This window comes from Phacochoerus africanus, chromosome 7 (assembly GCF_016906955.1).
Source record: "Phacochoerus africanus isolate WHEZ1 chromosome 7, ROS_Pafr_v1, whole genome shotgun sequence".
NCBI lineage: Eukaryota > Metazoa > Chordata > Mammalia > Artiodactyla > Suidae > Phacochoerus > Phacochoerus africanus.
Genome location: NC_062550.1, coordinates 88,119,479 through 89,272,911, shown reverse-complemented (window position 1 = coordinate 89,272,911; position 1,153,433 = coordinate 88,119,479). Strand labels below are relative to the sequence as shown.

The 1,153,433-nt window shown below is 39.9% G+C and overlaps 8 protein-coding genes, 3 non-coding genes and 1 pseudogene across 24 annotated transcripts; 9 read left to right on the top strand and 3 right to left on the bottom strand.

Moving 5' to 3' along the window:
* Positions 1-78,155: 78,155 nt before the first annotated feature.
* Positions 78,156-78,795, top strand: LOC125130462 (60S ribosomal protein L10a-like; annotated as a pseudogene).
* Positions 78,796-157,164: 78,369 nt separating this feature from the next.
* Positions 157,165-157,236, top strand: TRNAD-GUC (transfer RNA aspartic acid (anticodon GUC)). Its single transcript has one exon. It is a non-coding gene; the product is annotated as a tRNA-Asp (tRNA).
* A 637-nt stretch (positions 157,237-157,873) lies between these two features.
* TRNAW-CCA (transfer RNA tryptophan (anticodon CCA)) lies at positions 157,874-157,945 on the top strand. Its single transcript has one exon. It is a non-coding gene; the product is annotated as a tRNA-Trp (tRNA).
* A 10,033-nt stretch (positions 157,946-167,978) lies between these two features.
* Positions 167,979-197,099, top strand: TMPO (thymopoietin). Of its 5 annotated transcripts, XM_047788226.1 has the most exons (9): positions 168,040-168,563; positions 173,825-173,951; positions 177,711-177,869; positions 183,125-183,222; positions 192,305-192,424; positions 192,524-192,619; positions 193,022-193,132; positions 194,057-194,145; positions 194,864-197,099. In XM_047788226.1, the coding sequence occupies exons 1-9, from the start codon at positions 168,285-168,287 to the stop codon at positions 195,147-195,149; spliced, it is 1,365 nt and encodes a 454-aa protein (XP_047644182.1). In that variant the 5' UTR covers positions 168,040-168,284; the 3' UTR covers positions 195,150-197,099. The 5 variants fall into 5 exon arrangements, with proteins under 5 accessions (XP_047644185.1, XP_047644182.1, XP_047644181.1 ...); XM_047788227.1 differs by lacking the exon at positions 192,305-192,424 and having other exon boundaries at positions 168,138-168,563; XM_047788228.1 differs by lacking the exons at positions 192,305-192,424; positions 192,524-192,619 and having other exon boundaries at positions 168,138-168,563.
* Positions 197,100-222,206: 25,107 nt separating this feature from the next.
* On the top strand, positions 222,207-229,479 carry SLC25A3 (solute carrier family 25 member 3). 2 transcript variants are annotated; one of them, XM_047788224.1, is made up of 7 exons: positions 222,207-222,363; positions 223,915-224,036; positions 226,208-226,387; positions 227,405-227,586; positions 228,078-228,250; positions 228,945-229,055; positions 229,142-229,479. In XM_047788224.1, the coding sequence occupies exons 1-7, from the start codon at positions 222,207-222,209 to the stop codon at positions 229,300-229,302; spliced, it is 1,086 nt and encodes a 361-aa protein (XP_047644180.1). In that variant the 3' UTR covers positions 229,303-229,479. The 2 variants fall into 2 exon arrangements, with proteins under 2 accessions (XP_047644180.1, XP_047644179.1); XM_047788223.1 differs by lacking the exon at positions 223,915-224,036 and adding an exon at positions 223,628-223,752.
* Positions 227,759-228,006, top strand: LOC125131879 (small nucleolar RNA SNORA53). The gene has a single exon (XR_007136058.1). It is a non-coding gene; the product is annotated as a small nucleolar RNA SNORA53 (small nucleolar RNA).
* A 6,430-nt stretch (positions 229,480-235,909) lies between the features above and the next one.
* On the bottom strand, positions 235,910-255,478 carry IKBIP (IKBKB interacting protein). 2 transcript variants are annotated; one of them, XM_047788222.1, is made up of 3 exons: positions 254,904-255,473; positions 246,918-247,035; positions 235,910-236,862 (listed from the first exon to the last, which is right to left on the bottom strand). In XM_047788222.1, the coding sequence occupies exons 1-3, from the start codon at positions 255,077-255,079 to the stop codon at positions 236,107-236,109; spliced, it is 1,050 nt and encodes a 349-aa protein (XP_047644178.1). In that variant the 5' UTR covers positions 255,080-255,473; the 3' UTR covers positions 235,910-236,106. The 2 variants fall into 2 exon arrangements, with proteins under 2 accessions (XP_047644178.1, XP_047644176.1); XM_047788220.1 differs by lacking the exon at positions 235,910-236,862 and adding an exon at positions 244,252-245,286 and having other exon boundaries at positions 254,904-255,478.
* Positions 255,479-255,582: 104 nt separating this feature from the next.
* APAF1 (apoptotic peptidase activating factor 1) lies at positions 255,583-347,237 on the top strand. 4 transcript variants are annotated; one of them, XM_047788217.1, is made up of 27 exons: positions 255,584-256,001; positions 259,506-259,684; positions 259,806-259,995; positions 260,651-260,848; positions 270,807-270,990; positions 274,931-275,043; positions 275,148-275,279; positions 277,558-277,796; positions 278,468-278,635; positions 279,587-279,718; positions 283,536-283,649; positions 284,372-284,556; positions 290,070-290,196; positions 292,302-292,427; positions 294,733-294,864; positions 301,001-301,126; positions 310,440-310,601; positions 314,874-315,002; positions 319,021-319,146; positions 320,704-320,823; positions 323,553-323,669; positions 326,373-326,498; positions 334,209-334,328; positions 334,639-334,764; positions 336,434-336,559; positions 339,777-339,923; positions 345,030-347,237. In XM_047788217.1, exons 2-27 carry the CDS (start codon positions 259,547-259,549, stop codon positions 345,174-345,176), a joined length of 3,750 nt encoding a protein of 1,249 aa, XP_047644173.1. In that variant the 5' UTR covers positions 255,584-256,001; positions 259,506-259,546; the 3' UTR covers positions 345,177-347,237. The 4 variants fall into 4 exon arrangements, with proteins under 4 accessions (XP_047644174.1, XP_047644173.1, XP_047644172.1 ...); XM_047788216.1 differs by having other exon boundaries at positions 255,584-256,159; XM_047788218.1 differs by lacking the exon at positions 314,874-315,002 and having other exon boundaries at positions 255,583-256,159.
* Positions 347,238-366,107: 18,870 nt separating this feature from the next.
* Positions 366,108-773,197, bottom strand: ANKS1B (ankyrin repeat and sterile alpha motif domain containing 1B). 5 transcript variants are annotated; one of them, XM_047788214.1, is made up of 13 exons: positions 773,064-773,170; positions 772,720-772,826; positions 703,585-703,683; positions 665,890-666,042; positions 447,807-447,914; positions 445,325-445,504; positions 423,725-423,853; positions 421,177-421,248; positions 399,140-399,151; positions 398,153-398,239; positions 389,021-389,158; positions 370,666-370,833; positions 366,108-367,094 (listed from the first exon to the last, which is right to left on the bottom strand). In XM_047788214.1, the coding sequence occupies exons 2-13, from the start codon at positions 772,750-772,752 to the stop codon at positions 366,984-366,986; spliced, it is 1,290 nt and encodes a 429-aa protein (XP_047644170.1). In that variant the 5' UTR covers positions 772,753-772,826; positions 773,064-773,170; the 3' UTR covers positions 366,108-366,983. The 5 variants fall into 5 exon arrangements, with proteins under 5 accessions (XP_047644170.1, XP_047644169.1, XP_047644166.1 ...); XM_047788213.1 differs by having other exon boundaries at positions 366,108-367,110; positions 772,720-773,197; XM_047788210.1 differs by having other exon boundaries at positions 772,720-773,197.
* LOC125131498 (uncharacterized) lies at positions 369,641-374,051 on the top strand. Its single transcript, XM_047788215.1, has 2 exons — positions 369,641-371,662; positions 371,849-374,051. The coding sequence occupies exons 1-2, from the start codon at positions 370,896-370,898 to the stop codon at positions 372,147-372,149; spliced, it is 1,068 nt and encodes a 355-aa protein (XP_047644171.1). The 5' UTR covers positions 369,641-370,895; the 3' UTR covers positions 372,150-374,051.
* A 20,886-nt stretch (positions 773,198-794,083) lies between the features above and the next one.
* On the bottom strand, positions 794,084-795,542 carry LOC125130461 (eukaryotic translation initiation factor 2 subunit 3, X-linked-like). The gene is given in 2 exon segments (XM_047785798.1): positions 794,084-794,486; positions 794,489-795,542. Coding segments are annotated over 2 exon segments (1,416 nt in total). The 3' UTR covers positions 794,084-794,124.
* Positions 795,543-1,106,785: 311,243 nt separating this feature from the next.
* Positions 1,106,786-1,139,638, top strand: GARIN6 (golgi associated RAB2 interactor family member 6). The gene is given in 4 exon segments (XM_053743512.1): positions 1,106,786-1,106,986; positions 1,138,992-1,139,345; positions 1,139,347-1,139,496; positions 1,139,498-1,139,638. Coding segments are annotated over 4 exon segments (846 nt in total).
* Positions 1,139,639-1,153,433: the final 13,795 nt, after the last annotated feature.

Genomic DNA, 1,153,433 nt, shown 5'->3' with positions numbered 1-1,153,433 from the left:
AGAAGAATCTGTAATTTCAAAATAATCAAGTCAAAACCTAAGAGGATATATTATGAAAACTGATGAGCTAATTTTAAAGTTCATCTGGAAGAGAAAACAGCAATGGGCATATATTTCTTGAAAAAGAGGCAAGGGAAATGGCCCTTTAGTTTTATATCTGTTTTTTTCTTTCACTTTGTGTGTTATGTATAGGAGAAGGATCAGCTGGGTGCTTCTAGGAAAGAGGAGGTGATTCTTCTTTCACAGGAGGTTGTTTTCTCTAGAAGGGATGCGGAAAGGGCACAGCCATCTAGATACCAGCCTGGGAGGAAAGCCAATATAGCAAGGTCTAAGAAGAGGAATCAAGAGCAACTAAACAAGACCCTGAAATACCTCAGTTGGGACCAGACCTACCTCTGCACTTGTTATTTAGATAATAAATGTATTCAGTTGTAGACCCTAATACAGAGGCGCAGGGGAGAGGGGGAGGATTACTGTATTTGTAACTGAAGGCTTCGTAACTGATACATCTTAACACAGTATCTGATTTAGCCAATCCTGGACTGTCGGATTTTTTTCAAGTGATTTTCAATTTTTAGCCACCCCTGCCAAACAAAACACTACAAGAAATATCCCTGTTTCTAAATCCCTATGCAAATCTATGATAATTTTCATAGGATAGATTTCTAAAAATTCCTACTCATGGAATTAGTCCACCCAGAATGTAGAAAAAATAAGTGTGCTTGATAGAAAACTGTAACAAATTCTAACTCAGTAGAGAAAAAATATGGGAATTCCGAATAATCATGGGAGTTCCCAGTGGGTTAAGAACCCAACATAGAGTCCATGAGGATGAGGGTTCAATCCCTGGCCTCACTCAGTGGGTTAAGGATCTGGCGTTGCTATGAGCTGGGTGTAAGTCGCAGACTCACCTTAGATCCCATGTTGCTGTGGCTGTGGTGTGGGCTGGTAGCTGCAGCTCCAGTTCAACCCTTAGCCTGGAAACTTCCATATGCCACAGGTGCAGCCATTTAAAAAAAAAAAAAAAAAAAAGAATAATTTCTGAGTAGGAAGCCTGAACTCAATGTCTCCTGCTTCACTTACTATCTCCCTGCCTTGAACTCCAAGGCCTCTACTGCATTTGCTGCCAGTAATAATAACAACAACAGTAATGATAATAACCAACATTAATTAGCATTTATTCTGTGCAACAAGGTATTCATATATTACCCCATTTAATCTTCGGAACAATCCTATCGATAATATGCTGTTATTATTCCCATTGTATAAGTAAGAGGACAAGGCTTAGGGAGAGTTAGTGACTTGTCCCAAGTCACACTGCTACATGAAGGAGCCAGGATTCCAACTTGGGTCTTACTGCTTATACTTCTGTTCCTCTGACCTCTCCCAGAGTCTTCACTGAGAGCTTTAACTTCCGGATCTTCCCACCAGAGTTTTCTAGCTTTGTCATGTGTCCTTTTAGTTAGCATTAAATATAAACATATTTATATAACATTAAATATAAATATATTTTTATATATATAAAGGATATTCGAAATAATAAATGCCAGGGTTTTTAGGAGTGAGGCAAGTAAACAGACATGTTCCCAGCAGCCCTACCTGTCCCCTCAGTTACTCCAGAGGTAGGGACTAACCTAGAAGGATGCCTTGGTGTTGGCAGAGCTGAGCAAGGGAAAACATCTTCTAATCATGTTCCTGTCTCATCACCATCATGATCCTTCCTTCTCTTTCAGAACTAAGTCATGAGGTCCCATTGTGGCTCAGCAGTAATGAACCTGACTAGTAATCCATGAGGATGTGGGTTCCATCCCCAGCCTCGCTCGGCAGGTCAGGGATCCAGTGTTGCTGTGAGCTCTGGTGTAGGTCGCAGACACAGCGCAGATCCCATGTTGCTATGGCTGTGGCCTAGGCCAGCAGCTGTAGCTCCAATTCAATCCCTAGCCTGGGAACTTCCATATGCCATGGGTGGGGCCCTAAAAAAAACAAAAACAAAACACAAAAAAGAACTAACGAAAACCTCAGCAAGTGCTACCAAAGGCCATGCACAAAGATCTCCAATTACAGACACTGGTATTGGTTCCCCCTACATCCATTTCTCCTTTCCTTCTTCCTCAAAGCTCCTTTACACTGGAAATTCATGTGCTTCCAGGGAATGTGATTTCACCCCCAGCTTGAGGGAGACGGCCGTGACTAAAGCTAAGGCCTATATGAAGTGAATGATTCAGAGATGAGCTGTGATCTAAACTGTCCAATCAGACTCATTCTTGAGCAAAAAGCCTTAATATTCCTCTCAGCTTGACTCACCTTTAGACAGGCTTCCTGACCAGGCCCCTGACCTCTCTTTTCTTAGAACATGTACTTTAGAAGATTTGCCATTTTCAGAAGATGTAATTCTTCCACAACCCAGGGATGTCTTTCTGATGGGCCTAGGAGCTATCCCTTTAAAAAGTCACCATCAAGGATAGAGCCCCTATCTCCCAGTCTCTGTGGGAAGGGAAGAGTCTAAAGGACAGAGGCCAATTTAGCAAACAGATGGCCTAATCACATTGACCAACCTCCCTACAAAGGTCCTCCACTATTTTCCACTAGTTCACCCCAGCACTTACAAATTCCTGTCTTGGAGTTCCCTGGTGGCACAGTGAGTTAAGGACCCAGCATTGCCACTGCTGTGGCTCAGGACGCAGCTGTGGTGCAGGTTTGATCTTTGGCCTGGGAAATTCCATTTGCCACGTATGGGAAAATATATATATATATATTCCCCTATCTTTTGTTTCAGAAGAATTGAGTTCTAGCTCTCCCCCTATGGCACTTTCTCTTGGATACTCTCAGCACTCCTCTTGGGACTGCTAAAATGAAGACAACCTCCCACTAAACAGAAATGAGTATCTTGGGATCTAGAGGCAGTCCAGCCTTGGGATGAAGCTGACATCATCGTGGCAGGAGGACAGAGCAAAGACATGGGGGGAGGGGGGAAGGTGTCTAAGGCCTCAAGGACACACAGGTACACTGGATCAAGTCTTATCCCAAACCTGCTCTCCCTCTCAGGTTTTTAAATATATGAGTTAATAACTTCTCTGTATTGTTTAGGCCAACTTGGGTTAGGGATTTTTGTTCACTGTAGCCAAAAGTGTTCTGATAGCTTTCTTACCTCAAGCTTCACAGCACAAAATTTTTTTATCACAGTCTCCCAATAACAGAAATGCTAGCATTCACATAGTACTTACAATATATCAGGCACTGTCCTATGCATTTTTTCTTTAACCCTCACAACAGCCCTATGAGGTGGCTGGGATTTTTAAAAAAACTTTTTTTTTTTTTTTGGTCTTTTTAAGGCCACTTCCATGGCATATAGAGGTTCTCAGGCTAGGGGCCGAGTCTGAGCTGTAGCAACTGGCCTACACCACATCCTCAGCAACGCCAGATCTGAGAAACATCTGTGACCTGCATATACCACTGGATCTTTAACCCACTGAGTGGAACCAGGGATTGAACCTGTGTCCTCATGGTTATTAGTAAGCTTCATTTCTGCTGGGCCACAAGAGGAACTCCTTAAGCCCATTTTAGAATTGAGGAAAGTGAGGCACAAAAACATATTAAATAACTTTGCCAGAGTTAGCAGGTGGCAAAGCCAAGATTCAAGCCCATACAGATCCTCTGGCTCTAAAATTCTTGGTCTTAACTGGGTGCCAGCAGCTCAGCCACTGCTGTCCTGGGTTCCCTGGGGAAGTTGGGAGTGGGGTGTGGGTGAGAAATATACAGATGTTCATTTCTGCTTTTTTTGGGGGGGGGGGACCTGAAGGTGCACGTGTCAGTTTTCATTATCCCCAAATGCAACTGAGAATTCGACTTTGTTCACCCAAGTCACTAATGAAACTGCTTCTGCCAGGTTATTTCTCAGCCGCTGACTGTGCTTGTCTATGGTTGGGTCGATATTTTCATGTCTACTCATAATACTGTGTGTCAGGATCACTGAAAAATAAATGCCAGTGTTTTTTCTTGGTGTTCCAGCTGCTGCTTTGATTTTAGACACAAAGTCTAAAGTCTATCTCTCAGGTATTATGGGTGCAGAATTTAAGAGGTGTAAATTTATGCAGAATTTATTCACATAAACATGGAAGTATTCTCAACTATTGTGCTTTTTGAAGTAAAGCAGCCCATGCATCTTCTTCATTTTGCTGAGGTAGCTGTGGAAGCTTAAACCAATGACACTTGAGTTTCCAACTATGCCTTTATCTCCAAGTCAAATACTCTTAAATTTTGTGTTAAAAAAGAAAAACCAGAGTGTTGCAAAAATTCTTTTTGCTATCAGGAGCTTGTGAAGTTTTAGATTAATAATAATATTTAATGTAACTGAATGGACACTATTTATTACTTTACCTCTTCCTCTCTTTGGAATATTTTTGTTTTTGTTGGTTTTCTCTTTATTAATTCAACCATGAAAGGGGCTCAAGAAGGAAAAGAAAAAAGAAGAAAAATGAGGGCAGTACCTGCAAGTTCAAAGACCAGCTGTTGAAAAATCATAGTTCATAATAACTAAAAGTCTGAGATGTGATATTTGGAGAGGTACATTTCAAAGTGAACCAGAAATCTTTCCTTGGGAGCTAGTAGGGGAAAAAGAGGCTTCCAATATTCTTGTCCTGTGCAAATGATTCCCAGAATGGTCTGTGGAACGAGTGAGACCACTACAAAAACACACAATCTAGCCACAAGTACATACTGCAATCTTACTTTTTAGTGATATATGCTTCCTTTTTTTTTCACATTTGTAATTATTTCTTTTTCTCCCCAGTTTTATTGAGATACAATTGACATACAACATAATTATTTCTTTATCATTTTATCTCAAGCTATACACCTCCATTTTTTTTCTGTTTTTACCGCCACCCCTGTGGCATAAGGAAGTTCCCAAGCTTTGGGTCAAATCAGAGCTGCAGCTACAGGCTTATGCCACAGCTACAGCAATGAAGGATCCAGCAGCATTTGCAACCTATGCTGCAGCTTGCGACAGTATCAGATCCTTAACCCACTGAGTGAGGCCAGGGATCAAACCTGCATCCTCAAGGACACCATGTCAAGTTCTTAACCCACTGAGCCACGATGGGAACTCCATTTTAAAAGAAGCTGGAATCTATCTCACAAATATGGATTTATTTTGCACCTTGGGGGAAAAAACCCAAAGATCACTTCTCAGAATCTTCCTTTACTTTTCAGTGTCTATATGCTGGCCAAACATAAATGGACAATTGAGACCAATTGTTAAATTTCTACTAAACTCTAAGTTCTAAAGAAGATACTTTACATTTGTTGCTTAAACCTACAAAAGTTCATGACATGTTCACCATCACACTTTAAAGAGGAGGGAACTAGAGAAGCTTAAGTTCTACTGCAGTAAATAATAGACAATTGATGCAATTTCTGCTACCATGCTTTTTTTCTGGAACAACTAAAAAGCAAATATGCTTAAGGCCAATGATTGCAGCACAATGGACAAGCCAGTATGAGATAATTCCTAGTGTGAAGACTTCTACCTCATCCTTGATTCTTAGTGTAAAGACTTCTACCTTATCCTCAGACAAACACAGAAGGCAGGCATATTTGCTAAACTTCCAATATCACATATGTTATTAATACAGTAGCTAATATGAATAGGAATGTGACCAGTGTTGGAGAGAAAGGCAGCTGATAAAGGCCTCATGCTTTACATCTAGTTATTAAAAATGTACAGACTGAAAGGCTGGCAAGAAGCTTCATATCACATCACCAACCAGAGCAGGGCACCCAAACTGATGTCAGTACCCAGACCCGAAATGCCAACAAAGGAAAATATCCAAACAGGACTAGGACACTTCCCTTAGGTATTTTATTAATACCTTTGTGTAGCGGAATTAGTAAGAAGTACCATAGACTATGGTGCTATGTTTATCAGTGTAATTTATTTGCAGCTTACTGTTCTGTGGACTATATCATTCTTCCCTTAGTGTAGATTCAGCCATTCTCAAATAATCACTGGTAAGCATTTAGAGTCCCCTGTGAAAAGAATCACCCTGAATAAGATAAGAGGACCAGAAATCAGGAATACTGCTTTCCCCACTGTTGCTAATGGTGCTCAAACCCAATTGGCAATTGCTCTGAAAATTCTGATGCCTGAAAGAGGGACAGCGTACACAGCATGAACTCTTCCTGAGCAGTTTTATTTCTGTTTGATTTCCTGAATGAGTTTCATTATGTATTAAATAAGTAATAGGCTGTAAGCATACAGTGCTGAATATAATAAGATTTACAGCAAATCCTTCACTAACTTACTAAGAAATATGCTTGAAAGTCTAATTCTTCCATAGACAAATCAGAGTAAAATGCATCTTTCCATTTATCCTCCAAAGCTCTGTAAGCTGCTGAAAGGAATTGTGCAGGAATGTATGCATGTCAGAGACTGTTTCACATCATATATGATTGGTGGCCAAAGCAGATTCCAGACTTTTCTACAATTTACTTTACCTTAAGAGATGCTTCAATAGTTCATAGATACACATTCCTTATTACCCTTTATGGGATATGCCTCCTTTTCAAGGCCAACTCCAAATAAATTATCCCTTTGCCTCTCATAGGTTTTTGACACATTCTCTTGAGTCACTTGCACACTTTCAGAGTGTAAGCCTTGGAGAAAGAGGCTTTGTTTTGTTTTATGCAAAACCTTTGACTCCTATAATGTGCAGTTCACACCTTCAGTGTCAGATAAATGACAAATAATCATTGTTAGAAGCAATAACACATTCGGATGTGATGTTTTACAACAATCCCTGTTTTCCTTGAGCTGCTAAAATCATTAAATTTAGGACATTGGTGGATTAGTGGAACTGTATGCCTCTGCTCTATTTACTTAATTTTTGAATTGACTGGAACGTGCTTTTAATGTGGAAATTGTATTATGGTGTTCAAATATCTTGTGCTCTGAACAAGATTATTAGCTGTAGAAACCAAATGGGATTTTAGCCCTTGTCATCGTCCTCTATTTTTCTTGACATGTTCATCCCACCTATTGGCAAACCAAATTTGATGTCAGAATTTGCTCCAAAATACCAACAACACGTTTTGTAATTGCAAAGCTAACACCAATGAATAATAAAATTGCAAACAAGCAGAGAAACCATCAAAAATTCAAGATGATTATTTTTTAATGATTATATTACTCCCTGTATGTGATTTTATACAAAGCATAGGGCACTGTCTTTCTCAAGATTGAATTCCAGGGAATTGCTGAGCCTGAGGACCCATGAGGGCAGAGGCAATATTTTTTCCATCAATCTAATAGTAATGCATGTCTTGGAAAGCAGCAAGTTAGGTAAAAGAAGAGGATTCCTAGCTCATTCCTCATCTTCTCTCAAATACTTTTAGGCTAATTACATCAACACTGCATGAGAAATAAAATATCCTTTGCCTCCAGTGCTAAGGGGTGGGAAGACAGAATGTCAATACAAGTCCTGTCATTGATCTTCTGGACTTATTAACATACCCTCTAAAATCTACCCCACTTTAATTTTATCCTAGAACCAGTAGATGACAGACTAACTCCCTCACTTTTAGGTGAAGAAACCACGGCTCAGTGAGCTTCAGGGACTAGTCCAGAGCCTTTCTCCTTTATTCTATGGCTTGTTTAAGTGCATACCTATCCCACTGCTTCACCTTAGGGTTCAATTCCTTGGTCCCAAACTACCTGCTCAGACCCAATTCAAGATCCACATCCATCCCTCTTTCAACTCACAACCCTTTCCTCTTATCTCATTTCCTTCAAATGCAACAATAGGAGTGTCTCCCTTTAAAGTGTTCTGTTCAACTGCAAACACCCTGGGAGGTGTGATGCTTTACAATCTATGTCTACCATTTATTGAATGCCTTTTATGCCCCAAACACCAAATGGGCATTTAATCTTCACAACACTATAACATTGGTACCATTATAAAGGTGGGAATACTGAAGGTCAGAACATAATTAACTTGCTAAGGTCAGTCAGCTGCTAACCAGAATTTGTACCTGCCTCTATCTGGTGCTGACTGCCTGTCATTTCCTCCTAAAGCATTTGGTCATTCACCCAACATACATTTTCCAACATCAAACATATGCTGGGCACAGTGCTAGAAGAACAGGGAATGCAGGAATGAAAGAACAACCTGGGGTATTGGGGGAAGCTGTGACACTTGAGATCTTGAACTATTTGTCCCCACAGTGCCTGAGCCTAGTCACATCCCAAGGCTTCCAAAGAGGCAGATCTCAGGGCTATTCCCAGCAATAATAAATTAGATGTAGTCTGAAGAGGGCATGCATCCAAGCCTCCATATACTCAGGTGACTCTACAATTCCAAATATCTCTTTCTGAATTTCTTCCCAGCCGTGGTTGCCATTTCCCCACAGCTCTTCAATTTGCAGAAATTTCAGACTCTCCTCGCCTGGGTTTATAAGGCTAAGGAAAGTGTGGTTCCTGCCCCCTTCCGCCACCCACATACCGGGACAGGATGTTCAGCAATTCGCTCATCTGTTTTTATTTGTTATGCAGTCACACTCTGTGGGTATTTCATAAATCGCTAGTGTTTGCAGAATTTGGTTCTCTGGCTGCTTCCCCGACTCTTCCCTCATTCCCCGACTGCCAATGTAGCGGCTGTTCTTCCCCTCATATTTGAACACTGGCTCAAGCTTCCTCTTTTAAATTACTTCTGCTGTCAGCTCATGTAGCGGCATCACTCAGCCACAGGTTGGCGGGTTGCTTTAAGTTTCTTTCTTCAACAAAGCTTTGAAGATAGGGTCCCAGACTGATCACGCTGTGTTCTGGTCATTTGCTATTTGCATCTTGAATGTATTTCATCAGCAATATGCTTTTTCTACTGCCTCTTTATCTCTGCAGATTTGTGAAGTGTTCTTTATTGGGTTATGGGATATGGGGGAGGCGGGAGGTTGGGGGGACCCTGCCTTCGGTTCTGCTATCTCATTTGAGTTTACGCATTTGTCTTAAGCAGGTTCGTTGAGCTTGGGAAAAACAGCAATCAAAGCAACTAAGTATCCATGAGATATAAGCAAAGCAAAACAGTTAAACCTACGAAGATGAATTGTGTTAAAAAAAAAAAAAGATGATTTACTCATAGCAAGAAATTAAAAAGTTGAATAGAAAAGGAACAGTGAAGTGTGAGAGGAAATACTGACAGCTAAATTACCCATCAAGAAAAGAGAGATAATCCTCCTGCCAGGCCTAGAAAAGGGGCATTCATGCCAGAGCTCAAATTTAAATTCCAACAGCCCTATATGAGCCTTCGGTCCATTATTCTCTTTCCTGTATTTAGTTATCAGTTCTTTCTTTATTGCACTAAATGTTTGGATACATTCAGCCAGAGGCTTTTTAGATGATGAACACATTTCTATAAAGTGGAAAAAAATAAACATGATATGGTTGCTGCCTATTTCCAGAACCCCATATGGCTTTCAGAGGGAGCCGTCCACCTCTGGAGGCCCGCTTCCATTTAAAAAGAAGTATAGTTCATCCTGAGACCAGCTTTCTAAATCACTTACAAAATTCCAATCTCATTCTGTTACTCACTTCAGCTTTGTAAGAAGAAAAAGGGGGAAATTTTTTATCACTCTGGAAACTTCTATATGCACAAAAACTATAATCAGCAAATATTCAATTTCTTCTATGGCAGATGACTCTGGTAATTAAGGTAAACCACTAACAACCCTTTTCAGAGTGCTGGGTAGATCATTCCAAAACATATTGAGAGGAATCATATTGAGCAGCTTGAAGTCCAGACAGATCCTTAGAGACAGCCCTGCCAAGAACAAAAACAAAACAAAACAACAACGTGCCCACAAGGAAAAAATAAACCTGGAGGAGTCAAAACTCAAGACTGCACCAAAGTTTTAATCCATCTGATATGTTCTTTGCTATACCTTTTTACGAAAATTCACCTGTCTTCCAATTCTTCTCAAAAGGTGATATAAAATTGACCAATCCTCTTTTAAAGCAGGTATTTTAATGACTGCCTTTGCCAAAAAGTCTTTGAGTGTGGTTGGCAATTTTTTGCTATAAAAGGCCAGATAATTAATATTCTCAGCTTTATTGGCTATACTGTCTCTCTGGCAACTATCAACTCTGCCATTGTAATAAGGAAGTAGCCATAGACAACAGTAAACACAACTGGTCTCTGTGCCAATAAAACTTTATTTATAAAAAGAGTGGGCCATATGTAGCGTAGAGGCTATAGTTTCCCAACCCTTTCTCTTGGGAATAAGGAGTAGGGTATGACCCAGAGCAAGCCAGCCATTCCTTTTCCCAGGGAATGGACTTCCCAGTTCCAGGCATAAGCAGTAAGTAACGCCTGCGAAAGATCAGCTCAGTCTATGGGGAAAACAACCCATTTTGGAAGTCTAGACTTCTTAAGCCCTCTGACAACTATGACACATCACAGCATTATTTTGTCTCTGGCTCATTTACAATGAGTCACCGCTTGATTTGCAAGATGCCCTACTTTAATGATAATATTGAAAGACCACTAATATCAGTCACAGCAAGAAGCTGCCCCTAAAACTAGGAGAGGAAATTACTTTACAATTTTAATTTCAGACAGTAAACTAGAATGACTATACATCAGATAGCTTTTAATGCTGCCTTCTGTACTAACACAAATAAGAAGATCACTCTCAAATTATTTTGTTCTCCATAGCAGAACACTGTCTGGAATCTTGAATCAAGAGACAAACATATATGCCCTACAATACAGAGAAAAGGACATTGGCTTTGGCCTCAGAAAGACCTAGGTTCTAACCTCTGTTCTGCCATTTACTACCCACGGAATCTTGCAAATTGTTCAACCTCTCTGACTTCATTTCCCTGATTACAGAATCAGGCAGTAAACCCTGCCCTGACTCTCTCTACCTCAAAGGATTATTGGCCAAGAATTAGGGTATTGGAACAGAGGGCTGCAAAATGAGATATTGGCTAAGGAATAGCCCTGTCCATTGTACAGGGCTCCTCACACAGGAAGAGTTAAAATTTTTGAGATGGGAATCAGCCACTAGAAATAAGAATCCCTCCACTTGCACTGCACCAATTTGTGCCTCTCAGAGTAGATTTACCCACTGAAAAACTATCTGGTCTCATGCATTGTATCCACTGAGAAGCATCCTAATGACCAGGCATTGATACTGAGACATATTGGAACTCAGTTCACACACACCATTTCCCATTTTCAGCTCTTAGGGCAAGAATCACTAAATAACTCTAGAGGTAGCAAAAACAATTAGGCAGATGACGCAGGCTAAATGAAGGGGTCACCTCTTTTCCTATCCTGAACTCTCCCATCTCTCTTTTACATTAACCCTGGAAATCGACAGAAGGATGGTGCACTCCACCATTCTCTTGGTGATAGATTTATTCTTCTCACAAGATTTTTCTCCTCAACACAAGACGTACCCCATCTTGATATTTCCATCTCTCCTGGTTATAAAAAATATATATATCATGTATTTTTTGCCATGATATTGTGCCTTTGCAGTGGTCAGAGGCAATTGGTCAGTATGAGATAGGCCCAGGAGGATGAAGTAGCATTTATCAAAAACATCCTGTAGAAAAGAAAATGTAATTTAAATGGGGTGAGCAGTGGGGATGCCAACCCCACTCCTGGATGATAAAACTATTGTCAAGGTATCTCTTACCTAACTAATATCATTTCTATGATTTATATATTTCCCAAGAAAAATTCCAATGCAGGGGAAGTATTTTGTCTTATATACCTTGACAAGATTATTCTAAGTTCATGCAAATGAATAAACAGATGAAACCAGCTGAGGAAAGATTTAAAATGAAGAGTGATGAATAGATGTTTGACCTAACATTTCTAATTTTAAAACTATGATACTCACATAAGAAATTTAAAAATGAAAGCCAGATCAGTGGAGACCGTTTCACACTGAAACAGATTCCAAAGTATTTATGGGAAAATATCAAAGATATATGGCAAAGGTACACCTTAAATTTATACAGTGCTGAATGTCAATTATATCTCAATAAAACTAGAAGAATATATACATACCTACATACCCCAAAAAAGATATACGGCAAAGGTAAGGATAAAGACTGAGAACTACCTCTTACAGGAAGCTTTCCTTGGTTATCTTAGTTCTGGTTTAAATGTCCATCTTCAGTAATCACATAGCATATATATATAAAGAATGTTCATATATACACATATATATATATGGTGAAGTATGCCATACAGTTGAGTGCAAAGCATATGGGTCCGCCTCAATGAATTTTCACAAAGTGAACACACGTAAGTCACCACCACTCAGACCAAGAAATGAAACCCTATCAGAATATCAAAGCCCCCTCATTCCCCTTCCAGGGACCATCCCCCACCTCTAGCACCAAGGTCTCTGTCACTATTATTCTGACTTCTTCTTCTTCTCCTTCTCCTGTTTTGTTTTTTTTTTTTTCCTTTTTAGGGCCACACCTACAGCATATGGAAGTTCCTGGACTAGTGGTCAAATCAGAGCTGCTACTGGAGCCTATGCCACCACCATGATGACGCCAGACCTGATCTGCACCCACAACCTATGCTACAGCTTGCAACAATGCCCGATCCTTAACCTACTGAGTGAGGCCAGGGATAAAACCCACATCCTCAGGGATACTATGTTGGGTTCTTAACCCACTGAGCCACAACAGGGACTCCTATTCTGACTTCTAATACAGAGATTCGCTTTGCCTATTTTGGAACTTTCCGTAAATGGATTCATATAGCACATACTCTTTTGTGCCTGGCTTCTTTGGTTCAATATTATTTTTCTAAGATTTATCGATGTTGCTGGAGTTCATGTTTTCACATTGCTATACAGTATTCCAATAACTGAATATATGGTAATATATTTTTCCAATTTACCATAGATGATATTTGTCTTGTTTCCATGTGGGGGCTATGTGCTACTATGAACATTCTTGTGCAAGTCTTTTGGTTGAACATACGTGCACATTCCTGTTGGTATATGCCTGGTGATGGAGGTACTGGGGCATTAAGTATGCATACTTTTATCTTTAGTAGACAATGCTAAGCAGCTTTCCATAGTGACTGTACCAATTTGCATGCCCCCCAGCAGTGTATGAGTTTTCTTTGCTCCATATCCTCACCAACTCTTGGTATTGTCTGTTTCATTTTAGCCATTCTAGTGGGGTTCCAGGCATATATCTAAAAGTACCCTGTCATGCTTTATCTGACTACTTGTCTCTCTCCCTCACAAGTCTGCAGGAAGTCATTCTAAAAAGTCAAGAAACCAAAGCCCAGAGAGGTTGAGAGATATGCCCAAGCTCATAACTTTTAATTATTTTTTACAGCACATAAGTCCCTAATGGGCAATGTTTATAGGATCAGGGAAGACAAACTGCCTTCTATAAAAGAATTTTAAAAACTATTTCCAGTCCAATGCAGAACTGCTGTATAGCACAGGGAACTCTACCCAATATTCTGTGATAATCTATATGGGGAAAGAATCTGAAAAAGAATGAATGTGTATATATGTGCAACTGAATCACATCGTGGTGCAATAGAAATTATCACAACATAGTAAATCACTGTAACTACAATTTAATAAAACTTTAAAAGAAACTGCTTCCAGATAATTAATACAACTTGCTCATATAACTAGAAAGTCACTTAGATACATATGTGGAAGCATGCACATGCACACATACATTCAGCATTTCTAAATGGAAGGTTTAATTTGGAAGCATACTGCTGTTAGTTAAATGATCCTGCAACCAACAGCCACACATCTCTCCCTTATCTCCCTTTGGTTAAATGTTTTGAAATGAGTTTCAAATGGGGTTGGCTCAAATGACAGCTCTTCATTTCACCTTGTTTCTGCAGATGCCATTTATGGGAATGTTTTATGGTTCCATTAATTACCCACGTCAAGAGGTTATTTTATTGTTTCCAGAGAAGTAGAGTTATAAATGTAAATATTCTGAGGTAGCAAATTGCCTCTGCAAACTAAAATTAGGAGTTCTTACTATATGAATCAATGCATATATTTAAAATTTGCATTATTTCAACTATTGCTAATACCCTAAAATATTTTTCAGACACAGATCAATTTGTGGAAGAGCTGAGGCAGATGATATGCTTTAAAAGCAGACTGGAAGTCCAAAAGATGTGGATTTGCATCCTGGCTGCAACATTCAAACTATACTCTTAACTTCTCTGGGCCTCAGTTTCCTCATCTCTAAAATGGGAGATTATAATACTAGCTATCTGCTAGTATCATCAGAAAGCCCATTATCAATTCCCAGGAAATAAAACTATAATCTGGGTAATAAAGACTAACCCTTTTATTTTTCCCTTTGTGCTCAGTTTCATTTCACTTGCTCACAAGGTGCCACGTGCAGAGGCCTTCCACCCAGCACTTCAGACCAGAGTCCCCATTGTGAAACGGCAGTGCTCAACATCTCTGCTTGGTATGTAGAGGCGCTGGGTGGACACAGAGATCTGGAGCTGTGAGCAAGGCAGCTGCGCCCCCTCTCCACTATAAGGCAGACCCCACCTACAGCCTACCAGAGAATGTGTGCTCTAGAGCACAAACTTGCACTTCTCCGTTCCTTGATCAAAGTTCTCCTTTGCTTCTGAACCGAACTCGGTCTCATTCTCTGGGCTTGAATGACATCAAGAGGGGGACACTTGGGGACAGACTCTGGAGAGTAGGAAACACTAGTGTTATTGAGGGGTTAAGTCGACTATTACATAAAAAGATTTGACAATCATCAATGCACAATTATTGCCTGCTGATGACTGAGGGCTGAGGGATTCTTTCTCAGACAAATGGTGTAAAAAGCTTACAGCATAATGGCTGAGAGTTGAAGTCATGGAGCCGTACTGTCTGAATCTATATTCTGACTTTGCCAGTTACTAGCTGTGCTTCAGCTTCTGCATCTAAAAAATGGGCAGCAATAGTACCAGTTTCACAGTGTTGTGAAAACCAAATGAGATAATCTTTGAAACCTGCTTCAAACAGAATTTGACACGTAGTTGAGTGAATAGTAAACACTGGCTACAAACAGGTGTGGGTTTGTCCTGTGGATGATCAAGTACTTGTGCTTTGATGATGAGATAGTGTGGCGATAAGGAGGATTTCCGTTGTTGCATTTCACTTGCTCCAACCCACTGGCACCCCTCCAAGTCTAACATTTCTCCTGCTATGTGCCTTGAAATGGAAAATAAATGCCTTAATTATGAATAAAAATGGAATGCTTCTCTCCTAGGTGTCAATAAAAATGATTCTTTTTCCTGAGGAAGAAAGTACTCTTTAGCCCTCCTGGCAAGTCCTGGCATCAGAGCCTTGCTGTGCTCAGCGTGAGGGGCTTGGTGCCTGCTTGGAGCCACGATGTGTACGCGCCTCAGCAGCTCTGAGCACAGTGAGGGGCCTCAGCACCTTGGGCAGCAGCTGTAGGAGCAGTTCAGCATCCTGACAGATCAGTGCCCACCACAGAGCCCTTACAGAAAAGGTGCCAGAGAGGACAGCCTCTAAGGCCATGGCCACCAAGACAAGGCGTCCTACAGGAACACAGCCCCAGCACATCACAGCCTTGCTCCAGGAGGGACACCTCAACTCCAGCTTTAGGAGAAAAGCCTAGAACCCTTGACCTGGATTCAAATCCCAGGTCCGCCATTTAAAATATCATGATCTGGAGCAGGTTATTTACCCTGAGCATCAGTCTCACCTATAAAGTAGGGATAAAATACTTACCTTGGATGTGATCATGAAGAATGAGATAAAGTAGGTTCGTAAAGTTAGGTCTGACAAACCTCAGATGGAGAATTTAATTTAAAGTAATTAGGATTGACAGTGCCTCGGGCAATTGGCAGCAATAATGAAAACACTATTTCAGGCAAACACAGGATTACACCTCAATGATTTCATAAATCAGCATGGAATTTTACACAGAGTGATGCTGTAGGGTTAAAACCCAGACCCATGGACAGGCCGAAGAGCCCCTTTCCTGTTTCCCCCCTTTCGAACCCAGATGTCTTGGCCAAATTATCGGTAGTCTCAGGTTCTACATGTGCAAAACAGCATCATAATAGCACTAATTTTAAAGGGTCATTGTGAGAATTAAATGAGATAATCCACAGTAATATGCTGACTACCATATCTTGTACATAATAAATACCAAATAAATGTTGGTTAAATTTTTTAAGTAGGTTTGTAAAGTGCTTCTGCCAGGAGCTGGCAAGTAGCAGCTATGATTATAATTTTCCAAACCTCAGCACTCATGTATCTGGACTTTTCCACATATGAGCTCTACAAAAGCCATGAAAGAAATAGGAGGTTCCTGCAAAAAGCCTGGACTACATCTTCTGCGTTTTGGAGAGAAGCAATTGGCTATTTTGTCCTGAAGGGTGTCACGTGATCAGAACCTCAGTCAACCTTTAGGCTGCAGACCACAGACAGAGAAGGCAGGGCCTCCCCTTGCACAGCTTAATTACCTTTCATCTTTGCTTACAAACTGGCCAGATTTCTCTCTCACAGAAGTTTGCTAAAAATGTCAAGAAGAAGCCAACACAAATTGATATTCTGAACTTTTTCAACTACTTCTCCTAGAGAAACAAGCTTGAGAGATATCTGGTCTCACACCAAGGTTGTCGCAGGCAATAGTTGGCTAAATGTTTCACCGTATACATCATAAGAAGGATCACCAACTTCCCAGACTGCAGTCTCTTCATTCCTGCTGCCCAATTCTCAACACCTGCCCAGCAAGCCAAGATCGCTTTTTTTTTTTTTTCCGTCTTTTCTAGGGCTGCAACCGCAGCATATGGAGGTTCCCAGGCTAGGGGTCTAATCAGAGCTGTAGCCACTGGCCTAGAGCCACAGCAACTCGGGATCTGAGCCGCATCTGCGACCTACACCACAGCTCGTGGCAACACCCTAACCCACTGAGCGAGGCCAGGGATCGAACCCGCAACCTCATGGTTCCTAGTCAGATTTGTTAACCACTGAGCCACGAAGGGAACTCCCCAAGATCGAATATTGTTAGGGGTTTTACAGCAGTTTTATTACCAGTTCCAATTTCATATTTCAAAAGGATTCAGATCTCAGCTACTCTAATATATCAGGAACTGAAATAGGGTACAGGCTCTGAAGTCAGACAGCCTGGTTGCAATCCTGACTCTATAATTTACTACTGCATGCCCTTGGACATGTAACTTAAATGCTCTTAGCCTCAGTTTCTTCATCTGCGAAACAGAGGTGGTAATCAGATTACCCTCCTCATGGGGTTATTGTGAGCATTAAATGAGTTGATATTATGTAAAGCTGTCTATGCCAGGCATGTGATAAGCTCTCAATAAATGTTTCTCATTATTATTAAACCCCTTGTTGTTCTGAGCATTGTGCTAGTTATTGGAAAGGTCATGGGTAACAGGCAATACACATTGTCCCAGTCTCATGAGGTTTACAGTATAGAAGCAAACCTACCAAACATACAATTACACAGATAATCATTTGTATTGCAAGAACAATAAATGCTACAAAGACGTTCCACTTTGTTTCCATCCTTGGCACACTGTTTGAAAGATTTGCTGAGGGGAACTAATAAACGCAGAAACAGCATTTGTAACATCCAGCATGGAAAGAAAACCTAAAAAAAGTCAACTCTGCTCACTCGTTCCACCTTATATTGCTTTAAAGTAGCTGGCATTGCATTATAACATCTGTAGAGAGGCAAGATATTACCGTAATTAAGAATAGCCTCAGCTGGAGTTCCCATGGTGGCTCAGCAGAAACAAAGCTGGCCGGCATCCATGACGATGCAGGTTTGATCCCTGGCCTCGCTCAGTGGGTTAAGGATCCGGCATGAGCTGTGGTGTAGGTTGCAGATGTGGCTCGGATCCGGGGCTACTGTGGCTGTGGCACAGACCAGCAGCTACAGCTCTGATTTGACCCCTAGCCTGGGAACCTCCATATGGCACAGGTGCAGCCCTAAAAGAACCAAAAAAAGAAAAAAGAAAAAAAAAAGAAAGAAAGAAACAGCCTCAGCAATCAGACTGCCTGAGTTAAAACTCTAGTTCTACCACGGGCCAGCTTTGTAACCTTGGCTACTTTCCATATCTCTCTGTGCTTTGGCTCCTCATCTGTAAAATGTGGTAACAGTTCCACCATGTTATTGGGAGGGTTAACTAATTTAGTTGCTATCTATAAATTAATTAAAACAGTGCTTAACATATAGTAGTCACTCAATAAATAGCAGCTCTTATTATTATGTCATTTGAACTTCTCAACAGCCCTATAGGTAGGGTAGTTATTGCAAACTTTTTACAGATAAGGAAAGAGAATCAAGAAATAAGCCAATAATTCACAAAACTGGAATGTGAAACCAGATCTCCTGGCTCCGTATCAGTGGTGAAGGGGTGATTTCCCCTACTGAAAAGGGTCTCAATCGGTTAAAAAAAAAAAAAAAAAAAAAAGCTTGTCTCTGAAAACTCAATACATAAAATGTGTAAGTTAAAGTCTTTTGCGAAGAGGGGCAGTATTGTGACATACAACTGAGTAACAGAGTAAAATAAAACTTTTGAAAAACCAAAGGTTTTATTTTAAAAGACAAATGAGTAGCAAATCAGCTGACAAAATAAGAGGGGTTAAGAATATTTCTCTGCATGATTAAATCTCAAAAGGTTTGGTTAGAGTAACATAGTTTGCATCGGGTTAAAGCAAAAGATCACATTAGCAATTGCACAAGCTTATATTCAGTACTTTACCCACAGAGCAACATTAGTAAGTCAATTTTAGAGTCTGATCAAACTGTTACTGTAAGATAAAAGAAGCAGGACATTTAGGGGTCAAGATTTTCCATGCAATACACACAAAACTCCTATATTTATTCTATCACCAGCACTTACCTAGAATTTTTTTTAAACTGGGGTGAAATATACATAACATTAAATTTAGCATCATAAGGAGTTCCTCTGTGGCTCAGCAGGTTAAGTATCCAGCATTGTCACTGCAGTGGCTCCAGTCACTGCTGTGCCTTAGGTTCGATCCCTGGCCTGGGAACTTACACATGCTGTGAATGCAGCTAAAAAAAAAAAAAAAAAAAAATAGCGTCTTAATCATCTTAAGTGTTTTGTTTTAATTCCTTTTTTGTCTTTTTAGGGCCACACCTGAGCCATATGGAGGATCCCGGGCTAGGTAGGGGTCAAATCAGAGCTGTAGCTGCTGGCCTACACCACAACCACAGCAACACGGGATCCAAGCCGAGTCTGCCACCAATGCCACAGCTCACAGCAACATCAGATCCATAACCCACTGCGCAAGGCCAAGGATCAAACCTGTGTCCTCACGGATGCTAGTCAGATTCGAGTCTGCTGAGTCACAACAGGAACTCCTTAATCATCTTAAGTGTTTAGTTCAGTGGCATTGAGTGCATTCGTATTGCTGCACAACCATCACCATCATTCACTTCCAGAACTCTTTCATCTTGTAAAACTGAAATTGTGTACCCATTAAACAGTAGCACCCCATTCCTCCCTCAAAATTACAACTTTTAAATCAATAAATTTCCTATTCAGGATCACTTTTCTTTCGACTATTTTTTTATGCTTTTTTTTTTTTTTTTGTCCTTCTTTTCTAGGGCAGCACCCGCAGCATGTGGAGGTTCCCAGCCTAGGGGTCTAATCGGAGCCGAAGCCACCAGCTATAGCCACAGCCATAGCAGTGCCAGATCCAAGCCACATCTGCGACCTACACCACAGCTCATGGCAACACCAGATCCTCCACCCACTGAGCAAGGCTAGGGATCAAACCTGCAACCTCATGGTTCCTAGTTCGATTCGTTAACCACTGAGCCATGATGGGAACTACTATTTTGTTTTTGTAAACAAACTTTATTACAACTTAAAGGCTTTTCAAGAATTCAAATATGATACAGCTTATTCTAATCAGAAAGTCATATTTAGTCACTTCAAATGTTTGGCGACTACCCTCCATCTAATGCTATGCTGTTGTTTTTATGGCCCCACGATAATCCTGATTTTAGAAAGTCAAACAACAGAAGACAGCTATTTGTAAATCTAGCCCAGATGACAAGGGCAGAGTTTCTAGAACTCATTCTGGTAACAGTTTGCCCCTTGCTATCAGCCTCATTTCCATTGAAACAGGATAAAAGAGGGGAAACTTCCTACATACACAAAACCCAGCGACTATCTGGTCAGTCTGGGAGAACGTGCTGGTCACCCCAGCCTATATTCCATAATTATGCCTTCAAACATGTTTGCCACAAGAAGCAGAGTACTCTAGCTGCTATCAGAGCCCTCAAAGAGACTTCATCACATCCAGTTCAACAGATAACAAGTCACAAAGAGACACCATTCTTTGCAAATGACAATAAATTTTTCATCTCAGGCTTTTGATGTGAAAGGACATATATTTAGAAGGAAAAGCTTTTATTACAGCTAATCACAAAAAAGGGGGCTTTTTTAAAAGGAAAAATTTATCAGGAGTTTCTTCAGTCAAACGGTGTGATCTGGGGCTTTATTTCTGGAGATGGTGTGTCTCTGAGGACAATGGAAACTGCTGCAACATCATCCGATTGCTCCCTCCCGGTCGACACAAGCAGCCCCTTACAAATGGGCTCCAGCCGGCCATGAAGGTGGGGATGAAAATTGTCAATCGCCTCACATTTATTTGACCTCATATGGTCCTCATGGGTTTCATTTCTTCAGTATGAGCTTTGTAGATTCTGCTGTTCTGCTTGCTAATGACATTAAGGAGTGTCCTGTCTCATCTATGAGCAGTTGCCATTTTTAACAAAAGCTAAAAAAAAAATTGGAAGCTCCAAATTCACTAAATATACAGATGCAAAGGATTCCTGCAGAACAAACTATTTGTACTAAATCTGATTTTTAAAAGAACTGATGGAGAAATATCCGTGTGTGTGTGCATGCACACGCACACACATACACATATGAGTGAGGGGAATATCATGCAAACCCATCATGATAAAAAGCAGATATATATTATGAAGGGAAAAAATTTAGCTGTGTTCTGCACTTTAGAAAATCAACTTTCTCCCTGTAACTATATTAATATTCTGTCAAGGGTGGTGTCTATATAGTTCAGCCCTATTTATTGATTACACACCCAGCACTTCAACTCTGGTACCCTTCTTAAGGAGACTGGGTCAGGATCAGGGTAGCCTGACCAGCTTGCCTCTCAGGTGAAGCTGGCCTCCTCAAGTCCTGGCCACAGTTATTTTTTCCTGCCTGCTGGCTTCAAAGACTCAGTGAAAATAAAAACATCAAAAGCATCTCAGTTTGGGCAACACTCCTCGTGAAAATGTTCACTTTAATGACACTGTAATGTCGAGCCCCTCGGTGTGCCATTTTATTGTGAGACTTAATCAAAAGCAAAAAAGAAATAAAGATGTCTGGCTTGGGTGCAGGTGCTTCTTTGCTGGAGTGCTGTCCTGGGAAAGGGAGAGTGGTCCACAGTAGAGGCTTATGCACAAAAGCTGAGCTGCCCAGGGTCTGCACATGTGTTTTTGTGTGAGTCCAGAGGTCTGCATGTGTGCTTTGTATAGACCCATATATATGGACCCCTGGATTAAAACAAACAAAAATACACACACACACACACACACACACACACACACATACATACAGAGGGAGAGAATGAATGTGTCAGGGAGCCCTGGAGTTACATGCATGCAGTAGTATGTATGTATGTCCATGCATGTATGGAGGAGTGGGGAGTGTTTGTATGAGTGATTGGTCTGTATGGATGTGGTATACATGTGTGGTGTGTGTGTACTTTGTCGAGGTATGTGCATGTGGTATGTGTGTATGTTCATGGGGAGTATTCATGCACTGTGTGTGTGCATTTGGAGGGTATGATGTGCAACTGCATATATGTGTTTGTGTGCACTGTGTGGTATGTGTGTGTGTGGTGTATGTCCATTCACCTGATGTGGATGTATTTGCATGTGGTATATGTGCAGGCCTATGGTAGTGTGTGTGCATGTTGTGGGTGTGTAAACACATCAATGTATACTCACATGTACATGCATATGTACATATGATCAGCAGAGTCCTCTATAGACCCTGGGAATCATGTGCTCTTTCTATAGAAATGTCTTCTATTTGTGGGCACATTTGGCCAATTGGGCTGCCCGTGGCCCTATATATCGTTAGGGACCAACCACTGTTATTCAAAGAAAAGACAAAACATTTAACCTAGTGCCAAGCTCACAGTGGTCACTCAGTTTGGTAAATGTTTTTGAAGAAGGGGGAGAAGAGGGGGAAAAAAAAATCTCGAAATTAGGATTTTTTTTACCTTGGCATTGATATTAGGATTTAAGGGATGATACTAAGAAATCATACCTCTTCCTTGATGGGTTCTGAACCCATTGAGGATATAGACCTAAATCAGCAGACCTGAAATGATCAGCTTTATTTCCAAAAAGGCTGCCCTGGAGAACTTGCTTTGACCTCTGACAGAACTGACTTGACAGCAAGAACCCTGATTTCCCTCCAAAGGGTTGAGCCTCTCTGCTGAGTTTATGGTGCAGAGGGGCTGGACTTTCACACATCATGACCCTCTTCCCAGGCAGGGAAGGGGATGGAAAAAAGGACAGAGGCTTTCTCCCCAAGTCTTCCCTTCTTCCACAAGGCAGAAGTTCCTACTTTACCCAAGATATAAAATAAAAAAAAATAGGTGAAAGAAAATGATTTCCTTATGATCCAAAGATTTTTCTCTCTTAACCACCAGCCTTCAGCATCCAGGTCCAAGGAGTATGAGGAGAGTGCAGAGCCCCCATGGGGGCGGAGATCAGTGGTTAACCAGGACACCCTCATGTATCCCATACATCATAGTCCTCCACCATCTGGTCCTTTTCCATGTTTATCTCTGTTTTTCTCCAAATCCTTTTCTTCCAGCAAACCCAGACCTACATACCCATAGGAATTCCCATCTTTCTACTCTTACACTAATGTCACATTTAGGTAAGTTAACCTTATGAGAATTCAGCCTTATGCAATCTTCCCACCACCCCAGTCATTCTTCCACTCCATAAGTGGCACATGAGATATACATAGATTGTGTCTCCTTTTGAGCAAGGTTCATGCCACTGCTGACTATTCCCCCTTCTCAAACTGAACACCAGTACCTCAACTTTGCTCCCCAATATTTAACATGCTTTCATATCAGCTTAGCTTGGGCATCAAAAATGTAGATGCATTCATTTCTCCATCCTTGAGCTCACTTAGGCTTGTTCTCAGGAAACTGAGATACAGCTTAGAGACAGCAGAGAGCCAACCACAGAGGCAAAGGACCACTCCTTGTCCCATACCAACCTTCAGTTGTCACACATCCCCAAGTGTTTTGACTCTAGTCCTTAAAGTAATGTTATTTTTTGTTCAACACCATCCCAAACACAAGCCAACTATAGAAATTTGAGAGGTGGCAGAGGCTCTGTAGACCAAAGAAGTGGGAATCTGTGCTAACTGCCGGGAAAAGTGACTGGGCTGAGCTAGAAGACAGAAGGTGCACGCACACCACAGAATCAAGACAAGAACCTACACTCTGGTATATTTAAGGGAGTTTTAAGAGTACGATCTAACTTTCCATGAATTTATGTTCATATACCCCTCTATTAAGTGCAATTCCTGCATAAAACATGACACTGCTGTGCCTAATCCAAGTGCCCAACCCAATACCCTCTTTGTTTCAATGCACAGTTGCAGTCCCTCCTACTCCTTACTGCGGCTTCTGACCACTGAGCCCTCAGTGATGGCTCCCTTCTCTGGACTCACTGGATACCTGTATCATTCTCCCGGAACAAACTTGTATCATTACCCATCAGGTTATGGGTGATGTGTATATACACAGCCAATCTGTCTGATGGGTTTATAACCCCTGGAAGACAGAGATCTTAGCTCTTAGTCTTTGCATTTCTAGCATCCAGCCAGCTTAAACTCTGGGTAAACATGTAAGATGGCAATGAATGAATTAAAAATATGGTTCTTTGGAAGGATCCCAAAGTCAAGGTGCCAAGAAAAATGTTTGCACATTCTGTCCACCTAGAAATGCCTGTTCATCCTTAATGATCCAAATCAAATGCCAGCTCCTCTTCACTGTAGATGAGACAGAGACAAACACAGGATTTGCAGTCAGCCAGAGAGGGATTCAAATATTTTCTGCACCACAACTGGGCTGAGTGATTTTGAGTAACAAGTGTTCTGGTGCCTTGATTTCTACTTCTGTTAAAAGGAAACAGTGATATCTACTTTAGAAGGCCCAAATAAAACTGTATAACATATGCAAAGTGTTTAGAACAAGGCATACATGGAATAAATGGTAATTATTAATATTCTCCCCAATGTTCTCCCCTCTGTGCTCCCATCCCACTTTGTACATGTTGCTGTCACAGCCCTTTTACACTACATTGTGAATATTTGCGTCCAACATCTGTCTCCCCCACTAACAGGCTGGGAGCTCTTTGAGGACAGGGATTATTCCACTTTTGTTGTTGTTGTTGTTGTTGTTGTTGTTGTTGTTGTTGTTGTTGCTATTTCTTGGGCCGCTCCCGCAGCATATGGAGGTTCCTAGGCTAGGGATTGAATCGGAGCTGTAGCCACCGGCCTACGCCAGAGCCACAGCAACGCAGGATCTGAGCCATGTCTGCAACCTACATCACAGCTCAGGGCAACGCCGGATCGTTAACCCACTGAGCAAGGGCAGGGACCGAACCCGCAACCTCATGGTTCCTAGTCGGATTCGTTAACCACTGTGCCACGACGGGAACTCCTATTCCACTTTTATGAACACTTATTTATGGCCAGGCTCTGTGCTAGGCCCTGTATGTATACTATCTCATTTAAACCTCACAACAAACAAGAAGAGCCCCATCTTCATCTTTAAAGATGAAGAATTTAATCCCCACTACAACTGACTATTGTCCCCATTTTAAACATGAGAAAATTGGCCTTTAGAAGGTTTTTAAAAACTTGCACACAAGTTCACATGGGTACAAGTAATGCAGGTGGCCTCTGCACCCATGTCACTCCAACTCCAGGTCCATATCCTTAATCACTTCACTATGTTGGAACCAAGAATATCTTAGCCATCCTTGCATCAAACCTCTAAAACTTAGTAGCATGTAAGTGGAATAAACATTTACAAAGTAATTATTTAGTAAATAAAGGGATTCCGAGTTTACATAAAAGAATAACTATGTTCGAACTTGAGGTGATCCTATATCTAGAACATTGCCTGAGAAGTGAAAGCAATGGCCTAAGTAACTTTCAGAAAAAATGCCTCTAAATTTACTGGCTCCTGTTTCATTGGAGGTATACATTTAGTATATAATGGAAAATCATTGTTTATATCCCAAAGAGATTCTCCCATAGGTCCTGAGGGAGGATGCTCATTGCAACACTATATGTAGAAGGAGGAAACTGGAGTATCATCACTGGGAGAGTAGAAAGGCAGCATGTGATAGAAGTTCACCCTGAGGTACAGCCACCATAAGAATGCATCATAAATGGACAAGCAACATGGATTCTTCTTAAAGGCAAAGTGTTGAGTGAAAGAAGACACAAATTGAGATTCATAGCTGTGCTTACACAATATCATTTATGTAATTAAAAACTGCATATACACATAGCCTAGCACTCATTCTGGTGGTGTAGCTGGTAATTAAGAGCATAATTTAAGACCTCAACTGCCTAGGCTCAAATTCAAAACTTTTGCTTAGTAGCTGAGTGATCTTAGGCAAGTTACTTATCCTCTCTGTGCCTCACTTCTTTCTTCTACTAAATGGGGATAATAAGGTTCTTAACTCATACAGTGTTATGAAAATTAAATAATAACATGTAAAGGGCTTAGAGTAGAACCTGGAACATAGTACTTCTATATAAGTATTATTTATTATTATTTTTTAACACATGCAAACAAGAAGTACACATGAAACACATCAGAATTACTGTCTATAGGGGATGAAATGAGGATGGGATAAAAAGGAATAAATTCAAACAAAAGGAGCTTTTTGGGGAGAGAGGGGCCACATCCAGAGCATGTGGAAGTTTCCCAGCCACCCATATAGTGACTCAAAATTCTTAACTGCTAAGTCACCAGAGAACTCCCAAGAGGAGCCTTGTATGAAACAGTGATGCTAATTTACCTTGTATTCAGAAGTATGATTAATTTAATCCTCTTCAATTTACATTAAAAAAAAATACAAGAATTTACTAACCAAGCCATTACTAACCATTTGCCCTATTGAGTTGGTAAGTGATTAACGCAGGTCACATTTGTGGTAAGTCAACTGTTCAAAGTTCAAAACACTCTGAAATTAAGATCAACATACACTTAAGATATGACTACAGGGAGTTCCCATCATGGCTCAGTGGTTAACAAACCCAACTAGCATCCATGAGGATGCAGGTTCAATCCCTGACCTTGCTCAGTGGGTTAAGGATCCTGCAGTGCTGTGGCTGTGGTATAGGGTTGCAGCTACAGCTCCAATTTGACCCTTAGCCTGGGAACCTCTATATGCCAAGGATGTGGCCCTAAAAAGGCAAAAGAAAAAAACAAACAAACAAAAAAGATATGACTACAGCTAAGCCCAGTCCATCCCAATACCCATTCTGAGCCAACAAAACCACTGGGTAATAAATAAATGAGCATTTGTTAAGTGCCTACTATGTGAAGGACACAAAACTGGCTATAAAGAAGCAAAAGAAAGTCATTAATGTAAACTTTTAAAATATAAAATATTGTTTAAGGACAAGTTGAGCAGTACCAACTATAGCTGTTGAAAGCACTTTTAAACTACTAGCAGCTAAGTACTAGGAAAAGAAAATCCTCACAGGAAAGTTGGAAAACAGAGTTAACCCCATCAGCAGCTTGAATAACTTCTAATGGATCTTCTTATTAAGAAAGGCTTCAGGAGTTCCCGTCGTGGCACAGTGGTTAACGAATCCGACTAGGAACCATGAGGTTGCGGGTTCGGTCCCTGCCCTTGCTCAGTGGGTTAACGATCCGGCGTTGCCGTGAGCTGTGGTGTAGGTTGCAGATGCGGCTCGGATCCCGCGTTGCTGTGGCTCTGGCGTAGGCTGGTGGCTACAGCTCCGATTCGACCCCTAGCCTGGGAACCTCCATATGCTGCGGGAGCGGCCCAAGAAATAGCAACAACAACAACAACAAATAAATAAAAAAGAAAGGCTTCAGAAATGTCAGTGTCCAATGAACGGAAAGGATAAAGAAAATGTGGGATATACATAACAATGGAATATCATTCAGCCATAAAAGAGACTCTAGGGAGTTCCCACTGTGGCACAGTGGGTTTAAGGATCCAGCATTGCCACGGCTGCTGTAGGTCGCAGCTGATGCTTGGCTTCAATCCCTGACCAGGGAACTTCCATATGCCGTGGATGGATGTGGCCTGAAAAAGAAGAGACTCTTGTTATTTGCAACAACATGGATAGAGGGCATTACGCTAAGTGAAGTAAGTCAGCCAAAGAAAAACAAATACCGTGTGATCTCATATGTGGAGTCCTTAAAAAAAAAAAAAAAAAACTGAGCTCATAGAGTCAGAGAACAGATTGATAGTTCCCAGAGGCAGGAACTGGGGCAGCGGCAGCAGGGGAGGGGTAGGTGAAATAGGTGAAGAAAGTCAAAAGTTACAGACCTCCAGCTACAAAATAAATAAGTCATGGGGATATAACATACAGCATAGTGACTATAGTTAATAATGCTGGATTGTATATATGAAAGCTGCTAAAAAGGCAGATCTTAAAAATTCTCACCACAAGAAAAAAATTATAGCTATCTATGGTGATGAATGTTAACTAGACTTATTGTAGCAATCATTTCACAATATATGCAAATATCAAATCATGTTGTATACCTAAAACTAATATGTCAATTACACCTCAATTTAAAATTTTAAGAAAATAATTTTTAAAGAGATTTTTAAGACACAAATTAGCCAAGAACTACACAGAAAGGAAAGACTCATGTAACAAAATAATTTCAACTGACCTTAGTCTCCAGATTAACTAACATCTCCTGATATCTGGTATGACAGTTAAGATGGGTTCATTCCTTAAGACATGAGCCAGCAAGGCACTATGGACAGCAGATCAACAGGAGGCAATTATTATTCCAGAGACTGAGGAGAGAGGGAGTTTTTTACACCAATTTCTTTTGAATCTTATCAAGTCATTAATAATTACTAAACTATCAGTAATAAGATGCAAATGCAAAGTGATAGGATTATGCTGTGGGTAGAGTTCTAATTTTTTAAATGCATGTTTTAGTACAAACATCAAATATACATATGTGTGATTCCTACACTACCACAGATGATCCAAAAATCTAGTACAAAGAGAAGTCTAATTAGTATATCATTACTCTCAACATGATTCTTAGTAATTCTAGCCTGCCATGGTCCAAAATGATGCAGAAGTTTAGAAATGAGTAACCTGTGCACACTGACACTATCTACGTCTCCTTTAATGATGAAAATGTGAAATCAAAGCTTTGACTTGGAAACCAACAGACTTGGTTGTTTTTCCTTCCTTATTTTGATAGGATAGCTTTTTTTTTTTTAGGGCCACACCTGCGGCATACGGAAGTTCCCAGGCTAGGGGTCGAATTGAAGTTACAGCTTCAGGCCTACAGCCACAGCAATGCAGGATCTGAGCCGCATCTACAACCTATACCACAGATCACAGCAATGCCAAATCCCTGACCCACTGAGCGAGGCCCGGGACTGAACCCACATCCTCATGAATACTAGTTGGCTTCATTACCGCTGCACCACAACGGGAACTTCAGTATATTTTAAAATAAGTTCTTGTGAGGAATTCATATTCCTTTTGGTCCTTGACTTTGTCTCCTAAAATGTTCAGATCCCATTAAAACCATGTCTTTCAATCACTGTATCAATGATGAAATAATTATTAGGATTAGATTTTGCTTCAAGTGACCAAGAGCTCACAAAACAGTGGCTTTGAAAAAAATAGAGTGTATTCTCTCTCCAATAAGCATCAGAAGTCCAGTGCTGAGCTGGTAGCTTTATAGTCATAAAGGACCTAAACTTCTCCATCCTTTAACAAAGCCCACACTTTGGAACCCAGATGACTATTCCTCACAGTTCCAGCCATCACATCATATTATAAGCAACAGAGAAGGCCGGGGGCGGGGGGGAGCACATATCTCTTTCTAAGAAAACACATTGGGAGAAGGGAAGAATTGGGAGGGTGGGAATAACATACACACACTACTGTATAAAACAAATGATTAACAAGAACCTACTGTATAGCACAAGAAAATCTACTCGATAGTTACAAATAACCTACATGGGAAAAAAAATACATATTTATAGATATAACTGAACCACTTTGCTGTATACCTGAAACTAATACATTTTAAATCAACTATACTCCAATAAAATGAAATTTTAAAAAAATTTAAAAACACATATATGTACATAAACACATACATATATGTTAATGTAGGTGTGCACATGTCATTTTTTAAAAATTATGTCTACTGCTTGGCATTTCAGTTCCTTAATTTCATAGTGTTCCAGTCATCCATCTCCTTTGCAAGAGTGAACTGGTTTCTTAATATCCTTCTATGAGTTTATTGCATTTTATTTGCTGCTATTGAAACCCTGACTCATTCTCTCTTGGGCTGGGTTGGAATATAAATGAAAAATATTAAATATCAACAGGAAAAATGAAGGGGAAAAAAAAGAAAACACGGTAGATAGCACATCCCACTTCCCTCATGGCTCACTGTCCATGGCCACAACTCCTGCAAAAGAGGCTGGAAAATGAAGTCATTATTCCAAGGAGCCATGGGCCATCTAACAATGAGGGATTCTTTACAACAGGAGAAAAGAAGAATGGATTTTGGAGGATAATCAGCAAACAGCCACACAATTCCCAAGTAAAACAATAATTTTTATGTCTGTGTTCATCTGCCAACTTGGGGAACCATTTTGGTATATCATACATTTTTTCCAAATGTTACTTTTTCTATTGTTAGGAGAATAAAAAAGGTAAATAATATTGGATATTTCTTGTATTCAAGAGTTATCGGGCATTGTATTGGTAATTTCACATTTGTTATCTCATTCAATGCTCACAATAAGGCATTATTCTGATTTGCCGAAATTAAGATTCACAGCATTGATATGTGAAATGCGAGCATGTAAGCTGACAGCCCCTCCTAGTTTTCTCCCCTATGAAATGTATTTAACTAAATTCTTTTTCTCCTTAGAATCTATAAACAACCCCTACACAACTCTCCACATGGCCAAGACCTTTTTTCTGAAGCACTATTAAATAAATCAGGATTCTGCTGTTCATCTATGGAAAGGTTACCAACATTTGCAATGTAGAACATAAGTTCTTAAATGTTTCAATCTTTGTTTTAAGTCACAAATTCAAATTCTTCATACCCCCCACTATTAACCAGTGTTTTATTTTAGCACACACTACTCAGAAGTACCACGTAATTTTATCACTGGCTCCAGTACCACAGAACATTGGAAGGGATTTGCTCGGCTTCCATCCCAGAAAAATGCCCAACTTCCAGGACATGCATCAGCAATCCTTCCTTCCTCTCCACTCGAGTATTTAACATCTATAACACTGGAAATTTCAAGGCAATTGAAATTCATAATTTTAACAGAAGATATTTATTGCGTGTTTCACATGTGCCAATGATGAGGCAATGATCTATGAGATACAGTGGATTGCTGTAATTATTCTTATCCCCATTTTATGGATGAAAACACAGGACCTTAGAAAGGCTAGTAACATGCCCCAGTTCTCATAATTAATATGCAGAAGAGCTGGGACTTGAACTTGCTTCTCTTTGACCAATACCTCATATTCTAAACCTGCCTACAAGGAACCAGGTACCAGCTGAGGTGTGGACATAACAGCAGGTGTGCCAGCATCAGGTCTGTCCTCAAGGAATTACAGTCCAGTGGGGTAAATGTCACCATGCCTTCAACTGCACTGCATTGTGACAAGTTCTAGGACTGCCTGAGACCCAGTGTTATTGGTGCCAACCCAGAGGAGTAGCTAATCCCAGATTCAGAATGTAAGACCTTGCACTGTCTCCTTCCTTTTATGTGTTCAGCATCTCTCTACCTGGGGACTAGAGTCTTATACATCTTTGTTTCCTTAGTCCCTAACACAATTCCTGACACATAATAAGTGCTCATGAAGTGGCCCACACTATAGAACCAGCTCTGTACAACCCAGAGTGAAGAGTGGGTACCCTGACAAATAAGACAATTCAGGACTAAATCCACACTTTGAAGCTGAGATTGTCTAGCCCAGATTTACACCAATTTCGTTTTTCACCTAGTGGTATTAGAAGACACGTAAACTAGTTGGACAGGAAAATCCCAGAGTGAGCAGCAGCTGGACTATTTCCAATCCCTGGGGAAGCTTCTGGCAAAGTGAGAAGGTCATGTGACTGAGGAAGCAGCCACAAGGCAGAAGGTTTCTGACAACTACAGAGACTTGGAGTGCTCAGGACTAAAGTTGTTTTCTTTCCCCAAAACGCCTATCAACTGCCTAAAAATCCTCCCTCCAGTAACAAAGATGAGGATATTATGTAATGACCCAAGTGAACATTTGAGAGAACTGGAGGACAGGTCACTTCAGTAGCAAACTGGAACAGAAATAGCTAAAGCAAAAGAAATACAATTGACCAATTGATGAAGTCACAGCACTTTAAGACTGCACAATGAGCAATTTCAGACAGAGAAACTGAGAATTCTCTGCAGCTGCAATGTCAACTCAAATACAAAGGGAAAAAAAAGACCAAACATGAGCCTGTTTAAATCAGCATGGAAAGCAGGTGTGGAACATGAAAGAAAATTAGCATAGCCCAGAGAAAATACATGGTGACCAGTGTGGAAATAAGACCAATCAAATGAGAACAACCAAATCCTGTTTATTCAGAGCTTGCTAAATAAAGCAAGGTAGTCAGCTACTATCACTTACATTCGGCAGACCCAAAGGCAGACAAAAGAGTGGGAAAGCTTCACAGTGGAAAAAAGAAGGCGGCTTCAGGGATGCCCTAATTGGTGACTGGCCTGGGGAAGCTATAAGCAGGCTGGCCAAAAAGAAACCTCCTGTGTGGCTGATGATGGGTATGCATTTGGCTTTCTCTAGTTGGTCCTAAGTTGGAAGTATGGACAAAAACTAGGAAAGCAGCCAGTGATTAAGCTTGGTCATTTGAGGCTAATTGTTGCAGAGGTTATTCTTTGGCTTTCTGGACTACTTGCTAGAGATAGTGCTCTGACTTCCTGCAAGTCTGACCTAAAGCTAGCAGGCTGGTTTCCTGGGCTGGTTATTGTTGACAATGGGTTGGTTTCCTGGGCTGATTGCTGCAGACTGTGGATCAGCGTTCTATTTTTATATATGGTCTGGCCTTTGTCTGTTTGTATATTCCATCTCTCACTGAGGAAACACAATTTAGAAAAATCCAGTGCAATTCTGATGTCAATGTACTGTGAGCAGGCGCAGGTCCACCTGCCACTTTCTGGCTGTGGGATTTGCATCAAGTTGCTTGACTTTCTTCACCCTCAGTTTCCTCATCTGCAAAATGGAAAAGTTGCTTAAATGTCTGATGAGGATTAAATGAAACAGGGCACATAAAGTGCTTAGCACAGTGCCTGGAACATGGAGACCAGCCAAATGAGGTTAGCTGCCACTAATATTATGAATAGTGTTATTGTCTTTTTTTACCTAACCTAATCCAGGAATTTAGTCAGATAAAGGGGATAAAATTCCAAAGGACATCATTCTAGGAAAACCCTATGGAAAAGTTTAATAGGATGTAAATAACATATATATTGTGTGCTCTATATGATAATAAAAAAGATTAACTGGGAAAAGGATATGAATCCCCTCACCCTCAGAGAAAAACACCACCAGAGAGTTGCCTTTAATAGCTTATGTCTGCTATCTTATGATTGGTTCTAATCTGCCTGAGAGTAAATTTACTCCAGAAAGAGTCACATGGCAACAATATGAAAAAAAAAAAAAAAAAAGTACAGGGGAGGTTAAAACAGTCTGCAAACTTGCAGAGAAGAAAACAAAAGAACCCAAGATACTAAGAATCTCATGACATCTCCTACTTTACAGAGAAGAAGACTTAGGCAGAAAGAGTTTAGTAACATGATGGTCATAATCAGAACCAAGAGGACGCTTAGCAGCTAAGTGGAAATTTACAGAAAAGAAAAAGAAAAAAGAAAGAAAGGCCTGGATAGTTCTATTAAGAACACGCCACAAAAAAAAAAAAAAAAAAAAAAAAAAGGAGTTCCTGTTGTGGCGCAGCAGAAATGAATCCAACTAGGAACCGTGAGGTTGCGGGTTCAATCCCCGGCCTCGCTCAGCAGGTTAAAGATCCTGTGTTGCTGTGGCTCTGGTGTAAGCCAATGGCTACAGCTCCAATTAGACCCCTAGTCTGGGAACCTCCATATGCCCCAGGTGTGCCCCTAAAAAGACACCAAAAAAACCACACACCACAGGAGCCTTCATGGCTCAGTGGTTAACGAACCCAACTAGGAACCATGAGGATGTGGGTTCGATCCCTGGCCTCACTCAGTGGGTTAAGGGTCCAGCGTTGCCATGAGCTGTGGTGTAGGTCACAGATGCGGCTCAAATCCAGCATTGCTGTGGCTCTGGCATAGGCCGGCAGCTGTAGCTCCAATTCGACCCCTAGCCTGGGAACTTCCACATGCCATGAGTGCAATCCTTAAAAAAAAGAACACACCAAGGAACAGAGGTTTAATTAGGTACACATGAACTGAGAATGTGGAGCAAAAAAGCTTATCACCACCAAGTTGTCTTTTCAAAATTTTCCCATATTATGAAATGCCAGCATCTTCCATTTTTCTACTTAAGGAATCATTGTTTTTAGTTATATTTGCTTCCCACATTTTGAATTAAGTTTCTCTGAAGTGTTACTTTCTTATGGGGAGAAAATGCCTGAAAGAAACAAATTAATCTTTTTTTCACCTGAAGCTAAACTTCCCCTCTCTCTCAGCCTTGGCCTCCAAGATCCCAATGACTTCCTCTAAGCAGCCAACACCAGAGCCAAACACCAGAGCAGGCTTTGGTTCAAAGAGCCTGAGTTTATATTGTAGGAAAAGAAGAGGAGAAGCCACTAAAAATATTTGGTTGATTTAACGAGGCAGTTTGTACCTTCTGGAATGTACAAGTTGTTAATAAATTGCATTTCTTCCCTTTTTATAGAGTACATTCCTAGTGTGGTGTTTTGGTTTATGTTTTATGATAGGTGCTATAGTTTCAGTGTTTGAATACGGGTTTCATTAATCCTTAATTTGTGCCTCCACCAGAAGGGACTGAGTCTTCTAGACTTTGTGCACAGTGCCCTCTCCTGGATGAAGTGACATCTCCTCTCCTTATTTGCAAAGCTGATAAAGGAAATGGATGTTTAAAGACAAGGGAGACCCTGCATAGTGGAGATTGCTGCTGTCTCCTGGGGACGCGAAGAAAGGGGCTCAAGGTGGTCAGCAAGGCCCAGGCCAGTCCTGACCAGTGAAAGATGAGAGCCCCAGACTTCTATGGCTATAATGAAAAAAAGAAAAGAGATGCCAAGGAGAGGATATGATCGCTGTCTGGATCCAGAAGTCTAAACATCTGACAATGAGTTGGATGGATGAATTTAATCTCACTTCAGACTAGTGCAGGGACTCAGAACCTTGATGGGCTTAAAGAAAAAAATGTCACATACTTAGTGCTTAGAATGACTCCTGGAAATTAGACCTTGTTCATCTACTAAATTGGTTTAGTTTCATCAAAGTAACTGAGTTAGATTGCATTTAAGGGATGCTTTTTGAAGTGTTAGTCTAGAACTTGAGGAACTATTGGCTTCTCTAAATATATATATATAGAAGGGATGTGGGATCATTGGTGCTGTTCACCGATATTTCTGGTTCTCTTTCTGGGCTAGGATGAGGACTATACTTTTTATACCTCCATGAAGTTAGATGTGACCATGTGGCTTGCTATGATAAATCAAGTGTGAGTGAAACCTAAGCCTCAAAGAATTGGTATAAGGAGTTCCCATCATAGCTTGGCAGAAACGAATCTGACTAGCATCCATGAGGATGCAGGTTCCATCCCTGGCCTTGCTCAGTGGGTTAAGGAGTTGGTGTTGCCACGAGCTGTGGTGTAGCTCGTAGATGTAGCTCGGATCCTGCGTTGCTGTGGCTGTGGTATAGGCCAGAGGCTACAGCTCTGATTTGACCTGTAGCCTGGGACCCTCTATAGGCCTCGAGTGAGGCCCTTAAAAAAAAAAAAAAAAAAGAATTGTTATAAGGTTCGCCACTTTTCCTTCTCCTTTCCACCATAGGGTAGGCAAACTACAGCCTATGGACCAAATCTAGCCCACTGTCAATTTTTATAAGTTTTCCCAGAAGACAGTCGTGCCCATCCATTTACATAGAGTCAATGGTTGTTTGCATGCTACAACAGCAGAGTTGAATGGCTGCAGGAGAGACCACATGGCCCACAAAACCAATATAGTTACCACCCAGCCCTTAACAGAATAAGTTTCCAAACCCATGCTATCAATGGTGGGGGGTCCCTGAAAGAAAACATCGTAGAGCACAGCTCATGCTGGACAAGATGGACATGTAGTATGAGATGAAATACACCCTCACTGTTTTAAACCACTGAGATTTTGAAGTGGTTTTGCCATCCCAGCATGACCAACCTCATCTTGACTGATACACAGGATTAAAAAAAAAAAAAAGAAAAAAAAGGAGTTCCCGTCGTGGAGCAGCGGAAACAAATCCGACTAGGAACCATGAGGTTGCGGGTTCGATCCCTGGCCTTGCTCAGTGGGTTAAGGATCCGGTGTTGCTGGGAGCTGTGGTGTAGGTCGCAGACGCGGCTGGGATCCCAAGTTGCTGTGGCTCTGGCGTAGGCCGGCGGCTACAGCTCCGATTCAACCCCTAGCCTGGGAACCTCCATATGCTGCGAGAGCAGCCCCAGAAATGCCAAAAAGACAAAAAAAAAAGATCACTAACAAAAATAGAAAAGGAGAATGTACACCCAGAATCTAAAACACCTTGAAAGAAGCTCTCCAAATATTAATGACAGAAAATATGCAAATTCAATGTCATTGACATTATTCTTTTAACCAGGTGGGGAATAAGCATGATCCCCACATGCAAATGAGGCTGTTATCAGGTAAGCCAGACAAGTGTGATATTTTCCCCCTAAAATCAAAATGAATTAATTTCTGTATCTAAGGAGGGCCAGCCAGCTCTAATCAGACACTGGTTTATTTTATGAGAGGAGTGAAGAGGCTCATTACAGCAAATTCCAGGCATGTTGATAAATTCCCAAACTTGGACTCATAAAACCCACGAACACACTTCCCATTGCCTTCCACGCTTCTGAATCATTGAGCCAGAGGCAGCCGCCTGATTTGCGACCTTCAGCCGACCGCCATCCCTCATAGATCATTTCTGCCTAATAGAGCCTTAAAATTGTCATCATTTTCTTTACTTCAACATTTGAAAGAAATATTAAAGATTGATCCGATCCACCACTGGGTTGGCTATTTTGCAACTTCTCCCAGCTGGTTAAGAAGGAAGTCATTGTAAATAAATGCAGCTTTCCTGGATGTTTTAAATGGTAGCAATCACAACAAATTTCGGTAACACAGAGAAGGAGGGGAAGGAAAGAGACAATGGGGGGGAAAAAATGGTCCACAGGCAATGCATATAACCCCTAGGGAACCAGAGGAGAGCTCTTCGCTGTTCCCTCTGATTGAAAGTTGTAGCCACTTAGCAGTCAGGAGCTTGGAGGAAAAAAAAAGCTCCTTCCTGTTCCCTGCCCATGTTCTTCATAAACCCTGAGGTCACATCTGGCTAAATCTAATAGTCCCTCTCTACCCCTAGGCAGGATCCTAAGCACTAAAAAGGCACGGATCCTTGTTGATCTTTGTTGACCAACTAGCAATTTAGAAGTTGTTCCACTGGACCCTGGTCCCACTGGTGGTTAAAAGAGATAGCAGGTCCCCCATAAGGTCACTGCAGATAAATATGGAGATTCCATCAGAAAGGCAACAAATGAAGCAAGTCTGAAAGAGAAAGACAAATACCATATGACATCACTTACATCTAGAATCTAATATATGGCACAAATAAACCTTTCCACAGAAAAGAAACTCATGGACTTGGAGAACAGACTTGTGGTTGCCAAGGGGGAGGAGGAGGGAGTGGGATGGACTGGGAATCTGGGGTTAATAGATGCAAACTATTGCCTTTGGAATGGATAAGCAATGAGATCCTGCTATATACCACTGGGAACTATATCTAGTCACTTATGATGGAGCATGATGGAAGAAAATGTGAGAAAAAGAATGTATATATGTATGTGTGACTGGGTCACTTTGCTACATATATACAGTAGAAAAGTGACAGAACACTGTAAAGCATAATGGGAAAATAAAAACCATTTTAAAAAAGAGAAAGGAAGAAAGGCATCTGTGGACCTAGGAATCAATTCATCTGAAACTAGGAGTGGAACAGAGGGGCGTGGGGCAGGAGTGATGTAGAGTCTCAGAGAGCAGCCTCTGTGCATTCTTTAAAGCAGATCCATACCCCTGATTCTATGGATTTGTGCTGCTCACCACTGCTTCATCCAAATTTGGCTCAGAACAGAAATTCTTCTAACTAATCCAGAACTCCACACTCCCTCAGGCTGTGACAAGTGTTCTCTACAGGCCCAAAAAGTAAGCAGAAAGAAAGGAAGAGTTTTGTTTTTTTTTTTTTTTTGCCTTTTGCCTTTAGTGCCAGCCTTCTCTGTGAACCTGATCCTTCCAATCTATTCCAGGACAATATCTAGAAATGAGCTTCCCAACACCTGGAGAGCAGGTAGGAGCCACAGAAGGGACATAGAGCTGGGGGCCTCAGTTGGGGGTGGTTGAACTGAGTCTGGCATTTGAGTTTTGTCAGTTGCCTATGGTTGCTTTGTTACATTTACAGATAACTTTAACTAGGGCAGATGCTGAACACACTGGAAAAACAAAAGTTCAAAATGCCCTCACTAAATTAAAGGTGAGACCTAAAGCCACCAGCAAATGAAGGTCAATAGAGGGCCCCTACTGCATCTTAGACTAAGGGAAAAATAATAAAACTACCCAATACAAACAGTATTTGAAAGTGCTGGCCATGAGTGCATATGGCGGAAGAAGATCCAAAGGTCTTAGTGGACAAGCTCACTGGGCCAGCAATATAATAGAAATGTTAAACCAGTATATAACAGAAATAATCTTCATAGAGTCATACATTCTTTTACTCAACAAACGTTACTGAATGCCTACTATGTGCCATGCATTTGTGCCAGGATCTAGAGCAAGAATCAGCAAACTTGAGTCCACAGCCAGATCTGGCCTACCACCTGTTTTTGCATGGCCCTTGAGCTGAGAATTATTTTCACATTTCTATAATGTAAAACATAAAAAAGAATACTAGCCTTTCAGAGACGAGAGCTGTTCAAAGAATAGGGGACATTGTCTCTTGGCCTACAATGCCTAAAATATTTGCTATCTGGCTCTTTTCAGAATAAAGAAAAAAAAAAAAAAAGGTTTGCTGATCCTAATCTAGGGGTACAAAGTTGAAAAAGAAATAACCCCTGCCCTCAAAGAACTCCCAGTTTGGCATGAATTCAATAATCAATATCATAGCACTTTGTCCTTTCCTGGCTTCATAACTTAGAAACAAGATAGAAAATTTGAAGAAAGCTCATGGAAAGTTATAAAGATTAATAAAAGAATGGGAAGAAGAATTTATGAGAAAAGTTTAAAGGAACTTGGATTATTTATTCTCAAGGAAAGGAGACTATGGGGAGACTTAAGAATAGTCTTCAAATATTTGAGGGGATATTATCAAGCAAAAGGCTTTTCTATTGTGGACATAAAGATTAATAGAATGTAGGCTAAAAATTTTTATTATAGAGATGGAAGGATTTCCTGGAAAGCTTTTAAACTTCTACAATGAATTGAGAAATCCATTTTCTTTAATCCTCTAAAACTAGTGTCTTTTCTCATCTGTCTCGGAGCTGTTAAGTGTTGTTTGAGTGTTGTCTGAGCTAAAGGTAGAGGTGGACTAAATGCCCTGTGTCCAAACCAGCTCTCTGATTCTTCCATTCAGAAGTTGGGGCTTTTCAGAAGAAGAAAGTCTTTTTCCCCCTTCTGGATCTCAATTTCCCTCTCTTATAAAATGAGTGCCCGACATGCTCTGATTTCCTAGGCCAAAACTTTGAAATGGTTCAGCAGCCAGGGAAAGCTAAGAGCTGCACCAATTTCATCTCCTGAGAAAGGAGGCAATAAATGCTGTTTCATTCTTGATGTGAATAGAGAAATTTAAACTCAATATCCATTTTCATTCAAAGATAACTACTAGTTAGAAAAAAAGTAGACTATACTTACTAGAGGGGAGAGAAAAACAAAGAAAACTTGAAAAAATGACCAAAGATGGTAAAAGCATAAAAGAGGAAACGTCAAGGAGACATACACAAAGAAAGACATAAAATAAGAAGACAGTGGTAAGAACTGACATTCCACAGTCACAGGCCATGTGATGGGGTGATAGGCTCCTCTTTAGAAGAGATACTCTTAGATTAGATCCAAATTCAAAACTCTACTCCATACTGTTTACCAGAGAGCTACTGAAAACCAAATGGCCCAATACCATAAAAACATAAAGGGTTTAACTATGGAATTTGGCTCATGACATGAATGCTGACATCTTTAGGGATGAAATGTACTGATGACTGCAACTGACCAGGGAATTCATCAAAAAAAAATAAGACAGACTGATGCTTAGATAGAGGGATGGATGGACAGATAGGTAAAAAAGCAAATATAGGAAAACATTAAATGTAGAAGCTAGCAGGTAGACATAGGGATGCTTTACTCAACAATTCTGTATATTTGAATTATTTAAATAACAATTTGGGGAAAACATAAACAATTAGCCAAAAATAAACCAAACAAATACAAAGAGTAAGATTCCATTTCTTTTATGAACTCCATCAATGCATAAAGAAAAAGAAAGCTTTAAAAAATGATATTTGAAGTAGGCAGAATCTGAGTTATTTGTCTTTCTTTTTATGATTTTGATAATAATTCCCAAGGCCCACAACCTAAGGTCAACTTCTTTTACTGTGCTCTGTGCCTCTGTCCAAATGTGACCATCCCTCGCTTTTTAGGGGAGATCATAAAGAAGCACAGTTTAAAGACAGTTTTTAGGAACTGGTGATATTAGAGGCTTCTTTGTTTATGCTGATTTATGTCTAGAACTCTCCATCAGGAGAAGGACATTGGTCTTAGAATCAGATAGAGTGATTTCATCCCAGTTTCATCACATTGTAGCCATGGTCATGTGAATTAAACACTGGCCTTTGGTCAAAGAGAAATGTAACACTGGATATGTTACACGCTGCTCAATATGACATAACTACATCTCCACTCAGATCTCTAATAAGCATATTAACATGTTAAAACCAGCACTCCTGATTCTTCAACTCAAATCTATTTCTTATAGTTTCCCCCATCACAAATGGGGAAGTTTCTCAGACCAAGATCTTCGGAGCCATCTCTTTCCCCTCTCTTTCTCTCGTCCTGCATACATGATGCAAATCCTATTGGCTCAATCCTCAAAAGATACCCAGAATCAGATGGATCTGACCACCTCTAATGCAACCTCTCTAATGCCAACCACTATTGTTTCTTTGCTGGATTATTGCAACAGCCTTTGAATCAGTTTCCTAGTTAAACCTCAGGCCCTGTGGTTTAGCCTCAACACAGGGCCTAACCGATCTCTTAATATTATGTCTAATCATGTCATTTCTCTGCTCAAAACTCTTCAGTGGCTCCCCACCGCAATCAGAGTAAAACCCAAAGTCCTTCAGTGGCTTACCGGGTCTCTGACCACTATCTCTGAAACCCCACCTTTCCCCTTTCCCTGCTGCTCCCTCAGGTGCAGCCACACTGGCTTTCTTGCCATTCCCTGAACTTGTCAAGCACACACCAATCAACCGATCCCAGAGCATTTGCTGTTCTCTCTGCCTGGAACTCTCCCTGGTATCCACATGATTCACCCTCTTCCATCCTTCATGGCTGTGCAAAAATACCCACCTTACTCACTGACCATCCCTGCCCGGCAGTGTGACATGGCAACACCCCCGCCCTCCCTATTACGCTTATTCTGCTTTATCCTTTTCCACAGCACTTGTCTTTCTCCAGCATATTACATATCTACTTGTTTCCTGTGGTCTGTAGTTCCTGCCCTTCGTACATAAGCTCCAAGAGGCCAAGAGACTGTTTCAATCATTTCTGTATGCTCAGAACTACAACAGATCATGGCACTTATTTTCTCCTCAATAAATACTTGTCGAAGGAATATAAACGTACTTTGAAAATTATAAAGCCCTAAATACATGTGGTGGGGCATTACTACTATTTACATGGAGAGGCCAAAGAAGAGCCTTCTTTTAAAAATCCCCAGTTCAGAGTTCCCGTTGTGGCTCAGTGGAAACCAATCTGACGAGTACCCACGAGGACGCAGGTTCAATCCCTGGCCTCGGGGGAGCTGTGGTGTAGGTCGCAGACGCGGCTTGGATCCCGCATTGCTGTGGCTGTGGCATAGGCCGGAGGCTACAGCTCTGATCGGACACCACAGCTCCGATCGGATACCTCTAGCCTGGGAACCTCCATATGCTGCGGGTGCGGCCCACAAAAAATAAAAATAAAAATAAAGAAAGAAAATCAATAAAAATCCCCAGTTCATTTTTCTCCTCAACGTACGCTCTTGGCTGCCAATAGGGAGAGTCTTCCTGTCACTTAGAGAATACACACTGCCAAACTTGATCTTGGGACACCCAGGGGTGTGACTCAAAACAGTTACCAACCTGCTCCACAGAAACCCATCAGAATGGACACAATGAACAATGTCACCAGCAAAGCTCCTTAACAATTCCAGGGAGATAAAAAAGGAATGCGGGTACAAAGTCTAACCTTTTTTTCCGTTGTGCTCAGTCTGGTTTCACTTGCTCACAGCAGGCCACATGCAGAGGACATGCTCCTGGCGCTTCGGGCCAGAGTTCCCCCCGTGAAAGGGCCAAGCCAACGCCTCAGCTCAGGGGCTCCCTCCCTGCGCAGAAGCGCTGCCCCCCCACACACTCAATCCAAGATGGCTGCCGCGGCCCGTGAGCAAAGGCGCCTGTACGGAGATCTGGAGCCGGAGAAGCACTCCGCCCCGCCCCCAGAGACTCCGCCCCGCCACAGAGACTCCGCCCCGCCTCAGAGACTCCGCCCCCTTCCCCACAGCCTGCCCAGGACTCTGCCGGGCAGCCTGCCTGGCCTCAGTCTTTAGGGAGAGACCCGTGCTGGACATCGTGAGCTCCTGCATCTCCATTCCTAGATCAAAGAATACAGCTCTCCTTTGCTTCTGAACCAAACTCATTTTCATCCTACAGGCTCGAGTGACTTTGAGGAGGAGGGCCCTTCTTGGGGACTGACTCAGAAGGGTTGGAAACACTAGTGTTGCCAGGTTAAGTAGACTCTTACATGAAATCAAACAACGCAAGTAATACCAGCTGAAACTAACATGGACCAGAGGAATATCGGCCTGGAGAAACTTAAATCAATGACAGTTCCATTACACTGTTATCTTTAAAAACGTGTAGAGCAATAAGCATTGAACTAGGAATCCAAAAAAACCTGGATTCACTGCCACTCCCTCCAATTCAGGGTTTCTCAGCCTCAGCGCTAGTGGTATTCTGTGCCATCTAATACTTCGATGGGGCTGGGGGGGGGCGGGGATGTCCTGTGCATTGCAGGGTCCGTAGCAGCATCTCTGGCCTCTACATATTAGTAGTTTTCCTCTCAGTTGTGACTGTGAAAAATGTCTGCAGACATTGCTGAATATCTCCTGGGGGTTCCAAACCTGGCCATGGAAACAAAGAAATGAGCAAGCCCCTTTGGAGGTTAATTCCCTTACTTATAAAAGAGGACCAGTAATACCACTCACATAGGATGGCTTTAAGGACTCAAAGAAATAATGCATACAAGAAGTACTTGGCGAATTTTACTGTATTATCATTTTTGTACCTATTCATTTGTACTCCTGATAAATAATAAGTTATTTATTTTGCTCTAATGAATGACTTTGCTTATGTAGGTTATACTGATGGGCATCCTGCATTTCTATAATTATAAAGTGGAGCTTTTTAGTGCCTTATCAGGCCACACCTGCAACACACGAATTATCTCCAAATCCATTCCCTGGTTGGTTTCTCCCCTTAAAGAGCATGCCCTTTAAAGAGTGCATTTAGAGACAGTCTGCTCACCCATGGTTAATTTTATGGGCTGTTTATCTACAGTAGGATTTACTTGAGTCTATCTTGGTAAATGTAATGAAGCCTGGGTGTGCTTTCATGGGGATGTGAGATGAGGCTAGTGAGAGCACAGAAAAGTCTTAAGCTAGTTTTAGAAATGTCATTTCAGAATCACTTAAATTGGAAAAGTTCTAGACAGTTCTAAAAGAAGAGCTCCAGTAAACAAACCCATCACAACAAATAAGACAGAAAACCCACATCTGCTCTTTCGAGCCAGAGAATTGTGCAGCATTTGGTGTGGATTCTATCTTGAAAACTATTAATAACCTGGTCTGCCAATTTTTCAATCCCCTCAAGGACTAGACGACTACACTGTGCAGTAGACTATATCCATCGTGATATTAATTTATGTCTTTCTCTGGTGAAAAGATTTAAATGGATGGAAGGACTCTCAGAGGGATGGATAGAATTGCCATCATTTTACAAATAAAGAGACGCAAAGAGCTTTGGTAGCCTATGCAAGGTCACACAGATAATAACTGATGGAGTCAAGATTTGAACTCAAGTCAGCTACATTTGGACCCCAGCTCCTTTCATTAAACTGCAATGAAATAACTCAACATTCTGGGAGTTCACTACCCCCTGCCCCACGGAGAGCAGTGGCAGAAAATATAAGTAGCTTTTAACAGGATCAGCACTTTTACCAAAGGAAAAGCAAAAACATAAACAAATAAGAAAAGAAGTTGGGTTAATGACAGGAAATGCTATCAGCCCCTCCCTGGAGCAACTGTTGGTGAAGGTACATAGGCAAGGGCTTACACATCTGAAGCCTCAGGGAGATTCATACATTCTCTCAGAGAATTATTAAGCTACTGAACCCTAGCCTGCCAGGTGGAATGTGTGCCATGAAAATTACCTCCACCAAGGACGATATTCAATAGACGTACATCTAGTGCAGCAGAGGGACCATCCAGTGAGAGCAGATGCTGACCGCAAAAACCCCCTACTGTGCAAACCCTCTTTAGTTGGCTGATCATGGAGCAGTCTAGGGGTGTCCAACACTCAGAGGGGCTTGTAATGACTACTTACCACTAGAATAGGCAATTTTTCAGCATTTTAATGACTTGCTCAGCCATTCAGCCCTGCTCCACCCTTCCTAGATATGTGACCTTACATAAACTACTTAACCCTTCCAAGCCTTCATTTCATTGTTTGTAAAATGAAGATGATGATAACATCATCATTCATTATTAACAAAGGAGAAAGCTTGAAATATATAACATATATTATTAACATTCATTATTAACAAAGGAGAAAGCTTGAAATATATAACATATCAATTAATTTTGGTGACAATGAACCTGAGTTTCATCTATGAGATGTAACTATATCCTAAGGTCAGGCAAACATAGGACCATCTGCCCACGCACTGAATCACACTGCCTAACCCTGGCAACTCAGTCAACTTGATTCCCTTTGGTTCCTTTTTCAGGTACTGATACTAATTTTGTCTCCAAATAAGACAAATAGGATGACCTGTCAACAGGGTGGCTTATAGAGTCAATCATGATAATTTCTGTTTCTACCAGCAGCTGAGTCCCCCATCTTGCATCTCAAGTTTTCAAAAGCAAAGCCCCAACCTTCCCAGACGTTACGTAGAAATTTATGCACAGACCTCCATGGCTAGGTTTCCTGTTCCTTAATGCCCGTCACCAGCTCCCCCAACCACCAGTCCCTGGCTTTCCCAATGATTCTTGCCAACTTGATCAGAACTCACCTTCTTCAAAGCTGTGTGAGTCTTAGGCAAACACATTTTTAGATCTTGGATCCTCGGTAGACCCTAGATGAAGAGGTTCAGTAACCCCACATGATCATCCCCTGGACTCAGCTCCCCATGGTGGATCTTCTAAACATCCCTATGAGCCAACCTTGCACATGCTCCTAGACATGGTCCCTGTCTTTGGCCGACTGAGATGCCACGCAGTAAAGCACGGTGGTTATGAACGCGGTGCTGGAGTTGTACAAAGGAGAGTGTGAATTCCAGATTTTGAGCAATTACTGACACTTTCTGAACCAAACTATAAAATGGAGAATCAAATGCCTACTTCTCAGAGTTGCCGTAAGGTGGAAAGAGGTAGGTTAAACGTAGTTCCATAGGTGGCACAGAGAAGCATTCTACAAGCAATCCTATGTTGGATGGAAAGTAGCACTCCTCTTCTCCACCGCAACTTGATGTCTGGCCATTTTCTACCTATTTAAACTAAATCCTCAACAAAACTACTTGGAAAAAAGCCTAGATAGCTGCTCACACCAATACTGTTAGATTTCTCAATCGAAATTATCCACAATCAAATTTGGTCATGCACTTTTTACTATTTGTTTACAACTTCATTCCTTTAACAAATACACAGTGAGCATCTAATGTGCTAAGGACTGGGCCATGTGAACAAAACAGAGTTGACACTTGCCCTCATGAAGGTTACAACCTTGTGTTCCACAACCAGAATCAAGGAAATTCTTTCTTTCGTGGAAACACCCTTACTAATCCAGAAAGAGATCTAGCACGGTGCTTGATAAATAATTATCTTGATAATACTTGCCTACATTTTCCAATTTTTTTTTTGGTCTTTTTATAGCCACACTTGTGAAAAATGGAGGTTCCCAGGCTAGGAGTCAAATTGGAGCTGAAGCTACAGGTCTATGCCACAGCCACAGCAACGCAGAATCTGAGCCACATCTGCAACCTACACCAGAGCTCACAGCAATGCCAGATTCTTTAACCCACTGAGCAAGGCCAGGGACTGAACCTGCATTCCTCATGGATACCAGCCAGGTTTGTTACCGCTGAATCACAGCTGGTACTCCCCACTTTCTAATATTTTCAGTGGGAATATATTATGCTTATAATTTAAAAATTCAATAAATTTTAAAAATACTGGCTACCTCTCTGAGAAGAGCATGAAAGTAATCTGTCAGACCATTTAATGCAGCAGGGAAGTGCTGTCCGTCCCAGTGCACTTCTCCCAGGTAAACTCCTGAGCAAAAAGGCACTGCTGGCTCTTCATCTGCTGCCCAAGATCTATTCTCTTCTCTCCAAGTACATTGCCATTTTTCTAGGCCTGAACCACCCAGTATTCCAAAATCAATACTGTGTTTAAAATTCAACCAATTTTGGGAGTTCTCGTCATGGCGCAGGGGAAATGAACCCGACGAGTATCCATGAGAATTTGGGTTCCATCCCTGGCCTTGCTCAGTAGATTAAGGATCCGGCATTGCCATGAGCTGTGGTGTAGGTCGCAGACACAGCTCGGATCCTGAGTTGCTGTAGCTGGGAGCTGTCTCGTAGGCTAGTGGCTGTAGCTTCGATTCAACCACCAGCCTAGGAACTTTCATATGCCTCGGGTGTGGCTCTAAAAAGCAAAAAAAAAAAAAAAAAATCCAACCGATTTCTTCTGGAAATTTATTTATTTATTTTTTTCCATGTACTCTTAAAAGTTCTTTTTTTTTTTTTTATTTTCCCACTGTACAGCAAGGGGATCAAGTTATCCTTACATGTATACATTACAATTACATTTTTCCCCCAGCCTTTCTTCTGTTGCAACATGAGTAGACAAAGTTCTCAATGCTACTCAGCAGGATCTCCTTGTAAATCTATTCTAAGTTGTGTCTGATAAGCCCAAGCTCCCGATCCTTCCCACTCCCTCCCCCTCCCATCAGGCAGCCACAAGTCTCTTCTCCAAGTCCATGATTTTCTTTTCTGAGGAGATGTTCGTTTGTGCTGGATATTAGATTCCAGCTATAAGTGATATCATATGGTATTTGTCTTTGTCTTTCTGGCTCATTTCACTCAGTATGAGATTCTCTAGTTCCATCAATGTCGCTGCAAATGGCATTATGTCATTCTTTTTTATGGCTGAGTAGTATTCCATTGTGTATATATACCACATCTTCCAAATCCAATCCTCTGTCGATGGACATTTGGGTTGTTTCCATGTCCTGGCTATTGTGAATAGTGCTGCAGTGAACATGCAGGTGCACGTGTCTCTTTTAAGTAGAGTTTTGTCCGGATAGATGCCCAAGAGTGGGATTGCGGGGTCATATGGAAGTTCTATGTATAGATTTCTAAGGTATCTCCAAACTGTTCTCCATAGTGGCTGTACCAGTTTACATTCCCACCAACAGTGCAGGAGGGTTCCCTTTTTTCCACAGCCCCTCCAGCACTTGTTATTTGTGGATTTATTAATGATGGCCATTCTGCCTGGTGTGAGGTGGTATCTCATGGTAGTTTTGATTTGCATTTCTCTTATAATCAGCGATGTTGAGCATTTTTTCATGTGTTTGCTGGCCATCTGTATATCTTCCTTGGAGAAATGTCTATTCAGGTCTTTTGCCCATTTTTCCATTGCATTGTTGGCTTTTTTGCTGTTGGGTTGTATAAGTTGTTTGTATATTCTAGAGATTAAGCCCTTGTCAGTTGCATCATTTGAAACTATTTTCTCCCATTCTGAAAGTTGTCTTTTTGTTTTCTGTTTGGTTTCTTCTGGAAATTTAGACCAGACACCAGTTACTTTATCTGAATTATTTAAGTAAGGGGGAAAAAAACCTCCAATTGCCACGGTTAGTCTTTTAGAAAAGCAAATATACTTCTCTTTGGGAGTTGCCATGTATGACGCCACTCTGTTCTAAAGGGTCTTAGATAAGTCTTCAATTTGGGGAAGTTTAGAGATTAATAATACCTTTGAGGAAAAAAATGCTGAAAGGTAGGCAGGTCTTGTCACAGGAAAAGAAAAGGATCTTCCCTGCTTTGCTGTGATTAGCTGCATAAATTGCAGTACAAGTTCCAGAGCTAAATGAATTAGTATGCATCCCACCCAGAGTTCTTTATTTGTTGAAGTAAAATGCTTACAATCTTTGCTTGGGGGAGAAAAAAGAGGGTATGTCATTGAATGAATATGAATTAATCAGTACTTTATGGACAGAACCCATAATTTTAAAGCAGCGAAAAAAGGCGAGGCATTTATCAGGGTTCCACTCAGCAATCTCCCTCTGTCATTGCTAATAAATCTTTTATGAAATGGAGTTTTGCAATCTTTGCAGGAACATCCCCCCCCACCTTTCCTTGGAAGAAAAAAAATAATAAGTTGGCATTCATCTCTAATATTTTCTCCTCCCTTCCCTATTTGAATTTCCTGTGCTCAGAAAGTCTCTGAAACTCTTTATTTTTTAAAGCTTTTCCCCAAATTTATAAGTTCAAGACCTCTTTCATCAGAAGAAATAATTTGTATGAAACTTCTCCCAAGAGAATGGAGGCAAGCAGCTGAGTTTCAGGTGAGAAACAATATTTTAGTATGTATAATACCCTGGGCCTGCTAAACAATCAATATTTATAGATGGAGTGACACAGTCTGTAGACTAAAGGAGTTTCGAGACAGATAAGAGGATAATTAAAAGATTCAGCATTCCAGTTTTAAGGCTTTATAATTTTCCTATAACTACTCATAGAAACAAGATTCTGCCGAATTATAAACAGCCTGCCAATAACCTCAGGATGCCCTGATTTAATTAGGATTGTATGCTCCTACTTGAAGGTTAGGTTCATTAACTGTGAAATACACCACCGGATGTCTGGATTAAGATTTTAAGAGAACCCTAAATATGGCCTGGCACGTCGCCAGTTTCTAGCCGCTTAAACTGTGCAAAGGGACGTGTGATCATTCTCCCTGAGGTTGGTAACTTTTTATTTTTAGCCACAAATCCACAGGCCCTCTCTCTTGGTTAGGGATGGGGCCTGATGGCCGGTCGAAAGCTTAAAAAGGTACATGACTGAGAAACAAGTTGTTAAGAGGCTGTAATGAAGGGTTGGCAGGAGGGGGGTAGGATGCCAGTAATGATTTTGCCATTAAGAGTGCGTTCCATTTTACAGCTTGGATTTATTTATAACAACAGGTGGTGGTATTTGTGGGGAATTGCTTGTTTTTTCATTTGAGAAGGGCAGCTCCATACATCTGCTAGAAGGCGAAACAAAACCTTTTCCAAACACCGTTTTCCTTGCTTTCTGCATCACCATTAGGAAGCAAGAATTTGTAGCAAAAGGCCACCCTGCCATTATTTCTTCCTGATGACACTCATTTAGCAGCCATTAAAATGCAAATAGAACTATGATTTTTAGATCACAAAATTAACATTAACGGTTGGATGATTGATTAAAGGTCATGGCAACGGTATAACTTAATTTCTTAGATAATTGTGTTCGGTTTTCTGCAGACTGTTTGGGTTTCTGAATTAATTTGATCTGTTGTTGAACACTGACAGGTGCAGTAATTGGCAGCGTCTCCTTGGGGCTCATTTCTTCCCTTGAACCAAGCCCTCTTGTCTTCCTCGAAGCCATCGTCTAAAGCACAGAAGAGAAGGCCAAACCAGCCAGTGTGCAACTAGCAGACTTGTGAGTCTGGGTGAGGTCACTGGAGGGGTTATTACAGACCTGGAAAGCTCCAAATAAAATTCCATCCATGGCTAACGAGTTTTCCCTCTAAGAACTTATGGCATTGGGCTCACAAGGGTGTAAAATGACCCCTGGCCCTCCCCTGGGGCCCAGGGTAGCCTCTTCAGAGTCCAGGTTGAAGAATCCCATCTCTGACCCATTTTTCTTTAGTCGAGGCAATAAGAAAGGTAATAATAAACCACCAGCTTTTCATGTCACCTCTGTATGTGAGAGTTCAGGCAGTGACCCTGTAAGCTGAGATGGGAAGCGGCCAGATATTTGGGCTATCTGCTCTGCTTCTCGAATGTCAAAAAATCAAATACATACATACATACATACATACATATATATATATATAGTGCTTACCCAGTAGGCTAAATGCCTTCTTTAATCCCAATCATTGTAAAGTCAGGAATTCACAAGAAAAGCACATAGCATTGAGAGAATTGAGTTAAACTTTATTATTATTATTATACACTACTACTGCTGCTACTATTATCTCTTAGGCAGTTTGTCCTGGAAATTTCAGAGGACTTTGTTTCATCAGGATGGATTCTATTTTGTAAACCTCTGTCCATAAGCTGCTGGATTCTGGCCCCAGTCAAGTGTCTCTCGATAGCTGAGCTACTGAGTACTTATCGATAACAGCTGGTGTTGATGATGCCATCCTGGCACAGCCTCCTCAAAGTCAACAAATTCACCCTAGTGGAAGGGGAAAAGGTGATTTATGAGGGGAAAAGAGGTAGTGTAAAGCAGCAGTTAGACCTTTGGTCTCTAGAACAAAGGTTAGCAAACTACAGTCCATGGATTAGCTGCCTGTTTTTATAAATAAAGTTTTATTGGAACATGCCAAAAAAAAACACTGGATTTGAAATTATAGCAAACTAATACCAATACCCAACAAGGTCACAACCACGTCTCCTCAGGATTTAATTCAACACAAGTATTGATTCAACAAATACATACTGAGCACCTACTGTATGCTGGGCTCTGTTCCAGGACCTGGGGATACTCTAATAAAAGGACATGATCTCTTCAGAATGTAACTTATGGCCTCTGATGAGATACAAAGGAAAGGAGAGCAATGAACCATCCTTAAGGGTGGGCTGAGTGCTACAAAAGAAAAAGAAAAAAGAGAAAGGAAAAACCAGCCTTTGTATTCCCAATGCCTTTCATAGTGCCTACTAGGTGCTAAATTATGTTTATGGAAACCATCAATCTCTTTATTAATGAATCAGCAAGAGGATATAAGGATATAATTCTGGGAAGTCCTAGAAAAGTCCATGGAAAAAATGGGACTTGCAGGCTTCCAGACTGTCTATTGTCTGTTCCTCAAACACACCATGATTTCCCTGCCCCAGGGCCTTTGCATATGCCACTTTTACTGTGAGACTCTCCCTCCCTCCTATATGCCTAATTAATGACCATTCATCCCTCAGACCTCAGCCCAAAGGCCAGGACCTCAGTGAAGACCCCCTGACTGCCTCTCTCCTTCCCCAACCCAGAGCAGGTCCAGAGCCTGAGTATAGAGCCCTGGTCAGATATCCAAGTGAAGTTTCCCACCGACTCCATGGCTCCAAGCCCCTATCCCACACCTCCTGCGTGGCCCACATCCCGCAATTTACGCTGATCTGGATGATTATTGGATGAATGTCTCTCTCCCCACTCTGGACTCTAAGCTCCATGAGGGCCTAACAATGTCTGTCTTGCATTGCTATGTCCATTGCAAGCCCTCAATAAATAGTTGTTAAAGGCACAGATGGAGTTTGCTGTGTTGGGTCTTTAAAAATGGCAAGAATCTGGAAAAGAAGAGCAAACACCCTGGCTGGAAAATATGCAGAGTGCGTCCCATGGGGCTGTGCAGAGTGGATACAAAACATTTCACCAGCTGTCAACTGGGCTCAGAACACACAGACTAGAAAGTCCGAGGCTGGCACTCCTGTCTGCATTAACGCTTTTGCTCCTGGCTTATGGGGTGCAGGCAAAGGTGAACCTAGGGCTGGGGATGGGTAGGGATGCTCCTCAAGGAAGCAACTATCTAACATTTTAACAAGTTGAGGATTCTATCAGAGTACCAGCTGTCTGAGAGCAATCTCAGAGGTGAAGAGGGCCCCCGGGGGGCTAGCCTCATGGAATATATATTTAGAAGATACACTCAATTATGAGAAGCCTTACAACTTGGGCATAGGCTTTTGATCTTAAGTTCAGCAAGCAACATAGGAAGTCACTGTAGATCTCTAAGAAAGGGAAAAACAATGAAAGGCATATTTTAGGAGAACTGGTACAAAGTTCAGGCCAGATGCTGTGTTAGATGCCAAAGAACTAAAGATGATACATAGACATTAGGCTTTGCCAAAACAAAGTTTCCCTTTTTATGTATGTATGTATTTTTTTCTGCTGTACAGCGTGGGGACCAAGTTACACATACATGTATACATACTTTTTCCCCCCACTGTTGTGTCGCGATGTAAGTATCTAGACAGTTCTCAATGCTACACAGCAGGATCTCATTGTAAATCCATGCCAAGAGCAATAGTTTGCATCTGTTTTGGGGGGTTTTTTTTGGTTTTGTTTTTGTTTTTTGTCTTTTTTATTTTTAGGCCACCTCCACGGCATATGGAGGTTCCCAGGCTAGGAGTAGAATTGGAGATGCAGCTGCCGGCCTATGCCACAGCCACAGCAACGCAGGATCTGAGACATGTCTGCAACCTACACCACAGCAGACGTCAATGCCAATTCCCTAACCCACTGAGCGAAGCCAGGGATTGAACTTTCGTTGAGTTTGTTAACCATTGAGCCATGACAAGAACTCCAAAAGTTTCCCATTTTATAATGCTCAGGGGAAATTCTGAATTTTCCCCAGAGTTAAAATCTCCATTTTTTTTTTGCTTTTTTTTTTCTTTTTTACAGTTTTAGGGAAGTATAGTGATTTACAATGTGGTGACAACTGCTGCTGTACAACACAGTGATTCAGTTATACATGTACACACATCCATTCTCTTTCAGATTCTTTTCCCACATCGATTATACAGAATATTGGGTAGAATTCTCTGTGCTATGCAGCAGGGCACCACTGACCAATAATTCCATATACCTCAGTGTGCATGTGCCAATTCCAAACCCCCAGTCTATCTCTCCCGCAATCCCAAACCTGTCCCCTTTGGTAACCATAAGTTTCTGTTTCTGTTCTACAAATAAGTTCATTTGTATCCTTTTTTCAGATTCCACATATAAGTGATATCATATAATGTTTGTCTTTCACTGTCCAACTTCACTTGGTATGATAATTTCTAGGTCCATATATGTTGCTGCAAAAGATATTATTTCATTCTTTTTTACAGCTGGGTAACATTCCATTGTTTATATGTGGTTTTTAGGGGGGGTGGGGGGCACACCTGTGGCATGTGGAAGTTCCCAGGCCAGGGATCAAACCCACACCACAGCCGTGACCAGAGCCACTTCAGTGACAACACAGAACACTTAACCCACTGTGCCACAAGGGAACTCCCCAACTCCCCAGCATTTTCAACTGCTATGAGGCTGGTCTGGACGGTTTTCTCTTCTGACCTCTGAGCTCCCTAAAAGCAATTTCTCACATCCTTAGTAACAAGGACATTGTCTATTCCTTAGTAATTGTCAAATAAATAAATGAATGAAGGGCTTTATTTTACAATATACCTATAAAAAGTAGCCCCCAAGTCTGTGCTATTGTGGAAATCCTCTCTTCCCTCCAACTCTTTCTTAAACAAGGCTCCCCAGCTAAAGCTTGTCTTTCATCAGCTTTGCCAAAACCAAAGACAGCCTAAGTCTTCTTCTTCATCTGCAATCTGATAGAGCCCCATCTCTGGGTCAGATTGCCTGCTCCCCTCTGAATCCAGCGCAGTCCCCCTTCTTGGCAAACACTAACTGGGTAAGCTGTATTTCATGAAGTTAACCAGGCTCATTGCAGGGAACATATTTCTAGGAGAAAGGATGTTAATTTCTTCCTCATACAAAGACCAAAAATCAATATCGTAAATCCAGGAAATCTCCCCTAAATGTCTCCCCCCGTCATCACTCTCCCCTGCGCTCCAGGTAAATACCATTATGACAGGTTAGCTATATTTCTCCTCGGCAATATGATATTGAGGCGACTGCAGGACAAGCCACGCTGCTGAGACATTATTCCTCAAGGTATTTTGTGTCATTGGAATTCCATCACATCGAGCTGAATGTACCTTTAACTTTTAAACAAGCCCCAGTTCCATGCCTTGGCCTGCTTAGAATATGCTGAACTTGGAGGGTGACCTATCGATTTTTAGCCTGAGTTAGAGGTAGATGAAAAGGAAGCAGTTTTCTAGGGCATAGTTTTCATCTCCATATATTCATTTACTCAAACTGTATATTCATCTATACCAGCTGCATGCATTGTATAAGAGATACATAAAAACATGGGGACAACGGCACCGATGTTGCAGGAATTGACAAAAGTAAGCAAATAGAGTTTAAACTAAGACTTAGTTTTCATTTTAATGCACACATATATCGGATCCTGGTAAACTCCTGAGCAGAAATGAGAAATCTCCAGGTGATGTTTTCCCTGCCACCTTTTGAGAGTCCCTTAATCGCATGCAGCACCAGGAGGGGCGGTGGGACACAGCTTCATTTTAGGAGTAAACAAGAATCTAATTTTAGACATCCTCCAAGATGCTGACCTTTGTGTCGGGATCTGTCAGCCCGAGACCCAGGGTCTTGGATGGGTTATTATAAATTAAAATCTAATACCCCTTCCTTCTCTCTGGATCTATAACACCCTATTCAATCAGCAACGTCCAGCTTATGTGTGCAATTCAGCTCCAAGAGGTAGACTGCAAAACCTACTGAATTCAACATCCCAAGGGCATAGGCAAAATTAATTAAGGCATTGCCACTAAATATTAGCCCTTCTTGAGTCCTCCCTCCCAAGTTTATTTCTAATTATCTCCCATTGAGTCATGTCTCCAATGAGTCAAAAATTTTATTAGATTCTTAGCAGCCTATCTCCTGACAGCTTCAAAGGATTTTTATATTTTAAGCATAGTTGATTCCTTCTAATATGCTTCCATCTCTTAACTAATCTCTATCCTGAATTGTATTATAAAACTATAGAATGGAAAGAGTCTTTTGAGGTCACCTAGCCCAGCTCCATCTGATTACAGACAAGGAAGCTGAGGCCTAAGGAAGTTTGGTATCTTGAAAAATAAGAATAAGTTAATGTTGCAGAAACCTGATATAACAGAAACCTACTGTTAGATCCTATCAAGACCAGATGGAAATGGTCCTAGAATAAAGGTTTACACACTTTGATTTTGAAGATACCCCATCAAAAGGTTATCCTATGCTCCAATCATCCTATATCAACAAGTCCAACCCATGCCTTCAGAGCTCCCAGCTGACCTTTTTGGCTCCTACTTCTTTAATGTGGACAGATGGGCAAGGAATCCTCAAACACAGGAGCAAAGATTCCACCATGAGAGACACTAAAGCGAACTAAAAGCAAAACAGAAGAAAATGAAACCAGAGAAAACAGAAAATCCAGGAAACAGAGGGAAATCTCAAAAAAGTATATTCTCAGAGTGATATCTTATACATAAAACATGATGCTATGAAAGGGAATTTATTAAAGAACAAGAAAGAGTTCCTAGATATTAAAAATATGAAAGCAGGATTCCCACTGTGGCTCATTGGAAAAGAACCCAACTAGTATCCATGAGGACTCGAGTTCAATCCCTGGCCTCCCTCAGTGGGTTAAGGACCTGGTGTTGCCGTGAGCTGTGGGTTAAGGATCTGCTGTTGCTGTGGCTGTGGTGTAGGCCAGCAGCTATAGCTCCAATTCAACCTCTAGCCTGAGAACTTAAATATGCCATGGGTAGGGCCCTAAAATGACAAAGACAGAAAATAAAAATATGAAAGCAAATAAAAAACTTCATAAGGAGTTTGGACAATCAAATGCAAAAACCTCACATCAAGGAAAACAAAAAGATAAAGAGAGGAAAACTAAGCCCCCAAAATGATAAGAATGCTAGAGGGGTTAATTCAGAAAGTCTGCCATGCAACCAACAGGAGTTCCAGGTATTCGGCCCAGAGAGAACTGAGGGAAGGGAACTCTCAGAGGCATAAAACAAGAACATTTCTCAGAATTGCAGGATGGACTTCTGCTTTAGGGAGATTTCTGGGTGCCCGATGTCAGGGTACAGCTGTGTGGAATTTCCAAGGCCAGGGATAAAGAAGGAGATCTGAAGAGCCTTGAAGAAGAGGAGGGTTTTCATCGAAGGACCAGTAATCAGGATGGCTCTGCACTTCTCTTTTTTTTTTTTTTCACTGCACCCACAGCATGCAGAATTTCCCAGGCCAAGGATCAAATCCGACTCAAAACAGTGATAATGCCAAATCCTTAATCACTAGGCCACCAGGGAACTCCCTACACTTTTATTCACTAGGGATAAAAAAATAATGGAGCAAGACCTCCAAAATTCTGAGTAGAAATGATTTGAAGGCTAGCATTCTATACCAACCCAATGATGAATCAAATGTGAGGATGGAATATTGACAATTTCACACCAACAAGGTTCAGAGTATGTCTCCTATGCATTCTTTCTTAGGAAGTTGCTGAAGGGCTGGGCTTCTGCAAAAAGAGAAAAAAAATGAAAGAAAAACATGGTATTCAGGAAACAGACCCAACAGAGAAGAACAGTAAAGGGGAGTTTAAAGGGGAAAGCTGTGAAGCATGCCATGAAAGGAACCATCTGGACAGAGGACTAAAGAAGGAGGTGTCCAGGAAAAAAAAAATAGGAACTATAGATTATCTGTTGATTTGGGGGGAGGGAGCATTTTGTCTGCCTGCACAACAGCCATTTCCCATTTATATATACCACTGGATTTTGTTTGAGCTGCAATCTCCCCAGCTCCCAGGATGAATTGGAATTGGCCTAAACCAATCATGGAGACCCATTCCCAAATGCCAATAATTCATCAAATACAGACATGTGACCGGTTCTGGCCAATGAGATATAAGCGTAAGACTTCATGGGGATACAAAGAATTTGTTCCCTGGGAAAAGCAAGGAATCAAAGGCAAAGCCCCAGGTTTGACTCCTGTCATCTTCCTTCCTGTTCCTGCCTACATGGTATAAGGATACGCCACTTGGAGCTGCAGCAGTGGTCCTGGGACCACCCAAGAGATAAGGCCAACGTGCTGAGGATGGCAGAAGAAAAAGACAGGGAGGGGCAGGTCTAAACTCAACCTGGAACCACCTATCGCCGTGATTATTCTTATGTGAGATAATTACGTCTTTGGTATTTATGCTACTATTTGTTGGGTTCTCTGTTACTTGAGGCCAGAAGCATCTTGCATGGTATGGAAAATACCATGGATAGACTTTGACAGATATGTCAGAACATCTTTTTTTAAAAAAAAAAAACTAACCATATGTATATTGAAATCTGAGCACATGAAAATGAGACAATCATTTACTCCACAAAGAATGGCCAATAAACTTAGGAAAAGACTTCAGCCTCACAGGTGAAAGGGAAATGCAAATCGAAATCACATTTAGATGCCATTTTATATCCGTGATCTTGGAAAAAAATAAAAGTCTGACCATTCAGGAAAACCCTCATACAGTGCTAGTGGGCATTTAATTATCTCAATCGTTTTGAAGAACAATTTTGACAATACCTGGCAAAACTGAAAATGCTTATATACCAAAATTCAGCATATTTAGAGAAACTCTTCCTAATGGCCCAGGAAGGCATTATGAGACCATTCTTTGCAGCATTGTTTATAATGGCAAAAAAAACTGGATAAAAATGCAATTTTGTTTATCACTAGGAAAATAGATTAATGCGGTGCATTATAATCATGCAGTGAAATACCATACATTAGTTTTAAAAGCCAGAGCTACCTGGATAAATCTCAAAAGCAAATATTGAAGAGAAAAGTAGGTTCAGATTCTTTTGTTTTTGTTTTGTTTTTGTTTCTGTTTTTGGTCTTTTTGCCATTTCTTTGGCCGCTCCTGCGGCATATGGAGGTTCCCAGGCTGGGGTCCAATCGGAGCTGTAGCCACCAGCCTATGCCAGAGCCACAGCAACGAGGGATCCGAGCCATGTCTGTGACCTACACCACAGCTCACTGCAGTGCCGAATCCTTAACCCACTGAACAGGGCCAAGGATTGAACCTGCAACCTCATGGTTCCTAGTTGGATTCGTTAACCACTGAGCCACAACGGGAAGTCCAGAAAAGTAGGTTCAAAATGTTAAAGTATTATGCCATTCACATAGAATTTAACAACATACCAATACTACATGTCATTTAGCAATCATGTGTATGTAATATAAGTAAAAAAAATAATTCACAGAATGACAAACAGAAACTTCAGGATCATGGTTATTCTAGGGAAATAAAGAAAGAGAAAAGAACCAGAACGAGATTAGGAAGGGAAGACCAAAGGGTTTTCAACTGTATCTGTCATGCTTTGTTTCATGCCTGAAACAAATGTGGCAAAATGTTAGGTTATGAATAAATGAGATAATAAGATCTGGCTGCTCATGGTATTTTTTTCTATAACCGTTTGCTTGAAATTTTCATAATGTAATCATAGTACTCTAATTGGCTCAGTACTCTGTTCAAAGCAGGAGTAATGTTAAAATTGGTTATTGAATGAACAAAAAAAGTCATAAAAAATACTAATAGAAGAGCAAATAAGAGGCTTAAGAATTCTAACAGAAAATAAATCTAAAACATTCACAATTTCTAAATTGAAACAAAAAGACACTTTATTATTTAGCAATGAACGCAGTGACTACCAAAAGAAGCTTTCAAAGTTGAAGCAGTCAGCTCCGGCAAGGAGATGGAGAGTGGATGGAGAGGGGACATTCTTACCGCTACTGAGGACTGAAGCCACGTATGTGTTATTCTGGTTCTTTAAAAGAAAGCAGATTTAGTGATTTTTGCCATCAATTTTGGTCAAAATTATCTAATATGGCTAAGACGAGTTTAGTCTGTTTTGCCCTAGAAAGAGAGACTAGTGGGGCTGAAGCCCAGGGTCGCTTGGGATCATCGGGAGCAGCAGTCCATCACTGAGCAGCTGCATGGCAGCCGTCAGCAACCAAATGGGCTGGGGACCCAATACGGACAGTCCGCGGACAAAAGGCAGGCGTGGTGTTGAGCCCCGGCACAGAGGAGGTCCTGATGGGGAGACAAAGGGGAAGAGAAGATCTGATGGAGGAGGAACATTAGAAACACACACCTCAAAGGGAGCCAAGATGGACTTGGTGAATGTGTGCTGGTGTTCAACTGGGCAGAAGAGTCAGGAGTGAGTGAGAAGAGTATTTCTGGAAGTGGTACTGAGCTACCTCAGGAAGGGACACATTTCAGGAGCCAGAGAATTCCATGATATCTCAAAATACGGGGACTTGGGGACCTAGTAAATCTTCCAGATGGCTTCCTCTACTACTAGCATGGTTTTTGCTGAGCTGTTCATATACGAATCATGTCTCTTCCCCTAATCTCTCGGAATCTCAAAAGCTCTCCCTGGCCCATGTTCCTACTGCAATAGTCCTAACACAACAAGCATATTGTGTTCCATTAGGAAGAACAGCTAGACTAGATGATTTGACTTTTACTGCTTACTAACTCTGTGACTGTGACTGTGGGAAGTATGTATCCTCTCTGTGCCTCAGTTTCCTTTTTTTTTTTTTTTTTTTGTCTTTTTAGGGCCACACCTGCAGCATGTAGAGGTTCCCAGGCTAGGGGTCGAATCGGAGCTTTTGCTGCCAGCCTACACCACAGCCACAGCAATGCAGGATCCGAGCCACGTCTGTGACCTACACCACAGCTCATGGCAATGCCAGATCCTTAACCCACTGAGCAAGGCCAGGGACTGAACCCACAACCTCATGGTTCCTAGTCAGATTCATTTCCACTGCGCCACAATGGGAACTCCTCAGTTTCTTTTAAAATGGGTATGCGTACCTACCTCATAAGGTAATGTGCTTACCAAATACCTTGGCCCATAGCAATCATGCAATAAATCTCAACAGTTGTTTTGGAAGCCAGACCTCAAAAAGGCATCATCAGAGACATGCTTGGAAGAAAGCAAGCAGGCTGGTGAAGAAAAATGAAATCAACTCAAGTGAAGAACATTGGGAAAAAATCCTTATCGCAGCTGGCGTTGAATTCTTGGTGTCAAAGAAGCAAATAGTTTGGAAGAGAATAGAGAGAGGTTCTAATACGTAGCACAGTTTGAGCAGCTATCCTCTGCTGGGCCCAGTGGGAAGCACTCTGGCAAATTCAATGAATTTCTCTCCAGTACTGCTACTAAGCAAAAAGTTATCTCCAAAATTTAGTCTTTTAAAACAATAATCACTGAATTATGCTCACAGAATCTATGGGTCAGGAATTCAGACAGGCTTGTCTTTACTATGTGATGCTAGAGCTTCAGGTGGGCAAAACCAACAGAGAGGGGGTGGGATCATCCGAAACCGCATTCACTCACATAGTTTAAGCCAGTATTACGTTTCCTTTACTTACAATTGAAAGGATTCCCAACCAATACAAACTCATGATTTCATTTAAGTCTCATTATAAATGAATTAGGTAGTATTCATTTAGGCTTTATTACCCCCATTTTACAGGCTGGAACTTGAGTAAATTTTCTAAGGTCTCAGAGCTAGAGAGTGAAGCCAGATTTTGAACCCAGGGATAATTTCAAAGCCCAAGGTTTTCTCTCTACCCCTTGCTATTTGCAGTATGTCTCTTGAACCAGTAGTGGTGGCATCACTTGGGAGCTTGTTAGAGATCCAGAATCTCTGGCCCTGTCTCATAGCTACCAAATCAAAATATTTAATTTAACAAGATCCACAAGTCTTGCCTAGATATTCCCAGGGGTTGAAAATGTAGTCCCCTGGCTGAAACCTACAGGAGGCCAGATTTCAGATCAAAGAAAATGAGAAAAATTTAACAATTAAAACTATCAGGAAGGAAAAGACCTGCTTGGGAAGCAATGAATTCCTCATCACTGGATGTATTCGACATGAATCAAACACCATATTGCCAAGGGTGCTATGGAGAGAAACTTGAGGACCTTCCATTCTAGGAAGCATTCCCACTGACCTTTCTAGTGCCTAAAATTGCACCATAATAGACATCCTGGGATGTTCAAGTCCTGTCTAAAAAAAATCATGTAGGAAGTTCCCATTGTGGCTCAGCAGCAGTGAACCCAATTAGTATCCATGAGGATGAGGGTTCGATCCCTGGCCTTACTCAGTGGGTTAAGGATCTGACATTGCCGTGAGCTGTGGTGTAGGTTGCAGGCACCACTTAGATTCCGCATTGCTCTGGCTGTGGGTAGGCCAGCAGCTGTAGCTCCAATTTGACCCCTAGCCAGGGAACTTCCATATGCTGCAGGTGCAGCCCTAAAAAGAAAAAAAAAAAGTCACTGATATTCCACATAGTAAAAAAAGTTTGCAGTGCGCTCTGTGTGGGGATAGGAGTAAGTAGATAACGTTGGGAGATGGAGAGAAGGTCTGGGGCAGGGTGCTGGTCCCCTGAAGGCCAGCTCTCACGAGGCAACCCAGCTGGGAGCAGAGGAAGAGCACAGAGACTGAGCATCTGAACCTGGGGCAGCAGGTGCATAGGGGATGGGACCTCAGGGCTATGGCTATCAGTGGCCCGGGATGCAAAATTTGCAGTTGCTTTTGCGCCAAGAAAATGCCACCTGCTATTGAGTTTGAGGCTTCCCTCAGCTTCCCTTGCAATTGCATCATCCTTGCCTGAGCCCCAGGCAAAAGCTGCAAACTGGAACGGCTTTGGAAATGCACACATGTAACCACATTCTCACCCTTTTGAATTTAATTCCACATTATAATTAAGCACATATACTGCACACACAGTTATAATATGAGCTGTCGGTTCAATCTGGAAGTGTGCATTAAACAAATCCAAGTGAGGAACAACAATCTGAGTCTTAGGCCTGTGAAGGAGCCATGCGCCAGGCCCACAGAAATGCGCATTTCATGGGACACACTGCCACCCAGTGGCCACAAAGGAAATTGTCAACACTTGGAAGCACAAAGTAAACCCTGCCTTGGAGTCAGTCCTTGGACCTCACTCCACCCTCCACACCCCCCAGTGCCTGGCAAATTCTCATAAATGTCTCAGGCCATATTACCCCTAGGGCTCAAAAGCTCAGAATGATGGTAGACGTTCTGTTCAGGGGGCAATAGGCCTGTGTCAAAACAGACAGAAAAAAATGGTTTTGTTGGAATTTGCTTCATTGCAACAGTAAGAATGACTTCCTTCCTCCCTTCCTTCTTCTTCCCTCCCCTCGGTCCCTGTCTCCCTCCATCCCTAATCTGCTATGTGATGGGTATGGTGCTAGGCACAGAGGATCAAAAGATACCTCTGGAAGTTCACATCCCAAAGGGGACAGACTCCAAACCCACCTTTAACACGCAAGGTCGAAATAGCTGGAATGGGAGTCGAATGTTCAAAGTGCAGTTAGACATCAAGGAAGGGGCTCCTGAGACTGATGGTGGCAGTTACGAAACTATCACTGCCATGCTGGTCTGTTTGTTAAGGGTTTGAGTTCATGTTTTGTTTACATATGGATATTTCTTTTATTTTATTGAAGTATGGTTGATTTACAATGTTGTGTTATCTCAGGTGTACAGCAAAGTGACTCAGTTGTACATATCCATATATCCATTCTTTCTCAGATTCTTTTCCCATATAGATTAATTTAATAAAGAATATTGATTAGATTTCCCTGTACTATACAATAGTTATCTATTTTATATGCAGTGATGTATATATGTTAATCTCAAACTTATAATTTATCCCTCCCTCCGTGTCTCCTCTTTGATAACCATAAATTTCATTTCAAAATCTGAGTCTGATGAGTTCCTGCCATAGCACAGTGGAAACAAATCCGACTAGGAAACATGAGGTTGTGGGTTCGATCCCTGGCATTGCTCAGTGGGTTAAGGATCCGGCATTGCCATGAGCTGTGGTGTAGGTCACAGATGCGGCTCGGATCTGGCATTACTGTGGCTGTGGTGTCGGCCAGCAGCTACAGCTCCAATTTGACCCCTGGCCTGGGAAACTCCATATGCCATGGGTGTGGCCCTAAAAAAAAAAATCTGTGAGTCTGTTTCCATTTTGTAAATAAGTTCTTTTGTGTCGTTTTTATTAGATTCCACATACAAGTGATCTGATACTTGTCTTTCTCTGTCTGACTTGCTTTATTTAGTATGATAATCTCTGTGTCCATCTATGTTGCTGAAAATGCCATTATTTCGTTCTTTCATGGCTAATATTCCATAGTATATATATGTCACATCTTCTTTATCCATTCCTCTACCAGCAGACATTTAGGTTGCTTTGTATATGGATATTGCCATGCTTATTTATTGAATATTTATTTGTAAAGTATCAGAAACAGGATTTATGCTGTAGTCCTGGTAAACCACATCTGATCACCACTTGAGCCCAGATACAGATTAAAGCCTAACTTTTTTGAGATCTTTTCTGATAACAACTCTTCTTCTTTTTTTTTTTTTGTCTTTTTGCCATTTCTCCGGCCACTTCCGCGGCACATGGAGGTTCCCAGGCCAGGGGTCCAACCGGAGCTGTAGCCGCCAGCCTACGCCAGAGCCACAGCAACACAGGACTTGAGCCGAGTCTGCAACCCACACCACAGCTCACGGCAACGCCGGATCCCCAACCCACTGAGCAAGGGCAGGGATCGAACCCGCAACCCCATGGCTCCTAGTCGGATCCGCCAACCACTGCGCCACGTCGGAACTCCCACAACTCTTCTTTTTCTTGATGCCAGTTGCAAGGAGAATGGCTCCCTCTGGTCTAAGGTATACTGTGTTTTCTGATGTTTAGGAGTAGGTCAACAAACCCTGGCCATTGTTCCAGTACAACCCTTCCTTCTCACTTCTTTCCACGGCATCTTCACTCAGAAAGGGACCTTCAAAAGTTATTGGGGAGTTCCTGACGTGGCTCAGTGGTTAATGAATCCGACTAGGAACCATGAGGTTGTGGGTTCGATCCCTGGCCTTGCTCAGTGAGTTAAGGTTCCGGCATTGCCATGAGCTGTGGTGTAGGTCGCAGATGCGGCTCAGATCTGGTGTTGCTGTGGCTGTGGCGCAGGCCAGCAGCAACTGCTCCGATTCGACCCCTAGCCTGGGAACCCCCATATGCCACGAGTGCAGCCCTAAAAGGATAAAAGACAAAAAAAAAAAAAGTTATTTGGGAGTTTCCGTTGTGGCTTGGTGGTAACAAACCCAACTAGTATCCATGAGGATGTGGGTTTGATCCCTGGCCTCACTCAGTGGGTTAAAGATCCAGCGTTACTGTGAGCTGTGGTGTAGGTGGCAGATGTGCCTCAGATCCAGTGCTACTGTGGCTGTGGCCTAGGCCAGCAGCTGCAGCTCCAATTCAACCCCTAGCCTGGGACCCTCCATATGCCAAAGGTATGGCTCTAAAAGGACCAAAAAAAAAAAATGATTATTGAAGTTTTTCAAAACCGTATCCCATCATGATCATCTAGGTAACTATTTCCCAAAGATAAACTCCTGGGGAGAAATTTTGTTAAACCAGGTGTGAATCAAAAATGAGGATGACACACAGGCATTCTGGAGAGAAAAGTGCAGCAGGGGCGTCTTCACTGGGAAGAATATTTAAACTGAGATTTTCATTTACAGCACCAATGAGTCCAAAACTGAAGCTATCACCACCATCAGAGCAGACCATATTTGCACATTAATATTTTTCCATTCATCTTTATTTCCTTAAAAGATTCCTCTCACATGCACGCGTGCACGCGTGCACACACACACAGTCACACAGACACACACCCACACACCCCTCTGTCTACTGAAAGCTATACTCTTACTCCGAGAATTCACAGCTAACCCTCTCTGGGAAGCTCTTCCAGCTGTCCCCTTAGACAGGCCAAGGACAACCCCCACCTCTGCCCTCCTGCAATGGACTGAAGGTGTGTGTTCCTCCAAACCCAGATCCTAACCTGACGGTGTAGGGAGGGGGGTGGCCTTCAGGAGGTGATTAGATCATGAGGCTGAAGACTTCGTGAATGAGATTTAGTGCCCTCAGAGACCAGAGGGCTCACCGGCAAACAGCAAGCTGCAGGGACATAGCAAGTAGATGGCAATCTTAAACCAAGTAGATGGCACTCTTAAACCAAGTAGATGGCACTCTTAAACCCAGAAGAGGGTCCCCCCCAAACCTGACCGTGCTGGCACCCTGATCTTGAACTTCCAGCCTCTAGAACTGTGGAAAACAAATTGTTATTTAAACCACTCAGTCTGAAAAAATTTCCTGCAGCTGCCCACACTGAATAAGCTGCTCCCTCCACTCCATGGCTCACCCTGCACAATCACGGGACCATACACATTTTGGTTGCTTCACTAGCCTGTAAGCTTCTTGAGGTCAGGAATGGTGTGAAAGAGAAAATAATCATTCCCACTTTGGAGTTCAAAGAGCAACCAAGATGATTCCAGAGAATTATCAACCCAGTCACAGGCCCACAGCTTTAGCCAAATATTGCACTGGACCTGATTTATTGAGTTGAAAAACAAATTTTTTATAAATACATCATTGTTCCAGTTACATGCTTGTGGCTATTGTCAAGGAAAGGAAAAAAATACCCATCCGTGGTGCCCTTGCAAATGTCACAAAGATAAAAGAGCCCTCTTTTTAAAATGAGAGAGGTTCATCTTTCACCAGCTGATCCTAGAGGATTCAGTTTTCAACCTTTATAAAGCTTTTATCCCAAATAACCTTATGGTGTCAGCTTTCAGGCTATAAACTTACAAGCTCCTTGAGGGCAGGAACCAACCCTCCTAAAATATATCAGTGGTTTTTAACCTTTTTTTGAGATAGGAGTTTCAGGGAATCCAATAAATAATTCCTTGTCTTCCCTTTCTGAGTTCCAGATCAAGTGAGAAATAAGGTACCAGCATCATGGAGATCAACATATCATAGTCATTATCAGTAACACCTAATTGTGTCCTAGGACCATAAGTACTAGACATGGTAAGTCATTTGATAGTCGTACAGGATAGGATGCTGAGAGACATGAGGCTGACCCATTTGCCCATGGCCAAGTCACTAGTAAATGGCAGAACCAGGATGGGTACCTGGCAGTGGTGCCAGGGCCCAACTCACAACCACCACACTGTGCCGCCCCTGAAAAGATTAGCATACCCATGAATCTGGCTGGAGAATGTGCCTTAGTTTTATGGCCAAATGGACTTCCTCATCCTAAAACTTGCCTGCTACATTGAAATCTACCCTCTACAACTGCAGGCCTCCTCTTGCAAGGGCAAAGCCTTCCCCTTAACGGAGAAGCAACGAGAATGCACCTTCTCTCCAGGACCAGCTACAAAATTTGCAAGGACCGGTGTGAAAAAAAAAAATGCAAGGCTCCTTGTTTGAAAGTTGTTGGACTTCCCTCCATGGCACAGTAGGTTAAGAATCTGACTGCAGCAGCTCAGGTCACTGGAGAAAAGTGGGTTAAGGGATCCAGCATCGCTACCACTGTAGCTCAAATGCAGTTCCTGGCCTGGGAACTTCCATATGTCACAGGTGCAGCCATAAAAAGAAAAAATAATCATTAATAGTTTCATTGGCAACAGCAGGACATTAACCCAAACCCAGGGCCCTTCTGCACACACAGAGGCCTGCGCAACTGCATACGTTACACACCTCTGAAGCTGGCCCTGCCTCTGCAGCAGGCAGAGTCCAATGAGAGAGAGGCCAGAGCGGCATTCTCAGACCCTCCCGCCAGAGAAGTTGCTGGAGGGGAGGAGTGAGCCAGACGGCTGCAAACACGAAGGTGGGACGGGTCTTCCCATCCTCGATCCTGCTGGGGAGAGAATGAAAATTCCTCCTTCTCCTCAACAGAAAAGGAGGAGTGGGGAAGAAACAAGCCACCATGGAGGGACCTTTTTTGAGAAGATGCACACACTTCCATGGGCTTCACAAATGCCCTTGAGTCGTGTGTCTGCTCAGGCTACTATAGCAAAATACCATAGACGGGGTGGCTTAAGCCGTACTTATTTCTCACAGTTTTGGAGGCTGGGAAGTCCAAGATCAACGTGCCCTTCAACTCAGTGTCTGGTGAGAGGTTGCTTCCTGGTTTGCAGGTGGCCGCCTCCCCATCGTGCCTTCTCAAGGCTACGAGAGAGGGAAGGAGCAAGCTCTCCTGCGCCTTTTCTTATACGGGCACCTATTCCTTCATGGGGGTCTCGCTGTCATGACCCCATCTAAGCCGAATCCCCTGCCAAAGGCCCCACCTCCAAATACCAACACAGTGGACGGGGTGAGCACTTCACCATATGAACTTCGGGGGGAAGACAAACATTCAGCTCTTTGCAGGTGTCATCGCTTTAAATCCACTGCCTTAGCCCTGAAGGGGATGCACAGGGGTACACACACATACATGTGCACACGCAGAGATGTACACAAACATGCACATACATAGGTGTATATACTGTATACATATACACCCATATATACACCAACATATACACATATGTATATGCACGTACATATATGAGAGACCCCCTCAAGGTCCACTTCCAGTTCTCAAACGGATCTTCCTGAAACGTGCATCCCGGCAGAGCTCCCCGTGGCTGAGAATGAGTCAGCTCATCCTCTTCCCCAGGTAAAGGTCAGACCGCATCTACCGTGCACAGGAATCTTCAGTCTCTGTCACCCCTGGCTGTCCATCCAAAGGGCCAGACGTACACTCAGTGTGGTCTGGGCTCTCATTAACCTCGAATCACCTCCTCCCACACAGAGCCATGACATTTAAAATCCTATCAAAGTCGCCTAAAACGACCATCGGATTGAGCCTTTGGGGGATAAAATAAATGACCCATGAGCCCAGGATGAGAAAGAAAGAAAAACAGCCCTAAAGAAGGACGATCTCGAGCAAAAACATCACTCACATCCCTTCGTGCTGGTCTTTGGTGGCAGAATACCTGGAACTGAATGATGTTTATCAAATTGAGCCCTTTAAAATTACGTCTGATTCTGAGTTCCACTTTGAAAATGCCGACCAATCAAAATTTCTGGGAAGCTATATGGTACTTTTTAGTGGGTTTCCATAAATGTTACACAAATTCCAAAGACAGTCTTATTTTTTTTAATCAAATGATGGTTCCCATACGCTATTGTAAAACTGATTCTCCAGTATCTTTATACTGCATCAAATACGTCTCTCACCCCAGCCAGGCTGGTGGGAATCGCTTTTATTTATTCATTGGTTGAAGATGTATTGAGAACCTACTATGCGCCAGATGATGCAAGAGGATTTAGGAATACAAAGACAATGAAAACCAGCTTCTGTCTTGAACGGTTTCCCAGTGCAGGCAGGAGAGAGTCACATGAGAATAAATGCTGTGAAAGCAGCCTGTTCACGATACAGGCTGTAGAAAGACCAACAAAAGGGCCTGACAACATCGAGGAGACCTTTTGATGGGGACGACATTCTGGGCAGAGGAAAGTACGTGACCCAAGACAGCGTGGTACAATTGTGAACGCAGCTTAGGGCCCCTAAATACAGCGAGCATACTGTTGTGTTGGAAAGATGAGTCTCGATTCTGTCATTTGCGGACCTCATGACCTTGAATAGATCACCTGACTTTTTGAACCTGAGTTTGCTTATCTGTAAATTGAGATGGTTACCCCATGCACGGAATTGCTAAGAGGTTCTGATGAAAATTTTTATAAAAATGAGTTGCAAATTTGATGAGCTCTACCAATGTCAGTTGTGCTTGTCTTTTACTTTAAGCCTATTATTTCTCTGTTCTCGTAATCATGAAAACATACTCTCAGAAGAAATGTCATAGGCCACTGCAGTCACTCAGATAACAAAGCTGAAGCCCAGAGGGATGGTGGGCGGCATCAACATCAGCAAGAGCCAGAGCTTCGGCATGGCACCGTGGTCGACACCGTCACCATTTCCCAGGACTCGCCACATCCCGGGTTCTTCCCCAAAGATTTTATGAGTCTCACCTCATTTTCAACAGTCCCACGTGATCAGTGTGATAATCACCTTCACCTGACAGAGGAAGACACGGAGGCTTGTCTAGCGACCCGCAGATTAAAATGGCAAAGTCAGGAGCTCCCGTCGTGGTGCAGTGGAAACGAATCTGACTAGGAGCCATGAGGTTGCGGGTTCGATCCCTGGCCTCGCTCAGTGGGTTAAGGATCTGGCGTTGCCGTGAGCTGTGGTGTAGGTCACTGACCCGGCTTGGATCTGGTATTACTGTGGCTGTGGTATAGGCCGGCAGCTGCAGCTCCAATTCAACCCCTAGCCTGGAACCTCCGTATGCTGTAGGTGTGGCCCTAAAAAGAAAAAGTAAATAAAAATAAAATAAAATGGCAAATTCAGAATCCGAATCCAGGTCTGGCCCGTGACCCAACCCTTCATGTGAAGCTGTAATGCCTCCCGTGCGGTCCTTTTCCTCCTTTCTCCTCTCTTTTACTTCCTTCCTTTTCCTTAAGGTGGACCACTTGTAAACACTCATCCTTTTCAAGGAGATATATTTTTAGAAGGATAGTGAGGAAAAGGAAACAGACAGTCTGGTCCCCAGGGACAAGTGTCTGAGCCCCGTGTCACTGTTCGCCCCTGTGACGCCGGGAGAGCACCACGGGACACTGAAGAAGCCTCTCCCCAGATGTGGAGCTCTTGCTAGAAGCAGGAGCTGTGCAGAGGAAACTCTGGGCAAATCTCAGGAGAAGCTGTCTGTTCAGGAACCTTCCAGACCCATGAGCAGGAACAGCGCAGAGCCCCTGCAGAGGGGGGAGGTGAAGAGAGGGGTTCATAGCACTGGATCCCTCCACTTTTTTTTTTAAGATTTTTACTTTTTCTATTATAGTTGATTTGCAATGTTGTCATTGGCAGAGTGACCCAGTCATACATATATATACACATTCTTTTTCTCACATTCTCCTCCATCAGGTTCCATCATGAGCGACTAGATATAGTTTCCAGTGCTATACAGCAGGATCTCATTGCTCATCCACTCCAAATACAAGAGTTTGCATCTACGAACCCCAAGCTCCCACTCCATCCTCGTCCTGCTTCTCTCAATCCAGTCAGAGGTCCCTCCCTTCCTCCTCCGAGGTTCTGTCCTCTCTCCTCACGCACTGGTTTTTGTTTGTTCCACCATATTTTTTTTTGTCTTTTTTGTTGTTGTTGTTGTTGTTGCTATTTCTTGGGCCGCTCCCAAGGCATATGGAGGTTCCCAGGCTAGGGGTTGAATCGGAGCTGTAGCCACCGGCCTACGCCAGAGCCACAGCAACGCGGGATCCTAGCCGCGTCTGCAACCCACACCACAGCTCACGGCAACGCCGGATCGTTAACCCACTGAGCAAGGGCAGGGACCGAACCCGCAACCTCATGGTTCCTAGTCAGATTCGTTAACCACTGCGCCACGACGGGAACTCCTGTTCCACCATATTTTTACTTCCAGAGTGGAATCATTGCCTCCCTTTCTGATTACAGCAAAACGGACATTTCTTGGGGTGTTGGGGAATGTTTAAACACCTTTGCTGCCCCAGTCACCGTTGGAAGACAAGGGGACACATGATTGTCCCTTGTACTCCAGAAGCCAAGGTCAGGCACCTGTTGCATGAATTTGTAAATAAGATGGACCCACAGGGACACAAATCCAAGGAGAAAATAAAATCTATAATCTCAAAGGAATGGGGGAGTTCCCTTGTGGCTCAGTGAGTTCAGGATCTGGCGTTGTCATGGCAGCAGCTCCGGCGGCTGCTATCGCAGGGTTCCATCCCTTGCCCAGGAATTTCCACGTGCCGTGGGTATGTCCAAAAAAGGAAAAAAAATTTTTTTAAATAAAAATAAATAAAAGGAATCACGCTGCCATTGTTTGGTTTGGGCATACCCGGTAGGGCCGCAGGTGTACCCCCCCCAACCCAGGGTGGAATCCAGCACTAACTCTGCTGTGGATCTACTTCACGTTCCTCTCTTCAGAACCATTCGCAGGTTTTTTGGGTTTTGCGGGACTTTTTTTTTTTTTTTGCTTTTTAGGGTCACACGGTACATAGAAGTTCCCAAGTTAAGGGTCAAATCAGAGCTACAGCTGCCGGTCTACACCACAGACACAGCAACACGGGATCCGAGCCACATCTGAGACCTATACCACAGCTCATGACAATGCAGATCCTTAACCCACTGAGCAAGGCCAGGGAGAGAAACCCACAATCTCAAGGTTCCTATGAGGTTCCAGCTGTGCCACAATGGGAACTCCCATTCCCAGGCTTAATCCACTCAGCTCTAAATCTCACAAGAGTTGTGTTCATGGAGAGACCCAGAACCTGGCACCAAGTAATTGCAACAGATACTCATGGAAAAAAGGAGTGACTGAATGAAGGCATTGAAGGCTCTGGGGAAATGGAAGTATGTCCTGAAAGTGGTGGGGAAAGGCAGTCATGAAGCCACGCTCCCCACCAGAAATGTGGAATTGCCCTCTGGGAATGACATATGCAAGGAAGAGTGAGGAAAGGTAGACTCTAACCAGCCTTGATTTATGACCCAGCGAGAGACATCATTTGTATCCTACATGCCAATTCCAGTCAATGGACTGCGGGCCTTGGAGTGCTGTATAGAGAAGGATTATTGAGGCTTCATCTGAGCCCAGTGGGAAAGAGCGCCACGATCAATTAGTAGTGTCTGCTATGCACACAGGAAGGGGGGTTAATGGCAAGATAGCATGTACTTGCCATCCCTTTATTGACGCATCCAAAAACACTGTTAATCAGAAATGGGATTGATCAGCCACAGAAGAATGGGAGATGGGAGCCACTGAGGCAGATGTAGACACTGCCCAGAGGAGCCAGAAAGCAAGCATTTCTCCTGCGTGGATGGGCACAGAGCTGCTGCATGTCATGAAGTATTCACCACCCTAACAATTCCACGATTACCAAGCAAACTCTTACTTGCCTTCCAAGTACCACGCCTTCGGGGAAAAAATATTCTGGGTCAGAACATATTTAGAGTCAAGTGGCCTGTTCCCTTGACATTTATCGTTCTTGGTGGGGATTTAAAAGATGCCTTTCTGGAAGTTCCCGTCATGGCTCAGGGGTTAACACACCCAACTAGCATCCATGAGGATGGGGGTTCGATCCCTGGCCTCACACAGTGGGTTTAGGATCCAGCGTTGCCGTGAGCTGTGGAGAGGCCACAGACTGGCTCGGATCCTGTGTTGCTATGGCTGTGGTGTAGGCCGGCAGCTACAGTTCTGATTTGACTCCTAGCCTGGGAACCTCCATACGCCACAGGTGTGGCCCTAAAAAGACAAAAGACCAAAAAAAAAAAAAAAGCCTTTCTGGTTTCATTGATTACTCAGTGCAGACCATGTTCATGTGTGCCCGTCCCAGAAAGATGAATCTGCACTCAGGGTAAATTAAATCTTTGGCCACTGTTGATAAATACAACCTCCAGCTTGGCTCTCCTCTGAGGAGGTCAGAAGGTAGAGCTGAAAGTTCCAACCCTCTAATCACAAGCTTGGTCCTTCTAGCAACCAGCCTCCCCACCTCCTCCAAGAGCCACCTTACTAGCATAAACTCAGGTATAGTGAAAAGGTTTACTATAGGAGTACCCACTGTGGCTCAGTGGGTTAAGGACCTGGAGTTGTCTCCAGGAGAATGCGGGTTCCATCCCTGGCCTCACTGAGTGGGTTAAGGATCCAGAGTTGCCACAAGCTGCAGGGTAGCTTGCAGATACAGCTTAGATCCGGCATTGCTGTGGCTATGGCGTAGGCTCAGCTGCAGCTCCAAGGGGACCCCCATCCCGGGAACTTCCATGGGCCCTGAGTGCAGCCATAAAAAGAAAAAAGGTTTGGGATACTATGGATAACAAAAAATGCCCACCTTTGGGAGTTCCCTTGTAGCCTGGTGGTTGAGGACTCAGAATTGTCACTGCTGTGGCCCGGGTCCAATCCCTGGCCCACGAGCTTCCGTCTGTCATGGGCATAGACAAAAAAAAATTCTTTAATAAAACTAAAAACAAAAAAACCCCATCCAATCTGCTGCATAATAGAGGGGAATCTACTTAATATTCTGTGATAACCTATATGCGTATATGTATAGCTGAATTACTTTGCTATACAGCAGAAATTAAAACAACAATGTAAATCAACTATACGTCAATAAAATTTTAATAAATGAAAAAAACCCACCCATCTTAGCTCTACCCCACAGAAATTCCAAGGCATTTAAGAATAGGGGCTGTGTGCCAGGACCTGGGGACAAAGACCAAATCTGTATTTCTTTTCTTTTCTTTTTTTTTTTTTTGTCTTTTTGCCATTTCTTGGGCCGCTCCCGCGGCATATGGAGGTTCCCAGGCTAGGGGTCGAATCGGAGCTGTAGCCACTGGCCTTCGCCAGAGCCACAGCAACGCGGGATCCGAGCCGCGCCTGCAACCTACACCACAGCTCACGGCAACGCCAGATCCTCAACCCACTGAGCAAGGCCAGGGATCAAACCCGCAACCTCATGGTTCCTAGTCGGATTCGTTAACCACTGCACCATGACGGGAACTCCAAATCTGTATTTCTTATTCTATCATAACAGAAGAGGTGCAAAGTGCTATGGGAGCATGCCACAGGCCTGAGCTACACAAAGACGTCAGAGAAGGTTTGCCTAAAGCAGGGACCTAAACAGTCGTAGGAGTTGTCTGATGCAAAGTCTGTAAGAAACTGCTTCCATGAGGAAGGGAACAGCTGGGCAAAGGCATTGTCGTAGAGGCAGCTGAAGGAACTCAAGGAGAAAGATGGTACCAGATGGGGCTGGAAAGGGAGGAAGATGGTACCTGTGGGACTTAAAGGGCAAATGAAGGATGTTTTTCTTTATCTACTTGGGAGAGAGGGAGTACATGCTTATACGTGTGCTGCAGAAAACCTTAGGGTGAAGAATAAATTATCACATCACATTCATGCATTCGGCACCCCCAAGCCCTGCCCTAGGCCAACCTCAGGGAAGGCGAACAGAGTTGCCTTCAACAGCAGCCCCCACCCCCGTGGTCCATCTTTCCAAGATTGGTTCAGATTTGATATATCACATATGTATATGCCATGCCCAAGAAAAACACTTATTTCCAAAGAATGCTTTGGAGAGAAACAACTTGGCTCTACCCCTCACATACAGAGGCACAGAGAGATTTCTACTGGCTTTTTTGCATTTAATTTATTTTGCAGAAAGAAATTTAAAAGTCTTCAGGATTGGAGGTTTCCTTTGAACTAACATCAAACCACCAGACCTGCTAAGGAAGGTTCAGCCAAGCTTTGATATGCCTTAGCACACACATAGCATTGCCTCTGCTTTGGACATGCAAGGGGAAGAAAAAAAATAGCACTCTGCATCGTGAATCACTCCTTATTAAAAATAATTAGTGGAGACAGTGCATAAGTCACTTTTAAACTCGGCCTTTTCTCTAATTATCCTCTTATATACGCACCAAGACCAATTCACTAAACACTGCTTTGGACATTTTAGAAAAATATCTTTTGATTCTATCCAACAAGAGCTTAAGCAAGAAATTGTCTGTACTCAGGCCAAACAAAATATTAATTAAACTGACTTTTTTCCCTTGTTTTTAAATCTCACTCTTTTTCATGCTTAAATTTTTTCTGTCATGTTTGTTGAGAATTGAATGAATTTGCTTCCCCAACATCACCACCCAAATTATAATTTCATTAGAAGCTATGGGTAGATCCACAACCACCATTAAATTCTTTTTTTTTTTTTTCATCTTTTTAAGCCCACACCCACAGCATATGGAAGTTGCCAGGCTAGGGGTCGAATCAGAGCTGTAGCCGCCAGCCTACACCACAGCCACAGCAACATGGGATCGGAGCCACATCTGCAACTTACACCACAGCTCACAGCAACACCAGATCCTTAACCCACTGAGCCAGGGATCGAACCCCAACCCTCATGGATTCTGGTCGGGTTTGTTGCCACTGAGTCACAATGGGAACTCCCACCATTAAATTCTTATGGGATGGAAGTTCCCACTGTGGCTCAGCAGAAACGAATCTGACTAGAATCCATGAGGACGGAGGTTCGATTCCTGGCCTTGCTCAGTGGGTTAAGGATCTGGCATTTCTGTGAGCTGTGGTATTGGTCACCGATGCAGCTTGGATCTGGTGTTGCTCTGGCTGTGGCGTAGGCCAGTGGCTACAGCTCCAATTCCACCCCTAGCCTGGGAACCTTGATGTGCCATGGGTGTGACTCTTAAAAAAAAAAAAAAAAAAAAGATCAAAAAATAAATAAATAAAACAAAAATAAAATACATACTTTGAAAAAAAATTCTTATGGGATTTTATATACTTTTCTGGGGATTAAGCAGAAATTTTGCACAAAACAAGAAAATGTACTTTGTGCAATAGGGTTTTTGTTTTTTTTAATTAACAATCTAAACTATCTTTCCATAAATTCTAACATCAGTACCAATAAAATCCATTTTATGTTCATGGTCATTCTAATCTGACTCTGTTCCTTCCTAAGCTTAGCTAGCCCTTGACATGTCTGAGGTTTGGTTTGCTTACCTTTAAAATGGGAATAATAATTAAGCTAAGGTTAAGGACAGTTTCAAAGCAAAAGGGGAAGCTATCGGGCCTGTGTTTCCGAGGAATGCTGGAAATGCTCTGGCTTTTTCAGAACCTCAGTGCATTAACCACACTCTCTCTTTAGCATGCCTCACTCCTGCTGCCCTGAAAGCACAAGCCGTGCTTTTCATTGCTTGGGGCCTTGCAGACTCTCATACCCGCTCTGTCTGAAATTTCCCAACTTCCATATCTTGAGGTGATCACCCCTTCCTCTGTGTTTTCCTGAACTCCCCCCAGCTTATCACATTATAACTACTTATTTATGTCACTGGCTCTCTCACGGGGACAGGTTGCTCCTTGGGGCAGCAAGGATGGCTTATTCATCCTGTATCCTTATCCTCCTTCAGACTTCCTGCCCTTAGAAATGCACTGGCAGGCCGGCAGCTAAGCTCCGATTCGATCCCTAGCCTGGGAACCTCCATTTGCCGTGAGTGTGGCCTTAAAAAAACAAAAAAAAAAGAAAAGAAAGAAAGAAGGAAATGCACGGCTGAACAAATGAATGCACAATGGTACACAATAAATCTAATAAAAATATAAGTTACAGGGAGACCAAAAATTACCATACCATATGTCAAGTTTACTAAATGCTGGTTTTGTCTCCATTCAAATATCATGAGCAATCTTAGTTAATGATAAAACACTGAAAGGTGAGATCTACCTTTAAGCAAATCCGCTCTATCAAAAGCCACACTCCGCCTTTCTTATCTCTTACCCTTTCTTTCCATCCTAGAATAACTGCAATTCGTAACAATTTCTTCTTGCTGTTATTTTTTCACCACTGGAAGTTCTCAAAGGCAGGGATTTGTCTGTCTTGCTCATTCTTGAGACACAGCTCCTGAAATACAGTAGATTAAAAAGAAAAATTGTTCAGGAAATGAGTGAACCAGAAAGTATGGAACAAACTATCATATAGAATCTCTGCATTCTGTCAACAAGCTGTTAAATTTTCAAGATGATTAAAAAGGGTCATAATTACAGCCTCATTGGGACCTAAAGATAAATAGCACTCTTTTCCCCTTTCTGGGCCAGTTGACAATTAAAACAAGGGAGCTGACAGAGGATCAAATTTTACGTTTGTTGGAGTTGCCATCATCATGGTGCAGCTGTTAATTAATCTGACTAGGAGCCATAAGGTTGCGGGTTCGATCCCTGGCCTCGCTCAGTAGGTTGAGGATCCAGCATTGCTGTGAGCTGTGGCGTAGGTTGCAGACGAGGCTCGGATCTGGCACTGCTGTGGCTGTGGTGTAGGCTGGCAGCTGTAGCTCCAATTGGACCCCTAGCCTGGGAACCTCCGTATGCCAAAGGTGCAGCCCTAAAAAGACAAAAGACACCAAAAAAAAAATTATGTTTGTCAACAATCAAGCTAAAATTTAAATATTTGGCAAGTGACCCCACTGTACCAACCCCCAATCTCTGGGCAGTCTCTGCTTGGGAATAGGGGCGCTTCCCTTAAAAAAATTATGTCATAGGCCACAGCGCAGATGAATCTTGAGGACATTATGCTCAGGGAAATAAGCCAGTCACAAAAAGGCAAATATTATTATATACAATGGAATATTAGTCAGCCATAAAAAACAAGGACATCCTACCATTTGCAACAGCATAAATGGAACTTGAGGGCATTGTGCTAAGTAAAATAAGTCAGGCAGAGAAAGAAAAATACTGTATGTTCTCACTTATATGTAGAATTGAAAACAAAACACACAAAAAAAGCAAACTCATAGACAAAGAAGGTGGACTGGTGGATACCAGAGATGGAGGGATGCAAGAGAGAGAATTGGAAGAAGGTGGTCAAAAGGTACAAACTTTTTGTTATAAGAGAAATAAGTACGAGAGATGTAATGCACAACATGAAGACTCAACCTAACACCGCTGTATGACATGTAGGGAAGTTGTTAAGAGAGTAAACCCAATGAATTCTCATCACAAGGATAAAATTCATTTTGTTTTTTTTTCTTTCTTTCCTCTTTATTGTATGTATATGAGAAGACGGATGTTAGCTGAAGCTATTTTGGTAATTATTTCATCATATCTGTAAATCAAACCATCATACTGAATGCCTTAAACATACAGTGACGCGTGTCAATTATTTTTCAATAAAAATGCGGAAAGAAGAATTTTTTTTAAAATGACAAAAACTGGAGTTCCCTGGTGGCTCAGCAGGTTAAGGATCCAGCATGGCCACTGCTGTGACTCAGGTCACTGCTGTGGTGCAGGTTCAATCCCTGGCCCAGGAGTTTCTGCATGCCATGGGCACAACAAAAAAAGAAAAGACAAATGCTGTGTGATTCCATTTGTATGAGGTACCTCCAATAGTCAAAACTGTAGAGACAGAAAATAAAATGTGGTTGCCAGAAGCTAGGGATAAGGGGGAGGGAGGGATTATTGTTTCATAGGTGTGAAGTTTCAGGTCTATAAACCAAAGAGCTCTGGAGATGGACTGGTGCTGATGGCTGGGCATGAATGTATTTAAGCTCATTGAACTGTTCACCTAAGAAATGGTTACAATGAGCTCTTCTCTGGCTATTGCTGCTCCAAGCACCATGAGCAGCAAAGTCTCCCTTGACACCCTCTACCAGGCCGTGTGGGAGGTCCTACCTGAGAACCAGTGCAAGTGGTGGAACTTTTTGGAGACAGTGGAGCTTCAGATCAGCCTGAAGAATTGTGACCCTCAGAAGGATAAACACTTCCTGGGAACCATCAGGCTTAAGTCTGCTCCCTGCCAAAAGTTCTGTGTGTGTGTTCTGGGAGACCCACAGCCTTGTGATGAGGCCAAGGCTAAGGACATCCTGAACATGGATATTAAGGCACTAAAGAAACCAACAAGAATCAGAAACTGGGCAAGAAGGATGATGCATTTTTGGCCTCAGAGTCTCTAATCCAGCAGATCCCACGAATCCTGGGACCAGGCCTGAGTAAGGCTGGACGTTCCCTTCCTTGCTGACCCACAATGAGAACATGGTGGCCAAGGCTGAGAAAACAAAGTCCACCATCAAATTGCAGAGGAAGAAAGTCCTGTGTCTGGCAGTGGCTATTGGCCGCATGAAGACGACAGGTGATGAGTCTGTGTACAACACCCACTTGGCTGCCAACTTCCTGGTGTCATAGCTCAAGAAAAACTGGCAGAACATCCGGGCTTTGTACATTAAGAGCACCATGGGCAGGTCCCTACTCCCGTACTAAGGCACGGCTTAAAAAACCATAGTGTTATCATTTAAAAAAACACATGGTTAAATTTTGTTTAACCAAATTTTATGTTATGTGCATTTTTCCACAATTTTTTTTTTTTTGTCTTTTTAGGGCCACACCCTCAGCATATGGAAGCTCCCAGGCTAAGGGTTGAATCAGAGCCATAGCCCCGGCCTATGCCACAGCCAAAGCAACGCCAGATCTGAGCCAGGTCCAGGACCTACATCACAGCTTATGGCAACACCACATCCTTAACCCACTGAGCAAGGCCAGGGATCGAACCCACATCTTCATGGATACTAGTCGTGTCATTAACCCACTGAGCCACAACAGGAACTTCATTTTTTTAAACCACAATTCTTGAAATGGGGACAATTATGGTAGAGAATTGCAGGAGGGAGCATAGGCTCCTGTGGACAACTCATTCCAAGAGCAAGGGTGCAAGGGTTTGGGCCCCAAATGTCAGCTTCTTCATCCACTCACAGCTCAGAGCCAACTCTCGACACCCGCCCCCTCCTCCCAGGCAGAGGGAGACAGGAAACCGGGAGGCTGGTGAAAGAATGAGGCTCCAGGTGCCTCCCACGGAGAAGACACCAGAAATGGAGAGGTCCCCCCTTCCCACCCCCAACTAGCCCTGGCTCCAAATACACCTGTGTTCAGATGCTCTCTGCTAAGATTCTGAATTAGACACGTGAGTTAAGTCCGCCAGGTCAAAGTTAATGGTCAGAAAGGCAGCAGACGGCATCAGTCTCAAGTCAACAAAATCACCAGACCCAGGCAGTCTGGTTAATTCAGTCATTTTGCATCAGGTTTGGGACCCACAATATCACCAGGCAGTAATATAACTAAGAGGAAAAAATAAACTTTAAAAATAACACTTTCTATCACCTTTTGTCCATCCAGCTTTGGTCTCATGGCTTGTTCTAAGCCTCCCAGCCAGTTTGTTCCCTGATTTGGCCCCACATACTTTCAGCCCCTGAGCTATCAATTAGGATAAAAACCTTGTTTTGCTTTTTAGGGCCATACCTGCAGCATATGGAAGTTCCCAGGCTAGGGGTCAAATCGGAACTGCAGCTGCCGGCCTACACCACAGCCACAGCCATGCCAGATCCAAGCCTCGTCTGCGACCTACACCACAGCTCATGGCAACGCCAGATCCTTAACCCACTGAGCAAGACCAGGGACTGAACCCATATCCTCATGGATAATAGTTGGGTTTGTAACCTGCAGAGCCACAACGGCAACTCCAGGATGGCCCTTTCTTAAATACTTGAGATGCCCTGTATTGAAATCATTCCTTTCCTGGATGGCTAAAGGGCCTAAGGAATTCTCCAGAAGCAGTGCTCTCCGGGTGACAAAGCCAGATAGAGGGAGGCAAGTGGAGAGGGAAGAAGAGACCCTTAACACTCTTTGAGAACACTTCTGCAAGATGCCAAAAAGGAGAAACTCAACGGCATTTCCCCCAGACCTCTCAGGCTACTGGAAGCAGGGCTTGTGTGGAGGGGTTAGAGGGAATTTATCACAAAACAGAGAGACAGCCCCAAATGTAAATGTTTGAAGATTTGGTTTGGTGTCTGCCTTTTGAGCTCAAAGAGGGAAAAGTACATGGAGAAAAAGGCCCTTAAAACTACTAAGTAATTTTTTTTTTCTGCTTTGCTTTTCCCTTGTGCAGAGCAAACTCTTGTGTTACATCCCAGCCTGGAATAAATCTTCTGGGCTGAATGATAAATCAGGGATTGTAATGGAAATCACTATTGACCTTTAAAAGGGCACTGTCTTTATATTTTCACACTGTGCTGTTTGAAATGTCGACTCAGAATCAGGAAAATAATATGCCATCGATTTCTCTCCATCCCTCTTATAACAGAGCCTGAAATTGACCCGGGAAGCATGGGTATGGGTTTTCTCATTACGGTTTCAGCATCATCGGAAATGATGATTAATGATTCGGTCTTGGGAACGGCAATGTCAGACCTCGTAATTACTTTGTGACTCGTGTCCAAACAGCAACTAGCCTACCTTGCGCATACCACCCCTCCAGAAATGGATTATTTCCACCCTCATGTGGTAAAACGTTGTGGTTCTTCATTAAAAGCCTATATAAGATGGGAATGTTATTTTTTAGTATTGGTGTTTATCTTGTTTACTGTCTTCTTGTCCAGTTATTCCTTTTTCATTTCTCCTCCCATTTATTAAGGTACCAGAGCTCTCTGGCAATTTGTTAGTTTTAGGTTTTCATTCTTCCTTTTTTTTTTTTTTTTCGTCTTTTGTCTTTTTAGGGCCCCACCTGCGGCATCTGGAGGTTCCCAGGCTAGGGGTCAAATCAGAGCTACAGCTGCCAGGCTATGCCTCAACAACTCGGGATCCTACAACACAGCTCACGGCAACGCCAGATCCTTAACCCACTGATCGAGGCCAGGGATCAAACCCGTGTCTTCATGGGTTCTAGTCGGATTCATTAACCACTGGGCCACGACAGGAACTCCTCATTCTTCATTCTTTCTAATTTCCCTTCTTATTTTTCCTCCAATTTCATAACACCTACCTCTCCCTCTCCCTCTCATTCACTGGTCTTTTTCACACCTTTTCCATCTTGCCTGTGATTTATCCATCTCTCATTGGCACAGGAGGAGACCCTCCGAGACCCTCGGCCTCTCCTGTTCAGGCTGACAGCTTGGAATGTCTTCTCTCACTTGCCTTAATCTTCGCAAGATCTGGCCCATGGAGGACGGTAGCTGAACTGCACACGGGCAGCCCTTACTGCCAGCTCTCCTAGCAACCTGCTTCTGTGGAGAAGCGTCTGCAGACGTCCAGCCAAACATAGAAGCCGGTGAAGGAGTCCACTTTTCATTTTAAAAGCAGCTAGATAGAAACCGTTGATATCTTTCTCTGTTAAAATTTAAATAGCTTTTAGATGACGTGACTCAGCTGAGTTGTTCTGTGGGCTCCGTTGGAGCCTCTCTATAGAAGCAGGAGGGACCTCCACTCAGTTTGGTTTGGATGTCAAGACGGAGGCTGTTACACATATACCAAAAGGCTATGAAAAGCCTTGTTGTGTGCATAATTGAGGCTCTTCTGAGGAGATCAGGGCAGGCCTCCCAGTCAAGTCCAAAATGGCTAGAGACACAAGAAAAGGAAGCACGGCTGGGTTATAAGGTGTAGGCAGGGGGTGGGGCCAGGGGGAGGGTACCCACATGCTGGCAGGCGCTAGGGTCCTTTAAATCTCCCACCAGCACCAAAGGAGAGAGCACCCTGGCTTTTTCATCAGCTTGCCCAGATGTGGGGCAGAGAAGGAGAGGAAGAGGTGAGGCTTACAGCCTGTCAACAGTGGAATATCGAATAGAGTCCCACTCCTTGGAGAGCTCTGACCCAGGATAACGTAAAGCAAACTGACAATCCCAGACCTAAACACAACTGCAGACGCCCAGGGAGAGAGGGAGAGGAGGCTTGGACAGAGACTCTCTGGGGCCTGGAAAAGAGAAGCATCTCCCAGGTATGGTGAGCTCATTCATGCACCTCTCTGGCCAAAGGCCCCACAGGAACCTGAAGTTTCAGCCAAGTTCAAAAACAAAGAAGAAAGGTTCACCCAGCACTTAAAAGGCAGTCCATAGCCAGCCACAAAAGGTGATAGGAACGTCACAAAAAAGTCTTCTGCCCTAGAGTCAGACACACTCCATCAGCCCTCCTTTAAACTCAAAGACTCTATAACGTGCAGAGCAGCGCTGAAGAAAGAGCATGTTTTGTGGACCCAGATTCCAATCTCTCTTTTGCCACTTTTATAACCTTGAGAAATATACTCCTTTCTGAGCCCCTCATCTAGACAATGAGGATAAATGATATGTACTCCATTTCATCAATTCTAAAATGCCTTTTTCCTTGCATTTCAGCTTTTCCAAAATCTGGATAGATTTGGGGGCTTCTGACAAATTGTGTAACTGGCGGCTTTTTCTCTCAGGGGCACCTAAAACAATGGTGCATCTTATGATCAACGGCACCTTATATTAGTGGAATACAGTACTTCACAGGGCTTAGAATGCAAATATGAAAAGGTTTTATTCATTATAAACTGCATATAAATGTTTTGTATACCTCTGGGGGTCTTAGTTTCCTTATCTGTAAAATGGACGTAATAAGAGTATCAACTTCGAGGAGCCGTTGTTAAGGGTCAGTTAACACAGAGTGTTCAAAACAGTGTATGGCTCGGGCCAGAGACCTTAGTATTCCTGTCATTCCGAGACTCCTGACACATCTGAAGACAAGTTGGTTATTGATCTATTCACCCAACATTGAATTTCTATGGGTGCCAGCAGGGCTCCAGGGTCAAAATGAATGGTTTCGACTCCTGGCTCTGCCGCTTACTAACTCCTGGGCAATGTCTGTAATTTCATTCGGCCTCCTCTCTGGCATCTGTGACATGAGAATGACAGCACCTGCCTCAAAAGTGCGAGGGAGCCTTCAATGGTTCAGTCCTCGGAGAGAGGCCAGCATGGTGCCTGGCAAGAGGAAGTCCTCAATAAGTGTTCGTCACCATCTTTTTCTTCTTCTTCGTTTTACGGCCGCACCCAGGGCCTGTGGAGGTTCCCAGGCTAGGGGTCTAATCGGAGCTGCAGCTGCCAGCCTACACCACAGCCACAGCAACCCGAGCCCTGTCTGAGACCTGCACCACAACTCACAGCAACACTGGACCCACTGAGCCACAGTGGGAACTCACTAGTTAACATCTTTGGTAAGCAACTCGGCTTTGAAAAACATCTGGTCTAGCTGTAGAGATGCCCAGAGAGAGAATTACAATACCACAAGGGAAGGGTGGCCTTCTTAACACATGGCCCTTGTATAAACCCTGTCAGTGCCCCCTTGTCAAAAACCATCCAGGAACACACCTGAGATCAAACAGAGCTGGTGTGGCTCCCTGCTAGGGGGACACCTGACACCATGAAGACACACGAAGTGTCTCAGAAAGAGGGTATCAGAAAGGGCTTGTTCTCGGATTGGACCCCTAGCCTGGGAACTTCCCATATGCTGCAGGTGCAGCCCTGAAAAGCAAAAAATAAAAAATACTAAATTTTTTTTTAAATAAAATAAAATGAGGTTGGTAGGAAAGCTTATTGAGATAATGGCATCTTCAAAAATGCCTTTACACGTCACAGGCACTGCGCTGGCGTTACTCCTCATTCCTCCCCTAACTCGCACCCCTACCCCAGTTCCGTATCGGCCCTGCACCGTTTCATGCAGAGGCCTTGAATGCCAATTATATCTCAGGAAACCTATTTTTATAGCTCGTAGTATGGGTCCAGATGCCTGTAAACACTTAAACATTGATTTTAGTTATTACAGTTCCTTTTTCTTCTCTTTGATACTCCACTTATTTCTTAGGCTTCTCTATTCCCTTTTCCTGCAGGAAACTTAGACCTGTAAGTAATGACGATAATAATAATAACAAGCCCTCCACTTATGGAAAACTTTACATTTTATAAAATGCTTTTCGGAGTTCCCATCGTGGCTCAGTGGTTAATGAATCTAACTAGGAACCATGAGGTTTCCGGTTCAATTCCTGACCTTGCTCAGTAGGTTAAGGATCCGGCATTGCCGTGAGCTGTGGTGTAGATCGCAGATGTGGCTTGGATCCTGCGTTGCTGTGGCTGTGGCGTAGGCCGGCGGCTACAGCCCTGATTAGACCCCTAGCCTGGGAACCTCCATATGCTGCGGGTACGGCCCTAAAAAGACAAAAGACAAAAAAATAAAAATAAAATAAAATAAAATGCTTTTAACCAGAAGACAAAAACAAAAACAAAAAATCTGATTGGCAAGTATTATTACTCTCCTGTTTACAAATTAACGAACCAAAGCTGAGAGAGGCTGTGCCTGATTCAGGGTCACATGCCTAGGGGTTCCCGTGGTGGTGCAGGAGAAATGAATCTGACTAGTATCCATGAGAACTCAGGTTTGATCCCTTGCCTCGCTCAATGGGTTAAGGATCCAGCATTGCCGTGAGCTGTGGTGTGGATCACAGACACGGCTCGGATCTGGCATTGCTGTGTCTGTAGCATAGGCTGGCAGCTGTAGTTCTGATTAGACCCCTAGCCTGGGAACCTCCATATGCCACAGGTGTGGCCCTAAAAAGCAAAAAAAAAAAAAAAAAAAAAAAAAATCACAGGCCTAGTAAAGAAAAAGGACCAGGAATTCTCTTATGGCACAGCAGGTTAAGGATCCGGCGTTGTCACTGCTATGGCCCAGGTTCGATCCCTGGCCCAGGAACTTCCACATGCCACAGGCATGGAAAACAAAAGAAATAGAACCAACTTTCTGAATCTCCACTCTGCTCTAAAACAACTTCCCCTGGGGACTCAAAACTGGATGCCAGCGAGTCCCCATTCCTCAAATAACAGGGACCCTGGATGGGGCCTCTTGACCAGATGTGCTCTTGAGACAAGCAGCTGTCGTTTGTAATTTCCTGTGTTATCCCCCAGAGTCCACAGCTTAATTTCACTCTAAATCCAGCATGCCTCTTGCCAGATCCATGAGAAAATCCTATTTGAGACCGCATCACTGAAATCTGATTCAGAACTCTCTGCTGGATCTTCTTCTGACTGTCAATTCAGCTGAGGCCCTAGCAGCAGCGCTGGGCTGTGACTGGCATTCTAACTTCCTGTGACTTGCCATCCCTTTCCTACTGGCCCAAGAAAGGCTACCAAATAGACTCACAACTGTTGCCCTTGGGAATCCTTTCAGTGTCCGGGCCTCAGCAGAAATTACAAATAGGGTTTGGTATTTAACTCAGACGGATTCCAAAATATTTCCCTGTCCGGAGCTCTTCCATGGAAAAAGTATTTGCAGTATGCAGATGCAGGGTGTGGGGCTGGAGGAGAGCCAGGAACACACGATCTGCCGCCTTGAGTCCTACTAGCAGAAGGTGTGTGAACACAGGTTACCTTTCCAGGTAACAAAAGCCAGTGGAATTTATGATGAGGCAGAAAGAGGCTAAGTTTGGGGTCAGCAGATGCAGGTTCAAATACCAGCTCCCAAGGTGAGTGGCTACATGCTATGTATGTATTCAGTCTCTTAAGTGTGTGTTCTCCTTTGAAACAAGAAAACAGTAATGCCTGCCCTGCCCTTCTCTTTAGGGTAGTCCTCAGCTAACAGACATAAAAGCGCTTTGGAAACTGGAAATCACTGGACAAGCATAGGCTGCTAATATCAGGGTGCAGCTTTCTAAAGTTGGCAATATATTTTTCAGACAGAGATCCACTGAGCATTCCAATTCTCTTTGGTCTTTGTTTTTACTTCTGGTTCCTTTGATCTCCCTGCACAAGCTCAAAGTAGCCAAAGAACAGGTCTGCATTTGTTTTGTAATTCACACAGTTATTCAAGGCAGCATCTGGTACTCCAACCCACAAAGATAGCCCAAGAAAATTTAAATGACTGGAAGGAGAGAAAAAAACTTTTCCTTCAAAATTTGCTTGGTGTTTTCTGGTCCCCTAATCTATAAGGAAATTTCACATTTTGTTTCGGAAGCAAAAAAAGAAACAGGAAAACAAGAGAACTTGAGACCTGGGAAAAACATTGCAACTCTCACATTTATGGATGATTGAAAAGAGATTATAAATAAGGCAGTTAGTTACCAAAGTAAGAGTTGTGAATTCACAACACAGAGAGATAAAACTGTCAAAGGGATCTTCCAAGTATTTGAAAAGCTATGCTAAGCAAAGATGAATTTGTTTATCATAACCCATGTCATAATTCTGGTAGATTCTCCTCTTTGTCTAGGGCTTTGTCCAGGAAAAGAGATTTTTAGACAATATGACCCAACTGTTCTCAACCTCTTAATAATATTTCTCTTTCACCCACACAGCAGTTAATATGTTCTCTGGGAACTGGTTATATTGTTTATAAGCAATAAACAAAGGACTGAGACTAGGAAAGTCCGGAAATGTGGTTCTCTCTACATATGTTGTCCTTCCAATTTGGCCCTGCTTCTGTTCAGATACCCCCTTATTACATGTTTCCAGCAGAACTTTTTGTTTTAACAACTTTCAACAGGATGATTGACAGATAAGACCAGCTGTGAACAGGTGACAGTCAGGGCATGTGCATATATCTTAACCACATGAAATCCTTCTACAGCACTCACAGCTCACGAACAATGGAATTTAAATTTGGCAGTTGAATTGTGGACTCATTCCAGAAGATTTAGGTCAGGAAATACCAAAAGGCCTCACCACTGTGCAGCAGCCTCACTTTCAAGGTCACGCCTCCCCATGTAGGGGTGCTGTGTGGGAATGCAGAAAGCATCAGGTGTCAGAAATCAGAAACTTTTCCAAGTGGCCACAAGAGGGCCTCACCGTTCAGACCAATGTTACCCGTTCAGACTGCAGTTTTAATCCTCCAAGCAGGGTGGTGGGCACAGAGTGTATTTTAAAGATCACCATTGAAACCACCATCAGGAAGTGGCTGCCTTCCTGCTGTTCTCTGGAAATTTATCAACTTATCTGGGAACTTATCAACAACATAGATATAGTGTCTCTAGCAGAAGAAAACAGAATTTTATGCATGTTTCACTCTAATGTTATAGCTAAAATATTTTCTGTTCAACACTATATATACACTTTTGTTAAATCCCCCAAAGGGAATCTCTATATTCAGTCACTTGTGATAGAACATGATAGAAGATAATATGAGAAAAAAGAATGTACATATATGTATAACTGGGTCACTTTGTTATACAGCAGAAATTGACAGAACATTGTAAATCAACTATAATTTTTAAAAATTTTTAATAAATAAATAAATTTCACTGGTATCTTTTTTTTTTCTTTTTATAGCTACACTAAAGCGCATGGAAATTCCTGAACTAGGGGTCGAATCAGAGCTGCAGCTGCCAACCTAGGCCACAGTCATAGCAACACCAGCTTGCAGCAAGGCCAGATCCTTAACCCACTGAGAGAGGCCGGGGATCGAGCCCACAACCTCATGGAGACTACTTTGGGTTCTTAACCCACTAAGCCGCAGTGTGAACTCCAAATTTCCTGGTATCTTGATACACAGCAACAAATCCACTAATTAATAAGTGTATTCCCATAATTTTTAAAAATTGATATACTAAGGACTCTTTGAACACATAAATTGGTTCTACAAAAGTTAATAACTAGTTTTAGGCTAACAGACAAGATGATGATACCCATTACCTGTATCCCATCCCCAGCGAGATACCCTTTTTTTTTTTTTTTTTTGCTTCTTAGGGCCACAGCCGCAGCATATGGAGGTTCCCAGGCTAGGAGTCCAATTGGAGCTACAGCTGCGGCCTACACCACAGCTACAGCAATGCCAGATCCTAGTCGCATCTGCAGCCCATACCACAGCTCACAGCAACGCCGGATCCTTAACCCACTGAGCAAGGCCATGGATCAAACCCACGACCTCATGGTTCCTAGTCAGATTCGTTTCCGCTGTGCCACGACAGGAACTTTAAGGTACCATTTTTAATCTCTCTTTTGTGTTAAGATGTTCTCTTCTGGATCTTTCCATGTAATGCACTAGAGTTTGGGTGAAATTTCACAACATGACATGACATGGGCTAAGGAATAAGCTGACCTGGATAAAGAAGAAGCTTTTGGAGTTCCCATAGTGGCTCAGCAGTTAATGAACCCGACTAGCATCCATGAAGATGCGGGTTCGATCCCTGGCCTCGTTCAGTGGGTTAAGCATCCCGCATTGCCGTGAGCTGTGGTGTGGGTTGCAGAAGCTGCTCGGATCCCCTGTTGCTATGGCTGTGGTGTAGGCTGGTGGCTACAGCTCTGATTCAACTCCTAGCCTGTGAACCTCCATATGCCGTGGATGTGGCCCTAAAAAGACAAAAAAAAAAGGACAAGAAGAAGAAGCTTTCGAGTTTAAGTCAGCATGACAAGGACCCATAGTCATTCCATCGGCCCATGAAGAGGCATGTCAGGGTCTACTGGACCCGCGCTCTACTCCATCTTCTAGGACAAGCAGGAGAAGCTATTCATGGGAATTGTCTTTTATCGCCAGCTGCCCAGCTCCTGCAGACTCTGGAGCCCCAAGGATGTTTTAGCTCAGTCCCTCCATGGGCAAGGGGAGGAAGTCCAAGTTCCAGGAGAAAGTGCCTTTCCCACCTGTCCAACTGGGGGAAAGGCAAGGCCCAGAGCCCTGACCCAGGCAATTTAAGTGTCTGCTAGGGCTGCCACAGTCTGAAGTGGCTTCAACAGCGGAAATGTATTTCTCATAATTCTGCAGACTGGAAATCCATAATCAGGATGTTGACAGACTTTGGCTCTCCTGGAAACTCTTGCCTTGGCCTCGTCACTGTGTCCTCATGTGGCCCCCGCCCCGTGCATGTGCTCCTGGTATCCATTTCTCTGCCTATAAGGACCAGTCCTATTGTTAGGGCCCCTCCCTTATGATTTAATTTAACCTCAATTATCCCTTTAAAGGCTTTATCTCCAAACACAGTAATTGTGGGGTTTAGGGCACCAACCTGTGAACCTTGGCAGAGGATGCAATTCTGTCTGCATCACCAGATAAGCACACAGGGTTATTTGGGACAATTCTGCTCCTCGAATAATTCTTAATCCACTAATTAAGCAAAAATGGTATGACATAATAGCTTTCCCTTTCATTTGTTTGATTACGAATGAAATTATATACCTTCCACATACTCAATGGCCAGTTCTACTTATGCACTTCCCCATTTTTCTTTGGGAGTATTAGTAGTTTACTCTTGAATTGTCAATTTTTTTTTCTTTTTTTAGAGCCACACCCATGGTATATGGAAGTTATAAGGGGTCCAATCAGAGCTGCAGCTGCTGGCCTACGCCACAGCCACAGCAAGGCCAGATCCTTAACCCACTGAGTGAGGCCAGGGATCAATCCTGCATCCTCACGGATACTAGTTGGGTTCTTAACCCACTGAGCTGCAACGAGAACTCTGAATGTGTCAAATATTTTTATAAAGAATGTCTTTTATTCCATTATAATTACCATGTGTTTGTTTAATTGGACATGTTGATGACATAATTTGCATTAACATAGAAGATTTTTTTTTTTTTTAGAAGATGTTTGTTGATTATCCCCCCTGAATCCACATTCACCCCTTCCCTGTGGCCTCCCAATGCTTGCCAGGGGATGCAAGTAGTTCCAGAAAAGCTGACTCCACCCCAGCTGGGCTACAGACTTCGATCAAGCCAATCAGCACAGCTGTGCCCTATGAATGGTACAGGGTGGGCATGTGACACACGTTGGCCTAATTAAGGTGCTTTGAATAAGGACACAAAGACACCCTTATTTCTTCCTAAATCAGAAAAGTGAAGCACATGAGCTTAAGAGCTACTGTCAACTACCTTGAGGAATCTGTTTAGGATAAGCATACAGCAAAGAAAGCAGAGCAGAGAGAATAGCAGCTGAATATATTTGGAATATTGTTGAGCCACCAGATCAAGCCTCACCTGAAGGAAGCCTGCTCCAGAATTTTTCAATTACATAAGCCCAGGTATATTACTCATTTGTACAAACTGGAATAGCCATCCTGGTTGTACATCCATTCTTATTATTCAGGTGTCCACTCTAATTGGTCAATACCCATGTGGCACTGGTTTTAAGAATTTTTAACATTATCCTCATATATCCAATAATTGTCTTTATCACTAAACTGATTTCAGTAAATTTGATTTTTGTTTAGTGTTTAGATTTGGAGGTTTCTCTAGTATAGCCATTAGTGTTGCCTTCACTAAAACACAGAAAAAGGCCTTTTCTTTGAGTATCAGTTGGCTAAGTAGAAATCTGCACCATCTTTTTTTTTTTTTGGTCTTTTTTTTTTTTTTTTTTTTTTTTTTTTTGCTATTTCTTTGGGCCGCTTCTGCGGCATATGGAGGTTCCCAGGCTAGGGGTCCAATCGGAACTGTAGCTGCCAGCCTACGCCAGAGCCACAGCAACGCGCGATCCGAGCCACGTCTGCAACCTACACCACAGCTCACGGCAACGCCTACACCACAGCTCACGGCAACGCCGGATCGTTAACCCACTGAGCAAGGGCAGGGACCGAACCCGCAACCTCATGGTTCCTAGTCAAATTCATTAACCACTGCGCCACGACGGGAACTCCTATCTGTACCATCTTTTTCACCTAAGTCAAATCTCTACTGAAGTGCTAGTCCCTATTTGGTTCTTTAAAGAAGAGAACTGTAGTTGTTCATAAAGCAATATGCATGCAGAATTCTTCTAGATTTGGTGAATTTTCCCCAAATATTATAGTTGCCTTATCCTCTTTTTTCAGGGACTCACTTGCATTTTATCCCCGGGCTCCAGGTCAATAAGCAATCTGAGGTGCCCCAAAGTTCAGCTTACTGGTTGGTAACAGGCACCAACCAGAGTGGATGCAGCAACCACTAGAACAAACTCTCGTTGCAGCTGTTTTTAGTTTCCTTTCTTGAGCTGGGGAGCCTCACTCCAGGCATCCAATGGGGGTATTCCCATTCCTGTTGCCAGGGGTAACAGTCAGCTGGAGTGCTCTGGGCTGGCTCGAGTGTCTGTCTATGGACTCAGTGATGGTATCTCCAACATCATCATGGGGCAGGAGCACCTAAGACCTGGGGACCCCATGGACTGGGTGGAGATAAACCTCAAAAGCACAAGAATTGGGTGGAGAGGATCAGAGAGAGAAAACAGATGGGATAGTAAAGATAAAATCTTCCATTGAAGAAGGGCCTTGTGAACCAAATCCCCAGAATACAAGAAGAAAAGTAGTATAAAGAAAGATAACCAACTCTATTACTATGGATTGATAAAATCACTACTAAAAGAAAATTAAAATGACACACTTTACCTACTCTAAAAAAGGAATGTGTTTTAGTATCCTCAAAAAGGTTTTTAAAAAGTTTAAGTAGCCCAGGAAAAAAACAAGAAACTATAAAGCAAAAAGAGGCAGAAGCAAAAGAGGAAAAGGGTGATATGAAAAAGAAAATATAAGCAAATTACTTCTTTGGGAGAGCTCCATTCATGGTATATTTCGTGAGCCCTTATGCGTCTAAAGTCATTCTGATGTATTTTTTACACCTGAAAAACAACTTGATGGAGTATAAAATTCTCCAAGTGTGCAGTCATCATCATTCTATTTCCTTCGACCATTTACTTTCACAGGAAAGAAGGCTAAAGCCAATCTGTATATTATTCTTGAATAGATTTGCAAAGGGGGCAAGGACAGTTGTCTGGATGCATCTGAGGCTCTTTATCTTCGCAATACGAGAAATTTGCCCCAGTGTGTCTAGGTATGATTTTCTTTTCATCAGTTTTGCTGGTATACTTTGAGTCCTTTTCATGTTTATTTATCTGGTCATTGCTTCTCTATCAGCCAGTGTTCAATTGCAGAAAACACAACCCAAAAGTTTAAGCAAAGAGAGATTTATTACAGCACATTAAATTATGTACTATATTGCCGGGAAACCAAAAAAATTAAAAAACAGACCTATACTGTCCAATAAAGAACCACATATGGGGCACTGAGTACTAGAATTATGGCTAGTCTCAAATGAGATATGCATTACTACAAAAAATGCAATATATTGACTAGATGTGGAAATACTATTTTTGGATCTGCTGGGTTAAATAAAAAATATCATTAAAATTAATGTCACCTATTTCTTTGTACTTCTTTAACTGCAGCTAGTAGAAGTTTAAATTGCATATGTATGTTCTTACATTTCTATAGGATAGTGCTGCTTTAGGCTGACCTTCCATGAGTGACTCCCAGAGACACATCTGAGAAGTGGGCTGCCAATAGAGCCACCGCTCCAGCCCCAGTCAGGGAGTATAGAATCAGGATGTTGTCTGCCAAGACAAGAGCCATTGCCACACCTGCTGGCTCCACCCCCACCCCCTCCCCCACCAGGAAGGTGACTGCCGAATTGGAAAGCTGCCTCTGCCATAATCAGCACCAGCAAACAGGATGCCCCACGATGTCCCCCCTTCCCTCTCTTTCAGGTGATTCACTTAAGTAAATCCAGTCTCACTGGAGAGCATCATCTTGGCAGAACCTAAACCACATTCAAAGCTGCAGGCAATTCTAGGAAGAGCGGGACTTGACTTTCTAGCCTCTGCACACTACTAGAGGGCTGGAACGCTCTTTGAGCAAGCCAATCTGCAGTAACCAGCACTGCTTCCATTAAAATCACTTTTATTTCTTCATTATGAACACAAATACCTCTTGGATTGAATCACTTTATGTCTACGATGTGCTTTCCATTTATCCCTCCGCAGTCTAGGAAAACCTCACCAACTTCCTTTCAATGTTACCACTTCCATTTCCTACAGTGTTAGTTTGCCTCAATACTTCTAATTCAGATCTTAATTTTCCTATTAAATATTAGTTTCCTTGGAATTCTATGATGAATGGTACAAAGTCATGGAACTGTAGAGCTAGGGGCCGCAACCAGTCTAGGGATGGCGTGCTTTTTTCTTTAGTCAGCAGTAATTTTCCCCTAGACCTCGTGTTTGGCTTCATTTTACTGTTTGCTCATCTTTGAAAGAGAGACTAACCCCTAAACGGTGTTTTCCAAGTATATATTATCTCATGCTCTGCCCATCAATGCCCTCAAGTAAAAGGCCAACCAGTATCACACTGAACGCATTGAACTGATTACCAGTTGTGGTAAGAGAATTATGCCATGAGGAACCATGGGGCATTTCAGTATGAGGATGCTACAAAGAATTCATTAGAGGATTTGGATTTTGATTGAGTGAGTTGGCAGATTAGGCACTATCAGAAAGCAGGGACAATTTTATAATTGGGTATCTAGGTAAGTCTTTATTCATAAGGAGGGCAGAGTGGAGCAAAGTGGAAGGGGTAATTGGCAAGGAAGAGCCATCACTCATTTTAGCTGGCAGAAGCTGCTTGGTACTTTTTGGCTTGGACAGTGTGCATGGTCGTCTGTGTTCAAACATGTTACCGAGTAATCTTGTTTTGGCGCTTGAAACATCCTGGTCATGGAGAGACCTTGTCTGATGTTGACATCCTGTGAAATTTATGTCCAAGCGGAGCACATCAAGACTGAACTGTGAGTGCAGGCCAGCTTACACACCAAGGACTAGTTCCTAAAGATCAAGGACTGCTTTTCTCTCGTTCGCATCACTCAGATGCTAGTATAATTCCACTCTGAAATCCGCTGCTGGAGGGAAAGCTGTTGATGGTTCCTTGGCCCAGTTCCCAGGATCAAGCAGACATCCATCCAGTGTCACTGTATCTTCTTTGTTGGTTCTCTCATCTCTGAACAAAAGCAAAGTGTTCTAGCTTGAACTTGTACTAGGGCTCACTTCCAAGATCCCTCTGTGCCAACTCCAATCCCTTCGTGCTTCTTGCCATTCATCTCTGGAAACTGCAGACTCTGAGAGTATGAGGAAAGACAGCTGCCTATGGGAACAGTGGGGAAAGGAGTACTCCAGGCCTCTCCTCCAGCAAAACCCTCTCTGTACAGGCAGGGTCATAGCATATCCTGTGATTTGAACCAGGATACCAGTTGTGGTAAGAGAATTGGATTTTGGATTTTGATTGGGTGAGTTGGCAGATTAGACACTATTAGAAAGCAGTAGAAGAATGATAAAAAGTGTCTTAAGGAGTTTCCATTGTGGCTCAGAGGGTTAAGAGCCCAGCCAGTATCCACTAGGGTGCAGGTTCAATTCCTGGCCTCGCTCAGTGGGTTAAGTTTCTGGGATTGCCACAAACTGCAGTGTAGGTTGCAGATGCGGCTCAGATCTGGCGTTGCTGTGACTGTGGCAGAGGCCAGCAGCTGCAGCTCAGATCCGACCTCTAGCCTGGGAACTTCCATATGCCTCAGGGGCAGCCCTAAAAAGAAAAAAAAAAAGTGTTTTGAGAATCTTAATTTTTTTATTAAAGTATAGTTGGTATACAATATTGTATAAGTTATAGGTGTATGGTAGAATGATTCACAGTTTTAAAGGTTATATTCCACTTATAGTTATTTTAAAATATTGGCTATATTCCCCGTGTTGTACAATATATACTTGTAGCTGACTTCATACAAAATAGTTTGTACCTCTTGTTATTTTTAAACAAAAATAACTTCCTCTATTTCAGCCACATTATGTTTCTCAATCCATTTCTACTGGCTGTTCAGAAACTGAAAGTTCTCCCAGATTCTGCCAATATATCAAGCATCTGTTCTAGTTTTTGAAAATGTATTTATTGCCTTTTCGTTTTTTGGAGAACATACACCAGGAACTTCTAGCCAGGTAGCATGATCTTCAATTTTGCTAAATTTATACTGCAAACATACTTACTCTGTCCAGCTTTCCACTCCCCAAGATATCTCTGAGAAAGATGCCAACCTTGTCCTAGCCACTCACACAGGAGCCTGGATGACGCGCTGAAGTTCACTGAAAATGGCTCTTTAATTAGCATGGCTGCCTACAGCCTGCCTCTCTCCCTAGAAATGAAGCAAAGGCTAGTGCAGTCTTGGCCTGCAGAGACACAGAACGTGGAGAACGACACCTGTGATCTTTCTCTGTTCAGGCACCACATGGACAAATACCGAGACCCACATCTACATCTGTATACACAACAGGAACTTGTCTGGGGTGCCGTGACCCATGCGTGAGATGACTTAAAAACATGTCACGTGCGTAAGTTAACAGAACTGAAGGTGGCCATCCTAAAGAAGAAAGGGTTTGGTAGCAGGAATTGGGGATGGGGCTTCAGGGGAAGTAGCAATATCCCGGCCCTCAAATATTTGAAGGCTGTCATGTAGAAGGATTATTCTAAAAGGCAAGGGAAAGGTAAGAACCAGAATCAACAGGTGGAAGCTTTAAGAAAGCAAATCAAGACTACAGACTTCCTTATAGAGCTGGGCCCCATTAGAACAGACTGTCACTGGAGGTGTCTTCTTGCAAAAAAAAAAAAAAAAATTGATTAACCGGGATAATTATAGAGGGGATTCGAGAATCCACAGGGTAATTCATCTAAAAAAAAAAACCTTTAGGAGTTCCTATTGTGACTCAGTGGGTTAAGAGCCCAACTAGTATCCACAAAGATGAGGGTTCAATCCCTGGCTCACTCAGTGGGTTAAGGATCTGGCATTGACGGGAGCTATAGTGCAGATCATAGATGTGGCTTGGATCCAGCATTGCTGTGGCTGTGGTGTAGGTCAGCAGCTGAAGATCCAATTCGACCCCTAGCCTGGGAACTTCTATATGCTGCAGGTGCAGCCCTAAAAATAAAAATAAAATAAACTTTAATGTCTTTTCCAATCTTAAAAGTTAATGATACAAAGAAACACTGAGGAGGTGACTCTGGATGCCAAATGTAAGGTGGGATCCCAAACTAGATTCTGGCCAGAAAAAGAATGTTGATGGGAAAGCTGGAGAAAATCAGATAAGGTGTATAGATTAGTTAGCAGGATTGCATCAATGTTAGTTTCTTAGTTTCAATCATCATACTATGTTTATATAAGATGTTAACATTAGTGGAAGTTGAGGAAAGAGTATGTGAGAACTCTGTACTAATTTTGAAACTTTCTGTAGTTAAAACATCATTTCAACATAAAAACTTTCAAAAAATTAAACAGAACTATCAAAAACTTCAGAAAGACAAAGAGTCCATAATACCAAAATTCCAAATAGTCTATTACCTACCTATCCCTTGAGCCTGGCCCTCCTGAAATTTTCCTAAAATTATTGTTTGTTTGGTTTATTTATTTATTTATTTGTGTTTTTCCAGGGCTGCACCTGCGGCATATGGAGGTTCCCAGGCTAGGGGTCTAATCGGAGCTGTAGCCCCGGGCCTACGCCAGAGCCACAGCAATGCAGATCTGAGCCACGTCTGCGACCTGCACCACAGCTCACGGCAACGCCGGATTCTTAACCCCCTGAGTGAGGCCAGGGATTGAACCCACAACCTCATGGTTCCTAGTCGGATTCGTTAACCACTAAGCCATGATGGGAACTCCAAATTATTGTTTTTTTAATCCATCTATCGAGGAAATTAAACTCAGTGGTGAACATCAGATAATTTTATTTTTCCCTAATCACTCCCTCCCAACATGCTCTGTCAAATCACCCTTCCCCACTTCCAGGCAATATCTCAGGCTATCCCACAGATTTTTAAAGTTACTTTCAAGAACTAAAACCCTTAGAGTTCCACTGTGGCTCCGTGGGTTAAGAACCCAGCATAGTATCTGTGAGGATTCGTGTTCTATCTCTGGCCTCGTTCAGTGGGCTAAGGATCTAGTGTTACCACAAGCTGTGGCATAGGCTGCAGATGTGGATCAGATCCAGTGCTGCTGTGGCTGAGGCACAGGCCGGCAGATGCAGCTCTGATTTGACCCCTGGCCTGGGAACTTCCTATGCTGAAGGTGCAGACCTAAAAAGGAAAAAAAAAAAAAAAAGAATTAAAACTCTTTTAAAAGTCCTATCTAAGGAGTGCCCATTACGGCGCAGTGACTGGTAACCGTGAGGTTTTGGGTTTGATCCCCGGCCTCACTCAGTGGGTCAGGGATCCGGCATTGCCATGAGCTGTGGTGTAGGTCACAGAGGCAGCTCGGATCCCCAGTTGATGGGGCTTTGGCATAGGCTGGCAGCTGTAGCTCTGATTTGATCCCTAGCCTGAGAACCTCTGTATGCTCATGGTGCAGCCCTAAAAAGAGAAAAAAAGAAAAGTCCTATTTAAAACTTGAATCACACCGTCAAGCCAAAGTCCCCCATCATCCCAACCTGTTGCCTAGTGAATACAGCCCTCCAGGGCAGAAAGGAAGCACCATCTGTCCCACCCCCTTCTCCTTCATGCTCCATGGGGTGGGGTGTTAAGAGAAGAAGTAGCACATGTTTCTTTCATGGTTGGTACCATTACAACACAATAGACCACGGTCTTGAGGTAAGAGCCCATTTGCTGGCTTTCCCCACTGGGATGCGTTTGGGGAGCTTTCAAAGGCTCGCTGTGGTGACCACCTGGCTGAAAAGCCCCCTTCAATGCCAGTGCACTCTCCCACTTCTCCCAGAAGTCTCTTGTAAACTGCTCAGCTCCTGCTCAGAATGTACCAAGAGCGGCTTATCGCTGGGGTCTCCTCACCCCATTGGCAGCCCTCCTGGCTCAAGGCCAGCTACTTCCCTTTGGAACTCCTGGAAGATGCTTATCCTCGCCATTAGACATTCTGATGGTGCAGACACCGCTCACTGCCTCCTTCCTCACTCATTTAGGGTTCACTGGTTGTTCTGACCTGCCTCCCACATTCCAGATTCACCAGGCAGGAAGCAAGCACCAGGTCCCATTCATCCATATCCCTAAATTCCAGAAGATACATATCCATTTCTCCAGGAACTCTCTCACCAGCTCTATTCCAAGCCCAGGGCACCACTGGAGCCCTCCATGCTCTTAAGGGTCCCCTCATGAGAAGAGAAAGGGAAATGCCACAATACCACCCCACAGAGTCTTTCTGATGAGCTTCTGCATCCGCTGCATTAGTGCGTGATGGAAGGTTGATACCAGTTTTGCTGTCTTTTTGTAAGTTCTGCATGGATATGTCTGCTGCTAGTACCCCATTCAGAAATCTAGGATATTATCACTTTTTGTTCTCAGCTTTGGGGCTTCTATTAAGATACCATGAAAATTGCCATTTGCTATACTCAAAACACACTGTGATGCCGTCCATACAAACTCATCAGGACTATCTGCAGACTACACAATGGGAAACAGAGAATCTGTGACTATTGGCACAGCCCTGTGTCTGGGCCACTGTGATAAGACTTTGGGAAAGATCCAAACCACAGTCTTTGGTAATATTTATGCAATCACTTCCGGCCCACCCTCATGCTGAATTCACTCCAGCAAACTGACCATTCCTTACGAGGCCATCATATAACTAAAGTGGAAAGGTTTGTAATTGAGGTGTAGAAATATCCTTTAAGGGACTGAAAATATACCACATGAGAAGAAAAGACTTAATTAGGATAGGCCATTCTGCAGAGAAGGAATTTAAATCATTCTGAGTTGAACCAAGGGAGACACTATGGGAGCCACAGAGCAGCCAGTTTGGGGCCCAATCATGTTCATTCATTCACTCGTTCATTCACTCATTCATTCACTGAGTTCCTGCTTTGGGTGAGGCTCTGAGTTGGGGCTAATTGCTGCCATGACAATAAGATTTGGTCCTTGCCCTAAAGGAACTCAAAGAAAATCTCCGTAATGGAATAAACTGCCACGGGAAGTACGAAGATCCCCCCAAATCCCTTCAACTCATCCAAACCTGAAGTTCCATGTATGCTCTGGGAGGCAAAAACTTCAGGCGGGATGTCCTGCTGGCAATTTGCATAAAACAGAATGAGAGACTGAAGGAACTGACTCGGTTGCAGGAATTAATTTCTACCAGAAATAGGATAAAAAAATTACAGAGCCCAAGATGAGGGGTGTCTTCCTCAAAATGCAGAGGACACCCAATAACAGGATTTCCATCAAAGAGACCTAGTTCAGCAGGGGAATTCAGGTAGCTAGTGAATAATGGAAATGCTTCGACATGGTCTATATGCACTTGCTCTGAAACACAGAACAAGGGACAAATATTTAAAACTTGTTCAACAATGTTAAATGGGAATTTTTCTGCCTTTACATTGTGACTGAGGGAATCAGAGCATTTAAATAATGTGCTTGATGGAGTTCCCATCGTGGCTCAGCAGAAACGAATCTGACTAGCATCCATGAGGACACAGGTTCAACCCCTGGCCTTGCTCAGTGGGTTAAGGATCCGGTGTTGCTGGGAGCTGTGGTGTAGCCCAGCAGCTACAGTTACGATTCAGTCCCTAGCCTGGGAACTTCCATATGCTGTGAGTATGGCCATAAAAAGATAATAAATAAGTAAGAAAATAAATAAATAAACAATGTGCTTGATACTCCAAGACATCGCCTATACACAATTCGCAGCGCCAGGGAAGTTGTCAGTCTCATAATACAGAAAGTACACCGCTGCCCTCCCAAACCACGAGAGAGGAGCTTCCAGAAGAGCAACAGTAGAGAATGGAGGTAGGGATTCACCCCCAAAGGAAGGACACATTCTCGCCTCTTTCTCATCCCATGAGGGTTAAGAAAGGTAGAAACTGGTAGAGAGAAAGTCTGGGGGAGAGAATGTTAGTTTCTATTGCTGCCATAACAAATTACCCCAAACTGATTGCCTTAAGACAACGTAAATTTACTGCCTCACAGTCTGTACAGCAGGAGACCAGTAAGTGTCTCACCCAGCTAAAATCAAGGTGCTAGCAAGCTGAGTTCATTTTTCAGAGGCTCTGGGAGATAATTCATTTCCCGCTCACTTAGGCTGCTTGCACAATTCAGCTCCTTGTAGCTGTAGTTCGGTTCCCATCCTCTTGTGAGGGCCATTCCCAGCTTCTAGAGGTCCCTGCATTCCTTGGCTTGTGGCCCTCTTCCTCCATCTTCAAGCCAGCAATGGTGAGCAGCGTCCTCATGTCACCTGTCTCTGACCCTTCCTCTGTAGTCACCTCTCTCTCTTGACTCCACCTGGCATAGGTTTTCCACTTTGAAGGACTCATCTGGTTAGAGGATCAGAGCCAACCCCCCAGGCAATCCAGGATAATCGCTCCATCTTAAGGTCCATAACCTCAGTCACATTTTCAAAGTCCTCTTTGCCACGTGAGGTAACTTACTCACAGGTTCCAGAGAATAAGGTGTGCACATCAGCAGGGGCATTATTGCGCCTCCCACAGGTGATCTGATCTCTGTTCTCTGGAGTCTGGGGAACACAGAGATGGAGTCTCACCTAGAAAAGTCCAAAGGGGAGAGGCTGGCTGGAGCTATCTATGATGGACAGCAAAGCAGGACACTGCACGTCCAGAATTCAGAGAGGCGACACTCCAGGTAACCTGTGGGCTAAATGGATGCTGCAGAAGATAGTCAGCCTAGAGCCTCCTTGAGAGGAGCCCATTTAAGAACACTGCCCACCAGGGTCCAGGCTGCCTCCGCAGGAAGAGGCTACACAGTACCAACAGCTAGAGTAGGGTGGAGGGCACGTCAAAAGGTGGCACCAAGAAAGTGCCTCTCTCATGCCAGGAAAGGCTGCCATCAGAGGTCTCCAACACAGCACCCCCAAAGAACCAACAAACACACCCTCTTTGATAAATGGTCAGTTTAAAAAAATGTCCCTCAACTTCTAGCCCCTCCTTGCGACCTAACCCCTGAGCACACAGCAAGTAGGTACAGGAGCTGGAGAGAAGAAGGAGGAAAAGGCAGACCTTGCCCCCGCCCCCGCTTCAGGTCTCTGGGAGCTCCTGGAAGGGGGGGAGTCTCTCAATTAGACAGGTGATTAGAGTCATGATTTAGACGGGGCTGGAGAGTTTATCAACCCACACTGCTCTCACCTTCCATGTCCAGAAATACGAAAGCCTGAGATACCACCCAGGAGCTTGGAATGGAGTTTATTTGAAGGTTTTATTTGATGACAGTGGTGAAAGAAAACAACAAATTGGATTCCTCCCAGCATAGCCCCCAAAGCCAGTACTTTCAATGTGCTGAACACATTTTGCCAGGGGTGGAGGTGGGGGGTGCGATTTAGGATTCTTTAAGAACCTGAATACTACTCAATAGATGTGCGCTTGCCCAACAAAAACTGACACATAAAGAGAACCACCAATCCGTCTCTGAGAGGCTAAAGCAGCTTTTGAGGTACGAGATTCTGCTCAAAGACTTACCTTTGCAAAGGCACCTCAATGTCCCTGAGTGAGCTCTATACTATGCTTTGTTTTGTTGAATGTCAGACTTGAGCTAGGGTTGGACAAGTGAGTCTGGTTTTAAGTGAGGAAAGGAGGGAAAGCATTCCAGGAAGAAAGTATTAGGCATAGAAAGTTCTACAGACTAGATGTTTATGTCCCCCTAAAAATTCATATGTTGAAACCTAATCCCCAATGTGATGGTATCTGCAGGTGGGGCCTTAGGGAGGTGATTAGGCTGTAAGGGTGGCGCCCTCAAGAACGAGACTAGTGCTGTTATAAAGAGACCCCAGAGCCCCCTTGCCCCTCCACCATGTAAGGATATGTCTATGAATCAGGATGTCGGCTCTCCCCAGACACCAAAGCTGTGGGATGCCTTGATCCTGGGCTTCCCAGCCTCCAGAAGTGTGAGAAATAAATTTTTGTTGTTGATAAGCCACCCAGTCTGTCGTATTCTGTTTTAACAGCCAGAACAGGCTGCCAGAAGGAAAGCCACAGCATAACAGGTGGGAATGAATAGAGAAATTGCAAGGAAAAAAGACCAAAGGTCCTTGACTAGAGAAAAAGGGACGTGTATCCAGGAAATAGGAATAGCAAAGTTACCTGAGTAGGGAGAGAAAAAGAAGTCTGGGCTTGTTGCAATGTATAATGGAAAAACTATTCGAGTTTCTGAGACTTAAGGATGGGCACATAAGAGTGTTTTGTTTTGTTAATGAAAATAAGGGAAATGGATTAGAAGCTAGGAATAGGGGTGAGAACAGCTGGGCGTCTGTTGCTGAATTCCTATGACGACTCTGCTTTTTGAACATAAGTTGGGAACCAAAGGATGCAACGTCGTCAACAAAACAGAGTATCTAAGTTGAGGATGTCCCAGGAAGTTTTTGGTTATGGTAAGAAGAGGTGTGTGGCAATGAGGAGGTATGATTTCTTAACCTCTCCCTCTTTGTTACAGCATGTTGTAAGATGAGATCTCTCCAACCTTCTGAAAATGGTCAGTTTGGGGACAAGCAGGAAATTATTAAGCAACAGTTGCACCACTGTCAGGTTTCATTCTTTCCCAAAGTTACGTGTGAGACTTACTTGTACAAGTAATTCATCTCATGCAACCAAAACGAAATTATTTTTAATATGAATAAACTAGTTGGCTGCCTCCCTAAAGCTAAATTTCTCAGAAACTGCTACTCTCCCTACCTCATTCTTACTGCACAGTTGGGTCTCACAGGTACCAGCCATGCTGACAATATTAATATTTCTCAGGAAGGACAGTGTAATTTCTCTGAGGGAAAATGATCCTCCCCCCCCCCCAACATACACACACTCTGTTTAACCATACAGCTATTGTATAACCTTAGCTCTATCTGTCCTGATTTCCTTACTCAATTCCAACTACCATTAAGTTCCCCCCACCCCTGTGCCCTGGCACTAGGGCCTCATGAGGTTTAACAATGAATTTGATATAATTTTCTAAGTTTTGAAGCAATAGAAGAAACTAAAACTGATAGGACTGGTCATTTTATCATTAAAAATTCAAAACCTGGAGTTCTCTGTCGGCTCTGTGGGTTAAGGATCCAGCATTATCAGTGCTGTAGCTCTGGTTACTGCTATGGTCCATGTTCGATCCCTGGCTCAGGAACTTCCACGTGCTAAGGCATGGCCAAAAAAAAAAAAAAAATTAAGAATTTGTACTAAACAAACAAACAAACAAAAAATGAGAAACAAATACAAGGGACAAAATAATATTTACAGTAATTAAACAAGCAAAGGATTAGTACCTAAATTTGGTAAGAATACTATTGAGGCTCCCTGGACACAAATGAATATATGACATAATCAAAGAGTTTGCACTCAAAAATAGAAATTATAAATAATAGACACAAATGTGGGAAAATGTTCAATCTCTCTAATAATCAAAAAAAAATAATCACTAAAATAACAACAAGGCACCACTTTTTTGGCCTTGGCCATGCCCATGGCATGTTGAAGTTCCCGGGCCAGGAATCAAACCTCAGCCAAAGCAGTGACCGTGCCAAGTCCTTAACCACTAGGCCACCAGGGACCTCCTGATTTCAGATCAGATTACTCAGATGAGGTTGTGCACTGTAACTGCACAGAATAAAAGGGTATGATAACTGGACAAAACTTTCATTCAAAAAGATACACGCATCCCTATGTTCACCACAGCACTACTCACAATAGCCAAGACATGAAAACAACCTAAATGTCCGTCGACAGATGAATAGATTAAGATGTGATACATATACGCAATGGAATACTACTCAGCCATAAAAAAGAACAAAAGAATGCCATTTGCAGCGACATGGATGGAACTAGAGATTCTCATACTAAGTGAAGTAAGTCAGAAAGAGAAAGACAAATAACATATGATGTCACTTTTATCTGGAATCTAATATATAGCACAAATGAACCTATCTACAGAAAAGAAACAAACTCATGGACATGGAGAACAGACTTGTGGTTGCCAAGTGGGAGGGGAATAGAGTGGGATGGACTGGGAGTTTGGGGTTAGTAGATGCAAACTATTGCATTCAGAGTGGATAAGCTATGAGATCCTGGTGTATAGCACAGGGCACTATATCCAATCATTTCTGATGGAACATGACGGAGGATAAAGAATGTGAGAAAAAGATTGTATATACATGTGTAACTGGGTCACTTTGCTGTACAGCAGAAATTGACAGAATATTGTAAATCAACTATAATAAAAGGTATGATGACAATTTTTTAAAGAGGAGTTAACACAGTAAAGAATTATTAAAATATTAATGTCCTTTGATTCAGAAATCTTATTTCAATGGATTTATTCTAAGAAAATAATGCAAAAGTTTTTCTTAAACTTGCAAAAGACTGGCAATACTATAATATTAAACAAAACAAAAGAAACCTGGGCTGTCCGCCTTATAGTTTGCAAGTGGTGACTAAACAATGTTCCACCTAATTGATAGCATAAAAGAATCCTACAAAAAAAAAAAAGGAAGTAGAAAAACAGATTGACTGCTGGATAGCAGGAATGTGAGTGCATTTTTTTTCTTTTATGTACATTTCCACTGATGTTGCTGTAATAATGTTTCTATAGGTAATTTCTTTCTTAATCAATAAGTTATTATGGTATCTACAATAAAGAACCTTCCCTTCTTCTTTCCTCTCGTTTTGCCCTTTTCTGTAGCATTGGCAACCAAACATATCATTGGCATTAAAGATAGTCACTAAGTAATCCTCAGGTTACATTATAAATGCTTCCTTTCAAAACATGCTAACTGTTAGTTTGGCTTTGAATTTCAGCTTTCCAGACCAGCCAATTCCAAGCTTCCTACACACAAGGGAGATCTTCATGACTTTATTATCTGACAATGTATTTCATTTTGCTTCAGGAACTTATCCCCCTGAAGTAGCCTGTCCCTATTTGACTTCTAAGTACAAGAGAGCCATCTGTAAAAAGTAAGGAGAGGTATTTTTCTTGAATCATTAACACTTTACTTTGACAATTAATAATCACTTTTTAGAGTGAAACTGACATTCTGAACTAAGAACTAGGCCCAAAGAACAGCATACAGAGTAAGTTTTTCAGATAGGTCCAGCAATATATAGAGCAGCTTTTAAAAGGCATTGTTTCAAATCAAATCAGATCAAAAGTACTAAAGAATAGTTTGTTTTGTAAATCATGATCTAAAATTAGCTTAGAATTGGCTGGGGGTTTGGGATGGAAATGCTATAAAACTGGGTTGTGATGATCATTGTACAACTGTAAATGTAATAAAATTCATTGAGTAATTTAAAATAAAATGTAATAAAACAAAATAAAATAAAATTAGCTTAGAATTTCTCCAGGAAATGATGCCATTAACCATTGATGAACCATCTCTGGGAGTTCCCGTCCTGGCTCAGAGGTGAACAAATCTGACTAGCATCCATGAGGACGAAGGTTCGATCCATGACCTTGCTCAGTGGGTTAAGGATCTGGTGTTGCTGTGAGCTGTGGTGTAGGTCGCAGATGAGACTTGGACCCTGCATTGCTGTGTCTGTGGCACAGGCCAGCAGCTACAGCTCCAATTTGACCCCTATCCTGGGAAACTCCATATACCATGGGTATGGCCCTAAAAAGACAAAATAAGATAAAATAAAATAAACTGAACTGTCTTTATCCTAGCGGAATATATTCAACCAATCAGAAGAGGTAACATCCTTGGGGGACTCAGCAGAGTTAAAAATATCACTTCAAGTTTCCTTATATATTTAAAATTGAAAAGAAGTAGTAGAGCTGAGGCTATTATATGAGAACACAAAACATTTTGAATTAGATTTTAAATGGTCTAAATAACTTAAAATTACTGTTCTCTTACTTGAATACATTTTTTAAAATTCATGCAAGATGTTACAATTTTAAGATCTATTTAAAGTCCAAAGTGTTATAGTTTCATGTTATTTCACATAACACATGAAAGTTACCACTAATTTTATCACAGTACTGATATTTTTTCATCAAGGAAATAGTCTCTTGGTTATTAAGAAGCCACATCTGGGAGTTCTCATCATGGTTGAGTGGAAACGAACCTGACTGGCAACCATGAGGACGCGGCTCCGATCCCTGGCCTTGCTCAGCAGGTTAAGGATCTGGCGTTGCTGTGAGCTGTGGTGTAGGTTGAAGATGGGGCTCAGATCTGGCGTTGCTGTGGCTGTGATGTAAGCGAGCAGCTACAGCTCTGATTCAGCCCCCAGCTTGGGAACCTCCATATGCTGCTGGTGTGGCCCTAAAATGACAAAAAAAAAAAAAAAAAAAAAAAAAGAAGAAGAAGAAGAAGAAGAAGAAGAAGAAGAAGCCACATCCATTTCATGGGTATCATGTTTCCATGAGGGAAGTTCCACTTTAGCAATGGTTCACAATCCTTGCTATGTATTAGAATTATCTGGGGCTCTTTTAAAAATATAAGATTTCGCCAAAAATCTACTAATTCAGAAGGAGTGGAGTGGAGAACTTGCGTCAGATTTTATAAAAGCTTCCTAAGAGATTCTTAATGCTTATCCATGGTTATGAATCACCACCATAAACTCTTATTTCTATTCTCTCTCCCTACCCCTCACTGTCTCATCCCCCAGTGAGAAATTTATATGGCTTGTTGAGTGTTTAGAGTAGAGCATACATTGATTCATGTTCCTCCACTGAGTGAATTAATGCTTTCAAAAGCAGTGTGCCATTTCCTACACAATTAAACATATACTTACCTTACGATCCAACAATCACACTCTTGGGAATTTACTCAAGGGAAATAAAAACCTAAGTCCACACCAACACCTGCAGACAAATGTTTACAGCAGCTCCACTGGTAATAGCCCAAACCTGGAAACCCAAATGTCCAGCAACTGGCGAACAGATAAACTGTGACACATCCATGCAATGAAATTCAACTCAGTGATACCGACAGAGGCAACAATATGGATGCTACGTGCTACACAAGTCCATTTATACAACATTCTAGAAGCAAAACTATCAGGGCAGAAATCTGCTCAGGATTGCCAAGGTCTGGAGGTAAGTTTAGAAAGAAGAGGAGACTGACTGCAAAGACATAGGAGGAAACCTCCTGGGGTGATGAAACGTTCTATATCTTTTTTTTTTTTTTTTTTTTTTTAAGGCATATGGAGGATCCCAGGCCAGGGGTCGAATCGGAGCTGTAGCTGCCCGCCTACACCACAGCTGCAGCAAGGTCAGATCCAAGCCGCGTCTGCATCCTACAGCTCAGCTCATGGCAACACTGGATCCTTAACGCAAGGAGTGAGACCAGGGATCAAACTGGCATCCTCATAGATGCTAAGCAGGTTCATTTCCGCTGAGCCACGACAGGAACTCCAAAAAAGTTCTATATCTTGATTGTGATGGTCATTATATGATTTTATATATTCATCAAGACTCACCCAACTATACATTGAAAGTGGCCAATTTTACTGTATTTAAATTGTATTTCAATTTTTTAGCTTTTCAATTGAAGTATAGTTAATTTACAGTGTGTTAGTTTCAAGTGTACAGCAAAGTGATTCAGTTTTATATGTAGATAAATATATTTTTTTCAGATTCTTTTCCATTACAGGGTTATTACAAGATATTGAATATAGTTCTATGCTATACAGTAGGTCCTTGCTGTTCTCCCCGCCTTTTTTTTGCCACACCCATGGCATATGGAAGCTCCCAGGGATCAAATCTGCAACCCGTGCCACAGCAGCTAACTGAGCCACTGCAGTGACACCACCAGATATTGAACCTACTGTGCACAAGAGAACTTCTGTTTACCTATTTTGCACATAGCAGTATGTATCTGTTAATCCCAACTCCTAATTTATCTCCCCCCACTACCCACCCCATCCCCTTTGGTAGCCAGAGCTGTTCTTCATAGTGGCTGCACCAGTTTACATTCCTACCAACACTGTAGGAGGGTTCCTTTTTCTCCACATCCTCTCCAGCATTTATTCTTTGCAGACTTTCTGATGATGGCCATTCTGACTGGTGTGAGGTGACACCATTGTAGTTTTGATTTGTATTTCTCTAATAATTAGCAATATTGAGCATCCTTTTATGTGCCTGTTGACCATCTCTATATTTTCTTTGGAACCATTTAGGTCTTTTGTGTATTTCAATTTTTTCTTAAGTTCAATTCCCAGTTATGAATTTCTTCTCTGTCTGCTCTCATACTTGGGATCGCAGAGTATAAGGCAGCAATTCTGCATACACAAGTCACTCTTAACCCTCAAGCTTTGGAGTTCCAGCCTCTTGGGATCAGTAGGACTCAGGTTTGATCCCCAGCCTGGCACAGTGGGTTAAGGATCCTTCGTTGCTGCAGCTGCAGCTTAGGTAGCAACTGTGGCTCAGACCTGATCCCTGGCCCAGGAACTCCATATGCCATGGGACAGCCAAAAATGAAAAAAGCACTCAAGCTCTCCCTCAGGCAGGTTAACCCAAGGTCTAGAACTTGAGCCCAAGAGGAGATCTAACCACATTTTCAAATCCACTTTACAACAAGGCCTATGTCCGTCACCTGAATGTCCACTGAATCTACTTCTCAAAATAATTCTAAATTCAGAGGGTAAGAGAAGGTGAAAATAATCATCACTCCAGCTCCCTTCTCCCCAGTATATGGCCATAATGATCACAAAATCTTGTGAGATCAGTACTGTGCTAAATTAGGGCAATCAAAATCAAAATAAGGGTGAAGATGAAGGTAGACAGAAGACCTTAACTTCAGTACTTTTATGAGTCTTGGCCCTTGTAGGCTGCAACACATTACGCCTTGGCTGACATTTACAGACACAAAGCCAGTTTCTCCTGGCATTAATAAGGAGATTTTTCTGGAGTTCCCATTGTAGCACAGCAGAAACGAAGCTGACTAGGAACCATGAGCTTGCAGGTCCGATCCCTGGCCTGGCTTGGTAGGTTAAGGATCTGGCATTGCCCGTGAGCTGTGGTGTAGGTCACAGACGCAGATCCTGCGTTGTTGTGGCTGTGGCCGTGGCATAGGCCGGCAGCTGTAGTTCCGATTTGACCCCTACCCTGAGAACCTCCATATGCCATGGGTGCGGGCCCAAAGAGGAAAAAAAAAAGAAAAAAAGATTTTTCTGACAGACTTAGATCTAAGCACATTAAGGACTGAATCAAACATTAATTTTCTGGGGGAAAAAAAGGTATTTTCATACCATATAAGACATACAAAACTTCATTATACAGGATTATTAGGCTTTGGTTGGTGGAATAATTTTTACTCCTTATAAGATATTTATTAGAAAGGACAGTAGACCAGGAGTTGAAATTACAAAGGACAGGTAAGTACACATAGGCCATGGAGAACTGGCCTTTTAATTAAGGCATCTGAAGTTCCCGTCGTGGCACAGTAGAAACAAATCCAACTAGGAACCATGAGGTTGTGGGTTCAATCCCTGGCCCCGCTCAGCGGGTTAAGAATCCAGCATTGCCATGAGCTGTGATATAGGTTGCAGACTCGGCTCGGATCTGGTGTTGCTGTGGCTGTGGTGTAGGCCAGCAGCTACAGCTCTGATTAGACCCCTCGCCTGGGAACCTCCATATGCCATAGGTATGGCCCCAAAAAGACAAAAAGACCAAAAAATAATAATAATAATAAGGCATCTGGTATTAAACAGGCAGCAATAATTCAGCAGACCCAGGTTCTATTCCTCTCCATCTTGTTTTGATTTTCAGCAGTTTCTAGAGTCAAGGAAACAAAAGAGAACAAATCTCTTGAAATCTGGCTTTGCCACCATAATTTGTCAATTACATGAGTCCACCATGGCTTTCTTTTTTTATTTTAGAGACTCAAATTTTGGCTTCAAAGTCACGAAAGAGTGAAAAGTGTTTCAAGGGATAAACAAAAAGAATTGGAATACAATGCATGCACCTTGATGGTTCTCAAAAAAGCCACCAAAAAAAAAAAAAGAAAATATATTTGGAGAAGATGAGGGATACTTGAATATGAACTAAATATCAGAAGATGTTAAATTTGTTCCATTTTTTTGGTGTGATAATGATATTGTGGGCATGTAGGAGACTATTTCAATTTTTATGGGATATTTGCTAAAATATTAGGGGCAAAGTTTCCTGGTTTCCATAATTTGCTTTCAAGTGGTACATAAAGTTACATACCATATATTTTTTCATACACATATATGCATTCACAAACACAAAAATATTTAAATATATGTATACTTAGATGTATAAATTTCATATACATATGGACAGACAAAGCAAATACAGTTAAATAGTATTGTTGAATGGGTGTATATGAGAATGTATTGTACTTGGGGTTTTTTTTGGGGGGTGGGCTTTTTTTTTTTTTTTTTTGCTTTTTAGGGCCATACCTGTGGCATGTGGAGGTTCCCAGGTTAGGGGTCGAATCGGAGCTGCAGCTGCCGCTGGCCTACACCGCAGACACAGCCAGCATGGGATCTGAGCCTCGTCTGCAACCTACACCACAGATCACGGCAATGCCAGGTCCTTAACCCATTGAGCGAGGCCAGGGATGGAACCTGCATCCTGGATGCTAGTCAGATTCATTTCCGCTGAGCCATGACGGGAACTCCTGTACCTGTCTTTCAACTTTTCTTTATAGCTAAAAACTTTCATAATAAAAATTTAGAGAAGAAGTATTCATTCTATAGAGGCCATGTCATCTGCTTGGCTTTAGGAAGAAAACTCAATTAAATTGTAAATCAAAGGTTAAAAATACTTTAAACACATCAATATTAATGTACTTAATACTAGTTATCTATACATTTAATGGTTAAGATAGTAAACCTTCTGTGTATTTTACTGCAATTTTTTTCATTTTAAATTAAATTTTTAAGGCCTCTACCTGGCACTGTCTCTGGGAATCAGTTTTGTTCAGGAAATAGGAGACAAAAGCACAGATTTTAAAAACATGCTTCAGTTTTACCAGTGCAGTGAGAACAGAGGAGAAAAAGCAAAAAATGAGAAACTAAAAGAACGCTAGCTGATCAGGTTAGACTCTAGAAGAAAAGAGAGAATTTCTTGGGAGAAAGAAGAAGGCCCTAGAGAAAAAGCCAAATCAATATAAAAGGAAAATAAGAAATCTTCAAAGCTAGGTTAGAACACTAAAAAGAAAGGACATATGCTATAAAATGAAAAGATGAGTTGATACTAAGAGAGAGAGGATACCTGAGGTGCAAAGAAACCTTATAGAGGAGGTGCCGAGGTTTGAGAGAGAAGCTTGGAATGAATTGTATCCCCCCCAAAGTCATATGTTAGAGTCCTTCTCACAGCCCTCAGAAGGAACCAGCCCTGCTGACAGCTCGATCTGAGACTTCTGGCCTCCAGAACTGAGACAATACATTTCTGTTGTTTTAGGTCATACAGTTTGTAGCAGGTACTTTGTTAGAGCAGCTGTAACACGTTAATTCACCCCACAAAGGAAGCCCAGGTCAGAACACTTCTCAGAAGCACCCCCATTAAGTCTGTTAAAAGTCCACCAGGAACTGGAGAAACATCCTGAAAACTAGGGGTGCTACATGAGGTCATCACAGAATATGTGGACCAACTGGCGAGGGAAGACAGGCTGCCAGGGCCGAAATACCAACACTGTATTAAGTTTGACAAGACAACACAGCTATTTCAAGAAGAGACATAGGTATTGCTTATGCCCTAAGGAATCAAGCCTGGGAAGTTTCTAAGTGAGGAGTTTACGATGAAAGAGAAAGGGGGGAGAGACATTCTAAGGGGGAGGCAGGCAGGACAATAATACGTTGAGCCCAGGCCTAAGCAGGTGCTAGTCTGATGGGAGAATATCTCTTGGCTGGAATTACACATTTTAAGAAGCTGAAGGCAGACAAGATGCATGTCAACAATGAATGCTCTAGACAGAGGCAGAACTCCTTGATTCTCCCTCTTGCGTTATGAGGAAAAGCCACAGTATGAAAATCTAATAGAATAGGTTAGCAAAAGAGATGTCTTGGTGCAGGAGGGGGAGGTAAAGAAGAAAAAGTAGGCGTTCCCATCGTGGTGCAGCGGAAGAGCCTCCGACGAGGAGGAACTGTGAGGTGCAGGTCCAATCCCTGGCCTCCATCAGTGGGTTAAAGATCTGGCACTGTTAAGGATCTGGCACTGCTGTGGGCTGTGGTATGGGTCACAGGTGCGGCTCGGATCCTGCGTTGCTGTGCCTGTGGTGTAGGCCAGCAGCTACAGCTCCATTTTGACCCTCAGCCCAGGAACCACCATATGCTGCAGGTGTGGCCCTAAAAAGCAAAATAAATAAAAAAAAATATTTTAAAAAATTAAAAAAGAAAGAGTAAAAAGACACTAGGATCGTTCAGGATTAGCCCTGTTTACGAAGAGAAGGAACGGGAACAACTAAGAAGTTAGGTCTTTATTTTGTTTTGTTTTGTAAACTCAGCTGAGACGTCCCAGGAAGATTAGGGGAACCATGGAGGAAAATGGACCAGTAGGTCACATCCTATCATTTCAGGCACAGGTGTAGTAAAGGAAATGGTTTTGTTCTTCTGAAGTATCAGAAGTCAAGCCCAGAAGAAAAAGGAAAAAAAGAAAAAAAAAAAAGCAGGAAAGGCAAGGTCCAAGATAGAACCCACTGTAAAAAAGTGTTTATTTTCACCCGGGCCCTAGGAACACTTGAGAAACAGTAACAACAGTTGTAAGCCAGGGATCGGCTGAAGGAGGCAAAACTCATGTGCCTGGGTGAGAAAGTCCGCAAACTTTCCTGTAAAGGGCCAGCTTTAATAAGCATTTTTGTCTTTGTAGGCCACACAGTCTCAAGCGCTACTCTTCAACTGGGCCTTGGGGTATGAATGAAGCCACATGCCGTGTAGAAACGAAGGGGCATGGCTGTGGTGCAATAAAACTTGATATATGGACATCAAGATTGGTTTTCATGTAAACTGCGTGTCATGCCATATATTTCTTTTGATTTTTTTCAGCCATTTAAAATGTAAAAACCATTACATTTATCGGTAAATGTCATAAATGAATGTTTCATATAAATGTAAATATAAACTGATAGTTTACCAATTTTTTAAAAAGGCAATGGAGTGGATTCTGCCCACAGGCTACAGTTTGCAAACACCTAGTCTAGGCAATTCCAAAACAAGAGCCCATGGTAACAGACACTGTAGCAAAGGCCTACAAATGCCTCTCCCTGGAAAAAGCAGAGGCAACGCCCCACAGGGCTCACACTCAGTTCTCCCCTGGGGTGGCAAAGCTGTAGCCCTCAAAAGGCAGATGGGAGTAAGGAGGTTTTGCATAAGCTAAAGGGAAGAGAAGGGCATCACAAATAAATAATCATCTAGGCATGTCACTTGGGTAAATTTCTAAATTTCACAAAAGCTAGTCTCTGAGACAGGAAGTATTATGTATAGAGGAATTTTCCCCAAGATACAGTAAACACAGGGTCTGGTGCCATAGTTAATCCATAATTAATCTCTTGAGGAAGGTTCTCCTGAGTTTCTATTTGTTCATCACGGTCTCCAAACAACTGGCACAGACTGATATCCTAGTGAGGCTGAGACTCAGCTGACTTTCTCTTTGCACGTGTGTGTTTCCACTGTCTCTCTCCTTCTTTCAGATACCCCTGAATGTCTGGTCAAGAACACACCAAGTTCAGGGTTCCAGGAAGATCATCTTGCTTATAATAACTACTCAAAAGGCAAAGGATGTGACTATGTTTTAAATTTTCTGCTTGATAGCTGTATTTATATGTGACCTATTCAGATTTTAGACTCCTTAAAAGTGGGGCTTTTGAAAGACTGTAGTTTGAGCAATTTCAGTATTCCTGAGAAGGTGTATCAGTCAGCATAAACTAGGTTATTATGTAGTAACAAACAATTCCAAAACATAATCTTGCCACCAACAGTTTGTTTTTCCATCCGTACCTGTCTATTACAAGTCAACAAGGGGATTCTGCTTATCACAGTAAATCAAGGACCCCGTCCATTGGATATTCCACTTCAAGCTGATATTTCCACAACTGCCAGGGCAGAAGGACTAAGCAGAGTTCGCACAGACTCTTAAAGGTTCCACCAGGAGGTAAAACATTCCATTGGTCAATGTGAGTCATATATTAGGTATAACTTCAAAGCCAGTAGCAATGTGAATCCTATCATGTGCCATGAAAGAACAAAGCAGAAAATATTTAATTCATAGTACTGAAAATTCTCACAGAAAACAACATCCATTCCAAGAGTTCTGCTCTTGGAATGGGATCAGCAGCGACTCTGGAGCCCCAGGATGCAGGTTTGATCCCCAGCCCAGAACAATGGGTTCAGGATCCAGTGTTGCCACAGCTGCGATGTAGGTCACAACTGCAGCTCAGATCTGATCCCTGGCCTAGGAACTCCATATGCCGAGCGAAGGCCCAAAAATAAAACAAAACGAAAAACAATATCCATTCTAACAGAAGAAAACCAGAGCTGCCAATGGTAAGGAACTCGATTCTATCCGGGGTCTGAGGAAGACCCCTCTGAGATTTAGCAGAATGGCAAGTTAGTAAGAGCTCTAATTGCTTTGCACTTAAATTTATATAAAGGAAAAGAAAATTTCGTTCTTAGACTTTCAATTGGGGGGATGTTTTTAAATTGCTGGTATGATATTCTTTGAAGAATTTTAGTTGTCATCTGGGCTCACCACCTCATTTCTGATATACCATATTAGCTAACATAGCTGAGCACAAACTGAAATGAGAAATAGAATGGGGACTTACTTTCAGCCAAGAATGCAGACCAATCTTGCTTATGATTCAATGCGTGCTCCTCTTCTGTCCCATTTCAGAGCCTTCTGGTAACAGAAGACACACCTCCTACTTTGAGTCACAGGCGGACACACAGAGGAGCTGTGGTTGGTGTTAGGAGTGTGGTTTTGAGAAATAAGGAAGAGGGAAATCACCACACCGCACGTGGAAATTCCTAAGAATTAATACAAGAGCGAAAAGCTGGGGACTCTCAGGGAAGTACATTAGTCCCTTGGATGAGTGGTCCTGAAGTCAAGGTTTAGAGAAACAACATCGGGAACCTAGTTGTTGCCACAATCAGGATGCAATCCCCACCTGAGCTTTACCCACAATAAAGCTGATTTTTTTAAAATCTCCATCTGACTACTACATCTACTTCTCAAATGGTTTAAAATCTGGAACAGGAAAAGGTGTGATTAAAACCAGAACAGAGGAGCTCCCGTCGTGGTGCAGTGGAAACAATCCAACTAGGAATCATGAGGTTGTGGGTTCGATTCCTGGCCTCACTCAGTGGGTTAAGGATCCGGCATTGACGTGAGCTGTGGTGTAGGTCACAGACACGGCTCAGATCTGGCGTTGCTGTGGCTGCAGTGAAGGCCAGAGGCTACAGCTCCAATTCAACCCCTAGCCTGGGAACCTTCATATGTCTCGGGTGCAGCCCTAAAAAGACAAAAGACTAAAATAAAATAAAATAAAATAAAATAAAACAGAAAACCTTCAAGCAGAACACTTCTTTCAAATATAATCTTAGAACCTGAAAATACAAACAGAGTAAAATTGGAATAATTTTAGTGAAAGGGGAGAAAAGAGAGTTAGCATGCTCCTCATCCCCTATGGAGCCTATGGGTGCTCCTTAGAGCACAGCTTGAAAATCACTGCCTTAAAAGAATTAGAAATGCCAGTGGGCCATTTAATGCATATGGTAAACTGGCCACTTTTAAGGCTGTGAGGCCACCGCAAGAGCCTAATCCCGACATTATCCCATACAAAACATTCCTGTGCATCTACAAGCATCTGTGAGGAGTCTTTTCCTCATTGATTATACTGGGTACTCTTTTTTTGTTTGTTTGTAAGATTTTTTATTTATTCAATTATACTTGATTTATAGTTGATTGCCCAGTTGTCCAGTCGATTTCTGCTATACAGCAAAGTAACCCAGTCATTCATCTGTATATGTACTAGGTACTCTTGAAGTTTAACATATGTAAGAATCACCTGGGATTCCTATTTGCAATACAGATTCCTGGGCTCCACTCACAAAGATAACATTCACTGATTCTGGGGAGGATCTTAAGAAACAGGTTAAACCTGGGTCAGGTGTCCTGAAGACTACACTTTCAGACACACTAGACTCAAGTGCAGAGAATGTGAAAAGAAAAACTAATGAATATATTTAAAACATCCACTGGGCCTAGATCACAAAAAGTGCCTTGAATGCCAAGTGAAGACATTTGGACCACAGGGAGCCATTTAAGCTATTTGAACAGCAGAGGGACATGATTAGAGGTGAGTTTTTAGAGAGAGAATCTGAAAGCCGGATGTGAAATAAGCAAAATAAGGGAAAATAACTTAAGAGGTTATTACAAGAGTCTAAGAAAGTGATCTGGAGTTTTTGGATTTGAACGGTGACATTGAGAATGGAGAAAATGATACAGGTAACAGCTTATGTTACGGACTGAAAGTTTGTGTCCCCTGCAAAATTCACATACTGAAGCCCTAACCTGCATTGTGATGGTATTTAGAGATAGGACTTCTGCAAGATAAGTAGGGTTAAATCAGGTCACCAGAGTGGGACACTCATGATGGGATTAGTGTCATTATAAGAAGTGACACCAGAGAGCTTTCGTGCTCTCTCTATACCATGTAAGGACACAGCAAGAAGACGGCCATCTGCCAGCCAGGAAGAGAGCTGTCGTCAGGACCTGATGATGATAGCACCTTGATCTTGGATTTCCTGGCCTCCACGTTTCTGTTATTTAAGCAATCCAGTCTATGGTATTTTGTTTTGGAAACCTGTGATGACTGACAGTCTGCAAAGACAGAATCAATACAGTTTGGCAGGTAGGAACTGAAAAACAAAAGGAAAATAGGTTCCTCTATGAGATCAGGGTTTCCCATCTAACTAAAAGGCAAGACGGTTGTTCCTGTAACAAAAGGGAAGAGAATGGACTGGCCATGCCACAGGCCCTGCCGAAGTGGTAACGGGTCAGTCCTCAGGGACCACAAAATCCCTCCAACCATAATCAGATGGTGTGGTGTCAACATCCAACAACAAGGCAGCCAATCTGCAGGTTGACCAAGGATGTATGAGCTGCCCTGGCTCAAGGCCCTGAGCACAGCTGGTCAGGTTATTTGTCTCAGGAATATGGGGAGAACACAGCACACACACAGGCACAAGGAAATAAGACTATTAAATGCAGGTGACCCTGAAAGGGTGCTAAGGAGAGTCATGAACTTGAAAAGAACCATAAAGCATTAGTAAAATAAAGAAGCAAAAACAGTAAGAGGGAAAAACCTAATCCAGCAGTTAGGTCAGAAGGAAGCAAGACATGCAGAAAGTGAGTCCCATTAGGGAGTTCCCGTCGTGGCAAGTGGTTAACAAATCCGACTAGGAACCATGAGGTTACGGGTTCAGTCCCTGCCCTTGCTCAGTGGGTTAACCATCCGGCGTTGCCGTGAGCTGTGGTGTAGGTTGCAGACGCGGCTCGGGTCCCGAGTTGCTGTGGCTCTGGCGTAGGCCAGTGGCTACAGCTCCGATTGGACCCCTAGCCTGGGAACCTCCATATGCCGCGGGAACGGCCCAAGAAATAGCAAAAAGACAAAAAAAAAAAAAAAGACATGCAGAAAGTGAGTCCCATTAATGGTGAAGCACTCAAGTAGAAAACTACTAACAGCTGTAGCTGAGGTCCCTTCACTGGGCATTTGGGGATCCCGTGGTCACCTGAAACACAGTAAGCGCTCAAGAAACTTTGAGAGTTGAAAACAACAGTCATTCGAGTCTTGTCCCATCTTCCAGTCCCTGCTCTTCTTGAAGCTGTGATGTTTCTTTTCTCCAGGTTTCTACATGCCTTCTTTTCAGAACCTGCTCCTCATCGTTTGGCGACCTGAATGAGAACTTGCTCACACTGAAGCAAGAGTGTGGCTGAGGCAAGGACATACCGCATCCAGGGTCCTTCCAGGAAATCAACGCATAGAGGAACAAAGTGCTGAGAATCTAGAACTGGAGCTTGGGAGAGAGGTCAAGGCCCGTGTGGATTTGAAGGTCATGCCCATAAAAGCAATACATTAAGACTAACTCAAAGCAGATCACACAGGTGGAGAAAAGAGACCAGCGTAAGCCCTGAGGAAATCCTTCTAAAGGGGAGAAGAGACAGGGGAGACAGAAGCCATACTTTTGGAAGGTCCTAGCCTATTTTGCACCAAGATCATATATGATCCTTTGCACTGACCATTCAAACAGGGCTGCTTTTATCTTAAACAAAGCACCGTTTAGTAGGAGACCTCCTTCCCTGGCTTCATATTTTCATGTAGGGGGGCCATCGCAAGAGTAACTGTCCTGGCTTCTTGCCCGCCCCCCTACTCACTCCTCCCCAGGAGAAGAGGAATGACTTACCTAGTTGAGGCAAAGGGAATAGGAACAGCTATAAAGCAGGCTTAAGTGGGATGGACTCTGAGTAAAAGCAATTGGGAATGACATATGAGTGAACCTGTTAGATTCTCAGACTTAAGCCGTGTTCTCTCGTCTCTGCTCTGCAATAATCAACCTAAGGAGATCTCTTGGATCCAGGTGCGCGTCTCTCAACTGGTCCTAAAATTTGGGCAGGGCAAAGAAAGGCATTTTGTTTTAAATTTCACTCTGTTGCAAACTCATTACTCAGAGAGCAGATGCCGAGACAGAGGTCAGAATGTGGGAAGTTGGTTGGGGAATCAGCATCAGGATCAACACCTGCGGAGTAAGGGAAAGAAGCAGGACTGCAGGAGAAGAGCATAGGCTGTGATGCCTCATGGGGCTGCCAGATTTAGCAAACTAAACATGCTGGGTGCCCAGTTAAATGTGAATTTCAGAGAATCAGCAAAAAGAATTTTAGCAGCAATATGTTCCATGCAATATTTGGGACATGCTGATTCTAAAAAATTATTTGTTGCTTATCTAAAATTCAAATTTACTCAGACATCCTGTATTTATTTTATCTGGCAACCCTAAATCCTCAGCCACCCGGCAGGGAGCTCTGGAGCTGGGAGAGGCCTTTCAACCTGTCCTGATTTGGGCAAGGGTGCTGGATATTACAGGCTAGTCACTGGATGCAGCTGCTCCAGGGAAAAGCCTACAAGCTTGAGCAAAGTGGTTCTCTTCAGCCACGGGCAATTCCTGGAAAGGACTGGCAGCTGGAGAGCATCAGCCAATGATAAACAGCCAAGAGGCTAAGTCCTTCAGGACTGGAGGCAGGTAGCGGGGAAACTGTCTTGCATCTCTCTCCCCTAAAAACCCTCTAACAATGATTCATTGTTTATTTAGCCCCGTCTGTGTTTTCAGCAATATGCTAGGTCCTAGAGGCACTTCTGCTCTTGTTGAAAACTATCCGTTGAATGAAAGAGAGAAGCCAATCTAAATATTTGAAAACCAGGCAAATCCAGGCAAATCTGACCCTGAAAGTGGCCCTAAAGTAAATTCCTTGAAGAAATCCGATCCCAAAGATTCTAGGTGGGGAAAGGCTTGATGTTATCAGTGTGTCCATATTCAATCAGAAATAAAAGAAGTCCAACTAAAAGAATCATGGTCTTACTGATAGGACAACGGTGGATTAAGCATAGGTTCTTTCTTGAAGATAAACCCAGACGCAAGCTTTGGAGTAACTCAGGTGATGGCCAGTGGAAGCAATCACATGTAAAATCCCTTAAAGAAAAGGTTATTGACTTTAAATAAGTTTGTCTGTTACACATAATTGTTTAAAACAATTTACACTGTTAAAAAAAAAATCAGCCATCTAATTAAAAGTAATCCAGTTGAAAAACAGGTAAAGATGTAAGCATATAACTTACAGATGGCAAGAATCAAATGTTCCAAACCACATATGAAATATCGCTCATATGAATAAATTCAGTTAGTAAAATGATATATAAATAAAGTTAATGAAATTAAGTTAATAGATCAAGCTATTAAACTCATGACGTATCAATTTTTGACCATTACTCTGTCAAAAACTGTAAAGAGCCCGTGATTTTACCCTACTTTCAAGCTAACAAGTTAGCTTATGACAGCATTATATACACTCTGACAAAAGAATACAAGCTCCCTACCCCCCCCAAAAAAAATAGATGTTCTGACCAGCAAATACATGAATAAAATCTGTTTGGTGCTTATGTTCCTAATTTTAAGCAACCGGCATTCTGGTATATGCATCAGTCTCTTAGAAGTTTGGTTAGTGTGAGTCAATTACCACATGTATGATAAGCTGTGGAAGTTGATTAAATGATACAGCAATATCCTCAGACATGCAAACCTGGAAACAGAGTCAGGACTCGGCATGATTATACAAAGCTACTGTCAACCTGCTGCACGGTCTTTCTCAAAGACATCTATCTCTCTGACCTTTTGCGGGCCCTCATCAAACAAAAACATTTTCAGCTATTCCTCTTTTGAGAATACCTCCTACCCATCTTATTATCATAGTTATTTCCAGTTTATTCGTACCTGTTAAAAAATAGTATCCAAACTTGAACATACTACTTCAGAGGCACTCTGAACAGCACAGACTATATCATCTTCGCTGGACCTATTTTTGTCTGAATATGCCCTAAGTATGAACCGGCTTTTCCCCAGCTACTATGCTTGCAGAGTCTCCTCAAGCTTGTATTTCACCCTCACTCCCAAGTTTTCACCTGGGAAAGGAAGCGAGTAAAAGCAGATGAGAGCTTTGTGCTGTGGAATCAGACTTCCTAAGTTTGAGTTCTTGCTCTGCCGTGTGCTGACTAGGTTATGTTGGGAAAGTTACTTCATGTGTTTAAATCTTAATTTTCTCACCTGTAAAGAATGAGTGATGACAAAAACATCCACTTCAAAGGGTTGTTGTAAGGAGTAAGTAAGTTACTGCAGAAGAAATGCTGGTACAATGCAGGCTATTTCCCATGCACTGCATTCATTCCACGTTGCACTGAATAGATCTTATTTAATCCTTACAAGAATGCTGTGATGTATGTATTATTGCATCCATTTTACAGATGGGAAATCTGAGGTGCATAGAGTTTAAGTAACTTGCCTGAGGTGAAATATTTGCAGGGTTGCAATGAGATTTTCCTGACCTCAAAGACCATGTTCTTTCTCTTGCACCCTTTAAAGGCATCCTTCCCCTTCCTGTATTTCCACATTTTTTCAAGTCTTTACACAGTATAATAAAGAGGTTATTAAGAGGGCAAGCTCTCCGGGCAGACCGTCTTGTTTGATGAACTGGAGAAAGTTACTTAATCTCTTAATGATCTGTGCCAAGTTACTCAACGTCGCCATGCCTCAGTCTCCCCATCTCTAAAATTAGAATTTTAATAGCAATGCCCACCTCAGAGATTTCAGGGCTGATTAAATGAGATAGCATTTAACAGGGTGCCTATCCATTGGCTAGGACACAATAGAGGTTAGTGTTGCTATTCCCACTCCAGGTCAACTTGCTGATCCTAAGTCTGCTTAGGAAATAATTCTAGAGTATTTCCAGGCATCCACATCAAATTCACAAAACTTCTCTAAGCTTTCTCAAATACATGTTCCTACGTCCAAGATAAGTCAGACTATGTCTAGATTCTTTTCCTCACCTGTATGAACTCCAAGATGATAGGACTGAAAAGAGGGAGACAGAGGCCCTCACAACTCATAAAATGCATTGGAAGGCCCAGAAATAATAGAAGGCTGTCTTCAGCTATGACTCATCAAGGGCTATTTGCATAAGTTCCTACTGCTTTACCATAGCTCCCTCTAAATTTATCCCCACAACTCACATGTGGGGGGCACTGATTAGAAAAAGTTATTTTGTCCATCCACCCAGCCGCCAGGAGACCCTCACCCCCACACTCAGCAAAACGGGTTCAGATAACGAAGCTTCTGGCATTTCAAGGCAAAGACAAGGACCCCACAATCCCCAGAGAAGGTCTGCGGAATATTGATCACTGTCCCCATTTTACTGCCGAGGAAGATGGGGCTTGTCCGGGCCATTATCTGTATTTTACCCAAGCCACAGAGTTGACTAGGGGTGGAGATGAGAGTTCACTCAGGGTCACTCCAGGTGGAAGGAGCCTGTGGGTTGCAAAGAGCAACACCTCCCACACAGGCCCCCCCTCCACATGGCACCCACATGAGTTTTACCGTATCTTCCTACCTCCCACAGGATTGTTAACGTAAGGTTTTTTTCGTCAATGCACTTTTTCGCTACCTAAATTGATGAGGGAATACCAGTCTAAATAGTAAAGCTGTGAAATAACAGGTTTCACACACCATGTATATTTTATTTAAGACATTTTTAAGTGTATTCATTTCCTAGGGCTGCCATAACAAAATACTACAGATGGGGTTAAAACAACAGAAATTTATTCTCTCACTGTGCAGGAGGCCAGGACTTCAAAATAAAGGTGTCAGTAGGGTCGGTTCCTCCTGGAGAAGAAACTATTCCATAGCCCCCTCCTAGTTTCTTGATGTTCCTTGGCTTGTCCATACACTGTTCCAACTTCTGCCTTCATAGTCATGTGACTTTTTTCTCTCTGTACAAGTCTGTCTAATCTCTCTCTCCTTTCTCTTATAAAGGCACTAGTCATGGATTCAGGGCCAACCCTAAGTCTAAGATTATTTCATCTTTGGAGTTCCTGTCGTGTGTGAATCCAGTGAGGAACCATGAGGTTGCGTGTTCAATCCCTGGCCCTGCTCAGTGCCGTGAGCTGTGGTGTAGGCCGGCAGCAACAGCTCTGATTAGCCTGGGAACCTCCATATGCCTCGGGTGCAGCCCTAAAAAGACAAAAGACAAAAAAAAAAAAAAAGATTATTTCATCTTTGATCCTTAACTAATTACATCTGCAAAGACTCTACTTCCAAATAAGATCACATTCTGAGGTTCTGTACGAGCTTCCGGAATTTTTAGGAGGACACAGTTCAACCCACTACCAGTGAATAATGACTAAAATGGTTTTGAAAGCTCAGCCATGCATCACCTAAAATCATCTTGCATCCTGCTAGCGGTTTGCAAACCACACTAGGGAGACCTTGGTGTTCAAACATTTAGAGGTCCTTGGGCTGCTCCTCTAGTTTTAAAAGCAGCATATTAAGGAGTTCCTGTTGTGACACAGCGGAAACGACTCCGACTAGTATCCATGAGGATGCGGTTCCATCCCTGGCCTTGCTCAGTGGATTAAGGATCCAGCGCTGCCTCGAGCTGTAGTGTAGGCTGCAGACACAGCTCGTATCCCGTCGCTGTAGCTGTGGTGTAGGCTGGCAGCTGTAGCTCCTATTTGACCTCTAGCCTGGAAACCTCCACATGCCACAGGTGCAGCCCTAAAAAGAGCAAAAATAAATAAATAAAATAAAATAAAAGCAGCAGACTAAGGAGGCTACGCTTCCTTCACTACATTTGAACCAATGAATGTTTTGGTAAATTAAGAAGTTGGTCCCCTAGGTAGAACTGGTTCTCTGGTTTTGAGAACTCAGGAAATATTATTAATAATAGATTTTTTCAAGTGCTCTCTCAATAAGGTAGGTGAACACTAGCTTATGGCATGGTTCATTATTTTCTGAAATCTGCAGTTGTGCATGTACAGCTCTCTCTGTGGGTTGTATTTGGGGGTTTATTAAGTCTTCTCTCCATAGAGACAACCAAAGGATCTTCAGATAAATTTGCAATTTAAAAGAAGCTATTAGGCAATGGTGGACATCCTGAAATTCCATTTTGAGCATAAAGGTAGGATGCCTGAGAGCACTAAATAGGAACCCAGAGGAAGCCCAAACATTCAGTCTACAAGAGAAGGATGGAAAGGGAAATTCTATTCTCAGCAGTCTTTATGTGACTCACAGGTTAAATAATATTCAGAAGACCTTACTCTTTTAAATGCAAGACTTCAGCTCTCTCTAAAAAAGTATGTATTGGATAGGAGTTCTGGTTGTGGCACCGTGGAAACGAATCTGACTAGTATCCGTGAGGACGCAGTTCAATCCCTGGCCTCCCTCAGTGGGGCCGGGATCCAGCGTTGCCGTGAGCTGTGATGTAGGCTGACAGCTGTAGCTCCAATTCCAGCCCCTAGCCTGAGAACATCCACACCACAGTGCAGATCTAAAAAGCAAAAATAATCAATCAATTTTTAAAAATTAAAGTATGTACTGTATAAAAGAAATTAAAAGATCTCAGGGAAGGAGTTCCCATTGTGGCTCAGCGGAAAGGAACCTGACTAGTAAGGATACTATGGTTTGATCCCTGGCCCTGCTCAGTAAGTTAAAGATCTAGTGCTGCCACAACTGCGGCTTAGGTCACAAGTGCGGCTTAGATCCGATCCCTGGCCTGGGAGCTCCATGTGCCACTGGGTGCCCAAAAATGAAAAAAAAGCAAAACAAAACAAGAGAAGAGGGAGCTCCCTTCTGACACAGCAGGTTAAGGAGCCAGCATTGGTTCAGGTCACTGCTGTAGCTCGAGGTCGATCTCTGGCCCAGGAACTTCCACATGCCCACAGGCATGACCGAAAAAAACATGAGAAGAAACTGTCTTAAATAAAAAATTATCAGATGGTGGAGATCAATTACTGTATGGGCTTGATGCAAAATATTATAAAAGATGCATAAGAGCAGATGCTGTACTTGGAAACATCTCAATAAGCCTATTTCCATAAACACATATGGTGTAGGCACTTTCACATCCATACTACCTTAGTGTTTATACTGAGTTAAATAATTCAAGATGGTGTAACCAGCTTACAGAAATGTGATAAAGCACTTTAAATAAACTGAGTTGTTGCCATGACGAATAACCTGAACAAAAGAAACAACCACCACCAAAAAACAAGAGAAGGGGAAGGCCCCCAAATTGAAAGTTTCAGTATTTTTTTTCTTTGGCAAAAACTCAAAGTACAAGATCTGACTAACCCTACCTTGTGTTTCCACCAACGGCCTGTCTTAAAGAAACCACCCACTTTCATGTATGAATGTCTGCTGGCCTTCAAACAGTCTTTGTCACTATCTGACTCAACAGCACTCAACATCATCACCAACAGAGAGAGCTTCGTAGAACATCCCTGCAGAATTTGCTCAGAGACTGTCCACTCATCTCACAAGAAATGCATTGCCCAAATGAATAAGAAGGCTTTGGAGGGCCAAAGAAAAGCAACTCCAAATGAAACTGTGTTGCTTTGCCAGAAACACTTTTTTTTTTTTGTCTTTTTGTCTTTCTGGGGCCACACCCGCAGCATATGGAGGTTCCCAGGCTAGGGGTCTAATCGGGGCTGTGGCCACTGGCCTCCACCACAGCCACAGCAACACCAGATCCGAGCCGTGTCTGCAACCTACACCACAGCTCCATGGCAACGCCAGATCCTTAACCCACTGAGCAAGGCCAGGGATTGAACCCACAGCCTCATGATTCCTAGTCGGATTCGTTAACCACTGAGCCACGACAGGAACTCCAGAGAAACATACATTTTTAACAGGAGACAGGTAGCATTCTGATACGATTTTAGAGGGAAAGAAATGGGCGTGGGGTAGGGCAGAAGGGCCCACTGGAAGAAAATGTGGAGAATGAGAAAGAAATTGTGGTTTACTCTACCCCTCTTTCAGGAATTCAAAGCAGGTATCAATGTACTAAAAAAAGTATGGAAAGCAGCAGGAAAGAAAACTGTTTAATATATCCTTTCTCAAACACTGACTTAACTACAAATCCCTATTTATTTATTTTTTTTTTTGCCATGCCCATGGCATGTGGAAGTTCCCAGGCTAGAGATCAACCTTGAACCACAGCTGTGACCCAAGCCACAGCAGTAACAATGTCAGATCCTTAACCCACCGAGCCACCAGGGAACTCCTGCAAATCCTTTTCTTCATGTTACAACTTTTAATATCCCAAGTCTTCAGGATGTGTTTTGAGGACCATGGTAGCCTAAGACAGCTCCAAGATGGCCCGCTGATTCTTAGCTCTTAGGAATCCCACCTTTGTCTAGTCCCTTCCCACATTCAATAGAGCTGAGCAATATGTGGAAAATGGTAGAGTGTGACTTTGGGGCTAGCCCATTAGATATGGATTTCACCTTGTCCTCTCCTGATTGCTCACCATGGGAAAAGCCAACCACCATGTCATGAGGACGCTCAAGCTGCCTGTGGACAAGCCCATGAGGAAAGGAACTGAGCACATGTGAGTGAACTGTCTTGGAAGTGAATCTTCAAGGAAAGCCTTCAGATGAATTCAGCCCCAGTTGAAATCTTTTTTTTTTTCTCTCCTTTTAGGGACACACCTGCAGCATATGGAAGTTTCCTGACTCGAGTCAAATTAGAGCTGCAGCTGCTGGCCTACACCACAGCAACACAGGATCTGAGCCATATCTACAACCTACACCATAGCTTGCAGCAATGCTGGATCCTTAACCCATTGGGTGAGGCCAGGGATCGAACCCACATCCTCATGGATACTATGTTGGGTTCTTAACGCACTGAGCCACAATGGGAACTCCTCCAGCAGACATCCTGACTGATCCTCAGAAGGAACCCTGAGCCAGAACTACCCAGCTAAGCCAGCACTGAATTTCAAACCACCAGAGACTATGTGAGATCATAAATATTCATTGTCATTTTAAGTCACTAATTTTGAAGGTAACCAGTTACGCAGGGATAGATAACTATATTAACCTAAAGCATTTGGTATTAATCATTTTAGTTTGTCATTTAACCAGATATGAAACTCTAATGTGAAATATGTTTTTACACCTTTCTGTCTCTCTAGACACAGTTAAAGGGATGGACTCATACAAGTGAATCAAGTTCATTCCTTAGGATTATTGTAACTAAAGCTGAACAAAAAGATTTATTCCAGTTCCCATCGTGGCGCAGTGGTTAACGAATCCGACTAGGAACCATGAGGTTGTGGGTTCAATCCCTGCCCTTGCTCAGTGGGTTAAGGATCTGGTGTTGCCGTGAGCTGTGGTGTAGGTCGCAGATGCGGCTCGGATCCCGCGTTGCTGTGGCTCTGGCGTAGGCCAGTGGCTACAGCTCCAATTGGACCCCTAGCCTGGGAACCTCCATATGCCGCGGGAGCGGCCCAAGAAATGGCAAAAAGACAAAAAAAAAAAAAAAAGATTTATTCCCTGGTGGTGAGGCCAAGAGATACGGGACTCAGGAGCTGCCAGTGGCCATATTTCATGCTGTGTAAAGAAAACTTTCCCAAGAGGAAGAAGTTGACAACACAGAGAGAAGTAAGGTTGAGAGACTAAGAAAAAAATATCTGGTAGGAATCTAAACCCTAGTTCCAGTGGCCCCTGATACCACACCTGCCACTCAGGCTTCTCAATGTGAAACTTCCAACAAGTTCCCCTTTTTGTATAAGTTCGTTTTAAGTTGGGTTTCAAACCCTTGCCTCCAAAAGAATCTTGATTGACACCCCCCACACACATCAGTTCATGCTTCCCCTAGCACAGCACTGGCCACGCTGGGCTGTAACTGCCATTGCTTATCTACCTCCCCGCCCACAGAGTGGCCTTTGGGTTCACAGCATTCGGCCCTTCTCTGGAAACTGCACTCAGCAGACAGGGCAGGACTCCAACAACCATGTCTATACTTCATCACCTTGGGCCCTGAACCATAGCTGATTCACCTGAGGTGGACTAATCAGATTCTCCCTCTAGGAATGTGAAACTGACGCACACAGAGACTGGACACAGAAACCCCTTGGCACTAACAATAGCAGTCCCAGAGAAGATTGGTAACCTCTAGCTAGTAAGGTGCCCCAAGCTGCCTTAATCTCAGCTCCTTCTGTGAATTCTCTAAGAACCTGCAAGATTCTTCGAGCAAGCTTCCAGTGTCACTTCTGCTCCTTAAAACCAAAAGAAACTTGACCAATGCATGCTCCCACCATTGTACTCTCCATGAAAGCAGAAAAGCTCACAAGGTCATCATGTGTCTCAAGGGCCAGCACAGTCCCTAGCATGGAGTCAGACTCACTAAAGAGTTCACGAATGACTGAAGTTCACTGCACTCAGTTGGAGATACTCTTCTCAGCTAGATGGGAAATCTCGATTCTCTTACTCCCTTGCCTTCAAGGTCTTGAATTCCTCTGTCCTGACCTTGGTTCCCCCTGTGCTCTCAGCTATAGGACCAGTGAGTCCTTTGTAGGCAGCACATCGCATCCCTGATCAAGGATACACATGAGAACTAGAAGTCCAAGAAACTGTACCTTTGACTGAACGCCCAGGGTCACGAGTCCTACCATCCTGCTTTCACTGTGTGCCTTGTTGTTGCTGAGCTAGAGCCATGCCGACCGGATGACTTCCTCGGCCAGAGTTGGCTTTCTCCTGACAATGCCATGTTTCCAGGAGGCTCTGACCTTCAAATGTTATTGCTCCTCTGGTCCTTGTTCCCAGCACTGTAGAAGGGGCTTTTTACCATGACCTTATTGCTTAGGGTGAGGAATAATGAGTTCCAGGATCCACCTTTCCATAAAACCATCCTTCTAAGAACAGACTTTGTGTAGGAACAGAATGAAAAGAACTGGTAGGGAATGGGACAGAGCATGGGGTTATAAATCAAGTTCAAGAATTTCCAGTTGCAGGGAGTTTCTGTTGTGGCTCAATGGTTAATGAACCCAACTAGCATCCATGAGGATAGGGGTTCAATCTCTGGCCTCGTTCAGTGGGTTAAGGATCTGGCGTTGCCATGAGCTGTGGTGTAGGTCGCAGACAGGGCTCGGATCCCGAGTTGCTGTGGCTGTGGTGTAGGCCAGCAGCTACAGTTCCAATTCGACCCCTAGCCTGGGAACCTCCATATGCCACAGGTGCGGCCCTAAAAAGAAAAAATAATAATAATAATGATTATAATAATTTCCAGTTGCAAGAAGAGGAGCTAGGAAATCGTGGCTAGCAGAGAATAAAGGACCAAAGTATATTGGGCAATGGCTGAGTTGATTACCTAAAATTCCCCCATTTTCTTCCTGTTCTAAGAGTCAGAGTCTGCTTTGGGGAATTGCCCTCCTCTTTGCTTCATCATACGTGGAATTGATACACTTTCTCTCCAAACCTAAACAGCCTGAGCCAATCACCTTTCACCTCAGTGATCTATCATCATGTGGTATTTATCTGGTCATAGCAACTGCTAAGCACATGACCTAAACTGGATTAATCAGAGTAAAGCCCCGCATCTTTTTTTTTTTTCTTTTTGGAGAAGACAGTTTGTCGTTCTCTGACATAGAAGAAGTATTCTGACCCAGGAGCTATTGACAGCTGTCTTGCACCCATGAGGGCAGGAAGACTTTGGATAAAGTTGGCACTTTGAAAGGTGAACTTGAAAAATGAACTAAGTCCTGGATGACATCATTGAGCTCCTAAAGCAAACTAACCCTGAAAGCCATTCCACCACTCAACTTTGCAGTGATATAAGCCAATAAACTCATACACAGGTAAGTTTGAGTTCTGCTTTCTAGTACTTAACACCTAAAAGGTATGAACCAATGCACAAGGGCTAACTAGCAGGCACCACACACTAGAACATGCACAGAACCAGAAAGATGATTTCCTATAGTCTCTCATCCCTGCCCCACAGTGGTTATAAACCTACTGGTTTTAAAAGGGTGGATGTAGAGCTACTCTCTTAGAGTCATGTTTTGTACAGCCTCTCTTAGAAAAGCTAAAACATGATTCACTCCACTGAATCAACTATACTTCTTTTTTTTTTGGCTGCACCGGTGACATACAGAAATTCCCAGGCCAGGGATCAAACCCACACCACAGCTGCAACCCAAGCCATGGCAGTGACAACACCAGATCCTTAACCTGCTAAGCCACCAAGGAATTCCTATACTTCAATTTTTAAAAAAGATATGGTGTGTATATATGTACAATGAAATATCATTCAGCCATAAAAAAGAAGGAACGGAGTTCCCGTCGTGGCTCAGTGGTTAATGAACACGATTAGTATCCATAAGGATGCAGTTTCAACCCCTGGCCTCGCTCAGTGGGTTAAGGATCCGGCATTGCCGTGAGCTGTGGTGAAGGTCTCAGATGCGGTTAGTATCTGGTATTGCTGTGGCCATGGAGTAGGCCGGCACCTGCAGCTTCGATTCAGTTCCTAGCCTAGGAACCTCCATATGCCACAGGTGCAGCCCTAAAAAGACAAAAAAAGGAAGAAGAAGAAGAAGAAGCAATTCCTGCCATTTACAATAACAGAGACGGTCCTCGAGGGCATTGTGCTAAGTGAAATAAGTCAGACAGAGAAAGACAAATACTGTATGATCTCTCATGCAGGTGGAATCTAAAAAACAATAGCGAGAAATAAGCAAGCTGGTAGATACAGAAAACAGATCGGTGGTTGCCAGAATCAGGTGGGTGGAGGGTGGAAGAACTGGGTGGAAGGGGTCAGAAGCGACATACTCCCAGTTATGAGAGGATGAAGTCTTGGGGATGTGATGCACAGCCTGGGGACTGTGGCTAACAAAACTGTACCGCATATTTGAAAGCTGTTAAAGAGAGGAGATCCTAAAAGAGTCATCACAAGAAAAAACAATTTTTTAAACTACATATGGTAACAGATGTTAACCAGATTTATTGTGGTGATTCTTTCACAATATATACAAATATCAAATCACAATGCTGTATAGCTGAAAATAATATAATGTCAATATACATTAACTACACCTCAATGAAAAAAAATTTTTTTTTGTCCTTTTAGGGCTGCACCAGCAGCATACAGAGGTTCCCAGGCTAGAGGTCAAATCGGAGCTACAGCTGCTGGCCTATGCCACGGCCACAGCAACGAAGGATCTGCGTCCCATCTGCCACCTACACCACAGCTCAAGGCAGCACCAGATCCTTAACCCAGTGAGCGAAGCCAGGGATCCAACCCAAGTCCTTGTGGATACTAGTGCAAAAATATTTTTATTGAGGAGTTCAAGTCATGGCTCAGTGGAAATGAACCTGTACCCATGAGGATGCAGGGTCAATCCCTAGCCTCCCTCAATGGGTCAGGGATCTGGTGTTGCCGTGAGCTGCGGTGTAGGTCCCAGACGAAGCTCGGATCCTGTGGTGCTATGGCTGTGGTGTAGACCACAGCTGCAGCTCCAATTTGATCCCTAGCCTGGGAACTTCCCTATGCTTTGGGTGAGGCCCTAAAAAGAAAAAAGAAAAAAATTTTAATTAAAAAATGTTTTAATTTTTCGAAAAAAGCTACCCCAGGAAGTTCCTTGATGGTCTAGTGATTAAGGATTCAGCATTGTCACTACGATAGCTTGGATTCTATCTCCGGCCCAGGAACTTCCACAGCAGCACCCCCCAAAATATGTGATCCCACTGCCACAACACAATGGAAAAAGACAGTATGTTTTGCAGTTAACAGTACATGGAACCTCAATGAAATTTTCCTTTTAAGGACCTACACTGTAAACAATGGAACTAGGCAGTTGTCTCACTAATCTCTGTTTCCATAATGCCACACACTTCAGTGCATGAGTGTGAAGATGACTGAATTATTTTACTCTTAGATCATTTTATATTATACTATCAAAACTTGAGAGCTCTATACATTCAGCAGATTTATTCAGAACACTTTTTTTATTGAGAAAATAAAAATTGGATTGTGGAGTTCCCCTGGTGGCTCAGCAGAAATGAACCTGACTGGTAGCCTTGAGGACACAGGTTCAATCTCTGGCCTTGCTCAGTGGGTTAAGGATCCAGCATTGCCATGAGCTGTGGTGTAGGTCGCAGATGTGACTCCATCCTGCATCGAGGTGGCTGTGGTGTAGGCCAGAGACTGCAGCTCCAATTCAACCCCTAGCCTGGGAATCTCTATATGCCTTGGGTATGCCCCCCGCCAAAAAAAAAGACAAAAAAAAATGGATTGTTTTCACATTTTCAAGAATTTGAGGTGGGAAAAATATTAGCAAATTGCAAGGAAATAACTGTAATGTAATTTCTTGCAACTGATTTTTATGATAATGAAAATGTTTCCATCCTGCTCATTATTGAAACTTAAAAAACAATCCATGGAAGTATAGCACAGGGAACTCTATCTAGTCACTTGTGATGGAACATGACGGAGGATAATGTGAGAAAAAGAATGTGTGTGTGTGTGTGTGAGACTGGGTTACTTTGCTGTATAGTAGAAAATCGACAGAACACTGTAAACCAACTATAATGGAAAAAATAAAAATTTTTAAAAAAAATTCATGGAAGTTCTCATTGTGGCACAGGAGGAAAGAATCCGATTAGCATCCATGAGGATGCAGATCTGATCCCTGGCCTGGCTCAGTGGGTTAAGGATCCAGCGTTGCTATGAACTATAGTGTGGAAAATGGAGCTCAGATCCCGCGTTGCTGTAGCTGTGGTGTTAGGTGGGCAGTAGGCCAGCAGCCACAGCTTTGATTCAGTCCCTAGACTGGGAACTTCCATATGCCCTGGGTGCAGCCCTAAAAAGCAAAAAAAAAAAAAAAAAATTCTATGAACATAAACCTTTGGAAATAAAAATGCTTATTTAAGTTTTGTTTTGATACACAGTTCCTAAGATCTTAGAAAAAATATATATGTATATTGAATCAACAGGTTACATAAGAAAAACACATCATCTGTTTTTCCTCTCTAAAAGGGTCACTCCTAGATGACTTCCATGCCTTAAATCCTGGTACTGTACTGATTTCAACAATCTAGCAGCCTCCTCTGACTCTCCCTTTGTTTAGGCTTTCCAAGTTTTACAACTTGGTTTAAAACACCAAATCAAAAGCACACACTCTCCTTTCCCAGACCTCTCCTAATAATCTCATTTCTCTCCAAGGAGACTGGCACTTCCAAGGGAATCTTCATTTTCCTCTATGCTCAGTCGTCCAGGAATGCAAGCCCTCTGTTACACTTGCTGCTGGACAGGCACGTCGGCCTGGCAGCAAGAACACGCCCTGGGCTGAAGCAACTACCATGGGGCTGCCAAGAAAAACAGCACCCCCATCTCCCTTCCCTCAGGGACTACGTGTGCCTGAAACAGACTTGTAATCTGCAGTAGGATCTAAACTCTAGCCTAGGCACTCCAGGCCAGGCACCTAGGATTCTTCCGACTGAGGAGTGACTCAGGAGTTAAAATCCACCAACCTAACCTAACCTAAAACAGGAGCTGCCTCTGAACCATTCCAGGATTTACTCTTCCTCCAGCGACCTCATTAGCCTCTGACAAAAGTTATCAAAGTTCAAATGGGTTATATAACTCTACGCTTTTAAATATACTCCCTAAATAGCCCATTGGCAATGTAAACTAATACTTTACTAGGTGCTATTGCGTTACACTAACTGAAGTTATACCCTGGGATGATTTGATATTTTAAAAACCTCGATTTGCTGGAATATATGGATCAAAAAATTTTAATCCTGTAAGTAAACTACAGTGCTTTATAGTATGGAGCTTAGAAATAGAAACAAAAAGAAATGAAAAAAAATTCCCAGGATTTTCTCATCATCCAGATGTACATCATTCTTTTTCCTATGCATATGGAGCAGGATGATACATAAAATATTAATTGCTTTGCTTTCTAAGATCCTGTGTTTGTTGCTCCCTGCCCCCAGCTAGATAGATGGGGACCCATTACTTTAGAGATTTTTAGCAGAAGTACTAAAGAGAACACACCACATTTTTTTTTAAGACCACAAGCTGCACTGCAGTGTAAAACAGAAAGGATTGGAAAGGATGTGCAAATAGCTGAAAACAGTTTTTCCTGGACCCTTCCCCACTCTACCTCCCACTTCCTGACTGGGGAAGAACCTCCGAGTTGGGAAATGTGAGGAGAGTCTAGAGGGTCAAGTGCAGGGCAGGGGCTGGGGGGGCACAGGGCCCTGCAACAGACACTGCTGACTGGGCGCTGGTATCTACCCTCCCCTCTCTTCCTTACCCACAGAACCCAGTTGTGCTTGGGTGCCCTTTTCCTGGCCTTCTTTGCAGCAAAACACAGCCGTGTGACACAATACTAGGCAATCAGATGTGAGCAAAAGTCTGCTAGAGATTTCTAGAAGACACTTCCTTTCCTTGATATAGATGTCATCTTTTCCTTCTTTCTTCCTTGAATGCCTAACTGATACCTAGTGTGCAACAGCCAGTTTGTAACCATGAGGCAACAAGCTGACAGCCAAGTTAGGTTAGCAAACAAAAAGATAAAAGCCCTAGACGTACACTGTCCAAGTGACCACTCATTACATGAGGCTACTGAGCAGTTGAAATGCTGCCAGTTCAGTTGTGGCACAATGGAAACGAATCCAACTAGGAACCAGGAGGTTTCAGGTTCAATTCCTGGCCTCGCTCAGTGGGTTAAGGATCCAGGGTTGCCGTGAGCTGTGGTCTAGATCGCAGACGCAGCTTGGATCTGGCGTTGCTGTGGTGGTGGTATGGGCCAGCAGCAACAGCTCCGATTGGACTCCCAGCCTGGGAACCTCCATATGCCGCAGGTGTGGCCTTAAAAAGACAAAAAAAAAAAAAAAGAAAGAAAGAAATGCTGCCAGTTCAAATGGAGAGGTACCGTAAGTGTAAAACACACAGCGAATTTAAAGAATTAATACTCGCCAAATGAAAAATACCTCCTTAGTCATTTTTATACTGATTGCACATTGAAATGAAAGTTTGGGGATATATTGGGTTAAATAATATATATTATTTAAATTCAATTTCATCTGCTGTTTCCGCTTTTTTTTAATGTTGCTACTAGAAACTTTTACATTACATACGCAGCTCCCATTATATTTCTGTTGGACAGCGCTGCCCTGGAACATGAAGGAAATCATGGAGTCATTGCTTGTGAGAAAAATGAAGCCTTACTGATTAAGCTGCCTTTAGTCCAGTTCTCTGTTTTCTTGAAACCATAGCATTTCTGGCAGATATTCCTTAAGGTGGAAATTTTAAAAATCCTTTAAAATTTGGGGAACCAGGAGTAGAGATCAGTAAGTTGAGTGCAAGCTGGTGAGTACAGAGACGAAGCAGAGAGAAGGGCAGAGGGTCATTCCACATATTAAAAGAGCCTAGTCAGCTCGCTGGATCTCCGTGGCTCCCAGGTTGTCATGTAACAGCACCCAAAATCTCCCCAGGGCCCAAATGATGCTCGGAAAGAAGCTGAGAGAAGAAGAGAACAGCCCAGAAGGAAAGATCACCCTTCCGCCCAGACGAGAAACTACTCCAGTGGAAGGATGTGACGTAGGTTGACTGCACTGGGGGAGAGCTGAGGATGAGGCCCCCTCTCCAGAGAGACCCAGCATCAGGAAACCAGGTGGAGCCAGGCCAGGGCCTCCGGACTGACGGATGGGCAGAGAGACATCCAATGCAGGATGTCATGGGCAAGATGAAAAAGCAGGCACCTCCTTCCTGCTAATGCTAAAGTGGCATTTACACAAGCCCCCGGTAAATCAATTAAAGGAGAAAGCCATGGCACTGATGCGCCTCTAAAGTCATGGCAACCGCTGCAAGCAAACCAAAACCTGAGCCTGGAAAGGCCTCAAGGGTGACAAAATCAAAACGCCGAGGACAGGCAATCACACGCAGCCATCCAGGCCTCAAGCTGTAGCCACACGATTTCCTCTCTTTGCTTCCACGCCGTCTCTGTAGGTCTTTCCCCCTTGCCCCTGTCTGCCGGGTGCTCCCAACCACTTCCTGTGTGGCACCGCCTCGTTCAAATCAAGGTTTGCTCAAATAAACTCTGAAACTCTTTCACATGCCTCAGTTTTTCTTTTACCATTCCCCAGGGCTTAGCGTCAACTCCATGAGGGCAAGAGGAAATAATTCTGAACCTGTCAGAACTGTCCAGGTTGACATGACTGAGAAACTAGTGACATCCACTGGGTTCGACTGGAAGCACCGAAGCACCATTTTCTGTATCAGGAAGAACGGGCAGGGAAGGACGCTAGCGGTGGGAAGCTGGGGCCAGTAGTCCAAAATCGAGTTTTAGAAAACAATTAAGTCATTTCTGGCACACCCGATTTCTGTGACCTCGATGTATCACACCCATACATGCATGCAGTCACACACACATGCACAGACACAGAGAGTTTTGCATCTTTTTAAACAAAAATGGAACTGTAAGGTACATGCTATTCTGTAATCTGCTTTTCTTGCTTAATAATCTATCTGAAACATTTTTACAAGGACCAAACTTTCATGGCAGGCTGAAATGTGCTGAATCTCTGGGAGACTGCATTTTCCAAAGAGGCCTCGATAACAACTCCTCTGCCTCACACTCCCCTGAATTGTGACCTGGCCACTCCAGCATCAGGAAGTGGAGCCTAATTCCCCTCCCCTTAAATCCAGGCTGGCTGGTCTTGGTGACTCACTCATACCAAAAGAAGATTGCAAAAGTGATGGTTTTGTGACTTCTGGGACCAGATCAGAAAGGCCATGCAACTTCCTCCTGCTACACTTGGACTGTCTGCAGTTTGGATGCTCTGTCTTAGAACCCACTTGCCATGTTTAACAAGCCAAACCCCCCTGGGGAAGCCTAATGCCAGTGCTCCAGGTGACAATCCCGGGTAGGCTCAGCCTTCATATCATCCCAGCCCAGACACCAGTCATGTAAGTAAAACGTCTCCTTAGTTATTCAAATCTTCCCACCTGAAGTCCAAGACTGTGGATCAGGGGAAAGCTGTCTCCACAGTCCCTTGCTGGATCTTGGCCCACAGAATCTGGGAGCATAGCAAAATTATTATTTTACACCAGCTAGTTTTGTTTTTTGTGTTTGTTTTTTTGCTTTTTAGGGCCGTACCCGTGGCATATGGTAGTTCCCAGGCTAGGGGTCAAATCAGAGATGCAGCTGCCGGTCTACACCACAGTCATGGCAATGTGGGATCCTCAACCCACTGAGCCAGGCCAGGGATCGAACCCTGATCCTCATAGATACTGGTCAGATTCATTTCCACTGAGCCACAACAGGAACTCCCAACACCACCTAGCTTGACAAGGGTTTGTTCTGCAGCCATTGAAAACCAGGCCAGAGGTCCAACAGTATGCAGGAGGCTATAGACAGAATGTTTGTTCCCCTCAAAATTCATATGTTAAATCCTAATCTCCAAAGCACTTGTATTAGGAGGTGGGAGGTGATTAGGTCATGAGGGTGGTGCTTTTATAAAAAAAAAAAAACAACCCAGACAGCACACTCATCCCCTCCACCACGTGAAGACACAGGGAGAAGACAGCCATCTATGAACCAGAAAGAGAGGCCCCTCCAAATACCAAATCTGCCACAATCTTGATCTTAGACTTCTCCAGAACGCTAAGAAATAAATTTCTGTTGCTTCTAAGCCACCCAGTTTATGGTATTCTGTTACAGCACCCCAAAGTAATTCACAGGAAAAACATAAAATGTCGCCAGCCTAAATCTAATTATCAAAGCAAATTCTTTATAAACAGTTAATGAGGCACGTTAAAAGTCAAGCCCCAATTGAATTTTTTAAAAATATTTTGTCACTTTTTCCCATTTTCAATGTATAGCCTCATCATGTAAGGGGTTTTTTGTTTTTCGGTTTTGTTTTTTTTTTTTTTTTCATTTTTTAGAGCTGCACCTACAGCCTATGGAGGTTCCCGGGCTAGGGGTTGAATCGGAACTGCAGCCACTGGCCTACACCAGGGACACAGCAACACCAGAACTGAGCCACTTCTGTGATCTACACCACAGCTCACAGCAACGCCAGATCCCTAACCCACTGAGTGAGACCAGGGATTAAACCTGTGTCCTCATGGATACTTGTCAGATTCGTTCCTGCTCAGCCACGACAGGAACTCCCATGTGAGCTTATTATGTGTATTATGTGTCATTTTACTAAGCACCAAAAATACTAAATCCTTCATTTAATTCATAAGAACCCTGCAAAAAGAGTATTTTATTTCCATTTACAGATGACAAGTCTGAAGCTCTAAACAGTTACTCGGGTAATAAATGGCAGAGCAAAGATTTGCATGGCAATGCTCTGACCCCAAAACAATGCACTCTGCCCACTACACCATAAGAGAATTAGCTGTGTAGCACATGCAAAGCTTATGAAGCATAATAAAACTATATTTTTACCTTTCAGCTAAAGATAGACAGGGGATTTCAGTGATATCTGGTCATGGAAAGAATTCCACTGTCTCATTCCTAGTTCTTTTTTGTGATGGTATACTCTGGCAATGCATCCACTAAACCTTTATTTCACAGGGATATTTATATAAGTTAATATCCTTTGCTCAGCCAAAAATGTTACCAAGTCTGTTTATTTGTCAGTGTATTCATATATGAAAGATCTCTTCCACTGAGAAACCCAAATATAATATCATCAATACCAACATGCAATGAGCTGTTCTTTTTCTATTTTGATTTTTAAGAGGGTATATTTTGACTTATAACTGGAATTCTGTGATTATAACAAATAATAGACAAATAAGGGGTGGGGAGGGGGGGAGATACAAGAAAATTGGGAGAATAACAGCCCTATTTATAGCTTATGATCCTGCAATCCCACTCCTGGGCATAGATCCAGAGAAAACCTAATTTGAAAATATGCATGCACCCCAATGTTCATAACAGCACTATTCACAATAGCAAAGACATAGAAGCAACCTGAATATCCATCAACAGATGAATAAAGAAAATGTAACATACACACCTATAATGGAATATTATTCAGTCATAAAAAAGAATAAAATAATGGCATTTGCAGCTACATGGATGGACCTGGAGATTATCATACTAAGTGAAGTTAAGCCAGAGAAAGACAAATGTCACCTGTTATCACTTATATGTGGCATCTGAAAAATATACATAAATAAGTTTATACACAAAATAGAAAAAAAACCACAGACATAAAAAAACAAACTTACTCTTACCAAAGGGGAAAGAAAAAAAATAGGAGTTTGGGATTAACATACATATACTACTACATAGAAAATAGATAATTAACAAGGATCTACTGCACAGAGAACTGTACTCGATATTCTGTAATAACCTAAATGAGAAAAAATTTGAAAAAGGATAGATAGATAGATAGATAGATAGATAGATAGATAGATAGGTAGATAATAACTTAATCACTTTGTGGCTCACTTGAAACTAACACATTGTAAATCAACTATACTTCAATTTTTTTTAAAATTTCTTAAAATAATTACAAAAGAAAGAAAATGGCAAGAATGATAGAGACATTTGTAAACTACCAGGACATTGGTATTAACCCCTCTTAGGTTATCTGCATTTTACATATGAGGAAACAGGAGTGGGTAGCTGACCCAGAGTGAACTTAGGGGAAACTGTAGCTCTATTTGAACTAAGGTCCATCTGACTCCAAAGCCCATGCTCTTAGCCCTGTCTGTCCTCTTTCCATTAGGTATGTGCCCTCTTCATGGAGTCCTGGCAACCACTGTGCCTTCTTCTCACGTTTGACGAATTTATGAGTCTCACTCTCAAAGGTAGAAATCAGAAACTTGCTTTCTCAGCATCTCTTGCAGCTATACTCTCACTGACATGTGACACAGGCTCTACCAACCAGACACACCCATGTGCAATTCAATTCGCCTCACAACTGGAGGAAATAGGCAGTGGTAGTAGAGCTATTCTTCTGGGAAGAGTGGAAGGGAAGAGCCCAACTTGGGAGGCAGCAGCTGCAGACAATCCAGTGGGCGTGGGACTGTCTTCACCGCAGAGACCAGAAGAGGGCGCTCTAAGAGGGTCTTCCCTAGTTGACGCTGTAAAAGTTCTTAGTGTAGCCATCTTGACTTCTGCTTCTGGTTGCCAGGCCATAAAGCCTGACTCTGACCCTCCCAGGGGGTCACTCTCAGTTAGAGCTTAACAAATTACGTTTCTGCTGAAAGTAGCTAGAGTAAGTTCTGCTACATGGGTCTAAAAACCCAAATCGCACAATCCCTTCAGAACTCTGGAACAAGTATTTTGAAAGGAAATACACATACCTGTTCGTTTGGTTTTTCTCAAACTACAATTTTATTATTAATGATTTATTTTTATTTATTTATTTATTTATTTACTTATTTATTGCTATTTCTTTGGGCCGCTCCCACGGCATATGGAGGTTCCCAGGCGAGGGGTCAAATCCGAGCTGTAGCCACCGGCCTACGCCAGAGCCACAACAACGCAGGATCCGAGCCGCGTCTGCAACCTACACCACAGCTCACGGCAACGCCGGATCGTTAACCCACTGAGCAAGGGCAGGGACCGAACCCGCAACCTCATGGTTCCTAGTCGGATTCGTTAACCACACTGCGCCACGACGGGAACTCCAATGATTTATTTTAAATGCACTCAGTTTTTTCTAAGTGGGTGAGTTTTCTAATAATTCATCAAAGGCAGCAGGACTAGCTAAAGTCATCAGCTATGTACAAAAGTCTACCGACCTTTTCACAAACTGAGAACCATTTCTTTCAAAGATAGAAACTGAAAAAAATCTTCAAATGTACTATTTTCCCCTTTGGAAGTATTTTCTTTTTTGGATTTTTTGCTATTAATATTAACATTATATATCTCATTCTAGCTGTGAATTTAATCCAATACATATTCCATTGTCTTAACTTTATTACTAAAGCCAAACTGAAACTTTTGTTAATTCTGGTCAGATATTTCTTTTTTTTTTTTTTTTTTTTGCTTTTTAGGGCCATACCCACGACATATGGAGGTTCCCAGGCTAGGGGTCTAATCGGAGCTGTAGCCACCAGCCTACACCACAGCCACAGCAATGCAGGATCCGAGCTGCATCTGCGACTTTACCACAGCTCACAGCAACGCCGGATCCTTAAGCCACTGAGAGAGGCCAGGGATCAAACCTGCAACCTCATGGTTCCTAGTCGGATTGGTTTCCGCTGTGCCACAATGGGAACTCCAGATATTTCATTCCTATAAAATATATTCCTTATCCTCTACCTCTGTTCTACTAATAGACTGATCATTGTATCTTAATGCTGTTACACAGTTGTGAGACATTCAAAACACTTTCAATGGTTTTGCCTGATTGTCAACTAATCCAGTCTTCAATGTTACATGTGATGTGCTTACATCAGAAACATGGCAAACAATGTTGATTGCCTACCTGACAGCCCTTTTTCCTTATTACTTGCCCACAGAGGCCCCAGTTTATGCAGGCATGTGGCAGAGATATGCTCTGAGATGGTGGCCTCTCTTCCCAGCCCAAACAATTGAAAGCTGATGGTTTCCATTCCTTTTTGATGTGAATGATTTAGGGGTGGGCATGTGGTGAGCAGACAAATCTAATCAATTTGATTGATGGGGACAACTTGGTGAGCAGACAAATCTAATCACTTTCAACTTATCTCCCGATAAAAACTTTCTTCCTATTTCAGATGCTTTAATGTATGCATGTGATGTCAGGAGTTGCAGCAGCCATTTTGTGACTGTGAAGGACTTTTTTCCCTCCCCTCCCTGTGTACCTGCCCATGGCAAGCAGAAGTTCCCAGGCTAGGGATCAAACCCAAGCTACAGCACTGACAAAGCTGGATCCTTAACTGCTAGGCCACCAAGGAACTCCAGGACTTAAAAACAAAAACAAAAACACACACACATAAATCCACAAGGTCTGGAGGAACAAAAGAGGATGCAATAACAAGAAATACTGGAAACCAGAAAACAGATGAATGAGGGGTAATCAGTGGCAGACCCAAGAGGGTTGAATTCTAAGCTGGTAACGACAAAAGCTGAGAAATAACTTAAGACATCAGAATCTTCAAAGGTCTCAGGAACTGGTAGTACCAAGGACCTCTAGAGCTGGGGATGGAAGAAGATGATAAAATATGGAGAGAGCAGTTTATCCCCTGGAACAGTTTTTTCATCCTATGTGGCTAGACCGATGCCCATTTCCAACACCAGCAAAATACTGATGCTTTATTCACTAGAGAAGGTAAAATAGTGTTCTCTGGACTTGAGGACTGTTTAAACTATGGATACTGTCCTGAAATCTGGTATATGAAGTATGTTCACTTTAGTGAATGATGAGACCTTCAGCTCTCTTTCCTTTTTTGGCTCCCAAAACATTGGCAACGAGACTTTAATCCTCCAGATAGATCACTGAATTACTCTGCAAGTAATCTAAGTAGTTCAAGAGGCAAAAACTAAAGCTACAGCCAAGGGGAGGGAGGTTAGTCACTCAGGACACCTACAGTGAGGCTCCTAAAGTGAACAAGTTTGCCCACTCTCTCGAAACTGCAAACTGCCTTTTCTCACTCTTATCAGGAGCAGACGACCCAGGATTTCCAATCATTGGAGAAAAGCCCCTAAGCATAGACACTGCGAACCAAACAAACAGGAGAAACAACTCGAAGGAAACAGAAGGGAGAGGAAAACTTCAAAGGGACTCTCTAATTTTCTCACAGAAAAAAAGAAAATATTTTGTTTTCATAAAACAGGAGCTAAATGCTACTTTAAAAGTATAATCTAAGTAGAAGAATGAGCACTTGAAAGTTTTAAAATATGCTAACAAGACAAAGCAGTGGGAAAATATTTAAGTGAGAGAACTAGCCCAAGAAGTCCAACATCCGGATAACAGAAGTTCCAGAAAAATAAAACAGAGAAAATAATCAATTCAGAAAGATGTCCTAGAACCACAGAGCATGAATCACCAGATTGATAGGATTTTCTGGAAGCCATACACCAGGGACAAAAACAGAACCATTCATGACACATCATTATGATTTTTTTTTTTTTTTTGGCTGCACCAGAGGCATACAAAAAAGATCCTGGCCCAGAGACAGAATCCACACCACAGCAGTGACAACACCAAATTCTCAACTGCTAGGCCATCAGGAACTCCGAATCATTGCAGAATTTTAAAATTCCGAGGATCGGGAGTTCCTGTTGTGGCTCAGTGAAAACAAATCTGACTAGTAACCATGAGGATGCAGGTTTGATCCCTGGCCTCACTCAGTGGGTTGAGGATCTGGCATTGCCGTGAGCTGTGGTGTAGGCCCCAAACGTGGCTTAGATCCTGAGTTGCTATGGCTGTGGCACAGGCCAACGGCTATAGCTCCAATTCAACCCCTAGCCTGGGAGCTTCTATATGAAGCAGGTACAGCCCTAAAAACAAAAAAGACAAAAAAATTTAAAAAATAAAACAAAAAATAAAATGCTGAGGATCAAACAGATGACTCTACCACCCCCCAGAGAAGAAAAGGGGGTCACATATAAAATATCGGACTCCAAACAAACAAACAAACAAAAAAATGTATTTCCCGTCATGGCACAGCTGAAACAAATCCTACTAGGAACCATAAGGTTCTGGGTTTGATTCCCTGGCCTTGTTCAGTGGGCTAAGGATCCAGCATTGCCATGAGCTGTAGTGTAGGTCATAGATGCGGCTCAGATCCTGCATTGCTGTGGCTGTGGTGTAGGCCAAGAGCTGTAGCTCCAATTAGACCCCTAGCCTGGGAACCTCCATATGCCACAGGTGCAGCCCTAAAAAGACAAAAAAGACACACAAAAAAAAGAAAAAGAAATGCAAAAAAAAAAAAAAGGAGTTCCCGTTGTGGCACAGTAGTTAACGAATCCGACTAAGAACCATGAGGTTGCGGGTTCGGTCCCTGCCCTTGCTCAGTGGGTTAAGGATCCGGTGTTGCCGTGAGCTGTGGTGTAGGTTGCAGACGCGGCTCGGATCCCGCGTTGCTGTGGCTCTGGCGTAGGCCGGTGGCTACAGCTCGGATTCGACCCCTAGCCTGGGAACCTTCATATGCCATGGGAGCGGCCCAAGAAATAGCAAAAAGACAAAAAAAAAAAAGAAATGCTGAAGCCAATTTGACTCAGGGAATCTGTCCAGCTTATCGCCTAAGAACCTGTCACAAGGGTTGTGCTTGCCACTCAGCTGCCAAAAATATAAATAATGTATTATCTAAAGATATTTTAGATATATGGTTACCTCTAGAGGAGGATGGAGCATAGGATTAAAGAAAAGCACACAGCGACTTTCAAATTACAGCAAAGTTTCACTTGTTAACCTAGGTAAAAAGGACACAAATATCATTTTACCATTTTCTTTTTTTGGCCATGCCCACAGGATGCAGAAGTTCCCAGGCTAGGAATCAAACCTACACCACAGTAGTATCCAGAGCCACAGCAGTGACACCAGATCCTTAACCAGCTGAGCCACCAGGGAACCCCTATTTTACCATTATTCTTAAACTCTACATATACGTTTTATATAAACCTCTGTGAATATTATATTTGACACATGAGTGCCTAGCAAAAGGTACTGTTATTATAACATGAACAGGTGTATGGAATTCCCAACTAGTATCCATGAGGATGCAGATTCAATCCCAGGCCTTGCTCAGTGGGTTAAGGAGCCAGCATTGCTGCAAGCTATGGTGTAGGTTGCAGCCACATTATTGCTGTGGCTGTGGCATAGGCCAGCAGCTGCAGCTCTGCTTTGACCCTTAGCCTGGGAACTTCCAAATGCTTCAGGTGCAGCTGTAAAAAAAAAAAAAAAAAAAAAGAACAGGTGCAAATACATGACAGATTAAATGTTCATCCTGACTACTTTGCCCTTGAATTCCTTTCCCTAGACCTTACTAGAATGTTAAAAGCACTGGTCATGGGAAATGGAGCCCCTGAAAATCAGGACTCCTTAGAGTTTCCATCACAAGAAAAAAGTGGAATATTTGATAAACAATATTAAACTGGATTCATACCTGTGATATTATGATTTATATACTTCTCATATATATTTGATCTTCATCCACAGTTCCTGGATCACAATTCCCAGCTCACAGTTCCCAAAACCTTCAGAATTTCCTGAGCAATAGGAGCAATGAAATATTTTCTCTCTTGTCTTCAGTTCCTAAAAAGCCTTCAGGGAAGGTAACTTCCGGATTCCACCCAAGGGTAGGGGCTAGTTGTCAGGAGAACCAACCATGTGATTAGACTTTCAGTCGCATCCCCTGACCTCCAGGGAGGAGATAGAGGCTGGGGGTTAAAACAAGTTGCCAGTGGCCAATGATTTAATCAAGCTGTGCCTGTCTAATGAAGCCTCCACAAAAACTCAAAAAGACAGGGTTAAAAGAGCTTCAGGATTGACGCATAAAGAGGGCATAGAAGTTACACACCCTTTCCCCATACCTCAACCTTTGTATCTCTTTATCTGGCTGTTGATTTGTATTCTCTTTTTTTTTTTTTCTTTTTTGGCTGAACTGCAGCAAATGGAGTTCCCAGGCCAAGGATCAGATCCAAGCCACAGCTATGACCTAAGCTACAGCTGTGGCAACACCAGACCCCTGACCCGCTGTGCGGGACCAGGAATCGAACCTGCATCCCAGTGCCCCCAAGACACTGCTGATCCCATTGTGCCACAGCAGGAACTCCAATTTGTATTCTTTAATATCCTTTTATGAAATATTGGTAATTTACTAAGTAAACAGGTTCTCCTGAGTTTTGTAAGCCATTCTAGCAAATTAATTGAGCCCAACGAGGGGGACATAGGAACCTCGGATTTATACCAGGGTGGTCAGAAGCACAGGTAACAACCTGCGCTTGTGTCTCATGGGACTGAGTGCTTTACCTGTGGAATGTGCTTCTATCTCCAGGTAGATAGTGTGAGAGTTGAGCTGAGTTCTCAGAATTGTGCTGGCATCCAGAATTTCTTGGTGATGTGGGCAAGCATCCACACACACACTGGAATTGGGTCGGGCAACATTTCTGGAATATCTCAAACCATACACCAAAATAAACTCCAAGTGGCTCAAGATTTACATGTAAAAAAATGAAAACCTAAGAGTATGAGAAGAAAATACAAGAGGATTAATTTATAATCTGGGGAAAAGCCTTTGTGAGCATGACATAAAACACAGAAGCTACAAAAGGCAAGCTAAGTATGAACGGTATGAATACATTTTTAAAATTCTGCTCAGAAAAAAAAAATCGCCAAAAACAAACTCAAAAGTCATGAAAAACAGGGAACAACTATTTGCATTCCAACAAATAGATAAGAAAGAGACCAATAAATCAGTTGAAAATGGGCAAAGGATATGAACAGACAGTTCCCAGGAAAGGAATTCCAAATCGCTTTTAAATATATGAAAATATGCTCAACCTTCTCCGTAATAAGGGAAATGCAAATTACAACTACCAGATTGGCAGACATAAATTTTGCTAACACCATGTGGCTAAAGGTTAGAGAAACAGATGCTCTCACATATTGCTGGTAAGAGTACAAACCGGCTCAATCCCTGGAGAGAACAATTTGACAATATTTATCAAAATGCATGTTTTGGCAGGCACCATTAGTTTATACCCCAAAATCATTCCTCCATATTCCTTGCTAACAGAGTCCAGGTGCTCAGGTGGCAGTGTGCCAAGCTCCAAGCAATAAGTTTATTTATTAATTCATTCATATTTATTAAGCTCTTGCTATGTACGAGGCACTTGCTGTGTACTGGGCTCTGCGGATACAATACTGAATGAAGCGGACCACACTCCAGGCTTCATGATAATCCTGAACCTGATTGAAATTCCAGAGCAAAATGGCAACTGCGGCATTTTGATGTACATTTGAAATAATAGATGACCATAAGATTTTTCATTCAAACTAGGACTTGGGAGTGAAGGGTGGCAAGCACACCCACGGCATGTGGAAGTTCCTGGGGCGGGGATAAAATTTAACAGCTGCAGCAATGCCAGATCCTTAACCCACTGTGCCAGTTGGGGAAATTTTTCCATACCTCTGCAGCAACCCAGGCCAATGCAGTTGGATCCTTAACCCACTATGCCACAGTGGGAACTCCCAAATTGAGAAACTTTTGAGAGTGAATAAAGTGCTATTAATAAAATACACTGGGGAGTTCCCGTCGTGGCGCAGTGGTTAACGAATCCGACTAGGAACCATGAGGTTGCGGGTTCGGTCCCTGCCCTTGCTCAGTGGGTTAACGATCCGGTGTTGCCGTGAGCTGTGGTGTAGGTCGCAGACGTGGCTCGGATCCCGCGTTGCTGTGGCTCTGGTGTAGGCCGGTGGCTACAGCTCCGATTCAACCCCTGGCCTGGGAACCTCCATATGCCTCGGGAGCGGCCCAAGAAATAGCAGCAGCAACAACAACAACAAAAAAGACAAAACACACACACACAAAAAAACCACTGGGGGAGTTCCCATCGTGGTTCAGTAGAAACAAATCTGACTAGTATCCATGAGGACACAGATTCAATCCCTGGCCTCACTGAGTGGGTTAAGGATCTGGCATTACTGTGAGCTGTGGTGCAGGCCAGTGGCTACGGCTCAGATCTGACCCCTAGCCTAGGAACCTCCCTCCATAGGCTGTGGACACAGCCATAAAAAGCAAAAATAAAGTAAAATATACTGGAACAAAGAGGCACAAACTAGGATTGTCACAAGCAAACTAGGAAATACGGTCGCTGCTGATAATCCTGAGCTAAGGACAATGTCGCCACCATCTCAGTTTCTGTTCTAAAATGACTCCACTAGGGAGTCATGGAAAAAAGTGAGACCCAAATGAGCTCTGGAGAAGTACGAATGACAAATACATATGAAAAGACACTCAACCTCTTTAATTAGGAGGAAAAGCTGGAATTAAGTCAGCAGTAGGACGCTTTGAAAGAACTTGAAATAGAGGAAGGGTGTAGTCAGAATGCTTTCCAAACATGCACCTTTGATTTGCAACTTTAATGCAGTATATAATTTTCTAAGCATATCTCCAGACATAAAACTGATTAAAACTTATTGTTAAAATAAGGAAAAACAGTATTATACTAACATATTTATGTTCTTAAAAACAGCACAGAACACTAGAATGCTAAAAACCAATACTCATTTTTGCCAGATAGTCACTTTCCCAGATGGCTTATGACTCAATAGGGATGAGAGCAACAGAGGGAAACAACAGCCAGAATACTTCTGGAGAGAATTTCTTCCTATTCAAAGGGACAAATTCAAAACGAGACTTTCCTGGAGCTGCCTCTCCTCAAGCTCCAACCTTGAACATGGCCATAAAGCCCAGAGCTGCAGCAGCTATCTTGTAAACATGAGGTGACAATCACAAACAGAAAAAAATCAATTTGCTAAAGGTTGCAGAGGAGAAGACCCAGAGGAAAGAGAAGAAACTCAGAGTTCTTGGTGACCTTGTCAAGCTGCCAGACATCACTTGAGAACTGTAGCTGTGGGTCAAAGACGGGAGAGAGACTTTCCCCTTCATACCCTTCGGTACTTTTTGAATTTCATACTGTGTGTATGAATCACCTCCGCATTGCCTACACAATGTGCCACCCCAAAATATGCCACTTTGGCATAAGTATTATTTTGACATACTTTTTACTTGAAAAATAGCAGATATAAGAAAGAAGATCTGATTCCCCCTCTCTTTTTTTTTTTCTTCTTGAAAGCAAGAGATAAAAACTCCATGTGAAACATGTCCTCCCTGTACCAGGAGGAAAGAAACATTCCTATTATCAAGAGGAGGGATCAAGGCCAAGCGAATTTTGTAAAACAGACCTTGTTAAAGTAACTCTCTTCCTTCTTTCGCCGCTCCATATATTTTGGTTCCTTGTCCACAACTGCCCCTCTTGTTCAATCTGGTATTAAAATATTAAGGTTTTACCAATTCTCTCTTCATTTTCCTATAGGGACTTCCAGGTTCATATAAAATCTATATGCTTTTCTCCTCTTAATATTTCTTATGTCGATTTGGAGTTCCCGTCATGGCTCAGTGGTTGACAAATCCAACTAGGAACCATGGGGTTTCGGGTTTGATCCTTGGCCTCGCTGAGTGGGTTAAGGATCCAGCATTGCCATGAACTGTGGTGTAGCTCGCAGACGCAGCTCGGATCACGTGTTGCTGTGGCTCTGGCATAGGCCGGCAGCTGTGGCTCCGATTGGACCCCTAGCCTGGGAACCTCCATATGCCTCAGGTGCAGCCCTAGAAAAGACAAAAAAAACATGTATATATATTTCTTATGTAGATTTAATCCCCAGGCCCAACAGAGACTCTAAGAGGGTAGAAATAAAGCTTTGTTTTCCCAACATCTATTCAAGTAAAACTATAAAGCCTGAGACCCCATCAATCCTTAAACAATCCAAAAATATTCTTTGTCTACACTGGTTAGTAGGTTGGTTTTTCAGTGGGAAATGTAATTTTTAAAGACACATAATTTGGGAGTTCCTGCCGTGGCGCCATGGGTTAAGAACCCACAATGGCTGGGGTAGCTGTGGAGGTGTCCAACCCGCAGCCCCTGGTACAGTGGGTTGAAGGAGCTGGCATTGCCTTATAGGCCACAGCTGGGACTCAGATTCAGTCCCTGGCCCAGGAACTTCCATACTGCTGCAGGTGTGGCCATTAAAAAAAAAAAGTAGCTTGACGAAAATACCATATGAAGAAATAAAAACAAAAAGGACTTTCAGTAACAGCTCACATTATACTGATAAAGCTCAAAGTGGCAGAAATCATTATCACAGCCAAGCTAAAGCCTAGGTACCCAGACCACTTTCATCTAATTTATTTGAAATTAATCCAAAATATTGACTTATGTCTTAATTTAGAACAAAATTTGACTTCCTTTGTTTCAGAACCCAGAAACCGGTGCCAAATGCTTTCAAAATTGACTTTATTATTGGCTTCAAAAAAATATTCAGATGCTGACTTTGTTTTTTTAAAAATAAGTTTCCAGACCTATGATTTCAAAGACTAAACCTGCCAAACTTGTTGGCGTGAGATTCCTTCCTCTAAGATTCCAGACATTCTCTTGGCAGCATCACCATGTGGGAAAAGCACGGTGTAAAAATGGCTGTTGTCTCTGTGGGTTACTGTCTGGCTATACCTCACTCGGACACCAGAGGGCGCGCAAAGGAACAGCGCTTGTTTTTCTTTCAATCCTGCATCAAAGTCCGTGCACAAAATAACAAAAGACTGGGAACACAAGAGCCGGGAGACAAAGGGACAAGGGAAAAAGGCTGCACGCCCTGTTTTACGGCCGGCGAAGTTTGTTTCCTCATCCACCCACCTCCCCGCCTCAAGGAACTAGATGTAAACAACTTAAGCTGCAAAATAATGAAATCTTGAACTAACAGAAAATCAAAGAATAGTCACCCTAGTCCTAGGAAAGACTATCACAGGTGTGCATTTGACCTATCTGCTTTGCTTGATATTAGCAACTTTTCCCAAAAAGTATTCGTTTTTCTGAGTTCATGAATAATACATGCAGAGTAGAAAATATAGAAAAGCAAAAGATCATCAAATACTCTAACCCAGAGATAATTACTATTAATATTTTCGCATATTTCTTTCCAGCCTTTTTTCAATATCTAGAAATGCATAGAAAAACAGTACTCTATTATTTTGTGCTGGCTCTTCGCATTTACTATATCACTCTATTATTTTGTGCTGGCTCTCTTCGCATCAACTCCATCTTTGCCAATAAATTCCAGTAACATAACTTTGCTAATCACATGAGTGAATCAGAGGAGAAAAAGAAATTTCAAAAGTGCTACAGATAGCTTTTTCCCCAAGATAAGAACTCGAAGGCCAAATTCCGAGTCGCACCATTTGGATGGAGGAGGAATTTTTCTTTAGTGTTTAGAAAAGGAAGCAGGTAAAGAGCAAAGAAAGGAGAAACTATTTCATTCACACCCCAAATAAGGCGCATGAACCTGTCCTTCTTGGCTGCCTGACGATTACTCCAAGAGGCCAGGAGGGAGAGTAAATCACTAAGACCGCTGGGTCCTGCCAGTGCGGCCAGCTCATGCCTTAAGGTCAAAGAGATCAATCCGCACAGCTACCGATGCTGGCGAGTCTGCAGGTGGCCAGCAAAACCAAGAAAAAGTCAGGAACAGCAAGGTCAGTGACCTTGAGGCTTGGGGCTGGCACCAGCAGGTGGTTTCCTCAGAAAGCGGAAAGGAAGCTGAGACCTGCCCCCTGGCAGACAGCCACAGGGAAGGTGAGGCCACGACCTGAGGCCCTGGAACACGGCCCCTCGCCCAGCCCAACAGGTAATCGCTCTGTCCGCAGAGTTCTTTGTTTCAGTCGAGCAAAAAAGGGAAGCCTGGCGTTCTCTCTCAGCCCTGGGAATTTAGGAAAGTCACTGAGCTCCCCAAGCCTCAGTCTCATCTGTATAAATGAAAAGGTGGAAGAGAGCTAAGGTTCCTGCTAGCTCTCAAAGCCCGTGAGTTTTCACTGGACCCAACTGTGCACAGCAATGAAAAGTAAAGACATGCCCTGCCCACCGCAACCCACGAGCAGCAGCCCCTCTGCTTGCTTTTCCCATATCCCCACATACTCCTTCCCAAGCTCTGTGCCTTGGTGCTGCCCCCTTGCAGAAGTGCTGGAAAGCCTTGCCCCTCCTCTTTCCAAGTCCATCACCCTTTCAAGGCCCAGCTGGGCTTTCTTCAAGCACTTCAGGCCGAGAAAGTTCTTCCTTCTCTGAATTCCACAGGATTTTGTGCATACTTTCATTGCTTTCTACCTGTGTGACCTTAGCCTGCCTGTGCCCCAGTTTCCTCATCTGTAAAAGGGGGAGCATTATTCTATCAAGTTCAAAGGATTGTGATGGGATTAATGGTTAACACATGTAAACCACTTAAAGCAGAGCCTACACTTAGTAGGTTCTCCATAAGCCTGGACTATGCCTCCATCATGACACTTAATAACATTTAATCAGTTGTATTATAACTATCAGATAAAGGATCCATCTACCCCATGATCTCAAGAGGGGAAGTGAGGAGTTCCGGTTGTGGCTCAGCAGGTTAAGAACCGGACAGGGTTCATGAGAGTGTGGGTTTGATCCCTGGCCTTCCTCAGCGGGTTAAGGATCTTGCCTTGCTGAAAGCTGCAGTGTGTGGGTCACAGATGTGGCTAGGATCCCATGTGGCTGTGGCGTAGGCCAGCAGCTGCAGCTCCAATTCAACCCCTGGCCCAGGAACTTGCACAGGTGCAGCCCTAAGAAGAAAAAAAGGAGGGGAAGTGAGTCTTACCCATGTTTTTCTCTCTAATGCTTAGCTTCAGGCCTGGCACAAAGAATAAATCAATAAAGGTTTTTTGTTTGTTTGTTTGTGTTTTAATGAGAAGGAAAAGAAGACTGGAAAAGAAGCCTGGAAGCTTTTATTTGTTTGTTTCCCTTTTTGCCACACACGCAGTATGTGGGAATTCCTGGGCCAGGGGTTGAACCTATGCCGCACAGCAGCAACCAGAACCACAGCGGTGAGAACACAGAAACTTTAAATCGCTAGGCTATCAGAGAACTCTCAATGAAAGGTTGATTGAACTAGAGGACACACTTTTGCCTCTTGGTTTTCACTTTGGATTATTGTTTAAATAAATTAGGCTAAGAAATGGTGAAGTATGGTTTTTTCCCCTTAATAATCTAAACATATATACATCCAGGTCTATCTTCCAGGCCCAAATCATAAATACTCATTGTGATATTTATGGAGGATTAATTCCCATATTTGCATGGGAAATTTTGTTTAGTTTTAATAGTTATAAATACTGTTTCTGTGAGTGAATGATAATAGAATCCAAAAACTACAATTTAGGCTCTACTTTAATTATGGGGAGGAAGGAAAGGAAGAAGCAAAGTTGGGTAACAAGCGAGCTCAAGTTTTTGTTCAAAGGTTGGATTGAGGAAGTGAGCATAATGGAGAAAAAGGAGAAGATACACAAGAAACCAGGTCATGCACGCGCTAATAAAAACAAAATTTACTTCAGAGAATGAAAAGACAAGACACAGCCTGGAAGAACATACATCTCCCAAGATATATATGTGTTGAGATATATATATATATATATATATATATATATATATATATATATTACATATGTGTTGATATATCTACCCCAAAATATATCTAATTAAAAGACTATAATCAGAATGTATAAAGAACTCTCTAGCCAAGTCATGGAAGCAACCTAAATGTCCATTGACAGAGGAGTGAATAAAGAAGATGTGATACATATACATAATGGAATATTACTCAGCCATAAAAAGGAATGAAATAATGGTATCAGCAGCAACATGGATGGACCTAAAAATTATCACGCTTAGTGAAGACGTCAAGGTCATATGCTATCGCTTATATGTGAAATCTTTAAAAAGAATACAATGAACTTCTTTGCAGGACAGATACTGACTCATGGATTTTGAAAAACATGGTTTTCAAAGGAGACAGGATGGGGGTTGGGCTGGATGGTCTGGGGGTTTGGGATGGAAATGCTATAAAACTGGCTTGTGATGATTGTTGTACAACTGTAAATGTAATAAAATTCATTGAGTTAAAAAAAAAAGAACTCTCAAACTCAATAATAAGAAAACAACACAATATTTAAATGGGCAAAAGATTTTGATATTAAATAAATCCATGAATATGCTCAATACCATTAATCATTAGGGAAAGGCATATTAAAACTACAGTGAGGGAGTTCCCACTGCGGCACAGTGCGTTAAGAATCCGACCACAGCACCTCCAGCTCCTGTTGCTGCAGAGGGATCCCCAGCTCAACACAGTAGGTTTGCCTTACAGGATTTGGCCTTGCCTTAAAGGATTCAGCCTCACATAGGTCACAGCTGCAGCGTGGATTCAGTCCCTGGCCTGGGAACTTCTATGTGCCATGAATTCCGCCATTAAAAAAAAAAAACCCTACAGTGAGATCCCACTACACACGTACTAGAAAGGCTCAAATAAAAAATACTTACAATACCAAGTGCTAGCAAAGATATGGAACAAGAACTCTCATATCTTGTTAGGAGGAATGCAAAATGTTACAGCCCACTTAGGAAAACAATTTGGCAATTTCTTATGAAGGTAAACTTATCCTAAGATTCAGCAAACCCGCTCTTAGGTATGAACCCAAGAGAAATGAAGATATATGTCGACACAAAAACCTATACACTAGTGTTTGGAATAGCTATTTTTATGATACTCAAAAACTAGAAAAAATACAAATGTCCATTTACTAGTGAGTAGATAAACAAATATCCATACAACACTAATCAGCAATTAAGAAAAACTACTGATAGAACAATGGGGATGACTCAAGAACATCACGCCAAGTGAAAGAATCCGTATTCAAAAAGCTACACATTATACACAATTCCACGAATAAAACATTCTGGAAACGGAAATCTGAAGAGTGGTGCCTGGGGCTGGAGGCAGAGGATCAACTGCAAAAGGGCATTAGGGGACGTTATGATAGAAGCGACGGAAATAGTCCAGAGCTTGATTGTGGTTAAAATTCACAGAATGGTATGCTTAAAAAAAGAGTGGATTTTACTGTTTCCAAATTAATTATACCTCAATAAACCTTGAAATAAATAAACAGTAATGAATGAGAGGCCAAAGTTCTTAACAGAGCCTGAAAAGCCCTGCGTTGTCCTATTTCTTCGGCCTTTCAGCCTCATTCCTTCTAGGACGCTCCTCATTGTCCTTAGCTATATTTATAGTGTGTGTGTGTGTGTGTGTGTGTGTATCTCGCCTCCTCTCACATTCCCAACCACTCCTACTCTAGCCTTGAACCACCATCATCTCCCACATGGATTACTGCAATAGACCTCTTTGCTCTCCCTCCTGCTGCCCTCACCCACTAGAATCTACTCTCAACCTAGAAACCAAAAGCCTTTTAAAACATAAACCAGACCATGCCAGCTCCTTGTTCAAAACCCTAAAGCAGGAGTTCCTGCTATGGCACAAGGGGATCAGGGGTGTCTCTGCAGCACCAGAACACAGGTTCAATCCTCAGCCAGGCTCAGTGGCTTAAAGGATCCAGCATTGCCAAAGCTGCAGCTGGAACTCTCTATGTCACAGGGCAGCCAAAAACAAACAAAAAAATCCTATAGCAGCTCCCCATTTCTCTTCAGAATAAAAGTCAAAGTCTGCAATGACCTCTAAGGCCCCACAAGCCTCCCAGACAGTTACATGTCTACATCTCTTACTTCCCTCAAGTCTATTCGAAAGTCACCTTCTTAAAATGAGGCCAACTTTGACCATTCGATTTAACCTGCCATTCTCAAAACCCATTTACCACAGTATTTTTTTTCCAATTTCCACTCTTGTCATCATCTAACATATTTATTTATGATATCCATTGTTTATGGTCTATCCTTTTTCTGTAAGGATAGATATAAGCTCCACAGAAACAAGATTTACTAATTGAGGAGTTCCGCTGTGAGCCAGCAGTAACGAACCTGACTAGTATCCATGGGGATGCCAGTTCGATCCCTAGCCTCTCTCCAGGGGTTAAGGATCTGGCCTTGCCGGGAGCTGTGGTGTAGGTCGAAGACCCAGCAGGGATCTGGCATAGCTGTGACTGTGGCATAGGCCGCCAGCTGCAGCTCTGATTCGACCCTGGCCTGGAACTTCCATATGCCACAAATGTGGCCCTAAAAAGCCAAAAAAAAAAAAAATTACTAATTGAAACTTCCTCCTACATCTAAAGCAATGCCTGGCATACTGTGGGCTCAACAGTGAATTAATACCTGCAGTGCCTGAAAAGTAATTATAGGTTAGTAAATATTACTACTGGAACAAGTGTGACACATAAAGCGATAAAACTTTTTCTCTCCATAACTCATATTTATTGTTTAATATACACATATGTGGAACTGTGCAGCAGGGTGAAAACTGCACAAGGTTTGCTATCAGGTCTTAGGGATTCTTGGCCTCTCACTACTTCCAACCTGTATGACTACAGAAGATTCTCTTTTAGGGATAAAATACTTGCCCTATTGACCCCACAGGGCTCTTGGGAAGATGAATGTGAATGGTTTGCAAGTTGTGATAAGCTCGACAGTTACTTAGGTAGAGCAAGATTTGAAACTTTGAATAATATCCATCTCCATCATGCTGTTTACCTCCAAAGAAAGTTCTGTGCCCTCTGTACTGCCCATCTCCCAGTGCTGACAGTGAGGAATCTCTGAGCTCCCTTACCCTGTTCAGGTTAATTACTCTCTCTTTTCCTTTCCATTTTAGGAAGATGGACAGCAGGTGTTGAGTTCCCTGTTCCATGATCTGTGCTGACTCAGGCGGCTTCTTCCTGTCCCTGGGGAGGATGAAAGAGCAGTAAGAACACACGTAAGGCCACTGACACAGCTTTCCTAGGACTTAGGTGGAGAGGATGGTTTCTCTTCTGAAGGGACAGAGATTAAACCTCTTTCCCCACAATATGGAACCCTGTGCAACAGCTCAGGAGAGCTGCTTTCCCACTACTCTGCAGCCTTTCCAGCTGAGAGTCCCTCCAATCTTACCCGAAACTTGGACTTGGCAAGTTATTAGAGGGTCAGAAGTAGAAGGAGGTTTTGCATGTATTTAAGAGTGAAGGGGGACAAGTGCCAAAACGGGCTTCAGAAATTACCTTTTTTTTTTTTTAAATGTCTGCATTTAGACACAAAACCCCTTCACCAGATGGAAAATACCTTGTAACCTATGATCTATAAAAAATACATTAATCCATAGTGTGCTGTAAGGAATGGATTTCTTAAGGCACATACGTTTAAGTGCCATAATTAAAACGTTTAATTGTGTCAGTTTGCGACTTTACAAATTCACTCATTTAGAGATTAATGTCAGAAGTTTGTATGTGAGGCCCTTCTGGGAACAGGCTTGATTCTGTTTATGAAAAGGCTCAGGATAATACAAATTATTATATTAGAGTACTTTCCTAACCATGTTTAATCAAGGGCACATCCTAGTTTTGAATTATTTAAATGTATTACTATTTAACCATTTAAGTGTTTGTCAATTCCGAGTAAATGGAGATGCCTCAGGAAAAGGACCGAAATACAGGGGGAATTAGCTAATACAATTTCATTTGTCCTGCATGAGCCCTTTTGTGTCTCAAAAGTTTACAAATGGTTTGAATAGGCACTGGGCTGTGGGACACTCATACTGGCCGGGACATCTGGCCACCAGATGACTAAGAAAAGAAAATATAAATTTGTGAAGGTAAAACACTTCTTCAACTCACATACTCTTGGTCATTATTAAAACAAAAATCTCCCGCCAGAAACCTAAATCATCTGGAGAGCATAAAAGTCCCGGCACACCATGTTCAACAGCTATCACTAAAACTGGAAGGGCATTTTGTTTAATTTATTCTAAACCATTTCTTCCTTTCATTGACGAAAAGAGTCCAAGGTGCCCAGAATGGATAACATGAATAGGGACAGGACAAGCGTCACGGTTTTCACACTTGCTGATGGCAGGCAAAAGGTAAGGGACCATTCCTTACCTTGAAGTAATATTTGAGCAAAACCAAAACAACAGCTCCTCGTTAGTATAGTGGTTAGTATCCCCGCCTGTCACGCGGGAGACCGGGGTTCAATTCCCCGACGGGGAGATGTCAACATATTTTACTAACCACTACTTATTCCACCTAATTCAATGGCCCTACATTGTTGACAAATACAACATGCTGATATATTTTGTAGGTGCCTCTTTTCAAAATAGTAAATCTTAAGCTCACCGTGAAATAAAAGCCAATCCTGACTGTAAACGCTTCATACTGTTGACAGAAGAGTTTGGGAGGAAGCAAACGATCGGAGAGCCCAGGACTAGCTTCCAGCCGCCGGCTGCCAATGGCTGGCAAACGCCTGCGCGTGCGCAGTAGCTCCCCGCCAAATTCCAACTGGGGGTCACGAACTCCGCGCAAGGAGTCCGTGGGGGGAGGTGCGAGAGGGGGCGGGATCTCCGCCCCTGAATGGGCGGGTAAGAACGGAAATAGCTGGCTGAAGAAGAGACCGATTTCCTCCGACCCTCGAGACTCGGCTAAACCGGGAAGCTCCATTCTCCTTCCTCTGCTAGTCCCGTCCCAGCCTAGATAGAGGGCTAGCCATCTGACAAATAAAGGAATCAGTCTCCAGCCTAGGCCCACCCTGAGTGGAGGGACAAGAAGCAAACGGGAGAAAAGCGAAGCGCGCCATGAGGACGCCATGTTGTCGGAGTCCTAAGAAACTGCGCGGAACCCAGCCCAGCAGGACCTCGTGGCGCAACGGTAGCGCGTCTGACTCCAGATCAGAAGGCTGCGTGTTCGAATCACGTCGGGGTCATGGGTTTTTGTGTTTAGGCTTCACTACCTTTTAAAGCCTAGGTGTTTCCCGCCATTTTTTTAAAAAGGCCTTTGATTTTAGAATTAAGTCTTCTTTATTTGTTATTCCAGTTATCGATAGTCTTCAAAAACACAGGGATTACTATATAAAGCAGAGCCTTAAGGCTGGTGTGTTTTTTTTTTCACTGTCTGGGCCTAGTAAGTGAGTTCCCTGTCATTTAAGGTGCATAATGCATAAAGATGTGGGCTATTACTGTTGTGCATTAGTGGGCACGTCAGCCATGGTAGTCCTTAACAAGAAAAGTACAAATATACACCGTACAAGCTGTTTTTACAAAAACAGTTTGAGACCCATTTGCCTTTTGAAAGTAAGTACAACAGAGTATAATTTCTAACTTTGAATAATATTTTACATGTTTTCCCCCATGTGCCAGGCACTGCGAACCCCTACAACATGCGATTAATATCCCATTCTTACAGATGATACCGTGACACACAGAAAAGTAGTGACTCGTACCCAGGATTCCAAATCAGATGACTTGACTCCAGATCCCACTCTTTACTAAATATTTTACAACTGAGGTGGAAGCAAATTGTTGAAAGAACTTGCTAGAAGCCATTGAAACTAATTGATACACCAGCGTATATTTTCATCAGTTCATGCCAGTAGTAGCAAATCAGGTACCCCTTTCAATTATTAATCTCTCATTGCAGGGCGCAGAGCTTACTCATACATCTTTGTAAGCTCCAGGACTCTTAGTACTTAATAGTGCCTTACAGGCATGTGTCAAATATTTGTTGTACAAAAAATGAATGGCAAGACTATAAAAAATTAATAATTTTTGATTTTTTACTGGGTATGTTCTATGGATGTTCCTAAGTTTTTCTGTTCAGTGTTTTGCAAATATCAAATATTAATGTCTTATAATTCAACCTAATGTTGCAATATAGCTGATCATTTTGTTTCCATTTTGTGTAGTTGCTCTTCCCTTTCCTTTTTGGTTGGATTGGGATTAGATAATTTATTTCAACAGATATTTATGTACCACTGACTATGATGAGCCTGATAGTGTGCTTAAACACTGAGGAAAAGGATACACTGAATAATATGGGGGTTTTTTGAGCAGCAAGAAACAAATATGTTAAGTAAACAAATGCCATAATATGTTGGGATGAGTGCCATTAAGTAGCATGAATAAAGTGTGAGGCTGCTAAAATTGGGACATTAACTCTGCCATGGGTAGTTCCAAAAGGGCTCATAAAGGAAGATATTGAAAAATAATGAAAGTTTCTGTGTGCATGAAGGCATTTATTTATTCATCCAGTGGACATATCTGAATGCCTTCTCCGAATCAAGAACTGTCACTTAATATCCCTGGGACTTAACTTCTTCAACTATAAAAGTAAAGTTATATATATATAAGCTTGCTAGGGCTACCATAGCAAAATACCACAGACCAGGCAGCTTAAACAACAGAGGTTTATTTTCTCACAGTTGTGAAGGCTAGGTATCAAGACCAAGGTGACAGCATGCTTGGCTTCTTCTGAGGCCTGCACTTGGCTCATAAATGGCCACCTTCTTGCTGTGTCCTCACATGGTCTTTCCTCTATATGTGCACATCCCTACTGTCTGTGTGTCCAAGTCTCCTCTTACAAGGACACCTGACAGATTGGATTAGGACTCCATCTAATAGCCTCATTTTAACTTAATCACCTCTTAAAAGGCCTCATCTCTAAATACAGCCACATTTTGAGGTACTTCAATGTATGTCCTTTTTGAGGGGTGGGGGGGTGTCACACCCAAAGCACATGGAGGTTCCCAGGACAGGGGTCCAATCGGAGCTGTAGCCGAGAGCCTACGCCACAGCCACAGCAATGTGGGATCCAAGCTGTGCCTGCGACCTACACCACAGTTCACGGCAACGCTGAATCCTTAACCCCCCGAGCAAGGCCAGGAATCAAACCCAAGTCCTCATGGATATTTGTCAGGTGAGGCACAACAGGAACTCCAGGGCTTCCAATACATGATTGTCAGGTGGAGGCGCACAATTCAGCCTGTAACAGAAGTTATATTCTTTTTCCTGAAAACTTTGCATATATAGCATGTATCTATAACAACACTTCTTGATCTTAGCTTGGACCAAGTGTGTTAATCTCATTTTTACAAAATCATACACTTGTGAGGTAGACAGAGCAGTTTGTATTACCTCATTAATCACTTTATTTTGGCAGCCCTGGCAAACTCATACAACATCTTTGGAGAACTACTAGTTCTCCAGTATGGCTGGAGAGGAGGAGGTAAAGCTATAGACATAACAGGAGTCAGATCACTTAGGACCTTGTGTGCCATTCTAACTAGTTTAGATTTCATTCTGAGGGCAATGTGGAGCTTTTATTCAAAAATGTGACAAGGTCAGGTCTGGCTTTATAAAGAATGTGAAAAATGGCCTGGAACTGTTGTTGCTGGACCAGCAGCCGGGGAACAAGTTAGAAATGCAACATTTCAGGCTCCACCCCAGACTCAGAAAACTGCAGATTAAGCCAGGCCTTCCAGGTGATTCTGATACAAGCTAAAATTTGAAGACCATTGGCCTACAGAACAAGGCTGGACCGGAGGTCCCACTTCCTCACAGGGTTTGTTTTATTTTTTGTTTTTTTTAGGGCCACACCTGCAGCACACTGAGGTTCCCAGGCTAGGGGTTGAATAAGAGCTGTAGCCCCTGGCCTACACCACAGCCACAGCAACGCCAGATCCAAGCCACGTCTGCAACCTACACCACAGCTCACAGCAATGCCAGATCCTTAACCCACTGATGGAGTCCAGGGATCAAACCTGTGTCCTCATGGATACTAGTCAAATTCGTTTCCGCTGAGCAACGATGGGAACTCCCTTGACAAGGTTTTAAGAGACTCAAGATAAAATACATACAAGTCTTCAGTATTGTAGACTATAGCTCTATCACTTCACAGGTTCCAGCTTCTTTCCCAAGCCTGGACATTTATAGTTTTGCAGAATGGCCCGCTTGCTGACTTACTATAACTTTGGAATTTTTTTTGGTTTCTTTGGCTGCATTCCGAATATGAAGTTCCCAGGCCAGGGATCAAACCCAGGCTATGGCAGTGACCCAAGCTGCCAAATCCTTGACACACTGCGCCACAAGAGAACTCCATGTAACTTTGAAATGACCCAAAATCCAACACTTCATTTTAACTTTAACTTCTACAGTCATTATGTAGAAATGATATAAGAAAAGAGGCTCTGGAGTAGAGAGATTCACATTTGAATTTCCAAATCCTGACACTTAATAGCTCTATGATTTTCTTCTATTTCACTAAAAATCTTCCAGTCTGTCGTTCTTATAAGTGGATTTATCCATTTGTACAGAATGCTCTGAGCATTTATATCACCAGTTTTAATAAGCTAGCTTTCTCTTTTGAATTATCTTCAAGTAGTTACCTAAGACTTATGTACTGTGGATGAACTGAGTCCCAACCACGAGACCAACAGGGAACTCCTTTCCCCCCCTAATTATTCTGCAGTAGATGAGCTGACAAAGCAGCCTTTGGAAATGAAAACTGAAAGACAGATTCTGAATTCTGACAAGTGATTCCCCAATTTCTCACACTAATTCAAAAAGAAAAGTAGTTATGATTATAAAATCTTATGTGTTGAAATCTGGGGAATATTGTAGAAATCTTGGAAATTATAGAATAACATTAAAAAATTTAAAAAAAAACCTATCCCTACCACCTAGAGGAAGCTACTACAGACATTTTGTTCTGTATCCATTTAGTCCACTGAAATACACACATATCCGTACATGTATGTTTTTATAGAACTGAGCTCTTACTCTTACATGTTCTCTTTTTCTGTTTGTATTTTACTTAATCCTGTGTTGTAAATATTCTCAAGTAAATGTCAAGAACATGATTTTTATGACCATGTAGTAGTTATCATCTGCTCTGAGGTGACATCCTTAAATTCACAACCTAGTCCTATGCAAAACAGAAATAATGAAAAACCAAAAATTCAGCTATACATTAATAACAATAAGAATTCCCAAAAGGGGGAGTTCCCATCGTGGCGCAGTGGTTAACGAATCCGACTAGGAACCATGAGGTTGCGGGTTCGGTCCCTGCCCTTGCTCAGTGGGTTAACGATCCGGCGTTGCCGTGAGCTGTGGTGCAGGTTGCAGACGCGGCTCGGATCCCGCGTTGCTGTGGCTCTGGTGTAGGCCGGTGGCTACAGCTCTGATTCGACCCCTAGCCTGGGAACCTCCATATGCCGCGGGTGCGGCCCAAGAAGAAGCAAGCAAAAAGACAAAAAAAAAAAAGAATTCCCAAAAGGTAAATAAAGCCAGCTAACCAAATGTTTTGGAAGAGTTTTCTGACAAAGTAATTGCATCCTTTTTTTTTTTTTTAATCTGTAGCTTCACATAGAAATATCTTTCCACTATTTCCCAAAATTTTAGGTATCAGGACCACAACTTTCTTTTTTTGGCTGCTTTGCAGCATATAGAGTTATTGAGCCAAGGATCAGATCTGACCCACAGTTGCCACCTAAGCCACAGCTGAAACACCAGATCCTTTAACATACCAGGCCTGCCTGGGGATCAAACCTACGTCCTGGAGCTGTAGGGACACCAGTAATCCCATTGTGCCACAGCAGGAACTCCAGAACTGTAACACTTTAAAGATTTTTTGAAGCCTAATACTTGTTTCAACATAAAATATCATTTAAAAAAAATTTTTTTTTTAGCTTTTTTAGGGCCACACCCTCAGCATAACGAAATTCCCAGGCTAGGGGTTGAACTGGAGCTGCAGCTGTTGGCCTGTACCACAGTCACAGCAATGCTAAATCTGAGCCACGTCTGCAACCTACACCACAGCACACAGCAATGCAGGATCCTTACTCCCCTGAGCAGGGCCAGGGATCAAACTTGCATCAAGGACACTAGTCGGATTTGTTACTGCTGAGCCACAACAGGAACTCCTAAAATTTTTTATATTAGATAAATGTAACATAAGTATTAAGTCTTTTAATTGAGAAATTTCACAGGAGATGACTACAAGAAGCAAGTCCTTGAGGAGAGAGGGCTGAGATTCTGAGTACAACTGGTGGAATTCACTCTGATAGTACACCTCTGCAACTTAAGAAAGATGCAAGAAAAAATGAGTGCAGATTTGACCATCTGAATTTGAGCATTCCCCTCAGATGGTTTCTATTTTGTCAAGTTTGAGGCAAGGCCACTAGCTGAAAATGAGGGATTTGAGGAGATACATGAAGGTATGATGGTTAATCCAGAGAATGAAAGAAGAGCTTTGTCAGCCAGTGTTGAGTGCTCCTGTGAGGTCTGAGGTCATGAATTAAAAACAGGTGTTGTATGATTTTTTCACTAGCAATCTTAGTTAACTGGGTACAAGCAATGAGAAAGCTTGTTCCAGCAAGGGTCAGTTCAGTCAAGATTAAGGTACTTCCTAGCAAGAAGGATAGTTATTGGGGTAAAAGATTTAAAAATGTTTGCAAAAGAGTGATTACAAAGATTGATTGGGGAATCTAAGTTAAGTGAGTTGGAATGAGTATGACAGTGGAAGCAGGATAATGATTTTTTCTTGATTGTTGGAGGTTAATGGATCGGAGGTCAATGAGAATATGATAAATGAGCTGAGGGGTAGAGGCTAGTGATTGACATTTGGGATGCTTGGAGTGAGAGAAGGTAAAAGTTATTGTTGACAAGGTTCAGAGTCTTACCACTGGAGGAGATGAATGAAATGGAATAGAGGAACAAGCTGTTGGAGATGAAGAGGTCAAGACCTAAGAGGTCCAGTGTTGGTGTTACATGGGTCACCTAGGAGAGTGCTGAACTCCCACAGAATATAAACAACCTAGTGTGGGGAACAATGGTCTACTTTCTGAGGAAGAGTGGTCAGGGGGTTGATAAATTATAGCAATAAAGATAATAAAGGGTGATTTAGAGTTCCCATTGTGGCTCAGTGGTTAATGAACTCAACTCATATCCATGAGGACTTGGGTTCCATCCCTGGCCTCGCTCAGTGGGTTAAGGATCCATCGTTACTGTGAGCTGTGGTGTAGGTCATAGCCTCGGCTTGGATCCTGCGTTGCTGTGGCTGTGGCGCAGGCCAGCAGCTACAGCTCTGATTTGATCCCTAGCTTAGGAACTTCCATATGCTGCAAGCGTGGCCCTAAAAGAAGACAAAAATAAAGGGTGATTTAGCCAGATGATATGAACTTCAAATATTTTTGAAGAAGAAGAGGAGAAATAGCTTGAAAAAAAAAAAATGGAGTTCCCGTCATGGTGCAGTGGTTAACGAATCCAACTAGGAACCATGAGGTTGTGGGTTCGGTCCCTGCCCTTGCTCAGTGGGTTAACAATCCGGTGTTGCTGTGAGCTGTGGTGTAGGTTGCAGATGCAGCTCGGATCCTGCGTTGCTGTGGCTAGGTTGTAGGCTGGTGGCTACAGCTCCGATTGGACCCCTAGCCTGGGAACCTCCATATGCCGCAGGTGCGGCCCAAGAAATAGCAAAAAAGACAAAAAAAAAAAAAAAGAAATAGCTTGGAAGCAGTAATCAGGAACAAAGAGGCCACACAAACTCTGCAGCCCAACTTCTTGGGCCTTACGGTACATAGAGTATGAGAAAAAAAGTAACTTCTACTTTGGAGCTCTACAGCAGTTAAAAGCATAATTATCCTCATTATTAAAAATAGTGGTGCTGAGGTGTATCTGGAAGGATCTAGGATGATCCCCAGTCTGAATTTGATAACTCAGGATTTTGTGGATGATGTAGAAAGGCAGTCTCACTGTTCGATAGCTTATGACCCTATCAACCCTGTCTCCTGAGAAATGCAGACTCTGCAGGTAACCTACTATTGATAGTGTCCAGGGGTAAGAAAAGGAGAATGAATGAAAGGATATGCGAAAGATATTTCTGCTCAAGGAACATAAATTTCAGGCATCTAGAATGCAGTTTTTTGTGAATTATATTATTTAACAGTATCTATTTAACTTTCAGAGGATATACAGATGGCCAACACACACATGAAAAGGTGCTCAACTTTACTATTCATCAGGGAAATGCAAATCAAAACTGCAATGAGATACCACCTCATGATCAAAATGGCTGTTATCAAAGACAAGTATTGGTGAGCATGTGGAGAAAAGGGAAGGAGTCTTATGCACTATTTGTAAGAATGTAAACTCATGCAGCCACTATGGAAAATAGTATGGAGGTTCCTCAAACAATTAAAAGTAGAACTACCATATGATCTATCAGTTCCACTTCTAGATATTTATCTCAAGAAAACAAAAACACTAATTTGAGAAGATATGTATATACCACTATGTTTATTGCAGCATTATTTACAAAATCCAAGATATGGAAGCAAACTAAGTATCCACCCATAGATGAATAAAGAAAAAGTGATACAGACAGATGCGCGCGCGCGCACACACACGAATATTACTCAGCCATTAAAATAGAATGCAATCTTGCCATTTGCAGCAATGTGAATGGACCTGGGGGCTATTATGCTAAGTGAAAAAAGACAGAAAAAACAAATACTGTATGATTTCACCTACATATGGAATCTAAAAAACAAAACAAATGAATACACAAAAGAGAAACTGACTCTCATATAGAGGACTGGCGGTTGCCAGAGGGGAAGTGGATTAAGGGGTACAAATTTACAGCTATAAGATAAATAAGTCATAGGGATGTAACGTACACATAAGGGAATAATCAAAAATATATCAACAACTTTGGAGATCACTTCATAATACATAAAAATAAGGAATCGCTATGTTGTACACTTGAAGCTAACATTGTGTGTTAATTATAACCCAATTTAAAAAATAAGAAAATATATAAAAATATAACAACTTTAAGACTCAACAGGTGATTTTTTTTTTTTTTTTTTGCTTGTGGTAAAAAGTAGGATGAACTGCCTGGAAAGTTTCTGGTACAAAGGCCCTATGAAAAAAGCCAGAGTTCCAATTCCAGTGCAGCATCCTCAGATGGCTCTCTCAGGTTGGCTCTGTGACTATAGCACTGTACTCTATTCGCATCAAATTTAAGTAGAAGATTATTTTCAAGTGTCAATAGATTCATCCTCTGAGGATCCACTTCAGGAACCTAGCTGCCCACGTATCCTCAGATCGCAGGGCAGCTGTTAGAGCCCGGAGACCCTTCTGTGTCCTTCACCCTCTTCAGATCAAATCTAGGCCTGGTAACTCTGACCCTTTTCAGATACTTTTTAAGAGGTAGGTTTTGCTGCTCTATCAGTACAGTCAGGCCAGAGCCAGACTCAGCAAGGTAAAGATTTAACAAGATAACTTGCTAACTCAAATAGGGTAGAATAAACCTATTAACTGTGGCCCTGCAGAGATTATGCTCAGGATTTTGCTGCTCTACGCATTATAATTTGAGACTCTGTCCTAGAGGAGATAACTGAAGTGTGGTAGGCACACTGCAGATTGGGACTATCAGACACTGACTACATTGGTGTGGTTACCAGTCTCACTGCAAAATCACGGTCCTTTGCCTATCAGCTTCCTTCACTTTCTGAAGATAAAACACTTGCTTCTGTACCCAGTAAAGCTGAGGACAGGGGTTAGGGGTTGAGGTAACTTTTACAGGGCATCCTAAGTAGCTACAAAATAACTTGCTAAAATACAATTTTTAATTTGCATTTCTGAGCTTAATACCATTGCTTAACTATATGCAAATACTGAGGCTTCTGGAAAAGAATTAGTAAAATTGCCTCTACGAAAATAAACTACTGTTAAAAGAAAGGTCTCTTCAATTTCAACAAAATAAAATGGCTTAATTCATAGCAAACATTTTTAGTGAAGGCTCTTTAAGTTTACTTGAACTTAACCCTGCAGAAATCAGATTTTTTAATTTTTTTTTTAATTTTAAGCAGGTTGCAAAGAACGATTTGGCGGTCAGAATCTGAGAAATGATTAAGACACTCCAAATCCAGGTCAGCATCTTTCCCTTCTTGGAAGAACGCATCTTGAAATACACATAAATTCGTAAGATACACAATTATTTGTCACTAACGGTGTTTGTTTTCAGGAAGACTTTTTTTTTTTTTTTTTTTTTGGTAACACATTTCTGAGACCCCCACCAGGTTTTAGCTTGGATCAGTAATATGGGTTTGACTAGAGTTTCCGGCTTCCCCTAAGATTAAAAGCTAAAGTGCACCTATCTCAGTTATCCTATGTTGCCCATTAAGGCATTCCTAAATCATTTCGTTTTATGGTTCAGCATTTGGTTTAAGTCAAGGTAAGATACTTACGGGTGGAGGGAGCCAACCGAGAGACGGCTCTCAACAGAAATGCACTTGAGCCCCCGAAAAACTAACTAAATGAAATAATGTTAAAATGCTCCGACATTCCTTAGGGTAAGAAGCAAGTGCAGTATTTGGCAATACAATTTCGTCACAGATTCAAGGGCGGTTTATAGTGCCCAGTAGTCGAGGTCTGGCTTTTCTCGAGTTTCGGGAACAAAAGAAGCGTTCGCCAAGCAGAGCCGGGCATCTAACTGACCGCTCTCCCCTTTCCCCAAGTAAATCAAATCGAGTAAGGTTAAGTGTCTGCAAGCACGCCTCGCTTCTTTTCTTTCGCTGCAGGGCTTGCGTTTGGGGGAGGAAAGGCTGCGGCTCTTCTTCGGTGAATCTGTGTCCCGGGATGGAGAAAGGCCCAGCCCGGGGTCCTCGCAGCTGCTGTGAAATTCGGCCCGTGCGCGGGCCACCGACCCCGGCGAGAAAAGCTGCTTCTCCAGCAGGGGGAGGGAGAGGAAACGGCGCACGAAAAGCAGTACGACCTGACCCTTATCGCCATCCTAAGGGGAAGGGTGGAGAAAGGGAAACAAACGGGCCAGACGCCGGGGCTCCCGCCCGAGCGGCTTTTAAACTGCGTTTCTACCACCTCTCTCAGGGCGCCGCGGCTAATGGAACCCGCGCGAGGCGTCGCGCCAATCACCGCCCCGCTTCCTCCGGCCGCGGGCCAATGGCGGCGCGCGTTCTTGGGGCGTGGGCGAAGAGGCTGCTCTCCCCTGGCCGCCGTGTGTGGGCTGGGGTTGGTGCGGGCTCCTGGCTTGGCCGCACTTGGCCGCACTAGTGTTGCAGCGGTTTTTGTGTCCGGCTTGGGATTTGCTTTGTGTGTGCGACTTTCCGCTGTGCTGCGCAGCGCAAGTCTCGGCCGGGAGCCGTGAGATAGGAGGCGGCAGCTCGACCCCCCCCACCCCCGGGGCAAAGAGCGAGCGCGCCGGCGTGAGCGGCGGGTGTGAGGGCTACGGGAAGGGGATTCGCCGCCGAGATGCCGGAGTTCCTGGAAGACCCCTCGGTCCTGACCAAAGAGAAGTTGAAGAGTGAGCTGGTCGCCAACAATGTGACGCTCCCGGCCGGGGAGCAGCGCAAAGACGTGTACGTGCAGCTCTACCTGCAGCACCTTACGGCGCGCAACCGGCCGACGCTCGCCGCGGGTGCCAACAGCAAGGGGCCCCCGGACTTCTCCAGCGACGAGGAGCGCGAGCCTACCCCGGTCCTCGGCTCCGGGGCCGCCGCCGCGGGCCGCAGCCGCGCCGCCGTCGGCAGGGTAAGGACGCCCAGCAGGGGCCACAAAGGCAGGCGTTGAGCGGCGGGCGCCTCCCCCTCGCCCCGCGCGCTGGCAGCCCTCTTCCTCGACGCCCTCTCGGGCCTTGTCGGCATCGGGGCGGTCCACGCGCGCGACCAGAGGCTGGCCTGTAGGTCTGCGGACGCTGCCCTCGGCCCCTTCGTCGCGGGCTCGCGGGTTCTGATCGGGAAGGGCGCCGGAGAGAGGAGTCCCGAAGTTGGGGCCGGGAGGCTTCGGGAGGTATTGAACTCGGCGTTTGCTCTCGGGTTGGTGCGGGCGATGGGCGCGCGCGGACAGCTCAGTGCTGCTGGACCCCAGGCCCCCGGGAGTGGGTAGTTCGGCGAGGCCTTCTGCGCCCCTTTCGAAAGCCCTAAGAAGGGTGAGCTCGAAACGGCTGTTAGGTTACGTTCGAGCGTTTTCCCGCTTTATTAACCGAAAAGACTAGCAACCGAGTCTCAGAGCGCTCCCTGGAGGGCAATTTGTAGCATACTAATATCTAACCAAATTTTGAAATAAAGACATTCCCGCCCTTTTATGTTTTTGCATATGGAGGGCTTTTTGAACGGTGTATGTTTTTCCTTGGTTGTGTTGCTCTTTTCCAGCAGCAGGCCGTCTTTTGGCGGGGCAGCGTTATTCTAAATCGAATGAGCATTTAAAAATACATCTTTGAGCGGTTATCACAGATGCTCAAATATTTGAAAATTCTGGTTCCTAAGAGCTCGGGGGTTGGGTTTTGTTTTGTTTTTTCCTTTTGGTAAACTTGCATGAAGAAAGGAGAGACTTTGGAATCAGGAAAGATGTTTATTTCGTGACATTCTGCTCTGTCAGTGTTGCAATTTGGAATCCCTAGTCCCGGGTAAATCTCAGATTGGCTCCGGCAAATGCAGATTTTGTTTGAGAATAGTTTGGGTTTTTTGTTCTATGGGGTTTTATGTGCTGTTTTTGCTAGTATGCATCTGCCTAGTTATCAGGCCTCAAATCATGATAGAATGTAGTTAAAACTAGTGATGGGTGTGACGTACAGTGCTTTCTAAAACATTGAAAGTGGAGCGTGGAGTTGGTGGTACTGATTATACCAGTATAACTCAGAAGCACTGTTTCTTTCAAATTTAGGTTACTTTTAATTTTAAAAAACGTATCCGATGTGTTTCTTCTATTACCCAGCTGTGAATGAAAAATATAGTAAACGTATGTAGATTTAATTAAAATTGAAAGCCTTATGTCTTAAATCAGTGCCTGGCACATAGTAGTGCCAAATAAATATTTGATAAGTAAAAGATCAGTCGCACCTTATTGTTTCCAGTGTCTTGTTTTTGTGGATTTAAAGAAAGTCACTGTACTCCATGATAAATGGAAATTTACTTTTGAAATAAAGCATATCACGTATCTGTTTTTCCCTAACTCCTCAGAAAAAGAAAGTAATATTTAAACTATTAGTAAAAATCTGGTTGAAAATGAAGTATTTTCCATTTAAATCATCACACTTTGAAAAAAATAACATGTCCTTTATAGAACCCTGTATTGGTTTTCTGTGGCCATATAAGCGTACATCTTTTATTTAAGCATAGGTTTATGAGATGTTTTGTTGTTGGTTTCTTTTTGGCCATGCCCCCATCATGCGGAAGTTCCCTGGCCAGAGATCCAACCTGTGCCTCCGCAGCAACTATGCCCAATCCTTAATCTGCTGAGCCACCAGGAAACTCCCATGGAATATTTTTTCATTGAAGAAGAAATTGTTTCATTTCAGTCATTGCCATGGTCAGATTCACATGGTGTAGTAGGACAAGAGTATTTGCATGTTCAAATTTTGGTTTTGGTTTTTAGTTTTCTTATTTTTCAGCTTATTTTATGCATCTTGATGATGACCAGTATTTTACAGTGTTGAAATCGAGATTGTCAACACAAAAATAAACATTTACAGTGTTGATGATCTGCCTTTTAGTTCCAAGGTACAAAGCAAGGTGGCTCTTTGAAATCCTGTGGAGCGTAGCATTCTTGAACCATCTGATCTGGTGAATTAATGGATTCTTAACAAGAAATATTTAATGAAATGGAAGAGTAGAGTAAAGAGTGTGTTAGGTGGTCAATGTTAAATCATGAACAGACCACCTTACTTTACAGGAAGGTGTTGAGTGTATAGACTTCTGAATCATTATTTATAGATTTAAATTCCAGGTCTATCCTTTTGACCTTGAACAGTGAACATTGCCTATCAGATGCTCAATTATCTGAAATATGAATAATAAGTACTTAGAGTGAGTTGTGAAGATGTCTAGTGCTCAGCAATTGCAGCTCTTACCTGTTAAAACAGGGGATATCTGAACTTTGTTGTCTTTGTTTAATGCCAAAGCAGTACAGTGTTACCTAATGTATTCAGAAATGGATAAGTTTGTGAAAGTGATGTATATCTAAAGTCTGCTTAAATGTTACCGTGTAATTTGATATGCAGACTACCTGAATTAGCTGAACAACTTTGCACTTCAAATTCCTCTTTTATAAAATGGGGATATTAGTATCTATCTTAAAAGATTTTTAGGAGTCAATAATTAGTATGTATAGGTATTAATATGTACCTGGAATATAACTGGTACAGAAATGGTCAATAGTCACCCTGCTGTACAGTAGAAAATTGACAGAACACTGTAAAGCAGCTGTAATGGAAAAAAATTAAATCGTATATAAAAAAATAAAAATGTTTTAAAAAAGAGATGCTCAATAGAATTTGGTGGGCTTGTTTATGTTTTTAAAGTGTAGTTGATTTACAGTGTGTTAGTTACAGGTATACAGCAGGTATACATATGTGTGTGTGTATTCTTTTTCAGATTCTTTTCCCTGTTACAAAATACTGAGTATAATTTTGTTATACTGTTTGTTGTTTATTTTATATGTAGTAGTGTGTGTGTGTTAATCCCATCCTCTTAATTTATCCCTTCCGCCAGAATCTGTTTTATAGTAATAATTATTGTTATACTTCAGCAGCTTTGCTAATGGTAGAGATTTAAATAAGAGGGGCTCATGAGTGATGTCATAGAACTTTTGGATTTTTAGGTTGAAAAAGACATAAGAGATCATCTGTTAGTTGGAAAGAAACTGGAGAACAGTGCCTCGCATGTAGTTGGTACTCAGTATTTTTTGACTAAATGAAACTAAGATATTACATGATTTACTTAAAGGAACAGAGCTTCCTGGAGGCAGAAATCGGTACAACTAATGGTTCCTCCTTGCTGGTTGAAACTGCTGGTTTGATAATTATGTATACCACACAAGTTGGGTTCTAATCCTTATTCTTATTAAATGTAATATTTTATAGAATGGCATTACTTTTGGAGTTCTCTTGTGGTGCAGTGGCCTGAGGACCCGGGCTTGTCACTGCAGCAGTTTGTGTTACTTCTGTGGCACGAGGGTTCAATCCCTGACCTGAGAACTTCCATGTGTGTGACCACGGCAAAAAAAACCAAAAAACAAAAGGCATTACTTTTCAGGAACTTTTCTCCATAAAAATAAAATTCAGATAGCCTATATGAACCCTTGCTCTTTTTGACTTACCTTATGCCAATTTGTTGGCCTCTTAAGATTTCTTTGTTACAGTATAGTTTTTCATTGTTTTAAGAAAATATGAGAAATTTTCCCCTCACCAGATTGTGCTTTGATTCATTCATTCAGCAAAACATTTAATAGGTGCCTATTCTGTGTCAGGCACTCTTTTTTAGTTTTAGATGCCTGGGATACAATAGGACAGTGCTCCTGCTCTCTGTTACTACCCTTAAATACTATATCCCAAATGACCTAGTTTAATCACATTAAAGATTCTCAGGTCCAAGATTGAGACTCAGAATGGACTGCTTTTCCAAAAGTTCTGAGGTTTTGATAACAAACTAGACTTAAGGACTGTTGCTCAAGAAGTTTACCATCTGGAGAAGGTAAAACATATATACAAATATCTAATAAAAAGTAAATAGTTGGAGTTCTCACCATGGCACAGAGGGTTAAGGATCTGGCCTTGCTGCGGCTCGGATTCGATCCCAGGCGTCAGAACTTCATATGACACAGGTGCAGCAAAAAAAAAAGAAGAAGAAGAAGAAGTAGGGAAGTAGAACGTGGTGAGTGCCAAAGACAGATTTCTTGAAAACCTCAGGCTGTTTCAAGAAATTGAACTTCCTGAATGGTTTAGTAGAATTCTCGTGGTGAGAAAAATTTATTTGTTAAATTAATCTGTACCTGATTGGTTTTCATTTATTTAAAATATGTTATATAATGGAGGTTTTTCTTTCCAGCCTGTCCTTTTTTTGGGGGGGGGGGGAATTCAAGTAGGTCAGAGGATCAGGTCTGTTTGATTTTATTAATAGTCTTTAAGACTTCAAGGATTTGGCATATAAAACTCTTAGACCCTAGGCAGCTATTTTGACATCAAGGTGTGGGTTAAGATTTGAGCCTAATGATCCTAGATTAGTACATTAGAGCCTCTGAAAGTACCCTTAGTAACTTTTCACAGACAGTTTTAAAATTAAATATTTCTTTTGAATTGACATCACTGTTCTTATTATGTTCTTTATTTGAGGCATCTATTTCACATTTTTATTTGGTTGAAAAACAAATTCTAATACACGACCAAAGAATGCTTGATTTTTCTTTCCCCCTCAGCATCACTGGAAAGTAAGCAGCCCATATGACTTTATGATTTTCATGGTTTTGCATAAAATATTTCTAGGATGAAAAAAATTTAAAAAAATTTAAAAATCTATATTTCCAGGATGCAGTATTGACTCTTCTGCCTTAAGTTGTAATTTGGGCCCACGTTAACTTTGATATTTGTGGCTTTTGGGCTGGGGGCTTTTTAGGGCCACACCTGCGACATATGGAAGTTCCCAGACCAGCGTTCCAATTGGAACTGCAGCTTCCTGCCTACATCACAGCCAAAGCAATTCAGGATCCAAGCCACGTCTTCGAGCTATACCACAGGTCACGACAATGCCGGCTCCTTAACCCACCCAGGTCAGGGATCGAACCTGTGTTCACTCAAATGCTAGTCACATTCATTTCCAGTGAGCCACAATGGGAACGCTGTTTCTTTTTCTTTTTCTTTTTTTTTTTTGATGAGTTGGCTTTTAATGTAACCAAACGGCTAAGCCCTAATATAACTAACTATAAGTCAACTTGAGGGTACTTTGCATATACATACAGTGTTATTTTTATGGTAAATGAACATTTTTAATTCATGTGGAAAAACTTGATTTTACTTACAGAAAGCCACAAAGAAAACGGATAAACCCAGACTAGAAGATAAAGATGATCTAGATGTAACAGAGCTCACTAATGAAGATCTTCTCGATCAGCTTGTGAAGTATGGAGTAAACCCTGGTCCGATCGTGGGTAAGTTGATAAAACATCGACTATCTTTTGATGAAGCAGTACCCCAGATTGTTATCCCCTCTAGTCACGAAGGTAGAGTTGGGGTTCTAAGGGCCACCCGTCTGTCCTTCATCATTTCTATGACTAAGATCTTACTTTCCCTCCAAGAAATAAAGTGAGAGAATGGAACTCGATAATCTCCAAGACTACCTCTGCTGAGATTGCTTCCTATTGTGCCCATATCACAGTACCTGGTGAGACATACTTGTCTTATATGGCAGTTGAGGAAAATCTGAGGTAGCATAGCTGGCCAAAGTAATCTACATCATTAAGTTAATGACAGATGTTAATGTAACTCAAGTCATTCAATTCCCAGCACAGTACCCACTTTTAGTTGTAAAAAGTACCTTTTCAAAAGTCTGGTCTTCGACTTCCCTAGTGACCTAGCAGTTAAGGATCCCGCACTTTCATGGCTGTGGTGCAGGTATGATCTCTGGCCCAGGAACTTCCACATGCCATGGGCACGCCCAAGTAAATAAATAAAATAAATAAAAATAAAAAGCCTTGTCTTAATTGGGATTCAAGACTGATATCCTACAGAACAAACAAAAGAGAAAACTTGGAACTAAATACCCTGGATTCCCAGGAGTTCCTATTGTGGCTCAGTGGTAACGAACCCGACTAGTATCCATGACGATGCAGGTTCAATCCCTGGCCTCGCTCAGTGGGTTAAGGATCCTGCATTGCTGTGAGCTGTGGTGGAGGTTGCAGGCGCAGCTTGGATCTGGCATTGCTGTGGCTGTGGCAAAGACCACCAGCTCCGATTGGACCCTTACAAACTTCTGCATGCCAAGGGTGTGGCCCTAAGAAGACATAAATAAATACCCTGGATTTCCATTATTTGATTACTATTAGTTGGTGAATTTGCAAAGCTCATTGTGCCATACCTTTGGAGAGTCTGGGCAGTAATCTCAACATGAGAAAGTTCTCTTTGATTGTCTAAATCATGTAAAATTTTGAATACTAGAAATGGGAATTGTTTTACCTGTAGGTATAGTTGCAAATAAGGATGTAGAATTTTGTCTTTGTTTTATTTAATGTGCTGCTTCCAAATAGATGATAATAAACCTGTTAATATAATTACCAGCAGATATTTAATACTTTTTCTACCTTTTTCATTTAAAATTACAAAAGAGAGGAGTTCCCATTGTGGTGCAGTGGAAATGGATCAGACTAGGAACTATGAGGTTCTGGGTTCGATCCCTGGCCTCGCTCAGTGGGTTAAGGATCCTGCGTTGCTGTGGGCTGTGGTGTAGGTCTCAGATGAGGATCAGATGTGGCGTTGCTGTGGCTCTGGCGTGGGCTGACAATTATAGCTCCAATTGGATCCCTAGCCTGGGAACCTCCATGTACAGCCCTAAAAAGCAAAAAAAAAAAGGGGGGGGGGGAGAAAGAGAGATGCTGAAAACTGTGTATGTTGTATCAACACACATCATTAAATTACGTGTTAGTATACCAGTTGCTCATTTCTTCCCCAGCTTTTTTTGTTTTGTTTTGTTTTGTTTTTGAGAGCTGCACCCACAGCATATGGAGGTTCCCAGGCTAGGGGTTGAATCAGAGGTGCAGCTGCTGACCTAGGACATAGTCACGGCAACGCTGGATCCTTCACCCACTGAGCTAGGTCAGGGATCGAACCTGCATCCTCATGGATACTAGTCCGATTTGTTTCCTCTGAGCCCAGCTTTATTGAGCTATAATTGACAAACAAAAGTTGTACATTTAATGTGTATAGCTTGCTTTAATATGCATATGTATTGTGATTGCCATAATCAAACTATTCAACATATCCATCACTTCACAGTTTTCTTTTATGTATGTATGTGTGGTGAGAACACTTAAGATCTAACTTCTTAGCTGGGAGTTTTGGCTGTGGTGCAGTGGGTTAATGATCCACCTTGTCTCTGTGGAAGCGTGAGTTGCATCCCTGGTATAGTGGGTTAAGGATCTGGCATTGCTACAGCTATGGCACAGGTTGAAGCTGCAGCTCAGATTTGATCCCTGGCCCAAGGAACTTCCATATGCAGTGGGTGTGGCCAAAAAAGTTGTACCTTCTTGGCAGATTTCAAGCATATAATAAAATGTTAACTATCGCCCAGGCTATATATTATATTTCTAGAACTTAATTGCCTTGTATAACTAAAATTTTGTACCCTTTGACCAGGGTCTCCTTATTTCTCCCTCCCCAGCTATTCATCTTAAGACTGCTTATATATAACATTCCAAGATACGTGTTGTTTGTAAAAAATGTTTATCATTTTACTCATAGAAATCAGGGAAAGATATACAGCTAGCATAAAACAAAGTAAAAGCATTTTTGGTTTTATTTTTTTATTTTATTTTTTTATCTATTTATTTATTTATTTATTTATTTAGGTCTTTTTTGCCATTACTTGGGCCGCTCTCGCGGCATATGGAGGTTCCCAGGCTAGGGGTCGAATCGGAGCTGTAGCCGCCGGCCTACACCAGAGCCACAGCAACGCAGGATCCGAGCCACGTCTGCAACCTACACCACAGCTCACGGCAACGCCGGATCATTAACCCACTGAGCAAGGGCAGGGATTGAACACGCAACCTCATGGTTCCTAGTCGGATTCGTTAACCACTGCACCACGACAGGAACTCCCGCATTTTTGGTTTTAAATTGTCATTGATGTTGAACTGTGTTACTAAATTGTAATTGGTATATAATTTCTATTTGTAACATACATTTTCCACAAAAGGTCAGTTTTACTTTAGCAGTTATACTTAAATATGTTTTAACATCTTAAATTTACGCAAAATTGTCACTGCAGCAGCTCTGGTCACTGCTGTGGCATGGATTCCATCCTTGGCCTGAGAATTTTCATGTGCTGTGGGTGTGGCCAAAAAAAAAATCCCACAACTCTAAGAGATTAATATGCCTATAAATGGCATTCAGTTATGGGGAAAGTCCTATAAATCATGTTTTTAAAAATCAAATGTATTTGATATAAAACAAGAACTTCTAGAGTTATGGGATTTTAATCATAGTAATTCAGAGGAGTACAATCTCTTTGTAAAAAATAATAATTTCCCAGGCTCTTGGGAGCTCTGGGACACAGGTTCAGTCCCCAGCCTGGCACCGTGGGTTAAAGATCTGGCATTGCTGCAACTGTGGCGTAGGTCCCAACTGCAGCTCGAATTTGATCCCTGGCTCAGGAGCTACATATGCCTCGGGGCAGCCAAAATGAAAATAGTAATAATAGCTTTTCTACAAAGGCAAGTACTATGACATAGTACTAGTACAAAGTTCAAGACTTTTCAGTCAGAAATACTCTATAGTAATGGCTCTTCAGTAGGTAATCTATAATAAGACCTAAATCAAGGAGTTCTCTTGTGGTGCAGCAGGTTAAGGATCTGGCATTGTCACTGCAGCACCTCTGGTCACTGCTGTGATGTGGGTTCCATCCCGGACCTGGTAATTTCCACATGCCACGGGCACAGCCCCTCCACCCCCAATAAAAGACTTAAGTCAATCTATTGTATATTCCATGCTACTATTAAAAAACATTGTCTTAATCATGTATTAAAATCCCAGAAAAACACCTGTTTCAGGAAAGAATCCATTTATAATATTTTTAAGCACTAATATTTAGAAAAGGAAATAGTGAAAAAATAAATTTTAATGTTTCTAAAGATAAAATCTGAGCTGGATCTTAAATAAGAAAATACAAGTACTAAAGCAATTCTTCCTTAATACAGGAACAACCAGGAAACTATATGAGAAAAAGCTATTGAAACTGAGGGAACAAGGAACAGAATCTAGATCTTCTACTCCTCTGCCAACAATTTCTTCTTCAGTGGAAAATACAAGACAGAATGGAAGTAATGACTCTGACAGATACAGTGACAATGAAGAAGGTAAACTTTTATATGATGTTAAAATATGTAATAAAAAAAATCAATTTTTTCAGACTCTTAAGATACAGTAACCATGAGGAAAATAAAGTTTTAAATAATATTACCAAGATACATGTAAATTTTGTTCACATCATTAAAATAGACCTCCAAATAATTTGATTTAAATACTTTTTGTTGATAATTCTAAGAAACAGAAGAGTAAAAATGTCTAATTCTTTCTTAGAGAATATAGTATTACAAGTAAAGACAGTTTCCCCACTAATCACTTTGCAAGTATCATCTCCACAGAAGCAACCACTGTCATCAATATTGATGCTTATCTTTTCAGTCTGTTTTTAAATACTTTTTCATATGTATCTGCCTGATACATGGTATTATTTTGTACTTTAAAAAAATCTGTAATATCATGTGAAATCTTATCACTTGCTTTTCTTTACTCTGTTATATTGAGATCTCTTACTGATATATTACATATACTTAATTTCAAGTAATTAATAGGTAGCAATAGTATTTACATATGGTATCTTTTCTCTGTTCTCTATTGATAAGGATTTAAATTTATAGTTTTTGTTAGAAAATCTGATTTCATGATAGCTTTATAGCAAATATTTTGACATACATTTAGTGGACTATTTTAAGAAAATTTGGCCATGGTATGTAAATATTTTTTGAGAGTAGTACATGAAGTATACGACCTTTTAAATTTTATTTTAAGAACAGCTTGATACTTCTGAACTTTTAATTCATATGCCTTGCTTGTTAATTTCATGACTGTCTAATGAGTCAGATTGCGTATATCTCTGTAAGCATTGCCTGCCAGGGCACAGTGTGTCAAATTGGTTGTTCAGAGTATGAAATATAGAGTCTTTTTCTTCAACAGCACTATGTTAGCAAAGAGGCAAAGAATAGAGTTAGCTTAAACACAAGTAATGCTTAAACTTCCTGCCTCTTTTGCCTCTACAGGAAAGAAGAAAGAACACAAGAAAGTGAAGTCCACTAGGGATTGTGTTCCTTTTTCTGAACTTCCAACTACTCCCTCTGGTGGATTTTTTCAGGGTATTTCTTTTCCTGAAACCTCCACCCGTCCTCCTTTGGGCAGGACTGAGCGACAGGCAGCTAAGAAAGTACATACTTCTAAGGGAGACCCACCTAGGGAACCTCTTATTGCCGCAACCTTGCCTGGCAGGGAACAGTTGCAAAAGTTAGCCTCTGGAGAGAGTTTGCTTATTTCCTCCAAGTCTAGCCATGGTAGATGTTTAGAGAAAAGTTCTTCAACATCATCTCAGCATGAACTCGCTGCCTTGTTGGTCTCTGCTGCAGCTTCTCCTTCACTGATTAAAGAAACCACCAGTACTTGCTATAAAGATATAGTAGAAAATATTTACTGTGGTGAGAAAAGTGGAATTCAACCATTATGTACCAAGAGGTCCCATGTTTCAGATCAGTCAACTCTCTCCAGTGAAAGGAAGGCACTAGAAGAGTCTGAGAGATCACAAGTTATTTCTCCACCACTTGCTCAGGCAATCAGAGATTATGTCAATTCTTTGTTGGTCCAGGGTGGAATAGGTAGTTTGCCTGGAACTTCTAACTCTACACCCCCACTGGATGTAGAAAATACATGGAAGAGAATTGATCAGTCTAATTCTCAAGAGACTGAATCCCTCTCTCCTCCACGAAAATTACCTAGGCTCAGTGAAAAGTCAGTAGAGGGAAAGGATTCAGGTTCTTCTGTGGCATTTCAAAATATACCTGAATCTGAACTGATGTCGTCTTCTGCAAAAACTGTTGTCTCTCACTCGCTTACTACCTTAGGCATTGATATGTCTAAGCAATCACAGCGTGATAAAATAGATGCCCCTGAACTATCTTTTCCCTTCCATGAATCTATTTTAAAAGTAATTGAAGAGGAGTGGCAGCAAATTGACAGGCAACTGCCTTCATTGGCATGCAAGTATCCAGTTTCTTCCGGAGAGGCAGCGCGCATATTATCGGTTCCAAAAGTAGATGATGAAATCCTGGGGTTTATTTCTGAAGCCACTCCACCAGCAGATATTCAGGCAGCTTCCACTGAGTCCTGTGAGAAACAGTTGGACTTAGCACTTTGTAGAACATATGAAGCTGCAGCATCAGCATTGCAGATTGCAACCCACACTGCCTTTGTAGTTCAGGCTATGCAGGCAGACATTAGTAAGGCTGCACAAATTCTTAGCACAGATCCTAGTCGCATGCACCAGGCACTTGGGACGCTAAGCAAAACGTACGATGCAGCCTCATTTCTTTGTGAAGCTGCCTTTGATGGAGTAAAGATGGCTGCCCATACCATGGGATCTTCCACTTTAGGTCGCCGATATCTCTGGCTAAGGGATTGTAAAATTAATCCAGCTTCTAAGAATAAGCTGGCTGTTACTCCCTTTAAAGGTGGAACATTATTTGGAAGAGAAGCATTAAAAGTAATTAAAAAGCGTGGAAGCAAACACTAATAAAAAAAAATAAAGACATCCGTCTTACCTTTGATATGGGGAACTTGGCAGCTTTTCTAGGAATTTGAAGCACTTTTATACCAGAATTTTCTTTTAAGGTCTTTTACTTTCTAGAATAGGCTAATTTCAAAATTTCAAACGTCTGCCTGTTAAATTGCAGTATAAAAGTAATTGCCTGTATATAGCTGCCCTTTTTTTTCAAGTTGCACAGATAGAAAGCCTGATACTAACAATTTAAAACTTTTCTAGATTACACTTTTGTCTCAGATAGTTCAGTCTTTCCTATTTTAAGACTTATTAATCTTCAAAACTAAGAAAATTTCATTAACTAGATTATAAGTTGAGTCCTCACGGTTTTAAAAATTACTAAATATCTTTTTACTTTCCAGAACCTGTCTGCATATTTTTTATTTTCTCACTTGTGTTGTTTTTTTACTTATGTCTACAGTATCGTTTGTAGTATTCCAAATCAGTGCAATTCAAAAGTGCCAGGTTACAAACTATTACTGATCCACAGACATAAGCATTCATCAAAATTTGAATCTAGATCAATGTCAGAGTTTATTTTTGTGGTAAAATTTTATTGATAGAGGAAAACAGTGTGCTGATTTACATTCTGGTGCAAATGCTTGTTTTTTTCATGGACTGATAGCAAACAGTTCATGGACCACATTTGGAGAAGTACGACTCTAGACTGTAGTATTCTGGGATAATGCATTCTCACCATCACTGTAAAACTAGTCAGATGAACTAAGAAAAATGAGGCTTTTTTTTTTTTTTTTTTTTTTAAGTAACACTTGTAAAGTATGTTGTAATTCATGGATGATTAGGCTTAATCTAAGCTAAATCCTAAAGTCATTAAGAAATACTATATCACAGTTTCTCTGTGTTTATGTAAGGCAGTATATTCTGTTTTCATTTCTATGATTGTAAGATGAGAGTCTTAACTGTAGAGGCACTTGATAATTGAATTGCTTTGTATTTTTATGGAAATAAGTAGTATTAAATATAAGCAAAATATAGTCCCTTGGGTACTTCTAAACATTTTTATATTCTTAGACTATCCATGTCCATCTTTGCAGCTTTCTAGGAGTAATTTTGTTATTTGTCTGCTGAAATGTACATGTATACATGTACCTACTAAGTGCTGTGTGATTTTTTTTAATGTATTACTGTAGAATGCTTTTGCAAATTCAATAAAGTTGCTAAATTTAAAAAGTTTTGTGTGGTCTCCACAAACATTTTGTATGTGTGTTTTATTCTTGGACTTGTAACAAGTTAGATATTTGTAGGTGAATATCCCTTTTCCATTTCATCGTTGAAACTCACTTGACATTCCAATGATACAGGTGAAAATACTCAAATTATTATATAGGGTTTTTTTCTATTTGAGGACCATGTTTTTATTAGCTATTGGAATTTAAGTTTATAAGAGGAATTACTCTATTAATAAGTCAAACAGATATTTGTTTAATCAGCTCAACTATTATTAAATTCTTTACTTTGTGCTTTCTTATCCTTAGGTTTTGAATTAACAAACATAAGACTTTATAATGCTAAGTATTGTTCCAAAGATAACAGATCTATTAATAGAATTATTGGGAAGTGGAGTTGATACATTAATCCTAAATAAAGATTGAACTATTTGAACTAACGTAAAAATAACTTCATTTTTGAGAAATTTTCTGGTAGATTTGACTAGTACTAGACCAGATAGTTAGCAAAACACATTACTGTCTTGACTACTTTTTGGCATAACTGCATTGAATGCATGCAAAATTAAGCTTTTGTTTAAGAATTGACTCCATTTCTGTGTGTGGTAAGAAAGTAACTTTTTGGTAATGGATGTTTTAGAAATGACAACTGACAATTTTCCTATACTGTGGTAAATGGCCACAAAAATGTGGAAGCTAACTAAAACCTTTATGAGTCTCTTGAAAAATCTAGCCCTTCAAATGGTGATAAAATCAAGACTAGGAAAGTGGGATATTGAAGCCTATGAAAAGATACATGTATCTGAGTTTTTATGATAATCTTCATGGTGACATGCAAAGTAATACATAATGCATTAGCTTCTCTTGAAAGAAGTGCTACTTTATCATGGGGAGGAGGAGGAGACGTGACATATGATCAGTTGTATTTTTTATGTGAACAAGATTTCTCCTTAGCTCTTCAGCTGTATGCAAGGTTTTTATAATCACATTAGAAAAGGAGGAGAGACTTAAACTGCACTTACATTAATGTCATCGTATTTCCTGTTACTAGTCTTGATGCTATACAGTACAGGTGGTTCTTTTTTCCTCCTGAAAATTCCCTATAGCCTTTTACCTTCCGTATTCTAAATTTTAGTTTAATAACTAACCTTTGTTTATGTAGTAATATTGCACTGTATGGACAAAAGAATGGTAACAGTTATGTATTTTAATGTCCTTTTCTCACATCTAAATTGTTTTTAGTAAAAAGTGGCCATGATAGCACTTTGAATTCGCTTTATATTTCAGGCTATTAGTCCCAGAAAAAAGAAAGAATAAATAGAAAAAGTGATCATACTCAGGAGTTGGGGAGATAAACAAAAATGGGATAAACTAAGAAAGGAAAAGGAAAGTTTTTAAAGGCAGAAATTGCAGTTAACCAGTTTGGGTCTCTTGAGGTAATACCAATAAACTTATTTTACATACTAGTATGCCTAAAAACCAGAGTTCTAAAGTAATGTTAGGATGATGTTGTAATTTATTGTGTTTCAAAGAGTAATGATTTTTCCAATGTTATTTCCAGACTCTAAAATAGAGCTCAAGCTTGAGAAGAGAGAACCACTAAAGGGCAGAGCAAAGACTCCAGTAACACTCAAGCAAAGAAGAGTTGAGCACAATCAGGTATCTTTAGCTTTATGGTCGCTGTATTCAGGTATAAGTAATCTCCTGACAAGAGAAATTTGCCTGTGTCCTTGCCTTTGGTTAATAGGCGACAGCCAAGATCCAGCATATTCGATGAAGTGTTCATTAAGTGGCACCAGAAGTCTAAACATTGTGTGTTTTGTCAGTAGTGTAGCCTGTGCTTACTGCAAAAGTCTGTTAAGTAAATGTCTCACTTGTGCTTGATTCTGTGCTAAGCATGGTTCCAAGCCAGTCATGCTGCTTTTTAAGAAAAATATTTTAAAAGGTGGAAATACCTAAGCAAGTCTGATATAATAAAAGATAGGGGGAGTGTTTTGTATTTGCGTCTTTGTCTCTAGATTTTTGACTTGACTTTGCTTTTACTTTGTTTGGCCTGTGTTATGTTCTGTGGCTTTTCCCTCATCTCTGAAGCTGGTCTGATCCTAAGACCACACTGATCACTTTCCTTACCCTAAGTAGAAATTTACCTTTTTTATTGTGGGTGAGGCAAGATGCAGTTTTCCAAAGGAAAATGTATGAAACTAAGGGAAAAATAAGCACAGGAATAAATGAACTTAGTTTCAAGAAAACCAATTATTGCCTAATCTAACATTGATTTCGGCTGACAGTTTACAAGTCAGCCATCTCTGGAGTCATTTTCCCTACCCTTTTTCTGTCTCATTGCAAGATTTGTCTGGCTGACTATCTTTTCCATTTTCTTCTTGTCATTTTATTTTATTTTATTTTTTTGTCTTTCAGGGCCGCAGCTACGGCATATGGAGGTTCCCAGGCTAGGGGTCGAATCAGAGCCATAGCCTCTGGCCTATGCCACAGCCACAGCGACGAAGGATCCGAGAGGATCCAAGCCTCGTCTGCAACCTATACCACAGCTCCTTAACCCACTGAGCGAGGTCAGGGATCGAACCCGCAACCTTATGGTTCCTAGTCGGATTCATTTCCGCTGCACCATGACAGGAACTCCCTTTTTGTCATTTTAAAGCCATACATCCTCAGTGGAAATGTTCTTGATTTCTTAATCTGTGTCTCTCTCTTGGTTTGATGTAGTTAAAGTTGAATTTCAGAACTTTTTGTTAGAAATGAACTTGGTGACTGTGTGAAGAATGTGTAGAGCTTTGAATAAAAGAAGATTTTGTTTAATATTGAACCAAAGACTGGAGTAGATATTTTGTTGTCCTTTTATCTGCTATTGCTCGGGAAGAACTACAAGGGCCTGCTGAAGAATAAGGAAATAACAGAGCAAGAGAAACTAGGAAAATCGGGTGAAGGACACTGAAATAGACATGGAGAATTTCAGTCCAATTTATGAAGGCAAGATGGCGTCACGCCAGCAAGAATGCGTTGACTTTGAAGTAACAGGTTAAAGAGAGGGAGGATGGTATTAAATATGGTTTAAGGGGTGATTGTTTGACTTGGGGAATCTTAACTGAGGGACAAAATAATCAAAAGAGAATAGATTTAGGAGATACAGGCAGGATTAGACAGGGGCCTTATACAAAATTTAAATCATATAGAAAACTAGAGGCAAGAGTTTAATGACCCTTCAGTTACAGAACAGTTGTCAACATTTTACTAGTTTTTTCATCTTCACCCTTACCCTTTAGCATTTTTAATTCCTTTGGTTTTGTAATTTGTTGCTTAAATATTAAAACAAATCTCTGACATCCTCTCATTTCTACATTAAGATATCAGTATTTCAGTATATATCTCTGAAGGATATAAGCTGCTTTTTGTTTATGTATATTAGTGAAAGAACTATTTTATTTGGAGTGTTGTGGCATTGTGTGTATGTGTAAAATAAGGTTTTCCTCCTGTGTTCAAAGCTCTGTACATCCTATATACAGTCACCTGCAGTCTCAGAGATGTCTCTTTTATGATTGAAGTATTCAAATTGGGTTTCAAACAAGGTCCACAAATCATTTAGTGTTTTTTGGATTTGTTTTGTCTTTTAAATCTGTAGTTATTGCCACTATAACTTTCCCCTCCCTCTGTTAATTTGGTGAAGAAACTAGGTTAGTTCTCTACAGAATTTCTCACATTGTGGATTTGGCTGATTGCTTCTTCAAGGGTCATTTCATTTGCTTTTCTGTCCCCTGTACTTCCTGTAGAATAGGAAGTTAGACCTCTTTGGTGGGGGATAGACCTTTCTGTGATGATGGAAATGTTTTATATCTGCTATTCATTCGGTAGCCACTAGCCACAATACTTGGAGTGTGACTTTTGTGGCTGAGAAACTAAAATTTTGAGTTTATCTAATTTAAATAGCCATGTATGGCTAATAGTTACCATTTTGCACAGTACAGATCTAGAGGCTTAGTGAAATTTGAGTTCAGTTACTTTGACAAGAATACTTCATAAAGAGTTTCCATTGTGGATCAGTGGTAAGGAACTAATATCCATGAGGATGTGGGTTCAATCCCTGGTCTTACTCAGTGGGTTGAGGATCTGATGTGGCTGTGGCTGTGGTGTAGGCTGGCAGCTACAGCTCTGATTTGACCCCTAGCCTGAGACCCTCCATATGCTGCGGTGCAGCCCTAAAAAGACCAAAAAAAAAAAAAAAGACTACTTCATAAATAGTGTTGTGGCCATCATGTTGCATCATATCAGAGGTACATCATCCTAAAATTAATTGCTAATGGGTTCAGATGTTGAAACCCTAGTTCATCTATTGTAAGTTCCACATTGTCTTTTCATTTAGTGGTTATGACAGCCATTTATGATTATTGCCTAGATCCATTATTTCAAGTCATTAAGGTGGTTTTTCTCTTTCTCTCATTCCTTTACATCTATAACTGGAATTCCCCTTTTCTTTGGCCATGCTTTGTGACATGAGGAAGTTCCTGGGCCAGAGATCGAACGCATGCCACAGTAGCAACCCAGGCTTCTCCAGTGACAACACTAGATCCTTAACCCCCTGTGGCACAGGGGAACTCCCTATAACTGGATTTTTTTTTTTCTTTTTCTTTTTGCTATTTCTTTGGGCCACTCCCACGGCATATGGGAGGTTCCCAGGCTAGGGGTCGAATTAGAGCTGTAGCCCCCGGCCTATGCCAGAGCCACAGCAACGCAGGATCCAAGCCGCGTCTGCAACCTACACCACAGCTCACGGCAACGCCGGATCGTTAACCCACTGAGCAAGGGCAGAGACCGAACCCGCAACCTCATGGTTCCTAGTCGGATTCATTAACCACTGCGCCACGACGGGAACTCCTGGAATTTTTTTATAAAGAACTTTTTGTCATGAATTGTCTGGTTGCCTTGAAATAAAATTCATACAGGAAGGCCAGGATAAATGCTTACTTGGCTTTTATTTGCCATTTTCCAAGTTAAAGCACCATAGTCTTTTTTTTAGGGTCACACCCACGGCATATGAAGGTTTCCAGGCTCGGGGTCCAATTGGAGCTATAGCTGCCAGCCTATGCCAGAGCCACAGCAATGCCAGATCCAAGCCGTGTCTGCGACTCACACCACAGCTCACGGCAACACCAGATCCTTAACCCACTGAGCGAGGCCGGGGGTCGAACCCGCAACCTCATGGTTCCTAGTTGGATTCGTTTCTGCTGCACCACGACAGGAACTCCAAAGTGCCATAGTCATTTTGAAAGGTGATCAATAAAAGTCTTTTTACTAGTAAGGTTTTTAATGTATTTGATTCTTGATCACTTGATCACTGTTTTTTCACATTCAAATTGTACCATCATTAGCTGTTGGGAATTACTGAGTTGGTTCCTCTATCCTTTTATTGACCCCCACGTGTCTTTTCTTTCTTTTTTTTCTGTGTTTTTTTTTTTTTGGTTGTTGTGGTTTTTTTTGTTTTTTTTTTTTTTTGTTTTTTTTTTTTGCTTTTTAGGACCGCACTTGCAGCATATGGAAGTTCCCAGGCTGGTGTCAAATCAGAGCTGCAGCTGCCAGCCTGCACCACAGATTGAGCCACATCTACCACCTATGCCATAGCTCACAGCAGCACCAGATCTTTAACCCACTGAGTGAGGCCAGGGATTGAACCCACACCCTTATGGATACTAGTTGGCTTCCTAACGTGCTGAGCCACAAAGGAAACTCCTGTCCCCATGTGTCTTGGATACTTTCTTGTTTTCTGGCATAATAATATACCCTGGGCTCATGTGTATTTCTTGCCTCCTGTCAAGTCAGTCATTTTTCCAAACAACTTTAATCCTTTTAATGGAAAGTATTATTTGGAGTCTACCCACAGTCTAGATACAAAGGGTATTCATTCCTACCTGGTTGTCACTCTTTTGGGCCTTTTCAATAGGTAGACCTAGGAGCACTTAAATTTTTTTTTTTTTTCCCTTTTTTGTCCACACCTGTGACATGTGGAAATTCCTGGGCCAGGGATCAAATCCAGGCTGCAGCTGCAACCTACACTACAGCTGCAGCAGTGCCAGATCCTTAGCCACTGCACTGGACTAGAGATCAAACCCGGGCCACTGCAGAGACAATACCGGATCCTTAACTTGTTGTGCTTCAGTAGGAACTCCTAGGAATATCTATTTTTTTAGAAAGACTATAGGTCATGAATTCCTCAAATTTATGAATATAAGCTAACTTATAGGTGTTAAACTTGTATCTTCTTTCTCTTATGCTGAATATCTTGGTTCTTAATATTGTTTCTCAAGTTTTTTTTTGTTTCTTGTTTTTTTTTTATTTAGGGCTGTGCCCGTGGCATATGGAGGTTCCCAGGCTAGGGGTCGAATTGGAACTGTAGCTGCTGACCTACACCACAGCCAGAGCAACGCTGGATCCGAGCCATGTCTGCAACCTACACCACAGACCACAGCTCACAGCAATGTCGGCTTAACCCACTGAGCAAGGCCAGGGATCAAACCTGTGCCCTCATGGATACTAGTCAGATTCGTTACCCCTGAGCCACTTCAGGAACTCCTCAAGAATGTTTTTAAATAACAGTATTACTACTAAAAGTAAGCTGACAATTGCAATTTCAGATTTTGGGGGGAGGTTTTTCTAATCTGTAGAATATAAAATACTATGCTTAAAATCACTTGAAAGAATTTTTTTTTCATTCGTATTTTTTAATTATTGAGACTATATATGTGGGTTTTTTAAGTTTTGGTTTATACTTTGTTTCTTTTTGAAAATATAATACATAGATTTATGAATTTATTTATGCTCCCATTCTTATATAAAAGGCAGCCTACATTGCACATTTCTGTTTCTGTTTTTAATCTAAACACATATCCTGATGATCACTCCATAGGACAGTGTAGTGTAATCATCTTCATTGCTTGTAACACTGTGTGGTATTGCATTTTATGGATTTACTGTAATCTGTTCAGCCGCTTTGCTTTTGGTGGATATTTAGATTGTTTTCAGTTATGTGCCATTCCAAATAAAGCAAAGGTAAACCAACAGAGCCTTTTTACATGTCATTTCATGTTTTAGCCAATTTATCTTTCTTTTTTTTTAGGAAGCCTGTAAGTGAAATTGCTGGGTATTAGTGCTATATGTTAGCAAGTTCCCCTGCATAAGAGTTGAACCATTTTGCATTTCCCCAAATAATGTGTGAGAATACTTCTCTAATGAAAGAAATATGATGCTGTTTAAAAACCAAAAAAAAAAAACAAGTAAATATGAGAAACCATATTGATTACTAAATTGTTAGTTCTTCAGAGCAAGGTTATAAATTTTTTATTTAGAGCTTGTATTTTACTGACTGGGATTTACAGCCTCCTTTAATAACCCAGCTCCTGCATTCTCCATGTGCCTCAACTGCCTGATGTCTTCTGAATAACTTTTTAACTGATAGGGTTTTTTGTTTCTTCCTCCTGTTGTCTCTGTGATAAATTGAGGACTTTGTATAGACCATCTTGCTGAAAATGGATGATGCTGCAGTTCTTATGTTGGCCACAGAGCATATAGTAGTCACTGTACTAATTTTACATAACAATGAGTTTCTTCCTTTTCAATCAATAATTGTTTGGTCCATCTTCCTTACTAAGTAGTTATAACACTGAATTCTAATTTTGTTATTTTTTATTTATATTTTCTTCTCAAAGTCATTTGTTTTATAGTAGATTCTGGTAGAAAAATTTTTTTAGTCTTCAGGATTAGTTGCGTGAAAGACAGTTTTCTGTAACAATGATTAATTCTAAATTAGATAATGATATTAAGAACTGATAAAATTGGGAATTCCCGCTGTGGCACAGTGGGTTAAAAATCTGACTGCAATAGCTCAGGTTGCTGGGGTTGTGCAGGTTCGATCCCCAGCCCAGTGCAGTGGGTTAGAGGATCCAGCATTGCTGCAGTTGCAGTGTAAGTCACAGCTGTGGCTTGGTTCATTCCCTGGTGCGGCAACTCCCACATGCTAAGGCCGCAGCCATTAAAAAAAGAACTAATGGAGTTCCCGTCGTGGCACAGTGGTTAATGAATCCGACTAGGAACCATGAGGTTTCGGGTTCGATCCCTGGCCTTGCTCAATGGGTTGAGGATCCAGTATTGCTGTGAGCTGTGGTGTAGGTTGCAGATGCGGCTCGGATCCCGCACTGCTGTGGCTGTAGTGTAGGCCGGTGGCTATGGCTCCAATTAGACACCTAGCCTGGGAATCTCCATATGCTGCGGGAGCCGCCCTAGAAAAGGCAAAAAAGACCTAAATAAATAAATAAATAAATACTTGGCTTTGGAGCTCCCATCGTGGCTCGATGGTTAACAGATCCGACTAGGAACGATGAGGTTGCAGGTTCGATCCCTGACCTCGCTCAGTGGGTTAAGGATGTGGTATTGAGATGAGCTGTGGTGTAGGTCGCAGACGTGGCTCTGATCTGATGTTGCTCTGGCTGTGGCGTAGGCCAGCAGCTGTAGCTTTGACTGGCCCCCTAGCCTGGGAATCTCCATATGCTGCGGGTACAGCCCTAAAAAAAAAATAAAATAAAATAAAATAAATTGGCTTTGAGATGCATCATAAGTCAGTGACATTGTCTTAAACCATTTGTAACCCCAGCTGCACATTAGAATCCCCTCAGGAGCTACAAAATTTAATATTGCTCAGGTTGTTCTAGAAGGGATTCTAACTTAATTGGTCCAAAGCAGGGTTGGGAGCATTCGGTATTTTTAAAAAGCTTCCCAGATGATACTGTGCCGCCAGGATTGAGAATCTGTGATTAAAACTAGTGATCCCTTTGAGTTCCCGTTGTGGCGCAGTGGTTAACGAATCCGACTAGGAACGATGAGGTTGCGGGTTCAATCCCTGGCCTCGCTCAGTGGGTTAAACGATCTGGCGTTGCCGTGAGCTATGGTGTAGGTTGCAGATGTGGCTCGGATCCCGCATTGCTGTGGCTCTGGCGTAGGCTGGTGGCTACAGCTCCGATTAGACCCCTAGCCTGGGAACCTCCATATGCCACAGGAGCGGCCCTAGAAAAGGCAGAAAGACAAAAAAAAAAAAGAAAAGAAAAAATAAATAAAACTAGTGGTCCCTTCTAGTCACATCATCAGGAATTTAACTATTAATAAGCATCTGTTATGTAATACATGTAATTTGTTTATAGATTTGTCTTTTGACTAACATTAAGTTTACCTTCAGCAGATTTTTCCTCATTGATAGCAGGAAAATCAACCCTGAGTTTCAGATTGTGAGTCAAAGGGGAAACTCTTAGAAGGTCAATCCCAAATATAGATAAATACAAAATAAGATGTATGAGACTGTCTGTACCTTGTGGGGTTTTGATAGTAATTCTTCCAGCCAACTAAGCATACTTACTGGATGACTGCTCTTGTCCTGAGATGAGAGTAAAATACACCTGTCTGTAAAATTGATACTAACTTTATATAAAAACATCAGTTATTTAGATAAAAGATTAGCTTGAAAGCAAAAGTGACAATATAAGCATACTCTAGTGTAGTTAATCATTGATGGATGTCCTTAATTAAAAGAATCTTCTGGTAATAGTGGTTTCAAAGTTGAATAACTTGTTACTTGGAATGTAGAATCTCAGGCCTCACCTTAGAGCTACTGAATTAGAATCTGCATTTTAACAAAAGCTTCTGGTAATTGATATGTATTTTATAGTTTGAGAAGCACTGATCTAGTGGTTTTTAAACTATGTGAGTACTCTTTTTTTTTAATGCCTCATATGCGGCACATGGAAGTTCTGGGCCCAGGGGTCAAATCGGAGCTGCAGCTACAGGCATACACCACAGCCACAGCAGTGTGGGATCCAAGTCACATCTGTGACCTATGCTGCAGATTGCAGCAACACTGGATCCTTAACCCACAAGGAACTGAACCCACATCCTCACAACACTATGTTGGGTTCTTGACCCACTGAGCCATAACGGGAACTCCTGAATTATTTTTTTAAAAAGGAAAATCAGTCCCCTTTTCAGGGAGAAATAAATCTGGGACTCGAAGGGAACAATGGTCTGTCTATTCCTATTACCATTTTCTTTTAGTAGTGAGGATTGAGTAGCACTGAGGCTTGGCAATGATATTTTAGGCTTGCCTGTTCATGAAGGAGGTGACTGTTGGGTTTTTGTTGCTACTCAGTTTTATCATCTGTTTGTAAGATGAGTTTGAGACCTGGGAATTTTTAAATTCAGATAGCTGTGCATGGATTATAATTGCAACTGATTCTATTTGAATAATCCTAATCCTAACAATAATGTTTAATCTATGATAACGATTATAAAATTTGTGTGTTTTTTTTAACTGACTTGTTATATGTAACAAATGACTTTCTTACAAGTCATGCCTGCTTTTTTGTGTAGACAGCCAAGGATGCAGCTATAATACTAGAGCTAGATAGCAAACAGCAAGTCACAAGAGGAGCCAGTGATAAATTGACATACTTTCCCCACACACGCTTTTATTATAGTATGCGAGCTCCTCTAGTTGGATTCTACTGTATTTACCATACTTTTAAGTGTTCTCTGATGCCTACATATCTGTTCAATCAGTACATTTTGAGGGTGTAGCCTTATTTGCACATACCAGCATTTGGAAACTTTTCATGGCTTCTCAGTGTGCTAATGTGGCCATTATTAAGGTATTTGCTGTTAGAATATAACTTTTAATATGTCGATGCTTGAATAGAGCTATTCTCAAGCTGGAATAACTGAGACTGAATGGACAAGTGGATCTTCAAAAGGCGGACCTCTGCAGGCATTAACTAGGGAGTCTACAAGAGGGTCGAGACGCACTCCGAGGAAAAGGGTGATGCAAGGCTTATTGCTTAGAATTGGGTTTTCAGATTGGTAGGGTTTTAGTGGTTATTTTATATTTATTGTTTTTGTTTTGTTTTCAAACTAACAGGTGGAAACTTCAGAACATTTTCGTATAGATGGTGCAGTAATTTCAGAGAGTACTCCCATAGCTGAAACTATAATGGCTTCAAGCAACGAAACCTTAGTAAATATGTTTCATAAACTATACAAGTGGTATTCTTTGTAAATTAGCCTTTAATTAAAATCGGGGAGGTGGTGAATTTTGGCAGACCTCAAACTTACATGTTTTTAAACATTTTAAACTCATTTTCCCCATGTAACTCTGAATTCTAGAATTTTTCAATATAGTTATTTTTAATATATATATAATTCATTGTGTAAGAATCCTTAGTGCTTTAAGGATTAAAAGCAAATGATAAGGCTTCTCCACCACATGTAAACCACTGAATATATTTATTTCTAGGTTCTTATGCCTAAATTAAGAGAAAGTTTCACATATTACAGAAGTCAGCTATCTTTTTTTTCTTTTAACGTGTCTTTGTTATGTTTGGATAATTCTGAGTCTGAATAATTTGAATCTTGGCAGGTTGTCAATAGGGTGACTGGAAATTTCAAGCATGCAGCTCCTATTCTGCCAATCACTGAATTCTCAGACATACCCAGAAGAACACCAAAGAAACCATTGACAAGAGCTGAAGTAAATGAATAAAATTTAGATCGATGCTATCATTGATCTTTTAATGAGGAAATATTTTTATTTGTTGTTCAGAGTGGGAGGGAGCAGAGCTTTCTTTATTGGGTGGGGTTGTCTGTATATGACAAACTAATGCTATCCTCTTGCTGCTATGTGCCTCTTTAAGTTCCACTTTTCAAGGGAGTGGTCATTTTTGTGCTGCTTGTAATATGTTCTCTTTGTTATGGATGTGGGTTCAAATTGTTAACTGGGCTGTGGGGGAAGCTATACTATCTTTCATTGAAAGGTCAGATGAGATTTTGAAGTTACTTTGTATTATACTTGAATTACTTCTGTAAAATTAAGCTTTAAACTACTAACTGCATGATACATTATAATTTACTGATTCTTTACCAAAGATTATTTTTATCTAGGCATAAAGGTAATATTCCATCAGAACAATCAGATTGTTAAAAATTTGTTTTTTAAGTTAGGAAGATTGGATTGATCTATAGTTAATTAAAAACATACACTAAAATTTGTTAAAAGAACCATTTTAATGTGATATCTTTTATACTTAATCATTTGTTTTATTACAAAATTAACAGGAAGAAACAATGTACCCTTAATGAAAAGTATTGGAGGGAACTTAACTTGCACTGCCATATTAGCTGTACTAAATTTATTTTTTAACTTATTTGAATGTGTGATGATTCCCATTCCCCTGCCTCCATTACAGCTTTAACATATCTTCATATTGAGGAAATTTGAAGAGAGCCTTGGACATGTATGGATAATTAAGCAAGAATGAATTTAGAAATGGCAGTTGTAAAAGTTGGATAGATTTAAGTGCATTCTGTTTCCAAAACTTCTGTCTAAAACTGTGTTCTAATTATTGCACATTTACACTAAGTTTTAACTTGCGTTTGTTTCTTTGTTTCTTATTAGGTGGGAGAAAAAACAGAGGAAAGAAGAGTAGAAAGGGATATTCTTAAGGAAATGTTTCCCTTCGAAGCATCTACACCAACGGGAATTAGGTATTCAGATACATTGAAACAAGTATTAGTGTATTTTATTAGGGCATATTGATTTATTTGTTTCCACCTTTATTGAGATATGCTTGACATATTAAAAATTGTATATATTTAGAATGTACAACATAATTGTTTATATATACACACACACACATAAACAGGAATTTTAGCTTTTGATTCTTCAGAAAATTACTATACCTCTGTTGTCAGAATTAAACTGTTCTTTTGGGGAGTGCTTTAATTCTTCTAAGTGCTAACTAGTTCATATTCTTGAAAATTGGGTTAGTTTCAAAATCTAAACTGAAACCTAGTAAGAAGGAAAACATTTTTTATTCCTGGGTTTCTCTTTTCTAATTGAAAAAACTGCTTTTAGATAGCTGTTGAATTGTTTCCTGACTGGAAGGAATCACAACCAAACTACCTTTCTTCCTTTCTTATCTCCTAAATATATTTGCTCTGAAAAGCCTTTAAGAAGGCAAATTTAGTGAATATCTATCAGTACTCTGAATATTGTTTTCTAATAAGATACACATCTAACTCTTCAAATGAAAAATGTATAGGAGTTTTACTTTTTAAATACATTGGCTGACCTCACTATTAATAATACATGACAATTTTCTATTGTTATCTCAAGGAATGTGTTTGGATTTAGGAGTGGTAATAACATTTTCTATTATTTATCTAATACTTATTTTTCTCTTCCTCCTTTCCTTCCCAACAGTGCTAGTTGCCGCAGACCAATCAAAGGAGCGGCAGGCCGACCATTAGAACTCAGTGATTTCAGGATGGAAGAATCTTTTTCATCTAAATATATTCCTAAGTATGTTCCTTTGGCAGATGTCAAGTCAGAAAAGACAAAAAAGGGACGCTCCATTCCCATGTGGATAAAAATTTTGCTTTTTGTTGTTGTGGCCATTTTTTTGTTTTTGGTCTACCAAGCTATGGAAACCAACCAAGGAAATCCATTCTATCAGTTTATTTCTAATAACTCTAAAAATGCCAACTGAACAATATCTCTTTGGCACATTCAACTTGGTCTCCTATTTTTAATAACTGTATAAAAAAAACATTTGCGTACATTTCTTGACTCAAGAACAAAAAAAATGTGATTTCACCTCAATAAATGTAATATTCCATTGAAAAGCAAACAAGATATATATAAATGGACTTCATTTAATGTTTTGGACTTTGGACTAGGAGATCACTTCGTGCCATATGAATAATCTTTTTTAGCTCTGGAACTTTTTTGTAGGCTTTATTTTTTTAACGTGGACATCTTATTTCTTTTTTGAGAAAAATTATATTGTTTTTGTGTATTTGGGAAACAAGAAGGGCAAAACATGGTGGTATAATGTGAAGCTATACATTTAAATACTTTGAATTCTTACAGAAAAGATTTTAAGAATTCTCTGCTGAATAAAAACTAGAGATGTGAAACATGAAATTCGGTAAGAGAAAAAGTAATTTGGGATTGTTCTTTTTGTAACTGCAACGAAGTTTGATGGTGTTTATGGGGGAAAGTATAGCGATAATCTCCTGTAATTTTATCAATAGTAATGTTATTGTAGCCCTATTGTACTCACTTTTTAAAATATTTCTAGTATCATGAATGTCCAACCCATTTAGATGCAGTTGATTTTTAGCAGGGATCTATCAGTGTAACATGTCCGTGCTTTGGAGAACTGTTACAGCTGTCCATGTTTTTAAAAAACAGCCATACATGTTTTTAAAACCTGTCTAGCTGGCTATAAGGCTAAAATTGGAAGCTCGTAACTTTTTATTTACAACAGAACATTTATTCTGTCAATCCAATTTGTTACCAAAATATTTTTTAGATAAATAAGTGTGTGTGTATTTAGAAGTTAGAAATTTTAAACACCCATCTTAGGTTCCATTTGGATTCCTTAGTGAATTATCTTCTGTTACCAAAAACAAATTTTGCCAAGTTTTTGTTTTTTTGCACCAAATTTCCCAACATAATTTGATTTGAAAGTGTAAAAACCATCTGCTTTTCATTTTAAATCACATAGTGAACTTTTCTTGGATACACAGGATTTATAAACTCTGAAATTGAGGTGGGCATTATGATTTTTGTTTACTCTTGAAATGGTTAACTTTATCTTTGTGATTAATTTTTTTAGCTAAAACTTACCTCATGTATAACTTGGTTTGGTAAAGTAGGTAGGTATTTGAAATTTCCATAGAATCAAGTAAAACAAAAATTTTGAACTTAATCATTGAGTTTCGACTTTACAGTCATTGACCATAAAGCACATTAAAAATGTAAGTTGTTTTTAAATATCATCTGAAATAAAAAGATCCTTTTTAAAAAGGAAAAGCTAAAGATGTATATTGAGACCAACACACCATTTTAATTTGGATCAGCCCTCATCTGATAATTAGCTTGTAGATATTTTGTAGATATTTTTCGCTTACTTGGCCATTGACTAGAAACATTTATAGTTCTGTTCCTGCAAAGGCAATGGGAAACTTACTCCTACATCAGAAATGCTTGCCTCTCTGAGTAAAAGTGTATCTTTGAAATGAGCCCCAGAGGGAGCACTTTTACTCAGCCTTGCCTTTCTACAGCGATAACAGTCTACTTGTACTTTCTTTGTTTCCCATATTGTTTTCAATCTTTTGTTTATAATTAGAAGTTGTAAGAAGCTGCATTTAATGTTCAGAAATATGGGAAGAGAAAGCAGACTTAATATGTATGTAAGATCAATTTTCTAATAGGAAAGATATGTTCCAAAATAGCTAAGTAGGTCAAGATAAAAACATGTAGTCTTTTTTTTTTTTTTCGTTTAATGTGTACTTAGTCTTTTGTCTGTGTCTGTTTTATTCCACTAGAATAAATGTGTCCTTGATGTAAATGCAAAGCATTTCTTCCTGATTAAAATTGTAGATGTAGACTTTACAATATAATTCAGTAATAAAAATGTAATTAACCTCTAGTTTTGTCATTGCAATAAATACTTTCCAAATAGGACAAACTATAAGATTTCCTGATAACATTTTTTTTTTCTTTTTTTGCTTTTTAGGGCCACATCTGCAGCATATGGAGGTTCCCACGCTAGAATCGGAGCTACAGCTGCCAGCCTATGCCAGAGCCACAGCAATGCCAGATCCGAGCCACATCCGGATCCTTAACCCACTGAGTGAGGCCAGGGATGGAACCCACAACCTCATGGTTCCTAGCTGGATTTGTTTCCACTGAGCCATGGTGGGAACTCCCTGATAACATTTTATATGTGAGATTTATGGATTATTGAGTTTTAATTCTCATTTCAGTCTACTTTGTATTTTGCTTCTAATCATGATAGTAGTCTGGTCCTCTTTTGTTCCTAGGTAAGCAATCTCTAGCCATTAGACTCTCAGAATGATGTAGGGAAGCTCTTGGAGGCGCTTATCTGTGGTGCTCATGATTGTTACTCTTGCTTTCTTTTTTTCTTCCCCCTCTTTCTTTTTCAGCTGCATCCACAGCATATGAAAGTTCTCGGGCCAGGGATTGAATCTGAGCCACAGCTATGGCAAAGCTGGATCTTTAACCCACTGTACCACAGCAGGAACTCCTTTCAGTCTTGTTTTGAGACAAAGCAGAGATGTTGCTGCAGTATATTCATCATGGAGCTGTATTCACAAGATGAAAATGCCTCTCTCTCTCTGCGATTCTTATGTCCCCCCAAAGGTGATTTTATTTACATTAGTAATTCTCAAAGTAATATATACACTGTACTTAATTAGAAAGCAGATAGCATCAAAGACTTAACAGAGTGTGCTTTACTGCGTGCTTATAGTATGTGCTACAGTGTGCTGTTCTATACACATGCTATGTATTGACTCATGATATGTATTGATCCTCATGATAATCCTGTGAAGTAGATATTTTCTGCCCCACAACCCATAGCATGCAGAAGTTCTGCAGGCCAGGGACCGAACCCATGCCACTGCCAGAGTGGCAGAACCAGAGCTACTGCATTGGGCCAACACTGGATGTTTAGGAGTTCCCATCATGGCTCAGTGGTTAACGAATCCAACTGGGAACCATGAGGTTGTGGGTTTGATCCCTGGCCTTGCTCAGCAGGTTAGGGATCCCGTGTTGCTGTGGCTCTAGCATAGGCCGGCAGCTATAGCTCCAATTAGACCCCTAGCCTGGGAACTTCGATATGCTGCAAATGCAGCCCTAAAAAGACAAAAGACAAAAAAAAGCTGGGTGTTTAAAAGTGCTGAGCCACAAGAGAATTCCAGAAGTGGGTATTTTCTTATTCTGTCGTTACAAATTAGGAAATTGACACTGGGACAGGTTAAGAAACTTGCCTGAAATGAAGAGTCTGGCTGCACATGGTAATGGCAAAGGAGACCTGAAGACCCACGCTCTGAATACTGGTGGAACCAGTTCTGTTCATCCATGCTCCTTCCACAAATCCAGTGGCGCCTGTACGTTTCAGGCTTTTTAGGCTCACTTCTAGTTTTAATCTTTGTCTGTAGCCATTTAACTTTGAACCCTCTTGACTTTAATTCATTTTCTGTTTCTTAATCTCTTTACCATCTTCACACAGTTTTTTTTGCAATGTATTTTTTTTTTATGTCTTCAATTCATGTGATCAGTCTGTCACTTTGAATTAGCAGTCACAGTTCACACAGCATCTTCCCACCAAAGATTTAGGAAGAAAACAGGGAAGGAGACATGGAATTTTTAGTGCAGGGAGACCTAAAACAGATCAATTTTGTTATGTTCTGGTATGGACTCATTAGTTGAACTGACACTTGATAACATTTATGCTGTCTGTGTTCACAGTGCTTTGAAATTGATTGCTTGTAAAATTTTACTGCCCATTTCAACAAATATTTATTTAATGCCTCCATTGTGCCAGGTATAATGTTTGGCAGTGCATGGATGCAGTTTTAGAAATATCTTGAACTTGTCTTGGGCATTCTTTAGGGGAAGTAGTTTTATTTTTTATTTTATTTTGGGGGGGGCGGGGAGTAGTTTTTAAAAAACATTTGATCCTCATTAATCACAATATAGGTTTATTAGCTGTTAAAATGTTGTTTGTTCTTTAATTAATGAAAAGGAATTAGTAATGTTTAACTCATGTAAGTCAAAGAACCAAAAATTTGTCAGCCTTTTTGGAATAAATCAAAGCTATCAAAATACAATCCTAATCAAATGTGTTTATGCTAAATTACTACTGTCTTTGTTGTCCAGAATTTAACATAGTGATCTTGTGATCATGAATAATTTGAAATTGTGAAGCAGTGTAAAATGTACCTGTTTTATTCTAGTAACAAATTAATATTAAGTTTATGGTTTGATTGGGAGAATTAAATTATCTATTGCTATGGAATCACAAAACTTAGCTTAAAACAATTATTGCCATTTCTATGGGGTTGGAAGTCAGGGAGTAGAGTTCCTGTTGTGGTGCAACGGAAACGAATCGGACTAAACCGTGAGGTTTCGGGTTTGATCCCTGGCCTCACTCAGTGGGTTAAGGATCCAGCATTGCAGTAAGCTGTGGTGTAGGTCGAAGACTCAGCTTCTATCCTGTGTTACAGTGTCATAGGCTGGCAGCTGTAGCTCCAATTAGACCCCTAGCCTGGGACCCTCCATATGCCTCGGGTGCAGCCCTAAAAAGCAAAAAAAAAAAAAAAAAGTCAGGGAGTGACTTCGCCATATGCTTCTGGCTCATATAACTTTGTAGTTAACAGTCAGCCAGAGCCACAGTGCCATCTGAAGTTTCAACAGGGGCAGGACGTGCTACACTCAGGGTAATTGGCAGTCCTCAGTTCATTACAGGCTATTGGGCTGGGGACGTCATAGGTTACCCTAGTGCCCTCAGGGAGAAGCAGCTGGCTTTTCCCTGAATAATCCAAGAATATGCACCCACAGCTGGAGCCACAGCACTTATGTAACCTAATCTCGGAAGTCATATATCATCACTTCTGCCGTGTACTATTGGTTTTACAGGTCAGATAGCAAAGGGACTACACAAGGGTGAATACCCAGGAGGCAGGGTAATCAGAGCTTATCTTGGAGTTTGGCTACCACAACTATCTTAATGGGAAGGGTTATGTAGATAAGTTAGTTTAGCCATGCTACAGCATTTGAAAACAATGTTAAGTATTGCTTTGGAATTCACAGGGACATTTCTTTGGAGTGTTCGCTTTGATCTGTTCATCATTCCAAAAGATATATCAAAGCATATGGATGAAGAGCCATGAGACTGGAGAAAGATAGATTTGAGTTCTCTTGCAGAGGTAAACTTAACAGACTCAATAAAACATGATGAGACATAGATAAGTAAAAAATTTCCTGGAGATTTTTTTTACTTGGCTAGCCTAGTGGAAGATGGTTCCAGTCCCTGAAAGAATTCTAAAGAAAGACTAAATATGGGGGGACGAAGATGGACATTGGATTTGAATACATTGTATTTCTGTGAGATATTCTAGCAACCTAACACAACATTTGGGCCATAGTAAGTACGCAGATGCTGTATTGAATAAATCCAAATGGAGATCATCTGTTGGCAATTAGCTAACTATCTGAAGGTTAGAAGAAAACAGAGTTCCCATCACGGCTCAGTGGAAACCAATCTGACTAGCATCCATGAGGACGCAGGTTCAAGCCCTGGCCTTTCTCAGTAGGTTAAGGATCTGGCATTGCTGTGAGCTCTGGTGTAGGTCGAAGACACAGCCTGGATCCAGCGTTGCTGTGGCTGTGGTGTAGGCCTGCAGCTACAGCTCTGATTAGACCCCTAGCCTGCGAACTTCCATATGCTGCTGGTGCGGCCCTAAAAGCAAAAAAGACGGAAAAAAATGAACCAAAAAAAGAGTAGAAATTGTACGTTTCCATTGTAGCTCCAGTGGTGGGGGTGGGGGGTGCAGAAAGAAAGAACAAGAGGTGAGGAGAGCCCCACATGCTTCAGAATTGGTTTAAATCACTTGAATGGTGGGGGTGGGGGTCCTTCCAGGCTTCCTCTGGCCAATCACCTTGCTTCATCTGGCTTTGAGCTCACATTTGGCCTGACTCAGCCCTCCCCTGTGTGTGCGAGCATCTTTTAGCCAGGATGGATTCTAGCACAAGGGTTTGTGGTCTGGTGCCCTCCTTTCCCTGACCCTCAAGGAAACTTTTTGTGAATTTGTGGTTGTGTTGCAGAGGTCTCCTTGACCTCAAGAATGAGAAATAGATGGTCCCTATCTTTTATCCAAGCAGGACACAGCTCCTTCTTGCTCCTAACTGTGATCTTTATCTTTTTTTAATTTTTAAATGATTTATATTTTTTCCATTATAGTTGGTTTACAGTGTTCTGTCAATTTCTACTGTACAGCATGGTGACCCAGTCACACATATATATACATTCTTTTTCTCACATTATCCTCCATCGTGTTCCATCATAAGTGTCTAGATACAGTTCCCTGTGCTATACTATAATCTTTATCTTCACAGGAAACAGATTACATTTGCTCAGTCTGGGACCCATCTGTCTCCTGCTTCAATTCTACTCAGGTTTTTACCCAACCTGAGTTGGACATGGAAACATACCCACAAAAAAATTTAGTTAAATGCTGATAATAAGGTGTTTTTTTTTTTCATAATATCTCCCAACTGGAAATAGTTCATACATTCATCAACAGACTAGAGAATAGAATATTCTGATTTGTAGAATGGAAATAATAATGGAATACTATGTCGAAATAAGCAAACTACAGCTACATATAACAACACGGAGGAGTTGCACAGACATAATATTGAATGAAACAAGCCTGGGACAAAAGCATTTAGTGTATGACTCTATTCAGATTTCTTTGAAGTTCCCTCATGGTGCAGTGTGCTAAGGATCCAGTGTTGGGGTCGCTGTGACCCAGGCTGCAATTCAGCACTATTTCTATCCCTGGCCCAGGGACGTCATCGTGCTGCAGGTGCTGCCAAAACAAACAAAAATTCCTATAGTAGGAAAAGAGGCAAGGATATTCTCCAGTGGTAGAAGTCAGGATAGTGCCTGCTTTGGGGGAAAGGTGGATATTGGCTGACATGAGGAATACTTTCAGGATGGTAGAATGCTCTATATCTTATCCACGTTGTGGTTAACATGGTATGTACATACATAAACATCGATTTCATCAATCTGTATACTTAAGATTTTGTGCAATATACTGTGTTTTAAATCTCAGTAAGTAAAAAAATATCAAGAAGATTGAGAAGCTTAATTTAACACTAACGCAGCTTTCATCTATTTATCAATCATTTAATCTCATTTTTGTTCATTGCCCATTTGTATTTTTGGTAATTGGGAAGCTTGGTTCTTATTGACAGATGGGGTCTTTTTTTAATATTCCATGATTACGTTTAAGTTTTCCCTAGCCTCTTTTTTTTCTTGTTTTTTGGCCGCTTCAAGGCGTATGAAGTTCCCAGGACAGGGTCAAATCCTAGCCACGCTTGTGACCTATGCCGCAGCTGAGGCAATGCCGGATCCTTAACCCACTGTGCCGAGCTGGGAATCAAAACTACATGCCAGTGCTCCAGAAACTGCTGTTCCCATTGCACCAAAGCAAGAACTTGTTTACTAGCCTCTTTCAAATGGTTTACAGTATTTTTGCCTGTTATTAGATAGTAAAAGAAACAACATTGCTTTTCACATCTGTCTCTGGACATGACCGAAAAACCAGTAATAGATTTGTCTTCCCATTGTAAAAAGCTAAAAAAGTAGGCAAAGTACATGAAACAACTCTGGCATTGGATAACGTATATGACTGGTCCCTGAAAGAAGAGAAAAGTGAGCTATAAAATTGCACTTTTTTCCTCTAGCACTTTATGACTGTTGATAAAAGTAAGGTCCCAAAGCAGAGTGCAGGGTCTTTGGTTCATTGAGGAGGTAGAGATCAAAGTTCAAGGAGGGTGAGGCAGTTAGAATGTGTGGGAAAGAGTAACAGGAAAGGGAATGGGAGGAAAAGAGCTGCAGAAATTTGCATAGGAGCCCCTTGAGCCTGGCTAAATATCAAACTATGTATGCATGTAGAGTAAACAAGACCTACCGGAGGCTGCGAGCTGAACACTTGCAGAACTCACAAAGGGCTGAGAGATTCACATTACAAAAACCAGAGGGGAGAGACCTTGTAAAATACCCAGGATGTTTAGTATACATCCTTGAAAGGCCACAGAATAGTACTTAACGAGTGCTAGAATAAAAGCTGCTCTATATACATCCTAGTAGAACTTAAAAAAATAAGCTTTGAAGGGATCAAACTGACCTAGTAAGTCTTCTGGAACAAAACTGACCACTCTAAAGGAAGACAATAAAATGCAGACCCTCAATAATAGTCACAGCATTGAGCATCCAATAAAATAACTAGATGCAAAGGAGTAGGAAAACGTGAGCCATTAGCAGAAGAAAATAGAAGCACCAAGAAATGATTTATTATTAAATATACTGAAAAAGTTAACAACATGAACAGAAAGAAACCAAATGGAACTTGTGGAGATGAAAATTTGCAATATCGAAACAATTTTACTAGGTAGATTTAGCTGATTAGACAGTGCAAATGAATGAACAAAGCAATACAATTGTCCAAACTGAAGCATGAGAAGGAAATGTCTCAGTGCTTTGCCTGCTTTGGATGATACCAAGCAGTCTTCCATACATGTAACTGGAATACCAACCAGGAGAAGAGGGAAGCAAACAAAACATTTGAAGAAACAATGGTTAAAATCTTACTAAATTTCACAAAACCTGTAAATCTAGTCATGTAAGTAACAATAGAATCAACATACAAAATATTTCTATTACCCCAGAAAGTTCCTTCATTGACCCTTCTTAATCACTCTACAATATCTGGAGGTGTTTAGCTGTTACAACTTGATGCAAGTGGGATTGAGGAGGCAGCTACTTATGGGTAGAGGCCAGGGATGCTGCTAAACATCCTACAATACACAGGACAGCCCCGTAAGAAAGAATTACCAGACTCAAAATGTCAATAGTGCTGAGGTTGAGAAACTTGACTTAGATTAAAACTTCTGATAATTGTCACATTTAATTTGTTCTTTTTATTTTTAATAGGATTTTTTTTTTTTTCGTCTTTTTGCCTTTTCTAGGGCCACTTCCCACGGCATATGGAGGTTCCCAGGCTAGGGGTCCAATCGGAGCTGTAGCCACCAGCCTATGCCAGAGCCACAGCAACACAGGATCCGAGCCTCGTCTGCAACTTACACCACAGCTCATGGCAACGCTAGATCATTAACCCACTGAGCAAGGCCAGGAATTGAACCTGCAACCTCATGGTTCCTAGTAGGATTCGTTAACCATTGCACCACGACGGGAACTCCTAATGGGATTTTTATGTGCTCATTTTCAAATTGTACATCTCATTTGCTCAAGCGGCTGTTCAAATCTTTTGACCATTTTCGAAAGTAGTTGACTGCAGGAGTTCCCTGGTAGCTCAACAGGTCAAGGATCCAGCATTGTCACTGCTGTGGTTCAGGTTGCTGCTGTGGGGCAAGTTTGACCCCTGGCCCAGGAAATTTCACATGCCTCAGGCACAGCCAAAAAAAAAAAAAAAAAAAGTAGTTGACTCCAACTGTCAAAATTTAAAGAGCTTGAGGGTTCCTTGGTAGCCTAGTGGTTAGGGAACGCCAAGAGTGAATTCTTTTAAGTGAAGTTAAATGTGGCGCTGATTTCGAAGAGACAGGTCTGGCTTAAGAATTGAACCTGGGCAGCCTGGATGAAAAACCAGAAATCGTAGCCACTAGACCAGCTAGAGGCTAAAAGCAGAATCGCCCTGGTTCTTGCCCCTTGTTGAAAGCAAGAATGTTTCAAGGAGGCAAAGACTGTAAAAACAGGTACAAAGTTTATTGTTAGAAACACAGTACAACATGTGGGAGAGCATACAGTGTCTATTTATCTAAAGCAGAAGCAAAGCAGTAATATCCCCCCAAAAGAGGAGCTGCGGGGGTGTTCCCATGAATGAGGAGCTCACCAGAGAGGTGGTATCAATCACTTGTATAGGAGAGTTCCTCTGGGTCTTTGGGGAGTTGTTTTTTTTTTTTTGCCAATTATCTTGTTTTATTTCTCACACCTACCTGACCCAGGCCCCTCCCTAGTATGTGTGTGCCTCTTTTGGCCAAGAGGGATTTCAAAGTGAGGCCTCGTGGGAAGATTAGCTTGACATGTTATGGCTTGGCATCCCCTCCTTTTGGACCCAGAGGGGTCTTTCTGTGCATGTGGAGTTGGGGTCTCTTGATCTTTTGCCCAAGCAGGGCTTAGCCCCTCTCTGCCCTGCCATTACCGTTGTCAAGGGGTCTGCAGAAGACAAATGCCAGTTATTTACCTTGTGCTTGTTATTTCTAGCCTGAAGTAAAAACAGGTGGCTGGTTGTAAGTGTCTATCCCAGAGCCCACCTATCTCCTGCCTCAGGGCTAGTTTTCTGGGTTGAGGAGAAGCAGAAGCAGAATATACAGGGAAGTTGGATCTGAGAACAGAAGAGACCAAGGGGTATAATTTCTTGGGATTTAGCAGAGATTCCCAGGAGAACTTCAGACTGTGGAATTAGTGGGGTCTAAGCTTAGATTCGCAAGGGGTAAGTAATCCAACAAATGTCTGACTTATTGCTGGAAATTCAGCAAATAGCTGACTTCTTATACCTGGGAGAAATATATATATATATATGTATATAAGCAAGTATATATATTTGTTTGTTTTAAATGAATGGGTAGAATTAGAAATCAGGAAGTTCCAGAAAGGGTAGAGAGATCTGCTCGGCTGGATGGTGGCCAGGGGCCCTAGGTTCATCTTCCTCTCTCTCCCCGTCTCCTCTCCCACCCTGAGGACGCCTTACTGACTATTTCACAGCTCTGTGTAATGGGCCTGGAACCCTCTTGTAGAGCATGTGTTTGCCGTGCCCAGTTGTCTGAGGCAGAGTACACTTCAGATCATGAAGAACAACCTTTTTTCTGAAAGGCTTTACCACTGTGTGGCTGACCTTGGGCTGGATATACCAACTTTCTTTTGCTCTGAAAGATGGGGCAACATTTTTGGGGCAGGACAGGAGTTGCAGTGATAATTAGGGTCTGAAGCATAGAACATCTCCGTAGGTATGGCAGATGGCTCCAGTTTAAACTCTCAAACACAGCGATTCATGGCCAGGGATTGGAATTTTGAGCCCGTTTGGGCTTCCTGTGGAACAGAGCCCTCGTGCACATTTATCAGCTACCTCCCCTCATGCATCTCTGGACAAAGCCTTCCCTGTGTGTTAAGGTTGGTCTCCAGAGCAGGGTAGAACATCTGAAAGTCTGTGTCAAGAAACATCCTGGACCTGTAGGTCCGAGAGTCTGGGCTGCTCCTAAGCAAAGGAACACCCAATTGACAACCCCATACAGAAGACCTTTGCTGAGGTTTTCAAAGAAGAAAAATAGAAAATGTTTTAATGCACTTTAAAAATGTATAAGGAGTTCCAGTGTGGATCAGTGGTAATGAACCCGACTAGTATTCATGAGGATGAGGGTTCAATCCCTGGCCCTACTCAGTGGGTTAAGGATCTGGCGTTGCTCTGAGCTGCGGTGTAGGTTGCAGGTACGGCTTGGATCTGGTGTTGCTGTGGCTGTGGCATAGGCTGGCAACTGCAGCTCTGATTCAACCCCCTAGCCTGGGAACTTCCACATGCCACATATGCAGCCCTAAAAACCAAAAATAAATAAATAAAAATGAAAATGAATAAAAGGGGAGGAACACAGACCTCCATTAATTCACTTGACAGTGATGCTTCCCCATGCTGATTTTTTAAAAAATATCTTTAATATCCGCCTCCATCCATGTACTATCTACTCTAGTCTGTTTTTCTAATCTGTTTTTCATCATCTACTATGTTTTTCATTCTTCTTTACGAATCAGGCAATTATGGCTCCGAATATCCCACAAATAATTGCTTTTGCTGCACAGATTGTAACAGGTAGGTTATAAGCATTTGCCTACAAGTTTTTGAGTGGACACACGTTTTCATTTTTCTTGGATACTGAAAAATGCAATGGCTGAGGAGTTCCCGTCATGGTGCTGCGGAGACGAATCCTAGGAACCATGAGGTTTCGGGTTCGATCCCTGGCCTTGCTCAGTGGGTTAAGGACCTGTTGTTGCCTCGAGCTGTGGTGTAGATCACAGACGCAGCTTGGATCTGGCATTGCTGTGCCTGTGGCGTAGGCCAGCAGCCGTAGCTCTGATTTGACCCCTAGCCTGGGAACCTCCAGATGCCACCCATGTGGCCCTAAAAGCAAAACACAAACAAACAAAAAACAAACCAAAAAAAAAAAAAAGCCATGGCTGAGTCTTACAGTAAGTGCATGTTTAACTTCATAAAACATTGCCCTTTTCAAAATGGCTTTAACATTTTGCAATCCTATCAGAAATTCCTGCCATTAGTATTTTCAGTCTATTTGATCTTGGTTTGTTGACTTAAAAAAATTTTTTAATTTAAAAAGCACAACTTAAAGTTGAGAACGATGCTTTATTTGGCAGACTTTCTGCGAACTTAAGCCCAGAAGACAGCCTCTCAGATAAACTCTGAAAGACTGCTCCAAAAAGGTAAGGGAGGAGCCAAGATATGCAGGAGTTTTTGCAACAAAAACCAGGTAGCCATAGCATCAAAGGATTACTGTTAATTAAAGAAAACCAGACATCTCAGTTTAATGAATTTAGTGCTTTTCTACATGGGGGAAGATGCAAGAGAAATGCAAGAGCCTGGGCTCGTTGAAATCATTCTTTTGTAGGCACTTTAACTATCTTGGGCCAGTATTCTGTTCTTTCCCATCCTGAATCCCCTCAGGGTGCACTGTTAGGGGCATTCTCTTTGTCTCCATCCTCAATTCCCTCAGGGCTCACCATCCATGCTGATAGCTTGATGGCTCCAACAACCTTTGCTTGCTGACAAGTCAGGTGGCATTCTTTGTCCACAGATAAAGTAGGTATGTAGCAATATCTCATTGTGGGTTTCATCTGTATTCCCTTGGTGACTAAGGATGATGAACATTTCATATTCTGATATTCTGATTGGACATGTGCATATTTTCTTTTATGAACTGTTTGTTTAAATCTTTTGCCAATTTGGAGGTTGTCTTCTCATTGTGTTGTAGGAATTCTTTATGTGTTCTGAATACAACACTTTGTTGTCTTACCTTTTTTTTTTTTTTTTGTCTTTTTGCTATTTCTTGGGCCGCTCCCGCGGCATATGGAGGTTCCCAGGCTAGGGGTCCAATCGGAGCTGTAGCCACCGGCCTACGCCAGAGCCACAGCAACGAGGGATCCGAGCTGCGTCTGCGACCTACACCACAGCTCACGGCAACGCCAGACCCTTAACCCACTGAGCAAGGGCAGGGACCGAACCCGCAACCTCATGGTTTTTAGTCGGATTCGTTAACCACTGCGCCACGACGGGAACTCCTGTCTTACCTTTTTTTTTTTTTGGCCTTTTTAGGGCCATACCCACAAAGTATGGAGGTTCCCAGGCTAGGGGTCAAATCGAAGCTGTAAACTCAGGCCACAGCCAGAGTAGAGCCGCGTCCGCGACCTAAACCACAGCTCACGGCAACACCAGATCCTTAACCTGCTGAGCAAGGCCAGGGATCAAAACTGTGTCCTCATGGATACTAGTCAGATTTGTTACGACGGGAACTCCAACCCTCTGTTTTTTTAAGCAACGAAGTTTTGTCGGTTTTTTGTTATTATTGTATAACAATTGTTAACTGACATAACATATGTAGAACACCTCTTACAACAAAGACAGAATGCATGTTCTTTTAATTTTCTATTGCTACCATAACAAATTACCACAAATTCAGCAACTTAAAGCAATACCCATTTATTCTCTCACAGTTTCGATGAGTCAGAAGGCTGGGCACACTGTGGCCTAGCTGAGTTCTCTGCTTTTGGCCTCACAGCACCAAAATCAAGGATTCAGCAGAGTTGTATTCTTTACTGGAGCCTCTTGGCAAGAATCCACATCCAAACTCATTAAGGAATGTGGGTGAATTCAATACCTTTTCATGCTTTACGTCTGGTCCTCTCCAACTTCAAGCCAGCAAACGCAGCCGAGTCCTTCTCGTGTTTTAAATCTCTGCCTTCCTGTTATACTTTTAAGGGCTCATGTGATTGTAGTTGACCCATCTGGATAACTCAAGATAATCCTCCTATTCTAATAATCACATCCGCAAAGTTCTTATGTGGTTTAACGTAACATAGCCACAGATTATTACCAAGAGGTAAAGGTCATGACAGTCATAACTCTGTCAACCACACATGTTCTTTTCAACTGGAAGTGGAACGTTAACTAAAATTGACTACCTGTGGAGTTTCCGTCGCGGTGAAGTGGAAATAAATCCGACTAGGAACCATGAGATTTCGGGATCAATCCCTGGCCGTGCACAGTGGGTTGAGGATCCGGCATTGCCACGAGCTATGGTGCAGATCGCAGGCGCAGCTCGGATCTGGCATTGCTGTGGCTGTGGCGTAGCCCGGCAGCTGTAGCTCCGATTAGACCCCTAGCCTGGGATATGCCGCGAGTGCAGCCCTAAAAAGACCAAAAAAAAAAAAAAAAAGTATTTTTCAGACTTCAATGTCAACTGTAGTAAATTCTAATCCAGCTAAAACGTATATAGTGAGAACCCCAAACAATACCATATTTCACAATATAATCTAAAAAAGTCATAATAAGGACTAATAAGTAGACTTTGGTTAAGCTGTTTACTTCAGGACTTTAAAAATAGTGCCTGGTCATATGGCCACAAGCTACCTCAGAAACAATATCCCAGAATCTAAAGTTTTACAAAAAGTGGACACTAGGTGTCGCTATGGAACTCACTGTAATTTGTAGTATTTCCTACTATGAGAGTTTTGCCAAGCAGTCCTGCACTGGAAAGTAACAATTGAAATGTTGAGTTGCTGTTTTGGATGCTGGATGGAAAAAATGCCATTAAACTTTAATCTTTATGCTCATATCATTACACTGGAATGAGCACACAGGTGGAGTAATAGAAAATCAGTAAGTAGGATATAAATGGCCTTAATTTTGGCTTATTATTTTCAGCATAATATAGCTTGATTATCAAGATTTTTAAATCAGTCTAGGGTAATTTACTTTTTTTTTTTTTGGCCGCACCCACAGCATATGGATGTTCCCATACTAGAGCCACTGCAGTGACAGCACCAGATCCTTAACTATGGAACACTTTCTTATGCATCTCGGGCACCCTAGGTGCTGAGAATCCACAGATAAACCAAACAAACTCTTGTAGAACTTACAATCTTATACAAATGTAAAGAAAGTAAATGTGTTCTCAGCTTGAGCAAATAGAACCTAATTCAATTCTGCAGTTAAGAATGCCCAAAATAGGAGTTTCTGGCGTAGCTCAGTGGGTTAAGGACCTGACATAGTGCCCCTGAGGATTAGCGTCCGATCTTTGGTCTCATTCAGTGGATTAAAAATCCAGCCAAGCTACGGCATAGTTCTCAGATCTGACTGGGATCTGGCATGACTGTGGCTGTGGCCTAGGCTAGCAGCTGTGACTGCAATTGGACCCCTAGCCTGGCAACTTCCATACATCACAGGCATAGTTGTAAAAAAGAAAAAAGAAAAAAAAAGTAATGTATTATAACCCAGAATACAAAAGTTCATAATGGTAGCAAGTAAATGAGAAAGGAAAGCTCATTTTTAGAGTAGAATGTTCAATTAAAAAATGTAGAGGGAACAAGTATTCAGAAAATTACCATTTTCAACCATCATTGAATCAGGCAAGAATCATCAATGGATGTTAAAATGAGAGGGTGTGAGATTTTTCAGAAACAGGATATTGACATAGTTTCAAAATTATCTCCCCACACTACCATATGACCCAGCAATCCCACTCTTGGGCATATATCTGGGCAAAACTTTCCTTGAAAAGGACGCATGCACCCACATGTTCATTGCAGCACTATTCACAATAGCCAAGACATGGAAACAACCCAAATGTCCATCGACAGAAGAATGGATTAAGAAGATGTGGTGTATATGTACACAATGGAATACTACTCAGCCATAAAAAAGAACAAAATAATGCCATTTGCAGCAACGTGGATGGAACTAGAGACGTTCATACTAAGTGAAGTAAGTCAAAGAAAAGACAAATACCACATGATATCACTTATATCTGGAATCTAATATATGGCACAAATGAACCTTTCCACAGCAAAGAAACTCATGGACTTGGAGAACAGACTTGTGGTGTCCAAGGGGGAAGGGGAGGGAGTGGGATGGACTGGGAGTCTGGGGTTAACAGATGCAAATTATTGCCTTTGGAATGGATTAGCAATGAGATCCTGCTGGGTAGCACTGGGAACTTGTGATGGAGCATGATGGCAGATAATGTGAGAAAAACAATGCATATATGTATGTGTGACCGGCCACTTTGCTGTACAGTAGAAAACTGACAGAACACTGTAAACCAACTATAATGGAAAAAATAAAAATCACTTTAAAGAAAGTATCTCCCCACAAATTACTTATTAATTACAAAAGGAAAAATAATAACTTTAGGGTGAAAAAGCTTAATAGACACTACCTTAGACCAAATGATAAAAGATAACCTCACCAGAAATGGTATAAATCAACAGCAAATGCCTCCCAAGGCAGGCACTGAGAAGAATTCATCGCTTACACAGACTTCTTTCCCTAAACATACAACTGGAATCTAATCATTATGAGACATCGGAGAGTGACATTTTACAAAACAGATGGCAAGTGTTCCAGAGTAGTCCATGAAATGAAAGATAAAGACTGAGAGACTTAGAGAACAAAGGTAACTAAAGAAACATGACCCCAATGCAACATATCTTCTGAATTGGGTATGAAGCAGAAAAAGGCATTACTGTAAAGGGCACTACTGGGATAAGTGGCAGATTTCATATGTGCTGTAGATTACATTGTCAGTTAAATTTCCTGTTTTTTATTATAATTTTACCTTACATATGTAAGAAAATAATGCTTCTTAAGAAATTCTCTCTGAGAGTTCCTGCTGTCGTGCAATGGGTTAATGATCTGGAGTTGTCTCTGTGGCAGCACAGGTTCAATCCCTGGCCTGGCACAGTGGGTTCACAATCCTGCATTGCTGCAGCTGTGGTATAGGCCACAGTTGTGGCTTGGATTTGATCCCTGACCTGGGAACTTCCATATGCCAAGAAAGAAAGGAAAAAGAAAAAGAAAGAAAGAAAGGGAAAGAAAGAAAGGAAATGCACTCTGAAGAATTTAGGGTTAAGACAGTGTAAGTCTGCAACTCATTCTCAAATGGTTCAAATTATAAAGATGGGTAGATGGATGGATGGACAAAAAGGAATCTATTAAAGCAGTTGTGGCAAAATATTAAAAACTGGTGAGTCTGGATGAAGTATACCTATGTACTATTCTTCCATCTGTGATATCTGTAAATTTGAAATGATCTCAAAATTTAAAAAATAATTGTAATTAGGAGTTCCCATCATGGCTCAGTGGTTAACGAATCTGATTAGGAACCATGAGGTTGAGGGTTCAATCCCTGGCCTCGCTCAGTGGGTTAAGGATCCGGAGGGAGTTGCTGTGAGTGGTGGTGTGGGTTGAAGACACGGCTTGGATCCTGAGTTGCTGTGGCTCTGGCGTAGGCCAGCAGCTGTAGCTCTGATTCGACCCCGAGCCTGGGAACCTCCACATGCCTGCCGCAGGAGCGGCCCAAGAAATGGCAAAAAGACCAAAAAAAAAAAAAATTGTAATTAAAGAAGGAAGCACAGGGCTGTACCTTGTACTGAAGGGTTTTTTGTTTGTTGGTTTGGGGGTTTTTTGCCACACGTGCAGCATGCAAAAGTTCCCAAACCAGGGATCAAACTCCATGCCACTGCAATAACCAGAGCCACAGTAGTGACAATGCTGGATCCTTAGCCCACTGAGCCACAAGGGAACTCCTATAGTGAAGTTCTCTTTTTTTTTCATTTTTCTTTTTTAGATTTTTTATTTAAAAAATTTTTAATTAAGGTATAGTTGATTTATAATGTTTGTTCAATTTCTGCTGTACAGCAAAGTAACCAAATCACACACAGTTCCCTGTGCTGTACAGTCGGACCCCATTGCCCATCCATCCCAAATGGATGGATCCACCAACCCCAAACTCCCCATCCATCCCACTCCTTCCCCCGGGCAACCACAGTCTGCTCTCCATGTCTGTGATCTGTTTCTGTTTTGTAGATAGGATCATCTGTGCAATATTTTATTTTATTTTATTTTATTTATTTTATTAATTTATTTATTTTTGTCTTTTTGCCATTTCTTGGGCCGCTCCCGTGGCATATGGGAGGTTCCCAGGCTAGGGGTCTAATTGGAGCTGTAGCTGCCAGCCTATGCCAGAGCCACAGCAACACGGGATCCAAGCTGCGTCTGTGACCTACACCTCTGTGCCATATTTTAGATTCCACATATAGGTGATACTATATGGTACTTATCTTTCTCTTTCTGACTTTTTCCATTTTCAGCAACTAGAGGTTTTCTTTTTTTTTTTTTTTTTTGCTTTTTAGGGCTGCACTAGTTAATTCTTGATGAAGGAACAGCAGCAGGAGCAACACTTTACTTTCACTCTGGGGCAGTTGAGAGAGGGTGTGCCTTTTCCTTATTGCATTACTTCTCCTTTGGCCAAACTTGCAGCAGTTCTGTGTTGAGATAGCCGCGTCATAAGATAAAAAGCACCTTTGATTCCTGAGTAACCACCTGCAGGAGAGCTCCCTAGAGAAACACTCATCCATCATTAAACTTAATAGAAGCATGAAATAAACTTTTATTGAGTTACACTGTTAAGATTTGGAGTTAATTTGTTAGTAAATAGTCATAGATGCTTTCCATTCCTGCTCTTCTTCCTCCATTACTTTTTTTTTTTTAACGACAGTTGTGACATTTTTATTTCAGTTTCTCTCTTGTGTGTGTTTTTTTGTTTTTCTTTTTCTTTTTTGCCACACAGGCAGCATGTGGAAGTTCCTGGGCCAGGGCTTGAACCTGCACCACAGAGGTAAGAATGCAGGAAAACGAGGCCATCACAGAACTCCCACTTTTTCTTTTCTTTTAAAAAAAATTGTTTTCTTTTCTTTAACTTATTGGTTTCTTTTCTTCACTCAGGCAACCAGAGCCAGTGGGCTCCGTAAGTTTGATGCCAGGGAGACAGCTAGCAGGATTGGGAGTTGGTTACACATGGGGGAATGAACACATATGAGATAATATCTCGAAGGTACTGAAAACCAGTTTTATCTCTGTCAGAGAAGGGAGTTACAAATGTGGGAAGAGAAAGAAAAGCTAGAATGAATTCCGACAAATTCTGATTTGGAACCCAAGCTATTAGTGTGAGCTCACGGTTTTTCAAAGAAGATGTAATCAGTGATGGATAGATAGAAAGGTGTATATATGTGTGTATGTATATGTACTGAGAAAATCTAGGAATACTAACAACCCAGAGCGTTAAGCATGTTTTGTCCCCAGATCTTAGTTTCTAAATACTATTCTCTAAAGAAAACAAAAGCTCCGGAGAAACGGCTGATTCCAGTGCTCAAAAAATGATGGGCACTTGTAGAAAAAAATATGAGGCCAGCTTGGAGTTCCTGCTGTGGCAAAATGGGTTAAGAATTTGACCCCAGAGGCCCGGGTTGCTGTGGAGGGAGGTGTGGTTCCATCCCTGGCCCGGCTCAGTGGGTTAAAGGAGCCAGCATTGTTGGCAGCTGTGGTGTAGGTCACAGACACAGCTCGGATCCTGTGTTGCTGTGGCTGCAGCTCTGATTTGATTCCTAGCCTGGGAGCTTCCATATGCCATGGGTGTGGCCCTAAAAAGACAAAAACAAAACAAAACAAAACAAAGGTTGTTGAAGAACAAAATAGTTATATAGTGTCTAAGTATCTCCCACCAAATTACTCATTAATTACAGATGAAAAATAGTAACTTTACAATGAAGAAACTGGGCCAAAACTGCCTCAATCAAGCAATCAAATTTCCCATCAGTAAAATATCAACATCATGTGTCTTCTGATATGATACTCTTGAAAAAAACAAGGAATGATTCATATGAAATTGCTGCCCTAAACACTAAACACATACTCTGTATCTAATCATGAGAAAACATCAGAGATATGCAATATGAGTAACATTCTCTAAAATAATTGTCGTGTACTCTTCAAAAAGGCCAAGGGCATGAATCGCAAAGAAAGATAGAAGTGTTCCAGACTGAAGAAACCTAAGGAGTCACAAACATTACCTGCAGTTTGGAGTTGCTGCTGCGGCTCAGCAGTAACAAATCCAACTAGTATCCATGACAATGAGGGTTTGATCCCTGGCAATGCTCAGTGGGTAAGGATCTGGTGACGCCAGTGAGCTGTGGTGTAAGTCACAGACACGGCTCTGATCCCATGTTACTCTGGCTGTGGTGTAGGCCAGCACCTGCAGTTCCAATTCGACCTCTAGCCTGGGAACGTCCATAACCGCAGGTGTGGCCCTAAAAAGAAAAAAAAAATTGTTAATTCAATTCAGACATCTTAATCTGATCATTCAAATACCCAAGAATAAGTTATTCTGACCTATAAACTGCCCCGGGTGAATAAATTGGCTGACAAACTCTACTTTGATATTTATTTTCTCCTACTTTGTAATTTAAATGATGGATGACTTAAATATTTCTCAAAGTTGAAATTCTTGCAATCAAAAGAGGAAAAATACTTTTTTTCCCCACAAGATTTCAAAGCAGCACAAATTATAGAAAATTTAAGTAATTGCTAGTGTTATGTAGGTTAATTGCAATTGTATAATAGCAATATTCAGCTTCTCGGAAAGAATAAAATCAGTCAGTTAATTCGACTAACATATGAGGCTACTGCTCTCTAAACATATTTTTGATTCCCTAAAGCAATTCCTTCCCAGTTGACTATCTTCCAAGTTTAGAGATATAACGGCAGAATTCAAGAATTTTTCCTAAAGTTTTATTATGTTTGCAAATGTAATTTCATTTAGAGCTGACTGTAATTATATTGCACTTATTTGTAAGCCCCTTAGTAGCTACAGCAAAAATACTGTAGGTGGCATGAGGTTTGAAATGTGATAAAACGATAACACATTTCAGTTTATAGTAACCCAGGATATAAACGGAAATTTAGATGTTCCATATATTCTATTCCATGTAAGGACAGAACAAAACTATGTCTACTCCTTTTAGGAAGTCTTAATCCCTTCATTTTATACTCATTATTTTTCATATTTGCTTTTCTTCAGGCATATATATTTCTCCCTAAAATTTCCTGTATGTTACCAAGTGTGTGGCTGTGTCCATCTTTAAGCAGCTGATATACTATTCCCTTTTACACCTCTCTTACTTAAGAATTTGCCCCATTTTGCATGGGGTTACTGATGGTGTGCACTGCAGCTTGCACACAGAAGAACAAGGTGAACCGTCAGTTTGAAGCAAACCAGAAGAGCAGGGATTCCTTTCTGTGCACTTTATATTCATGGCAAACCATGTAATTCAAGATGCTGTCAGTGCTGGGTCAGTCTTGTTCCACAGGAATTACGCCTATCTTTGAATTCCTTAGATCATCAGTCCCTTAACCTGGCTATTTATAAGAGTCACCTGGGGAATCTTTTAAAAAAAAATGGCAGGCGTTCTGTCCTGGCTCTGTAGGGGAAAGGAAACGATGAAATTAGAGTTTTTTGTTTGTTTTTTTCTTTTTACAGCTGGACCCATGGCTAGGGTTCAAACCAGAGCTGCAGCTGAGGCCTATGCTACAGCCACAGCCACACCAGATCCAAGCCATAGCTGCAATCCATGCTGCAACTTGTGAGAACACTGGATCCTTAAGCTAGGGAGCGAGGCCAGGGATCATATCCTCACTGAGACTACATTGGATTCTTAACCCACTGAGCCACATCAGGGGTTTATTTATTTATTTACTTATTTATGTATTGTGTGTCTTTTTTTGCCATTTCTTGGGCCGCTCCTGCGGCATATGGAGGTTCCCCGGGCTAGGGGTCGAATCGGAGCTACAGCTGCCTGCCTACACCACAGCCACAGCAATGCCAGATCCTTACCCCACTGAGCAAGGCCAGGGATTAAACCTGCAACCTCGTGGTTTCTAGTCGGATTTGTTAACCACTGAGCCACGAAGGGAACTCCGGGAACTCCCTATTTACTGTCTTTTTAGGGCTGCACTTTCAGCATGTGGAAGTTCCCAGGCTAGGGGTTGAATTGGAGCTGTAGCTGCCAGCCTACACCACAGCCACAGCAACTCAGGATCCCAGCCACATCTGCAACCTACACCACAGCTCATGGCAATGCCAGATCCTTAACCTATTGTGTGGGGCCAGGGATCGAACCCGTGTCCTTATGGATACGGGTCGGGTTTGTGACCACTGAGCCACAACAGGAACTCTGGGTTTTAAACTCTCAGTTCAAAATGAGATAAAGGACCAGAATATGTGTATAACTGCCTTCCTATATGTAAAAGGCTGTAATTTCTAAAAATCAAACCCAAAATCTAATCCTGAATTATGATACAATTGAATTCCCAATCTTGCAGGCTTCATGTAAGGGCATTTTTTTTTGAGCAGTGTGAATGGAAACACATGGGATAATTCAGATGACACAGGGCTCATGAACCCCTAAACTCTGCTGAGCCGCCTTTGCTAGTAGACAGAGGCCTTCCTCCTATGTCTGTGGAGCCTACTCTCTCCTTACCTATAAAAACCTCTAACGGCCTTCCCTGAGGTAGTTGCCTTGTAGGCTGTGCTGGTCCTTCTCTATACCAGCTGTCAATACCTCCCATTGCTACTAGACTCCACTGCAAGGAGGTCTAGTAAGGAGGTAAGATAGAAAGTGTGTGAGATTTATACTGACAGACACCTGGGCAACAAGCCTGGAGTGGAGGCTAAGAAGGTCTGGTTGTTGGATGTGTCGTAGTCCCTCTCTGGGACGACCCCAATGATCCCCACCTCCCTTCCCACATTGTATCAGTGTTGGCGTGAGCAATAAAAAGCAGAAGTGATGGTATGTCACTTCTGAGACCAGGTTGTAAAGGACACTGCAGCTTCTGTCTTGGTTGCTCTTTCTTTCTTGAATCACCCACTCTGGAGAAGCCATGTCATGGGCAGCCCCACAGAGAGGACCACATGACAAGGAACTGAGGTTTGGGACCTTGGAAGCAGATCTTCCAGCCCAGGTCAAATCTTTAGAGACCATAGCCCCAGCCAAGGGCTTGACTCCAACCTCATGATAGTCTCTGGGACAGGCCATGATGTTGAGCCATGACCAGATTCTGGATCTCAGAAAATATGAGATAATGGTGTTTGTTGTTTTATGTTCTTAAGTTACTTTTGCTTTTTAGGGCCACACCCACAGCATATGTAAGTTCCCAGGCTAGGGGTCGAATCAGAGCTGCAGCTGCTGGCCTACAGCACAGCCACAGCAACACGGGATCCAAGCCACGTCTGTGACCTGTACCACAGCTCAATGTTGGATCCCTGACTCACCGAGCACGACAAGGGATCGAACCCACATCCTCACGGATAATAGTTGGATTTGTTTCCACCATGCCATGACAGGAACTCTGGTAGTTTATACAGCAGTCCAAGCTAAGACACCAGGGTATGGGAAATATTCTGAATCTCAATATAGGTGCTGGTCACATGAGCGAATAAAAATGTAAAATTTGCTAAGCTATACCCTTGATACATATTAAGTGTATATATTAATATTAATATATATTATACATATATTAAGGTTCATCACAGCATTTAGAAATAATAGCAAGAAACATAACATAGCATAGCAAGAAACATAGCCTTACCTTCAGAGAGAGAGCAAAGCTAAGAGTTGGGAGATTTCTACTTTACATTTCAACATTCTGTCAACCTGAATTCTTTTCCATAAGTATATGTGACCTTTTCTTATTTTTAATAACTTGTTCATTTCAAAACTGCTCTAAACTCGCTGCTTCAGAGTGTTTGTTTAACTACTACCCCTGGATCCTAGATGGAAATGAATGTCGAATTCACAACCCCATCCTGCTTGCACTCACACCCCAAGCCAGGAGCACTGCCTGTGCGTTTCCAATCAAACCCATAATTTCCACATCCAGCATGGAAGTTTCACTCCTTGAGCAAACTTTACCTAGGCTATTCTGAGCTGTTTTCCCACTGAGCCCAACCTTAGGCATGATCGTAAAGAGCCAAGTGTAGCAAGAATTCTGTCAAGTCAGTGTAGCCAGAATCTCCCAACCTTGATATCTGATCACCCTCAATATCTGATCAAATTCCTCTTCTCCCATGTGGTGTCTGATAATCTCGGCCTGCCTTCTGCAAGAATCCTCTTAGGTCAATTTAGCAATAATTATCCTAACCTCTTACTAACCTCACATCCACTGAACCTCCTCTCCAACTCTGCTTCATGGCTAAAAACCCTCACTTTTTTTTTTTGTCTTTTTGCTATTTCTTGGGCCGCTCCTGCGGCATATGGAGGTTCCCAGGCTAGGGGTCCAATCGGAGCTGTAGCCACCGGCCTACGCCAGAGCCACAGCAACGCGGGATCTGAGCCGCGTCTGCGACCTACATCACAGCTCACGGCAACACCGGATCGTTAACCCACTGAGCAAGGGCAGGGACCGAACCTGCAACCTCATGGTTCCTAGTCGGATTCATTAACCGCTGAGCCACCACGGGAACTCCAAAAACCCTCACTTTTAAAAATTTTTTGTATTTTCTATTATCCCACTGAGAACTAGGAGAATCAAATTTCTGTTGCTTTAAGCAACTTGGTCTGAGGTGCTTTGTTAGCACAGCCACTAGCAAACTGATACAGCAGATTTTGAATTAGTGCTGAGTGATTAGAAAACTAAACAGATGCCAAAAGCGACAATTATTATCCCTAGAGGAGAACAGATTTTCAAGGTTGGATATATAATTATAACATTCACTATATAGTGAATAGTCACTATTATATGACTACATATAATAGTCATAATAATGTAAACACTAAATACTAATCTCACCAAAATTATCATCGAATGAACTCTATTCCAAGGATGGGAAATTGAAAAAAATGAAGCCCATGGCGCCGTCTTTTTAAAGAAAATGTCCGTTTTTTTCCTTAAGAGGATAACATTAAAAAAATTCTAGGAGTTCTCGTCGTGGCTCAGCGGAAACAAATCCAACTAGGACCCATGAAGTTGTGGGTTCCATCCCTGGCTTTGCCCAGTGGGTTAAGGATCCAGCGTTGTCATGAGCTGTGGCACAGATGAAGGGCTCAGGTCTGGTGTTGCTGTGCCTGTGCTGTAGGCCGGCAGCCCTAGCTCCGATTGGACCCCTAGCCTGGGAACCTCCATATGCACTAAAAAGCGGCACTAAAAAGCAAAAGAAAAAAAAATTATACTATTGGAGTTCTTGCTGTGGTGCTGTGGGTTAAGAGTCTGACCTACATCAAAGCTGCAGCTCGAATTCAATCCCTGTCCCAGGGAGTTCCTGTCATGGCTCTGTGGTAATGACACAGATGTGGCTGGGATCCTGAGTTGCTGTGGCTGTGACTGTGGCTGGGAGCTGCAGCTCCAATTGGACCCCTAGCCTAGGAACTTCCTTATACTGCAGGTACAATGGAAAAAAGAATTTCAAAACAGTGACAACCAAACATTAAACCAAGCACAAGTCCAGTATCATTGCACAGGTAGCAAGTCCATGCCTTGCTTCCAGCATTTAAGAAACAGGTGCACAGAGATCAAGTTAAGTTTTCAAGTTTACTTTGTCAATAGCTGGAAAAATGTCAGAGCCAGAATTCCAAGAGGCTAGACCCCTACGACACTCCTTCCAACTAAATAAGACCTTTCTCTGTTTAAGTGAATCTTTTTTTTTCTTATTATCTGATTTTTAAATTAGTCTCATTCAAATTGCATGCTAAATTTGAAAATTAACACTGAAACACAATAGTATCAGGATGAATTCAACCACCCAGTCATTCTGCTACTTTTGGTGAGTTGATAGTCTGTGCCAGTCATTGTGAAAAAGTCTTTTTATTGTTTAAGTCAATCTTATGAAGATTTTCTAAATGTATTAAATACACGAAATCTGCTGCCAGTCACTAGTTCATCCCTCTACCCCCAGGGGTTAAAAATAATTTATTGAATGCTTTAATATGTTATACAAACTATTGTGATGAAGCAGCAAGCTATCTTAGGAGTTCTTGCTAAACATTTCCTTTTAAAATACTCTTCTAAAGTCTGATGGAAAATGCAGACATTTCTACTGTAACGCAATGTATGGAACTTAAAAAAAAAAAAAAAGTACTGTAATGGCATCAGCCATGATACAAAGTACTGCAAGGACATTCTAACCTCAACACCGAAATAAGATACTATCACGGATTCTTTTTTTTTTTTAAGTGAATACTATAGAGTAGCTTCTTTAAAATAACTGAAGCCCCACACTAAGGGAAAGACGTTTGAAGGTGAAAGGACAAAAAGAGGAGGTCACGAACACAAGCCCACAATACCCTAAAACCCGGCAAGGCCCGCGCGCCTGCGCAGAAAGAATCCTGCTGCGCAGAAGTCGGCCGGAAGGGCTGGGGCGAAAGGGGCGGAGATAGGGTTGCTAGGAGATCTTGATGACGTTCAGGTCTCGGCGCTCTTCTCCGCCAATGGGTGCCGCCTGCTTGTAATGACGCGTTGTGTGCGTCGCGCTGACGCCGCGCGAAGGGCACAGAACTAAAGGCCGGGAGGACGTTCGGTCTCTGTGAGCCGCAGCCTTTCCCAGGGAGCGGTTGTGTGTTCGCCATCTTAGGGAGTGAGTGTGGCTCGGCCTTCCTCGCAGTGGGTGCGGGGAGCGGAGCGCCTGTGGGGCGCTGCTTTGGCTGTAGGCCCGGTCGGCCTCCTCTTTTGGGGAAGCAGCCATGACCTCCTCAAGGGCGCGGAGGCGGGAAGAGGCAAGGCCCAGGTGGAGGGTCCCCAGCGTGCAGGTGACTTTGACCCGCCTAACGGCCCCTTTTGCTTGTCCTCTGACCGCCGCTTCCTCTCCCCCTAGGAAGATGTTCTCGTCCGTGGCGCACCTGGCGCGGGCGAACCCCTTCAACGCACCGCACCTGCAGCTGGTGCAGGATGGCCTCGCCGGCCCCCGCAGCAGCCCCGACGGGCCCCCGGGCCCACCTCGCCGCACCCGCAACCTGGCAGCCGCCGCTGTGGAAGGTGAGGTCAGACCCTGCCCCTATAAGGTCTTTGGGTCATCTCTTGGGCCGCTCGGCCTTGGTGCCCTTGCCTGGCCTGGAGGACAGGGAAGGACGCACCCAGCCCGCAGGACAGCGCCCAGTTGCTTTTCCGAGGATGTCAGCCTGTTTTGCCCGAAGCCGGTTTTCGGATCTTAGGCCCTCCCTCAAGGGCGTGGGAGGGCCTATAAGTACTGCTCTCTCGGTGACCTCCACGTCCTCGAGCGAGTAGAGGCAAAGAGGCCATGCCTAGCTCCTTATCTTCTCCGCGGTGAGCCAGCTTGGTCAGCAGACTAAATATTGGATGAAGTCTCCTTCCTAACCACTGGCCACCGGAGTTTTAACTGTATTATGTGTTTGAGTTTCCTTTAATTTTCTTTTAAAAAATACTCTTTCCTCTCAAGCATTTCGAAGTCTAATATTACTTGACACAACGAATGTGAGATAGCTAGGTATCTTGGTTTAATGTGGTTGATTGACTTGCAGCCCCGGAAGGGGTATAGAAAGGATATCGTGATTGATAGTGATCCCTTTGGTCGTATCTCGGGATTCTTGATGCTTAGACGCAACTTTATCTTAATTGTGAGTATTTTAAATCCCAGTGGAGTATATTTACAAAAGAAATCTGAAAACCGAATTGTAAAGAGTATTGAAAATGTTATCTACCTTGTACCTGTAAAATGTGAAGTTTACTATGTCTTTAGTATGGGTAAAAAACCTTTACATCATCGTTCTGGTCTTCGATTTTGTAAAGTTAAATATATGGTTGTGTAGAAAATGGATATGACTTCACGAATTTATATCTAGTTCTACGCTGTAGGGATTCGTTAGTGGGGGATAGTATTCGGTCGATGGGGTAACCTTAAAGGTTTGGAAACTTTTACATGTGAGTGCCCTTTCTGAGTTTGATTTGTATTCAGAAGTGTGTTCTTATGAGCCCTTAACAAGTAGAAGTTTGACTTTAATTAGAGGAGCTGTTAATGGTGTAGAAAACTTTTTAATTCATATGGCAAAACGAGATATCTCACAGACATAGCCTTCATAATCTTTAAATGATTGTTTTGATTTTGGCAGTGAACTTCTTCACAGTAGGTGGAAAACTGTTTTTCAGCTTACTTGTAAATGGTGGCCAGAACGCTTCATTTGTGTTAGTACTATTTCACAGGGAAATATAGTTCTCTTTCATTCCCGTGGCCTTAGTTACCTCTGAAGAAATACTTATTTGATTTTTTTTTTCAATCAAACAGAGCAGTATAGCTGTGACTATGGATCTGGCAGATTCTTTATCCTTTGTGGACTTGGAGGAATTATTAGCTGTGGCACAACACATACAGCATTGGTTCCTCTAGATCTGGTTAAATGCAGAATGCAGGTTTGTTTTTGCATGTTGGACTAAATAAAGCATATTGTTGAAGCATGGCTGTTATCTACTAACAAGCTGTGTGGAAGCCTAACTGTGCAGAGCAGAGGTAAGTTGATAACCAGTAACATGAGCATTATATTAAAATGCATGGTGTGTCTTGTCTTATTACAGAGTACAGTTGTGAATATGGCTCCATGAAGTTTTATGCACTGTGTGGCTTTGGTGGGGTCTTAAGTTGTGGTCTGACACACACTGCTGTTGTTCCTCTGGATTTAGTGAAATGCCGTATGCAGGTTTGTATTGAGATGACAACACTGAACATCTCTTTCGTGTGTGACTTAATTCCAAATAATGTTAAAGGGCTCCACAAATGGGAAGAATTCGAAGACATCACAGCTGCTAGAAATTTTAGTAGATTTCTTTAACTCATGATCTTTTTTTTCTTTTTTTTGGTGGGGGGGGCCCGCACCCACAGCATATGGAAGTTCCCAGGCTAGGGGTCCAGTCGGAGCTGCTGCAGCCATCTCTACACTACAGCCACAGAAACGCGGGATCCGAGCCTCGAATGTGACCTACACCAAGCTCATGGCAACACCAGATCCTTAACCCACTGAGCGAGGCCAGGAATCGAACCCACAACCTCATGTTCATAGTTGGGTTCATTGACTGCTGAGCCATGAAGGAACTCCTAACTCATGATCTTTAATTAGTGTTTAAATAGGTGAAATATCTCTTAAGACAAGAGTGTGGGTAGATTGTTGATTTCAGGCTCTGGCTATAAATGGATTTTTGCTGCTGGGCTCAATTTAATCTAGAGTTCAAGGCCTACTGATTTGTTGTGCTCCAAATAGTCATTTTACCAGCAGTCAAATGTCATAGGTGGTGATTCTTTGTGTATTATATCAAGTGACTTATCTCTTAATTTGTTGATACTATCAAGGCAGAGAAGATTGTAGATTAAAAAACCTCAGTATTTTAGTATTAAAAACTTGTGGGCATAGCTTCTTGGTACTAGTTTTTACAATTAAAATATCGTAATTAGGATTATTAAAACACAAATAAACATCAAACATTTATTTGTCCCAAACAGGATTAGAAGTCTACTTACCTAAAAGAGAAAGGAAGGTGAAATAATTAGCGGGGAGAGGAAGGTGCTGTATGCCAGCCTTTCTACTACTGAGAGAAAAAGATATTTACCCCTATTATTTAATAGAATGAGTGTTAAATATTTTTCCTAAAACTTCCTATGCATGTCTTTTAAGGTGCATTGAATTTCTTTTTATTTTTAATTTAAATTTTTTTTTTTGTCTTTTTGCCTTTTCTAGGGCCGCTTCCACAGCATATGGAGGCTCCCAGGCTAGGGATCGAATCGGAGCTGTAGCCGCTGGCCAACACCACAGTCACAGCAACGCAAAATCCGAGCCGCGTCTGCAAACTAGACCACAGCTCAGGGCAACGCCGGATCCTTAACCCACTGAGCAAGGCCAGGGATTGAACCCGCAACCTCATGGTTCCTAGTTGGATTTGTTAACTACTGCGCCACCAAGGGAACTCCTAATTTTTAAAAATTTTTAATGATTTTTATTTTTTCCATTCTAGCTGGTTTACAGTGTTCTATTTTCTATTGTACAGCAGCGTGACCCAGTCACACATACATATATATATTCTTTTTTCTCACATTATCATGCTCCATCATAAGTGACTAGATATAGTTCCCAGTGCTATATACAGCAGGATCTCATTGCTAATCCATTCCAAAGGCAATAGGAATTTCTTTTTTTTTTTGTCTTTTTGTCTTTTGTTGTTGTTGTTGTTGTTGTTGCTATTTCTTGGGCCGCTCCCGCGGCATATGGAGGTTCCCAGGCTAGGGGTTGAATCGGAGCTGTAGCCACCGGCCTACGCCAGAGCCACAGCAACGCTGGATCCAAGCCGTGTCTGCAACCTACACCACAGCTCACGGCAACGCTGGATCGTTAACCCACTGAGCAAGGGCAGGGACCGAACCTACAACCTTATGGTTCCTAGTCGGATTTATTAACCACTGCGCCACAACGGAAACTCCTTAACTTGTATTTAATTCAAGTATTTAATTGTACTTGATGAGCGAGCATATGTCAGGGTTATAGACTTTGTTTATGAAGTAGCTTTAAGACTTTTAAGTGTTAAAAAATCTCATCAAGGGTTAGTTTTATTGTGTATTTTTGTAGGAATTTTATCCTTTTAACTAACCCTCCAGTCTGAATGAAAGAAAGCTAGACATTACAAAAAGTTATATTTACAAAGAGAAATATAGACATTAAGCTGATGACATGCAGGGAACTTGTATTTATCTACCTCTTGTGTAGTTACTAAAGCTTATTTTAGGACCAAAAGGAAAAACTTAATAATAACAAAATTAAATATTTATGAGAAGTGTTATTAGCTCTTTAGTACATTTAATTTTTTCTTTCTTGTTTTCAATAAGGTGGACCCGAACAAGTACAAGGGCATATTTAATGGATTCTCAATTACACTTAAAGAGGATGGTGTTCGCGGCTTGGCCAAAGGATGGGCTCCGACTTTCATTGGCTACTCCTTGCAGGGACTCTGCAAGTTTGGCTTTTATGAAGTCTTCAAAGTTTTGTATAGCAATATGCTTGGAGAGGTATGTAATTTATTTTGGAATGGAAAGTCCTAAGCTTTTATTTATATGTTTGTTTATTTATTTGGCCATGCCAGGGGCAAGTGATTTAACCTGTATCACAGCAGTGACAGTGCTGGATCCTTAACCTGCTCTACCACCAGGGAACTCTTGAAAGTTCTAAGCTTTTAACTTAAGTGTGAGACCAGAAAGGATCTTAGATTTGTGTTTGACAAATCTTTGGAACTGAAGAACTCTCAGAAGGGGTGAAAAACGTTTCAAATCATAAGGCTGTTTTAACAGAGAGAGGATGAGGAGAAGAAATGATATTTCATTAGGTTTCAGTACTCTTTTTATTTTATTTTATTTTTTTAATTAAAAATTTTTTTAGGGACACGTGTGGCATATGGAGGCTCCCTAGCCAGGGGTCAAATCAGAGCTTCAGCTGTTGGCCTCCGCCATAACGCACAGCAACGCTGGATCCTTAACCCACTGAGCAAGGCCAGGAATCGAACCCTGCTACTCATGAGTACTAGTTGGGTTCGCCAACCACTGAGCCATGGTGGAAAAACCAGTACTCTTTTATGCTATGCTGCTTTCCAAGTGAGTTGGACTTTGGGGCATTTGGGGGTTTAGGTTTTTTTGGCTGTTTTGCAGCATGTGGAGTTCCTGGGCCAGGGATCAGATCCAAGCCATAGATTTGACCTACACTGCAGCTGTAGCAGCAACACCAGATCCTTATCCCCCAGTGCCAGGCTGGGGATAAAACCTGTGTCCCAGCTAGCTATCGTTGGCAACTAGTAGATTAAGAAATAGTCACAGTGTAAAAAAAGAAAAGAAATGAAATAGTCACAGTGTACTGAGATTGATGAGGTTGTGAGAGATAACATATTCAGTCTCGTTATGTGTTACTTGCAGACTGTGTGATAAAGAAACACTTGAGATATCTGAAATTCAACTGCTTCCTAGAATTTTTCCGTTAAGGTAAATTTAGAACAAATACAACAGCAATTCGTGTTCCTCCTTATGTTTTTCAATTAGGAGAATGCCTATCTCTGGCGCACATCACTGTATTTGGCTGCCTCTGCCAGTGCTGAATTCTTTGCTGACATTGCTCTGGCTCCTATGGAAGCTGCTAAGGTCCGAATTCAAACTCAGCCAGGTTATGCCAACACTTTGAGGGATGCAGCTCCCAAAATGTATCAGGAAGAAGGCTTAAAGGCGTAAGTAAACATTTCTCTAAATATGTAGTATAAAAACACTCATTTGAGAAAACTGCATTTGTTTGCATTAAGCCTGCTGGGCTTTTTTTTTTTTTTTTTTTTTTGTCAGTCTACAGATGACTTGATATTTGACCTAAACACTAACTTTTTTTTTTGCATATAGTCAGGCTGCCACATGCTTCCTTAGATCCACCTTTGTGGATGCCAATCTTGGACTGAGTTCTACTTGTAAACTTTTGATTTCTTGTAGTTCCAGTCAAAGAAGCATCCAGCAACTTTTTTGGTTGTATAGTCAAAGGTGCTTGAGTCATTGGCATGTGAGATAAATATACCTGCATGTTAGTCTTTGGTTCTGATAGAAATGACATGCAATTGTGCTGCCATATTTTACTATCAGGACTCGACTGGTGTGCGGACACTTTGGTTAGTAATGCACAGCTCTGCTGAATGAATGTATGCAACTGAGTAAAATAAGCCTTCTGATTTCCTAGATTCTACAAGGGGGTTGCTCCTCTCTGGATGAGACAGATACCGTATACCATGATGAAGTTTGCTTGCTTTGAACGTACCGTTGAAGCATTGTACAAGTTTGTGGTTCCCAAGCCCCGAAGTGAATGTTCAAAGCCAGAGCAGCTGGTTGTCACATTTGTGGCAGGTTACATAGGTATGAAATATTTAGAACATGCTTTATCTCCCCACTACATTTTATATGCTTTTCAGGATTCATAAATATGTACTCATTAGTTCTTACTGTAATTTTCTCATTGTTTGCATGTCCTAATTAACTTAGGAATGTATTGACTTCATTGCTGCAGCATTTATTTTTTGTTTCGTTTTTCCAAGAACAAATCTTTCAAACAAGAAAAAGTGTTGGATACAATATGAATATATAAATAAAATTTTAGGAGTTCCCATTGTGGCTCATTGGAAACGAATCTGGTATCCATGAGGGACTCAGGTTCCATCCCTGGCCTCGGTCAGTGGATTCAGGATCTGGTGTTACCATGAGCTGTGGTGTACATCGCAGATGCGGCTGGGATCTGGCGTGGCTGTGGCTGTGGCGTAGGCCGGCAGCTACAGGTCCAACTTGACCCCTAGCCTGGGAACCTCCATGTGCCGCTGGTGTGGGCCTAGAAAGAAAAAAAAAAATTAAATCTTGAATATAAAAATTTGAAAAAAAAATTGTTCTGCTTTACATAGGGTAGAATGCTTTATGACCTTTCTTATCTCACTTTAAAATATGATTTTTTTTAGAACTAAAAGAATTTATTAGTCATGAAAAGGTTGGCTGTGATGTGAAAAGAAACAGTATTTTAAAACTGACTCCATATTGAATTATTAGTCTTGATTTTTTTCAGCTGGCGTCTTCTGTGCCATTGTTTCTCACCCTGCTGATTCTGTGGTATCTGTGTTGAATAAAGAGAAGGGTAGCAGTGCTTCTCAGGTCCTCCGGAGACTTGGATTTAGAGGTAGGCTTTTTTTTTCCCCTCTAGAGGAAGGATAGCACTTTGTGGAGTGTACTGTATTTTTCACTCATGGTTCATATTTCATCCAGGTGTATGGAAGGGACTCTTTGCCCGTATCATCATGATTGGCACTCTGACTGCGCTACAGTGGTTCATCTATGACTCTGTGAAGGTCTACTTCAGGCTCCCTCGCCCTCCTCCACCTGAGATGCCAGAGTCTTTGAAGAAGAAGCTTGGGTACACTCAGTAGATAGATGAAAGCAAATGTGGACTGAATCTGCTTGTTGATCAGTGTTGAGGAAGATGCAAAAGAAACTTTTATATATTTGACAATGTAGGAAATTGTCTATTCCTGATATAATTACTGTAGTACTCTTGCCAAAGGCAAGAGTTTCAAACTTGTTGAAATAAACCCAAATGTTAATGATTTGTCTGTGACTTGACAATTTTTTTAAAAAGTAGCTTTTTTAAAGAACGCTAAAATGGAAAGAATTAAGCATACATTAAAACCTCAAAGAGAATTTTTTTTTTCTTTGTTCCTTTTCTTGAGCCGCTCCCATGGCACATGGAGGTTCTCAGGCTAGGGGTCGAATTAGAGCTGTAGCCACTGGCCTACGCCACAGCAACACAGGATCCGAGCCACGTCTGCAATCTATACCACCGATCACAGCAACGTCTGATCCTTAACCCACTGAGCAAGGCCAGGGATTGAACCTGCAACCTCATGGTTCCTAGTTGGATTCGGTAACCACTGAGCCACGACAGGAACTCCCTCAAAGAGAGTTTTCTTGGTGGCACAGTGGGTTAGGGGTTTGGTGGTGTTAATACTGGGCACGGATTCAGTCGCCTGGCCCTGGGACTTGAGTGTGCTAGGGGTGTGGCAAAAAAGAAACCTCAAGGAAAAAATTCACTGTTGGTTGAATACTTTGATCCCTAGTCATAAATTGTCATATGTCTGAAGTTTTGTCACTCAAGATAGTTCTTAGATTTTTAGGAATCATAGCCTAAATTTTTAAAAACTTCATTTGTTAAATTTGAATATGGATAAGTATTCGCTTGTGCTTGTATTTTGACAAGTACATTTCAGCATATAATCAAATTTTTGTAGCATGTACTGTATTTTAAAAATCCTAGGAGTTCCCACCTTGGCCCAGCTGAAAACAAATCTGACTAGCATCCATGAGGACGTAGGTTTGATCCCTGGCCTCTCTCAGTGGGTGAGGGGTCTGGCGTTGCCATGAGCTGTGGTGTAGGTCACAGACACTGCTTGGATCTGGTGTTGCTGTGGCTGTGGTTGGTATAGGCCAGAGGATGCAGCTCCAATTTGACCCTAGCCTGGGAACTAACATGCCATAGGTGCAGCCCTAAAATGACCAAAAACAAAAAACAAAAAAAACCTAATTAGGGAGCTCCTGTGGTGCAGTGGGATTGGCCGGCATCTTGGGAGCGTTGGGATGCAGGTTCAATCCCTGGCTGGGCCCAATGGGTTAAGTATCCGGCATTGCCATGGCTATGGCTTGAGTCAAACTGCAGCTGATCCTGGCTCAGAAGCGCCAGGGGTTTAAAAAAAAAAAAAAAAAATCCTAATTGGTTTGTTAATCCTTATCTAAAAAAAAGATAGACTAAATTTAGGGTAGTTAAAAGAATGATGGTTTATTTGTTTTTTGTTTTGTTTTGCTGTTTAGGGCTGCACCTGTGGCATAGGGAAGTTCCCAGGCGAGGGGTTGATTTGGAGCTGCAGCCGCTGGCCTGTGCCACAGCCACAGCAGATCCAAACCACAGCTCATGGCAGTGCTGTATCCTTAACCCCCTGAACAGGGCCAGGGATTGAACCTTCATCCTCATGGGTACTAGTTGGGTTCTCAACCCACTGAGCCACAATGGGGTTTTGCCTTTTAAGAAAAGTACCTGCTTGACACTGGAGTAGTTGAATGCCCTGGGAAAGCATCACTCTAGCATGTTCAAGTTTCTGAAATTTGGTTTAAACCAAAACAGTTTTTAAAAATTGGAAAGTAAGGAGTTCCTGTCGTGGCTCAGTGGTCACCGAATCCGACTAGGAACCATGAGGTTGCAGGTTCGATCTCTAGCCTTGCTCAGTGGGTTAAGGATCTGGCATTGCCATGAGCTGTGGTGTGGGTTGTAGGCGCGGCTCGGATCCTGTGTGGCTGTGGCGTAGGCCGGTGGCTACAGCTCCAATTAGACCCCTAGCCTGAGAACCTCTATGTGCCATGGGAGTGGCTCAAGAAAAGGCAAAAAGACAAAAAATGAATAAAATTGGAAAGTAAGCCCCTCTTTAGTTTTCCTTTGTATAAAAGGCCAAACTATAATAATACTTTGTTTTTTAAGTATGATTACATTTTACCCTGAGGCCTCTGGATATAATAATCTGGGTTGAGTTGACAGTCCCTGTGTGAAGAATGTGGATTGGGCCTCAGGAAACTTTAAAAGAGCCTAAAGGGAGAGAAGTGTTTTCATACAAAGCCATGTGTGGTTAGCGAACTAAACTTAGAACCCAGGTGTGTCTAGTTGCATGTTGTTGTTTAGGGTTCCAATCTTTACTTGAAAGGCAGCCATGCTCACTGCTAATCCCACCAAAACTTACTTTACTTATGTGGTAGAGAAAAAGGAAGGATGATGGGTGTAAATTTGGACCAAACTCTGAAAAGGTAGAGCTTCAATATGAGGCCAAGTAAATGATGGCTGTGGCAGTTGGTGTCACCAGTGTGCATTAGTTACTGCTAAGTAACAAATCTGAAATGTAATGGCATGAGAATATAATCTCGAGCTTTCTGGGTTATGAATTTGGGAGCCTCTGCTGGACTCTTCTGGTTCTGGGCCTCTCAGTCACAGTTAGATGGTAGCTCTGTTAGATGAAGTCACAGTCAGTTGGTAGCTCTGGGCTAATCTCCAAAGTTTTTTTCATATCCATGCTAGAGATTCATCCACCCTCGGCATATGGAAGTTCCCAGGCTAGGAAACATCTCTCATAGTGGTTTGGTCTCTTCCTCAAAATCCACAGTGTGGTGGCCTTAGGGCAGTTGGGCTTATTTCAGGATTCTGAAATGGAGCCAGGTAGAAGCTGGACCTTTTTTTAGGACTTAGCCTTGCAAGTCTTAGCATCACTTCCACTGTATTCTTGATCACCAGAAGTCCAGGAAGACCAAATCCCAGCTTCAAGGAAAAGGAATGTAGACTCCACCTCTTTCTGGGAGGAGTGTCGGCCACATTGTAAGCCTCTATGAGGTTGGGTATATATGTATATTGGGCCCACCCAAAGGTGGACTGGGGATTTGAAAACTTGAGGGAATGCAGTTAAGTCAGCCTTATATAAAATTCAAGTAAGAAAGGCTAGATTTTATTTGTGGGTATTGATATAAAGTATGCTGTATTCAAGCTATCAAGAATTGCTTGCTGTTTGTAGTTAGAGATATTTCTATTTCTGAGGGAAAATCATTTCATCCTCAAAATTCAATTAAAATGCCCACTTAAAATGTGAATTCCCATTTCATATCTTAAAGTTTACTCATACTGGAAGTGATTCTAATGAGGAAATTTTAGTAACATTGTTTTTTCACATTTGGCTTAATAAAATGTCAATTCCACAAAGAACCCAGTGAAATGAGTATATGTGATTAGTAGTTTAATCGAATTATGTCATAATACTAGGACATGATTAGTAGTTTCCAGAGTGGTCAAATATAATTCAACTTTCAGAGCAATTAAAACTCGCAGAAACCCTGATTTTTGCTGATTTATACATACCTAGTGACAAATGACAAAATTGAAAAAACTACAGCTTAACCAAATCTCCATTGTGTGAAAACTTCATGAAATGTTTTGATAACCATTTTTGGGAAAGTGTCCACAGTGCTCATCAAGTTTGGTGAATGCTTGCTGCTAAATTAAGAGTTATGTACTATTTCTTTAACGTAAATTATATAATCATGTTTATACAATTTTTATCATAAGTCAAAATGTTTAAAATCCCAGAGAGCAACAATGTGGATAAGAACCAAACTGATTTCGAACTTTGAGGAATCTTGTTCACAGTTGAGGCTGTGAACAAGAATGATGTACCTTCATAAGCTAGCTACTGATATGTCAAAGAATGATGTACCTTCATAAGCTAGCTACTCCTATCGAATCATTTTCTCTTTTGCAAGTTGGCCCTGACATTCTGAGAAGTAGTCATAGGAGGTGCGTGAGATGTTAGCCTCACCATTGATGTGGGTTATGAATTTTTGGTGAGTCACCAAAGCAAGTATTCCAAGGTTTTCATGTTTGGTTTTATATTCTAAAATTCCATGCATACAACAGTCACTTAATAAAGGTTTGCTATATTGAACGAAAGTCAGGGGGATGTGTCTCCTACATAAGATTACAATAGCTACCTAATGCTGTGATTTGATGTACAAGTCAGTAGCTTTCATTGTGAAATACAGTGTATGCAAGATTTGAAGATAGAGGATAATTCATGTGAGGAACCTATGGTCTCAACACCAGGGGGCTGTATCAACCAAGTTTAAAACTAATTTTTTGGTTTTTTTTTTTTTGTCTTTTTCAGGCCACTCAATCCTCAGCATATAGAAGTTCCCAGGCTAGGGGTTGAATTGGAGCTACAGCTGCTGGCCTACACCACGGACACAGCAAAACCAGATCCTTAACCCACTGAGCGAGACGAGGATCAAACCCACCTCCTCAAGGATACTAGTCAGGTAGGTTCGTTACCACTAAGCCACAATGGGAACGCCTAAAACTACCTTTTAGACATCATTTGTATCTGAAAATACTATTTAGCCATCTTTTGCTCATAGATAAATAATTCTTTTTTTTTTTGTCTTTTTGTTGTTGTTATTGTTGTTGCTATTTCTTGGGCCGCTCCCGCTGCATATGGAGGTTCCCAGGCTAGGGGTCCAATTGGAGCTGTTGCCACTGGCCTACGCCAGAGCCACAGCAACGCGGGATCCGAGCCGCGTCTGCAACCTACACCACAGCTCACGGCAACGCCGGATCGTTAACCCACTGAGCAAGGGCAGGGACCGAACCAACAACCTCATGGTTCCTAGTCGGATTTGTTAACCACTGCGCCACGACGGGAACTCCAGATAAATAATTCTTTACTGATTTTATTGACTGCACAACTGGTTAGGCTTTTTTTTTTTTTTTTTTTGGCCACTCTTGAAGCATGTAAGTTCCCAGGCCAGGGGCAAACCTGAGCTGCAGCAGCAACCCAAGCTGCTGCAGTAACAATGTGGATCCTTAACCTGCTAAGCCACAAGGAACTCCAAACATATCTATTATTGAAATGATTAATTTTACATTTTCTACTATTGGGAAACATCCAAAGTTTTCCATTTTCCTGTATTTGCTGGAAAAGCTATCTGATTTGAAGACAAAATCATGACAATGAGCCTAGTGACATTTCAGATTCAAGGGTTCCTTCAAGAAATTCCTACTCAGCATGGCCAACAAATGACTGATATATTTGTGAATCATTATTACAATAATGAGTAGAACTGGCGCCAAATAAGATGAGTGAGTGCCTGAGTTCCCACTGTGGTGCGGTGGGTTAAGAATCTGATTGCAGCCCCTTGGGTCCCTGCGAAGATCAGCCTGGCCAGCGTAGTGATTTATGGGATCCAGCATTGCCACAGCTGTGGCATAGTTCACAGCTGTGGTTCAAATTCACTCCCTGGCCCAGGAACTTCCATATGCTGCAGGTGCAGCCATTATTAAAAAAAAAAAAAAATTCTTTTTTTTTTGGTCTTTTTGCTATTTCTTGGGGCACTCCCGTGGCATATAGAGGTTCCCAGGCTAGGGGTCTAATCAGAGCTGTAGCCACCGGCCTATGCCACAGCCACAGCCACAGCAACGCAGGATCCGAGCCACGTTTGCAACCTACACCACAGCTCACAGCAACGCCGGATCCTTAACCCACTGAGCAAGACCAGGGATTGAACCCGCAACCTCATTGTTTCTAGTTGGATTTGTTAACCACTGCGCCACGATGGGAACTCCAAAAAAACCCCAAAAAACAAACAAACAAAAAAATTCTTTGTGCTTCTTTGTATTTTTTGGTCACACTTCAGGCATGTGGAAGTTCCTGGGTCAGGGATAGAACCCACGCCATAGCAGTGACCCAAGCCGCTATAATGATGTGTGATCCTTAACCCACTGAGCCAGAAGGGAACCCCTCCTTGTGCTTCTTTATAAGCTATACTTCCCTCATCTCTGTCTCCTGGCAATCATTGATTTATTTTTTGCCCCTATAGATGAGATTACATTTTCCAGAATTTTATGTAAGTGGAACTGCTAATGTATTGCTGGTTAAAATGTTAGAATTTTCTTCTTTGCTTTGGCTGCTTCTGGTCAAATCATCCCCATACATGAGTTGTGCTGTGTTGAGGCAAGCCTCCATCTGAGGCCTGGCAGGCCCCCTGCAATCTGTGCTGCCCCTCACCCCCCAAAACCTTCTCTATATGCCACTTCCCTACCCCATTTTAGGTGACCTTTTCCTGTTTCTGAAAACCATGAAGGACCCAGGAGGGTTTATGTGATTCTTTTCCTGCAGCTCCCTGGTTGTGACCTTTAGTTTCTCTTCCTCTGAATGGATAACGAATGTCACAGGCCTGATCCTGATGGGCAGTTCTCCAGTTAGGATCCAACTATACATCCTATGCTCCTTGGCAGTCAGTGAGGGCAAGTGGAGATTCAGATCCTGCCCCATCTAAACTTCCCAGTTCCAGGCTGGCAGATCCTGTGTGTGTATGTGCACGTATAAGAGTATGTATGTGAGGGGGATGCATAAGGTTCTTGCTATGTAAAGTTGCAGACATATTTTCTATAAAGTTATAAATATGTTTTAGCATACCTATTTTTGAAAATCAAGCGCTCAGTTCTTCAAAAGTTTTTATTTTTACTGTGCAAAATAGAATCAATACAAAATAGTACTTACTCCAAAATTTCATCATTTCTGACTTCTCAGTCTTTATATAACATGACCAGAGGTCCATTTAAAAAAAAGCCACGTTCCTCTGATCTAAATAATTTCAAACTAATCCATATCTGAAATGTGTTTTATTTCATCTTTTATATCCTTAATCTCAGCTCGGACTGTTGTTAAGTTGGATATTTTCTCATTTAGGAAAGCAATTTCTTTCTCCCTTTGTAATAAGTCAGTAACCAATCTCCCAATGCGAAGTGTTAAGTCATTTACCAGTGGTTCTAATCGGGAAAAGTCCTTCTTTAGATTATGCACCTTTGGTTTTAGATCATTTGCAAAAGTCACTGTCTTTAGAACCTTAGCTCTGTCACTTTCTAAACTTAAAAACCTATCTGTGTGCTTGTTGAAATCACTCTGTAGCTCAGAAAGTATTCTCTTGACAGAGTTAATTCTTTGCGAATTTTCAGATGCTGTCTTTCGGAGCATTGCTGTTCGATCAATGCTACTTGAAAGAAGATCACCTATGTTTTTTACTGTATTTTTTTCTACTTTTTCTATTTTATTTTCTAGTTCTTGCACAGAATCTTTCAATGATGTTACATCAGTTACTAAACCTGAAATACGTCGTATATCTGTTTTTACAGTTGTAATCTTGAGGCCAACATCTTTTGCCATGGAAGTTGTACTTTGGTCTATTTTTGTAACATCTTGAGAAAGAGTTGTCAAATTGCTGTTCAATATATTCTGTTTTTCAGTGATCCTGTTGGACCAAGTTTTCACTTCATAAATTTCTTCCTGTAGACGCTTTAGATGAGTAAGTATTTGAAAAGACTTCAATTGTTCTATGATAGCTTCAGACTTCTGACACTGTAAGGAAATATAGTACCGGAATAATTAAATTGATTAAAAGCTTAAGATTTAAAATTCAACTTAAATTTTAGGTGTTATTTTTAACTATAATGCTAATTACAGCTCTACTTGAAAGCATCTGGTAAAAGATGTATTAATTGTATTGCTAATAAACAAGAAGGAAAACATTAAAGGAATTTTGTAAGATATTATTGGAAATGGCATTTTCCAGTGGTCTCATCAGTCCACTGTATTGTGATGAAATGAGCTACATGAGAGGCAGTGGTTTTTTTTTTTTTTTTTTTTTAGTTGCTGGAGAAGGGAAGAAGCCTCCTCTAGATGAGTTTTGGTAAATTTGGTGGGTCAGACAAAACAACATGATTTCTGAAACAGAAGTTTGTTTGTAGGTATAACAAGTGCTAGAATGAAGGGACTCTGTGTATATGCTTTATTGTCCTATTACTTTTATGAATAATTTTCTGGGGTATTGAACTAGTTCAACGAGTAATTCTGAAGTTCCTATATGTTGCCAGACATGTGAAGTGTGAGCAACATAAAGATGAGTACAGCTTGGTTCGCGGCTTCAACTCAGCTCAGTAGTTTATTAGAGACCATAGACATGGTAAAACAAAGCAACAAGCAGACCAATAAAAAACTCTAGGAATAAAAATCTCTAGGAAGTCCCTTGTGGCACAACAGGATCAGCGGCCTCTTGGGACCGCCGGGATCAACTGCTTCGATCCCCAGCCCAGCACAGAGGGTTAATGGTCTGTCAGGGCAGCCGAAAAAACAAAACAAAATGAAAACCCTCCAAGGTTCTAAAATTCCATGATTCCAAATACATTCCATCATTGTCAACTTTTGGATATTTTGATAGCATCTTCCTTCTCCATCATCCATTCATTGTATGCTGATGTCTCTAAATGGTTGTTTTGGTTTAACTTGGACAGATTAGCTGATGAACATTTTGAGACACAAGTGCCTGGCAACAGTTCAAATTGTTATTTTGTTATTGTTGGTATGTATATTTTTTTAGCTTTTTAGGGCTGCCCCCGAGGCATATGGAGGTTCCCAGGCTAGGGGGCCAATCGGAGCTGCCGGTGCTGGCCTACACCACAGCCACAGCAATGCCAGATCTGTGCTGCGTCTGCGACCTACACCACAGCTCATGGCAGCGCTGGATCCTTAACCCACTGAGCGAGGCCAGGGATTGAACACCCATTCTCATGGATACTAGTCAGGTTTGTTACTGCTGAGCCATGACGGGAACTCCTGTGTATGTGTTATATGTTTATATAGCGGTTTGGGGAAAGTTCAGTTACTCTGTTCTGAATATTTGAAATCTTATTGCATTGTGCCATCGATTGATAAAATTAAGAAGGAAAGGGGAAAATTAAGGTGCTGATTATAGTGATAAGATGGATAAGTCTCGTAAACAATACAAAATTGAAAATTAAACATATTCAAGGTCCATCCATGTTGTCACAAATAGCAGGATATCCTCCCTTCTCATGACTGAATAGAGCTCTAAACGTCAAAGTATCACGTTGTACATCTTAAATTTGAACATGTGAACATGTTATATGTCAAGATTATTTAATTAAAAAAAAAACAGGAATTGTCAGTTTTGACTATTAAGATTTAGAAGATTAAGCCTGTGGACTGTGTGCTAAACTATGAAGAAAAAAAAGTTAAAGAATAACTGTAGGAATTGCTGTTGTGGCTAGGAAGGTAATGGCCCTGTCTAATATCCATAAGGATGCTGGTTTGATCCCTGGCCTCACTCAGTGGGTTAAGGATCTTGTGTTGCTATGTAGGCTGGTAAACGCAGCTCTGATTCAACCCCTGGCCTGGAAATTTCCATATGTTGCAGGCGTGGCCCTAAAAATAAGTAAATAAAATACTAATAAATGCAAAATACATTGCCAAAGCCTGTGTCTAAACACAGAGATATATTGTGATTACATTGAAAAAAGAAATCCCATTTATAATGTGTAAGTCCATTGTTTGACTTTTGTGTATTTAACTTTCAGTTTGTTTTCTAGGAAAACACTGTTTTTCTTTTTAGGGCCACACCTGTGGCATATGGAAGTTCCCAGGCTAGGGACTGAATCAGAGTTGTGGCTGCCAGCCTAACCACAGCCACACTGGATCCTTAACACACTGAGTGGGGCCAGGGATCAAACTCACATCCTCATGGATACTAGTGAGGTTCTTAACCCACTGAGCCCCAATGAGAACTCCAGCACTGTTTTTAAAGTGGATATTGTCTATAGCTTTCTACTAATAATCAAAACCAGTTTGATTCAGCATTTACTGTGTTGGAGTTCCCATTGTGGCTTAGTGGGAATGAATTCGACTAGTATCTATGAGGCCGAGATTTTGATCCCTGGCCTTGCTCAGTGGGTCAAGAATCTGGTGTTGATATGGCTGTGGTTGCAGACCCTGCTTGGATCCTGAGTTGCTGTGGTGTAGGCTGGCAGCTGCAGCTCTGATTTGATCCCTGGCCTGGGAACTTCCATGTGCTTTGGATGTGGCCCTAAAAAGCAAAAAAAAAAAAAAAAAATTTTACTGTGTTGATATGTACTAATGTGATTAAGAACAGTCTGCTTTCACGGAGTGTGTAGCTTAGATTGGGAAGGAAAATGTCAAGAAACTGGTTACTTAAAATTCAGAAACAATAACGAATAAAAGGCAAATATGTAAGCTGAAAAACATTTTTTTGGGCTGCACCAGTCGCATATGGAAGTTCCTGGGCCATCGACCAAACTCACCCCTCTGCAGCAACCCAAGCTGCTGCAGTTGGATTCTTAATCCACTGCACCACAGGGGGAACACCTGTAAAACATTTTTACAAAATAAAATATGTGGAGTTCCCGTTGTGGCGCAGCGGAAATGAATCCGACTAGGAACCATGAGGTTGCAGATACGATCCCTGGCCTAGCTCAGTGGGTTAAGGATCTGACGTTGTTATGAGCTGTGGTGTAGGTTGAAAATGCGGCTTGGATTTGGTGTTGCTGTGGCTGTGGTATAGGCCGGCAGTTGTAGCTCCAATTGGACCTCTAGCCTGGGAAACTCCATATGCCACAGATGTGGCCCTAAAAAGCAAAAAACAAACAAACAAACAAAATATGCAGTTGAAAGACATCACGTTTTTTCTAAAATAATTTTTTCAATTGTATGCTTTTTATGAATCTTTCCTAAATTGCATTTGTCTCAGGTAAACTATCGTGATTATTTTGATAACGTTAACCTAGTTTTATTTAATGCCAATAAATATTTAATATGCTTGGAGTATTATTTTTACAGGAGCTTAAGAACAGTTACATAGCTTTAAAGAAATGACAAGATGAGATGAGGCAGTAAAACCGTTAATTCAAAGCAGCAATACACCCCTCTTGCTCCATTATGTATATTTAGTTCCAAATTACATTTTACGATTTTTATTTTATTTTTTACTTTTTAGGGCCGCACCCACGGCGTGTGGAAGTTCCCAGGTTAGGGGTCAAATCGGAGCTAGAGCTGCCTGCTGATGCCACAGCAACAGCAACACCAGCTCCAAGCCTCATATGTGACCTACACAACGCCAGAGCCTTAATCCACTGAGCGAAGCCAGGGATCGAATCCTCAACCTCATGGATAGTAGATGGATGCCCTTCTGCTGCGCCATAATGGGAACTCCCAGCATTTTGATTTGTATTAAATTAATAGTTCATAACTGAACTAAAACAGATGCTGGGTGAATCTACAGAGCTTTTGCCAACTTTGTAAGTATGAGGTAAGTCTACAGAGAAATTTTTTTTTTTAAATGTTTGGTGAATTCACATTGTTTTATAATATGTCATTTTATAATGGCATCTTAATCTTTGATCAATATCATACAAAGATCTACAATTAGATTGAAATTAATGCCATTAACTTTATATCTTACAAGTTTAGTTTTTAAAAATATTTTTTATTAAAGTATAGCTGATGGAGTTCCCGTCGTGGCTCAGTGGTTACCGAATCGACTAGGAACCATGAGGTTTCGGGTTCAATCTCTGGCCTTGCTCAGTGGGTTAAGGATCCGGTGTTGCCGTGAGCTGTGGTGTGTAGGTCGCAGACACGGTTCGGATCCCGCGTTGCTGCGGCTCTGGCGTAGGCTGGCGGCTACAGCTCCAATTCGACCCCTAGCCTGGGAACCTCCATATGCCGCAGGAGCGGCCCAAGAAATGGCAAAAAGACAAAAAAAAAAAAGTGTAGTTAATTTACAATGCTGTGGCAATTTCTTCTGTACAGCAAAGTGACCCAGTCATATATGTATACAAATTTTTTCTTATATTATCTTCTATCGTGGTCTATCCTGAGAAAGTGGATATAGTTCCTTGTGCTATACAGTAGGACCTCATTGCTTATCCATTTTAAATGTAACAAATTTATTTTTCTATCAAGCTAGACAGGCTAAGACAGCAACATTTTTCATTATAAAATATAAAAATACACTTAGTCAATAGTTTCTAATCATTAGGCAAAAAAATTTTTTCTTTTTAGGGCTGCGCCTGCAGCATTTGAAAGTTCCAGGGCTAGGGGTCAAGTTGGAGCTACGCTCCCAGCCTACACCACAGCCACAGCAACACCAGATCCAAGCTGCATCTGTAGCCTATGCTGCAGCTTGCAGCAGCACTGGATCCTTAACCCACTGAGCGAGGCCAGGGATTGAAACTGCATCCTCATGGACACTGTGTCAGATTCTTAATCCACTGAGCTGTAATGGGAACCCCACCATTAGGCAAAATTTAAGGAAATATTACTACAAATATACTTTAAAATTTTACATTGAAAAGTTAAAACATTTAAATGTCTGCTTTGTAAAAGTGACTTACATGTGCTAATTAAAAAAGGACACGGTACTCTATCAGAAATTGATGTACAATTTATTATTGATCACAAAGATACAAAAATATGTTTTAGAATATGGTAATCTTCCTTAAAGGAAAGACTAACAATGCAATTTAATATTTGATAACATGGGTGTTTTTGAAATTTCAAGTATCTGTGTTAGATGAATTTAAGAAACAGAGGAAGACAATCAGGTACATCTAAATCTAATATCACTTTTTTATAGGAAAACCCCTGAATAAAAGAATATATACATGTGTACATATACACAACATTTTCTCATGAATACTCATGGAAGGGCAGTTTTTGTTTCTCTTGTAACTGTCACTATGAGAGCACAAGGGCCACTTTTTTTCTATTTAGTTTCTGTAACCATTACTGTGGTATATACCGTAGTTAATAATGTATCAAATCTGGTGATAGGCCAAAAAAAAAAGTGAAGAGTACAAGAGATCACCTCTGCCCTGGCAGGAAGGAGGCTGAAATAAAGTTCCAGCTAACTTAATAATCTATTAGCATGAAAATAAAAGCAAAGAAATATGTTTGTCAGTGCACACAGACAAGAACTTAGACATTCAGAAGGATTTAATGTTAAGATTTCAGAAATTAATGATATGCCCCTTAATAATAGCACTCTTTCAGTCTCACCTTTATGACCCAGGGCTGTCTACCATAGGCCTGCCTAATTCCCAAAATGTACACATTTACATAATAAAACCACCTGATCACAACTATCTTTTGTAACTGACTGCTTTCAAGTTCTCTGTTTTTAATTTCACTGAAACTGCATTATGTAACTGGGACTATAGTTGGTTACAGCAAGAAAAACAAATAAGAACAGTACTTCCATATGCAGTTAAGTCAGTTTTCAAATATCAACCTTGGACCCTCTTGATGTATCAGCTTACCAATAAAAGTCTTTTTTTTTTTGCCTTTTAGGGCTGCACTCGAGACATATGGAAGTTCCCAGGCTAGGGGTGGAAACCGAGATGTAACCACTGGTCTACACTGCAGCCATAGCAACGCCAGACCCAAGCCGCAACTGTGTCTTACACTATAGCTCATGGCAACACTGGATCCTTAACCCACTGAGCGAGGCCAGGGATCAAACCCGCATCCTCATGGATACTAGTCAGGTTTGTTTCTGCTGCACCACAACAGGAACTCCAACCAGTAAGTCTTATGTTCTCCCCCAAACCTGCATGTTTCTGATTATCATTTTTGCAAAAATCTGGCTAGACTTCCCCTTAATCTCCTCTTGATATGTCTATGTCTTAATCCTTGTGACTCTATTATACAATTTTTGTAAAATAAAATAACTGGGTAAAACAAATTTGGTTGGGTAATTAGTTTGGGGGCTCCTTAAAATAATGACATACTGTTAATGACCATGATTACCACATCATTTCTCATTATGCTTCTTTCTCCTCTTTAAAATAGGCCACATTATTGGTGTACTTTTAAGTAGAATAATGTATCTAGAGATCATGTACATAGCAAACTCGAGTCTGTAACACAGTTAGAACCAAAAAATAAAAAAAAAATCCTAGGTATGCAAAGATATTCCCAAAGTCCATACTTAAAGGATACACACATAATTCACAGGGAAAAGCTTCCAAAAGAATGTGTTTACTTATGATGGAGCCTGATAATGTGAGAAAAAGGAAGGTATATGTGTGACAGGGTTACTTGCTGTACAGTAGAAAATTGACAGAACACGGTAAACCAGATTAAAAAAAAAAGACTGTTTACTCTTCTAAAAAATTTCTTTCTTTATTTTTTTTTTGTCTTTTTTTTGCTATTTCTTGGGCCGCTCCCGTGGCATATGGAGGTTTCCAGGCTAGGGGTTGAATCGGAGCTGTAGCCATCGGCCTACACCAGAGCCACAGCAACGCGGGATCCGAGCCGTGTCTGCAAGCTACACCACAGCTCACGGCAACGCCGGATCGTTAACCCACTGAGCAAGGGCAGGGACCGAACCCTCAACCTCATGGTTCCTAGTCGATTCGTTAACCACTGCGCCACGACGGGAACTCCCCTAAAAAATTTCTTACAAGCATCGATAATAGTTTAGAATCCTAACAAAAAGTAAAAAGTTTCCCAGCCTCCATGGTTTTCAAAAAGTGCATGTTACTTCATAGCAAAGCGCCCCAGGCTCTCCTTCATGTAAGTTATCTTTTATTTTAGGTGAAATTTCTGTGAACTTGGATTCTTAGCCTGCAGTAAATTGCAAAGGAGATGAAGAACACGCTGAGGCAAACACAACACTGGTCAGCCTGACATTAAGATCAGGTCAGTGAGTCACTTTTTCAGGTGGCAGAAGAGGTATAAGAAATAGACATAGATTTGAAAAATAGCAACTGGTGTCATTTAGTGAGGAGGTAAACACCCCTCAATAACCCCTAGAGATACTCATATCTTTCAGTTCAATGTAATAGGTGAAATTCATGACATCTATTATATATTAGAAAACATGAAAAATACTAAGTTACTGCCTTAAAAGGTAAAGAAATATATCTTTTACAAATATTTCTATTTAAAATGGTTAAGATGAAAAGTTTTATTGCTTAAAAACAACTTCTACTCTCTGGATAATCCTTTTGAGTGGACATCTCACTTATTTTCCAATAATGTAGGATAAAGTGAGGCATATCACAATAGCACAAAAACAGGGAACTAATCAGTCCCTGTATAATAATGTGGTTCATCAGAATAAATGTAGTGCATTTAAAAATCACTATCCATTCCTTTATTTTCTAGATTATACTCTGCTGGAGTTCCCTTTTCTCTTGTACTTGAATATACTATAAAATCATGAACTTTTTCTTTTAGAACATCCAGTTCATTCTGCATCTTTAATATGCTATTATCATACTGAATTCCTTCAAGGATTTTCTGCATCTCCATTATTTCAGACACTGCTTTCAGCATATCATCTTCCATATTAAACATCTGAAGGGTCAAATCTTCCATTTTCTTTTCTGTCCCTATCAGATCCTGAGAGACCCTGAGAACAGAGCGAATAGCACTTTCAATTGTGGGCAAATGCGTCTTGCATTCTTCGACTTTGGGTGCGTAACTGGAAAGTTTATTGGTCAGGTCTTCATCTCTGGCAAAGAGAGCATGCTGTTCCTCTTCTAACTTTTCAACTGCCTTTGTGTCGGAGCCAAGCTGCTCCTCTACTCGCAGAAGATCCTCTTCTTCTTGTCTTTTTACTGTTCTGATATTTCTTAGCGTGCTGTCCTCCAAATCTTTTAGCCTTTCAGTGAGCAATTTTATTTCTTGTTCAGCTGAGTTTATTTGGACAGTGACTTGAGAGTGTATATGTTTTGATTCTGATTTGAAAATATCTGTATTAACATTCATTTCTTCTAGGCTTTTCTTCCAGAAGTCTGTAACATTCTGGAATTTCTCACTAAGGCTTTGCATCTTTTGAGCAAGCATCTCTTCGCTATTTTGAATGTCATGAATGATACTTTGGAGGCTGGATACTTCCTGCTCAAACTGGGTCACCAAAGACATAGATGATGTAGCTTCCTGCAGGATACTTTCAGTAGACTCAAGCTGCATTTATAACACAAAACAATTCCCAAGGCTACTTAATAACTTTTATATTAGGGAAACACGCTTTAATACTTACTTGCCAAGTTCACATTCTGAAGATGTCTAAAATATCCAAATAAGATCCATATTGACAAAAACAATTATTATTTATTTAATAAATTTTAGAACCATATTTTATTTTATTTTTTTTTAGGGCCACACCCACAGCATATGGAGATGCCCAGGCTAGGGGTCTAATAGGAGCTGCAGTTGCCGGCCTATGCCACAGCCACAGTAACACCAGATCAGAGCTGCATCTGTGACCTACACCACAGCCCATGGCAACGCTGGATCCTTAATCCTCTGAGCGAGGCCAGGATGGTTACTAGTTGGGTTCAATACTGCTGAGCCACGACTGGAACTTCTCCTGGAATTTTTTCTATCATTATGTTTCCTCTGATTAGAGGGCCCCTGATAATACAACTGGACTCCCAACTTGAGCCCTAGGTCAAAATACCAACTCTTGCAGTGCCTTCCAGAGGCCCCTGAGCTCACCCTCCATGGAATCCATTGGCAAGCGTGAGGGATGCATCATTTTCATCCATTGTTTTTGTCTTCTGGGCGGTTATATGTTCATCAGGAACTCTGACCCTTTATTTCATTTCTATTTTTGTAACATCCTTACTCACCCTGGTGCCAAGCACAAGTCCTTGTCTACCTTATGACATAAAGGCTTAGTGGATGAATAAATGAACAAACCATGTTTCCCAATGGTAGTTCTGTCTCTGGTAGCCAGTCAAGGCCCACATGATGCTTTATTGTTTGCAGCTGACCTTCTACTAAGCCCTGTGGTAGTTAAAACTTTTTTGTCTGTCACATATCTAAGAATCATAGTAATGATGCATTTGCATTTGCAGCTTGAAGAAACACAACATAGACATGGATTTTAATTTTTATTTGGCTACCAAAACCAATATTTATTTTAGGTTAGTCATTCTTTTTTTTTTTTAGGGTTGCACTCCCAGCATATGGAGGTTCCCAGGCTAGGGGTCCAATCAGAGCTGTAGCTGCTGGCCTACACCACAGCCACCATAATGCTGGATCCGATCCACGTATGCAAACTACACCACAGCTCAAGGCAACGCTGGATCCTTAACCCATTGAGGGAGGCCAGGGATCAAACCCACAACCTCATGGTTCCTAGTTGGATTCATTTTCACTGTGCCACAACAGGAACTCCCAGGCTAGTCATATATATATATATATTTTTTTATTATATATATATTTACTAAGTGCAAAGTAAAGGAAAAAAAACTGATGAATCTTTGCCTGAGTACTAATTGTATACTTAAAAATCAGCCACATTTTCAGTGCTCTAGACACTTGATATTTAAATAGAAAATTGAGGTCACATCAATATGATCATATTAGTCTTTTTAAACAATAACATGTTATATATTAAAACAAATTCTTGTCCTTTTAAAATGTAATCTAAGAGTAAATTGGACTGAAGAGAGAATGTGAAGACCAGCCAGAGTTAAAGTAGTAATGGCCTAAAAGGCAGGAAAAAAGAATATGTAAACTGGGATTGAAGGATGGTGGTGGGAAAGAAAAATGGCAAAATATACCCAAATAAGCCAATTAATAATTACCTTTTCTGAAATTAAACTGATTCTACTTTGAAGCCCTCGGAATTCATTGGTTTCCATTTTCAGTAACTGGTATTGGTTTTCCACCTCTGCAAACTTTTCTGACTGCCGAAATACAAACCTAGAAAAGGGAAAACAAAAATCACTACTTTCTAACTCATATCCATTTTACTATGAATTTTAAAGCAGTATTTTAAGCCCACTTCTGGTAAGGACAACAAAATTCTGGTATAGGTATTGGCAGCTTTTATTAGTTTATTTCAACAAACTTTGAGAGAGCTCACTATGGAGTCAGGTACTGGTTTAACACTATTAGTCATGCAAAGAAGACTGAAACTTGCCCCTGCTGAAGTTCATAGCTCAGTGGGTCAGATGAGGTACAATAGAAGCATGCACAAAAAACACTTTGAAGAAAGAAATAATGAATTATTTGGAACAAGATGGGATTTCTACTATTTTTTTTTCAAGGCCATATCTAGAAAACAAGTTTTTACACTGAGATGTAGTAGAAGCAAGAGTTATTTATATTTTAAAAATCATTTTTAAATTAAAATGTAGAAGTGAAAAAAGCAGTGGAGTAGAAGGAAAAGAGGTTGGATGATTAGAAGTTGCAAAATAATTGAAGAGTTAAAACTGAAAACAATCGTTTGTTCAAGTGACAGTAGAACACATATTCACAGTTCAAGGGGTATGACATGTATGATTTATTATACTCAAAAACACGAGCCATGTAGGTGTACCTTACATGCCATTCTAAAATTGGGTTGTATTCTTCTGGTAAATAGTAAAAGGTAGAAGCATAAAAATTATCCCAATCTTTTTTCTTTTTTTTTTGTCTTTTTTTTGTTGTTGTTGCTATTTCTTGGGCCGCTCCTGCGGCACATGGAGGTTCCCAGGCTAGGGGTTGAATCGGAGCTGTAGCCACTGGCCTACGCCAGAGCCACAGCAACGCGGGATGCGAGCCGTGTCTGCAACCTACACCACAGCTCACGGCAATGCCGGATCGTTAACCCACTGAGCAAGGGCAGGGACCGAACCCGCAACCTCATGGTTCCTAGTCGGATTCGTTAACCACTGCGCCACGACGGGAACTCCTTTTTTCTTTTTGTTGTTGTTGTTGTTCTTTTTTTTCTTTTTAGGGCCGTATCTGCAGCATATGGAGGTTCCCAGGCTCGGGGTCCAGTCGAAACCATAGCTGCTGGCCTATGCCACAGTCACAGCAATGCCAGATCCGAGCTGCTCTGTGACCTACACCACAGCTCATGACAACACCAGATCCTTAACCCACTGAGCAAGGCCAGGGATGGAACCGCAACCTCATGGATGCTAGTCAGATTCGTTACCCACTGAGCCATGATGGGAAATCCAAGTTATCCCAGTCTTAAAAACGATAAATGGACTTTTGTCTATGTAGGACTTAAATGAGCAAACACAGAAAAAAATGCTTTGGATCTAGTACCATTTTGATTAATCTATTTTGACTCAATTCTTTGGGTTCAGAAAAAGCAGCAGCTGAAATTCTTTGTGAGTCATCACAAAGAATTATTGAGTCATCAAAAAGCAGTGGAGCAAAAACCATGTGAAGCAAGTGCCTAGATCAGAGCACACAGAGCAGTGGTTCAAAAACTTCACTGCATATTGAAATCACCTGACAGCTTTACAACAGCGTGACACCTGGGTCTCACCACAGACATTCTGATTTAATTGGTTTGAGATGTGATTTAGATGTTGTAAATTAAAAAAATCTCCCAGCCAACCTGAGAACCACGAGTTAAACTGACACTGTTTTCTAAAAATAACTTCTAGTTGTTCTCCCGTGGCTCAGCGGGCTGAAGATCTGGCATTGTCATTGCAGCAGTTCTAGTTGCTGCTGTGGCCGGAGTTTGATCCCTGGCTGGGGAACTTCCTCATGTGGTGGGTGTGGCCAAAAAAGAAAAAAAGAAAAAATAGACTTTCATTGAAAGACAAACATTTAAAGATCCTAAAACTCAATGGAGAGGTGAAAGGCTCCTGACTTCTGTGAATTTTGGGAAAGGTAGTGATGTTTAAAACATAAATATCATCATTAACTTCTTATAAAACTTCAAAAATATGGATTTTTTTGTGCATTTTAAACAAATGTTTACAGTGCTGGATGAAATAAATTTCTTTCGATGATAGCTAATATTTATCCTATAAGAGAACAGTGAATTAGGTAAACCCCAGTTACATAATTAGTACACATTGACTTCTCCTGTGGGTTAATACGAACTTGTAAACAACTTCTGGTTATTAGAAAACATTACTATTCCAATTTCATAGAAGGATGTGTAGATTTAATTTTTTTATATATATAGAAAGAGAGGTTTAAGACATTGAATCATGCTATGAAGGCTGGCAAACCCGAAATTTTCAGGGTGGACAGGCAGGCTGGACACCAGGATAGAGCCAATGCTATAGTGAAAATCAACAGGCAATCAAGCTAAAGACATAGGGAAGAACCAGTGCTGCAGTTCAAGTCCAAAGGCCAACTGCTGGCAGAATTCCATCTTGCTTGGGAGAGGTCGTCTTTATGATAATGGTTTTCTAGCATAACCATTATCTGTCCTGGGACCTTCAGCTGATTGCATGAGACCTGATGTCTGGACTTACTGAGGTTCAGGCTCTTCATGCCTCCACGCAGAAGGAATTCAGCAAGAGACAAACTGATAAGCAAGAAATAGATTTAATAAGATAGGATGCTTGTGAGAGATGCAACTGGGCAGGCACAGAGGCTCTGCCAATTTTTTTTTTTTTTTTGAGAATTATATTTTATTTGGGGCATTATTGAGACCTTAAGCCCGGGAGATAGCTCCGAGGGACTGTCTGAAGAGGTAAGGGAGGAGCCAGGATATACAAGGGTTTTGGTAAATAAAAAGGTAGTTGAACATCAAAATATTCCTGCTAATTAGAGAAGAATCAGACATCTCAGGTTAATAGATTTAGTGCATTTCTATGCATGGGAAGACACAAGAGTCTCAGGCTTAATGAAATTATTCCTTTGATATGTGCCTTAATTACCCAGCGCCAGTATCCTGTTGTTCTCCATCCTAAATCCCCTGACGGTACATCATTGTGGGCAGACTTAATTTTTTTTTGATTGGCTCTTTCATTCTCGGCTTTTAAGAGACTAGCAGAAAGAAATGAAGGAGAGAGATTACTCTAAAGAAGTAAGTCTAATTTCAGGAACCAGTTTGATCATCCATCACTCCAAAGTTTTCTCATGGATTTATTCTATAGATCAGTGTGTTCATTTATAATAAACTTGTGATTATAAAGAGGCTTTTTGTGAAGGTTGAGCCACTAAAATTCACTATAGGACTTTACTAAATATTTTTAATTGTGTTTATCTCTGCACTTCTCTTCAAAATCCAAATAGGAAAAGCTTGAAGAAAACTGTATCATGTTAGTGGAAATATCATTGCTAATGATAATCTGTAGGTTTTGTTCATGGTTAGCTTTTCACCAAAATAAAAAGATTCACCATTCCTACACATGAATAGTGCATATAAGAGAAAATAAGTATAAATTTAGTGCTGGTAATGAAAATAATAAACAGTGGTATGTATGGTGCTGAGTTAAAATGCATTTGCTTTATTTTCACTTAGACACACCAGACACAATTCTAAGAGCTTTATTAACTCATTTAAAATTAAGGAAGAGAATGATTTTCTTTTTTTCTGTCTTTTTAGGGCTGCACCTATGGCATATGGAAGTTTCCAGGCTAGGGCTTGAATCGGATCTGCAGATGCCAGCCTACACTACAGACACAGCCACACCAGATCAGAGCTGCACAACCTGCGGCAACACTGGATTCTTAACCCACTGAGCAAGGCCAGGGATTGAACCCGCATTCTCATGGATAATGGTCAGGTCCTTAACCCACAGAGCCACAACAGGAACTCCAAGGATAATTTTCTAGAAGCTAAAAATGAGAAGCTTGTTTCAATTCTGAAACACTTTTTTTTTTTTTTCTTGGCCATGCTGAAAGCATGCAGAAGGTCCCAAGCCAGGGACTGAACCTGAGCCACAGCAGTGACAGTGTGGATCCTTAACCATTCGGCCACCAGGGAACTCCCAGAAAACACTAATTTTTGAAACTGGGATCCAGATTAGTGCCCGAGCTGCTTTGCTTCCTTTTTATGAGCCAATAGCATTTTCTAACAGCAGTTCAAGGCCTCCTTACTCCCCACCTTCCCTCGTTTAGATGAGACAACAATCAGGGCTATAGATTCTAGAAGAAGAAAAGGATTATAAGCAATTCCGGATTAGAGATTTCTACTTCTAGGGTCTTGGCCTCTTTTTGGATTAATATCAAAGGCAGGTAGCATATCACACTGGTTGAGCAGATGGGCAACTTTGGCTCTAACATTTACCAGCTGTACAATCACCTTTGGCAAGTTATCTTTTTGGTAGTTTCCTCTTCTGCAAAGTTGGGATACTACTACTGAGTCCATAATGTGTTTTAGATTAAATAGGTTCATATTTATAAAGCTCTTACAGTGCCTAGAACGTAAAACATCAACTATTCTCTTAAGTACTTTGCACTTTTTCTTTTTTTTCTCTGTCTCTTTAGAGACGCACCTGCACCATATGGACCCCAGGCTAGGGGTCTAATTGGAGCTGCAGCTGCCAGCCTATGCCACAGCCACAGCAGCGCCAGATCCAAGCTGTGTCTGCAACCTACATCACAGCTCACGGCAATGTTGGATCTTTAATGCACTGGGTAGGGCCAGGGATCGAATGTGCATCTTCATGGACTCTAGTCAGGTTTGTAAGCCGCTGAGCCACAGTGGGAACTCCTGCACTCTTGTAAACTGCTTTCTGCAGTTGATTTTCCCATCCCTCTGACAAACCTAGACTTGTGGATCAGGACTCCATTCTACTTGCACTTGCTAGAAGCCCCAGGCCTGTCCCACTTTGAATCAGTGTTGGGTTTATGGCAAAGGATAGAAGGAATGGACGAGACCCACAAACAGGAAGAGAAGCACTCTCTCAACCTGTTCTGGGCCTCTTTCCACTACCAGAGGTAAAGATCTTGAAGGTATGGAGGTAGAAGAAAGGAACCAACCCAGATTAATTTGACTACCTTAATGCAGGCCTTACAAACTGACTGTTAATAATCCATTGCAATTTACAGAGACCTCATACAGATTCAGGGCCCTGTAGCAATAAATTGTGTACTTCCTTGGAGTATTGCCTCTGCATAGGTCCTCTAGGAATCTTCCACGGCAGAAAACTGATTGAGAACTTATATATATATATATATATATATATAGGCTCTGTTTCAACTTCACAATGAGAAAGAGGCAAACCAAAGGAAGCTATTATTATGAACTTTCTGCAAGAAAGGGAGCTCCAGGGCCACTGCTAGGGTCAGAGCACATTTAGCCATATTTCTCATACTGCAACTTCATTTTCAGCATACTACTGAAAGTTCAGTAATCTACTGATCATATTCCATTTTGCATTTTAAAGGATAACTCTTAGATAACTCCACTAACAACAAAAAATGTTGAAAAAATGGGCTTAGCTAAGATTTTGCTGGATAAATGACTCATAGAAAGCTGTGTTAGACGATAGAGGGGGAAAAAAAAAACCTGAGGCGTTCCTGCTGTGGTGCAGTGGCTCAGGTCACTGTGGAGGCTCGGGTTTGATACCTGGCCCAGCAGTGGGTTAAAGGCTGCAGCTGTGGCTCAGATTCAATCCTTTGCCCTGGGAACTTTCATATGCTGTGGGTGTGGCCATAAAAAACCACAACACTCACCTCCAACTCCCCACCCCCTGCCAAACCCTGAATTACCTGATGGTTAAAGAGTTTTGACTTCTGATACATAATTATCTCATATGAATATGCATCTTTGGGTAATTAGTAAGAATTAACACATTCAGTAACTAAAACCAGTTTTATTAGGTTCCAGAAAGAAGCAACATACATATTTTAGCTTACTGAGTTCTAGTACTGAATAGCTTTCCCAGCACAAAAAGGGTTCTTGATTTTTTATGCATTTTAAGACATAAAAGCAGTTTATTTAAAACAGTACATTTTGTACATTTATTCTTTTAAGATCAAAATATTCCATAAACAAAATGCTATATTAGTAAAATAACAATTTATCTTTTTTTGAAGAGAACATTTAATAATCATCATTTCACTTATTTTGTCTTTTTAGGGCCAAACCCGTGGCATATAGAATTCCCAGGTTAGGGGTTGAATCCCAGCTGTACCTGCTGGTCTACACCACAGCCACAGCAATGTGCCATCCGAGTCACATCTGCAGCCTACACCACAGCTCACAGCAATGAAGGATCCTTAACCCACTGAGCAAGGCCAGTGATGGAACCCTCATGGATACTAGTTGGGTTTGTTACTGCTGAGCAGACCAGGACTCCTAACATTTCACTTTATTGTAACAAATCTTTATTGACTTTTACTCAGGATGAATCATCAGTAAAGTATACGTCAAAATTTACTAGCATCAAAACTGTTCTAGATGAGGAGTTCCCATTGTGGTGCATTGGAAATCAATCCGACTGGGAACTATGAGATTGTGGGTTCGATCCCTGGTCTCTCTCAGTGGGTTAAGGATCCGGTGTTGCTGTGAGCTGTGGTGTAGTTTGCAGATGTGGCTCAGATCCAGTGTTGCTGTGGCTGTGGTATAAGCCGGCAGCTGCAGCTCCAATATAACCCCTAGCCTGGGAACCTCCATATGCCACGGGTGCAGCCCTAAAAAGCAAAAAAAAGTTCTGGATGAGAGAACATCTGGGGTCTTTTCTAGAATCCAATTACTCTTGAAGATGAATATCTTCTAAATACTTCAAGAATTGGTGAAAAATGGAGGGAAACCCTTTTCTTGTTATTAAAATGAAATAGGTTGGAGTTCCCGTCATGGCTCAGTGGTTAACGAATCTGACTAGGAACCATGAGGTTTCGGGTTCGATCCCTGGCCTCACTCAGTGGGTTAAGGATCCGGCGTTGCCGTGAGCTGTGGTGTAGGTTACAGACTCGGCTTGGATCCCGCGTTGCTGTGGTTCTGGTGTAGGCCGGCGGCTACAGCTCTGATTAGACCCCTAGCCTGGGAACCTCCATATGCCGCGGGGAGCGGCCCAAGAAATGGCAAAAACAAAACAAAACAAAAAAATAGTTTAGTCAATGAATGTCATTAAGGAAAATAAAATTAATAAGTTAGCCTTAAGGTTATTTTTTTTCTTTTCTTCTTCTTCTTTTTTTTTTTTTTTTGGCAGAGCCGGTGGGCATGCAGAAATTCCCAGGCCAGGGATGGAACACACTACAGCAGTGAGAATGCTGGATCCTTAACCCGCTGTGGCACGAGGGGAACTCCTAGGGTTATTTCTTAATAGTCATTTTTCCTATGACATCAATATATCGCTATTTGCTTGTTTTAAAAACTATAAATATTTAGTTTTAGGTAAACACAAGTGATATACTTTTTGTAGCTTTCCAATACTTAAAATTCAATCTGTAATTTAGGAATAGACTTTGAATGCATGCACATTGATCAAATATGAGCAATTCTCCAAATTTTGATATTATCATGAACATTTGTTGCTTTAAGATCATAATGAAGTTTTTTAAGGTTGCAAAAGTTGCCGTTAGGGATTTATGGAATGGGGCAAATTTGCCCCAAAGAAGCTTCCGTCCAATAGCAGACGCTTAAAGTTTGGCAGAATCTTCCTTTCTTAATGGTTGATTCGTTCCCAAATCTTAGCCTCCAGTTGGGCAATCGGGGGACACGCAAGTGATAAAAAGGAAAAACGAGTTACAAGAAACAAGCGAAAGGTAGAATAAATTTGAGCCACCCTTTCCTGGGATGAGAAATAGAAGCGGAAAGTCAGGGGGTTAGAGCTTAGTGGGATGCAGCCGGGTGGGACCGGGGCAGAGGCGAGACCCGGAGAAGACAGGGCGACGAAGGGAGGCCGGACACGGCTGGGCGGCCTCGGCCCACTTACCAGGCCAGGCCCAGGCACGTCCCCAGCGACAGCAAGCTAACGCCGGTCCGGGGGTCCGCCCAGCCCCCGCCTCCACTGCCCCGAGCATCGGGGCTCTTCCCGGCCTCGCTCCTCTTCCCAGGCTCCGCGGGGGCTCCCCTGGGCCCCGACTTCTTCCGGCTCTTCACCTCGGACATGTCTGGAGGTCTTGAGGACAGCAGACCCGGGGCTGCCTCTTACGCCTGGGGTAGCGGGACGTGGCGGCCTCAGCCTCGGTTGGAAGGCTCTGCAGTGACCGCGCCCCCTTTCAGACTTGGCACCGCCCAGAAGCCAGCCCCCTCCCTCTCCCGGTCATCCCCGCGGTTCCACTGCGACTCCTATCCACCTGCCTTTCTAGTTCCTCCAGGTGAGGCAGGCGGCGACCCTACTCCCCCAGTTCTTCTGCCTTAGGGCTGCAACCCCTGCGGACACCTTAGCTCCTGGGTGCGTGCGGGCCTCCGGGACGCGAGGTGGGGTGGTGGGCAGCGCGCGCCACGTTGAGCGCGCCGCCTCGGGCCTCCCTTTTTTGGAGCGCGGCGCGCCCCTGTGGCGGAGCCCCGCCCCCGCTGTGGGGTGGGGCGGAGGTGCTTTCTTGTGCGCGCGCGGGCACTAGGCGGAGCCGGAGCGCGCGGCGGCGGCGGCGGCTGCTGCCTGGAGAGGTTCTGGGCGTGTCTATTTGCATTCGCGGGCGGTCCTGTCCCAGCTGGGCTGGCCGGCGGGTTGTGACTGCTCAGCGGTCCGGACGCGGAGGGGAGGAAGTGTCTAATGGACGAGGTTGCTTTATTTCTGGGCAGAAGGGGTGAGGGCGCCGGAGGTGAGGATTCTGGGCCGTCCGCGACCCGCGAGGACTTGAAGTAGCCGCGGCGGCGTCCGGAGCGGCACCGCGCTCCCGCCGGGCGAGCAGCTGCCGCGGGAGGAAAGGAGCGGCAGCCTGCGTGGCCCTCCTTCCTTTGTGTCTGGGTTGAAACCTTCCCCTCTGCGCCCCGGGACTGCGTGGGCTGTTTGCTGGGGTGACGCCTCCGGCTCCGCCAGTCGGAGGTCCCCGGGGGTCTTCAGGTGCCCCCGGCTGCGGAGGCCCAGGTGAGGCCCCCGTGAGGCCAGAGCTGCCCCAGGGCTGTGCCCCGAGCCCTTAATTGCCTTTCGGAAGCGCAGTTGCCTCTCCTCACCCCCAGCTTGATTTCCCAGCCTATCCCTGCAGGGCTGCTTTGCCCGGTGAAGACCCTGTTACGAAGGTTTGGGTAAGTTTGCGCCTCGCTTTTCTCCCCAGCCCCGGTTCTTTGGAGGTTCGAAGTTAATTTTAGGGACTCAGAATTCTGGGTCAAGGAATAATTATTAATCATTCTGATATTGTACCAGGAAGAGAAATTATCTAAAGAGGAAGTGGTGAGCGTTTACGGTTTTCCTGGATGATGCTGTCCTTTATATTTACTAACTATAGAATCCTAACTTTACATGTTGATATGGTTGCAAAAGATGGGACACTGAGAATTTGTTCAGAATACTTCAGTGTGTGCAGAGTTGAAAAAAAAGTACACAACTTAACGTCTTTAGTTTTAATAGGGCGAGGTAAAGATGGAAATTAGTTACAGATGGTCAGAGAGTGCTCTTGGGTTAGCTATTGGACCTAAGCTAAAACGTTCATTTTTGCTTTGTAACGCGAGTTTTATTACTGAAAAATTAAGGGACGTTTTATGTTTGAGATCATGAAAACATTAACATTTGAAAGTTACCTAGCCTTGATTCTAACTGTAACTTTTTCTTTTATCAGTTTCATGCCAGTACTGAGCGTTTTGTGAAACTTGACAAGCATGGGCAAATGCTTTACTACCCTATGTTTGCAAGTGACACATTTGATGCCACTTTTTGTAGTCATTATTGCAGCTTAATGATAATTGCTGCTCTTCTGTGTGCTCAAAATTACTTGTGCATATCTCTTTGTGCATTATCTCTTTGCACATTCTAGTTATCTCTTTTTCTCTCCTACCAGGCTGAATTCCTTCAGGAGTGTGATTGAATCTTTGTAGACTCAGGGCCTGACACATAAGAGGGGTTCAAATGTTTATTGAATGAATACATTAATAAGCACATTTAGATGCTCGCTGTAATACAATGGATAGATTCTGTTAAGGTTTTAAAAACTTGTAAATATTCTGATGGGTTTTATACCCATCAAAAAATTTGCATCTTTTTTTTTTTTTTGGTCTTTTCTAGGGCTACACCCGTGGCATATGGAGGTTTGCAAACTAGGAGTCTAATCAGAGCTGTTGCTGTCGGCCTATGCCGTAGCCACAGCAATTTGGGGTCTGAGCTGCGTCTGTGACCTACACCACAGCTCACGGCAATGCCGGATCCTTAACCCACTGAGCAAGGCCAGGAATCAAACCCGCAACCTCATGGTTCTTGGTGGGATTTGTTTCCGCTGCGCCATGACGGGAACTCCACCTGCATCATATCTGAAATAAAGTTGGTAGGAACTTATACTGTGAAGAATATTGTTCGTGTCTTCCTAACCTAAAAAATGACATCAGAGGGTATTTTCTGTTGCTTTGTCATATTTAGCAGCTCAGCCGAAACAGTGGAGTGAGCACTTGAAAAATGTGTTTACCAGTGAAGACCTAGAGCTGACACCGGTCTTGAGCGTGAACTTATACTCAGTATTAAGAAGGCTCTAGTTTCATGATAGGAAAAGAAATTGAGAAGTTTATAAGTATCATGACTTAAGTATGAACATTGTTTATAAAATCTTTGTTTATAAAATTTTAAAGGAATTTTTAAAATTGTACAAATGATAATGTGTGTTGAAAACCATTAAGAGAGTATAGAAAAGAACACAAAAGAAAGGAGGGTAATCCCCCTAAATCTTGTTACTTGGAAGTAACCCAAACATTTGGTTGAGTAAACTTCTAAATACCTCCCTATGCATTTATATGAGACCAACACATTTTTTTTGTGCTATATTTGGGATCATATATCAAAATTTTTCAATCAGGTATGTGTCATGATCATCTTTCCATGACAGTACATGGAGATGAGTCTTATTTTATTTTATTTTATTGGTCTTTTTAGGGCTACACCCTGAGTATATGGAGGTTCCCAGGCTAGGGGTTGAATTGCAGCTGCAGCTGCCGGCCTATGCCACAGCTGCAGCCACGCCAGATCCGAGCTTCATCTGTGACCTGCAAACACAGCTCATAGCAATGCCGGATCCTTAACCCACTGAGCGAGGCCAGAGATAGAATCTGCTTCCTCACGGATAGTAGTCAGATTCGTTTCTGCTGAGCCATGTCGGAAACTCCAAGTCTTATCATTTTATTTATTTTTGTTGTTGTTTGTTGTTGTTATTGTTGTTATTGTTGCTGTTGCTATTTCCTGGGCCGCTCCCGCGGCACATGGAGGTTCCCAGGCTAGGGGTTGAATCGGAGCTGTAGCCACCAGCCTACGCCAGAGCCACAGCAACGCGGGATCCGAGCCGCGTCTGCAACCTACATTACAGCTCACGGCAACGCCGGATCGTTAACCCACTGAGCAAGGGCAGGGACCGAACCCGAAACCTCATGGTTCCTAGTCGGATTCGTTAACCACTGCGCCACGACGGGAACTCCCAAGTCTTATCATTTTAAATGGCAGTGTAATAGTCCATCTTATACACCTACTCTGATTTTTTAAATCCATGCTCAGAATGATGGGAAATTTTTTTTTGTGCATTTTTAGAGCCACACCTGCAGCATATGGACGTTCCTGGGCTAGGGGTTGAATCGGAGCTGCAGCTGTCAGCCGCAGCCACGCCAGATCCGAGCAGTATCTGCGCCCTGTGCTGCAGCTTGTGGCAGCATCTGATCCTTAACCCACTGAGTGAGGCCAGGGATTGAACCCACATCCTCATTGGATACTGGTCAGGTTCTTAACCCACTGAACCACAGTGGGAACTCGTTGTAATCTTTTTATCTTACCTAAACACACGCTGCTAATTTTTTATGTGGGTATTTTTGTGTGTAGATAAATATGACATATATATATATATATGAATATCTCTTGGAGGTAAATTCCTGAAAGTGGAATTTCTGGGTTAAAGGGGAAAGCTTACTTTAAACACTTCTATAGCTTATATTGTCTTCCAGAAAAACTGCAACTACTTTTCTACCCTCCTCAAGTAGTTTATAAGAATACCCCTCACCCCACACCTTTGAAGATATTGGTTTTTGTTTATTTTAAAAAATCTTTGCAAAAAACCTTTTATTTTCTTTACATTTTTCATTACCAAGGAGATTATACATCTTTTCTTTCTTTCTCTTTTTTTTTTCCTTTTTGCCTTTTCTAGGGCCACTCCCGCTGCATATGGAGGTTCCCAGGCTAGGGGTCGGATCGGAGCTATAGCCGCCGGCCTATGCCAGAGCCACGTCTGCAACCCACACCACAGCTCACAGCAACGCCGGATCCTTAACCCACTGAGCAAGGCCGGGGATCTAACCCGCAACCTCATGGTTCCTATTCGGATTCGTTAACCACTGAGCCACGATGGGAACTCCATATACATCTTTTCATACCTTTATTGGCCTGACACATATTTTGATGTTTTGCCTGTAGCTCATGGTTGACAGCTCAGAGAAAGAAAAATTTGAGGAAGGATGGATGCAAAAGCTCGAAATTGTTTGCTTCAACATAGAGAAGCCCTGGAAAGGGACATCAAAACATCCTACATCATGGATCACATGATTAGTAATGGCGTTTTAACACTTTCAGAGGAGGAAAAAGTGAAAAATGAGGTAAAGCTTCTGAGGCAGCCTGTACCTGGTTAAACATTTTTAGTATTTATTCCAGAATTTGTATGGGTCTCCACTAATTGACGTTGTGGTATACTGAATTCCTTTTTGTTTGTTTGTTTAGCCTACTCAATGCCAACGAGCAGCTCTACTAATTAAAATGATACTTAAAAAAGATAATTATGCCTACATATCATTCTACAATGCTCTGCTACATGAAGGGTATAAAGATCTTGCTGCCCTTCTCCACGGTGGCCTTCCTGTCGTCTCTTCTTCCAACAGCAAAGATTCAGTTGCTGGAATAACTTCCTATGGTTTGTATCCACGATACCTTCTTTCACGCTTGATCCTGCAGTTCTGTGCTGTTGTAGGTGGATCTGATCGGTTCACTGAAAAAAAATGCATGGGAAACAAATGACAGTTATGTTTTCCAATTTAAATATTATTATTAGCATCTATGTTACCTCTCACATTTTCTTGCCCCAGGAAACTATCTGCTGCTGAGGTAATAATATACATACCCTAATTTTTAGAGATAATAGGACAGTTCATAAGCCTTTAAAGTTCTTCTCCAGTTCTGTGTTCATTGGGTTCAACCATAGGAAAGAGTAAGACTCTTGAGAAATCTATGTCCTTGAATACAATTCCACGGGGTTCCCTTTACACTCTCCTTCGCAGTTTTCAACATGAAAAGACATGAGAGAGTCAGGGAGGAATAGGGCGAGGAAGGGCAGGTGTAGTTGGGGATTTCCTTTGTCTGTCGTCATCTTGAAAGGGACATGTTTGCCCTTGTTCCACGTGTTCTGGGAAATCAGACAGTTGAAATTAATATGCTGGCCGCATTTTCTTTATTCTCTTGGAAATGCTGAGGCTAAGACTTGAGCCTTTCTCCCTTGGATTTTTATGGTGTTCCTTGAGTAACCATTTCAGAGTTCTCGTCATTCATGCCTGTCTTGTTTTGGATTTCAGTAAGGACAGTCCTGTGTGAAGGGGGAGTGCCACAGAGGCCCGTCGTCTTTGTTACGAGGAAGAAGCTCGTGAATGCAGTTCAGCAGAAGCTCTTCAAACTGAATGGTGAACCGGGATGGGTCGCCATATATGGAATGGCGGGTTGTGGGAAGTCTGTATTAGCTGCAGAGGCTGTTCGAGATCATTCTCTCTTAGAAGGTAAGTTTTGATGACCACTGCTGGCTCTTAGAAGATGTTCTTTAGGTATTGCATTAGTTTCCTGTTGCTGCTGTAACAAAGTACTGAACATTTGGTGGCTGAAAACAACACAAATTATTGTCTTGTAGTCCAGGAAGACCAAAATAGCTCCTACCGGGTTAAAATCAAATTGTCATTGGTGCTGAGCTCCTTTTGGAGGCTCTGGGGAGAATCCTTTCCTTGCGTTTCCCATCTTTTAGCCTGCATTGCTCGATTATGGTTCCTTTCCGCATTTTCAAATCTGGCGGGGCATAGCGCTTCAGGGCTTACTCTCTTCTCCAATCTTTGCTTCTTTCGTCTCTTCTCTGCCTCTGACCTTCTTGCCTCCCTCCCGTGAGGGCCCTTGTGAGTATATCGGGCCTATCAGGTAATCTAGGATAACTTCATCTCAAAATCCTTAGTTTTTATTCTTTCTTTCAAAATCGTAAGTTTAATCGTATCTACAAAGTTCCTTTTGTTGTGTAAGGGGACATATTCCGTGGAATAGGATGTGGACATCATTGGGGGACCATTTTCTGCCTACCCCAGGTGATATCATTTAGATTTTATTTGCTACCTCACCTGTTTCAATGAGCCTTGATACCGCCCCCCCACCAATAAATTCACGTGTTATCAGATGGCACTAATTATCGCTAGAATGAAGCTTGTTCCCTTCCATCTTAATAACTGAGGAACTTGTAGGATTGCAAAAGTATCTTGAAAGGTTGTCCAGCTGAGAGCACTGTCGGGAAGGAGATTGTTGGAAACTCAGTTCCGTTAATGACTCTTTGAGCGGATGATTGCCACTTCTGTTTGGCATCCTGTGTTAAACTATTACATTTCTGTAGTTCTGTCAGTTATTTATCTTTAAAAATAAAAATCTTTAGTAACTTGTCTCTCTAATGCGTCATCCTAAGAAAAAGAAAAATTAGGAGTTGACGGTAGCAGTCAATGGATTTTTGCGTGTAGACTTTGTAGACTCATTGGGTATCTGGTAACTGATTTTCCCTTGTTTCAGATAGTCATATATTGAGTAAATGTTTGACAGCCTATTATGGATCTTGGCACTGGGGAAAGGGCTGCAAAAAGAAGGCATGCCTGTTTCCCAAGGAATTTACTTAGGAAGGTAGGGGAGGCAGACATATGAACAAATCATATTATATGTGATAAACTGAACAGTAAAAACAAGCATTAAGGTACGGAGTTAGATCAGAGGAAGGAAGTTTTATGTCTCTGGGGGAAGAGAATGGACAGGACAGGCTTCCTGAATGAGATGACATTTTAGCTGGAAGTTTGAAGGAAGAATAGAAGTTTGCCAGGCGGACTAAGCAAGAGAGGGTAGAGTAGGGAAGGTGGGAGGGGTATTGGGTAGTTACTGGAGTGGGGAAGGTCATGCTGTGCATGCAGAAGAAGGTTTAGGACATTGGTCAAGTGTACTGCTGACCTTAAGGAGTCTGGTGGGTTCTCAAGAAGGTATTTCCTATCCGGAATATGATACTGTATCTTCAGTCTTTGGTTGCCTCCATCCATTAGTGAGTTCTGGGGAATTTTAAAAGATAGTTCCTGAGTTCTAGTTGTTAATAATCTTTTTTGTTTACAATAGATAATCACCAGTTAAAGCAGTTTATGACGAGATGACAAAATGAATAAATAGTAAGCATCTGAGAGAATTAGGAAGATGGAGACTAGGGCACACCTGTTGTACACACCTGGCTTTAGTTTATACTTCACAGTCTTTGTTGGCAGTATTGATCATAATTGTCAGCAGCATGCTCAATTGGTGAAACGTGGTTTTTCTCCTTTGTCATTATAGAGAAGTTTTATGGGACTCAGATCCAGGCAAATCTCAGGGCCAGGGATTTGTTTTTATTTAGTCACTTCTTTTTTATCTCTACTGCAAAGTTGATCACCAGGGATATTTCAGAATACAATTGATTTAAGTTCCTTTAGTTTGAAGAAATGGTTTTCCTTTTAGTATAATGATGGATTTCCTTTAAAACATATATTTATAATATACCAGTTTATAGGGTTAAAAGTGTGCTCTTTAACTCAATTTAAATCACTTTATATCATTGTGGGTGAATTTTTGATTTAAGGGGTTAAAATTGACCAACACCTTACAGAATTAACTACACAGGAATCATATAAATCGTGGTCTTGGGGATAGATTTGAACCACTTTATTTTGAGAAAATGTCAAATACTTGCAGGTGTCAAGTACATAATGAGGTACATAATGAGTACTTAACGCTTTTGTGAGAGCTCAAGTACTCAGGATTGGGTTAACAATATTCTTTAGTCCACAGCCCATTATCAGGTTGCATGTATCTAAGACTAAGTTTTTTTTTGGGGGGGAGGGGGCGGTGAGTTCCCAGGCCAGGGATTAAACCTGGGTCACAGTAGTGACAATGCTGAATCCTTAACTGCTAGGCCACTAGTCAACTCCTAGTTCTGATTCTTATTTCTCTTGATACTATTAAGATTTATCCAGGGAGTTCCCGTCGTGGCGCAGTGGTTAACGAATCCGACTAGGAACCATGAGGTTGCGGGTTCGGTCCCTGCCCTTGCTCAGTGGGTTAAGGATCCGGCATTGCCGTGAGCTGTGGTGTAGGTTGCAGACGCGGCTCGGATCCCGAGTTGCTGTGGCTCTGGCGTAGGCCGGTGGCTACAGCTCCGATTGGACCCCTAGCCTGGGAACCTCCATATGCCGCGGGAGCGGCCCAAGAAATAGCAACAATAACAACAAAAAAAAAGACAAAAAAAAAGATTTATCCTTGTTGCCATAAATGCATATTATTTCTTATGCCTGATTGCAACCCTCCACAGGTTGCATCCAATACATTTTATTGTTCATTCTCTAGTAAATGGATAAGGTAGATTGTCTCCAACTCTTTGCTGCCCTAGCAAAACTGGGTAGCACTTTTACAGAAATTAGAATTTCTTGAGTATATATAGCCAGGAGCAGAATCACCAAGTTATATGATATATAAATATCAAGTGTGCCCTCCAGTCTGTGCATTCCCATCAATAGGGTGGGAGGAAGCATATCCTCACTTCGTTAGAGCACTAAGTATCATCCAGCTTTGTAATTTTTGCCAGGCCAGTAGGTATAAAGTGATATTTTTTAATTTGCATTTCGTTGATAACTTGAGTTTGATCATTTCTTTTTTTGTCTTTTTGTTTTTAGGGCTGCACCCACAGCATATGGAGGATCCCAGGCCAAGGGTCAAATCGGAGCTATAGCCACCAGCCTACACCACAGCCACAGCAACGCAGGATCCGAGCCGCATCTGTGACCTACACCACAGCTCAGGGCAGCGCCGGATCCCCAACCTACTGGGTGAGGCCAGGGATCGAACCTTCAGCCCTGTGGTTCCCAGTCGGATTCATTTCCACTGCGTCATGACGGGAACTCTGGGTTTGATCATTTCTTCAAAAGCTTTTTAGCTTTTTGGGTTTCCCTGTTGATAAATTTTGTTGATATCTTTTGTGATTTTTTCCATTGGGATTTCTGTGCTTTTTGGAAGTTTTCTTGTATATTCTGGATAATAGATTTTGCTGGTTTTAAACTCTAAATACTTTCTCCTTATTTATCATCTGTATTAACTTTGTCCTGAATTTCCTTGATAGGAATCTTCTAATTCTGATGTAATTAAGTCAGTTGTTTTTTTGCCTTCTAATTTGTGCTTCATGAATTCTCTTAAGTAGTCCTGTTAGTCTTCCCATTCATATTTAACATTGTAATCTATTTGGAGCCTGCTTTTGAATATCCACTGGTTCAAGAGTAGATAGTTTCCTAAAGATAAATTTTATTCTTTAGAGTTCACTTACACTCTAAAATACAGGAATATTAGATTTTCACCATTTAATTGTAGTATGAAACCTTCTTTTCCTTTTGAGAGTAGATAATGGTAAGGGTTACAGACTTCATTAAAACTGTGGTTCCTGTAGAAATTTTGTTATCTTAATTTGGTGGTATTTGGTGTAAATTAAAGAATAAATTCTGGAGTTCCTGTGTGGTTCAGCGGTAATGAACCCGATTAGTATCCATGAGGATGTGAGTTCAATCCCTGGCCCTGCTCAGTAGGTTAAGGATCCAGCATTGCCACAAGCTGTGGTGTAGGTTGCAGGTGTGGCTCAGATCCCACATTGCTGTGGCGTAGGCCAGCAGCTACACCTCTGGTTTGACCCATAGCCTGGGAACTTCCATATGCTACACGTAGGGCCCTAAAAAGGCAAAAGACAAAAAAAAAGGAATAAATTCTTAACTGCTTATGCCTATATATTTTTTTGATAGGCAAGAAATAGATTTATTAAGATAGGACGCTTGTGAGAGGTGCAAGCCGGCGGGCAAGAAGGCTCTGCCCTGAGCATTAGGTGGACTACAGTTTTATCGTCCAAGGGGAGTCTGTGCCTGCACATTTTTAAGAAACCTAGTTTCCTTTTGAAAGGTCAACCCTTTGTTTATGCATTTATTTATTTTGTAGGGAAATTATAAAGCGTTGATGTATTTTTATTTTTTTATTTTTTTGTCTTTTTAGGGCCACACCCACGGCATATGGAGGTTCCCAGGCTTGGGGTCCAATTGGAGCTATAGCTGCTGGCCTACGCCACAGCAACACGGGATCCGAACCGCATCTGTGACCTACACCCCAGGTCATGGCAACGCTGGATCCTTAACCCACTGAGAGAGGCCAGGGATTGAGCCCTGTCCGCATGGATACTAGTCTGCTTCGTTACTGCTGACCCACGATGGGAACTCCGTGCGTTGATGTATTTTTAAATTATTCACACAGTTGTATTTAAGTGCTGAGCTTTTAAAACATGGAAGTTTTCTCCAGAGGCTGTCTACCTGTTTGTTTACTTACTTCCCAAGATTTCCCTGATGCTATTAAATGATTATTAATTGCTCCCTGGATAAACCTTATGTGGAAATAGGATGGGTTAATTTTCTTGGAATAGAGGCTGCTTTTCTCTAATTAAGTTTCTCTGAATAAATCATAGGCAAAAGCCTCATTCAAGGTTAAATTGCTCCCTCTTGTGCCCATAGTCAAGATGTTTAGATTCCTTCTGAAATGTAGAATTAATGCTTCTGTATTTTATTACCTGTCATATTGTGATGGGAGGAGATTTGCAGATCAGTTGGTCTTATGATCTGTTTATTTTTAAATTAATTTTTTTTTTGGCGGCACCCACAGCATGTGGAAATGCCCTGGGCCAGGGATAGTATCTGAGCTGCAGCTGTGATCCATGCCACAGCTGTGGCAACGCTGGATCCGTAACTCTCTGTGCTGGGCCAGGGATTGAACCTACTTGCGCCTCTGCAGCAACCCCAGCTGCTGCAGTTGGATCCTTAACCCACTGTGCCACAGTGAGAACTCCTGTCTTTCTTTTTAAAGCTAATAGTGTTTTATTTTTCCTGCATATGTTAATAATGTCCTAATTTAGTTTTAAGTTGAGAGAAAGACCTTTACTGTAGATAATAGATACTTAAACCTGAAGAGTTCACTAGTTAGTTGTAACAGGATACTTTTCTTTGCCTTGTCTTTGATCCTGGGATGATTTTTAAAAAATCTATAATAGAAAACACAAATTAAAAAGAAAAAAACAACTTCGGAGAAACAAGTAATTTAAAACTCAGTTTTTTTGTTTGTTTTTTGCTTTTTAGGGCCATACCCTCGGCATACAGAAGTTCCCAGGCTAGGGGTTGAATTGGAGCTGCGTCCACAGCCACAGCAATGCAGGATCCGAGGCTGTGAACTACACTGCAGCTCAGGGCAACACTGGATCCCCAACCCACTGAGCGAGGCCAGGGATCAAACCAGCATCTTCAAGGAGTCTGCTCGGATTGTTTCTGCTACACCATAACGGGAACTCCTAAAACTTAGTTTTAAATATTATAGTGGTAGTGTTTTTATTTAAAAAGAAGTAAAGATTCTTTTCACTTACCCTTCTCTTTCTCCTCAGTTTTTCCCCAGAGGTAATTATGGTTAACAGTGTAGAGTTTTTCCCGTGCGTTTACGACAACATGTGCAGAGAACACAGCTTAGAGCAAACACACTAAGCGAAGCCTCCAGGATTTAGTGTTTCATAACTCCTGACTAGGGAACTTGGGGAAGCTTTCAGGAGGAAAGTGTAGGACTTTGTTTACCTTCTTTTAAGACACCGGCACCGGTAATCAAACCATGTTTCACAGCCCTGCCTTTACCTCAGTTTTTGCAGAGTTCTTTTTCTCCTGGTCATTTGTTATCTTTTAGATTATCGTGTGCTTCGTACTCAGTTTGTTGCCAAATTCTGCTCTGGGTCCCCTCCCCTCATCCCCAAGGCTTTGCCAGATCTTCTAGGCTTTCTCCTCTGTGAGCAGGAAACTCCTTTGTAGCATCAGCCCTTCTTAGAATGTTTACCTCCTGGCCTGGTGTGAAACTGGGCAGTTTTCTGAGGAGACCACCTTCCATAGAGCCTTCTTCAGTGGTGAGGCCCCCTTTTCCCTTTTATATTTCCGCACACTCGAGCACCAGGAAATGGGTGGATGCTGTCCTGGCTTTCTGTTGCTCATTCAGGCCATTAATTCTTCCCAGAATTAATGTTGGGAGTTAAATTCTTTGTCCTTTGAGGTTTTTTTCCCTGAATCTTTCCCAGTTATGTCATTGCCCTCTCATTCATTGATGATTGGCGCTTTTAGTCATAAATACAAGCCCTTCTCCTGTTGGCACTCTTAGTGGTTTGGGGTCTGTGTAGATGGGTCATCTGAAACCTTGGCCTCTCAGTTCCTTGACCTTTATCTGCAGTGACAGTTTTCCTCACTCCTCTTCCACCACACACTTCCCTGATCACAGGCTAGTGATCCTTGGCATTACCAGAAACCACTTTTCAAATCTTGATGTTAAACCTTTTTTTTTCTTTTTTTCTTTTTTAGGACCACATGCTTGGCATTTGGAAGTTCCTAGGCTAGGGGTCAAATTGGAGCTGCAGTGCTGGCCTACACCACAGCCACGTGGGATCTGAGCCACGCCTGCCACCTACGCCACAGCTCACGGCAACCCACTGAGCAAGGCCAGGAATTGAACCTGCATCCTCATGGATACTAGTCGGATTCTTAAACTGCTGAGCTGCAGAGGGAACTCCCATGATTAAACATTCTATTCCATTCTTTGCCTACCAACATCTATTCTGTTCTTCAAGTTCACCACAGTTTCTTGATCTGCAAGGCTTACCCATTAATTCTGTAATATCCTCACCATTTATTCCATCAGCCCCTCTTAGGCCTAAGCATATACTTTTTTTTTTTTTTTAGGCTACACTTGTGGCATGTGGGAGTTCCTGGGCCAGGGATTGAACCTGTGCCACGGCAGCGACAACACCAGATCCTAAACTTGCTGAGCTACCTAGGAACTCCGTGGGCCTAGATTTTTGTTGCCCATCACCCATTGCCCCTTAGCACATACTCTTGGCTTATTAGTTCTCCCCTGATCATGAGTGAAAGCCGGTACCTTCTCTATGCTGGGAGATAGAGTAGGTATTCCTCTTGTTTCCCATGGCTTCATCCAGACATTACTTCCTTCTTTGCTGAAGAAAGTCACCTGTCCGAGTTCCAGTTTAAATGCACAGTCATCTACCTGGCCTTTTTATTCAGTGGACGTGTAACCGTTGTACTGGGGTTTGTAGGGTGTAATCAAAAAACAATTGTACTCTTTTTCCTTCGTCACCTGTTCAGAACTCTTCTCTGGAATGAATTCTTTCCCTGGCCTTGTACAGGTTCAGAGTGTCTAGGTCACTTCAGGTTTTTAAAACAGTCTCATTTCAGTAATAAAATGTCGATTCCTATTTAATACTTTGAGCTTCATTTATTATAATGTTCTCCTCTTCCTCATTTGGAGCTGCCTCAGGCTTTGGAAGCCATCAGTGACGGAGGAGATTAAGATGAACATTGCCGCTTGTTTGCAGTTTTTCCTGTTGGAAACAATGCTGCAGTGAATATCCTTGTGGAGGCAGAATAGTTTAGAAGTGGAGCATTGACACTGGAGGTTTTAATCCCATCTCTTCTTTATTAGCTGTGTAATCTTGGACAAATTACTCAGCCTTTCTGTGTCTCAGTTTCCTTATCTGTACAATGGGGATAAGAATGGTGTCTGCCTGATGGTCTACTTTGAGGATTAAATGTGGATTAATACATAGAACATTTAGGAAAGTGTTTAATAAATACCTTTGTAAATAGATCTTTGTGCATATATACAGATACTTCTTTTAAATGATTAGAAAAATTTTTTTCTTTTTATGGCTGCACTTTCGGAAGTTCCAAGGCTAGGGTTTGAATCAGAGCTGCAGCTGCTGGCCTGTGCCACAGCCACGCTGGATCTGAGCTGTGTCTTGTGACCTGCACTGCAGCTTGTGGCAATGGCAGATCCTTAACCCACTGAGCAAGGCCAGGAATTAAGACTATTAAGACTATGTCGGGTTCTTAACCTGCTGAACCATGATGGAAACGCCTAGATGATTGAATTTTTTTTTTTTTGCCTTTTTGTCTTTTCTAGGGCCGCACCTGCGGCATATGGAGATTCCCAGGCTAGGGGTTAAATCAGAGCTGTAGCCACTGGCCTACGCCAGAGCCACAGCAACACCAGATCTGAGCCACGTCTGCGGCCTACAACACAGCTCAAGGCAACACCAAATCCTTAACCCACTGAGCGAGGCCAGGGATTGAACCTGCAACCTCATGGTTCCTAGTTGGATTCGTTAACCACTGTGCTGCCACGGGAACTCCTGATATAAATTTTTGAAGTTGTGATTTCTTTTTATACTTAATTATTTGTGAGTGCCAGTAAGTAAATTGCCCTTTAGTGTAATATAACTCACATCTTTATATCTATTTTTTTCTCTTATACTTTTATGGTCACATAATGTAAATCTTTATGATTAATAACCACTAGTCTGATCTGATGCTACCTTCCCCATATTTTACTCATAGGGGCCCTTCTTGCATTTTTTTTGTATCTTTATAGAGCTAAGTGTTGTCTATAAAGGCTTACAATTTTTGGTTCCTGATAATAATGAAGGTAAAAATATGTATTTTAAGATATGCCGTGGCTTGATTAGCAAAAATGGCGATGACAAGAGTTTACACAACAGTAATAATAATGTCTATTCTTGTGCGATGCTGACTAGATCAAAGTTTAATATTTGTAAGTTGCCCTCAGATCCATATCACTAATAATCCTGTTTGTTATAACCCTTTACATTTAGCACACCAAAAATCACACATTTTGCATCATTAATGTATCATAGTAACTCTGAAGTAGTTGGAGGTAAACAGTCTTATTCTAGGTGAAATGATTCGCTAAAGATTACATAAGCAGTAAGCAGCAGAGCCAGACCTGAACCTAACGTCTTATGTTAAGCCTCTGTATGAGAACCATGATGAGTGACTGACATTTTCCTGGATGTCGGTGGTTCTCAGTCCGAGGTGATTTTGTCCCCCCAGGGGACATTTGACAAAGTTTGGAGTCATTTGCTTATCAGGCCTGGGGAGGGGGACTGTCACGAGCATCTAGTGGATCGAGACCAGGGAGGCTGTTAAACATCCTACCGTGCTCGGAACAGTCCTCACCACAGAGAAATCTGGCCGCAAATGTCCAGAGTGTGTTGTTGGCGAAACCGTCCTGTCCAGTGATCCTTGATGACATAGGACAAAAATTGTGACATTTTGTTTGGTGAGATTTACTGATGAGCAGCAGGTGACCTCACATCAGTAAGCTTCAGCTTCACATCCACTTTTCTTAGGTTCAGGCTGTAAAACTCAATACTACCCTACAAACAAGATAGAAGAGAAGTTTGAAGATGTGATGAGATTGAAGAGAGAAACAAATTAGCTGCTTATCAGTAAGATCTTTAAAAGGAGGACTCCTGTTCAAAGGCCTTAAATTTATTATTCTTTTCCTCACCAGTTTGTTTCCCAGGGGGTGTGCATTGGGTTTCAATAGGGAAACAAGACAAATCTGGGCTTCTGATGAAACTGCAGAATCTTTGTGCACGGTTGGATCAGGATGAGAGTTTCTCCCAGAGGCTTCCACTTAATATTGAAGAGGCTAAAGACCGTCTCCGAATTCTGATGCTGCGCAAACACCCAAGGTACAGATGGTCATGCTTATTTGGTGTATGAAGTTCCAGTGAAACTCAACTACCAACATCTTGAGCACATCGTGGCCTTTTTTTTTGCTGTTGGGTAGAGGGTCTAAGAAAGAACCTTTTTTTTTTTTTTGTCTTTTTGCCATTTCTTGGGCCATTCCCGCAACATATGGAGGTTCCCAGGCTAGGGGTCGAATCAGAGCTACAGCTGCCGGCCTATGCAAGAGCCACAGCAACGTGGGATCTGAGCCGCGTCTGCGGCCCACACCCCAGCTCACAGTAACACCGGATCCTTAACCCACTGAGCAAGGCCAGGGATCGAACCCGCAACCTCATGGTTCCTAGTCAGCTTCATTAACCACTGCACCATGACCGGAACTCCTGAAAGAACCATTGTTATCCTGCTCTTCTGTTTCTTGTATTAAAAAGTGTCTGCCACTGGTCTTTTCTGCAGCCTACCTACCATGTTGTCTCTTATGTACCATTGTAGGCGCTCAGGAAATACTGGAGTTGGTGAGTGGTCTTTGTTAGAAAATGCAAACTTCTTACCTTAAATCCACTACTTCTAGTGGATTAACATAGACCAAGAGACAGAATAACTGTAGGCGACTGATAAAAGACTGAGTCAGGAAGGAGTATTTATTTAATGGGACCCTTCTATTGTGTCATTTTAGTTTCTGGGTATATGTGTAACTCCTCTACTTGCATATACTTAAAGAGTTTGTTTTGTTTATTATAATTAGTTAATTTAGTCAATAAATACTGTTAGAATTATGTGCCGGGCACTGTTATCTATCACCTGTTTCACAATTTTTATCTGCCAGAAGGGAGAGAGCAGCTTAGTTGCTGCATGTGTTAAGAGTTAAGGGATGTACAGTTGTCCTGTGGCACAGTGGGCGAAGGATCCGGCATTGTCACTGCAGTGGCTTGGGTTGCTGCTGTGGCTTCAGTTTGGTCCCTGGCCCGGAACGTCCACATGCTGCAGGCGTGCCCCCCGCCCCAAACAAAGAAGAGGTAAAGGATTTAGTCAACAGTTTGATTTTTTTTGATCTAGCGGCCATTCTTTCATTTGATCATTTAACCAACACGGAGTGTTGTGCCAGGTTCTGGGTCAGGCGCTGTAAGTACAAAGATGAATAAAGTCTTCTTTGGGGAGTGTAACAGTAAGTTGGGTGAGAATTAGCTCATGGCTCTGAATTTTTTTGGGGGGAGTGTAACAGTAAGTTGGGTGAGAATTAGCTCATGGTCTGAATTTTTTTTTTAATGCCCTGATGTACCTGATGAGGCAGTATATTTTCACATGTAACAGTGGCTGACTGTGGCAGTGATTCTCTGTCTCTCTTATTTATTTATTTTTTTTTTTAAAGGGTTGCATCTGTGGAATATGGAAGTTCCCAGGCTAGGGGTCAAATTGGAGCTGTAACTGCCAGCCTGCACCATAGCCACAGCAATGCAGGATCTGAACTGTGTCTGCAACCTACACCACAGCTCTTTGCAATGCTGGATCCTTAACCCTCTGAGCGAGGCTGGGGATTGAGCCCGTGTCCTCATGGATATTAGATTTGTTACTGCTGAGCCACAGAGGGAACTCCCAACAGTGATTCTCAAAGTGGTAAGAGGATTAATGTCAGAATATAGGGTGAGAGGAATAGTTTTTGGTGATTTGGAATAGTGATTATGATGGATATGCACGACAGAGGGCAAGCTCCCTGCTCTCTGGCTTCTTTCTTTTTCACATTTCCTCTGTTTCTCCTTCCCATTGACAGTTACTAGTACCCATTTTCCTGGAGAAATAGGATTGACACCACTAGCCATTTTCTCTTTTCTCGCTCAGTAACTTCTCCCTAGTCCTGCTTTTTTCCTTTGCAAAAATAAAAATGATTTCTGTTTAGGAAGATGGTGTAGCCACTCTCAGATGTACCGGACCAAAACCTGTAAAGCAGTCATTTTGTCTCTGTCATCACCATTTTGGTTTACGCTTTTCTTAATTTTCCTAGGGTCTTCTTTTTTTTTTTTTGGTAGTATACAAAAGTAGTGTGCCATTCAGATAAAAATGCTAATGTAGGGGTTCCCGTCATGGCACAGCGGAGACGAGTCCTAGGAGGAACCATGAGGTCGAGGGTTCAATCCCTGGCCTCGCTCTGTGGGTTGAGGATCCGGCGTTGCCATGAGCTGTGGTGTAGGTCGCAGACATGGCTTGGATCTGACCAGGGATCAAACCCTGTGGCCTAGGCCAGTGGCTACAGTTCTGATTGGACCCCTAGCCTGGGAACCTCCATATGCTGCGGCTTCGGCCCTAAAAACACAAAAGGCCAAAACAAAACAAAAAAAATGCTAGTATAGATGTTCCTGTTGTGGCTCAGCAGGTTAAGAACCCAACATAGTATCCATGAGGATGTGGGCTTGATCCCTGGTCTCGCTCAGTGAATTAAGGATCTGGTGTTGTCGAAAGCTGTGGCATAGGTCAAAGATGCAGCTTAGATCTGGTGTTGCTGTGGCTGTGGTGTACGCCTGCAGCTGCAGCTCCAATTTGACTCCTAGGCCGGCAATTTCCATATGCTACAGGTGAGGCTGCAAACAAGGAAAAAAAGCCGGTATATATTTATGCTATCAGTTTTGGGTTTTTTTTTATTTTTTTATTTTTTTTTTATTTTTAGGGCTGCACCTGAGTCATATGGATTTTCTCAGACCAGGGGTCGAATTGGAGCTGCAGCTGCCAGCCTATGGCACAGCCACAGCAACGCTGGATTCAAGCTGCGTCTGCGACCTAAACCACAGCTTATGGCAACACTGGATCCTTAACCCACTGAGCAAGGCCAGGGATTGAACCTGCGTCCTCATGGATGCTAGTCAGATTTGTGTCCCCTGAGCCATGACAGGAACTCCTGGGTTGTATTTTTTTCTCCATTTCTTCTGTGGTGTTTAAAAAAGTTTTTGGAGGAGTTCCTGTCATGGCGCAGTGGTTAACGAATCCGACTGGGAACCATGAGGTTTCGGGTTCGGTCCCTGCCCTTGCTCAGTGGGTTAACATCCGGCGTTGCTGTGAGCTGTGGTGTAGGTTGCCGACGTGGCTCGGATCCTGCGTTGCCGTGGCTCTGGCATAGGCCGGCGGCTACAGCTCCGATTTGACCCCTAGCCTGGGAACCTCCATGTGCCATGGGATTGGCCCAAGAAAATGGCAAAAAGACAAAAAAAAAAAAAGTCCATTAGTGTACCAAATGAAAAGTAATATTCTTGCTGGTGCATTCTGTTGGGTTGGAACATATCGAATTGCTGGTTTTGTAAGTAAAATATAGTCAGATGTGCTCATAGTTTTGGGATTCTTTGTTATGCTTACCTGAGCTCAGTTCTTACTTGGTTTGGGTGCTTAAAAGACTGACTTGGAAGAATCTCATTACCTGGATAGTTCTTTTTAGGCATTAGGAGGCTTCTTTCTTTTAAAAAAAATTTCCATGAGGTTTTTTTTTTTTTTTTTTTTTTTTAACTGCATCTAGAAGCAGTGACCCAGGCTGCTTCAGTGACAATGCTGGATCCTTAACCCACTGCACCACAAGGGACTCCTATTCTTTCTTTTTTAAATTTTGTAGATCAAAAAGGAAAAACACTTGTGGCATTCTTTTTTTTTTTTTTGTCTTTTTGTCTTTTTGCTATTTCTTTGGGCCGCTCCCTCGGCATATGGAGGTTCCCAGGCTAGGGGTCTAATTGGAGCTGTAGCCACCAGCCTACGCCAGAGCCACAGCAACGTGGGATCCGAGCCTTGTCTGCAACCTACACCACAGCTCAAGGCAACGCCGGATCGTTAACCCACTGAGCAAGGGCAACCTCATGGTTCCTAGTCGGATTCGTTAACCACTGTGCCACGACGGGAACTCCACATTCGTTTTTTTTAAAGGAAGTTTAAAATCAATGTCATTAGTGACTCAGTACTGTCTTTTCTTATTAGGTCTCTGTTGATCTTGGATGATGTTTGGGATCCTTGGGTATTAAAAGCTTTTGACAATCAGTGTCAGATTCTTCTTACAACTAGAGACAAGAGTGTTACAGATTCAGTAATGGGTAAGGATTATTAATTTGCTTTTTATGGTACCTTTATGTTTTAATTGCATTACATTTAAATATGTGGAATAGCAGATTGGTTACTCTATCTTATGATTTTGCAGGTCCTAAATATGTAATACCTGTGGAGAGTGGCTTAGGAAAAGAAAAAGGACTTGAAATTTTATCCCTTTTTGTTAATATGAAGAAAGCAGATTTGCCAGAACAAGCTCACAGTATTATAAAAGAATGTAAAGGTATAGTTATTTAATTTGTATATGAGGGGGTTATAGAGATATTAATTTACCCTTTTGTAAGTTAAGCTAATGAATATGACATTTTAACACATGAATATCCAAAAATTTTATTAGAATATTTAGTATTTTAGTTTTTGCTGATATCATAAATGGATAGTGATATTTTGGTATCTGTTCGTTAGTTAAAATAATATTTAACAAACATGTATAATATGTTATGCATGGAATAAAATGAAGATATGACCTCTGCTGTCAAAGGATAAAAAATATAATGAGAGTCAGAGTTTTAATTTTTTTTTTGGTTGAGGTTTTATAGGAATAATGTTTGAATTTGATAATTAAAACATGGTGCTGTCTTCTTCTTTTTCTTCTCTTCTTTTAGGCTGTCCCATCGCATATGGAGTTCCCAGGCCAGGGATCAGATCTGAGCCACAGTTGCCACCTAGGCTGCAGCTGGTGCACCAATGCCAGATCCTTAACCCACTGTGCCAGGCTGGGGCTTGAACTTGTGTCTCAGGGCTCCTAAGATGCCGCCGCCGCCGGTCCTGTTGAGCCACAGCAGGAGCTCCAGTGTCATCTTCTTAATTTGCATTTTTTATTAGTGAAGTTATTCAACTTTTTACTTGTTATTGAATATTTGCATTTTAAGGAACCTTTGAATCTTTTTCTTTTGATTTTTTAGACACTCTGTGGAAGTGATTAGCCCTTTGTCATAGTTTTCCAAATATTCTCCCATTTTTGTCTGCCTTTAAATTTCATTTGTAGGTTTTTTTAAATTTTTTTTAAAATTTAAAAAAATTTTTATGGTTGCACCTGTGGCATAAAGAAGTTCCAGGACCAGGGACTGAATTTGAGGCACAGCTGTGACCTGCACCACAGCTACAGCAATGCTGGATCCTTAACCCAGTGCACTGGGCCAGGGGTCGAACCTGTGCCTCCACAGTGACCTGAGCTGCTGCAGTTGAATTCTTAACCTCTTTTCCACAGCTGGAACTTCTATAGTATTTTTTTGACACACAGAAATTTAGAATATTGTATAGTCAATCTATTAGCTCTTAAGATTATTTTTTCCATCTTTTTTTTTTTGTCTTTTTAGGGCTGTACCTGTGGTATACGTAGGTTCCTAGGATAGGGGTTGAATTGGAGCTGTAGCCCCTGGCCTACACCACAGCCACAGCAACGCCAGACCCGAGCCATGTCTGCGACCTACACCATAGTTCACGGCAATGTCGGATCCTTAACCCACTGAGCGAGGCCAGGGATCTAACCTTTGTCCTCATGGATGCTAGTCAGATTTGTTTCCACTGAGCCATCATGGGAGCTCCATCCATCATTGTTAATGCTTAGAGATAATTTATTATTATTTTTTTTTAGGGAGACAAAGTGTTTATTACAGAAGATACATGCGGAGAGAGCATGGGCAGGCTCAGAGAGAGTTGCATGCTTTTGGGGGTAGTTTAAATCATTTATAGGGGGGTGAGTTGATTGACTTTTAAAAATATCTTAAACTTAGAAAACAAAATGCATGATTCATATTCCTTATAGAAGTGATACATGTACATTTTGAAACATTTTAAAAGAAAAAATAGATATTATCCATAATCTGATAACTGTTAGCATCATGAGGATATTTCTCCCAGTCTTTTAGGACATATAAAACCTTGAAGAAATATTGATATGCACACCGTTGTCTATGGAATGCATGGTCAATGGTGACCTACTGTGTAGCACAGAGAACTCTACCTAATATTCTGTGATATCCTATATGGGAAAAGAATCTGAGAAAGAATGTGATATGTAACTGAATCACTTCGTAGTTCAGCAGAAACTATCACAATGTTATGAATCAGCTATGAATGCTATTTTAGGATTCAGTAAAACTAAAAAATGATAAAAAGTATTGAGATTATAATGGACATGTAATTTTGACTCTTGTCCTTTGTATATAGCAAATCTTGAGCATTCTCCCGTGTCATTAAATATCTTTTGAAAGAAAATTTATCAGTAGCATAATATTGTGGTATACTTTATTCAGTCATTTGCCTGTTATTGTTTAAGAATGTTCATGGTTTTAAATAATGCTGTAATGAATTATCCTTATTGAAATAGTCATTATTTTTAATGACTTCCTTGGAATAAATACCTGACGTGAATCCAAGAGTTATAAATATTTTAAGGCTTTGGATAGAAATTGTTTCCTAAGGACAAATTGATTTTTTACTTAGTGGTAATTTGGAAACGAATCAGTATTAACACAATGACTTTTTGTATTTTTTAGGTTCTCCTCTTGTCGTGTCTTTAATTGGTGCACTTTTACGTGATTTTCCCAACCGCTGGGATTACTACCTCAGGCAACTTCAGAATAAGCAATTTAAGAGGATAAGGAAATCTTCATCTTATGATTATGAAGCTCTGGATGAAGCCATGTCGATAAGTGTTGAAATGCTCCGAGAAGACATCAAAGATTATTACACAGATCTTTCCATCCTTCAGAAAGATGTTAAGGTGCCTACAAAGGTAATAGAAGGACCAGCAGTCCTTGTCCTTGGGTATTTATGGCATATACCTTTGGTTTAGTGCTGAGGATGTTACTACAGAGGATATTGGAAGGAAACGCAGTGACCAAGCTGGTGGTTTGGAGGGTGTAGAAATCCCACTGCTCTTAGAAAGTGCCCCCCCGCCTTGCTTTTTAGGGCCACGCTCTCGGCATATGGAGGTTCCCAGGCTAGGGGTCGAATCGGAGCTATAGCTGTTGGCCTACACCACAGCCACAGCAACGCCAGATCTGAGCCATGTCTTCGACCTACACCATAGCTCACAGCAACTCGGGATGCTTAACCTACTGAGTGAGGCCAGGGATCAAACCCAAACCCTTGGGTTCCTAGTTGGATTTGTTTCTGCTGCGCCACGACGGCAACTCCTAGCCCTTTATATTCATCAAGGGCTTGGTGTTGAACTCAGGTGAGTTGCCAGAGTTACCTGTCTTTCAGTGGTTGTAGTGAGGCTGGGGAAGTGTCTGACTTTCTTAGAGTCTTTCCTTTTTTCTGTTTTGATAAATATTTGAGGTTCTTACGAAATGGAGATATTTCTCAGGGCTTTAAGAAATGATTTTTTTGTGTGTTAGCATCTTGTCTGCAATCCTGGTCATTGTACACTGTGGCACATGAAATGCTTAAATTGATTCCTAGGTGTTATGTATTCTCTGGGACATGGAAACCGAAGAAGTCGAAGACATACTGCAGGAGTTTGTTAATAAGTCTCTCTTATTCTGTGATCGGAATGGAAAGTCATTTCTTTATTATTTACATGACCTTCAAGTAGATTTCCTTACAGAGAAGAATCGCAGCCAGCTTCAGGTACTTGCACCTCTGTACATTTTTTTTAAAACTTTAAATTTTGAAATGATTTTAGACGTAATAGAAAAGTTTCAGAATAGTGCAGTTTCTACGCAAATACTCTTCAGTTTCCCCACTAAGATCTTATATAACTATAATACCATTCTTAACGCCAAAAAATTAACATTGATACAGTACTGTTAAGTGGTCCACAGACTTTTTGAATTTTACCAGCTTTCCCACTAATGTTCTTTTTTTAGTTGGGTTCTGATTTTGAATTCTGTAGTGAACAATATTGTCATGTTTCCTTCGTTTCCTCAAATCGATGAAAATTTCCCAGCTTTCTTTTTTTCACCGTCACTTTTGAAAAGTACTAGCCATTTATTTTGTGCAATGTCCCTCAGTTGGGTTTGTCGTATGTTTTCTCCTGGCTAGATCGAGGTTAAATATTTTTTGCAGTAACATTACAAAAGCGTACCACATCAGGGTGTTGATTTGTCTTATTATTAGTGATGTTACCAGTGATCGCTTGGTTAAAGTTTCTCACTGTAGAGGTACTTCTTTTTCTTTTTTTCTTGTGTAATTAATAAGTATCTTTTGGAGAGAGTCTCTATGTTCTTTTTTTTTTTTTTTTGGTCTTTTTAGGCTGCACCCACTGCACATGGAGGTTCCTAGGCTAGGGGTCCAATCAGAGCTATGGCTGCTGGCCTACTCCACAGCCATAGTAACGCCAGATCCGAGCTCTGTCTGTGACCTACACCAAAGCTCATGGCAACGATGGATCCTTAACCCACTGAACAAGGCCAGGGATCAAACCCGCATCCTCATGGATACCTGTCGGGTTCATTACTGCTGAAGCACAATGGGAGCTCCTCTCTGTACATTCTTAAATAGCTTTGGAATCTAGAGTTTGTGTGATGCTTAGGTTATGAAATTGTTTCTGTCCTCTGAAATGTTTCATTTGGGTTTCAGGATCTACACAAGAAGATGATCACTCAGTTCCAGAGACATCACCGGCGACACACTCTTTCACCAGATCAGGAGGACTGCATGTATTGGTACAATTTTCTGGCTTATCACATGGCCAATGCTAATATGCACAAAGTAAGATGACTCATTTAAAAATTATTTTATCTTTTATTTTGTCCTATGTTTAGAATTTTGTTTTATTAGTAAAAATAGGATTACAGCCTATATAATTTTTTTTTTTTTTTTTTGCTTTTTAGAGCCGCAGTCATGGCACATGGAAATTCCCAGGCTAGGGGCTGAATCAGAGCTACAGCTACCAGCCTACACCACAGCCACAGCAACGCAGGATCCTAAACCCACTGAGCAAGGCCAGGGATCAAACCCTCATCCTCACAGAGCTTAGTGGTGTTCGTAAGCCACTGAGCCACAAAGGGAACTCCAGTAATTTTGCTTTTGTTATTGTTTTTACCTGCAGGTGGCTTAGTAACTGCAGTAAACGAACCACCTAAAAATTCACTCTTTTTATACCAGCAGTTATCCTTTGTGGGCAGTATGGGTTTGTTCTTAAGTTTTGAGAGGAAGTGGAATGTGGGAAAGTATGTTTATTCATTGAATGAATGCTCGAATGCTTATGGAGTGCCTCTTGTATACGGGTGCTATTCTTCATTGTCAAGGATAGACTGTAGGCAAAGTCCCTGCTGTCACTGACTCACATTCTCAGGGGGAGACTGACACGGACAAATAAATTTACACTGTGTCAGGGAGTAGTAAGTGCTTAAAACAAGGAAAAAGCATGCAAGGAGAAAGGAAGTGATGATTTGGCATAGAATCATCATGATTCGCTCATGGATTTGATGTGCTTTGTAAGAGAAAGAGAAGAATCAGAGATGAGTCACTGTTGTGTCTCAGTGGAAACAAACCCGAATGATATCCATGAGGGTGTGGGTTTGATCTCTGGCCTCGCTCAGTGGGTTAAGGATACGGTGTTGCCGTGAGCTGTGGTATAGCTCTCAGATGTGGCTTGGATCCCTCATTGGTATGGCTGTGGTGTAGTCTGGCAGCTACAGTTCTGATTAGACCTTTAGCCTGGGAACTTCCATGTGCCACAGGTATGGCCCTAAAAAGAAAAAAAAAAAAAAAGAATCAGCGATGACTCCAGGCTTGTGCAATGGAAAGATTAGAGTTGCCATGAACTGAGATGAGGATAGCTGTGGGTCAAACAAATGTTTTTGCAGGGGTGAAGGGAGGAGCTCATTTGGAATATATTAAATGGTGTACATATGAAGACCTCTGAATGGACCTCTCAAATATGTAGTTGGATATATGAATCTGGATTTCTGGGGAAATTTTTTTATTTTTTATTTGCTTTTTAGGGCTGCATTCGCGACATAGGGAAGTTCCCAGGCTAGGGGTCGAATCAGCTACAGCTGCTGGCTTACGCCACAGCCATAGCGATGTGGGATCTGGGCCAAGGTTGTGACCTACACCGCAGCTCAGCACAACGCTGGATCCCCGACCCACTGAGTAAGGCCAGGGATCGAACCTGCATCCTCATGGACACTAGTTGGATTTGTTCCTGCTGTGCCACAACTTCGGGAAAATTATGGACTAAAGATAAAATTTGGAAGTCATCAGCACATAGATGATATTTGAAGTCATGATTATCTACTCAAAATGTTAAAATTTTGGGAAACTACTTTGAATAGTTTTTCTGTGCTTGGGTACATTATTTCTTGGTTGCAAACATGATGTATTGTTAGAGCCTGTTTTTTTGGGAACCTATCAAATGTAGTCTAATAAACTACATTGGAATGATGTTATTCCAGTACATATCTGTACCCTCTTTTACTTAACCACACAGTTACTGTTGAACATGTAGGTTGTTTTCAGGTGTTTTTTGACCTTGTGATATTGTAATGAAATTCTGGGCTAGTTGGTTAAGGGATGGTTAGATTGCTTAAGCACACTCATATAACATTTTTTTAGGACATACTTATAAGTGTCATTCTGGGTCAATGATGTGTAGAGTTTGAGTTTTAATATGGATTATCTGTCTCCTCTAGAAGGGTGCTCTGATTTACATCACTGCCAGCGGCGTGTGGCAGTGTTCATTTTCTCTGATTCTAGCTTTTTTATATATGTGTGTGTATATAATTTTTTTTTTTTTTGCTGCATGTGTGTCATGTGGAAGTTCCCAGGCCAGGGATTGAACCATGCCACAGCATCTCTCTGAGTTGGACAGTGAAAGTGTTGGATCTTTAATTCACTGCCCCACAAGGGAACTCCTCTAGCTAATATTCTTATTTCTTTTAGTCTTTAAAAATCTAACATTAAAAAATAGTAAATATTTGTTTTTTCTCTTTGAGTACTGGTGAGATTTTGGGCCATTTGTACTTTTTATTTTGTGAATTGGCTCTCTCTCTCTTTTTTTTTGTTTTTTTTTTTTTTGCTTTTTAGGGCCAAACCTGTGGCATATGTTAAGATATGGAAGTTCCCAGGCTAGGGGAACTATAGCCGCCAGCCTATACACAGCCACAGACAGCCACTCAGGATCCGAGCTGCATCTTCGACGTACACCACAGCTCACAGCAGTACCAGATCCTTAACCCACTGAGCAAGGCCGTGTATTGAATCTGTGTCCTCATGGATACTCATCAGTTTGGGTTCCTTACCTCTGAGCCACAACGGGAACTCCTGTGAATTGGCTCTTATCCATTGCCTTTAGCTATTTTTTATTGGAGTGTTTATCTTTTTTTTTGTCTTTTTTTTTTTGCCATTTCTTGGGCCGCTCCTGCGGCATATGGAGGTTCCCAGGCTAGGGGTCGAATCAGAGCTGTAGCTGCTGGCCTATGCCAGAGCCACAGCAATGCGGGATCCTAGCCACGTCTGCAACCTACACCACAGCTCACAGCAACGCCGGATCGTTAACCCACGGAGCAAAGGCAGGGATTGAACCCGCAACCTCATGGTTCCTAGTCGGATTCGTTAACCACTGCGCCACGACGGGAACTCCTATCTTTTTTTTTTTTTTTTTTTTTGGCTGCACTGTGATTGATCCTGGGCCTGGGGATCGATCAGATCCGGGCTGCAGTTGTGACCTCTGATGCAGCCGTGGCGACGCCAGATCCTTGAACCCATTGCACCAGGCTTGGGATTGAACCTGCCTCCTGGTGCTGTGGAGATGCCGCTCATCCCATTGTGCCACAGTGGGAACTCTTGTTTAACCTTTTCTTATGATTTTTAAAAATATTTTATAAAAAGAATATCAAGCCCTCATCTCTTGTACATGTTGTAAATAAAATTTTTCTTGGTTTATTTTTGTCTTAAATTTTATTTGTATTTTCTGCTGTATTGAATATTGGAGGTTTTTTTTTGCGGGGAAGCTACACCTGCAGCATATGGAAGTTCCCAGACTAGGGGTCGAATTGGAACTGCAACTGCTGGCCTTGCCACAGCCACAGCCACGCCAGATCTGAGCCAAGTCTTCGACCTATACCACAGCTCACAGCACTGGATCTTTAACTCACTGGATCTTTAACTCAGTGAGGCTGTGTCCTCATGGATGCTAGTCAGATTCATTTCCGTTGAGCCATGAGGCAACTCCCAAGATTGGAGTTTTTATATAGTTAAATGTAGCACTATTTTTCTTTTTGGTGTCATGTTTCTAAAATTTTTCTTTGCCCCAGGGTTACAAAAATAGTAAATATTTATATTTTCTAGTATTTTTTTGAAGTTTCTATTTTATATTTATGTCTTTAACTGAAATTTATTTTGAGTTAAGGTGTGAGGTCCATTTTATGTTTCTTTGGAACTGTTAATGATGTGTTCCTTTTCATCCTTAAATTCTAGATATCTGTGAAGTTTCTCTTCGTAGTATTAATAAATGATGGTAGACTTAAAATTCTTTGATCTCTTTAATGATGCCCTGATCTTAACTTTTTCTTTCTTTAAGGAACTGTGTGCTTTAATGTTCTCCCTGGATTGGATTAAAGCAAAAACGGAACTTGTAGGCCCTGCTCATCTGATTCATGAGTTTGTGGAATATAGGCATATTTTGGATGAAAAGGTATATATTAATATGAAAAAAATAAGTTCTTATAGGACATCTCGTTTTGACGTTTAATTCTAGTTTTAAAATTGGAGATGAGAAAAATTGAGACAAGAGCATTCATTTTCTTAGTTTAATCTTTGATTATTCTGATTATTTTGCGTCCACTTCTGGGAATGTGGGTAGGACTGAGGATTTTTGTTGTCATTGTTTTCTAGGACTACACCCTGTGGCATGTGGAAGTTCCCAGTCTAGGGGTCAAATTGAAGCAACAACTGCTGCCCTACACCATAGCCACAACCACAGCAACGCCAGATCCAAGCCGTATCTGTGACCACACAGCTCACAGCAACACTGGATCCTTAACCCACTGAGTGAGGCCAGGAGTCAAACCTGGATCCTCATGGATATTAGCTGGGTTTGTTACTGCTAATCCACAATGAGAACGCCAGGACCTTGGTTTAAAAGTGGAGAAAAGTTCAGTGGTTTTTTTTTTTTTTTTTAGAAAAGAGAATGTGTTAAGAAAGTAGTACTTTGATAATGAGATTTTTTTTTTTTACCCTATGTTTAAAAAGCTGAAGAGGATCACTGTATATTTGTTACCTAATGGTTGGCTATTTAATTTTAGCTCATGGAGAGGATATCTCATTTAAGCCTTTAAAGTGACAAGATCACAGAAACAGAAAAATGTCAGCTCTTGGCTCTGGTTATGTTTCTAAGAAATTTCATTTTGTTCATAGGATGGCACAGTCTGTGAGAATTTCCAGGAGTTTTTATCTTTAAATGGACATCTTCTTGGACGACAGCCGTTTCCTAATATTGTGCAACTGGGCCTCTGTGAACTGGAAACTTCAGAAGTGTATCGGCAAGCTAAGCTGCAGGCCAAGCAGGAGGTCGATAACGGAATGCTCTACCTGGAGTGGATGTAAGTAGGTTAGGAGAGAAACCAAAGGGAGCAGAGCACGAACTATGTCATTATTTTTTGGCTAGTGAATAAGTTCACTCCAGGAAGATTTAACTACTTTGGAAAGGGCTCAGACTTTTGATAAGCATTCTTACTTAATGGAAAAGTTCGAGAGAAGTAACATAGGAGAAATAAGTCTTTTCAAAGAGTCTATAGAAATAGATGCTTGCTTATAAGAAGACTTTTAATAAGTTGTCCTAAATATTAATATAAATGCTTTATTTATTGTAATATAGTGTAATAGCAAAGAGTATTGTTTTTGAAGCTGCTGACCTAGGTTTGAGACTCAGTTCTAAAACCTGAGAGTTTTCTGATTTTGAACAAATTGCATGTTACTCCCCTTTCTCATACGTAAACTAGAGATAACAATCCTTTGAGGTAGGTACTATTTTTGTGAAGATTTAAATGAGGTATTGGATATAAAGATATAAAGTGATGAGTACATTGCCTTGCATAGAACTTTTTTTTTTTTTTTTTTTTAGGGCTGCACCCATGGCATATGAAAGTTTCTAGGCTAGGGGTCGAATTGGAGTTACAGCTGCCGCCCCATGCAACAGCCACAGCAATGTGGGATCTAAGCTGCATCTGCGATTTACACCACAGCTCTCGGCAGTGCTGGATCCCCAACTTACTGAGCAAGGCAGGGATTGAACCTGCATCCTCATGGATACTAGTTGGATTCCTGCAGTATCCATGAGGGTGGGGGTTTGATCCTTGGCCTTGCTCAGTGGGTTAAGGATCTGGCATTGCTGTGAGCTGTCATATAGGTCACAGATGCAGCTCAATTCCTGAGTTGCTGTGGCGTTGGCTAGCAGCTGCAGCTCCGATTCAACCCCTATCCTGGGGACTTCCATGTGCCCAGTGTGTGGCCCCAAGAAGCAAAAAACCCCAAACAAACAAAAAGAAAACAAAAGAACTTCCACTGAATTCTGATTCTTTTAGCTCCTAAAAGAGGCCATCCTGTTGTGTTCTTTATTTTTTGCTTTTTAGGGCCGTACCCGAGGCATGTGGAAGTTCCCAGGTAGGGGTCGAATCGGAGCTGTGGCCAGCCTGTGCCACAGCTGCAGCAACGCAGAATCCTAGCTGTGTCTGCAACCTACACCACAGCTCACGGCAACACCAGATCCTTAACCCACTGAGCAAGGCCAGGGATTGAACCTGTGTCCTGATGGATGCCAGCCAGATTCGTCTCCACTGAGCCATGATGGGAACTGTGTGTTCTTATCTTAAACTTCTCAATTAGTAAAAGGAAAGGGCAGGCTTTTTATGTTACTGTATGCTCACACGTTACTCATTTTATCTCCAGAACAATGTTGTAAGGTAAATATAATTTGCCCTATTTTACAAATGGGGAGATTGAGGCACAGAGAATTGAGACTTGACTAAGCTCACGTGGCTTGCTGAATGGATTTAAACTGTGCATCTAGCTTTATTTTTCATGCTCCTTGTAAATGAGCTTCTCCTATAGCTAGAAATAATAAGAATGAATGTTCATCTTTTCACATGTATAATTTAAGTTGACTCTTGGTTGATGTCTGTGATCTATATAGCACTGGACCCTCTTTCTTTTCTTTTTTTTTTTTTTTGTCTTTTTGCCTTTTCTAGGGCCACTTCCGCGGCATATGGAGGTTCCCAGGCTAGGGGTCGAATCAGAGCTGTAGCCACCGGCCTACACCAGAGCCACAGCAACACGGGATCCGAGCCGCATCTGCAAACTAGACCACAGCTCAGGGAAATGCTGGATCCTTAACCCACTGAGCAAGGGCAGGGACCGAACCCGCAACCTCATGGTTCCTAGTCGGATTCATTAACCACTGCGCCACAACGGGAATTCCTGGACCCTCTTTCTAAATAATTCAGGTTACTGTAGGTGGTTCCCCTATTTCAGTTTAGTTCAGCAAACATTTGAGTTTCTCTAATGTGCCAAGCACTGTTACTGCGTCTTAAGGCTCTGCTCAAAGAACTCACAATTTAGTAGTGAAGGAAGAAGTTTAAGCAGATAATTATAATGTGATGAATGCAACAGAAGTATCTACAAAATAGAGGTAAAACTGAAGTGGGTAATTAACTTGGATGGGTGAGGAATTCTGGGAAGATTCCCTAAAGGAGAGTGAAAAAAAAAAATATATATATATCTATATTTTTGGCCACGCTGTGGAAGTTCCCAGGCTAGGGATTGAACCCGTGCCATGACAGCAACCCAAGCCACAGCAGTGACAATGTCGGATTTTTTTTTTTTTTTTTGGCCACACCCATGGCGTGTGGAAGTTCTGGGCCAGGGATCAAACCCTTGCCACAGTTGTAGCCTGTGCCATAGCTGCTGCAGCACCAGATCCTTCACTCACTGTGCCATAAGGGAACTCCTAAATTTTTTTTAATTTTAAAATTAAATTTTAATTTTTCGTTGATATTATTTTTACTTTATTTTTTAATTTTTTGTCTTTTTAGGCTGCAACTGTGGCATATGGAGATTCCCAGGCTAGGGGTTGAACTTGAGCTGTAGCTGCTGGCCTACGCCACAGCCACAGCAACTCGGGATCCAAGCCATGTCTGTGTCCCACACCACAGTTTGTGGCAACACCGGATCCTTAACCCACTGATTGAGGCCAGGGATCGAACCCATGTCCTCATGGATACTAGTGGAGTTCATTACCCACTGAGCCACAATGGGAACACCTTTATTTTTATTTTAAAGCAATCTGTACTCCTAATTAAAAAAAAAAAAGCACACCGCATGATGTTAGAGGGATGTAAGATGAAAAGGCAGAGACTCCTCATGTTCCCCTACCTTTTCACTTCCCAGAATTTAACCATTTTTTACCAGTTTTGGGAAGAGGTTTCACTCTTCCTGGAAGCAGCCACCTGATTCATTGAGATCTGTCTGTATTCTAGCATACGTGTTTATTCAGTATCTTTGTCTCATTTTATGGTGAGTGTTTACTTGTTTTTCTCCCGTAATTGTCTATCCATTCTGTAGTGTAGAATGTTTGGAGGTTAAAATTGCAAAGTTTGGCTTTGAACTGCCTGAGCTTGAATCTCAGCTCTACTAGTTTTTGGTTCGTATCATTAGGAGAAAATTTTTCAGCATCTTTTGCCTACTATTTCATAGTACTATTTCATAGAATCGTTGTGAGGATTAAATGAGTGTGTGTATACAAACATACACGGTTGCTTAGAATAGTACCTAGATCATAGAAAGTGCTCAGTAAGTGTAGTTGTTGTTGAGAATAGCTTTTATTTGGCTTCCTGCTGTGGTACAGTGGGTTAAGAATCCGACTGCAGTGGCACAGGTTGCTGTGGAGGTCTTGGTTCGATCCTGGTCCCATGTACTGGGTTAAAGGATCTCGCCTTGCTGCAGCTTTGGCATAGGTTGCAGCTGCTGCTTGGATTCAATCCCTGGCCTTGGAGCTTCCATATGCTGTGAGTGTGGCCATTAAAAAAAAAAAAATAACATTGAGCATTTGCCTGGTCCCTATAGTTGGTATTCAGTAGAAATTTTTGGAAGATTGATTGAATTCATTTTTTAGGTAGTGACTAAAATAAAATTTTAATAGTTGGTCTGATCAAATAGGCATAGGTTTAGTTTCTGTTCTTTTTTGAATTGTTGAGTTTGTTGTTTTTGCTTTTTCTTGTTGTTTTTTCCATTTCATCAGCTGCATTTCGTCTGTGATGTTCTCTTATAGGATGATTTGTCATTCATAGCTGTATGTTTTTAACTGGGTTTGACCAGGTCATATTCAGAGAATGCTCTATTTTCAGTACTAGAAAGCTCCCCCCGCCCCCTGTAGAAAGTTTAGTTTGGTATAAGCTTAATTTAACTGAGTTTCAGCTCTCAAAGAAATCATGTATTCATTTTTTACTTACCTAATATTTTTTGGCCATATGCCCATCATTGTGACAGGTTACTTTCTGAGCTTTGAGAAAGTACTAGATCTGGGAAAGTATTTTCTTTCTTTCTTTCTTTGGCTACATCCAAAGCATATGGGAGTTCCTGGGCTGGGGTCAAATCCAAGCTGCAGCTGTGACTTACGCCGCAGCCAAGGCAATGCTGAATCCTTAACCCATTGTGCTAGGCTGGGCATCAAATCAGTGCCCCAGCAGTGACCAGAGCTGCTGCAGAGATAGTGCTGGATGCTTAACCTGCTGTGCCACAGCAGGAACTCTAGAGGGAAGTATTTTCTTAATCTGATCCTCTAAACTTTACTAGTAACTTAAATGTTTTCCTTATCACTCTTGTTCTTAGAGTTTTTGTTTTATCACTTCTAGTAAAGTTTAATACTTCCGAGGCAAGGCTTAGGTCTGATTTATCTTTGTGTTCCCTTTCTTTCATTTGGTCTGTTTTGTGTGTGGTCGGTTTTCGTTTTAAAGAATAACAACAGTGAAGTCTTTGTATGCCAGGCTCTGTTTGGAGCAGGTATCATTACCTACCTTTTACATATGAGGAAATTGTTAGGTTAAGTAATTTGCCTAAATTTACATACCTAATAAAGAGTAGAGGCAGGGTTGCCCTTTAGGTTTATCTGACTGCCAACCTTTGACTCTTAAAATAAGCATCACACTATTTAACGTATTTACTCGTAGTGACTGGGGTATATGTATATGGAAGTCTGACATTGTTCTAATACTTTCCTGGTTTGAGTATACATTACATTCCTTTAGCTCATATGAAATAATACATAGCTAGACTAATGGAATCGTTAGTATTTAGTAGATTAAGATACAAAGAAAATGATATTTTATCTCTTTATTACTCTATCTGAATAATTATATTTAGAGAAGAGTAGTTTTAAAGTACATCATCATATGAGTTCCTATCTTGGCTTGGAGGTAAGAAACCTGACTCGTATCCATGAGGACACAGGTTCAATCCCTGGCCTCACTCAGTGGGTTAAGGATACCGTGTTGCCATGAGCTGTGATGTAGGTCGCAGACGCCGCTTGAATCCCATGTTGCTGTGGCTGTGGTGTAGCCTGGCAGCTGCAGCTCCATTTCGACCCCTAACCTGGGAACCTCCATATGCCACAGGTGCAGCCCTAAAAAGAAAAAAAAAAGTGCATCATCATAATGGTGGGTGTCGTGTCATACATTAGTTAAGAAATGAGCTTCATTTTGTTTTAGCTCTTTTGATAAAGGTGGAGATTTTTTTTGAGGGTGTCCTCATATAAATGTTTTCTCTGCACATGTGTTCATATATCAGGGGAAAATAAAAAGTGACATGTGTTTGATTTCTTCCAACTCAGTGATATTTGTAACACATGACAGATTCCTTCATAGAGGGTAGTGTTTATCTTAAAATGATGCTTTTGTTATGCTTTTTTTCTTCAGGTGATCTGTGCTGTTACTTACATGTTGGTAATTTAAGAGTTTTGTATTTTTTTGGAAAGTAACTGTTAAAAGACAGTTTATTACTGAAAGAAAATCATTACTTTTACTCTTATTTACTGGGTTTCTGTTCATTTTTTCCTTATATTTAGAAACAAAAAAAACATCAAGAACCTCTCCCGCTTAGTTGTCCGCCCCCATACAGATGCTGTTTACCATGCTTGCTTTTCTGAGGATGGTCAAAGAATAGCTTCTTGTGGAGCTGATAAAACCTTACAGGTAAAACCTATCTCTTGAGAAAAATTGGTCACATACCTAATACTGTGCATATTAGAATATGATTTAAGTCCTAAAATTCAAGAAAATTGCATATTAGGGATAGAGAGATGTTCAGGTCTCTTGAACATTTTATGAAAGCTTTCTCTATAGATTTAAAAGATATGGTGGTGTGTTTTCATAATTCTTTTTTTTTTTGTCTTTTTGCAATTTTTTCGGCTGCTCCCACGGCATATGGAGGTTCCCAGGCTAGGGGTCAAATTGCAGCTGTAGCTGCCAGCCTACACCACAGCCACAGCAATGTGGGATCTGAGCCGAATCTGCAACCTACACCACAGCTCAAGGCAATGCCGTATCCTTAACCCACTGAGCAGGGCCAGGGCCCGAACCCGCAACCTTGTGGTTCCTAGTCGGATTCGTTAACCACTGAGCCACGAGGGGAACTCCTGTTTTCATAATTCTAAGTGACATGGAAGTGCCTTTCCCCTAGCAGTCAGTTATGTCATCCATTGCCAGCTAAGGGTAACGAGGAAATGTAACTGTGAAAAAACATAAGGGGGGAGTTCCCTTTGTGGCTCAGTGGGTGAAGAAGCTGACATAGTGTCTGTGAGGATACAGGTTCAATCTCTGGCCTCCTTCATTGGGTTAAGGATCTGATGTTGCTGCAGGCTGTGGTGTAGGCCTGCAGCTGCAGCTCTTTTTTTTTTTTTTTGTCTTTTTGCTATTTCTTTGGGCGGCATATGGAGGTTCCCCGGCTAGGGGTCTAATCAGAGCTGTAGCCACCAGCCTACACCAGAGCCGCAGCAACGCGGGATCCGAGCCGTATCTGCAACCTACGCCACAGCTCACGGCAACGCCGGATCGTTAACCCACTGAGCAAGGGCAGGGATCGAACTTGGAATGTCATGGTTCCTAGTCGGATTCGTTAACCACTGCGCCACGACAGGAACTCCAGCAGCTCATTTTGACCTGTAGCCTGGGAACTTCCATATGTCACAGGAAGTTCCATAAAAAGAAAAAAAAAAGGGGGGGGCATAAGGACTGCATACTGTGAACAGGCTCTGATTAAAAAACAGTGAGTAAGGAGTTCCCATCGTGGCTCAGTGGTTAACGAAACTGACTGGGAACCATGAGGTTGCGGGTTCAATCTCTGGCCTTGCTCAGTGGGTTAAGGATCTGGTGTTGCCGTGAGCTGTGGCGTAGGTCACAGACGTGGCTCGGATCCTATGTTGCTGTGGCTGTGCGGCCCCAGAAAAGGCAAAAAGACAAACAAAAAAAACAGTGATTAAGTAAAATATCTGTTTTATCACAGACTCAGGTATTTCTGACTGTAAGTAGGAATTGGACTAAATTATTTCCTAAGGTACTTGAAGAAATTTTCTTTTAATTTTTCATTTTCAGAAAACATGAATGAGTGCTTTTCTTTAAATTGTTTTTTATCTTTTGATTTTGAGGGAAACAAAAAAATAATTAGTTAAAACATTTACATTCAATGGAGTTCCCGTCGTGGCGCAGTGGTTAACGAATCCGACTAGAAACCATGAGGTTGCGGGTTTGGTCCCTGCCTTTGCTCAGTGGGTTAACGATCCGGCGTTGCCGTGAGCTGTGGTGTAGGTTGCAGACGCGGCTCGGATCCTGCGTTGCTGTGGCTCTGGCATAGGCCGGTGGCTACAGCTCCGATTCGACCCCTAGCCTGGGAACCTCCATATGCCGCGGGAGCGGCCCAAAGAAATAGCAAAAAGACAAAAAAAAAAAAAAAGAATTGAAGCTAGTGGTGTAGGTCACAGCTGTGGCTCGGATTCGATACCTGGCCTGGGAACTTCTATATGCTATGGGTGGGGCCGTGAAAAAACAAAACAAAACAGGAAAACCCCAGTGGCTACACTGTCAGTTTTCTTTATCGATATTACAGGCAGTTAACAATGGTTGCTTGCCTGTGTTAAGGCGTACAGATTCTGACAGAAATTCTGATTTTTGCAGTGGTATTGCCAAGGTTCATTTCTATTGCAAAATAGCAGTGATTAAGATCTTTTAAAGAAATATTTTTATTGACTGATAATTCATGGTTAAGCAGTTATAGTAAAAAGATTTTACTGTTGCTTGTGCAGGTGTTCAAAGCTGAAACAGGAGAAAAACTTCTAGAAATCAAGGCTCACGAGGATGAAGTGCTTTGCTGTGCATTCTCTGCAGATGACAGATTTATAGCAACCTGCTCAGTGGACAAAAAAGTGAAGGTAGGGGACTATTTTTCTCTTGAGTTGTGACCACCACAAAATTTTCTTTTTCTGTAATAGAGGTACTAGGGAAGGAAAGGGTTAAAGGACTCTTGTCTGTTGATTGATTAACTTGAGGCAATCCAGTTTTTATCCATTATAAATTAATGGTATCTAAAATTTTAAATTTTTATTTATTTATTTGGTCTTTTTGGGGCCACACCTGCAGCATATGGAGGTTCCCAGGCTAGGGGTAGAATCGGAGCTGTAGCTGCTGGCCTACACCATAGCCATAGCAACTCGGGATCTGAGACGTGTCTGCGACCTACACCACAGCTCATGGCAATGCCGGATCCTTAACCCACTGAGCAAGGCCAGGGATTGAACCTGTGTCCTTATGGATACTAGTCAGATTTGTTTCTGCTGAGCCATGACAGGAACTCCTAAAATTTTTAATTTTTAAGCACCAACGAAAATACCTAGGTCGATTAGCCTATGATATTTACAAGGCAGATTCGAATAAAAATTTGCTTTTCATTTATTGAGAGGTCTTTGAGCGCCTGTGGTTAGAATTGTCGCTGCACACAACTATCATCTGAGATCAGTTTCTGTTGTAAAAGATATCATTTGTGGAATGCAACCTAGATGTTATGAACTGGCTTAAACCAGATGGATAAATATACTAACAATCAGGTTACTAGTCTAAAAAGTAGATAGAGGAAAAAAAAAACCCACAGGGTAATTTTTATCTTTGTTAATTAATCTTTTTTGTTCTTGTCCCTAAATTTGGCTGTTAGCCAGAGCACTTGATGGAATTTAAGAGAAACTGAAGTCTAGGGGGATGTTTTCTTTGTTGAGTGGAGGGGAAACCTCATTTTAGGCTTTTTTCAAAAGAGATTGTGGGAGTTCCCATCGTGGCTCAGTGGTAACAAACCCGACTAGTATCCATGAGGATGCGGTTCTCTCCCTGGCTTTACTCAGTGGATTAAGGATCCGACATTGCTATGAGCTGTTGTGTAGGCTGGCAGCTACAGCTCCAATTTAACCCCTAGCCTGGGAACTTCCATATGCCATGGGTGCGGCTCTAAAAAAAGAAAAAAAGAGATTTGGAATCTGGCTAGGTGGGGTGGGTCTTAGTGGACCTGGAAGCAAGAAAGTTGGCTTGGGAGTGTTCCTAGAGTTTGCACCTACTTTCAGGAGGGCATTGAAGTGTCCAGACTAGATTGAGACCTTGGAAAAATCTACTTCTTGATAATTTGAATTCTCTATGTGCCTTTACAACCAACTACTTGCTTGACTTTGTAGCCTCCACCTGGGTCAGAGTGGGAGTTGGCCACTCTGTGCTGTTCCAGAGTCAGACCTATGTGGCTTAAGTTTGCTTGTAAGAACTCAAAATTTAAAGCAAGAGGCAGAAATAATTATTAAAGCAGTTTAAAATAAAGTCTTTGCACCTCTGGGGAGTGCTTTGATAAGATAAAAAGAAAATGCTGTGGGAGGGACATTAATACCTCTAAAGTCCAAAGACCAGTGAAGATTCATCAGGGAATTTATTTCTTTTGTCTGTTTGATAAAGCAGACTACTTAGTTGTCTTCCGTAGTAACTAGGGAGATGATTCCTTTTTGTTGAGAACATAACACTGCATGAGGCTTGATACTACACACTTTCTTAAATTACATTATGAGTTTTGCACTACAGATTGCGAGATAATTATTGATCCCTTCTTACAGATGAGGAAGCAGGTTCAGAGATGAAGTCATTTGTCATTAGTTAATAACTAATGGAGCCAGGGTTGAAAGCTCGGTTTCCCTCAGGATCTAAAGCGTTTCCCCCCCCCCCCCACTGAACTGCCTGCCTTTACTTATTTATTAGTGCTTTGATGTCAGTAGGACGCTTATCAAGTTACATTTATCAAGTTCTTTATGTCATTTGACACTATACGTTGTGTAGGACAGGTGCAGGTATCACCCTTTCACAGAGGGGACTGAGATGCAGGAAAATTAAGGACCTGACTAAGAACCTCTCTACTGCTGTCATTCATGTGAACATGGGCAATCCTGTCCTTGAAAAATGGAATGTTTTCGTGAGATTCTAATTATGCCAGAAAAAGACACATGTATAGCTTTGCAGGTAATTGAAAAAAAGATCCTGGCAAAATGCTGACATATTTTAGGGAAAGGGGAGGTATTCATTAGCATGATGTCTGCCTGGGGGAAACTGGCAGCCAGGATGGGTCACATCTGCAGAAGAGCTCACATTTACTTGGCCTCCTTGTTTTCCCTTTGAGAAAAGGAGTAATGTATGTTTTATTTCCTCTGTTCTCTTTAGATTTGGAATTCTGTGACCGGGGAACTGGTACAAAGCTATGATGAGCACTCAGAGCAAGTCAACTGCTGCCACTTCACCAACAACAGTAATCACCTTCTCTTAGCCACTGGCTCAAGTGACTACTTCCTCAAAGTAAGTATGGACAATGAGAATTATGTAGATAAATTTGACACATCAAAACATCTCCTTAGATTTTTTTCATGTAGTGTGTTAACCAGGGATCTTTTGGTTCCAGGGATAGCCATTTTCATCTTAGCTTAAGCAACAACAACAACCACAAAAAATATATTGGCTCTTATAATTGAAAACTCTAGGAGGAGCGTGGGTTCAGGCATAGCTGATTACAGGTGCCTAAACTACGTTCTTGAGCTCTGACTCCCTCTCCATCTCTAGACTGTTTCCCTTTTTGTTGGTTCAAGCATAGTCTCTCTGTGTGGCAGGAAATACGACTATCCTTAGCTCTGGGCTTACATGGATATTACAACTCATAATCACAGAAGAAGGGAAACTTGCTTTTTCTCAGATCTTTAATTTTCCTGTAGAGAAAACCCTGGTTTGGGTTCCATGTGCTTTGCTGAATATCCCTAGAGATCAGTAGGATGGAACCCTCTGATTGACCAAGAGTCTCAAGTTTAGCCATGTAGAAATGGGACAGATGGACGAGGTCAGCTCCACTTGAATTATAAGTGGGGCTTGATTCAGAAGAGAAGGTCTGGCGTTCCCGTTGTGGCGCAGGGGAAATGAACCTGACAAGTATCCAGAAGATCGAGGCTTTGATCATCCCTGGCCTTGCTCAGTGGGTCAAGGATCCACTGTTGCTGTGGCTGTGATGTAGGCCGGCAGCTGCAGCTGCAATTCGACCCTTAGTCTGGGAACCTCCATATGCCACAAGTGTGGCCCTAAAAGGCAGAAACACCCCCTCCCCCCCAAAAAAGAGAAATTTTGTTATTAGAAAGAGCAGGGGGAAAAAGGTACTGATAAGAACACAATTTTTTTAAACCAAACTAAAACCAAAAATAGATATCTGTCCCATATATGTTTGATGTTTTATAATTAAACCTATAAAAGATTGGAGTTCCTCTTATGGCTTAGTGGGTTAGACTAGTATCCATGGGGATGCAGATTAGATCCCTGGCCTTGATCATTGGGTTAAGGAGCTGACATGGCCATGAGCTGCGGATAAGAAAATGTATGCAGAAGCTCAGTGTGTAAACAGATGAAGCCCCTTGCTCTGGTCGACGTGTGGGTATGGGCCTGCGTTTCTCCTCTCTCTTGTTCCCTCTCTTACTCCTCCCAACCTCACTAGTGCCTTTCAAGCATGCTTATGGAATCTCTAATAGGGCATTAGGGATCACGATTTGAAAATTTGAAAAACACCAGATTGGATCAAAATAAGAGTAATGTAGTAACAAAATTGTCTCGGAGGTCCGGTCGTGGCTTCGTGGAAAGGAATCTGACTAGTATCCATGGGGATGCAGGTTTGATCCTGACCTTGCTCAGTAGGTTAAGGACCTGGCATTGCCGTGAGCTGTGGTGTAGGTCACAGACTTGGCTCAGATCCTGCATTGTTGTGGCTGTGGTGTAGGCCAGTAGCTACAGCTCTGATTTTGCCTCTGTCCTGGGATCCTGGGAACTTCCATATGCTGTGGGTTGAGCCCTAAAAAGACCAAAAAAAAAAAAAAAAGAAAGAAAAAGTTTATTAAAAATTATCTCACAATTTTTTTTGTTTTTAAGAAATTTTGCATTATTGTATTTTTTTTAAATTTAAAACAATTTTAGTGATTTTAATTTTTTCCATTATAGTTGGTTTCCAGTATTCTGTCAATTTTCTTTTTCTACTGTACAGCAAAGTGGCCCAGTCACACACACATGTATACACTGTTTTTCTCACATTATCCTCCATCATGCTCCATCACAGTGACTAGATACAGTTCCCAGTGCTCTACAGTAGGATCTCACTGCTTATCCACTCCAAGTGCATTAGTTTGCATCTATTTTATCTCACAATTATAGCTCCCTTTTACTCAGAAAAACTTTACCCTGTTGAATAAACCTACCTGAAAAAATTAGACTTTATATTATTTATAAATAATTTTAAAAATTGAGGTATAGTTGTACAGTGTTAAGTTACAGGTGTAAGATATAGTGATGCACAACTTTTTAAAATGATTAATCCTTTGGCTCATGAAAGATCCTGGGCCAGGGATTGAACCTGTGCCACAGCAGCAGCCTGGGCCGCTGCATTGACAACACCTGCTCCACCACAAGAGAACTCCACTTGTAGCTTTTTTTCTATGTAATAAACGTGTACCTCTTAATCACCTACCTGTATACTGCCCCTCCTCTCCCCCTCTCCCCACTATTAACCACTAGTCTGTTCCCTGTATCTGGGAGTCTGCTGCTTTTTTCTTACGTGGACTAGTTTGTTGTATTTTTTAGATTCCACATGTAAGTGATGTCATACAGTATTTCTCTTTTTGTTATGACCACACCTGCGGCATGACATACTTTATTTTTTATTTTTCAATTTCCTTTTTAAGGAGGAAAAAACAGCTTTTATTGCTTTGCCTGGCAAAGGAGGCCACAGCAGGCTAATGCCTTAAAAACTATGTCCTCCATTGGGGAAGAATTGTGAGGTGTTTTAGAGTAACAAGGAGAAAAACAGGGTTCTGGACAAGAATAGGGGTGGACAAGGAGGCTTCTATGCGTTCTTTCTCTGGGGGAGGGGGACCTTTAGGCATTGAGGTTGGTGTCATGAAACCTCAGCGTGACCCTGGTGATTTTCTGGGTTATCGTAGCTCGATCTTTCTGAAGTTTAGGTTCTTTATGTCTCAGCGCAGAAGAAATTTAGTGAAAGGCAAAGCGATAGGTAAGAAGTAGACAAAGTGTGGGCTGTCTCAAAAGGAAACAGGTGAGAGGCCTGGCATAACTTACTTTAAAATGAACTTTATCAGTCAGTGCTTCTCAAGACGGAAAGCTAATTTTTTGATATAGCTATACAATAAATATTTAGGAATTTTTTTTTTTCTTTTTATGGCCACACCTGAGGCACATGGAAGTTCCCTGGGCCGGGGTTGAGTCAGAGCTTCAGTTGAGGACTGTGCCACAGCCACAGCAACCCCAGATCTGAGCCATGTCTGCGACCTATGCCAAAGCTTGTGGCAATGCTAGATCCTTAACTTACTGAGCAAGGCCAGGGATTGAACCTGCATTCTCACAGAGACAGCATCAGGTCCTTAACCTGCTGAGCCACAGCAGGAACTCCTTATGAGTAACTTTTTTTTTTTTTTTTTGTCTTTTTGTTGTTGTTGTTGCTATTTCTTGGGCCGCTCCCGGGGCATATGGAGGTTCCCAGGCTAGGGGTCGAATTAGAGCTGTAGCCCCCAGCCTACGCCAGAGCCACAGCAACTCGGGATCCGAGCCGCGTCTGCAACCTACACCACAGCTCATGGCAACACCGGATCGTCAATCCACTGAGCAAGGGCAGGGACCGAACCCGCAACCTCATGGTTCCTAGTCGGATTCGTTAACCACTGCGCCACGACGGGAACTCCATGAGTAACTTTTGATGTTAGTTTTTAACATTTTGTGGGATAAGGAAGTTTATATTTCCTCCTTTTAGATAAAGACAGAATTCTCTAAGACGTGGCAAGGGGTTTTTGGTTGGTCAGCAGTTTAAATTAAGGACCAGTTTTCCTTTAAGACCTGTTGTTCCGCATCTGTGTTTCTATCAGAGCTCTTAGAACTTACTGCTTGTGCGTTTTGAACCGAGAGAAGCCAATGAAAAGATGTAAACCTGAAGCTGCCCTTGTGTAACGTGCCCTCTCTGCAGAACTGCATTAATCTAAGACTGGGATAAAGGAGCCGAGGATGGGGATGGGCCTGAAGAACAGGACCTGTGTCACTTACTGATCATTTCCAAAGGATTTTTACCAAGATTAATATTGGGAGAGAATGATTTCTTCTTCAGTGTTTAATCTAGTTAGCGTGCATCACCAGAGATGCTTATAGACCCTTTGCACAATTTTTTTTCTTATTTTGTGGCCACACCCGAGGCTCATGGAAATTCCCAGACGAGAGATTGAAACCGAGTCGCAGCTGCGAGCTATGCTGCAGCTGTGGCAAAGCCAGATCCTTTAACCCACCATGCCAGGCTGGGAATCAAACCTCCATCTCTGCAGCGACCTGAGCCTCTGCAGTCGGGTTCTTAACCCACTGTGCCATGGTGGGAACGCCCCTTTTTATATTTTTTATACTTTTCAAACATATCCCAAAGGATAGAGAATAATAATGAACCCCTGTTGTGTCCATTGTCTAGCTTCAGCAATTATCAACATTTTACTAATCTTTTTTCTGACACCACCTCCCACTTTTTGGGACTAGAACATTTTATAGCAAATCCCAGATACCATGTGCTTTCACCTAGAATACTCCAGCATGCATCCCGAGGTCTAAAACATAAATACCATTCCATTTATCATACCTTACATAATAAACAATAATTTGATAATATACCTTGTTCATGTTTATTTTTCCTTATTAGTTATAAAACATATATATATATATTTTTTCTTTTTAAATTTTAATGGCCTCACCCTTGGATTGAATCTGAGTAGTAGCTGCAACCTATTGCTTGGCAATGCTGGATCTTTTAACCTACTGCACTAGGCCAGGGAACCTGCACTTTCCCACTGAGCCGCTGTAGTTAGATTCTTTTTTTTTTCCCCTTTTTAGGGCCAAACCTGCATACGGAATTTCCGAGGCTAGGGGTCAAATTGGAGCTGCAGTTCCCGGCCATAGCCACAGCAATGCCAGATCCAAGCCACATCTGCGACCTACACCACAGCTCATGGCCGATGCCAGATCTTTAACCCACTGAGTGAGACCAGGGATCAAATCCACATCCTCATGGATACCAGTTGGGTTCTTAACCCATTGAGCCACAACGGGAACTCTTGTAGTAGGATTCTTAACCACTGCAAAGAGTGGGAACTCCTCAAAAACATATCTTTCTACCATAGATTTATTGGAGTCAGAATTCCAAATTTCAAATGGCATGTGGTTGATATGTCTCTTAAATCTCTCTCTCTCTTTTTTTTTTTTTGCTTTTTAGGGCTGTACCTGCAGCATATGGAAGTTCCCAGGCTAGGGGTCAAACCAGAGCTACAGCTGCTGGCCTACACCACAGCCATAGCAAGAACAGCATGTCTGAGTACCACACCTCAGTTCACAGCAATGCTGGATCCTCAACCCACTGAGCAGGGCCAGGGATTGAACCCACATCCTCACGAATTCTAGTCAGATTCGTTACCACTGAGCCACAATGGGAACTTCTCTTAAATTTCTTTTATTCTATAAAAGTTGCCCTCCCGTCTGCCTCTTATTTTATGCCATTGGTATTTTAGAGGAAGTGAGTCATATATTCTGTCCCACATTCTGGATTTGGGTTATTGCTTCTGGAAGGGTAGTTTTACTTGCTCTTCTAATCCCTTATATTTACTGTCAAATGTGTTTATCTTTTTTTTTTTTTTTTGGCATTTCTTGGGCCGCTCCCGTGGCATATGGAGGTTCCCAGGCTAGGGGTCTAATCGGAGCTGTAGCCACCAGCCTATGCCAGAGGCACAGCAACGCAGGATCCGAGCTGCGTCTGCAACCTACATCATAGCTCACAGCAACGCCGGATCTTTCGTTAACCCACTGAGCAAGGGCAGGGACCGAACCCGCAACCTCATGGTTCCTAGTCGGATTCGTTAACCACTGCGCCACGACGGGAACTCCAAATGTGTTTATCTTTGATATAAATATCAAAGATTTTTTTTGAATCATTTTTTAGAGTGTTAATAGATTTTAGCCTAGGTTTGCATAGAGAAATCTTAGAAATGGTCAATTTTTAAAATTGGATAACCTAGCATCTAAAAAAATTGGGGGCAGTTTATTTTACCTGTTATTTCTTACAGAGCTGAGTGAAATGATTTCAGACTACTTTGTTAAAATGAATGGTAATTGTTAGCTCTTTATTTAGTGCTCAGACTGGAGCCTAGGTAAGCCTTCAAGTTCCTTAGTAGATTTAGGTGCTGATCTAAGCGCCCCATTACTTGTTAATCCCAGTTTCACCCTTGTGTTCGAGAGCTCTGTCAAACTGTGAATTCAGCGTCTTCCTATAACTGAAGAAGACTTAATTGGGAGGGAAGGAAAAACTTTACCTGATTTCTAACTTTTATCCAGTCAGTGCTAGTTTTTCAGTTACCTTTTTATCTTTCTCAAATAGCTCTGGGATCTGAATCAAAAAGAATGTCGAAATACCATGTTTGGTCATACAAATTCAGTCAGTCACTGCCGATTTTCACCAGATGATAAGCTTTTGGCTAGTTGTTCAGCTGATGGAACATTAAAGGTATGCTATTTTTCATTGTTAAAATGGGTTGTATATAATTAGATTTTCGTATGATTGGGTTATGGAAATAGGTTTTTGTTCTTCACGTACCTGCAGGAAGATTATCTTCCTTCAGTTTCCAGGAGCATATGTCCTATAACTGTAATTGCTTGTCATCACGATTATTTGTTAATGGTTACTGTCTTATACTTTAAAGTTCATATAATTTGAATTCTTAAATTTTTTTTTTGTCTCTTTTATGGCTGTACCCATGGCATGTGGAGGTTCCCAGGCTAGGGGTCCATTTGGAACTGTAGCCACTACCTACACCACAGCCACAGCACTGTGGGATCCGAGCTGCTTCTGCAACCTACACCACAGCTCATGGCAATGCTGGATCCTTAACCCCCTGAGTGAGACCAGGGATTGAACCCGAAACCTCATGGTTCCTGGTCGGGTTCGTTAACCACTGAGCCACAACGGGAACTCTGAATTCTTAATTTTTAAGCATATATTTCATCTATAGTTTCATAAACTTTTTTGAGATCTATGGGATCAAATTTGTAAAGGGCCTGATTTTATTTATCATTCATTTATCCTGTTTTTATGTTATTTTATGCCTGTTTTTGAGAATCATATGGGTGAAAGCTCAGCTATGGAAAAAAGCTTATTTAGCCTCCTAAAATTACAGCCTTTAAAAAAATTAAATTCTTCCTTAAATCTCCACCATATTTCTCAATAAGATCCTAATGCCGGTTTCTTTTTCTTTTTTTTTTAAAGCTTTTTATTAACTTATTTTTTTCCCCTCTGTACAGCAAGGGGATCAAGTTATCCTTACATGTATACATTTTTTTTCCCCCACCCTTTGTTCTGTTGCAATATGAGTATCTAGACATAGTTCTCAATGCTACTCAGTAAAATCGATGATAATGCTGGTTTCTTGTTCTGGTCTCCTGTTTACTGAGTCTCCTTTTTTCCTTTGGTGTTAAGTCCAGTCCATCTTTGGAGTTCCATGGTGGCTCAGCAGGTTAAGGATCTGGTGTTGTCGCTGCTGTGGCTGGGGTTGCTGCCTCGGCCTGAGTTTGATCTCTGGCTCCGGAAGTTTTGCATGCCAAAGTGTGGCCAGAAAAAAAAAGTCCAGTCCATCTTTGACTTCTTCATCTCTTGGTCTATCTTTTCTCCTCCCATCCTGTGGTGTTTGCTGTGGTTCATGTCGTCATCCCCTCATGTGTGGCGGCAGCCTTCTAAGATAAACTTTTGGAGTTCCTGTTGTGGCGCAGCAGAAACGAATCCAACTAGTATCCATGAGGATATGGGTTCGATCCCTGGCCTCGCTTAGTGGGTCAGGGATATGGCATTGCTGTGAGCTCTGGTGTAGGTCAAAGATGAGGCTTGGATCCTGCATTATTGTAGCTGTGATATAAGCAGGCAGCTGTAGCTCCAGTTCAACCCCTAGCTTGAGAACTTGGGTATGCCGCAGGTGGGGCCCTAAAAAGCAAAAACAAAAACAACCCCCCCCCCAAAAAAAAAACCCTTTTTATCCCTCTTTCTTCTAATACATAGCTGTTGGAGTAGCTCTCTACCTGTTTTCACCTTGCCATTTTTTAGCTGGAACGTAAAAGTACCATGTTCTAAATTGTGGTAGACCCAGGCTCATCAGGCACACCTCTAAGACTCTTCACATTCCATCATTCTGCTATGCCTCTCTTTCTCTCCAATACATTGATTGTCACATCTGGGCAGGGTAATTTTGGGGGCTTATTTCAGCTACTGTCCCCTTTTCATTAGTCTGTCTTGGATTTTTTTTTTTTTTGCCTCCAATTCACTTCATTATGGTTTTTATTATTATCTTTTTTTTTTTTTTTTTTAACTTTTTAACCACTGCACCCTCAGCATGTGGAGGTTCCCAGGCTAGGGGTCCAATCAGAACTACAGCTGCTGGCCTGTGCCACAGCCACACCAGATCTGAGCCCTGTCTCGTGGCAATGCCAGATCCTTAACCCACTGAACTAGGCCAGGGATTGAACCCGCAACCTCATGGTTCCTAGTCGGATTCATTTTCTCTGTGCCACTATGGGAATTCCTTCTTCTTTATAGTTTTTAAAGACCCTCAAAACTTTATAAATTTAGAAAGTAAATTTAAAGCCTTCTTCAGAAAGTGTTTTCTTATCCATCCATCTTGTTCTAAGAATGGATATGCATATCTACCTATATTCCTGCGTCTCTCTCTATAGATAGATATATCTTGGTCTTCTGATTTCCACTTCTAAATGTGTTGTACTGTTCACTTCAGTCATTTTCACGTGTCTTCTGTTTCTTTGATAAGGTCGAATATAGGTTTATGATCCGTAGAGACCTTGTCATCTTCTTGTCGTATCTCTCTGAAGTTCATTGTGTGCATTTGTGCTCACAACATGTGCTTAGTAAATTTTCTTGGCATGTACCTCTTCCAGGGAAGTACTTCAACACTTTGGGCTCTGTTTTGTTCATTAGAATCTGAAGAGAAGGGAGTTCCCATTGTGGCTGAGCAGTAACAAACCCGACTAGTGTCCATGAGGACGTGGGTTCTATCCCTGGCCTTGCTTAGTGGGTTAAAGATCCAGCATTGCTGTGAGCTGTGGTGTAGGTCACCGACGGGGCTCCGATCCAGCGTTCCTGTGGCTGTGGCATAGGCTGGCAGCTACAGCTCTGGTTTGACCCCTCACCTGGGAACTTCCATATGCCGCAGGTGTGGCCCTAAAAAAAAAAGGCAAAAAAAAAAAAGCTTCAGGGAAGTAGGTTTGTTAATGCTACTAGGTGACTCCTAAGTTACAGCAGGGTAGACTCTTGTGAGGCTGATCCTCTGATCGAATCCTTGATCTCTCTCTCTGCTGACTGAGGAGAACTCATTTTTGTAAAAGTTACTTCAGGGAGTCTTGGAATTCTTGAAAGAATTCTACTTTATTGAATTGCCTATCATTTGGTAGATAGGGGGAGCGTTCTTTGAATATTCAGGTCAACAGATTTGGCCTCTGTGGTAGGTTCTCTCCAAATACCAAGTATCTGTCTCTTCTCTGAGGTGCTCCAAATCGGAGGAGATTCTGCAGGGGCGAGGTGAAGACAACTCTTTTCTTTTGGGTTGTTTCCCACATTCCACAGATGTTCTTGGGCCTTTATAAAACCAAAAGTGAAGCATGATAAAACCGAAAAGTGAAGAACCTGTGATTTTTCCTTGGTGGTGTTTTCCTGTGAAATAGTCATTCTGTTTTTCTTTTTGACTAGACCTTTGTGACTAGACTCCTGAAGTTACCTGTACTTGTTGTCTCCACGTCCTGACTAACCCGTTCACTACTTACTCCTTTTTTTTAGTCTGGGCCTGTCTTTCCTGCATTACCTTGAGGAGAAAAATCCAGTTGTATTTCGTTTTCCTTCTTTTTCTTGTAAAATCCAATGCTCTTTGGATGGGTGTGAAATCCGGTATTTTTCTTTATCTAATCCTTATTTTTTTGCTGCATCGCATCCCCTGTGGACCACCCACGTTTCCTTTATGAAACTCTCCACATTCGACATCAGTGTTTTCTTCTTTCTTCTTCTGTCCCTTGAAAGCTTTCTTTTTCCTGCCCACTAAAATATGGCTATTCCTCAAGCATGTAATCTTTCTTTTTTTTGTCTTTTTAGGGCCGCACTCACGGCATACGGAGGTGCCCAGGCTAGGGGTCGAATTGGAGCTGTAGCCACCGGCCTACGCCAGAGCCACAGCAACGCCGGATCCAAGCCCTGGCTGTGACCTACACCACAGCTCACAGCAATGCTGGATCCTGAACCCACTGAGCGAGGGCAGGGATTGAACCCGTGTCCTCATGGATGCTAGTCGGGTTTGTTAACCGTTGAGCCATGACGGGAACTCCCTGAAGCATGTCATCTTGACTGCCACCTCCATGACCTCCTTCCATCCCGGTTCAGCTGGTTTCATGGCTTCAGCTCTCCTCCCTTCTGTAGGTGACTTTCAGATGTGCTCTCTCCAGTCCTCATTTCTCTGGTGTGCTTGTGCATCCTTAACTGCCTTCTCATCGTTGTCACTTAGGTAATACACTGCATCTCAGACTCTGTGCTGCACCCTGAACTCCTCCTTGTTTTCTTCTCCAAACTGCCCTACTGTTTGTGGTTCCTGTATGTTTCATGATTTTAATTAGGTCATTATTCTGGATTTACGTCTTCGTGACTGACCACAGTGGAGCCATGTAGTGTGTGATGATTTTTTTTACTCTTTCTCATACAACTTTTTGTTTGCTTTGGGATTAAATGTGTTGTACATTTAACATTGTAGTTTTGTTTTTTCATTTGCTTGTTCTTTAAATGCACCTATCACTAGTTCATCTTCAAACTATCTCTTGTTTAAGTTGTTTCTTAAAGAATTTAAACTTATCAGGTATTTGATACCTTCTATTTTCTTAGAAATAACTTTCTCGGAGGGTTCTGTCTTGCATCATTATGATTGGAGATACTATTCCTAGTGTTCAGCTGCCTTTACTATCTTCCTGGGAATTCCCTTTGCTTTTCTCTCGAGTTGAAACCCTTGTTTCCTGGATTTCTTGGCTTACTCTCTCAGCTTAGAGGAAAATCCCTAGCTTTCTAAGAAAGAATCCTTGGGAGGTAAATTTTGGTGATCTTCTCTGTCTATAAGTGTCTTATTCTAGCTTCATACTTAATTGATACAGAAGGAAATGATTCTTCTTTAGAATTTTGGAGACATTGCTCCCTTGTCGTCTAGCTTCCAAAGTTTTTCTTGAGATTTTGAAGCCATTCTGATTCATATGTAATCTGTTTTCCTGTCTTGACACTTAAGAATGTTTTAAAATTTTGCATGATAACATGCCTTGGTGTGGGTTTGTCTTCATTTATTGTGCTTGGCACTTGGTAACTCTTTCAGTTTGGAAATTCATATCCTTTAATTACTTGATTTATTAATTACTTGATTTATTCTCCTCTAGCTTCTTTTAATTATTTGATTTATTCTCCTTTAGCTTCCCTTCCTGAAATGTCTGTCTGCTTTGGATATTTCTTACTTTTCTCTCTTTTCTTCATCCTTTTGTCTTATTTTTGGAAGATTTATTTAGGTTAATTTTCCATTCCTTCTATTGTGTTTTTAATTTCTGCTGTCATTTTTAAGTACCCATTCTTATGATCATTTTCCTTTTTGATGTTACTCTATTCCTGTTTTGTGGATGCAGTATCTTTTTTTGGTGGGTATTATTAATTTTTTTTTGAGTTTTTAATATCCTTTTATAGCTGCTATATTTTATGTTTGTTGGGTTTGGTTTCTGTCTGCATTTTATAGCTAAATCTTAGTAGCCTTGGATAATTTGCTCATGCTTAGGAATGCAGCACCAAAAAACTGTTGGAAATTGTGAACTTATTTACCGAGAGTTTCCCTGTAGGGTTATCTGGCTGTCATTTTTTCATGATGAACTTCTGATGTCAGACTCTAGATCTTTTGTCTTGATCTGGTAGGGCATTCAGAGAAAAATCTTCAGCCTCCTTCCTGTAAGGTATAAGTCTGGTAGGCAGGTTTTGCGAAGATGTCTAGGCAGAGATCTTAACACTTGGAACATAGACTTTCTCTTAAAGTCCCTATTTTCAGAATGGCAACCCTGCTTTCAACTGCACTGGGTGTAGATTAACCCTGTTTTCCTCAGCCAGAGTGGGGCACAGCAGCCTGGATGGCAGAGTAGGGGCGGGGATTTCGAGGGACTTTGAGTGATTACTCCTTAGTTAGCTCAGTCTAAGGTACCAGACACAGCACTTCCTGAGCCTTTCAGGACTTCTGTGGTGTGAACTGGGCTACTTCTTGGCTTTTCCCACTATCGGATCAGGATTCAGTTTTTAGGGGTCTCCTTATGACTTGTTTCTCTTCTTTCTAGCCTTTCCAGTTTTGTTACTGTTAAATTTCTTCCCTTCTCCTTCACCTTGTGAATTATGCCTAGGGAGAAAAATTCTCTTTATTATTGTTTTACCTGGGTTTTGAGAGGGTGTGGAGATAAATATATATGTTCTCTCTGCAGAGCCCTAGGTCTTTGAGTAATGCTGTTGTCTCTGCTCCCCTGAAACATGGGAATAATCTGTCTTTTCACTTAAAATGTATTTATTGATCATTTATCGAGTACTTACCATGTGCCAGATTCTGTACTGGTCATTTGGTTTTTAGACACTAAAAAAAAAGTAATTCCTGGCCTGGAGTGGTTGAGGATCTAGCTGGGAAGGAAGATAAGTGCACAGACAAAGAGGCAAATGACACAAGTGTGTGGAAGGGACTCAGAGCAGGCGAGGCTCCCTGGGGAAGCGTGCAGGCCCTGCCGCTGCACCCTCACTGCTCTTGTTCTCCCTTTGCATCGTCCATGCTTCCCCATTTTGCACTGTAGCTTCTGCTGACCCCTCAGCCTAGACTCAAGGCCCTCGAGTGTTTCTCTTGTCTTTTTGGTAGTGAAATTGTGTCCGTCTAAAGTTGTATCTCAAGTCCTCTATCTTCAGAGAGGAGAGTGAGGTGGTCCTTTCTGCAAAAAGTGTTCCCTCAAGCCCACAGCCTTCCCGCTGTGCTTTATCTTTTCTTCTCATATGACACGTCTGACTTCGCCCGTGTAAGTCACTTACGTGCTTGCCTCACCTCCTTTTCTGGCCTATAAACTCCGAGAGTAGTGTCTTTATCGGATTCATTTATATCATCTCAAAGGGACTGGCATAGTGGTGCATAAATGTGTTCAAGGTGATAGGCCTTTGCTGTGTCCCTTCAAATTGAAGTAAGATTTCTCCAAACTCAAAAGAAAAAAAATTTTTAACAGTCTTCAGGGACAGCATTTGATTTCATGCGTGAGTATCAAAATGTGATTGTAGAGCACAGCACACTAGCAGCAGGGGACAGACTTTATTGCACTCTTGGTGAGAACTGCCGTGTTTGTGGCAGCTTTCCCACGGTGCTATTAAGCCAATAATGTTGGCTGGTTCGCACTGATACAGTGACAGGTAGTAAGCAGAGGTCCTGCAAAATGATGCCGGATAACAGCATTTCAAGGTCAAAGTCTTCGAAAGATTTTATCTTCCGAGAGGATGAAGAACAGTAAAATTATTCCTGCTCCAAATGGCTCTGTAAATTTAAGCGTTTTGTAGCATATCCTGTGGATAAGCACATGGTTTTCAGGCCCTGATGATAAACTGCTTCAAAATGCAAGTTTTATTTAAAAATTGCCATTTAAACCACACAAGGGCCAGGATGCAAAGGAACCCTGGGTATAGTGCAGTGACTTGCTCACAATGAAATGCTGGTATTTATTGGTCCCTTGATAGGTGGTAGGAGATAAAATCATTTGGTCTACGTGCAGAAGATGTGGTTTAGGCAGATGTAGGGAAATTGGGTTGTGGTTTAGTTTTATTTTTCTTTCTTTCTTTTTTTAATACAATGACTTTTATTTGTTTGTTTATTTTTTCCATTATAACTGGTTTACAGTATTTTTCTTTCTTGAATCCAGGCAATGGTTGCTTTCTTTTTCGTATTAAGAAGGAAGCCGAGTGTGATTTCTCATATAACCTGGCTGATGGCACTGAAGCTTCTGGCACTGATGTTCAGATTTTTTCTTTTTTCTTTCTTTTTTTTAGGGTCGCACCCGTGGCATATGGAGGTACCTAGGCTGGGGGTGGAATTGGAGCTGTAGCTTCTGGCCTACGCCATAGCCACAGCCACAGCAACTGGACCCAAGCTATGTCTGCGACCTACATCACACCTCATGGCAATGCCAGATCCTTAACCCACTGAGCAAGGCCAGAGGTTGAACCTGAATCCTCATGGATACTAGTCGAGTTTGTTATTGCTGAGGCACGACGGGAACTCCTTTTTTTCTCTTTAGTGTCAAGGAGGGCCAGCTGTTTTAGATGTCTCTTTTGCTTCATCCAAGTTATCCATAGATGTTGCAAGGAGAAAGGTTTTGGTTTTGGCTGTATTTCTAGTGTTTAATGCTTCCTCAAACTCGAGAGAGATTTAAATGTGTGCCTGGCCAGTCAAATTGGGTTTTGACCTTGGAGCTATGCTTTGGAAACTTGAGTTAAAGCCCAAGAAGCAGCTTTTTTTTAAAAAAAAAAAAAACTTTGTCCTTGGCCGACCCTTGGTCTGTGCATGGCAGTCATTATCATTCTGTGAAGCTGGGATACTGCTCAAGGCCCAGGGTGGTGGTGAGGATGGATCTTTTTTTTGGTCTTTTTAGGGCTGCACCTGTGGCATATGGAGGTTCCCAGGCTAGGGGTTGAATCAGAGCTGTAGCTTCCAGCCTTCACCACAGCCACAGCCACAGCAATGCCAGATCTGAGCTGCGTCTGTGACCTGCACTACAGCTTAAGGCAATGCTGGATCCTTGACCCACTGAACGAGGCCAGGGATCAAACCCGTGTCCTCATGGATACTAGTTGGTTTCAGTTCCCACCACGGGAACTCCCAAGATGGATCTTCTTGAAGGCCTTTGTCTTTGGGGTTGCTCAGGTGGCTCTCCTAGTGAGGAAGGTTTAGTCTTTAGGCATCCCATTCCTAGGATCCAGTTGTTTGAGGGCCCTCTCTGGCCCCACCAAGCGTACAAGGTGTCATGCTTCCATTCAGCATATTCTTTATTTTCTGTTTTCAGGGACTTCCTGTGTCTCTGGATGCTCTGCTAGGTTATAACCCGGCTTGGACTGGGTCCTGTGTAGTGTCTGTGCTGTGCATACAGTAGATGTGAAGCAAACTTCACGCCTGGCACAGCAGAGGGCAGCAGTGGCAAGTTGTGGGTCTCTTCGTCACATCTTCTTTCTCGATTCCATGCTCATCCTTGCTGTCAACACCTCATCTTTAGCTTCCTCCACAGCACGCAGGGCTCTTTTAACATTTTATATAGCTTTACATTCTGCATTTTTGGCAGTGCTTTTAGCTTTTTTTCTTTTTAGGAAGGTGCTGAATGAAACCGGAGTATTTGATTTAAAAGCCTTATGTGCACACTGAGATATATGGAATGATTGGCCAATGGGCACCTGCTCTATGGCAGAGGGAACTCTACCCAGTATTTCTTGATGATCTATGTGGGAAAAGAATCTGAAAGAGAATGGATGTGTGTGCATGTATAACTTGATCTCATTGTGGTACAGCAGAGAAGATCACAGCATTGTAAATCAGCTATACTTCAATAAAACTTTGAAAAATGAAAGAAGACATTAGGCATAATTAAACATAATTCCTTAGATGAAGTGAGTAATATGTGTGGTGTTTAATCAGGGTAGATTTCTAGAGATGTGAGTTGATATTAAAACAAACTTCAGATTTTTTTGTTTGTTTTGTAATTTGAAGCTTTGGGATGTGAAGTCAGCAAATGAGAGGAAAAGCATTAATGTGAAGCAGTTCTTCCTAAATTCAGAGGAGTCTCAAGAGGATATGGAAGTGATGGTGAAATGCTGTTCGTGGTCAGCTGACGGTGCCAGCCTAGTGGTGGCAGCAAAAAATAAAGTCCTGGTAAGTACCAGTGCTTTAGAAAGCCAAGTTAAGTCTGTTCTAAAGACAGTGGAAACAGCTGTTGATTTTTGCATTTTATTGGTATAACGTATAGCTGAATGGTTTTGAGCAGACACCCTGACTCCTCATCGTTCTCAGAACTGTGCTTCAGGGGGTGTCCTTAGGCCTTGTGAGAAAAGGTCTCCCTGGTCACGCAGGTTTGGGAAATGCTGTGTGTTACTTTCCCTGTTAAAGGTACTGCAGTGTGTGCCAACCTGTTTAAGCCTCCGGAAGTCCCGAGATAAAGAAAACAACTGGTATTTCTCAGACTTACCTAAAACATGATGGAATGTTGTCTGCATCACTGTTCCCCCCCCCCCGCAATTTGGGATACATTGGTTTAGGTGATTTTCAAAGTCCTTTCTTACCCCTAAAATGTTATGATACGGTGACTGGTAGAAATGCTTATCAGTAACTGAAGTAGACTGTGAAATTTCTGTGAAATAAATAAGATACACAAAAGAAGGTAAATGACAAGGAAATGCCTTCCTCTTTTTTTCAATTCTAATAATAGTTGACATTCGTGGTGGTCACACATGCAATTTCAACACTGAACAGTTTCAGTGTTCTCACATGTAATTTCTTTTGATGTAAATATCCAAGGGACGCAGCAGATTGCGGTAGCCTGGGATCATAATGAGGCAGCTGAGGTTCAAAGCAGCCAAACAATGTGTCCAAAGCCACACAGTGATTCAGAGAACCATGTTTTCTGATTTATGACCCGGTGCCAGTCCATTCTAATGGTGATTTGAAAGACTTGAATAAGAGATGTTACAGGTTTATTTTCAGCTTTACTGAGGTATAATTGACAACATTGTAAAATACGTAGAGTGTATGATGTGATTTCATACACACATATATTGGGAATGGATTCCTCCCATTGAGCTAATTAACGTGTATCAGCTCACATATCTGCCTTTTTTTTCTTTTCCTTTGTTCTTTTATCTGGGGTGTATGTGAAAATGTTAAGTTCTGTCTCAGCAATTTCAATTACACAATGTAGTGTTTTCTTTCTTTGTTTTTTTTTTTTGTCTTTTTGCCATTTTCTTGGGCTGATCCCACAGCATATGGAGGTTCCTAGGCTAGGGGTCGAATCGGAGCTGTAGCCACCAGCCTACACCACAGCCACAGCAATGCAGGACCCGAGCTGCGTCTGCGACCTACACCACAGCTCATGGCAACGCCGGATCTTTAACCCACTGAGTAAGGCCAGGGATCGAACCCGCAACCTCATGGTTCCTAGTCGGATTCGTTAACCACTGTGCCACGACGGGAACTCCCACAATGTAGTGTTTTCAACTATAGCCACCATGTTATATATTAGATCCTCAGACCTTGTTTATCTTACAACTAAGTTTGTATCCTCTTACCAATCTCTCCCTGTTTCCCCCACCTAAGATATTACAGCTTTAAAAACAGTTGAAATATACATATAGTTGTATAAAAACTGAGGCCATTTATATTATTATTGGATCTTGGTTGCTTATAAGTTTTTAATCCCTTTAGCAGGATACTAAAGAAAAATAAGCGTCCAAGACTTTGGGGTTCTGTTGTGGCTCAGAGATAACGAACCCGACTAATATCCATGCGATCCGTGGGTTGGATCCCTGGCCTCACTCAGTGGGTTAAGGATCCAGTGTTGCCGCGAGCTGTGGTGTAGGTCGCAGATGTAACTTGGATCTGGTGTTGCTGTGGCTGTGGTGTAGGCTGGCATCTGCAGCTCTGATTCGATTTCTTGCCTGAGAATTTCCACATGTCGTGGGTGCAGGCCTAACACACAAAAAAAAAACAAAAGAAAAATATCTCCTTTTATCTTAAGTTTGTTAAAGTGTGTAAAAATAGAAAGCAACCACTGGAGTTCCCTAGTCACCTAGCAGTTAAGGATCTGGTGTTGTCACTGTTATGGCTCACGTCACTACTGTGGCTTGGGTTGGATCCCTGGCCTGGGAACTTTCACGTGCTGAGGGTGAGCTCCCCCGCCCCCCCCCCCAAGGAAAGCAACCACTGCATTTACAAGATTTGAAGATTTGTAAAATCTGCCATTTTAACCATTTTGAAATATGCAATTCAGTGGCCTTAATTACATTCACAATGTTGTGCAACTATCGCCAGTTTTCCAAAACTTTTTCATCATCCCAAATAGGAACACTGTAACCGGTAATTAGTAGTAAGTCCCTATTCCCCTCTGTCCTCAGTCCCTGGTAACCTCTAACCTAAACTATGAATTTGCCTTTTCTAGATATTTCATGGAAGTGGAATCATACAATATTGATCCTTCTGTGTCTGGCTCATTTCATATAGCATAATATTTTCAAGTTTCATCCTTGTCGTAGCATGTACCAGAACTTCATTTCTTTTTATGGCTGAATAATAATCTTACAGCCCATCTAGATTAATGGTATAGTAATACGATTAATAAAATCTGATGTATACCATATTTTGTTTATCCATTTATCTGTCGTTGGGTTTTCACCTTTTGGCAATTGTAAATAATGCCAAAGATCACTGGGGTACAAGTATCTGAGCCCCTGCTTTCACTTCTTTTGTGTATATACCTAGGAGTGGAATTTCTGAGTCATGTGGAAATTTTATATTGGACTTTTTGAGAAAGAACCACACTTTTCCATAGTGGCTGTAACATTTTCTATACCCGCTAACAGCTATACAAGGATTCCAATTTCTTTACATCCTTGCCAACACTTTTTTCCGTTTTAAAAAATTATAACTGTTGTATTAGGTGTGAAGTCACATCTCGTTGTGGTTTGGTTTGTATTCCTCTATTGACTAATGGTGTTAAGCAAGATTTGAACATTTAAAAATATCTGTTCTAGTGAGAGAGGAAAATGATTTAATATTGTGTGAAGTGCTTTCTGTTCAAAAAATCTGTAGGCCGGCTCTTTATGTTAGCATGCTAAAATAAAGCTCCCCTAAGAGCATCCTTAACCACTGCAGATTCCAGTTTCTTAACTCTTCGGTCTCTCTATTCTTTTCCTCCATTTCTCTCCAATTCTTGTGTGTTAGCCGCCCACTCGTGTTGTTAGGTCTTCTTTTGCTACCCAATAATTGGGACAGCTGCCTGTTCCATACTTGCCAAGTTTCCTACCATTCTCAGCTCTAATTTTTAAGAACGACTTGTCCTGGGAAGCATTTTAAGTATGATTTGCTGTCCTTTATTGTTGGCCCCTGATGCAGTGCTGCTTACCATCTGTGTGTGCTCTCAGGGCTCTGCATTTCCAAAACATTTTCTCGGTTCTCACTGGAAGCTCTTTTTTTTTTTTTTTTTTTTCCTTCCTGAACACTGTGCCTTAGTCTTAAATCTCTCTCCTGTATATTGATATGAACCTTTTTATCATTTGGCAAAAACTGTGGAGGAGTATGTTCAGTATTTAAAAATCTTTCAAAATGAAATGAAGTTTGAATTACTCAAAAATGGCTTTTTTTGGTTCAAAAAGGGGGAAATGGTTGATGATAATGAAGTAATTTGGTAGCTCTGAAGAAGAATAGAAGTGATTGAACTAATTTCATTTTAACAAGCCTCTGCTATATATTATTTTGATCATCTTTGCTTATGAGTATGCATTTTCTCTTTTGACTAAACAAGCATTAGGGAGAACTGTTCTGAATATAAATTTTTTTCATTTTTTCCATTATAGTTGGTTTATAGTGTTCTGTCAATTTTCTACTGTACAGCAAAGTGACCCAGTCACATGTATACACACACATTCTTTTTCTCACATTATCCTCCGTCATGTTCTGTCACAAGTGTGACTAGATATGGTTCCCTGTGCTATACAGCAGGATCTCATTGCTTATCCAATTCAGATGCAATAGTTTGTATCTATTAACCCCAAGCTCCCAGTCCATCCCACTCCCTCCCACTCGCCCTTGGCAACCACAAGTCTGTTCTCCAAGTCCATGATTGTATATAAATTTGTATGCACAAAGGTTTTTATTTCTCTCTAGGCCAGCTTGAGAGATCATCTGTGATAAGTTTTCCTTTATAGAAAACATGTTTCAAGATGAGCAGTGTTTAAAAAGTATATTAATTTATATCTTTTTGTAATTTTAATAATTATGCCAGTTATCAGTAATGGTAGTTTTTTTTTTCTTAAGACATACTTTATGTTTGAAATGGGAAGGTGTTCTTTTAGAAATCAATTTAGATTCGTTTGGATAGAGCTTATCTTTTAAAATATTGTACTTTTATAGCTATCTCTCTGTTTTATGTTTCAGCTTTTTAACATTCATACAGGTGGCCTGTTGGCAGAAATCCACACAGGCCATCACAGCACCATCCAGTACTGTGACTTCTCCCCCAGTAACCATTTGGCAGTGGTGGCTTTGTCCCAGTACTGTGTGGAGGTGAGTAGTTGAATTTGCTCTGTGAACTCTGGGTCTCCAGAGGGACAAAGATGACCAAGAATGGGTTGCTTAGACCACTGATTGCTGAAGCTGTTTGCATGAGAAATGATAGTGTTTTTTTCATAGCACAGTGACCTGTAGCTTTAAGACATTGAGCCACATTGACAGCTTTTTTGTTTGTTTGTTTGTTTGTTTGGCTGTGCCCATTTCACGTAGAAGTTCCCGGGCCAGGGATCGAACTGGCACTGCAGTTGCAACCTGCTCCATAGCTGGAGTTATGCTGGATTCTTAAACTGCTGTGCCGCAAAGGAACATCCAAAGCTGTTTTTTCGTTTTGACAGCTTTAATACTTTAGCAGTGATTGAAAACTTGGTTGGATGGTATGACAGAGAATGACAGTATCCTTCCCCAAGCATTTATTGAATAGTCATTATGTGCCAGGGTCTGGGGAAACAATAGAATGACTACTGGTTTCCTAGGCAGAAACATGGCATCTTTTAAATATTAGGCACAGACTCTTCTGTAAAAGAAATGATGAGAAATGAGTCCAGTACAGATTTCTTAGATCCCTGAGAAGAGTAAGTTGAATTTAGAATTGGTTAACCTAGGATTTTCATTGCTAAGCACTAACAAAGTGATTTCTTGTTTTTAATTCTGCCCTTAACCGGATAGATTTTATATTGTGTCTGTACCTAGAATTCTACCCAGTGAATTGCTGTGTTAATTTTTCCAAAGGCAGTGAATTCCCTGATATGTTCCCCAGAGGTGGATTAGTGTTTCCAGGCTTTGTTACTACTCACTCCTGAGTAGGGAGTCTTCCCACCAAGTAACTGAAGCCCCTTGTGATCACAGTCCAAGGAGATGGGGACGGGCCTTTATTTGGAAAAGAGGGAAATTATTTGGCTCCCAGGCTCCCTTGAAAGGAAGCTTGACTACAGCAAGCACTTCTTCAGTGTTCTGTGCTGCGTCTTCCATTTCCAGCCAGTTTGCCAACCTTGCCCTATGCGTGAAGGTGTGGTTGGAGGGTGGCTGAGCTGTAGCCCTTCAGTGTGGAGGTGCAGGTAAGACCAGGGTGAGTGGATGAGCTCTGTAAGCTCCTCCTAAATCTGAGTACAGAGGTGCGGCCAACACCGAAGAACTTCCCTGCTGAGAATATTCCCACTGGGACCAGGGGCAGTGGGTGTGAGCAAGCTCCAGTCCTGTTTGCAACCAGGGGAGGGAGTCTGTGCTCCGGGCAGTGTTCTCTTCAGCAGAGGCCTTGAATGGAAAGATTCAGAGCTACTAGGAGATCTTGCACTTTACCCATAGGTGGGGTTGGAAATTTCCCCTTCTTGGATCGTGCCTGGATTTTAGGAGAAGAGAAGGAGCAGTCCTTCTTTCGGCCTTTCCTGTCACTTCTAAAATCCTTGTCCTCTGCTATTCTTAAAAATATACTGGGAGTTCCCATTGTGGCTCGGTAGAAACGAATCCAACCAGTATCCATGAGGATGTGAGTTCGATCCCTGGCCATGCTCAGTGGGTCAGGGGTCCAGTGTTGCTGTGAGCTGCAGTGTAGATTGCAGATGCAGCTTGGATCCCACCTTGCTGTGGCTGTGGTGTAGGCTGGCAGCTGTAGCTCTGATTTGACCCCTAGCCTAGGAACTTCCATAGGCCTTAGGTGTGGCCCTAAAAAGCAAAAAAAAAAGTAAAGAAAAAAATATGGCAAACGTTGTCTCTCTTCTTGATATGTAGGGACTTGGTTTTGGAGATTCTGAGTGACAAGGAAATGATGGGAGAGAGCAAGGAGGGGAGGGAAGGAAGGACTTTCAAGGGAGATTTTTCACTTGTGGAACCACTTTCATTTCTGGCCTTAGCTCTGTATGTCCCAGCTTGGACTCTAGAGATAATGCAGAGAAAATTTTGCGTAGCTCATTTGTAACCATAGAACTCGCTGATTGAACCACTGGGCATGTGATGAAGTACTTGTTTTGTCCATGTTAGTTCTGAAATCATAAAGTAGGTCTGTAATTTAGAGTGTAATGAGAGGAACTCAGGCACATATGGTACTTCATTAGTCTGGAATATATTTGAGTGATTTGCAGCAGAGCTCAGGACAAAATACAGCCGGGCTGGTGACAGACATTGACACTTTGTAATAAGCATGAATAACAGGAGAAGCGTAGACATGTACAGTTAGCATATTCATTTATTTTGAAGTTTTATAATAATTTGAAATAAGGATTAGGTGACTGGAAAATAGTTGGAATATGAAAGCTACTTATGTTCATCTTTTTATTTTTTATATTTTTAAAAACAAGCATAAACAACGATGAAAAACTGACTTAGAAGGACACGAAAGCACAGAAGTGACTGCTTTTGACAGGAATCACTTCTCTAAAGTACATTATTCTCAATCCTTGCATGCTTTCTTAAGATGAAGGCCCCACAAATTCATTCCAGGGTCCCTGCCCCAGGGGTTGCATAGCTGCCTCAGCATGAAGGGGTACTGTGAAGGCTATGGAGCCTGGAAAGATTGTGGCTGCTACCAAAGGATTGCCCTGTAGGGAGCTGAAGGTAGCTACAGGAGAGGAGTTCTGCCTGCAAATAAATCGAGCTGCTTCCCCTCAAAAAAGAAAAAAAAAAAAACAACAAAAAAAAACAAGAACCCCCCCCCCCCCACCACACCTCATTAGATAGATAGGCATTCCTGCTGTGGTGCAGTAGGTTAATGACCTGGCTTGTCTCTGTGGAGGTGCTTGTTGATCCCCAGCTCGCACAGTGGGTAGGGATCGGCGTTGTTGGAGCTGTGGTGTAGGTTGCAGCTCTGGCTCAGATTTGCTTCCTGGCCTGGAAACTTCCATATGCTGAGGGGAGCAGCCAGAGAAACAAAAACAAAACATTTATATGATTCCAGATCAGAGCTTTATGGTAAGTTGTATTCAACGAAGTCTGACTTTTATCCTTATTCCTTTCCTTCCACTCTCCCTCCTCCCATCTCCTTTTAGGGCCATGCCTGTGACCTGGATGTTCCCAGGCTAGGTGTCAAGTCAGAGCTGCAACAACACTGGATCAGAGCCTGGTCTGTGACCTGACAGTTCACGTCAACACCGGATCCTTAACCCACTGAGCAAGGCCAGGAATTGAATCCACATCCTCATGGATACTAGTTGTGATTGTTACTGCTGAGCCATGACGGGAACTCCCCCCCCCTTCTGTTTTAACGCTCTGTCTCTTTTTGCATATATGAGCAGATGTCTACTCATGTAATATATATCCATACATATCCACCTATATATATCACATCTGTATCCATCTCTGTATTCACGTTTATTTTTCATCTCATTTAGTATAGTTTGCATATAATATATGTATATATTCTGCAGAAATGTATATACTCTTCTTTGCATTTTTGTGTACATACAACATATCCCAGAGACTTGTCATGATCAGGGTGTGTGTGGTGTGTTTTTCATTACTTTTTTTTTGGTCTTTTTTTGTTGTTGTTGCTATTTCTTGGGCCGCTCCCGCGGCATATGGAGGTTCCCAGGCTAGGGGTCAAATCGGAGCCGTAGCCACTGGCCTATGTATGCCAGAGCCACAGCAACGCGGGATCCGAGCCGCGTCTGCAACCTACACCACAGCTCACGGCAACGCCGGATCGTTAACCCACTGAGCAAGGGCAGGGACCGAACCTGCAACCTCACGGTTCCTAGTCGGATTCGTTAACCACTGCGCCACGACGGGAACTCCTTCATTACTTTTGATAGCTATATGTTATCCCATTCTGTGATGAATGCAGTTTTATTTGGTCAGTTCCCTATTGATGGTCTTTTGGGTTGTTTCTAGTTTTTAGGTGTTAAAAATAACGATGCAGTTAATGATCCACAGAAGTTATTTTGTGTTTTTGGTAGTGTTTTGTTTTGTTTTTTGGCTATACTCATAGAAGTGGAATTACTGTGTTATTTTGCTTTTTTGCTACTCTTGATGTATTCAAAATGCTTATGAATGTGACTTCCTCCTTGCTGTGTTTATTCTGTAGTTGTGGAATATGGATTCATGTTTAAAAGTAGCTGATTGCAGAGGACATTTAAGTTGGGTTCATTGTGCAATGTTTTCTCCTGATGGATCATCGTTTTTGACATCTTCTGATGACGAGACAATCAGGGTGAGAAATACTGAGATTTTCGTTTTACTGGTTAATGATAGTAATCTAAATCCCCTACAAATGAAGAAATTGATGGGCAGCACTGGGGGAAGTAAATCAGGAAACTGTTGGATTCACATTCGTCCTTGAAAAGTGCCGGTATGTGGACTGTAGAGATCTCATTCATTCAGTACCTGTTCAGTGAGTGTTACTGTGGGGGACGTGCTGGAGAAATCCAATGATCAGTGTCTTTTGGTTAATTTAAATAGATTGCGTTTGATTCCTCAGAGTAACTTCTGACTCTTTCCTTTACCTTGAATTCTCACACCCAATTACTTGCCAGCTCTAATGGATTCTTCCTTTCCATTCTCTATCATTTATTTCTACTTTTCCATTTCAAGTTGAGGTGCTCATTACCTGTTGCCCTTCTTGTATTAGTCTCTGCTGCAAGTCTTTTCTTTCTCGATTTTCTGCCTGCTGCTTCCAAGATACTTTCCTCATGTCCAATACAGTCCTGTCATTTTTGTTCGAAAACAAATAGTGGCTTCCTTATCTACCGAAGTAAATGAGTACTGCACAGTCTACCATTGAACTTCTCCACGGTGTGGCCTGTTTCCTTCCAGTCTTTCTTGTGTGTGATGTGTACAGATAAGCTGCACTGGACGGCTCACATTTCCCCAAACACGCTATAGTTCCCTGCTCCTGTAATTTTGCTTGTGGGTTATGTTTGGAATACCCTGCCTCTCGGTAGCTCTCCTTGTTGAGATCCTAAGGATCCTACAGGTCCCCCTCAAGCTTTGGGAGAAGCCTTTCCTAGTGTCCCACTTGGGGAAACGTCTGTCTCCTTTAGTGCGTATATCCCCGTGTCGTTTTCTCACGGTACTTGTCATGTTTTCACTCCTCGCCTCTAATGCTTTATGGCCCCTCCTACTTGTTCAGACATCTTAAATTATAAGCTCTTTGAGGCTGGAGACCCTGGTTTGTCCCTGTAGCATCTAATACAGTGTTTTGTACGAATTAAAGCTAAAATTCGTTCAGTATTTACTGTATGCCAGACCTTGGACAAAGTACTGTATTTGTGTTAATTTGCTAATTCTCACAACAGTTCCTTTTGCAGCTGAGGAAACAGGCACAGAAAGGGTGAGTCAGTGCTATTTAAAGTGCCAGTCTCCATAGGCCAGAATAAACCAGTGCACTGCGTCCTTCATCAAGAAAGTCTTGTTTAAAAAAAATCAGCTGTATCATAAGCAATCTGTTAATAGTGTGTTTAGTGAGTTTAGTGATACAGTTGAGTAGCACTGGGTTAAGTAACCTGCCCAAAGTCACAACTTTCAGTAGAGCTAGAATTCATACTAAGGCATTTTGGTTTTAGCAGTCAGTCATTACTCTTAATAAGTATTCTTCTTACTATATGGCATGTAATATATATTTATTGCTGGATTATCTAATTGAAATTTTCTAGCAGTATAGGCATTGGCGTGTAAAGAATGGCTGTGTCTTGTTCTAAGACTAAGACATGTCTGCATTATTTTAGATGATACAGTTATCTTACTTTAGTTTTTGTATTCTCTTAATCAGCTCTGGGAGACAAAGAAAGTATGTAAGAACTCTGCCATAGTGTTAAAACAAGAAATAGATGTTGTGTTTCAAGAGAATGAAGTGATGGTTCTTGCAGTTGACAACATAAGACGTCTGCAAGTGAGTATTCTTTCTTTCTTTCTTTCTTTAGGGCCGCACCCGTGGCATATGGAGGTTCCCAGGCTAGGGGTTGAATTGGAGCTGTAGCTGCTGGTCTACACCACAGCTCATGGCAATGCTGGATCCTTAATCTGCTGAGCAGGGCCAAGGATCAAACCTGCATCCTCATGGATGTTAGATTTGTTTCCACTGAGCCACGATGGAAACTCCAAGTATTTTTTTAGAAAACAGTTGGAAAAATTGTTTTGATCTCTCAATTCGCAATTTTTCTTGTTTGTTTTTGGACTTGATCAGGCATAATTGTCTAATATCTAGCAGATGCCCAGTGGGTATCAGTTGAATAAATACGTGGGTCTTACGCTGAGGCTCAGATATGCTCAGTATTTGGAATTCAGTAAGTTGATGCCTTGCTTCACCTCCTTCCTTTCCTGTTGATAATTGAAAGACAGGGAGCGAGAATGTGTGAGAGAATGAGATGAGATAGTGAAGTGCAGCTGGAGTGGAGAGAGAAACAGAAAAGAGAGGAGGAGAAATAGAGGACGCATGCAGGTGGAAGGTATGAGGGGTAGCAAGAGCTTGAGACGGACTGACAAGGAAGGACAGCTTAACAAGTTCTAAGGCTGCAGAGCTCAGCTTGATGTCTTAGAGGAAACAGTGACTGTTCACTCAGGAGACCCAGGTACAAGTTCATGCTTTATCGTAGCTCGTTCTGTGATGTTGAGTAAATGGCATCACATCTCTGAGCCTCACTTTCTTCACCTTTAAGGTCCTTTTCATCTTCAAAAATCTCTAAGCTGGTTTATAAGGTCAAAGTGGAGTCCAGGTTCAGGAGAGAGAGAGCTGAGAGTAAACTGTCTCTGGTGTGTGGTAATTTCTCCTTTGCTGTAGGGGTCAGAGTCAAGGTGTGAGACACCTCTAAATATGGCTTGGTCTGTATTTTGCAAGTTTTACTATTGTCCTTAATGTGTTGATAAGGAGCTTCTAAAGCCCTGTAGTTCTGGGACAAATGAGGATGTGGAATGAAATGTGGTTTTTCTCGTTATTGATCTTCAGGAGACTGAGTCTTTCACTTAGGATATTTTCTTTCTTTCTTTTTTTTTTTTTTCCTTCAGTCTTTTTGCCTTTTCTAGGGCCGCACCCATGGCATATGGAGGTTCTCAGGCTAGGGGTCGAATTGGAGCTGTAGCCGCCAGCTTATGCCAGAGCCACAGCAATGCGGGATCTGAGCCTCGTCTGCAACCTACACCACAGCTCACGGCAATGCAGGATCCTTAACCCTCTGACCACGGCCAGGGATCGAACCCGCAACTTCATGGTTCCTAATCAGATTCGTTAACCACTGAGCCACTACGGGAACTCCCCACTTAGGATATTTTCCACTGTGGTTTTCTTATATTACTTTTATTAAATTTGTGTAGTCTTTCTTTAACAATTGTCATAGCTCTGAGACTTAAAGTAGTCTGACTATAAAAGTATCATTTTATTCTTTGTCATTGATTGTGGGAGAGTTTAGACTTTTAGTCACTATAAAGATTTAAAAATAGAGTTTTGAGAGAAAGAAGATATTTTACCTTTTAGTAGTTCAGTCTTCATTTTGAATGTCTAAAAGATCAGAAAATGCTGGGTAAAATATTGTAAATAAAAAGCCACCTTGATTGTTTGACCCTGTAATCTTTGTACTTGAAGTGAAGATGACTGCTTATTTCATAATGAAAAATAATTCAGGGCTTTTAGGTGGTGAGGCTTAGAGTTATCTGATAGTTGATTTAAGTTTGAGAAATATGTCACATGTTTTAGTTGAGTGATCAGGCTTTTTTTTTTTTTTTTGGTCTTTTTAGGGCCAAACCCGTGGCACATGAAAGTTCCCAGGTTAGGGGGGTTGAATCGGAGTTGTAGCTGCCAGCCTACACCACAGCCACAGCCACACAGGATCCGAGCTGCATCTGCAACCTGCACCACAGCTTGTGGCAACGCTGTATCCTTAATCCACCGAGCGAGGCCAGGGATCGAACCTGAGTCCTCATGGATACTAGTTGGGCTTGTTAAGCACTGAGCCTCGATGGGAACTCCCTCAGGCATTTTTATTAGTGGGATTTTGAAAAAAAAAAAATCATTAGCTTCGGTAAAGATGATGAAACTCGGTACTCTTAGATTACATGTCACAAGGCCAGCCACCCAAATTGAGCTAATGAGTTCTTCTCTAGTGCCGCCTTTCCCAAAAGAAAAAGAGGGGGAAAAAAATCTTAACTTACACTGTTTTGTGAGTGATTTGGAGGATGTAGAACCTGTTTTAATTTGAATTTGTCTTTTTATGTAATGTCTGTCTGGGTCCTGTTTCACCAACCCCTTGACAACTATCAGAGAAGTGTATTTTAACAAACGATAGATCTGCTAAAAAGAGCTTTGTGAAGAAATAGGAAGCAGGGTGTGGAACTGGCTGTGGGATTACAAATCAGACAGATGTGTCTCAGGCGGTAGGCACAGCAGCTGCTTTTTAAACCTTTTAAAGCTCATTTTATTTTACGAAAATGTGTACGAACCACAAAAGTGAAAGGAAATAAAAGTATGATTTGCTAAATGCAGCTGCTGAGGACAGAATAGGGCTTTTTTGTTCCCCTGGGAGCTCTTGTTGGTTATTTTCTGTTTTAGTTTTTAGTCAAAGTCTCTGTTCTACAGAGGAAAAACTGCTCTTACAGTCAAATACCTGATTGTGCCTTATTTTTCATTAGGTCATTAATGGAAAAACAGGTCAGATTGATTATCTGACGGAAGCCCAAGTGAGTTGCTGTTGCTTAAGTCCACATCTTCAGTACCTTGCGTTTGGAAGCGATGATGGAGCCATTCAGGTATTCACGTCTCATCTGCAGTGGCCTTCTGTGCAGTTTAGTTTTTTTTTTTTTGTCTTTTTGCCATTTCTTGGGCCGCTCCTGCGGCAGGCATATGGAGGTTCCCAGGCTAGGGGTCGAATCGGAGCTGTAGCCACCGGCCTATGCCAGAGCCACAGCAACGCGGGATCCGAGCCGCGTCTGCAACCTACACCACAGCTCACAGCAACGCCGGATCGTTAACCCACTGAGCAAGGGCAGGGACCGAACCCGCAACCTCATGGTTCCTAGTCGCATTCGTTAACCACTGCGCCACGACGGGAACTCTTGCAGTTTAGTTTTTATTTAAAATGAATTATAGGAGCTCCTGTTGTGGCTCAGCAGGTTAAGGACTTGACTAGTATCCATGAGGATGTGCGTTCGATCTTTGGCCTTGCTTAGTGGGTTAAGGATCCAGCATTGGCACAAGGTCGCAGATGTGGCTTGAATCTGGTGTTGCTATGGCTGTGGTGTAGACCAGCGGCTGCAGCTCTGATTTGACCTCTAGCCTGGGAACTTGCATATGCCACAGGTGCGGCTGTAAAAAAAAAAAAAAAAAAAAAAGGAATTATACACCTGGTGTTGTAGACTTATGTACTAAATAAGGCTTTCTAGGATATACTAGTCATTCCTCTGTTAGATTAAAAATAATCTCACAGTTCTGTTGGTTGTATATTTCTCAGATTGCCTTTATTACTCTTAAACTTATTCTCTTCCCATTTGTCTTGCTGTTCTCTGAGTATATCAAACAGTCTCAGATACTTAGCTACCTATGCAAAGAGCATTTTTTTCCTATTAGAAAGTCAGCTGTTGAGGGGTCTAAGTTGCTTCCCTGTTGGTTCTGGCCAGTTTGATCAGTAATGTCAGTGTGGGTACCCTCTGTTCACCTTTTTCACCGGTCTTTGATGTCCGACTCCCGGTATGGAGAACAGACTTGTTGCCAAGTGGGAAGGGGAGGGGTTTGGGGTTAGCAGATGCAAACTATAGCATTTGGAGTGGATAAGCAATGAGATTGTGCTATATAGCACAGAGAATGATATCTAGTCACTTGTGATGGAATAATGTGAAAAAAAGAATGTATATAAATGCATAACTGGGTCACTTTGCTGTACAGCAGAAGTTGATAGGCCATTGTAAATCAACTATAATGAAGAAAAAATGAACTGATGAAAAAACTCCCCAAAACACCTGTTTACCATCTGAAAATCTTAATTTACCAAACAAGACCAAATAAAATAAAATCAGGTTGTAAGGAGAAAAAGTATAATAAGAATCATTTTGTAAAAAAATGATTTCATCACAAGTGAAATTCATCATAAACGCACATTTTCTACAGCTACATAGTACTTTTTCAAAGGACATTGGCTCCTTTTTTCACTTTTTATCACCTGGGCTTTTTGGAATTACTTCTTAAAATTTGTTAGTTATGGCACCAGCCACATTTATTTTACTTTGGATTCATTGTCATAAGGAGTTCCACAAATATTCTCTAGCCCATGTTGCCCCGTAGAGAGGAGGCTCTCTTTTTCTCTCTATATATATATTTGGAGTTTTTATTTCTTCCAGTTTTATTGAGATGTAATTGACACACAGCACTGTGTAAGGTCAAGGTGTACAGCCTAATTTTTGACTTAAATCATGAAATGGTTATCACAAGTTTAGTGAACATCCTTCATCTCATATAGCTAAAGAATCAAAGAGTAAAATAATGTTTTTCCTTTTGATGAGAACTCTTCTGATTTACCCTCTTAACAACTTTCTTGTATAACCTAAGCACTCTTAATTATATTTATTGTGTTGTATATTACATCCCTAGCATTTATTTAGTACACATTTACTATTTTGGTGTGACTTTTTGACGTAGTCATTGAGTTCTGTTCTACTTTCTCCGTCTCTGAATTTGGCATATTAATCTTTAGCCCTTTAAGTCTCCTCAGTGCACTGCCTCCCGGCTGCTCCTATCTCCTTTTCCTTCACCTGTCTCCCTCCACATCCTTTATCTTTCCTTGTCTCTGTGGTGTTTTATAAAAAGCTTGACTTCTCTCTTATCCAGAATTTTTTTCTTTCTTCCTTCTCATCCGTCTTAAATGTCATTTTTTTTGAGGCTGAACTCACATTGACACTTGCTTGATGAATGCTGTAGTGTTTTTTTGTTTGTTTATTTTTGGCTTTCTAGGACTGCACCTGAGGCACATGGAGGTTCCCAGGCTAGGGGTCGAATTGGAGCTGTAGCCGCTGGCCTACACTACAGCCCCAGAAATGCCAGAACCAAGCTGCACCTGCCACTTACACCACAGCTCATGGCAATGCCGGATTCTTCACCCACTGAGCGAGGCCAGGGATTGAACCTACGTCCTCATGGATGCTAATCAGATTGGTTTCTGCTGAGCCACGACGGGAACCCCTGAATTCTGTAGTAGAGAGAGTATTCAGAGGGATCACTGGTTGCTACTGCCATCTGGTCATTCCAGTGAGTGTTTTGTTTTAGGGGGTGTATATGGGCACAGATGTGCATGTCTGTTTTTGTACCATTTATTTGTGTGTCTTTAGTTAAACCGAAAGCACTAAGAGATATAAATTCTGTACCCTTCTGTGGTCTAGTTTTGATTTAATATTTTTGGAGTGTGATGCCTGGATGTTGCTGAATTTCTTTTCATTAATTTTCTGTGGTTTTCTACTTTGAAGGTTTTAGAACTCCTAAACAACAGACTCTTCCAGTCCGGGACTAGGCACAAGAACACTGTACGGCATATCCAGTTCACTACTGATGGAAAGAATGTTATCTCAAGCTCTGATGATTCTGCAATTCAGGTGAGAGGGAGGTTAGTCTCTTAGCAAGTGGAATGCTGACTCTAGTGAAGGAACACTTTGGTAAGTACTGAGACCTTTCTTTAAGATCACATTACTCTGGACTTCTGTATATATTATGTACATGGGCTTAAATGAAACCCATTCGTGTTTCATAGTTTTTTTTGAGGGCAAGGTCAGCAATTTGACTTAGACCCCTCTACTGGGAGGTTGTTTATTTGGATCAAGATTTCATTTGGATTCTCCCACCTGAATTGAAATACAATTCATTTAAATTTGTATCAATAAATATACTTTTTGCCATATTTATGTAATTTTATTTTCCTTTACAGTAGTAAAATCTGATTGAAATAATTTTATTCTTTCCTTTAAGAATAAGATGTTGATTATAAAATCTTGTGAAAAAAGAATAGTTTACTCTAATGAAGGGTTGTGGATATAGAGGCCTTAAAGCCTACTATGCTCATTGGAAAGAACTTAAAGTACTTTATTTATTTATTTACATTTATTTTTATCAAAGTTCTAGGGCACTTTTTTTTTTTCCCCTTTTCAATTTTGGCTGCCCCTTGGCATATGGAATTCCTGGGTCAGGGATCAGATCTGAGCCTCAGTCCTAACCTAAGCTGCAGCTGTGGCAGTGCTGGATCCTTAACCCACTGTGCCAGGCTGGGGATTGAACCTGCAACCCAGTGCTTCGTAGACTCTGCTGATCCTGCTGTGCCACAGTGGGAACTCCACTTTTCTTTCTTTCTTTCTTTCTTTTTTTTTTTTAATGGCTGCACCCTCAGCATATGGAAGTTCCCAGGCTAGGGGTCGAATTAGAGCTGAAGCTACAGGCCTGTGCCACAGCCACAGCTGCACTGAATCTGAGCTGCATCTGTGACCTACCTCCCAGCTTGTGGCAATGTCTGATCCTTAACCCACTGAGTGAGACCATAGATCAAACCTGCATCCTCATGGCGATATTGGGTCCTTAACCTGCTGAGCCACAATGGGAACTCCTAGTGCACATACTTTTAAAACTCAAATAGTATTGCAAGGCTCATTATAAAAAATAGACTTCCTCATTTCTCTTTCTGCTAAAGCACCACTTTATTTAATTTGATTTAATTAATTTTATTTATTTATTTTAATAAACCCAATTAGTGCTAGCAAATGACTTTAAACAATATGGTTAATCATATATTAATAAACTTTCTAGGATTTCTTTTTTTTTTTTTGTCTTTTGTCGTTTTTGTTGTTGCTCTTTCTTGGGCATATGGAGGTTCCCAGGCTAGGGGTTGAATCGGAGCTGTAGCCACCGGCCTACGCCAGAGCCACAGCAACGCGGGATCTGAGCCGCGGCCTACACCACAGCTCACGGCAACGCTGGATCGTTAACCCACTGAGCAAGGGCAGGGACCGAACCCGCAACCTCATGGTTCCTAGTCGGATTCATTAACCACTGCGCCACGACGGGAACTCCTAATTTAATTTTATTTTATTTTATGGCTACACCTGTGGCATAGGAAAGTTTCCTGGGCCAGGAATTGAATATAAGCCACAGCTGCAGCAATGCCAGATCCTTTAACTGACTGCATTGGGCTGGAGTCAGATTCTTAACCTGCTATACCATGGCAGGACCTCCTAAAGCATTACTTTTAGCTTTTAGATATTTCTTTTGATATTTACCTTCATGCTTCCTTATTGCACCCTTGTTATGCTAATTCCTGAGTTTTAGGTTTGAGGATTTATCTACTGACTTCTTGCATTAAGATGAAAATTTAGCCCCCCGCCCCCGCCCTGCCCCGTCCTACAGGCACACACACCCTTTTGTTAATCCCCATCACCCCAACACAGTCACAACAAAATTGTGTTTAGGTCATTAATGCCAGCGTTGGGACCAAATAGACTAAGTGTACTATGCATGCCTTTTCTCTTTAGTGCAGTTGAGGAAAATCCAGCCTCTGACTGGATATAGTTGGAAATTATTTTACCCTAAAACCTTGAGGACGTTCTATTTTTTCCAAGTTTCAAAGCTCATGTTGAGGAGTCTGAAGCCATTCTGATTCCTAATCTTCCTCTCTAGAAGCTTCTGGGATCTTCTCAGTGTCCCCAGAATTTTGACATTTTATGATGATGCGCCTTGGTGTGTTTGTTTTGTGCATTGTTTTGGACTTTCACTATCCCTTCTCAGTTTGGAAACTTAGTGTTTTTCAGTTTATAGAAGTTTTCTTGAATTATTTCTTTGATTTCCCCTCCCTCCCACATATGCTTCCTTTTTCTAACATCCGTTGTTCAGATAGATATTGGATTTCCTAGACTGATCATCTAGTTTTCTTTTTCCACATTTCATCTTTTTTTTTTTTTTTTTTTGGCTACACCTGTGACATGTGGAAGTTTCCAGTCCAGGAAACAAGCTCGAGCCACAGCAGTGACCTGAGCGCCAGCATGACAGCGCTGGATCCTTAACCTGCAAGGCTACCAGGGAACTCCCGCATTTTCTGGGAATTTTCCTCAGCTTTATCTTCCAACCCTTTCAATGAGTTTTTCAATTTACCATTTTATTTTTAATGCTGGAGAGTCCTTTCTATTTATTTATTTATTTATTTATTTATTTATTTATTTTGAGAGTGTGTGTTCTTGTTTTATAGATGAAATACCTTCTTTTACGTCTCTGAGGATGGGTGGATATATAAATGTATAAATTATACATATAAAATATGCATTATACATACTTTTTCCCTCAAAATTTAATTTCCCTGCATTGTGCTATTCCCTCCAAGTTTTCTGTTTGTTTTTGTTTTGGCTTCTCATTTTAAAGACCTTCCTCCGTGCTATGGTGACCATTCACTACCCAGAGAGGGACACCAGCAGGCTGATGGGGAGCTCTGTGTGTTGACCGAGACCTTCCCTGAAAGGGGATCAGGACGGGGAAACTTGGTTGTTAGTGTATTTAGGTCTTTTGCTTGGTCTTGTCAGACTCCTAGGTCTTCTGCCTGGAAGTTATAAACCTGGCAGGTAGGTTATTAGAGCTAAGCGGGGGGAAGAGAATGGGGGTGGGGGTGGGTATGGTAGGGTCTCAGTGTTTAGTATGGAAACCTTCACTGACCCCCTCTTCTCAAATTTGCACTATTACCCTCAGTTGTGCTGGTGCCCTTTAATCCAGAGATTCCTCTTTCTGGTGTGTTTTAGGAGCATTATTCTGCACTTTATTTTCTTTTTTCTCATAATAACTTTGGGATTTGGTAGGCTTCTTTTCTTTTTACACAAAGTTAGTTTTCCTGAACTCTTTTTTTTTTAAATTAATTAATTAATTTAATTTTTTTTTAGTCTTTTTGCCATTTCTTGGGCTGCTCCTGTGGCACATGGAGGTTCCCAGGCTAGGGGTCGAATTGGAGCTGTAGCTGCCGGCCTACACCAGAGCCACAGCAACTCAGGATCCGAGCTGGGTCTGCAACCTACACCACAGCTCATGGCAACGCTGGATCCTTAACCCACTGAGCCAGGCCAGGGACCGAACCCGCAACCTCATGGTTCCTAGTCAGATTCATTAACCACTGAGCCACAACGGGAACTCCTAGTTTTCCTGAACTCTTTAGAGGGGTAGGGAAGGACAGCATTTCTAGCTTCATAGTCCTGCAGTTCTTCCTTCTGTTGTTTTCATGAAGCGTTAAAAATCCGGCATTGTTCTGATGAGATGCCTGTGTTCTCTCCCCTTCCCTCATTTTTGTTTAGATCTGCCCTTCCCTTCCCTTCGCTGCCATCATCCTTGTTCTGCTCACTGTGGATTCTGTTCTGCTTAGTTTCTGCTCCTTATAGGATTGTCCAGGGTATTTTTGAGTGTTCATAGGGCACAGATGGCTTTAGTCCATCCAGGCTGTACCACAGTCATCTTGCACTCAGTTTCTTCTGCTATTCCCCGTTGGTCCCCTGCACTTCTCAGTGAATGTCACTTGACTTTTGTGTGATTCTCTTGTTTTTAGGTTGGTCAGACCCCTCATTCTTCCTTCTGCTCTTTCCCATAAGATGCTATTAGCATGCAGGACTTGAAGCTCTCAGTTTGTCCCCACTTACTTGTATCTTGTGGTTTGTGGGGATGCTTTGTCACTTTACATGATCTGGTCCGTGCACTTTTGGATTTGCTATTTTAGTTGCTTTGTCTGTGCTTAGTAGAGGCTTCAGGAAGATGCCACAGCACTGCCATCTTCCCAGAACTCCTAACACTTCTCTCTTTAGCCCCACCCTTATTGCCACTTCTGGATGTACTTAGTGACCTCAACTTCTGAGCATTTTGGGAGTTCTGTAGTGTCTAATGCTTTTAAGGTTTTCTTGGTTCTGTAAAGTCCGTCACCATTCTCCAGCTTTATAGCTTCCAGTGTTCTGTGGACTACTTCTTTCCCATTCTCTTGACTAGTGAAGGAAGAGGCGATAAATGCATATGTTCAACAGAAATTAGTATGTATTCTTTTATTTTATACGTGTGTGTATATACATATATTTTTTTTTCTTACAGTGGCCATATTTAACTACACTATTAAAAACTGTTTTGGAAAAATATGTTTTTGTGAGTCCCATATGATTGGAATGAAATTTGGCTTCAGTGCAGAAACTTATTTATTACAGACTCCCATGATACTGATGTGTTAGCTATGAAACTCAGTGTAATAGTCATCTTTCTTCTCCAGATGGCTTTGAAATGGATAGAAATAAGCTACGTCTGACGAAATTCTGCTGAGACATTGTATATTGTATAGCCTTTTCTATCAAAAGCTAAATTCATAGGTTTTATGACCTGCTTGAAGATCAGCTATTCTCAGCCAGGGGGAGAAATAATTTCCAGGAATATTTTTAGAATCTGAGTTAGATTATTTTTAGAAATGTTTCCTCTGCTTTTTCTGCTTTGCTCAGAATACTTTATACATTTAAAATGTTTTAATGAGTATACATTTGCATAAAAAAAGAATTCTTGGTAGGTGTTTCCAAGAATCGACTGGTTGGGTTTTTGTTTTAGTTTTTTAATGTTTTAGTTAATAAATAATTGGAGATTTGGTCTTCTCCCCCCAGCTTTATTGAAGTAAAATTGAGAAAATTGTATTATGTTTAAGGTGTATAATAATGATTGGGTATATGTACACTTTGTGAACTAATCACCACAATCAAGTTAATTAACAAGTCTGCGCATGTTGGGCAATTATTTTAATCATCTTTGTATCCCCATACCTAAAATGTAGTAGGGGTTCAGTAAATCGTTATCAGGTTGAACTAAAACTATTTCCAAAATTTGAAAAATCAGCTCTCTTGATTATAGCACCTAGAGTTGTGAAAATTGAGATCTGTTTTGGTAGTTTTTGATCTTTTACCTTGATATAAATAAAGCCCAAGGTTCCCGTCGTGGCGCAGTGGTTAACGAATCCGACTCGGAACTATGAGGTTTCGGGTTCAATCCCTGGCCTCGCTCAGTGGGTTAAGGACCTGGCATTGCTGTGAGCTGTGGTGTAGGCTGCAGACGTGGCTCAGATCCCTCATTGCTGTGGCTCTGTCGTAGGCCGGTGGCTACCGCTCCGATTAGACCCCTAGCCTGGGAACCTCCATATGCCGCAGGAGTAGCCCTAGAAAAGGCAAAAAAAAAAAAAGATGAAAATAAATAAATAAAGCCCAAGTAGTAGTAGCTGTGTTCACCTGAGCCAGGGTATGAGAAATATATTGATTCTTATGGGCATAAGAAGATTCTTCAGCATTTAAAAGATTTAAATTTACATGGCTGAAAAGAATCTAGTGCGTATGTATACATTGCAAAATTATAGCTCATGGTGGAGACATATCTAAACTCAGTCTTTATGCATTTGACTAATGCTGGTGGAAGTGTAGCTGTTATATAAGGAGATTCAATTAGCACAGTACCTTTAAGTCCAACAAAAAGTATCCTTGTCATATCTCCTTATCAGAAAGCATCTGCAACACAACTGCTAAGGCTAGTTTTCATTTCCCCTCAGTGATCGTCAAATTCTTTGTAATAATCTGCTCAGGAAGGCTCTCTGACTTCTTGATGTAGGGGCAGCATGAAGAACCTCAGGAATGAACGTTCAGTCAGACTCCGCTGGGAATGGCAGTGCCAGTCAACCAGGAAGAGCTGTTAATAGTAGCCACTGATCCTCTAGTCCAGCAAAGTCCAGAAAGTAGGAAGGAGCTAGAAAACTCCTAGTGGTAATGGTCCAGAGTGTTTAATGTTTAGTCACACTGCATGCCTTTTTTTCTGAGATGATTTGGGGAGCCAGTAAGTTTGTTTCTTTACCCTACCTCAGCATTTCTTATTTGGCTCTTAAAATACTGACATTCCTAACTCATTCTCTTTAGAATTACTCTCAAGTCTTTTTTTCTTTTTTTTGGCCGTGCCCACAGCATGTGGACGTTCTGGGGCTAGGAATTGAACCCGGACCATAGCAGCGACCTGAGCCACATCAATGACAATGCCAGATCCTTAACTCACTATGCCACCGGGGAACGCCTTAGAATTACTCTCACTTCCAGTTCCTCTTCCGAGGTCCCTTGCTCTGATACACATTGTTTTTGTGTACGAGCACTCAGAGCCAGAAAAGCTGGAGATTTCCCAACCCTCAGTGGGAGGGCGAATGCTAGATGTGGAGGATAGAGGGGTAAAGAAAGGGGTGAGAGAGAGATGCAATTTCTTTTATGCTTTTGTCTAAGCCCAATAGGAAAAGCTTTGAAAACATTTCTGCTGTTTAACCTTCACTAGTCAAAAACTAGACCCAGGGTATTACTCACGTGCATACCCGAGATGGTGGTTGCTCTTCCTTTACTTTTTGGTTCCTAATGTTAAGAAATAGAACATTTTGTGGAAGACTGCCTCCGAAGTGTAGCTTCAGGCCCTCTGGGCTGTTTCTTCGAATGTCTTCCCAACCTCTTCCCTGTTACTGTTCCTTCTGCATATCCTATCTCCAGCCAGGTCAAACTAGGAACAGGTCCCTATTATTTTTCTGTTTTCCTGCTCCTCTGCTTTAACTCAAGCATTGATTCCTTTTGTTTGAAATGCCCTTCTAGTTTGTGAATCATAGTTCCAGCTCATTTCTCAAGCCTACTTTGAATACACAGTCTCCAAAAACTGCATTTTCTTCTCTTTTCTCTTGTATCTGAGGAGTTCTTCCTGCAGCTCCATGTGAAAAATGATATACTCTATCACTTTTGTCATTTTGAGGATTGCATTATGGGTTAGGTAAGATCTCTGTAGTTCTGAAACTCCATGACCTGGTTTGAAGCTGCCCTGGCCAGCTGACCTTGCCAGGCAATAAGGCCAGTAGGATTCAGTAGCTTCAGTGGAGCTAGAATCTGCACACTTGGCCTAGCTTGTTAGGTTTAGAAATCAGTGGATATGGAATTGGGATGATTTTCTTTGAAAAATTTAATCAGATGATGATCTCACTAGCATACTGTGGCTTTTTTCTATCTTCTGGTGTAATTATCTTCCAAGCAACTGAAGAAAGCAGATTTTATTTAGGAGGAAAAATATTTTGCCCCTAGTTAATTAACCCCAGCTTTTCTCTTCTCTGTCTGTAAAATGGGGTACCGTATTCTAATTTGGTTCTCTTCTTTGTTTTACTGAAATGCCATGAGGTTAAAAGTCTTTAAACAAGTGAGTGATACTCCCTCACCCCTCTAATGGGATATTATAATAAGGGGAAAGGGTTATAACAGACTTATTTCTTTGATATTCAGGTGTGGAATTGGCAGTCAGAGGAGACTGTCTCTCTGCAAGCCCATCGGGAAACAGTGAAAGACTTTAGACTCTTGAAAAATTCGAGACTGCTTTCCTGGTCATTTGATGGAACAGTAAAGGTAACTCGAAGCCTAAGTTTGTTTTTTACAAGTATTCTAATATTGCATTGATTGTATTGTGACAGCCGAAAGCAGATGGCTGACTAGTAACTACGTACATTTTAAAATTTCTATTTTCCCTGCCTGTTTTCTGTTTATTGCCGTCACCTACATCTGCTGTGTGTTTATGAACATTTGCGCTAAAAGGCACTTAAAGAGGTCAGAACAACCAGTGTGCTAAAGTTTTTGTTTTAGAGATGTCTTCTAGCTGATGATGCTCAGCAATAAAAATTGTTCTTAACAGTGTCAACTTCTGAGTTTTTCTTTGAAGGTATGGAATATTATAACTGGAAGAATAGAAAAGGACTTTGTCTGTCACCAGGATACAGTACTTTCTTGTGCTATTTCTCCTGACGCTACCAAATTTTCTTCTACCTCTGCTGACAAAACTGCAAAGGTGGGTCAGTGGACCGAAAAGTGCATGCATAAAACTTTGGTATTTGTTGTGTACTGTGTGTCCAAATAATGTGTAAAACCGAGTAAGTTTCTGTCCACATGTCTGTCTTATATCTTGTGTGTTTTTGAAGGATGCCCATTGGCATTTAGTTTGTGTCAAGTAGATTAAGTGAATGACATTGAGGATTTTTGATTTTCTCCCTTACTGATGACTTTTTGTCTGTTAGTAATCAGAGGCAGTCTCTACTGCATATTACAGGCAATAAAAAGCATTGAAAGAGATTTGCATTTAATTGTACACCCGTAACACATTTTTATGTAGTTGATGTAAATTGATGCTTCTGAAAATCGCATTCCAGAGAAATGATGCTGCCTAGCTGGGGACACTGCATACTCTCTCCATCTTCGTTAATGGCATCATTATCTACCCATCTTTCCAAACCATAAACCTTGGAATTGCCTGGGACTCTGTCCTGTCTTTCGTGCTCCATTGATTAATCTTCAGTGTCCCTTGGATCCTTGTTCTCCTCCTTGTCCCACCCTTAAGACCAGGCTCTCTTCCTTCATTGATGCACCGGCCGCTGGTCTGTTTCTCCTCCAGTTCATCTTCCCTACCGCTGCCTGAGTCGTCTGTCAAAACTCCTCTGTGACCCGACGGTTTATAAGTCCAACCCCCTGGCCCATCACCATCTCTTTCTGCTACCTGGTGCCCTCTGTGCCCCAGTACTTCTGCTTCCGTCTTTTTGTGCATACTGTTAACTTGGACTTGGCACAGCCTTCTATCCTTTTTTTCACCTCGAAGCATTATGACTCATTCTTCTAGACATAGATTTGAGGTCAGACCTTCAGGGAACCCTTTCCTGGTCCGTAGGCAGGATTAGCTGCTCTGCCGTCAGCGTTCCTGTTACATATCACTCAGGTTTATCAGAGCATTTACTTCAGGCCACTATTCACTTAGCCATTCACGAGCCCTGTATTCCTGGTTAAACTAGAAACTTTTCAAGGGCAAGGACTGTATCCAGTTCTCTTTGTACTTACTACCAGTTTTTTTTTCATGGTGCCTGGAACACCATATATGCTTGTTTTCCATATATGCTTGTTCATGGTGATGACAGGACTACAAAGGAGAAGAAAGGAAGGAAAAGAAGAGCCTTTGGCTGTGAGGATAGGAGGATGGCTTCGCGATTAACCGTTGAAGAACTCTTACCCTGTGCAAGGCCCGGTACTAGGGATTTCGCTCTCTGTTGTCTCATTTAATTTTCCCACAGCAGGTGCTATTGTCCCCATCATAGAGATGCAGAAACTGAAGCCAGAGAAGTTTATGTGGGTTGTCCTAAGCAACAAGGAACTAGAAAATAGTGGAGCCAGGACTCACACGCAAGTCTGCTTCACTCCACAGACGGCTTTGTTGTTCTTCCTTCTGATTCTAAAGTTAAGGAAGCTGTGACATTGATCCTTGAACTGAGGTGAACTTGAGTAATTAAAGGGAAACTCAGAAAAAGGAACCAGGTTGCTAGTTGGAATTTGGGCCTCTCATGAAAATTTATGAACTGTTGAATGTTAGAACTTCATGTGATTAAATTTGTGGCTAACTAGCACTTGAGGCAGGGTTTGTCGATGCTTATTTTGAGTTTATTTACTTCCCCTAAACAATCTGAATTGCCTTCCAGGTTTGGAGTTTTGACCTCCTTTCCCCTCTTCATGAATTGAGAGGCCACAAAGGCTGTGTGCGCTGCTCTGCCTTCTCCGTGGACAGTACCCTGTTGGCGACTGGAGATGACAACGGAGAAATCAGGGTAGGGTGTTTGTGACACGAAAGCCCTGGTTTGCTCTTAGCCTTGGCTAGCCCTCTGCACCGCACTGGGGGCCTTTGTGGATGCGACAGGGAAGCATAGGCCCTGGTGTTCTTGTGGGACGAAGCATTCTTTGTTCTGTTTCTTGTGCACGTTGTGTTCACAGCTGCATTCCACTGCAGAGGAGAATTCATTGTAGAGTTAGAGTGAAGCATTTCCTGTGTATGAGCGGAGGCAGATGCCCTAGTTATTTGCAGTTGGTTCTCTGCTGTTAGCTTGAGGGGGATTCATCTTGATTCTCAGACCTGAACCAAAGATTGTTTTTAGTGGCAGAATCTGAGGAAAATAATTTTTGTAAATTGTTATCTCGATTGTAAATGAATTGCACATTCTCCTATTGTCTTTTTTTCTTTTTTTTTTTTTTCCTTTCGGGGCTGTACCCGCAGCATATGGAGGTTCCCAGGCTAGGGGTCTAATTGGAGCTGTTGCTGCTGTTCTGCACCACAGCCACAGCAACACCAGATCCGAGCCGTGTCTGCGACCTACACCACAGTTCACGGCAACACTGGATCCTTAACCCACTGAGCCGGGACCAGGGATCAAACCCACATCCTCATGAATACTAGTTGGGTTCGTTACTGCTGAGTCACAATGGGAACTCCAGATTCTCCTGTTTTTTTTTTGCACGGAAAGAAAAGGTCTCTTTAGCAGTATATCCACTACATAGTCAGCATTTACAGTGTGGCCTGTCGTAGTCCTCATGGGACTGCCTTCCTCTGGCTGCGTTAGAAGAATCGGGCAGTTGATGGAAATGGTTTGGGCACTGAGGGTGACTGCTTTGGTAATAAGTGTAGTTGAGGCGAGTCTTGTTTTTTGTTTGCTTTTTACAAAGGAAATTAAAATTAGGAATAGGTATACAGTGCAGAAGAATGAGGGAGTATGATGTTTGGAGGAATCCAGCCATCATCAGGTAGGCTTTCTAGGAAAATTAAGATCCCCTTGCTTGAGGCCTAAGTGATCAGCCTTCTCTATACCATTCTCATAAATACCATGCCAGCTGAAGGGGCGGGGCTGCTTTGGGAATATTTGTTTTGTTCCGAGTTTTCATCTCTGGATGAAAGGGTCCATTTACCGGTTGTGAAGCAGTGTATCATTTTCCAGAAATGCCAAAAAGAAAAAATTGTCTCTTTGTAAATGAATGTTGCTTTAAAAATTTTCTCTAGTGCATTGAAAAAATTTTGTTTTTCTACCTGATTTTTGAAAATGTAGGAAAGATGTTAATTTTTAAATATATATATGTATTATATATCTAGCTGTCTTTCTGAATTCTTTCTAATCAGTTTTTCCATTTGATTTTCTTGGATTTCCTGGGGAGACATTTACAAATGATAATTTTGATTATTTTGCTCTTTATGCCTGTTTTTCTTATTTTGGTGTAAATTTCTTGGAAAAATTAGAGTACTGCTTAGATATTAAGTATCACTGGAAATAAATGTAATACTATAGTATCTGTAAGTAATTGGTTGGTTTTTTTTTTGTTTTTTTGGTCTTTTAGAGCCGTACCCACGGCATATGGAGGTTCCCAGGTTAGGGGTTGAATCAGGACTGTAGCCGCTGGCCTGTGCCATAGCCACAGCACTGTCAGATCTGAGCCATGTATGCAATCTACACTACAGCTCATGGCAACGCTGGATCCTTAACCCACTGAGCGAGCCCAGGGATTGAACCTTCATCCTCATGGATGCTAGTCAGATTTGTTTCTGCTGAGCCATGACAGGAACTCCAGTAATTGGGTTTTTTATGAGTCTAGTAAAATAATTTTAGTGTATGTAGGTGTGCTTGTTTATTTTACACATACATACATAAACCATATGCATTATATATCTATCTATTTGTAAAACTTTACAGGGGTTCCCTGGTGGCCTATCAGGTTAAGGATCCAGTGTTGTTACTGCTGTGGCACGGGTTTGATCTCTGGCCCTGGAATTTCCACATGCTGTGGGTGTAACCAAAAAAACCAAAAAACCAAAACAAACTTTACAGGGACTTGTTTAAAATATGTGAAATACATATACTTGGGAGTTGCTGTTGTGGCTCAGTAAGTTAAGAACCATGGCGTTGTCTCTGAGGATGCGGATTCGATCCCTAGCTTCACTCAGTGGGTTGAGGATCCAGCATTGCCATAGCTGTGGTGTAGACCTCATCTGCAGCTCCGATTTGACCCCTAAACTGGGAACTTCCATATGCTCCAGGTGTGAAGAAAAAATTAAAATACGTATGCTTTAGGTGTCTGAATAGCATCTGTCAGTATTCTTAGTGGTAGATCCTAAACTAGAATTTTTTGGGTTTTTTGATGTAGTTTATTTGTTAGGCTTCTTTTTTTTTTTTTTTCTTTCTGCTATTTCTTGGGCTGCTCCTGCGGCATATGGAGGTTCCCAGGCTAGGGGTCCATTCGGAGCTGTAGCCACCGGCTTACGCCAGAGCCACAGCAACTCGGGATCCGAGCCTCGTCTGCAACCTACACCACAGCTCACAGCAACGCCGGATCGTTAACTCACTGAGCAAGGGCAGGGACCGAACCTGCGACCTCATGGTTCCTAGTCGGATTCGTTAACCACTGCGCCACGACGGGAACTCCGGCTTCTTCTTCTTTTTTTTTTTTTTAATTTATTCCTTGCTTCTCTCAACATTCTCCTTTTATTAAATGAAAGAATCACAGCATTCTAATCAATCACTCTAAGTGGAGTATAGTTAATGATAAATACCGTAATGCATTTTAATTAATATTATAAAAATTAGACGGGAGAGAATGTAATCTAAAAAAAAATTCTTAAGGTATAACTCAATTTTAATTAGATTTTTATTTATTTATTTATTTATGGCTTTTTGCCTTTTTCTGGGGCTGCTCCAGCGGCATATGGAGGTTCCCAGGCCCGGGGTCGAATTGGAGCTACAGCACAGCCACAGCAACTCAGGATCTGAGCCGCGTCTGCAACCTACACCACAGCTCACGGCAACGCCGGATCTTTAACCCACTGAGCAAGGCCAGGGATGGAACCCTAAACCTCATGGTTCCTAGTCGGATTCGTTAACCACTGAGCCACGATGGGAACTCCTAATTAGATTTTTCAAGAAATATTTCCAAATCTGTTGTAGCTGAGATCGATATAGAAGACTTCTGAGGAACCCTGTTAATGAACTGTGTGTCCTGTTTGTGCAGATATGGAATGTCTCAAACGGTGAGCTTCTTCATTCGTGTGCTCCAGTCTCAGTAGAAGGAGGAGCTGCTACCCACGGAGGCTGGGTGACCGACCTTCGCTTTTCTCCAGATGGCAAAATGCTTGTTTCTGCTGGAGGATATCTTAAGGTAAGGGTTTCTCCGAGACTGAAAGAAAAGACCAGCCTGCATCCTGCTTTCCAAGCTGTTTTCACTTCTTGTTTTTCAGTTAGGCCTCATAAGCCCCATCAGAGAGGAAAGGCAGTCACTGCTGCCCCGTATCGAGTGATGAGTCTGAAATCTGCAAGCCCGCTTTCCCCAGAGTTCTCGGAAGTTTTGTTGACAGTGTTAGGGACGTTCTCTGTCATGCTGCCTCATACAGACTCTTAGGTGATCAGACTGACTAGAAAATGAGGTGTTACAGAGTTCCCATTGTGGCTCGGTGGAAATGAATCTGACTGGTAACCATGGGGATGCAGGTTCGAGCCCTGGCCTCGCTCACTGGGTTAAAGACCCAGTGGTGCTGTGAGCAGACATGGCTCAGATCTAGTGTTGCTGTGACTGTGGCATAGGCCAGTGGCTATGGCTCTGATTTGACCCGTAGCCTGGGAACCTCAATATGCAGCCAGTATGGCCCTAAAAAGACACACATAAAAATGAGGCATTTAATTTGATTTCCTACTTCATTAATTGTTAATGGTGTTGGTTGAAAGTCTTTAAAAAATTTTTTGTGAAATTTCCTTTCTTAAGCAGTAGTGGCCATAGTAGCAGTAGTGGTGGCAGTGGTGGCCATAGCAATAATGATGAAACAGCAGCAGCAGCCTCTTGCAAAATGGGTTTACAAAATGCTGTACTTACATCATCTTATTAGCCAGCTTTGCGAAGCGTGAATTTTATCATCCTTGGCTTGTGGATGAGGAAACTGATGTTCACAGAGGTTGCGAATTTCCTAAAATTACTTCGTAAGTTGCCTCATACAAACTTAAGGTTGAATAGTGAGGCCAGGCTTGAGTGTGTCGTCGTGCCTCAGTGTTGTTTTTTGGTGCTTGCATCTTTTTATCTGTCCATTCCCTCAGTATATATTAAGTGCCTACTGTATGCTGGGACTGCCCTGTGGCACAGTGTTTAAAGCTTGGTTCTTGCCCAGGTGGTTGGTTGACAGTCTTTGGGGGAAGCAGTAAATAACAAAAGTCTCTAAGTCTAGGAGGGGTTCTGGGACGCTTTTGCCTAAGGATCGTGGAGACGCAAAGGGGAGGAGTGGGCAGCTCTACCTTTGGGAGCTTGCAGAGGCTTCCTGTGGAGGGGATGCTTGAGTGGAGTCTTTTGAATAGTGGTTTACTTGTAAGAGGGGTCAAGGATGATACTGTGTATTATACTGGCCACTTAGAATAGATCCCTAATGAACTAGATCTTACAAGACCATTTTTTTTCTGATTGAATACTTTTCATGTGTAGGAGGTGATTCTGATTAGTCGTCTAACACAATATAGATGTTCAGAAATATTTGAGTGAGGTTTTGTTTATATGGGACCCTCATAAAATGCAGTTTCACTTAATGTAAAAATCTAGCCTTGGAGTTGCTGTTGTGGAGCAGCAGAAATGAATCCACCTAGGAACCATGAGGTTGCGGGTTCGATCCCTGGCCTCGCTCAGTGGGCTGAGGATCTGGTGTTACTATGAGCCGTGGTGTAGGTTGCACATGCAACTCGGATCTGGCATTGCTGTGGCTGTGGTGTAGGCCAGCAGCTGTAGCTCCAGTTAGACCCCTAGCCTGGGAACCTCTGTATGCTACGAGTGTGGCCCTGCAAAGAAAAATAAATAAATAAATAAATACATATCTAGCTTATAAAAAAGGATAAATCAGAGGACAATTTTTAACTCTACGAGAGGATGTATGTTATGATCCCTTTACAAGTTTGCATTGAAAATACAGTGCTATTTGCAAGATGTTGCATTAGCCTGTACCTTTTAGGGCACACCTTTATTTAGATATTAGGGGATTGTGAGACTTTCCCCACTTGTCCTCCTTCAGTGGAGAGACAAACTGCACTCTGCTTGCTCTGAGGATGATGCTTAGAGGAGCAGCATTGCTGTCTCTGTGTTGGAAGCTGGGAGTCTTCAGCCATATTAATTTCTGGAGAACTTAATCGCTCAGCTTTGACACCGAGCTGCTCACGACCATGTCTTTTGACGCTCTGGGCCCCATGGAAAGCTGTCACATAATCATGAGTCTGGCTTATAAGAGATGATAGAGATCAGTGACCAGAGTTCCTGGAGAACCTTGAAATAAACAGCAGAATCAATGCCTGTGCTGGAGAGGTTATGTCTTCACGGCGAAAGAACCTGTGGCCTAAATATTCTGTATATTTAAGTGACAATCAGGCTGTTCTTTCTGGTTGACTTGCCAGCATGGTTAAACTGATGATGATATAGCCCAGCTTGCATCGACCCAGCATGTTAATGAGACTCTCCAAAAGCACAGAGCAAATTAAAAGTAAAAAGGAACAGCTGCTGTAGTGTCCAAGAAAACAGGCCTTTTGAGTCTGTTCACTTCATAATCCAAGCTGTATAAATTGAATGTCAGTAAAGTAGGTATACAGTAGCTAAAAAGCGCTTAACTTTTAAAATTATCCCACCTTACAAGTTAAAAATACTGTAATTTATTTGTGTTACGGCACAGAGTACATACTGTTAGAGTGACAAGAAATCCATACTAATTCATGCTCATGATGAGAAAGGCTGATTTGAAATGTGGAATACCTGTGATAAATGCAGGCTTGCCGTTTTGTAGAGGTGAGTGTAAAGGTCGGGAGAGCGAGCCTTGGGGCAGACTCCCTGCCTCTGCCGCTCATAGGGTTGGGAGGGTTAAAGGAGTTAATGCATGTAAAATACTTACACATAGTGGCTCATAGTGTATCCTGAGTAAATGTTAGCTATTTCTTCCCATTGAAAAAAATGAATTATAGTTGATTTACAACGTTTTAATTGTACAGCAATGCTTCAGTTACATATATGCGTATATATACACACGTATATGTATATACTTTCAGATTCTTTTCCATTATAGGTTATTACAAGATATTGAGTATAGTTCCCTGTGCTATACAGTAGGCCCTTGTGGTTCGTCTATTTTTTTTTTTTTTTTTGGCCACACCTGTGGCATGTGGAAGTTCCTGGGTTAGGGATCGAACCTGCGCCGCAGTTGTGACTTGTGCCACAGCTGTGGCAATGCCAGATCCTTAATCTGTTGCCCCACAAGGGAACTTCCTATTTTATATATGGTAGTTTGTTAATCCCAAATTTCCAATTTATCTCTCCTTCCAGCTGCTATTTTTTTAAAAAAAATATTTCTTAGGGCAGATTTAGTTTCAAAGCAAAATTGAGCAGAAAGTGTAGAGTTCCCTTAACCCCCTGCTGCCCCTCCCCACAAGCCTCCCCTACTATCAGTCGCCCACCAAAGGGTACATTTGTTACAGCTGATGAATGTTCACTGACACATCATTATCACTCAAAGTCCAGTTCACATTAGGGTTCATTTTTAGTGTTGCTCATTCTGTGAATTTTTGACGATTGTGTAACTACACGTATCTACCATGGTAGTATCAAACAATAGTTTCACTTTCCTAAAAGTCCCCTAAGTAAGTCCTATTTTAGCATCGTTGTCTTTAGTCCATACTGAGATTAGTGGCTGGGATAGTGTTTCCAGGTAGAGGGTCTGTCCTAATGGAGGGAAGGTAGTGGGTGCACTAGGTTGGGAAGCCAGGTAACTGTTCACCTGTGCCGCCCGCTAGCAGTGGCCTCTACAGTGACAAGGCCTTGCTGCTTTCTCAACCCTGACTTCCTTCTTTCTTTCTTTTTTTAAAAAAATTTTTAATTAATTAATTAATTTATTTTTGTCTTTTTGCCATTTTCTTGGGCTGCTCTCGCGGCATATGGAGGTTCCCAGGCTAGGGGTCTAATCGGAGCTGTAGCCACCAGCCTTCGCCAGAGCCACAGCAACGCCAGATCCGAGCTGTGTCTGTGACCTACACCACAGCTCATGGCAACGCCGGGTCCTTAACCCACTGAGTGAGGCCAGGGATCGAAACCGCAACCTCATGGTTCCTAGTCGGATTCGTTAACCACTGCGCCCTGACGGAAACTCCATGTCTTTTTTTTTTTTTTTTTTAATTTTTTCATTGACTTCCTTATTTCTAAAGTGAGGCATTGGACTAGGTGATGTCTAAAGGCCTTGTTACTACCTCTTCGACTTGGTTCTAGTGACTGAAAACTAATGAGTCTTCTCTCAAGTAGGTTGAGTGTATCTTCTGTAGTTTTGATGACTCTACTGTTTTAGCAAGCAAAATTGTCAGTTCTGGGAAATAGCGTGTTAGTATATGCTGCCGCATTGAGGTTTGCTTAAGTCCACAAGACATACTTTTACCAGGTACTGTTACTGATGGTGAACAGGAAGGGTTGATCCAGTCACAGGTGCAAGGCAGGATGCTAGGCATTGCCATGGTTACAGACGTGATCACTGATGGCATTCGTAATAATCAGAATCTTGGTGTACCTGAGGCCTTCTCAAAAGCTGTTTGTGTACGTTGTCTCTTTTGCCCTCATCTTAGCTGTAAGATGTATGATCTCCATTTGGTAAAAGAATGTAAATATTGTTATAATCTTAGTAAATTCCACAACTGGGAGGAAAAAGGAAGGACTTGGCCAGACAACACTTTTGAGGTGTTCAGTATTCATTTAGCAAATGAATGTATGGACTTGTAAATAAACTTGTGGGCTCTTGACTCACTCCTGATGAAAGAGAAGGGTCCATAGAGAGAACATTCTGTCCTGCAGCCTACACTATGAGTAGCATTGGTGTCTGCCAGGATTCCTGCCCATGTCTGCAAAGAGGCATTTCTAGAGAAGAGGGGGTCATTCTCCCCATTCTACTGAGAAGGACGTGCAGATGGGAGAGTTCAGTCCAGCCATCACCATAATGTGCTTTGTGTAGTCTTGTGTCTGCAGCTCTGAGTAGGCTGCATGTTTCTCCAGCACACCTTAGTGGGGTTAGGTGTGGGGTAGCTGGAAGGCCGTCACCAGGGTTAGTCAGGATAAGGCCGACCAGGTTGGTAATACCATATTTAGCATTTATGGTAATGCGAAAGTTTGCTTAAGTTTGGGGGTGGGGAGGTGATGGGTGAAGGATCCGGGTGGCACTGTAGATTGTCTTACAGTGTAATTACCAACCTAATGAGAATTTTATGTTTTTCTGAACAGTGGTGGAATGTTGACTCTGGGAAATCCATACAGACGTTCTACACAAATGGAACCAATCTTAAGAAAATACATGTGTCCCCTGACTTCAAAACATATGTGACTGTGGATAATCTTGGTATTCTGTATGTTTTAAAGATTTTAGAGTAAAATAGTTGAGCAGTGATGCAAGTTGAACTCTTAATTTTGAATTGGAAAAAAAAATCGTAATGAAACTCTGTATTTCAACTTTTTTTTTTATAAAGCTGTGAATTGTTTTGCAGTATTGCATTCATTACAAAAGTATTTGTGGTTGGATGAATAATATTAATGTAGCTTTTCCCAAATGAACACACTTTTAATCTTGTTTTTCATAATCATCATCATTATTTTTAACAGTTTGTCCTGAAGATGCAAATGGAAATGTAAATATGTACCTCATTATACTGTTGGTAAAATTCTCCCTTGATGCACTCAAATTGGTTGACATAATTAATAAGAATAATTTGAAGGAAATGTGTATTTTAATATTATCATTATGCAGGCTGTGCTGTAGGGTAGTGGCTTGGCTTTATGAACCACACTTATCCCAAGAGGGTATAGTTCCCCCAAATATCATCTCAGACCTTATTTGTACCCCTGTAATTTGCTTGGAAAATATTGTGTCTGTGTGCACAATTTAAAAAATGTCCTTTAATGTACTTGATAAGTGAGTCTTAGATTCCAAAAGATCTTTCTGTGAGTCAAAATTTATGCACGTTGGAGAGAGTAGATTTTGTTGGTCTACCCTTTCTCATCCCCTGATGGCAGCCCGGGCTGGACCTGGACTCGAGCTGTCAGTCTTTAAGTTGGTCCCTGTCCTGCTCTCTGCTTTTTTATATACCAGACTTGGTATACTTGACTGACCTTGACCTTTCTTAGTCCTCACTTTAGTACTTGCTCCACAGCTAACTGTTAGTAAATCAGAGTAATCAGGGAAGAGCCAATTTTAATCATAAGTTGAAACAACAGAATTTTTCTAAGATAGGAAAATAGTAAAAAATAATTTTTGTCTAATTCCATTTACTTGTAGATGAATAGCATTGCTAATGCTGTTAGTGAATTTCAAGAGAATTCTCTTTGGTTTTCTGAGCAATGCTGGAAGAGTCATGTGACTCTGGAAGATGTCACCTTTAACCTTCCAGCCTGTCACTTTCTATCCCCTTCTCTCCCTCTGCATTTCCTTCCTTTCCCTCCCTCCTTCATTCTAAGCTTCATCAGGAAAAATAATTTTTGATAAGGAAGAGGCGTATCAATATCAGTAACTAGCTTTTTTTACCTCCTGGTTAGGTACTTACATTGCAGCTTAACTCTAAACATTTCCCCTGAAGTATACTGTTAAGGGAAATGTGATAAATATAAAATTAATAAAATTATTTATATAAGAGACAACCAAAATTCAGAAGTTTTTGCTGCTGCAAGAGCGAAGTCAGATTAGTGTTACTAGTAGGTGAGCATTGAGCTAGTTTCTGTTGTTGATACATGTGAGTAGATGTGAGGTGGGTACGGGGATAGACCACTCCAGATGTGCTTTCAGATGTTCCTCTTTAGTATCTGAGGGAACCTTAAGAGTGAATAAAGTCTTTCACGTTGTTAAGGAGGCTTGTTTTTTGTTTTGTCGCATAGTGGGTTGAGGAGCTCATTTATAGGTTCACTGTGACTTAAGCAAATGTGATGTAAAAAATCTTACTTTTATAAAAGAATTTCTATAAATAGTATGTTCTACTTAGAGTACTCAAATCATAATTTGATTTGTTTACAATGTTTAGGAACTCATAGCTCAGAGTATAAAGTATTAACTTTTAGAATTAAAAGTCACTTGACTGTAAAAGTATGACAACAAACATCAGCTTTTAAAAAGCCTTGATTGGCCCTTTTATCTTACCAATAAATTAAAAAGAAAAAATGAGAAGAGAGACTGGGTAACATGAGGAAAGAAGAGAAGCCTTTCATGGCAGTGTAAGTGGCCAGTCAAGGGGGACGGTTTTGTTTTGTTCTTTGGGGTGAGTGTTTTTCAAGGCTTTCCCCCTGCTTTATATTTTAATTTTTTTTTTGTATTGAACATACACTGCATTTTGTGTGTATAAAGGTTTTTTTGTTTTTTGTATTGGATATGTGTTATGATGTTTTGGAAACAGTTTTGTATTTATGATACAACTTACATTTTTTTTTTTGCCTTGGTATACACTTAAATACATGAATTAAAAAATTTTATAAAAATAAAATTCCTAAAATATTTTTGAAAATCGTTTTCAGATTATTTCAGACTCGTTGCTTGTCCTTTGTTGATCAGGAAACAAATGTGAAGGATTCTTCAAATTAAGCCATCAACTCTGTGTCCATGCTTTTATCAGCTATGTGTAATTCAGTTCTATCAAAATTTTCTCTTTCTTCAGTTTGCTGCCTGGTGTGGCTGGCATGGAGAAGATCCTGTAAAGAAGAGAATTTATTAATTCTTGCATTTGGTGCATGTCTTTTGGGATCTACCCTGTGCCTGGCATTTTTGTAGGTATGGGGGATTTAGCAGTGAGCAAAACAAAGTCCTTGCCCCTCCTGTGGTTGGGGGCCAGGGTGAGGCAGACGGGTCAGTCATGTCTACAGTGATTTGTTGGTGTATAAGTGGGGAGGAGCTGGGTTGCAGTTCTGCAGGGAGTTGCTCATCCAGAAGATGACACTTGAGTTCAGACCTGAAAGGTGAGGTCTCCCAGGCCAGTGCAAGGACACCCACCCTGAGATGAGATGTGGTGCCAGTCTGTGAGCAGTGGAGATGGGACGTAAACTTTAACTTGATCACTTTGGCAGTGGGAACAAATTGAGAATCAGCTGAAAGGAGGACGAGCAAGGAGGGAAATGGGGAGACCACTGAGAAGTTTTTACATTAGTCTGAGCAAAATGAGGGCGGCCAGACTGGGGTAGCAACAGAAGAAATTGTGACAAGCCGGATTCTCCATCTGCTGTAAAGGTAAGAGTTAATAGGAGTTGCTAATGGGTTGGATGAAAGTTATGGGAGGGACAAGAACGATATAAAGATTTTGGCCCCTGGCTTGAGCAGCTGGAAGAGTAGAGCTGTTAAGACGAGAAGACTGAAAGGAGCAGGCCTTCAGACCCGGTAAGTTTGAGGTGAGTGTTAGGCAGCCAAGTGGGGGTGATGGGTAAAAGGGTCTGGAATTCATGGGCGAGATGTGTGATGGAGATGAAAATATGAGCGTCATCCGTGAACCAATAGTATTGATCGATTGCTTTTTAGGGCCGCACGTGCGGCCAGGCTAGGGGCTTGAATCGGAGGTACAGCTGCTGGCCTACACCACAGCCACAGCGACACGGGATCCAAGCTGCATCTGCGACCTACACCACAGCTCATGACGACACTGGATCCCCGACCCACTGAGTGAGGCCAGGGATCGCACCCATATCCTCATGGGTACTAGTCAGATTCGTTTCTGCTGAGCTATGACGGGAACTCTGAATAGATAGTATTTAAAGCCACAGCTCCAGATGAGATCAGCAACAAAATGGTTGTAGATAGACAGGACAGGAGGCCACAGACGGAGTCAAGGGCAGTCTGGAGGTTGGTGAGCTGAAGGACCAGCAGACTAACAGTTGCAACTTGGTGTGGTAAGTGCAGTGGGCGTGGGGTCCTAAATGCAGTATGTTCTTGGGCAAAACTCCTTTGTTGGTTTGTTCCTTTTGCTGTCTGTCTGTCCTCTACTGTGTGCCTCACACTGTTTTAAGCAGTAGCCACGGCAGTAAATAAACACCATTTTAGTTGCTGGGGGAAACTGGGGACAACAGATAATAAGAAAACAAGAAAATATCAGCAGTGGTCTTTTTTTTTTTTTTTTTTTTTCTGTGCCTGAGACACGTGAAAGTTCCCAGGCCAAGGACTGAACTGGAGCCGTGGCAGTAAGCAGAGCCACATCAGTGACTGTGCCAGATCCTGAATCCACTGTGCCACCACCAGAGAACTCCAGCAGTTGTCTATCTGTTCCTCCTCCTCAAGTTTGTTGTAAGGATTTAATAAGATAATGCTCATGAAGTACTTACTTATCTCAGTGCTTGGACCAAGAAAATGCTCACTTGCATATTCCTTGGTGTGATTTGGGTCCTGTCATCATTTGCCTGGCAACAGACAGTTAGTTCCCTCTTTCTCCTAGCAGTCGTGCTTCTGCATGGTCTTTCCAAAATGTTCATCTTACTGTGTCACGTCTCTTAAAAACCCTGGACCTGCCGGTGCTCTCTGGCTTCTGTGGCTTTGTGTAGGCTCTCTGTCTTCTCTATTGTCCCTCCCGCCCTGGTTTTTTACTCTTATTCCTTCTTATCTTTTTCTTGGAGATGACCTTTCTGATGAAGGCTGCCCTGCCCTCTCTCTGCCCCCTCTTTTCTCTCGTGGGTTTTATTGCCTGTGTTGTTTACTCAATGGCACCCCCATTAGACTGTAAGCTCCATGAAAGCCAGGTCTGTTAGGTGTTGTATACCAGAGCCTGGCTCCAGTTGGAGCCTCAGTAAATGTTTGTTGAATGAGTTGGACGCCCACCTGCTCATAGTGCATGCTCTGTTCTCCCGCTGCGCTAGGATATCACGAGGCTGTCAAATTAAGATGTAGCACGTCACCAGCGTTTTCTTTATCTTCCCATTTTAGTTTGACATTTTATTGTGAAGCGTCGTTAGGGGAAAGTAAAACTTTACTTGGATAAAGATTTGCTTCCAAATTATATGAAATGAATAAACATATCCCTGGAGTGTTTTAAGTTGGCAAGTATGGTGATCTAGTATTCAACATACGCTTTGTGTTATTATTACAATTTACTTACTGACCTTAAAAGGAGAAAATGATTTTCTAATAACAGTCTCTGAAGATTGTCATTTGAGTGGATTTCCTTGCTCATAACCCCTATCTTTAAGACTATGGATTTATGATGCAGTTATTAACATGCCTAAATTAGAAGATCAGCTGCTGTGGGGCTACGAGTTTAGCCGTAGAAAAATTGTTGTGTAACTGTGTATATTCACATGGAAAGGGCTGAAGAATTTCCATGAGTGTGGAACTCATCAGAGACCAGGCCTTTGGCATCAACAGCAACTTACTGCTGAGTCAGATGGCATTCTGAGCAGACCAAAACGTGGGAATTTTCATTTCAGTTATGATTCAGGAAAATGAGTCGCTGGTGTTCACTGTAAGTTCATTTATGAGGTCAGGCCCTCAGAACTGGGAATACTGCTAATCACATGGAAGTGAAAGAAGAATCTAATTTCTCATTCAGGGGCCAGCATAAGTATCTAGAGAGAGCATTCTGGGCCTGAGCTGAGTTTGGTGGTTCTGGGCAGCTGATCAACCGGGAAGCACCTAGCAGGTGCGTAAAGGCTCTGCTTAGTACCAAGGTGGCCTTTTTGAGCAGTCGGGGCAGACTTTCATATTCATCCAGTCAAATCTCCCCTCCCCAGCCCTTATTTTATCTTCACAGAAGTTGAGAGGGTTTGCAGACTATGCAGTCCTAGTTTACAGAGAAAGAACGACATCCCAAGCAGTTAATCGGATAAAGCCAGGGCCAGAATCCAAATCTGATTTTGTTTTCTTTATGGAGACGCCGGGGCTCACTGGGCTCCACGATGAGTGTTTCAGTTAGAAGTGGGATCCTCCTGGATTCATGGCAGATGAACACCAGGCTAGGGGCCAAGGCTTGGGTTTCAGCAGCTGGGGAAGTTTTTAGAGATCCGTGTTTCTTATTTCTGATTGATTTGCTGCCCTCTGACAAATAACTTTCTGAGACAACAAATCCTTTTTAGGAGGAAGGAAGAGGGAGCTACTATTTCTTAGGGTCTTTTGTGTGTCAGGCCCAGTGCTGGGCACTTTCTACACATTATTTAGTCAAATCCTAATGACAAGGCTGCAAAGTGTTATCTCTGTTTTCTAGATGTGGAAACAGATGCAGAGGTTAAGTCATCAGGGCCCCACAGCCAAGGGGTGGAGCTGCGGATTTGGTCCATGGCTCTCAGCCTCCGATGTGGCCCTTGGGGAGCCAGGAGTATGATTCCAGTTCTGCACTTAATCCATTGTTCATTTTGCTCGTGCACGTCCCGGGTCGTGCATGACTGATCCTGGGTCCTGAGTTCTCAGAGGTCATGTCTGAGGTGGTCCCTGCTCCTGGAGAGCTTCTACTCCTGGTATCCTGGTTAACCCATCTCTGTGCCTATAGGGATTGCTCTTGGAATAAAGAAGCAGAGGCCATTCTGATGGGAGCCAAGCAGACAGCAGAGGCTGGGGGATGCTTTGACTTTGCCAGCACTTGGCCACAGTCCAACCTAGTCTCAATTCACAGATGATTCAAGCACTGAGGAAGGAAGGTAAGCGGCAGCCCTACTGCAGCTCGCTCCCTGGAGAAAAGCCTGTTTCTGCTTTGGAAACTTTAGGGGTTCATTTAAATTTGCCACAGCCCTGGGGTTAGTGGATCCATATGCTTTTTCCTGCCATTTTCATTTCATTTCCTTTTCTCCTTTTCATTTGAAATGGTGCCAACTCTCAGAGCCTCAGTTTCCTCCTTTGTCAAATAGGGATCACACCTTCTAACTGCAGGTTTTTGTGAGGCTGGAAAAATAGCAAACCACTGACACAGGTCTCCATAGTGTTAATTATCTTTCGTCCTACTTACAAACTCCCATTCTTTTGCTGCCCATGTTTCCATGGTTTATAAATAGGGATGGTGAGGCTTTTGCTCCATAGAACACACCTCTCTCCAGGTGGCCTTCTCAGCCTCATGGTAGGTCTCTCCTCCTGGCTGTTAGCTCCCAGGAGACAGACATTTCTCAGCAGAAAAGCTGTCCCAAACATCATTCTCTTTGGGTTATGCATGTACCCATTGAGTGGTGGAGGATTGGGAGCGAGATAAAAGACCCTGGGCCAGCAGCTTGGCTTTGGCTGTCAAGTAGATCCAACTTCAGGTCCTGGCTGCACCAACATCCCAGCTGTGGGGCCATTGGCAAAATGGTTTAATCTTCTCAAGGAGCTACTTCCAAGGAAGTCTTGGTTGTGGGGATTCATATGGGCTGCCCAGCTTCTCAGGGGATCTGGAGGGCCTAGTCAATCCAGAGCGAAACATCTCCCACTTTGCTTTGTAAAACCTCCCTCAAACCCAGGTTTCACCTCAGACCAATAACTCAGATTCACCAGAGATAGGCCCCAGGAATCCATAATTTTGAAAGTTCCCTAGGTGATTGCAGAGTGTGGCAGAGGTTGAGAACCGGTGCCCTCCGCCCTCCCTCTGGATGGCCATCGAAGCCATTTCCGGTCCCACTCCTGCGCCACAGCCAGCTGTGCCTGTGATGTCTGCTTACGCAGTGTGCTCTGGCCACCTGCTCTGTTGTGACCCTCTCAGGAGTGTCTGGGCAGCACAGATGTCTGTGTGCATATTAACATAGCTGGGGGGGGGGGGAGGTGTTTCTTGCTTGGATTCGATAGCTAGCTTATAGAGCAGGTCTGCCAGGGTAGGATTATTATAAATTCCTCTTCCAGTCACTGCTTTCTCTGTCCAGGTGTCTCACACCTTTTATCTAGCGCTGTGACATTCCCATCGTGGCAGACACTGTTGGTGGTTATCCTAATATCCAGTCTCTTCCTTGGCCTCACTAACATCTCCTGTATTGTTGGGAGCTGCAGTGCGCTCAGCTAAAATCAACACCAGCTACATTGTCCAACTACTTATCTAGGAGTGGCAGATGTAAAGAGAGATGTAAGCAGAACTCGTAGGGTGAAGCTTCTAGGAAGGTTCTCTTCAGTTGGGAGGCAGGAGTCCTTGGGTCCTTAACCATCTTTTTTGCTGCCCTGAATATGGATGTATTGACTGCTGCTCCAGCAGCCATTATGTGCTCATGAGGTGACCTTGCAGACGATGCCATATGCTAAAGATGGCAGACCAGAATATAGAGGGAGTTTGGATTTTGATGAGAGGTGAGGAGCCTTGTACTATCTATTATCTCTGGAGTTCATGTTACATGAGAAAAAAATTCAGCCCCTTGCTTAAGAGACTCTTATTTCTGGTCTTTGCTACTAGCCCCTGAATTCAGTTCCTGATATCCCCGTGAGTAAGCCAAGTGTATGAGAGCAGTTCAGTGCATGTCAGTGTCCGTTACATCGCTGCCTCCTCCATCCCCTCATCCCAGCCCTACACTGCTCTCCTCTGATAAATAACTGGAAATCAAGCCATGAGGTTGTTGAAGTTTGGTGGGATCTCAAAGTCACAAGCAAGTGAGGCATGGACCATGCCCAGCCCACAGAGGAGTTTTGTTTGGCTCACACTTATTTTTTTAAAAACACTCTGAACTTGTTGCCAGCATTTGAAAATCTGGTGATTTCACACAATCCTGATTTCTTAGAAAATCTCGAGCCAGAGTTGTCTTTCCTTTGTGGCAACAATCAGCTGCCGCTGAGTATCAGCTGCCCCCTGCGATGACGACCCTGGATCATCACAGCTCCCCTTCCCTCATGTCACCTGTGCGGCCCTGAGGGCACCTGAGTGTGCAGTCTCCCCTCTCCCTGCCAAGCTCACACCCCAGAAATGGCCTCCTACAACGGAATTCCTGCATTTCCTGCCCCTTTGCTCTTTTCCAGTCTCCCCTGACTCAGCACATAGCACATGGGGGTTTTTTGGTTTTGTTTTCTTCTCTCAGAAAACTGAGCATATATTTTTGAGAAGCGGCGAGAAATCAGTCTCCCAAAGGTCAGAAAACAGCTGATGTTGCTTGACTTCCCTGTTCGTGTGTCTTACTGACAACAAGAGGGAGAACCGCAGGCTCCCTGGGGAGCAGCTGTTGGGCGGCACCGAGGCATCCAGAGGACCATTAAATTGAGTATGAGTATGGATAGCTTGGGACGGCTTTTATTTATTACTGTGTTGTGAACTGACCTGGGTTTTGAGAGCGGCTTCACCTCAGCTTGCTGCTGCTGAGACGACCCTCGAGGTTTCTTAAATGGCAGGACTGGCAAGATGCACGTTAGCGTCTCTGGGCTCATGAAGTAACCTGTGTGCTTCTCTGAAAACCTTAGTGGCTGTGCTGCCACCTTCAGCTGCGGTGACCCTGCTGGAGCCATTAAGCGGGGAGTCTCTACTGCTGTCTGGTATGTGAGTCTTCGTATTGCTAGTCGTTAACTATGCTTAGTGAAATGCCCATCCAGCTTTTACAGACAGAGGTCTCTGGGGTTTTGGAGAGAAAAAAAACTATTTTGATGATGATTTGTAGCTATAATTATTTATGAGCAACACACAGAGTTCAGTAGGTTGGGAATGGTCATCCTTTCATTAGCAACTCTAAGTAGAATGGAGCCACGGTGGGCACAGAGCAAGTTCTTGGTGAGTAGATTGGCTTGAGATGAAGACAGGCGCCAGTGGACCTGGCATTTTCCAGGTTGGTACCGAAGTCTTAGGGTTAATTCCACTGCAAAAATAAGTTCTGCTTCTTGGGTACTGATGGAATCTCACAGTACACGGGTTGGTGATTGGGCAACAGTCCTAATGACGGTCCCAGTCTGCTTTGGAGCTGGTTGCTGCGGGAAGCAGGATCCTGTTGCTGGGGTAGGCTGGGCATGGGGTTGGCTGGAATGGAGTTTGGGGGAGGCCGATAGAACCTTCATGCAGGTAGACTGCTGGGCTGTGTTGGCTGCTGACCAAATTTTCTGTTAAGAAAATGTGTTTATAACTGTCAGATTGCTTCATTTTCATAGGAAACATACTTGGTGAATAGCCATATAGAAAGAGAACTGAAAAACTTAATGCCTTAAAAAAAGGCTTCATTCGGTACAAACTTCTGAACATGGTCGTTACATTCCAACGCTGGCGAACTCTGGAGGCTAGCCCACTTACCAGATTTTCATTTCTTTTCAGAAATAGCTTAGGAGCAGTGCTACTTGGGGTCCAAGTGGGAATTCTCACTGATTTTTGAGAATTTGGCCATGTGTTCTTTACCTCAGCCTGTCTTTTACTCTGTCATATCCAAACATTGTACGCACCAGCAAAGTGCCCAAGTATTCCAGCAGAAAATCTGCTATGTCTTGAGAAAAATCACTTCCATGACTTATTAATGAACTAACTAGGCATAATTTTCATGGGGTTCATTTACGCAAATTTATCATAGAATATCATTTAAGAAGAAAAAATGTAACGATTGAATTGAAGTCCTTTTTGAAATAATATTAACATTCAAGGATCTCTACCCCCATGGATATTTCAGTTGCCAATGTGTCAGGTTTGTCCAAGAAAATTAGGTGAAAATCCCTTATTACATGGGCTGGCTCTTTTCTGTTTGCCCCTCAGACTCACTCTTCCCTCTTCCCTGCCCTGCTGGGGTGACTGGAGGTGACTTGTGTAGACCAAATTAATGGGCTCCTTGCCATGTTTCCAGTGTGTTCGGGTAATGCAGGGTGGAAGGTGGAGAGTGAGATTAGAGTGTATTTTTATTTATTTATTTATTTAATTGTATTTTTAAATGATTTTTATTTTTTCCATTATAGCTGGTTTCCAGTGTTCTGTCAATTTTCTACTGTATAGCAAAGTGGCCCAGTCACACATATATGTATACATTGTTTTTCTCACATTATCCTCCATCATGCTCCATCACAAGTGACTAGATATAGTTCCCAGTGCTATCCATTGCAAAGACAATAGTTTGCATCTATTAACCCCAGATTCCCAGTCCATCCTACTCCCTCCCCCTCCTCCTTGGCAACCACAAGTCTGCTTTCCAAGTCCATGAGTTTCTTTTCTGTGGAAAGGTTCATTTGTGCCATGTATTAGATTCCGGATATAAGTGATATCCTATGGTATTTGTCTTTCTCTTTCTGACTTATTTCACTCAGTATGAGTCCCTAGTTCCATCCATGTTGCTGCAAATGGCATTATTTTGTTCTTTTTTATGGCTGAATAGTATCCCATTGTGTATGTATACCACATCTTCTTAATCCATTCTTCTGTCGATTATTTTTTTAAATTGAAATTTTATGTACGATATTGTATTAGTTGCAGGTGTACAGCAAATATATACATATATACGGTTAAATATATACAAATATATATACTTTTTCATATTCTTTTCTTTCTTTTTTGCTTTTTCTTTTTCTCTCTCTTTCCTTTCCTTTTCTTTTTTCTTTTCTTTTCTTGACCACACCTGCAGCATATGGAAGTTCTCAAGCTGGGGGTTGAATCAGAGCTATAGCTGCCGTCCTATGCCACAGCAACAGCAGCATGGGATCTGAGCTGCAACTGAAGCCCACACCACAGCTCTTGGCAATGCCTGATCCTTAACCTATTGAGTGGGGCCAGGGATTGAACCTGTGTCCTCATGGATACTAGTTGGATGCGTTACCACTGACCCACAGCAACTCCCCATATTCTTTTCCATTGTAGGTTATTACAAGACACTGAATATACGTCCCTGTTCTATACAGTAGGTACTTGTTTATCTGTTTTATGTATAGTAATGCTATCAGTTAATCCTGAACTCCAAATTTATCCCTTTCCCCTTTGGTAACTCTTAAGTTTGTTTTTAGTGTATATGCATCTATTTCTGTTTTGTAAATAAATTCTTTTGTATCATTTTTTTAGACTCCATATATAAGTGGTATTATGTTACTTGTTTTTGTATGACATTTCACTTATTATGATAATCTCTGTGTCCATCTATATTGGTGCAAATCCCATTATTTTATTCTTTTTAATGGCTGAGTAATATTCCATTGTATATGCATACACCACATAGTCTTTATTGATTTATCTGTTGATGGACATTTAGGTTTCTTCCATGTCTTGGCTATTGTAAATAGTGCTGCTGTAAACATTGGGGTGCATTTTGGAGTTTTCATCTTTTTAAAGAACTTCCCTACTGTTTTCCATAATGACTACACCAATGTATAGTCCTACAAACAGTGTAGGAGGGTTCCCTTTTTTCCACACCCTCTCCAGCATTTATTATATATAGTCTTTTTAATGGTGGCCATTCTGACTACTGTGAGGTAATACCACATTGTAGTTTTGATTTATGTTTTCCTAATAATTAGCCATGTTGAACATCTTTCCATGTGCCTGTTGGCCATCAGTGTGTCCTTCTGGAAAAATGTCTTTTAGGTCTTCTGCCCATTTTTTGATTTTTTTTTTAATTTGATTATAGTTGATTTACAATGTTCTGTCAGTTGCTGCACGGTGTCTTTGTTTTTTTTTTTTTTTGGTTATTAAGCTGTATGAGCTATTTTTATGTTTTGGGAAATAACCCCTTGTCAGTCACCTCATTTAAAAATATTTTCTAACATTTCATAGGTTGTCTTTTAGTTTTGTTTATGGTTTCCTTTGCTGTGCAAAAGCTTTTAAGCTTAATTAGGTCCCATTTGTTTATTTTTGTTTTTGTTTCCATTACTCTAGAAAAATGGATGCAAAAAATATTGCTGTGATTTTTGTCAGAGTGTTCTGTGTTTTCCTCTAGGAGTTTTGTAGTACCTGGTCTTACATTTAGGTCTTTAATCCATTTTGAGTTTATTTTTGCATATGGTGTTAAAGAGTGTTCTAATTTAATTCTCTTATGTGTAGCTATCCAGTTTTCCCAGGACTACTTATTGATGAAAATGTCCTTTCTTCATTTTATATTGTTGCCTCCTTTATCATAGATTAATTGACCATAAGTGCTGGATTTATTTTGTGGCTTTCTACCCTGTTCCATTGATCTATGTGTCTGTTCTGGAGCCAGTACCATACCATATTGCTTTTTTTTTTTTTTTTTGTCCACGCCCATGTGTGGAAGTTCCTGGGCCAGGGATTGAACCTCTGCCACAGCAATGACCCAAAACCACTGCAGTGACAACACCTTAAACTGCTGTGCCACAAGAACTCCAGTACCATACTCTTTTGATGACTATAGTTTTGTAGTATAGTCTGAAGCCAGGGAATGTGATTTCTTCAGCCATGTTCTTTCTCAAGATTATTTTGGCTATTGGAGGCCTTTTGTTTTTCTCTTACAAATTTTCAAATTATTTGTTCTAGTTCTGTGAAAAATGTCATTGGTTATTTGATAGGGAATGCACTGGATCTGTAGATCACCTTGGATAATGATTCTTCTAATCTAAAAACATGGCATTAGAGTTTGGAAGTGTTCCTTCCTCTATAATTTTTTGAAATAATTTCAGAAGGTAGACATTGACTTTCTATAAATATTTGGTAGATATAAATATTAACCTGTGAAGCCACCAGGCCCTGAACTTTTGTTTGTTGGGAGTTTTTAAGTTACTGACTCAGTTCCAGGACTGTTCCTATTTCTGTTTCTTCCTGATTCAGTCTTGGAAGATCGTACCTTTCTAAAAATTTATTCATTTCTTCTAGGTTGTGCATTTTATTGGCATGTAGATGCTTGGAATAGACTTTTATGGTCCTTTGTATGTCTGTGGTATTGGTTGTGACTTCTTTTTCATTTTTGATTTTATTGATCTGGGCTCTCTCTTGAACTGGCTAAACCTTTATCAATTTTGCTTATCTTTTCAAAGAACCAACTTTTAGTTTCATTGATCTTTTGTGGTTTTTTGTTTGTTTGTTTGTTTTTGTCTCTATTTCTTTTCTTTTCTTTTTTGTCTTTTTAGGGCTGCACCTGCGGCATATGGAGGTTCCCAGGCTAGGGGTCTAATCGGAGCTGTAGCTGCTGGCCTATGCCACAGCAATAGATAGCAATGCCAGATCCAAGCCATGTCTGCAACCTACACCACAGCTCATGGCAACACTGGATCCATAACCCACTGAGTTAGGCCAGGGATTGAACCTGCATCCTCATGGATACTAGTCAGCCACAACAGAAACTCCTAGTCTCTATTTCATTTATTTCTGCTCTGATCTTTATGATTTTTTTCCTTCTACTAACTTTGGGTTTTGTTTGTTCTTCTTTCACTAGTTGCTTTAGGTGTAAGGTTAGATTGTTTATTTGAGATTTTTCTTGGGAGTTCCTGTTGTGGCACAGTGGAAACAAATCTGACTAGTATCCATGAGGATGCAGCTTCATCCCTGGCCTCACTCAGTGGGTTGGGATCTGGTGTTGCTGTGAGCTGTGGTGTAGGTCGCAGATGTGGCTCACATCCCATGTTGCTGTGGCTGTGGCATAGGCTGGCAGCTGTAGCTCTGATTTGACCCCTAGCCTGGGAACTTCCATATGCCACAAGTGCAGCCCTATAAAAAGATGATTTTTCTTGTTTCCTGAAGTAAGCTCAAATTGCTATAAATTTCCTTAGAACTGCTTTTGTTGTGTCCCATAGGGGTTGAATCATTGGGTTTCATGTTCATTTTTCTCTAGGTACTTTTGGTTTCCTCTTAGATTTCTTCAGTGATCCATTGGTTGTTTAGTAGCATATTGTTTAGCCTCCATGTGTTTGAGGTTTTTGCAGCTTTTTTCTTGTGGTTGATTTTTATTTTAAGATCTATTTTGTCTGATAAGAGTATTGCTACTCCAGCTTTCTTTTTTTTTGTCTTTGTTGTTGTTGTTGTTGTTGTTGTTGTTGTTGTTGTTGTTGCTATTTCTTGGGCCGCTCCCGCGGCATATGGAGGTTCCCAGGCTAGGGGTTGAATCGGAGCTGTAGCCACCGGCCTACACCAGAGCCACAGCAACGTGGGATCTGAGCCGCGTCTGCAACCTACACCACAGCTCACGGCAACGCCGGATCGTTAACCCACTGAGCAAGGGCAGGGACCGAACCCGCAACCTCATGGTTCCTAGTCGGATTCGTTAACCACTGCCCCACGACGGGAACTCCCCCAGCTTTCTTTTGATCCCTGTTTGAATGGGATATTTTCTTCCATCCTCTTTCAATTTGTATGTGTCCCTAGAAATGAAGTGGGTCCCTTGAAGACAGCATATATATACATGGATCTTGTTTTTGTATCCATTCAGCCAGTCTATATCTTGGTTGGGGCATTTAATCCATTTATATTTAAGGTAGTTATTGATATGTATGTTCTTATTGCCATTTTATTAATTGTTTTGGATTTGTTTTTGTTGCTCTTTTTTCTTCCCTTCTTCTCTCCTCTGTGGTTTGATGACAATTGTAATTTGAGTTGATTTTTCTTATTTGCATGTGTACCAATCATACATTTTTGGTTTGCAGTTGCCCTGAAGTTTCAATATAGGAGTCTATGTATATATATACACGAGATTGTTTTAAGTTGTTGGTCTCTTAATTGCAAGTGCATCTCCAGTGTCCTGCATTTGTACCCTCCTCTTCTCATGATTTCTGATTTTGGTAGCATAATTGTGCCTGGATGATTTAATATCTTTACTGTATATGTGCCTTTACTGGTGAGCCTTGTCATTTGTGGTATTTTTGTTTCTGGTTGCAGCCTTTTCTTTTCTGCCTAGAGAAGTTCCTTTAGTATTTGTTGTAAAGCTGGTTTTGTGTTGCTGAATTCTCTTAGCAAAAGTTTTCGGCTATTATCCCTTGGTTATTATGGAGTATCCTTCTTTGTCTCTTGTAACAGTATTTTAAAATCTGTTTTGCCTGATATAAGAATTGCTACTCTGGCTTTCTTTTGATTTCCATTTGTGTGGAATACCCTTTTCCCATCTCCTCACTTTCAGATCTGAAGTGACTCTTTTATAAACAGTGTATTTAGATCTGTTTTTTTTCTTTTTATGGCCACACCTGTGGTGTGTGGAAATTCCTGGGCTAGGGTTTGAATTGGAGCTGCAGCTGCAGGTCTATGCTCCAGCCATAGCAACACAAGAGCTGAACTACATCTGCGACCTTTGCCACAGCTTATGACAATGTCGGATCCTTAACCCATGGAGCAAGGCCAGGGATCAAACCTGCGCCCTCAGGGACACTATGTTGGGTCCTTATCCTGCTGAGCCATAACAGAAACTCCAACCTTCTAACTTCTTGCTCTGTGTATCCATTCTCCCGAGTTCTGTGATCATCTTTATGATCTTTACTGGGAACTCTTTCTGAGGTAGATTGGCTATCTCCACTTCATTCAGTTCTTCTGGGGTCTTATTTTTTTCCTTCACCTGGAACATGTTCCTCTGCTGCTTCATTTTGTCTAAGCTACAATTTTTTTTTTCTTTTTTAGGGCTGCACCTGTGGCATATGGCAGTTTCTAGGCTAGGGGTCGAATTGGAGCTGTAACCGCCGGCCTACACCACAACCACAGCCACAGCCACATGGGATCTGAGCTGCATCTGCGACCTACACCATAGCTTGTGGCAATGCCGGATCCTTAACCCACTGAGCAAGGCTGGGGATCAAACCTGCGTCCTCATGGGTGCTAGTCAGTTTGGTTAACTGCTGAGCCACAACAGGAACTCCACTGTTTGTATTTTTATGTATGTGGTAGGTTAGTTATATTTCTCCACCTTGGAGAAGTGACCTCCTACAGGAGATGTCCTGTGCATGCCAGCAGTGCACTCCCCTCTCAGCACCCAAGCTGTATGTTCTAAGGGTTCCCCCTAAGAGGGCTTCATGGATCCTTCTTTTGTGGTGGGCTATGTGGGTGGTCTTGTAGGCTTGCTTGGCTCCTGGGCTGCTTGGTGGCCAGGCCTTGCCCTGTGTGGATGGTGCTGGCTGTTGTCTAGAAGGGCCTATTGCTGAGGGGGAGGGGGAGGGGGAGGGAATGGGATGGACTGGGAGTTTGGGGTTAGTAGATGCAAGTTATTGCATTTGGAGTGGATAGACAATGAGATTCTGCTGTATCACATAGGGTTTGATATCTAGTCGCTTGTGATGGAACATGATGGAGGATAATGTGAGAAAAAGAATGTATGTATATATGTATGACTGGGTCACTTTGCTGTACAGCAGAAATTGACAGAAAAATATAAATCAACTATAATAGAAAAAAACCTAAAAAAAAAAAAACCAAAAAACCCAGTAGAAGGGCCCAGTTATAAGGTGGCTGGTTGTGGAAGCCTAAGAGTCCCTGAGGCTAGTGCTGGCCTACTGGTGGGAAGACACAGGGTCCTGACGACTCTGGAGCTATTGTCCACCACTGGCAGGTGAAGCCAGGTCCTGGGGTTAGCGTCAGACTATTGGCAGGCAGAGCTGGTTTCCGGAGTCTGGCTTCAGGGCCCAGGGATCCCAGAGCTCATTTCCGATCATTGGGTGGAGGGGAGGGGGGCAGTTCTTGACACAGGTATAAAGTCCAGGGTGTGCTGAAGTTGTGTTGGCCTGCTGGTGAGCAGGGCCAGGCCCAGGTGCTCCCAGGGTAGGTTCTGGACGACATTGGTGGACTCCTTCTGCAGGCTGTTGGGATCAGAGTTTTCTTGCTTCTTATGTCTGCCCCCTGATGTCTTAGCTTTCTTGTGCGTGGCAGGGGTATGTCTAGAGGTGGCTGTGGCTCAGGAAGTCTTTAGGCGGTTTGTCTGCTGACACATGGGGCTATGGCCCAGTCCAGTTAGCTGTTTGGCCTGAGGCGTCCCAGCACTGGCCCCTACAAACTGTTGGGTAGGGTCAGGTTTTGGTGCTAACGAGTCAAGATATCAGCTGCCAGCATAGTGTTCATGTGTTACAATGTTCCCCAGTATGTCTGACACCAGTGTCTGTGTCTCCAGGGAAAGCTGCAGCTGCATGCCAGCCCCAACCCCTGGGAAGACGCTCCAAGACCAGCACTTAGGTGTGACCCAAGCTCCTATCAGATTACTCCTTTTGCCCTGGGTATTGGTACACGTGAGATTTTGTATGTGGCCTTTAAGAGTGAAGTCTCTGTTTCCCCCAGTCATGTGGGTCTCCTGCAATTAAGCCCTACTGGTCTTCAAAGCCAAAAGCCCTGGGGGCTCATCTTCCCAGTGCCAGACCCCTGGGCTGGAAGCCTGATGTGAGGCTCAGAACTCTTACTCCTGGGGAGAACCTCTGCAGTATAATTATTCTGCAGTTTGTGGGTTGCCTACACAGGGTATGTGGGATTTGATTATATTGCAGATCTGCTCCTTCTGCCCATCTCATGGTGGTTCCTTCTTTATGCCTTTAGTTGTGGATCTTTTCTGGTAGGTTCCAGTCTTTTTCATCAATGGTTGCTCTGCAGGTAGCTGTGATTTTGATGTGCTCATGAGAGGAGGTGAGCTTAGGGTTTTTCTAATCTTCAGTCTTGGCTGCTGTCCCTGAGGTCAGGGTGTTTTAATCCCTGGCTCCCTTTCTTCTTCTTTTCTTTTTGCTTTTTAGGGCCACACTGTGGCATATGGAAGTTCCCAGGCTAGGGGTCGAATTGGAGCTACAGCTGCTGGCCTATACCACAGCCACAGCAACAAGGGATCCGAGCCGGATCTGTGACTTACACCACAGCTCATGGCAACGCTGGATCCCCGACCCGCTGAGCAAGGTCAGGGATCAAACCTGTGACCTAATGGATACTAGTCGGGTTTGTTACTAGTCAGGAACTCCCCTGGCTCCTTTTCTGGGGCCCACAGCACCTGTCTGGCAGCCCCCTCCACAAGCCTCCTTTCCTGCTCCCTCCCCATTCCAGCCCAGGATGCCGCTGCACTCCTGTTTCCCTATATGCTGCCAACACCTTTGTAAGTGTTCTGTTTATTAAACTCTTAAGTTATCCCAATTGGAGTGTGCCATCTGCTTCATGAGGGAACAATACTGATGCAAATAAGGATTTGAGCCGCAGAGATAATAAATAAGAGGATTGCTGACCTCTTCGTGGTTAGCAAAGACGAAAAGTGGCCAGATCCGTGCAGGTGAAGCATTGCTGTCTAAAATCCCAGCCCAAACCTGCCTTCAGGAAAGCTGCCCTTCTGCCTCTGTGAATGTTGCCCCATCTCAGGATGGTTTTGTTGCTTTGGGGTTCAAAGCTGTAGTCTTCGGCTTGTGAGGCTGGGAGCATGCGGAGACTGATTTGGCATGCAGAGTAACGCACTTGGATCTGGCGGTGGGGAGATCTTCTCAAAGTCTCAGGCTATGGAATGGGAATCATTGATTTTTCCATTGTCTCTCTCTCTTTTTTTTAGTCTTTTTAAGGCCACACCCACAGAATATGGAGGTTCCCAGGCTAGGGGTGGAATCGGAGCTGTAGCTGTTGGCCTACTCCACAGCCACAGCAACACTGGATCCTTAATCCACTGAGCAAGGCCAGGAATCAAACCCAAAACCTCATCGTTCCTAGTCGGATTCGCTTCCGCTGCGCCACGACAGGAACTCCTCCATTGTCTTTCTAACAGGGCAAGTTGCCCTGTTACCACTTGCTCACAGGTGGCCCATGTTTTAGGAAAAACAAAAGGATTAATGGAGGGTTGTTATGGAAAGTTTGTGTCCCTATAAAATCCATATGTTGATGTCCACAGTGATGGTATTTGGAGATGGGCTTTGGGGAGGTAATTAGGGTCAGATGGCTTGTGGGGGTGGGGCCCTCGTAATGGGATTAGCGCCTTATGAGAAAAGACACCAGAGAGCTTGACACCCCCTTCCCTCTGCAGGCACACAAAGGAGGAGTCATGTGAGCACCCAGTGAGACAGCATCTACCTACAACCCAAGCCAAGACACAAAGGCCTTAGACTGGAACCCGCCACTCTGGCACCTTGGACTTCCCGGACCTCCAGAACTGTGAGAAATAAACTTGTTTCATCCAACCAGTGTTGTATTATGGTAGCCTGAGACCGACATATAGATGCTGTTCTATAAAAGTAACCCAGTTTTGTGGTGTTTGCTCTTTTAAAAATTTTCATTTTGGCAATTCTTGCTTACAGTGTCTCCTCTTTTTTTTTTTTTTTGTCTTTTTAGGGCTGCACCTGCAGCATATGGAAGTTCCCAGGCTAGGGGTCTAATTAGAACTGCAGCTGCCAGTCAATGCCTCAGCCATAGCAATGCAGGATCTGAGCCACATCTGTGATCTACGCCACAGCTCACGTCAATGCTGGATCCTTAACCCACTGAGGGAGGCCAGGGATCAAACCCATGTTCTCATGGATACTAGTCAGGTTCATTACCACTGAGCCACAATGGGAACTCCACAGCCCACTTTAATATTTAAAAGACAACGGGGGGCTTGATGGCTGAAATTCAAGCTTTAACGTTTCGTGTATCTTTTTCAGACTGGTTGAACTTGGAAAAGACCAAGTTTTCTCAACAATTTTGCCAAATAAAATCTCTCTTTAGCTGTGGATGCTGAGAAGGCTAGGCCCTTGGTTCTGATCCTAAATAGAAGTGAGAAGGTGCTCACAGAATGATGCCAAGCACCAGTGGCTGTACAGTTTCCATTTTATTTTGTGTGCTTTTTTTAATAGGATATAAATAATGACAAAAATTACAAAATTTATAACTGGAAGCCCAAGCATATTTACACATAGGTTTCTATTTCAGCAAAGCTACTATTTACTTTGCTCCTATACAGTTTCCTTTTGGTACCATATTTTAGTGTTATTTTACTCTCAGTTTACTACATACATATCAACAGTGAATAGGCAAAATATATACAAGGAACTGTTCAGTTCAAGTAATTTAATATTGTATTAAAATTCTTCAACACTGAACTTAAACCATATACTTCTGTCAGTTTGAAATAAAATTTAGTTGTCTTCAGAACTCACCAACTGATGAATGTAACTGAGAATATCAGGTTTAAAATAATATTGGTTAATTAAAAAAAAACATTAAGACAATCCCACTATTTATCAGTATCGCTATAATGAACTTCAAAATGATTCACAATATGATTGGTTAGAACAATATACATTAAAATGTTATTTTTTTCTATAGTGATATTGGTACTGTTATATAATTTGATTCTACATAAATATACATCATGGTATCATACAAATACTCCACAGAGACATTAAAAAAATTAAAATACCTTAAAGAAACGTAAGTAAATTTTATTTAATCAAAGAGTAAGCAAACATTTATTTATTTATTTGATTCAAGAAAAGAGTTATTACTTTGGAATCTCTCTCTTTTTTTTTTGTATTTATTTTTTTCTAGAAAAAACAATTTTTTTTGCAATAGAATTTTATTAACACCTTTCTCAAACGAGGTTTCCATGACAGAAATCTTGACAGCAGGAGCCCTAGATTTTTTTTTTTTTAAACATGTTCTCTAAAACCATGAAGATTTAAAAAAAAATCTTTGCAGGCTTATGGCTGCGTCAGCACTTTGGGTAAGACGCCAGTTTGCTTGCCTGAATCTCCTGCTGTGGCGAGAGTCGCTGGTACTCTGCCACGCCCGAGCCAGTCCTCTTGGTAGTAGCAGTATAAGTTTAGTTATGTGATGTGAAACCAGAAACATCCCTCACAGCTAACCTAGTTTTCTTATCAATGCATTAGTGAAACATTCTTTTAATAAAAATATTTAATACAAGACACATTTTTCTGTGCATAATAAATTCCTCTGTTTTAAATCATTATGTTTTTGAATCAATCCATAGATGTAAAGGTTCTCTTTATCTGACATAGTTGATTACATATAAAATTCACAAATATAGAAATTGGGAAACAGGATTTCCTGGCAATCAGGGGGGTGGGTAGTTTTTGTCCTTTTGCATGAAACAATACTCAGTGAGATAATGACTTTACAGATGCTTTTTGGGGGTAGTTCAGTTTCTCCTACCTTGAAAACTGCTGACAGTGAAAAATAAACCCAAGATGTGTATACTTTTAGGCAGTATTAGAGATCCCCTGTATTTATTTTTTTTTAAGGTATTATCCCCAAATACAGCAAAGCAAGTGTTGGGGCAGAGTCATCAGAAATACCTCGGGTGGCAGCAGGGAAGGGAGTCAGGACAGTCAGCCGAAAATCTCAACTCGTGCCTTTCAGGGGTTACGGCTGGAAAGTCTTGGTTGCACTTTCTGTAACTGTGCAGAAAGAACGTCCCCAGGAACGGCCAGCGGCCTCTCGCCCGTGACAAGGCCACACAAACAGAGCAGTTCTTCCTCCTGGGCCGGGTGGAAAGCCTGCTCCGGGACTGCTCGGCGTGCAAGGCACCGCGAGGACGGGAGGACGGTGAGTATCAGAAAATCGTGGTCTCATACTTGGTATTTATCCCCCGCTTGGCCTCCTGTCCTGGCTCCACAATCCACGGCAGATTGGCCAGAGTCTTTTGCTCAGATGGGTCGATCTGCTTTAAAACAGAAAGGCTGATGCCTGTTATACGGTACCTGCACGGGGTACCCACGCGCATCCTGACGCTGCCTGGAAGCCAGTGCTGCACCCTGGCAGGACTTCGGGATGTTGGTGCGTGAGAATCGTTTGTTCACTCTTGATACACTGACTGCATATGGACCGTGTGCGAGGTACCGAGTTGGGGGAAGGGTGAGAGACACACCTCTTGTTCCGGAAGGCACCCAGGTTGGGAGGAACACACCAGTACTGATCAGTGTGGTTTGAGGGGGAAGAGGGCATGCTGGGCACCCAGGAAGGCCACTGACTCCACAGTGGGAGTCAGGGGGGCTTCCTGGAGGAGGCAAACTGGCTATGTACTGCCTACCTCTCAAGCCTCCATTGGTTTCCATCATGGTCAGAATAAACCCGGAGTCCTCGAGGACTGCCCACCTGCTGCTTCCTGCGTGCCAGGCCCATGGCCAGGGCCTCTGCAAGCGTCACGGCTCGACCCAGGGCTCCTCTCAGACGCCCTCCTGCTTCACACTCTGACGTCAATCAGATTGCAGATCAGATATCACCTCCTCGCTAGTTTATCCTGTACAGCACAGCACCTCACCTTTCCTGCTCTCTTCTTCTGTTCTGCTCTTCACAGTCCTCATGCCACAGACCTCAGCCTTGTTTATCCTCTACTACCGTGTATGCCCATGGGGGTGGGGATTGTGTCTATTCTGTTCACTATTGTTTTCCTCAAACAGCTCCTGGCAACCCGGTAAACAGCGGGCACCCAGTAAGTACCTGTTGACTAGACGGTATTTAAAAATGGAGGTCATGTCGGAGTTCCCGTCGTGGCTCAGTAGTTAACGAATCGGACTAGGACCCGTGAGGTTGTGGGTTTGATCCCTGGCCACGCTCAGTGGGTTATGGATCTGTTGTTGCTGTGGCTGTGGTGTAGGCTGGCAGTAACAGCTCCAGTTAGACCCCTAGCCTGGGAACCTCCATATGCTGCAGGTGCGGCCCTAGAAAAGGCAAAAAATACAAGTAAAATAAAAATTGAGGTCCTGTCGAAATGGAGAGCAGGAGGACAAGCGAGAGTTTCCTGGCGAAAGCAGGGGGTGGGAACAGCATGTGCAAAGTCCCCAGCATAAGGGAACGAGGCCGTTGGAGGCCTGCAGTCCCTGTGCAGAGAGGGAACCAGGAGAGGAGACCACCGAGGGTGAGGAGGAGAGCAGGGCCAGGTCAGGCTGCGCCTCGACCTAAAACCGGCTGAGCGAAAACAGGTCAGTATGTTCCAGGCCCCGGGGCGTGTGAGGCCCAACGGGGTGAGGGGGAGGCAGGGGCAGTTCTTCACCAAATTGCCGCCCCTTCCTTTGGTGGGGCCCACGCCCCTGGGCTGCCCGGGGGGCTGCCCGTGGTTTGATTTTATCTGCACAAGTCCTCCTGCAGTGCGGGGGAGGACTTCCCATATTTTCAGGAATCAGGGGATAGTTCTCAACAATAAACTGGGATTAGGGGAAATGGAACACAGACAGGCACTGATGGGGGTGCGATCCTGGGGCAGTTAAAGAACGGCAGTATTATTCCCTGTGTGTTTTGTACTTTTCAAGGAAGGCTTCTAGGTGAACATTCTATGAGCCCTGTGGCACCCAAACCCTTTGTGCTTGTCTGGAAAAAGTCATTGGGACCAGAGAAAAGTTGGATGGGGCACCTGCTGTGAACAGAGTTAGCTAGCCCACACAGGACTGAATACAACAGTCTAAGCTAATCCCATAAATACTCTGAAAATTCCTGGACATTTAACCTACTTTTTTTTTTTTTTTTAATAGAGGAAGATAGATAACGAACAGATCTCCGTCAATAAACGCTACACAGAATTAAAAGCAGGTGGACAGCATGAGCCTGACAAGGCGTCTACCTCCCATCAGTGGTCCAGGAGAAGCCTCTTTGTGTAGCTGAGGCCTGGATGACGAGCCGGAGGGAGCTGTGACGGAAGCGGGGGAAACAAAGCAGGTGGAGGGACCAGGCACGGAGGCCGCAGGAAGAGCAAGGCGTCAGAGAGGAGTGCGGTGGGAAACTGGGGCAGCGGTGCCACGGCCTGATCTCTGTTTTAAGACGGTCACCCTGGTTGCCATGTGGGGACGCGGAGCTGGTTAGGAGGTGCGGTGTGTGGTTTTGGAAATCAGTGGGGGGGCCGGCTGGGATGAACAGCGTGACGGAGGAAATGGAGAAGAACAGCTGGATCGGGGAGATGTTTTGGGAGCTGAGGGGACGGCATCTGCTTGTGAGCTGGACACGGGCTTGGGGGGCCGGGGGAGGCAGGAATCAAGAATGCGTCTAGATCTCTGGCTTGAGCCACATGGCGAATGGTTATGTCACTTACTGCGCTGGGAGAGATGGAGAGAGACACAGCTTTGGAGGGGGAGCAAGACCCCTGTTTGGGCCCGCCTAAGTTCCAGATGTCTGCTAGACATCCCAGGAGAAATGGAACCTGTAAGGCTGGAGTTCTGGGAGTGCATCAGGGTTGGGAGCCGGGGGGCTGGGAGGTGCTGAGGCGGGGGGACCCGAGGGCCGAAGGAAGGTCTTTCAGGGATGTGCCGTTCCTGGGGGGGGAATCAGTGATGAGAGGTGAGCACAGGAGTGAACCATGAAGTGGAAGCAAAGGTTCAGGAGGTGAGCTGTCGTGGAGCAGGGGGACCAGATGCTGGGAGGGGTCATGCCCGTGGAGGCGAAGGTTGCCCATGATGGTGACAGGAGCCGAAGCCAGAAAAGATTGTGAGCGAGCCCCATGGTCACAGAGGGCAGTGTGCCTCTGTGACTCTACACGGCCCCCTGTCCCTGGGGACAGGGGTCCGTGGGGAGGAGGAGAGAGTCACGGATGGAAGGATATGCGGGTGTGGGAGCCATGCCTCTGGGGGCGCCAGAGTTTCTAGGCTGCCCAACAGCAGCAGAAGCCAGATGGGAGGCTGGTTGGGAACCTTCCAGCCTCTGGGTATCGCTACTACAAGAGGAGGCCGCTTTGAAGTCATGAAAGTCTGTTAGGACAGGATGTGTGCCGAGCCTGTGGGAGGGAAGGGGAGGAAATTCCTGGAAGAAGGCAGATGCCAAGGAGGAGAGGCGGTGCCTTCTGAACAGTCCCTGCTCTGAAGGAAGCCTCAGCTTCGGGAGAACATGCGGGGCCTGGCGCCCAGGCCCCCCCCCCTCGGATCTCGCACAGCCTGTGCCTCCAGCTTCCTCCATCTGGGTGCCAGGGATGCCCTGTGAGCCTCTGCCACCCTCTCCACCAGCTGCTGGCTTGAGAGGGGCTTGCCCCCTGGAGGGACTGTCCTTCCCAAGCTTGCCTGGACCTTCAGGAACGATTCACCCAGGACAGCAGAGTGCCCAGTGCCCTCCCAGGCTGCTGAGTGGGGCAGAGGAAGTGGGGGCCTCCTGGTCAGGCAGATGGCCCCCAAGACTTTGCAGGAACTGGGCTGAGAGGATGACAGACCCATGCCAGGATGAGGCTGAGAGAAAGACAAGAAGGGCAGGTCCTGGATTCCCATAGTTCCCACACGACCAAGGGCGCCTTCCTTTCAGAACACCTGTCTCCTACTTACCACGGACTTGCGGATGCTGACGCGGGGCTTGGGGATGGGCTTGGAGGGCTTGTTTTCAAAGCTTTCTGGAAGCGTGGAGGAATGCCCCCCTTTCCTGGCTTGCAGAGCGAGCTGGTAGGCGACCTCGAATGCCTGTCCCAGCGTCAGGATGATCTCGTAGGCTAAATTCTGCAAGAGAGATGAGAACATGTTTATGAAGGCATCCTGCAGCATAGAACGAGGTGCGAGAAATGCCGTGGGGGCTGAACGGTGAGGACCCTGAACTGCTCCATTTGATGTGGCAGCGAGTCAGGGAAATCTCACCACCAGGACACACAAGGTCCGATCTGGGGTCTCTGCAGAGCATGTCACTGGAGCGACACACTGCCGACAGCTACACTCAGGACCCACCCGCGGACCCAGAGCCTCCTCCATCCCGGGTGGCTGCTTTGCTCCCAGGCTCTGGGAGGGAAGGGATTATTCTGGCCCCACAGCCGAGGTCTGGGAGCCCGCAGCCTGAGAGGATGATGCCACACACTCCGCAGGAGGTGTTCCTGAGAAGTCTGGGTCTTTTTACCTCTAACATCTGTGATTCAGTGAACATCTCTGAAACACAATCAGAATCTAATTTAGGCAGAGGGGATGAGTCATGCTGGCGTGGCGTCTCACAGTCACAGCAGCGAGCATGCAAACAGAGCCAATTATCCATCTATTTCTTGAGGCGTTTGCTCTCCCTGTGGCTCCACTCCATATTTTATCATCAAATCAGCGAGAGACAGGAGATTGTCAGGCCCGAATGCCATGCCAAGCAGCGCCTGGGAGAAAGGCTCTTTTCCTCGGACCTTCCCTGGCTCCCCTTGATGATGTCTAGCTTCCTTTTCTCTTTTCCAGATTCGTACTTCATTTCTGCCGTCTCTTCAGAGCATAGCGCTACCCTGTCTTCATTCACTGAGAAGACAGACATGGACCCCAAGGAAGCAAGATCTCAACCTGACCCCCTCCGCCCAGGGTCAAAGAGGTATCTGCCTATGGGTCAAACTTTCTTAAATCTACAGCACAAGCTGCAAGCTGGCATGGTCTGTCCCAAGTTTCTATTCTGATGAACATCCCTAGAATATCTGTGCGTGCTTTTTCAAAGCTACAGAAATAGCTTGCGCTGGTTTTGCATCTATGCCCTTCTCCCTCCCTGTCTCCTCCTCCCCAGTGGAGCAAATGGAGTGGCTTGGTTTCCACAATTATGTGAGATCTGCTGGAGACTGTTCCTACTTGACCAAGACGAGGGAGATGCAGGATGGTCAGCAGAGGCCAGGTGGAAGAGGCTCATGGGTTGCTGGACTGACGTGGTCTTAGATCCACGGGCGGGGCGGGGTGGGGGATGCCTCAGAGTGAGAACTGGTCCGACAGAGGATGTGTCTTTTCCTTTGAGCTACTTGCTGAGAGGTGATGGTCTCCCCCAAGACAGCTGTGTACTTTTTGGAGACACCGAACCTTGCATGGGCAGCTGAGTCCCTCCTGCAGTGAACGTGGGGCCTGTGCTTGCCTCCAAGGATGAGTCAGACAAGGAAATCAGTAAGGCCCCGACAAATGACAGTGGAGGAGGGCTGGCAGCTAGCTCCGGCCGTCGCAGCACCAAGAGGGCTGAGCCCGCACTGCCTGCACTCAGCACTCACGTCTCCAGCAGTGTGGCCCTCTAGTGTGCGAGGGGTCCTCTGGAAAGGCCGCCTGGGGCTTTGGGCTTCGGCTGTCCCCATGAAGTCTGGGCTTGTGGCTGTCCATCCATCAGAGGCATGAAGCAGATATTTGTGCTCTGCGTGGGCAACTGGACTAAGGGAAAGATGGCAGACACAGTGATTCTGTAACATGCAGCTTTTTGCTGCTGGCACAGAGGTGCTTAATGAGTGTGAATTCCTTCATAGTTAACCTAAAAACCAGTTCCTGAGAGAGAGATTTACTTAAAGCTCCAGTGTCTTCAAATGAAAGCCAAAGATGCTCATTTGAGCAGGTGAGATTTTTCACAAGACTATTACGGGAAGCCTAAAGGTTTCTGAAAGGTTCTGGGTTGAAGCTCTGCCCTTTCATTTTTAAGAAGTTCCTGGTGTTAGGCAACTGCTGAGATAAGACAGAGACCAGACCAGACTGTGCGGTTCCCTGCCAAGCAGCCTCTCCTGGTTTGGCTTGCATTCTCCATGACGTCTTGCTTTTCATTTTATTTAGAATGCTGCATTTTTCAGAGTTCTTTTAGGATCTGTAACGAGTTGGACATTGTTACCTTTCCTACTTTCTCTTACTTCAGTGTTTGAGGTTTTGATTCTGGATGCCAGCAAGGGGCCCGCAAGGAGCGGCTGGTTGTGGATGGGGCTCTGCATGCAGAGTCCTGTGTTACCCAAGTACTGGGGCCCTTGACGGGATCAGATGCTCATCAGCTAGGACCTGAGGACACACGTTTGAAGGAGACGAAGGTTCTCTTCTCCTGCCTCTCCTTAGTAATATCTCTACTTAAAGTGGGAGGAGAGTTATTCTGAGAATAGGAGACTCTATAGGACAGGGCCAAAGATGATACTGCAATCTGATCAGAGAGGCTTAGGTGACAAGCCCTCGCTTCCTCCTTTGAGCCAGTCTTGCTGAGCCCAGCAATGCTTCTTCCCAGCACTGAAGGCCCAGGGATGCTGCTTCAAAAGCCTGAAAGCCCAGTTAGACTCTGCTCACAACTGTGGGGAGGCCAGGGCCAGAGACTATACCTAGCACTGAGTAAGATGCTTGTTTGCTGAATGAACGAATGAGTATCTAAAGGGCAAGCTGGAGTAATAACACTATTAGTTATTACTATAGGTAGTATGGCTGCCATTAAGTGAGGACTTTTAGGCTAGTTGTACCAAGTTGTACCAAGCACTAGATTTATCTTATTTAAATCTTACCACAAGCATCCGTAGTAAAATAGCATTATCTCCATTTTATAGATGAGGAAATTGAGGCTCAGAGAGTTTAAGGACCCTGTCTGACATTGCAGAGCTATTAAGTTACAGAGCACCGATATGAACCAATATGTGTAACTCAAAAGTCTATGTTCTTAAAAACTCTAATCTGAAAAGATACATGCACCTCAGTGTCCACAAAAGTACTACTTACAATAGCTAAGACATGGAAGCAACCTAAATGTCCACTGACAGAGGATAAAGGAGTTGTATATAAGTGTGTCTACACCCCCCAATGGAATAGTACTCAGCCATAAAAAGGAATGAAATGATGCCATTTGCAGCAACATGGCTGGACCTAGAGATTATCATGCTAAGTGAAGTAAGTCAGAGGAAGACAAATTCCAGAGGAAGATTTACATGATAACAATCTAAAAAAATGATACAAAAGACTTACTTACAAAACGGAAATAGACTCAGAGACATAGAAAACAAACTTATGGTTACCTATAATGGAAAAGAATTTGAAAAAGAATGTATATAACTGAATCACTTTGCTGTACACCTGAAACAAATAAACTATACCTCAATAAAAAAAGGAGCCTGTGTTCTTACCCTCTAGTGTGTGGTACCTTGTCTCCGAGATGGCAGCCCTTACGCTTCCCCTCCCTCACGCCGTGACGTTCCCCTGTCCCCCACCTCCTTGAATCTGGACTGGATACACTGACGTCCCCAACTACAGAATGTGCACAAGAGCATGCTGGGACTTTTGAGATTTAGATTGCGAGGGGTCTGGCAGCTTCCATCTGGGCCTCATGAAACACTCACTCTGAGGGAAACCAGCCGTATGTAAAATGTCTGCCCTACCCGAGATCACCAAGCTGTGAGGATGTCCAAGCTGGCCAAGGGCAGAGGCTGCCTAGAGAGAAACAGCAGCTGTAGCCATCCCAGCCCAGGCTCCAGGTACGGAGCAAAGGACTGATACTGGATATTCAAGCTCCAGGAGATGCCGCACTGAGGACCCCAGCCAAGCCATCCCAGCATCTGCAGTCATCTGAGCTGTCCGGTGGAAGCCCCAGATACTGTGGAGCAGGAGAGCAGAACTGCTGTGCTATGACCAAATTCCTGATCCTCAGAATCGTAAACCTGATAAAATGGATGTTATTTTATGCCACTAGGTTTTGGGATGGTTTGCTAAGTAAGCAGCAATAGATAACTAGAAGACCATGAGATGCCAAGAAAGGCTGGCTGGACCCTCATTCAGGCGGCGGGAAGAGGAACCATCAGCCTGCGAGCTGGGGTGACGTCCTGGATAGTCAGGGGAGGTCCATCCCTGGAGCCACCACCCCCAGCCCGGCCATGGGGTGATGGTCATGGCTGATGCCTCTGACCTATCCTGGTCACAAGAGCAAAGTAAACACTACGGGGTCCCTTCACATGCTTGCCCCTTTCAAGTTGGCACCACCACACTCCTATTATCTGGTTGCTACCTCCCTTGGGCATAAATCCAAACTTATTTAGTTTTATATTCACTACTTCCCATCCCCTCAAAATGCTGTAATTCAGCCTCTCCGACCTTGGCTCCTTCTGCCCTTCCTGGCTTACTGGAAAACTACTAGCCTTGGCTTTTCCAGCATAAATCTCTTTTAGGATCACACTTATTACAGCAGTTGGCCTAGAGTATTTCCCACCTTACACAGACCACAAGTTAAAGAAGGATGTTTAGGCAAGTGTGGTGGGTGTGAGGGGTGACTGCCAGGAAGAATATACTCTGAGCCTCAGTCTTCTTATTGTGAAGTGGGGATAATAATTGCTGGATTATTTTGAGAATCACTCATAATAACATGTAGTCTAAATTACAATACCAGCCAACATTTATTATTTACTGTGTGCCATGCTGCGCACAGACTATCTCATTTAACCCTAACATCAACCCTGTGGGGGTCACCGTATAAACCACCACGGGGCCATTATCATCCCTGTTTTGCATATGAGCGAATTAGGCTCAGGAAGGTGAAGTATTTTGTTCATGAAGCCGGCACCTGACTAAGCTGGCATCTGAATCTAGGTTTCTGAGAGGCTGTGCTCTTGACCACTGCACCTTAAGATAAAAGAGAAGAAATCTGCAGATCTAAAAAGACCTTTCTCCAAAGAAGACAGACATACAACCAAGAGGCAACAGGGAAAGGTACCCAACATCACTAATTACTAGAGAAATGAAAAAAACTACAACTGAGGTACCACCTCACACCAGTCAGAATGGCCATCATTAGTAATTCTATCAACAACAAATGCTGGCGAGGGTATGGAGAAAAGGGAACCCTCCTTACATGGTTGGTGGGAATGTGAACTACCACCATGGGTTGTTCCATAGTGGTACAACCACTATGGAAAACAGTTTGAGGGTTCTTTAAAACACTAAATATAAAACTACTGTATGATCCAGCAATTCCACTCCTAGGCTAGGCATATATATCCAGAGAAAAACCATAATTTGAAGAGATACATGCACATCAATGTTCACAGCAGCATTATTTACATTAGCCAAGACATGGAAGGAACCTAATATCCACTGACAGATGAATAGGTAAGAAGATGTGGTACATATATAATGGACTATCATTCAGCCATAAAAAGCATGAAATAATGCCATTTGGAGCAACATGGACAGACTTAGAGATGATCATACTAATGAAATCAAAGACAAATATATGATATCACTAATATGTGGAATCTAAACAAATGACACAAATGAACTATTTATAAAACAGAGAGAGAAACTTACGGTTATAAAAGGGGAAGGAGGGGGGAAGGGATAAATGAAGTTTGGTATTAACAAACACACTATATAGAAAAGAGGTAACCAACATGGCCCTACTGTGTAGCACAGGGAACTGTATTCAACATCTTGTAATAAACTATAATGGAAAAAGAAAAAGTACACACACACACACACACACACACACACACAGACAAGCCCCAAGCAGAGGATTTTCTTTATGATCTGATGTGAACAATTCACACAGGGATTCTCAGCCTGTGGCCCTGCCTCCTCCATGGTGAGGGGTGGTAAGAGGGGTGACGTGAGGGGTGAGAGCCAATGCTCGCTCTCCAAAGCAGGCTCTTTGGGGTAGAGGCAGAGAATCCCAACTCAACGGGGACATCTGCCTTGGGGCACATTATAATCTCCAAAGCCCTCTTCCCCCAGGGGTTTTGATCTGTGGATTACGAAGTGCTACAGTAGAGGAATTTGCAGGGTTATTATATTTTAAGGATAGATCCTAAATGTAATCCAGAGATGCAAACTTGTTTTTCTTATGCAACCTGGAGAGACTGGTAGGCAAGCCTGTATTTACCGTGAGCTCCGCTGTGGTGGCACAACCACATGACGTTGCTTACTGCATCCCAGGGGCCACCTAAATGTCTGATGTGGATTATCTAACCCTCACAACCACCTTGTGGAGGAGGAATTATCCTGATTTTATATTTGAGAAACTCAGGATTAGTGGGATTAACTTGGCTAAATTCACACAGCCAGTAAGGGGCAGAGCTAGGATTCAAACCCAGATATGACTTTAGATTAGACAGTGTTTTGTGCCACTGGGCTTCCCTGCCTTACTGCTTTCAGCAGTCTGCTGGTGTTCTCCCCTACTTCCATTGAAGGACCCTCTTGAGGAACCATGTTATGGTTTGGAGATTCAGCATATGAATGCTGGTAAAGATACTATGACACAATATACCCTCTTGGAGACTGAGGGCAAAAAATTCTTTCATTGCATCCAAAAGAATAAAATACCTAGGAATAAGCCTACATGAGGAGGCAAAAGACTTGTACTCCAAAAAACTGTAAGACATTGATGAAAGAAATTGAAGACAGTATAAACCACTGGAAAGACATACCATGTTCTTGGATTGGAAGAAGCAATATTTTAAAATGACCCTAATACCCAAGGCAATCTACAGATTCAGTGCAATCCCTATCAAATTACCAATGGTGTTTTTCATAGAACTGGAATGAAAAATTTTTAAATTTGTATGGAGACACAAAAGGCTCTGAATAACCAAAACAATCTTGAGAAAGAAGGATGGACCTGGAAGAATCACATTCCCTGACTTCAGACTATACTACAAAGCTATAGTCATCAAAACAGTGTGGTACTGGCACAAGAACAAACACATAAATCAATGGAACAGGATAGAAAGCCCAGAAATAAACCCATGAACTTACGGTTAATTAATCTACAACAGGAGGCAAGAATATACAATGGAGAAAAGACAGTCTCTTTAATAAGTGATGGTAAAACTGGGGAGCTATGTGTAAAAGAAGGAAATTAGAACACTCTCTAACACCATATACAAAAATAAACTCAAAATGGATTAAAGACCTAAATGTAAGACCAGATACTATGAAACTCTTCGGGGAAAACATAGGCAGAACACTCTGACATAAACTGCAGTAGTATTTTTTTTTTTGTCTTTTTGTTGTTGTTGTTGTTGCTATTTCTTGGGCCGCTCCCGCGGCATATGGAGGTTCCCAGGCTAGGGGTCCAATCGGAGCTGTAGCCCCTGGCCTATGCCAGAGCCACAGCAACGCGGGATCCGAGCCGCGTCTGCAACCTACACCACAGCTCATGGCAACGCCGGATCGTTAACCCACTGAGCAAGGGCAGGGACCGAACCCGCAACCTCATGGTTCCTAGTCGGATTCGTTAACCACTGCGCCACAACGGGAACTCCTGAAGTAGTTTTTTTTTTGGATTCATTTCCTACAGTAATAAAATTAAAAGCAAAAATAAACAAATGGGACCTAATTAGACTTAGAAGCTTCTGCACAGCGAAGGAAACCATGAACAAAATGAAAAGATAACCTATTGAATGGAAGAACAATTTGCAAACGATGCAACTGACAAGGGATTAATTTCCAAAATATACAAACGGCTCATACAGTTCACTCTAAAAAAAACAAACTCAAAAAATGTGTAGAAGACCTCAATAGACATTTCTCCAAAGAAGACATAGAGCTGACCAGCAGGCGTGTGAAAGATGTTCAACATGGCTAATTATTAGAGAAATGCAAATCAAAACTACAAGATATCACCTCATACAAGTAAGAATGGCTATCATTAAAAAGCCCACAAAAAATAAATGCTGGAGAGGGTGTAGAGGAAAGGGAACCCTTCTACACTGTTGGTAGCAATGTAAATTGGCACAACCACTATGGAGAACAATATGGAGGTTCCTTAAAAAACTAAAAATAGAGTTGCCATATGATCCAAAAATTTCACTGCTGTGTATATATTCAGGGAATACTATTAATTTAAAAAGATATACATACCCCAGTGTTCACTGCAGCACTATTTACAATAGCCAAGATAGGGAAGCACTCTAAATACCCAGTGACAGATGAATAGAAAAAGAAGATGTAGTACATATATATATACAATGGAATATTACTCAGCCATAAAAAAGAATAAAATAATGCCATTTGCAGCAACATGGGTGGACCTAGAGAGGATCACACTGAGTGAAGTAAGTCAGACAAAGACAAATATGAGCTCACCTGTCATCTAAAAGATGACACAAATGAGCTTATTTACAAAAGAGAAATAGATTCACAGACATAGAAAACAAATTTATGGTTACCAAAGGGGAAAGTGAGCGGGAGGGATAAATTAGGAGTCTGAGATTAACATATACACACTACTACATATAAAACAGATAACCAACAAGGTCCTACTGTATAGCACAGAAACTATATTCAGTATTTTATAATGAACTATAATGGAAATGACTCTGAAAAAGAATATATATGTGTATATATATGTATATATCACTGAATCACTTTGCTGTACACATAAAACATTATATATCAAATGTACTTAAAAAAATTCAGACATCAGTCTCACTGAAGTTTTGTCTTCTGAGAGGATAGCGTATATTCAACAAAGAAAAATTAAGCATGTAATGGCTGTCTTTCCCTATTTGCCTTGACCTCCAGGAAGCTCAGAGCCAGATTTGTGGCTCAGTTCTCGTAACTTTGTAGAATTCTGCAGTCCGCATATTGATGTTAAAATTTTCCCCTGGGTCCAGACTTCCTTATAAGCATGTATTTTCCCTAATTCGGATCTGTGTGTACCTGTATTTTCAGATTGATCATACATATTCATGTAGACTGCCTTAAATCCTTTATGGAAGGAGGCATGGTATAAATGGTGTGTTTACCCAGTTTACTTAAACATTTATTCAAGAACTTGGTTTGTTCAACCTGTTACCAAAAAAAAAAAAAAAAAAAGGCAGACAAGGTACATCAGACATGAAGCCTCCACATCATCTGGTGAAAGCGACAAAAAAGGAAGTGAGCTGATGGGAGAGGGGACACCACAGGGAGAGAGGGCTGGGGGTAGGGGCTGGTCTTTACCTGTGGCCCATTCTGTCTACTGACACTTTCCATCAGAATTAAAAAAATAACCACTGCATTTTTAGTGACTCAAATTGATGGAACAAATAATTGCATTAGTTCCGTAGCCTTGGAAAGCTACAGGACCTGGCTACTCTTTGGCTTCCAGGGGCCAGCAGAGCAATTCCTGAGGTCAGCAGAGGCTATCCCCACCTAAAGAGGGTGCAAAGAGACAGTCAAGGAAAGGACTCTGTGCAAGGAAGCCAGGGAGTCGGGGAGAAGCCAGGGCCTTAAAAGGAGTCTCAGAGGTTTGCTATGCCAGCGGTGGTAAGGACTCTGCCTGGATCATCTGCATGGGCGAAGTCTGGCCGGGGCTGCCTGCCTCTGTACCCATCACTGCTGCTGAGGAGGTGGCACTATGAAGGGGGTCTGGGCCAGGTGACCCTGAGGTCTCTTTCTACCCGGGAGCTTCAGGATTCTCAGATTAGAAGCTGCTGTGGGTCTCTGACCCAGCCCACGACAGATTCAGTGTAGAGACAGACATCTGTATGGTTGATGCCATATTAAATCCTAGCACGGGGTTACTCAAAGGCTGGTCTGTGGCTCCTGACAATCTACCAGCCATTGCTCAGAGGGGCAGTGACCAAGGGGCTGTCGTTCATCATAGAGGATGTCCTCATGGCCACAATCACCCCAAAACTATTCTACATGGCCAAGTACTTTGTCCACTATAAAATGGCTTTTGTTTTTGGAGATCTGTCCTTTCCCTGTCTCTTGACCGTTGCCGGTGAGTTACTGCTCATCCTGGAAGATTCATGGGGCCATCATATCTTCCAGGGGTCTGCCCTTCCTCAGCCCCTCGGGCTGAGCAGGTCCCCCTCCTCGGGGGGCTCCACAGTGCCTCCGGCACAGCTCCATTGACCAGCCAGCATTTAGGAGGATTTTCTCCTTTCAGGTCCAATTTCCTCAGCTGGCTGAGCTCCTTGGGGGCTCTTATCTCATTTGACTGCATCTCTGGGGCTTAGGACAATCAGGTGCTCAACAGTGTTTGTTAGAGGAATTGGAAAAAGGAAGCTGCCTGATGGATCCCTAAGGTAAGAGGACTTGGCCCTCAAGGGTAAGGGTGCCTGGGGATGGCCAGAGCCAGGACTTTTCTTTCTCTTCTCTTCCACAGGCACACCTGGGTGAACAAGTGCTGAGCAGGTGATGTCGTCTGGGCCTGAAGACAAGGGAAGGTCTTTTTCAGTATGCGTCTATGGTGGTATCTCCAGAGAGAAGCCACCTTTCTCTTTCAGCTGTATTCTGCTTGTACTTCTTGTTTTTTTTTTGTTTTTTTAAAAAGCCAGGGTAAGCTTTGTCTACAACTTGCTTCACCCACGTCTTGAGGCAAAAATAACTGAGAGTATTCTGGGCACAGTCACAGAATTCATTGACATCTCCTTATCTCTGCCCACAGTTAGTTCTCTCAAGTACAAGTCAGAGATTGCATCTTGAAAGTTTATTTTTATGAAATACACAGTGCCCAATCACAGGTTTTCAGCATTTAGAAATAAATATTAGGCATTCTGCTGAGAAGTCAATCTAGTCCAGGGCTGACATAGCAACCAGACAAAATACAGATAGCTTCTTTAAGGGCTAATTTCAGCTAACTAAAATAATCATGAAGTGAATATTTCTCCCTAATTATAACGGGTACATGTAGAAATTTCTGAAAACACATAAAGAAGAAAAACAAAAATCACCTATAAAATTCTACTGCTGGGATATAGCCACTGCTCTGTTTTGGTTTATTTTCTTTTTACATTTGTTATACACACAAATATTTTTCTAAGCTATATGAATATTTATGTATGTGGATTTAAAAACAAAATTAGAATCGTACTTTATGTGCAGCTTAATGAGTTGCTTTTTCGTGCAACATTAAATCATGAATGGTTTATGCGTGCCATTAAATGGTTTTCAAAAATCAGATTTTTAAAGGTGGCCAAGCATGCGACTGCATCTGCAAAGGTTTGACCTCATGCCTCGCCCTGAGTACAGGAGTGTCAACAGCTCAGGGAAAGACAAAGACAAAGAAGAGAGGTTGAGTCCTGCTTTTTTGCTTTTTTTAGGGCCGCATCCATGGCATATGGAAGTTCCCAGGCTAGGGGTCCAATCGAAGCTGCAGTTGCCGGCCTACACCACAGCCACAGCAACGCAGGATCTGAGCTGCGTCTGTGACCTACATCCCAGCTCCCAGCAATGCCAGATCCCTGACCCACTAAGCAAGTCCAGGGATCGAACCCTTGTCCTCATGGATCCCAGTCAGGTTTGTTACTGCTGAGCCACGATGGGAACTCCTGTGATCTGCTTTCCTCCAAAGCTCCAGAGTCTCCATAGAGATCACCAACTTGTGATGCCAAGAAGGGGTGCCCATCAAATTCAAAACTGCTTTTACTCATTACATTTTCAGCGAGGGTTAAAATGTTTCTCGCATGGACTAGTCACGTGATAAAATGCCCTTTTCTTTGCTTATTGCAGATGCCCAGTGTCTGACCTCATCTTCCCAAAGCGCATGAATGAACCACTGTGCTTCTAAGATTACACATAGTCCTCCAAACTACATTCAGCTTCCAGCCCCAGCGCCCCTCCTCAGGGAGCCCCCACCCTGCTGGGGCCCCCGCACAACTGCAGAACAGTGCGGACTGGATTTTTCTGCAATTATTGCTTACGTCCCTACTTCTTCTGAACTGTGAGATCCTGGAGAGCAGGGCTGTGTGCCTGGGTCATGGCAGGCACGCAATAAAGAGAGAGATGTATTTTATACAGATTTGGACTTTTTTCGTTAGGTGTGGGATACTGCTGCAGCCAGCATATGTTGTAAACCCAAAACTGGGACATAACTTCTCACACAGGGTCTCACAAGAAAGAGCACAACTACCACCATAACTGCTGCCACCACTCTCCCGTACCCTGCAGCTAAGATTAACTGAGCTCTGTGTCCTGGACACAGACATGGGTTATCTCAGTTAATCCTTACGATAACCCTAGGAGGTGGGTGGGTATGCTGTTCTCTCTGTTTTGCAGATGAGGAAACTGAGGATTAGAGGCATTCTAGCCCAAACTATGAATGAACTAAGAAGTGCTGACCTGAGATTCAAAACCAGACCGAGTCTATAGGCCTCATCCCTAGCAGTGACATCTGAGGTTAAGATATTTGGGAGGGGGCTGTAACAAATACATAAATCATTGCTGCAAAACAATCTGTGAAAAAAAATCACAATGCCTATTTTCTTACAAAAATGGGATTGATTTAAGGCTCTGATACCATCCGTCCTCCCCACCCCTCAAAAAAAGAAAAAAGAGTGACTACTATTCTCTGAATATCTTTGGCCTTATGCCTTGGTTATTTCTCAATGATAGATGCCAATAGAGAGGAGGTATGGATAAAGGCAACCCAGCAAAGTGACTCTGTCTTTGTGGGCGGGGGTTGGGGGGGGAATACAAGGCCATAGCGCCAGTGACGCTGCCTTTTTATTCGATCACTGGTCTCGGGACAGGATTCCCCTCCTGCCATGGACTTGATCGTGACGTTCAGGGGCTGCACGGGGCCAGGGAATGGCTTCTACTGAAGTGTGCGTGTTACTTTCTAAGTGGGAGACTAGCCAGGGAAAGCGTCGCAGTCCCATTCTAAGGACTCTCCACGCTTTACTGTTTTTCTTACATTGCCATTTATCTTCACGGTACCGGAGTCAAATCGGCTGAGAGCCGTTTTCAGGTAGAGAAGAGGAGAGAAAGAATGAAAGAGACCACGTCACCCCATACACAGCATTCATTTCATCATCAGAGGTCAATGGATGTCAATGAGAACACACGTTCTTTTGCACCTGTAAGTTCCCACTTTGTGGGACCATCTCTGCAATATAAGCTCTGAGTACTTTTCATGAGGAACCTCACGGTACTCCACGAAACCACCTCAGGGTTTAAGAGAGGGAGAACTGGGTGAGAGTGGTCAGAAGACGCCAACTTGCAGTTTTAAGATAACTAAGTCCCGAGGATGCAATATACAGCATGGCGACTATGGTTAACTGTGCCACATAGGTGTACCTCCTCCTTTTCCTGTGCTGCAAAATTATTATTATTTTTACAAATTCACAGTTTGTGGCAACCCTGCATTGAGCAAGTCTATTGGTGCCATTTTCTCAATAGCATTTGCTCACTTGTGCCTCTGTGTCATATTTTGATAATTCTTACAATATTGCCAACTTTTCTTTATTCTATTTGTTATGGTAAACTGTGATCAGATCTTTGCTGTTACTATTGCAAAAACAATCACAACTCACTGAAGGCTCAGATGATGGTTAGCATTTTTTAGCAATGAAGATTTTTTTCTTTTTAGGGCCACACCCTTGGCATATGGAGGGTCCCAGGCCAGGGGTCGAATCAGAGCTACAGCTGCCGGCCTACACCACAGCAACACAGGATCCAAGCTACATCTGCGACCTACACCACAGCTCATGGCAATGCCGGATCCTTAACCCACTGAGTGAGGCCAGGGATTGAACCCACCTCCTCATAGATCCTAGTCAGGTTTGTTAACTTCTGAGCCATGAAGGGAACTCCAAGTTTTTTTTAAATTAAGGCATGTATACTTTTTTTTTTTAAAGACATACTGGTATTGTACACTTAGGATATAGTATAGTATACAAGTAATTTTACATGCACTGTGAAACCAAAAAGTTCACAATTTTTGGAAACCCCAAAATGACTGTGATATTAAATTTATGGTGGTGCTCTGGAACCAAACCTGTGATATCTCTGAGGTAGGCCTGTATTGTGCATTTGGAAGGTGCTAAGACAGTAGCTCTTAAAGTTCTTATCACAAGGAAAAAAAATGCATAACTGGGAGGTGACGGATGGTAACTAAGCTTACTGTGCTGATCGTTTCTAAATATGCACGTGTATCAAATCCTTGTACACCGAAAAGGAACACAGTGTTCCAAGCTAACTGTGTCTCAATAAAACGGGAGATAAAGAAAGGGCTTAGGAATTTCACCCTCCTTAAACTGCTGAGGGCAGTGAGGCTGACTGTGTGTGTGTCCCCGAGGCTTAGGCTTGTGCTGGCACATGTTGATGGAAGAGCACTGTAAAATGCCATCCCCTCATCTGCTGACCACAGTTGTCGGCACAGTGTCGTTTCTCTTTCTCCAGCTAAGATCCTTCCACGGCGCACATTCAGCTGAGACAGCACATGAAAGGGGGAGCCTCGTCGCCCCCCACACCACCCAGCAGCCAGCATCAGGACTGACAGCCCCTACACACTTCCAAGCCAGGCTAAGCCGCACACACACAGAAGGTCACAGAACTTGGGAGGTGCAAGGAAGAGAAAAAGGAGCCTGGTTAAAAATACCAAAGACTGCACACACGTTCTTTATAGAGAAGTGGGAATTAGCCAGGGTCTAGCAGCAGTCATGGCATTTACTGCTCTGTAAACAAAATAAACCTTTCATATTTTAAAACTATTGAAGGAGGGCCCTTCCAGATTTTTAAAAATGAACGTGAGAGTCCCACAGACAATGCATCAAAAGCTTTCTGATGTACCTATCTCCATTTTACGACCTAGAACCCTAGACTGAGTGAATAACATATAGCACACGACAGTTTCCAAATTAGCTTGGTGATATCTATCTCTGTCCTATGGTGGCCTTTTAAGGACAATCACTGCAGCCTTGGGATCTGGTGACCACTGAAACACCCACTATCCCCAGCAGCACGGAATCCCCTTCCCTCATTCGACACAAGCTTGGAGGAGAGAAAAGTTGATCCCGTTGGTTTAAGCCTTATGACTCCTGGTGTCATCATATGTTCTTTTTTCCACCAGTCTCTTTCCCCAAGTTTTCACTGCCTAGAAGGTGGAGTTTGGACAGTCTCTTGTCCTGCAGTGGATGAGATGTGTCCCACTAGAGAGGTGACTAGAAATCGGCTGCCTTGATGGTGAGTTGAGAATGCAGAGCAGGTCTCAGGCTGGCCAGTAGGTACCGACTGGCTTTTTCTTGGAAACCCTCACTCCATGTTTGCCCTGGTCTTTAAACATTTCATTTACCTGTCCTTTAGAACGGAAAACATCACAAGCCGGACTTAGCATAGATTCTAAATAATGGAAACAAGCTTAGCGAACATCAAGTGCAACATTTCCTCAAGTGTGCTCGGCAGAACGCCACCCCTCTGCGGAGCTGGCCCTGCAAGAGTCTACCTTGGCCAAATGAACTTGGGAAACGTGGCACATGCCACGCCTCCCTGCTGTCAGAGCCTCCTGAAAGCTCTGCCATGTCCCAGAGTAAAGGAACTATGTTAAATTCGCATGCTTGCTTTTGTAGCGGGGGGACTTAAGCCTCCCTTCCAAGACCACAGGACGTCTTTGGGAAAGTGCTCTGAATTTCAAATCCAACTCTCCGTAAACTGGAAGCCTCTTAGACATCGCTGAATTTTCTGGAGATACTCATAAAAACTTCTTGTGACCCCTAACAGATCTACAAGGTCAAAGCAGCAGTAACTACAATTAAAAATGTATATGTATGCATACACATCAGTTGAAAAATTTAAAATGTAAACCTAAGGTATTCCATTCTTTTCTTTTGCCATTGGAGAAGCCTGAGGAACCTGTTCATATCAAAAATATTTTAAGCCTTCAAGACTGGACTGAATATTGAAGTACCCTACAAAAAGATACAACATCCGTGCTCAAAGAGGCTTTTTTTTTTCTTTTTTTTTTTTAAGTGCATCTCAAAACTGCTCAAACACCGAGGTCAAGGCTGGTGGCCTTTGTTACTATTTTTGAAGTTAGACAAACTGTTCACCTGGAGAGGATTAAAATGGTGGACTTGTGGTGTCAGATGAACAACCTTTGGAGCTGATAACAGACTCCTAAGCTAGTGAATGTCTACATGAAATCAAACATGAAAAGATAAAAGATGAAGCACCTTCCACACGTGTTCCAAATGCATCAGCGATATCGTGCTGTTAACAGTGGACTAGTCCCTGCCCGCCTCATGCATGTTTCACCTCGGCAGTCTGGCATTACATACACATAAGCTAAACAACTCAAGGGGCCAGATTGCCCATGGGAATCATTTTCAGTTGGAATAGAGAACGACATTTTGGATACTCTTATGAAGGCAAATTATATTTCACTCTAAAACCAATTTAGAAAGAAATGTTGCAATACCCAAGGCAAGGCTGGAATTCATCCGGACAATATTGGAATATTAATGTTGACATTCAATGAAAACACTGATTAGAAGCATCCTACCAACAGAAGGCTTGCGAAGTCTCTGCTTTCTTTTTATTGTTTCTATTTTCTTTCTTGCTTCCATTTTTTTTTTCCCAGTTCTTTTACAAGGACAGTGGGAAAACTTCAGACCATAAAGACACTTCTGGCACGTCTACATTGTGTCTTTTAGCAGACAAAGGCCAGCCTGTGACCCAGGAGGTCAGTGGGCAAGGACGGAGAAGGGGTGCCAGGGAACTAACATGGAACATGCATTGTTTCTGAGCGTCCTACACAGGTCCCTTCATTTCAGTCCCAAGGAAAACCTGGGCGGTGCAAATCCCTGCGCCTGTTTTATAGACAAAGGAGATCAGGACTCCGAAAAGTCCTGCAACTTGTCTGAACTCAGGGAGCAGGCAGTGAGTTGGGAGGTGAACTCCTTCTCTGACACCAAGGCAACTCCCACAGAAAAAGGTGTTTCATGCAAACCAAAATATATGTGGATAAAATAGAGTTTTTCTGTTTAAAAACAAATAGCTGCATTTCCCAAGAATGGCAAGTTATGTCGAAGGCGCCAGAAACCTAATGCTGAAATGGCTTTGACCAACACCGCTGATCCCATGCAAACACACACATCCAGAAATACTTAGAGTAGCCTTTGAGGGCTTTGCTTTGCCATCCTTACTTTTAACACATACCATCTGTCTATTATTCTGCTCATGCCTCCCGAACTGGAAAAACATTTTTTTTAAAGGCACATGGGCATTCTTTCCTACTTTCAATCTTCAAAAATTGAAAACGATGGGCCACCTGCAGCATGACACAAAGCTCTGGCCACGAGCCTAACACACCTTAGAACGGGGTAAGTTCTGGGTTATGGTGGTCCCTGGCCATGGGAGTTTGTCAGACGTGCAACAGATGGCTTCAAGCAGTCTTACCCATGACATTGAACTGTGGGCTGGCCTCTCAAGAATACATTACACTGCAATAGCTGTGTAATTCTTTCAACATGTATATTTCAAAACTTGAGCAGAGCCAGACTGCCAAAGTGACATTTTTACAAATTTTACAAATTATTTCATGGTTGTTGCTGTCTCTGTTCTGTCTGCTTCAGATGTAGCATGGCCAGGGTACTATGGTGGAGTCTTCCTCAAGGAGTTTGTACCATCTCAAAGGCAGATATATCTTAGAGGAATACTTATTATTTTCTAGAACTGCTTGCATTCTCCACGTTTGTAATATATGGGCTACTTTTAGACATAATGACAAACTGTACCATAAGTGGTGTAACACTCTCAGGATGTCATTACAAGACTAACTCCAAATATGGGCTGTATTCAAACAGACCAAGGCTTTGTTGTTCCCGATTATTATTTATAGATGTCTGATTTAACTCTAATTCCACATAGAAAACCCACAAATATTGTATGAGGCCCTGAGACTTGTTTTTCTTCCAAACAAACCTAGACTATTACATCCTACCTCTTAGAGGTGGCCACCAAAGAAACCAACAGACATAGTAAAGGAACAAAAAGGCTGGAACACATATACTATCTTTTGGGACCAGAGAAAGTCAGGACTCATCAGCTTTGAAAAGTGAAGTTAGTTGAGCAATGACAGTTCAGACACTAGATAGAAGTGGAGGTCTTCATTTAGTGGATGAATGAAAATACAGGAAAAGCCTAGAAAGGCTGAGCCTGCAAAAATACCTTAACATCAGGCCTTCCTTAAACAAGCCTCGAAATTGCAAGCTAGACTTTTGGTAAAATCCAGGTACATTCAGGGAACTATTTAGTCTGTCCAAGGAGGGTAGTTACTCACCACATCAAAGGCGGTAAACACGTGACAGTAGTGGTGATTGGACTTCAAATCTTTTGTGATGTAAGCGAATGTTGAGAGGTCCTCTGGGTCCTGGGCTGCACAGGAGATATTACGAATTTCATGCTCGGCAATTATGTTCTGGAAGAAATGCCATAAGTGACCATTGTTTTCCTCTGCAAACCAGCATATTTCAGAACCAAGACAAATGATCTGGGAAGCAGTTGCTTTCCGTCTTCCAGAATGTTCTAGACCAGCAACACTCAAAATGACCCAACGCACTATCCGTGGGCAAAGGAATACCAGGTCTGGAAGGAATATCTTGGTTTAATTAAAAACAACCTAAAACAGTCCTGCCTTGGAGCAGTGGTTCTCCCCTGGTGCTGCGAGCAGAAGCAGTCTGGGAGGCAGACACTTTTTTTTTTTTTTTTTAAATAGTAATTACGAAGGATTTTACTGCTGCCATTCCCCACGTACACCTGTAGATAGTCAGCGCTGCCACCTGCTAACTCTGCCTGGAAAGGATCATCTGGAATATTCTGCCTGCTGGGAGGCTGATCCCTCACCACCTTCTGTCTGCTGCCTTGTGCTCTGCCCCTCATTCCCCAGAGCCAAGGCAGGAAGAGGATGGTGCATCAGGGAGCTCTCTCAAGAAGAGACTCTGTGGGAGTTCCCATCATGGCTCAGCAGAAGCAAATCTGACTAGCATCCATGAAGATGTAGGTTTGATCCCTGGCCTCGCTTAGCGGGTTAAGGATCTGGCATTGCCGTGAGCTATGGTGTAGGTTGCAGATGCAGCTCGGATCCAGTGTTGCTGTGGCTGTGGCTGTGGTGTAGGCTGGTGGCTACAGCTCCAATTAGACCCCTAGCCTGGGAACTTCCATAGCCATGGGTGCAGACCTCAAAAGCAAGAAAAAAGACTCTGTGGAGACAAGGGGTAGGGGTGGGATGCAGGAAACACCATGCTGAATGCTTGATGCTCTCTCACTGGTTCAACAGTTCATTTCTTTTCTCGCTAGCATTTTTTCATACCATCTCCCTGCCAGCCCCCGCATCCCAACCTGCCTCTAGGAATAACCAGTGGGAGGTTACGCAGGAAAGGTTTAAGTACCATTATCTTGAAGCCCAGAATAACCAAGCAGCATCATCTGGGCTGCAAACCCTGCTAGAAACTTCTTTTTGATACATCAATGTATTTAAGAAGCAAAAGATTTCACATAATCGTGCAATCATTTTTTAATCTCATAATATCCCATTTATGATTTTTGCAATTGTCATAGATCTAAACCCCTCAATGCTTTAGTAGCCCTAACTATGTTTTAATGGCACAGTCTTAAATAACAGAGCAAACATAATGCTCTGTATATACCCATCAGTGCCTCAAAACGCTGACAGAAGGTCCTGCTCTGTCACCACCCCTAGCAAGTATGTCATGCCCCTCCCTCCACTAAGCGGTGTGGCTGGGAAGCAATCATAGAATTAACACAGACAAGAAAATTAAGACATTCTTCACAATGACCCTGTATGTTGACACTACATGCAGTGCTGCCAAAAAGAACTCAAATGAAAATCAGAATCCCATAAACAAGTAACCTCCTATTGCAAGACAGCGCTTTAAAACAGAAGGTCGTGACCCTCTTCTGGCATCCATATAGCATTTCCTCAAGTAGAAAACTCCATTAAGAAATTGTGAGTCTTAAAATACATTTAAAATCAGGAAGATCTATGTGGTCTCTACAGGTATGATGTTAGCAGGTGCTGAGAGCTGCCACCATGATTTTAATTGGGAGCTCTTATTACTTCTTCGGGAAGGCTGTGCGGTTTCAGTCTCACCTGCCCAGGATCCACTATTATTGGAAATAGAGCACAGGCTCTAACTTTTAACTAAATTAGCATTTTGTATTCGTGAGATTTTTAAAAACAGCATAAGGTAGATTGACTTCTTGGGAAAATGTTACAGTGAAAAGTTCCCTGTGATTTTTATTGCACTGGATTCCCTGAATCCTGCCAGTTCCCAATATGGAATCTGGACAATGTTCAGCGGTGCGTGACAGCACTGCGGCCGAGGGAAAGGTTGCAAAGTGTCTCTTTGGAGATCTCTCTTCATTACGAACTGTGCCCTTCCCAAGTACCCTGAAGTCCTAACCCCCAATGTGATGATGTCTGGAGGGAGGGGGCCTTTGGGGTGTCATTAGGTCATGAGGGTGGAGCTCTCACGAAAGGGATTAGTGCCTTTACAAGAAGAGGTGAGAGAGCTGGCTGGCGCTCTCTGCCCTGGGAGGTCACAGCCGGAAGAAGGTCATTTATCAAGCAGGAGATGGGCTCTCATCAGATACTGACTCTGCTCTTGACTTAATCTTGGACTTTCCAGCCTCCAGAACTGTGAGAAATAGATGTTCGTGGTTTAAGCCACCCAGTCTATGGTTAAAGTTTTGGCAGCCCAAATGCACTAAGACACTTTTCCTGTCTATCTTGACTCCCTGCCAATTTTCTGGCACCCCTACTTCCCTCAGGCCCAGGAGCCCGGGGCTGTCTTTCCACTCTGAGGCCTGAACTCGTCTGCATCGCTCCATGTCCCAAAGTCAGCCTCCTCTCCCACTGTGGAAACATCTCTTCCTCTATTCCCATGGTCTAAACTAGAGGAAAGACGGGCTAATAAAACCATTCTGTAATCAGTTAAGAATACCTCATGTTACTGGCACTTAATCGTCCTAATTGGCACTTAAAAATATGCTTTTAAATAAATTCATATTGATGGTCTGTGTAGGGAGTTTTTTAAAAAAAATTGTTTACTTTTAAAAGTGTTATTAAAGTCTGATTGATTTACAAGGTTGTGATAATTTCCACTGTACAATAAAGTGATTCAGTCATACACATGCAGACACATCCATTCTCTTTCAGATTCTTTTCCCACATAGACTGGCACAGAATGTTGGGTGGAATTCTCTGTGCTATACAGCAGGCCCCTGTTGGCCAGTCATTCCATATACCTTAACATGCATGTGCCAATCCCAGAAACCCAGTCCATCCCTTCTCTACCCCCACCTGTCCCCTTTGGTAATCTTAAGTTTTTCCAAGTCTGTGAGCCTGTTTCTGTTCTGCAAATAAGTTCATTTGTATCATTCCCCCCCCCTTTTTTTTTAAGATTCCACATGCAAGTGGTATCATAGGATGTTTGTATTTCACTGGCTAATTTTACTTAGTATAATGATAGCTTCTAGGTCCATCCATGTTGATGCACACGGCATTATTTCATTCTTTTTTATGACTGAGTAATATTCCATTGTATATATGCACTGCATCTTCTTTATTTATTCCTCTATTGATGGACATTTAGGTGGTTTCCATGTCTTGGCTAACAGCGTAAGACGGTTCGGGAGGTATTTTGAACAGAACTTTCTGACATGTCGGTGGTGCTAGAACATGGGACCTGAGACCTCCCTACGGGTGTACCTGAGCAGGCCCCTCCGGGGGGCCTTCCTGGGACAGACCCCTCCCCCATGTCCTCTGCTGCGGCTCCTCTCTGAAGGGCCCAGATAACAGTATCTCATTCACTTTTCCCGAGTCCTTCGGATGCTAAAAACCACCACCAGGCCGAAGACGTTAACTGCTTGATGCTCACGAGCGCGCAGCCCCCCAGACCTGCTGGCACCTAAAGATCCATAATGTCAACCGTTACCCCTTCTACCTCGCCATCCACCAACCAGAACTGCGCAGGAGCTGATCACAGACCCAGGGACACCCCTCCCTCAGTTGGCCTTTAAAAATGCTTTGCGGAAGCCCTTCCGGGAGTCTGTGGTTTTCTGGGCACGAACCACTCCTTTTCCTTGCTCAACCCTGCAATAAGCCTTTCTCTGCTCCAAACGCTGACATTTTGATTGGTTTGGCCCCCCCTATGGGTCGAGCACACACTGGGTGACACTGAGACACTGCCGTCACTCTGCCTCACCCTCCTCGGCAGAACCTCGAGGCCAGTTCTCCATGCAATGATTCCAAGACCAAGGACACTACAGCTGAAGATGGAACGGGGGAATGTGGATGCTTCTTCCTTGCGGGTCAAGGAGGGATACATTCTTTCTACCCCCGTCATACATCAATTAGTGGCTCCTCCATGACCTCACCATGGGGCACATTATTTAAAGTGGACTCGATGGAGTTCCCGTCGTGGCGCAGTGGTTAACGAATCCGACTAGGAACCATGAGGTTGCAGGTTCGGTCCCTGCCCTTGCTCAGTGGATTAACGATCTGGCATTGCCATGAGCTGTGGTGTAGGTTGCAGATGTGGCTCAGATCCTGCGTTGCTGTGGCTCTGGCGTTGGCTGGTGGCTACGGCTCCGATTTGACCCCTAGCCTGGGAACCTCCATGTGCCGAGGGAGCGGCCCAAGAAATAGCAAAAAAAAAAAAAAAAAAAAAGTGGACTCGTTTATGCAGCTGAGCCTCCAAAGCTAAGCCTGTTCCAAGGAGCCTAGGGCTTTTCAAAGGCTTAGGAGAGGGGCTCACCCTGCCCCTTCTATGGGGTAGAAAATTTGGCAGCTCAGTATCCCCCCACAGGGAGAGACTGGTTTTCCTCTCTGTTGCCTTTCACATGCAGAGAAACAGCTAAAGGTTGGTGGTGTCTGGGTGGTGGGTGTAAAAGAGACTTGTTTGGTTCAGCCACTTAAGAGAGGGTCTCAGAAGGGTGGGTGATAATGAATTGATGGAGCCTAGCACGGGCCCCTCTGCTTCCCTTACTTGCGACTCTGAGTTTCTCTGAGTCTCCTCCTTAGACTGGGCCTTTTCTGAGTGGGACAACGCAGCGCCCCTCCAGAGAGCGTCCCCGTACAGAGGCAGCGGTCCTGGCCGAGGGCTACATGGAAGCGACCTGCAGAGCCTGTAGATAAGAACTGGGCACGGTCCTGATGGGGTCCGAATTTGAATCCAAGCTTCTTAGAAGGGGAAGTATGCGCTATGAAAAACAACTATGACTTGTTTATTAAGTAAATGTTCCCAGTTAATCTGTGCCTTAAAAAAATTAGCATAAGCCCTATTTAAAGTTGGCAATCAAAACAAACAGGAATTCTGTCCTGGCACAGTGGGTTAAGGATCTGGCGTTGTCACTGCAGCAGCTCGGGTCATGTGTTTGATCCCTGGCCTGGGAACTTCTGTATGCCGTGGGTGCGGCCAAAAAACCAAAACCAGGCTGACAAACTCAGGCACTGCATCGTTCCTGATTTACCTGGGAAGATTGAGGAGGGAGTCAGGGCAAGAAGCACAAAGGAGCCCAGCCTCAGCCAAGCGCTGGATGTGGGGGCTGTGTCTCCTCTTGGAAGATCCTGCTGCCACGAAGACTAACAGCTGCAGTTCTCTGGGCTACCTCTGGGCTGTCGATCTGCAGAAAGCTGGTGGGATTACCTACATCATTTTCGTCCTAGGTCGACTACTAAAGTTCCAAGTTCCATTTTTTAATTTAAGGTCATTTTCTGCTTCTTCCTTCTTTTATCCGGTTTAGTGAGTCGATTTGTTTCTCAAGTTGCTAGGTAATAAATTCATGCGTTTATAACTAGGCACCTAACCCTTCCCCACGAACTCAGCCAAAGCCACTTCTTTATTAGCATAAAAGGAAGAAAATGCTTGGCTGGAGGGGTCCTCTTTCACACAGAGTAATGGGGGCTACCAGGAAGGGAAGAGTCATTAACACATGACGAATTGAATGTCCACTGCACTTCACACCAATTGGTGGAAGGGAGCTGTGGAGTAACAGAAAAAGCACGGGGTTAGGGGGTGGCCAAGTCAAGGGTTAGTCCTCACGACCAGCCGGCTGTGTGCCTGCAGGGCAGGCACCGAGTGAAGGGCCTGAGGCCTCGGTCACTCTCCCCACCAGTGCAGGCTGAACATCCTCTATCTCACCAGGGCAGGGTTTAGGAGATGCGGTGGTTGGGAGAGCACTGTTTAAGATAATGGCATGAAAACATCAAACGTGAACATGGAGCTGGGACTTCTGGTTGCGTCTTAATACACGCTTAGTGCCACAAGCATCTCAAATTGCGAGGTCTTCAAAGACAAAGTCTACACCCCACGAGTCCTCCACTACGAATCCAAGTGGCTTCCTAAACAACACTTCTCAGCAAACCTAAAGCAGGACCTGGAGTTTATCCGTCCCCTCCTTTCCTGCTGTGGGCATTGATCAGAGGCTGGGCTTTGCACAGGACAAAGTGGCACACGCGTGCTACTGCCGCCACTGCTAAAATCCACGAGCACGGTTCCTTTCACACCACAACCGAAGGACGATCCTTCAGCACGTCCTCTGCTACGTCCCCTGAAACCAGGCCTTCAGCCCTGGCTGGTGGTGTTTCTTAGCTTTCCTCAGTCAAACTCCACCGACAGAGCTTACACGGCGTCTCTCTTCCTTCTCTGCACACGAGCTCTCTGCTCCGGCTTCTCACATACCAACGACTAGACTCCAGCCCCAGTCCCGGCTGTCTCCCCACACACTGTTGGACTGGGGGGGATCACTGCATCACAGGACACTGGGATGGGGACCCTGCACAGCCACCAGTGTTGAGGTCAATGTCCCCAACTTCCTGAAAAAGCCAGGCACACACTCTCGTACAGTCACAGAGGGGTTGGCTCCACCTGCCACCAACATGTGTACTTTGCCTTTGCTCTAGATTTTGAAAGTAGGCAGAGGCTGCACAGCAAGGACTTGAAAGACACGCGGGCCTTCTTTACCTGCGTCTGGTGTCTTTATGCCCATAACTATCTTTTGCATATCTTTCAGGGCTTGTATTTCCAAAGAGTAGTCCTTTGTGAGCAGAGATCCATGGGTAACTCATCTAAGAACTGGCGACTGAAGCAGAAGTATCTCCTCAAAGCCTAGGAGATCATGATTGACGGCCCTCGATGCGTCCATAAGCAAAATGCCAGAGTCGACAGAGCGCTCTCCTTCCTCTGATCACGGCAAGTGGGAGAGGTGGCTATTAACACAGACGCACCCCGTCAGACCCCCAGCTTCATGGGATGACAGCCTTGAGACTCTGCGAACTTCTCAGGGCAAATACCACTTGTTTAGAAACTGTCAGAATCCAAATCTGCTAATAAGGTCGTTCATCTCCGAGAGTGTCAGGCTCATACGCTGAAAATACACTGCCATTCATGGATTTCAAGTGCATACAGGGGAGAGATAGTTGCTCTAGGTTGGGACAAAAGATCCAAACGCCAAAGCCTTTCCTGAAATTTAGATATAATGACAGCAATGGTGCCTTCAGTGAGCGTTCCACAATGTTTTGAAACTTTTAAACCTCACCGATGATAATCTAAGGATAAAGGAGGTTTGTGCACCAGCAACTGAAGTGGCTTCCAAGAAATAAAAAGAAAACCGATCGGGGTTTTCCTTATTAGCGCCTGCACACAATGGTCTCTGTCAAAGACACCGGGTTGAAGCCATCCTTCCTCGTAAGGTGGCTGACGCAGAGTATGCTTTGGCCAAGATCAGCTAGCACGATCGGGCTGGGTTACCGGCTCTCTGCTTGGGTTGCAGAATGGCTTCTAAAAATGGGAGGTTGTTTCCCTAAGTAGACTTGGGGAGCCTGGGCTTATCTGACTGCTGACGAAGCCGTCTTCATTACAGAAAACAGATCGGGAAAATTCTCAACTGGTGCGTTCAGACACTCAGGTTTCTTATAGACAGACAAGAGGCACTGCGTGTGGGGTGCATGGGACTTTGCCCTGCATCTAGATCCCGCTGCCCTGGTCCTAAATGACCATGGTTTAAGGTCACCTGTTCCGTGACTTCTGTTTCCTTTCTCCAGAATGGAGTGGGTCTAGCTGGGAGGCAGTCCAGAAAACGAATGGTGTTTACCAGTGGGGATCCCCTCCCCTCCCCCTTTTCTACACCTTAGCGGTTGGAAGGATAAAGAATAAAACAGGGGCATTTGGGGTTTGTGAGGAGGAGCCCGTCAGGTTTGAGTTTATGAAGGTGAGAGTGGTCACAACCAAGCCTTCCACTCAAGCACCAGAACCCTGCCTTCCTCACCAAGAAAGGACACTGGGCACATGGAAGTTCCTGGGCCAGGGATCGAATCTGAGGAGCCCTCCATAGCGACAAGTGGAATCATTCACCCACTGCCCCACCGCGGGAACTCCAAGAAAGAACACGTTCTAAGGAAAATCTAACCCAGTGTCTACACCTGACCTTAGAGCCCATGAACCGTTCCCACTGTGACCTACAGTCACACACAGTACACAGTCAGACACAGAAAAGCAACTTACGGTACCAAATGGGAAAAGAGGGGAGGGGTAAATTAGGAGTTTGGGATTAATAGATGCACACTGTTATATATAAAATAGATAACCCACAAGGACCTACTGTGTAGCACAGGGAACTATACTCAACATTTTGTCATAACCTATAAGGAAAAGAATCTGAAAAAGAATGTATAAATACACACACACACACACACTCACAAGCGTACACACATACATGTATACATAACTGAATCGCTTTGCTGAACACTTTAAAGTAAAACCACATTGTAAATCAACTATACTTCTTGAAAAAACAAAACAAAACAGTGAAGTCATAGCAGAGTCACACACAGCACAGCCTGAGTTGCTTTTACGGTTGTGTCTCTTAAGAAAACAATACAGTCAAACCCCTCTCTTCCATCTCAAGAGCTGAGAATGAAACGCAACTATAGGATGTAAGAGCCAGCAACGTGTTTCTCGTGTCAGGTACTCATTACACACACCAAAAGCGAGGCCACGTCGATCTCTAGAGAAATGGAAAGACAAACGCTCTAGGCCTCCACCTGCCAACACCTTCTCTGATGGAGGAATGATTACATTGGTGCGTTTTCACTCGAGACACGATTTTTTTTTTTTTTTCTGTTTTAATGTTCTCCGGATCTAAAGGGACATGCCAGATAATGAGTGGCCATAGTCTATTAGGGAAGGCACCCCGGAGAAGTGAAAGCGAAATGTGTGTTGCAATCTTAGATCAAGTCCCCCAAAGGCGATGTGCCCTTGTGTGGGTGTGGGTGTGGGTGTGGGTTTAGGGAACAGGAAGGTAAGGGGTGGGGAGTGATTAAGACGGGGGATGCTGGGTATGATGGGAAGCAGAGGATTTGAGATCATGTACTCAGGGGTGCGGTACCCACCTTATTTGTTGCGTCAATAAATTTGACTCCTTTATAAGAGACTGAAAGAATAATTGTAGGGACCTTCTTCATTTGCTCCGTAGACTTCTGAAATTCAAATTAGAAAGCTGTTAGAGCAGTTTGTGTCGCATGGCAACTGTAGCACATAATTCTTCCCCTTGAAAGATAAAAATGAGCTCAAGTTAAAAACAACACACACACACATCAAACACACACCAAACAAACTCTGATTTAAATGTACGTATCTCTTCTCCTGGGCTTACCTATGGTTAGGGTTTATAAAGTATCTGTCTTGCACTTGAGGATCTAAAAAGAGCTTGTTGCTCTGCTTCCTGTGAATGAAGGAATACTCCTTGCCCCGATACCAAAGGAAGAAACGAACAGCTCTGCCTCTTCCTGCAATTTCAAGTGACTATTCTCTGGGCTAGAGTTAAGCCATGTCAGGCTAAACTCCAAGGATGAGTTTAGTGTTAACAAAATACATGCCACCACTCCCTCTTTTTTTCCTAGTCTCTTTCTTCAAGGCACATGGTCTGTCTGAATATGTGCTTCAAACAGGGATTTAAAGGACATCATTGTGGTTTTCTTGAAGCTGGCCAAATCTGCAAAAGCTGATAGTATAGGTACAGCAGAAGTGCTCGTGGCCACGTAGCGTAAAATACTACACTATGACAATCAAGCCCTCCAGGGGGCAGGCTGTACGTTGAGCCAGCGCAAAACCAGACAGTCCAGGTAACCTACTTTATTATTTCGAGCTGCTGTAATCCCTTAGGCCAAGTTCTTATGACAGATGCTCACGCTGGCTGAATGTTCTTAGAGCTTGCAGCTTCTACAGTTTGTACGAATTTGCAAAAAGTTTCTCAGTAATTTAGCATTTGCCTTTTCTGTTTCGTTTTCTCATTCATCACAGGTCACCCACAGTCTGTTTACTTCGTTTCCTGCTGCGGATGCGCCTCATGATCACATTAAATATCAAGAAGAACCTACCTGACAGTTAGCCTGATGCATTTTCCAGACAAGACAGGTGAGAACATAATAGGAGAGAAATACATGAAAAGGTGAGAAGAAACCACTGCAGTAATCCACCCACCGCATGACGCATTAAAACGTTAAAGAGAATCGGCTCTACAGATACATGTGGATGCAGGCAAACTGTTACTTTACAGATGGCCGCAGCCTTTTGCAGACCCCATCTTTCCTTTTTTCTGTTTTCTCATCATTTTGTTGAGTGCACTGCATGGTCTTACGATGAGTGATACGCAAGAGCCTCCTGCTTTGAGCGTGCCACAGCCAGCTGTCTTATGTATAGTACGGCAATCGAGAGAAAACATAAACTTTCTTGATTTCTTCATTTATAGTACCCACATTCCATTTTTAAATTCTGCAGTGTGACCAGAGTGAGAGAAGGCTGGCTAGTGTGAAGGAAGCTCATTAAACTTGATAATGATAATGATTTTTCATCTTTCACTAGAGCCATGGAAAAGGTAGTGCACATTTGCCTGGTTGTTTTGACACTTATTTTTTTTTTTTTTCTTGGCTGCGCCTTTGGCATATGGAAGTTCCCGGGCCAGGGACTGAACCCAAGCCACAGCAGTGACAACATTGGATCCTTTAATGGCTGGGCCACCAGAGAATCCCTGATACACTTTTTTGATAGTTATTACACCTGTGTCAAAGATAAAGAAAATGGATTATTAAGAGGGTTACTAATTAATATGAAGTGTTTCATACAGCATAGAAAAAAAGCAGCTCCCTTAAAGTGCTTTTTAACTAGTTTTAGAATTACCCAGACTTACCAGCTTTCTTTTGCAACTACCAAAAAGATATTTTGAAATTGGAATATAAGATTCAATACTTTTATCTTTTTAAATGCTTTATGCAACCAACTCTTAAAGATGTGCCAGATAAATGGAACGCAAGGCTCGAAGAAATAGCAGGCAGTGTGCTGACTGTAAAGCAAGGCAGTGGGCTGGACTTTCAAAGGAGAGGGCTGTGGCAGGAACAGGCAGGAGTGTGACAGGCCACGTGTGCCTGTGTGCATGAAGAATTCTTTGCAAGGAGTGACAAAGGATTTTAACAAATCACCTCACTCATCTCCTCCTGTGAATACATTCTTGCAGCTAGATCTATGTGTAGCATGAAATGATATACACCTAACATAGGGTTAAGATACCACTATTTTACTTAGTATTGAGAAAAACCCATCCAAGAGAAAAGAAAAACTCATTTGTCATTCCTTCTGCCACTGAATGGTTTTCTCAGGTGGCCCATGTGCTGGGGAAATGCAGAGTGCACTTCAGGAAAGGTCACCCGGACCTCGAATTGTGTGCAGATCCCCGTCTGCAGAACGTGGCTGATGGAGGGCAGGGCTGAGAGGGATTCTGAGCCTGGGTCTGGGCTCCTCGGGAAAGGGGGTGGGAAGGGCATCCGCCTCGCAGCCCGGGGCGTGTCCGACACCATTCCTGGCTTGGTCTGATATACAGAGCAGCTGCAACACAAACGCTGACACACGTGACAAAGATATGAAGCGACTGGCTCCAGAGAGTTCGGCAGCAAGATCCTCGCTCCGCACGAGGGGCTGGGCAAGCCGTCTCCATTCACTCGACCGACACCGGGGGCCTGCTCGGGACGACTGATGTGGCTTCTCAAAGGATGGACAGGAAATTTGCCAGGTGGCAGAAGAGGACAAAAGAGGCCATGTTAGCAGCAGAAGCAACACACACATACACGTGCCCGGAAATGAGGGCGAATACGGTGGGTTTGGTAACTGGTGGGAGGGGAGGCTGGTACCGAAGGTTTGGAAGACTGGGACTTAGCCTGTCAACTAGAATCCATGGGAAGCTTTTCCGTAGGGAGGGACACGAGCAATCCGTGTTGCTGAGAGAGTTCTGGGGTCGGATGGACGGGAACAGCTAGTGGCGGAATGCTGGGAGGCAGGAAGCTGTGGCATAAGTTCAGATGAGAGACCCTAGACACCCGAGATGAAGTCGATGCTCTGGAGGGTGGAAGGGGAGCCCCAATCCTGATGAGGAAGCATCCAGAGGATGCGCTAACTGATGCGCATGGAAGATGCGTGCGTGGGAGAGGCCACAGAGGAGGAGGCCACCAGCCGAGCTCAGGGATGCGAGAGGGGAACGTGCTTTTGCGTGACGCCCCTTGAGTGTGATTATCGGTTTGATAATCAGGTGGAGATGTCCAGTCGGAAACTAGAAATAAGAGTCAGATCTGGAAATCCGACCACACAGAGGGGGTGGCTGAGATGGGAGCAGATGAAGTGGCTCAAAACCACCCCTCAGGACACGGATGACACATAAGAAAGAAGAGTCGCTGAAGGAACCTCCAACAGAGCTGGAAGAAGCCTGATGGCAGCATCTCCAAGTCAAGGAGGAGATTTCTTAGAAGGCTGGAGCAGTGCCCGATGCCATGAGGATGAAAAAGGCATAAGAACTGGTGCCCGGCACAGCAGCTGGCACCCATAGGAGCTACTACTTTTAGTGGGTTTCCTGGATGAAACCCCTGGCTTGGGTAACTAGAAAAATTGGAGCAGCTTCAGGAGAATGCTGGCCACAGACACAGCAGAGGATACTGGGAGCTGTGCAGTGGACGCCAGTGAGGGGGACAGACGCCAGTGACCTGGAAAGACAGGCAGGTCAGGACTAGGTTGGAATGAGGGCATCAGTGGCGATTTACATCCAGATAGGAAGATTTCACATCGGAGGTTCAGCCAGGAAGAACAAAGAAGAAAAGCGGAAGGATGGTCATTTCTCTCTCTTTCCTAGGTGCCAAGAATCCTCACTTTGCTAACTGGAGGCAGCGCTGGGGCACCAAGGACGCAGGCCTCTAGGAATGTAGTGATGGCGGGGGCCACTCTTCCAACCTGGAGCCCAAGCTCTACTTCTCTTTCTGCTGAGTTCAAACAAGACGATGGTGGACCTGGCCAGCCACAGAGGTCAAAGTGGTTGTGGGAGGTCTCTGACGTAATGCACCTCCTTGAAGGCATTCAAAATTTTCTGCAAGAGATACAGATCCAACCCGCTTTCAGGCAATTTTCTGATGGTGTACTTGACAGGGTTTTTTTCCAAAGAAGTCTATTCACACATAATTTTAATGAGAGATGAAAACGCACAGAAAGAAGGTAAATATACTGAGTCTTCACTGACTCCTCAGGGAGGCTAGAAATCCAGGAAGCACCTACTGCATTTTATGGAGGCTTTGCAGCTATCAAAATGTGAGCGCAGAGCTTCAGCCCCACCCCAAAGCACCACCCTGCTCATCTTCTCTTCGTGTTATAAGCACCTGCTCTTCCTGCCCAGTCTGGACATGACTGCTCAGTGACCAAGCACCAGCTCTCTCCAGGCAGCTTGTTTCCTACGACCTGTCTGCAGGCTTTGTGGGTTTCCAGATGGTGACTGCTCCCATCTGCCTACGTTAAAAAGTGAAGCCTTATTTATTTGTACAAACAGAATTCTCTTCCTCAGGCCCATTTCCTGGCAAAATGCTCAGGACAAACGGGATCTTGTGGTTCACTTTTGTTTCTCGCTGCTTTTTACTCCACCACCCTCTTTGTGGAATTTCTGAGGTTTCCCAGAGTCCTTCAATCCCCTGGCTTCAGTGCCAGCTGAACAGGAGAGACTGATTTGTAACAAAGACCTCCGCACACCCAGGCAGCTGCAGACGCAGGGGTAACGCCTCAAATTAACTTAACCTTCGCAGCATCTTGCTCTCCTGCTGAAAGTGGAAAGGGTATAGGGATATTCCATTGTATTTTGCTCATGATTTCCCAAGTAAGATTCTCATCCTTTCTTTATTACACGAGAAGCCATATTTAGTTATACAGAGAAGTTAGCATTCTGAAACCTAAATAAAACGCAACTTTGGCATCGTCAAAGCCACTCCTGTCACCAGCACTTGGCTTTATAGCGTTTTTAAGGATCATACAGAATAGGGATCATGACTTCTTCCCCGGAGGTGGGCACCTGAACTTTGCCTCTTAATAGGAAGAGTAAACATTTTTAGAGCATTTTTTACAAAGAGGGTTTTTTTTTTTTTTTGATTCACCAGGGAAAGGAGTAACTTTTTTTTGCTTTTCCTTTTAAATGACAAGTTATGAACAGCTTGGAATATCTGTATCACGCCAGGAATTGCCATTGAGCTTTCAGCCCTACAACACACCCTGAAAGTCATTTCTCATTTTCTAATGCAGAATCAACAGGATGAGCACACCCTTTTGAGAGTGCAAGGACCCTCTCATCTCAGAACAGAACGTGCCCAAGTGTGAATGAGAGCCAAGAGGTTCGCGACGGGGGGCGGGGGGCATGTCCGCCGTGAGCTGTCATGTTGCATTTGAGTCCAGAGTGATGTTTATGCGCCTAATAGGGAATCAATGGTGCCGCAGAACCAGCACAGAGAGGGAAAGAGCGAGCCAGTTGTATGGGGAGGCTGTCGCTGACTCTCCATTCTTACCACACTCTGATCACTGCCAGGGTATTTTAAGCAGAGACCAGCACAGCCTTCCTGATGGTCGACTACCAACCAACGTACAGCATATTTTAACCCACACCCGGCTACCCCGAGGAACGCTTTCTAGTTAGATATCAGTGCTGAGTCATAACTAGTCATTTTGCCATAGAATATTTTCCTTAGTTTCAACACTTAATTATTATATTCAGCTTCAGCAAGTTAATTAAAATAGGATCAAACACCCATGTTTGGTAGCCCTAAGTGACTTTCAGATGATTAAAAAAATACACCAAACAAGCATCATTGTGGTGATATTGTATGCAGCGGAACCAGCCACGTTGCGGGGATGGTAAGAGAGAAGAAGCAGACCGCCAATTAGCCATTTGAAAGGTACTCTTACCCTCTGGAGCTCAGTTTTGAGGTCACTTGCTGGGGAAAGCTCGGTTTCAGGTCACTTGCTGGCCTTCCAGCTCTCGGGGCAGCTTCCCTCTTATGCCTCCCGCCGGCTCTGGGAGCCTCTGCTGATCTTCCGCCTCCACCTCCACCTCCACCTCTGCTGCCCTGGGGCTGCGCTGCTTCCCTCACTCCACCTGAGGCTGGCCCTCGCTTTTCTAGATGTTCCTTCCCCCTAATAACCAGCACGTGGCCTCAGGTGGAGCCCTAGAAGGTGCCATTTTTAAGGGTCAAAACTGGCTCAATATCAGCAATTTCACAGGGGTCGCTCTCAAAGCTGCTGAAAACCATGACTGTGAAATGAATGAGCAAATGCATCAGTGTACAGGAACGAGCAGGAAGCCAGCATTACAAAGAATCACAGGCCCAGCTTCTGGACACACGCAGAGCTCAGGAGACTTGGAGGAGAACCACGGCTGTGATTCGAGAGGCACCAAGAGATTCCTATGGGGTGGCAACATTTTCACTGAGAGACGTGGTGATATTTCAGCCTCGAGGAGGGAAGGGTTAGGTCTCTATTTCTGCAACAGGAAACTGGCTCAGATTACAAGCACTGAGAGGAGGAGAGGTTTTCTTGAGAGGGCAGAAGGATTATTAGGGGCAGCTGTGGCGTGTCTCCTTCTGGAAGTCTTTCATAGTAGTTAGGATTCTCACCTGTCCCCGATGACTTAGGCCTAAGTCTCATTTGGCCAGAAGATGCGGGGAAGTGTCCTTTGCAGGGCTTTTCTGACCACAAGGACTCTGACCCAAAGGCCGAGTGAACACAGAGCCTAAGGAAGACCACGTGACAAGGACAGACCAGCGCCATTCAAACCACTCCTCCGGCATGAGACCCAGCAATTGTTCTGCCAGAGTAATTCACCCAGCACAGAGCCGTGCCCTCTCTCTCTAGTTCCCTGGCCCTTGCTGGTTTCCGGGCACTGTGGCAGAATGTTTCACCAGCACAGCTTAGCTACACAGCAGCCTTACTGGAATGCCCAGTGGACCAAGGCAGTGGTTGCCAAACTTTCGAGTGCATTTGAATCACATGGAGCGCTTGGTAGAGAAACCACCCCAGAAGTTTCTGATTCAGTAAGGGTTATGGACTGATTGCCTGCCTCCCTCCAAAATTCATGTATTGAATCCTAACACCTGATGTGATGGTCTTAGGAGGTGGGGCCTTTGTGAGGAGCTTAGATCATGAGGGCGGAATGAATGGGATTAGTGGGCTTGTAAAAGAGGCCTGAGAGCACACCCTTGCCCCTTCTGCCAGGAGAGGGCCCAGAGAAAAGACGGCCATCTAGGAACCAGAAGTGCCCTCGCTAGACACCAAATCTGCCAGGGCCTTGATGCTGGATTTTCTAGCCTCCGGAACTGTGAGAAATAAATTTCACCCAATTTATGGTATTTTTGTGACCGCCTCCTAATCAGACTGAGACAGTAAGTCTGCGGTAAGGTCTAAGATTTTACATTAAAAAAAATTTTTTTTTTCTTTTTCTCTTTTCAGGGCTGCACCTGTGGCACATGGAGGTTCCCAGGCTAGGGGTCCAATTGGAGCTGCAGCTGCCGGCCTACACCACAGCCACGCCAGATCTGAGCCACTTCTGCGAACTACGACACAGCTCACGGCAACACTGTATCCTTAACCCACTGAGTGAGGCCAAGAATCGAACCCGGGTCCTCATGGATACTAGTCGGGTTCATAACTCACCTAGCCACAATGGGAACACCCAGATTTTGCATTGATAACAAATTTCCAGATGCTGCTGATGCTGCCAATCTGGGGATCACACTTTGAGAACTTAGCTCTAAAGCTGCAGATGATCAGTTTGATCGAAAGTCACTGTCAGAACTGGTCTCTGCTGCTGCGCATATACACTGAATTGTACTGCATCTTACATTAACTCAGAGAGACTTTATCAAGACACACAATTCTCCACTTGACAAGTGATTTTCCCAAATCCTTAGTTAGGACTTAGCTGCAGCTCTTGGTCTTCAGAGTAATTAACAAGTATTATTTAACTCATTCGTGGTTCCTCAGGGGGGCTATGAAATTAGACAACATTCTGCACATAAAATAAAGAGGCCAGGTCCTAGAGACAGATTCTAAAGTTACATCCAGATTAGATGTTGACCGAAACAAACTGATAAGCCCAGGAGTCATGCTGAACATGTACCTTTTCTTATAAAGCTCCCTAGTTCCCCCTCAACCAGGAATACATCCAAGATATTAAGTAATGCCACTGAGAGATGTGACAAGAAAACATCAACACATTTTTGTGTACTGCTTCTGGGAGTGTAAATTGGAACACTTTTTTTTGTAAGGCAGTTTGGCAATCCTGACCCAGAGTTTCAAGATGTGTAGACTCTTTGATCCAGTTATTCTACACTTAGTGGCTTATTCTAAAGAAACAGCCAAGCAGCGGGAAAAGACTTAGGGGTAGGGAGGTTATCGGTAGTATTGGTTATATTTTGAAAAAACTGGAAATGAACTAATGACTGACAAGGGGAACTAGTTAAACAAGTTTGGTTTGGATATGACTTGGAATACTGGCCAACCACCACAAATTACATTGGAGATGAATATTTATCGGAATAAAACTGTTTCAAGATAGACTGTTGTATTTTAAAATAGATTATAAAACAGTAGGCTCAGAATAGTCCCGGTATTTTTTGGTAGAAAAGTGATGCTTATGAATGCATAAATAATCAGTCTGGAGGATTACATACAAACAAGATGTCAACAGAGGGGTGTTTCCCACTTCTGGGTGGTAAAACTCTAGTTGTTTTTATTTCTCTTTTCTGTATCTCTATTTTAAAGGTGAATAATGATGAACCTGTACTGCTTTTGTAAGAAGCAAATGTAAAGTTTTAAAAACTTAAGTTTTTGTAAGTTAAAAAAACCAATTGTAAATAGTGCAAAAACACATGGACTCTTCCAATCTATTGTTTGTAAGTACAGCTTCAGGGTGTGTGGTTGTCTTGAATTTATAAATGGGCCCAATGATAAGGTCCTTCTTCCAGTGCCTCCACTACTGCTACAGTGAGTAAGAGCACAGGACGATATGTCTGGATTCCTGTCTTAGCTCCAAACTATGTGGCCATGTCTTTTAACCTCTCTCTGTCTTAGTCACCTCGTCTGTAAAATGGGTATGTTAATATAGCCTCTACTTTGTGAAGCTGTTGTGAGATTCAGTTCCCAGCATGTAGTGAACATCAATAGACTTGGGCTATTATTCAGAGGATTAATGCTTTCACTGAGCTGTCCAAAGCACAGCATCCCACTGGCAAAGGAGGCCAAAAATAAAATCAAAACCTGTGAGCATATCTGTACAATCTCTGGGCTACATGCTAGGATGGTAGGGAAACGGTGGCTGCAATGGTTGCAACAGTGAACTTTAGCAGAGCAATATAAAGACAACAAGTAGAAATTAAAGGCAGAAGAGGGGAGTTCCCGTGATGGTGTAGTGGTTAACGAATCCAACTAGGAACCATGAGGTTTAGGGTTCGATCCCTGGCCTTGCTCAGTGGGTTAAGGATCTGGCGTTGCCGTGAGCTGTGGTATAGGTTGCAGACGAGGCTTGGATCCTGTGTTGCTGTGGCTGTGGTGTAGGCTGGCGGCTACAGCTCCGATTAGACCCTTAGCCTGGGAACCTCCATGTGCCGCAGGAGCAGCCCTAGAACAGGCAAAAAAAGACCAAAAAAAAAAAAAGACAGAAGAGGTACGTGAAATCTTTCAGTGACGTAGAGCAGTGAAGGTGTTACATGGGAGAAAAGCCAGTAACAGGAACAAAAAACCCAAAAAAAAAAAAAAAGCTGAGGTATGAGGATGACATGAGATAAGGTGGTTGGGATGGTTTAGTCTTCCAGTGGGTAGACCTCTAGGAAAATACTCATGTAACAAAAAGTACACATGAGCAAAGCTCAGTGATAGGGATTAGAACTGCGGCAGTTTCTTTATGTGCACTGATATTTTAATACACACACATTCAAGGGCTTAGACCTGTAATTACCTGCCTTGTGCAGTACTTTTGAGACAGTGAAAGATAAAATTTGATTCTGTCCTCAAACTTGGGCAACAGGAACTTTTAAAACACAGTTGTTAGTAAGTTGTTTTCCAGCCTGGTTCCTAAGAAGCAGTCCCTGAAATTATTTCCCACACAAGGGATTTGTATAAGCACAGAAGGACTAAACAGGACTTCAATCTGAGTTTCTCCAAGGAAAGAGGTCTCCTAATCCAACATTTCCATCTGATTCTAAAATCTAACATTTTTCCAGCTTTCTACTCCACTCTCCACTATTAATTTCTTAGTGAAAATTAGTGTAGAAAAAAGATGACCTTGACATTTCAAGGAAGGCCCAGACAATTATTTGGAAATCTATATATGTGAAAATTCAATTTTAGAATTGCTTCCAGGTTAAAAGTCTAAAAATCATTTATGTTAAAAGGAACACCCTCAACAAGAAGTCTGAGCTATGGTGAAACTATGGTCTAAGCCTTTTGGGAAACAGAGCTTCCAAAACCTAAATACATTGGAAAATTTGCTTATTCTTTTCTCCTTTTTTTTGTTTTCTTTTTAAGGCCACACCCATGGCATATGAAAGTTCCCAGGCCAGGGGTGGACTCGGAGCTGCAGCTGCTTGCCTACGCCACAGCCACACTAGTTCCGCACACCACTTTTGCAGCCTATGCCAAAGCTTGCGGCAACGCCGGATCCTTAACCCACTAAGTGAGGCCAGGGATTGAACTTGCATCCTCATGGGCACTATGTCGAGTTCTTAACCTGCTGAGCTACAACGGGAACTCCAAGACTTGCTTATTCTTGAGTTAAAAGTAATTTTAAAATATTTCCTTTCTTACATCAAGAAGGCCAATTTCTACCCTGTTGTAGAAAACATATTTCTACATATATCTGAAAACAGATATTTCTTTTCTCTTTTTTTTTTTCAAGGAAATTTCCCTGAACACAAACACCTGTGAACAATTCTAACCGTCAACTATGGGATTAGAGAAAGTCAGATTTCAGAGTATTAAATTGAACATGATGGCCTACGGCTTACAGTAGTAGATGATCCCTAATGGTAGATTCAATTCGGGAGGTGATGGAGTGCTGTGTATTAGTGATAAATATACCCTGGGGCAACATTCAGGGCCGGGGGTGGGGTATGTATAAGTCTAGGGAGGCAAAATGGAATAATAGGAACTTCTCTGGCCACAGCAAACCCCTCACTCTAAGACACCAAACATTGTAGGTCTTAGAATCTTTGAAGTGGGAGCCCCTCATACCAAAGAGAACCGAAAGGCCAAAGCAATCTATTTATTGCTCTGTAAAGTTCAGCTCTGTGGACACATTATTTAAAAGAGGCAACTCCCAATTGATTTAGGAACAAATTACTTCCCTCCAATATAAAATCCCAAATTACATGTAATATCTACAATGCTCCATTTTTTCTCCTCTTTGGAAATGGCCTTCAAAAACTGGAAAGCAGGAGGTCCCATTGTGGCTCAGCAGAAACGAATCTGACTAGTATCCATGAGGACGGAGGTTTGATCCCCAGCCTTGCTCAGTGGGTTAAAGATCTGGGTGTTGCCATGAGCTGTGGTGTAGGTCGCAGATGTGGGTTGGATCTGGCGTGGCTGCGACTGTGGTGTAGGCCAGCAGCTACAGCTCCGATTCAACCCCTAGCCTGGGAACCTCCACATGCCATGGGAACGGCCCTAAAAACACAAACAAACAAACAACAAAAACCCCCCCAAAACCCAAAAAACTGTAAAACAGACTGCAGCGTTCCTAAGTTTTTGAACACTCTCTTATATACTGTGTATACAGAAAACCAGGGTAAGGCCGGGGCCTCTGGCATTAGAGGTGGGGAAAAACAAATGAAATGATCCAAAGCAAATCTATCCATCAATTCACTTGTGTTTCAGACATTTGGAGGAAGAGGTCAATGCGTGTTAAGACTTTGGGGAACTGGACCCTTCACAGTCTAGGAAGCATCACAACCGCCTCCTAAGGGGCTTGGGGCAGGAGGAATCAGACATCCCCCGGTGCCATGTGAGGTGCGACAGAGGGAAGGCTCCGAGCTCTGTGGGGAACACGCCGGGGGAGCATCACATGCAGGATCCCAAAGCTAGTGCTTCCCCTCAGGAATCCTTTCAGAAAGGAAGACGGCCTCTGAGCACAAACTAAGCTGGAAAACCCAACCAGGGACAGAAAGGCAGCACGAAATGAATGTGTTCAGATCAAATAGATATCTTTTACAACCCCTTAGGTATTCCTAATATGTATTTTAAAATTTTAATTTAATTTTATTTATTTATTTTTTTTGCTATTTCTTGGGCCGCTCCCGCGGCATATGGAGGTTCCCAGGCTAGGGGTCTAATTGGAGCTGTGGCCGCCAGCCTATGCCAGAGCCACAGCAACGCAGGATCCGAGCCGTGTCTGCGACCTACACCACAGCTCACGGCAACGCCGGATTGTTAACCCACTGAGCAAGGGCAGGGACCGAACCCGCAACCTCATGGTTCCTAGTCGGATTCGTTAACCACTGCGCCACGACGGGAACTCCTAAAATTTTAATTTTAAATAGGTGTGCCTGTGAAGTGGTCATAGGCAGGAAGGAAGCAGCCAAGTTGTGTCACTACGGTGCAGAATAAGTCACAGAAATCATTCTTCCTAAAAGTGTGCCTCATCATCAAGGCATAGATAATCTCATTTACTGTTATTTTAAAAAAAACCTCAAAGATAAGACAAAAATTATGACTTTATTTTAAAAAAGGGTCAAGGTTTCTTGCAGGTTTCTATTGATTCTTTGCACTAAACACAATTCAGAAGATCATTTTAAGAGGTAATGCCATTTGCAACAACATCATGGAACTAGGGACTCTCCTACTAAATGAAGTACGTCAGAAAGAGAAAGACAAATACCATAGGATATCACTTACACTTGGAATCTAATACACGGCACAAATGAATCTTTCCACAGAAAAGAAAATCATGGACTTGGAGAATAGACTTGTGGTTGCCAAGGGGGAGGGAGAGGGAGTGGGATGGACTGGGAGTCTGGGGTTAATAGATTGCATTTGGAGTGGATAAGCAATGAGATCCTGCTGTATAGCACAGGGAACTATATCCAGTCACTGCGATGGAACGTGATGGAGGATAATGTGAGAAAAAAAATGTATATATATGAATGACTGGGTCACTTTGCTATACAGTAGAAATTGACAGAATACTGTGAGTCAACTATAACACAAAAACTAAAAATCATAAAATAAAAAAATTAAAAAAAAGATAATTTTAAGAGGGGCATTACTGGAGTTCCTGTTGTGGCTCAGTAGTTAACGAATCCAACTAGGAACCATGAGGTTGCGGGTTCAATCCCTGGCCTTGCTCAGTAGGTTAAGGATCCGGTGTTGCTGTGAGCTGCGGTGTAGTTTGCAAACACGGCTCGGATCCCACGTTGCTGTGGCTCTGGCGTAGGCCAGCGGCTACGGCTCCTATTTGACCCCTAGCCTGGGAACCTCCATATGCCGCGGGAGCGGCCCAAGAAATGGCAAAAGAAAAAAAAAAAAAAAGAGGGGCACTATTTAGAATTTAGATATATGGAGGGGGGGAATCTCACCATGAAAAACCTGCATATAAATTTTTATAGAAGCTCCATTCATAACTGCCAAAACTGGAAGCAACCAGGATGGCTTTCAATAGGTTAATAGATAAACAGACTATAGTGCATCCATACAAAGAATATTACTCAGTGATAAAAAGAAAAGAGCTTTCAAGCCACAAAAGGTGTGGAGGAACCTTAAATGCCTTCGCTAAGTGAAGAAGCCAGTGTGAAAAGCCTATATACTGTATGAGTCCAAGAGTATCACATTCTGGGAAAGACAAAACTACGGAGACATTGAAAAGGTCAGGGTGGCAGGGGAGAGAAGAGATGAGCAGGTGGAGCAGCGGGGATTTTTAGGGGGGAATGCTATGCTGTAGGGTACGCTAAAGGGGTGGAGGTACAGGACATGATACGCTTGTCAAAAACCAAAACATCGAATAACACAAACCATGAGCTCTAATGTCAGTTGTGGACTTTAGCTAATCATATATCAACATCGATTCATAATAGTGACCAATGAACCACACTAATGCAAGATGTTGGTAATAGGGGAGACTGGGAGGGTGGTGGTGATGCAGGGTCCTCTCTGTGCTTTATGCTCCATTTCCCTGTGAACCTAAAACCTCTCTAAAAACAAAGTCTATTAATTAAAAAAATCCAAAGATCTTAAGACAGTTTGAAGAGGAAAGAGAGTGGTTAACCTGAACAAAGAGAGAAGTGACTCCATATTGTGGAATGATATGCATTACTATCATCTCACTCATGGTAGTTTATCACGGTACGTTTTTTGTCTTTCTTTTTTGGCCGCCCCGAGGCACAAGGAATTCCCAGGCCAGCAATCAGAATGGAGCCGCCGTCGCAGCAGCTGCAGCATCACCGGATCCTGAACCCGCTATGCCAGGCTGGGGATCTAACCTGAGTCCTGGTCCTCCAGAGATGCCACCAATCCCGTTGTGCCAAAGTGGGAACTCCTATCATGGTGTACTTTTCATTGAAATAATTAGGTGTATAATAAAACGTCGGGAGATTAGTGTGGAATTACCTTTATTTCAGAACTGAACTGGATCTTAGAGATGAATAAACAGTTTGAGTTAAACTTAGAAATTAGCTAATGGGAGTTCCCGTCATGGCGCAGTGGTTAACGAATCTGACTAGGAACCATGAGGTTGTGGGTTCGGTCCCTGCCCTTGCTCAGTGGGTTAACGATCCGGCGTTGCCGTGAGCTGTGGTGTAGGTTGCAGATGCGGCTCGGATCCCGCGTTGCTGTGGCTCTGGCGTAGGCCGGTGGCTACAGCTCCGATTCAACCCCTGGCCTGGGAACCTCCATATGCCTGCCGCAGGAGCGGCCCAAGAAATAGCAAAAAAAGACAAAAAAAAAAAGAAATTAACTAATGATGACTATCGAACACCCTAAATGAATCTGAGAAGGGGAAATTGTGTTTGGTTTCTGCTGGGGCAAAGTGAAGGTGTTAAAGTAAGTGTTATGGGAAAAAAAACCATTTAGAGTTGCTAAGGAAAAAATTCTCCCAAAGTTTTAATTTGTTAATATATTGGAATATACCCCAAATTATTACATATGTGTGTACCTAAATGGTTTAATTTAGCTGGTACTAATCTTATAGACTATGAGAGGGTTCCCAAAACTATTTATTTAACATAAATGATCCACTTTTTCAATTATTCAAAAACTTGGGACAATCAGTATTCCACTTGCACACTGAGAGGCAGTACAGCCTGAGGATTTGCGGGTGGTGGCATTAGACTGACTGGGTTCAAATCCCAGTTTTACCACTGGCTGAATGACCTTGGGCAAGTGACACAGCCTTTCTTTCTTTTCTTTCCTTCCTTCCTTTCTTCCTTCCTTCTTTCCTCCTTTCCTTCCTTCCTTCTTTCCCTCTTTCTTCCTTCCTTCCCTCTTTCTTCCTTCCTTCCTTCCTTCCTTCCTTCCTTCCTTCCTTCCTTCCTTCTTTCTTTCTTTCTTTCTTTCTTTCTCTCTTTCTCTCTTTCTCTCTTTCTCTCTTTCTTCCGCTTTTTAGGGCTGACCCACAGCATATGGAGGTTCCCAGGGTAGGAGTCTAATGGGAACTACAGCTGCTGGCCTACATCACAGCCACAGCAACGCCAGACCTGAGCCGCATCTGCGACCTACACCACAGCTCACGGCAACCTGGTATCCTTAACCCACTGAGCGAGGCCAGGGATCGAACCCACATCTTCATGGATCCTAGTGGGGTTTGTTAACCGCTGAGCCGTGAAGGGAACTCCAACTTAGCTTTCTTTGGCCTTTGTTTCCCCACATGGAAAGTGGGGACAAGGGCAACACCTGTCTCCTGATTCATGAATTAATGCACATATCATTCGCGCAGGGCATAGCATACAGCTCTCAAGTATCAACTGTTATTAGTTCTAATAAACTGATTTTAGGAGACCAGGCCTGATGGCAATGTGAAGACACTTCTATGGTGATACTTCTCCAAATCTGGGGTTACTAAATGTTAACATGTTGGTTTTTCCCACTGGATTGTGCTCAGTGAGAGCAGGAGCCAGATCAGGAGTCATCTTTGTTAGCAAAATACATTTAAGGAAACATTTCTCAAAATAGGGAACCACACTGATTTAATTCTTATTAGGAAATAAATTTTAATTTCAGCTAAAATTCATACTGTTGAATTGAAAACTTTTTTTTTTTTCCAATTGAAGGAGTAAACCAGATAAAGTTTTAATCTACTATCCTTTGGCCTAAATGACATGACTGCATATCAATTTTAAGATTATCTATGTCCTAAAGTATTTTCCCCGGGGAAACTTGATTATACTGAATTTTTGGCTGAAATGCCACCATGTTGAAAACAGCAACTTGAGGTTCAAACTGAACATTAACTGCAAGTTGAGATCACACCATTTTTAGTTAGTGAGACTTCTAATTCACAACTCAATTGTCCCAGATAACAGATCAAATCTGCGCTTCTGGTTTTGAAAGGCTCTGGTGAACCCAGGGAGTGCAACTTTATAGCTACTGTATCAAAGACTAATACTTCTTTCTTTTTTTTTTGTCTTTTTTTGTTGTTGTTGTTGTTGTTGTTGCTATTTCTTGGGCCGCTCCCGCGGCATATGGAGGTTCCCAGGCTAGGGGTTGAATCCGAACTGCAGCCACCGGCCTACGCCAGAGCCACAGCAACTCCGGATCCGAGCCGCGTCTGCAACCTACACCACAGCTCACGGCAACGCCGGATCGTTAACCCACTGAGCAAGGGCAGGGACCGAACCCGCAACCTCATGGTTCCTAGTCAGATTCGTTAACCACTGCGCCACGACGGGAACTCCTAGTACTTATTTCTTAAGATGGCAGAAGAGAAGGACTGGAGCTCAACTCCTCTCATAAAAACAACAAAATTGCACCCAAATGCTGAGCAACCTTCAACCAATTGGACTGGAAACTTTCAAAAAGATATCCCTACTCCAGGAGACAAAGAGGAGGCCACATCAAGAGGTAGAAGGAGCAATTACGAGATATAAGCAACCCCCTACCTCCCAGATGGGAAGGCCACAGACTGGAAAGTAACTGTATCACAGAGATACCTAGAGGAGTGACCAACTCAAATCCCCAAGCCTGGGGATCTGACAGTGGGAGAAAGAGCCCCCGGAGCATCTGGCATTGAAGACCAGTGGGACTTGTGCGCAGGAGCTCCATGGGACTGGGGAAATGGAGACTCCGTTCTTGAAAGGCGCACACAGACTTTCACATGCACTGGGTCCCAGGGCAAAGCAAAGTCTCCATAGGAATCTGGGTTGGACCTGACTGCAGTTCTTGGAGGATCTCCTGGGAAAACGGGGTGATTGTGGCTTGTTGTGGGGGAAGAGCATTGGAAGCAAAGCTCTCAGGAACATTCATCAGTGTGCGTTTCTCTGGAGGGGGCCATTTTGGGAAAATCCGCCCACATCTATCAGCACTGAGAAGCCCCAGCCCAAACAACAATGTAGGTGGGATCCCAGCCCAGCCCATCAGTAAACAGGCTGCCTAACACTCCCCCCCCCCCCCCCCCCCCGCCCCCGTCTGATTGTCGTGGCTAGGAATTCCAGTACTATGTTGAATAACAGTGGTGAGAGTGGGCAACCTTGTCTTGTTCCAGATTTTAGTGGGAAGGCTTTCTGCTTTTCTCCATTGAGTATTATATTTGTTGTGGGTTTGTCATAAATGGCTTTCATTATGTTAAGGTATGTTCCCTCTAAACCCACTTTGGTAAGAGTTTTGATCAAGAATGGATGTACTTTGTCAAATGCTTTCTCTGCATCTATTGAGATGATCATGTGGTTTTTGACTTTTCTTTTGTTAATGTGGTGTATGACATTGATTGATTTGCATATATTGAACCATCCTTGTGCACCTGGGATGAACCATCCTTGTGCACCTGGCCATGGTATATGATCTTTTTTATATGTTGTTGGATTTGGTTGGCTAAAATTTTGTTGAGAGTTTTTGCGTCCATATTCATCAAAGATATTGGCTGATAGTTTTCTTTTTTGGTGGTATCTTTGTCTGGTTTTGGAATTAGGGTGATGGTGGTGTCATAGAATGTCTTTGGGAGTGTTCCTTCTTCGACCTTTTGAAAAAGTTTAAGGAGCATGGGTATAAGTTCCTCTTTGTATGTTTGTATGTTTGGTAGAATTCTCCTGTGAAGCCATCTGGTACTGGACTTTTATTTGTAGGGAGTATTTTTCCAAAGCAACAGAAATAAAAGCAAAAATAAACCAATGGGACCTAATCAAACTGACAAGCTTTGCGCAGCAAAGGAAACCAAAAAGAAAACAAAAAGATAACTTACAGAATGGGAAAAAATAATTTCAAATGGTGAAACTGACAAGGGCCTAATCTCTAGAATATACAAGCAACTTATACAACTCAACAGCAAAAAACCCAACAACCCAATTGAAAAATGGGCAAAAGACCTGAACAGCCATTTTTCCAAGGAAGATGTACAGATGGCCAACGAGCTCATGAAAAAATGCTCAACATCACTGATATTAGAGAAATGCAAATCAAAACTACCACGAGATACCACCTCACACCGGTCAGAATGGTCATCATTAGTAAGTCCACAATAACAAATGCTGGAGGGGGGTGTAGAGAAAAGGGAACCTCCTGCACTGTTGGTGGGAATGTAAGCTGGTACAACCACTTGGAGAACAGTATGGAGGTATCTCAAAAAACTATACATAGAACTACCATATGACCCAGTAATCCCACTCTTGGGCATATATCCAGACAAAACTTTCCTTAAAAAAGACACATGCACCCATATGTTCATTGCAGCTCTATTCACAATAGCCAAGACATGGAAACAACCCAAATGTCCATTGACGGATGATTGGATTAGGAAGATGTGGTACATATACACAGTAGAATACTACTCAGCCATAAAAAAGGACAAAAGAATGCCATTTGCAGCAACATGGATGGAACTAGAGACTCTCCTACTGAGTGAAGTAAGTCAGAAAGAGAAAGACAAATACCATATGATATCACTTATATCTGGAATCTAATATACGGCACAAATGAACCTTTCCACAGAAAAGAAAATTGTGGACTTGGAGAACAGACTTGTGTTTGCCAAGGGGGAGGGGGAAGGAGTGGGGTGGATAGGGAGCTTGGGGTTAATATGCAAACTATTGCCTTTGGAATGGATTAACAATGAGATTCTGCTGGGTAGCATTGGGAACTATGTCTAGCCACTTATGATGGAGCATGATAATGTGTGAAAATAGAATGTGTACATGTATGTGTAATTGGGTCACCATGCTGTACATAGAAAAAAAAATTGTATTGGGGAAATAAAAATTTAAAAAAAGATTAAAAAAATTGAAAAAAAGGAAGTAAGAGAGACTACAACTCTATTGTCTGCAAAAAGGTCACCACACCAAAAACCTATAAAAATGAAAAGTCAGAGAACTATAACTCAGATGAGGGAGAAAGAAAAAACCGCATAAAATCAGCTAAGTGATCTGGAGAAATTATCAACCTCTAGGAGAAAGACTTTAGACTGTTGATGCTAAAGATGATGTAAGACATTGGAAATAAACTGGAGGCAAAGACTGATAATTTATAGGAAACACTGTGCAAAGAAATACAAGATTTAAAACTTAGGCAAGCAGAGATGCAAAATACAATAACTGAAATAAAAAATTCATTAGAAGCAGCCAACAGCAGAATACAGGAGGCAGAAGAATGAATAAGCGAGGTGGAGGACAGATTAGTGGAAATCCCTGATGTGGAACAGAAAAGAGAAAAAAGATTGAAAAGAAATGAAGAGAGTCTCAGAGAACTCTGGGACAATATTAAATGCACCAACATCCATATTATAGGGGTGCCAGAAGGAGAAGAGAGAGAAAGGGACAGAAAAAATATTTGAAGAGATAATAGCCAAAAACTTCCCCAACATGGTAAAGGAACCACTCACTCAAATCCAGGAAGTGCAATGAGTACCATACAACATAAACCCAAGGAGAAACACCCCGAGACGCATATTAACCAAGGTGACCAAAATTAAAGACAAGGAGAAAATACTGAAAGCAGCTAAGGAAAAGAACCAAATAACATACAAGAGAACCCCGATAAAGTTACTGGCAGATTTTTCAGCAGAAACTCTGCAGGCCAGAAGGGAGTGGCATGATATACTTAATGTGATGAAAGGAAAAAACCTCCAACCAAGATTACTCTACCCAGCAAAGCTCTCATTCAGATTTGAAAGAGAAATCAAAAGCTTTGCAGATAAGCAAAAACTACATGAATTCAGCAACACTAAACCAGCTTTACAACAAATACTAAAGGAAATTCTCTAGGCAGAAAAGAAAAGGCCGCAACCAGAAATAAAAATACCACAAATGACAAGACTTACCAGTAAAGGCACATATACAGTAAGGATATGAAATCATCCAGGCACAATTATGCTACCAAAGTCAGAACTTGTGAGAAGAGGAGGGTACAAATGCAGGACACTGGAGATGCACTTGCAATTAAGAGACCAACAACTTAATCTCATATATATATATATATATATAGACTCCTATATCAAAACTTCAGGGCAACTGCAAACCAAAAATGTATGATTGATACATACACAAGTAAGAAAAATCAACTCAAATACAATACTAAAGATAGTCATCAAACCAGAAGAGGAGAGAACAAGAGAAGAAGGGAAGAAAAAAGAGTAATAAGAAGAAATCCAAAACAGTTAATAAAATGGCAATAATTACTTTACTTTAAATGCCCCAAACAAAAGACACAGACTGGCTGAATGGATACAAAAACAAGACCTATATATATGCTGTCTTCAAGAAACCCACTTCACTTCTAGGGATACATACAAATTGAAAGTGAGAGGATGGAAGAAAATATTCCATGCAAACAGGAATCAAAAGACTAATACTTATTTAACCAAGATGGGAAATAAGGGTTTGTAATACCCTGAGAAGCAATAAAATTCTTATTTTCATGTAAACTACTCAAAATAAACACCAAGGGCAACAAACCAGAAAAATGCCCCAAATAACAGAAGAATGGCTTCTAAATAAACGGTCTTTTCCTTTTAAGAAAGAGACAGGTATTTAACTAAATTATTCTCCTCTGAGATTATTAAAATGGTTTTGCTATTGCTATCCAAATGGAATTTCAGGTCCATTTAATTTCAAGAAATTGACTGAAATTCAAATCACAGATCTGGTATATTTTAAATGGTGCTATGTGCTCTATGCACAATTTATGCTCATTATCACATTGAAGTAGCTGGACTCAGATAATTGAGTTAATAGTATTAAGTCAGAGATGCCAAATTAATTTCCTAGACATGTTCATGAATAGCTCTAAAATTAAATACAAGGCCCTGGTGATGGAAAGCCTTTCCCAATTTCTTATTGTTCATTGGTGACATAATATAGATCAGAGAGATGTTTAGAATACAAGATTCCCCAAATTACAAAACCAGGAAGAAGCCTCATGGGCCTCTAGTCCAATGTTTTTTATTTTCTAAGAAAACATGGCCCAGAAGAAGCAGGTGGATGTAATAGTTAAAAGCTTGGACTCTAGGGTCAGACAGACCCAGTCCCAGGCTGGCAAGTTATTGCCTGATCTTGAGAAAGTTATTTCACCTCTCTAAGCCTCAGTTTCCTCATCTGCAAAATGGGAATAACAATTGTCCTAATCTCATAGCTTTGTGCAAAGATTAGATGAACTGAACACTCAAAGTGTTCAGCAAGAAGACTGGCACGCTGTAACTACTCAGTAAAGGTGAGCAGTTACTATTGTGACTAAAAAGTGACCTCTAAGGCAAATAAGCAGCAACAGAACTAGAACTCAGAGTTCTTGTACAAATCAGAGCTTTCATCATCTAAACACAGTACCTGGGATAAAGATTCACTGGTACTGACAAACTACATCAAATAGAAGAATAACTGTTTCTGTCTTTCTGCTGCTGAATTGATCAGAAGATTAAGTTGGTGATCACATATTGAGGTCTCAGTTTCATGAAGATTCACACATATTTAGCTTTCCAGAAGCATCGGACACCACACCTGTACTTCCATAACTGTTCAATTATACGCGTTTGAGCATTTCCCACCAAAAGCTGCTCATATAAAATAAATGACAAAAGTTAGAATTCATTTGCTAATGATCTTAAATTTGACTCTGCTTAGTTGCCATGCGGATTAAGTCTGAAATAGTCTTAGTTTGTATCATCAGTCAGATATCGCCCCATCCTCTACACATCTGCTATGAAGAGACAAGAATAAGAAACACATGAAAGAAAAAGCTCATGTGCATTGGTAAGTCTGAGTGAGATTCAGTTCGGCTAAGACAGACTCCTTGGAATCCAGCAGCCACCAACCACAGACATTTGGGATTGCCATTTCTGTCAACATTGTGTCCTTATGTGATTCAACTCAGAGTTGAATGCTTTTCTTATATATAAAAAGATGAACAATGAAGAAGCCTCAGAACGAATATTAGTTTTGTATAATATGCTCGCAACACTTCTACATTTCTTAATTTTTGGTTAACTGGAGGTCTTTTGTTTTGGCCACACCCATGCCATGTGGAAGTTCCCAGGCCAGGGATTGAGCCCAAGCCACAGCAGTGACAACACTGAGTCCTTAACTTCCAGGCTGCCAAGGAACTCCATGGCAATCCTTTCAAGAAGTATTTTCAGACTGTCCAGTGGGGGTTTAACACATTTTCTTGTAGAAAAGTTAAGACCATGTTTCTCCTGGAGATCGATCAATGCATAGAAAATTATTTTAAATCTTTAAAAATAAGAGTAAATGTATCAAATGGACATCAGCTCCAACTACAGGGACATAAGCTCAGCTATAAACAGGAACAAAACCCAAACACCTTTTTATATAACACCAATGTGATTCAGCAGACCAACAGATGAAGAAAATAGTAATTTGAGAAAAGCAGCAATTTGTATCCATACCCAGTATTTAGCATTTCAGTAACTAGAAATAAAATCGTTTGGCAAACTTACCCGCATTTTTGCACAAGCATCTTGGGTTGATTCTGTCCCCCTGAGCTCTTTTATCAGCATAGAACCTAAATACTGAAACACAAAAATTCAATAATTTATGACAAACAGAATATAAATATGAGTGGCAATTTAAAAAGCACATTGTAGAAGTACTACTGGCCAGGTTTCCTGGCTGTAGGTTGCTGCATAACTTTAAAAAACTAACAGTAACGAATCCTAACAAATAAATGCATGTGTAGAGAGAATGCAACAGAATTATCCACAGTTCTGAAAGCTGTAAATTGCTCTTTATAATAAAACTTCAGCGGTTTCTAAAGATGCCATCTTTCAAATCATATTTAACTGCAAAATGCGGGCATCTAAAAACGTCACCCCCCCCTCCCCTTTTTGAGGCAGCAATGTCTGCAAAAATAAGTCACACCACTATCTATGTAATTACAGGGTTGTATGAGACAGCTGAGAAGCTGAGCAACATGCACCCCATTTGGACTTCGGCGGCTGCATAGGTAATTAATGTTAGGCTGTTCTTAGGCGGAGACGCAGGTCTGGACCGTTTTCATTCACAGCTGCGTGCCCTGTGGTTGATCCACCTGAGAACAGTCTGGGAGCCCACGGGGAGGGGGAATGCCATTCGCCGTTGTGCAGAGTCCTTGGTGCAACTGACACTGGAGGGGGTGAGGGGGGGTAGGAGAAGGAGGAGAACATTTCCTCCCAGGAATTACCAACGACTTTGCTGTTAGGTGATCGGCTCTAATACTGCCTTGGTACAGACCGTCATGCACCCTCCAAGTTCTGGCTGAGGGCTAATAGTTTTTAGCAAAATGTCTATTTTTGCCTTTCTATCAATTGATTCCCCTTCAATCTTTTGAAGCTTCATAGGGCTCTTTCCGTTTGTCATCTTTTCGCCAATTTCCTTCAAAAATAAAGAGTTCCATGTGTCTTTTTTAAAGAGTGCATTTTACTTTTACTTTTATTTTTGCTTTTTAGGGCTGCATATGGAAATTCCCAGGTTAGGGGTTGAATCGGAGCTGCAGCTGCCGACATACACCACAACCGCAGCAACATGGGATCCGAGCGGCACATATGACCTACACCACAGCTCACTGTAAGGCCGGATTCTTAACCCACTGAGCAAGGCCAGGGATTGAACCCGCATCCTCATGGATACTGGTTTGGTTCGTTGCTGCTGAGCCATGAAGGGAACTCTGCATTTAAAAATTTTTAATTAATAATTTATAATTATTTTCCTGACTTGACTGAGGAGAACCTGGGTCTCCAAAAACCAGGTTGAGGAGCTTCCTGTGGTGGCACAGTGGAAACAAATCCAACTAGGAACCATGAGGTTGGGGTTTGATCCCTGGCCTTGCTCAGTGGGTTGAGGATCCAGTGTTGCCGTGAACTGTGGTGTAGGTCTCAGATGTGGCTCGGATCCTGTGTTGCTGTGGCTGTGGCTGTGGCCAGCAGAGGTAGCTCCAACTGGACCCCAGCCTGGGAACCTCCATAAGCCACGGGTGCGGCCCTAGAAAGCAAAAAAATAAAATAAAATAAATCAAAAACCAGGTTGAGTATCAGTCCTTTGACCTGGGGAGTTCCCCAGGATGGCAAGAGGCTGTGCAAGGACACAGTATTGGAGGGCTTAGTCAAAGGCATGCTCAGAAAGGCTGAAGGATTTGGCATTTGAAAGAAGAAAATGGAAGAAAAAGTTCTTGGAAGAAAAAGGAGTCATTTCAATCCTACAGTCTTGGGGAGATTAATATTGAAATCAATGCAATACTTCGAGATGTAAGCAATGAAGGAGGTGCTAATAGCACAAAAGTCTAAATTGCTGCGAGATAACCAGAGCATCCACATCTTCATCAAATTAAGGAAAACGATCATGGTGAAATCCTTATCATTTAAGGTTCCAGAAAACTTTGTCCTAATTGAAACATTTATTTTTAAGAGAGACAGTTTCAAGGCTCTGCTGAGGGTTCAGGCAGTTTTCTTGCTGTAGTCATGACAACCAACTGCCCCCAAATCAGTGGCATCTTTTGAACATTTCCCTGTTCATTGTACTCACAATTCTCAGCTAAGCCTGATTCCCTCTCTTACTAAAAAAAAAGAAACAAACAAACAAACAAAAAAAACCCAGCAATATAATCTAAACGATAACAATGAAAAGAATCTGGTATTTATATAAAACAGTAGATCCAGTGTTTTGAGATCATTGGTGAGTGAGTGGAAATGTCTATATAGGCTGTATTTATACTCAGTTCCGTTTTAAGACAGTAGTTTATCACTTTTCATTAAAATATACAACTACATATGAAGGCAAAGCAGACCTTAAACTTACAAGATTAAAAGCGTAATAAAGCTCTGTTTATTTGGACTTCTTGGAGAGAAGCCTACTTTACGAAAAAGAGTTGGGGGGGGGAAAGAAAAAGAGTCGGGGAGAACATTTTAGGAATTTCGGTAACATTTTGGGATACTTTCAATATAAAAGAAAACAAGCTAGAAATGTGCCCTCTGTTCCCACTGGAACCCAAGTACTGACTTGAGGGTAACTTACAAAAGCTTTGTAATCACATGACTGGAAGATGAGCTTTTCCGGGTGGTGTTGCCAGTACTGCACTGGAGTCGAGGCTGTAGCTTCATTCGGAGGTCGCAGAGTAATGGAAGGTTCTCCCCAGTCTCCTGTCTGAAAATCACATTTATTCTAGAGGTAACATGAGCAGTAGGCCAAGTTCCTCCCTATCGCTGGCCTGAGTTCCTCTTATACCCATGTGCTATAGACATGCAAATGTATTCAGGTGTGTTATATGTTTATTATGGTTTTAGAAATCTTAGCACCATATTTCCCAAAGCTGAGTTAATTTTTGAGATATGAAAGAAGTTGAATCATTCCACTTTTAGAATGACACCCTAAGCCAAGGTAACTTAAAAATAAAACACGAAGATATTCATAAATGATTTACCAAGTCATAATTTTCTGTTCCAAAATAAAAGAACATACAATCTTTGAAAGACTTTGCTGTTTTTAAATTTGACGCTTTGAAATTTTTAGTTTGAATTGCTTTTGCATTCAGAATATATAGTTCCATATATTTCAGTTCCCAGTTGGGATATGTACCATGTACTTTGAATAATTTTATATTTCAGGAGAAAAGATACTGGTAGGTGTGATACTCAACAAAATTTTAGAAGAGAAAAATCTATTAATGGATGATAATTAGTTTCCCTCATCTGAACACATGTGTATCAATAACTGTCATTGTGATTTTGTTGGAAATATTCAGCCACCTTCCTCAGAAAACCTAAAGCATGAAGACCGAATATTTAAATACCGAGTTTGGTCATATGTGGTGCATGTGCATGTACTTGAGGATCTTGATCACAAATACAAGCATATTCCTGTATGATGGTGTATCATATAAAACATATGCCCACTAAGACAGGCCTCAGAAGAAGGTCATCTCAGCATTTTACTTATCGTTTTCCAAGGGGTTAACCCTGACATGTTTTATTACGGTGATGGTTTAGTATGAGCATATATAAAGTCAAAGGCCCATGTTTAGAGATTTCGCACTCTTTTCCCTTGTAAAGATTCTGATTTTCAAAATTCGGTTCTTTGGTGGACATGACTAGACAATAAGCAGATTCCGAAAGCCACTTTCTTCTAACCTGGGTTTGGTTGGTCCTACAGAATTACGAGAAATTACCTTTCTCAGGATCTGGAAGAGTATAAAGATGTTTTGTGAGGAGTTCCTGTTGTGGCTCAGTGGAAATGAATTGGATTAGTGTCCATGAGGACGCAGGTTCAATCCTTGGCCTTGCTCAGTGGGTTAGGGATCTGGTGTTGCCGTGAGCTGTGGTGTAGGTTGCAGACGTGGCTCAGATCTAGCGTTGCTATGGTTGTGGTGTAGGCTGCAGCTGCAGCTCTGACTGGACCCCTAGCCTGGGAACCTTCATATGCTGGAGGTGTGGCCCCGAAAAAAAAAAAAAAAAAAAGGTCTCATGAGCTCCAAAACCAAATAAAACCCTGGCTAGAGACCAAGTTCCACCGACGTACTGGCATGCGGGCTGACACTGTAGGGTTTCTTAAGGAGGATTTTCAAGAAGTCTGGGATAAGAATGCAAACCTTTGGATATAGGAGTATGGTTTTGGGGAAAAAAGAAGTCTATAGTTTTCACTAAATTCTTTGAAAGGCTTTAGAAACCTCAAAAGGTAAAGAACCACAAGGCTCTAGGAATAGCTTAAAAAGGATGTGTGTTTTGGGGAAGGGCACTATCCATTTTCTCCCCCCGGTGCAGTTTGGACTTTTATGAGGAGGAATATGAGGTGGCCATCAATATTGGAAAGAGTTAGGCATAGGTTTTGCCTTCTGGACATTTCTAACTGGCTTTCAAAAACAAACATAATTCTTGAGCCCCTCAAGAATGCACAGGCCTTTTCACAGAGGCAGAGAGCCTGCGGCTTTTCTGCTTGAGATGGGTCACTCCCAACCACAGGAAGAACAATTTAGCATCATGAGAATCCTTGGCTTCTCACTGGTGTGTGTGATCAGAGTCAGAACCCCACTAGCTCCTCTCTCACGCTTTATCCTGAGCTACTCTGCCTGCTGGTTTTGTTCTCGTTGCTGATTGACTTGCACAGGGCTCCGTTCTCCCATCTCCTGACTGTGGATATTGTTAAAACTTTATCTGGACTATTTAGTTTAGTATTTTTAGACCAAAATATCCTATGTTTTATGATCCATCCCTGACCATTCTTGAGGTTTTTATTTATAAGAATTTTTATTTTGTAAAAGCAATAACTGATGGCAATTAATTCATTAGGATTAAGTTTTCCTTTGATTTCCTATTTTGATCTTTTCCTTCTCTCTCAAATGTCTGAATCATTACCTCTCCAATCTTTGTTTCAGCTGGCTGTGATCTGCTCTTAAAAAAAAACTAGTATAAAGTTAAAAATGCAAAATACGTGCATTTCAATAACGTTTGGAAGCTGAGTGTAATAATCTTTCAATTATAACAGTTAAAACTCTGGAAACATGAGCCGTGAACTCTTAATCAAAAGTGCCCCCCACATTCAGCAAATCATCCTTTAGCCTCCCCCATTAACTTTCTCCCGTTCTCCCACATCTCTTGATAAAGCAACAACGACATAGCAAACAGGTGTCGTACACTGAAGTCACAGGTAACACTGTTCACAGAACAACAGAAGTTTGCACGCAACTTCGTGGAATGATACAAAAGGAGCTGGTTGACTTTGAAAGATCCTTCGATCCCGTGTCTGCTGATGTGACAACTCAAACCAAGCATCCAGTCTTCATGGCAGCCCGGTCATCGTTTAGCTGAGGTTCACCTTGGCCAGGCTCAACAGGCAGTTTTCAAAAAGCCTGAACAGACATGGCAGGAGGTGGGGTACCATGGGTTGCAGGGCAAGGCTTGGCGGGAGGTGGGGGTGGAGGGTGAAGCTGGGGTTATGGGGACATTTCAGGTGTTCGTACATTAAGCATGCAAATCGTATGCAAATTCATTCTCAAACTGCTGAATTCGCTCAGGCACTTTTATAATTAAATTTCAATGTGAGTTCCACATACACTTAAAGCAGAATGCTGATCCAAATATTTACATCATCCACAGAAGTCGTAGCAGCCATTTTGGGAATAACAAGGCCCAGCACATACCACCTCAGTCTGGAAATCGTCCCAATCCCTCACTTGATAACCACTTGAAGAAATCAGGGGTGCATCCACTTAATCTGTTTAGACAGTGCCATCATCTGCTCTCCTGACTCCACTTTGTCCAGAAATCACAAACCACCTGCTTTGAACCCAGAGTGATCTGACAGGCTTTCCCTGCGTGGGATGGGGTAAGATAATTACAGGGAAGAGAAGCAGAATCCTTACTTTATTTTCTTTGTGGCCCTAAAACATTGCTCCAGTCTAAATATTTGAAAGAGTCCCTACAAGGCCTGAATCTATCTTTCTGGAAATGGAAACTGAATTTTGTCATACTTAATGCTCTTTCCAGAAATTCGTTTTAAAACAGAGGGAAAACTGTTCTTGAAATCAAATTTATAAGAAAATAATTTTCTTCCTGGAAAAGGATCAACTTCTTTTCTTTTGTTTTAGACCTTAGCTCTAAGAGTATTGACAAGGTGCAGGTGCTGAGTTTTCTCTCTAAAATTAGTCTGGTGGGGACGGATGCACCTGGCATTACACACCTGTAAGGGGCAGATGTGGCCTTGGTCCTTGGGTGGGATTCAGCTTCACCTGGTTGACTGACAGTGAAAACAAAACAGCTCAGAGGACAAAGGTGCCTTAGGTCTTAGTCCTTTTGGAGGCTGAATTACAGCAGGAATGAGCTATGGAGGAAAGAGTAGAGTGGGGAATTCTATGGAGGAAGAGCAGCAGAGACCAAAAAGCAAATAAGGCGTTTTGCCTCACATACAACATAATTCCAAACTGTGAAGCCCAGTATTAGGTCTTGTTAATTGGTACATTCCTATCTAGATAATATCTGTATCTCTTGAGGTAGATTTAGAAAATCAATAAATTCCTAGTTAAAAATGCATATTAAATAGTAAATAAAAATCAAATAGACTTAAAAAGTGTTTTGCCTGAAATAATGGTCTATTTTTCAATTTTTATTTTATTTTATATTTTTTTTTGCTTTTTAGGACTGCACTTGCAGCATATGGAGGTTCCCAGGCTAGGGGTCAGATTGGAGCCTCCGCCAGAGCAACTTGGGATCCGAGCCGCATCTGTGACCTACACCACAGCTCATGGCAATGCTGGATCATTACTCCACTGAGAGAGGCCTGGGTTGGAACCTGCATCCTTATAGATACTAGTCAGGTTCGTAACCCGCTGAGCCACAATGGGAACTACTGAAATAATGGTTTATAATTAAATCTCATCTTTACTGAAAAGTAGATCTAAACATGAGTAATGATGAGGCAATAATATTTAATTAGAATAACAAAAATAAAATTGAAAATGTCCAGGGTAAAATTCTACCATACTGTAAACTATTAGGGACTAGCAGTCCTCTTTAAAAGCCTTAAGTAATTGCAAAAGAGAAATTAAAACGGTCCAAGGCACTGTCACTAAATATCTTCAGGCTATTTCTTTAAGGCTTAAAATCCTTAGAGAAAAAATCTTTCCTTTAGGTTCATGTGTGGAATGATTTTAATAGTCCAAGAATTTGGTCATGCCTTAAAACCTTGTTTACTTGGCATTATGTATGAATTTATTTCCTTTAGGATATATCAATTAAACAGAGGAAAATGTACATTACTAACTCTCCCTTCAAACTCAAAGTTGACCTTCTAATATAAAGGAAAAACATAACTCAAGATTAGAGTTTTAAACAGCAAATTGATTCTGCTTCACAGGTATTTACCAGCTGCCAACTAGAAACGCAGAGCCTGCTGAGTGTGAAGCATTATAACACGGCCATACCAAATATAATGCAATTAAATTAAACGTCTCATACCACCAGCTAAAAAGTATAAAACTGCTAAGTGAATGTGGTTATGACACAGAACAAAATTGCTCAAGTCCAATCAGGTTTTATTGAATGACAGGTTTCCAAAATGCAGCTTTTAATCTTTTTATGGTCTCAAAGGGTGGTCAAACGGCATGGTTTTAGTTTATGTACACCAGCTATGTGATTCTAAAACATCATATCAAATCAGGAAGCTGAAGATATCCCATATTCAACAGGCTCTGAGAATACAAAGGGGGAAACATAGTCTATATTCGTATTTTCTTCTTGAGAAAAAAGGCTTGTAAGGATGTCAGGAAATAATTAGAAGCCATGATGATGACTTTGCTTTCTAACATGAACAGGAAGGTATGGAATTTTCTAAGCCTAATATTACGCTTTAAGACTTTTTTAAAAATTAGGATTTAATTGATTTTTTTTTTTTTAAATAGAAGCTTTTACATCTTTTCTCCTAGGCACTGCTCCCACCTACCTGCTTATAAATTTAGATCTGAATATTAACAAACATTAGTCTCTATTTCTTCAGAACACGAATGAAAACCTAACATGATTTGAAATGACAACTGTTGTTCTAGGGTTTCACTTTCCATAATTCTGACAAATATCAGAGCTGGGCTCTCCAAATACGCATAAGGTGTATGCGATTCCATGTGCTCTCTATTATCTCTAAGGCCTTGAAGAGGGCTACATCCAGCTCTATACTTGCACATACATACACATATATTTACATGTGAAGGTACAGAAAGGTGTCCTGCAAAGCAGGAGGCCCCTGCAGTTCTTTTAGAAAACGTTTAAGAACAAGGAAAGCTGGTTTGGTCCATTTATCCTGAATTTGTTCTTTTTGATGACGAAGAGCAGAGATGGCCACCTCTGAACACGAAAAAGCACAGATAAGCATTTACATGTTCAGAAGGAACTGCTGGGTCACTGGAGCCCCAGTACCAGGCAATGTGTAGATGCTGTGGTCCCCAAGAGCCAGAGGTCCCATGCACAGGAGGAGGGTGTGCCCGATGCAGCACCCCGAGAGAGGCCGTTCGCATGCCACCCCGCGAGCTCTGCTGAGTGCTTCTCAACCTGCTGTCTCAGCCTCTCAGACAGCAGCCGATCCAATGGGAAAAAAAACTGAACAGAATGTGAAAACAGGATTGTATTTGAAAACACAAAATGGGGAAAAAGAAAACCGCCCTCACACATGAAAATGTTTACTTTCCAAACAAAAATGAATTTTAAAAAAGTCAGGTAAAGGTGAAATGGGAATATTTGAATATTAAGCAGCTCAGGGTGAAATAGGTCATGATTTCACACACATTCCAGAGGTCAATTTAGCACTGTCCAATGGAAAAAAAAAAAAAAAAAGGCTGAGAACCACTTGGTAGCTGTAATGGTGCCTCTCCTGGCTCTCCTCCTCCCACGGTTGCATAAAACTTATACAGAAGATCATGCAAATCAAATATTTCTCACAAGTGAAGAGCATGAACCTTTGAGAATTGTTAGACACGAAGGACCGACTAGCCCATGGGTGTGGGGACTACAAAACGGGGAAGAACGACACTGATATATACATAGGTGTATATATATCAATTTACCCTTTTCCTTTTTCCTGTGAAAGTAAGTTAACGCAGACACTTGGGATGAAAGCCAAACTCACGTGGGACAGGTTTTAACTGTACACTTCAAAACCAAGTATGCTTCTCATTTGGGGACAATGTGTGCACATTAACTAGTCACAAGGCACAGTGAATGAAGGAGTAGACAAAAAAAAAAAAAATCTCAGGAGTTGTTAGACGTCACAAATTTTCTGCATCGCCAGAACACAATCGGTATAGCTATTGACAACATTTTGCAACACACGACATAGCGCAAGTTCAGGAAGAGAAAATAACCACGTGTAATCTTACATTATGAACCTGATGGATGGCTGAGAAAGGAAATCCAGCGTTCTGATTCGTCCATATCTCACAGACAGACGACTGCTGATATAAACAGAAAACTATCTCATCTTGTCAATATTTAAAACACATCGGCTACCAAGGTAGCATCAGGGACGGAAGGAGGAAAACAATAAAAAGCAAAGCATCACATTTCTTTAAAAACTACTCAAAAACCCAAAGAATGTTTTAGGGTGCTCGAGGTGTAATCATTGACTTCCGTGTCATTCTTTTGTTTAAAAACATTTTGGGTTGGCTGGAAAAAGGAGAGACCGTTTATGCATTCGTTTGATGTCAAGGGAATTACCAATCCATTCACATCTTGGAAAAAGCAAACTGTGCTTTACATTTGCCCGAGAGAATGGAAATGCCTTTCCTCTTCACAGTATCATTTCAGAGGATAAATATCTTCATGAAGTTCAAGAAAGATGCAAAAAAATCTTTAACATAGGTCAAACACTTTAATTTTCTTATCATCAAATGACCAAGAGCCAACATGTAATAACACGACTTCCCTAATTTAGCCACTGCTCCATTTGATAAACCCAGAAGATATTCCCCCCCACTCCCCCGAGCTTTCCAGGGCTGCCCAGCAGTGGGAGTCTGTGGGGGTGGGAGGGGCGTGAAGGAGGCCAAGGAGGGAGGGGTTGGGGTCTGGAAGCTCAGTTCTGTCACTCAAGCAGGAACTCTGGGTACCAGCATCAGTGAGCCTAGGGACTCAGCTCCGTGATGCAGACTCCCTGCCACACCATTAGCAAATAACCAACAGTTGTTAAAAGGCAGTAACGTCTGCGTAGAACCAAAAGCCGAATGCACCCACGCCCTCCCGGAAATTATAGGCGAAACCACCAAGTAAACTGATGAGGCTCCTGGCTTGACTTTTACGGAGTTCGTTCTCCTGAATTCCATCATCTAAAAGACACCGTGAAATCGAATCACGGAAAATGGCAGAATGCCTCAACTTACTCAGCCAAGCACTGTGAACACCCCCAGGATTCACAAGCAGAGTGGACGAAGATCAGTTCAGGAAGGAGAGAAGAACATAACCACAAAACGGTTTAGAAACCCAGCAAAGAACACTATCATCTGCAAACGAATTGTGGAAAAGAAAGCTTATCCCTGGCTAAGTGTCTCCCCCACCGCCACCCCCACCCTCCCAGAAACGCTCACCAGAAATGTAACCTCTCTCTCTCCACATCCAAAGGCAGCTCCACACACGCGCCTACATTTTTGTTTTCCAACCCTTCTGTCATCTGCATGGCTTGCTGGGGACAGACTGTCAGGTCATTGACATTCTGTTACGCAACTAAGATACCTGGAGTCTTCCCAAAGGGCACCTCCAACCCCCCCCCCCCCACTTAAACCAGTTCTGCTCCGTTTCTGCTCTAAACTTCATGCTGTTTTCTCCACAGGGGCATCCTCCCCTTCCTGCTTTCCAAAAATTACATCTCTAGCAAGTTAAGTCTCGGGGCCATTAAACCCCCAGCCTCGTCTCCAATGGCTGTCATCCGATTTAAATATATTAACCCCATGCTTTAGCTGGATTACCATCCTAAGTGGCAGAGACTGTACTTCCAGGACACCCTGAAAGCACTGTCACCCACAGTTCTGAGCTAATTCTTGTACATAAATTACATCTTCCGCAACTTTCACAGATTTTCAGTGCTTAGAAGTAACCCAGGGGCCACCTGTCATCTGACAGGTGAAGACAATGACAATCCGAGAGGTTAAGTGGCTTGCTCCGGTCACACAGGGAAGCGTTAGAAGATGAGAGCCTGCCGGCTTGGCCAGGAAGGAGTGCCAGCCCAGCACTGACTTCACCACAAGGCGGGGGGAATATTCAGTTGTATGGAGCTGCTTACTATTCCTGAAACAAACATATATAAATGGAGCCAGTTCATGGGACAGTCTCAACTCCGCAGGGGTTCGAAAACTCTACCTTAAAGTTTCGTTTTCCAATCATGACTCCCAAATGGGGCCATGCCCCATCTCTCCTCCCTGATGGGTGACAGGCCACCTGACACTGTGGGCAGCCTGCTTGACCTCCTGGACACCCTGATTCATGATGAATTCATTTTAAAAATAAAACTCCAGTATCATATATGATTCCAACTTTGCTCACATCAGAATCGGGGCTTAAAAAACCCCGACGTGGGGTGGCATGGTCCACCTTGCATGCCCCTCACCCCAAGCTCTACCTCGTTCATGCACTTCGTTGGGAAGGAGGATACAGGAGAAGGACAGGGGCCTTGCTCTTATGTGGCAGTGCCTGAATTCTCTCTGCTGGTTGTCACTGCGTCTCAGGGTAACACTAACTTGGTCTCGGGTCTCTCTCGTAGGTGCTGCCCCAGGCTGGGTCCTACTGCATCCGTGTAGGTTCTCTGGAGAGCTCTGCTGGGCTGGGGACCCTCCCGTGCAGTTCCTCATGTGAGAAGGTTGCTTCGGCCTGGCTTAGCCCTCCTAGGACACATGCACGTCCCTTGGGCGGGACGCAGGGGAGAGGGCACAAGCCCAGCCTCCTTCTGAATGCCTGCCTGCATCATTCCATCTACATCCTTGCCACACAGCGCAGAGTGCTCTGTGACCAGTCCCCTCTCTGCCAGGACACCTCCCTCCAGTTCTTCCTTCTTCAGCCCAGGCTGGTTTACAGGCAGCTGCTCCCAGATGTCTAACTGGGAAGAGATGCCAGTTTCTGGCAGATTCCCCCACTCTGGGTGAGTATTCCTCTGGGAGCCCTTCTCCCTAGGCTTGGGTTGCACAGGGATGTGCTCTCTCCTCTCCCATGGGAGGGAGGGAAAGCCTCAGCTCCTTCCACAGTGGCTCAGACAGTTCTCTGCACCCTGCCCCCCACTGCCCCCCACCAGCCCAGCACCCGTCTGCTGCCTCTATGGACAGGCAGCTGACTGTGCAGGGCAGGATTCAGCACCTGTTGGTAAACCCCGACCAGGGTGTCTGGCTCCATTATCAGCAGCGTTTTCTTTAGACTGTGCAACACTTAGTTTCTACAGGAAAATTCCCCCTTAGCTCTCTGTTCCAAGAATCTATCTTCCAACAGACACAGAAGTTACCAGAGTTAAGGAAGGGAGGGTCTCGTGCCGTAACTATTTCGTTAAAAAATTAGAGATTTTCTCAGTGAAGCAATAAAACACATTTCTAGTCATAGACACTGAAGAGAGTGCCTATGGGGCTTATATAGCTTTTAAAGATGATACAGTAAGTTTTTCATTATAAGCTATGTTCAAACAGTGGAAAAAGTAAAACCTCTTCTCATTTCCAATAACTGTGTGTTTCAGTGCAAACTGTAAAAACTCAGATTTAAAAAATAAGCTTATTATTTATTTATTTATTTTTTGGTCTTTTTTGTCTTTTTAGGGCTGCACTGGTGGCATATGGAGGTTCCCAGGCTAGGGGTCCAATTGGAGTTGTAGCTGCTGGCCTACACCACAGCCACAGCAATGTGGGACCCAAGCTGCATCTGCAGTCTATACTACAGCTCATGGCAACACCAGATTCTTAACCCACTGAGCAAGGCCAGGGATCGAACCCGAGTCCTCATGGATGTTAGTTGTGTTCGTTAACCACTGAGCCACGATGGGAACTCCTAAAATAAGTTTAAAATAAAGGCAGTTATCTGTATTTTGGTTATGAAGCTTGTTTTTTAAAAAAGCTGACACACGTCAAATATCACAGTAATTCTGTTGGCAGTAAAGACGTTATCAGCTCATAGAGCAGTAACTTAAGGTGGACCAGCTGGATCTGGTGTCTTCATGATATAAAACAGCTCGTTTTCAAGACCCAGGGTTACTAGGCTCAGTGCTAGAATGAAATTTTCAAATGCAAACAAGTTTCCACTGCAGAATTTCATTATATTTATGAAGACAATATTTCATAGTATAACCTGCACTGAAGCACGGAGTGTTCAAGAGCTTAGGGAAAGAAAACACCCGTGATAAAATTTCATCTGGGGCCCCAATTCCTAGAACAGAAGTGATTAACATATAAGTTTTAATTAAACTTCAGAATGTCTTCATCTGTAAAGAGCAATAATAGCACTTGGCCTACTTATTTCACCAGGTTGTTTGTAGCTCATGCTAAGCTTCACGTGAGAGGGAACTGTTTCACAGCTACATTTCCCACCTGAAATACAGAAGGCCGTTACACGCATCGCCTGAGTGAACGGAATCACAGAATGTGTTCAACCTTCTTGGCAAATGGAAAACACTACAGGAACATCAATTTCTGCTTTTCATTATCTTTTTTTTTTTTTTTTTGCTTTTTAGGGCTGCACCCATGGCACATGGAGGGTCCCAGGCTAGGGGTCTAATTGGAGCTGCAATTGCTGGCTTACACCCCAGCCACGGCAATGCAGGATCCGAGCCGCATCTTCGACCTACACCACAGCTCACGGCACCGCCAGATCCTTAACCCACTGATGGAGGCAGGGATCGAACCTGCAACCTCATGGTTCCTAGTTGGATTTGCTTCCACTGAGCCACGACGGAAATTCCTCTTCATTATCATTTGTAGTTGGTCCACTTTGTTGTGCTACTTGTGCCTTCAATAAACTACATCACTGCCAACACACTTCTGCTAAGATGTACCAGAGACGAACCGTGCAGGATTCTTGTTAGAGAAGGTCTCATTTTTCCTATTCAAAGCTGAAAAGGGGCTGTTGACTTTGTTGAAGAGACAGGAACATCTGTGATACGCTAAAGGGCTGCTTGAACGGAGCCCAGAAACAATTCTGTAGAAGGATGGTAAACATCCTTTGCAATTTCATTTGCGTATTAATTTTATCTCAGTCCCTTTTCCACAGGCATTGTGAAGGCTAAATTAGTTAATCTGAACTTGAATTAGCATGAAATCCAAATGAATGGGGGGTTAAGCAAAGGTATAGCAGTCTTTGAACTGAGATACAATCAATATAGTTTAATATTTACTTCTTCGATGAAGTCAGCACATTTTTGGAGGTGCATAATTTTATCTTGAGTTCAGACCTCTCTCCTGATGCTGGAAATGTTTTCTTAAAGTACAACACACTTGCTCCTGTTACCATCACGTATCTCAGGTTACCACAAATACAGTTCAGAAAATATGATGCATTTGCATTCAAATCTAATAACAAACTAAAAAGAATATTACCTGTCTCTCAAGTCGTCCTCCTAAAGGCACACTGCTTTTTTGTTCAATTGGCAGCAACTCCGTAATTTACAATAAAGTCTCTGTCCTTCCTCTCTTTCCCCTTCTTACTGGAGCGTTCCCAAAAAGTGCTGAAATGTCTTCCACTAAAAGCAAACAAACCCCTTCCCTTGACCCAAGTCTCTCCGGGCTCCTGCTTAACTGCTGTTAAGAAGCAAAACTCCCCAAGAGGTACCTATGCCGTCTCTGTTTTCCCTTTTCCTATCTTCACCTGAGCCTGCTCTACTCAAACTGCTTTTTTCATTTTGTCAAATCCAGCCGTTCATTTTTCTTGACCATCTGACTCTCGATTGCTCCTTCCATCTCTTAGCCTCCTTTGCAGGTTCCTATGATCTGATCATCCCTTGATCCCTGGAACGTTGCTCCTCAACCTCTTTCCCTCCTCTGGCCAGGAGGCCATCCAGTCCCGACTCCCAAATTTATGTCTCCAGCTCAGACCTTTCCTCTGAACTCCAGACTCAGATATCCAGCTGCCTTCTTAACACCTCTACTTTGATGATTAATGGGCCTCTTAACCTTAAGTTAAATGCCCCAAACCAAGCTCTGATCATCTACCTTCGCTATAGTTTTCCTATTTCGCCAGATGGCAGTCCTCTTCTTCCAGCTGGAGATGTCCTCTTACTCACATTTCACCTTCAATCCAGCAGCAAATCCTACTGATTCGACTTCTAATCTCACCCTCCTATTACTACCTGGTCAACGTCACAAACTTTTCTCACTTGGATTCTTCTGTTAGCTTCCAAACTGGTCGCATTGCTCTCATCCTTGCCCCCTTAGTGCTTATTCTCAATACAACAGCCCAAATGATCTGTGTGAAATGAAAGCCAGATCGTGCCACTCTGCTCCATTTACGTCAGGAGAAAATTCAGAGTGCCAATAATGGACTGCAAGGATCTCCATCCTCTGGCACCTGCCCCCGCCGTACCTCTCTGCCCTCTTGCTCTCTTGGTCCTGGATGGCAAAACACACTCTTGCCTCAAAGCCTCTGCATTTGATTCCCCTTCTCCAGGTGCTGGAGGACCAGCTCCCTCACTTCCTTCATGTTCTACCCCAGTGGCACCTTCTCAGGGAAACCTTCTCCCAGCACCCAGCATATCATAACCAAATTACATCTCTGCTTTCCGCACTGCAAAGGGATTATTCTTTCAAGCACAAACTGAAAATGGGAAAAAAGTTTAGAGCATAAGAGCCTGTCTTCCTGGCGCCCAGATATTCACACAGAGATAATCTACTGGGAACAAGACACGGGTCACAAAGTGACCGCAGGCAGGGGTCCGCTCTGCTGGTTGTTCATGTTTATGGCATAGGGATTGCTATGAATGTGATCTCTTTTCCTTTGTCAGGACCAGCAGTAAACTGGGATTGGGAGGCTGATGGTGGCTCTTGGAAAGGAGCAAGCGGACGACAGCGCCACCCACTCAGTAACACCAATTAGCCTCTGAAAACCTTCCCAGAGTCCGCTGGTGTTGCGTAGAGAGTTTAATAAAGAAACTTGTATGAATGGAGCCCTCTGGTCAGATTCTATCAGAGATGAGATTTTCTGCCTTATTCTAGCCCTGAAAAAAAAAACACAAACAGCTTTTCCTCTGTTTCTCCCTTATGTTTGTCATAATTCTTTCACACTTTGGGGGGTTTAGAAATTGACCAGAGAGACTCCAACAAGAAATAGGAAGGGTTCAGAGTGAAAGTTAAAAGACTAATGAAGTCCATTTCTTCTCTTGGATGACAGCGCTTCTAAAGTAAAACAAAAACAAACTCGAAGAGAGAACAAAACAGCTTCAAAGGCAAAAGAAAAAAGGGCACTCTACCAAAGGAAGCCGCGGTCAGCAGCCAGCAAGCTCAGCAGCTCCTTGAGAGAGCAGAGACTAAAATGAGATCTGTCAAAGGATGATGGAGTCAGACAAACTCAGTTTGGTCAGGGAACAATGCACCAAACACCTGCATCTGCATCTTGCCTTCTGCAGTGACAGGCCCATGGCCTCTTCTTCCACGGGCACTAACTGAACTGTGCCTGCAAATCAGAAAATCAGAACCTTTTGTCTGTCCTGAGTTACCCAGAGGCCATGGGCTGGCATCTTGTTTCTTCTGTCCTGCCACTGCGGATGGACTGCCTCCTCCTCTCCTCTCAGGTGAGTTTTGCAGCGTGACAACTATACCTGATTCTCCTCGTCAACTACATACACTGTGCGCTGTGGACGTTTCAAGTTCAGGCTTTCTTCCCACGGATGTTTTTTTTGTAAAAGGTTTCAGAGCAACTACATTATTGGTAGGGAATACATGACTACAAAAAGCCACTCCCCGTTATTTCTCCACTTTTTTGAAGAGCAATCTTCTCAAATCTTCATGACCGTGACCTTGCCCCTGTCTCAGGGAAATTCTTGGACAGATCGGTAATCACCTGCTGGAAGTGAAAAGCCAGGCCGACAGTTGTGTTTCCATATGTGACCCATTATTGCTGGCATCAGAATGAGTCAGTTTTGTGAAAGGGGGAGGAAGTAAATACCACATTTGACCTCTCATCACGGACATGACACAAATTCGGATACTACTTGCTGCCTGCCTCAAGTTAGCTTTCCTCTCTCATCTCCTCTCCCCTCCCTGCTTCCTCTCTCCCCCTCCTTTCCTTCCTTCTATTCCTCCCTCCCTGCCTTTCTTGGCTCCTTCTTGACAGCACATAAAGTAAGCCCTCAGCTGCCAAAATAGGAGAGAACTCTAGCTAGGTGACCTGTTGTTCATTTGCAGAGATAATACATAATGCGCATTTCCTAACATGACAGTTGTAGCCCTAAATGACATTACACAATTATTTATGAGATCTCGTCACAGGGAAAAAAGAAGAGCAGAGGAGAAAATGGAACACTGTCTGCACAATGCAAATCTCATCGCACAGCTCCGCGGGTCCGTGGATGTTGATGGGAATGTAAGTCAATTGGGATCATGCTGTTTCTTGCGATACGGGCTAGTTTAAGGTGCCGCCTCAAAGCTGGGATGCTCCCATTTCTGACACAAACATTTTTCAGGGCCATTAGCAGAAATATTAATCACTCATTGAGAAAAGCCACAATCAGCTTTTCATCATGACGTGCACGGCTGCAAAGAAATTTGATAATGGTTCTTTGGCTGTAAACATCCCTTTAAAATATAAATTATATAGGTTTCCTATAAATCAAGGATATCATTTTAAACTTTAAACCCATTTTTTAACTATATGCGCAACCCTGCTTCCTGCCTCTGGTAAAAAAGAGGTATTGGACAACAAGGCCATTCACTCAAGAACTGGACTAAAGCTAATGAGAAACATTCCAACATCTAACAAGTGGGAAAATATAAAAAGCCTGGTGTGCCTCTTTGTGAACATACTGCTCACTGTCAGGCAGCCTAAGGCACCACGAAATATCACAAAGTCAATTCCACTGAAATAGGGTTTTTATATATTGTCAGATTTTTTTAATTTATTCAGTTAAAAATAGGATCCTTTCTATTCACTTAAAAAAAAAAATCTGTGGTCTGCTTTTAATTGGAAATGTCACCTTGGTTAAGTCCCAGCACATGGAGGGGAGGTGGAAACATCACAGCTTCTCCAGCAAAGTGGAAGTGTTTAGGTCTGATGGTATCTGTCAGAACAAACTCCTGGTGATCTAATTTGCCTCACTGATGGACTTGACAGAGAATGAAAGAATTGAGATCTGTAAGATGGGTATCAAAACCTAAAAACGAATCCATCTGAGTGATTCTTCCACTTCTTCCCACTATTTTTTGGACGGTAGTACAGGATAGACGGGAACGCTTCAACGTTGCCCATAAGACATGAATTGTGTCGGAATTCCCAACCCCAAAGTTATCAAGGGGAGAGCAGCATATATTTTGAGAAGAGGCAATTAACTATCCACATGACTAAAATAAGTGTACAACATATTAGGTTTAAATTCCAAGTACAAAAGCACTCTTTTCCCATTTCTGCTTGGCATGATGCCTTTGGGAATAGATGGCTGACAGTCCAGGGTTCCTGGCTTGAAAACAGGGCACAGATAGCGTCCACGTCCCAAGTTATCTCTGAAGCTGCTGTGTTAGCTTGTCAACTCGACAAGCTGTCGTATCGGGAGAGCCTGATGGAAGAGCTTACTGAGTTTATTCTTAACCTTCTTTTTTAGTTTATATGTTATCTGCCTGTGCTTAAGTATTAGGAGCTGCTCTTTAGACGTCTGTGGAAAAACTGCCCAAGTCCTAGACATACTGAGCTTTTTGGAGCAGTGGCGAGGTGATGAAAATCTAAATTAAAAACCAGCCACTAAATTACGGGCATCTGAAAAACAATCTAATGTAATTCAGTAGTAAAACTTGGTTAGTAGGGGGGAAAATCTCTTTGTAAAATGCTGCTCTTTTCAACACAGTTGTGCCATTTTCTGAAAGCTGATTCTGTAAGTTCCATAGCATGGGAGTGGTGGGTAGAATTTCGAGGAACACCAGGCTTTCTCTCCCAGGGAAAGCACAAAAGAATAAATTACTATTATCTTTCTTCTTTCCCAAAGGTTGGCTGAGGGTTTGCCTCATGGCTTTTGGGAATATCCATGCTTCTCTAGTTAACAATTTTGTGTGCTTCGTATTTCAAATAAGCTTTAAACTTCATTTAAGGAAAAAGCCCTTTCCTTCTCATTTAATGTTTTATCTTACCATGTTCCAATAATAACATGTTATTACTGTACCATATTTTTGCTACATACTTCTGTACCCTGCATTGGCAGAGAACTCTTCCACCTCCCCTCTGCTTTTTCTGGCTTTGGGATCATCACACAGTCCCTTCTTCATGAAAGGTGCTCCTTGGCAGCCTTGATATTTATACAGTTAAAATAATGAGGAAAATTCCAATTCTATTCTCGATGTACATTCAAAGTATGGATACTACTGGAACAAAAGGATGGTGTTTATAGAATGCTGCAACCACCTGAGCACTTACCCTTTCTAATGTCTTTGGCATTAAGTGGCCTTACGATGAATCAGGGACTTTGAATTAGGGACTGTTAGAGGATATATCCGAATTCATAGTCAATCATCTCTCTCTCTCTCTACACACCCACCCACACCCACACACCCACACACACAGTGATTTACAGTTTCGAATATACTTTCACATAAATTATCTGATATGCACAAACCCAAGAGGCAGGCTTTATCCACCACAGAAACCGAAGTTCAGAGAAACTGCATGACTTGGTACAGGTCATGCAACCAGAAAGAAACCAAATCAAAACTCCAACTGAGGAAGCCGCTAAGGAAACAGCACCTACTATTTAGAGAGACCCCTGCAGACAACAACCTCTCTGCATATGCAGTGAACCAACCACTTATATGCAAAGCTCTTCCCACACACAGGAGGAGGGCAGAGGTTGTATCAAGACGTGCAGGGAGGGGCTCCAGGTGATTCAGTAATTTCCCACAAAACTACGAGCGATTTTATCCTCGTTCTGCTCACGGTGCCTGTGTATGTGTAACCTGTGACGAGCATATGGGAAATTAGTATTTGTTGAACTGTTATTAAGATAGTTACATCATTTTGAAATAGAAGCAGGCCACAGGGCATCAGGGGCCAAAGAAGAGCCAAAACACGGTCAGGCAGACAGCCTGATGTTGTTTCTGCCACATACTAGCTGCGAGGTGAAGCACTCACCCACCTGGCCTCCTTGAGAGCAGAAGGGGCTATTGTGAGGTTTAAATAAGACACCGCACGTGGCATCACAGGCATGGACTTCTGGGTGGCCCAGTTTCCATTTCTCTTCTTTAACAATAGCAAAAGAATGAACGTTTACTGAGCTAATACAATGGGTAAAGTGCATTCAAATAAAGAAGTAATTCATCCAGGCATACTAACGGTATAATACGGTTTGGATCAAATAATACTGTTTGAATCAACTTGCTAGTGATTTAGAAGCAATTTAGACAAAGCCTTTCTAGCGCCTAACGTATCGCCCCTGGCAAAGTCTGATTTGGTTTCTTTCTGGCTGTGCTACCGCAAGTCACATAATTTCTCAGTTTCCCTGTCTTTGAAATGTGGGTAATGTCTGCGTCTAAGGTTTGTGCATCAGGTAAATGCCCCAGGCACTACTGATGTTTTTATTTGGATGAGAGCATTCAAAACACAAAATTCCACATTCTGGATTTTTCTCATTAATATTAAGCTAAAGTTTATGCATAGATACGTATTCCTCTTACTGTTTAGGAGGTTTCTTTATTTTGTGAAAATAAAAGTATTATTTCATTTTTCCATAAGTATTTGGTTATGGTTATAAGTTTTACACTGGAAACCCCTTTTCCTCTTTTCATACCTTTGGAGAATCTAGTCCCTAAACTTTATTAAACACTACTCTCCTTTATTATTCATTTTTAAAACAGTTTGATGTCTCCTAAATCCCAAGAAAAATCTCTAAATATTGCGATTAGGCCCCACATTCTGGAAAAATATTTTTCCTTCTTCTGTTATTATTTTTCATATTTTCACTTACTACCTCATCTCCATAGAACTGGGACTTAAAAGCTGATCTGCCATGTGCTACACACACATAAATAGTCGTGTAGGACTCCTCGTTTGTGCTAACATGAGATAACAGATGTGAAAGTACTTTGAAAATTTAAAAGCAAGTGCTCTCTCCATTGAGGTTTTATTATACAAATGTGAATCCAACATTTTCTAGTGTTACCTTTAAAAAAAAAAATCCGCTAACAAACAAATTTACTAGGTGGAATGGACATTATATTTATCTCAATTTAACTCTAAGCATTGGTTTCCCAGGTTAAAGCACTTCCGCACATCTGCTGGGCAAAACTTAAGAAAGCTTCGCTCCTATGAGTTATTGCAGCCTGAAGGTTCCTGGCCTATGGCTGGAATTCCAAATCGCTCTGCTGGGGGCTCAGCTAAACTTGAAGCAGTAGAGGGGTTTCTGAGAACAAGGATTTGTTCTGGTGATTTTCTCATAACTGCATTTTCCTTTCCTGAGGAAGTCAGAAAGCCTGAAGGTGGACTTCTGCCTTTTAGGGGGAAACAGACTGGTTAGGCATGCATCAGCCGACCTCTGGTAAGCCCCTCAGGAGAAACCCCTTGGTAAAGAACCTCAGGGGCCGAGTTCCTGGTTGCAAGGAGGTATAATCAGCTGGTTGCTTACAGGCATTTTAATTGCCAATTCAAGTCTTTAGGAAGAGGACTGCAATTCAGCTTTCCTGGCTAAGGGCATAACTTTGGGGAAGATGTGGTTTAGAGAAAATATGACAGGTTGTAAAGAAAAAAAAAAAAAGTGAATGGATTTCAAAAATTATTACAGCCGACAATCCAAACCAGAAGAATAAGAAAAAAACACATCAATTTGAGTGGCTGAGTGGTGGAGAAGTCACATAAATAAAACTGTTCAACAACAAAATTACTGAGTATTTCATATTTTGACAGGTTGAAGCTTTGAAATGGCGCCTTTTTTTAAAAAGGTGCCCATTCATTTCTCCATGATTGTTGGCATTCCTAGACCGGGGAAACAGTCTCAAGACAAATAAAAAACTGCAATTAACACAACGGAAAGAGCTGAGATCCCAGAATCCCTTCTCCTTATTGATTGGATTCCTGTAGTGCCATCTCCTATTTACTCTGCGGCAGAAAGTGCTGTATTGAACAGAGGGATTTTAGAAAGCTGCAAATAAGCTCCTGGTTGCCGAGGGAAGCCTGGGTCTACACCAGTCATTGGATCGTTGGGAGCAGCAGAGCCTCCACAGCCCACGTTGCATCCGCTGCTTACCTCACTCCTCCTTCTGCCTTGGGGTCTTTCTCACTCGGCCAGATAAAAGTTCATTCAATTTTTCTCAAGGGCAAGACAATTTCTGAACGGGCTGCATTCTGATTGGAGTGACAAGAAAATGATCTCTAGGCTCTTCAAAAGGTAATACTGTCCCTGGCTTGTGAATCTCACAAAGATCGGAAGGCAACAACTTGCTAGATTACCTCGGAGTGTCCATATGCAGGCGGGAGAGTAATTAATTTCCTCTTTGAAAGAAACTGCACCATGTGGGGAAATTTCATAAACTACACAAGCATCTCAGATAGGTGACTGTGTTCCTGAAGACGGCACAGTCGATCGTAGCTGATGCACATTAATGAATAACTCTCCCTTCTCAGGGAGGAAAAAGGTTCAGGACAGACCCAGGTTGTATTAATACACAAAGTCTACATGGTTCAAGGTTAAAAAAAACCCGTGTCTCTGAAATGCGTCATTGGAGAAATTTAACCACATATGTGACCCATAAATACTAACAAATAAAAGGAAATATACACATGTCTGGGGAGGGGGGAGCCTTTAGATTCTTTATTTAAAAGAACATCAGTGAAAAAAGTAATAAGGATTCAAAGACAATATCTAACAAGAGAAGGAGGGAAAATTTTTCTTGTCTCTCCTACATTTTCCATCTCCCTTCAATAAAAGGTTCTCCGTAGTCCCAACATTGCTATTCTCTGCACAAAGGACCCTGAGAACAATTCACCATTGAGTGAGCTGAAAAAAGGAGACGCAATATCTCAGACCATCTCTCTCCAGGGCATTTGCAGGCAGAAAAGCCATGGCTTCCAGAACATTCTCTTCACATTTTCCTTTTGTGAGCAGCAGCATAGAATGTTTACCAAAGGCTTTTAAAAACAGAATCTCACCAAACAGTTGAGAAAAATACTTAACAACCAAGGCAAAGCCATTACAGTCAAATTTTCACCTCAAGATTCTCATCTTAGGTGTGGGAGGCAGATCTTAACGCATCAGTCTGAGCCTAGGATGAGGATGGAGAGAGTTGATTCTGCCAATAGTTGCCAGCGAATCCATATCTTTCAATCTCGGGCGACACTGCAGAGCTCACTGCCCATTGGAATGTACTTTAGAACAGAACCGCTATTTGGTTATGGCTGACTTGAGTTTCTGAGCAGCGATCTGGGGACAGGTGAGACAGGGACATCCAAGCCCAAACATGGAAAGGTCTGACCACGACAGTTCAGTTCCTTGGGCCAGGCAGCAGTATCATTTTCAACTATTCCAGGTGACAATTTGAGATGGGTGCCACTGGTCCCCACTGCATGATTCTATACAAATGCATAAACTTGGGAGGAAATTAACAACATTACTCGGAGGTAATACTCTCCTCTGACTTCTGCCCTCTCATCCAACCAATGTACATTCTATGATCTCGATTTTTAGGATTTATTTTTCATTATGGTTTGATTCTTACACGGTATTATTCCTTTTAGGGCAAAACCTTTCTGGGTGCAGTGAGATCAGACATAACTTCTTCAGTAACGAAACGCATAGATAGCAAGGATCGGTGGACCCATTCCATTCCCAGAAAGCTCTGTTTCGGTCTAGTCCAACGGAGCAGGGAATGCGAGCCACGGCATAACACGGTCACATTTCAGTTCGGTTGTGCACCACAGACACCCACCATAAGTAGCTTCAAAATTGGAACGCGTTACTTGATACGGGTGAAAGACAGAAACATCACAGAGGCTTCGAACACCTTACCTGGGCCATCTGCCTCTCCAGTTTGGATCGGGGAATATCGTCGAAGTAGTTTTCATTTCTTCTCCTCCTTGCATCGCCCTGCATGATAATGTGAGGAACGTCTAGGGAGCCACCAGTGGTGTAAGTGCTTTGGCTAAGTGATGGAGACAACTGAGGAGGACTGTGATTACCACTGGGTTCCTGAATGGAAATACATCACGAAATAAATACCATGTTCTCGTGGCCGACCTTTGGTTTCAAAATCGTGAACTACCGACAAGACACACTGTGGGGGGCGGGGAATCTTTTCTGAATCATATGCCCAGGAATCCATGGCGTTCCACCGTTTCATTAATGGCTCGATCTCGTCCGTACTCCCCCCCCCCCCCCCGCCCCCGCAAGCACGTTAGGTGGAAGGTTTACAGAGTAAAGAATCAGGCTCTGTTTTCTCAAGCCAGCACCATGGATGATCTCCGGAAGAGAGGCAGACCTGTGTCGGGCACCCCTGACACTACCACATATGTTCACGCGGGAAGGAGCCGTGTCTTCATGTGGATTGAGTGGCCTCACCACGGCAGATACTACGAGGAGAAAGCTAAAATGGGACCCCTCGGGCCTTGATCCTCCAGCGAAGAGCGGCCTGGCCGTCGGGCCGGGGAGAAGACAGCATGGAAGGCATGTCACAGGCACGGACTGCAGAGCCATGCGTGTAACGACAGGGGAGGGACGTCAAGGGCAAAGACGACCCGGGGAAACTGGTCGAGCAGTGAGATATAAAGGGCTGCAGACAGTTGGGCTCTAGGGTTTGCAAGTAAGAGGAGGGCGGGATCGTGCTGATTCACCAGGCGACTCTCCACCATGTCTGGGACCTCCTCCCATGGATTAAGGTCCTGCCCTTTTACCCTGGGAAACTCCGTATTTGATCTGTTTGTTGTTTCCCTAAGGCTCTTCCAGGGAGCCAGAAGAACAGGCTCAGAAGAGGAAGGAAGGTGAGTCAGGTAAGAAGCAGAGAATGACTCTTCTAAGGGGTCATTCGGAATGGTTACATTGATGGGGCCTCTACCCTTCTCCTTGCGGTGCAATAAAATGAAGGCATTTCCAGCCTCATTTCCCCCAACTTATTTGGGGCTCCTCCTACTGAGGGAGAAAAATAGGTCCCGTTCCATGTTCACTACTCCCAGAGCCCTCACTAGCCTCCAAATATCCCAGTGCATCCCAACTCCCCAGCCGTCAGTTTTCCTCATGGCTCCCTGCTCGAGCCTATTCTCTTGCATTTCCTGAGATCTTTTCTTCTCCTTTAAATCTCAACTGGCTTCAAAAATCTTAACAGCTCCTCTCCTGCCTGATCTTCCTCTATACTGTCCGTAGCTATGCTGTTGGCTGAAGCTCACTGATAAGAGGCATTCATTCGACTGCGTTTCATCGCATGAACCCTTTTGTGTTCATTTATTATCACTACTCCTTCTGACACTTGCAGAAAGGGAGTCAGAGGCAAGCAGGTGCCAGACGAACTAAAGAGAACAGAGTTGGAACGCTTCAAATGGTCATGCAGATGCTAGTGAATTTTTGAAAAGTTCCTGCAGGCCTCATGAACACCAGGGACAGTTGGCTACATCCTCCTGCTGCTGTTTTGCCTGGCAATCTTCTGTCTCTTTCTCTCTCTTCTTTATTTTTTATGTATTATTATTTTTTTTATGCTTTTTAGGTCCACACCCCTGGCATATGGAGGTTCCCAGGCTAGGAGTCTGATCGAAGCTACAGCTGCCAGCCTACGCCACAGCAACCCCAGATCCGCGCTGCGTCTGTGACCTACACCACAGCTCACAGCAACGCCAGATCTTTAACCCACTGAGCGAGGCCAGGGATCGAATCCGCACCCTCAGGGTTCCTAGTCGGATTCGTTTTCTCTGCGCCACGATGGGAACACCCCCTTCTCTTCTTTCTTACCTTCCGTCCACTTCCACTTTCTTTCTCTTCCTTCTGCAGTTTCTCTCTAATTTTTCTACCCCATAATTCTAACGTACAGCTGACATAGTGTCTTAAATAAAGTTCCAGATTCTCTGTTCTTAATTTTTGAAGTGGGTAAAACTGGGCAATTTTCACTTAAAAAACAGAAGACCCTAAGGTTAATTTTAAATCGATCTTTTACTTAACTGTGGTCCTTGATCGATTTTCTTTCTGTGGGTTTGAGGAGTTGAACAGAAAACTTATTTCCTCTCTCTTGGTGTAGCGGGGAGTGCGGGATGGGAGTGTGGCAGAGCGGTTCTCTAAAGGCGATGGTTTTTCAGATGTAAATCTAAATCTCAAAAATAAATATTTACCCAATAAATCTTGTCTTAGAAAACACTATTGAATAGAGGGTTTTTTTTTTTTATACTGATAAGGTGAGCTGCCCGGAAAGCAGCCTATGCTTCCCCATCGGTGCCAGTCACTTTTACTCCACTGCACAAGATAATTTCTGAGGGTAAGAGCGGAGGACAAACCGAGCAGGCTGGGCACTTACCCTGAGGGTGATGGACCGAGGGGGCTTCTGTGGTGGATCGTCGTGCAGCCTGTCCCCCAGAGACGCCAAAATCCGTTTCCTGTGGCCAATCAAATTGATTTTTAAAACCTGAAACGACATAAATTTGGGTTAAAGATTTCATTTGAGAAAAATAATTTTGATCTGTCCTACAAGACCCAGGAGTGGAAAGAATTTGGGCAGTGTGACCTCTGCACTGGGAGAGATGCAGGGTGAACTCAGTGTGTGTGTGCCCTGCGAGCAGAGAGAGAGGATCAGAGCAGGAGGGGGCAGCAGGAGCAAGAGAAAGCAGGGCGGCGCTGGCCCTAGGGTCCAGCTCCCCAGCACACAGCCACAGGGCCTTTCCAAAGCCTAAGCCAAGCCTCAGCCTCAGCAGCCCCTAGTGCCCTCAGAATAAAATCCTGGTCCTGACCCGGCCCCAGGGCCCTACAGGGCTGGCTGCCCTCTGTCCTTCTCCGTGTGCCTGCCTCTCTCCTCTCCCGCCCTCTCTGTTCCTTGAACATTCCGTATTCTTTCCGGCCTGGGGGCCTCCGCCTCTGGCTGTCCGCCTGCCTGGATTGCTCACCCCAAGATCTTCTCATTCCCCTGGACGTTGCTTAAGTGTCGTCTCCTCGTCTCCTCGCAAAGGCCCTTTCCACTTCCTCTCTAAGAGAACCGAGTCCTCGGCTCACTCCACCCTGTGATCTTCTTTGTATCATTCTCTGAAATCACTTTATTTGTTTGTGTAGCCCTCTCTTATCAGCTTCCGGAGAGCAGGTCCCGAGATATTTTTATCATTATTATTTCCCAAACACCCAAAGCAATGTTTGAAATAACAGGCGCTCAATGAATAGGAAAGAATGAATGTTAATATAGAGCAAAGTAGCAAAGTAGGACTAGAATCAACACAGCCTGGAGTTCCTGGTGTGGCTCTGCTGCTCTGACTCGACCACCTAGCCCAGGAAATTCCATATGGTATAGGTGTGGCTGTAAACAAAAAGGAAGGAAGGAAGGAAGGAAAGAACGAAAGAGAGAAAGAAAAAGAGAAAGAAAGAAAGAAAGAAAGAAAGAAAGAAAGAAAGAAAGAAAGAAAGAAAGAAAGAAAGAAAGAAAGAAAGAAAGAGAATCAACACTGCCTGATCAGAGTGTCCACAAGATGGGCTTTTTTTTTTTTTTTAATTGTTTTGTTGTTATTTCCCCAATACAATTTTTTTCCTACTGTACAGCATGGTGACCCAGTTACACATACACGTATACATTCCCTTTTCTCCCCTTATCACGCGCCATCATAAGTGACTTGACATAGGTCTCAGTGCTACACAGCAGGCACGGGCTTTTCGAGTCTGACAGTGCTGCAAACCTGCACAATGTAGAAGAGATGACAAAGGAAACCAAGCCTTGCAGAGAGGCCCTGTCCCCAGCCCTCCCCAGAGCTTTATGCTTCTCTCTTTCATTCATCCCACCGTTCCCAACCAGACAGAAGTTCAGAGTGGTTAAGCAGCCTACCTAAGAGCCTGCATGTGGTGGCTCTGGGATTTGAATACGGTTTGCCTGATTCCAAAATTTGTTTTCTTCCAAGCACACAGCAAGTTTAGGCATATTTCCAAATATTACTGACTTTTTAAAACAAATTATAAACGCACTCATAAGAAATATGCTTACCTCTTTCTTGTACACATGTAGTGCCAGGATGGAACAGCTCTTGTTGGGTAACTAGTTCCCAAAGTATATGACCCATCATGAAAATGATTTTTAAAAAATTTCCCTCTTTTCAAGTTTTAGGGGGTTGAGGTGGGCATTTCTTTGGCACTTATTCTGTGCCACCTTTAAGTTTATTTGTCTATTTGTCAGTTAGCCTATTGGCCTTTCTGCCTAGACTGATTTCAATTTTACATTTTTAATTAAAAAAGATTTTTTAAATTTTGTAAACTTTCTTTTTGGCGACTTAAAATATTTTTAAAAAAATGTATTTATTGTTGGCCGCCTCTGATGCATGTGGAAGTTCCCAGGCCAGGGATTGAACCTGAGCCACAGCAGTAACCTGAGCCACAGCTGTGACAATGCTGAGTCCTTAACTGCTAGGCCACCAGAGAACTCCTGATTTTGATTTTAAAGTAGCATGATGCTCTATTCCTTTTATTCTCTCTCTGACCCACGTCTGCTAAGTACGAGACAGTAAATGTTAACCTAGGTGTGCCTCCATGCACCACAGTCCCTCTGATTTTATGAACCTTCCCCTTGCCAAGCTGACGAATCCTCATCTTTGCAGGCTGTTTTTCTTTTTTCTTTTTAGAGCTGCACCTGTGGCATATGGAAGTTCCCAGGCTAGGGGTTGAATCAGAGCTGCAGGTGCTAGCCTACACCACAGCCACAGCAACACTGGATCCGAGCAGCATCTTCAAACTGTGCTGCAGCCTGTGGCAACGCCGGATCCTTAATCCACTGAGTGAGGCCAGGGATCGAACCTACATCCTCATGGATACTAGTCAGATTCTTAACCTGCTGAGCCACAACGCATACCCTGTGGGCTGTTTTCATAAAGCAGCTCCTCTTTCCCACTGGTCATTTTAGTCCACTCCCTCTGTCACTTCTCTTCCCCTGCTTCAGGTCTGCTGAACAAATTACTTACAATATTCCAGGTATAAGTGAACCATAGCCTTATATTTTAGTTGGATATTATTTCCTGCTTTAAATGTCCCCTTTAAAAACTCTTGATTTCTGGCTGGCCTTTTAGCTGCAGTAGGAACAAGTAGGCAAAAAATATACACTGACTGTAAAACCTCTTAATTTTGTGATAGCTGATAGTTCAAAGCCCTTTAATCTTGGAAGGATAGTTTGAATGATTTTTCCCTACATTTCTTATCTTGCAGTTTTCCATGCTGAAGCCCATCTGCTCTCCTCTGCCCACTCCTGTAACCCTGTGTTATCTTTCTGCATTCCTATTAGCCAGCTTGGCATTTCATTACCTGGAAGAGCTTAGCAGTTTTTGCAAATCTGGAATTTCACCATATACTCCTTCTTTCAGATGATTTATAAATATGCTAAGTAAGTGTGGCGCCAGGGCTGATTATTTGCAGGCAACATTGTCCATATGATCCAGAGAAATGCCCTTATATTCTTGCATTGTTTTTTTTTTAAACATCAAGATAAAAAAATCCATTTCAGAAAAATACAACATTAACCTTTCAAGTGTATTTGCAAGTCTAAAAAACCACCACATTTTCCTATTCTCTTTTATTCTTATTCTCAATTACTTTGCCACAGTTTCCACTAGGTACGAATTCCTCTCATAAAATCCCCACTGCCTTCCTCGCAGTAGTAATTGGACTCGATGGTTATTCAGTACCTGTGGCCCCTGCATCTGCTAAGAAATGTTTTTATAGCAATAATGACATTCAAAATTATTTTGACAAATAACTGATAACAACTAGCAAATAACTGTGATAAAATTGAGTTGGGGTTTGCTACTTTTGGTTTACTCTCTACAACTCAAATTCAGGGCAAGTGACCTGACTCCTCTGATCCCAGTTTTTTCACCTATAAAGTGAGGAAGTTAATGCCAATCTCCAATGTTGTTGGGAAGATGAAGCGTGAAGCTGTGAGAATTAGCAGCACAGTGTCAGGCACCAGAAGATGTGACCTTCACGATGGGCTTGTTTCAGTTTATGGTCGCTCAGGATGCATGAAAATCTGACTCCGGAAAACAGAGACTTGGTCATTAGCATAAAGTTAATCAGGTCCAACAAATATGCTGGTGCCTTGCATGAAGAGAGGTGGTTGGCCTTGGAAAAGCCATCACTGAAGTGACATGTAGGAAGGAGTCTGGTTCCTAGCTGCTAGTTTAACGCCAGACTTAGTCTAAAAGAACGTATCCTCTTTTTTCATCCCACCATTAAATCTCCAAGTAGGAGGTAAGCTGAGGCAGCTCTCCACACTGGAACCATTGCTTCTCCTCCACAGAAGTACCCAAAAGAGGGAGACAGGGAGACAGATGGATAGAATGAACAAGTTAACACAGGGTGACGAGTCACATCAAGAATACCTGGGTCACTCTCCTTTGTTATAAATGATCCCATGTCACAGAAGATACCGATGGTTACATTTATTGACCACTTGCCTGGTTCTAGTCATGTCAGACACTGTGCCAAGTGCCTTATTCACGTGTAAAATGCAAATCCTGAGCCTTGGAGATACTGAGTCGTGTGTTGAAGGTCTCACTGCTGATAGCTGTCATGGCTGGGGTCTGCACCTGATTCCTGACCTGCTCTCTACACCCACCACGCCCTTCCTTCCTGCTGTCAACCTCTGCATCATCTGGCCTTAGCTACAAGCTCAGTCACACATGATGATGCTTCTGAAGATGCTGCTTTTTATTTCCAGTTATCATGTTCCAAACATTTATATTGGCCCACGATCAGTCTGAAAACATTACAATAACACAGCTTCAGTTTTGGACAAGGTCCATGGCAGGGTTTAAGCTTCAGGTTAAAAGAGCTCTGGTGGGTACCTTGCAGAATTCTTTGTAAAATGCATTTATACACAAAAGAAGTCTTCATCAACCTAAGAGTCAATCCAAGTTGGCTAATATTAGAGTGTAGGGAGGGTGACATTTGCCTTCAAAACTCTGAAGCTGACAGTAAGAAATCTAATTGATAAGACAATAAGAGACAGAATAGTCCAAAGACAGACAGAATTATGGAAAAGTTAAGTCCAAAGGCAGTTGAGTGGGCTTGAATGAGAACAGGTTAACATCTGACCATTGTTGTAAGCAGATAGGAAAGCAGTGAAATCCTACCGCCCCAGTCACCGTAACTCATGACCAGTCAGCAATAAACCTTCCGTTTTCAAAGAGCCAGAGCAATAGGTTACAGTGGTGGAAAAGAATTCTGTATGGTTTTCATCACTGCTTGGGTGAAAAGTTAACTGCATATAAAAGGAAGGAACTGGAGTTCCCGTCGTGGCGCAGTGGTTAACGAATCTGACTAGGAACCATGAGGTTGCGGGTTCGATCCCTCGCCTTGCTCAGTGGGTTAACGATCCGGCGTTGCCGTGAGCTGTGGTGTAGGTTGCAGACGCGGCTCGGATCCCTGCGTTGCTGTGGCTCTGGCGTAGGCCGGTGGCTACAGCTCCGATTCGACCCCTAGCCTGGGAACCTCCATGTGCTGCGGGAGCGGCCCAAGAAATAGCAAAAAGACAAAAAAAAAAAAAAAAAAAAAAGGAAGGAACTTACCGGAGTAAAAGATAAAGGACTGGTAACATACTGGGTATTTAGTTATTCTAAGACATTGAGCCATTTCTGCTCAACTCAAAAAACAAAATGGCATTTCTGCCAAAATTATTTGGTGGATTTAAAGCAGAAGCCCAGAAAAAGTGGGCACAAATAACTACACAGCCAAAGCATTAACTAAGAAAACACTATTATACACATAAGGACAAGAATGTGGTTCCAACTGCTGAGTTCCAAGAGGTAAAAAATTAAAGTTACTACATGTGTTTTTAATGGCTTTTATTACAACCATCATGAGAAACATGGGTCAAAGGGAAAGGATGTTGAAACAACAGAGCCTGCTACATATTGGTATCCATTCATCAGAGTAGTAGCTGCTTCTAGGAATCGTCTCCAGTATAAACTAAAGAGGACAACCTCAGAAACCCCTTCACATACCCTGGCAATAGGAGAATAACTGTGCTGAGTGACAACACTATAATATTATGTTTCTGCCTTTCTCTCTGGGAACTCTGCTAGACAATATCATGACATTATCCTCACGCTGAATAGCTCACATCAGAATATATGTCATAGCAAACTGGAAGTCAGGGACTCAGACTGCTTTTTTCTTCTTTTTAAATGTAATGTGATATAAATTAAATATGTTAAGTTTAACGTGATATTTAAACATGCTTTGTCTCTTTTTCTGCTTTTTAAAAACTAAACAATGTTTTGATTATAACAACAATACTGTTTTCCCAGTACAGAGACCGGAAGTACAGGAAGTACAAATAAGAGAACAAGTTCTCCTTGGCTATTGGCATGTAGGTATATTTCCGTTCATTTTGTACCCATGATTATGTTTTGGGGTGGCTATTATGTAAGCACGATTTTCACCTTAATTTTTTTCACTCAGTATTAAACTGTAAGAACTTTCCTACATATTCAGCTCTCAGCAGACTTTCAAAGTAACTCCATATTACCATAGTATTGCCTTTGAGAAGTATGTCATAATTCATTAAGCGTCCTCCTTACCACTGGAAATTTAGTTTGTGCTCCTTTTCTGGCTAGCAAACATTTCACGTGCTTTTAAAAGATGCTATCATCCTACAACGTCCATATTCATCGCCATGTTTGTTTGTGTAGACACAATATGAAAAACACCCAAGAAAGCAGCAGGAATGCACGTGAGTCATGAAGAAGAATCACATAGCAACAGTCTGTCTCCGTGTTCCGCATGAAATCTTAATCCATTTACTGCCGGCTGGACCAAGCCCTCCAGGGAAAATCCCAAACCCACATAATGTTCCTCAGTGTCACCTTCTGCATTTGTTATATTTTGGAGTTTAGATTTAGCTGACAGACGTGAAATAACACATGTAGCTGGAATCCTCCAGAGATGACACATGCAGGTGAGCTGAGCACACGGGGGACTCTGGTAATCTCCATGGCACTGCATCCTTTGTATTTCTGGGTTTTTTTCTAGGGAGGGATTTTTATTTTACTTTTACTTCAATGGCATTTTGGACGAAACAGCTCCATCCTGCATGTAGAATCCCCCTTCCTTTTGAAAGGGTAGATTATTTCCTCTTTTCTTTTTCTAGATATTTGCCAAACTAAGGACAGCAGCTCCCATGCAAGTCTAGAGAGCTCATCTGGCTTCAGAGTGGCCTCTTCTAACAAAACTGTAAGTGTTCTGAATGCCCAGAATGGAAGCTGAGATGAAAGTTTATCAGCTCTGTTCTCCTTTTCAGAACTAAAATTGCAAATTAAATGCAAAAGATTTCCCCATTCCCTGGTAATAATTTCTAAACACTTTCCGCTTGAGAGCATCAAGGCAAAAGTGCCTGTGTGTCATTTAATTTCAACTCCCACAATTCCAGAAATCCTCGGGTGAACTTGCATTTGATTTTTGACTCTGACATTTTCTCTCTCACTCCTTGGGCTGTAATAATCCACGTCTGGAATGCCATGGTGGCTAGAAGGACCTCTGGAACAGATAGTCATGACACTTTGTTCTTGCTCTGACTCTTCTAGCTAAGTGATCTTCACCATCTTTGAGTTGTGATTTAAGGGCCAATGATAATCTTATTCAACAAACATTTATTGGATGTCTTTCACATATAATCACCATGTTACACAATTTATGAGCAATAAAGAAGAAAAAATATTCAGTCCTTTAAGACTCTCCATCCAGTAGGTGGGAAAATATTGTTTAAAATGTGGGTATGTATATATTCCTGCAAATGATGTATGTATCCATCCATTCATCCATCCATCCATCCATCCATCTATCTAAATATATATGTCTACACAGCCTTTCAAGACTTAAAGGGATTTCTATGGACTGAATGAGAATGGTTAGGAAACTGTTCTGGCAATTATAAAGTACTGAATTAGGGCATTATTTCACTTTTAAATATAACAGAAACTTAAAACTTTCTTACCTTATTCTTGAATAACCCTATCAGTAACATTTTGAATATGATTTTTGTTACTTAAATGTGCTATTATGGATATCTCTGGGTAGATTTTAGATGAAGAACCACGCTTTTCACCTCTCCAGCCCTCTCTCCTATTACTCTAAAATGTCTTTAACTTCAGCTGGACAAATATCTTCCATGTCTCCAAGTCTCCATGCCTCTTTGGCCCAAATATATAAACCTCTGCATTCTCTAGAATGTCCTTGTCCTCCTAATCATTAGAATAGTGCAATGATGAAATTAAGATCCACCTAAAGCCTTCCTTGCTCACTTCTCTTGTTGAACTTCTCTAGTATTTATGGGCTGCCCTGTGCTACTGACACTTAATACACAGGGGTGTGTATTGCTAGCTCTTTTGTTATGTGTATGTGTCTCACTTGTTCAACTAGACTGTAAACTCTGGGAGGTCACATACAGTGTCATGCATTCTAGGGTCCCTCATGGCATCTAGCACACAAGTACACCTTAATGGGGTATCCCCCAAATCTCAAATCAGATCCCTTTTGCAATGGACAACAGATGAAGTAGAGGAGATATCTCTTAAAGTCAAAGAGGAGAAGAAAGGACAGCTATATCCTATTTCTTTCCCTTTGTACTCTCAATAGTTTCCCATTCGTTCTGAGTTTTAGCACCTAATTCCTTTACACAGTTTTGCCAAGGATGATGCAAAACTCCCTTAGAGCCCACCATCTATAACTTCTTTCCTATACCTTTAACACTTCATCTAAAAAAACCAAAAACCTATGACTAGATTTTCCAAATTTTCTTTTCCTTCTGCTATTACTTTTCAGAGCAACTGTTGCTGAACAATCAGCAAATAACAGCTTGTATGACAGATGCCATCAAAATACAATGGTGTTCGAAACTGAAGAGGATACAAATAAATGGAAAGACATCCTATGTTCATGGATCAGAAGAATTAATATTGTTAAAATGTCCATGCTACCCAAAGCCATCTACATATTTAATGTAATCCCTATAAAAATACCCATGACATTTTTCACAGAACTATAAAAAATAATCCTAAAATTTGTCCATAGAGAAGACCCAGAATTGCCAATGAGATCCTGAGAAAAAAGAACAAATCTGAAAGTATCACACTCCCTGACTTGATACTATACCACAAAGCTATAGTAATCAAAAGAGTAAGGTACTGGCACAAAAAAAGACTCAGATCAATGGAACAGAACAGAGAGCCTAGAAATAAACCCATGAACATATGGTCAATTAATCTACTACATAGGAGTCACGAATATACAATAAGGAAAAGACAGTCTCTTTAATAAGTGGTGTCAGAAAAACTACAGGTAAAAGAATGAAATTAGAACATTTTACACTATATACAGAAATAAACTCAAATGGATTTATTTTATAAAAAGATCTAAGTATAAGATCTGATACCATAAGACACCTAGAAGAAAACAGGCTGTATATTTTCTGACATAGATGTTAATATTTTTTGGATCTGTCATCTTAGGAAAGGCAAGTAAAAACAAAATAAAAAAATGAGACCTAATCAAACTTAAAAGCTTTCATGCAGAGAAGAAAACCATCAACAAAACAAAAAGACAACCTACTGAATGGGAGAAAATATTTGCAAATTATATTTGTGATAAGGGGTTAATATTCAAAATATACAAAGAACTCATACAACTCAATACATTAAAAAAAAACCAACCCTGATTTTAAAAATAGGCAAGGGACCTGAATAGGCATTTCCAAAAAGAAGACATGCAGCTGGCCTACAGGCAATGAAAAAATGCTCAACGTCATTAATTACTGAGGAAATGCCAATCAAAATCATAATGTGTTAAAATGGTGTTAGTAAAAAAGACAAGAAATAACAAATGTTGGTGAGAATGTGAAGAGAAGGCAACCCTAGAATACTATTGGTGGGAATGTAAATTGATACAGCCATTATGGAAAACAGTATCTAGGTTCCTCAAAAAATTAAAAATAGAACTACCACATTATCTAGCAATTCCACTCCTGGGTATATAGCTGAAGAAAATGAAAACACTAATTCAGAAAGATATATGCACTCCAGTGTTTGTAGCAGCATTATTTACAATAGTCAAGATATAGAAGCAACTTAAATGTCCATCAACAGATAAATGGATAAAGAAGGTAAGATGTGCTACAAATATATAGAACAGAATATTAGTCATAAAAAGAATACAGTTTTGCCATTTTCAACAATATGAATGAACCTGGAGGGTATTATGCTTCGTGAAATAAGCTACACAGAGAAAGACAAGTACTATACATTTTCGCTTTTACAAGGAATCCAAAAAATAAAACACTGAATATAACAAAATAGAAACAGACTCAGAGATGCAGAGAACAAACTAGCGTCTACCAAAATGGAGAAGGTGGGGGGCGGGGAGGCAAGACAGGTGAAGGGGAATAAGAGGGACTAACTACAAGCTATAAAATCAGGAAGTTACAGGGATGTAATGTACAGCCCAGGGAATACAGCCAATAGTTTATAATGACTTTATGTGGAGTATAATCCACAATATCTAATTGCTATGTTGTACACCTGAAACGAATGTAATATTGGAAGTCAGCTACACTTTAGTGTAAAAAGCAAAAACAAAACCACAACTGTGTTAACCCATGGCAAGGAAGAGAGGTTCCAAGTTATCTTGCTCCAGAGAGAGCAAGGGACAGTGGAGAGTGTGAGAGGCAGATGGGGTGGGGTGGGGGGGGATAAGGTATGTGTGTTGTCTGAATACAGTCTGTCTTAATATACAGGAACTACTAATTATGAGGCAATGAGATAACCTTTGCATAGAAAGAGAGGCCTTAATGGTATAATTACCTCTGAGCATTTTAAGCGTTCTGGAGGTAGCAAGCCTTCTTTTGTAATCAATGAGAATCTTAGGTTTATTTGTAAAGCTCTCTGAATTACCTCTTGATGAAAGTACGAATTTTCTGATTAAATTTTCACATAAACATTGCTCTGGAAGATTTAAAAAAAAAATACAAACCCACCAACCAATCCATTCCTACCTAATTTCCCTGTAAGTTACGCGTAAGTACAGCTTGCTGCAAATTGGGTTTTCGCTGGAGAAATTTGGTTTGCATTGCTCAATAACCCAATTGTTGGAATTACTGAAGGAAAAATTTGTTATAAAAGCAAATGGGAACTACGTGCTATACCCCACGTCTCAAGTTATTCTTGAGACGTGATGAAGGGCTAATAGGATTTGAAAACTGCAAATCTCTTTGCAGAATTATTAACACATAAAAATGCTCTGCATCTTAAGAAGCAGAGAGACCGCAATTTTGCTTATATTTTGCTAACCATGCAGGATATTTATGGCTACTGAGGGGATTTTTCAACTTATTTTCTTTTAGTTTCAGAGATCATAGAACTTATGGTCTATTATACTGTATGCCCAATGGGCTTGTTATTGTAAATGAAATTATGTTTAACAAAATTCATTATTAACACACAACCATATATTATAAATTAAACTGAAATATGAAAATACATGAACATACACATATTTGTAGAGGAGCTTTAAGGCAAACTGAATATCAAGAGACAATCTTAGGTATGTGAGGTCCTGGTTACTCAATTTTTGGATTATAAATGGTCTCCTTTTCTGTTCCTTTTCTGCCTCCTTCTAGCTGTTTAGCTACTTTAATGGCACATGACACCCTCCATCAGAGGGCAGAATAGTGGAAGGGGTGATGAATTCAAACCAGTCAATTCTTTTTCTTGTCAGCAGCTCTGATAAAAGAATTTGGTGTGGGAGGAGGCAAAAATCTAAAACTAGCTAAAATTAAGGTTTAAAAAGTGCTTGCATGGATTTCACTTAGCCTAGTTAGCTACTACTGCACTTTAGAAATGGGTGTTCACTGTATTTCAGCACCTGTATGAAGGGAAAGAGGATGTTAGGGGTTAAAAAAAAGTATTTCTGGAGCTCCTGTGGTGGCTCAAGAGAAATGAACCGGGCCAGTATCCGTGAGGATGTGGGTTCGATCTCTGGCCTTGCTCAGTGGGTTAAGGATCTGGCATTGCCATGAGCTGTGGTGTAGGTTGCCGATACAGCTCAGATCCCACCTTGCTGTGGCTGTGGTGTAGGCCAGCCACTGCAGCTCCAATGTGACCCCTAACCAGGAACTTCCGTATGTAGCAGGTGAGGCCCTAAAAAGAAAAAAAAAAAAAAAAAGAAAGGAAAAAAAAAGGTACTTCTAGGGAAAGCAGATGTCATTGTTAGTCTCAAGGTCAGGCTCAAGATGAGAAAGCAGGATGGTAGTGAGGGAGTTTTTTTTTTTTTTTTTTTTGCTTTTTAGGGCTGCACCCGCGGCATATGGAAGTTCCCAGGCTAGAGGTCGAACTGGAGCTCCAGCTGCTGCCCTACACCACAGCCACAGCAAGGCAGGATCTGAGCTGTGTCTGCAACCTACACCACAGCTTACAGCAATGCCAGATCCTTAACCCACTGAGCGAGGCCAGGGGTCGAACCTGCATCCTCATGGATACTGATCAGGTTCATGACTGCTGAGCCACAATGGGAACACTGAGAGATTTTTTAAATAATCTTTTCCTTCCATTGTTTCCCCCCACCCCCATTGGCTATCTCCTTATCACCTTCATCTCCTGAAGAATCACACAACAGAATAAAACTGGAGTCACTGTATACTCAGCAGAATGGCTAACATACGAAAGACTGGCAACACCAAGTGGTGGCGAGGATGCAGAGAAACCGGACCCTTCATATTGCCAGTGGGAATGCAAAATGGTACCTCTGTGTTTTGGAGAACTACCAATTATCTCACACGATGACTCAGTTTCTTCCCACACAATGCATCGAGTCCACTCCTAGGAAGCAACCCAGGAGATGGAAACATATATCCATACAAAGATTTGTAAGTGAATGTTTAGACAACATTATTCATAGCAGCTGAAAACCAGAAGCAATCCAGATGCTCCATCAACTGGCAAATGGTCATGTAAAAGCTAGTGTATTCATGCAATGGAATAAACAATAAAAAGAAATAAAAGAGAACAGTATATAGGTAGATGCTATAGCACTGATGAATGTCAAAAATATTAAGCCAAGTGAGAAAAGCCAGACACACATGCTTACATGTTGTATGATTCACCACCTTTTTAAATTTTTTGGTCTTTTGTCTTTTTAGGGCTGCACTGGTGGCATATGGAGGTTCCCAGGCTGGGGGTCTAATCGGAGCTACCGCTGCCAGCCTACACCACAGCTCATGGCAACGCTGGATCCTTAACCCACTGAGGGAGGCCAGGGATCGAACCTGAAGCCTCATGCATGCTAGTCATGTTCGTTAATCACTGAGCCATGACAGGCACTTCTGATTCACTGTTTTTGATGTTTCTGGAAAATACAGAACTACATTTAGAGAAAGCAGATCAGTGATGAACCGCAATGGCCACGAGGGAGTTTGTCCTAAACCCGAATTGCACCAATGGGTGAACAACTGTGTACATTTACTAAAACTCACTGAACTGTATTACTGTATTACTGGGTAATTTTTATGATTCATAATTATATTGCAATAAAACTGTTTAAAAAATGAATGATGCCTGGAGAAAGCCTTAAGTGTCCGGTATTCAGCAAGCATAGCATAAACAGGCCATTACTGAAGGGTCTAATTCAGGATGCTCCAGAGGGAAGCCACTGCCCTCCAGGAATGTACCATTCTGCACTTGGACGAAAGGATATGCAACATGGGACCTGCAGGGTGCCCAGGATATTTCAAGGGAAACGTGATCTAGAGGGCAGCTTTGCCCTAGGTACCGAGGACTGTTTAGCTATAGGGCAGTGGGTGAGTAGGATGTTTTCTGTTGCTTGTGGACAGGAAATTAGGACCTATGACTTCCAATATGTATATTTCAAGAGCCTGAATTCTCCCAGCCATAACGCTTTGGTAAAAATGTTTATGCTTTTTAAACGCTTGCGGCAAATGGTTTGTGAATGTTTGGAGAGAGTGCAGCGCTTGTGAGGAGCCAACATGGGTTTTGAAGGGGAAGCAGGTGGTGGTAATGAGATTCCCTCGCGCACTAGGAAATAAGGCTGCATTCTCAGTACCAAATTAATCACACCATCAGAATGAATGGAGACAGAATGACTTTCTGGCTCAGAAAGTGCCAATGGAATAGACAAGCAATTTGGCTATTTTGTTTAATTAGAGATACTGAAATCCGGCCGAACAAAGAAGGTATGTGTCAGGGCACAGAAGCAAGGGTAGAGGGCAGATTCAAGCAGCAAAACAGTGGATAAAACACAATTAGGAAGCCGCGCCTTGGCAGTGCTGGCAGAGCTCGAATCTGGAGGAAGGAAGCCCCTGGATCACTTAGTATTCGCTGCCACTGGGCAGAGGCTATTTTGTTAGGTGTTGTATTCATCCATACGAGAGATCCCTCAAAATTCCCTTTCCTCCAATACGGCATGCACCGGGAAGCAATCACAGAATCAGTTTTCTCAGTCCCCAAGATATCAGGAAGGGACATGTGGAAGATGAGGGGTGGGAAGCCTTTGATCAGTGAGGGGAGCCTTCCCACCACACACTCACAGGCTGCAAATCTTGTTGATATGCTGCTCTCTCAGGTTAATTAAATCCACACCACCAAGATTCTATCAGAACCTAGTGACTGAGAGCCAGGGCTCGGTGTTAGGGTGACCTGGCTGTAAGCCTTGATTCTAGCATTTACTACATACGGCTTTGGGTCAATTATTTAGCATCGCTTAGCTTCACTTAACTCATCCAAAATAATGGGGTTAAAAAATACTACTTACCTCTCAGTGTCAGCATTAAATGAGATGTGAAAAGCCTCTAGCCCGGTGCCTGGCACAGAATGAATCTCAATAAATGGTAACTTTATTCAGTGTGTGATTTAACCCAGTTTCTGAACCAGAAGGGCTGAGCCCAGCCCTGGAACTTGGGCAGCTCATCAATGTCATGTCACAACTGGAAGCACGCAGCAACTGGCCAGGCGCCTTTTCTCTGGTAACAACCTTGTGCCATCTGCCTCTCTTCCAACTTCATGGGTCTCATTAAAAATAAGTTCTTGCTGCACTATATTCATTTCCCTTTTTTGACAAGGTTATTAGTATGAGGTTGACAGACCAGGAGAATGCCATAGATATAGTGTCTTTGATTTCAATAAAGCGCTTGATGAAGTCTTTCATTATCTATAAGATGGTGGGCTCTATGAGAGAGAAATTAAGTGGATTCACAGCTGGTTGTACATCTATACCCAAGAGGCTTGACGAATGACTCTGTCACAGCCTGGAGGGGGACCACTGATTGAATGCCATAAGCCCCTGCCCCTTGGATGCTGCTCTATTCAGTATTTTTATTAATGGTATTAAAGCAGACCTAAGAGGAACATTTATCAGATTGTTCAATGACATAAAGCTGTGAAGGATATTTAATACGGTAATAGGCCAATGCAAAATTCAAAATTCCCTCAACAGGCTGACAGGACACACTGACACCAAAAAGATTCAATTTAACATGAACGAATGTAATGTCCTACATTAAGGTGCCAGAAGAAATCCATTGTGCAAGTTCAAGATGGGGAAGACACGGCTTTGCCATAGCTCAGAGAAATACCTGAGTTTTTAGCTGAACACAAAAAGAGGATTCAGTAGAAAGGACACAAGATAAAGAGTCAGAAGGGGACGGGAATCCACATATAATAAAGATCAGCTCATTGACCCTACTATTTCAGTCTTACAAGTTTGGTGATTATCTCCATTTTAGAAATGAATAGACGAAGGCTCAGGGATTTTAGGAACCTGCCAAAGTAGGTGACAAAGCCAGGATCTGACTTCCAAAATTCATGTTCTTTGGATTCATTATACCCTGCTGCCATTTCTCGCTCAGGGTTGCTGTGAGGCCCAAGTGAGACAATTTTAATAGGAGTGCCTAGCATAGCGGCTGTCCCTCCTCTGCTCAAAAGTTGTTCATCTTTTCGGAGAGACTCATTTAGCTGTAAGGCTCTGTGCTTATTTGAAAGACTGGTACTTTATTATGATATGGGCCCTGCAGTATAGTCTAAGTATTTTCAGGTTTATCCATTAATATATCTATCACAGATGGGAATGTAAGTTGGTGCAACCACTATGGAAGACAGTACGGAGGTTCCTTAGAAAACTAAAATTAGAGTTGCCGTATGATCCAGCAATCCCACTCCTGGGAATATATCTGGAGAAAACTTTCATTCAAAAAGATACATGCTGTATACACCCCTATGTTCACAGCAACACTCTTCACAATAGCCAAGACATGGAAACAACCTAAATGTCCATCAACAGATGAATGGATATAGAAGATGTGGTACATATATACAAGGGGATACTGCTCAGCCATAAAACGAATGAAATAAGGCCATTCGCAGCAATGTGGATGCAACTAGAGATTCTCATACTAAGTGAAGTAAATCAGTAAGAGAAAGACAAACACCACATGCTATCACTTATATGTTGGATATAAAATAGAGCACAAATGAACCTATCTACAGAACAGAAAGAGACTCACGGACATGGAGCACAGACTTGTGGTTGCCAAGGGAGAGGGGTAGATTGGATGTTTGGGGTTAGTAGATGCAAACTATTACAGTTAGAATGGATAAGCAATGAGGTCCTACTGTACAGCACATAGAAATATGTTCAGTATCTTGCGACTGATCATGATAAAAAGAATATTAAAAATGAATGTATATAGATGTATAACTGAGTCATTTTGCTGTACAGCAGAAAATGGCACAACACTGTAAATCAATTATGCTTTAGTTAAAAAAATAAAAAAAGACATAACTACCACAGAAATGATTCTATTAATTTTTCTTCTATTCCTTTCACCCTCTCACCATTATTCCAAAACCTTTCAAGCCAGAAGGGGACGCCCTGGCCACAAAAAGGTAATGGGAAATTTGAGGGCAATCTGAAATCTCTGTCAGTTAGTAATGATTCCTAGATAATGAAAACTACTTTTTTTTAAATTAAGGTAATTTTCAAAGGCTGCATTAGGGGTTCAATGATGCATATTTACATGATAATACCTCAATTAACATTAGATAATGAGACAGTGGGGTTAAGTAACCTTAGTATAATGATATGCATATAGAATGTACAAGATTTTCACTTAATTCAATTACTTAATTAGTGTATCTTGCGGTTAAACACTTTTCCTGTTGTTGATGTCTTTTATTGAAAAATTTTCCTAAATATATATCTTACATAGTAAACATAATATGTTATATATGTTATAAATATTTGGGATTCTTCCTAAATGTATACATATTTAGTAATACAATATACATATAAATTTAATATAGAAAATACATGCAAATATATAAATATATAATATATAGTCTTCCTAAATATAGGATATATATAGCCTATATATATAATATATGGAAATATTTAGGAAGAAGTATAAATATATACATGCATATATATTATACATGATACATAAAACTCTATAAATTTGATATATATAAACAAATTTTGTTCTTCCTCCGCCTAAGTGCAGCTAATTGACAGCACACTGCATGGCATCTGATCATGCTGGGTGAAGACCACTTGTCACTGCTGCAGCAGACAGTGCCTGATGAATGCACATTAGCCCCAGCAGCATCCCAGGCTTTGCTGTTTTTAATAAATACTTAGGAGCAGTTGTTTGTTATTGTCTCCTGAACTGAAAGCAAGGGCTGATAAGAGGATCTAAAAGTTCCCGTTAATGGAGGTTTACTGCAAAAAAAATCATCCTTTGGCGCGGGGGGGAGGCGAGCTCCTTTTCACGTTCTCCCCTTCCTCCTCTTGGCCTAGACCATGGTTCACAAAGCTGGGGAGGGATGGCCCTCGTGGGTGACGGGGACGTCTGTGAGGCGGATGAGATGAGAGCCTCTGCTGTAAACTCTCTCAGAAAGGTATGCAAAGAAGTCATGCTTCTGGAGTTGGAGGATTCTTTGGGGGCCGGAGCCCTTCATCTGTGATAAAACAGGGCGCATCTTTCAGGTTTTTGTTTTGTTTTGTTTTTTGGGTGGCACGTGCGGCATATGGAGGTTCCCAGGCTGGGGGTTGAATCAGAGCTGCAGCTGCCGGCCTACACCACAGCCACAGCAATGCCAGAGCCAAGCCACGTCTGTAACCTACACCACAGCTCACAGCAACACTGGATCCTTAACCCACCAAGCGGGGCCAGGGATCAAACCCATGTCCTCATGGATACTAGTCCGGTTCTTAACCTGCTGAGTCACAATGGGAACTCCCTCTTCAGGTTTTTAAGGCTTATAAGCTGTGTGCCTTCTTTTTGGAATGTCCATCACCTCTTCTCTAGCTAGTGAACCCCTTCTTATCTTTCCACATGTGAAGACCAAGTTCAAATGTTACTTTGTAAAAGATGAAACTTCCACCAAACCCTTGTCACCCATTCCCTGCCACCTGTCATATGGTGCTACAGTGAGGTGTTTGCATGTTTCCTTCTGTAGACCAAAATCTTGAAGGTGGAAAGAAGTCTTATTCTCTTTGTATTCCTCACATGTAGCTATTAGAAAGTGGCTCAAAACTAAATCAAACTAGATCAAAACAAAGCAAACTCAAAGCAAATAACAGCAATAGTCTTCTGAATGACAGTATCAAATTAGTCATGCGCCAAGGAAAAAATACTGACTTAGCACACTGTATGAAGAAATGAACTATATTTATTTTACATCAGGTTTGTAAACTTGTTGATCAAACTTATGAGCTCGAGACAAAAAACGAAAAGAAGAGCAATGCTTTCTAATAAGTAGATGCTTACCTATCAAATGGAAATGTAATATCCCTACTTGCCAATATAATTCATTATAATTTACAAGTCTCCAATGAAAAGCAAGCAATAAACAATGATTTAGTATGTGGTGGAAAACAGGGTTTCATATGCAACTGTCACTGAACTCATTGCCATCATATAGTGTCATTTGCACAGGGAGAGATTATTCATTTTTACTTCAGGGTAATTCTAACATTAAGCTGGACAGAAAACAACATATGATGAAAAATTGGTAATTGATTCTTATGTTGCCCTAGAATGATGACAGTACAAGACATGTCAATAATTAATTAACATGGTGTTATTCACATGGCGGGCACCTGATAGCCATCAAGTGCATAACTAATGATGAAAATGCCACAGTGTTAATATCAAACCTACTGATTACATCAACATCTTCCCACCCATGCTTAAATGAGCTCTTCTTGGTTCATTCTCTATGGGATTCAAGTAAATTGTGATTTCTGATGAGGAATTTAAATGCCAAGGTTTATTTCCAATCTATGGAAAATGACTGTTTGCCATAGAAGTATTCCAACCTCAATTTAAAAAAAGAACTTCCGGCCAAATGCCTCCGTTGTTGAAATTTCATATGTTAATTCCTTGAGATGAAAGTGGCTTCCTTACCCCAGCACTTCTTGTTTTTATTTAGGTTTAATCTCTTCTCTCATCAACGTTCATAAGAAATGATATTTATATCTCTTGAACACGGACAGAATGTGTTGAAGCCTCCCTGCGGGAAAACCATGAGTAGAGGTAAAAATCATTGCAGGGTCCTTAGCTCTTTAACTGCAGTGTCTCTTAGAGAAATGTCACTTATGCCAAATGCTAGTTAAGGAGGCTGGAAGGAAAGAGGTGCTACCTTTCCAAACACAACATTTAAAAACCAAGTATTAGTAATATAGTGGTTTTTATGAAGCACTTGAATCTTACATAAGTATGGCTTAGTTTTTGTTTCCTAAAAAAAGACTGCATTTGGGCAAACCAAAAGCTGAATAATTTACATCGTGAATTTGAGAAAGAAAAATTTGCATTTAGCTAGGAATTTAATAAAATGTGACTCTTCAAACACTCTTCCCCCCCCATTTTATAATCATTTACATGGCTATTTGCAAAATCTCTAGTCACGCAGAAGCTGAAAAAGACTGTTTTAATTTTAAAATAGTAACACTGCACTCATCTATGAGGATTTTTGCAGGGAGGAAAGGTTTTATAAACTATTTGTCTCAATATAAAAGGGCTGAAATTCAAGAGTGTTTAAACTTAGAATTTGGAGGTATTCCTTGGAATGGCCTCACAGCTTATATCTTGTCTATACACAAGGTCAGACAGATGTATGTCTCTGGTTAATTTGGACTGAATGCCAAGCAATTTATTAGGAAGCTGGAGAATCTGAATTGATCATTAAGACAACAGAACAAATGGGCTTTGTTGGATTAGTTCAGTTTACTTGATGATTAAATCACTGTCTGTAGAAAATTTACTTGACTTTCAAATGAGAGACAGTCACCCCCACGACATACTTACTATTTAAAACCCTATCTTACATAAAAAAAAAATCAATTTCAGAAGCTCAGCATTAAGCATCTTTTGTTGCTTATGCCTTGTTGAACTACCTGAGTGGAAGAGCGTCATTTGCCATCCTTTCTGACCTACTGTCATGGTTTCAACTGGAGACTTTTGGAAAGATGGATAATTAGGTATTAAATATCAGAAATTAGAAGTGGCTGGTCTTCCTTTAGCAAGTACTCCATTTCAAAATGTTCAGTTTGATTTTTGATTAAAATTTAAGCAGAAGGCTTCCTTTGGAGGCTTGTAAGTTATTTCCCACATAATAGATGTGATGGAGCTGACAGAGGCAACATTTAAGGGGGAAGAAGATTCTCTCCAATTCTCTCTGCCCAGCTTCCAATATTGCCATATTCACAGCCCCCCAGGCCGGCCAAGACCTAACCTGACACTGAACAAGGGAACAACATTTTCATTAAGTGTGGAGTTCTATTATTTTTGCTACTTCAAGTGCAGAACACTAAAGCAAGAGAGCTTATTAAGGAACCGCAGCATGTGGTACAGACGTTGGTCACTGTGCCCTTGACCGAACCGTTACAATCCCATAGTTCCAGGTCTCTACGGGCAGCCTGTGTTCTGAGAGTCTCACCCTGGGGACCCCAACAGTGCAGCCTGTAGTGTGCAGTTATTCATCAGCAAATACGCACCCAGGATTGATGGTGTTGCACAGCTAGGTTGCTTAGGTCATACAGAAATGAATGGGAGGTAACCATCACCTCAAGATGCTCCCGGTCCAGTGGGGAAGATGAGGTGACAGATGCTCCACGTGAGTACCTTCAGTTTATGAAAGTGTGGAGTAGAGAGTGACGACCCCTGCCTGTGGGACATCGCCATGGCACAGGAGACCAGCTTTCAGGGATGAGTAGGAGTTTTCCAGGTAGAGAAGTAAGGGAAGGCAATTCAAAAGCAATAGCACGTGCAGAGATATGCAAGGGCAGAAGATCATGACATGTCTTGTCTATGGTTTTCCACTTTTCTTTATGTACCTGTTCATTTTTGGCAAGGGAGAACTGTATATGTGAGTGGTAGTATAGGAGGCCCGAAGGCCTGGGTTGCGGCCAAATTTAAGGGCATTCTGAAGGAATCTGGTCCTCCAACTTAATTATATTTGACAGTGTGTATAGAGTGCCTAGAAGAAGGCCTGGCATGGGGTGTAGGCTGAGTAAACATGGCCTGTTTTATTATGTTGATATCTTTGGAAAGTCAACCAAAGTTTTAAAGAAGGGAAAGGATGAGGCAGTGACATGGCTGCCTAATGTAGTCATTGAATGAATAAATGAATGGCAATGAGAAGAGAGAGCAGATCTGAGAAACATCTGGCAGCAGAAAGGGGGGGTGGCGATGGTGAGTGTTGGCTGTTGATGGTAAAGGAGAAGAAAGTTTTTAAAGGATGACTCCAGAAAACTGGGCTTGGGTCAATACAGTTGCAGAAAGGAGAAGGAACAGGGTGGGTGGGGAGGAGAAGGCTCTTGTGAGGGAGGATTACTTTCCACACAGCTGCTGAGTCCCATCTCTCCTGAATGTTGAGAAAAAATGAACAAGGGAGCCAATGGTCAACGAGCCTCAAACAGGCACTGAGTTGGTGCTTTTCATGTTACCTTGTTTAATCTCCACAAACTCTCTCCTTGTTACTCCTGTTTCAAGGGGGAAAACTGAGGCTTAAGATGACCTATCAACTAGGTGGCAGGGTCTAGATTAAAAACACACACACCTTTCTGCGGCAAAGCCTGTGCTTCTAGCACTCCGCCATGTTGCCTCCCTTTTAAAACGAACCTTTGGAATAAGGTATATTCCATATTTAGAAAGCTTGTGGCTGAGAGGAGAGGTGCTCTGAAAAGACACCAAAGCGCAGCTTGTGTTAACTTTTGCTTCATTAATACTCCAAACCTGTCTTCCTCATTCACAGAGTCATTATGAGGAATCAAAAAAGATTTGAACATCTTTTGAAAAATATAAAGCATTCTACAAAAATAAGGCGAAAAAAAGAAGAAAATGTGTTCAGATTCCTGTTAAGGAATTCTAGAAAAGTGCAAAAGGTGCTAAGAGCTGGATGTTGTATTAGGACCATTTGGCTGGCAAAGGCATCTCTTTCATGATGGTTCCGAGAACTTCATCGGGTTGTTTTTCCATCTTCCCTGTCAGTTTTCCTAAAACATGAAAATCTGGATTTGAGGTATGGGAAAAGAATGAATTTTGCCTTTCAAAGTTGGAGAGTTTACAATTCTTTTGCTTCAGTCCTTTCTTAAAGAGTCTTGGTTCTGAGTAAACCTATAGTCACGTCACTCGTGTCTGCAACATCCTCTTGGGGACTGAGTGGAGGGGTGACTGGGTGGGGACAAGCGGTCACTGGATGGGATGTGCTTTCTACTCATGCCAGGCAAAGTCTTTGAACCCCATCAAGGGCTCATGGGTAAAGGTGATGCATCTCTACTTGGTTCAGCTCGGCACCTGACATGGGCCTGGCACACTGTGAGCTGTCAGGTCCTATTTGTTGTTCTAATGAATAAAGGACACTCAGCTTGAGATGGCGGAACAAGTGACAGGAAAATAGAGGGCCACTCGGGCCCTGCAGGATCTTGTTTCATAGTTAGGTTTCATTATGATCTGGGCAAGAATGGAGCAGTGGATCGGTTCACATGTGGACTGAGGCTACCTCTCTGGTCTCATCAGCAAGACACGCCAATCAAATGAACTGAGTGGTCCACACACAAGCCCCAAAGGAGGAGCACATAAACATCACTATTCCTCAACCTTGGAGTAGTTTCCTTGCTCCCCTAGTTAAATATGCATGACATATAAAAATAATTGTGCAGACAGAAGGACTCACAGTTGCTCAAAGTAGACCAGGAAGGTGTTTGAACCATTCAGTGGGTGGTGCGACTGCTAGGAGAATCAGGAATGTGCCAGGGGTGGGAATAGAAACTACTCCAGGAAATGGTACTGTAGGAAACAATTCACATATTCCAAGACATGGGAGGTTCTGGAACTGCATTTGTTCCCCTGCATTTCCACCAGGGAAACAAATTGTTCAGAGTTGAAAGGAGTCGATGATACATACTGATATGGTTGGAATGCCACGTAAGACTAGTTTACAGCCAGGCTCTCTGCATAAGTTATCACATCAGAGCCTTACAACCTCTATGGAAAGTAATATTATACCCTATTTTACAAATGAGGAAACAGGTTCAGGGAGCTTATGCAAGCAACGGAATCTGTTACATTTCAACACTTGTACTTTCTTTACCATGGAGCCAAAGCCAGATAACTGTTCAGAATAGAATTTTAAGTTCCTCATTGCAATGTCATTTCTTACATATTTCTTATACACATTTCAGATACCAAGAATATAGCTCTGAGGGCATTGCAAAAATGGTGGCTTCTAAGATATGGGGTGCATTTTCCATTTGGAAACACATAACAGGAGAAATGGTTTTACTTCCTCAGTGTTAACCACAATGACAATCATTAAGAATTTCACCCATTTCCCACTGAATGACTTTAATCCTACTAAGCAGTTCTTATCTTTTTTAGAAGCTACCTCCTTACACACACTCTCCTTGCAAAAGACTTGTTTTTCAGTAAATATCTTCTCTGACAATTCTAATGAAAGGAACATGAATTCTGCATACTAGCTGTAGCTGTCAAGAGTTGAAATATGCAGTAGCCATATTTATAGCACCAAAACCTGTTCTTCTGGTGCTGTATTTTGCTAATCTGCTCATCCCGAAGGGCTTCAGTGCCTTAAATATCCCTATACGTCATTCATCCCTGCTTAATGTGCTTATTCATCAACTTTGGAAAACAGAAGCATATTCTGCAACATATTTAATTTTCTGATGTTGAAAAGGATCCCTTCTGGCTCTTCATTCAATCTATATGGACTATCTGGCATATAGCAGGTACTCAGTAAGAACAGTACTACTAGATGAAGAAAACAAATAGAAGCTAAAATATTTTTTTCATAATTCTACCCACATATAATATCTAGAATTGCACTGGCTTCAAAGCTGGGCCTGCTTATATAAATATATAACCAGTGCGAAAAATTTGGGAAAGGGAGATGCAGAATTCAAAACCGGATCTTGGCCAGTGATTTTTTTTTTTTTTTAAAACAAGGTCTTCAAATATTTTTGAACTGCAAAATGCCTTTGCCGTCCCACCTGCTCTTTGCAACCGGCATTGTCATATGAACTGGTGTCCCTTTCAAATTGGTCTCTTACTTGGAATCCTTAATTATGGGGAGCATCAACTTCGCTCCCTCAAGACAAACAGGTGGAGGTACTGGGTTTCTCAAAAAGCACAGTTAGTCATATCTATACACTCCAGTCCAGGAGGGGGTTATGCTCTGGGACCCTCTTGTTCTGCCTTTTGGGAAGCACCTGCTCTTCCTGGGCCTTGACTTTCTCATCTGAATCACTGTGTGTCCTTGCCTCAGATGAAGGTTGCAAACATCGATTACATAATTCCTCAGTGAACGATGTTCTGCGAGGTGCTTATATCAGCTGTTGGGAACATATGTGAGCCCTGATACATCATGGTTTAGTGACTAATTTATATTTTTATGATGCATAGCCAGTGTAGCTATGAATAATCTACCATAGTCGTACATACGAGCCATACACTCATTAACATTAATCACTTCTCCCTATTTTTGACGCAGTAAGAGGAATAGAAACCACACTGGCTGTGTTGTGAGGCTGACTCAAGCTTGATTCCTAGCTCTAGTATATAAGGCTGAGTCTCAGGGAATACAGTCCCCTTTCCCAGCTTCAGCTTCTGAATCTGTGCAATGAAGATGACAGTTATACCTCCTTCAAAGATCTAGTGTGTGTGTGTGTGTGTGTGTGTGTGTGTGTGTGTGTGTGTGTGTGTCTGGTGCAGGAGTAATAAACACTGCCCTTCCCTATGCTTTATGGTTTAATGTGACTGTGAGGGTGCTATTATTTGCCTTTTCCTTCTAGAGGTTAGATGGGCTGTTTAAGATGAGGGTAAGGGGGAGGGGCAGATCCCGAATAACCTCTCTGAATGTAGGAAGACTGATGACTGCAACCAGCTAGGAACAAAAGAAAAATAAAATAAAACAGTTCTTAAAGCATATCTTCTCCTATGTTTAGAAGAATCTTTAGGAAGGCACAATATCCAAAGAAAGTTTCTATTTGTGAACACAAATGCCATGATATGACCTGAGTGTTTACTTTTATTAAGTCCTATCTGGTGAGAGAAAAGAAAGCAAAATTATGCCACAAGCATTTGTTAAAATATCAACTATATGAGAAAGCCACACAATGGGAGAGATAATGATTCATAAGATATAAGAGGTATAGTCTAATGGGGCAGCATGTATGTACATAAGAAAGTACCTGCCAGGCTGTGATTAGTCCTATATAAAAAGAAAAATGTAAGACCAGATACTATAAAACTCTTAGAGGAAAATATAGGCAGAACACTCTTTGATTTAAGTCACAGCAATATCTTTTTGGATCCACCTTCCGGAGTAATGAAAATTAAAACAAAAATAATGAGACCTAATTAAACTTAAAAGCCTTTGCACAGCAAAGGAAACCATAAACAAAACAAAAAGACAATCCACAGAATGGGAGAAAATATTTGCAAATGCAGTGAATGACAAAGGATTAATCTCCAAAATATGCAAACATCACATACAGCTCTATGTCAAAAAAACAAACAAGCAAAAAACCCAATCAAAAAAGGAGAAGAAAATCTAAGTAGACATTTTCCCAAAGACATTCAGATTGCCAAAAAACACATGAAAAGATGCTCAATATCACTAATTATTTGAGAAACATAAGTCAAAACTATAATGAGATATCACCTCACACAGTCAGAACAGCCATCATCAAAAAGTCTACAAACAGTGAATGTTGGAGAAGGTGTAGAGAAAAGGGAACCCTCCTACACTGTTGGTAAGAATGTAGGTTGGTGCAACTACTATGGAGAGCAGTGTGGAGGTTCTTTAAAAAACTAAATATAGAACAAACATATGATCCAGCAGTCCCACTCTTGGGCATATATGTGGAGAAAAGATAATTCAAAAAGATAATGCACACCTATGTTCATTTTAGCACTATTTACAACAGCAAAGACACAGAAGCAACCTAAATGTCCATCAAAAGAGGATTGGGCAAAGAAGGTGTGGTATATATATATACAATGTAATGTTACTCGACCATAAAAAAGAATGAAATAATGCCATTTGCAGCAACATGGATGGACATAGAAATTATCATACAAGGTGAAGTTCAGACAAAGACAATATCATAGAGATCCCTAATATGTGGAATCTAATAAAAAATGATACAAAAGAACTTATTCTCAAAACACAGACACTCAAAGATTTAGAAAACAAACTTATGGTTACCAAAGGAAAAACACTGGGGGTAAGGATGGATTGGGAGGTTGGGATTGGCATATACACACTACTATATACAAAATTGACTGGTAGCAAGGACCTACTACATAGCTTGGGAAAATCTATTCAATACTCTGTGATAGCCTATATGGGAAAAGAATCTGGAAAAGAATGGATATATATGTATATGCACGGTTGATTTACTTTACTGTACACCTGAAATTAACACATTGTAAGTCACCTTTACTTCAATAAAATTTATAAAGCAAGCAAGCAAACAAAACACTTTTCTATAGTTAAAAGTAATACTGTTTTTGGAAAACCGGTAATTCCCATGCATAGCTGTTACTTTGGAATTCACAGCTTTTCAATTTTGCCTAAAATTGATAAATTTTTATCCCCAAAATGATGAAGCATAAAACAAAATTGGTACAAAAATGTAAAAAAAAGACATTTCAAAAGAGATTTTCAAGATGCTGAGGATGTTTTAAACTGGATCTTGGAAGAGTTATAAGATGTGCACAGAGAAGGAGTTACAAATGGGATACAGCGTGAGGAATGCTCTGAGAATTGCAGATATTCTTAAGTACAGAGACATAGGTCATCTCAGCAGAGGGGATCTAGGTGGACATTGCAGGGAGCCTTGAGATGAAAAGGGGAGAAGAAGGGAGAATGGAGAAGAACCCAGAGCCCAGAAAGAATGGTTAGCTTTGGAGAGGAGAAGGGACACTTGTTTCTGTGAGCAGGTGAGTCTGGGTGTTATTTGGGTAAGTCTAGAGATGGAGAAGTGGTAAGCTCTTTTTAAAAAATATTTACCTATTTTCTGTTTTAAAAAAAGCCCATTTTGGTCAGAAAAGACATGTATCATTATGGTATTACTTATATGTGGAATCTAAAAAATGATACAAATGAACTTACAAAACAGAAACAGACTCACAGACACAGAAAACAAACTTATGGTTATCAAAGGGGAAAGGCGGTAGGAGGGATAAATTAGGAATTTGGGATTAGCAAATACATAGTACTATATATAAAACAGATAAACAACAAGGTCATACCATATAGCACAGGGAACTATGTTTCATATCTTGTAATAACCTATAATGGAAAAGAATCTGAAAAAATATGCATATATATATCTGAATCACTTTGCTGTATACCTGAAACATTGTAAGTTATCTACACTTCAAGAAAAACCACTTGACATATGACTGACACACAAACCATCTTACATATTTAATGGATGCAACAACATGATGAATTTGGAGATAAGTATATGACTGTGAAACTGTCATCACTACCTATGGCCATAAACATATCCCCCACCTCCAAAAGTTTCCTTCTGGTATCTGGCAGTAAGTTCTAAGAGAACATGACTAGTTATCTTCAAGCTGTTGGTGTGGTGAGAACTAATGTTGTTGAATGAATGGATGAAGGTGGCTGGGGCAGAGGATTAAGAAGCATAAATTAAGATTTGAAGAGCTATTTATGGGGATCAGTAAACATGAAATGAATGAAGGCATGGTTTCCGATCTCAAGGTTTTGCAAGTAAGCTGAAGAAACATATGTAAGGACATCATACATATTTTCAAAGCAAAGAAGTATGATTGAATGGTTCATAAAATAAGAGTCAAAGGGAAAAGTATGTAGAGAAGTTTGTAGCTACATTTTGTATAATACACTATGATGTACCTTGATTTTTCTGTTCTTTTTAGGGCTGCACCTGCAGCATATGGAGGCAATGCCAGATCTTTAATCCACTGAGTGAGGCCAGGGATTGAACCTGCAACCTCATGATTCCTAGTCGGATTCATTTCTGCTGCACCACGACAGGAACTCCTCTGTATGTTTTTACCTCCATAATGTTAAAAAAACAGTCAAGAAAATCTAGGGTGGGATCAAGATGGCAGAGGAGAAAGACGTGGTACTCACCTTCTCCCAAAAACACATTGAAAAAAGCCCCCCAGCTACATGTAGACCGATTTGCATAGAACATCTATTGAATGCTGGCAGAAGATACATACATATATATATATATTTTTTAATTGTAATCAATTGTTATTTCCCCAATATGGCAGAAGATCTTAAACCTCCAAAAAGGGCAAAAAACCCTTCACATAACTGGGTAGAACAAAAGGAAAAACAAAAAGAGAGAGAGAGAGAGGAATCAGGATGGGACTAGGACTCCTGAGAGGGAGCTGTGAAAGAGGAAAGGAACCCATACCCTGGGAAGCCACCTAACTGATGAGGAGATCAGCTGAGAGGAGGGACCTCAAGGTCTCAGAGAAAAGCACAGCAGCTGGACTGAGGAAGGTGAAGCAGAGAGAGAGCTGCACAGACCATCAGTACTGCCTCCCAGGACACCATAGCCTGAGATGCTTGGAAGGGGTCTGGGCACTGAGACTCAAGCTCCAGAGGTCAGTTCCAGGGAGAGAATTAGGGTTGGCTGTGTGGATACAGTTTGAGGGGCTAGGGGGTGGTGTGCCAAGGGCTGAGGAGCAGAGTGCCATAGCTGTGGGAACTTGGGAGGAGGTCTGGGCCAGCAGGAGAAGCAAGCTGCCATTGTTGGGGAGGGCAAGAAAAGGAGGCAGATCGCCATAGGAATATCTTTCTCTGCACACATGTGGACTCTCAGAGGGCAGGGCTATGGGTGGTGAGGCATCTCTTGTGTGGGCTCAGGGTGGCGGCACCTCCTGCATGGGCTAAGTGTGATGAGACACCTCTTTTGTGGTCTACAGTTGGTGGTGGCAAACCATAACAGTCATCTCAGATGTCAGAGGTGGGCATGGCCTGCCATCACTAGGGGTCTTTGAAAGGTACCACCTGCAGCCCTGGTCACCTCAGAGGTTGGCACAGAGGAGGGCACTGCATATGAGCACCCTCTGCTGTTGCTCTCACTCCCCTAGGGATGCAAACAGAATGCCACTACCAAATGCTCTAGGCACTGCCTATACCAAATGCTCTAGGCACTGCCTATACCTGCCTGAGGGTCACTGCTACTGCCCAGGGCCCTGCAACTAGGAGCAGCCTGTGCAACTTTCCCACAGGTCCTTGCCACTGTCAAGGGCCCAGCAACCAGGCACTGGCTACTAGCCCTGTCCATTGCCTCCATCTCCCTGGAAGCACATGCAGCACCCTATCAAGGGGATAACAGCCTGCACACACTGAGAAAAAAGAAAGCAAGCATCCAAACCAAAAGCAGCCCTCATGCCAAAAATAAACAGTAAGACCTCACAAAATACACAGGGGCACTCTTACATATAAACAGCCCTCCAAGACTACAGTAGTTGTTTTCCCTGAACTCACAGAATAAGTAAATATGAGCAAAATGAAGAAGCTTAGGAACCATTCCCAGTTAAAAGAACAGGAGAATTCCCCTGAAGGAGCAAACAACAAAACAGACTTCTACAGTTTAACAGACACTGTGTTCAAAAAGGACATAGTGAAAATACTGAAGGAATTATGAGCAAATATGAAGGAATTAAGAGTGGATACGAATAGTAATGCAGATTACTTTAGAAAGGAACTAGAAAATACAAGGAGGAGCCAAGAAAAATTAGAAAATTCGTTTGCAGAGAGGCAAGCTGAGTTAAAGGCACCGAAGAGGACAGATAGTGCAGGGAATTAATTAGTGACTTGGAAGTTACAATACTGGAAATCATCCAATCAGGACAGCAGACAGAAAACCAAATGAAAAAACATGAAAGCAATACAAGAGATCTATGGGGTAATATAAAACAGGTCAATCTACACATAATAGGGATTCCAGAAGGAGAAGAAAAAGAAAAGGGGATTGAAAATATATTTGAAGAATTGTATCTGGAAACTTTCCAAACGTAAAGGAAACAGATATTGAACTACAGGAATAACAGAGGGCCTCAAACAAGTTGAACCCAAACAAGCTGACACCAAGACATATTATAATAAAAATGGCAAAAGTGAAAGATAAAGAGAGGATCTAAAAGGCAGCAAAAGAAAAACAATGAGTTAATTATAAGGGAACCCCTATAAGGCTATAAGCTGATTTCTCTACAGAAACATTACAGGCCTGAAGAGAGTGTCAAGATATGTTCTAAGTTCTAAAAGGGAAAAAATTTGCAGCCTAGAATATTCTTCCCAGTAAGAATATCATTTAAAATAGGAGAAATAAAGAATTTCTCTAACAGACAAAAACTAAACAAATACAGCAGTACTAACCCCATTCTAAAAGAAATAATGGAAGGGTTCCTCTAAATAAAAAAGAAGTAAGAAGAAATAGGATGGAGGAAATCACAGTTGAAAAAAAATCACTTAAATAAGCCAGTACATAAATCTAAAAGGAAAAAAAAAACCTATTATAAACATGATGATAAACATAAGGAATAGTAAGAGGATAAACATGAAGATGTTAAAAAAGGACATCAAAATCATAAAATGTGGGGAAGGAAAGTAGGAAAATCTAGACTCTTTATTTATTTATTTTGTCTTTTTGCCACTTCTTGGGCTGCTCCTGTGGCATATGGAGGTTCCCAGGCCAGGGGTCCAATTGGAGCTGTAACCGCCAGCCTACGCCAGAGCCACTGCAATGCAGGATCTGAGCCACGTCTGCAACCTTCACTACAGCTCACGGCAACGCTGGATCCCTAACCCACTGAGCAAGGCCAGGGATCGAACCCGTAACCTTATGGTTCCTCCTCGGATTCGTTAACCACTGAGCCATGACAGGAATTCCTAGACTCTCTCTCTCTCTTTTTTTTTTTTTTTTTAAAGACTGTTTTTGAGCCTATATGACCATCAGGCTAAAGCAAGCAGATACAGGAAGGGATTGACAAACTTGAAACACAGGGCAACCACAATTCAAAACCAAATAATATATTCACAAAAACTAAAAAGAAGAGGACATAAGCATAAAATAAAAAGAAAATCATCCAACCAGGAAAAAAAAAAAAAGGAACAAAGGAGAAACATAGACTCAACTGGAAAAGAAGGTTGAAAATGGCAATAAATATGTATTTATCAATAATTACCTTAAATGTCAATGGACCCAATGCACCAATCAAAAGACAGAGAGTGGCAGACTGGATAAAAAAATTAGAGCCTACAATATGCTGCCTACAAGAGACCCACCTTAGGGTAAAGGACACATATAAATCGAAAGTGAGGGGATGGAAAAAGATATTTCATGTTAATGGAAAAGACAGGAAAGCAGGAGTTGCAATACTCATATCAGACAAAGTAGATTTTATAATAAAGGACAAAGAAAGACACTATTTAATGATGAAAAAATCCATTCAAGAAGAGGATATTACACGTGCCCCTAATATAGTAGCACCCAAATATATACAACAAATATTAACAGACATAAAAGGAGAAATTAATAGGAAAACAATAATAGTAGGAGACTTTAACACCCTACTTACATCAATGGACAGACTCTCTAGACAGAAAATCAATAAAGCAACAGAGATCCTAAATGACACAACAGAAAATTTAGACTTAATTGATATTTTTAGTACCTTACATCCCCCCAAATCAGAATATACGTTCTTTTCAAGTGCACATGGAACATTCTCAAGGATTGACCACATACTCGGGCATAAATCTAACCTCAAAAAATTTAGGAGTAAAGAAATTATTTCAAATATCTTCTCTGACCATAATGGGATGAAGCTAGAAATCAGTCACAGGAAAAGAAATCAGAAAAAACTGACTACGTGGAGACTTAACAACATGCTACTAAAAAAACCAATGGGTCAACGAGGAAATCAAAAGGGAAATTAAAAAATACCTCGAGACAAATGATAATGAAAACACAATCATTCAAAAATCTATGAGATATTGCAAAAGCAGTTCTTAAAGGGAAGGTAAAAGCAATACAGGCCTTTCGCAAAAAAGAAGAAAAATCTCAAATCAACAAGTTAACCTACCACCTAAAAGAATTAGAAGAAGAAAAACAAACAAAAACTAAGATCAGCACAGAAGGAAGGAAATCATAAGGATCAGAGAGGAAATTAATAAAGCAGCGATTCAAAAACAATAGAAAAAAATCCATAAAACCAAGAGCTGGTTCTTTGAAAGGGTAAACAAAATTGACACACCTCTGGCCAGACTCAACAAGAAGAGGGAAGAAAGAACTCAAGTAAACAAATAAGAAATGAAAAAGGAAAAATCTCAACAGATATTGCAGAAATACAAAAAACCATAAGAGAATACAATCAACAATTATATGCCAACAAATTTGATAACCTAGAAGAAATGGATAACTTTCTAGAGACATACAGCCTGCCAAAACTGGGTCAAAGAAGAAATAGATCAACTGAACAGACTGATCACTAGAAATTAAATTGAATATGTAATAAAAACACTCCCTACAAACAAAAGTCCAAGACCAGACGGCTTCACAGGCGAATTCTACCAAACATGCAAAGAACTTATACCCATTCTTTGTAAACTTTTCCAAAAGGTTGAAGAAAGGAACACTCTCAAAGGCATTCTATGAAGCACTGTCACCCTAATACCAAAACCAGACAAAGATACTACCAAAAAAACTATAGACCAATATTTTTGATGAATATAGATACAAAAATTCTCAACAAATTTTTAACCAACCAAATCCAACAACACCTTAAAAAGACATACACCATGACCAAGTGGGATTTATTCCAAGTTTACAAGGATGGCTGAACATACACAAATCAATCAACATCATACACCACATTAACAAAAAAAAAGTCAAAAACCACATGACCACCTCAATAGGTTCCGAAAAATCATGTTACAGAATCCAACATCTATTCATGATAAAAACTCTTACCAAAGTAGGTATAGAGGGAACATAGCTTAACATAGTAAAAGTCATTTATGACAAACCCACAGCCAAGATAATACTCAATGGAGAAAAGCAGAAAGCCTTCCCACTATAATCTGGAACAAGATAAGGATACCCACCCTCACCACCTTGTTTCAACATAGTATTGGAAGTCCTAGCCACAGCAATCCGACAAACTAAGAAAATAAAAGATATCTAAATTGGAAGAGAACAGGTAAAACTGTCACTCTATGCAGACGACATGAATATTATATATGGAAAACTTTATGGACTCCACACAAAAACTACTCAAACTGATCAACAAATTCAGCAAAATAGCAGGATACAAGATTAACATACAGAAATCAGTTGCATTTCTCTATACCAATAAGGAAATATTAGAAAAGGAATACAAAAATACAATATCTTTTAAAACTGCATCCCGAAAATTAAATACCTTGGAATAAACCTGGCCAAGAAGGCGAAAAACTGAGAACTATAAAACATCAACCAAGGAAATTAAAGAGGATTCGATGAAATGGAAAGATATTACATGCTCCTGAATTGGAAGACTTAATATCATTAAAATGGCCATACTACCCGAAGCCATCTACCGAATCAATGCAACTCCTATCAAATTACCCATGACATTTTTCATAGAACTAGAACAAACAATACAAAAATTTACATGGGACCATAAAATACCCGGAATTGCAAAAGCCATCCTGAGGGAAAAAAAACAATCTGGGAGGCATAACTCTCCCAGACTTCAGACAATAGTACAAAGCTACAGTAATCAAGACAGTGTGATGCCAGTACCAAAACACACATATAGACCAATGGAACAGAACAGAGAACCCAGAAATAAACCCAGACACCTATTGTCAATTAATCTTTGACAAAAGAGGCACAGATATAAAATAGGAAAAAGTCTCTTTAGCAAGTGGTACTGGGAAAACTGGGCAGGTGCACGTAAGTCAAAGACACCAGAACACACCCTCACACCATGCACAAAAATAAACTCAAAATGGTTTAAAGAGTTAAACATTAATAAAAACACCATAAAACTTGAAGAGAACATAGGCAAAACATTTGCTGACATCAACTGTACAAATGTTTTCTTAGGTCAGTCTCCCAAAGCAATAGAAATAAAAGCAAAAATAAACCAATGGGACCTAATCAAACTTACAAGCTTTTGCACAGCAAAGGAAACCATAAAAAAAAAAAAAAGACAACCTACAGAATGGGAGAAAATAATTTCAAACAATGCAACCAACAAGGGCTTATCTCCAATTATGTAAACAACTCATACAACTCAACAGCAAAAACAAACAGCCCAATTGAAAAACGGGCAGAAGACCTGAACAAACTTTTTCTTCCAAAGAAAACATACAGATGGCCAACACGCACATGAAAAAATACTCAACATCACTAATTATCAGAGAAATGCAAATTGAAACTACACTGGTCAGAATGGCCCTCATGAATAAGTCTAAAATACCAAATGCTGGAGAGGGTATAGAGAAAAGGGAACCCTCCTACACTGTTGGTGGGAATGTAAATTGGTACAACCACTATGGAAAACAGTACGGGGGAACCTCAGAAAACTAAATATAGAACTACCATGTGACCCAGCAATGCCACTCCTAGGCATATATCCAGACAAAACTTTTCATTGAAAAAGATACACGCACCCCTATGTTCACTGCAGCACTGTTCACAATAGCCAAGCCATGGAAACAACCTAAATGTCCACTGAAAAATGAATGGATTAAGCAGATGTGGTATACATACACAAGGGAATACTACTCAGCCATAAAAGAACAAAATAATACCATTTGAAGCCACAAGGAAAAGAACAAAATAATACCGTTTGAAGCCCCATGGATGGAACTAGAAACTCTCCTACTAAGTGAAGTAAGTCAGAAAGAGAACAAATACCATATGATATTACTTACATCTGGAATCTAATATATGGCAAAATGAACCTATCTACAGAAAAGAAACTCATGGACATGGAGAACAGATCTGTGCTTGCCAAGGTGGAAGGGGAGGGAGTGGGATGGATTGACAGTTTGGGGTTAGTAGATACAAACTATTGCATTTGGAGTGGATAAGCAATTATCACAGGGAACTATATCTAGTCACTTGTGATGGAACATGATGGAGGATAATGTGAGAAAAAGAATGTATATATTTGTTTAACTGGGTCACTTTGCCATACAGAAGAAATGGACAGAATATTGTAAATCGACCATAATAAAAAAATTAAAAAAAGAAACTCTAAAAAGAACACAGTCTCCTTATGTGATAGGGCTCTACTTTGAGTTGTATTCATGTTCCTACCAATGTTTGGTGGTCAGACAGATTCAGGCAGTTTTAGTAGTTCAGTGTATCCTCTACCTTCCCCTCGCACCCCCCTCTCCCAGGGTCTTCAGGTCACAGTTTGGGACCTACTGCACTACAGGGCTCCCCATAAACAAATGTGGGTATTGAGAGAGGACTGCACTGAGAAGACAGCACCAGGTGGTAGCGCTGGAAAAGAAAGCTCCTTGAATCAATGAAAAGGAATAGCTCAGCAGAGAAGCGAGAGGCGGGGATGTGCAGAGCACACACAGAGGAAAAGCTGGCCAGCTGAATGGAAGAGAGGGTACCTTCAGCCACGCTTGGAGAGGCAAGGCTGGAAGACAGGGTGGGGTTAGACTCAGTGTCCTACCGCTTTGCTAGTGACTCTGACCCTCACTCCAGGGGCGATAAGGAGCCATGGAACAGGGATGCATAGGACATTGCTGGAAGCTGATGTCCCAACCTAGGCTCTCTGGCAGATCTAACTTAACACAGCCTTTGCTTCTCCCAGTTTTCCTTGAGGAAGCACGTCTTGGGAGCCATCTGTTTCCCATGGGATGAGAGAGGAGCATATATTATTGAACTATATTAAAAAGACTTCCTGTTTCTCTTTGGGTTATTGTCTCTTTCTGGGATTTCAGGCAAGTGGGTAAATTTCAGGCTTATGGTCATGGATTTTCTATTTGCTAAAGAATGTTGTGTCTACCTTGTCGTGATACATTTTGCCAAAGCCATGTTCATCCCTCTGAACTCATTTGGTTCTTAAGGAAAATAAGGGCTGAATTCTAGAAGAGCTTTGGGGTCTAATCTGACCTGACAAGTAAGAAGAGACAGAGGAACTCAAGCTACCAAAAACGACATCACTAGAACATTCACATATGTGACAGCAGCAGAGCCCAAGTCTTCAAAGAGAAACATTTTGAAAATTCTCACTGGTTTCTGGCAAGAGCAGAAAATCCTGATTTTTCAGCTCTTTATATAAAAAAGAAAAGACTAACAATTCAAAACCTGGGCATTAATCAACTATTTAATAATGCCAGCAAATGAATTGAGTTCTACTGTAATTCACTGTGGGGCGATTAAAGGAAACCTATGAGCTGCAAATAAGCCATTATGAACTGTTTATAGCAATTGAACACATGAGCTGTGATTAATAATGAATCAGAGGTAAAGCTATGAATGACAACAAACAGAAAGGACTCATCAGAGTAAGAATTTCATCACAAAAGTATAATTCGGATGTTGGTTCAATGTTTGGTAACAACAGGGAAAACAAAGGATCTTTTAAGCAATGCATTCTAGCTGGATCTAACTAAAACTGACAATGTATGAGACAACATTTAGATCCCTTCAGCCCAGGAGATGTAAAAGTATAGGCTTGTGTGGTCTTCTAAGCAACTGACACTTATATATTCTATTTTTCTTAAAATCAGCATAAGCAAAATGGAAAATGCCCCCTAGTCCTTTGGCTTTTCAGGAGAAAGACTTTTCAGTCTTGCTTCTCCTGGGGTCAGATGCTGACGTCTTTACTTGTGACAAACACATTTTCACATCCATATTTTGGCCTTGTGTTTTCTTTATTACACAGGAGATAATTTATTGTACAGAGAGACAGACATCAAACTGAATTGATTTTAGAAGCTGCAATAAGTACAGCTCTCAGAAACAAATGCAAATGGAATGAACAGTTTTTACCATATGTCTCACGAGGCTACTCACGTTTCCCCTCATTGCAAGATGATTTTCAAAACCTGTTCTGCTAATGTACGTATGCCATTTCGGCAGTCTTAAAGATTTAAAAACCTACGAGTTTTCACAGTCCTGAATATCCCAATATACACAGTTTTCACACCTGGATGCTGAACATAGACCCTGAAATGTATTCTACAAACAAAGGAATTTGAAAGGGACCACAAATTTCTCATCTTGTGCTGATGCTGTCCTCTTTCAGCTTTTCACCCAAATGTCAAACTCAGGGCCTCTTGATTTCAAGAAAAGATGCCACACTTTTATTATTTTTTAAATTAATTAATTAATTTATTTTTGTGTGGGTTTTTTTTTTTTTGGCTTTTCTAGGACTGCTCCTGCGGCACATGGAGGTTCTCAGGCTAGGGGTCTAATCGGAGCTACAACCGCCGGCCTACACCAGAGCCACAGCAACTCAGAATCCGAGCTGTGTCTGTAACCTACACCGCAGCTCACGGCAACGCCGGATGCCCAACCCACTGAGCAAGGCCGGGGATCGAACCCTCAACGTCCTGGTTCCTAGTCGGATTTGTCAACCACTGAGCCACGATGGGAACTCCAGATGCCACACTTTTATTTCAGTTAGTTTGACCCTCTGTTGTCTATCTCTGCTCCTTGAAGACACAAGCACGCCTAGTGCTTTCTGAATGAATACTAATGTCTTAATTAAACCCTAATAGAGAAGCATGCTACAGTCCCCACTTAAAATTCACAGAAAATGAGAAGGGGGACAACAGGCAGGGCATTGCAGGCCTGTCAAAGGAAGGAGAGAGCCGCCCATCAATGGGGTGTTGCAGAAACGTCCTCAGACTGCTTTTCTGCTAAAATTCCTAAAAATGAAAAGTGCTCTCATTTCCCCTTCATTGACATGAGGTGTTGTTGCTGTTTTCTGAGAGGCAAAGGGGCAACAGGAACACAGTGTTTTTAAGTCCATAAAAGGATTACTGACAGAGCTGTGGCGATCTGAAAGACTTCACAGTTCAACTATCTCCAAACCCCCCTCTCTCCTCTCTGGGTTAGTTTAGGTGAGAAGGACCCGGAATTTTCACACTAGGTTATCTTGTGGTAAAATCACGACAGCGTCTCCTTCAGAGGTCACGCTCCTATGCCCTAATTTCCAGCTCTAAGTGGAGGTTTTGTTAATACAGACAGATCGGCCTCCAAATCTTGATTTTAGTGCTTCTCTTGGGAAGATTGATTTCCTGGGAAGAACATCTCAGAGCCTAATTTCTGATATAAAGAGAACACTGACTTAGCATCCTTGGAAAAGAAAAAAAGAAGGAAGGAAGAGAGGGCATTGCTTATTTACTAGGTCATCCTTGTTGCTTGCTGTTCTAATGGGTCCATATGGCTTGGTACTGGGTTGGTAAGACTTTACAATGCCTTCCTTTCTTCCTGAGGAGAAACAGAAGGCTTCATCAGCCGGTGAAGGACCGAAGAGCCACTGATGCTGGAGTTCATGCGATCAATTAATAATGCTTGGAACAAAAGTCTGCCCAGATGTTGATCTCATCAGCACAACAGCAACAGAATATTCATCTTAGAAAAGAGGTTAATTTGTTTTGATGCTAATACAGCACGTTCAATGTTCTACACTAATTTCTAGTTTGAAGATATTCATAAAATCTTAACAGCCGGCACAAACTCCGGTGAATGCAAGAAGACAAAGATTTTAAGGTTGCAGAAACTGAAACCCAGCGGGTGACATGTTCAAGGTCACCCAGAGTTAACAGAGAAGCCAGGAGTGAATCTTGGGGCTTCTGAGTTCCGATCCGCTGCTTTTCTACGGCAAATCAGTTTCTGAGATTCACACTTTGAAAAAGGATGACATAAAGTAACACTGTCTTTTTGGGGTTCGTTTTCTCTTGTGACAGATGATTTAAAAAACTGTCTTGACCTTCCTGTTTCCCCATGTTTAAAATGCTATTAATATTTTAAATCTCATTTTCTTTCTTTGTAAAATGCAGTAATGATTTTTGAGAGACAAATTTGTGGCATCAACTTCTAGAGGTTAAGAGTTTGTGTCAGTTCTCTTTTATTCTATATTGTTTTAGTTACTCCTCAGTGTAATAAAAGTTTGGTGCGCTTATGCTGACACTGGAGTTTCCTTTTCTCAGAGAAAACTAATGGTCTGACCTTGGTCTGCTGTAAGAGCACAGGCTGGGGTCAGTCAGGCTGGCATCACACCCTATCCCACAGCTTCCCAGCAGTGTACCCATGGGAGAGCCACTTAACCTTCTCTGCATTTCAGTTTTCCCATCTGTAAAATGGTAATAATAAGGTTGTCGGGGTGAGAATCAAATGTGCTTATCTATGCAGAGCATGAAAACAGTGACGGAGCACATAGTAGGCACTCAACAAATTATTGTTATTATTGTTGCTTTTTAGGGCCGCCCCTGTGGCATATGGAAGTTCCCGGGCTAGGGATCTAATCGGAGCTGTTGCTGCCGGCCTACACCACAGCCACAGCAACACAGGATCTGAGATGTGTCTGTAACCCACACCACAGCTCAGGGCAATGCCGGATCCCCAACCCACTGAGCAAGGCCAGGGATCGAACCCGCAACCTCATGGTTCCTAGTTGGATTTGTTTCTGCTGAGCCACGACGGGAACTCCCTCCACAAATTATTATAATTATTAGAAAAGAAAAATTGAAAAATAATTGTATATAATTCTTATTTATAGGACTAGTGGGAACTCCACAATACACTATTTCATCATTAAATATAAAGACTTTTTTCATACTTTTTGCAAACTCCTTTGTTCAGGGGAACTCCTGGTGGCCTAGTAGTTAGGACTCAGTGCTTATACTGCTGCAGCCTGGGTTCAATCCTTGGTCTGGGAACTGAGATCTCCCATGGAGCTGCAGCCACTCTCCCCCAAGAAAAGTCCTTTGTTCAAATAATGTAACTTAGTGATAACTGACTTCAGATACTGGGGAAAGGTATTAACGTGACCAAGTTCTGCAGTCTGAAAATCTCTTTACTGGAAAGAAAAGGCTCGAACTCTCAAGCATGAATCAGTGATGCCCATCTCCCCTCCCCCTGAAAAAACCCAGTTCAGAACAACCTTGCTTTACATACTGCACATATTAGTACACATTCAAGACTTAGAGTTCTGAAATGTGATGCTGCAAAGTGAACATTTTGATAGAAATATGTCCCCAGAGAATTTTTTTTTGGCTCCAGTACAAAATCATAGATCTCTCCGGCAGAATTTTGCAATTTAATGGTCCAATATAGTCCCTATGTGAAAACATTCAACCTGACCTCCGATACGTTTGCAGTGTGCTGTGCAGTCTAAAGCCCATGCATCTCCCTGAAGGTTTTCACCACCTCTCAGGTCCTTGACTTGTCTGTAACCAAGAGCCTCATCCCAAAGAAATGACGAATGGCTTTCCCAGCTCCTTTGAGGGATACAGGCAATTCTGGTCTTGCCCTGCATAATAAGGGTTTTAGGTTCAGGAAGTGGTGCCCACCCCCCCTCAATGGATGAGTAAATGTTTATTAACCGTATGACAACTATTAAAGAGGTCCTGCCCTTTCTCACCTGAGAAGAACAAAACAGCAGGGTTTTCCTGCAGCTCTGCGGGACCCCAGCCTCCCTGACCTCTGCTGCTAATAGGCTCTCCACAGGCAACAGACAGGAGACACCGGCTTTGCAAATTAGAGCACTGATGTTCATTATCAGCTGCAAACCCCAAATGGCCGTGAAGAGGAGCCAAGCAAGGCATTTCTATGTCCCATGCCTGATTAGGTGGGGACCCTGATGAGTCAGATTATGGCAACAGACTTTTAATTCCCTTATGGGGTGTGTGAAAATTATTTGTGGATCTCCTTTTTCTAAAGGAGGGATTGACTAATGCCTGTTGTGTGGGTTCAACATTAGGTGAAGGAGAGGAAGAGGGCATTCTTAGCTATAAATAAAATATGTTTCTCTTCATGACCACTCGTTTGACAGATTAAAAAAATAGGCTGTTTTCGCATGTCAGCCATGAACCACTAAGAACTAACCAGAATGGAAAGAAACTGGACATGAGCTATGGAGGACCAAAATGCTAAAGATGTGGCTGGAGGAATTTCGGGGGTAGGGAAAGAGTCTTACAAATATGACACGTTCTTTTGCCGTGGTCATCTCAATAGAACGTTAACTGCAATGTGGATGATATAAAAGGGTCGGGTAAATATGGTTTAATATTTTGCATTACACATGCATGTGCTGCGCCAGATTGATCTTAAACATACAAATGCGTTCATGTACTTGGAGGTGGCCTGAGCATCACGCCATCAGCGTTACTTAGTAGCGCTAAGCGCCCGTATCTTCCCCCAGGCTCTATGCTGCTTGAAGGGAGGAACTATCTTGCCCCATTTCCCCAAGACCTGGCCTGTGGCAGGTGCCTGCTTAATTTTAAGGGTCAACTCAGCTAGAGTTCTTCTCTCCCTTCCCAAAGATAACCAGCACATTCAGGAACGACTGTTTTTCATGTATACGCTGTTTTTTTCAGGCACGCCATCAATACTTGAGATATTTTGGAAAATACCTTGTCCACACAGCCAAAGACTCATAGTCGAAGGCTCCATGCTCCTTTAAAGCCACTAGAGGTTTTTGGGTTGTTTCTTTTTGTTGCTGTTGTTTTGTTTTTGAGGACTTTTTTCCTGACGTGTGCATCCTGCAAAAGATTCTGAAACTGGGTCTCTGCCACATGCACCATGCATGGATCCCTCCACCTCCAGACAGCTGGATTCCTAGTCAGGGCCCAGATAAGTGGTCAAACACAACTCAGGATGTCTCGGTGCGGGTGTTTTTGGATGAGATCCACATCAGCGGACTTTGAGTAAAGCAGATGACCCTCCACAATGCAGGTGGCCACAGCTGATCAACTGAAGGCCTCAAGAGAAGAAAACCCTGACCTCCTCTGAGGAAGAGGGAATCCAGCCAGCAGACAGCCTGCGAGACGGGACTGCGGAATTGGGGTGTTTTCTGGATCGCCCGCCTGAAGGCATTCGCGCTTCAACTGTAGATTTTTGGCCTTGTCAGCTTCCATAGTCATGTGAGCCAATTCCTTAAGATAAATCTCCCAGTATGTACATTCTGCTGGTTTAGTTTCTCCGGAGAACCCTAACTAATACGGTGCCTGATAAAATCTCTTGACTGATGACTGAAAAATGATTGGCTGCTTCCTTCCATCCTCCCAACCATCCCCCCTACTCTCAGTACACCTGCTGTTAGACCTCATCCAGACGTCCATCCCTCCGCATCCTCCTTGATTCCCCTGCCATTTATCCCTTTTATGATTCCTCTTCCCTCCTTATCCAGGAGAAACTCCAGGACGCTGCTTATACCTTCAACTTACTTCCCGTCTTTTCTCTGCTCAGGCCTTCTAAGTCCTCATCCTCTAATCAAGTCAAGCGTCTCTTCCGTTCCCACCATGCTGCCTCCTGCTGGAGAAAAGTCCCACCGCCAGCCACTATACATGCACACTGGCTAACTGTGGCTCGGCCCTCTGACCACTCACAACACTTTTCAGGGGTCTTAGTCAGCCCCTAGTCCTTACCCCAAACCTTCTGGGCTCTTCCTCAGGTCCTCCTCCATTTCTAACTGAGGATGCTTGATCTACCACTTGGCAGATGTTGCAAGTGGAACTCATGGTTGTCCCAATTTCCTGTTCCTTTTCTCTCTCCCCCATTTTTTTAATTCAATGAATTTTATTATATCTATAGTTGTACAACCATCATCACAACCTAATTTGGGGACAGTTTCATCCTAGACCCCCAGTCCATCCCTCCCTTCCCCAACCCTGTCCCCTTTGATCACCAAAAGTTTTTTAAAGTCTGTGATTCTGTTTCTGTTCTGCAAATAGTTCATTTGTATCCTTTTTTTTTTAAGATTCCACATATAAGTGATAGTATATGATGTTTGCCTCTCATCTCTTCCCCATTTTTTTTTTTTTTGTATTTTTAGGGCCACACCTGTGGCCTATGAAGTTTCCCAGATAAGGGATCAAATTGGAGCTGGCTACACCACAGCCACAGCAATGCAGCATCCGAGCCGTATCTGTGACCTACACCACAGCTCATGGCAACACCAGATCCTTAACCCCCTGAGCAAGGCCAGGGATCAAACCTGTGTCCTCATGGATACTCGTCAGGTTCATTTCCACTGAACCACGACAGGAACTCCTCTCTTTCTCTTTTTGAGGCAGCTCTACCTACTCTCCTCATTCATCTGCTCAAGCCAGAAGAGAACTGGACATCAGCCGTACCTCTTCGTTCATCTTCAAGCCCGCTCACTTACACATTCAATAAACGTGACGTAGTTGAATGGCTATTATGCACCTGGCATTGTTCCAGAACTTGGGATATGAGTGAACAAACAAAATGAAACAAAGCCATTCTTGCCCTCATGGAGTTTATATTCTAGCAGGGGAGAAAGGTCGTAAAACAATGAACATAAAAGAATTCAATTTACAGAGCATGTTAGGAGGTGAACCAATGACACAGGAAAAGACATAGGAATTCAGGTATGTAGGGGGCAGTGGGGTGCAGTTTTAAGGAGTGTGATCACAGTAGGCTTTGAAGAGAGGGTGGCACTGGAGCCAAGATTTGAGGAGATTAAGAGAGAACCACACAGATATCTGGGTGCAAATCACTTCCGGCTGAGATACCAGTTAGTGTGAAGCTCTGAGGCAGAAATGTCCCTGGCATGTTCAAGGAGCAGCAAAGAGGCTGGTGCAGGCTACGCAGAGTCACCGTGGTCCTTCCTTTGTAGCGCTGGAATGAACCCCAGTCTGTCCATCTCACTGCCACCTCAATCCTGCCTCTAGTCGTTTCCCACCTCCGTTAATATGCTGATTTCTCAGGTGATTGTTTAATGTCCAGTCTTGTCCTATCTCCATCTACCTCCTACACTGAAGCTAGAATGAGCTTTTTAAAAAGGCAGATGTCACCTGCTCAGAATTACCTATGAGCGGATGGGTACAGTCCCCAAGTGGGGCTTAGGGACCCTCCCCGACCTGGCTGCAGCCCCGCCCTCCAGGTCACCTCTTGCTGGGTCTCACCCATCCTCGCCGCTCAGCCCCCTGGTCCTGCATGAGATTCTCTGAACACAGAGCATTCTCTCTGGCGCCTGTGCCTCTGCCAACACTGCTCCCTCTGCCTGAAACGTCCCCCGCCCTCCTTCATCACTTCTTGAACCTTCCTCATGCTCGGAAGCCATGGCCTGTCAGCTCAGCATCACCTCCCCTTCTGCTACAACACTGCTTTCTGTAGAAGGATTCTCCCGACCTTCCCCTCTCTGGTTTGGGTGCCCTCCAAGCTGCTTCCACAAGCTCTGTGGGGTGTCTACTGCGCCAACATCACACTGTATTTCCACCGTCTCTATTTCTTGGTCTCCATGCTAGGTTGTAAGTGTGTGGGAGAGAATCATGAATTTTTAAAATATATATCCCAGCACCCAGCACCTTGCTTGACACACAGGAGGTGCTACATCAATGTTTGCTGAATGAATGAATAAATATGAATAATCCCCTTGGAGAGAGTTGAGGATTATACAGGTGGATAAGATAGGGAAAGGATGTAGAAACTACATATACCCACCTCTAAAAAGAACTTTTTTTTTTTTGGTCTTTTTGTCTTTTTTTTTTAGGGCTGCACCCCACGGCACATGGAGGCTCCCAGGCTAGGGGGTCCAATCGGAGCTGTAGCCGCAGGCCTACACCACAGCAACGTGGGATCTGAGCTATGTCTGTGACCTACACCACAGCTCACGGCAATGCCGGATCCTTAACCCACTGAGCCAGACCAGGGATTGAACCCGCATCACTCATGGATGCTAGTCGGGTTCGCTAACTGCTGAGCCATGACGGGAATTCCCCTAAAAAGGAACTTCTTACAGAAGCAGAATCTGTAACGATGGGCAGCCATCTAGAGGAGCAGAGGAATACTGTGTGTTGCTTCTGTCACTATGGGTGAGGATGAGTTTTCAGGTCAACTGGATTACCCTGATCCCTCTTTAGACCCATTACAATAAGCCTCATCTTGAGCGTAGATGATTCCAGCACCTGATCTCCTTTGTATTCTTTAGTCCACAAAGGCGAGGCCATCCCCAAACAAAACAGTCTCTCTGGGTTCACAGGAAAGAAGAATGTAATCCATTTCATACACGTGACAACAAAAGAAAACCTAAAATGGCATAAGAATGTAATGGTAATATCATCCAGACAGGAAAGAGCTGAATCAAAAAGTGCAATATGACCAAATGCAATCAGCAACTAACAGTAGGAAAAAAGGCAGCTGTCATCCTCATTCCTTTCATAAACTTAAAGCAAATTACATCTTTGGGAATGTCAGTCAGTTTCCTTTCTGGATATGGCTTCTGAATGCTTCTGCCATTTACGGAAGGTGACGCGTACTCTGCATCCTCCTAGTTAGAAGCTGCCTCTGAATCCCACCAAGGCGTTTTAGTCAGTGGAGCCCACTTTCTTTTATTTTTAATTTTTAATGTTTTTCTCTTTTTAGGGTTGCACCTGTGGCATAGAGAAATTCCCAGGCTAGGGGTCGAATTGGAGCTGCAGCAGCCAGCCTACGCCACAGCGGCGGCCACACCAAATCCGAGCTGCCGCTGTGACCTGCACCACAGCTTTCGGCAATGCCAGATCCTTAACCCACTGAGCCAGGCCAGAGATCAAACCCGCATCTTCATGGATACTAGTCGGGTTCTCAACCTGCTGAGCCCCAGCAGGAGCTCCAAGCCCACCTTCTTTTAGCAGAGCATCTCTCCCAAACCCTCAGGCTGACTGTCTTCTCCTTTCATCTCCTATCGAATGGCTGATTAAAAGCCACTCTGGGAGTTCCCATCGTGGTGCAGTGGAAATGAATCCGACTGGGAACCATGAGGTTGCAGGTTCGATCCCTGGCCTCACTCAGTGGGGTTAAGGACTTAGCGTTGCTGTGAACTGTGGTGTAGGTCGAAGACGCGGCCCGGATCCCACGTTGCTGTGGTTCTGGCGTAGGCCGGCAGCTGAAGCTCTGATTCGACCTCTAGCCTGGGAACCTCCATATGCTGCAGGTGCAGCCCTAAAAAAAAAAAAAAAGGCACTTTGCATTGATTGATTAATAAACATGTTTTAGTGGCTCTGGTTGCTCCGAGTGTCGAGGGAAAAAGGTCTAGACTCAGAGAAATAAAACAATAACTCCTGGCATAGCACACCCTGGGCCTGAGGAGGCTGGAGGAGAGGTGCCAAGTGTGGGCTGCACACAGAACGGGAGCACGGGTGTTAGGTGTGGGCTGCCTGGAACGTCCCAGGAGCGGCTTGCCTCATGGTACAGACGAGGAATCCAGCTGTCTGGAGGTGGAAGGATTCAGGGATGGTGCACATTGCAGAGGCACGGTTTCAAAATCTTTTGCAGGATGCACATGTGAAAAAAGAAGTCCTCACAAACTACCACCACCACCCTCTAATGGCTTTAAATGAGTACAGAGCTTTCAGGCATTCATCTTTGGCGGTGTAGACAAGGAGTTTCCCAAATTATCTCAAATACTGACGGCATGACTGATTGACCCTTGGAAAAGCAACACAGCAAATACAAGAAACACAGACCTCCCTGAATGTGCTGGTTATTGCCAGGCAGGATGAGAAGCCCCCAAGCAGACATGAAATCACCAAAAGCAGAGCTACAAAATGAGGTGATATAGCTCATGAGACTTGACCCTGGATGAAAACTGCTCCACAAATAAGGGCGTTTATTACTGCTAGGATTAATTACGAGTTGTGCAATGGCCTACCAGCTGAGCACTGGAATGGGAAGCCTCTGTGCCCGAACAGGGATGGGGGCTGTGAGCCAGAGAACCAACCTCTACTCGGCACCTTGTCTCTTTCAGGCACCATGCCAGCTCCTTCAAGGGCTGGTCTTATTTTATCTCCTAAACTGTCCTTTCAGAGACAAGTTGTACACTTTTCAGAGACAAGTTTTGTGTGTGTGTGTGTGTTTAGGGCCGGACCCACGACATAACGGAAGTTCCCAGGCTAGGGGTCCAATTGGAGCTGCATCTGTGAGCTACACCACAGCTCATGGCAACGCCAGATCCTCAACCCACTGAGTGAGGCCAGAGATCGAACCCATATCTTCATGGATAATAGTTGGGTTCATTACCACTGAGCCACAATGGGAACTCCCACCCATTTTTGTAGAAGAAAAACACAAAGGCTCTAGAGACGTTAAGCGCATCTAAGAGCACAGAGAGGACGGGAGGGGAGTAAAGATATGGATGCAGGTGTCTGCTTCCAGATTCCATCGGGAGCTCCATCCTGTGTCCCAGAGCGGCTTGTTTTCTCATAGAGCAAAGCTTGCACCTGCTTCCTCAGTCACGGATGTCCCCAGACACTGAGACTGTAGGCTCCATGAGGACAGGAATCTTTATGTTTGTCTTCATCATGAATTATCTCCCCAGGGCCATCCACAGTGAGTCCATGCTTGGTGCTCGATGAATACGTACTGAGAAATGAACAGACTCGGGGTCTGGGGAGGAGTTTTGTGCCTCCAGCTCTACTTTCCATCCACATGAAAGTGAGCTTTTCCCTTAGGAGGGCTGGGCCTGAGCCCAAATGTTCCTGGGGAGAAGAAAGTTTTTGACTGGAGAAGCCTCTGGAGTCAGGATGAGACTTGTGTCAACCAGATGACAAAGGAACTGGGAGACCTGGGATGGGGTTACATCCAGGAGATATGTCTGGGGGCCTGGCTTTTAGTATTTAATTCCCAGGCCTGCTGAAAATTAAAATAACTAAAGACTTGGAGGTCTAGAGGTTCCCAGAATTGGGACAACCATCTTTAATTGGTTTAACAACCAACAATTTAATTAAAGTTGTGCCATATTCTGATTCTGAGCTACACACAGCACAAAACAGTGCACGTGTGTATGTACACACACACGTGTGTATATATACTGCATGTGTGTGTGTATACACAAACACATATATGTGTATATATTGGCCAACCCCTGTCTACTGTGGGAAATGGAGTTTTTAAACAATAGACACCATGTCCATTCCTACTTTTCTAGTAGTGAACATGGATATTCAACCACTGGTCATTTAACTCCTTGGAGCCTCAGCTCTTTCTGTACAATGGGGATAATAAAACCTGCTTCATATGAAGGCACATGCTGGAATAGGCTGTAATATCCCCCAAACCAGAAAGTAGTCTTGTCAACGACAGGGCCTTTTCATCTTTTTCATTTTGACTGAGGAAACGAAGGGCGAGGCCCTGGATCCCTGCCCTGGCTTGGCCACCTGCCAGCTGCCTTCTCAAGGGAGTTTAGAAGCGAAGGTGCCATGTTTCCATATCTGTAACAGGAGGGCAAAAATGTATCCGGCTCCTAGAACTGTTAGCGAGGTTCAGCATAATGAATCTAAAGCACTTAGAAGAGGCCCAACACATAAGAAATGCTAAAAAAAAAAAAAAAGTTAGCTGTGCTTCCTACTTTGCTTTTAGGATCCGCTTACAAGTGTTGATTCTGGCCCATGACATACTTCTTGAACCCTGGGAGGGACTGTTGTGCCCCAGGAATGGGCTGCGGTGAGGGGTGAGGGGTGGGTAGACCCAAAGCCCACCCACAATCCAATAAAGGTGGTCCTTTTGCCAGTCAGAGAGGAGCCAAGCCGAAGAGCTTTTGGGGGTGTGGGCTCTTTATTTCCTTTTCCTCCGTCCCTTCTGTCCTTCCTTCTATTTTTCCTTCTCTATTGAAACGAGCCCCGGAGTTTGGGGCTGCCTAGGAGGAGATGCTAGGGCCGCTGGGAGTCCAGCTGGGAGAGGACGAGGAAACAGGCTAACCCCCTGCTATCCCACCATCCGCCAAATCTTCCCCAATTCACTGCGAGTGAGGTGGTGCTCTCTTCACCACGTTCCACTTCCTGCTCCTAACCAAGCTTGTCCCACAAAAGCAAACACCTGGCTGTCAGCATCCAACAGCCTGGATAACCATCCCACCCTTCTGCATCCGTGTCAGCACCAGGAGGAAGGACCAGGACCACAGCCTCCTGTGAGCTGCTGGCTCCGGTGGTGCTTGCCAAATACTTTTGCATGACAGTAACAAGATCGGTCCCTTATAGGGGGTTTTATAAGAGGAGACTTACTCTGCGCCGCCCCTGTTATTCCTTTGATTATTCAGACCTGGGATAGGGGCAGGGAAGGTGTCACCATTTCAGTTCTTCCTTTCTCAATGAATGAAAATTTCCTCCCACCTCTTTGAGCCAGGCCCCAGTCTTTTTCCTTTTAAAAATATGCCTCAGAGACATCTTTTTCATTTCACCTGAAGAATGACTTTAATGATCTAATTTTTAACTGCTTCCTCTTGAAATATAAGTGACCTGCGCGGTTTCTTCCACTTTTTGAATTTCCAATTTTTAAAAAAATCAATTCCTTCTTGGCAAGGCATTATTACTTTGTGCCTATTATAAATACTATCACCCACAATTTTCTCTGTTCCATCATAAAGCATGAGTTATAGTCATATTTAAAAATAAGTCCTGGTATTTAAAAATCGAAGTACTATCTTGCATATTAACTCAATAACAATTCCTATACTGGGAAAATGCAAAAGAATATAAAATAGGAAATAAATTTGATGGATATAGATATAATCATCTGCATTTGCCCAAGAAAGAAACAAAAGCTCAGGAAAATTGAATGTCTTGCACAAATCAGGCACTGAGTGGCCCAGCTGAAATTAGAATTGACATCATCTGATCATTACACAACTTCTCCTGTCAGACCACCAAAGGCAAAACTAGAAAAATTATGAATGTCTAATCATGCAAAGATCTTTCAAACATTTTCATAGTTAACAAAAATTAGATCGTTTTTCCATAAAGGAGATCTAAGAAGCAGTTACATTCTTTTGAAAACTATACTCTTCTCTACATTGAGATTCCATACAATGATCCATCTAAATCAAGATAAATGAATGCGTCTGTGCAGTGGGAACAAATTACCAGAAATTAAGCAATTTGAAGTCGAATCATTTTATCAGCGCTAATGAAAGAGACGGGGCTTCTACAGCAGTACCAAAAGGGTTCACACGTGGTCACATGTCCTGGGCCTACAGGGACAAAGTTGAGGATTTAATGAGGTATGACTTCTGTAATGTTTTAACTCTAAACAGGGCTACGAGGCAAACCTAGGATATTTATAGTAACAGCTAATACACCTTTAAAACATTTTAAATAGTTTTTCTCAGCAGATAACAGCTCATCCTACATCCTTTTAGTTAAGTCAAGTGACTCGGAAGTCTGTTACGCCATTAGTTCAAACGTTACCAAAGACTAAATACAAACTATTACGGTCTGAAACCAGTCCCTGCCCCCCATCCTGAAAATCCCTATGTTGAAGCCCTAACCCCCAGCCCCCCAGTACCTCCGACTATGACTGTATTTGGAGATGGGGCCTTTAAAGAAGTAACTGGGTTAAAATGAGTTTGCTAATCCAATACGGCTGATGTCCTTCTGAGAAGAGAAGAGGAAGACACAGATGTCATGGAGAGATGACCAGGTAAGGACACAGGGGGATGGCAGCTATCTGCAAGCCAGGGGAGAGCCCTTACAAGAAACCAAACTGGCTGACACCTTGATTTTGATCCTGATCTCGAGCCTCCAGAACTGTGAGACAACAAATTTGTTGTTTAAGCCACCCAGTCTGCAGGGTTTTGTCATGACAATTTAGCAAACGAATACATAAATCTAATGCTTATTTTCTCCCTCCAGCCTCTGTGCATGTGCTTCAGACTTTTAGTTTCTCCTTGATTTGCCAATAATAGAAAGACGGGCAGATCTGGGAAAAGGAATCAGGATAAGTTGAGAGTACCATCTTGTGAGATTATAGCTTCCCATGAAATGCCATTTCCCCCGCATCTGCCTGGAAAACTCATCCCGGTTCCTCTAGATCTACATGTCGATTCCTTTTTTTTTTTTTTTTTAATGATTTTTATTTTTTCCATCACAGGTGGTTTACAGTGTTCTGTCAATTTTCTACCGCACAGCAAGATGACCCAGTCGCACATACATATATACATTCTTTTTCTCACATTATCATGCTCCATCATAAGTGATTAGATATAGTTCCCAGTGCTATACAGCAGGATCTCAGTGTTTACCCATTCCGAAGGCAAGAGTTTGCATTTATTAATACAGGTAGATTCTTCTTCTTCAGAGCTTTCATCTCCTCAGGGGGATGCCCCTGCTACACCTGTAAATCCACCTGTCAGGGCACACATCACACTATGCTACAATCACTTCCACTGCTGCCTCCTTTGTGATCCTATGAGCGCTTTCAAAGAAGGGACTCATCTTTGTAGCCCAGTATTTGACACCCATAAAGTACTCATTAACTGCTGGTTGAATGAATGAACAAATGGATGAATACATGAAATAAGAAGGTCTCTACTCCTCCTGGAATAAGCCTGGAATAATTAAATCCCCAATATGGTTTGAAGAACAGTTGCGTGTGTCTGTCAAGGGAAGAAAAGTATTAAGAGATACAAAGCTAATGAGATCCTGCTGTGTAGCCCTGAGAACTATGTCCAGTCACCTATGATGGAGCATGATAATGGGAGAAAAAAGAATGGACACATGTATGGGTAACCATGCTGTATAGTAGAAAAAAAAACCACATTGGGGAAATAACAATACAAAAATTTAAAAAAAGAGATACAAAGCTAGAAAAATATAGTAACCTCTACAGACAGAAAGTGCCTGTTGATGAATGTATGAATAGTGAAGAAAGGAATTGAGGATGAGAAACTAGAAAAGGTGAAAGCAGAGATCTTGGGACAAAACAACACAACCCAGAAGGGCGGCACCCGGGTATAGACTTGTTCAGACAGATGCTCACTTGAGAAGAGGCATCACAGGGCCAGTTGTTCTGAACTAAGCCCTCGAGCAACCGGCCTAAAAACAATGCCCTCATTACCACGTTCAAGGAGCACAGATTCAATAATACTCCATGTGCAGCTGCAAAAAGACAGTCACCGTCCCGGAGGTCACAGTCACTTTACCCACGAACAGAACTATGAGAGAATGAGGAACAAGGAGATAAAAATGCACCGTGTGTGAGCTCTCTCCTAAAGGGCAGCAGAAGCAGATGAGCGCTTGTTGATGGATCATGGAAGGGGGAGGAAAGAAGGAGGTTATAAATCACAGACCAGGAAAGGGGCAGGGACCGCTGGCAAGGAAGGAGACATGCCATCCGTCAGGATGACTTGGGAGTGGCATGAGAAGGTGGCTTTGGATAACAAGCAGCAGGGACCTCAGCTTCCGCCCGCCTCTCCTCACTTTTGCCACCCTTCCCTATGAATCTGGTTCATCTAAGATACATAAAATCGACAGGAATGCACATATTCAGGCACCACAAAGTGAAGCAAGAGGAAAAGAGAGCCTGGTTTTCAAACGATGAAAGTGACCCTGGAAATCGTAATTTGGCAAGTTTGCAATATTGTGAGTGTAATAAAAAATCTGTTAACATCTAGAGGGAATAAACCCCAAAGTAATAAGCAGCTGAGCTTTATGAAGGAAAAAAGAAAAAGGCACGCCAAATTTGATTGCTTTTCTGATGGAATGACAAGATTACTAGTTTAGGGGAATGGAGCAGATGTGATATATTTGAATTTTATTAGAGCATGTGGAAGAATGTCTCCTGCAACTTCCTTCATAAAACGGCGTGATTCTGGCTTGAAACGTGGACTGGGAAGCTAATACATGAGGAGAAACAACAATACCAGGCAATCAATCTCGTTGGGAGGAAGGTGTTTAAGAGGTGGCACAAGGGTCCCTGCTGTTTCAGGTGGATAGAATATTCTTTTTAATGATCTGTGAAAAGCTAAGAATGAGAGTGGCAGACAGGAACCACGGGGCTTTAATGGACAAAGGGAGGAGAAACTCAGTTAAAATGACCTCAGCACAGAGGAAAAGGAGTGCCAACAAATATATTTGGAAAAGTAAATATAGTTGGAACCTTATTTGCAAATGTGCACACATGAGAGGAAAAAGAAGCCGGAAATTAATAACCCTGAAAATTACCTAGAAGCTCTTTGCTGTGAAGGTGGACTGTGAGACAGAAACCAGATTTTAATAGCTTATACCATGTCATCATGAAAGATATATTATGTACAGGCCCCCCAGTAATTTTTTAGGTGCTTTTTACTCCTCTCTGGATTTTGCCATTATGAATTTGAACCCTCAAGTTTAGCAATAAAACTACCAAACCAGCAGAAGTGAACTCTTCTGGGGCAGAGACGACTCATCCAGCCTCTGCCTGGGATGCTCTCTTGCTTTTATCTGCTCCTCCGTGGGGCCCAGCTCGCCGGCAACTATTTCTGGATAAATGCACCTTCTCCAGTGCGGTCGTGACCGATTCGAAAAGGATCCAGAGCACCCCTGTGAAGGTTTGCTGCTGCTGCTTTCAGAAATCTCTTTTCGAAGTTAAAAAAAAAATCCCTTCAACAAACAGAGCAGGTTCTGAAAAATAATGATTGTGTCCTGGATTCCTCCACTCTTAAGTTCACATACTCATCGGATGCCAAGAGAGAGGCTCAGAAGCCACCATGCCTGGGTACAAACCTTGGCTCAGCTGCTGCTGCCCAGACACCTTGGGCAGGTTGCTTCACATTTCAGCGCCTCAGCTTCCTCATGGAACAAAGGGCTAACACTCGTACCCAGCACACTGGATTAAATGATTACATGAACGGATGCCGTCTAATGCACACAGTGAGCTCCTTAGCAATGTGAGCCATTCCAAACTCGACTTGCTGTGTGCAGATAACACATTTAAAAGACATGAAGTTCAGAGAAAAAACATGGTATTTGGCTCTAGATGCTCCTCGAGGACTATTCGCTGAAAAGCGAGAAACGAATGCCATTTGGTCAGGGTTGCGTAAAATCCAATGACATCTCTTCAGAGCAGAGAGGGCTATTGAGAAGCAGGAAACAATATGAGGATTCTAGGCCTGCGCTGCCACGCTGTGTGCTTTTGGGCGCATTGGATGTGTATTTACAAAAACAGGGAAAATGACACTTGTCTAACCTTCCTCACATGTTTGGAAGGAAACATGATAGAAAAAGAGGTGGAACAACTTGCAGGGCTTATAAAAGGAGAGAGGGGTGTGTGTGTGTGTGTGTGTGTGTGTGTGTGTGTGCGTGTGCGCGCGCGTGAGTGACAATATAAAGATGAATCAAGGAAGAGGAGGCATATTAAGGGTAACAGGACTCCAGCGTGGCATTCAAATCCAGCCAGAAGTATAACTGTCACAACAGCGGCATCCACTGAGAAGCTGTACCACCTGCAGACTATGGTCCATCTTTCTGTATCTTCACCGTGGCCCCCTGATTCCTCTCCGCATCCACCGAATCTCCAACCTCTGGCAATCTTGCCTTCCTGCCTCTCTTTTGGACCCATCCGTATCTCCGAGTTCGGCAGACGCTAACCTGCTTCCGGTTCTCATACTTAGCAGCATCCCCCTCAGAGCTCAGTGACAGAGGGACACAGAGGCAGCCTCCCTGTCTCCGTCTTGTCCCTCTCCAATCCATTCTCTCTGCTCTCAGAACTGTCTTTCTGCAAAGCTGAACATGCTAATTCTCCTGTTTAACACCCCCTGGTGGCATTGCCTACAGCCCTGGAGACGCTGGAGACGCTGGTCCCCTCCAACTTCTTTTTTAATTTGTAGACTTTTTTTCTTCTTCTTTCATTTTAATGAATTTTTTCCCCATTATAGCTGGTTTACAGTGTCCTGTCAGTTTTCTACCGTACAGCAGGGTGACCCGGTCACACATACATATGTACAGTCTTTTTTCTCACATTTTCCCTCCAAGTTCTTTAGCGCTTTCTCTTATCAACTCCCTCCTCCTTCTCCACACTCTGGCCTGACACACTTCGGTTCTCACCAGCTCCTCTGTTCTCCTGGCACCTGGACATCCCTGTCCACCCTTCTTTGCCTCCTCCTTTGGGAGATGCGCATGTCCTCTCCTGCAGGAAGCCTTCCCGGTCTTTCCCCCCTCCTTCTGTTCCTTTAGTTTCTCTCCTGTGGCACGCATTGTACTCTCCTAGGATTGTTCATGTGTCTGCAAATAAACAGTGAGAGACAGCACACAGTAGGTCTGCCGGTAGAGGCTGAACGAGTGGACCCAGACTATCAACCTACCCAGAGGAGGCTGCACCCAATGACAAGGGGATTCTGGGCTTAGGATCAAAAGCTCACTGGTTTCCTGAGCAGCATACAGGAGGGAGGAATGGCCCACCAAAGAACCACAGGGATGACACAACCTAAATGTCCCTGTAACAAGCCAGGGGATAACTACTGTATGCAACTTGTGGGCCTGTGACCCTTTAATTCTGCCTTCCTCAGCTCACCTGGCCTAGAAAATGCTACAGTTTAGATCGAGTCTTGCAGAAACTACAATAAAACTGAAGGAGGGGCTGTTTTTTAAATACAAAACAACAGAGGATGAGGGATGTAGATTGTACCCAAGTGGCTCTTCCCAGCTACAAATATCATCACACCACTCCCCTGCTTAAGCTCCCTTCCACGGCTTCCCATCCCAGGAGGGCTGAGGTCTAACCTCCTCCTCTCTCTCCTCTTCCTCATATGCATCCATACCACACTGTTAGTGGTTCCCAGCAGGCGCCGCACGGTGTATTCCTCTGTGCATTTGCACATGCTGTTTTCTCTCCCTAAAGTGCCTTTCGCCCTCACCCTCTTCTCAGGTTTTCCTGGTAAAATCCTGATCATCTTGAAAGCCTCATCTCAACTGTCACTGCCTCTGAGAAGTCTTCCATGAACTCTCCAGGCGGAGCTGAACACGCCTCCAAAGCACCTTGTAATCCACCTTGTAATTGAACAGACTGTTTATATGCTCTTCCTTCACCACATGGAGGTCTTAAATTGCTTTGTATTGTGGGATTCGAGCAAAATGCTCAGCCCAGATTAAGACCTCAGTAAACTGTCTGATAAATGGAATCTTCCCAATTCACATGGAAGACAACACTTATCCAAAGCCCCAAAAGCCAAAGTGCTTATACGTCTGTGTTTAATTTGACAACAGGGAACATTATTAGAATGAACTAAAGTGATCAAGCATGTGCAGAAAGACCTTCACAATCAGAAACTATTAGGATACCAAACTTTTTTGTTAAATAAACCGAACACAAGAGCAATCACAGAAAATAATATTTAATGGCTTTAGGGTACAGGTAGAAATCATAGGATGTTTTTAGGTTGCTTTCTTTAAAAATGCATCAAAGCACTGTCAAAAGTTAAAAACAGCCTTTTAGAGGTGGTATTTTACAACAGGTATTTAAATTCTACTTTCACTGTGAGTTTTATGCTGAGTAATTGTACAATAAAGAAAAGCAGTTGGCCTTCAGGTCATTATGCATATATAGCTAAGTTATGCAATTAGATGACATGTAATTAACCAGAATAGCATGGAGCCAATCTAATGGGGCCAGGTTGGGTCTGAGTGGCTCATAAAAAACATGTAGTTAAGCAATCGGCACCTACGAGGACACTGAGTTGCAGTCTATCTACAGCCTAATGAATCTCTCCTGAGACAAAAGAGATATGGAAAGAGAGTATCATTGACAACTCTGCCAGGAAGGAGCTGAGGTGCCATCTTGACTCTTATCTAAAATTTCTAATGAGACAGGAAATCTCTGCAACATCTGCTACCAACATTATCAGGCTGACCCTTCCATGACTAGAAATAATAGGAAAATAACATCAATCACAGCTAATTTTTAATCAGCTTGAAGAAATACTTCCTGACCCATCACTGGGGTAGTAACAACGGGCTGGACATTCACTAAGTGGAAACTAGTAGCCAAGAAAGTCCAAATTAGCTTTCCCCCTTCTTCTTTGATTATTCACACAGGGCAAGCCTGAAGGATTAATAGTCACTAGTCAGAAATGTGACTTCTGTTTTAATAATCAGGATTTTTGTTGTTGTTCTTGTGTTTTGGGGGGTTGGTGCTTTTTTTTTTTTTTTTGGTGGCATATGGAAATTCCCAGGCTAAGGGTCCAATCAGAGCTGTAGCTGCTGGCCTACACCACAGCCACAGCAACATGGGATCTGAGCTGCATCTGAGACCTACACTGCAGCTCAGGGCAAAGCCGGATCCTTAAACCAGTGAGTGAGTCCAAGGATCGAACCTGTGTCCTCAAGGATACTAGTTGTTATCGTTGAGCCACAACAGGAATTCCTGGTCTTATTTTTGTTTGCTTGTTTAGTATACAATGGTATTCCAGTTTTGATGGGATTCAAGCTAGGAATGTCTGAAGGCGTCCTTTAAGAATTGCCCAGTTACCTTTATCTTCATCAGGAAGCATCTAGGCAACGTCATACTGGCTAATGCGGCAACAAATGTTTTTATCTTAGTTTTTTTGTCCTTTTTTTTAGGGCCGCACTCATGGTATATGGAGGTTCCTAGACTAGGGGTTGAATTGGAGCTACAGCTGCCTGCCTAAGCCAGAGCCACAGCAATGCCAGATTTGAGCTGTCTGTGACCTACACCACAGCTCACGGCAACACCAGATCCTTAACCGACTGAGTGAGGCCAGGGATTGAACCCACAACGTCATGGTTCCTAGTCAGATTCGTTTCTGCTGCGTCATGACGGAAACTCCTATCTTAGATTTTTAAGTGAGAAATATGCACAAGCCTGTCCCTCAATTCCCAATATGATTTATTCTACACATATTCACTGAACATAAATCTACTAGGCCTTGGTGTGTGTGGGAAGGGTGTGGAGATTCAGAACCTGCCTTGAAACAGCCTACAGTCTATGAGAGGAAGCACATCTGGCACTCAGCCTTTATTTTCTACTTCAAAATGGCTTAAGTGAGGTTCTCTTATGGACAGTGGGTTAAGGATCTGGCATTGCCACTGCAGTGGCTTGGGCTGCTGCTGTGGCGTGGGTTCGATCCCCGGCCTGGGAACTTCCACATTCTGTGGGCACGGCCAAAACAAATGGCTTAAGTATATTCAATACACTACAAAGTTTTAATTAAAATTGTATATATAAAAATCTGGAAGGATACAAACTAAAAGTTCATCTGATGGCAAATTATTTTACTTTATTCCTCTTGCTTTTCTAATTTTTTTCTATAATGAGGATGTGTTACTTGCATAAAAATGAGAAAAAGGTTTTTTTTTTTAATATGTGAGGGACAATTCTAATCTAGGTAGCTCCCATATCTCATCCCACTTTTGAACACTTACAAAAGCCCTGCTACCTACACTCTGGAAAAGTCAACGAGGGCTTTATTGATGACAAAGTCTCCTGTCTCTTTGTCTGCTTCTCCCCCAGTCATGAGGAAGCTCCTTGAGGGCAGGGAGTATGCCTTGAGTTAATGCCTAAGATGGATTGAGAATACATCATTATTGACACATGGTAAATATATGAGGAAGAAGCTGTGATGAGAGGGCAGGAGGAAGAGGGGAAAAAAGCTAAGGCTTTTATTAAAACAAGTAGTTAATGCTATCATTTTGGTGAACCAAAATCAATTAAATACATTGGAAGCATGAAGATGTCATAACTGAGATGATGACCAACTTTTTTTTTTTTACTGAGATATAGTTGATTTACAACATTATATTACTTTCAGGTATACAATATAGTGATTCAAAATTTAAAGTGATCATAAAATATTGGCTATACTGACTCTGCTAAAACAGCATATCCTTGTAGCTTATTTATATTATACGTACTAGTTTGTACCTCTTAATACCCTATCCCATCTTGTCCCTCCTCCCATCTTTGCCCCCACTGGTAACCACTGTAAGTCTGGTTTATTCTCTGTAAGTCTGGTTCTGTTTTGTTATATTCATTTATTTTTTTAGGTTCCGCATATAAATAATAATATACAGTATTTCTCTTTCTCCGTATGCCTAATTTATCCATTTATGATGTTGCAAATGGGAAAATTTCATTCTTTTTTATGGCTCAGTAATACTCCATCGTATATATGTACCACTCATCTTTAATCCACTCATCTGTTAATGGACACAGGTTGGCTTCATATTTTGGCTACTGTAAATAATATGGCTATGAATATTGGGGTGCATGTATCTTTTCGAATTAGTGTTTTTGTTTTCTCTAGGTATATACTCAGGAGTAGGACTGCTGGATTTTCTGGTAGCTTTATTTTCAGTTTTTTGAGGAACCGCCATACTGTACCAATTTATATTTCCACCAACAGTGTTCCCTTTTCTCCACGTCTTCACCAACATTTGTTATTTGTGGTCTTTTTGACTTACAGACATTCCGATAATAGGTGATATTGCTATTTTGATTTGCATTTCCCTGATGATTGGCAATGTTGAAGATCTTTTCCTGTGCCTGTTGGCAATATGTATGTCTTCTTTTGAAAAATGTCTATTCAAGTTTTCTGCCCATTTTAAAACTGGGTTGTTTATTATTATCATTTTTTTGATATTGAGTTGTATGAGCCATTTATATATTTTGGATATTAACCCCTTATCAGTCATATCATTTGCAAATAGTTTCTCCCATTCAGTAAGACATCTTTTTCTTTTATTGGTGGTTTCCTTTGCTGTGTAGAAGCTTTTAAGTTTAATTAGGTCCCACTACTTTTGTTTCCTTCGCCTTAGGAGACAGATCTAAAAAGATATTGACATGACTTCTGTTGAAAGACTGTCCTGCCTATGTTTTCTTCTAGGAGTTTTATGGTTTCTGGTCTTATGTTTAGGGCTTTAATCCATTTTGGATATGGTGTGAGAAAATGTTTTAATTTCATTCTTTTATATGTAGCCTTACGGTTTTCCTAGCACCGCTTCATTGAAGAGACTGTCTTTTCCCCATTGTATATGCTTGCCTTCTTCGTTGTAGTTTAATTGACCCTAAGTGTGTTGGTTTATTTCTGAGCTTTCTATTCTGGACCACTGACCCATGTGTCTGTCTTGTGCCAATACCACACAGTTTTGATGACTGTAGCTGTGCAGTATAGTCTGATCAAAGGGAGGGTGATACCTGTAGTCTGCTCTTCTTTCATAAGACTGCTTTGGCCCAAAATACATATATACATTTGTTCAATCCCTGTTGGCCAGAGTGCCCTTGAGAGACGATGGTTCATATGAGGATGCTTGAGCCAACAAAACTGGGAGCAAGTTGTTTCTCATCTTTCATAAAGGAGGGCTTTCAACATCTAAGTAGTTTTGGGGAAAAAAAGTCTTTCATGCCTTAATTTTTATGCTTCTTTAAAAGCAGAGATGAACAACAGAGCTACTGAATTGGCATCACGTTGCACAGACTGTCTGTGGGAGGGGCACACTGGTGCCATGCAGAGGACAACTGGAGCCACTCTAGGTTTGCTTCGGGCTTTAAGTTCTTGTCCTGGCTATAATTTCTCAGATCTCTTGGTTTGAAAGCATCATTCATGGTCCTAACTTGGGGGCTTTATTGACATTTGGGGTCTACGGATGGAAAAAAATAATCTGTAACGAATATAGGAACTATCACAAGTAGCAGCTAGTGGTTTATATGCCGTATCTACTGTGCATCACAGGGCTCTCCATCCACCCGTCTGTCTAATCGCTTAGTCCTCAGGATAATTGTGCAATGTAGACATCATCACCGTTTTACAGATGAGAAAAATTAGGCTCAGAAGGTTCAGTTTAGTAATTTCCCTAAAGTGTACACAGCCAATTAGTGGTGCAGGTAAGATGCAATTTGAGGAATGATGAGCCATCCCAAGCCAGTCCTTCCTCGCCACTCTTCTCAAGAAATAAAGCAAACTGTACCAGGTATTCTGTTGATGTATTATAAAAATCCAACCTTTCTGCTCTTCATTTTACTTTATATATTTCCCCTGCTTTTTGTTTCGTCCCCTCCCCACTATTTTCAATTCCTATCATTCCTTTGCGGCATTTGATAAACCTTACTTGAAAATTCTTTAAACAGTGTCTGAGGGTCTTCTGAGAAAGAGAGTCATAAAATAACCTTTAAATCCTTAAAAATAATCATTAATTCACATAGTATGGATAAATATATTTAGGCTTTCAGACACCTTGAATACTGCTCAAATAAATTATCTTGGAATTTTCATATTCACACACGCAATTAGAATCTTTTGTGAAAATCAGAAATGACATTTGCTTTTGAATAATTATTCAATATCATTCTCACCCTCAGCCAAAATTTCCATAATGCCTGGATAAACAAAATGGAAGTCGAACTTTGGATTATTCAGCCTTTTTCTTTTTTGGCATAAATAAGGATAAAGTATAAAATTTACGTTAATCCAAAACAGAACCATCGCCAACGCATTGCAGAATGTAGTCTTCTTATCCTAGGATACTGACTTTCTGACAAATCTGTATGTTTTGTTTTCTATGGCCATGGAACACTTTTTTTTGGGGGGGGGGGCTGCACCCATGGCATGTTGAAGTTCTCAGGCCAGGGACTGAACCCACTCCACAGCAGTGACAATGCCAGATCCTTAATTGCTAGGCCATCAGGGAACTCCAGAAACCTTTTTAAAAGTGGAGCCTAGGGAGTTCCCATCATGGCACAGCGGAAACGAATCCGACTAGGAACCATTGGTTGCGGGTTTGATCCCTGGCCTCGCTCAGGGGGTTAAGGATCCAGTGTTGCCATGAGCTGTGGTGTCGATCACAGATGCGGCTTGGATCTGATGTTGCTGTGGCTGTGGTGTAGGCCAGCAGCTGTAGCTCTGGTTGGACCCCTAGCCTGGGAGCCTCCATATGCCATGGGTGTGGCCTAAAAAGAAAAAAAAGGAGAGCCTAAAAGTGAGACAATAACAGCTTATATTTGGGATTACCTAGTTTCTCTACAGGAGATAGGCTCAGGTATTGAGAGGGAGAGAGAGAGGGAGGAAGGGAGGGAATGGGGGAGGGAGGAAAGGAAGGAATCAGGGAAGAGAGAGAGAGAGAGGGAGGGAGAGAGGAGATTTCCATTAAAATGATTTAGCAACAATAACCACAAAAGACACATATGATGATGAAGAAAGTCCATTTAAATAACGTGTCTAAAATACGACACAAAGGAAGGCAGCAGTCACATGGAGCTGGATTTTGGTAACAACACACCAATCAAAAATAGGAATATGAAATAAATCAACCTTAACTGGAATTTACAAGTTTACCTAGCTTAACAAGATGGAAAAGTTCCTAAAAGTTCTGGATAAACACAGCTGTTTCTTTCTTGTTTTTCCCAAAATTACAAAGAGAAAGATAAAAAACCCTAATGAAATCTTGCAGTAAATTCCCTTATAAGGAGAGAAGTACTGTTACATGGCAAACAGACATCTGCTTTGACTTCCTGCCTGAAATGATTTTTAAAATTTTGTATAATAAATGATGGCTTGCATAACAGTATGTTTTCTAAAAATGAGGCAAACCTGTATGTCACTGCGAATATGGAAGTGGAGAAAAAAACCAGAGGGCTGATTTCCACTTCACTTTTGGTATTTAAATGCCACAAGTGATAACTGAACACTGTAAGAAGTCAAATAAATTATTGTTAAATTGTCTTATAAATTGCTCAGGCCTTCAGTCCACAGTCAATAAAATATATGCCTTGCCTGAGGTTTACTTAAGACTACAGAAATTCACAGTAATAAACCATTCCAGGTGGCTTTTATAGCTTCCAGGCAGCAAGAACTGTGTTTTACTGAAGGCAGGCATTTAATTAGTAGGTATTATTATAGTGCAATTTTCCATAATAAACTAGTTTCAATATAAACTAGTTTCCTGGTGTACTGACTTATAAAGACAGGGTTACCGTGAATAAACTAAATCTTTTAAGACTAACCTGAACCCTAACATTACCTGTTGTGATATTTCTTATGCTGTAAAGGAAACTATCATAATTTCTAGTCATCCTATAGTTTAGAGGTTAATTACAGCCATTCTATCACAAAAGCGCAATGTTCAACAGATTCATTTTCTCCGTTATGGTCAAAAAATCACCTTTCAACTTATAGTTTAGAAAGACTGTGACACAGGGAACTCCGCCCAACATTCTGCGATCATCTCTACGGGAAAAGAATCCGAGAAAGAATGGATGTGTGTACATGTATAACTAAATCACTTTGTTGTACAGCAAAATTATCACAACATAAATCCACCATACTTTAATAAAACTGTAAAAAAAAGAAACAAATAAATAAAACAAAACAAAAACAAAACAAAAAAAAGGATGGGAGGCTAGGGTGAATTTAATTGATTAGCTATAAAAAAGACTGACAAATGACTATGAATTCAATGCATAAATACTATCTAATAATGATCTATATTTAACAATATAAGTGATGGGCGGGAAATGAATTTGGAACAAGCATATACCCCACATGGTTCCTGGCATATATGAAGAAGCAGTCATGCAAATAAATCTGTCTGATTAAAGGCAAATATTAGGAAGAAAATGCACAAAGAGTGGAAAGAGATTATTTTTTTCCTTCCTTACCCCGGAAATTTACTGGTCATAACACTTAAACTGCAGATCTCTTCTTTAATGGCAACTTTTGTTAAAAGATCTCTAACAAGACACCATTGCTGATTATATAACATTGGTGACAGGTGGCTGTGATTTCTCTGCTCTGTACCAAAAGACAAAAAATGAATAAATTTGGTTCATATTTTAAATAAGAATTCTTCTACATACTTCTAGATCAACTGCTACTTCTCCGTGTAGAGCTGGATCTCCTGAATGACTACAGTACAAGGATCCTTGACAAGTGATATCATCATATCAACTTTCACAAAATTCAAACTTTAAAACACATGAATGGATGCCATAGAAGAAGAAAAACATCCCTTCTCAGATGACATGCAGTATAATTAATTAGAAAGGTGTGGCAGGGCTTTTTGATTGTGATCAGCCAGCTGGAAGGATTTTCAAATAAACAATCTAGCTACTGCTGCTTTGCTAGAAAACTGTCCATTCTTAGTGGCGAATATTAATAATTGCTTTTGAAAAAGATTAGAACAAAACAACTTGGTGAATTACTGCACACTTTTTTACAAATGCACCGTGGGTACATCAACAGTTTAATCATTATCAATACAGCATACTTTAATATACTGGATATAAATAATTGTCACTAAAAATCATCTGCTGTGTGTTCAGATAAAGCTACAGAGATCTGCTTTGTTACCTAGCAACTGGGCAAGTAACCGCCATACTGCAAAACAAAACAAAACCAAACCAAAACCACCTTATTTTTTAGGTAAAGAGAATGTTCATAAGATGCCATATTAAGATGTTAATAAAGCAAAGTAACATATTAAGGTGCAATTCTGAACTATTTTAGATGCATGCACGGCCTACATTTTGAAATACCATGCAGTAATGAAAACTACCTAGATTTATGATTTGAGGTAGTCAAGAGCAAAAATGCTCTGTACAGGTTTTTTTTTTTTAAAGAATCACTATACATTACTCATTTTTTATTTAAATTATTTCACAGGTAAAGAAATTCAAACAAGATCTGTACTGACTTTCGTTTATTGAAAGGGCGATGCTTGTTTGTCTAAAATACAATTACACTGTTCTGAGTAATTAGCTCATTGTCGGAGATCCCAATTAATTCTTATATTTCATATAAAAAGCTTGATGCATTGCATTTCTATCATGTGGGGAGTCTGGCTTGCTGTCTAATCCAAACTGTGTTTCAATTTTGCTAAAGATCTGGATTCAGAGCTCTCTGTGCAAAACTCTCTCTTTGAGAGAAACAGGCGATTAGACAAATCATTTGACTTCTTAGGTTTACAAAACTCAGCACGCGGCCACTCTTCAGATCCCAGGGTGCAAGCAGTTCCACAGACAGACTGGTCACAGCCTGACGACCACGGCTGTGTGGGAAAGGAAACCACGTGCCCCTCGGAAATAAGCAGAGATTGTTCTATGGGCAGAGACAGCTGGTACTGCCAAGGACTTCACGGTACCCTGAGCCCACTGCTTACAGGGCACTCCTGTGCTGATATAACATGATGCTTTGAATTCTATTTGTGCAGACAGAGACACAACTCAAAAAAAGCTCTTTGAATTATTACAAGGAATTAATATAAAGAAGCATCATTAAGACAGAATGAAGCTATACACGAAGTACTTGGAGGTAGAATCCACTATTGTTTTCATTGGTGTTTGACTCATTCTCACATTACTACCAAGCCCGTCTTTGATTTAAGATGCAGTCTGCCTTAAGTGTGCTAAATAAATCACAGTCACTCAAAATCAATGAGGACAGAACTGAGTTTGGGGTGTGGGTTTTAGGACAGGGCAGTGGATCACAAACCCAAGTGTTTCTGAGAATTGAAGATACCTGGCCACGCACTTCTCAGGTTGCTTGAGAAGAATGGAAATGTTTTATACGTTTGCAGTGTTTTTCCTTTAAACATATACTGCGCAGGCATTGTCTCATCCAACGTGCACGGCTCTGTAACCCAGGGAATACACACGCTGACATCCCCAAGTAAGAGGGGGCCGAGCTGAGAGAGTGGCCCGCTGAAGGTCACACAGGGTGTGAGCGACACGGCTGGGACTCAGGTCTTCAGGCCCAGGTCCATGTCTCTTATTAAACATCACACTTTTAGTCTGAGTAAAATTATTTCACTTGGCAGAGAAAAGCCTGGATTTTATTTTCTCTAGGTACTCTCCCCGCATACATAAGAAGCAAATTTAAAAAGTAATGAACAATGTCCTAAGGTCACTGTCCCTGTCTGCAGAGAGCTTAGCGTCTCACAGAGAAGACACCCCATGTACGCCAGCCCCTATACCCAAGGCACAAACAACTGGGAGTTCAGAGAAAGGCTGGATTATTTCTAACGGAAGGGCTGCAAGGACAAAGGGACAGATGTGACCTAGGGGAGAGGATGACATTTGAAAGAGCGTGATCAAAAGCATGAGGGGAGGTATGTTTGAGATGCCCTCCTAGTCGACCAAAATCTCCATAGTTTATTCCTCACGCTGGTTAACCTTTTGTTCCAGAATGGTTCATCCTCCCCAGCCGAGAAAAGAGTCTAGTTCCATTTGTTCCATTTAAGAAGATCATTAAGACATTTTTATGCTTCTTGATAAAATCGTATAATTTACGATAAATCATCCTGAATTTCAGAGCCAGAGGGAAGACGGGCTTTCAAATGAGGAGCCTAAAGTCCTGGGAGATGAAGTAGCTGAAAGCTGTGTGACTACACAATGTCTTAAAAAAGCAAATATACATCAAGTGCTTAGAACAGGGCCTGTCACACGGAAAGGATTACATGTGTTCGATCCTGTTATTTGTTTTAATTGTTGTCATTATGACTGGCGGAACTGGATCTAGAATCTGTTCTTTTCATTAAGTATATTGCCTCAAAATACAGCAGTGCTTTAAAATGTACACTGTAATCTTCTATGAGCAAAAGCTATATTTTAATTGTAAAGCTATGTATTAAATAAAAATGTATATACAGATTCACGTTGAAAACAGAAAAAAAATGGAGTCTTCATAAATCACATGAATTTACAGCTTCGTTTAAAATCAAATCTTTATCATCTTCAAATATATACAATGGATGTGCTAAGAGCTAAAAGGTAAGTTTAAACAATCTTTGAAAGGCCACGCTTAACTGGCTTACTGCGAAGATAGATCTAGAAGTATAAAATTTCCCACCTTTCAGAATGTTCCTTGGAGTTCCCATCGTGGTTCAGTGGTTAATGAGTCAGACTAGAATCCATGAGGATGCAGGTTTGATCCCTACCCTTGCTCAGTAGGTTAAGGATCTGGCATTGTGGTGAGCTGCGGTATAGGTCGGCAGCTACAGCTCTGATTTGACCCCTAGCCTGGGACTCTCCATATGCCTCGAGTACGGCTCTAAAAAAGCAAAAAAAAAAAAAAAGTTCCTTGATCCACATGTCTCACTAATTCATACCAGACCTTAACCTGATACATTTCTACTTTAAGATTTCAGACATTTGTTCGATTAAGAAGCGTTTACACTGAGCCTAAAGAGTCCGTGCATGGACACATCTTGATTAGTGCATATTCGAGACAACGCTTCCCAATATTGACATTCTCTCTCCCTAGGTGCACATGCTTTTAGGTACCACTCATATGCTGAGCATCTTTCGTCTGAGTTTCAGACTAGAAGACCCAACCACCTGCCTGACATTTCCACATGGATATCAAGTTTCTTAGATTTAAAATGCTTAAAACAGGACTATTGATTTCTTCTCCCACCACCAGCCCAATCTGCTCATCACCCGCCCAGGTGCTAAGGCCAAGTGTTGAGGCATCATCCATAATTCTTTCCTTCCCTTCATCCTTCAAACTAATTCGTCGGTAAGACATCTACGTTCTCTCTCCAGAATGCATCCCCGAGTCTGATTTAAAATGGCAAATTTAAACTGTCTTACAGAACTTCCCTTCCTAGTTACCTCACAACAAGTGAAAAAAATAGTAAGCAGTAAGAAAAAAATACCAACAGTAACCATTCAAAGAAAGGAACAGAAACAAATATAAATACACTTCAGCACGGACAGCCAAGGAAAGAAACCGAAGATTCTGGGGCAGGATAAAGAGGCTCAGTTTTGCCTGCTTCCCAACCCCGTTCTCACTCCCCAGAGAGGTGAGTCCACAAAATTCTGAGAATTCTCACTAGTAACCCTAAATTTACAGAAAGCACACACTCGGTGAGTATCCTTATCTGTTCCTGCTCCCTACTAAGGAGTGACGGCAACATGCAAAATGACAGAAAGGGAGCAAAGGGTTGACTCCACGGAACCGAGACTCCAGGGCTGCCCACCGTGAGGAGGAAAGCACAGGAGCCCCAGGTCACGTGAAACCTTTTATCTTTGTTTTTTTGGCTGTGTCCGGGGCATGTGGAAGTTCCTGGGCCAGAGATGGAACCCATGCCACAGCATCCCGGGAAACCTTTTAAAAAGTCTGTCTTTGGTCTCTCCAACCCATCCCCTCCCAGTTTGGTGAAAGGAAGCAGATAATACAGACATTCAGCAAAACCTGAGAAGGCACAGGCCTGGAGATCGAATCAAGGTTGCAGATGGCATGAGCTACCTCTCTCTCCGGTTTCCACTTCTCTTTGCAATTTCCTCACACTTCAGAAAAGTGGACAGATCTAGGCAGTAAAACACAGTTCCAAGAAAAAAAAAAATCAAACTGGTCCCCCCCAAAAGGCGGGAAGTGATTTAAGCAGTTTTTTACACCATGTCTGGGCAAAGCTCCCCAAGCACCAGCAAGATGAAAAAAAAAATAGCATGGCAGATACGCAAGGAAGGGAGGAAGGAGAGAAAAAGAGGATGAAAGGAAGGAGGGAGAGAAGAGGAAGGGAGAGAAGGAGGGGAGAATATTAAACATGAAGGTCACAGCAAAGGGAACTAAATCTAGAAGAAATTTATTCAAATAAAAAGGGAATCCTCACACAAACTTTCCACCATAGAAGAATAATTTCAGTAAAACTGAAGCAAAAGACAGAATAATGAAACGATTTGGATCAGATGAAAAGAGAGATTGTGGACCTAATGAAACTATTTAAGGACTGAAGAGCATCATTTTAGAATCAATCAATAGATGAGAAACATCGAGAAACAGAGTACTTCTGAAAACTGAATTACTAACACAGAGGAAAGGATTGACATACTGTGAATGCAGATGAAAATGACAAAAGATTACATTATAAAGAAATGAGAGATACGGAAGAGAGACAATGATGCTCCAAAAAGGATAACTGGAGTGGGTTAAGGATCTGGCATTGCCACTGCAGCTATGGTGCAGGCTCCATCCTGGACCAGGGAACTTCCATATGCTTACGGGTGTGGCCCAAAACAAAAACACACAAAAACAAAATAAGGATAATTGATGGCCCGGAAGTAGGTAACAATACAAACGGAATAAAAGGTATAATAAAAGATATGCTACAATATCAGCAGATTTAAAGAGCACATTGTATTGCAGAAAATTCCTACTCAGAACATTTAACAAGACATATTCCAGCTAGGCTACTAAGCTATGAGGATAAAGAAAGAATTCTTTGGGATTCAGCAAGAAAAGCAAATTACCTACAAAGGGTGGCTTCAGACTGCACAGTAATGTGAAAGCTATTTAACAGTAGAGTAATGGCAGCAAAACTGTAAGGGAGAGAGAGTTTAACACAAGAATATGGAGTTCCCGTCGTGGCACAGCGGAAATGAATCCAACTAGGAACCCTGAGGTTGCGGGTTCGATCCCTGGCCTCGCTCAGTGGGTTAAGGATCCGGCGTTGCCATGAGCTGTGGTGCAGGTCGCAGACGCAGCTTGGATCTGGTCTTTGCTGTGGCTGTGGTGTAGGCCAGCAGCTACAGCTCCCATTAGACCCCTAGCCTGGGAACCTCCATATATCGTGGGTGTGGCCCTAGAAAAGACACAAAAAGACAAAAAAAAAACCCCAAACAAAAACTATCAAAGACCTAAATGTAAAAGCTAATAACAAAACAATACAAAACAAACAAAAAAGCACAAGAATATTACACTCAGCCTTGATGTTGTTCAATTATAAAAGTCACAGAAAGACACCCTCAAACATTAAAAAAAGCCCCCCAAACAAAACTTCAGTAGCTACAAGCCTTTCTTGAAATAACAACCAAAAATAATTGACAATGACATCCAGGCAACTAAGAGCTGAATCAAAGAACTCATTTAGACACAGGGAAGCTATATTAAAGGACTGGGAAACACTGGGTCTATTTTAATAGAAAAAATTATATTAAATAAGCTTAGCAAGTATGATTTGATGATTACAGAACAGAAAGTCTTATAACATGATCAATATAAATTAATTAACATTATTAGCTGAGGAGAAGAAGGAGGCTATAATGCATTTAAAATTGGAACATGTAGTTTAAAAAGCATAACGATTCCAACCCTGAGGTGGATTTACTATAAAGCTACTTAAGTTTCAAGGCCCTTCACCTAACATGGGTGATGTGCTTTTTCCCAGGTTCTGGGAGGGGTCACAGCATATGATCCTGTTTTTATAAAATAAACTCTGCTTTTTTTTTTTTTTGTCTTTTGTCCTTTTAGGGCTGCACCACGGCATATGGAGATTCCCAGGCTAGGGGTCGAATCAGAGCTGTTGCCTGCTGGCCTACACCAGAGCCACAGCAACTCAGGATCCAAGCCACGTCTGCAAACTACACCACAGCTCACGGCAACGCCAGATCCTTAACCCACTGAGCGAGGCCAGGGTTTGAACTTGCAACCTCATGGTTCCTAGTTGGATTCGTTTCCACTGTGCCACAATGGGAACTCCAACTCTGCTTTCTTGAAGAGTCCAAACTTGTATAACCGTCCTATAAAATCTTAATCTACTTCTGCTCCAACTGCGTAACACATTCATTTCTCTTAAACATAACCATTAAATAACCATTAATCATAACCATTTCTCTTAGCCATAAGAGAACATCTTTTACAAAATAACTTGTAGTAAGGAGACTTTTGTTTGAAGTTCAACAATTTAGCTTTATAACTTCCATTTTTATGCTGTGAAATGTAATAAAACACGTTTCAGTATTTTTTTATTTAAAAATAGCATCTCCAGGGAGTTTCTACTGCGACACCGTAGGTTAAGGATCTGGTGTTGTCTCTGCCATGGCTTGGGCTGTTGCTGAGGCATAGGTTCAACCCTTGGCCTGGTGAAGTGGGTTAAGGATCCGGTGTTGCTGCAGCTACAGCACAGGCTGTGGCTGTGGTTTGGATTTGATCTCTGGCCCAGGAACTTCCATATGTCGTGGTATGGCCAAAAAAACACATCTCCAGTCTGATTCCATTGTTATAAAAGTAGTTCTTTCTCTTTCCACATCCATTTATCAATCCTTCTGTATACATGCATAGAAAGATGCTTTAAATGATATTAGCCTAATATTAACAATGGTCACTTCCGGATGGTGGGATTTAGAGTAATTTAGACATTTTAATATTTTTATTACGTGCATCACCTGAAGTGTGTATTAGGATCACATATTCGATATTAAAATATCAAAAATAATACAGGGATTGTTTTTCCTTCAAAAATGCCAAGATATTACTTTGGATGTTGAAAACTATGGAGAGTTGCAATTTTTCTCTCTGTTTTTCTTATATTTGTAGAACTTCAAAAAAGCTTCCCAGAATTGGATATTCTGAATCTTTCCACAGCTCTTTGTTTACTGTCACAATCACTGTCTCCTCTTACCTGGACTACCATACGAATTTTCCATGCGGTCCTTCGGTGTCCATTCTGGCCCTAGATTTGCCCAGTCTTCACACAGCACCCAGTGTGTTCTTTTCAAAGGTAAAGCTGTCACACCGCTGCTTTAAATTCCCCATTTGCTTCATGTTGTTTTTAGAATAAAACCGGAACCCTTGGCCATGACTAGCCAGGCTGGCCTGAGTTGGCCAGGACCCAGGCACACTGGACTGCTCTCTGTCACCCAAACACACTGAGCTTGTCCCCAGAGGGTTTAGGTGTATGGGTCCCTTTGCCTGAAGGCTCCTTTCCAGGCTTTCCCTGCCCGGCTGGTTCCTGGTCACCATTCTCTGTTTGAAGGACACCTTCTTAGGGAAACCTCTGAACAACTTTTTTTTTTTTTTTTTCCGTGTTTCTAGGGTTGCACCCATGGCACATGGAGGTTCCCAGGCTAGGGGTCCAATCAGAGCTACAGCTGCTGGCCTACACCACAGCCACAGCCACAGCAACATGGGATCGGAGCGGCGTCTGTGACCTATATCATAGCTCACGGCAACACTGGATCCTTAATCCACTGCACAAGGTCAGGGATCGAACCCGCATCCTCAGGGATACTAGTCGGGTTTGTTAACCACTGAGCCACAACGGGAACTCCTGAACAACTTTTTAAAAGTAGCATCCCTCCCCTCCAGAACACTCTCAGGCTATGTGCCCTTTACAGCCCTCAAGCACCGCCTGAGATTATCTCCTCCATTTATTTATTTACTTGTTTCGTATCAACCCTCCCCCACTAAATATCTGCTCTGCCAAACAGAGCCCTTGACTCTTCTGGTCATCATTATATTTCCTGCCCTAAGAACAGTGCCTAGAAGACAGCAGACAGTGCATAAACATTTCTCAAGTGAATGGATGCACACAAATAGGTTTCTCGGCTTAAAAAGGAGGGTTGTGTTTGCAAATGTCTTTTGAGCCAGTTGTTTAGAATTCAGACTGCAAGTTCCTTCACCTAAGCCACAGTATGAACAATAATTAAATACCAAGGTTAGCCCACAAATGTCTGCTGGAGCCATATGGGCTAAAACTTTGTAGAGCTACAACAAAAATACTAGAATAACAACACGATAAATTAAGGAAATATCATGGGCATACACTTCAAAAGAAATATTTTATTTAAATCTAAACAAATTACCATTATTATTTATCTTTCACTTCGGTGGAGACATTTATGGATGTTCTGCCGGGGGCTTCAGATCATTTTCAAGGCTGTAGAGCTTTTTGGTCCTGGTTTTTCATTCCTATAATTCACTTTGAAATGTATAGTTTTCAGCTCCTTTGATAACGGACATATCACTATTCCACCCGTGAATACTTAGCAGCCCCGATGTGAGTCACTGCTTGTATCAAGAATGTAAAAGAGGGAATACCAGAGAGATTTCTGGAGGTATTAGGAGAGAGAAAACTAAGGAAAGGGATTAGAGAGGCTGTGTGATTTGAAAGATACCTGAGCCAAGAGCAGTGAAAGAGAGGAGACAAAAAGTCCGTCGTGATGGGTGGTTGGGAGAAGATGGGAAGAAAAAGAGTTTCTCCTGTTAGCTCCTGGGCACTTTCATCTTCCGAGACGGCTTGGAATAGTTCTGGGTGGGTAAAAGGAGGGAGAGCCAGTGTGTAAATAATGTGGAAACTTGGGAGGGACTATTTACTTCTCATTTGAAGCACTGTCCCAAATTTGGTTTGGCATGAATTTGTATGACTAATCTGCCAGTAGGGTGAAATAAATAGCATCGTGCATATCAGGAGTACCCACCAACCCTTGGGAGCTATTTAGGAGGTAATGCCACACCTTCCACTCCGGAGGGAGAGCTACGCTACTAGAAAACAATTTGAACCAATTGTTTTTACGCTAAATTGACAGTTAAGACAGAAAAAAAATGTATTAAGAGCCAAGAGATGCTGCGTATGGTCTGCAAGTCTTTTCTGAAGAAATGAATCATAAAGATAAAGAGAAGCAGCTTATTTTTAGCGTTACACTTTATACTTCCAGAAAAATTACTACAAAATGGCCATGATGTCTAAATCGCAGGAAACCAGACTTATAGGAATATCACACAACACAAAACATACCACCTGTTGCGATTACAACTATGTGCAAGTCCCTCTCAAGCCTTAATGGAAACCAAAGCCAGACCATTAAAACTTATGGTTACCTAAACCGTTCTAACCAAAATGTGTGAAAATGACACGACGCTCAGTCTTCAAATACAGTTTTCTTTTGCCAAGTGCGTTAGTTGTAACATGGTCACAAAACCTAGCCCCGATCAATGCTATGAGAGCTACAGAACTGAGTACCACCTAAAACATGGCCAAGCAGGGCTGAGACGGTGCTGGGGTCACCCACGATTGCCATGTGCTTCAGAGGAGGCTGTCTACACCTACAGACGTGCTGGAGAGTGGTAAAAATGGGTATTAAGGACCCTCTCAGTGTAACCACTGGTTTTCCAGATCATGTTCCTGCAGTGAGTCCTGTGAAGTTAGTAATTTCAGTTTAGTTACATTAACTCCAACCCCAACGAGATGTATGCATAAAAGCTATTTACAGAATAACGCTGTTTTGAGATTTACCTAAAAACACACTACAAAGCATTTAGTAACAGAGAGGATCACACCATGCATTTTTGCTTCTTCCAGTTCAAACCCTGCATTGATTTTCTCTGCATTTCTTCCTACTTCCACATGAGAAAACTCCCAGTAAGTCTTTGCTCTGTAAATATGAGACTTGAGAGATACTGGCTAAACATAAACATTTTTACAAGGGAATTAACTTTGGATTTTCATCTAAACAAGCTATTCACACAATTTTTAAAGGAAAAAAAATGACTCAGCTTAATCATATTTTGACTTCTAAAAAAAAAACCACCTCATGATTTCGTGAACAGAAAGGAAAAATCAGATGAACAAGAATGGTTTTCACCTCACATCAGAATTACAAGAAAGGTTAATTTTTACATGAAAATTCCATCTACTTAAAAAGAGATTTCTGGAACAATGCATTATTGACAGATACGTGGGAAGATAAATGCACTCATGTAAATGTTCTTCCTCCAGCAAATTATTAAATATATTGACAGCGCTGCACTTTGAAAACAGTCATTTTAAAGAAATCAAATATTAATACAAGAGTAAAGACATCACGGCTAATGTAATTTTTTACTCAAAGAAATATGCATGCCACATTTTTCCCAAGGCTTATTCATATACACTGCTATTAAACTTCATGGCAAACATTCGTGCTTTGTTACTGGCTACTGTCCATGAAAGAAAAACAAACAAACAAAAACCTAACAGGTAACCAATTAATAAATCTGGATTCTGTTCACACTTGTGCTAATTACTGGTGGCCCGTGGAAGACCTTGTACTATGATTACCGGAAGCGGCACTTGTAAATGCTAGATCTGAGTTACTGCTATAAATCCAAAATGTGTACAAATCAAACATACCTACGGTAATACAAATAGTTTACTCATGACCATTAATGAGTTTAATCAAGCAGAGCTCCTCATTAATTGTGCTAACTGTTCATTCCTCCTGGGACATTAACTGGCTTGATGGATATTAATGTGACATATGTTGACATCAGCATCTGGTCAGAAATAGGGACATTGGTAAACCCTACCTGGTGTTTCTACAGACGGCCAATGCTATACACTGACAATGCCAAAAAGATTTATTTCAATATAATATTTAGAGAACACATCTGCCTTCCATTTAGAGAAAAGACAAACCTCCTAGAAAATGCTTGGTGCTCAAAAATGCTTATTCGACGAATGATGCAATGAGAATGATTTAATAATATACTGGAAAATATATTATCCTTTAAAAGAGGACAATAACAAATGACTTGCAGGAATGCCTTTCCTATACAAAGTCTGCTAATTTTTACCCTATTTAGAATACATATACTAACTAAAGAAATATTACTATGTTAAGGAAAGCCATTTCCTAACATTTCAGACCAACTATACCAGATGGGATAAATTAATAGACAAAAATGTATGAGAATTCAGTACATGTATACAAATTTAAACTTGCAAACTTTTATTGTACAATTGTCTAGTGAATATAATTTTAAATTGTTGACATATAAATGCACTTACAAAGTTTTCTTAAAAACCAGTTACGCACAAATATCTTATTAAATATTGTACCATGCTCTGTATTTCAAAATTATTTTAATGGAGATTTAACTCTAAGTAGAGGCAAGATACAACTGTAGCAATATAGGGTCTCTCCTTCCTAATACACAGCTATACTATCACTCTCCTGTCACTGATTAAGGAAAAAATATTTCTTCTACGAGAAGTGCCAGAGAGCATCAAGCAAAGCAACTCCAATGCAGTAAAATTAAGTTTTGGCAATCAGCAACTACAGGAGAAAGTTCCTCTCCTTGAACAAGGAGCACTGGCTCTTCACTGCTTTTTCCAACATCATAATTTCCCCCTGCATTCTGAAGTTTAAAAAAAAGTCTTTGTAACATTTTTTTTTTAATGACACGTCACTAAGTCTCTCAGGTAGCATGCATCTGTTTTCATTGCATTTGTACCAGTTACTCCTTTCTCTGAGTCCAGGAGGATTACTGCCATCTCACCAAGCACTATTCTGTGACAGGATGGAATGACAATGGAAGCCTTTACAGTGGAATAATGCCAGCACCAGTCATTAGAGCCTATTTTGTCACAGAGCCATCAACACCATAGACTCAAATAACCCAGACACCACTGGCATCTTTGTCCAAGCTCATCTGCTGAGTACAAAAAACACAGTTTGGAAGGAATCTTTGGGAGGTTTTCTATTCTCCTTTCCTCTCTTCCTTCCAGCTCCAGAGCAGCTCCGAACTGGCTCCAAACTTCAACGTGAATCTACTCCATTGTAAAGACTCCCAGAGAGAATGAAAGACTCCCTTGGTAACTTGTGTCAACAATGAGAAAAGTCTTTAAGTTGTACTTAAACTCCTCATGGTGCCCTTCCAACACTGCCTTAATACTGTTTTCCTAGATACAAGAGTCTACATAGCAAGTATCCTATTCTAGTGAGTGCTTAAGAATCATTAAGGACACCAAAGTTCACATGCCTTCCATCTACTGATACAACGTGTTGGGTGCATATCTGCAGCACTGGCACTGAATTTCCAGCCTCCTAAAACTAACATCTCAGTCGTTCAGAGAAGAGAAATGATAACTGCAGCCAGGACTAGCTTGCCTAACCAATCACTGAAAATGCAAAGCCTTCCTGAGCTGACCATTTGTTTTCAGGGCTCATGTTTGTAGACCGCTGGTTTTCCTGGAGGAGGAAAAAAACAAAAAAACAAAAAACCCGCTGTGTTGGCAGCATCCCTATAAAAATAACACCTTGTTTTGCCTTTGGCAAGTTTTAGCCTGGAGTAAAATTACATCCAAGTTACAACCACGGAAATTCGGATTTCTATGGAAATGTTGATCCGACCTTCACGAAAACAGCAAATTGCAGTCTCTGCTGCTCTAATACAGCTCTCCAAGGCGTAGGTAGCATTGAAAAGTCCAAACCCACTTTCCCCCTCGATTAATCAATGTATAAAAAATACGCGGAGAGACGGTACGCTCAACACCAACCCTTCCAGCGTCTATTTTTTCCTGCTACTCCTGAAAGGTGACTCAAAGCGCACCTGGAAATTACATGGGTTGGCGTGGCTTTTTAATATTGAAGACAAATGACCTTTGGAAAATATCGACTCGTGAAAGTCAAACCATTTGGAAAGACATCCGGCAATTTATCGCTTCAAACTCCTCGCAACCCTGAAGAGGAAGAAAAGAAAGGGAAAATGCGCCCAACCCGAGGGGGAAAACCCCACACCACATCATGTTTAAAAAAAAAAAAAAAAAAAATCCCACACAGTGGAGACCGCCAGCCTGGCTGCAACAAATGCCCCGGCAAACCCTTCCCGCAGTCTTTCCGGATTTTCCGACCCGGCTTCCTTTTTTTCCTCCTGCCCCAGCCGCAGCACTACTTCTCGCAACCGCATCTTGGCGAGCCGGGGCCGTGGACCGCGGGGGAGCCGTGCCCCGCGCCGCCCGCAGACACGCCGCTACTCACCCGAGCCGCTCGGCGCTAGCGACGGCAGCGGCCGCGGGCTGGCTGCGAGCCGGGATCCGCGAGGGCTGGCGGGCTCCGGCCCCCGAGGACTCAAACATGTGGCTGGAACCTCGCTCCCCTAGCCGTTGCCGGTGAGCATCTTTCTGGGAGCCCCCAGCGAACGCGAGCGGCGAGCCGAGGCGAGGGCGAGCGCGCCGAGGAGGGGCGGGAGCGGAGCCGAAGCCAGCCGCGCCGCGCAGAGAGCCGGGCTCTCCCCGCGAGCTCCCCGGGCCCGCGCGCGCGCCCCCCGCCGCGCCCCCTACCCCGCCGCGCACCCTCGCCCGCGCCTGGCCCCAGCGGCGCGCGCCACCCCGGGAGGCGGCGGCGGCGGCGGCGGCATCCGCGGCGGCGGCGGGTCCTCCCCCGAGCGCGGTCTCCAGGGCGCCTGGCTGCGCTCTCTATTGTTCTACGGTTGCTTCCCGAGGGTGGGTGGCCGGGGCGGGTGGGAGGTGTCGGTTTCGTTCCCGGAGGGCTTACCACTCAATCGGACCCTAAGTGCGAGAGCGAAGCGGGCTCGGGCACGGCGCGCGGGGGCTGCAGGGTGCCTAGCACCGCGGGCTGCTGTCGCGCGGGGGCTTCCTCCTCCCGCACTCGTTCCCGCTCGGCGCCGGGCGCATCCTGTGTTACTATGGATATCTCGCTCTTCGCCGCCCCCTCCTCGCACCGCGAGAGGCGGCCGCAGAGGCAGCAGGCAAGCAGCTCCGCAGGCACCCAGGTGACCAGCTCGGCAGCGGCAGCAGCGGTGGCAGCAGCCGCCACTGCCGCGGTTACCGCCGCGGGGAAGAGGAGGAGGAGGAGGAAGGGGGGGAGAAGTCAGATCCTGCTCTGTCCCCGAGGCCGCGTTGAGTTTCCTCCCACTAACCAAGCTGCTTGAGTTCACCACGCAGGAGAAGCCAGAGCAATCCTCAACTTGTGTGACTGATGGTGGCACCACCCTAAGCGACTAGCGTTCCAGCGGTTCTCAGAGGGCAGTGATCAGCCCCAGTTGACCTGGGGGCTCAAGGTTAAGACATGGGGTAAGATTTTGATAAGGATTCACACAGCACGCCCGCCCCCATTTCCCACAAAAGTTACTGTTGTACTGCTACCAAGAGTTGTCGAAATTGACTTTGGCAATGGTTTCTCTTCAAAATTATACCAACTAAATGAAGTACATCTGGCCTTAAAAGAGAAGGCTTGTCATATATATATATATATGTATATAATTTAACCTCATTGGTGTGCTCTTGCCATAAATAAATAAAAATAGTATGTGGCATACAGACTGCTTAATACCATAACATTTGAATGAACATATCTGGCAGCCCACGCACTTCAGTTCCTTGGTGTTTCAACTTTCCATCCAAACGCCTGAGTTGCCCACTTAGTCTGGGATACAAACCACAGATTCCCACAGAGGATAACCAACAGCTGAACACAAGGTAACAGTCTGTGAAAAATAGATGGGAATGAAGGTACTTTAAAAAGTACTAAGGAAACGGATAACACAGTGATAAAACTCCAAATCGTTCTCATTCAGGACACGTTCACTTGCTAGAGTTCAAATAAGAGTATGAATTTATGGCTTTAAAACCAAAGAACACTGATTTTGATTAACGGCAAAATATCAGCCACTGAAATATAAAATAACAGGTAACGTTTGCCGAGCACTTATTTGCCAAGCATCTGCGAACTATCTCATTTAATTCTCACAACTCTATGATGTAGGTTTTGTTGTTATTCTTGCTTTACAGATTAAAAAAAAAAAAAGACTTAGATCTGCAACTAGTAGTTAAGGGACAATATTTACTTTCTTAAACAAGAAATATTAAACATCCACTGTTTTGTCTACTGTCATGTCCTTGTCTGCTTTGGTGAAGTTCAGTGTATTCTGAAGCCATCCTACTGGCAAAGGACCAAGCTAAAATATAAACTCACGCCTGTCAGTTTCCAGAGTGAGCCCTTAGCCACAATTTCTCACTTACATAAGGGCTTCATGAAGCTTTTTGATGTTACATCTTATACCTCTAGAAAGCCGAACAGGTTGGACATGAGCTGGTGTACTTTTTACTGAATGTGACTTGCCTTCTTGCCTGTGGCATGTTTGGATGTCTGATTTTTGAGATTAGCAAATTTTGATGAGTTCGGCCATTTAGTTCTATTTCTTACTTTACAATGGAAACACATGTGACTTGAGGTGGTTTCTTGGTTTCCCAATCTTGCAAATAACCAAAGAATGACATTTCCCGGGGCATCATTCTCTTCTCAGTATTGTTCTCCAGCAACAATATTGGGCTACCTCAGAGATGTCATTTGTTAGCAATGAACTGCAGGCGCTTTAGAAAGCAGTTACGTTATCAGTTTTGTGCTGTGTTGCATCCTCTGCAGTCTAGAATCATTTGGGGCTACAGGCCATTTTGTGTCTGCAGGACCTCTAGAGAATGACAGAAATCGAATTCTCTGCCAGCACTTGGGTTTGACTGATGAAAACTCTTCTTGGAGGACCTGGGAGGGAAAGTTGCTGTCCAGGGTGGCTGATGCTCCATTCAGCATAATCAGTTCACATATTAAATACTATAGTCCTGGAAATTAACTTCAGCATGGTAGTAATGAAATTTGGCGATGACCTCCAGGTATGCATATTAAAAATAAAGGTCTTATCAGTATACTCTCCAACTGGTTAGGGTAAAAACATTAAATAATTCACAGAAGAATGACTTTTTTACCCTTTGGCACTATTTAGCCCTACTTATAGTTGAAAATTTTAGACATTTTTATGTTTTAGAATAGTATAAAGGGGATGAGATCACCTTTTGAAACCCTCTCCTATTGGAGAAAAGGAAATTGATACCTAGAATGGTTAATGCACTTGCCCAAGGACCTAGCCTAATTAGAAGCAGAACAAAACCATGAATTCTTGCCATTTATTCAGATACTTATCATGATACTATGATGCCCCAGGATATTCAATGTCAGGATTATTTTTTCCTTCAGTTATTTTATTTTTTGCTAAAAGTAGTCAAATTCCAATTTATGTTATTTAAGATCTGAACCATATGTAATCTCATGTTCTTTTATTTGGAGGGTGTCTACATCTTATTTTTAATACTCATGTTAAGTAACATGCTTTTTCTTGAAAAATGAGGTAATTTAGAAAAATTACCTTATAGTACCAATTATACCTAGAATACCTTATAGTACCGCCTTGTAATGACTCGTGTAGTACCAAGTTCCAAACTCCCTGTATCCTCAATGAAATGTAAAACATTCATTCCATTACAGGCCACCGGGAATGCAACCCTTCTGAACCCGCTTATTTAAGAACAGCAATTTTCCGTCAGAAAGGACTTACACTGGGGATTCTCCAATTTGCATTCGAAAATTATTCTCAAGACCATGTTGAATACTCTAGTCTCAGAAAGTCTTCAGATGGTTGTAAGGTTCAAATAGATATAGAAGACATTGAAATGAGTCCTTTGAATGGATTTAGAGGGATAGAATTACAATACTTTATTCACCGGTTTGGAGGTAGTACTATGCAAAGTTCCTAACTTTGGAAACAGGTCTGTGGGTTCAAGTAGTGGCTACTCCACCTAGTGGTTTTGTGATGCTGAGTAAGTTTCTTAACTTTTTCCAGCTTTCCTTTTCCACTTTGTAAAATGAATATGATAAAGGAAACCACTTCACAGAGCTGTGGTTAGGAGAAAAGGAGGCTACCCACGTGTGTGTGTGTGTGTGTGTGTGTGTGTGTGTGTGTGTGTGTGTGTGTGGTGGTCTTTTTGATGTGCCGATTTGACTAGGTTATAGTCCCCGGTTACTTAATCAAACACTAATCTCAGCGGGGGGGGGGGGGGCAGGGGGGGTTGCTGTGATGATATTTGTAGATGTGAGGAAAGTCCATCATCAACTGACTTTATCTAAGGGAGATTATCCCAGATAATCTGGTTCAATCAGTTGAAAGACCTGAAGAGCCGAACTGAAGTTTCCCCAAAGGAAAGGAAGTTCCATCTGCGAATGGCTGTTTCAGTCCCTGCCAAAGAGTTTAAACCTGCTCCTCCCGACAGCCTGCCCTACGAATTTCAGCCTTGCCCAGACAGTCCTCACAATGATAGGGGGTCAGGGCCCTGCAATATATCTCGTGGTGTATACCTCCTACTAGTTCTGCTTCTCTGATTGAATCCTTGTTGAATAACTTATACATGTTGTAAAGAATTAACTGTAGTATCTGGTGCATAAAAAGCACTCCAAAAATGTTAGCTAAAATGGTTTTTAAAAGACCTTTATTCAACACCTCACACATTCACAGAATGGAGGTATGCACTCCGATGGAAATGTCTCAGAGGTCTGAGGCGGAATAGGAATAGAAACCTATTACCTTCAGTGCTAACCCCAACGAGGGAAAGATTTTATGTTTGAGTAAAATTTTCAGGGAAACAAGGGAAAAGTGCCAAAAGGGTTGACTATTCCATCTGGAGCTATGGAGGGGTATCATGCAAGTCTAGAAGGAGGATGGCTTCCTGGGTTAGGAAGACAATGAACAAAAAGGCAGGCACTTCTTTTTTGATAGACTGATATAGATTTATCCCCTGAAACAAGGAAGATTGATTTTCATAGATCAACCATGGAATTCCATGATATAACATAGATTCATCTCTGGCTGTTGGTCTTAAGCCAACTAGAATTATGTACTTAAGAAAACTGCTTTGAGACTCCTGGAGGAAGAAATTACTCTTATATTTAAGAGTATTAAAGTAAAAAATCTTTCTTGTCTCAATGCTAGCTTATCTTAGTATTGCATGGTGTTATACTGTACAGATTTTAGTTTGTTTTGGGCATTTTTATTTTTTATTGAAGTATAAGTGGATATACAGTATTCCATAGGAATATAATATGTGATTCACAATTTTTAAGGGTTATACTCCATTTATAGTTATTATACAATATTGGCTATATTCCTCATGTTGTACAGCATATCCTTGAAGCTTTTATACCTACTAGTTTGCACCATTTAACCCCCTACCCCTATATTGCTTTGAGCATTTTTAAGCAAAGGAAAAAATACTTTAAAATACCATTAAAACGCAGGCGTGGCACAAACCTACTTAAATAGAAGCTGCCACTATCCTTCAGAATTATAATGCCAAACGTACAAAACTTAAAGCTGGAAGTATCTCAGATCAGTAAACAAAGCCCAGAGAGGCAGCCTCAGATGTAAATAGGATTAGAAGGTGATGTGAAAGTGAGAGAGACTGAGAACTTTTGACTTTATATGAAAGCTCTGATAACTTAGCATCAGTCTTACCGATAACCATGTTTTAAATTTTTCATTCGTGGGTGTATTTGCTAGAGAGAGCTGTCCCATGATCCTTTATACCATATTAGTGATTTATTAAAATGGTAGTATATAAAAATACTTCTACTCACTATGCCATGATTTATCGAATGCCTGTGATCTCCAACATTGAGCTGGGTGCTTAGGGATAGGAAGGTAGAATAGAGATGGGTTCTAACTTTATGGAACTCTTTCTCTGGGTAACTCCCTATGGAAAATCTCAGTGATTTCAACTAATAGGTAACATATTCCAGGAAAATCTGAATATATGCCTTGTTCTGCACTGGCCGAGACAAAATGCTTTTGCTCTCACAGTAACTTCGCTTCATCTAATATAGATTTATCATTTTTTTGGTAATTGCTTGTTAAGTTATGGATCTCCTCCTAAGGCTGCATGCAGTCAAGGACCTTGTCTATGTGATTATTTATGTTCCACTCTTGACCCAGCTAGGCATTAGGTGAATATTTATTGAACACTTGAAAGGAAGCTTGAGACACATTGAATTTTAGTAGCTCTCCAAATAGACACATGCGGAAAGAAGACAGAATATAAATCTGGAGCTGAAGGCAAGAAATATGATTTGCTAGCAGCTGATTACTGGCGGTTGGAGGGCCTGGGAGTGGAACTGTCTCAGTGAGTACCACACGTAGAATTATGAAAGAGAAGGTTTGAGGTCAGAACTCTGGACAGCGCCCACATTTTCCATTTTCCACTGGGGGATGATACAGAGCCCACAGGCCAGGATGGAAAGTATCAGGAAACTTCACTCCCAAATAAATCTTTTAAACCACATGAACAGGTTTCTGCTAGAAAGATATTTCAGAACTAAGTAATTGCAGAGCTAGGAGTCCTACAAAATATGGATTTATAACCATGATATTGTGGAATGACCTTCCAATATGCAGAAAGTGGGGCTTTACATTTCGCAAAAAAAAAAAAAAAAAATTGATATATGTAGCTAGAGGGCATGGTACAGGACCCAGAGAGAAAGAGTCTGCATAATGTCAAAGTGACAAAATCAAGGCGTTCCACAAGAGGTAGGCATCAGGGGAGAGTCTGAGTGGTGTTTACGCACGTATGGCTGTTGGATGGTTATGTCCACTGCAGAAGCAGTCTGGTTCTACTCAGTGCTTGCTTGTCATTAATGGGACATGTAAAGCATAAGCTAATTTCCAGCACTCATAGATTTTATTATTTTTATTGCATGATCGTACTTCTGCTGTAGAGAAATTCCTTTATTTGGATGGCAAATTTAAAGCAACTTATGGGCTACCTATTAACCAGGCGCATATTTATAGCCCAGGCTAACACAACCCAGAGCAGAAGGGACTTACACTTTTTCCTGAAGGCAAGCAGGCTTGGAATCCAGGGGGAATGAATGTAAACACTGAGGCCCATCTGCCAGGAATGTTCTGCCCCAGTCGTCTGAATTAAGACCTAGGGACTTCTTTTGGCTGCTAACTACATTCAAGGCCTGAGCCATGTATAGCTCCACTGAGCCATAGCTAAGACATTCACTTGCAGCCTTTGCTTACAAGCAGCCCCTGAGAATCAGTTTCAGCTGCCTGGCACAGGTGTTAAGTACCTCATCCTTTTAACACCTTTAGCCAACCAAGCAGCTGTGCTCAACGCTCGCAGCAACTTTCAAGGTTAGCCATGAGAAGAGAATGCTCTGTAATCTGATCTGGATGTCTGTTTCACTAAGTGGCTATACATTACCGATTTCCCAGGATGGCACCCTTTAAGTGAATCAGACCATGAGATCTGATTTTTGGATCAGAAAAATATGGTTTACAGCACAGTGGAGACTTGTACTTGGAGACCTTAAAGGAGGTAATATAATGTACAGAAAAAGGCCAGGGGCTCTGATCTGGTTCAAGTTTGGCTGTATACTTTACTAGCAAATTGCTAACCTAGCTGCACCTCAGTTCCTACATTGGTAAAATAGGGATAATTGTTCTTTAAGCGTGTTGTTTAAGGATTAAATGGGTGCATCCATGTAAAAAAAATCTAACGCAAAACCTGGAGCATAATAATTATTCAACCAAAGAGTTAAGTTCAAATATTAATTCATAAGCCTTCAGAATCAGGATGCTCCTCCAACTTATCAACAGACCCAAATAACAAAATTCACTCCCATAGCACCTTTCAGTGTGCTTATCAGCTGTGTAAGTGCTGAAGTGCCTGGGCACCTGAGAGTGGACAGTAACTTTTTGTATAATAGACTTAAAATAAGGCTCCCCCCCCCCGCCCCCCGCTCCACAGGATTTCGTGGAGGGCAAGATAGCCTATCATTTGATGGTGATTATGTGTTTTGTTATGCTAATTCTCCAGCAATGCACATTGGAGGTACTGAAATACATAGGGCAAAGGGAGAAAGAATTACATAATAAATATTAAAAATAATTAACACTAATCTATTTAAAGTACCAATTATATTAATATTATGTTCATAATATTACTATTAATCATAACTGTATTTATAGTAAAATAATAATTTAGGGTTGGAATAATTGAATCTTGGAATAGTAAGGTGTGGTTGAGGTTCACTGTTTTTCCTGCTTAGTCCCCAGTCTCTCTACTTTTGTTCTCAAAAGTCTGATATTTTTCATTGGGGACCCACTTCTCCAGCCCTGAACCATGACATTCTAGAAAGTCCTGAAAGAGCTGACTCTAGCGAGAATCCGTGATCCTCTGGCCTAATGAAGGATCCCATCACTCAGCCACAGTGGATTGATTGTTCAGGGAGGCGGGGGACCAGGACTCTATTGGGAATATTGGGAAAGAGGAGCACCTCTTCAGTGAGGTTTCTGAGTTGATGACACTGGCATGACTGGGGTGCTGAGCTGAATGTTTGGAGCTGCCAGTGTCCGTTCTTTCGGGAGGGTCTGCCCAAGAGTGAAGCCAGTGCAGAGGAAGCAGAGCAGAGATATATAGAGACTGAGGGATTCCAGTCGTAGGGTTCAAGGCTCTGGATCCAGTCCTGCCTAAAACCTCTGACTTTATCTCTTTTGTGAGCCAATAAATTCCTTTTTTTTTTTTTTGCCTTAGCCATTTGAGTTGGGTTTCTGGCACTTATAATTAAAGGTATCCTGGTATTACTCGGAAGGGTACTTAAATATAATTTACCACAACCTCCTACTTGATACTTGAATCTCCTCTATGACTTCTAATGAAAGAGTTACTCAAGACTTGGACTCTTCCAAGGATAGGGAGCTCATTACCAACTGAAGAAGTCTCTCCCATCATTGGGGCCTTTACTACGAAAGTCTTCTCTTTCTTTTTAGGGCCACACCTGTGGCAAATGAAAGTTCCCAGGCTAGGGGTTGAATCAGAGAGGCAGTTGGCCTACACGACAGCCACAGCAACACCAGATCTGAGCTGCATCTGTGCCTATGCTGCAATTTGTGGCAACACCAGATCCTTAGCCCACTGAGCGAGGCCAGGGATCAAACCTGCAACCTCATGGATACTAGTTGGGTCCTTAACCCACCGAACCACAACAGGAACACCAAGAATCTAAAATTAAGTGAAAAACCTCCCTGAAACTGTTGTGTAGTTACCATTGATTCTGTACCTTTTAGGGGCCAGAGGCCGTGTGCCATGTGCTAACAAAGGCAAAATATATTATCTTATTTAATTCTCAAAACAGGAGTTCCCATTGTAGGTGCAACAGAAACGAATCTGACTAGGTACCATGAGGTTGGCTTGATCCCTGGCCTTGCTCAGTGGGTTAAGGATCTGGCATTGCCATGAGCTGTGGTGTAGGCCGGCAGCTGCAGCTCCGATTTGGCCCCTAGCCTGGGAACCTCTATGTGCCATGGGTGTGGCCCTAAAAAGAAGAGGAAAAAAAATCTTCTGATATAAAAATTATTTTGGAAGCCACTGTGGAAATCCAGGTGGAAAATGACAAGCAGCTGAAGTAAGGGTTGTGAGAGAGGAGATAAAGTGGATGAGGGACCTGATCTGGATGAGTGGACCTGACATACGAAGGCGCAGTATCTCAATGGCTTGGTGACTGAATGGAGGGGGAGGGCAAGAGAGAAGGCAGAGTCTAGGACGACCTCTGGAAATTAGGCGGATGGTGAAAAAACAGGGAAGGAACAACGTTGAGTAGGGAAAGGTGAAGGTTCTGTACCTGCAGAGGTACAATAAACTGATGGGGTCAGTACTTCCCAGGGCTCTATACATTTAAAAAAATTTAATTGAATCTAGTTCAGGGTTAAGAAATCATTAAGAACAAGTTTTGCACAGACCTTTGTCACACAGGTGCAGGTCAGAATAACATGTTTATGTTTAGCCCTTGAGATTGGGGTCTCCCTTCTTTCCTCCTTCCAGCATCCTCCTGGGGAGTGGAGAAAAGGAGCCAGAGAACTCAGCATGAGGATGCAGCAGAGTCTGCCTGAGCCACAGGGGGCAGGAGTGAGACTTTGAGGTTCTGGAGCCAAAGAGAAGTGCATACCTGCAGAAGATGTTTCTGCAAATGGGAAAGAGACAGGAAGGAAAGAAACATATTTCCTGCATACCTACTATGTACCAGGCCTTTATATGCATTACCTCAACAACTCTGTTATTATTATTCTAGTATTTTTTTTTCCAGATGAAGAAATTATGGAGGCTCTGAGAGGTTAAGTAATTTTCCAAGATCTAACAGCACCAGCATTAAATCTAGGATATATGGCTCTACGACCCATATTTTCTTCTTTATGCCATTCTGTCTCCTTAAATAATGAGCAGTTATATTTTCTAGTTGACGAAATATATTCACATGGTATCTCAATTGAGATAATCCAATCCTCTAAACAACAACCCAGAGGTTGGTATGACTAATACTATTCCCTATTTCATAGATGATGAAACTGAGTCCCTGAGAGCTTCATTGACTTACTCAAGGACACAGTAAGTAGCAGAACCATGGCTGGAATTCAAAATTCCTAACTCCAAGCCTCAAGTCTTTTCCCAAGACATTGCAGCTGTTGCACTGGGCAAGATGCTGTGAGGCAGTCTGTCAGAATAGTGACTGATAACAGCTTTTCTCTGAAATGCTTGTAGAGTAATGCCCAGCCTGACACTTGGTAGGAGTGTTCCTTTCACCCCACCCACCCACCCCCTACTCAAGAGGAAAAATCCTGGGGAAAAGTAATGTAGTCTCCCTGGAGTTTCTGATGGAAGGTGGGGCTGGGGGCTGGGGGCAGGGGGGGACACTCCTCAAGAAGCTTTCACTCATTCCCTCCTTCCTGAACCCTAAGGTGGGGTCTGTAGTGCAGGGCTGTGAAAATCCACTTAACCTGCTAGGTCTGTACACTGTCAAGACCAAGGGTAGGATGAGCCATGGTACCCTAGGGTAGCAATGACTCTCTGGGTGGAAATAACGTGGGAAGACACATTAACTCTTTCAGGCCATTAGGCTATCATTTAGTAAATTACTACTTTGCTCTAAATGGGTCCCTGTGGGTATGGAGGGTGAGAATGCTCTAATTTGCATTTTCTCCCCTTTCTCTCAGCTGCTTTTTCTAATTATGATGTAGATCAAGAAGTTGTTTAATAACTAGTTTATTCCAAATCACTGGATGCTCTTATAAAGATAAAAAACGCTCTTGCAGATCTCTCTGCTGAAATACGTGAAATCAAATCTACGCATAACACGGGTGCAGTGGGGTGCTACAGTCCAGTCTGGCCCACAGGACGGAGGGGTGACTCAAGGCACTGGGACATCCCAGATTTGTAAGTCCAAAGGTCATAGAGACATGTGTTAGAGCCCCTTGTTCCTGGAAGTCTGGGGAGGAGGGCGGAGGGGAGCAGAGGCTGCGGGAAGCTCCAGGATGGGAGCTCCTTTCTCCTGCTTAGAAGGAGGATCGGCAATTCTAATCTGAGGAGGAGTCAGCTCTCTGCCTCGGCATATCTGTGACAAGGGAGATTTGTGAGGAGGGCATGGATGCTCCCGGAAAACTCTGCTTTCACCCTGTCACTCAGAATGCATGCACGCTCTCAGCTGAAGGAGCAGGGAACATGTTTCCTCCCTGGGGGCAAGCAAGTATCAGAGGTCTCCTTTGTTCTTACAAATCTGGGGCTACCAAGTAAATGCCAACAGAGTTGCTAGGACCCAGTATTATTGCTTAATAAGATTATGGCAAATAGTGCTTTACATTTCTACAGCACTAAAAGTTTCTGAAGCACTTGCATGTCCATCGTTGGTCAGGGTGACTTCATCAGTAGGTGATGAGTGTTGTCCTATGGGGCCGAGTTTTCAGAAGGGGCCTGAATTTGGTTTGATGCTTTGCAGTTGCAGTCTTGCAATTCTAAATGATTTTAACGTCAGATTTGTGTCTTGTAAGTGAAGTCTGATGGGACTATGGAGCATGCGCTGGGGCTTAGAACCTCAGCCCACATGTGGTCTTCCCAGGAAGAGTTTTTGGCTGTCTCTTCCCTGTCTCCTGATGCCCAGGGCCCTGCCCAGGAGCCTCTCCCTCCAGCCCCTCCCTGGGTGACCCTGCAAATACTGCTGCCCTTTGCCTAGGGGTAGCAATCAGGTGGCACTGATAAAGGTGGGACAGGGGATGGCCTTCATTCAGCCCTTACGCTTCTTCCTCCCCTGGTGGCGGTGGGTGGTCTTGGTGTGAAAGGTTACACATCCTGTGGCTTCTTGGGATAAGCAAGCCAAAAGCCATTCCTGCCCAAAGCTGCCACACATGGTCTGTTTGTGAGCAACATGGTGGATGACTCAGCAGGGGTCTCTCACTCCCTCCAACCCAAATACCAAGCACATCCTGGCAGGGCAGGGGAGGACGTCACTCATCTGCCATAGGTTGGGGTGGGCCTCTGGGACGGGGAGATTGACTTCCCTGCCTTTGGCCAGAACCCCATTTTGGATTCTGCAAACTGTGTAGCTGGTCCTGTCACGGACCTTCATTATGCAAGCCATGCAAGCTGGACAGGACAAGGATGTTACCATTATTACATCCTCTGCTGCTATTACTCCTGCTTACAGATGCACCATTACCATCTCTGTGACTTGCACTGGGACAATATGTCATCCTATTTAATCCTCACAAGAAGTATACAAAGTAGGGCTTCTGCACCAGAGTAGTTTCCTAACTTCTCTGAGCTTTGGTTTCCTCATCTATAAAACTGGTATAATAATACCTACTTTCCAAGGATATTGTGAGAAGTAAATAAGAGAGTGGGTGTATAGAGAGATGGAGGAAACTTCATTGACCTGTGTTACTTTATCACTGTATTTGTTTCGAAGAAGTGTGTGTGTGTTCGTTCCTCTCCCACCCTATGATCTGGAGCCAGAGGCTCTTTATTATTTATTTTTATTTTTATTTATTTTTTTTTGAGGAAGAAATATTTTGATAAGCTGCCTGGGGGAAGTGGGAGACTCCTCCATGGGCACACTCAAGTACCTCGAGAGGGTTGCTGAACTTCTGCACTTCTGACCAGGAGAGGGGTCTGCATGGTCCTTCCATGGGAGGAAAGTGGGAAAGAAAGAGGAGGCATTGAGGGCAAAGTCTTTGTGGAGGAAGAGAACGCCTGGGCTTTAAACAAATTTGTTTGTCTGGGGTTTATGCAGTAAACACCTCCACCTTCCCATTTTCATGAAATCTGCAGTAAAGACTAAGTCACTGACTGATGCTTCTGTGTGTGATTAGACTAATGAAGGGACTCAAAGAGGCATTGAGATTTGCATCCATGTTGGCACAAATGAAAATGGACAGAAAATAGACGTGTGCACACGTCTGTGGGAAGATGAGTGTCGAGCCAATGCTGGATTATCACATTCTTTGTTTCCTCTGAGTAGTCTCCCTTTTTGTTCAGGCCATGCATTTGGAGGGATATAACAGCAGCTATGTGTATTCTGTTTAGTTTATATCTTTCCTCAAGCTCCGCTACTGGGCTCTGTGCACAGTGGACCCTCAATTGTTGGGGGCCGATGAATATGAGTAGTAACTATTAAGGGGAAAAAGTGAATATGATTTTGTATAATAATTTCAATGTCCTTTTGATGTAGGAAATTAGGCTTTCCAGATTACAGATGAGGTATCTGTGGCTTAGAGAGGCTAAGAAACTTGCCTGAGGTCACACAGCTAAATGGCAAGGCAGAGACACAAATCCATGCCCAATAATTGATGCCTCCTGGGTCAGCGAAACTTTAGCAGAATATCTAGAGTTTGGGTATCATATAAACCAATATACAAAATAAACCGTATCTATATTTAAAAAAACCCTGAAATCAGAAGAATAAGACAGATTGACTTAAAAAACTTTCTTGGGGAATAAGAAATAGAAAAGAGGATGAAGGGGGAATAAGAATATATAAAAAATATAGCATAACTCTGTTATCCTTTAGATAATTGTAGGATTGTACTGATATTAGTTACTGTACTGTAATGACACCAAAAAAGGGAAAATGTGCCAGGTACACCAGGTAGATGCAACCTATTGCGAATGAAAAGGCTGCCTCAAATGTGTCTGAAAGCACGGTTCTTCGTTCAGCTAAGTCAAGTCCGAAGGAGTACATGAATAATTGGCTACAGCTACCCTTTAAGCAAGTGCCAGCTCTCTCTGCTCAGGTTGATACATCTCCAAACCTCAGGGAGTCGGGAATCAGCTGCCAGCAGCCAATGGGCTTCTGAGCATTCGTAACCAGACCAGGTGCTGATCCATCAAGCTAATTAGCAGCCTGTGGGCCACAGTTAGCTGGGAAAGTAGAGGTTTTTTAACTCTTTTCCTGACGGACTCTGTACCTGTCTCTGCTTTTTGAACAAGATTCTACTAGCAAAACAACAAAGAAGAAGCATTTAGAATTCAAGAGGGAAGGGGGCTGAAAGGAAATATGGATTTACTACAGATAAGACAAGAGAGACTATTAAACAAAGGAAGTGAACCTTCACACACACACACACACACACGCACACGCACACACACACATACACACATATAGTGATCTTCCCCCTTCTATGTATCTTCGTTTTACTTAGCATAACATCACCACAGAAGAGCCATTCAATAAATGTTTGCTTTTGTTGTTAATGATATTTTAAACATAAATAATAAAGAAGGAAATGGAACAGAATTAAAAAGGAGCAAGAGATACAACTTGTAGGCACCTGAAATACATGCAGTCATTAAGTTCCCCAAAAACGCAGAAGAAAAAGAACTAGCTCCAATGGGAAAGAGATATGTTGAAAGTTCAGAAAAATGGAAAACTTAATCTAATCGGAAGAAGAGAGAGGATACATCAGAAATAGTGTCACTTAAGGTTACCAGACTTATAAAGCAACATGTAAATAAACTTGTAGAAACCTGTTGTAAATAGTGCATTTAAAATTAGTTTTACTGTGATGATCAAACAGTAAAATAGAAACATCAACGAAGCCACAAGTATTCCAAATGTCTTAATTGACACAAGAGAAGCCAATTTGTTCAATATCTCTGACTTTAGCATGGTTTTGTTTATCATGGATCCAATAATTTCCAGTGGAGCAATGCCAATACATAAGCTGAAGATAGGAAATAACAAAGAAGCAGTCTAGTCCTTGAAGTAGCCAAATCTGAAAATCATAGAAAATGGGAAGGCAGAATGCTGGCGGAAGTCTTAAAACACAGCAGTAACATTTATGAAGATGTCTGCACGAGCTCTCTGTCAACATATGGAGCATCGAGGAAGGTCTACGGGGTTTCAGTGACACCCCCGTCATTACCATCTGGAGATAAAACTCCTGCAGTAGACTTTCTTTTAACTGTGCTGTATTACTGATGAACTTTACATTGATGGCAAGATCCTAGCCAAAGGTCCCTGGGACGGCTAATGGTAAACCTGTTTACTGCTAGATTCTGGGGTTAAAAAATGCCTCTGTGAGGAATAGCTGACATTATAGTTGTAGAACCAAAGAGTCAGGATGATGAAACACGTGATTCCTGAGTCTTCGAGGACCTAAAGAGAGCATCACACAGCCTGAGGAGGTTTGGATGTACTTGGTACTGGCTAACGGGCTATAATGTAAACTCTGCTACGCCGAGAAACTGATCTACATGTTGAGACTATGAGCACAAATCTTTCCCCAAATATTTACTGAGGACAGACATAGTGAGTGGTTCCCTAGTAGGATCAGGGGCATGAATTGGGTTACTTTTGCAGTAAGAAATGAATGCACTACTGGGGACTCCAATCGATCTGGAGATTGTGGTCTTTTAAACAGAAGATAGCAGTTTATCCCAGGTCAGTGAGCCACTGGATTCATACCAAGTGAGAATTCTCCATAATGTTTCCTACAGGCTTATGTGTGTGAGGTCACAAGTCTGTTCTGCAGTTGTCCTGCTTATTGCCCTAGAAAAGCAATTCCCCTACCTCCTACCCACTGCCACAAACTGTCTCCCTGTGGTTTGGTCAGAGCTAACCCTCAAGTTCTTCCGCCCAAGACATTTCTTACCAGCAAGGGAAGAAAGAAGCATAGGAACCTTATCTTTTTCTCTAGCTTCAGCTCTGCTCTCTCCTCCCTTGAACCCTTCGATGCCTTCCCAGCGATGCCCTGACTTTGGTGCTTTGGCCTGTCTGACTCTCTGCCTTTAATATCCTTCTACCAGTTTTCTCGCTAGAAAACCGTTCCTCCTGAAAGCTTTCCCTGATACTAACAGCAAACACATAGCACTTCCTTGGTATCAAGAACACTTCTAGATGCTTGATTAAACATATTTAATTCTCACCAGAGCTCTACTGAGTAGGTAACAGTATAACCTTCATTTTAGAGATAGAGAATCTTAAAGGCAGAGAGGTTAAGAAATTTCTTCAGGGTCATGGTGGCAGGGCTGAGATTAGGAACCAAGATGGGCTTCAGAGCATTATTCTTCACCACTACTCTGAGCCCAGTCATCCTCGGAGCTTGCACTGGCAGCTCAAGCACATGCTGTCAGGCAGCCTGCTTTGCAGTCATGCTTACAACCCTCTCCTCTTTCCGTGCTAACTCCAATCAATCCTTCAACTCGGCTCAGGCTTCATTTTCTATTTTTTCTAGAAGTCTTCCCGATCCTGCTCCCCCAGCCTGGGTCAGGTGCATCCTTCATTTCCCATGCCATTGTTTCTCTGTGTGAGCGCCCACACCACCACATGCCTGCTTACCTGTCTGTCTCCCCCCGCCCCCAGTCCATAAACTCTTTGAAGACTGGGATGGTCTGACATGTTATGGTAAATAACACAGTACCTGGCAGATAGAGCTGTTGCTGAATAAAAGATTTGTTCGTTGGATGGATGGTCGGTGCTGGGAAGTTTCCATTTTGCAATTCTGGTTTCTGGCCTTTACAAGCAGGTTAAGAATAAAAGGGACTCTATCAGAAATCCTGGGAGAATCGTGACAAATGCTTAGCTCCAGTTCAGAAAGAAGCAGGACTCTTTATAGCTCAGCGGCTCAACAGGACATGACCCCTACTTAATTTTTCCTCGTGGTTTAGATGTGGGGAACTGTCGACTGGAAGGACCCTTGGAGATCATTTAGTCCAGGCACTGCTAACCGGTGGCCTTGAGATAAGGATTTTTTTGGACACATGATTGTTTGTTTCTATTTTTATTAGAACACCTTTAGACAGGACATTTCCTCTTTATTGCTCCAGTTTCAGAACCATAGCCTATCGTAATACACCCCTTCACTCATTTATAGCATCCGCCTGAACTTTCAAGGCATTTGAGTATGAGAGATCTGATTTTAGCCCAACCCATATTTTGTCTTCATTTACAGCAAAACGCCTCAAGTCTGTACTTGTGGTTCCCAATTCTCTGATTAACTCATTCCAATCAAGCAGCAGCCCATCCTCTACTGAGATGTCAGGATGACTGGTGACCTCCATCTTGCTAACTCGGTTCCCGGCTCTGACCTGAGACCCTCCTCCTTGATTTTCAAGACCACATTCGTCTCGCTTTTCTCCTACTGCCTCCTGTCCTGATTCCTCTTCATGCTCTCCACCTCTAAAGATCACACCAGCCCCAGGTGCAGACTTGGGTCTGCTTTTCTCAGTCTACGCCCTGGGTGATCTTGTCGTACAGGCTCGTGGCCTTGCAGACTGTTGACACGCTGACACTTCCTTACACACATCTCCAGCCCGCTTGGTTGTCCAGAGGCTCTGTCAAACTTACTTACATCAAAAAACAAACTCCTGATTTCCAGCCCCAACCTGCTCTTCTTACCGTCTTCCTCATGTCCATTCAAAGGATATCCATCCTGCCGGTTGTTCAGGCCAAAATCCATGGGATCATCCCTCATGGCTCTCTTTCTATTTTTGCCATATATAAATCCCCGGGAATCCCTGCTCGACTCAAACCCTCCAGCATCTCTCCCGTTGTTTCAGAGTGAAAGTCAAAGAAAGTCCTCCTTGAGGTCTCCAGGGCCTTGATATTCCACCCCTACTTTTATTTCTCTGACCCCTTTTCTCCCGCTATCCCCCTTACTGACCTGCTTCCACCACGCTGGCCTCCCTGCTGTTCACTGAACACTCCAGGCATGCCCTGCCTCAAAGACTTTGCATTTGCTGTTCCCCCTGCACACCCTTCCCCGCAAACCCAGGTCTCCTCACGACTCTTCAAACAAACCTACTCAGTGAGCCTTTTCTAGATTCCCCCTATTTTAAAACGACTCCTCCACACCAGGATTCTTTGCCCCCTACTCCATCCCCTTCTGCTTTACTTTTCTCTAAAGCACTCTATCACCCCTTAACATACTGTATATTTCATTTATTTATTTTGTTTGTATGGCTTTCCTTACTAGAATGTAAGCTCAATGAAGGCAGACATTTTTGTCTTCCTTGTTCACTGCTCTCTTCTCAGCATCAAAATAGTGCTCAGAACATGGTAGGAACTTGTTATGGGCTGAATTTTATCCCCCACCCCACTCCCACTTGTATGTTGACGTTCTAACCCTCCACACCTCAGCATGTGACCATGTGACCTTATTTGGAATTAGGGTCATTCAGATGTAATTAGTTAAGATAAGCTGGAGTAGGGTGGAATCCTAATCCAAAATGATTGGTGTCCTTATGAAAAGAATGCCATGTGAAGAGAAAGAGACAAGCAGAGAAGGAAAGTGAGGTGACAAGACACAGGGAGAAGACACCATCTACAAGCCAAGGAGAGGAATCTAGAGCAGACCTTTCCCTCACAGCCCCCAGAAGGAACCTACCTTGTTAATACCTTGATTTTGGACTTCCAGCCTCCAGAACTGTGAGACAGTGGAGTTCCGTTTTTTTTTTTAAAGCCACCCAACTAATGGTCCTTTGTAGTGGTAGCCCTAGCAATACGGTACTCAAAAATATACTCAGAAAGAAAGGACAACATCTGGATTGATAAACTAGTGAACTTTTTCCATAAAAAACCTGAAGCCCAGTGAGGTTATGTAACTTGCCAGAAACACAGTGGTGAACTGGCAGAATTAAAATCCAGCTTTCCTTCCTCCCTGTCTCGCTCTCAGCCACATCTTGAGACCACTTCAGCCTGTCTGGCACACATGGAACAATTCTGTGTGAGGGGGGAAGGAGATCTCTGGAGGTCTCTCATCATGTCTTGGGTCTCATCTTTCCTGCTTTCTACTTAAATTCTCCCTCCATTATCACATACCCTGGATACATTGTGGCTAGACAATTATTGATGTGTGTTTACTAACTGTTCTGATAGCCTCTCAGAAAAAAAAGCCCTGTGCATGACTTTTCCATTATTCAGGAAAGAACGGAAATTATAGTCATAGTCTATAGAAAAAGAGAATGATTCACTGCTGAGCCATTGAGCCACAGGGAGCAATCCAAGGCTGAGGGTAGACAATCAGCTAAGATAAGTCAGGATGATGTCACAGAGGAATATACAGATACCTCGGTGGGCTGATCCAAAAGAACATCACAATTAAATCAGCTCACTGCTGAGCCTTCTTCACTGCATCTGTGAAGAGATGCTCTCCTCCATTCTGACAGCCGCCCTTAGGGAGACGCAACACAAGGAGGTGGTGGGAGGCGGCAAACCCTCCAACATATTCCGTGGAGGAAGAAATAATTTCAGATTGCTACAGAGTAAATGAACATCAGTCACACAGAGACCTTCTGAAAGAGGTCAAACATGTTTGTCCACACAGGACAAGCTTGATCAAACACGACTTACTGAACAGGTCAGAGGCCGGGTTTTCTTTTCAGAATGGAATTTCAGCGTGGAGCATGAACGAGGAATGAGGGCCATCGGGGATGACATTCAAAATGTTTAGCAAAACACAGTGGAGGCCATCAACTGGCCTTATCAGTCAAGCTGTATCAGTACGTGCCAGTTGAACCTGGCCATTCATGACACTCTCCAGAATAGCAGAAAAATCTCTTAACCCCTTTGACCCTTGGTTTAGTTTCTTCACACAGGGCGAGAGGCCACTATTTATTTCTCAGTGCTGGTACAAAGATTAAGACATGCTTGTGAAAGTGCTCGGTATATATCAGGTCCTCCATAACAACAGCAAATAATTATATGTCACTATATACCATGTCTTCGCAAATGCGAAGCTACCTAACCCTTACAACAGTTCTAAGGGTCAACTATTATTATAACCCTTTTACAGATGGAGAGACGGATGTATAGAGAGGTTAAGCACATTTCTCAAACAGCTCACAGGTATCAAGACTGGGCTTTGGATGGGGCAGGTTGGATCCCAGGTCCTGAACGTTCATCCTGCATCCCCCTCATCAAAGTCAGGGCCTGCCCTGTCTACTCTGTTCTCCACAGAGCCAGTGCTGCTGCAAACCCAAAGTTCCATTGACTCAATGTCTCAAAAGAAAGGGGATAGCACATCACTGGTGCCCAGTGATTGAGCCTTCTTTTCTGTCTGCTCAGCCCCCATGTGCAGGAAGAGGGGGGAAGAAAGCAGTCAAATTAATACAAAAAGTAAGATCACGAGTTTGGGAGGCTTTTGTTTTGATTTTTATTTAGTATCAGCTGAACTACTCTAAGCATTCAGGGTGAAGAGTTATTTATCCCAGTTAATGAATCGCTTGATAATAGACATGTCTTACAGCTCTGAGCTTAGTGAGCAGCTCTGTTTGGGGGCCACTTCACAGAGCAAATCCTGCATGAACAAGGAGGGGAGGGCGAGAGTGAGCATTTGCTGAGCTCCTGCCAGGCATCAGACTAGGTTCTCAGTTCTCATTATTTCCATTAATTCTTGTAACAGTTCAATCATTCAACAAGCACGGAGTGCCAGGCACCATCATAGGTGCTGAGGTTACCAAATTAAACAATCCTGGTCCCTGCCCTTCTCAGTAAAATGAAGAAAGAAAACAGTGTAGCTATTTGGGTTCAGCCTGGGGTTATTATTATTTTTTTTCTAATGCTATCATTCGTTATGCTCTTGTTAGCTGATTTTTTTTTTTTACATTTTTAAAGTTTAAAGCATTGATTTACAATATTGTGCCAATTTCTGCTGTTACAGCAAAGTGACCCAGGCATACCTATATATACAGTCCTTTTCTTATATTACCTTCCATCATGTTCTGTTCCAAGAAACTGGATGTAGTTCCCTGAGCTGCACAGGAGAACCTCATGGCCTATCCATGAAGCGCTTTTTTCAGATTTTTTAAAAAAGATTTTTAGTTTTGCATGGAGTTATTTTGATGGCTGTGGACCTATGCTGCATGGTGGCAGCTGTGTTTACAGTCCCCTCATCAAGGACACTTTCCTGACAGGGCAGCTGTGTTCTGGACTGTGACGCCACTGCTGCTCCTCCCTGCCCCCTCCTGACCTCTCCACAGAGCAGGTGGTCACCTGGCGACACGAGGGAGATTCTGTCCTGCAGGAGTTTACTTTTGCCAAGTAGAGACAGAGTCAGATATTTGGTTGGAGAAAGAGAAACAGAGGAGAGGATCAAAAATGAATCCAAAGTAGAGGAGGGACGAGGCCAGGGAGGACCAGGGCAAGAAGAAGTCCTAAGTAAGCAGAAGTCACGAGGAACCAGAAGCTGGGAGCACAGAAAACAGAGTTGCCTGAGGAAGTTGGTCGGGAGCAGGAAGAGGATGCATCGAAGCCGCGTATACCCTGACACGAGTACCACGATTTCTTTAACCATCTGCCTCATGTTAGATCATTTACACTTTTCTGTATGACAAGGAATCCTATGATAAATGTCTTTTACATCAATACCTGTGGACTTTTTGATTACTTCCTTTGACATGTTCTTGGATCAAAGGATATACACATTTGAAAGCTCTTGAGACAAAGAGGAATCTTTTTTTTTTTTTTTTTTTTTTTGTGGAAAGAGAGTACATGTGCTGATTTTCCACTCTCTCTAGTAGCACATGAGATGGCCTATGTCAGCCTATTGTACCAACACTGACACTTGATCAGTTAACCACTTTAATTTTTCTCTCTCAATTCCTTGCATTCTTTTTATATGGTATGGGGGATTTCTATTTCTATTTATTTTGTGAATTGAGCTTGTTCATATCTTTTGTCCATTTTGTCTATGGGGACATTCATATTTTTCTCACTGATGTATAAGAATTCTTTGTATAATAGGACCAACACCCACTGACATATTTTGCAAATACTTCCTTATGTTTTGTTGTTTGCCTTTTAACCTTTTTGAGGGACAGAAGTTTTATATTTTTCAAATATAAAAATGTCAATTGTCAAATGTATTGATCTTCTTTTTCTTCTTGAGAAAATACTTGGCTCTGTTTTTTTTTTTTTCTCCTAGTTTCAGAAAATGTTGTTGTTTTACATGTAACTCTTTTTGCTCACTTAGAATTTGTTTTGCTGCACCTGAATCTTTATGAAGGAAAATTTTGAACAAAATTAAAAAACAGAATGGTGTGATCCTGTTTCAGAAAAATCTCAGCTGTGTTAGTGCTTATTCTCCAGGAGAGTCAACCACTAGCAACTTCCAAAAGCCAGTGCAATTAATGGGCACACACACAGCCATTTAAGTACACAATGAGGGAAAGCATACGATGCAGGGCGGTGTTGTCACCATTTGCGTGCTCTGTACAGAACCTACCCTGACTAAATAGAAATCACAGTTATCAAACAACTCCACCTACTTCAACTCTTAACAAAGGGTCAGTGACCCTCAGTTCTTAAGCTGGATCTGTACTGACTTCCAATGAGATCCTGAAACACACTGTGATTCCTGGGCCCCAACATCCACTTCCCAATTGCTCGTCTTTCAAAACTAATTAGATTTCTTAAAAGGAGAACACGTTGTTACTTGAGAGAAAATATTCTTCTCTTTTTCAGTTTGTACTTATTTAATACCCAGGGTAACTTCAAAGTATATTTTTAGGATATCTTTTGCATTGTGTGCTGACCGGATGGAAGCTGATTTGTGAAGCAATTGGCTGTAATTCTAAATGCAATTGCAAGTGTAGGTAATAGAACAGCAAGTTCCACAGGAAAGTAAGAGATAGGCACACACTCTAAAAAGTGACTCTAGATTCTCCGTGGCAATAATGGGGAACTTTAGGAACTGGGTAAACTCCACTAATTCCATATCCAATTCTCAGAAAGTGATGCTGTATTAGTTTGCTTGGGCTGCTGTAACAAAATAGCACAAGCTGGGTGACTTAAACAGCAGACATTTATAGTCTCAGAGTTTTGGGGTTTAGAAGTCCAGATGAAGATGTGTTGGCAGGGTTGGTTCCAGCTGAGGGCTATGAGAGAAAATCTGTTCCATGATTCCTGCTCAGCTTCTGCTGGGTTGCTGGCAACCTTTGGCATTCCTTGATTTGCAGAAGCATCACCTCCATCTCTGCCTTCATCTTCACAGAATATTCTCCCTCTGTGCGTGTCTGTCTCTTTTTATAAGAGGATGCCACTCACATTGAAGTAGGGCCCACTCCAATGACCACACAGTAACTCAGTTATATCTGAAAAGACCCCATGTTCAAATAAAGTCACAGTCTGAGGTACTGGAGGTTAAGACTTCAACATAGGAATCGGGGGCGGGTGGGGGGGGAAGGGCACAATTTAACCCATAATAGGCAGGTGATACAATATTTATTATACTAATTACTCTGATGTATTGGATAGAATAGAGGCATCTTGGCAAAAAGACTGAGTTTTAGTCCTAACTCTTATTAGACTTGGAATATTGTGAAATTTCCGTGAACCTGTTTTCTTCAACTGTCTAAAAGAGCTAGGCTATGGTAAGGGTTTATTCATTAGTTCAATGAACAATGTCTCACTAAGGGGTCAGCTGTATGTAAAATGCCAAGGATATAGTACACATTCAACATGTGCTATTTCTCTCTCTCCCTATAGGTGTTTAAATAATGGGAATCATCTGAGAGATAATAGTGCTAACCTATGCATTAGTAAATAAAATGAAAATACAATGGAAGTATTTTTGCTAAATGGATTTTTATTAATAGGATGTATTTCTATGTTTATGATATAGCCATTTAAATGTGATAGGCGTTTGGGCTATTTCAGATTTGGGACCATATTTTGCTTATGTAGAGAGATGGTAGAAACTCCTGGTATTCTTTATCATTTAATGATGTTCCCAGCTTTCAAAGATTAAAAAAAAAATAGTCTGGATATGCAATATGGTTATAAATGGAATAGACTCAATGGATCAATCCATGTTTTTTTCTTAACACAGATGAACCAACAATAATTTGTTCATGTAAATTTATGTTTACTCTTTGAAATGTGTGGTTTCACCAAGTAAGAAACAAATCATGAATTGATACTTCAGGAGGATTTGTAGTATTTCACTATTCACTAAATTTGATATTTTATTAGCTGGATCATGTTTCCTATAACAGCACACTAAAGAGAAATATCTTTTTAGTCTGGGAAAAATGCAGGGCGAAAACCTCTTATTTAGAAGACTCTCAGAATTTCCTTTTCCCAAACATTTGCCTTTCCTGCGAGCAGGGAACCTTGCACTCCCTGATAAGGTGCTCCTTAGAAGACTCTGTAAGGCAGTGGATTTTAAACTTTAAAAAATTATTATTAATTTTCACAGTGGAGTGTTCTTTTACAAGGAAATTATTGCATACAAGTTTCCATATTTATGGTTAGTGCAGAGCAGGGGCTCTGGAGACCTTTCTTAAAATTTTTTTTTTTTTAAAGTATAGTGGATTTACAATGTTGTGCCAATTTCTGCTACAGCAAAGTGACCCAGTCATATATACATATATGATTGGATATGGTTCCCTGTGCTATACTGTAGGACTTCATTGCTTATCCTTTCTAAGTGTAATAGTTTGCATCTACTAACCCCAAACTCCCACTCCATCCGTCTCCTTCCCCCTCCCCTTTGTCAACCACAAGTCTGTTCTCTGTGTCCGTGAGTCTATTTCTGTTCTATAGATAGGTTCATTTGTGCTCTATTTTGGATTCCACCTATAAGTGATCAAACGTGGAGACCCTTTCTTATTTTGTTTTTTTCTGTGACTTGGGGTCATGGCCATGGATGTCTGTAGATCCCCACTGCTCACTGGAACACAGTTTGAAAGCCACTGTGTTGAAACTTGATCTATAAAGGCATGGAGGCATCTTGCCAAGCAGGTCTTCTATCATAAAGTAAGAATCACGGGGGGTGAAATCAAGGAAGGGAAGGGAACAATATTTGTATACATGTTCTGTGATTCACCTGGAAATTTTGGCAGACAACGATTTCTGATGATCGCATACCAGTTTCTTTTCCATTAGGCAGCAGAGGTTTAGTTTTAGAAACAGAGGTTAGGACACATATATCAGATTCTCCAGGGAGTACTCACTGATTCTACAAATTGTGTTGTGAAGTACCTGCTTTTACTTCCATAGTCACCTGCTGTTGCACTGCTACCCGAACTGTGTTAACAGTCTATGGCCATACCATCCCCAAAACACTCGATCTTGTCTGTATTGAATTAACAGTTTTGTTTACTAGTTGGATCCTCCAGTAAGCAAACTCACTGGGGGTAGGGGCCATGTGTTTTTCATTTTTATATCCCCAGTGCCTCGTCCGGTAGCTGGATAATAAATAAAAACAATCATTAACTGGTTAATAATAACGAACAATTCATAGTGATCAATAATAGCTTTTTATCGTTTTAAAAGCAACAGGTGTTTTGAGGACCATGCCAGACATTGTCCTGCCTAGTCCATGTGGTATCTTATTTAATCCTCACTCAATCCAATAAAATACATCTTATTATCAGCATCTCATTTCATGGAAATTTCAGAGAAAACTATGGCATGGGGAGGTGGAGTAACTTGCTCTGAGGTCATACAGCTCAGTGGGGAAGCTGAAGTTCAAACTTGGGAAGCCTATTCTTCCTAATCTATTATGTAACACCATTCAATAATATTTTTTGAATACGCTCCATGTGCCAGACCCTGTTCTAGGCATTAAGGAAGATGGTGATCAAAGCCAAGTCTTTATTTTTGTGGAGTTTACATAGTGACGTGCTTTTTAGATATATGCCCAGCAAAGACTTTGTTAAATGAGTGAATTAAAGATGATGTGTCTAAGTTGGAGAGTGACATGTAAATCAATGAAGTTAGAACACACCCTTGCACTATGTAGAGAAATAAACTCAAAATGGCTTAAGGATTTAAATATGAAATATGACACCATAAAACTCCTAGGAGAGAATATAGGCAAAACATTCTCTGACGTAAAATGTATCCATGTTTTCTTAGGTCAGTCTCCCAAGACAATATAAATAAAGCAAAAATAAACAAATGGGACCTAATCAAACTTACAAACTTTTGTATAGCGAAGAAATCATTAACAGAATGAAAAGATAATCTACAATGGCTTAATTTCCCAAATATGCAAATATCTCATAATACTCAGTGACAACAAAACAAATGACCCAATCAAAAACTGAGCAGAATTTAAAAAGAATGACATAACGCCATTTGCAGCAACATGGATGGAACTAGACTCTCATACTGAGTGAAATAAGTCAGAAAGAGAAAGACAAATACCATATATCACTTTTATCTGGGATCTAGTATACAGTACAAGTGAACGTTTCCACAGAAAAGAAAATCATAGACTTGGAGAATAGACTTGTGGCTGCCTGGGGGGAGAGGGAGGGAGTGGGAGGGATAGGGAGCTTGGGGTTCATGGATTCAAACTATTGCTCTTGGAATGGATTTACAATGAGATCCTGCTATGTAGCACTGCGAACTATGTCTAGATACTTACATCACAACATGACAATGGGAGGAAAAAGTATGTATACACGTATGTATAACTTGGTCCCCATGCTGTACAGTGGTAAAAAAAAATTTTAGATGAAAAAAAAAATACTGAGCAGAAGACCTAATTAGACATTTCTCCAAAGAAGACACACAGATAGCCAACAGGCACATGAAAAGATGCTCAGCATCATTAATTATTAGAGAAATGCAATCAAAACTATAATGAGGTGCCACCTTCCATCGGTAAGAATGGCCATCATTAAAAAGTCTACATATAATAAATGCTGGAGAGAAAAGGAAACCTTCCTATATTGTTGGTAGGAATGTAAATTGGTGCAGCCACTACAGAAAACAGTATGGAAGTTCCTCAAAAAGCAAAAAATAGAATTGCCACATGATCCAGCAATCCCACTCCTGGGCATACATCTGTACAAAACTATAATTCGAAAAATGCATGCACCCCTCTGTTCACAGCAGCACTATTTACAACAGCCAAGATATAGAAACAACCTAAATGTCCACTTACAGATGAATGGATGAAAAGATGTGGTACATATATACAATGGAATACTACTCAGCCATAAGAAAGAATTAAATAATGCTCTCCACAGCAACATGGATGGACCTAGAGATTATCAAACTAAGTAGGTCAGAAAGAGAAAGAGAAATACTGTATGATATCATTTACATGCGGAATCTAAAATATGACACAAATGAACTTATCTATTAAACAGAAACAGACTCACAGGCAGAGAGAACAGATGTGTGGTTGCCAAGGTGGAGGGGGGTCAGGGAGGAAGGGATTGGGATTAGCAGATGCAAACTATTATATATAGAATGTATAAACAAGTTCCTACTCTATAGCATAGGGAACTGTATTCAATATCCTGTGATAAACCATAATGTAAAAGAATATGAGGGGATTTCCACGTAGTGCAGTGGGTTCATGGTTCAGTGTTGTCACTGCAGCGGCTTGGGTCACTGCTATGGTGTGGGTTCAATTCCTGGTCAGGGAACTTCCATATCCTGCAGGTGTGGCTCTGAGGAAAAGAATACGAAAAAGAATGTGGATGTATGCATGTACCGAATCACTTTGCTGGATAGCAGAAATTAACACAACATTGTAAATCAACTATACTTCAATGAAATAAATTTTTAAAAAGATGATATTTCTATATTTTCTATTATTTCATAGATGGGGTACCTAAATCTCAGGGAGCCAAGGAACTCTTTTAAGGCTGAAAAGTTGATCTGTAGTAGAGCCTGATTCAAACTCAATTCTGTAATCTCTGATCCCTTGCCTTTAAGTCAGCCTATCTAAACTAGTCAAAGCAATACACATTTCCTGGATAGGTTCTATTTTTGGAAGATTCTCATAGATAGGGATAGAGATTTAAAACCATCTGGAATTGATTAGGAAGATGTGGTACATGTATACAATAGAATACTACTCAGCCACAAAAAAGAATGAAATAATGCCATTTGCAGCAACATGGATGAAACTGGAGATTCTCATGCTATGTTGAAGTAAGTCAGAAAGAGAAAGACAAATGCCATATGATATCACTTATATGTGGAATCTAAAATACGGCATAAATGAACCTATCTACAAAACTGAAACAGACTCATATAGACATACAGGAGAGACTTGTGGTTGCCATGGGGCGGGGACGCTGGGAGGGAGAGGGAATGACTGGTAGCTTGGGGTTAGCAGATGCAAACAATTACACTTAGAATGGATAAGCAACGAGGTCCTACAGTACAGCACACAGAACTATATCCAATCTCTTGGGGTAGATCATGATGGAAGATAACACAAGAAAAGGAAAGTATATTTATGTATGACTGTGTCACTTGGCTATATAGTAGAAATTGGCACAACATCAGAAATCAACTATACTTTAATAAAAAAATCTATAAAAAAGCATCTGCTTTGCCTCTAACTAAACTTTTGCTTATGCTAAGTCTGTTTCTTCCTATTTGATGCCCTGGGGTCTGTGAGTTTCTTACAACTTTTAACATGTACACTAGCCCGGTCCATGTGCTGGAGAGATGAATCAAAGTCGTGGTATGTTGCATACTGGGGAATACAGTGAGATACATCATGCCTCTTTCCACCTACTCTGTTTTAGCTTCTCTATGAGTTTCACATCTTGGGGGACAGAAGAATAAAACCACACTGTTTGCTTTGATTGTTTGAAGAAGGCACTTTCAGATGTATTTCAAAGGCTGGGTTTCTAGATCTGGATAAAACTCTGCCAGCTCTTGGGGCTGTTGTTTGATGAGTATGGAGATGTACCTACTGCAAAAAGCCACAGGTATTACTAAGCACACAGAACACTTAAGTCCTGGTCCACTTACCTCATCATCTGCTTGCAGCCAGAAACAGCTGACTTGCAAAGAACTCTCCTTAGAAGTATATCATCAAACCATAATCTCCATTCACACCTTACACCTGAAAGTCTACTGCTTTGCTAAGTGTTAAGACAATGACAGTCCACAAGAGTTAGCAATTTCACCTGCTGGCAGAAACTGTCAATGGCAGCAAGTTAATACAATTTCAATTTTCAAACAAGATCCAGTACGTACATATATGGACTTGGCTATTCCAAGGAGACAAAAAAAGAAAAAAAAATTACTAGGGCTTGTTAAAATTATTTCTTCCTTTCCCCTGCCATCCATTCTTCTCTCTCTTTCCTTTTTAAATTCCTCTTCCCTCTCCTTCCTTCTTTTTTGTCGTCTTCTCTCCTTTCCTGCTATTTCTCAACAAACATTTAGGGAGAATTTACCACATGTCAGAGTTTACACCATATGCCATCATGAGCCCCAATACTGAGCTAATTTAGTTCCTGACTTCAATAAAGTCTAAATAGAATTGCAAAGTTACCTGATGGGGAAGGCCTGTAATGCTCTTTCTATGACAGTAGCTTGAAGGAATGATCTCAGATCTCTTGAATTCATCTAGGAGTTTTCCTCTTTGCTTTTGCCATAGTTTCTCCACCAGGATTCATCTTACTAGTCACATTATAATGTTATACTATTCCTTCAAGTAGCTCAGTGTATTTTTCTATAGACTTTGTCAATTATTGCTTTATTCTAGTGAGGTTTTAAGGCAAATGCTTGATATGTAGGAGTCTTTTAATTATATAAGGAACATCACCTAACTCCCATTGTACATGCTTACCCTCCAACTCCAAGAGCAGAGAATGTGGGGGGTGTTAAAAAGGTTATTAGATGGCCCACTGCTGTGATCCGTTTGGCCTGCTTTTGTATGCTTTGGTCAAGTCTATTTAATGAATATGTTTGCCAAGGAAATTAATTTGAGGAAATTGATTGTTAATGAAAAGAGCTTTCATCTATAAAAATGGTAACTATAAGGATTCACTTAAAAGGATCTTTTTGACATTGAGTATAAAACTTTCCTTTTCCTGAGCTTGAAGCTCTAGATTTTTATAAATTCCACAGTCTGAAATTTCTATGCCTTTCGGAATGGATCTTAAAGGAAACACCACCTGCGGAGTAAAACTATTTTCCTCCTATAACCTCAAGCAAACGCCAGGGCTCTCTGCTCTTGCAGTTTTTCATTACATTAAGATCTCAGGAAGGAAACAACGATTCAGTTGGTCCTTTCCTTTTACATACTGAGAACTACTCTGCAATTGCTTGGGGCTGGTGTATCTACCCTCCAGTGGCATCTTTGCTTGAGAACTGTATTTTTCATTATTTAGAGTCTTCTGTAATTTTATTTGGTGATGTTAATATTTAATAATATCATACCCCAAGAGCTATTTTTGTGCAACTTTAAAATACACAATCTTGTCCTTTTTAATAACTTTAACCTTTTATTCCCCTCACACTCTGAATATAATGGAATCTATATGCTTTTTTAGTGAGAGTTTTTTGATCCCTGGTTCACAGCTGCCACTCATGGCAGGCTTTCCTTTGACGATATAAATCCCTGCTCCCTGTACATTGATTCTACTTACTTCATCAGAAAGGTAAGTGTAGCAATGTTGCTATGTAAGAAAAGGAATTAAATTGATACAACTCTCTCTTGAGAGAGTCACCTGAATGCTGTTGCATGCATATTTAAGTTACCATTTACTTGTGGACATTTTTTGGTAAAAATAGTGTTAGAAATTCCTGGCAAAACCTGGCAGTGCTTATTATGCATAATAGTAGATTCCCTGAGAGTTCCTTCAAGTGGAGGAGGTGCTTCAATGCCAAAAGATCTCCTGGCATATGAAGGGAGGCTTTCTAGTTTGATGGTTATAAAAAAATTTAGTCGATAAACCCAATTTTTCTTAGAGGTTTAGTTTCCAATGATTTTTGCTCTGCAATTCACACAGAAATGCAAAAACTGTATTTCTTACCTGATGATAGTAGGTATGCTATAAATGCAGAGTGAATTTGTAGAAACCATTTTTTGGGTAACTGACAAAATGGTTGCTGATCACTTCGTCACTGCTCCCAACTACCAATCAATATTTGAAGGAAAAAAAAAAAAAAACCCTCCCACCTATCTTTGACAATGGAGGGAAAGTAGGGCTTTGTTTCTGTATCAAGAGGAAGTAGAACCTGATAGAGTTATCATTTAGTTCCCTAAATAATATCAATTTCTCATTTTTCATCTTCCCTATATATTTTTCAGGGCCATTTATTTTCTCCTAATGGTTTCTTTCTCCTTGGCATTTTTTTTTGGTTCTTAATATCTTTAGGGGACACCAAAGGAGTCATTTATTTCTGCATTCATTAAAAACAAGTTTATGCTGGAGTTCCTGTCGTGGCGCAGTGGTTAATGAATCCGACTAGGAACGATGAGGTTGTGGGTTCGATCCCTGGCCTCACTCAGTGGGTTAAGGATCTGGCATTGCTGTGATGTAGGTGAAGGTCGCAGATGTGTCTCGGATCCTGCATTGCTGTGGCTGTGGCGTAGGCCAGCGACTACAGCTCCAATTAAATCCCTAGCCTGGGAACCTCCATATGCTGCGAGTGTGGCCCTAGAAAAGACGAAAAAAGACAAAAAAAAATTAAAAATAAGTTTATGCTTTGCCTTCTTGGTCAATTCCCACTTGGGCTGCAAGTAAGCAGTACACATGAAAGCAAGTGGAGAGTCAGGTGTGGTGGGCCCCAGACTTAGACGCTGCCACTCATGCCTAGATGCTCCCTAATTCTTCTCTCAGGACCGGAGACAGGGAGGCAGCAGTGCTCTAATGAAAGCAGGGAGCCACCACTGCAGTGCTGAGACTACATGCAGCCCTCAACTTCACAGAAAGGCCTGCAACACAGTTTCAAGATTAAAGGCACCAATACTCCTGTCCATGTTGCTATTTCTCACATATTACCTGCCAGTGCCTAAGAGTCATTTCCCCCCATTGTCATTTATTTCTCAATAAGGTAGATAATACAGGTTTTAAGAATATATATTTTTTTCTCATGGGGTTCCATTTCTCTTTCCTGCTCTATTCTCTTCTATACAAAAATGCTGTATATACTTTTGGACATACTGACTTCAAGTGTTTTTTATATACTTGACTTTAGGAAACCCAAGCGGCTTCTCCCAGGCTACTCTCCATCCCTCCTTGCTATTTTGTTCCCTGTAGGGTATTTTAACCTTCTTCTTATGCACCCCCAACCCAAAGACATATTGCTTTAGGGACACAAATGTGGAATTGGTATAGGCAGTTTTATTCTGAGATCATATTATCCCTCTGCAAAATCCCAGATTGTCGAATGGTATCAGAAGAAAATTTCCTTCAGTAATAGGGTTTTTAGGACTCTTGGAAAGGAATTCAGAATTAAGGCTGGTTCTTTTTGTTTCTTAATTCACTAGAAAGCCTCCATCACACAGAGAAATTATTCCCCACTGCCAAGTGAAACAGTATTTTGAAACTGATGATCAAATAATAGTATAGACTAATTTCCATAGTTCAATGAGTAGGAAGGCAAAGTACATTATTTGCTAATGCAAATGCTGAGCCTGTTCCAAAAAATTTAATATTCAAAGTCCAGATGGGATAAGAAGACAAAAAAGTGATTGCTTAACAATCTTCCAAGCCTAAGTGACCTATAACACGTAAAATATGGTTCCATTGTGTAACTGACACATTCTTTGTTAAGGATAATGAACTACAGCAGAATGGCATAATGTAGAACTTCCCACATGAACTTTCTGCATAAGAACAAAAAGAGGACATTTCTTAAACTGTTCTTCCTTGCCCTATAGAGGACTTCATGGCTTTTATTGTTAATAGTGATATTATAAAGCTAATTGGTTTATAATGAAGCAGCAGAAAATACTGATGATGCATATAAAAGGGTATATAAAGGAAAAAGTCAAAATCTATATTCAGGCTACATAAAAATGATGCTTCGTATGTAACTTAATCCTGATATTTTATTCATAAATGCCAAATTTGTTCACTACAGTGAATATTCCTTAGGTGTCTCATCAAATTCCACTTCCCTGCTGGTGACTCTCAAATTTTTATACCCAGTTCTGACTTCTCTTGTAAGCACTAGAATAAAATATCCGATGGCCCACTTGACATCTATGCTAGTAAAGCTAACAGACATCTTAAATTCAGTCTGCCCTGGACTATACCCCTGATTTTTCCCTCTGCCCCCTTTGCCTTTCTTTATTATTGGCACTGCAATGTACTCAATTGCTTAAGTTTACAAACTAGGAATTAGCCCTGCTTTCTTTCTTTCTCTTAATAATCTCTTTAAAATGTAACTTAAATCTGAGTACATTTCATTTCAGTAGCTCACTGGACACCATTTCATCCAGGCTACCATAATCTCTCAAATAAATTAGTCCTCTTTCTTCTGCTCTTGTTCCTCTAGTGTCCATTTTCATACAGGCAACCAGTGATTTTTTAAAAGTGTAAATCAAATCATGTCACTTCTTTAAGTTCCCTCAATGGCTTCCCTTACCCTTACTTACAGTAAAACTAAAACTCCTCACCCTAATCCACAAGCATTATCTAATCCATGTTTCTTTGTTAGACCTCATCTCCTACCACTCTATCCCTTACTTACTTGAAAGCTATCTTATATTTCTTTGAAAAATATAATTCCATTCTTGCCTCAAGGTATTCAAACTTGCCATTGCTCCTCTTTGGATTTGCTGCTCCTCAAATCGTGGGATTGTTTGCTCTTATTTCAATGACGGTACCCCCCTCAGAGATGGCTTTCCTTGACTACCCCTACACAGCCACTTCCTACCTTCCAGGCTCCAAAACTCTCTCTAACACTCCTCTGCCTTCTTGTGCTTTGATTCGTAGTATGCATCTCAACCTAAATCTATATTAAATATTTAATTTTTTTCATTGTATTTCTTCCCCCCAAATATAAGCTCTGTGAGGTCAGGACTATTGACTTATTCACTGCTGTATCCCTAATGAATACAACTGTGTCTAACATATAATGGACACTCAATAAATATTTGTTGAATAAACGAATGATTGAATAATTTCTCTTCTTAGGAACGATCCATGACTTTCCATTACCTAAAGAACTAAAGGTTCAACTTCTCAGAGTTCCTGTCATGGCTCAGTGGTTAACAAATCTGACTAGGAACCATGAAGTTGTGGGTTCAATCTCTGGCCTTGCTCAGTGGGTTAAAGATCTGGCATTTATGTAAGCTGTGGTGTAGGTTGCAGATGCAGCTTGGATCCTGTGTTGCTGGGGCTGTGGTGTAGGCTGGTGGCTATAGCTCCAATTAGACACCTAGCCTAGGAACCTCCATATGCCACAGGTGCAGCCCTAGAAAAGACCAAAAAAAAAAAAAGTTCAACTTCTTAGTCTTCCACAGTCCATGCCTTCTTTAGCCAACTTTCAATAATGAAAAGAACAAGTAGGCAAAATCAATAAGAAAATAAGAAGACTTTGTCAATGCTACAAACTAACTAAATATATGTTCTATAGAACATTTCACCCAAAAGTAGCAGAATAAAAATTCTTCCCAAGTACATATGGAACATCTATCCAGGATAGATTATATATTAGGTCATAAAACAAGCCTTATTAAATTTAAAAGGATTTAAAGCACCCAAATTATAACCTCTGACCATGTGGAATAAAATCAGAAATCAATAATAAGAATTTTTAGAAAATTTGAAAATATTAAATATATTTTAATATTAAATAGTATTAATATTAAAATATATTAGATATATTAAATAGTATGCTTTGAAATAACCAATGGTTCAAAGAATTAAATCACAAGGGAAATTAGGTAATATTTTGAGATAATAAAAACAAAGTTCTATCATACTGAAGATTATGGGATATAGCTAGAACAGTTCTTAGAGGGAAATTCATAGCTATAAATGCCTATATAAAAAAGAAAGGCATCATATTAATAACCTAAACTAACCTGAATATACTAGGAAAAGAAAAGCAAACTTAAGACAAAGCAAGAAGAAGAATGGAAATAATAAGTATTAGAGTAGAAATAAGTAAGACAGAGAATGGTAAAACAGTATAGAAAATTTAAAAAATCAAAAGTTCATTCTTTGAAAGATCAAGAAAATTGATAAATATTTATGTAGACTGACCAAAAAAAAAAAAAAAGAGAGAGAGAGAGAGAAAGAAGATAAATGACCAAGTTAGGAATGAAGGAGGGAATATTCATCTAACAGAAATAGAAACTATCAGGAGCAAATTCTATAAAAGATTATAGACCAGCAGATTAGACAACCTAAATGAAATAGACAAATTCTTAAAAACGCACACTTTTTTATTTTGGTCTCTTTTAGGGCCACATCAATGGCATACGAAAGTTCCCAGGTTAGGAGTCCAGTTGCAGCTGAGCTGCCAGCCTCTGTCACAGCCACAGCAACATGGGATCTGTGACCTATACCACAGCTCGTGGGAACAACAGATCCTTAACCCACTGAGCAAGGCCACAGTCTAACCTGCATCCTCATGGGTACTAGTCAGGTTCATTACCTACTACGCCACAATGGGAACTTCCCAGTTGATTTTTGAAACGGGTGTCAAGACATTCTAATGGAGAGGAAAAGAGGTTCCTCAACAAATGGTTCTGGGACAACTGGATATCTACATTCAAAAGCATAGAGTTGGACTCCTACCTCACATGGTATACAAACATTAATTCAAAATGGGGGGTTCTCTGGTGGTCTAGTGGTTAGGACTCAGTGCTTTCACTGCCATGGCCAGGGTTCAATTCCTGGTATGGGAACTGAGATCCCACACCAAGCTACTGCATGCCATAGCAAAAAACAAAACAAACAAACAAAAACAACAGCAACAAAAATCCTGAACAACAAAAAACAAACAAATAAACAAACAAACCCCCACAGGGATAAATCCTCATGACATTGAATTAGGCAATTGGTTCTTGGATATGACAAAAGCACAAGTGACAAAAGAAAAGAATAAATTAGATTTCATCAAAATTAAAAACTTATGTGCTTAAAAGGACATTGTCAATAAAGTGAAAAGGTAACCCACAAAAAGGAGAAAATATTTTCAAATCATATATCTGATAAGAGACTTCTACTCAGAATACATAACTCAATAAAAAATAACCCAATTAAAAAATGAGCAGAGGATCTGAATAGACATTTCTTAAATGAAGATCTACAAATGACTAATAAATATATGAAAAGATGCTTAACCTCATTAGTCATTAGGGATTTGATTTGCAAATCAAAAGTATAATGAACTAGCACTTCACACCTACTAAGATGACTAAAATAAAAAAGAAAATAACAAGCATTGTTAAAGATGTGGGGAAATTTTAAGCCTCGTACATTACTGGTGGGATTGTAAAATGGTATAAACTCTTTGGAAAATAGTTTGACTGTTTCTCAAAAAATTAAATTTGGATGGATTTACCATATGGCCCAGCAATTCCATTCCTAGGTATGTACCCAAGAGAACTGAAAAAATGTCTATACAAAAATTTTTACATAAAGATTTCTAGTAGCATTATTCATAATAGTCAAAAATGGAGACAATCCAAATATTCATAAACCGAGGAGTAGATAAATAGAGGTACATGCATGCAATGGAATAAAAATTTGTCAATAAAAAGGAATGACATACTTATACGTGCTTGAACTTGGATGAACCTTGAAAACATTATGCTACATGAAAGAAACCTATAAAAAAGATCACATGTTGTATGATTCCATTCTTAAGAAATTTCCAGTATATGAGATGAAGAACGAAAGCAACTGGGAGTGACTGTCAATGGGTATGAGGTTCCTTTTGGGGATGGCAAAAATGTCCTAAAATTAGATCATAGTGATGGTTGCATAATTCTGTGAATACTCTAAAAACCACAAAATTGTATCCTTTAGAAGGGTGAATTTAATGCTATGTGAATTACATCTTAATAAAGATATTATAAAAAGGATATGATGTAAATTCGGTCACTCACATGATATCATCATCATATAGAGTTTTTTGCTGTTTTTTTTTTTTTTTTAAACTAGTGGGATAATTCAGATAATTACCATGCTGGCACCTCTAGGAGAAAATGATGGTGAGAGCAGATGACATTGGAGGCATGGCTTTTAAGGCACCAGGAACAACAGCCCGAGGATAATCAGAGTTGCTAGGGTAGTCTCCTACCCTGGGAAGTGAAATCAACCTGATTCTGTCCATCATGGACACTGCTGACTTGAGTTGCTGATGAATGTTCTGTAAAGTTTAACATCCCCTCCTATACTTCATAGAGACCAATCAATACTATTTTTCAAGCTATTTTGAACATAGCTAAAGTAGAACTTTAAAATTGGAGGAACTTGAGGGCCTCTGGTCACTGACCAAAGAGGAAAAATCATTTTTTATAGCCTGAACATTTACTTAGTATTAAACGAAAAAGACTTTTTTAGATGAGAATGATGGAGAGGCAAAATAAGCAAATTTGAGGTTCTGTGTAACAAAGCAGCAACTTAATATAGACTCCTTTCTCCTGTTTTCTACTGGGATTCTATTTTGGGATAATATATCTTCATCCAATAGTGTCTGTATACTTCTCAGATAGGTTAACTTTTAAAAATCTTAGATAGAATACCCCTTATTACTGTTTTAAAATTGTACTGATATCCTGTTACAACCATGGTTTTTGCCTCTGGGGAAAAAGAGCCCCTACGCTCATCTTAGGAGCCCCTACGCTCATCAAATATCTCTTCGCCACCTTTGTGTGCGATAGGAAGGAACAGTGGCTTTCTCAGTGCTGCTCTTCATCACCGCATTTGCTCCCTCAAGCTTAACCTCTCAGCACTCTAAACTAAAATATTGTTTCTTTAAGGAAAATGTAAGGAGGCACTTTTTCCAAAAAGAAATTGGTGCTCCAGATTATACTTTCATAAAGCTTCCTGTTGATTATTGGGAAGGGACATACCTCGTGCACCTGATCTTAACAAGCTCTAAATCTAGAGTGTGTGGTTCAGCGGCTGCCTGAGAGAGCTCAGTCCAATACTGGAGCAAATTCACTAACCTTAATCCTTCTGGCCACAACCCTCTCCCACCTCTCTGTGCATTCTCCCCATTGTCCTGTCCTTTTCTACAGCCTCCAGTCCCCAGGAGGGGACCACAGGGGATTGCAGATAAGCACAGTGCACTGTTCCTGTTTTGTGTGCAACTTCCCTTTGCATTTTCCCTACTCTGGTAAGCAGCGCTCATCAATCAGTCCTGCAGCTCTGCCACTGAGAATTCCTCATGAGGAGCCAAGCTCTCTTTAGTCATAGCCACTTGTACAAGAAGAGATGTTTTCTCCCATGAGTTGTTTGATATGCAGTACAGTCATTCTTTCTGTTCTGAAAAGCTTACCCTGAATAGGATGGTATAATTCCAGGATGCTCAGAACCATAATACCTTGAGTTTTGTCTTTCCAAAACAAATTTTATGTTTCTGAAAGGGACCAAGGTGGATGAGCGGCAAGCAGTAGAGACTACAGGCTTATCTGTGTGGAATTGTTGTTCTAGAAAAGAGTCACATAATCTTCCCTGTGCTGTACCTACTAAATCTTCCAAAGGGTTAGGAAAACAATATTTCATCTGTTTTTGACTTTCTGATAAGACCAAACGGCACAGCAAATGGAACTAATCTTACAGTTTCTTTAGAGAAGCATTTTCCAAATTAGTGGTTACTGAATATTTTTTCCTGTGTGATGTTAATATGTTTTCCTGAAGACCAGAAAGGTTTCCATGGTCAAACACATTTTTAAAATTTGAGTCAAATAAAAATAAATTGACTTCCTTCCTGCTAGCGCTGTGAAGAATTTTTAATGAGGCTAATGTGTTCTTTTTTAACTTCTCAGATGCAGGAGTGCTGGAGGTCTTCACTCTGGAATGAATACTTACATCACAAGAAGCTAGAGTTCTGTGAAAGAGTTTGTAAACTCTGTTGTAATAAGGGCTTAGACCCATACCCTTTAATCTAATGTAATAATGAAGGGAGAAGAGTTTGGACAAATAAGAGTAGATTCTAGTTGTAGGCGCTCCACTTCATTCATAAAGTAAGGACGATAATACTTGCTACAAATAACATTGTAAAAATTAAATGGAATAGTATATGTATACTAGTTGATAAAATCCTAGGCACTTAGTAAACCTTCAGTAAAGGTTAGCTATTATTATACATAGAAAAAAAGTAGTCACTTTTTTCCAACAAGAAGCAGGTCTTTCTTTAATCGACAGTAATAATTTAATAGAAGTCCATCATCCTGCATGATCCAAGTAGGATGGAATTATATTCAATATTCAGTGCATTTGTAGTGGTTAGCACACTTTGTGGCATTTTATTCATTGATGGATAGGAGGAAAAAAACATCTACTGAGAGTTTATTTAGTATTCACATCAGTCTTACGGGAAAAATTATCCAGCCCCACTTCACTGGTGAGTCAGCTTAAGCAAGATGCCCAAGTTCATACAAAGCATATTAAGTGGCAGAGAGGTAGGATTCAAACTCAGGTCCCCCGACTCCAAAGCCAATGTTCTCTCTACCTACTATGCAATACTGCCTTCTTTGACAATTAATTATTCATTCTGACATGTACATGGTAGTTCTCTGCTGACTAAGATTAGCCTATTCCTCATTCATTTCAGGTAAATGACTCATCTCCTATATCTCAATACAGTGGTCCTAATCCAGTTTCCTCCCAATGATGTTTCATGGTCTCTTTTTCAGAATTTCCCACATATTCTGGTAAAATAAGGACGGATCACTTAATTGAACGCACAGCTACATCTTGTCCAAAGCCTCTTGGCTTTGTGGTGAGGCGTACATCTCAGGGGAAACGATGTCAGGTAGCAGGAGGAACACTGGCTTAGGCTTGGCTCTGAGTCCCTGTCCTCCCTACGCTATAAGGAGGTTGTGCATGACCTCAAGTCACTCTGTATCTCTGGGGCTTCCCTTTGCCCTACGTGCCTCACAGGGTCTGTGAAGTACAGATTAAGTTGCTTCACTCACTTCACACGCTGGTTGCAGGGACCTCAAAGTGGGGTATACACACTCCCGAGACGTACAGGGGATGCACTGGCATGAAGGAGGATGATATCAGAACTTCCATTTATACTTACTTTTAATCTTGTTCTTGTTTGAATCTCGTTCTATCTTTGTCCTATGTTTTACCGTACATTAAGATAGCATTACATTAAGGTAAATTACAAACCAACAAACGAATGTATGGAAAGTTGTGCTAAAATTGTTTATGGTTACAGTTATGTGATTTTTTTTATCACAGTGGCCTCCACGATAAGGTCTAGCTTCTGTAGTGTGGGATTTAAATGCCCTGTGAACTCTCCAGTCTTAGTTCTTGCCCCACCTCTCCTTTTGCCTAATTGAGCAAATATACCAGTATGTTTCATAGCTTCATTGTCCTTGCTTGTTCTACTCCATCTGCCTGAAATTTCTAAGACCTTTCTCAGCTACTTGGAGATCCCCTTACTCATCTTTCAAGTCTCAGCAAAGGAGCTACCTCCTGGGCAAGTTCTTTCCTGAACCTCCCAGGTATACCAGATGACTCTCCTTGGACTTGCATTGTATTCTATACATGGCATCTGTGACTTGTCTAGAAGTGTATTTGTTTGGCTTCATTTATTAGTCTGTATGTCTTTGAAGGGCAAGGGTCATGTCTTGATCTTTTTGTTCTAGCACCTAGTATGGCTCCTGATATGTATTTCATAAATATGGATTGATTATGCAAATAGCAAGTGAGTTGTTGAGAGTATTATAAAGTATTAAAATCTCCAGGCAAATCCAAAAAGTCATTATTATTAACATAAGTTAAATTCCTATGGATTTCTGGAGTTCCCGTCGTGGCACAGTGGTTAACGAATCCGACTAGGAACCATGAGGTTGCGGGTTCGGTCTCTGCCCTTGCTCAGTGGGTTAACGATCCAGCGTTGCCATGAGCTGTGGTGTAGGTTGCAGACGTGGCTTGGATCCCGCGTTGCTGTGGCTCTGGCGTAGGCCGGTGGCTACAGCTCCGATTCGACCCCTAGCCTGGGAACCTCCATATGCTGAAGGAGCGGACCAAAGAAATAGCAAAAAGGCAAAAAGGCAAAAAAAAAATTCCTATGGATTTCTATGAAATATCTTTCTAAAAAATCTTGATCAAGTGATGTGAGCAAAGCAATTCTAATTGACCCTGGTGCAACCCTGGCTGCACAATTCACCTGGGAGCTACCCAAAATACCAATGTCTTGGCCCTTCTCATGGGAATTTTGATTCAATTAGTATGGGATGAAGTCCAAGCATCTATGCTTTAAAAAATCTCCCTAGATGATTTTCTTGTGCACGTAGGGCTGAGAACCACTGCTCCAACTGTCATGTCTAGAAAGAGGAAAATGTTCAGGGAAATCTGAGACAGAGACAGTGCTTTTCCTAAACACGCAACTGTAGTTGTGGAAGAGTCTTTGTACCCTGTCTCTATGGTTAAAATCTATCCCTGCTGGGGAAAAACACATACACACAATGCAGTTACTTCTTGAGACAAACTACTCAGCCAGAGTGTAAGACTCTCTGGCATGGGAGAATAGCTTATTCATAATCTAAGAATAGATTATGTCACAGAACCTGAACAATTTTCTGGAAGGAATGGCTGAAGATATTGACAAAGGCAGAGCAGAAGATAAACTTTTTGGGATTTTATGGACATGGAACTCCTCATAGAGCGTTGAGGGTTGGAGAAGGTGAAAATGTCCTTGCCATTTGCAATGAAATGGAGAAGGCCTTGGTGAGAAGGTTGTAGAGTTAATGGTAATTGCACTGAGTTTTTATAACATAACTTACAGGAAAATATTTTGAGAACTGTAAAGAATGACCGTCTATAAGGGGTGTTATTTTTATTCATATTACAGTCAGGGTGGGGTGGGTGCTCCAAAATACTCTCAGGGAAAGAGTATATCATATTAGACTACTTAGAAAACAAAAAGGCAAAGGTTTATGAAGTCTGATCCTGATTTTGCAACAAACACCTTTTTTTTTCTCTTTCTTTGTTTTTTCACCTGAGGACTGTTTGAAAACTGAGTGAGGTGCCAACTTAGCTTCAAACTGCATCTTTGGATAAAAACTTCAGGTAAGCATCAGCTACTACTAGCTTAAAGTGTGAAGAATTTGAAGTTCCTATAAGGATGTTTTTTGAGAAACCTTATTAGGATTACTGCATATGTCATCAACATTGTGTTTTTTAGAGACTCACAGTGTATTAGCTGGTAAATAAGCCATTATTAATTTGCATCCTGGACATCAAAGCCTTCTGGATAGAAATTAAATTTTAGCGTTGCATACTAATTTGGGCTTTGCTGCTTTGGAATTGATAACAATTTAGCCTATAACAGGCTGAAGCTTCTTTTGTGTTATGAAAGAATTTTCTAAGCAGATTCATGGTGTGCTAAAGATCATTGATTAATCTTTTTAAGAGAATAAGTATTTCCAAGCACTGAGGTGGTATCTGTTACAAATCATACCACTCAGGGACCACGGTCATCTCTCAGGATGCATGGGAAATTGGTTCCAGGACCCCCAGGAGATACCAAATCCTCAGATGCTCAAATTTCTCATATAAAATGGTGAAGTACAGTCATTCTCAGTATCCATGGGTTCCACAATTGTGAATTCATCCCAGTTGGTTAAATGGGCAGCTACAGAACCTGCGGGTAGTAGAGAGGGTTGACTGTACTTACAAAAGTCTTATCTCTTCACTGAAGTCTGGCAGGTAGGACCTCTAGCAGCAAGAGCTAGTTAGCAGCTGGACTTAGTGTTAACTTTTTAGAAAGTACAAATTGCATTTTTTAAAAATTCATCTTGATATGACTCATACTGACGTTCCCCCAATAATCCCCAAATAATGTAGCTTTGCATGATGTCTCAATTCCTTGGTGTTCAACCTGTCTCAAGTTCTGTGTACACATTTCTTAGAGAAATACTCCCAAAGGAAATAGTTTCAAAAATTCTCTGGCAAAGTAAACATTTGGACTTCTCAAAGTAATGCTGCCCTTAAAGCATGAAATGAGGTCAGCTAAAGTTTTTAATTGGTTCTTGACTTGACTACTACTGACTTGTTCACACGTTGTACACAGACATCCCTAAATGGCCATTTGGACTCTGATTTTTCAAACAACAGGGAAGGGTGGTTGTGAGCAGCAGACCTATTAGGGGAAAGAACAGGGGGAGGAGGTTTGGCCTGTATTTGCAGTGGACCCAGCCAGTGCTAAACTGCAGCACGACTGTTGGTCTCACTCCACAGTTGAGTTCAAGCACCCCCCTGGGAAAGCCTGTAGTTCCAGATGACCCTTCTCTCCTGCCAGCTGGCTCCTGTGGGTCTGTTGGCTGCTAAGTACTGGATCCCATGCAGACAGGCATCCTTTTACATAGCCTGATGCCCTCCTTACTCCTTTTCCCTCTGTGAGCAGGGTGGGACAGAAGGTGGTACCGGGTGTGGGCAGGCAGCCCAATGGGAGCCTGACCCTCTGCTCCCGTGCACATAGAGGGCACAATTCACTGATGCACTTTTTCCTTTCCTAACCTTTCCTTCGATCCCTGGCCTCGAAGGAAACCCACTCAGTGGGTTAGGGATCTGGCGTTACTGTGAGCTGTGGTGTAGGTTGCAGCTGTGGCTCAGATCCCAAGTTGCTGTGGCTGTGGTACAGGCTGATGGCTACAGCTGTGATTCGACCCCTAGCCTGGGAACCTCCATATGCCATGGTGAGGCCCTAAAAAGACAAAAAAAGAAAAAAAAGGGGGGGGGGGCAAAGATGCCATCAGGCTAGTAGAATTGTGTTGAGAAACATTTTTTTCTTATGCTTTTCTGTAATTCCCTAAATGTCTAAAAAAACATTATTTTTGTAGCTACAAAAAGAAATATTATTTTTCTTATATTTAGGTAGGATAATAGGGAGAAAGGTGAGTAGAAGGGTAGCTGGTCAGCTGTGGCACAGCAAGCTGAAAAACAGAAAGCCCAAGCTATACCGCTATGGTAGTTTATAAAACATATTGAGCCATAGCTTTGAAATATGTTCTGAATTCCTTTTTACAAGGTGTTTTTGAATGGCCAATGTGCCACTCTCCAGGCAGGATCAGGGTAATGCCCTGAGTAAAGTCTTTGAGCTGACCAGGAGAAAGAAACAGAAGAGCAAGCCCTGGCTCTGCAAACATAAACCCACCCTCGGTGAAGGCAGTGCCAAAGGGACGGTTCTCTCCAGAAACCCTTGCTTTCAGCTATTCATCCACAGCTTTCTGCCAAATCCAGGGTGAGTGAGTGCCCCTCAGCAAAGTGTCCTTCTATGATAGCCCTTTCCACACTGTGTTGTAATGAACACTTTTGTGGGTCTGCATTCCATCCAGACTTCAAGCTCTGGGAAGGCAGGCGCTGAATGTGGCTTGTTTAGTATTGTACCCCACAGTCTAGCACAGGGCCTTGCACACAGTAAGGGTCAGACATGTTCAAGGAGTTCCCGTCGTGGCTCCATGGCTAACAAACCTGACTAGCATTCGTGAGGATGCAGGTTTGATCCCTGGCCTTGCTCAGTGGGTTAAGGACCTGGTGTTGCCATGAGCTGTGGTGTAGGCAGCAGATGCTGCTCGGATCCCAAGCTGCTGTGGGATGTGGTATAGGCCAGCAGCTACAGCTCCTATTGGACCCCTAGGCTGGGAACCTCCATATGCTGTGGGTGTGGCCCTAAAAAAAAAGACAAAAGACGAAAAAAAAAAAAAAAAGATTGTTCAAACACAATGTACCTTATGGTGGGATTCTGACTCTTAAATCATCACCAGCCAGAATAACCTTGCCTTCTTTCAAAATTTCTAGAGAAGTTATATTACATTTGGTCATTTATTGGCCCTGAGGAAGGTCAAGTAACAAGACGGAAAGCGACTCTGGCGAGGAATTATGTGTCCTGAGGTCTAACTTTGGCTCAGAAAAGACTGCATGATTTTGGGCAAACATGGAACTCCTGGAGAAATCAGTTAACATGAGAATAAATAAGCCCAGGAGGATCTGATACTTTGAAGATGTTTCTTTCTCTTAAGATTTTGAATTCATACGATTTTTGTGGACTGCTTTGCTCCACAATTTCTTATCATTTTCTCCTTTCCATCTAGTAACACGTTATGTTGACTTATAATTGCTTTGTAATTTTGCAAATTTGTTGTGAGACTGAAATAAAATGAGAGGCTAAAAAAAAAGTACTTGTTCAAAATAGGTGGAGTGATTATGCATCAAGCAACCCAATAGATGGTGATTCTGTCAGTTACCACCTTTACATGTGAAAGTCAGTGTCAGAAACAACATAACCTCCTCCAAAACTGTTGAAGAGGGCAGATGAGAAAATCTCACACTCTTAAAGATGAGATTTCTAATATTCAGGCAAATAGAGATCATAGACATGGGACTCTGCCTCTGTAGGAAAAGCAAATAAAATTCTTCCTTCCTTTTACATTCTTATGATTATACATTCAGTTCAGTCGTGTTCTGGTTTGTGATTACTGGGAAGTGCCCTGCCATGTCTTGAAGTGTCCGTAAACACAGACAGCAGAGCTCAATTCCCGAAATGTGCTCTGGTTTGATAAGGCAGATTGGACTGTATCTCATTCAGCCTTTAATCTATTTCCTTAGGCACCTGAGAAGGTTCCAGACGCAAGGCTGTTTCAGTACCTTTCTATATGCAATGTGTGATTCTATAAAATGATAACTGTATTACTTTTTCTATGGCTGCTATAACAAGCAACTACAAAATTAATGGCTTAAAACATTACATATGCATTGTCTCACAGTTCTGTAAATCAGAAATCTGACCTGGATCTCACTGGGCAGAGATCAAGGTGTCGGTGGGGCACATTCTATTTTGGAGGCTCTGGCTATTTTCTTATGTTTTCCATCTTTAAGGGCTACTTGATTTCCTTGGCTCATCCCCATCTTTCTTATCCTCAAAGCCACCAATGTCAGGCTGAGTTGTCATGCTGCTGTTTCTCTGGTTCCCTCTTTTGATACTCTTTTCCACTTTCAAGGACCCTTATGATTAAATTGGGTCCACTAGGATAATCCAGAAAAACCTCCTTATTTTAGCAAACTTATTTCCATCTGCCAACTTAACTCATCTTTGCCATGGTACCTAAGATATATTCACAGGTTATAGGGATTGGGATGTATACATTTTGGGAAGGGCATTATTCTGCCTGCCACAACTATCAATCTATCTATCTATACAATAATATATACATAAAGCCTAGGAAATATAGTGAGTTATTTATTTATGTATTTATTCATTCAATATATGTGTGTGTATTTGTTTTTTAAGTTGCTGATCAGTGATTCTACAGTGAGTCATTAAAAAAAAAAAACTGTGTCCCTATCCCAACACTGCTCTTTTGAACCACACCATCCAAAAAAAGAAAGAAAAAAGAAAAAGCTATTGAAAGAATCAAACTATAGAGTGAAATAATTCTGGAATTAAAAAGTCAAGTTCTTCTGACTCGTGGTTGCCAATGGGGAAGTGGGGAGTGGTGGAGGAGGGATGGATTAGGAGTTCTGGGTGAGCAGATGCAAACCGTTACATACAGAATGGATCAACAACAAGGTCCTATGGTGTATAGCACAGGGAACTATATTCAATATCCTGTGATAAACCACATTGGAAAAGAATATAAAAAAGAATACGTATGTTTGTATAACCAAATCACTTTGCTGTACAGCAAAAGATTAACGCAACATTGTAAGTCAACTATACTTGAATTAAAAAGTTGAGTTCTTTTGCCGTATAAGTTTAAGAGGTCAAGATATCCACAGTATCATTTGTGTGGGAGTTTTTGTGTGGGAGTCTAAATGTTCATAAGTTATTTCCAAGTCCCTCTCACAGGATGAATGGATATGATCCTGTTATAATCTGCCCACCTTTGCCTGAAACTGCGCATATAAATTGTGTCTAAAACCTTTCCTTCTTAATCATTTCCTCAGGAATTTTATTTTTCTAATTTGATTAGACAAGGTGTCCTTCCTCCCCAGTGCTTTTTTCTAAAGACTACACAGAGACAGACTCCAGCCAATCCTAGGAAGAATGATCATTGACTGGAAATCAGCAGGAGTGATAAGCTTTCCTGTGTGGTTTACACAGAAGGCGAAACACTGCAGAAGTATCAGATTCCATGTCCCATATGTCCCCATCCTCTCCCCATCACATATTTAATAAGCAAAAAGTAACATAACTAGAAGCATTCTGTATTCAGCCACCTTTTCCCAAGCTACAAACTGTAAGAATATGAAGTATTTGTTATTTTTGGTTTTGAGTGAAACCAGAATCAATAGCAAATTTGTTTTGCATTCATTCCTAAATATATTTACTGTGTGAATATGGATTAGCAGGGATGGTGTGAGACTGTCACACTTAAGAAGCGCTTCTGTGCCGTCCACATTAACACATCTAATATTCTTGAGCAAGGCCAATAAATCATAAAGCTCAAGTGCTACTGAATTTAGAGCACCAGCCTCAGCAAAATCAACTGAGATGCTTTAGAATATTCAGTTTCCCAGCTTCTCTTTCTTGAATAAGACCTTTCCCCCATCCCTTCTGCCTGTCTGTCTGTCTTATCTGGCTAACTTTGAGGAGTGGACACTGGGTTTGCCTCCTTGCCATTCATCTCGCCCTTTCTCCATTGTGAAGGGATCATGTGGTTGGGGTGAGTCTTGATCAACATTAGCTAAGTCCCTCATGCTCTTCCCATCCCTCTTCCCAATGATGCAAAGCACTGCACATCATTCCCCTTAAGATGGGCCAGTTAGATGCTAGAAGACATTCACTGGGATTTTACTGAGAGTGTTTTAACTCAAAGAGCCTCCCTCTCCCACCCCAAATAGGTCCTAGAACTTTTGCAGCATCTTGATATCAGCCTGAGGAAGTAACTGGCTAAAAAAGAACCCCAGGAAAGCAGGGCTACTTCTTGATCCTCATACATTCCTCTGAACTTCCAGCTGTATAGGAAAGTGTCTTCTTTTTATTGAAGCCAGTTTGAGTTGGATTTTCTGTTATATTTACTCATCATTTCACAAGCAATCACAAATGTCTTCTGTGTTATCAGACATTATTGAAGGCATGTGGGTTATTTCAGAGACCAAAACAAAGCCCCTGCCTCTGGATGAAGAGCTAAAAGTGGGAGCTCAGAAGTATGTTAGGAGGTGATCAGGAGAACAAGAGGAAGGACGTAGGGAGTGACAGGAGTAGTGGGATGAAAGATAGAAATTGCTGATTGTAATTTTAAGCAGGATGGTCAGCTTTCACGTCATTGCAAAGGTGCTATGTGAGAAAACTGAGTGAGGTGAGAATGTGTGAATATTTGGGAAAGAAACTTATAGGCAGAGGTAATAGCCAATGCAGCTCCCTTCACTGGGAGTATGAGAGACGAGACGAACAGTGTGGTGGGAGTGAAAGGAAAGGAGGGCAGAGGTTAACAGGGAGCTCTGGGGGCCTTCTGGGCCAGTGAGGAAGGATTTTGGCTTTTACTCTGAGTGGAAGGGGAGCCATGGAAGGGTTCTGAGCTGAGGAGTGAAAACCATCATTCTGGCTGCTGTGCTAGAATAGACTTTCGAGGGGTAAGCAGGTGGGGAGCACATGGTCCTAACACGGGTGGTGGTGATGAAGGTGATGAGAAGTGGTTTCCACTGTGCATAGGTTTTGAAGGCAAAGCCAACAGGATTTCCCAACAGAGTGTTTGTGGGATGTGGGAGAAAGAAAGGAATCAAGAATGACTCCCTCTGAAAGGCATCTAACTCATTCTCTCTTAAATTTACCTGGCTTGTTTGTCCTCTAACTATAAGCAATGAGTGTTACAGACATGGGAACGTTCAACTAAACCAGGGTTCACACGCAACTCAGTAATTCTTTATTGAGGGCTCTACATTTTCTGTCAACCTCTCCTCCACTTAAAAAATATTCTTCTTGGCTGCTTTTTTTTTCTTTTCTTTTTTGGCCACTTTGTGGGATCAGATCTGAGCTGCAGTTGCTACCTACACCACAGCTGTGGCAACTCCAGATCCTTAACCCACAGTGGGATCGAACCTTCATCCTAGTGCTCCAGAGACACCAAAGATCCCTCTGCACCATGGTGGGAACTCCTTGGCTCTATTATCTTCAAGAGTTAACTCAGGTAGGACTGAAGTGGTGACTGTTCTACCCTTTGCGGTAATGTCTTCATCCTCTATCTTTGTGTGATGTGGTTTCCCTGCATCTGGAGGCTTCTGTGGCTGAAAGTAATGATAATGACCCTTTTCACTGATGCACTCAGCATCAATGAGGAAGGGATATTTTGGGATATTTTGACTGCAATCTTGCCAGTGCTTCATCCTAATTGTTTGGTTGTTACTGCCTGTCACTTACTAACTGGTATGAGATATCCTTTAGATTTTCATCTGGGGCAGAATTATAGCCTCTATCTTTAGAAATGATATATACTGAAGATCATTCATGTTTGTAATTACAAATCTTCCAGCAGAAGCACAATTATTAAAAACCTTTGAAAATGACATTTTGTCTCACATCGCAATATCTGCTGTTAGCCCCTCATGCTGGTATTGCTTTTGTGGCTGTAATTTCTACCTGCACTTCAATTATGCTTTAACATTATCTCTCTTCTTTGTATCTTTCTACCTGGTTGTAATGATCAGGTCCCCTGCTGTTTATCATTAAATACTTTCGCCTCTGTTCTGAATCTTACTGGGCTATTTTCTGTAGTTACAACCCAGGAAACAGCTGCAGTAACACTTGTTGCATTGTAATAACTTGAGAGAGTTGGCTTATCTATAATAGAACCAGTGAGGGGGAGAGCTGGAGGGAACATTGGAGATTATTCACATAAACTCATTTTTAAAGGATGAAGAAACTGAGGTTCTGAGTGGTTAAGTAAATTTGCTCCTAGTAGCCTGGCTTCCTATTTTGGGTTATATTCTGGAGTCACAGACTGGTATGACTATTCAGGAATTCTTTCAAGTCCTTTCACCTTGCAGTTTAAACTGGATAACAGAGCTGGGGATGGGAAAGGAAGTGACTAAATGTCTCTTCTGAGTCAGACACTGTTCTCTGTGCTTTGTATCATGGACCACATTGATATTCACAACGATCTGATGAGGTAGGAATAATTATACCCCTTTCACTGAAAGAAAAGTATTCTGGCTCTTGAGAGATTAAGCAAGATAAGAGTGCATAGATAGGGAGAAACTACTTAATCTACCTAACTTAATACCTTTTCTAGTATATCAGGAACAGAATTATGAATAATATTCTGAAAAGTTGAGGTATGAGTATGATCTCCTATTTTTTTTTTTGTGCTTATTAGGGCTGCACCCACAGCATATGGAAGTTCCCAGACTAGGGGTTGAATTGGAGCTGCAGCTGCTGGCCTACGCCACAGCCACAGCCACGCTAGACCAGAGCCGCATCTGTGACCTAAACCACAGCTCATGGCAGCACCAGATCCTTAACCCACTGAGGGATCGAACCCGTGTCCTCATGGATACCAGTCAGGTTCACTGCCGCTGAGCCATGATGAGAACGTCAGTATGAGCTACTTTTAAGGCAGTATGGAAACTGAAAGTGTTTGGGAGAACATGAAGATGTTAGATACTGCCTCACAACATTTGCCGTATCCTCAGGTCTGTGGGGCTACCTCCATTTTTCTGTTCTGAGCAAAACAGACTGGCTTAGCAATGTCACCCAAATGTTAACAAAAGACACTCAAATCTAAGAGGTAGGAAGCAGGAGAGTTTGCTCAATACTTGATTTTTTAATTTGACATTTGACTCTGAGGTTGTATTGAATCTCATTAGTCCATAGTAGTGGTTCAAGGCTGCTCATCTGTCTGGGGATAGGGAAAGGGTTGAAGGAGGAAGGAAGTGAAACTGGAAAGACAGGAGTACTTTTGTGGCCCAGTGGGTTAAGGATCTGATGCTGTCATTGCATTGGCTTAGGTCCCTGCTGTAACTTAGGCTTGACTGTTGGCCCAAGAACTTCCACATGTTGCAGGAATGGCCAAAAAAAAACCCCAAATAAATAAATAAAAAATAAACTTAAAAAAAAAAAGAACAAGGAGAAATGCTGTTTACCTCTTCATGGGAAAGGACACGACACTGCCTTACATTGCCTGAAGGTGAATAAGAGAGCTTGACTCTATAACAGGTTCTCTTCCTGAAATAACCAAGAATGCTGGACATCGAAGGCATGAATTAAATGATTGCCTTGTTTTTTAGCTATTTCCATTGCTGCTGCAGAGAGAGAGATGGCCACAGAATCAAGGTCAGGAAATAGTATGGAGGTCAAGGGCAAGTTAAGGGAATCCACTGATTTTCTGATCCGTGGGGCTTTCTGAATGAGTGTCCCCTGAATTGTGGGAGGACATCCAACAGGAACTCCAGCATGCCCCATTCTCAAGAGATAGCCTCTAGAACACTAGGATTAGCATTAGTCCCTGAAAAGTCCGGAGCCTTAATGATGATGATGGGACTAGATGCCATGTAAGCCAGTGGGAAAGTTTGGGATTACGAAAGGCTGACAGATATAATGGTTATCTTCCAAGAGGGCGTGGTCACCATGGGAGTGAGAGATGACGTGAAAGGAGTGAATGAAGATGCTTTGAGACCTTAAGGTCAGGTTTAAGTAGTAACTTCCTAAGAGTTCAGCCCCATAAGGACATATTGAAGGGATTTCCACTAAGACTTTTAGGAACTCAGAGTGTCCCATCTGTCTAGGAAGGGTTATAGTTGTGGCCTTCAAGAAACTAGACTAGAGGTTTTAAAACCTACTTTCTTATAATAATGACCCCGACTAATTAAAAATCCAGACTTTTGAGTCCTAGCTCCAAAAAGTCTGATTGACCCATAGGAGTAACCGAGACAATTCTGGCAAGGAACCTCCCTGGAAACATCTCGAGTAGGCAATCCAACCTCTGTAATTATGGGTTTCTATGTGCTGCTACTTATGAAGCTTCTGAAGCATCCTTAGTTTTGTCTTTTCCAGTTTAGAGATTCTTAATGTGAGTTTCTGGGGCTCAATGGCTAGAACACAGGGGGTTCACAAACCCCTTGAAACTGTACACAGAATTTCTCATATATGAGCTGTGGCCAAAGTTTCAAAGGAATCTATAGTCCCCAAAGGGTTTAGAACCCCTGCTTCAGCTGTTTTACTCATCTCCTTTCTGCCTCAACCCACTGGAGCTGGCACATTGCTTTCTGGCTTGGCCAGTCTCCCTGGCTTCAGGGGACAGTCTATTTTTATTTTATTTTTGAACTTTACATTCCGCTATGAAACATAGGATGATTCTGAAAAGATGGTGAACTTCCATGTTTCTATTGAAATTAATTTCCTTTGGAGGGATATGCCTGTGACAGTATTCATAGACTACTGCTGTCTCGTGTTAATGAGCAACTTAAAAAATGTCTTCCTTGTCACCAAAATTCTACTGTCTCCAGTTTTTTTTTTCCCCCTGAAGTCTGCCCCTTTGTCGAATACCCTTAAACCTAGCTCCAAATGCATGACGTTGCTTCTCTGGGTCCTGTGCTGCCCTTATCATAATCCACTGTCCGCAGAACAAAGTCCTGACTCGTTGGCCTGGCATCTGTGCCCTTTACAATCTGACTCTCTCCTGCTGCTCCTCTAATTGTTCCATGTTCCAGGCTAACTGTGCTCCTTGCCGTTGCCCAAGCCCTGTCTGTGCCCTCTTCCCTCTGGGCCTGCATGGGCTGTTCTCCCTTTTCTCTCCATCTGTCACAGATTCACCCTCGTTCAAGGCTTTCCTCCTCTCCATCCCTCAGTCAGAAATTCCCTCTTCTCTGACATCAATTGTACTTGGTTCATACGGGTTTTATGGTGTTTGTAACATATTGATTCATGCTTTATTATTCATGACTTGTGTTTCTCTTCTTCCTTACAAGATTCGAAGTCTTTTTGTAGTAGGACTCATGTTGATTTTAACTCTGTATCTGGGGTACTGCCTGTCTGTACTGAGCATACCATAAGCCCTTAATAAAAGCTGGCAAATGGGTTTAAAAACCTAGATTTGGCTACTTTAATTTGGAAATACAATTCTGTTTGTCTTTTCTCCTGGTAATCTATGTCAGGCTTCGGAGCTTGAAAATTGCATCTAAACTGTATTGATTCTTGATGAATTAGAAAAGACTTCAGTGAAATTTATACTTGAAAATTTTTTTATGTAATTTCATTTTTCATAGTACTTGTAAAGCTTGCAGTAATGTCATATTTTTATCCCCTTTTAAGTGGTGACTTTATTGAGGTAAGAGGTTAAGAGGGTCATCTGAGGCCATAGCACAGGCAGAAGGCAAAAGTGGGGCTGGAACCCAGGCCTCCTGAGGACATATCAGCAAAGCGCAGCACTGACTCTGCTGAGAATGGAATACAAATGTGTTCACACACACGTTGCCAAAGTCAATTAAGACAATGTTATGGGTCAAAAAGTTTGGTTCGGAATAGACAGTACAAATAATGGCCTTTCTGAAATTTTCTCTTTTTACCAGTCTGTTTTGATACTGTTGGCTCATTTTGTCTTCCTCTTCACTAAACAAGGTCACGTCTGTAAGTCTAGTCCTTGGCCCTCTGCCTTTGGCTCGCTCCAGGATCTCCCTCAGGGACCTATCCCTGCCTCATGGTTTTACTCATCACCACTCTGCCGACTTTGCTAACGTCTTTGCCTGTAGTGATGACCCCTCTCTACCTCTCATCTCTTATGGTTTGCCAGAAGTTTCCATTTGGAGTTCTGCTATACTTTATATTCTTGATATGTAAATCCAAACTTCCATCTGTTCTCTGACCAAAGTTACCCTCTTTCTGATCTACATTTTTCCCATCACCATTCTAATGAACCAAGTTCAAAGTCATTATTGTCTTTTTTTTTTTTTTCTTCCCTTTTGGCCTCACCTGCAGCATGTGAAAGTTCCCCAGGCCAGGGATGGAACCCACACAGTGACAATACCGGATCCTTAACCCGCTGCACCCCAAGAGAACTTCTTCATTGTTACCTTTAACTTCATTCTTCATAGTTTATTCGCTATCTTATTAAGTCTTCCTTCAAAATGTCTATCATGTCTGTTTGAGAAACTAAGGGTTTTTTTTTTTTTTTGGCAAAGATTACACCTTTTTTAGAGCCCCTTGTCTCACACACATTCTTTTTTATTCTACTTTCATCATCACATTCTTTTTTTTTTTTTTTTTTGTCTTTTGGCATGTGGATATTCCCAGGCTAGGGGTCGAATTGGAGCTGTAGCTGCTGGCCTACACCACAGAAACGCTGGATCTGAGCTGTGTCTGCTACCTATACCACAGTTCACGGCAAAGCCAGATCCGAGCTGTGTCTGCAACCTATACCACAGCTCACAGCAACACCGGATCCTCAACGCACTGAGCAAGGCCAGGGATTGAACCTGCATCCTCATGGATGCTAATCAGATTCATTTCCACTGAGCCACAATGGGAATTCCCCATCATCACATTCTAACCCAGGAACTCTGCTGCCTCATCCTTAAGCTACTGTCATAATCTTTGCTTGATTAATGTTCCTGAAATATAAACCGAAAGATGTTACTTCCTCTCCTCACCCCTGCCTCAAAATTCCATTGGTCTCCATTTGATTACAGGATAATCCTTCTTTGGACTGGCATACCAAGCCTCCCACAATCTGACCTAACTGATGGTTCCATCTGTATTATCTATTACTCCCCCATAGTAATTCTTTGTTCCAGGAAAATTCTGTGTTCACTGTCTCAGAATGTGTCTTCCGGGGCCTTGCGTTGGTATTCAGTTTACTTCATCCTTGCTCCAGTCTGTCTCTTTGGAGCCTCCTCATTTTTCAGGGCCCAGCTCATATATCATCTCTTTGATACAGATTTTCCTGAATATTTAAATCACATTTCTGAAGTTCTGTGGCCCTTACTGTTTCTATCTTGGCCCCTCACGGTGCTGCTGAATGATCACAGCACTGGCACAACCTAGGAGCTGGTTAGGACTGTAGATTCTCAAGGCCTCACCTCAGAGCTGCTGAATCCAAACCTGTACTTTAGCAAGATGCCTGAAGGGATTCATGCAGGTTGAGGATTTGGGTCTATTCCATTCAGACACGTGAAGAACAATAATAATAATACCTTGACTTGTATACTTATCTGCACTCCTCCAGACTCTTGAAGTCTAGGAAACTTTATTTATTTTGCATGTCTCTCAAACACAATCTCATTGCAAAGTCTGCACTTAGTGTCCTTCCATTAATTTTCCTTGTAAGGTGAGGTGGGGGGGCTTTAAGACTCTTAGAAAGTGAATACAAGAACTGGTTGTTGTTTCATTGAGGAGAAAGTCAACTGATTCCATCTCAACTTGGCAAAGAAAGCAGCAGCAAATCTCTTTTGTGGTGATTTCTTTGTGTTCCCATAGCACCTCCACTCTCCCCCATTAAAACACCTTTTTCTTTGCATTACAGCTATGTGCATGCCTTTCTCACGACCCAAATAGGGAGCTCCTCGAGGGCAGAGACCACATCTTAGTCACCCTTTCATCAACAGCACCTCACCCATCATGTTTATTGATTTGAATAAATAAATAAATAAATGAATGAATAACCTATTGCACAAGTAAACTGTAGAGATTAAGCTGAGGTCCCTCCCAGATATTTCTTTATTTTGTTTGTTTGTTTGTTTAAGTAATTTATTTTGCTTTTTAGGGCCACAGCTGCAGCGTATGGAGGTTCCCAGCTTAGGAGTCAGGTCAGAGCTGTAGCTGCCAGCCTACACCACAGCCACAGCAATGCCAGATCCACCGCAGCTCATGGCAACACCAGATCATTAACCAACTGAGTGAGGCCAGGGATCGAACCTGCATCCTTATGGATATTAGTCAGATTTGTTACCCCTGAGCCACAGTGGGAACTCCTCTCCTGGATATTTCTTACTATGGTTAATCAAGGTACATTTATCACTATACTTTATGCAACAGATAGACTGACAAGACTCTCCAAACCAGAGATCTGCTTCTTTATTTTCACTCCTTTGCCACCTTATTTTAATTTTTGAGGGCTGAAGATGAGAAATTTGAAGGACGAAAGTAAAAACAGGGAAGAACCCAACTGGCAACGACTTAAAGGGAGCTTGAAATGAGAAGAATTTTTTCAACCTTAAGTACCTCAATATTCACATTACAAAGTATTTTCCTCTAGCAAGTTCATCAAACAAAAAGGAGCGATAAGGTAAATGATTACCAGCCAAGTGGTGTTTATGTAGCTTGATGTTACTTGCTATTTCACAGTTTCATTTTGTGTCTGAAAAACATATGAGGTTTTTCTGAGCTTAGTAGAGAAATGTCTACTCTGTAGAAAATGTTGTCCATCAAAGAAGCAAAGAGAAATCTGAGAACAGATAGTGTCACAATATTCTACTAGCCTTGCTGAACAAAAGCCCGAAGAATACAACTGGTTACAGATGACCCTAGCATGCACTTGTACAGCTCCTTAACATTTTGCTTGGGCATATGTCTTATTTCTGTGAACAGATTGCAAGGGCAGAAACACGTATAGTGGACTCTTGAACAACGTGAAGGTTAGGGGTGCTGACCCTCCAAGAAGTTGAAAGTCCATGGATAACTTAAGAGTTGGAACCTCCTTATCCATGGTTCCTTCATATCCACAGTCCTACATCCCCCAAATTCAACCAACCTTGGATTATGTAGTACTGCAGCCTTTACTACTGAAAAAAGGTCCACGTGTAAGTGAACCCACATGGTTCAAATCCACGTTGTTCAAAGACCAACTGTGTTTTATAACCCTGCACATAATTGATAATGCTCAGCACACAGAACTTCAGTCTGTCCTTCCTCCCTCCCTCACACCCTCCCTTCCTTCCTTCCCTCCAGCAAGAATTTATTGAATGATGGAGAATATTGAGATTTGCATCTATACAACAGAATATTCTATTCCAGTGCTACCATATATGCTGGGGAAAAGTCACACATTAAAACAAAAGTCCTTCTCTTCGTGGAACTTGCATTCTAGTACAGCAAAAAAGACAATAAATAAAATAAGTGAAATATATAGTTAGATCATGATATATACTGTAGGGAAAAAAAATAGAGATGTTTGGGAGGTTTGCTTTTAGATAAGGAGTTAGAGATGACCCCCTCTAAAAAGTGAGATTTAGGAAAGTGAATTATGTAGCTGCCTGGGGGGAGGAGTATCCCAGAGAATGGAATTGTGAGTGCAAGGGCCATGAGGTAGGTGTGCTGCAATGAACAGGGAACAAAAGGGGTTCCTTGGGTTTGAAATAAAGGAGCTTGCGGGAGAATCATAGGAGAGATGAAACCTGATCCTACATCTTAATAGGCTCTATCTATCTATCTATCTATCTATCTATCTATCTATCTATCTATCTATATCTATTTATTTTTGTCTTTTTTTTAGGGCCACACCACGGCATATGGAGGTTCCCAGGCTAGGGAACTAGCCTACGCCACAGCCATAGCAACTCGGGATCTGAGCCATGTCTGCAACCTACACCACAGCTCATGGCCAACACTGGATCCTTAACTCACTGAGTGAGGCCAGGGATCGAACCAGCAACCTCATGGTTCGTAGTCAGATTTATTAACCACTGAGCCATGACAGGAACTCCAATAGGCTCTCTTTAGATGCTCTACTGAGAAAAGCCTGAACAGAGACAAAGGGGGAGGCAGGAGATCAATTAGGAGGCCATTGCTGTAATGGAGACAAGAAATGACTGTGGTTTGGATCAGAGAGGCAGCAGTGAAAGAGTTGAGGTTGTCAGATTCAAAGGGTAGATCCAAACAGGATTTTCTCGTAATTGGATTTGAAGTATGAAAGACAGAGAGGTGTCTAGGAGCCAGGCATTCCTGATTTTTGGCCTGGACAACTAGAAAGATGCAGCTTCCATCAGGTGAGATGGGGGCTGGGGAAGGCTAATGTGGGTAGAGAAGTTTGTCAGGAGAGATGAAGAACTTAGTTATAGCCGTGTTGAGTCTGACATATCTTTTAGACAAGTGAAGATGTTGAGGAGGCAGGTGGATATTTGTGGAATGAATGAATAAGCATGATCTTAATCAAGTGTTTAACTCTTTACTCCCTCAAACATAAATCAACATTTTCCTCTTGCTACTTCCTTGTAATGTGAAGCATTTTGGGAATGACATTGGAAGTCTGACCCTTCTGGCTAAGACTCCATATCTAAATATCTAGCCACCTGCTGGTCAACTCTCTCTGAATATTCTCCAGACTCTCAACATGTCTACCATGGACTCATCCTCTTCCTCACAGACCTGGTCCCCCTCTTTGTGAATGTAGTGAGTGGGACCACTGGGCATGCAAGCTGAGAAGCACACTCCATTCTTTCCATTTCTTTATCCCCATGGTCACCAAATCTTACCAGTCCTACCTGCAGGCCAGGTCTAGAATCCACCTCTTCCCTCTACCATCACCATGGCTTTTATAGATTAGGTTCTCATCATCTCTCACCTGGGTTATATGTCCATCTTTTGTTTGGTCTCCCAGGCTCTAGTCCACCCTTCACATGGCTCTGAGGGTGATTTTTCCAAAATGCAAATGTGGCCATGTTACTGGTCTGCTTGACAATTTCCCAAAGGCTTTCTTTGTCTACAAAGCTCTAAGTCCAGAGCTTGGCCTATAAGGGTCATCATGATCTGGCCCTTCTTATCTTATCAGATTTACTGTTCCCTTCACACTCATCACTCCAATCCATTAGCTATACTGCACTGGCTGTAGTTAATTAATTCGTTCATTGAATATGCAAATATAGAGAGAGCGCGTCCTAGGTCACAAGCACTATGCTAAGCTCTGGGGATACAGCATGGCATGGGGCAGGCTTAGTTCCTGTTCTCATGGAACCACACTTTCTCAGTTTCCACGCCTTGTCTCTTCGATCCTCCTACCTTGACCTTGCCACTACCTTTTCCTCCCTCTGCCCCACGGCCACTTCAAGAACACTAACTCATCTTTGAAGTCTTAGCTCATGTAATTTCCTTGAATTGGTACTTTTCTTAATCTGCTCTCTTCTAAAAATGTTTCTTCCTTCAAAAGGTATGGAATAACTTAGCTCTAGAAGTGAGCATCACTTTAAATATATTTCAGGTTCAGTTCACAATATTGCACTAGGAGATGACAGCTCATGGAATAGGATTTTTTCCCCTTAATTCCAGAATGGAGCACAGCCTCCCTTTTCTGGATTTGTTCCCCTGCCCTTGGGCTCCACAAACAGGGTAAGTAATTGTTAATCTGCTGCCAAGTGAGTGGATCTGAATGCACTGGATCACACACACAGTGGCTGCTCCAAGATTTTGATATAGTGAGGCCTCATGGCGGGGATCTGTGTGGAAAGGGTGCTGTGGAACTTGTCTTAAACCTGAGTTTGCATAGCAGGCTCACAATTTTGAGTTAGATTAACATACATATATTTGTAATACCTTGGTAGGGGATTGATCCAGATGGGAGTTTTAAAGATTTGTCTTTTCAGCTGTCTCTTAATGCTACTGCTGTCCAGAAAGATGGCAGAATGCCTGCCTTATATACACCTGACCATGCTTCCTGAGCTGCCCTTGTCTGCAGCTTTTAGAGCTTGGAAATGAAAATACACAGGGATTCAGAACATGTAAAGAGATAGGGGGTAGGTCATGAAGCTGAGTATCAAGAAAAACCTTCCTCATTTGTCTGCACCCATTACCAAAGGGATGCTTCAGTATAGGAGTGAGCATTTTGCTCAGACTGAGAAGTTTTTAAAACTCTGGTCCCAACTTATATCTTTCTCTTCTCTCTTCTCTCTCTTTCTGCCTGTCTCTGCATCTCCCACCTTTCTCTGGATGCACACATACATAAACTTAGATGATTTTAGAAAGCTCCATTGGGGGATAAATGTATTTTATAATGTTGCAACAGCACTGGAACCAAGTATTCTAGTAAAAAAAAAAGGTTGAAAAATCTCTTGGTTCTCTCCTTTCTGACTTTCTTGTAGGCAACATATGACAGTATATCTTCTAAGGGAGCTATAAAAATGAGTATCAGATACTTTTCTGCCTCACCTCTAGTGTGGTTAGGCAGTCAATGACTGAGTCATCACTGCTGAAGTATGTTAAAGAATAGCATTTAAAGTCACTTTAGCTACGATAAAAATCCTAGCCCCCACATTGGCACAGAAGGGTGAAACCTCCATGGTGACTGCTAAGGCATGTTTGATTACACATATGTGTCCGTAATGCACACACAAATATACACATATAAATATGATGACCGGATTAGCCTTTTCCTTTTGTATTGTACTGAACATCTGAAAGTGACATTTCATCAGTGATTGTCAATCAGAGTCATAAAATCACATGAATATATTTATAAGCTATAAGCACCTTAAATAATTTATGAAGGACACATTTTGCTGCACAAAAGAGGTAGCACAGCCACTGTTAATATGTTTAATTTATTTAAAGAGATGCCTCTTCTGTTATTACTTAAAATATAGTTATATCTACATGGATCCGATTATTTATTAATTTGTCACAACACAGATATATCAATAAAGGCATTTTAGAGAAGGCATTTTATAAATTAAAATCATATCAAGTTAGGATTCTCTTGATTATGAAGGCTTGTGTTTAGTGGATGATTATGAGTGACTTGTTTAATAATTATATAGATTAATGACTCTTGTGGTTATACTTTATAACAAAAACTTCCCTTTAATAATTTGGGAAGGGATGGCATGGAGATAACAGACAAGAAAAGAGTGTTGATTTTGAATCTTTAAATTCTTATTGATTTGATGGATAGAATTTTCTTGTTATAAATGTTTTCATGGTTGTTAGACTCTATTATTGCATGTTAGCAATTTCACTGGTGTGTACAATAGAAAGGTTAAGAGCCAGGATAGGGCCTAGTCAGAGCCCAAGGCCAATGACTTGAACTCACTACTGCGCCATCTCTGCTCAGAAGTCCAGTCAAGGCTTCTGTACAGGCCTCAGACATGTGTCAAGCTAAAGGTAGATGGGCCTGCTTGTTACCTGGCAGAGGGTGGGTGGCAAGTGCCTCTTCCCTCAGCCCCGTAACTAAGTTCTAGATGTCTGCTCTGAGGCCATTCGTTTGGGCAGGACCACCTAGTGGATAACAGCTTGGGCTCTGGAGGCAGATTAATTTATTCATTCTGTCATTCCAAAGATATTTATGGAGGAGTTCCCATCATATCTCAGCTGAAATGAATCTGACTAGCATCCATGAGAACACAGGTCTTATCCCTGGCCTTTCTCAGCGGGTTAAGGATCTGGTGTTGCCGGGAGCTGTGGTGTGGGTTGCAGACGTGGCTTGGACCCTGCATTGCTGTGGCTGTGGTGTAGGGTGGTGGCTACAGCTCTGATTCAACCCCTATCCTGGGAACTTCCATATACTGTGGGTGTGGCCCTAAAAACAAAAGACAAAAAACAAAAAAATGAAGATGTTTATTGAGTGCCCAAGGGCTAGGCATTGTTCCAGGCACTAGGAATACAATAGTGGTCCTGCCTTCAGGGACTTTCTACTTTAATGAGTGCTTAGGTTCAAATCCTGACTCTACCTCCTAACCTCGGGCAAGACGTTTTACTCTTTGACCTTAAGCTTCCTAATTTTGCACCAGACTCACGTCTGTTGGGAGAATGAACTGAGGCGGTGCATATAAAGCATCCAACATTGTGCCAGCCTATTGAAAAAGTCAGTTATTTTTATTGTTGGGCAAAATCAGAGGTAGGCCATTTGTCTACCACCAATTTAATTAGTAGTGCATGTGATCTATTGGTTGAATTTACTCTGACTTTCTATGCTTTTAGTTTAGTCTGAGCATCATTTACAATATAGTAATAGCCCTTTGTCAATGGGAAATATTATTACTGCCTTCTTAATAATGTTTTGGCTTTGAGGTAACACACATGAAATGAATACCCAAGCTCCTTTCCCTCAGGGCAATGAAAATAAGAATAGAAGATGATTTTTTTTTTTTTGAGAGCTGTGTATACCTTGGATGAGAAACAAAGATGGAAAGAAAGAAAACTCAAGACAGTATTTTGTTTAATTGTTAAAGCGGTAGCACTAAAAGCCCTGGGCCAGGGAAGCGTAAAGGGTAGACTCTTAGAAGAAATTTCATTTCATCTTGTCATTGAAAGAACCTGAGAAAAGGACATGAGAATCTGTTTGGTTGTACAAATCTAATTAACTATTGACCTCTATGATGTTCCTTAATACTTGAATTAGTTGCATCAAAAACCATGAGACACTTTCAAGGGTTGAAATGAAAGCCCTAAATTGATCATTTAAATTATCTACTCCTTTATCAAAATGGCTGGAAACTTGTCCAGGATAGAAACTGGTTAATAGAGTAGAGCAAGCTGTCCCATACAGGACTGATTTATTTTCCTGTGTTAGTAGCTGAGCCTCATCTGAAAGACAGAAGTGCATCACGGCACTCTGACCCCTACGGATCAGGGGTGGAGTGAACACTAAGGGCTGTTCAAGAGGGTGTGTATTTCTTTTTTGGAAAACAAGAAGCAACATCAGGGAGTTTATGGTAGAGTCAGAGGAAGTGCCAGTTCAAACTACATTTCCAAGACATGCAAGGAGAGAAGCTGATTAAACTGGGAACCTGACATCCAGTTTAGCATGTCATAGGGTTTTAAGCACAGTTGGAAGAATCATTTAGAAAAGTTTTTAGGAGTTCCCGTCGTGGCGCAGTGGTTAACGAGTCCGACTAGGAACCATGAGGTTGTGGGTTCGGTCCCTGCCCTTGCTCGGTGGGTTGACGATCCGGCGTTGCCGTGAGCTGTGGTGTAGGTTGCAGGCGCGGCTCGGATCCCGCGTTGCTGTGGCTTTGGCGTAGGCCGGTGGCTACAGCTCCAATTCGACCCCTAGCCTGGGAACCTCCATATGCCGCGGGATCGGCCCAAAGAAATAGTGAAAAGACAAAAAAAAAAAAGAAAAGTTTTTAAAAATGACGTTATCCATCCTTTATACCCAAACTAACTGAGTATCTCTGGGGCTGGGATATAGTTTTGGTCTTTTTTTTTTAAACTCTCCAGATAATTCTAATGTATCTGGAGATGAAAACCATGGTTCTAGGCCAGTAGTTCTCAAAATGTAGTCCCCAGACCAGTATCACCTGGGCACCTGTAATGCACATTATTCTACTGAATCAGAAACTCTGGGGCTGGGACTCAGTAAACAGTTGTGTTTCACCAAATGACTCTGACACCCACTCAAGTTTGTGAATCATTCTTCTAGATAAGTCGTGTCAGACAAAAAAGTTAGGAAGGCAATAAGGCTGAGATGGCTCAGGTTGGAAGTCCACAGAGGTTCCCTTTTGTACTTGGAGAAAAGAGTTAAAAATCACATTCCTCATTCCCATACAGCCTCTGAAAGAGGAAGGGATCTAACTTTGCAGCTGTGTCTCTCTCAAACCTCCTAGGAAGAAACCATAGACCTGGGTCATATGATTCCCAGTTGGGTTCCAACTGGGTCGTGTTTTAAATAAAACACGGCGACTAATAATGGAATGCCGTCTGACCACCAGAAAGGACAGCTGGTGCTTGTATCTAGGAGGGAGGTGAATGGAGAGGGTAAGGGCTTTCTGGGAAAGAATAACCCAAAAATGGACAATCATTAAGACTGAATTTTGGTTTCCTTTTCCCTTTTATTTCATGAAAGCAATTTTTCTTCCCCCAGGGCACAGCAGTGATATGTTAATAAAACTGAATAATATCTCTTGTACTAAGTTTTCAGTCTGAGATGAGAACTGCATAAGAACATGTGCTAATGATGCGTTGGTTTTCTCACAGTAACATCCAGCCCCCAGAACATTCTCCAGTGGCACCCACACTCTCCTGTCCTAGTGAATAAACCTGGAACAAAGCTGAGCTGCTGCTGCCTGGATGGTGAAGGATATGCTTGTGAACTGTAGCCTGGCTCTGTTGCCGACTTAGATTGTAATGTGGGGAAATCACTTAGCTTCTTTGGCCTCCACTTTTCTCAAGTAGAAAATGACGAAACCACCCAGATGAACAGAAATGTCAAAGTGAGCTGCACAGGACTGGGAAGAGGGCCAGGTGCCACAGCCAAGCAGGAGAGAAGAAAATTGTACAGGCTCATGGTGTCACCTCCTGGTGAAGGGGCATAATGAAATTTCAGCTGAAACACTGACAACTTTAATTACCAAATGTGGGCCTAACACTGCGTGCATTTTCTTGTCGTTTAATTGTCTTTTTTTTCTTCCATACTCATGTGCTCTGCAAATATACTGCCTTAACCAAGCAATAATCAAAGTAAACCAAATGAGCCACCACAGAGGAATCATATTATATAAATAAGCAAAGAATCAACCAAATCCCTGATGATTGATTTTGTGGAGCAAAAAATACATTTTTTTTTTTTTTGCTTACTTTTAAATTCATTTTATGAGAAAACAAATACCACATGGGATGATTATTTTAAACACAAATTGCATTTAAGAGGAAGTGTCTGGTAAACCTTCTGGGGCTGTAAATTAGCTACTAATTTCATTCAACTAAAGGCTATGAAATGCATTTCTGGGAATTATTGTGCAAAGACATGCTTCCCCTGCTTTCTAAGATGGGCTTTATTTGGCTTGGAAAGAGAAATGCAATCCTGCTCAGGGTACCTATTCTTAAACTGAAGCTACTTGATGACCCAAGCTCATTTAATCTAACTACACAGCCAGCTTTTCTGGATTTACAAAAGATGAGATTTGGGGAAAGAAAATGAGGAACAATGAGTCATTCGTACAGACATATAACTAGCAATTTGAAATTGTTATTCAAACCATCTGATCTTTATACCTCTTTCTTTGTTTAGCTTCATTCCAGCCTCTGAAAATTTCCCAGGTACAATTCATTACTCTGTTCAATCCAGTTACTGCTATGTTCAATTACTGCCCTGTGCTCCTCTAATGGAGTTTTGCTTTCAAGACCAGTAACAGCTCTTTCCAATATATACTCAGTTTTTTATTTCCTCATAGAAGTTCCATCATTCCTTTTTCACTATATTTTTTTCTTTAATTGCTTCATTAATTTTTTTTGCTTCATTAATTTTTTGTTTGCTGTATTTTCATGCCTTTATTCTATATTAATTTTCCTCTGTGACACCTCTTCTCATCCTTAATGTTATTTTCTGGAATGCTGTTAGATTTCCCATCTTTCTCTTTTTTTAAAAAAATATAAATAACTGCAGCATAGAAAGGGTCATGCAGACTTGCCAGTCTGGTCTAGACTAACACAGAACCTAGCACCTAGTAGGCACCCAATCAATATACATTTAATGACTGCCTAGGTTAATGAGAATAGAAATGAACTAGAAAAATGCAAAATTATAAACTGATAGCTTCCACCCCTCCAAATGTGTGTCAACTTAATTTTTCGTTGGTTAAACCACTATATTGAGGTATGATTGACATACAAAAAAACTGTACATATTTAATGTGTACAACTTGCTAAATTTGAAGGTAAGTATACATCTGTGAAATCATTGGCATAATCTATGCCATAAACATATCTATCACCTTCAAAGTTTCCTCCTTCTTTCTTTATTATCAACTTTTATAATGAAAACACAAGATACTCTCTCAGCAAAATTTTCAGTATATATAATACAGTATTAACTATGTTATACATAGGCATATACATATCTAGATCTCTAGATTTATTCACCTTCTATAACTGACCTAACCTCTGTTCTACTCTCTGCTATAAGTTTGACTATTTTAGAGTCATCATATAGGTGGTATCATATAGCATTTTTTCTTCTGTGTCTGGCATATTTCACTTAACGTTCCTTCAGTTTCATCCATGTGGCTCTTTGTAAAGCTGAATAACATTTTGCGTAGATACTGTATTTTCTGTATCAGTTCATCTGTAAATGGATATATAGGTTATCTTCCCATTTTGGCTATTGTCGATAGTGTGCTATAAACACAGGAGTGCTAATATCTCTTAAGATCCTGACTTCATTCCTTTTGGATAAATACACAGAAGTGAAATTACTAGATCATACAGTAGTTTTACCTGTAATTTTTTGAGGAACCTCCATGCTTTTTTTCCATAGCAGCTGCACCATTTGTATTTGCAGTAATTGTGTACAAGTGTTTCAGTTTCTCCACATCCTCACCAACACTTGTTATACACACACACACACACACACACACACACACACACACACACACATATAGGCCTTGCCCCTGGTGTGTGAATATTCCTGGGCCAGGGATCTAATCTGCACCGCAGCAGTGACTCGAGCTGCTGTAGTGACAATACCAGAGCCTTAACCTGCTGCAACACATGAGAACTCCAACAACACTTGTTATCTTTAGCTTTTTTTTCTAATAGACATTTTGGCAGGTGTGAGGTGATATCTCACTGTGGTTTTGATGTAGAACTTTTTCTATAAACCTGCCAGTCATTTGTATATCTTCTTTGGATAAATGCCTATTCAAGTCCTTAGCCCATTTTTAAATTGTGTTACTTGTTTTGCTATTTAGTTGCAGAAGACATAGATATCCTTATACATTTTTTTAAATTAACACTTTATTAAATATAAGGTTTGCAAATATTTCTTCCATTCGTAGGTTGCCCTTCCATCTTGTTAATTGTTTCCTTTGCTGTGAAGAAAATTTTTAGCCTGGTTTAGTTCCATGTGTCTATTTTTTTTTGTTGTTGTTGTTGCCTGTGCGTTTGCTGTCATATTCAAGAAATTGTTGTCAAGATGAATATCATGAAGGGTCTCCCCTGCATTTTCTTTTAGGAGTTTTATAATTTCAGGTCTTACATTGAAGTCTTTAACTCATGAGCATATTATTGTGTATAGCATAAGATACTTTTTTTTGTGGCTAGGCCCGGACATGCAGAAGTTCCTGGGCCAGGGATTGAACATGTGCCACAGCTGTAATAAGAGTCATAGCAGTAACAATGCCTGATTCTTAACTTGCTGAGCCACCAGGGAATCCCTAATTTCATTCTTTTCCATGTAGATATCCAGTTTTCCACAAATAATTTATTGAATAGACTATCTATATTCCTCATTGTGTATTCTTGGTGCCTTTATCGAAGATCAGTTGACAGTTATTTGCATGGGTTTGTTTCTGGGCCTCTTCTCTCTTCCACTGTCTCTCTATGTCTGTTTTTAAGCATATACCTTACTGTTTTGATTGCTATAGCTTTGTATTATCTTTTGAAATCAGGAAGTGTGATGCCTCCAACTTTGTTCTTTTTGCTAAAAATTGCTTTGCCTAATTGGGGTCTTTTGTGGTTCTATATGACTCTTAGAATTGTTTTTTCTATTTTTTGTTAAAAAAAAAAGACCATTGGGATTTTGATAGAAATTGAATTTTTAGATTGCTTTGAGTGGTATGGACATTTTAACAATATTAATTCTTCCAATTCATGAACATAAAATATCTTTCCATTTATTTGTATCTGCTTTAATTTATTTTATCAGTGTTTTACAGTTTTTGGCCTATAAGTCTTTTACCTCCTTGGTTGAATTTAGTCCTAAGTGCTTTATTTTATTGACATTATTGTAAATGGGATTGCTTTCTTAAACTTCCTTTTCAATAATTTGCTTTTAGCATAGGTGAATAACCAATTTTAGTATAGGTGTATTGATTTTTATCCCGCAACTTTGCTGAATTTGTTTCGTAGTTTAATAGTTTTTGTGTGGAGCCTTTAGGGTTTTATACATATAAGATCATGTCACCTGTGAACAGAGATGCTTTTACTTCTTCCTTTCTGATTTTGATGCTTTTATTTCTTTTTCTTGCCTAACAGTTTTGATCTGGACTTGCAGTACTATGTTAATAGATTATGGTGAGAGGGGGCATCCTTGCCTTGTTCTAGATATTAGAGGAAAAGCTTTAAGTTTTTTCACCACTGAGTATGAATTTAGCTGTGTGCTTTTTATATGTGACCTTTACTTCAAGTTAACTTTATTGATTGAAAAAAATCTAGCTCATGTATATTAAAATTCAGTCTAAATACCATGATGGGTAATAAACTTGGGAACTCCATTTGTAGGTGGGGAGTAGGCAAATTTAAAAAAAAATGACCAACTAGGAAGTGAGCTTCTTGAAGAGCAGATATTTTCATGTTTCATTCTCTGCTATGTAATCAGTGACTGTAACAGTGCCTGGCACAGAGAATATGTCCAATAAATATATATGGAATGACTAAGGATGGATTACCTTCTATGTCTCATGATCTGTCACTACTTCCTGAAAGGTTATCCATTATCAAGAAGAAACCATTTCTGGACACTATGACAACTGCCACAACTTAGAAGCAAAGATTCTCAATCTAAAGTTCACTGACCTCTAGGAGCTGGGTTTCAAAGGTCTGTTAACTTCCTGAAATTATATGTTATTATATAATCAACATATATTACATGTTTCTGGGGAGAGGGTCCACAGCTTTCTTAATCTCAAAGGAGAGTGTGACCCAACATTTCAGAACCATAGTGTCTGAGAAGTATCTATACTTACAAGAGCAATTAGGAAGTCCTAACAAACAGAAGCTTTGGTCAAACACAGCTAAGCTGAAATTCCAAATCTGCCCTTTACTGGCTGGGTGAACTTGCTCAAGTTTTAAAAAATCCATCAGCTTTTTACAAATGTTTTCTTAGGTTAGACTCCTAAGGCAACAGAAATAACAGCAAAAATAAGCCAATGGGACCTAATAAAACTGACAAGCTTTTGCACAGTGAAGGAAACAATACAAGCAAAACAAAAAGACAAACTATGGAATGGGAGAAAATAGTTTCAAATGATGCAACTGACAAGCGCTGAATCTTTAAAATATGCAACTTATACAACTCGACAGCAAAAAAAAAAAAAAAAAAACCAAAAAACAACAACCCAATTGAAAAATGGGCAAAAGACCCGAATAGACATTCCTCCAAAGAAGATATACAGATGACCAACAGGCACATGAAAAAATACTCAACATCACTAATTATTAGAGAAATGCAAATCAAAACTACTATGGGGTAACACCTCACAACTGGTCAGAATGGCCATCATAAGTAAATCTAGAATAAAGAATTATGTAGAGGGTGTGGAGAAATGGGTACCCTCCTGCACTGTTGGTGGGAATGTAAATTGGTACAACCATTATTGAAAATGGTATGGAGGTACCTCAGAAAACTAAATATAGAACTACCGTATGATCCAGAAATCCCACTCTTGGGCATATATCTGGACAAAACTTTTCATTGAAAAAGATACATGCACCCATATGTTCATTGCAGCACTATTAACAATAGCCAAGAGGAGTTCCCATTGTGGCACAGTCAGTGGTTAATGAATCTGACTAGGAACCATGAGGTTGTGGGTTCAATCCCTGGCCTTGCTCAGTGGGTTAAGGATCTGGCATTGCCGTGAGTTGTGATGTAGGTTGCAGATGCAGCTTGGATCCCATGTTGCTGTGGCTATGGTGTAGGCTGGCAGCTGTATCTCCGATTTGACCCCTAACCTGGGAACCTCCATATGCTGCAGGAGCAGCCCCAGAAAAGGCAAAAAGACATTAAAAAAAAATAGCCAAGACACGGAAACAACCTAAACTACCACTGACAGATGAATGGATTAAGAAGCTGTAGTACATATACATAATGGAATACTACTCAGCCATAAAAAAGAACAAAATAATACCACTTGCCGCAACATGGATGGAACTAGAGACTCTTCTACTAAGTGAAGTAAGTCAGAAAGAGAAAGCCAAATACATAAGATATCACTTTTATATCTGGATTCCAATTTATGGCACAAATGAACCTTTCCACAGAAAAGAAACTCATGGACTTGGAGAACAGTCTTCAAGTGGTTGCTGAGGCAGAGGGAGTGGGATAGACTGGGAGTTTGGGGTTAACAGATGCAACTATTGCAGCTGGAGTGGATAAATAATGAGGTCCTGCTGTATAACACTGGGAACTATATCTAGTCACTTATGATGAAGCATGATGGAGGTTAATGTGAGGAAAGAATGTATATATATGTGTGCCTGGGCCGCTTTGCTATATAGTAGAAATTGACAGACCACTGTAAACCAACTATAATGGAAAAAATCAAAATCACTATAAAAAATCCTTCAGCTTTAATTTCCTTATCATGAAATTAAGATGATAATAACAATTCTCTAGACATAACAGCAGAACCTGAACTTGAACCCAAATTTGTCTTTAAAGCCCATATTCTTAACAATTACTGTTCTACTGTAATTAAATCAGATAATTAAAGTGGAAGTGCCTGGTGTAGAGTAGATACTCCATAAATACTTTAAAAAGCAACAATAAAAAGACAATCTATAAGAAAAAACCACTTGAGGAATTTCTCTTTGTCTTATTAAAGAATATTAAAATTCAAAATATTTTTGTCATTGTTATAAAATCAACCCCAAAATTGGGGGGAAGAGATGATATAAACTGCTTAAGTTTGTATGAGTATGGAGTAAGGGGATTCCAGCGAGTCTTAAGCTTTGGTTTTGACAGGGAATAGGTAACTGGGCTTACCTAACATTCAAATGAAAGGCTGTGTGAGTCTTCTAGACTTTGTAGCCAGAATCTACTCCTGGATCATTCTAGATATGTGGGAATCCCAATTTCACTAGAATCCAGCAGGACATGGAGTTCTATGTTAATAATGGTTGTTCCTCTGCCAGACCAAAGGGTGAAGAACAAATCTTCATGGAATATATAGGAGATTCAGCTGTTGTCCATTTCTAGAAGAGGGATGATTTAGTGGATCAACAGTGAGAAGGCTCGCCTGGCTCCTTTGGGTAATTTCATGGCAGTTGGGAGCAGATATATGGCTCAGGGATTAGCTATTTCATTGCATTACGCTGACAAGTGATAGGAATTAGATTTGCCAACACTGAAAAAATAATCTTTTGTATTGTCTTTGACTTTTCCTCAAAACTTTTTATAGTTTACGGAGCTGGAGAATGAATGATCCCATCTGTATTCCTGAGTCAGAATTGAGCACTTCTCCTCAAATGGCTACTCTGTGTCAGGCCCATGCATTAACTCATTTAAGTTAAGGCTGACTGTATCACGATTTTCAGGCAAGGAAACAGAGGCTCAGAGAAGTTACCAAGTTGAGAATGTAGTTCAACTGCACATAGCTTGTGAGTGGTGAGGCTGAGAAGCAAACCCAGGGCTTCAAAGTCCATTTTACTATGCTGTGCATTTGTGTAATAGGTATTTAAAAAATGGCATCCTGGCAGTAAAAAGGAGATCAAAACAAGAACTAAAGACAATATTATTAGAAATGGAAGACTGGCCTTGCCAAGAAACACCTAATGCTATATAAAGGGAAGGCTGGTATTTAGCTTGGTACAGGTGTCTCTAAATAGCATCTGCTCCTGAAATGCAGCCTAGATGTTTCTTGTCATCTGTTCTGGTGACCCTAATGAAGTCTAGGTCATTTTTAGCATCTACAGAGAACAGAGGGGAAATGATGTGTTAAAAATACTCTTTAAAAACCATGGGGGAACCTGGATTTTACTGTTTTATTTTATAAAGCAAATGTCTGGTCACAAATAAAAGTTTAAAACAGTCCTCAAAATTTCTTGGCACACAGGTTTCTTTGGTTTGGTAAATGGACATCTCTGTAAAACACCCAAGACTTGTACGGAGAAAAAATGAAAAGGAAATTCATTTTTGGGGGGTAACCTGATATTTACCAGCCAAGTTTACATTCTTTATATCTTTAAATCTTTTGGGAAATTCCATAAGTCAGGTAGTATTAGATTCATTTAAGACAAAACAAAAAACAAACAAATTAAAAGGAAAACATATTCAGAAGGGTCAAGTAAGTGACCCAAAGTTGCACAGCTGAGACATGAGTGGCAAAGCCAAGATTTAAACCCAGATCATGTTCTTTTCATTCCATGATGTTGCCACATAGATTATAAGAGCCACAGCAGGTGATATAAACAGTGTAGACTGTATCCAAAGATTATCTTTTAAGCTATTTCCACCTGGACCTTTCTCAGGGCAGGTAATTAATGCAATTCACTATAAACTCATAGAATGCTGGCGTTGGAGAGATTTTATGGATTACATAGTCCCATATTTTTACTGGACTACACCAGTGAGGAGAGTATATATTAACTCTGAGTTAAGAACTCAGAGAAGTCAAGAAAACTGAAAGGTCATAGAACAAGGACAGTTATCTATGGCTGCTAAATGCCAGCTCTGTGCTGTTTGCATTATGTCAGTTTGGGTCACAATAAGGACCGTGGGCTTTAGAGCCACACTATCCATTTTCAAATTCTGGATGACTGGGGAAAGCTACCCATCTTCTCTGGACATCAGGTTATGCAACTGTAATATGGCAATAATAGTATTTAATCATAGAGATGATTAAATGAGTTAATTCCTGCAAAGTGCTTTGATCAGTGCTTGCCTCATAATAAACACTCAGTAAGTGTTAGCTATTATTATTCTCACTTGTCTTCCAAGGACCAAGCCTAGTAGTATTGAAGCTTCTGGAGTGATTGACCAGAAGAAATGGTATAAAAAGGCAAATTATTAAGAGAATCTTGAAGTAGTCCCCCTGTAGTGATGGTAAGGAGATGGCCCACAACTACTGGTTTCTTTCCTGGCTTCCATTCTCCAAATGTTTTCTGAGTGACAACCACAGGCCATGCACAAAATAAAGCCTCTACCCTCATGGAGCTTAATTTCTAGTGGGGGAAACAGGTGATGCACAAGGCACACAGAAGGAACACAGTGAAAAGTGTGATGAAGGGGAAGAAAGTCATGGGGGATGCTATTTCTATGTTTTAAGGTGGGGTGATCAAGGGTGGCTCTCTGAGGAGGTTGCATTTGAACAGAGACCTTAACAAAGTGGAAGAATCAGTCATATGACAGTCTGGATAAAGAATATTCTAGTCTGAGATAAAAGCTAACCAAACCTGTAGTGAGAGAAGCTGAGTATGATTTGCAGAACAGAAAAAAGGCCAGTGTGGCTGGAGCAGAGAGGGCAGGGAGCATAAACAGGGTCAGAACACCTACTGTCTGTCACTAGAGCATGGACTAAATGACAGCAAAGCTTCAGGAAGCTTCATTTGTCCACCAAAGATGTCATGCTGAGTCATTTACCCAACATCCAAAGCATGTTGTTGACAACTGCTTCTTTGTACAGATAAATGAAGGGTAGACCCTTGGAAGAAGGTATATAGATGAGCTAACCTCTGTGTGCCTAAAGTGAAAGACAATTGAAGCTGTAAGAAAAAGAAGGAAAGACAATGGACATGCTCCATGATCCTGATAGTCATATTAGGTTAATAATATGTTATTTTTACGGCACTACCAGCTGGACTTTAATTCAAGCTGAGAAACTTATTCCTAAAGCACCAGAGCCCAAGGTATGGGGTGGGGTTGCGGCGTGGCAGCAATTAATTCAGATGGGCACTCCCTGCAAGCACAGTTACTGGGACTGGGCAGACTGAGTCCAGTCTAGATGCTTCTGGCAGCCCTAGGGAAGGAGTTGCTCAAGTCTCCTTTATCCTTTTTCAAGAATGTATAGACGTGGGTCCCTTTGTTGTACAGAAGAAATTGACACGACACTGTAAACCAACTATAATGGAAAAAAATAACAATCATTAGATAAAAATATGTTTTCTTTTCATTTGTTTTCAGAAGACACAACAAAGAGATGGTGCCATCCCTCTAGTGAGGATGTTTCCCTCGAGGTTCTTGTCCCAGCAGGGGGTTTTGAGTCAGAGGGTAGTATGTATGAAGTAGACTCAAAGTAATCCTGGCTCAGTGCTTTTTTGTTTTGCAATTACAAAAATACTGCTTGGCTCTGCCTATCAGACGGTAGGTATTGGGAGAGGAGGATCAATGTGACAAAGTCTTAAATAAAGCAAACTCAGAGTCCAGCAGAAACATTTACGATAAAGGCTAGAGAATGTAGTTTAGGTATGTGCCAGAGTTTTCGCTCATAAAAATAAAGGCACACCGCTCAGGGAAACAGTTTTTATCAAAATAAAAGCACAGAAAGGTACATACGAAATCATACTCCTTTTGATAAATAGGAACATCTGAATTAATAAAGATTCTCAACTGGAATACGTGCACATTGCAGTCTGGGTTTAAAAGCGTTTTATTTACTCATTTCTTGTTTAGTTTTGAAGTAATTAGCTATGACACCACCAAAGTATTCTCTTTTCATGGAAGGTGTAAAAAGGCTTTGAAGTCAAGACAAGGTTGGATAATAAGAAAGTGAACAAAGAAGCTGAAGGAAATGTTGATGCTCCTCAATCAATGAACACGGGTCACGGATGCGAGCACCTTTAGCTGGCAATGCGACAACAGCAATAAATGTAAATAAAGAAATAAAGGTAAGGAAAAGAGCATCACTGGCTATTCACTGTATGTATTCAGTGTGGTACAATAGAATTCCGAGAGGCGGAGCTTTAAAGTGAATGCAAATTATCAGTTCTAATACTTGAAAATTCCAGCAGTTCAGAGAATATTTTTAGTATGCTTTCTGTGCTCTAAATGTAAAACTTAAAATTATCTTATTAAGAAAATATTATCCAATCTCTTAAGAAATTTGCATTTCACTGCAAAGATAGAACATAGTATCCTTGGCTGAGTTATTTTTTGTAGAATTCAGTGCCATTTTGTGGTATATGATTAGCACATTTTTAAGGCAAAGATTCCAAAAGTTTAAATTTAGTAGTGAAAAATTGAAGGCATTTATCCATTCATATTTAAGGATGAAAATGCAAGCTTCACTTTGTGTGTTTAAATGCCACATATATCACGGAAACTGTACAAGATGTGATCAAACGCTCCACATTTAGAAATCAAATAAAAAAGAGACTGGCCTACAATTAATGAAACAGTCAGATTTGGTATCAAAAAATGGTTGTCATAGAAGAACAAAAAACTCTTATGCTTTGAGAAAAGTAAGTACCATTTTTTATTCTTTTTAGGGCTGAACCTGAAGCTTATGGAAGTTCCCAGGCTAGGGGTCGATTGGAGCTGCACCACAGCCACAGCGACAATGGAACCGAGCTGCATCTGTGACCTATGCCACAGCTTGCGGCACTGGTGGATCCTCAACCCACTGAGTGAGACCAGGGATGGAACCCGTATCCTCACAGAGACCATGTCAGGTTCTTAACCCACTGAGCCACAATGGGAACTCCAAGATACCATTCTTGATAGATAGTCTGGGTCAGTAGAGACTGAAGAATCTATGTATAGGAATAAAGTGTTTATGACACTCCAGAATTCAAATTTTGGAGATAATTTATACTTCATGTACTTAATAGTCAGTAGATACTTTTGGTAGCTTAAGAACTTGGTGAGTGATCATCAAGAGACTGACATAGAATAATATTCAAGATATAGGTATGATTGATAAGCTTATCAAATTAGAATACATTATGATATATGGGAGAGGTATAAAATATCTATAGAGAGCTTAAATTCTCATACAGGGGAAAACATTCAATTTGTTTTAATTTATCTATGTCTTTATGTTTAAAGTAAGATTTTTTTCATAGACAGCATATAGTTGGGTATTGCTTTAAATTTTTTTTTGGGGGGGGGGTCTTTTTGCCTTTTCTAGAGCTGCTCCTGCGGCATATGGAGGTTCCCAGGCTAGGGGTCTAATTGGAGCTGTAGTTGCCAGCCTACACCAGAGCCACAGCAACACCAGATCCAAGCTGCATCTGTGACCTACACCACAGCTTACAGCAATGCTGGATCCTCAACCCACTGAGCGAGGCCAGGGATTGAACCCGTAACCTCATGGTTCCTAGTCGGATTCATTAACCACTGAGCCACGATGGGAACTCCAAAGTCTGAAAAATTTGATGACCATCATTTCTTCAAATATCTCCCCTCCCTCTTTTTTTTTTTTTTTAATATAGACTGATATTCCGCAGGACACTGAGGCTCTGTTAATTTTTTCACTTTTCTTTCTTCTATATACTTCATTTTGGATAGTTCTACTCTTAAGCCTTCAAGTCCATGGATTTTTTTTTCTTTTGCGGTGTGTAATCTGCTCTTAATCCTATACAGTAAAATTTTCATGTTAAGGTATTGTATTTTTTTCATCTAGAAGTTCCAGTTGGGCTTTAAAAAATAGTTTCAGTTTCCCTCATGTTAATGTTTCCCTCTAATTACTTGTAAATAACTGAATAGATATTTTAACATCTTTGTCTGCTAGTTCCATTATTTCTGTCATTTCTAAGTCTGCTTCTGTTGAATGGTGCTTTCCTTCTGGTAGTAATCTGTGACACTTTCTTGCCTTTTGGATTGTCTATAAGGGATGATGAAGATTTAAAATGCTACATGGTTGGTTATCTGGATTTTGACCTCCTCAAAAAAAGTATTAACCTTTCCTTGGCAGGCAGCTAAATTATTTATTAATTAGTTTAATGTAATTACTTGAAATCCCCTTGAACGCTCCGCTCTGCTAGAGTGGCTTGAGAGTAGTCTTCTCTAGGATAACTCAGCCCTACTATTTTATTTTATTTTATTTTATTTTATTTTATTTTATTTTATTTTATTTTTTGCTTTTTAGGGCCGCATCCAAGGCATATGGAAGTTCCCAGGCTAGGGGCTGAATCAGAGCTATAGCTACCAGCCTATGCCACAGCCACAGTAATACCAGATCAGAGCCGTGTCTGCAACCTACACCACAGGCAACGCCAGATCCTTAACCCACTGAGTGAGGCCAGGGATCAAACCCACATCCTCATGAATACTAGTTGGATTCATTTCTACTGCACCACAACGGGAACTCCCAGTCAGCTCTATTATTAAGGTGTAACCCCTTTGGGGTCCCCATTTAATGTCCCAGGACTCTCCATGCTGACTAGTCAGACATCCAATGTCTTTCTATTCTGTACAAGTTCTGGGAATTGTTATTCTTATAAATATCTGTTTACTCTTTGTCTGGCTTGGAGATTTTTACTGTATCATGCATAGCCTAATACTCAGAATTATGAGGCAGAGTTTTAGAATTCTTTTTTTTTTTTTAAATTTTCTAGATATCTGCCACGTAACTTGCCACCTCAGTCTCCCCAGATTACATTCTCTGTCTTCTGAGTCAGAAGGATGCCCTGATTTTTTTGGGTTACCCTTCCTTCTGTTCATGGTCCATAAATTGCCTTGAGGCAGAGATCTAGGGTAATTATAGAATCACGTCATTTGGTTCCCTTCTCTCAGAGATCACAGTTCTATGCTTTCTACAGTCCAATTTCTGAAGATCGTTGCTTCATGTACTTTGCTTAGTTTATAATGAGAAGTTAAGTCCAGATCTTGATACTCCATTATGGCCAAAAGCATAAGTCTCAATTCTGTTTTATATACTCTTAGACCAAACAATGCCTACAGAACTCATGAGAGAGTAAATGATTAAGTAAGTTGATTTTGCTAATATTTGCATCCTATCAGAAGAAGCTACTTCAATCTGCTGAAGAATTTGAAATACCCAAAGGAAAAAGCATCTAATACAAAATGCCAGTTACCAACAATTACTTACATAGCGTCTATATGAGGTGTATTGAACTGGACTCTAGACGCAGTGCTTTGTTGCAGCCATCATTGCACTCATTTTTGATAGATAAGTGTATGGGGAAATCGTAAGAAAAAGAACCTGGGCATTTCAAAAATCTAGACACAGATACAACATGTGGTATCAAACATGTACCAATACCTCAAGTTTTTATTAAAAATTTATTAAATACAAAATAGTATTTACAAAATATGTGTACGTTTTATTTTTTCTTTTCTTTTTTTATTACTCAAATGAATTTATCACATCTGTAGTTGTATAATGATCATAATGATCTAAATTCACAGGATTTCCATCCCACAGCCCAAGCACATCCCTCCACCTCTCAAACTGTCTCCTCTGGAGACCATAAGTTTTTCAATGTCTGTGAGTCAGCATCTGTTCTGCAAAGAAGTTCAGTCTCTCCTTTTTTCATATTCCACATGTCAGTGAAAGCATTTGATGTTGGTGTCTCATTGTATGGCTGACTTCACTTGGCATGATAGTTTCTAGGTCCATCCATGTTGCTAGAAATGCTGGTATTTCATTCTTTTTAATGCCTGAGTAATATTCCATTGTGTATGTGTACCACTTCTTCTTGATCCACTCCTCTGTCGATGAACATTTAGGTTGTTTCCATGTCTTGGCTATTGTAAATAGTGCTGCAATGAACATTGGAGTACATGTGTCTTTGCGAGTCATGGTTTTCTCTGGATAGATCGCACAGGAGTGGGATTGCTGGATCAAATGGTAGTTCTATGTTTAGTTTTCTGAGGAATCTCCATACTGCTTTCCACAGTGGTTGCACCAATTCACAATCCCACCAACAGTGTCCTAGGGTTCCTTTTTCTCCACATCCTCTCCAGCACTTACTGTTTGTAGACTTTTGGATGATGGCGATTCTGGCCAGTGTAAGGTGGGACATCATAGTGGTTTTGATTTGCATCTCTCTAATAATGAGTGACGCTGAACATCTTTTCATGTGTTTTTTTGGCCATCTGTATGTCTTCTTTGGAGAATTATCTGTTTAGATCTTCTGCCCATTTTTGGTTGGGGTTGTTTGTTTTTTTGGTATGGAGCTGCCGAAGGTGTTTATAAATTTTGGAGATGAATCCCTTGTCAGTCGATTCACTTGCAAAGATTTTCTCCCATTCTGTGGGTTGTCTTTTCGTGTTGTTTAGAGTTTCCTTTTCTGTGTAGAAACTTTGAAGTTTGATTAGGTCCCATTTGTTTATTTTTGTTTTTCTTGTCAATATTCTAAGAGGTGGATCTGAGAAGATGTTGCTGTGGTTTATGTCAGAGAGTGTTTGGCCTATGTTTTCCTCTAAGAGTTTGATAGGGTCTGGTCTTATATCCAGGTCTTTAATCCATTTGGAGTTTCTTTTTGTGTGTGGTGTTAGGGAGTGTTCTAACTTCATTCTTTTGCATGTGGCTGTCCAGTTTTCCCAGCACCACTTATTGAACAAGCTGTCCTTTCTCCATTGTATATTCTTGCCTCCTTTGTCATGGATGAGTTGGCTGTAGGTGTGTGGGTTGAATTCTGGGCTTTCTGTCCTGTTCCACTGATCTGTATTTCTGTCTTTGTGCCAGTACCATGTGGTTTTGATGATTGTTGCTTTGTAGTATAATCTGAAGTCCAGGAGCCTGATTCCTCCAGCTCCATTTTTCTTGTTCAGGATGTCTTTGGCTCTTCTGGGTCTTTTGTGCTTCCAAACAAACTTTAAAATATTTTGTTTGAGTTCTGTGAAAAATGTCCTTGGTAATTTGATAGGGATTGCACTGAATCTGTAGATTGCCTTAGGTAGTGTAGTCATTTTGATAATATTAACTCTTCCAATCCACGAGCATGGTATATCTTTCCATCTCTTTGTGTCATCTTTGATTTCTTTCATCAGTGTCTTATAGTGTACATTTTAAAGTAGTGATCCTTAAACTTTAGTGTGCAAACAATCACCTGGGATCTTATTAAAAGGCAGATTCTGATTCAGACAGTCTTGGGTGGAGGCTGTTTCTGCATTTCTAGCAATAGCCCAGGTGATGACAATGCTCTGCTCTTCAGATTATCCCTTGAGTAGCAAGAGGAAAAGTCCTGATAATACAATAATCACCAGTGTACCCACTACCAATATAGAAAAACACATGACCATGGTCTCTGACATCCTTTGTGTGCCCTTCTTGGATACTCTCGCCTTCTTCCTTTTTCGGAGTTAACTACTCTCTTGAGTTTTGTTTTATCATCCTTTTGCTTTTCTTGATAGTTTTACCATATATGCTTATCTCCCTAAATATATATTGCTGGAGTTTGCATGTTTTTAATATAAGAAACAATATAAATGTTATCATTTGTATATTCTTTTGCAATTTTTGGTACTGCATTATATTCCTAAGGTTCATTTATATTGTGTGTAACTTTAGTTTGTTCATTTTCATTGCTGTATGGAATTCTTCTGTATGAATATATACAGATTATCTGTTTTACTATTGACGGACTTTGGAATTTCAGTTTTATACTGCCATGAACATTCTTATATCAGTTCTTGGTGCATATGTGCAAGACTCAGTCAGGTTATATACATAGGTGTTAAATTGATGGCTCATAGTTCATTGCTGGTATAGTTTCCATCTCAGACACTGTACCTTTCATCCTTAAATGTTCTAAGTGTTCTACAATCTGGTAACCTATTTAATCCTTACAATGACCATATAAGGGAGCTACAATTGGTACTCTCATTTATTGATGAGAAAACCAAATCACTGGGAAATTAGAGTCACATAGTAAGTAATAAAAGCCACGATTTGATTCTCGTTTGGTTCCAGAGCTCAAATTCCAAACCACTAACTATATTGTCTAAATAGTATATATTCTCTTGCTCCCTCTCTCTCTCACACACACACACACATGCACACGCACATGTGCACGCGCACACACACACACACACACACAGAGTAGGATCTATAGATGAGAGCATCCAATGTAGCTGTTAGAGACCTTACAATGTGGTTGAGAAAAATAGAATCTTTATATGTAACAAGATAATAGAAGATGGTATATATGAAGTGGCGGGAGGATGGCATGAACAAGTCAGGCCAAAGTTGTCGTGGAGCATGGGCTGGGGTAGTTATAGGACAGATAGTCTTAAACCGAGGGACCAGACCTATCTGTATGATCCGGCTCCTGCCCACCGCTCTGTACATATCTCCCTGATGCCCACTTAACTCTAACCATATCAACTCTCTTTCTCTTCCGCAACATATCATGCTTGTTCCTATCTCAGGGCCTTTACATTTGCTCTGTCCTCTGCCTGCTATTTTCTCCACATCTTGGTTAGCCTGATTCCTTTGTTATCATTCAAAACACAGATCAAGTGCACCCTCCTTAAAGAGAGTTTCTTTCATAACCCAACCTGAAACAGTGCTCAACTCCTACTGTTGTCCATTAGCCTGTTTAATTTTATTCATGATGCTTATCTCTATTTGAAATTACCTCATCTTTTTGTTTACTTGCATAGGGTCTGTTTCTCTTTATTAGAATAGAAATTCCAGGCTCAAGGACCTTATTTGTCCTGTTCTTATCTTTTTTTCTTCTTCTCTCACTTTCTGAAGTTTCTGCTTCATCTGCAAAATCTTTCTGGGTTTAAAGCTGTGAGGGAATGTCTCTCTTTGACTTGTTCTGAGGACTTTGGCCTAATTTATGTTTACAAAAGGTATTTTTAGATGTTTGTTTCTTTCCCTCCTAACTTTAAATCATGGAGGTTGAAGTCTTCAGATTTGTTTGTCATCACCCTTAGGAATTACTGATGAGTAATAAAAAGTCTAGTTCTTGTAGTTGATTTCTTTAGAAATGTCCCTCTTTATAGGTCATGCTGATAGCATTTCCATTGCACTCACCTATCCATACATTTATCAGCTATCACAGGTTTTTCTTGTTGCTTGGAACTTAACTGAATGAGCTCTTTGTTTCTTTCTTTTTTTTTTTTTTCCTTTGGGCTGTGCCCATAGCATGTGGAAGTTCCCAGGCCAGGGATAGAACCCATGCCACAGCAGTGACAATGCCAGATCCTTAACCTGATGAGCCACAAGGGAACTTCCAGTTCTTTGTTTCTTCATGAACGGATCAACACAGTGATTTTCTAAAATACTTCAAGGAAACAGTGAGCTATAGGAAAGATTTTATTCTACATTTAAGATATATCTTGGTAATTAAGAAGTCATTTCTTTGGCTAAATGCTGAAGTCAAAGTGATGAATATTGTGCAGGATAAAACTGTGAATTATAGAGTACTTTCGGCTCTGTTTAAAAATCTGATTAACATTAATTTTACTTCATTAATTTTCCCTGTAAACTAAATATATTACTGATTATATACAAAATGATATTTAATCATCCTAATAGAGGTCTAGCATATTCATTTTAGCCCTATTCACAGAAATGTTATCTGAAATGGAAAACTACATTATAATTATATTGAAATAATATTGGGTTTCAATTATGAATTTTTATGTGAAACTAATTTATTGAATATTATATCATTAGTAAATACTTAATGATATTTTAGTATCTTACTTTTATATAGTTCTTCTGTATTTAAAGAGTATATATATACACACATATATATATAAACTATATATTCCCTGAAATAAGTATAAGTGAATAGCTATAAAATCATATGATATAGGCATAAACATATACTATTATTCATCCTCATTATAGGTATGAAGAAACGTTAAGTTCAACGAGGTTTAAACACTTGCCTTATAACGCAAGGATAGCAGGAGATCAGGAAGATCATAATTTGTAGCCTTATTAATGTCAGGCCCTAATTCCTGTTGTATTAGTTTGCTAGGGCTGCCATAACAAAGTACCACAGACTGTGTGGGGCTAAAATGATATAAATTTGTTTCCTCACGTTTGCAGATGCTGAAAGTCTGCTATCAAAGGGTCAGCAGGGTTAGTTTCTTCTGAGACTTCTCTCCTTGGCTTGTAGATGGCTGTCTTCTCCACGTGTCTCCACATGGTCTTCCCTCTGTGTGTCTGTGTCCCAGTTTCCTCTTCCAATACGGACACGGATCATATCGGATTAGAGCCCATGCTAATGACCTCATTTTAACTTCATTAGCTCTTTAAATAATTATCTCTTTAAAGTCCCTGTCTCCAAGTACAGTCACATTTGAGCTACTGGGAGTTAGGACTTCAATACAAGAATTGCAAGGGGGCACAATTCAGCCTATAATGCTTGTGTAAATTATGAAGAAAACAGTAATTAACATGTAAATTGTTTTAAATTTTCTGAGTGACTAAGTTAAAGAGACTATATGAAATAGTAAGTGCTATTTTAGCCAAGAAAATTATTTCTTACCACATATGGTTTGTGTCTTGAATAAAATGTCTAATTTATCTAATATTTTAAATATCTGATAACATTTACTATTTTTATAAGCATGATACTTAACATATTTATGACAAGATGTAAGGCACTGGACTTCACTCATGAAGAATAGTGATCCTTGAGATACAGGGACTGTGTGGTTGCCCCATCTTATTATCTGGTAAGAGCTTTCAGATTGAAACTCAGGAAAGGGGTCCCTAGGTGGGACCTGTGGTCTCCTGAAATTCAAAAGACAGAACTGGGAATCCACAGAGACTAATGCAATTAGAGTTTGCAAGGCAGGACTGGAGAGAGGTGGAGAGAGAGAAAGAGAGAGCAAGAGAGAGAGGGAGGAATGGAGGGAGAGAAAATCTCACAGATATATAGAGGGACATCTTAAATCATCGAATGAAAGTTGATTAGTGCATACACATGAGGAAACTACCTATGGCTGGGGGAAGACCCACCAAAGGACTAGAAGAAACAATTGCTGGAGCTCATCTTGGTCTGGGAGTAGCTCCTGTTCTGAAGAGCATAACTCATGGGCCATTGGATAGACTCTTCAAGAGGGTGTTAACTTAATAGTGGGGAAAAAGCCTAAATGCTTCTCTAGCTTCACTTTACAAAGTTTAAATAACCCTGATAAACACAGATGCAAAAATCCTCAACAAGTTATCAGCAAACCAAATTCAACAGCACATTAAAAGAACCATACACCATGACTGAGTGACATTTATCCCTGGAATGCAAGGATGGTTTAACATATGCAAATCAATCAGTGTGATATACCACATTAACAGAATTAAAGATAAAAATTACATGATCATCTCAATATCTGTAGAAAAACATTTGACAAAATTCAAAGCTCACTCATGATAAAAGCTCTCAACAAACTATGAATAGAAGGGACTTACCACAACACAATAAAGGGTATATATCAAAAGTCCATAACTAATGACATAGTCAATGGTGAAAAACTGAAAGCTTTTCCCCTAAGATATAGAACAAGGCAAAGATTCTTAGTTTTGCCACTTCTATTCAACATTGTACTGGAAGTCTCAGCCAGAGCATATAGGAAAGAAAAAGAAATAAAAGCATCCAAATCAGAAAGGAAGAAGTAAAATTATCTGTTTGCAGATGACATGATGTAGAAAATCCTAAAGACTACATCGCCCCCCCACACCCACACACCCACCCCTATTAGAACTAACAAATTCAGCAAAGTCGTAAGATACAGAACCAATATTCAAAAATCAGTTGTATATCTATATATAATGATGAATTATCCAAAAATGGAATTAAGAAATCAATCACATTTACAATAAATCTCAAGGAATATTTTAGGATAAACTTAACCAAGGAAGTAAAAGACATACATTAAAAACTATAAAACACTGATGAAAGAAATTAAAGGAGATACAAGTAAGTGGAAAGACACTCTGTGTTCATATATTTGAAAAATCAATATTCTTGAAATGTCCAATCACCCAAAGCAATCTAAGGATTTATTACAATCCCTTTCAAAATACCATTGACAGGTTTTATAGAAATAGAAAAAGCAATCTTGAAATTCATATGGACTACAAAAGACTTTGAGTAGTCAAACTGATTTTGAACAAGAAGAACATAGGTGGAGGCGTCATGCTTCTTGATTTCAAAATATAAGACAGTAATCAAAACATCACAGTTCAGACATAAAAACAGACATAGAAACCAATGGAACAGAATAGAGGGCCGAGAAATAAACCTATGCAAACCACTGTCAACTGATCTTCAATAAGAATGTCAAGAAAATACAATGGGGTAAAGATTGTCAATAAATGTTGTGGGGATAACTGGATATCCACATGCAAAAGAATAAAACTGGACCCTTATCTTATACCATACACACAAAATATAGGACTTAAAGACTTTAAAAAGTGGGAGTTCCTGTTGTGGCTAAGCAGAAATGAATCCGACTACTAACCATGAGGACGTGGGTTCGATCCTTGGTCTTGCTCAGTGGATTAAGGATCCAGCATTGCAGTGAGCTGTGGTGTAGGTCACAGATGCTGCTTGGATCTGGCGTTGCTGTGGCTGTGATGTAGGCCAGCAGGTACAGCTCCGATTGGACCCCCTAGTATGGGAATCTCCATATGCCACAGGTATGGCCCTGCAAAGACCAAAAAAACAAAACAAAACAAAACAAAACAACCAACCAATCAACCAACCAAACAAAAAAGACTTTAAAAAGTGGACTAAAAGTAGATTAAAGATTTAAACATAGTATCGGAAACCACAGAACTCCTGGAAGAAAACACAGGAAAAAAAGCATCACAGGAAAAAAGCTTCATCATATTTTGTTTTGGCAATGATTTTGGTTTTTGCAGTGATTTTTTGGATATGACACCCAAAACATAGATGCCAAAAACAAAAATTGAGAAGTGGGATTATATCACACTAAAAAGTTTCTGCACAAAAAAGAAAACAACCAACAAAGAAGGCAACCTACAAAATGTAAGAAAATATTTACCAACTATGGATCTGATAAAAGAGTTAAACTCTAAAATATATAAAGAACTCCTACAACTTACTAGCCAAAACTCAACTAACTTTGTTAAAAAATGAGCTAAGGGGTGTTCCATTCGTGGCTCAGCGGAAACGAATCTGACTAGTATCTAAGAGGATGTAAGTTTGATCCCTGGCCTCGCTCAGTGGGTTAAAAATCTGGCATTGCAGTGAGCTGTAGTGTAGGCTGTAGATGAGGCTCAGATCCTGCGTTGCTGTGGCTATGGTGTAGGCCGGGGGCTACAGCTCCGATCAACCCCTAGCCTGGGAACCTCCATGTGCTGCTGGCGCGGCCCTAAAAAGAAAAAAAAAAAAGAAAAAAGTATAGTGGTTGCTAAGGACATGAGGGAGGGGAAACAGCTAGGTATTTGTAAAAAGGTTCAAAGTTTCATTTATATAAGATGAATAAATCCTAAGATCTACTGTACAGCAGAGTGCCTATAGTTACTAAACTAGTGTGTACTTAAAATTTTGCTAAGAAGGTAGATCTTGTATGACAGGTTATTAACATAAAATAATAAATAATAACAGATAATAATATATAATTAATAACATAAGAATACATGTAATACCACATATAAGCAAATATAGTAATAACTAATAATAAATACACCACTTTTGTAGGTCACTAATTGGTTTATGGCACAAGTTGTGGTGATTTAGGGGTATAGACGTATCTCCAAATTCATCAAGTTGTATACATTAATTATGTGCAGTTTTTTTAGGTTAAAGAATTTTTTTTTAAAAAAGGATATATGTTGGAGAAAATTAATATAATAATGGCATAATCCTTGGTAAAAAAATATTAAGTGTGCAAATATAAGGACTAGAATAGTATGCATAGAATATTTATGTTATTTTTAAGAATTGTATCAAAAACATGCTAAAATCTCATGCAAAAATATAACCGTCAATATATCAAAAATGTCCCACATATCATTATGTGCTAATAGCCATTTAAAATGACTGGAAGGATATGTACCAAACTACTTTTAACAGAAGTTACCTCTTTCTCTGGGGACTGGGTTTGGGCAGGTTGAAGGGAGTAGGAAAATGGCAAGGAGACCCCTGCACTCTGTATTCTATATATTTCTGCATTGATTGAATTCACCAAAACAATAATTAATTATAACAATAAAAATAAAACCAGGAGTTCCCATCGTGGCTCAGAGGTTAATGAACCCAACTAATATCCATGAGGACATGGGTTTGATCCCTGGCCTGGCTCAGTGAGTTAAGGATCCTGCATTGTGGGAAGCTGTGGTGTAGGTTGCAGAGGCAGCTCAGATCTGGCATTGCTGTGTCTGTGATGTAGGCTGGCAGCAGCAGCTCCGATTTGACCACTAGCCTGGGAACCTCCATATGCCACAGGTACGGCCCTAAAAAAACACCCCCCCCCCCAAATATTAAAAATTACTGTCTTCCTGTTGGTGACAATTTCTACACATTGAAGTGGCATGGTAAGCAACCAAAAACACTTGGAAAATGTTTCATGTTTATTATTCCTACCATCTCAGAACTATATTCTTATTCAATCTTTTGATATTTAATTGCTTCTCAACATATTCATATAATTATTACTGAAATCATTCAAGTTTCTTCTGTTAAAAATTTTCTTTCCAGAGTTTTTTGGAGTTTGCATTCATTTTATTTTATTTAACATTTTTTTTTTTTTGTCTTTTTAGGGCTGCACCATGGAATATGGAATTTCCCAGGCTAGGGGTCGAATCAGAGCTGCAGCTGCCAGCCTAAACCACAGCCGCAACAACTAAGGGTCCGAGCCGTGTCTGCAACCTATACCATAGCCTACGGCAACACCAGATCCTTAACCCACTGATCGAGGCCAGGGACTGAACCCTTATCCTCATGGATACTAGTCAGGTTCACTACCACTGAGACACGGTGGGAACTCCTTGCATTCATTTTAGATTGGGCTGTATCTTTTCTCTTAAAATGAAAAATATCAATGTTTTCTAACTACCTCTGATAATGTTCACGCATTCTGCCTTGACCTATCTTTTGATTTGGAACCTTCTCAAGGACAAATGGATATTTGCCTGGCATTCTATGTTCAACCTCCTTGTGCCACTTTTCCAGTGTGATGGGGAAGGAACAGCTGTCATCTGTCCTTCTGGGAATTCAGCCTAGAGTCTGGCACCGTGGGAATTTACCCAGGCTGCTTTGGGGGGAAGCTGTCTGAGATTTCGTGATAATCATAATCGTAAACTAGAAAGACATTGGAACTGGAGGGGTTAAGGAGAAATCTCACAGAGGAGGGCAAATATGATGTAGGTCAACTATATGTCAATTTAAAAAGACGATTTTTTTTTTGAGATGATTTTTGGAGCCAGGCTTACTTAAGCATATTTTAAAAGTTAGCTTTATTTATCATTACATTCTAAAACATAAGGGAAGATTTGCTAATAAGAATTCTAAGAGGAACCTGTGAACCTGCATGATGCTTAAATAAGGTTACTGAAAATAAAAGTGAAAACAATCACTGAGAATGTTAAAAACGAGAAGTGTATTGCTTTGAGTTTGAAGGGAAGTGGCACACAGGACAATACATTCCATCCCTTTGAAACCTGTGTCCATATATGAGAGAGACTGCCACAGGAGTGGTGAGAAATGGCAGGACATGTGCCATGAGAGCATAGATACATAAATTAATTAGTTGTAGTAACCATAAGAATAAGGTTAAAAGATGAAAATATATTAAAGTATTAAATGTACAATCTATTAAATGAAGAATGTATAAAAGATTAAAATCCATGTATCTCTGTAAAAATGAGAAAAAAATCCTCAACACTCTAGAGAAGCTTAGTGTCTGATCAACCACTACAAATAATAATCTGTTTACATATAATCTAGAATGAATACCAAATAGCAACAACAAAATATTTTCGCCATCATATTTTGCTTTTCCTTTGGAATACAAAGTGGTGGAGTAAGGAATTCAGCACAGCTTGCTTCGGGTTAGAAGAACACCAGAACCACCTAGTGGATTTTTCCATTTACTGCACTACCTTTAGGCTTTAGTGTGGCTAAATTGTAACTGCTGAGATAAACCCTAATGTGAAATCCGTGGTTAGGATCTCTTTGTGGCTTATAACTGAAATAGCAATGGTTAATCTTCATCAGACAAAACTGTCCCTGAATCCTGGAAGAGAAATCCCTACCCAACAAACACTCATCAACTAGCACAGGGCGGCACTTAGAAGCACAGCCAGAGTTAAACATTTGGCGGCCGAGATACACAGAGCGCCTGGAGCTCTAAATTTTCTGCGCACGTCGGTGGCAAGCAAGGTAAACTGTAGACCCTCATCTGCATTCATGGCAGAGTCATCCCTTCATTGAGCAAGAGTAGAGAACTCTTCAGAGCACACGCCAAGGGGTTGCACTAGCAGCTTGACCTTTATATAAGTCTGCGGGTACACAAACTGGGCCTTATAATCAATTTTGGTTTTGGAGCAAAGTAGCTCATATGGTTACAGCATGTCCTGGTCATTCTGTATTCCATGACGGAGCCAGATGGGCCTCTGCCTCTCTGTGGTGGTGACAGATGTTTCATATAGTACAGTGGGATTTGGAATGATGGGTCAGAGAAATAACAAACATTCTAGGAAAGGATACTTTGGTGAAATGTAGAAGGTTATACGATACCAGATTTTAGTAAATACTGATGTAGAGTCCAAGGTTAAATGAATTATCATGATTTATTATGCCCCAAAAGGAAAAGAATATCAGGATATAAGAAGAATGGGAAAGCCGATGCTAGTTGAACCTGGGGGTGGGGAGTTTAACTGTGGAACAGATGGTAGACTTTCGGCAGGGAAGTTGGTGCATTTCAGCCAAGCACCATGTGTGAAGGGCATGTGGATGGCTGGCCTCCCCCAAGGCTGCATGGCTGGTGCTGGCTACCATAGAAGAAATTTGCAATGGCTGAAACTGCAGCTCTCCTAATCTACTAACAATTGCCATTCAGTTCTCTTCTCCCTACAGTGTGAAGGAGGCTAGGTGGACACTCTCTAAGAGCTGCAATTCAGACTGTGAGCTTCATAAGAATGATGGTCTTTTCCCAACTCTTCCAAAGCTAAGGTGGGAACAATTTCAGATCACAAGAATAAAGCCCAGTTTCTCTCCATGTTGGAACATCCAGGAGAATGCTAAGAAATGTGTGGGTATAAGAAGAGAAAAGGAAGAGGAACAGAAGGAAAAACAAAACTTAGGCAGAAAAAGATGATGCACATGAATAATAAAGACAAAGCAACAACAGACAGAATGGAGTATGGAGAGAGGGAAGTCAAGGTGAAGTTAAGGTGAAGGGCTCCATATAAAGAGCTTCGTTGTCCAAGATGGGCTGCCAGACTTCAGGGTCCGTGAAGATAATAATGAGAGAGTGTTAGCTGTTTTTAATATTTTGAAAAGCCCATTATTCTATATCCCTTAGCACTTACAGGAACTTGCAATTTAAAATTTATTGGTGTCTTCTTTGTTTCATGGCTCCATGAAGGCGGGACCACTTCTCTTTTACTTATCATGGAATAACCAGCACCACGATTGTGCAGTAGAGCCTGATGGTTAGAGCTGCATGCTCTGGGGCACAGGCCTCCTGGTTCTCATGCTGCTGCCGCCACTTACCACCCATGGGCCAGTGCTGCCCACTGGCCAACCCAATAAACATTCCAGGATCCCCTTAGCCCTGCTGCCTTCCATTACAGAGGCTTGAAAAAGAAAAGCAAAAACCTTGAATTTTACTTTCCCAGTCTCTTGCTGCTAGGAGGAGCCACAGGACATAGACTTGGCCAAGGAGAGGTGAGTAGAAAAGTGGCGAGGGATTCTGAAAAGGCTTCGACTTCCTGCTGAAAGGGACAGAAGCAGGTAACACCACCTTTTCTCTCTTCTTCTTGACATAAATGTAGACGTGATGCTTGGATACAGGGCAGCCATTGTGCGCTCATGAAGGAAAAGGTCAGGCAGTTCGCGGAGACCCTGGCCCCTGACGTCATTGTTGAGCCATGGAACCAACACTAGGAACAAATGACTTCCTGGCTTATTGTTATAGGAGAGAAATAAATGTCTGTTTGTTGCAGTCACTGTAAGCTGGCCTTTTTGTTACTTTTAGACAAAAGCATGGCTGTTACAACAGTTGTGTGACTGAACAAGTTCCTTTACTCTGCTTCAATAGCCTCATGTGAAAATGGGGATGATAGCAATACCTTCTTTAAAGGATTGTTGCAAAGATGAAATGAGATGATATATATAAAGAGCACAAACTAAGCACTATGAAAGGCTAAACAGTTACTTTTATGCCTATTTTGATGATGGACTCTCAATCAATATTGGGTGAATGAGTGAATGCGTAGAGAAGGTCAGACCCAAAGGGTATGGCTTGAACCCAAGTAGCAATAAGATGACTCAACTCTTCTGCTTAAGAAAAATGAGCAAAGGGGGAGACGTGAGAAGGAGGGGGCAAGTGAGGGAGGCTACAGAGCAGCCAGGTGGGTGCCATGTGGGGGTGAGATGGCCCATGAAAAATCTCCCACTGAGGAGGGCTGGTGTGTTGCTGCTAAGTGTCAGATGTACGGCCCACACATCCCAGCATCAAGTAGACATTGAATAAACATTTGTTGGCTCACTGAATAAATGAATGAACTGTTCGGGTGTTTACTGAAAAAGAAATTGCTATCTCTTCCTTTAAACTAAAGGGATGGAAGCGACAGAAGGCTTTTCTCCAGTGCCATCTGCACGCCTTTTACAATATTTGCCTGAAATTATGTGGGTGAAGATGTATTGCTCTATAATTGCCTGTGCCCTCGCAAGGAGCAGATAAGAACATCCGGTGGGGGCAGAAGCAGAAGCAGAAGGAACAGATTTCCCACAGAGTAAAATATTCTGTTGTCATAAAAAGCCCCTTGCCATCACAAGTGAGAAAATGAAAAGGAGAACCTATAGAAGGGAAGTGGATACCTCCTAATGGGTGCGTATCTCCAGTTTCCCACCAGGAGTCAGCTGCTCATCAAACAAGGAACAAAAGCTAGAGCGTGGTGATGGTTGGTCCTGTCCATACACCAGCGCTGGGGCTGGAGTGCGTCCTGAGAGCATGGCTCTCACGGCCCAGGTCCTGTGTCGCCGCTGGGTTGCCGCATTGGGATCACTCGCACAAACTGCTCCTTTGCATCTGCATTCCCCCAAGCCTGCTCTAAGGAGGCTCAGTGCATTTCTAATCCTTCCCAAAAACATGTGCAGAAAGCAATGAAAATTTGAAACGTATAAAAGGCTTAGTCACGGGATTATATAGTAGACGCCTCCGCATGAGGGATTAGCTTTGATGGCCATGTTTCTGAACATTATTTGCATCAGAACTTGATATGAATGCCTTAGATCTAGCCCTTTGACTCCCCTATCTTCTTTCACCTTCTCTCCTTGTCCCCCAGATTACTTTGGCTTGAGTTTTGGGTGCATGTTTAAATGTGGTAAGCAAACAGAAAGCAAAATCCCCTTTGAATGGTGAATGGACGTGCATTTCTGTTTTGGGATGTGTATTTGCCCTTGGGCTTTACACGGATGAGACCTAAATTAAACCCTGATTCAGATGGGACACACACCCCCCACGCCACTCAAAGCAGATGTGTCAAAAGCATGTGCCGATAAACTCAAATTGCCGATGGCATTCTGAGCTCTGAGCCCACTCGATAGAGTTGAAGGGTTTGGCATAGTCACTCTTCATGGGAATAAATAGCTTGGATAAACAATGAGGCTGAGAGTCTTTTTCCAATGACTGAAGAAATGGAGAGACATTAGCATCCTTTTTACCCCCTCCAACCACCCCCCCCCCCATGGTTGAGGCTTATAAAACTAGGGTCTTCTAAAGAAGAAGGTCATGTAGTCTTTTAGGTCAGACCCTATAACCTGGGTCATATTACAATGCAGAAACACTTTAAGACAGACTGCCTGGGGCTGTGAGGAAAGAGACAGCAAAAACCTTCAAAATCACAGCACTTTGACCAAAGCTATCTCTTCCTCATTTAAGACTAGGCCAGCCGAAGCCTGGTTTCTCTAGCTGTAACTTACTCCATCCAATAGCACCAGCACTTTGAGAAATAAACGGATTCATTCATTCCACATATTCATTGCGTGTCTAACACCAGCAAAAGGAGTTATAGCGTCTGCCTGTGAAGGAGCCATGGCTAACAACACTGCCCTGGGGACATAAATTTGAAGCTGACTCCATAGTAGGGTGAGAAGAGAACCTCACAGGTGGGTATATCTACGAGGTCTATGCCCTCTTCCTCCTCATTCCTATGGGCATTTACCTGGGGCCCTTCTGCACGTGGGCTATGCTGGGTGCAATGCCAAAGGGCCAAAGAAGTTAATGGGCAACAGTCCTATTCAATAGACCACGGACCTACGATCAGAAACAGGCCTCCTTTCTTTTGCTGTAACTCCTACCACGTGTGGGCTCAGTCTCAATTTGTTTCTGAAATCTCAGCAATGACTGGAGACAAAAAAAAATCTCAAACATGCCTTGAGAGCTGCCGGTAGATTTTGATAACAATAACGATACTAATAAAGCTAACACTGTGTTTTCCACTATATGTGCCAGGCACTGTTCTAAGCACTTTACATGTCTTAATTCATTTACTCCTCTGCCATTTAGTATAAATACCGCTACGAGCCCTGTTATTCATATGAGGAAACTGAGGTGCTGAGTGAAAGCTACTCACTTTCTTAAATATATGAAGTTAATTTTAATATTTCAGATAATCAAAAAATCCAAAGTATGATTTCTACATGTACTTAACATAAAAGTTATTAGAGAGACATTAATAACATTTTTCATATTAACTCTTAGAAAGCTGGTGCATATTTTATTTTACTTGTTTTTATTTTTTTTTAAAAGCCATTCACTTTAGTCTAACAAGCAAGCTCACCCCAAGGACTACATAAATTCATAACTAAGAGTTGTGCCACTTCTCAATCACTTTGCCAAAAAATATATAAAACTGACCAGTTCTACAATTAAAATCCAGAACATTGAGGTGATATAATAAAGCACAAAAAAATAGGTTAGAGATAGGTTAGAGATTTTGTCTTGCTTTTTCTCCACTCTTTTTATTTTGTTTTGTTTTTTTCCAAATAAGCCCAATTCTTTAACCCATAGTCAACTTCAGAATGTGCTGTGGGAGTTGGAGCTGTCTACCTAGTCACCAGCTGTTTTTTACAGGAAGATGCTTGGGAGCAAGTTATGAAAGAATCATGTTGTTTAATCTGGCATCACAGTACTTGAGAAACAGCAGACCTGGTGAGTTAGAAAATACGTAAGTAGAAGTTGTATCTCTATGGATACAGATGTGAAGATTAAAGTGAGAACTAGGTCTATGGGACTTTTCATGAACATGGCAGCCCATTTTTCCTTTTTACACTCTATCACCCGTTTATTGAGGAGACCGGTCATGCTAAGGAGGAAACCAGGAACTCTCTAGTCACTGCTTCTAACGCTTCCATGTCCAAACTCTCACGACCATCTCTAAATGACATGCTGGGAAGGCACCTACAGTCACTGAAAGTTTTGTCTGGTCCAGTTTATTGCTACAACTTCACATCCAGTTCAGGATTTTCCACTGCTCTGTTAAAGGCTGAACTGTAACTCCAGGGCCTGGTGTGAGGCTGCTCTCATTCTAGGATACCTTCTTCTTCTTCCTGCAAGACCCAAAGCTTTTGTTGGAAATGGGGAGAGAGAATGGGATAGGGTAACAGCTCTTTGCTTCATCCTTTGCTTTTGCTGCTTCCCCGGCCCACACAAGAGGCAGGTGTGAGCTCTCTCAGGGACATGTGTGGGTTCTTTGGGGTCCCTCACAAAAGAAGACTCTAATATGTTCAGCCCTGCTCAGCCACCTCAGTCACCTATTAACTGTCACTGCACTGCCTACATTTTCCTGCCTGGTGGGTGCCTTCAGTAAGGCATATCTGTGAGGGTGGGTTGGATGGTGGCAGGAGTGCTGATACAGTAGGAAGAGTTCTGCTATTTCTTAGTGAGTCCTAAAGATGATATTTGGTAGATGCTGTTGGTTATGCGAGGTATTGAACATTTCTTTTCCCCAGCTTTGGGCCCCCTGCCCCAGTTCTTAGGCCCAAGGAAAATTCTCTTTTACATCCTATTATAATAATAAACGTTGATCAAAGCCTGAGGATAAGAAAGCATCAGGATGTTTCTTTCTTCTCTTTCTTCCTCTTTCCCTCTTTTCCTTCCTTCCCTTCTTCCAAACAACAACCATATAAACTAAAGTATGGGGGATTTTAAAAAAGCCTAGCAAATCAGTACTCTCTTAATGTCATTGAGAGAACTTTAACAGAACAGAGCAATTTGGAATATTAGAAGACAGGAAATAATTTTAGTTTCTGAGTGTTTTGGTGGTATTTCTACCTGCTTCAATTTTAGACTGCTTTTCCATGCCCAGGAAGCCACCTACAGCCCAGCTGACACTGCAATCAGCCACTAAGACTTTCTCAGACTCTGAGCTCAACCTGCTTTTATCTGGATCTGAGCTGTTCAGTTTTAATGCTTGATTACTGGTTGTAATGTGAATAGACATGCTGAACTCACATCCTTCTCCTTATAAACTGCTGCTGAAATGCTCCAAAAATATAAAATAAAAAGATGTATAGGAACTAGGGAAGGCATTGCTCATATGCTAGATACACTGGAAAATGTCTGCAAGATTACATGTAAGAGAGGATGGAAGGAAGGTAGGACAAGCTTGCTCTTTGTTCATTACCAAAGAAGGAAAGGATCCCTAGCAGAAGCCCATGAGTGCTCTTAAGTTCAGGATGAGAGTGTTGAAGATGAAGCTGGCTTCAAGGAAGATGGTAGCAAAACAATGTTCATTTCACTCTGGACTCCAAGTATTATGCAGAATGCTGGAGACCACCCAGATGGGAATATTATTAGTTCAGGCATAGCTTATGTTTGGCAAGGACGATGCACTAAGAAAAGGTGAAAGGCTTGGTCAAGACTGCTGCCTATGGTTATCTTTTGCGGAAGAGCTATCACATTTACTTCAAGCCACCACAATAGACAAAGAAAAGAATCAGTTTGATGTAGTTTTTTTCTTCCTTACCTATCAAACCTCCTGCTCTGGAGAAAGGAGGTATCTCTTCTACTAAATATTGTTCTCCAGCCCAATGTCTCCTGTAGTCAGGGGTAAGGAAACGTCCCTTTTGCAGGACTGGTTCCTAGTCCTGCAAAACTCTGTCTCTCCATGGGACAGGGTGAGCCTGACCTTCAGAAAGTTGGAGAAGCCAGGCAGAGTTTGAAATCAGTGAAAAGAATGGCAGGATGCTGGAAAATCTTCCACCGAAATTTCCTCCCCGTGTTGTTCCACTGTGAGATAATTAGCTCCCTGGTTCCCAAAAGATAGTATCACACTTTTGTTTAAGAGTTGAGTCATCTATGTAAAGAAAATACTGGGTGCATTAAAATCAGACATCTTTGTTAGCTACTGACTCAGGAGCAGTAACAGTACACTAAGAGTGAACCGTTTCCATTAGAGCAAACCATGTGGAGGATAAGGAAGGGGCTGGAGGTATATTTCCTCCAGCAAAGGAGATGGTAAGCAAGGGACTAGAAACATGGGTGGGACTTAAAAAGAGGCAGGAGGACCCCCGAAGCGATCTTTAGCTCTTAGCAAGTGACAGGGGCCCTGGCCCGCCACTTGGTGTGCTCAGTCATTCCTGTGAGAAGCGAGCAGTAGAATGATTAACAGCACTGACTCTGCAGCTGGATGGCTGCACTCATGAAGATTCACAACTTGGGCTTGGCCCCTTCCTACCTCAGGAAACTTCAGCAAACAATAACTCCTCTGTGCTCCAGTTTCTTCATCTATGAAACAGAGACACTGTTGGTCCCTGCATCATCGTCACTGGGTTGTTGTGACGATTATGTGAGTACAGTAGTTAACACATGGCCTTGTGAGTGAATGTTTTTTTTTGTCTTTTTAGGGCCGTACCAGCGCCATATGGAGGTTCCCATGCTAGGGGTCAAATCAGAGCTGTTGCTGCTGGCCTACACCACAACCACAGCAACGCCGGGTCCTTAACCCACAGAGCGAGGACAAGGATCAAACCCGCAACTTCATGCTTCCTAGTCGGAACCACTGGGTTTTTCTTTTCTTTCTTTTCTTTTTTCTTTTTTTGTATGTTTTAGGGACTTAGGGACTTATCACAAAGGGACTTAAAATGCCAGGACCCTTACTCCTAGGAGCCACTGGGGGGCAGTTGGGATCACCATGTACTGAACATCTATGCTTCAGATGCTGTATATAAGATATCTCATTTAACACTCACATACTTATGAAATGGATATTATTGCCCCTATCTTGCAGGTGGGAAAACTGAGTCTCAGAGAGGGTAAGAACTTGGCCCAGGATCACACAGTGAAAAATTAACAAAGGTGGCGATGAGAGCCCATGACATCATTACTTACATGTTATTCACCCCCATCCTGACTATAGCATGATGTCTCTGCAGACAGTAGGCTTTTAGCCTATGAAGGATACATACGTGCACACAGGTATATAGACTCTGAACACTAAATGAAGTGTCCCTTCATTTTTCCTTCTCAAGTGAACAGATGAGTTTCTTTAGCAAAACAGACCAATCATGATGGATGGAACTTCCTGTGGTAGATTCAGATTTGTTGAAAGAGAATGCATAACTCAAGTAAATCCTTATTTGAAGCCTCTTTGTTTACAAACTTTGTATATCAAAATAAGGGGGAAAATTTAAATGAAGTTATAATTAATTCCCTTCACCAGGCAGGTGGCTCATACAGTTGACTCTTGACCAACACAGGGGCTAAGGGTGCCAATGCTCGAAAATCCATGTATAATGTTATGAGAGGGCCCTCTGCATCCTTGGTTCTGCATTCGCTGGCTCAGCTAAACACAAATTGTGTAGAACTGTAGTGTAGGATTAGTGAAAAACATCTGCATATAAGTGGACTGTGCAGTTCAAAACTGTGATATTTCAAAGGTCAACTGTAATATTGTTTCAGAGGCCATAACAGGGTCGGCCACTGCCTCGCGTTGCTGGAAGCGGGCCTGCCCCCAGGGACTTGACTGTGGAGTTGCAGGTACCTTCCTTATCCCTTGATCCTAATGACCAAGGGAGTAATTCCAGCGCCACACTCAGGAGTCATTTATTATTGAAGAGTCTCACTTTCAGCTAAATAGTCACAAGAGATGTGTACAATACACTGTTTGGGCATTGAATTTGAGGGAGGTATAAAAGGCCTTTCGAACATGCCGACCAATTTCTGTTTTACGTTATGATGAAAACAAGCAGATATGATCTGGCTGAGAGAAGATTGGTCCATAATATTTTGTTTCTGGTGTCCTAAGTAGGTCCCAGTTCTTTTAGTTGAATATTTTACACAAAGAGGAAATTACAATGTGACATCTTCAATCCATATAAAGTGTGGTAGTGAAGAGTCTATGGACTGCCTTTGAAAGTATTAGGTCCTGGGTTATGAATCAGCTTGAATGAACTCAGTGTTCTCATAGTTGTGCAACACACTTACTGATGATTAATCAGAGAATGCTTTTTCTAATGGCACTATTGCTTTGTGTTGTGAAATAAAGTGTTGACAAACTTGCCTTTGTGTAATCATAGTGGAGCAAACATTATGTGTCATCTGACGACTGTGCTGTTGTGATGTTTTGTTTTAAGTGCAGTTTTCAAACCATCTTAGCATCTTTGCGTTGAAGTTGTATGCGGCAGTTTAGTTTTCTACTGAGTTTGGGGAATGCTGCAATCTTTCTGTTCAAGGCAAACTATAGCATTTGAAGTGGATAAGTAATGAGATCCTGCTGTGTAGCACAGGGAACTATATCTAATCACTTGTGGTGGAATATGATGGAGGATAATATGAGAAAAAAGTGTATGTATATGTAAAACTGGGTCACTTAACTGTACAGCAGAAATTGTCAGAACATTGTAAATCGACCATAATAAAAAACAAAATTAAAAAATAGGCCTCTAAAGATTTAATCATCTAAAATATCTGAAAACTGTATTCAAAATTTATATATCATATATCTAAAATATAAGGATGGTTCTGGTTTTAATATATCTTATACATTTATTTATAGTAATTTAGTCACAGTGACTCCAAGTAAGTCAATTAAAAAACTGTATAATAACTGGACTAGAGGAAACAAGGAATTCATGGACGTGATAATTAGTGGCCAAGTCATCATAGCCATTGAGTATTTGGAAGAATCCAATGATATTCAAACTATCAAAGCAAGCATTTTGAAGAACTGAATGATGTAAACTAGCTGAAAAGAGGAATGCTTCAAACTGACATAATGTTCCTGCAAATAAATATAATAAAGATGCAATAAAGCAGAGATTTGATATTTGTCTACAATATCAAGGTACTTTAAGTTACATATTTTCAAAATAGACACTTTTAATATTTTTCTCAAGAACATTTTATGCATGCAATTTATAGGAGTTACTTTTTTTTTGCTTATCATAAAACAATTTTTACAACTATTTTGAGAACGCAGGAAAAAAAACGAACACTTTCAAATGAATACTCATCTGTGCTTGAAAGATTTTGCCTAAAACTGCTTGAAAGGGTTAAAATTTAGATAGCCTAAAATAGAACTTGTAGAATTACAGTGTTTCAAAAAGTAAGATTTGTCACTATGGACAGCATCATTGTGACAAAGCTGAAAAAGAACTGAGAATTATCAAGTTGAAAATATTTTGCTGATGATACAATCAAACAGGCCTGGTATTTGTTGTGGTTTAAAGGCTATCTTCTCTTTAAATATTTCTCTGTCTTTGTGTGTGTGTGTGTGTGTGGTAAAATGCACATAACATAAAAACGGAGTACAGTTCTGTGGTGTTAAGTACTTTCACACTGTTACGTAAGCATCACCGCCATTTATCTCTACAACCTTTACATCATCAACAACTGAAACTCTCCACCTATTAAAAAGCATCTTCCCGTTTTCCTCTCCCTTGAGTCCCTAGCAACCACCATTCTCCTTTCTGTCTCTATAAATTTGACTACTCCAGATACCTCATATAAATGGAATCACATAATTTCTGTCCTTTTGCGACTGGCTTATTTCTCTTTCGCTTTATTAACACAAAATGTTATCGATTATTAATTTTATCTAGTCAGAAACTTGAAGCATTTGACAGAATTTCTGACCCTGAATTACAGTGTAATTGACAAAATACTGCTCAAATATATAAGTGCTTCACTAAAATAAGGGACACAATGCTCAAAGTTAAAAACCCGATAAAACTATAACATCAATCTGAATGGCAGTTTTTGTAATTTTTACCTGTAATCCATGATTAAAATGTGCATTCATTAGTGATTTAAAATTAACTTATATGAAATTTTTTATTTTTCCATCTAGAGCACAACTAATTGTAATTATTATTTGATACGTATATTAAAACACATACAGGTGGTCTTGGTTTGTGAAAAGAATGAACGAATGAAATAAAGGTATATCATGTAGAGAGTTTGTTAGGGTGAATCGGCAGGTTTATTAGGACGTAATTTCATCTGAATTTTGGAGATTAGAAAAATTTATAGGGCAAAATATAAGAATGCAGGAAAGTGCAGAGAAAGAGTGGAAGACAAAAAATTGCCACCAAATGCTAAGTGTCAAATCTACAAAACCCAGGATTTAACATACTGTACTAGTAGTGGCACATTCAGCGAATATGAGCAGGAGACATAAGCTAACATCTAATGATATTAGCCATGATGCCAGTAAATTTTCATATGCTGTATTAATCCTTGTGACAGCTCTCTGAGGTGTATATCTCCATTTTTGCAATGTCAAAACTGAAGATCTGAGATGTTAAGAAATTTGCCCAGGTTGCAAAACCAGTGAGAGCCAGAGAATTCCAACTCATTTCCATATGGTTCCAAACACCATATTTTCCCATAACAGCAGGCATAACTCTCGCATAACATCGAATTGTAACATGTCTTTTACTTACTGACTCTGGGTTGGTTTTGTTTTGTTTTGTTTTGTTTTGCCTTAAGATATAAGATGGGGGGCAGAAACAGGGAGATTTTGGTCAAAGGGTACAAAGTTGCAGTTATGTAGGATGTGTAGGATGAATAGGTCTAGAGGTCTGATTTACAGCATGAGGACTATAGCCGATAATACTTTATAGAATATTGGAAGTTTGCTAGAGAGTAGATTTTAGATGCTCTCATCACACACACAAATGGTAACTCTGTGAGAAGATATGTGAATTAGCTAACTGTATTTATCATTTCACTAGGTATATGTGTATGAAATCATGTTGCATACTTTATATATAATTTTTATTAAAAATTAAGAAACACAATGTCAATAAAATGTTATATGCTAATCTTATTATTACTAGAAATTGATTAAAGCATTGTTTTGAGAATAGAGTTTAAATCTTCATTTTTTAAAAAAGAAGAAATTTAAGCTCCAGAGAATTGGGATAGTATGGGAAATTTTCACATTGCAGAGAATGGTTTTCTGGTGATGGTAAGAAATACCTAAGGATTGTTTCTCATTTAGAGACTTCTTAGAAGCATAAGTAATTTCTGATTAAGCAAGGGACTTTTACAAGAAAGACAAATTGAAAGTACTGTATAGTTAAATTACAGGGGCCAAAATAAGGTATCTCTACTTTTACTCCCCAAAAGAACTCTGAAATAAGGAAAATGAAATTACTCAATAAAATCAACCAAAATAGAGTAGAGCAAGGTATAAAAACTTTCTTTAAAGAGATGAAATAGCTATAGCTTGATTGCACATATCGAAATAAATAATCTGTCAATCAAAAGTATCATATGATAGTTTCTGTTTACGTACATTTTGACCTGATATTATCAATCTTTAAACATTTTCATAATTGAAGAGTATGAAGTAATCCCATACCACTGTTTTAATTTACAGTTTTCTAAAGACTACTGATGTTGAACATCTTTTCATATTTGTCATTTGTGTTTTCTCCTCTGTAAATTGCCAGATCACACATTATGCAAGTACCCAAGTTAAAATATCCAACCTTTGAAGGCTTCTAATAGATGTAAAAGTGTGTGGTGCAGATTCTTGTGAACTTTCCACACACAAAACATGGCTGAGACAAAGGTCCTGATGAAACTCATTTGCCTTTCTTCCTAGGCACACAGCTATACTACATTTCCCAATTTATCTTGCAATTGTTTTGCCATGTGACTGAATTCTAGGAAATGTAATGTGAGGGAGTTCCCGCTGTGGCTCAGTGGTAACGAATCTGACTAGGACAATCAGGATGTGGGTTTCATCCTTGGCCTTGCTCAGTTGGTTAAGGATCTGGCATTGCCGTGAGCTGTGGTGTAGGTCGCAGACACGGCTCAGAGCTGGCGTTGCTGTGGCTGTGGTGTAGGCCGGCAGCTGCAGCTCTGATTTTCCCCTAGCCTGGGAACCTCCGTATGCCACAGGTGTGGCCCTAAAAAAAAAAAAAAAAAGAAAAGAAAAGAAAAAAGGAAAATTCAAGGTGGACAGAAATGGTGCTCTATCTAGTCCATAAAACTTGCCACATTCAAATCTCCATCTTTTTTTTTTTTTTTTTTTTTTTTACCATTTACCAGCCGACTGGAAGAGACTCTGAGGCCCTAAAGGAGGTCACAGATAACAAGATGAAAGGATGCTGGGTTCTAGAGGAATCATGTGAAAGGCTGTCCAATGAGAGTGCCCACATTGGCCTATAATTTGAGTGAGAAACTTGAGTCAAACCACTAAGAATTTTCACTTTATCTGACATAGCAACTAATGTTACCATTAATTAACACACACTAATATATCATTTGTAAATAAAGACTATTTTGTTTCTTCCTTTGCAATACTTATACTGTTTATTTCTTTTCATTTTCTTTCTTTTTTTTTTTTTTAATTTTCCCACTGTACAGCAAGGGGGTCAAGTTATCCTTACATGTACACATTACAATTACATTTTTCCCCCAGCCTTTCTTCTGTTGCAACATGAGTACAAAGTTCTCAATGCTATTCAGCAGGATCTCCTTGTAAATCTATTCTAAGTTGTGTCTGATAAGCCCAAGCTCCCGATCCCTCCCACTCCCTCCCCCTCCCAGCAGGCAGCCACAAGTCTCTTCTCCAAGTCCATGATTTTCTTTTCTAAGGAGATGTTCATTTGTGCTGGATATTAGATTCCAGCTATAAGTGATATCATATGGTATTTGTCTTTGTCTTCCTGGCTCATTTCACTCAGTATGAGGTTCTCTAGCTCCATCCATGTTGCTGCAAATGGCATTATGTCATTCTTTTTTATGGCTGAGTAGTATTCCATTGTGTATATATACCACTTCTTCCGAATCCAATCATCTGTCAATGGACATTTGGGTTGTTTCCATGTCTTGGCTATTGTGAATATTGCTGCAATGAACATGCGGGTGCACGTGTCTCTTTTAAGTCGAGTTTTGTCCGGATAGATGCCCAAGAGTGGGATTGCGGGGTCATATGGAAGTTCTATGTATAGATTGCTAAGGTATCTCCAAACTGTTCTCCATAGTGGCTGTACCAGTTTACATTCCCACCAACAGTGAAGGAGGGTTCCCTTTTCTCCACAGCCCCTCCAGCACTTGTTATTTGTGGATTTATTAATGATGGCCATCTGACTGGTGTGAGGAGATATCTCATGGTAGTTTTGATTTGCATTTCTTTTATAACCAGCGATGTTGAGCATTTTTTCATGTGTTTGTTGGCCATCTGTATATCTTCTTTGGAGAAATGTCTATTCAGGTCTTTTGCCCATTTTTCCATTGATTGATTGGCTTTTTTGCTGTTGGGTTGTAGAAGTTGTTTATATATTCTAGAGATGAAGCCCTTGTCGGTTGCATCATTTGAAACTATTTTCTCCCATTCTGTAAGTTGTCTTTTTGGTTTCCTTTGCTGTGCAAAAGCTTTTCAGTTTGATGAGGTCCCATGGGTTTATTTTTGCCTTTATTTCTGTTGCTTTGGGAGACTGACCTGAGAAAATATTCATGAGGTTGATGTCAGAGAGTGTTTTGCCTATGTTTTCTTCTAGGAGTTTGATGGTGTCCTGTCGTATATTTAAGTCTTTCAGCCATTTTGAGTTTATTTTTGTGCATGGTGTGAGGGTGTGTTCTAGTTTCATTGCTTTGCATGCAGCTGTCCAGGTTTCCCAGCAATGCTTGCTGAATAGACTTTCTTTTTCCCATTTTATGTTCTTGCCTCCCTTGTCAAAGATTAATTGACCATAGGTGTCAGGGTTTATTTCCGGATTCTCTATTCTGTTCCATTGGTCTGTCTGTCTGTTTTGATGCCAGTACCACACTGTTTTCATGACTGTGGCTTTGTAGTATTTCTTGAAGTCTGGGAGAGTTATGCCTCCTGCTTGGTTTTTGTTTCTCAGGATTGCTTTGGCGATTCTGGGTCTTTTGTTGTTCCATATAAATGTTTGGATTGTTTGTTCTACTTCTGTGAAAAATGTCCTGGGTAATTTGATAGGGATTGCATTGAATCTGTAGATTCTTTTAATTTTCTTATTGTGCTACTTAGGTATTCTAGCTCAGTGTGAATAAAATTTTGCTAATGACCATGTTTGTCTTACTACTGAATTTCAAGGCTGTGTTGAAGCTTCTCTATTAAGTTTTTCATAGATATACCTAATTAGGCTAAGAAATTTTCCTTCAATTCCTAATTAACTAAGAGTATTTTTACTATAGATATTTACTGAATTTTGTCAAATGTTCATCTGTTTCCATCAGTATAATGACTTTTTTGGTGGTAATCTGTTAATGTAATGAATTATGTAACATTTTTCTAATGTTGAACTATCATATACTCCTCATAAATCTCCCCTCTGTTTTGCATATGATTGTTGTCTAGTATTTTATATAATAGTTGGTGAATATATCAATATTTGGAGCATTCTTTTTATACGAGCATAATTGGTCATTGTTTTCATTGTTGATTAATTTTTTTTCTTTTTTTATTACTCAAATGAATTTATCACATCTGTAGTTGTATAATGATCATAATGATCTAAATTCACAGGATTTCCATCCCACAGCCCAGGCACATCCCTCCACCTCTCAAACTGTCTCCTCTGGAGACCATAAGTTTTTCAATGTCTGTGAGTCAGCATCTGTTCTGCAAAGAAGTTCAGTCTCTCCTTTTTTCAGATTCCACATGTCAGTGAAAGCATTTGACGTTGGTGTCTCATTGTATGGCTGACTTCACTTAGCATGATAGTTTCTAGGTCCATCCATGTTGCTACAAATGCTGGTATTTCGTTCTTTTTAATGCCTGAGTAATATTCCATTGTGTATATGTACCACTTCTTCTTGATCCACTCCTCTGCAGATGAACATTTAGGTTGTTTCCATGTCTTGGCTATTGAAAAGAGTGCTACAATGAACATCGGAGTACATGTTTCTTTGCGAGTCATGGTTTTCTCTGGATAGATCGCACAGGAGTGGGATTGCTGCATCAAATGGTAGTTCTATGTTTAGTTTTCTGAGGCATCTCCATACTGCTTTCCACAGTGGTTGCACCAATTCACAATCCCACCAACAGTGTCCTAGGGTTCCTTTTTCTCCACACCCTCTCCAGCACTTACTGTTTGTAGATTTTTTGATGATGGCCATTCTGGCCAGTGTAAGGTGGGACATCATAGTGGTTTTGATTTGCATTTCTCTAATAATGAGTGATGTTGAACATCTTTTCATGTGTTTTTTTGGCCATCAATATGTCTTCTTTGGAGAATTGTCTGTTTAGATCTTCTGCCCATTTTTGGATGGGGTTGTTTGTTTTATTGGTATTGAGCTGAAAAGGTGTTTATAAATTTTGGAGATGAATCCCTTGTCAGTCGATTCACTTGCAAAGATTTTCTCCCATTCTGTGGGTTGTCTTTTCGTGTTGTTTAGGGTTTCCTTTTCTGTGTAGAAACTTTGAAGTTTGATTAGGTCCCATTTGTTTATTTTTGTTTTTCTTGTCAATCCTCTAAGAGGTGGATCTGAGAAGATGTTGCTGTGGTTTATGTCAGAGAGTGTTTGGCCTATGTTTTCCTCTAAGAGTTTGATAGGGTCTGGTCTTATATCCAGGTCTTTAATCCATTTGGAGTTTCTTTTTGTGTGTGGTGTTAGGGAGTGTTCTAACTTCATTCTTTTGCATGTGGCTGTCCAGTTTTCCCAGCACCACTTATTGAACAAGCTGTCCTTTCTCCATTGTATATTCTTGCCTCCTTTGTCATGGATGAGTTGGCTGTAGGTGCGTGGGTTGAATTCTGGGCTTTCTGTCCTGTTCCACTGATCTATATTTCTGTCTTTGTGCCAGTACCATGTGGTTTTGATGACTGTTGCTTTGTAGTATAATCTGAAGTCCAGGAGCCTGATTCCTCCAGCTCCATTTTTCTTGTTCAGGATGTCTTTGGCTCTTCTGGGTCTTTTGTGCTTCCAAACAAACTTTAAAATATTTTGTTTGAGTTCTGTGAAAAATGTCCTTGGTAATTTGATAGGATTGCACTGAATCTGTAGATTGCCTTAGGTAGTGTAGTCATTTTGATAATATTAACTCTTCCAATCCACAAGCATGGTATATCTTTCCATCTCTTTGTGTCATCTTTGATTTCTTTCATTCATGTCTAATAGTTTTCAGAGTACAGGTCCTTTGTCTCTTTATGTAGGTTTACTCCTAGGTATTTTATTCTTTTGGATGCTATGGTAAACGGGATTGCTTTCCTAACTTCTCTTTCTGCTCTTTCATTGTTAGTGTATAAAAATGCTATCGATTTCTGTGTATTCATTTTGTATCCTGCGACTTTGCCAAATTCGTGGATGAGCTCTAACAGTTTTCTGGTAGAGTCTTTAGGATTCTCTAGGTATAGTATCATGTCATCTGCAAATAGGGATAGTTTGACTTCTTCCTTTCCAATTTGGATTCCTTTTATTTCTTTTACTTCTCTGATTGATGTGGCTAGGACTTCCAGAACCATGTTGAAGAGTAGTGGGGAGAGCAGACATCCTTGTCTTGTTACTGATCTCAGCAGGAATTCTTTCAGCTTTTCACCATTGAGAATGATGTTCACTGTGGGTTTGTCCTATATGGCCTTTATTACGTTGAGGTAGGTTCCCATTATGCCCATTTTCTGAAGGGTTTTTATCAGAAATGGGTATTGGATTTTGTCAAAGGCTTTTTCTGCATCTATTGAGAGGATCATATGGTTTTCATTCTTGATTAATATACTCAGTGCTTACTGACTTTATTTACATGTTTACCAATTTCTTTGTTCACTAGTATTTCTCTTTTCTTTTTTTGTTTTCTTTCTTTCTTTTTTTTTTTTTTTTTTTTTTAGGTCTGCATCTGCAGCATATGGAAGTTCTCAGGCTAGGGGTTGAATTGGAGCTGCAGATGCTGGCCTATGCCACAGCCATAGAGCAACTGCAACCTACACCACAGCTCATGGCAATGTCATATCTTTAACCCACTGAGCCTGGCCAGGGATCTAACTCACATCCTCATGGATACTAGTCGGGTTTGTTACTGCTGAGCCACGATGGGAACTCCTTTTCTTTTGTCTTTTTTTTTTTTAAATTCACTAGTATTTCTTGCCTCTCACTTTTTCCTTTGCCTTCAATTTTTAATTTATCCTTCAAGAATTCTGTCAAAAAGTGTCAGCTAATAGCAAAGTCTTTCAGTCTTTTTCTGAAAATGTCTTTATTTTGTTCTCATTTTTGAATTTTAGGTAGCTGGGTATAAAAGTTTTGAAGATACTGCATTCTATTCTGGCTTGTATTGTTGCTACTGAAACATTTGCTTTCTTCTCCTTCACCTTCTAGGTAATGTCTAGATCTTTTCTTTGTCTTTCATGCTCTATGTTTCACCAAAGACACTGTGTTGTGTTGAGTTGTGGGTTTCCTTTCATTTACCCTCTTAGGATTCTTGTCTTTAATCAAGCCTAGAAAAATTCCATATATTATGTGCTAAAATATGCTTTCCCTGATATTTTAATATTCTTATTATGGCACTCTTATTTAGGTATAAGTTGTCTTACTCTGTATCTCCAAGTTTCTTTGTTTTTTGACTCTATCTTCCCTCTATATAGCTATACTTAAATACATATATATACACACACACATACATGCATACATATTTAAATATACTATATATGTATATATTATATATACACATTGTTTATTCATATATATATGAACATATGTCTCTCTATGAATATTTGTTCTGCTTTTACTTGAAGGGCTGAGAATTGAGGTAACCATCTTCCTTAGTTTGTAGAACACTTATCAGTAGATGTACAGCTTCTCCCTTGGTTCTTTGTTTAATTATTTACCTTTATTTTCATTTCCCACTCACATTTCCCTTCTCCCATAGGAATCTACTCTAATACATTTGTTAGGTACTTTAAAAAACATGCAGTGTAGATTTTTGTGTATATATTTTAATTTACATAACTGTTATTGCTGCAGCTTATTCTATTTCTCACTTTTTACATTTAGCATTCTATTTTTAAGATCTCTATATGTTGCCATGTGTTCATCTGGTTCACTGCTTCAAATTGCTGCATCTTAATTCAAAATATGCACCAGCATATTTCACTTATCCATCCTTCAGCGCTGGAAACTCCAAGTTCCCACTTTACAAACAATGCTCAAATAACCATTCTTTTACATGGTTTCTAAGATCCATTTGATATATACCAAGGAATAGCATTGACTGGTCTTTAAGTATACATATACTTGAGACTTAATCTCTTATATTTTACCTCTTTTGCTTCATTTGGGGTAATTTCATCAAAGATATTTTCTAGCTCATATAGTCTCTCTTTATCTGCATCTAATATGGTATTTTAAAAACTTAAATTAGAAATCCTATTTGATTAAGAAAAATAGTTCAAGAGAATGACTGATGAAAAAAAGAAAATCAAATGAAAATACCAACACCCTTTGAAAACAGGTAAGACAGAACTTCTTTCTTGGGTGCTTTGTAATTTTAGATTCTGTGTTCATAGTCAGTTTTGGACTCAGATGAAGGAATATTATGTATATCAGGAGTTGATCAGGGAAGTGGATCATTATGAATGAAATAGAGTAATGGATTTATTGGAGAAGTTATACCTTGTGTAGTTGGGAAGGTTAAAAAGTCTTTGTAAGGCTGTTGCCTTTCATGTGTTGTTAGACCTGAGGTCACTATAGGTCAGCTTGGCAGGCAATCAGGAAAGAGAATTGAATTTAAAGTAGGAGAAAGCAAGGACAAATTGGAACCCATAAGGTCATTTTAGAACCCCAGAGAACAGAACACATGAGAATAAAGTGGAATTTGACCTTATCTCTCACCATCTCCAAGCTCAATGATGCTGGTTACACATAGAAGTCTATACCCACACTCGGCCCAGGACTTAGGGAAGCCAGTGGAAGAAATCTAGTGAGAACTGGAAAATTTCAGACCCAGGTGGTCCTCAACATCAATAAAGTGAGTTAACAGATTAGCAATAACTTGTGCAAACTGCCAATGCCTGCTGTCCTATATTGACTTTCAGAGTGTAAAAATGACTGCTCCATCATTTGTGCCTTTCAATTCTCAAGATAATTTGCTTTGTGGTTGACTCCAATCCAGAAACACACAAGGAAAGGAATTCTGAGAAATGTATTTCCAACTTAGCTAGGTTGATGTAGTAAAAAAGCCACTATACTTTATGCTACTTTAGTTGAAGCTATCCCCCTTTGGAGATGTTTTATTTCTCTTAGGACCTTGAGGCATCTCTGACCTGGGACCATTTTTTTTTTTTTAATGTAAATGTTTTCAGGTTAGAGCTTTTTAGACCAATAACTCAAACTTAAAGTGCGGAACTTGCCCATAATTCTGGGATCTCAAGGAGGCGTCTTCATTCCCCTACTCTGAACCCAGGTTGAAAAGATAAGATACCTTATTATCTCCCTATACCCAATGGGCAGATTATTTTTAGTCCTTATTTACATTTAGATTAAAGGCTCAGACTATGTGGGTGGTCTTAATTCCAACTCCCTACCTCAAAGGGACAGAAGGCCTTGTCTCCTGAGCCCCAGTGGTTGTTAAACCCTAAGCCTCTAGACTTCCCTAGAGGGGAACCTCCCCAAGAGTAGATAGAAATCTGAGCTTTACCGCTCTGAGTCTCAGCTATCTCTTAGTTTCTATCCTCTGCAGAATTTATTTATTTTCGCCTACCTCAGCAGTTCATTAAAAAATATATATATATTTATACATATTTGTTTCATTTTATCTAGATTGTCATATGTTTTTCATGGATGATTTCAGATAAACTATTCTGTTATGTTGCCTGACAGGAAGCACATTGTTTTTACAACCAAAAACTTAAATGCAGAAGAACTTTTCTATAGGTCAAAGGTGCTTTAAGCAAATTCAGATTTACTGGGAAAAAAATTTACAGAGCTACAAAACAGATCAATTAGAAGGATAATTTGCATAACAAAAGGATTCACAAGAGAACAACTTAAAATAGCAAGGATCACACAGTGTATTTAGAGCATCTAGGAGAATGCGTATTGTAAAAAGCTATCTGGCCTGTAGTTAAAGAAATGCTAGGATGAATCCTTTTGTAAAGCAGAAAGTCCTTTTTGTAATGTGAATGAGCACTCTGTAATTTACAAGTTTGTAAGATTGGGCTTTTGTGTATCTGCATTTTTTTTTTTCCATTTGGATTTAAGAGTAGAGATCTAGAAAAAGTCATTTATGTAAAGGGTTGAGGTTTAACTCTCCTGAGCATTTTTTTAATGTTAATATCCAATAATCAAAACAATATGCATATTTAAAAAACAGAATGATGAAGTCCTTCAAATGTTTAATATGCTCATTTTGTATATAATTTCTGATGGGTTTTATTGTAAATAAATTTAATGTATATGTATGTATAAATAAGTCACTTGTACAGCAGAAATCATCACAATCAATTATACTTCAATAAATCTTTAAAAAATGAAAAAAAAGAAAAAAGTTGAAGACATAGTTCCCATGTAATGATTGATTTGATACTTTTTTACTTAAGCATACAGTAACAAACATATTTACTGGAACATAACTGCTAATTCACTAAGTTCACCATTATATATTGAATTAATAATCATAAATACTAAACTGCTAATACATTGCATGTACATAGATTTCTTTTACTATTTATTAGAAGTCCAGGACTTTTCACCTGAACCTAATATGATGACTGTAAAGCTCATCTCATTGTCTTCATGATCAGTTTCTAAAGTTTTATTTTGACACATAATTAAATATTTTAATAGGGTAGCATATGTAATAGGCAAACTCTAAGGAAAAGAGGCAGCCAATTTTATACTAATGCTTGTCTGGTTTTTAAAAAATTAGCTCTTATTCTCAGGCTTGGCTGTACTTTGTAATCACTGGGGAGCTCTCAAAAATATTGATGTCTGGTTCCTACTATGGAGGTTTTAATTGTTCTGGGGTACAGCCAGGCACTGAGATTCAAATGTGTAGCCAGTGTTAACCACCAATATGGTCAAACTCAATTGCTCAAACCCACTTAATCAGAGCACTCAATTAACTGGCATGGGGGAAGGGGAATGACGGAGTGGGTTGCACAACTGAATTCTTTTGTAAAAGAGAAAAATCATTTAAAAAGTTTACATCATGCATTTATTCTAAAATTTGTTTTTCAGCATGATCTGAAGTGGGGTTCTATATATCCTATGTCTTGCACTTACAATACCAAAGATAATGACACCGGATAGTGATCTTGAGGTACGACTATTCCATTGATCATAAATAAAAAAATTTTTTATATACTGTTTTACCCTACTTATTATTAGGTGGCTGACTCACATCTATGGATATAACGCTAGTACATTGAATAGGTATGATTCACAGTGGTGATCACAAGGCAACTTTTCTCAACTATTTAAATTTTTCAGTGGGTTGATTTCTTCCTGTTTCTGGATAAAAACATGAGCGGTCTTTTGCACTCTTAGGTTAAGGAAAGAATACTATGATCACTTTAGACAGGAAAACACATTGTCTACTTAGTAGTTTAGGAAGTTCATCCCATGTAATAGTGAAAAACTCCAATCTTGATTTAAGGTTGAGGCTTCTCCTCTTTCCAACTAGGACTCTACTGAGAAGGAGCTTCTAGTCAGGGGAGGTGAGTATCACTGGAACCTTCTCTTTTCCCTCACCCTTAGCACTTAGCACAAGCTTCCTTATACTTCATATTGTAGTAATATTGAAAGCTTCGTGTTCTCTCAATACCCCATATTGTTCCACACATATGTATATCCTGCTGTTCACTCCATCTGGACTGCTCTTTCTTCTCTCATTCACCTTGGAGATTCCCTTTTGACCTTCAAAGCCAGAAGGACATTTATCTAACTTTAATTCCCTCCTTAGTCAGTTTTATAATTTGTAACCAAGTTGGTAGAGAGGAATAAATCAGAAATAATACAATGGAATTTATTAAAGAATTATCTGAGAGCTTCTATGTGCTGATCACTCAGAGGTCTTTAGAGATCATGTATCCATCCCTTCTATTTCCAGATGAGCAAGCTAGTGAGATCAAAGGACTTGCTGGGTGGTTTAGTGGCTGCTTAGGGGACTGCTGGTCCAGGGCTTTTTCCAGCATGTTGTACTGTTTACTTTAATAAGATGGAATATTCCACTAAATTAAAGAGGTTGTTTACTGAATGGATGAAAAATTCACGCCAAAGAACCATGCTGCACCTCTCCAGGAGGCCAGGTCTGGACAAAAGAGCAGACTTGGAGTCAGGCAGCCTTGTGTCCACACCTCCTGCAGTGGCCTTGAAGAAGTTATTTCTCTGAGCCACACTTTCCCCACAGACAAAGCAAAAAATTAATAATCATCTTGCTTTCCTGGTAATATGGAAGATACACTTTACATATAATCTTCAAAGTGCTTTTTTTTTTTGCTTTTGGTCATGCCTGTGGCATGTGCCCAGACCAGGGATCGAACCTGCACCATAGCAGCGAGCTGAGCCACAGCAGTGACAATGCTGGATTCCTAACCCACTGAGCTACCAGGGAGCTCCTTCAAGGTGCTTTTAAATTATCAACTGTTACTGCTAAAGCTACTCTAGAATATGCATCAATCAAAATATTTATGGACTTTACAAGTATTTCAAGTAATAAGATGTTAATCTTTTCAGAAGCGATGAAGAAATATCAAGGCTCAAAACTTATTTTAAAAAATTCTTTTATGATTCAGAACTGTATCCAATGTCATTTCCTATCTTTATCTTTATCTAAGAGGATTACTTAAATAATCAAAATGATTAATATATGTAAAGCCATTAGAAGAGTGATTTGCACACAATGAAGTTTGATAAATATTTGTTATCGTTGTTATTTACACCCTCATATTTGTCTATTCCTATCTCAACTGTGAAAGCTAAACATAACTCTCTGGACTCTGAATTTAATTCTCTATTGTTTGAAATGACAAAGATCATGGGTGACTAACAATTCAAGCATTGTTTTTCGTCACTGAGAAGAATAAGGTTGTTGCTTTAGGGAGTAAAAGTATTTGGGAAGCATTGTTTTACAATTGCTACAGCTTCAAAGGACAGTGTATTTTTAAAATGTATATATGTATCATTCCCATTTAGCTTCTCTTATAAAAGTCCTGAGATATCCTTTGGGTCTTATTCTGTTTATGAATCTAGATGTCAGGTAGATGCTCAGACCAAGGACTGGAGAGAAACATTTGTCACTAAATTGGAAATTATAAGCCTTCTCCTATTGAATTATTTCCTTCTTGAAATTCAGAATACAGTCACATATGAAGGGTATTACACTCCAGTGAAAAGAATCATTGGATGAGGAAGACAATAACCATATCTGTACAAAAGGAAAATAGAATTTACATAATGTACAAATTTTTACCTATATTCTCCAAATTGCTTTTTATGCAAGGCAGCTCAGTTATAGGTAAAAGGATGCCTTTTCATGGTCAGGACAGCTACGGTTGTATATTATACACTTGTTTCAAAAGGAACTTCAATTATATTTAAAGAGAGAACAATTAGAAGAGATGCAGCCATGGGATCTTTATAACTCTTTTAACAAACACTCAATGATACTTTATCTTCAAAAGGAACTGTGGGTGCCTGTCATTGCAACCAAGTTAATTAAAATAAAAATTTTCATGCAGCAGATAGAAAATGATATAAAGAAATCTGACAAAATCAAAACTGAGAGTTAGGGTTATTGTCCACGCTCAATAAATCAAATCTACTTGCAAATATGTGTAATTATATTTTAATAAAAAAGAAATTAAAGAGTTTGCTGGCTTAACCAATGTTAGGTAATTATATTTAAAATGACATGAAAGTAGGCTGCTGTGTACTGATTCACACGGCCTCTCTTCTGAGGTAGGACTATCCAAATTGGAAGAGAAAGGCCCCGTTTCCCCAGCAAGGTACAGAACATGCAAGACAGAGATTCGTTATCGACATGGGAAATAGCCAATAAAACCACCTTTTCCCCATTTGCTCCCATTGTGAGCCACAGCTATAGATTAAAGGAAGTAGTCAGCTTGATGTCCATTGGAGAAGGGCATTACTGCCCATTTGATCCCCAAGGAGAAGAGGGGGATGGTGATCCCACAGAGGAAGTTGCCTGGACCAGTGCTGGGTGGCAGCTTCACCAGGTTACCTCGGTATGAGGGTAAATTGCTTGAGCTTTGGAACTCAGCTTCCTTTCTCCCCAGGCCTTCCTTTCTACAACACAATCTACAGAGAAGTACATGTCAGGGTAAGGGGTGGGGAAGGCAATTAACGTCTACAGTAGGTAGATTATGAAAACAAGGAGCAGAGGAAGGCTTCTCAAAAGAAAACAAGCAATGCATAAGGAGGATATTCTTTAAATCTTTGGCAAGAAACCCAGAAGCATGAGGTGTGCTTATGTCTGACAGAAGTTCTGGGAGAAGGCAGCTTTTAAAACCATGCAGTTAAGTTGAAAAAAGAATTAACTCTAGGGATGCTGGGGTCTTGGATCAGCATAGATCTGGGGACTTGGATTCAGAAAGACCTGAGGTTGAGTTCTGGCTCTATCATGTCCTAAAGGCGTGAATGTGTATGGGTTCCTTGGTGTTCCCTGGAGTGTCCCTTTCTCTGTACAAAATGGGGATGGTAATACTGGGCTGCCATGAGGAAATGGACATCTGAGACAAGTGAGAGCTTTATCAACTCTAAAGCATTATTAAAATGCTTCCAGAAAGTAACAGTAACATTTCCTGGATAAACCAGCTCAACAGTTAAGGAACCGTTAATTGCTCCCAGACCTTACATTTTCTTCCTTCAGGCTCAAAAGAAAGTGCTTTTGTCCTGTGTCTCACAATCACTGGCTCACTCCTGCTTCGGGCGGTTTGGTGACTGTGGCTGTCAGCCCCGGCACACGCCAAAGACCACCACGTCATCTCCATGGCTACAGTCACTATGCAGGCAACCTCCTCCGCTCCCCCCACCCAACCCTTGGTGATGGTGGGGGTGGCTGGTGCTTCTTCATGTCCTGCTTCTGAGGCTCCGTTTCTGGGTCCTCATAGTTGTGCAAGGGGCCCACGATCTACTGCCCTCCCTTTCTCCCCTGTCTACCCTGAGACCTTCTCCCAGCTCTTTTCCTTCTCCCATCCTTTGGGAAAGGAGTTAAATTCCAATCTCAGCGTCCCATCCAGCGGCAGCTACCTCCCAACCAAGCAGAACCTTTTTTTCTCTTCCCCTTGTACTGGATACCTCCTCAGGGAAGATATTTCTGGCCCTCATCACTTGTCTTTAGTCTTAAGTTCCATGATATACATGTTCCCACGTACACCCTGAACAGAGCACCTACTGCACTGTAATCCTTGCTGTACTGTACTTTTTCGCCTCCCGAAACCAGAATAGGAGTCTTCAAAGGCTCTAAAGGGAGACTTACTCACCAGTATCTCTCCAGCACCTATGGCAGAGTGTTTGGTACACAGTTGGTAGATAGAAATGACTACTGAAATGAACTGATCAGACCGTCTCCCCTTCACCAGCTCCCACTAACAGTTGTAAATATGCAAAGAAGTGCCGTTTTGAGACCATGATATACTGAAGATAAATGTCTCTCTCCAACTTTCTAGCTTGCTTCTTTCTGTACCTCTTTACCCATATGTCTGCAAGAAGGGCCAGGAATAAAATCAGTAGAGCAGAGTGGAACATTAGTTACAAATTAAAGTGTTCCTGGTTTGTTTTTTTCATTTCTCTTCTGTTTTGACTTTCAAAGGGATGTCAATATTTTAGTGCCAATGTAGATGAAAGATTTGGGTAATTATAAGTTTGATGGGCTTATAGGGAAAGTTTGAACATCATTCTATACTTTCCAGAAATATTCCAGTTCAAATTGGTTAAAGAAATTTGCTTTTTTTTTTTTTTTCTTCTTCAGTTCTATACCACATACCTAGGAATTCAGAGTTTGAGGATTTTTCATTCAATTGCATAACTGATAAATAGGAAGAGACCTTTCTAGAAGACCCATTGTTTTCTGAGAATGGTTGCTCTAGGCAGACATTACTATTTGGTGAAAAGTCCAGTCCAATTTCCTCTTTGCCTGCTTTCTCTTACAAAGGTTGGAAAGAACGAAGACAGGTTCTCAGTCACCTTGAACATGGGCGGTGACACAGACACGGTCTGGCCATTGAGGTGTAAACCCGAGTCTGATGGAAGGTTTCTGGACGAGTTTTTGATTTCCTGATAAAAGGAATATCCATCTCTATCACTGCTCCCCTTCTCCTTTCTCCATCTCTGCATGCTGGGATGATGCCTGGAGCTGCTACAGCCCCCTTGCAGTTATGAGGTGAAAACATAAAAGTACCAGGGCCAAGTTACATCACACTAAGGAAAGCAGGGCAAAAACGCTGTGGTCCTAGCTGGCCTCAGGAGCAGGTGTTTATTTCTAGGCCTCTTGTTACCTCGCCCACACATGTCAGTATTGTTTAAATCACTGCTGGCCTGTATCAGTTACTTGAAGCTGAAAGTCTTCCTGACAGATTCAAGCTGAAAGGAAGAACACTGCCTTGATAATGACACTGAGGTTGGTTACCTACGGTATCATTCAAAAGCTGAAACATGGCTAATCCTGCCCAAATTTAATCCCCAGTAGTTCTCTTGATGCCTGCAGTCAGGCATGCCCTTCTGCATCTGGCTCCAATTCCTTTAGCGCCCGCATTTCTACTTCGACCTGGCCAGGCGGCAGCAGGGAGAGGCCATGCACCATCTGTCAGGGGGATCGTGATTTACAGCTGACCGAGGACGGCCTCCATGTAGCATATGTCCTACTGCAACTTGTGGTTCCTTTAACAAATTCCGGGTCATAACATTTAAAACGGATACCCTAGCTACTATTTCAAAAATGTTGTTGAATTCATTTTCTAAAGCTGCTGTACAAATGACCACCAACTGGGAGGCTTCAAACAGAAATTTATTATCTCATGGTTCTGGAGGCCAGAAATCTGAAATCAAGGTGTCAGCAGGGACAGGCTCTTAGAAGACTCTAGGGGAGAATTCTTTCTTCTCTCTTCCAGCTTCCAGTGGCTCCAAGTTCTCCTTGCCTTGCGGCTGCATAACTCTAATGTCCCGTCTTCACATGGCCCTCTCCTCTGTGTCTGTTCTTCTGTCTGTGGCACTGCTGCTTCTTATACGGACATTTATTCAACGTAGGGCCCACTCAAGGTGATCTGATCCTGAGCCCTTTAATTATATCCACAAAGACTCTTTTTCCAAATTAGTCCACATTCCCAGGAACCAGGAGGACATATCTTTTGGGGGCCACCATTCAACCTGTTACATTGATCTTCCTTCCTGTTCTAGAAATATTACTCTCCTCTGTTTTTCTTTGCTGGATCTCATTAACTTTTAATTTTTTTAACCCATGTGGAGAGATGTTTATGAGTTAAATCTTCTCCTGGATCAGAATTTAGGACTGTTTCTTGAAATACATCTTGGATTTTGTATTTTAAAGAATTATTTTTCTTATGTTCTAGTCTTTAAAAAATTTTTATTATAGTTGATTTGCAATGTTCTGTCAATTTTTGCCATACAGCAAAGTGACCCAGTTATATACATTATTTTTTTTTCACATTATCCTCCATCACGTTCCATCACAAGTGATCAGATATAGTTCCTTGGGCCATACAGCAGAATTTCCTTGCTTTTTCACTCCAAATACAATAGTTTGCATCTACTAACCCCAGACTCCCAGTTATGTTCTAGTCTTATTTCTCATGTTAAAGTAAAAAATAGATGACTTAAGATAGGTAAGTACGTTATGGCAGTAAAAATTTTTTTCTTTTAAGCAGCTTTCTTTACTTATTTTAAAACTGATTTTATTTTATTTATTTTTAACTGATTTCATTTATTTATTTAATAGTTGATTTACAATGTTGTGCCAATTTCTGTTGTACAGCAAAGTGACCTGATCATATATATATATATATATATTCCTTTTCTTGTATTATGTTTCATCATGGTCTACCCCAAGATACTGGATATAATTCCCTGTGCTATATAGTAGGACGTTATTGCTTATCCACTCTAAATATAATAGTTTTCATCTAATAATCCCAGATGTCTGGTCCATCCCTCCCCTTCTCCCCTCCCCCTTGGCAACCGCAAATCTGTTCTCTATGTCTGAGAGTCGGTTTCTGTTTTGTAGACAGGTTCATTTGTGTAATATTTTAAATTCCACAGGTAAGTGATATCATATGGTGTTTGTCTTTCTCATTCTGATTTACTTCACTTAGTATGGGAATAGCCAGTTGCATCCATGGCCATAAAGTATTTACCACATTTAATACCACCTAGGAAAAATATTTCTTGTGATTTATTATCTATAATCCTTAAGATTGATTGAGTTATTTTTATCATTTTTAGGGCATGAATTACTTTTTACCTAGATCAACAGTTTTTAACCTTGCTTATACATTATAATCACCTGAGGACCTTTAAAAAACACATATGCAGGCCCTGCTCCAACCAGTTTGAATACATATATCTGGGGATGGGCCTGGGTATATGATTTTTTTTAAAGCCCCCAAAGTGATTCTCATGCAGAGATGATTAAAAACTGACCTGAAATCTTATTAATGGTTGTCTTCTTCTACACATTCATTTACTCAAACAAGTAATAATTATGCACTTTCTAGTGTGTAAGTCTTTGTGGGAAATATAGACATATAGAAGATATGCTTCTTTTATCAGCAGGTTTATAATTAAGTAGTCTTAGTGTATACTATTCTAAGTGTAACATATCATTTATATTCCGTAGTGGTGGAGCCAAATATCTAGAGGGAGTTTCTCTCCTGGTCACTCTGCAAAACTCACATCAATTTAAAAAGTAACTTGTATCACGATTGCTTTAACTTCCCTGAGCACACACACACTGCCAGTAATAATCAGAGCAAAAATGACTTCTATGCTTGACTATCATCAGACAGAACCTTTACAAAGTCTGTAGCTTTTTTTTTTTTTTTTTTTTGGTCTTTTCTACCACACCCATGGCATATGGAGGTTCCCAGGCTAGGAGTCTAATCGGAGCTGTAGCAGCCGGCCATAGCCACAGCCACAGCAACGTGGGATCTGAGCCACGTCTGCGACCTACACACAGCTCACGGCAACGCCAGATCCTTAACCCACTGAGTGAGGCCAGAGATGGAACCTGCAACCTCATGGTTCCTAGTCGGATTTGTTAACCACTGAGCCACGACGGGAACTCCCAAAGTCTGTAGCTTTTAATGTATCTTAGATCCCCCTTCCACAAAGTAGAAATAAATATATGCTGTTTAAAAAATTGCTACTAATAGTGATTTCTATTAGTAGGAAAAGCTTCAGCAGTAAAGTTGTGTATGCCCTAGGGAAGGGCTGAGGACTGCAAATCCCTCCAGCTTCCAATTACTTGGGAAGAAACTTGGGGTGTTGATTCAATGCTGGCAGGTATGGAAGGGAATGACGGTGGGATGTGGACAGGATCTGGCAGCCCAGTAGCAGCTGCTTTGTCGGAACTTACCCTAATCACTGTGGCTACTCATTCTGACATCCACAGACAGTACAGCTACCCAGAGCTTAGCAGTCACACAAAACAGCAACAGGAAGAGAGACGAGGCTTGTCAGGAAGGTCCTGCACAGGAGAGGCTCAGGGTAGAGACCAGAGTTGACCTAGAGTCACAGCTCTGAGTCAGCTTTCGGAAAATGAGAACCGGGTGGCATAATTTAAGGAGCCATAGAGTCACTTAGATCTGCGATCTTCTTGATAAGACGGTAGGAAGAAGGAGGGACTGGAGGAGAATAATGTAGTAAGCCTTAAAAACTGATGAGATAGGAATCAAATTGCGTTTATTCACTTGCACGTTGATCAAATATTTTATTTATTTATTTATTTATTTAGTCTTTTTACGGCTGCCCCCATGGCATATGGAGGTTCCCAGGCTAGGGGATGAATCGGAGCTATAGCTGCTGTGCCATGCCACAAACACAGCAACATCAGGTCTGAGCCGCCTCTGCGACCTACACCACAGCTCATGGCAATGTCAGGTCCTTAACCCCCTGAGCGAGGCCAGGGATTGAATCCATGTCCTCATGGATACTAATCGGGTTTGTTAAACACTGAGCCATGACAGGCACTCCTAATCAAATTATAGAAATTGAGCATCTTCTATATGCTTCAGGTATTGGGGATGCAGAGTGAAGATACGTTCTGGTGAGGAAAATGGGCCATTAGCAAGTAGACAGATCAAGGAGAGATTTCAGGGTTATAAAAACAGCCGTACATACATTCTGGGTAATGTGGTGGAAACTGATGGAGGCTAGGGAGAGATTACTTTAGCTTGGGTGGTCAAAGGCGGCCACCCCAGGAGTCGACGAGTGAGCCGAGATGACGTGGAAGGAGAAGAAAGATGCACACGAAGTGTCCAGGCAGCAGGAACAGCTACCGCATTGTCCCTGAGGCAGGAAAACCTTTGGAGTTTGCAAAGAGTTGGACGACAACCGGTCTGGAGTCAGAGCCAAGGACATGTCAGGAGGAAGTGGAAAAGGCATCTGGGCTTGAGGATGAGCCAGTGGCTGGGCTTCTGGAAAAATCAGGTTTCAGGTCTTTCTGTTCTGGTGGGAAAGGGACTGAGCTCCCTCTTGGTAAGCTGCTCCGGGCTCTCCTGATGCAGACAGCCTGCTAATTCTGACAGCAGCAATCCTATCCTCTCAGCTGTCATGCTGGCTTTGCGGTTGCCTTGGTTTGTATATTCCAATCACGCAGGGCATGCATCTCCATTCCCTGGGGGTGGTTTTGGTAGTTTCCTACGTGCACAATGATTTTAAAGCAGGAGATACATGTGGGACTGCAGCAGCATAAGTTAGTGATATCAACCCCTGACAACTACCATGACCGCAAAAGTCAGATTCCTGAAGTGACTTTATTTATACTGCCACAGCCTGACAGATCTGAGGTCTCTCTTGGCATATGAACATGGTATCATCTCATATCTATGGAAATGAAAAAAGAATGGGAGGTTTTTTTTTTTTTTCCTAAGCAAAAGGAAAACGTTAACACCTAAACTCTTGTATTCATTTGTGCACTCTTCCATAACGCCGCACAGGGTTTCACTGATTTCAAGACACATGCTTTTTCCTCAGTTTACCCTCTCTGAACTGGGAATGCATCTTATAATCAATGGTGGCCTCATGGTAATAGGTAAAAGTGCATATTACATGCCAAAGGACTCAACAAAAGCAGGAGAGATTGACAAAGCCGTCTGAAAGAAAGAAACGTCAGAGCTGTGCAGGCTGTTGTGATGGGTCTGTATCTTGAACAGAACCACCATAAGGCCCTTATCATAGTCTAATTCATAGCATTTTTCTTTCTTAAGGATGCATAAAATAATGGTGCATCTTATAATAGGTAGTATTTTAGCTTCCATGAAATACAGTGGAACAGGGACATTTCTGTTGTGAGATGACTAGGGCTGTTCAAATACCAGACCCCATTTATCCCGTTACATTCAACATGCCTTGCAGGCCATGTACACATTGCCATAGTTCTGTCCACTTGAAAACTTGTGACTCGCCATGTGCCTCTTCTCGGTGGCAGACTGAACAAGACATTCTTAGGGCAACCTGATACCCTTGGTTACTGCATTTAGTCAAAAGCGTCTAAGTATTTACACAAATATGAAGTGCAGATAGATGACTGTGAAGTAAATAGTCTTAATGAAAAAAAAAAGATAATTCTGCTAAGGCAACCACTTAAAATTCTATTTAAGAAGGTCACTATATCTTAACGTCTGATTTTGAAAAGTCAGGACTAACAGCCCTGGGGTTTTTTCCCCTTTAAGGTGCTCTCAGATCAGTGTGAGCAGGCAGACTGGGAAGAGAGTCAGCTGGAAAGCTTTGAAATAATTCACAGCCCTGCTGTGGGCAGGTTGTCAATCACTGTGTGTGAAGCCTGAACTGATATTTTTTTAGAGTCCATGGTCATTCTCCTATTTCTACTCAAGGCTACTATCTTAAAGATGTCGTCAAGTTCTTTGACAAATAGCAGGTCAACAGCTGAGGACAGGCTGCCTGGTGAGTGATAGTGCAGAAAGGGCATGCTTCTCTGCCCAAATCCCAGGTCGAGTATTTGCGAAAATAGCAGGTTCTGAAGAGAAAAAGCTTCTTCATGAAAGTAGAGCCTTAAGTAGGGTGCAGAGTGCAGAAATGTGGGTTTTTTTTTTTTGGGCTATACTTTGGTTTTTATCAGGCGTAGATATAAAATATTTACTTCAAATACAAAGAAGAGCTGATATGCTACACTCGCCTATATGTATAATTGCTTCTGGACATGTCTACTTGGAATGTGTGACAGGGTGTTCAACTCACCATGTTCGACAGAGCTCTTGATTTCTCTTCCCAAATATTCCCGATCTCAAGAAATAGCTCAGACCAAAGCCTTTGAGTTATTCTCAATTCCTCATGTAAGTCATCAGCTCTGTTTTCATTGAATATTCATTAAAAAAATTTTTTTTGTCTTTTTTTAGGGCCACACCTGTGGCATATGGAGGTTCCCAGGCTAGGGGTTGAATTGGAGATACAGCTGCCAGCCTACACCACAGCAACAGCCACAGCCACAGGGGATCCAAGCCATGTCTGTGACCTACACCGCAGCTCAGGACAACACCAGACCCTTAAACCACTGAGCAAGGCCAGAGATTGAACCCACGTCCTCATGGATACTAGTCGGGTTCGTTAACCACTGAGCCAGGACAGGAACTCCTGAATATTCTGATTCACTTGCTTCACTACAACCCCTTCAATATGAGGCACCATCGTCTCTTGCCTCAACTACTGGGAGAGCCTCCCAGCTACATTTCCACTCTCTCCATCCCTGTCAAAGCCCCTAACTTCCCTGGGGTCTGTTCTTCCCACAGCTCTGAACGTGAGCCTTTAAACGTAAACTGAACCATGTCACACTCTCTTTTGCACAACCTTTCTGATGGCTTCCTCTCACACTTAGAATACACATCCGTGACCCACGCTACTGGATCTGTGTCTTTGACGTTTTCTCACCTTGTACCTTGTTCCTGCTTTCACAGTCACTCTGGCTTCCTCACTGTCCCTCTAATAGGCTAAGCATGATCCTACCCAGGGCATCTGCATGTTGTTCCCTCAGCCTGGGATGCTGATCTCTGCAAGGCACATTTCATTCAGATTTCTGCCCAGATGACACTCCCTCAAAAAAGTGGCCACCATCCTTAAGATCCAGTCACTTTCTGTCCTCTTACCCTTGCTTCACATTTCTTCAAGGTATGTGCCACTATCTGATGCCATATTATCGGTTTATTTGTTATCTGCTTATTGTCTATCGCCCTCTCTAGAATGTAAGCTCCATGACAGCAGGGACTTTTGGCGCTTTGGTTTGTTCTCCACCATATTTCTAGCGTCTAGAACAATGGCTGGCATATGATTCAATAAATACTTTCATTCAATATAATTATTGCTTATACTTCTTTATATGTCAGATCCTCAGTGAGACATTTTTTAGACGTACTGAGGTCCTACTAATACTTATACTGTATGGGCTGCCTTTCAACTTAAGCATCTTTACCCAACATGCCAGGCATTCCCAGCTGAATAGCAATACTCAGAGTGTCACTGAGATGGTACAGCATGGTCAGGTTCTGGTGAGGGCACTCTTCAGGGTTGCAGACAGCCAGCTTCTTGCTGTGTCCTCATGGATGGAGAGAGGAAACTAGCTCTCTAGTTTATAAGGACCCTGATCCTGTTTATGAAGGTTCTGCCCTCAAGACCTAATTACCTCCCAAAGGATCCACCTCCAAATACTATCACATTGGGATTAGGGGTTTACGATATGAATTTGGGGTGGGGGAGGACACAAAATTACAAGTCCATTGCAATCTGTAATATGGGATTGGCAACAGTGAGCCTCTCATTGGGTTAAGATGAGAAGAAATATCTGAATATACTTTAAGCAGAGAACACTGCTTTACACATGAGCATCCTTAGGTCATTCAGCAAATAGTTAGTTACCACCTACAGTGTGTGAAGTACTTTTTGAAGAGCTGGGGATACACAAGTGAACGAAATATGTCTACACCCAGATGGAGTTCACGGGGTTAACAATCATGATAACAAAGGGAGAGCCAGGATGCAAATCCCAGAAGCTTAGCACCGGAGCCTGCAGCTTCCTCCACGACTCCATAGCACGTCTTCCCTGAGAGCAAAAAGGCAGGTGATAAACTTGAGATGTTGTGTACACTGAAAGCCTGGACCAGAATAAAGCCACAGGTGCATAGTTGGCAGCCGTCTACTCGAAGGTGCCAGTTGAAGCTTTTCCATATGTGATACTGTCCAAGAGCACAGAATTTGGCAAAGGCGATGGAAGGACAAAATCTTGAGCAAGATTGACATTTAATGAAGGGGAAGGTACTAAAATTCCTATTGTTGCTAGTGTTGCTGTTATTCCCTGTGCCCACCTGGAGGAGCCAGCTACCTAAGGAACCACATTCAATTATAAAAGTATTTGTTGCATTCCGACCTTGAACAAAGAGTTGGTGTACAACAAGTATTTGAGCAAGGCATGAAAATAATTCTCCACCAGACAAATACCTCACCATTGAATTTTCTAAAATAATTTCATTTGATGGTCAATTAATTCAACAAACAATTTTTCAGCTCTTTATAGCTCTAGCAAATCCATTATCATAGTGTGTTTATCATCTAAGTTATACTATGGTTGTTGAATGTTGTCATCCACAAAATTTTCCAAGCATTTAAGCTCTCTAGTATAGGGCTATCCAAGTCTTTTTTTTTTTTTTCCCCTGTGGGCCCCCACGCTTTAGCATCACTAATCATTTTAGATTTTCTGAGATGATTTTCATTTCATATATATATATATATATATATATATATATATATTTGTCTCTTTGCCTTTTCTGGGGCCGCTCCTGCGGCATATGGAGGTTCCCAGGCTAGGGGTCCAATCGGAGCTGTAGCCACCAGCCTACGCCAGAGCCACAGCAACGCGGGATCCTAGCCGCGTCTGCAACCTACACCACAGCTCACAGCAACGCCGGATCGTTAACCCACTGAGCAAGGGCAGGGACCGAACCCGCAACCTCATGGTTCCCAGTCGGATTCATTAACCACTGCGCCACGATGGGAACTCCCTCACATATTTTGATTAGAGGCTTAGAAAGTGATAAGCCTGGAGTTCGCATTGTAGCCCACCAGTAATGGTCTTACTTTTCCATCCTGACTTGCATCCAAGGCATTTACTATGTGCATTTTGGCTCATCCTACTAAGAGGTGAAATATATCCTTTCCTTTGAATTTAATTCCGAGTTGATCACATAGCTTCCTTTGGCAGATACGAGGCAAGTGGTGGCCTGACAACATGCTTGCACACTTTTGTTTCTGCCCTTGTCTTTGCCCTAGGATGAGCCTGGGAGAGCATGTTAGAGGACAGGGCACATGGAGGAGAACTCAGCTGCCTTCATTGTCTCAGCTGAGACCATCTCGGATAAGCTGATGCTCATAGCCCAGCAGTCCAGCGCCACCTGCCTGATGTAAGGGAGCCAGCTGGGATCAGAAGATATTTCCAGCCACACCCAGCCTAAATTACTGACCCACAGACTTGTGAGCCAAACAAATACTTATTGCTTTAAGCCACTGCATTTTCAGACAGTTTGTTGCACAGCATTGCTGTGGCAATGAATAACAGATAATACTTCCCTCAGTCTTAGGAACTTGGAAGCTGCCCTTCCATTTGGCCTCCATTAAAAAAAAAATTGAGTGCTTTCTATTTGCAAAGTATTGTGCAAATGCTTTACTACATTGTTTTATTTAATTCTGACAATGCTATTATCTAGAAGACAGATAATGTTATTACACAAATTTTAGAGGCATGGAAACGAAGCTTAGAGAAGGTTAGGTGACTTGCCCAAGGTGGTAAAACGATAAGAAATAGAGTTTGGACTCAAACCCTGAAGACTGTTCTTAGACCTTTGTGCTTTTACCATTGATGCTTGCCATTAACTCTGCTGGTTCCTAAACTTCACCTTTTCTCCTGCTCACCTCCATTCCCTCGTCAAGAAAAGACCCTGTCTTTCAATTTGGGATGCAAAGACTTAATTCCCTTTAATACTACTCTTCTTACAACCAGTGTAAGTGGCCACTTTCTCCATTGGTTTGGAAGTCCTTTTGAAGGTAAAGACAGTAAAATACTTATTACATTTCTCTCCCATATCTACTATGAAGCAGAATTTTTAGAAAGGTAATGGTCCTATTCAATTTTTAGGAAATTGAATTATTCCTCAAAGCAATTTATACAAAAGTTAAGCAACTCAACACACACACATATATATTTAAAAGGGCACTGTTATGTCAAATTAACTTAATTGGTGGAATGCACAGTAGAGGATTTTTCCCATATTGTTAAACAATTTTAGGTGCATGGTGCTTGAATTTGGTGCTTGATGTCTAAAAAAATAAAACTCTCTTGGTTCACATTTTATCATACCGACATCATAAACAGGAATTGATATAAAATTGGCATTCAGTAGTTTCTATTTTGCGTTAAGTTTCTGCACTTAAGATATTGTTTTAGATTGTCACTTGCCCTGTACTTTAGGTATGCTGCCACCAGGTGGCGGCAGGGTGCCAGGCATAAGGTCTGTACAGCAAGACGTGCTTTCAAGTTGAAGTTAACAGCTAGAGTTCAAAAATAATGAGACTGTACATATCCGATTTAACATAATACATCTCTTTAGTAAAATAGATAAATTCTAAATCAACCTTAAACGTCTTTAAAGCAGATATAAATCCTAAGCTACAAAATTACCTCCCTCATCAATTTCCTTCACAGCTTTGAATTATTTTTATAATGGGCAGATTCTAACACTAATCTTGCATGCCTACTTTGGTTATCAATTAATCTTTATAACATACTCTATTTATTGTCAATCTCTTCCATGGCAGCTTGTATGTCAGGCTTCAAAATTCTAAATAGTTTTCCTCTAACAAAAAAATCTCTGGCTCTCCTTCCATCTCACAAGGGAGAGGCTTATCATTTCAGTATAATCTCAGATCTTCTTCCAAGGAAGACCCAAAGCATTTCTCCATTAGGATAGCATGAAGAGTGCTGTACGTGCATTTTATAGAGTACTTTTTCCTTTTTAATTTTCTACCCTATAGATAATTTATTAGAATATTCCCTCTCTCAGAGCTCCTAGAAGCACAGAGCCCATTTATAGCATTTACCTACTTAACTGCAATGAAAATGAATCTCCTCAGCAATAGGCTTTACCATAAATGTCTCCAGGAAAGAGTTTAAGAAACAAAAGTCCTCATGCCATACTATAAATCTGAGTGAATTACAGAATAAAAAATTAAGAGGTTTTATTATAATTAATGATATTATATCTGGAAAAGGAGCAGTTTCACTGAAAAGGGAACACTGAACTTCAAAACGTAGTCAGAAGCACCTATTCTTATGGAATGGTTGTCAAACCGAAACTTTGTAAAAGATTCTAGAAGGGTTTAAGATTACGGATGATAACTTGAGAATGAGTACATCCCTACCTCTGAGCTACTACCCTGCTCTGCCCTGAGGTCTTCTGTTTCAAGAATAAAAAGAACCAGGTGGCTGGGAGTCAAGGACCAATGATGTGTAGTTGGGGGGAAAAAAGACACTAGCAATTCAATACCTAAGTATAGTTAGGAAAAAAAGAGAGGAGGGTGGGAGGGGAAAGGCTCTCTGCAGCTTTATCCTGAGTGCTGCTGCATAAAGCTGAGAGCCATTCCTCTCATACTCACCCACTCCAGGAGTGGAAATATTCTGAGTAGCACTAAGCAGTGAGGGTTTGGACAGGGCTGGTAGGGGAAGATGCTGCCTTTTGGGCAAGTTGAGAGGCTAAGAAGCCGAGGTAGAAGAAAGAAGTAGGAGTTGGGAGTGGGGGAATAAAGAGGTTGAGCAGTGATTTCTAGAGGCCAGAGTCTGCACAATAAACACGGCAGCTCTCTGTTCTAATATGGGTGGGTACGGAGAGCTAGAAGCACATGGCAACTAAGCTGTGAAAGCATGCTCCAAGGAAGCTGGCCAGCTCCCAGCCTAATGCTGGGAGAGGGATCTGGAGAAGAGAGAAAGAAAAAAATAGAGGCAAAAGAAAAATAGAATAGGAAGACAAGAGAAAGGGATGGGTAATAAAAAGCTCTCATGTGATTTTGTGTCTCACAGGAAACCTATGAAGCCAGCAGAGCAGATATTATTATCTTCTATTTTAAAAAGGAGAAACTGAGGCCAAGAGTTGGTAAGTGACTTTTTTAAGGTCACATACTGAGTGGCAGATATAGGGTTCAAAGTCAAACGACCTGATTCTAAAATAAAGATGAAAGAAGAGAGGGTGAATTTGAAACACTGACACACACTGTCTCTCCTACCCTTTACTTTATAAACAGTAAGTAAATTTTTCATATAACCAAGGCTTAGGTTTTTAAGGGTCAAAATGAAACAATTTTAGCCACTATTGAAAAGCATTTCTGTAAGGTACTATATTTGTCTTTGCCTCCCTTGAATACTGACTGTAATTTGTTGTCTTCTTCTTGATACATGCGGTTATAATGATGAAAATTGATTCTATATTATGGACTTCCAATTCGGGGACACCATCAGGTTCTAAGGAGGCACATAGGTTGTGCTGCTGACAGGCCTAATACAGTCATGGCTAGAAATAGCTGTAGAGCAGAATCAGCTGACTCAGTCCCTACTTCCATCACAGTTGGCTGGCTCTTCCTTTTTAAGTGTGTCGGCTTCTGCCCCCTGCCTACTGCTTTTGAGCATGTCATTCCCCTGATTAAAATATTTTTAATGGCTTCCCACTGCTTACAGCAGTGGTTTTCAACCCAGGCTGCACATTAAAATCACGTGGGGAGTTTTTAAAAACCTCTAGGTGCCTAGAGGCCACTACCAAAGATTTTGACTCGGTTGTTAGATATAGGGCCCTAGCCTACACCATGGACTTGGGCTCCTGGCCAAGCTGGAGTAACAGGGATTGAATTTATTCCTAAATGCCCCTGCTCCTACCTGAAACAACTGAAAATCCAAAATGAAATATATGAAACACTAGTTTTTAAGATGTTGGAATGAGGCAATGAAGGGAATTTATCTCTGAGAGATGAGGAACAAAGTGAATCCCCAAATTGTCCTCGTTTACCATCTTTTTAAAAAATATTTATTTATTTATTTATTTATTTATCTATTTATCTGTCTTTCTGTCTTTTCTAGGGCCTCACCATGGCATGTGGAGGTTCCCAGGCTAGGGGTCTAATTGGAGATACAGCTGCCAGCCTACACCACAGCCACAGAAACTTGGATCCGAGCCACTTCTGTGACCTACACCACAGCTCACAGCAATGCCAGATTCTTAACCCACTGAGCAAGGCCAGAGATCAAACCTGCAATCTCATGGTTTCTAGTCAGATTTGTTAACCACTGAGCTATGACGGGAACTCCTGGTTTACCATCTTGAGAGAATTCTCAGGCCACTGTGCAGGGAAGAGGAAATCAGGAAGTCTGAAAGACACTTTGAATTGAGATGATGAAGGTGAGAGCCTAGGGGTCTAAAGCAGCTAGAGTTCTTTTGTGAAGGGTACTAGAGAGGCCAGAGTGCTAACCAGCATGCGTATATGAAGAAACTGTCTGAGACTGAAACAAACAAACAAACAAAAAACACCTGAAAAGAATAGTGGGAGTAATACTTAGAGTTCAAACAGAGCTGCTAGTAGTTTGCACTATTCAGACTGGGAAACCTAGAAATTCATAGGGCATTGTTAGAACACTTAGAAGCATCTTGCTTCAGTATTGTAGAAGTATTTGCCATGCACTAAATGATGCTCTAGTTTTGCCTGACAAGTCTTAAAAGAAAGACCTGAAAGGATAAGAGTATATCCAAGGAGCTTCTCTGTGTCTGAGATTAGAACTCAAGAGTATTTATAGGAATACAAAAATATTCAGCACTTAACAAGGTAAAATTAGTAACGTCTTGCATACAATAAAAGTTACCAGGCATGCCAAGAACATTGAAGAGAAAAATCAATCAGTTGAAACTGAGCCCAAACTGACACAGATGTTAGAATTAGAATACAAGGGCATTAACAGAGTTATTATAATCACATTCCTTATGTTCAGCAAGTCAGAGGAGATACTGAGTATGCTAAATAGAGACCTAGAAAATTTTAAAAAGACTAAAGTCAAACTTCTGGAGATGAAAACTATAATCTCTGAGATTAAAAGTACACTGGATGTTAATAATGGCAGATTAGATATTGCAAGAAGAAAAGATAAGTGAACTTGAAGACATAGCAATAGAAACTATCAAAATGAATCACTGAGAGCAAAAATATTGGAAAAAAATGAACAGAGTATTGGCAAGTTGTGGCCCAGCTTTAAATAGCATAATATACATGTAATTGAAGTTTGCAAAGGAAAACAGAGAGAATACCAGACAGAAAACACTATTTTAAGAAATAATGACCATGATGTAGCTGCTATGGAAAACAATTCAGAGGTTCTTCAAAAATTTAAAAACAGAATTACTGTATGATCCAGCAATCCCATCTTTAGGTACATATACAAAAGAACTGAAAATAGGATATCAGAGAGATATTGTACACTGATGTTCACTGCAGCATTATCCACAATAGCTGAGGGGTAGAAGCAACCTAAATGTCTATCAAGAGATCCACAGCTAAAGAAAATGTGCTATACACATACAATAGAATATCATTCAGCCTTAAGAAGGAAATAATGTTGTAAAATTGATCATACGTTTACAACATGAATAATTTTGAGGACATTATGCTAAGTGAAATAAGCCAGTTACAAAAAGACAAATACTTCATGATTCCACTTAGACAAAGTAAATAAACTCATCAAATTCTTAGAAACATAAAGTAGAAAGGTGGTTGCCAGGGTTTAGAGGGAGGGAGGTGGGGGAGTTGTTAAATGTATATAGAGTTTCAGTTTTGCAAGATGAAAAAGTTCTAGAGATCTGTTGCACAAAAATGTATTATATATTTAACACTGTTGTACTCTACACTTAAAATGGGTTATCATAGTGGATTTTATGAATTCTGGACCACAATTAAAAAAAAAAGATTGTAGTGGGAGTTCCTTTAGTAGCTCAGTGGTTGACAAACCTGACTAGGATCCATGAGGATGCAGGTTCAATCCCTGGCTTTGCTCAGTGGGTTAAGGATTTGGCATTGCCATGAGCTGTGGTGTAGGTCAACAGATGCAGCTCAGATCCCACATTGCTGTGGCTGTGGTGTAGGTCAGCAGCAGCTGTAGCTCTGATTCAACCCCGGAGCCTGGGAACTCCCATATGCCATAGGTGTGGGCCTAAAAAGAAACAACAACAACGACAACAACAACAACAACAACAACAAAACGATTGTAGTGGTAGTTGCATAACTCTGTAACTATACTAAAAAGGATTAAATTGTACACTACAAATGGGTGAATTGTATGATAGACGAATATCAAAATAAAGCTGTAAAAACAAGTTGAGGCTATTAGACAGCAATTATAGAGAATAAACAGTCCTACAACTATATGCAGTGTAATGTAAATTAAAGAAGTTCCATGTAAGAACATACCATACAAAGCCATCAAACTGAGCTCTGCTGTAGAAGTAAGGAAAAACCAATGGGACCTAATCAAACTAACAAGCTTTTGCACAGCAAAGGAAACCAAAAAAGAAGCAAAAAAACAACTTACAGAATGGGAGAAAATACTTTCAAATGCTGCAACTGACAAGGGCTTAATCTCTAGAATATACAAGCAATTTATACAATTCAACAGCAAAAAAGCCAACAACCCAATTGAAAAGTGGGCAAAAGACCTGAATAGACATTTTCCCAAGGAAGATGTACAAATGGCCAAAAAACACATGAAAAAATGCTCAACATTCCTGATTATTAGAGAAATGCAAATCAAAACTACCACAAGATACCAGTCAGAATGGCCATCATCAATAAGTCCACAAATAACAAATGCTGGAGGGAGTGTGGAGAAAAGGGAACCCTCCTGCACTGTTGGTGGGAATGGAAGCTAGTACAACCAATATGGAGAACAATATGGAGGTATCTTAGAAAACTATACATACAACTACCATATGACCCAGCAATCCTACTCTTGGGCATATATCTGGACAAAACTTTCCTTAAAAAAGACACATGCACCCACATTTTCATTGCAGCACTATTCACAATAGCCAAGACATGGAAACAAATGTCCATTGACAGATGATTGGATTAGGAAGAAGTGGTATATATGGAATATATACAATGGAACACAATGGTGGTATACAATGGAATACTACTCAGCCATAAAAAAGAACAAAAGAATGCATTTGCAGCAACATGGATGGAGCTAGAGACTCTCATCCTGAGGGAAGTAAGTCAGAAAGAGAAAGACAAATAACATGTGATGTCACTTACATCTGGAATATAATATACAGCACAAATGAACCTTTCCACAGAAAAGAAAATCATTAAGTGCAGCCAGAAGAAAAAAAGGTACATTATATACAGAGAAATAACAACAAAACCAAAAAGGAAAGAATAACAGCAGATTTCTTATCAAAAATAACACAGAAGAGAGGATGGTGGATCAATAGCTCTAAAGTACTTTTAACTCTAGAATTCTATACCCAGCAGAAATATCTTTCAAAAATGAAGGCAAAATAAAGTTTTTTTTTTTTTAATCAGTGGCCCACACTATAAACAATGTTAAAGGAAGACCCGTGGGAAGGCAAATGACAGCAGATGGAACTAGGGTTATATACAAGGGAATGAAGAGCAGGTATGGCTTCATAGGTGTGTGACCTGTGTAGTTGCACGAGGACATGTTCTTTAAAGGAGTCTGTGCTTGGTTAAATGTTCTGTCATTGTCTTACATTAAAAAATTTTTTTTTCATTTTTTCATGCAGAAGTTCTGGGACCAAGAATCAAGCCCACACCACAGCAGCAACCCAAGCCACAGCAGTGACAATGCTGGAACCGTAACATGCTATACCACCAGGGGAACTCCCTAAAATAATTTTGAACAAGGGGCTCCAAACTTTTCATTTTGCACTAGAGCCTCAAATTATGAAGAATTAATAAGGGTCCTGATGAAGAATACTTTGTAGCCCACAGGAATGGGGGAAAAAGCTGGATTCTGAGGTTGGCTTAGATCTGGGGAGTATGTTCAGGCATGGAATGTGGCAGGGTGGAGGTGGCTTCTTTGGAGGATATTTGAAATGCTTTTAATCAGGAGAAGAGTGGATGAAATCTGTGTGGGGGAAAAACAACAGATATCCACCAAAATAATCTTTTAAGGTAGAAATTTCAATATACTTAGAACCTAATTTTCCTTTTTCCACAGAGATGGGTCATCAATGGCTATAATCAGAGGGTTTCAGTTTTTCATGAAATTAATTTGTTGCTAAGTGTCTACACTGTCTCCTCAGACCCGAATGCCTTGTTCACTTTCATTGTATATGTGTGTTACTAATTCCAGTATCAACACTTAGTAATGCTTATTCCATAATATTGACCCTGAGGCAATGTAAGAATGCAAGTTCACTTTTAAAAGAAAAGCTATATTCTTTCCAAGTTTAAGTGTTTAAGTGCATTTTATTGGGATATAATTCTATCTCATTTTAGGTCAAGCCTCCAAAATTGAGAGTAACAAGATAAGTGCAGATATGCAAAACATGCTGAAAGATAGTGGAATCAATAGTACCAGCCTTAGCCCATTATCAACCTCCAGGCCATATGTGAAAGGGCTAAAAATCACTTGAAAGTGGGTATGTATTTGGAAGAGGATTATTCTTCTCATATGAGAAACAAAGAAGTGTGCTTTTTGCAAAACTTGGGCCAAGTGAACAAAGCTTCCAGAGAATACCTTTAAGAGCTTGCAATTTAGATGCAGTGAGTGGGGGAGGTGGAGTCCAGGGACTTTACCTGATATGTGCATATCTGAAAAAGTCAGAAGCTCTGAGGCTGTGTCTAGCTGTCCTGAAGGCTCGTGAAGATCCAGCTGTACTGTCTATGAGTATAAATTAAATGCTTAAATCCATAGATAATTCATAAAGTTTGCTCTACACTTGAATACTCATATCCAGTTATTAAGTTAAAGCCTTCGGCTTTGATTAAAGTTGTTAACTTTTGAAGTGTTGACTAATGTAGCCTCCCTGGTGTGGAAATATGAATATTTTTCTCATTTATTAATGTCCTATAGTGAAAGCATAACCTTTTACTTAAAATAATTGGTTTGGAAATGGAATTATAATATTCTCCTCCCCATTCCTCCCCTGCAATTTGTGAATTTGGTGATTATTCTTCTTAGTTGGGAGTGTAAGTTGCCATTTGCATTTATCCCAACACACATGCGCACGTGCACACACACACACACACACACGCATACACAAACACACTCACATACACAATGTAAAAAACTTTTAGGGAGTAAATTTAATTGAGGTTATAACAATGAGGGTAGGGTTGAGAGGAGTGTGACTTTATAATGCTGATCATGAAATAAAAACATCAAAGTAACGCACAGCAAAGGAAATCATAAAAAAATGAAAAGACAACTTATGGAAAGGGAGAAAATATTTGCAAATAATGCAACACACAAGAGTTAAATGTCTAAAATATACAAGCAACTTACACAACTCAACAACAGCAAAACAACTCAATTGAAAAATGGGCAGAAGACCTAAACAGACATTTCTCCAGATGGCCAGTAGACACATGAAAAGTTGCTCAATACCACTAATTATTAGAGAAATGCAAATCAAAGATACAATAAGGTCACTACTTCACTATAAATAACACATGCTGGAGAGGACATGGAGAAAAGGGAACCTTCCTACAATGTTGGTGGGAATATAAGTTGGTGCAACCACTATGCAAAAAGTATGGAGATTCCTCAGAAAACTAAATATAGAACTGCCATATGTATGATCTAGCAATTCTGCTTCTGGGAATATGTCTGGACAAAACTATAACTCAAAAGGATACATGCACCCCTATGTTCATATCAGGCACTATTCACAATAGCCAAGACATGGAAGCAACCTAAATGTCCATCGGCATTCATGGATTAAGAAGATGTGGTACATATATACATTGGAATAGCACTCAGCCATAAAAAAATGAAATAATGCTATTTGCAGCAACATGGATGAACTAGAGATTTTTTTATACCAGGTAAAATAAGTAAGAAAGACAAATATCATCTAATATTGCTTATATGTGGAATCTAAAATATGTCACAAATGAACCTATCTACAAAACAGAAACAGACTCACAGACATAGAGAACAGACTTGTGGTTGCCAAGGGGGAGGGAGAAGGATGGACTGGGAGTTTGGGGTTAATAGATGCAAACTATTACATTTATGATGGATAAACAACAAGGTCTTACTGTATAGCACAGGGAACTATATCCAATCTCCTGGGATAGACCAGGATGCAAAAAAATATTTTAAAAAAGTATATATGTGTGTGTGTGTGTGTATGTGTGTGTGTGCATATATAACTGAATCACTTTGCCATACAGCAGAAATTGGCATAACATTGCAAATCTATATTTAATAAAACATTTAAAAAAAATCAGAAGCAAGCAATGAGTCTAAATTTGACACTGATAGGACCATATTTCTATAGCATTTAAAACAGATAAAGCCGCACTGTTAAAGATTTAACAAAAAATTAGAATGGTAACTTTGAAATTTTCTTAGTTTATCCAAATGATTAGACTATCACAAAATTTCCCTGGGAAGGTAGAAACTGAATCATCAACACTGCAAAAGAAAAAACAAGAAATTTGACAGCCTTAAGCAAAAGAGTGATGTAAGTACAGCTCCAGTAGCTATTAGGCAAGAAGCAAATGACTTTCTAATCAGTTTACTGTTGCAAAAATAAGTCCAAATGATTTTCATGGGACACATATGGATATTGCTACCTTATTTTATTTGTTTCTACCCAATGGTATTCAAGACACAACCAACTGCCAGAGTTAGATTTCTAAAGCTATTCTTATAAGCAGAGATTTAAAAATGTACTGAAGCCTGATTTTATTTTGTTCTTTCAGTGGGTACTTTTATAATTATCAATATTGTAGGAGATCATAAGCCTGGACTAGAATGATTTCCTTAGTAAAAAAATGAATGGTAAAACTAATGGGAAAAAATTGATAATATGTTCTATATTGATATTCACAAATGAATAAATTGGACAGTGTTCAAATTTATTTGATCTAATCAAAATTCCCTTAGTAGGCACATAGTGATAAAATAAATTAATACTATTTTTCATAATTGCAATACTTTTTTGTTGTTGTTTAGGAAATGGATAATTTCATAATTATCCATGCATACTTCACACAGAAAATATGCGGCTCTTTTATTGAAAATGTCCCCAGGCAAAGATACTGAGATTTTTCAATAGTATTAGGAACTGTTGTATAAACCTGGTAATACCGTAAGCAAGTTTGAGTAGACTGTGTGAAAAAAAATTCACGTATTTATGTCCATTTCTAGTTTTTAATTCTAACAAGCCTTTGGAGAGGATTATGGTTCAGGCTAGAGATTCATCTGGCTAGGATCTGCAGGAGGAAAAACTTGCCTGACAACCTCTCTCAGCATATTCATGTGACACTCAAATCTCAGTACAAAAGTGGAGGTGGTATTAATGACCTCATCAATGGTAGTGGCAGACACAGGGGCAAAACAGAGCTCTTGATGAAACATCGGTTTCTGAGTATGAAGCACGGATAAGAGAATACAGGGACCAACTATTGGCAAAGACTTCATTTTCTAAGTCTAGACACACTTTGCCTTAAAAGTTTATGCTTGATTTCTGCTGCTGACAAAACTGCTATTCGGATATGAGGTCTCCATTCTCTCCCTACCCCTATTCTTTGGGGAGCTTTGTGACCAAAACTTTTATTAGGTTATTCAAATAAGCTTGTTTTTCAAAGGTGTAACTGTGTTCCACCAAGAAAAAGATCTTTGGGGACTTTTGGAAAGATTACAATTTCAAATGTATTTGTACTTCTCAAGTCACAACTTTGTGTAGTTTTCATTTCCTCATGAAAATATTTGGAATACATTTATATTCACTGAGAATGTTTTACTAGTTTTCTAATATCAAGCATAATACCAGGAGAAATTAAGAGGCTTAATCAATACGATCTAATGATCCTGAAGTTATTTGTAATCACATGGCAGTCAGCCTCCTCTTGCTGGGTTCTCCTTCCCTCTCAGCAGACCTCTGTATCAAAGACAGCCTCCACCCGTATTCTCTCTTCAGTCTACACAGAATAACTGTTATTGGTGCCATCAGGCTTCCTTAAAACTAATGACTCATTACAAAGGTTCAGGATGGGACTTTCCCTGAAATGCGTCGCTCTAAATCAAAGTGAATGTACATTCCTTTTGGGCTATAAAAATAAATTATAGGTCCTCAATACAGAGTTACTGGGCCCATATATTATAGATGAGCTTATCTTACATTTGGATATTTGGATACTTCCCTCATTAGTTGGAATAAATGAAAGTCTTGAATTTGAGACCACAATCAAAAGCTTTGTAAGCCAGAAGGCACTCATTGTGCCTGTCTCATTTTAAAACCCAACAACCCTAAACCATCACATGAACTATCTTGTGGCAGCTCTAAAGGGCATAAAAATTTTGCTCTCTGATTTCCAACTCTAAAGGCACAAATAGTTCTTGTCCACATTAAGCATAATTATGGAGTTAAATGACTCTGAAACCTCTTCATCAAGAGTGTAAACTTGTCCATAAAGCCACCACAGACTTTAAATTCTATTAGTTTACTTTAAGGAAAAGATACTGGATTGGGTTAGATACAGATGTTTCACTCCAGGTGATTCTGATATGATGCTTCTGATGGGCGTTTCTCCCTGGACTGGAGTCAGTATACAAATGTACCTATGGTGAAAATGCTTAGAGAGTCAGTACAAGTGGAAAAGGCTATTCTTGTATCCTACCTCAAGGCTGGATAGCCCTGTGGGTAGTGGTTTAAAACCCTAAGCCTTGGCATTAAACATGAAACCTTACGGCATCAGTGTCCTGTGGTCACTGCTGTCATGCACAGGCCTGGCTGCAGTGCCTGGATGGGGATCTCTAGGCCCCTGGTACACATAGCAGTGGGGAACATGTGGGTCCAAGCCCACAATTTATTTTATTTTATTTTTGTCTTGTTTTAGGGCTGCACCTGCAGCATATGGAGGTTGCCAGGCTAGGGGTCTAATTGGAGCATTGGCAACGCCAGATCCAAGCCTTGTCTGTGCCCTACACCACAGCTCACGGTAATGCTGGATCCTTAACCCACTGAGTGAGGCCAGGGATCGAACCCTCAACTTCATGGTTCCTAGTCAGATTCGTTTCCACTGCACCACGACGGGAACTCCCAAGCCCACACTTTAAATGTTAGTGCTAGTATTTGGATTTTGAGAGACCTCTAGTCTTTCTTTGATGATCCTTGCTTCAATGAAAACATTTTATAATAAAATTCTATTGGAATTTGTTCAACGAGGAATTACTGCTAATGTTAGGTGACTGCCTTGTGCTCTCTGTCCCAAGTATTCATTCTTCAGTGGGGAGCAGTATTATTCAGATGTTACATAGAGATATTTATCACTGACTAGGAAGCTACTTAATTGGAAGCATGTTTGGTTGATCTATGGAAGGTCCTCCTTTAATAAATGGCTAAGAGTAGCCATAAGAATGGGGTCATGTTTTCGGTGGAGAACTGAAATATCCTTGATGCCATTAAAAAGCAACAGTTTCAGTTGGTTCCACTGCCACACAGATGGATAACAATATTAATCAGAGGCTTTTAGTCAGTCAGACAGTGAATTCCTTCTGAAATAATGAAAGCTTTTGTGAAAGGATAGGAACAGAAAGCTAAGAGTAGCTGATAGTAAATTAAAGGAAGGAGCCAAGAATTTGTCCATTTAAAGTGATTTTTAGATTAAAGAACACTTCTTATAGATGTTCCAGAAAATATATCATTTTAAGACAGACTTTTAAAAGCAAAGAATAATTAGTTATTACTAATAACCATTATTTAAAATAATTAGTGACATACAATACATAGAGATTGGTCTTTTGGAGAGAAAATGGCATAAAGAGCAGAACAGACTGTTTGTGAACCAGCAGAAATTTATCTGCTTTGTCTTTCAGTTTATGGATGCTTTACTTCAGTTATTGGAATGTAAAACTTAAATCTAAGAAAGTCTCTAAAAGATTAACTGATTTTCCATTCACTTTTGAAAAGAAATGTTCATGATGTGATGCCAAATAAAATATGAAGGCATGATAATTAGGCTATCTTTTCATCTCTTGCATTCCTTTATGCCATTAGAAATAAAATAGCAGTAAAAATAAAACGAGAAATTTAGCAGTATTGAAATCAGTTCAACAAATTTGGTTGATCTTTTTGGGCCTGAATACATGGCAACATATGTTAGCCAGTTTTTAAAGAAAATCTATGCCAAGTGTATGAATAAAACAAACAATTTAACATTAGATATAAGCCCTAGAAAATAAAAAATTGATATTACAGCAGCTTATATAACAAGCACAAAAGCATTCTCTTTAAGTATGGGGTTTATATGTGCAGTTAAGGAATGTAACAGGAAATATGACAGAGGTAGAAACGGAAATATAAGGATATATAACAGAGGTAGGAAACTAACATATAAGGAAAAATATAAATATAACAGGTAGAAAACTAAAAATGATAACTTTAATCTTTAAAAATGAATAAGAGTAAAGAATAGAATGGGAACTTATTTGTTATCATGTCCATATCTTAAAGTGACATTTCCTAAAATGGAAAGCCCAAAACTGCTTGGAAGGTTTTCTTAAATAATGTAAGGCTGATTTTTTTTTTTTTTTTTTGGCATACGGAGTTCCTGGGCCGGGGATCAGATCCCAGTCACAGTTGCAACCTACACAGTGCTGGGCCAGGGATTGAACCTACATCCCTGCACTGCAGAGACACCACCCATCCCGTTGTGCCACAGCAGGAACTCCTGAAATAACATAAAACACACCAAATGTCCTGTGAGTCCCCACACCAAAACTTCAAAAGACCATGAATGTGGAGCTTGACTAAAACCAAGAGAGACATATACTCAAAACAGAAGGCCTATCCGTAAATCCTTGTTGGATATTGAAACAGTGGCAAAGAGAGAAAAAATTACCCCCTACAACAGGAATTACCAAATGTTGAATGGCTAAGGTATTGTTAAGAGATCAACTTACATTAATAAGTTCAACTTCCCAGATTTTTTTCAACAGGTCCATTGATGTGTAGCCATTAATTAGAAAGGCTTTGGTGTAGTCACCTAGTTCAATGGAATCCAGCCACTCAGCAACAGAGGTGGGATGGTAGCCATCATGGCCAATGGGTCTCATCTGTAATTAAAAAAATCATATTAGAATTAATTTAAGCTGTTTACTTTGTGTTCCAACAACAGAATGCATCTTGTCACTTGGAAATTTATCTGATATGAAGCAACAGATTTTTCTGGATAAGAAAATAAGGAAACCCAAAATACTTTATACACAATTCTAAATCATTAATAATTTCACACTGAATTAGTTTTCAAAAATGCACCCAGAAATTTCCAATTTTTCTGCTAAATCAACTCCATATTTGAGAGAACTAAATATGTCAAACTTCTGTTGTAGACATTATTGGCATTCTGTTGGATGGAATTTAAAATGATGTCAGTTGGATAGTTTTAAATTCAGTGCTGAAGGCACAAGGAACTGCACTCCCAAAATGTAGATGATAATTCTCATATGCACAACATCAAAGCATATGAAAATACTGCATGATTTAAACATCCAAAGGAATTCATGCCTATGCAAGACATGTATTATAGGTAGTGCAAACATGCTGGAGAAACATACTGCTGTGGTAAGCCAGTAAAGAAGAGGCTTTTGGGTGTTTAAAGACCATGTGTTCTGCATAGACTCTACAGTATGTTAGATATGAATAGAGAACTCGCTGGCAGACAGATTCCTATTTTTTGTCAGCTATATACGGATTTATTTTTTTACTTTAGGAGAACAAAGAAGTGTGACAGCAACATAATGTTTCTGAGTTTAAATTGGAGTGTGAAAGTAATTTAAGCAAGAGAAACTTCTGGGTTTAAATTTTTGTATGGATTATTCTAGTCCTTTGGCTTTTATTTGAAATTTTAGTTGAATTTGCAGTTCTTGGTGTTTTGAAGTAACTCACTTCTAAGACTTATGCTGCTTTGCATTCCATACCAGACATCTAATATTTCAGTTATTAAGGACAGCTGGCACCTAATCAACTTGATGGGATCCTTCAGTGAAATTCATGATGGGAACAGCACAACTGGACAAAATGCAACATAGATTTTCCTCTTCCTTCAGATTCAGGGAGATAAATAGTAATGGAAATCTATATGATTCTGATTTGTGGGCCCAGAAAAGATTAGTCTGGGCATCAGGGATTCAGATCTTAATCTCAAGCATGTTAGGCTTTCTGTCACTATGCAAAATTCTCATTTTTGACATTCTTCTTTTTTTTTTTGTTTTTTTTTGAGGAGAGTGCAATCAGCATCTGTGAAAGGAGGGATGAGGAAGCAGAGCTGGGCAGAAGAGGGGTTGGAATGGGATGGGGCTTGACAGAGCCACTGTGAACCCACATTGGGGTACTCTGGGACAGCTTATGTTATTAGGGCTGGGCAGATAGGAATGGGCTTTTGTAAACCACTTCTCTGTTGCTAGATGTTGCCTTGGGAGGAGCAAGCTCTGGTAAGGGTTCTCTGCAGTGAAGGCAGATGTTGGAGATGCTGACAGCTGGAGGCTATCTGCTGACCACTCTCCCTGAGGTGGGGCAAGTCGTTCCTTGAAGGGAGTTAGCGGTGGTCCATGTGCCTCTCTTCCAGTATACCTGGGACCTCCATTCACCAAAGACCAACATGATACTATATTTGTTTCCTGCCTTTCGCCCTATATCCACTCACTCATTCACATGCCCAAAGCACTTATTTTTTAATTTTAGATGAACCATTGGCAGATGTCATGAGACTTTACCCCTTTGGTACTTGAGCACACATCTCCCAAGAACAAGGACCTTCTCCACAGTCACAGTGCCATCACACTCAAAAAATCTGATAGAAACACTGATAAAATCATATTACCTAATACATAGCCCATATTGACATTAAAATTATTCCAAAATTATTTAAATAATATTATATTAAATTATATCATTATAACCTTAAAATTATATCTAAAATTATATTAGGTAATTACATCACCTAATACATAGTCCATATTAACATTCCCCAAATATCCTCAAAAATGTCATCTATAGCTAATTTTTTTTTTCCTGGTCAGCATCAATCAAAGGTCAAGACAGTTATATTTTCAAGTAGTTCTTCTGCCCTTTTCCCTCTTTTTTCTTCTTGGGATTGTATTTACTTCTTGATTTTTAAGTTCCCTGTTTTCTTCTTTCCTATTTTTCCACTCCCCAATCTATTTTCCATTTTGAGGTTTAAATGTCCTCTATTTTAACATTACAGTGTAATCCATTATATGTATTAGGGTCTGAACTGCCTCAGACTTAACATATTTCAGTTTTACATTGCCTGGCTCGTTTTAACTACACATTAAATGTTTGGTCAATAAGACTTAACTCAGTGCTTATTACATAGTTGTTACAAATGTAAATGACAGCTCAAAATTTGCAAACTGAAGTTTATCAGCAGTTGTAAATAACTGGATGTTATAGATGGGTATAATTGGTGACTAAGACCTAAAACAGAGGCTCAAGGTATTAAATACCTTCATATTGTATGAAGAGTTACAAAAATATTGGGACCAGGAGCATTCTCCAGGACTTATTTAGAGGTGGTCAAACTAACTCTGCTACCCTGAACCATCACCCAGCCTCAGGAAATTCCCTGGCTGTCCCAGTTGACACAAGGAAATAGTGAAAGAGGGAAAGAAGAAGGACTCATTAGAGTTGAAATTAACAGCCAGGCATGGAGGTCATGCTGTTAGCCATAACAAGAAGCTGACCAACCCAGCAGATGGATACTGGTGACAAGCTTAGGGAGTCTTGATGAACCAAGCTGGGGTAGAGTTAGATGTCCCACACCAGAGAGCTGTGCAGTGGGACCATCACCCTGAGCATTCATAAACCGTTCCTTTGGGAGAGCACCCAGTGGCCACTGCCGCACAGAGGTTGCTGATGATTGAGGTTAGCCAAAAAGCAATGATGGGAAACCCACCAGATTTCTGCAAAGAAAACTCAATTAGGGATAAAGAAGTATGCCTTCCTCCCAATCTCTCCTTTTTGCCCCAGCACCAGGGAATTTAGAATCAGAAAAGAGAGAGGTACAAGTCCCTTGGCAGAAGACTAAAATGGGAAGAAAAGAAAACTGGAGGCTTAAGTGGATTTGAACTGAATTTTAAATATTTTATATAACTCGAAAGTTACTGGATATGTCAGAGATCACATTAAAAATAGTAAAGAGAAAATTGTAAACCAGCTATAATGGGAACAAAATAAAAATCATGATATTAAAAAATAAAAAATAAAAAGAATAATAAAAAAGAAAGATTAATGGGGGAAAAATAGTAAAGAGAGTATCAGTTGAGCTTGGTTGAAGGCAGGATTGGAAAAAAAAATCAAATCAGTATTTTGCTGAGTGCAAACTGCTCAGCAATCTGGTTGTTCCTGTGAGGCAGGTTCTCCCAGACCAACCTTAAGGAGGGTGAGGGAGGGAAATATGATGGGAGGCTGAGACACAGGGGCAGTGTAGACAGCGAGCCTGAAGAGAACCTGCAAATGGGTGCACTGATATGTGCAGGGGAAGCATTCACCCGCCACTCATGTGTTAAACATTCAACCAGTATCTATTCTGATGAAAGCCGTGGAATAGCAGAGAACACGACACTCATGGTCTCTCCCTCAGAGAAATTACAACTCTTAATTAAAAACTATGTGGACAGATGACCAATAAATCATGAAGGTTCTGCATACATGAAGAGAGGAAACTATTAGCACTAAATGAAGTTATAGAAGTCACTTTACACATGTAATGATATGCATAATGGTTACCGTGCTGCACAATCATTTCCTTCAAAGCCATTCTTTATTTCTCTTCTTACTGCCACTACCCTGTTTAGGTTCTTGTTGGTGTTTATAAAAACTAATGCAATAGCTTTCCCCTTGGCCTCCCACCTTTGGTCCAGCTTATACCAAGCTGCTATATCAGTCTTCCAAAAAGCCAGGCTCAGAATTCCCATTGTGACGCAGCAGAAACAAATCCGACTAGGAACCATGAGATTGCAGGTTTGATCCCTGGCATCGCTCAAGTGGGTAAAGGATCCGGTGTTGCTGTGAGCTATACCGGTGTAGGTCACAGATGCAGCTCGGATCTGGCACTGCTGTGGCTGTGGTGTAGGCTGGCAGCTGCAGCTCCGATTAGACCCCTAGCCTGGGAACCTCCATATGCCATGAATGTGGCCCTAAAATCACAAAAGACAAAAGACAAAAGACAAAAAAAAAAAGCCAGGCTCTTAAATCAACCTTTGCATGAAGACCTACAGTGACTCCTTCTTGATAAAAAGGTCCTTTTCCAGCATTCTAGACAGGTGAGATCAAGTATAAACTTATCTTTTCCACCTAATCTCACACTTCTCTCTCTATGTAAACTAATACATATGATTAAACACACACGTATATCTAAACAGTACGTTAAACTGCTAGCCATTCCATGAACATGAACTGTGTGTGGAAGATGCATTTATGTCTTTGCTAATATCTTTTCCCATGCTTGGGATGCTTTTAGCCTTTATTTCTGGAGAGTTTCTTCAGGACTGGATTCTTGAGCTCTAATAAAAATTTCCAACTGTTTGTAAACTATCTCAATAGATGTCTTACAGTATCAGCAATATGAGTACAATTAAAACATTTTTAATTGAAGTATAGATAGTTTATAATATTCCTTCAATTTCTGTTGTACAGCAAAGTGATCTAGTCATCCATATATATACATTCTTTTTTTAATACTATCTTTCATCATGTTCTAGCCCAAGAGATTGGACATAGTTTTCTGTGCTGTACACAGCACAGGACCCCATTGCTTATCCATTTTAAATGTAACGGTTTGCAGCTACCAACCCTAAATTCCCCATCCATCCCACTCTCCACCCCACACCCCTGGCAGACACAAGTCTGTGTTTGCTCTCCATGTATGTGGAGAGCAGACTTATCTTTGCCACCTAATCTCACACTACTCTGCTATATGTAACCTAATACATGTGATTAGACACATGTCTGTGATCTGTTTCTGTTTTGTAGATAGGGTCCTTTGTGCCATATTTTAGATTCCACATATAAGTGGTATCATATGGTAGTTGTCTTTCTCTTTATGACTCACTTCACTTAGTATGAGAATCTCTAGTTGCATCCATGATGCTGCAGATGGCATTATTTTGTCCTTTTATATGTCTGAGTAGTATTCCATTGTATCTATGTACCACTTCTTAATCCATTCATCTGCCGATGTAAACGTGGGTTGTTTCCATGTCTAACACAAGTACAAAATTCATCTCATTCAGTTCTCAAACTGGCCCTCTTTATGTGTTTCCCAGCTCGGTTAATGGGGAAGCATCATACCATTGCCCAAGCAGATGCTTAGGAGTTGTCTTGCTTTCTGTTTATCATCATATCTAATTAGGCCAACAAGTCTTGTACATTTGATTTCCAAAATGTCTTTCAGTTCAGTTTCCTTCTTCCAAAATGGACTTTGGAATCCGACAATAATATCTATCCCTGCTGTAAGGATTATATGACATAGAGAATGTAAATTGCCTCATGCAGTTTTTTGAATATACGTCTTCAATAATTCTTAGTTCTCCTGCCTCCCCAGTGCCCTAAATTAGGCCCTTGCTTATTTTGAAATTGCAGGATGATGGTCCTTTGGCTGCTGATGTTTTCAACTCCAATCAAAAATCTTCTTTCCTCTCTCACTCCTGCTACCTTCCTTCACTCCTTTCCTTTTCCACCTTGTTTTAGAAAGGGTTTATGCCTGCTCGCCTCTTTATACTCCTCCTTCTCACAGATGACAGTTATTTTTCAGAAATACATCTATCACTCGAGTGGATTGAATTTTTTTTCTTTTTTCTTTTTTAAAGGCTGCAGGTGTGGCATATGGAAGTTCCCAGGCTAGGACTGGATCAGAGCTGCAGCTGCCAGCCTACACCACAGCCACAGCCATGCCAGATCCTTAACCCACTGAGTGAGCCCAGGGATGGAATCTGCATCCTCATGGATACTAGTTGAATTCATTACTGCTGAGCCACAACTGCAACTCCTTGACTGAACTGTTGATCTCAATTCTTTGCTCTCCCTCCTGTATTAGAATTATGCTTCTGTGCTCATTACTGAGGTATCTGCCTTGTAGTCTGTTGTGGCTGGAGTTACAGCTCCATCCCATTGATGTTGGCCATGCACTTGTTCGGGCAATGTCAGTGTGGTGGTTTATAGATGAGGACTTTTTGCTCCTGTGACCTTCTCATCCTTTCATGTCCTTTTTCTCTACCGCAAGAAAGACAAATGCCGAGTAGTTTTGTAACTGTTGCCCCTGGAGGAAAGATGAAGGCTTGTGGAGCAAACCTAAATCTAACCCAAAGCTTGGAGTGAACCCTAGCTCAGTGGAGCTCAGGTGAATCCAGCTGAAGTTAGCTGAACCACAGCTGACTCAGGGACTCATGAGTAAGAAAAGTAAATATATGTGTATTTGTGTTGCTATCAACCACTGATATTTTGACATATGGGTAAAACCGACTAACAGAGTCACTCTTTATTTCAGAACCCTTGGAATTTGTATTAGTCAGGCTTCTCAAGAGAAAGAGAATCAATAGGCTGTGTATATAGACATGCACAAGTCTGAAGTCCAGCAAATGTGAAATCTGTAGAGCAGGCTGGAAACCCAGGTAAGAACTGATGTTGCAGCTGAAACCTGAAGACATTCTAGAGGCAGGATTCCCTTGTCTTCTTTGGAGGAGCTCAGTCCCTTTCTCTGATTCGATAGGGTCAATCCATGTTTTGAAGGATAATCCGCTTTATTCAAAGTCTACTGATTTACATGTTAATTCCATCCTAAAAATGGCCCCCTAACCCTAAACCCTAATCCTAAAACCTAACCCTTCACAGTGACATCTAGACTGGTGTTTGGCCAATTATCTGGGAACAGTGGCCTAAGTCGACACATAAGATATTCCAAACTCTTTAACTTATGAATCCACCATCAAATACAGCTACATGAGACTGAGAACAACTAGGGAACTTGAATTAATATCAACATCCTATCCAAGCTATGTGACTATCACCTAGTAAACATCTCTGTGTACTTCATTCCCACTAATCCTAAACCAATTATTTTATGAAGATGATGGTTAGGGCATCATCCATTGTATTTCTAGTACATTTCCATCCTTTTTCTCATGCTATTCCCTCTGCCAGGAATGCTACTTCCCCCGTTCTCTGTTGAAAGTCTATCCATTCTTAAAAGGTCCTGTTTAAGTGCCGCCTCTTCTGTGAAGCCTTCTTCAATACTACCCTTACTCCCAAGTCAAAGCTAAACATACCTTCTACTAGGTTTCTGTAATAATTTGAATAAAATTCTGTTACAGTTCTATGAAGATCTGCTTTCTTTTTTTTTTTTTTGTCTTTTTGCCATTTCTTGAGCTGCTCCTGTGGCATATGGGGGTTCCCAGGCTAAGGGTCTAATCGGAGCTGTAGCTGCCAGCCTACGCCACAGCCACAGCAACGCGGGATCCGAGTTGCATCTGTGACCTACACCACAGCTCACAGCAACACCGAATCGTTAACCTGCTGAGCAAGGGCAGGGATCGAACCCGCAACCTCATGGTTCCTAGTCGAAATCACTAACCACGGCACCACGATGGGAACTCCTGAAGGTCTGCTTTCTATTAAAGTCAGAGATGCGAATTTCTGTCTTCCTCTTTAGACTGTCAACCTCTGGGTGAAGAAACAAGGTCTTAGCCAAGTATGCGGTCTCTTTTGTGCCCGGCAGAGTATCTTGCAGAGGGCAGGCATTTGCTAAATGTTTATTAAACTGAGTGATTTAGTAAACACATGAAGATAAAATGACAAATTTTAGTGGAATGGCATCTATTTGTGGGATAGATCTGTATTTTATTCTGCATATTAAGAAAATGAGGATTTTTTTTGCCTAACATTAATGTTTACAACTATTTAAAATTATTAAATACCAGGAACCAATTCCAGGTAGCATGCTGTAATACAGAATGTATTGGGATTGGTTTCTGTAGCCTAGCAGTCATGACTATTCTACTACATAGCTGTGTAACTATGGGCAAGTTACTTCACCTCTCTAAAATTCAGGTGTTCTCATCCATAAAATGAGTCTTAGGTCAATGATCTCAGAATTCCTTTTTAATTCCTAAGTCTTACAATTCTATAATTTGTATATTGATATCAAATTAGTATCAGACTTATTTATCCAGTAAAGAAAAAGGAAGCCCAGAGGCAAAAGAAAAAAAAATTACAGTACAAGATAGGACATTTAGGCTAAAGGTGAGACGACAATTCCCACTTCCTTCCTGAGTGTCAGCAGCACCCACAAGGAGCCCTGTGACTGCTTTCTCAAATTAGCAGTGATGAGCCTCTTGTTCCAGGAGGAGCATCTGACAGGACAAGGCCAGACAGAAACAGCTCCAGGGGCTGCCAGGCCTGCCGTACTGCTGAGTGCGAATGGGAGTCAGGCACAGTCTGTGATCTGAGAGGCAGAGTGGTGGGCAGGCAGTAGGCATTCACAACAGAGGTTCACAACAAGTTCACAATAGTTGAATCCCAAAGTAAATCCCTAAGTTGGGATAGACACAGAGACAGCAGGGAAGAAAGCGTCAGTTTTAGGAAAATGAGGATATGCTGGTACCTCTTACCAAACATCTTCCTTGTTGCTCTTGATGTCTTGTTATTCTGCCCTAGTGTGCACTGACTTTTCTCCAGGAGCCTCTTAAAACCAACTTGGCCTCAGAGTGGACGCACAAACTCTTAAAACCACAGATGACACGGAAGGCAGAGGCCCTTGATACTAGGCCCACACTCTGCAAGGCTCCGGGGCTTCAAGGGGGGTCAGTTATTGGACAGCCAAACAGCCCAGGCTCTGAGACCGCCGCGTCTACTTCAATTGCGTAACTTATATTTTACGTGTTTTACACAGGAAGGAAGAGGAAGGAAAGCTTTCTCTGCTTTAAAACAATTTTGAAAATCACTGATCTAGAAGAAGGTTTTTGTACGATTACATGATCCCTACAGTTTTGTTTTCTTTTGTTAGTTTTATTTGAGGTATTCTGGGTTTGTCCTATTTGTATGAACATATATGTACTGTCTGTCATTCCACTGTCTGAAACCAGCTTTGTCTGTTCAGACAAGGATAAACCTCATAGAGTGACAGAGCCACAAGATGGAAGGGATAACAAGAGGAATGCAATAAAAATGGGTAAAGGGGAGTTCCCGTCGTGGCGCAGTGGTTAACGAATCCGACTAGGAACCATGAGGTTGCGGGTTCGGTCCCTGCCCTTGCTCAGTGGGTTAACGATCCGGCATTGCCATGAGCTGTGGTGTAGGTTGCAGACGCGGCTCGGATCCCGCGTTGCTGTGGCTAGGTTGTAGGCTGGTGGCTACAGCTCCGATTCGACCCCTAGCCTGGGAACCTCCATATGCCGTGGGAGCGGCCCAAGAAATAGCAACAACAACAACAAAAAAAGACAAAAGACAAAAAAAAATGGGTAAAGGGAGTAAAAAGAAGAAAAAATGAAATTACATTATAGTAGATAGAAGATTAAATTTAAAAATAGTTCCCATTGTGGCGCAACGCAAACAAATCTGACTAGGAACCATGAGGGTGCAGGTTCGACCCCTGGCCTCGCTCAGTGGGTTAAGGATCCGGCGTTACTGTGAGCTGTGGTGTAGGTCACAGATGCAGCTTAGATCTGGTGTTGCTGTGTCTGTGGTGTAGGCCAGCAGCTGTAGCTTTGATTCAACCCTAGCCTGGGAACACCATATGCTGTGGGTGCAGCCCTGAAAAGACAAAAAGGACCAAAAAAAAAAAAAAAGTTCTCAATGTAACAAGTTGTTAAAGTAGAATTATGTATGATACCAGCATGGTAATTAGATCAAGAGAGGAAGGAACCCCCCCAAATCAATAACAAAATTGACAAATACTTTTATGTCTGAAAGTGTTAGACAATTTGTTATAAAATTGAGGCAGAGACCTAATGTTGTCCCCCAAAAACTGTTCTCTCTCTTCCACAGTAGCGGGGCTTTGACTGACCGCATGTCTGCCCAGCTAGATTAAAGACACACTAGCTTCTCTTCTGGGTGTGCAGAAATGCATTCTTCTATGGAATACACTTGAGCCTATGGAAAGTGCAGTTTCTTTCTTCCTTCCTTCCTTCCTTCCTGCTGTGCCACAGTGGAAACTCCATAAAAGACATTTTTTTTTTAGTTCTAGAGTTGCTTTTTTCTGCTTATTATTGTTATTTTTTTTTTGGTGGGGGAGGGTCTTCCCATACCTGGAACAGCAGTGTCTACAGCCTAGCTTTGGCCACACAGGCAAAACAATACTCTAGAGTTTGGAAAATGTTTCTCAGACCTTAATGTACATAATAATCATGTGGGGAATCTTTTTTTTTTTTGTCTTTTTGTCTTTTCTAGGGCTGCTTCCATGGCACATGGAGGCTCCCAGGCTAGGGGTCTAATCGGAGCTGCAGCCACCGCCCCATGCCAGAGCCACAGCAATGAAGAAAATCTCAAGTTTCTGACTTTGATACTTGGGTACATGATGGTGGTGTAGGTCGAGAAAGCGGGATCTGAGCCGCATCCTCGACCTACACCACAGCCCATGGCAATGCCGGATCCCCAACCCACTGAGCAAGGCCAGGGATCAAACCCACAACCTCAGGGTTCCTAGTTGGATTCATTAACCACTGAGCCACAATGGGAACTCCTCATGTGGGGAATCTTAACTTGCAGATTCTAATTCAATAGGTTGAAGGGTGAATCTGAGATACTGCATTTCTAACAAGCTTCTTGGCATTGCTAATGCTGTTGGTCTGTGGACCACAGTTTGAGGAGCAGTGTTTGAAAGGATGATGGTGCAGCAGACGGAAGGTCCTGGGTCTGGGTCCTCTGAAGCTGTGCAGAGTCAACTTGTAAACTTGGACTGCTCACTCTAAGACTATTATGTGGGAGAAATAAGCGTTCTCTTCTTTAAACCACTAGGAAGTCTCTGTTTCAGTGGCTTAACCTTTCTTCTAATAAATATGGAATTGAGAATCACATAAGGTAACGTCATGTAGAACATTTAAAGGAAGCCTCTACTTTCATTTGACAGGACATGGCATTGTCTTTTGTTTTGCGAAGCCGTATGTTTTCATATCTGTCGCCATTAAAAGAAACTTCATTTCTTTTAACTGCCGTTGTTGGCATCTTTCTGTCAGTAACACTGCCATCCCTTTGTGACAACTACGCAAGGGATCAGGTGGGGAGGGAGATGAAGAAAATCTCAAGTTTCTGACTTTGATACTTAGGTACATGACGGTATTACCAGCTGAGAAAGAAAAGAAAATATTGAGTGAAGTAAGTCAGAAAGGGAAAGACAAATACCATATAATATCACTTATATCTGGAATCTAATATGTGGCACAAATGAACCTTCCCACAGAAAAGAAAATCGTGGACTTGGAGAATAGACTTGTGGTTGCCAAGAGGGAGGGGGGAGGGAGTGGGATGGACTGGGAGCTTGGGGTTAATAGATGCAGACTATTGCCTTTGGAATGGATAAGCAATGAGGTCCTGCTATGTAGCACTGGGAACTCTGTCTAGTCACTTATGATGGAGCATGATAATGTGAGAAAAAAGAGTGTATACAGGTATGTGTAACTGGGTCACCATGCTATACAGCAGAAAATTGACAGAACACTGTGAACCAGCTATAATGAAAAAAAAAATCATTATATAAAAAATAAATAAATAGATCCTAAAAGAAAGAAAAGAGAAGGAAGTGACTTGAATAAATTTGAGACTCTAGAAATTGAAAAGATGTTGGGGACTAGCATGTTACCAGCACGTTGGGGGAGAAGTCCGAGGAGACACACAACTTTGGGCAGTAGCAGCACCACATGTGGGAGTCTTGGGTCCTCCGCTCATTAGCTGTACGACCTTGAGTAACTACTCGACCTTTTCAAGCATCCATTTTCTGATCAGTAACGTGAGAGATAAAAGGAGTATCTACCTCCGAGGGTTGTCAGAGGTGTTCAATGAAATAATGCAAGTAGAGCTCAGCCCAGTGCTCGGCGCTCAGAAGTCCTCTGATAAACCTCAGTTATTTCTATCCCAAATGGGAGCTGAAATCAAGCATGGATGGGCCTGAAGAGCATATGGAGTATGAGAGGAGATGGGGCCTGAGGACGAATCCACATTTTCAAAGGGAAAGATAAGAACTGTACTGCGCAGACCCAAAAAAAAGGATTAGTCAAGACTGACAGAGAAGTGAGGGAAACAGAGTTGCAGGGAGGCTGTGGCAGCAGGGCTGGAACGCTGCACAGATGTCCACTGAGAGGAGGAAGGGGAAGGGCTTTTGGGGTCTGGCAAGTATGTCACCACACCTTCCTGAGAAGAGCCCAGAAACTAGGCTGTGCCGGGCTGAGGTGTGAGTTAGAGAGGAGGATGTAGAAAGTGCAATGTACGAGTTCCCGTCATGGCTCAGAGGTTAACGAATCTGACTAGGAACCATGAGGTTGTGGGTTCGATCCCTGGCCTCACTTAGTGGGTTAAGGATCTGGCATTGCTGTGAGCTGTGGTGTAGGTTGCAGACGTGGCTTGGATCCCGCATTGCTGTGGCTCTGGTGCAGGCCGGCGGCAGCAGCTCTGATTGGACCCCTAGCCTGGGAACCTCCATATGCTGCAGGTGCGGCCCTAGAAAAGAAGAAAAGACAAAAAAAGAAAGTGCAATGTAAATTATTCTTTTGAGGAGTTTGTATGGGGAGAGAGGAGGGAGAGGAAGGTTTTAGAAAGCACGAAGAAAAGGCGTGGAAAGGAGTGACAAATGAGGGCTCAGGGCTGAGGAAGGTCAGAGACATAAAGGAATAAGAGACCAGTGGGGATTAGTGGAGGGGAGAGGGCTCACCTTTTGCTTTGGGGATTTTGCTTGTCTTTCCTGGAAATTATAGGATGCAAGGTATAGTTGGAGATGAGTTTGGGGTTAATGATGTCTGTGTTGACACAGCTGTAATGGTCCAGAAGCTACGTGGCTTGGACTTGGTGAGAGCTGGATCCTCGTATGTGAAGTGCTGGTAGAGGTCCTCGTGGGGCAGGGGCAGCCTTCTGTGTGGCATGCTGTTCCCCAGATGGTATGAACTTGACTGCCATGTATGGAAACCTACTGGTACAACAGCCCCAGTGAGCTGGGCTCAGCTGCTTAAACTTGCCCATGAAGCTGCAATGACCTAGGGCTTCTCTTTTCTCCCTGAATATACTATGCACTCTCAGACTCCCTGATAGGATTTTTGTAATATAGACAGCTGACGTCACGTTGGGTACCTCCCTCTATTCCTGTTCCTTGTTCTGGCCTCCTGTGCTCTGTCCTGCTGCTACCCAAGACTTAGACTAACACTAGCCCTGAAAATAAACCAGGACAAGCAGTGCCGGCAGGCAGTGTGCTGCCAAGTCCAAATGGGGTCTATCAAGTAGTGTGAGGATCAGATATCCTATCAGCTTTGAGACCTGGGCTTAGACAGCACGCTGCTGTTTCATCAGTGGCTCTTAAAAGAGTAAGTGAACATGAAAGAGAAAGGAGATCCACTGACCATGGAGCCCTAGAAAAAAGTTTATCCATCACCATTTAAGTGCTATTGCAGTGCAACTTTGCTGGGAGAGACATGTCTATGAAATGGATAGAACTATGAACGGTAAGAACATCATCTAACAAGCATATGAAACTTTCAAGAGCCTGAAGTGATTTTACATAGATGAAACCCCTCGTTTGCAAGGGGTTTTAGATTTAGGGGTTTCAGGGGAAAATGCCTTTTATGGAGTCTGAGACTTTGAGTACTCCATGTCATGATATTCCTTCTGCGGCAACTGAAAGGGTTAATGCACTGTGACTATTGTTAGGCAGCAGGTGTGATAAGATCTCTGTGTTGTATATATGCAGCAAGGGAGGGAGACATGGAACATATGCAAATCTGTGGCTTGAAGTCTCTTTGTTTGGAATTAGACTCTGTTATGCATAAAATATCTGTAAAAGAGTGGGGAGAAACTTAAACCCTCAGAAGTAAGTAAATTCTGCTTGGATGTCACCATGGACTCACAAACAGTAACTTCTCTAATTTTTCCCATCACCAGCTGAGCCTTGCCGACCTGTGGTCCCTTGAATGTTCACACAATTGAAGAGTCCCAGTTTTAGGAATTGAGCATGAACATGAAGAGGTGACATCTGGATGTTACACGGCACTAAATAATAAAGGGAAGGTGACGATTTGGACTGAGCCCTGTCTCTTAACACCCTGTGATTTCTATTTCACAAACGAAAGAAACAAATTAAGGTCTGGCCATGAGAGGGGCTGAGGTGTCCCTTATTTAACAAGTCTTAGACCATGCAGTAAACTGAAAGTTAAGCAATGGACGACAGAGTGCACAGATAAATGTTTTCATGTCACATGGCTGTCAACTTAGCACAATCAAATAGCACAATATAGTTGGTTGGTGAAAAAATTAGAAGCACCAGCCTGATGCTCTCTAGCCATCAGGGTTAGAGGGCAAACCTTTGATAAAAGGCACCAGACTGATCACAAATTAAAAGAGTGAAGTTGCCAAGACAGACAAGTTCTATAAATCATGGTAGGAAAAAAACGACAACAGTAGCAACCATAAAACAATTTCTTTATCGCTTTGCAAGCAGTGTTTGTTGACTGCCAATGAGGCTTTTCTGTGCACATGTACAGTAACTGTAGCTTCTCACCTGAGAAGCTGGTGGTAAGATCTGTGGGGATATGGATGAAAGGACCCAAAAAGCCACCATGTAGCACACACATGAACGTGGCTATGGGGTTGAATGATTTTGTTGTACTTTCTGAAGCTTGTGGCAAAAGGAATGTTTTTCAAAGTTCAATAGAAGGACATGCTCTCACCATCTCTTCATTTCTAATATCCTTGTTGAGATAATGTTGACCCAAGAGCCCTTTGTTAAACATTACTGATTGTTGTGATTTATTTCCTTGCTGCAAAGCTCTTTAACGCAACAAGGGTTCAGATTAGAGTTGAGGATTTTTTGCAACTAGAATAAGGTGCTGAGCAATGCTCACTATCATTCACATTTTCAAGCTCCACTGCAGATATGAACTATATTTAGAAAAAAAAATACAAGATCCCTCTATCTTTTTTCCTCTGACAGTACATGTTTTCTGACATTCATGCTGCTACAGTGCTTATGTAGCACGCTGGTTATGTAGCATACTGCTCTGCTCTTAAAACAGAAACTTCAAATGCTGCTATCAATCAGGAAAATTGTTTGCATGTTATTAGTCTCAACCAAAAGAAAAAAAAGAAAAATTCTCCAAACTTGAGTCTCCAGGAGAACGAATGTTCTGAATGCCAATTCTATTTATTTGATATTTAAAAACCATGTCCTTTCTTAGAGCCTCCAGGCATGTACATAATAACATCACCCACTGAAGTACTTCAAACAGACAAATAAAAACCAAAGTTTACCATAAAACCAAAGTTAGAAGTATCCAAATGAATAACTTATGTTATTCTACTTGGGTATGGAAGTACAAAGAATATTATACAAACAGTGACAAAAAATTAGTACGGGACTTAAAAGACTGAGGACCTACAACCCATCCATCTATCCAACCATCCATCCATTTCCTCATTCATTCATTCATTCACTCATTCACTCAACAAATACTCAGGCATGTCTACTATATTCTGGGCATTGTACTGGATGCATCAGTGAATAAAGCATATAAAGGGGTTAGTCCTTCTGGAGCTTACATTCCAGTTGGAGAGATATATAATAGTTAACAAGCATAATAAACAGGGAAATTATATAAATTGACATGTGCTGTGAAAAGAGGAGAAAGTGTAGTTGGAGGATGGGGGTTGGGGGTTGGAGGTTGTGTGGGAGAAGAAATAAGATAATCAATGGAGAGATTAGGGGATACTTTATGCACAAGGCAAGACCCAGACAAAGATTTAAAGAGGGCACATTGGCTTTGTTGGCAGTTAGGGGGAGAGGATTTCAAGTAGAGGGCACAGGTAGAGCAAAGGCCCTCAGGAAGCAGTGAGCCTGGTGGCCCTTCAAAGAATAACAAGGAAACCAGTGGGGTTGAAGCAGCACAGGCAGGCAGAGGTAATCAGGGGTCAGATAAGGGAAAGCTTTGAAGGTCTTGGAAGGACTCTGGCTTTCATTATGTGGGAAACAGGGAGCCAATGCAATAATTTGCACAGAGCAGTGACATGATTTGGCTTCTATTTCAGTGGCATCACTGGTTGCTGTGTTGAGAATAGTGCACAGTGAAGTAAGGGTAGGAACAGAGAGGACTGTTCAGAGGCTGTGGAAGTAACTCAGAAGAAATGGGGCTAATGGCTTGGCAGGAAGAGTTGTCAGATTCCAGATGATTTCCTGAAACACAAAATAAAGTGTTCCTTGTTTACCAACATGGACATGAACCTGTCAGCTTGATGGCTGCATCTGTGTGGCAGGGATCCAAACTTGAACAGAACTGTCTTCATCTACCAGACATGGGAATGTATGGATGGCTGGCAGGGCTGATCTTGCATGGGTCTGTTTTCAGTGAGCAATTCAGGATCCTCAAAAGACTCTTCTGCTCTAAGAAGGCAGCCAAGGCATATGAATTTGACAGTGGAACAAAAGACATGTCAGAGGAGATGGGCGAGTCTGCATGGATTCTGGGATTTGGTGCTCTTACTGGGCCCTGGCTCAGCTCCCACAGACCATGCCTTAAGAAAAAGAAACTTCAACAAAAAATCTGTATCATGAAGCATTTGGGGGGCTAGGGAACAAAAGGAATCAGCAGACTTGGCACCAGCAACTTCATCAGCAAGCAGGGATGGTGCCATATTGCAGATATTGGTGCCCTCAAATTGGACACCAGCAGTTGGTAATGGTGTCACACTGGCAGGACAGGCTTCAGTGACACTGGTAGAACATCCTGTTGGCATTGGCTAAAGTGCCCTTGATGGGAAGATACTGGGCATCATAGCAGGTAGCACAGACTTTCGTACCTTTGACACACAGGGTACCTGCAGCCCTGAAGCAGCCTCTGATAGCCACGAGCAGATTTAGTGCTCATCCACTCAGTGGAAATTAACAGCACAAAGAGCATTTTTGGTAAGTTCTGGTGGCACTGTTCCAAGCTTTGGTGACAGGAGCCCTCAACCACAATAAGCTAGAGTGAGAGAGGCAGGAAAGGGCAGATGTCACACAGTCAGAAGTGGTCTGGCTAATGGCACACATATGACATGAGAGAGCCAGACTGAATCATTAGGAAAAAATTCAATAAGGTCTGGAATATGCAGAGAAGTATAACTCCATTTTGAAGCCTTGCCTGAAATTCTTGAGAACCCCTTTTATATCTACAGTGAGGTAATAATTTAAGAGCTATTCCATCACCATTGGGGTGAGACTAGAAGTCACAATAAACAATAGCTTGGCTCTTAGGAAAATGTTTTCAGCTTCATAGTCTGAGGTTTTTTTCTTTTTTCTTTTTTTTTTTTTTGGTTTGTTTTTGGTCAGCTCAGAATTTCTTAATTCTCTCAGACATCAAGGTGATAGGAATTTTCAGCTTGACTTACGTGAATCCCTGGTAGAGAATCAGCACTTAACAATAGTTTTAGTAGTTAGTATTTATTTAATTCAACAAGATTTTTTTTTCTTTTTTTTTGGTCTTTTCAGGGCTGCACCTGTAGCATATGGAGGTTCCCAGACTAGGGGTCAAATTGGAGCTGTAGCCACTGGCCTACACCACAGCCACAGCAATGCCAGATCCGAGCTGTGTCTGTGACCTGCACCACAGCTCACGGCAATGCCAGATCCCCAACCCACTGAGCGAGGCCAGGGATTGAACCGGAGTCCTCATGGACGCTAGTCAGATTCGTTTCCACTGAGCCATGACAGGAACTCCTCAACAAGAATTTTTAAGTATCAAATTTATACATAACATCATTCTAGGTACTATAAAAATGTGAAAGCGTCTAAGGTTTCTTCCAACCAGGAATATGTAATTTTTGTGTATATATTTGAACTATGTATAAATATAAAGAAATTAAGTGCCAAAGTTTTATAAGCTATAGAAAAGAAAATTTGAGTAGGATGGAGAGATTTGGGAAGAGTTTCTTCTACAGTTTATCTTGGGGTTAATATATAAAGAAGTTAGTGAATGCCTGTGCAAGTGTGTATGTGTGCACGTGTGTATGTTAAGTGAGCATGTGTGCACAAGACAGAGACAGAGACAGTGAGAAAGAGAGAATGGATGACTAGGGGCATCCATTTCTCCTTATTGTCTCTAGACCCAGCAGAAACACAGGCAGCATCATCTGTCTGGAGTGACTCCCTCCCTGACCTATTTGGCTAAACATATACTAATTCCTTGAGATTAAACTCAAGCATCATCTACCTATCCCAAAAAACTTCCCCGACCTCCAAGTACTTAGTTCTTCCCTCCTCTTGTAGCATTTTTTTCACATGGTAGTTTAGTTTTTGATGTATTTGTCTCTGAAATGTAGGTAGAAATTCTTAAGGCAAGAACCAAGTATTAACCATTTTTTTTTTCTTGCTCATCTCTAAACCCAGCATAGGGCCAGAATGAACTATCTGATTGAATGGATGGATGAATCAGAGATTTACTGGTGATCATCTGAGCATGTGGGTGTTTACAGACATCATGTATCTGGAATTGCCCTAGTTCTTTTTCACCTGGCTACAATCCTACTGGAAAGGCTAAGGTCTTTGGGAATAGAAGGTCAATTGTTATTTTGTGTTTCCATTAGTAGCACTTAGAGAAGTGTTTTGTTGAAAGTAGACACCATAAATGTTGATAGATGACTTAACTGAATCCCAGAAGGGAAAGTGAGGGAAATCAACCTTCTCAACACACACCGCAATAATTTCCTGTACATCTGTGAAAAAAATTCCACTTTCAGCAATTTCTATAATACATTTACCTCTTAGTATTAGAAAACTGTAAATACAGTCCTTTCCCATTAAGCAATGGCCTCCAAACAGAGAAGGAGTTGAGGGTTAAAACTGCTGATACATGGGAAAAAAAGCTTTTAACCTGCTAGGACCTTGTGATTCATAAATTAGAACCTTAAAATCATTTAAAGTGTATCTATTTAGCACATATGCCACCATGAATTCTCAGAACAAGTAAAGATAAAATGCATTTCCTCTTGAAGACATGAAAGAAGGAATCTGGCAGTTTCTTGAGTACTCATTTCCTCTGATAAGAGCAGTAGTTACCTGTTAACTAAAAAAACCCCCCAGAAGCTGAATATCTTTTTTATTAAAATTGAAGATGCTAGATCTGTGGGAGATAGTGAGAATGACAGTCATTTTTCTAAAAGTGAAAGGTGGGTTCTGAGGTAAGAGTTTCCTGTGGGTCCCCAGAAGATCAAGCATCAAGTTGGAACCTAAAAAATGGAAATCTAAAATTCCACTGAATCCAACAATTCAGTCCTAGTTTAGCCAGCTCCACTGAAGCTGGCTATAGGCATCTTTTGGGGCTTGAGTGTATGACTCACTCATCATATCTTGAAGGGCAAAGTGGTGGGTGAAATTCATAGCTGAATGCATGGCACTAGCGGTATTTCAGAGGATGGTTATTACAGATGAGAAAAAAGCAGCCCATCTATCTGCCTCAACAAGCTAAGCAAATACTTTGGGCCACTTCTTGCTTGGAGTGTCAAGAGCTATCTCAAAACTCCACACAACAAATAAGTTTTTAAGGTGCCTTTAAATGGCTTTTTGATTTATCTGTCTCCTCCTCCAGGCACCTTCTCCTGATTTTTCCCTCAACAGAAGAGACTTTCCCTTCTACTTAACATCCAAAGCTCGTGTTTTTACTTCTACGACAGTTAGTTCATGCTATGCTTTGTATGAAAATCACCTGAATGTTGGACTGACTTTCTTTGGTAGACTGTAATCTCACTGAAGGCAGATCCTGTGTAATTTCATCTTTTTTGGCGGGGGTGGGGATGGGGTGGGGGCACACCTGCGGCATATGGAATTTCCCAGCCTAGGGGTCAAATATGAGCTGCAGCTGCTGGCCTACACACAGCCACAGCAATGTAGGATCTGAGTGGCATCTGCGACCTACACCACAGCTCACACCAATGCCAGATGCTTAACCCACTGAGCGAGGCTAGGGATTGAACCTGCACCCTCATGGATACTAGTCAGTTTGGTTACCCAACTTAGCCATAAGTGGAACTCCTAATTTCATCTTTTTTTTTTTCTCCTTGCACTGTGTCTTAGACATAAGTAGATGCTTGAAGCATTTGCAGACATAAAGTGAAGAGACTTCTCACGTGCATGCTGTTGATCAAAAATAAGAAGTATAGCCAAATTCTAGTCAACTATTAAATTAGAAAGTAATTCAATTGTACAGAAAAGGCCAGGGATAAGGGCTCATTCAAAAATCATGGGTACACTGTTTCAGAGCTCCTGTGTAAATTTACATAGTTTTGCTTTTCTGTGGAATCACAATGTCTTCAGCAATTCCATGGAACTGCACGGTCAAGGTCGGAACATTTAGCTCCTCAGATGACTTCCATTCCACTCCACATCACCCGCATTGGCTGTGCCCGTGCTGTTTAAAGTACTCTTCATCTCCACTCTTGTCCCCCTTTCCTCTTAGCACTGGGGGCTGATTACATTACTGCTAAGAGATGCAGACAGAAAGTCCTCATACTATTATGCTTCTTCATTTAAACCCTTAGGAGTTCCTGTCATGGCTCAGTAGAAATGAAACTAACTAGCATCCATAAGGACACAGGTTTGATCCTTGGCCTTGCTCAGTGGGTTAAGGATCTGGTGTTGCTGCTGTGATCTGTGGTGTAGGTTGCAGAGGCAGCTTGGATCCTGCGTTGCTGTGGCTGTGGTGTAGGCCAGCAGCTAGAGCTCCAATTCGATCCCTTGCCTGGAACCCTCCATATGCTATGGGTGTGGCCCCAAAAAGACAAAAATAAATATATAAATAAATAAGTAGATAAATACACACTAAGATAGGAAGGACCTAGTTATATGATTTTAATTACCTTCTCTTCTAGCTCCTGATGGGTTAAACGATAATCTCAAATGTATTAAAATTTAATGTAGTGGATGACAATGGAAAGTTTTTCCCTTTTCTTATTTAAAAAAGGAACAATCTGCCTTAATGGGAATGGAAAGAATGGAAATCTCACTATGGTGATGGAGTCATGAACATTCTTAGTCACAGACTATCTTATGTCAGTAATTGAGTTTTGCTGCTTTTGGTCCCAGGCAAGGGCAACCTCAAAAGGCTATCGAGTTTTGTTAATTTGGTGAGTTCTTACGGAACAAATGCAAGTGGTTTTGACTAAAATTAACCGAGTCCTAAGCAACAGGCACTACATACGTATTTTAAATTTTATAACTCACAATACTTCAGCGTGGTAGTTCTACTGTTACTATTTCTATTTTACCTATGAGGAAACCAAGGATTATAGAATTTAGGTAACTTGTCCCAGATGACATAATAAATAGGTGGCTAACCCAGCCTTAAACTAGGCTAGCCTAAAAGCTCAAGAGTGTTCATTTTTGCAAAATTCTAAGCTCCTCAGGCAGTTGAAGTGGACTATCCCATGAGTGTCTTCATTGTGCTTTGAAGTGTAGTATTTAGACAGGGTAGCGAGGTGGTTAAGAACATCAGTTAAACTGCCTGGGTGGGAATCCCAGTTTCTCCATCTCAAAGAGCACTCATACATCCTCTTCTTTCTGTCTATTCCCTTGCTTAATATTTCTCCACAGCACCAATCATTACCTGCTATGACATATTTGTCCTACTTTTGTCTGCACACTCCACTAAAATAAGGTGCATGAGGAGAGTGACCTTGTAGGTCTTTTTTCCTAATACCACATCCTCAACATCTAAATCATTGCCTAGCATGTGGTAGGCAATTCATAAAATATCTATTAAATGAACAAATAAAAGGAGATTCAATTTTGCTTACTGTTTATGTCTGAAGCAAAAATTTTCAGCTATAACTAATGGATTGAAAGAACCTCACTTTTTTTCTTGGTTCACCTTCAATCTTTCAAAAATGTATTTAATAAATATGAACACAGTACATATGATGTGCCAAGCTCCATTTTAAGTGCTTTGCAAATATTGACTCGTTTAATCATCAAAATACCCCTATGGGGTAGGTAAAATCAAAGTCAGGGAGTTCTGGCCATATTCCCAACTACGACTACACCATGCTGCTTCCTGGCTTAATCCTATAAAAATATCATCTCTGTGTAGTTTAACGCTCTAAAGATGTGTCTTCAGTCTCTCCTGGAATGCTCTTCCATCTTACCCATCTTTCCTTCCTCTTCATCCAGATTAAGGAAGAAAATAAATAATATTATTTTAGTTATTTTTCTTTATTTCATTATGCCTTTTCTTCTTTGACACAGAATTTCTCACTGCTAATGAAAATTCTTTAAGGCCACCTACAAGGATGAACAAATGGTTTGACCTCCAGTGGCTCCTGGACACAGTCTCTATCTGCCTTTCTCCTTTTTCACGTCTGTCTCCTTCCTGCTTTTCTAGGGCTTTTGGATCCATGCCACAGTCCTTCCCTTCCAGACTTGAGAAGGGAGAGTAGCAGTCTACGAAAGCTATAAAAATCATCTTTTTAGCTTAAAACTTAAAAGGAAACCCTTTGTTTATAAACAATTCCTTTTCTTGCGTTTAGTCATTTGGTTCTTTCTTGTCCGTTTGCAGCTTCTCTAACAAATACACAAGCATATTCAGAGCCCTGGGTCTCAGATATAGCAGAGTATTACCCAGGAGGCAACGGTCATGAGAACGGACACCTGGGATTTAGTTCCAGCTCTGTTGCTAAGGAACAATATGCCTTAAGGCAAGCCATTTAATATGACCCATGCTTATTCTCACCTGTGAAAAGACTCAGGTGAGGGGTTCAGCTGGCTATTTTAAGGTCCTTTGCTGCTCTAAACTGTGGTTTTCTTGGAAGAATTACATTAGGAAGGGGAAGTGCTCCAATATCTAAATTCCTTTACTCTTACTAGTGATGGCAGTATCACTCCAAGGGAGCCCTTGTTCTTTAGTAAATGGGGAGGAACTTCCTTTGAGAGGTTCATCCCATCTAGATCAAGGATGACAGCTGCTGGGAATGGTGATAGATCAGAACCTACTTACTTGCAGAATTCCTCCCATATTTCTCTGTAAATATCATGGGGGATGATGACTAAAATGATAGTTCACTTCTCTAGTCTACATAGTAAACTATTCCAAGTTAAATTCACTTAAAATGAAACATTAAAAACCCTCCATCTTTAGCTTAGGAAGAATGCAGCAGCTACCATGCTTTCTGAAATGGCATAAGAACCTTGGAACAGAGTATCTGTAAGTAAGTTGGGACTGCACCACTCTCACATTTAGTGGTTCTTCGGATATCTATCCAGCCCAAAAAGCTATAGCTATTTTGTATTTCAAAGAGCTCAAAGAGCTTTATAAGTATGGGCCATTTCTTCTCCAAGGCACTGGAGAACAGGCTGGTTATTGGTTTCCACTTGTAAACAGAAAACCTGAGGCATGGAGGAGGTCACTGGAGGGGAATGGAGGCCATCTTGTTGTGGGTGTTATATTCAAGAAGGACCCACCTTGCTTCTTGTAAAAGATTTACATTTAAGGTGCTCATCTGGGAAATATCTTTGGGCTTTGGAAGCTGACCAGTGGACTCACTCTGCATTCTTGCTTGGTTCAGCCCAGTCTAATAAACATTAACTGAGCATTACCACATACAGGGGCTCCATGCTTAGGAAATTAAAATGAGCATGACAAGGAGCCTAATCGTGAGTGAGAGAGACAAACTAGTTAATAGACAGTTTTATAGGTGTAGGAGGAGCACATAAAAATTAAATTAGCAATCTAGCTCAGGCAGAAGATGTCATAAAGGCTTTTCCAAGGACTAAATATTTTTTTTTTCATTTTTCTTTTTTTTTTTTTAATTTTCCCACTGTACAGCAAGGGGATCAAGTTATCCTTACATGTACACATTACAATTACATTTTTCCCCCACCCTTTGTTCTGTTGCAACATGAGTATCTAGACAAAGTTCTCAATGCTATTCAGCAGGATCTCCTTGTAAATCTATTCTAAGTTGTGTCTGATAAGCCCAAGCTCCCGATCCCTCCCACTCCCTCCCCTTCCCATCAGACAGCCACAAGTCTCTTCTCCAAGTCCATGATTTTCTTTTCTAAGGAGATGTTCATTTGTGCTGGATATTAGATTCCAGTTATAAGTGATATCATATGGTATTTGTCTTTGTCTTTCTGGCTCATTTCACTCAGTATGAGGTTCTCTAGCTCCATCCATGTTGCTGCAAATAGCATTATGTCATTCTTTTTTATGGCTGAGTAGTATTCCATTGTGTATATATACCACATCTTCTGAATCCAATCATCTGTCGATGGACATTTGGGTTGTTTCCATGTCTTGGCTATTGTGAATAGTGCTGCAGTGAACATGCGGGTGCACGTGTCTCTTTTAAGTCGAGTTTTGTACGGATAGATGCCCAAGAGTGGGATTGCGGGGTCATATGGAAGTTCTATGTATAGATTTCTAAGGTATGTCCAAACTGTTCTCCATAGTGGCTGTACCAGTTTCCATTCCCACCAACAGTGCAGGAGGGTTCCCTTTTCTCCACAGCCCCTCCAGCACTTGTTATTTGTGGATTTATTAATGATGGCCATTCTGCCTGGTGTGAGGTCGTATCTCATGGTAATTTTGATTTGCATTTCTCTTATAATCAGCGATGTTGAGCATTTTTTCATGTGTTTGTTGGCCATCTGTATATCTTCTTTGGAGAAATGTCTATTCAGGTCTTTTGCCCATTTTTCCATTGATTGATTGGCTTTTTTGCTGTTGGGTTGTAGAAGTTGCTTATATATTCTAGAGATTAAGCCCCAAGGACTAAATCTTAAGGAATGAACACTAGTGTGCAGAAGGGCAGAGCTGAGGTGCGGAAAGAAAAAGGTATTTCCGACACAGATTGGCTAGATCCTTAGAAATTCCATTAGCACTTCCTGGGAAGGGAGACTATATTTCTTGGCTTCCTTTGCAGTTTAGTGAGGGTCATGAAACTGAGTCTCATGCATCAAGTGTGGTCTAAAGTAAGTGATGCACTTGCAAGCCTGGCAACAGAACACCCTGTGTTACCTTCTGTGTTCCTCCCTCCCCACGTAGGGTCACTCTCAAAGCACTCCAAGATGGGAGAGCTACATGATGGAAGAAGCCTGGATCCATGAGTTACTGCTTGGAGGAGAGCTACCTAACTGACCCATGGACTTCATATGTGTGAAAAACACATTTAATAGTGTTAAGCCACTGAGATTTTGGAGTTGTTTGTTGCAGTGGCTAGAGTTCATTATCTGATTAATTAAGCTAAAGAATAACAAGAAAGATCTGAATGATTTGCTGTCACTTGAAAATTTATTTTATTTACTCCAAATAACCTAAGTTTTTAACCTTAAGCTGTTACCCTTTCTTCCTTTCCCATTTTCTAATGGTAGCAACATTTCTCCTAAAACATAATCTTTTACACTGATCTAAGTGAGCATATCTGTTTGTTCCAGAACCATAAGACATTTACAGAACTGAATGGAACTTGAAAAGAGTCTAGAAGCCAGAGCTTCTCCCACCAAGGACCAGACCAACAGTAAGTGGAGTACACTATGCCCTCAGTTAGACCATGGGTCCAATCGTGTACTAACTTTAAGTTAGGACCTATGCACAAATGTATGTGGGATTTTGTTTGAGAGCATCTCTTTAACTAAATGTCCACAGGGTGGTAGGTCAACACTGAGTGGCATGAAATTTAAGATACCAGCCAATGAAAAGAAAGAAATGCAAGTAAAAAGAATGAGGGTAGATGGGGAGTGAGAGATGGCACAGAATGAAAAGTTTCCTTGTCAAAAGGTACGATGAGAGAATCTGTGCCTGTAAGCCTATGTTTTGTCACTGTGCTTCTGAAAAATAGCAGAAGAAATAGGCATGAGTTTTTACCATTTTTCTAAGTGGCAGGGAAATAGGACAGAACCTTCCTTTCCAGAGTTTTAAAGAAGTTACACTGGTTATGCACTTTCCCCCTAAAGCTTGCACACATCTTCTTCAACCATCAAATGAGAATCAACAAACATCTGAATTTTAAGGACCTTGAAAGAACTAGGGTCTTTAAGAGCAGAATCTTGGGTAGGAAGTCAAACTGAGACAAAGTCACATTCATACTTCTTTCAACTGTGAAATAGTGATTCCATTGTACTAAGACTTTAATTTTTGGAGAGATTCTCTGTGCCTGTGACGTAGGAATAGCAAAGTCACAATTATCACCAAATCTGGTCCCCCATGCTTTATGTAATCTATAAAGTAGAAAATAAAACCAAGTTTATGCTCTCAAGTTTGTAACAGTTTCCACCACTCCATATTGCCTTGCCTTTAAAAGTACTTGAGTTCTCAGCCCTTATCAGTGTATCTCTGGATCCCTGCTCACAAGCTTTTTTTGGCCAGCTGTTGCCTTTATTTGTTTCTCTGATCAGGCCTAAAGCTAAATGGTCCTTTTACTTTCTAGCTTTGTTAAAAAATGTACATAATTTTCTAACATCCTTAAAGTACCATCTAACAGAGTTTGACCAATCCATTTCCCTAATTTTGATAGAACTATGTTCCTTTCAATAATGAGGCACCAATAAAGAATGAACATCTTATTAAACTTGTAATGTTTTATAGGGTTATTGATTTGTATGTATCACTTAGATCAGTCTCATTCAGATCGTGAAATAGTTATGTGCGATTGGCAAATCTCCAAGGTCTCTAACTTCTTTATGATTGCATCATATCATGCTTCACTATACGTAACTCCTCAGAAAAGAGCCTCTTTTTTGAATGGCGATCACTAACGTTGTACTAAATCATAGTACCATGAAGAGGGCCCATGAAAAGAAAAGATGCCTTTTGTTACTGTTGTAACCATGTAATATTTTTTTCCATTTTGACCAGTTTCTAGACTTTGAAACTAGACTGTAAAGTGGATTGTTGTAACGTGTATCTGCAGCAGGCCAATGTCTGAGATTTCCCCAATCATCCCCCCTCCTGGAACTCACACCCTTGTGTAGACATATCTTTCTGTGTTTGGGCTGGATTAGTGCCTTGATTGTAATGGACAGCTCAGGCAAAAGGATGGGATGTTACAAAAGACTGAGATTTCCATCTTGCTGGCACTTTCCTGTCCTCTTGCTTATGCGGTTGAAACTAGCTTCACATTGTAGGATTTTTATGGAGGGATCCACGTGACAAGGAACTGAGGGAGGACGTCAGCCAATAGCTTGTGAGGCACTTAGGACTTATCCAAAATCCCGCTCCCCCAAGTCAGGATCCTGTCTATAACCACATGAATGAGCTAGGAAATGGATTCTTCTCAGTTGAGTCTGGTGATATCTGAAGTCCTGATAGAGAACCCAGAGTCAGAGAACCCAGCTAAGCTGCTCCTGGATTCCTACCCTGCAGAAAAAGTGAGATAGTAAATGTTGTTATGTGCCACTAAGATTTGGAATAATGTGTTGCTTTTTCCATGATTACTGTTTTTTTTTTTTTAATACAACAGAGGATATGATGAAGGATACAGATGACCAGCTAGATCAAGAGATTCAGAGGGGAATGTCAGAAAGAGCTTCTGTTCTGCACTTGGAGTAAACCACCCTCCTGGCACACGGATATGTTCACCAGCCTGGAAGTGCTCTGGTGCCCATACTTTAGGGATTTTGTAGTGGCTTCGCCATATAAGCCTAATTATTAACTCCATCTCCAGCCCCTCTCTTGTCCCAGAGGATAAAAAGTGGCGCAAAAAGTTCCAAGTTTTTAATCACAGTACGTCTTTCTGGTGACCAGCCCCAATCCAGGAGGCCCCCAAAACTTGCTTGATTAGAATAAAAGATGTTCCCTTTACCCAGGAAATTCTGAGGAATTTGGGGGTTCTGTGTGAGGAACCAGGGTCAAAACTCAAATATTAGCAGGAAACAGGGGCAGAGACCAATATATCTTATTATTTCACAGGGATGTTGCTCACGCACTTTGGGGATGAGGGTACCATTTGGCAAAGTCAGCCTGGGGCATACAGGGAGCTATCTGAGTAATGAACTTGTGGGGGAGTCTTGCATTTTACCCTGATTCTTTTTTTTTTGGTGCATAACCTGTTATACAGCAGCAGATACCTAGTAGAGAATCTTATTTTTCTACTGGAAAAAGAGATAAAAAATTTTTTAACCAAAATCTCAAACTGAGGATGGGGAAGAAGGTAATTTATTTGGTTAGAGGTGTTCAGTTTCATTTATTGAAAAAAATTATTGAAACTATGGAGCCCAACAAATATTGCTAAAATTGAACTGAACTTAGAAATAAAGGGCAGCTAAAATATAGGTCTTCATTATGCAGTAAAGTGGGAGCAGGGTAGCAGTGAACAAAACATTGAATACCAGAAACTGTGCTATGATCAAGAGTCCTGTTAGAACACTATTTACTAGTCATCACATATTTTGCGTTTGAGTTTTGAGGAACTTCAGTGTTTCACTGAGAAGGATGAGCAGGCAAGGAGAGAACAACTAAGAGATAGGAAGGTAACTGGGTATCATAGTGACCAAAGAGAACTCTTGGCAGCTGACAAAAATATTAGAACCTCCTGAAGCCAAGGTGAGGGGAAAGTAGAATTACAGAATTCTTATGGAATTTCTGCTCGGCTAGTCACTGGTGACTTTAGCACTGGTTGTGTGGGGTGGCAGCAGAGGAACGAGTTGGACCCAAGTAGACTGAAGGATGAGTGGGAGCAAAGGATAGGGGGATAATTAGAAACAGGAAAATAAGGGAAAAAAATATTGAAAAGTGAAATCAGTGTGTGGTATAAAAACTGCTAGTGTACTGAAATACATTTCCAATTCAGGATGAGAGATTAAGAGAACAGATAAATCATGGGTCTAGAAATGAAATCCTGCAAACTTTTAAAATGAAAATAATTTGAATTCCTGACCTCCAGGTGTTATGTTGTCAAAGGACAAAAGAGATTATGCCCTTATAAAAGGATTTTAGAGGATTTAGAAGATTTTTTTGAAGACTTTTAGAATACTTGGCAACACAGAATTCTTATCTGGAAAAAGGTAAATGATTTGTTGCCAATAAGCAATCAGATAATTTCCCTGTGTCTAGGGGACAGAAAAAGCCCAATATTCCACCATGTTTCTAAGAGAGTACAAAATAAGCCATTTTCTCATGGAACTTTCGGTATGAGTACCTTCTTAAAAAGAAAAAAGGGTAACATTTGATCTCCAGGAGTCCCATGAAACTTTCAGACCTAAGAAAAGACTGAGGTGGTGAGGGAATTGGATGTTGGTGAAAATGGATCATTAAGCTTTGCTACTAAAGGTCAGGCACTACTGAAGACACAGGGAAAGAATGAATGGAAAAGAGCAAGTAGTGATTACTGTTCTAAAGACGTCTACACTTAGAACATAGAGAACATATTCCATGTGTTCAGTGTATCAAGTGAACTAAGAACATGCAGACTGAAGACCTTTGCATTGGTAGATACTTCAATATTAAAAAGGACATATTATAGAACAAACATTTTTACCAAAGTGATAAACTTCTGACGTTGAAACATGAAAAAACAAATACAAATAAAGCATGAAAAACATACTCTGCACTGTGCTAACAGATCAAGATGTCCTTAGCAAATCACCTTTTCTCAGTTTAGGAACAATTTCACCAGTTGCAAAAGACAATATGTTAATTAAAGGACATATTGACTCAAATCAATAAAATTAGAAATGAAAAAGGAGAAGTTACAACAGACATCACAGAAATACAAAGGACCATAAGAGACTACTACATGCAACTATATGCCAATAAAATGAAAAACCTCGAAGAAATGGAAAAATTCTTAGAAAAGTACAATCTTGCAAGACTAAACAAAGATGAAATAGAAAAGATGAATAGACCAATCACAAGTACGGACATTGAAACTGTCATTAAAACACTTCCAACAAACAAAAGTCCAGGACCAGATGGCTTCACAGGTGAATTCTATCAAACATTTAGAGAAGAGCTAACACCTCTCCTTCTCAAACTATTCCAAAAAATCACAGAGGAAGGGGCACTCCCAAACTCATTCTATGAGGCCACCATCACCCTGATACCAAACCAGACAAAGATACAACAAAAACAAAGAAAATTACAGGCCAATTTCACTGATGAACATCGATGCAAAAATCCTCAACAAAATACTAGCAAACCACATCCAACAATACAGTCAAAGAATTGTATACCATGATCAAGTGGGATTTATCCCAGGGATGCAAGGATTCTTTAATATCCACAAATCCATCAGTGTGATACACCACATTAATAAAATGAAGAATAAAAACCATATGATCCTCTCAATAGATGCAGAAAAAGTCTTTGACAAAATCCAAGACACATTGCTGATAAAACCCCTTCAGAAAGTAGGCATAGAGGGAACCTACCTCAACATAACAAAAGTCATATATGACAAACCCACAGCCAACAACATTCTCAGTGGTGAAAAGCTGAAAGAATTCCCGCTGAGATCAGGAACACCACAAGGATGTCTGCTCTCACCACTACTACTCAGCATAGTTTTGGAAGTCCTAGCCACAGCAATCAGAGAAGGAAAAGAAATAAAAGGAATCCACATTGGAGAGGAAGAAGTAAAACCACCACTGTTTGCAGATGACATGATACTATACCTAGGGAATCCTAAAGACTCTACCAGAAGACTGTTAGAGCTCATCAATGAATTTGGCAAAGTTGCAGGATACAATATGAACACGTAGAAATTGACTGTATTTCTCTATATTAACAATGAAAGATCAGAAAGAGAAATTATGGAAATGATCCCATTTACCACTGCATCCAAAAGAATAAAATACCTAGGAGTAAACCTACCTAAAGAGACAAAAGACCTGTACTCTGAAAACTATTAGACGCTGATGAAAGAAATCAAAGATGACACAAACAGATGGAAAGACATACCATGCTCTTGCATTGGAAGAATCAATATTATCAAAATGACTATTCTACCCAAGGCAATCTACAGATTCAGTGCAATCCCTATCAAATTTCCGAGGACATTTTTCACAGAACTCGAACAAAATATCTTAACGTTTGTTTGGAAGCACAAAAGACCCAGGAGAGCCAAAGACATCCTGAACAAGAAAAATGGAGCTGGAGAAACCAGGCTCCTGGACTTCAGACTATACTACAAAGCTACAGTCATCAAAACTGCATGGTACTGGCACAAAGACAGAACTATAGATCAGTGGAACAGGACAGAAAGCCCAGAATTCAACCCACGCACCTACAGCCAACTAATCTATGACAAAGGAGGCAAGAATATACAATGGAGAAAAGACAGTCCCTTCAATAAGTGGTGCTGGAAAAACTGGACAGCCACATGCAAAAGAATGAAATTAGAACACTTCCTAACACCAAAAATAAACTCAAAATGGATTAAAGATCTGGATATAAGACCAGACACTATCAAACTCTTAGAGGAAAACATAGGCCAAACACTTTCCAACATAAACCACAGCAATATCTTCTCAGATCCACCTCCTAGAGGTATGACAGTAAAAACAAAAATAAACAAACGGGACTTAAAAGTTTCTGAACAGAAAAGGAAACCCTAAATAAAACAAAAAGACAACCCACAGAATGGGAGAAAATATTTGCAAGTGAATCGACTGACAGTGGATTAATCTCCAAAATTTATAAACAACTTCTGCAGCTCCATACCAAAAAAAAACCAAACACCACCATCAAATAATGGACAGAAGATCTAAACAGACAATTCTCCAAGCATATAGATGGCCAAAAAACACATGAAAAGATGTTCAACATTACTCATTATTAGAGAAATGCAAATCAAAACCACTATGATGTCCCACCTTACACTGGCCAGAATGGCCATCATCAAAAAATCTACAAACATATTGCTCTTGGAATGGATTTACAATGAGATCCTGCTGTGTAGCACTGAGAACTATGTCTAGACACTTACATCACAACACAACAATGTGAGGAAAAAGTATGTATATATGTATGTGTTACTTGGTCTCCATGCTGTGCAGCGGAAAAAAAAAATCTACAAACAATAAATGTCAGAGAGGGTGTGGAGAAAAGGGAACCCTTTTACACTGTTGGTGGGAATGTAAATTGGTGAAACCACTATAGAAAACATTATGGAGATTCCTCAGAAAACTAAAAATAGAATTACCATTTGATCCAGCAATCCCACTCCTGGGCATCTATCCAGAGAAAACCATGACTCAAAGAGATATATGTACTCCAGTGTTCATTGCAGCTCTATATACAAAAGCCAAGACATGGAAACAACCTAAATGTCCACTGGCAGAGGAATGGATAAAGAAGATCTGTAATATTACTCAGCCATTACAAGGAAAGAAATAATGGCATTTGCAGCAACATGGATGGACCTGAAGATTATCATGCTAAGTCAGTCAGAGAGCAAGACACCAACATCATATACTATTACTTACATGTGGAGTCTAAAAAAAGGACACCATGAACTTCTTTGCAGAACAGATACTGACTCACAGACTTTGAAAAACTTACGGTTTCCAAATGTGACAAGTTGGGGGTGGGGGGATGGGCTGGAGGTTTGGGCTGGAAATGCTATAAAATTTGGTTGTGATGATCGTTGTACAACTATAAATGTAATAAATTCGTTGAGTAATAAAAAAATCTATGAGATAAAGAAAAAAAAAAACCTCTCCCAAATGGAAAAAATAAACAAACAAACAAAAGGATCTCAGGTAGCAATCCATGGGACATTTATCATGACAGATGAAGAACACAAAGATTCTGAGGACCAAAATTGCACAAACAAAATGAAAAGACATTTTGTCCACATTTTGGCAGTGCAAAGTTAAGTGAATGCAAATGAATGTGCTGGTAGTAGAATTACACTATTAACCATTTAAAAATTGGGCAAAGCATCAGTTTGTATCATTATAGTATTTTGTTTGTGCTGTTGAACATGTGTTTGGATTTTTTAAAAAAATATATTTCCTACTCATTCGGGTGCATAGTAAGCACATTAGCATCAGCTTCTTGATAAAAGCTTAATTTTGTGTTATTTCTCTTATATTGTTTTCTCTAAAGGGAACATTCTTTCTTAAAAATTAACAGTTCAAGGAAAGGTAACCAAGAAATAACAGTGTAGAGATGGGGCACGGTCTGCTTGCCCCTCAGGGGACATGCACAGCAGTCTGATACGTATCTCTCTCTATAGTAGCTGGGTCCCCATCCAGATGGAGGATGGTAACTTCAGGCTGAACACAATCATGTGGACCCCAGACTGGTTGGAGCCAGAAGCTGATGATCGAGATTCCTGGACTACCATTCTACTCTACCACCAACCAAGCAGAAGAAAGCCATTTACTTTGCACACTGCCCCCCAAACTTGCCCTTAAAAACTCTTCCTGAAGCCCATCAGGGAATTAGGACTTTTTAAGCATGAGCCGTCTGCTCTCTTTCCATGACTCTTTTTTGCCCCCATTCTGGGAGGTTATGTTGAGGTGTGGTTGATTTGCAACACTGTGTTGATTTCTGCTGTGTGGCAGAGGCATTCAGTGGTATATGTGTATATATCCATTCTTTTTCAGATTCTTAGGGAAGAATCTTCCTCAACTGTTGCAATAAATCTTTCTCTACTCCCGAATAAATAAACACTTCATTTATTCTCCAAAATAATTCTAGGTTCAGATTCCTTTGTATCTCAAAATGGCAGGTACTGGATTATAGATCATAGCTTAAAAACTGAGGTACTATTTGGTTTAAAAATTTATATTTGAATAACATGAAGAATATTCATTCTTTTAATCACTCATTATTTCATTCTTTTAACGTCATGTATTGCGCTTAGCATGGTGGGAAGTTCAAGGATAGATGTGACAATGTCTCTGCCCTCAGGATGATTATAACATAGAAATGGTGGAATATCATTAGTACATTCAGACAGAACAAGCATAGGGCCATCAAATCTCAGAGGAAAGAGAGAACAGAGTATCCTTTCATTCCACAAATTATTTTTTGACCACCTATTATGTGCTATGCACTATTCCAGGGACTGGATATATAGAAGGAAAACAAGATAGCCAAGGTCCCTTATTTCATTGACCTTGTTTCATTCATTCACCTTCTGGGGGGGAAATGAAAAATAAGACAAATAAATAATATGACTTCAGGTAGTCACAAGTGCTATGAAGAAAACAGAAGCAGGATGATACGAAGGACAGTGATAGTGGGTGAGGGGTGTGATTTGAGGGCACAAAGCCCTCTGTGATGAGATGACAGCTGAATAGAGACTTGATGGTGTAAGGAGCAAGCATTTGAAGGTCTGAAGAAAAGGCTTTCCAGGCAGACAGACCCATACGGAAAGGCCTTGAGACAAAAATGAGATTGGCATGTTCTGGAACAAAAAGGAAAGCCACGTGACTAAAATGTTGGAGAAAGGGAGCGTGAGAGAGGAAAGCCATGAGGAAGATCCTATTCTCAGAAGAAAGGGAATCCACTAGAGATTTTAAGCATGGTGTGGCATGATCTGACTTACATTTCTTTCTGGATACTGTGTGGAAACTCAACCATCAAGTGGTAAGAAAGGTAACTAGGATAGGGATTATGCATCTATGTATCACCCCGCTGAGAACACCAACAAAAAACTGATTCAAGTAGTCTAACCTAGAGATGACAGGTGAGACTTTATTGTGGTAGTCTGGTTAGAGGTGACGGTTTGGACTAGGGTAGTAATTACTAAGGTGGTAAGAAGTGGTTACACTTTAGGGGAAGTTTCACAAAGCAAGTGATACAGAACTATTTGAGTTGAACTTTAAATGACAGGCAGATTTCTGACAAATGGGGAGTAATTCATTGATTTATTGAGTGCCTATGAGGGGCCAGGCACTGTGGTGGGTGCTGGAGATACGGCAGTGCAGAAGTCCTTGGTGAGAGTGAGGAGAAAACTTGCCGTGAAAGTAATATTTTAAATAAAAGATACAAAAGCAGTGAGATGGACAATATGTTAATAAGAATTACTTCCAGATACGGTTCTAAGGATGTTTTATTCTTTTCCTTTTAGTGTAGAAAAGTGTATGATTAAACTCCTTTGTATGCTTGACTTTGAATTTGCAAAAGTGGTTAAATTTCTATCAGTAGAAACTCAGTTCACTGTCAGTTGGAAAATTTCCTCATGCTACTTAGAAACAGTGGTTAATATTTATCTTTCCCATTCAGACGCAAAGAAATTACAGCCTCCTTAGAAAGGAAAAGAGCAGAGGAGAATACAAAATATATGATAAATTTATCTATCGAAGGCATCTATTACCGTCCACCAGCTACCCTACCTCCAATCTTGCCCCTGAATATTTTCCCAGTTGAATGACCCAACTTCAACATTTCCTTCCTCCTAATTCCTGTTGTATACTGCCTCCAGAATTAACTGGTCTAAAGCAGTCTAGTCAAGTCTGCTCCCCAGTGCATACCAAATAAATTTCAAACTGCTTAGCTTGACACCAATTTGATCTAAGCTACTTTTTCTGTTTTATTTCTGATTCCACTCTCCAGTTGTTTTAATTACACTGTTCTTCTTTTAAAAAAATTATTTTTTAAAATTGTAGTGAAATAACAAAACATAAAATGTATCACCTTACACCATCCTGAAATGTATAGTTTAGTGGCATTAAGTAAATTCACATTGCGGTGGTGCAAATCCCTTTGGATTTTAAATTACATGGTATTACTGTCCCCCTAATGCTTCTGGCAATTGTTTCCTGGATCATTCCTGTATTTATATGATTCCTGCTGGTCCCTGAAATGCCTTTCCCTTTCCTTACCAATTAAAATCCTCATGTTTTGAAGACCAATGCTCAGATCCTACCTCTTGTTTTATGCTCCTGTGAAGCCTTATCAGGAAACTGAAGGTCAATTCTGTTGCTAGGTAACATACTACTTACAGTTAAAATATGCCTTGATGGTAAATTGCACCTGGATTGGGAAGATTTATACATGAACTATAAACACCTGATAGTGATGTGGTACTCTGGATTTCCCTAAGTGATGACTCATGATTAAGCAGGTCCCTTGTCCCTGGAGAAGAAGCCTATGGAGTTGTTACAAGAGATACTGCCTCTTATGAGGTATGGGTCTCCTGATGCAGGAACATTCTTTTTAAAAAAATATTCTTGGAGTATAGTTGACTTACAATGTTGTGTCAGTTTCAGGTGTACAGCAAAGTGAATCTGTCATACATATAAATATATCCATTCTTTTTTTCCCACATAGGTTATTACAAACTATTGAGTAGATTTTCCTGTGCTATAGGTTCTCATTAATCATCTGTTTTATACATTAGTGTATATATGTTATTCCCACTCCCCCAATTCTTCCCTCCCCACAATGGTTTCACCTATGGCAACCATTAAGATTGGTTTTGAAATCCGTGAGTTTGTTTCTTTTTTTTTTTCTTTCGCTTTTTTTAGGGCCACAATTATGGCATATATAAGTTCTCGGGCGAGGAGGTTGAACTGCAGCTGCAGCTGCCAGCCTCCACCACAGTCACAGCAACACTGGATCCACACTGCATCTGGATCTACACCACAGCTCATGGCAACGCCATATCCTTAACCCACTGAGCAGGGCCACCGATCAAACCTGTGTCCTAATGGCTATTAGTTGGGTTCATAACCTGCTGAGTTGCAATGAGAACTCCTGTTTCTGTTTTATAAATAAGTTCTTTTGTATCATTTTTATTATATCTCACATATAAGTAATATCATATGATATTTGTCTTTCTCTGCATGACTTACTTCACTTAGTCTGATAATCTCTAGTTCCATCCGTCTTGCTGCAAATGGGCATTATTTCATCCAGTAACATTCTTATAAGCACCCAATATTGATCTCATCTTCCTGTAGCTGATCTGTCACCTGGGGGGCCTGAACTGATATTTGTACTGATATAAAGAATCTCACTGAGGAGTTCCCATCATGGCTCAGTGGTTAACAAACCCGACTAGCATCCACGAGGACACGGGTTCGATCCCTGGCCTCGGTCAGTGGGTTAAAGATCTGGCATTTCTGTGAACTGTGGTGTAGGTCGCAGATGCGGCTCAGATCCTACATTGCTGTGGCTCTGGCATCAGCCATCATCTACAGATTTAATTAAACTCCTAGCCTGGGAACCTCCATATGCCACTGGTGTGGCTCTAAAAGACAAAAGGCCAAAAAAAACCAAAAAAAACAAAAAAATCCCACTGAAAAGAAACTCTCAAGCTGCCCTGCTGGTCAGTGGCATTTTCTGTGTTACATCTTTCTCTATAAATCTATTATGGCTCATAGTAGTCTCAGGAGTCTGAATATTTAGCTGGACTAAGACCTGCTTTGGGGAATTGCATCACTGTGTAGACATATTGCCCCAAATATGAATACCCCTTGAACATCTGGACTTAAAAACCACTGCATAGGGCCAGGAGAATAAAACATGGCTTACCTTTGGAAGGAGCTGGATTGCCTGTAGAATTCTTTGTCTGTGCCCAGAATTAAGGATTCCAATTTCCAACAAATCCTGATCTTCCATAACATTGCTTCCCTAAAACAAAGCCAGAAATGTTACAAATTAAATCAGGCATTTTTACTGTGGGTAAATAATGACTTGCTTAATACAGAAGAAACAAACAAACAAATAGGAAGCAATCTGATTTTTGTAAACAGAAACACAGAGTCATTCTTCTGCAAGGGTCAGGTGAGAGTAGGTCACCTATGTGATTGAGTTGAATGTTCTGGGAAAGCTTCCGTTCTCTCACAGACACTGTCATGGCTCACTATTTAACGTTGGATTATCTGCACTGGGAATTCAATCCTGTGCCTCAAAACTCTGTTCCTCTGAAAATGTATATGCTGCCATTTAATACTATCAGTGACCTATACATTGATGTGAATGAATCAGTTTTTTTTCCTCTCCGAAAATGGGTTTTGTAAGGATGGCTGATAGAAGAATTGAAGTGTGCTAGGGAAGTTAACAGAGAATTAATAATTAATCTTAAATACTGAATGTCAGACACCTGATCAAGATGTGAAGCTGGGGTGGGATAGGATTAAAATGGAATAGAAGGACTAGAGCTCAACTTCTCTCACAAAAACAACAAAATTACAACCAAATACTGAGCAACCATCAATCAAATGGACTGGAAACTAAAAAAGATATCCTACTCCAGAAGCCAAAGAGGAGGCCACATAAAGAGGTAGGAGAGGCAATTATACAATATAAGCAACCCCATACCTCCTGGGTGGGACACCCCATGGACTGGAAAGTAACTGTATCACAGAGACTCACCTACAGGAGTGAGAGTTCTGAGCCCCACATCAAATCCCCACGCTTGGGGATCTGGAACTGGGAGAAAGAACCCGTGGAGCATTTGGCATTGAAGGCCAGTGGGGTTTGTGTGCAGGAGCTCCACAGGACTAGGGGAAACAGAGACCCCATTCTTGAAAGGCACACACAGACGTTCACGTGCACTGTCCCAGGGCAAAGCAAAGTCTCCATAGGAATCTGGGTTGGACCTGACTGCAGTTCTTGGTGGATGTCCTGGGAAAACAGAGGGGACTATGGCTTGTTGTGGGAGAAGGGCATTGGGAATATTCATCAGCTGCATTTCTCTGGAGGTAGCCATTTTAGGAAAATCCAGCCCCAGCCATCAGCACTGAGAAGCTCCAGACCAAACAATAATCCAGATGGAATCACAGCCCCACCCATCAGTAAATAGGATGCCTAAAGACCCCTGAGGCACACAGCTGCCTCTAATCTCACCCAGAGACAAAGACCCACCCACCAGAGGGATATGAATAAGCTCCAGCTACCAGTGGGCAGGCACCAGTCCCTCCCGTCAGGAAGTCTACAGCAAGCCCCTGCACCAACTTCAGCCAAAAGAGGGGCAGACACCAGAAGTAAGAGAGGCTACAACTCTATTGTCTGCAAAAAGGTCACCACACTAAAAACCTATAAAAATGAAAAGTCAAAGAACGATAACTCAGATAAGGGAGAAAGAAATACCCCCAGAAAAACATCTAAGTGATCAGGAGATTTTCAGCCTCCAGGAAAAAGATTTTAGACAGTTAATGCTGAAGATGATGCAAAACATTGGAAATAAACTGAAGGCAAAGATGGATAATTTATGGGAAACACTGAGCAAAGAGATACAAGATATAAAACTTCAACAAGAAGAGATGCAAAATACAATAACAAATAAAAAATTCATTAGAAGCAGCCAACAGCAGAATATAGGAGGCAGAAGTATGAATAAATGAGGTGGAGGACAGACTAGTGGAAATCATGGATGCAGAACAGAAAAGGGAAACAGATTGAAGAGAAATGAAGAAAGTCTCAGAGAACTTTGGGACAATGTTAAATGCACCAACATCCATGTTATATGGGTTCAGAAGGAGAAGAGAGAGAAAGGGACAGAAAAAATATTTGAAGAGAAAATAGCTCAAAACTTTCCTAACATGAGAAAGGAACCACTCACTCAAATCCAGGAAGCGCAATGCGTACCATATAAAAGAAACCCAAGAAGGAACACCCTGAGACACATATTAATCAAACTAACCAAAATTAAGGATAAAGAGAAAATATTGAAAGCAGCTAGGGAAAAGAAACAAATAACATACAAAGGAACCCTGATAAGGTTATTGGCAGATTTTTCAGCAGAAACTCTGCAGGCCAGAAGGGAGTGGCAGGACATACTTAACGTAATGAAAAAAAAACCAAACACCTCCAGCCAAGATTACTTTACCCAGCAAGGCCCTCATTCAGATTTGAAGGAGAAATCAAAAGCTTTACAGATAAGAAAAAGCTGAGAGAATTCAGCAACACTAAACCAGCTTTACAACAAATACTAAAGGAACTTCTCTAGGCAGAAAAGAAAAGGCCACAACCAGAAACAAAAATACCACAAATGACAAGGCTCACCCGTAAAGGCATATATACAGTAAAGATACAAAATCATCCATGCACAATTATGCCACCAAAATCAGAACTTGTGAGAAGAGGAGGGTACAAATGCAGGACAATGGAGATGAACTTGCAATTAAGAGACCAACAACTTAAAACAATCTCATATACATATAGACTCATATCAAAACTTCAGAGTAACTGAAAACCAAAAATCTACAACTGATACACAAGTAAGAAAAATCAACTCAAATACAACACTAAAGATAGTCATCAAACCAGAAGAGGAGAGAACAAGAGAAGGGAAGAAAAAATAGCAACAAAAACAAATCCAAAACAATAAAATAGCAATAAGAACATACCTATCAATAATTACCTTAAATGTTAATGGACTAAACACCCCAACCAAAAGACATAGACTGGCTGAATGGATATAAAAACAGGACCCATATGTATGCTGTCTTCAAGAGACCGACTTCACTTCTAGAGACGCACACAAGTTGAAAGTGACAGGATGGAAGAAAATATTCCATGCAAACAGGAATCAAAAGAAAACTGGAGTGGCAATATTCATATCAGACAAATAGACCTTAAAATGAAGAATATTTTATGAGACAATGAAGGACACTACATAATGATCAAAGGATCAATCCAAGAAGAAGATATAACAATTGTAAATATCTATGCACCCAACATAGGATCATAATATATAAGCCAACTGCTAACAACTTTAAAAGGACAAATTGACAATAACACAATAATAGTAGGGGACTTTAACACCCCACTTAAAGCAATAGACAGATCAACCAGAGAGAAAATCAATAAGGAAACACAGGCCCTGATGAAGCATTAGACCAGATGGACTTAATAGATATTTATAGGACATTCCATCCAAAAGCAACAGAAAACACATTCTTCTCAAGTGCACATGGAACATTCTCTAAGATTGATCACATCCTGGGCTACAAATCCAACCTTGGTAACTTTAAGAAAATTAAAATCATATCAAGCACCTTCTCCGACCACAATATTATATGACTGGCAATCAACAACAAGGAAAAAACTGCAAAAAACAACAAACACGTGGAGACTAAACAACATGCTACTAAACAACCAATGGATCACTGAAGAAATCAAAGAGGAAATTAAAAAATACCTAGAAGCAAATGACAACAAAGATATGACGCTCCAACACCTATGGGATGCAGCAAAAGCCATTCTAAGAGGAAAGTTTATAGCAATAAAATCCACCTCAGGAAACAAGAAAAAGCTCAAATAAACAAGCTAACTTTACATCTATGGCAGCTAGAGAGAGAAGACAAACAAGACCTAAAGTTAGCAAAAGGAAAGAAATCATAAAGATCAGAGCATAAATCAATGAAATAGAAATGAAGAAAACCATAGAAAAGATCAATGAAATGAAAAGCTGGTACTTTGAAAAGATCAACAAAATTGATAAACCCTTAGCCAGACTTACAAAGAAAAAAAGAGAGAGGACTCAAATCAATAAAATCAGAAATGAAAAAGGAGAAGTTACAACAGACATCACAGAAATACAAAGGACCATAAGAGACTACTACATGCAACTATATGCCAATAAAATGAAAAACCTCGAAGAAATGGACAAATCCTCCAAGACTAAACAAAGATGAAATAAAAAAGATGAATAGACCAATCACAAGTACGGACATTGAAACTGTCATTAAAACACTTCCAACAAACAAAAGTCCAGGACCAGATGGCTTCACAGGTGAATTCTATCAAACATTTAGAGAAGAGCTAACACCTCTCCTTCTCAAACTATTCCAAAAAATCACAGAGGAAGGGGCACTCCCAAACTCATTCTATGAGGCCACCATCACCCTGATACCAAACCAGACAAAGATACAACAAAAACAAAGAAAATTACAGGCCAATTTCACTGATGAACATCGATGCAAAAATCCTCAACAAAATACTAGCAAACCACATCCAACAATACATTCAAAGAATTGTATACCATGATCAAGTGGGATTTATCCCAGGGATGCAAGGATTCTTTAATATCCACAAATCCATCAGTGTGATACACCACATTAACAAACTGAAGAATAAAAACCATATGATCCTCTCAATAGATGCAGAAAAAGTCTTTGACAAAATCCAAGACACATTGCTGATAAAACCCCTTCAGAAAGTAGGCATAGAGGGAACCTACCTCAACATAACAAAAGTCATATATGACAAACCCACAGCCAACAACATTCTCAGTGGTGAAAAGCTGAAAGAATTCCCGCTGAGATCAGGAACACCACAAGGATGTCTGCTCTCACCACTACTACTCAGCATAGTTTTGGAAGTCCTAGCCACAGCAATCAGAGAAGGAAAAGAAATAAAAGGAATCCACATTGGAGAGGAAGAAGTAAAACCACCACTGTTTGCAGATGACATGATACTATACCTAGGGAATCCTAAAGACTCTACCAGAAGACTGTTAGAGCTCATCAATGAATTTGGCAAAGTTGCAGGATACAATATGAACACGTAGAAATTGACTGTATTTCTCTATATTAACAATGAAAGATCAGAAAGAGAAATTATGGAAATGATCCCATTTACCACTGCATCCAAAAGAATAAAATACCTAGGAGTAAACCTACCTAAAGAGACAAAAGACCTGTACTCTGAAAACTATTAGATGCTGATGAAAGAAATCAAAGATGACACAAACAGATGGAAAGACATACCATGCTCTTGCATTGGAAGAATCAATATTATCAAAATGACTATTCTACCCAAGGCAATCTACAGATTCAGTGCAATCCCTATCAAATTTCCGAGGACATTTTTCACAGAACTCGAACAAAATATCTTAACGTTTGTTTGGAAGCACAAAAGACCCAGGAGAGCCAAAGACATCCTGAACAAGAAAAATGGAGCTGGAGGAACCAGGCTCCTGGACTTCAGACTATACTACAAAGCTACAGTCATCAAAACTGCATGGTACTGGCACAAAGACAGAACTATAGATCAGTGGAACAGGACAGAAAGCCCAGAATTCAACCCACGCACCTACAGCCAACTCATCTATGACAAAGGAGGCAAGAATATACAATGGAGGAAAGACAGTCCCTTCAATAAGTGGTGCTGGAAAAACTGGACAGCCACACGGAAAAGAATGAAATTAGAACACTCCCTAACACCGTACACAAAAATAAACTCAAAATGGATTAAAGACCTAAATATAAGACCAGACCCTATCAAACTCTTAGAGGAAAACATAGGCCAAACACTCTCTGACCTAAACAACAGCAACATCTTCTCAGATCCACTTGTTAGAGTATTAACAAGAAAAACAAAAATAAACAAATGGGACTTAATCAAACTTCAAAATTTCTGCACAGCAAAGGAAACCCTAAACAACACGAAAAGACAACCCACAGAATGGGAGAAAATCTTTGCAAATGAATCGACTGACAAGGGATTCATCTCCAAAATTTATGAACACCTTTTCAGCTCAATACCAATAAAACAAACAACCCCATCCAAAAATGGGCAGAAGATCTAAACAGACAATTCTCCAAAGAAGACATATTGATGGCCAAAAAAACACATGAAAAGATGTTTAACATCACTCATTATTAGAGAAATGCAAATCAAAACCACTATGATGTCCCACCTTACACCAGCCAGAATCTCCATCATCAAAAAGTCTACAAACAGTAAGTGCTGGAGAGGGTGTGGAGAATAAGGAACCCTAGTACACTGTTGGAGGGAATGTAAATTGGTGCAACCACTGTGGAGAACAGTGTGGAGACTCCTCAGAAAAGTAAAAATAGAATTACCATTTGATCCAGCAATTCCACTCCTGTGCGATCTATCCAGAGAAAACCATGACTCAAAAAGACACATGTACTCCAATGTTCATTGCAGCACTATTCTCAATAGCCAAGATATGGAAACAACCTAGATGTCCATTGACAGAGGAGTGAATAAAGAAGAGGTGGTACATATACACAATGGAATATTACTCAGCCATTAAAAAGAAAGAAATAATGGCATTTGTAGCAACATGGATGGACCTAGAAACTATCATGCTAAGTGAAGTCAGTCAGACAATGAGACACCAATATCAAATGCTATCACTTACATGCGGAATCTAAAAATAGGACAGACGGAACTTCTTTGCATAACAGATACTGACTTACAGACTGAAAAACTTATGGTTTCCAAATGAGACAGGTTGGGGTGTGGAGGGATTCACAGAGGATGTGGGATGGACATGCTATAAAATTTGGTTGTGATAATTGTTGTACACCTAAAAATGCATATAATTCATTAACTAATAAAAAATAAATAAATGAGATTTTACTCTGTGGGGGGATGGAAAGATGTGAAGCTGGAACAATGAATAAGATGTAGGTCTCTGCCCTCAACTGTCTGTTCTTTCCTTCCAGTGATGGTAACAGATTGTTCAAAAGCAGTTAGGATGCTGCAAATGTGCTGCGATGGTGACTAGTGCTTGGGAGTGTAGAGGGAATCTGGGATATGTTTTCAGAGAAGATTATGTCTAATCAGATATCTGAAGGATGGTTCAGATTAAGCACTCAAATTGGGAAGGACTAGCAGAAATTATGTGCAATGTCCAGTGTACCTGGAAGCCCTGAGTTCTGGGATAAGTTGGAGAGAGAAGCAAAAGGTAAGGCTGGAATGGGAAGTAGAAACCAGATGATAGAGACGTTCTATACTACACTGAGGAATTTAGATATCAGCTTGACCATGATTGGGAAGCCATGGACATATTTTTAAGAAAGTGAGTTACAAGATGAGATCTCAAATTTAGAAAGATCTATTTGGTTTCTATGGTCGGGCCTCAGATTCCTTACCTATAAAATGATAAAGTTGAGCACATAATCTCCAAAGAGGTCTAGTCCTGAAATTCTCTGATTTCAATGATTTTTTTGAACTCTGATTAATATTCTAACACAGAAGTTAATTAATTGTTTATTGTCTTCCTACATTTGTCTTTTGGAGCTCGCAAGCTAGAGTTTCTCTTTATTTTTTTGTTTTTTTTAGGGCTGCACCAGTGGCATATGGAGGTTCCCAGTCTAGGGGTCAAATTGGAGCTACGCCTGCTGGTCTATGTCACAGCCATAGCAACACCACATGTGAGCCTCATTTGCTACCCACACCACAGCCCACGGCAATGCTGGATCCTTAACATGCTGAGTAAGACCAGGGATTGAACCTGCGTTCTCATGGATATTAGTCAGATTCATTACCGCTGAGCCATGATGGGAACTCCCAGTGTTTCTCTTTAAGTTAAGGAGTCTGTAGAGAAGTTCAAGAATTCAGATCACTGCTTTGTGGACAAATCAAACTGCCCTAGCAATGCGAAAAAAACTCCACTTATTAATAGAAATTACAGAATACCTGTGTATGGAGGGAAAGGGGTACTGATGAATATTTAAAGCAAAAAGATTGAACCGGAAAGGTCAGTCATGAGAGCATGGAGACAATTCGGAGACCATAGTAGTTCTAGAGATGATGTGAGCTTAGCCTAAGGGAGTGGTCATGGGAGGTAGTAAGAAGGGGGGAGACTTGAAATGGTCATGAAGTTTGACTTGGTGACTCTGTGCATGGAGTGATGGAGAATCGCAGCATACACATCAGCTCCAGGCTTGGGCAGTAGAGGTGGGTGAGAATGCCTGTTCCTGAGACAAGGAGTCAGTCTACTGGGATGCCGAGACTACTGTCTTTCCCTGGACAGGCACAGAATAGGTGAATATAAACAATTTAATTATCGGAACTATGTCATAAATGGAAAATTGGCTGTTATTAGAAAGATTAAAGTCATTAGAATGGTACCAGATCTAGGGATTTAAAACGGGCATTCACTGGACAAAAACAGTCCACCTACTTAGAGTAACATTCCTGTGCTTAAGCCACCCTGGCTGTCTCAGAGGAGGCAGAACAATCCAGGTATATAGCCACATGATAATAAAAAGCCTAATGAAAAACAAATAAAGCCAGTCTTAGCAATATGCCATAGGAAACACTGCTCTCAAGAAATTACTCAGTGCACACAATAGAGCATGGCTAAGAATATAAATGACTTCATTTTGAAAAAGCATTATTATTTTCAGAAATGGACTAGTGTGTCATGAGCAGGATATATGATACCATTCTGTTTGACTTTCACTCTTTAAGGGGTTTTCCAAAGGAGTTAAAAAGCCTTTAAAAAAAAATCGAAAAACGTTGGCCACCTATGTATTAGATCATTACCAGGTTTTCCATGGGCTAAATGACCAGCCCACAACTTCAGCTTATATAAAATATAGAGCCTGGTTCCTTTATACAAATGCAAAACACATCAGGATGTGATAATCGGAATTAGCTACCACCTATAAGTAATACAGAAAACTCTATTTCAGTGTTTGAATACTGAAATGATTTGAAGAATTAAATCCTTAAAGACCGCTGTTCTTCCTTTAAACCACCAGGATACTGCATCATCCATCTTTAGTAAGGGAGGAAATATTTTGAAGGATTGTAGAGAAGTTAGACAACTTCTCTTTGGGTCAAATTTCCTAGCATACAGGATAATGACCAAACGTTTCTGAAAAATGAGTGAAAACTAAGGGAAGCACAATGCAAGTGGTAAGATTGTGCCCCAAAGGAAATGGTACTAATTGTAGAAATGTAAAGAAAAGGATTCAGTGTCCCCAAGGAGGCATGCTGTTGGAAATTTTCTATTTTCTCTCTTATTGTCATATATAGGGATACCGAAAATATCCTGGTGCATCATCTTGCCAGTCTTTTTTCAAAATAGCACCAGGCTTGGCTCTAAAGGCCTAGGTCTGAGTCTTGCCTGGGGAAACATGGCTAAGTTATATATTATTTCTGAGCCGCATGGTCCTCAGCCATAAAATGAAGGCATTTAAGAAATATCCATTCAGTTCTAAAATGCTGTGATTTCAGTCATGCCCAACTTTTGATTAGTATCATTCTATATAAATATATATTTGTATACTTTGAAATTACATTTTAGTGTTGCAGAACTTGTAACCTACATAGCTTTAAGGAGAAATTATAGAGAAGTATAGAAATTATAGAGAAGCACAGCTTCTTCTACAAGAAGGCATGCTTCTTTTTTTTTTCCGGTGCATCGGAAACGTATAAAATTTCTTATTAAGAGAAATTACAGAATATCTTATTTTTGTAGCATCATGGATTCTTACAGCTTTTCAGAGAAAAATCAAATGTTTCAAATTTTACAGCTAAATATTTTGCTTGTATCGGGTAATAGTTGTGCCATCAAGGACAATAAACATTTCTAGTCTTTCTAGAGAGCTAAAGTTTATTCTTTTATTATCATCACTTGCCTTCCCTGAATGTTAGAACATTTCAGCTTAATCCACCCCCTCCTTTTTTTTTCTCAATAAAAGCTGAGCATACACTCTAGCATACTCTCTTTCTTCCATCTAGTTTTCACACGACTGCCAGGTCAGTGGCATCTAGAGTAGGACTCCATCACGTTTGTCTTCTATGTAACCGCTGACCACATTGCACTTCCTACCGCCTCATCTCCCCGGGACACACAGTGCGTCTACTTCCTCATCTCCCATTTACTCCTCAACAGGCTTTTACCCCCATTTACAAAATAGAACTTCCCCGAGAAATGCCAAGAACCACCTCTCAGGTGCTGTATCTAGTTGCTTCTTTTCAGTCCTGACTCAAGGATTTATTGGCTACTCATTGGACAACGCAAATATAGACTATTCCTGTCATCACAGAATATTCTATTAGACAGGGCTGCTCTGCAGTTAAAGACATTGAGACGGCAGTTGGGTCACATAAACGGGGCATACACAGGGATGCGACAGGGAATCAAAACAGGGAGTCAGAGGTAGTCGTGAATCATTCTCAGGATATAATGGATGTGCCTCTTAGTCAAAGTTCGCGAACATTAAATTTAGAATCTTCAAATTCTCTTCTCATTTTTCAGTCATTAAGACAAATTAGTAGCTGGTTCTGCTTTCATTAATGCTTCCTATGGGGCTAGAAATCCATGCTACCAAAATGACAAGTCCGATTAAAAGATTACTTTCTTAGCACACTACCAGGCACATAGCACAGGCATTTAAGGAATAATAATCAGTTGATAAAGTTCATGACTTTCTAAAAGGCTGGAGGCAGTGTTTTTAGAACAGCTGTTCTTTCACTGACAGGAAATGCCTAACCCAGGGGGGTCTTTGTTACTTTCTTAAATCGTGGAATGTGGAAAAATAATCTTACGTTTTATGCACTGAGAGCTGAAAGTTGAAGTTTCGCTGGCCATGGGGAGGCTATCTTATGTATTGAATTTTCTCAGCTGTAATACACTAGTAAGATGACCAAATAGAATAAAAAGCAGTGCTTTGTACTTAAGGATCCATTTGAAGTAGAACAGCTATTTATTGAAATCATTTCTCAAAACTATCAGAATTCCAGCTTGAAATGTTCTGTTTTCATAACCTTAATGTCATACCATATTCATTTAGAAGCCTTTCCTTCACATTGCCTATTACATAAACTGCTAAGGAAACATACTTGAGGATCATAGAGAACTGGTTTCTTCTTAAAACAAGCTTGAGTTGGATGTTACTTATTCTCTCTCTTCAGTCCAAGACTGAAAAATATCAAGAAGATAATGTTCATTGGGGAAGATTCCTTTTGCTCTATAATTCACTACATTAGATTCTTCTTTACAGTTTTGTGGCCTTAAACATGTAAAAATAGAATGGTTGGGTAATGGGATGACACCACAATCTTGCAAACTCACACGCGGAAAAACATATTTTAGTTTATTTTTAATACAATTTTTTACAGCTTAAATTACATGGTAGCATAAAACTATATATAATTTTCTTGGAATAACAACCTTTTAACTTCTATAAAGACTTCCGAGTCGATTTCATATCAATTTACAGGTAAACTCAATATATGCTTTTGCTGCATAAGGATAACAACTACGGTGATAAATATGGGATTTCTAATCCCCTGTAAGTGTTGGAACAAAACTTCATTTAGTTTATCGGATGGAAACATGAGTTACCATAAGTGACCAGATAATGAATGATGTGCTTGCTCTGATTTTAATTCCTTCTCTCACATGAATGAAACGGCAGTAGAAGGAAATTTTGAAGTATATTTTTTACATCCCTATCTTATTCATCTACCATTTGAATATATTCTGCCTACTGCAATGGACTTTCTTGTTCATAGCTTAACTAAATTTCCATGATTTTAGCTTACAAAGAAAGTTTTCCAGATTCTTCAGACTACCTGGATTATTGATTCAACTTAAATGTCACATTGCCAAGCAATAAGTTAGAGAACATTTTATATATGTAGGTATATATTTGAATAAATAAACTATATATTAGACTCATTTTTTAAGATTAGCATTTAACAGTTCACTTGATTATAGTGAGTTTTATACTACCAGTTTTTTCCTTTTTATTTTTCAAGGCTTTTTCCCCTTTGAAACATCTGTTTTGAAGCTACAGAGAGAGAAGGAAAGGGAACTTATTTATTTCTTAAAATATTGAGCAAGGTTTGATGATATCATAAATTACAAGTATGATTCATTTGTGACATGTGTTCATGTAGATATTGGAATTATGTATATTTATAAAAGACTGTCTTTGGTCAAAAACTTCATAGCTGCAAAAAAAGAAGACTATTCATTTTTAAGTATACTAATCCATAATTCCCGCAAGTAGGAATAAAAGCTGATGTGGAAAAACTTATTTCTTATTTGTATGTTCTTACTTTCGTTCCGATACATACATATGAAAATATAAAGCAGACGAACACTAATTATTTTCTTTCTATTTTTACATCAATGACAGTATGAGTTAGTATGAAGTAAACTGCATACACATTGAGTTCTTATTCTGTGCCTGTCACTGTTTTAAATGCCTTAGATCTATTACCTTATTTAATTCTCACAACAACTCTCTGAGATAGGTACTTAGATAACTTGCTCACAAAGCTGATAGGAGCTTTCTCGTACTTATCATCTGGTAACTGCCTCTGGTGGGGTTTGTGTAGGCAAGAAAAAAATCTCAGTAAAAAAAAAAATATGTGGTTAGACCTAAACCATTTGTATTTTACTTTGGAGCGGTATGAAATTCGCATTTGAAAGTAAGTGCTCTAAAGTGTTTGATGTTTGATTTTACAGAGTTTAAGCAATGCTGAATCCCTCTCTACAGAAGAAAATTTGGAAAGCCACCTGACCTATTCTTCCCTCTTCTGTTCCAGTCCTTTCTGTTCACTGAATCATGGAATCAGGGTTGGCAGAGACCTGGGGGTTTTTCTAGTCTAAACGTTCCCTAACTAACTGCAAAGCTTTCACTTGCCTCTTTCTTTTGAAGCGTGGTGTCTAGCTGGGTTACACCATTCCCAAAGGGGTAGGGCGGATATTAAATGCTTTAAATGGTCTTTCCCAGCAGCTGATTCTGAGCAGGGGGCGGGGGTAGGGTTGGGGGGACACCTCAGTCCTCCTCTTTTAGCTCCCACTGCTCTGCAGACTGAGTGTGACAGGAGAGCTATTAGAAGAACATGCCAAAAGCAGAGATGAAAGGAAAACAGTCAGCAGCTGTCCTGTGTCCTTTTCCAATCACAAGCTGTGAAGTTTAAATTTTTTTTTCCTTGGGTAGGCTGTACATAATCTTGGCAGGTATCTGAGTTTTGTTCTTCTATCTAATGTGCTGAACATTTCCCAGCGCCTCACAAGAGAAAAGTGAGCAGTGATTAGATTAGGTTGGACCCCCTGCTCTTAACAGAAGAGGAATATGGCACCTTTGTATCTACAACAGGCTTCTTTTGCAAATCTTTCACTGGTGATACAGAGCTCCAAAAGGAAAGCCTCCTCTTGGGAGAAGCAAAATTTGCTTCTGGATAGGACCAGCACAGCCACACACTACCAAGCAGGAAAAAGTGCCTAAAATAATTAATAATAAAGACCAGCCATTAAGCATACTGCATATCAGCTACTCTGCCCTCATTTTTAAACCTTGCAACAACCTTCTAAGAGGAGTGGTAGTATTTTCATTTCATAGACAAGGAAACTGAACTGCAGAGCTGTGAAACCATTTAGCCAGGTTCCACAGTCCGTATAGGGTGGATTCTAGGATCTACGTTTTATTCAGTTAGACTGATGCTCGTGCTTCCTTCACTACAGGAAGAGAAACAAATGTTTAGTAGAGGACTATTTCTGGATGGAGATTCCAGTCAATAGATGTGTAACATGTCAAGAACTCCCATGACCCTATTTTCACACACACACCCTTATGTATATATTGACAGATCACTAAGAGTGACCACTGCAGATTCTCCAACACATTTTATTTCAAATACTTTATTTACCTTCTGAAATGTCATGTGGTTAGTTCTCCTTCCAATTCCCTTAGTGTAACCTAGAACCAAGCGTGTTAATATAAGTGAACCAGGATGTTCTTGGCTAAAGCACCAACTAACTTGCCATGGAATCAGCCAGGACGATGCTGGTAGATGGAGAATAACAGCATGGCATTGAGTTGGTACTTGTCAGCTCTTCTGCAGAGTCATGTCAAACTGTCAACTGCGAAAGTGAAGTTCTCAAGGTCATGTTTGGTTATTTTCCTGAAGATCTCTTTCAAAGCCAGAGATCTAGGGGGGAGGATGTCTAAAAAGGAAATAATAAGGTAGAGGATGTCTGAGAATGAAAGGAGGACATTTTTGTCCCTAACTTAACATGTTCTGAATCCAGAGAGAAGAGAGTGGGTTGCAGTCACCTAAGAAGGAGCCTGTGAGGGTGAAGGTAGGTAATTTAGCCCTCTGGGAATTGGTAGGCCAGTAATAAAGGTGACTCATTAATTCCTCAAAGAGATGGTGTCCTCAGGGACCAGACATTTCTGGATTTAAGGATGATAGGGTCTCCTGACATTGAGAACTATATTCAGAAATAGCCAAATAAATTGAAAAGGAGAGGAGCAAAGAGGAGAAAGACAGGGACGGAGGCAAGGAGAGAAAGTGTTGCTTATTAAGGGTGAAGGTGGTAGTGAGGAAAGTAGGGTTGCCAGATAAAATATAGAAATTCCAATTTAAATAGGATTGTGTATTTTTATTTGCTGAATATGGAAGCTTTAGAAAGCAGGCCACTGAACATTGGAAATAAACTGGCGGAGTCCAGTGCACAGCTACCTACTGAGGTAGGACTTGCCACCCATTCATTTATTCGGCATATATTTGTTCAGCTAATATTTTTGTGAGCACTTACTATGTGCCAGGCACTGGACCAGGGCCTGGGATATGCTGGGTATAGGACAGACAAGGTCCTTCTACTTTTAGAGTTTATGGTCTAGTGGGGACAACAGAAAAGTAACCAAATAAAAAATAACACAGGAAATTATTATTTAGCAAAATTTTACATGTGTCAAGCACCATTAAGTGCTCTGCCTTGTTGACAGCTCACTACAACCCCTGAGGTTGGTACAATTATTATCCTTATTTGCAATGAAGAATTGAAGACAGGGAGAACCTAACTGCCCGAGGTCACAGAGCTAGTAAAAACTGCTATAAAGGATTTTTTTTTTTTTTTTTTTAGGGCTGCACTCACGGCATATGGAGGTTCCCAGGTTAGGGGTTGAGTCAGAGCTGTAGCCACCAGCCTACGCCACAGCCACAGCAACTTGGGATCCAAGCTGTGTCTATAACCTGCAACATCAGATTCCTAACCCACAGAGTGAGGCCAGGGATCGAACCCACAACCTCGTGGTTCCTGGTCAGATTTGCTTCCTCTGCGCCATGACAGGAACTCCAAAACTGCTATAAAGGAAATTAATACACTGGTGTGGTTTAAAAAAATTATAAGGAAGACCTATGTTAAAAAGACTGGTTAGGGAGTTCCTGCTGTTGCACAGTAGGTTAAGGATTTGGCATCGTCTCCGCAGTGGCACAGGTTTGATTTCCAGCCTGGCACAGGGATTTAGAATCCAGGATTGCTGCAGCTGTGATGTAGGTTCAATCCCTGGCCCAGGAACTTCCATATGCCATGGTTGCATCCACAAAAAAGCAAACAAAAAAATCCCCCCAAAAGGCCAATGATGAAAACAAACAAAACAGGTCAGGAAAGCCTCTTTGAGAAACTGGCATGTAAATTGAGATGCGAAGGGTTTGAAGGAGCAACTCAAAACAAGACAAGAGCCATTAGAAGAGAATTCAAGGCAGAAGAAAAAGAAAGTGCAAAGACACTGAGGCGATAAAAAGAGCTAGGCATATGCTAGGAACAGAGAGAAAGCCAGTAAGAAGACTTTGAGGGGGAAACACGGCATAGATAACACAGGGCCTTGCAGATTCTGATAAGGACTTCAATTTTATTCTAAGTGCAATGGAAAACACTGAAGGACATAAATTGTCTTAGACTTTTTTTTTTTTTGGTTTTGTCTTTTTGCCTTTTCTAGGGCCGCTCCCAAGGCATATGGAGGTTCCCAGGCTAGGGGCTGAATTGGAGCTGTAGCCACCAGCCTACACCAGAGCCACAGCAACGTGGGATCTGAGCCACGTCTGCGACCTACACCACAGCTCACGGCAATGCCGGATCCTTAACCCACTAAGCAAGGCCAGGGATCCAACCTTCAACCTCATGGTTCCTAGTTGGATTCGTTAACCACTGCGCCACGACGGGAACTCCGTCTTACACTTTCAATGTGCTCTGGCTATGGTATGAAGCATGGGTGGAGGAACTGGGTGATATGAAAGTTGAGTTCCACAACCAAAGTTGAAAAAATGGCCCAGAAATATCAAAAACCAAGGAAAGGGTGATAAAATATGACCTGTTCAGAAGGAAGCTAGAAGAAGCAATATGGATATAGGGGAGTAATAGGTACAAACTTATTTCTAAAACAAGCTGCAAGCATATATTGTGCAACACCAGGGCTATAGCCAATATTTTATAATTCCTAAAAATGATTAAGAATGTAATTTTTAAGTTATGTATATTTCAACACAATAAAAATTTAGAGGAAAAGCTGGATTTTTTTTGTACCAGGAAAGAATTTTATACTTGAAACTTGAACACACTATAATAACCTAGCAGAAAAAAAATGAGAACATTTGGGAGTATGTTCAGTTGGCCTCAGTGTGTGGCTCTCTCCTGGACTCTTGAGATATCAGGGTTTGTAGTCAGATCCTTTGTAACTTGGAATGCCATTGGTGGGAAGCGAGTAATTATTACCTCATTGAAACAGCTGACCAGAATATTCTTGACTTTTCTCCGCATTTAATTTTTAGTTGTGAAGACATTTTTTCTAGAAATGTTTTCAGTAGAAAAGTATTTTTCCCCCATGAAAACTTTGTTTTGACTTGCTTCATTTCAAAATTTGATGGTGAGACAAATCATTTTGCTCTAGTCTGAACATGATGCTCTGGTCTGAATATTCCCCTCCTCCCTCAAATTCTTATGTTGAAACCTAATCCCCAATGTATTTGGAGGTGGGGCTTCTGAGAGATGCTTAGGTCATGAGGGTGGAGCCCTCTTCAAAGGGATTAGTGCCTTTGTAAAAGAGACACCAGAGAGCTTCATTCCCATTCCACCAAGTGAGGACCAGGGAAAAGATGGCTATCTATGAATCAGGAAGTAGGTCCTCATCAGTTACTGTCAGTCACTTTATCTTGAACTTCCCAGTCTGCAGAACTGGGAAGAAGTCAATTTCTGTTGTTTACAAGCCACCTAGTCTATGGTGTTTTGCTATAGAACCCCAGAGGGACTAAGATACACAGCAACACTGGAATTAATGTGAGGAGATGGTCATTGTGGGTTAGACAGGCAGAAGGCTAACCCAACCAAGGGGTGAAACTGAAACTTGAGCAAAATCATAACTAAGAAGAGTCCTCTGGGCTGCTGCTCCACTATTCGGCTTTGGGTTGACAACAAAGGGAAAATTTATACACAAATACCCCTGTCCTTTTTATAGCATCTATATCAAGAAAGATACTCTCTCTCCTCATTCCCACCATTTTCTTCACTAACTAATACTACCCAAATAGAAAAAGAAAAAGGAGCAAGAAAAGGAAGATACACTTTTTTTCATAGTAAAAATTGTTAAATGTCCCCTTTTCTAATTTTTTCCAATTAAAGAGAGAAGCTGTTGGGTTATTCTTCTAAAATATTCAACTGATACCAAAACCATCATAAAGTCCTTCCTATTAATCTGGGAATTATTAAAAATAGACACATCTTGCCTAGGTTAAAGCAGATTCTAAACAGGCCACAGAATCTCAGAGAATCTACTTGGTGTTATATTTCCTGTTTTCTTCATTGGATAGCAAACTTCTTGGGAGAAATGATCATACCTTAAGCAACTTTGCACCTATTCTTATCATCTGTTTGTCAAATTTTGCACAAAACAAAACTTGAAAGAATAAGGTAATAAGAAAAAAAATGTCAAGTATTGATTATAAAAACACCCAGTCTAAAGATCACTATGTAAGTTTGTAGGAAAGGGTAGAAAAGTTTGAGCTGGAAATTCTAATATTCAGGATGTGTGATCTTTTTCCTTATTGTAGGAAAGATAAAGATGGAATTTCCGGTACATGATAACATCAAAATGTTCTTAATTTTTTTTTCAGTTTTGCAAGTTCTCATGATTTGATTTTCATCCAGGACTGTCAGTTGAGACATCTGATAATCTAAAAGCATTCAGAGAATTAGGATCCCATATGGCTCAAAAATATTTCCTATCCGGCGGGGAAAAAGAGAACATACTGTGAAAATAATACTGGTATATCCTTCAGTTTATGTGTACAAGGAGCACAAATGAATTTAAATCATTACCCATGTTATAATGATCATTATAATGATTATCAGTATCACTTACAATGAACAAAATAAGAAGAATATACAATTGTCATAATCATGCTGCATTATGAAAAAGCAGAGAAACATTTCAAAACAAAGATAGCAATGGAGTTATGTTTCGTCCTACAGAAGCAATATTAATTGGAAATGAGCACTGACTTAGGAGTCCTGGCTTATCGGTAATTATTGTGCAAACCTGGAAAAGTCACTTAACCTCCTTGGAACTTCATTTTCTCAACTGAACAATGACAAAGTGGGACTAGTAGTTCCCTTCTAACAAAGCATCTGTTCTGGAGATTCAAGCAGAGAGTAAATCTACTCATATATTCACATCGTCTGAAGAATACTTCTTACATGCGGGCCGTTGTTTTCTTTAAATGAGTGTTCAATACTGAGAGATACATTTATATAATGATGAGAGAGGACAGGGACTTGGACTCCACCAACTGTACCAACTGATTTAGTAATAATAAAAAAATAATGGCAGTTAATAGTCACTGAGTGTTAACTGTGGGCCAGACATTGCTTTAATCCTCAGAAAATGTCTATGAAATAAATATTACTATTAATAATCCTCATTTTACAGATGAGAAAACTGAAGCTTAGAGATGACTTGGAACTTGACTGAGCTCACACAGTAAGTGCTAGAGTTGCCGTGGCAACCAAGGTGGCAATAAAGTGGATGACGGAAGCAGATAACCAGATGCCCCACATCCCAAGGTGTTTAGACAAGTATCTACCATGTGGAACTGACTTACAGAGGTGGATGGAATCTTCCCTCCTGCCCAGTGGTCTGCATTAACCTTCTTTCCCACAGTCACTACAAACAAATTAGAAATTAATAAAAAGAATATGGAGTTGGGAGATCTGGGGTTCACATCTCAGTTTTGCTCTTTAATAGCAGAGTGGCTCTTGGCAAGTAAGCTGCCTTTCTTTACCTGTAAAATGGTGATAACAATGATGCCTCGCTTTTAGGGATGTGGTGCTTTTAGGGATGTGGTACATAATGTTTATGAAATTTCCTTATAAACTATAAAGTAAAATTGCTAAAAATAAAGTATGCCTGCTAGGAACTACTTTTTTTTCCCCCATCATTTTTGTATAGAACACAGAGCTGTAAATCTTCTAGTTTCATGTTGTTTTTGCCAGAAATAGTCTATTCTGAAAGAGGCAGCATGTGTGGTGGAAAAAGCTGTAGGTTTTATTCCTAGCTCTGCCATTTACTTAGCTTTCTGGCCATGGGCAAGTCCCTTAATTGGGCGTCCCACAGGGCCTCAGGCTCTGAAGAACCCTGCGTTTGGAGTTTAATGCTCTGTGGTTATTGTCTTGAAATTGGTCCTATTTTTTTTCTTTGAATTTGTATTTTTTAAGTGAAGACTGACGGGTCAATGGAGTCTGTGTCGGGGTTTCTCACCACTTCTTAGGGAGGGGTTCTGCTGAAAACTTCTTCACTGCTCCCTGGGCCTTGTTTGGACTCCCCTTGCCCCCAAACTGTTCTTGAAATTGCTGCCAGTCTGCTCTCCACCCCCAGCAGGGTCTGGGCACAGGCACAGGGAGCTAGGGTTGGGCACTCATACTCTGTTATCCCCCCACTGGCTGGCAATACCATGGCACATCTGGTGGGCAGCAGGCTGGAGCTTACCCTTGACCCTGGTGCCAAGTACGTCCTGACACAGAGATGCAAAAATCCTTGGAGGTTGCCTGTCTCCCATAAATTCGGGTGATGGCCCCTGGAGAAGGGAGACACCTGGCTTGACTTGCCAGGCCCTGCCCGGCCCAAGGGTTGAGCGTTGGTCGGGGGCCTGGTGGGAGAAGGGCTCAGGCTCCACACTGAGGCCCCTGTGCCTGCTTCTGGAGGCTGGGTTCCAGGTGCCTGTGGGGGTCTGTGCTTTTCCTGCACAGACTAGAAGTGCTCCCTGACTAAAACACTCCCTTGGGACCAATTCTATCCCTGGGGTCCTTCTCCCTCCTTCCTTCCAACCTTCAACTTTCCTGAGTTTGGTTTATGTTAGCTCTTTCAGCCAGCTCAATGCAAGCCTTTGCATTAAAACCATGAAATAGGAATTGTATCTTTTTGGTTCTTCTGCTTATGAGTGAACTGCTCTGATATTTGCATTTAAAATTGGCATTGTTGGAGTTCCCGTCATGGCGCAGTGGTTAACGAATCCGACTAGGAACCATGAGGTTGCGGGTTCGGTCCCTTCCCTTGCTCAGTGGGTTAACGATCCGGCGTTGCCGTGAGCTGTGGTGTAGGTTGCAGACGCGGCTCGGATCCCGCGTTGCTGTGGCTCTGGCGTAGGCGGGTGACTACAGCTCCGATTCAGCCCCTAGCCTGGGAACCTCCATATGCCTCGGGAGCGGCCCAAGAAATAGCAACAACAACAATAATAACAACAACAAAAGACAAAAATAAAATAAAATAAAATAGGCATTGTACAATATAAAAACAAATGGCAAAATTCATGCTAATGACATAAAATTTTAATTTTTCTTTATTCAGAATATTAAAGAGTACATTAAAAAAAACACCTCACTATAGCAAGTCCAGATAAAGACCAGGGAAGAAAGCAAAGAGCTTTACATGTAATTTTAATGGTATATTCACCCCTGCTTTTTGAATAAGGAACCCCACATTTTTGTTCAGTGCTGGGTCCCACAGATTATGTCGCTGGGTAGGTTCCCAGTGTGTCAGCTTTGCATAGTCCTTTGGTCCCTGCCCCGCTGAACAAGTATGCCTGCAGCAGGTCTGTTATCTCAGCTAGGGAGCATGGGTGGACGGACCCATGAACTGCTCACTCTCTATCTAGTGATTTGTGGTATATCATTTCCATTTGTAGTTCTAAGAATTGGCTTAAAACTTATGAGGATAATGAGATATATACTGTAATTTGCTTGATCTTCCAGGGCTCCCTCCCTCTCTCTTTCTTCCTTCCTTGCTTCCATCCTCTTTCTTTCCTTTCCTTTCCTTTCCTTTCCTTTCTTTTCCTTTCCTTTCCCTTCCCTTCCCTTCCCTTCCTTCCTTCCTTCCTTCCTTCCTTCCTTCCTTCCTTCCTTCCTTCCTTCCTTCCTCCCTCCCTCCCTTCCTTCCTTCCTTCCTCCCTTCCTTCTTTTTCTTTCTCTCTCTCTCTCCCTTTCTCTTTCTTTCACTCATTCTCTCATGCACTTACACTGTCGCTTCCAGCACGGTGGGCACTCTCTGTGCTGTACACACTTTGCTGAGCATTGAGAATTCCTAGTGATTAAGACATTGTCTCTCCTCAAGGAGCTCAACGTTAATGAGGGAGGGGGCGAGGAGGAAGACAGGCACATAAATTGATAATTACCTTTTGTGACAGCAAGTGCAACAATTATGGCTACACAGAGAAAGGATCCCTGAAGTATATAGGCATGGATCAGAATAGACATTTTTGAGGGGGTGACATCTCTGTTCCCTACTAAGTGAGAAGTAAAAGGAAGTCAGGATACAGAAAAGGCAGGGAGGAGAGGGCACTGCATGAATTATTATAGCAGGAGCAAAGGAACTGAGACAAGAAACAGTGTAGTGAGAGTGAGAACCAGAAAGAAGTTTGCTGTTAATTAGGTTGGAAAAACAGGGAAGGAAAGAACAAGTAGGGAGCCTTGTAAACTATGATACCAAGTGGGCTTCATCCTGTAACTCTGGGCGGTCAGTGAATGGATGGTCTTATGCCTGGAAGGGAGATGGTTGGATTTATAATTTAGAGAAAGCACGCCAGTGGCTATTTGAAATGTGGGTTTGCAGGGATAAAACTGGAAGCTAGAAGCTGGAACCTGTTTAAGAAGCTCTTGCAGCAATAATATGAGATAACACGGAAGTCTGCCGGAGGGCAGCAGTGGCAATGATGGTTCTGTATTACAGGAACACCGAAGAGTTAGAACTAGCTGAACTTGATTATTGATTAAACGGAAGGGTGAGTGGAAGGGAGGGACAAGGATGACTGTCAGGTCTCTTGTTCGGGTGACTTATGGTTAAAAGGTCAGGTGAGAAACAGACTTCAAGAGGAGGTGGAGATTTTGGAGGTGCAGTAGGGAAGAATGGTGCATTGTTATGTGTGTGCTCAGGTGCCTACAGGACTGGATGTGGAGAGGTCAGCAGGCAGGTAGAGGGAGCTGAAGTTTGGGGGGAGGTTTGGGTTGGAGTTGTAGATTTGGGGACGATCGAGATCTAGGTGGCAGCTCTGACTAGAGGATGAAATGCACCCATGGTGTCCCCATGAAAGAGGAAAAAAAAAGGAGGAAGGTGATGAGGAAAGAGTATGTTGTTACAGAAGCCAAGAGAGTAAAGAGTTTCACACATGAGGACATGAACCAGCTGTTAAATATGGCAGGGAGATCCTAGAAGAATTTGGAAAGGTCCTGTGATTTAGTAACACAGAGCAGCTCAGGAGGGATCACAGGAGGAATCTTTTCAGGAGAAGTGCGGAAACAAAAGCCAGATCTAAGAGGACTGTGAAGTGAAAGGCGTGAGGCCAGTGAATATGGATGGCTCTGTAGAGAACACTGAATAAGTTAGAGAGGAGAAAATCTGTAGCACAGAGAAGGAGCAGAATCAAGGATGAGTTGCCTTCGTTTTTCTCTTAAGAACAGGAGACACTGAAGTCAGTTCACAGGCAGAAGGAAGGAAAAGACCCGTGGAGGGGGCAAGTTTGAGAAGCAGAAGAGGAGAAAGAAAACAGGTGGAGGTAGGAGGGGCAGGCCATGAGCACGGGAGGAAAGACTCTGAGGCTGGGCGCGGACTCCACTGCTGGGACCTCTGCGTCCCAGGCCTATAGGTCAATTCCTTGTTCTGTCTCTATTTCTGAACTGAGCTGTGAACTTGTCAGAAAAAGTCAGGCAACAGGGCTGAGTGAGCTCTACAGGTTCCGGTGATCTAACTACTGATAGAGTGCACTTGTGGGGCAACTCTTTTTCTTGGGGGTGGGGGGAGATTTCCCTGATACCAATTTTCCTAGTCTCTAATCTTATGCTCATATCCCTCAATCTTACAGAGCCCCTCCTGTATGGAGTGGCTTGGGGTCATCCAGCACGAACTCCTTCAACATTTTTCTCTTGCCTATCTCAATTTCTTATGTCCTCACCTTCATCTCAAGCTTTTTCTTGCAATAGTCAAAGTTCTATTGATCGCTCAAGGTCCAACTCAGGCGATATCCCTCATCTTTGTTTTGCTTTCATCTTACCTATACATTTTATTTGATGTTTTTTATGTTACTTTATAAGCTATTTTAGATACCTTTAGAACAAGAAAGGGATTCAATCAACCAACCAATTGCTCTGATGCCTTTCTTTTTTTCAATCTTGTCTTCTCTTCTTTTAATCTCCTTGACTCACTCTTATATCATTCTTTTACTAAACCATTAAATCCCTTAGGGGCAGGTGAATGCTTTTTTGCATCTGTTCTAGCAGTGACAATGCATTTCGAATAATAGCTACCTACTACAATTAATGGATTGTCAGTTCCTGGAGGATAGATAGATGACAGATGGATAAAGATATACATACATATGCATACTCAGATACATATTCATATGCTCTGAAATATATCAATTTAATTCAATACTTATTAGATATTTACTTGCTAGCAATTAGAGACAAATCAAGATAAGACAAAGCAGTCTTTGTCTTCTAAGGGTACAAAATCTAGTAGGGCATTGTAATACACACGTATGTAACACCAGTGAATAAACACTAATAAATATTTATGAATGGGCTTTTAGTGTGAATAGGATTTTAATGGGCAGAAGGCAGAATATGAAAAAGCACAAGTCTGTGGAAAACCCTGGCTGGAAGGCAGGGCAGATTGCTAAGAGAATGAGGCTGAACACGAACTCCAGAACCAGAGAATGAGAGAGCTTTGGATGACGTGCTGATGAAACTGGACTTTACTGTGTAGGAAACCTTGGAACCCTCAAAGGTTTTGAGGCACAGAATATTATTCTATTTTTAAAATTAAAGTATAGTTGATTAACAATGTTGTGCCAATTTCTGCTGCACAGTGACTCAGTCATACATATATACGTACATTGCTTTTTAAATATTATTTTCCATCCTGGTCTATCCCAGGAGATTGGATATAGTTCCCTATGCTCTACAGTAGGAACTTGTTGTTTATCCATTCTACACTTGATCTTAGCCAAAAGGCTGAGAAGCGATGTGTTTATCCATTCTAAATGTAATAGTTTGCATCTACTAACCCCAAACCCCCAGTCCATCCCATTCCCCCCCTTGGAAACTGCAAGTCTGTCTTCTATGCCTGTGAGTCTGTTTCTGTTTTTTAGAACAGTTCATTTGTGCCATATTTTAGAGTCCACATCTACATGATGTCATATAGTATTTGTCTTTCTCTTTCGAGGCAGAGAACATTCTTTTTGTTATTATTTCCCCAATACAATTTTTTTTTCTACTGTACAGCATGGTCACCCAGTTACAGATATATGTATACATTCTTTTTTCAACAGAGAACATTACTAAATATATGTTTTAAAAAGATAACTGACAGCAAGATGGAGGGAAAATTTGAAAAGAATAAGATATGAGGTGGGTTGATTTATGAGAGGGCTTTTTTTTTTTTCTTTCCTTTGAGGTATACATGACATATAACTTAGTTTCAGGTGTACAATATGATTTTATATTTGTATATAATGCAATAATCTCATCATCAGTCTAGCTAACATTAGTTACCATACACCGTTTAAAAATATTTCTTTTAATGATGAGAACTTTTAAGATCTGCTCTCTTAGCAATGTTCAAATATGCAACACGGTGTTATTAACTATTGTTACCATGCTATGCATTCCATCTTCAGGTCTTATTTATTTTATAATTGGAGGCTTGGAATAGTTCAGGTAAGAGATGATAACGGTCAAGCAAGGGCAACTTGGTTACAGATTAGATAGGAGTGTATGTGTTTGTGTGTGTGTGTGAGAGAGAGAGAGAGAGAGAGAGAGTGTGTGTGTGTGTGTGTGTGTGTGTGTGTGTGTTGGGGGGTGGTGGTGAGCAAGGTTAATAAGTAAGTGCCCAGAAATTATTTGTTGAGCTTACTTTTAAAAAGATATTAAATGGTAAATAGTAATAATGACTATAATTTCTTATTCTTGTTGTATTACTGTTATATTCTGTAATACAGTTCTCTCAAATGAGCTCCAGGCAATACTGATAGCTCTTCTCATTTACCACTTATTACCCTGTAGGCCTGATTGTGGCACTTTATTCTTTGTGACTAAGGGGTCTTTTATTGTTTCAGGTCTTCAGTTTGGAGTACCTTATGAGCTCATATATCCTCCAGGGAAAAATACTTACTAGTATGTGTCTTGTCTGCTTTTCATGGTACTTGGCAGCGGATGAGGTAGATAGTGGATGACAAATAAACACTCGCTATAGTGCATTGAATGGTATTACCTGGGGTTTCCTAAGAGCTGTACATCCTCGCACTTCTTGGCCTCTGCCATGTTGTTCTCTGTGCCTGGGATCCTGCCTCTCTCTTTTCCTCTCCTTCTACTGTTTTTGCTTAGCTAGTTCCTTCTCATAGTTTCCTCCAGGATTTCTTGACTGATACTCCTAAACCAGGTTAAACACTTTTGCTAAGTAACATTGTCCACTAACTTACTTGTTTCTCTGTCAGCTCCATAAAGGCAGAGTTGCCTTTCAGTGATGTGCTCACCGTTTTATTCCCAGCTTGAACACAGTGCCTGGCAGGCAGCGGTTGCTCAGTAAATATTTGTTAAATAAACATGGTTTTGTTTGTAAATCTGAACACTTTGAAATCTGAATTTTCAAATAGCTGCACACAAAGACCTAGATTCATACAGTATAAAAAAGTGATAGAAGACCATCTAGAAAAGTATTTTATTTTTTCTACTCTTAAATGTAGTTAGTAGAAATTGAAGTAGCTCTTATATTTCTGAGGACTTTTATGCAGTTAAAATTCCGGAGGAGAAATACCAAGATAGCTCAAGAGTCCCCTCTCTATATTCCCCCCACCCCCTGCCTCCTGAGCATGCAACATATCTGCTTGGTTGCCCATTTTGTCATGTGTACATGCTACCACTTTTAGTTTGTTAAGTTTTGGTGAAGCAGGAACAGTAAACATCTCAGAATTAGAAAACAAATATGATTCCAAAAATAAAAGAAATCAGAAAGCCTACTTCACTTTAGAAAGACTTAAGAGGTGTAGATTCAGTGTTCTGCAGATAACACAAGGTCACGGGCAACACAGTTCTCTGCTTTGGGGCAGTTACTTTAGTCACATAACAAAATTTCACTTATTACTACCTGGTACCATTACAGGCCCTAGAGACAGAAGTGTTAAGAAAATCAGGCATGGCCCTTGTTCTCATGGAGCTTAGTCTCTAGGAGTGAAATAATTGGTGGGGACCTAATTTTGAGGAGGTCGATTCAGATCAAGACCCAGTTTTGGAATTGGGGCCCCAAGAAATGAATGGTTTCTGGGGATATAGTTCTGCACAAATAAATTCATATCCCTGAGTCAAACTGTGACTTTAGGTGAGGAATGCTCCCTCAAAGAGCCTTTACTGGGAATCTCTGTAAGGGCTTAGAGCTTTACTTCAGTACAGCTGCTCCTTGCTATCATCTGGGGGTGATTTTCCCAGTGGTACTACAAGGGGATCAACTATTACTGTCAGCCTTATTGCCCAGATAAAGAAATTTCCCATTATTCTAGTAGCCACACAGCCAATATCTACCATGTCTTCTTTAGCATCATCGGTCATGATCGTAGCATAATGGAGAAACCATTCTGGAATAACTAAAAAGACTTAGATCCAGAGTTACCATTGTGGCTCAGTGGAAACAACTCTGACTAGTATCCATGAAGATGAGGATTTGCTCCCTGGCCTCGCTCAGTTGGTCCGGGATCTGCTGTGAGCTGTGGTATAGGTCACAGATGCAGCTTGGATCCCACATCACTGTGGCTGTGGCTGTGTCTGTGGCATAGGCCAGCAGCTGTAGCTCTGATTCAACCCCTGGCCCTGGGAACTTCCCTATGCCATGGGTGCGGCCTTAAAAATCAAATAAATAATAAATAAATAAAATGGCTTAGATCTGAAGTATTTACAGCTGAGATGCCACTATGTACTCTAAAAACTAACTTTGAAAGTGACTGAGAGGCTACTAGTTAACTGTTAAAGTTCAAGATTAGGACAAGGGTCAGAGGATTCTACATTTGACTGAACTAAAGCAATGTATGCTTCTAAATCACATTTTGGATTATATCTCAACAGATAATTATTTTTTTTGTCTTTTTAGGGCCACACCCGCAGCAAATGGAGGTTCCCAGGCTATGGGTGCAATTGGAACTGTAGCCACTGGCCTTTGTCAGAGCCAAGGCAACTTGGGATCCAAGCCACAGCTCACAGCAATGCCGGATCCTTAACCCACTGAGCGAGGCCAGGGATCGAACCCACATCTTCATGGATCCTAGTCGGGTTTGCTAACAGCTGAGCCACAATGGGAATTCCAACAGATAATATTTTTAAAGAGCTAAGCCCCTGTAATTAAACAACAGAAATAATATGTGTGTTGGGCTCAGCGAAGAATGCCTTTAAAGTTTTTTGCCAGTTTCCAAAGCTGTCTTTTAATGTTCAATTTAGTAACTCATTGAAAATAGTAGTCAGAATCATAACTTATACATTGTAGAGCATTTTTTTTTCTTTTTGGGGCTGTACCCACTGCATATGGAAGTTCCCAGGCCAGGGGTCGAATCGGAGCTATAGCTACTGGCCTACACCACAGGTCACAGCCACAGTAACATGGGATCTGAGCCTTATCTGTGACCTACACCACAGATCATGGCAATGCTGGAGCCCAAATCCACTGAGAAAGGCCAGGGATTGAACCTGAAACCTCATGGATCTTATTCAGATTCATTTCCACTGAGCCACAATGGGAACTCCCCATAGAGCACTTTTAAAGTCAGCTTTTGATTATATTCATTTCATTGGATAGCAAAAGCTGATAGGCTAGCTATCTTGAGAATATCTATAGGAGCAAGAATAGTGATCCAGGTATTTGCTTTTTGCTATAGTGTTCCCTCTACCTCAACTACATCATAATGATGTATGTATTGAAATAATTATGGTTAGTCAGGCTATTAAAATAAATTAACATATTGGAAAATATAATGTATGGTAACTCCAGCCAGTGTTCCACTTGCACACCTGATTTTCAGGAGCCATTTCTTCTTTTGAAGGGTAGCAGCTACACTGTAACTACTCGAGTAACAACGCCCTGTAAAAGTGATGAGAATGGGAAACTGGGCATACTCCTGCACGGAGAAGCCAACTGGAATGCCAGATGATAAATCACGAACTCTGATCATGTTGCTTCAGACTTATAAATGAAGCACAAATTAAAATGTTAGCCTGATGTACTTTCACAAGGACTCTCTTTGGGGATAACTAGTCTATGGAAAGAACACTTGACATTCTTTTTTTGTAATATTAGACCAAAGTATGGGATAATGAAAATGGAAATACCTTATGCAATGTTAATAATCCTTATACACAGAGGATTCTGTTGAGGCTAGTAACTAAATAAGATTAGGCTTGCATCAAGATTGGGCCTGAGAGAAATTACCAGGTCTGGGTTGCAGACTAGAACAGTTGAGTTAGTTCTAACACAGGCTTACTGGTAGGTTAGCCACAGTACTCTTAGCACTGTTTCTTCCTCTCTGAGGCTGCAATAAGAAGATGAATTTTTACAAGGAAGTACTTCCAGAAAGGTACAGGAAGGTCTGGGTAGATAAATAACATCTATATCTAGAGAATAGAAGCTAGAGGAAGAAAATGAAAATGCACAATGATTTAAAAACTGTAGACACATTAAACTTAACTCATACTTTATGATCCAGGTTATCTCTATCTCAGTCTCTATTTCTATATAATTCTCATTGAACTTTCCCCATCCATTCTAGGAAGAACAGGAAGAATAAAGAATTGGTTCATTCTCTGGTAGATGAGATGTGAGGTTCAGCAAGGTCAAGTGACTTGCCTTGATAACATAGACAACAACTGCAAGAGCAGCATTTATAACCCCTGTCACTTCCACTCTAATATTTTTTTTCTATTTCACCATCATAGTAGAAAATGATTCTGAAATAGCTATAGTAGATTCAGCTCATGAAGATAACCCACTATGACAGAAAATGCACTTCCATGTACTGATCAGTGCATTTTAGCCAGGGGCCCAGGTCTCTATCCTTCAAATGAGATGGTGTGCCTTGAGGATGCAAACTGTCTTAGTCTATCTAATATTCCCAATGGTTAGCCCAGTAACTCATGTAGAGTAGGTGGCCAATAAACATTTGAAAAATGAACAAATGAATGATTGAAAACATGACCTACTTCGGAAAAACTGCTTTTAGGAATTGGGGCTCTGAGAAAAAGAGGGGGATGCATGCAAAAGGATATAGAATGATGTTGATCATGGTCACTGAGTTGTGTACTAACAATGGGGAAAATAAAATAGAGATAGTAAGATTATAAACAGAAAAAGAAGGTAGTACTTGTTTTATTTTGTTTGTTTTTGCTTTTAAAGTTGACAATTTTATCTATGAACATTCACAGAAACAACCCAAATGTCCATTGACAGATGATTGGATTAGGAAGATATAGTATATATACACAATGGAATACTACTCAGCCATAAAAAAGAACAAAATAATGCATTTGCAGCAACATGGATGGAACTAGAGACTCTCATCCTGAGTGGAGTAAGGCAGAAAGAGAAAGACAAATACCATATGATATCATATATCTGGAATCTAATATACGACACAAACAAAACTTTCCACAGAAAAGAAAATTGTGGACTTGGAGAATAGACTTGTGGTTGCCAAGGGGAAGGGGAGGGAAAGGGATGGATTGGGAGCTTGGGGTTAATAGATGCAGACTATTGCCTGTGGAATGGATTAGCAATGAGATCCTGCTGTGTAGCACTGGGAACTATGTCTAGTCACTTATGATGGAGCATGATAATGTGAGAAAAAAGAATGTATACATGCATATCTGGGTCACCATGCTATACAGTAGAAAAAAACAATGTATTGGGGAAATAAAAAAAATTCCAACGGATTTGATCTAAAGAGAGAACATATAAGAAGATGGGTGACTGGAGAAATGGTTGATGAGCAAAATTAGGAAGCAGAGTTTAGAACATAGAAGAGTGTAAGGAGGGGAAACTATAAAGATATTTAACAGGGAAAGGAGAAAAGAGAAAAGAATAATCTTTCAGTAGGACATTCTATGGGCATAATGTGGTTTTTCTCTACAGAATTTCAGAAGCAGAGAGAACAGAGAGGAGAAACCAGAGTTATGGAATGAGGGAAAGAGAAGGGGAAGTCAGATGTATGGCATTGATCATGCATTGGGAAAGAGGAAGGGAAGAAAGTTGCCTCAAAGAAGACATTTCTGTCATCAAGCAGGAAATTCCCCCTGTTATTGAGGTAGCAAGCAAGGCCAAACTGTGAATTGATGCTGTCTTCAGTTGCTTCCTCCTCTCACTTTGCTCTTAGTGCTACTCCGTGTTGGGCAAAGGAACTCTCACTGAGCTGTAGAATTTTCCCAAACTCTGGACCTTCCTCTACTGTTTTTCATTCACCAGAACTTGCCCAGCCTCTAGCTTAGTCTCTCAGAGTGCCCATTTCCATGAAAAGACAAAGAAAGCTGGTTGGTTCAAGTAAAGTCATTCCTATTACAGGCTTAACTAGCTAATGGGCACCTAGCCTATCACATACAATGGCAATGCAATTAATAGAAAGTAAACAAATGGATGAAATTTCATGTGTGTCAGGCCCTGAGCTAGATGCAGCAGAGTTTGGCAGGGCAGCACATGAGCCTGAGATATAGACATACCAAACACAGAAGTCCCGTCTGCTACGTATGACCTGTGTACCCAGGGAAGTTACCTTCTCTGGATCTTTAGTTTCCTCTTCATGGAACAAAGATAATGTTGCCTACTTTGCATGACTGTTTTTAGGATTCAAAATACGTATAAATGATAATAATAGTATTTACCATTCATTCATTTATTTATCCATTCATCTCCCTTTTACAAAGAGAAATCTGATTTAAGGTAGCATGACTCAGGTCACTCGGCTGGGAAGTTCCAGAGCCAACACTGTAAGTCCAGGCAGTTGTTTTTGTATTTGCAGACAACACACTAAATCAGTGGACAGATGCTTCCATCTACAATGACCATGAGCATCTGATAGTCCCTCACACTCAGGAAGCACTTTGATTCTCACAAGGATCATTGCACACGTACAGCAATCCTATGTGGTACTACTACCCCACTTAAGTTGAGGAAAGTGAAGCCCAGAGAAAGTAAACTCATTGACCAAAACTCAGCAAATTAGCGGCAGAACTTGAAATCACATGCAGATTTATGACCATAAATATAAATATAAGAAAGAGCCAGCCCGGGGTCCAGCATAGGTTTCCACATCATTATTATTTATCCAGGTTGACTCTTTCTATTGCTTTTAAAGTTTTCTCACAGTAAGGCTAAAACCTGGCTAGATTTGATCAGATAGATGAGAACTGAAAGTGAAGGCATGAGTTCATGAGTAGGTTTGAACTCCTTACCGCTGGGGTACTGGTCAATTACCTCTTACTGAGTGGTGCTATCAGCCCAGAATAAAACAAATTACATTTTTAAGAACGTGCAAAATTACCACTATAAAATCAGATAAGCCTGGTGCAGTTGGGAATAAATTCTATCACAGAAATACATCCTGCCTGATACCAAAGGCAGCCAAGAAACTGTGCCAAGAGTTTCTTGGATGAAAACTGACATTCTCTGCTGTAGAGAGAGAGTGGAAGCACTGATTGGAGAATTATATTATGAAGAGTTCTAAAATATTTATCATCATTCTAGGTCATTTATTCATTTACCCTTTTAATGCTCATTTCTTTTGTGCCACTAAGTTGAGCTAAAAGCAAAGAATAAAAATTCATTTTTTGTTTTCCATTAATGTAAAGCAGGAAGCTTCTCCATTCCTTGGTTTGAAAAATAATAGCATTTCTGAGAAATGTTAGAACACCAAAATGTTCTTTCAGAAATATGACTTTCATCATTAATAGAGATGCTGAATTAATTTGAGTAGGTTATGAATTTTTACCTTTTTTTTGGGGGGGGGGCTTCCTTCAACTTAAGTATTTCAAGAGGGGGAAAATGATAAATAACAATGAAAGTTGCCATGGCTTCATTATATTAATTACCATTATGCTTCTTTCTAGACTTGACTTGGGTGCCTCCTTCTCCAGGTGGCCTTTTTTTGACTCTCTATTCAAATGAAGATGCCCTTCCTCTGTGCCCTAGAAGCACTCTGCACAATCCTCCATTCATCACTTCCCTCAGCACATTGCGCAGAAGCTATCCGCCTGCACATCTGTGGCTGCAGAAGATCATCAGGACAATGGCCGCGTCTTATATTCACCTGGGGTCCTCAGCACCGGGCTTGTGGCCAGAGCTTGGAAAGTGCCTATGGGGCAGTCCTGAATTTTAAAATGACAACCTGACTGTAGACATGCTTCCTCTGCCCACATAAAATTTACCATTTCAAGTGTATCGAATATATTAAAAACATCATTTTCTAGTGGTATAAAAGACTTGCAAATGAAAAAAAAGTGAGCATTATTTCCTAGGTGTCCGGTATTTGGCTTATATAATATTAAAAGATATTTCTTTAAAGTATCATCTCTATTTCTCGGCTGGAAGGATACTTTTGCTAGTGTCCTCATAGCTTTCTATTTTGGCTCTGAATCCAGAGACATGAAAGAGGCTTGACTCAGCTGCCGCCTAATACCGCACAAGCCTGAGAGAAGAGTATTATATAAGCTACTGTGTATTTTAAGGGTTTTTTCATAGCCAGTACCTAAATGCCACCTTCTAACCTTATGAAAGCGCTGAAACCCAGTGTGTGGGAAATCAAGGTCCCCTACTTTGCTCTGTATTCCTTATAAGTATAAAAAATAAAAGCAGTTGATTAAGGGTTAGCGATTTTCTTTTCTTTCTTTACATGTACTTGTAATTCATTTAATGCAGGAAGTGGGCTGAGTTTTCTTGTTCTTTCCAATTCAACTGTCAGGGAGCTTTCTTGCCAGCCTGCTATGGTTACCATGGCAACAAGATGATGGTGGCAGCAATATGATCTCATGTGTCTTGTGTCAATAGCATCAGATCATCACGCTTGAGTATAATTTTGAAAATAAGTTTAAGGTATAGATTCAGGATTCACTTACTGGAAATATTCAGCAGTGCTCATAAAGCATGTTGACAAAGGTTAGCGTTTGACATATCGCATCTTATATGGCTTTCCAAAATTTGTTATGTCCTTTCATACAATGCATCTATGCTAATTTTCATTGAGCAGGACAGATATTATTAACCCCATTTTATTAAAGAGGAAGCAAAGGTTCTCACAACATGCTTGTGTGTGGTAGGAAAGCAACTCTGCAGTGGAGCTGAAACTTCAACTCTGGGCTTCGGGCATCATAACACTTTCCTTATCCCATGTTGAGAACTGATGGGTATTAGGAAACTGTTCTTAGGTGTATAGGTTAGACCCTGAAATGCCTGAATTAAATTAATTAAAATGTGTGTATGGTAACAACTACGACTAAAATTTGAAAATACAAGTCTTTTACATTTGGGTAACGCTGCATACAATATCTATCTATCTATCTATCTATCTATCTATCTATCTATCTATCTATCTATCTATCTACCTACCTACCTACCTACCTACCTACCTACCTACCTACCTATCTATCTGCTTCTCCTTCCCTTTGCCCATTGATTGTAGCCTTGCACTTTTTCTTATTAGCTGTATCTACTTTTCCTCTGTGAACTCCTGAAGGCAGGAATCATGTTATTCATTCTTGGTAGATCCCTGTTCACAGCACGGTACCTGTTACACAAGTGATATGCCATAGATGCACGCTGCTTATGAAAATTAACTCATCTGACTCTCACACAACCCCAGCAGGCAGGCACAGCAGGCATTATGATCTACCACTTTAAGAATGAGTAAATAGGGGTCACATATATAATTATGGGAAATTTAATTCTCCACCTCTAGCCATGTGCTCTTTCCACATCAACTTGGTTGCTTTATTTTCTCCTTGGTTCTTTTTTTCCAGTCTTTCACTCATTTGTCAAATATTTGTTGGGTGTACCTTGTATACTAAGCATGATTATCCATGCTGGGATACAAAGATGAAGAAGACACAGCCCTCGCCATCATTGGACTCACAAATAATGCAGATAATTTTCTGCCTGGGTCAAGAGGTAAAATAAAATCTTATATGGAACCCCAAGTAGGCATTCAATTATTTCCCAACTTAGTTGGCTCTTAAAAAAATATCTTCATAATTTATTTCAACTTCCCCCTTTACTGCAAGGTTTTACAGCCAGACAAGCTTGAGCCATCACCAATATAGAACCGCGTACTAATTCTGTGTCTCAACTTTCTAAAATTTTATGTGAACTCAGCATTTCCAATTCCCATAGAATCCCCAAACTTAACAGGTCTGAAATGAAACCTAGGATCTGCCCCACACAACAAGGGTGTAGTAGGAAGAGGAAGATGAATAAAGTAGACTGCTGACTCTCCTGACTCTATGTGATATATTGTCTTGGGTCAGTCACTTACACTCTTGGAGTGTTTCTTCACTAGTACCTGACAAAAACATAGTGCTCAAAATACTGTCTGAATGACTGGGTTAATGAAAAAGCTGTCAATGAGGATGAAAACTGAAAGCATATGAAAATGATACCTGGGACAATGCTAGCGGTAGGAGGCACTCATTAAATATTTGTTAAATGAATGAGTGGGCTAAATAAATCTGATTAGATCTCTTTCCTGAAACATAACCGCCGAGACAAAACTTCTGAATATCTTTGCTTCTCTTTCCTCAATCTACACACCATGGTGTGAGGTTGATTTGACCTCGGTGACATTTTGGACTTGTTTCTTTCTTTCCACACAATGTCCAGCTCCAACCCTTTTGAAACTAGACTTTTGTACAAGGTTCTTGACTGAACTTCTTTCCATGCTCTCCCATTCCAAATCATTGCCCATACTGCTATTTTCAAAGCTTAAATAAGATCACATGTCTCTTCTGGTCAGACATTTTGAGTGTATTCTCATATTCTAGTTAAGAAACATTTTAGCATGGCAATTGAGTTCCCTCAAAACGTGGCCTTCAGTTCCATGTATATCATTCTCTTCCATACACTCTAAGCTTTAGCTTTCCAGTTTCCTAAATACACCTCTGGACTGATAAAATTTTTACCATTATGCCTACTTAGTGAAATGATAATAGCTTGGTAATATTTTGCACATGGTTTGCAATTTGTAAAAAATTCACATATGCATATACTGGAATTTCACAGTAACTCTATGGCAGGCAGATAAGATTTCATTCTCATTTCACTGATTTGAAATTGAAAATCAGAGAAGTTCAATGATTCCAATCATCATAACTTTTATGAGAACTATGTCGTAATATATTTCTGCCTGTGACAGTTTTTGAAAAATAGAATCGTTAAATCACAATATTTAAAATAACAACTGTGACTTTAAAATATTGATCCTCAATATTCACTTGGCTCTTCAGCGCAGAGGTGAATAATAATGGCTGTGAAGGCAAACTGCTTTGGTGGAGTCCTGGCTCTACCATTTCCTAGCTGTATGGCCTTGGATAAGTTACTTGATCTCTCTGTCCTTCAATTTCCTCATTATTATAAAGGAGATACCGATAGTCTCTATTGCACAGGATTGCCCTGAGAGTTGGATGAGTTTAATAGTATAAAATCTTAGAATACTATCTGACACATAGTGAATACTTTTAAATATTGCTGTTGCTGGTAGCCTGAAAGATATATGATAAGAAATTCTTTGGAATATTCCCTGATCTCAAGAAACAAAATTATGTGCTTCCTCTTTGGTGCTCCAGTAATACTTTGCACGGTCCATATAGTGGCCATTTTAACTGCTTTAGGGTGTTGGCCAAGGAAGGACTCAGAAAGTTTACAGATACTTATTAGGACTAGGCACTCAGTTTCTCTAAGGTTCAGTCTGCTTTGTGGAAACAGCAGGATAATAATAATATTTATGTTGTAGGATTGTGGTGACTATATTGTTAGCAGGTACACCTAAGGCCCTTAGTGCTTGGCACAGGGTAAGTGCTAAATAAATTTAGCTAACATTACTATTGCTCATATAAATGCCCATATTATTTTGCATTCCTTATGGTTAGAGTCTGTCTTTTTTGTTATCTTTACTCTTCCTTCATAGATTTTTAAAAATAAACATTTAGATACAAGAGATTTTTAAATAAGTATGATTTAAATAGGAACATGCAACTTAAGCTTTGTAGAGGAAATCTGAAATTCTAGGTTGATGCATACTAGGATTCAAATTCAAAAATATTAACTTCTAGAAAAAGCTATCTTTTTAAAAAGCTTTATTGAAGTATAGTTGATTTACAAGGTTGTGATAACTTCTGCTATACAAAAAAAGTGATTTAACTAACTATGCATGAACACATATCCATTCTCTTTCAGATTCCTTTTCCACGTAGATTTTTACAGAATATTGGGTTGAGTTCTCTTTGCTACACAGCAAGTCCCCATTGGCCAATCATTCCATATACCTCAGTGTAAAGCTATCTTTTAAAATACCTATTCCAACTATTACATAATGTAGATCTAGTGGTTGTCTGGAAAAATATGAGCACAATATGTAGTAAATTAGGTTTAGATTATAAAAATTCTATTGCCTTGTTTGAAAAGGAAGCAAGAATACATAGATAACTATTTATAAGATTAAATTTTCTTCTGTAAGTTGACATAACTCAGTAAGGAATGACTATACAGCACCTAGTGTTAAATTCAGTAGCTAAGTCAAACGTTTTCCCTTTCATAAAAGAGTTTAAGGAATGGAGTTAATATTCTACTTAGCCAGCTAAAATATAACATTATGTGTTGCAGTCTTGTGTGCCCACCCACCCATCAGACTGCAGATGAGCTACTATTCAATGCTTGAATTAAGTACTAGGCATATTTCTGGTTCACTATCAAAAGTACCAAAGAAAGGATAGAAAAAAAATGAATGAGCAGCCAAAAATATGATTGCAGGAAACTTTAAAGACACAAGATAGGCTATTTTGGACAAATACTCAATTTGGAAATCACAAATCTTTTACCATTAGGATTCAAGGGCTGATAGGAGTGAAGAATTTCCTGGAGTTCTCTTATGTTTACCCAGAAGTGCTGGATCTAGGGTTTTGGTCTCAGGGTAACAACCACAGCAGCAACAAAACAATATTATCAACTACCATAGGCTGAGATTTATGTTAAGCTGGTACTTACAGAAGACTTCAGCTTCTGTAGGAGGCTGAATAATGGCCCTCCCAGGTGTCAACTCCTGGTCCCTGGAACCTGTAAATATTACTTCATTTGGAAAAGGAGTTTGGCAGATGTGATTGAGATAAAGATCTTGAGATGAGGAGATTTTACTGGATAATCCAGATGGGCCCTAAATACAATCATATGGACCCCTATGAAATAGAAGCAGAGGATAATTGACAGATAGAAGAGTAGGAGGCAATGTGACCACAGAGGCAGAAACAGAGTGATGCTAAGGAATTCTGGTGAGTCAAGGAATGCCAACAGGCACGAGAAGCTAGAGGAGAAGAGAACAGATCCTCCTCTAGAGCCTCCAGGGGAGAAGGAACCCCTTTCCACACCTTGATTTTGGCCCAATGATACTGATTTCAGACCCCTGGCATCTAGAACTTTGAGTGAATAAATTTTGTTTTGTTTTAAGCCACCTAGTTTGTAGTAATTTGTTACAGCAGTGACAAGATACTAATAGAGATTTTAAGCATCCAACCATAGAACTAATGTCGGAATACTGCTGATATTCCTTCATCAGACTCTCAAATTCTCAATGTCTTTGTTCTGTGGAGGCTGCTGCTATTGGGAATAGAGCTATTAAAGCATCCTTCCAATGCTAAGCATCACTTGCTGACTTTTTTGCAAAATCTCTTCCATTGTCAGCCCTACCTACTTAAAAGTTGGAATTGACACATAGGTACAGTGAGTCAAAGTCTGACGTAAATGCCTTGTTTTTCTCTAAGTGGATTTTCTTAAATGCAGCACCACAAATGCAGTTATTTCAATGTTTCTTGTTTAATCTTTCATTTATACATTTTGAGTCTACGAATAATTAAAATAGGAGTATCTGTGAATATAATGAATACATAAGAAATGAATTTATCTTTTTTTTTTCTTTTTAATAGCAACATTTTAGGAGCCTATAGGTGTAAGGCACTGATCTAGGCACCAGAGATTTGATGATAAACACAAAATATTTCCTGACCTCACTTAAAGTCTTATTGAGACAAAAAAGAAATATTATCAAGCCACAGCTAGTAAAAAGCAGAGTATGGAAATGCCATAAGGAGAGAAGAGAGACAAGGCTGACATTCAGGTTTCTGGCTTAGATGACTGAAAACAAAACAAAACAAAACAAAAAACAGCAGTGTCATTCACTGACCTGCGAACCAGGAAAGAAGAAGCAGATTTGGGAAAAGTGATGGGTTTGAGATACCCGTGGAATAACCACACGGAAAGACAGGTCTGGCATTAAGAAGACAGACCTAGTATGAAGGCACGGGTTTGGGGATTATCTGGACATGAGTGGCAGTTAAAGTCCTAGGAATGGAATTAACTGTCCCCAGATACTGTGGGCAGGGAGAAGAGAAACTTGGGGGAAAGTACAGGCTAATAAAGAATATGGCATATCAGGGAATGACTAAACCAGTCTGAGATTTTAAGGGGTCTGATCAAGGAGATCACCTGAAAAGTCTGTCCAACAAGGATGACTTTTTAAAGGTCAGTCGTACAGGTTAGACTTTATAAGTAGTGAGTAACAGATGTTTTGATGAGGAGCTGATAAATAATTTTTGCTGTGCTTCATCAGGTATACCAGGGTAGTGTGAGGATGGATGCTGGCGAAGTCAACTGAAGGTGAGGAGTTTGGTTGGAAGATTAATGCGTTGATTTCAGATAAGAGGCAATGAATGAGGTTCTGGAAGAAGTCCTGAATACCCTAAATCAAATTGGTATCAAAGGTGAACTTTTGAGTGTTTATTTCTGCATTAAAGGTTTTGCGTTTTGTATGAAAAGGTGAAAAGAGGAAAGCGACAAGTCATAAGGAAACATTTTGTATATGGTCTGACCCAGTTTATTTACTGAGAGCTTTGTGGAGGCAGGATCAGAGGGACATGCAGTGCTGAGTCCTGGTAGTTGAGAGAGAAAGTTAATAATAACCTTCTCGACAGGATAGATGGCGGCTGCTCACTGAGCATGTTGAAGAAGTGAATGAAAAAAATTACTCTTTTTTTCCCTTTATGGAGATGCTGACAAATGAAGCACATACAACTCAAAGAACCGTGACGTGGAAAGGTAACAGTTTTTCTTGATGGTTCTCTTCCTGAAGTTGTAGCTGAGCTGATATGGTGGGCACAGTTCCTTTGATCGTGGACTTTTTTAATATAATTTTCAGACCTGACCAAGAGTTAGCGAGGTCTTAAAAATATCCTAGCAAAGGCACTCCAGATTCTGTGGGTAACTGGGATGATCTCTGAAGTACTTAAAAAATTGTGAGGCAATGTGTAACAGTGGAAATATACTCTCTGGAGTCAGACAAACTAGGGTTTGCATGTTATTCCTACCACGCTGTGATCCTGAGGAAATTATTTAGTCTCCTTACGCCTTAGGCAAAATAGGGATAATAACAGGTTTTCTGAAAATTTAATAAAATGATATATGGAATAACCAGTGCCTGAAGGTCATGTACGTTGGCTCCCCTCCACATTTGAGGTCATATCAAAATGTGTATTGAAACTATGCTGAAGAGATGGATATGGATGGAGATGTAGATATTTAGATAACTAATATGATTGCCTTCTTGGGTATATTGCAAGGTGCCTTAACTTACTGTATATGTAAGGTAAATAACTCCTAATATGAAACAACAATGAAATGCATGTCTAATCAACTTAGAGAAATGTTTAGGAGGCTCCATAAACATGTTTTCATAAACGCATGCTGCCTACCAACTTGCCTGACTTTAAGAGTTGCTATAACAACGAGCAGCCCTCTCAGCAGCCTTGGCTCTCCACATTCTGAGATTTTTTTTTTTTTTAACTAAGAAATATTATTATCTTGTCTGGGCCCATTAGCTCAATCTTTTAAAGCATGGTATTCATAAAGCATGGTAGGGGATTTAAAAGTATATATCAGCAACAGAATTCTACCTACGGGACCTCTTCCAAGGGCTCTTCAATACTTTCTGAAACTACATAAGAGACTTAAAAAACAAAAAACCAAAAAAACCACACAGGGCTTCTGATATTGATGTCCTTATTTTTTCCATAAAATACCTAGGGAAATTCAAAGAAAATTAATTGGCGCATATGGTTGTAGTTCACAGTGGTCCCAGACATATGGGCCCTGTGAAAACATTGTGTGTACTCTTGGAGTTTAGGGAGGAGAGAACACGGCTGATTGAGACACCTACTTTCAGGTTAATTCCTCTAAGTGGGAAGTGTCAAGATGTCACGTAGCACTTCCCAAACTTTCCCATTCCAGTGCCCCTTCTGCCAGATGGAAGAGAATGGGGACCCTGGATGGCAGATGAGGAAAGGCGGTGTTTGGGGGTGTAACCTGGAGCAACCAGTTGCAAACATGAACTTTTTTTTTGAAGTCTGGCATTTTAATCTTAATATGTACACAAATTTTCTAAGCAAGTCCATAAAATATCCATTTTCCTTCCTACAAAAATAATAGATTCTACTCATCCCACTCTACCCTGCCTCAAATCACCGAGTAGAACTGATGCATTGGAAAGATATATCAAGTTTTATCTAATGACCTGGACTACATCTTTGCATCCCACCACACCTGCTTGGGAAGGCTGAGAAGCCCAGGCAGGGAAGGGGAAAGAGCACAGGACAAAGTTTCCAGAGGCCTGGGCTTCTTTTTCTCAGTTACATTTATTTTTAATTTTATTTTTATCTTACGTATTTCTAAGAGCAGGCTGAAATAGCTGTGTGACTTTTGGAAAATCACAAGCACTCTGTGTCTTGATTTCCTTATTTATAAAAATAAGGGTTTTATTGTTGTTGTTGTTGAGTTGTATGAGTTATTTGTATGTTTTGGAGATGAGGCCCTTGCAGGTTGCATCATTTACAAAGATTTTCTCCCATTCTGTGGCTTGTCTTTTCATTTTCTTAATCATTTCCTTGCTATGCAAAAGCTTTTGGGTTTAATTAGGTCTCATTAGTTTATTTTTGTTTTTATTGTCAGAAGACCTAAATAGACATTTCTCCAAAAAAGACATATGGATAGCCAATAGGTACATAAAAAGATGCTCAACATCACCAATTATTAGAAAAATGCAAATCAAAACTACAATGAGATTCTACCTCACACCCGTCAGAATGGCCATCATTAACAAGGCTGCAAATAACAAATGCTGGAGAGGGTGTGGAGAAAAGGGAACCCTCCTTCACTGTTAGTGGGAATGTAAACTGGCAAAACCGCTATAGAAAACAGTATGGAGTTTCATCTGAAAACTATATACAGAACTACCATGTGATCCAGCAATCCCACTCATGGGCATATCTCCAGACAATACTATAATTCAAAAAGATACATGCACCCCTATGTTCACTGTTTGCAATAGCTAAGACATGGAAACAACTTAAATGTCTATCAGCAGATAAATGGATTAAGAAGATATGGTATGTATATAAAATGGAATACCACTCAGCCATAAAAAAAACAAATAATGCCATTTGCAGCAACATGGATGAAACTAGAGCTTCTCAGACGAAGTGAAGTAAGTCAGAAAGCCAAATACGATACGACATCACTTATATGTGGAATCTAAAATATGGCACAAATGGAGTCTGTTTCCTATCTATAAAAGAGAAAGAGACTCACGGACGTGGGTCCTCCCCCCTCTGACTTGTGATTGCCAAGGCAGAGGGGGGAGGAAGTGAGATGGATGGGGAGTTTGGGGTTGGTAGATGCAAACTATTACATTTAGAATGAATAAGCAATGAAGTCCTACTCTGCAGCACAGGGAACTACATCCAATCTCTTGAGGCAGACCATGAGGGAAGACAGTATGAGAGAAAGAAAAAGTCATATATATATATGACTGGGTTACTATGCCCTAGAGCAGAAATTGACACAACTATACCCTAATAAAAATAATATCTAGTCACTTCTGATGGAACATTGTGGAGGAGAACGGGAGGAAAAGAATATATGTGTGTGTGTGTGTGTGTGTGTGTGTGTGTATTCATGTATATATATATGTGAATGACTGGGTATCTTTGCTGTACAGCAGAAATTGACAGAACATTGTAAATCAACTATAACAAAAAATAGCACCCTTCAAAAAGAAATAAATAATAGAACAAAATTAAAAAGATAAGGGTGCTATTCTCTACAATCTCCGAATTCCCTTTTAGCAGACTAAGAAACAAGCCCCTTTTGTTCCAAATAAAATGTAAATATGATATGTGGATGGTGGCATCAAATTTATATCATAGATCCGATGAACATTTTGGGGAAAAATGAATATTCAGCTAAGGCTTGAGTCATAATGGAAACTTTGAATTAAATAAGCCTTAACCTTGGGAGATGATTATAGCATAGAATCTATATACTTGACATGTGCTATAAGAAGAGGTTATTTATTGAGAAGTGGAATTGCAGCTTTCTGCTACAAGATATCAATCCTCCAGGGCATCCTCAGCAAGCCCACAGGCAAACTCCCACCTCAGTAGACTGAATAATTTGCCTGTAAAATACCATGATGAGATCAGGAGCTGAATATGACAGAGGAAGGTTTATGTAGGCGAGGGCCTGTACGTGAGATGCTCGCAGAGATGCTAAAGGCAATGTGACATCTTAGGGTGGTCCACTATTTAGCATCATCCCATTCTCATGTACTTCTCTCACTTACCTAATTTTTTTTTCAACGTCTGACACCAATAATAAGGATGATTCCAGATTCTGGGATATTAATAGTGGTCTAAATGGATTGTTGTCATTCACCAGCATTCACAAAGGAGAAAATAGTTACTATGAGTTTCTAGGGGGAAAAACCCCAGCATCAGAAAAAGTAAAGGGGGAGTTTCCCTGGTGGTTCACCAGGTAAAGGCTCTTATGTTGTCACTGCTGTAGCACAGGTTCAATACCTGGCCAAGAAATTTCTGCATGCCACAGGCATAGCCAGAAAAAAAAAAAAAAAGACAGACAGACAGAAAAAAGGGAAAAGGGCATTTGCTGCTTTATCCAGCAAAAACTTATAAAAGTATGGTGTTCCCTTTAAACATAACACCATCCCAAAAGGATTGCCTCCAAGGAATCATTTTTCCTTTCTCGAGGGAATTCACTGGCAATGCCCAATCAGTACACCTAGCTGCACAAAGGGCCATGTGGTCTTAGAAATACTTGGCCAGCCTTCCATTCTCTCTAGAAACTTTGAACACCTGATAAGCCCTTACATGAATGTTTGTCTGCCTTCTGAATCTCCTAGTTTATGTTCTACTTCTATCAGCAGAGGCTTGAGGAGGATTTCTTTTTGGACTACAGCTGCTATTTCCCTTCCCAGATCTTACCTCCTTTTATAAAACTGAATTTTCCTTTGCTGAGATAAGAATGAACACAATTTATTTGAAAAGGCACTTATAAAATGTATTATAAAAGATGCTATCTGTGAACCACACATCAAAAACTAAAACTAATGTCACCTACATAGCAGTTCCAAGTTATTCCATCAGTTGGTTGAATGACCTTAGGCAAGTTGCTTAACCTCTCTAAAACTATTTCTTTAGCTATATGATCTGCATAATACCTCCTTGCCTCCTGGGACTAATTAGTTAAAAAACATACAGTAGCTACATACTGTCATGGAGTCTGAAAAAGCCTTGTTCAAACGATAACATTCTATGAACAGTGTTGTGGCTTGCCACATAAAGAGACAGTATCATTAGTGTCCTGTCTCAGCTGTGTGGTTGTGAAATTAGGACACAGATCATGAGTGGGTTGGCTAGGACTCTGATTTAGATGACCAGGAAATAGGGAAGGCAGCGTTGCTGGAGAGCTCATTATTACCTACTGGATTGCTGTTGTGCATCAGAATTATGGTGGCGCCCTTAGCCACACTGATGGCTAATTTGAACCTGTTTGAATGGCGCCAGGGATTCTAGTCAATAAACAGGAATTTTTCTGTTCATCTGTACATTCCTCTCAAATTGATTGAGATAAATCCTCAACACTTGATTTTCTGACCTGGTTCTCAGCCACTCAGCGCCAGCCTGTGGTCTGGCATTATGAGAAATTTTCCAGTCTGTTGGGTGGAAGTAATCCAATCCTGCCACTGTTTATGGAAGAAAGGAGAGAGAGTTCAGAGACAGGATCCAGGAAAACAAGAAAAGTTTTGAGGCCTAGCAGCATGGCATTGTGTGGTAGCAATCTGGAGAATGGAGTTGGATGTGACTGAAAAAAACCCAAAGGGTAGAATGTCCCAGAGAACAGAGCTGCTCTTAGGTTGGGAGCTAGGAGGATGGTTAAAGAGATGCTCTTTGTCGGGATTCTTCTGAGCACAATCAGGTCCTACAGCAGGATGGGGCAGGTAGGGCTGTTTCAGGGCCAGGAAAGGGGGCCTTTCTCCCATTAGGACAGAGCAAGAGCTGAGGAACTGATTCAATTGCAGCTCCTTCAATTGGAGGAGGTCTAGTGTGAGGGCAGAGCATGAGGCCCAAGTAGGGTACAGCAGGGGCAGAGCACAAGTCAAACAAACAGTTTCAACTGGCCGCCCAAGAGAGAGAAGCATTCAAGTACATGTGGGTGGGTGGTATTCCCTTCCCAATGGCAGAGGGGATTCTGGGTTAGGCCACACGCACAGTTCTAGGCAGAAGGGCGTAAGTCTGTCAATAGAAGGGCCCCAGTCATTTTATCCAAAGAAAGCCACTGGCTAAAGCTTTTGATAAAAAGAAATGGCCCATGTGACATGGAGGGTGGAGCAAGACTCAGGGAGGGAGCCCCTAGACAGAGGCTCAGAAATGAGAGGGGCTCAGAAAAGATGATTGCAGTTATCAGAGCAATGATGGTGCAACAGGGCCAGCTTAGGAGCCAGTCACAGAATGCAGCTAAGAGCTTAAATATCTGCTGCTTTAGGTATGACTTGAACTTGAGAATTGCTTGATGCACAGTCACAGAAAGTAGCTTAGAGTTTAAATATCTGCTGCTTTAGGTATGACTTGAACTTGAGAATTGGAGAAGGGGGCATCAAGACTCAGTCTTGAAGTGGAGAGGTGGTAATTCCAACCATGGTGAGGAGAAGGTCCGTTCAAGTTCAGAACCCAATTGGGGAGCAGAGAAGCTGAATGGATCTCTCTCCTCCTCATGCTCCACCCTGCTATCATTCTGTACAGAGACTCAAGACTCAAAAACTCATTTAAAACCTTTAAGTGAGTCTGCTTAACTTGGATACGGACACAAACAAGGTAATACTGCCTACTTAAAAAAGGAAAGAAGTGGTATTGATCGTCCCTCTTAAGACTACCCATCACTACTCATCTCCTCAACATTGAACTTCTTTGCAGAACAGATGCTGACTCACAGACACTGAAAAACTTATGGTCTCTGGAGGAGACAGCTTGGGGGGTGGGGGGATGTGCTTGGGCTGTGGGATGGAAATCCTGTGAAACTGGATTGTTATGATCATTATATAACTACAGATGTGATAAATTCATATGAGTAATACAAAAAATTTAAAAATGCTCAGTATGACATTGGATTTGAAGTGGTGACTGCATCAAAAATGAAAAATGCAAAAACTTTTAAACTCACTCACACATACACATAAACAGCATTTTCTGCTCATCCAGGATTTAATCCTGTGTTTATTATTCAAGCAAATCACAAGTAATAGCTCCTTATCTAATTTGAAATTTTAGTCACGGCTAATTTTAGAGGACACAGTAATCCTTTTTTTTTATCTTCTGGCCATTATGCCAATTTTGTCAATTCATTGCCTAGTTTCAGCTCTGCAATTGAGTGACCTCTCCCACAGTACAATGTGTTTAAATGGCACGTCACGGTAGACCGAGGGTTGTCAGTTGCTTACTAACTTTAAAAATAGTTGGCAGCAATTTGTTCCACTTTTATATCTTAACATGTGATTTTGCTTTGTGAAACACAAAAGATTAATCTTATATTTAGGAACCATTTGGTAGGGAAGCTGGTTGAGTAAAATTTAATTGATTTTTTTCTCCTCCTGCAGCTCTTGAAGAAACAGAATGTGAACCCAGCACCCATCCTTTTGGAATAGGCGCTTTCACTGGCTTAGACTGTTCCACTCATAACCCTCAGTTAGCCCTGAATCTTCTTTCTCTCACTCCCAAAGTCAAATCTCACCATGTGGCACCTACTTTTCTGCCACACTATCTCTCAATCTGTCACCTTCTGTCCATCACTAGAGCCAATGACTTTTTCGCATCACCTAAGAGGCCCTCCTGCTTAGGGTCCTTCTTTTCCTTTTATGTGCCACCAAAGTCAGGGTATTAATCCAGAAATCTTATCAGGATGCTAGGCTCCTCCCAGTATTTTTTACAGAATTAAGTTTAAACCCCATTGGATGGCATTCAAGAGGCTGGCGATCTTGTCCTAATTTATCTTTTCAACCTCATTTCCTGCCTCTCCCATTCCACACACACACACACACGAGTCTCCAGTGACATCCCTATATTTCTGAAGATGCTCTGCACTGTCATGTCTTCGTGCCTCCTGGTCCATGCTCTCTCCTCTGCCCAGAAGTTCTTCTTGGGTTTCTGCTGACCCCTTTGACTCATCCTTTAAGGACAGATTCAGAGACCACCTCTGCGAAATTGCCCCTGATTCCCACAAACAGAGTTAAGCAAGACTTTCAGGATACTCCACAGCATTTGGAAGGCAGTTGTGCTGCAAACCAGGATGTTACCTTGTAATAATTTGTTGATGAGTCTGTCTCTTCCACTCAAAACCAGGGGCCCTTGCTCATTCCTCTTTGTTGTATGCTTCCTCCTGCTTTCCCACCTGCTCTCCTAAGTTCAAGGGTTTAGTACAGTCCCCGACACAAAATAAACCCTCAACAAACACTTGTTGATTTAAAGACTGAGTGATCATATTGTACAGGGTTTCCTGAGCACCTTTAGTTTGGCCTTCTTAACTTAATGCTGATTAAGGTAAATTCACTCCCGGTCTTACCTTGCTGCCCTTTTGATTCCAGGGCTCACTCATTTCTCCCCTTTGGTACAACCTTGGCACAGTATATACCGAAGTCTTACACGTTAAATTACAGGACAAAATCTGAGGGCCCCAGGGCTTTTGCCAAGCTCCAATAATAAATTTCCTGAAGCTATGGACTAAATTACCTGCCAGTGAAAATGCTCTGTGCTTTGTCTCAGTTGTGGTGCAGGACAACCTTTCCTGTGAAGCTCCTTTTCTTAATTTCTCGCTTAAACTTTTCATTAGATACAGACCATTTCTCCCTGTCTCATCATCTTCTGAGTTGTAAATTATCCTGTGACTTCATTTGTAATGGGCGCATATTTATTTTCTGTGATGATGGAACCCTCTGAGCTTTCTTTTCTCTTAGCTACCTACAGAAAGTTAACTTCCTCAGTGGCAAATTAAGGACAGATTACAAGCAGCCTGGGAACTGGGCTCCGTCACCACAGGGGGCCGCCCACTCAGCCTCCTTCTGTTCAACCATCCGAAAGATGCAGCTGCTAAGGCAGCCTGGCACTGGGCTGCTCTCCCCCTGCCTTCCCTTTCTCTCATGGAGGGAGCGGAGAAGTCCTTTTCTCCATCAGGAACCCGTGGGGTTTGGATCCTGAGTTCTCTAGACTCTTCTCTTCTCCTCCCCCTACCCCAGCCACCTACCATCTCCCTCCCACTCCAAGGCCAGCAATGACTGCACTCCAAGACTCCCCCTCCTTCCAGAACTGCCTCTCTGTTTCCATAGCAACAGAAAAGGTTGGTGGGAAGCAGAAATGCTGCACTGCAACTAGAGTTGGGGCTGGGAGGAGGAGGTGAGATGTGGGCCTCTCTGGAGGCTGCAGAATGAGGGAGGGGGGCACCCAGGTGAAACGTGGGGAGAAAGAAGCCCCCAGAGGACAGGACAGGGAGGCCTAAGGGGGAGGTGCATTGCCAACTGGAAACTATTTTCGTTTAAAAAAATGAATGAGAAGGAAGAAATCGGAAGACAGACTTAGAAAAAGTAATGCACTATATAGAATGTAGTGAATGTTTGAGGGGTGAAGTTAGGGATAAAACCTAGACTAGGTTATTTTATTTCAAAGTTGAATGGTGAAAGGAAATTCATGGAGTGGTAGAAAAGGAGGATGTTAGAGCTTAAATATAATAGTGTATAAAAAATAAAAATAATGATAATATACCTGGGCTTGAAAATTGGTGCCTCTACTTATTAGTCCTGTGTTACTTAGCTTCTCGGAGTTTGCTCCTGTGTTTGCTGATCTACTAAAACAGAGTTATTAACTCAAATAGATACTGTGGGGATCAAATGAAATAAAGCCCATGAAGTAGTCACTCATAGTAGGTAAGGTAGCTCTATTTTTGTTTGTGACTGAGGAATGATATTTCAAAGAGGACTTGGGGCTCAAAATTTAAGCTAAAGTTCCTTGAGAACTGAGCATTGTTATGTTTTCCTTGCGTATTTCTTTCAGTGTTCCATGTCTTCTAAGTAGATGGTATCATGATAATATGCACCTGCGTGCATGTGCCATAGCAATGTTTAGTTGCAGCTCTTTCACGACAAAAATGGGAATCATCCCTTTCCTTCAGCTAACTTCCCCATCTGCACAGTCACAGTACAGCTGGCCTCATAACCTCTCATTTCTTTTCTCTCCCCTTAGTTCAAGAGGTTGCTACAAAACTAAGACTCCATGTCCATAGCAATGTTTGCAGCAGTCCGTTGATATTTTCTGAATGTGTCTCATCACGTCCTTCGGACTCCAAGGCAAGAACAGCTAGAAAAGTTGTGGCTTAACGAGCGATGCCTAAAAGTCGATTTATTCCAGGCTGTCTTTGCTGTCTGGACAAAGGATGTCGAATTGCTGCAGGAGGCTCTGCATGGCCATGCCTCCCTGCCCTGATGTTGGGACAATAACAGCAATGATGACAACCAACACTGGGGCTTGCTGTTCCAAGTGCTTTAAGTCCGTGGACTCACAAACTTCATCTTAACCCTATGGGGTTAATATACAGTTATTGTCATGCCTGTTTCCACATGCGGAAACTGAAGCAGAGAGACAGTAAGAAATTTATCCAAGGTAAGATAGCTCATGAGTCTCAGGGCCAGGATTTGAATCTAGGAGAGTCTATCCTTTAAATCATTGCATCATGGTACCTCCCCTCTATGGAAGAAATATCTGGGCTCCCTTAGGAACTGTGATGTGATGATATTACTACTGCTTTTTAGAGACAACTGCTCTTCCCTCATTTGGTATCATCTAATGAGTAAAGTAGGAACATGTGACTGTGACCCTGGCTTCCATTTAAAGATGTGTCCTGGGACCATTTTTTCCCCCCTGGTTAGATTCCAGTTAAAATCTGGAAAAGGAAAAAAAAAAAAAAGTCTTGATCTCACAGCAATGAAGATAATTGGAGAAAAGCTATCTGAGCCTGAGAGGTTTCAGTAAGTTTTTGGAAGTCAGAAAGAGCATGGAAAAGCACTGATGGTACAGTGAGATGGAGAGAGCTTTAGCCTGAGGGTTCCCTGAATCAAAAATGGGGCCCAGCTGCCCATTGGAGCCCAGAGGTTTCAGCTTGAGAGAAGGAAGGTAGGATGAAGGAAAGGACTAAGTGAACAGAAAGTGAAGACAAACTCAAGGTCTATGTGTGGAACAGTTGCATCCAACTCCAACACACATTCATTCACATGTGCACGCTCTCTCTCTCTCTCACACACACACACACACACACACACTTCAGTCTCTCTTTCCTCAGACGTGGGACTCTACAAAGTGAAGCTTGGAAGTAAAAAAAATGTGCCTATGTACACAGAGTCCAGTTTGCTCCTCCACTGCTTTTTCCTGAAACATGAACAGAAAACCATGAGCTGGGAGTTCCCATTGTGGCTAAGCAGTAATGAACCCAACTAGTATCCATGAGGATGTGGGTTTGATCATTGGCCTTGCTCAGTGGGTTAGGGATCCAGCACTGCTGTGAGCTGTGGTGTCGGTTGCAGGCATGGCTCACTCGGATCCTGAGTAGCTGTAGCTGTGGCCAGCAGCTTTTGCTCCAATTTGATCCCTAGCCTGGGCACTTCTGTATGTCACAGGTGTGGCCTTAAAAAAAAAAGTAGAACAGCAAATAAAACCACAAGCTACCAGTCACTGATGGAATATGTAGTGCAATTGAGAAAGATCAAGTTAAAAACAAAGCACGATAGAAAAACTAAGTCCAGAGATAGTTCCAAGAAGAGAATTTTAAAATCAGACAGCTAACCTCTAACTGGTATCCCTTGACAGGTTCAAAATGATTCCTATAAAGAAAAAGAAAAGGGTGCCATGAAAAAGGAATAGAGAAGAAGAAAGGGCTTTGAGAAGTTAGACCTATTATTGTCAAAATTCAAAAAAATCAATTTAAAGATTGAACTCAATCTCTTAGAATTTAAGATAAAAATAGAGATGGCAAAGGATAAGAGACATTGAGGAAATGACTGAAGAAATCCAATATCTGGCTAAGAGTTTACAAAAAGGCAACAGAGAAGATGAAGGGATAGGAATGATCAAAGAAATAATGGAAGAAGTTGTCCCAGAATGGATCTTTATATAGAGAGCTGTGCCAGCGGCATGTGGAAATTCCCAGGTCCAGGGAATGAACCTGTGCTGCAGTTGTGACCTGTGCCACAGTGGCAGCAATGCTGGATCCTTAACCCGCTGTGCCACACAGGAACTTCCTGAATCTTTTATTTAAAGTGCCTAAAAAGCGTGGAACAGATGAAAAAGACACCCACTTAGTCATGTGTTAGTGACACATCAGGACACCAAGGATAAAAAGAAGATCCTGAAAACTTTCAGAGAGGAGAAAAGGTCATTCCTAAAGCAATCAAACCACACTTCTCCACAACCACACTGAATGCTACGAGACAAAGAAGCGAGGCCTGCCAAGCTCTGAGAAAAATCGGATTCAGTCTGGAATTACATACTGAACCACAATATTAATCAGTCACGGGGGCAGAATATAGACATTTCTAGAGCTTGGAAGGGCTTGGAAATTCACCTCTCCTGTATTTCTCAGTTATTTCTTTTTAAAAAAGGTATTTGAGGGTGTGCTCCAGCAATACGAGAACGTCAAATTGAGAAGGAGGAAAACACCCAGGAAACGACAGGTAGAATACAGGGGTGCACTGAAGAGAGTCCCAGAAGGAAGAATGTGAGACAGTCCCACAGAAGGAGTGCCGCTTGGGACTGGAAGACTTGGGGGAGGGGTTCCTGGGAAAAAAGTAAGTCTGAAAAGCAGTGTGATAGCGATGTGGAAAACCTAGGGATGAAATGAAGGCAGAAATGTAAGAGAAAGAAAAACCAATCACAAGTAAGAGGAAGAAGGAAATAATTATTGGAAATAAATGAAAGGTAAGTTCTGGACAGCTCTCACGCTTCTGGCTGGGTAACTATGTGAATGGGGTGTGGTCTGGCCATCATCATCTCGTCCAATCTCATTGCAGTCGGACTAGGAGCCCACGCGTGAGGTTTTCATCCTTGATAAGCATACCACACCCTCAAGCAACATAGAGACAGAGAAATTCTGGACTTCAAGGCATGGCTGCAAGCTAGGACAATAGCAGAGGACTTTAGCAGGGGCCACCGGAGAGCAAAGCTCCTCCCCCTGTTTTGCTGGCCTCTAGGTCCATGTGGTAACAATAGAAGCCAATACCGATGGCAGTGGACTTCCATGCGGGCTCTGGCATGGAGTCCAAACTAAGCTGATTTAAAACATAAAAACAGTGATATTTCAGAGCCCCTGACGTCGTAGGCTCTGATTTAGTCTGCAAATCTATTCGGAATGGGGTACACAGGAGAGAGAAGAGATGATGGTATAAATGAGATAAATCCTCATCTCTCACGTCAAGATGTCAGTTAATGATGTCTAAAGTTGAGGATTGAGAACTAAGGGCATATGCGTGTCATCTGGAGATGACGTCCCAGAGGACTAAGTACAGAAACATTTAAGGTATTTGATTCTGGAGCGCAGGGCCAGAAGTGGAACTAAGAGGGTAGCAAACCGTTTGTATTGATCTTTTATTCGTACATTTGTTTTGATCTTTAAAGTGCATACATACGTATTACTTCAAAAATTTTTAAAAAGTGCGTTCCTCTCTGTCAATCACACTGCCCGAATTCCCTTCAGGCCATGCAGTTGTTTCAACTGTCCTCGTGTCTGCTGTAAACCATCATCTGGAAGAGGGCGAGGTAATAAATCAAATGATTAACCCGTCATGGGCATCCACGCCTCCATTTGCTAAAACTCTTCCTCCTTCTCATTTTCAAGAGTGCTCTCTAGGACACAAGGGAGGAAGACCCTATTTAGTGCTATTGTCTTGGCTGTGGGGTAATGGGAAGTAGAGGAGCCTTAATTTTTAGCATCTAGACTTTCACCCTGAAGACTGCTATTGAAATGGTAAACTCTGATTACAGCTTTTTAGAGTGCTCCGTTTTCCCTGAGTGAGAGGACAGCCTTCTGAATTAGTATCAATAAAATGCTTTTCAAGGGGCTCTCTGACACCAGAAATCACCACTGACGCCAATATAATTACTATCCCTGGACTTGGCCTTGCCAGGAAGCACATATAATCACCTACAACCACAGGCAACTTCAGTGAGTGCTCAGAGGGTGGTTCTATAGCAGTGACAAGGGAGGAGAACACCCTGCAGTGACCCTTCCTTAAGGTACCCCAAACACAAAAGGCTTGGGGGTGGAGGGGCGGGGGGAAGGAAAGCAGATATCACATGCACCAACAGAGAAATAAATAAACATATCATTCTCAGTTACACAGACTGGGTCCTGTACATTCAAGCTGGAGTGGAATAAAAATGATCTCTCTCCCATCTGACCCATGATGACCTCTCTGGTTTTATGTGTGTCACCTCTTTTTGTTTTTGCTCCCTGCACCCCAACTGGATCCAAACTACTATAAACCCCTCTCTGCGCTTCCATGCTAATGACATAGTGTTTCATTTGCCTGAAGGGCTGCACTACCACTTAGCCTTGGTCAAGCTGTGAACTTCCCCAATCTGTTAAGAGTCAGTATAAACTTGACCTCTTCCATGGAGCCTTTACTGAGTCCCTCATTTTGAGGGACTCCATTCTACTCTGAAGTAAATTTCCAGTTACAGTGCTAAAGGAATTTGTCTGTTTTTATGTTTGTTTCTCTAGTAGATCGTAAGCTTCATAATAGGAAGGAATGGGTATATTATTCATTTCAAAAGAAAAGAGTTAGTACATGTAAAACATTTACAACAGTGCTTAGAACATAAATATTATATAAGCATTTATCATCATCATCATCATGAATTTGTGTATTTAGGAACCCTACCACGATACCTGGCACATGAAAGTGGCAGCTAAGCAAATGTTTCCTCCTTTGAATCCCTGGAACGTTTTTAAAAAGCTGAGCTTTAGAAATGAGGAGGTTGATAGGTGTTTTTGGCAGTGGTCAGGATTCCAATGTGAAAGTGAGGATGAATGCTTTAGATACTGGAACGGAGAGCTGTGAATATCTTTAAGGAAGGATCTAACAGGTGAATAAATTTAGTTTTGGAGGCTATGAGGATAGTCCAGATGATATGAAACTACTGAAAACCATTTGCTATTGACTTTGAGACCACACACTCGCCCTCTGAAAGATGGGCTGATTTGGAAAAACACCTAACTCAAGTCATTTCATTTCCTTCAGTATTTTCTGGAAATAGAAGGCAAATCAGTCGGACAGATGTTTCCATGCTCATCCCCCCTTGCTGTCTGTAAGTGTGATGTGCACGTGTGTGCTGCCATCTGGGTGAGCCTCTCTGGGCATGGTGATAGATCATTAAGTTGTCTTTCCATATGGTGCATGTGTAGCATCTGAATCACCATGTCCCAAGGTAGGTAGTGCTTTCATTCATGGAGGCATTGCATGGTCCTATAGGACTGCTGCCAGATCAGAATCCCTTTTGTTCTGTAAACATACATACACTTTGCAATCTTCCCACCTCTGTTCATGATTCCATTCAATCGTATATCATTAGTCTCATTTTCACTGTTCACACAATCCTGCCCAAGCCCACTTCCTCCAGAGAGTCTTCCTTGATCGTTCTGGCTCATCGGCCTCTCTTCCTTCTCAAGACCCAGAGAAATTCATGTAATCTATCACTTATTTCTTCCACAGTTACTTCCTATGCTATGAAAACATTTACACTGTTGTCCTTTATTTCTATTTGAATGTGTATTTGCTATTTAGCTGTTTAGTATGCTAGTCTTGGCTGCCTGAGTAGACTGAGGTATCTTTAACGAGAGCAGGTAGCATGCCTCCCTGTAAGTCCCAACTACAATTAGCACAGTTTGATGAGTACAGTAGGTACTCAATAAGTGTTTCCTTAGAAACAAATGGGTAAATCTCTGAGGAATCCATTCAAAGAGATTTTTCTGGGATTCCCTTCAAAAATGCTCATCTGTTTTCTATCTTATATTGTCAACACACGTTACAGGATAAAAGATGCAGATCTGAAACACACAAATTTATATTGTAAAATGCTACAGTCTTCATAGTCTGCATTGGTTAATATAGTTCATAGTATTTGTTAGTATACTTTAGAGACTGGATGCAAGTTTAGGTTAGTTATCCTTGAGAACAAAGCTTTAAGACTCTAGAGTCTTCAAACACTCTCATAAAAATTAATTATCACAATTTGATCAACCATAATTAAGGCAACATATTATTGCTGTGAGCAAGTGGGTGTCCTTGAGTATGTTTCTCAGGGAAAGCACTAAATGTAATCTAGCACCTCGGAAGGCCCATAGTACTCTGCTATTGGCATACACGACTGCATGGCCATTAAGCCTAAAAGTTTCAGTTCTTTGAGTACACGTGTGGTTGATCAATCAAGGTCTGTGATGAGTAAGTGTGAATTATAGTAACATAACTTTCCAACATCATTTAGAGTTATTTGACATGAGATCACTGCGTTAGGTGGGTTATGGGTATTTCAGTGTTCCTGGCACTATTCACATCAGTACTTTTCCTTTGTATCCAGTGTATTATGAGGGAAAGAGCAATGCAGTCTTGTGGCAATTTCTGTGTATCATTGTGCTGTCAGTAAATCCAAAGTGGCTTGATGGCTAAATGGAATAGGCCTCTTGTCACCATTATGGTTCACTGCCTACAGAGAGCACACAGCTAGTCTTAATGGACTTCTCCCCACATCCTTGTAAAGCAGGCGGTGGTATCTCCTATTCACACTTGGGAAACTGAAGATCGTGGAGGTTAAGTGACTAGCCCATGGTCTCACACCAAGCAGGAGAAGGAGTAAACTATGAAAGCAGTTCTGTGCCTTAGAGTACAGTAGTCTTTCCAGTTCCTATTGAGCATAATGATTACAAATCTCAAGCTCTCAGCGTGGCCCTGTAATTCCTTGTAAAGTCTGTTTTCCTTGTAAATTCTCTTTCACTTTCTGAAGTTACTCATTAATATCTTTATCTTCCAATCTTCCATGCCATTGTCTCATAACTTGCTAGAAAACAGAAACCACTGGAGGGAACATAGCACTGTATTCTCATCATCTTATATACAACTCATGACAACACATATGCTCTCTCTCTCTCTGCCTTCCTTTTACAATAGGGATATCTCCATCAGAGGCAATTCTTCCACTTGTCCCTGGATCCCAACCCACCTCACCTTTCTTCATTCAGTCAATCCCTTTTTTTCTCCAATATCAGTAGTTCTGTTGCCACCTGATCATTCCTTTTAAGTAGCCAAACATGATCTAGCTTCTCTCTTTGACCCCTAAATCACTCTTTAGCTACTTGTTTATTTCTGTATTAATTCTTAGCAAAACTTCTTTCAAGAGTTATCAACTCAACTACTTCTTAAATCCAATGCAATATGGCTTCTGCACTTCTGACTCCAATGGCCATGCTCTGGTTAAGTTCTCAGTGGCCTCGATGTTGCTGAACCCAGTGTAACCTCTCTAGCCTCATCTCACTTGATTTCTCATCATCACGCTATCCAATTGATCATGTTTTTGGTGGGGACAAGTTTTGGGGGAAAGATTGTTCCAGTTTTAGGTACTTTGAGGAGTCAATACAATATAGGAAGTAGAAAACTTTTGCCCTTGAGATCACATAAGATGAATACATGGAGTGAGAAGTTCTGTTCTTTTGGACAGAGCTGAACCCAAGGGCACAGGCAGAGGAAGGAAGGTCTATAAAGGAACCAGAGAAGGAGAGGCTGCCGAGGCAAGAGATGCCACGGATACAGAAAGCCAAGGAGGAAAAAAGTCAACAGAAACAAAGACCACAGAAAGATGGAGTTTTAAAAGAAGGCCTGGAAATAGTGTATTGTATTTGACAATTAGGAGTTCATTGAGGCACCATTTAAAAATAATTTCAGGATGCTGACAGAGGCTAATTGTACTGAGGCCTGAGTGTATTGAGTAGAAGGTCAAGCCAAGATGTGTACACATTTCTTATGAGAAGCCTGGTTGTGAAGAGAAGAAGAGGAAGCAGGAGAAGCATCTAGAGAAGACACAGCACGGAGGGAGGTTTTTGGAAAAAATAACAGGTTTTTTTATCTGAGCTCGTTCAAAGGTTGCAAAGAAGGCGGCTTACCTAATGTCATGTCATTTATGCTGGAACTGAAAGTGGAACTTATTTATCCCAAATTAACTGAGACAATATATATGTAAGTTTTAAAGCCTATGAAGTGCAAGGGGAATTTAATAGGGTATTTTCCTTTCTACTATATCATAATTACTTATCAGGAAGTGGATTACATTTTTAAAAAACTCTTTAACATAGCCTTCAACCCATTTCCTGCCAAAAGAACTGCACTATTATTCATTGAGCAGTTTTTAAATGATTGAATTGGTATGAATGGCTTTTCGTGTGCTTCCTTTTGAAAGAGTGAGGGATTTCTGGAGTAGATGTTGCCCAGCGTGTATGTTTCTGTTCACCTGTTCTGAGCTAACAGACACCTATACAGCGGCTGAGTCCTGATGAGTTCCAAAGTCTTGGCTCTTTCTTCACAGGGTTACCTCTTTCTGCTAAAAGAAGGAGTAATATAACTCCTGTCAAATAAAAACTTGAGATACGTCAGATTTTAGGCCTCTTAATTCCAAGATCTCCTTCAAAACTCTGGCAGGACAAGCCTTATTCTTCCTGCCGGCCAGCTAAACAGACATTGGCTTACCTACTAACCCAAGATGTTCCACAATGCTTTGGATATGAACCCTAATCATTTTTGCTCAGTCAGTCTGACAGAAGGTAAAAGTTTAACCATCTGAAATTTAATTCTGTGGACTCACAGGGCAGAAATCAATGACCTGATATTCAGAAGCCTATATTAATAATTCATTGCATTTTTCTCTCCTCCTAATATGCTTCTATAATTCATAAGTAGAGTCATAAGGGCTCTTGTTTCTAATACTCTTTTAGATCTTGTGCTCCTAAATGAGTGGGTAGTTCCCACTGTTTATGATGTGCATAGTACACACAGACCAGATTAGGAAGTCTGGGATGAAGTCAGGGACATGTGAGCAATGACCTGTAAGATGTTGTTTCTGTGACTCCCTAGCTTGAGTTTTCTTTTTTTTTTCTTTTTTTTTTTAGCTTGAGTTTTCTTGTGGATAAAAATTTGTAGTCATAATGATACTCATTACACCTTAGAAAGGATTATACTTAAGGGCAAATCATGTCTTCCACGAACACTGCTCTTGTTTAATGCAGTGTCTCCTGTATGCATAGAATGACTCTCACTCAGAAGGTCTCCCAGTCTGAGGACAGGCTTGACCTGGAGGTGTACCTGTATTTTTATAACCCTGTCTGTGGTGGGAAGATTCCTTAGTCTGGACTGCCCACTCTCCTGTGAGGTATGGTTCTTCTTCTCTCTTACCTCTCTTCTTGGTTCTCCTTTGAATCCTCATCCCTCTAAGAATAAGAAATTCTTATGCCACTTTTTTCTAAAATCCATAACTTTCTCGCTTGCCCATACATGTCCTAGGAACTCTGAAAATTTGAATCCAAACTTTCTCTTTGGATTCAAATTGACCTGGATTTGAATCTTGAGTGCCTGAAGACAGATATTTGGTCTCTCAATAACTAAGTTTTGTCATTTGTAAAAGTAGAATAATGTTACGTACTTTGTAACATTTGTGGAAGAGGGAATTATAACATATGCAAAAAAAGTATATAACAAGTTATTGATAAATGGTAGTTATATTATTAAGTTGGTTATATTTTCTTTCCTTCCTATAAAAGACTAATCATCTATTCCTTTGGGGCAACTCTATCATTTAGTTATCAACTACAATGATGGCAAACAAACTTTTTTTTTTTTGGTCTTTTGTCTTTTCAGTTCAGGGCCACACCCATGGCATATGGAGATTCCCTGGCTAGGAGTTGAATTGGAACTATAGCTGCCAGCCTATGCCACAGCCACAGCAATGCCAGATCCGAGCCACATCTGCAACCTATACCACAGCTCACAGCAACACCGGATCCTTAACCCAATGAACGAGGCCAGGGATCGAACCCACAACCTCGTCGTTCCTAGTCGGATTCCTTTCTGCTGTGTCATGACAGGAACTCCATAAATGAACATTTCTTATAAATGTGATTTTTCAGGGGGCCATCAGAGGCTGCACAGTACAATAGAGAGTGTAGGGTTAGAGAGGCAGAAGTTCTTGGTACCGGCCTTGCTGTTTCTCCCATTAACTAGCAGTGTGGTGGTGCATATGATTATCCATGCATGTCAAACTACATTCTCAGGACGACTGCAGTTACCATTGACGAAAGAGTAATATCAGTCTTTGAACATTTTAAATTTCATGTAGACCTCAAGTAGATTGATGTTGATTCAATTAAGCCTGTGACGTTATTGACTGGGATTGGCCTTGTAAGGGCAATAAACAGAGGTGGCATATGCACAGACTTGGTGAAGATTGCTATGGGTTGGCTCATGTCCTTCCCTCGAATTCATATGTTGAAGTATTACTCTAGTACCTTAGAAGACAAGGTCTTTACAGACATTAGTCAAGTTAAAATTAGGTCTTCGGGTGGACCATAATCCAACATGATTAGTGTCCTTATAAGAAGAGGAAATTTGGACACAGACACGCACAGAGGGAAGACAATGTGAAAACATGGGGAGAAGATACCCATCTCCAAGCCAAGGAGAGAGGCATAGAGTAGATGCTCCCCTCATAGCTCTCAGAGGAATCAACCCTGCTGACAAGTGCTGACATTTCGGACTTCCAGTCTCCAGAACTGTGAGAAAATATATTCCTGTAGTTTATGTTGCCCACTTTGTGGTGCTTTGTTATGGCAGCCCCAGAAAATGTGTACAAGGACCAATTACGTGCTAGTGACTGGCAGTGCAACACTGTACCAGACACTGTTCCCCCTCCCTCCCCCGGGGAAGGAATTATGTAAAAAAGCAGATTATTCAGCTCTGGATGATAAGCCTACTCTTACAGAGATCTGTACAGGAAGCCATGAGAGGCCACTGAAGAAGAGTTGAGCAATACCAGTGAATTTGTTTCATAGAATCCCCAGAAGGAAACTCTGAGTTTTGTTTTGTTTGTTTTTGCCATGCCCATGGCATGCAGAAGTTCCCAAGGCATGGATCAAACCCGAGCACAGCAGTGAGCTGAACTACAGCAGTGACCCCAGGTCCTTAACCCCCTAGGCCATGAGGGAACTCCCTGAGCCAGCTTTTGAAGTAAGAGTTACCCAGGCTAAGAATGAGTGCAAGAAGGTGTAGTTCTGGGCAGTGAACGGTGTGTACAAAGGTATGGATTTGTGAGCAAATGTGGCTACAATAATTCATCAGGGCCAGAGCTTAAGAGGGGTAAAAGATGAAGCTGAGTTGGGGGGCAGGTGGCAGAGGGTCCAGATCAGTAGAGGCATTCTCCACAGAGAAGGTGGAGGGACAAGGGCCTTAGGGCATGAGAAGTTCTTGACTAGGCAATCAGGAGGAGATAGCCTATGTTAGGTAGGAAAGAAATCATGGAAAAAAAAATAAAAGTACATATTTATTTGGTAGTGAGGATTCTGGTCTCAGTAAAGCAGAAATCCTCTTGAGAAGTCGTGGGGAAGAGGTATAAAGGTAAGAAAAGGTAAGATAAAGAGGCCCCTTAAAGACCCAGAAGTATAATACTGGAGGGCTTGGAGAGTAGGGCCAGCCTCCTGTTCAGTGTTTGCAATCTAACAGGGACTCCATATACATTTGCTGAATGAATGAAGGGAGGAATGATGAAACAGGGTGGTTTTCGTTAACTGAACAGGGAATTTTAAGTCAGAGCACTTTGGTTTTGAAATCTAGGTGCTGCTGGGCAATTTAAAAAATGTTCTGAGTCTCATTATCTTCATTAACCGAATGGTGATACTAATACTTACTGATAGGGATATGGTGAGAATTACACGGGATAATTTATATGAAACTAAATGAAACTTTAAGACACCATCTAATCAATATTTACTGAGAGGCTACTGCACACTAAGCACTGTGTTAGGTTTTAAGAATGCAAAGATAAATAAGACCTACCCTCTACCTCTAAGAATCTCACTTTCTAGGGTGGAAGGCAGACATCTGAACAGATAGCATAATTACAATGCAAGATAATAAGGCCTAGCATTGGGCTAAAAAAAGGATCCCAGGGGTGCACAGAGAAGGGGTGGTTATGCCAGCTCGATGACAGAATGGCATTAGGGAATACTTCCTGGAGGAAGTGATGCTTAACCTCAATCATGAACAATGCTGCACAATGAGGTGAAGAGGGAAGAGAGAGGAATTCCAAACAGAGGGAATAACAGGCTTCCTCTGCAGCTGTGTTTTTCTTGTTTCTGTGCCTGTGCAGTTTCCTTGCTGCAAGTATACTCCAGTCTGATTGGCTAGAGCAAAAACACCCTCTTTGCTCTTGTCAGACTCCCAAAGGCTGGATCTTTTTCTGCATATCCTCAGCTATTGGCTGGGTTCTCTTTAAACCAAACAGACTTTCAGGAACCTTGCTGGAGTCACCTGCCTGATTCCTTACTTTCTCCTTCCTCTTCTCCTTTCTTCCTTTCCTTCATTCTTCCTCCTTTTATCAAACATTTACCGTGTCTACATGTGTAAATCAGGGATGGTACCCGGAGATGCAGAAAAGGCATATTTCTAACTCTCAAGGAGTTCAAAGTTAAGTGCAGGGGTAGCAAATGATGGCCTATGGACCTGATCTGCCTGGGTTTTTGTAAATAAAGTTTTATTTAAACATAGCTAGGCCCATTTGTTTATGTATTATCTATGACCACTTTCATGATAAAACAGCAGCTCTGAAGAGTCATGACAGAGACCATATGGCTATCAAAACCTAATATATTTACTACCTGGCTCTTTAGAGAGCAAACTTGCTGACCCCTGTTCTAGGGTTTGTGTGTGGCAGAGGTGGCAGGGGGCGGGTAATGTGGTACAGTAACATGGGGGTAAGAAAGGGAACTCCAGAAGCAGGGCTCCTAACCCATATTTGGAAGGTCAGGGAAGAAATGACCCCTGAAAGAAGTGACAATTAGGTAAGAACTAAAGGGCAAAGAGGAGCTAAGAGGTGAAGGAAAGAGCAGAGACAGCAGCATGTGCAAAGGTAAGGTGCTGACAGAAAAATACCTGTTCCAGAGAATGGTAAAGAGAAGAAATGGTGGGGCTGGAAAATAAGGTGGGTCAGGTAGGTCCTAAAGGATCGTGAATATGAAAACCCTATTAAGGCTTTTGTAAATATAACCTCCCATAGGTAACTGAGAATCACTGAAAGATTTTAAGGAGAGCAATGCTAAAGCAACTGTGTGCTTTAGAGAGAGCACCTTGGAGTAATGCCTCTGCAGTAATACTTAACATTTGTTGGACGTGTATTCTAAGCTAGGTCTGTGCTAAATGTTGGGTGCACATGTATATGGGAATGTTCCTTGAGTAGCTGGACAGCACTGGACACCAGGGAGAAAGAGATGAAGAGCAGGGGACAGCTATGGATCTATGAGAACCCATGATCTCCCTAATGGATGGAGAGGTTGAGTCCCACCCATCTGAGAGGCAGGAGGAGAATTAGGAGAACAGGAGTGATTGGGAAGGGCAACGCAATGTCATAGAACCCAAGTAAATTTCAGTACGGGAATAAATGCCAATAAAGAGTGCAGAGTGAAAACCGGACATTGTAAAGAGGCCGAAGAGAAATGAAGTGAGATAAAAAGGGGGGTGGGGATTTGGTGAGAAACAGGTCACAGCTGACTTAAAAGAGAACAATTTTAGCAGAAGAGTTGGGAAGCGGGCTGGATTACGGGGGTTAAGGAGGTGACTGGAAATGAGAAAATGGAGGTCATTGCCACTGCACGCTGGGTTGAGAGGTCTGTCCATTTAAGCAAGCAATGAAATGACCGTGGCTAGATTTCTTTAAATTAGTCTGTAATTCAGCAGTTTTAGCAAGTTTTTAAATTCATGAAGGAAATTCCTCATCCCAAAGAACTGGTCATTGGATGCAATATGGGAGATCAAATTATGCAAATATGCTGCATGACTAAATTAAAGGCCATTTCATGTGAGCATTAGTTAGGCATGGAGCTGTAGTATTGCATTATTAGAAAATGGGGCAGCATATTTTACTGCTGAAATATGTCATCAGAGTAACTTCCAGGTGGAAGAAAAGGCTCTTGTCTCCTTAGTGTCACCAGATTAGAATTGTGGCTTCTGTTTTTTTCTGAAAGCCGTCCTTCTCAGATGGCTGTCCCTGCATATGCCCTCATTTCTGACTTTCTGCTGCACAAGCAATCAGTGTCCTTCCAAGGCTAATGAGATTTACAAGAACAATTAATAGCTCTGCTAGCACCAATAATGAACCCTGCATCTTTAAAGAGCTCGAAAATATTAAATAACAAGCCCAAAGAACATTTCTCCTGGATCTCTCATTACATTGATTTTACAGGTGAGTAAACCGAATCATATAGAAGCAAGACAGTGGAAGGGAGAAGTCTTACTTTAGTTCTTTGTCACACCACTGTGAGGCTGTTGCCTGTTATATTGTAATTAAGCTGTAGTCTAGATAAAGAATGACTCCCTCCTGGCTTTGACTGTTGGTTACCAATAGATTTTAAATGCCTATAGTTGGAAGGAAAAGATTTTTTTTTCTTTTTTCAAAAGTGGGTGTGTAACTACTGGCCTAAACGAGTTTGGAAAATTATAGCTGCACTTTCAATCTGAAGCCACCCGCTCAACTCAGAGCCTAGCCTGTTTCAGAAACAGGAAGGCGTAGGGAGTGTGGCAGGTATATTTCTCTTATACCTTTAAATTTCAGTAATTTTATAACATTTTCTTAAACAAATTTGAAGCAGGAAAACATCATGGGGGTTATTAATCTTATCCTTTAGGGACAATTTGTTTTTCTGCTTCACAAGTTTAACTTCTTGCTGGGATTGTGATATGCTGCTAAGATACTTAAAAGGTCATTTTTTATCAGGTCAGCTGCAAATAGTATTCTTATTACAGAAAAGTCATATAAAAAAGGGAAAGAACAGTCTACTAGCATGTAAAGTACACCACAAAAATGAAAAAAAAAAAGCTTCGATTAAATACTTATAAGACCAATCTTGCTCAGATCTTTGGTTCAAGTGCACGACTTCCAAGAGGTCTGTGACTCCACCTCAATGTCTAACAGCAGTACTCACTTTGACCTTCAGTAAATTCTTTATGAATGCTACCTACCCAAGTGTACAAAAATGTGAATTCACATGGGGCTCCTGGCATTATTTTTACATCTTACTCTGTATGCATTTTGAATATTTTAATAGTGGTCAAAGCATCCCAAGTCAACCTAGATGGCAATTGCTAGGAACACAGCAGATGCTAAAAAAAAAATGACTTGGTATAGATTCATTCTTCTTCCTTTTTAATTAGCATTTACAAATACGACTGTTAGCTAGTTAACGTTGTGAGGCTATGGTTCAGTTCTCCAAGTAATATAACTTCTTTTTTTTTTGCTTTTTAGGGCCATACCAGCAGCATAGGGAAGTTCCCAGGCTAGTGGTTGAATCAGAGCTGCAGCTGCTTGCCTACGCCACAGCCAGAGCAACGTGGGGTCCGAGCCGCATCTGCAACCTACACCACAGCTCACAGCAACGCTGGAGCCTTAATCCACTGAGCGAGGCCAGGGATGGAACCTGCGTCCTCATGGATACTAGTCAGGTTCGTTTCTGCTGCGCCATGATGGGAGCTCCATAAACTTCTTAACACAGTCTTTGAGGTATAAATCTACCATAATACTGCCAGTGTTTTGATGCTATCCGTGTTTATCTTCCTTTACAATACTGGATAGATTTTACCTCTTCCATTGCCTACTGTAATTCAGTGCTGAGAAAACAACTCTCAGTAAGTAACAGGCTAAAAGATGGTGATTATATGAAAGGATGAAGAGCAAGATCACCGTGATATAGAGGGTGTATCCATGTGTGGGAGCACATGAAGAAATGTATATGCAATGTGCACGTGAATAACATGATAGATCTGAAAGCAGTACTGGTAGCTGCTTGAGGTCAAAGTTCATATACAATTCACTATTATATCTCTAGTAATTAACTGTCCTTAGCATGCAACAAATGTTTAAGGAATGTTTTTTACACCAATGAATAAAGGGCACTAATGCTCTATGTTTCCACTGGTAAAACAAGGTTTCCAGTTTAAAAACGAGGCTAGAGATCCATCTACAACAATCTGCTGTGCATCCAGTTTTTATGGGGAAATTTCTATGTACACAGCATTATGCTAGGAGTGTGAGAAAGGTAAGGAAATTGAATACACAGAACTTGGACTTAAAGAGCTTCCAGTCTAGTTGGAGAGACAAGATATATACGAGTGAAAACGTAACTCCTAATTCTGGAGAGTGAATAATGGCATGCCAAATGTAACTTTTCATGTCAGGTACAACCACTACATGAGTTTCAGAGGAAAGACAGGCTAATAAGGACTGGAGTCCTTAAGGAAAGATACAGAAACAAGGCAAGGATTGAGTTAGATCTTTGAGGATAAAAGACAGAAGGGAAGGAAAGGAAATAGCTGTGAGGGTTGAGGGGGAGTACGAATGAGCGGTCATCAAGACAAGAATATAGATAGTTTGAGATTTAAATTTTAGGAAGCAGTCATCAGACTAGGAAAAGAGATGACGGTAGAAACATATATAATAACCAAGTAAATCAACATGTGCATTTTGTATATTAACCACTTTGTATTTAAGCTCCTGGGTGGAAGCAAGGTAATGCTGAAACGTGGACACACTGAATATGCTGCCAAGTTGGGGCAAATAGGTGGGATATTCAGAGGCTGCACCAGCATTCACCAGCATTCTCAGAGGCTGGTGAGCAGCAGGTAGACATGCCTAATAGAAGGGAGCTGGTGATACATGACTTCAGAAGGGAGTGAACAGGTAGAGTAAGGATCCTATGTTGAAGGGACTTTTGATTGCAACATAAATCTGACTTTCCCAAAGTGACCTGATGTACTTTTATAGCTATTCTTTGCATCACTGTCCACTTATATTAGATTTTTAAGGATACACAAGGGCCCATACCATGTGCATAACTATTCTGCAAACCAGAACCAGATATATAAGTAAATTTGGAACTTTGGCTTTCAGATACTGGGGAAAAAATGGACACATCAATAAAATCAAGGACAAGTTTTGAAAGCCCAAAGGAGAAGGAATAACTGATAACTATTTAAAAATAAATGGGGGTCCTTCTTTTCTAATCATGTCTAGGAATTGATGTAAATCATCTTTATTAAAGTTAATCATAGCCATGTGGATAAATCATCCATATACTCTGTTTATATGTAAGAGTATATAGAACCGAGTTAACAAAACTTTTATTTTAAAGCTTTCAATAAATACCTTGAAAGTTACTTATTTGGACCCTTGGAAACTCATATTCATTAATATTAATTAAATGGAAAATTAACTCTTGAGAATGTTTCCTAAATAAAGTATACCTATGCATGGATATACTATGATGTTTCGACCAACATTAATTACATCGTTTTGATGTCTCTACTATCTTGTTCTAAAAAGCTAATAAGACCTGCACTCCATCATAGTTAATAGGAGTGTGGTGCTTGTTGCTCAGGCAACAGGATGAATAAATGCAGGTCAGAATGTGCTTCAAGAAAAACAAAAGCTAGAATATGATACCGAGTAGAGACTAAGCAGGTCTTAACAGATTTTTCACTACATTAATAAAATCTGTTTTTTAAAGTTGGCTGATCATATTAGTGCACTTTAACTAAGTTCATAATTAAATAAATTAGATTATGGAGATCAATAAATAATTTTTATAGAGGTCGAAATTGATTTTTTATGATACGAGTAGCAAGTAAATCGTGTATAGCAACATGCAGAGCAGTATTTGATGACACCATTTTATGATTTGCTTCATTTTCATAAGTAACTAACATTTCTGAATATTAATTCAAATTTTTAAAATTGTCTCCTGTAGAAATAATTGATTCATTGGAACTAATGATGTTTTCTTAATTTCTAGAAAATTGTATATAATACTAGGAATTGAAAAAATAAATAATCTATAGAAAAGTTCAGACCTTGGTTTTGTCATATACAGCCAAGATTTCTGCCTCCCAGATGTATTTTAGAGTGCTTATATATATTGCATTAATGAATGTTTTACATGCTCTCCAAGTGCTTATTTGAAACCTGTTTGATTAACTTTTGAGTTGGGCTTTCAGAAAGGGGCTATATTTGCTCAAAAGTATTTAACATTCAGAGGAAAATTGTGCTGGAATAAAATCTCTCAAAGCAGACAAATAATCCAGAGAATCCAAACACCTACCTAACTTCTCATAAGGCCAGAATAAATTTGGACAAGGGCTTGAGGAGTGGGAATGAGAATGTCTTGTTTCAAGAAGAGATAAGGAGAAAGAATAAAGACATCAAAATGTGCAATGCATATAAATGACAATGAAGAGACTTTCATTCTGTTTGATAGTTCTCCTAACTCTTAATGTCCACTGTTGAGTGTCCTGTCTGTCCTCAGTATCCTAAGACTCTCAAAGCAGCTGAAGCAATTTCACTCTTTCCCTGTTTCAATACCCACAATATCTGTCTAATCAGTGACAGTATTTTTAAACGTGAGAAAAATAACTATAGCTGCATATTTCATTATAAAAAGTAGATTCATAAAGAGTTCAACGGATACAATTACTTAAAGCTCATATGTCTTGCTTTAAAAATGCAGCATTTAAAAAAAAAATCTCATGGGGCACACTCATTTTTGTAGAAGAGGCAGAAGTTTAACAATTTAGGCAAGCTTGGAGAAAATGATTGCAAATGGAAATAAAAAGACACGATTAGCTCTCAGTATTATGTTATCAATTTTGCTATTAATAAGCTTCAGGTGTTCACCCCAGCATTTTATTTAGCAATGGCTATTAATTGTTCTACAAGCCATTTTGTGCTCCATGCTTAAGCCATGTAGCTCTCTCTAAATTTAGGGATTAGTAATACGTGTGATGGGACCTTAAAAGCAAAGAAAGGTAATAAGGACTGTGACGTAGCTTAACAAGGGGAACTGATGAGCACTGGGGGAGGTATGCAAATGATCAGAAAACTGTATATTGGGTCTGCACATTTCCCCATCCTCCTTCCTCCCCTATATTCATTGCAGTGGGAAGTTTGCACACACCGTGTTTAGACTGCCGGCAACCAATATTTAGAAGTACATGAATGTTCTTAATCCATCAGTCCCTCTTTCTAGATATTGACAGTTCATGGATGGAAGTGCTTGTTTTCTACTTAAAGTGATAAGAAACACCTCCTTGCTCTTCAATCAGCATGTGAAGTAAGTGAAAGATCTCTATAACTGACCATCGGAAGCAGTTGGCTAACAACGAAAGGTCATCCACACAATTTAAACTGCTTATCCAACAATTACCCCGGGGGGAAAAAAAAAAAAAGATTCTCACACCGTAAACATAACCAATCGTCTAATTAATCACCAAATGCTGAAGCACAAATGAAATAATGTTTTAGGAACCTAGAATTAACTGAAGAGTGCTATTATTTAACTGGGTATTCTGAGGTTACACATTTATAAAAATCACACAAAGAATGACAGGGAGAATATAAATGTTAATCTTCTTTCACTGCCTATAAATAGTATTCTCACCGGTTCATTCATACAATACACATGTCTATGGACGCACATAGAACTCATTTTTCAGCAAGGGTCTACATGTTATACAGTAACTTCAGTCCTAAGGGCATCCGATTTTCTGATGCAGTTACATATATAAAACTGACCGGTTTTGGTGCAAATCAGGCTGCCTCTGAGCCGTGTAAGACACATAAGAAGCAAAGACAGACAAAAGGCAGCTCCGTGGACACAGAGAGCGTCTTACCATAAACTGCACATTGTCAAATCCATTAGCCATCAGGTGGTTCTCGTACTGAGGTAGCCCAATGCTTTCCAACCATTGTCCCACTGTTTGGACAGGGCATCTGGGTCCTGTAAGAGGATGAAGAGGGAAGCGTTTAAGCAGGGAGTAGCCGTCCACGGGATAATAGCGGTAGTCCTGGGCTGAGAGGTGGCATTGCCACATCATGCTCCTGGGAAAGTTGCTATCAAAGGAGCCCGCCAGCTTGACAGATTAATGTTCTCAGCGAGAGAGCAAAGTCAGAAGTAAAACATAGTTTGCCAGGCAGGCTGTGGAGTATGACTTGATCCTAGCTCCACATTTCTTACATATTAATCTTTACTACCGACCAGTACGTCACACAGCCCCCAAAACCAGGCAGCAGAAGAAGGCATATCAAGCTGTCAGCTTAGGCTGGTCTGCGTTCTATGTGATTGTTGGAGTACTCCACAATGAGCAATGCACGGCCAGCAGCCAGAATTCTTTTTATCAAGTACTCCTACACTCATCAGTATGCAGCTCCATGCTCCTTGCTCCCCCTCGCTCGCTCCCCTTCATTACCCAGCCCAGGCTACACCTCGCATTTTCAATAATAGCCATCAGATAAGGCAGATTTTTTTTGTCTGCAAGCTGTAAGCCTGCTGCTGCTGCTTCCTCCTACACACCCATCCAAGCGTCAATCTTGAATGATGAGAGCAGTCAAAACAAATGCAGAAAATAGCAAGATTCAAAAGCAAACCAAAGTGCTTAAATCTGAATTGAATCTTCATACTGGTTATACGTTACAGAGCTATTTGTTGTGGAATTTTACGTTTCAAAAGACACCAGGAAATACAAAGCTTTAACTATAGCTTATAGAGGAGCTCCCGACAGGTTCCCTTTTTCCTTTTCTTTCCTTTCCTTCCCTTTCTTCTCTTTTTTAAAAATGCAGCACAGATAAATGTTTCTGACCTAAAGCTTTACAGTGTTTGGAGAACAATTATGCTCTTTCTTTACTGTGCTGTAACAAAATGAACCTCTCTGAGGTATTTTTTTTTCTTCTTCTTGAATTACTGCAAAATGCAGAAACTGCATTGCAATCTTGAAGTCAAGATAATTCATTTCTCGTTTGCGAGGCTTCTTACAAACAAAAATATTATTAGGCACAAGAAACCTTTTTCCCTTCTGATATTTATAACCCAATCTACCAGGGTTGGCATTCTGAATTAGCTATAAAGGTAACATTACTGGGTAAAATTTTTTAATAAAGAAGAAGAGCCCTAACCAAAAATAATTTAAGAATAACAGATGTAAATGTGTGAGCTCTACTGAATGGCAGACAGACTGAGGAATTTATTTAATAATTGAGAGAAACCAGAGATTAATAATAGAACCCATAGGAGTAGACCATGGAAAGAATAGATTCTTCTGGAGTTCTCTTGTGGTGCAGTGGGTTACGGGGTTAAGGATTTGACATCGTCCATGTAGCCGCTTGGGCTGCTGCTATGGCATGGGTTTGATTCCCTAGCCTGGGAACTTCTGCCTTCTGCGGGTGTAGCCAATAGCCAAAAAGAGAGAGAGAGAGAGAATAGACTCCTTAAGATTGAGGGAGCCTTAAGATTGAGGAAGAACTTGTAGAGAGGTTAACCTACAGCCCCCCTCAACACAGGAATCCCTTATCCCAGCGTTCCTGGGAGAAGATCATCCAATTTATGCTTGAATACTGCCTGTAACAGAGCTCTTACTACCTCTCAAGAAGCCTCCACTTATTAGTATCATATTTGACTTCCCACCTGACTCCCACTCACTGGCTCCGGCTCTGCCTTTAGAGCCACACAGACTGCCTTTACCACATAAAGTGTTTTAAAAATTAAGCATAACACTTATCTCCCCAGAACAGTGCCTGGCACATACTAAGTGCTCAATAAGTTTTGAATAAATGAAACATCACTATCCTTCTCTCCTTAAACCTTATCTTTCTGTTTCTTCTTTTTAAGAACAATTGTCAACCTCCCTAGCACACAGACATTAAACTGCAAGACCTCTTGTGCGCGCCCTTTCCCTGCGGACATCAGCTCCCAAGTTCTAGGCATCCCTCATCCCGGCAGTTCTTACATCCATTCCCTGGATTCAAATTCCTACTTCATGTTTAGGGCACTGACATCTCCTGTGATTTCGCTCTCCTCGCGCAGGTCCACCTGGTCTAATATCGCTATGACCTCTGTATTGGCCTTCCTACCTCTGATTTTTATTTTTTTAATTTTTTTAATGATTTTTGTGTTTTCCATTATGGTTGGTTAACAGTGTTCTGTCAATTTTCTATGGTACAGCAAAGTGACCCAGTCATACATACATATATATATATATATACATTCTCTGCAATCCCTATCAAATTACCCAGGTCATTTGTCACAGAACTAGAACAAACAATCTGAAAATTTATATGGAACCATAAAAGACCTGCCTCTGATTTTAAAAAATCTAGTTTACATGTGGCTGTCAGAGTAATCTCTTTAAGACAGTTTTGATTATAACTCCCTGTTTCAACACCCTTCCATGGTTTCTAGTTGGCTTCATAATAAACTCCCAGTTGCTCTGATGGCATTTTGGGGTCTTCATGATTACTACAAATCCCAGCTTTAGTCCTCTGTCCCTAGTGCTCCAGCCAGGTGGAGTTTCTGGCTCTAAAGGCAGCCTATAATGTACTTGGGTTGCTCCTATTCTGTCCCGACATTTTTGTCTCTTCTTCGGCTTTGGATCGGATGATATTTCCTTTATGGAACTCTTTCCAATTCCACCCCCACCCCCCGCCGCAAAAAAACGTATCTCTCTTCCTTATCTGCTTTGAGTGGCATTTTTAGACTCTATTATAACAAATATTTCTAATATTATAGTTATTTGTATACAAGTCATTTCTTGAATATAGGCATATGTCTTGCTAATACTAAAAGTAGTAAGGATTCATTTTTGCACCTAGGAACCAAATAATGTAATTTTCACTTCAAAATCCAAACTACAGAACGTCCTTGTAGTTTCTGATTCAAAATTTTAGAAGTCTACCACAAGTCTCTGAATTCTTTACTTAAAAGAAGATAGCTAGTTTTTAAAATAGAACCAATCCGGTTCGAAATCTTTTAAGAAGGTCAAAAAGTCTGTAGCGGTTTCGGAATCAATTTTAAGCGATTTTTGTTGCTCAATATTACCTATATGAGAAATTGAAAGCAAGATGCTATTTGTCCTTGACCAACTCTGAAGCTGGTACAAGGCGGAGTTAAAGGTAAGCAGTAATTACAGCCTCTCTTGGGGTCACATACACATTGTTCCTCCAAATAATTTTAAGCTGTGAGTAGGTGGATACGTTGCATAAAGACTGAACAAACATGACAATAATGTTTTGGTCTGTTTGGCCACCTCCTCAAATCCCATCTTATCTCTTAAGATGCAAACCAGGGACAAAGTACCTAGAAGAGTGCTACACACATCCTATATCGCCTTTGTGAAATGAACACATGGCACTGACAATGGCTTTCATGGGATTTTCATTTCTTAATAGAAAGAGAGAGATGGGGCGGGGGGCGGGGGGGAGACTATTTCAAGGTCCAGACTGCTGAACAAAAACAGCTCAGAGAGAATACTGTTTAATAATCACTTTACAAATCTTTCTATAGACTGGCTGAATTTTATTCTCAATCGTTCAGCCATTCAACTACTACTCAGGAATTCTTACAGACTGGTGGGAGGTTTTTAATGCAGAAGGGAAGTGAGTTGGGAGAGATGGGGGTAGGGGAGGTAGTAAGAGAGAAGAAGGATGAAGAAAAAGACCTTGGGTCATGCTGCTCCTGGTTTTGTTAACATATCTTCTCATGAGCCAGACCTCTGAAAGAACACTGGTTCAGGTCTGAAGATCACTTTTTAATAGTGTTTATATATATTTCTCTGTTTACTTGAAATACTTTCTTGGAGTCTTAAAATTCTTAAACATGACATCACACTATTGGGCAAGCATCTTTATTAAACTAGAACTTCTCTAAGTTCCCAAAGTGAGATTAGAGAAGGGAAAGAAGAAATCCACAGTTATTCAGGGCTACCTACTATGTCCTAGACAGTGTGGTGTGGCTTATTAGCCCCACTTACAGATAAGGAAACTTAAGCTCAGTGTATGTGATGAAACTAGGAATTTTCTTTGGCATAGCCTTTTAAAAATATTTCTGGGGGTTCCACTTTCAGGATGGCCACATGAAGAGCTCCATGGACTCTATCCCTAGCCAAACAAACAGAAATGGAAAAAAATCTGTATATAAAACAAAACAACCACTTAAAGTCTTTGGTAATTGTCCTTAGAACCTGCAGATGATGAAGACATATTTATTGAAGAAAGTCTACTAAAACTTGGTAAGAGCAGAGTCTAGGGAACCTGAGCAATGATTTGCTCCCTCCCATCCTTCCTTCCTTAGCTCGGCTAAAAAGAATCTCCATGGCAGGTGGAGCCCAGAGGATGGGCTCCTTTCGCCTCAGCTCCCATGCAAGGAATATGGTATCCTATCAAAAGGGGCAGGACAGCAGCATTTCTAATACCCTCCACAACCAAGTTGTAGAGGTTAAATTCCTGGTGAGGGTAGCTGAGAGGTCCTGGGCTCCCTTTGTCCATGCAGCCCCCATTTATAAAGTGGAGACTCTATCCTTCTTGTGGGAGGCCGAGAACAGTGAGGCCCTGATTGCCTTCATCCCAGCTTGCTTGTCTGGCTGAGGTTCTGCCCAGAGAGGCAGACTGAGATGAGAAATAGAGGCTCCCATCCCTGTTTAGAACAGTGGCTCAAAGATTCTGCCAAATGGTCCCTAAACAGATCTCTAAAGCACTTTCCCAAGGAACTGATTTTATTTGAAAGAGAGTATGAGGAAATTTAAGCCTAGGGTGCTTATTAAAAGCAATGGAGATTTTGGAGGTAAGCAATTAAAAGGAGGCATTAGGACAACAGCTAAATGGTAGCAGCTAATTTTAGAGAACCAGAGAAAGAGTTAAGAAATGCCCTCTTGGGGTCAGAACAAACTTGAAGACTGGCCTCCAAAACTACTCCTGTCCAGATATAATTGGACAAGACTCTGGAGCAATTTGTAAATAAGGATCTGTCAAAAAACGAGAGAGCAACCATCTGGCAATTACGAAAAACCAGTATCTGAGTATGATACTAAATGAGGCAGGCAGCTTAACAGAAAGATTAGGGAAGGAGACAAAGGGGACTTTGCTATAACCATGTGATGCTTGGATGACTATGCACATGTGTAAAGCTGTAGCCTGGAATGGATAAATACCATATGGCATATTCATAAATTGGAATATTACTTGGCAATAAACAGAAGTAAAAATGCTGATAGATGCCACAACATGAATGAACCTTGAAAACATGCTAAATGAAAGAAGCCAGTGGCAAAATACCATATATTTTATGATTCCATTTATATGAAATATCCGTAATAGACAAATCAATATAGACAGGGTAGGTTAGTGGTGGCCCAAGGATAGGGAGGGTAAATTGGGAGTAAAAGGGGGAGTGACTGTTAATGGATATGAGGTTTCTTGTGATAAAAATGTTTTAAAATTGACTGTGGCAATAATTGCACAACTCTGTGAATATACTACAAACTACTGAGTTGCACTTTGGGTGAATGGAATAATATGTAAATTATATCTGAATAAATATATAGTTATTGAATAATAATCAAATAAAAAATAAAAATATTAAATTTTCTATAAATATGTAAGACAAAACACATATAATGGCATATAAGAATGCATTACTGTTTTACATATTAGTATTTTTAATGCTCTCTGTATTTTTTCCGTTTTTCTTAGTTACTCCTTCCCCTAGTCCCTCCATATCACCATCCTCCCATCAAAGTAACTCATGTTAAAAAACTAGTATGTATCGTCACATATATTTATCTACTGCCAAATCGCTCATACATACACACACAGAGCATGTGCAAATATATATGCATATACAAATATATATAAAGTATATGTAGGGAGTATTTTTGGACATTGTTTTCTTTTTTTCTTTCACTTTTTAGGGCCACACGCTCAGCATATAGAAGATACCAGGCTAGGAATCAAATTGGATTTGATCTGATTGCTGGCCTACACCACAGCCACAGCAACGGGGGATGTGAGCCATGTCTGTGACCTACACCACATCTCATGACAACGCCAGATCCTTAACCACTGAGTGAGGCCAGGGATGGAACCTGCATCCTTATGGACACGAGTTGGGTTCGTAACTCACTGAACCAGAACAGGGACTCCCTGGACATTGTTTTCTAAAAAACAGAATCATATTACACATTTCTAAACCCTACTTTACTCATTCAACAAAGCTTTATGAAAATTCTACCAAGTATATGTAAGCTCTAATTTGTTCTTTTTTAAATAGCTGCATAATAATCCACAATGTGGATACATGGTACTTTATTCCGTTCTTTGCCTCATATCTCTAGGCTCAACCCTTCATTTTCTTTTTTCTTTTCTAAGTTTGTATTCTGAGATGACTGTATATTCATATGCAGTTACAAGACAAAAAAGAAAGAGAGATTCTGTAGAGAGTCACCCAGTTTTTCCCAGTGGTAACGTCTGGGTAAACTGTAGCATGATATCACAAGCGGATAGTCAACATTGACAAAATCCATTGATCTTGGTCATATTTCACTGGTTTTACATACACTCATGTGTGTGTATGTGTGTATGTTTGGTTCTATGCAGTTTTATCATATGTGTAAATTGTGTGGCCATCACTATAGTCAAGATAAAGACAGTACCACTCTAAGGATCTCTCCTGCTGTCCTTTCATGGTCATGGCCATCTCTTCCTGTCCTACTCTTTAAACTCTGCCAACTACGAATCTATTCTCCATCATTTGTCATTTCAAGAATATTACGAATGGAATCATACAGTATGTAACCTTTGGGACTGGCTTATTTTTTTTTCATTTGGCAGGATTCCCTTAAAATCCACACAAATTTTTCTGTGTGTCAATAGGCCACCCCTTTGTATCACTGAGTATTCTGCAGTATGGATGTACCATAACTTGCTTTTTGATTTAGCCATTGAAGAACATTTGGGTTGGTGCCAGTTTTTGGCTATTATGAATAAAGCTATTATCAACATTTGCATGGGTTTTTTTGTGTGTGAACATATGTTTTCATTTCTCTGGGATAAATGATCTACAGCTAGCATCACACTTAACTGCGAAAGACTGAATGCTTTCCTGCTAAATTCAGGAAACAAGTCAAGGATGTCCACTCTCACCACTTTTATCTAAAACTGCATTGGTGGTTCTAATCAGCACAATAAATTATGGAAAAGGAATAAAGTGCATAAGATTGGGAAGAAAGAAGTACAGCTGTTTATGTTCACATATGACATGATTATCTATATATACAATCCCATAAGGTTCACATAAAAGCTACAGAATAAATGAGCTGAGCAAGGTTGCAGGATATACGATCCATACCCCAAAGTCATTTGCATGTGTATACACTAACAATCAACAATCCAAATGTGAAGTAAAAAATCACAATTTATTTTAGCATCAAAAACATGAAATCTTAAGGAATAAATATGTCAAAAGATGTACCAGACCTGTACACATAAAATCACAAAGCATTGCTGAAAGAAATCATATAGGACCTAAATAAATGGAAAGTATACTGTATTCATGAATTGGAGGGCTCATCATTGTTAACGTGTTAGTTCTTCCCAAATTGGTCTGTAGATTCAATGTAATCCCAATAAGAATCCAGAAGGAGTTTGGTTTTTGGGTTTGTCTCTGTGTGTGTGTGTGTGTGTGTGTGTGTGTGTAGAAATTGTCAAGCTTCTCCTAAAATTCATATGGAAATGCAAAGGACCAAGAATAACCAAAGTAACTTTGAAAAAGAAAACTAAAGTTGGAGAAAGTCACTTCCTGACTCTTAAGACTTAATATAAAGCTATGGTCATCAAGACGGTGAAGTACTGGTTTAATATAGACATACGGATCAATGGAACAGAACAGAGGGTTTAGAAATAGACTGACATCATACAGAAGATCACTTTATCTTTTTTTTTTTGGCCACTCCCCTTGGCATGTGGAAGTTCTCCAGCCAGGGACTGAACCTGAGCCTCAGCAGTGACAATGCCAGATCCTGAACCACTAGGCTAGGGAACTCCAGAAGATCAATTTATTTTTGACAAAGGTGGAAAGGTAATTCTGTAGAGAAAGGAGAGACTTTTCAATGAACAATACTAGAACAATTAGATATCTGCATGCAAATAATAAAAATAGATTTCAATCCATATCTCACACTGTATATAAAAATCAGCTCAAAATCATAGGCCTAAATGGAAAATCTAAAAAAAAGTTTAGGAAACTAATTTAGAGAAAATCATGACCTTGGGGGTAGGCAACAAAAGTACAATTCTAAAAGAAAAAATGATCATTAGAATTCACCAAAAATTAAAAATTCTGCTCTTTGAAAGATACTCTTCCAAGAAGGACAAGGAAAACTGCTGACAAGAAGAAAACATTTGCAAATCACATGTAGTAACAGACTTGTATTTAGAATATATAAATAACTCTCAAAACTCAGTCATAAGGAAACAAAGTAATTTTTTTTTAAATGGGTAAAAGATTTGAAAAGATTTCACCAGAGGAGGCATATGGAAGGCAAATAGGCACGTGAAGAGATATTCAACATCATTAGACATTAGGAAAGCACAATGGAAAGTCATTATGTGAAACTACTCACTAGAATGTCTAAGGTTTAAGAAGGCTGACCACACCAGGTGCTGAAGTGATGTGAATTAACTGCAAATCTCAGACACTGCTTTTGGGAATGTGTAATGGTATAACCACACAGGGAAATAGTCTGGTAGCTTCTTAAAGAGCCAAATATATATTTGCTACATGGCCTAGCCATTTGGGGTATTTACCCAAGAGAAATGAAAGCATATGCCATACAGAGATTTGTACATGAATGTGTATAGCAGCTTTATTTGTAATAGACAAACAACTGGAAACAGCCCAAAAGTCCACTGACAGGTGGATAAACAAACTGTAGTATGTTCACACAATGGAATATTACTCAGCAATAAAAAGGAATGAACAGTTGACGCACCTACCACATGGGTGAATGTCAAAATAATTTTGCAGAGTTAAAGAAACTAGACCCTCCAAAAAAGTATACATTCTGTATGATGGCATTTACATAAAATTCTAGAGAATGCCAACTTACATATAGTTACAAAAAATAGATTGGTGTCTACCTGGGGGGGTTGGAGGAAGGGAAGTGATAGGGATCATAAAGGAATATGAGAAAACTTTTAGAGGCGGCGGATGTTTATTTTCTTGGCGGTGATGGTTTCACAGGTATATTTAATCTTAAGACATCAAACTGTTCACTTTAAATTTGTGCAGTTTATTATAGGTCGATTATACTTCAAGAAACCTAGTTTAAAAAGTTGTTCAAAAGTACGAAAAGGAAATAAAGAAGGACAGAGGATGGAAGTGACTCATTTTAGACAAAACTCTCAGGGAATGTCTCTCTGAAAAGGTGAAATCTGAACAGATTGGAATGTGGTGAAGGAACAAACTGCCCTGGCATTAAGGTAAAGAGAATTTGAGGCAGTGGGAACAGTAAATTCAAGACCAATATCCTGCCTATGTTCTAACGGCATGATGATGCTAGCTCACTTTTGACCTGTTCATAACCATTCTCACCGTATATTGTGTAGCTACTGAAAGGCTAATACATTGAGATGCATGTGTGCTTACTCCAGTCTGAAACGGTTACAACACTATTATGTTAAAGCCATGACATCAGTTTAGGTCTCTAAAATTATGTTTTCTTTTAAAAGTAGCAGGCAACTCATATTCTAATTAAGTTCATATAAATTCTTGATTAGCTTCTAGTTAATTAGGGAGGGAGGAATACATCTTTATACACTTTACTCATTCCTTCAGAATTGACTGATTTCTTCAATAAACACTTATAAAGTCCCTCTTGTTCCCAACACTTTGCTAGGCGTTGGGGATGTAGCTTTGAACATCCCTGCACGTATGTAGTTTATAGGCTGGTGGAGAAAACTGGTTTACCACTTAGAAACTGCCAGTTGAGATTAGAGGAATTAAAACTTAGAGACATGACTTCTCACAGTGACATACAGAGAGGAGAAATGAAGTAGAGCAAACCAGCGAAGTGACTCCAGGTTCCACAAGCAGAAGAGAAACACTACCTCTTTCAAGAAGGTGTCTCTGGAGTGAAACTGATGAAACAGTTGAGGTGGGTAAAATGATTTAGCAGAGGTGGCAGTTGTCAAATTTGTTAAAGAGGAAAATGACATTTAGGAAGAGAGAGAGGAGAGCTCCTGGACGAGAGTTAAAAAAAAGACACTGGCTAATCCCTCAAAAATGTAATAAATAGCTGTTTATCACAGCACCAAGGTAACTGGCATAAAGCAAATACTTTTCAAAGAATGCAGGTGTTTCCAGTGATCAAAACTATTGTGTGTGAGTGTGTGTCTGTGTGTGTGTGTGTGTGTGTATATAGGAAGGGAGCTACTATTTATTAATAACCTACCTATATGTCAGGACTTTTAAATATTACCTCATTATGTAAAATAGCAAACATGAATATACTATGGTCAGGTTCTAAATGGTCTACGTGTATTACCTCATAGTATTTTCATGACAACCTGTGAAGTACTATTGTTATCCTAACCTTTTATAGGGGATAAAAAATAAAACACAGAAAGGTCATATGGTATTTAAAGCTGAACAGTTAGACTAGAACCCCGGGAGCCTGGCTCTAGAGCCTCAGCTTTTAGCCACTGCTCTCTCCTGCTTCTCTCTTCCAGGTGCAGTGGGTATGAACCACGCCCTTTTGCAGGAGGGAGAATGTTCACCCGGACATATACCAGCAGGTTTGTTTTAAAAGGGTTTCCCAGTATTGCTTTCAACTCTCCCTCCCATCCTTCATCTTGCATGTATGGTTCTTGAGAAAAAATAGGAAGGAATGATAGGACATGGGAGAAGGGTAAATCCTATCACTTGGATGCTTTTGTTTCACCCTAACAAAGGGCTTTCCTGTGCTTCTGAGAGCCTTCACCTTCAGTATTGTTTCCACATGGGTGCTCAGTCTCTCCGGCCTGTGAGGCGTGGCTGCCTGTGTTGTGTGTCTAGGAAGAGGCTGCCTCAGTGAAGGGCAGTAGAGCATGACAGTTAGGGGGCCAGACTCTGGGGCTGGGCTGCCTGGGCTTGAATCTTTGCTCTTCTCTATTATGTAAATATTTGCTTTTTCTATTCCTGAGATGGAGCATCTAGTAATAGAAAGTATATTTTTTTAGTGGACAAGTTTCTGGGACTTATTTCTTCTTCTGGCCCTACCTATTTTATGGTTTTGTTTGAAGCTAAAATGAAATAACATACGTGAAAAATCACTGTGAACTATAAAGAGCCAGTCAGATGCTAGGGATATACAATTATCCTTACTGTCAGTAGAACATGCACTTGCATTGTTCATTCAGTCCCTCAATCAAAGGCACTGGTCCTGAGCCATCAGTGATTTTCCTTGCCCAGTTCTCTTTGTTTCAAACAGACAAAAATGCAAGGGGTGAACAGTTTGGACAAATAACAGAGGAAAGCTCTTTGTACTGTGAAGTGATCAGAATCCCAAATCCCATGATGTCACTAGGGGCTTTGTCTTATCTAATATGCACCAAGAGCCATGTCTTCAGCACGAAGCAGCCTGCTCTTCACATCCATTTAAAGTGAAAAGAGAATAAAAAGGTGGGGAAAGGGATGACAAGAAAGGATAATTCTTGTTCCTTGCTTCATAATTAGTAAGAGGGGCTATTAAGTTATGTATTCCAACATATTTCAAATAAAACCTGTTCAGTTTTAAAGAGACTGATCAAAGAGCCCACCTAACTTCTTCAGATGGCTATGCCCATATCTGGGAGAGAAATGTGCGCATTCAACTAATAACTATAGCGCTGGCTTCTATATGAGCCTGCTTCTCTGTCTTTTATATCTTGTAATACAGGTATAGGAGCTAGGAGGGAACAGGGCTCATTCCTGTAGAATCATGTAAGAAAGATCCTGACTAATGATTCTATTTGTAGCTAAAAAGTATCAATGTCTCATTTTTCCAATCCTAAATATCCTCTGAGCTGAGAACTGCAACCTATATTATCTATTTTCCTAATGGAGAAAAGTTGACAATGAAAATTAGCAGGCAGAGAGATGATGCAATAGGAAAAAATGTTCTTCCACTGATTAAAGGATAGCCGTTCTGAAATGCAAAAATAGAAATGCAAAGCAGAGGTAACAGACAACGGAAGAAAGAAAAGGATTAGTTCCTTCAGGAATTGTGGAATGTTGTGGGTCAACAGAGTTCTGGATACTAAAGCCAAGATTCAAACAGGAAAATGCTCCAAGATCATGCTTTGGAGTTTAAATGCTAAAGGAAGTCAGGAGCTCAGATTCAATTTTCCCTAAGGCCTTGAATTTTTTTTGAACTAAAAACTTCATGGAGCACTTAAGAAATACCAGCCTTTACAAAACAGATCTGACAACTTCTGCGCTGGGGTATGGTCTAAAATAGGAAATGAAATTTAAGCCTAAAATGCTAAAATCTTCTGGCAGACAACAACAAAAATATATATAGGCCATACCTGATTGGAAAAAAATCATAATTTTGTTGATTTCACTCTAATTTTCCCTTATTTTAAGGCTTCTGGCAAATATTTGAATCTTCTCTGAAGCCACATACAGCATTAAGTCACTGAGGCCTCCTATGTGCCAATCATTGTGTTGGGACCAAGGAGGAAAGGGAAATTGTTCTGTCCTCAAAAATCTCATGGTCTAGGGGAGAAAAACTTACCATGCAGGATGATGAATGTTATAATGGAAATGTGGACAAGAGAGTGAAAATGAAAGAGGAAGGCAAGGATCCTTAGATTGGCTTGGGGAGAGAGTTTACGGAAAAGTCCATCTGAACTGTGATTTGAAGATTTAGTAGGAATTTGAGAGGCAGGTAAAAGGAGGGTGATTATGGTGGCTCATTTGTGTGTCAACGTGGCTGAGCTAAGAGATACCCAGAGAGCTGGTAAAGTGATGAGTTTCAGGTGTGTCTGTGAGGGGTTTCCTGAGGAGATGAGCATTTGAATCTCTAGATGGAATAAAAATCACCCTCACCAATGTGTGTGGGAATCATCCAATCTTCTAGGGTCTTCTAGGACGAACAAATTGGAGGAAGGGTGGCTTTACTTGCTGCTTGAGCTGGAACACTCAGCTCCTCCTGCGCTCACCCTCCAACACTGGCACTCCTGATTCTTGGGCCTTTGGAATCACACTGAATTACACTATAGGCTTTCCTGGTGTCCAGTCTGCACACAGTGGATTACGGAACTCAGTCTCCACAATCCTGTGTGACAATTCCTATAATAAGTCTTCTTTTATGCATATCTATCTCTATATCTTATTGGTTCTATTCCTCTGGAGAACGCTGACTAATATAATTGTATTCCAGGCAGAGAGATTAGTATGAGGGAAAGATATGTTTGAGTAAAAAAATGATCCATGATTACTTTAGTTCACAGGTTATACGTACATGTCTGAGGAGGGCAATGACACAGGAGACAGGGCAAGACAGGTGGATAGGAGACAGATCATTAAGGAACTTGTACGCCAAGAAGAAGAGCGACAGTTTTCTTTTCTCAAGAACAGAGAGGTTGGAGTTCCCATCGTGGCGCAATGGTTAACGAATCCGACTAGGAAACATGAGGTTGTGGGTTCGATTCCTGGCCTCGCTCAGTGGGTTAAGGATCTGGCGTTGCCGTGAGCTGTGGTGTAGGTTGCAGAAATGGCTCGGATCCCGAGTTGCTGTGGCTCTGGCGTAGGCTGGCAGCTACAGCTCCGATTCGACCCCTAGCCTGGGAACCTCCATATGCCGTGGGAGCGGCCCAAAGAAATAGCAAAAAGACAAAAAAAAAAAAAAGAACAGAGAGGTTATTTGCCATTTGCAACAACATGGATGGGCGTGGAGGGCATGATGCTAAATGAAATAAGGCATACAGAGAAAGACAAATACTGTATGATATCATTCACATGAGGAATCTAAAAAATACAACACACTACTGAATATAAAAAAGTAAACAGACTTACAGATATAGAGAACAAACAAGTGGTTACCAGGGGGAGGGGGTATGGGGAGGGTTAATACATCAAGGGTTATAGCCAATAATTGATAGCTATAAATTGAGTATTACCTTTGAAAACTGTGAATCATTATATTGTACACCTCTAACTTTTGTGATATTGAACATCAAATGTACTTCAGTAAAAAAAAAGAGAATAAAACAAGAAAAACAGAATAGAGAGATATGACCAATTTTTTTGTTATACAAACATCATCATCTGGGAGGATGTGGGAGAGAGAATAATGCAGGGAAGAAAACTGGAAGAAAGAAGATACAGGAGGAGTTCCCACTGTGGCTCAGCAGTTAACAAATCTGACTAGCATCCATCAGGATGCAAGTTCGATCCCTGGCCTTGCTCAGTGGGTTGAGGATCCAGTGCTGCCTTGAGCTGTGGTATAGGTTGCAGATGCAACTCAGACCCTGTGTTGGTGTGGCTGTGGTGTAAACCAGCAGCTACAGCTCTGATTCAACCCCTAGCCTGGGAACCTCCATATGCTGCGGGTGTGGCCCTAAAAAGCAAAAAAAAAAAAAAAAAAGATACAGGAAATAGATACAGTACTTCCTCTTAGAGAACAAATAGACAAAATAACCCCCAGTAAATATAGGGAACAGTCTCTAAGCAGAGAAGATTCCAAATATCCTCTGTATCTTAGAACCTTTCAAAGTGAGTCCTGGCTCAAGGGCTGTCTGAATTTCCTGTGAAAGGCACCTAGCCCGCCATACCTCAGAAGTTACACATGGGGTTGATACTTCCCACAGAGATGATTTTGTCTCATTGGTTCAAACTTAATGTGATAGTCATAGCAAATGAACACTATTTTTTTTCTGTTTTCTTTTTATGGATGCACCTGTGGCATATGTAAGTTCCCAGGCCAGGGGCTGAATCTGAGCTGCAGCTGCAGCCTATACCACAGCCACATATCTGAACCATATCTGTAACCGATATCACAGCTTGCAGCAACACAGATCCGTAACCCCCAGAATGAAGCCAGGGTTTGAACATGCATTCTCACAGAGACAAAGGTGGGTCCTCAACCTGCTGAACCGCAATGAGAGCTCCCTAAATGAACATTCTTTAGTGCCAGAAAGATAATACCAAAATTTCAAGTGTTCTGTGTATGCATTACAAAATGCTAAAATGGAAATTAATGTAGGATTTGTAAAAAGATGAATGCTGTGAAGATTAAAAGAATTAATAAATAGAGAAGGTACTTAGAATAGTACTTGGCATATAGCATGTACTGAACAAATATTAGTGAAAACAATAAAAAATATTTGTTACTAATAAATATTAGCTATAATGATAAATATTTACCTATAACAAACATAATACATATAACAATATTATTAATATTAATATTAATGATTAAAAAAATCAACTTGGTGAGTCAAGTACTGTCTAAAATCCATGAAATCCATATTTTTGAAAGAATTCGCTAAGAAACACTGGGTCAGACTGCACTGTGATTATGAATGAACAAAGATGAGACACTGAATTCATTTAATCATCTTAGCCTAACAGTTTTAATTGTTCTGAAATCTCATGGGCACGGTAATACCTTCTGAGATAGAGACTTGTTTACTTGCTTGATAAAGTCAACTGGTAAACCTCTGCTTTCTATAAAACAGAAACACTCTGCCTTCATATATTTTTAAGCTCAAGTTTCTCAAGGTTAATGCTTATATCTATTTTCTACTAAAATCCTAAAGATTCAGGGTTAGAGACTTGGTTTTGCTTCATTTTCCCAGCAACCATTAAATGCTTCTTTAGGTAAAATGGGATGTGTTTTGAGAAAACTTGTACCTCAAGATTGTGTGTATTCCTTCACACCTAAGGCAATCTCAGCAACTGCATATACAAAAATTTCAACTGACTTCATATGGAGGCATTGGCTAAAAATTATAATATAAACCCTAAATTTAGAAAAAGGAATAAAAATGTTAAATTAATGGATCAAAACCTCTTTATAATATAAACATGTAGTTAGGTAATTTAAAATAAGTTCAGATTCATAATGAGTCAAAATTTTGGAGGTAGCAGGAGAGCTTTTTGTTTTGTTTTGTATACAACCCAGAACCAAACCTGGGACTCTGTCATGGACAGTTGTATTTACCAGGCAGCATGCATCCCTTTATTCTGACAATGACCCTTGTCTTCCTTGGGTCCCTTACTCCATACACACTTTCACTTCCTGTGCTTTAGAAAGAGTTCCTTGCATGCCATCTTCAGGGATGAACATATACCCCTAATCTGCTGTGGTAAGTGGCTTATCAATTGCTCCCACTGATTTTTTTTGTTGCCTGGTATTAATGGCTTTAAGCAATTGTCCTTCTCCTTGAGTAACTTGCTTCCAACAAAGAGGACCCCTCAACATGGTGAGGATTTCACTTCCACAATTAGATTACAAAATTATGACTTCTACCTTACTGGGAGACCCTCTCCCTTGCTGGCTTTGATGAAGTAAGTTGCTATGTTGAGGCCCATGGCAAGGAAAACTGCTAGCCAACAGTCAAACAGCCCAAATGGAACTGGATCCTGCAAATAATCATGTAGGTGATCCTGGACGTGGATTTTCCTCAACTGAAACTTCAGCTGAGCCCCTAGCCCTAGCCAACATATAGACTGAAGCTTTGTGAGAAAATCTAAAGAATCCAGTTAAACCATGTCTAGATTCCTGACCACAGAAACTATGAGGTTTTTTTTTTTTTTTTTTTTAAGTACGTAAGTTGCTAAATTTTGTAGTAGTTTGTTAGGCAGCAATATATAGCTACTACACCTGGCCAGGGTATTTCACCCAAGGTTGAGCACATAACCAAATTCACAACAATAAAAGTTAAACTCAAAACAAGAGGATTTATGCTATACACACAGCACATAAAATTGAGAAGACACTAGCTTAGTGGTATTAGCATTCTTGCTGTTCACACCACTTTGGAACCTGGAAAAGAAGCCGACATGGAGAACAGAGATGAGGAATGGAAAGATGATGGGTCCTGATAAACTCTTTGGAGATCTCAGGATCGAGCTGCACCCGAAATGTTAGTTTCCCTTGGATTTTGTGGACATATCTCTTATTTATTTTTCGAGTAGAAAAATCTGTTTTATATTTTGGAAATATACCTTTTTGCTTAAGCCAGTTTGAGTTTTAAGATCCAAGATAGAGCATAAAACATCAATGTCATTCCTTTCCTTGGTTTTGGCTTTGTAAACAATATCTTACTCTCTGTATAAAATAGTGATTAATTATTGATAGAAATAAGAATATTGGTGGCCAATAAAGGAAGTTTTTCTCTCGCATCTCTTGATTCTAAAGTAAATTTAAAAACAAACAACAACAAAAAAAAACAAAGATCAACTTGGTAGCATTTATGTAGCTGATATTAGAAAGAACAACACTGACACTGCTGTGTGTCACTGCTTTGCTATAGTCACTATGTATTTTGGTTTAAAAAATAATATACAGGTACATTTTCCAACATGACTTTTTACTGTGTCCACAGAACACTTCACGCCATGTTCGATTATTCTGGAAGTCAAATAACATCTTTAAGGTTCATGGATGTTTAGTAAACACTGCACAGATTCTACTATAGTTTTACTATTATGTGAAAATATCCTCCTGTTTTTATGATCACAGCTTGAAAATTTACATGCATGTATCTATGTTGTCAAACTCAATATATGTATTTTCCTATATATCTTTTTAATTTTATGGCCAAGCCTGCAGTATATGGAAGTTCCTGGGCCAGGGGTTGAATATGAGCCATAGCTGCAACCTACACCACAGCTGCAGCGATGCCAGATCCTTTAACCCACTGCACTGGGTCAGGGATGAAACCTGTATCTCTGCAGTGACCCAAGCCACTGCAGTAGGATTCTTACCCCACTACACCATGGTGGGAGCTCCCTCAATATGTGTATTTTGTTTCTTTCATGGAGAGACTAGAGTACTTTATCTTGAGCTTCTATTTTTTTTTTCTCTATTGGATGTGACAAAGGTGGACTTCTGCTGTGGATTATATCAAACATAGTCTAATTGAAAATAACTGTGTATTCACAGTTCACCTAATAGGTCATGGATAAGAACCTTAGGACCATCTGTGTAATAGTATAAAAATAACAATAGTATTTTTGTTGTTTTAGATGTGCTTTGAGTAAAATAGCAGGAACAAAAATTTATGACATCCTGTCAAGGCCAATTGCTAGTTCGATTATACATCCCAAACTAGGTATCTCTTCAACTCATTTCCAATTTCCTGAACTATCAATAACTACCCTCATATCAGGATAATAAAAATGATGCTTTAGCATGACAAAGAATACCAAATATAAAAACAGTGTAGGAGAACAGGTTAGGAGTAATATACTAAACCTCAGGTTGAGTGTTCATTTTATGAACAACAGTGATCCTCTAAATCAAACACATATTATGAATTAACTAAATGTGATGATAAAAAATGAGTTTAGTGAGAATATATGCTTAATCTCAGTAGCATTATCTATTTTAACTTGTTACATATTCTAGAATAAAATTGTGCATTATTCTCTTTCTTCTTTTCCTTGATTTTAATAGAATTTTGTAAATAGAAGGTGGTTTAGGGCCATGTTATAGCTTACTTGACATATGAGCTCTGGCAACTTTTCCCAAGTTTAAGAAGTAAAGAGCAAACTCCTATGTGGCCATGGGCTAAACCTCTCTATGGGCCCTTTTCCTCATCTATAATATTAGTAAACTGTATATAATGAGTATTTTCCTTTGAGAACTTCTGAGAGTTTAAATGAGATGATACTTAAAACAACGCTTAGCATATAATAAATTCTCAATAAATGTTAACTTGCTGTTATTGCTCTTACCTCTATGACTACTGTCATTATTAGCATCGTCATCATGTGGCTTTCAAGGCTTTGCTTTCCATTATTGGGCTTATTCTTCCCCAACTCATTTATGTTCTACTTACCTCCCTGTTGAGGGGATGCCCTCTCACATTCATAACTGGTTTCCTTCCTTCTGACCTCTGTTTTTGCTCATTCTATCTTTTCCACATGGCTACCTCATTCTCATTTTCAACTTCCTCATGGCTTTATGTTTTTAGTCCTTCAGAGCTCTTCCATGCTCTCCATAAGACCCTCTCGGGTATTCTCAGTAGGAAAAATTGCTTCCCTACAAACTCCTATAGCACATTATTTGTGTCTCTTATATGACAGTTTTCATTTTTGATGCTGTGTAATACCTATGTGTGTGTCATATTTCACCAGACTTTAAAAACCTAAATGATGGAAGCCATGTCTTAATCATCTCTTTGTCACAATAGTACCTAGTAGAGGTTTTCTCTCATTTGGATCATAAAAGAATGACTGGAAGACTAAAGTTAGAGAGATCTGAATCTCTTCTGCCACTTATAAGCAGTGTGATCTTACTCAAATGACTTAGCCATCCTGAGCCTTAGGTTCCTTTTCTCCAAGATGAGGGTTATAAATTATCCTTATGTCACTGAATTGTTCTATGGCTAAATGGAAATAATTCACATAAAGTGCTTGGTATAGGAGTTGGTACATACTTTTAAATACACATGCATTTTATCAATTGGACAACTGAAGAGTGCTCCGCAGATATAAAGTACAGGGATTGTATTTATAATAAAAATCACCGAATACAAGAGAAGGAATAACAGAGTGTCCAACCTGTGGTAGTGACCTGATACCTCTGGTCCAATAATGACATCAGAATGGGATGAGTGACAAACAATGCATCTGTAGCATCATTAAGACTGAGGGTTTGAAAGAATGGGGTTATTGACTGATTCTCCACAAGGGCCCTAGATTATTATGCCATTTAAAAATGTATACCAAAAACAGAGCTCAAAAATAATATATACAAGGCTCTTTGGTGTATGTTAAACCTCAAAGAAATGTAGTGAACTGAAACATTGATATTTTATCACAATGATGGGATAGCGTAGTAGTGTAAAGAGTATTGATAGTCTGAACTGCTTTATACATTTTAAAATAGATCTGGGTCTGTTGGGAGCCAAAGAGAATGTTATAATAATATAAGAGCATAATGAAAACAGTAATTTTATAATTAAAAATGTTAAAATGATTTAAAAATTTCCTCCTATGATTTCCCCACTGCCTTTGAAATATTTTGATGGGGGGTGGTTTCAATAAATCAACAGATATATAGATTATCTAGTGAGAATCCATTTGTTTCTCTAGGCCATTAAGCTGTTGGCAGAACATTAATTCAATTATTTATAACTTATTCTGATTAACACATCTGTATTATCTGGAAGACAAGTTTGGTCCTATTCAATACATTATTAAAGTTATATCATCTGCTCCTAAAAACCAGAGTTGAGCGCATAATTCTTTCTTTAGCATTTTACAAATATAAATGGGCTCATTTCCAATAACAAAAGATTAACCACTGCACAAGGCATGTTAGAAAGGAGTGCTCATAATATCACATTTTAAATAATTGGAAATGTATTTAAATATATTTTACCCAAACTAAAGTGTGACATAAACCATCTGTGTATAAAATTGCATCTGCTTAAATTCTATGGCGACAGATTATAGTGGCTATTATGTAAAAAATTACCAAATTATTCTGATAGTTCTATTCTTAAAGTAATTAAAAGCTTTCTGGTTTTAGTATTCAATGTAATAAGTAGAATTTGGGTGCAATGTTTTGAAAAGTTTTTATATGCTATTTTACATAATAACTGCAACATACTCCTCCTCTCCTCCAATATTGAAAGCTAGACATTTTGGAACTAACCCTTACTCTTTCCTCTCTCTCTCTCTTTTTTTTTTTAATAAGAGAAAAATTTTATTTCAAACATGTTCAATGGTTATGTATGCTATATAGCAAAACCTAGTTGTAACAGCAGTTACATTTCAAATCTGAATTAAGGCATAAATGTGAAACTGTTTAGCAATGATCAGTTTCTGCGAAAATGTGGATTAAATCCATCAATATGCCAATCCCGACATTTATTATAGACCTATTAATTACTTTAATAATAGAGGCTAATTTTCATCAGAAGAAAATGAAAATAACTTTACAGCTTCTAATAACATTATGAGTTGCATTCCCCAGTATTACTTTGAAATTATATCCACAGGTTGCTAAGAGAAATTCTGCCTTTATCCAAATGTATTATGTAACTGATCATCTTCAGTCATCATCTACTGTTGGCTTGATGGTTACTCCTCTTCTTATCTGACCCCAACCAATTAAACGCCAGTATTTCTCAACTCTTCGGCTTAGGGCTATTTTTTCTCCCACTTCTGTGCACACAGGATTAGTGAGAACTATTTTGCCCAGATCAGCCTTGACGGCACTAACTCTTCCACCTGTTGAAAGGGATCTTATGTTCACCATAAGCACTTCATTCTTAGACAGCTTCTGCACCTTTGCTTCTTTTCTGTCTCCTTTAGTACGTACACCAAGAAGCCATCTAAGTAGGAAATAGGAAATTTCCAATTCTGTGAAGCTCTCTGGTAAAGCTCCAACTGCACCAAGCACCTGTCCCACATTCTGTTAGCCCGGCACAAAGTGGGGTCAATTTTTGTTCCAACTCCAATAAGAGCCCCTGGAGCAGCATACTGAAGATCATTGTGTGACATAAAAAGTGATACAATTTTGGACAAGATTGGTTTACACATGAGTTTTCCTTCACAATCTTTGGAAACGATACCAGGTCTGACTTCTATCTCCTGGCCCACCTTTAATCCTCCTTTTAAAATACTACCACCGGCCATACCACCTTTAAGATCATCAACCTCACAGCCAGGTTTGTTGACATCGAAGGACCTAATACCAATAAGCCGAGGTTCTGAAGTAAAGTCTCTTAGAGATACTGGAATTTTCTTTACAATATACTCACAGACAACTTCAATATTATATTTCAGCTGAGCAGAAATTGGAATAATAGGTGCTCTTTCCACTACTGTACCTTATACAAATGCAAGAGTCTGTTCATACTGTCCTTTAGCCTGACTTTCTTTTACCAAATCAATTTTATTTTGTAGAATCAATATATGTTTCAGCTTCATAATTTCTACGGAAGCCAAATATTCAGAAGTCTGAGGTTGAGGACAGGATTCATTACCAGCTATTAACAGAAGAGCTGCATCCACCACTGCTGCACCATTCAGCATAGTAGCCATCAAAATATGACCAGGACAGTCAACCAAGGAAACATGTCTAACTAGTTTGAAGTTCCCTGTAATGTCTGTAGGAAACTTATCAGGTGTACTACTTCCACAGGGTCTATAGCAGTCTGGCCGAGGACAACTTGCATCATCAAGTTTGTCAATCTTGGTATTAGCATATCCAAGCTTGATTGTAATAGTTCTTTCTAGTTCATTTTTGGATCTAACAGTGTGAACTCCAGATATAGCTTTTACAACAGTAGATTTCCCATGGGCAACATGACCAATTGTACCTATATTAATTGCGGCTTGTCTGCTAACAACTTCATGTGAGAGTGGCGTCAACCTGGTAACATCCAAGGTGGTGAGATCCTGGCGAGAAAGATGCGGCTGTCCTAGGGTCACACTACCCTCTCTTTCATGTCTTAGATAACCCATCATCAGATTCTAATGTGCCTTCCTAGTTCTTCAGATTTGACTTTTCCTCATGTTCTCATTGCTTATCTTATACCTGGAATAAATTATAAATCTCTTTAATATATTTAATCTGTGTACATAGTAGTTGTAGATACTAAATACATAGTATATGAAAGAATTACTCGTCTGATTTTCTTCTTAGTCTCTCTATTCAGCCACTGGATCTTTGGGGCACTAGTGAAAGATGACAGATTTTCATTTATTATTTATTTCAGGCTCTATATGTGTTATAATCATTTTAAAGATAACCAGAATGCATCTATTCATGGGAATATTTTTTAATACCTATTTGAAGATGAAGGTACATTTGAAATTGATGTCTGTATTGTATAAACATATAATGCATGTATTTATGTAATATAAAGTACTCAATAAATATTTAACAAGTGAATGAAGAAATGAGTGAATTTTACACATATGAGTTTAGGCCATTTCCTGGAGGACTTGAGTGGCTCATTAGTGTGCTAGGTGTCAGAATTTCAGTGAGAAGACAGACCCCTCCCCCACCTTCCTTCACACAGTGCACTGCTGTGGCACTAGCCTTTAGTTTAAGGAGGGATCTAATTATTTCAAAAATACAGTTACACATTGAGAGAAGCTATTTTTTTAAGTAACAGATTACTTAAATAATAAAAGAGCTTTTAAAACATTTTGGCATGAGCTGGTCAACAAATTTCAAGGAACAAAATAAAAAGGGGAGTGTGAACTTATATATTTATATTAAAGAATCTTAAACTTATCAACCAATTGTAATATAATTTACAATGGTAGAAGCCTGATTCAAACAAACAAAATGCCAAAAATAAACTGAGAGGGAGTTCCCACTGTGGCCTAGTGGATTAAGAATCAGACTGCAGCAGCTCCGGTTGCTGCAGAAGTGTAGGTTTGATCCCCAAATTGGCGCAGTGGGTTAGAAGGATCACAGGTCACAGCTGCAGCTCAGATTCAATCCCTGGCCTGGGAACTTTCATATGCTGTGGATGTGGCCATAAAAACAAATAAATACATAGGTAAATAAACAAACAGAGAACTGGGGATATATAAACATCAAATATCTCATGTATATTAGGAATTATCATTTTGACTTCTATTTAGATGTGGTAATGATATTTTGGTTATATTTTTAAATCCCCATATTTCAGAATTATACACAAAAATTAATAGATGAGATAATTAAGAGATTTTCTTCAAATGATCCCAGGTGTGTATAGGAGTGAATGGCTGGTATAGCGAAAAATAAGATTGGCCCTGTGTTGATAGGTTTTAAATCTAGGTGATGGGTGCATGAGTATTCATAATACTATTCTCTTTATTTTTTGTTTATGTTTGAAATTTTGTATAATAATTTTTTTTAAAGTCATGTTGGAAAACTATAGGAGAAAGTTTGAAAATGTAATTTTTCAGCTTTCAGGAAAAAAAGTGCCATGGAATAAAATGCTATCATACTTTGTTCCCTAAATACTTTAACACATGCATTTTTTTTGGGGGGGGGGTGTCTTTTTAGGGCCACACCCACAGCATATGATAGTTCCCAGGCTAGGGGTTGAATCGGAACTGCAGCCTCCAGCCCAATGCCACAGCCACAGCAACGTGGGATCAAAGCTGTGTCTGCAACCTACAGCACAGCTCTAGGCAAAGCTGGATCCCCAACCCACTGAGCTAGGCCAGGGATTGAACCCACATCCTCATGGATACCAGTCAGATTCCTTATTGCTGAGCCACAACAGAAACTCCTAACTGATACATTTTATTTAAAGATTTTTTACTATATTGGGAGTTCCCGCCACGGTGCAGTGGTTAACAAATCTGACTAGGAACTATGAGGTTGCGGGTTCAATCCCTGGCCTTGCTCAGCGGGTTAATGATCTGGCGTTGCTGTGATCTGTGGTGTAGGTCGCAGACATGACTTGGATCCTGTGTTCCTGCGGCTCTGGCGAAGGCTGGCAGCTACAGCTCCAATTAGACCCTTAACCTGGGAACCTCCATATGCCACGGGAGGGGCCCTAGAAAAGGCAAAAAGACAAAAAAATAAAATAAAATAAATTAAAAAAATAAATATTTTTTACTATATATCATTGAATTCCCAGGTAGCTAAAACAAATTAAATGGTGGAGTCATGATCTGTATTTTGGCAAGAATTTTAATTTTACTGATTTGATTGACTGTATGCTCCTCCTAGATAAAGCATTTGAGTGAGACAAGTTACAAAACTCCAGTAATACAATAAAAATGTTAGCTTCCTTGTATATATAAATCTCTTCTGTATATATGCCTTTTTGGTGATTTTGATTACGAATTTCTAATAGCTGAATGTCACAGGGTCAAGTGTTGATTTGGTCAAAAATGCTGTTTTTGACTGGATCAAGTAAAACACGTCCCAAAGTGCAGCAGCAGCACAACTTGTTATATTTGCAATAAGAAAATATTGGCAAGGACTATAAAAGTTACTTAAGAAAGAACTTCACAAGAAGATGAAGCACAAATGGAAATGCCATAGAAAGTGGAATGTAGGGCAAATTCCTGAGGAGATCAGAGAGAAATAGCAAAAGCCTGTAGGAGTTGGGTCAAAAAAGCTCAGTAGGAAACAGGATGCCACATCTAAGGGACATAAAAAGAAACAGAAAAAAAGAATTCTTTTACTATTTCAGGAACAAAAGAAAGCTAAATGACACACTTTGCTCCTTCAGTAGAGAGAGGGGGAAAGCCAATGGCTCATGATAGTAAAAATGCACAAGCAATTGGTAATTTAAAAAAATTCTCCTTGAAGTAGAATTACTGGTATATTCATTGGAAGATACAAATTTAAGGTGCAAAATGTAAAATATTTTTAAAAGTTATTCTAACATATACTTTACTATTCTGACATTATAACTTATATACAAAGATATTTAAAGAATTGACCATGACCTATGGTTGAATATTATGCAGCCAATAAAAGTCATATCTTCAAGGATATTTAATAAGAAGAGGAATTGTTAACAATAAAATATTAAGAAAGAAATGCCAAATCATATACTGTCTGGAAGGGAAAGATCAAACCATTAACAGTAGCTATTGCTAATATGGTTACTGGTGATACTCATTTTCTTTATTATTTATATATTTGTTGGATATTCTATAATAAAAATTATTTACTTTTATAATTAAATATAAGTAAAATACTGTTCGAAGCACCAACTCTTCAACCTCCTATAGTTCAACTCCTACTAGCCCATTTAAATAAGTCCTGTTAAGGCTGTAAATAATCATTGCTTTGCCAAATCATTTGAATGCTTTTTGCTTTTAAGCTCTGGCTCTTTGTAAGGTCTGACATTGTTGACCACCCCATACAAAACTCTCTGCTTCTTTGGCTTGGATGCTCTAATTTAACAACACATCAGCTGTCACCTAGAAGATTGCAATAGCTCTCTACTTTTACCACAAGCCATTTTATACGTTGCCATCAGGACAAATCTGACCACATTACTCCATTGCTTTCTTCCTTTCAAAGACTTCTTATAGCACATAAGGTGAGTTAGGACTTTCTCAATTCCAAGAGACCAACTGAAAAAAAAAAATTCAAGTCCAGGAATTTAAATCAGCTCTCAGATTTTTCTTTCTTGTTTCTGATTTCTCTCAGGTAGTTGCATCTCTCTCTCTCTTTTTCTTTTCGTTCATTCAATTTTTTATTATAGGGATAGTCAAAGATTTTCCCTACAAAAGCGAAGAAGGCAATACCTGTGTTCTTGATGTGCTTGCAACCCAGCCTAGGAGGGTGACACCTAGGCCCGGTCAGGGGTGTGGTCAAGCTCTCAGGATATTTAAGGATGATTCCTGGTGGAGGGGAAAGGTTGGTGCTCAGGAGGAGGGATGCCAAAAACATTCCAGGTCAAGAGAGAAGCTGTACAAAGGCCAGGTGGTGAGCCTGGTGTGAGGTACATCCTTGAGGAGCTGAGGTGAGGATGGCAGAGTGTGAACACGGAAGGATTGGTGGAGTGGCCTGCCCGGAGGCTGGAGAGGGAAGCAGGGGCTGTGGAAGGGCCACAGGGCTGGCTAAACAAGGTGACTGAGCCCTGGGAGCAATCTAAGCAGAGAGGGGCCAGGTGGAGTGAGCGTTGTAGAAGGCAACTCTGGAAAACTCATGAAGGGAAGGATTAGTTGGGCGCCAGAAAACCACTCCAGAGGCCATCACAGCAATCCAGGCTGGGAATGAGGACCTGAAACAAGGCGGTAGTTGCATCTCTTACAAGCAGATGAGCTTCTCTCAGAGACTGGAATGAGAAGGCAGTGCCATGGATAATTTCAGGCTTTTATATCACTCTGGCTAGCAACTTCAAAGCCAAGAGAGATGCCTTCTCTTCCATTATTTATGAAATCCAAGGCAAAGTGTCTGAATTATATGTCAGAGAATAATATGTTTACACCTTGGATTAATTACACAGGCCAAGAGGGTAGGCCTGCAAGACAGATCCAATCCTTTGGACAAAGGGGTGATGTGCTATAATTGGCACCCTGACCAAAACCATACCATATGGATGCCCAAGGGGAAATTCTTCAAAGGAAAACAGGAACACTGTTAATAAGAAAAGGGGCAAGGAATACTGGGCAGATGAAAAAACAAATATCTCCTATATGAGGCAGTATATAGTCTCCCTAGCCTAGCACTCTTGAACTTTCTTGGACTGGACTCTGCCTACTTTTCTACCTAATCTTTGACCATTCACTGCCAAGAAGCCTGCAACCTAACCATGCTAAATTTTTTGCTGTTTTCTGAAGGGGCTATGCTAGGCAGAATAGTGCCCCCCCCCCAAAATGTCTATACCCCAATTCTCAGAACCCGTGGATTTTATCTTACAGGACAAAAGGTATGCTGCAGATGTGATTAAGGTTCAAGACCTTGAGATGGGGAGGTTATTTTAAATTACCCAGCTTGGCCCAATCTAATCATATGAGTCCTAAAATGCAGGGAACCAGAGAGATAGCAGTGTGAGAAGAACTTGACCCACCACTGTTCTCTTTGAAGACAAGGGAAGAGGGCCACAAACCAAAGACTGCAGGTGGCCTCTAGAAGCTACTAGAAGGAAAAGGCAATTAAATAGGTCTTCCCTAGAGCCTCCAGAAAGTAGTGCAATCCTCCTGACACTTTGATTTTAGCCCAGTGAGTTTGAGTCAAACTATGGGCCTATTACAGATTTGAGAAATAATACCACGTCTATGGTAAATTCTTATAACAGTAATAGGAAACTAATATATAAGCCATGCTATTTTATGCTTTTGTAGAGGAAGAAAAAATTTTCCTTGAGTCTTTTAGGATCCCTAGCCAGGTCTAAAAATTAAACTAACAAAGATTAATAGGAGCAAGATATACAAGTTTATTTAATATAAGTTTTCTGTGACGCAGGAACTTTCATAAGGAAACCCAAACAGCAAGATCTGTGTATTTTATGCACAGTTGCCTGGAGAAACTCAGCAAAGTTTATTTATTAGGATTCTTTCCAGCATCCTTTTGTCTTTGGCGATAAGGAGGCTCCTTTCCTCTGGGTATAGGGAGGACACCATTCACATGAGGATTTTACAACCTGTTTTAGGGGAGAAGGGTGAGGAGGGGGATCAGAGTAATCTTCCTGCTTCTATTACTTTCTCTTAAGATATTCAATATGCTAAGGTGCCATATTTTGGAGCAGCATGTCCTGAGACCCATCACTTTCTTGCTTTTGAACATTCTGGTCATTTCATGTAAAATATCTTCCCTACAGAACCACCACGTTCATCCACATTTATGGAACTCCTACTGTTGTTCAAAATATGCCTTAGATGTTAGCCCCTCTCTGAAGCACTCTTTAGTATCAGCCCCGGGAAGATGTGAATACTTTCTGATGGCCACATAACATTCCGTGCATTATTCTGCTACAGTGTTTAACACACCATGTCCTACTCCCCAGTGTAAACAGGTCACACAATGTTGAGAACATAGTAAATTTTTTTTTTGTCTTTTTGCTATTTCTTGGGCCGCTCCCATGGCATATGGAGGTTCCCAGGCTAGGGGTTGAATTGGAGCTACAGCCTACACCAAGGCCACAGCAACGCCAGATCTGAGCCGCATCTTCGACCCACATCACAGCTCACGGCAACGCTGGATCCTTAACCCACTGAGCAAGGCCGGGGATTGAACCCACAACCTCATGGTTCCTAGTCGGATTCGTTAACCACTGAGCCACGACGGGAACTCCCCGGAACATAGTAAATTTTAATAACTGTTGGTGAATTCGTGAAAAGTCATTGCACTGATTACTCATTTTGAAATTTAAATAGGAAGGAGAAAGAGTTGGAAACTAAAATGTTCAGCATATTGCAAAAAGAAAAATGAATATGACATTATAGATTTAACTTCTATCATCGCAAAAATGCTAGAAATCAATCAATAGTAGAAAAAAGTTCAGATACATTGAAGATAGCAGACATATCTTTATGATGGGAAAATCTTGTCTTAGTTTACTATAATCTCATATCAATAATGGAACAACTAAATTTGAAGGTAAGAAATTGGTTATAATAAATCTTTCTTGATGTAGCAAGGTTTTACATTGAATTCCATATGCTAATAAACTTGTAAAACATGTTCTTTTCTCTAATGGCATTAATTAATATCTAATGTTATAACCAAGAATCTGGACAATATATTTATGTAAAGCTTGCCTGCAAGATGGCCCCCAAATGATTCTTGCCTCCTGAAATTCACCCCCATGGGTAGCCCCCTTCCATCCTAAATAGGGCTAACCCATGTGACCAACAGGACTTTGTAAAATTAACAATATATGACTTCAGGAGCTCCCATTATAGCTCAGAGGTAATGACCCCAACCAGTAACGATGAGGATGCAGGTTCGAGTCCTGGTCTAGCTCAATGGGTTAAGGATCCAATTTTGCGGGGAGTTGTGGTGTAGGTTGCAGACATGCCTTTGATCCCGCATTGCTGTGGCTGTGGCTGTGGCTGGCAGTTGCAGCTCTGATTCGACCCCTAGCCTGGGAACTTCCATATGCAGTGGGTGTAGCCTAAAAAGACAACCTCCCCTCCAAAAAAAAAAAAAAAACCAATATATGACTTCTGAGGGTTGACTGCAAATGACATTGCTGCTTCCACTTTACTTTCATGAATTGCTTGTTCTAAGAAAAGACAGACAGACAGTGCTATAAAGACACTCAAACAATCCTGAGGAAAAGCCAGTTAGAGAAGAACTGAGGTTTCCCAGCAACAACTAGCACCAAAATGCCAGCTATTGTAGTGAGACACTTTGGAATCAGGTCTTCTATAAAACTTGCAGTTGACGGCATACTTGGCCCATTACTTGACTGCAAGCCCACGAGCAATCCTGAACAATAATTACTCAGCTAAGTTGCTCTCAAATTCCTGGCCAACAGAAACTATGAGTGATAATAAGCCTATCCCATTAAGTTTTGGGTTAGTTTATTACGCATTAACAGATAACTACTATACCACTTGCAGAATAGAACATATAGTACTTTCTATTCTATAGAAAGTAAATTCACCATAAAGTACTTCCTCATGTTGTTAGCCATAGATTAAAAAAAAAAAAAAAAAGGTTATTATCCTTTTACCATCAGCCTTAGCCTTCCAAACCATTAAGCTGGAAAGTTTCAAGCAGAGGAAGATAACCTTTCATCACTCTGTTTTTTTGGATTTTATACTAAAAAAATGAAGTGCCAGTCTTAATGTTCCATTGCCAGTTCTCAGTGAAAATTGGTGAGAATGGATCACGTCCTCCAGATTCTTTTCTACCACTGGAGCATGCCAGGTTGGATGGTGTGATGGTTCATTTTATGTGTTGACTTGACCATGAGGTGCCCAGGCCTTACTCAGACCACAAACATTATTCTGGGTATGTCCATAGGGGTGTTTCAGGGTAAGACTAGTATTTGAGTGGGTAGAGTGAGTAAAACATATTTTCGTCTCTAATATGAGGAGGTCTCATCCAATCGACCAAAGACCTGAGTAGGCTAAGTAAGAGAGAACTCTTCCTGCCTCACTATTAAGCTGGGACATTGGTCTTTTCTGACCTTCAGAGTCAGACTGAAACATGGGCTTTTTGGGCGGTCTTGAATCACACTGAAATGACACATCAGGTTTCCTAGGTCTAGCTTGCCAACTGCAGATCTTGGGACTTGTCAGCCTCTGTAATCGTGTAAGCCAATTCCCTATAATCTGTCTATCTATCTGTCCATCTATCCATCCTACTATGCTATATTTATATTATATATACTACATGTTATAATATAGAATAATAGAATAATATTTTATATATCTTATATACATATATCTTATATATATATATATATAGGCTCTGTTTCTCTGGAGAACCCTGACTCACACGGATGGTGAGATGCATCATGTAACTTCAGAAAATGAGAAAGGAATGACACATGGTAAGTCTTCCTCTTGATAAGGTTCGGGAGGGAAATAAAACTTTTGAGCTTTTCTGTTTTTGTGAAAAAAAAAAAAAAGAGAGAAAGAAAGCATAAAAGCTACCTGCCATCTTTCAGGTCTGATCTTCCTGTGGCTCATCACACATTTTCCTATTTTAGAGTTTGTGGATGGACACATATTCAGTGTGTCTCTATGATTACTGCTTTAAGAGTGACCATCATAGAACAAATGGCTTGATGTCATCTCATCTAAGGCATCAGGGAGGATGTTTCCGGCAGGGAGAGGGGAAAGAGTAGGAGGAGAAGAATTATAAAGAAGGGCAAAGAAAGAACAGCCTAGGCCTAACTGTGTGGATACAGAAAGCAATGAACTGGCTCAGGCAAAGACAAGAATGCCCCCTGGTTGTTGAGTTAACACAGAGACACTCTGGTTAATGGCCTAAAGAAGATGAATTAAATGAAACACTTGAGTTCTAAAGAGGGTGGTTTCTGCAAAAGTGTAAGATGGAGCACAAATAGAAGAAAATGACCTTATAACTTATTCAATTCTGAGAAAGTAGCACTTTATAGTCAAAATGCTTTCTGCTCATAAGGTAAACTTTGAATCAGATAAAATATTTATGATTCTGATAAGCTTTGTCACATGACTCTATAAATACCTAGACTAGCGTAATACTGGCACCACTGTTTACGAGTCGATTAGAGCATTTTTGCAGACTTGCTATAAAACTGCTTCAATTTAGATAGAATGGCTAGATGGTTGTCTTTAGTATTCTGAAATTTAATAGAGCTGTGTTGCAGAGTTCAGTCTTTCTAAGCAGGAACGTCAAAGTGGTTTAAAAATATTACTTTTCATCATCGAATGACTAAGTATGACTTAGTATGTCATTAGTTCTTTAATTTTATAAGTATCTATCAGCCTGTCAAAGTAAAAATTTCCCCCTTGCTCTATGCATTGGTAGGGAAGCTAGTGATTGACCTCTGCAGGAATGGTAGCAGGAGTTAATGGAATGTAGCCAAGATCTACTGTTATCTCTTCCCCTTGTCTCAATTCAGAGAAGTCACTAGAGAATAAAAAAGGTAAGATTTTACTACATTAGAGTGTAGATTCTAGGCAGTTCTTAGAACCAGGCCATAAATGTAAAGTCTACAAGGACAGGAATTTTGTGGTTTTTCTTTCTTGATCAATCCCAAACATCTATATAGTCAATGAGCATTTCTTGAACATATGAAGGGGCTAGGAAATGTTAAAAAACAAAACAAAACAAAACAAAAACAGAGTTAAGTAAAGAAATGGCATCTAGGGAAGTCAAGATTCTCAATTGCTCTGGGAATTGCTAGGTGTTGATTTTTACAGTAACAAAACACTTAATTGGAATTACTTCTAGATTAGGCCTTTATTCTTGGGTCTAGTATATAGAAAGCCTTGGTGGTCAGTAAATACCCCAAAATGATATGCAAAATTTTGTATGCAAATCATACATTTTTTTATGAGATTTCTTAGCTTTCATCAGATTCTCAAAAGAATCTGTACTCATATAAAGTTAAGAACTCATACTCAACAGAGAAATTTAGAAAAGGGCAGCATCTCTGGAAGAGCCATTTGAGAAGACATCTGGAAGGAATTTGAGCTATGAGGCTGCCTGGAGGAAGAGTATTGTAGGCATTAGGAGCAACACATGTAAGTCCTGATGTGGTGAGCTTGGCATATTTGAAGAGCATTAAGTTGGTCTTTGTCATGGAGCAAAATTAGGAAATGGAAAGTGGTAGAGAATGACTAGGAGAGAGAGCCAGGAGCCAGGTCATATAGGGTCTTGTAAGTCAGTGTAAGAATCTTATAATTTTCTGAATATAGGAAGATATTACTGATTAAAGAACATGGTCAGAGAGTCAGCAGAAGTATTTATAATCCATGAGAGGGTCAGGCTGTCTTTGAAACATGTTATTTCCTGAGAAGAAAAAAAACTGGCAACTCTGAAGATATAGTCAAGTATCCCATGAGCAATGAATAAACACTCTTAACTCACTAGTAGGTGGATGTGTTTGAAAATGATTAATAAGGAACATACTGTTTGATTATTTAAGCGCTCACGATGATACTGATTTAGTTCTTCAAAGAAAACTTGGAGTTCCCAGATGGTGCAGCAGATTAAGGATCGTTGTTGTCACTGCAGTGGCTTGGGTCACTGCTGTGGCTCAGGTTCCATCCCTGGCCCCAGAATTTCTTTATATTGCAGGTGCAGTCAAAGAAAGAAAGGAAGGGAGAAAGGAAAAAAAAAAGAAAAGAAAAGGAAAAGAAAGAAAAGAAAAGAAAGCTTATTTCTGGAGAGTTGAATGAATTTATTATATTTCCGGGAGACCTAATCCTTAGAAAGGGAGTTATTTTGGTGTTATGCCAATACTTAGGTATTTGCACTTAAGGTATACAGGGAATTTGCATAATAAATTTTGTATGTATATATTTCATTTCTCCTTAGCTGCAAGGGAAGCTGAGTAATAAATATTCTTTTTCAGAAAATGGTTCAACAAAAGAAAACAAATATTTAAAATATTGATCTGTGATAAGGAGAAGATGATAGGAAGGCTTAACTTACAGTTTATGCCAAAATTTTTTATCTGGAGGAAATAACTGGAGTGGCTATTTCTAATCACGTAATAAACAGGTACATATTAAGGGTTATTTTAGAAAGTGAGAACTGCTCAGTATCACAGGTAAGGTGTAATATTTGGACCTCATTTATTCATTCATTTATTATTCTTTCACGCAAATGAACTAACCATCTATCATGAGCATACCTTACATGTCCAGGTACTGTGCTAGAAGCCAAGAGCAAAAGAAAAAGTTTTATTTTAACTACAAATAATAAGTAGACTAGTAAGAACTCAACAGTGTAACAGTGACTTTTAATTCTAAATAAAAATAGGGTCAGCATATTTCTTCACAATAGACTGTTAATCTCTGGCTGCTCTTTGGAGTTACTCTTCTCCCTTTCAGCTTTGCTTTAATCAACAGGACTGTCAGCTTAAGTGGACATATCAGATGGCAATCCAACTAGACAAATGCCTAGTTCTCACAGTCAGTTGAGATGACTGCTTTCAGTTCCCTTCCGCTCATCCTCTGAAAGTGCCACAGAGCTCACTTCAGTATTTTTCACCCAAAATCCCTTTGTGGTTCTTTAGATGTGTGCACACACTGGCTCCTTCATGGAAATCCTGATGTGATTGGAATGTTGTTTAACTCTTGTTTCAGTACTTGGACATCAGGCAATTAATTAACCCTTGTTTTTGCATCTGGAAGGATTCCCTTCTGTACTGAAGTCTCAGTGGGACAAAGTTCTTATCTTAACATATTGGCAGATGAAAACGGTAATGGGAGGGTCATAATCTCTCTGGTCTGCAGACCCCTCTCAGACCACTAAATGTCTATATACTCACATGACTTTGGAAATACATTTCGGTTTCATTTATCTGTTGCTGTGCAACAATCCCAAATCTTAAAGGATTAAAAAAACAAATATTTTATTTCATTCTGATATTGCAATATGGGCTGGGCTCAGTCAAAGGGGTCTTCTGCTGAGCTTGCTGGAGGGCCTCGGTGTGTATATATTCAGCTGGTGGTGCTGCTGAAGGACACTGGGATGTTGTAGTCTCAGGCTTCTCCCTCTCCATGTATCCTATCTCCTCTCCACATTGTCTCTCTGCAGGATGATGGCTTTTTTCACTAGTCATCTCAAAGTTGTCAAAAGTCCCAGGACTTATTAAGGCTTAGCCCCAGAATTATAAATGCATCATTCCTAACAAGTTCTGTCAGGGAAAGAGAGTCACGGGGCCAACCCAGATTTAAGGTCAGGAAACCACACAGGGGCATGAATACTCAGAGGTGTGATCAGTGGAGACCTCTACTAACTATAATAACCACAACTACCTTGAATCGAGTGATCTGTAAACCTGTACTAGACACTCAGGTTGAAAGAGAACTTTAGCATGATCGGGTTGAACTCCTTAGAAAGGGGAAGGGGCGCTAGTCCTTGAGGATCAGGGTCCTATCTGTTCCAATGATGCTTAATTTTTAGAAGCCATCTTGCCTTTAATCATCCTGGTCCCTTTGTCTGGGACAGCTTTCTTTTGCATTTAGCGTCTGCCAGAGTCTCTTCTCCCACAAGTTCCAGCTCGGGCTTTACCTTCTTTAGGAAGCCTTGCCTGGTGCACTCACATTCTGTAAGGTCACAGTACATTGTAGAACATGTACTGTGTTATCTCTTTTACAGACCTTACCATATTGTATTAAAATGTCTGGGAGTTTCTTTCATGAGTTTGCTTCCCCAGTTAGACTGAACAATCTGAAGGCAGGGGCTGAGTCTTAGCAACCTAATTTCTGCCACTCCATAGTACCTAGTAACAATATGTTAAAACACAGTTGGAACAATTGGAATGCATCTTATATAGCCTGATGTCGCCAAATTATCCAGAAAAATGCAAGGCAAATAAATACTGGATGGTTGATTGAATAAATCTATTTTTCTTGGTTACTCTATAATAGATATAAACTCTGATTTCACTGACCTGGTACATTTTCAGGAAGCTTCATAAACATTTTAATTCCAAGCATGGAAAGAAGAAGTAATCTGCCTTAGGCATAACTTTTCAAGAAATATCAATGTTTAACAGCATAAACCTTTCAGGTGGGGGCATATAGCTAAAAATAAATCCATATCATTCTGAAGATGCTGGCTAAAGTTCTAAGTGCATGCATTCATGCTACCAAACACTTTTCTCTTGCTTCTACAAAACAGAATGAAGCCTATAGGAAATCAAATTACTTTGCTGAGAGTGACAAATCCAAATGGCTACAGAGCAAGAGATAAAAAAAAATCACTGGGTCTTGGGGCAAACATCATGAGTTATTTTGAGGTGAGTGAAATCCAGTCTTCTTCCTAAAGCCACACTGCCTTCCCAGAGATCAAGTTTTTAATTGTTTGCTATATGGGAAGTGACTTATGCACAGTGATTTCAGCTACCTGAAAGCTCTAAATAAATGTGAGAGCAACAGGATGCCACTCAAGCATACGCCTGCATCACTGGCCTCTCTTCCTTTAAGTACTTTGTGGTGAGCTGTATGCCTGTATTTGATGATCCCCCCCCACCCCAAAACCTAAAAGCAGATGCTGCAGCAGTTTTGATTACCAGGTGACTCACAGTGCTTGAATATGATATACTGTTGCTAGGGCAATGGAACGTCATAAAATACATAGATGTATTTTTTAGCTACCATCTTTTCCCTGTTTTCAGAATCTGTTGTTCTAAAGGATATCGTGGCAAGAACTGTTGATGAGGAGGCAGAAGAGTTGGGTCTAAGTATGGATCTGCAACTCCTTAGCCATGTGACGCTGGACAAGTCATCTGACCTCTATGGGTTTTAAGTTTCCTCAGTGATAAAATATCACTAGTGAGAAAAATAACAGTCTTAATGTCTGCTGTTTTTTTCCTCTAAGAATATCTGGTTTTCCATAATCTGTGGCACTGGTACCATTTATGACTGAGGATTTACTACAGAACTTTATTATTTTAAATTATGCTTACAACCTGGGTTATTAGGAGTTTCTAGCTGGTACCTCTGGGTAGAGGAAACCCAGTCTTTCAATCTGGGCACCTGAAGAAATAATGTACAAAAAACTGCATCAGGGGTCAGGAGATTAGAGATTAATTGCTTAAATTAACTGGCTTTCAGTTTCCTCATCTGTCAATTCAACGGTTGGGTTTGATAATCTAATATCTTTTGAACTGTTAACAGACTCCCCTAGGAACCTATGTCAGCTCATTTTAAGAGATGAGACTGTGTGTGTGTGTGTGTGTGTGTGTGTGTGTGTGTGTGTGTGTGTGTGTGAGAGAGAGAGAGAGAGAGAGAGAGAGGAGAGAGATTTGCCTGAGGCTCCAGAGTTGTTTAGCGGTAGAACCTTCTAGCAGGCAGAGGACAACCTCAAAATGTTAGATCCTATTAGTCTCAGGGGATCCCCTAGCATCACGGTCCCTCGGGACTTTCAAGGACCACTTAAGTAGCTAATATGTCTGTGATTCTAGTTTCTTGAATAAATTGTTCTTATTTTTTTCCGACAAAAATAACAAAGCCAAACCACAGCTATTCATGGTTTTGTTGTTGTTGCTGTCTTCTCTTTTTAGGGCAGCACCCAGAGCATATGGAAATTTCCAGGCTAGGGGTCAAATCAGTGCCACGGCTGCCAGTCTACACCACAGCCACAGCAACAAGGAATCTGAGCTGCATTTTTCACTTACACCACAGCTCACGGTGGATCCTCAATCCACTGAGCAGGGCCAGGGATCGAACTCTCATCCTCATGGATACTAGTCAGATTTGTTTCCACCGTACCACAGCAGGAACTCCCATGTTAATATTTACTACCGGCCAAGCACTTCATTAGGTAAGCACATAACATGCATTATTTCTTTGGATCCTCACATGAATCCTATGAAGTGGGTGACTGTTACCCCCAAATTATAGATGTAGGCCAGAGACATTAAATAACATGGCAGGCTCACATTTCTAGTAGCAACATTGGCGGCAAAGCTCTACGCAGGCCATTCTGAACGTAGGAGTGGCCAAAATTTAAAATTCTCTCTCCTCCTTCTTCTCCCTCCTCCTGTACTGAGCACCATGGATAAGTGAAGTCTTGCTCCTAAAGCCCCGATGGGGGTAACCCACGAGAATTTGTCAAATGCTGTCTTGTATCATCATTATTCAGGTACCTGTCATTTTCCTAAATTAAGCCTTAACCTTTCTGAGGACAGAAAAGTTCTCTTAGACTCCTCCTGCCTTTCAAGATTCTTGGCATACAGTGAAGGCTTAGAAAGATTTGTGGTTGAAATGGGCCCCTTACTGATTAAGGGCACCTCAAAAGAGAGAGATGATTTTATTTTAAACAGGAAGGACCCCTCAGTTCTGCCTGCTCATTGATCATGCTCATCTTTGGATTCTTTAGCTGTTTGAAACACAAGAACAAGGTGGGACAGTTAGATGACACCCAGGGGTGGGCAAGCCAAGCTAATTTTGGTTGACTGGCCCATTGAAGTGTTAATGAGGCAGAATTACCACCTAGGGCCAGAGCAGACTTGGAGCTCTTCTGTCTTGTTATGCGTCTTTTCCTGGGGGATTAGCAACCCTGGCAGACAGTTTCTTTCTGCCCGGCAAACCCCAAACCTCTGGGTGAAGTGACAAGAAATATTCATCCCAGTGCACATCTTCCTAAGAAGGCCTAAGGCAGAGCACTGGCTTTCTCCACGTTCCGGGCAATCCAATCTGCCATCAAGTACAATTTTCAGAGCACCATGCTACAGGGAAAAACAAGCAAACAGGAAAGAAAAAAGTCCATTCTGCATAATGATTTTGTCTAATGTGGCATTTGCGCACATGGGTGGCCACAGTTCTTCCATGCTGCTGCCAGATTAATTCTTCCCAAACATCGCTCTGATGATGAAATCTGCACTCGCTCTACCTCCTGAAGAAAGGCAGCCTGGAAACGTAAGGTTTGCCACAGTTTGCCTCTAACCTATATCTACATCTTTTGTTCCTATATTTCAAATTCTAACCAACACGCTCCTCTATTTATTCTCTATTTCTCCATGCATTTATATGTGCAGAGTTTCTTTCAGTGAGTCAAAAGCCTAACTGTGCTTTAAATTCCAGCAGCTCACTTGTCCCACCACAAAAACCGACTCTGTGCCTTTTGGCAGAAACCCTGGTTTTCTCAGGGCATTTACACCTTTTCTTGTCTGGTTCATGTTTGTTCAGAGCACAGTCTAATGTCTAGAACATAACAGGCATCCAATAAATGACTGGTGAACAAACATTGATTTTTTTTTATTTGATGTGGCTTTGAAAACAAAATATAAAATTTCCACAGAATCATCACCTAAAGAAACCGATTTTTTTTTTTCCTTTTTAGGACCACACCCATAGCATACGGAGGTTCCCAGGCTAGAGGTCATATTGGAGCTGCTGCTGCTGACTTAATACCACAGCCACAGCAACACCAGATCCAAGCCGCGTTTGTGACCTACACTGCAGCTCACGGCAACACCAGATCCTTAACCCACTGAGCGAGGCCAGGGATCAAACCCACGTCCTCATAGATACTAGGCGGGTTTGTTACTGCTGAACCACAACAGGAAATCCCAGAATCACCATTTTCAAGGGTCAAAGACCATTCCCAGTTTTCAAGGAGCGGGGGCTCTGGAGTCTCCTCAACACTTGCAGGGCCAAGTGTTACCCTTGGTACCTCGAGACCTCCTTGTTACAGGAAATACTAACGTACTCGGTTTTCAGAGTGCCTGCTCTGTGCTAAATCACTCCCTAGTCCTCTTGGAGACATTGTGGAGAGGGCTATCTCATTTTTAGAGAAGCAAATGAACGACACTCAAAGATCAACATCCTTGCCCAGAGCTGCATTGAGAGTGAGTTCCACCAGTGCACGATGCACGGCCACACCTGTCTGGCCCCAAATCTAGCTTGTTTTCCAGCACCCCATGATACCTCTTTGAACTGCACACAGCAGGTCCTATGGAAGTTTCTGTTATTTCCCCGCCACTTTTCTTAGGTTCATTTCCTGCTCCCACAGCTTCACAAAAGGCCAATTATGCCCGCCAGTGACCTGCTTCCTCTAATAGGATTTCCGATGGCAGTGGCGCCATTTCAGCGTCTGCATGGTCTGCTTCTCTCCACCCAGCACAGAGCTCCCAGGGGGCACAGAGAGCCTGGCAGCAGGTCATTGCAGCTGCTTGTTTTTGCTGTCCTCTCAGCCCAACAAGCTTATTTCAAATCTTTCTGTGATAAATCACTTATCCGCCCCAAATTCCCTTTCACCTTCCCTTCGGTCTATCTCGCAATCGAGGCAACTCTCAAAGCAGCATCAGGGAAGAGTTGAAACCTGTCAAATGTACTAATTGGGATGTGGGGAAAATTCTACTGAGACTTGGCTAATGATGATTACCTTTGAACTATCTGTAAAGAAATGGTTTTCTGAGCCTTGTGGAGGTCCGTGATAAGTGTGTGGAGAGAGGAACTCTAAATTAAGAAAGCAGAACTATTTCCAAGGGCCACAGCATCCCCTTGAATACAGTTCGTAAATGAAATGGAAATATTATTTCATTAATTCTAAGATGCACTTTTAAAAACATTTACATTTTAACATTGAATCCAAGCAGTACCTTTCAGGGCTCCTGGGCTTGGAAGCCTTTCTGTCCCCTCCCCACTTCTGACCTGTAGGAAATAGGCTTCAGCCTCCACGGACCTCTGAGTTCCAAAGGGCAGGTTTAAATAGTTGCTAATCAGGGAAGGGAGAGGATGCAGAGACGAGGGAAGAGCAGTCAAGAAACAATAATGTGGCCTTAGGGTAAGGTCCTGGTTCCTCCTCAAGGAATATACATCCCAATATCTTTGAGTTCTTCTGCTAAGCTAAAACCTCCAAAAAAAATGAAAAATGTTAACTACTTGATGAAGCATTCTTCATTCCAGAAAGAAGGTCATAGGGACAATAATCTCAAGGACTACCAGAACCAGTCCTGGGGCCACTGAACACCAGCGCTGAAGAAGAGTGCAAGCTTGCATCTACCCTGATCCTTAGCTGCGGCCCTATTTTCTACTTTCAAACTATAAGACCACTTCTTATTTGCTCCCAAAGGAGTGCACAGTCTTTAGGGCATTAGCCTGCTGTGGCCTCTTTTGCCCGGCAAAGCAATGAAGCTATTCTTTTCTACTTTGCCCAAACTCTGTCTCTGTGTTTCTGTTTGGCACTGGTGGACAGAGGCTGAGTTTCAGCAGCAACATCCCTGGTATTGGAACATCCCCGAAAGTGTACAGCCATTGTTGGTTAAACAGCAGTCGTCATAGTTGTCACTGCCTTCACCTGTCCAATCATCAAAGGCACAAGCACCAAAATTTGGAGACTGCGTGGGAAAATCACACAGCTCTACAAAATTGCAAAGCCCACTTAAAAGCCCCTACCATCCTGCGACATCGCCCTGTTACTCCACCATCAGCTTGTGCGCAAGCTTATCACCTATTCGGCAACTCCTCCTTCCTCACCCAGCTTTCAAAAATGCTTTACAATTTTGGTTTGGAGAGTTTGGGATTTTTTTTGGGGGGGAGGTGGGGCATGAGCCACTGTCTCCTATCCTTTCCTATTACAGTGGAACTAAAGATAAATTTGGGTTTGTTAGTAAACATGTCTTATGCTTTAAAATTTATACCGTGAGAAAACAATTTTCTAGATATTATATAAAATATAGATATATATTTATATGCCTGACAATCCACAGAATGCTAATGTCTCCTTGCATGGCCCTGCAGTAAACTTTGCTCTGCTCTAAACTCCCTCAAGCACACGAACGTGTGCTAACAGTACCAGTGGAAATATAGCATCTGACAAGGCCCTGACTTATCTCTTTTAAGAAGACATGGTCTGACACTGCACCATGGATCCCAGGACTTCATAACTGATCTGCTGTTTCAGTTTCTATAGTATGGCCTATTAATTTCCTAACTATAATTCATACTAACAGGATCTTTGGTGGGCTTATAGAGGAGCAGAATTACCTCCCCATACCCACCCCCCATCCCCCAAGGTATATATCTTTGGCATAGGAATTATTTTGGCTGATGATTTTTTAAGAAACTGCAGATAGAAGGTCTAAAAAGTGAGTAGAAGTTACCCTTTAGATAGATGAATGGATTAAGAAGATGTGGTATATATACACAATAGAATACTACTCAGCCAAAAAAAAGAACCAAATAATGCCATTTGCAATAACATGGATGGAACTAGAGACTCTTGTACTAAGTGAAGTAAGTCAGAAAGAGAAAGACAAATACCAGATGATGTCACTTGTATCTGCAATATAATACACAGCACAAATGAACCTATCTACAGAAAAGGAAAAAACTCATGGACTTGGAGAACAGACTTGTGATTTGCCAAGGGGTGGGTAGGATGGACTGGGAGTTTGGTGTTGGTAGATGCAAACTATTGCATTTGGAGTGGATAAGCAAGGAGATCCTGCTGTATAGCACAGGAAACTATATTTAGTCATTTTGATGGAACATGATGAAGGATAATGTGAGAAAAAGAATATGTGTGTGTATATATAATATATACACATATATATATATATGACTGGGTCACTTTGATGTACAGCAGAAATTGACAGAATATTGTAAATTAACTATAATAGAAAAAATAGAAAGCTTAAAAAAATTTTTTTAAACTTAGAAAAAGGTAGATACAAAGAAATGAAAAAGTAGACACAAAGGAATGTAATGGCTAGCCTTGCAGATTCCCTTAACAAAATGAAAGCACGGAAATTAGAACAATGGCCACTATGAGGAATGTTCCAAATAGATAAGAAAATTTAAGAAGTACATTTAAAAGCTAGAGCTTCCAACAACAGAATGGAATACCTATTTTAGTTGGCATGTAGAAGCCTCCAAATGACTTCAAAATTCCAAAACAGCTTCACTGAAAGGTTTGCTATAAAAGGCTAATGAAAAATTAAAAATCTAAGAGATACCTAAAACAAAAGACTAAGACTGATATACTCCTCCTGCTCCTGTCCTTGTCCATGCACATGGGTCAGAAAAAGAATTTCCCAGGTTAGTAGTGGGGTGAAAAGAAAGAAGAGTTTATTGAGATAAGAGATGTTGCTAGGGCAGCAGGACAACTTCCCGATAATCAGAGAAAGCCGAGAAAGCTGACCCAGAGCTTTGTTTTTATATGCCCTTGGAGAAAGGTCGTGTCTGTTTTTATAGCCCAGGGAGAAAGGAGAGGTCATGCAATAGTCTGCTGGCCTGCTGATTGGTTGGGGAAAGAGGTCTCTTCTGATACACTTGCTGGTTGGTTGGGGGTGTATAAGGTCCCTATAGAGTGGGCCACATATCTCCTAGTAGGGAGTAGGCCAGGTTGCTCAAGGTAGGGGAGGGAGCATTACAATGAGATGTGTAAGGTGATGATAAGAGTCTGGTAATTGACTCTTGGCTGGAGGCTTTGAGTTCTATCTCCTTGAAGAGGCCTTGAAGTCCACACTCCCATCTCTCCTTTATTTGAATACTCACTCTAGTAATCATGTCTAAATTGCCTTTCCACTCTGAAAAGACCACTGAACAGTTATCTTTTCAAATAAGACCATCAAAGGTCACAGGTGATCCTCTTAAGATATTTTCACTCCTTGGTTAAAGGCTGAACTAAGGGCCATAGTTAAAGAATATAAGATGGTAAGCTACCAGTCTAACTGAATTGACCATAGCTGATATTCAGAGGCTGATTGGAATTTTTTTTTTAGCCCTTCTCTGCTAAGCAAAAATAAAACTATGTGCCCTGAGGGAAAGAGCAAATTGGAAGCCAGGTCAACCTTTTTATCAAGCACTGGATATCATTTAATCCAGTTATTTGGGGATTTGGAAACAACTGACTTTATCTTGCAAATCACTGCAAGACTTGGAGATGTAGCTCTAGAAATTCCTTTAAAGTTCACCTGTCTTTTTGTCCACCCTCAAAACTCCCCTATTCTTATAGATATTGAGACTTTAGAAACAGAATTGTCCTGAACTTAAAATTTTCAGTTACCCCTCTGAAAAGAGACAAATATACCCTTAAAATTCCACCTTAGAGAAAACTTGAATAGTTTTTCTGTGACTTTGTAATGTAGATTTTTTTTACGTCCATCATCTCTAGTAACCAAGAGCCATTATTTGAAATGCAAACTTTAGGGAGAAACTTCTCATGGGGAGAGGGGCTAAAGAAAATGGAGGTATTTGGAAATTGGGCAAATGAGAAATCTTCAAAATCTTATCTTTTACATATATTGGTAAAAAAAAAAAGTCATTTGAATAGTTAAACTTAACTTTTTCCACCTGCCAGAACAAAAATTGGATCCAACTATTCTATACGAACTATTGACTTTTATACTATTGTACCCATCTCATGACTGATTCTTTTTTAAAAACAAAACTGAGATCTCACATTAAGAGAAGAGCTAACACCTCTCCTTCTCAAACTATTCCAAAAAATCACAGAGGAAGGGGCACTCCCAAACTCATTCTATGAGGCCACCATCACCCTGATACCAAAACCAGACAAAGATACCACAAAAAAAGAAAACTACAGGCCAATTTCACTGATGAACATAGATGCAAAAATCCTCAACAAAATACTAGCAAACCACATCCAACAATACATTCAAAGGATTGTACATCATGATCAAGTGGGATTTATCCCAGGGATGCAAGGGTTCTTCAATATCTGCAAATCAATCAGTGTGATAGACCACATTAACAAACTGAAGAATAAAAACCATATGATCCTCTCAGTAGACGCGGAAAACGCCTTTGACAAAATCCAACACCCATTTCTGGTAAAAACCCTTCAGAAAGTGGGCATAACGGGAACCTACCTCAACACAATAAAGGCCATATATGACAAACCCACAGCGAACATCATTCTCAATGGTGAAAAGCTGAAAGAATTCCCACTGAGATCAGGAATAAGACAAGGATGTCCGCTCTCACCACTACTCTTCAACATAGTTCTGGAAGTCCTAGCCACAGCAATCAGAGAAGTAAAAGAAATAAAAGGAATTCAAATTGGAAAGGAAGAAATAAAACCATCGCTATTTGCAGATGACATGATACTCTACCTAGAGAATCCTAAAGACTCTACCAGAAAACTGTTAGAGCTCATCCATGAATTTGGCAAAGTCACAGGATACAAAATCAATACACAGAAATCGACAGCGTTTCTATATACTAACAACGAAAAAGCAGAAAAGGAAATTAGGGAAGCAATCCCACTTACCATCGCATCCAAAAGAATAAAATACCTAGGAGTAAACCTACCTATAGAGACAAAAGAGCTGTACTCTGAAAACTATAAGACATGGATGAAAGAAATCAAAGGTGACCAACAGATGCAAAGACATACCATGCTCTTAGATTGGAAGAGTTAATGTTACCAAAATGACTATACTACCTAAGGCAATATACAGATTCAATGCAATCCCTATCAAATTACCAAGGACATTTTTCACAGAACTCAAACAAAATATTTTAAAGTTTGTTTGGGAGCACAAAAGACCCAGAAGAGCCAAAGACATCCTGAACAAGAAAAATGGAGCTGGAGGAATCAGGCTCTTGGACTTCAGACTATACTACAAAGCAACAGTCGTCAAAACTGCATGGTACTGGCACAAAGACAGAACTATAGATCAGTGGAACAGGATAGAAAGCCCAGAATTCAACCCACACACCTATGGCCAACTCATCTATGACAAAGGAGGCAAGGATATACAGTGGAGAAAGGACAGCTTGTTCAATAAGTGGTGCTGGGAAAATTGGACAGCCACATGGAAAAGAATGAAGTTAGAACACTCCCTAACACCATACACAAAAAGAAACTCAAAATGGATTAAAGACCTAGATATAAGACCAGACACTATCAAACTCCTAGAGGAAAACATAGGCCAAACACTCTCTGACATAAATGACAGCAACATCTCCTCAGATCCACCTATCAGAGTATTGACAATAAAAACAAAAATAAACAGATGGGACCTAATCAAACTTCAAAGTTTCTGCACAGCAAAGGAAACCCTAAACAACACGAAAAGACAACCCACAGAACGGGAGAAAATCTTTGCAAGTGAATCGACTGACAAGGGATTCATCTCCAAAATTTATAAACACCTTCGGCAGCTCCATACCAAAAAAACAAACAACCCCATTAAAAAAATGGGCAGAAGATCTAAACAGACAGTTCTCCAAAGAAGACATAGAGATGGAGAAGAAACACATGAAAAGATGTTCAACATCACTCATTGTTAGAGAACTGCAAATCAAAACCACTATGAGGTACCACCTCACACCAGCCAGAATGGCCATCATCAAAAAGTCTATAAACAAACAGTAAGTGCTGAGAGGGTGTGGAGAAAAAGGAACCATGGTACACTGTTGGTGGGAATGTAAACTGGTGCAACCACTGTGGAAAGCAGTATGGAGATGCCTCAGAAAACTAAACATAGAACTACCATTTGATCCAGCAATCCCATTCCTGGGCATCTAACCAGAGAAAACCATGACTCGCAAAGACACATGTACTCCGATGTTCATTGTAGCACTCTTTTCAATAGTCAAGAAACAACCTAAATGTCCATTGACAGAGGAGTGGATTAAGAAGAAGTGGTACATATACACAATGGAATATTACTCAGGCACTAAAAAGAACGAAATACCGGCATTCTTATCAGCATGTATGGACCTAGAAATTATCAAGCTAAGTGAAGTCAGCCATGCAATGAGACACCAATATCAAATGCTTTCACTGACATGTGGAATCTGAAAAAAGGACAGACTGAACTTCTTTGCAGAACAGATGATGACTTACAGACTTTGAAAAACCTATGGTCTCCAGAGGAGACAGTTTGAGGGGTGGGGGGATGTGCTTGGGCTGTGGGATGGAAATTCTGTGAAATTGGATTGTGATGATCATTATACAACTACAGTGATAAATTCATTGAGTAATTAAAAAAAAAAACCCAAAACTGAGATCTTTATTATGTCTGTCTGTATGTTGTGTGTGTATAATATGTATATTGTAGATGTATAATATTTTTCTACTTTCAGATGGTACTACCAAAACTAATTTATACAGAGCTCTATTTAATTGATTGAAAATTAAGTGCTTATACATTAATTATTACTAAAGTTCACATAAATGTAATGGTAACTAACCCAAATGCTCTTCAAGCTTACATGATCTGGGAAAATACTCAGTACTAATGCTAATTTAAATTTCTTGGTCTAATTAAAATAGGCATGTTTTAGAGTTATTAGCATAAAATATAAAACTTTCATTCCACCTGCTATCTATGTTCTCTGTTACAAAACTTGTCAGCAAGCAAAATGACTTTGTATGATAAAATTTTCATGTCATAATTATTGACAACAATGAATTAAATAGGCGTAAGAGGTTTTAGGTGTAATACTTATGTTTTATGGTATGCGTACTTAAAAACAGCTTCCAAAAACTTTTGGTAACTTGAAACTTTAGAATTTTGCTAAGTTCAATTAACTCATGGAAATTTATCAAATATCCAGATCATTTCCAAATAAGATAAAATATTAAACATTAATTATTGAACACAGTTTATCTGCTTTTGCTTTCCTATTACAGCAGAACTAAAAGATTAATTTGGGTGTGTTAGTGAACATGTCTTACACTTTATTGAAAATTTGTACTATGAGAAAACAATTTTTTAAATATTACATAAAATAAAGTTACGGATTTATATGTCTGCCAACACACAGAATGCTAATGTAGAAAAGAGTGAATAATTATTTATTTCCTAGTTTTCACTAAAAATTAATGTTTCTACAGGTTAAGAATTCTAACTAATGTATATAATTAAAACTGCTAAAAATAATACTATTTGTATGAAAGGAAAATAGAATATACGTTTTCAGTAAAAGAAGGAATAGGAAATAGAAATGTATTTTGTTAAGGAAAGAAAGTAATTTTGTCCTAAAGGGAGGCTAAAAAGGATGAAAAGCATGACAAAATATAAATTTAAAAAGGAAGTTATAGTAAGTTTATGCAAAGAAATCTTGAGGAAAGAATTTAACACATGGACAAGCTGACTGAGATTGAAATAAGTTTAATTAAATAAATAAGTTTTTATATAAGAGTAAGCTGCAACAAAATTAAAATCTGGGTTTTCCCTCTGTTAAGAGGATAAACTATAAACACAAAAAGTATAAGGGAGAGTGAGGAATAAAAAGAGGGATTCTTGTATAGTCATGTTAGTTAAAATTAAAGTAGTTATAAGGGTTTTTTAATTTTTTAATTTTTCTGCTTTCTAGGGCTGCAGGTGCGGCACATGGAAGTTACCAGGCTAGGGGTCAAATCAGAGCTATAGCTGCCAGCTTACACTCAGAGGTGAAGCTATAGCTGCCAGCCTACACCCAGCAACAAAGGATCCAAACCTACACCACAGCTCATGACAAAACTGGATCCTTAACCCACTGAACAAGGCCAGGAATTGAAACTGCATCCTCATGGATGCTAGTGAGGTTCGTTACTGCTGAGCCACGACAGGAACTCCCAATAAGCATTTTTAAAATTAAGCCTTAAGAGTAATTGTGTACTTACATAAAACTAAAACTTAATTTTCTTTCATCTGCTAAAAGGACAACATTTCTCAGACTATTGGTCTGCTTTTTTTTTTTTTTTTTTTTTTTTTTCCTGCACCTACAGCATATGGAAGTTCTTGGGCTAGGGGGTGAATCAGAGTTGCAGCTGCTGGCTTATGCCACAGCCACAGCAAGGCCAGATCTGAGCCATGTCTGTGACCTACACTGAAGCTTAATGGCAACACCAGATCATTAATCCACTGAGAGAGGCCAGGGATCGATCCCACATCCTCATGGATACCAGTTCCCTGAGGCACAACAGGAACTCCCTATTGGACTACTCTTGATCAGAGATAATAAAATGTTTTTGTTTATCTTTGAGTAGTCTGCCAAGAAATCAGAAATTTATTATTTTATCAAAATAATTTCCCATGTTGTTTTTATCAGGACTTTTGATTACTTAAGAAAATTACTTGCAGGAGTTCCCATCATGGCTCAGCAGAAACAAATCTGACTAGTATCCATGAGGACACAGGTTCAATCCCTGGCCTTGCCCTGTGGGTTAAGGATCCGGCATTGCCATGAGCTCTGTTGCAGCTCGCAGACATGGTTTGGATCCTCATTGCTGTGGCTGTGGCAGAGGCCAGTGGCTACAGCTCCAATTCGACCCCTAGCCTGGGAACCTCCATAAGCCACAGATGCAGCCCTAAAAAGGCAAAAAGAAAAAAAAAGAAAAAAGAAAGAAAAGAAAATTACCTGCAAAGTTAACTTTATAAAGCCAATAATGCCCCTGAGTTCCCATCGTGGTACATTGGAAACGAATCCAACTAGGAACCATAAGGTTAAGGGTTCGATTTCTGGCCTCGCTCAGTGGGTTAAGGAGCTGGCATTGCCATGAGCTGTGAGGTAGGTTGCAGATGCAGCTTGGATCCTGCATGGCTGTGGCTGTGGCTGTGGCGTAGGCCGGTAGCTGTAGCTCCGATTAGACCCCTAGCCTGGGAACCTCCCATAGGTGCGGCCCTAAAAAAAAAAAAGGCCCCTCAGAAAAACTCCCTGGTATCTCACTTAGAGTGCAGCTAAATTTCTTTAAGGTTTTGTTTTCTACATGTGAACTGGCCTGGATTCTGAATTCTTCTGTTTTCCTCCAATATCTGGCTTTAATTCTCCAAATGAACATTTCCAATTTTCTCCCATCTTTTTGATTTGGAATCATTGAGAACTAAAATGCCTTTTTCCTAAAGCCCTGTATACTGAAGCTAGACAACTTGATAAAAACTTTAAAGATATTAGCACAAGAGCTCATGTGTAGACATTCTTCCTGATAGCTGCTGTGTTGGCCTCTTAGCCAGTTTATTAATATACCTTATGACATCATCAGAGACATTCAAAATGCAAACCAGAAAAATAAATCGGATTGCCATTGTCTGTCCTTACTCCATCCGAAGATGTTTTCAGCCTGAAATCTAGAAATCTCAGCTGGCAGCTTTCAGTACTCAGACCCTGGATTAAGAATTTGTTTCAAGCATTAACCTTTGTTTTCCTTTGTTTGTACAGAAATGCCTCTTATTAAATGCCTGATTTCTTATATTATATAGGCTTACCTTTCGGAAACTAGCTTCATCGTCCACCTCCTAAAATGAGATACAACCATTTAGCTAAACTGATCTATACTCAAGACAGACTGGCTTAATGAGATATGAAACATTCTACCAAAGTTTCAAAAAGCAGGACTGGAGGGGAGCAGACTTTGCCACCCCAAAGTATGCCTCTTTGACATAAGGATTATTTTAGGCTGATTATTATTATTATTATTATTTTTGTTGTTGTTGTTATTGTTGTTGCTATTTCCTGGGCCGCTCCCGCGGCATATGGAGGTTCCCAGGCTAGGGGTTGAATCGGAGCTGTAGCCACCGGCCTACGCCAGAGCCACAGCAACGCGGGATCCGAGCCGCGTCTGCAACCTACACCACAGCTCACGGCAACGCCGGATCGTTAACCCACTGAGCAAGGGCAGGGACCGAACCCGCAACCTCATGGTTCCTAGTCGGCTTCGTTAACCACTGCGCCACGACGGGAACTCCTAGGCTGATTATTTTTTAAGAAACTGTAGATATAAGAGAAGTTTTGAAAAAATGAGTAGAAGTTACTCTTTTGAAAGAGACATTTGTATGTACATGCAGAATCTCCAGTTTTAAAAGTCTCTCCTTCAGTGTACCAGGAATAGGGGAATAACTCAATCTCTAGAAAACTCTTATCAGTGGAGACAACGAAGACGTAAACTGCGTAACAATCTTACCTTTGTTTACTGTGCTATTCCTGGTAACCTCCTAAAACTTTTTCACTACCCCTAACATCTTCTGTCTTTAGCTGAAGATGTATTTAAGGTGAGGATCATTTCAGGGAGTTAGTTTTCCCGACTAACACTCATGCATACATGTTAAAGTTTTGTTTATTTTCCTCATTAATCTGTCTCATGTCTATTTAATTATTGGACCAGCCAAAGAACCAAGAGTGGGGAAGGGGAAAAGGTTCCTCTCCAGCAGCATCATGAATGCTCAGCCAAAGACTACATACATCCTACCTCCAGCGTTTTTGGCAGCTTGGTGCAGCCAGGTGATTACGTTCTAGCCAACAGCCCACGAAGAGAAATTAGATGTGCAACTTTGGGTCCTGCCCTTAAAATAAAGATGTAGTCCTTTTTCCTTGCTCACTGCTAGAATGTGGATCATAGGGTTGAAAGCTGGAGACATTTTTTTGAGTCAAAGATGAAAGCTTTATGTGAAAGTTGGGAGAACAACACGATAGAAAGAATATAGGCCATGACGATTTTGGAGATGCCATATCACCTTACTGGCCCAGCCTTTAATGTGAGAGGGAAGTAAATTTTATCTTAAGCCACTATGATTTTGGGTCTTTCTGTTCCAGCAGCCAAAAAAGTTATGTTAGCCGCTCCACTTTCATGGTCCTTTCCCCTTATCCTCCCTCTCCTTTCCTTAAACAATATGATTTACTGTACCAGGGGGCCAGTCTTATAAAAGGGCTTCTTTGAGCTCCTATCATGAGAACTTGCTAAATTTTCTTGAAATCCGGTTGCCTTGTAGTTATAGTCCTTCTCCCTGGTGATCCTAAAGCTGGGCTCTAATACTTATATAAATTGTTTCCCCAAATCTGGCTCATGTTTATTTCAATGACCTGAATTCTCTGTTATGTTTCCAGTCTACTCTTAAGATCTTCAGTTTCATTAAGGTGGACTCAATATTGTCTATAGCGTTAGGTTGCCTTTTCCTTGCCTTGACTGTGTGATCCTTTTAGTTCATCGTCTACCACCGTAAGGCCCACAGACAATTTCTGTAGCCCCAGAAAATCAGCCTGCTCCCTGCTTACAATCTCTTCCTGCTTTGCTCTGAGCGCTTCAGCTGAAGATGACTGGAAAAAGTTTGCCAAGGCACATCAATATTCATAATGTTGAGTGACTACTGCGTAAGTAGCACTTTTTTAGACATTATCTCCAATCCTTATAACAGCTCTAAAAAAAGTTTTCTTCATTATACAGAGAAGAAAACTGACACCCATAATGCATTAGTGTCTTGCCCAAGATGCCTCATCTAATAAATAATGGATCTTTAATTAAATCCCAATCCAGATTTTCCTTTTCCCTAAACTATTGCCCAAGCTCAGTGATAAGTCAGGGGTCCAAAGATGAGGCCTCGGTTGACAAAAAAGGGAATCTTTAAGGATCATGTCCCGGAACAGGTACACAGATGCCAGAGAGGTGAAGGGATTAGAGCATTCTGCCGTAAAATTCATATTAATACTAGGATGCTAAGCTTAACATTTCAAAGCTCTCCAGGATAAAAGGATGCTCTCCTTCTGAATTTTACTTTGGATTTTTTTAAAAATAATTTTTCTCACCTTTCCTCCCCCAGGATTCTTCTAGTTCCCTGACCTTGACAGGTGTTTCCCCTTAAATCATCTAAATTATGATACAGTAAAATGACTTAATTTCCCTAGGTGTCTTTATGGAATTCTTTCACAGTGTTTTATGAAAAATATCTGATTACTAATTCATAGAACAGACTATTATGAGATTCTCTGCTAAGTGGCTGCTACAGTGGCATTCAGGCCCTAGAGCTTCTGCAGTTGCTGGTTCTGACCCAGTGTCCACAGGTTCAGAAGTAAGGAGCCCAGTAAGCTCCAGAATTCTGCAGTTACATCACCTCCTGAACAATTCCTAAAAGAAAATACCACCCCCAGCCTCCTGGTAAAACTCTTGAAAGATTAGATAGCAAGACTTTTTAACAGAGATGTTATGACCTTGGGTTCTGGAATCAGACTGGCTTTGAATATTCATGGCCTTTGTTTAAATGACCTGGGCAAATTACTTAATCTCTATGTTCCTCTGTTCTGTAGTCTGTAAAATGAAAATAATGACTACCTCACAGAGTATTTGTGAGGATTATATGACTTAACATAAGCAAGGTGCTTAGAACTGTGCCTGGTTCATATTAAATGTTTCCTAAAAAGTTAATTATTTCTCTTATAATGAGAGTTGTTAAGAGTCCTGTAAAACCTTGTGCAAAATACCATAGCATGTGAAAGGCCCTTGAGTAACTGCGCCTTCTGGACATTTTCTGGCCCATGTAAATAAACACTTATAAACATGAAATCACATGAATCCACTGTACTTAGTAGTACGATTCCTCAAACTCAACTTAGTTGACACATACAGAACACCATGTGGAAATGTCCTTAGTAACTAGATGGTTCTCTCAAGGAAAAGAATCCCTGTGAGAGATCTGATAGTAACAGGCAGAATGAATTACTGAACGGATCATAGAATGAGTTACCACTGAATAGATTCACTGTGGGTTAATGTTACCCTCAGCTTGACTAAATTTTAGACAGGTTTCTTCCTCACTATAAGCCCCTGATCTCCCTTTTCTTAAAGTGATTGCTTTAGAAAACTCAAAATTGTACATTCTTTCTCTGCTCCTTTGAAATGTAAATATTCTTTTATCTCCCAGGCTCCATGGGAGTATAGGGGCCTTGTTTCAATAAGTATCAATTAGCAAAACATAGATAGCTCAATTACATGGACAAACCTTCCCCCATAACTGTCTTTCAGTACTTTTCCACTAGCTCACCCTGGCTCCTAAAAAAATTCCCATCTTTGTTTCAGGGAGTTGAATTCACTGTTTCTCCTCCATCATAATAGCCTTGAATTAGGACTCCTGTTTAACTCCATCCAGGGCAATTTTTCTTTTACATGGCAATCAGTAGGTAGAATCCAGCTGTGAAACAAGTGTTTCTAATCATAAGCAATGGTGATATAAAAGTAGAAATGAAAAAAAATGAGGACCCTTGTCCTACTTCCTCCAGCTGCCAGCCAACAACCCCAAAAACCAGTTTTGCCTTAGAGTAAGGGAGAGAAAAGAAGTGAAGGGAGTGATGCATGTGGCTCAGATTCAAGCAGAAGAGCAATTACAGTCATTATAGAGAAGCAGTAATATCTTAGGGGCTGGTTGGGCCTTGAGAAGACTGGACAGAAGCTCAAGTTACAGACTTTTGTGAGAAAGAACACAAAAATATTCTTCTCGCAATGACAGTCCACTCAACTCTTTAGAGGATGACTAGTTTCCATAAAGCTCCAGATGGAGACAAGTCGTCTCAGTCTCTAAGGGCCCTAGGAGTGTGCTGAGATCTTCTACCCACCTAGATAGCCTCTCTCCAAGAAGTCAGTCTGTAAGCACAGCTGTCAGCTAGAAAACTCTGGCTCATGTCTGAGTCTGCAGAACTAGGGTCATTCACATGCCCTCCAAGGATAAATAAGGCATCTCTAAGCCTTGAAGAAATGGAGTTGTAAAGGTGGTTGGTGTTCAAGCATTTTAGATATATTTAAGTGCCAGGAAGAACTTGCTGTGTAGGGAAATGTGAAAGCTGAAAAATGGATATTATAAAGTATAAATGACCTAAACAGGGTGGAGCAAACATGTGAAAAGATACAGATACATAAGGGCAACACAATAGAAAGTGAATAAAAACCAAAATATCATTGGATCACAACTGTATAATAAATGTGCATCTCAAATAAGTGAGGACCTCATGGACTATTAATTCCTTAAGTGATGTGGGCGGAATTGAACAGTTATCTATGAATGCTTGATCCATACTTCATTCCTTATATAAGAGAAAATTACATACAGATCAAACACCAAAGTGATAAAGGTACCAGAAGAAACTATGTGAAGATTCTTAAATATTCTAGGAGTAAGGGAGGCTTTCCTAAGACAACACAAAACTTTGAAACCAGTAGTTTTTCAAAAGCTTGATTAAATCAGCTACACAAAAATTCAAAATTTTTGCATGGCAAATTAGTTTACAAGATAAACAAAAAACTGAGGAAAGGTATTTGCACCATATATCACACACACAAAGCTGTTTGCCTAATAATAAAGAATTCCTTCAAATCAATAGATAGAAAACAACACCCCTCAAAATGGGAAAAGGGTAGGAACAGATAGCTCAAAGAGAAAAATAAAGATAAGCATATGAAAAGAAACTCAACTTCACTCATAATATAAGAAATGGCACATAGATGCTATTTTCACCTGCAGAGTAGATAAGGGTCCAGAAATATGATAACACTCTATATGGGTTAGGACATAATACTTCCTTTTATTGCTGGTGATGGAGTAAATCATTATATAACCCATAAGAAGGGCAATTTGGTAATACTTATAAAAAGCACAAGTACATGTGTGCCTTGAACAAGCAATTTAACTTTTGGTAAAGTATCCAATAGATAAATGTCTGCAGTATAAAGAAATAAGGTCATTTACCACAGCACTGTTTATAAAAAACAACATATGGAAACAATCTTTATCAATAGTGAGATAGTTAAATCTAGTGTCCTACATTCATATAACTAAATACCATGAAGTACTCTTTGTTCTGTTATGGAATGATCTCTATTATTAATGGGTTAAAAGAGCAAGATGAGGAACTGTGTAGAATAGGCTACTGTTTGTAAAATAGCTTAAAAGGAAGGGATAAAGTGGAGAAAAGAATATATATACATATATATTTCCTACACTGCATGCAGGAGTTCTGGGGCCAGGGATTGAACCTGAGTCACATAGCGATAACGCTGGATTCTTAACTCACTGAGCCCCCAGGGAACTCCATACATTTCAAATTAAAATCTTCATAAAAAAAACATTTTCAGCATGAAAAAAAAGTAAAAAAGGATGAATTTTTAAAGTTTTCTTCAGTTTGAAATCTTAAAACTGAGAATATAGGTGACCAGTAAAGAAATTCAGGATGTAAGGTTAACACAGGTTTATGGAAACCATTGTTAGGACACAGGAATTTTGATAAGCTGGGCATATCCCCCATGTCCTCTGTATCACCAAACCAAAAATATGCACAAAACTACATCTGATTCAGAAATACATGAGCAGATAAAATATATCTTAACTTAAATTCGTATCAGAGATTCCTAAGCCTAAGCACACTAAAATTCTCTTACTTGACATCCTATAATTTGAAATGTTCCATTTAATCCTTTCCAAATCTAGACTACGGCTGATGTTTATTTCAGATACAAACTCATGCTCAGATCTTCCCAAATGGAACAGAGGCTCTATGTCTTTCTCTGAGAGACTTTGGTAATATTTTTAGCACTAATCACGGGTATGAAAACTTTCAACTCTGGAAATTCAAAGTCTGGAGTACTCTCAGGAGTTTGGAAAACCTGTTTTAACTGGTAAATTTTCATTAATGCTTACCTTTCCTTTGCCTACCAGCATTTTTCCTCCCTCAAGATGGATGTGTATTTGTAAATAACCACCTATACACACACGTACATGTATATATGTGCGATATATACATTTGTATTTTTCCTGCAAGAGGCCTCATAGTTTCTATCAGATTCTCAAAGCAATTAGTGACTCAAAATGGGTTAAATATCAAGAAATAAGGGACAGTCTCTCAAAGAGACACCCCTTTCCCTTTTTCTGCAGCTAATACTTATGCCTGGGTTGTCAGTTCCCCTGGGCTCTAGATGACTGGCAGCAGCATATCCAGCCTGTCTGCCTTCTGGCTCTCTCAGCTCCATACCATAGTCGGTTGTTAGTGGATCGTCTAAAAGGTAATTGACTGCCTGCATTGTCAAATTTGTTGAGGAGAGTTTGACTGTAGTTGGAACAACAATCAAACTGTCAATAATTATGCTGGTAACCAGCATGAGCACACACACTTTATCTTAGTTCAGTGCCCTGAAATTTTTTTCCTGTTTCTATTAGTGAGGGAAATGGCCTTATTTATTTTGTTCACAGAGGAAATGAATTTTTTTAATATATAAAAATGAACCAGAAAGTCTATTTAATTGGATATTTCTTCAAGAAAAAAATCCTATTTATTTATTTTCAGAAATCTTGTAGAAGGTGAATGGTCCATGCATGGCTATAAAGCACCTATTTTATTGAGTGCTTATAAACTGCATTCAATTACCTGAAGAGAAGAATGGACACAGTGACCTTTAATTTAAAAGTTAAAGATCTTTCCAAAAAGGTAACATCATAATAACTAACAGACTTTTATAGTTTACAAGTGCCTTCTTATAAATTGTCATTTAATTATAATTAGAAATTTATTATTATTCTCAGTTTAAAGAATAACAAAATGAAGCATCAGAATGTTGAAATAACTTGTCTAAGGTCACACAATCAATAAGGGTTGGAACCGAGACTCTTACATTTTCTTTTTTCTTTTTTTGCGGGGGGGAGCTTTGTAGGGTTGCACCCATGGCATATGGGAGTTCCCAGGCTAGGGGTCAAATCCGAACTGCAGCTGCTGGCCTGCGCCACAGCCACAGCAATGCCAGATCTGAGCCACATCTGCAACCTACATCACAGCTCATGGCAACAACGAATCTCCCACCCACCGACCAAGGCCGGGGATCGAACCCACATCTTGTATTTGTTTCTGCTGTGCCACAATGGGAACTCCCAACTCATATTTTCTGAGGCTGTATTTCATACACTTTCATATATGATGAGTAGCTCACCAACCTGTCATATAAAATTTTAGATAGTGCTTGTAATCTTATTAAATACCTCTGAAATTCTGATACTCAAGTCATCAATACATAGGATAGGCTAAATAAAGAGGGCCTTTTATGAGAGTGAAGAAAAATAACACTGGTATTCTAGAACATGAGCTTGTTGACATCATGGAGAATTCTAGAAGTCCCCAACAGAACAGTCTTTGCAGAGGTACTTACTACCTTATCACTGTATACTTGGCCATGTATGGTTACAGGTGGAACACTGCCCCTTTCTCTTGCATTCTAATGAAAGCATTGTTCCTCATCTAGTTATCTTTTATAAAATGATGCACAGGGGAAATTCCTTCTCGAGGTTCAAGCTGGCAAACAATTCCTTTCTCTACATGCCTTGAAAATAGGCTTTATCAAGAGTTTCGTTGTCCACTTTTGTCTTGGTTGCCAGGAAACTCAGAGGCAAGGTGTGTGCTTAGTTGGAATCGTTTTCCTTAGTTTAGGTTTTCTGAAACATTTTTTCTTATTTTTCCCTAAAATTTTTTTTCTCTTTTAAAGTACCTGGTTCATATCTTCTGCTATTGTTTTCATTATGATTTCTTTTACTGGAATTACATCTTTTGTATAAGCCTTCTCTAGTCTCTTTTGAAGATAGGCAGAGTATAAAAACACAGAATACTACTCTAAGTAACAGTACGAAGAATATGATCACTTATTCCAATGAAAAAATAACAAAAGTATATATCAGGTGCAAATGGTTTGTTTAAATGCTTGAGAAGCTCACACTGAAGTTTTTGAAGTGAAGTGAATGCACCCAGTAGTAGAGTCCTGTTTTCTTTCGTTTATTCTTTTTTTTTTTTTTGTCTTTTGTCTTTTCAGCGCCACATCCATGGCATATGGAGGTTCCCAGGTTAGGGATCCAATCCAATCGAAGTTGAAGCTGCTGGCCTACACCACTGCCACAGCAACGAGGGATCCGAGCCACATCTGTGACCTACACCACAGCTCCCAGCAACGCCGGATCCTTAACCCACTGAGCAAGGCCAGGGATCAAAACTGTGTCATGGATGCTAGCCAGGTTTGCTATCCGCTGAGCCACGACGGGAACTCCCTTTCCTTCATTCTTTGTTTCCATGTTTTATTATGGTAAACACACTTAACAGGGAATCTACCCCCTCTTACGTTTTTAAGTGCATGATAACGGTATTGTTAACTATACGTACAATGTTGTAAAACAGATCTCTAGTATTTACACAACTTGGATAACTTAAATTTTATACCCATTTAAAAGCAATTGCCTCATCTCCCTCCCCACAGCTGGCAACCACCATTCTATCCTCTGTTTCTATGATTTGGGTATTTTAGATACCTCGTATGTTACAGACTGAATATTTATGCCCTCCAGAATTCATATATCGAAATCTAATCCCCAGCGTGATGGTATTTGGAGGTGAAACCTTTAGGAAATGATTAGGTTGTGAGGGCAGACCTAATCCTCATGAATGGGATTAGTGCCCTTATAAAAGAAATTTAAAGAGCTCGCTTGCTCTTCTACCACGTGAGGGTACAGCCAAAGGTGGCTGCATGAATTGAGATGAAAGCTCTCACCAGATACTCAATCTGCAGCACCTTGATCTTGGAATTCCTGCCTCCAGAACTGTGAGAAACAAACTGCTGTTGCTAATAAGCCACTCACTTCTGTTAGAGCATCCTGAATGGACTAGGACAGCATGGAATCATGCAGTTATTTGTCCTTCTGTGACTGGCTTATTTCACCTAGCTCAATGCCCTCCAGGCCAAAAGGCATACGAAAAGATGCTCAATATCACCGATCGGGGAAATGCAAATCAAAACTACAATGAAATATCACCTGTTAACTGTTAGACTGGCTATTAGCCAAAAAAAAAAAAAAAAAAGATAGCAACTGTTGGTGAGGATGTGAAAACATTGGAACAATTGTGCACTTTGGTAGGGATGTAAAATGGTACAGCTTCCATGAAAAATAGTACAGGAGTTTCTCAAAAAATTAAAAGTAGAACTACCATATGATCCAATCACCCCACCTCTGGGCATTTATCCAAAAGAATTGAAAGCAGAATCTCAAAGAGGTATCCATACTCCCATGTTCACTGTAGCACTGTCACAACAGCCAGTATATGGAAATAACCTAAATGCCCAGTAATGGATCAATGGATACAGAAAATGCGGTATATACATAAAATGAGTATTATTCAGCCCTTAAAAAAAAGACATCTTCTATTCTTATAATAAAGGTTCAGTGTCACTATAAGCATGTCATGTCGGCAACAGTAGGTGTTAAAGTACTTATTATTGTATGTTGCACTAAATGTTAAAAAATATAAGCCTTAGTATTTCACTTATGTTTTTATGGTTATGGACATTTGGTGTGATATGAAGAGATAATGGTGGGATTTTCTAAGGAAATTCTTGGTCGATACAGTATGAGAGATTGATATAGAAATCATATGTAATTATATCACATGTATAATTCTAATTATTGTAGGAATACAATCCACACGTCACATATGCATGCATACATACATATAAGTATGCGCACATTTTTCAAAAAACTGGCTACACAGGGAAAATCTCTTAGTATGTAGTCTATATGCTAAGGAATAATACTGAGGAAACGCTTTATGGTCAAATTAAAAGAGGAAAAGAAAATTGGCTAAGAAGTTAAAAGGTGAATCAAAAAAGGCCTAAGAAATTTTCCATATTGTCAAATAAAAACAAATCCAAGCCTAGGCAAGGAGAGACTTAAAAAGACTTAGAATTCCTTAGGATTTCAGGCATCTCAAAGTCAAACAGAAAAAGGGGTTTTCTTTCATAGGGAGCGATAAACAGGACGAGCAGAAACTTTGAGGGGACACAGAGCAAGCTGGTGGGGCTGAGCAGACAGCATGAGCAGAAGGTGTAAGAGGAAAAGTTTCTGTGGGCAGCTGATTCCGAATCAACTCTTATAGAAAATGGTCTGTATTTTAGTGCTTGCTTAGATGTGGGGGCAAGCCAAAGTTTGAGCACCTCTGTGTGTGTGTCGGGGGGGGGGGAGGGAGAGGATGGCCACAGTTTGGTCAAGTCAAGTCAGTGGCTAAGAAATGAGCACTGGCTGGCACCTGCAACCTAATGAAAAGTATACACTATTGAAATGCTAACTACTTTTTTTGCCATAAAATTTTTATAAGAAGCTTAGTGGACTCAAGAAGCAGGCAAAGTACAGTATCGAAAATTCTGCATTTAATCCCACTCACGTCACTAAAATGCACATGATTTCAGCTAGTCATTTAAATCTCCTACAAGTCAGCACGAGAGAAGGTTTATGAAAGGAGCTGAGATGCTTAGGAGACAGTCACTTTTGCACATAAAACCAAAGAACTTACCTATCTCATAGGCCTCTATCAATTAAAATAGGCATTTATGATGGTAATCTATCTTATAAGCATTGTAGAATGAGGATCTGGCAACATTCCTAGAAGAACCTCGTTGAAATACTCATATTTGAGATTTATTGGTCATTCGTCCTTAAGAAATTAAGAAGTGGAAAGCTTTAAAGGACACTCTGCCAAAGCATAGCCCACAAAATGAAAGATCAAAGTATGAGTCATAGAATTACAGAGCTGGAATGGATCAAGTCCTACCTTTTTATGCTCAAATTAGGAAACTGAGGTTCACTGTGAGATGTTATTTTCCAAGTCACACAGCAAAGTAGAGCAAAGGTAGGAGTTGTAATCGGATCAGAGCTCTTTTACTCTCCAAGGGTGAACTTCACCAGAGTATTTTGGTTCCATAGATTATTCATTTTTATTTTTAGTATTCTTATTTTTAATTTTTTTGTTTTCTGCCCTTTTAGGGCCACACCTGTGGCACATGGAGGTTCCCAGGCTACGGGTCTAATCGGAGCTGTTGCTGCCGGCCTACGCCAGAGCCACAGCAACACCAGATCCGAGCCGTGTCTGCAGCCTACACCACAGCTCACAGCAACACCTTAAACCACTGACCGAGGCCAGGGATCGAACCCGTAACCTCATGGTTCCTAGTTGGATTCATTTCTTTCTTTTTTTTTTTTTTTTTTGTCTTTTTGCTATTTCTTTGGGCCGCTCCCGCGGCATATGGAGGTTCCCAGGATAGGGGTCAAATTGGAGCTGCAGCCACCGGCCTGCGCCAGAGCCACAGCAACGCAGGATCCGAGCCGCGTCTGCAACCTACACCACAGCTCACGGCAACGCCGGATCGTTAACCCACTGAGCAAGGGCAGGGACCGAACCCGCAACCTCATGGTTCCTAGTCGGATTCGTTAACCACTGCGCCACGACGGGAACTCCCGGATTCATTTCTGCTGCGCCACGATGGGAACTCCCTCATATTTACTTTACTGATTATAAAAGTAAAGTGAGGCTATAATTATTGTTTAATGAGAAGAATAAGTTGCAGAGAAATATATATAGCATAATTTCATGTTTTTAAACCACAGGTAATATCTATTGACCTTTCTATGTATCTTCTTTCTGTTTGTGATTACATGAAACTGAAGAAAAGTGGGAGTATATATACCTCACTAATACTGGATACTCACATGAGGGATAAAACAAGGGGGTAAGAATAAAAAGTAAGAAAAGGGAATTTTATGAAATGGTATGCGAAAATGAAGATTGCAAAATCCTACCTATATTATGAATATGTAAAAATTAGCTGTGCATATAGACAAAGGCTAGAAGGTTACTAGAATATGTACACAGACCAGGACACAGACAAAAGAAAAAAAATCATTTTGGGAGTGTCTGTTACGGCTTAGTGGTAACTAACCTGACTAGTGTCCTTGAGGATGCAGGTTTGATCCCTAGCCCCACTCAGTGGGTTAAGGATCCTATGCTGTCATGAGCTGCGTGTAGGTTGCTGATGCAGCTCAGATTTGGCATTGCTGTGACTGTGGCTGTGGCTGTGGTACAGGCCAGCAGCTGCAGCTCTGATTCAACCCCTAGCCTGGGAACTTCCATATGCTGCAAGTGTGGCCCTAAAAAGAAAAAAAAAATCATTTTGATCAGGGGTTGGCTCATAGATATTTTAAAAAGTCGTGTAGTTATTTAAAAATAGTTTTTGCAGTAACAGAAATAAAAATAAGTCAAATAAATCCCTTTTCTGAAACTACTGAAACATTCCTATTTTAACTCAAAACTGATAAAAAAAAACTTCTCCTTTTTTTGTTGTTGTCTTTTCTAAGGCTACACCTGTGGCATTAGGGCTCTAATCAGAGCTGTAGCTGCTGACCTATGCCAGAGCCACAGCAATGTCAGATCCAAGCTGTGTCTGCGACCTACACCACAGCTCACGGCAATGCGGGATCCTTAACCCACTGAGTAAGGCCAGGGATCAAACCCTCAACCTCATGGTTCCTAGTCGGATTAGTTAACCACTGAGCCATGACAGGAACTCCAAAACTGATAAAAAGCTTAATCATGTATTTGTTAGTAGTATTCACTTGGCAAAATTTAATTATCACTACAGATAGCTATAACATTTGTATGTTTCACATATAAAAATATTGTTTTATATGTTCGCAAATATATGTTTGCATATTTGTGTCTGTGCATAAACTGCAGTTTACCATTTTATTTATTTACTAAACTGGCATATACTTTTTCTGTTGAATGATGTAGACAATGAAAATAAAATAGACACTCACTATAAAAATTTCAGAAAATTTAGGAGGGCAGAAAATAAAAATCACTAATAATCTGACCCAGAGATATCCACAGTTAACTTTTTTGCACATGTCCTTCCAGATCTTTTTTATGCATGTGTATTAAAAAATGGGATTATAATTTACTTGGTTATCTACTTTTTTCATTTATAATATATTGCAGCTATATTTCCATGGTAGTAAATATAGGTACAATGTCATTTTTAATTATATATTTAACATTTCATCATAAGGAATTACAGTAACTTATTTTATAAATTTTCTTTTTCTTTTTTTTTTTCTGTCCTCTTAGGGCTGCACCTACAGCATATGGAGGTCCCCAGGCTAGGGACTGACTCAGAGCTACAGCTGCCAGCCTATGCCACAGCCACAGCAACATCAGCCACGTCTGCAACCTACACCACAGCAACACCAGATCCTTAACCCACTGAGCGAGGCCAGGGATTGAACCCGTGTCCTCATGGATGCTAGTCGGGTTTGTTAACTGCTGAGCCACAGTGGGAACTCCTATTTTATAAATTTTATATCAGTGGTTATTTGGCTCGATTCTGTTTCTTAAATGATCATAAATAATGCTAAAATGAACATCTTTATGCACACACATTTTGTTCTTGTCCTGTTCTTTGTTTAGGATGTATTCTTACAAGTGATACTGGTAGATATCATTGTCCTTGAATTTATATAACTCTCTAGAAGATTACACTTAAGTATAAAAATACTAGTAGATAAGAAGCCCTTTGTTACCAGAAGAGTGTATCATAGAAACAACCAGTAGAAGCTATTAAGTTTTTCTCATAGGTAAGTGACCCATGCTTATCACTTTATTATTCATTATATTTTAGGAAAACAAATTTTTATCTGAAAGTAATCATTATGATGATCTATAACTTATGAAGGTCTATTATTTATATTTCAAAGTATTCCTAATTATTTTTACCTTCTACTCTCTTATCAGTAAGCGGTTGTTACTGGTGGACTTTGTAAAACGCACTGACATTTACATAAAAGTCATTTAACTAGTATTTTTAAAGTATATGCAAAAAAGACTCTGCAGCTTAGTCTTGAATGAACAAGGGGGATGGTCTATCAAAAAAATATTACGAGTTCCTGTTGTGGGTCAGTGGAAACGAACCCAACTAGTACCCATGAGGATGTGAGTTTGATCCCTGGGCCCACTCAGTGGGTTAAGGATCCAGTGTTGCTGAGAGCTGTGGTATAGGTCGCAGATGTGGCTTGGATCCCACGTTGCTGTGTCTGTGGTGTAGGCCAGCAGCTGCATCTCCGATATGACCCCTAGCCTGGGAAATTCCATATGCCTTGGGTGCAGCCTTAAAAACCAAAATAAATAAATAAAAGAGCCATATCCCCAAAATACTTATATTAGTAATATTCATCCTTTGTTTCATTGGAAACATTTTTATGTGAAAAAAGGATGCAAGGGACTCAAGTAAAAATAGTTTTTAACAATTTGAGCTTCCTAGTAATGGAATACATTGTCTCCGGAAGTAGTGATCATCATTGGAAACAGGGGAGCAGATGCTGAGTGATCGATCACATGTGAAAGATGACACAGAAGGTATTTCAGTACAAGTAGAAGGATACACTTGATCACTTCTCTAGGCCTTTTCTAAAGGTTATTTTGTTGAATTAAAAACAGTTGTACCAGTTCTAACTACGGATACATCATAGGCAAATATTAGGCCCCAACTGTTTTATACTTAAGAGAAACTGAATTTCATATCTACTACTTGTAATTTCAAAACCAGAGAATTTCAACCACATTCTAATGATCAAAATCTATACCATGTAGGTTATTTTAGTTTTAAATGACTATTTGGAATGTGATGTTAAATAAATAAATTTTAGGGTGTATTGTGCTAAGGACATAATTGTTTGGTCAATGAAACACTATCTCTTGATAAAGATTAGTTAACTCATGCTAGCCTAATGATCACTGTAATTCACATTATTACATGGCTATTCTATTAAGGGATTTCTTAGATTTAATCTATTTGGGAAAAAAAAAAAAAACCCAAACCCTACGTTCCTCAGTGAAGTGTTATATAAAAAAATAATAAAAATAAGTCCTCTCTCGATTTAGACAAAACAGTGTACTTGTGTGCTAATGTATTCCACTACCCACCTTCCCCAGTTAGTTCTATTAAAAATAGTGCTGTAAAAAGAAATAAAAATAAAAAATAAATTATGCTTGTTGCAAAGTATTTCACAGAGAGGCTTTTATGCGCAATTTAACCGTTCATGGAAAAAAGTATATTACTGGAAGCAAGGAAAATTCTCTGAAAATAAGTGAAGCCCAAGACATCATTAGCATATGCATTTACTTTGGGGAGGCAGGAGATATTCAGTTGTGATTCATTTAAATATATGACCATGGGGCTTAGGCTTTGAGAGGGTTTTGGGGTATGAGCTGAAGCCTTCCACACCAAGGGCTAGGCTTTGCTGAGAGGAAATGGTTGGTTTTACACTGAAACTCCTCAGCTGGCTCCTTATAGCGCATGTGAGTATGAATTAAGCTAAAGAGAAAGAAGCAAAGGGCTGGCTTCTGCTCTTCTATATTAAAAGGAGTATGAACTTCAGGAAGATACACACCTGTTTGACGCAGTTGATTTTAACAAATTACTCACTCTTTCTGAGTCTTTCCTCATCTACAAAATGACTATAATAATACTTCACTGAGTTATTTGGAAAATCGAATGCGAAAATATTCACAGGACAAGCTGCAGAGCATCTGGCACACAGTAAGAATGAAATACAATTGAGCTTCTTTCGTCTTTGTCGTTTCTTTATCAGGGCAACTTTAGGAAACCGTAAATACATTTTTAAAAAAGCGTTCTCCTAGAGTTTGAGGAATTATGCTCCCATCATTAACCTCAGCAGGAGAACAGCTATTGGCTGCATTGGTGGTAAAGTACTGCAGATATCAGGGGCTTGGAAGCCACCAAAACATCAGGGAGCAGCCGTTTCTGGGGCTGTGCAGATGCCTGCCCTAGCCACTCAGAAAGATACCCTCTTGGGGGAAAGGGCCATGTGAGCTCTCTCTGGTTCCTTGGGCGCGAGAGAACGTGGAGCTTAAACCAGGAGGAGAGACAGAGTCACTCTGCCTTAGTGAGTTCCTAAATTCCTAGAAACTCTCCATGGAGGGTCTCTAAGGCTATAAAGAACTCCGTGCTGTAACGTGGACCTCAGCCTCTCTGAGGAAGAGGAGCAAAAGCTTAGCAGAAGGGCTGTGGATTAATGTTAACTATCGCTTTCAGAGGGAAGGGAAACTAGTTGTAGAAGACCTGCTGTCTTCAGGGCGTTAGACCTGGAATAACCTAATCAGATGAACAATATATCAAATAACTTCTAGAGCAGTTTCATTTATCATTAAGATTTAGATGGAATTCATATATTGGCAAAAGTAGATTTCTAAAAGATAAGAATATTTCTCTTTGAATACAATTTAGCCGTAAGTATAGCAACAAGAACACAACAAATCCTAGCCTTAAAAATTAACTTTTAACTGAACATGATTTGTTATATTCAAGGACCTGAGGTCAATCTAACACAGTCTCAATACCTAAGGTCTGTTTTGTGTAGCAGAGCTTATTAAAGCCAGTTTAGACGTAAGAGGGTATTTATAAGATTATCTGCCAGCCCTGCATTGTCAAGTCTGGGCACCTGTTACTCTGTAAATTTGCTCTTAAGTAACGATAAGCAGGTCCCAAGGAGTCAATTACTGCCTTTACTTCAGTGACCCTTCAATCTCCTCAAGATCATCAACCAGACTCTTGGAATGTGTGACAGTTTGAAGTCGTTCCAATGCACATGGCAAATTTCCGAACTTGAAAGTGCTTCCTTGTGATACAAAGACAACGGTTAAGAAATAAAACTTCAAGAGAGACTCCACATGAAAGCAAATTGGAATACAAACAGTTATATCTTAACCACAATTTTCAAAAATCAAAAATAAAAGCGAGATTTCCCAAGCATCTTCCTGTGTGGTGTACAATCTAATTAGAGAGATAGGTCATATATACCTGGAGAAGAAGGCAAGCTGTTGATCACCTGCTATGTTTTAGGCTATAGTAGGACAATTGTATGATTTAACATTGGAGCAGTCTTGTGAGGTAGTTGTTAAAAATCTGAATTTACAGGGGAGGAAATTGAGATCAAAAAGGTTCACATGTAAACTGGTACAGCCACTATGGAGAACAGTTTGGAGATACCTTAGAAATCTATACATAGAACTTCCATATGACCCCGCAATCCCACTCTTGGGCATCTATCCGGACAAAACTCTACTTAAAAGAGACACGTGCACCCGCATGTTCATTGCAGCACTATTCACAATAGCCAGGACATGGAAACAACCCAAATGTCCATCGACAGAGGATTGGATTCGGAAGATGTGGTATATATACACAATGGAATACTACTCAGCCATAAAAAAGAATGACATAACGCCATTTGCAGCAACATGGATGGAACTAGAGAATCTCATCCTGAGTGAAATGAGCCAGAAAGACAAAGACAAATACCATATGATATCACTTATAACTGGAATCTAATATCCAGCACAAATGAACATCTCCTCAGAAAAGAAAATCATGGACTTGGAGAAGAGACTTGTGGTTGCCTGATGGGAGGGGGAGGGAGTGGGAGGGATCGGGAGCTTGGGCTTATCAGACACAACTTGGAATAGATTTACAAGGAGATCCTGCTGACTAGCATTGAGAACTTTGTCTAGATACTCATGTTGCAACAGAAGAAAGGGTGGGGGAAAAATGTAGTTGTAATGTATACATGTAAGGATAACCTGACCCCCTTGCTGTACAGTGGGAAAGTAAAAAAAAAAAAAAAAAAAAAGCCAAAAAGGTTCACAAAGCTGAAGTACAGCACTGGGATTTGAGGCCAAGTCTATCTAACCTCAAAACCTATTCTCTGGAAAAATCCTGTCCATAGGAGCACATGATGACATAGAACTATCATATCACACAGACAGTATAACCAAAGAACTGGATCTTCTACATAAAATGAGGTATTCAGTTTCATTTAATCCTACTGCAGATGCCAAATTGTTTGGCACTTAAGTCTGATTTCAAGTGGAAAACCTGACATTATGTTTGTGAAAATCATCCATTAATATCAGCCTCAGTGGGAACTTAAGGGACTGACCTAAAATAAATTCAGTAAATGTTATTTACTTTTATTTCTATCTTAGTCCTGGACAGTTGCGGATACCAGGTTAAGTTTCAAACTACTATATAATTGCTGAGGAAATTTTTAAAAAGAGAGAGAAAACTGATTTCTGTGAGTGGAACTAATTGCATGACTCGTAGAAACTGCTCAAACTTTGAGCTGGTTCATATTTTTAGGAATGAAGATGAGAGTTCTAAATCCCTTCCTGGACCAATAAATATTTTGTTTACAAAAACACCTAAAATTGAAAATGCAAGTGGGGTTTGGGGATAGCAAACAAAAACAAAGAAACAAAATGGGCAAGAGCGTGGAAAATTTAATGCTGATCCTTGATCCATCAAGTATCTCCATTGCTAATGAATTTATTCTTCCAATCACCTTCTGAGGTTTTTAGCAACAAACATAGTAAACGCTCATAAAACCATGCAGCTCTGATTAAGCCAGGCACAGTGCTTGGTTGGCTCAGTGGCCTTCCAAAACAAAATTCTAGACACTGACAAAACATACTAGGTAAAGGAGTATTTCCTCTTGCTCACTCTAAATGTACCTCCTGTTGATTTCATTGCACATCTCTTCCTCATTGTCATGCAAAGAGAGAATACTTAGATTTTATAAAAATAATTTAGAACATTTAAATCAATACATTCTAGATTTTTCTTTCCTCTTTGCCAGTGCACCCTGGAGTTTTATGCTCTCTTTTAGTAATTACTCTTCTCTGGTACCAACTGACGGCTGGGCTTGTTAGAACCTGCATTCTAATTGACATGCCACGATTCCAGGGAATACAGTACCTTTTACATGGAGATCATGAGACTAGCTGATGCCATAAAGTTCTTAAAAGAAGGGCTGATGTGTCTTTACTTTGACATGCCCACCGTGTCCAAAACAACATCTCCCTCATGGTAGGGCAGGAGAGAGCTGAGACTGAATGCAAGTCTATACGTGCCAGACTCTACTTACAAACCATGGCACGCATCTCCACAATGATCCTAGATTAAGATCTCCATTTCTGTTGATGGGAAAACTGAGTGAGCTGCCTAAGATCAAGCAGCTAGTCAATACCAGAACTGGTATTTGAATTCACATCTGTCTGACTCTTTATTTCACTTTCCTCACTACACTGAGTACCCAGCACGTTGTTTGTACAATGTCATTTTCACGGGGCAGTTTATCACCTCTCTAGGTCTTTCTAGTCTCAAGAGGGAAAAGCCTGCAGCCCAGGAAAGCTTTAATTCACAAGTAGCCCAATGGCCAATTGGAGTGCCCCATGCTATGGTCAACCGCTTAGTACGTAATTAGTGTGTAACTAAGAAGTGAAAATTAAGGCGCATACAGAACCAGTCTTTGCCAATAGTAATGATGCGTTGGGGACTGAGTCTCTACTTGCAAAGGAAGGCAGTGGATAGGGTGGTGATCTGAGAGGCGAAAAGGGAGAAAGAAGTAAGGGGACCTAATCTGTGGATTTGTTTACCGTTAAAATGCCCTTCCAAGGTGACTTCACCTGAGTGGCACCTTTTCTTTATTTTTTTCCTGAGTGGCACTTTTAACATTTACCTTTATTTTCATTGTAACCGTGTGCGTATAATATTTTCACAACTCTATGGAATTATCTGAAGTATTTCAGAACATTAATGTTCAGGATCACACAGTCCGTCCAAAAGAGAATAGGTCTCTCCATGAATATTCTCAGTAATAGGAAACTTCCTATTGATAAGAAGATAAATGCTTACCTTCACATTAGTCAGAAATCTGCATTCCTACAGCTTTCTTTTCTTTTCTTGCACATCTGTGGCATATGGAAGTTCCTGGGTCAGGGATCGAATCTAAGCCACAGCTGCAACATATGCCGCTGCAGTGACAATACCGGATCTGTCACCCACTGTGCCACAAGGAAACTTCCCCTCCAGCTTTCTTGAACTTACTCTGTAAGCATGTCTAAAAGACCTACATAGCAACATACATTCCTAGGCTAGCTCTTTGGATACTGGAAAAGTCCTATGTCTATCAGCATTTCTATCTGAGAGAGCTAGTTACACCTGCCATCACAGAGCTAACGTCACCCTTGTCGCTAAACAAGTGCACACAATTTTGGTACTTTTTTCATAATTTTTCAGCTTACAAAACCTAAAACAAATACGCATTTCAGGAAAAAAAAGTTTAGTCTTTAAAAAAAATTATCACTTAATCAATAAGAAGCCCAGCTATAATAGAACTATGTAAGTTCGTACTTGTCCCAGCATAGGCGAAATGAATGCGGTGCTCCTACAAAGGTCCCATTTAGACCTGAATATTCCCTTCAGTGGCTGCAACCTCAGATGTTTTAAAATTTTTTATTCTTATTTTTGTTTTTGGCCATGCCCAGGGCATGTGGAAGTTCATGGGCCAGGGAACGAACCTGAGCCAAAATAGTAACCCGAGCCACAGCAGTGACAACACCAAGTCCTTAACCGCTAGGCTATCAGAGAATTCGCAACCCCAGATTTCAACATCTCTCCTTGTCTACCCAGGCCCAGTGCACCAGAAGAGAGCCATTCTCCACCTTTCCTGTGCTTAATGGTCACTTGGAGCACTGTTTAGAAGGCTCTGGTGACGATCAAAGGGCCCCCAAGACCTGTGACTGTTGATCCTATGATATATTTAGGCTTCTCTCTTGCAGACTTTAATCTTATCTTCTCCCCAGAAACATCACCCATCACTACTAACTTAAAGTTTCAAAAGGACTTCCACTCTGAGCTTTAATTGTAGAGACGAAAACAATATTTTAAGGGAAGAAAACAACACTTTGGAAGGGTAATACACATTAAAGAACGGCTGCAGAACGAACTCTTTCTGAGACACTCTGCTGGGTATTCTGGGGCACGAGATGTTGAGTAACACATAGTTCTTGCCATACTGTGAACGATTGTGGCCAGGATGAGTGGGACATGCCACGGAATGAGAAACAGCAGTGTGACGTCGTCATATCCTGCCACACTTTGAAGTGTTTCATACTTAGCTCTACATAAAGCTGAAACTTCATTCATGTTAACTGGCATAGTAAAACAGTACATAGGGAAAAATCGCTCAATTTGCTACATCAATATACTTATAATTAATGTTGTTTAGAGGTCGTGGTTTTTGATACGAAGGAAAGAAAATAATTTGTAGATAACTATTATTATGATAAAACATGAAATTGTCTATAGACTCCTATCATTATATAGCTAGTTTTGAGCACATTTACTCATGACAACATAGAGGAGCAGTTTCCTTACTTGTGTTCTCACCATTAATTTCTTCAAGTTCACTGTTAATTCCAACATCTATGGAACTCATTATTTTGTCAATCTGTGAGAAACAAAAGCCATGGAAATGAATTATTACATTTGCTTTGAGCATTCCAATTTAATTTACGTTCTCTTTTTAAAAATTTTATTTTTAATCTTTATATAATTTCAAAAAGTTACTTTCCATTTACAGTTATTACAAAATATTGGCTACATTCCCTGTATGATACAATACATTCTTGAGCCTATCTCATAGCCAATAGTTTGTCCTTCTTAACTCCCAACCCCTAGAGCCACCCTACTCGCCACTGGTAACCACTAGTTTGTTCTCTATATCTCTGAGCCTGTTTTTTTTTTATTATTATTATTATATCCACTAGTTTGTTGTATCTTTTAGATTCCACATATAAGTGATATCATACAGTATTGACTTTTCTCTGTTTGACTCATTTCACTTAGCGTACAGCATTGCATTTTAAAATAACTTTCAAATGCCGGAAGCATATATTCTTGACATAATTACCACGGCAGTAGCACCATTAAGAGACTGACAAAGAAAGGTCTAAAGCAAGGCAGATATCTTTTGAATTGCTTTTTGAAACACCAATTATGTTTCCCTTTCTTAAATTTTCAAAATCAGCTTGCCTTTTCTTTGTGTTTCCTAAAATGAACTTGGTTTGGACGTGCACAGGTCAGTAAATAAGAAATGGTGTGTGCTTTACACACAGACGGGAAAGGAACTGAGGAGAAATTCATGTGACAATGCCCACCCTCTCGGGCATCCTTCCTCTTCTATCTGAGAGCCTGCATCTCATCTGACCAGTGAACCATGGCCTTTGGAACCAAGTTCCTGTTAAGTGGTTTCACCAGCCACACGCTGATTTGCAGCGTGTAATCACAAGAATCTAGGCATAGAAAAAACTTGACTCTAACAGATAAGTTGTGTTAATTAATCCTGCTTTATTCCAAAAAGGATTTCAGATGTTATCCACAGCGTTAAGAAATATAAGAAATGGGTCAACTCAAACTATTGATCTACTGCTATGGCCTTGATAGAAATATATGACTCTCTGAGCTTTAGCCGTTCATGGTTTAAGCCCTCTCCTCACCATCCTAGCAACCTTAGTAAGACAGCAGGTTTCAGAAAGGACAATGAGCATTACTTAAATGTCCCATTTTGTTCACCCTGAAACAGATGCAGAGAGATTAAGTGATTTTCTCAAACAGCGCAATTCAGGATGTCAATACCAGAACCACTTCCATTTCCAGTTCTCAGAATACTATAGTGATCTATTGTGCTTCAAAACCTAATCTAACTGGCACAGTCTTTTGAGAGATAAAATGTGACACATTAGAACGAAATGCCAAGGAAGAATGTGGCCCATTTTTTGAAGAAATTCAAGAAAAAGCAAGAAACTTCATTACATTATGATTCAGTCTTCCCTGGGGACAAAGGATGATATTTTATAACTTCACCAGGGCATGTACTTTCTGAATAATTATGTAAAATTAGGGACTGTCTTGAAGTAGAGCTTAAATTGGTGATACTGGACCCCGACACGTTTTTCTTTAATGTCTCCCTTATAGTTGTAATGGGAAATATTAAGTAATTTGTATTTTTGGTATGGTACTTGGAGAAGGGCCAGATCATTCTGCTTATCATTAAGATTACGATTATAAGAGGCTCTTATAAAAATGTAAGATACTTTAAAGAAAGCTGGCAAATAGTTTAGCAAGTAGCAAAAGGATACAGAGCAGCAAAAATGCAAAGATTTTTCTCAATTTGTCAGCTGCAATGCTTTGCAGGATATCAAGTGAACATTCTCTTGTATCTTATAGCTAGTTATTACTTCTGCTTGATCTAAATTTCTATGGAAACAATAGATTTCCTTTCATGAGTGAAACTGTGTTGGTTTTTATATTCGCTGTGAAATTATCATGTATTACTTCTAGAAACTTTCCCTTTTACTTGGAGATATGTGTGTCTGTTAGGTTTTTTTCCTTTGAAAGACTTAAAAAGCTGAAAATCCTTCCCTTCAAACGCCCTCAACTCTAAAGCTTTACCCAAAGAACAAGAAGGACCTGACTTACTTCTTCCCACTCAGAAGTGAAGGATGGCGTTCTTTCAGAATTCCCTTTAGAACAGTGTTCAGCAGTTGAAGATTCGGTCCAGTTAACTCTTGGTGTTTTCTCTTTTGAAGGGTAGGCAATGAGATCAGAATCTGATTTAGAAACACTTTTCGATAGATGCATGTCGATCAGGGTTTTTGGCAGTGACCTTATTCTCCCCAAGGTACAGGCTCTCTCCACAAAGCCCCCCGTGTTCACAATCCACTGGTCCCCATTCCGGGATCCACTCCTTGTTGTTCTAGTGCCAACAATGGTATGGTTTTCAAGTTGGTTGCTTTTTTTGTGGAAAATTGTCCTACTGACCACTTTGGGTTTGATTTTCTTTGCCAAGGGTTCCGAGTTATTTTCTATGGGAGTCTGCTTGAAAGGCAAAGGACTACTTGCCAAACTGACTTCATCTTTTCCTTCCTCATGGTCATCTCTTTTCCCATAGAGATGAAATGGATTTTCAGGGGACTCACAGGCTGGAGAGGATCCATGGAGAAGGCCTGCAAATTGCCCAGGATCATACTCTTTGGGGGGATCATTGTCCTGCTGTTGAGAGAGACCATCTGCAAAAGAGAAGTAGAAGGTCAGGATGCTTGTTTACAAAGGACTCTGAAAGCCCTGACATAACAGCAGTGCCCTTTAGAACTTGTGCAGCGTCCAAACATTTGATTTATTGCTACACAGTGATATCCTCACTTTATGAAGTACTCATGACCCTAAGTGCTATGCAGAAAATGAATGTGTGTGTGTGTGTGTGTGTGTGTGTGTGTGTGTGTGTGTGTGAATCAGATCTTCCTGCTATGCCTTAGGGTGCATTTCAAAGGTATGAATTGGGTATTAATTGAGTAATTGCCCACACTCTTCCATTTTCCCCAGGGAGTAGGTTTTATATTGGATAACAAAATCAGACTTTCTTAAAATGGGACACCCATGTTCAAACTCTTGCAGTAAGTGAAACATTGTGCAATAAGACATCAGGCTGGTAAATCAAGATCATATATGACAACATCCCTTTGCCCTTCTCCCAGCAAATAAATTCAAAAGCAAAATCCTGAAAAGACAGAGAAGTAAGTTCAGGTTAATAATCCTGATAGTGTTACTTTGAATACAAAATTAAGGTTAATTCTACCCAGAATAGATGATTTAGACAGAAATGATTTGTTCAGGCTTAACATATGCAAACAATGCAATCCATAATATCACTAAAAAATGAGACTCTTTTACAATAAACTTATGTTGAGCTACTCACACAAAGCTATCTTTTTCCTTCTTCTAAGAAATACCGTTAGTTATTTAGTTTCTTCAGATCTTTGCAAATGTAATGCAGAAAAGAAACCAAAGGCAAATGATATTTTTTTTGCTTTAATTTTTTCTAAAATAAAACAAATGTTCTCTGAGATTTAAAATACACCACACTTTTTTAATGGCCTAATTTGTCTTTTAAAGACATACTATGAAAAAACCTGGCCAAAGAAATTAGCAAAGGAAGTCCGTTTACTTTTTTTTATTGGTCATTTTAACTCATATTCAGCTAAACATTTGCCATGATCAAAAGGTACATTACCTAATAAGCTTATAACCTAATCTTATGAAAAAGTAAAATATAGCTGAAGGTATAATAGATAATAACAACACATTCAAAGTGGACTTGCTAACTCACACTTTAAAGAAGTTAGTTTTTATTATACACTCAATGCACCAAAGCTTTTATAAATTAACAAGTAACATTTATTAGATGTGTGCTATTTACTACACACTGAATTAGAGGTTATATTTACATCACCTCATTTGATCATCATAACAATCCTCTGAAATGATTAACGCCAATCATGATTTTTTGATAGAAAGGGATTTGGCCAGAATATGTAAAAAAATTGGCAACCATGATAAGTCTCAATAGCTATTTGCCCAAAGGATGCTGCAGACAAACTGATTCCTTTACTGAAGTTTGCGCCCAGGTCCATATACTTTTCGCTCTCTTGGAGCTGATAGAAGCAGGTATACTCCTAGCTTTACATATTCCCAGACTTTACCCTGGTTAATGTTTGGCTTTGCCAAATGAAGAAGACCTTCTGCCTAGGTCTAACACAGTGGTATCCTGAGACGGAAGAAACAAGGGTGATAGGAAGAGAGGTCCAAGAGACAACAGTCTCGAAGAAAAACAATCTGCACCGTCCAGTACTATTAAAAACACTTTATCTTATAAAGACTCTGTCCGTTTCTAGTACAGCAACATTATGTCCTTGCTAACTCCTTCCTTCCCCTACCCTCACAACGGAGATCCTTCTTGGGATAAAACAACATGAGACATGAGCATGAGACAAGGCAGGTTTACACCCTCTCAAGGCCAGAGTTTATGCACTATTATATCTTTTTTTTTTTTTGGCCACACTTGCAGCATGTGGAAGTTCCTGGGACCGGGTATTGAACCCCTGCCACAGCAAGGACAACAGAGGATCCTTACCCATGGAGCCACCAGGGAGCTCTGCATCCATTTTTAGAAGTGAAAATTAACATGGAGATAACTTAAGTTGTTGAAGTTTCCCCACTTAGTTTATTAGGTAAGCAGAGATTCAAACTGAAGGCTATCAAATTCCCATAGCCATTGGCCTGGAAAATATAATATTTAGGGTCACACCTGCAGCATATGGAAGTTCCCAGGCTAGGAGTCGAATCAGAGAGACAGCTACCAGCATATATCATAGCCACAGCAACACGGGATCTGAGCTGCCTCTGCAATCTATACCACAGTTCACAGCAATGTTGGATCTTTAACCCACTGAGCAAGGCCAGGGATTGAACCAGCATCCTCATAGATACTAGTCAGATTCATTTCTGCTGCGCCACAAGAGGAACTCTGAAAATATATTACCATTAAGATAAAAGAGCCATCTGGGGTTCAAGGACAATCACGTAGACTCTTTGTGGGAAGAGGCGTGTTCCTCCTATTTATTACTATTTCTGGCATTTGAGGAAAGTAGACTAAAAGAATTTTTTCTGCTTCAGGGAGGTAAGTTAGTTAATATTAGAAGAAAATAAAATATGGCATTCTGTTCCAATTTATCTTCTCTTTTTTCTTCCTAGGCTAGTTGGATCCCCCATAATGCTTTACAACATAAACAGGTTGGTATGGAATGACAGTTATGGGTAAATAATATAGAAGGAAAGAGGAAGTCTCAAATAAGGAACTTTAGGATTTTATTTTGCAAGTTGCTGAAGAAAGCTAAAGGTTTGAGCTTGAAATGAAAAACTGAAAAGAGTAAGTCTGTTATGAGAAAAAGAGTATGTAAATCCAAGTCAAGAGTTTTATGATCATGTTCATGATAATGAGATTTTCAGGGGCATAATATTATTTAAAATTTTCTTTGAATATTATCATTAGGTTACCATCCCCTGTGTGATTTGACCAAAATAACTATAATCACAAATTCAAAATGCTTTATATTGTCCAAGTCCTCTAGTCTCAATTAGTCACTTCTCTAAGTAAAAAAGAATTTAGTTATTAGCCCATAAGCCCAAGTTTCTGAATAAAAGTTCTTAGCATCATGATGGTTGGTAATTTTTTGCCAAGAGTTGTGAAAAGGCAAATATTATTTCAGTGGCCAAACCCTAAGGATTTCTCAAATCAAAGGCAATGAGAAGTTGATATGAAACTTCCTGAAAGGCCTGTTTCGTGGACTGGTGGCAGTTGTGACCCCAATCCACAATGGCTTCTTGCAGCCACACCCCAGCCTGTATTCCTTCCTCCCACATGAGTCTAAGTACGGCCATGGGCTTTGCTTTGATCCATGGGACAGGGGCAAGCATGATATAAGCAGGGGCTCTTAGAATCTTGCCTCTAAGGGAATATGCCTGCTGGATGATGAAATGATACATTACCCAGATGTTTACAATTATAGGGTTTTTTTTTTAGATTCCACATGTAAGTGATAGCATTTGATGTTGGTGTCTCAAAAAAAGGACACAATGACCTTCTTTGCAGAACAGATACAGAGTCACAGACTCTGAAAAACCTATGGTTTCCAAATGAGACAGTTGAGGGGTTGGGGGGGGGGTACACTGGGGGTTTGGGATGGAAATGCTATAAAATTGGGTTATGATGACTGTTGTACAACTATAAATGTAATAAAATTCATTGTGTAAAAATAAAATAAAATAAAATTGTAGGTTTTATTATTTTTCAAGTATAATGAGGCTTGCAGACTCAGAGACAATTGTCATTGAAAAGATAGATTTTTATAGTCATAGATCCCAAGAGGAGGGAGCATGTCATGCTATGGGCAGGGGGGCTGGGGAGGGACACATGGTGGTGGTGGGGGGGGACTCTGGGGGAATACCAGTAATACTCAGGAGGCAGAAGAAATGGGGGAAAAGGTAGGCAAGAGCCTTTCTGGTGGTGTCTATGGGAAGTAATGAACAAAATAGGGCCAGCAGGTTCAGGATTGGTTAGTTCAAGCCTTTTCAGCAGGCTCTGGGTGGTGGAACTGTCCCTAGTTGTCTGGCACCTGGCTGTGTTGTGATTAGGGCAGGTGGGTAGTGGCCCAGAGTGAGATCCTGATAAAGAAAATGGCTGGAGTTTGGTTTGGGATTGTTTGGTTTGCATATGAAAGGTATATCTTCAGGTGAGTTTATTATCTCTAAGAAACGGCTTGCCCAAGGAAGGCCAGTGCCTGCAGGGTCAGCAAGGTCTTAAGATATCAAAGCATTTTAAAAAAAAAATCCCCCCTTCTCCCAAATAAAAAGGCAGGGTTAATATATTAGCCACCCTGTCACTTCAGTCACTTCCGCTGAAGGCCAGCCAACTTCCAAGAATGTGAGTGAGGCTGTCAAGGACCAACCAAATCCAGGCCAACCTGACAACTGACCACAGCTGTACGAACAATCCCAGGTGAGATTATCTGCCTCAGACGGAAGAAAACACCTACCAGGACCATGAGCTAAATAAATGGCTACTCTTTTAAGCTATTAAGTTTTGGGGTTGTTTAATACATGGCAATAGATAACTGATCTTATCTGTATCCCAAATTTAAAGAAGAATTAATACATACTTCAAAATAAATTCTGGCAATGTTTATATTTTCACATCTGGAAATGATGATAGCAATAGTATACAACTAAAAAGCACTGTGAAGATGAATGAAAAAATAAAAGTAAAGGAATTAGAATAATGCCTGTAGCACAGAACACATTAAATATGTGTTCCTGTTATTAACAGCAATAATTTTTAATCTAGAGGGTTTCATTTTTACCAAGAAAGGTAGTAGTAATTCAGTACATTAGACCTTCAGTAAAGATTATTATTTTGACATGCTTGTATATTTTTAACAGTATACACTGAAAATAATTTTTTCATTTTCTTACCATTTCTTTAGATAAAATTGAGGCAAAGAATATAGATTAAATTCTAAACTGTTTTTCATTACTTGTCTCATTTAATTTCACACTTCTCTTTTGACAAGTGGATATTCATGCCAAGGTACAGAACTAAATATGTGTGAATTCCAATTTGATACTTATTCGAAGAATCATTAGCATTTCAAAGAAATGTAAGAGTAAATATTCAATAGCAAGCAGTTCAATATTTTTTTAACTCATTTTGTCTTTGATATTTATCATCTATATAAATACCTGAATAACAATAAAACCCCAAGTTTCATGTTAGGGTGAAAACAAATTATGGAAAACAAGGAATTTATTCTTTTATTATAAAATATTAGAAAAGGAATACAAAAATACAGTATCTTTTTAAATTGTACCCCAAAAAACCATATACCTGGGTATACACCTGACCAAGGAGGTAAAAGACTTATATGCTGAGAACTATAAAACATTAATCAAGGAAATTAAAGAAGATGTAAAGAAATGGAAAGATATTCCATGCTCCTGGGTTGGAAAAATTAATATTGTAAAAATGGCTATACTACCCAAAGCAATCTACAGATTCAATGCAATCCCTATCAAATTATCCATGACATTTTTCACAGAACTAGAACGAACAATCCAAAAATTTATATGGAACCACAAAAGACCTAGAATTGCCAAAGCAATCCTGAGGAACAAAAACCAAGTAGGAGGCATAACTCACCCAGACCTCAGACAATATTACAAAGCCACAGTCATCAAGACAGTGTGGTACTGGTACCAAAACAGACATACAGACTGATGGAACAGAATAGAGAACCTAGAAATAAACCAAGACACCTTTGGTCAATTAATCTTTGACAAAAGGCGCAAGAACATAAAATGGAAAAAGACAGTCTTTTCAGCAAGTATTGCTGGGAAACCTGGACAACTGCATGCAAATCAATGAAACTAGAACACATCCTCACACCATGCATGAAAATAAACTCAAAATGGCTGAAAGATATAAATATAAGACAAGACACCATCAAACTCCTGGAAGAGAATATAAGCAAAACATTCTCTGACATCAGCCTTACAAATGTTTTTTTCTGGTCAGTCTCCCAAAGCAACAGAAATAAGAGCAAAAATAAACGAATGGGATCTAATCAAACTGACAAGCTTTTGCACAGCAAAGGAAACCAAAAAGAAAACAAAAAGATAACTTACAGAATGGGAGAAAATAGTTTCAAATGATGCAACTGACAAGGGCTTAATCTCAAATATACAAACAACTTACACAACTCAACAGCAAAAAAGCCAATAGCCCAATTGAAAAATGGGCAAAAACCTGAACAGATATTTCTCTAAGGAAGGGATATGGATGGCCAGCGAGCACATGATAAAATGCTCAACATCCCTGATTATTAGAGAAATGCAAATCAAAACTACCATGAGGTATCACCTCATACCAGTCAGAATGGCCATCATTAATAACTCCACAAATAACAAATGCTGGAGGGGGTGTGGAGAAAAGGGAACCCTCCTGCACTGTTGGTGGGAATGGAAGCTCATACAACCACTATGGAGAACAGTATGGAGGTATCTTAGAAAACTATACATAGAACTACCATATGACCCAGCAATCCCACTCTTGGGCATATATCCGGACAAAACTCTCCTTAAAAAAGACACATGCACCCACATGTTCATTGCAGCACTATTCACAATAGCCAAGACATGGAATCAACCCAAATGCCCATTGACAGATGATTGAATTAGGAAGATGTGTTATATATACACAATGGAATACTACTCAGCCATAAAAAAGAACAAAAGAATGCCATTTGCAGCAACATGGATGGAACTAGAGACTCTCATACTGAGTGAAGTAAGTCAGAAAGAGAAAGACAAATATCATATGATATCACTTATATCTGGAATCTAATATATGGCACAAATGAACCTTTCCATGGAAAGAAATGCACGGACTTGGAGAATAGACTTGTGGTTGCCAAGGGGGTGGGGGAGGAGGAGGGAATGGGATGGATTGGGAACTTGGGGTTAATAGATGTAAACTATTGCCTTTGGAATGGATTAGCAGTGAGATCCTGCTGCATAGCACTGGGAACTCTCATCTAGTCACTTATGATGGAGCATGATAATGTGAGAAAAAAGAATGTATACATGTATGTGTAACTGGGTCACCACACTGTACAGTAGAAAAAAATAATAATAATGCATTGGAAAAATAAAAAAAAAATTTTTAAATAAATTATAACGTATCTACCAGCCATTGCATTCCTCTTTGGAAAATCAAAAATATCTCAGGAATTCTAGGGTTCATATAAATGTTAGCAGAAATTCTTAATTCATTTCACCAACATGTATAAAATGCCTCTGGTCACTGGGCACTGTCCTAAGTGCCAAAAGCAATGTTCTACCCTGGGGATGCTTACATTCCAGTGAAGGAGGCAACTGTAGGAAAATCAAAAACAGTATAATTTCTTATGATGGTAAATTCTATGAATAAAAGAAAGCAAAGTGATGGGATGAGAATTACTTTTTCAGACAGAGGGAAGAAGATGGGAACCTTGCCTTTTGGGTATTCTGAACCATAAGAAAGCCAGGGTGGCTACAACAGTGTGATGAGAGAGTGATAAATGAGCCTGAGTGAGAGAGAGAGAGAAAGATGCAGTTCCAGCACAAGTTCAAAGGCCTGCAAACCAGAACTGATGGTACTGTCCCAATCTGAAGGTTGGTAGGCTTGAGAACCAGGAAGAGATGATGTTCTCGTTTGAATCTGAAGGCAGAAAAAGAGCAGATGTCCCAGTTCAAAGACTGTCAGGCAGGAAGAATTCTCTCTCATTCAGGATGGACATCAGCCTTTTGGTTATATTCAAGCCTTCAGCTGATAGGATAAAGTCCATGCATTAGGGAGGGCAATCAGTTTTACTTAGGCTACCAATTTCCAAGTTTAACTTCAGGAGTTCCCATCGCGGCTCAGCAGAAACGAACCTGACTAGTATCCATGAGGATTCAGGTTAGATCCCTGGCTTCACTCAGTGGGTTAGGGATCCATCATTGCCGAGAGCTGTGGTGTGGGTCGGACACGGCTTGGATGTGGCATTACTGTGGCTGTGGCATAGGCCAGCAGGTACAGCTCCGATTCAGCCCCTACCCTGGGAACCTCCATATGCCACAGGTGTGGCCTTAAAATACATACATACATACATAAAATTTTTAAAAATAAAGTTTAACTTCATCCCAAAACACCCTCACAGAAACACCTAGAATAATGTTTGACAAAATATCTGGGCCCGCCATGCACCATTCAAGTGACAGAGAAAATGAACCATCACAGGTTAGAATGGGATAGCGTTGACATGATTTGGTTTACACTTTTAAATGATCACCTGGTATTTCTGATGGCAAGGACATGACAATGATGCAGTGTTTTTTAAAAGTTAATTTCCCCAAGTGCCCTCATAAAAACAATATATAAGATAGTGAATGAATAAAATAAGCACATAATGAGCATCTGATAGCCAAAAAAACCAAGGCCCCCCCCCAAAAAAAAACCCCAAAACCAACTACAAGTGTTATCTTCAATAAAGCAGGTATCCACATGGCCCTGGAAAGTGGATGGGCATAGATAGCCAAGTCCTGTGATGGCATCAGGATCCAGAACTAGTATGATAGAACCTGCAAGTCATGGGACCCAGAACCTGGTTTTGGATTCTGATTCCCAAAAGGAGAGAGGGCCTGGTACTAAGCAGGATGCTAAGCAACAGACTCAGAGAATAATCAGCAGAGCTAGGAAAAAACCTGCAAAAAGGCAATTGAAAGTAGCTTTGACCCTTGAGAATCTCAGAAACATCCAATAAATGCATGCTTTTAGTAAACTAGAGACTCACCCTGAAGAAAAAATTTTAGGAGCAGAATCCAAATTGAACAGGGTGGAAACACCAGAGATCTCAGGGAGAAAGATATTTCACATACTGGGAAAGTATAAGCAGCATGGAGACAGAGGTCCAGAGCAGGGAAACCTTGGATGTAGTAATAGGATACAGTGTAGAAATGGAAGAGCACTGTTTTGTAAGGCGAGGTGCTTGCACCTTTGGAGAAGAATGAGGTAACACAATGGAATATTACTCAGCCTTTAAAAAGAATGAAATACCAGCATTTTTTGCAACATGGATGGACCTAGAAACTCTCATGCTAAGTGAAGTCAGCCATACAGTGAGACACCAACATCAAATGCTTTCACTGGCATGTGGAATCTGAAAAAAGGACAGACTTTGCAGAACAGATGCTGACTCACAGACACTGAAAAACTTATGGTCTCCAGAGGAGACAGTTTGGGGAGTGGGGGGGTGTGCCTGGGCTGTGGGATGGAAATCCTGTGAAATCAGATTGTTATGATCATTATACAACTACAGGTGTGATAAATTCATTTGAGTAATACAAAAAAATGGAAAAAAAAAAAGAATGAGGTAACAGCAGGAAGGCTTTCTGAACCAATCAGAGAAGTACCCAGATTTCTTAATACTTCATGATAACAACAAAGGAGAAAGTCTTTGAGCCATGAAGCAGGGAAAGTTACTGTGGCCTGTGCCTGCTCTCACACTGGAACCTCTTCTGAATAGTCCAGCACATATCTTCTCATCAAAAATGGTTAACAGAAACTGATTTTGATAGAACCCTATTTAAAGGCATTGCAAAAAAAGGAGATGAAAATCAATGTTTAACAGCTAATGAAAACAAACCAAAAAATACTATGGCCCCAAATAATTGAAAGGTGTAACTTGAAATTTAAAAGAAATTAAGAAAATAATTAGTTCTGAAAGAACAACCGACACTGTAAGCAGAGGAGCTCAGATGTGAGATGGCTGGTCGTTTTCTTTCCCCTTACTCTTTGACTCCATGAGCAATTTCACTCCTCAAGTCATTAGATGGAGCCCAGTGAGATGGCAGCCATACCTTTAGTGGAGAGGTGGCCTGGAGTTGGGTATCAGATCCCAGGCAAGGTAATGGTGGTGTCCATGTTTGGGGGTAACTCAGCATGGAACATTGGAGCCAACCGGGTAAAGAGGGTGTACACACAAGACAGTGGCCCATACAGAAGGTCAGAGCCCAGGAAATCAATGCAGGAGCAGTGGCCTGGCAGAAGGAGTTGGGAAACTAGCAAAGTAAGGAGAATACTTTTGCAGAGGAGCAGCCTAGCAAGGGGTGTCAAAAACCAAACAGGGTGAGGACGGTGCCCCCATCCAGAAAAGGAAAGAGTTCATGCATAGGGTGGCCTGGCATAGAACGCCAAAGCCCCATCCATAAAAGGAGGGTGTCCACATGTGGGCATGGCCTCCCGTAAGGTGGCAGAGTCCTAGGAGGGTGAGCAGGGTGTTTTCACAGATAAACTGGCATACAGGAAGTCAAATCTCAGCTAGCACAAGAAAGAGGTGGCAGTAGATATGGAAGATTGCTTACTTACAGAGGGGTTGATGAAATAAGCAACTACAGAAAGGAGAATGGGAGCCAGGTTTCTCACTGTTTAAGGAGAGAGTTAGAAATATGAAAAGTAAAGTGAACCTTGTGATATTGGATTGTAATTAGAGATAATCAATATTTTTGAGATAGATAAAGAGATGGATATAGATACTAATATGTGTTTGTGTATGTATGTATTTACATGCATATATTACCTAACTCTGTCCACAGAGAGGGGCCTGGGAAATTGAGGTTCCAATAGCAATAGGTAAAGCTCAGACCTGGCTTCTAAATGTACTTCCACTAAAAGAAATAGGGATCCATCAAAAAACCACTGATATCAGGGCCAAGGCAGAGAAAATGCAAGATGTCCCTGGGATACCTTCTGTCAGAAAGCAAAGAAGTGCTCTGAGAAGGGAGAGGCATGTCAAGAGTTCAGAGAAGCCAGCTAAACAAGCTCCAACTGGTTATACTAAGGACAATTTTAGTAACAAAGTAAGTAATTACAGTAATGGATTATAACCCACTCACCAAAATAGAAAAACATTAGCCCATAAACATATATAAATAAATGAATGATTTAAAAGTTTGATTAGGAATGTGAAATTTAAAGAATTTCAAATCATCTCCCCCCCCCCCAAAAAAAATACTTACTAATTACAAAGAGAGAAAGAGTAAATCTACATTTAAGAAGTCTTGGAGGCACTGTCTTAATCAAATGATCAAAGTGAATATCATCAGGAATAGAGCAAATCAAAATCATGTCCCACCTGATCGGGTGAAATGAGAAAAACACAGAATCACTTCTGGATTTTTCCTTCTAAAGATATATAACCTAAATCTACTCATGGAGAAACATCAATAAACAATCTGTGGGACAGTCTACAAAGTAACTGCCCTGAAATCTTCAAAAGTGTCAAAGTAATGACGATCAAGGAAAGTCAGAGGAACGGTTCCAGATGGAAGGAGGCTAAAGAGACAACTAAATGCCATCTAATCCCGAGCTAAATTCTTTCATTGTAAAAATTATTATTGGGGAAACTAGAAAATTTTGTAAGGAGTTTGAAACATGACTAGATGGTGGTGACAAATATATTAATGTCAATTTCATGATTTGATTGTGTCGTGGTTGTGTAAGAATGCACCTGCTTATAGGAAATGCACACTATTGCAGTTGTTCTCAAAGTGTAGTCTGAAGATGCTTGGGGCTCCTGAGATCAAAACAATTAATTTTTCAGACAAATACTAAGCTATCACTTGCCTTCTTCCCTCTTACTATCTCATGAGTGTATAGTGGTTGTTCAGAGGCTACATGATGGTTTCTTTCCACAGTGGAAATATGGGATATACTTCCACAAGCCTCACTGTAGGAACTGGCACACCGCTACTTCTCACACTGACAGGCAAATAGTCACGTGTCCATCTCAATAAAATGGAGTGAGGATGTGAATGCCACTGTCTCTACAGCACTACAAGGTGACATGCCAGAACAGGGAGTGAAGAGTTGAGGTAATGCTTCTCTCCCCCATTTAAAAATGATGTTTGCTCTAATTCCTGGATAGATACCATTTATTAGGTGTAGTATACTCTCTTCTATGCCAATTTGGCTGAAAATTTTATAATTGACAACAAGCATGATTGAATATTGAGTTTACAGCAAATGTTTTTCTTCACCTATTGAGTTGACTCTAATTTTTCTCTTTTAATCTGTCAGTGGGGATGACATATTTTCTCATGTTAAACAAACTGGATATTAATGGGCTGAATTGGTCATACTGAATTTTCCTTTTGCTATTCTGCCAGATTTGGTTTGCTAGAACTTTGTTTAGAATTTTTACATCTATGTTCATGAATGAAACAGGCCTTTAATTTTTCCTTTCTTAAGCTGTCTAGTTTTGATAGGAAGATTACTAGTCGCAAAACTAGTTGAGGAAAATTCCCACTTCTTTAGTGTTGTACAGGAGTTTATATGAGATTGGAATGATCTGTTTCTTAAAAGCTCTATTTAATTTACTTTTAAAATCATCTAGACTTGACATAGTCTTTGTTGTGGGAAAATTATAAATTATTTACTCCATTTCTCTAATAGCTGTAGGATTAGAGTTTCTGCAGCTTTGTGAAGCTTTAGTAAGTTATAATTATCTAGGATTTGTCCATTTCTCCTCAGTATTAAAATTCACTGGCACACAGGACCTATTGCATAGCATAGGAGAATCTACTCAATACTCAGTAGTGACCTATATGGGAAAAGGATCTGAAAAGGAACGGATATATGTATACGTATAACTGATTCATGTTGCCATACACTTGAAACTAACACATCACTGTAAATCAACTATACTCCAATAAAATTTAATTAAAAAATCATTGGCACAAAACTGTTCATAATTTTACTTATTTTCTCTCGAATCTTATATAGTATTTGTAGTTATATCTCGTCTTACTCGTAACATAGTTATATTTTACGTGTATAATCTTTTTTCTTTGTAATTTTTACTAGAAAGTAATCCATTCTTAAGTATTAGCACATATTCCACTTGTGACTTTGTTTATTCGTTTTCTATTCCATTCATTTCAGTTCTTTTCCATTTATTTTCTCCTACTTTTCTGGGCTAAGTTGATCATTTGTTATATAATTTCTTAAATTTCCACCTAGCCCATTAGTGTTCAGCATTTCTTCTTTTCTAGCATAATGATTTAAAATTTCTAAATTCTACTTACGCTGTTTGCACTATGGTGATATTTAATATTTATATTTTTGTTTAATTCTAAACATTTTAAAGTTAGAATTATGTCATCTAATTCATTTCTCAAGTTATTTGAAAATGATTTAAATTACAAATTTGTGGAGATATACATGGGTATCTTTAACTTAAATTTTGTCAGAAAATGTCATGTATGTGAATTAATCTTTGATCTGTACAGAAACATGGTTATAGCCAGCCAACTCAAGATTAACTTTTATCAATGTTTCATGAGAATAACTTGTATTCTCTAATTGCTGGATATAAAGGTATGCATTTTATTAAATTTATTAACTGAGCTGTTAAAATATTCCATAAATTGGGTGAGGTATGTTGAAGTCTTTCAGCTTTTAGTGGACTTATGGTTTTTTACCCCTTGGAATTATTTATATTTTCCTGGTCAGACTGAACCTTGTATCATTTCATAGCGACTCTCTATATCCTGGTAATGCCTTCAGTACTAAAGTCTATTTGGTGTGATACTGACATAGGTACATCAGCTTTTATTGGGCCAATATTTCTCAGATGTAACTTCCTCCATCTTTACCTTTTTTGTGTGGGGGTGTGCCCTTGGCTATACAAATGTGTCTATGTCAAAGCACGTAAAGCTGGGTTTTGTGTTCCTACATCCTATCGTCTCTCCCTTTTAACTGCTGAATTCAGCTAAGATAGGCTTATTTTGATGATGATTTGCGTATTTAGACTTGGTTCTCCTATTTTAGATTTTGATATTTATTTATCTTTCATATTTTTTCACTTCTACTCTTTATTTTTTTTCCCCTTTTCCATTTTTCTCTCTGGCTTGGACTTTATACAATTTATTTTTATTCTTTAGGCATTCTTACAATTTTACCAGACTTTTTTTTTTTTTTTGCTTTTTCAGGGCTGCACCTGCAGCATATGGAGGTTCCCAGGCTAGAGGGTGAATCGGAGCTACAGCTGCAGGCCTACACCACAGCCACAGCAGTGTAGGATCCAAGCCGCGTCTGCGACCTACACTACGGCTCACAGCAAGGCCAGATCCTTAACCCACTGAGTGAGGCCAGGGATGGAACCTGCAACCTCAGGGTTCCTAGTTGGATTCATTTCCACTGTGCCACAACAGGAACTCCAAAATTCTACCATACTTTCTAAACTTAACAAAGTCTAAAAGTAAACAATACCTTTTCCATCCTCTTCTTGAAGATGTTAATCTTACTTGAAATTCAATTACTGTCTCTAACAAACACTTGTCAGTGTTTTCATTCTCTGTGTTAATTCTCCAAATAAGGTATTATTATTTCATTTGGGTTATTTTTATTTAAATTTGCATAAATGTTTATTATTTCATATATTCACTGATCCTTCCTCTGACCTGAGATCATTTTGCTTCTTGAAGTAATCCTTGAGGTTTTCCTTTTGGAAAAAGTCTTTTGGTAGCAAATGTTTTCAATTTTTAACTGTGAATGTCTTCATACTTTCATTTATGAAATAGTATTTCTCTTAGTTCATAATTTAGATTGACTTTTTTTTTCCTCTGAGACTTTGAAGATATTATTCTATTCTTTTTGTTTCATATCTTTCCTTGATAAATTGACTATCATTATACATGTGCTTTTGTTGTAGGTGATCCATCATTTCTCCGTCTGCTTTGAAAAACCTCCTTTACATCTTTCAATTTCATAGTAATGTGTCTCAGTGTGGATTTCTCTTTATCCTGTTTGAAATACAATGTGTTTTTTGGACCTATGAATTCACGTTTTTACCAGTTATGGGGAGAATTTAGCAATTATTATAAAAAATTTTTCCTCTTCTATATATTCTTTATTATTTCATCCTCCATCTCTGATTAGAAATAGGTTAACCTTCTTATTCCATCCTTCATGTCATTTCATTTCTCTCATATTTCTTGCCTCTTTGGTCCTCTGTGCTATACTTTGGATAATTTCTTCAAATTTATTTTCCAATTCACCAGTTCTCTCTTCATTCTGCTTAATCTGTGTTTATCTGTTCATTTATCATTTTAAAAATAATTTTGAACTTATATTTTTTTATATATAGAAATGCCATTTATTTTTCAAATTTGGTTGCACCAGTTTAAATTCCCACCAACAGTGTAAGAGGGTTCCTTTTTCTCCACACCCTCTCAGCACTTACTGTTTGTAGACTTTTTGATGATGGCCATTCTGGCTGGTGTAAGGTACTACTTCATAGTGGTTTTGATTTGCATTTCTCTAATAATGAGTGATGTTGAACATCTTTTGATGTGTGTTTTGGGCATCTGTATGTTTTCTTTGGAGAATTGTCTGTTTAGATCTTCTGCCCATTTTTGGATGGGGTTGTCTGTTTTTTTTGGTATTGAGTGGTAGGAGGTATTTATAAATTTTGGAGATGAATCCCTTGTCAGTCGATTCATTGGAAATATTTTCTCCCATTCTGTTGTCTTTTTCTTTTGCTTAGGGTTTCCTTTGCTTTCATTATGTGATCTTAATCTCAGTTTATCAATGTGATTGAAGAAGGTTTCAGCTTCCCTGAATAGTCTTTGACTCAGCCTCACGACTTTACCACTGAATCAAAGTGTGATGTCCAAATAGCAGTGCTATTGCTGACATTTGCACTCAGGACAATGCTGAGTTTCTTGTCTTCTAACACACATGTTTAGAGAGAAAAGATTGTTAGAGTAGGCAACATCTCAAAGAACATGTCTCATTTAGATTGTGTTTGTTCCATTGCAGAAAGATCTCTTGGAGTACTTAGTCTGCCAAGATATTTGTAGTAAAGTATTTTTATTGTAAAAACCTGCATTTATAAAGATTTCAGTAAAAACAGCTATCAGGGCTTGAAAATTGTTAATGTGATTCTTTAAATGATTTGTGAGTAGGTAGGATTAATAATAAACTGTCTTGCCATGCATGCTGTTACTCTGTAATGTATAATGCAATTTATAAATCAATAAATTATCTAGAGAGTTAGGTAAATGAAGAATAAGCTTATTTTAATTATGAATTCAAACTAAACAAAACTTTTTAAAATAAGAGCCTCCTAAAATGTCTATTTATAAAAAACACAAAAGAAATTCCTAGAGATTTGGTAAGTATGGCATACACAAGTCCCCAGGTTAGGAATCAAGTCCTTACCACAGCAATGACAACAACTCGCTGAGCCACTAGGGAACTCCAAGATTTGGTAAGTTTTAAAGCATCGCAAGTACTCCATGATATTCAGTTAAAAAGAAAATATACAAATTAGCCAGTCATTTTGTAGTTAAACTCTAGACCAATTAAAGAGAATATGAGCTAAATTTTGATAACTATCAACATGTTTCAACGAGCTTTTACAGGGGTGCTTGGTCTTATCAGAAATATTTAGGAGAAATGTTATTTTTTATTTGTAATATAAATTATATTACTCTTACTGTAGTTTATTTTTCTGCCTTATTTTCCTAGTCATGTAGTTCATGTCCTCTGGCTAGTGTGTTCATTTATATCCAAATATTAAGAATGTCTTCGCTGCTCACTTACACATTGAAATAAAGTGTGAGTCAAACAAATAATAATGAGCCACAGAGGCAACTATATAGAATTTATGTTCCTTTAATATTCCAAGATCGAAATTCAATTAGGTTTTCAAATATATGTAAAATTAATTTAAGTAAACACAAATTCCCTTGAGAGAAATTCATTTCAAAAGTTACAGAGGCTAAGATTCTATATTATGTAAGGAGAACCGACATTTATTGTGTACCTACTATGATCAAGTTCATTTTACCTCATTGAATCCTCACATAAGTCTCTGAAGTAGGTACTCTTGTGACTTTTCAACTCTAGAAGAATAACATAGCTAGTCAACACAGGAGCCAGTGAAATCGAGCCCTTCTAAAACCAAGTTCCCTTACTGAGTTGATTGATTAATCTCTCTCTCCAAAACTTTCTTTTGTTTTCTCCTCTGACCTCAGTCCTGTGCTAAGTGAACACTAGTCAACCAGAGTCAGATGACTAAAACTGCTGTTGTTGGTAACATTGTTAACGTATTAAAATTGTTATTCTAGAGATCATCATTAATGTACAAACTTAGGTTGTTTCTTCAGGGCAAGATGAGCTCGCAGACCCCGGGGTCATAGACTGCCTGGCTAGAAAGTCATAAACCAGAGACATCCTGACTCCCCAAACTACGATTAAGAAATGTCACAAAACGTCACAAGATGATGATTAATTCCAGCCTCTTTGTTCTTTCCCTTTTAAAAAAGTCCTAACTCAAAGACCAAGTTAGAGTGGATCTGAGGCTTGTCTCCCACTCCCTAGCTTTGGTGCCCTGTAATAAGCCCTAGCTTTGCTGCAAACATCTGCTGTTAGAGTTTGGCTTTCTGACTTGTGGGCACAGGAGCCCTTGCTTGGTTACACCAGTATGGGAGACAAATTTGGCTAGTCCAAAGCCTGCTTTTATCCATTCCACTCAAGGTTTTGTTTACGGCTTACTTCAGAATTTCCTATGGCATTAGCACAATGTGCTGTCCACTGGTGTGTCCTGAGTACACATTACTGTTGTTTGAAAACCACTCAGTGGGTCCCTTTCAAGATTTAGCAGTGACCCTTGAGTATTTATTCTGATTGCACAATTAGCCCAAAGATTGATGCTATGCTTAGATACTGTATGTTATCAGATACTGCATATAATAAAATTCCCCTCCTTAAACAACTTAAGATCAACAGCTGCCTTTCAGAAAATACTTCCATGTAAACTATTGTTTCCTGGTCTATTAGTCCCATGCTCTGCCAAACTCAGAATTTAATGCAAAAGCCAGAGAATGCTAGTTCTGGCAGCCCTTGGACCAGAACAGACCATGCTATCTGGCTCTGATTTCAAACATTTATAATCTTTTCTCTTGCTCCCTTGGCTCAATATAGGAAAGGGGCTATCAGCCAATTTCCCCACCATTTATAGCAAATCCCTAGGTTCCCTCATTTCCAGCTGCTAAGCTGCCTGGGCAGACTGTATTACTAAATTATTGTATCTTTTTGGTAGAGTGCCTGATCTATCTTGGCATTCATTTTGCATTGAAAGAAGCTCCTGTTGCAAGCAAAGGAAGCTAGCTGCATTCGCCCTTCCCACACGCCTTTCCTCTGCTACCCTCAACCACTAACTTCTTTGTTTCCCCTGTATAAGCCAAGTTCATGGGGGCAGTTTCTCATCTATCTCTGACCCCCTAGGGAGTTAAGAGATTTGAAAGGGAGTTCTGTCCTAGGAGTAATTCCCATAGCCTAGAGCCAGATGAATAAATGGCCTACAGTGAATAACTACATTTGGAACCAAGAGGTTTTGTTTCTCTCCTACCAAAATGTATTTACTTTGTAATACTGCAGTCACTGTAATCATGAATTTTCCCAAAAAGAAGAGTCTGTAGTGGGGGAAGAGAGGAAAGGAACCCCCCCCCCCGCCCCAGTCAAGTCTATTGTTTTCAAGCGTGTTGGTTCTTTGGTTTTAACTTATTTTTAAAAAGGCTTCTGTTTTTAGACTCTCCCAACTGGTTATGAAAGTGAAACAAAGAACTGCTCTGGAGAAATAAAAAAGACAAACAGAAAAGCAGATCTATAAGCTTTAGATTAAACAAAAGTAATTTTGCAATATAAAAAGGATGGAAATAATTTTTAATGACTCTAAAATGTGTCATTACTCTGATTCAATTCTTAAAAGATCTATCCTGAATATGAACTCCAAGTCACCCGAATATCCTCAAAAAAACTCTGGGAATGTTATACATTCAAATGTTTCCTCTGGGTTTTCTAGTCCTACAAGCAATGAGCAGCCTAGATTTTTCTCACATGCACCCCAAGAGATGTCTCATTTCAAAAGAGCAGGAGAGTCATCAAAAGTATAATCCTATTAACAAGACACACCATAGAAATATACAGAAATGTTAAAGATAAATTATATCCAGCTAGGTTTATTTTAAATCAACACTACTGTTGCTATGGTAAGAAATATTCCATGTAAAATAAAAATCCTCTATAAGGGTTTGGTGTTATAGCCATGGCAACGATGGGATGATGACTGCAGCACTGCTCAACTCTGCTAATGTTCCTGAGATATTGCGATTTGTTAAGAAATATATATTTAGTCTTCATCCACGTTTCCTGGTTCACAGTTCCTAGAACAATTGGAATTTCCTGTGAAAAGAGCTACAAAGGTGTCTTTCATTATAATAGTGAGGGGAATTTGGAAAGCCTATGGGTAACTGGAGGGCTGTTTGTTTGGAGAACCAACCATGTGATTAAAGGGAAGGGGAGAGGGGCTGAAGATTGAGTTCAATGGCCAAATCAATCATGACTGAAGCCTCCGTAAAACCCCAAACGCCAGGGTTCAGAGAGCTTCGAGGTGGGTGAACATGTGGAGATTTGGAAAGTGCACTCTGAGAGGGCATGGAAGCACCTTGCCTCGTGCATCTCTTCACCTGGCGGTTGATCCATATCCTTTAATATCCTGTGTGATAAATAGGTAATCTAGTGAGTAAATGGCTTTCTTGAATTTTCTGAGTTATTTCAGCAAATTAATTGAACTCAAGGAGGGAGTCATGAGGACCTCTGATTTACAGCCAGTTTGTCAGAAAGTACAGGAAACAAAATGGACTTGCCTTTGGACTCTTGAGTTAGAAGGGGCCATTGGAATCTTCAATTCACAGCCGGCTGTTCAGAAGCACAGGTAACCACCTAGGTTTGGAACTTGGTATCATAAGTGGAGGATGGTCTTACAGTGCTGAGCCTGTTAACATGTGGAATCTGATCCTGTTTCTGGGTAGGCAGTATCAAATGGAGTTGAATTCTCAGATACCCTGTAAGTGTTTGAGAATTGCTTGTTGATGTGGAAAGCCTATACACACATGTTGGAATTGGGTTCAGGAACCTAATTTAGTTTCCATTTGATCTGTACAGAAGAGTTATATGGGCTTTAAATACATGTAGAATGGCTTAGAAAATCAATTATTTATTGTTATCTTTCACATGACCCCTCAACTGATTAGAGAAGACATGGCAAAAATAGCAATCTGTTAGCTTAAGCAAAGGGTTTGTGTGTTTGTTTGGGTTTCTCCTGGTCATGGAAGCTGGAGAGATCCACTTCCGCTGAAGTGTTGGTAAATGGCATATTCATTTAGCAAAATATATCCCGGCATTTTTCAGGTTGGGGCCATCATGTAATTTTCTACTTGATAGGAAAAAATGAAATGCAATCATATCGCAATTTCCACCACTTTGACACAGAAGAGAAATATTAACTTAAAAGTAAGAAAATATGGAAAGTGGTGTTCCAGCTCTTCAAAAGAGGAGCCAATTCTAATTTCTCTCCTCCTAGCCTCTTAGGTCCACTCCAGATAGGCTTTTGTTCCATATTCTTCCACTAAAACGTCCTTTATCGACCTCAGCAAAATCTTCACATCTCTAAAGTGAATACTCTTTAAACTTCATCCTACTTGATCTACCAGCTACACAGTTAATGCAGATATTACCTCTCCTCTGTGAAAAACTTTAAATCCCAAGGTACCACATTCTTCTGCTTTCCATCCTACCTCACAGCCTGCTCCTCCTCATCCTCTTATGCTCATTCCTTCTCCTCTCCCCAGTGTCTAAGGATTGAAGAAGTATCCCAGGGTTTGGCATACTCGGACCTCTTCCCTTCTCTGTTTACATTCATTCCCTTGTTGGTTTCATTCAATGTCAAGGCTTAAAATATCGCCTAAACAATGACAACTCCCACATCCCTATTTTCAACTTGACTCTCCCTTAAACACCAGACTTGTATGTTCAAATGCCTGAGAGTCATTCTCACCCCATATCCAACCATGTAGTGAATCCTGGTGGCTCTACCTTTAAAATATACCTGTGTCACCTGCCTATTTCCCACCCACTACCTCTAGCCCTGGACTTTTGCACTAGGCTTTTACCTGGCTCCCCAGCTCCTACCCTAACGCCTTTTTCAGGCAATTCTCAACAAATTAGCCAGAGTAATCCTAGCAAAACCGTCAGACTATATCACCCCTCTGCTCAAAACTCTCCACTGGAATCTAAGTTCACTCTGAATAACAAGGCTACGAGGCCACAGGTGATCTCAGCCCTATGCCCGCTGCAGCCCAATTCTATACCTGTCTCGTACCGCCTTCTGCCTTACTTACAGTTAGCTGTCTTGCCTCCCTATTTTTCCTCAAACATAATAGGCATTCTTTTGCATCACTGCCTTTGTACATGCATTTCCCTCTGCTGGGGCTGTTTTCCTTAGGAAACCAAATGGTTCCCTCCAACGCCTTTTTCAGGTGTCTATTACTAGTGAGGCCTTACTCCCTCAGTTTCGTAATGAGGCCTGCCACATATCACCCTATTGAAAAGCGCAGCCTCTAATCCTTATCCCCTTCCTTGCTTTATATTTTCTGCATGCTATCTATCAACATCAAAAATATATTTTCTACTTATTTATGCTGTTCTCCCCAGACAAAGCTCAAGGAAAGTAGAGATTTTGTTTTGTTTTGTTTTTAATTCTATATCCAGAGATTAGAACAAAGCCTGGAACATAGTAGACAATCAATTCAAAGATATTCTTTGAATGAATAAGCGAATTAATTAAATATAAACATCTTTGCATGTGAAGAAAATCTAGAGTAATATCCACCTAAACATTAACAGCGGTTAATAACAAACCTATTTAAAAACAAAATAATCTTTTTTCCTATTTATAAAAGTGATATGTGTTCAATACAAATATTAGTGAAAATAGAGAAAAGAGAGAAGAAAAAGACACCCCAAATTCCAATACCTAGCAATGATTATTGTTAATACTTATGTCTAAGTACATATATTTTTTTTCAGCCTTTTTTTCTATGCACATATATTTTCCTTCAACAAACTTATGATCACTCTGTGTATTTTTTGGTAATTAAAAGAAAAAAAGTATCACCTAAACAATGAGAACACGTCTATTTTAGTGGTTCTTCAGTGTGAATCCTTGAAATATTCACATAACTAATGTATTTGATCTTGTTTATTTTTATAGGGTACATTCATAATTGGTCTTTCATAATGATTTGGGGAAGGAGAGAGGGAGAGGAGAGAGAGCATCTGTGTGTTTACTCATGACTTTTATATTATTCATCATCAGATTTATTTCCTCCATTAATCAAGAGTACCTATTTTTTTCTTTTTACAGCTGCACCTGTGGCACATGGAAGTTCCCAGGCTAGAGGTCAAACTGGAGCTGAAGCTGCTGGCCTGTGCCAAAGGAACTCAGGATCCTTAACCCACTGAGTGAGGCCGGGGATGAAACCCACATCCTCATGGACACTGTGTCAGGTTCTTAACCCACTGAGCCACACTGGGAACTCCAAGAGTATCTTTTGATTTCTTTCTTTGTAAGTTAGTAGCTATACCATGTGCTTACAGTGCTAAGTACTTTACATGCATTATCTGAATTCAGTCCCGCACAACTCGGGTATTACGGTATTCCCACTTAAAAGGTGAGGAGCCTAAAGCTTAGGAATGTTTAGCAACTCCCCAAAGTTATGCTCTTGACTGTTAAACCATTTTGCATTCTACTAAAATGAGAAAATGAGCATACTTATACCTCCAAACTTATTCCTTCCCCAACTAGTATTAAAATAATTTCAAGTTTTAAATAAAGGGTCTATACTACATAATTTTATATCTTCTCTTTTAAAAAGGTTTTAACCTTTATATTAAGTTTAAAAACACATTAAGAATAATTATTTGAAAATATATTCTATGTCTTACAAGTTTCATTTCACATTCCAGAATTCTATATATTAATATTTTCCTTGCCTATTCTTGAAATCTTTATTATTAGTCATCCTTTGATCAATTATTTCAAAAAGGCAGGTTGCTTTCTAAAAATGTATCTGAAAATGACTTATTTTCTATTATCTTGCACACTTTGCCTGGGCACATAATTCTTGAATCTGGAGTCGTTTTTCTCTAAAAACTCCATAGATATTTTTCCATTGCCTTCTGGGTGCTTAGAGTTTGAGATTGTCTGATATCAGAATAAGTTTTATTCCTTGGAGATTACCTGCTTTGTTTTGGTTATGTCTACCTAGATTCTTATTGGATTTGAAATAATGAAATTTCAAAACTTCCCAGAAGTCTTCTTCTTTTAGGAATTTTCCCTATATCCAATAAATCTTACGGATTTATTATTTAAGACTTTCTTTAGTTCAGGAAAGTTTTCTTCTATTTTCTCTTGTTTGATGCTTTAATTTTTACAAAGATCGTTGTTAAGTTCTTCTGAAATTCCTGTATCAGATGCATATCAGAACTCATGGATTTTTCCTCTATTTTTGTTTTATTTTTATAGTTTTTCTTTCTCCATACACGTCTATAAACATCTGTTGAATATCTTGCCTTATTCTTCTATTCATTGACTGAGGTTTCTCATGATCCAGTGTATTTTTTACCTCCATTCTAGTTTTGAATATGACATAGATATCATCCAACTACATGAAGCATTTACGATGTCACAACTTTGACCCTTCCTAACTGCTTGTTCTGATTTTACACAGCATTAGTCTGCTGAATACTGTTGAGATCCATTTTAACACTAGTATTTTGGAAAATTCCTTTTTCTTAAGAGCAATTTTATTTCATAGGATAAAACTGTTTTGATTCCTTTGAACAAGCTCCTTTTTTGAGGTATTGAGGTATAATTTAATATACCTAGTCATTTTTCTTTTCTTTTTTTAATAATGATTTTTATGTTTTCCATTATAGTTGGCTTACAGTGTTCTGTCAATTTTCTACTGTACAGCAAAGTGACCCAGACTATATACCTGGTTGTTTTTCCATGTGCTCATTCTTGCAGAGGAAGGTCTTGGCTTGACTAGAGAATTGAGATGAGTTCTGCCGGAGATTGGGGTGGGGGGCTTCTTTCCATCTTTAGGAGCCACAGGAAGAAAGAAGGGAAAAAGCTTAGATTAACTGCCAGGAGCGCTCTATCACACAACTCCAGGGCCCTCCATTTCCATAGCATTAATATGCCTCCTGCAATTGTGCATTGTGCTGGCCCTGTTCACTGAAGTTTTACTTTGTAGTTTAGATAAGGCTATCCGATAGAATTTCATGTAATGATAGAAATATTCCATATCTGTACTGTCCAATATGGTAACACTAGCTGCATATAGTTCTTATGCATTTGAAATGCAGCTGGCGTCAATCAAGAACTAAAATTTAGATGCCACTTATTTTATTAATTTAAATTTTATTTTAAATAGTCACATTTGGTAGCATCTACTGTAAAAGGCAGTGCAGATCTAGAGCTCAAAATGTGGTCCCCCAGACCAGCAGCATCACCATTTCTCGGTAATTTATTAGAAATGAAAATTCTCAGGCTCTGCTCTAGAATACCCAGAGAGGGGGTTGGTGTCTAGTAATTTATATTTTAGTAAACGTTCCACGTCTAAGAATTGAGAACCAATGGTCCACTGATCATGAGTTGGGAGAGGACCAGAACTCACAGCAGTCTCAAGAGGGACTTTTCTTTCTGTTTCATTGTTTCTTTTCTATATTTGAGGTTAGCATCTAGGAGTTAACTGGGGAAGTGTCCTCATTCTTTATCTGTCATGGTTGTCCTCATTAGGAAGCAACTGTGACAATGTCTCCCCTAAGTGTAAGTCAGAAGTGAGCCTGTTACCTGATTTTTGTTTGCTGATTTTTGGCAGTTGGGGTGCCTCCCAGTGGCATTTGGTAGCGTCCAATGATACCTCCTTGCTGCCCCTTGTATGTGTTTGATTCTTGCCCTTAACTGTCTAAGTCTTCTCCATTTACTACTTGGAGAGTTGTTTCATCACATACGGGGAATCATTTATCTTGCATATCTTCGATCTTATTTACTTTGCCTTCTTTCTTGCAGAAATGTGAATTACTGGCATGTAAATGTCACCCATTACTAATTTCCCTTGCTAGTACTGGTTTAATCCTCTTTATTTTTTATATCTGTTGATTATTTTTGAGGGGATACAGAAGAGGTAAACCAGAGAAATACATTCAAGTTTATATTCTGCTTTTCCTCGAAATTCAGTTATCTTTCTTAATACCTCATTTCTCATTTTTTCAAGTGTATCATCTCACTTAATCCTTCAAACATTCCTCTGATCTAGGTTCTATTATTCCCATTTTATAGATAAAGAAAACTGGGGTTTAGATGATTTAAATAATCTATGAAAGAGAAATGGGTAGAGTATCTGCTTTGTAAGGGTCCTGACATACAGAAAATTATGGCTAACATGTATTGGATCTTTATTATGGGCCAAATGTTGTATGAAGTACTTTCTCTCTATTATCTTATTTAAGACCTATAACAGCTTTATGCGATATGTGCTATTACTATTTCCACTTTATAGATGATGAGCAAACTTAGAGAGGTTAATTAACTTGTTCAACTTATACACATAGTCAGCAAAACTGCCAGCTTTTAGACCCTGAACCATCTGACCTTACTGTGCTCTATTAGAGTCTGTGCTCCCATTGGCTATGCCATAGTAATTTCTTAGCCTGGAGAGTAATCCAATGATAAATATTTCCAGAGATCTTCCTCATATTTCATCATTTATAGCACAGTGGGTTGTTGTATTTATTTTCTATACCACTATCAAGTTCAAAGTCATAAGGTTAGTACTTAATAAAAATGCATTAATCTCATAATTTTTGCTTATTTTCTTTCATCTTGACTGGAATCTCTAAAACAATACAAACAGTGACTTCCATGTCCATTCATTCTAAATATTTATTGCATAATCTGTTGCATGCTAGCTACTCTGCGAGGCATTGTATTCCTGATGTTTGCTAGGCTGCAAGGCAGTAGCTTCTGACAAAAGGCTTGAGGATTTGCCTGGCTGCTGCTACACCCTTCTGCCAATCTGACTTTGTTACCACTGCCGTTGATGAATTCACTCAAAATTTCACTAGCACTTTAGACACCATCAAAGAGTATCTGAAACATTTATGCCATGTGAGGGTACTTATGAGGAGCTCTGTGGCTTTGCACCTGCAAATATAAAATGGAGAACTCCAACTCCAAATCAGTGACATTCAGACATATATATCTATTGAGGACAAATGTCAACCTCTACTATCCAGACCAGTTTGATATGAATGATCCAGAGATAAAAGAGCTGCTTTCAGCTGACCAAGCAATAAATTTCCCATATAATGCACCTCTCCATAGTCACAATCAAAGGGATACTTACTGAAGCCTGATTCATGACACAGAGGAACACTTTTTTTCCTCATACTTATCTTCTCCCTTGACTCTATGTTAGAATAAGTCACTTCTACTTTAGTTCCTCTCATAAGATAGTATTAAAATATTTTGCATGTTTAGCACATTATTGTGTACAGAGGGCATTCATTGACAATGTCTAATTAAATGTAATGTTTAAGATAACCTGTGAGGTATGTACTATTCCCCATTTTACCAGCAAGAAAATAAATATTTCTTTGGCTGTTCATTCAATTACTCTCCCAATATTTCCATAAGTACACATATCACACAGAGGCATTGGAGTAACAAAATTTAAATAAGGTCCCTCCTGCTGAGATTATAGACAGGAAACATGTGATTAGAGACACTGTAACACATGTACCATTAAAGAAATTTTGTGGGGTTCAGAGGAAGAAGAAATAAACTGCAAGAAAAGATTTTAGCCTTGGAGAATGGGTAGAATTTAGATATGCCGCAACAAGTGACAGGCACTGCTAACAGAGAAAACATATATAAGTAAAGATATAGATATAAAGAAAGGAAAGTCCAGATGGCATGAAAACTGAGCAGCCACCGTTTGAATGCTAGGAGAGACATGGAGGGGAATGGTGGAAAATAAGGTGTGAAGGTAGGTTGCAATGCTTGGGGGTGTAAGTAATTTAATCAAAATAATCAGCAGAAGTGGGACTCAAACCCAGCTTCTCTTGGAGTTCCCTTGTGGCATAACAGGTTAAGGATCAAGTGTTGTCACTGCAGTGGCTTGGGTCCCTGCTGTGGTACCAGTCTTATCCCTGGCCTGGGAATTTCCACATGCTGTGGGGGTGGCCAAAACAAAAACCAAAACCACCCCCCCACACCTCCTGCCCCATGTTTTCTTATTCTGAGGTTGGAGCTCTTTCTACCGTATTCCAACTACCCTGATATTAAATATACCAAATTTATGAGCATGTATATAGCTCAATAAACTTGAAAAATAGGTATAAGAAATAGGAAGAGAATTTTCGCCTGGCTTTCGAAAACTATTAATATAAATCTTGCATTTAAGATTCATGGAGTTGTGTATTCTAAGGTGATGGACAATCTCTATAAACTGTAATCACAGCAAAAGTAATTTGTTTTTATCTGAACACTACCTAGAACTCAGAGCAGAACCACAAGGTGAATGTTTTGAGCTTTGCCAAGAGGGCCATGGAGCCCTGAGTTGCTTATCCCTGGGGAGATCTTGTCCATTTTATTTTAAGTAGAAGTGGAAATCTTGGTTGAGCGAAAGTCGAACCAGATTCATCCTCAGTTCTATCCATGTTTAAGGCACACAACTGGTTTAGCTGCTGTGTCTATGCCGCCTTGGCCTCTTCTATAAGGGCTGTGACAGAGATTCCTCCACTGTAGTTTGTGGCCCTGCTCAGTATTCACAACCTGACTGAGATTCTTGAAGAGTTGGAGAAAAATATGATGGTCATAAAAGGACCCACATGTCTGTAGTGATATAAAGTGAGAAATGTAAGGGAAAAATAATTCCACTTTTTATTCGGAAGTTTAAAAAAATCACTGTCTAGTTTTATGCTATAGTTGACATAAGTAGTAGAAAAACATAAAAATGCAAAATGCAACAATTATGAGAGTCCAAGAGCATGGATTCTTTCAAGACAAAAAGAAAGGAGGGTTAAAATTTCCAAATATTCTCCAATTTAACTATCTTTTCTATGAGGGGACTCCTTTTGAGACAATAAATTCTGTCTTTGGAATAAAATCTGGCTTGGGGGAAGAGAATGAAAATTATACTCATTATGAATTCATTGTGCCTAAAATCAGGTGACATAGGTTGTTATGTAATGGCTTGCTTAAAAGTATTAAAAATATACAAATGAGTAAAACTTTAATATTACTTTAAAATCAGTTTCACATCGAAAATAAAATCACCTAGTTATCTATAAAAATACATCCTCCAAATCTTATCTAGGAAATAGCTCCTAAATGAACAGATGATAATTTTGCAGTTTGAATTTACAGGATGCTTATTTGCCATGAGGGCAGTTAATTTTGACTATGCAGTATTTGGTTTATATCAAGTAAATACATTTTTATTTTCCTGCTTTAAATATTATTTTCATGGTTGTATTTATTTAGGGAAAATTATCTATGGTTTGCAGATAAAAGAGAAGAATCAATTGAGCAAATTATGGCATTCATAATTAAATGCTTTTTGTATGCAGTCTCTAACTCAGCTAAAGGAAACCATCACTCCAACATAATATTGAATATATTCAGCATAAAATTGCATTAAACAAATGCTTGGGGATTTTATTACTTATTTGGGATGAAATAAGAAAAATTTGTGGTCCAAAGTTTTCCTTTAAATTCACCAATTCAAAAAGCTTTGCTCATGGGTTGGTTGGTTGGTTTGTTTGTTTTTTGTCAATCGTCTTTTTAGGGCCACACCCACAGCATATGGAGGTTCCCAGGCTAGGAGTTGAATCGGAGCTGTAGCTGCCAGCCTACACCAGAGCCACAGCAACGCGGGATCTGAGCCGCGTCTGCAACCTACACCACAGCTCACGGCAACGCCGAATCATTAACCCACTGAGCAAGGCCAGGGATCGAACCCACAACCTCATGGTTCCTAATTGGATTCGTTAACCACTGAGCCATGACAGGAATTCCAGGTACTCCTTACTTTTGCTCTCTTAATATTGTATGAAAATATTTGTCTTTATACAAGTGTAGGGTAACCACTCTAGACACTTAAATTCAAAAAGAGGGAAAAATGGAAGGTGCATAGTGGTTATTGGTCCATAGGAATTCTGAAATTCAGCCAGGTAGAGGTTGCCAATTTCTCAACTAGGGCTCAGTCCTACTGCATTGGAACTGTTCACTGTCTTGCTTCTGCCCTCTGGGCTCTTGGCTGTTCCCTCTGAATGATGTTTATTTTCACATAAGAAAACTTCTTATGCCTTCTTTCTAGCCATAAAAGCTTAGGGACCCCAAAGATCCTTTATATATTGTTATTCTCTGTGTCTCTTTTAGTCCAAACTGGGGGTGCATCTATCACAATATCTCAAAAACATTTTGGAGTATGTATTTATTAGTTTATAACTTGTACCAGTAGATGAAATCTATATTCAAAATCTCTTCCACATAGTCCTTCTCTTCTTTTGCCTGCGAGGCTGCTGTGTGACTCCCTGTAATGCCCTTAGGATTCTCAGAAGCCACAGTATTCAGCAGCAAAGAGCCTCAAGGCATGTCCTTGAGATCTTGGGCCTCTTGTCTCAAAGCTTTGATGTGGCATTGTCTTTGCTCTTTTATTTATTTATTTATTTATTTATTTATTTATTTATTTATTTATTTTTTCTTTGTAGGGCCGCACCTGTGGCATATGGAGGTTCCCAGGCTAGGGGTCTAATCTGAGCTGCAGCTGCTGGCCACAGCCCACAGCAACGTCAGCAATTCGGGATCCAAGGCGCATCTGTGACCTATACCATAGCCCAGGGCAATGCTGGATCCTTAACCCACTGAGCCAGGTCAGGGATGGAACCTGCATCCTCATGGATCCTAGTCGGGTTCATCACTGGTGAGCCATGAAGGGAACTCCCTGTCTTTGCTCTTTTTAAGGACTTAATAAAAGGTTTTAAAATCATACCCTGGGATTCATCCTTAGACCATACTTCCCTGATAGTGCTCTGGATTTGAACTCTTCCCAGAAACTACTTATTAAATTTCGATGCCTTTAACATCTGGAGAGACTGGGAATGAAAACCTGTTTTATCTTTTAACACAGACGTCCTGCCTCCTTTATATGTAACAATTCATTCTTTCGCTCATCCCCGTCCTCTCACATTTTTGTCATAGACAGCAGGGAGCTAGACGACACCTTCAATATTCTGCCTGGAAATTTTAGGAAAATGGTCATTATATTTACCACTTGCCATGTTACTGCCAGCAACAGGGTTAGCAGATCTTCTTCCACTATATTACAAAGGTCTCCTTTCCTCCTGCTTCCAACCACAGCTCCTTTGCTTTCCCTTAAACCCCCGCCACAGCCTACTTCAGGTGCTTCCTCAGGCTTCTGCTATCACCTGCTCTTTTGGACTTTCACCATTATTCTGCTGGAGGCCCTTCAGACTTTCACTAACTAGCTTTTCAGTGCTCTTCTAGTTTCTTCTTGCTCTTTGGTTCCAAGGCTAATGCCATATATTTTAGGATTTTTTTCTTGATGGCACCATAATTCCAGATACTAAAATGTTTTTCTAGTTATCTATTGCAACATAAAGTAATACCTTAAAATCCTGTTTCAGTAGGATAGTGGGTGGAACTGGAGTCATTTAAAAGGTTTTCTCACTCACAAATCTGGTGGTGAGGCTGGCTTTCAACTGGAAATTCACTTGGGCCGTCAGCTAGAATATCTACATGTGGCCACTCCATGTGGTTTTTTGGCTTCCTTATAGCTTACTGGCTGGGTTATAAGAGCCATCATTTCAAGGGAACAAGGAAGAATCTATATAGAATCTTATGACCTAACTTTGGAGTTCATTTAGGGCTATAGTCATGGCAATACCATATTCAAATTTATGAAATACAAATCTCACCACCCCCTTTTTAGAAATTTTTGTCTTTTTCAGGCTGCACCTGCATCAGTGGAAGTTCCCAGGCTAGGAGTCAAATCAGAGCTGCAGCTGCCAGCCAACACCACAGCCATAGCAATGCAGGATCTGAGCCACATCTGTGACCTACACCACAGCTGACCACAATGCCAGATCCTTAACCCACTGAGTGAGGCTAGGGATCGAACTCACATCCTCATGGATACTGGTTGGGTTCATTACTGCTGAGCCACGATGGGAACTCCCCTAACCTCATCTCTTGATGGGAGAAGTGTCAATATCTCATTGAAAGAAGAGTATGTAGATGGAAAGATCTTATTGCGGTCATTCAAAAAGAAAATCTGTCTCAGGCTGATATAGTTAATTTGCTAAATTCGTCTTTAATTCAATTTCCCATGACAAGAAAGGAAATTTTTTTGAGTTATACTGGCTCCCTAAGTTAATATCACATTTTAAAAATTAAAATAAAGTTGATGATACTTTCATGAGAATGACAGATTAGTTGATTCAGAAGTAAACTTTTAATGAGACAAATATGTCCTGGATTCAAAACAGGAAGAATGCAAATAATGCCTACTCTCTATGCCAGCATCATTTAGCATGTTTGCCATATTAGATTACAGTGAGTCCTTACTTGGTGGACAGACAGTGGATGAGGTTTATTAGTTCTTGATGAATGAGAACAGAGTTAAAGAAGCTCAGAGTGAATACTTAATTTCACTAGAAGGTTTGGGGCTTTAAATTTGGGGCATTAAATCATCCATCTACATGTTGGATACCATGTTCTGAACTGATGCAGTAGAGTGGAAAGAGGTTTAGAGGACAGACATACTTGAGGTGGAATCTCAGTTCTGTCATTTATAAATTATTATCCATAGGCAAGAACATTAATTTCTCTGAACTTCAGTTTCCCCATCAGTTACAGGCTGAACTGGGTTCCCCCCAAATTCATATGTTGGAGCCTTAACTTCCAGTCCCTAAGCTCTGTGACTATGTGGCGATAGGGCCTTTAGAGAGGTGATGATGTTAAAATGAGGCCGATAGGGTGGACGCTAATCCAATCTGATTGCTATTCTCACAAGAAAAGGAAATCAGGTCACACTAAGTGACACCCAGGGTGCAATGTCCAGAGGAACAACCACGTGAAGAGGCAGCAATGGGGTGGCCATATGCAAGCCAAGGAGAGAGGTTTTAGAAGACAGCAACTTTGCCTGCACCTTGATCCTGGACTTCCAGCTTCCGGAACCATGAGAAAGTAAATTTTTGTTGTTTAAGGCACCCACTATGTTGTATTTTGTTACAGCAGCCCTAGAAAACTAATATACCATCTTTAAAAAAAAGGAGTTACCATTGTGGCTCAGTGGGTTATGAACATGACTAGTAGCCACAAGGGTGCGGGTGTGGTTCCTGGCCCCACTCAGTGGGTTAAGGATCCCACACTGCCATGAGCTGTGGTGTAGGTTGCAGACGTGGCTTGGATCCTGCATTGCTGTGGCTGTGGTGTAGGCTGGCAGCTGAAACTCTATTTCAACCCCTAGCCTGGGAATTTCCATATGCTGCAGGTGCAGCCCTAAAAAAAAAAAAAAAAAAAAAAAAGGCAAAAGAAAAAAATGACAATGATTATACCTCCTTTATAGGGTTGCTCTGATGACTGACATGTATAAAGCATCAAATGCCACATGATATTCTATAGGAGCATATGAAGGAATCATCCTTTTTGTGATAAGAGTGTGCTATGCTCTATATCTGCAATTCGAGAAATAGAGTTAACGTCTCAGCAAATACTGAGATCTTTTTATAACTCTTTAGTGTTTTACTTCTTTGGATTAGTTACGTGATCTTTCATAGCTCCTTAATATTTTTTTGGATAAACACCGTGACCACTTTTGCCAAGTTGGCTAACTTATGTTTTTGTTCCCCTTCACTGATGAATATTACTAGATTCCTTCTCCCCTGCTTGTCATAAAAGCCTACCCCCTTTCATGACCACAAAGGAATTCCTGGAAGGAGTCTTGGCTATATTAATTTATAAAAGAAAACCTGTAGTTTTGATATGTTAAAAAAAAAAAGTGTGGTGTAATAGCATTCAGCCTCCGTCTGAGCATTCTCCCTCTTTCATTCCTATTTAACATGCAGCTCTTAGTAGATGACAAAGTCTCATTTAAAATTTTGAGTCTATTTCCCACAAGGGCACCCCATAAAAAGAAGTTCATCCCTACTTACTCTTACTATATGACCAGAATTAAAAACAAAAGCAAAAGCAAAAGCAAAACCAGTCTGGGTCCCTTTATAGACCACATAAGATTCACGACATTATCAAAGCAATTTGATGCCACAGAGCAAGATAGCAGCAGAGAAACCAAGGAAATATTAATTTTGCCAGCAGAAAATGGTTTGAAGGAATTAAAGAATACTCTTTATTGGAGAGAAATATGAGGTAATAAACTGAGAGGGTCGAAGGCTACATGTATATACACGGAACATGGGGGAAGGAAACAAAGGTGCATTTATGGCTTAGTTAAGAGTTATCCCCTTTACTTATGAGGGTGAGAGGTTATGCAGAATATCCTTGAATTCTCAGCCTGCTCAAAAACTTGGACACCAAAATAAGACCCTAGGCAATCAGATCTAGTTCAAGATACTAAGTAACTTCAAACTGGTATGTTACTCATTGGTGCTGGGCCTTGTTTGAACTCAGATGGATAAAGCAGTGAGTTCTAGATCACTTTAAGATTGAATACACATCTTGCGGGGTGGAACAGACCGTTGTGAAGTCTGTTCACAATCAATAGACTGAGTAAAGCTGGTTGACTTCCCTAATGTGGGTGGGCCTCATTGCAAATGTGTCGAAGGCCTCTGTAAAAAAAAATCTCAGAGTGAAAAGGAACTCCTGTTGCCTGAGATGGCATGTTAGTTTTTTTTCCTGCCTCTGCCTGAAACAACAGCTCTTCCTAGGCCTTAAGCTGCTGGCTTTCAGGCTAGAAGCACACCATTGGCTCTCCTAGGTTTCCAGCTTGCTGACTGCAGGTCTTGGGACTTCTCAGTCTCCATAATCTCAAGAGCCAATTCCTTACAACAAATATCTATATCTATATCTATATCTCCATCCTACTGATTCTACTCCCTTGGAAACTCTGACTCATACATGGGCCCAAAACATAAACCCTCCCACAAAGGATTCTTGCTTTCATTTCTCGTCTACTGAAAAAATGAAGAGGCTTCTAAGAACACAGGGAAAGGGAGGGCCACAAAATAGAAGGTATCTGGATCCCTGAATAAAAGTAAGATGAGAGCTAGCTAGTCAGCCCATTATTGTACTACAACATGGATGAGAAATAAACATGTGTTGTGTTGATCTCTTGAGATGTGGGGCTTTATCTATTATAGCATCTAGTGTTCTGTACACATATCGCATGCTGGATTTTTATGGAACTGAAGGCAAATCCATCCCAAGTCAAAGTGTAGCTAAAAGTTAACTAACTCGGTCAAATTAATACCTTTTTGCTTTGAATTTAAAAAACTACTACAAGAGGAAAATCTGAGTCATAAACTGAGAGTAGAAAGTGCTGTGCCTTGGCATGAAGGCCAAATAACTGAATTCAGGGGCATCGCTTAGAGTTCAGACCTGACTCATCCAGTCTGGATTTTCTTAAGAGGCAAAGAACAAACCCTATCTGTTGGTAGGTAATTTCATAATAATTAGCAAGCACCAAAATACTTTTACATTTTTATAGGTATACAAATACCTGTAACTAATGTACCAAACTTCATGATCTTGAACAAAGGAAGGAATTTCTGAAAAAGTTGGAAATATTTTGTCAGAAAGCAACTTCATAAATAGAGAGGCAGAATTATGTACTAGGCAGAATATGGACTTTGGAATTAGGCTGTCATAGGTTTAATTCATTCTTATGATTAAACAAGTATTTATTGAGAACCTACTAGTTAAATTGAATCACAAGAATGTGGATATTCAACTCTATTATAACTATGAAAAATAATAGTTTCATTCAAAAATAATACAAGCCAGACACTGCTGTAGCTGCTAGGCATTCAGTAAGAATAAAACAAAGTTCCTATTCCCATGGATTATGCTTTAGTGATAAGAGACAGATACATAGTCAAATAAATAGTATGCCTAATAATGACAGATGCAATTGAGGAAGATAAAGATGGGAAGAAGGATGGAGGTGTTGTGAGGGGAGAATGTTGTTACTTTACGTGGTCAGGGAAAGCAATTCTGATAAAGTAATCTTTAAGTAAAGAACTGTAGGAAGTGAAGGAGTAAACCACAGCACTACCTGATGGGAGAACACTCTTGGCAGAGGATATAGTAGGTACAGAGCCTCTGAAGCGTAAACATCCTTGGTGTATTAAAGAAACAGCAAGGCTGGAGTGACTGGTGCAAAGCAGGCAAAGGAGAGAATGGTAAGAGATGACGTCAGCAAGGTGGTAAGGCCAGCTCGGGTAAAACTTGTCTTGCTTTATAAGGACTCTGGTTTTCACTGTTAGATGAGATGAAAAGCCTTGCAGAGTTCTAGGGAGAGAAGTGACACGTGTTTTCAAAGAATCACTCTAGCTGCTCTGTTGAGAATAGATTGTAGGAAAGATAACATGGAATCAGAAGCCCAGTTAAAAGGCTATTACAATAATCCAGGAGGGAAAACATTGTGGCTTGGTTTAGGATATTAGTTGTACAGCTTGAAGAAGTGGTTAGATTCCATTATATTATGAGGGTAGAAATAACAAGAGTTGCTGGTGTATTAGATGTGTAAGATGAAAGAAAGAGGTTCCAAGGATGTTATAAGCAGGTGAAAAGGATGGAGTTGTCATTAAAGATGGGGAAAACTGTAGGAAGAACAGGTTTTAGTACAGTGAGAATTAGGAGTTTAGTTCTGGACTTGTAAAATGTTGAGATGCCTATTAGACTTTCAAGTGGAGATGTCAAGTAGGAAGCTGAGTAGAAAAATCAGAGAGAGCAGATTAGAGGTATATTAACATATATATCTATCCATATACAGCCCTCGGCATGTATAGGAAAATAAGCAATTGAGGCTTACCGGGATCTAGAAAGAAATAGAGAAGGCAGTCAAGAACTAAGCCCTGGGTGCACTGATGTTTAGGAGTCAATGACCCAGCAAGAGGGAATGGGGAGTAGTTGGTAAGACAGGAGGAGAACCAAAGTGTTCTGAATGCAAGTTTTCATTCTTGTATGACTCTCCAAGTTTATACAAATGAAAAAGACAGATAATAATTTCTAGGTCATAGGATTGCCAAAGGCTGAGAAGAAGTAGCATGGGAAAACATACACAAGGCTCAGGATGTCCTCAAAAAAATGTTCATTCCTGATCTACAGTGAAATTCTTCATTAATGCCAGATTTCTCATGCTTCCCTCCATTTTTGCCCCTCACATACAAATCCTAAAGTTCAACAGAGTTGACCATGGAAGCAAGATTCTCATTACTCTTCAATTATTAGTTATAAATATTTTAATCCCAGAGCTATTATTAGGTACTTGTTTTTCCTCCTATATTTCTTCCTTTGTTTTTTAACTGGACTCAGGGTTAAAGGAGGAAATGATCCCTAGAATGGGGGTGGGGTGGGTTCAAAGGAGGGGATGTGGTAATGGGTTATCAGCTGGCATTAGTGTACCATTACTTCTACATTTAACTGCTCACCAAATAATTTAATTTCAGAGGATTTGTTCAGTGCTATGGAAGAACTATCTGTATATAAATAGCTGGGTTAAATAGACCTTTCACTGCAGCTGTTAAAACCTATTGTTGTAGCTAGACACCTTGTAGTGATTCAAGATCATCTGTCTTTGAAGAAACTCTATGCGTTCTTTAATGCAAATGTGAGTTCTGAAAAAAAAGCTTTACCTAGGATGAATAAAGAAAGTGTTTACTGAATAAATCAGGGGTAACTGAAATAAAACTCAGCCACAATCTCTTGCTTTCATTTCATTTCTCTGCTTTCAACATATACTGCCAAATGCTTATCGAAAGAATAAGTGGAAAAACGAATGAATGAATGAATGAATTCATGGATTTTTTGGTTTCTCCTGGTCAAAATCTTCCTAAATAGTTTTAGATAAATTCTGGATTACTTTGGGTCCTATCCTTCCCAACAAGAGTTTCTAATAAGTGAGATACTTTTCATAAAGAAGAGACAAATACCAGAATAACTCCAGACCCTACCTCAGAAGGTAGTAAACAGTCTGTAAGGCATCTCAGGGGATCTTCTGATCCTAGCACTAGAACTCAAGTAGATTCTTTTTCAAGTTCTTATCCCTCTTGCCTCCATCCACTCCTTAAACTCCATTCAAATTACATATAGTCCCTTTGGGAGGGAGGAACTGGGCAGCAATAAAGAGAGAAGGAAGGCCTGGGTGCTTTAACTTAGGGCTAGTAGTATTGAGTGCCCAGAGTAGAACTAGAAAGCAGGCTCCTAGGAAGATGGACTGCAAGATACTGGAGAAGCTGAGGCCTAGACTACCTCTGTGTTTTGCAAAGAATATTCCAAACCACATGTCCTTAAAATTAAAAAAAAAATCCAAAAAATCATTCATAAGATTTTGTGGTTCTCTATATCTTTCTCTCCATCTCCACCTGTCACCTTAGTTCAGACCATTGTCTTCTTTCCAAGCCTACTGCCAAGCCTTCTTACCAGTTTCTTTGTTGCCCTCCTATAGTTAATTCTTCATGTATGAGAATGATCCTTCTAATTTATAAATCAAATCGTCTCTCTACTCAGAATCGTTCCATGGTCTTGGAACAAAGTCCAAGGTCCTCCCTGTGGTTTTATTGTGATCCAGCCCTTGCCACGTCTCTGACTTCATCTTGGATCCTTCTCGCCCTTCACTACTCTCCAGCTATATTGATACATATAGATATAATTGGCATATAGCAAGCTGAATACACTTAAAGTATGTCATATGATAAATTCTGACATTTGTATACATTCGTGAAACCATAGTCACAAGCAACATAACAGACGTATTTATTGTCTCTAATTTTCTTTTGACATTTTCTAACTCCTCACTCAGGTCCTTTCTTACCTTCTCATCCCCCAAGCAACAGATGACCTGCTTTCTGTCACAATGGATGTTTATTTTTTGTAAATGGAATAATACAGTATGTGCTCTTTTTAAATCTAACTTCTTTCATTCAGCATAATCATTTTGAGGGTCATCCATATTGTTGCATGTATCAGTAGTTTATTCTTTTTTCTTGCCAAATGGCATTCCATTGAATAGATACAGTGCAATATGTTTATACATTTGCCTTTGGTGAACATTTCGGATGATCCAGGTTTTGATTGTTAGAAATAAAGCTGCGATGAACATTCATACACAAGTTTTTGTATAAACATATGCTTTCATTTCTCTTGGGTAATACCAAGGAGTAAATGGCTGAGCCACATAGTAGGTATATGTTTAACTTTTAAAAGACCTACCAATCTGTTTTCCAAAGTGGTTGTACCATTTTACATTTCCACCAGCAATGTATGAGAGTTCTGGTGGCTCCACATTCTCATCAACACTTGGTATGTGAGTCTTCTTAATTTTACCCTCATAATATGTGTGTAGTAAATTAATGACTAATGATGTTGAGTATTTTTTCATATGCTTATTTGCCATATATCTTGGAGAGGGATCTGTTGAAATATTTTGCTCATTTTATTTTAAATTGAGCTGTTTGTTTCATTACTGGACCTGAAAGTTATTTATATATTCATGGTCAAGTCCTTTATGTTATAAAGTCCTATAACATATATGATATTTGGAAATATATCCCCCCAAGCTGGAATTTATCTTATTCGCTTATCAATATCTTTCTGAAGGCAGAAATTCTTGATTTCAATGAAGTCCAGACTTAACAAATTTTCCTTTTTTTTTTTTTTTTTAATGGCCACACCCATGGCATTTGGAAATTCCCCACCCAGGGATAGAATTAGAGCTGCAGATACTGGCCTATGCCACAGCCATGGCAACTCCAGATTGGAGCTGTATCTGCATCCTATTTCTCAGTGGGTCAAGGATCTGGCAGTACCCTTAACCCACTGAGCTGGCCAGGGACTAAACCTGAATCCTCAAGGATACTATTCCGATCCTTAACCCACTGAGCCACAAGAGGAACTCCAAATTCTCCTTTTATGGATTATACTTTTGGTATAATTTCCATTCACATCTTTGCATGATCTAAGATAACAGAGATTATCATCTAGAATTTTAATGTTTTAGGCTTTACATTTATGTTTATAATCCATTTGAATTTTTTTTTTTTTTTTTTTTGCTTTTTGGTGCCGCACCCGTGGCATATGGAGGTTCCCAGGCTAGAGGTCCAATTGGAGCTGCAGCTGCCGGCCTAGGCCACAGCCACAGCAACGTCAGATCTGAGCCACATCTGCGACCTACACCACAGCTCACGGCAACGCCGGATCCTTAACCCACTGAGTGAGGTGAGGGATCAAACCCACAACCTCATGGTTCCTAGTCGGACTCATTTCTGCTGAGCTACAACAGGACCTCCCTGAATTAATCTTTTAATATAGTGTGAGATATGGATCAATGCCCTTTTTAAAATGATAGCCAATTTGACTAGGGATATTTATTGGAAAGATCTTCCTTTCTTCACTGAATTACATCTTTGATAAAAAAAATCAATTGGTCATATAAATATGGATCTATTTCTGGATTTTGTATTCTGTTCCACTGATATATTTATTTCATTATATTGATACAAATACTAGAAATTGTGACTTTATAATAAATCTTGAAGTTAGTATCTTACAAATTTAACTTTTCTTAAGGTTTTTGGACTATTCTGCATCCTTTACATTTACACATGAATTTGTAGATCTGCCTGCCAATTTCTACACAAAAGCCTGTTGGGATTTTGATTAGGGTGGGATGTTTCTGGTCTTGGGCAATTTTAAGATTATTATCACTTTGAGACCATTACATTTTTTTGTTGCTTTCTCTTTGCACAGATTTCCCCATAAGTGGATCTTTTACGCCATTCAGGTTTCAGCTCAAAAGTAACATCCTCAGAGATAACGTTCCCTGACTACCCAATTTAAATTCACATCTGTCATCTCTTTATATCAAAACATTCTGCTTTATTGACTTCGTAACATTAATTACCACCTGAAATTAATCTTGTTCATTAATCTTGTTTATTTAGTTGCTGACTATCCAAATTTACAATGTAAGTTATAAAATTAGAGACCCTACTTGTCTTATTCAGTCATATCCCTATGAGCAAAAAGTACCTTTGACAAGCAGACACTAAATATTTGTCAAATGAATGACTGATTATTTGACAAATGTGCCTCTAAGTAAATATTCAGCTAGTCTTGAAATACTATAATATTAACTAGCACAAATTAACTTATAATGAAATATTTCTCAGGGAAGACCATGGCCCTTGACCATTACTTAAAAGCTGTAGTTCTCTCTAAGGCTGCCAAATGTTTATTGGGCTAGATTGTTTTTTTAAAACTGCACATCATTAAATTTATCTCGCTAGCTCTGTTAGAGTTTAAAAGAGATCTCACATAAGAGAGAGAAAATGCAATGACTTTAGGAAAATGAATAAGCTGAAACAAATAATATCCTTCCCCACACATTACACAAATAAAAAATAGTAAGCTTCAGGTCCATGAGAAATTATAAGCATATCCAAGATAATATTTCATTTAAAAATAAACTAGCCATAGTTTTGGCACAACAGAGGCAACAATTAGAAGTATTTTATTAATGTGCTTGATTATTTAAAGTAACAAACAACAAAATTAGCTTATTGAGCCATATCCATGTTTCAAATGTATGAACAGGATTCTTTCCATCCTTAAGAAGCTCGTATATCATAAATATAAAGCCTCAAGCCATCTCAAGATCTTGTGTAGTAGTAAAAATATAGAATTATTCTCATTTGGAGTTCCCGTCTTGGCTCAGTGGTTAACAAATCCGACTAGGAACCATGAGGTTGCAGGTTTGATCCCTGGCCTTGCTCAGTGGGTTGAGGATCCGGCGTTGCTGTGAGCTGTGAGCTGTGGTGAAGGCTGCAGACGCGGCTCGGATCCTGCGTTGCTGTGGCTCTGGCGTAGGCCGGTGGCTGCAGCTCCGATTCAACCCCTAGCCTGGGAACCTCCATATGCCGTGGGAGCGGCCCTAAAATGGCAAAAAGACAAAAAAAAAAAAAAAGAATTATTCTCATTGTGCTATTTCCCTCACTCAGAACTTTCATTCATTTAACCCACTGAATTTGTACGAGCACCAGTTACACACTAGAAACTATAGTTGGCAATAGGGATAAGAAATAAATCAGAGTTCCCATCCTTCAAGAAGCCAGATTTGATCATTCCAATTGCTTGAAGGAGAAAATCCAAGTTGAAAAGATGGGAAATCGTAAAAATGGTGAGCTTCTCTTCTCTGGTTTCTTTTCATCATGGTTCCTACGTTCTTCATTCAGTATTTACGCCTCGCGGTGGGCTTAACTTCCCCCTTCCTCAGCCAAATGACTCAGAGGCAACTAGAGATCTAGTCTTCTATTATTAGCCTTCTCAAACCTGATTATTCTAAGAAGCACTTCCCACTGGCAACATGGTAATCGTGTTTAAATATATCTCTCCACGATCAATCTAAATCTCTAGATTTTTAACCAAGTTCCCCTGTGGCTTAGAGATTTTGCTATTTATTATTATTATTATTATTATTACTACTACTACTAATCCACCTTTTAATGATCTTAGGTTACTTTAACATGTAAGGTGTAGGGGGGGTGTGTGTGTGAGAGAGAGAGAGAAAGGCAGGGAGGGAGGGAGGTAGAAGGAGAGTCTGTGTCACTAAGGTACTAGATGGGGGCTCTTTGCGTAAAGACCTTTGGCTCTTCCAGGCAGTTGTCCACTTTCCCTGTACTTTTGCTTGCACCTTTCAGAAGTGCTGGAGTTAAAAGTTCTCAGGATGAGAGCTAATAGGATGTTTGCATAACAACTCATAATTTATGGTTTGTATAATTATAGCAGCTAACATTTATTGAATGTTTCTCATGCACCAGCACTGGGCAGCATGCCTGCTCTCATTTTATCTTTGCATTAATCTTATAAGGTGGGGACTCTTATTTCTCCATTTTGTCGAGCAGACTGATACAGGATGAATAATTTCACCTAGATTACACCAGTAAGTAAAGAGAAGAGGATTTTAATCCTGTCTAGTCACAGTCTACATACTTAATCACTATAGTAACATAAAGGTTACATAGTTTATATTTAGGTTTCTACTTTAAAGTTCGAAAATACTAATATTAAAAATTAAGAATGGTTTCTATATCCATTGCGACTCCATTTTGGAGGCTTTCAGTATCCAGAACAATGAGACTAAAATGCTCACTTTCTGTCTTCATAGACATTGTTGTTGTTGTTTTGGGTTTTTTGTTTTGTTTTGTTTTGTTTTGTTTTTTTGTTTGTTTGTCTTGTCTTTTGTCTTTTTAGGGCTGCTCCCACGGCATCCAGTCTACGCCAGAGCCATAGCAATGCCACATCGGAGCCACGTCTACAACCTACACTACAGCTCATGCCGGATCTTTAACCCACTGAGCAAGGCCAGGGATCGAACCCACAACCTCATGGTTCCTAGTTGGATTCTTTTCTGCTGGGCCATGATAGGAACTCCGACATTTTTGTTTTTTAAACATGCTGTTATTAGAACATTTTTGTATCTGTGAAATACAAGCCTATAACTAAACTTTCAGTTCTTTTTTCCCAATTTTGACTATAGGCCATTTATTCTACCTCATGTTTGTAAGTTGTGAAGAGTGGGAAGGAGAGCTTATGAGTTAGTATAAAACATAAACATGTCAATAACATGAAATAAAGGCACAATTTTCAAACCTTTCTATAAACTATCTTCCTCTTTTCCTTCCAAACTACAACAAAAGGAAAATGGTAATATACTTTTTAATCTTTCTTGATCTTAAGTTTCTATCCTACTGCTTTTGTGTAATGTGTTTGTGGTTGCTGTTGTTAATTACATAAAATTAGCTTAAATTTATCTAACTTTCAAATTAAAGTTACCTAATTTTCCAAAGATCATATTCCAAATGCATGCCCATATTCAGGAAAAAGAGATTAATCAGCCAATGAAACACATTTTCCTAATAAATGCCTTTTAAAATCTCCTTTTTCCCCCTCTATTGTTAAGCACATTCAAGTTTTCTTTTTGGTATTAGTTGTTGACATCTCCCTGGGCACACAATTCCAGTGACGCGCACCTGCGTTACAGATTTCTTGCTTCTCCTAGAGAGACAGTGAATGATCTGAACCCAGTGCTGTTCCTATCTTTGGTGGACAAATCACACTTTCTCCAATCTGTTTATCCTTTGCGGTCAATATAGATGGCAAACCACACTGAATGCTAAAAGTCTGACATGAATGGTTCAGCCTAACAAATGATGGAAACGATGCAATGGCCAGGTAATTACTATGCTTTAGAAAAATAAAAATGTCTTAATTTACAAAGAGTGGGGGAGAGCTATGCTAAAAAGAAACAAATTGAAAATCTAATTGAGAGTATTAAAATTCCAAGAGAATTAGGCTAAGGAAAGGATCCCTATAAGATGCCAAAATGATTTCATACAGATCTACAGATCTATCTAATGAGTGGTTGCTAAATATGATAAATGCAGGTCATTGTCATTTTAGAAAGACATGTATTATAGGTAATTATAGGTAAACTACCACTCCAACACTAAATGGAATGTGGATGACACACTGCATTGGGCCTTTTGTATCCTCCCACTTACTAAACAGCCGCTGAGATTAGAACATCACATAAGTTCAGACTTGCAAATGAAAAACAAACAAAAAACAAAAAACAAAAGCCTATTAAGCTCCCTAGAGCATCTGCATTTCAGTTGCAGTGCAATTTTGTTTCGTTTACCTATTTGGACATCACTTTCCCCTTAAAAGGAAGCTAGAGACAAATAAAAAGGCTCATGCCCACATGTTCTGCAGAATTTTAGCATGAAAGACACTGTGTCAAAAACTTAGTAGGAGATAAGTGAGGGAGATAAAATGAACAACATAGCTTCATTATGCTTATTCTCTAAGTGGGTAAGTTTTGATCAGGTTCGGTGCACAAATGTGAAAGTTTAGATGTATAGTTTGGTTATGTAGTCTATTTATTTGTTTTTTTTGTCATTTCAGGGCCACATCCGTGGCATATGGAGGTTCCTGGGCTAGGGGTTGAATGGCAGCTGCAGCTGCCAGCCTACACCACAGCTCATGGCAACATCGGATTCTTAATCCACTGAGTGAGGCCAGGAATTTAACTGACATCCTCATGGATACTAGTTGGGTTCGTTACTGCTAAGCCACAATGGGAACTCCTGGTTGTGTAGTTTAGCTGCAAGTTTAATGTAGATGTAAAGACTGGGGAAAATGATAAAGTGGTGCTACTTAGTGACCAGACAAAAACATTTGTGAAAAACTAAGTTCTCTTCTCAGTCTATAAGTAGATACTAACACAGTAAGAAAACAGAGGGATACTGAACAGGAATTTTGAAGTGTGATGCATTTGATGGACCATTTTATAATTATGGAAATGGAGCCATGGGAAATCCTATGATAAAAGAGATTTTACCATTTATTTTAAAAAATACACTTATGTATTAAATATACATAATATATTTACTCATTCATTGGTTCATTCAATAATATTGAGTAGATACTATAGGCCAGGCACTGAGTGAACCAAATGGACTTGTTGGAATAGACTTTGCTGATGGAATTTAAAACAAGATACAGATAAACTTTTGAGAAAAAATAAACAGAAAATATAACAATAATTGTTAATAGGAAACACCAAATTCATAAAAACAATGACAACTATTCAATAGCACTTGCATACAAAAGTGTTCAGGGTTACATTAATATCTATCTATATAATCTCTCTCCGTATATTATATATAATATAAAGCATTGGAGAGAGTTAGACTGAGGAGAAACCAAGCAATTGCATTTAAAGGGAAGGAAGGGCAGAATTTGTTCAAGTGGAGAGGAAAGAGCATAGCAGACAGGCTGATTTTGGGCATGTGAAACATGTGCAGGGAAAGCTTTTCCTAGCAGACCCAAAGAGAATGGGTATAGGGAATATCATTAGTTTCTAACTCTGTGTCAGTGTCTATATAAAGAAGACAGTCACATGATTTTTATCACTGCAGAGATTCTCTTTCTAATGGGATAACAAGGAATATTTATTTCACTGTGAAGAAGTTTCATATGTGAAAAACAGATTTTTTAGAATAAATGAGGTGGTGGTTATCTGCATGACACAAGAATTGTTTGATTTACAAGAGAATTTTGCCACAGCCATGTTATTTAAATAGCAAACTCATTTTATGTTTTAAAAACATAAAGCTATTTTCTAAAATATGCTTTATAAACTCTCTTCCCCGGAACACGTGTAGTATTCAAAAGATTATCCATTTTCCTTTCATTAAAGCAAGAGCAGAGCTAGCATTTCATTTTATTTGGCTATTAATGTCAAGAAATCTCAACTAAATAAGTTTTTCTGATTCCCCTTGAAAATAGGCTTCAGAGGTCAGTGGGGGTTGGTATACAGATTTTTAGGCAGGGACTAAATAAAGAGTAAATATGACATTTTTTTTTCAAGGATGTGCCAGGTATATGAATTATTACAGTAACTTGAAAGAAAACAATTTCATCTAAGAATCTCTCTAATTCCCCTCTATTAAATGACTTTTCCAGTGTCACTTATCAGTATGAATGCAAACTGATTTTAGTTTAGACTTGCCCATTGTCAGCCATCTAATCAATAAGATACATTTTAAATAACCCAAAGCATGCTGAAAGTGGGGATGATATTAAAAGCCAGGCATAATACTAAATTTCAAAAGGACCTAAAATCTAGTGCCATGAGAGGTCCAGAAGATTAGGTATCGTGTTCTTTAGGATAATTGGGTTCAAATTTTTGCTTTTGATAAATATGAAGAAGGGCCACCAGGTTACTAAGCAATCTCAGCAAATGCATATGCTGGTCAGAATGGTCATGTGGGAATAAAAGTCATATATTACTTAAATGTGGCAAGGAAGCAACCTCCCCGAGAGTCATGAACTCGAAATATACTCCTCAGTTGCTGCTGATCTAAAACACTGCATTTATTATATAGAAAAGAGACGTACATCATGGGAAGATGTGGACTTGCCTTAATAAAAAAAATCTAAATTTAGAAAATTCGTTATAGATCAAATGTGGGTTCTGTCGGCCATATGCCATTTGTTCCAAAATAGTTTTCTATTCAAGAAGAAAAATAATCTAAATATTTTCTTAGTCAACTCCCTACTTGGGGCTCTAGATACAAATTAATCAATTCATCAATCATCTATATATCCACATCTATTTAACTAAAACAAATATTTAATGAGGCATGCTGGCATTATTCTAAATCTTGTGGTTCCGGTAGTGAGCTATACAAGGTGTTAATACTCTAGAGAGGTAAACAGACAATAAAAAAATAATCACACAAATAACTTCATTATTGATAAGTTGTATGAAGAAAAATGAAGCGAAGTAGGAGGTAGAGGCTATTTTAAACAAGGGGGCAGGGAAGGCCTTCCTGGGTGCCTGGGTTTCACTGGAGCAGTCTGTTTTGCTCTCCCTTAGCCATCATGTTTCTGTTAACTGAGCACTTCCTGTGAAGTGCTGACTCTTGGCTTCTCTCTCCCTCCTACTCTTTTCTTGTATGAGGTTTTTGCCTCTCAGAAAGAGTGAGATAGGAGGTGAAACTTGTATGTGACAATGTTGCTATTGCTGACAGCTCTATAGAGAGATTTGTTTCAAAAGGAGGCTGACAAGAATGAATAAGATGAGATATTCTTGGATTCTAACAATGCCCCCATTTTTTTTTTAATGCCACCTTAGGCTAATATATCAATAGATAATTGAGAGTTGCCTGGCTGGCTGAATGATTTCAGTCTATCATAGGCTCTGGCGCTGGTCATTTATAATATACAAAATATTACACTTTAGTTAAATTTACTAAAGAGTCATCTTAAATCTTTAGCAATGAATTTGTACTTTGACACTCTCTTGGATTAATAAAAAGATGCATTTTCTATTTTATATATATTATAAATTTTCTGCTGATATGTAAATGAAATTGACGTGTTTCTTAATTCTTTGATTCAGATAAGGACTATCACTAAATTGATGCCAAAAGCTTTGGATGATGTAACAGTCTCAAAGAACTGTTTACCTATGATGGTGATGCTTTCTAACAACAGGATGAAGGTCTGTGGAAATCTTAGATCTAAAAGAAGTAGTTCCTGGGAGTTCCCATTGTGGCGCAGCAGAAACAAATCTGACTAGTATCTGTGAGGATGTGGGTTCAATCCCTGGCCTCGCTCAGTGGATTGGGGAGCTGGCATTGCTGTGAGCTGTGGTGTAGGTGGCAGATATGGCTCGGATCCCGCGTTGCTGTGGCTGTGGTGTAGGCTGGCACCTGCAGCTCTGATTGGACTTCTAGCCTGGGAACTTCCATCTGCTGTGGGCGTGGCCCTAAAAAAATAATAAATAAATATATAAATAAACAAAAGAAGTAGATCCTTGTTGAAGTTAAAGGGCAGAGAAAAACAACATATTTAGGGATAAATAAAAGGGATATAGAGGTTCAGATTCTCACAGTCCTTAGAAATACAGATGCAAAAAGGAATTCTTGTTTCATCAAAATTCTTCTTGGGAAGCTAACTGATAGTCTACAGCTAAAATCAGAAGTCAAATCTCTGTCTTAGGAGACTCTCTACATTCATCAGTATACAAGAAGGCTTGAAAAATCAAGGTACATTTCCTGAAATCAGAGAAGCCTGAAGTAGGAAGAGATCACCCGTCCATCTTTCTATTTAAGTCTTGAATTAATGGGCAACTTCACTGCCACAGAGCATTCAGACTCCAGTAATGGAGAACTCCTTTCTTCTTAGATCAGAGAATTCCTTCCTAGAAGCCTACATAACTGGTAAAATGTCCTCCTTTGTTGAGCTGAAATCTATTTCACTTTAACTTCTATTCCCATAACAGAAGTTGAACCACAACTTTGGGGGACGCATTACATTCATGCAACATTTTGACTATACACAAGCATTTGTGGCAGCCACCATTTAGAGTTTAGACCCATCATTTAGATTTTTGGAAGGCATGGTTGGGGAAGGGCAGGAAGAGAAAGAGGCCTTAGTCTTCTGCTCCAATATAGAAATTCCTTAAGTTCATCACCAAGAGTTATTAGAGATTCATGTGGAGCTGTTGATAAAGTAGTTCAGTGGTCATTCTGCTACATCTTTTGTGTACTGCTCCCTCAACAATGTCAAGTGCAAGATGAGGGTTGCTACCTCAAAGATGATCTAGCCCTACCTTTTCAACTCCAGTAGAAGGCAAGTTCTTAAGAGGCTAATTCTTGCCCAAGGTCACATAGCCAATTTATTGCAGAGTTGAGACCAGAGAATCCACTCTCAGTCACTGGTTTAGTATAGCTCAGTATCAATTAAAGCTTGTTCTCTATCAACCATCTTCTGATGGCAGTTTATCAAACAAATGATTGAATGAATAAGTGAATACGGCTTATTTTAGCATATATTGCATGGAGGTGACTACACTTTGTTTTTACATTGATTTTTTAAAAACATATTTAAATATTAAAATTCTATGTGAAAGCATAATGAGGAAGAATCTGACAGTTTTATGAATTTGTTTCAGATTATTAAGACATACTGTATCACGAATACATTTGAAGCACTCTGTACATCACTCTTTAATCTATTTTCCCACCTCCACCCCTAAATTTGTTATTTATCATTTTTTTTTTCATGCTCTGGATTGGTGAAGAGCTTCACAAGGGTTTTATTTATTTATTTATTTATTTATTTATTTATTTATTTATTTGACTGCACCTGGGGCATGTGGAAGTTCCTGGGCCAGGGATCAAACTTACACTGCAGTTGCAGCCTGTGCCGCTGTTGTGGCAATGCCAGACCCTTAACCCGCTATGCCACAGGGCTTTTTTTTTTTAATAAGCAAATATTGTAAAATAATATTTTATTATACCAAGTAGGTACTACCCAGGACTTTATCCTTAACTTCCCTGGAAGTTCTGCTTCCAGGTTCTCTTTTCCATGTCATCATCACTTGGTCTATTTTTGTATCAATTCCACATCACTTTAATAACTGTAGTTCTGGCATCTGGTAAGACAATCCTCCAGGATTTTCCAAAATCATTTTGACTTATTTTGGTTCTTTGTTCTTCCTCAATTTTAGTATATGCTTGGCAAGGCTTATGAAAAACTCGGTTGAAATATTACAGTGGTTTTAGATTTTAAATGGGGAGATAAATGCCATCTCTATGATACTGAGCTAGCCCATTTTGTATATAGTATATCACTTCATTTATTCACATCTTTAATATCTTTCACAAAGTTTTGTAGTTTTCTCACAAAGGTCTTGCATATATTTTATTAGATTTATGCCTAGGTAATTTATAGATTTGTCGCTATTATGAAAGAAAGAAGATATATATAAATATAGATACATCTTAAATGTGAGCTATATGTCTATAATATTTATTATACATGGTAGTTTTGATTTGCATTTCTCTAATAATCAGGGATGTTGAGCATTGTTTCAAGTGCTTGTTGGCCATCTGTATCTCTTCCTTGGACAAATGTCTATTCAGGTTTTTGCCCATATTTCAATTGGGTTGTTGGCTTTTTTGCTGTTGAGTTGTATAAGTTGTTTGTACATTTTAGAGATTAAGCCCTTGTCAGTTGCGTCATTTGAAACTATCTTCTCCCATTCTGTAAGTTGTCTTTTTGTTTTCTTTTTGGTTGCCTTTGCTGTGCAAAAGCTTGTCAGTTTGATGAGGTCCCATTGGTTTATTTTTGCTTTTATTTCTGTTGCTTTGGGAGAATGATTTGAGAAAACATGTGTAAGGTTGATGTCAGAAAATGTTTTGCTTATGTTCTCTTCCAGGAGTTTGATGGCGTCTTGTCTTATATTTAAATCTTTCAGCCATTTTGAGTTTATTTTTGTGCATGGTATGACGGTGTGTTCTAGTTTCATTGATTTGCATGCAGCTGTCCATGTTCCCAGCAATCATGAGATACCACCTCACACCAGTCAGAATGGCCATCATTAATAAGTCCACAAATAACAAATGCTGGAGGGGGGTGTAGAGAAAAGGGAACCCTCCTGCACTGTTGATGGGAATGGAAGCTCATACAACCACTATGGAGAACAGTATGGAGGTATCTTAGAAAACTATACATAGAACTACCATATGACCCAGCAATCCCACTCTTGGGCATATATCCGGACAAAACTCTCCTTAAAAAAGACACATGCACCCACATGTTCATTGCAGCACTATTCACAATAGCCAAGACATGGAATCAACCCAAATGTCCACTGATAGATGATTGGATTAGGAAGATGTGGTGTATATATAGATACACGATGGAATACTACTCAGCCATAAAAAAGAACAAAAGAATGCCATTTGCAGCAACATGGATGGAACTAGAGACTCTTCATACTGAGAGAAGTAAGTCAGAAAGAGAAAGACAAGTACCATATGATATCACTTATAACTGGAATATAATACATGGCACAAAGGAACATTTCCACAGAAAAGAGAATTATGGACTTGGAGAATAGATTTGTGTTTTCCAAGGGGGGAAGGGGAGGGTGTGCCAGGGACTGGGAGCTTGGGATAAGTAGTTACAGAATGTTGCCTTCTTAGCAATGGGATCCTGCTGTATAGCACTGGGAACTCTGTCTAGTCACTTATGATGGAACATGTAATATGAGAAAAAAGAATGTATACATGTTAGTGTAACTGGGTCACCCTGCTGTATAGTAGAAATATATATAATAAAATGCTGATAATCAAATTCTGAAAAAAGTATATATTTATTATACAGATAATATGTATCTCATATATATGAGACTATCACAGGTATGTGAGAATGCTATTGGATTTTTAAAATAGCAATCTTACATGTAGCAACTTTGTTAAGACACTCTAATAGTTTGTAGTTTCTTTTGGATATTCGATGGATAAGCTTATAGACCACATGTAATTTCAGTTTGTGTCTTCCTTTACAACCAGTATGCCCCTTATTTCTTATCTTATTGCATCATCTAGGATCCAGTATATTTGAATATAAAATGGTACATATTTGCTATACGTTTTATATAGATAATTTTTATTGGTTTAAAGACCAATATCTTCTATTTATAGCTTCTTAATAGTTTATTTTTTAATCTCATGTATGTGGAGTTTTACTAATGAATCACAAGCACATAGCACATTCTGGGATAATTATATGTTTTTCTCCTTTACCCTGTTGACATTACTACTTCTCCACATGTTGAAATGTTCTTGTATTCCTATGATAACAACTGGTTAATTTTCATTGCCCCATGAATTTTGATATTATAAACTAAAAATCTTGCTCAGGACAGGATTTTCAAAGTAGAAAATACAAAGCATGAGTCTTGCCATTTGGGATCAAGTGGAGCATCTAAATGTATAGGTGAGTATATCTGTATACCCACAAATTTACACAAAGCATCTATCTACTCACACAGAAACAAATATGTACATACATATTTATACATACACATATAAGGAAGAATATAGATATAGGTACTTATACTTTGTCCATTTTATTTCAGGACAGTAACTAAAATTTTCATTGTTAGTAACACTGAATTCTAATAACAATTTATAATAACTGAATATTATAATCAATGTAGCCACAAGAAAAAAATAGAGTGAGGCTCTACAGCATTTTAAATAAGTCTAAGCAATTTTATGAGCAATATTCATTTGGCTAAACACCATGGTGTCCTCTTAGGAACATTATTTAAAATCTATAAAGCTCATTTTCTCTTAATGCTCATGAGTTCAAAGTGAAGAGGCAATATAAGAGGGAAAACTTATTATAAATGGTTTTTGAAAGTTCCTTTATGTGGATCCACATAGCATTCCTAAGGAACATGGATTCTTAGCATTTGAAAATCTAGAAAACCAAAGCTCTTATCTTTTTTGGCCATGATTCTATGTCGAGGGTTTGATTTAAGATAGTCTAGAGATAAGCTGCCTTCAAAATATTTGGACTTATGTTTTATAATCAATCTTGCCTAAAGAAATAATTACAAGCATCTAATTCATGGTTTGAAATGGGAGAATACTCATCTATTATCTTTCATATTGAGATACCACATAACTCTGAAAAACCAGAACACAGGTTAAGAGTATTGTGATGATAGGAGTTCCCGTCGTGGCGCAGTGGTTAACGAATCCGACTAGGAACCATGAGGTTGCGGGTTCGGTCCCTGGCCTTGCTCAGTGGGTTAACGATCCGGCGTTGCCGTGAGCTGTGGTGTAGGTTGCAGACGCGGCTCGGATCCTGCGTTGCTGTGGCTCTGGCGTAGGCCGGTGGCTACAGCTCTGATTCAACCCCTAGCCTGGGAACCTCCATATGCCGCGGGAGCGGCCCAAGAAATAGCAACAACAACAACAACAAAAGAAAAAAAAAAGAGTATTGTGATGGTTAATTTCATGTGTCAATTTGGCTGGGACATGGGTAGCATGGTTGAACTTTATTCTGGGTGTTTCTGTGAGGATGTTTTTGGCCGATATCAACATTTAACTTGGTCAACTGAGTAAAGCAGATTGCCCTCTCTAACGTGGGTGGGCCTCATCCAATCAGTCGAAGGCTCGAACAGAATGAAAAGGCTGACCCTCCCTCAGGCAGGGAGAATTTCTCATGCCTAAATGCCTTCAGATGAGAACATCAGCTCTTTTCCTGCCTTCAGACTTGAAGTGAAACATCAGTTCTTCCTGGTTCTTGAGCCTGCCTTCTTGCGGACCACACCATTAGCTCTCCTTGTCCTTAGACCTTCAGATACAGACTAGAACTAAGTTATCCATTCTTGTGGGACTCCAGTTTGCCAACTCACCCTGAAGATCTTGGAACTTGCCCACCTCCACAATCATGTAGGCCAGCTACTTATAATAAATCACTTTCTATCTCTTCATCTATCTCTATCTCTGTGTATTTAATAGTTCTGTGTTTCTGGAGAAACTAACTAGTAAAAGCATCAACACTGTAGCCAGTTTACCTAGGCTTGAATCACAGCTGTCAGTTACTGCTTATATGACTCTCAGCGAGTATTAAAATCTCCATGCCCTATTATCCCCATATTTTAAAAGGGAAAAATAATAGCACTTACCTAAAAGAGCCTTTGTGAGAATCAAATGAGTTATAACATTTAAGACACTTTGAAGAATGCCTGACCTATGGTAAGTGTTCATACAATATTATCTATTAAGTAATTAATTAATTATGGTGGTGGTTGTCATTTCTTTATTACATAATGTATTTTCAGATGGTAATATTTCAAATTTCATCTGTTCTTGTACTCTTGTTACTTCTTAAGCAAACATAACTTCCATGGAGTTAAAGAGAAAGGAAAGCCATTATAGATGGTGCCACTGGATATACCTGTTAAATGTGTTTTGTAAAAAAAGGGGGCATACATATGAAGGTATAAAGTATATTTTTCTCGGCTTCATAAAAACTGATGAGTATAGAGAGAAACTGGTGTTACAGTCAGGTATCTGTGGTGTATAGAAATAAACACCCCCAGAATTTAGAACTGGAAGTGAGGAAAATCTGTACTCAAATTGAAACTACCAGGTGGAACCTAGCTAGGTGGTATATAATTACTCAAACTGGAAGATGCTCAGGATGTTGGATTAATAATCTGCCCACATTTTTAAAATGTTCAAGGCATTTTTGAATGGTCAAAATGTTCAGAAGCTTTTCACTAAATTTTATAATCATAAAATATTTTTGAAGGGCATGCAATGTACAAGTCAGAAGCGTACCAAAAATAAGTGCAGGGTGAGAGGGAAAGAGGAACATGGTACTTTTTACTGCTATATATTTCATCTTTTTATAGTGTTGAATGACAGAGATGAATGATTCCCTCTTGACGGGTGCAAATTTTAGAGCATTATTTTTCCCTCAAAGCAAACTTCACTATTCCATTCTACATGGCAAGAAAAAATGAAAAAAAAATATGATAACAAGTTTTATTAGAGAGCATACTTGAAGCATTTGGTGGAATTTTAGGAAGAGATTTTAATAATGGCACTGAAATAAATCTTAGGGATGATTCTTACAGTTTTCTAGGCTAAAGGCTACCTGGATTAAATGAGCCATTTCTCATTTGAGCCCACCACTAGGACTGCTGTTCTCTAATGGATGCACCTTTTTACACCAAAGGCTATCTGTCAGAGTCAGCAAATAGGAGTCCTGATCTTAAAAGAATGATGTAAGAAATGTAGATGAATCAACAAAATACACTGGTAACATCTAGGGAGTTTTATAGGCAGAGGCCAACACTGTTCCTTCCACTTTATAATATAAAAGTGTTCACTTTTATTACCTGCTGTTTTTGAATGGTGAATTGGTAATAAGAAGCCCTATATGGCACCTGCATAGAAGTGATGAAATCAATTTTTACTTGTCTCAAACTGTTACATTTTAGACCAGTCTGTTCCAAGTAAATCAACTTATATGAATTTTCAAAAGATGCTATTGCAAACGACTACATAGACCATATTTACATTTCACTACCTTTCACAAAGGAGCCCTCCCATCTTTTATAAACACTGAGTGGACAATACATTATACAATGTGTGGACAAATGAAGATTAACCTAATGAATGAATGGGAAAGTAAATATTTTTATCACAGATGAGTCAAGAGTAAATGTATTTATGAGCCTTCGTAAGATTGTCTTTGGCATCCATTTAGTTGGACAGGCCTATAAATAAGAGTGATTTTAGATCTCAACCTACCCATAAGGAGTAAATTCTAAAGTTTCTGTAAAATATTCTCATCTACTTTCACCTCTTCATGTCTTTCTAGTCCCTGCTAGGAGTACCCTAGGATTCAGCCACATCCAATGATTCAGTGCCCTGAGTGCAGGCAACTTGCACTGTGTTTACACTCGCCTTCCCTTCAGATTGGGTTGCTTTCCCTTTACTTTATCCGCCACAAAGATTGTGCTTAACCTGTGGGATTAGACTCAAGTGTCAGCTCACCTATCTAGCCTCTATCAAACTTTAGACAGAGTTAATCAATTCCTTGACCCTTACTGATTTCTGTGAAAGCAAGAATCACTGTGCTGTGATTATTTATTTACCTCCCTTAGACAGGAGCTTAAATGAGAAATACGTACCCCAGTGAGTAATCAGTCTTTTCATGACATTCATGTAGTCGTATTCATTTCCTGACTACCACTTCACTTTCATGAGTTGGACTGAATGGCCAAGGATCTTCATTTCTTGCACATCTACTCCTTTAACCAGCACAGATTCCTGACATTATGTCTTCCTAACCCCAAAAGGGGCTCAAATCCAGCACTGACTTGAATGCTTCTCATGCATGAAGTGTGTGGGGTAGAGTCATTTCTTGCTTTCATGTTTTATATGAACAGGTGATTTGTTATTTTTAAACTTTAATGAGTGACACTTGCTTTATGTGCCACACTTGGTCTCAATGAGTTAATTACTTCATTATGTCTTCCAGAGCTAACACTTAAGGCCAGTTATTAAAACTGTGGAAGAACATTTTCTTTACAGCATGAGTGACATGAAATGGACAGAAATGGAACTCTGAAGAAAGTGAACCACTGACTGTGTTTCTACAAAAGCAAAAGTCAAAGAATGAGAAAGAAGTGGGAATGAAGGCTTAGAAGAATATGCTACAAAACCAGTGAAATTTCAAGTGATTTAAACCCTTTTCTAACTCTGCCTCTAACTTCCTGAATAATTTCTTTTTTTCCCCTCTTTGGGCCTCATTTGTTAAGTGAGGGGACTGGACTTAAGTCTTTTGTATATCACCAGTATGATTTTTGCAGTGTGCACACACAACTATATTACTATTGGATTATCTAAGAATTAATGTTTTTAATTTTATGTCATCACTATAAATGATGTTAAGCAGTAATATCAATATAATCACAGATTTAATGAGCTACCATTGCCCAAAGTCATGCGGCTAGTAAGTGGCAGAGCAGGATTCAAACCCAGACACTCTCTAGCCAAGTTTGGGAAACAGTGGACCAGAAAATATCTACAGTCCTTCCTAGCACTATGCCACTTTGATTTTGCTTTTCTCCAGAGCATACTCTTCTGAATTTCTAATAGTGTACTTACAAATCTACTTGGTTAAATAAGTTCCTTTCAAATAAGGTCTATGTTGGACTCTATTGGATTTTTAGCCTTTTCATTTTTATCTTCTCACAATTATATGAAATTGCTCATTTAACCAGTTATGCACAAAGTCCAATTTCATTGCATTTCCAGAAATTGCTTTATCTGACATTTCTACAAGAAACATTCATTCTTGACTATGAAGAGGCTAAATAAAGTTACCTCTTTCCAAGGAAATCAGTCTGCCCTTCAATTTGAATAATTTACTAAATACCATTTAGGTATTCTCAGAAGAAATAGCATGCACAGAAATTCAGAGTTGGAAAGAGCTTAGGTATTATCTGATCCTTATTCCAAGCAGGGACATATTCTTTCTCTGCCTCCTTGAACACTGGACGTTCAGCTTTTGGAGAAAGGTCTCCTGTAAGGAGAACCCACTACGTCTACCACTGGGTATTCCATTCATTGGTAAGTACATGCTGTCCCCTTTATGAAATCAGATCTCCATTGATTATTATATACTCTTTCAAGCAAAATAGAAGTCCATTTTCTTTTTCCAAAAGTTTTTTTTATATACCAAAAGTAGTTTTAGTAAAATTAATATATTTTCATACTAGAAGATATTTAGAAAAGTATGAAAATGAATATGAATTAGATATTACCCCAGGGACCAGCAATTTTGCTAATATTTTGCTGTTATTTTCTTCTTTTAATATGAATATATATGCATGTGCTAGTATTTTACTATATCTGTTTTAAACTAATTTAGGATTATTTAAATTCTCATATTTTCGGTATGTAGTGAGGCTTCTCCTCTACCACATATACATAAACCAGTTTTCAATAATGTTTTTGAAAAATAGACATTAAAAAGGTAAGCATTTCCATTTCTAGACAAGCGACCAAATTTGACCTCCTGCTCAAAGTAAGAAGATAACAAAGACAGAACATAAGAAATGACGGTTTGTAAGACAATGGACATGAGGAGATGAAGGACAGAAATTCTGAGGGGCAGAAAACAAGTAACGTGATTCCTACAACTGCCCAGCTTACTGCCTAGACAGAGTGCCAGGCTGTGTTATAGGAACAGGGAACACAGACAGAGTGGTGGATGCCCAGAGTTGGGAGCCGAGAGTATGGGAAGACCAAGGAGAATGGAGTTGCCAGGAAAAAGTATGTATAGGAGACAGATACATAGAGATAAGACTTCAAAAATCTGCTGCACAACATGGATGAAACTAGAGACTCTCATCCTGAGTGAAGTCAGAAAGAGAAAGACAAATACCATATAGTATCACTTATATCTGGAATCTAATATACAGCACAAATGAACCTTCCCACAGAAAAGAGAATCATGGACTTGGAGAGTAGACTTGTGGTTGCCAAGGGGGATGGCGAGGGAGGGGAATGGTGAGGGAGGGGGATGGACTGGGAGCTTGGGGTTAATAGATGCAGACTATCCCCTTTGGAACAGATAAGCAAGGAGATCCTGCTGTGTAGCACTGAGAGCTATGTCTAGTCACTTATAATGGAGCATGATAATGTGAGAAAGAAGAATCTATACATGTATGTATAACTGGGTTGCCATGCTGTGCAGTAGAAAATTGACAGAACACTGTAAACCAACTATAATGGAAAAAAAAATCATTATATATATTAAAAAAAAATCTATAGAGTGACTGCCTCAAATGATCAGCTGAGCAATAACCAGTGCAGGCAAATGAGATAATGACCCAATACTGGGGAAAGAACCACTTGAAAGAATTATTGGTAAGCGTGCCCAGTACTGATGCAGGGCCAGGAATAGTGCCTGTTCCTGTCAGCCAGATTACACTGAGGCAGAGTACGTAGAAGGATCTTGCTTACTAGTAGAATAATTAACCTTAGATTTAGTTCAAGAGTATTTATAGAAATAGGAAAATACCCAGTGTCTGGCATCTACTGAAATTTACCAGTGTGAAAAGAGGCAGGAAATGTGACCCAACAAGGAGACCAATCAATCAAAACTGACCCCGAACTGATAAATGTCAGATTAGCACATCAGCAGATAAAAATATTAAAACTATATTCCATACATTTCAATGGTGAAATAGAGACTGAAAGATGTAAAAAAAGATACAATTCAAACTTTGGAGATAAAAGCCTGAGATGAAAAATACAGTGGACAAGATTCAGGAGAAAATTAGATATTATAGGAGAAAACTTTAATAAACTTGAAGCCATAGCAACTGAAACTATGCAAAAAAAAAAAACCCACAGAAATAAAGAACAGGAAAAAGTATTTGCATAAATAATGGTTGAAAAATTTTCCAAATTTGATGAAAGTTATTCCCATTTTTTCATTAACTATTATGCTGCCAAAATTTTTCTTGGTCCCTATATATCATGTGAAAACACAGTTCTGAAGGCTATAAAATATTCCCTCCTGAAATATTAAAATACCATGGGTATTTTATGATTTACTCTTTTAACTATGCTTAAAATATTTATTGCAATTTTTTATTTTTATAAATAATGCTGTTCTGAAGGCTATAAAATATTCCCTCCTGAAATACTAAAAATATTAAAACACCATGGGTATCATGATTTAGTCTAACTATGCTTAAAATATTTACTGCAATTTTTTATTTTTATAAATAATGCTTTTTCTCCAGCAATACTGATTTTCCTCTGTTCCTTGAGATATATTCTCTGAAATGGATTTACTAGGTAAAGGTTCTGCATACATTTTGGATATTACTTTTAAGCTATTTTTCAGAAAGATCATATAGTACATGCATAATATGTACATGTATTATAGATAGTATATTTTACTGCGTTCTATTTATTGGAGTTCTCTTGTGGCACAGAGATTTAAGGATCTGGCATTGTCACTGCAGTGGCTTGGGTTGCTGCTGTGTCATGGGTTCGTTGTCTGGCCTGGGAACTTCCATATGCCACAGGAGCAGCCAAAAAAAAAAAGACATCATCAAAGAAAAAAAGAGGTATTATTGAGAAAATGGAGAGAAGTTTGATTACTTTTATAAGTGAAAAATACGAGCAATTAAAAATCTGCATTTCTTGTATTATTAAGTTTAAATATTTTTTGTGTTCATTGTCAATGCTAGTCCACGTCTTCAGACCACTTTTAGAGTTGTGTTTTTCTTAGATGAATTTGTATGACCTCATTATATGTTCAGGATATGACAATTTATCATATTTGTGATGAACATTTTTCAAAAATCAGCCAAAAACCCATTTACATTTCATATGATACAATTTCAAGAGCTATTATCCTCTTTAAAATGCATTCACAGGAGTTACCATCGTGGCTCAGGAGAAACGAATCTGACTAGCATCCATGAGGATATGACGCAGGTTCGATCCCTGGCCTCGCTCAGTGGGTTAAGGATCCGGTGTCACCATGAGCTGTGGTATAGCTCGCAGATGTGTCTCATATCTGGTGTTGCTGTGGCTGTGTTGTAGGCCTGCAGCTTCAGCTCTGATTTGACTCCTAGCCTGGGAAACTCCATATGCCACAGGTGCAGCCCTAAAAAGACAAAAAAAAAATGCATTCACATTTATCATTGTTCATAATTCCTAAACTTATGCTTATTTCTGCCTTAAATTGGTGTTGATATGTTGCTTTTTATTTTTTGGGTTTTTTTGTTTGTTTTGCATGTGGAAGTTCCCGAACCAGGTATTGAACCACTGCAAACTCAACTGTTGCAGTGACAATGCCAGATCATTAACCCACTGCACCGCAAGAGACCTCCAGTATTGGTATTTTGGTTATAAACTACAAATCTAAGAATCAAGGTGCTTAGTCCTTTCATTTATAACAGAATCCTGTTCTAATTAACCCCAAGCTTACTTTATCTAAGAAATCTCTCTTTCACCTCACAAAAGTGGTCGAGATTCAATCCAATGGCTAACAACAGGAAAAACCTGTGGGATGACTTAGTGGAAGAAAATTCCTTCCCCGGGAGCACTATCAGTTACACTGTAAGTTACACTTATAACTTATTCTAGAAGTTAACGCTTTATTTATAAAATATGTCTATTTGAGATCAATTAAATGCCGCTAGGTTTACACATATCCAGTAAACAATGGTTATGGAAAGATTCCTGGCCCAAGTGCCAGAAAACACTGTTTCGATGTGGCTTTGCCACCTCTCCAGAACTCTATTTCTTTCCCAGTCATAAAATGGGAATCAAACTGGAAGATGGTTAGGATTTATTGCAGCTCTGAAATTCTACAACCTGGCTTTGTTTTCTGAAACAAAGATAGTATTTTCCTCCAAAGAATCATTTTTTGAGATTGCCTGTATCTGTTTTAGAAAGAGGGAGAGTGAGGAATGGCTAATTTTTAATGGCTGCAGACCTTTTACAGGTATTAATGAATGAATGACACGTCACTTGTACTGATAGCTAGGTTTTAAATCTTGAGCAAATAAATGCACATTTAGAAGCTTCCAGCATTCACATAGTGAATCTATTTGGTCTTTCAAGCGTCAAGAAGCCAGTAGAACCTGATGTCTCCTTTGAAGTCGGTGGAAGCTCTAAACTCAAAGCATGTGCCAGCTTATTATTAACAGAAAAAAAGGATCAATATTTATCCCCTCAGGGAAAAATTAATCAAATATTCCTATTTTTAAATATCAGGTAAACCATGTAATACTTAAGGTCTAGATTATGTGCCTGGTTTGGGGGCAATGTTAAAGTATATGACTTCATAGCTTTCCAAACACATTATTTTTATGCATTTGAGTGTGGTTATTGAAACAGTGAATTGATGGATCCATTGGATGTGGCTGACAAAAGAAGCTTTGTAATCATTTCACTTCCAAATAATAGAACTTTGTGATTTCACTTTTATAAATTTTATAATTATAATTAAATTATAATTACAGGCTTATGTTCGTGTGTGTCGGAGAATAACAGCTTATATTTTAACGTGTAAAATAGTTTTATATTGTGTTCGGGGCTTCCTGGATCGACTCTGAATCCTCTGCGTTTACTTAACTTCCTATGAAAGAGACAATGCTATAATATGAAGCTAGATATTACTGAAAAAGTCAACTAGTAGCAGTAAATGTCAAAATTCACCTTAAAATGGCATCTCTAATTATAAATCGACACTAGCAAAGCACTGGCAGTTTCCATGATATTATACGAATTCACAAGCTCCTGCAGCTGCCAGCCAACTCTCCAGTTTCTCTCCTACATTTGCTTTTTCTTTATGACATTTGATCAGTCAACAGTAAGAACGCTGGCGTCCTCCTAAGCTACCCTACGGTTTAAAATCCTGACTACTTCATGTTCCCCTGAAAGCAGGGTGGGGAGAGCAGCAAGTCATTCAGGATGAGATCTGTACTTATTAATCACAGCAGCAGCAGCTGGGAGATTGGCCTTTGCAGAGGTGAGGCTGGTGTGTTTGCTGGGAGAGGAAAAGCTGTTTCTGATTAAAATGGAAGCAGAATAATTCAGGCAGCTGGAGAAGCTTCTGAAAACTGCAAAGATTGGATTTCTAGGGTTGGAGCAATAAGACAGAGGGAACTTAAGTTTATGAAAAGCAGAGAGGAGAACAGTGTCAGGTTAGTTTAAAAATGGAATCTGGAAAGCTCTTATACTGAGAAAATCATACAGGCTGAATCACAGTGGGGTGGGAATGGGAGAAAAGCCGGACTCCCAAAGCCATGTTGATAGAGAAATAAAGGCCATAAAGATAAAACCGCAGCCCGTTGCACAGCCTCACCAAAACCTGCCTGGATCTGCTCAGAGCTGGGTAACGCCTGAGGAACCACTAAGCAGTTCCCCTTCTGCTGAGTTCCTTTGGCTATGTGTACCTCCTGTGAACCTCTGATGTTGTCCCAGAGGGCCCTACAGTCTTTTCATTCAAAGCATAGCCTGAGGACCAGCACCAATGGCACCTACTAACTCAGATCTACTGAAACAGAATACCATTTCCACCCCAGGAACTGCAGGTGATTTACGTGCAGGTTAAAGTTTGAGAAGCACCAGTCTATAACATACACAGTGTGCTCTCTGAGGGATTTGACTACTGCATATAAAGATGGCATGAAGACTATGACCACCCATCATTTATTCATTATCTTAGTAGACTATCATTAAGCACAAAGAATATCCCACAGGCCCTATTCTGAAAGAGTTAACACTTTGCCACCATTTATTGAGCACTATTCAGGGCACCGCATTATGTATAGTTCTAGGATCACAAAGATAAACCAGATACTGTCCCTGGTTTTAATGAGGTTGTACATATGTTAGGAAATGGTTAATGCAAAAGAAATGTTATCATTTTAATGATTACAATTAGGTACCTGACACTGGGGTTACAGGAGGAATAGTGGGTAGGTGTGAGGAAGATGGCAATCAAGGTTTATAGGAATGGAAAGGCTTTTTATAAAGGAGATGAGCTTGAGCTCAGTCTTGGAAAAAAAATAAGAAGTTTTCATTTTCTTTTTTCCAAGTGGACTCTGGGGCATTAAAGGCAGGAAGATGCAGGGAAGGGTGTATAAGCAGAGGGGGAAAACTCTACCAAAGGCTGAAGGGCAAGAAATTTAGACAAATTTAAGTAGCTCCCTATGGCTTCATTATAGGTTTTAAGGAGAGTGGATTGAGGTTTATGATCAGATGAAAGGCTGGAGAGCTTGACAGGTGCCAGATTTAGAAAGTCTTACAGTCTAATATCATTGAGATTGATCCTTTAGAACAAGAGTATAGGAAGTCACTGAAGGGTTTAAGTTAGGCAATAACTGGATCATATTTGTATTTTAGAAACGTCATTCTGGAGGATGTTGGAGGAATGGTGATTAGCCAACCTGGCTGTAGCATAAAGCCAAGTAATGGCAGAAAGTAATGGAGAAAGTAATGGCAGATAAGGCTGTAAATGTATCTCTGGCTCCAGATCATAGAAAATGACAGCCATGTTCTGTGCTTAGTAGGCAGTGGGGAGCCACTGAAAATTTCTAAGCAGGAGAATGCTTTGGACAGGGAAGAGACCAAAGGCAGAAGGCCAGTTAGAAAGTTGTTGCAATGTTTTAGACAAGAGGTAATAAGAAACATGATGAGTCCAAGAATAGAAATTGAGGGATAGATTCATGAAGCAGGTGCGTGATTATGAGCACAGTCTCATTACTCATTTTAGGATGGCACAATTTTATACGTAAATCAGATCTTTATAGGTGTCTCCATGTTCACATCCTAATATAGCCTTTACTTATGCACCAGTCACTCAGTGAGTTCTTAAAGTTCTTTGGGTCACCAAGTAAAAAAGTTCTTGTGGATTTAGCTCATCCATAGCTTGGCTCTCAATGGCAATGCCATGCCCCAAACTCACCCAAACTCAGAATAGGACTCTTGTCACAGAATTGTTTTCTATTCACCTCTTTTTGTTATTTCCCAGACCTGGGAAAGTTTCTAGAGAGGCTTCTTGGGGATGGTTATTCCTTACTCCCTTTAAAGAAACAGGCCTTTCCTTTTCACATCGGCAGCCCCCTTTCCACGCCCACGTGTTTTATTCATACATCAGAATCACTGATTTCATTAGGGAGTAGAGAAGTCAGTCACATTTCCAGTTCTCAGTTGCTTCAAAACAGAGTGTGAATGAGTTGTAGGGAAGGTTCAACTGGATCACACTTCATATGCTTCAACCACTCCCGACTTAACATGCATATGATCTGAGGCTGTGGTGCTTTACTGCTTGTGTTAGATTATTCTGAATTTCATTAGAAAGCATTTCTAAGTGTTGCAGTTTCACAACATAGAATATTTATTATCCAAGTCAAGCATGATGCTTGACCTAACTTTCAAAATAGAGATTTCCAAATGACAATTTTCTCCTCTAAAAATTACACATATATTTAAAAAAACAAAAAAACAAAAAAAAAAAAACAGGAAAAAGCATCCATGTCTATCAGTTTTTCCCATGTGACAATTTGCCTACTGGCGTGGATGGCTCTATTCTTTCCTGTTCAAGACCCAACAGGCTTCGACAGTGATTAAAAACACTGATGCTGTAATACTACATTTTCCAAATCCCACCGTTCTTATCTGAGCTTTTCATTTTTGTTAAGTTGCTCAACCAAAATGGAAGCTACCCACACAATTCTTGTATAAAAATTATACTTGCTCAATAATATTCATGCATCCACCTACTTTTGAGCGGAACAGAACAAGCATAAAGATATGCCTGAACATACTTGCATGAAAATATACCATACACAAATTCAGCTTTGCATGCTCAATTTCAGATGCATATTACCCTAGAAATGCACATTAGAAAAAATATAAACTTCCCATGTCCAGACGTTTTCTTTCCAGATGGTGATATTTTGTTTTCCCTAAAAGGAAACGATAGTGATAGCCTTAAGTTGTGTAGTACCTTTTTTTTTTTTTTTTGTCTTTTTAGGGCTGTAGCCATGGCATTTGGAGGTTCCCAGGCTAGGGGTCAAAACAGAGCTGCAGCTGATGGCCTATGCCAGAGCCACAGCAACGCCGGATCCGAGCCATGTCTGCGACCTACACCGTAGCTCACGGCAACACTGGATCTCTAACCAACTGAGCAAGGCCAGGGATCGAACCTGCATCTTCACGGATGCTAGTCAGATTCATTTCTGCTGAGCCATGATGGCAACTCCATGTAGTACTTTTTTCCATTCTCCTTTCTCTACAAGAAATAGGAGTAGGCTCTTTCATGGGCAACTTAAAACGAAAGGCACAAATTCTTTCTTCCTTAACATATAGATCTTAGTGTCCCAAAAGGCTGATTCTTCAGGCAAATTCTAGAATAAAGTGAAATTTGTCAATACATTCTTCCTTTTATGATAGTCTTCCCCTCAAAGTTATCTCAATTCCTTGGCAGCCCCATAGCTTAGAGACCTCTCTTGCAGAGATCTCCCAGACTGTTCTTGCCACTCTGCATCCCATGGTATGAAAAGTTTCAATTCACAGAACCCAGACTTGTGCAATCCTGTTTCGTCCTCACAATGGTCTTACAATTTGGTAAGCTAATAGAGCAGGTATTGTTAGTCCCATTTCAGTGATCCTTATTTTTCAGTTCTAAGAGTTCTCATTCCTTTTTACTATTTACCTCTTACAGTTTGATTTCTTCCTGTTTTTCATTAATAATTTCGTGCTTTTTCTAAATAACATTTATTTGTTTATCTCTTCAAGCTTTTAAAAATACCTGTGAGAATGCTTCATGTAATGAATTTACCTGAAATGAATCAGGTTTTGATTGTTGGCTTTGTTGGCTGAGCTTTTTAGTGTTAGATTTCTTTAGGTATTTTTGAATTTTGGATTTCAGGCATCCACCTTCCTGCCCCCTATTTTTCCCCTGACCCTGGCTTTTAACAGTAACCTTGGATCCTATTTTCAGTTTTGCATGAAACACTTTTAGTCCCTCTGACATATAGAAACTGAGTAACTAGATCAGTCTAACAGTTCCCAGCACTCAAGCTTGTACAGCTTTTGGGCTATTACTGCATTTCTGGTCCACTTAAATGTTTATCTGGCTTTAGAACTTGTCTCATTGTTCGGATTTTCAGTTTTACACTTTCTTTTTCATTGTTATATATGCTGAGTTTATGGGCCCATCTTTATCAGAAGTTTGTGGTATCCCTGTGTTATAGCTAGAAATGAACTGAGAAAGATTTATTAGCTTGCCCCAAATTGTGGACCTAGTCAATGATACAGTCTAGATTCCAATTCAAGTCTTTCCTTTGGCTCTGATAATCAAAATTCATTTCATTTTACAGAGAACTGCACTCAATGAACTGCTGATCAGCTATGAAAAAGCAATAAAGCATGTGACTTAGAAGACTTGCATTCAAGTTCTAGGTTCTCTTGGTTTCAGGTTGCCTGTTGTATAATTGCAATATTACTAAATCACTAACAGGGCTGTTGTGAGATTATTACACGTGAGAACTTAAAAAAATGAAAGGACAATACAAATATAGAGGGATTAATAGTCAAAAGATGTGTCTTCTAAAGATATGGAAGTAATATGTGTTTATTTCTGAAGAACAATAAAATACAGATAAATATGAAAAAAACCTTGTAATATAATTAAGTAGTATATTCTCTAGCTAGATTTCTTCCTCTCTCTCTCTCAACTTAACTGAGCCATTGTCAAAACACTAACTATACCCATATATACATGTAATCAATCAAGAAAATGACTCCTTAAGGAACGTTAGGGAAGGACATCCATAGAAAATCAGAGAAAGTAATATTAGGTTTGACACATATGGTATTGGTCATCTTAGTTTGATTTACTACAGTCTTTGCATTTGAAATCTCAAGGACAAAGCTCCCATTTAAATTTAACCCTTTCAACAAACTAGTAGTGAGTAGATCTAGATTTCATTGTTGCAGACTATGGCATCCTCTTTGGCTGTCTGAAGCACAGAAATGAGTTTACTCCAGGTATTATGTAGCTCAAAGAGTCTTTGGGGGGATTAAACACCAAGGTTGGAACGTCACAATCAAAAACAAAGCATCCAGGGTTAACTGCCAACAGAAGTAACATACACTACTCACAATACCCGACCATCGTAGAAGAACTATTCACCCATGAGGATCAGTACTTAAGTCTAGATTTAAGACATTCCACTGGAAATGTCTAAAAGGATCCAGGCACATCTACCACCATGCTGTCATATGTGGCTGATGCTTTTGTAGCTCCTTTCTGCCTCTAAATTTGCTCAGTGGAACTAAGTTCCAACCTTAGAACCTTATCTTGAACGGAATTTACAAATTTGTTTGTTTCAGGCTCTATGGTAGGAAGGTGAGATATAATGGAATTTGGAATGACTAATGAGTAAGGCAATCTGCATTATCTGCCACATGTTGGCACTATAATTTTCCCCATTTTACAGATTAAGGAAAAATGGCCTTGAGCAGATCATGTTCTTTGCTCAATGATAAACAGTATGGGAAGAAGCCTGGATTTCAACCCAGGCATTCCAATCCAACACTTGCCTTCTTAGCCCCTATGGTATTTAATAATTACTTATTTACATGACTTCTGCCTTAATAGAGTACGAGTTTCTTAGGAACAATGATTCATTATGATTCAGTAAGCGTTTTTCAGTATCAAATGCTGGGTTCTGTTATTCATTCATTTAACAACTTTTTATTGAATATCTGCTATGTTCCAGGTACTCTTCTAGGACCTGTTAATACAGGAATGAGCAAAACAGGTACACTTCCTAATCTCATGGAGATGAGCATTTAGTGGCACAGTCATTAGATAAAAAGCTACACATTAATTAAACAGCTTTTATTACATGTGATATGAAAAAAGATATATGAAAAAAAAGATATATGAAAATACAAGCACTTTACAAAAGTGATTAATTTTAAACTATTAGATAGATTATCAATACACTCTAATAAATGTAGGTTAGTTTACCACTCAGACTTCACTTTTCCTTTTCTAAAATACAGAGAGTTACTGGATTCTACAAGGAAAAAAGCAGAATGAACCTAATTATCTAACATCTGAAAGTAAAATGGTAAAACTAACAGAATAATTTACTATAATTAAAATTAAGCAGATGGTTCCTTTCATCTCCTTTTTATATTGCATTTGAGATAACATTTTGTCTTGATGAATAAACAAAAATGTTTAGAACTTGGTTTAAAGTGCCTTTCAAACAATGGAAAATGCACAAAATGCTTATATTAAAAATTATGAAAAAAAACAAAAAAACAAACAAACAAAAAAACGGCTCAGTGGTAGTGAACCTGACTGGGATCCATGAGGATGTGGGTTTGATCCCTGGCTTCGCTTCAATCAGTGGGTTGAGGATCTGGTGTTGCTGTGAGCTGTGGTGTAGGTTGCAGATGTGGCTTGGATCCTGAGTTGCTGTGGCTGTGGCTGGCAGTTGTAACTCTGATTCAAGCCCTAGGTCTGGGAACTTCCATATGCTGCAGGTGTGGCCCTAAAAAGCAAAAAAAAAAAAAAAAAATTATGGGAGTTCCTGTTGTGGCTTAGCAGGTTAAGAACCCAACTAGTATCCATGAAGATGCGGGTGCAGTCCCTGACCTTGCTCAGTGGGTTAAGGATCCAGCATTGTCACTAGCTAGGTGTAGGTTGCAGATGCAACTGGGATCTGATGTGGCTGTGGCTATGGCTGTGGCTGTGGCCAGCAGATGCAGCTCTGATTTGACCCCAGCCTGGGAACTTCCATGTGCTGCAGGTATGGCACTAAAAAGTTTTCAAAAAGAGAAAATACTATGATTTGTTCCTTTATATATTTTTATTCAAATACAAAAAAATCAAATTGTCCTATTTATGTCAAAATAAAAATGCAATTATATTCCATTTCTCTGCATAAGAAGAGTATCAAAATTACTCTACCACTATCTAATACATGTCTTCAAACTTTCCAAAGATTTACATTATTAAACCTTCCAAAGTAATGGTTAAAAATATTAATTTATATGTGTCTTTTATGTCTATAAATGAAATATCTGGCTGTTCAAACACATTCAGTGATCAGGAGCCACATTCAATGAAGAAAATTAAGTAGCCTTCCAGACCCCTCAGAAATAGGTCTAGTAGCTCATGATTCACAATTGTTTTAAAGAAAATGGTTTATTTCTTAATTATTGGAAATGTTACCATAGACACATACTTGAACCTCAGGCATCATCTTTGACATTCACAAAACAGCCTTAAAATTACTTCTCCTTTTTTTTAATCTGCTTCTCTCCCAGGACAGTGATCGGAGCATAAAGCCTTTAGTGTGAGGCTAAATCTTCCATCTGTCCACTGAATCTCCCTGCCTTTTGCTTTCTCTGAGACTTCACTTAATCAATGATTGCTTCTCAGCATCTGCAATTTTTTCCTTTCTAATCCAACTAGTTCCTTCCCCTCAACATATAATCATGTTCAATTCTCTCTCACGGTAAAAATAGACAAAAACAAATATTAAAATAACCCCTCAAATATGTCTCCCTTGAGCTATAACCCTTATTTTCTTCTTTATACCAAAGATTTTTATGGAGTAGTTGGTGTCTACTGGCTCCTGTTTCTTACCTCTCTTTCACCCATGAACTACCTTGTGGCTTCTGTCCCTAAGTTCCAATGAAACAGTTACTGAAGGCATCACCAGTGACCTCTTTTTTTTTTGTCTCTTGTCTTTCTTAGGGCCACATCCGTGGCATATGGAGATTCCCAGGCTAGGGGTCTAATTGGAGCTACAGCTGCCAGCTTATGCCACAGCCACAGCTACACCAGATCTGAGCCGCATCTGTGACCTACACCACAGTTCACGGCAATGCCAGATCCTTGACCCACTGAGCAAGGCCAGGGATCATACCCGCAACCTCATCGTTCCTAGTTGGATTCTTTTGCACTGCACCACGACGGGAACTCCACCAGTGACCTCTTAATTGCCATACTCAATGGGTATTTTTCAGGTCTTTCTAGGCTGACCTCTAGGCAGAATTTCACATTATTAACCAGATACGTCTTGAACTTGAGGGCAGTAGGAAGAGGATTAAGTCAGGTTCCCAGAATCACCACATGGAAGGGTGCCCACCTTTCACTCCACTGATCTATTTTATGTGTGCAAGAAGTAAACTTATGTTTGTTAAGCCCCTGAGATTTATGAATTGTTCTAGCACCTAGCATTATTTACCCTGACAAACACATGAACCTTATGAAGTCATTCCTTACCTGGTCTCCCTAATTAGCCTCAACCATCATCATTCTCTCTATGAAGTCTATGCCCTGGCTACACCAAATACTTTTTCCATGTACGTGTGTACTATTGCCTGCACTATTCTGAATTGCTTTCTTTCTGTTTTTTGTTGACATACTTATTTTTTTAGTGTCGTTCACAGCCTCAAAGAAAACTGATAAGCATGGTTACTCCCATGGTACCGCGGATACCCCTTGCTATGGACTACATGTTTGTGTCTCCCCCAAATTCATGTGTTGAAACCTATCCCCCCAGTATGATGGCACTTGGAGGGAGGGTCTTTGGGAGGTGATTAGGCCACAGGGGTGGAGTTCTCATGAGTGGAATTAATGCCCTTATAAACAAGATCACAGAGAGAGCTCCCTCACCCTTCTGCTAAGTGAAGACAAAGCAAAAAGAAGGTAGTTTATGAACTAGAAGCAGGCCCTCACCAGACACCAAATCTGCTGTCACCTTGATGTTGGATTTCCCAGTCTCCAGATCTGTGAGAAATAAATTTATTTATAAACCCCTTACTTTACGGCATATTTTTATAGCAATCTAAGCTAAGATGCCCCTCTATTGTAACACGGATAATACTCTATCATAATTATTTTCCGTCCCCAACTGGACACTTCCACTGCCTAGCATTATATCATCCACTTAATAAGAGGCTCTTAGGTTTGTGGAATACATGAATTATAAGAATTGAAGGTACACTTTGTTAAAAGGGTTCAAAGGATAAATACCACACACTTGAAATTTTATAAGAACATTAGAATCAGGCAAAAAAGAATACATTCATCATTAATATTTTTTCTTTGCTTTAGTTAAACTCTTGCTATTAAAGATTTCTTACATTCTAAAAAATAAAATTCTTACCTACCACTGGTTTTAAAGATTAGTTTAGGTAACAATTACATGAACTAGATCCTTTGCATCCAGTTTTCTTAGAGGTGATTTTCTATGCATAATAAATTTATCTTTTGCAAATAATATCTGCATATGATCAGTTACATTTTTTGTATTCCAAATGTATTAATATTTTAATTAGTGATAAGCAATAGGAAAGAGATTTATCCAGTCTGTGTGGAAGTGCTAATATGATTTTAAAAAAATAACTAAGAGCACTAATTTTGTTGTCAATTTCATATTCTTGTAATTACCTCTTAAATAGGCACCACTTTTCTCATGGTAATCACTGATGTTTTCAAATGGCTTAAAAAGAAGAAAAACATTTAAGCTAATACTTTGAACAGATGAACTATTTATTTTGACATTTATTGGCTGTGGACCATGTCCTTTCCAATTCTGCAAAAGACAACCTGGAAATTTCTGTGTTTAGAACAAATAATTTTAATGACTTTAGGAGTGACTAAAAATGCAACCACTTTTAGGTGTCAAATAAGATGATCCAAATTCATTTATCTCAAAGGTACTGGCCAGTGACATTGGTTGGAGTATGATCAAATTGTTACTGTGCCAATCACTCAATAAAACAGTCTGAGGAGTGAGATGGGCAAGATTTAGGGACCCGAGGAATAACTCTTCTCTTTCTCTCCAGTCCTAAGTTCGACACTTGATAACGGGAGGAAGTGTTGGGTACTTTTTTCAGGCAAGGTCATACTAATTTGGAAGGAAGACAAAGTTTATGGAGTGGGTTGTGATGCAGGAGAGAGGGGGAAGGAACAATGGGAAGTAGTGTTAGCAGAGTATGAGGTAGAGGCCCAGGTTGCTAAATATATATATATATATATATACACACAAAGAGAACAGTATAAAGATTCTAAACTGTATCAGAAAGAATCATGAAACTTGAAGAGTATAAAGGATTTTAGAGAGGCATCCTTTTAGTTCAACCCTTTCATGTTAAAGAGGCGGAAACTGACCTTTAAAAAGGTTAAATCACTTGACCCAGGTTGTGCAGAGTTAGTGAAAATAGTGTCCGTGTGTTCCTCTGGTGGGAATGGGGAAGAACTTAGAAGGGAAGAAAGGAAATGGGTCTCTTTTCATTCTGATCCAGAAACACAAATCCTTTAAAAGGGTATGCAGACCTTTTTAAAAAACATCTGGTGTTACCTGCTGAGCTGAACCAAATGCTGTGGTTAATACCCAGGCTCGGCTAGAAAAAACGTGCTTTGTAAAGTTTCTTTTTGTGTATGAATAACCTTCATAAAATTAGTTCATGCTTATTTTTAAATTAATTCACACCTGACTGGAGATGGCCTAGGAGTCACACAGGATTTGTAAAATGGGTTGCTGGCATTATCTGGGGGATCTTCTGCCTCACTTGGCTTAGAGAACATTTTTTTCTACCACTGACTTGGATATCTCATGTTACATAATTCAATTTTAGTGAATATATATGTTCCTATACAGTTATTGAAAAGGAAAGCTTAGAATGAAAGAATGACATAAACATTAAACATTCTGGCGAATATCTGGAAAAGAATCTGTGCAATGAGAATTGCTTACTCAGACAGAAGCATTGAAAGACTTCAAAAAAAAAAAAAACCACATAGAATTGAGTCTTGCCATAAGTGCTTTCTTGCGACCACCAAATCTGCTTTGTTTTAACTGACTGTGATGAAATTATACTATAACCAACTTGCTTATTTCTATTATCTCCTGTAATCTGTGTGGCATATAATATAAAAGGGTGGATTACTAAGAAATCAAGATACCTATCTTGAGAGGACACCTCTGTCAGGCCAAAGACCCATCTGAAGATAAAAATCACACCATTTATAAAAACCTTAGCGAGATCTCACAAATCCATTAATTATTCATTTAAAAGAGTAAACATCCAGAGATTGTTTGAGTTCCTCAATCCTCAATGGCAAATTTTTTTGGGGGGTATATTGGTCCCCTAAACTTTGATTGATCCATATGAAAGCTATCTCTCTTAAAAATCTAGTTTTTTCCTAAACATGTTAATTATGGAATCTGTTATAGCTATAGCTAAATATTCTCAGTACTTCTTTAAAAATTACTTCATGGAGTTCCCGTCATGGCGCAGTGGTTAACGAATCCGACTAGGAACCATGAGGTTGCGGGTTCGGTCCCTGCCCTTGCTCAGTGGGTTAACGATCTGGCGTTGCCGTGAGCTGTGGTGTAGGTTGCAGACGTGGCTCAGATCCCGCGTTGCTGTGGCTCTGGCATAGGCCGGTGGCTGCAGCTCCGATTCGATCCCTAGCCTGGGAACCTCCATATGCCGTGGGAGTGGCCCAAGAAATAGCAACAACAACAACAACAAAAAGACAAAAAAATAAAAATAAATAAAAATTACTTCATGATACATTCCTCTGAGATTTAACCTCGTAATTTGCTTCATATTGTAATTCAAATTGTAAATTGACTATCAACCCCAAACAGAGGTCTTTTCCCCTCAAGTCTAATGTATACAAAACTAAGTCCCATGATCCAAGCCCATGTTACTTTTCTCCTAGCTAGAACTCTTGCTCTCTTTGGTATAAATCTCACAACAATACCAACCCAATCTCACGTGAGGCAACATAGAATGATATGGTCTTTAGAGTCAGAGGTATATTTTTGAAATCCTGGCTTCACTCCATTTTATTGTTAGCCTTTGGGTGACTTAAGTCTCACTTTCCTAATCTGCAAAACTGACATAATACCAATATAATAAATGTATGGAGGAAAGTAAATGCATGTATTGCTTTTAAAAATCCTGGCATATGGGGTTCCGGTCATGGCACAGTGAAAGCGAATCCGACTAGGAACCATGAGGTTGCAGGTTCGACCCCTGGCCTTGCTCAGTGAGTTAAGGATCCGGCATTGCCATGAGCTGTGGTGTAGGTCGGAGACGCAGCTCGGATCTGGCATTGCTGTGGCTGTGATGTAGGCCAGCTGCTGTACCTCTGATTCAATTCCTAGCCTGGGAACCTCTATATGCCATGGGTGTGGCCCTAAAAAGCAAAAAAAAAAAAAAAAAAAAAAAAATCCTGGCATATAGTAGGCACATAATAAATGTAGTGGACATAATTATCATCACCTTCGAATACAGTGCTTTCTCATTTCCCTTCATACTCAAAGATTTATAATGAGTCCCTTGGGCCATATCAAATTAAGTTAAATCTCTTCCTCTATTGTGCTTTTAATGCTTTCTATATTCTGGTCCAATTTCATCTCCTTTCCCAGGATTCCAGAGTATAAACCATAACTGATCAATCTAGTTTCCTTTTGATCTCAGTGTGTTAATTCCTGGATGTTGTCATTGCTCTTTTCCTTCACTTTGCTTGCTATTATCATCCATCCATATACCAGGACCTGTCCATTTTTAAGGTTTCAGCTCATGCCCAATCCATTACCTCTATGCAAGATTCCCTTGATGACACCAGTCTTTTGCTCTCTTCTTTGGCTCCTAGTGCCAGCTCTCAGAGTAACTGGGAAAAGGATGGAATCTGTCTGTAATGTACACTCATTTTCCCTATGAGAGCCTGCTCTTCTTTCCACATAACCCTACCACTTTGGGCATCCATTTTACCCTGTTATAGAGACCACTGGTGGAATACTAAAGTAATTTTCTTTCCCACCGAAGCTATTAGGATTATAATCCAAAGAAAGGATGAATTTACATTGAGGCAGATTATCTTGATTTCAGCTAAGCTCCTTATTGGCACATGGGATTCGCTTCTGCTTCACGCGAGATAAAAGAAGTATAACAAAACACTGATGAACTAAATAGTAAATATAAGTTAAATAACAGCACAGTGTGAGGCGCTGTACCTGTTGAGTATTAATAAATGGATCTGTGCCACCAGGAAGGAGGTCTTTATTATACACCCCAGGGGTCTGATATGAGTCATGGACCTTTCCTGTTCATTAGGGATAGCATGCAATAGTGTAGTAATTCTCCAATTCAGCTTCCTGAGTTCTACTACAAAACCTAAGGAATCATTCATTAGGTAAAAACCTAGGAAACATAACTGTTTCTCATGTGATTTCTGATGTGCTAGGAACCATAAACTGGTGAAAGCATATGTTTCAAAAATCAAAGATCTAGATTCCAAGTTTATCTGTTTCTTTCTTTGTAGATGATGTTAAACTTCGCTGAGCCTCAATATTTCTTCACGGTGAGCATCAAGTGAGGTGATGTATGTATAGTGTCTGGCACGTAATAGGTACTCATTAAGTAGGAACCACTCATCTACAATTTAGATGCATACCCCAAAAAAACACTTAGCCCAAATCCATGGTTATTGCAACATTGAGCTGATACAACAAATGCCAAAATGACTTTGCATCCTGGACGACTGGGCCAAACACCCACAATATTAACATGAATAAGGTTATGTGGTGGATTTAGGCTGCAAAATCAATTGCACAAGTAAAGGATAGGAGACCTGTGAGATAACAAGTATAAATAGAAAAAAAATCATAAGTTTTTGTTTACTTCAGGATGAGTAAAAGGTAAGTGTATGCTTCAAATAATCTTTGGGATAAGAAATCAAGAAGTTGGGAAGGTACTAGCATGTTCAATAATCTTTATTTCTTCTACCACTCTTTACAGTAAAAAACTCAAAGGCATTTTGAGCAAATAATGTGTGATGCTAACAAAATGTCAGTATGATTTTTGGCTCTATTACTCATTAATAATTAACAGTATGATATCTAATATTATTGTGTGCTTATTACATGTGATAGAATATTATTTTTTACGTGTTATTTCCTTTAATTGATAAAATCATCCCCAAATCCTTGTAGATAACCATTTCTTTGAATCTCTAATTTTAGACCCAGTCCAGCTCAGGCCTAAACCCATGCCATTTCAACATCATCACAATGACTTCCAAGAAATAAGGTAAATGTGCTTCGGGCCTCATAATTGGTAACCACAGATTAGAACAGTGCTAGAATTATTTCCTAAGTTTCAGTGCAAATTTCTCTGTGTAATTCCTTTTAGTAATTACTTCAGATCTGCATTTGCAGTTTTATTTACTTATTTTTCCTGTGGCAAATTTATTCCTTAATGAAAGTTTGCATTCATTCTGTTGTTTATAAGTTCTCCTTTGAGTAAAAGGTGAGTAATACTAATTTGAGAGAATCATCTTATTCAGAATTTGAGAAGCACCATTGCTCTGCAAAAAAGGAGCTCACTTCCCTTTGCTTGGCTTTGTGGGGCAAGTCTCTGACTCCCACCGTGCACATGAACATGTGCACACATCACGCTTCATTCACTCAGCAAATACCCTGGGATAATGCATATGCAGCCAGAAAGTGTGCCAGATACCACGAATAGAACAGCTCATAAAATTGACACAGTCCCTACTCAATGAAGTTTTACAAAATGTATAGGATGGGACTAGACAAGCAAGCAGCAATTACAGATAGATTATCATAGGGCAAAGAGAGAGCAGTTACTGGTCCAGGCTTGGGGAAGAAAGAAAAACTTGCCAAAGAAAGCAAAATGAAAACTAATTTTTAAAAGGCACGAAGTGTGAAAAGGGATTAGCTAGGCAAAAATGTTGGGAAATAAAGTTGACTCTCTACTCCTCTATTCTTTTAAAAGTTTTAATAGATATATTTCATTTATTTATTCATTTAAGATGTTTTAATGATACAGTGTCTTATTTTGTCTTGGAGGTGAAAGATAAAATGTCTGTTACCCAATTTTATGCATTTCCTCAGCAGTTCAGGCACTGAAAAGAACTAATCTACTATTTCCATGTCTGGTATCTACCCTTAACATACATGGTCACCCTCCTTTTCATATCTTTCTCTTCTTGTTGTATTTAACTTGGAGTGCAATTCAGGTAGACAGTCTAGCATCCCTCATTATTCCCCAGAGTCTATTACTTGTGTTCTATGCAACTTGTATAAAATCACAAGTATTTCTTAAAAGATTGAAAAAATATTTGTAGCAAAGTGTGACAGAAGCATGAAAATTAGGCTTATCAAAATAATACAATTAGTATTTCTATAGGAATTCTGAGGCTTATGCAAATATCTTCTAAATATTAAAAGAGATATAAAAAAGGATTTTAAATAAATGCTTTGAAGAGAGGGGGAGGGAGTGGGAATCTGGGGTTTATAGATGCAAACTATTGCTTTTGGAATGGATAAGCAATGAGATACTGCTGTGTAGCATTGGGAACTATGTCTGGTCACTTGTGAGGGAGCATGATAATGTGAGAAAAAAAGAATGTATACATGTATGTGTGACTGGGTCACCTTGCTGTGCAGTAGAAAACTGACAGAACACTGTAAATCAGCTATAATGGAAAAAATATAAATAATAAAAATAATAAATAAAAAGGAAAAGAGAAAAAAATTTAAAAATAAATGCTATCCTTGTAGCTAATCAGTTTTATGGTATCTTTGAAAACTGTTTTCACAAAGGCACCACTCGCTTTGTGTAATAGGGAATGTGCAACATGCTGTCCTTAACCACTCTGACCAAATATTCCCAAAGAAAACGAATTCTTCAAGTAGCAGTTAACATTTAATAGAGTCTTTGCTTTTATGTACAGGCATACCTCAGAGATTGAGCATTTGGTTCCAGACCACTGTAGCAAAGTGAGTCACAATTTTTTTTTGGTTTGCCAGTACACGTAAAAGTTATATTTACACTATACTGCAGTCTAGTAAATGCGTAATAGCATTAAGTCTAAAAATGTAAATACCTTAATTAAAATATACTTTATTGCTAAAAATGTTAACCACTATCTACATGCATGGCTGTAACAACAACAAAGACCACTGATCAGACACAGCTCACCATAACAAATACAATAATAATGAAAAAGTCTGAAATACTGTGTGAATTACCAAAATGTGACATAGGGACATGAAATGAGCACATGCTCTTGGAACAATGATACCAACAGACTTGCTTGATGCAAACTTCTCAACTTGTAAAAACAGTATTTGCAAAGCTCAGTAAGCAAAATGCAAGAAAACAAAGTATGTCTGTATTTATTTCAAGCACCCCCTTACCCATGGTTTCTACTTCCCTGGCTTCAGTTACCTATAGTCACCCTCCATCCTAAAATATTAAATAGAAGATTCCAGAAACAAGTAATTTGTAAGTTTCAAATTGTGAACCATTCTGAGTAGCATGAGGAAAGCTCAGGCTGACCTCCTCCCTCCCACTTGGGATGTGGATCATCGCTTGGCCCAACACATCCCTCCCATTAATCACTTAGCATCTCAGTTATCAGATCCACTGTCTCACTACTGAAGCTCATGTGTTCAAATAACTACTTTACTAACAGTGGCCCCAAAGCACAAGAGTAGCATTGCTGGTGATCTGGCTATGCCGAAGAGAAGCAGGGAAGTGCTTCCTTTAGGTAAAAAGGTGATTGTAGACTTAATTAGGAAAGAAAAAACAATGTATGCTGGAGTTGCTAAGATTTATGGTAAGGACAAACCTTCTACCCATGAAATTCTAGCGAAAGAAAAAAAAAATTCGTGCTACTTTTCTTGTGGCATCTCAAACCACAAAAGTAATGGCCGCAGTGTGTAAGTGCTCAGTTAAGATGGAAGAGGTATTAAAATTGTAAAATAAGATATTTAGACAGAGAGAGAGAGACCACATTCACTTAAACTTTATTACAGTATATTTTTGTTATGGTTCTATTTTATTATTCATCATTATTATTAATTTATTATTGTGCTTAATAAATTAAGCTTTATCATAATTATGTATTAATAGGGAAAAACACAGTGAATATGGAGTCAGTACTATCCATAGGCATCCACGGGGTGGGGGGTGGGGTCTTGGAACATACCCCCTATGGATAAGGGGAAATACTGTACACTAGTCAACCTTAGTGTAAACTACTTTTAATTGTTTTGTGTTTAATAAATATCAGTTGTAATTTATCCTGTCTTAACCTTCTATTATTTTAGTGGTTTTGGTGAAGTGTTACTGTTTCATATTTTTGACTTGTGGGGCTTTGTTCAGGATCTGGTTCACTGTAAGTAGTCAATTAATTATAGCAGGACTAAAATTGGATTATTAAATCTTTCTAGGCTGAGGAAAGAGCTATGGTAAACTCTTAGCTTTTCTACTATGAATTAGAGTTTTTACTCTTTTTCACCTCTTAGAAGATTACCTAGTCTAGGCTAAATAATTAACCAATTTGTGGCATAATGCATTCATTATAAAGAATGGTAAGCTTGGTTTCACAACCATCTTTGCCGCTAACAGAATCTAATCATAGTCAAGAGTCACTGAACAAGTCAAGTCACACTATTTTATTTGTTAAATGAAGCAAAAGGATTGTAGGCTCTTTAAAGTCCCTTCATCTCTAAAATGCTAAACTTCTTTGAATACTTTGTACATAAAAAGACCTAATGACTTGAATGTGATTTTAAGGGTTTCTGAAAGCCAAATGTTATATACTAAATCATATAAGTACTATAGAAGATTACATTATTTGTTCACAATTACTCATTTCCTCCTTCAGCATATCCTCCCTGTGGACAACGTATAATTCTCTGCCCCACTGATTTTGGGCTTGGCCGTGTGACATGCTTTGACCTATGTGGTGGAAGGACCGCTGTGGTGACCCAAGCAGAGGCTTCAAGAGTTATTATATGCTTTTCTGAGGAGGTGTTCATTTGTGCTGGATATTAGATTCCAGTTATAAGTGATATCATAGGGTATTTGTCTTTGTCTTTCTGGCTCATTTCACTCAGTATGAGATTCTCTAGTTCCATCCATGTTGCTGCAAATGGCGTTATGTCATTCTTTTTTATGGCTGAGTAGTATTCCATTGTGTATATATACCACATCTTCAGAATCCAATCATCTGTTGATGGACATTTGGGTTGTTTCCATGTCCTGGCTATTGTGAATAGTGCTGCAATGAACATGTGGGTGCATGTGTCTCTTTTAAGTAGAGTTTTGTCCGGATATATCAGACACAACTTAGAATAGATTTACAAGGAGATCCTGCTGAGTAGCATTGAGAACTTTGTCTAGATACTCATGTTGCAACAGAACAAAGGGTGGGGGAAAAAAAATGTAATTGTAATGTATACATGTAAGGATAACTTGATCCCCTTGCTGTACAGTGGGAAAATAAAAATACATAAATAAATAAATAAATAAATATCATAGGGTAGAATAAAAAAAAAAAGAGTCATTATATGCTGCTCCTCACTCTCTCAAGATTATGCTCTCTGCCATAGGCACAGCAAGTCCCAATAGGTGCACAGCATGTACCAATCTTGAACATGGGTCCCTGACTGAAAAGACACATGGAATAGCGCCACTGATCCAAATCTAGCTGAACCCGCCTAGACCCAGTAGAGTCCAGCTAACTTGCAAACTCATGAGCAAGAAACAAGTTTTAATTGTTGCAAGCCATTAAGATTTTGTGGTTTGTTGTCACAGCAAAAGCTGACTAATCAAGTACTAGACGTACTTTTTTTAAACTCATAAAAAGAAACTATTTTTGAAAGTCTAGTTCCAAACACTTTATTAAGCAACTCCTTATTATCAGGGCTTTTGTTCCCTCCTTGATGCCTGGTATTGTACTGTATTAGCTAAAATAAGACATAGGAAAGAAAGGAAGGAAAGGTATGTTTGTAGGAAAGTTAGCAGATGTATCTGAAGCTATTTCTTAGAATTAAGTGTTAAGAATTTAATAGATGGAAAGTTTGGAGTCAATCTTGTAGCACTAATAATACATAGTCAACATGATATGGATAACAAATTAGTATGAGTTAGAGAATTTTGTCTGGTCAAATTTGAATATCTCTATGGTCAAATTTGAATATCTATATGGTGTTTTCTGATTAGTTGGCTGAAATTTCTTGTTAAAAATCTCTAACATTATATTATCATTGGAATAATTGGTAGTTTGTTTATACTTTGTAACAGCATTGAGCGTGGGAGAGATGCTAGGTTTTTAATTTCAAAAAAATTACTTCTGAGTTCTTCATATTATCTTCTCATTTCTGTGATATTCACATATACAGTCAAGAAGATGACTAGGTACCTATATCAATACAGGAAAGCTTCTATGTAGTTCCAAATGCCAGGAAAGAAGGTGAAGCAAAACTTATATGTTATGTAGGGAAATTAACAATTAGATATTTTCTGATAATATTATAAACCTGGAATAATAATAATTTTTTTTATCTTTTGTCTTTTTTAGGGCCGCACCCATGGCATATGGAGGTTCCCAGGCTAGGGGTCCAATCAGAGCTGTAGCTGCTGGCCTACACCACTGCCACAGCAACGCAGGATCCGAGCCTTGTCTGTGACCCACACCACAGCTCACGGCAACGCCGGATCCTTAACCCACTGAGCAAGGCCAGGGATCGAACTGGTGTCCTCATGGATATTAGTCAGATTAGTTAACCCCTGAGCCATGACAGGAACTCTTGGAATAATTATTAAGAAAGTCCTAAGAATCAACAGCACTATGGACAACACAAGGACATCACAAGGACACTGACTGAACAGTTCAGTGAAATGAAATGATGTATTGCTAAAATCTACTGGCATGTTCAAAAGTGGAGGGCATTTTAGAGCACCTGTAGCCTTAGAAATTTTATCTATGCCTAGAAAATAACTTGACACAATAAAACCTAATTATAGCTGCCAACATTGGATGAGCTCTAATTACCTGCTAGTCTCTCTGCTAAAACACTTTATATATATTCCCTCATCTAATCTGCACACATACAAAAAAACCCTGTGAGGCAGGAACTTCCTTTACAGTAAGGCAACTGAGGCTTAGAGTCATAAAATACTTTGCCCCCAGTGGGTGTCTGAAGCAATATATAATTATATATATATAAAATTTAGCATTCGCCCTCCATGTTAAACCTGATGAATAAAAGCAAATGAAAAGTCCTTTAGAGTCATAAGCTTAAAATTTAGAGATACTAAATATCTTATCCGAAGTTACGTAATTAGTTAGAAATAGGAGTTAAAGAAGAAATTGAGGTGTTTTGTTTTTTGTTTTTAACCATATTACAACATATTCACCACATATTACATCACATATTTATGAAACCAGCTTCAATGTTTTTGAAAGTTTATTTCAAAATTTGTGTTTTATCTATCAAATTTCAGTATAATTTTACAGTCACATACCTTCATAGAATCAATCAATTTATCTCCTAATTTCTACATTTCCTCCTCTGAAGAGTTCAATAATCTCTAAAAGATACACTTTATCCCAGTAGAGGTCGAGGTGTATGAAAACAATTAATACCTAACGTGTCTTTGTTATTTTATTCACATTTGACTACTAAATTAAGGGAATTGTAAGATACATACCCAAAATAAGGTGATCTCAGACTAAGTAATGATTCTACTAGTGTTAAAATATATATCTCAATGACGACTAAGAATTTTTAGATCCTGGAAGATTGTTACAAATCTGCTTTGAAATAGTCAAGCATTTTACCAAAATTGTGGTTATTTCCTCACCTCGTTATAGTCAGTGCACAGAAGAGACACACTCCTTGACCTAGCTTATAAATAAACCTTTAGGAGACTTCCCAATTTTCACTTTTAATGAAAAGATAACTATAAAAAGGGTAAGAAGGTTGACTTTAAAGGAAAAGATAGAAACTGGGTAAGAAACTAAGGATAAGATTATTTCCCTTAGCAACAAATATTTCAAAAAAACCATTTTAGTAAAATCTTTAACTGACTTATTCATTATATTACAATGACAAATGAAATCACAGTTGAAAGGCTAATTTACAAATGACATGAAGCCAAGAAGACTAAATAAGAGAGTGTATAGCAGATATAAGGTCTCAAGAGGAAGAAATTTAACAAGGTGAAATTTAGAAGAAATAGACAAGTTTGCACTGAGAATTTCTTTAAAGGTTATTCTGGCAAAGACAGATATACCAAGAAGCTCATGATGCTTTAGCTTCAGGACCTCTCATCTATACCAAACATCTCCAGAGCCCTAATTATTTATATAACTAATATATGCTAATTATTTATATAGCATTCTTCTTAAAGAAGGCCTCCAAAATTATATAAGCTCTGAATTTATCCTTGTGTTTCAGTTCTCATGGCATAATATAAGCTGCGACCTCTCCAACATTATTCAACAAATCTTTCAGATAAAACCAAGGCGGAAAATAAAGCCATAATTTATGCCAGGGCATACTTTGGACACCAGAGTAGATTTACATGTAAGTGGGAAAAATAATTATCTGAAATCCAAACACACTGACCCCTCAGCCGTCACCTTAGTGGAGGGAGAGGGAAATCGTCCAGTTGAAGAGGACAGTGAGGCAGGCTTTCCATAGTTGTATCTAAGGACCAAGGACCAATGAGCATTTCCCCCGAAAGAAGACAGTCCAACCAGGACCTCTGTGGACGTGAGACACTGGGCAGATAGTTTGTTTTTATGGGACCAAGAAGAGTTTAAGTTTATTGCACAATTCATGCACCCATGTGCAGTACAGCGATTTACCAATGAAGGTTTAGAACAATGTGTAGAGAAGAGGCACTGACATATTTGTATGTTGTGCAATCAGTGTGTAGTCACTACCTCTTTCTGTTCAGATCTAGGAACTATATATCCATGCTCTCTATTGTCATATATGCCATTCCTAGCCAATTTCATATCTCCCATCATGAGAAGAAGGTGCCAATACAGCTACAGTTATTATCAGAGCTCTGAAGAACTTGTACATACTTAAACAACACAGATCCTTTGTATCTACTTGCTAATACCATTTACTTAGTGCTTGTTACATCATTACTTATGGCCCTGGATCATTTATCACGCCACCTGTGAATTCTGACTTCAACACCTCTCAGAATTGTTACCATGCTTTGTTGATGGTAATGCAGGTCATGGTAAGTCAGGGTATGCTAGAAAATGAGAATGACGGTTTGTTTTCTGGCAGTGTTAACTTTACTCATTGCCATTGTTTTAGTGTGAACTCAATGCATCTTCCAAGCATGTTTCTTCTAAACTATTTAGGCTCAAATCACTGCACTCCTAAAAATGTTACTGCTTTCAATGTTGGCTCTACTCTTGCCTTTCACAAACTGCCACAAGTGGGGAAGATAGGCAAGGAGCCTACAGGCAACATAAGAAGTTTCATTTGTGCAAAAGGAATGTCCCTCCTTCATTCAGCACAGCTTAGACTCGACCCTGGGGAGCACAGTATCACTGCATCAGCTGAAGAACAGTAATCAGAGGGGTCCACTGACAATGTTGAGCAAGAGTCTTGAACATTCTCAGAAGCGAGCAGCATGGCCACTCCCAGAGGACCATGTGACATGTGGCCTGGAGCCTGCTGAGGGGGTGGGGTGAGCATCCTGGGTGCCAGTGTCTGGGAATGAATTATCAAGATACCTCTTGTAGTGCCTGATGCCCCCCAACTACTGTATACTGGAGTCATCACAATGGCCAGACATGGGCCAGCGAGAAATAAGGCACAGGCTCCTGGTCCAAGCTCAGGATCAGTGTCAGATGGTTGATGGCCTACATCCCTGAAAGTTTTCCTGTGTCTGATGTGAGTGATAGTCACCCAAATCAGCATGTCAGCACTATTCTGATGGACCCGTTTCATGTGACACCCCCCACACACACACACACAAATATGGTTGTGGCCAGCAAGAGTGATTCACTCACCAGGCTGCCATCCTAGAACCAGGACCGGGCATCAGGCCCTGGAATAACCCAGAAGTGTGTCAGTCCCAGAGCTCCTGGGGGGCATTGTAGATTCCATGTGCAGGGTGCTTCTAAGACAAGCACTGGGTACCAGGGCCCCTGTGGATCCTTGTCTGGACTCAGGGAGCCAGGCCCAGGTGGCATTGTTCGGCATTGTCAGCCCTGATCAGTCTAAGACACCAAGAAGGACTTCAGAAATTTTTTGAAAAAAGCACTCCAAATCTTGGGGCCCCTTAAAGCACAGGGCCCGAGCCAAGGGCCACACTTGCTTGGGTCTCAGGATGGCACCTGGTCCAATTTTAAGTGAGAAAATATTCAGAAAAGCCTAAATTCTGGTGGAGTGGTGTGCTGAAACCTGGAGAGTTGGAAAAAAATGAACTTTGCAGAATACTGGAGGTGGTGATATCTATCATGTACCTTTCTTGATAGAGAAGGTGGTATTTTAGCTGGTTCAGGTGTTCCTTGGAGATTTGGTTATAAGGGGAAAAGAAAGGTTGCTTAAAATCAGGGTCACATTAAAGCAAAAAATAAATTAATTAATTAAAAATTACCAAAAGACAAACAACAAAAGTCAACAAAACAATTTAAAAAATTCTTCCTGTATCAACAGAAGTAGCCACTGAATTAAGAGAACCAGTATTGATGGACCTGGACTTATCTGCCCTAGGACCCCACTCTTACTCTTCTGTTCTCTGTATCACATGGAACTGACACCTGTGTGCTGTGTTTGCCTAGGCTTCCAAATCAGCTGGTTTCTGAGTGGACTTGAACAGCCAATGGGAAGCTCTTTGTGAGATATTGGAAAGTGTTACGAAGGGAGAAGACAGGGTATTTTTCTCCCTCGGAAAGCATTTCATTAGTGACTATTTCTTTTCCATGGTTCCGCGGTTCCATGGTATCCTCGGTTTTGTTGGCCCCTGGGCTCGGATACCACCACCATCCCCTCTTGTCTCTCACCTTAGGGATGCTGATGGCTTCCTGCTTTTGATATTCTCTATGTCACCTCACTGCCCCCATCTGGCCTCTCTACTCTCCCATCATTTATATAACGAATCCTTTGCTTCATATCCCCTCTGTTGTAAAGCCTCTATAATTAAAATAGTGTGGTATTGGTCCATGAATAGACAGAAAATGAAACAAATAGAAAGTCCAGAAATAGACTCGGATATATATGGAAATTGAGTATATGATAAAGTTGGTACCTCAAACCACTGAGGGAAAAGATGACCTTTAAAATAAATAGTAGCGGTGCAGCATCATAGCCATTTAGAAAAAGTATAAAATTGAATCCTACCTCATACATTACCTCAAGATTAATCCCAAGACCAATTTTACATAAACATAAAATATAAATCCATACAAGTTCTAGAAGAAAACACAGTGAATTCTATTATAACCTGAGAGCTGGGAGAGCCTCTCTAACTATGAAAAATCAGAAGAATAAGAGAAAATAGTGATACTGAGCTACAGAAAATATTCTATAATAAGTAAGATCAGAGGACAAATAAGGAGATAATATTTACGATTTATGTCACAAAGGTCTAATCCAGTGTCTCAACCTCAGTACCTTTAATATTTGGGGCTAGATAATTCTTTATTGTGGAGGCTGCCCTGTGCATTGTAGAATGTTTAGCAGCATCTTTGACCTCTCCCACTAGATGCCAGAAGTATCCCTTGCCCAGGTGCGACAGCCAAAAATTGCTTCCAGACATTGCCAAAATGTCCCAGGGAAGGGAGCCAGGGAGAGGTAAAATCATTCCCAGCTGACAACCACTACTCTAATAAAAAAGGATCTTAAAACTGTGAAGGAAAATTTCAAAACCCCAATAGAAATAGACATGGACAGTTGATAAAAAGGGAGACAAATGAATCTTGAACACCTGAAAGGATGCTTAACCTCACTCGTAATAAGAAAAATGAAAATTTAACTACATTAAAGTATTTCTCACCTATCACATTGACACATTTCCAATCACTTGAAACAGTTCAGGGAGGCATACATTACTAATGAGAATGAAAAATGGAGCAACCCCTCTGAATGAGAATTTGACAATATCTAAAAAAAGTTATCTTCACATTTTCCTTTAACCTAGGAATCTTCCCATAGAGGCAAAGCTCCACAAATAAAAAATAAGACATGCAAAAGATTATTTACAGATGCTTTTTTGTAACAGCACAAAGTATAAAGTAATTCAGATGTCCATGAATAGGGATAGTGAAATAAACAGTGATATGTACTCTGCAGACCTTAATGGAAATGAAGACTATCTCTACGTGCTGATTTGCAATAATGTTTAGGACGTTTTAAGTGGAAAAAGTATGAATTGTGCAGAACAGTGTGTGTGTGTGTTGCAAAAAGAAAGCTCTTAAAAATAGTAAGAGTTTGGGATGAATGGGAAGAATGAAGTAGGAAGTGGATGGAAGGAAGCAAGAGTTTTCTGAGTACATCTTTTTATATAATCTTGACTTTTGAACTATGTCAATATCTTACATATAAAAAGACCTTAAAAATAGGAAAAGTTCACCTTTAAAATGGAAAAGAAACCAAAATAAATAAGCCTAACTCTTATATTAAAGTAGTAATACAACTCAGAGAGAGAGCAACTTCAAGTAAATCATTATTTTGACATAGCATCTGATATTTTAAAGACTATGATCTTATCATATAGCCCAAGCACAAAAGCACTTCAAATAAATCTTAAATTTCTCTCAATCGTTCTATTGTTATTAGTAATAACTGGCATTATAACTTAGAATCTATTTTATGTGGCAGGATAAAACAAATAAGTAAATATCTTAGGAACCAAAATTTTCATTTTAAAAGAAAGAGACACAAGTATAAAATAATAGTTAAAAACTATAATGTTAAATTTTAGTTATAAATATCTATATGAAATATTATATGTATATAAACTTTTTCCTGGCACTATCACTATCATTGATTGAAAACACTAAACATATAAAAATTCAAAGGTCCACAGCGGTTCCCTGAAAAAGAGAAAAAAGGGGGGTATCTACTTGCCACTATTAAAGGTAACTAATACATCGATTTCTTACTTTAAAAGGTAATAATCAAAGGAAGTAATTAAGAGTTTCTTTGCCTTTTAGAGAGAAGTTGTTGCCCATATCTAATTTGTTATGGAAAACTCTTTATGGAAGATTAACAGCCAATAAATGTACAAGAAATAATATTATAAGAGAATCACAATTTTGCAACCCCAATGAAAGGATTGCTCCCTTAAAGGAACATCAAAGAACGATAAACTCTCATATGAAAGGCCACTGGGAAACGCATAGTGTTATTCCCAAAGTTCCTTCACACCACAGTTCACTTGATAATTGCAAAGGGAAAAATAAACCTTAACAAAGGAGAGACATGGTGGTAACCACCCAAAAAAGAGATCAAATTTACATCACAATAGAGGGGAAAGCTGATACTGCATGCTTCCTGACGTGATGCATTATAAGGTGCTCAGAATCACCTATGCAGTATTTCTGTAAAAATGCTTAACCTGAATAGTACAAGGCTTTAGATCTAACTTCCAGGTTATCAGAAATACAGAGTATAAAGGAACAAGTTAAAAACCCAAGAAAACAATCAGACAAATGTAGACTGTGGGATATTTTACAAAACAATTAGCCTAATCTCATTAAAAAGTCAGTATCATGGGGGGAAAAAATGATGTTGGGAGACTGCTCTAGACTAAAAGAAATTAAAGCATTGTAACAACCAAATGAAATATGTGAATTTTGATTGAACTTTGGTTTGAAAAAGTAGCTGCAAGGGCATTTTGGAGAAAATAGGTAAATTAGACAGATTGATAGGTTTGATAAATGGATTAGACATCAATTAATAAGAAATATTATCTATCCTGGGTATGAAGCAATATTGTGGTTACCTAGGAGAATGCCTTTTTTCTGTATTCATACTGAAATATTTAGGGGTAGCATTTTGTCTAAAATTTATTTTCAAATGATTCAGTAAGATAGGTAGAAAGATATATAGATAGGTAAATAGATGATAGATAAAGCAAACATGACAAATGTCAACTGTTGATTGTAGGTTGTTGGATGGTGAGCATCTGTCCAATTGCATATTTATTTCAACTTTCCTGTTTGAACCCTTTTGTAATAAAACTGTGGTTAAGATACTGTACAAATAGAATGTGATATGGCTGACCATAAATAAAGAATACTTGAGTATGTAGGGGGTAGTAGGGCATGATTATTCTATCCTTAGACTATTTAAAGAGGCTCAGGGAGTTCCCTGTTGTGCAGTGGGTTATGAATCTGGCATTGTCACTATAGCAGATTCGGTCACTTCTGTGGTGCGGGTTCAATCCCTGGCTCAGGAACTTCCACTTGCCATGGGCACAGCCAATAAATAAATAGGCATAAAAAAAATTACTTGGTCTGAGACAGCTGCTGTACAGAGTTGCAAGTGTAGCACTGGATTCACCTTCTAGAGCAAAAAAAGGCTCTGGGGAGTTGTTTCCGCTATTGGTGCTGACACTGCAGTCAATTAGACAAAGATCTATGGATCCAGAGTATTTGGTCATGACTTCCAAAAACAGGTAACAGTAAGTGGCGATGTTGGTGGGGGAGAGTCTAGTTCAGCTGTTATCATTATGGTTTACGGCACATAATGATGGGGAGAACACTAAGAAATCCAGAGGGGAAGCAATTGTCATTGGAAGACCTATTCATAAGAAGGATTAGGCTAAGATTCAAGCAAAGAGTATAAAGGAACTAGATAGAAAGCTAGGAAGGCCAGTAGATTGAGATGAGTTCCAAGAATCTCTTTAAAAGAAAGGAAGCAGTATTCATTTAAAATTATAAGGTTATGGCTCACTTTACCAGTCCCAGAAAGTTTTTGCCCTCTGGGTGGAAAGTAATAGTTTGTTAATAAGCACGTGGCCTCACCACACACTATTAGGGTAGAAAGAAAATATTACTTTAATTGACTAGTTGAAAATTTCACAGCTCTGGAATTTAATTACCTCTTAGAACTGTAGGTAAGATAGCAGTCTCCTAGCATTTTAGTGCCTTTTAAATATGACTATAATTTATCAGAATCTTAAGGAAAAACTGTACTGAAATAACATTAAGTATTAGAATATAACTAATTCTAAGGTTGAAAAAGAGACTTAGAAGCACTTAGATGCATGCTACTGAAGTTTAGGTGAATAGGAAGATTCTGTTTAAGTGACAAGGATAAACTGGGCTTCAAATTTCTCTATTGTCTTCACATTTTGCAATCCAGCTCCTGGTTTTGGATTCCAGGGAAAACCAGAAAGTGGATGAAGTTATTCTTAGTGAAATTACCCCAGCTCCTTTTCAAAGTGAGCTCACTCTGTGCAGCATTTAGAGCCTCTATGTCCTAATCTACCTCTCAGTTACATGGGTCCTTGGATTGTTTTCCAGCTTTTAACTCTCATTGTCCTTCTCTAGGCAGCATCTTTGTGTTTAGGGTTAACATTTTGTACTGTGTATTGTCTCTATACATTTATCACAAGTATTGGGCTTATAGGAAGTCCTGGTCACTTGATAGCTGGATGAAGACGGGAGGGCATGCCTGCATGTTTCCCAGTCCCTGAGCCTTAGAGATCCTTCTAAGTACACATTTTAAGAGATAAGACTCATGAGGAGAGGTGCATTTACAAAGACAAGGATAAAGGATCAGAAGAATTAGCTACTTATCCATTTATTAGATAAGTAAATTTACTCTCTTGGTATACTTCTCCATCCACAAGGACCCTCCAAATTCTTCAGTTTTATAACATCATATGTAAAGAACAGATCTTTGCTGCTGAATTGGTGTCTGAAAATAGTCAGCTATTATTGTCAAGGAAACATGTATCTCTCTGAAAAAATACTTTACATTTCCACTGATTACGCAAAAACGACCTCTACCAGGATATAATAACCGTAAATTCTTAATAAGTGGCAACTAAGAATGCTTTATGATTTAAGACATTCCATAATGGTAAAAAAAATTAGCTACATTAGCAAATGACACAATGCTAGTATTATTTCTTTAAAATTGATGACCCAAGTGTGAATAAAACCTGAATTATACAGAACTTCAGGATTTAAAATCAACTTGCACCATACTGAGGATTCTTATCATGCTGTGTTTCTTATGATTCAGTTGTAATTAGTCAGAAAATACCACAGCTGTTTGTGATTTCAGGGAAGAATAAGATGTTTATACAGAGAAAATGTTTCATTATCTCTGCTTTTTAAAATTCCTTTCTTTGTAAATGGTATTTTATGATATGTTTTCACATCATTTCAAATCCTAAACAAGACTGCTAAATAGGGTTTTACCATACATGGAAAAATTGCTACATATTAGTTTCCTTCCCCACTTCATCCTCTAGTTCTATCCATGCACACACAGTTCTCACACACATTATTTTTATATGTGACAATTTCTGGCTCTGCATAAGATGTTACTGCAAAAGTATAGTGTGTCAGGTTTTCTCAGCTTTTTACATTTCTTGCTGGTACCATGGCCAGGGTTTCAGATGAACCGCCATTTCCCTTTTTTATTTTCTCATTTTCGTCGTTATTTTGAAATTAAGAATGATGTTTCATCAGAATATTTGAATGTCCACATTTCTTCATTATGTGTGCCTTCTATGTTATACTGGGTTACACTCTTCCTGCTTTAATTCCCTAATTTCTGGATGTTATTGAAATCAGTCACGGATATAATTGTGAGGGTCTGTATTTAAAGCAAATACAATCCTTATAGATACAGCATGGGATTTTGAAATACCATGAAACATGGTGTGAAAACCACCTTCTCAAATATCTAGGAAAACAATTAGTAAATTTCAGGCATAGTTTCATTCACATTTTACAAGTTTTACATATGTCTAATTCCTATCCTTGGATTTTCACAGAAGAGGTGAGTGGGCTTTCCCACTGGTGGGAAAAGGGAGAAACTATGGGGTAATTTAAGGGGAGAAAGGAATAGGCCATTTTGTGCACATGACGGTAATGAACCTGTAGGGGCATCAAGAGGCACAGTATGAAAAGTGGAAGAGGCATGAATCTGTTTCTCAGGTTTCAAGACAATGGGGAGAGGAAAAAAAGAAATAGGAATGTAGTGGACATCTACTACCTTTGCCCAACTAGAAGCCACCTTCATCTAATAACAACATCATTTTTTTTTTCTCTGAGAAACTACCCCCTTTCGATTAGATGGGTGAGTGTCTCAAACACAGTGTCATGCTCTCCCCTGGCCAAGAGTGAAGATTTGGCCTAAACCAGGCAAATCAGTTTCACAAATCTTTAATTAAGTGACCCAATGATTAAACATTTTTCAGATTGATTTATCCCAACAATGGTGTTTTGAGGAGATCTTTTCATCAGTCACCCTAGATACCAGCACATTTCTCTGCTCCCTAGATATCCCTAGTGGCTCCAGTGACTGTTCTTCTTGAAACCTTATTTTTTTGATCCTGCCAATATCTTTGGTTTACAATGTTCCAACTCTAACTGATAAATCCAGAGCAAGGACTTAAGTCTCTTTAGTGACAGAATATTTAGAAAGAAAACTCTAGCTTTGATAAAGGATGGATGGACTGAATTAAAAAATGAAGACTTTCTGCAAACTAGTAGAGAAGGAATTTGTTCAGAAATGGCCTAGATCTATGGTCTCCATTAGATAAGAAGACTAAGCCAGAATATACATCAATGCACTACTTCCTTGAGAAAGCCATACAATTAAAAAACAAATTATAAAAAGAAGAACAAACAAAACCTAAAGTCAGCAGAAGGAAGGAAATCATAAAGATCAAAGAGGAAACTGATAAAATTGAGATCCAAAAAACAGTAGGGAAAAAAAAATCAGTAAAACCAAGAGCTGGTTCTTTGAAAAGGTAAACAAAATTGACAAACCTCTGGCCAGACTCACCAAGAAGAAGAGAAAAAGAACTCAAATAAACAAAATAAGAAATGAAAAAGGAGAAATCTCAACAGATACTGCAGAAATACAAAAAGCCATAAAAGAATACTATGAACAACTATATGCCAAGAAATTTGACAACCTAGAAGATGGACAACTTTCGAGGGACCTGAATGTCATAAAAATACTTCCTAGAAACAAAAGTCCAGGACCAGATGGCTTCACAGGTGAATTCTACCAATGTACAAAGAAGAACTTATACCCATCCCTCTTAAACTTTTCCAAAAGGTTGAAGAAGAAGGAACACTCCCAAGACATTCTATGAAGCCACCATCACCATAACATCAAAACCAAAGATACTACCAAAAAAGAAAATTACAGGCCAATAGCCTTGATGAATAGTGACACAAAAATTCTCAACAAAATTTTAGCTAATCGAATCCAACAACATATAAAAAAGAACATACACCATGACCAAGAGGGATTCATCCCAAGTTCACAAGGATGGTTCAACATATACAAATCAATCAATGTCATATACCACAATAACAAAAGAAAAGTAAAAAACCATATGATCATTTCAATAGATACAGAAAATGCATTTGACAAAATCCAACATCCATTCATGATAAAAGCTCTTACCAAAGTGGGAATAGAGGGTACATATTTCAACATAATAAAAGCTATTTATGACAAACCCAAGCCAATATAATACTCAATGGAGAAAACCTGAAAACTTTCTTGCTAAAATCTGAAAGGATGCCCATTCTCACCACTTTTATTCAACATAGTATTGGAAGTTCTAGCCACAGAAATCAGACAATCAAAAGAAATAAAAGGTATCCAAAATGGAAGAGAAGAGGCAAAATTCTAACTCTGTATGGATGATATGATACTGTATATAGGAAATGCTAAGGCCTCCACACAAAAACTATTCAAACTGATCAGTGAATTCAGCAAAGTAGCAGGATACAAGACTAACATTCAAAAATCAGTTGCAATTCTGTATACTAACAATACAATTTAGAAAAGGAATATAAAAATGTAATACCTTTTAAAATCACACCCCAAATAATTAAATATCTAGGAATAAACCTGACCCAGGAGGTGAAAGACTTATATGCTGAGAACTATAAAACATTAATCAAAGAAATAAAGAGGATTAAAAAAAATGGAAAGATGTTCCATGCTCCTGGATTGGAAGAATTAATACTGTTAAAATGGGGAGCTCCCATTGTGGCTCAGTGGTAATGATTCCAACTAGTATCCGTGATGATGTTTGTTTGATCCCTGGCCTTGCTCAGTGGGTTAAGAATCTGGCATTGCTGTGAGCTGTGGTGTGGGTCACAGATAGGACTCAGATCCTGCTTTGCTGTGGCATAGGCCTGCAGCTGCAGTTCTAATTTGAACCCTGGTCTGGGAACTTCCATATGCTGCATGTTAAGCCATAAAAAGACAAAAAAAATAAATAAATAAATGTTAAAATGGCCATACTACCCGAAGCCATCTACAGATTCAATGCAATCCCTATCAAATTACCCAAGACATTTTTCACAGAACTAAAAATTTATATGGGACCATAAAAGACCCAGAATTGCAAAAGCAATCCTGAGGAACAAAAATCAAGCAGGAGGAGGCATACATAACTCTCCCAGAATTCAGACAATATGCCAAAGCTACAGTAATCAAGACAGTGTGGACAGATATGAAAACAGACATACAGACCAATGGAACAGAATAGAGAAACCAGAAATAAACCCAGACACCTATGACCAATTAATCTTTAACAAAGGAGGCAAGAATATAAAATGGGAAAAAGACAGTCTCTTCAGTAAGCAGTGATGGGAAAACTGGACAGCAGCATTCAAATCAATGAAACTAGAACACACCCTCACAACATGCACAAAAATAAACTCAAAACAGCTTAAAGACTTAAACATAAGACAAGACCTCATAAAACTCCTAGAAAAGAACATAGGCAAAACATTCTCTGACATCAACCATACAAATATTTTCTTTTTTTAAGATTTTTGTTTTTTCTATTAGAGTTGATTTACATTTTCTTAGGTTAGTCTCCCAAGGCAACAGAAATAAAAACAAAAATAAACCAATGGGACCTAATCAAACTTACAAGCTTTTGCACAGCAAAAGACACCATAAAAAATCCCCCAAAATGATACATATAGAATGGGAGAAAATAGTTGTAAATGATGCAATTGACAAGGGCTTAATACTCAAAATATACAAACAACAAACAGAAATCAACAGCAAAATAACAAACAATCCAATTGAAAAAATGGGCATAAGACCTAAATAGTAATTTCTCCAAATCAGATATACAGACGGCCAATAGGCACATGAAAAAAATGCTCAACATCACTAATTATTAGAGAAATGCAAATCAAAACTACAATGAGATAGTTCACACAGGTCAGAATGGCTATCATTAATAAGTCTATAAATAACAAATGCTGGAGAGGGTGTGGGGTAAAGGGAACTCTCCTACACTGCTGGTGAGAATGTAAACTGGTACACCACTATGGAAAACAGTATGGGGGTACCTCAGAAAACTAAATATAGAACTCCCATATGATCCAGCAATCCCATTCCTGGGCATATCTGCAGACAAAACTATAATTCAAAAAGACAGATGCATCCCTGTGTTCATTCACAATAGCCAAGACATGGAAACAACCTATATGTGCATTGACAGATGAATGGATTAAGAAGATGGGGTACATATACACAATGGAATGCTATTCAGCCATAAAAAAGAACCAAATAATGCCATTTGCAGCAACATGAATGGAAGCAGAAATTCTCATGCTAAGTGAAGTAAGTAAGAAAGAAAGACAAAAACCATATGTTTTTACTTATATCTGGAATCTAATACATGGCACAAATAAATCTGTCTACAGAACAGAAACAAACTCATGGACATGAAGAATAGGCTTGTGGTTGCCAAGGGGGAGGGAGTGGAGTGACTGGGAGTTTGGGGTTAGTAGATGGAAACTACTATATTTGGAACAGATAGGCAGTGAGGTCCTGTTATACAGCACAGGGAACTATATCCAATCACTTCTGATGGAACATGACGGAGGATAATGTGAGAAAAAGAATGTATAAATGGATAACTGGGTCACTTTGCTGCAGAGCAGAATTTGACAAAACACTGTAAATCACCTATAATTCAAACTAAAAAAAAAAAAAAAAAAGCCAGCTGCACTAACTAGTGTGCTTAGGGAAGAGTTTGGATGTACATTATGCTGCCAGTTCTTTATACCTTTTCTGTTCAAGAATTCTTATTGGAGGAGGAGCCAAGAAAAACTAGAACATTCATTTGCAGAGATGCAAACTGAACTAAGGGCAGTAAAAACCAGAATGAATAATGCAGAAGAACAAATCAGTGATATGGAAGATAGAATAATGGAAATCACTCAATCCGGTCAACAGACAGAAAACCGAATCAAAAAACTGGAAAGCAATATAAGAGACCTATGGGATAATATAAAGCGGGCCAATCTACGCATAATAGGAATTCCAGAAGGAGTAGAAAAAGATAAGGGGATGGAAAATATATTTGAAGAAATTATCACTGGAAACTTCCCAAATCTAAAGGATACTGGGTTCAAGATACAAGAAGCACAGAGGGCCCCAAACAAACTGAACCCAAATAGACCCACACCAAGACACATCATAATAAAAATGGCAAAAGTTAGTGATAAAGAGAGGATCCTAAAGGCAGCAAGAGAAAAACAGAATGTTACCTACAAGGGAACCCCCATAAGAATATCAGCTGACTTCTCTACAGAAACACTACAGGCCAGGAGGGAATGGCAAGAGATATTTAAAGTGCTCAAAGGAAAAAATATGCAACCTAGAATACTCTATCCAGCAAGAATATCATTTAAAATAGAAGGGGAAATAAAATTTTTTCCAACAAACAAAAACTTAAAGAATACAGCAACACAAAGCCCAGGTTAAAGGAAATATTGAAAGGGCTTCTCTAAACCAAAAAGAAAGGAAGGAAAGGGAAGAAAAAAGAAAAGAAACAAAAAAAAGAAGAAGAGGAAGAACTAGGACTGAGGAAACCGCAATCAGAGAGCAGTCACTCAAATAAGCCAGCATACAGATTTAATCATGAACAGGCCTCAAACAAAATAAAATTAAAAAGAAAAAAATAAAAAAAGAGTCATCAAAACCATAAAATGTGGGCAAGGGATGTTAGGAAGTAAATGACCCTTTTTGTTTGTTTGTATGTTTCTCTTCTTAATTTTAATATAGTAATGAAGTGTTTGAACTTACAGGACCATCAGGCTAAAACACACAATTATGGGAAGGGGTTAGCATACTTAAAAAACAGGGCAACCACAAGCCAAAACCAAATATTGCATTTGCAAAAAAGGAAAAAAAAAATACACTCAAGCAGATAATAACAGGAGACCATCCAACCAAAAAAAAAAAAAAAGAAAGGAAGAATGGAGAACCATAGAATCAACTGGAACACGAGGTTCAAATGGCAATAAATAATCATCTATCAATTATCACCTTAAATGTCAATGGACTGAACGCCCCAATCAAAAGACACAGAGTGGCTGAGTGGATAAGAAGGCAAAAACCTTCAATATGCTGCCTACAAGAAACTCACCTTAGGACAAAAGATACGTATAGATTGAAAGTGAAAGGGTGGGGAAAAATATTTCATGCCAAAAGACACATATAGACTGAAAGTGAAAGGGTGGGGAAAAATATTTCACGCCGATAGACATGACAGAAAAGCAGGAGGTGCAACGCTCATATCAGGCAAAATAGACTTTAAAACAAAAGACATAAAGAAAGACAAAGAAGGACACTACTTAATGATTAAGGGATCCATCCAAGGAGAGGATGTTACTATCGTCAACATATATGCCCCAAATACAGGAGCACCCAGATACATACAACAAATATTAACAGACATAAAGAGAGATATTGATGAGAATACAATCATAGTAGGAGACCTTAATACCCCCCTCACATCAATGGACAGATCCTCTAGACAGAAAACCAATAAAGCAACAGAGATCCTAAAGGAAACAATAGAAAAGTTAGACTTCATTGATATCTTCAGGACACTACATCCAAAAAAAGCAGAATACACATTCTTCTCAAATGCTCATGGAACACTCTCAAGAATCGACCACATATTGGGACACAAAGCTAATCTCAATAAATTTAGGAGCATAGAAATTATCTCAAGTATCTTCTCTGACCACAATGCCATGAAATTAGAAATCAACCATGGGAAAAGGAAAGAGAAAAAACCTACTGCATGGAGACTAAACAACATGCTACTAAAAAACCAATGGGTCAATGAGGAAATCAAGAAGGAAATTAAAAACTACCTTGAAACAAATGATAATGAAGACACAACCTCTCAAAATCTATTGGATGCTGCGAAAGCAGTGCTCAGAGGGAAATTTATAGCAATACAGGCCTTTCTCAAAAAAGAAGAAAGATCCCAAATTGACAACTTAACCCTCCACCTAAATGAATTAGAAAAAGAAGAACAAAAAAGTCCTAAAGTCAGCAGAATGAAGGAAATTATAAAGATCAAAGAAGAAATCAATAAAATAGAGACTCAAAAAACAATAGAGAAAATTAATAAAACCAAGAGCTGGTTCTTTGAAAAGGTAAACAAAATTGGCAAACCCCTGGCCAGACTCACTAAAAAGAGGAGAGAAAGAACCCAAATAAACAAAATTATAAATGAAAAAGGAGAAATCACAACGGATACAGCAGAAATACAAAAAACCATAAGAGAATACTATGAACAACTATACAGCAACAAGTTTGACAATCTGGAAGAAATGGACAATTTTCTAGAATCTTACAGCCTGCCAAAACTGAATCAAGAAGAAACAGAACAACTGAATAGACCGATCACTAGAAATGAAATTGAAGAGATCATAAAATCACTCCCTACAAATAAAAGTCCAGGACCAGATGGCTTCACAGGTGAATTTTATCAAACATATAAAGAGGAATTGGTGCCCATCCTCCTTAAACTCTTTCAAAAGGTTGAAGAAGAAGGAATACTCCCAAAGACATTCTATGATACCACCATCACCCTCATTCCAAAACCAGACAGAGATACCACCAAAAAAGAAAACTATCGCCCAATATCACTGATGAATATAGATGCAAAAATTCTCAACAAAATCTTAGCCAACCGAATCCAACAACATACCAAAAAAATTATACACGATGACCAGGTTGGGTTCATCCCAGGTTCACAAGGATGGTTCAACATACGCAAATCAATCAGCATCATACACCACATTAACAAAAAAAAAGTCAAAAATCATATGATCATCTCAATAGATGCAGAAAAAGCATTTGACAAAGTCCAACATCCATTCATGATCAAGACCCTCGCCAAACTGGGTATAGAGGGAACATTCCTGAATAGAATCAAAGCCATTTATGATAAACCCACAGCAAATATAATACTCAGTGGGGAAAAACTGAAAGCCTCTCACTCAAATCTGGAACAAGACAGGGATGCCCACTCTCACCACTGCTCTTCAACATAGTTTTGGAAGTCCTAGCCACAGCAATTAGACAAACCAAAGAAATAAAAGGCATCCATATAGGAAGAGAAGAAATAAAACTGTCACTGTATGCAGATGACATGATACTATACACAGAAAACCCTAAGGACTCAACCCCAAAACTGCTTGAACTGATTCATAAATTCAGCAAAGTAGCAGGATATAAGATGAACATTCAGAAGTCAGTTGCATTTCTGTATACCAGCAATGAAATATTAGAAAAGGAATACAAAAATATGATACCTTTTAAAATTGCACCTCACAAAATCAAATACCTCGGAATACACCTGACCAAGGAGGTAAAGGACCTATATGCCGAGAACTATAACACTTTAATCAAAGAAATCAAAGAAGATGTAAAGAAATGGAAAGATATTCCATGTTCCTGGATTGGGAAAATCAATATTGTAAAAATGGCCATACTACCCAAAGCAATCTATAGATTCAATGCAATCCCTATCAAATTACCCAGGACATTTTTCACAGAACTAGAACAAAAAATCCAAACATTTATATGGAACAACAAAAGACCCAGAATCGCCAAAGCAATCCTGAGAAACAAAAACCAAGCAGGAGGCATAACTCTCCCAGACTTCAAGAAATACTACAAAGCCACAGTCATCAAAACAGTGTGGTACTGGCATCAAAACAGACAGACAGACCAATGGAACAGAATAGAGAATCCGGAAATAGACCCTGACACCTATGGTCAATTAATCTTTGACAAGGGAGGCAAGAACATCAAATGGGAAAAAGAAAGTCTATTCAGCAAGCATTGCTGGGAAACCTGGACAGCTGCATGCAAAGCAGTGAAACTAGAACACACCCTCACACCATGCACAAAAATAAACTCAAAATGGCTGAAAGACTTAAATATAAGACAGGACACCATCAAACTCCTGGAAGAAAACATAGGCAAAACACTCTCTGACCTCATGAATATTTTCTCAGGTCAGTCTCCCAAAGCAATCGAAATTAGAGCAAAAATAAACCCATGGGACCTCATCAAACTGAAAAGCTTTTGCACAGCAAGGGAAACCAAAAAGACAACTTACAGAATGGGAGAAAATAGTTTCAAATGATGCAACCAACAAGGGCTTAATCTCTAGAATATATAAACAACTTCTACAGCCCAACAGCAAAAAAGCCAATCAATCAATGGAAAAATGGGCAAAAGACCTGAATAGACATTTCTCCAAAGAAGATATACAGATGGCCAACACACACATGAAAAAATGCTCAACATCGCTGGTTATAAGAGAAATGCAAATCAAAACTACCATGAGATATCACCTCACACCAGTCAGATGGCCATCATTAATAAATCCACAAATAACAAGTGCTGGAGGGGCTGTGGAGAAAAGGGAACCCTCCTGCACTGTTGGTGGGAATGGAAACTGGTACAGCCACTATGGAGAACAGTTTGGAGATACCTTAGCAATCTATACATACAACTTCCATATGACCCCGCCATCCCACTCTTGGGCATCTATCCGGACAAAACTCTACTTAAAGAGACACGTGCACCCACATGTTCATTGCAGCACTATTCACAATAGCCAAGACATGGAAACAACCCAAATGTCCATCGACAGATGATTGGATTCGGAAGAGGTGGTATATATACACAATGGAATACTACTCAGCCATAAAAAAGAATGACATAATGCCATTTGCAGCAACATGGATGGAGCTAGAGAATCTCATCCTGAGTGAAATGAGCCAGAAAGACAAAGACAAATACCATATGATATCACTTATAACTGGAATCTAATATCCAGAACAAATGAACATCTCCTCAGAAAAGAAAATCATGGACTTGGAGAAAAGACTTGTGGCTGTCTGATGGGAGGGGGAGGGAGTGGGAGGGATCGGGAGCTTGGGCTTATCAGACACAACTTAGAATAGATTTACAAGGAGATTCTGCTGAATAGCATTGAGAACTTTGTCTAGATACTCATGTTGCAGCAGAAGAAAGGGTGGGGAAAAAAGTGTAATTGTAATGTATACATGTAAGGATAACCTGACCCCCTTGCTGTACAGTGGGAAAAAAAAAAAAAAAAAAGAATTCTTATTGGGAGCAGGTTATTTTCATTCAGATAATATGCTGATTGAGACTTTTTATTGAAATATCTAAAACTTATCATATGATTTACATAAAATAGAGGGTCCTGGGAAATATATAAATCAATAGAAAAAAGAGATTTTTCTAGTTGAACAAACTATAGAAATGGAAACTTCCTTAACTTCATCTTAAAAGATCTAAATTCACACATCTTGTTTGTCTTTCTGGTATACTAAGTTTTGTTGTTAATGGTTTTTTAAAATGATTTTTATTTTTGTCCATTACAGCTGGTTTACAGTATTCTGTCAATTTTCTACTGTACAGTAAGGTGACCAATCACACATACATATATACATTCTTTTTCTCACATTATCATGCTCCATTATAAGTGACTAGATGTAGTTCCCAGTGCTATATAGCAGGACTGTTAATGGGTTTTGACTGTAAATTTAATACAACTTTGACTTGGCTTCTTCTCTTTGATTAACTTGTAGCTCATAATTTTGTTTTCTTTTGTTTTCTTTTTTTTTTTTTTTTTTTTAATGGCCACATCTGGTGTATATGGAAGTTTCCAGGTTAGGGTTCAAATCAGAGCTGCAGGTGCAGGCCTACACCACAGCCACAGCAATGCCGGATCTCAGTCATATCTGTGACCTAAGCCATAGCTTGCGGCAACACTGAATCCTTAATTCACTGAGCAAGGCCTGGGATCGAACCTGCATCCTCACAGACCTGATGTTGGGTTTTTAACCCGCTGAGCCACATAGGAGAACTCCAAATGTTCATAAAACTTTTAAAAGTATATTTTCTGTTATCAAGCAATAAAGACAGCTACTTTAAAACATTTTCCAAAGTCAGGGAATTCAAACCCACTTGGAATCTATAAATTTGGATATGGCTTTATCTTGAAGCATACATGGTAAACAAAGTCACATCCTGGATAATCCATTAGCTGATTTAGAAAATGTTTGGGTAAATCAGGGTTCCTCAGCTTTGCCATTACTGACATTTGGAACTTGATGATTCTTTGCTGTGGTGCCTGTCCTATGAGTTGCAGGATGTTTTTTGGCATCCCTGATCTGTATCCACTAGATGCCAGCAGCAACCCTTTCCATCGCCAAATGTCCCATGGCAGCAGAGGGCACAATCGTTCCCAGCTGAGAACCCCTGGTATATTCTGTGTAGTTAAGGACATTGGTTTCAGAACCTGACAAATCTAGCTCAACAATCAGCTCTACCATTTCTTACTGTTGACCTGGAAAACTTACTCGTTTTCCTTATCTGTAAAATACTGATTTTGGTATGGTCTACTTCCTAGCTTTCTTGGAAAGATAAGATAAGGCAATGCAATTAACTTGGTGATTCATGTATAATAAAAACAATAAAAGTAATAATTGTTTTTAACAGAAATTGTATCATAATTCCTAAATGCAAATTTCACAAAATAATGAGTAATCACATTTCCAGCTGTGTTGTTTTACAAAGGTATAATGAGCTAAAACTCTAAAGTAAGTAAACTAAGCTTTAAATATGATAGTTCCTAAATGGGACCTAGATGAACTTTGTAGTTAACTCTTTGAACATGGGATTATTTTCAGCAAAATGACCGGAGTCATGTTGCTTTCTATACATGACTGCTGAGAAAAGGTACAGATAGGAGATATAAAACTAAATAAGATCCAGGGCCTAAGAAGAGAAACTTGACTTTCTCCCTCATTCTCTACATCCTAGGTGTTAGCATATCAAGGAAATGAAGAACTAGAAGGTTGAATATTGTTACACGGAACTAGTATAAGAAGTACAGCTAAAGACAAATTTTATTTTATTTTATTTATTTTTTTTTATTTTTTGTCTTTTTGCTATTTCTTTGGGCCGTTCCCGCGGCATATGGAGGTTCCCAGGCTAGGGGTCGAATCGGAGCTGTAGCCACCGGCCTACGCCAGAGCCACAGCAATGCGGGATCCGAGCCGCGTCTGCAACCTACACCACAGCTCAGGGCAACGCCGGACTGTTAACCCACTGAGCAAGGGCAGGGACCGAACCTGCAACCTCATGGTTCCTAGTCGGATTCGTTAACCACTGCGCCACGACGGGAACTCCTAAAGACAAATTTTAAATGCAGGAATGCCGTACATGTGCATCTCAAATGCTCTTAACCACAAAATTAGAGAAATGACAGATGAATACATGGATTGTCAAACCACTTGCTGTACAAAAATAAACTTCTGAACTTTAATGTTTTACTTAATAGAAAATTCTTTCTTTCTTGATTCGGGTATGACCTCAGACATTCATCAGATCTTAATGCATATAAAAAAAAAAAAACAGTTTTATGTCAAACGTTGGGGCTTTGAAAAAAAAACTGCATGAGAAGAATGACATTTAAAATGCTGATTTAAATCCCTAAACATAAAATTCAACCATCTGGGAATTATATGTGCTTTCCTCCTGGATTCTGGTGCACACTTAGGTGAATATAGCTTTTAACCACAAATAACTCTTGCTCTGAAGGGGCAGCTGCATAGTCTTTTTAATTCCAAGTTCACATTGTCTGGGGATGTTCAGACAATGCTTTCATTTGAGGGGCTGAGGAAAGGGTAAGAGATAAAAAGCTTAAAATATTTTGTTAAGAGAGTCTGACGAGAAAAGGAATCCTGATTATTACTTTGTATTTCCAAGTGTATCAGTAATGGGACCTCTTAGAAGGAAGTCACCTGAGAGTTCAGATCACAGAGAATAATCTTAGAAACATTCACTCTGAAAGTAAATTGTGTGGTCCAAGTAGTGTGCTATTCTCCTACTAGGAGCCATGCCATGAGTATAATTGCTTTAACACCGAATTGCACAAAGTTGCCTTGTAAACGGAATATATTCAACAAATATTTCTTAGTGACAGAAAATTAAATTTTCAGCAAGTTTAAAAAAGTCGCAAAGACTTTAAGGAAATAACACAGATGGTTAATTGCAGAGTTTGTCCACGAAACTATTCCTGCATCCCAGTCCAGCTCTGGGTTAGATTATTAAATCATGGACTCTTTTTTGATGAAAGAAGTTTACATATTCACTTAATCTAAGACATCCTTCAGCTCACATATACCACCCACACATATATCTGTATTTAATCTTTGAATCAACTGAAGTGTTGAATGGTTAAGGTACTTGGTCATTGTTCTTTAGAATATCATTCTTGAACAAAATATACTTTCTATTATACTCTGGCTTTGGCTGGTAGTTTTTGAAGAAATACTTGAGGAAAACACTAAACTGTTCAATTTACTAGGATCCAAAGAGAGTTATCAGTAAAATTTCCAGAGCCTGGAAACTTAGACCAGAGCAAAAAAAAAAAAAATTAAACCATCATAAATGTGTTCTTTGTCAATAAATTGTTATGATAGAATGTAGCATTCAGCCATAATGAATCTTTGTGAGAATTTCTAAAGCAACTCCAATGGTTAAGTATCCCCCAAGTTATTTACAGAAAAGAAAAATTTCAGGAAAAAGCATATATCTCCCCAGGGTAACAATTTTGAAAACATTTGCATATTTAAGTACTAGTAACTTTGTTTTAAAATGTTTTGTTACATTACAGTGATTTTTTTGAGGTAGACTGTATTTTCCAAAGATGGCTACAACAGTATCTCCCAACTCATATGTTCTTCTAGAATCTTGCAATTTTCCATTAAGAAGTACAGTCTATTTCCTGTCCCCTTAAATTTGGACAAGTTTGTGACTGGCTTACAGCGATAGAACAAGATTTCCCTAGATAGGTCAGAACAGGCAGTGTAACTTCCATTTGTACACTGGGTGAACATTCAAGCTAGATCCAGTCTCTCCAGATGGCAAACAATCCTCTAATTAAGAAAGAGCCTCAAGCCATAGGTCAAATCCAGCATGGGACTGTAAATTCATTTGTTAAGACTTTAGAAAGATCCAAGGCTATACTTCATAGCATATTTAAGACATATAAAAGACTGTCTAAGTATCTGAAAGGCATGCCTCATAGATCCTTTCAGTTAGACAATATACGGCTTTGAAGTATCTTAAGGATGTTGTCCTGCAGTAGACTCACAGGAAACCCCCAAACGGATCATCTCAAATAGATTTGTAACTGTAGCTTTTGTCTAGGAGAATGAAACCCAATGAGATTCACAGAAAATCCACAAAATTTTTAAGAACCATACCGGTAGAAACACTGTCAGTTTAAAATTAAAGAAAATGAATGGGTGCCTTTAGATCCTAGAATTATTGTGGACAGAAATCAAACTGAGATTATTTAGTATTATACCTAAGTCACATATTATAAAAAGGAAGGATGAGTCAGAGGGGATAAGACCCCAGAGTGCAGAGCCAAGAGCCATAGGAAACAACTCCCAGAGAGTGGAACTGAGCCCTCCTCACAGAACCGGTAACATGTACCTGGCTGGAATTCAGAATTTCTATGGACTGATGACTGCTACGTGCCTATACATTTCCATCTTTTTTTTTTTTTTTAAATGGAAGTGTCTTTTGTAGTTAGTTGATACTTGCCCAGTCATTATAGTATGGACATGTGTGTGGCAGATAACCTTTCTCGTTAGTTCATAAGACTCTAGATCCAGAGGAATAGTACTCAACACTTTGCCTAAGGCACCTTACCAAGGAGACCAAACTGAACCTGGACTTAATTTGGATGATGAACTAATGTGGACTGGGATGAAACTTTTGAGGGATCTTGGGAAGAGGCAAACATATTTTGCCTGTAAGATGGATGTGAATTATTGGGCTAAAGAGTGAACTGTAGAAGAATGTGTTTTATAGAAATAGCAATAAATATGTCTCTTATCCCACATGTTCATCTACAATCTTTCCACTTCCCAATTATGAAGCAGAGTCCAGTCCCCTTCCACTGAATCTGGGTTTGTGTCACTCAATTGTAACCAATACAATGTGGTGGAAATTATTATTTGACTTCTGAGGCTAACTCAGAAAGACAATGCTGCATCCACCTCGCGCGTGGAAAACCAACAAAAGTTGTCCATCTACTCCTGGACCAACATGATTTGAGGAAACTTAAGATAGCCCATGCAGAAAGATCTAACAAAGAATCCCAGGGGCTACCTAAAGAGAAAGATATATGGCTAGCCATGAATTCCCCAGCCCCACTCTGTTCTAGCTCTAGCCACCATCTGACAACTGCATAAGGTACCTTGAAAAAATACCTTTCTGAGTCATGAAAACTGTAAGATGATATAATAATTCCTGTGGTTTTAATCTGTTAAATTCTAGAGTGACTTGTTGCATAGCAATAGTAACTGGATCATATCTTCTAAATGTAAAAGATACTTTATGTCTAATTCCATCTTTTAAAAATAGGGGAAGGAGCTCCGGTTGTAGCTCAGCAGGTTAAGAACACCAGTAGTATCCATGAGGATGCAGGTTTGATCCCTGGCCTTGCTCAGTGGGTTAAGGATCCGGTGTTGCTTCAAGTTGTGGTGTATGTTGGATCTAGCATTGCTGTGGCATAGGCCTGCAGTTGCAGCTCTGATTTGAACCCTAGTCCTGGGAACTTCCATATGCCACATAAAAAAGTGAAAAAAGCAAAACAAAACAAAAAAAAAATAGGAAAACACTTGTAGATTATGGACCTTAATTACTTAGCTTTATTTGGGCCTGTACATAAAATACAATAATAATAATCAACTAACTGCCACTGGGAGCTCTAAATTTGAGGCCAAAATAGGTTTGAATCCTTTTTTTGAATTATTATTTTATTCCATGGGCCACAGAAAGTTACTTAATCCTTGTTTTCCCTTATGTTAACTGGTGATAATACCTATAAGAGAGAATTAGCATATGGATTAAATTGAATGAGTTAATATTTGGGAAAAACCCCTGCATGATATCTGACACATAACTGCCTGATTTAGTTCTAGGATCTACCCAGTGACAATCCATAGGGATATCTTTATACAAAAAGTATATGTCATCAGGAAGGCATATGCAATGTAGGGACATAAATAGAAGCAATGGCATTTCATCAGAGAGCTAGAATACTATCTTCTCTCTTTCTTTAAACTACCAGACATTTCTTCCCTTAGCTGAAGACACTACCTTATCTCTCCTTTAAGGAAAATTTCTTGGACTTTGAATTACTTTGGGGTAAGGGCTGAGACTTTTATGTCTGTATACCAGGGCCTAACAGTGACTGGAAAATAAGAAGTGCTCTCTACATACTGGCTGAATAAAGGAAAAATTCTGTAACACAGCAGCTACTTCCTAAATATACTCAGAGAGCACCAGCATTTGGATGACTCAGAAAAAGGAAAGGTTTGTTTCTCCAGATTCACGTATATACTTCATAATTTTGAAATAAGGGATCAAGTGTATGTGAATTAATGACAACTATAATAAATAAAAGTGGCATGTACTTTCTAAAGTATATGACAAATATGATATCATAAAAATTATGAGAGGCAAGGTGATGCACTCGCTAAGAGCATAGACCTCAAGTTAGAAAATGTAGAAGCAAATCCCAGGTTCGCCTTCTCCCAGCCATGTGAGTGTGGGCAAGCCAGTTAAACGTTGTGTGCTTTAGTTCATCTGTAAATTACAGGTGACAATAGTACCTGTAATTTAATGAGGATTAAATGCATTACTGAATGAAAACTTATAAAGCATTTCTTAATACTAATAGAGACAATTTACCTAAAAAATCTAATTGAAAAAGACAATTTTTATTTCTGAAATGAAGGAAATCATTTTAACTACTCTAAAATTACTCAGAATTCAAAAATGAATCTTGTTGAACAAAGAAAATTGCTACATGAGGCTTTAGGAGTTATTACATAAGTACCTAGAGGCCCCCACACAATATGATAAAGCTAGAATCTTCTGTCTTGAATTTGTCAAAATAAACTAAAAATAGATGAAGGATAATAAATACTAAGCTGTGAATGTTAGTGTCTACTTAGGATAATTTAATGACAATAAATCTTAGCAGACTCACTGGGTTATGCCAAGACACTCTCCTAACTGTATCTAATTTGGTTGGCTTTTCTGTTTAATTAGTGAATATTATAATTAGGTGTTCTGAAAGTTATGAGAATTTAATACCATCAAGTAGCACTAACACAAAGTAGAGCAAAATGCCAAGACTTAGAATTTCTTTTGAGGACTTGCCTTCTTGTAAAGAACATGGCTAACTCCCTAGAGTAATACTCACTTGCCTACATAATGAATGCTGTGGGAAAAGTGAGGCACATCTCATCAACAACTACATGACCTAGCCTGATTAGCTGAACCTAGGGCATTTTCAGTAATTACAAGCATAGGGGTATACCACAGATCCTCTCATGGGAGAAAACTTATTAATGTAGACAAAATAGATATGATGCTGCATGTCTGATCCCTTTTAACTTCTTGGTTGCCTAAATATCCAATCAGAGCTTTCACCAGCTATATATAGAGACCTAAATGTTTTACAAAAGTAAGCAGATATAAATTACAAATGGTGCTTTCTTTCATTCTTTCAAGCTAATATCTGGAGATATTAGGATGCACATTTTTTTTTCTTTCTTTTTGCTTCTTCTTTTCTTGTAACTAGAATACTTAATAATTATTTAGTCTTGCCCTTTTTGGAGATATGTTCAAGAAATATTTAGGAAAAAATATCGCATCCTGTAGTATCAACAAAAGCAGGAACATTTTCACTAATAAAGAAGAGGTGGAAAAAGCTAGTTATAAAATAGGCAGTGGGGAACATAATTGTGTTTTCCAGCATTTATGAGAACCATGGATTTTTGCTGGACTATAGAAGAAGGTTTTAAATGAACTTAAAATAAGGTTTGAATGATTCTTTTTTTTTTTTTTGTCTTTTGTCTTTGTTGTTGTTGTTGTTGTTGTTGCTATTTCTTGGGCCGCTCCCGCGGCATATGGAGGTTCCCAGGCCAGGGGTTGAATCGGAGCTGTAGCCACCGGCCTACGCCAGAGCCACAGCAACTCGGGATCCGAGCCGTGTCTGCAACCTACACCACAGCTCACGGCAACGCCGGATCGTTAACCCACTGAGCAAGGGCAGGGACCGAACCTGCAACCTCATGGTTCCTAGTCGGATTCGTTAACCACTGCGCCACGACGGGAACTCCTGAATGATTCTTAATGTATTTTGTTAGTATATTGACTAGAAAAAAATTGTATTTGGCCACACTTTAAAAATTCACAACTAAAATTACTTTGGCCTGCTTGTCATTCTTCAGATTAGTGCTTGTTGATTAACTGCTTTCCTTCTTTTCTTCATCCTCTCCTTAATAAATCTTAGGCAATAATTAATTTACTGACACTATACAAGGTGCCAGAGATTGCGGTAGAATGGCATAATCTCTGTAACCATGAAGCTTATGATACAATAAAAATAAAACAAATAAACAAAGGCAATTAGGATGGGTCCCATATCCACAGACTGGTGTGTTGAGAAGAAAAGACATAAAGACACAGAGAAGGCCATGAGTAGTTGGGGACAGACACTGGAGTTATGCTGCTACAAGCCAAGGAACTCTTGGAAGCCAATGAGGCTAAGAAAGATTCTTCCCAAGAGCCTTCAGAGGCAACATGGTCCACTGACATGTTGATTTCAAACTTCTAGCATCGAGACCTACAAGAGAATAAATTTCTACTGATTTAAGCCACCCAGTTTGTGGCCCCTTTTTATGGCCGCCATGGGAAACTCACACAGATATGCTGACTTTGTCGTATCTGCGGAACATCTAAGTGGGGAGATCAGGAGAAAGATAAATTTAGAAGTTTAGGACTCCAGTTTGGCCTGGAGATAAAACGTTGAGGAGCATCAACACATGATTGAGCAATAAAGCCCTATAAAGGGGCAGTGTTTAGAGTAAGAGGAGAAAAGAACCTAGTTCAGAACCTTGAAGAAAAATAACCTCGTAGGAGTTGGAGACAGAGGTGCTCCCAAAGGGAGACCAAGAAGCACAGAAAGAGGTAGAAGAGTGCGGCGTCACAGAGCCCACGCAAGGAGTGTTCAATGGGTTAAGTGTAGCAGATTGGTCAAGTAAGATAAGGACTCTGTCCACTATATTTAGGAAGAAACAGTCTATGGGCCCTAACCGAGGAGATTTCAGTGTAATATTGGGAGTATTTGGGGGGAGTGATTGAGAGATGAGAAAATGAGTCCAAGAAGTGTAGGCAACTCTTTCTAAGAGGTTGATGGTGAAAGGGAGGAAGGAAGCCTAGTATAACGAGAGGCAGACAAAAAATCAAGGGAGGGCTTTTTCATGCAACTTAATAATCAGTGTTTGAATTTACTTACAGATGCTTGTGTCTTTAATCTAATGAGGCGGCTTGATGTTTAGACAATGATGAAAAAACAAATAAAATAGTACCTTATTGTTGGCCATAAAACTACTCACTAAATTATAGCAAAACAACTAGAACATATTTTACAGATACAAATCCATAAAGTCAGTAAATGAGAATCTGTTGTTGGTAGAAGTTTTCTGCATAATTTATAAAGGGGGAAATTGTAGGCAGGATAATGTTTTGAAATGCAAAACATCTGACTCATGGTAGCAATGAAGAGCAGTGAATGACCCATGAGAGAAACTTATCTTATTGTTCACATACAGGGCAGAGAAAATTCAAAACCAATAAGGCATAAGGCATCTCAAAGCAAAAATATTTTAATGAGGGTGAGTCATGGTGCCACCCAGGGAAATGAATCAGGTGCCCACATGCCCAATCTTCTTCATAATTATAGTTTTTTTTCTCCCTTTTAAATTAAAATGAAAGTCAGGTAACAACTAATGTCCATGAAGAAGAGATTTAGCCAAATGGAAATATACAAGGGTCTATGAAGTAAAATGAAAGTATCAAAAGGATGCAGCTGTTCCAGCAAGGAAAAAAGAAAGAGTGAAAGAGAACCATTACCTTAAGTGTAATGTCATGCCTGCTGTCCCCAAAGGACTTTTACAAGCTTTTATTGTGTCCTCTATTCCAGCCGATTGACATCTTCCCGCCATGTAATAAGTCCAGTAGTTTTCTCTCAACATTACAGTCTTAGATATTATATACGAGACTCCTATGGTTTTTTGCATCCTTGTCTCCTCACACACGCTTCTCCTCTAGCTTCCACAGCCAGCCATAAATCCTGCTATGTCTAGATCCTAAGCATCTTCTTTTCTTTCTCTAATCCAAGCTGCCACTGACACCCATCCCCAAGTTTCACTTATCATGTCTTGCCCCCCTCTAAGAGCAACTACAGCACAGCTACAGTTAACATAGAATAATGCAAATCAACTATCACTCTGCTGCTTAAAAGCTTGGGTGGTTTTCCAGCGAGGCCCATAGCAAGCCTATATGAGCTTTAGTAAGAAATTTGAGAAAAAGAAAAAAGAAAAGAAAAGAAAAAAAAAAAAGGTAACGGTCTTCTCTCTGGGATAAGCAGAATGATTCAGTTTTCAGATCTCATTGCCCCCAGCCAGACTTTTTATGCAGTGTGGAAACTAACACCTCTTGCCCCAAGAATGAGTTGGTTCTGCATAGCCCCCTACAACCGGACCTCTGCCAATCTCTATAGAGTCACTCCTGGCCATTCTTTCACTCAGGCTCTCTGACCCTGCTATCCTGGATTAGTTTCAGTCCCATGCACATATCATTCTCATTTACATCTTTGCCAAACCTTCCACTGTTTAGAAAACTGTTTTCTCCTCTCTCTAGATAATTCCTGCTCACGCTTTAGGTCTTGACAAAAATATTACTTCCCCACACAGGACTTCCCAGCCCCCCTCAATTAGAATAAATCTTGCCACACATTCTAGAGCACCTAAATGGCCCTTGCATGACACTTATTAGGATTTATTCAAGACGCTGGTATGAAGTCTGCCTTGTCTAATGGACTCAGCTCAATGAGAAGTTCCCTAGTGTATCATCTGTGTACAGTAACACATCTGATAAACGCATGGACAGCACACAGCACACATGAAAGGAAGCATTACTAACTAAACAAATCTCTCAGTTCCTAATGATTAGCATTTTGACAAGCTGGAAGCCTTACTGCAGCACAGTAGAAAAAGTTTTGTCATATGGGTTCCAGGCCTGGCTCTGCCATTACCTTTCTAGTTGTGTGACCTTAAGCAAGTTTCCTTATCCACTATGAACCTACTTTCTTCAGCTTTAAAATGCTGATAATACCAGCAGTCCTATCTACCCACAGGCTTGGCATGAGGTTCAGTTGGTAAAAAGAGAAAATATTTATTGAGTGCCTACCATGTGTAAAGTCCTATGTTAGGTATGACAATCTATGTTATCTCAAAAGAACTAATAAAGATAGTCTCTAAAAGGTTATTGCTTACCAAAAGATCAGAGTGAGTGGCAAAATAAGAACCTAAGTCCAAATTTCTCTGGTCCCAAAGGCTCTGTTTATTTCTTTTATTCCTTTCCTTCCTCGCCATACTCCTTTAATATCCATTTGATAAATTCTTTTTTTTTTGTCTTTTTTTTTGGCCATTTCTTGGGCTGCTCCCGCGGCACATGGAGGTTCCCAGGCTAGGGGTCGAATCGGAGCTGTAGCTGCCGGCCTACACCAGAGCCACAGTAACGTGGGATCCAAGCTGCGTCTGCAACCTACACTACAGCTCGTGGCAATGCCGGATCCTTAACCCACAGAGCAAGGCCAGGGATCGAACCTGCAACCTCATGGTTGCTAGTTGGATTCGTTAACCACTGAGCCACGACAGGAACTCCTCCATTTGATAAATTCTTCAAGTCACAGGATAATCATTACTTGCTCTGTGAAATCATCTCTGACTTTCCTAGGCAGATTTGTATGCTTCCATCTCTAGGCTCATATTATACTAATATAATAACATTAGACTTTTATTTTTTGCTTAGCACAACATATGACAAGAAGGGGCCATGTCTTTCCATTATTGTATACCCATTATTTTGCCGGGGTATTATTACTTTATAAGTACTAAATGAGTATTTGTTAAATGAATAAATGAACTTTCTCTATGTAGTATTATTAATAAATGTGATAATACAGCTAATTTTTGTTTAGTGTTTATATGTAGTTTTATATTTATAACCAACCAATAATTAAGGCCTCAATCACAATTGCTTATCTGCCTCAGGTTCTTAAGACAGTATGGTGAAGATATGATACCAGCTCTTATGCAATAATAAAGATCTTGTTCTAGAGAAATATATTAAATATTAAGAGCAGCTAATAATTGCTTGAAAGGGACTATATCAAATATGAAGTGTGGGGAAATGGTTCAGATTCACTTTGAATTTGATAATCTAGTTTTAATTTTCTACATGGTAACCTTCAGAAGCCAATGCATTGTTAGTAAATAGCAAACTTTTTAGCTTAAAGGACTTGACGTATTACTTGTTGTAATTTTACCCTGTCCCAGAAGATTATAATTAATAGTAGAAACAAGGCCCAGTTGTAAGCTTATGGCCTATGGCACATCAACGGCCTAGGGAATGGGCTAAGGAGACTAAAATAGAGTTGAAGTTTTCCTTTACATTTAGACGAAAATAAGTACTATTTATTTAGTACTCACATCAAGAAGAAATATAAAAAATACTTTGAAGTTATGTAATATATGATCTAAATCCTTCGTTTTAGACAACAGCTTGTCAAAATGCTAATCATTAGGAACTGAGAAATTTGTTTAGTTAATAATGCTTCTTTTCATGTGTGCTATGTACTCTCCAGACGGAAATCTGAAATCTATTATTAGCTTTACATGGTCATTCTTGATTATCCAAGTTAAGAAAGAGAACTCAGAAAGAACACAGACATACAATAGACCTGTTTCAGATTTAAAACAGTGGATAATACAAAAATTACATCTTTGACTCTGGAATAAACGTTGCTTCTTTGTAGCATATTTGTCCTTCTACTTTATTAGTTTTTCTAAGTAGAAAGAACTACGCCATGGAAAACTCACACACACATATAAGTGAGAGTTCACTCTAGATCCTGTGAACTGCTTGCCAGAGGTTAGAATTCTGTCACTGGTAGTCATTCTGCATATGGAAATTTTGATCATCACTAATAAGTTGAAAGTTCTCCTTCTCTTCAAGGGTCCAGGTCCTACTACAATGTTCTCAATCTCATACATGGCTCCTGCAGAAACTAGCAAAAGCAGTAGTAAGGAAAAAGTCAGTTTGGAGAAAGAAAAAAAAAAAAAAAAAGCCATGCTGTACATAGCTTTGACTTTGTGGAAGAACAGGGATCACTAACATTTTTACTGTTGTTTTAAAAATTAAGCTTTAGACACTGGTCCACTAAAATAAAAAGTGGAAGGAAACTGGAAATTAGTGCACATGATTTGGGGTCAGCTACTTCATAATTATCTAAGAAAACTGAATAGCCTCCCGATGTAAATAACTGCCATCTTTTTATCTGTGAAATCAGATTATGTAACAAAAATTTACATTAAAAATGACATTTTTCTCTGAGGCATTTTTCTTAAATAACCAATGAAGGGTGGTCTCCAAGGCTCAGAAGAAAGCAATATAGCTAAGAGAAAAGCTGGTCTGGCCTTATTAGTCAGATAGAAATAGGCACATAATAGTGGCGGAATTCCAACAAAGCAAATATTCACTTTCAGTTATTCAATCATTTACCATTTCTTGAGCATCTACTGTTAAGTCAGTCACTATGAGAAGCATGGTGGATAAACCTTATCTGAGATATGGTCCCTGCATTGAAGAAGCTCACAGATATGGAAACAGTACTTTTGCATAAAATATATAATAGTAGAGGTGTTGTGAAGAGTGCTAAGGGGGCACATGGATTAAATAATTGTTAGAATTAGAGAAGGCTTCACAAAGGTGGTCATCCCTAACCAAATTCCACATAAGTTTATCATGTGGATTAGATACAAAGGCATTCCAAGCTTATGGAAGAGTACATCACGAATTAAGAATCATGAGCTCTCAGAATAATGTTCTTGGGAGTATATGGTATATTTGGGTACAGGTAAATAGAAAATTAGAGGTAAATCATCAAGGCCTTTGTTGGACAAGCTAAGGAATTTAGACATTCTGATATAGATAGTGACAAGACACAAGAGGTTCTTAAACAGTGGAGAAGCATAACCAGATGTCTGCCTGAAAAAATAAACTCTGCTGGCTTTGAGAAAAAGCCAAGTCCTGGAGCAGAGAGGCCTGGCTAGGACACATTAAGACCTTAGGGATTTTAGGCCTACATGATGCCTAATATAGTCTCCCACCCTCTGGCTTCTGTCTTAAGATTTCACTATTAGAACCTTAGCTTTACAATTTAGTGTCTATTAAAATAAATATCATTATTTGGGGGAAAAACAATATGATAGGTAAAGCTTACATACCTTAACTGAGCTGAGCTTTGGGATGTAGGATAAAGGAAAGTTCCCATCCTCACTCGGTGGTAACTAACCCAACTAGTATTCATGAGGACGTAGGTTCAGTGCCTGGCCTCGCTCAGTGGGCTAAGGATCTGGGCACTGCTATGAGCTGTGTTTAGATCTCAAGACATGGCTCAGGTCTGGCATTGCTGTAGCTGTTGTGTAGGCCAGCAGCTGCAGCTCCGGTTGGACCCCTAGCGCAAGCACTTCCATATGCCGTGGGTGCAGCCCTAAAAGGAAAAACAAAACAAAAAGACATTTTCAAAATCTTCATTTTCAGTCATGTCTCTAATCATACTGAGAGCAAGCAATTAGTACGGATCAGGGGAGGTTCCTTAAGACCAAGGCAAACGGAGAGAGAAAGTCTTCCCTGCTACCAAATCAAGGGAACATGAGCCATTGTATTCCTTTTCTGTTTCCGCATAATGAATCACAACAAGCAGTGGCTTATAACAACATACATCTGCTATCTCACAGTTTACATGAATCAGGAATCTGGGCAAGGCTTAGCTGGGTCCTTTGCACAGGGCCTCACCAGGCTGCAATCCAGGTGTTGGCCAGGGTTGCCGTCTCATTTCAGGCTCAGGGTGTAGCTGCACTACTCATAAGTGATTTACTTCTCCAAAGCCAGCTATAGAGGGAAGAGAGAAGAAGGAGGGAGAGGGGGAGGGAAAGAGAGAGAGAGAGAGAGACTCCTGCTTCTAGTTGCTAACCTCTAGACCTCCTTTCAAAGGGATCATGTGATTGGGTCAAGCCAAAGATAATCTCTCTTTTGAGTAACTTAATCAGAGACCTTCATTTCATCTTTAAAATCACTTCACTTTTTTTTTTTTTTTTTTTGGGCTTTTGTCTTTTTGTTGTTGTTGCTATTTCTTGGGCCGCTCCCACAGCACATGGAGGTTCCCAGGCTAGGGGTTGAATCGGAGCTGTAGCCACCGGCCTACGCCAGAGCCACAGCAACGCGGGATCCGAGCCACGTCTGCAACCTACACCACAGCTCACGGCAACGCCGGATCGTTAACCCACTGAGCAAGGGCAGGGACCGAACCCGCAACCTCATGGTTCCTAACTTTTCTCTGGGCTTGGCTTGGAGTGGCTATAGTATAATAAACAGGTATTGGGAAAACATAAAGAAAGAGGGACCTGGGCTCTAAATCCCAGCTGAATTCTTGGCATGGTCACATATGAGAAAATTTGGTAGTGAGTTCCTGAGGATAAGTTTTTCTGAGCCCAGCTTATTTTCCTAAATTATGAATGAGACCCAGAGGTTCCTCCAGAAGGGGGCCTCAGAAGGTCCCTGGGCTGAGAGCCAAGTGGGCTGCCATGGAGCCAGCTTGGCAAATGGAGAGGTACCTGCAGCAGAGTGTAGGGTGGGTAGATGACAGACAGTGGGCTTAGATGGTCCTCCTTTCCAGTGAGAGATGGGCTGAGGTGAGCCAGCCAGAACCGTCTTGGCTTAAACACATTACCTGCAGGCCACAGGTGCACCAGGAAGGACACTCGCAGCCTCCTTTCCCTTCTCCTAGGCTGCCCTCAGGCGGCTCATGCTGGCCATTTGTCATGAATTTGAGCAAAGGCTAATTTCAAACATTCTCCACTCTCCCCAATTATCTGATCTTGCCTTTCTTGGTCACACTCTGAGGATGACATGGCTTCAGGTTCACAGAGAAAATAGGAGCCACCTATACTCCTATTTTGCCTAAAAGGCAAATGGCATCATTTCTCTCAACCAACACCTTCTCACTGCTCTTAGGTCTCTTATGTTCTTAGGTTAAAAATCAAAATCCAGAAAAACAGCTTACAAGGAAGGCCCTGCACCATCGGCCTTTTACTCTCTCTGAAGCCTCAACTCTTGCTGTCTTTCCTTTCTCTGCGACCTGTAGTTTCATGTTAATTTTTACCACAGGGCTATTTTTTAAAATATGCTATTCTTCTTTTGAAGAGTAACCTTCTCTCCCCTCCTTGGCCTAGTTAATTCGTTTTTGTCTCTCAGAACCCAACTCTCCCATGGCAAAGCTTTACAGATCCCTGGAAGAGATCAATGGCCCTCTTAGATATGCTCCCAGTACCCGGAACGTTCTCACAGTGTGACGCACTGAGTGAATATATTTATTTCATGCTGCCCCAAATAAACCAGTAGTCTTATTTCAACTAATTTCACTCAAAATAACAAGTTCCTCCCTGACTGTATGCACTAACTAAACACATTACTCCAACAGCTAACTATAATTTCATATTTTTTAAGTCAATGTTTTATTTCTCTGTCAAGTGCCTACTAATCTATATCTGCCTTCTGTGTGATGTGTGATGTGCAGAGAATGGCGATGGAGAAAAATCATGTTATATTAGACAGGAAACAGAAAAAAGGAAAGCACAGGAGAGGCATTTCTTGACTCATCAAGAACTAAGAATATATTTTACTATTTGATATAAAAATGTTTTTTCTTTTGCTACCTAAAGTCCTAGTCTATTTAGAGCACTGAATTTAACAATCAAAAATTCACATGCACCCACATGTTCATTGCAGCACTATTCACAATAGCCAAGACATGGAAACAACCCAAATGTCCACCAACAGATGATTGGATCAGGAAGAGGTGGTATATATACACAATGGAATACTACTTAGTCATAAAAAAGAACAAAAGAATGCCATTTGCAGCAACATGGATGGAACTAGAGACTCTCATCCTGAGTGAAGTAAGTCAGAAAGAGAAAGACAAATACCATATGATATCACTTATATCTGGAATCTAATATACAGCACAAAGGAAACTTTCCACAGAAAAGAAACTCACGGACTTCGAGAATAGACTTGTGGTTGCCAAGGGGAAGTGGGGGGCGGGGGGAGTGGGATGGACTGGGAATGTAGGGTTAATAGATGCAGACTGTTGCCTTTGGAATGGATTAGCAATGAGATCCTGCTGTGTACACTGGGTACTATATCTAGTCACTTATGATGGAGCATGATAATGTGAGAAAAAAAGAATGCATGCATGTATGTGAACTGGGTCACCATACTGTACAGTAGAAAATTGACAGAACACTAAACCAGCTATAATGGGAAAAAAAATCATTATATAAAAAAAATTTAGATCATTTTTAAGGAAATAAATTTCAAAGATGTAATTACCCATTATTCTCATTAACCCTAATCCTTCCTCCATATCAGCCCACCCTGAACCTTAGAGCTTGGTCTCAAAGATCATTTCAGCAGCCTGATTTTGGCCTTCATGTTGGATGGAGTCCAAATACTTCCTCAGCTGGCTGTGTCCATCGGCTGCTGGAATAATATGATCTTATCTTCAGGAGGTCTATTTCCAGTCCATGTGAGCTAATTAAAAGGAAAGCCTTCCTTAGCCTCTCTGGCAATCCCTGAGCAGCGGGAAAGGTCCACACCACCTTCTCCATTCTAATTTTAGTTCTCCTCAAAAATTTCTTTTCCCTTGCAGAAAAGGATCCTATGCTGCTGTGCACTTAAAAGCTTTTGTCTTTGTTATTTCTCCTATTTGGAAAGAAGTACTTTTCCATTTTACTCTTTTAAATTTCTTCCCTCCCATCAGTTTTCTCCACCAGGAGGTGATGGTTTGAAAGTACTAACAAAACTGGAGATAATTAGTAATGCAGGGTAGTTAACTTCCTTAGGAGAGACATTAATAGAATCCATCCTCTTTCTTCTCTTTCATCTTATTCTCCTTTGAATAAATTCCTTGAAAGGGTAGTTTACATTTTCTCCAGATTCTCTCCTTCCACACTTTCTTGGTGTTTTTTTGTTTTGTTTTGTTTTGTTTGTTTGTTTTTTAAGGCCATACCTGCAACATATGGAAGTTCCCAAGCTAAGGGCTGAGTCGGAGCTGTAGCTGCCAACCTACACTACAGCCACAGCAACACAGGATCTGAGCCACATCTGTGACATACACACAGCTCACACCAATGCCAGATACTTAACCCACTGAGCAAGGCCAGGGGGTCAAACTTACGTCCTTATGGATACTAATCGGGTTCATTACCGCTGAGCCACAATGGGGACTCCCTACTCCCCTTCTTTTTAAACGAATTATATTGGGCTTTTGCCTCATCAATTCCAACCAAATCACTCTTCTCAAGGTCAGCAGTGACCTCCACACTGTTAAATCCACTAGCCAGTTCTGAGAGCTCATCCTACTCAACTTAGCTACATTTGACAGTTGCTCACTCCCTCCTTCTTAATAAACTTCTTCATCTGAATTCAGAACACAGCACTCACCAGAAGGTTTCCTCCTACCACGTTCAAACTTCTTTGTTACTGTTGCCTTTCATTATCTCTTTCAGAAAGCTCAGGTTCTGGCTCTATCTAAGCTCACCCAATATCATCTATACAATGATGATGGCCACGTTTTTGTCTTCATACCGAATCTTCAGCTGCCTACTTGACACATTCATTCAATCAAATAGGCATCTCAAACTCAAAATGAACTCATGGTCTTTCTCCCTGTTTACCACATCTGTTCTTCCTAGGACCTTATTCGTGTCAGGTGATAATAAAAACCATTTTTACAATTGTTTAGGACAAAAGCCTTGCAGTTTTCCTTAATTCTTTTTCCTCATATACTGCATCCACTCTAACATGAAATCCTATTGGCTCTACGTTAAAAAATATGTCCAACGTCCCTCATTCTCTCTCCACCTCCATAGCTTCACTTTTGACCTGAAGTGACTTCCTCTCTCATCTTACTACAATGCCACAACAGCCTCCTCCCTGGTCTTCCAGCATCTACTTATGTCCTCCTCCTTCAGTCCATTCTCAACACAAAAGCTGGAGTAATTCTCGAAAGAGAAGTTGCATCATGTCACTCTCCTGAAAGGCCTGACTTGACTCACCATTTCACTCTGAGTAAAAGCCCTTAAAATGTTCTATATTAGATCCTGCATCACGCATCTCCCTCTTCCTTCTTACCAAAGAATATTCTATATTTCAAAGAATGGCAGTCAAATTGGACTCATCTGCTTAAGCAAGAAACTTCAGAGCCTTCCTTGAACATTTCTCCCTTATTATCACACATCTGAGCAGCTGCCATGACCAGCTGATTATTCTTCCTTTGTATCTTTCAAATCCATTTGTATTTTCCATTGCTGATGACACTGTTGCTCCCCGCCTCTAATGCACCTCATCTCAAATCCAGCTACTACATGTTAATACTGAAGTGATCTTCCAAGTTAAAAGTAAAACCAGTTTGCATCATTTCCAAGTCTGCCCACCTCCAAAGGTCTCTCCCTTATGCTAAACCTTTTTTTTTTTTTTGATGATTTTTAGGTTGATACTTTGATTACATATACACTGCTTAACAAGTAAGAAGCTTTAATTATAATTCAGGGTATTTCTGAAATGGCTCTCTGTTATAACAAATTCATCGGGTCACCAACTCAAAGTGTTTTGCAGCATACAATTTCTGAGGTTGTTATGTATTAGTCTACATTCTATTAACACTTGAAATTTTTAAAAAGATTAATTTTTTTGTGCAGGCAATGATTTACAAAATAAATAGTAGATTTTTCATCAATTTAGATTATACTTCTAAGTCTATAAAACCAAACACCTTGTCATGAGTACAGACCTATAGTAGGCTCTTCTTGTCTTGAAACTATTATCAATTTCCATAATAACGTTAAAGAATAAAACAACGTTAAACAATAAAGATCATATTAGAAGAATATTAATATTCATAGTTTACAAAATGCTTTACATAAATAAACTCATTTATTACTACAACTACCCAGAGTAGATATTATTTCCCCTTTTCAAAGGAGCAAATTAAAGAGAGAATTTAAGTGTTTTGATGGAAAGTATGCAGCAAGTCAGTGACAGAACTGACTCAGGAACTTGTACTCTTTGTATATATACCATGTGTTAATGCCTTTATATACAGGTTCTTAAATACAAATATTACCAACCATCCATGTGTAAGATAATGAAATGCTACTTTTTTATGTAGATAAATGCCTACCTTAAAATTTTTACTTTGTGGAGTTTTAAGTTTTACTTTTTAACATAAAATAAATTAGCATTGTCCTTCCACCTTATTCCTAAATATCAGTCTATTCTAAAATTTTTGATGTAATATGAAGGTGACATATTTACACTGGGAAACCATAGCAACATGCTATTCCAAACCATTTCAACTGCTGCTGAAATACGCTCATGATTACAATTTCTCCACACATTTTGCATGGGGCCACCAAAGTCCTGGCGTGAACATCATCTTTAATATCTAACCACTGAAAGGCCATTAATGTATTCAATGATATCCACACTCTGATAAAAATGGTAAGGCTCTATTTTGTCACACATGTAGGTGAACAAAAAACACAACTTATGTGAAGATTCCTCTTAACTCTCCTAACTCATAAAGGCTTTGATCTTAAAAGTTAAAAAAAATATAAGCTGCATAAAGTACATAAAGCTTTACCTGTGTGGCCAGCTCCCTCGTTCTTGACCTCTGAGGTTGCCACAGAAGAGGCGGATGGACTCACAGGAGGGCTAGAAGTAAAGCTTGTACACCCTGCAGATGTGCTGATTTCAAAATATTCTTGGTTGTGATTCATTCGATGAAAATCCAGAGAAGACACAATAGATGTTCGTTGTTTAGGCTAAAATAAATGAGCATGAGGAGAATATTAACATGATCGTGTTCATCTTCAGCCCAATCTCCCCACCGATTTAATATAAATGACTTTTTTCAGCTAAACTCTCTGGTTTTTATACATAAAATATAGTTGTACATCACAGAGAGACATTAAATAACCCCTTGATTAATTCAATAATGAAAAAATTGTTTAATGAAAAAATATTATGGCATAGCTAATAAAATAATTTAGACTTTTTGTTAGATTTCCTCAGAAGACTGCAAAAATATAGTGCACAGAATTTCTCTTAATGATTAATTCAGAAAGTTGAAATTTTAAGTCACCTTTCATTCAACTAACATTTATTAAGCATTTGGCATTTGCCAGACCCTAAGGATATGGAATCTAATAATAAAAGGGCCTTTACAACATTGAAGCATAATTAAAGCAGTTCCATTTTTTAAAATTTTCTATATAGTCCAAGAAATTGGTGGAATTAGCTATTGTCCACAAGTACCATATGCTGGAATTTTATCACTAGAATTAAGTAAAGTTACATAGAACATTTTTAGGATCTAAGAATCTACTTGGTATTTGTAGTGAACTTTGATTTTCTTTTTTAAGGATTTTAATTAATACCCAAATAGCAAGAAAAGTCAATTTAAACATAAAAGGTAAAATCATGGAGTAACAGTAGATATAATCTGTACCCTTTGTCAGTAATGGATTGTTCCCTATAGCAGTTTTCTGACTTTGGCCACAGTTTTAATTATATTCACTTTCTTCCTGCCTAGCAGAGCTTTCAACATCATCTGTCAAAAAAATTGCAGTCTTATGGGCTCTCAGAATTGTGCTCAATTCCTAAGAATTAATCCAAGTTTTCTTACTTTTTATTCTTCTTATTCATATTAATGAAACATTAACAATCCCTTGTAATAACAAGAGATTAACTACAACCTCTTTACAGTAGAGCTTATTTACTTTACTCTCCCCCAACACAATAAACTTTTGGTTTACTAACTTTTCACTTCTCTCCAATACTTGTTAATTTAATCACTGAGCCTCACAATTATTTTCTTGCAAAAATTAAAGTTGCCCTGTCTCTTCCAGCTCATCATGTTTTTTTAAAGTAGATATCACTTAATTTATAATCTAAAATAGACAATGATATTGAAAATAGACAATGTTATTGAAAATGTCTATATTTTACAGAATTTTTTCCATAAGGGGTACAAATTATCATATTTATACTTTCTCCACTGCAATATTTTTATGGAAGAGTTTGACAGGCTATTGTTATATGAGAGTGTTAAGTCATTTATTATTATGACACATGAAATCAGTGGTGAAATACAAATTAGTACCCAAATAAGACTCAGTTGCTTTTGAAGTATGAAAGACTTGGGTTCAGTGTCAGGTGTGGTTTTTCATGACATGTCTGTCCTTGAGGCTACTGAATCTCAATTTCACATTCAATGTTCTTTCTGCTAGAAAATATAACAGCAATTAAAAGGCATGAAATATGACACTGGCTCCAATGGAAACATAAGTATGTCCATTATGCTGGTTTTATTTCACTGCGTTGTGTTTTGCTCTTGTTTCGTTTTGTAAAAAGGCAATGTATCAAATTTATATAATGTTCCTTTTCATAGATTTCCTAAGGATCAATCTAACTGATGTGGATGCCTCTTTACTTCTAAGTGTTTCTTCAATGAATACTTCTGGACCCTGAACAACCAATGTTTTAAATACATTAAAAGCACAATTTATTGTGCCATCACAAAAGCAACAAGCTATTTTTCCTGCATTAATTTGTTTTACAAAGATTTGCCCAAGTGTATACTAAATTGTGGATACCTTGGTAAGAAGTGTGTAGGAATAAGATGAGTAAGCCATTGTCCCTCTTCTCTAGGTGACTGTAGACTTGAAGTGGGAGGAGGGATGATGCATAAGGAAAGAGACAAACAATCCTGACAAGGATTATGTGTCAGTACCGTACAGTGCTATGATAAGGGCTGTGATAAATGGACACGGAATATGAGAGGCGAGCCTCTACTTTAGGAAGGGGATTAAGAAAGGACTCCACAAGCAGGTGATTGATGGCTGAGGTGAATCCTGATGAAGCAGAGGTGGTAGGCAAACAAAAGAGGATGGGGAGAAGGAAAGTACAAACCACCAATAGTTCAGTATGGCTGTAGCGCAGAGTATGCAAAGGAAGGTAGTGGTGTGTTCAAGCCTGAGGTAATGGATGTTTCGAGGGACAAATCATAAAGGGCTCTAATGTCATGTTAAAGTTGTCTTTAACTTGAATATTTTAAGGAACTACTGGGTGATTTGCAAACAAGAGGGTTTCATAGTTGGGTTTGCATTTCAATAGAAATGCTCACTTAAGCAGTTCAGAAAATGAATTGGTAAGCACAGGATTTGAAGAAGGAAGACTGACAGGATGTTGTAGAATTCCAGCCAAGACATAATGGGGTCCTGAGGTAAAGCAGTTGTGACAGTGTTAGAGACACCAGATGTTTTTAGGAAATGCTAATGAAGTTAATCCTTTAGATCTTGGCATCTGATTGGACATGAAGGTTAGTTTTAAGGGAAAAGTCTAGAGAGACTCTCAGATTTTTTGCTTGTGTCAATGCTAAAAGATTAGGATTTTGTGGGAAATACACATGTATACACTTCTATACCAGAAGTATGCAAGATGTAGGCTTATATGCTATTGGGACTCAGTAGAGAGGTAATAGTCTACATGGTTATGCAAATCTACATATTTCCCTTTCTTACTTTGAGCAGAGCACTGTGATTTCACTGTGACATAGCTTCAAATAACGTTTCTGGAAGGGAGACAGGCTAATGGAAATTCCATAGGGAGGAAACTATTGATCAGTGATTATGTGACCTCATTCTTATTTGCTTCTTCAGAACCATCTATTGGTTATTATTAGCCAGTTTAAGGAACTTTGAGGCAATCAGGAGTCAAAGGTCTCTGAGCATCTGCAGTGATAAAATTAAGAATAATTATATATTGGTCATGCTCTAAGAAAGGGATCAGCAAACTATGGCCTGTGGCCCAAATGTGCCCTGCCTCCTGTTTATGAAAATAAAGTTTTAATGGAATAGAACTATGCTCATTCACTCACTTATTGTCTATGACTTCTCTCAACACTACAATGACAGATTTAAGAGCTTGTGATAGAGGCCATATTATCCACAACACCTAAAATATTCACTGTCTGGTCCTTTAAAGAAAACACTGGCCAACCCCCCCTGTTCTAAGGGATCATTTTACACATTATCTTAATGCTCAACAAAACCATAAGCATAGGTTCCCTTTTATCCCCCAGCCTTATGTGCACTTATGCTGGGGCGCTGTAACCGATCAACTAGTAGAAATGAGTCTTTTCCATTCCTCTCTTACTCTCCAGATGGTGCAGTTGCAACCCACACTGGGCTTTAATGAGAAGCTGAAGTACACATCCTATATGTTAAACTACCGAGATTCTGATTTTATCTGTTGTGGCACTAGCACTGCTTACCCTAGCTAAAACAGAATGAAGCAGCTCAGAGAGGTTGAAAGACTTATTCAAAATTATGTAAGTAGTTAGCAGAAGGGCTTACTTGGAAGGAATGCTCATGTATTCAAACCTAGAGACAAGTGGACAGTGCCCTAAAACACAAAGGACAGAGGCAGGAGTAAAAACAGATACCTATGTGGAAAAATGAAATAATAGCAATAGAAGAAAAGAATAAAGAGGTGTTAGTGATATAAAAAATGGAGATAAAAGAGAATGGGTATAGAATATTAGCTTACACTTTTTTTTTTGTCTTTGTCCTTTTAGGGCCACACCCACAGCATATGGAGGTTCCTAGGCTAGGGGCTGAATTAGAGCTGTAGCTGCTGGCCTACCCCACAGCCACAGCAACACAGGATCTGAGTCACATCTGTGACCTACACCACAGCTCATGGCAATGCCAGATCCTTAACCCACTGATCGAGGCCGGGGATCAAACCCTCAACCTCATGGATGCTAGCCAGGTTCTTTAACCACTGAGCCACAATGGGAACTCCACATTTTAACTTTATTTTATTTTATTAAAAAAATATTCTGATGGAATCCTGATAAGCCATTCAGTATAAGAAAGAAAAAGTGTTTTCACAAATTCAGTGAAATTACAAATGGAATTTGTCAAGTTACAATGCGTAAAATGAATTGCATTTGTGTTCACTTTGGTCTCTAAAATATCTCCCTCCCCTGTGGTCCAGCATTCATATCTCCCTGGTTTCCAAAGGACTTGATCCCACACATATTTAATTAACTAGAGTCAGTAAACCATAGATCATAGGCCAAATCCAGGCTTCTGACTATTTTTTTTGTCTTTTTGTATTTTCTAGGGCTGCACCCATGACCTACACCACAGCTTGTGGCAACACCTGGTCCCTAACCCGCTGAGCGAGGCCAGGGATTGAACCTGTAACCTCATGGTTCCTAGTTGGATTCATTAACCACTGAGCCATGACAGGAACTCCTGACTGTTTTTATAAAGCCTGTGAGCTAAGAATATTTTTTACATCTTTTAATAAAAAAATGAGTAGTATTATTAGTGATAGGTGAAAATTATATAAAATAAAAATTGCAGTGTTTATAAATAAAGTTTTATTGGAACATAACCACGCTCTTTCACGTAATATGGTCTATGGCTGCTTTCATGCTACTGTAGTGGAGTTGAGCAGTTAAAACAGACCATATGACTCCCAAAGCCTAAATTATTTTATTGCCTGGTCCTATACAGAAAAAGTTGGCTATCCCTGCTATGCAGTGATGAGAGAATATCTCTGAGGACCTGAAACTGGAAAGACACATGAATGACTGTGAAAGAGTCAAGGCCCACTACATGGAGTTGCTAGACCCAGCGCAACATGGAAATGTAGAGCTCCTTATTCCAAAAACAGGGAAAACTGTTTTTCCTTTGTTTCATGGTCTCTCTCAAGATCTGTCATTGTGGTTTTATTTGCCACTTAACATCCCATTTTCTTGGGCACAGGGACACTTACAGGATAAGAGCAGACCCACACAGGCATCTCAGTGCATCTCCGTGCACACCCTCAATGTTGACCATCCCCACACTCAGGGTCTCAATGCTGTGTCGGCAGTTGGTGGGCTGTCTGGGAGCACTAGGGTTGGGGGATCAGTTGGCCAAGAATCCCACCTAGTGAGGTGGAGAGATAGTGGGGACCACAGATGAGCCAAGTCTCCAAGCTCCAGCATATGCTCCATTTTCCCACAGACTTCACGTACAAAATACACATTCAGAGGTAAGAATTAAGGATTTTAGATAGCTACTCAAGAGTAACAAACCCTAAGCATGGAGCCTTTCTTAGCGTGGGGACCATTAAGACTGCACTGGTCCCAAATCAATGATACAAGCACCATCTTAGTTATTACTGAATGTGACTAATTGTGGAATTGACTCAACGCACATGCAGAATAGCAGGCATCCCTACCCTTATTTTGGATTCTCTTCATCAATCAGAACCAAGTTCCTAAGAATACCTTTATGTTACATAAAGATACAAATGCTATATAACATTCTGATGCAATATCAAGAATTTCGTGGCATTACTATAATCCAAATATGATTCACATGTGAGTAAAATGAGAACATAAAATTCCTGACCAGGATGAGATTTAGGTAATATGTACATTTACTTCCAAATTTCCTCTGGATTGGAATCCAAGTTTCAGATATCCACTCTAAGTTTCCCCCTTTGTTATTTTCAAATTATTTAAACTAATGGGCATTTTAAAAATACACTTACTTGGATTTAAATGGATTTATTTGAATTTACTTAATTTAATTATAAAGGGGCCTCATCAACCTCCTAATTAAATGTCAGGTAGGACTAGAGGGATACAGTGGTGTCAGCGCAAAGAAAAGTGGTGCTACCAAAAGTCAATGGCAGTATTAAATTATCCAAGCAAAACCAAGGTTCAAAAAGAGTTCCCAGAGAAGATGACCGAGTGTCAGAAATTCAGCAAGTGGCATCAGTAGAAATACATGGAGATGACAGGCTTCCCAGACACTGGCCCACTGATAAATTATATCAACATGAAGCAATGTCTGGGCAAATCCATGGCAATAAAATTAGATGCCTTCCTATATTTTTAAAGGAAGTTCCCTGACAGCCTAGGAATTAAGGATCCAGCGTTGCCACTGCTGTGGCATACATTCCGTCCCTGGCTCAGGAACAATGTCTGCTGCAGGAACGGCCAATAATGATGATGATGGTGGTGATAATAATAATAATAACAGGGAGGATGAGGTAGAGCAGCAAAAATGAAAAGCTAAACACGTTGCATTTTCTTTCAGAACTTGAATCGACTTGAAATATTTTGTGAATATGGTAAATGGTAAAAAATTTACTTCTAATTTTTTTTTCTGCCAGTGAATAGCCTACTGCCCCAAACCACCATTTATTTCTTTACTGATTTGAAATGTCCTTTATCACAGACTAAATTTCCAAGCATAGACTGAGTTTACATTTTCAGACTCTACTGTGTTCCCATTGATCTATTTACTTATTCCTGTGCGAAGACCACAATCTCTCAATTACTATTGTGGTCTCTCCTCCTGTTTCTGGAGTTCCTAGTAAATGGATATCGGATATCTTAGTTCCCTCTTGTTTTATGTTCTGGGATAGTCTACAATTTGGTGTTCTAAAGATCTTTCATTAATTTGTTCAAAAAATACTACTGACCATCTGCCATACCTCAGGCAGTGTTCGAAGCTCTGGGGAATACAGAAGTGAACAAATAAGATAAGGCATGAAATTTCTGGCGTATTATTATGATTTTAGGTATGATGATCCTATTTTTAATTTTCATCAACTTTTCTTGTTTTCCAAGTTAAAAAAAAATAATTTGTTTTCCATTGAAAACCAGTCTGTTCTTAATTTTATGAGTTCCAGTAACTTCCCAAATATTTCTGAGGAAACTGACTACAATCATTATTTTCGTTTTCTCAAAGGTCACTTACTTTATTCATTGATCTTGGTTCCTTTCTTTTTGGTGGTTAATTTTCTTCAAATATCTGGCTTTCTTGGTAAAACATGTTTGATTACCTAGGAGACTGTCTCATCCCTCTCTCCTGCTCCAATTCCCACAGTTGGGGCTTCAGCTGACTCTTCACCTTACGGAGACAGTTATCACCACGTGGTAGGGAAACAACAAAGCCAAGTGCTCCATGTATAAGCTGCTGAGGTCCTTTACTTGCCCAGACTAATCCCTGTCTAAATCCAACACCTTTTGTTTCTGTCTTTCAGAAGTTCCCAAATGCCTCAAAGAGCATCACTCCCTGCTTTTCATCGCTGTCATGGATTTATTCTTAATTTTATATTTATTTTACCATTTTAGCTGCATGTAAGGAGGGAGAAGATGTAAACAGTTGAGATCAGTTCAACATACGGAGTTAGAATTCTCATGTTTCTCTGCCATGATCACTTTTAAAATAGTATAAAGAAGGGATTTGAGGGAGTGCAGACAACAGTCAATAAAGGGTAGGTATTATCAAACTTTTTATTATAGAGGTTCTGCAGATTGGAAACAGTTTTAAAAACTTTAAAATGGGATATAGTTTTTATCACAACTATAATAGTTAATGTTATTAAGACTTTTTCTAAAGATATGAACTTATCTTCAGGTAAGCAAAATACCATTCCTCTGCTCTACAGATTATGGCTGTACAGAAAAAAAAAAAAGTGTGATGACTACAAGGGAGCTAAAGTGGATATGAGTAAATATTGAGTACTTAGGCGAAGGAGCCCTTCTTCCAGGAACGTGAGATTTGCTATCTCATTTAAACACATAGCATTATTATTAAAAGTAGCTTTTACTCTATTTTACAAAGAATTTGGGATTTAGAAATGGTCTCACAGTTAAAAAGTGGGAGAGCTAAAAGTAAAACATAGGTCTTGGAATTTCAAATTGACTATATTTTCCCCAGGACACCATATTATAGATAAAGTAAAAAGAAGTAAGTGTAAAGTTACAGGTAGAGCAAAGAGCCTAATAATTCTTGAGTTTCCCATCTTTATATCAATGATGAATTTTCCTACTTTTAAGACTAATGACAGCACTGATTTTTAAAAAGTCATTGTTTCAAATGGTGTTGAAGAAAATACAAGTGGGTGGAAAATAATCTAATTCTGCTACGTATTAAATGCTTACAGGCCTTAGATAATTTATTAAATGTCAGAATTTTTAAAAATATTTCTATTTTCTGCTTTTATCTCTCAAATTAGTTTCATTTTTTTGTATGGAGGTACTTGGCTATGGATAACATACATACTCATCTTCTAATAAAAGTAAAATTATAAATCTGTTAGTATATTCCTGGTATTTAACATATATAAGCAGGAGCATAAAGTTTTAAAAATATAAAGTCTGGGAGTTCCCATCATGGCACAGCGGAAACGAATCCGACTAGTAACCATGAGGTTGTAGGTTCAATCCCCGGCCTTGCTCAGTGGGTTAAGGATCCCGTGTTGCCATGAGCTGTCGCGTAGGTTGCAGACTCGGCTCAGATCTTGTGCTGCCGTGGCTGTGGTTGTAGGCCAGCAGCTACAGCTCCGATTGGACCCCTAGCCTGGGAACCTCCATATGCCACAGGTGCGGCCCTAAAATGACAAAAAGACAAAGTCTGAAATATATATTTCTCCATTTGACTTAGTTTTCTCAATAAAGTTATTCAAACTTTAATCAGAAAGACTACATGTAGCCATGAAAGGGTAATACAAGGTATGGTTTTTAGTCTAGTTTTATTTGATAAAAGGGTTAGGTAGCTCTGGACTCCGTGTAGATATTGAAGAACTGGAGAGGATTTTGGCCCTCAAATCATGAGGTTTGTTCTCACAGAAGCTTCTCCTAGCTTTAAAATAGTCAGGACTATCTTGCAAAAAAATATTTTTTAAAATAGGCATTTCAAATATCTATGTATTAATATCTTAAGGTTCTCAAATCAAATTCAGATGTGTCCAAAATTAAAAATAAAACCAGCTTTACTTCCAAAATTTGGTTTCTTTTAAAAAATAATTTTATTTTTATTTTTTTAATTAAAGTATAGTTGATTTATGTTTCTTCATTTTCTGTCATACAGCAAAATGACCCAAAATGATTTGTTTCAATCTAAGAACAGCAGGATGTTTAATTATTCAATAGGTTATAGAAGATATGTTGTGAGCAGCCAAAATGGAAAGCTCATATCACTATGTGAGTTAAAGAAATTTTTTGCACAAATAAAGGTGCATGTTGTTTTTTTTACCATTTAGTTTTTTAATTAATTAGAGATAATTATAGATTCAGTTATAAGAAAGACATTTCATTCACTCTTTTCCTGGTTTTCCCCAAAGATAATTACCATTTTATAAAACTATAGTACAACATCACAACCAGGATACTACATTAATATAGCCATGAAAAGAACAATTTATAAAGATCTCTCCTGTTGCTTTTCTTACAGGTAGGTGCTTTTCTTACACCTACCTTCTGCTCCCACCTCCTCAAATCCCAGCAACCACTAATCTGTTCTCTATCTTTAAGATTTTGTCATGTCTATAATGATGAACAAATAGAATCATACATTCTGTAAACTTTTGAGATTGGCTTTTCTCAACATAATTTTCTAGATACTCATTCAAACTGCTGTGTGCTTGGTTTTTTTTACACTGAGTAGCATTCAGTGTTTGGATGTACCACAGTTTAATTAACCATTCACTCACTGAGGATATCTGGGTTGTTTCCAGCTTTCAAATATTATGAGTAACGCTGCTATAAACATTTGTGCACAGGTTTCTGGGTGAACATAAGTTTTCACTTAGCTGGGATCAGTTCTTAGGAGTACAAACGCTGGGTGATATGGCAGTAATATGTTTAATGTTGTAAGAAACTCCCTAACTGCTTTCCAGACTTGTTGTACTATTTTAAATTTCCACCAGCAATGTATGAGCTTCTTCACTGGTATCCTTGCCAGCATTTGGTGTTGTCACTACTTTTTATTTTAGCCATTCTGATCACTGTGTAGTGACATCCCATTGTGGTTTTAATTCACATTTTCCTAATTGTTAATAATTTTGAACATATTTTATGTGCTTATTTGCCATCTGTATATCCTGCAGTAAAATGTCTCTCCATGTCTATTGCCCAGTTTTTAATTAGATTGTTTGCTTTTATACTGAGTTCCTTTTTCTCATCCAATTTTATTTAATTAATTTTATTAATTTAATTGAACTATAGTTGACTTAAAATGTTGTGGTAGTTTCAGTGTACAACAAAGAGAGTCAGTTACACAAATAAAGATTACAAATATATATATATATACACACCAAATATATATATTATAAATATATATACATATTCTTTTTCAGATTCTTTTCATTATAGATTATTATAAGGTATTGAATATAGTTCCCTATACTATAGAGTAGGTTCTTGTTTCTCTATTTTATATATAGTAGTTTGTAAATGTTAATTCCAAACTCTCTAATTTATGTTCTTGTTTCTCTATTTTATATATAGTAGTTTGTAAATGTTAATCCCAAACTCTCTAATTTATCCTTTCCCCTCCCTTAACCCTTTAGCACCATAAGCTTGTTTTTTTGTTTTGCGTCTATTTCTATTTTGTAACTAAAAGTTCACTTACATCATTTTTAGATTCCACATATAAGTGATATAATATGGTATTTGTCTTTGTCTGACTTACTTCACTTAATACAATAATCTTTAAGTCTATCTATGTTTCTACAAATAGCATTATTCCATTCTTTTTTTATAGCTGAGTAATATAACATTATATAAACCACTTCATTATCCATTCATCTGTCAATGGACCTTGGCTATAGTGAATAGTGCTACTATGAACATTGGGGTGCATGTATCTTTTCCAATTAGAGTTACCCAGGAATGGGAATGCTGGATCATATGGTAACTCCATTTTTAGTTTTTTAAGGAACCTCTATACTGTTCTTCACAGTGTGTACCAATTTGCATTCCTACCAACAGGGTAGGACAGTTCCTTGTTCATATCTTCTCCAGCATTTATCCTTTGTAGACTTGCCGATGGTGGCCATTCTGTCTGGTGTGAGGCGACACTTCATTATAGTTTTGATTTGCATTCTCTAATAATTAGTGATATTGAACATCTTTTCATGTGCTTGCTGGCTATCTGTATGTCTTCTTGGAGAAATGTCCATTTAGGTCTTTGCCCATTTTTTGAGTTTTTTTTTTTTTAATATTAAGAGGTATGAGATGTTTGTATATTTTAGAAATAAATCTCTTGTTGGTTGCATCATTTACAAATATTTTGTCCCATTCTTTAGATTGTATTTTCATTTTGTTTATGGTTTCCTTTGCTGAGAAAAAGATTTTAAGTTTAATTAGGCCCCATTTGTTTATTTTTGTTTTCATTTCCATTATCTTAGGAGATGAATCAAAAAAATATTGCTGTTATTTATGTCAAATGGTGATCTTCCTATGTTTTCCTCTTAAAAGTTTATTGTATCTGGTCTTACATTTAGATCTTTATTCTTTTTTGAGTTTATTTTGCATACGGTATTAGATAATGTTCTAATTTCATTCTTTGACATAAAGATGTCTAGTTTTTCTAATACCACTATTGAAGAGACCATCTTTTCTTCAGTGTATATTCCTGCCTCCTTTATCATAGACTAATTGACCATAGGTATGTGGGTTTATATCTGGGCTTTCTATCTGTTCAATTGCTCTACATGTCTGTTTTTCTGCCAGTAACATACTGTTTTAATTACTGTAGTATATAGTCTGAAATCAGAGTGTATTCCTCCAACTCTGTTCTTTCTCAAGACTGGTTGGGCTATGCAGGGTCTTTTGTGTTTCTACATAAATTTTTTCTTTTTTCTTTTTTCTTTTTTTTTAGGGCAGCACCTGTGGTATGTGGAAGTTCTCAGGCTAGGGGTCAAATCATAGCTGCAGCTGCTGACCAATGCCACAGCCGTAGCAATGTGGGATCCAAGCCACAGCTCATGGCAATGCTGGATCCTTAACCCACTGAGCAAGGCCAGAGATCAAACTCGCATCCTCAAGGTACTAGTTGGGTTTGTAACCCTCTGAGCCACAATGGGAACTCTTCTAAGCAAATTTTTAAATTTTTTTGCTTTAGTTCTATGAAAAAATGCTAATGGTAATTTGATAAAATTACACCAAATCTGCAGATTACTTTGGGTAGTATGGTCATTTTAACAATATTGATTCTTCCCAACTCAAGAACACAGTATATCTCTTCATCTATGTCATCTTCAACTCTTTCAACAGTGTCTTATAATTTTCCAAGAACAGGTTTTTTTTTTAATCTCCTTAATTAGATATTATATTATTTTTGATGTAATGGTATATGGGATTGTTTCCTTAATTTCTTCCCTATCTTTTGTTGTTAGTGTATAGAAATGCAACTGATTTCTGTATCTTAAGTTTGTATCCTGCAACTTTACCTAATTCATTGATGAGGTTGGTAGTTTTCTGGCTTAATCTCTTCTATGTACAGCATCATTTCATCTGCAAACTGACAGTTTAACTTCTTTTCCAATTTGGATTCCTTTTATTTCTTTTTCTTCCATAATTACTGTGGCTAGGACTTCCAAAAATATGTTGAATATAAGTGCTGAGAGTGGTCATCCTTTTCTTATTCCTGATTTTAGAGGAAATGATTTCACTTCTTCACCATTGAGTATGACATTAGCTGTGGGTGTGTCATGGCCTTTATTATGTTGAGGTAGTCTCCCTTGATGCCTGCTTTCTGGAGAGATTTTATCATAAACAGATGTTGAATTTTATCCAAAGTTTTTCTGCATAAATTGAGATGATCATGTGGTTTTTAATCTTTAATTTGTTAATGTGGTGTATCACACTGATTGATTTGTGAATACTGAAAAATCCTTGCACCCCTGGAATAAATCCCACTTGATCATGGTGTATGATCCTTTTAATTTATTACTGGAGTGAGTTTGCTAATATTTTGTTGAAGATGTGGCATTATGTTCATCAGTGATACTGGCCTCTAGTTTTCTTTTTTTGTGATATCTTTGTCCAGTTTCAATATCAGGGTGATGGTGGCCTCATAGAATAAGTTCATAAATGTTCCTTCAAATGCAATTTTTTTTAAATAGTTTCAAGTATAAGCGCTAACTCTTCTCTAACTATTTAGTAGAATTCACCTGTGGAGCCATCTGGTCCGAGATGTTTGCTTGTTGGGAGTCTCTAAATTACTGATTTAATTTCAGTATTGATAATTGGTCTGTTCATATTTTCTCTTTCTTCCTGGTTCAGTCGTGGGAGAGCATACCTTTCTAAGAATTTTCCCATTTCTTATAGGTTGTCCTTTTTATTGGCTTATAGTTGTTTGTAGTAGTTTCTTATGACACTTTGTATTTTGTGGTGTCATTTATAATTTCCCTTTCATTTCTGATTTAATTGATTTAGGCTCTCTTTTTTCCTTGATGAGCCTGGCTAAAGGTTTATCAATTTTGTTTATCTTTTTTTTTTTTTTAAGAAAGAACAGACTTCAATTTCATTGATCTTTTCTATTCTTTTTTAGCCTCTATTTCACTTATTTCTGCTCTGATCTTTATGATCAGTTATTTCCTTCTACTTTGGGTTTTGTTTGTTCTTCTTTCCCTAGTAGTTTTAGGTATAAGGTTATATTGTTTATTTGAGCTTTTCTTGTTTCCTGGGATAAGCTTGTCTCACTATAAACTTACCTCTTAGAAGGTAAGATGGCTTTTGCCGCCATCTCATGGGTTTTGGATCATTGTGTTTTCATTTTCATTTGTCTTTAGGTATTTTTTTATTTTCTCTTTGATTTCTTCAGTGATCCATTGGTTGTTTAGTAGCATATTGTTCAGCCACCATGTGTTTGAGTTTTTTACAGTTTTCTATTTCTTAAATAGAAACTCTACAATATAACACACTATGATAAAAATTTTTTAAAATTAACATGTGTACAGAAAAAGTTTAATTCTTAATGGTGATTATAACTGAAGGATAATTTTTTCTTTATATATTTCTTAGTATAAGTATTCTTTCTATTATATCACGTCACATATTTTTAGTTAAGAGCTTTTCATCAGACAACTCTAATTTTCATGGAATATTTCTCTAGTTAAGATTAGATTTCCAAAATTTTTTTTTCTTCTCTGGCTTGATGACTATTACTTGATTTTGGTGCAAATGTCTTGTAAAAGAATTTTAAAATGTGGATAGAAGAGTAAGTAAGGAAATCAGAATCTATCTAATTAAATGATCTATCACATAGTACATATAAAGGTTTTAAAGCTACGTGGTAAATGAACAGGCTTAGCAAAAATGATAAAGTCCTTGGAGAACCAATCTGGGTTTTAAGCTTTCTATTTGATTTGAATATTTTTTCCTGTATAGATAGCAGAATCAGATTTATTTATTTATTTATTTTTGGTCTTTTTGTCTTTTCTAGGGCCGCGCCATGGCATATGGAAGTTCCCAGGCTAGGGGTCTAATTGGAGCTATAGCCGCCAGCCTACACCACAGCCACAGCAACTCCAGATCCAAACTGCATCTGTGACCTACACCTCAGCTCACGGCAACGCCAGATCCTTAACCCACTAAGCAAGGCCAGGGATCAAACCTGCAACCTCATGGATGCTAGTCAGATTTGCTAACCACTGAGCCATGACGGGAACTCCCAGAATTATATTTAAACAACGTGCACACACACATACACATGTATGCACACATAAACACAGAGAATAAAGAAAAAATTAAATCACCTATTTTATACATATACACACATATATGCACCCACATTTATTACAAATTTGCAAGTAATCAATACATGCAGACTCTATTTTATAGTTAACAAACTCATATTTTAAAATTACTATATAGTTAGTTCCTTCTATGTTTAGTTTTTAAAAATAATTTAATCTTTTAATATTCTATCTTACATTCAAAGGGAAAATTTTTCATCCAATTTTTGCTATTGAAATAGTGCTGCAATGAACATATTTTACAGATTTTCTCCCCTCTACTAAGCATTTCATTGCTATGGATGAGAAATTACTAGACTAGGGAGTTCCTGCCATGGCTCAGTGGAAATGAATCTGACTAGCATCCATGAGGACACAGGTTTGATCCCTGGCCTTGGTCAGTGGGTTATAGATCTGGCCTTGCCATGAGCTGTGGTATAGATTACAGATGTGACTCAGATCTGGAGTTGCTGTGGCTGTGGCTAAGGCCAATAGCTACAGCTCCAATTTAACCCCTAGCCTGGGAACTTCCATATGCTGTGGCTGCAGATCTAATATTTTAAAAATTTTAAATATGACTAGACTAAAAGTATTATAAATTTTTTTATGGCTCTTGATTCACACTACCAAGAAGATCTATAGAAACGTTTCCACCATTAGTGTACAAGAATGCTTATACCACATGCCTTTACCTTACACTATATATAAGGAGTTTTCATTCAAAAAAGTTATTACCATTTCATAATATAAAATGCTATAATTTAATTTTGAATTTCTTTGATATGCAGAACTGGTAGATAGTTCCCCTTCTGTTTATTAGATATTCATGTTTTTCTTTCTTGAGTCATCTATTCATATTCTCTGGTTTTTTCCCCACAGACGTATTAGCTTTCTTTATGGTCTTGTAAGTGTGTTCTGCCTGTTAGAGTATTAACAGCTTGTTTATATTTATTATAAATATTTCTAGTTCATTTGTTCCTTGCTTTCCATTTTACTTGGGTTTTTTGGTGCAATGTAGCTTTTAATTTTTATGTAGTCAAGGCTATTTAACATTTTTCTTCAGGATTATTTTCAAAGCTTTTTATGTTAAGTAAATGGTAGTGTCTCTAAGATTAAGTTTGAAATATTGACAGCCAGTATCTCTACCATTTCAAATATTTTGTTAATTCATAGAGAAATGACTGCTGAACTAATCATCTGTAACTGTTCTGACAGAAGGGAGAAAGAGGAAGTGTAAGGATGATAAGATAAGAAAACATCTCTTTTAGAGCTGCTATTAATCACCATCACCATTTGTTAGAATGCATTTCCCAATGTTTGTTTATATAATTTTACTTAAAATAATCTTTTCTTGCACATGTTTTCACTAACCTAATGATCCTTTTAATTTATTATTTCATGTATCACTGCAATTATTATGTAGCTATCCATTTGTGTTGATAATTTTGTTGTATTTTTTTAATGGTATCCAGTGGAAGATGTAAGACAATATTAAAGCGTCTTTCTGATATTCAAGAAATGTTTGATAGAAAAATAATCTTAATTAAAATAGCAATTCAGTTTGGTATCTGTCTCATACAACTTTCCTAAAAGTCAGGTTATATTAATCAGTTAACCCTATATCCACTCAGCAAATAGTTATTGTCAAATTCTTTGTTAAACACCAAATATTTTACAGACTAGTGAGGGGTCATTTTCAACCTATGCTTTTATAAATAGTAATGTAATTGATGTGTTTTCCATAGAGTTTTCCAATCTTTTAAAATGCATAAATAGGCTCATGATACTCATATAAAAATAGATGGAAGTATACACATAATGTTTAAGGAACATCTCTCTACTTGACATATAGAAGGTGTCTCAATTTTATGTAGCCAAAGCAGGTCTTTGACACCTGCTTTTCAGTCCCAGCAAAACGAAAACAAAACAAACACACAAAAATCCCTGGATTTTATCTAGATCTTACCATTTCGGTAAATAACACCATTATTTTCATAGTGGCTGCACCCACAAATGCAGGAATGCTTGATTCACACCCCATATCCCCTGAATTCAACTGAACAGCAGATACTTAGGTTCTACTTCAAAAACATGTCTCAAAACCATTCACTATTCTATACCTCCAGTGCAACAAATATCCTGATCCAAGAACTGTACTCCTTCTCTTGGACAACCATAAAACCTCTGAATTATTTCCCTTTTTGGTTGCTCTCCATTTCATTTAAAGATGTAAATGAAATCATGTCACAGCCTTGCTTAAGGCTCTTCAATGCCCTCTAATTGCATTTGGAGTAAAATCTACAATTTTCACGAAGACCTTCTTGCTCCCCATCTTTGCAGCTTCATCTCAGAGCACCTTCCCCTAATACACGGCTTTTATCTGTTCCTCTATTACAAGCACATCTCATCATCAGGGCCTTTGTACTGACATGTCCTTTCCCTGGAACATTCTCCCTCTGACTATTTGCATGGCTGACTGTTTCTCTTCATTCATGTTCCAACTTAAATATCACCTTCAGAGAGGCCTTCTCTGTTTTAAAGTACTAGCCACTCCTCCAACTTGTTTTACTGTTTAGTTAATTCATAGTATTTATCACGATCTGAAATTATATTCTTTATTTATTGTTTACTTGGTCATTGTATATTGACCTTCTCTGCATATAAGCTCCTTGAGGGCAGGGACCTCTTTTTGTCTTACTATTACATTGCGTGTACCTAGGATGAAGCCTGGTATAGAGAACACACTCAACAAATGTGAGTGAAATGGATGAATGGATACCTAACTGAAGATAGAGCTAGAAAGGATTATATTAGGTGATGTTTGGATTCTATCCTGAAGGAGCAATAGATGTTAACTAGGAATGGAAAGAAGGATATGCATTCTAGACATATTAGAAACTGTGAGAGAACAGGTTTCCTTTGGGAGTTTAGTACGATTGCATGTTATGGATGGTGGTCAAAAAGCAGAGTCCAGCGCCAGAAGATAGAGGAATTAATGCCTTACAGAGGAGTTTGGGTGTTATCATGAAGTAGGTAATAAGGAGCTTGAGAGTATTTTATAAAGGAGAATAAGATGATTGGGTTGACAGTGTAAAAAGATCACTTCCACCCAAAGGGAGAATCTGGCACTGATGGACAAAGCCCACAGGAGGTGAGGAGGGTATCCCCATGGAGGAGAGACTTGGCTTGTGTGTCACACATCTCAGTGTTTGAAGGGCATCCACATGTGGAGGGAAGCTGGGGTGGAGAGTCAAAGCTCTGTCAGGGTAAGGAGGGGCTTCACCGAGGGTCAGCCCAGTGTGGAGAGTCAGACACATAGAAGGAGAAGTGGAAGGAGGACTGCACGGTGTGTGACATACCCTGAGCAGGGTGAAGATGACATCTATGTGGGGGGGGGGGGCTGGCATGGGGAGGCAGAGCCTAAATGGGGTGAGGCTAGCGTCCACAAATGGGGATGGTCCTAAATGGGCATCAGGGCCAGATCAAATAGCTAAACACATTAAAGACAGTGGAAGCCAGGTTTCCGACTACCAGAAAATTAATTACAAGTGTGAAAATAAATTCCATGGTGTTTATACTGAAATCACACGGCTTAAAATATTTATAAATATGGATATATAAATATAGTTGTGCATGCATTAATGTACTTATACACACATACCCATACCCACATATGTAATTACATATACATAGTGCGCAAATATAAAATTATTCCCTAGCTCTGCCCACTGAGAAGACTCTGAACACCCCAATAGCAAGAAATATAGATCTAGCACCTAAATTTTGGCATCTAAATACCATTTTACTCTAAAAAAGAAAAGAGCTTCTTGGGGAAATGGCTGATTCCATATCTGGGACTGGGAAAGTATATATGAGTTAAACCTAGAATGTCTTGTTATTCCCCAAAGCAAGTGAGTCTCCAAGAATGATGGGAGTATGTCAAAAGCACACAGAAGGGCTACTTCTGGCAAAATCATTTTAGCATCAAACAAATAATGATAGTAATTTTATAAAATTCATTGACCGAAACAGGAAAGCATGGGTCTAAACAAACGCATATAAATAAATTTTAAAATTGAATGTTCTATAAGAAATGGGATATTAATATAGTTTCAAAGTACTCCCTCACAAATGCTTATGTTACATAAATAAAGAGTAACTTCATAGTGAAGAAGCTTGAGGAAACATGACCTTAATCAAATAATCAAGGTGAACACTATCAGAAATAAGGCAAGTAAAAAGCAAGTACCACCTCATAGGATACAATAAACAACAAAATAATGCAGAGTCACTTCTGGATCTTCCTAACAAAGATGAATACCCTGAATCTAATTATGAGGAAGGATCAGACAAACCCAAACCAAAGGAGATGCTATTAAATAACTAAGCTGTTATCTTCAAAGTCCAGACAAGACTCAAAAATTGTTCCAGGATCGAAAGAGACTAAAGGCAAATGACAAATAGATACAACATATGATTCTAGACTGCATATTTTCACCACAAAGATTTTATTAGAATAATTGGTGGAATCTGAATTGGGTCTTGGGATTAGATGGTAGTAGTATATCAAGGTTAATGATGTGATCTTGGTGGATTTTTTTTCTGGTTTATCACACTAAAGTATTTGTGGCTGATGGGGCATCAGGTCTCATCTTACAAATAGTTCTAGGGAAAAAAAAGACCTTTACATTGTATTTTTAACTTCGCTGTAACTTTGTGTCAAAATATAGAACAATAAAAAATCCATGAAGATCACTCTTTGGTAAATGTAGACAACAAATCAGAAGCAGCTGAGAATGGCAGCAAATGAGCCATTATGGGAGTTATTTCAAAAATCAAGTCAAGATAAGGTGAATTAAGACCACTGCAATGGGAGGAAAGAAAAGAGAAATGCTTTGGGTGATATTCAGGAAATGGAATTGACATGGTTTGGTGGCTAACTAGATTTAGGAAGAGAAGGAAAGGGAGATGTCTCGGGAAACCCAAATTTCTGGTTTGGGAAACTGAGGAGATGATGTGGCCACTCATGGATGTAAGGAAGAAAGAGCAGGTTTTGGACTGAGATGATGTCTGGCAAGTAAGTGAAGTGAGTCTTATTATCCAAACACTCTAGGCTACTGGACCAAATGAAGTATATCTTGCTGTTTTTTCATTAAGCTGAATTTTTATTCTCTGGACTCATATTTCCGGAAGAAGAAGAATTCCACTGGAGTAGCACTCATGGCCCATTCTCCTACCCTTCACTCATTTCTCCCCTAAGGAGACTTGCTCAGCTGTAAAATGACTTTGAGGACAGAACTAAGAATGCTCATCTCTGCCCCTTCTGGGTTTTTCCTCCTCAGAGCCAACATGTCAGCATAACGTATACTTTCCCTGCTCTTCTGTGACAAGATCACCTTGATAACCTTGTAGATTATCCAGCTATGCCAGTGATGGTTTGGGATATGTGTCAGTTCAGGGGCAAGCACACTTGGCCACAACTCTAGAATCATATTGTCCAATCAGTCTATCAACAATAAAAAAAATTTACATTTGATTTTTATTTATTTAACTCCTCCATCCCACCTCTCTTGATTCTGAGACTGGGAGAAAAAGAAAGCAATATAGTTAATTTGTCTCCTAAACCCAAACAATTATGGAAACATTTTTATTCTTCATAATGCTTACTATAACATTTTAAGCAAACTTATTAAATTGAAATGAATCAGTGTAAAACAGAATGATGCTAAAATAATACTGTATTATAGTAAAAAAATATAGATCTTTCTTCTCTTCTTTTTTTTTTTTTCCTTTTTATGGTCATGCCAGCAGCATATGGAAGTTCCTGGGCCAGGGGTTTAATTGGAGCTGCAGCTGCAGACTACACCACAGCCATGGCAACACTGGATCTGAGCTGCATCTGTGACCTATGCCACAGCTTACAGCAGAGCAGATCCTTAACCCACTGGGCAAGGCCAGAGATAGAACCCCCATCCTCACAGAGATAACATCAGTCTTTAACCAACTGAACCCCAGTGGGAACTCCTATAGATTCTTCCAAGAACTTGTCTTTGAGTTTTAAGCATTTAACTCACTGATTTAAAACTTGTTTTTCAACATGGTATAATATAAAGCATATTCATTTTACTTTTCCTCACGTATAAAATAGGAATCATAATGGCCCTATTATCTCTCATCACTGCTCACAGGATTAAGGAGACAATGCATAGATACCACTCTAACATACTAAATGAGTCTCCTATATTTATTTATTGCTGAGTTACCATGCTCCCTTTCTTAACAGTGTGAATCTGTACAGAATGAGTGAAAAAATAAGACCAGAATAGAATTGCTAGGGTTAACTACAAAGAAGTATATCAAATGAGCTGGATTGTGCTTGCCAAATTGTGTTTTGTAGATCATTGGTTGTTAAAAATATTAATGAATTTCTAGGGGGTGGCAGTGGGGGAAGGCTATGAAAATTTCTTTTGTAAAGTGTTTAACCCTGTATTTCCCCTATATATTTGATCATGGAAACCTTTTTTTTTCCCCAAGAACAATATTCAGAATGAATATTAGGACATAAAGATTAGGACATTCTGATTGAGGGGAAAAGAGGAGCTGATTGGGACTTCTTGGTTCATCAGAATATCCTATGGTGGATCTGGCATGGCCTCAAGTCAAAAACACTGTAAATGCCTTGCTTATCTATGGTGCTCCCTGGACTATATATCTACCACTTCATTTAGCTAATTCCTACTCTAGTATAAAGCTCAACTTGAGTATCCCCTTCCTAAAATAGCCATTGTCCTTTACCCAACCATACTCAGTTGATTAACTCAAGCAATACTTATTGAGCACCAATTAGGTACAAAGAGCTATTCTAGGTGCTTCAATTGAGCATTCAATAATAATAATCATAATTATATGGTACAATTCTCATTCTCATAGAATGTTCACTCAAGGGAGGAAGAAAGACACTGAACAAATGAATACATAAATGCTAATTCAGGAGTGAAAATGTTATAAGGAAAAAAATAGCATAAAGGAGATAGAAAGTAAAATGGTGGCTACTTTGTATTCAGTTGTCAGAGAAGGCTTCTCTCATCAAGTGGCATCTGAATAAAGACCTGAAAGAAGAAAGATAATGAGCTATGTAATTCTCCGAGGGAAGGATGGTCCAGGCAAGTCAAGGATGAGAACAAAAAACCTAAAGCAGGAGCAGTTTGGCTAATTTGAGGTGATCCAGGGAAGGTGGCCTGGCTGGAGTAAAATGAACTAGGTAGAAAATGATAAAAGAGAGATTAAGAAGTTAAAGAGAGAGTCAAACTACACCTTTAGTCTGAGGGAGATGAGAAGACACTAGAAGGTTGAACAGATGAATAACAGGATCTAATTTATATAAGTCTATCTGGCCATTTGCAAGAGGACAATAGGGCACAACAATCAAGGCCACAAACAAAACAAGAGCCTTTTTCAAAAGTCCAGGCAAGAGATGTTAATGGTTTATTTGAGAGTGACAGAGGAGATGGTAAGAGTGTCCTGATTCACGCATATTTTGAAAGCAAGGATAGAGGAACAATTTTTAAATTTTTTTCATCTCAGGACCATTTTACACCTTAGAAATTATTAAAAACAACGGAGTTTTCTGATCATGAGAGTCAAATATGTAAATACCTAATATATTAAATATTAAAATTGAGATACTTTTAAGATGTAAAAACATGCAAGTGCCATCAGAGCATACTTCATTAGCCATCAGAGCTATGAGGTCATTGCATATCATAGTGCAATGATGGAAAACTTTACTACAGAGCATCCATGTAAAAATAAGAGTTATAAAAGGCAAAATGTCTTTGTACTATTATGAAAACAGTTTTGACCTCATAGATCTTCTAAAAGGGTCTGGAAGACTTCCAAGGGGTCCCAATGCACACTTTGAGAACTGATGGCCTCTTCGGTTTTCTGATGGATTGAAATCTGGATGATTGAATGTGAGGGTGTGAGAGAAAGAATCAAGAACGGGGTCAAGTCTCTTAGCCTGAGCTGCTAGTAACTGAAACACACACTTTAGTGCTATATATGTTAAGCTTAAGATGCTTCTTCAATATTTGACTGAGATTTAGATTAGCTGGCTGGTTATGAACCTAGAGTTCAGGAAAGTGGTTGAAGATGGAATATAAATTTAGGAGTAATCAGAATATAGATAGCATTTAAAACTCTGGTACTGGATATGAATACAAAGGACTGAGTGTAGACTGAGAAGAGAAGGGATCTGAGGATGAGCCCTGGGAAATTCCATCAATAAATCTATCAGTCAAATTCCAAACATTATATGTTGAAGGCAAGTCTCCCTCAATTAATTAAACATTCTTTTAGGTCATTTTCATATTCAAATCTCCTTTTATTCGGCCCAGCATATGGTAGGCATTAAACTATGCTTACTGAATGAATGAATAAAGTAACAATGTACTCTGTGGTACTTTTAGAGCTAAATTCCACATACTATTCATCATGTGGTCAAACAGGTTTCCATGAATTAGAGGCAGAGGTAATTGGGGGCTTTTAACTTTACCCAGTACCAGTCATTAATAACTTAATAGGAGGGATGAGACGAGATTTCAAATTTTAATCACTTAGGACATTTAAAGTAATAATGCTAACTCTATTTTCTGGATATATTATTTGTTTTTGTTGTTGCTGTTGTTATTTTTGCTGTGCCCACAGCATGTAGAAGTTACCAGTCCGGGGATTGAACCTGTACAACAGCAGCGACTCAAGCTGCTGCAGTGACAATACTGGATCCTTAACCTGCTGAACCACAAGGGTTCATATATTATTTTTTAATATGCTCATATACTAAACATTAAAATAATATGGACATATTAAACATATTTTTAAAAATATTGACATATTATTTTTTAAGGAAATTTTTCCCAGATAATTTTTCATCTATACATTCTTATTCAGACTGCCTAGAGATGCTCTAGATAAAAAGATGATAAAGAATAGTATCCACTGAGACTTCTATATATATGGAACGGGAAAAAAACCTTAATGACACAAAAGAGAAATACCATTTCAATAAGGTCTACTGCTGTCAATGGCAATGTGGGCACAAAATTCAGAGAATTACATGTCATGCTTAGAAAAGGAGATGAAAAACTCTTTTCACATATTGAAAGTCAGAAACAAATAATTTCCCATTTTTCTGGTAGAAAAATTCAGCCGGGATTTCATCAAAAGAAATGAAGATAACTTACACTCTGCTGGCATGTGATTGGCATAACCTCTGCATATTCGGTGGTGATTTTAGTCGCTAAGGGAAGATCACGTTCACAGCGGATGCTTTCTGGATGCTAGCTTTTCCTTCCCCTACACTGAGTCAGCTTGACCCCAACACTATGCCATTTATCTTTACTGCCTTCTCTCACATACCGGATTTTAGGAGTTTATACTTCCTGTGGTTCCATAAGAATCGAGACATCTCTGAGGAATGAACTGCTGGAGGCAGGGATCACCCCACATTTAGCCTGCATTATCCTAAGTAGGTACAAATGATTTACGGCACTTAAAAAGGCTCCCCAATACATTACTTAAAAGCCAAAGTTGGTATCGTCGGAGCCAATTGTGGATGAGATAGCAAGAGTGAGAGGATTGTCTTTCAAAGATCATGTTTCAAATGTGAGCAAATGGGATTTAATTGCCATTCTAATAACAAGTTGGGTTGCTATAGAGATCAATACTTTACACAGTGCCATGGCACATTTTATCTCATTTGAGCTCTACTACATCCCTGAGAAGCAAGCAAGGCAAATGTCATCCTTGCTTTGCTGACAAATTGAGAGTTAGAAATGTTACACAGAGGGTATATAACACAGCTTGATTAGAATTTAATTCCTAAAATAAAAGGCACCTACAAGCAAAATGTTGCATATGATTCCATAAAATACTTGCCTTTAGAGATATCAATTTAATTGGTAGAGGTGGGTAGAGACCAGGCATGTTTTTTTTTTTAAAAAAAAAAAAACTTCCCAGGATACGTGGTTGAAAAAAAAACAAAAGCACTAATTCAAAAAGACACAAGGACCCCAATCTTCATAGCTGCATTATTAACAATTGCCAAGACACTGAAGCTACCTAAATGTCCATAAACAGATAAGTGGATAAAGAAAATGGCTGTACACACACACACACACACACACACAGTGGAATATTACTCTGCAATAAAGGAGGATGAAATTCTGCCACTTGTGACCATGTGGATGGACCTAAAGAGTATTATGCTTAGTGAAATATGTCAAACAGAGAAGGACAATACTCAAAGTTATCACTTACATGTGGAGTCTAAAAAATAAAACAAATGAATGTACTTAACAAAACAGAAAGAGACACACAGAGAGAGAGAACAAGCCCTAAAATGACCCAACTCGTTATTAGAGTGGCAATTACATCACGTTTGTCTACATTTGAAATATGACCTTTACTATTCAGCCATAGAAAGAACAAAATAACACCATTTCAAACAACATGGATGGAACTAGAGACTCTCATACTACGTGAAGTAAGTCAGAAACAGAAAGACAAATATCACATAATACCACTTATACCTTGAATCTAATATACGGCACAAATGAACCTTTCCATGGGAAAAAAAAATCATGGACTTGGAGAACAGACATGTGGTTGCCAAGGGGAAGGGAGAGGGGGAGGGAGTGGGATGAACTGGGAATGTGGGGTTAATAGATGCAGACTATTGCCTTTGGAATGGATAAGCAATGAGATCCTGCTGTATAGCACTTGCAACTATATCTAGCCACTTGTGATGGAGCATGATAACGTGAGAAAAAGAATGTATATATGTATGTGTGACTGGGTCACCTTGCTGTACAGTAAAAAATTGAAGGAACACTGTAAACCAGCTATAATAGGAAAAAAATCATTAAAATTAAAAAAAAAAGAAAGAAATAATGACCTTTGAGAGACAATCCTCTCACTCTCATTATCCCATCCACAATCGGCTCTGATGATAAAAACTTTGGCTTTCAGGTAATGTATTTGGGAGCCTTTCTAAGTTTCCTAAATCATTTGAATCTACTTAGGATGATGTTAGCTAAATATGGGGTGATCCCCACCTCCCTACCAGTGGGGAGGAGGAAGGTGGGGAAGATGGGGGTAGGGAATTAAGAGGAACTGACTACTATGTGTAAAATAAATAACAAGGGCGTATGGTACAGTACAGGGAAGTATAGCCATTGTTCTGTAGTAACTGTAAATGGCGTGTAATCTATAAAAACAGTGGGTCACTATGCTGTACACCTGACACTAATGTTATACTGTAAATCAACTATATTTCAAGTAAAAATAAAAAGGCTTCCAGGAAATTCCAATTTGTTGAGGACTACTGGTTGATTGTTGGGGTCGTTGACTTCTTCCTCAATTTTTTTCCTTTCCAAATTGTTTTTTGTTTTACTTAAGATTACTTTCTATTGTTTTATTATCTTTCTGTTTTCAGCCTTCTTCTCTCACTTATCTTCGGCTGCACAACCAAAAAAATAGAATACAGTCTTCTTTGGTTCCCTTCTTTAAGCTACAAACTGTGGCCATCTATGTTTCTGCTCTTCTTCCTTTTCTAGTTTATTATTCTCTCAAACTTCATCATCCCTCTGGAATATCAGTATTCCATCTTGATTATTTTCTCCCTAGTGAGCTGATTAACATTAATAGACTATTGGAGTTAGGAGACCAGAGTTCTTCCAGTCAGTAGCTATGTGACACTGGGAAAATTATTCAACCTAAGTCTTTAGCCCAATAAATAAAATAAAGAAAAAAGGCCTATCTTGTAGGGTTTTTATAAGGAATAAATGAAACGCATGCAAATAGAAATAAATGGTCAGTACTCAACAATAAAGATATTTCTAAAAGATTACCTCTTTGAAGATCTTTTTATTCCTTATATATTTTTGCTGCAACCTAATACAATATGCTGTACTCCTTCGGAGTTATATGCCTCTGCTTTTTACATACCCACTCTCATTTCTATTTTTAAATTTTAACATATGTATTCTGTAACCCTACAGTGCCCAGTAAAATGTTATTTTATATTTGGCAAGAAGTTTACACAACTCAGGTTCTAAACCATTAACAATAGGAGAGAGAGTTTACTATTAAATTGCATTATTATTAATTTATTAAGCACACAGAAAGTCCAGGAGAATACCCAGAATATTTATTTCCTTCAGGTTGAGATGTCATCTCTTATCTAAACAGAGTCCACAGTGAGTAGGAGTTCAGAGGTAGGTCATCTTTCTTTGAATCATCTCCCTTAGTTTCCTGAGAAAACTGGGCCCTTGGCGTTACTCTTTTCCTTACCCCATGATCTCTTTGCTCCTTCTTGATAGGGCCCCTCCTTAGATGCAAAAGAATGTGGCCTGAAATCATTTTATTCTGCTGAATTCTACTTAGGATGGGCCTTAATGTATATGCTGGGGATCTGGATGGTATAGGGAGTATCTCAAAATAATCAGAACTTCCAAATTTTCCAGGTTGGCTTCCTATTAGCATCCAGCTATGTTCATTAAAATATGTTATTATAACATTCAATATTAAGCACCTCAAACATTTGAATGATTTATCTGTGATATTGTGCTCAAATAGTCTATTTTTCTGCCTCCATTTCGGGTCACTTCTCAAACATCTACTTCTGTTATTTTAGATTTGATTTGTGTCATAAAATAGGAGAAAGGAGTGGGAAAACACACCAAGCTAAAACCACCACCAAGGGTATGGCCCAAGAAAGTAATACTTTAACAACTAATGCTTTATCCAGTGTCTCCTGCATCCAGTAGTGCCAGATGTTTGAACTTAGGAGCTAATATATTTAGTCACTCTAACCATGCCCATCTTTCAACATACTGCCATAATACTTTGCTTCTTTTTACCACCCACCTCTACAAGAGATTAAGCTACATCAGTGCATTGCTTTTCTCCACTTCTTCAACTCTTTGCATCTTAAGCTTCTACCTTCTCTGCTTGAGAGAAACTGCATTATTAAAGATCTCTACCCTCACAATCATCAAATAAAGTGACATCTTGATCTCCCTTCTCTTCTACCTCCCACCAACTTTTGATAGTATTGACTAATCTCTTCTTCAGTTTTCTTTTCTCGTGTTATATCCATGAGAATATTTTATCTTCCTTCTTTTATCTCTCTCAGTGCTCTTTCTCTTCTGCTAAAGTCCTCTTCCTCAAGTATATGTGAAGTTACTTAAACTTCCTCATTTTCAATTTCCTCCTCTATAAAAAGATAATAATAAAATTAATTCCTCCCCAAATCATGAAAATTAAATTATATTAGGTACTGTATATTAACTGTATAACTATATTCCTTAAGTATAAACATTTCCCAGCATTCTCCCTTTGGTACAATCTCCCTTCACCATCAAATTATATAAATGACTGTAAAATGTTCTACCCCTCTCACCATAATTCCACATCAATATTCCAATTTGTTTATCATGCCTCATACTCAATGAGTTTACAAAACCAAATTTATCATCAAAATGTACTTCATCCTCACCAAAATGAACTTCTCAAATCTTTCCTATATCTATTAATATCATTCCAAAACTCTAGCCTACCAGTCATCTTTGACTCCATTAGATCTAATCCATCTCTCCACACACTAATGTTTTATCTAAAGTGTCTCTTGCATCAGGCACTATACAAAAAGGATAAAACATCATAACTAAGCATTACCTAACCAAAAAATGCAAAGTCAGATTAACAGTCAAAAATAAAAGGACAAAAAGAGAAAAAAAATTCATATGATCATCTAAATAAACAAAAAAAATGGAAAAAACCTCTTTTATGACAAAAATTCAGATTAACAGTCAAAAATAAAAGGACAAAAGGAGAAAAAAAATTCATATGATCATCTAAATAAACAAAAAAAATGGAAAAACCTCTTTTATGACAAAAATTCTCAACAAATGAGAAGTAGAAGAGTATATATAAGAAACTTTAGCTTACGTTGTACTCGATGTTGAAATACACAATGCTTTCCCTCAAAGTTAGCAAATAAGGCAAGGATTTTTGGTTTTACTACTTCCATGCACCATTGCAATGCAGTCATAGCAGTAAGAAAAAGACATAAAAAGCATAAAGGTCAGGAAGGAAGAAGTAAGACCATCATTATTTTCAAATGACAGGAGAGGAGAAAACCCTAAGGAAATTATTTTTAAAGGAAATAGTATAACTTTTAAATGAAATTAGCCAGGTGGCAGGATACAAGGATGATATAAAACTCAACTGTATTTCTATATACCAACAATAAAAAATTGGAAAGTTAAAGTAGTAAACAGTACTAAAGCATTAAGTCAACTCAATAAGGAAAGGAAAGTCTTTTTCTATGCGGGAAAAAAAATGAATTTCAACCCCCACCTCACATCATGCAAAAATGATTTAAGCTGAATCTCAGAACTAAATGCAAAAGCCGGAACCAGAAAGCTTCTAGAAAACAAAATAAAACAAAACATAACAAAAAATGGGTGCATACATTCATAACCTGAACAAGACTAAAAAGCACTAACCATGAAAGAAAAAACTGATAAATTGGATCTCACTAAAATTAAAATATTCTGTTAATCAAAAGGTTCCATTAAGAAATACTGTCAGGGAGTTCCCTAGCAGTCTAGTTTAAGGACCCAGCATTGTTACTACCTTGGCTCAGGTTCAGTCCTGGCCAAGGGAATTCTGCATGCCATGAGCGTGGTCCAAAAAAATAAAAAATAAAAAATAAATTTAAATAAAAAGTATTAAGGCAAATCACAGACTGGGAAAAATGCTTGCTGTGTATACACCTAACGAACACCCATATCTTTTGGAATTACAGGAGAATTTATAAAGAATTACTACAAGTAACAACTAGAAAATTGAACAAACCCATAAAAAAAAAGACTTCAAAAAGTACTTCTCAAAAGAAATAAGAATGAGCAATAGCCACAGGAAAAGGTGCTCAACATCAGCCATCAGGAAAATTCAAATTAAAGCCATAAAGAGAAACACTTTCACACCCATAAGAATGGTAAAAATGAAAAAGTTGAAAGTGTAAATATTGGCAAGACTGCGGAGGAACCCAAAAAAATCGTATATTTCTATTGGGGATTATAAAATGGAATTACCATTTTGAAAAACTCTTGGCAAATTTCTTATAACGTTAGCTACTCATCTTCCCTACAACCCAACAATTCTACTTTTTCGTATCTAGATGAAAATATATGTTTATACAAACTTAAGCATGTATTCACAGAATATACATTCATAATAGGAAATAACAGTAAATGACACAAGTTATCAATCAACAGGAGAATGAATAAATAAATTGTACTATATTAGTTCAGTAGAATGCTACTCAGCAAAAAAAAGAAATAACATGAGTGAATCTCCAAAACACTATTTTGAGTGAAAGAAGACAGACGTGGACATACACAAAACACATACGCACACATGCATGTGCACACACTCAGACTGTAGGATTCCATTTTTGTAAAGCCCAAGAATAGGCAATTCTAAACTATGGTGATAAAAATCAGAAGTTTTCTCTGAGGCAGGAACAGGAGACATTGATTAAAAGGGCATGAAGCAGGGAGTTCCCATCGTGGCTCAGTGGTTAAGGAATCTGACTAGGAACCATGAGGTTGCAGGCTCAATCCCTGGCCTAGATCAGTGGGTTAAGGACCTGGCATAGGCTGGCGGCTATAGCTCCAATTAGATCCCTAGCCTGGGAACCTCCATATGCTACAGGTGCAGTCTTAGAAAAGGCAAAAAAGACAAAATAAAATAAAATAAAATAAAAGGGTATGAAGCAACCTTCTGGAGGTAACACCAATGTTCCATATCCTGCTTTGAGTGGTGGTTACACCTACATACACAGTTGTCAAATTCAACAAATTGTATTTTATTCTTCAATTAGAGGGAAAAAAGATGCTTCACCAAGAAAACATTTTTTAAAAGCCATTGCAGGAGTTCCTGTTGTGGCTCAGTGGAAACAAATGTGACTAGCATCCATGAGGATGCGGGTTCAATCCCTGGCCTTGCTCAGAGAGTTAAAGATCTGGCATTGCCATGGCTGTGGTGTAGGCCAGCAGCTACAGCTCTGATTCATCCCCTAGCCTGGGACCCTCCATAGGCCACAGGTGTGGCCCTAAAAAATACTAATAATAAAATAAAAGCCATTACAAGTAACATAGAATTATTTAGTAGAAAAGAGAAAACTAATACACAAAAAATTTAGATAAAATTTTTTTCCTAAGGTAACATTTTTTCAAGTTTAAAAATAATTTTATTTTCAAGCATAAGTGAACCCAGCCTTGTGAACTAATCTAAATAGAGAAATTCAGGCTTGTGGGTTAATATACTGAAGAGAAACAAAAGAAGCCAGTAGCACTTAAATATTTCATACTATGAATTGAAAATAGAATGGTTCACAATCTGGAGAATTTTAAGACATGAAAGAGCCCAAAGAAGCAAGGGTAAAAAGATCAAATAAGGGATTCAGAACTAACAGCTGTGACTTACTGAGTTAATAAATACGTCAAATAGAATCAAACTCAACAAAGCACAGTAAAGTCTGTAGCTTCCAAGTAATTAATTCACCAAATACATGCGAATGTATAATCAGCCCTATCTATTGAAAGCAAGGATTCCTTGGTTAAAATGGATATTCTCCATTTATAGATAGAGTTACGAGAAGTAGACTAGATATAGGTATGCACGAAGCATAGAAGCAATCTAACCTGTTCTATCTAATCAGTATCTATTTGCAGAGAATAAGATGAAAGTTCTATTTTTATCTCTCATCTATGCTGTATCATTCTTCCCACAATAGGACTAAACATTTCTGCTAATGCCCAGGCAAAGAAACGTAAATTCATGAATAAAGAGTTGCATTTACACTTTCATTTTCAAGGCCCATCACCAGTTTAATTATTTTAAAGACGTTATTAATTTCTAACTAGGAAATAGAAAAAAAGTGTTTGAATACCCACAAGTCAATCTAATCACATTCTTACATTTCCAGAGAGAAAGCCAGAAAAAGCAAACATTTTAGAGGGTTAAACCTATGATCAAAATATGGGCTCTTATATAAACTAACCAATATCTATCATTTCTTTGGAACAGTAGCTCTTGACAACACTCCATCTGTGACATGCCTGTGACTTGTCGAAACGCACCAGGGAATCCTCTATTCTATCCATTTAGCTGTCCCCTACCCACACCTTTTAGTCTCCAAACCCCTTCCTGAAATCACATGTCCTACCCCGATATGCCCTCATGATTACTTTCGCTTGAATTTTCTATTCCCTGCTATTTGTAACAAAGGAGGAGCCACAGGAGATCAGGACTCATAAGGAGAAAAAAGTATTGGACCAACGTCTCTGAGGTGAAAGAAAGAGTAGCCCAATCGAAATTATAGTCTTTCCCAATTACATACCTTAGCTGTTATTGCTCTATAGCACAATACAGGCTGCACTTGGTTCTAACTGAAATATCATCATCGTTAGTTTCCTGACTTCCTCCCTTCATTTTTCCCTCTCTAAATCATGGTTATCACATCTAAGAAAAGAAAGTGAAGTCAGTTACCTTCCTACACATTTCATAATGGACGGAACCAAAGAATACAGTCAAGTGGAATTTTTGGCTTTAATACCACCTCTAGTTTTCTTCAAAGCTTTCTAAAATAAGTTAAAACAGTATAAAATAGAATATGCGAAGAAGGACTTATGGAGGAAGGTCCCTTAGGGTTGATTAGACTATGTAGAAAGGAATCTATTTTTCATTCATTGAATGACCAAATGCATATACATTAGAGAATTTATGTTTGTATAAACATATATATGTTTAGTAATGAATTTTACTTGACTTATACAGGGCAATCTCCTACCTAAATAGTTTAAAAGGCTGGAAATGTAATAGATGTACAATAACAGCAGAAACACCTTCATCTAATGAGAAAACCAATGATAATAAATGTGATATTTAGCATCTAAATCTAAGTTTAGTGAGGTTTACTTCTTAAAGCCAATGGACTAGGTCAAACCTCCCTAGAAAAGGAAGAGAAATTATTAAAGACATTTTCCTCCTGGACATATTGGGACATTGCGTGAAATGTTAACTATGCCCATCTTCATAAAGATATGCCAAGTTGTAAAACCTAATGAGCATTTTTCTATTTTGTGAATAGGATTACGGGAGACAACTATTATATGAAAGAAAGGGAGAAAAACTTCAAATTGGAATGCCAATATCCTTATCCATAATACTAAAACATACATTCCCTTGGAATTGATAGGGGTTAAACAAAAAATTTTTTATGAAAGTGTTCTATAAACTGTAGTGGATATGTAAAGCATAAATGCCATTTTATTGACAAGGATAATAATTATGATAAAATAATCCAAAATAGATTATATTAAAGAAGGTAGAATATTAAACAAGCCATTGCTCATTTAGTCAAAAACAGTCTTAAAAGACATACTTGTTCTGCAAATTGGCTCAAAGTATTTGTTCATACTATATATCTAAGTAGATAGTGAATGGCTTTGATTGCATCCAAAGTTCTCCCTCTTGGATTTTATGAGGCCCATTCAGAATGAACCAGGTTGAGAACATCACCAATTCCATGTACTGAGTCCATCTGTTGGCAAAAATATAATGCAAACAGCTTTATAAGTGCTATTTTCAATGAAATATCACAGAACAGCTTGTTCCAATGATATTTCTAAAGCTTGCCTGCAAACCGCCTACTGGGAAATCCAACTGAAAGAGAAGGGGGAAGAGAAAGAAACCCATACAGAAGAGTGACAGGAATGGAAAAAAAGAACAAAGGGTAAAGAGACTTGCTAGAAGAAAGTGAGAACCGGAGGAAAGTAAGGAGCAATGAAAGGTACAATTTCTAATACAGACAAAATTAGTCTCCAGCCATAAGGAATAAAGAATTGGAATATATATATACACATACACACATAAAACAACCAGGGCTGGAGGATAAAGAAGGGATCACAAATTATGTGGCATGTCCAGAAAAGTCAATACAAAAGGAGCAGGAAACACTAGAAAATAGGTACCCGCTCAATAAGTGGAGCATAATTATTACAATATTGTAAGAGAAAAATGATGTGGAATAGCTATTTTTCTAAGCTTAACTTGCTTTTTCATGTAATATACAAATTCATTTTTCCAAAAGCTAATACAGATTTAAACGTCTATTATCAGTTCTAAGGGAAGGAAACATCCAAGTCCATTCTTTTAACCTGAAAGTCCACTTACTCATTTTTATAAAAGAGTCCAAGCATTGCAATATAAATGGTGCGCATGCACTGATTCAAAAATGAAATACATTTTAGTGCAGATGATATCATGCTGGGCACTTACCTGAGGTCGAATAACTTTTACAATATTTTTGAGGGCAGTGTCAGGGGATGGAGGTGAGCAGTCAGGTGTTGGGCCTGTGGAGCTGTTTCTATGGTTACTAGTTCCTGGAGCAGTAATTGCTACCTCAGAGGCATTATCTGTGAATAAAAATAGAACTGCCATAAACCTATTCACTCAGTTTACCTTTTAAGACTTGAAATTACATTAGCGAACATGAATTGATCTTAAAACTGGTATTAATTATGAGATCATAATGAGGAATATGTTCAGCAGTATATTTTAAAGATAAAGTTTATTGAATGCTTTGCTTTCTTTTAGAATGGTAAATATCTCCCCCTGTAGTATTGTTCCAAGAAAGAAGAGTATTATTATTCAATTATTCAGTTCATAACAATAGATCATTCAGAATAGTTTTTAAGACTCCCATTATACGAATGACTAAAAACTTACCTTGACTTAAAAAAATATGATTTTTCATGTGATTGGGCTGTTTTCTCCATTATATTTCAAAGGAGTATGATATTTATTAAAAGGAGTTTCATACTTCCTTGATTCATAAAACTCAAATTCAAGCCTCCTCAAACAATTTTCCCAGAAATCCCTCAAACTATCAAAAAGCATCCCAGTGAATTATCCTTGATGAAAAACTGACATTTGTGCAAAATAGTCCTATAACATAGACAAAAACAAAACTATCACCCCCAGATAAATATATCCTCCTCTATGGTTAAGACTAAGTGAATGAAATTTCAAAAATCTAAAGTAATCTTCCCTTGTGTTCAGCATTGGGAGAGCGGAAATAAACTGATGGCTTGAAAATCAGCAACACGTATAACATTTTCTTCTCAAATTTATACCAAAACAAAATAACATCAAATATCATTTTTGGAATGTTTAAAATACTCAGGAAAGGATGGAAAATGTTCTGTAAATAACTCCTGCTGGCACATAGAAGTTACATTATTTTAATGACAATTTGGCAATCCTCTATAGCTTTTTATGGAAACTGTTGCAAGCTCAAATCTTCAAAAAAATGTACTTCCTTGTTATGTTTTTAATTAGTTCTCAATAATTTTCTGTCCTAGACAGCTAGCTGAATTGATGCAAAAGTGACTAAGATAGTGAATTCTTTATAGACCAGCAAGTCTCTCTGTTCCATGGCCATTGTCTACAATCCCAAGTGAAAGGCAATAATTTATGAAGGTATTTTCTCATAAAAAGTGAGGGGATGAAACTCTACACAGCACTTAAAAATATAATTCAGTCTCACTATGGTATCCAGACATAGGGTCGTGAAACAAACAAACAAAAAATTCAAAAATGATACATTCAATTAAATAGATAATCCATAAAATAAGTTTAAAGTGTCCAGATCTCACTCTTGATTCAGGTTTAATACATAAGGTGGAGTTTGAATGAGCATCTCAAGAATAAGCTGGGTTTTGAAAGAGAGTAGTTTGTAGGAGTGGTCTTCTGAGTAGACTAAAATAGCATGAATAAACATTGAATCAGAGATAAAACATCAGTCAGCAAGAATAAGATACACTCATTCTCTCTAAAGTGTCCCTTCTTTCTTTCATTCATTCAATCATACATCTAAAAACATTCATTTGGAGGCAACTGTGTATTAAGTATTACATTATACTCTAAGGATAAGCTGAAAAGAATCCCCAGCCGGGGATTAAGAGCCATGGAGGGATGAACAGGTGGAGCACAGAGAATTTTTAGGGCAGTGAAACTACTCTGTATCATACTATAACTGTGGATACTTGTCATTATACATTTGTCCAAACCCATAGACTATACATCACCAAGTGAACACTCATGTATATGGACTTTGGGTGATAATGATGTGTCAACACAGGTTCACTGATTGTAACAAATGCACCACCCTGAAAGAGGATGTTGATATTGGGGTGGTGCTGTGCCCAGGAGGCAGGAGGGAGTATATGAGGAATCTCTACGTCTTGCATTTGATTTTTTCCAAAAACCTAAAATTGCTTTAAAAAATCAATTCTAGTAAAATTTTTAAAAATCTGTGTTTAAGAAGTACACAATCAAATATGGCATCAGACATGCAAACAAATTACAATGCAACATAACTTGAGCATTTATAACATGATGAAAAGGCAGGGGGAGAAGAAATCAGACTGTGGCTGGAAGGAAGATGGTTGTGAAAGGCTGCAATTTTCAGGCAGGAAATCTAGAACAGAACACAAAAAATAAGGGCATAGAGGTAGAAAAAGCATAGAGGAAACTGTTATGATCCTTTAGGAGGAAGTTGAAGCTAAGTTTAGATGAGTAAAAGAAAGTTTTATTGTTACATTGGGTTTATGCTTAATTCTGTAAGCAGTGAGAAATCTTGAAGCTAATTAAGCAGAGACTGGCATAGTAAGGATGATAGTTAATAGTTATTGAGCATTTTTTATGCAAAGGGAGCATGGTAATTCTTTTACTTAACTGAATCACATTTAATTCTCAAAGTAATTCTTTGAAATAGTTTCCATTATTACCATTCCCATTTTACAGAAAAGGTAATCACAAAGTTATATTTCTAGTAAGTGGCAGACAAAATTTCAAATTCTAGATTGATGGCACATGGCCCTCTAGCATGCTATGGGTACGCAAAAGCAACTGGAGGAGGCAGAGCTTGAAGACTATCACCATAGTCAAGGTATGGGTAGTTTCCATTTCTAAACAGTGAAAAGACACTACAAAACAAAGTAGAAAATGGAGACAATAAGAAATAAATAGTAAAAACAAAAAATGTCAACAATAAAAACATCTTTGGAGTACACCTGTGTGACTATATGGTATATGTCTGGAAGCAGGGAGATCAGTTAAGATCAGTGATCCAGTCTGGAGGTCAGGGCATTAGCATTTGAGTTGGTGACAAGTGATTGGATTCTGGATACATTTTAAAGGTAGATTTCTAAGGAAAGGTAAATTGGGCTCTGCAGTAAATAAGCTGTATATTCAAAAAAAAAAGTAGACATAGAATTTATTGATGTGTTCAATACAGACTAGGAGAGAAATAGAGCAGGCAAGCATGGCTCTAAAGTTTTGGGCTGGAGGAACTGAAAGAATGGAGTTCAGCAGACACAGGAAAGACAATGGGAGAAGCATACATTCTCTCCCATATCTTTTCAAATATTGCCTCTACCCCATTTTCTTTAATTTCTCCTTTTAGATTCCAGTGGGAAAAAAAATGTTAGACTTTATTTTCCTTATCATTTATTCTCATTTTGTACCTTTCATTGTTTTCTCTCCATATTGCATTCTCTTATACTCATTTTCCACCTTGCTGGTTCTTTCTTCAATTATGTCTAATCTGCTATCAAGCCATTTTCATACTTTTGATTATGCTTTTCGGTTCTAAAATTTCTATTGGTTCTTTTTCAAATATACTGCATCATCATTTAGCATTTTGAATTCCCTAATAGAATTTTCAGTTTGTTTTTGTTTATTAGAAATGGCAAGTCAAGTTGTTTTTGCCTTTAACCCATGTCCAATAATTCCAATATTTGATATCTTCATGAATCTGTTTCTGTGTCTCTGATTCTCACTCATAGTATCCTGCTACATTGTCTGTCTCATCTTCAATTCTATGCTACATTTTACTCAGTGTTTTGCTAGAATAAAATATACATTTAACATGACTCTTTTTTAGTAAATATTAGTTCAAAATTGCATTCAAACTTATATTCTAATACCAGATGCCAGAGTCTGTGGAAAACTTGCCTGTTCAGTGTTAGACGATTTATTTAACTGCTCAAAACTTCAGTCTTTCTTAACTTTAAAAATGAGGATGATTAATAAGTACATTCTAGAATTTATGTGTGCAGAAAAAAATGAGAAAGAGATGAAAAATAACAAGCACATAATCAAACACATAGTATGCAGTTAATAAATTTGTTTTCTTTTTTCCTTTCAAACCAAATAGCATCAGAATTAAACTAAAATATGGTAAAGAAAATCTAGAGGGAAAAATAAGAAAATAAATAGTAGAACTTTGTAGACAATACATCTAGAGTCATGATTAAGTACTTGGGTGAGACGTGAGACAAGTATCTTTTAGCTTTTAACACAAATTGGTAGGGAAAGGATTTAATTCCAGGAAGAAGAGACAATCCCTTGAGGAATGATTCACTGCAAGGCATGGCCCTGTTAACTGCTTTTCCATCAAAGCCAGAAAAACTGCTGGGTAGTCCATGTAGACTGCAAAGCAAAAGCTTCTTGAATGTTTCTTATAAGTAATTTAATACATAGTACAAGACAGGGGGTAATTAAGTACTAAATTATTTAGAAAAGACTTTCAGTGTCTCTGTGTTCTGAATTCATGATCTGTACCTTTACACAGATAATTCGATTTTATACTACTTTGCATTGCTCATTATCTCTTACACACTAGGTTATATTTTCACAGTGACTTATATTTCCCTTATTCTCTCCACAGCTCTTAATGCAATCTTTTAAAAATTCTAAGTGAAATAAAATGAATAAAACAAAACCTGTGTGTCAATGGCAACTATCACAAATGCCCTTAATTACATGGAGAAAGTTGATGTGGCTTTTATAATTCCATGGTCCTTTTGGAGAAAAGCCAAATGAGAAGCATATTCTAGAACATATATAAGAGTCTTAGGAAACTGATTTATTCCTTAAATATCCTTCATTATATTATTCATAAAACATATCAATTATCCAGTGGGCTTTGCAGAATGACAGCTTCTGTCCACAATGGTTTTACATGGTCAACATACATTTCGCACCTGGAGCTACAAAACATTTCTGATGAAAAGGAAATGAGGTGTGTAAAAACTGCTTAGAGAAAATTACTGATTATACTCGTAATTTCGGCTTGAAATGAGACTTATCTTCTAGTTAGATTCCCTTTCTATGCATTAGATTATGCATTATGACTGTCAGTTTCCTCTACAGTAACAAGTCTGGAGGAGAAAAAAACCCACTTTACTGGAGCTTTTAGAAGGAAAGTATTCTATGAATACAAAATAATTCATAAGCAACATTACAGTATAGAATTTTAACATCATTCACCAGCAGGTACTGAACAAAGTTCAAGTTCACAGAGACTATGCTAGTTGCTACATAATGGACAAGTAGGACAGAGATTACTTCTGGCTGGAGGTTCAGAAAAGGTGTCATAGAAGAGGTAATGGTTAAGGAGTTCTCTGACAGATGAGTAAAATCTAGATATGAAGAAATGAGTGTGAAGGACATGCTGAGGGGGTGGAAGTAGGATGAACAAAAAGAGGAAAGATGGGAGAGTTAGTCAGGCACATTTGTGGAATAAGGAAGAGTTCAGTTTGAATAGAATATTATATTCAAGAGGTAATACTAAAAAATTGAGGGGACATATCCAGAAATCTCAGCTCTGGAATTAAATAAGCCTAATCTGAAATTTTGACGTATTTAACCTGTTTCCTCATCAGTGAAACAGCTTCTCTCATAATGTTTTTGCAAGGATAAATAAAATATGAGTGTATGTATATGTATTTTAACAGACTGTCTGGCAGAAAGTAAGTGCTCAATAAAAGCAGCTCTTGCTATTATCATATACATGTATAACAATAAATATAACTAGATAGATGGCTTAAGGTGTTATTGTGGAAAGTCTTAAATCAAGTTATTTAATAACTATTAATCTATCAATTCATTAAGCATATGAATTGCTTTGGCCATGCCCATGGTTCCCAGGCCAGGGATCAAACCCACACCACAGCTGCTATGTGAGCCACAGTGGTGACAACGCTGGATCCTGAACCAACTAAGCCACAAGGGAACTCTCATGATGTGTAACTTTTCATTGTTGGCCTTAAGTCACGAATTGGCAAACTTTTTCGGCAAAGGTTCAAACTGTAAACGTTTTAAGTTCTGGAGGCTATGTTGTCCCTTTATAAGTACTTTTTTAAATTTATTTTTTTCATATATACATTCTTTTTGTCACATTATCTTTCATCATGTTCCATCATAAGTGACTAGATATAGTTCCCTGTGCTATCAAATCTGCTGTTTTAGCACAAAAGCAGTAATAGACAATATGTAAGCAAATGGGTTCCTATATTACAAGAAAACTTTGTTGTTTTCAGCCACAAGTTTTGGGGTAATTTGCTATGCAGCAATAGATAACTAATATATTAGGTATATGGCTAACATTTACAACCCAGCCAACATGTTAGATGTTTGGTCTACAACGGTAACAGATTCTCAGCCCTGTTTTAAAGTTGTTGCTTATTTAATGGAAAATATAGAAGGACAAATATAGAATTACAAAACTATGTTATTCATGCTACATACCAGGCACTATGGGAGCACAGAAGAGTGAGCCACTAACTGAGCAAAGGTACCAGGGTAGTGAGTTCGTTTATGGGAAGAAGAAAAATTTAATCATAGCCTTGAAGAATGAGTATCATGAAGCACTCAAAGAGGGAGAAGCATTCTTAAAAAACAAAAACAAAAACAAACAAACAAACAAAAAACAGAATATGCAATTGGACAGAAGAATGAAAGGGTATCATTCCTTCAGGGAACCATAAATAGCTCAGCCTGGCTGGAACACAGGATATGTGTGGAAAAATGCATGGAGATAATGTTGGCAAGATAAAGTATTATGATGAAAGATGGGAGTTCCCATTGTGGCTCAGCAGTAACAAACCCAACTAGTATCCATGAAGACGCAGGTTTGATCCCTGGCCCTGCTCACTGGGGTAAGGATCTGGTGTTGCCGTGAGCTGTGGTGAAGGTCACAGATGTGGCACAGATCCAACATTGCTGTGGCTTTGGCATAGGCCAGCAGCTGTAGCTCTGATTTGACCCATAGCCTGGGAACTTCCATATGCTGCAAGTGTGACCCTGAAAAGGGGGGGAGGAAGATGAAAGATGCAAAGGTGTATGAAAAAATGAGAAGACAAAAATGACTTTGTAAAATACTGAATTTTTCTATTAAAAATACAGCAACATTGCATTTCTAAAATTGTTTTTCTTAAGGCTATGGTCAAACACCACTTTTACCTATAAAAGGAACAGACTAGAAGGTCACAGTCACTTTAAAATTCTCTGCCTGAAAGAGGCCACATTGGTGTGCTAAATGGTTGATTGACCAGCAACTTCAAGGTGACATTCAGTGTTTGAACAACTCCAATCTGTACAGACCTTTGCTCTTATCTACACCGGAGAAGTCCTTTTGAAGAACCAACAGCTCCAAGGTTGAGAGGACGTCAAAGAGTCCTCAGTCTCAAGTCAATCATGAAAAGTAGACCCATGAATACACTATGGTGGGACAGTATTCTCTATCTCCTTATCCCTTCATTCTTGCCCCTTCCCATTCCTCAACCATGGAAGGAAGAGGGTCTTTTAGCATAATTATGACAATTATATAATCAGAATTATGCTGTGTATTTGTGAGGACATTAGCCTAAGAAAGGCATGTTTGTCCTACAGATTCTCTACTCTGAAGAGTTCATGGATTTAGAAGGAATTCAAGCAGTCACTAAGAGCAGAAATTCACAATTAACCTCCTAGGATGGTACCAAGAATGACAATTCCTTGACCTTGACTATCAAGATAAAATAGAGCCCCGGGTCAATGCACAGTAAAGAAAGTGAAAGGCAGAGGGAGGTCATGAGGAGTGCATGGGTCCCCCCTCTTCTGAGACTGACTTTTATGGACTGAATTGTAACCAAATGAAGAAAGGTAAGATTTAAAGAAATAAAATACTTTCTCTCACACTGGGCAATTCAAAGATTCTTTTGTTTTTTGAATATATTTGTGCTTCTATTCTCACAGTTTTTTGTTTTCCAGGCTCTATTGGCTTTGAACAGCATTTTGGGTTTCAGGCTTTCCCCTTTGGTCTTGACAACAAATTCTTTTTTCTGATTTTACTCTCAGTGGTCACTAGTTTTCATCTCCTGTGTCCTTCTGCTCATTTCAAAATGGTCTTCACACAAAGCTGGCCAAGCCACACCCCAGCACTGTCCTTCTAGAGCGGAATCCTCCTAAGCCGGCGCTGACTTCACATCAAGGAAAGTTAGAAAATGAACTTGCTAACACCCCAGATGAAAGCATCACAGTAATTAGAGGTGAAAAAAGAGATTTATTCTTCAGTATCACAGGCCTACATTCCAGGATTCCTTCACATTCACATAAATATGTCTCTGCTATAGTCTGCACTGATGCACATCTATCATTTATTGAACTTCTGTTTATTCTCTTACATTCCTCAAAGCCTTAGTGCATGTTTCCCAGTCTTCCTTTCCACGCTCAGCCTGCCATCACCTTGGAGCCTTCAGATTCCTTGTAGATGTTCAAGCAATTACTAAATCCCAATAGTGTTCTGATTTCTACTCATGTGAGCTTTGCTTTAACTCTTTTCAGGTTCCTGTATCTCAGGTTAATCCAAGTACCTCACTATGAACAGAAACTGCTTCATATGAGCATCTTAATCTCGACGAATCCACTCCTTAGATACAATATCCAATCATTTTTCACTTTCTCATTTCCCTCACTCACACTAGAGCTATTGTTCAATCCCATAGCTATAAACTATCCTTTTATCTATCTAGTTTTATTCAACCTACCCACCCCTTTCTATCTTTACTTGTTTATGTATTCAGCTTAGACATAACAATTCATCATTTAAGAAGTCTTTTACCAGTAACTACATCCATTCCTCTTATCATTTTACCTACACACTCGGAGCAAAACTCTAGTCCTATTTGGTAGGCACTTTCATATGCCCTTCATAGCTGAAGGATGTATTCCCCTGGCTGTATGGAGTGTTGCTGGCAGACAGACTTCACTTGTCTGAGAACTGAGTCATCTGGAGACTTGCCTGACCCTAGGTCATGCCCCCTTCCAGAAGCAGCCTGCTTCTGATGTCTGATTAATAGAGGAGTATAAAGGATGTGCCTAGTCACCAACTTGGGATTGTTTTGAAGGACTATCTCAGTTTCAGAGTTCCCCATGGAATCTGTAGAAGCATATGTAGAGAATTCATCACAGGCTAATCTCTCCTTCTGCCCTATCTTACTTCTTTCCACATTCATTGCTTCCAAGAGTGCCCTTAATTGATCTTCTCTGTGCCAATCTCTATCTCAAAGTCTACTTCCTGGTGAATTCATTCTAGATTGAACTAGTCTCATTATTCTCAGTGGTCCTATTTGCAGGGTTTTTTTTTTTTTTTTCAACAATATAGTATTAATCACTGAGAGAGAAAAAAACAACTGTTACTAACTGATGTTATCAAATGATCTAATATGTTCTTACAAACCATTTTATGTGGAAGGAAAACAAATAATAGAAAAAAAATGGATCAGAAACTACCAACAGGAAGTTAACAAAAGTACAAATAAATATATAACCACTTTTCTCAAACTTTCCTATACATACTATTTTATCTAAACTTTCCAGGTTCAGTGATGTTTTTGCTACATATCATCTAAAAATTTTGTTTGAAACTTAAGGACTTTTGTTTTTGTTAAGAAAATATTGCTTAAATAAATACTTGCTACAACGTCATATCTATTTATGGGTGCAGAAGTATCTGATGATTAGAATTTTAAGAGCCCAAAGAGACTTGTTTTTTAAAAAGAAAAAAATAAGGCGTCAAAAAAAGTTCGCAGAGCTTCTGATGCATGTGTTATAAGCTGTACGTACACCTAAGAGGCCTCTCAAGCAACCAAAAGTCCATTTGTAATTACCTATGCTCAACACCTACTTCTTTTTTTAAAGTTTTATTGAAGTATGGTTTATTTACAATGTTGTGATAATTAACACTTATTTCTGATTTGCAGAGATATGATGAGGAATATTCCCAGTTCATACACTGCTTGGCATTTCTGAATTAACCAATCAATATGTCAGTACACATAGTTTAGCAATTATTAGACATACAGCATACACACACACACACGCACGCACACGCACATACACGTACACAACCTTTAACGTGTTTACTCTTTGGTACACTACTAATAGGAAAGAAATATATTGATGTTAATCTTCCAAATATACTTAAAACTCCAAGATGTAATACAAGCTTGTCTATCATCTGTGAAATCCCTGCTTTCTCTCAGAAAATCCCTACCATTCTAGTAAAAGTCGAGACAAACAACAGAATAGACTAGCATGAAGTTCTTCTGCTTTCACTGTTGCCACAATCCATTGCTAAACTATATAGTGGTTCTTATAGCAAATGTCCTTAGAATTGATCGTGCAAATTTTTTTACATGGAACGGGAGTGATATGCGACAAACTTTAATCCCATTAATTCAACTAATTGCACAAACCTAACCATCACAATAAATTAAAATATGACCTAAAAGAAAATATGTCATGCAACCAATTGATATTTACATCTATTTACATTTATATCTGAAAAATTTATATTTATTTATATTTATATCTGAAAAATCATGAGCTTATTTTTAAAGAAATGTCTGCCTTTCTTTATGAATCTATTCAAGAATGCATAAATCTATATTCCTTGTTATTTTTCTGAAACAGATATCTGAAGCTGTCCTCCTGGTATTTTACTCTGCTGGCTCCCCAGTGCCTCAGCCTGGTAGAGGAAGCTCATCATAATTTATACTCACCTACTTGTCTCCTCCATTATCTTTCCCCCCGCCACTTCCTCATCTTCCATTCCAGAAAAAAGATAGACCACACCTACGTTTCCTCTGACAGTTTACTGAATATCCTGCCGGCCAAGCTCAAAGGCTATCTTCTCAGGGAAGGTTCTCTAGCTGTCCGGTCAGTAACTCTCTGATGGCTCCTGCATCATTTCCTCATATGTCTAAGATTAAGTTCACCCCATTATAATTATTCAGGCACAAGATTCCCGATAAAGAGTGGGAGTTTCTTGAAAGTAAGCGACTTATTAAATGATGCGTTAAATGAATAAACATGTGCAAGGTACTCTATCCACTGATTAGATACTTCAAAATTATAAAGAAGTAAACTAATCCTCATCCTATATTTTGAGGGAGAAGGATTTCAAAAAGCATTTTAGGATTATTTTTTAAAATCTTTCTCTATTCAGCCATGAAACAGAACAAAATGATGCCATTTATAGCAACATGGATACAACTAAAGATTCTCATACCAAGTGACATAGGTCAGAAAGAGAAAAACAAATACCATATTATATCAATTATATGTGGAATCTAAAATACGGCCCATAGGAGGATCCCATTGCTAATCCATCCCGAAGGTCCTGCTATGTAGCACTGGGAACTCTGTCTAGTCAATTATGACGTAATGTGAGAAAAAAGAGTGTATACATGTATGTGTAACTGGGTCACCATTCTGTACAGTAGAAAAAAAAATATGACAAAAAATTAAAAAGTAAAAATAAAAACTGTTTTCAGTATAAAAATTAAAATAAATAAAATATGGCACAAATGAACCTATCTGTAAAATAGAAACAGACCCACAGGGACACAGAGAACAGACTTGTGGTTGCCAAGGAGGAGGGGGGAAGGAGTGGGATGGACTAGGAGTTTGTGGTTAGTAGTTGCAAACTATTACATTTAGAATGGATAAATAACAAAGTCTTACTGTAGAGCACAGGGAACTATATCCAGTCTCTTGGGATTGATCATGATGGATAATAATATACTAAAGAATGTACAGTGGTTTTTCTCTTCTGCGGAAAGGTTCATTTGTGTTGTATGTTAGATTCCAGATATAAGAGATATCATATGGTATTTGTTTTCTCTTTCTGACTTACTTCACTCAGTATGAGAGTCTCTGGTCCCATCCGTGTTGTCAAGGCAGAGCGGGAGGGAGAGGGATGGATTGGGAGCTTGGGGTTAATAGATGCAGACTATTGCCTTTGGAATAGATAAACAGAGAGATTCTGCTGTGTGGCACTGAGAGCTATGTCTAGTCACTTATGATGGAGCATGATAATATGAGAAAAAATGTATACATGTATGTGTAACTGGGTCACCATGCTGTACATCAGGAAAAAAATGTATTCGGGAAATAACAATTGATTACAATTTTAAAATTGAAAAAAAAAAGAATGTATAGTTGGGTCACCATGCTGTACAGCAGGAAAAAAATGTATTCGGGAAATAACAATTGATTACAATTTTAAAATTAAAAAAAAAGAATGTATAGTTGGGACACTTTGCTGTACAGCAAAAATTGTCACAACATTGTAAATCAACTTTAACAACAACCAAATAGGTTGCCAGATGCTAATAAGTCACTGAAGGTAGTAACAACACTGTCAACATCAAGCTCCTCTACAACCAACTTTCCTGTAACATTTATTAAAGTTTTTGTATCGACTATGATTAAGATAAAATATACATTTGATTTTAACCAAGTAAAATTGTACATGAAAAGAAAATTCTAGAAGGCAGCACGCCAAATGTTAATAATACTCATCTCTGGTTGGTAAGGTGTTTTATTTTCAAAATATCTTTTCTATTTCTCAAATGTTCTTCAAAGAGTATCTATTATTTTTATCTATTTATATCTGTTTCAGACATTGGATATATTAAAACAGCATTATACATGCATTTAAAATTTCACGTTTACCCTGTCATAAACTTATTCCATTGCCTCTGTCTCGAGTTAATCGCCATCCCCAAGTTGGTATGCATTTTCCATCTGCACGTTTATACTTTTATTACTTATGTATATACTCATTACTATATATTCATTACATACTGGACATATTGTGTTTTACATTTACATAAATATGTGTACAATTCTGAATCTTGTTTTTCACTTAACATTGTTTTCAAGGTATATCCAAGTAAATATTTGTAAACCTAGTAAATTTTCATTTTAATTGAAGCATAATGCTCCATTTTACTAAAATTTACACTTTGATTCTCCTCATGAACATTTTACTTTTTCCCAATTTTTTACTCTGATAAACAATGTTGCAATGAACATCCTTCAGTTTCTTAGAGTTTTGTTTTAAAGAACTATACCTAAAAGTAGAATTTGCTGGATAGGAGGATATGTGAATTTCAAACTTTTAAAATATTAGATTGTCTTTGAATATGGATTACCACTTTGTAATCTTATTAGCTGTGTATAAGAGTTCCTGTTTTTCTGTTTTTCTTTATAATACCGGCTATCATCAGAACTTCTGTGACATTCTGGCGAATGGGTATAAATTGGTATCTCATGGTGGTCTTAATTTTTTAATATTTTTTTAATGGCTGCACCCATGGCATATGGAAGTTCCTGGGCCAGGGATTGAATCTGAGCCACACCTGCAACATATGCTGCAGTTGCAACAACACTGGATCATTTAACCCACAGATACCCAGCAGGAACTCTTCACTGGTCTTAATTTAAATTTCTGTTACTGGGGTTAACTATGTTTATCAGCCATTCAAAATCCATCTGCAATTAATTGCCTTTGTCAATTGTTTCAATGCTTTTTTTTATTATTAGGTATTTGTTTGTTTTGTGTTCGTTTGTTTTCTTGCTCTATATCTTAAGGCTTAGATTTTCTTGCTTCAGTGCCTTCAAGAATGTCAGTCTCTAGAAAAGTGGAAAATTTCTAATTCTCTGACTCTTAGGGTCAGCAGTATAGCAGTAGGTGGATTGACTAACTCTCAAAGTACCAGGAGAAAGCTGCTTTGTAAACACCCCCAGCATTTTGGGTGAAGACACCTACCTAGAACAGCCTGTTCAGCAAGCCCTTGTTTCTCTGGGGTCATGGAGATGGTGTACACTGTCATATATACCACGTAGGCCAATGCCAACGTTTCCACTGGGATACCGCATTCTCCGCCAGATACATTCTCTCTGGAATTACGGCATTCTGCACCTTGCCTGTGGACATCCCCACACTAGTTCTAAGATGCTCATTTATCCCAGAGGAGAAGCAGTCCTATTAACAGATTTCTTGCTCTTCCCTCCAGACATAGTTTGTCAGTTGGCTCCAGGAGCTGCATGGCTTGGATTAGCTAGATGAGTTGCAGTAAGTTAAGGAAGCACATCAACCTTGAATCACATATATAGTCATATAATGGAAAAATCTCTGGGATAACAGGGTTATCACACAAGCTTCCAGAGGGAGATAAAACTTTATTTCTAATGGACAATGACACTGGCATTGAACTTTCCATCTGAAACACTGAAAACTAGATAACAATGGACTATCATCTGGCAAAAATGCTTCAAAAAGAACTCTGGACATAACAGACATTTAAGATAGATGATGTATAAAAGGAAAAATAGTGATGAAAAATAAAACTATATCTATCTAACAGACTCTCTGATAATGATTAACTAATTAAAATAAGGATTCTAAATAAAGAATCTTGAAATAGATGAGAAATGCTGCAATGAGTATTCTATTAAAATTTTAGAAGTTGGGTGTTTGGAAAAGAGAAGAAGTAGGCACATTCTACATCCACTTCTGAGAAGAGATGAAAGCGGGGATTTAAAGTTATTGTAAAAGTCCATATTACAGGGGAATGTCAGAGACTGGTAGTTATTTCCCAATACCTTACTCTTCCCTTATTTTTCAGTGATTGAATCCTAAGTTTTTAGCTGGATCCCAGCCTACCTGGAATTCCTAGCTTCCTCTGCAAGAAGCAACAGCCATATGCCTAAGTTCTGGGTAAGCAGAAAGGATATGGGATGTGTCCAAGCTGCAGAGTATGCCCCCAAAGAATCTGTGTGCCTTTCCCCTCCCCTAATTTCTCTTTCCTCTTGTTGGAATGTGATGTGGTGAGAACAAGGTGCAAATAAGAACAACCTCAGACTGGCACAGGAAGAGTGTAGAAGCCTGAGTCCTTGAGCTATCAGAACCACCATGCCAACCACCATGCCAACCACCTGGACTGCTTATGCCTAGAAAGCTTCACGACAGAGAAGAATACTCTATCCTGTTTAAGCCATATTTATCTTGGATATCCATGACATCAGCCAAATTCATATCCTAACTAATACATGTGACAAAAAAGCTATCAGGGAGGGAAATAGACCATCTTGGTAAACATTTGGTATCTTGTTTTCATCTGATACTAGAGAAATATATATCTGATTATGATATTGTGGAAGGGAAGGGAATCATCATTGCTATAATAAGGAACAGTAAAAATCCTAGATGAACAAAGGGGAATAATTACTAGCGACTCAAGGACACGAGAAAAACAATTTTTAAAAAAGAATAAAAGAATCTGGAATCTAATATATGGCACAAAAGAATCTTTCCACAGAAAAGAAAATCATGGGCTTGGAGAATAGACTTGTAGTTGCCAGGGGGGAGGGGGAGGGGAGGGGAGGGGGGGGGAGGGGAGGGGGGGGAGGGAACAGGTTGGATTGTGAATTTGGGGTTAATAGACGCAGACTTTTGCATTTGGAGTGGATAGGCAATGAGATCTTGATGTGTATCACTGGGAACTATATCTAGTCATATATGATGGAGCATGATAATATGAGAAAAAAGAATCTATACATGTATGTGCAATTGGGTCACCTTGCTGTACAGTAGAAAACTGGCAGAACACTGTAAAGCACCTATAATGATAAAAACAAAAATCATTATAATAAAAAAAACCAGCAACAATTACAACAGCAAAGAATAAAAGAGAAAAAAAATACACTAAAATAAAAAAGGAATTATTCCCTGATAAAAAACAGAGATGGCTGCAAAGAGAAGGAAGAAGTAGGCACATTCTACATCCACTTCTGAGAAGAGATGAAAGCGGGTGTCAGCTGGGTCTGTGGTCTCCTTTGAGGTTTGGCTAGGAGCAGGTGGCTTCACTCACATATTGTCAGCAGCCCTGGATCCACACAGAACTGTTGGACTTAGGGCCTTAGTTTCTCACTGGCTGTTGACTAGAGCGTCCTTCAGTTGATTGCCATGTGGGAACAGCCCACAATGTGGATGGTGGCTTCCATCAGAGTAAGTAAGACAGAGAGCAAGAGAGAACTAGCAACATGGAGGCCAGAGCTTTTTTGTAACCAGATCTCAGGAGTGACATCCATCATTTTTGCCATAGTCTCCCCGCTAGAAGGAAGTCACTAGGTCCAGTCCACACACAAGATAGAGAGATTACACAAGAGAATAAATGACAGGAGGTGAGATCATTGGAAGTTATCTTAGACTCTTAACATCACAGTTGTTCAGGAAAAAGCTACTCTCAAACTACTGTTAGTAGCAAAAACAGATACAGCCATTCTGAAAAATAACAGCATTAAGATTAGAAAATTGACAGATCACTGTTAACCAGCTACAATGGGAAAAAAATCATTATATTAAAAAAAAAATTAGTGCCTCTGGATACAGTGACCAACTTACCTTGGGCTGCTAGGTTCTTTCTCAGTTTTAAAACTGGAAGTTCTACATCCTGGAACCCCTTCACTCCTGGGACTTGATTAGCCACCCTACTCTGGAGCCAGGCTGTGGGCTTTAAACTATGACTCCAAACTTCCTAGTAATGTGACCTTGGGTTAGTTACTTAATTTCACTGTGCCTCAGTTTCCTTATCTGTAAAATAAGAATAATAATAGCGTGTTTGTGGAAACTAAAGGAGATAATAGATAAAAAGTGCTTTAAGCAACATCTGGCACATAAATAAGTGTCCAGTGATATTAGCTATTATTATTATTATTATTATTATTGGTATTAAAAATGTACATATCCTGTCACTAGGATATACTCACAATTATCATTCAAACTGGGACACTTATGAACGTGAAGGGGAGTGCTAGTAACAATTATGCTAGGTCAACAAGCATGAAAGGGACTATTCCAGGGAACTGGGATGCATGATCCTTGCATCCGTCAACATCGAAGTTTACCTCATAGAAAAAAAAAAAAAAAGGCACCTACATATAAGACAAGTGCACGGAAATATCTGTTCTTTTGTTCATAGTGGGAAAATAATGCAAAATGAAGTAAATGACCATCAATAGAGGTAAAATAAATCATGATTTTACGTAATACATAGCAATACCAGCTGACTTAAAGGAAGTCCTTTGAAATGATGTTGAATGAGAAAAATAAGAAGGAAAATATTTATGGCTCCATTTTTGTAAAATAAAAGGTTTATGCTCAGAGGCAAACATTGAAGCTTAAGTTTTAGGGTGCAGCACTTTCATGGGCTTCTTCCAAGGTACTACTGGGAGGGGCCCTGGAAATTTTTTGTAAATTTTTTTAAAGTAAAATATTTTAATTCCAAGAAGTCAAGATTTCTGTTTCTTTTAACTCCAATGTCCCTGCTATCATACTTCTCTTTGTTCTGGGTGGTATGAGAACGGATGCAGACATTCTAGGGATTTGGCTAAGATGAGTTTTGGATATATTTGGTTTGGGTTTAATGGGGCATATTTACAAGCTTTGAAGTCACTTCCATGTACAGTCCACATGTAAGAATGGCTTCCAGGAATGCTCCTGCCATCCCCTGTGCCAGCCTACCTTTCATGTCACTGTAAGGCTTAGAGAACTACGTCCATGTGAGTTATACGGGGATATGCAGTACACTTTCATTGGAAATATATGATCTGTATTTAGGTTTTGTAAAATCACAGTGGAAAAAGTAGATTCATATGACCCAGTTATTCTAAATATATTTAAAAGATTTCAAATAACTTAAATGAGTAAAAACATTTTCCTTTAATATCTATATCTATATTGACAAAATTGTGTCATCACTTTTAGAACTAAATTAATGACCTAGAAATATTCATTTCCAGATACATTTGTGTAATGGGGGAAAAATATTTCAAATGTATAAAAGGTAGTACAAGGAAAGTTCTTCCAAATCTTATAGCTTAAGATAGGAAAGAGGGGTTTTACCAAATTTGACAACAATCCTAAGAATTAGCATGGCAATACCAATAACATTGTAAGTCTGAAAGAAAATTTCCTACAAACTAATAAAAAAAAAAAACTAATTTGGATTAACCATGCCAGAGCAAATACAGAATTATTTTTTCTATAGCTGTATGTCCAACAGAAACATAATGTTATCCACCATATAATTCTAAAGTTGCTAGTAGCCACATTTTTTCAGCTTTAAAAATAGGTAAAAATATTTATTAATATATTTATTTAACTCATTTATATAAAATATTATCATTCCAGTTACTAAAAAAATATTTTACATTCCTTTTTTTGTGTACTAAGTCTTCATAATCTGAATTGTTATTTACACTGTCAGCAAATGTCAATTCGGACAGTAAACTTTCATTGGAAATATATGATCTGTATTTAGATTTTGTAACATCACAGTGGAAAAAGTAGATTCATATGACCCAGTTATTCTGAATATATTTAAAAGATTTCAAATAACTTAATTGAATAAAAAAACATTTTCCTTTAATATCTATATCTATATTGACAAAATTGTGTTGTCACTTTTAGAACTAAATTAATTTGACATAAAATATTTTTATATACACAACGGAATACTACTCAGCCATAAAAAGAATAAAATAATGCCATTTGCAGCAACATGGACAGAACTAGAGACTCTCATACTGAGTGAAGAAAGTCAGAAAGACAAATACCACATGATATCACATATCTGGAATATAATATATGGCACAAAGGAACCTTTCCATAGAATAGAAAATCATGGACTTGGAGAATAGATTTGTGGTAGCCTAGGGGGAAGGGGAGGGAGTGGGAAGGACCGGGAGCTTGGGGTAAAATGATGCAGACTGTTGCCTTCAGGATAGTTTAGCAATAGGATCCTGCTGTGTAGCACTGGGAACTCTGTCTAGTCACTTATGATGGTACATGTAATGTGAGAAAAAAAAATGTATACATGTATGTGCAACTGGGGCACCATGCTATGCAGTAGGGAAAAAAAAAATATATATATATATATATACACATATAAGATAAAAAAATAAAACCAAAAAACAAAATTAAAAATTTTCAGCTTGAAAACCATGTCTGCCCAAGTTAAATAACTTCCCTGACTCAGCATTATTGATACAAAAGTCAAAGGGGTATTGCATAAATTCAAATTACAAACTTGGATCCCAATAAATATTGTTTCAAAATGTTTTCTTGGACATTTAATTCTTATTTTAAGCAAATGATTTTCATATGTTCTTTGAATTTGGAGAGTAGACTTATCAAATTTACCGTGTATTTGTTGAATGTACCTCATTAGTTTATACTTGCTTATCTTTATTTGTTTATTTATTTATTTTTTGGCAACAGTGTTTTCAGTTTGCTGTGTCATGGCAAATTAAAATTCCATCATCATGAAGTTTGTAGCATGCTCTATTCCAGTCTCTCTTTTTCTCTGCTGCTCTACACACTAAGTTGCAATGTAGAAAAGATGAGGTGAGGGGAATAAGGAAGCCCGGGTTGTTTTCTGAAAGCACCGGGTTTTCTTCAGTCTCCTGGAACTCATGCTTACTACCCTCTTAAAGCGTATGACTGCACGGAAAGGACCTACAATTTCCCAAGGCAAATTAACAGTGAGAAGACTACTGCAATCTCTACGAATGGTTACAATGAAGAAAAAATTAAGTTGAAAACTAATGAGTATGTATGATTTTACTTTGCTAAAATGGAACAAAATCCATATGATATACATATATATGCTTTTCTATGCTAGTATATAAGGAGACAGTTAAAGGATTTAGGCTGAGCTGCTAGAAAATGAAGGTGGGTTAGAGGGTGGGGACAATCAGGTCAGGCAACATGGGGGAAATGATTAGCATTCTGCTATAAAATTATGTCTTATATGTCTTTTTAGTTCAGTACTACAAGCATTTCTTTCGTAATCTGTAAGCCATCCAAAACAGGGAGAAAAGGCTTTTCCAAATAAAATGTGATTTAGATGTTTTATTGTTGATTCTTAATTTCATTGCAATATAATTGGAGATTGGGACCTGATTCCTTGATATGTTGAGACTGCCTCTGTGACAGAGGCAGTAAATGGTTAGTTTTTCTAAGTGCTTTATGTTTGTGTGACAAGAACATATGTATTATCTATGGATGGGTACAGAATTTCAGCTATGTCTAGAATCAATCTTGTTAATTGCATTATGCAATAGTCTACATTCTTATGTTTCTTCATTTGTCAATATTCTGAATGAAATATGGTATATTAAAATCTTGCACAAATTGTGAATTTCTGTTTTTCTTCAAAGTCTTATCAGTTTAAGCTTCTAATATTTCAGAGAAAGGCTGTGTCTGGAAATTGTGTGGAAAAAATATGGCTTTTACATCTTCTTGGCCTTGTACTTTATCCTTTTGTTATTATATAATGCCTGTCTTTGTTTCTTTCACTTTTTTAACTTTCAATTATATTTTGACTGATGATATTGCTTCAATAACTTTCTTTAGGTTGGATTTGCTTGATCTTTTGTTTTTTAACCCCAACTGTGTCATTTTGACTTATATTTGACTCCTATAAAAAGTTATAGAGCAAGATTTTAAAAATTACATCCAATATGATCATCGTTATCTTTCATATTTTATTTTCTATTTTGTATTTTTAGTTTGTCGTGCTTAGTCTTTGCTTCACTTATTTCTCCCAGATTTACGGGCTTTTTAATTAATAAAGATTTTTATTCTTTTATGTTCCATTGTTGGTATAAAATATAAACTGTTTTTAACTTTTAGTGGTTTCTCTGAAAATTTTTACTAGAAATGCTTTTAACAAAAAGTAAATAAATAAAAGTCATTAAGTCTATTTGTTTATCTAGTTCTTTAGCCTGCTTTGTTTGCTCTCTGAACACAAACATCTATCTTCCTTGTCCCTATTGTCTGGAAACTTAACACCCCTAACTGTACATTTTCAGTAGCAGGCTTGACTTCTGGCTCCCACTTCAGGCGAACCTTTTTTAGACACCATTACCCAGAAGGATAAACTCTTTCTATGGATCCTGTCCATTTCTGGGCCTAGTCAACAGCTGATTTGCCATTTAGATTCCATTTTCTATTTTGTGTTTCTGATCCAGTTGAGCATGGAGATATTTTCTTTGTTTTTCAGCAGAGCCAGAATTTATAATTCTCTCAATTTATATTTTATCTCATCATTGTTTTGATGCATTGGAAAATATGTGAAAAGTCTCTTTAAATCTGACTGATCTTGTCAAGTTATAGGTCATGTTATACTTCTATGATCAGGAAAATATGTAACCAATTTAAAATCAATACAATAAGATATAGGGAGTTCCCGCTGTGGCTCAGTGGTAAGGAACCCAACTAGTATCCATAAGGACAGAGGTTCGATCACTGGCCTCATTCAGTGGGTTAAGGATCCGGCGTTCAGTGAACTGTGGTGTAGTTGCAGATGTGGCTCAGAGCCCGCATTGCTGTGGCTGTGGTGTAGGCCAGCAGCTACAGCTCTGATTCGACCCTTAGCCTGGGAACTTCCATATGCCACAGGTGCAGCCTTAAAAAGAAAAAAATACTAATAATAAATAAAATCAGTACAATAAGATGTTCATTCTCAATTGTTATTACACAACAAGAAAATGGGAAAGAAATAAACAAGGAAGTTAATATTAGTTGCTATAATAGATAGGATTTGGGGAAAATATTTTATTCATTTTACTTTTCATATATTGTACAAAATTACTAAACTGATTTATTTAATTTTGGATGAAAATTCAAACTTATTTTTAAAAAGCTACCAAAAGAAAAAATAAGCATTATATTAGCAGCTTTGTTGAAAATTAAATTATACCGAAAAAATCACACCAATCCAACAGGATTTCCTAAAGGAAACAATTAGTTAAAAGATATTTAAAATGATCTTATCTGGTTCAGAAAGATTTCTGTATCACTATATCTCAGAATTTAGACTATTCACTCTTTCCCACACTCAGAGTAATCAAAGTATGCTTCAGTTGTAATGATCATCCAGGAGTTCCCACTATGGCACAGAGATTTAAGAATCTGACTGCAGCAGCCTGGGTCACTGTGGACAAATGGATTTGATCCCGGGCCCAGCAAAACGGGTTAAAAGATCTGTTGTTGGCACAGCTGCAGTTTAGGTCGCATCTGCAGCTCAGATATAATCCCTGGCCTGGGAACTACCATATGCTGCATGTGCAGCCATTAAAAAAAGAAAAGAAATGATGATCCATGATGCTCATACTTGCCTGTGACTTGGTGTCTGCTTAGTTCTTTTAAAATTTTTACAGAAAGGAATGCTAGTTGGTTCACTGCTCTTGAGTAGTTTGTGGCACAGTTTTTAATGTTTAATTATTCTCTTTTCATTTCCTCTGTTCACAGGTGAGAGACATGGAAGACACTAGATGACTATTTGTTTAGAAAAAATTGAATGGCTCTATAGAAATTAAAAGCATAATGAAGATACGACACTCCAAAACCTATGGGATGCAGCAAAAGCCGTTCTAAGAGGAAAGTTTACAGCAATACAAGTCCACCTCAGGAAACAAGAAAAAGCCCAAATAAACAAGCTAACTTTATATCCAAAGCAGCTCGAGAGAGAAGAACAGACAAGACCTAAAGTTAGCAGAAGGAAAGAAATCATAAAGATCAGAGCAAAAATCAATGAAATAGAAACAAAGAAAACCATAGAAAAGATCAATGACACGAAAAGCTGGTTCTTTGAAAAGATCAACAAAATTGATAAACCCTTAGCCAGACTTACGAAGAAAAAAAGAGAGAGGACTCAAAACAATAAAATTAGAAATGAAAAAGGAGAAGTAACAATGGACATTATAGAAATACAAAGGATCATAAGAGACTACTATATGCAACTATATGCCAATAAAATGGAAAACCTAGAAGAAATGCACAAATTCTTAGAAAAGTACAATCTTCCAAGACTAAACCAAGATGAAATAGAAAAGATGAATGGACCTATCATAAGAACTGAAATTGAAACTGTGATTTAAAAACTTCCAACAAACAAAAGTCCAGGACCAGATGGCTTCACATGTGAATTCTATCAAACATTTAGAGAAGTGCTAATACCTCTCCTTCTGAAACTATTTCAAAAAATTGCAGAGGAAGGGACACTCACAAACTCATTCTATGAGGCCACCATCACCCTGGTACCAAAACCAGACAAAGATACCACAAAAAAAAGAAAACTACAGGTCAATTTCACTGATGAACATTGATGCAAAAATCCTCCACAAAATACTTGCAAACCACATCCAACAATACATTCAAAGGATTGTACATCATGATCAAGTGGGATTTATCCCAGGGATGCAAGGCTTCTTCAATATCCTCAAATCCATCAATGTGATACACCACATTAACAAACTGAAGAATAAAAACCATATGATCCTCTCAATAGACGCGGAAAAGCCTTTGAAAAACTCCAACACCCATTTCTGGTAAAAACCCTTCAGAAAATGGGCATAACGGGAACCTACCTCAACATAATAAAGGCCATATAGGACAAACCCACAGCGAACATCATTCTCAATGGTGAAAAGCTGAAAGAATTCCCGCTGAGATCAGGAACAAGACAAGGATGTCCACTCTCGCCACTACTCTTCAACATAGTTCTGGAAGTCCTAGCCACAGCAATCAGAGAAGTAAAAGAAATAAAAGGAATCCAAATTGGAAAGGAAGAAATAAAACCATCGCTATTTGCAGATGACATGATACTCTACCTAGAGAATCCTAAAGACTCTACCAGAAAACTGTTAGAGCTCATCCACGAATTTGGCAAAGTCACAGGATACAAAATCAATACACAGAAATCGACAGCGTTTCTATATACTAACAACGAAAAAGCAGAAAAGGAAATTAGGGAAGCAATCCCGCTTACCATCGCATCCAAAAGAATAAAATACCTAGGAGTAAACCTACCTATAGAGACAAAAGACCTGTACTCTGAAAACTCTAAGACATGGATGAAAGAAATCAAAGGTGACACAACAGATGCAAAGACATACCATGCTCTTAGATTGGAAGAGTTAATGTTATCAAAATGACTATACTACCTAAGGCAATATACAGATTCAATGCAATCCCTATCAAATTACCAAGGACATTTTTCACAGAACTCAAACAAAATATTTTAAAGTTTGTTTGGGAGCATAGAAGACCCAGAAGAGCCAAAGACATCCTGAACAAGAAAAATGGAGCTGGAGGAATCAGGCTCCTGGACTTCAGACTATACTACAAAGCAACAGTCGTCAAAACTGCATGGTACTGGCACAAAGACAGAACTATAGATCAGGATATATAGAACAGGATAGACAGCCCAGAATTCAACCCACGCACCTACAGCCAACTCATCTATGACAAAGGAGGCAAGGATATACAGTGGAGAAAGGACAGCTTGTTCAATAAGTGGTGCTGGGAAAACTGGACAGCCACATGGAAAAGAATGAAATTAGAACACTCCCTAACACCATACACAAAAAGAAACTCAAAATGGATTAAAGACCTAGATATAAGACCAGACACTATCAAACTCCTAGAGGAAAACATAGGCCAAACACTCTCTGACATAAACCATAGCAACATCTTCTCAGATCCACCTCTTAGAGGATTGACAAGAAAAACAAAAATAAACAAATGGGACCTAATCAAACTTCAAAGTTTCTGCACAGCAAAGGAAACCCTAAACAACACGAAAAGACAACCCACAGAATGGGAGAAAATCTTTGCAAGTGAATCGACTGACAAGGGATTCATCTCCAAAATTTATAAACACCTTCGGCAGCTCCATGCCAAAAAAACAAACAAGCCTATCAAAAAATGGGCAGAAGATCTAAACAGACAGTTCTCCAAAGAAGACATAGAGATGGCGAAGAAACACATGAAAAGATGTTCAACATCACTCATTATTAGAGAAATGCAAATCAAAACCACTATGAGATACCACCTTACACCAGCCAGAATGGCCATCATCAAAAAGTCTACAAACAATAAGTGCTGAGAGAGTGTGGAGAAAAAGAAACCCAGGACACTCTTGGTGGGGTTGTAAATTGGTGCAACCACTGTGGAAAGCAGTATGGAGATGCCTCAGAAAACTAAACATAGAACTACCATTTGATCCAGCAATCCCACTCCTGGGCATCTATCCAGAGAAAACCACAACTCGCAAAGACGCATGTACTCCAATGTTCATTGCAGCATTATTTACAATAGCCAAGACATGGAAACAACCTAAATGTCCATCGACATAGGAGTGGATCCAGAAGATGTGGTACATACACACAATGGAATATTACCCAGCCATTAAAAAGAACGAAATACCAGCATTTTTAGCAACATGGATGGATGTAGAAACTATCTCGCTAAGTGAAGTCAGCCATACAATGAGACACCAACATCAAATGCTTTCACGGACATGTGGAATCTGAAAAAAGGAGAGACTGAACTTCTTTGCAATACAAATGCTGACTCACAGACATTGAAAAACTTACGGTCTCCAGAGGAGACAGTTTGGGGGGTGGGGAGATGTGCCTGGGCTGTGGGATGGAAATCCTGTGAAATCAGATTGTTATGATTATACAACTACAGATGTGATAAATTCGAGTAATACAAAAAAATGGAAAAAAATAAATAAAAATTCATAAATGTTAAAAAAAAAAAGCGTAGAAAATCTAAGTCATTAAAAGGCACCAGTAATTTCTTCTCTAGGTTCTGGCATAAAGAGTAGAATAGGATCTCCCACAGAGAGTGAATGTTTAGCAGTGAAATATATAACTCTAGATTCAGTAATGGTCTATTTGAGCCCTTTAGATTCCCAGTATCTAGAATGTTTTATGCTTTTATTTAGCAATGTATTATAGATAAAATCTCTCCTATTATTTCATGTCTAATATGATTTCTTTTTCTTGGTGTCTCATATACCTAAGAATTGCAAAAATATTAAGTCCTCAATAAATAGTTGTGAAACAAGTGAATGGATTAATGAATGACCTTATGAAAAGGCTGATTTTTGGAACACTGGGGAAGAGCTATGAATAATATACTGATAGTCACAGTGAATTCTAACTTCTTTCAACAAACTATTCATCTACTTTGATGTAGTTTCCTCTACCGCAATTGGAGATATGATGATAAATGTGAGGAAATGATAGCTCTGGAAATTTTTAGTGCATTAATTCTTAACTGATATTAAATAAAATCACTTTCAATTTTCTACTTTTCTTAACTTTTCAAACCTAGTCTGTCAATACCCAAAAGTAATACATAAGAATAAGCTATTCCCATCTTTTCCGTTTTTTATAAATTGCTTCTGAGAGACCAAGAGAAAAACAATCTATTATGAGCTTCTTTAGATTCATGTACTCTAATATAAATGCAAAATGTAATCTATTAGTTAAAAGCCAGAATAAAATATATTAATGTAAAATTCTTACTTTTACAATGTATAGTGTGACTGTAGCTGGGTGTCAGTTCATTTTGCTAATGTTACTTAATTAAGAGTGTAGGAGTACCTAAAGAAAGAACTAGTAGTCTCTGTGTAATATTCCATTAATAATACAATCTCTTTGGAAGAGACTATAAAATGAATTAGTGAGCTTTCCAGTAGATAAATCTGACATGTCTAGACAGTGCTGGAAGAAAAAGAAAGGTGTTAAATATAAGACTACAAGCAGTATGTGAGATTTCTTTAAGATTATAATTTCAGTATAATATTATTTCCGGATTAATGCTGTATGGAGCAGCTACCAAACAGAACAAAATTAATAAGCGAGTCCATGAAATAACATCTTAATCATTAGAATAGATCGAAACTGCAAAACTATAAATTCCCATGAGCTAGAATATTTCCTCTTTTAGGAACATTGAGAATAAGACGTCAAATGTTCAACTAGTCCACCAAACAAGATAATCTAAATTAAAATACTCTGGAGTATGAGCAAAAACAAGTTAAAAACCCGAATCTTTAATAAACAAGGATTACTGCAGGGAAGTTTCAGTATTTTACAGATAGTATTTATCCTTAGTCTATTCAACTTTCTTTCAAGAGGGAAATCACCAACATATTTAATTTTAATTAGACAGATGTGAACTACTTTGACATGAGCTACTTTAACTTTCGAGATGACTAAGTTATTTTTAATTTTCAAATTATAATACAATATGTGTTAACTATAGAAATTTGGACAATATAGAAAAGTATGAAAAAATTAAAACCACATGTAATCCTAGCATCTAGAGAGATTACTATGAATATGTTATCTTTCTGGTATGTTTTTCACATGCATATACAAATCATCTTAGTTTGCAACCAAAGTTGTATCATATGGTAAATATACATGAATTTATTTAACAGATATTTACTGAAGGACAACTATGTGCCATTACACAAATTCAAATATTAGACATTATTAAAAACTTTATTTCTAATGATTATAGATGATTTTACCCTTTTATAATTATTACTTAAGCATTCACATGTTTTTACTGATTGGATCATTCCCCAGTAAAACAGATAGGCACAACATAGATCCATCACAAGCCACTAAACAAGTTTCCAACTCTACTTTGCTTGAAAGGAAAAAACTAAAGATTTATCTTATTAAATCAAATAATCTCAAAATTGCATGCTTAATAATTAATTCATGAATTGTGACTGTGGTTAAGAATACGGTTTCTAGAATCAAATATCCTGTATACAAATTCCAGTACTGCAACTCTCTAAAAAACTCTAAACTTTTCTGTGACCTGTTCCCCTTTCTGCAAAATAGTAATGATTAAACTACCTATTTCATAAGTATCTTAGGATTAAATAAGTTAACATGCATGAAGTATTCAATAACATTAGCTATTATTATTTTTCATTATTACTTATGAGTGTCTTTTACATGGCAGTGATTTTGCTAGAAGCTATGGCTACAACGGTGAACAGACCAGCAAGATTTGTTAGCTCTACTAAAATAGATGGTAAAATAAACAAACAACTCCCAAATAATTATATAATGTCAATCACAAGTAAGGGCTCTAAAGGAAAATAAAATTAGAATGTGGTAAAAAAAGCAGAAAACAAAGGCATCTCTATACATACTTAGTCTGGGTCACGGGTATCTGGGGGTGCCTGGAAAGGGGGGTTTCCCTAAAGAATAATACAAGTTCTTTACCTGGGAGGAGAAGGCAAAGGGACAGTAGAAACAGACATTGCTTCTACATGTGAAGGCCCACAGGTAGAAAGGAGCTTACCCCTATTAAAGAACCAAAAGGAACTAAAGAGGGCCAGTTAGAAAGACAGAGTCTGGTGAGACATGAGGCTAAAGACAAAAAGAAAAGGATTAAGAAAAAGCACATCATTCAGGGCCATTCACGCCTTAATAGGGATTTGGGTCATCTTTCTAAGAGGAATGGCAAGTCACTAAGAGGAGTGATGCACTCAGATTTGGCTTCAACATGAATAATAAACTCAAAAAAAGGCAAATTGGCAAATAATATTTTACTTTTAGAATAATCCAGAAGACTGGTAGTGATGGTAGAGATTAGGAGAAGCAGGTAGGGTTGAAGAGTAGGTAGGGATCAATAGTCAATTACAGAATTACCCTCATCCTACCAACTATTCCTGTTAAAAACCGCAAAACCAGGAGTTCACATTGTGGCTCACTGGATTAAGAACGCAACTAGTATCCCTGAGGAGACAGATTCAATCCCTGGCCTTGCTCAGTAGGTTAAGGATCCAGCATTGCTGCAAGCTGCAGTGTATGTCACAGATGCAGCTTGGATCTGGTGTTGCTGTGGCTGTAGTAGGCTGACAGCTGTGGCTCCAATTCGACCCCTAGCCTAGGAACTTCCATATGCTGTGGGTGTGGCCCTCAAAAGAACTAAATACAGAACAAAATAAAACAAACCCCCACATGACCTGGTGACTAATTGAATATGGAAGCTAACGAAGATGGAAACGGAAAGAACAACACACAGTCTTCTGCAATCAGATGATTGACTAAGTCATTTACCAAGAGAAGAAACCCTGCATGAAGAGGCAAGTGTGTGGGAAAGATATAAGTGTAGTTTGGAATATGTTAGGGTCAAGGTATTTTTGGACATATAAGGGAGGTATTCAATGGATGGATGGACAGATGAAGGAGTGGATGGATGAATGGATGGACAGATGGGGCCTGGAGTTGAGAGAAGTGGTCTAGACTAGAGAGAAATATTTGGGAGTCTACAGCATATTGATGGTGACAGAAGCCATATGACAGATAAGATCTCTTAGGAAGAGAAAAAAAATACAAAGAACAGGGAGAACTTTGAACCTTGAGAAATTTCCAATTTTTAGAATGATGCAAAAAAAAAAGTCAACTGCCAACATAGAAAGGAAATAGCATAATAAGGTGAAAATCTTCCTTGGACAGCAAAGGGAAGAATGGGTGTCAAGATGGACATGTCACAAATCTATGGAATGCTGCTAGAGGTTAAAAAAAAATGAGAATTGAGATATGTCCTTCAGATAATGTGATATAAAGTCATTGATACTTTTAGAAAGGACATTTCAACAGAGAAATGAGGATTAGAAACCTGAGAAGGTGGACTGAGAAGTGAAAGGAAGAAAGAAAATGAGCATACTAAGGATGTATAGGGACTACAGAGAATAGTAGCTGAGGAGTCAAGCAGAATGAGGGAAATTTTTAGGTGTTTATTTGTTGTTTTTGTTGTCTGTTATTTCAGATGAAAAACAGACTTAAATATTAATATGCATGGCCTAGTGAAGAAGGACAATTAAAAACACAGTAGATTATACACAATGGAATACTACTCAGTCATTAAAAAAATAATGCCATCTGCAGCAACATGGGTGCAACTAGAGATTCTCATACTAAGTGAAGTAAGTCATAAGAAAAAGTCAAATACCATGTGATATCACTTATATATGGAATCTAATATATGGCACAAATGAACATACCTACAGAAGAAAAAAAAAAAACTCATGGACATCAAGAACAGACATGTGGTTGCCAAGGGGAAAGAAGTGGAATGGACTGAGAGTTTGGGGTTAGTAGATGCAAACTATTGCATTTGGAGTGGATAAGCAATGAGATCCTACTGTATAGCACAGGGAACTATGTCCAATCACTTGTGATGGAACATGATGGAGGATAATGTGAGAATAAGGAAAAATATATATATATATATATATATATAACTAGGTCACTTTGTGTATAACAGAAATTAACAGAACATTAAAAATGACTACAATAAAAATTTAAAAGAAAAAACCACAAGAGAGAAAAGGAATGAATGAAAGGATCAAATTCCTGAGAAGGCAGAGGCAAGAAGCATGGAGACTGGAACTGCAATTGCACAGGAGGAGAAAGATAGCCTCTATTTTAATAGGAGGAACAGGCAAGAGAAAGGTACAGGGATGGTTGTACTTTTAGACTTGGTGGTGGATGATAAACTTCCACTTGATGGCTTCAGTTTTCTTTATTAATTAAAATATGAGGCCGTACGCTGAGAGTGAGGGATGAGATAGGAAGAATACCTGAGGTTTGATAAGAATAAAGAAAGAGTGGAATGTGATGCAGTGTGAAGGACCAATTTGAATTTGATGCGCATAAATTTATGATTAATTAGCACTCACCTATTATACATTAGAGGTAGAGGAACTGTTCCTCAAGATGTCATACATGACATCATAAAAACCTTATATCCCCCATATAATCACTTTAATAAGAATTCACTGTATTTTTTTAAATATAATGAGTTTTATTTTTTCCATTATAGCTGGTTTACAGTGTTTTGTCAATTTTCTACTGCACAGTAAGGTGACCCAGTCACACATACATGTATACATTCTTTTTTCTCACATTATCATGCTCCATCACAAGGGACCAGACATAGTTCCCAGTGCTACACAGCAGGAAAGTTCACTGTATTTTTACAAATCTTACCATTCTACAATTCATGTTATTCATATATAAATAAAGGAAAATTGATTTGGGAAAAAAGAGAATAAAGTTCTTTTTGTTTAGGATATTGTTTTCCAAGTATAACAAACTTCCACCAATTTGAGCCAATTGAGACGACTACATTTTCAAATTGGTAAACTGTGCATATGGATGAAGGAACAGTTAATTTACCAGGATTTAATAGCAAGTACTGCTGCCCTAGTTTTCTCTCTTTGCCCCTCTTTGAACTAACACTGGGTTACAAATTTACCATTTAGAGATCTGTCTTAATAAATGTCTAACACAGCACTGAGCACAAAGCAAATGCCAAACAAATAATTGCTGTTTGATAAAAATGGTTCTTATCAGCAAGGCCAGTATTTGTACGTTAAAGAAGGCTTCCAAAGGGCTTAAAAATAGTTTGCCCTCTTAAATGAGTTAAACATACCCACAGAAATCATGTTGACACTACCAACTTGCTTAGCAGAGATAACATTAGTCCTACCACAGTCTCAATTCTTTTTCTTAATTTTTTTGTTTTGCTTTCTAGCCACACCTGCGGCATATGGAAGTTCCCAGGCCAAGGGTCCAATTGGCTCTGCAGCTGCCAACCTAGCCACAGCCACATAAGGATCTGAGCTGAGTATGCAACCTATGCTGCAGCTTGCAGCAACACCAGATCCTTAACTCACTGAGTGAGGCCCGGGATTGAACGCGCATCCTCATGGATACTAGTCAAGTTTGTTACCACTGAACCATAATGGGAACTCTCTGAATTCTTCTAATTTCAAGAATTTGGCATTAGAATTGAGAAATCTTCACCATTTCAAAAAATATTTGGGTATAAATAAGTTACAAAATCACCTTTCCTCCTATTTCAGGACACAGGGCAAAGTGTAGTGGGGTGTGGAGGAATCTTCACCACATGACATTTTCATTTCATGTGCCATAGTCCAGTGAGCACATTAGCAAACTGAATAAAGGTAACTGGGACCCACCCTGTCCTGGCACGGAACAATTGATTGTGTCCTTTTTATTAGAGATCATTTATTCTCATCCAACAGGATTGGAAACAGTTTTCACTGGGTGGTGTTGTAAATTGCTCATTAATCAAAATGGATTTATTGAGCATCCATAGTGAGCAAAGCCTGTACTAAGTGATTCAAAATAACAGGTTGCCTAGTAACCATAAAATGGAAAAATTCCTCTGGTTGAAGGTTAAAATTAAATGAAAGGCAGAAGAGAAAACATTATCTTTTATGGCATCTATTTCACAGTGGATTTTTCTGCCATTATGGCCATTTTCTTTAAAGGATAATAAATATTCGTTCATTCATTCACTCATTAAATGATTCAATCATTTATGTAACTGAGTCACCACTATGATTATGTAAGGTCCTTTGCTTGATGCAATAAGGGAAACAAATATGATTCAATACTGACTGTGTAAACATTAAGTCTTAGCAGGTTTACCAAGCAACTACTGGACTTCTGTTAATCTTCATTTTATGAGCCTAGCACTGGAGCAATATTACTACTTATTCCATATAAATCTATAGTCACTGAGGCATGAATAAAATGTTCCCTGCAAAGAATACCATTTATTTTCTGGCTGAACTATAAAAAATCTCTTGTTGAATATAGACTTATAAGTTGCTTTTGTATTAATATTAAACCACTTGCTATGATAAAAATGTTTTCTTTTCATCAGGAGGAGACCTAGTTTGTATTAGCTCATCTAGTTAATAAATAAACAAAAGAGACCACAGAAAGGGAACTAACATCCATACTTAACTGAATTCCTAAGAAAATATATATTCTATATCCCTGAATGACATTGCCAGTTACAACCAGGATCCTCAAGTTGCACAGCCTCTGAGATAAGCAGGCCGGGCAAGACCTGTCCTCACCGACCCCAGCACACTAATTCCCCCCACCCCGCATCTATGTATTGAATTTGTGTGCTCAGTTATAGTCCCTGTTTTTGTTTTTTCAGGTTGCTACTAACCAGGTGTTTAAAACAACAGAAATGTATTGTCCCACCATTCTAGAGGCTGGCAGGCTGAAATCAAGGTGTTGGCAAAACAGGTTCCGCCTGAAGGTTGTGAGAAAAAGATCAGTTCCAGGCGTCTCTCCCTGGCTTGAAGATGTCCATCTTCTCCCCTGTGTCTCACTACACTGTCTTCCCATTGTGCATGTCTCTGAGCTCCCCCTTTTATAAGTCATGTTGGATCAGGACCCACCTAAGACTTCATTTTAACTTGCTGAAGGGTCTCTATAAAGACCCTATCTCCATTCTCCAAGTAAGGTCACATTCTGAGGTGCTAGGAGTCCTAGGGGTTCCAACATGCCTTGTTTTGAGGTGTGGAGGCTCTAACCAACTCATGACAGTTCCTCTAAAGACCTGTCATCCCTCCGTTCTCTCTGTCTCTGTCTGTCTCTGTCTCTCTGTTCCTGTGTGTATGTCTTCCTCTATCTCTGTCTCCGGGAAAAGCTTCAGAATGCAGTTCCTGTGTGTATAGAAATTCTCATTTTCTTCGTACAACTGAGCCAAGTTATCCAGCACTGTGAACCAAAAACTGTAGACTATGTTCCTTAAGCTAGAATTCTTTAGTCCCTTTGGCTAATTGTTTCCCAAAGGGCAGAATCTCCAAGGGTCAAAGGGCTGAGCTTCACTCCTACATGCCTCTCAGTTTGTCCCCCTTTCCCCTCTCCACTAGCATTGCCTTTGTCTCAGCCATCATCATTTTCTGCTGAGACTGCACATTGATCTTCTAAGTAATCCTCCCTCCTTTAGTCTCATCTCTGTCCCATCTACCCTCCATATCACTTCCAGAGAAATCATTCTAAAACAAAAAAAACCTATCACACCATGGCGCTCCTTAAAGTCTGTCCGTGGTTCGCCTCTGCTGTCAAGTGAAATCAAAACTTCAGCATGTCACTGCTTGTTTTTACAACGTATTTTTCCCTAGTAGCATTCTTTGCTCCTACCCTGCTAAAGTGGGCATAGTTTGTGAATGTCGTATGTTAATATTCCACATCTCTGGATCTCTGCACACACAGTTTCCTGGCCTAGAGAGCCACATACTTCCCAACCCATTCATCTAACTCTTCCTTCTCTGAGGTTCATATCAGGCAGCACCTCCTCCAGGAAGTTTTCACTCCCTCTCTCCCATTCTACTCTCCTGAAGCCCTTATGCTCACCTCTCTCACTGAACTTATTACCCTTAATTTTAACCAATTCTAAGTTCCTAAATATCTGGACTTGTACCCTCCACTACGTTTCTTCTGCAACATGTAACATGATACCTAGAAGACAAAGGACTCAATAAATGTTTATTGAATGAAGAACTGTAGGTTATCCACCCCATTCAATGTGAAGGCCTCTAAAAGACTCATGTGCATTTAAAAAGGCTTGTCTTCTAGAAATCCCACTTTTAGCTAATAATTAACCCTGGATCAACTGAGCAAACTGCTTTCTTATATACTGAATGCAGGTGACTGAACACAATTGGGGAAAATTATATACCTAAGCAAATTAACTCTTATCCAACTTGAAAAAAACAAATGAACAAATAACAACCCAAGCTTTGTTGAAGTTTGTATTTTCCAAAAGCAGTGAAATAATGCTTTCTTATGGTGTGATTTCAGGAACACTTTTCCATAAGGGAAGAGGAATTAAATCCCCTCCACTTAAATATAGGTATGTTCTTGACTGCAATGAAAGGGATGTTGCCTTTCAAAGATAAATTATAAAAAGTTGTACAGCTTCTGCCTCATTCTCTTAGGATACTTGCTGTTAGAACACTGTTACATACCATTAGGAAGTCTAAGTAGGCCTTGCTAGCCATATGAGTAAGAACCAGTCTTAAGAATAGATTACCCAGCCCCCAGTTAAGCTGCCCTTGTTGATACCACTTGGGGCAGAAAGATGCTATCCCTGCCAAGCCCTCCCCAAAGTGCAGATTTATAAGTAAATAAATTACTGTTGGTGTTTTAACTCACTAAGTGTTGAGGTGGTTTGTTAGGCAGCAATCAATAAGAAGAACAGATTCTGAAACTTAAATATGGGTTGCTGCCATAACAAAAGTCTAGAATACCAGACACTAGCTTGGTCACTGGGCAGCAGGGCTTCAAAATGAGTGCTTGTAAAAAAGCTAAAGGGCCAAGAAGAAGATTTGTGGAAGTCCAAAGAGGTATGAGAAAGTTGCTGTTGAAGGCTTAAGTAGGAAGCAAATGTAACCTAAAGGCAGGGAGTCATTTATTATGAAGTAGAGAAGAGTTTGGCAAAACACTGAGAAAAGAAAATGAACCAAATGAACTCTATGATGTAGCTAATGAGATTTCCAGGCAGAATATTTAAAGGGCAACCTAGTTTCAATGGGCTGCCCATGACAACATGCTAGCAAAGAGAGAGGAACTAAAGAATGACCCACTAAATACAAAGGGGCCAGAAATTTCTGGGTACCAAACCAAAATTGGTTTCTTATTCCCAGCTGCTCTGAAGGGCAAATAATTCTCAAATTTTAAAAAGGTCAATGGGAGTTCCCGTCGTGGCACAGCAGACACGAATCCGACTAGGAACCATGAGGTTGCAGGTTTGATCCCTGGCCTTGCTCAGTGGGTTAAGGATCCTGCGTTGCCGTGAGCTGTGGTGTAGGTTGCAGAAGTGGCTTGGATCTGACATTGCTGTGTCTCTGTCGTAGGCCGGCAGCTGTAGCTCTGATTGGACCCCTAGCCTGGGAACCTCCATATGCTGTGGGTACAGCGCTGAAAAGACAAAAGACAAAAAAAAAAAGGCCTATGGGAATTCCCACTGAGTCACAGTGGGTTAATGATCTGGCTTGTCTCTGTGGAGGCGCTGGCTTGATCCCCAGCCTGGTGCAGTAGGTTAAAGATCCTCAGTGGCCGCGGCTGCTCAGTTCCAGCTAGGATTTGATCTCTGGCCTGGAACTTCCATATGCCCCAGGTGCAGCCAGGGGTGAGACGGAAGATTGGCAGGGGAAAGCCAATGACAAAATGTGGGTGGGATGCAAGATCATTTGTTAAGACCTAAGAAAGATCTCAGGAGGTGCCATGTAGAAACTTTAACCCAGACAAAAGACAAGCTAAAGATTTAATTAAGGGCAACCTCATAGATCTTCCTTATTCAAAAACAGAGTTTTTAAGACTCTCAAGGATGTTGACTCACAGAAGTCTCATGAGGAACACAAGGCAGAGAAAAGATTATCTGGAATATAAGCTTTTGTCTAATGAAGTGGAGTATGAATTGAAACACACACACAAAAAAGTCTACCAAGTTTTAAAAGAAAGTATATCAGCTTGAACTGGAAGGAAGAGAGACAATATAAAATGAAAAGAGGTCTTTTGACCCCTAATCTTTTATAGACAGTAAACAAGTGAGAAGGACACTCAGCTGTAAACAGGGGTTACTTTTTATAGAAAAGGAAGAATGAATCCGAGGGCAGATTGTGAACCAAGAGCCACAGAAAAACAATTATTACTTCATAATACTGACCCTTAATCAAGGAACTGTGCTTGATTAGATTCAGAATTGCCACAGACTAGTGATGGCTGCGTGCCCTGTTTTCCCTGTTTGAATGCAAGTGTCAACTGTGATTTTTCCTGTGCTTTTCCCACTATTATATGTTTGGTGCATAGGAGAGGAGACGGGTAACTTGTCCATTTGGTTCACAGGTCATCATTGCTAAGAATAAAGGTACTTCAGGACTGTACTTTAAGAACTGCACGGGGAGATTTATGCACACCTGAACCTAGACTGGGAGTTCATGCAGTAATGGGCTGATGTGGAAAAGCATATAAATCATTGTGCCCAGAGGCAGACTGTGGCAGAGTATATTTTCCAAAAATAACAGCAAAATGTCTGCCAACCTATGTTCTCTTACTAACTTCGACACTCCTTCCTTCAAGAAGTGGGGTCCAAGTCTCCTCCCCTTGAATCTGAGCAGACTTGAGACACAGCAGAAGTGATAATCTGAGACTTCTAAGGGTAAGTAACACAAACAATAGAGCTTCCACTTGGTTTTTTTGGGATGCTCACTCTCAGAATCCAGTCAGTTTATTAAGAGGAAACCCTTGCATCCTCCAAGTATCTTAGTTTCCTCTTTCACATTTAAAAAAACCTCTTTATATCGCTATACAACATTCTGAAAAACTCTCCTGAACTAATTTCCAGCTCACTAAATCTCTCTTCAACTGAGTCTGATCTGCTGTTCCATTTACACATTGAGTGTTAAATTTAGGTTGTTTTTCTGTGTGTGTGTGTGTATGAGAGAGAGAGAGGTGTTTTGTTGGTTTATTTGTTTTATCTTTTTTTAGGGGTGCATGTGTGGCATATAGAGGTTTCCAGGCTAGGGGTCCAATTGGAGCTGTAGCTGCCAGCCTACACCATAGCCACAGCAATACAGGATCCAAGTAGCATCTGTGAACTACACCACAGGTCACAGCAATGCCAGATCTTAACCCACTGAGTGAGGCCAGAGATCAAACCCATATTCTCATGGATACTGTTTGGGTTTGTTAGCACTGTGCCACAATGGGAACCCCAAGGGAACTGTTTTTTTCCTCTCAAATATGCTATATCATTTTTTTAATGTTTTTTTCCCCATTATAGCTGGCTTACAGTGTTCTGTCAATTTTCTACTATACAGCAAGGTGACCCAGTCACACATACATGTATGCATCCTTTTTTCTCACATTATCATGCTCCATCACAAGTGACTAGATATAGCTCCTAGTGCTATACAGCAAGATCTCATTGCTTATCCATTCCAAATTTTTATTGGTTTCAATTCCTCAAAATACCTTAAAGTTTATCTTTTTTAAAATAATAGCATGGTCATTTTATAGTCTGTATCTGATAATTCAAATATTTGAGGTCTTATCAGGTATGTATCTGTTCTTTCTAATTTCTGCTGATGCCTCTTTGGGAATCTTTTTCTTGTAGGCTTAATTATTGTAAACTGATCATGTTAATTGAAAAGAATTTATAGGATTTGTTTGGGGCCTAGGAAGAGAATACATTCCTCTCTGGATTATTTACATTTGCTTCTGCTTCATGACTAATGATACTAATTTAAACTAAAATCATGGATTGATGTTTTTTAGGCTATATGGATGATATGTTTTGGGTGCAAAACTGTTAGGACCAGCTCACAGTTACAAATCCTCAGGAATATCTCCCCTTGTTCTGCTCACAATAAATCATCTTTGCAGACCTTGCAGTCTCCTTGCCAAGTGGGTTATTAAACAGAATATTTCTTTCTTTCTTTTTTTTTGTCTTTTTTGCCTTTTCTAGTGCCGCTTCCCATGGCATATGAAGGTTCTGAGGCTAGGGGTCTAATCAGAGCTATAGCCACTGGCCTACGCCACAGTCATAGCAATGCGGGATCTGAGCCATATCTGGAACCTACACCACAACTCACAGCAACGCTGGATCCTTAACCCATTGAGAAAGGCCAGGGATCAAACCTGCAACCTCATGGTTCCTAGTCAGATTCGTTAACCACTGCACCACGATGGGAACTCCAAAATAGAATATTTCTAATTACTCTGAGAGTATAGCCCTGAATTCTCAGCTCTACGGAGGAAGAACCTCCTATTATAGTCCTCAGGCCGAGCAGGCACAGAGCTTTGTTTTCTGTACACAAAACCACAGGGGCTTTGAGCACCAAAGTTCCATAGTAGGCTCAGCAAATTCCCTCAGGATAAAAGTGGCTTAACATGTCTACAAACAGCAAATGTTGAACAAGGCATGGAGAAAAGAGAACCCTCCTACCCTGTTGGTGGGAATGTAAATTGGTACAACTGTGGAAAACAATATGGAGATACCTCAGAAAACTAAATATAGAACTACCATATGATCCAGCAATCCCACTCCTGGGCATATATCCAGACAAAGCATTCACTGAAAAAGATACATGCACCCCTCTATGTTCACTGCAGCACTATTCACAATAGCCGAGACATGGAAACAACCTAAATGACCAACAACAGATGAATGGATTAAGAAGATGTGGTAAATATATACAATGGAATACTACTCAGCCATAAAAAAGAACAAAATAATACCATTTGCAGCAACATGGATGGAACTAGATGTTACTAAGTGAACTAAGTCAGAAAGAAAAATACCATATGATATCACTTATATCTGGAATCTAATATACAGCACAAATGAACCTATATACGGAAAAGAAACAAACTCATGGACATGGAGAACAGACTTGTGGTTGCTGAGAGGGAGGGAGTGGGATGGACTGGGAGTATGGGGTTAGGAAATGCAAACTATTGCATTTGGAGTGGATAAGCAATGAGGTCCTGCTATATAGCACAAGGAATTTTCTTTAGTCACTCATGATGGAGCATGATGGAGGATAACATGAGAAAAAGAATGAATATATATATGTATAACTGGGTCACTTTGCTGTGCAGAAGAAATTGACAGAACATTGTAAATCAACTATAATAATTTTTTTAAGTGGCTTAATGCTCCACTGGCTTCCCACCTTTACCCATGTTTGGGCCTGTTTATTTCTTACTAATATATTGATAAAAAAGACATTGTTAATTTTTTTAGGGCCACACCCAAGGTATATGGAGGTTCCCAGGCTAGGGGTCAAATTGGAGCTGTAGCTGCAGGCCTACACCACAATCACAGCAACACTGGATCTTAGCCACATCTGCAAACTACACCACAGCTCACGGCAATGCCAGACCCTTAATGCACTGAGGGAGGCCAGGGATCGAACCCTGACCTCATAGATACTAGTTGGGTTCATTAACCACTGAACTACGAGGGGAACTCTAAGATGTTCCTTATTTAAATGGTAGTAAATTTACATAATTTTTGTCACCTTTTTGATGATTTAAAAAAGTGTTTCTTTTCTGTATTTTTATTCAACATGTTTGTTTTCAGCAGAATTGTTCTGAGAATAATCAGTCTTATTACCTAGGTCCATGTCTTTTTCATCCCTGTATCCTCAGTATGCAGTGATACATGTGAAAAAACTCAATTAATTTTTGATTGTTTAATGAACAAACAATGCTTTCCTTCCTGCTTTCATCACCCCTAATTTAACACCCTTATTCCCACCTCTTAAGAATTCTTTTAAATTTTCATACATATATGCTGTCCATTTTCCTATATTAACTGAATTTTGCCCCTGATTTCCCCACTATTTTCCCCGTGACCTCTCCTAAAGATTTTCCATTCTTTTCAATTCTCATTCTTACCAACTTTCAGTACTATCTTCACTCTCCATGAATGTTTCTGGATCATTCACTAGTCTACCTTCATCCAAACCTGCTGCTCATCTGAAGATTATGCTATTCTATTATAACATTCTTTTTCTGATTTTATTGTTGTCACTTATGTGGACTTCTAGTTATTTTTTTACATTTGTGAGGATTTCAGAACTTGGTTCACACTTTGTACTCCATTTTATCTACCAACATAATGCAGCAGTATAACGTGGCATTAAGAGCATAAGTTAGACAACTCAAGTTCAAGACCCAGAACCATCCTTTGTTAACATGTAACCTTGGGAGGTTACCTAATATTCCAATACCTCACTTTCTTCATCCTAAAATCTTCCTTCTGCATGCTTATGATCCATACAATACTCTAGCCTCAATGGTTCTTAAAACCTACTTGTTCATTTCTTTAACATTCCACAGCCCATGACCTAAAATGATATTTCTGGATTTTAACACTTCTCAATATCTAGCCTTTATTTTCAGCCAATAACCTTGTATATTACTCAGAAATTGAACCCATCTAGAAATACATATTTCAGATTTTCTGTATTCATAATGCTCTATTTTCTCTACAGAGAGAAGCAATGTCTGTTTTCTTAGACTAGCTCAGCCTTAATTTCTAACCATTCAATTCTCTTTATTCTTTGCCCTCAATCTCTCACTCTCCACTAGCAAATTCTTCCAACTTCTAAACTTGGTGAAGTCTTACTTATCCTAAAATAAACTAGCCATTTCTCCCTCATACCACTTTCTTCTCTTGTTAGCATCATATCTCTTCTTTAATCCTCTTGAAAGGGTAATCTGTATTCTCCACTCCCATTTCCTTATTTTGGATTTCCCAGTGTCTGACTGTTAACTTCCAGAAATCTGGTTTTATCACATCACTTCTTAAACTTACTTTTCAAAGATAAGCAGCAACTGGATTGTCAAACCAAAAAAAGCCTCTCCTCAAAACTTCTCCTACAATTTCTTTGCAGCTTTGAATATGCTGACCACCCACTTGAAGATTTCCTCCCTCATAGCTTCCATGTAACTACTCTGCATTCTTAGAGGCAACAGCAAAGGAACAGAGAGCAGAGTGGTAGTCAAAAACACATGTTCGAGAAAAGCACGCTCCTAATGTATTGATCTTACATAAGACACTTAGCTTCAATTTCTTTATCAGTAAAATGCACATAATATTTGTTTGCCTTGTTTACTGGTTTATAATGCTAATAATTAAAATAATGGAGCTGAAAAGAACATAAAAGAGATAAAATACACAAAGTAAGTGAGTATGCTTTGATAACCTGGAAACACAGGATGCAGGAAAGTACACTGAAAGACTCTTGCTACCAAATTTGCTATGAAGCTCTGAAGGACCCAAAGCTTTGTATCTGACCTAGAAGGGTTTCCACTATGAAAAGGTTTCTGAGTCTCTTTACCATAGCAGCACCACCTCCAATGAGGGCTCTTGCCAGGAAGTTAAAAGACTTTACATCAAAAACTTTCTGATTTACCTGGACACACTTCAAATTCAAAAAGAAAAAAAAAAATCATCATGTGACTATATTGGGGTACTTTTTTAAAAAAATACTGCGGGAAATCAAAATGATATATCTTGACATATACAAGCATGCAAAATGAATTGGTCCAATTGTTAGTGAGAAATATTACCAGTTCTTGGAGAAGGGGCTCTTGCAATTTCTAAGGAGCAAGGTTTCTTTGTAACTGCTGTGTCCATGAGATCACATAGAAAGTTCTCATTTTCTGAAGGAAATGTATCCAGAGAAGCAGATGGTATAATTTCCATAGTGTAATTCCTCTTCTTTGGATAGGACTCCTGAAAGGAAGGAGGAAAAATAAAAATAGCTTTGTGATAAAGACACAGCCGGTTTAATTTATAAAAACTAGAAAAGATAATAAGGCTCGTCAGTTCTTCCAAAAGTGATTGAGAGGTGATGATTCATCTGTTTGAATAAGTTATGCAATTGTGTAACCCCAATATTATCAGTGATCTTTTTTAAAGTGTCTTGATCATTTGGTTCCCCTGAAGTTATCACCAGTTCTTGATCTTTTGTCATGATCTCTTTTTGTAATATGTATTTTCTACTTGTGGCATAAACTGTTATTTAACTAATCAACAATCATTCCCAAGACTCTACTCCTTTGCCTGCTTCTGAGAGAGAGCCACATGACTCAGTTTTTGGCCAGTCAGATAAAAGGGGGAGGTAGTTCGCAGGCTTCTGCAAAAAGATTTTTCCCCAGAGAAAAGACATGCAAAAGAGGCCTCTTCAGAGCCTTCGTCATCCTCAGTTTCCTCTCCCTGGGTGTAGTTTTGGTGACAGGAGCTCGGGCAGGCATGTCGTAACCAGAAGACAGCAACCCTCTTCCCTTAAAAAGGTAGCAGACCAAGAATGGCAAGAGAAGGACAAAAAAGCCTGGGCCCTTGATGATATCATTAAGCTCCTCAAATAGCCCCAGGACCAACTTCTTTAGGCTTCTTAAGCAAAACTTTTTATTGTTTGAGTCATTGCTAATTAAACGACTGAAAACCCAGAGGTAAATGTGTTCCCACCAGAACCATGACGTCCTTTGTGAATACTGCTAAGTAACATAATAAGGTTACTCTTCAGGTTAAAATTCAGGTCCAATTCTACATTACTGATTCTTCATTATACTCTAAAAATTGGAATTTGTTTCATTTTACAAGGTCTTTATTTCTTGTATAAGGCAAGTATTTATCGGGCATCTATTATATAATATTCATCTAGGACTGTGCTAACGACTAGAGATTTTTAAAAAACAATAAGACATAATCTTTGCCCTCAGAAAGTTCACAGTTTACTGGAGAAGAAAAACAGATTATCTGCATGGTGAATTTCACAATTAGTCATGTTTTACTTTTGATATTTGTTATCTTTAAAAACTATATTTCAAAAGAAAAAGACAAGGAAGAAAAAAGTAAACTCACTTGTAAAAAAAAATCTCCCAAGATCTATTCAAGGGTTCGTAAAGATTTAGTACAAGCTCCTCTTTTTTTTTCTATAATGATATTTACAATATAGTAGAATAAGTATTCAAGGTCAGTGTAATTGCTTTCAGACCATACCAGACTCTCACACATCAAAGAGTCAATTATGTTCACTCTACTCTATTGAAAGCAGGAAATTGGGAGTAATTTATTTTTAACAACAAAGGGTGACAAAGTTGAAAGCATCTAGAGGAAAGCAATCAGGATGGTATATGATTTTAAATCCATGTCACAGAAGAAATGATGAAAGCAACTGCAGTGTTCTATCCCAGAGAAGCCTTATAGCAGCATAATAGATTTCTCAACATATTTGTAAGGCTATCTATCTCTCAAGAGCTATCCCACAAAGTAGAGAAGGGGAGAAGTTGCTGTGGTATATTTATTCTAAAGTTCTTAAAGGCCGAACAAAGACCAATGTTTATCAGTCAAGGAGGGTAAATTTGGATCAACACAAAAAACAGTTTTGTGTGCATTAACAATATTGCTTATCTTCTAAAATAAAACTGTACTGATATAATAATTAGTACTGATATATTTAAGAAGTATCACTAGAAAGCAACAGAAGGAATGCCTCATAACTGGAAGTGTTTACACAGAACTATCTATTGGTAAAATTATGTATAAAACACATTATAAAACGAACACACCAGACGACTGTTAACTCCCTGAAGGATGGAATTGGTTTTGTTTGCCACTCTATCCCCAGAATCTAACACAACTTCTGCCACATAAGGGGTCCTCAATAAATATTTATTCATCAACTGAACAGTCTCTGATGTCCTTTCAAACAAATCTAAATAACAGGAAAAGTATAATGCCTTCTTAAGATGTAAATTACTCTTTTGTTTTGTTTACTCTTTACTCTTTTGTTTTTTCACTTGTTTACTGCTTTGCATATCAAAAGTAAAAAAGGGAGATTACAGTAAGATTGTAATGAGTCTATGAAAAAAAGAGTCTTCAGGGTTTAAAGATAAACTCTAGTTCATCTTAAAATTAAATTAATCAGAACAACCCATTCTTCAAGGATTTGGTTAAGCTGGACTTTTACTGGGTTTATAAAGAATTATGAGGATTTTATTTTATTTATTTATTTTTATTTTCTATTCTTTGTCTTTAGGGCTGCACCCGTAGCACATGGAAGTTCCCAGGCGAGGAGTCAAATCAGAGCTGTAGCCACCAGCCACAGCCACCACCATAGTCAGGTGGGATCCAAGCCGCGTCTGTGACCCACATCACAGCTCACAGCAACACTGGATCCTTTAACCCACTGAGCAAGGCTAGGCATCGAAGCCACATCCTCATGGATGCTAGTTGGGTTCATTACCACTCTTCCACAACAGGAACTCTGTATTCTGAGAATTTTAAAGGCCTTGAAAACTACTTTTAAAATTTAACCACACAGGATGAGTTAGTAAATTAAGTGTGTGTGTATATATATGTGTGTGTGTGTGTGTGTGTGTGTGTATATGAGAAATATTAGAAAGTATAAAGAAAGAGAAAAATAATATCACATGAAAACCCAGCACGCTCACATAACTAATAGTATATGATAGAATTTCGGTGTATATTCTCCCAGATGACTTCCCTCTGTAAACATGTGTGTGGACGTGTGGGTGTGTGCAAAGGAAAGATGAACTATTTTCAACAGTGATGGAGTACACCCTCTTCTGCTTCCTAGGGGACGCCATCATTTCTCTGGCAGAGAAGTCTGTAGTATGCACGTGGCCTCCTTAGGGAAAGCGAGAGCCCCAAGGGAAGGAGATAGAAAAACAAAGACAGCAAAAGTATGCTTTTGTAACCAAATATTTTATATTGCAAAAAAAGTTGGGCATTCAATGACATGCCTGACAAGTATCCCTCAAAAGAGGATCTATGAGATTATAAAATAAAATAAATCCACAAGTGCCCATATTTAATATTTACATTGAAACCCGCCCTTCCTACCTCATGCTCCCCTTTCCAGCCCCACCTCCTCCCTCAGCATCCAGGGCTAAATCTTGTCCTGAACTCTGTGTTCGAAATTCCCTAGGTTGTCGTTAAAGTTTAACTATACATTTAAGTATCAATACAAATTGTTTTGTATTGTATGCTTTTGAACTTCATATATATAATATAAAATGCTCTTGCTATTGTGTGACTTTTTTCAGTCAATACGATGTTCCTGAGTCTCATTTATTTTCAGTGTGATACAAGAATCCACCATTACAGGTATATCACAAATTTGTTTACACATTTTCCTATTAGTTGACTTTTAAAACATTCCCTAGGTTTTATTATTAAGAACAATGTTGCTAGGAATCTAGGTAGCCAGGGTACACTCCCTATCCCAGTAGTCATGGGGTGGAGAATCAAACTTACACATAAAATGAGAACAATGAATGAAATTAAAGGTCCTACAAGAACAAGTTCTAGCCAGACATGCACATGATAAGTGAGAGTTGGATGCTTTTAGATTCAACAGAAATCTTGAGGAGGGCATTGAGTTTTCCCACCCAAAATAGGATGAAGGTTCAAGAGATTTCCTATAAATCTTATATTAAGATATTATATATAAATATATACATGTATGTAATGTTTTCGCATCTGATATTTACCTATAATACTGTATTCTGCATAAGTTTCAATGACAAAGATATGTCTACATGACAAATACAAGTCCCAGTGTACACATGGTCATAATTTATCTAGTCAATCGTATTGTACTGAAATTTTGATGTTTTTCTTGGGCATATATCTTTCTTTACATGCTCAACTAGTCTTCCTGAAACGGAATTCCTGTGACAATAGGTATACACCACATGTTTACACATAATGGAATCTGTTTCTGGACTTTCTATGTGATTCCATTTGTCAGTCTATTCTAGTACCCAAATCATACTGTTTTGATTACTTACCGAAGCCTTAAAATTAATTTTACTATCTAGTATGGTATGTCTCTCATCATATTCATCCTTATCAAAGCATGCATGATGATCTTTAGGTTTATTTTTCAAAAAAAAAAATTTAAGCATTTTGTCAACTTATCATCATCACCTCTCCTTCGTTTCTTGTCAATAAACAGTACTTCCATACAGCAGTCACTGAAACAACTTGGTGACTATCCTTCAATCTCACTCTTCCTCAACATCAGGCCCAGTCATTTCCAAAGTGCTATATTCAACACTGCATTTTATATCTCAGAGACATTAATTTCTTCCTACCCCACTACCACCCTGGTCCCAGTCACCATCATACTCAATGGAACGGTTAAAACAACTTCCAAACTGGTCTCCTTGCCTCAAGTCCTGCTCCTCTCTTAACTAATTCACCTTCAACACTAGCATGAGGTTACTAAGAGTAAGTCAGGTCAAAATAAATTCATTTCCTTTCATCATAGCTTTATTTGATGAGAGAATCATAAAGCGTTCTAGTCATAGTACACGCTTATTCTTTTTAAGCATTTAACATGGTCTTTCATAACATCTCAGAATTTCCATGCTGAATGATTTCATTAAATGCATTATCGATCCAGATCATAAATTGATTAAAATAACAAGATCTGGAAAAATACACTAAACGTTAACCATAATCCCATTAATCCATAAGATGAATGGGGTTAATAACTAAAGACATGCTTATCTAGCACCTAGCAAAATGCCATGTTCATAGCAGGACTCAATTTATATATGCTAAAAAATAAATACATAAAATAGTTACTATTTCAGTTAGTCTTTTAAGGCCTGCTTTCCTGAATTATAAAGAACCAAGAGGCAAGGGCTACAATGACCTTTTTCATTATTAAGAGTAAGCACTTAATAAACATTTGTTGAATGAGAGAAATCTGACTGTTGTTCAAAATCTATCATGAATAATCAAATCACTCTAAGAAGAATGGTAACTTACACTTAGGAAGTGTGTCACGATTTGCAGAATAAGTACTGTTTCATTTAGCTGTATGATTCGTATTTAGCTCTCAAAACAATCCTACAATGTTACTGTTATCCCTATCCAGAAATTAAGGCCTGGAATTACTAGGTGTCCAATATTAAACATCTAACCAATGGAAGTTTCAGGGCTCCAACCCAGTTCTAAACTGAGCAAATCAAGTGTTCATACTACTGTATCACAGACAAAAGGACCATGACAAGATCTTTACTGCCATAACTAAGGGAAAAAGGAAACTCTGCACATTACAGAGAGTATCTAGCCCTACCAACTTTTTAGCCTTGGCGAGTTCTCTTCCTTACAGTGGGAAATCTGGATTTTGATATATAGGTTAATTGCCAAAGTACTCTTGATGGTAAATCCTGGTAATGGACCTGAGAGATTAAAAGAATTGAGGTCCAACAATTTGTTACTCACTTTTCAAGGCTCGACTTACCTAGGCTATCAAAATTGGCTCCAATTTATTTAGCAGTTTTTGCTTCTTCTTGATATTTGGCCTCTATTTTTATTCAAATGCCTGCTCTGGAGTCTCAGATTGTTTCTGTGCTTAAATTTTTATAATGGTAGCATGCCTAAAACTGTGTTCTAGGCCTTGGTCTTTGCCAGCTCTTTTCTGAGGGATGAATAGCCTGTCCTCAAATCTTACACAGGCCCCTAGGTCCCTGTACTGCCTAATTTCACAACCCCCAAGAGAATGTCCAGCATTGATGCTTAAGCTTGCTTAGTCAGTTTTAGTTTTTTGTGCAATGTGTGCGCCAAATAGCGCCTCTTCAAAAAGATGCACACTGAGAGCACTGAATAAATTAATATTATGCCCCCAAAGAAAAATAAAAATTGATAATAAAAAGTCTACATAATATGCTTTCACTTGTTTGCCTTGTGTTCCTAATAAAAGTTTAAAATCATTGGGGTGGGCTCAGTCTAACAAGTCAAAATTTATTAATGATGAAATAAGAGGTCCTACAGTTCAGTACAGAAATGAGTTATAAAAATTCAACATACCATAAAAAAAGAATCAGGAGTTACAGCTGACAGTGTGAGTCAGAGTGTAATACATGAGTTAAAGACATAATGTGACATTGGCTGATTTAATACAAGAATGATATTTAGACCAGGAAATGTGACAGCCTTCCCTTCCTCTGTGCTAGTTAGAATTGGGAATAATCTGGTTTAGGAATTTCATAAAAGTCAGGCTAACCACATGATATTGACCATCCTTTGCAAAGTGGTATAAGATTTTATTTATCTAGGCTGAAAGACATTTGGCCCTCTGACTAAACCTTAGCAACCATCAGGAACCCCGATATGGGCACAGACATTTCTCAGAAGTACCAATGATGTGTGTTGTTTGTTTGTTTTTAATCAGAAAAAAAAAAAGGTGACCTAGAGGCTTTCTAGACTACTTTGACAAGACACATTTAAGAACTTGCCTCTATTCTTAAGCGCATAGGGGGGACTAAAGCAGCTTCACCAGCACTGCGGCAAGACCACACCTAGTATGTCAGCTTGGTTCTGCAGCCTCCATTTGAGGAGGTACAAAGACTAAATGGACTATTTTCAACTGGTAAGGAAAGTTCTAAGTATCAAATCCATGTCACTGTGGGGAAAGACTGATGAAACTGTACAGGAAAACATATGTCACAAGCACTTGAAAAACAGAAGAATGATTAAAATTTTAGAAAGAGTGCAAACAGAGAGATGGTAACAAGGAGACAGTTTTCAGCTTGAGATGAGCTTTCTAATGAATAGTGCTTCCCAGTATGAAATTGGCTGCTTGGCAAGTAGCAGGTTTTCTGCCATTGGAGTCATCAAGCCTAGTCTTATTAATACAAGGCATCTCCTGAGAATAGAAGATGTTGGGTTAACTTAGATCCCTGAGTTTGAAGATGTTAGGTCAGTAAGACAATGTACTGTGTTAGTTCTATGGTACAAACTACCTGCATACTTTCACTTCTTCATGAATTATTTTTATGATAATGAGAAAAGAATAACTAATGCAAGGGAGTGTGGGCTTGTGGCTCTCTCAAAAGTTGGAGATGACTCACAATTCCAAATGACTCAAAGTAGGTGAAAGATTTTGGAAGTGGTCTTACTGGTCTGACGTGTCCTACAATACTGAGAAAAGTATCCCTTGAGGACTTACAATGACATTCAAATAAGGAAGACTACAACATACATATGAGATAAGAAAAATAGGAAAAGAGACTTTGAGTGGGAGAGAAGAATGAGTGAAAACAAAACAGCCCTAGGGAAAGGACCATTGACAATAGTAGTAAGAAGAATAATAGGCTCTCAAAGATGTCCTTGCCCTAAACCCTGAAATCTGTGAATATATTACGTCACATGACAAAACGGGCTTTGCAGATGTGATTAGGCTAAGGATCCTGAGATGGGGAGATCATCCTGGATTATCCAGGTGTCCCAGTGTAATCACAATGGTTATTATAAGGGAAAGACGGAAGAAGAGGCTGTGTCATGCTGATGCAGCGTAAGAGATATGACTGACCATTGCTGGTTTTGAAGGTGTAAGGCAGCTAGGAGCCAAGAAATGAACACAGATAGAAAAGATAAGAATATAGGTTCTCCCCTGGAGTCTCCAGAAAAGAATGCAGCCCTATTGACACCTTGGGTTTAGCCCAGTGGGACACTTTGGGACTTCAAAAACTGTAAAATAATAAAGCTATGCTTTTTTAAGCCACTAAGTTTGTGGTAATTGGTTATTGCTACAATAGGAAACTAATATATTAATACTAGCAGAGGGCAACTCACATAGGGAGGAAACAGAAATTGTTAAGGGTTAAGAGAAAAACATTAAAATTGGACTCCAATGGAAAATGACACGCTGTTATATTATGATATGAGTCAATATTTTAAAGATAGTGATTCTTTCACTTTCACTTAGTCTTAAATTTAATGCAGTGGTTATTGCAATAGTTTCCCCCTCAATCCATCTTGCATCTTGACAAGTGATCCTAAAGTGCACCTGAAAAAATAAATGTCTCACAATAGGTAGGTATCAATATGAAATGAGAAAAGTAATAGAGAAGGTGGAGATCAGCATTTATCAGTTATTTAAATAAATTGTAAATGGTTCTGGGAAATAATTGAAAGGCAATAAAATAGAAGACAGAATTTAAAAAAACAAAGTTCCAATTCTTGTGGAAACATTATATTATGAAGATATTTCAAATCAGTAGGAAAACAATGGATTACATAACAATTGCCAATAAAATAACTATATTGCCATTTGGAAAGAAATAATAAAAATGTATTAATACTTTATTCCTTAAACCAAAATAAATTCCAGATAAATACTGAATAAGTAAATACATTTGTAAAATAATGTTAAAATAGGAATGAACTTTGACCAGAAGCTACAAGATACATAACCAGAGCTGTGGAGAAAAAAAGACTGATGAATTTGAGTACATACAAACATGAAACTTCTATAAACCCACTAAAATATTAAAAATTAAGAAACATGATAGATTTGGGAAAATCCTTTGACATGTTAAAGTCAAAGAATCTTTATTATATAAAGAGAATTACAAAAAAAAGAGAACTACAAATTGGGATTAAAGAAATCATCAACTTAATGGAGAAAGTGGGCAAAGGATAGGAGCAGTTCATGATACACAGCTAGAAATTTCTTATATGAAAGATGCTTGATCTCATTTATAATTAAATGTAAGTAAATTAAAGTAACACATGATATGCCATTCCTGATCAAATTGCTGTAGTTAATACACAGTATGAGCAAGGGTTTGGAAAAATAGGTACTCTATACTATTGATATAAATTGATATAAATTTCTTTCAGGCTAATTCATCATTTGTCAGAAAGCAGATCTTCAGACAGAATTGACTCTTGGACGTCTACCATGTTAAAATTTTTCCTTCACTTGGGAACAGATGAGATTGATAAACTGCCATTATTATTCCTAGAACATTGACCTGCAAGCCACCATTTCTGTGCATTGCATAATTATCACTCTTGCTTTCTAAACAATATGTACACATGCTACTTTTTATGCTATCTATTAAATAATAAAATGGGAGTGGGGAGTATGTAGAAGGAAGTCTGACTCTAAGTGCCATGAATGAGGAAAGTAACCAGATTTTACCAAGAGCAATCATCTGAGTTGTATGGTGTCGGGATATTGTCCTCCTTTGGAAAGTATTACCAATCAATGTCCATGGAGTTTGATTATCTTAGTTAAGCCTCTCTTGATCAAAGATGAGGTGACTTCAAAGATGGAGCTACCAATTTTACACTTGAAACCACAGCAGAAACCTCACCAGAAAAGTGCTAAGAAACCAGTGTGGGTACTAAGTATGTTACTCTGGGTATGTTATGGGTTGAGCTGTGTCTCCCTAAAATTGATGTCAAAGTCTTAATCCCCAGGATGTGATCTTATTTGGAAACAAGGATATTACAAATGTAATTAGTTAAATTAAGATGAAGTCTTTTAGGGTAAGCCCCTAAACATAAGCCATAAGCAAAGGATTGCCAAAGATTGCCAAACTATCAGAAGCTAAGGGAAATGCATGGAACAGATTCTCCTTAGAGAAGTCCTTGAATTTGGACTTCTAGTCTCCAGCACTGAAAGAAAAGAAATTGTTAAGACATGCAGTTCTATGATACTTTGTTATAACAGCCCTAGTAAACTAATAAGGGATAAGGAAAAAGGAACTGGCATCAAAAATTAATCTCTTTTAGTGTTCTAAAATCTTTACTCTTGGAAAACAACAAATAATTAACTAAGAGCTAGAAAGGAAAAGAGAATAATCTCTGTTTTTGATAAAATTTCAACTGTTTCAAAATTTTAAGTGCACATACTCCTTTACTAGAATTCTACTTCTAGAAATCTTTCCTACAATTAAACTCACAAATTCATATAAAAATGCATGTGTAAGGATGAGTACTTAAACACTGTTTATAATATTACAGGGCTGGAAATAATCTTATGTTCATTATTAAGAGATTGTTTAATACACAAATATCATTCATATAAGGAAGCAGTGTAGTATATATAATTCAGAGGTCCACAGATTTTGACTGCATAAAATCTGCTTTGGGTCATTTGCTAATAACTCAGACTGGTGACTCTCCTCCAATTATTTTCTAAATCAGAATCTCTGATAGCCTGGAGATCAATGTTTTACAAGTTTCCCAGGTCATATTGATGCAGATGGTTGATGAAATATGTTTGAAAACACTAGAACAATAATTACAGAGTGTGTAATCAGAATCCTAGCTCTGCCATTTTTACTAAAGTTGCCTTAGCAAAGTCTGTTTCCTCATGTATAATATTAGAATAGAATACCAATAGGATCTACCTTAAAGTGTTGGTGATGTTTGCGAATAAAGTAATAAAATTAATGAAATACATTTGAAATGAAATGAATTTTATGAAGTACTTAGTGAGGTGCCTAAGTGCCCAAATGCTCAATAAATGTAGCCATAATTACTATTCAGCCATTCAAAAAGTGAGATGATTGTGTAGATAGTGATATACTGAGCTAAAAAAATAAACAAGGAACAAAGTAATACATAATGCATACTCACATTTGTATAAAAAGAAAGTATGCACACAGATTATATATGCATGGAATGCTTTTAGAAGGAATGATTAGAAACTCTTGGTAGTTAACACTGGAGAATGTGACCATATTCCTTTTTCGTTTTGCTTGATCTTTTTAAAACACTATATATACATGTTATTTTCAGAAAAAAAATTCCATGAATCTAAAAAACACCTGAGGAAGGTGATGATACCATTTCAAATATAAATGAACTTTGATTTTTATTTCTGGTACTATTGTGTAGAAATTTGCATACCCCAGGTGAAAGCGAAGATGGTTGGAATCCCAAGAATAATCCCTTAATAAATTACACAAATGCAACTGAAAATATGTCAAATGCCAGGCAAGCTAAATAGGGATCAGCTTAATACAAATCCTCAAAAAAAGACCTAGATAATCTTCGTAAGAACTTAGAAGAAATAGAATGTAGTTCACCAACAACAAGATGACAAAGAGGAAAACTGCATCTTATGAAACTTCCTTGAGGCAAAAAGAATAAGGAGTGCATTGTCTAGGAAGTACTAATTATAGACAAAAAAGAGAAGAAAAGAACAATAAAGAATAAAAGAAAACAAAATTATTTATGCAAAAGGATTTCTTTGCAATGTGAGGAGTCTAAGCCTCATGTTCTTTTTTGAAAAGATGCAAAAACAAGTTATTTCAAAAATGGATAAATACTGAATGAGTAAGTGAGCCAAAAAATTAAATATTCAAATATAGATAGATAGCTAGATAGCTAGATAGCTAGATAGATAGATAGATAGATAGATAGATAGATAGTACCTATAACTAGGTATAGGAACCCAGGAAATAAACCAGGAAAAATAACCACAACTTAGGTCAAATATTGAGAAGACAAAGGATTTCACCAAGTTCCCAAGAACATACTCATGATGTTGAAGTTATTTAAGTTGCATAGACATATGTTTAGTTTTGGTAGATCTGGTAATGGTGAAGAGTCCTGGGTGACTACTGTAACTAGGCTTGGGGTCTTTATTCCTGATTTAGTGAATGTGTGACTTAAAAGGCCAAAGACAATGCAAACAGAATAAGAAAATACATTATATACTGCTCCCAGTACACTGACCCAGTCACCTAGGCTTGAACCCTTAGAGACATTTTTCCTTCTCCTATTCTGTCATGCTTATTAGCACTACCGTAAAGAAGTGGTCATCAACTTCTATAAAATTTGCACTTTACAATAACTCCTAAACCCAGTATTATTTTTCTATTTCTATAATCAAATAGTTCCAGCTTTATTGACTCATACCTATGTTACCTGAATAGCTTCCAATCTCCCATCTCTGAGTCCATTCTAGTTCTTACACAGAGTTTCTACCATTTGGAGTACTAAAACATGTTTTTCAAAGTAAAGAATTTTACAAGCTCCTATATGGTAATGTTGGAATTAATTTAGAAACTTAGGGAGTATAATAAATGACTTTCTCACTTCCTGCTCAAATTGTGGGTAAGAATCTAGGGGCTGCCAAATTTTTCTGAAAAGAGCCACATAGTTACTATAGTTTAGGCTTTTCAGGTCGTATGATCTCGGTTGCAACTACTCTCCATGCTGCTGTTGTAGCAATAAATAGACATACACAGTATATAAACAGAAGAGCTTGGCCAGATTTGGTCTGCATGGGTCAGATTTGACTGAGAGACCAAGGTTAGCCAAACCATGAATAACTGAGGCAAATGGATTAAAATGTCAGTGTAGGTTGGTGACAGAGCAGATACTAGAGAACATGGTTTAAGTACAAGGCAATATACTTTCTATTACTATATCCCAAAATTTGACAGACTAACCTCAGGTCTCCCAAGCCTGAGCAGGTTCCTTACTGCTATGCTTAACGGCACAGACTCTCAGCAGATGAGGTCACAAAGAGAATTGATAACCTAGGCTCTGTTCCTGCTCCCAAATTTACAAATCAATTAACTCCCTTGAGGAGCAGGTAGAGCAGAGAGAAGCCCAGTTAACTGATCAATGTCTCTCCAATTGAAAGCAAAGAGAAAGAATCCTGAATTCCCTGTCCAACTCCAGTAGGTAAGTTACACGTTTAGAACCTACTGTTTGAAAAAATACATGAGCAAAAGGGCAAAAATAAATTTCCATTTTTTTAATCAAAGCAAAACTTATGCACATTTGAAAGTAATAAAAATGGATGTAGATATGTAAGACCTATTATGTATATAATCTACAGACAAGATTTGTGCCTGCATAAAACTGCAAGCCCTTTATAGTACCTCCATAAAGTGGTCCAGCTTGAGATCTACAGCTTCATAACATTTCTTAAAAGTCGGTATTGTAGCCCCAGATTAAGTATTATTAGAGGCCAATAATTATCATTCAATAAATATCTGTTCAGTAAAAATGTGAATTTTATCATTGTTCTACTTTTTAAGGCTATTATTGCCTCCACAAGGATACCTTTCAAAACAAACCATCTGTTAGACTGACATAGACAGTAAGCCCCCCATTCTGAATGTCACAATCCTGCCTCTGTCTCTTGCTTACGCTGTCATCATTTCTTCTGAGAATGACGGAGCTCTTCTGGTCCTATAGAAATTCTTCTTTTCTTTCAAAACCAATTATAAATTTCACTTAGCCCTTGAAGCACTTCGTTACTACTATTATCTGAATGGCTTTCTTTCTTCTCTGAATCTAAAAACAACAGTTATATTCCATACAGATAATTCAGTATTTCATAACACACTAGATTTTCAGATCCCATATTCATTTTTGACATTTTTATTGCTAACTACTTCAAATTCCATCTTCTGGAGAGCAAGTGCTCCAAATAGTGCTTATTTGTGTGTTTTGGAAAACTCAGTACAGCCCAATTTTGGCACAGAATAGATTCTAAAATTTTTTAAATTTATATTAAATAATTAACAAAAGATGAATACATAAGATGAATAACCAAGATTAAGAAAAACTAAGTCTTAAGAATAAGGAAAACAACCTAACTGGCCTACTAAAGCCTTCCCTTCCTTGTGTTATTTTATCAGAAATATTAAATATAAGAAAGTTCTTTTGTAATTACTGGAGATAAATAAGATAGTACCATAACTGATTTTTATTATTTTAACTTCCAAATAATGTAAATAATACAAATCTATAATTTAATGTTTTGAAAAATCCAGATGTACTTAAACATTGATGAATAATATAGTTATTTAAAATACTAGAAAGGACTATAGTGCCATGGCAACAAGGAAATACATACTGCTATCTCCAGTTTCAGCCTTGTTCGAGGTACAAGTGAAAAAGTGAATGAGAAATGTCTATATGTTAGGGAAGAGTCTAGAAATCTGACTTTGCTCCCATACATAAATTAACATTTCTCAGTTAAGGTGTTAAAGCAATCATCTCATTGATAATCATCTCATTTTTCATGTATTGTTCTCTCTCTTCAAGGACTATGGAAAAATAAAGGAGGAAAATCATTTGAAAAAAAAGATGTATCTGCATGCTGACAAAAAAGCATTGTGTTCTAAGAAAGAAGGAGTGCTTGAACCCAGGACTCTTACTTATAAAAGATCCACTATGAAAACACATTCTATTAATATACATTCAAGGCTGTGAATCTATCATTTCTACACACAGTAATTAAACCCCAATAATACAAAACTGTAGAATTCTTACATCTGCTCTGACAGAGTATCACGTATTAGAAAAGTTAGCATAATAAACATTTTGGAATATCTTTAGATTAAAGAAAAAAAAAAACCTTTCCTTTTCTTCTTTTTCTAAGTCAGTTTGATTTAGGAAGCTTCTTTATAATATTTAGCCTTTGATAGTATAAGACCCTGGCCTTAAAATCCAACTCTTACTTATTGAACCTTTATGATCACATTCTGCAAGGAGTTTAAGAAGAGACTATTAGTTCAATGAAGGATTCTTAAGATGTTGAAATAAAAATTTACCAAATGGGGAGTTTCCATTGCGGCTCAGCTAGTTAAGAACCCATCTAGTATCCATAAGAATGCAGGTTCCATCCCTGGCCTTGCTCTGTGGGTTAAGGATCCAGCATTGCCACAAGCCATGGCATAAGTCACAGATGTGGCTCAGATCTGGCATTGCTATGGCTATGGCATAGGCCAGCAGCTGCAGCTCCAATTCAACCCCAAGCCTGGGAACTTCCATATGCTATGGGTATAACCCTAAAAAGAAAAAAAGAGAAAAAAAGGAAAAAATTGCCACATATTTGTTTTTTCATTATCCTCATTACCATTCCTCTACCACCATCTCTTAAGAACAGAGCAGCAAAGTTTATACCCTTTGAAACCCCTCTGTTCCCTTACTCCACAGATCTAGTCCATCACCAAATCCCATGACTAATTCCCCCTTGCATTTCTATATCCATAGCTGCCATGTTAAGACAGGCCTCAGCATCACATATGTAGATTATTGGCACTGCCTCTAAACTAACCTCCCTTTTTGTACAGCTTCATTTCACCTTATGCAAAACCATTAGAATAATCTTCAAACATCATTATCTTCATATTATTCATGGTCTATGAACTTAAGTACTTTCCAAATGCTTTTTATTTAAAACAAAACTCTCTAGTTTAGCCTTTAACTCATCAATCTCATCCACTTTATTTCACTTCCCAGTGAACTTTGTACCAGCACTCTGCTTCATCTGAGTTCATCTGCTTATTGGTTCAGATTAACACTAAATTTAAACATGACTTACTTTTCACCTCTATTTTTAACTGTCAGGGAAAAAGTAAGCAACTCTGAAGATCCACCCCATAAAAGCAATGAGAACATTCACAAAAAAATGTCAAAAATCAATTTTTTCAGACCTCAGGAAGTTAACTAAAAACATGCAACAATCTGTACAGAATTTATTCCAGGAGTTCCCATCGTGGCTCAGTGGCGAATGAACCTGACTAGCATCCATGAGGACAGGGGTTCAATCCCTGGCCTCATTCAGTGGGTTAAGGATCTGGTGTTGCCATGAGCTATAGTGTAGGTTGCAAATGTGGCTCAGATCCTGCATTGCTGTGGCTGTGGCGTAGGCTGGCAGCTGTAGCTCTGATTCAACCCCTAGCCTGGGAACCTCCATATGCCATGAGTGCAGCCCTAGAAAAGACAAAAAGCCAAAAAAAAAAAGAATTTATTCCAGAAAATCAGCACAATCTTTGTACAGTGAGCATTGTGGAATTTAAACTTGCCCCATTGCCATCCTCCTTTCTCCAGTTCCACATGGAGAGAACTAGCAGTCTCATAATAATGGCAAATCTTTAAACCAGCAGCCTAGAAGCCACTAGGGTGTGTATGTATGCATGTGTCTGGTGTGTGTGGGGGATTGAATGGGTTTGGAGTGCTGAAAACATCCTCACACCCACAAAGAATTCTCCAGATTCAGCAGCTCCCTGATAAAGGCCTATTTACAGGGCTTGTTTTTATTTGAGCTGATACAGAGCTCACTCAGTGAGAAAGGCCCTATCCTCTAAGTGTTTGTTAAAATGAATTAGGAGCAAGTGTTTAACATTGCAGTTATTTCACATCACAATTGCTGGAGCCAATGATGCCAGTGGTGGCTAATAAAATGCTCTGCAAAACAATTAAAAGGAAATAAGATGTCAAGAGGGATCTCTGAAAAGATCTAGCATATTTCTATGAACCAGAAAGGCTATACACATACATGAAGGGCTGGATGCATACCCAGAAAAAAAAAATCTGAGAAGACTAATCTCTCACCTATGGTTGAACTTGAAGCTCTGTACAAGGAGGAAGAAAATACTAATGCAGATATATAAACTGCCAGAACTTGAAGACATGCCTCAACACAAAGATTCTGGCATAAGGGGACTTTTTGCTTCAAGGCATTTAAGGAATCTCTGTCAAACTGTAAGGTAACCACTAAGCTAAGGAAGCAGACATTCAGTGGCCACAAATAAAAAGCAATTCAGACTTGACAGAATTAATCCAGAAGAGCCACTAAACAAACAAACAGTAATAACAACAATGGAAAAGAAACCTTGGGAAGGAAGGAATCTTATTTCCAAAGCTGCCATTTTATATTTTTTTTAAATGCTCGATTTTCAACAAAAATTGCGTACATATACAGGAGAAAAAAGCAGTTATTATAAACAGTCCCTCAAGAAAAACATATTTTGAACTTACTAGATGACGATTTTAAGTCATATATTATAAATATGTTCAAACAACTAAAGGAACCATGTCTAAAGAATTAAAGTATAAGAAAAGATATTGAAGAAAAATAGAGAATATCAATAGATATACTTTTTTAAAGTGGAACAGAATAGAAATTCTGAGTTGTAAATTACAGTAACTGATATGAAGCAATTGCTAGAGGGACTCAATAGCAGACTGAAGCTGACGGAAGAATGAATCAGCAAACTTTAAGATAGGGCAAGTGAAATTATCCAGTCTGAAAAATGAAAAGAAACAAGAATAAATATAAATAGCAGACCAATTGAGAACCATACAACACCAGCAAGTATGCCAAACATAAGCAGAAGAGAGTCCCAGAAAGAAGAAAGGACAGAAAGAAAAATCTGAAAAAATAATGGCCCCCAGAAACTTCCCAAATTTGATGAAAAAAATTAATTCCACACCTCTGAAAAGCTCAACAAATTCCATGGAAGATAAATTTAAAGAGATTCACACATAGACACAGAGTCAAACTGTTGAAAAAAAAGAGAATCATGACAGCAACAAGAGAAAAGTGATTAATCTTGGAGAAGAGATGCCCAAGAAGATTAATAGCTAACTTTTCAAAAATCCCAGAGTCCAGAAGGCAATGAGTTAAAACATTGGAAATGAAGGAAAAATGTCAACCAAGAATTCTATAATCAGTAAGACTATCCTTCAGAAATTCAAGATAAATTAAGACATTCCCAGATAGATAAAAAGTTAAGAAAATGTGTTGCTATTAGACATGCCCTAAAAGAAATACTAAAATACTAAAGGGAGACTTTCAGCCTGAAAGAGAAGGACACTACAGAGTAACTCAAATCCACCTGAAGAAATAAATGAACATGGGTAAAAGTAGCTACACAGATAAATATGAAATACAGTATAAAAACATTCTTATTTGTAATTCTTCTCACCTCATATCTGATTAAAAAGAACTGCAAAAAGCAATAATTATAAATATGGGTTGCTGTGTTTATAATATATAAAGACATAAATGAAATCTAGAGTTGTATGAAAATAACTCAAATGGGGGTAGTAAATGAGGCTATATTGAAACAAATTTTCTTAATATTATTGGGATTATGTTGGTATTCATTCAAAATATATTGTTTTAAATTAAGATATTAATTGTAAACACAGCACCCACTAAGGAAATAACAATTAACAAAAGTAGTACAAGAAATACCAAGGGAATTAAAATGGTAAACTAGAAAACATCTATTTAACATAAAGGAAGGAAGTAAATGACGAAAAAAGAAACAAAAATATATAATATATAGAAAACAATAAATGGCAGGCATAAATCCTACTTTATCTGTAAATACATTGTGTAAGTGCATTCAACACTCCAAAAAAATGGCAGATATATCAGGATAGGTTTTTTAAAAAAATAATGCAATTAATTAGCATCTACAAGAGACATACTTTACATTCAAGGGCAGTAATACGTTTAAAGTCAAAAAATGGATAAAGATACATCATACTAATAGTAACCCAAAGAAAGCTGGAGTGGGTATGCTAATATTGGACAAAAGAAATTTTAAGATAGAAATTGTTACTAGTGATTAAAAAATAGAACATTATATAAATTTATACAGATAAAATGGTCAATTCATCAGGAGGGCACAACATATACATACATATATGAACCTAACAGAGTCCCAAAAATATATGAAGTAAAAACGGACAGAATTGAAGGGAGAAATATGCAACTCAACAATAATACTTGGGCAATTCAATACCTCCTTTTCAATAATGGATAGAACAATTAGACCAGAGATCAAGAAGCACACAGAAGATTTAAGAAGCACCATAAACCAACTAGATCTAACAGACATCTATAAAGCATTCCGCCAAATGCACATTCTTCTCAAGTGTACATGGTACATTTTCCAGGATCTACTGTATGTTAGACCACAAAATATATACCAATAAATTCGAAATAACTGAAATCATACAAGTATATACTCTGGTCATTATTTCACAAAATAATGAAATTATAAATCAATAAAAGAAGGAAATTGGGAAATTCACAAATACAGGAAAATTAAACACTTTCATAAATAACCAATCAGTCAAAAAATAAATCACAAAGAAAATTAGGAAATACTTTCAGGTAAATGAAAAGAAAAACACAACATTCCAAAACCTAAGGAATGCAGATAAAGAAATGCTTACAGGGAAGTCCATAGCTATAAATGTATAATCTATAATAAAAAAAGAGAGAGATCTCAAATCAATAATATAATTTTCAAAATTCAGGTAAAAAAGCAAATCCAAAGCAAGCAGAAGTAGTGATATAATAGAGTAGATGGAATGAAAATAGAGACTGTAAAAACAAGAGAAAATCAATAAAACCAAAAGTTGGATCTTTGAAAAAAATTAACAAAATTGATAAAACTTTAGCTAGACTGACCAAGATAAAAGGAAGAAGACTCAAATTACTAAAATCTGGAATAAAAAGGGGATATCACTATCAACCTTACAGAAATAAAAAGAATTACAATACCATGAATAACTCTATGCCAACAAATTAGATAACCTAGATGAAATTCACAAATTCCTAGAAAGATATTAAATACCCAAACTGACAAAAGAATAACAGTATGAAAGGTCCTCAAAAAATTAAAAACAGAACTTCCACATGTTGCAGCAATTCCAAAGAAAACAAAGTCACTCTACTGAAGAGATACCTACACCCTCATGTTTATTGAAGCATCATTTAAAATAGCCAAGACATGCAAACAACTTAAGTATTTGTCAAGGGCTGAATGGATAAAGAAAATATTTTATATATAAAAACATACATACATATAAATACACATATATGGGGCTAAAAGATAGACTGAGGCAGATTAAAATTTAAGAGTTTATATGTGCAAAATCAACTCTAATTGGGCAGCATGGAACTATAAGTGGACAGGAAGGCTCCACGCCACTGATAAGAATTGGAGGAGAGACTCTTCTAGTGAAAAGGCAGAAAAAAAGTAAGAAAATTATTGATTGGCTATACCTTAAAGCCTACGTGGTTGTTTGTGATCAGTCATTCTTAGGTTTCGACTTCATAAGCTTGAGGTATTTGCAGGCTTAAATTTTGGTTTGCTTATTTAGGTTGTCATGGAATTAGAGGCCCCTCAGTCTAATAGCTTCCTTGTTTAATTAATTTATATGTCTATACATTATTTATATATATATAGTTCAGAAATAAAAAGAAGGAAATCCTCACAAGATTAAGACAGTGGAAGACAAGGACTAGAGCTCAACTTCTCTCATAAAAACAACAAAATTACAACCAAATGCTGAGTAACCTTCAACCAAATGGACTGGAAACTTTTAAAAAGATATCCTACTCCAGAAGACAAAGAGGAGGCCACCTCAAGAGGTAGGAGAGGTGATTACACGATATAAGCAACCCCATATCTCCAGAGTGGGAAGCCCCACAGACTGGAAAGTAACTGTATCATAGAGACTAACCTACGGGAATGACAGTTCTGAGGCCCACATCAAATCCCCACACCTGGGGATCTGGCATTGGGAAAAAGAGGCCCTGTAGCATCTGGCAATGAAGGCTAGTGGGGCTTGTGTGCAGGAGCTCCACAGGACTGGGGGAAAGGAGACCCCATTCTTGAAAGGTGCACACAGACTTTCACATGCACTGGTTCTCAGGGGAAAGAAAAGGCTCCCTAGGAATCTGGGTCAGACCTGACTGCAGTTCTTGATGGATCTCCTGAGAAAACAGGGGTGACTGTGGCTCATTGTGGGGAAAGGGCATTGGAAGCAAAGCTCTTGGGAATATTCATCAGCATGTGTTTCTCTGGAGGTGGCCATTTTGGGAAAATCTGGCTCCACCCATCAGTGCTGAGAAGCCCCAGGCCAAACAACCATTCAGGTGGGATCACAGCCCCACCCAGCAGTAAACAGGCTGCCTAAAGACCCAACCCCCAAGGCACACAGCCAACTCTAATCTCACTCAGAGACAAAGCCCCACCTACCAGAGGGGTAGGAATCAGCCCCACCTACCAATGGGCAGGCACCAGTCCCTCCCATCAGGAAGCCTACAGCAAGCCCCTGTACCAACTTCAGCCACAAGGAGGACAGACACCAGAAGTAAGAGAGGCTACAACTCTATTGTCTGCAAAAAGGTCACCACACTAAAAACCTATAAAAATGAAAAGTCAAAGAATGATAACTCAGATAAGGGAGAAAGAAATACCCCCAGAAAAACAGCTAAGTGATCAGGAGATTTTCAGCCTCCAGGAAAAAGATTTTAGACAGTTAATGCTGAAGATGATGCAAAACATTGGAAATAAAATGGAGGCAAAGATGGATAATTTATGGGAAACACTGAGCAAAGAGATACAAGATATAAAGCTTAAGCAAGAAGAGATGCAAAATACAATAACTGAAATAAAAAATTCATTAGAAGCTGCCAACAGCAGAATATAGGAGGCAGAAGAATGAATAAGTGAGGTGGAGGAAAGATGAGTAGAAATCATGGATGCAGAACAGAAAAGAGAAAAAAGGATTGAAAAGAAATGAAGAGCATCTCAGAGAACTCTGGGACAATGTTAAATGCACCAACATCCGTATTACAGAGGTGCCATCAGGAGAAGAGAAAGAGGAAGGGACAGAAAAAATATTTGAGGACATAGTAGCCAAAAACTTCCCTAATATGGGAAAAGAACCACTCACTCAAATTCAGGAAGTGAAACGAGTACCATATAAAAGAAACCCAAGGAGGAATACCCCAAGACACATATTAATCAAACTGACCAAAATTAAAGACAAAGAGAAAATATTGAAAGCAGCTAGGGAAAAGAAACAAATAACATATGAAGGAACCCTGATAAGGTTATTGGCAGATTTTTCAGCAGAAACTCTGCAGGCCAGAAGGGAGTGGCAGGACATACTTAACGTGATGAAAAGAAAAAACCTCCAACCAAGATTACTTTAACTAGCAAGGCCCTCATTCAGATTTGAAGGAGAAATCAAAAGCTTTACAGATAAGCAAAAGCTGAGAGAATTCAGCAACACAAAACCAGTTTTACAACAAATACTAAAGGAACTTCTCTAGGCAGAAAAGAAAAGGCTGCAACCAGAAACAAAAAATACCACAAATGACAAGACTCACCAGCAAAGGCATATATACATTAAAGATATGAAATTATCCATGCACAGTTATGCTCCCTAAGTCAGAACTTGTGAGGAGGGTACAAATGCAGGACAATGGAGATGTACTTGCAATTAAGAGACCAACAACTTAAAACAATCTCATATCAAAACTTGAGATTAAAAAAATTTCATATCAAAACTTCAGAGTAACTGCAAACCAAAAATCTACAATTGATACACAAACAAATAAGAAAAATCAATTCAAACACAACACTAAAGATAGTCATCAACCCACAAGAGGAGAGAACAAGAGAAGAAAGGAAGAAAAAGGAGCAAGAAAAACAAATCCAAAGCAATCAACAAAATGCTATGTATGCAATAAGAACATACATATCAATAATTACCTTAAATGTTAATGGACTAAATATCCCAACCAAAACACTGGCTGAATGGATTCAAAAACAAGACCCATATATATGTTGTCTTCAAGATACCCACTTCACCTCTAGGGACACTTACAAATTGAAAGTGAGAGGAGGGAAGAAAATATTTCATGCAAATGGGAATCAAAAGAAAGTTGGAGTAGCAATACTCATATCAGACAAAATAGACATTAAAATGAATATTTTACGAGACAAGGAAGGACACTACATAATGATCAAAGGATCAATCCAAGAAGAAGATATAACAATTTAAAATATCTACACACCCAATATAGGATCGCTACAATATATAAGGCAATTGCTAACAACCTTAAAAGGAGAAATCAACAATAACACAATCATAGTGGGGGACTATTAACACCCCACTTACAGCAATAGACATATCAACCAGACAGAAAATCAATAAGGAAACACAGGCCCTGAATGAAGCATTAACCAGATGGACTTAATAGATATTTATAGGACATTCCATCCAAAAGCAACAGAATACACATTCTTCTCAAGTGTACATGGAACATTCTCTAAGATTGATCACATCCTGGGCTACAAATCCAACCTTGGTAACTTTAAGAAAATTGAAATCATATCAAGCATCTTTTCTGACCACAGACTATACAACTGGAAATCAACCACAAGAAAAAAAACTGCAAAAAATACAAACATGTGGAGACTAAACAACATGCTAAACTACCAATGGATCACTGAAGAAATCAAAGAGAATATTTAAAAATACCTAGAAGGAAATGACAACAAAGGTATGACACTCTGAAATCTATGGGATACAGAAATGCAGTTCTAAGAGGAAAGTTCATAGCAATACAAGTGTACCTCAGGAAACAAGAAAAAGCTCAAATAAACAAGCTAACTTTACATCTAAAGGAAGTCGAGAGAGAATAACACACAAGACCTAAAATTAGCAGAAGGAAAGAACTCATAAATATCAGACCAGAAGTCAATAAAACAGAAACAAAGAAAACCACAGAAAAGATCAATGAAACTAAAAGATGGTTCTTTGAAAAGATCAACAAACTTGATAAACCCTTAGCCAGACTTATCAAGAAAATAAGAGAGAGGATTCAAATCAATAAAATTAGAAATGAATAAGGAGAAGTAACAACAGACAACACAGAAATACAAAGGATCATAAGAGACTACTACACACAACTACACAGCAATAAAATGGAAAACCTAGAAGAAATGGAAAAATTTTTAGAAAAGTACAATCTTCCAATACTAAACCAAAATGAAATAGAAAAGATGAATGGACCAATCACAAGTACTGACATTGAAACTGATTAAAACACTTCCGACAAACAAAAGTCAAGGATCAGATGGCTTCACAGGCGAATTCTATCAAAAACTTAGAGAAGAGCTAATACCTATCCTTCTGGAACTATTCCAAACAATAACAGAGGAAGGGATAATCCCAAACTCAATCTATCGGGCCACCATCACCATGATACCAAAATCAGACAAAGATACCACAAAAAAAGAAAATTACAGGCCAATTTCACTAATGAACATAGATGCAAAGATCCTCAAAAAAAAAAAAAAAAAACAACTAGCAAACCAAATGCAACAATACATTCAAAGGATTATACACCATGATCAAGTGGGATTCATCCCATAGATGTAAGGATTCTTCAATATCCACAAATCCATCAGTGTGATACACCGCATTAACAAAATGAAGAATAAAAACCATATGATCCTCTCAGTAGATGCAGAAAGTCTTTGACAAAAATCCAACACCCATTTCTGATAAAAAAACTCTTCGGAAAGTGGGCATAGAGGAAACCTACTTCAACATAATAAAGGCCATATATGACAAACCCAGAGCTAACATCATTCTCAATAGTGAAAAGCTGAAAGAATTCCCACTGAGATCAAGAACAAGACAAGGATGTCCACTTTCACCACTATTACTCAGCATAATTGTGGAACTCCTGGCCACAGCAATCAGGGAAGTAAAAGAAATAAAAGGAATCCAAATTGGAAAGAAAGAAGTAAAACTATCGCTATTTGCAGATGACATGGTACTATACCTTGAGAATCCCAAAGACTCTACCAGAAAACTGTTAGAGCTCATCCATGAATTTGGCAAAGTCACAGAATACAAAATTAATACACAGAAATGAACTGCATTTCTATATACTAACAATGAAAGATCAGAGATAGAAATTAGGGAAGCAATCCCATTTACCATTGTATCTAAAAGACTAAAATACTTAGGAATAAACCTATCTAAAGAGACAAAAGAGCTGTACTCTGAAAACTGTAAGATGCTGATGAAAGAAATAGAAGATGACACAAACAGATGGAAAGACATACCATGCTCTTGGAGTCAATATTATCAAAATGACTATACTTCCCAAGGCAATCTACAAATTCAATGCAATCCCTATCAAATTACCAAGGACATTTTTCACAGAACTCAAAGAAAATATTTTAAAGTTTGTTTGGAAGCACAAAAGACCCAGAATAGCCAAAGACATCCCAAGACAGAAAAATGGAGCTGGAGGAATCAGGCTCCCGGACTTCAGACTATACTACAAAGCTACAGTCATCAAAACTGTATGGTACTGGCATAAAGACAGAACTATAGATCAGTGGAACAGGATAGAAAGCCCAGAATTAAGCCCACGCACCAAGAGCCAACTAATCTATGAAAAAGGAGGCAAGAATATACAATGGAGAAAAGACAGCTTGTTCAATAAGTGATGCTGGGCAAACTGGACAGCCACAGGTAAAAGAGTGAAATTACAACACTTCCTAACATCATACACAAAAATAAACTCACAATGGATTAAAGATCTAGATATAGGACCAGATAATATAAAACTCTTAGAGGAAAACATAGGCCAAACACCCTCTGACATAAACCACAGCAACATCTTCTCAGATCCACTTCTTAGAGTAATGACAATAAAAACAAAAATAAACAAATTGGACTTAATTAAACTTAAAAGTTTATGCATAGCAAAGGAAACCCTAAACAAAACAAAAAGACAACTCACAGAATGGGAGAAAATATTTGCAAATGAATCGACTGAAAAGGGGCTAATCTCCAAAATTTATAAATACCTCCTACTGATCAATACCAGAAAAACAAACAACCTCATCAAAAAATTGGCAGAAATCTAAACAGACAATTCTCCAAAGATGGCCAAAAAACACATAAAAAGATGTTCAACATCACTCATTATTAGAGAAATGTAATTCAAAACCACGATGAGGTACCACCTTACACCAGCCAGAATGGCCGCCATCAAGAAGTCTACACAAAATAAGTGCTGAGAGGGTGGGGAGAAAAAGGAACCCTCTTACAATGTTGGTGGGAATTTAAACTGGTGCAACCATTGTGGAAAACAGTATGGAGATTCCTCAGAAAACTAAAAATAGAACTACCATTTGATCCAGCAATCCCACTCCTGGGCATCTATCCAGAGAAAACCATGACTCACAAAGACACATGTACTCCAATGTTCATTGCAGCACTATATGCAATAGCCAAGATATGGAAACAACCTAGATGTCCATTGACAGAGGAGTGAATAAAGAAAAGGTGGTACATATACACAACGGAATATTACTCAGCCATTAAAGGAAGTAAATACCAGAAATTTTAGCAACATGGATGGACCTAGAAATTATGCTAAGTGAAGTCAGTCAGACAATGAGACACCAACATCAAATGCTATCACTTACACGTGGAATCTAAAAAAAGGACACAATGAACTTCTTTGCAGAATAGATACTGACTCACATACTTGGAAAAACTTACGGTTTCCAAATGAGACAGCTGGGGACTGGGGGGATGCACTGAGGGTTTGAAATGGGAAATGGGAAGGAAATGCTGTAAAATTTGGTTGTGATGATTGTTGTACACCTATAAATGTAATAAAATTCATTAAATAATTTAAACAAAAAAAAGGAGGAAATCCTGCCATTTGCAACTGCATGGATGAACTTTGAGGGCATTATGCTACATGAAATAAGTTAGATACAGAAAGACAAATACTGTTTGATCTAAACTTACACGTGGAATCTAAAAAAAAACTAAACTCATAGAAATAGAAGGTAGATTGGCATAATTGGGTTAATAGTGGAATATAATGTATTATCTAAATCTCATATGAAAAAAATGTGCTTTTCTTTCCCACACCATGAAAGAAAGAGTGAAGTTTAGACCCTATGAATTATAACTCTATTCATTTTGGAAAACAGTATGTCCCTATAAAATCATATAATTTATTAGAAAATAGTTTTAGAACTCTCACATGGTTTTGTGAAAGAATTTACTTTCATCTCACAGTACTTAGAATCTCCTCCCTGTCTCTGAATCTCACTCATATATGCAGCAGAATCACCAGAATCATTTTATCCTGAATGCATATTTTACCTTCCAAAGTAGAGTTCAGTCAGAAGAATCAAAAGTAGTCACTACTCCTGTTTGGGGTTATAACAAACTTTTTTTTCCCCAACAACTCACAAGTCTTTTATTCAAGATTTATGGACACAGAGACATTTATTTGCAAAGCCATGCATAGACAATTAAGGTTTATAAATTATTACTGACCTCAGCCTTGGTTTTAAGAAAAAAATTATACTTAAAAATTCAGTTAAGGAGTTCCCGTCATGGTGCAGTGGAAATGACTCCAACTAGGAACCATGAGGTTACGGGTTCGATTCCTGGCCTTGCTCAGTGGAATAAGAATCCAGCGTTGCCATGAGCTGTGGTGTAGGTCACAGATGCGGCGCGGATGCCGCATTGCTGTGGCTGTGGCATAGGCCGGCAGCTACAGCTCCAATTGGACTCCTAGCCTGGTAACCTTCACATGACCCAGGTATGACCATAAAAAGACAAAAAGACAAAAAAAAAATTCAGTTAAAAGCCTATATGGAATAACTTCTTAGGCAGAGCTGGGATACTATAGATGAATTCCTTTAAAACCTATGTTATGTGCCTGAAAACTGAATATTAAAAATTAAAAGGGTAAAACTTTCAAAAACTAAAAGAACATGGGAGTAGGGAATCAACCTACATGCAATAGTCACAAAGTTAAGTACTGTCACTGGTAACAGAAAACCAAACATTGCCAACTTCCCCCACCGAAACAGCACAGTCTTCAATAACTTTCTGATAGATAAGTTAAAAAGCATTAATGCCAACATACCCTTTAAGAAAAAGTCACTGATAGGAATAAATTCATCACTAAACTGTATATCCAAGAGCAGTTGTAATACATAAGCCTCAGTCCCAAGAAAATTACAAAAGACAGTTAATCAAAGGCAGTATATAAAGTAATTATTCTTCTCTGCATTTACGCAGGTGTGTGTACATAAGTAATCAAAAATGGCTAATGATGGGAGTTCCAGTCGTAGCTCAGCGGAAACGAACTGATTAGCATCCATGAGGGCGCAGGTTTGATCTCTGGCTTGCTCAGTGGGTTGAGGATCTGGCATTGCCATGAGCTGTGGCGTAGGCTGCAGACACAGGTCAGATCCTCCGTTGCTGTGGCTGTGGTGTAGGCTGGCAGCTGCAGCTCCGTTTTGACCCCTACTCTGGGAACCTCCATATGCCACAGGTGCGGCACTAAAAAGACAAAAAAAAAAAAAAAAAAGAAATGGCTAATGGTCACTGCAGTGAACATAGAAGTCAGGTTAAAAAAAGCATCCCTAGGCATAAATGGCATACATCCTCTAAAGGCATATACAAACATCCTGGTAGAAAAAAGGAAGGCCAATATGGGAAACTCAGACTAATAAGGGAAACCAAAATTATCAGTCTAGTAAGCACACAAGGGTCCTGTGGAATTAGCAAGACCAAGATCAAATGACATAAAAAGAAAAGTAGGCATTGCTGTCCTGGCGCAGTGGAAATGAATCCGACTAGGAACCATGAGCTTGTGGGTTCAATCCCTGACCTCACTCAGTGGGTTAAGGATCCGGTGTTGCCATGAGCTGTGGTGTAGGCTGCAGACACAGCTCGGATCTGGCGCTGCTGTGGCTCTGGTGTAGGCCGGCAGCTACAGCTCCGGTTAGACCCCTAGCCTGGGAACCTCCATATGCCGTGGGTACGGCCCTAAAAGGACAAAAAAGACAAAAATTAAATAAATAAAAGAAAAGTAAAATCTGAACTCCCTGGAGATCAAGATTTGGTAGCTGAATTTGAAGATATTGCCTCTATCTTTAAAAAAAAAAATTGCCTGCAATATTCAAAGTTTAAAAGGGGAAAACAAGGAAGTTCTTTCCCCAAACCACTTTGTGTTTGGACTGTGCCACCTACTGCATGGTAGTATCTGAAATAAGTGTGGGTAATATATAAATGAATGTATAGTTTGTTGCCATGGACAAATACTAAAATCAGTAAATTATGTCAGTTATCAATTACTTCAATTCTACCTCCTCAGTTCTGATATCAGTAACAATCTGGTAAGGTTTTTTAAGTTCCAATCTGCCTTAGATTTTCAGATCAATTTTCTGGAGCAGGTTTTTAAGTCCAACAGCCCTGGATCCAAATTCTTGTTTCTATGCTTTATTTTATGTGGCAATTCACTGAAGTACTGTTAGCTTCCTTTATTTTCTTATTAAAATGGGATTAATAATATCTTTGTCAAAAGGTTTCTTTGAAAATAAAATAAAATATCCAGCACCACTCCTGGTGCTGTAAAGTATCTAGCACCACTCCTGGAACACAATATAAACTTCCTTTTAAGAAAGCTTCATTACCACTGCTTATGAGCTGCACTGAGCATTTCATCATAGGAGACCTTGGAATATAAGGAGTCTACAGACATCTAGATATTTAGTCAGTTGTGATGGGAGATTAAGAGACAAAAGCAATTGTTCTAAACCCTAGCTGTGTGTCTGAAATATCACTGAAACTTTTAAAAAGCATAGAGGTCTGACCTAAATAGACATTCTTCCAAAGACAACCTACAGATATCCAACAGGCACATGAAAAGGTGTTCAACATCACTAATTATTAGAGAAATGCAAATCAAAATCCCAATGAAGTATCATCTCACATGCAGAAAGGATATCATCAAAAAAGGCTACAAACAACAAATGCTGGAGAGGGTGTGGAGAAAGGGAACACTCCTACACTGTTGATGAGAGTATAAATTGGTGTAGCCACCATGGAAAACAGTTTGGAGGTTCCTGAAAAAACTAAACATAGAGCCACCATATGGTGCAGCAATCCCACTCCTGGGCATATATCTTGAAAAGAAGAAAACTCTAATTTGAAAAGATACATGCCACAACGATGTTCACTGCAGCACTATTTACAACAGTCAAGACATGGAAACAACCCATGGACCTACCGACTGATGACTGACTTAAGAAGATGTGATATATATACAAAGGAATATTATTCAGCAATAAAAGAAGAATGAAATAATGCCACTTGTAACAACATGGATGGACCTAGAGAATATTATATTTAGTGATATATCAGATAAATATAAATATTACATGATATTACTTATATGTAGAATCTAAAACATATTACAGATGAATCTATACACAGACTCACGGACATAGCAAACAAACTTATAGTTACCAAAGGGGAAAGAGAGTGGGGAAGAGATAAATTAGCAATATGGAGTTAACAGATAAAAACTACTATACATAAAATAGATAAACAATAAGAATCTATGGTATAGCACAGGGAACTATATTCAATATCATGTTATAACCTATAATGGAAAATAATCAGAAAAAAAATATATATATATAACTTAATCATTTTGCTGTACACCTGAAACTAAAACAATATTGTAAATTAACCACACTTTAAAAAAAAAGAAGTCTGAGCCACACCCACACTCTACCCTCCTGAAATTTTAATTCAGCAGCTCTGGGGGGAGGGAGAACCTGAGCATCTGTATTTTTGAAAGCTCCACATCTGATTTTGATGCATCATGGACCCATGTTGGTTAACTTTCTACTGCACAGCCTTTTGTACTTTTAAAAAATACTCTATCACTCCCAAATCAACAGGAATAAAAGCAAAAATATACCAATGGGACCTAATCAAACTGACAAGCTTTTGCTCAGCAAAGGAAGCCATAGAAAAACAAAAAGACAACTTACAAAATGGGAGAAAATAGCTTCTAACGATGCAACTGACAAGGGCTTAATCTCTAAAATATATGAACAACGTATGTAACTCAACAGCAAAAAAGCCAGCAACCCAATGGAAAAATGGGCAAAATACCTGAAAAGACATTTCTCCAAGGAAGATATACAGAAGGCCAACAAGCACATGAAAAATGAGAAATGCAAATCAAAACTACCATGAGATACCACCTCACACCAGTCAGAATGGCCATCATTAATAAGGCCACAAATAACAAATGCTGGAGGGGATGTGGAGAAAAGGGAACCCTCCTGCACTGTTGCTGGGAATGAAACCTGGTATGACCACTATGGAGGACAGTATGGAGGTACCTTAGAAAACCATATGTAGAACTACCATACGACCCAGCAATCCCACTCTTGGGCGTAAATCCAGAGTTTCCTTGAAAAAGACACATGGACCCGCATGTTCATTGCAGCATTGTTCACAATAGCCAAGACATGGAAACAACCCAAATGTCCACCAACAGATAATTGGATTAGGAAGATGTGGTATACATATACAATTGAATACTACTCAGCCATAAAAAAGAGCAAAATAATGCCATTTGCAGCAACATGGATGTAACTAGAGACTCTCATAGTGAGTGAAGTCAGAAAGAGAAAGACAAATACTCTACGATATCACTTATACCTGTAATCTAATATATGGCACAAATGAACCTTTCCACAGAAAAGAAACACATGGACTTGGAGAATAGACTTGTGGTTGCCAAGGGGGCTGGGAGGAAGCGGGATGATTGGGAGCTTGGGGTTAATGGAAGTGGACTATTGCCTTTGGAATGGATTAGCTATGGGATCTGGCTATGCAGCACTGGGAACTATGTCTAGTTATTTATGATGGAGCATGATAATGTGAGAAAAAGAATGCATACATGTATGTCTAAGTGGGTCCCCATTATGTACAGTAGAAAATTGACACAACACTGTAAGCGAGCTGTAATGGGAAAAAATCATTACATATATGAAGATGTGACATATATACAATGGACTACTACTCAGCCATTAAAAAGAACAAAATAATGCCATTGGCAGCAACATGGATGGAACTAGAGACTCTCATACTAAGTGAAGTAAGTCAGAAAGACAAATACCATATGATATCACTTATATCTGGAATCTAATATATGGCACAAATGAACCTTTCCAAAGAAAAGAAAATCATGGACATGGAGAACAGACTTGTGGTTGCCAAGGGGGAGGGGGAGGAAGTGGGATGGATTGGGAATCTGAGGTTAATAGATGAAAACTATTGCATTTGGAATGGATAAGCAATGAGATCCTACTGTATAGCACTGGGAACTATATCTAGTCACTTATGATGGAGCATGATAATGTGAGAAAAAAGAATGTATACATGTATGTGTAACTGGGTCACCTTACTGTACAGTAGAAAATTGACAGAACACTGTAAACCAGCTATAATGGAAAAAATAAAAATCATTATTAAAAAATAGTACTCTTTCAAAAGTCCTCCCTTGGGCTGAAAAGACTACTATTTTAACCCTTCGTCTGCAAAACACATTCTAGTTATTTAATTGTTCTTGTAGCTCTCCTTTGAGCCTTAGCTAAATTATCTGACCATCTCTTTGGTTATATGGTTCCATTTCTCATTGGGTGAACTTACTGGAAGTGAGAGAGAAGGTACTGTAATTCATAGAACTATTGATATACTCATAAAATACTGTTAATTGCACAGGACATTTTAATTTGATCCTATCTTCTTGAAAGCACAAAAAGCACCTGTGGGCTAGTCCTATTTCTATGTCTGAAAAAGCAACAGGACTTCTTTTCCTTGTCTCTCTCCCAGGTTAAAATATTATAGCGCATATCTAGGTTCTGATGGAATATAGCAAATGTATTCCATATTCAACCAACATTTATTGATTCCTTTATTTCATAAAGGACTAAAGCAAACCCAGAACTTTTCTTTTACTTCCTGAATTTTTCCAATAAGTACATAAACAATACCAAAAGGGAAACAAAATACAGAAAATACTCCCTTGAATTATTCAAATAACCATTTTGTGCTTCTCTCTCACTGTGCTCCTTGGTGGGTTCCTTATGAGCTCAGATGGGTTTTGGTTGTTCCTTGAGGTGACTGTTCTATTTGTGGCAAAGGAATAAGTGGGCTGTTGAAGGTCGTTTGCTATTTGATGACATAACTAAACCCAAGGCAGTTATTCTTGTGTCTGAGTTTGTCCTTTTGTTTTCGATCTTTTTTTTGGGGGGGGGGGGGTTTAGGGCTGCACCCATGGCCTATGGAGGTTGCCAGGCTAGGGGTCCAAGTGGAGTTGTAGCCACCAGCCTCCACCACAGCCACAGCAACACTGGGTCTGAGCCGCATCTGTGACCCACACCACAGCTCAAGGCAACGCCAGATCCTTAACCCACTGAGCAAGGCCAAGGATCAAACTCATGTCCTCATGGATACTAGTCAGGTTCGTTAACTGCTGAGCCACGAAGGGAACTCCTGCTTTCTACTTTTTGACTTTAAGCAAGCCTCTTAACCACAAAGCATTATTTTCTAAATCACTACACTTTGTAGTGATTTGTGTATACCACATACATCAAAGGAATCTTGTAAGGATTATATGGGTTAACACATTAAAAATGCCTGGTACTGTTCCGTCATTCATTGTTTTTTAATTTTCACTTATTTTGATATAAAATACAAGGTCCACCTTAAGAAGTTTATCTTTCTGCCCAGGAGAAACGAACCACTATTTTATAAACAAACAACAACAGTAACAAAACCCCAGAGAGAAATGAACACTCAGAGGTGCTGTGTATGATTGTGAGGGGCCAGGCCCAGGAGGCAATGGGAGGCTGAAATTTTGGCCCTAACACTACAACCAAACCATAGTTCTGGCTGGGGGCTGACTATATCCAAGGTGGGGTGCTCTTCTCTAATCTGTCCAAAAGCTCTATATGGGGTAGTGGGTGACCCTGAAAGAGTATCGCTAGCAGATAGAATATGAGCTATTCTAATATTGTCTATCGAGTGACAAAGCATAGAATATGAGCTACTCTATCGAGTGACAAAGAGCCTTTCATATTCAACAACCACCACTTCAGTCTTAAATGTTTAATGAACTGAATTGAATTTTACTGAGTAAATGAATTATCCCCACATCCTACGTACATAAAAAATCGATTAGAAATACATTGTTCAAATATTCTAAAAGAGTAAGTACTTTTGTTCTTTTTCACTTAACATTTATATTTCTCAGAATTACATTTCAGACAAGCAGCCTTTGAAGGTAGAAGGTGAAGAGATTATGCTATATTTACTAAAGTGGATACCTTCATGCAAAACAAATGAGGAAATGCAAATTGAAAATATGTTTGTGGGAGAGTTGGTTTTGTTTTTGACCTATGGTTTTCGGTCCTTCTCCAATGTTTTCTTATGCTGTAAAGAACTTAAAAATGGTTAAATGAGAGGAATTATAAACCTATAGCAACAAAATTTTCCTGATTTCATCAAATAAAAATATCAGATCAATTGTGCTGCCCACTGCAGAACAACACTGAATTTTCTGTTGTTTAGCTAAAACAATTGGTCTAGCATTTCCTAATTTTTGTTTTGTCTTCCTAAAGATGCACATGAAATACATTAAAGCACATCATCAGAATTTGTTCTACTGACTTCAACCTAATAAATTCTAGAAATTTTGCAATCACCCTCCAACTGAGGAAGGCAGTATCTCCTTGACACGAAATGTTAAATCCAAATTCTTCTGCCTGGTCCTGGAAGGTTCTCCACCAAATTGCCCTTTTCCTCACATCACTTTTTAACCATTTTGCTTTCTAATCCCCAACAGTTGAACAATAAGGTGCTCAAAAAATATCTGTGGAAATGAGAGGAAGGAGACAGGACTATGAATGTGATTTTAGAGGCAATGAGTACCCCAGTCTCCATTCCACAAAATATATTTCCCGTCCCATCTCTGACAAGCACATGGAATTTTACTAATGATGTAATCCTTCAGATATTAACATCTTTAAAAACATGGATCTTTTTGGAGGGTCAATATTAGTAAGACAGTTTATTCATCATGGCTCTCCAGAGAAGAAATTTTGGAACCAGAACAAGAGAAAGTAGTAGCCCAAAAAAAGGAGGGGGGGGGGTAGCTATGTGGGAAAAAAAAAAAGTGATACAGAAAAGGAATATTCTGTGAAAGACAGTGCTCTTTGCCTTTGTCCTTGCCCAACGTAGGCATTCCATTAGTCAGTCATTCAATGATTACCAGCTCTGATGCCTACAAAAGATCTGATTACTAAAAGTTGAAAAAATATTCACTCTACAAATACTGAGTTCCTACTATATGCCAGACATATAAGTACAGGCAACGCAATTGTCCAGCCAGGACTGTAAACACCAAATAAATCATTCCAACTATGATGAGTAGAATAATGGAAAACAGCCATAGGAACATGTAATGAGAAATGGTGAGAAAGTGGAGGTGAGGGTGGAGCTGAAAGAAGATCATTAATAGGCAGTCATTTGACTTGTTAATCAGACATTGTTCATAATTATGTCATATCTAGCAACTAGAATCTTTCAATCTTTGTTTAAAATGCCCTCCAGCCTCAATGAATTATTTTTTCTCTCCTTTTGCCCCATTAATACCTGAGTTTCAGTCACACAACAGGTTATAAAATGCCTATATCCAAACTGAATGATATAATATATAAACAATGAATTCATTAAAATCTATAAAAATCCAGATTGACTAGCCATATTAGAGAGAAATTTATAATAGAAAAATCTTTCAAATAAAAAGATATCATTACATAGTTGAATATGACTCCTTTAAGAAAAACTACATGTAAACTTTCAGCAATTTATTTAGTGTAAAAATTACTATGTTAAATACTCACTGTAGGACTATTAGGATTTGAAATAGAGTTAATTAAAGGTTGAGTTATAAAATATTCTGAAAACATAATTCAGAGTTGGGTCCAGTCTTCCAAACTATTTTCCTCAAGAATCTGAAACCTCTATATCACTTATAAAAACATTATGAGTGACAAAAATCCTTTGCCATTGTTATCCTTCTTATATTCATAGTATAGAAACAGGAAAGGCTTATACTAACTATACTAACTTCTTGGACAAAATAATTTGATTTTAACAAATGACAGCCCACAGGTAGAAACAACCATATCCAATTTTGTTTCTACTTGTTCCAAGAAAAAAATTATCTTCTAACTGAAAATAGAATATCATTTAATATAATGAATTGAAACCCAAGATAGGTCATACAATAATTAGAGACCATCAATGCAGATGAATGAAGTCCCGAGTCTTCTGCCCACATATCCTATAATTCAGGACACTGAAAGAATTTACACTTACTGATTGTTGTGACTATCTTCTGTAATTCTTCAGAAATCACAGTGAATATTATGGATGACAGAAGACTAAAGCAGGCAAATCTTTATTCCAATTTTTAAAATAGAAATTGAGGCAAAAGAGTAGGAAGTTTGATATCAGTCCCTGCCAAAATTCTTTGAGTTAAACAGATGGACTTTGAGATCTTAGTAAATAAACAGGTATTCATGAAAACCAATGGGATTTGCTAAATCAAAATATGCTAAGATAAATTATTTCCTTCTTCCTCCCTCCCTTTCTTCCTCCTCCTCTCCCTCCCTTCCTTCTTTCCTTCCTGTCTTCCTTTATTTCTGTTATTCGACAAGTGCTTGTCTGACACCTCTAGGGATGCTTAATACAGACTGTTTGACAAAACAAAATGTTCGTAAAATCAAAGTGTCTGACAAAGGATTTTGTGTAGAAGATGAAGAAACTGAGCTAACAACAGCAATTACATGAAATCACCAGCGGTATTTGCTCAAAATTCATGTATCTCTCTTTTCCCTGATTTAATCAAAATTTTCGAGTTGAGTAGAAATCTGTGTTTTTAACAAACACTGTCATTAATTATTTTGCATACTTAAGTCTGAGAACCTTCACTTTTGCTACGTTTCCTACTCCCAATCACCAAACCCATGTGCACAGGAGCCCAATTCAAAAAACAAACAACAAGAAAAAAGCTTCTGTAGAGAAGTGCTAAAAGCTCTCAAAGATTCAGGAAATCTTCTTTACCCTGCTGCCCCTTTAGTCTTTCTACTTGTCCATGATTATCCTACTCTGCTGTGTTCCTTCATTTGATCATTACTTTAAATGTTATGCCAGGATATATTCTATTTTATTCAGAAGGTCTCCTCTGTCCTAAGAAATTTTTTAACAACAAAAGAGCAGCATTCTCTTTCAAGCTCCACGCAGATGCCAAGTGTCCCAGCGCCCTGGGGACATCTAACAATATACTTGGACCCTGGCAATTGTGATGCCACCCTCAGTGGTGTAAATAAACACTTAAAACACATAATTTCAGACTACTTCTTTAATTTCATCTCACCAATTCTACCCGCACTTCTATCACCATTCATTTCAGTTATTTAAAAATCATTTGCAGCTCTTCAAATGCAGCATTATGCTCAACATCATAGCATGCAAAAAATCCTTCCTGAAAGCTACAAGTACCTTCCCCACCTTACCCCCAGACTCATTTATATCTGTGAGCCTTTGGTATCCTCTGTTTCATCAAAGCACTTTTCACTGGCAACTATGATCTCCAGTAAAAAGTAAGCCCCATCATGACAGGAAACTGTATTTATGATGTATCCTCATAACAGAGCACGAGGCCAGACTCTTAGGGTATGGTTATTATGAGTTAGAGGGATAGGTAGAGGGATGGATGGATGGATGAATGGATGCTGTAGGCGCTCACCTCATAGGTGGGAGTGTCTGAGACAGGCAGGAGAGACTTGAGAAAAGTGATGACATTTGAGCTACATCTTGAAGTGATGGAGAAACACAGTAGCTGGTAACCTTTTTCAGATCATGAAAATCTCTAACCTGGTTGACAGAAACAATTCCCTAGTGGCTTTGCTGTATTCGTTATCTTCTATTTCCTGACCACAATCTTATGAAAATGAAAATCTGAGTATGTCTTGCCTCTTAAGGTAGCTTGCAAGGTTATTCATAATCTGGCTATTGCTTGCCTCTCCTGCGTCAATGGTCATACACCCCTAATCTGGAACAGTGTTTTAAGCATATATTTACAATTCCTGGCATGTGCCAAGCTGTCAAGCTTGTTCCTTAATCTGTAGACCTCTGTACCAAGAACACTCTCTACTTTTTGCCTGGATAACTCCTAACTTAGTGCCTTCAGGGCTCTTTCTATAGGACTCAGTTTTTACATCATTTTCTAGGGAATGACTATGTCAGGTCACCCATCACACACTCTCACAACACCTTGTATTTCTCACAACTTATTTTTTAGAGCCACACCTGCAGCATATGTAAGTTCCCAGGCTAGGGGTCAAATTAGAGCTACAGCTGTCAGCCTACACCTATAGCTGTCAATACTAGGTCTGAGCCTCATCTGCGGCCAATGCCAGATCCTTAACCCACTGACTGAGGCCAAGGATTGAACCTGCATCCTCATGGATACTAGTTAGGTTCTTAACCCACTAAGGCACAATGGGAACTCTGCATTTATCAAAATTTTAATGAAGTAAGTATCTGAAATATCTGTCTTACAAAGAGATTACAAACTCCAAGACAGCAAGGAACTCATCTTTTTCATTACTGACTCCTCAATATCTATCACAGTGTCTGGCACAATATTCTTTGCTCTAATTAGCAAATAAAAAATAATGAGTGAAGGTCTTTATTTCTAATTAGATTTTAAAGAAAATGAGTGTTAGTTCCAACTCTGTCTTATTCATCAATGTATTTTTATGGTCTATCACATTGTTTGCACATAATAAAGTTCTCACTAAATATATGTGAAACAATAAAGAAATGATGGATTGAATGAACATGGCATCTGCAGTTGAGCCACTCACTAGTACCTGACACATGCATGGCAAAATGCTCTATCATAAAAGATACCGTATTTCCCTGAAGTTATATCAAGGAATTGGGTTACAGAACAATGACTGAATATCAAAAAATTCAAAAGGCATAGGGAAAAATATTGGTTGAATAATAAGATATCACAAAATCAAAGTTTCAAGAGCTATAAACATTTATCATCATCTAGAAATATGGAAATTAGGCTCTGTGCCAATAAAACATACTTACATGTACTTATTATAGTGGTTGGAGCCCTAAAGTATATTAAAGCCTTCATGCATCACATACAATCAAATTCTACTATGTTGTAAAATTTTCTAAAACAAATGTACTAGGTATGAAAATATGCAAGAGAAACTTAGCAAGCATTTCTAGAATTTATAAGCTCTTTTAAAGAAGATTACTGACCTTCATCACTAAATCAGCTCAAAATATGTTGTTCTTAAATCAAACTTCATTTATTCAATGTAGCATCCAAATATTTGAAGCCTTCATAAGGACCTTAGTTCAGCAGGTTTAGAACACTCGACTCACCCATTATCTAATCGTGTTATTAATAGTGTTTCCCCCTATACCTTTTGAATTCCTTTATAGTAGACCTGGAGTCAGACTGTAAATATTTTAGACTTTGTATGTGGTCCTTCATGTGGCTCCTCGATTCAGCTGATAGAGCAGAAAAGCAGTCACAGACAATACATAGATAAACAGATGTGGCTGTGTTCCGGAGAAATTGTACTTTAAAAAACAGGCAGTGGCAGATTTGATGTGCAGATGAGACTTTATAGACCACTGTTAAGTACACAATTGCTGTTCTAACTGCTTAGGATCCATCAATCCATCAACATTTCCCTTGGTAAAGGGAACTTGACTTTAAATTTGGGAAAGCATCTCTTCTCCACTTTGAGCCCACAGAGTTACAATGGAGCTGACACCCCCCCCCCCCCGACTCATAACTCCAAAGTTAGTCGTGTAACTCAGGACAGGTATATTAGTATAATTCTTTTTCTTAGCTGCAGTGATTGGTTCAAGGCTCTACAAGTAAACCACAATGTGTTCATTGTGTCTCAATCTTGGGACTCCTTGGAAAACTGAGAAAGAAACTCTCTGGTGGAACTGTTAAGATAGTGTAAGGCTAGGGATGCTGTAGAAACCATATGAAAAGAGCAAGCCTGAGAGTGATGCCAATGCAGAACAAAGCAAAGCCAAGACACGAAGAGAAATAGAAAGGGAGAGAGAGACCAAGTCCAGACTGGCCTCCTCTGAGTCCCTGGATCCAGCTATACCTAAAGATATTTCTGGAGGGAGTTCCCGTCGTGGTGCAGTGGTTGACGAATCCGACTAGGAACCATGAGGTTGCGGGTTCGGTCCCTGGCCTGGCTCAGTGGGTTAACGATCCGGCGTTGCCGTGAGCTGTGGTGTAGGTTGCAGACGCGGCTCGGATCCCGCGTTGCTGTGGCTCTGGCGTAGGCCGGTGGCTGCAGCTCCGATTCGGCCCCTAGCCTGGGAACCTCCATGTGCCCCGGGAGCGGCCCAAGAAATAGCAACAACAACAACAACAACAACAACAACAACAACAACAACAACAACAAAAGATATTTCTGGAGTTCCCGTCGTGGCGCAGTGGTTAATGAATCCGACTAGGAACCATGAGGTTGCCAGTTTGATCCCTGCCCTTGCTCAGTGGGTTAACGATCCGGCGTTGCTGTGAGCTGTGCTGTAGGTTGCAGACGCGGCTCGGATCCTGCGTTGCTGTGGCTCTGGGGTAGGCCAGTGGCTACAGCTCCGATTCGACCCCTAGCCTGGGAACCTCCATATGCCACGGGAGCGGCCCAAGAAATAGCAAAAAAAAAAAAAAAAAAGATATTTCTAAGCCTGTATGAGCTGCTATAGAAAGAGATCCAGATTCATCTCCAAGAATAACATAAAGAACGGCCTTAAATGCAAAAAGTAACCTGAATTAGAAGCCTATGAGATACTTTAGAAGGTGCAGTTATGTGCTTTTGAAACAGTACAGAGGATGTTGGAAGAGAACGGAAAGATAGGTAACCATGGACTGGATAGGCACTGGAGATTTTTCTTGTTTGTTTTTTTAGGGCCGCACCCAAGGCACATGGAGGTTCCCAGTCTAGGGGTCCAATTGGAGCTGTAGCTGCCAGCCTATGCCACAGCCACAGCAACATGGGATCCTTAACCCACTGAGCGAGGCCAGGGATGGAACCTGCATCCTCATGGATGCTAGTCAGATTTGTTTCTGCTGAGTCATGATGGGAATTCCTGGAGATTTTTTTTTTTTAACCTTCAAATGTTGAATCAGTCTTTCCCCATGTTAATGTCCAAAATGTCTGTATTTACATAACCAGTAAACAGGTCAACCAAAAGGAGAGTAAGGGGAAAATATAGGAAGTAGAGACCAAATCATCCTGAGTGAGCAGATAATGATATACAAAATCTCCCAAAGTAGTGTTTGTTTATAATCTACTAAAGCCTTTAAACCAAGGGATAGAATCTCTACTCAAGAATAGAGTTTAGAGTTCCCATCACTGCTCAGCAGTTAGCGACCTGACTTGCATCCATGAGGACTCAGTTTCGATACCTGGCCTCGCTCAGTGGGTTAAGGATCCCATGTTGCTGTGGCTGTGGCATAGGCTGGCAGCTACAGCTCCAATTGGACCCCTAGACTGGGAACCTCCATATGCCTCGGTTGCAGAAAAGAAAAAAAAAAAAAAAAAGATTCATTAGGAGTTCCCATCATGGCACAGTGGAAACTAATGTGACCAGGAACTATGAGGTTATGAGTTCAATCCCTGGCCTTGCTCAGTGGGTTAAGGATCTGGCATTGCCGTGAGATGTGGTGTAGGTTGCAGACGAGGCTCGGATCTGCCATGGCCGTGGCTGTGGCTGTGGCATAGGCCAGCGGCTACAGCTCTGATTAGACCCCTATCTGGGAACCTCCATATGCCGTGGGTGTGCCCCTAGAAAAGACACAAAAGAAAAAAAAAGAATAGAGTTTACTGCTTTCTACTGCACTGACCCCATGACCCATGAAGAAAAGAAGTCAGAGCCTTGAAGTGGTAAGCATCTCAGGTCATTCTGATAGAAGATTGGAGTTGTCATTTTTGTTTCATCTTGATGGAGGATTGTGCAAGGCTATGCTTGAGGGCTTAGGTCTTGAACTCAGGGCTGATCTTGTACTGATATCCTGGAACTTACTTTCTACACATAAAATTAATGCTTGTCTCAAACACTTGTTCTGGATGTCTTCATTTCTCTCAACCAGCTAGATATTACCATTAATATCTACCTAAATTATTTGTGTGTAAATCATTTGTTTAAAACAATCACAGAAAATTAGTATTACTTTCTGTTTCAGGGTAAGGAAAAGAAAGAAAATTTAGCTTTTTTTTTTTTTTTGCCATTTCTTGGGCCGCTCCCATGGCATATGGAGGTTCCCAGGCTAGGGGTCCAATCAGAGGTGGAGCCACCGGCCTACACCAGAGCCACAGCAACATGGGATCCAAGCCATGTCTGCAACCTACACCACAGCTCACAGCAACACCAGATCCTTAACCCACTGAGCAAGGCCAGGGATTGAACCAGCAACCTCATGGTTCCTAGTCAGATTTGTTAATCACTGAGCCACGACGGGAACTCCAGAAAAAAATTAGCATATTTTGAAGGCCTGCCATGTTATGGTCACTATATTAACTTGGAGATTCATAACTAATTTATATAACCTTTACACAGTCCAGTGATGTAGGTCTTATTATTACCCTTACTCTCAGAAGAAGAAACTGAGGTTCAGCAAGATAGATAACCTGCCACATAACATATTTAATAAAGAGCAATCTGAGATCTTTCTATGATAACGCAGTACCGACCATCACTGAAAACAAAGAAAATCTCAGTGGGTGGTGAAGATAAGCACTGCTGTTTAAATTGGGAGGAAAAATCATATAGAAGTACTTAAGCCCAATAGGTAATGTTAAAAAAGTAAGATAAAATTTCCACCCCAAAGGACTTTAAATATAAATTGGAATTAAAAGTAAGACTCATCAAATAACTATGGAAGAAAAGACATACAATGAAGGCTCAGTCAAATTTTTCAGTAGTTTGGAAACGGAGGGAGTAATACAGACCACAGAATATTTAAAGTTAATAACATTACTTCCATAGATATGCTTTCTTTTCACATAGTCACATATTCTTCAAAGTGAAACAGATTTCTATGATTGCTTAGAAAATAAAATATCCCATATTCAGCTGCAATCCACTTAGAACCTTACTTGGATCCCATCTGTCTCCCTCCTTTCCTGAAGGTAATCTTTAAAATAAAGTTGGTATATGTCTTTTCCACACATCTTTTTATGCTTTTACTGTGTATTTGTCCACAAACAATAAAGTGCTGTACTGATGTATGTGCTTTTGAAACTACATAAATAGTATCATATGTCACTTGCTTTTGTCACCCAACATCGTGTTTGAAATTTTTGTTCATTTTCTAGATATAATAACTGAGGTTTATTGATCTATTATGCTTTATACTTTTATAGACATTGACATTTCATCATTTATTCATCTAATTCCCAAAAAATGAAATGGCTAGATTTTACCAGTTTTGTGACTTTGTTGTCAACTTTTTCACTGTTACAGTGATGCAACTGATACTTCCATGCACGTTAAATGAAAGTTTCCTTAGAGTTCATACTTACATGTTGAATTACTAAGCTTATAGAAATATGCCAAAATGCACATAGAAAAACATTTATTGCCGCACTGTTCACAAAGTGAAATTGAGGAGTAAAATTATGCCCATCAACAGCAAAATAGTTACATATTTTAATATATTTATGTAAAGAGAATGGGGTAGATTGATCTATCTAATCTACCCACAGGAAAATGCCCCAAATTGATTGCTCAGTGAAAAAAAAAATCAAGTTACAAAACTAAATATAAAATTATCTAAGTTTTCATATAAATAAATAATGAAATTAATAATATATATGCATAGCTAGGAAAAAACCAAGAAAACAGTTAAGAAATTCATGTTAGTGGTTACCCATGATATATAGGATGGGCATGTATATTCTCTATTCGGTAGTTCTGTAGTTCTATATGTGCATTATTTCAATATACACCTATAACTAGAATAAATACACAAAAATAATTTATTCTTATTCTGATAATGGCATATTTTGATTTTCTGCCCATTAGCTATCCTTATAAGGACTACTTTCTCTACTAATTCCTAATTTATTTCTGGTTCTAGCACAATTAACCAGAGTCTGTACTTACCTAGATAACTGCAATCTCCTACTCGGCACGCCTTAAGATTTCTCAAAGTTAAAACTAATTACGTTCACCAATATTGCTTTAACCAAGGAGCCTTCTAGCACAATCATATTATCTCTCCCAAGTCCGACTCCCAATTACTTTCTAGATTAATCATGGGATTTCAGGTAAAGAAAAGATGATTTTAGAATTTTAAAGAAGGTGTTCAGTGAAACAGAAGAGTTATTGTCTCTTGGAGAAATATATTTGGCTGCCCAAACAAGTTTCCTTAAGATGTCATTTACTTGGGTGAGTTAAGCATAATCCAAAAATTAATCACTTAAATGATCATAAAAATTAACTTCCCAGGAGTTCCCTCTGTGGCACAGTGGAAATGAATCTGAATGGTATCCATGAGGATGTGAGTTCAATCCCTGCTCTCGCTCACTGGGTCAGGGATCAGGTATTGCTGTGAGCTGTGGTGTAGGTTGCAGATGCGGTATGGATCCCACCTTGCTGTGGCTGTGGTGTAGGCGAGCAGCTGTAGCTCTGATTTGACCTCTAGTCTGGAAACCTCCAATGCCACAGGCGAAACCCTGAAAGAAAAGCAAAAAAAAAAAAAAATTAACTTCCCTATTGCTCCAAAATTGATATTCAAGCTAACAATGTACACAAGGAATTATACATATTCTATAAGCTGCTATTTATGAGGCACCATGTATAAGGAATTGATCACACTATAGTAAATATGAGAGATAAGCTCCAAGTCCAACATCTCATCAACTCAAAGCCCAAAACCACATCAACTGAATCAGGTGAGGATAAGGCTTGGGTGTAATCCATTATGTTCAGCTTCTCATGCACAATTCTTCTTCATCTATCAGACAGATAAACCTAAAGAGACAAGTTACCTTTCCCCTATCTTCTCAACAAATAACGGTAGGATAGACATTGGATAACAGCTATCTACATTCTAGTTCAAAAGGGGTGGGGCAGGAGTAGTAAAAAGAAGTTACTGTTCCAAAGCAGTTCTGAAATCCAGTTGTCAAATGAGATTTTCTTGATTGTGTTTTAAGGCCTGAGAATTATCTTCCTTGACTCTCACTCCATTCTCTTAAGTCTTTATCATTCTTGGTTCTGCCATCTGAGTGATCTTTCCTTCTTCACGAAAGGTAGCATATGTTCGTTGCCCAGTTTATCAGCCTGCTTCCTGTCAGTAGAATTTTGGAGATTTGAGAGCTTCCTTTCCCTTTGGTACCATTTTCTCTCTTCTTCAGTCTAAGCTGGCAGTGGTTTTGTTAAAATAAATTCCTCAAGAACTTTGTGGGTTTTTCATGGATTTCACAGAGAAATTTCCTGTAGGGAAATGCCATATCCACAGATGTTTTCAAGATTATCCCTTTATCATATCTCGGTTTCCTGCCAAGACAACTAATGGACAATGTCCTTAAGCCTTCTAGAGGTCTCCTAGTTTGACATAATAGATCATTAAGGCATACCTTTAATCTATTGAAAGAGTCTTTGTGTGACTGAACACTCCTGTATATTTTGATCTTGCTAAATGCAAAAGGTCGTATGGTCACACACTCAGTTATTTCTTGATATCATACTTTGGCAGACACTTCTAAATTTTAGCATCTTTTACTATCCAGAGAGGCTGATAATTTGGAAAAATCACTCAATCCTAGCTCATTTTTGTGTAAAATTTCTTCAATTTATCTCTTTCTGCTCACAAGTTATCATAAGCAACAAGAGAAAATTAGGTGGCATCTTTGATATTTCACTCGGAAATCTCCTTAGCAATATGTGCAAGTTCATATTTCACAATTCCACTAATATTTCTGCCGTCACACAGTAAGGATCCCTCTTCCTCTAGTTTCCAATAAAATGCTCCTCACTTCTCAGCCTTTAAGGGCAGTGTTCTCAAAATCAAGGTTTCTGCTAACATCTCTTTCATGGTAATTCAGATTTTCTCTATTATGTTGCTCAAAATTTTTCCAATATGCCTCTACTTACTACTCAAGAACAAAGCCACTCCTACATTTTAGGTATGCATAATAGCAGCATACCTGTATAGATTCTGAAGTCTGTATTACTTTTCTATTACTGCATAACAAATTACCATAAACTTCATAGCGTAAAGCAACACCCAATTATTTTCTCCCAGTTTTTTGACTCAGAAGTCTGGACATGGTTTAGATAAGCCCTCTGCTCAGAGTGTCCAAGGCTGCATTCAAAGTGTTATCTGAGCTCCAGTTCTCTGATTCCCATCTAGAGCTTAGGTTCTCTTCCAAGCTCATTTGGGTCACTGGAAGAATTCAGCTCCTTGAAACTAGATGAGCTCTCAGTTTCTATAGACTGTATCTATCCTAGTCAAAGGCATTTGACAACAGGACTCTGTTTTATTCTAAGCCAGCTGGAGAACATCCCTCTTGAAAAAGCTCATCTGACTAGGTCAAGTTCATCAAGTAAAATCTCTTCTTTGATTAACTTAAAGTCAACTGAGGAGAAACCTTAATTATATCCAAAAATCCCTCTATATGTATATATGCTTTTAAGTTGGAAAGAAAATTACTCTCTCACTCCCCAGTCTCCTGTCACGACACATGTATGTCATGTGTTTAGTTGTAGATCATGAGGTTTTCCCCAAATATATCCATATAGTTGCATGTTTAATTTAGCAGCTTCAAAGCATGTTGACAGTGGAACTGATCCAAAAAAAGACAATAAAGAGGTCCCTAAAGGATTTTCAGCATGAAGCAGCAGGAAATATTCAGAGGAGGAAGAGAGATCTTCATCAGACACTGAAAGTAGATAAATGACCAGGGACCAAGGACCAAGACAATGACACATTAAAGGGCAGCCAACCATTCTGTGGTCTAAGTGGCAGAGGAATCTCAATGAAAAGACTCCCCTAAGAAATTCTCAGAGGAGCATAATTGCTCATACTCCACATTTTAACTAACCAAGAGGTGGTAATCAGACAAACCTTCTAGCTCACCAACTGAGACTGCACTTAATCTGGAGATGGATGGATGCACTGGAGGCAACCTGAGGCACACTCTTCCACCTCCTGCCACTTCCGGGTGTGGTTCTCAGACTTGACAACAAGGACAATTTTTTTTTTATTTTGTATGGACCAAGATCCAGTGCTTAAATGAAATGACAAGCCTGTTGCATTAATTTCCTATTGGCCCTATAACAAATTACCACAATTTCCTTGCTTAAAAAAAAAAAACCCACAAATTTATTACTTCATAATTCTGACATTGGTTCTGCATTCCTTTTGGAGGCTCTAGAAAAATCTATTTTCTTGCCTTTTCCAGCTTTTAAAGGTAAACTGCACTATTTGGTTAGTAGTCTCTTCCTCTACCTTCAAAATCAACAGCACAGCACATTCAAATCTCTCTCCTATTCTGATATTCCTGTCTCCATCTTATAAGGATATTTGTGGTTACACTGGGCCTACTTAGATTATCCAAGATAATATTCCTATCTCAAAATCCTTAGCTTGATCACATCTGCAAAGTCTCTTTTGTCATGTAAGGCAATATTTCCCAGGTTTGGAGATTAAAATATAGACTTCTTTGAGAGTCATTATTCTGCAAACTATACCAGTCAAATGTCTTTCTAATATTAAAATTCAATTAGTTCATTTGACTGCTGACAAAAAATGCTCAGTAATATATTAATAAGTTTGCAATATATTTCTCCATATTTTTATATTCTGCAAGAAAATTAATAGAGGTATTGTAACTACAGATTGGTTAGCTAACAAAAAGTGTTAAGAAACATCATGTTCTTAAGGATTTGCTCCAAAGCGTTCACAGAGCATCTAGTCTGTTCTTATAATTGTCACTTAAAGAAAAAGTGGAGATTATTTACAGCTATTTTCAAGTTAGGAAACTAAAGCATGGGGTGGGTTAAGTGGCTTTCCCTAGATCACTCAAGGAGGAACAGACGGAGTTATGAATAGAACTCAGCTGCCCCCATTCCCATTCAGTAGCTTAAAAGGCGAGGAATTGTGGTTACAATGATTCATACTGATATTATCTAGTGTCTCTTCTCCAGAACACAGCAAATCCAAAAGAGAAATCATCACAGAGACATTAATACGCCTTTGGTTATTTTTTTTTAACATTCTCATTTCAATAAAGCTCCAAAGAAGTATAGAGAACATGTTTCAACCTGTTGAGGAAACTTACTTGACCTTGAATCATCTCCACTTGAATTTCAAATTGGTTTAGAAGGTCCTAAATAAACATTACATTAAAATTTAAAAACATACCCTACTAATCTAGCTGGTAGATTAAAAAATAATAAATAAAGGAATAGTGGATACGCTGAGGGCTTTAATTACAGGTATACCAGAGCAGTGTAGTGGGAGTCTATGCTACCTGGTGATAAGAGCTGGAGAGTCAGGCAGAATGAGGTTAGAATGCCAGTTCTTTCATGCATACCAGCTGTGTAAACTTGGACAAGCCATCTACCCTCTCAGATTCTTTATCTTAAAAATACTGTAGCTCTCTTACAGAGTTGATGAGAAGATTAAAAGTTGGAGTTTTCCTGTGGCACAGCAGGTGAAGGATCCAGCATTATCACTGTAGTGGCTCAGGTCACTGCCTTGGCATGAGTTTAATCCCTCACCAGGGAACTTTCATATGCCACGGGCACGACACAAAAAAAAAAAAAAAAAGTAAGTAAAATTCCTAGCCCACAAAAGTATGCAATAACTTTCCTACGTAAGAAAAACTTAAAATGTACAAACAGATTTTTCTGCCAATATTTGCAGTGGACACTCATATATACTGCCCAGATTCCACTCTAGGGAGGAAGGATCTATTCCCCAAGTGCTGGGAGTGCTGCTGATGGAAAGCTATTTGTTTTCAGCAACAGTAAAGGAGGATTACCTTGGCTGATAAGAGCCTCCTCACACAATATCCACCTCCCCCCCCCCCCATAGTGAACTGCCCCTGGACTGCCCCCTGATCAGAAGGAAGTCTGCCACCCTGATCAGAATTTACTATGGTAAAGATGTTGGCTGAGGCCTCTGCTGGGACTGCTTACCAGCTCAACTTCACCCTCTGTCCAATCTTGCTCTCCCCTTCCACTTCTATCCCACAGGTGTTGCTCTCAACAGCATTCCCTATAAGCCTCCTATAGCATAGTCAGAGTTGGGAGTCAGTTTTTCAGGGAACAAGCTTGCAGGGTGTGTTGCTCAGCCTTGTATATGGACCTTATCATCACCATTCCCCATGAGGGCAGAAACACACATGGCACACCCAAATATTGTCTGTTTGCTCTAGCAAGGATTGAAGAGTAAGTATTTTTCAGCCTTGAATATTACTTCTGCTGCTGTTTACCAAGGAGACAGAATACGTAGGATCTCTCGGCTTCCAGTGCATTTACTCCTTCTGAACATCTTTCACTTACCAGTTTGTGCGAAGATTCAGCCTGCTATGTTAGAAATATTGCTTATGTTAATGTTGTTGTCTGGGAGTTACTTTATAATACTCCAGGGAAAAAAAAGAGAGGATAAATGAAACAAGATTAGCAAAATATTGATCAGTGATGAAGTTGATCACTAAGCTGGGTGACTGGACAAGGAAGTTCATTGTACTACGCTCCCTATTTCAGCATATGTTTGAACTTTTCAGTAAGAAAAAATTGAAGACATGGAAACAACCTAAATGTCCACTGACAGATGAGTGGATTAAGAAGATATGGCATATATACACATGGAATACTACTCAGCCATAAAAAATAACAAAATAATGCCATTTGCAGCAACATGGATGGAACCAGAGACTCTCATACTGAGTGAAATAAGTGAGAAAGACAAATAACATATGATATCACTTACATCTGAAATCTAATATACAGCACAGTTGAACCTTTCCACAGAAGAAAAACTCAGACGTGGAGAATAGACTTGTGGTTGCCAAGGGGGAGGGGGAGGGGGATGGGGAGGGATTGGGATGAACTAGGAATCTGGGGTCAATAGATGCAAACTATTGCATTTGGAATGGATAAGCTGTAGAGCACTGGGAACTGTATCTAGTCACTTGTGATGGAGCATGATGGAATATAATGTGAGAAAAAGAATGTGTATATATATGGGGGGCTGGATTACTATGCTGTACAGTATAAAATTGACAGAACACTGTAAACCTTCTATAATGGAAAAAATAAAAATCATAAAAAATTGGATATTAGTATGCCTAATAAAAGCACATGCATGTACATTATAAAAGTACATATAGAGCAGAGTTCCCGTTGCAGCTCAGCACACAAATCTGACTAGCATTCATGAGGACGCAGGTTCAATTTCTGGCCTCACTCAGAGGGTTAAGGATCAAGCACTGCCATGAGTTGTGGTGTATATTGCACACATGGCTCAGATCCTGCATTGCTGTGGTACAGGCTGGCAGCTCTGGCTCTGATTCAACCCTTTAGCCTGGTAACCTCCATATGCTGCTGGTGTGGCGTAAAAAGCAAAAAAAGTACATATAAAGCACGTACCCTCATGACAAATTTTTAAGATAGGTAAAAATATGTCTAAATTCTGTTCTGCTTATGTTAAGCAAACAAATTATGAAAATATGGAAAATTTGTATTTCCCAAAGCAGATAAAATAGAGTTTTTAAGGCATCTTGCCAAGTAGTTCTCAAATTTATTTTTTTTAAGTTGCTGAGGCTTTTCTAAAAGCAAACCCCATAGGCATTTCAAACTAAAATTTATAAGAAATGTTCAAGAGGTTTATTTTTCATATTTAAAGTACAATGCACTTCTATACATTATTACTGAGATAATGTAATGGCAAAGTATTCTAATTTTTAAAACCTCAACTTCCGAAATATCTTTTTGAAAATGAGTTATCATAGTATGTTTATAAAATCTGGCCTAACCACATCTTTCTTCCTCTTCAACTCTTAAAAAGGACTTTAGGGAGTTCCCGTCGTGGCGCAGTGGTTAACGAATCCGACTAGGAACCATGAGGTTGCGGGTTCGGTCCCTGCCCTTGCTCAGTGGGTTAACGATCCGGCGTTGCCGTGAGCTGTGGTGTAGGTTGCAGACGCGGCTCGGATCCCGCGTTGCTGTGGCTCTGGCGTAGGCCGGTGGCTACAGCTCCGATTAGACCCCTAGCCTGGGAACCTCCATGTGCCGCGGGAGCGGCCCAAGAAATAGCAACAACAACAACAAAAAAAACAAAAGCCAAAAAAAAAAAAAAAAAGGGCTTTAGAGACTGAGTAACTGGTGTCAGCTATATTATTTAAATTTTGGTCAACACAACTCTGTTCTATATTTATATAATGATTAAGTGTTAAGTCAGAATCACCATAAAAGAAGGTAGTGTCTGACTCAAGTGTTCAGTCTGTATTATTTCTCAAATGTTTAAGTATGCTGTGTTGAGAAAACCAAGAAAGGTCCAAAAATACTACACAAACATATTTCCTATCTGGTATTCCTCTGTCTTCGTATTCTTTTAGTTCTTTCCTATCTTTATATTCTTTCTGAAATTTGAGATTTCTGTCAATTTAAGCAATGTAATCCAATGTTTTGAGGAATATCATCATCAGAAAATGATTTTTCTCAAAGTGACTTGATTATTTCAGTAATTGTAGAGCTGTCCTAAGGGCTTCTGAGAGTCAAGTTATTATCATGTACAGGCGTTCTTTATATACATAAGATGTGGTGGACCTGAAACAAAAAGGGAATGGAACACTCTAAGGACAGACACAGAAATGGTGTGTTTAGGAGGTAGTCTACAAAAGCAGAATTTTTAAAGTTCTCTGGACTACTCCCAAATAAACAAACAAGCAAATAAAATCTAAATATGTATAAAACATACGTTGAGCCTAGTCCTACAAGAAACATGAAAGATTTGAGAAAAAATGTGGTGTAAGATGATTTCGAATGAGATGGGATGACAATCAGGAAAACCAGGTTCTAGTACTAGATTTGTCACTAACGAGCTCTAAGACCCTGGGAACTTAAATTTCTCTGGATCTAAGTTTCTCCATTTATAAGATGACGGACCCTTATTGTTATTATATTCCTACATTTAGTAGTCAACTATTATATCTTCAATATTAATAAGCAATGATTAAAAACTTTTTTTTTTGTCTTTTTTAGGGCCACACCTGCAGCATATGGAGGTTCCCAGGCTAGGGGTCTAATCAGAGCTGTAGCCATGGGCCTACACCACAGCCACAGCAGTGCCAGATCTGAGCCACATCTGCAACCTATACCACAGCTCACAGCAATACCGGATCCTTAACCCACTGAGCGAGGTCAGGGATCGAACCTGCAACCTCATGGTTCCTAGTCAGATATGTTAACCACTGATCCATGATGGGAACTCCAATGATTAAAAACTTTAAGCAACTTTTATTAAAAGAATCTTGAATGGAAATTAGTGAGAATAAAAAAAGTAAATAAAATTTTCTAAAAGTTGAAAATAAATGATTATTATATAAAAGTTTAAGTTTCCAAATATGTGTTCTGTCTCCCACGCTATATTTTTCTGAGGTTTTCTGAAATAACATAAGAATGACCTTATGCCAGGCAATCCAATGAGTGCTCTGCAAACCTGAGAATTCAAATATAAGCCATGCCATTTTATAATTCAAATCAATTTTATAATTCTAATGTATAATTAAGTTTAAGTCAACAGTTATAGTCTCTAATACTCGGAAATTTCAGGTTTAACTAACATGTAACATTTAAAATGTTGCATTCTCGGTACGTGCGGGCTTATTCAACAGGGAAATTACATCAGGCTAGGAGAATAACAAATATAAAATTTCATACTGTAATGTAATTATGAGTCACTACTAAACTGGTAAAATTCAGGTGGTAAACCTAAAAATCCAAGATAACTAGAGATATAGAGATATATGCAATTATTTGTATATATTATAACGACTCCCATATCTGTGATAATAGCAACTGTAAATATGTAGGGTGCTCTAATAAGAAAAATAATTATGTTAAAATATGTCGCATTTTAATTCTTACGGTGCATTTTGAATGTGTTATATCATTTAAATCACAAAATAATCTAGGTTACTTGTTAAAATTCCTGTAAGAAAAGAGTCTTAGTCAGAAAATCATAATAGATACTGAAAATATATTCAGTCCAAATAAATGTTTAGTGTCTAGTTATATAGTAATACAGCTTTTTGTTCCTTAACTTATTGATGCAATTAAATATATGTTTGATTTCCTGATATTTAACCATATTTCCAGTCTAGAATAGGTTCTTTAGGTCATGGGCATCATCCTTTGATTAAATGCTGTATTCTCTTGTAATATTATACCTAGACATGCATAGACAAATTTTTTAAAAAAAATTCATTTTAGGGATGAGTTGGGATTAAGTATCAGCATTATGCCAGCTTCACAAAATGAAACTTTATGTAATCTTCTATGACCTGGAATAATTTAGAATTTATAACTTATAATGACATTCACTAATCTTAATCATTCTCTTTTTTCTCTTTATTGAACTTATCTAAAAAAATCCTAATCCTGGCTAAATCTAACTCTCTGTTCTAAAACCAAACAAAGCAGTCTAACAAGATTTGGATAAAAATGCATTTTCCACTCTTCAAGATGACTCTTTCAGACTTTCTTTTTTCTCCTCCGGCATACCATTTCCTATACCATTCTCAATTAATAGCCATGTTTATTATCTCACTGAGAAAATCAAAAGAAAACCTCCTCAGAGTGAGGAAAGTTATCAAGGATAAAGAAGAGCACTACATAATGATAAAAGGGTCATTTCTCCAAGAATACGTAACATTCCTTCTTGTGCATGTACCTAACAATAGAATATCAAAATACATGAGGCAGAAACTAATGGGACTGCAGGGAAAAACAGATGAATACACTATTATAGCTGGAGCCTTCAACACACTCTATCAGAAATGTACAGATCCAGCAGACAGAAAAGCAGTAAGGACACAGCTGAACTCAACATCATCAATCGAGTTATACCAGATCAACAGATCTATTGATCCAATAGCAGAATATATATTCTTCTCAATATCACATGGAAATTCACAAAAATAGACCATATTATGAGCCAGAAAACACACTTTAATGAACTTAAGAGTAGAAATCATACAATATCTGCTCTCAGTTCACAATGAAATTAAACAAGCTATCAATAACAGAAAGGTGGTTGGAAAAATCCCCAAATACTTAGAGATTAAACAACACATTTCTAAACAATACATGAGTCAAGAAAGAAATCTCAAGAAGACATTTAAAAATATCTTGAAATAAATGAAAATGAAAATACAACTTATCAAAACTTGTGGGATCTAATGCAAGTAGTGGATAGAGGGAAATTTAAACCATTGAATGCATAGATTAGAAAAGAAGAAAGATCTAAAATCAATCATCCAAGCTTCTACCTCCACCTCAGGAAACTAGAAAAAGAACAGCAAGCTAAATCCAACGTAAGCAGAAAAAAAGAATGAAAATTTAAAACAGGTAAACCAATAGAGAAAAATCAATAAAATTTTTTTTGGAAAAAAACAATAAAACATATAAATCCCTGGCCAGGTTAAATAAGAAAAAAAAGACAAAAATTACTAATACAAAAATATGAAATAGTGTTCATCATTATAGATACCATGGACTTAATAATATTCCAAAATTAATTAATAGGAAATAACAATATTCCAAAACAGAAAGTACTAGCTTTCTGCGCACTGGTAAATCCTACCAAACATTTAAGGAAGAAGTTTATACTAGTTTTCTACACTCTCAGAAGACAGAAGCAAAGGGAATACCTCTAACTCATTCTATGAGACCTGCATTGTCCTAACATAGAAACCAGATAAAAATTGCAAAAAAAAGAAAAAGAAAACTAAAGACCAATAGTCTCATGAACATACATGCAAAAATCCTCAACAAGATATTGGTAAATAAAATATGGCAATGTAGAAAAGAATTATACACTACAACCAAGTGGGATTTGTTCCAGGTATGCAAGGCAGGTTCAATATTCAAAAGTCAATTAATGCAATCCATCACATTAACAGACTAAAGAAAAAAAATCACATGATCATATCAATAGATACAGAAAAGTATTTAACAAAATTCATATGCACTCATGATAAAAGCTCTCAGTAAACTAGGAACAGAGGGAAACTTCCTCATATTGATAAAAAAAAATCCACGAAAAACCTACAGCTAAAACATTTAATAGTGAAAAACTCAAAGCTTTCCCATTAAGATAAGGAACAAGATAAGGATGAACCTCAAATCCTGATTTTCACTGTTTTGGAAGTCCTTGCTAATGCCATTAGGCAAGAAAAGGAAATTAAAGGTATGCAGACTGATAGGGAAGACATAAAACTGTCTTCATTTGCAGATGATGTCATTACCTATGTTGAAAGTCCAAAAAAAAAAAATCAATGAAAAATCCTGAAACTAAATGGTTAGAGCAAGGTTGCAGGATAAAAAATTAATATACAAAAATTAATTGTTTTCCTAACATACCACGAATGAACAGTAGAATTTGAAATTAAAAACACAATATCATTTACCCTAGCACTTAAGAATTATTATAAAGTCACAGTAATCAAGACAAGATGATACAAGTGAAAGAATAGACAAATAGAAAAATGGAACAGAATAGAGCGCCCAGAAACAGACCAACATAAATACAGTTGATTGATTCTTAACAAAAGAGCAAAGACAATACAATGGACTGAAGATATTCTTCAACAAATGGTGCTGAAACGACTGGACATTAACACGCAAAAAAAAAATTAACTCAAAATGAATCAAAGACTTAAATACAACATGCAAAACTATAAAACTGCAGGAAGATAACATAGAAAATCTAGGTGACCTTAGGCTTGGTGGTGATTTTTTTAGAAAGAACACCAAAAGCACGATCCATGAAAGAAAGAATTGATAGCAAATGTACACAAAAGAACTTTTTCAAATAAAATAAATCTATATCTTGATTATGGTGATAATTTCAATATAGTATTCACTTGTCAAAACTCAACAAATTGTATAGCTATAATTAATGAATTTCAAATAAATTGCACGTCAATACAAGAACAAGAAATGAGGTATCAGGCACCAAAATTAATATTTTCAAAAAAATGATGGCTGTGTTTCACAAAATATTTCACTCTGTATTTTCCTAAAATATTTAGCCCCTTTTCCTATATTTAACATATGTCTTATTTACATAAAGCTTTGCAGGAATGCATCTAGCTCCAGAGATGAGAAATGCCCACTACCAAAAACAGTGCTTTGTCAGGAACCAAATGCTCTAAGACTTAAAGACGGAGGAAGAGAACAGCAGATACAGGTTATGCCCAGATTATACCACTAATTCTTTTGTTACTCATACACTACATTACCCTGGGAATACCAGAGTTAATCACTGTAACGAAAATGTGAGAGGTTCTTTTACATTGAAAGAAAGAAACAATACAACTGATTACTCTCTGAGTTAAGTAGTGAAAAAACCGGAAGGAACATAACAAATATAAGTGCAAGTATTTAAACTACCATTTCTTTTCTTCAAACTAGATCTTGACAAGGATAGAATGGGGAAGCGGGAATTACCACAACTGATTATAAACAGTTAAGATTCTCAGTGGGCTAGGTGCTGAACCTAATAGAGTGGCTATAAGATAATGAACGGTACTGAGCTGAAACATATTACACCTAACCTCTTTGGATTTCCCATAAATGACTCACACTATTTTATGATCAGTCCTGTTTTTCCCCATTGGAATTAATCCGTTAATGAATGACTTTTTAGAATAAATGACTATGAAGTAAATTTTAAAATTATGTAAATCACAGATAAGCAACAAATAAATTTAGGGCTTTTCCCACCAATTAATGCCAAGTTGTTTCTTCAGAAGACGCAGCATTTTATAAAATTCCTAGGCAGGTTGAATCATGGATCCACAAATATTTATGATATGCCTATATTCTACAATAAGATATTCCGTGTGGTAGGACAGACAACAAATACATACTGTGAGATCCCAAGGATTTTAACTTCAGTTGAGGAAACAAAGCACAGACAGAGATCTAGGTACACACCACTAACACCATTTCTTCAGGGCAGCACTGGCACATATCTGCTCCCTTATATATAAATGCCTATTCAAAATCTACCTGCTAACATTTGGGCTGACACCTTGAGACCCCCTTCTCTGAAAAAAACTGAAATGAAGTGTATCTTTCTGTTTTTCAAGAATCCAGAGTTCTTTTTTTTTTTTCTTTTTCACACAGTGTTCATTCTGAAAAATAGGCAACTTCCAGAAATGATGACACAAAAAGGCAGGCAGAAAAGGAAAGAAACACAAAGAATAAAGGGATGAATTAGGCATTTAACCATTTATCCAGAAAAGAGTACCAGTTATCTTAATTTTATGTCATGAGCCTAAGCATATGAAAAACACAAAGCCCTATGAAATATAGTAATGCATTACAAAATTCAAATTCTTTTTATGTAAAAATCCACTATATTGAAACATATTACTGTATATCCTTTTTGCTACTAAAAAGATTTTGAAGTCATTATTGCTGAGAATAATTAGAAAAAGTGGAAGAAAGAACAGAAATACAAAAAGGGGATAAAACAAAGAGCAGAGCAGACAAAGAAGCTTTTGCATCAGATCTTATGACCTTTTGTTTCATGAGAAGAGAAGCTGCTGGCACACGTATAAAGTGTGCTACCAATACACTGTAAGAGCATTTCACTAGGATCACACAGACACCAAGGTAGTCGAAGCCAACAACCTCATGTCGTAACATCAGAAGTTGATACAGGATCATATACTGAGAAAAATCTCTTAGTATGAATATTATCTATGAAAAAGCAAATAAATGTACAGCCATGACACTGAAACTGAGGGAAACAGAAAGTCTAAGAAATTTTTAATGACCAAGTGATTACAAATGGAATGATTTTACAATGCTCATTATTGCTAATTAAGATGTATAACATGTCATTTCTAATCTTCTAGATAGGGTTCAGTCTTTGCTGTATTTTAGTCAATCAACCTTGCATATTTAATAAGGTCTTTCCTAAACTTATTTGTAGCCTCAGTAAAGAGAAAATGAGTCCTAAATTAGGGCAGTGGCAATAGTAATGAAAATAGTAGATCACACAAAAATGCTAAGTGTCTTAGTTTCATAAATGGTGGGTAATGAAGCCACAGGCAATTTAGAGGGAAATGTAAGTTTCATATCTGAATATGTTGCAATATGGCCACTTTTGATGGATCCAGACCAAGATGCTGATACTATCAGTAGTGTTAAAGAGAACTGATAGCTCAGGGAAAAAAAAAAAAAAAGGTTGAATCTATGGAATAGAACTGGGTTTCAATATCAGGGGCTAAAGAGATAAAGAGAAGTCATCCAGTCAAGCAGTAAAGAACCAAAAGATTAACGTGTTCTAAGCACCAGAAGAGGAGAGGGCATGATTAGAACTAAATAGATCTTCAGCCTAAGTGTACAAGATATACTGGGTCAGATATTATAAAGTATTGCTTAGCCTTTCCATTGCAAAGAATGCCTTGAAATATTAAGAGTAAATATAATGAAACACAGCAAAGTTAATACAAAAGAACAAATATCTGAAGTTTCAGCTCTGGAAATAGAAAGACAAGAGTAGAATGCTACTACTGAGTCTTCAAGACAAATTACAGTGCACATAAAAATGCTTTGAGCTAAACACTCAGAATTAATAAACTGCCTAATTATTCAATATAAATTCACATGATTTATACCACACATTCATTTATACTCTACAGAGGAAAAATATCTATTTTCCCCTTCTTTTTAAAAAGATTGTTGAACTCTAGGAGAAAGTTTATTATGATTAATAGAAGGCTGCCAGAAATATGTGTTTAGAGAAAAAAATTAATCTTTTATACTTAAAGATGATACTTCAGGCCAACTCTTGGTAAAAATTATACTTTAAGGATTTTTTTCTAGAGATATTACAAGCTACATTGGATTTTCTAGAACTTTCCTATAGGGGAGTATATCTACTCCAATTAAATGGTTACCTGGAGGTAAGGATGGAGGATATGACCTGCTTCCAGCTTCTTTTCATGCTCAGATCACCTTGAGTTTAGTGCTGTGATAAATTTTCTTAAATGTCATTCTAATAATAATGTAATAGACAATATTTTGGAAATATTAAACCAATGAATATTTCTATTCCGCCTAAATTATGAAGTCTTCCATTTCCCTACCTATTTTATCATAGTCTGTCAGCTAAGATTAGGGGGCTCTCTAGTCAGTGAGATTTAATCCTCATTTTCCTTGGCACAAATTAAAAACATTTCAAACCCTCTTTAAAGAAATACTATATCAGGACCTCTGCGTAGGGCACAGGGGCCCAGACAGCAAAGGGGTGTGTGCCTGGAAGCAGCCTATAGGCCATGTCCACTCTGGGAATTTGGCAGACATAGAGACACCCGCTAGAAAGCTTCATGGTTGATCTTCTGGAAACTGGTTCCCATAAGAGCAGAATCTCTGTGAAACAAGAAGGTAAACCTTTAAAAGGACCAAGCAGCAAGGGACCATTTGAAAAAGAGGAAAGCCTAGCCAGGAGCTAATTCCCTTTGAGTTTTTGGACAAAATGAGATAGCAGCCTCATGTGGAACTCCCCTTTGAGGAGGTGAGGGAAGACTCAGCTTCTTGCCCCTTTGTAAGCAGCGAGAGCATGAAGGGGAGAGGGCTGTCATTAGGTCCATGCTCGAAGCCATCAGGAAGGTCTGTAGGAGCTGCAACTCACATCTCAGGGAGCTACATGCAGATTCCATCAAGTGGGACCCCAGTTTATTTCCCTTTGAAAGGTAGGGGCCAGATCACATACCACAGAAAGGCCAGTACTGAAACATCATCAAGGTGTACACACCAGGAGAGTTGAAGAGACAGAGCTATAGGTAGCTATCCTAAAGCACACTGCTCTTGAGAGTCAGAACGATCAGAGTTCAAGCCTGATTTTCACAGAATCATCCATGCTGTTAATAAACATAAGCAAAGGAGGGAGGGAGGGAAGGGAGGAAGGAAGGAAGGAAGGAAAGAAGGAAGGGGAGGGGAGGGGAGGAGAGGGGAGGGGAGGAGAGGGAAGGGGAGGAGAGGGAAGGGAGCGGAGGGGAGGTAGGAGGGAAGAAGGGATACTGCGTCCAGAATGATGTGCCCGGGATAAAACAGCAGCATGTACTGCCATGCCAGGGGATGGGCCTGAGTAAACACTGAATAATTGTGAGAGTTCTGATCACCTGCGAACAGGGTCATTAAGACGAGAAGATAAAGCAGAAAACCTAAGTGGGTTATTCAAAAATATCTAACTTTACTTAGACATTTCACTAGGGTTAGATTTGATAGGAGAAAGCAAACCTGTGGTAATTATCAATGCTGAAAAGTATTTGATATGTAATTGAATATTATTGGATAAACGAATTTTGATTCCTAATTCCAGCAAAACAGAATATAGCCAATGAAGCCAAAATCAGTTCCTAGTATATTTTGCATTAGTACTTTACTGCTAAAATACACACTGGTTCTGTGGTTCTATTAGGCTATTACATCAAGGCTAGGCTACCATATTAGATCAAATTTCATAGTAAATAAAAAAATTTTAATGCAAAAAAAAAAAAACCAAAATGGTGCACCTAGAGAGTAGGTTAAAAATGGTTCAGAGAGGGCTCTGAGTAGAGAAGACTTAGAAGAGCCCCCTACAAATCCCCCACAGTGGCAGTCATATGGAATGGAAAACCAGAGGGCTATCTGGATTCCCTGAGCACTTTGAAAGGCAAGTGAAACATAGATGAAATTTGTTAGTAAACTCAAGTGCTTTAAGTCACCAAGTTACTAATTTGAGTCAATGTATGTTTGCTTCCAGAGACAAGTTTTATCCCCTTCTTTCTCGAAATTCTACAATGACTTCCAAATACCTATTTAAAAAATTTGTTCTCTCATCTAGCATTCACCTGTACCTAGATTTCTAACCCTAGTCCTCTTCAAGCCACAATGTTAACACATGTGTTTCTTGTATCCTTAATTGTTGATACCTCTCTCTCAGCGCCCTTGCACCTGCCAGCCTCCTTTTGATTATGCCATGTCCATCACTAGTTTCAAAACCTAGGAAATTACCTAAATTATTCCTTAAAAAAGTATAACTTAGCTTTCTGGAATACGAATTTGGCAATCCATACAAAAGCCTTAGAAAGATAACCTCTGTCCAGTGATTCAATGTTTCCAAGTTATTATAAATCAAAGATACAGGATTTAGGCATAAAGCTAATTCGTAACAGTAAACTACTGGCAACAATCTCAATGAATGTGTAGTTCCAAGTCAGGAAAAGAGTGAAAATAAGAATCTCAATAGGTGATGATCGAAAATCATTCTAGTACATTCTTATAATTAAATATTATGCATTATTTCAACATTTAATCACATAAGAATATGCTCAAGGCATAACATTAAGTGGAAAAGGTATAGCATGTATTCATAAAAAGATTCAAATTCTGAGTGTATATGAACATTGTATGCTTATTGTTGGGCTGCACCACGTAGGCCGGCAAGGCCTATACTTGCCCAGCTTCAAGACTGAAGAAAGAGCCGGGCGTTAGTGACAGAGACATCAAGGGTTTAATAGATAGGGGGAGCTTACACATCTGAAGCAAGGTCCTGGAGCAACACCCCACTGTGTGCAGACAGAAGGCAAGCAGGACATGACAGCAGTCTTCACTCCCCGAGGTAAGCGGAGGTTGCCAGTTATAGGGGGAAATGATGTTAGGTTGGCTCATCAGTTACCAGGGAAACCAGCAGACGGGCACGCCCATCACTGCCCCTTTGATAAGGAAGCTAGAAAAATCACTGGCTGGGGCCGGGAGCAAGTATGTAGGGTGGTCGGTCATGTGAGTAGGGTGTGGGTGAGGCCGGCACTGGTGGAGCAGGGATGTACCAAAAGCAAGAGGAAAAGCCATCGTGGGGGGCCTGATTGTACACTTATGTACACGAATTAATATGAAAAAAAATACAAATTTTTAACTGATTTGTTCCTTCCTTCCATGTCCATTCATTTAAAACACACATACACATTTATTTACTGTCTAACTTCTAAACAAAAGAGACAGGGTCCTCCCCCTACAGAGTTGGTGGTCTAGTGAGGAATATACTTTTACATGTAATTACAACAAAATTGTATGTAAAAATTCAGTTTTTATTTCTTATCTGTCTCCATTATAACTGCCAACTCCATAATGGTAGAGATCCTGTTCATTGTGTTGTCACCATTTTCCCAGAATCCAGAGCCCAGGATCATAAATATTTCGTGAATACAGAGAAAGCCTAGAAATTAAACAGGAGTTCCCGTCGTGGCGCAGTGGTTAACGAATCCGACTAGGAACCATGAGGTTGCGGGTTCGGTCCCTGCCCTTGCTCAGTGGGTTAACGATCCGGCGTTGCCGTGAGCTGTGGTGTAGGTTGCAGACGCGGCTCAGATCCCGCGTTGCTGTGGCTCTGGTGTAGGCCAGCGGCTACAGCTCCGATTCAACCCCTAGCCTGGGAACCTCCATATGCCGCAGGAGCGGCCCAAGAAATAGCAAAAAGACAAAAAAAAAAAGAAAAAGAAATTAAACAGGAGCATATTGGCAGCGGACCTAAAATAATTCAGAAAGTTTGGAAACTTTTTTCACAGCAAGTACCATTTAAACAAGGTCCTTGAGGAGGAATTAGCCAGATGAAGAGGGTTGGGAAGATCGTTCTCCGTAGAAAGTAGCTACAGGTAAAAGAAAAGGTGGTAACTGAATTCAGTGAAGCAAACAATGATTATTTCAGGGTGTTTAGAGGCAATTCCTTTTTCAAACTTTCTTCAATGAACATGTATTTTTGTGGTAATCAGAGAAACAATATTCTGAACAAAATAGATTTAAAATCTCTGATTTCTTGGAGATTACCCTGACTCTACATGTTTATTTTCTTACTCTGAATAATCTTTGCACTTAACATACAATGCTGGAAACAATTATTTAAAATTCAATATTCTACTCTGGAAATGTCTTGTATTTCTTCTTAAGGTTTAAGGCTCTTCAGGTCAATTATAATTTTTCCTTTCTTTTATTTCATATCTTCCACAGCACTGGTAATGTGCTGTATTTGCAATATGTACTTAAAAGATGTGGATATAAACAGTAAATGAACCCCAAACCCTATAATACTGATCTTACTAGCTGATGGCTAATTTTTGTTCCAATAACTTTGCAGAACTAGTCCCAGGAAATCAAAAGAATTATTAAAATTCCTTTCAGATATATCTTTGCCAAAGAAATTATCTCATTTGATATAAATACTTTATACTTGAATTGGAACAAAAATTAATGCTATTTATTGTCCTAAAATCTCAGAAACAGATGTTCTGATTTCTTTCCAGGATAAAGAGGAGAGAAAAAAAATATTCTTATGGTCAAAGTAACCATGACTACAGTTTTCAGACACATAACAAGTGTTATTTTCATACATTGTGTGTTGGTTAAAATAATAATCTATTCTTATAAATAAAATCTGTTTTGGGTGAACCTTCCTTTCATACTGCAACACAATGCTTTAAGTTACTCATCAATCTAACAAGGATTTTCTAGGAGTAATTCTTTTTCCCACAATATGGAAATTTCTTAAGGGAGTAGAAGTGCCCTACCCTAGAATATTTAGAATTGCTACTTTGGTCACTTTTCACATTGCTCTCTTCATTCTTAAGGGTGAGAAATCATTCTCAGCAGCACCATTCAAGGCCCATTCTGAAGGGTGGCACAAACGCGACGGTGGTTGTCAGGAGAAAGAAGCACACTGCCGTCCTAGTCAGAGCCAGCGAGCCTTGCTCCCCACACAAATGGGACATAGACCTTCATATCTATGATGACATTTTAGAAACAGAGTCAATAATGTGAACACTTATTTAAACTAACACTCATATGGACTGAAAATGGGTTCACACTTACAGAACTTCTGTGAATAAGTATAGTACGATATTATGCTTTATTTTTATTACTCAATGAATTTATTACATTTATAGTTATACAATGACCACTACAATCCAATTTTATAGGATTTCCATCCCACACCGATATTTTGCTTGAAGACTGTCCCTTTTTTCTTAGTAATAGCATAGGGACTTTATTACTCTGATTAAGAATTTTCCTGAGGAGTTCCCGTCGTGGTGCAGTGGATAATGAGGTTGCGGGTTCCATCATGGGCCTTGCTCAGTGGGTTAAGGATCCGGCGTTGCCGTGGCTGTGGCGTAGGCTGGTGGCTGTAGCTCCGATTAGACCCCTAGCCTGGGAACCTCCATATGCCGCAGGAGTGGCCCTAGAAATGGCAAAAAAAAAAAAAAAAAAAGAATTTTCCTGAAAGGTTTCAGCTCTGTTCATTTTAACAAAATTCATGATTAGAACCATCTTGGAAATCCTCTTTATTATGACAACTAGAAACATGTGAATATGATATCTAAAATATTATAGTTCAGGAATTCCCATCGTGGCTCAGTGGTTAACAAACCTGACTAGCATCCATGAAGACGTGGGTTCAATCCCTGGCCTCATTCAGTGGGTTAAGGATCTAGCATTGTGGTGAGCTGTGGTGTAGGTTGCAGACATGGCTCGGATCTGTTATTGCTGTGGTTATGGCGTAGGCTTGTGGATACAGCTCCGATTCTACCCCTAGCCTGGGAACCTACATATGCTGCGAGTGTGGCCCTAAAAAAATCTTTTAAAAAGACAAAAAAAAATAAAATATTATAGTTCAGATCGAATGGTCATGTCATGACAGAACACAAAATGAAAGGAGAATGAGCATTAATTCCTGGGTGGTAAGGGAATTTCACTCTGCCAATTACTCCACAACTCAAAGAAGGTATCTGACTTCATGTCTGAAGAGAGACTGGAATGGAAAAAAGTGAAAATGATTTTATTTTTCTTTTTATTCTTGGCCAGAAATTAGGAGATTTTATAACATAAGCTATCAAAAGGTTCAGCCACGGAAGACATGGAGGAGGATGGGAAGAAGAGGAGGAAAAAAGAAAATGAACATGATGATGAAGAAGAAAAAGTAGGTAGACTATGAAAGTCCTCATCAAGTGAAGAGGCACTACAGTAATCAAAGGGAGTATTAATTTTGGTTGTCAGAGACCAAATATATATAACAGCAGTCAGAATCTTGCAAGTCAGAATTTTAGTGTTATATTGAAAAATGTTTGAAATTCAGAAGCCCAATAAGATAATTTATGAAGAATACATAAAATCATCTCATTAATGAAATGGTTAGGCATCAAAAAAGAACAGATGTTCTCAGCAATAAATACCGCACTACAGCAAATAATTTTCTCTTAAAATACTTAAGAATCCTTCTCATGAAAATACGAGCATATTAATAAAAGAAAACACTAATTGACTTCAACAAATGATCCTTAGTTAAAGCAATTCAAACGATCAAGAAGTAATTACAAAATATAAATTGCTAAGCTAGTAGGAGACAACATTTACGCTTAGTTTCATTTGTTAAATGGGGCAAAATGCTTGCTTCAAAGAATATTTCAAGAAACTTATCAGTAGGATTAGAATGTGGCAATAGTATTTAAATTCCATAAAAATTTATTGTAAGGAAACTGCCTATCCTGACATTTCCCCACTGTTAAAAAAAAAATGATTCTTATTCATAATGACTAACTTTTCTTTAGTCCTTACCAGTTTACAAAGTGCCTATATACACATCATCATTTATGCTAACAGCCAGCCTGCATGATGAGTGTTATTCAACTCTGTCTTAACAGAGAGGACGCAGCACACTGGCTTTGTGCTAAAGTCCATGCTCTGTCACCATATAGTTTGTGACTTTGGGCACGTTATTTAAACTCTCTGAATCTCATTTTCCTCAAGTGTAAAATGTGGGCATTTATCTGCCTCCTAGGGTTGTTATATAGATTAAGTGAATCAGTAACTGTGAAGTGCACAGAACAAGTGAACAAGCACATACCAAACAACGAAGTTAGATTACTACAGATAAAGCTGAGGTTGAGAGAATTGGCTTAATGCTACCCAGTTAGTAATTCAAATTCCAGTCTTTTACATAAAGTCTAGTATTTTAAACAAGACTTAAAATTCAGTCCAAATAAGGTAAAGCAATATATTATTCCTGAAAGAGCACAGATTTTGGTGCAGACTTGGGTTCAAATTAAAACTCCACCACTTGGGCAAGACACATAACAACAATTAGCCTCAGATTTACTCAACTCTGAGATATAGACATTAGCACATAACTCACATGATCATATGAGAATTAATGAGACAAAACTCCATGAGATCCAAATGGAAGAACTTTAGAAACTGAAAATTCATTCTTGGCAATATTTGACTTTGTTGGAAACATTTTAAGTTAAGGTCTCAAAGCTTATGATATTATAGTTGCCAGCATAACACAGGACATCTAGTTTGAAGGATATTAACAAATTTGCAATAGGTGCAACTATTTTCACAAATCGTAATAAGCATCTTCTCTGATAACATTAGAAAATTGTGATAAATAGTATAACTGCTAGTATACTTTATAAATGCTTTCTTAGCAAAAATTAAAAATTAATGTGATAAATATCTCACTTAAAATACTAAAATAGGTAAAGCACATTTTTCAGAAAATGAGAGTCTATCAGTAGTATCAGGTATCACGTGATTTTAGAAAATATAAAACTAAGGATGTTCAATTTAACAAATTAGCACTGCCACAGCCTAGCTAAACATTCCAAGATCATTCCTTTAACTATATGATGCCACATATTAACTCATATTAAAGGAAAAGATTTCAAATAAATCTAACTGGATTTAAAAAAAAAGGATATCCTTGTATTACACCTTTTAACACCTTAAAATTAAAACAATTTAAAACAAAACAGGAGTTCTCATCACGGCTCTGTGGTTAACGAATCTGACTAGGAGCCATGAGGTTGCAGGTTCGATCCCTGGCCTTGCTCAAAGGGTTAAGGATCCAGTGTTGCCGTGAGCTGTGGTGTAGGTTGCAGACACGGCTTGGATCCCGCATTGTTGTGGCTGTGGCGTATGCTAGCGGCTACAGCTCTGATTAGACCCCTACCCTGGGAACCTCCATATGCCACAAGTGCAGCCCTATAGAGCAAAGATAAATAAAAAAATAAATAAAAATTTAAAAAATAAAAAATAAAAAAATAAAAAAACACACACTTTACACATAAGAGATGTCACACATCTCTGTAGTGTGTTGAAAGTCATAGAGTCCTTCAATTCTGCCACTCAATTAATTATTGAGAACTGTCTCACCAACATTCTAAAATACTAAAATTTTTCTCAGTGTCAATAATCACCACAGCTTGAGTCTTTGGTAAATGTTTGACATCAGTTTAAACAGATGCATGGCATCTCTGAAACAGAAATTGCTAGGCTCCAAGTTTCACTATGAAACAATTTTAAAACAAAAAACTTCCTGGCCAAAACAAATCATTTAATAAACTCCTTGATATGAATAAACATGTATGTTGTTGTTTTAAATATATGTAGGTGTATTGGCTGCCTAGCACTATCATAACAAAGTACCATAACTTAGTAGAAACTAGAGAAAATTACAAAAAAAAAAAAAAAGAACTGTATTATCTTACAGTTCTGTAGACTGGAACTCTGAAGTCAAAGTATAAGCAGAACTATGCGTTCCTAAAAAACTTTTTTATTACAGTCGATTGACAACGTTCTGTCAATTTCTGCTGCCCCGCAAAGTGACCCAGTTATACATAACATATATATATATACACACATTCTTTTTCTCATATTATCTTCCATCATGTTCCATCACAAGTGATTGGGTATAGTTCCCTGTGCTGTACAGCAGAACCTCATTGCTTATCCACTCCAAATGCAATAGTTTGCCTCTACTAGCCCCAAATTCCCAGTACTATGCTTTTTCTAAAAGCATTGGGGAAAGATCCTCCCTTGCTTCTTCGTAACTTCTCATGACACCAACAATCCCTGGAGATCCTTGGCTTAAACCTGCATTACCTGAATTTCTCCCTCCATTGTCACATGACCATTTTTCATATGTGTATCTCTCCGTGTTCTCTCCTCTTGTTATAAAGACACAGTTCACGGAGTTCCCATCATGACTCAGTGTTAACCAACCTGACTAGTATTCATGAGGATGTAGGATTGATCCCTGGCCTTGCTCAGTGGGTTAAGGATCTGGTGTTGCCGTGAGCTGTGGTGTAGGTTACAGATGCAGCTTGGATCACGCATTGCTTTGGCTGTGGTGGAGGCTGCAGCTACAGCTCTGATTTGACCCCTAGCCTGGGAACTTCCATTTGCTGCACGTTGGCCCTAAAAAGACAAAAAAATAAAATAGACACAAGTCACACTGGATTTAAGACTCATCCTACTCCAGTATGACTTCATATTCATTAATTATATCTGCAAGACACTATTTTCAAATAAGTCGTATTCTGGAGATTCAGTGGACAAAAATTGGGGGGGGGGGCACTATTCATCCCAGTATAGTAGCTCTAATACTTATTTTATGTAATTTTAATCTCTAAAGTATGATTTTTTGTTCTTTTAATTTTTTTATTTTTATTATGATTGATTTACTTTCTGTCAATTTCTATTGTGCAGCAAAGTGACCCAGTCATATGTATATTCTTTTTCTCACATTATCCTTCATCATGTTCCATCACAAGTGTTTAGATATAGTTTCCTATGCTATATAGCAGGATCTCAATGCCCGTCCACTTCAAATGCAAGTTTTCATCTATTAACCCCAGATTCCCCGTCCATCCCATTCCTCCTCTCCGCCCCCCCCACCCCAGCAAACACGAGTCTGTCCTACATGTCCATGATCTTTTTGGTTTTATAGAAAGACCATTTGTGTCATATTTTATACTCCACATGTAAGTGATATCATATGGTGTCTGTCTTTTTCTTACTTCACTCAGTATGAGAGTCTCTAGCTCCATCCATGTTGCTGCAAATGGCATTATTTTGTCTTTTTATGGCTGAGTAGTATTCTATTGTCTGCATGTACCACATCTTCCTAATCCATTCATCTGTCGATGGACATTTAGGTTGTTTCCATGTCTTGGCTATTGTGAACAGTGCTGTGATGAACATAAGGTGTGCAGGTATTTTTTTAATGAAATTTTTGTCTGGATATATGCCCAGGAATGGGATTACTGGTAGTAACGGTAGTTACTATATGGTAGTTTTATATTTAGTTTTCTGAGGTATTTCCATACTGTTTTCCATAGTGGTTGTACCAATTTACATTCCCACCAACAGTATAGGAGGGTTCCCTTTCTCCACATCTTCTATGGCATTTTCTATTTGTTGACTAGTTAATGATGGCCACTCCAGCTGGTGTGAGGCGGTACCTCATTGTAATTTTCATTTGCATTTCTCTAATAATTAGTAACGCCAAGCATTTTTTCATGTGCCTGCTGGCCATCTGCATGTCTTCTTTGGTGAAATGTCTATTTAGGTTTTCTGCCCATTTTTTCAATTGAGCTGTTTGTTTTTTGTTGTTGAGTTGTATGAGTTGTTTGTATACTTTGGGGAGTAAACCATTGTTGGTTGAATCATTTGCAAAAATTTTCTCCCATTCTGTGGGTTGTCCTTTTGTTTTTTTAATGATTTCCTTTGCTGTGCAGAAGCTTTTGAGTTTAATTAGGTCCCATTGGTTTATTTGTATCTCTAAAGTATGATTTATCTGTAAAATTCTGTGATTCCATAATTGTGAGATCAAAAAATGAATCTATATCTAGCACAAAAATGTACATGAGATTTTTCCCATAATTACCAATTTTCTCAAAGATTTATTTATTACCAAGTCAATTATTACTGTATATAAAAATATTTCTAACTCGTCATGCTTTTGGACCCATGTAGATCTTTAATTTAACTATATTACTTTGACCCTAGAACAGGGCAAGAAAAAAAAAGAGAAATAAGGAGGCATCTATGTTGTTGGGAGGAGTAAGGGACCAAGAAGGAGACTAAGACCACTGATGAGTGAGCAAAGAATAGAATCATTCCTCTTGGATAGATTCCCAGGTGTAGAATTGCTGAGTCACATGGTAAATTTATGTTTAACTGTTTAAGAATCTGCCAAACTATGTCACCAACATAAATGTCCAACTTCAAATTCCTACCAACAATGCATGAGGGCTCATTTCTCCACATCCTCACCAACAATTAGTAGTATGTCTTTTTTACTGCATTCCCCTAATGACTAACGATGAGCCAAGTGGTCTGCAAGGTAGTAGGTATATGTTAGGTAGTAGTTAAGCAGTAGCTTATGTCAATAACGTAATCACTGCAAAGCATTTAATGTTAGGGAACGAGAGAGAAAGAGGGAGATTAAAAAGATAATTACACCATAGTATATTACATAAATATATACCATTACCTTATGCCTTTTACCAAATAGTTTTAGGAAATTTTAATATGATCCCTTAGGAACAGAGTTTTGTGAGAGTCACCTAAACAAAGCCCAAGATTATATTCAAGTCATCAGCCTGTCAAGTATTTCTTTTATATACTTCTGATCTTTAAAGCAATCATGTAAAACATTCTCTCAAATACTTCATTTTCTTTGAAAGACATTTGTACTGGTATGGAGTACAAAGTAACTCTGCATTTAAGTTTCCTCAGTGAAAAATGACCATTATTATTTTAAGAGAATTTCCACAAAAATGATTTCAACAATAATAGATTTTTCTGATGAATGATACCAATTATCTTTTGATACCAATCATTTTTGATAGACTTCTAAAAATGTCAAACGGATGCTATAAGATGAAGACTGAGGCACATGATAGACTCTCCAGCAATCAGCAATTCTGAACACTTCTATTAAATAAAACTGAATAGTTCTCCACTTCTTAACCTCTATGACTGCAAAGCCATACAAATGAGCCTCACACATGAATAAGTTTTTTTTAACTAAATGTTAAATTATTTTTCTTTTAAGTCCTTCAGATGGCCCACCTATGAATGCAGTAAAAAGTGAAATCGGGGCAAGGAAATGTGGATCTCTTGAATTAGGTACAAAGCTGGAGAATATTCTTAAAGGCCCTACCAAGAAGTAGATAATTACCATCTGAGTTTTACATCTATAAGAACTCCATTATAGAGATAAAAGTTACTATACTGTCAAATTCTATAGATAAAAATATAATGTCACATTCTTGAAGGATGAAAGAAAACCAAATTAGGCATTTTCTGAGCTACAAGTAACAGAATAATGAATTAATAGCAAGACCACAATTTATTAATTTATCCATTATGTTCTAATCAAATCATTAGCCAGGCACGTGGTATAAAAATAATTCTCCCTTCCTCCAAAGAGCTCATATTCCTGTTAAAAGACAGTCATGAAAATAATTAAAATGCAGTTCTCTAAGTGCAGCTAACATTTATTCAACACATTCTATTTGCCAGATATCATATTTACATAGATTATGTCATTCAATCCTCCTAACAAACCTACAAGTTTGGTACCATTATTATTCCCATTTTATAGATAAAGAAACAAGCCTAGAGATATCACTTGCACAGGGTTACTCACACTATCTCTAACTGAATCAAGTAGCCTTTATCCCTAACCACGGAGGGAGCTATACTGCCTCATATCACTGTAATAAATGTAGGAATAGAAGTTTTCTAACAGAGACCAAATCTGACTCCATATTTGATCTAGTCCTATAGCTCTAGCCTTTGTGCTCTCTCGCCAGTGCTTAGTCATGCTGGCTCTGTACCTTTATAAAAGAATGTTGCCTACAGCTGAAATATACAAGATAGCCCATTCTTAAGGTTCTGACCTTCAAAGGTATATCACGTTACCACTCATATAGAGATAAAAAGTTGCAGAACAGAGAATAGCATTTGTCTTATTGGAGGTTTATAGGAATATGATGATCAGACCTAAGTGGACAGCTGTAAGAACAAAGGATTCCAGCACCAAGAAGTTTGCAATAATCAGCCACACTTCCTCCCCTTTTAACATAAAAGAAGCCTAAACTCTAATTTGAATAAGATGGCTCTTTGGGACACTAGTCCATCATCTTCTCAGTCTACTGGCTTCTGAATAAAGTTGATATTCCTTGCCCCAGCAACTCAATAAACTCAGGATTTTTTGGCCTATAATGCCTCAAGCAGTATGAAGTTGGACTCAGTAACAGTTGAATTAGCAACCCACAGCTGTTATAACAAACTACCACACACTTTGGGGCTTAAAAATACAGAAATGTATTATCTTAACAATTTTGGAGGCCCAGAAATCTGCAATCACTATCACTATCACTGGGCAAAATGAAGGTGTGGGCAAGGCCTTGACCCAGGATGAATTTCTCCCTTGCCTCCTCCAGCTTCTGGTCACTGCCAGCATTCCTTGGCTTGTGGCCATCACTCCAATTTTCAAGGCCAGTATCTTGAAATTTCTCTATGTCTGTAAAATCTACCTCTTTCTCCCCCTTATATATGATTGCATTTAGGGCCCACCTAGATATTTTAGCACAACCTTGCTACTTCAAGATCCTTAATTTAATTATATCTACAAAGACCCCTTTTTCCAAATAAGGTAACATTTAAAAAATTTATTTATTTATGTATTTTCCTTATCAAGTAGTCTTAATTGTAATCAATTGTTATTTCCCCAATACCTTATTTTTCTACTGTACAGCATGGTGACCCAGTTACACATACATTTTTTTTCTCACATTAACATGTTCCATCTTAAGTCACTAGACATACTTCCCAGTGCTACACAGCAGGATCTCATTGCTAATCCATTCCAAAGGCAATAGTCTGCATCTATTAACCCCAAGCTCCCAATCCAGCCCACTCTCTCCCTGTGCCACTTGGCAACCACAAGTCTATTCTCCACGTCCATGAGCTTCTTTTCTTTGGAAAGGTTCATTTGTGCCATATATTAGATTCCAGATATAAGTGATATCATATGGTATTTTGCTTTCTCTTTCTGATTTACTTCACTCAGGATGAGAGTGTCTAGTTCCACTCATGTTGCTGCATGTTTGTTCTTTTTTATGGATGAGTAGTATTCCATTGTGTATATATATATATACTACATCTTCCTAATTCAATCATCTGTCAATGGACATCTGGGTTGTTTCCATGTCTTGGCTATTGTGAATAGTGCTGCAATGAGCATGCAGGTGCATGTGTCTTTTTTAAGGAAAGTATTGTCTGGATATATGCCCAAGAGTGGGATTGCTGGGTTATATGGTAGTTCTATGTATAGTTTTCTAAGGTGCCTCCATACTGTTCTCCATAGTGGTTGTACCAGCTTACATTAACATTCAGAAATCAGTTGCATTTCTGTATACTAATAATGAAATATTAGAAAAGGAATACAAAAATATCTTTTAAAATTGCACCCAAAAAATCAAATACCTGAGTATACACCTGACCAAGGAGGTAAAAGACATATTAAAACATTAATCAAAGAAATTAAAGAAGATGTAAAGAAATGGAAAGATATTCCATGATCCTGGATTGGAAAAATTATATAGTAAAAATGGCCATACTACCGAAAGCAATCTATAGATTCAATGAAATCCCTATCAAATTACCCATGACATTTTTCACAGAACTAGAACAAACAATCCAAAAATGTATATGGAAGCACAAAAGACCCAGAATTGCCAAAGCAATCCTGAGGAACAAAACCAAGCAGGAGGCATAACTCTCCCAGACCCCAGGCAATATTACAAAGCCACAGTCATCAAGACAGTGTGGTACTGGTACCAAAATGGACATACAGACCAAAGGAACAGAACAGAGAACCCAGAAATAAACCCAGACACCTTTGGGCAATTAATCTTTGACAAAGGAGTCAAGAACATAAAACAGGAAAAAGACAATCTTTTCAGCAAGTATTGCTGGGAAACCTGGACAGCTGCATCCAAATCAATGAAACAAGAACACACCCTCACACCATGCATGAAAATAAACTTAAAATGGCTTAAAGACTCAAATAAGATAACATTTACAGGTTCCAAGAATTGGGAGCCAGTGTTCTGGGGGTCATTTTTCACCTTATGAGAACAGAAATAGAATTACCCAGGCTGGTGGAGGTAGAGGAGGCATGTGAGGCAGGTAGGGTGTGAGAAGTGTAGCAGGTTGGAAAAGTAAGATAGCAGAAAGTAGGAGAAGAGGCTAAGGAGGTGAGCAGGACTAGATGATAATGACTGAATTGACTACTTTCAGGTATGGGTACAATTGAAGTGTTTTGATTTAAACATGCCACGGTGATATTTGCATGTTAGAGAAAGATCTTTCCAGGCTTAATATTGAAAAGAAATTAGAAGGCAGGAGATTTTAATACTCTTCTTTCTCAGGGAGAAAAGGAAGGGATGGATAAGATATGAATAGGGCTATACTTGACTGAGTATAGAGAAAAAGATGAGGAGGGAACTTGAGATAAGTTCTAAATTTCCATCTTGGGCAAGTGGGTAGATAGTGCAGGCAAGTGAGGCCAGTGAACACTGGAGGAGGTGCAGAGGGGCAGGATGAGCTTGACTTTGGACCTACTGATCTAGCAGTGCCTGTGGGACATCCAAATTAAGATGCTGGTGGATAACAGGATATGCTAGTCTGGAGAACAAGGGAAAGATTTAGAAATTTAGATACATACATTTAAAATTTGGAAATTTGGAAATTTAGATTTAGGAATCACTGGCCATGAGTATGATTGAAACTACAAATGGTCAACAACTTTTAGTAGAAAGTACTTTTTTGCTTGTTCCAGTGTGTTTCAAGGAAATTCCTCCATATTTTTTATGTATCATAAATGCTTCAACTTAGTCATTGCTTAGTTTTAGCCACCTAGATTATATCTAATTAGCTACCTTTCTTTAGACACTGCCAGGACAATTTAGGAAAATTATCTTATTAAAGTCTACTTCAAAGAAAATAAATTATTTAGTGTTCTATGTCTGGTCATAAATAATTGGGGGCCTGGTGCTAGGAACCTCATATATGCCTAGTAGACCTATCAATCCTAAAAGGCTTTAGAGAGGAAAAATTACTTATATGAATCATCTAGAGAACTGATAATGAAAACCCACCCTAGCCCAGTGGGATCTTAAAACTTTTCTATCCCATGAATGGCCTACATCATTTCTCCTACAAAAACAAGTCACATAACTAGTATTTTGAACTGCTGGGAAGGGAAGAAAGAGATTATCATCTTTATAAAAGTACAGGGTGCACTCAATAAATGTTCCTGAAAAGAAGGAACCAAGCAGAGACTGAGAACAAAAAAGCTACAGAAGACTGTGGATTCCGAGGATTTAATAAGTAGGTGCTTCTGTGGTCATTAAATCACTATTCATAGATGTGTTGTCCTGGACCAAAGATTCCTGCTCTGAGAAACAATGCCTCAGCCATCAACCTCAGGAGACATCAATCACTCATGCCAGGACACACAGCTCAGGAGGGATTTCAAAACTTAAGTGGGTCAAAAATCGTTTCTGAGCAGGTTGTCTTAATTTAATCTAAACTAAAGCTTGAGAAAATCAAAGGAATTCTAAGTCCCTCCAAATTCCCTACCTACATCTCCAGCTCCATTTATATCACTTTCATTCTTCAAGGACAAAAGTCTCAATGTAATAAATCTGTAAATTGCATCCTATAGGACATAAGAATTCCAACCTACTTTGTCACACCACCCCTTTCACCTTGCACTGTCTTCCTTTTTTCTGCTTTCAAAGTTTAGTCTTCAGCTTGGATTTTATTTAATTCACAGAAATTTGGTAGGACCATGCCAGCTATCAATCATAATGCCTCTTCAGTATTTCTGCTGTAATTTTAAAACGCTATCCTGGAGTTCCCGTCGTGGCGCAGTGGTTAACGAATCCGACTAGGAACCACGAGGTTGCGGGTTCGGTCCCTGCCCTTGCTCAGTGGGTTAACGATCCGGCGTTGCCGTGAGCTGTGGTGTAGGTTGCAGACGCGGCTCGGATCCTGTGTTGCTGTGGCTCTGGCGTAGGCTGGTGGCTACAGCTCTGATTCGACCCCTAGCCTGGGAACCTCCATATGCCACGGGAGCGGCCCAAGAAATAGGAAAAAAAGACAAAATAAAATAAAATAAAATGCTACCCTGCCTTTCTTCTATGTACCTGTTCTATTCCCCTGGCCAGATTAAAAGCCCCTTTGGATGGAATCAGCAAAAATACCTTATTGTGGCACCCATGTCCAGTAGGTCTCAATAGATGAGGATGATAAATATCACCTGAAAGTAGATTCTAAAATATATTTCAATCTTTTATTCTTCAACTATGAGGATGATCTTTAATTTTTTTACCAAAATTTTAATTGTGTAAATTTTTTCAATTAAAATTACTACGTCTTTCTTACCAATAGCTTTATTTTTATAAATGAGATTCCTTTGATACATTTCCTTTAATAAGTCTACTCCATCTCTCAAATTTTCACACTGCCTAAAAAAAGATTATTTTTTCCCTAATGAGGTTTTTACCTTTAGCTTCATTATCATAGTATCTCATTATACTAATACATTTAGTAAAAGTAAGAAAAGCAACTGAGAAATTGCATTTTGTGATATTTTACAAATGCAGTTTGCTTTACACAAAAAATGAATACATCCTGATTTGAAAAGTTAATTTGTAAGATTTAACCTTTTTATGTAAGAGATGCCAGCTGGATAGAGACTTGTGACAATGAATTAAAACAGAAAATAGAAATTTGTATTATAGAACTCTTTTCAAGAAAGTCAAGAATATTAATACGTATAACTTTATATTACACAACTTAGCTAAAAGTATATTAGCAAATGTAACAGAATCAGAATTGGGAGGTATATGTAAGATAATCTAGCTCAGGAACTCCCAAAGGGTAGTCCAAAAATACTGTCACCACCAAAAAAGGTTCTGTAGTCTCACAAGTTTAGAAACTCTGCTTGCTGTCTTCCCTCTTTTGGAGCTGTTTATCGTACACATCAACTCAGACAACTTTTCACTTTGATAAACATATTTGACCATGGGACCTTTAAATTAGTAATGCCTAGTAACAGACTAGAAATCAGAACTAGTCATCGCAACACCATTTAGGAAATATTGATCTAGTATAACACCTTTATTTTACAGATATTTTTAAATGAAAGGCAGAGTAGTTAAACAGCTGTCCAGATGAGACACTCTAGGCAGCTGTAGAGCTGACCCAAACCCAGGCCTCCAAATGCTACCTCTTCTCCATGTGTTATATATGACACGTCTAGCACAACCATCACTTTACTACTCTGAGTTTCTCTATCAAGGCTAAAATAATCATTCTTTAAAAGCACACATTAATACGTATTTTGAGCATCTCCAGGGCTTACTTATTACCCTATCTAAATTTCCATAAGTGCCTCCTTGTTTATAAAATTTAAAATGTCATCAGCTCATAGATGAAGAGAACAAACAGGTGATTGCCAAGAGGATGGTGGGTGTATGAAGGAATGAGTGAAATAAGTGAGGGAGATTAAGAGGTAGAACTTTATGTAACAAAATAAATGAGTCATGGGGATGAAATGTACAGCATGAGGAATAAGTCAATAATATTGCAAAAATTTTGTGTAGTGACAGATGGTAACTAAACTTATCATGATGATCATTTTGTAATGTATAGAAATATCAAATCATTATGCTGTGCAGCTGGAATGAATATGCTATTGTAAGGTCAACTATACTTCAATTAAAACTGTTTTAATTTAAAAAGTTGAATCTGAAAGCACTCCCTTGGGCCTTTGGGATAGGCGAGACAAGGCCAGCAAACCCTAAGACTAGGTCTGAGACACAACCATCTTGGATAAAATCTTAGATGGAATATGCTGTGACAAAACTCCTATGAAATTGTTTTTAATTTCCAGTTGGAGATTAAAAAAAAAAAAAAAACAATGACAAAGCTCTAATGGAGGCATTAGAGGCAGAATCCTTAATGAGGTAATATATGAGAAAATCGATTCAGAAGGAAGGTTTCTATGATTGGAGAAATCATGCATCATACTTAATGTATGTCCCTGGAATTAATTATTTAAAGAGAGATTAGTAAAGTATCAATCTGTGAAATTGTACAAGAAATTCATTTCATAGCTTAACTGTTACTCCTATCAGCAGTAACTTAATTTTTCACACACAAGCTCTCATTTAAATGTTCTGAAAGTCTAAACCAATTGTATTTCAGTAGCATGAAGAATATACTATATATTTAGCATTCATGATATTCATTTTAAAAAGATGGTTAGAACAAATTTGTCAGTTTGAAAAATGCCCGTGAAATTTAGCTGGATTTGGGAGAATATGATCTGAAGTCCAACAGCTCCCTTTCTTAAACCTAAAATAATATAAAATCACAAAATGTATAGGTCCAAAAATACCAAGATACAGAACTGATAGAGGAAAATTTCCTATTCCAAGTAAGAGTAACCTTTATCTTAACAAAGGTAAAAGATTTCTGATATATTTTTATTTGAAATAGTTTTCATTTTATTTTGTTTTGTGATACAATAACTTCTTAAGTAACAACTACCACTACAAAATAAAAGCTAACACATCTAAAACTCATTGTGTGCCAGATGCAGTTCAGAAGACTTTCTATATAGTCACTCATTTAATTGTCAGAAGAACCTCATGAGTAGTACTATTGCTACTATCCCTTCACTTTATCAGTTATTGAAACTGACGTATACGAGTTTGAGTAACTTGCCCAAGGTCACACAGTTAGTAAGAAACAAACATAGATGGGATCCCATTCCTAGAAGCCCAGCTCCAGAGTCTATTGTTTGAGCACTTACTATGTATCCAGCACTATGCCAAGTTCTCTGCTCACATTACCTCATTTCAATATGCTGATATAACATTACTTTTAGGATAAAATCAACTGTAAACTTCTTTTTCTTTCGTTTGTTTCAAACCTTTATGGAATTTGAACATTCCTGTGAATTTATCAGTCAATCTCCAATGAATTTAAAATACACTCTACTTTGTCTGAAAAGCATTATTCCTTGTATTACATAAGTATTTAAGTGTGAAAAAGCTGTCTACTTTCTACTTCTCCAGCCTGTCTTGATTAAGCAGCTATGGGTAGTAGAGCAGAAAAGAAAACGAGAAGTCTCAGGATCCAGCTCTCCCAATGAGGGAAGCTGTAAAGAAGGGAAAGCTGAGAGGCCCTTCAAGGAATGGATTAACATCCTCTGTCTAGTGACAGTCTAGAGCGATGGCAGTGCATTAGGAATGGGTCTTGTGCTTAACTCAGTGTTTGTGATAGAGCATGGCATCCTTAAAACTGAGCAACCACTCTGCAGTAACACCACCTGCCTTTCCTAAGTAGAGTTAGTCCTCTTCAGTGAGGCCAATCAAATTAATTCTCTATTTCTGAGTAAGGGAGCCATTCTCAGTAAAGGATTTCATATGCTTTATACTCACAAGTAACAACACAAGGGCTCCAACAATTTTTTTGAAAATTGAATTTTCTTGTACATGCAGCGTATTTGTGGGATCTCGCCTACTGGATCTCTCTGCTGAGTATGTTCACACCGACAACATCATGTTTTCAATCATGTCTCATCCATGTCTCAGCATTTATTTTCTCAAGTCAGTAGTAATATTATCATGCTTTTCATAAATCAAAGACCAAAAACATTCATTTGATTCTCTGAATTAGTTCTTCCTCGTGGCGGGCGGGGGCGGGGGGGGGATGTTGCTTTGGTTTAAAGCATCTTCCTCCGTCTACTATGAAATCTCAAAGAATCTATCTAAAAGATCTTCAGTAAATAGGGAGAATTCTTATCTATTATTGCACTCTATCTTGAAAATGATTTCAGCAACGTTTCCATGTCTTATACTACATTGTCTCATTAAAAATAATGTTTATAAAAACTATGGAATATATTTGTTACATAAAAAACAGAATCATGGAGTTCCCATTGTGGCTCAGCGGTTTAAGAACCCAGCGTAATCTCTGTGAGGATGCAGGCTTGATCCCTGGCCTTGCTCAATGAGTTAAGGATCTCGGGTTGCTGCAAACTGCAGCATAGGTTGCAGATGTGGCTTAGATTCTGTGTTGCTGTGACGGTGGCACAGGCCTGAAGCTGCAGCTCCAATTCAACCTTGAGCCTGGGAACGTCCCTGTGCCATAGGTGCAGCTGTAAAAAGAAAAAAAAAACAAAAAGCAAAATCTCAAAGTGTATATATAACATGATGACAACTATTATCTATACACATTGTTTATATATAGATATATGTGTGTATATACATATACATATTCACAAGATACACATATTGCACAGAAAAAAAATTAAAAATTCATCCAAACCATTTCATTTGAACAATATGACTGTCAATAACTTTTTCCTCATTGTCTCACTTTTCTGAAAGAGCATATAATATTTTCAATAATAAAAAACTGAACATATACTTTGTAGAATAGCAATTTATAAGCCACGGAACAAAATATAATTCCCTCCCAAAGAACTGAGATTTCTCTGAATCTACCCTTACAGCCAACCAAGTCTTCCTAACAATTTAGTGTTCTGCTTGAGTGGTTTGTCTTTACTAGCTTATATGAACACAGGTATGTACTTAATATAGTCAGGTCAGAGTACATGGTGTGAATTTTTTAATGTAAATGAAATCAAGTAAACTTTTGCTTAAAATCCTCTGATGATTTCTCATTTGAATTAGAATTAAGCCAAGACCCTTTACTCAGATGTACAAGGGTCAGTAAAATCTGGCCGCTAACTACCTCTTTGACCTCAACCTCTAACACTTCCCTTAACTCACTATAGAACAGCTCCTCTGGCCTTTGCACTGACACCTCACTTTGCCTAACACAAAGATCTTTACATGGCTAGACCCTTCCTGTCATTAGGTCTCAACTCAAATGACATCTACAAGGGAGGCCTTCCTTAACTATGCAGTCTAATTTGCCATCTATTTCTTGTCTCCCTCACTCATTTTCATCACCTTTAAAATTTTTTCTACATAGCATTTACAACTATCAAAACTTCTTATGTATCTGTGATTGCCTCTCTTACTAGAATGCATTTTTGTTTGGGTTTTTTTTTTTTTTGGCTTTGCTTTTTAGGACCACACCTGCATATGGAAGTTCCCAGGTTAGGGACCAAATCGGAGCTGAGGCTGTCAGCCAACACCACAGCCACAGCAATACCAGATCCAAGCCACCTACACCACAGCTCATGGCAATGCCGGATCTTTAACCCACTGAGCAAGGCCAGGGATCAAACCCACACCCTCACGGATACTAATCGGGTTTGTTACCACTGAGCCACAATGGGAATTCCCTAGAATGCAAATTTTTTACAACTGAATCCTCTTCACTTAAAACAGTATCCAATATGTAGCAAGAAAATAGTAAATATACATTGAAGGGATGATCACCTAAGAAAAGGAGCGATAACAGCAATAGCTGTTGATGGTACCAATTTTGGCTTAGGGCTCTCTTTACAAACTTACACAGATGGTTTCCAGTCTTACTAGTTTCATGGCAACAATGCAGTTGACATAAATTAATGTGTATGAAAATAAATATAAATATTTTGAATAAAGCCAACAAGTGAAGACACAGTCACAGAAGATAAGAATATAAGGGTTTTGTTGATTTCAGGCAGTAGGAAATAAGGAAAGGGAAGGGAATTGAGTTCAATAAGAACAAATAAAAGGATGAAATCTGGATGATGATAGATGACCTGAGAGAATGGGCATCTAGTGGTGGCTGAGGCATGATGAGATTAGTCCAAAAAGTATCCTTGCAGAGGGTGAATATTTGGTTCCAAGCTCCAGTCTGCAGTATACCAGGCAACTTCTTATACAGATAGCCCCCAAAGGAATAGCTAAAATTAGGGCACTTATAATCTTCAATTAAAGCATTCTTTCTTTAAGTCTAGTAAGCTTTTATATTGACTGTAATATGATATATTTTCTTCCTCAGCAACATATTAAGCAAAACATTACGAAAAAGGAAACAGAATGTAATCTATTGCATAGTTAAGGAAGGCCTCCCTTGTAGATGTCATTTGAGTTGAGACCTAATGACAGGAAAGGGCTACGATGTAATATGATATATTTTCTTCTATAGCAATATATTAAGCAAAACAATACAAAAAAGGAAACAGAATGATGTAACTCATTTCTTATTTTCCACAAACTCAACTTCTTCCAATGCTGGGTCATGATCAAGGTCCCCAGAATTTATCTTGTCATGAGCCCCAGAAGAAAGGAATCATAGAGGTAATTAAAACTAGGAAAAACAGGAGTTCTCACTGTGGCTCAGTGGTAACAAACCCAACTAGTATCTATGAGGACGTGGGTTCCATCCCTAGCCTCACCCAATGGGTTAAGGATCCGGCGTTGCCATGAGCTGTGGTGTAGGTCACAGAAATGGCTTGAATCCAGCATTACTGTGGCTGTGGCATAGGCCAGCAATGATCTGCAGCTCTGATTCCACCCCTAGCCTGGGAACGTCCATATGCTGCAGGTGCAGCCCCCCCCCCAAAAAAAGAAAACTAGTAAAAACAAAATCATTTTAAAAATCCAGTAAAGATGAAATATATAAGAATATATTTTAAAGTATATAAAAGTTCTTTTCTATGGAAAAAGAACTATGAAAATAAGTTAGAATTAAGAAATTATAATATCCATATTGAAATATAGAATATGAAATAAAATTCTGAAATGAAACAACAGACAAAATTGGCAAGACATTTGATACTATCTCACCTATTGTTTTTAGGCACAAAACAAAATGATCTTCAGCAGAAGAACTTATGATTTGCCAAGCCATTTTTGAGACTAATTTAAACACATAAGAACTGTCTGTGTGTGTGTAATCCTCACTGTATACAGATGAAGAAATTGAGGCATTAAAATAAATTAGCCTTATTAACTTTATCTAAGAAGCTATATAAATAGTTGTTTTTGATATGTTCTGATGACCTGAGAAAATCAGATTACATTAAGAACTGAAAAAAAAATTAGTTTGGTGAGCACAAAGCAATTTAAAGAGTAAACTACAAACTTCATCGTCATAAAATGATCAGCCCCTAAAAAGATGCTTTTTCTAGGTATTTTAGGTAGCCAGCTGTCCACTTGTTGCAATGAAAAATGGCTCATCAAAGGTATATAACATTTTGTAATTTCTCCTCCACATTCCAGTGACAGTGACAAATTGCTCTAGCTTCCACCTTGTGTTCCTATCATTACTGTATGTTTGAAAAATCAATACACCACTTGTAGCCAAAGATTACAAATGCAACCTACATTCTTCCTTTTCATTTCTTTTTTTCTTCTCCATCTAGCCTACAATTTCCTTCTCATTGTTACCCATCTATTATTTCCTCTCCCTTTTTACCTGTTCTCTCCCTAAAGCCACATGTACCCTCTTCATAACCAATCCCAACCCCACATCGTGGCACCCAAAAAGAAGCAATTTTTTAATGCACTTTTCTAATAGGCTAAGCTACTACCAAGAGGCTGCAGGGGCTGACTGACACAGATTAGGCTGAATGCAAAACCATCCTAGAAAGCTGAGTTTGGGAGGACGCAGGATAACGGGGGGAAGAGGCACAAGGAGAAAGGAAAATCATTGAGCCAGCCTGAGCAGGGCTGGACTGCAGAGTCTCACAGAAGAGTCACAGTGCATTATCATACCTAGACACATAAACATGCCAGAAATAAAGAAAAGGGCTGGTGATATCGTTCATCTCTTTATGGTTGTTTCTTCCTTTGGGTATAAAATATGCCCTGATAAAAAGATAAGGAACACCACTTTCTATTTTTTCCACTAAGTTTCCTTATAATTCCTAATAATTTTACCTGTTTTCAGAACGTAGGAGCCTAATAAGTAGAACCAAATCTCAGTTTGGCCACAGAATTACAGCAAGAAATAGAACTCCTTCTAGTTCATTTCAAATTAAATACAGCTTTATTTTTGCTACTATAGTAACTGTAAGAAGTACAATGGATAAAATATTTGTTGACAGATGGAGAAAAAACAATAACATTTCATTTATTCACACTCAATGGAGATGTCCTTTGCCTTGTTTGCATTGTGGATATTTACTTATTCATGTTTTATTAATCAGTAATTTTTAGTACATTTGCACAGCAGAAGAGTTGATAAACAAAAAAAGAAATGAATACACCTTTTAGATATGATAAAAGCTATTGTTTTATGTGCTAGGTTTTCTGTAGGCACTTGATATTTGTCAACATGTTTAAGCCTCATAAAACAATGGAGTGTTGGCATTTTCCTCAGATTAGGAAACTGAGGCTAGATATATTGTTAGCAAGTGATCAGGAGAGACTTAGAACTCAGAGTGCTGAAGAAAATGCCTTTTACACCACTCCAGTTTATCTCTCTGTAAGGACACAAAGAAAAATTCAGAATTCAATAAGCATAGTCCAAGTGCCTATTGTATGTATGCAAAGCATAAAGCAGAGTGTGCTGGACTGTAAACATTTGTCAAACACAAACACTGCCCTCAGGCAGCTTACAACCTAAAACAATAGATATTAGATAACTATATATAACTATAATAAAAGAGAGTAACTACAAATGTCAAACATAATTTATTTGAATATTAATAGAAAGGAGATTGTATCTGCCAGAAGAAGACTGAATAAGACTTCAAGAAAGAAAAAAGCATTTGAGTTGGGCCTTAAATTCTGTAGGATTAATAGTTTTGCACCAAATAGTTGCTCCCTGACACTTGGAAGAAGACCCAATCTCACATATCACACACGGTACACATCTAACATAGAATTCAGTCTCTAAAAATGCAGAGTGGCTCTATACCAACTCCGATGTGGTTTCAGTTGCTCAGAAATGTGTTTAAGTTGTACATCTAAAATTATCTCTTTGAAATTGTTCTTTGAGCTAAAAGTTTAGATACTGGCACTTTGGAGTCTCATTGCCTATGGAGAATACATATTTTGCCTTTTCTCTAAGCTGTTATTTTCCTGTACAGGATAAAACATTTTCTTACCTGAAAATACTTCCAAATGGGCCTATATTGATGGGGATTTCACCATCAGTCCATCAGTATTAGGGGTCTAATTTCTTCATTCCATAGACCAGTGGTCAGAAAACTTCAGCAAAAATCCAGCTCACTCCCCATTTTAATAAATAAGTTTTATTAAAATACAGTCAATCCCATTTATTTTCATATCAAATATGGCTGCATTCATGCTAAAACGGAAGAACTGAATAACTGCAACAGAGATCATATGCATTAAAGCCTAGAGAACTTGTAAATGCATGCCATAGATATCTCATTCCACAAATATTTATTAAGGGCTTACAAGGTAAGTGGCTGGTAGGTAGCCTGCATGGGTTGTTGGCTGGAAGACTGCAGCATCATTAAACCAAGTTAAAAATTAATTCATATTGCCTAGTGTTCTTCACCATAATTAATTACCACATGTAATGAAGAATTTGAACAACTTTTGCTATGAGAAAAATACAGCAGGTAACTCAAGATGCAGTATTATAAGGAAGTGTTCTACTCTTACTACTTCTACTACCTGTTAACATTTATTGAGTATTTACTGAGTTCTATACACTATGACAAGCACATAGCATAAGCAGTACATTTTATTTATTCCCCACTACATCTCTAGGACATAGGTACTATTATTATCCTCATTTTACAAATGACGAAACTAAGACTCAGAGTAATTTATTTCTGAGATTCCACAGCTTGTAGAGTTGGGACTTTACAAAACATGCTTTCATTCCTGGGGATACTGAAGCCGAGACTAGATGACTTCTTAAAAGTATAATGGTTTACACTTTGTGGGGGGGGGGGAGCATGCCACAGCATGTGGAAGTTCCTGGGCCAGGGATCAAACCCACACCACAGCAGTGACCTGAGCATTGCAGTGACAATACTGGATTCTTAACCTGTTGGGCCACAAGAAAACTCAAATGGTTTCTACTTCTTTAAAATGGAGCAAAAAAATAACAGCTACTATTTATTGACAGGCTACTATGAGTCTGGCATTGTTCTACGTGTTTTAAACACACTCTCTAGTTTTCATATCACCCTATAAGGGAGGTACAGATTCCCTCTTTTACAAATTATTACACAGTATAGACAGACTATTTGACTGACCAAAGGCACATTTCTACTAAGTTGCAAATCTAAGGTTAAAAATTAGGTCTACCTGACTTTTTTAAATATACCAATCTATTCCCATTTCTAAAACATAGCCATGCTTCTAGAATATATGAAAAGAACCATATTTATAAATTAAAGATGCAGATATTTAACAATGAAATATCAAGCAGAGCAAATAATGAAAGAATAACTCATGCAATGAAAACAGCAAAGAGAAAAATAGAGAAATATGAAATAAATTCCTAAATGTAAATACAGAATCCATTCCTAATTGGAGTTAAAATCAAACTCAGAATAAGCCACAACAGAATCTTCTGGAGACACTAAGATAATTGGAAACCTTCATTAATTATTTTTCTAATAGAAAATGATGGTCAATTAACATCTAGCAGATAGCTCTGACATAATCAGATAGCTCCTTTTCCAAAGGAGGAAGAAATTGGTTAATCCATTTCCACACTATTGTTGAGAAAACATATGAAGATGTAAATGTGAAAAATAATTTTTTCTCCAAAGGCAGAATTGAATGATGGTTTTTTTAAAAGAAAAAGTGATGGCTTCTGGGCTAAATAGACCTGCTAGTTCATAACTGTATCATTACCAACAAGTTAACTGGCTTCTCTGCACCTCACTTTTCTCATCTAAAAGGCTATTTGTGAGACATGAGGTAGAAGGGCATCAAGCATACTTTCTTAGAACACCAGGGAATTTTTACAGGGAAGGTCTTCAAGAGAAATCTTCATTTTCTTATTTATTCCCTTTCCAAATCTGCATTTAGACACCATATGTAGGAGCCATGCTTTGGGGCCCCGCAGCATAACTCTGGTCACCAGAGCTATATGTTCTAGGGGATGCCCCCTATGTGGGCTACATGGACCCTTCTGCTATGTTGAGGCCAATTAGTGCGGGTGTGCTGGTAGACAGAGCTAGTTCCCAGGCTAGCTAGCTGCCTTATGTGGTGGCTTCCAGTCAGCTGGTAGGAAAGAGCAGGCCCCCACGCAGCTGGCTGCTCCACCTGCGTGCTCCCAGGACTGGTGCTGTTCCACTGGTGGGAAGGGTCAGGTCCTAGGGTGGCTGACTGTTCATTCCTGTGGGTTACAGGATTAGCGCTGACCTGTTGGTGGGAAGCACTAGTAGGCTAAAGCACTAATAGGCTAAAGCAAGGATTCCAAAATGGTACTCAGGGTAGAATGAGCTCCCAGAAATGGTTACCACCATCATTTATCTCCTCAGGGGAAGTGTCAACTGCTTCTTGCTTTTCTGGGAGGCTCTGCCAAATCAGCACATGCATCTGACCCAGGATCCTTTCAAATAACTACCTCTGAGCTGGGACTTGAAGGGTGTGAGATTTTGAACATGCCCTTTCAGAGCAAAATCTTTGTTTCCTACAGCCCTCAGGCTCACCTGTATGCAAGCCTCACTGGCCTTCACAGCCAGACCTCATAGGGACTCATCTTCCTAGAGCAGTGCCCTTGGGCTGGGAGCCTGATGTGTGGCTCAGACCCCTGCTCCTTGGTGAGAAGCTCTGCAATTGTGATTATGTTCTTGTAGGCCATCTACCTCGGTGTATCTTGATTATACCATGTTTCCAGTCCTCCTACTTATCTCATTGTTATTTTTTTCCTTATGTCTTCAGTTGTATGAGATCTTTTCTGCTAGTCCTCAGGTCATTCTCATAGACAGTTCCTCTGTAATAGCTGTACATAAAAGTTCTTCCTACTCTGCTATGTTGGACACATGCCAGCAGTAAAATATTTTGTAATTAAGCTATGTACATTGTCTTTTTAGACATAGTACCACTGCACACTTAATAGACTACAGTATAGTACAAACATGACTTTTATATGCCTTGGGAAACCAAACAATTTATGTGACTCACTTTATTGTGATATTTGTTTTGTTGCAGTGGTTCAGAATCAAAACTGAAGTATCTCTAAGCTATGCCTGTATATTATATACTACTTATTTATTATACATTTATTTATACATATTTATTTAGATATATGTATTTTAATTCTATAATTCATCTTGGACTTCTCTCCATATATACAAACACGTATACATTTACAAAATATATATATGAAGAAAATATGGTAGAATATTTTTTTTAACAGCAGGGTTGGTCAAGGTCAGCTTAAGCAAGATACAAAAAACAGAAGCTTTAAAAAATATATAGACAGATTTGGCTTCATAAAACTTAAAACTTTGGCACATCGAAAAAAGAAACTACATAAAACTAAAGGGCAAGCAACAGACTGGGGGGAAAGTTTTGAAATATTCTAAAAAGACAAAGTTTTGGTATCTAAAATATATAGTCAAGTCTCACTTTCGCAGCAGTTTTATAAAGTCACCATGAGCACTCAACTGGAAAATACTGAATCATTGTTTCTAGGGGGAAATAGAGACAGGGTTAGCTTCCTGCAAGTCTCTGGTCTTAGCATTTCTATCAACTGATGAATAACTCTGTTTTATATGTGTTTTTGATTAAAGATAATTTATTTAATATACATTTTGATTCATTACATTGAACTCAAAGCCAAAAGAACTAAAACTCATGCCTAGACAAGACTTTTCTGAGACCTATATTTTTTCCATAAGGCACATGAGTCTTGAACTTCTAGATACACTAGGCAGAATTTCTGCATTGCACTGAGAGTCATTTAAAACAATGAAATCCCCAATAGAAGCACAAAGAAACTTTTTTAAAGTGGCACTAAGTAGACTATAAAAGGGTAATTATTTACAGCAAGAGAGCTAACATACAAAGGCAGAGCTTTACCTTATTCATTCTAAACTGGGAATGTCTACATCGGGTGACTCAAATTTTTCATTACTCTGAGAATCTCCATGAATGACCATTATAGCACCACAGGTATGATTTTGGGGTTACAAGTAAATTTCAGCAAACAAGCAAATTTATAAATACAAAATCCATAAAAAAATAAGAATTGACTATATTAAAATATACTTATAAATCAATTACTTTAGAAATAAAAAGTGGTAAAAGAAGTGTGTGGGTATTCCTTCACACAAGAAGAAATACAAATGCACAAAAAACATCCATGTTTCTGCAGATATTCTGTTTGTGACAATTTAGATATTCTCTAAGACAAAATAAGACAAAATAGGTTTTTTCTTCCATGTCACTTCCTTCTGAACCCTACTGGAAGAATCTTTACATTCATATTTCTGTTCAAGGCAATCTAGGTTTTTTTCCTATCATGCTACTCAAAATTTTTCCAGCTTCTAGCCACTATCCAACTCCACAGCCACTTCCACATTTTAATGTCCTGGTTACAGCTGCATCTTACTTTCAGGTACCAAAATCCGTGATAGTTTCCCAAACTACTATAACAAATTATCACACATTTAGCTAGAAAAAACACAGATTTATTCTCTTGTAGTTCTGAAAATGATTCTTGTAGTTGAAAATGATTCTTACTGGGCTAAAATCAAGGTGCTGGTGTGGCTGGTTCCTTCAGAAGCTCTTGGGGAGAATCCATTTACTAATTTTCAGCCAAATTCATTTCTTGGTTCAGGACCACATCTTTTCAACCCCTGCTTCTATCATCACAATCCTTCTCTGACTCTGACCCGTCAGCCTTTTTCTTATAAGACTATTATGCTTACACTAGATAATTTAGGGTATCTCCCCATCTCAGGACCTTTAACTTAATCACATCTGCAAAGTCCCTCTGCCATGTAAGGTCACATATTCACAGGTTGTAAAGATCAATATGGGCACCTTTGGGGGAAATTAATCAGCCTACCACAGCCATGCTTATTATGAACTGAATTCTGTTTAAAATGTTTAACCTATATTTTCAATTACATAGTTTTAAGAATTGCCCCCACTGACTGCCAATTACTGAACTAACATTTTTGTCATTTCCACATTTTATATGTTGCTTTTTAATTTTTTTATTTTTATTTATTTATTTATTTATGGCTTTTTGCCTTTTCTGGGGCTGCTCCTGTGACATATGGAGATTCCAAGGCTAGGGGTCTAATTGGAGCTGTAGCCGCCAGCCTACACCAGAGCCACAGCAACGCGGGATCCGAGCCACATCTACGATCTACACCACAGCTCACGGCAACGCCGGATCGTTAACCCACTGAGCAAGGTCAGGGATCGAACCCGCAATCTCATGGTTCCTAGTCGGATTCGTTAACCACTAAGCCACGATGGGAACTCCTCAAATGTCGGTGTTTTTAAAAAGCTTTGGCAAGAAGGAATTCAGCAACTGAATAAGATTATATATTGTATCGCAAATTCCCAGAGCTGTTAATAGCTGAATATTCTTTGTTATTGTTTGGAGTATTTTCAAAGTATATAGTAGTTTTATTATGGGATAAAAAGTTAAACCCCATCACATAACCATTATTATTATTTAACTATTCTGGAGATGAAAGATAACTAAAGGATCATTTCAGCTTCAAGGACGACAAATACAAGGCCCGGGGAGGTTCAACAATTCACCCAATGACACAAACACTTATGTGGAGCAGAGGGAGCATAAATTTATTTTAAGAATATCTAATGACTAACTGTATAGAAGTATGGAAATCTCTTCTAAGAGCTGCTGTATTTACATTAAAAAAATGTCTCAATCTCAGCTCCAGCTAGTTTTTTTTTAATTCGGCTATCTGAGCTTCTTAAGTATTGAAGCAAATATTATTAAGATTGTTTTCTAAACAGCTAGAGGAAATTCAGATATAATTTATTAAACTCATGAAAACAGACATATTTGCCAGAACGCTACACATGCTGGTGATAGGGCCAAATAAAAAAGGTTCTACTGCTATTGGTCTAATGACTGGTTAGGAAAAAATTCTCAAAGTCCTCATGCCCTACAAGTAATATAGTTTCTGGTTTCCCTGGAGACAAAACTATTAATGCAGTGGTTTAATGGAAGTCTAAGACAAGTATCTTGTAATATATGTGCATGGCATAAAAGGGCTTTTAAGAAAATCAGTATATCTTCACTTTACTTTTTAAAGAGCACATAAATTAAATTATACTGTATCCAGTGCTACCTATTCCCTTCGACGTATACCAGAACCACTTGGATACATCTGAAAAGTTAGTTTGTCAAATAGCCAAAACAACCTTGAGAAGAATAGCATAACTGGAGGCATCTTCAGTGGGACAGAATATAGAGTCCAGAAGTAAACCTATACAGATATTCTTTATTAGAATGAAGAACTCACATTCTATTCTTGGTTTTCTGATAGCTTTTAACATCATAAATTTTGTAAAATTCATTTTCTGCCTCTATTGATATGATTATATAGTTATTCACATTTATATTGTAAGTATGATAAATTATTAGATTTTCATATGTTAAACTAACCTTGCATTCCTGAGATAAACCCCATTTGGCCACAATGCAACACATTTTTTTTAATTTTGCTTATTTAATTTGCTACTATTTTGTCAAATATTGTTGCATATACTCTCAATAAGGACATTTGTCTGTACCTTTTATTTTGTAATGTCTTTGTCTGACTTTGCTATCAGGATAATGCTAATCTTTTAAAATGAGTTGGTAAGTGTTCCTTCATTCACTATTTTTTGCATGAATATGTAAGTTGACCTTATTTCTTAGATAGAATTAATCAATAAAGCTTTGTCTAGAATGTTCTTTGTGTGAAAAATTATAATTACATTTTTGATTTCTTAAAAAAATTAAAAAAAGAAAAGTTAGTTTGATTACTAAATGTATGTTAGGCTTATGCTTTTTACATTATTTATAAATAACATAGATAGGAAGTAGAAATTAAAATACAAAGAATTTGGACAGGCTAGTAAGAACTGCTGTTGATGTGTGACCAGCCCTCTCAATAAAAAAAGAATAAAACATTCATTTTACCAAAAACAACCAGATGCTTCAATAAGAAGGGAAGAAAAATGTTCATTTTTAACTCCAGAACAAACTAAAGACTCAAAAACTCTGGCTTTATGTGTGTGCATGTGTGCTTTTGTGTGTACGTGTGTGTTATGTATATGGTCATGCCAATAAAAACGTTTTAAACTTATTGAGGTGATGATATTTATAATAGTTGGCAAAATTTCTCAAACTTTTTTTTAATAAGTCACTTTGATAGTTGGTAAAGGAGTTCCCATTGTGGCTCAGGGGTAACGAACCCAACTGGTACCCGTGAGGATGCAGGTTTGATTAGTCAGTAAAAATAGGGCATAAATATGATGTTTAAGGCTCTTTTCACCTTATAGTCAGGGTACGGATGTCTAGGGAAAAGCTTAAAATTCTCACCAGCAATTTAATGGAGCATCAAAACATGAAATTTATAACAGCTGTAAAAATAGATATTGTTAATAAAAAAGCCTTATTCTTCCTGTTAATAGAAATAATAACTACTCTAATAAAAACAGAAAGTATAAAGAAAATTAAAATTACACCATCCAGGGATAAGCACTTTGAACATTTCATTCAGCATATTTTCATACCCATACACAAACACACATCTACATACATACAGATTATCTTACATAAATTGGACCACAAGTATAAAGCTAGTTTGAAATTTGCTTTGCTCTTAAAAAAAAAAAAATCAGGAAGGCGTTCTCATCGTGGCTCAGTGGAAACCAATCTGACTAGCATTCATGAGAACGCAGGTTTGATTCCTGGCCTCACGCAGTGGGTTAAGGATCCCGCATTGCCATGATCTGTGGTGTAGGTCGCAGACACGGCTCGGATCTGCTGTTGCTGTGGCTGTGGTGTGGGGTGGCAGCTGCAGCTCCAATTCAACCCCTAGACTGGGAACCTCCATATGCCGTGGGTTTGGCCCTAAAAAAAGAAAAAAAAAATCAGGGATGTCTTTCCATCTCAATAAATAAGGAACTACATAATTATTTTGTGGCTGCAGAATATTCTTCCATAGAATTAATCTTGTTTAGGATCTTTGTGCCTATGATAAATCTTGATTAACATTCTGTACATCCTGCTTGTTTGTCACCTGTCCAATTCTCTTTAAGGTAAACTGTCCACAATTAATTATAGTTGTCTACAATCAAAAGTGCTGGATAAGAGTGTGTGCATATTTTAAACTCATAGCTAACAGAAAGTGTGCATAACCCTTTTGGAAAGCAATTTGTCAGGATGTATTAAGAAGATCCTTAGATGGGCCTCTGGGAGGAGGGGGTGGTCTGCTGAGGTGTGGCAGGTAGCCTGGTAAGGGGGGTGAGGTGAAGTGGAGAGTGTCCCTGCTCTGAGGGAGGGACTGTTAGGTGACAGAGACAAAGGGATATGTGATGGGCACAGATCACAATAAGCAGGTGAGGATAAAAGTGGTCCCTTGGGGTGGTTTAGGCCTATGTGAAGGCTATGGTTTCAGAGGAGAGATGCGGTGGGATTACAACTAAATACCAATATCTGTGCCTCAACATCTGCACAGCCTGACATACTAGGATGCTGACAGCTGCCCTTCTCAATATCAGCATGCTGACACCTACTGGGCCTGGACCTCTGCATGTCCTGACATCTCCATCATCTAGGCAGGGAATGGTCAGGTGCAGGAGCAACTTCTGAAACACAGAGCAGTAGATAATCAGTGCCCTGATCCTGTCCTCCGTCATGCAGAGGCAAAGCCTGCAGAAGGCCTTCCCTAGCCCACCCACTGGAGAGACCAGGGACACGAGACGCCCTGCAAGGTGCGGTAAGGAAGGTGTAGAGGAGTCTGTAGGAGCTGTCTTTGTAAAAGATAGTGAGGAACAGCCAGTCCATGTTACCACACTACACAGCTGAAAGCAGCCTTGCAGTGGGCGTGTTTAAGACCTCCATGGGGAAACTGCAGCGACAACTGTACCAGGGGGAGTGCACTATATTCCAGTACGCGCCAGTGTTTGAGAATGGCTTTATACAGGTCAGCAGAAAAGGAGAAATGATTGAGGTGCACAACCGGGCCAGACTGGCGACTCTGGGCATCATTCACACCAGCCCCTACCTCACGCTCCCCAGTGTCATGCTGCTGGCCCGATCAGGTACGATCTGTGATGACTATAACAGACACAGTCCTGCTGCCCAGGAGAGAGGTAAAAAGCTGACACGGATCTTTCTTAGAGGTAACCAGGCTGCTTCCCTTGAAGTTTATAAAGATAGCCATCCGTAACCGTGAAAAACAACAGCTCCACCTGAAGCTTGCCACTGGCCGCTCTTTTTACCTGTAGCTGTATTCCCCTTCAGAAATAAGAGATCTTTTTGCTCACTTGGGAAAACCTCAGTTACATCCTAAGACCACTGGTGGAGCATAACAGAGGCACCCAGGCCATCCCAGCTGGGGACACATTAGACACAACTGGGTTTGAGGAAGACAATAAGTGTCCAGTGGTGTCTTTGCAGAGACTCTAAAAGATGAGGCCAGGTGCTTAGTGAGAACAGCTAAAGGCCCCATAGAGGCTTTGGTACTGAAGGTCACTTGGGAAATACATTGATTTTTAGAAGGGCTTAAGGCCAAATGAGACTCATTTGGCAGCCATGACACATTGAGGAGGTTCCCAGTGCTTCTGCAAAGTGTTCTCTGTATTCCAGAGATTCATTAGCTATTACCACCCTTAATTGCATATCCAATATTATGTTGCCATCTACGGTATCCTGCCCATTCAATCTATTCTTAAATATATACTACTCCAACCCAGGCAGGCTGACATGCTGCAGGATATGTGTCTCCCCTTGACAGCCACGTACTAATTTGTGTATACATCACCGGCAGTAGATATGCTTATGTGCATGTGCACAATTTGTTGGTAGCCACCAAAATATTAAAGCTTATACCACTTGACCAGCAGAAATTATTAACAAAGTGTATTTTAAAAAGCACTGTCAGTGACACAAACTGGAATGTCAAGCAAAACTGGAATGATCGTTGTGGTCATTGTGCAGATAGTATAGAGCCGACCATTGCATCAAATGGGAGAGTGGACTTGAAACCTCAAAATTCTTATTATAAGCTCTTGTTGTTTAGCTATTGGAATTAGTCTTTCTGGTCTCACTTTATTTTACCTGTCTTTCCCCAGGCAAATGCTATTTATCTCTATGGAAGGAAGCTAGATCAAGCGAGCATCAGGAGCCTTCACATAAACCCTAAAGTGTTTAGGGCCACCGACCATGATTATGCTGGGGAGGAATGAATTCAATATGCTTCCCACACATACTTCACTCAAGAGTTCACACACTTCTGCAGTTATAAAGCCTAAAAGACCTGATAAAAGGAGCAACTGTAACAACAGGCACCACCGCTGGTGCTGAGGATGTGACTGTAACCATGTCTGCAGACTCAGAGGAGAAACATAACCCCAGGAGGAGCAGCCTTCACAGATCCAAGAAGCATAGCAAACACGGCCATAGCAAGTGCCTTCAACACACTTTAATATTGTTCTTAGCAAGGACTGCAAGGCCCCCTGTCCTCAGAGGGTACTTCCAGCCCATCAGTAGGAGCTGCTGGCCTCTCTTCATGGGGAAGCATGAATATGGTGATTTCAGGAGCAGAGACTACTGGCAAGCTGTTGCAAAAACATCTAAAGGCTCAGTATCCAGACCCCTCATCTCAGCCTTACAAAGTGAAGGCTACATGAGTGAACAGGATGGAAGCCAGAGGGTCTCCATCCAGCAGGATTTCGAAAAAAGCCTCAAAGCCCAGTACTGCACATGGTGCAGAGGTAGACTTCTCATCTAAGACTGTGGAGGAAAGCAGTATCATCCACCGTAAAACAACTCAACTCAAATTCTCTGCTCTAATAACACATGCTCTGCTAACAGGAAAAAAATTTTCCAGTTACGCTCTAAACTATCTGCAACCTTCCCTTTACTTGATATTTCTATTTAAAGGAACTGGTGACAATAAACTGCTAACGATCCCCATCGATTTGTGATCTACATTTTTTAGCCAAAGAAAATTTTTAAATTTCCAAAATACATAACAGGGACAGGAAAAATCAAAAGAAGGCAGGACAATGTAAATGAAGCCGGGACATCAAAGTTTTAAATTATTTTAACATTAACTATGACCTCGAGTAAGTTACCTGTTTCCTTCTTTAAATATTTACTTTCAGGGAGTTCCTGTCGTGGCTCAGTGGTTAACGAATCCGACTACAAACCACAAGGTTGCGGGTTCGATCCCTAGCCTTGCTCAGTGTGTTAAGGATCCCGCATTGCCGTGAGCTGTGGTGTAGTTCGCAGAAGCGGCTTGGATCCCGCGTTGCTGTGGCTCTGGTGTAGGCCAGCATCTACAGCTCCAATTCAACCCCTAGCCTGGGAACCTCCATATGCCATGGGTGCGGCCCAAGAAATGGCAAAAAAAAAAGACCAAAAAAAAATCAAAAACTAACAAAAAAAAATTTAAATAAATAAATGAAAATAAAAAATAAATTTAAAGAAATGTTTACTTTCAGAGATTATACATGTAAACTATCTGGCACCACAGCAGGCACTGTGCCAACAGCAGAGATTATTGCCAGGAGTCCTGAAAAACAAATCTGAGTTTCTATATTTTTATAATGATTTTTATTTTTCCTTATAGCTGATTTACAGTGTTCTATCACTTTTCTACTGTACAGCAAGGTGACCCAGTTACACATGCATATATACATTCTTTTTTCTCACATTATCATGCTCCATCATAAGTGACTAGTTATAGTTCCCAGTGCCATACAGCAGGATCCCATTGTTTATCCATTCCAAAGGCAATAGTCTGTATCTATTAACCCCACATTCCCAGTCCATCCCACTCCATCCTCCTCGCCCTTGGCAACCACAGTTCTGTTCTCCATGTCCATGATTTTCTTTTCTGTGGAAAGGTTCATTTGTGCCATATATTAGATTCCAGATATAAGTGATATCATATGGTATTTGTCTTTCTCTTTCTGACTTACTTCACTCAGGATGAGAGTCTCTAGTTCCATCCATGTTGCTGCAAATGGCACTCTTTTGTTCTTTTTTTTTTTGTCTTTTTGTTGTTGTTGTTGTTATTGTTGTTGTTGTTGCTATTTCTTGTGCCGCTCCCACGGCATATGGAGGTTCCCAGGCTAGGGGTTGAATCAGAGCTGTAGCCACCGGCCTACGCCAGAGCCACAGCAACGTGGGATCCGAGCCGCGTCTGCAACCTACACCACAGCTCACGGCAACGCCAGATCGTTCACCCACTGAGCAAGGGCAGGGACCGAACCCGCAACCTCATGGTTCCTAGTCGGATTCGTTAACCACTGCGCCACGACGGGAACTCCCTTTTGTTCTTTTTATGGCTGAGTAGTATTCCATTGTGTATGTACACCACATCTTCTTAATCCAATCATCTGTCGATGGAAATTTAAGTTGTTTCCATGTCTTGGCTATTATGAATAGTTCTGCAATGAAGATGCAGGTGCATGTGTCTTTTTCAAGGAAAGCTTTGTCCAGATATATGTCCCAAAGTGGATTGCTGGATCATATGGTAGTTCTATGTATAGTTTTCTAAGGTACCTCCATACTGTTCTCCATAGTGGTTGTACCAGCTTCCATTCCCACCAACAGTGCAGGAGGGTTCCCTTTTCTTCACACCCTCTCCAGCATTTGTTACTTGTGGACTTATTAATGATGGCCATTCTGACTGGTGTGAGGTGGTATCTCGTGGTAGTTTTGATTTGCATTTCTCTAATAATCAGGGATGTGGAGTATTTTTTTCATGTGCTTGTTGGCCATGTGTATATCTTCCTTGGAAAAGTGTCTATTCAGGTCTTTTGCCCATTTTTCCATTGTGTTGTTGGCTTTTTGCTATTGAGTTATATAAGTTGTTCGTATATTTTAGAAATTAAGCCTTTGTCAGTTGCATTGTTTGAAACTATTTTCTCCCATTCTGTAAGTTATCTTTTTGTTTTTTGTTATGGTTTCCTTTGCTGAGCAAAAGCTTGTCAGTTTGATTAGGACCCATTGGTTTATTTTTGCTTTTATTTCTTTTGCTTTGGGAAACTGATCTGAGAAAAAATCTGTAAGGTTGATATCAGAGAATGTTTTGCCTGTGTTCTCTTCTAGGACTTTTATGGTGTCTTGTCTTACATTCAAGTCTTTAAGCCATTTTGATTTCATTTTTTTTCATTTTTGTGCATGGTGTGAGGGTGTGTTCTGGTTTCGCTGATTTACATGCAGGTTCCCAGCACCACTTTCTGAAAAGGCTATCTTTTTCCTATTTTATATTCTTGCCTCCTTTGTCAAAGATTAATTTACTGTAGGTGTCTAGGTTTATTTCTGGGTTCTCTGTTCTGTTTCATTGGTCTGTCTGTCTGTTTTGGTACCAGTACCACACTGTCTTGATGACTGTGGCTTTGTAATATTGCCTGAAGTCTGAGAAAGTTGTGCCTCCTGCTTGGTTTTTGTTCCTCAGGACTGCTTTGGCAATTCCGGGTCTTTTGTGCTTCCACATAAATTTTGGATTGTTTGTTCTAGTTCTGTGAAAAATGTCATGGGTAATTTGATAGGGATTTCATTGAATCTATAGATTGCCTTTGGTAGTATGGCCATTTTTACTATATTAATTTTTCCAACCCAGGAGCATGGAATATCTTTCCATTTCTTTGAATCTTCTTTAATTTCCTTGACTAATGTTATATAGTTCTCAGCATATAAATCTTTCACCTCCTCGGTCAGCTTTATTCCTAGGTATTTGATTTTTGGGGGGTACAATTTTAAAAGGTATTGTGTTTTTGTATTCCTTTTCTAATATTTCATTGTTAATATACAGAAATGTGATTGATTTCTGAATGTTAATCTTATATCCTGCTACTTTGCTGAATGTGCTGATCAGTTCAAGCAGTTTTGGGGTTGAGTCCTTAGGGTTTTCTATATAAAGTATCATGTCATCTGCATACAGTGACAATCTTACCTGTTCTCTTCCAATCTGGATACTTTTATTTCTTTTGTTTGTCTGATTGCTATAGCTAGGACTTCCAATACTATGTTGAATAACAGTGGTGAGAGAGGACATCTTTGTCTTGTTCCAGATTTTAGTGGGAAGGCTTTCAGCTTTTCTGCATTGAGTATTATATTTGCTGTGGGTTTGTCATAAATGGCTTTTATTATGTTAAGGTATGTTCCCTCTTTGGTAAGAGTTTTTATCATGAATGGATGTTGTACTTTGTCAAATGGTTTTTGTGCATCTATTGAGATGATCATGTGGTTTTTGACTTTTCTTTTGTTAATGTGGTGTATGACTGACCTAGAAAGGATTTTATTTTCCCAGTTCCTTCTATCTTAATTTCTTTTCTAATTCTTTGCCCAACTTAAATTTTATTCAGCTGTTTTGGAATTAAAGTGCCCAATATATTGTCTAAATCTCAATTTTAATCCTATTATTTAGAATTCTGAATTTTCATGAATTTGAAAGGAATTGCTTCTTATAAAAACTTCAATAATCTAGTCGGAGTGGGAGATAATATACATGTAAAAAACAGAAAAAAGAAAAAAATTAGATAAAACCTGAATATAAGATCAATTCAAAATCTAGATAAAAACTGGAAATTAGATGATCTTGCAAGTTTAAGAGCCGCAGAATCAACCAATGCTCTTCGCAAGTACAAAATCCAAGAATCTGAAAGTGATAAAATACTTTTATAACCTAGAACCAGAATGTATCAGTAATCTGGCTCCCAGTTAAGTTTGCATTTCCATAATCTTCATGTTTCTGAAGTTTAGCGCTATGCTTTGAATGTAGAAGATATTTGACACATGTTCTCTAGATCCAATTAAATTAAGAAGTATAAATGTGAAATAAATATAATATATTCAAATCCAACAAATCTGAGTATATAGGAATTTGCACAGCACTATACTAATTCTAAAAGTTCCTGTGCAAATCTGTACATAGTGGCTTTTCATGATTCTCAATGGTCTCCCAAAATATTTAAGATATGAAAAAAAAGTCTTCTAAATAAATTTTCCTTAAAATTTCATGAATAAAATCATATGCCCAGAAAATCCTGAGTTCAAAGCTGTTACAAGTTGTAAGAAAAACCTACATTTTATATATTATTATAATTATATATCCATGTATATACACATGTACATATAGATGTTAAAAGTAAATGCTAATAAGGTGCTGAAGAACCAGATACAGTCATATATTATTGATGGCTTAGAGCCCTACTACTTTACAAGAATTCTATTTTTATTTTTATTATTATTTTTTTATTATTTTTAGGGCTGAACCCGTGGCATATGGAGGTTCCCAGGCTAGGGGCTGAATTGGAGCTACAGCTGACAGCCTGCACCACACCCACAGCAACGCAGGATCCGAGCTGCATCTGCAACTTAGACCACAGCTCATGGCAACACTGGATCCTTAACCCACTGCGTGAGGCCAGGGACTGAACCTGGATCCTCACAGATCCTAGTTGGGTTCATTAATCACTGAGCCACCAAGAATTCTACTTTTTAAAATACAAAACACAAAGATGTTAATTTTATGAAACAAAATAAGTGAAAACATTTAATAATTAGTAAATTATTAAGCAGATAAGGGTATATTACTTTTAAAAACCCTATGCTTCTTAACTTCCTGTCTCCTACACGCTTTTAGATATGAGGTGAAACTCTATTGTTAAGTGAAGAAATGAAACTCTAGAGGCTACACATATTTGTTTATTGCTTGAATCAACTAATTCTTAATTCTGACAACATGCCAGGAACGGAGTTGGCATTAGCTCACAGACATTGAGCAACCCACAGTCTCTAGCTTTACAGAACTCACAGTCCAGTACATACTGACAATAGCTCTGTAATGGTTAATATAAATTGTCCTAAAGTTCTAGAAATTAAATAGTCCATAGTAAGGAGAAGAGATTCTTTAAGCACCATATGCTGATTTGGTTATCCTACTTAGCTCTCCACAGTAACTTAATATTGGAATTTAGGTAACTGTGATCAAATGGTGACAAAACCGTTAAAAAATGTAATGATTTCTTACACAATTCTTTCATATTTGTTGTAAAACAGAAAGTAATATTTCTGAGATATAATACACTATTTTCTGTCCTATATTATTTTTTCCACTCATGCTCTTTGTAGTTACACATACATACCTTTGTCATTACACTGTTTTTTATACTAAGCACTTTTTTGTCTTCATGTAGAGATGTTTTCATTGTGGCTTCAAATTTTCTAACTCTGGATTATTTTACTTATTTCTGAAACTCCCCTAAGGGCTGGTGGTCCATAGCACACAACAAAAATTTGAAGGCGAGACGATAGAATTAAAATTGATATAAAGGGAGTTCCCGTCGTGGCGCAGTGGTTAACGAATCCGACTAGGAACCATGAGGTTGCGGGTTCGATCCCTGCCCTTGCTCAGTGGGTTAACGATCCAGCGTTGCCGTGAGCTGTGGTATAAGTTGCAGACGCGGCTTGGATCCTGTGTTGCTGTGGCCCTGGCATAGGCTGGTGGCTACAGCTCCGATTAGACTCCTAGCCTGGGAACCTCCATATGCCGCGGGAGCGGCCCAAGAAATGCCAAAAAGACAAAAAAAGAAAAAAAATGATGTAATGAATAGTGAAATGGTTTCAAAATTGTAATTGATGTTTTAGTGTTCTGGTCTCATTTTTGGATTGTACTTCATAATTCTCAGTAGTGCACATTATTCTGCAGTGTTCCATTGTGCTAAGAAAAAAAAATCACCTACTATGCTTTTAAAGAGTTCTCATGTGCTTCCTTTTAATTCATATTTTTTATTATTTTAATATAAATTGTGATTTAATTTCAAAATGGCATTAGTTAAAATGAAACATTTCCAAATCATAGGTACTAAAACCTCATAAACAACGCAGTTTTTCTGGAGCTAACATCATGACCAAAATAAAACAACCACATGAAATTATGCAAAGTGTGTGTTTGCATATTCATACATGTACAGCAAGTTATATAAAGCATTTTACTGACCTTTCACTAAAGAGAAATTATAAAGTGAACAAGACACTAATTGGATTTGCAGAGAGAAAAAAAGATTTACTTAAAACATAGACAACAATTTTTATGTTTTACTGTACCTTAAGAAAGCAAACCGTTACCTGTGCAAGAATGGGGAAGCCAAGGTTCCTACATCCATTACAAGGAGTTAATGCTTCCCAGAGTCCTGAGGGCCCGCAAGTGTTCTCATCATCATCTTCTTCCACTTCTCCTGGTGACAAATTTATTGTAGATGAAGTTCTCTGAAATTAAATTTATATTAAACAATATATTATATCAGTGTTATTTAGAAATCTTAACATCAATTAAACTGCATAAATTTTTTAGGTGTATGTTAGCAAGCAGAAGTTAGCTTAATTCTAGCCATAATTATGTGGCTGGGCCATGTGAATCAGCCAAAAAACATGTATAATTCAAGTCTAAGTTGAAAGTGAAAGAAAACAAGGTGAAAAAACTGGGTGAAAAAGACTATAGAGATACAAAATTCATAATGAAGAATAGGGCATGCGTATAACTGATTTGCTTTGCTGTACACCTAAAACTAATGCAACACTATAAGTCAACTATACTCCAAGAGTATTTTAATAAATAAAAAATAAGAAACAATAGGATGGAGTTCCCATTGTGGCGCAACAGGATCAGCAGAGTCTCTGTAGCACCAGGACACAGGAAACATCCCTTGCTGGCACGGTGGTTAAGGATCCGGTGTTACCAGCTCAGATCTAATTCCTGGCCCAAGAACACCATACGCCGCAGGGCAGCCAAAAAAATTTAAAAAAGAGAAAAGGCAAAAAAAAATTGTTTTAAATAGGACATGAAAATGATCCAAGAAAATATATGAATAGCAACAAATGAGAAAAATTGTATGATTTCTAAATATAATCAGAGGAATAGCATGAAAACACTTTATTGAAATAGGAATTGCTAAGAAGTGCATTTTTCACAATGTCACCAAAGAGGTAGTCCCTCTTTTGAAAAAATGAACTTCACAAAATTATATACCATACCTATAACAAGGGTAATACTTTTTAAATTGATAACAAGGCTTCCATGTTGAACATGCATACTTTTGAACACAGTTTTGCTACTTCCAAAATCCCATTAAATGACAACAAAAAGTTTGTAAAAATGGTCTAAACCACAAGGGCAAGAACAACACAAGGGACGTCAGTGGATGAACAATATCAAGAAAACTTTTGGATAACAACAAACAGATGATTCATCAAACTGATTTAGCAAAATTGAAAAAACCAAAAAGCAAAGTGTCTGTAAGGAGGAAGAGAGCTTAAAACAGCTTAAGAATTGGCGAGATTAACTACCTGTGAAGGTGTAGGCGCAGGTGAGGCTGAAACACAATGAAAACTCTATATTAGGAAGAGTTAGACCCCAGACGCATCTCCTTCTCACCCAACCAAGAAACTAAACCTTTACCACTTGATAAGAAATTAGAGATTTACTTTCTGGTGAGGATGAAGCAAAGGGATTGTGAATTCTAAGAATTCATGCACAATGAAGCAAGGGGTGCCCCTATAAAATTAAATAAAATTAAAAGAATATCTATGTAGTAAATGAAAATTCTTGACCTACACCAGTGCCTTCCCACATTTGTCTTAGAGAACATGGCAGCAAAGTTCATATCCCCCAAGCAGGAGACAAGAATATATTCCTCTCCACAGAAACTACTAACTCAAGAAAAATGATCTATAAGTACTTAGGAAAATGGTAGGGGTCTGTCTAATGCCTCCTGTGAACCCCACCTCTCAACAAGCTCTATCCACATAAACAATTTCTAACTTTTTAGTTAAATATGAACAAGAACATAAGGATCACCACATATTGGAAAGAAATCTTTGAGATCAAAATAATACACAGAAAAAAATAATAAACAGTCTCCCCAGAGAGATAGAAGGTATTTCCACCCTTGAAATAAGAACAGAATACTACAAAACAAATAATACATAAAATCCAACAGACGAGTTGGAAAATAAGTCTCAGAAAATTTTCCCGAGAACAAAAAATTGAAAGAAGCTGGAAGGTAAGAAAATTAGGGGATCAAACTAAAATTTCCACATAGAGGAGAAAAGAACTTGTCCAAGTCATAATGCAAGAAATTCTGCCAGGACGGAAGAAAAAAATCCATATTCAAAGAGCCTACTGAATGCTTGGCATACTGAATTTTTTTAAAAATAGGAAAGACAATAAGTTTGTCTAAAAATATTCAGAATGCAGTGTTCAGTACAACACGCATAGGTCATGATTACAGGAGTTAGTAAAGATAGTTTTCATACTGAAATGTAAATGGCACCTACCTCACCCCAAAGCTGTTGCTTTTAAAAATAGAATATGAGACTTTATGACATGATTGTTTTTTGCATTCACATCTTAAATTTCCCTTTATCAATTTTCAGTAACTGAGAAATTATGAACTTCAGTAGTCCCTCCATCAGTCAGTGTCCATAAGATACAATGATAACAATAGCTACACCCTATTAAGTACTCTATTATTCAGTATATCAATTCACACAATGTTTCAAGCCAAATATTAAACTAAGCCACAGAGAGTTCAAATAAAACTCAAGGTCACAGAGCTGGTAAGTTGCAGAAAAGGGATTCTAACCCTGACTTCTTGATTCCAGAGCATTCATATGTTTGATCATTGTTGTCTACAAAAATACATAGAACGATCAAATGGTTTTCTCCTTCACCAACTCATGATCAGTTATTATCTAGGTTGACAGGTATAGCACTGTAAATCACTATATACTTGGCTAAGAATTATCAACATTTCATGGATTAATCAATTCTTTTCTTCCTCTGTCTCTCTCACTTTCAAAGAAAACCTCTGTTATGTGACTCCCCAGCTCATAAATCTCCAATTACTTCCCATCGTACAGCAAATAATAGTCAAGTTCTTTAATATGGCTTCAAGATCTTATGGTCAAACTACTTCTCAGCCCTTTTTCTTACTCTATTTAACTCACCTCAGACTAAACCAAGTGGAATTATTATGCTTTTGTTCATGTCCCCCCCCCATCTTACCTCTCCACACAGCTATTACACTTGTTATGAGTTTAGGCTCTAAAATTAGTCCTGGATTCAAGTTCTAACTCTCTTATTAGCCTGCTTATTTGTGTGATTTTCATCAGATATGACCACGGTCAGCCTCACATACAAATAATAATACAGTAAAAATAACAGCACCTCCCTCAGAATTTTTTCCTGATAATTAAATGACCTAAAGAATATAAAGTACCTGACACATAATCAGGTTTCAATAAATATTAACTACCAGTTTCAGCTGTTATTCTCTTGTAATCTCATTGATTCCTCAAAATACAGTTCAGATTTCACCTCTTACATAAATTTTTCCAGATTTTCCACAAAGAGGAATGACGTTGCTTTCTCCTGAATGTCTATAGCTCTTTCTTTGAGTATGTGTATTATGTTATTTCACATACATTTGGAGATGATAGATGGTATAGTGACAAAGAGAAAGGGCTATGAAGTCAAAACGATAAACAGTCCTGGCTCTGCCACTTGCACTGTATGACTTTTGAGCTAATCACATAATCTTACTAATCCTCAGTTCTACTATTTGCAAAGTAGGCATAAAAATAATTCCTACTCAGGAGTTCTTGTTGTGGCTCAATGGTTAACGAATCCAACTAGGAACCATGAGGTTGAGGGTTCCACCCGTGGCCTTGCTCAGTGGGTTATGGATCCAGCGTTGCTGTGAACTGTGGTATAGGTCTCAGATGCACCTTGGATCTGGCATTGCTGTGGCTCTGGTATAGGCTGGAGGCTGCAGCTCCGATTGGACCCTAGCCTGGGAACCTCCATATGCCACAGGTGCAGCCCTAAAAAGACAAAAAAAAAAATCCTACCCGATAGGCCTTATGAGAATAAAATTATTTGCTTGAGCATGGCTAGGATATAAAAATAATCAATAAATGTTGATATTTTTATTATCTTTATTCTGAAAGGGTTGCATATACAAACAACAAAAAACACAATTTACTTATCCTAGTTAAATATAAGTTATCTGAAAGCAAACATTGCCTTATTCACATTTGTATCTCTTACCATGTGTAGTACATAATGGAATTTAATAATTATTTATTAAATGAATCTTTAAATATATAAATTTAAAACTCCTATTTTCACTTGACTACCTAGAAAATTTTAAGGGACATGTATAATTGCATCACAAATCTCATTATAGTCATTTTAGTTTTGTTTTATATTAACCATTGCCAATAACATGAGTAGAAATAACAAAACTTATCAGTGGTTTAGTACTGCCCCCTAAAGACAGTACAGAAGTTAGCTATATACAACTATAGTTTTCTACTTCACTGCTTTACAATTAAAGATTTCCTGGGAAAGATTTTATCAAACTAAATATAATCTCTGATTATATATGGCAAAGAAGCTAAATGAACCCAGTTGAGTTTAGAGTTTCCTTTATTTCAAACCCCTTTCAAACTTTTTATTTACTTTTTTTTATTATTCAAATGAATTTATCACATCTGTAGTTGTATAATGATCATAACAATCCAATTTCACAGGATTTCCATCCCATAGCTCAAGCACATCCCCCCACCTCCCAAACTGTCTCCTCTGGAGACCATAAGTTTTTCAATGTCTGTGAGTCAGCATCTGTTCTGCAAAGAAGTTGTCTGTCCTTTTTACTGGAGATCCAACTGTGTTCCTACAGTTCCAGATGTTGGGAAATTCTTCCAATAGAATATAAACCTAAATTTACATAGTTTGAGCCTATTAGCTTTCTTGGCTAATACACAGTAATTATGCAGAAGAAATACTGGACAAGTTCTACATTGTTTCAAATATGATAAAGCCATAATACATAAATACTACAAGGAGACAAATTTGAGCTCAAAGAAAAATACTTCTACAATACTTATATCAGTCTAACATTTAGTAAATGTAATTTCCTTGTGATGTGAAATAAATATGTATATAATACATAAAATGCTAAATATATAATTTTAAAATTATGTTATATGAAAATGGTTTATATATTTTATATACTATATTATAGTATATATTATCATACATAACAATGTAATTATATTATTATATTTTTTATGTTTTATGTTAAACATAATTATGTTTGTATAATAATTACATATAAAATGCAATTACACTATATATTATACATAAACATAATTATGTAATATATATAATGGTGCTTTAGAGTTTAGAAAATGTTTTCAGATATGGAATAGACCAATAAAGTAAGGTGGGAGTTATCCGTATTTTACAAGTGAAGAAATAAATGCTTGTGATGTCACTCAATTTCCAAGGTCATCCCACAAATGAAGGCAGATTAAAATCCAAGTCCTCTGACTCCAGGCCCTATAAAATTTCTACCACACTACTAATTAAAGGAGGTTTCCAATTATCAGAGCTCTTCAAAGGGATAAATAAATGTTCAAGATATTAAGAATGGCCACAAGGAACTTCTGTGTTTTATGATAGTTTATAATTGATGGCCTTTAAATTCTTTTTGTTTAATCTCTAAAAGTCTGTAAGTCCAATCAGTTAAAGTATATATGGTTCAGTAAGATCCCACAGGGCCCCTTTAATCCTCATTGGTCACCTCTTAAATACATAAATTCACAAACATCGTGAAGGAAGGGAAAAGGGAAAGTCCAAGGATGTCCGTGTCCTGTCCAAAAGTCCCTGGAGAAAAAGCCGAAACCCAGGCTGCTCGACATGGCCAGGATACAGGAGAGCAATGTGTGAGGAGGGAAATGGGATGGTGGAATGAGACAAAGCAGCCACAATCTTCTTGTCTTTATTTTTCAAAAATTAAAATGACTCATTAACTTCTAATGAGACTTAAATACATACTTATTGTGAGACAAATCATTCAAAAAACTTACAAAGGAGAAAGTAAAGCTTTCCTAACCTTATTCCAAATAAACATTCAGTACATGCCCTTCCAGATTAATACACTCATGTAATGACTATGTCAGAATAAATCGAAAAATAGAAAATTGTATGCCAAAGAGTACTCCCATTTTAAACTTTGTGTATATTGCCAATGCCATCTATAAAATACTCTCCACACTGTGACTGACCAGATAAAAAAATTTCTTATACGCGAATGTGAAAATGTTACCCTCTTCCTTAAAAAACTTTTAACAGTTTTTCATTGATCTTTGGATAAAATTCAAACAAGGCACCATAAAA

Coding starts and splice junctions, on each gene's coding strand:
- LOC125131498 (XM_047788215.1), top strand. CDS start 370,896: ATGCCGTGGGGGCTGAACGGTGAGGACCCTGAACTGCTCCATTTGATG. Junction 371,663..371,848: donor CTCCGCCCAGGGTCAAAGAG/GTATCTGCCTAT, acceptor CCTCCTCCCCAG/TGGAGCAAATGGAGTGGCTT.
- APAF1 (XM_047788217.1), top strand. CDS start 259,547: ATGGATGCAAAAGCTCGAAATTGTTTGCTTCAACATAGAGAAGCCCTG. Junction 270,991..274,930: donor ATGCTGCGCAAACACCCAAG/GTACAGATGGTC, acceptor TTTTCTTATTAG/GTCTCTGTTGATCTTGGATG. Junction 320,824..323,552: donor ACAACATAAGACGTCTGCAA/GTGAGTATTCTT, acceptor ATTTTTCATTAG/GTCATTAATGGAAAAACAGG.
- IKBIP (XM_047788220.1), bottom strand. CDS start 255,079: ATGTCCGAGGTGAAGAGCCGGAAGAAGTCGGGGCCCAGGGGAGCCCCC. Junction 247,036..254,903: donor ACGTGCCTGGGCCTGGCCTG/GTAAGTGGGCCG, acceptor TCCCTTTTCTAG/GTTTGTATTTCGGCAGTCAG. Junction 245,287..246,917: donor TCAGTTTAATTTCAGAAAAG/GTAATTATTAAT, acceptor TTATAAATGCAG/CTTGAGTCTACTGAAAGTAT.
- ANKS1B (XM_047788210.1), bottom strand. CDS start 772,923: ATGATGTGGCAATGCCACCTCTCAGCCCAGGACTACCGCTATTATCCC. Junction 445,505..447,806: donor CTCGGTCCATCACCCTCAGG/GTAAGTGCCCAG, acceptor ATTTCCATTCAG/GAACCCAGTGGTAATCACAG. Junction 423,854..445,324: donor TGGAGAGGCAGATGGCCCAG/GTAAGGTGTTCG, acceptor TGTGATTTTCAG/ACAGGAGACTGGGGAGAACC.
- SLC25A3 (XM_047788223.1), top strand. CDS start 222,207: ATGTTCTCGTCCGTGGCGCACCTGGCGCGGGCGAACCCCTTCAACGCA. Junction 226,388..227,404: donor ATAGCAATATGCTTGGAGAG/GTATGTAATTTA, acceptor TTTTTCAATTAG/GAGAATGCCTATCTCTGGCG. Junction 227,587..228,077: donor CAGGAAGAAGGCTTAAAGGC/GTAAGTAAACAT, acceptor CTGATTTCCTAG/ATTCTACAAGGGGGTTGCTC.
- TMPO (XM_047788225.1), top strand. CDS start 168,285: ATGCCGGAGTTCCTGGAAGACCCCTCGGTCCTGACCAAAGAGAAGTTG. Junction 168,564..173,824: donor GCCGCGCCGCCGTCGGCAGG/GTAAGGACGCCC, acceptor TTTTACTTACAG/AAAGCCACAAAGAAAACGGA. Junction 177,870..178,832: donor ATACAGTGACAATGAAGAAG/GTAAACTTTTAT, acceptor TTGCCTCTACAG/GAAAGAAGAAAGAACACAAG.